This window comes from Aulonocara sp. 'chitande type north' Nkhata Bay, linkage group LG3 (assembly GCF_057382095.1).
Source record: "Aulonocara sp. 'chitande type north' Nkhata Bay isolate Kocher_YH1m ecotype deep benthic linkage group LG3, A_spYH_male_GT1.1, whole genome shotgun sequence".
NCBI classification, from domain to species: Eukaryota; Metazoa; Chordata; class Actinopteri; order Cichliformes; family Cichlidae; genus Aulonocara; species Aulonocara sp. 'chitande type north' Nkhata Bay.
In genome coordinates, this window is record NC_141346.1 from 53,034,597 (window position 1) to 53,964,109 (window position 929,513).

The 929,513-nt window shown below is 40.2% G+C and overlaps 8 protein-coding genes and 3 long non-coding RNA genes across 22 annotated transcripts; 4 read left to right on the top strand and 7 right to left on the bottom strand.

Annotated features, from left to right (window-relative positions):
• Positions 1–51,896: 51,896 nt before the first annotated feature.
• LOC147336194 (uncharacterized) lies at positions 51,897–71,077 on the bottom strand. 2 transcript variants are annotated; one of them, XR_015128637.1, is made up of 3 exons: positions 71,021–71,077; positions 52,859–53,010; positions 51,897–52,775 (listed from the first exon to the last, which is right to left on the bottom strand). It is a non-coding gene; the product is annotated as an uncharacterized LOC147336194 (long non-coding RNA). The 2 variants fall into 2 exon arrangements; XR_015128636.1 differs by lacking the exon at positions 71,021–71,077 and adding an exon at positions 53,085–56,280.
• Positions 71,078–83,915: 12,838 nt separating this feature from the next.
• On the top strand, positions 83,916–802,981 carry nrxn2b (neurexin 2b). 6 transcript variants are annotated; one of them, XM_086285249.1, is made up of 23 exons: positions 83,916–84,140; positions 159,580–160,974; positions 214,322–214,342; positions 272,608–272,637; positions 326,873–326,890; positions 408,556–408,857; positions 426,632–426,655; positions 434,163–434,324; positions 447,941–448,379; positions 449,318–449,701; positions 451,652–451,855; positions 454,827–454,853; positions 481,564–481,683; positions 482,720–483,101; positions 484,059–484,249; positions 501,898–502,071; positions 505,174–505,293; positions 687,537–687,718; positions 756,263–756,434; positions 770,761–770,850; positions 782,195–782,517; positions 790,797–790,875; positions 799,909–802,981. In XM_086285249.1, exons 2-23 carry the CDS (start codon positions 160,263–160,265, stop codon positions 800,796–800,798), a joined length of 5,046 nt encoding a protein of 1,681 aa, XP_086141375.1. In that variant the 5' UTR covers positions 83,916–84,140; positions 159,580–160,262; the 3' UTR covers positions 800,799–802,981. The 6 variants fall into 6 exon arrangements, with proteins under 6 accessions (XP_086141375.1, XP_086141381.1, XP_086141380.1 ...); XM_086285255.1 differs by having other exon boundaries at positions 800,500–802,981; XM_086285254.1 differs by lacking the exon at positions 770,761–770,850.
• LOC147336196 (E3 SUMO-protein ligase ZBED1-like) lies at positions 123,086–125,676 on the bottom strand. Its single transcript, XM_086285248.1, has 3 exons — positions 124,429–125,676; positions 124,000–124,252; positions 123,086–123,834 (listed from the first exon to the last, which is right to left on the bottom strand). Exons 1-3 carry the CDS (start codon positions 125,544–125,546, stop codon positions 123,418–123,420), a joined length of 1,788 nt encoding a protein of 595 aa, XP_086141374.1. The 5' UTR covers positions 125,547–125,676; the 3' UTR covers positions 123,086–123,417.
• LOC147336197 (uncharacterized) lies at positions 634,921–636,058 on the bottom strand. The gene is made up of 3 exons (XR_015128638.1): positions 635,933–636,058; positions 635,681–635,748; positions 634,921–635,211 (listed from the first exon to the last, which is right to left on the bottom strand). It is a non-coding gene; the product is annotated as an uncharacterized LOC147336197 (long non-coding RNA).
• On the bottom strand, positions 791,655–792,418 carry LOC147336198 (uncharacterized). The gene is made up of 3 exons (XR_015128216.1): positions 792,246–792,418; positions 791,967–792,172; positions 791,655–791,887 (listed from the first exon to the last, which is right to left on the bottom strand). It is a non-coding gene; the product is annotated as an uncharacterized LOC147336198 (long non-coding RNA).
• Positions 802,982–826,194: 23,213 nt separating the features above from the next.
• On the top strand, positions 826,195–828,834 carry LOC147336199 (uncharacterized). Its single transcript, XM_086286153.1, has 4 exons — positions 826,195–826,241; positions 827,432–827,445; positions 827,546–827,664; positions 827,881–828,834. Exons 1-4 carry the CDS (start codon positions 826,195–826,197, stop codon positions 828,685–828,687), a joined length of 987 nt encoding a protein of 328 aa, XP_086142279.1. The 3' UTR covers positions 828,688–828,834.
• A 5,996-nt stretch (positions 828,835–834,830) lies between these two features.
• Positions 834,831–836,304, top strand: LOC147336200 (uncharacterized). The gene is made up of 4 exons (XM_086286154.1): positions 834,831–834,940; positions 835,040–835,100; positions 835,203–835,309; positions 835,377–836,304. Exons 1-4 carry the CDS (start codon positions 834,831–834,833, stop codon positions 836,155–836,157), a joined length of 1,059 nt encoding a protein of 352 aa, XP_086142280.1. The 3' UTR covers positions 836,158–836,304.
• An 18,777-nt stretch (positions 836,305–855,081) lies between these two features.
• On the bottom strand, positions 855,082–905,288 carry LOC147336201 (mitogen-activated protein kinase kinase kinase 11). Of its 2 annotated transcripts, XR_015128217.1 has the most exons (11): positions 903,372–905,288; positions 879,396–879,576; positions 875,825–875,973; positions 874,656–874,831; positions 873,195–873,441; positions 870,366–870,482; positions 867,202–867,373; positions 866,999–867,111; positions 866,201–866,815; positions 860,479–861,324; positions 855,082–860,381 (listed from the first exon to the last, which is right to left on the bottom strand). XR_015128217.1 is itself a non-coding variant. In XM_086285256.1 (10 exons), the coding sequence occupies exons 1-10, from the start codon at positions 904,126–904,128 to the stop codon at positions 860,738–860,740; spliced, it is 3,114 nt and encodes a 1,037-aa protein (XP_086141382.1). In that variant the 5' UTR covers positions 904,129–905,288; the 3' UTR covers positions 855,082–860,737. The 2 variants fall into 2 exon arrangements, 1 of the variants encoding a protein (XP_086141382.1); XM_086285256.1 differs by having other exon boundaries at positions 855,082–861,324.
• Positions 905,289–907,987: 2,699 nt separating this feature from the next.
• drap1 (DR1-associated protein 1 (negative cofactor 2 alpha)) lies at positions 907,988–915,980 on the bottom strand. Of its 2 annotated transcripts, XM_086285263.1 has the most exons (8): positions 915,881–915,980; positions 915,528–915,775; positions 914,860–914,932; positions 914,560–914,653; positions 913,291–913,416; positions 912,329–912,419; positions 912,142–912,230; positions 907,988–909,499 (listed from the first exon to the last, which is right to left on the bottom strand). In XM_086285263.1, exons 2-8 carry the CDS (start codon positions 915,567–915,569, stop codon positions 909,307–909,309), a joined length of 708 nt encoding a protein of 235 aa, XP_086141389.1. In that variant the 5' UTR covers positions 915,570–915,775; positions 915,881–915,980; the 3' UTR covers positions 907,988–909,306. The 2 variants fall into 2 exon arrangements, with proteins under 2 accessions (XP_086141389.1, XP_086141388.1); XM_086285262.1 differs by lacking the exon at positions 915,881–915,980 and having other exon boundaries at positions 915,528–915,801.
• On the top strand, positions 915,706–917,905 carry lg3h11orf68 (linkage group 3 C11orf68 homolog). Of its 3 annotated transcripts, XM_086285260.1 has the most exons (3): positions 915,708–916,030; positions 916,104–916,173; positions 916,637–917,905. In XM_086285260.1, the coding sequence occupies exon 3, from the start codon at positions 916,680–916,682 to the stop codon at positions 917,421–917,423; it is 744 nt and encodes a 247-aa protein (XP_086141386.1). In that variant the 5' UTR covers positions 915,708–916,030; positions 916,104–916,173; positions 916,637–916,679; the 3' UTR covers positions 917,424–917,905. The 3 variants fall into 3 exon arrangements, with proteins under 3 accessions (XP_086141387.1, XP_086141386.1, XP_086141385.1); XM_086285261.1 differs by lacking the exon at positions 916,104–916,173 and having other exon boundaries at positions 915,706–916,030; XM_086285259.1 differs by having other exon boundaries at positions 915,709–916,173.
• On the bottom strand, positions 917,901–928,917 carry rela (RELA proto-oncogene, NF-kB subunit a). 2 transcript variants are annotated; one of them, XM_086285258.1, is made up of 11 exons: positions 928,757–928,917; positions 926,954–926,989; positions 926,647–926,780; positions 925,703–925,848; positions 924,603–924,694; positions 924,122–924,256; positions 923,445–923,549; positions 920,339–920,554; positions 920,174–920,254; positions 919,984–920,067; positions 917,901–919,655 (listed from the first exon to the last, which is right to left on the bottom strand). In XM_086285258.1, the coding sequence occupies exons 1-11, from the start codon at positions 928,761–928,763 to the stop codon at positions 918,859–918,861; spliced, it is 1,833 nt and encodes a 610-aa protein (XP_086141384.1). In that variant the 5' UTR covers positions 928,764–928,917; the 3' UTR covers positions 917,901–918,858. The 2 variants fall into 2 exon arrangements, with proteins under 2 accessions (XP_086141384.1, XP_086141383.1); XM_086285257.1 differs by having other exon boundaries at positions 917,901–919,658.
• Positions 928,918–929,513: the final 596 nt, after the last annotated feature.

Here is a 929,513-nt window from a genome sequence, read left to right on the forward strand (position 1 = left end):
GTTAGCTACCGCTCACCGCTTGTCTGCAGGCTTTATTTAAATGGAAAACTTCCACAGCACCCTCATCTCATCTGTCCTTGATTGTAGAACATATTACAGCTTTATGATTATTTTCATATCGAGTTTAGTGATCACAACGCACACCCCTTTGGTTGCTTTTAACTAACTGCTTCTGCTTGTGCAGGGCTGTGACGGTCTCCTCGCATTTACTAGATAGTACAAATATCAATATTTAGTGGAAATACCACAAAACACTATTCTGCATTCATAGTTTTGTTTCTATGGGTTCTATGCTGTAAAAGTAATCTGTACTTACGCAACAGAACGATAGAACAACACTTGATGTTAAAAGGCAGTGACATTTTACCATGAACTATATAGCTCCGAAACTTCGTAGAGGTTTCAAGCTCTCATGCACTATTCATGCTATATATATTTTTCCTCACATAATCTCTGCTGGATCAGGCAGCAGCTTGGATTTTCACAGTATGTGCTACACTATGTGCACATAGTAAACATGGCTTGCAATTTGCAGACAAAGCCCTTAAAGGGCCCCCATGGTAACAGGAAGGATTGAAGTGGGGGAAAAGACCTAAAAATGTTTCTCTTGCTGTGTATATTCAGCCAAGCTGAGAGTTCCATGTTTTTTCAAATGTTTTTCTAGCAAGTTTCCTACTGCAAACCTTTTTCTTGTTCATCTCCTGGGTCTAAATATAGAGATAGAGGAAAAGAGTGAGTGAGAAAGAGAAACATCTCACACTGGCATTTTGTCAGATCATCCTTTTTGTGCTGATTTTTCCAATTATGGCTGAGTGACATGTAATGTAGCAAATGGTGAAGTTGTTGGCACCCGTTTTCACTGCAGACATCAGTTAATGAGCTTTTTATCATCTATTTATGTGATTTCTGTGAGAGAGCAGATGAAAGCGACGATATCTCTGAGAAAGTGCTTTCCAGACACGTCTAATTGTGATGAAATAAAATACCATTTTTCAAAACAACTGCTCAGCTTTGATCACACTGTTTTTAGACTTTGTTTTTTTGTAATTTTTAGGACCACTAAATATCTACATTCTGTCACTTTAAACTTTCTCTTGTAAAATACGGTGATATGATTTGTGCTGCCACAGCTGCAAACAGTGATATACTGCATCTGCTTCTTTCAAATGAATCAAAAGAGTAGTGACCCATCAACCTAATTTCTGTTTAAACATTCGACTGATGTTACTCCACTTCATATACTTATGACCAATACTATTAAAAAAGTAGCTAAAAAAAAAAGCTAAAAAGTAGTTCAGGCCCTATTGTATTAGTTTTATGAAGATTAAACATTCAGAGCCCTTAATTATATTTTTATTATTCTTAAAAAATCATATTTGGACCGTAGAGGTTCTGTACTCTTTGTATAAATTTCACTGAATTAAAATCGTAGTCATACCAAGTCATAGCGAAGTCTATGGTGATTATTGACTGTGTTTGCATTGATCTGACTAAAGGTCATATTACCTGAAAATATTCCCGCTGAAAGAATACTGAGTAAAAAAGCCAAACAACATGATTTTTGATTATATTATGGCACATATTCTTATATTTCCAGAAATTGTAGATCCTAACCAATTTACCCACCTAATTCATTCATTTGAGCAGGCGTATATCAGTATGATTCAGAATGAAGCAGAACATCGAGCAGTTGGACAGCCTTAGTTTTGTTTGTATATATTCATAGTAGAAAATTACTTTTCCTGGGGGTAAAAGCACAGATAGAGCAGCACAGCAAAGAAGGACTCATCCAGGCTGGAGAAACTGATCAGGAGGGCTAGCTCTGTGGTCGGCATGAAGCTGGACACTCTGGTGACAGTGGCAGAGAAAAGGACATTAAAGAAACTGATGGACATTATGGACAATGCCAGGCATCCTCTGCACACGGCCATTAACAACCAGAAGAGTCTGTTCAGTGACAGGTTGCTTCTCCCAAAGACAAGAACTAACAGACTTAAAAACTCCTTTGTCCCACACGCCATCAGACTGTTTAACTCCTCTCTGGAGGGGAGAGGGAGGGGAAACAGGAGGACAAAGGAGGGGGGAACAACTAAGCTGTAGTGCCTCTTCACCTCACTGTGCAATACCTTTTGTGCAATACTTTTGTAAATAGTCAACGGTGCAATAGACTCAATACTTGAAATGTGCAATTCACTTGTATTTTTATTTTTATTCCTATTTATTCTATTTATCCCCTTCGTATATTTTATTTATATTGTCTCTGTATTTATATATATGTGTGTGTGTATAACTCTGTAACTTCTGTCGGTGCTGTGCTTTTTTGGAAATCGAATTTCCCAGAGGAACCCACCCGAGGGATTAATAAAGTTCTATCTTATCTTATCTTATCTTATCTTGCTTGCAAAAAAAAAAAAAAAAAGAAAAAGAAAGAATTTTCAGCTTTAAACATAATTTTTCTATCTGACTATTTTGCCTGGGAATATAGTTAATGATTCACTCCCCAGTTAAAAACAACAACAACAAATAGCCTTGTAGCACTCGTTTCAAGTGCAAGCACAGGCATAAACCAATTGGATCACATTATGAAGATATCTCGAGATTGAAGTCGTTGCTTTTGTAGTAATGAGTTATTATTCATCTCTGGCTCTCTTCCACAGCGTGTCATTGTCTTATCTTCCTCCCCTCAACCCCAACTGGCTCCTCCCTCACTTGCCTCGCTGGTTCTGCCAGAGGTTTTTTCCTGTTAAAAGGGAGTTTCACCAAAGGGCTTGCTCATAGAGGGGGTCATACAATTGTTGGGGCTTTTTCTGTTTAATCTGTATAATTGAAGGTTCTTTAATTTACAGTATAAAGAGCAATTGAATTAAAAAGTCTGGCATCAAACTGACGGAGTTTATCAGTTTAACGGTGCTGCTCATTTGCTAGCTTTGCGAATAATTGGTTGTTGTTGCTATGACAAATGCACATCAAAGAAACAAACGAAAAAACTAAAAAAACAAACAGACAAAAACAACATAGGCTCCCCCACCATCACACACTGAAGCAACACCTACTTGTAAAGCGTGTATTAATGCATATGCATTATTCATGCCTCAATCTGGTGTTTTTCCATGTGGTCAAAGCCATTAAAAGAGGGAAAGAGTAAGTCTGGAAACCTGGCAACCATCTTAAAACACCTTCAAACACTTACGTTCATTTCAGTGTCAGTGGTCACTTATAACACCACTTGCAAGAGTCTCCATGCTTTGAGGGTGGCTGTATCTCAGGAGGTAGAACAGCTAATCTATTAGGCGGAATGTTGGTGGGTTGATCATTGGCTGCTCTTGTCTGCATGCCAAAGTATTCTTGACCATGATAAACCTCCAGTTTCTCTCCTGGCATTCATTGTCATTGCTAGATAGAAAGCATTTAAATGTGCTTTGAGTTACTAATTAGAAAATTGCTTTATAAGGAACTAAACCATTTACTTTCTGGAATATGTTTGGTGCCAAGATTGAAATATCTAAAAATAGCATTTAAATTCAAGATAATTCTGTTTACGTATATGGAATCAGTGTATTCTAGAATTAGTGTGTAATAAATTAATTGATTTTTATGAAGCAATGCAAGACATAGACAGTATCACTCACTGCATTGGTGAATGCCACACACAGATCCCTCAGATGAACAGTTCTGCATGTCCTCCACCCTCTGTCCACCTCCTTTTTCCATCCTCATCCTGTGGGGATGTGGGGGAAATGCTGTAGTGGCTGGAGCGGGAGGGGTGAGACAGACACATCAGGCCTCAATGATTAAGAGTCCAGGTCCAATGACCATGAGTGTCCTCTTCTACTACACAAACACCTTACAGCGGCTCTGGTCTGGTAGAGTGTGAACCCTCCCCTGGGGGGGGGGGGGGGCATATGGCCCGTCATCTACTTCTGATGGATGGGGGACATTACGGCTCTTGGGGACAGGTGCCACTGACGATTAAAGGCTCCAGCCAGTGGCTTGGAAAGAATGGAAGTGGAAAGAGGAGAGAGGAAGGAAAGGGAAACTGTTGCCGCAGAACGAGTAAACACAAACACTGCAGGGAGAGCAGATGTGAAGCGAGTGGCTAGGTGGAGGGGAAGGAGCAGGCACTGCAGGTAGAGGAGAAACAGATGGCAAGGGCAGGGTTTTTTTCTCTGGATTTGGATTTTAAGTGTGATACAATACGACTGCCTATGTATCAAGACAGTGATCACATGAGCTAACATACCTGCGAACAGGTGCACAAACACTTTGCTCTGTCTCTTTAACCCCCTTTTACTGACACAGCCTGCCAGTGTCCAACAGCTGATTGGCTGCTCTATGCTGTGATGATGACATTTGTTTCCTAACCCAGTCAGTAAGCTATGGGGACAAGTATCCCCCAGGTCCAGGTTCAGGAGTAATTCACCTGTCTGTCACTGGCACTAGCCCTCCTCCCTGTCTTGTCACAGCATTTTGTCACAATTGCTCTTCCAGCTTGCCTCCACTGCCTCAGCTACGCACTGAAAAGCATTTGCGAGTTGAACGAGTCCACGTAAATGTTTAATTTCTATCTTCCTCATCAGTTCAAATACAAGAACCTGTGTTTTATCTGATATAAAGCAAGTGAGTGTCAAATTAAGCACTCGCTGTCATGTTGTGTCGCCCATAGGACCTTCCATTCCTAGATAATGATCGCAGCTCTAAAATTGAACCCCCTGTGGAGGTAAAATGTGACAAAAATAATCAGCGTGCTGCAGCTCATTTCCATTATCGCTTCCGATCATGGAGAGAAGGAAAGGGGCTCCGTTAAGAGGAAAGCCACGAGTGAAAGACAGAAGATAGGTAGGAGAAAGCAGCATTCCACTGGGATTGGGCCTCTCTTTGTTGATGCCAAGTTCAGGAGACTGATGGTGGAATTGAACCTCTACAAAACCGAAGGAAGGAATAATAGGCCCCAGCTGAGAGAATGGAGCTATACTTTGAGTTTCTACTGGAGTGAAATGTACTGCCATCAGCAGGAAAAAAGAAGGACCCGAGTGGGAACCAATGTCTATCTCTGCAATACCAGTGATTATCTGGAAATTGCCTTGACATTCAGCTATAATTTGCTTTGTAATGACTGGAAATAGTTGGGGATGAGTCTTACCAGATTGCTGTAGTATCCAAAATTGCAACTGTGAAAAACAGCGTTTTCACATTTGCAAACAGCAGGAGGAACCACTTCATCAACACCCCTCCTTTTCCAGTTTCAGTTGAGGCCCTTATTCTGATCCCCTAGTCGTTGTTTTTTTTTTTCCTTTTCAAGAAAGAAGGAATACATCAGTGTTTACTGTTGTAATGTCTAATGTTTGCTCATCTGCTTATCCATAATCCCTCAGCACACATTCCCTCTCCTCCTTGGCCTCCATATTAGGGCTTTGCTGTCATTGATGGATTAATTCCTCTGAATTTCTCAGGGATGATGCAGAGCTAAAACATACTATGAGCCATGTCTGACTGTCACAGCCACCACAGTGTCTCTTTTGGTTGTTTGTGTTTTTGTACTAAGATGAAGTAGGAGCTTTTGAGTGGGAATTCAAAACACATTTAAGTAACAACAGCACTAGAAGCACATTGCTTCAGATTGACTTTCTGACCCGTTCAACCCAGTAAGTCAGTGTGTCGTACTAAAACGTACGTTCTCTTTCACGTGCTGTGACAACCAAAACTAATTAGAAGTTTGAGTCCACCAACTGTTTATGGTCTTTTAAAGCACTTCTAAACAAATAGTGCATAAACCAAAACTTTTTAGCTCTGCTCTCCTAAAACCAATGCATTCCAGCTAATTATAATAAAAGTAGTGTTCCTTCTCAGTTAGTCCATGTCTGATAGGTTGTTATGTGGGTTTCTGCTTCCTCTTGAAAGTGTCCCTTTATCAGTGAATCCACACAGATACTGTTCTGAGCCTCTTGCCAGCTTATCTCTGTTAGACTGTTAATTAGTAGCAAGTGCAGCAATTACACTCAAATATCCTGAGCAACAAAGACACAAAAGATGCCCCCCAAACCTACTCCCACCCCCGCCTTACACTGGCCTTAAAACTAGACCATCTCCCACAAATGACAGAAAGGAGAAAGGGGTGAAGAGAAGGAAATGAGGAAGGGAGATTTTTGAGCAATACAAAGACAAAAATCGGATAAGACTCTGCTGTCGTTTTTAATTGGTTTGTCTCTCCTGAGAGGAGCCCCAAATCCGGAAGGTTTTAGATGTTGAGCCTTTTTTCCATATATGTCTGTAAGTTTGAAAGTCTGTCTATACATGAAGGCAATTTTGCACGTATGTAACACCACAGTGGAGGAAAATAATGCTCATTTTCCAGCTCAATATTTTTACGCTTGGACCCTTAAATAATCCTTATTTATACTATACCTAAACTTGGCACAGCCGCTGTCTAGAACTGTCTTCTGATTGGCTGTCCCTTGTAAACAAAAGGTTTGCACAGCAGCTGGATGTTGGCTCTGCATGTCTGAGATGACCATAGGCACATCCACTCTGCTTGACATCGTACAGGGTTAAAAAAGAAGTTTGAGCCTGAGTGTGTGTTTGTGTTTGAATTTATTTATCCTTCTTCTGAATATAGTCACAGTTGTGTCACATTGTGTTTCCTGTTTTATTTTGACAGTTCCTCATCATGTGTGTTATGTTCTGCTTTGCTTCCTGTCTCTTGTCAGTTAGATTCCTTTGTGCCCCGGGTGTGTCCTCTCTGCCCTGATTCTTGTGTATTTATTGTCTGACTTTTCCCCTGATCTTTGTCATGTCTCCTTTCATTCAGTTACGTAACTGTGAGTCCTAGATCCCAGTTTAATTTGAGTTTTCCGTTATTTTGTATTTCATTTTCTGAGCTCCAGCAATAAAGTCTGAGTTCAGGTTCTGTCTCCAAGTCCATCCTAGTACTTAGAAGATGTACCTATTAAAGTTTTCAGTGAGTGCATGTATGTACATCCCAGCATAATTCATTCAGAAGATTTGTTGACATTTTTCTTTTGTTCCAGGAAGTTTTTTTATAAGAGCAAAGGACCAACATGATCTGAATTAGATCTAGCTTGTAGTCTCCACTTCCTGCAGATTCCTTTAATTGTGTGCACTGCTTCTAAATATGGACTGGAGATGCCTTACATGCAGAGGAAATATTGCCATCATTGGAATGTCAGAAATCATATTTAACCCATATTTGAATAACATTTTGAGAAGATAAATACAAATATAAGAGCAATTTGAGATGCCAAAGGGCCCTAAAGTCAGGGATTAAGAGAACCAATTTTTTGCCCATTACACTAGGCCAAGCTGCAGTAAATTGCACTAGTCTTTATCTTGATTTAGAGAATGACTATAGTCAATGATGACCTTCACAACAAGAACACAGAAGGACACACTATTGCAAGCTGTATGGACTGCGCTCCGCTGGATGTGTCATTATTTGAAAGCCCTCAGGTGTTAGCTTGTTCTCCTCACGTGTGCAATTGGCTGCTCTGTGAACAGCTGACTAGACAGCAACCAGGAAAATGGCAACCATCTGGCAGCACTGGGGATCCGGGTATCTCCCCATAGCATTCATTATGGGCAGCAGAACTCCAAGGGAAAGTTGAAGCACAAATTAGGATGTAGCACATAATCTTTAAAGGTTTGAGAATGCTTCAGAATTATGTTTAATTCTAGAGGGAGTTGGTAATCTGCATTAGATAGCATCTGTAACAGCAGGGTGTGTGGTATATCAGCTACCGAGACATTTAACAGACAATCATCAACTCATAACTTCATAAGCGCTGTACTACAGTAAACATCTGGCTCCTTATGGCAGCACTCAAAATCACAGGATTTTGAGCGTGTCTTCTGCAATTATACATATAGGTGTTTGCATGTGGGAATTTGTTTAGTTTTATCACTGCTGCTCTATCTAAAATCACTACTTTCAGTGTTTCGTTGTGCCCCAACAGACACACACACACACACACACGTGCCCTTCATATCTTAGTGAGGACATCTAATTGACATAATGCTTTCCCTAGCCAATTATCCCAACCCTAACCATCCAAAATGAATGCCTAAACCTAACCATAACCTAACTGTAGGAATTTTGCCAAGAGTTTTGGCCCCATAAAGGACTGTTGATCCCCACAAGTACTGTAACAGTTGAATTTTTGGTCCTCAGAAAGATGTATATGTGAGAAAACACACACACACACACACACACACACACTGCATAGGAAAATAGGCTGAGGTATGATGGCAACTGTTAATTCAAGGTGACTGCTATCTGATGGCAATGATGTGGTAATGCTCACTGTGGGTGACTGAAGGCTCACAGTCGCATCTCATCAGTTTTTTGATGGAGAAGATTTAGTGAATTCTTTGAAATACCCTAGACAAGAGCAACCATCACCATTACTAATACTGTTTATATGTTATTTTTTTGCAGTGAAGTACCTGGATGTCTGATAACATTTCTACATCATCACTAGCAAATATTAAATCAGCAGCTGCCATTCAGTTACAAAAATATTATGGACCTTGCACCGGTAATTTCTGCTTTTAAACCAGTCTACAGATGATTTAAAAACACTTAAAAAAAAGCAGCAAATGATTTCAATAACGTTGCAGTTTCATCACTGCAGATTAACTGATTGATCTTGTTTTGCCACACTAAATTGCCACACAGACTAAGAGTTTGTGTGTTTTGTTTTTGCTTGTGTGGATTCTCTCAAGGGTGCTCCGGTTCCCTCCCACTGTCCAAAGACATGCAGTTAGGTAAACTGGTGATTCTCTAATGGCCCTATGTGAGACTGTGAGTGTCAGCAGTTCTGTCTGTGTCACACCTGTGATTGACTGGTGGGTCAGGCTTCAGTCCCATGCTACTCTGAACTGGATACACAGTGAAGTAAACAGATGCATCTAACAGATATTCCATTGCTCCACACCAGTGCTAATTTGACTGACTAATAATTTTCTTTAGAATTTTCATTAACGATTTTTTTTCCTGATGAAAACAAGACAAAAACTAAATAAAAACGAATGCTTAAGGGCAAAAACTATGATAAGATGATATGACACTTTCATCAACAAGTACAAACAAGGTCAAAATGTCCTGGAGAGACGAGATTCAATCAGAAGTAACCTCTCTGTGCAGTGAGGACAGATACACACATTTGATCTGTCGCCAACAAATGCCAATCCGGGCCAGGTGGAGGAGATCCCATGCTCTCTGTTTGTCATGAAAACTCAACAAAATGTCAACGCATGGGAGGAAGGAAATTGTAGACATTTCACATTTGAATTCATGGAAATTAAATCAATGATAAAAACAGGACAAACTTTTACACTTTATATTTATATCAACTTTGGATTTAATCTTATGGTATTTAACGACTTAAAGTAGACTAGAATTAAAACAAAATAGCCTTTTAGTCAAAAGAGAACAACTAAACTAAATGGCAAAATTAGATACCGCTCCCCACTACACTGAAAGCATCAACCAAGCCAAGAGCTGATCCAATGTTTGTCTGTCTCTCAGCAAAAAACTACCGGCTAAGGTTTCAGGATACTTAGTGGAAAGGTGGATTGTGGGCAAACCAAGAACCGGCTGAATTTTCCAAAATGCTAAACGGAGGATCAGCCATGCTGGAGGATGTGCTCTCCTATTAGCAGCTTTAGTTTGTCTCCATTTGCATTCTGCAGAGTGTCATGGTGGATAACGCTTTGTGCCAAGTGCAGAGGTGTAAAATCGTTATTTGGACTGAAAGTGAATCGGCTAACAAGCAGTTGGCAAAGTCAAATTTTTAGCCTGGACACATAATTGGATTTCCAGTGAATGATTCCTCAGAAAAATAAAAGTACAAAAACAGAAAGACAGACATATTTGTATCATATTTTTGCTTGTAGCTTCTTTGACAGCTGATCTTTGAGATCACCTGAGAGCTGACACCACACTGATCATCATCAGCATTTTATGGAGCACATTCCCACCCTGACTGGTAGAGACTGCCTTTTTAATCAACCTCATTAGAATTAGTTTAAGATGTCAGCTTATCTGACAGGGAAGTAAAAAAAATGTCCATACGCATGAGAGATATAGCACAGGACCTAACTTTGGGCATTTTTGACTATTTGATTTATGTTTTGGTCAAGTTTAGTAATCAAAACCGCTCTGGATTTGGTTAATCTGCACACGTTCCCATTGTTTATCATGTCAGAAAGGATATTTCTCCTATCTAGGCTTCTTCTTGATTTGCTTCATTATCCAAGGAGAAGTTCTGTAACAGTGACAAAACCTGTAGAGAACTTTTGGTTTTGGCGATATCCTTTTCAGAGAGGGATTACTGTTAGTCTTTTTGACTACCTGGCACATGGAAAAATGGGTAATTAGCTAACCAAACATCATTATGTGTCCACTGATGAAACCATAAGTTGCAAAAACTATCCTATTAAAATTACAGCACCTTTATGACCATGTTTATCTTTAAAGCTGCGGCTTTAGAAGGAACTGAAAACGGCATAGACTTCCTAGTTTCATGATCATTCAAATTCAAATTCAAATTCAAATTTTATTTGTCACGTACACAGTCATACACAGTACGATATGTAGTGAAATGCTTGGACAACTGCTCGTGACCTAAAGAAAAAAAAGGAAAAGGCTATGAATAAGATAGGAAATAAATATGAAAAATTAAAAAGGGTAAATTTAACTAGGAAGGAATAAAATATAAATTAAGGTTAAAAATGAAATAACTGTACAACACAAATTAGAATGAAGGGTAAATTTAACTGGGAAGAATAAGATAAAATATATAAATTAAAGTTGAAAATGAAATAACTGTACAACAAAATACACAATATAGAACTATATAAGAATGTATGAAGAAATATAAATAAATATATACACAATAACAGCAGCTGTACAAGTATTAACTGGAAATGAAGAATATAATGTCCAGTGTTGTGCAATCCACATTATGTCTTGTGCAGTCCAAATATGCTTAAAGTTATTTAAGTGATGAAGTGAAAACAATGTCCAGAATGTCCAGTGTGTGTGTGTGTAAGAGCTATATGTGTGGGTCAGTATTGTGTGGTGGTGTGATTGCTGCCAACCCAACAAATCAACTAAATACAACCAAAAAACTTGGGATTTAATAAGACAAAACCCAGCACTGACAACAGGAATCTGAACTGTTCATTTCCTCTTAGAAATATGTTTGACAGCAGTAATTTAATCCATTTCCTCCATCTGCTGTGTTTTCTTAGTGGCTGTAATCATGACCTTTTGTGGATTCTACAGCTCTACTTCTTTCCACAAAGTTCTCATTCCATCTTCTTTTCTACAGATTAATTTGCTCCTATGAGAATCAAACATCATTACACCCGAAGGTCACCCTGTTATCCCACACATACAGAATCCAAATTTTCAGTAACGACCAGGAAGGGAGTGATATCAGTAGCACCTTTGCTGCTGATGAAACCCCAAATGCAGGGACCACGGCACAGATATCCAAGACAAAGATAAAACCTCAAATCTCTAAAATGCTCTAGGTTAAAGATTAAAAGTAGATGTTCACAGCAGTGGCTGTGAGAGATACCCACTGTATTTCAGAGAACGTTGCGGCCAGGAAGGCACGCGAGCAAAGGGAGAGGGCTGTGAGAAAAGGAACAAGAGTGTCACATCCATTTGTAACTCCCGCTGTGATGTCAGGATGCTGGCAGGGGCTCACCAACTGTGAACGGTGACATTGATGGATGCAGGTGAGCACACTGACTTTCTCTCAAAATACTCATCTGTGAAGATCTGTCTGTTGTTGTTTCTTTATAAAACCATAGCTGAAGCCGGAGACGGCATAAGATGGGAAATCAGGCAAGCAGGATAAGTGAGGATGATGAAAACAAGAAAAAAAAAGGTGAGAGTGAAGTGCAGGAATAAAAGTCTCTGTGAGAAAAGGTAAAAGGAGAGGAGATGGAGTAGCGTGACAAGAACTGAGAAAGCCAGACAGATAAAGAGCGCACATTAAAAAGTTTGTGTTGCCTTCTGCCTGGACTTGAACTTTTTCCCTCGATTCTGTTTAAAAATTAAAGAGCTGTAATTAAAAGGTGACGGAGTGAGATGCCACGGGGGTTCTGGTTTTATTGACTGAGTAGTGGCAAGCATTAGTTGCTACGGCTTGCCTCCTGCATCAAATGGGGGCTGGGGAGGGGGCTTTGGGATCCTGAGGCAAGCGCATCTGGATGTCTAGATGTTTTCATCTCTTTACGTTCCAGTTGCCTCCTGGGGAGCACTGACAAATCTGAGGCAGGAGCCCACCGTGGCAAATATGCGTTCTGAGCATTTATGTATTGCTTAATTTGTTTCTGTCCGCTGCGTGGGATTGAACTCGTACTGAGAGATGACTGGCAGACAAGAAGGAAGGAAGGGAGAAAAAAAAGGCAGTTTTCAGCACTTCAATGGAGTATGTAGTGCAGTGGCAATCCCCCTGCTACCAGAAACACTTTTCTACTCTGGACACATGCAGGGCAATCAATCACTGTATTTGGCCCTCTGTATGTCGTCTGAATGCTGAAGCTGCTTATTGTTTCAAGCACGCAAGGCGTTGAATGCACACATGAAAAAGAGCATGCAATGCAAATTGTAGCCGAAATCACAACACATCCCCCCTTAATGGCAGCCGGGTCACAGGTTTGCATATTTAACCGCCTGAGAACAAGAAGCATAATTTTTGATACACTAATAACGTTCTGGTGTTGAAAGTTCCAGTGAGACCTCGAAACAAAAGCAGCAAGTGTGCCTTGAGATGATTTTGGTAGGATGAGAGAAATGTCTGCTCACCCTTACACATCTCGCCACGCCATAACAAAGTTGTGAAACAGGCTCCAATATTGTATTGAATCCTTACCTTCATTAATCATACATGCCTTTGAGTAAATTCACAGCTCAACAGATTTAATAAAAGACGCGCTGGTATGCGCAGGCAGTCTTTGTGCTTCATATATACCAATGTAAGAGAGATCATTATGGAGATTCTCAGAGGGAGGTGAACTTTAATAACTGCTCAAAATAAATCAAGAGGCGATATGAAAATTGACAGGCGTTTCTTCCCCTGCAGACTTGAGGTAGAGTGAGGAATTGAAACAACACTAAGCGTCAGAACCTCTCAAGTAATATTGCTTCTTGGGAGAGATTCTGATTATGGAGATTAGAATATTATATGCCACTGCTTTGGGTAATCATGTAGTGGTGCAGCCGTGCTACTATTGCAATAAATCACAGTTTATGATAATGGCTCAGGAGGAAATCATTGACACCTAGGCATCCAGAACACGACGTGTGATCTTCATGCATATTCAGCTCAAACACCTTAGTGTGTTCCACACTTTGCTTGGAAGAGTATTTCCAAAGCGACATATGTGATAATGTGAGAAGATGTAAATCTGAGGCAAGCAACAAAACACAGATGACCTTTCCCAAGAAATGTGAGATGACCTTAGTGTGCGAATGCAAATGTGAGTGATAGTTTCAAAGGGCAGTTTTAGCTGCGGATAGAGAGCATGTTAGGCTGACAAGATTTCACTGATACGTGTTTCTGTGCATTCCCAGCATCTATTAGCAAAAATTTTAAAAATGAATGACTCCTGCATGAAATATGCAAAATGCTATGATGTTTACACCACATATGCTACACTAATGATTCCCAAATACAAAGAAGCAGTTGTTTAAATTTTAAATAATGTGATGAATACACATCTGCTTTCAACTGCAAGCAGTTTAATTCCAAATACATGCAAAGATGTTTCTTTCTTTCCTCATACTGTGTGTGGTGCAGTAACAACCCGAAACTGAAAATAAAGAAGCAAACCTCCGCCAAGGTGACTCGCTCTGGGAACAGTTTAAGGGAAAAAGTATTTTATTTTGTACATTTTAATTTTGTTTTCTTTGTTTTTTTTAGTGCAGTAAGTGCAGTAAAAACAACTACAAAGTGCTTGTTTTGCTTATTTGCCCCATTAAAACCAGTATTTGATCATCATTTTCAGAATGATTTGTTTTTATGGTTTTTATTTAGGTGGATATAGTACTCGTGTATCATTTCATTGTTTAGTAAAAGAAATATCAACAGGACAAAAAGTTAATGTAATGTTAATGGATTGTTTACACGACTCTCCTCTAGACCCCTACAAAGTTATATCAGAATTCATTCAAAAGATTTCACAAGCATTGACAAAAGCAGAACTTCCTAGGTGGAGGTAAAAAGTACTTTTTCTCCTACAGTTCCTTGAGTGTCCACTGAGAACGGCTCCAAAAGTGAGACAATTCTCCTTATATCACCATGTTAAATATTCTGTTTGTGTTTAGGAACAAAAAAAGCATGCCTTGATTTCTATAGATAATTTATCTCTACATAAATAAATATATCAAAGCTTTAAATCATGGCTGTGACTTGCTTTTGTTTTCTAATAAGTTAGCATACACAACATAGTATCAGCTTGTGTTTATGGCCGCATCTGTTAAAGTGAAGCTGTAACACATACAATATACATTTACTGATATTTATCACTAATGCATAGATGACAAAGATATTGTCTGTATGTTATTTACCTAATTTATTTAAGCTAATTTCACTTTAGTTGATTGTGAAAGTCTCTACTATGTTTTGCTGTCATTAGCTTCCTGTTAAATCCAGAACGGAATCCTTCTCATCAAAGGTCTTGAATAATCAGGTCCCATCCTATCTTAATTGCTAATGGCAGCATATCACCCATTAAAGCACTGCTCTCAGACTGTGGGCTAATTTGTAGTTTCTCGGGTATTTAAAAATTGAACCAGCTCCCAGTTTGGATTCGGGAGACAGTCACCCTCTCTCCTTTTAAGATTAACTTTAAAATTTTCCTTTTTGATAAAGCTTGTAGTCAGGGCTGGATCAAATGACCCTGAATCCTCCCTTAAATACACTGTAATAGGTCTAGGCTGCTAGTGAGTGTTTTTTTTTTTCACTCATTATGTGTTTATAAACCACTCTGCATTTAATCATTGTGAATGAACTGAATGGATGAATTGAATTGAGTTTATAGTTGTGCTAATTCCGCTCTCTTCTCTGATCTCTGATTTATATCATGTGCACCCCTGCAGACATGGAGTAAAGCAGGCAAGACACAGGTTAAGTGAAGATAACATTAATCAAGTTAAAGAAAACTTGTTTTGTTGCCGTAAATGAAATAACATCGCCCCAGCAAGTGGTTAACTTCAGTAAATCTAATAACAACGTGACAAAGAGAGAGAGGGAGAGAGAGAGGAAAACAAGAAACATGTTGTTAGCAGAGCTTTTAAGCTGTCATCAACTTAGTTGACCATGACAGCACTTGTAGGGGCCAATACACCTGCAATACATCTATTCTGCAACTTAGCTTGATTTGGGATAAATAAACATATACTGACGTTTGCATAGTACAAATACTGCTACTCCAGTTAATGGCTCTGAATTTGAAATTTTTTTATATTTGCTGTATGATATGATATTTATTGTTCAGTGGTGCATTGTGGGTAAGTTCAGTCTCTCACTGAACATGCTCCTGTGACTGGCCAGCACGTCATGGAGTGGGTGGGAGGTATTGTCCAGCATCGTCCTTATCTTGGACAACATCCGCCTCTCCGACACCACCTTAAGGGAGTAAATTTCCTTCCCTTATCTGTTAATACAAGGCAGGAAGAAGCCATGCTTACATGTTGTTCACACCAAATTCTAAACCTACCATCTGAATGTCACAGCAGCTGTCAGTAGCGACACTTGCTGTGGACTTCTGCTCGTGCAGGCCATCTGCATGTTCAACATGTTGTGTGCTCACATATGCTCTTCCGCATCACTTTGGAACAAGCGTCTATTTAAATTACTGTTGTCTTACAGCACTCTGGTCCTTCTCCTCTGACATCTGTGCACTGGATATTTGCTCTTTTTCCAGACCATTCTCTACGAATCCCAGAGATAACTGTGTGGGGAAAATCCCAACAGATCATCTGAAATACTCATGGCAATTTCAAAGTCCCTGAAGTCATTTTTCTTTAGTTGAGTAGGACGTCTTCACCATTCCTACATGTCTAAATGCATTAAGTTGCTCCCATGCAATTAACAGTTTATTATATTTGAACTGATGAAAAGTTTATACCAGCCTACCACCCGTGGAGGCGGGAAAATACTCAAACAGAGCAGCCAGCATCAGTGAGATTGGTAAATCAAGCCACTCTCTGCAGAAGCACACAAACAAACCACTCAGCTGAAGGCCAGAATTTTTTTGTTTATTTGTTTGTTTGTTTTTCCAACTGCATTTCATCCTTAATCACAGACAGAATGTAATACAGGTAATAGGACCCTTGTGACTGCATGTTTGCTTTCTTTTTTCTGTCCAATACTCTAACCCTTCATACCCTTTTAGAATCTTGCAAAAAAGGTGAGAAAGAAAAAATATTACAGCGCTCACAGTGAAGACAGTGAAAACAGCGCAGTTTATGTCACCTTCACATTTATTACATACTTTTCACAAACTGTCAATACTCTTTTTTAACACTCTTGTTGAAAAAAGTAAATAAATAAATAAATAAGATGTTTGCTTTAATTCCATCAATCACAAAGTGTCATGGGAGCATCACTTCTAAATCTATATTCCTCCCTCTTCAACAAGAAAGTACAGTTGATAAAAAAAGCGTCCTGACCTGTCATGATCCCTTATCATCACAGACTTACAATAGGGTTTAAAAAGGAAAAGAAATATAGTTTTAGTTTTGTGACTGCAGAGCCCTCTGGGGATTTGATGGAAGAGCTGACAAGCAGTGACAAACTTCCTGGACTGTCCCTGTAGGTGCTAGGGTGAGTATTAAGCAGGCAGAGTGATGGCCCCTATTTTAGTCTCTGGGAGCTGATAAGGCTGAGGTTCTGAATCACACATTTACACTCGGTTATTAAAAAGCAGAGTCACTCGACTCAGGCAAGCTCTTCAGATTCAGATTGGGGCTTAAAGAAAAGAAATGAATTAACAATGGCCACCTTTGTGTCTGTCAGACTAGAATTTCAAGGACTTTTAGTGCTGAACCCATTTAAAAAATACATTCTTAATAAAATCTGTTGTGCAGTTTTAAACTTATGTGCTTGTGTTGTAATTATTTAACATCTAAAAGACTCCGAACGTCTTTATTTGCTGTGGCAATTATCCTCTCTTTTTTCCCCTCTTTCTGCACTGGAAAATATGGTTGCTGTGAAGTAACAGTTTTCAATACAATATCCCCAAGGATAGGAAACTTGCGCTGGTACATAACTGCAAAAATCAATCAAACAGCAGTGTAAAAGAAAAGGAAAAACAATTGCTGTGCTGTCCTTCTCTGTTCTATTTTTTAGTGATTAATTTGGAAGAATTACGTATTCTGATCCCAAAACACTCAAGTCCATTTGTTTCTGTTTACTGTAACTCTTGACATTCTAAATAATAACTGAGCTCATTTTAGTAAGAAATGTTTCACACTAATTAAATTTGTTTTTCTCCCCTTCCTCTCTCTACAAAGACCACTTAGAGTCTCTGCAGCTTAAATTATTGCTGTGCTGGAAATCTGGACTTTTGTGCAGCCCAGCATGATACTGTAATAATTTCTGACTAGGAACAGAAATTAAAATTATTATTTAAATTAGCAGGTCGTTGTCTCATATGTTATGTGCCGGCTTTATCTTTTCTCAGAAAAAGGCTGTAAGAAAGAGCTTAAACTGGTAGATATCACACATATTTATTCTTTGTTATTCATCTGTGCAGAAACAGTTTGCTATTTCTACTGGATGTTAGTTTAGCTGTGAAATTTGTACAGGTGGTGTAAATTGGCTGATACATACCAAGTGCATACTGTATATAAGGGGAACATCACTTCCAGCACTGTAAGTAAAACTAATGGACAGCTGCCTTAAACCTGAATTTCTTTCTGTTGGCTAGAAGGGGAGACTCCTCTCTGGTTGCAAAGATACGATCTGTGCAACTCAGAAAGACTTTATTTATCCCTAAGGGGCAATTAAGAGTAATGAGTAATGAGTAACTCCTCATTAATGAAAGTACACCAATCAGGCACAATATTATGGCCACCTAGCTAATATTGGGTTTTGCTGCCTTAACCCTAGCACCCTTTAGGGGTCCACTAGACCTGTAAAGGTGTGCTGTGGTATCTGACACCAAGCTGTTAGCATCACATCCTTTCAGTCCTGTAAGGCTACGTCCACACTAATGCGTTTTTGTTTGAAAACACAGTTTTCTCTCCGTTTTGCCCAAGGAAAAACGCAGCGTTTCGAAAACGCATACATTTCAAAATGGAGCTGTCCCGTCACAGTGTGGACACTCGAAAACGCAGACTTTCTAAAACGATGACGCATTTTAGTCATGTGATGCAGTCATGTGACCAAACAACGATAGCGGAGTGCATAATACAGCAGTTGCTTTGATTGCTCTCAATTTTGACAGCCCTAAAAAAGTTTAATATCAGTTTCTACATGCTCCAGATATCTTCTTCAAATTCTTTAATTCTCACTCGCTTTCACGCACACGCAGGACTGGAACACAAGTGTTTTTGGGCATTTCAATGTGGACGCACAACTCTGTGAAAACGACTGAAAACGCTAGTGTGGACGTGGAGCATTTTCAGACGAAAACGCCGTTTTCAAATATATCCGGGCTAGTGTGGACGTAGCCTAAGTTGTGAAGTCGGGCTTGCATCGATCACATTTGTTTGTTTAGCACATCCCACTGATGCGGGATTTGATTGTAATCTGAGGAATTTGGAGGCCAAGTCAACACGTCAAAGTCATTATTGTACTCTTTAAGCACTCCTGAACCATTTTTACTTTGTGGCAGAATATTATCCTGCTGAAAAAGGTTAGAGCCATCAGGGAATACCATTTCCATGAAAGGGTCTCTACAACGACTCTGTTGCTGCTTCACCACATTTGATTGATATTGACCACTGCAGATTGAGAACAACCCACAAGAGTACAGTTTAGGAGATACTCTGACCCAGTCATCTCGCCATCACAGTTTGGGTCTTGTCAGACTCACTCAAATCCTTACACTTGACCATTTTTCCTGCTTCTAACACATCAACTTTGAGGACAAAATGTTCACTTGCTCCCCAACATATCCCACCCACTAAGAGGTGCCATGATGAAGAGATAGTCAGTGTTATTCACTTTATCTTTCACTGGTCTTTATGTTTTTCTCTATATTTACAGAAAATTGTCTGAATGGTCTAAAAAAGAAAACAATATTCAGTGTGCAGCAGTTCTCTAGGCAAAAATGTCTTGTTGATGCCAGAGGTCAAAGGAGAATGAACTCAATGAAGGCAACATGAACTCAAATATGCAAGAATGCAAAAGACCATCTCTGAACTCACAGCACATTGAATCAAGATTCTGCTGGTTAATCAAAATTATACAACAGAAAATTAGAAAACCACTGATAGGTCTGTTGAGCCTTGACTTCTGTTGTAACATTCAGATAATACCATTTGGTGTAAACAGCATAGAAGCATGTCTTCATCCTGCCTTATACAACAGATACTATACTGGTGGTAGCGTAATGGTTTCAGGGGATATTTTCTTGGCACTCTTCAGGCCCCTCAGGACCAACTGAGCATCATTTAAAAGCCATCTTTTGATGGCTATATCCAGCAGAGTATCCAATTTGTCACAAAGCTCATCTCAAACTGGTTTCTTGAACATTACAGTCAGTTCACTGTACTAAAACCTCATCCACAGTCACCAGTGGTGTGGTGGAATGAGGGATTTGAATCATAGATGTGCAGCTTAGAAATCTGCAGCAACTGCATGATGTTATAATATCAGTATGGACCAAAACTACTAATTATATGTACTATAATTAGGAATATTACTAGCACCTCATTGAATCTATGCTATGAAGAATTAAGGCTCCTCAGAAGGCAACAAGTCGACCATTCAGTCACGAAATCTCAAAGTAGAGCGCATCTGGGCTGACAAATCTGCAGGAACTGTGTAATGCTGGTGTTAATGTCATTGACCAACATTTATACCGAATGTTTTCAGGACTTTGTTAAATCTGTGGCTGTCATAATGCGGCTGTGTGCAGGCAGGATGAGGACCCAAACGCAAGCTCACGGAGGCAGGAATGAACTCAAAACACAGCTTTATTGCTGGAGAGAAAACCATACAACCTTAACTGGGAAACTATAACGTAATACACAGAGAAACACGGCCATGAATGAGGGAGACCATCCCATCTGGACCAAAACTCCATGAGGGCCCTAAAATGTTCAGCTCACAGAACTGAGGGAGACGCAGACATAAATACACAGAGGGTTAACGAGGGAAGTGGGAGCACACGGGGAACACAGGTGACACTGATAATCATAACAAGACATGGCAGGAGTAAACGCAACACTAACGGGAGACTGTCAAAGTAAAACAGGAAGTACAGAGAGGTTCAGACAGGAGCAGGGTGAGCACGGACATAACGGGCTGGGAAAACATGGAATAAAACACAAGGAGGGGAAACGAGGGCTCACAGATACACAGAGGGGCACACAGGGGGTAATCAAATAAGGAACATCTTAACAGAACAACCTAGAAACCATGGCATAAATAAAGAACAAAACACAGGAAAACTAAGAATGCTGGGCCAACATGGCCCAGCATCATGACAGTGGCATAAAGGTTGTTTTGAAGGTAAAGAGTGTTCCAACAGGTACTATCAAGGTGTAAAACCTGTTGTACTGACATTTATGTAAGTTCAACACAATTATTCACCACTTACTTCATCTATGACTCCAGTGCTTAGGTAATGAGTTTATCAGCACCATGTTCTTTTTGTAAGTTATAGTCCTGATTAGTATGAAATAGACAAAAAGTCAGGTATTTCAGATGTGCCTATGATTGACACCAAAGCTACAACACTTCAGCATCCTATCTGGACCAAAACTCCATGAGGGCCCTAAAATGTTCAGCTCAAAATAAATTCAAACCTATTTTCATCAGTGGATATATCAATTGAAAACAAGTTAAAAGTATCCATCCATTCATCCATCTATTCTCTTCTGCTTATCCTTATCAGAGCTACGGGGAAGCTGGAGCCTGTCCCAGCTATCATAGGCCGAGAGGCAGGTTACACCCTGGACACTTCACCAGCCTGACGCAGAGCTGGAAAAAAAAAGTTGGGGTTTTTTGGGGAGTTTTTTTATCCTGTGATTGTCAGGCCAATTTTTTTTACTCAATTACTTTATATTATTTATTCTAACAATGGAGGATTAGGGTTAGGATAATGAAATAAACTTGACAGAGTGGAAAATATATTCCAGATTTCATATTTCATTTTCTAGTTGAACATGTAATGGTCACACTGTTGCTAGCTTATCATTATATCTACCTGTGTCTCAACTAGGACCACTTGATAATTCCTTTATTCAATTTCATTAATATTTTTAAGTTTTAAACTGAAGCTTTTTTATGAATATTTTTTCAAGCCTCTTTCACATTGATGCTGTATATTGTTAGACCAGGCCAAGAAGCAATAATAAAATATTGACCAGCATAAACAAGGTCCTCTGGTCATATGTGGTTGTTAATATAATTCTTAAGGTGGGCAGCCGTCTATACAGAGCTGAATAGCGGCTGCGGCATCTTTCACAGGCCCAGAGAGTACATAATAATTTTCTCACTTTGAGCCATGAAGTCAAGCAACCAGCTACAAAATGAATCATGAGTTTATGAGATTCAAGAAAACACATACAAGACAAAACTAAGATGTATTTCACTGATGTTACTGCCTACATTTTAAGAAGACACCATTACTCATCGTATACAGCAGTGTGTCATTGCCAGTTCCCTTTGATTCATTAAAAATGCATTCGCAGAGTAAACCTTTGACTTTAAAATCTCATTCTCCTCTTTATTTTAAGAAACCACACCATGACTGTGATTCTTTTTTTCCCTCCTTCTTTCTTTTATATCAGAAATCAATGTAGGTGGCGGCATTAAACCTGACTACCATGCCTCATTCTCTTGAATCAAATAGTTCCCCCAGCACTCTATATTTATTTGTGCAGACACATACCAGAGGTGGTCAAGGTCAAAGAAGGTATCTTTTTGCTGATGCAAGAAATCCCCTTTCTGATAATACCAAAGCTGGAGAGGCCACAGACATTAACCACAACTACAGTGAGAGAGAAACCTCAGTGAACTTTCCCCACACTGAACTAGCCAGTGATTGATTTTCTACACAGATCTCTAAACGGGTGTTACTCTCCTATCTGTAACAGTAATGAATTTCATTATAAGGCCCTGCAACACTGAGAGAAAGAGCAAGGGAGAGATGAAGATTCTGAGCAATGTCATGGAGAGAAAGAGGGAGACTAGAGAGGAAGGCAGAGCTGTCATTCAGGGTCTGTCTGTCAATACTAACGGTGTATATCCCTGTTGGCCAGATACTGAAATAACAGCCGACCACAGAGCAATTATAAATGCTGCCAAGTGCTTTTGGGCACCATGCATAACCTACATATTCCTTACCATGTCTGAGAGTCAAGGTCTTCTGGAAGTGTTTATTGTAAAGTGCATATAAATATAGACATATGAGTTTCCACTCTACTTCCTCCTCCAGCGTGTTGTAACCCGTGTGCCCTGTAACCACGGTGACCAAAGATGTCCTGAGGCTTGGGTTGTATCCAGGCCACAGTGAGTCAGGATGCATGATTGGATGACTCATTGCCTTCTTGAGGCTAAAAGAGCCCTTTCATCATTATCTTCCACTCTCTCTAATTCTCTGTCTTTCTCCTCACACCACCATCTCCTTCTCATTTTGCACTTATCTGCACTTCGGCGTTTCCCAGGTAAATAAAAGCCAGTTGGTTTCCTCCCAGACCCCCGGGGAAAGTGTTGTCGTCTGACACCACAGAGAAGTGTCGGGGCATTTTGTTGACTTGCCAGTTGCCTTATTTTCATATCTGCTCTACCCTTCTGTTTGGTTGCTAAGAAAGTGAATTGCTGCTCTATCATTTTGCGGTCATTAGTATTCATGGAGGGCCAGGTCAGGTAACCCAGGAGTGATTGCTGCTTATGAATAAGCCAAATGCCACCAGAGACTGCAGAAAAATTGTCTCTCCATTTTATTTTCTTAAGATTTTAATCTCAAGTGGACACTCACCGCGGCGTACGGCTTGTAATACTCAGACGTTATTAAAATGACTACACTTGTTATTTATTTATTCTTTATTGTTAATGAAATCAACTGGCAAATTTTCACTACAGGACCAAACATTACTAGTGAGAGCTTTGTCATTATTTATACACATTCATTTCCTCCTGAACAAAATTGATTTGACTCCATTTTCATCATGTTGCCCCAAGAAATGATTTCCCAGTTGGAGCATAATGTCATAAAAAAATATTAGGTTAACACTTAACATACACTAGAAGATTTTTATATATTTATTTTGAACTGCCTGCTTGATAAATGCGCTCAGAAATGTTGTCCTGCTAGATGAACACTGGACAAAGGGAGGAAATCAGTCTTCATGATTTAGTCTTTATGACTGCTTCATCATGCTGCTGTGATGCAGGTTTTCTTATATAAATAAGGTAGTAAAATAAGCTTATGTGAATAGTTTTCACTTGCACTTTTGCACTTGCAGTGAAGAGATTCAGAAGTGTCATTGTCGTTGTCTGCCATTAATATTTGTTCACTTTTTTTGCCTGTCCTGTCTGACACAGTAGCAATCAGCATTATTGTCTGAAGGCCACAAAAATGCAAATTTATTTTCCCAAGTGGACTGGTCCACTTCATTGTCATAGTTTATTTGATCTCAAAAAGAGAGTTTACAAAAGGAGGAGGAAAGAAAAATAGAGGAGAAAGGGGATCAAGAGAAAAGACAGAAAATCTGCTTTACCACCTGCTAAAAACAAAACAAGCAAAAAGAAAACAACACAGTAGGGAAACCACAGCAACAACCAACATATGCATAAGTAACAGTAAATAATAAATATTGAAATTTACTGAGCAGCATGGAGGACTAATAACACATATATGTTTAGAGGCAGCAGCCAACCAAGCTAGTGTGTGTTTGTGAGTACCTGTTTGTACACCTGTGTGTGCAAGCGCGCTTGTATTCATAAGGTTTCTCCATGTAGGTGTAGGGGGGCATAGCCCTGCCCCCCAGGACATGAAGCAGGCATGAAGGAGATCCAGGCCCCAGACATCTAGAGTCCACCCGAGAGTACGAAAGCCCAAAGAGGACAAGTCATGCCACCCACCTAGAAAAGAGTTGAGGAGTGCCCCAGACAGGGCACGCCTGTATTTCTTCCTAATACACCATTATTGCGGAAAAAAAATCTTATCAATTTCAGATTATTCTACAGCATCATATGAGCCTCAAATACAAACCACCAAAGAGCCTTGATCTCACATTAAGTCTGGAATCCATCGATCCATCTTCCTACTCCTTATCTGTCTCTAAGCAGAGCTGCTCAGGTTTCCCTTTCATTACCTTTCACCACCTCTAGATCTTCTGTAGGGGAAACAAATGTGTTCCCATGCCACCCAAGAGGCAGAAGCTCTCCAGGCTGTCCTGCAGCAGGTCTCACCCACTATTTCCTACCAAATACAGCCTGCACCCTGTCTTTGGAGGCATCTTAATCATAAAAATCACTCCAGTCCCACATAGCAAAATTGGTATGGCCCAGATCTGGCCCACACATGGCCCACATACCGCAAAGAATGACAGCCCTTTGGTGGCCCAGATCTGGTTTGCCAGATGTGGCCCACACATGGGTCAGCACAAGGCCAGTTGCAGACACACTGCTGGCCCTGTGCTGGCCCATATTAGATATTGGATAAAGTGTACACTCACAAACCTGTCAAACCTGCATTTGAAACGTTGGCTACCATAGCAGTATAGTATTGCAACATGGCATTTGGATCTTCTAACTAAAACAGGAAAATAGGAACATAAACAGTGCCATCATTGCCAGACCTGGCCCACATCTGGTTGACATACACTCTGTCATGACACCAGTTAGTCAGAAGTGCCAGCTTGATGCCAGATCTGGGCTAGACCTGTTTTTTATGGGCCTGGGCCACATACACCAAACCACAATCGGGCCAGATATGGCATGCCATCACATAGACAGAGCCATCTATGCCAGGCCTGGCCCATATCTGGATGACATACCACCAAGCCAGAAGTCAGCCAGCAGTGCCGGCTTTATACCAGATCTGGGCCAGACCAGCTTGCTATGTGGGGTTGGTTTCATTTATGTGGCGGTGCACTGGCTCAAACCTCTGATGACGCTCCTCACCCTATCGCCAAGGACAGGCATAGGCACACATCACTGCAAGCTCATTTCATCTCCTTGTATGCCATCATATACCATACAACCCAATAAAATGTTAATAAGATATGAAAAATGTTTCTTGACCAAGATTACTCTACTTGAAATTTGTCTCTATGCTAGAAATTAGTGAAGGATCATGTCTGTGTTAGAACCTACAGCTGGGTAGCAATAGTAGGCTATAGCAATAGCTTTTTTCGACTCTCTGTGACTCAGAAAATACATTTACAGTGAAGATAAGAAGAACATATGTTCCTGTTATGTGTGAGTGGTCATGCTCACAGGCTTGGTAAGGAAGCTAGTTCAAATTCAGCTGCTGGTCAGTCACTCACGTTTCTTCTCTAAGCATAACAAATCCCATCCCTTTGTCCTTTTTGTTTCTAATCCATCTACCTCACCAACTCCCCTGTCTCTTATACTCACTTAGACTCTAATCCCTTCACCCTGCCTTTTCCTTCAGCTTGAAATTGTATACTCCATTTCTCTCATTTTATCCAATTGTTCTGTAGTCTTTTGAACTTGTATTTAGTGTATTTTTCATCTCTTTCTTTTTCTCTGAGCCTCCTTCTTTCCTTAAATTTGTGCCTTCTTAAAATGCACTGTCTTTAATCTCTTTATACTTTCTCCCTCTTTAGTTATGTATTCCTCGTCCACTGCTGCCATGTGCAACAAGACACTTTGCCTCCCTTTATCCGAAACCCCCTTTTGTCCACTTCTGTCATGACTTTACCTCCTTTCACCCCAGGCTGTTGCTCTTGCCTTTTCATCAGTTACATGCATGCTGTGTACACCTTGCATACTGTACATACTGTATTACTCTAGTTAACCCCTTCTCATCTTTGCCCCTGAGCAATACATGTTTAATCCCTAGATTTAATTTCATCCTGACCTGTTTTTTCTTTCTTTCCTACAATTCTGACACCACAAACACAAACTCATCCTCTCAAATGTAGCAATACAAACAAACACCCACACACTGCATCAAGCTTTGTTTCTCTCTCTCTCTCTTTAATGCTTCACCCATGCATGTTGACGGCTTGTCGCCTCTGTGACATGACTTCACAGAGGTGACACTGCGTCTGTCACTTTGACAGCTGGCATTTCACGAGAATCCTCTACCTAGGGTACGCAGAGTACAGACAGGAGATAGATAGAAAGTGAAGGGGGCACACAGAGAGGAGAGCTTATATAAAGCAAAGATCAGCAAAACAATAAAATAAAACATGATGACAGATGGACAGTTTTGCTTAATATCGCTGCCCTTATCTTACCCTTGTCTATGAAGATAAAGGTGAAACTAAGTCTGCTGCTTCAAACCTATTGTTCACATGCAATTTTGGAGGACATGCTGAAGGATGAGTTTTAAAGCAAATGCTAATTGGCCAGCTTTGTTATTAAAACCATATGGTCAGCTGCAAGTCCCATCTGTAATTTCAGCTGAGCAGTCATACGTTTAATGTGCCTAAAGTGTACACTCGGTGACAATAAAGATGACATAATTGCGAGACATAAATGATAATCCTGTGAATCTGATGGTTGCATTTTATACTGCTCTATCGCCGTATTCCATAGACAATGAGCCAATGCACTGTATTGTTAGAAAGACCTGATGGGGGAACCTTATGAACTGTTAACCCTTTGAGGAAAGACGTAAGACAGGTTTGCTGTAAATGGATCTTTATAGAGCTTCATAGATCTAAATAGCTATATGAGGATGATTGGCTATGTGATCTATCACTGAAGGTTGCCAGCGTGTAAATTTTTCTATGTTGTCTATTTAATTGTTAAATACAAACTTGCAGCATAATTGAATTTATGATTGTCACTTTAATAGTATTGTTCATATCACTTGTGTGTATCATTGGTGCAAATCTAAGATCAGGTAGCCCTATTCTCACTAGCTCTAAATCAGTTCTCAAATCAATCAACCCATTTCCTCATTCACATTACAGTTTTATCATTGCTCCTGTTTCTACAGATACTGTGACTACTATCTATATTGTATTCTGAAATTACTGAATGTCATGGGTCCGCTGTGTGATTTAATTACTTTAATGGTTCACATTTGTTTGTGTTAACATTTTCAGTTGATGCAGAATTTTAGTGTGAATCTTTACTTTGACTGTAGCTGTAAAAACGATCATATTCATTTGCATGAATTCTGTAAGGTTTCAGGTTAAGAATGGAAACACAAGATGCAGAGAAGAACAAAGACAAAGTTTAATTAAATTTACTGATAAACAAAAATGCTGGCATGTTCAGAAAATGAACAAAATAATATCCAAAAAGAAAACAAGGCAAAAGTCTAATAGGCAAAAGTGAAGAAACAAAGAAAGTGGCACAAAGAGAGACAGGAAATGTTAGTTACATTACACATTCTGTAACTTCTGTCGGTGCTGTGCAATTGGAAACCGAATTTCCCGGAGGAACCCACCCGAGGGATTAATAAAGTTTTATCTATCTATCTATCTATCTATCTATCTATCTATCTATCTATCTATCTATCTATCTATCTATCTATCTATCTATCTATCTATCTATCTATCTATCTATCTATCTATCTATCTATCTATCTATCTATCTATCTATCTATCTATCTATCTATCTATCTATAAAGAAGAAGAGCAAGACTGACAAGTTACCACAAGGCACAGGTCAAACTAATGAGGACAAGCCATGTTATTGCAAAAGTGTGTGGGGGGGGGGGGGGGGGGGGAAGTAAGATGTATAACTACTAATAGGCCATAAAAATACTTGAAACAGGAAATGGAGAACAGAAAACTCTTTAATCAAATTGATATTTTTAATGCTCAGATATAATAATGGTTGTTATTCATCAGTGTTCAAACTGACTATTTTAAAGCAATTTAATTCAGTTTATTTCTACAGCTCCAAATCATTAAAACAATCACATCAACGCACTTTATATAAGCAAACGATGGGAACACTGGAAAGGAAAATTCCCTTTTAACTAGGGATGGGAATTGATAAGAATTCCGATTCCATTATCGATATCACTTATTGATTGGATTTTTCATTGCTTGTTTTATGGATTCTTTGGCTCCACTTTGGGAGTCACCACCATCAGCATATCAAAGCAGCATACAAGCAGCATATCAAAGACACCAGATCCATGCAAATTAATGACATGCTGTGGGCAAAATTTTTGTGCATGTTGGAGTTTTTTCCCCTATTTGTTGTGATCAGCGTTGGGCTCATTACTAAAAAAATAAGTAACGTATTGCACAGAACACTTTTTTTAAAGTAATGCAGTACATTACTTACATTACATTACTGTAAGTAATTTGTAACACATTTGTGAATTGCTATTGCATTTATTTGTAAAATGTCCTGGAACATATTGTCTCATAATTACCATTCAACAACATAAAGCTGTAGCTACAGTGCCACACAACAAAATGGGATTGGCGTTCTCTCGGCTTTAACATCACTCTGGGTACCTGGCTAGCTTAGTGTTAGCATGCTATCTGTGAAGGTGCTTGCAAAGAGCTGAAGTTGTGTTAGCAGCTGTTTCTGTCATAGATGGAGTTTGCACTTTAAAATCACACTTCGTACTTTTGTGCAATAAAAATTAAGGTCCATATCCACGCAGTAAACTGCCCTACTAGTTTCCTCTGCCGACAACTGACATTTGTTGATTGTAGCATGAGTGCAAGAATTTATAAGCAAGATCGATAGGCAAGCAGACTAACCGGAACTGTTTTTTGTAGAAAACTGTTTCTCGATTCGCATCCCTACTTTTAACAACAAGAACCCTTTGTCAGAACAGCCATCTGCTGTGACAGGTTGTGGGTGAGGAGTGGTGATGATTAAATACAAAATGGTGTATGAACACAGAGACTTAAGAGAGGTGAGTGAAGAAGAAATACTCAGTGCATCATGGGGATCCCCAGCAGTCTTTTACAGCATAACTATAGGATGATGCAGGGTCACCTGTTTTTACCCTAACAATAAGCTTATTCAAAAAATAAAGTTTTAAGCCTAATCTTAAAAGTAGAGAGGGTGTCTGTCTGCCGAGTCCAAACTGGGAGCTGGTTCCACAGAAGAGGGGCCTCAAAGCCGAAGGCTCTTATACTACTTTTAAATACCATAGGAATCACAAGAAAGCCTGCAGTCTGAAAGCAAAGTGCTCTGTTGGGGTGATAAGGAACTATTAAGTCTTAATATTGTTGTATGTGAGAAAAAGGATTTTAAATCCAATTTTGGAGTTGGAATATAATTTCAGACATATTGCACAAATGCATGAAAGCAGTCCTATGTATTTGTCCTATGTATGCTGAAGGACACATTCTGGTCAAAAACTCAGAAAAAATTAAATGTTAATGCTGGATTAACTTCTGACTTCCAAAGGTTCCCTCTACTTGCACCACCAGTAATTTCTGTCTTGTGGAGTATTTGATGACATAGCAAGTGGATTTAAAATGTTGTGTCCCAATAGCCTAGTGACTTTACCAACTCCATGAATTTTACTCAAACACCGTCATGTGGTCTGTTAAAATATTTGAAACCACTGTCCACTTATGGAGGTGATGATGTTAGCACTTCTAAAGTTTTGCATAAGGTCAAATTCCCTTTATTTTAAATTATGATTTCATTGACACCAAAGCCCAATATTTGAATTGGATATTGGTTCAGTCCTGACTGGTTTGGGTCACTATTAGTGACAATGGTACAGTCTGTTTAATTTCTGAATTTCTTTTTAAAATATGTTTTATCATCATTACACTGGTAGCTAGTGGGAGAGCACAGAGTGAAGGGCCAGCAGCTTGGAGTATTTCAGACCTGCTTCACCAACATTTCTTTACATGTTTCCAATAGCTTTTGACACAACCACCAACTGTTTTCAAGTAAGTTGACATGACTCAAAAGCTCTTACAGTGACAGAGCTTTCTCTGTAGATTTCTATCTGACTCTCACTTGCACTCTTGTTGTAACTGTTAGGTAACATTTGTTGGGAAGATTTTATTGTACTTGTGCATACTTATTTTTCACTTAATTTGTCATGATAGTTATTTATTATGTAAATAAATACTTATTCAGTAAATATATATCCATGTACAAGTTATAGAACAATGTTTAAACAATGTGTGATATTCCCTCATAAATACATTTAAAATGTATATTTTTACTTTTAAAAAGTAAAAATGCTCAACATTAACTTGCCTAGAGCTTGCCACTTATGGCTCTAGACTCTTCCGCCTTTGAGGAAAAAGTTGGATTGTTGTCTATTAAGAAAGTGAGAAATCTCAGATAAAAAGGGGTCTCGTTATACACAGAGCACTAGAGAATGAAATTCAGAAAAATAATAGAGGAAAGCATCAGAAGATGAGGGGGGAAAAGCTCTATATGTCAGAGGAAAATCCCTGAGAAAGATGAAGAAAAAGTGAGTTGAGAAAGAGCCCTACATGGATACTGCTAAATTTTTCAAAATTATTGTTTACCTACTGATAAGTACAACTTTGGAGAATATGCAAATAACTTCATGAAACAGTCAAACTGAAGTCATTAGAAGTAAGATCATTTTTGAATGATTCATGACAAAATGATCCTAGCATACTGAGATGTTTAAAAAAGGAAAAATGCAGTGGTTGTGTATTAATGTCTGCTGGGAAGTTAGCACAACTTAGCAAATTTAAAAGTTAGGTAGTTCCTGAAAAATGTAGAAAATATCTGGCAATTGCAAAACTACTAAGTAAGTTTTTTTTTAATATCACTGTAAGTGAAAATGAGTATAATGGGAAGGGAAAATAGTTTTAACTGAAAATACATTTTCTTGACATATCTGAACAAAAATGGCATTTTTAGGGTCTTTGGCTTATCCAGCTGAAAAAACAAAACCACAAAAAAAAAAAACGTGCTGTGAAATAGACCTGGAAACCATTTGGCTCAGCACCATAGAGTCTTTGATGGTGGATTTTTATTTCTTTTGTGTACCAAATGCCACCAAAAACATGTTAAAGCCAATTTTCGAGAGAAAATGTGCAAAATGTAATGTGCCTCACAACAGTAGATTGGCACTTACCAAAGCATGACAGTGCTTGACAATTGCTATCTTGGCAGGGTGCACAGCCTCCCATGTAGCATTCACAATGACAATGGAGGTAATCATTATGGCATCAAAGTGGCTTGTTGTTAGGAAAAGGCAGCTAAAGCCCAGTCAGATAAGTATTCTACACTGGCTTTATTAAAATGTACTGAAGAGACCAATTATGAAGTGACGAAAGTGGGATAGATAGTTAAACTAAAATGTGATTTCATTTTAGGATCATTAATTATTTGACTCTGACTTCACTGTCACAGTTCCATGTAGGTCCTGATGATGTACATCACCAAGGCACACTTCTACTCTTTTTTTTTCTGTTTGTTTGTTTGTTGTTTTTTTCAAACCAGTTAAATTACAATACTTCTGAATTTTGAAATTCACAACCTCACTCACAAAGGTTCTATTGTTAACAGCTGTCATTGTGGATCAGATTCAAGTTTTTCTGTTTTGTCAAAATGCTTGCTGCACCGTAAAAAAACAAATCCTAAAAAAACTGTAATATTCCGGCAGCAAAATAATAACAGAAAATAACAGAAAATAACTTTCACATGAAAATACGGTTATTTTCAGTAATGACAATACAGTTTGTTGCCCTAATTTTACATGGGATTTTGCCTTTTCAAGTGCTTTTAAACATTAAATTAGGAACATTTTAATGTGATTAAACAATGAAATTACCTATAAACAAGGTCAATGAATGTGACAATATGAATAATAATACTTAAATGTACAGAAATATACAGTTAACAGTTGGTTTAAATAATAATGGATTGCATTCATACAGTGCTTTCTGAGACCCTCAAAGCACTTTACAATTCCCCTCTGGCCATCACCAGTAGGTGGTAGGTAAAGTGTCAAGGACACAACGACCGAGAGTGTCCGAGCCGGGGCTCAAACCGGCAACCTTCTGATTACAAGGCGAACTGCCAACTCATGAGCCACGATCGCCCTAAATAATAATAATAATAATAATAATAATTTGATGTAAATTTTCTTTTATAAGAATCATTTTATATATTTGTCCATAGCATTGCATTATATCTAAATATGCATATGTACAGACAAATACATTTAAAAACAAGAAAATTATGTTTTATTACATTTACAGTGATTTTACATTAATTTACATTTGAAATGTGAAATCACAGTCTATTTATGTAAATTTAATGATATTCTAGAAGAACAGTACAAAACTGTAAAATACACAGTAAAATACTTTTATATTACAATTTTTTGCAGTGTGGGGATGCAGTGTTCCAGCAGAAAAACTAAACAAGCTCCACTAAAATATAACTAGAAATTAAAACAGAGACAGCACCTTCAGAGCTTTAAAAATGTCACCCCCGAGTGACATTTCATAAATTAATCTATTTTAGTTAAAAGAGGATTAATTATAGTAATTATCATTAAAACTTCCAGCGCCCCCCGCGACCCTGAAAAGGATAAGCAGAAGTGAATGGATGGATGGATGGATCATTAAAACTGATACACATGTACAACTTTATGTAACATCTTGTGGTTTCCCCCTATCAGCATAAGCTACTACTTAAGCTACATGTTTAACTGACTAAAAACTGCCTATTGGTTTCAAAATGTTAACTAGCCATTGTTTTGTAAAATAAAGTAACAGGAAATTTGCATTTGCAGTTTCTGTTCTGCAAGCAGTGAGCTGCTTACAGACTGAATAAATCTGCTTACTTGCTAGAGAGTAAGGCACAACTATTTTTACTAATAGTGTAAATAATTATCCCTAAAATGGGTTCAAGGAAGTGGTCCAGTTTCCTCTGGAGAATTCACTAAGCAGTAATGCTGAAATCTGCTGGATAAAAAGAATAAAATGAATAAAAAGGAACAAATGACCCAAATACCACACAGCATTTTTCTTGCATATGCTAGTTCCCAGCCCATTGTTCCTTCAGTGGGCTGGTTTCAGTCATTATGCAAATGTACTGTTTATAAGATTTGGGGAAACCTGCAGTCAGCTGAGACTGAAGAAGTCACTTGGATGAGTGACGAAACGTTTCTCCCACAAAACGCTACGTCCAGATGAACAGAATCAACTTTTGGAGATGCTAGTTTATATTATTTGTGTTAATATGGCACAATACATCAGGACACGATCATTTTTGTACATATTAATATTTTAAAACTTGAATTGACAATAAAAGACTGAAAAGATTTAAAAGAGAGATTCAGTGAGCTGTGCAATTCTTTTATTTATTTCAAAGTAGTGGCTTCCACTACCAAAGGCACAATGTTTTTCACTTAACAGGAATTTAAGAGAGAGCGTCAGACAATCTTTATGCCTAACATGCGCAAGGATCTTTTTTTCTCGGCAAAAAAACAGACGTAAATAATCTTCAGACTTTTACCAAGTGAGATAACATGCAACTAGGCGAGGCAAGCTGAGGTAAATTGATTGCAGGTGGACAGACTCACCTCATGTGTAGAGGAACATGAGACGATATTGTTATCTGTGCTGATGCTCTATGCAGCCAGAGAATGCCAACAGCCAACAGGCCTGTCTTGTGAGAGATGGCAGCCTTATCAGAACTTCAGCAAATGACTGATGTTTTTTGTAATTTATTTTCACCAGATTGCCGGATCAAGACTGGCATTTCCATCAGAGAGTGCTGGTAGGAGCGTGTGTGTGAGTGTGTGTGTACAATCATCTGTGTACAAATGTTCATTTTATGGTAATCTAGGTGAATGTGAGGGGTGCAGTTTGGCTGTTGTAATGTGCTATTTTTTTAAATGCCATTTTACTCCTCATTAATAATTTTACACAGCGTGCTGGCATTTGCTTTGCAGAAGAACATCTGTCTGGGACTCAGCCCTGGAGATGTTCAGTTTTCACTGCATGTGTAGAATGTTTGTGCATGTATGTGCATGTGTACGTGTGTGCGTGCAGGGCGGTGTGTGTGTGTGTGTGTGTGTGTGTGTGTGTGTATGCATTTGTCTCTTTTTAAAATGCCTCAGTCTTTCTGCTTCAGTGCTTCCACTTTTCTCATTTTCACCACCTCTCCCCTGCTCCTTCCCTAATTACCTTTTCTTTACCATCATTTCCCTGTTTAGCATATGAATTGGGCCCACAGAGTCTAAGTGTAGTTCACTTATTATGTTTGTATGTGTATGGATGAAAGAGTCTAGCTCTTGTAATGAAATACATTCAGAAATGCATTATATTCAATTACAGTTGTGACTTTTACATACATTTAAAGTTGGGAAATATGTTGTTTTTGTTAGTTCAGTTTAATGTATATGACCTTAAATTATAATTAGATAACACACAAAGATGTTTGCTGAAGATGAAAGTTTTCATCAAAGCTTCTTTAAGTCTGCATTGTGTTCTACTTTTTTCTGTTTTATTTCCTCTTTGTGGTTGATGCCGGAAAAATGGAGGGGAAAAAAACGTTTTCATTTTTCTTTTAATTTATTTTGTTTAGATAATCCTGTTAGAGAATTTGAGCCAGTTGGTCTAAAAGAGCTTCTTTATCGTGAGTTAGACAGAAAACCGACATGCTAGGATCTAAAATGTGATAAATAACAACTAAAATGCTTAAAAGACCAAAGGAGCTAGGAAATACGCTGCTTGAGGGAAGCAGTTTGACTCAAATGTTCTTTGATGTTCTAGCTTCAGCACCACACAAACAAATGATTTGATATCTTGGAGCTGTTGGATTTTGCACATTGCTTTAAAAAGCCACAAATTAAAAAGGTAAAGCAGCTGAAATTTGACCAGTCAACACTTCGACACACCTTTATCCACCTAAGACCCAAACTCTTCAATTTCTCTTTGCTATCTGGGCTGATTGGGACCTGATGAATGTAAAAACAAAGAATTATCTTTTTACCTGATGTAGTTTCTGAGAAGAGGATACCAGGCCCTTGTAGATCAAAATTTAGTATTGTGGTCCAGACAACCTAAAATGTAATGTCTACATATGTGGATGCCTTGTCCTAGGAGGTCATGGCATTGCATTACACATGTAACTATTGTACTTCATTTTATTATATTCCAGTGTTTTCCTACTGGAGGGTGAAGCTGTTTAGGGAAACTGAACTGAACAGACCTTTAAGCTTTCATTAGTCCAATTACACAATGTTAAAGAATATTCAAATGACGTCCTTTTAGGGGTCTTGTGAGTCTGTGTTGTGACAAACACCTCCATCATGCCAGATGAAAAGAATATTGTGCATACTTGAAGTAATCTAAGGGACTTATATGACACTGGTTTATGTGGACTGACAGGATCAAGTTGGGGAGAGGGAGAGGGAGGCTTTGGAGCTGAGATACCACACCGTATACTCTCTCAGATTACTCTCTTCTCACATAGCATTTCTCACTCATTTCCTAATGAGCTTAATGGACTGCGAGCAGAGTCTCACCTCTTTAAACCTGATGAGGTCGGGCAGAAAATTGATCTGCCTGGAGGGCTGATATGTGCTCATGCAAAATTAGATAGCTGCTTTGAACCATTTTTTTTAACCCTGCATCATTTTATTGGGTTACCGTGGTGTTGACGCAGTGAAAGGAATTTTGTGTTCGACACAGTCATATACAAAATGACAATGAACGAAGATGCTCAACAGAGATTCTTTAATCTGCAAAATGAAGTCTTGCTTTAACACACACAAAAACATACAAATAATCTCACGCTGTAGATTAAGTCAGAGAGTAAGTGTCCTTTGAATGACATCAAAGATGTGTGCCTCGGGGGCGCTATGGAGCCGCGGACCAAGATGGCAGCATAAAGTGGTTGCTCCGTGTAACCTCCGAGTATCCATCTAGGAAAGTTTATCCATAACCCCCCTCACTGGCGGCTTCAAACAAAATGGCTGCAGAATCCAGAATTTGTTAAATTTATAGAGGAGAAAATAGAAAATTACTTTGAGTTAAATACAGATCAAACTTGTGCCTCAGTAAGATGGGAAGGATTCAAAGCACATATTAGAGGTGAAATTCTTAGCTTTACGAGTACAAAGAATAAACAGCAAAGAAAGTGAATGGAAACCCTGGATAAACAGATTAAATCTTTGGAATTAGACTTAAACTTTAGCGACGACTCAACAAAACAAGGTGAGTTGCTACGTCTGAGGACTGAATATAATAAATTATCATCTGATGCAGCAGCAAAAAGTCTAATGTGGCTGAAGCAATCTTATTATGACCAAGGAGAGAAAGCAGGTAGACTTTTGGCATGGAGAATTAAGAAAATGCAGAGTGAAAGAGCAATTAATAGTAAAAAGACCTCTTCAGGGAATGTAACAGTAGATCCAGTGGAAATTAATGACAGCTTTAGAGAATTTTATGAAAAATTGTATAAATCAGAATGTGCTCAAACCTCAGAAGAACAGGACATATTCTTAGATTAACTTCAGTTTCAGACACTAACAGAAAACACAAAGCAGGAATTAGACTAACTATTGAAGAGATATCACAGGCTATCAAAAGCATTAACAGTGGTAAAGCACCTGGGCCAGATGGCTTTCCGATTGAATTTTATAAAACTTTCCAAGACAAATTATTAATTCCACTTTTTAACATGTATGAAGAAGCGTATCAAAATGAAGCTCTCCCACCCACTCTGAGACAGGGAATGATTCCTTTGATACTGAAACCTGGCAAACCCCCTGCAGAGCGTTCATCATTTAGACCAATAAGTCTGATGGGTGTTGACACTAAAATACTTTAAGATTAGACCCCTATATATCACATTTAGTTCATAATGATCAAAATGGCTTTGTGCCAAAACGTCACGGGTTTCACAATATAAGAAGGGTTCTAAATATAATTCACGAGAAATGTGATGCTAAAGATACAGCATTATTATCACTTGACGCACATCAAGCTTCTGACAGGATAGAGTGGTCATATTTATTTACTGTTCTCCCAAGATGTGGATTTGGAAACAATTTTCTCAAATGGGCTAAACTTTTGTATACAAATCCCAAAGCTAGTGTTTTAACAAATAACATAGTTTCTAACCCTATTACATTGGAGCGTTCCACTCGCCAGGGGTGTCCATTATCTCCAATGCTATTTATCTTAGCTATAGAACCTCTGGCGATGACAATTAGAATGAGAACTGACATATTTGGTGTCCAGATAGGAGATCAGGAGCATAGATTGGCTCTGTATGCTGATGACCTGATAGTGTTTCTGACTAGGCTGTCCATTAGTATACCAAAATTAATGCAACAAATGAAGTTATTCGGACAATTCTCTGGCTATAATATAAATGATTGAAAATCCTCAATCCTATTTCTGAACAAGGATGAAAGGCTAAATCCTATTATACAAACCCCGTTTATTAATGCAAAAGAAGGATTTGTGTATCTTGGAGTTAAAATCACCCCAGACGTTGATACCATTGTAGCAACAAACTATGATCCTCTGATTAATGAAGTGGAGGAATCTCTAAATAAATGGATGACAATGCCCATATCAGTGATTGGCCGTATAAACATGATTAAAATGAATATATTGGCCAAATTTTTACATCTCTTCCAGTCACTTCCTCTGCCTCTTCCAAAAGAATTCTTTGATAAACTAAACGGTATCTTTAATAGATTTATTTGGAATAATAAAAAACCTAGACTAAGACTTCGCTTGTTGTACCTACCATATGAAAGAGGGGGGTTACAACTCCCTAATCTTAGACTGTATTACTGGTCTGTGCAACTGTGCTCAGCCATGTTCTACTTTTCCACTGAGACACCCCAATTGAAAAAAAAAATTACAACCCTTTTTTTAAAAAAACACAATAGATGTTTGGTATAGGGCTCATCAGTATATGGGAAATAAGTCTTCTATCTCTTGTTTTTCACTTATTTGGGGCAACACATGTTTTAAAGCAGGAAGAGCTGATGGGGGTTTCAAAATCTGGGCAGATAAAGGTGTACAGAAGGTGGCAGATCTTTATAAGGACGGCAACCTTCTTACATTTGATCAGCTATGCCAAATATACAGGATCCCCAAAAAACATTTTTTTAAATATCTACAAGTTAAACATTTCATTATGTCAAAATATAAACAGATTGTATCTGAGCCACCATTATCACACTTGGAGAATGTCATACTTCAAAAGCCAGTGGGCAGAGGTCACATCTCTTCAGTTTATACAGCTTTGTTAACACATGATAAGGAATCTGCCACTGACAAGTTGGACGCAGGAGGTGGACTGGGAAACTGCATGTTTAAAAGCCCAAAGACAATCAATTAATACAAGGATGAAACTCCTCCAATATAAGTGGTTGATGAGAACTTACATAACCCCAGTCAAACTGAATCGCTGGTCGCCTGTCATCCCAGATAGCTGCAGTAAATGTTTAGACGAGAAGGGCACTCTGCTCCACTGTGTATGGAGCTGTCCAAAATTACAACAGTACTGGAAATTAATCACGCAAACTTTATCTAAGATTGTTGGAGTAAATATACCCATTGAAGCAAAAATGTGTGTGTTGGGTATATATCCAAAGAGCTGTGACTTTAGCACCAGACAGCTAAAATTGATTGACTTTGGCCTCCTGCAAGCTAGGCGCTTAATATCTTTGTATTGGAAGAAAGTGGATGTACCCTCAAGTCATATGTGGGTGAAGGAGATGGCATCATGTATTGTATTGGAACGACTTACTTATATTGTCAGAGGAAAGGGAGTAGATTTTGAAGAAATATGGTTACCTTTAACTGAGTTTCTGAGACATTATGAAGGGAATTAATTTAGGAAGCGATACTTGGTGCTGAGTTTTGGGGGGGGGGGGGGTGTTTGTGTGTGTGTTTTGTTGTTGTTGTTTTCTTTGTTGTCTGTTTCTTTGTTTTTGTTGTTTTTATTTTTCGTTCACGTCCTGCTTTGTTTGTTTTACCCATGCTGTGCATCGGTTTTGTTTTATTTTATTATTTATTTATTTTTATTATTGTTGTTGTTGTTTCTTTTAATTTATATTTGTTTATTTTGGGGACTATGTTCTTTAATATAAATCTCATGTTAACTGTACTATTATTCTTTGCTTGTTCTGTAATATAAAACTCAATAAACATACTGTTAAAAAAAAAAAGATGTGTGCCTCTGTCAGTGCCCTCATCATCTTAATATTATGATGCTAGAGCTTGGTTTTTCTCATTACGCTCACTCATCTTGAGGCTTTCCTGGCCTTTGTGTTTGTAATGTATGCACTGACCCATCAGTTTAATGATAGCTTGGAATTTATATTTGAAAGAACAAGATTTCTGCCAGTGAAAGAAACAGTGGCTATCAATCAATAAAATAAGCAGTGAGTGACACCAGCGTGATCATTAGTGAACCACATCAATAAATGGCCTGTTTAGGAAAATCTGCACTTGACACAAGCTTTTTGGGGTGCTCTCTTCTGAAATTGAGGTTTTTTAAAATGACTAACAGTATCTTTGAATATCACAGGCATAAACACACCACCTCACTCCAAAGGATCACAGCAATTACACACACACAAAAAAAGAGAGAGAGAAGGAGATCAGAGATGTGAAGTGCAGTGCTCAGGCATACTGGGGTTCCAGTATGATCACAGCTTCCACCAGGTATCTGAGGGTCTGACTAAAAAAGAGATATAGATCACAGAGAGCCCATATCGGGCTGAAATGTAGGCTTAACTCACAACTTTAAGTGGCTAGACACCATCAATCAACAAACGCTGCACACGCCACTTTCTTTTGATATGTGCTCACTCAACAAGCCAGACTCGTAGTGTCTCAGCAGCACGTGAGCCAGGATGAAAAAGAATGTACAGACAGAACAAGGTGCCAAATGTGCATCTCTCATTAAGCGTTACATGTCAGACACACAGGGAGAAGACGTGAGCAGAAACCTGCTTTCTCCTGCCCCCTCTCTGCATCCTTAAGACTGTGACACCTCTCAAACTGTCAGGGAGAGAGGTGAGCAGTGTGGAAGCGTGTTCATGTGAGACAATCTGTCCATCACATTTTCCCACACTCGGATGTTATCGAGATGGCAGCCATCTTGCAGACATCCATGTAATTCATCCCTGGGAGGCAAGCCTACACCGAGGACATAAACAAGCATGCTTGTTTGTTCAATAACTATTTCAAGCTCTTTCCAAATCCGCCGCTTTCCAACATATTGGAGGAGCACTGATTAAAGCTTTTGGCTCTGCGAGGAATGATCCATAAGGGTTTGTACATGAGCTATCAAAACCCTCAAAGCCGGTGCTTGCTTGCTGCTCTGTCTTCCACTGCCAAGCAAGGCGGCGCATCAAATTGCTGACAAAACCTGGATAAGAAAAAAAAGGAATACTTAATTCGCAATGTAGCTGTCACCAGACAGTGAGATATTAAGGAGAGGAGGAAACTTGCACAATTTAGATTATGAACCCTAAACTCAGAGTCCTTTCCATCTAAACACCACTGTGCTGTTAATTGGGGAAGCAGAGAAACAGGTGACAGGTGAAGCAGGTGAAGCCTGTCAGGACAGAAACAAAGACGTGTCGACATCCTCTCTCTCTCTTTAATGTTACATCAAGCAATTTAAGGATTAAAAGTTTAGAGCGCTGTAAAACAGTCAAATCCAGAAACATAATAATAAGGTGCAAATCATCTGTGTGTACGCTTAATTTACATCTGATCTAAAGCTGTTACAAAGTATTTTAAGCTTCTAGCTGTTCATGAAACTTAAAGAAAAAACTGGGTTTTTTTCTTAAATATTTCTTGTATTTAGTACAAATTTTTCTCAACATTATTTAAACGGAGATAATCTAATATCGTTTCCTGCCTGCATCACATGATGTCCCCCTATGCATTCTATTGGTTAATCTTATACTGGATATGTTATTGTAAGTTGCTTAAGGCTGAATACAATTGATGCTGCCTCTGCAAACTGCCTCACAAGCCCACCTCCACTGCCGCCCCTCCTATCCATGCCTTTTCAGCTATTTCTGACTTTCTGACATCTTGCATTGTCATTAAGACTTGCTTTGTTCTGTGTGGGAGTCTTTCTGCTGCTAGCCCTGCCTTTATGCGTTCCAGGTATTTGAGTCAATTCATTTTCATTTATATAAAACCAATTCACATCAACAGTCGCCCAGGGTGCTTGCTGGGTATCCGTGTGTAGGGCAGTGAGGTGTGCTTTCACCACATTTGGCTTTTCACATATGTGGGTAAAGAGCAAGGATGTCACAGATATACTGCCACAGAGAAATGGCTACAGCTGAAATAACAACCATAGTGTGTAAGACCGACAATCGCATTACATTCCCTTCTAGTTTTCTTTCTTCAAATCAGCAGATAAACTTAAACTACAGTCCTTGTGATAAGTTTAACTTGCTATGTTGAATTTAATAAAGATCTGTTTTCTGTAGTTCAGTCTCCATTCCCCTCCACGATATGGGCCATTCTCACTTCCATCCCTAATTCAAAAATCTGACATCAGTGCTTATCAGTTTTGGCCGTCGATCATGTGTCAATTCAAACAAAATGGGATGAGACTGGAATAAAATGTATCCAGCAACTGGAAGACTTTATTAAAGAGAACATGAGTTTACACACCAACACAAAGCAAAAGAACCCGACTCTAAAACCAACGTACTTCCTTTTATACTCTACCGATTCAGGTGAGCATCTGGAATACCCAAGTCTGGGGTTAGCAAACCAAATGAAAACATAAACACATGAGCAAACATCAAACCACAATACAACACATGAAAGAAATATTTAGATTTGTACCAAGTCCTATATCTAATTCAATAACATATAGACTTCAACCACCACTACATAAATTAAAACACTCCCCTAACCTGGCACTTTGGTTTGCTCCAGGAGCTCATAAGCGGTGATTGAGCTGTGTTTACTCTTTTGCTCCACATCCTGCAAAGGAAGCAACCAGGAAAGGTGAGTAATGTTAACACACTTCTCTTTATACAAAAATAATTTAGGCTACAGACCAATGATAATGAGACGACATGAACTGCTCTAACTCAGGTTCTTTTTCCTGACACAGGTAGGATGGCCAGTGTCTTCACCTTCCACAAGCAGTTGACTTAAATACCAGCTCATGACCTAATAAAGAATCACTAACCACAAATGTGTGTTTCTTTTTTATATAGTTTTTAAATACCACTCACTCAAATTAAAAAAAAAAATACATCCATCCATCAGGCCTCATTTTAATTTTATCCAGGTTATCCTGGCAAATCGGCTATGTACTAACTCTGTACCACCACTAGGGTCAAGACTCTGGGTGGGCCAATCACTTTCTCCTACCTTTATCTGGGCGTCTGCTCTAAGATGTCACTTGTCATCAGCAACTGCCAAAACTACTTAAATGTTACACATTGTAACAAATTTTTCTCTTTGCTCCTTATTGATCTGCGTCTGTATTATTAGGGTTTACACTGACCTATATAAAGTGTCCCTAATTACTTATTTTTATCTATGCTAAATGACTTTAGAGAGTTTTATATGATTGACTATAAAGGGAGGATGAAATGTATCGATGTTGTTGGTTACCAGTTTAACTCTTGACCCCACTTAACTGAATTCACACTGTTCACCCTGTGTAACTGTTCCACACTCTCTTTAAGACAACCATTAGTGATTGGCACTCACTTCTCTACAATATGTCTTTAATGAGCTTCTGCAGCTTGAACAAAGCAAATAAATGTGTGAAAACAAATCCTTCTACTATATCAGCAATTCTTCATTGAAGCCACACATGTAAAAGCATTTAGGGCATAAATGTTAGCAGCCTGAGACCAGTTGTGTTTTATTTCCCCAGTTATAGACGGTGGCTCACACAAGTCCAATTTTAGTGATCTATACAGATCTCTGCACTGACATCTGAAACCATGGAGCTTTTACAGGAAGGAATAATCATTAAAATCTGAGTCGCCCCCATCCCCTTATGATCAAACCTGTCTTACTTCAACTGTGCTACTATTAAGGTTCTCCTCTGCTTTTACGCCACATCTTCTTCCTGCCGTCCTCCTCCTCCATGCTATCATTGCTCTTCCCCTTAGACAGCGCTGCTGTGAAAAAAGGAAAACGTTTGGGCAACAAGCTGCCGGGAGATGAAAGGTACTTTTAACGGTCATTAGCTGAAGAGCAGGCACAGCTTCAATCAAGCAGCACTCACAACTGAGCCATGTATTATTTCAAAAGAATAAGAACGTCCAGATGTTGAATTGACTCTATGCAGGCATGCATGAAATATTTCTGTGCAAAGGGCTGACTCTGTGATCAGTAACGTGACGACTGGATTTCAAAGCCAGGCGTAAACACGGAGATGAGTATATGCCTAAGTGTGCGCACGTGTGTCCATTTTTAGGGCTGTCCAAGGCATCAAGTATTTACTGTCTCATCTCAGGTCTGTTCATCTCAGGGGCTGTGATTGACAGTCATGTGAGGAAACAAACAGACAAGAGGTTGTTGGAGAGCAAAGGTGATTTCTGTGTGTGTGTATGAGAGAGAGAGAGAGAAAGAAAGAGCACACATGCGTAAGAGGGTTTTATGAGTCAGGGACAAATGCGAGCATGCCACGCTGACAGTCTCCATCACAGAAGCCTGATGTGAAGGGACAGGTCGTGTCAGAACAAAGGAGAAGCAGTTTCATCATCTAAAGGCCAAATGGGAGTGAAAAGTCCACAAAGACGCACAGCCACACACAGTTTGACACCAATTGGTAAATGAATGAATATTGTAAAAAAAAAAAAAAACAGCATTTTCAGCTTTCATGTAATTTCTTTAAATAGTGTTCAGAAATATTTACCCAGACATCTTGAAGGACATTCCATAGGTCGGCTGACTTTTCCCCTATTCTGTGTCAAGACAGAGCAGTCAAGACCACACAGCTTCAACAATGTTGAGGCCCGGGTGCTGGGGAGGCCAATCTATGACTGAGAGTGTTCTGTTATGTTTTTTTTATCCAGTTATGCTTTTACTGACAACGCAGTGTGTTTGGGTTATTATCATGTTGTAAAATGAAGCTGTTGACAATCACACATGTTTCATAGTAGCTCAAAATAAAAATGTGTTCAAAATTTCTTACATTTTGACAAGATCCCAAAAACTACTGACTGAAATGCAGACACAAACGATGACACGGCCTCCACCATGCTTTACAGATGACTGTAGACACTCACTGTTGTAGAGCCCGCCTGATCTCTACATATGAAACCAACAATTTCAAATTTGGGTTCAATATTTTATAAAACCTGTTTACACTGATTTTCAAGACCTCAAAGTTTTCCTCCCTTTTTGCCTTCCTTAAAAACAGCCTCCTGACAGTCACTCTTTAACTGTTTGTAAGGAGATCTGCTGAAAGGCCAAAAGCATCACTCAGGTCCTGTGTCAGACCTTTATGGGTTTTTCTTATTTCTTGAGGACATCACTTTATGATACTGTTCATTTGCTGTAGATAGTTGGCCTGACACTTCTTCCTGTGTCCTCCCCTCGTTCAGTGTGCCAAAGGTGCTTCACCAATGTATTGAGCAAACGTTACGAATACTTACGTACATGTTTTTGTTTTGTTTTGTTTTTTAATTTTGATAAATGTACAAGTATTTCAATCAATCATTTCCTCAATTTGTCATTATGGTGTATTGTGTGGGTATAGTGAGGTGAAAAAAGTATTTAATATGCCCTCAGTGAAGCACTAAATACTTTCCAGATGCATTGTAGCTTTCTGGGAATAACCTTATTAGGACAAACATATTAATTTATGTCAGTCAGACCTGATACTTTTCAAAGAATCACCTAAAGAAAGTGTCTAATCATTAAATTTTACATTTTTGCTAATCTGTGTTTTATGTGTTGACACAACATTGGTTCATCCCATAGGGAAGGAAGTCGTGAATGATTCACAGGTCAGTGTTAAGTGGTATAACTTACAGAAAACAAACAAGCTGCCAATCTCCAAAGAAAGACTTTGAAGGACCTTCAGAAAGTCCACAGAACTATTGCTCAGTTTAAAAAAAAATAAGACTCCTTCCGAGGGGTCCAGCTCCTTGGAAGCAAAATATAAAGAAATGATGGCTGAAGACATTTGCACAGTAATGTAAGTCAGTCAAAGGCAGCATTCGGAAGCGAAGTCACGATCAGAAAAGGCAGCCTAACAGCAATGTCACCCCTGTCACCACAACAAGAGGGTTTCTCTCTCCTCCACAGACAAACTCATCCACATGATGCGCTCGGCTGAGCAGAGCAGTTTAGTTTCCTGGTGCGCATTTTCAATAAATACCATCAGGCTAGTGGCTTACAGCGTCATCAAAACGAACACTGGGAATCTTTGTTTTCTTACAATCTAGTCTTAAAGGATCAATAACGAGTTACTAAAGGTACAAAAAAACATTTTTCAATTAATTGTAATGTTTGAAATTTGTCTGTTAAAAAAAACACTTAGATGCACAAAATCTACTCAAACGCCATTTGTTTTTGAATTAGCATTACTCTCTTGTTTCCCATATGAAGACAGTTTAAATCTTAGAATTGAATTTGGGCCCATGAGGCACTGGAGGAAGGCGAGTTAAATCCAAGTTTCAGGTAAGTGGAGCATTCATCACACTTGTTACGTGCCCAGATATCTGACCCAACAACCTGTTTTCTTGACAAAGGGTGCAGATGTCCTCCTAAGCCTGCTGATGCTCACTGGTTTGAACATTTTGATGCCATTTCTGAGCTGAGTAAGAGAAAAAAATTAGCAAAAGAAGAAATGCAGGATAGAATTCGCTGGCATGACTTGTGGTTGTATATGCCAATTAAATTGTCACCAAAAAAGTCTTCCAAATTATTATTTTTTTATTTGTGTGAATCAATATTTACTCAAATACATGCCAGCAGGAATTTGGAGGCAATTGAAATCCTTGCAATTTAAAATAAACACATTTTGTATTACAAAATAAAAGTACTTCTGCAGCTAAGATTTGGAAAGCAATCTTCACCATTTGGTTATTAATATCTCCTCATTGGTATTGCAATGGCAGCTATATAACTCTAGCTTATTAATCACACTGCCAGAAATAATTCACATCGCAAATGAGCCTGTCTAGTTCTGTAATCTCTAGTTCTGTATCTCTGGTAAATAGCTCCCATTGAGATTTGAAACATATGTGCGGCCTTTTTCATGAGGAGTGATAGCATTAAGCACTGTGACAGTAATAAACATGGAGTTATGTTTACCTGTTGTTTTGTAGGACACCAGTAATTGATTTCAAAGACTATGAAGGGAAACGTGTTCATGCCTCTCTGTGAAGTGCTGTGCAATTAATTCAGTCATTAAAGTTGATATGCCAGAGAAAATTCTGACATTCTCCCAGGGTCTTTTTATCTTCTTTGTTAAACTTGAAAAGACAACAACAGCAGTTAGTTTTATTGCACGGTAGGGGCCGATATCTAAGTGCGCTGTCAATGTATTTCATCTTCTAATGGGTGACAAAGACCTAACTCCACTGTTTTTCAGAAAGTAGTGGTTATTGGTAAAATAAATTGTAGTTTTTTCAGGGAAATCTACTTACCTCACTGATCCTTATGCAAGCAGCAGATTCAGTGTAACAGGAAAACGTCTGTGATCTGCTAATTATGATTTGCACATGTTCAAACAGGTTTCTTGGATGTAATGGGTCATTAGAAAGTGGGTGAGCCATTGAATCAATACTGTCCTGTCTATAAAATTAATGCTTTTAGCCCAAAGGCTCGCTGTGGGATTTTTCCAGCTAATTAACAATAAAGTCGAATTATAATTAATACTACCAGAACTTTTTTTGGCACAACACTGTAAAAGTCAGACTTGTGTGTGCTAGCTTGTTTAAGCTAGCTATGAAGTGCTTACCTTTGCTTGTTCTTCACCTCACACAGCAGCATTAGTTTGCCCATCCAGATTGAAAATACACCTAGCTGTCCGTACTTTGAAAGCTTTCATCCTGGCAGCAGTGTAAGGTGATAGATTCTGTACAAGATACATGTAGATGTCACCAAAATGGAGCTCTGGGAGAGATGGGATTTAAATGAAGCTGCCAAGGCACAATATGAATCACAAGTACCCAAAATTCGTGGTTTCTCTTCCTAGCTTTGTTTTTCCACCATGGACAGCTGATCCAAGTAGTCTTGGATCAAGACAGTGGAAAAAAACATCAGTTTTGTCCTGCAGTATTACTGACTGTCCACTAGTGGCCATGGAGCAATGTTTTTCCCAAACGTCAGTCACGTGACTGAAAACTGGATTATGAGCTGCCGTAAATCATACTCAAGTCAGCATCAGTAGACTTGTTAGCATAGCTAGCAGGCTGAAATATTGTAGGAGCTAGTAGTTACAGGATTAACGCTTTAAAACAAGTCAATTTGGTCATGGGCATTGCGTACTGAAGTAAATATTGCCCGTGAAATGTCTAGTTTGGTCTGTTTTTGAGACATGCATAAAGGAGTGGAAAGCAGGATTAAATCTGTAATTTTCGACAAAGTTTTTTGCAGTGGCTGAAATTTAGATGCAAAAAAAAAAACCCCTGAAGAAGTATACTTTAAGTCACTAAGCTTATGCTTATTGATGAAAATTATTGTGTTTTAAGCACAGTTTGGTTTGTGTTTTTTATTAGATTTTCCATATCTGCCAGAGCAGGCTCGAGCACATGAGTTTAATCCTCTGCATTGTTATTATTACATTTCTTCTATCAAATGAAAAGCAAACAGTAAACACTGTACAGTCAATACTATGCCCGTTAAACATTAAAGTTGAATCTGAAGAATTATAATACTATAACAAGATTTTCTTACATTACAAGCATCTTACATTAAACTCTTTATTATTTTTCCTCAGAATCATTACTTAAGTTTCTGGCATCAGCAGCAAATAGAAGAATAAAGTTCATAATTCTAATTTTAATTGATTTTGCTGTATATGCATTGCATCTTGTTACATGATATGCCATGTTTTTTTTCCTTATTTGATTCAACCAACAGAAAAAAATCACTCTAACTTATATTATTATTATTTATTTATTTTTCACTATTTATAACATAATGGTGATGTAATCTGGTTGAAGGGAGGGTAGTCTGGGTGTCCAGGACCCAGTTAACCAGCAGAAAATGGATGGATGGACTTCAATGATATAAAAAGGTTTCTCCAAAAATATCAAACTCTAACCAGTATCACTGGCAGCAAGTATTTAATATGTATATAATATTCTCATCAGTAATATTGAGAATTCTATGAAGGTCAGGTGACATGTTAATTTCACTTATATTTTCCGTCTAAAAATGGAATCCCAGTAGTTATCGCTTTATTCCAAAATTAAATGAATGTCTACGAGGAACCGTTAGATGCCAGGAGTGAATTTTTTTGATTTCTTAGAAGCAGTTCAACTTCCTTTAGTAAAGACTTCACTTCATAGTACAGTGTCTACTTGTTGTCTCTTTGTATCAGTGAGATGAGAGCATTCCTACCCTTTGCCACCATCATTTCTAATTTCCATCAGCTTCCCCAAACTGTAAACACTCCCTCACCTCTTGTCCGCATCTGTGATCTCTAACCCTGTTGGCCTATGGGAGCTGCAGTTCTACTGATGTGCCCATGCCCCAGTCACCTCCCTTGTGCTTTCTGGCTGAGTGGAGGCAGTCTCAGATGGCTTCCTTGGGTGACTGAGTCTGACCAGGCCTAGGTCACTTGCTTGGGGATGGCTCATTCGCCAACACTCTAGAGGGAAAACTGAGCTGACTGTTGGCCATTTACTCAGCACATTTATCAGCTGATCGTGGGCAGCTTGTCAGCTGCAATGCAGGACGAAATCATATTGTCAAGAAATACATCTATGCATCAAGAATAGATCTAACTTTAAGTACGTGCCAAATATGTTTGAAATCTAAGGTTTTAGGTGATTGTTGGATCTCAAAAAATTACAATTGTGTATTTTTTCTCAGTTGAAAACTTCAGACTAGTCTTAAGTTAGTTATGTAGTCTGGTGCTGATTTCAGCTACAGGTAGGAACACTGTCATTATAAGACAGTAATACGATGATGCTTTCCAGAAACTGTAGTTTGGATAAAATAAGTTGCACTTCACACATGGTTCCCGAGGAGGAAATAATAGGTTTTGAAAATGCACTGGATGTTCTTTTGTTTTCTGTTCTTACAATTATGTAATTTAAATTAATTTTCTTTTTCTTTTACAAAACACCATCTTCAACTTTTTTTTCTCAGAAGAAATTAAAGTTGTTGATTTTATTTATTTATATATTTTTTAATGCTACGTCTGACCTGCACAGAGATTATGTGAAATTCAGCTAAGAATTTCAGGAGTCCTGCACAGCACAGTTTGCCTGTGGGTTTTTCTTTTTTCAAACAATTGGCAAGGTTTTGTTTTAATTTCATAAGTCTTTGCCGTGGCATCCTGCCGTCAAGTAAACAACAATCCTGCATGCTTTTCTGTAGCTTCAGTTCTTGGCAGTTCCCACCCTATTTCACTCATTGCATCAGTGCAATTACGCCACAGCCACTGTTTGAGGTTAGAGAGAGTTCATTGCTCTCTAGCTTGGCCTCTGGGTCCCTAAAGGACATTGATTCCTCTGACCTATGTGTGGCTGCTCTTCCTCCAACAAAGGTTCATGAGGCTACTTGCGGCATGCTTCAATGAGCAACTAATTTCCCAAGGCTCAGTACACAGGATTATTAGCGGTGAGGCTAAAAACTAGCTGCCACAAGATTCTGCATTGGTGAGACCCAAAGCCAGGCTGGAGGGAGAGCAAGAGAGGTCTGATATGCTAAAAGCATGCAGCAGCAGGGACTGCATAAAAAAAGATTTTCTTTCATCCCTTCCTAAAACTGTTTTCATCTAAAGGGGTCATTTTGTGTGCCAGCTGTAGTCATCAGCAAAAGAAAAGGAAATTTAAACATGCAGTTCACATAGCAAAATACTCTAATTTGAAAAAACTTTTCTTGCTCAGTTTAGTTAGTTTTGGTGCTTTAACCCTTTAAGACCTACCATAGAACCAAGTCCGCCAGCGCTTATCTTTATATTTTTACATGCTGTAGTGCCATTTTTGGGAGCATTTCAAGTTGCTATACATCAATACAACCGTTATAGCCCAAATTTTAAAAACATGTATGCATTAAGTCCAAAGAAACTACATAAATTGCAAAAAAAAACAAAAAAAAAAGTTTTTGTTTTGTTTTTTTACATATATTTCTAGTTAGAGAAATTTAAGAGGTTGATTGCTCAAAACTGTAAATACAAAAAAGTTGCACAAAATAGTTTCCAATCACAGGAAATTTATTTTGAGTGTCTTCATAGTTATATTTTTGAGATACACCAATTTTTATATACTGCAGGAAAAACGAAAATAAATATCATAATGCAAATTTGCAAAAAAAACAGCATGTGCATCAAAATAAACTATTTCCAGCAGTGCAATTTGAGTTCTAAGCATGCCAGAAACTATACAGAAAAGCATAAAGCCAAATATGACTTTTAAAAACACCAGTATAGGCTTATAAGGCCCTGAAGGTGAAAAAAAAATAACTACATTTTCCTCGAAAATGATGTCACTTCCGGTTTCGGCCAGGTAATGGCGGACATACGATAGTTCGCGCTGACATCTATTCCAACCTAGGAAGCGTTATGAACAGCTGATCGGATCGCCAAAGCGTGTTTCTGGAATATAATGTTTGTGTTGCTGCAAGTGCTTTTTATGCAGTTTTTGCAAAGCTATATGTGGAAGGAAACCGTGACCTAGGACAAGCTGATGGCATAAGATGTAAGTACAACTCCTCCGGTTTCATATGCAAAAAAAATTCTTGTGCTAGCTTACGTGGTCCAGTTCTACAGAGATTTAAAAATAGTTACGCAAAACGGAGCGTGCCCGCTCCGACCGGTTTTAATGGGTTAAATGAAGTATCTAGTGAAAACTAGCTACACAGGAAATTCAAACATAAAAGCTTAAAAATGGTCCAAAATATGGCTTAAACCCCATCAAATTACATGTAAAGTGAATACATCATATTGCAGTACAGTGTTCCACCTTTTTAACAGGTCTCTTGCAGAAAGCAGGTTCAACAAACTACAACTTAGGGCCATGGTGGGGTTGGCCTGCGCTCCAGCTGGCTCATAATAATAATAATGGATTGGATTTATATAGCGCTTTTCAAGGCACCCAAAGCACTTTACAATACCACTATTCATTCACTCTCACATTCATACACTGGTGGAGGCAAGCTACAGTTGTAGCCACAGCTGCCCTGGGGCAGACTGACAGAAGCGAGGTTGCCATATCGCACCATCGGCCCCTCTGGCCAACACCAGTAGGCAAGTAGGGTAAAGTGTCTTGCCCAAGGACACAACGACCAGGACAGAGAGCCCAGGGATCGAACTGGCGACCTTCCGGTTACAGATGCGATTCCCAACCCCCTGAGCCACGGTCGCCCCGGCTCAGGGCAAGATGCAGAGCATACGCTGGAAAGGTCACTTGTCCATCACAGGCTTATAGCCACACCTACTGCTAATTAAAAATCACAACTTAATGAGGGAGCAAGAATCTAGGATGCCCATGAAAGCACACAGAAACATTCAATCTCCACACAGAAGTTTCAGGGCGGAGCCAAGAACCAAGTTTAAATCGTTTTATATTTTAATACAAGGAATTAGGCAACAGCTGTGAGGTTAAGAGGAGGATGCAGAAGATCTTTCTAGGTCAGAGGAGAGGAGTTCTGAGGGAAAGGAGACAGAAATGAGAACTGATGTTGTGCGCTTACTTGGATTACAGGAGGAGGTTTTCTGGAGGGGCGAGTCCACTGGTTTATTTCCTGAGGAAATGACCATTGGAGAGTGAGCAGGTGAGGAGCAGGAGGAGAGTCATACAGAAGAGGTTTCAGGGGAACGGACCAGCTCACAGAGAAAGGCTGGTAAGTGATTACTTTTGAACCAGCAGGGATACATTAGGACCAAGGAGGAAAGCACGTCAGCACAGTAAGTAAGAGCGTTACCAAGGAGCCAAGGGAGCTCCTGTTTGCCACAGTTAAGAGGTAGACTGACTGGTGATGACTGGATGCAGAAGCTAAAGAAGGCTGCTCGCCCTTCTCTCCACCTTTTCCTGAATCACTTCACCTCTCTGTTGACCTCTGGACTTCTCGTATCTCCCACATTCTTTCCCCCCTCTGCACCTCACTCTTTTCATCCTCCACCCTCCTTTTAACAAAGTTAACAAAGGGTTTAACAAAGTTTTATTAACTAGCACAAGGATGATGTTTACAATGGCACTTGACTTAAGGATTGACACATGGGGCATGGGGGTCTTGGCTAGGAGAGAGGGATAAAGCAAGGGGACAGGTCCAAGAAAGCAACGGCAGCTGGCTGGTGATTAGGTACGCACTGGAAGAGAGGAGAGCTGTGTTAAAGCGGTAGCCAATGAGGAGCTTTGGAGAGGGTGGAAGCTATGGAAATCTTCGTCTTACTGTGCAGGCGGGAGATGGAAACGTTGAAGGAGAGGTGGTGCGGTCCGGGTGGGTTTGGTGGTGTGTGTCAGCTGTGCTGAGCGGTGAAGGTCAGGCGGGTTAACCAGATTTCCAGGATAAGTTATTCAGTGTGATGGAATTCCCAGGAGAAACTAGAACACAAGATTGCAAGGTTAGTAAAGCACTTGAGAATCATAGACATGAAGCGTGAGGCCTGGTTACCAACGTAGGATTGTTGACGAACTGGCGAGGAAGCAATGTCCACAAGCAGCTTAAATCTCCAACCTAATTGCCTCAATCAGCTCCAGGTGAGGGGGGCTGTAGGCCCTGCCCATGGGTGGATACCAGGGAGGTCCAGACCTTCAGCGGAATTTTACAGCCACACACTCAGACCATGGCATCACATTTCTCCACGTTTCTCTTAATAAACAAAAAATAAAACAGCATCAAATTCTGCCTCAGCACTGCTGTTGTTGAACGCACTCTAGAGGTTATGATATGAAAAAGTGAACCTCTGAACTTTACTATCACCGTTAAACATTTTCACTTTCTAGACAACTGACTGCTCGATGTTGAAACATCCACAGGATCGCAGATGTTTTTTTGTGAAAAGCCATAAAGAAATCAGTAGCATCCTGCTGCATATCTTGATGTGAAGCTGTCTCCAGATGTGATGCATAGTCGAGCTGGGTTTACCTCCAGACCATCTGCTGAGTGCTGGGAGTTCTTCTCATGAGTATTTTGTTAGAAATTCTCTGCAACTGAAGACTGAAGGTACAATATTAAAAATTATCTCATCCAAAAACATACTGGAGCAATTTAAAGGGAAATAAGCAGTCTTTCCAATAGGATAAGGTGTTACAACAAAGTAATAATAAAAAAAACACAAATTTCCTTACTGTGCTAAGTTTAGATGGTGGCTTAAGGTGATTGTGTGAATGAATGAAAATGAATGCAATGAACAGTTACAATGATGTGTTGCACCTCTCAGTGATCAAGCAGACGTGAGCCACCCTACATTCTTATAAAGTCACCACATGTTACAACTAGTCAACACACGTTATGCTAATGTGATCATAATTGAGCTAATTATTGCTTGATTTAGCATAATATTTGTGCTTACTGTTTGTCAGTTGTTCAGGTAATTGTTCCCACACACAAGATGTAGCTGCAGTTACCTTTACAAAAAAAATTCTGACAGTAATCCCAATTAAATAAATAAATGCTCTCTTTTTTGTGGCAGACATTTTGACTTCTCTGAAAGGGAAGCAAAATGGGACAGCAGAAATGTTTACACGTGATATGATTTAATACAATCTGGTGTTTACACGCACTCAGACGTCCAATCAGAAAAGTGTGATCCATGTAAACGAGATTAATACGTGAAGCCGATCTATTATCTTGTTTGATCAGCAACCTGAGCGCGGATATTTATTGTCTTGCTCTTAATTCTTTGAGAGTTTGTTTAATACAGACTCTACACCTGGGACCAGTTCAGCTTGGAAGCTTTACCTCCCCGTGATTGAGTTTATACAGAGATTTTTTATTTAGTTTGAGTTTTTAAACCGATTATGCTCGGATTAGTAGGCGCCATGTAAAATGTGGCAGTGTTCCTCTCTGCGTAGTATCTTACATGTCAAACCCATTGCATCTGTTCCAGCTACCCAATTCACTCACCTGATCATCCTCCTCAGTGTGTATATGCTATTATCAAGCTCTTAACTTTAATTTAATATTATGTCTGTGTTGCTTTGGGATATGGCTTTCCAGCATGGTAAAGGTAAATGGACTCATTCCCATACAGTGCTCCCTCGCTATAACGCAGTTCACCTTTCGCGTCCTCGCATGCTTTTTTTTTTTTAAATGCGTATTGTGTTCTGCATCCTGATTGGCTGTAGACCATTGTCAATCAATCTCGTGCCATGTCTCCTGTACAGTACAGAATGCGTTCAGCTTTTCAAATTTACATAAATCTTTGAGCAGTGTGACTCTGAAGAGCTGTACTCTATGTTTTCTCCCTAACAAACACAACATCTCGATGAAACACTTTGCACCGTCAAAGGCAAAATGTTTGCCTTTGGTTTCTTTCTGTAATACTGGACTTATTTTTCTGCGAAGGTTTGAACGTTGTGAGTGTTTAAAGAGAGAAATGTTTGAAAATGTTCGTGCCTGTCTGAGAAAACTGTATTAAGTGTGTAGTGAGGGATCTTACAGCCTTAAAACAGCTATAATAATTGTAAAAAAAAAAACTACCACGATAAACCACTGTATAGTGCTTTTCTACTCTCTCAGAGTACTCAAAGCACTCTATACAACATGCCACATTCACCCCAGCACTGTCTTCTATGCATTTAAGTGCTTGCTAACTACCACACGTTCATGCTCTGATGGATGCATCGGAGAGCAACTTGAAGTTAATATCTTGCCGAAGGATGTTTGGCATGCAGACTATGGGGAGCCAGGGATTGACCCACCAACCTTCCGATCAGTAGATGACCTGCTCTACTTCCTGAGCTACAGCCACCCCTGTTACTTTTCTGAGTTTTCTGGACCCTTTGCCCTGTACAGTATTTTGATTAATGTTCAACTCAAACGCAGATATGAATATGAGTCTTTCTATGCCACATACGTATCTTCTTTACAGCAGGTGTTACACGGTATTGACTCATCCATCCTCATAACTAAATTCAGATGTTCTTATCATTTCCATAGCCACATTTGACTAAAATTAAGCACGTAGGCTGCCAACTTTTTAAAATAAATACTATGAAAAGAGAAGCTTCCTCTGGGTGATCCCTTATTTGCAGTCGGTTGTCACAGTGGATGAATTACACTGGATGACCTTCCTGACACAGCCTTCCCACAAATTTGGGTTTCCTTCCGGTCTCAAAGCAAGGATTTTTTGCATGTTAAGTAAATATGTTAACCACTATGGAGCTACATAATAGATATTATGTAAATAATCCAGTGAAATGTGTTTCTAGTTTAAGACATGCCAGTGACATTAGATAGACATAGTTTCAGGGTCTGAAAAGAGAAGCGAACATCGACGCGCTTTAAACGTCTAGCAGGGTGTGACTCTTTGTTACTAAAAAGAAGTTGTTGTGTGGCTGAATGGTGAAATGGCTTCCTGGTAACTTATCTGTTACCTGTTATTAGTCTCTGGCTCTCTTCCACAGCATGTCTTTTATCCTGTCTAACTTCTCTCTCCCCAAATGATCACAGCAGATGGCCCCGCCCCTCCCTGAGCCTGGTTCTGCCGGAGGTCTCTTCCTGTTAAAAGGGAGTTTTTCCTTCCCACTGTCGCCAAAGTGCTTGCTCATAGGTGGTCATATGATTGTTGGGTTTTTCTCTGTGTGTATTATCCCATATGGAAAAGAAATAGAAAAAACTTATAAAAGACTTGCATCAGATGTGGCCTACTTCATATCGTGAATCATATAAGGCTTATATGATTTACTCATGAAAGTGGCCACTTTCATATATTGTTTTAGTAAGTATCCAAAACATACAAGTTTCATTTATATGATTTTTCTAGGGATCTTATATCTGTTTTCATTCTTGTATGCTTCACACAAGACAGATACAAACTTTTATATATATATTTTCCATGTGGGATTGTAGGGTCTACCTTACAATATAAAGTGCCTTGAGGGGACTGTTGTGATTTGGCGCTGTACAAATAAAATTGAATTGAAAACCACAGTAAAAATTTCCCTGAGAACTTTATGGTATTATTTAAAAATACCACAATCAGAGGCTATGGGGTCCTTAACAAATGTTCCCATGTGGCAGATTAAAACTGTTTCACTAATGACAGTGTCTTTCTTTTCTTTTCTTTTCTTTTCTTTTCTTTTATAATATTTTAGCTAAAATTTGAAAATTGGGGCGAAAATAGGTTAATGATGATTGGTGGTCATAGTTGTGAAACTGCCATTAGAAGTCAAATCTTTTCACATTTCAAATATAAACGTGCTTTTTGCCAACATTATCTAAAATGTTTCAAGTCCCAACAACCTCCATATTACAAACAACTAAGCAGCAACAACTAAAGTGTGCTTTGTGGCACAAGTGCTATTTATCTAATCAAAATATCACAGTAGAAAAAGGTTATCTGTATCAAATTACCTGTTAGTGGATTTCATCTGTAACTGAACCCTCTGTGATATTCATCAAGCCCAAAAGCTCTGCAGTTACTGTCTTTCCCTTGGAAATGTGACACAGTGGATGGACGCCGCTTTCAAATAAATAACCTATATGCAATCGCCCTGAAACCTTGACCATGACCAGACCCCAACCTCAAGTTGAGATGGGGGTCTGATCAGGGTACGACTGTATGACAAGCAGCAACCTCAGCTCCAGCCTGGCTTCTGTGTCTCTCTCAGCCCATTCAGTTATGAGGCCAGATGCCAGAGGCCAGCATAAATCTCATATACAGCAGCAGCTATCAGTTAGTCCATAGGGGCGGCTAGCACTCAGTTAGGGTACAGATAGTTGCGACTGCGACCTTATTTTGCCGCTGCTCTCAGCTAGATCATGTGGCAGAATAATCACAGCAATAATACTCTCTGGCTCTTTTTCAGCACAGGAGCTCTGAGGAAGGAAATTAAAGAAACAACAAGGAATGAGGCTCCGGATCTCAAATCATTTTTTTAAAAACCCCACATGCCGCTGAGAGAGGACATCCAAGGCAATAAGGCTCCCAGCTTGCTGAGGGAATTGTTTTGCCAAAAATATTTGTTGTTTTCAATAATGTGGTTGTTTGTATTGCACAGAGAACAGAGGAGGGGAGAGGAGGAGGGAGCGATTGTGGTTCACATATAATCTCTTTGTAGTGACCTAAATTCACCAAAGATGTCTTATTCTCTTACCCAGGGGAAATAATGAGGAAAGAGTATGATTAGCATGATTAGTCTGCCTGTGTAATCCTGCTATTTGCATGTTAGCATACTGTATGAATGCCCTTTTCTCTCTGTCCTATTTCTATGGCTGATTCTACAGCCTGTGTCTGTATTTAAAACTTTGCATGTTGGCTTAACACTGCAGCCTTGGGGTTACCAGTGGACCCACTTAAGGAAGGTAGATCCCATGAGACTTAATTGCCTTAAAAGCCTTCATTCTGGTTCTGACAAGCCAACTTGAACTTTTGCTAATCCCTTGGAAAGATGCCTGATCCTGGGAACAGTGGCCAAAAGAGCAGCCCTTGTCCCTGGTGCTTTGAACAGGTGCCCTGAGACGTCTTTACTGGCCCCAGAAACACAACCCTCAATCCTCAATCATCCTGAGGATGAGCCAGGAAAATGCCTTTCCAAAGAGGGCCTCTATCCTGGTGAGCCACCGGTATCTACTCATGGAGGCAACAGCTAAGCATCAGCAGTTTCACAAAGACAGAGCAAGGAGCGGACAGGGAATGGGACTGGACTACCACCACTGGTCAAAATAAAATGATCGCATATTCAGAGGAACACATCCAACCACCTTCCTTCTACTGCTCTAACCTTTACTTATTTAAGGCCAGCATTCATCTCGGGCATATTGCTGTTTGCAGGAAGTGGTGTTTCATGTGTACTAAAGTGTGCACCTGTATGCGTGCATCATTGTGAGTGAGTGAAGAATCCTTTTCATCCCGCCTCTGCAACCAATCTTGGAGTCATTGTTTCATTGTTTTTGTTTTCATGTCGTTGACATTTCCTTTTCATACAGCAAGTTTACATTGGAGAAAAGTGTCTAGGGCTCTGCTGAGAAAGTTTAATCCTCCTTAATAAAAGCATACATAAACATTAAATCCTGGTTAAATCAATAACACCATGTGCAGTGTAGTAGGTCAAGGTGGGGGCTTTCCTCACAAACAGTGAAGGCATGAGTTTGATAGTGAGAGTAATAGAAAGAAGTAACAAGTTATAACAGCTATACACCTGAATGAACTTGACTGGATGCTACTAGCTTTTCAGGTATGAATCAGACAGTTATTGGAAACATACTGCAAAGAGTTGATTTCAATCAGCCTGTGCAAGTACGACACTGGCAACCTAACATTATGGTTCAAGACTGTTTATGACTAGTATTTGTTGTTACTGGAGATAAACAAGCCAGATATGTCCATACATGTAAACACAACTTTTCTTGACCTTGAAATAACTGTTTTGGGTTTTTTTACTAGGCTTAAGATTTCTTCATTTTTAAAAATAGAATCTTGCACAGTATCCAGTGTGTGAGGCTATTCTGTGGCTCCATGTTAAAGCAAAAGCATTCATCATCCAACACCTTGTCTACCCAGGAAACGTTGCTTGAGCAGCACATTAGCCGAGCAGCAGCAGAAGCAGCTGCTTCAGCACACACACGTGTGTCTACACAGCTCCGGCTCTTCTCTTCTTTGTTTGCTGGATACAGATGCCTAGGATGGCGTTTTCCACAAAAGTGACAAACAAATGGATGACGGGGGTGGTTTTGGATAACGCATACTGCACACCATGATGGAGGAAAGTGTACTCTACTGGATCATTATCATTTCTAATTAGCATAATAAGTAGTTATGCAAAGCTGTTATGGGAAACCTGTCGAAGAAAGGTTAGTTCTTTCACCACTGAGAGGGAGTCAGACAGGTGAAGGTGCTCACACACACACAGACACACATGCATGTACTTCATCGGCTCAAGTACAGTGGTTCGCTAAGTCAACAATCAACTCATACAGTCATTGTCAAAACTCTTCAATGAAAAAACTTCAGGTTAGGGACACACGGTTTTTGCTCATGTGGTGTGCATCTCTTGTTTTCATGAGTAGTAGATTATATATACAGTTGTTTTCACAAATGCCTGTAGGTCTGATCTTTTCAAGCTAAATGTAAGAGTGCACACATCACACACACTGGTATTTAACTCCCTAGGGGGGAAAAAGTTTCGGTGGTGCTGGATTGCTGTAATGTGTGAAGACCGCTGCTAATAGTGTGATGTATTCAACATCACACTGGGTGTCTAGTGAGACACAAACACACAGAGTAGGTAGAGTAGTGTGAAAGTCTCTGCTGTATCTCTGCTTTACATGAGAAACAAATACTTCCACTACTAAAATGCTGCAAATCAAATTTGATTGGATTTTGAACCACAATTGCCATTAAATCGTTTAAAATAATTGTTTTATTGTTAAAAACCTTTTTGGGAAGTTTGGTTGGGAACGTGTATGTTTTGCAGCAGTCCAGCTTTTAATTTTTGAATTGTCATTTCAAATGTGTCCAGTAATGATGTGGCATATCTGACACACAAATGGCACTTTCAGTCAATGTGTTGAAGTATCCCTGGGCCATCAGTGTGTTTGTTTGTGTTTGTGGGATTTGATTCCTTACCGATTCTCAATGGCTCCGCTTTGACAGTCACCACCATCATATCAGCATATCAAAGACTTTGCATTTGTGCAGATTAATTGCATGCTGTGTGATCAAATGTTTGTCCATGTTGGAGGTATTTCCCTTCTTTGTTGTGATCAGTGTTGTGGTCATTACCCAAAAAAGGAATTATTACACATATTGCTTTTGTTAAAAAAACAAAACAAAACAGTATATTACTTAATTACTTCCAGGAAAAAGTAATTGATTATATTAAGATATTTACATCTTAATGTAAACTAGCTGAAACACACTGTCTCATAATTACCATTTAACCAATATAAACTGAGGCACACAAACCAACAAAAACTGAGATTTAAATGAGGAAAAAAATATAATCTTTCTCTTAGTATTGAGGTATGAAAACAAAAGCAACAACAGGGTCTGGCTGCTGGGCTGGGGTCGGCATTCACTCACCTTTAACATCACCCAGGGTTCTTAGCTAGCATGCTGTCTGTGCAGATGCTTGCAAAGAACCGAAATTGTGTTAGCAACACAATGCAGCTATTTATGTCCTGAATGTAGCTTCCACTTTATCATTGCCCTGTCATCCAATTGTGCAAAAAAATAAAAGTAATGTCCATATCCACATTTTGGACTGAAATCAACTGATTGTCGCACAAGTCCAAGAACTGATAAGTGGAATCACTAGACAAGCAGACTAACGATTCCACGGACGCGGTTCTTGCTTTAAATGTTCAAACTAAGTAAGATTCTGTGTAAACCAGTCAGTTTACATTTTAGAAGTTAGGCTGAATTAGGCTACGGTCACACTGCAGGTCTTAATGCTCAATTCTGATTTTTTGATCAGATCCGATTTTTTTGTCTGCCTGTTCACACTACAAATAAAATGCGACAGCAAACGTGCTCTAGTGTGAACCCTCAAAGCGGCCCGCATGCACAAAAGAAGATGTCACACACAACACGCTCTGTTTAGACCCAGAGCAAACAATATTGTTTGACTGATGGCCCTTAATATAAAGACTTCGGACTTTACGTTTCCCAATTTTTGCTTTAAGTTATTAGGCTATTTACATAATAATGTAAATAACCTTATTGCTGTTTTAGAGAGGAGCAGTGCTTCAAAGGAGATTATACAGTACAAATAAAATGTTAACGTTTCTCCAACGCTGTCTTCCCAGCAGTTTCACCGGATGGCCAGGAAGCGTTCGCGATGTCTTCTCGGACGCTTCTCTGGCGCTGATAATTGGCGTCTGTCTTGTGTCGGTGACGTAAAAGACGGATTTAATGCGACTTGACCATTCACACAGCAGTCGCTTTCTAAAACATCGGCTATGTATCGGATTCAGTACCAAATACGAAAGTGACCCAGATCGGATTTGAAAATATCAGATTTGCGCCGTTCACACTGTCATACCATGATCGGATATGGGTCGCATAGGGTCAAAAAAATCGGATTTGATGCGCTTTGGCCTGCAGTGTGAACGTAGCCTTAGAAATTAGACTCTTTAATAGAGTCAGGCAGCACGGTGGCACAGTGGTTAGCACTGTTGCTGCACAGCAAGAAGGTCCTGAGTTCAATTCCACCATCAGGCCGTGGACTTTGCGTGTTCTCCCCGTGTTTGTGTGGGTTACCTCCAGCTTCCTCCCACTCTCCAAAGATATGCAGTGTGTGGGGATAACCCAAATTGCCCATAGGTGTGAATGCGGGAGTCAATGTGAGCGCAAATCTGTCTGTCTCTGTGTGTTAGACTGGTGACCTGTCCAGGTTTTACCCCGCCTCTCGCCCTATGAGAGCTGGGATAGGCTCCAGCGCCCCCCGCGACCCTGAAAAAGAATAAGCGGAAGCGAATGGATGGATCTCTATAGAGTCATGTGGAGAGTTCTCTACTACTGCTGATCTGATTTATAATTTTGCCTGATAAGACAGTAAAATTTTTAAATAGAAGTCCTGACTTATCCCTAATCCCAGCTGACTTTAGTCGTGTCTTATGGTGGAATAACAGGGTCAAAGTTACAGCCAGACAAGGTGAAAGCAATTCAAAAATTCACTCCACTAACCTGTTTATTCCACTAAAGCCACAGAGCATGAAATCTATCCTGTTCCCTCATGCCTCTACACTGAAAATGCAGTCTTTATGGGAGTTATTAGTAAGCCTCCAGACTCTATTTTAAAGCAGAAGGGGGAAAAGGGGAAAAGAAGGAGCACAGGGGAATCCGTGTTGTGATCCAAGTCAAAAGGCATTTTGATCTTTGTTTCAACAACAAAAGACAGAAAAGCTGCTGTTCAACACAGCTTTGGAGAAATGGAAAAGGCTAAATAAAAGCCTTGTACCTCTTAGTGTTAGGCAGGTTGATATTTTTCAGTTTTAATATCATTTCCGCATATTAAATAATACTGAACAACTATATGCAGGTATCCATTGCATGTCACAGCATTATTATTACATTTTCAATGCAAAATGTCTCCAGCAAATAAAGGCACATAGTAAATAATGTATAGACTGTATGGGAGATGTATGCTAAAGGTTAGCACACTTTGAAATGTTCAAATAGCAAGCTGTCTAGTGAATTCTTTTGCTGAAGAGCAAATGTCTTGTAGGTAAGTGGAAAATGATTTGTATGGTGAAAAAAAAAGAAAAAGAAAAAAACTTTTATAATTACACAACAAGTCAAGAATGTGCTCCAGGATGTGGGCGCGAATGATTCGTCGCCAGCAACCAAGGAAAGATTCCCTGATCAGAACTTCAGGGGGGCTTCACAACAAGTTGTAAATTGTTCCCTTAATACAGAAACACCAGGTTAAAGTTCACACATCCTACAAAACACACAGGAAGCAGAGTTGCAGAAACAAAGTGATGAAACAAAAATAAGCCGCTATCAAAATATTGGAGAGAGGAAAAATTGTGCTGGAAAAACACAGCTCATGAGATAACACAACACCTTATCTGTCAAACATGGCAGTGCTTCTGTTACAGCTTGGGTATGTATGGCTGCCAATGGAACTGGCACTCTGCCATTTATTGATGATTTCACTGCTGACAGAAGAAACAGGATGAATGCAGAGGTGTACAGGAACATTCTGTGTGCTCTCATTCAGACAAATGCATCAAAAATCATTGGGCGGCAAAACCTAAAAAAATACAGTCAAAACAACCTGAGAGCTTTTTGGGGGCAGATTGGCCGATTCAGTCACCTGGTCTCAGCAGAAGTGAGCACTTGCTGAATGCTGGACTTTTTGCTGCCTGGCAAAGAAGATAAAAAGTATCTGCTGCATTGGTCCGAGAGTTCAGACACTTACTGAAGGTTTAGACACACAATCTTATGAAAGAGTTTAGGTCTACTGGATTCTCTCTGTACTGATGTAAATGACAGGTAAGAGTGATATGAGGCAATGTGGTGTCCATTACTGAGGGCTCCACCTCTTTGAGAGGTTTTTCAGTGCCTGTCAATTATCATTTGTTTTTTGGTATCCTCAGTGTTTCACACTGGATAAAAGTCGGTATTTTTCCAGTCGATTATGTTTGGCTTTGGACCTGCTAGCTAAGCAAACCCAATATGACTCCAAAAACAGTGAACAGCTCTGACCTGCCTTCTGCTGTACATATATTTCTCTATTTACTTCTACTTAAAAGAAGAGCCCCATTACACTTAATAGGGTCTTCTCCATCCTGCTATTACCTGCATCTGTTTTCTTTTCTTTGACAACTGTCAGGGAAAAGAAGACATTGCATCTACTAAAAGGTTGTTTTCAAGCATTCATACTGTAATTCCAAAAGTTCAAGAAATATATTAATATATTATATGGAGACATACAATCTTCCTCAAAATGCACAAATACACACCTGTGGTTGCTCGATATGAATTCTTATTTATTTTCTGGCTGGATAAAAAGTGAAAAAGCTGAATTAAATATCATTTTAGGAAAAGAGCGATGGTAATGTTTGGGAAAGTGGATGTGGAACTTTCTCCAGATTTTTTTGTGAGCAGTTTTTGACGCTGAGTGTGCGAGTGTCAGACATTCTGTACCTGTAAGCACATTGACTGGCTCTCTAACTTTCTGAATTCCATTTCATGACACAATGACAGATGAAAACTTAACAGCGTCGCCTCCCCATATCTTCCTCCTCTGGCACCATCTCTCCATTTCTTGCTTCGCCTCAAACCAGCTGCAATAAAACTCAAAAAACCCACTTGGCTCAGTTCCCTTACCTCCATCTACGCCTTTCCGAAATGCTCACTAGTACTTAACAGACAATTACAGCACATTTAACAGGTGTATGGGGAAGGCAACTGCCAGAAAGCGCCTCATGGGAAGTGTGAGGCTGAAATTTCACTCACAAAGTAACACAAGAGAAGCCTTAAACAGATGTGCAGGTCACTGGTACAGTTTCAGGCACTGAATTTCAAATTCATATATATGTGTGTATGTATAGAATTGTGCGTGTGTGTATTTCTTCTATTTAAAAACAAGCTTTAGAACTGCTGTTCACAGTGTTACACCCCGGCCTAGGCAACCGGGGTGCAACGTAGAAAAACAAAGATAAGGAAAATAAAACCACGAAGGCTCTCCACCAAAATCCCAAAACGAAAATATCCCATGACGAAAGTATTAACAAACCCATTCACAACTATTTACAACAGACTATTTATTTACAACAAAACACCAAACTATTTACAACACGGGGGAGATCGCGACCATGACACACTGAAACACAGGGTTTAAATACCTAGAGGGAGCAATCAGGAAAATGGACAACAAGAGGGAAACACAGCTGGGGCAAATTAGAACTGACGAGACAGGGAAAATGTAAACTGAAAACACACTAAGATAACACAGACTTTCAAAGTAAAGCAGGAAATACATAAGTCATGCAAAAACAAAACACTGACACACCGAAACGTAACATTTCCCCCTACCCAAAAATCAAACATGTAACCCCAAGTGAAAAGTTTGATTCAGACAAACGAAGGCTGAAACGAAGGCAGACGAAGCTGATGGAGGCTGGAGCGGTCCCACTGACCCTCCAGCAGACGACGAAGGCTGGAGCGGTCCCTCGGACCCTCCAGCGAAGGCGGATGAAGGCTGGAGCGGTCCCACGGACCCTCCAGCGACGACAAAGGCTGGGGCGGTCCCACGGACCCTCCCCCCGGCGAAGGCGGATGAAGGCAGACGAAGCTGATGGAGGCTGGAGCGGTCCCACGGACCCTCCAGCAGACGACGAAGGCTGGTGCGGTCCCCCGGACCCTCCAGCAGAGGCGGATGAAGGCTGGAGCGGTCCCTCGGACGCTCCAGCGAAGGCGGATGAGCAGCTCACTAGCTGCACACACGGACACGCAGCCCACCAGCTGCACACACGGACACGCAGCCCACCAGCTGCAGAAGGCTGGAGCGGTCCCTCGGATCCTCCAGCGAAGACAGACGAGCAGCTCACTAGCTGCACACACGGACACGCAGCCCACCAGCTGCACACACGGACACGCAGCCCACCAGCTGCAGAAGGCTGGAGCGGTCCCTCGGATCCTCCAGCGAAGGCGGATGAAGGCTGGAGCGGTCCCCGGGCCCTCCAGCGAAGACAGACGGAGGCTGAAGCGGTCCTCGGACCCTCCAGCGAAGACAGAAGGCCGAAGCTGTCCCTCCTTCGGACCCTCCAGCGAAGACAGAAGGCCGAAGCTGTCCCTCCTTCGGACCCTCCAGCGATCCCGGACGAGCCCCCATATGTTACACCCCGGCCTAGGCAACCGGGGTGCAACGTAGAAAAACAAAGATAAGGAAAATAAAACCACGAAGGCTCTCCACCAAAATCCCAAAACGAAAATATCCCATGACGAAAGTATTAACAAACCCATTCACAACTATTTACAACAGACTATTTATTTACAACAAAACACCAAACTATTTACAACACGGGGGAGATCGCAACCATGACACACTGAAACACAGGGTTTAAATACCTAGAGGGAGCAATCAGGAAAATGGACCACAAGAGGGAAACACAGCTGGGGCAAATTAGAACTGACGAGACAGGGAAAATGTAAACTGAAAACACACTAAGATAACACAGACTTTCAAAGTAAAGCAGGAAATACATAAGTCATGCAAAAACAAAACACTGACACACCGAAACGTAACAACAGCTACAAAGTACCAGGTCTATAAGAGAGGTTCAGTGCACCTGTAGTTATCAGTGAGCATTTCAAGTGAGTTGATTTGCTATTCGTGCATCGGCATCTTTTATGAACACTTGATTGCATACAGCCAGTGTATGTATGAGAAATGTCATTTTAATTTTACTGGACAAATGAAATGACATTGGAAAATATAGAGGCGCAGCACACTTTAATACATGGACCATTTTCAGTGTTGCAGTAATTGGAGCGGTGTACGAACAGGGTTTATGGTTTCCTGTAAAGGCAAACTGAGAGAAGTACAGAGAAAACTTTGAATTCTTTTTTCTAATCTGCAGTTATCGAAAGCCACGTTGTCACTAATAACTGGCTTGTGTGAGCATCTCACGTAAAATTAATGATAAAGGGACAAAGGTGTTTTTCAGCATATGGTTACTGGGAAAATTACCCATAATGACGTTTGAAAGCAAATATGTATTTGCAGAAGATGAGACTTTGTTAGTCATATGCAATATATGTATGTAGGTCTAAGTAGTGGATGTAAATCACCTTAGATAAAACTGTATGTAAGAACATGTTGCATGTTGTTATGAGCCACGCTCACATGCATAAATACAAACACTTCAGATATCACAGATTATTTTAAGTCTAATTTTCTGAAAATGTCACACCGCTAACAATCAAGAGCTGCACTTAATCCAGGTACAACAAGCCACTGTCCCTGGAGAAATGTAGCATATTCTGAACTGTATCTACATTGTGGTTGTTAAATGTCACTTTGAAATGGGGCTTTTATAAAAAAGCTTTTGCTATTTGGTACCACAACCTGCCATTAACTTGAAGTTTTGAACAAAAGCTGTTATCAGACTCTGTCATATCTACCTAGGAAATATCCAAGCCTGATATTCAAATCATCTGCATCACTTCAGTTATCTAAAGGAATAAGAAAAATATGCAACTGAGCTCAAAAAGGGCCCAGGAATATATTACACATGGTGTATTCTGTGTTTTCAGGGTGAATTTCCCCTTTTTTGATTAGACCACCTGTAATGAAGTCATATTCTATTTAGGTATAAAAATGAGCCTGGATTATTAAGATCCTATCTTTGCTTCATTTCTGGTTTTCAATATTTAAAAAGATGTATTAACTACAGACAGCTGGAGATGAAATGGCTCTAATTATATCCCCTCTTTAATTTTTGTGATCACAAGGTATGTTGGCATAAAAGTAAATATTTTGATGCTCAGGAAATCCTTCACCTACGATAACTGTATAAGAAAGGCTCGTATTATTACTAAAGATCTTTTTCTACCAGGATCTTAAATCCATGTACAAAAAAGCTGTTGGTCTGAGCTGTTGGAATGAGGTGTAATCCAAATTGCACCTCATTCCAATTTAAAATACCTTTAATCCATTTTAATCACACTGTGAGTAAATCATATTAAGAGAAAATGATGCGTATATCCTTATCTCAGAATAAGTGCAGTATCACCTAATTGTAATAGATCTCACATACACAGCGTACAGGAGGGATGAATGTGCAGGACCTGCTCAGGTTTATAAGAAGAGCCACAGACATGATTAAATTAAAGGTGTGTGGCAAACAGGGTGTGAACCCTGATGCGGGGCTTAGCAGACTGACATACCTCAAAATTTGAACTTTAAATACTGGCAAAAAGAAAAGAAAAGAAAACTAAATTAGAACATGGAAACATACAAACTAATTACTAACTGAGCTGACCTAACAGACACGTGACCCCACAAAGCAGGAGAAAAGAACAATACCCAGAAGACGTTGCATACAGTATATAGACAAGAGGTTGATTAAGGTAAGATGATACACATGGGGAACACAGCTGAAGAGAATCCTAACTAAACATCTCACCGGCGAGTCAGGAGACTGTAAAACAGGAAGTAACACCCACTGAGACTCAAACTAAGACACATTACTGGGGATAAACAGACATGGAGACAAAAGGACAAAACACAGAGATAAAAACATGGACGGGAGAAAAGACAGGGACAGGAGTACAGATGTGTTCATGGGCACAGAGAGACCAGACAGACACGTGGACACGAGAAGTAAACTCAGAGGAAGTAGAAAATACCGTAAATATAAATATCTTATACTTTCAAGATGTTTTCATCATTATTCACTTTATATTTCAAGTTTTAGTAAATAAGACCCGATTCATTTCTGCTCATCATGATGATATAATAAACAGAGGTCATAAAAATAACACTAATATGCTTCTACATCAGAACTTTTTCTTTCTAAAAATTCAAGTGTGAATCATGGAAAACAGACTTTAGGGCATTGGGGGTTTAAGAAATGTTTTGATTTGAATATGAAAATAATGTAAATCATATGCTGTGGCCGTCTTAGAAACTATTAACCCTATGAAGCACATGGGGAAGGTTTTGAATCTGTGCTTTACAGCAGTCTCCTGAAAAATATCTATCTATCTGTCTATCTATCTGCATACATTTATATGTGTGTGTGTGTGTGTATGTATATGTATATGTATATATATCTTATATTTATATTATATTTTTTTCTTAACAACACTTTCCATGAAACATCCAAAACCCATCCATGCATCCCTATTCTAAGTCAAAATGGAGCCACACTCCATCCATCAGTGGCACTCATGCATTCAGTAAATCCACACTGTTTAACACTCAGCTTCCACTATAAATGGGTTTTCATAGGATACGGCGGCAAAACTGCACAAATTAGAAGTTACTTCATCACTTTGATTTAGGCCAGCCCTGCTGCAGATAGAAGAGTCATTTGGAGGAAAAAAGACACTCATTTCTGTCCTAGAAAGTCACAGGGAGCATTGAGCCTTCCCTTATTTAATGGTTCAATAGCGATACCTACTCCCTCCTGTTTGAGAGCATTGTTTCCCTATGGTTATTGCGCCATCATTTATCCCTGCAGATGCCTGGCTGACATAAATGCATACTTCCCATGCCAACCAAGCAAATTAAACTGAATTGAAGGTGGAGAGAGAAAGAATGGGAGATTAAGTGAGAGATGGCCCGGAGAAAAAAAAAGAAAGAAAGTGAGACGGGGAGAAAAAGATTGACCGAGAGATTGAAGGAATGACTTGCAATCAGGGACAAAGGAGGCCATCTCAGTTTCTCTTTAAAACCAGACTCATGCATGCAAGTCTGCTTTCCTATACTTTAAAGGCCCATGTGTCATTTATCTGCTATGTATAAGCTCTACATTCACTGTCTGAGTATGAGGTTAGGCCTCACTCCAATCTATACCTAGTAGCAATCAACATAAAGCATGACACAGCAGAGTCAGGGGCAAATAATTACTTGCTACAAGCTGACTGCTTATTGCTGCATCATACAATCCAACAATCTTTAATTTCCTGACACTAAGAACTCCTGCTGAATAGGGTGGGGAGTTAGTGTGACTGTAATAGATGTTACACCTGCATTTATGCAAAGAGATGACAGAATTTAACTAATCGTTGGGGGGAAAAAATCTCAGGAAATGTGGAAATTTACCAAACATGTTGCGATATTTATTTGAGAAGTTTTGATCTTAGCAGAAAATGTGCTAAAATGAACCCTTCAGGATATCTGCTGCGGAGGACTGCAGCTGACATAGATTCAGAAAGTGCATCCCCCATCAGTCACATTAGACAACATGGTTACAAAGTATGCTGTGAACAGGCTTATGTACAGGGACGATTTTAGGATCAGAGCTTTGGGGGTGCTGAGCACCCAGAGAGCTGCCCAGCCAGGCAAGATAAACCTGTCTCTGTCAGTCCCTGCATCCTTAAATGTTGTCCCGAGTTCTCTCTGACTGTCACTTTGGTGCATTTAAACCCCTGTTCCTCCCTGTCCTCATCGTCTGTTGTCTTAGTCTCCGTTATCAGTCATCATAATTTTACCATCTCTGTGCTAGTCTGCAAATTTCTTTATTAAATCATAAGATTCTTAAATTCATCAAGTCTCTCGGTGCCTGGGTCCTCGTCACAAAACACGACATCACTGTTTTGTGCATTTTAACACAATTTAATCTCCACATTTGTGAAAGAAAAGCAAAACACTTTTTTGAAAAGTCTGTAACAAAAACATCAAATCTGATAAAGGTTCTTTAAATGCTGCTAAAGAAGAATGGATTGGAATAAAAAAAAATACATAACCTAACCTTAATTACTGTGGGAGAATAATGAATGATGCTCATAGTGAGTAAAAAGTAAACTGAGTGCATTTTTTGGACAGAGATTCACTTTTAATGTGTATGTATAATATAATACAGACACATAAAAATACACTCCCAAAACAGAATAAATTATTACAAAATATTAATAAAAGCTATAAAAATGGAGGCAACTTTGCCTGTGGTAGAATTTATACAATGTATGAAAAAATCTTTACTGCAGATACTAATTTTACTAATTTAATAATAATAACTTTGTGTTGTAAGATTTATGACTTTCATGCTTTCATAGTGGTCCTTAGGAGAGCTTGACATTTTTATCAGGTGGTACACACTGTAAAAAGTTTGAGAAACACTGAGAAGTCTATGTGTGCTTTTGGAAAACATTTAAAGCTGCTGTACAGAATCTTTGAAACAAGCTTAAAACATTTTTCGAATATAAACAGAGCATCTGCTTCTCTTTACAGCTCCTCACTCCACCAGGGCTGTCTGTTTTCTTACCTGGTTCTTCCTGACCTTGTACTTTCTCCTCACGTTCCCTCTTTCCTCTCTCCCTCTTTGGACTGACAATCATACACAAATAGATTGTATTCAATTAGATGAAAAATTACATTGATATGAAAAAAATTCTATTAAGATCACTAACAAAAAGTCCTCTCTCAGTGTACTTTCAACCAAAAGGCAAATAACCAAACCACATGAACATCTAATAAAAGATATAAACATTGAAACACTGATCCAACATTATTCTTGAATGACGGATCATTTGATTTTACACTTTTACCTGAATGTGGCTCCTTTTTTTGAAAAAACTTCCTTATATCCATTATGAACCTGGCTGTCTCTGTACACACACACACACACACAACAGGAGTTATAAGGTTAATGGGTATTCAGTCAGTTAGCTAGTTAGTATCCATTTCAAACAGGACAGTGGTAACAACAGTAGGCTGCGGACAATTTTAAGTTTTAGATTTTAAATAGGCTGTATACATTTCAATGGAAGCAACGGGAGGGTCAAATGTCGCTGAATTTACTACACAGCAGGACGGATTGTAGGGTAGCCAACATTGTCGGAAAACACATTTTCAACCCAGCAGGTTACCTGGTGTAATGCTTTTCAGCTAAAAATAAACATGGTCTGAATCCTACCTAACTATATAAAGAGTAACTGAAGGTTAAATGCAGTGAATATGTCCTGTTTTAAGCCAGGCACTAACACCTCAGCTCTGCTGCGTCTCAGCCACCATCGCTCTGGCAGCAAGAGCGCTAGAGTCTCAAACAAGTACAGTACTGTAAGCTTTTTATATTTTTAGTAGTGTGTCACACAAACAGCAAATATTGTCAAAAAAAAGGAAGAAATCTTTGGGGGTGCTTTGATTCATTCATCAAAAATGGGCTAAAATCGCCCCTGCTTATGTACTTTCTCTTGTTTCAGTTTCTCCACAAACATTTGATGCTTGTGTTAAGATGTTCAATGTTGGTATTGGTATCTATCTATCTATCTATCTATCTATCTATCTATCTATCTATCTATCTATCTATCTATCTATCTATCTATCTATCTATCTATCTATCTATCTATCTATTAGGGGTGCAACGATACACAAAATTCACGGTTCGGTTCGGTTCGATACTTTGGTGTCACGGTTCGATATTTTTTCGATACAAAAAATGTTCATGCATTTTTAATTTGTCATTTATTAAAATTATAAATACATATTTTAACTCAAAAGTACAGTTTTTAAATTTAACCCTAACCCTTGTGCGTGTTTTTTATTTTGACAGCGAATGCGCACCTGCGGACCACTTATGTGCAGCCCTGGTTATTTAGCTCGTCATATTGCAGCCACAGAAATTCTTTTGTCCATGAAACCATAAAGCTGCACTTTCTTTTTGCCTTATAGTCTGATTTGTCATAACTTCTCCGTTTTGTGGTAAGCTTTTCTTTGGCTGTCACTTCTTCACCCTGACCTGTCTTATTTGGCTCAGCAGAACTGAAATATAAATCCTGCTGCTTTTACACACTCATTCACATAAGCTCAGCGATTCTCTGCGCGATCAACCTCTCACATGTTTAAGCTTGCTGCGGGAGATTTCACTTGTCATGTTTGCATAGTAAGCTAACGATTAATAAGACGATGTCAGAGGAATTGGTGCACAAATTATCATCACTCACAGATCAGTGCTGTCGCTCTCTATACACAGTTCGCACGATATGCAAAGTGAAAGGAAAAAAACAAGCGCAAATTCAAACGCGACCTCAATATGTCACATATTGACAGTGGCTCACCGATGCCAATGACATAATTACCCAGCTACATTTCTGAAAGAATGCAAAAGCATTGACATATATTTTTCCTACAATAGCCCGACGGGCAGGGAAGAGATAGATTTTGGTAGCCCGACTGAAAAAATCTCTAGCCCCGGGACGTCGGGCTAGCGATATTGCAAGCCCTGTATCTGATTGAGGAATCACTCATCTTTGGAAAAGAGAGTTTATTACAGAGAAATGGCTCTTTCCAAAATAAAAGCTATACTATCCGCTTCTTCTGGGCTATATTCTCAGCAGCATATTAAACATATATAAGGAGAATCATGTGCTAACAGCTGTCTAAATGACTCGGCTAAAGTTAGTAGCATGCTTGCTTGTTTTTTTTCTGCTTCCACTTGTCTTTGCACTAGGATGATGTCGGCGTAAATGTGCAGTCATATTCGTTGTGTTCCCACTAGTGCTTTCAGGTTAATCTCGTTTAAATGACCTTAACGCCACAACACGGCAAATCTCCGTTAACGAGCTAAGATAAGATAAGATAAGATAACCTTTATTAGTCCCACACGTGGGAAATTTGTTTTGTCACAGCAGGAAGTGGACAGTGCAAAAGTTATGACGCAAAAATTAGAATACAATAAGAATAAATACAGTACACAGCTGTACAGAATAGAATAAAATAATATACTATATACAGTAGAATAAAATAGAATAAAAATATACAATAAGATAAAAATAGAATACGAATGCTATATACAACTGAGTAAAAATACAACGATGTCAGAAAGGATTATTGCACTTAGTGTTATTGCACATGTGTGGATGTGTGTGTTTGTTCAGTTAAAGTCTTTGTTGTGGAGTCTGACAGCAGTGGGGAGGAAAGACCTGCGAAATCTCTCCGTCCCACACCGTGGGTGCCGCAGTCTCCCACTGAAGGAGCTGCTCAGTGCTGTCACAGTCTGCTGCATGGGGTGGGAGATGTTGTCCAACAGGGATGACAGCTTAGCCGCCATTCTCCTGTCACTCACCACCTCCACTGGGTCCAGAGGGCATCCTAGAACAGAGCTGGCCCTTCGGATCACCCTGTTCAGTCTCTTCCTGTCCCCAGCAGAGATGCTGCCGCCCCAGCAGACCACACCATAAAAGATAGCAGAAGCCACCACAGAGTCATAGAAGGTCTTCAGGAGTGGGCCCTCCACCCCAAACGACCTGAGTCTCCGCAGCAGGTACAGCCTGCTCTGCCCTTTCCTGTAGAGGGCGTCTGAGTTATGAGTCCAGTCCAGTCTGTTGTTCAGATGAACACCAAGGTACCTGTAGCTGTCCACAGCCTCAATGTCCATACCCTGGATGTTCAGTGGTTGCAGTGGAGAATGCTTGTGCCTGCGGAAGTCTACCACCAGCTCCTTGGCTACCGCCGATCGCTCCGTGCATGGGGCTAGACGGCCAACACGTTAACGAGCTAACTGCGCTAACACACTAGTTCACACCAATGTAAGTGAGCATTGCATGGCACATCCAACATACTGTTTTACTTTAGTCCATGACTCGCTTACCTTCAGGGTCATACGTCACATGAAAACCAAAATAATTCCAAACGCCAGATCTGAATGAGGTTCAATTTGCCTGTTGCAAGGAGAGCTTAACTTCTGTCTCGCTAGCTTGCCCTGCGCTCTTCCTTCTGACGATGCTGTCTGTGTTGAACGCTCAGTGGATCTGCGCTCGACAGTGCAGCCTAGGCGGAGTAGTCGAACGCAGATTCACTGAGCGCTCAACACAGACAGCATCGTCAGAAGGAAAATTGATAAAATAAATTACAAATGTTGTATTGTTCGATACATATGCGTACCGAACCAAAAGCACTGTATCGAACGGTTCAATATCGATACGAATATCGTTGCACCCCTACTATCTATCTATCTATCTATCTATCTATCTATCTATCTATCTATCTATCTATCTATCTATCTAATATAAAGTTCTTTGAGGCCACTGTTTTTGTGACTTGGCACTATATAAATAAAATGAAATTGAATTGAATTGAACAAGTCCTTTTACCTCCACTCTCCCTTCATTTGAGCCAAATTTCTTATGATTTGCTGAGCAGGTGATTTGGGCTTCTGTGCTTCCAGTCAGTTGTGTGTTTGAGGAGACCATATTAGGGCCAAGATTAAGAAAAAAACTGCTTTTGGTTTTGGCTGACAAGGATTAACAGCAAAAATGCTGAACACATTGTTTAAAACGTTAAAATATTGAAAATTTCAATAACTGCCACTGGATAAAGCATGTATGACAGAAATAAAAAAAAAAAAAACATGAATATGAATATTTGCTGTCTTTTCACTTCGTATGAGAATTTCAAATAACGTTTCTCTCTGTTCTTTCAGATAATTACAGTCAGCTGAAGCTGGATTGATAGCTTATAAATCAAGTTTATGGTACAGTGTAACCAGTTGTATCGTTATTGATGATGTTTGTTTATTTGTTTGCATTTTCTTTCATTTCTTTCTTGTTCTAGAAACCACATACACACCAAGTGTAAACGTGTTCAGCCTGCTGGTAAAATGCAGGTGCTTTCTACCAGATACGCCGTGATATTTTGCAAAAATATCTTGTGTCTTGAAATTTTGTAACACTCAGAAGCAACATTATGGTGTAACCTTGAAGATGTAAGGTTCTAAATTAAATAGAGCTAGACAAACCCACACGCACACAGACACACACACACAAACACATGAATACCAGCACAGGTACACATGCTGCCTGACAGAGGGAAGCTCGGCTCTGATTTTCTCAGTCTTGATAGTCCATCACAAAAGCAGCATTGTTCACCAGTGGCTGGCAGTCTCCACCTCATGGGGATAAAAAAAAAAAAGAAGAAGAGAGAGAAGGAATAATTGTCAACCAACACACTTTGTGTACAGTGCATCCCCCCTTCAGTGGCCGGGCATGATGATAGCAATAGCCACGCTGCCCCCACCTTGCTCAGACACAGACCACTGCTGTCTGTGCTCGATGCAGCAACAGCAATCAGTGGAGGGGCCCCGTGGAAAATAGCACCCCCTGATGTGCATCTGTGCACACGCTGTGGTGAGAAGACACTCAGAGTCTGGAGAGGCTCATATATACACCACGCAGAGATAAATACATTTAGGTCTCAGTCCAGATTGTAATCTTTACAGCAATATGGCTTTTTTTCCCTTTCTTTACACTGTAAAAAACAATAAAAAAATGAAAAAGAACATAAAAATACTGATACACATTTCACATGCAAACACACAATTTATAGAAACAGATACAAATCTCCAGCAGACTGTTTCGGCTGTATATCTGTGTTCTGTTCTCTGTCTTCTGTAGAAGCGTTTATCTGCAAATGTGCTGATGTTGTCACTCTTGCGTTACACACATGCACACACACATACCATGTCCAAAGGGCTCTGTAGGGTAAATATGTTCGGAGCCATTGTGCCTGATCATCTAATCATAACTAGGCCTTTGGAGAGAGCATGCTTGCTTTTTGCCTCATCATAAATGCTGATCACACAGTTCTCCCACAACGCCCTTCAACACTACAGATTTATATCTGAGGAGTGGTTTGCTACTGTGGCCAGATGAATGAAGTGCTGCTTTGACAATTTTTTTAAGATAATTGATGTATCTCGACTTTTTCCATCAAAGGTACTATCTCATGCTTCTGCTTCAGACACATCGGACAGCTCTATCAACGTTTGCTTACATGTTCAGTTATTGTTCAGTTAAAGTGCTTTTTTCAGTCTGAAATAAAATTTCCACAAATATCTTGATGAGAGAAATACCTTTTCTTTTACTGCTACTGTCTACTTTGTTGCATCAGTTGAAGTAATGAAACTGATAATGAGTCAGTTCCCAGTCAGGAGAATTGCCATGCATGTTCCAAAAGCAGTCTTTGTTAACTGCAATCTTCCGTCTAATTTCCTTGAGGCTAATATGCTTTTGTCTTTCATAAAGTACCATTTAATAAACTTATCAACAAACGTAACAAAATTTGTGCTTGGTTGATTATTTCTTTGTTGTACCAATGATTCTTGGCAATTAATTTTATACTGTTGGAAAAACTGTGTCACATTTGAAAGGAAAACACATTTGTGGGTTGAACAGCAGTGTATGTGGGTTGTGCCCATGAAAATCTTGCCAGATCCTCTCTGCCAGTTCCAAACTGCTCATCCTGCTGTTGTTGCTCTCGTTGTTGTTGTTTTTTTTAGCTTCTGTTACTACAGGTAACTGACAATCAGGTGCCTGATCAGCAGCACCTGTGAGCTGGGCGCATGCCATGCTTTACTGATCTGAATATAGTCCATGCCATAGAGCAACTTCAAATTGATGTTCCTCAAAACCGAGTTGTAGTAACATTTGGAAAGAGCCCAAGTACCATCTCTAAATTTAAAAATCATAGGGAGTCTTCTGCAGATTTGCAGTCGAGGTTTGAAGGATGATATGGCCGACTGCTCTCTACCCAGCCAATCTGGAACAGACTGCACATAACCAATCTCTGGGCTCATAGGGGTGCCTGTAGGCCTGAGTGGTGCATTGATAGGGTAAGAACTTTTGGTGAAGGTAGTGTGATGGTGGGGTGACATCTACCTCACTGAACAAACAAGTAATGATTGGATGCGATCTTAATGCAGAGAGATATTGAGGTGAGATTCTTCAGTCAGTGGCAATTCCATATCTCCACAGTCCGGTCAGAACTTCATCCTCCAAGATGATAATGCTCATCCTCACAGTGCGAGGTTTAGCCGGGAATGGAGAGGATGGAATAGTCTGCCTAAAGTCCTGACTTTAAACCCAATGAACAGTTGTGGGATTAGCGTGGACATGTCATTTATACCAAAGTGACCAACACAACCACATTTGCTGATTTGGAAAGATTTGGCAAGTTTGTCATGAGCACAACTCACATACTCAATTCTATGGTTCAAGCCAAAAATACAATTTCAGTGGCACCATTTATAGGAAAATAAACAGGATTTATAAGGTTGCTAAGAGACATTGTTATAAGAAAGAAATAATAAAAGAAAATAGAAATTTCCTTACTTTTTTGTCTTTTTGTTTATAATACATTATTATTACTAATTATATAAAAAATGCTCCTTTGTATGATCTGTCTATCCTATCAATTTTATCACAAAAAGACAAACAAAAAAACTAGAGAGTCAAATCAAAATAATTTGCTTATCTTACATTGGGATTGGCGTGAGTGAATTTGCTTAGGCTACAGAAACAATCTGGCAAATGTTGCTGAAGTATCACTGGCATAACTCTGCCAAGTTTAGAGATTTATAACCCTAAAAGAAAATAAACAATCAATATGTGACATTTTGTTGACCAAACAACTATGTATGTGGACGTATGGCCCTATAATGGTATCAAACACTATTTTCTCATTTGCTCCAGAGGCTCTTTTTACTAAAACAACAAATACTGCACCATTTTTCAGGAAGCCATTCTGCAAATGTATCTCAAAGGGTAGCAGCACAGATTTGTTGCAGCAATATTAAACTCTCAACGATTTCAGCATGCAAACCTCTTCTCTGCTGTTTCTCTGTCATTTGTTGACCATTAATCAACATCCTTCTTACACAGTGGAGACAGATTCGTTTTTTGGACCAGTGTGTCTCAGCACTGGTCTTCACTTCTTAGTTAATGATCTGGAAGGAAACTTTTAGGTTTCTCACCACAACAACAGCACTTTCAATTTACAGTAAGTACACATTGATCGGTAAACATTCCTTTAATGAGTCCTGCCCTGTTTACTATTACTGTATCCTGTAGGAGCTCATTTATTGAAGTAATAATTTAAAGTTCTAACCTGCTGACACCACACATATGCACCAGGTCAAACTTCTAAGTGTTTGTTGGGGTAACTGAGTTCAACTTTCTTCGAATGTATTATCAAAGAATATAAGCTGGTGCTTGTACCCTTTTTTATGTTCAGTTTAATGAGGCAGCTGTATTTATTTTGATATGATTGTATTTATAGAGTAGAAAATCACAACAACAGTTGCCTCAAGGTGCTTTATATTGTAGAATAAAGACCCTACAATAATAAATAACAGAAAACAAAGAAAAACCCAACAATCATATGGTGACAGTGGGAAGGAAAAACTCCATTTAAACGGGAAGAAACCTCCAGCAGAGTCAGGCTCGGGAGGGGAGGGGCAGCAATCTGCTGCAACTGATTGGTTGAGGGGAGGAAGACATGACAAAGATGCAAAGATGTCCACCAGAGACTAATAATAACTAATAATTAAATGCAGAGAGGTGCAAAAACACATAGTGAGTGAAAAAGATGACTGAAGAAGAAAGACTCACCCAGCGCCCTAGACCTATCACAGCGTAACTAAGGGAGGATTTTGGGTATACTAAGAACAGGAAAATATAAACCAAAAAAATTTAAAAAACATTTACTTGTGTTCAAACAGCAACTTCCACGCCAGCTCTGCCAAGTTATTATTTGTGAATTTGATGGAAATGGGATAATGTGCTAACAACAAACAAGGGAGATAACTTCTTTGGCGTGTTGACTTTTTTTCATGTCTGATTACACGGCACACTTGATTTGTCTCATTTCAAGGATGAGCAGGACCGAGATGGTTGCACTGCAATTCAGGGGCTTGGTACCATCAATTCAATTCAATTAGTTTTAATTAGCTCAATGGAGAGAATGAGGAAAAAACAACAACCTCACTGGGTCCTCCAATGAAATGAATTACTCATGAGTGAAAGCTTATCAAATCAGCCAGATTTATATGTAGAGAATATTAAATCAAGGCGCTGGAAGACATATGACTGGAATGAGTTATACTGATATTTAAAAGGCATGAAATCTCTATTGGATTCAAATCAGATCATGATAACAAGCTGGTCGTTATTTGATGCTATTTGCTGTGTTATACACTCAGCTGACATCTGTCTGCTGTGAGATATTTTCATTTATTTTTAGATGGCGCTTGTGATAGAAAAGTCTCGTTGGGCTAAACAACACTGACTCACATTTGATTGATGGTTACATCTAACAATGACCACAGAGACCAGCAGTTTGTGAAAGACAGGACTTTGACAAATGTCATATACTGTTCATAAAAAACACTCTCTGATGATAGCTTAGACTTTTATATATCAGAAGACGTTCTGGAGCTGTGGGAAAGGGCATTTTTGCAAACAAACAATGGGATGTATAAAGTTGGTGCTTTTTGGCCTTTTGAAGATAAGCCCCTTCACCAGGTCTCTTTGTGACCTCAAATTACATCTCAAATAAAGGTTTGTGAGCAGTTTGACCAAAATACTATTTCATTATAGTGGGAATGACCATCTTTGTCTGTGTTAGACTGTGTTTCCAGGATGTAGTGGCTGCTGACCAATTACTGGATTAGTAATCTTACTATAATCAACATGCTGCATGCATATTTCTATACCCTATCTGCTCCTTTAAAGGTGGGACAATCTGGATGAAGCTTTACATCGTCACAAATACACAAATTATGTACATCTCAATGTGTTTCACCCAGATTTATTACAAATACAAATTCTTTGGATTATTTTTTTGTATTTTATGTTTATTTCCACGTCCCCAACCATTTGTGGTTGCCTCACGTCACGTTCAACATGCACCGCCTGTACGTAACTTAACAGTCACTAACATCTGTGACAAAACTTTGTTCAACTCACCAAAAAATACAGAATGAAGAATGTGAAAAAACGCCACAGGCCTGGCAAAAATGATGATGATGCTTTGTCTTTATATAATCTTGTAATACAAGATATAATCAACTGTACAAGCTATCTTTTTTACTTAATGTTCTGATTGTATTCTACGACCATGGTGGTTAGATAACATGTTTCTATAAATTATTCTATGCTTGTTATTTTTCCTTGTGAAAAGCCATGCAGGCTGCTATTGTGCTCTGTATTGTTGTTTGACTCCTCTGCAAAGGCAAATTCAAATCTCACTAAGACAACCTGTTTTTGTAGATCTGTTTATTTCAGATCTTTATAACAATTTAGTATCAGAAGTGGGAACCCTTGGCTGATGAATATTCTGGGTCAAGATTACAGTGAGGGATCATCCCAAAAGGAGGCCTCTAAAATCCTACACTGAGAGACAAGAGGGCTGACCGTTTACGTTTCTGTCTTCCAAACACGAGCAGGTGTAACTTTGAAAAACTTGAAATGACAACGACACAATCTGTAATGTGCTTTCAAATCCCACTGTTTTAAATCTGACATTTTGACTGGGGAGATCAATTCTCCTGTGGTTCTGGTACTCTTTTGAAAGGCTTCTTTCACGCCATGCTGTTCAATAAACTGCTGATTGATACCCACCCTTCCAGGTTCATTGACTAGGACTGTGATTTCTCTCTGTCGACACCCTGGTTTTTCTATTGTTGACAGACCTTCAAGGCAGAACATGCTGATGGTTAGATTGATTGGACAGAGTGAACTACTCTGCTACTACTTAAAAAAACACATTACTGGCTTACATGTAAGTCGTGCATGTGTGTTCCTAATGGGCTCTGATTGATCATTTGGGAGGACATAAATTAGCCAGTTAGCCATCCTATAAGTAAATTATATTTATATGTGAATACTGAACTACAGCATAGCAATGTGTTTTAAATGAAAGACCACGGTGTTCTGGCCAAGGAAAAACTATTTCCTGTGAAGAGTATCTCAGGCTGAAATGAAGACTTCTTCTACAACAATTTGCTCACAAGATGTAGGATGTGATGAGCAGACACAGCCGTTCTTCCATTGAGGCAAGACAGAGCAATGGACCACATGAAGGCAATGGAGGCTTCTAATGAGGAACTTTGTCAGCCCAGAGTCTGACATGATTAACAAAGGACATGAAAAAGAAAGTAAGAGCAGAGAGAAATGCAGTTCATTCACCCTCCAGTGGTCTTCCTGACTCAAATGACCCTCATCTGTGCCCAGATCAAATGTTCCCACTTGTGCAGGTGACACTTAGGTTTTGTCAGGCGCAATGGCAATGGGCTAGCCTTTAAGGTAATACATAACAGCACAGCAGAAAAAGAGTGGCCTGGCTATCTAAAGCTCATCCTGCATGTGGTCTAAAATAACAAAACAACAACAACAACAGTGGGGTTTAAGTCCAGTGTGGCTAAGAACCCTACTGGTTTTAATTTAAGCTGTTGATTGGGGGCTGATTTGCACTTAGATGTAAACTAAATGCAATTAAACTAACTGGTAGGATTAAAAATAATCAGTGCTCTGTTGACTTGAGAAAATACAAAGATTTGAACCCTGCTGATGCACAAAAGGAAGCTATAAAGGAGTGGATATTCACATCATCTCAGCAAATTATTCAAGTTCCACTTGAGCAAACAGCTCTGCCTCTCAACATTACAAAACCTTTGAATGCAGCTGATGTTTGACCAGCTGAAATATACTGTGAATTTGAAAATGACATATTTATCACAGTAAAAGCTTAGCAGCGGAAACATTTAGTAGACTCACACAGAGTAAGATGTTTACTATTAATGGTATATTTATACCACATAGACACTTATCCTTCTTATCCTTAACTGTTATCCTAGTCTGCCCTGATATCTGTGTTCTCTTTGATTCCAAATATAATCATGGTCAACAAAACATAACTTCTTTGCAGCTTCATCATGTTCAAATAAAGTGGCTACCTGATCATCAATTGACATCAGTAAATCCGTGCTTAACTGTAGCAGAAAGCTGCATTTATTCTGCATTCATTGAATGGATTTGCAGTACTGCAGATGCTGACTTTACACAAAATGCATCAAAGATTTAAACAAAAATGCAATAAGTAATAATAAGAGCTAACTCCGAGGAATAGATCATTTAATTTAGAATTACTTTACATTACAGTAATATATGCATCTGTCTGTACATCCGACACTGTGGAAAATATTAACAATGGTGATTATGAAAAACATGAAATTTTCATTTTGTTCCTTTGCTGTGAGGAGTTATAGCTTTTAAAAAAAACTGTGATTAGACCATGCTCAGAGCATATGCACCTTTTATCCCTTCAAACTGACTTACAGAGTGTCCATACTCCAAGAAACAAACAAGATACAGATATACAGGCAGAATGGGATGCTTTTTGACCAGGGTCTTGTAGATCTCAGTAGATTTGCAAACACCAGGTTTTGGTTTGTTTTTAAATCACTTAAGTAAGATGAAGTAAATACTTTTACATTCATTCAGTTTTTTCTTTTTCTTTTTTATCATAAACAAAAAAGCACACCCTTATGTAATCCAAGATTTTAATATTCTCTTTATATATACGCTGTATTTCGTTTTAACTCACCTATTTGGGATATCATAAATTATTATGGGGTATTTTTCTGTGTGGATTCAAATAAACAAACTATCTGCAGAAGAAGAAAAAAGATCCCTTTTATGTTGTTTTCCCTTTAATTATGAAGTTCAAAAGGAGCTTGTGGACTCGCTCTTTTGTTTACATAATTGCCTGCAGAAATGTTTCAGTTTGCGAGCAGTCATTAGAAAATAATAGCAGCAGTGCACTCTATTGTTGTATCTTAAATAAGTCTGGGCTTTATTGCTCCATTTTGACTCAGACAAATGTAATGTATATTACATTCACAAACAGCTTATGGCAGTCTATTGGCTCTCATCTTTGCATTACTGGATGAACCTGTGACCATGGTTCTCAACCTATAAAATCTGTGGCCCATTTTGGGGGAGGGGGTTATGTTTTGTTGTTTGATAACCGTGTCTATGGATTTCTAAATCCTTCACTCTCTATGTGTGGTAACTCCTGAGGGAGAGAAGTATCTGCACAATACACCTGCCCTCTTCGCCCGGGGTGAAGTAGCCTTGTCCAGCCGGAGTGGGGCGTGTCTCCGTGGGCGGCCTCTTCAGTGCGGTGCCGCTGCCACTGCTGCTAATGCCGCTGTCTTCTGTTCCAGTGGATGCAGGTGGAGGTGCGTCAAAAGGCCCTTAAAGCAACCACAAGAAACGGGGTGCCAGGACCTTCACAATAAAAGTCACAACGGAACACATCAGCGTGGATGTTTTAATTTGGAAAGAAGAATCTAAAGCGGAGTTTCCTGCCTTCTGGCTAGCTTGACAGCAGGGATGCAGGTGGAGCGGCTCGGCCAGGACCGTTCACATCTGTCTTGAAGGAGAGAGGGGGGGAAGAAAACCTGCGTTCGGGTCTGTTCAACGCTCTGGATAAAAATTGAACAGAAAATAAGCGTAGAAGCCTGAACTACGTCCAGACTATACCCAGGGATATTTACAAACCTCCCCAAGTCTGGAGAATAATATCGAAGGGATTGCCGCAAAATACAAGTAAGGACTTTTTTTTCTTCTTTGCTTTGGTGACTGTATGGCTCTGTGTGTCACTCCGTGTGTGCGTGTGCGCTCTTTTTTACCTTCTTTCTTTTGGCCATAAGGATTTGTCCTTCTGTGGAAAGGCTTTTCAATTGGTGACAGGTGATGTCAGGAAAAAATAAAAGCTACACTAAAACACTCCTCGCTTTGTGCTGTTGAGATGTAGCGAGCAGCAAATGATGCGTAATGGGTCAATATTTGGAGGAGATTTGGGAGGCGAGTGGATTTGAGGTCTGCTGTTTGTTTTCTGCGGCTCTTGGAGCAGACACGCTGAATTTGGCGTGCGGGGGGGAATGATGGACATATGTGGTTTGAAACCACGCGTGACAGCAATGTCAGAGTGTGGGAATTGAGTAAAATAAAATAAAATAAAATAAAGGGAACAAAAATCTTTCTATTTCACCGAGGTGACGGTTAATTGGAAAGTCAGTTTTTGTGCCTCGGTGAGCTGTGGCTGTATTTACGCAACGTGCAGATGACTTGAGAGGTTATTCTTACAGGTTCCGACCTTCGTTAAACCCGAGGTCTTGTTTCAAATTAGCTGCTCGGCTTTAGAACAGAATATATGGTTGAATTATAGCGAGTGTACGCTGTGGGATAATACTTCTCGCCTATTTCGTTACACACACGCGCACAGCCTGATTAATTGTACGCACTTCTTCAGTCCAAAAAGAGCGAATTTTGCTGGGAGTCCTCTCACTGAGTAGTCGGTTTCTGATTTTGGCTTTATCCGCTGGAATTATTCATCCAGCAACATTTTACTTCAAATTATTAGAAATGCAAGGATAAAAGGAAAAGATGCCCCGGACAATTGTGCCCCCCGAGGGTATACTCTTGAATGAACAGATGCGGGGTTTTTTTTATTTGTTAAACGACAGAAATCCTATGGTCTGTAACTCTCCTCCCTAAAGCGACCTCAGAAGTGTTTCTCCAAGTAAAACTGATCCGCACAACGAGTTGGAAATGCACGCACGCAGGTGCGTGGGTATTTTGGACTCTATATTGCGCCGAGTAGTGTACTGCGACCGTACGAGACTCCTGCGCCACCGTGTCGCCAAACGCCCACTGGGGTGCTTAACGGTGTCTCCGCACAAAATCCCCGAGCCAAAAGAGTAATTAACAAGTGCTACAGATCGGTAAAATCCCCGATTATCAGATTCAAGGCTGGGTTGTTGTTAGTTGTACTGGCCAATATCTGAACTGAGCACTGAGCTCTGTCTTGTTCGGCGGCGCAGAGGCAGACGCGGACGCTGATGGGAAGGACCAGAGAGAGGAAAGCAGACGCCACATGATGAACGTCTGTGTGAACGCCAGCGGGAAGCTGACCTGCTCGGTGCTTTTAAAATGAAGCCCAGTGAACTTTTAATAAATACGAGAGCATTAGCTCGCCGTTATGTTTATTGCTTGCATCTTGATTACTAATAAAAAACGAGTCCTATTTCATTTTCTTTCTCTTTTTTGGGGGGCATATTATGTTGCCTTTTTATGACCTTGCGAAATATCAGTGGCAAAGAAGATGCTCACTGTTTATCAAAGTTGGAAGAACACAGAGAGAAGCGTCCCAGCTCTTACTCACTGACCTGGATTCATTAGTTGAAGGAGTAAATGAAACCCTCGAAGGGGCGACCACACATGAGGTGGTATTTCTTATGAAGCCACCCATGTTCTTAATGCAGATGAAGCCCTGCAGGAGAGATCCACTAAGGTGATATGACTCACTTCCTGGTTACTTTGTCAAGCTAGAAATGTAGGACACAAGTCCACACTACAGAAGTCCAGCGGCACTTAACTCACAGCACAAAATCTTTTTTTTGTTCCATCTTTTGTCATTATTATTGTTATTCAATCAACACTGACAGCACACGTCTTTCCCCAGAAATACTTGTACTCTGGCAGTTTCTTGTTAAATCCCACTTTGTAAAAAGAAACACCATCAACACAGTCTAATGACTCCAGCTTTGACAATGGCTTTAGAAATACCTAAATAGCTTCTCCATTTTATAACAATACACACTGAGCAGACACCTTCGACAGAAAATGGGCCCGTATACAGTTCCACTTTTGTTCTCAGAGCTTTCAGTGCACTTCATGAAGGGTGCTTAACATTGCTTTTGTGGGTAGAGATGACTTATAATAATTGCAAATTCCTCTGCAATTTGAATAATTTTTCCAGACCTTTTCACTGTTTGTTATTCAGTGAGTGCAAAAAGTGGATTTGAGGTCCTGTGCTTCTCTTTGTTTTCGCTCATTCCTCTGTCATGAGGTTTCCACCAACTTTCCTGAATACAAATCTCCAGCTTTTCAACTCAAATGCCATCATTCTGGGTCAACACACAGCCATCAGCCTGTTTTTATGCTGGAAAATAACCTTTGCAAAAGTATAATGTGACTTATTGAGAAGACTCTACTCTATGTAGGAGAAATCTGTAGACAAAGATTAGCAGAGCTATTATCAGGGAATAGATTTAATAAAGGACCTAGACTTAATGTGATTAATGAGAGATTCAGTCTTAGGTTGGGTGTATTTTAGCTCAGATCCAGCCCTTGAAGCAGCTGGCTGAGGCATCACTCAGAAATTCTATATACTCATAGGTCAGTGTTTTGAGCAGCTGACATCTTTCCTCTGACAGCGAGACAGAGCTGAGAAACTGTCTTCTACCTCACCTCCCACTAAACACGGGTACTCATGCTCTCCCCACGCCTCCCCTCTGCCCTGCCTGGCCCCTCCGGTTTACCACCGAAGAGACCAAGAGAGTAAAATTGGAAGAGAAGAGAATCGGAATGGGTAATCTGCCTGTAATCCCACAAAGAGAGCAATCTGCCTCATTAACTCACTATTCTGCTGCTTGCCGCGTGGCTCTCATCCATCTTTCTGTCCATTTGTCCACCATCCGCCCCCAGTGCAGGACAAAAGAGATGCTATATGCTATAGAGGTGCACAGGGGAGCTAGAAACAAGGTAGAAACTTGCGCTTCTGTTAGAAAAGAAGGAGGAAATGCAACAGAAATATGAAAAGAAAGATTTCTCTCTCCCTCATGCCCTCCATTTTAGCTGTGGGGAGCATGGTTGCTATGTGTTCTGCTTATAATGTTAGCTCCTTTGATAAAGTCTGTAGAAGAAGAGCCTGTGAGGCAAAGACAGAGTGAAGCACCTTTCATTGTCTCACGGTGATTGCATGAATGGATCTGCAAGTGAAAGAGATGGAGCAGCACACAGACTGAAGAGAGAGAATACAGTATGGCCTATCGATCCTATCAGTTTACGCCCTTGCCTCCTGTGTGGCCTTGCCGGTAGGATATCCGTGCCTAGATTGAGACTAATCTTAGTCAGCCTGGCAGGACATTTATTATTGAGCATATCAAAGCTAATACATCTCTCAGAGCGCTGTCAGATGCAAAGGGGAAAAGAAATTGTCATGTGATGGAGCCGTTTGAGTTCAAAGCTCTGTGTGGTTTTTAACAAGTTGCCTTTGGTCTTTCTAAATGAGAAGGAGTTTTATGTTGAAAAAAGCTGGAACTGTGCCATATACCCTACTGTATTCCACAAAGATTGGGTCATGAATTCATTCAGCAGAGCTTGCAAGTGCATTTGAATCTTGGATGATGGTTTTCTCTCCCCCCCCCCCCCCCCTCACGAATTGTTGAAAGTAATGTAATCCCAGACCTCTTTTTTCATATCTGAGTAACCCCCGAAAAGCAGCCTCTTCCAATGAATTAATGAAGATGTTCTTTGTAGCCTCCAGTGAGAGCTTGATGTGAAATATTTGCATTACCATATTGCTCGCCTTTTAGCAGCCTCAACCAAGATCCTTGGTGCTACAGTTTAGCTGGAATTCATTAAAGAGAATAGTGAAGTATCAGTAACACACAAATAAAACTTCTCTTCCCGTCTCTTCTTTGGGCTCGCCTCAAATGTCGTCTCCACCAGGTGCTGCCCAGTCTAGACCTAAAAGAACTCTTGGCCTGAGAATTTATGTTTCAGGTGTGGGACACATCTCTTTAGCACCTGCAGGCGAGCTAGTTAACCTAAATTACTCGAGCAGCACAAAGGTAGCTGCTGTTTCTCAGGTTTAAAAATATCATGGCTGCTTCCTTATTTGGAAAGGCATGTTGTGGGGGAAAACATGATGATCAACAACCTAAAGTTAGCCCTTCCTTTCAGAGTCAGCCAATGATTGGAGGTCTTTGGCACTGCAGAACCTGTAAGACCAATAGAACAGTTCTGAGCCTTATATCTAAACAGCAAGGCTGCCTCCATCTTTCAGCTATACCCATCTATTCCAGGGTATGCTAACATGAAGCTAGCCGTGAAAGGATCCTATTTCGAAGTGGAGCAGGTTGCGTAACAGGGATATGGGACACAAAAAAACCCCACATAAGAGTTTTATGCTCATAATTGAGGAGTGGGTGTAAGTAACTAATCCTTATGCTGTGGGATATCAGTCATCCACACTATTGCTAGTTCTCTATAATCATGCAGTTTGTTTGCATAACACTTGCATATCGAAGCACACAATAGCATTTACTTCCAAAGATAAGTGCTGGACTTTAACATTAACCACTTACACACAATTTAGACATCAAAGCACAGTATGAGGCTATTTTCTTTAACCATTTTTAAAGATGCAGGGAGTGTGGAGAGTTCAGTCATCACTTATCAATATGAATGCGTCTGCGTCAACCCAAACACAGATCTATATTTCCATTCATTCATGAGTTGGCCGCTGAGTTCCAGCGAGCCAGGTTTCCTCAGACCACGTTTTTAACCGAGCTTGTCTCTGTGCATGTTTTTCTTTCTTTTCTGTACACCTCCTCCCACCTTCTTTCGTGAATCTCAACAGACCAACTTGAATAACTGTAAGTACTGCTCTCAGTCAAGTGCCCTTAAGAGAATTGTTGTTCTCCCCCACAGGTTATTCCTCTTCTAGAAATCCATAAAGCTTTTGTCCGCACTGTCATAAATGAACATATTTTCATGGAGCCATCCCTGCAGCCAAATCAATACGAGATATTCGAACATGAGTTATTCCTGCAAAAAGCTCCTTAGCCTACAAGTCCAGCTCTAGCCCCGTTCTGAAGTGTAACTATTTTCCAGTCCCAGCGTTCAGCTGTTCCTTATGTTTTATTCACCATCTGAAATTAGGTCTGGATTGTTCCTACGTGCAGGATGAATGAACTGAGCGACAGGGGGCACTCGGGGGCTGATGGGGGTCATGATATTGAGATACTGTCTACTCCTGCAACCACGGCCACACTCAACCCCAGCACGACAGCACTTTTCCCACCAGGCAATGGAAAGGAGTGACTATTCTGCAAGCCACAATGGCCACTTCACTGCAGAGAGGGAAAGGCTTTGGCAGGGCACAATGGGTCTTTTTAGAGAGGTGGTTCTGCTGTTGCCGGGGTTTGCTTTGGGTTTGTGCAGCCAGCGTACCTTCATCAGGCTTCTCTTGTCACTGATACGATGGCACTCTTTTCGCAGGCGGCCACAGGGCAGAATGTGGGAATAGCCACCATTTATCCCACAGAACTCTCATGTCGAGCGCTCTCAGGAGCCAAGGGCACAGGTTGAGCAGACAGGGTCAAACAATTACCCAACACTATTCTCTCAGTTGTAATGAGCCAGGAATACAGAAGCACCATTGAGCAATGACTGCTGGCACAATTTTGAGATTCAAAGTAAAAACAGACATAAAACAGGCATCGAGTTCAGTCACATTTAGCTTTATTGTATTTGTATAGTTGTAATGTATCAGGCTTTCAAGCACTGTGTTTCTTGAATATTTGTTTTTAGTAGTAAAAAAACAATCTCACTGATAGCCACGGTGCTAATTTTTCTTTGCACTCTTTCAAATTTCCGTTTTAGTAACTTCTCTGTTGCCGATGCAGATTTTTTCTCCCCATTTTCCTATTTGTCAAAAGCAAATGAGACCTGTGTCACATTTGTGCCAATCTGCCACTTTGGCTGCCACTTTCCTGTTCTGAAGGAGAAAAGCAAAGATGTGAAGGCTAAATGTGTCAGAATGATGGTAAGAGGAAAAGAGGCAGAGAAGAGAGAATGAGCAGGGTGTGTGGAGAGAGAGAGCTGAGTCGAAGGCCATCCATCCCTTCCTCCATCTTAGTCCAGCTGTTTCAGTCCAGCCATCCATCCAAATAGCTTCAGTGAGACTTGCTGACTAACTGCTGAGATGCAGTACAGACTTTTTATTTAGTTTGTCGGACTGTGTGCTTCTCCAAGAAAATGCACAGTCTACTGTTTTTTCCTGCATTTCTGTCCCATATGCTTCTATTTAGTTGTGAATCAGTGAGCTGAAATATAAAATCCTCATTCCTTACTATTTTGACTTGAATATGCCTTAAATATGTCGTTGCCCCAATTTATAAACTCTGTTTAAAGACATAATGCAATAATAGTGCAACAATGATGCAGTTTGTTTTTGCTGCTTTTGCTGTCCCCCAGCAAAACATCTTCTACTGCACAAAAAAAGATGTTGCACGTTTCCAGCAGGTATTTGTTTTTTAATTAGAATAACAACTAATTTGAGATGATATTAACTGAAACCACATCAACAGTGTGTGTATTTTCATGCCGAGTGTAAAATCTGAACTGTCATGATTTTGAACACTATCTGTATTTTAAGACATTCTGGGATTGGTTTCAGCAGAAACTGAAGGTGTCCAAAGCTGCAGCCTCTCAGATCATGGTCTGGATATTAAATAAGCCCAGACTTGACTGCTTTGGGATCACAGCCACTCTTCCTTGCAATGGTGCTAATTATGGGGGTTTAGCACTTACCAGGTTTCCAAGTCTGTCTCTCTACCATTTCCAAATGGAGCAGTCCAGGATTCATCAGTGTTTTCCCTATGTTCCAAGCTGGTGTGTCACACCATTTGGCCTGGGTGTTCCGGGACTGGAATATACGATGACACGTTCCTCCCACTCCCCAGCGAGTCCCTGGAATAACTATGTGATTTGACATGGCCCCCGGTGTACAACAAGCTGTAGAGTGTGGGAGACAGGAAGTGTGCATGTGTGTCACAGATGGTATTAGCGCCAGAAACGCTCGGACTTGTTTTGACAAAGCAGATCCCTAAGAATGTATTGGTGTTTTCCACCTCTCATATGGCACAGCAGCCTGTCACCTTGGCATGTCTTGAAGAAACATAGCAGTCATCAAAACCTGGATTTCCACAATAGGGTATTATTTTGTTTTTAATTCACTGGTATTTATTACCTTGTGTATTTTAATTGTAAGTGTTACAAGACACATTGCATGAACTAAAAGACAAAGACAAACAAACGCTAGCTTATTTGATTTTGCTCTTACAGTATTAAACCAGAGATGGAGTTGAATAATAACACCCACATTACAGTAAGAAGAAGGGCCAACATCATCACAGGGGATAGCTTCCAGGCTGATAGAGAGTCAGATACTAACAGAGAGGAAAAAAGACATAAATTGAGAAAAGAAGGAAACAGAGGCAGATTACAGGAGCCCAGAGGACCTCTTAGGTTTTCCAAAACACAGAAGCTGTGCTGAAAAGTCAGCCGTTCCAAAGACCTATCAAACTTCTTCAGAGCATTATCGATTGAAAGCTAACACTCTTGCCAAGCCATTTTCTCCAAGGATGCCGCTATCTGCAAGCCGTGCACTTTGCTCTAGTTACCCACTATTCACTGGCTAACCCAGCTCAACTCTCAATCTGTAAGACTTAGTCACACCTGTGTGGCCCGGAGCAAGTCAGCGAGTAGAGTGAGAGAGTGTGTTGTTCTCTCCTCTGAGTAGAAGCAATTTCTTGGAGTTCTCACACATTTGCAAAGTGATCACATCCAGCAGTTGTAATCAACATTATAAATGGTAGAAGATGTATATATTTCACTTGTTAGGCTACATGGCTGGTAGAAAGTTGACACTGAGGTGCATTGCTTATGGATGGGGAGGTTTAACTTATGCTGCTTTGAAGCTGGAAGCGGTGCTATATATTTTATGTGCATTTGAGAGCTGAACAGCCTCGCTTTACAAATGGCATGGCATCAAAAAGCATTTCTGGCTTCATTTTGTATTTTTGGATCAATTGAATATACCACATACACACTCTTAAATATCCAGGTCTCATCTTATCTTAAAGACCTCATAGTACCACAATGAGGTTTTTAAGATAAGCTCACCCCAATGGAGCACTTTGCTCTCAGACAGCTGGGTTACTTGTGGTAAAACTTTCTATTTTGATACTGCTTATAGTTAGGGTTGGATCAGGTGATCAGGAGTAGTTCTACTCGAATAGGCCTAGGTTGCTGGGAGCGTCTCATGATGGGCTGAATGTCTCTTCTTCATTCACCTTGTTTGATTGTCTGTGTGTTTTTACACTGCTTTGCATTTGCATCCCCAAACAGTTATAGCAGATGGTACCTCTCCCTGAGCCTGGTTCTGTCAGTGGTTTCTTCCTGTTAAAAGGCAGTTTTTCCTTTCTGCTGTCGACAAATACTTGCTCACAGAGAAGTCATTAGATTGTTGGGCCTTTCTCTGTATTACTGTAGGATTTTTACCTTACAGTATAACGCGCCTTGAAGTGACTGTTTTGTTGAGGTGAAGTGGCTCATGTAGTTTTCACAGCATTCTTAGGATTACAGGTTTAAAACATGCAAATATCTGCGGCAGGAACCAAGTTTGTGAATAGTGGAAAATTAAAAAAAAAAGGATTTCATAACAACTGCTATATTTTTTACCATTTGAAATATGGAAACTAAAACTAGTTGTAGCCCAGTAACTGCTGTATTCATCGAGTCAGCGACAGAAAGCATTTTTACTTTATGTGGGCAAACAGGAAAACTGTAAATCAGAGTACTTGAAAGGAAACTGACCACCAAAAGCCTCAATCCTTGCTTTCCTTCATCAGTTAAAGTGCAAACTACATGAAAATTCTTAATTGGCCCTTAACCAAAACCACAATGCTTAACCAAAATTTGAGATGTCCAGAATAAATGTGCAGTCTTCCTTCATATTATTCCTTAAGCTACAGAGTTTAGTCAGTTCAGATCTTCTCCATCTGCTGCCTGCAGTCAAATGTGGAGTGTTAGCTCTGAGTATTTCAGTGACCTTCCGTGATGTCATTAAGTGTTTGTGGCACATTCCACAGTGCGTTGCCACCTCCTGCCTCTTCACTTTAGCAGTGCAGCTGAACCAGAAACAATGGGTGCATGGCGCACAAGTCACAAGGACTCCATGACTATCAAGGAAGGACATGCTTTGTGCACACGGTCCATTGGCACACAGCTCTTAGTGCTGCCACTGTTTTGAGAGCTGCCGTCGCTTCAGCACCATGGACAGATCTCTACCCACATGCTTTGTTTCCTCTCTCCCACACTGCTGCCTGTCTCACAATGCCAGACTATTACGTTAGTCAGCTAACCTTGGGTTTAACACTGACTTTCTTGTTGCATGAAGATGCCTTAATTTTAATGGCAGCTTATCGCCCTGGTAACCTATGCTGAATATCATCGCTCAGATTCTCCATAAATGATTCAGTTCAGGATTAAAACATCATTTGAATGATGTTGAAAGAGCAAGTCAATGTTTCACATTTTCCAGCTGTAAAATGTAGAGTCTAACACATTAAGAGCTGATGTTGGTAAAGCGTAAACATCAATAATGAAATAAAATTAGACTATTAATTGTGCTACAAAACGCCCAACATCGATTGGTCCAGTGTAAACTGTTGCCCTCATATTTCATCATTGCAGCTCTGGAGAACATGAGACCAACTTTTTAAATAGAAATCTTTTAACAGAATCGATACACGGCACAGTGATAATGGCAAGCACACTACGTCTGCTGTGTTCTGGTGATGCTTTGCTTCTAACAATTTAGATTTTTTTGCTTGTTTACCAAGCAAAAAAATACACACAGTGTTTTTTTTCTTCTAATTTATCTGTGTTGACACAGACATGATGTGTCAACAAACAAAGCGCTAAGCACCATTCCTGTTCTTAGAACTTAAGATAAGGTTAAATTTCTGTTGTTATTGATTCTATTTAATGCAGCCAGAGGATAATTTTTATAGCTCATCAGACGGCCCATTTTGTCTGTGAACAGCCAGCGTTGATGGCTGCATGGAAATTCAGTTGGATGGTATCAAAGGTATAAGGAAACAGTCTGACAGAGGCTTACTCTGTATATGGAAATATATCTGGTGCAGAAAGGAAAGGCATGCTGTTTATTCCGTACCTTGGACAGCTCCTCTCTTCAGCCCACTCTGCCTCCGCTCTCTTCAAAACCAGCCAATTGTGTCTGAGGGAGTAAGAGGGTTTCAGTACCTTGGACAGCTCCAGCTCTGGGACTGCCGCTCACTGTCCCTCTGCCATTTTTTCCCTCAAACACAGAGGAGCTGTTTATTCAGCACCTCGTTCCCCAAACTTTCCAGCACTATCCTCAGTGTCTGTGTGAATGAATGCAAGTGTGTGTAGCAGACATGGTGTGTACCCTGTCTTTGCTATTGGTAGAGCTCCATACAGCTCCATACATAACCACTGCTGCTCAGGATTCCTGTGATGGTTTAGAGGTGCGTACGTGTGTGTGTGTGCTTAACTGCACACATTACAACTATGATCTGGTTTTTTTCTCTTTATGTCAACCTTTCTAGGTTTTTCTGAGTCTGGTATTATTTGTTGTTGTTTACCCTCCTGCCAGTGCTAATACTTTCACTCACCACTGTTGCAGAAATTAAGGGAATGTTCTTAGGAAGTAAATAACCATGAAACAACCTAGTCAGGTCTATTTCTAAGTACAACACAAAAATGGTTTGTGTGTGAGTGTATGTGTTGGGCTGGCTACAGCTTAAGCTGTTGTTGTTTTAAAATGAATTATTGACTTATGTGATGCCAATGAGAGGGACCTGAAGCCTCGGTGGGATAAAACTGCTATGATTATGTGTGATTTACAGTCCTCAGATGTGTTAGTGATGACTGTGCATACCTACCCCACCCCCCACACACATGCTCTCATCTCCACCTAGTTCTTTGCACCAATTTCTTACCCCAGTCTTGTATTGCATCTAGCATTTCTTATTTATTTTTTTCGTTTTTATATCGAACTAGACTTGAGCCAAGCATAATCGAGGCTCAGGGCAAGAACTGCTGACTGGAGCCCTTTGATGTTTGGGCTGCTGGTTTTTCGTCAGGTCATGGTGTAAATGTAGTGATGAGGTCGTGCAATGTTAAGCCCAAGCCTCTTAGCGCACTTAAGGTAGCTGCAGAATATCTATGTAAGCTCTTTTGAAGTGCATAAATTTTGTCTGATGGCATGTGCAACGTCAGAACTTTTTCACTGAAGGAAATACTGTGGAGATTTATGGAATATCATAGCTAAGCATTTGTGCTCAGTGCGCAATAAGAGCCCAGTGCCATAATATGCACTTGTGCAGGTAAATGTGATAGAATGCATCCTTGTGAATGCAACAAATAAAAAAAATGCTATCTATGTAGTATTAAATACATTTTTCTGTTGTTGCACAAAACACACCATCTAATCCCAATTTCAACAAGAATGATCACATCCCATAGAATGTGTTTTAGATAAGGTTTTGCATGCATATTTATTTTCATATGCAAACCCTCTTTATGTCCCCTGGCACCACCTGTGACCTCGGGTTGAGTAAAGTCAGCTGATTCTCATGTGGCTGCCGATGCCTTTCTCATCCCTGCAGATGGTCCTGATAGGCCATGGCATGGCCCAGGGACAGCTGCTGAGTGTCACAGCAACAGAACGAGATAGCAGTGAGAGGGTGTGAGAGAAGCAAAGGCAGGGGACTGTTTAAGGTGGCTGTGTTTGTGGAGTGCATGATCTGATTTACTTCTTACTGTTTCTCCACTTTATCTTACCACTTCATACATATTAGTGATCTGTGACAATGAACATCCCAAAGAGAATAAAGACCAGTTAAAGTGATCTTTACATTATGGAAAGTAAACTATCTCATGTTTACTCTCTTTTATGAGACACTAGTTTTTATGTGTTATGCTGAAACTGCAAAATAACTACTTCTTTAAGAGGAGAGGAGCTCAATTGTGATTATCGTTCCAGAGTTTTCTGGTCGCTTAGAATATGTCAGGTGAGTTTTGCAGATTTTGCGTAGCATTATGTTTGCATACAGATTTGTTTTGAGTATATCGCAATGATTAAAAAAAACACACAGTAGTTCACCCCGTGTTATAATCTGCTGCACTGACCTCATCTCTGTGTGCTGTACAGTGATATACCACCACTGTACAAATGCACATAGGGCACAAAAAGGGCAAAGTTCAGTCAGTCAGGAGCTTTTGCTCTTATTCATTGTTAGCTTGGGCTTGGGTATGAAGTCAGATGGAATGAGGGATGAACTGAGAGGGTGGAGAAATTAGGTAAAGGTGAAAGAGAAATGGTAACAATAAAAAAAATAAATAAGGAGAGAATTGGGTAAGTAATGGGGGACTTCTGGGGGAGGATGATGAGGAGAAATTATTTGTTAAGAAGGAGGTTAAAACAGTTGAGAAAGTAGGGTGGGAAATAATGCTGCATTTAAAAAAACCGAACACAGTAAGACTGTACCAGAGAAAAAGACAGACAGAGACAGAGAGGAGATTAGGTTTGGTGCCGAGTGCAACCTGTGGTTTGACATTGGCTAACCTTGGCTGTCTGACAGTTGGAAGGAGAGGTTATCTGTCTCCCCTTGGTCCACTCCCTGCTGCTTTAATGAATTTACCGAGGTCTTGGGAATGGCTAATGCACTTGTTTATGTAGGTAAGAAAAAAGGTGGCTGCAAAATTCCCCACAGCTGTTCTTTCATAGAGGGAACCAAGTAGTCTTGTCAGCAAGTGTCCATGTTCAATTTGGTTACCATTTAGTAGGTTTGAATTCAAATCATGACCTTTGCTATGTGTCCACAGAGTTTTATTTTAGGTCCATATAATGTCTTAATTGGAAAATCTCTTTTTTTATGTTTAAAAAAATCCAGGATAGCAAACAGAAAGTTACCAAAGTAATCCTAATAGCATGATGAATCCCACATGCTGTTTAAAATATCACTTCCTGATCTATTTGCTTGCCTGCATGCTTGGACTATCACTACCAAACCATTCCACTGATGGTGCTTTTTAAACATGTATCTTGTGAACAGGGGTACAGAGAATCTAGGGGAAGATGGGATTGTGATCTCATAGTGCAGGGGCAATGGGACTGTTGTGGAAGGCCATGTGAAGGAGGAAGCAAAATGTATCCGTTCCTATTAAGAGAGAAAAGAGGGGTCAGAGGACTGCCAGTAGGAAACAGAGAGAGACAACAAGTCAGTGTGAGGGGACAGAATATGGCAGCCTAGGATGGAACATCAGTCATAGTGATACTCGTGGCAAAGATGAGAGGCAGAGAAAACAAGCTCAGAATGAGAAGGAAAGAAAAGATTGGCTAAACTGTGAGAGACAGATCTTTATCTCTTGTGCAGTGTTAAATGCTAAGGATGTTTCTGCTTACTGCAGAGCATGGTTTTCTGAACCCTTTGGGTGTTTTCCTTGTGCCTGACTCCTTAGTGGAGGAGGAGGAGTGAGGAGGCAGAGCACTGGGTTCAAAGAAAGCTGCTTGCCTGTCTGACATTGCTAAGAGATACATCTCCCTCGCCGTCTTTCCCAGGTTAACATAGTTCAGTTGCAATGTAACTGCTTTTGGATTTCATATTTTTACTAGTGTCAACATTGGTTCCCAATGTAGAATAAAACTGACAGGATGGACTGATTGCATGGGTTTGCTAGGGGGTGTATAGAAATTAAGAGAAAGGAGAATTACTGACAGTTTTCCTCAGTGTTGGATTACTCTATTGTGATGGTAAAGCAATGGTTTAAATTGTGTTGTTTGGCCTCAACACAACCGAGGCCAAAAATGTTCACTGCTAAATGGGTGGCTCCTCTTCATACAGTAATGGTACAGTCCAACCTTCACCTGACATGCTGAGATAGTACTTAACATGGTTTAATTTGACTTTGTGATGGTGGTCGAACAGACAGAGACAAATGAACAGAACTACTGAACGGGATGCTAAAAATACATATAGGTACAAGCTAAGTGTTCAGTGTTGAAGTAGACTATTGAATTCCCAGATTGCTAGCTTAATTGTTTTGAAGCTAACAACGTGTGAAAATGAAGCTCAAGGATAAAAATGTGCAAGATGTCAACTGAAATACTAAAAGTCATTTCACATTAAATGTGCACAATTTTACACACAGAGGTGTTTTTTTCTAGTTGCTTATAACGCCAGCTGTGAAGTTAGTGAAGAGGTAAAAAGCTTTCATTTTAGCATGTGTTTGTCAACGTTTGCTATTTTAGTTTAACTGATATCCTCATGTTAACTGCTGACCAGTTAACATGACCATCTCGATGTTCCAGATGTTGCATCCGCAGATTCATCATTTTCAATAAGTAGTCCCCTCTGCCTGTCAGTATATCATAAGGTTTGACAAGTTTCAAGAGCTCACTGAGCTCCAGTTCATGCTATAGTCCTACTATTGTCTTCATAATAAATTTAAAGTGTTAAAAAAGTGCTTTTCCATGCCATAATTCAGAAGCGGGTGCTTTCCGTGTGACACCACCCACCAACTCAATGGAGACTTGAGTTTACCTGCATATATCTTGTTAACTCTGTCAGCTGGTTAACACCTGCTGCTGCTTATTTAGCAAACACATTAACATAGGCAGTAGACAGCTGCCCATGTTAACTGGTGATTGTCACAGTGTAACTTGCGCAGCTGCCTTCTCAATATGATGCAACATCAGGATGTTGTTTTGTATAAAGTCATCAAATGTGCCCTCGATGGCCGATCGTGGCTCAAGAGTTGGGAGTTCGCCTTGTAATCGGAAGGTTGCTGGTTCGAGCCCCAGCTTGGACAGTCTCGGTCGTTGTGTCCTTGGGCAAGACACTTCACCCGTTGCCTACTGATTGTGGTCAGAGGGCCCGGTGGCACCAGTGTCAGTCAGCCTCGCCTCTGTCAGTGCGCCCCAGGGTGGCTGTGGCTTCAATGTAGCTTGCCATCACCAGTGTCTGAATGGGTGGATGACTGAGTGTGTAAAGTGCTTTGGGGTCCTTAGGGACTAGGAAAGCGCTATACAAATACAGGCCGTTTACCATTCCTCATTTGATTGAAAACGAATAGATTTTAAAAGGTGGTATCAGTGTATGTGTGCATTTTTTTATCTCCAGTATGCTGTAAGTAAGTGCTGTTTATTCCAGGAAATAACCTGTATATGTTGTGATAGTTCAACTTATTATCTTTCCCAACATGAAACGTGTAATCAGAGGTTTAGAGCACATGGAAATGATCATTGTCTTAAAATAGAGGTCTAGTGCCTACCACTGTGTCTGAGGTTAATGAGAATAAAGACTTCACTGAGTAAAACAAAGAAACAATATAATATATAGGAACGTTTTAAAATACTGTTTTGATCAAAAAGAAACATATTTAATCAAGTGTTTTGATCCAACTTGTACCTCAGTAATCTAGTTCCAAAGGCACCTTTCTTACACCACTGATCTGCTTGAATGAGTCACTTCCTCTCCTATAGGCTATATGACATTATTATGTCAGCCTCTTAAGATGATGATTTAGGAAACATGGCTGTATTAACTGAGATAGTCACAGCTTGACATTGGCAGGTTCCTACTTAGTACAGGCTAACATGTGGTTTGAAATAAGCAAATGTGCTTCACTCTTTCTTCACGTAAGTTCAGCTGCTGGATTTTTTAAGTGTATGTGGATTGTAACTGTAATGTCTTTCATTTAAAATGAACAGATGCATTTTAAAGGAAGAAGTGGTGCGTGTTATTGCGATTAGAAGTGTAGCAGTATGTAAATGCAAACATGCTAAAAAATTATGAAGGAGCCAGGACAGTTTGATTCCCAACCAGCTGTTGTGAAAAGTGCTTTTGATCTCAGGGAATGATCGGATAATCCAATGGATGTGATCTTCCTCACTTTGTTGGGTGTGTCAGCATATACACATGCAGTGGGAAGTTTACAAGATTTGCAGGTGTAGTTGGCCTTTTGGAAATGATTTATCGGCACTGGTATTTTGGTGCAGACCTAGCCATGGTAAACCCGATAAGCGTGCCTTTAGTTATGATTTGTTTTGTGTCGTTGACTATGTCAATTATTGTGTGCTGTGTGTCTTCACAAACAGCTTTGAACCAACACAAAACATTCAGTTTTCTCAACCTGTTTTTTTTTTTTTTTGCCTTTGCAGTTTTGGGGGATTCTTTAGTAACCTTATGTCAGTGTCTGCCCTGACATCTCATTTATAAAGGACACCCTGTGGTTCTTTCACAGTATTAAAGTAACTTCAGCAGTATCAGTGTGGGTTTTGAGACTTAGACCAATTGCCTCTCATTGCTCATTTTATGTTTTTTGCTCACATTATTTTTGATGTATAATTTCAAAATGAATATATTAATAATGTGAAAATGAGAGAGGTTGCATTTACAGACTTTGGATATAATATTCCCAGAATATCATTAAAAAAACCTTTTATAAAAGTTAAAAAGGATTTGATACATGGTGTCATACCTGGGGAATATCACACTTTCCCATATTCAAGATAATATTTGTGAAATCATTCTCCTGATTTGGAGTGCTTTAAAAAATATTGCGTTCTTTGCATAATAAACGTTTTTTAAAAATGGCCCCTCAAACAAATGGTGGGATGGTAGAAAAATGCTCCTATCAACATCCATTAAAGTATTTTTTTCCTCAGAAAACTAATGTCATTCATGACCTGAAATTTTGCATAATAACTGTTAAAATGTGTCTTTCCCAAGGCACTTTTTTCATTTAAATTTGATGGTCAAGTGAAAAGTGTTTATTTTTATTTTTTTTGTAGATAGAATGACCCATTTGCACAAGTTTGCACAAGTCCGGTTTAAAAGACATCAAATCAAAGCATCCTTGAGCTTTAATGGGCTTTTAAAAGCTGACCAAAGTGATAACAATAACAAACAACAATATCCCAGCTTTTGTTTTGATATCCAATGAATATTTGAAACATCCTTTGCCCAGGCTCTTGGTTTTGGGATTTTGCCATGAACTCTAATTGATTTAAATCAGGTTGAATGGATATAAACGATCATAAAAACCAGCATCCTGTTTGTACTTTATAACAGCACAAGCAATTAGTTTCAAATGTGAGTTTAGAGTGCATTTGGAGTTAATTTAAAAGCCGCAGCAACATTTTCACTGCCTTGAACCCCATGACTTAGCTGTGTTGGCTCATCGGTAATGTCATGACTAGACAAGCAATGTCTTGAATAAAAAATGCCCAGCGGTGCCAAATTAAAAGGTCAGTCATCCCTAGATATACACTTTCCTTTCTGAACTCAGAAACATATTACTCAGGTGTGTGTTTGTGCTGCTGTGTAGTGTATGAGGAAATAAAAGGAAGCATTCCTGCATCGTTGGATCTTGGTAGGGCACACAATCTTGTTTAGAAGGAGAGGATGTCTCAGAGTGGAGACTCCTTCTGCACAGCTGCTGCCTATTGGTATGTGAAGGCCTCATAATTGCATTAGTGCCAGGACTTATTTTGGAGCTATGCTGACTTCCAAAACAAAAATGTTCACTCATGATTTATGAAAAGAGGTCAGGAAGAACTGCATGTGAAAGTGGATAGACTTTTTTATGACAGAGATGTATGCATTATGGAAAAAAAAGTGTAGAACTACTTACTTCACTTTCTTAGTCTTGAACAAGGCTTGCCCTGCCTTTGAACCATGTGCAGTATGTGTATGAATGTAATGACTGGCTACTAGTTTTACTTCAGTGCTCTGTAATGCTTCTTTAATAATAAGGCCCTGTAGCTGTGGCTGGTGGTCGTGTCCATCAGTCAGAACACCTGGGGCCCACTGGGGGCCTGAAAATTAGTGTAAGATATAAACTCAAAGATGTTTTAACAATGTGTTCTGCAGATGTGCAGGAAAAGCATTTTCTTACTATGCACTTGCACAATGCACTTGCTTGAAACGTAGGAACAGGCGCAGTTCAGTTGGACCTGTGACCACTAATCACATCCAAGCATGGAACTCCAACATTCTCTCAGCTATCACTTTGTGAAAGAATTGACAAATATATTTAAAGGACAGCGTGTCACCACTTCCACAGTGAAGCTTAAAAAGCTCTCTATTTTCAAATGTCCATGTGCATGAAAGACAGAAACAGGTTGTGTCTGAGTTTTTAAATGCCGAATGAGCACAGACCTTGGAGCAGGGGGAGAGGGAACAATCATGCTCAGGCATGGTACAAGGCAGCTGTGTTTAGTGTGCGTTCAATCAGTTCAATTCAATGTAATTTTATTCACTTTTATTTATATAGCAACGAATCGCAATAGCAATTGCCTCAAGGCATAAACAGACATGCAAACACTAAAGCTTTGTGTTAGCATATTCTGCACATGCATGCAAAAAAGATAATGATTTTGCAGTAGCCAACCTCGACAAATGGATCTGAAATTGTGTGTGTTTACAGCAAAGTACACAAATAAAAATAAATGGTAAATGGCCTGTATTTGTATAGCGCTTTACTAGTCCCTAAGGACCCCAAAGCGCTTTACACATCCAGTCACCCACCCATTCACATACTGGTGATGGCAAGCTACATTGTAGCCACAGCCACCCTGGGGCGCACTGACAGAGGCGAGGCTGCCGGACACTGGCGCCACCAGTAGGCAACGGGTGAAGTGTCTTGCCCAAGGACACAACGACCGAGACTGTCAGAGCCGGGGCTCGAACTGGCAACCTTCTGATTACAAGGCGAACTCCCAACTCTTGAGCCACAATATACACACTGTAGTTTTAATGCTGGTGTTTAACCTCATCCATTAGATCGTGCTAACGTACGGCTGTTTTCCTAGTATTTTCTCACACCCACCCTTGGTGACTGGTTTGATTTTTTCCTTAATTTCTCTCATTTAAGTTACTAGTACATTAGCTGCCAGGTATACCTCTCTTCCTAAATGCTCTCACTTTCAAGGTCTAACAGTCAAGCTGGTACACAAACCCATACATAAACACACAGAGCACAGCGATTGCCCACAGGTGCTGGCTACAGCTGAAAATTCTGGGGCATAATCATTTATTTCAATCGGCCTTCTGTCAGTTTAGCATATTTTAGCATAGCCACCTGAGGATTGAAGAAAAATGTATGCAGATTTTCCATTACTCAGAGATATCAGCTAAACAGCACTTTGCCTCCCTTGATCAACTGTGTCTTCCGCATTACATCATTCTGAGATAATGCACCACAGCTCATCCATCAAATTCCCTTACGTTTCTTTTCAGCATTTTCAGCCCTTCTAGACATCTCCTCTGTGTGTCAGTAAATCGGTGCATTTGCATGTCTCTGCTTTCACCGGATGCCTTTTTTTTTGCATAACAACCTAGCGTCAGATCACACCAAATATGCTTAAGATACATTTCTCCCTCGCACAATGTGGCTGCTGTAATACGTTCACTTGTAATGGCCTACAATCGGTTTGGTAGACTGTGGTTTGAAAAGGCGTTACTGTGGAGGATGTCAGCATGTATAATGAGGATTAAATCATAGATGGGTCGGGAGCCTCTCTTACTACAGTGTTGAGGCGCTGCTGTGGTTTGGATTTTTGTGCACACACTTGCACAATGAGGAGGCCAAGCATTTCAGGCCCCACGGCACAGCAGATAATGCATGTGTAAGATGTCATTGTGCATAATTTAGCGTGAAGAAATCATTTTGTTGGTCATGTGCTTAGCTGGGTGGATTGGATGGATGAGATTGTTATCAAGTGAGGGTTCACTCATATGGAATGGATCTGCATGAGTGGGCTAATGAGACCTGTACTTAAGATAAGAAAAGAGATACTTGTTTGTTACTTTTTTACTTGCAGTTGAACATTATTATTATTGTTATTTTATTGCAAGTGATTGATAGAGGGTCAGAACATGTGGTATAAATAATGTCCTGTATCTATGATCATTCTGTGGTGATCAGGATGGATAGTTTTTTCGGTGACCTGCTGTCCACCACAGCTTCATGAGTGTCTAGTTTGCAGCCAATCACAGAGCCAGCCTACCTAATCAGTATATAGTCAGTCATTATTTTGCTAAAACTACACCAAATGATAAATTTTACATCAATTTATGGATTGTTTTAAAACAATAACTATTTGTTGTTTTTTAATGACAAATAATGGACTATCATTAACTGTTATTTCACACAAACTATTAACCCTCTACAACATTTCTAATGACAAAAAATGTATTTAGCTCTGAAAACAAATGACAATTTTGGACCCTTTGGTTGGTTCAGACAGAAGGAAGGAGGAAGAGAGGACAGGAAATGGACAGGAAGACAGAAAAACTGGCGAGAGAGGAGATTGGAACTCATAGTAAAATAAAGTCGAAATGTACTGGGGTGTCTGTGATTTCCACAAATGTATTCTGTGTTCACAAGTCCTGGCGGAGAGATGGGCATAGAAAATTGCTATCATTTGACATTCAAATAATATTCAAATAAAAAAGCCTGTGCTTTTCAGACCCTCTGGCTTTTTCTCAGCTGCTGGCCTTTCCATTTTTCCTGTCCCCTTCTTCTGGCTTTTCTGACTGTTGTGTCTATCCTGCCCCACTGAGCAAGACTTTAACAATGTGTTATGTGAGGACTGATGATCCAAAGCGGTACTTTGAGTCTTACAGACTGTGTTGTGGAGTGATGAATTCAGTAGTGTCCACTACTGGATACAAAGCAGTATCTTTTTTCATATTCTTTTTTTCCATCTTAATTCAATTCACTCTGAATTTCTCCCACAAATGTTAGATGATATTTCCAGTCTACCTAAATGCAACTGAATAAAAGAAAATAAATTGCTCATAAACATCTGTGTCATTTGTAATGGAGTGTTAATAAAGGTCAGGTGTGGTGCTGTCATTCCACAGTGACTCAGTTTAATGCACGTTCCTCCGTTTTTTTCAAGAAATGAATTGCACAGCAGTATAATTTTAAAAAAAGGGGTAAAAATAAACTATGGAAGCAGTTAGTCTAGGCTGTCACCCATCGTTTGGTGCTGTTTGGTTTGGCAATTGACTGATCTGTTTATATGATCTGAAGCAAGTCATTATGGCTGGCTGCCACTTGGGCAACATGTTCCTTTCTATGTGGCATCGCTGAAGACCTGCATCAAATCACTAATGGCTAAAAACAGAGGCCAGTCCCCACTCTCCTCAAGACTTGTTTTGGCAAATACATTTCAGTCTCCAGATGGAAAGAGGATGGAAGGCACATTAGAATCCAATAAGTCCTATTCATGTCCTTGGCGTGCACCCTTACCCAGCTAATTTGGATGTGACTGTCGAATGTTTTAACAGTCACAATAATGGATTGTGCACTGTGAATAAAAAACTTTCCACCAGCAACAACAACCCCACAAATGGGGTACTCTCTATTTTAGCAGAATCAAGTCCCAATTTTCCAAATCCAGAGACTTGTCAGATCAGTGCCAGGGAAGCTGATCTAGAATTACATGTTGACCCAGCAACTACAACGCTGCGCCACTGGCACTCTGTTCTCTTCACAGATGAGAGCAGGTTCACATTGAGCACATGTGACAGATGCCATTGCTTCTCCAGACTCTTTCATTTCTGTCACAGTGGCAGACCTGCCAGTTCTGGTGTTCTGGTGTTCCCCAGACTGCGCGGTACTGGTCTATGAGCAGAGGTCCCTGTAAAAGATGTCTGATTGTAATACCCTCCTCAAGGAAACAGTGCCTGACAGTTTGGTTTGAAACATGCATGTAAATAGCTAACTGAAGGTCATTTTGTAAGGCACTGGCAGTGCACCTTCTCACACAAATCTGAGCTTAGAATGAAAACCATCTGCACTTCTTTAAGTTTCTTGAAGATGTTTCACCTCTAATAAGCTTCTTCAGTTCTTGGACGAAATGGTGAAGAGTCCCAGGTATTTAAGCCCTAGTGGGAGTTGTCCCTTAAGAGGGTCTTTGACCCACTATTGATCATGTGCCTTATGACAAGAGCCAAGATGTGAAAAAGGGTGTGGGTCATTATCGGCAGAGGTTGTGAGACCTTATCATTTGGCCTACTGAGATGATCTGAAAGAAGATATGAGTGGGTGTTAAGGTGCCTGGGAAGGAATCTCAAAATTAGATTGTAGGTTCAAGGATGGTCGTACACAGTGGACATACATGGCTTCTTTCACTCTTCTTTCAAACCAGTTTTTTCTGTACAAAATGTGAACATTGCCATCCTCAAAGATTGACCTTTGTCCTTTACATGCAGATGTACAGCTGAGTCTTGTCCCGTCGAGATGACTCTTCTATGTTGTTTATGAAGTGGCTGTTTGGTTTCTCCAATCTAGAGGTCTGAGCATTCCTATGTTGTTTAGTTTGTGTTTGGGAGTTGTCTCCTTGGGATGAACCAGTTTTTGTCTGAGATGCGGCTGGGTCTGAAGTACGCTGGGATTTTGTGCTTGGAGAAGAATCTCCCGAGTTTCTCTGGTAAACCTGTTACATAAGGGATGACAGTGTTCTGCTTGTCATTCTATTTCTCCCTAGTTGGTGTCTGACCTTTACGGTGTATCGTTGCTGATTTGCAGAAGCCCAAATGGGATAACCACATGTTTTAAGACCTTTCTTTCCCTCCTGGCTTGGAGGGAACATTTTCCCCGGTGCTGCAGGGTCCTGATTACTTGACCCTGCAGATTTAAACCCAGTGGGACTCTCCACCATTTGACCCTTAGAACTGAAGAAGCTTCTTGGATGAGAGGTGAAACGTCTTCAAGCAACTCAAAGAAGTCCAGACGCTTTTCTTTCCAAGCTCCTTAGACTAAGATGACCTGGATGACTGAGAACCTTCACAGCCATACGTCCTGATTACTCTAAGTTTGTGTTGTAGGTACTGGTCTCCAGAAATGGTAAACTATTTTGCTTTGTATCCTCACCGGCGAACTTTATATTTCTGTCCACTGAGTTGATGAACTCAGTGGACAGAAACTGAGATGTGAACAGTGAAGAGTTCTGCTTCTTGGATTTTGATTGTGACCCCGGTATCATCAACATATCTGTACCAGTGGCTAGATGCTGTCCCTTTGAAAGAGCTAAGAGTTTTACTTTCCACTTCGTCTATGTAAAGGTTGGGTACTATAGGTGACAGTGTGAAGCCCATGGCACATCTGCCTTTTTGTCTGTAGTAACCCTTTTTTTTTAATATTTAGTGGTACAGCAAAGGTCTAACAGTGTGCAAATCTGATCAGGAGTTAAGCTGGTTCTGTTTTCTAAGAAGCTGTCTGACAGTCTCTACGGCCTCAGTTGTAGGTATGCAAGTGAAGAGTGAGATCACAACATTATGATTTCATTTGGACCCTGGGGTTGGTTTCTGAAACTTGTTGGTGAAGTCAGTGAAGTTTTTGATGTGATGGGGGTTACTAGAGTAATGATTTCTGAAAAAGACAGAGCTATACACTGTCCTCAGGTGTTAAACAATCATGAACATTGATAAAATGTCCACTGCCCCCTCTCCTAGACATCTCCATATCTCCACAGGCATGACATCTGGACCAACCACCTGATTCTTCCTGATTCACTAGCTATGGTCCATCAGTCATCTTATTTCTTTCATCCAACAGCTTCTCCGAGTACTATTTCAGTCTTTTCCGCATACTCTTATTTCATTCTCTATCCTTAATCATCCTGACCTGCTGCACATCCTTTCCAGCTTGATCTCTGCAGAAGGTGTTGGTTACAGAATCAGAATCAGAATCAGAAAGGGTTTTATTGCCAAATGTTGAGCAGGTTTACAACATTAGGAAATTGCTGTGGTGCTTCAGTGCAAACATACTGTTATAAATTAAGCTTAAATAGACATGAAAATAAAAATGAGAATAAGAATTAAACGTGCTAAGTAGATAGATAGATATATACATGATATATACATGAGTGCAGGTGGTGATCAGTGCCAAACATGGAATGATGCAGTGAACACAGCGTAGGGTCATGTGTTAGTGGTGGGAACAGTCATACGGTTATTGTTCATGTGTTCAACAGCAGAGGGGAAGAAACTGTTCTTATGGCGAGAGGTTCTGGTGCGAATGGACCGGAGCCTCCCGCCTGAGGGGAGCAGGTCAAACAGACTGTGTCCAGGGTGTACACCAAACACCTTCTTCGCTCACCGCTTGAGCTCTCTCTCTCTCACTCTCGCACACACTACTTGAGCATGCGTGTGTGTTTACTGTTGGAGTGATCACACTTCACACTTATTTGGTAATTCAATGGTATTGGTACTGACTAGCAAATTTCTGTACTGTCATCCTTTCCTTAAGCTGTTCAGGATTCTCCAAGAATTCACAATATATGAATGAAACTGTAATACTCTTAAATCAGCTGTTGGTTGTTCATGCACTATTTTCTTGAACATGACTCGGAAGATACAATTAGAGGAGGATTTTACAAACAGCAGCTATGGTAAAAGGAGTAGAAAAATGACTTAGATCGCCAGATCTACACAATGCTTGACACAAAGCCTGAATTTGAGTGGCAGTGCAGTTTTAATCACCCCTCATCAGCATGATCATCTAGGTAAACAGTGCACTGGGAGTAGATAATTAATCATCACTCCCTCATTCTCAATTAGCCAACTATTGGAGAAGTGGTAGGGAATATTCCAATCACCAAGCTGCTATAAAACAGGCATGTTGATGACACATCATAGTTAAAGGCTTCCACCATCCTAGGATCTAATAGGTAACATCTTGTTAGCAGTCCCTCTGTGAATAGTTCAGATAGGCTGAGGGCTGAAATGCAAAGAGAGGGGAAAGACAAGAAGAGATATCAGGAGAGATGGAATATTTTCTCTGCATAAATGCAACTGGTCTTTCTGAATTGTGTGAGTGATTGTGCACTCAATTTGGTTTTCATTTAAATGTACAAAAGGATAAATCAATGAGGTATGAAGTCAGCGATTAAGTGAGGGGACTGCATCAGCATTTTTTAGAGTGGGAAAAGTGGCACCACTCCCTAAAATCAATCAGTCAATGAATCGATCAGTCAGTGGTGCTATACCCGAGCCATTTCCCTTAGGCAGTCTTTCAATCAGTCTAATGAACTGTTTGTGTTTGTGCTGAGTTTATGTATGGCTGGTCAGAATGGTTCATAGTGATGTCATTTGACATGTTCAGAAAGTTTGGTCTGAGTGGTAGATATACAGCATGAAGTCACAATAAAAGTTTTATTTAATGAGAAACAATATTTCAATGTAAAGAAAAAGACTGAAGGAGAAAGAAATAGGCCTGTGCTGGCATGAATCAGCTGTCAGATTAGTGGAGGGAGAGTGATAGTGAGCCAGGATGAGATGGCTGAACTTTTCACTGCCTATCCTCTAGTTCCCTTTGGTGGCACCATGGCCAGTTTTTCAAAAGGCACTAGCTGTCACTCTGCTTGAACTTGGACATCACCGCTCTCCCGCTGTCTGTTCTTAGTGCCAATCCCTTGCGATGACGGTTAGCAGTTAGCTGGCAACAGCACAACAAAAGATGATGGCATGGTCTTCACCAACTCAGTTACCTCAGGAACCTTTCTGCTTTATGCGTGACCTTCCCGTGGGATCCCTCAAGAAACTCTGGCACTTCGAGTGTAGCAGTCAGTGTAGGAAGCATTCTCCTTATATCACTATTGGTTTTACTTAGCTTACTTTTTTTTTTTATTTGAGCCATCTAATATGCAGGAAGTAACTCAGTAAAACATTAGCAAATATTTTTTTAGTGGTTCATTTTAGAGCAAGACATGATTTTATTAATACAGCATTTTATATAAACTTATATTAACAGTCCAAAGCTTCAAAATCAAATTAACCAAAAATAAGTATAGAGCCTGGTAAACTGGCTCTATATAAATAATGGCTAATAAATGAAAATTTAAAAAGTGTTATTGGCATGAAGTTCAAAATTACCACATTTTGTCTCTTTAAATATGTGATCTGTTTTCACTAGTCTATTGTGTATCAAATATAGGTTCATGAGAGCTGCAGTGAATTCCACTTTATACACCACGTCAACTTCTTTGGCATCAGGGTTGTCTTTCAGGGCAGTTTAGTGTTTGTGCATCAGTGTAACAGATTTAGAACAGGGACACTGTTGCTGGAGTTAAACTGTACGAAGTAAAAATGCTTTTTTTTAAAAAACTGTATCTGTTTGCACAGTCTGCTGTTGCATTTTTGTTGCACTATCGCTTTTTTAAAATCATCCAAATAAGATACAACTCTTTCAAATACTGAGGCCTCCACTTTGTGTGTGTGTGTGTGTGTCTCTGTTGGAAAGGCACTCAATCCCACCCTTGTGGATGTCAGTGGGGAATAATAACCTAAAACTGTTCTCAGTGGGTTCCATAGCAAGCTCAGCCTGATCCAATGTGATCATTAACAGGAAAAAAATCATAATTTAAATAAAACAATAATTTGATTTCCTGATAAGCCACTTATCTTATAGCCTACCTTTAATTAACTAATCGTTAAGTCAGCTTAAGCTTCCATAAAGTTAAATTTAATTTATTCAGACTTTCTTCTACTATTTTAATGATTCTTTTTAATTTACGAATATCAACATCATGTCACTTACCTAACTTCTTTATTTACAAAATTAATGGAAAAAGTGCCAAACAAAAAAGACCTTGTTACATGGTAACGATGTTTTAAGAAAACTGCACTGTCAGTACCTGTAATTAAAAGATTTTATAATATCCCAGACAGCTGGTCAAACTCTAAGCAGCAGCATTGCACAAGGAGATGAGAGAAAGTTGCATTTGAGATTAATTAATGGAAGGATTTTGCAAGGGAATGAAGTTACTATGTTGTCAGAATTAATTGTCTGCCATGCGGCAAATACGAATGACGAATGTCTCTGGTTATCAGAGTTGTTTTTTTTTTTTTTAATTTGTTAAAACTAAGATTTTGTATTTCATCTACAACTTCCTTTATTTTCATTTAGAATGCAATAAAAACAGGAAAACAAATGCACTCTCAAGGTCTGATTCATAATTCGTAAGTTTTGGTGCAGGCGCTATAAATGTATTGTTCAGCCACAAGGCATTTCTCATGGCCTTGCCTGGAGCTGGCCCTAATTAGAACACTATAAGAGGGGGAAAAAAAATAAAAAATAAAAAAAATAAAAAATGAACACTATAAGAGGACTCCCCCTCTTACTGACATCATCTTTAGCCCCCCCCCCCCCCAAAAAAAATAATTAAAAGGTCTGAATAGCAAAAACAAATACTGAACACAATATTAAATGATACTGTAGAATACTCACTTATTTACTCATTTGTTTCAGCCATTGGAAATCGTTCAGTCATTTGCTTGAAAAAGTAAAAGGACTGCAGAGAGGAACGTATTTAAAAGACCCCTATTTAATGATTCTGATCTCCAAAATTATGATTGCATTCTGATCTTGATTAGTTAAGCCTAGCTGGAGGCACGTTTAAAAAAAATTGATTGATGGAACGGCAATCTTTTTTCTTAATGTCTAGCAAGAGGTTTGCTTGAATGTTGATTTAAAATATTGCGATTCTGCACACCTCAAGTAAAGCAACAAACCCTTAGTAGCATAATGTTGTTATCTGCAATATGCAAACTCGTTCAAAGCTTTTACAAACTTGAATGATTTGAAGAAAACTAAAATGAAATGAAAAGAGAGCGTTATCTTCCAATACTCTGCACATCATCACCGCACAGATGCCAGTGATGAGTGTCTGTATTTCATATGCCTGTGGAATCCCTGAAAAGGCAATTTAAGTTAATCATTCATGCTTTTATAGTGTGTGTGTGTGTGTGTGTGTGTGTGTGTGTGTGTGTGTGTGTGTGTGTGTGTGTGTGTGTGTGTGTGTGTGTGTGTGTTCAGGAAAACTGGTATTTCTTGTTAATTTGTAACAAATTTACAATCCAGCATATTGTGCATGTCTCTTGTAAAAAGAGATACTTAAGGCCACCAGTGGCTTTTCAGTGTTTCAGCAGTTGACATCATACTGAAAGCACAGATTAGTCTTCTGGAGAGAAACCACTGTAGTTGATATTAAACCCTCAAAACACTGTAGTGTATTTATATGAGCTGTCTGCCTTTTTCACCTCCTAGCTAACAGTGCTAGCAGTTACTCAAACAAACCATCCTTGTTCTTTTTTTCCTATCGTTTTTGCCCTCTTCCTTTTAACCTTGAAGCTTTGTGTTAGGGTTTTTTTTGTCTATTTGGAAGGCTGACAGCCTGAGCTGTTGTTGTCAGAGACTTTGGTCTCAAATACCAGTCCAAGGTTTCATTCAATCAGTCATTCTCCCTGTGTCTCAGCATGCCCTGTATCGATGTTGGTTTGGAACCCTTCTCCCACAGTGAGCCATTGAAGTTGATGTAACCTAAGGGCAGAATAAGCAGTTATCCTGCTGCAGATTGATGGCAGAGAAAGACACACGTGCACATAGCACACAAACACACAAACAATCTGCAGGCCTGCTATTGATCCTATCATCTTATTGCTGTCAATGTAGTGCAAAAAGGTTGTGGAACAACACTTTGCTAGATGGGTCAATCAAACAGGCCCGACTGGGTTAAACAGCACCACGTAAAACTGCTGTAAGTAATACTCCAGGTGTTGGGATGATAGTATCTTGTCACGTCAGCGCTGACATGTCCTCTTTTCCTTTGTATGAATTGACGGATATGGAGTAATATACTCTCCATATTTTACCTCTTGCACTAGCTTTTGTGTAGCCTTAAAATGTTGCTCTTTTTTCACTTTTTTGTTGTTAGTGTTGTAAGATAAGGAAAGTTGGGAGGTGTGTTGATATAGCTTGCCTCCCTAGTCACAATGCGCATAATGTTTTGAGTAATCTGAATTATGGTACCCAGAGTTTTCATTCATTTTTTTCTCCTACAGAAAAGCGTGATCACAAGGCAGTGGCAAGAAAATACGTTTTCTTTTTTTTATTAGATTATTGACTTTGCTGCATGTTACAACTTGAAGCATATAAAGTGTGAAAATATAAATTATTCTGTTTCTTTTGTTAAGGTAAGGCTTTCAATTCAACAAATAACGTTTCCCCCTGAATATAGCATAAACACTTGGTGAGAGATACAGATAGCACCACTGTGGGAAGTCATAAAAGGGCCAGTGGTTCATTACCAGGCTAATGGATGTAGAGGAAAACCCTTTAACCTAGTTAGAGAAGGGCTTTGTCTTATGAGCTTTGCTCGCTCTCTGCTAACTAAACCTCCTCTAGAAATGTGGGCGGCGCTCTAAAGATTTCTCTATCAACATGCGTTTCTCTTCGTTTATTCCTAGGTTTCACTTGGAAGTATCCAGTTACAGTTTTGTACAAAAGAATAAAATTATTGCATGTATTTTTTTTTATATAAAAAGAGTCTGAAATGACCACAATTCTTCCCCTAAGAAAAAAACCTCCCAGATGCTGCACACTTGTCAGTAAGAGTAGACTGTACACAGGGCTGTTTAAAGTGCACCGATCTGAGAATATTTCACACTGAATCACACGGCGAATGGTTCAAGACAAATGCATGTATTATTACACCCTTAGCACTCATTGCACAAACATATTTGAGCTTACGCTTGCATAAACTTAATTTGGCATCAGTTACTGTGCGTGTAATGGATCCTTCTCAGGTTCCCCCCAGTGTACACATGTACATGAGTGGGAACAGTGCTGAGGGGAGAAGGGGTATGACACAGAAAGGGAGAGTGAAAGCTGCAGATGGAGAGAAAGATAAGAACTTGTAAGTACACCTCTTTCTATTATCCAGCTGAAGGAGTCATTGTTATCACTTTTTCATCTGCTCAATTGGGGCAAGGCAGTGTTTCAACCTGCGATGTGCGCGCATGTCTGTTTGTGTTGGGATTTTAAATGTGCATAATTATTTGGGAGGCCTGGTGGCATTTTCATTGTATCACTTTGATGCTGTACCCACAGCAGGCAGGTGATTAGAATAGCACTGTGATTCTTCTGGGGCAGAAGAGTTTGTAATAGCTTTGATCACAATATCTGGATGTTTATTTTAGGAGGGATGTGTCAGAGAATGGCTTAATTCTGCTTTCCTCTTGCAGACAACAGTACTCAGTCCAAAGCTGAACTGGTTTCCTTGCTGTCTTTTTCAGTATGTTTCCTCCACTCGCTTAATTCCTCTCTTCTGTTTAGTCATTTGATTTTCATCCAGAGACTGCTAGTAGGGATCATCTGAGGACATTACCCATGCAGACAGAGTAATAGGACTCCTGGATTGGGCCCCGTTTCCCTCCACTAGGGGATCTTGGGCCAGACGCTCATGTTACAAAATTGACATCATCTTTATTGCCCCCACCTCGTACACTCGTGTTTTATCCACCCATTAATTCTTCTCCAAAAAGGAGAGATTTACATGAACATATGAAAAGCTTTAGAAGTGCCATGACTGGATTTTTTTAAGGTGAATATTTGAAAAAATATAATAAAAGTACATTTGTTGTATTATGAATGAATTTACTTGCAATTTATACAAAGTTATGTGTCACCTTATCCACTGAATTACTGAAAAGTCTACTCGACAGTCTTTTTAGAGTAACTTGTTTGTTATTTAATAAAAGAAAGTGTTGTCAAAATTGTCAAAATATTGTCAGCAACGTTGGCAAGTGGTAATTGTTCCACCAGGAAAGGATATGTAGAACAAATCTCTGTTAAAATTCGGAAGCACCATTTAATTAGACTCCAGACATAATCAAACATTAGTAGCTAATTAGCAGCCAAGTTCTGTCAATAGCTACTGCAGCAAGATCACAACAAGTCATTTGAACATGGTTTACTGATGCCAGTGTTAAAAATATTTCTGTACACTCTTTGTTTGTTTTAATTTGTTCATACTGAGACATGTACGCCCTGTGTCAGATTGCCAGCCTGGGGTGTGCCCTATAGTAGCTGGGATAGGGTTCTTTTGCTAGTTATCAATATAGAAATTCACATTAACTACTAAGATTTGATTTGGCAACCAACTGAGTTAAGTCTACTTACTGCAAAGAGATGCGTCATAGACAAGTTGCACACACTGGTGCAGACTGATATATATATAATAAATGCCAGTAATTTGCAAACTTTAGCCAATCTGTCTGAGAACGACTGCAGTCAATAGGAGACAAACTGTGATTGTTGGGTAACAGGCGACCTGTGCAGATACCCTGCAATCAAAAGTGGCTGTCCAGGCATTGAGGATATTGCATGATCAACGTCAGACAGTCGCCATAACTACATTTTTAAAGCTAATTATTTTTTTTATAGCTCCAAAGTGGTTGCATTGGTATTTTTCCTCCAGTGTGACTGAGCCATTATACAGACCTGTAAAAACGTATGTGCATCCAACAGAAGTGGTTGCTTTAGCCTTTTAAAATGACACATAAAATTCACAGCATAAATAATTTATTCTAAATAAATTATGCATCTAATTAGACATTAGATGCATGTAAAATTTAAGTACACACATGGTTCTACGGCACTTTTTAACAGCAAGAACTAAAATGAGGGTTCTAGGTGTAAGTTTGAGCCAATAAAAAGCATACCCCGACACCTAAGATATGACATGTTATACCTGTCACATTTAAAATTTTGTCATCTAGGGTCGGCTGTTTTTGTTCCCGTTTTCTTGTTGAAGATAGCGGTGTCATCCTGCCATAATCAGAAGATAGAAATGTTTTAGAATAAATGCAATACAAGAAATCTGCACCACAAAAATGAACTCCTGTCACTGTCTGTGTCAAAGTGCATGTAAAATCAAAAAGGGACAGCACAAATTTGACCTGGATGGGAGGAGTGCCGGCTCATAAAATAAAAAATTATATAAAATAGCAGGGACCGAGTAAATTTATTAATGTGATGTTAGGTTTATAAATAATTCCAAAACAATTTATCATTGACATGAACCAGGTGTGTGAGTTGGCAATGAGTTATGGCCAAAAATGGCAGTTAATTGCGTTCATCCCCAGAAAAGTATTAACAGCACAGGAGCAAAATATAGCTATGAATCCTGGAAAAATGTATGGTCAAAGATTACAAAGGCAAATGCTTTGTGGGGGGTGGGGGGGATAAAACTTTTGAATTATTCATAGTTCTTCATTGGCATCACATTTTACCTTTCCACTATCATATTCAGTGGAGTGTGACAAATGATTTAAGCTCATGAAACACACTGTAGGGGGAGAGAGTAGCAAAAACTAAACAAAACAAACAAACACACACTCACAACGGACAGTTGAAATCCTAGGGGGGCAAAAAGCAGCTCCAGCTGTCTGTGTAGTTGATGCTCTTCTCCTTCTCCTTGTCCTTTTTTTTTTTTTTTGCTTATTTAGTTGAAAGTTGAAAGTTGAAAGATGTTTTTCACAGGGAGGAAGAGATTATGGTAATACATTTGTTTTATGTTGTCTCTAGGAACCTTTAAAATCAAAAATGTAGCTTAAACTGCAGCTGACATTAACAGTGACAGACTCGGGGCTGCTCGAGGCTTGTGGTTGTTGAAAAAAAGGGGGGAAAAAAGCTCTTTTCACTTAAAACCCCCCCACATACACTCACTGGTCCTCGTTTTGTTTCACAGAAAAGTAAAATTCCACATCTCAGATCAATAGAAGTGTGTGTAAAGTGAATGTAAGGAGTGTATGTTGATAGCGAGTGTATACCTCTCTATGAAAGACCCTTATGACAGTATCTCCATAGTAACACGGTTAAGATCATTTGAAGTAAAGAGGACTGGTGGTGAGGACTTCTTCAGTTATTATTATTCTTTTTTACTTTGGGACAGTTTTTGCTCTTTCAGCCATTTACCAAAGCAGACATGTAAATTAAGGCTTTAAGTACATGTTCTAGGGGTGTTACAAAACAGCCCTAGTTTATTACTTAATTATTTGTTGAGAATCATTTGCAGGCTATGACTATTAATTTGTGGAACCCCTGGACACAAAAGAAGGCTCTTTTGGGATGTTGTGCCAGGCCTTTACTCCAACTGTGAGCTTTTGTTTGTTCTTGGCTCTTTGTGCTTTTAGTTTTCAGCAAGTGACGTTCTGGTTGATTACATCCTGAGATCAGATGACTGACGTAGCCAATGATTTGGAATTTTTCTGATTTTAAAGTGTCCCGGATTAGTTTGATTGTATGTTTTGGGTTGTTGTCCATCTTCTTCGCGAAATGCTGTCGAAACAACCTTACTGACTGAATCTGAAAGCACAACTCTATGAACTTCAGAGCTGTAAACAGTAAACTGTGTCAATATTTTGCATCGAGATGTACCTGTAATTACACACAGGTGCATATAACTTACAGCCCTTAACGCCTGAGGGCAAAAACAAGAGATTGCTCTTAGACATCTTCAGTAGACCTAACTGCAACATGGACGACATGAAAGGATGAAAGGCATAAAAAGAAGGTGAGGCAATTGTTAAGACTCCTTAAAAATTGATTATTCACCTGCCAAAATAAAAGTTCTTCATTCCACTTGAAGTAATACATCAAATGTCTGCTGGAAAAGCACCTGTGTCAATTTTTAATGGTTGCCCCTTTTCCTGTGACTGTGCCAAATGAGTCATCGTCTCAAAGTCAAAAGTTTAAATTTTACTTACAGTCACCTATTTAACCAGCTGAAATGACTGAGAAGCTGGGTGTGGATGCGATTTCTCAGATGCTTTTTTAAGAACTGCACTAAAGGGGTGTGGATAAATCCTTGACAGTGGTGCTGGATTCTATGCCTCGAAGATGACGATTGTCCTTTTTATGTATTTATTTATTTATTTATATTGCACAAAGTGAAATATGCATAGTGTTTCCTGAGATCCCTGAGTGCCTTTTCCTGTTTGAGAACTGGAAGTTCATTGCGCCTTTTTTTTTTTTTTTTTTTGGTGCAAGATCTAACTGCCATTTCTTCTCCTGGAGTGTACTTATACATGCATGGAAGCATTAGCTGCCGTAGCTGCACTCGTCTTGCCACAGCCTGTTGTGCTCTCATAAGTCTTAACTACGAACTTGCTTTAAATGTCCACGTGCGCAGTACGTAAAAGACACTAGGAAATTTTGTCTTTAATATCTTTCAGTGTTTTGTGGAAATTTGCCCTACAATTTAACTTATATACACTGTTGGGCAAGTCTTGACAGAAAAAAATGGCTTTTTTGCTTTTACAGCTTGAGCTCTAGTGCAATGGATTCAAAATCCTGTGGTGAGCTGTCATCTGTTTTGTTTTTTCAGTCTCAATATGACAAAGGAAAGGACTATGTGATAATTCATTAAGAAATGAAGGGTGCGTTCTTTATTTTTATTGGTAATATCAAGTGGTTTTGACAACACAATGTAATAGAACATGGGAATTATTTTTAACACATGATTCATTGCTTGTATTTTTTAATCACATGATAAATGTGGAATCCTCAAAACCAGATCCCATCATCTGATCATATCTGGATACTTGCGAGACTTGCGAGATCTTGCCAGGCAAACTTTGATTTATTAGTTTGGCACACGGGGTGCGAGTTGTTCTACCTAAGTGTTGGATAATTGTCTCAGTCCTTATGAGGAATGAAATTGTGTGCTTTGGGGAAAGTAGCCCACTGTTTTTTGTTCAGAAGAACATTGGATGGTGCGTCCTCTGTCTTTAAAATGAGGTGCAGGTCCAAGCATGTCCTGTGTTTTCTGGGTGGTTCAGCTGCAGAAATTCTAGTACCATTTACCTGAGTAGCTTCCCTTCCATCAGACTGGGAGGTTTTGTCTTTTACATTAATTGCCACTTGTTAGAAATATAATTCACTGCATAGATCACCTGCAAAAATATAGTATAGTAGAATTCTTGCGCTGTGCTGAACTGAGACAAGATCACAAATTAGTGAAATAATGTGAATAAAATAATTTAAAAAGCATTTAACGTGTATATTTCTCAGCCATCTAATATAATCTAACCCTATACTGACACTGGGAGGCAGAGCTTGTTGTTCTTGTTGTCTATGAAGATAGTTATTTATGACTTTGCCTTTATTTCATGCTTTTAAGACGAGTTTCCATTCCCATAGTTGTTCCCAATGTTTGCTATTTTATCCATTCTGTTGATGAAATGAGAAAATAGAAAAGTGAATTTGACCTTTACAGAGCACTGGAATAATTAAACGTGAAACTAGAGCTGGGCGATATATCGAGTTTTTAAAACATATCGATATATTTTTATACGAGATATAAGATGTGACAATATCCTTTATATCGATATAGTCTATGTTACGTTATAATTATAGTTGTGGAGCCGCAAGTTTGCCTCTCTTTCGTCCACTTTTGTCTCTACGCAACGTTACTCCGCCTCGCCTTCACTGAAGACAACTCCCCCTCCTCCCCCATCGCTTCACATGCAGGCAGCGACAAGACGGACACGGCAAATCTCCGTTAACGAGTTACTGCGCATCGCCCCATGCGTGGGGCTGGACGGCGTCAACGTGCTAACGAGCTAAACATGCTAACGAGCTAACAGCGCTAACCCTAAAATCCTTTCATTCTCTCAAAAGTTGATAGCGCGCCTTATGTATGAATTCTGGTTGTGCTTGATGGCCGCGAACTGATTTTATGTGGTACACGGCGCTCAGCAATCTGTCAAAAATGTTTGAGTACGACTTTGGTCAGCTACGGAGCTGCACCGCTTGATAGATTGTCGGCGCATTACGGCTACCGAGGAGCTTCGCGGAGTGATACGTACTGTGCATCAACGTAATATTACCGTATTGTGTGTGGATAAGGACCATAAATGGCACCTGTAAGAGACGTGGTTATGAAGCGGATTTCAAACTCCAGGCTATCAGTCACACAGTAAAACTTGGGAACAGAGCAGCTGTGAAATCTGTCTGTCTTTGTTATTACGCTCAGCGTCTTTTAGTTTACATTTTGACTGCACAATCGTGAGCTCTTTGTTTAGCACAAAAACAACCTTGTTTTCTTTTATTTATGGAGCATTATTATTTAATGAATGCTCATAATTTAATTTTGAGTAATTTTTCATGTACATCTGTGCTGTATGTTAATAAAAGTGCCTGTGTGACATCTGGGACACAGCTTTGACTAAGAACTCTCTTTTTGTTCTTACTTTATGGCTTAAAAAAAAATCGAGATATATATCTTATATCGCCATCCAGCTAAAAAGTATCGAGATATGAATTTTGGGTCATATCGCCCAGCCCTACGTGAAACTCCTTCGAGTTCAGAAAAGCAGAGATTCTGTAGCTCAGCCCGGGTGTCAGTTTCAGAGAAGACTGTGAGGGAGGTCTTTGACTTACATATTTGGGGTTCTAAAGTCGCTGCTACTTAAATCTCAATACCTCAGGCCAACCTGATTAGGCCACCTCTGTCTTGTTTCCTTCCACTTCCTTTTATTAGCTAATAGGCTTAGCTCTCTCAAGGGGCCTCAGACATATTAGATCAGCACACCAACCTGTGCTCTGTCCATCTCTGCCTCATTTTCTGTTCTCACTCTCTTCTCCCTCTCTTTCTTTCTTTCTTTTGGTTTTTTCTCTCTGTTTTTGTGCCTCTTTGACTGTTTCATGTGTGTGTGGTGTGTGAAAAACAGATAAATACAAAGCTTCTGTTTCAGACTATGTCTTTCTAAAATGTTAGGGAAATTTAGTGCATTTTCCTTTTGTTTAGATTTCACCAAACGTCCCAACTTTTTGGGGAAACAATGTTGTATTCATTGCACTTGAAGTGAGTAAATTATTCATGTTCTGTCTTTATTCCATTTGTGGACCTGGTTGGTCTCTTTTCCCCCATGGGGTAGAAACACACTTGAAATGGCCGGCAAATTTTACTACTGCTTTGCTGATGCTTGTTGTGGACTCATAAAAACAGACATCATCCTCGGCTAATCACTTGCAATATAAACACATTTCCACTGGGACTGACCATCATCTGCAAAATGAAGCTTATCATTTAGATTTTCATGTGTGCCAAGTCTCAGGCTGACAAATCCAATTATGAGGACTGCTTTGACAGTGTCAGAGTGCATCTACCTCGAACTAACTGTAAAATTAAAGAGATAAAATATGTTCAGATTCTGAACCCTGAGCCTCTTGACAGAGTTGCTATGAAAGAAAAAAATTCTGTCTATATGGTTGCTTTTTTAACATCAAAGTCATGGCTGTGTTCTATTTATTTTACCCTGGCTCATTTACAGCTTCCTTTCAAAGAAATACTGAGAGAAGGGCACAACTGCCTGGCATTGTAATACCTCTGATCCAGTAACTGCTGTTGTACACTCATTAAATTAGAATATATTCAACCGACTAGCATTTTTGGTGCTGGCTATCAGTGATAGCAATGTTTAAATCTCCATTCAAGTCTCATACACGCATAATTTCAATCCTACAATTAAAAAGCAAATACTGAAACAATAAAAAAATAATAATAATGCAGTTTAATATTCAGTTACAGCTCTACTTGTTTCATATTACTGTCTCAATTCTGCTAAGATAGTTATTATTTTAAAAACTGGACAAAACAAAAGGTTTCCTGGAAAACTCTCAATCCAATAAAGATCAAGATAAAGATCTAAAGACCAATAAAAATGAAAGATGATAGATAGGCAGATGGTTTGCTTTGAATAAAAAAATGGATTGAATTTGGACTGATAGGAATAACATAACAATAGAGAAGCTTAAAATACTCTCTTTTTGTTGCCCTTTTTGGTTTTAATGAAGATTTTTATTTCCCAAGCAAAAAAAAAGGAAAAGAAAAAACCAAATTGCCCAAACTCCAGGGCTGTGTCACACGTCCTGTGACTGTATCAAATCATAATTCAACTAGTTTAAGTATGTCAGGTAAATTACCAAGATTCCTACATTGAATAAGAAATGCAAAGGAGGAGGTGGTCCTAGCCAATAACATGGACATTCTCGCTTTTATCTGCCAGGCATCAACCTTGTTTTGTGTTAGTGAAATTTGTTGAAAAAGTCAGTTATCTTTTTGTTTTTCTTTACAGTCAAGCTTTAGCTGGTTTTTGGCTAACTGTCCTCAATTTCCTATATAATTTCGTTAAAGCTGCATACCCAATTACTGCACATCTGAAATGGAAACAAGAACGAGAAAGAAAAAGAAAATGTATTTCCCAAGAGTTGAAAAAGAAATCCCATACAAGCTCATATATACAAATAATATCTAAGGTATTTTGCCTAAATTTATAGGTCTATGGGAAGGAATACAAGATCATTTGAGGTTTATGTGATTACATTGCATTTTGTTGGTTGCCAGTGGTGACTACTTCAAATATCCAACAGAGTATTAAAGCAATAATATAAAAAGCAACAACATGAAAATTAAACTCCTTTCCTGATAGCAGTATCTGCTGCTTCTCAACTATTAATCTATTTTGTAGACTTCATTGTGTTTTTGAATGGTTTTGTAGGATATAAATGTTTACTGTCTGCCAGCAGTCAGAATCGTGTTCACCAGGGGGGGGAATCTAGGTTTAAAGATTTAGGGGTGCTCAGCTCCCAGTCAGAATGTCATGCATACATTGCCTTGCAATTAATATTAAAGGAATGTGCTACTTCTAGTTAACTCTATTCACGTTTGTAAGCATCATTTCAGTTGGGTACATATTATAATGTTACCTTCAAAATCAATTTCGATAGTTGGATGAACTATTGCAGTGTTTAAAATGAATTCAGAATAATTAATCCCAGATTTTAATTAGTGCTGTCAAGAGATTAAAAAAAAATAGAGATTAATTAATTATGATTTTTAATTAATTGATCTAATTAATCTCTTTTTTAATCTCACCTAAAAATAGCTGAGGAAAGCCCTCAACTTATTGTGGCAGACCAAAAGACTGATATAACAAAGAAAGTGACTTTATAAAGTCATTTATTGTTTAACAAACGTTAAACAGATGCAACCATTTACATACTGTTGTATTCTTTTGTAAAATAAGTGGAAAAATAAATACAAATAAAATCAAATAAATTAAGTGCTGCAAGTTAGCACATCAGAGTTGCTCTTTTCTGAGCAATACAGCACTGAAATTCCTCTGCTTCAGATAATGAAAAATAAAACTGACATTGCAGTGCTGCAAGTTAGCACATCAAAGTATTCTTCCATCACAAAAAAAAGTGCTGAACATCAAGCAATCTATTCTAGTAGGCTACAAATGACACAGCAGCTATGCTGACCACATGTGTCTCATTTCTTCTTCCTCAGCCAGTCGCTAAGACACACCAGCCTGGTAACATTTTCTGGAAGCAAGGCTGCCCTTTTCTTTTGCACTATGTGGCCTGCAAGGCTAAAGAGTCTCTCACAGGGTACAGAGGTAGCTGGGGAGGCCAGGTACTTTTGTGCTAGGACTGACAGCTTTTCATAGACTCCTGAGTGAGCATACCACCACTGCAGGGGACAGTCATCAATACTGATGCTGGGTTCTGCTCTGTAGCACTGCAGCTCTCCAGACTCAATTCCATCTTCTGAGTCAGAGTCAGACCCCAGAAGGAGTTCGCTCCTCCTCTTCTTCTGAGCTGGTCCATCATCCTCTGTGGAGGGCTGGAGACTATCTGCTCTTCTGGGCTCTGCTGCCTGGAGCATATTCTCCAGAATGGTCCACACCTGAATGAATGAATGAATGAATGAATGAATGATTGTGATTAAAACTAAGTGCTTTTTTTAAATTTTATTTAATCTTGTAAAGAACTTTGTGTTCCATATAATAAATAAAAGTTTGATTTGATAATGAATTGGACTCATTAGTCCAGCTTAACCTTATTGTCCTACCTGTTCCCTCTTTTCTCTTGGAAGACATTTCAAATCCTTAAACCGTGGATCCAATGCTGTGGCCACCTCGAACCATATCTCGTTGCCATTAGCTCGTCGTGCTGCCAGATCCTTCTGGAAGGCATTCTTGAACTTCACCACGTAGGCAGGATCATCATCAGTAATGTCCATGACACGGTACAGATGGCGAAAAGCAGGCAGCACTACAGAGCAAGAGACGTAGGCCTCACCACCCAGCAGCTCTGTCACATACCTGCAGAGGTGGAGAGGTTTGCTAAATAAACCTAGCTGGATTCATTTAAATCAAAGTGTAACTGATTTCCAATTTAATTGTCCTTAAAAGTTCCTTGTTATGTTCATTAATTTTGATTTTACACATGTAACAGTAGTTTATATAATTAAAATGGGAAGGTGTTTATTTGAACTTACTTGCATGGTTCAAGCAGGAGCTCCAGCCTCTGCAGTTTCGCCCACTCAGCTTCGGTTGGCAAGACCAACCTGTGGTTCTGTTGGTCCAACGTAGCCTGGACAGCCTCTCGGTTACATAGGAGGCGTGAGACCATTGCGAGAGTCGAGTTCCACCTGGTGGGTACATCCTGTATAAGTTGATCGCTCTTCTTTCCGAGTGCTACTTGTTGTGGGTTAAGTTCTGTGGTACTCGCAGGGCTTTGTTTAAAATGACCAACAATCTTGCGGCACTTTGCCAGTACACCGACAAAACCACTGCTATCGAGACATACCGTGATGGTCCTCTGGAGAATGTGAGCATTGCAGGCGATGTGCTCATATGGAAGTGCTCTCATAGCAGCCAGCATGTTTGCTGCGCTGTCTGTGCCAATGGTGGATATCTTGTTTTCAATACCCCAGTCATTTGCTACCTTGAGGAACTGTTCGGCGCATTTATCAGCAAAGTGCCTGGTTTCTGTTCTCATGACGGTCAGTGCAAATGAGTTGAGGTTCCACTCACTATCAATAAAGTGTCCAGTCACCCCAAAATAGCTGTGGTTGCCAGCTGAGGTCCAGTGATCTCCGGTTATAGCAACACAGTTGGGAGAATCCTCCGCCAAAATCTCAAGTTTGTTTTTCTTTTCGCCGTCGTACATTTTGCTGATTTTGGTCGTTACTGTAGTCCTGCACGGCGGCTTGTATGACGGGTCATTGGACGCAATTTGCAACACCTCTGTCAATCCTTCGTCCTCTACTATATTTATCGGCCTACAGTTCATCGCTATCCACTTGGCAATAACATTAGTCAGCCTGTCGGTCGCAGACTTGCTCATACGAGGGGTATTCTCTAGTTTTGTTTGGCGAAAAGCTTTGCTCTGGCTTGCTATATTGCTAACGTCTTCACTGCTAGCTGTTGCTGCACTCGCGGCTGGGTGCTTTGCGTTGAGGTGATAGGCCAAACTTGAGCTGCTTCGGTGGTAAGCAAACTCCTTCTTACACTCTAGGCAGACCACTTTACCTTTGTCAATGGTGCCGTCGGGGCGTTTATGAAATACAAATTTCCCGTTCATTGGGCCAACAACTCTCAGATGCGCCTCCATATCCACACTGTAAGCTAATCACCACTTCTCACCTTGACCTCACGACGTGACTCCACCCCCAACAAGTCAAGCACAAGGAGCCCAGCACATAAAAACGGATTTTATAACATAGCAACCCTCATACAAAATCAATGACGTCAAGAGATTAAAAATTAGATTAACGAGATTAAAAAACATAACGCGCTAAATAGCATTGTAATTAATTAATCGCAATTAACGCGATAATTTGACACCCCTAATTTTAATATAATACACCATTTGTAGGGTGGATACTTATAATTATCAAATCTGAGGCAACTTATTTTTTTCCAAATAAGTTAAATAACAATTTGTGATGAGAAAGAATAAACATACACAACACTGTTTCAGTCTCTAAGCCACATAGTGGAAGTCCACCAAATCATCAAGCACTTAAAGTAGCATTTTTCAATAAAGAAAGTGAAAACTCATCCTGACACCTAGACGAGAAGCAAACTGGTACGAGAGCTGTCAAATGCTACTGTTCCTATTAATAAATATGTTCTTTCGAACATCCACTAATATTTTCAACCGTGCTAAAGCACACAAAGCTTTCATTAAATGCATGTAAAATTATCCATCCATCCTCGTTCGCTTATCCTTATCAGGGTCGCGGGGATGATGGAGCCTATCCCAGCTTCCATAGGATGAGAGGTGGGATACACCCTGGACAGGCTGCCAGACTGTCATGGGTCTAACACAGAGAAACAACCATTCCCACTCACATTCACACCTATGAGCAAATTAGAATCACCAATTAACCTCACCTCACTAATTGCATGTGTTTAGACTGTGCTGGAGTACCCAGAGAGAACCCATCTAGACCAATGGCGTGTCCAGCAGGGTGGCCTGGGGGGGCACAGGCCACCCCCCCCAACCAGACTGGCCACCCCAGGTGCCACCCCGAAGCTAAAACAATAAAATTTAATGAAATATCAAATGTACGATTATGGTTTCACAGTGAAGCTCAGATATCCGAGGGTAAGTCGTGGGGCGATCGTGGCTCAAGAGTTGGGAGTTCTCCTTGTAATCGGAAGGTTGCCGGTTCGAGCCCCGGCTTGGACAGTCTCGGTCGTTGTGTCCTTGGGCAAGACACTTCACCCGTTGCCTACTGGTGGTGGTCAGAGGGCCCGGTGGCGCCAGTGTTCGGCAGCCTCGCCTCTGTCAGTGCGCCCCAGGGTGGCTGTGGCTACATTGTAGCTTGCCATCACCAGTGTGTGAATGTGTGTGTGAATGGGTGGATGACAGGTTGTGTAAAGCGCTTTGGGGTCCTTAGGGACTAGAAAAGCGCTATACAAATACAGGCCATTTTACCATAAGTGAATGCAGCACCGGCTTCTGCACTATGCGCATCATGTTAGCAAAGGTAGGAGAGCCAAGCACGAAAGACGGCACCGCAGAAAACATTTTTTCGGCGAAAGATTAACAAGTTAACATAGCTGGACTAGTCATCGGACATTTGCACGGTGGGCTGATGACTTATTTATGAGAGGTGGTGGATTCAATGGCGTGTCCAGCGGGGTGGCCTGGGGGGGCACAGGCCAACCCCCCAACCAGACTGGCCACCCCAGGTGCCACCCCGAAGCTAAAACAATAAAATTTAATGAAATATCAAATGTACGATTATGGTTTCACAGTGAAGCTCAGATATCCGAGGGTAAGTGAATGCAGCACCGGCTTCTGCACTATGCGCATCATGTTAGCAAAGGTAGGAGAGCCAAGCACGAAAGACTGCACCGCAGAAAACATTTTTTCGGCAAAAGATTAACAAGTTAACATAGCTGGACTAGTCATCGGACATTTGCACGTGGGCTGGTGACTTATTTATGAGAGGTGGTGGATTGGCCAGATGCTGGCCGATGTGTAAAAATAACTCAGTTGTTTGGTGGTGGCTATGGCGGAGCTTCCACAGAGGCAACAGGTGGATGAGGGAAGGTGAGGCAGGAGGAGCAGAGACCCGAGGCGGCCGCCGGTCCGAGTGTCAGGTGAACTGAACTTCAGGTAAGAAGTTATGACCTGCAGTCTATCTGGGTCAGATATAAACCAAGTTTAGGTGCAGTTTATTTTCGTTGTGCTGACTTTTTACAGTCAGTTACAATACCTCATACTGCGTGAGCTAGCATGACGAGTTTATACAGCTGTTCGCTATGATGTTACTGATAGTGAACTTTATTTTATTCATAAGGTTAGTTAGTAGAGTTGCCAACAGCTCCTTAAAAAATGGAATGGTCCCTCATTCAGAGAAAATATTATGCATTTTGTATTGAGCTGAGAAGAGACACAGTTTGTCCCGTACTTCAGCTAGGATGGAAAAAGACACAAAGCTGGAGTTATTCTGTCTTTACAGCTGCCTCTTCTATTGCTACTTCAATCATGAAACTGATCAATGATCAGCTGATCTTCTCTCTTGTTTATTTATCGCCCACTTTGCGCCAGAAAGAGGAAACCAGCGGATGTCGCGCTAAACAACAGCAACACGTTTAAGCTTGATCAGCTGTTGTTAGAATTTATTTAATATTAATTTCTACTATCAGCTGATGTTTGCTGGAGCCACAGCTGTAAAGCTGCTGGTCATGATGTCGGTTTGGATATGTGGTGAGAGGGAAACGTGAAGATGAAACCAGGAGATGTCCTTACTGAATCATCAGAGCTGTGATGGAGAAACAGGTTTACCTTTTAGGTGACATGAATGAGTTGAAGGGAAGTTATGAACTGTTTCTGAGAGACAAATAACACCAGGATCCTTTTTTACGTAGCTGACAACTGGTAACTGTGCAGGGGCGGGTCTAGCAAAGTGTTTCCAGGGGGGCAGGTAGGGTATTAACAGGGAAAGGGGGGCAAAAAGAAATACTTTTCTTTTTTATTCTCATTTAAAATATTTAGCTTTTATTAAATAATTATCTGAATCTTGCAAACAATGTTTTTATCAGTTTTTAAAATGTATAGAAATCATACATATACCAAAAAGACAGTATACATCACTGTCACAACAGCATTTGTTTTCATTCAAAGGCTTTATGGCTTTAATACCTGGTGGGCCGGTCTGTAGTGAAAATGCCCAATTTTTTTGTCCCAGTCCAGCCCTGCAGGTTAATACTGGCAGTGTCACCATGCCAGCTGACTGTATTTCATCATCAGCCAGTGTTGTTCTTGATCAATATTACCAAAGTTTACCATAAGGCAGCATATAAAGTATTTACTTGCTTTCAGGTTTTATTCAAATTTTAGTCTTTTTATTTGTTTCCCCACTTTTTTCCTGTTTCAAAATCAAACACCAGTTTGTGAGAAGATTATCTTCTTTTTTTTAACAGGCATTGGTTTTGCATTGGCATTGGCTAATTTGCCAATTGTATGTTAAAAATGTTCGTATTTTAATATTCAAAAATGTTTTTGCCCAAAACATATGTGCTCTACATGTCAGTAAAAATACTATGCAAATATTGATGTCCTTGACTGCTGAATAAACACTGACTGATTGTATCTCTTGTACTTTATCAATGCAGTATCTAAAAACTTTGCACTGTAGTGGTTAAAATCTCATTCTAATAAGAGTTAAAAGTGCATTCGGTTATTAGGTTTATAGGATTATTGAATTATGGTTAATGGTTGGTAGAATTGTTTTTAACATTATCTGCCAATTACATCTGCCACCCTTCTCCAAATCTGTGCCCCTACCTGGCCCCCCCAACAAAAATTTTCTAGACACGCCACTGATCTAGACACTGGGAGAAAAAAAACATCATCAGAGAATTTGGGCATAATAGAAGCTACATTCCCTTTATTTATCCATCTTTTTTTTGTTCTCTCGTTTTTGGCTGTCTTCATCCTGCTCCCTCGCTCTCTATCCTGCTTTCTCAGTCTTTGTGCTGCCACCCAAAAGTGAAATTTAACAGTGAAACAATTTGCAAACCAATAAAAAGGCATAAACTGATCTGCATTTATAACAATATTCAGAATGCTGCTGCTGCTGAACATAGACTTCCTTTAGACTTGAATCTTAAGCCGTACTGTAGCAAAGAATGAAGTGACGAATCCTACTTCCGGGCCTAAAGTAGTCTGCGTTTAATATGGCTTTTGTGTTGTTAACATGTTTAATGCTTTGTATTTTCTTCTATTTAATCTCAAAAAGCTCCTAAAACAGTCAGTGATCACTGTTGACCTCCCTCGGCTTTTATTACCGCCAATCATTTATTTAAGCTCAGTTTTTAAAACCTTACGATGTAACTACAGCCCAGCCCATGCAGCAGTACATGAATGACTAACCTCGTATTGTGGATGGATTATCTCAGATGTTCTCCTGGCTGAAGCTTGGTCCTTTTACAGCATCCTGCCATGCGATTACATTTGTTCCTGACCACCGAGAACACTCACGTAAACTTTTATCGAGTGGAAAAAAAGTTAGCTTGTTTATATTATGCTAACATAGCTGTGTCGCTAGTGGTCACATAGCACATCATTATATACCAGCTAGCCAAACTTCAGTAACCCTACAAACGTCACTGCTGTTTAGTTTTCTGTCTTTATTTATGTTGGAAGTGATAACAGAGCTGTACGTTTGAATTTGTTTCCAAAACCTGCTATATTGTATTTAGATAGAAGCTAGCGAGCTAACTTCCTGCTAACTTCTAACTCCGTTAAATGTCATAAATTCCGTTTTCATGGATGCCTGGATGTTAAACTCAGTTGTTACACCTGGTAGAGCAGAACGCTGATATTAAAGATGAAAGACTTTAGACAGTTTTTCCACTCTCAGTAATGCCATAGTGATTGTTTGATATATGGACCTGCAGCGGAGTTTAGGCCCAGACACGGCTAGTGACGTCTGACTTAACGACCGGATAAAAATCTTTAACAAACTAAAATAATAAATTACAAAAAATATTTTGCAGACTAGTATTTTAGAAAGCTAAACTTAACTAATAATTTCTAGTGATTTAGCTACATCTAATGTTTTTGATACAAGGTAGAGAACAAATAAAAATAAGCAGACACTTTTTAAGTAACAACATCTATCAGAACAGCTTGAACTTCTGCTATATTTAAGTTAAAGTATGTTTTAAATCTGCATCACTGATTTGTGTCATGAAATTACCTCTGCATCTTCTGTCTGCTAAATAAGCTTATTTAGTCTTAATAAGAAATCACACTGCTGAGGCATCAACATCTCTGTCTGAGCGCATTGTACAATGCAAGTACAACAATACAAATTGTTGTATTTATGGGGAATAAAGGTTCTCTGTTGCTGAGGGTAAAAATTGTTAATGAAAAGCTGTGTAGCGCTAGCTTCACCCAGCTTGCTGCATCATATTTAATGATCTAAATAACTTTGTATCTACTTGTTGATTTGAACTGGATCAGTTATAGTGATTCTAAATTGTGTGATTCTAAACCCTGAAGTAGGTAAAGTGCTTAAAGTGTATAGAATAAAGCGCTGTATGAACATATGGGTCAATGTGGCTTGTAGAGCACTTTGAATGGTCAGTCGGGTTTGTCCTAATGAATTCCAAATGAAAATCCAAAAATTAGTTTCTTGGTTAAAAAGCTCAATGTTTTCAAGTTTCAGAGTTTTAAAGCTATATTATTGTATGCACATGTTTTCCTGTACAATGAAATTCACATGTAAAACAGATAATAGAATAAATGATCATTGATAAACCATAGAAACAATGAAAAAGAACAGCACATGATAAATACAACAGAAAAATAACATGTGCAAAATATATGCAAATTGAGAAAATAAACCTGATGTACACTTACGGTGTAGATTGCTACATACTCAGAATCAGAATCAGAGAAACTTTATTACTCCCAGAGGGAAATTGAGTTGTCATAGCAGCAAATATACAACAAACATGAAGTACTCATATGAGTGTAGACACAGAGATAAATATAAATAGATAAATATTACTTAGATAGAAAATAGATAAATATAGAGATAGGGATCATGTACAATGGCTTTTCTGTACTATAGACACACACACACACACACACACACACACACACACACACACACACACACACACACACACAGGTATATTATAATGAAATTATAACTTTTCCGATTAAGAGTGCCATGCAGTTTTGCAGAGAGGTTTCATATACTGTAAGTGGGGTGGTCTTTTGTGTTTAACAAAATGTTGTTTATTTATTTATTTTATTTTCTTTTTATTTTGTTCGCACTGGATAAATGTTGTAAAATGGTAGCATATGGCTACACACACAGCTGTAGGCTTTTTGTTATCGTGTTTGGCAACATTTTTATTTGAACAACTAACTTGTACAAGCTTGCAGCTGGGGCCAGGGTCATGACAGAGCATCCCTCCCCGAGCTATGAGCTAACACGCAAATGAAGAAAAATGCAAAAAAAACAGTATCACTCCTCATAATATTAGGCAGAAATTGGGCCAGCTATGCCCACTCCCCATTTTCAGCCAAGTGAAGTATTTCTGCGCTTCGTCCCCTGTGGGTTATTTGTATGTGGTGTTTTCTCCACAGAGTGAGACCTGCGTTTGGACCAAGTAGCCATAACTTGTTGGTGATGAAAAATATATAGAGAGTGTATATGGAATGTATTTCAATGAAATTACATGACATATTGCACATATTTTAGATGTATTTGTGTCAGTGCAGAATATCAGCGAGTGCCTTGGTTTTGGATACTCAGTGTTACATAGAGGAACTTCATTAGGACAGCCATCATACTGTCCAGTCCTTAATCATGACAGATTATAATCAACTGAAATCGTTGTGCAGTTTTCCACCAAAATCATCAAAATATACTGCCACTGCAAGTCAACGTGTGACTTCTTTCATAACTACTGGATCTTGATTAAAATATTTTGATATAAAGTCACAGTGAATAAGCTTTTAACAAGAATAAAGAACACGATAATAGCTTAGAAATAAGCTATGTCAATGGAGAATTGTGTGTCTGATAAAAGCAGACAGCTGTAAATAGTGACCAATCAGACAGACCATCAGAATAAATCTTTTTCTTGCCAAATTAGAAAAGTGCCTTATTATAAATGGAGGACAATTGCAGGACTGTTAAACATTAGCAAGAGGCATTCTTATACGGTCACTAGCACTATGCAAGGCATCCACTTATAGATCCAAAATTAAGCACACTGAAACACATCTCTAAACGGATGCTTCTAGGGCAGAGCTATATTTAATTAAAAGGGAACAAAGATGGCTTAGTCTGTCTGTGTCTGCGTGTGTTGTTGCATCAGAGTTCTATTCACAGTTATACAGAGTTCAGATAAAGAGTTATATGGATAGATAGAAAGAGACAGGAGTAGGAGAGAAAGAGCTCATTGGGAGAAAATGTCAAGAGAGCTCTGGTTTCCCTCCTTCTGAGAGATGTTGATCATAGAGTGCGTGGCTGTTGTGGGATCAAAGGCTTTGTCAGTCAAAGCCCCTTGACTCTGTCTCTGCAGAGCCGACTACAGGTACTCAGTGAGGCATAGACATGGAATAATTCATGACCGGAGAAGCTAACTCTCAGATGCTCTGCCTGCCCGGAATGACAGAGCACGTTCGGGGTCACAGGTCTCGGAGCCTCCCGTTATCAGCCCCTAGGCATTCAGTCGAAAACAGCTGCTGTGCTTGGCTTCAGTTCCTCTTCTGTATTATCTGTTATAACACACATACAGTGTAGTTTGGCACAAACACAGTCAAGCTGTGAAGAGTTTGTGTGGCATAAATAACATGTTTTGCATGTACATGGGTGGGCAGGTGGGTGGATGCTTGGCATGAGATGCTTGTTTTTACCAGTGTGTGTTAAAAAAAAAAGCTTTTCTACCCATAGTTTAACTAATGCTTTTGTAAAAGAAAAAGTTAAATCACAATCAGCTCAAGCCAACATCTGCATATTTCAGTCAGTCAGCTAAATGTTTGGTAAACTCAGTATGTCTCTTCAATCAAGTCTAGTTGATGTGTTTAGGCACAAGACTGAGTTATAGGTCACTCATGTTTTAGCTTTTCTCAGAATACAGAAACTGAGCACATACCATTATTGATTCCAATAAAAGGTTGTTACACTTAGCATTAGGGTAACAGAGAAGCTCATCTGAACGCCTAATTTGTAGTTATTATCAGTGGAAAGACCTGCAGCACCTTCAACCAAAATCGGAAACCAGATAACTCCTGGCAGAAATCGAGGCACTATTTCAGGTACAGTATATTCAGGGGTTACGATTTAAGAAACCTTAATTCTGATGTAACAGTGGAGTGGGGCAAATTTGCTCACGTACAGACAGGTCATGTAATCATTTTTGTTTCGAGCTCCAGCAGAATTTCTTTGCGGTTAACTGCTTTTTATGCAGTTTTCCAGATTAACATGAGCCATCATGACTGCTTTCCAAACACGTCAAGTGCTTTATCATACAGTGCAAATATTTAAGCTAGCCTAAGTGTCAAAAAGAGACACAGCTTTATGTTTGCATTATTTTAATGTTTGTGCTGGAGTCCTAATCCAAATTCAGTCGCTCCTTAACCTTGAAATCTCATCTTTCTGTCCTCTGTCCATCCTTTTGTCAATCTTTTCTTCCAGTCCTTTCTGTTTTGCATTTTTCTCCTTCTCAGAATGACATTTTCACATATCAAAATTTCCTTTTCTCACTTAAAAATACAGCTTCTAGCCAGCAGAGAGACTGCGCAGAAACTGCACAGAGAAAGTTTGTGTTTAGTGGTATTTGTGGAACTGTTTCGTACACTTTGTTTATGCTCACTTGCCTTGTGTCAGCTGAAGTACCACAGCTGCAACTTTATTGATGCCTGCATGCATAAACACATGACAGGGATGATAAGGAACTGTCCAACTGGAACCAGCTGAAAGGACTGCTATACTTCATCGCAGGGAGATATGTGTAATGTTAGTGTTTTTGTCTCATTGTTGGCTCTTTACCTTATAATATAAAAGGCCTTAAGTTGACCATTCTGGCAAATTGGCACTATATAAATAAAATTTAATGTAACTGAATTAAACTGTATATGAAATTTAATTCCTCATAAACGGAATGTGCTGGAATGCTGTTCTAACTGGTCCCAGCCTTGTTTAAATTGGGTAATAATGACATTAAACTGGTTGAGTTCCAGTTTGAGATTTAAATGCCAGAGCTCCCAAATGATGATGATGATGATGATGGTGATATCGTTTTCTACATTAAGGCCATATGATAACAGCTTGATTTTCTTTGGTACTCAAAAAGAGAAAATTATGGCTTTGTGATTGGTAAGGTCTTTTTGCTGAACCTTGTCAGCTTTTGGTGAGGGATTATGGGATTATGCAGTGATTTGTATCGCAGTACGGGGACACCTGCCACCTTTCTGTATTTTCTTTCATCTTAGTCTTGACAGGAAAGTCCCATGTCAGCCCACTGCAATATGTTTTTATCACCGTGCTATTGTTTTAGGTAATAAATTGTAGAGTATGAGGGAATTCAAAGTGGGTCAGGATAAATATGTGATGTAGACACCACGAAAGGCAAACAGAGCAAGGTGAAAGAACAGGGCAACTATAACATTAATTACGGGGCCTCAAGGGTACATTTGAATCAGCACTTTACGTTTCGATGCAATGTGAGACAATGTGGAAGCCACCATATTAATGAGTTCATTTGTGTGGGTGGACGGCATTTGCCCTGACTTTGCGACATGCTTGGCTGGAATTCCCCTCATACTTGCAAATTGATAGCACGGGCAAACAAAGGTGAATCAGGGTCACATCTACTCAGTGTACAACATGCTGTGGAGACCAGCAATGTAATGATCAACCTATTTACATAGCGTGCCCTCAATGAACATAATTATATGGATTTATATGGGGTTATTAAACAGTTCAGTTTCCAAAGCCGATACTGAAATTTAGGGGAATTTGATCTACTGAGATATTGGACTTGGCAATCAGTGTTGTATTTAACTTGAGTTATAACTTTGCTAGACATATGTTAAAAATCTATTGGGCAGGAATGATGCCAATTCTGTCTTAAAAAAGGTGGTTCAGTATTTTAATTGTTTACTTCAAAAGATATTGGAAACCTCATCTAATGAAAACAGAGGGCAGAGTTTTATAAGGATGGCACTCTTCTTTCTCCTTGTTCTTTTAGGTTCATACAGTCGGATGCCTCGCAATAAAAACTTTGTGTGAGGCATCAGCAAGTCTCCACAGAGAAAAGGATTCATGGAGAAGTTTATGAGGACACCAGTCATAAAGATTTAAGACTGAGCTTTTAAGGCTGTTTGCAACATAAGCACATGTATTGAATTGGATGTGGGGATTATTGAGTGCTGTATCAATATGGGTTGTACATGATGGCCCTCCTCCCTTTCTGTCTAGCTCGCTCTCTTGCTTTTTGTCATCCTGTCCAGCATGTCACATTGATGATCTCTCTTTTTTTCATTCACTCAACAAGAGGGCCTTGAGTTACTGGTAGGGCTGGCTTGGAAAAGCTGGCGCTGTAGTTTTCCCGAGTGTTTTGCTATGATCATGATTCAAACAAATACTCACAAGTACACAATAGCCTGTCTATCCTCATTGATGATGTGTGAAGTAATAACCACACTTAAAAAGTTTATGACCAACCTAACGAGGGCTGACCGAGATTTAGTATTTTAAAGAGTTTGTAATTGCCTGACCACGAGTATGGTGCTTTTTAAAATTCAATCAACTTAATGAAAACTGAGTTTAGAATTTAGAAAAGGTCATTTCTAAATTGGGTTCTGTGGAACAGCTTTGTAGACGACGAGGCGTTAAAACACTCCCCTCCTGAGAGTTCATTTTGGAGATCTGTTACTGTGTGTTAAGTGTTTGATTTTCGATTGTCGATATTGTGCCCCGCAGGACTGAAGAGTCTAGTCTTAAGATCAGAGTAGGGAACATGAAATAGCAGGTTGCTGCTCAGTTATTTGCAACTGGCTTTAGCCATAGATTTGATCCCCATCTGGCTTGGGGACTCAGATTTAAGCTTGTGTTCAGGCAGCTTGGGGTTTTGGTGAGCTCACACTCCTGCACCTCACTATCACTCAAACACCCAACTACATTTTTCATAAAACCACAGCATGGCCAATTCTTAGAGCTTTTATTCTGTCCTTCACACCATTCCAAACGCTTATCGCTTTCTTCAAGATGTGGTGACTAAACTCATCTCTAGTTCTGAATCAGCACTCTTAAAGCATCAACTTTATGAGTCTCAAAAATATGATGTTTAGACTTCACCTTAAATAGATTTTACTTGCTGGCCATCCATGTTATTTATGGTGTTTGTTGTTTTTTTTTTATGTAACAACTAGTCAATATTAAGAAACACCTCCAAATGTTAATATATATATTTAACCACACTGCCATAAACAATGCTTCAGGAAATCATTCCTTCCATTCTCCCTGCAACTATACTAAAACTCTTGCTGCTGTGACAAGTAAACACAACCTTCAGACATAAGACTCCATATTCCTCATTCTGTATTATACCTTCTTGGAACAGTTTTGTTTTTTTTCATTTATAGTGTAAATATTCTTTATAATATGATTCACATATTTTATGTTCTAGGTTGTGTTTTAGTAACTCAGTGTACTATTGAGAATCTGTGTTAATGGCCCGCAATCTTGATATAGCTTTTGATATATGTGTGTGTGTGTGTGTGTGTGTGTGTGTGTGTGTGTGTGTGTGTGTGTGTGTGTGTGTGTGTGTGTGTGTGTGTGTTTGTTTAAAGGGGGAATTACCTTAAAGATCTTTCAAGATTTTGTGCTCATGGAAGAACATCTTTAGGGTTGGATATAAAGAAAGAGTTTCCATTATACTCAACAATATATCATCAACTTGCATCATAGCTGAGTTGTTTTCAACATGGGTTTAAATTGCATATAAATTGCTCAGAGCAGCACTATGCTCATCAGTTTTGTTCAAAGCAGTTATTATATTTACTGCATGTCCACCAGGACGATAACCTTTACCTTTATTGGCCAGTGGCTTCCCTTCCTCTTTGGTCAATCCTGGTTTTAATTAAAGCTGCAATTGTGCAAACTGAATATTTTCTCATCAAATCTAATCTTTCTTTCAACATGCTCTCTGTACCCAGTTCAATTAACTGAACTGTTATGGAGTGGCGCTTGGTAAAGTGCACAATTAAGATGAAGTCAGCTGAAGTCACCTTACTGACCATCAGTGATGTTTGCACATTCTCTCTCCATGTTTGAAATCTTATATGGGGTGTCAAATGGTAGAGCAAATAGATGTGCCTTTGTTTGAACTGGTGGTTGTGTGTTCATGCAAAGGTGCCGTTGAGTGACAAGTAGGGATGGGTACCGGTGTTGCACCGGTTCTGACATAAACGGTAGTAACCAGACCGAAAAGCAGCGCACATTTCGGTGCTTTATTTCTGTGCTTTTTTTTCCTGAGCTGTGATACACTTCTAGCCAATCATTTTACGTTTCCGAGGATAGTAGGCGGGGCCAGGTACGTACGTTCTTTTAGAGCAGAGCTACAGATTAAAAATGCCCAAGGCGAAGCGGTCAAAAGTCTGGCTGTACTTCACAGCAAAAGATGCAAACTCAGCAGCCTGCAACAAGTGCTTTAAGCTGATACTGTGATACTGTCAAAGGAGGTAACACCTCAAATCCGATGAAACAGCTGGCGACGCATAGCGTTTTTTTTAAAAGCCGAGAAATGCGCCGTATTTGATAGCTTGCTGCGAGACCTCACACCGTGCACATCTACTGCGGGTGGGTTGCCAGTTATCAGACCCGGAGCAACATCCCCCAAAAGCCCAAAGAATAGAGTCCTGGCCCCTAGCCCTGCCAGTGTAGCAGAAATGATGACGGATGATGATGATGCAGCAGCAGCCGTTCTTCTCTGCGTGAGTAGCTTCATGTTGTTCGTGTGTAATTTACGTTGAGTAGGCTAACCACGTTATTACATTAATGCATGTAAGGTGAACTAGCAAACATCATCATAGCTACATGCGGCTGTCTTCTTGTTTGATGGCAGATACTCCCTTCACCCTGGCCAAAAAGGCTAAAATGACCAAAGAAAAAGAGGGAAACAGCTGAACATGAGAGGTTTTTGGATAAAGTTTGTGTTTTTTTCCATTGTTTAAGCACTGCTTCCAGCCAAGAGTGATACCATATATGCCCCATAGCTGCAGAAAAGGCTAACATTGTTATCTTTTTACAAAAAACAGCTGAACATGAGAGGTTTTTGGACCAATTTTGTGTTCTCCATTCTTTAAGCACCGGTTTGAGCACCGTTTGAGCACCGGCACCGTTTCAAAAGTACCGATTTGGCACCGGTATCGGATAAAATCTAAACGATACCCATCCCTAGTGACAAGTGTACAGCGACTGGTCTAGACAAAAGTGTTCTTTTTTTAGTGAAGCATGAGCAAAGTGTAAAAAGAAAAAGTATAACATTGAAAACAAAACCCAAGCAAACAATAAAAAAAAACCTAAACCACATCCCAGATGTTTGCTTCTACCCTTAGTTGAAGAAAATTACAGCCTTCTCCACAAATCTTTTTGTGCAGTCAGATTTTATGCCAGTCTGCTGCAATTAAATGTTGAAAACGAGGTGAAAATGATTTAATTATGTGCCTTACACACCCCTGCACCATTAAAGACAAACACAAAACTCCATTGTTGTCAGGCAATTACAAGGTTTCTTCATTATTTTCTGGGATGGCCTCCATCCATATGTTGTTAAATATGACCAGAACACCGAATGGATTAAAGCAAACAAGAGTTAGTGGGGGGGGAGCAGTGTAGTGAACAGTGGAGGGGCTTATTGATTACAGAAGAATTGTTAGTCATGGAAATCAGAGTGTACTGTGTGCATAAGCCAGTGCAAGGGAGGTACGTACAGAGTCAACCCCACTGTTGTTGATGACAGTCCTGTGGATTAAAGCTGCACTTAATCAATTTTTGACTATCATCCACTATCCGCACTTTACAAAACAAGGCAGCGGTTAAAAAGGCTTTGCGATGCTCTAACCTTTAGCCATCAACCAAAATGTAACATACTAAAATTAGGACATGTAATTGTTATGACTATATTGTGTCACTGGTATGCTTACTGTTGCAGTATATTTAAAATCAGAATTAATCAGATATGTCAAAGGTTAATGAAACAACTGCAGGTACAAGCACTGACCCTAATGTCTATGTGTGCTGTTCTGTGCACTCAAAAATGCATATTGTGACTTTCAGTATAAATTATTCTACTGGGCAGACAAGTTATACATATCTTGATGGGCTAGCTTTATAGCCTCTAGTCAAGGCACTTTACCTTGTTAAAAGATCCTGTTTAATAATTGATCAAGTCCTTCAGTTTCAAAGGCAGCAATCAGTCAGTTGAGCAACTCCCTCACCTCCAGTCCTGAGGAAGCTGCAGCTTCCATGAAATCGTGTTTCCCTCTTTCCCTAATGATTTGTTCTCAGTGCTTCTTAACAAACATTCGAAGACTAAAAAGTCAAACTGCAATTATGTTGAAATGTGATGTCTGCGCTCATATTATCCTTGATCATCTGATTTCAAAGGAATAGAGGTTACACTGTGTTTTTTAATGAAAGCTGATTTGCACATATCCTTCGAAGACAAATTGAAGCAAGTTAGTGATGACTGACTTCTGTTCTTGAAAGGTCATCTGTGAGTTACTCTGCAGTAAGGACGAGAAAATAATATTGATGGTGGCGAAGGAGAAGCTGCTGAAGGACTGCTGCTTTTGTGTCAACGCTCGCTCTTGCCCTGGGGTCAGCATCAGCTACCTATATCTCTGCCTCTGGGTCTCCCCAACAATGCAAACCGGACTTTGCCCATTCTTTTTCATCCATATGGAGCTGGCATCGTTAATCATCCGCATCATCTTTTCCAGCCCTAGCTCCTCCTGATACCCTAAGGCTTTTCTTTACCCTTTTTATTCTCGCTCAGTCGCTTCCGTTCTTGCCTGCCCTTGTTGTCTTCATCTTCTAAGTATAGACTGACTTTTAAGACTGAAATGCTTCAGTACCTCATTTGGACTGCTTACTAGTATTTTTTAACATACTTTATTTTATTTTTAATTTAACATTTATTGAACTCAATGTCTCATTTCCAAGAAAAACTTGTTCCTCCAGGTTGGATCAAACTTTTACTTGCATAATTTTGCTGGTCCACAAAAAAATATTAAGACGCTAAGCAAGCAGTTTGCATACATGCATTAAAAACAATACTTTCCATCCAAAAAATACTTGTAAGTGAGGATTCATTTAATCATTTAAGCTTCACAAGTAAACTCAAATGGTGGCAACACTTTCACTGGTTCAGATGGACAATTAGAATTAGCTGGTCAGTGAATCTTTTTTTTTTTGTTTTTACTGTCCCACGCCATCAGGCTACATCAAATCAAACCCCGTTTACATTATTGCTTTTATAAAATAGTGCATACAAAGCCTTCATGGGACCCTAAGAAGAATTTTGTTGTTGTTGTTAGGTTGCAATCCACAACGATAAATGTTGTGGAATCAGACGAAGAATTTGCAAACTTGCAGAAAATCTTTTAATCAATAATACAAAAATTAACATTTGGCAAAATTAGCAACTCCCCTTACTAAAAAACTGAGCAGTATTGTTTACATCATCCTATTGTCAGCCTGGCATATTTTTACACATCTATGGTTTTTAATTTAAAGTTGTAGTATATTCAGCTCCAAGAGTGGCATCGGAATGATTTATGCTTAATATTCAAAATTATATATTACTAACTGGGATAATGAATATTATAGACTCACAAAAAGCAACAACAGAATAAACCAGCATAAATACATTTATACATCAACTGCTTTACTATTTTTGTTTTTAAATGTAACACCAATAATTTAGTGCCACAAAGTGTGAAAGTGTGGAAAAACTGAAAATTGCTTGCTTTGAAATAATATGCATTTGTCCCCAAAATATCCGTTTTCCCTGGTTGTATAATTATATCTTATTACAGCAAATCTTAATGACATAATTTGACTAAACGTTAAATGTATATGACAGTTTTTTCCTCCTGATATGTTAGCCTCGGCTGAAGTGAGGTAGACTGGGCTTGGGCTCATTCAGTGCCTCCAAAGTACTTCAGCTGGCCTTCATTACCAGCTCATGTATGACCAAGACATGTTTACTTTCCCAGGTAATGTTAAACTGGTTGTTCACTCCTTTTAAAGTAACTGCGACTGGCCTATTGTAATACCCACGTGTACGATATGAGTTATTGCATCCCATTACCTGTATTACCATCTGCACTATATTTGTCTTTACATTGTTAGATCGTTTAAGGTTTTCTTTTACACAAATTTCAACTTGAAACTTTCAGATGTTGAGATTGAAGACTGTCAGTTATTAAATGAACATACGTTTGAATCTAGAGGCGTGTTAGATTTTTTAGACCGAACTTTTACTCAGCACTGACACACATATTGTGAGTGCTTTTCAGCATCTCAAATATCTCTTCATATTGATCGGCATACCTTAATACTCACTTGATGCACAAAAGAACATTTTTGTAATATTTATACTTAATATTTCATATTTTTCATAGCTATAATATTCACTGATGATTATTGGAAATAATAGCATAAAAGTTTAAGTCAAAACTGGAATACTTGGGATATATAGGTCCTCTTGAATATACCAAGGGTTGCAATCGTGATTATATAATAATGGGTTAATGGGTCATTCATTGAGACTATCAAGCCCATTTTGGATAGGCAGCTGGTCTCTGCTGGCCTGCCTCCATGGCTTCATGTTTGAGGGTGCTGATGGGAACACAGAAAGCCACAGGTGGCAGTGAACCTGGGAGACCTACATGGCAGCTACAGAAGAGAGTGATGGGAGCTGCCAGAGCAGACAGAAACTAACACTACTGTCAAGCTACCAAAAGTGGACTGGATGCGAGACGTTTGGCAGTCTTGAGACAGATGCACCTGCTTTCAGCCATTACTACAGTAATCCTTCTGTAGGTTCTTATGCATAAACCCAGTGGCTTTTATTTCCTCTACATAGATTTTGCTGACTCTGAGTTTTCTTGGCTTGAGCTGTGAGTGTGTGAGTTGGGGCGTAAAAGCAGGTGCACTTCTCTGAAGAGAGAGGCTGCACTGAATTTATAGCACAAGACAAAATAAGAGCTCTGTAGCAAAGGTGAATGCAAAAGAGTAATAATCCTGGTTTGGTTTGTTTTCATAATTGTTGGAAGTGTAAATAATTGTCACGTAAACATGTACTCTTTATACAGTGGGAGAAACTTACTGCTAAGTTTGATACTTACAAAAAAATGAAGTCTCTAATTTTAAGGTAGTTTCATTTTAATCAACAGAGACAGAACATCAAGCAAAAATCCAGAAAAAAACACATTACATAAACTTACAAATAAGTTGATCTGCATATCAATATGTGACATAAGTACTCCTGTACACCCCAGCCAGAATTCTGGCTCCCACAGATGTGCCTATGCGATACACAGATCACAATCAATCAATCAATTAATGATCTCCTGATCTCAACTAGTTATGACAATTAAACAATAGGGAACTATTATTATCTCAATTTTTACCTTGCCTTTACCTTGAAATACACCTAAATATCTAGTCAAATCAAAAATATAGAGTAAAATGAGTGATTTGATTGTATAATCTCATGTTCTTTAGAAAAGGAGGACATTTAGTCTGCTGTGTTGGAAGTCTTATAAAAAATGGAGAGTACCATAGACTATTACTGACTGTATTTTCATAAAGATTTTACTGAGTCAGCTGTAATTATTTTATGATTCTTTTCTGATTTATTGATAATAATTTTATATGCTTTAATATCCTTACATTGCCGTATAATACAGAGACCTACAAGACATTATGGGTTTAATGAATTTACCTGAGAACTGGATGTGAACAGTTTCAGTTTTCGGTAAATTAAACTATTTCTTAAGTAAATAAGCTTCAAGTATGTATTTTTTTTTTTACCAGTTCTATTGTCCCGTTTTTGATTCTTTGTATAAATAATACAGTCTGCACTTCACTCATTTATTATTATTTCACTGCCCAATGTTTCGCATTTAATACACAGTTGTTCCGTGTTTGTTCCATTATGTCAGGTTATGTTAGTTTAGGTGTTTTAGGTGTTAGAATAGCAAAGCTATAACATCATGATCAAAGTGGATAGCTGTGTTATTAAATTATCACTGTGGTAGCAGTGGTAGGATTTCCAGCTGTCTTAATGATTCACAACAAGAGTGAGTAATCACTCCAAATATGTTACGCAAGACAAACAGTGACTAATGATTGGATTTAAATATCAGAATTAGCAATATTTAATTGGAGTTGTACTTTCTTTGTTTTCTTTTTGTTGTTTTTTTACTCGCCCCTGCTGAAAGTATTATAATTACAGCTATTTACTACTTTTGTTATTTAAAACAAATGACAAGAATATGAAAACTCATTATCAACTAGTCACACCATCATTTCAGCTGTCCAAACACACACACTGACGCATCTGCACATATGTCATGTACTCATTTGCTATTATCAGTTCATCAGTACATCCCAGGATATTTACATCCATGCCGGCAGCTCTATTGGATGCACTCTCATGTAGCTCATATGCAATCAATTATTTAAAATCTCTTTTGTTAATTGCAGTTACACTACTTTTAATCACAGGAGAGGGTTTGGGAGGAGTTTTGTGACCCGTTATCCTGTATTCATCTTATCTTTAGTTTTATCTGTGATGTGCTGATGTGCCATCACTACTTGTGCATTGTAAAAGGCAGAAGTTGCTCTGCCGCTGATCATTTTCTTCCTGAGTTCAAATTGTTTAGCCAAGTTATTGTTAGAGCGCAAGTGATGATTTGCAAGGGCCGTGTTCCTTAATGGTTCTTTTCATGGTCGGTGTGTCACATCTTGAAGGCCTGGCTTTATTTGAGCCATTATAGTTTGTGCAATCTCCACATAATAAACTCTCATGTTAATCCCTCTCAACCCTTTTCACACCCGAGTGTGAATCGTACTTCACTTCCAGTTCTCCTCTTTCTTTTTCATCTCTTTTGTTGCTGCCCGCTGTGAACTGATGGTATAGCCTCTCCGTTTGGTTCCACTCATGTCCTTCTGTCCCTCCTCCAATTGGTCCCATGAGTTCCCAGAGGTGACAGGCAACAAATGAAGGCACTCATTCTTACGTCAGCAAGAGCAAAGCCATGATTTTTTTAATCTGCTCTGACACTATTCTGTCTCTCTCGGTCTGTGTCTCACTGTCTGTCTCTCGGGTTTTTTTTATTTCTTTATTTTTTGTTGTTTTCATCAACATCCTGTCCACTGGCCACAGTTTGATTTACACCCAGCTGAGAGGCATTACACCTGGGACCACAAACCTCAAGTTCTTTCCCTGCCCCTGCGCTTGTGCGTTGCTGTGTGCTTTTGCGTGTGCAAACCGGAGACACCTCTACGATGTAGTCGTGCTTCAGGGGTTCGCAGTTTGTGTCATATGTGTGGGGGTGGGGTGGATAGGAGGGGGTCAGTTATTCACTGACCTTCAGCCTTTAGCAAAAGGCTCTTTTGCTCTCACACACTTATTGTCCACTGCATGAAACTAATAGCGCTATTACTGAAGTCCTCTGGTTGTCACCTGACAACAGTCTCATGTGCGCACAGATCAATGGGTTCATCAATAAGACACTTGGTGGATATTTAGCATCGTTGGCTGAGAAAATGAGAGGAAGTAGGCGCATCCGCTTTGCAATGGTTCTATATAAATGTAAACAGCAACAACAACACAATGTTTCACAAATATCCTAAAGTTACTGTAGCGGCGATTTAACACATATCTGACAAACACAATCAGAATAAAAACAGCAATCTCATTTGTGTTTATCATTACACAATTCTATTTTTAGCCTCGTCCATGCTCTGGGCAACTAGTCATTTATTTATAATGTTGATCACTTAACCAGATTTATAAATGCAATAACATGCCCCTTGTTCACACATGTGTGGGGACACATAATGGGAGTCATTACTCTCCTGCTCAGTGCTACATTCTAATAGGGCATTAGTATGCTCTTAGTGGCACTTTTGGTCGTGAACACTCTCTCCTTCAGAGCAAAATAACTGCTGCTGGGTCTGTTCTTGATTCCGTCCCTTTTCTCCCGCCGTTATGTCACATCACCTCTTTGGCTTGCTGATCTCTTTGTTGCTCCCTCTCTCCTTCCCTCCCTTATGTTTTCTCTTCTTGTGCTTGAAGATGGTGAATTAGCTCCAGCCTTCAACAGGGATCCTCCTGTAATGAAGCCTTTGTGTTTGTACTGTGAGCCGGCACCGTTTCGAAATTGAATTGGATGTTCTCTCCTCGCTCTGTTCCTCTTACCTTCCTGCTCCCAACATGGTTCGGGCTTTCTCCATTATCTCCCGCAATGCTTGTCACAATGCTCCACATTGTGTGCCTCAATATGCAGGCATGTTTTTTGAACGCATGCAAACGCTCCCAGGCACACGTCCAAGTCCCATCACCTGGTTTCATATTATGCTGCTCACACAAGCACACTTATATACACACATACAGCAGGAGCATTCCACAGTGTGAATTGTAAAAGTTATAAGGTATATCCAGTTAGACATGTGCATAATTCTTACTGTACTTTTGTGGTAAAAGGGAGCGCTTGTTTAAGTTCACTGATGTCGCAGTTGACACTTTTTTTTCACAATTTAGCTAGAACTTGGAACAAGTCACAACTTGGCAAGAATGTGGAGGAGGGAGTTTGGAGGGATCATTGTAGGAGATTGATAAAGAAATAACATGTGAAGAAAGATGTTTTAATATTCAGCTACAGACAATATAGTGAACCCATCTTATCCCTGTCCTCAAAGCACGCAGTTTTTAGAAAATATCATGGTAATAAATGAGATAAATGTACCTCACTTCTTACAAACATTTAAAAGATTGAGATCATGAAGTGAGTGAGTAAAGTAAGTTTATTCTGTACTCCCAGTCTGGCCGCACCCATCTTTTAACTCAACCTTCATTTTATCTCATGTTCATAGACGAGTGGTGGGCCATCTTGCAGTAAATAGCTCCATGAGTACCGGTCCAAAGTAAATGAAACTAAATGTGCAAACCCTTTATTTGACTGTGAATATGGCTGTGAATTGTTGTCACTTTAGATTCAAAGTTACTCTTTGACATTGACACTTTATGCAAGGCTTATAGAAGAAGGCTGTAAGCATGACATTTTATGCTCGCTTTGCAAAAATATGATGTTGAACGGAAAAGTCCTGCTGCAAAAGATGCACAGGCAGCATCGGAAGATTGGTGTCCAGTATATAAGTGATTGAAGAGGCCAGGAAATCCATCAAGTGTGGGGTTTTTTTGTGGTCAAAAAACTAAAAAAACTCTAAATGTACTCTGGAAATAGCAGTCAGGCATTGGAACAAAACTTCATCATCTGTTTTTTTTAAATTATGTTCGGTTTTGTTTAAAGTCTGTGTCACCTAATTAAATAAATAAATAAATAAATAATAAATAAAAATGAAAATGTCTGTTAAAGTACACATAACTCCACATTAACTCCTCTGGTTAAAGTTCTTGGCATTGGTACCAACTTTATTTCATACACACTGAGATTACTATAGTTATATTACTATAGTTACTTGGTAGCAGTGTTGGGACTAACGCGTTATTAAGTAACGCGTTACAGTAACAACGTTATTATTGTGGTAATGAGCACGGTAACTAGTTATTATGCCAAAACCAGGAACGCGTTACTCGTTACTGGGATTTAGATAGGCTCGTTATTCGTTACTTCGTGTGGTGGCTATCGCGGAGCTTACACAGATTCAATAACATTAGCAAGTGGTGGAAGCCAGCAGGTGGATGAAGGAAAAGGGAGGCAAGAGGAGCAGAGACCCGAAGCGGCCGCTGGTCCGAGAGTGTCAGGTGAACTGAACTTCAGGTAAGAAGTTATGACCTGCAGTCCATCTGGGTCAGATATGAACCAAGTTTAGGTGGAGTTTATTTTCGTTATTCTGACTTTTTCGTACTGCGTGCTAGCTAGCATGACGGAGTTTCTATACAGCTGGGTGGTGCTATGTTACTGATGTTGAACTTTATTTTGTTCATATGGTTAATTATTAGAGTTGCCAACCGTCCCGTAAAAAACGGAATCGTCTCGTATTCAGAGAAAATATCATGCTTTTCGTATTGAGGTGAAAATGAACATTTTGTCCCGGACTTCAGCTACAATGAAAAAGACACAAAGCTGGAGTTACTCTGTGTTTACGCTGCACAGCTGCCTCTTCTTCTCTCATCCTCTCACCCTCCCTCTCCTGTTTCTACTTCAATCATGAAACTGATCAGTGATCAGCTGATCGGCTTTTCTCTCTTGTTTATTTATTGCCCACTTTGCGCCAGAAAGAGGAAACCACCGGATGTCGCGCTAAACAACAGCAGCACGTTTGATCAGCTGTTGTTAGAATTTATTTAATATTAATTTCTAGTATCAGCTGAAGTTTGCTGGAGCCACAGCTGCAAAAAAGCTGCTGGTCATGATGTCGGTTTGGTTATCTGGTGAGAGGGAAACATGAAGATGAAACCAGGAGATGTCCTTACTGAACCATCAGAGCTGTGATGGAGAAACAGGTTTACCTTTTAGTTAACATGAATGAGTTGAAGGGAAGTTATGAACTGTTTCTGAGAGACAAATAACACCAGGATCCTTTTCTAAGTAGCTGACAGCTGGTAACTGTGCAGGGGCGGGTCTAGCAAAGTGTTGCCAGGGGCCCAGGTAGGGTATTAACAGGGAAAGGGGGGCACAAAGAAATACTTTTCTTTCTTATTCTCATTTAAAATGTCTAGCTTTAAAAAAAATAATTATCTGAGTCTTACAACAAACAATTGATAGATTGATACATACAGTATATACCATCAGAACAGTGTACATCACTGTCACAACAGTGCTTGTTTTCATTCAAAGGCTTTATGATTTTTCCTATAATGGTGGGCCGGTCTCTAGTCAAATTCCCCGGGACGATTTTTTTTTGTCCCAGTCCAGCCCTGTATGCAGCTCATCTGCAGTCTGGTGTTACCTACATCTTCCTATTCAGAAGGCAGAATTTCTGAGTTCTGAGTACAATCGAAAGCACCACGACTGCAGTTTTTGTGTTGGATGTAAAAAGCAGTCTAGAATCATGCGGCGGTCAACGACGGTCCAGGCGTGGGATTTCTCTCGTGGAAATGTGCACATGATTTTTTTCCTTTCTATTGGTAGGTGGCACAGTGCACTGGTGGCAATAAGCAAGCTAGAAGACTGGCAAAGTTATGGAAGCAACACATTAACAAGAGAATTCTGAGTAAAACCAAAGTTACTTTCCCTAGTAACTAGTTACTCTGAAAGTAACGAGTAACTTGAAGTAACTGAGTTACTTTTGATAGAAGTAACTAGTAATGTAACTAAGTTACTAATTTAAAGTAACTTACCCAACACTGCTTGGTAGTAGACATTAACTGCTATTTATATGTTTAATATGTACACCCTCACTCATGAAGGCGTACATTGTTTTTGTTTTGTTCTGCTTTCCTGTTTCCACTGTTTTCATGTAATGAAATGTCTTATGTAAATAAAATTGCCATTGTCATGTGTGGCTCTGCTCTGTAAATTTATGCTCAGAAGACGTTGCCTACTTTTATTGCCTAAAATGAAATATTATGATAACTCTAAGTCGAAACATTATTTCACTGGCTGAAAACAATTACGTTTTTAAACCTTGTTTACAGTTTCTTATTTCTTCGCATTTTAAATGATCATTAACTGTATTTTTAATAACATTTCAATTAGTTTCCATGGAAACTTCACAGCTAAATTACAAAACGCATGACAATGTAAATGTAATGACAAAACACAAAGCATTCTACCCTTCCTACATATAGCGCATCATCATTACTTTATGCATCCAGCCAAACCCTCTTACTAAATTTAATTTCATGTTTGGCACAACAGAAGATTTCTGAGACACTGACTGCTCTGACTGAGCTCAACTCTGTAGTCGATGCACTGAAAGATGAACTAATATAAGGAGAAGCTTAATGTTAAATGAATGCAGGTAAACACATTCATTACCAATGCACTGTGCATAACAACCACTGGTATGCCAGCAATCAATAGGCTTGTATATTAACTTCATCTTAGAACAACACCATTTGAAATGACTGAACAAACTCACCTGAGACAACATTCACACCTCCTCCTAGATGGACAGATTTTACAAGGTCACCGTCAGTGCATATGGGTACTCGGTTTTGTATTGATCATTGTCCTTTAGCTTTTCCACTTGGTTTCGGCAATAAATTGCGAGGCACTGAGAGGTTTCAATTGGCCTCAGAGGCAGCCGGTGTAATATTATTTTATAGCAGGGGTCATAAATTATCCTGTCTGTAATATCCCCACTGAGGCTGTTGGTAGGATGATGCAGTTTGTCTTGCAAGTTCAGGTCGGATGCTCAAAAATTTCACTCTCCACTGTGCGAGCTTTTGTTCAGAGGGGGGGAGTGAGCATTAGCTTACATAATCAAATCCCCACTTTGTCCCCTACTGCAAAAAATACAGAAATCAGTGATTTTTAAAATAAAAAACCCGCCCTGTGTTTTCTCATCTCTTCCTTCCGAGCATACTTCTTCTCAGAGACTTGCAAATAGTGTACGTGCATTATCTGTACCCTTTTTTTAACAGCTTCCCATGCATGTCCGTGTATGTTCACACACACAAAGCTGTATGTCACCTTATATCTTTTCATACCAAATTCTTGGCACATTTTTTTTTGTCCTGAGTCACAAAGCGACATGGCATGCCTGTGCATGTTCCCGCGCTTTCACATTTAGAGCTGAACTAAAGGAGAACTGAATCAGTGTTTTCAGAGCAGTGTCACTTCCGTTTTTCATCAGTTATTCTTGGTGGTTTCCTTCATAGCTCCTCAAAAGACAAGAAAAAAGAAGTGGGTAGAGGCAGAACTGATACTGAACTAGCACACTTGAACTGGACTACGTACTGCTTGGTGAGGTGTCTTTGTAGCACACATCTTTTTAACTATATTACCCAGATCAATATCCCAAGTGTAGTGAGTGAATTGAGAGGCCAGTAATGAGCTCAGCGAGCCTATAAGGCCTGTGAAATTAAACACATTGCTCACCTGCTGCAGATATTGGTGAGCCTTGACTCATAGTTATCATATCGGCGCACCGAGATCAGTGGAGCTCTTTTAGTTGGAATGTTGAGTTTATTACCTCTGCCTGTCCCCAGGTCTCTACTGTGCATGTGTTTCATTCTTCTGATTTGTGTGCAGCATCACTGATGCAGTAGCTTGGATACTGAAAAGTTTCATGTACAAATCTGCAGCTGTGGCTGTTCGAATTTTAGAGTTTGTCTTAAAAAAGGTCTTGAAGTCAACAAATAAGAAGGTGACGTCAAACAGGTTCTTTTAAATAAACTGTTGTGAATTTTATATCGTTTTTATAATAGCCAAAGTCAACCTACAGTGATTTATCTCGACAAAAGGATTACGCTTTAGAGCTTCATTATAACCTCACCTTTGTCCGTGTGAATAACACAGCGATGTATCGCAGAGCCTCTTTGTTTTAATTGTGGTTACATAACAGTACTTTGTTATATCAAAGGCTTCTATGCACAGCTCTATTCACCTCCTTTTCACCTGAAAATGTCCTCAGTTAGACAGCTGGCTTATGGGTACACGGAAACTGAAGGAGGTTGGGAGGTTGGCGTCTTAAAATATAGGGCAGACTTCCTAATAAGGTGCAAATATCAGGCCTGTGGCACGAGAGAAGCAAATTGCTTTTTGACAGTATATTTAAGATGGTAATCGACTGTCATTTAACACAGCCAATTCTCTCTGAATTGCCACGTGTGCCTGAGAGTTCCCACCCCTCCCTCTCTGCCTCTATCTCACTTTTACTATCAGCTGTCCCTCTCATTTCTTCTGTCCTTTACATCCATAATTCAGTGATGAGAACTGAACCCCACACCCCTGCTAACCTACCCCACCCACCACCCAAACCCTGTCTAATAAATGAAATTCAGTGTTATTAGATTTTGGCTTATATTATAGCTTAGATATAGATAATTAATTTCCTCGTCTACTCTCACATACCCACATTTTACAATTGCTGATTCTTATTGCTACAGATGAGAGCATATACCTGTTCAGCTGCTGCTGATATACTTCTTGTCACTGGCTACTCAAGAATCTGAAATGGCCTCTAATTGTGCCAGTTGTTGCCGTGCAGGAAAGATGAGGTTGCAGTCATACAAAGTTGATAATGTTTCTCTTTATTGTTGGTGCAATTTTCTAGAGGCAATGTTAGAAGCATAATGATGCTGATGTTACAAATGATGCTGTTGAAATGCAATCGCACTTTTAGTTTTATATATGCACAAGTAAAAGTCAAAATTTTTATTAAACTTATATTTAATGGATTGCATTTATATAGCGCTTTTCTAGGCACCCAAAGCGCTTTACAATTCCACTATTCATTCACTCTCACATTCACACACTTAGTTCGTTTTTGGAAATAAACTTGTCATATGGCCAAAAAACGCAAGGTGTGCAAATTCATGGCCCACATTTATCTGTTAATCATAACTAGAGCTCTGCTGCTTACATAAGCTGAACTTTTAGCTGTAGCTATAGGAACAGAATAGTGCTTTTGCTGTTTGCCATTTTTAAGGATAAAAACAGAACATATGCACAATGTCCACTCATTTACCATTTAAATGTTTCTAATCCTGTCAGGTGAACACTTTCAGTTCCCCCATTCCTAAACAAACTTGCTGGATCTTTTTTCTTTCTAAAATTGTTCCCCCTCATCTGAAGAGAAGGAAGGCGCAAATGAAAGTGTGTGTGCAAAGAGATCAGAGTTGAATAATGATAAGTAAGCAGGCATTTGCAGAAATGCTGGCTGGTTGTAAAGTGAGTTCTCTGTTCATTCTCTTTCTCCCCCTTTCACCCTCTCAAGCCTTTCTTTGGTGTGCCTTCCAACCCACTCTGTCTTGCTGTGTCCCAACTCATGCCACCACCACCATCCCCATCCGTCTCTCTCTCTCTGTCTCCAGATAAGGCCAGTAGAGCTGCAGGCTGCTGGGCTGGTTAATTGGAACAGTAGAGTCTTGAGGCCTGGCCAGCGAGCCTTGTGCTTCCCACCAAAACATCTCCAGGCACCAAGACAACCACACACATGCTTCAGGATACACACACACACACACACTCATGCACACAAAGTCATCCGCTCAGATTCTCTCAAACCCCCCAGCAAACATTTTACACTTCACGGATGCAAAGCAGCTTAAATCTTGTGAACAGGTAGGATTCAGTATTTTACTCAAAGAAACTAAAAGAGGAACAGTGTACTTACAAATATAACAACCTGTACATTGTAAAATGGTTTAAATAGCCTGAGCTACCTTTGTTTGTTTGTAAGAACATATCCATACATTTAGCACCAATTAGTGATCTGAAATTCACTTGTGCGCCATATGAACAGATGCCGTAATTTCCCCTTTTGGAAATCTAAGAGAAAAACATAATTGTTACCCTCTTTATTTAGTGTAACCCACAGTACTGTCCACATCTTAAGTCTGCATGCTCTTACACTTCTTGAAATGTTAGAAATAGGTGGAACCGAATTGATATTGGTGATGTGTTGGTTGTGACCAAAGTAGGGAGGGTTAGGCATAACGAGGAGGTCAGTGTCAAAGTAGGGAGGAAAAAACAGGACAGGTGATTTCCTTCTTTCAGCTCCTTTAATGAATGCTTGCTTATTTTTTGGAGAGCTTTGCATTGCAAAAGAACAATGTCAAACTATTGCCAGTGGAGGCTTTTCACAAGTCATAAGCAAATTGTCTTTTTTCCGCAAAGAATCGTTCAAACTCAGAGACGGTTCGGAGGACCACATGCCTTTTGATGTTTTGATATTTTAAAATAAGTGATTATGAGTTAATAAATGAATTGACTAAAAACACTACATGCGAGCAATAATGAATATGAGACTAATATTGATACTATAGTGTGATTATCAGTACATAAACTCTGAAACAGCATAATTGCAGGCTTAGAGTCTGCTGTGCTATTTATTGCTTTATGCTCAGTGTCTTTCTCTCTCCCTTTAATGGAGGTTTTTTTTTTTTGGCTCGATTGATTGATTGGCTTGATTTTTCATCTCACAGAGGGCATTTTATCTTTTACCTGATATGCGATCAGCAAGAATAGCTTCAATAACCTCTCCTACACAGTACTCCCTTTAAAAAGCTTTCATATTTGACATTGGTGATTACTGAGTCACCTAATGAAAAGACTGCATGGAATAAAAGATGGTGCAGAATTTACAGACTTATCTCTAAGTAAAGGTCGATATTTTCTATTTGCTGATATATATTGGCATTCAGAGTTGATGATAAATAAAAAAAAAAAAAGAAGAAGAAAGTTAAGAGAATCATTGATGTAATTACTGTTCATGTTGCACAGTTTGTTGCACTCTCCAACTTCCTTGTTGACAACATGTGCTTGGGACACCATAAACGTTACAACCAGTTGATCTAAGCCGAGTAAGGCAGAGGGTAAATTACTAATCCACAAGTTGTTTGAACAATAAAACGAGATTATTTTGAAACTACATTGTCATATTATCTTACTCATAAATAGCTATCCATCCATCTACTTCCGCTTATTTAGTTCAGGGTCTCGGGGGGACTGGAACCTATCCTAGTTACTGAAAGGCGAGAGGTGCAAACTAGACAAACTGCCACATTGTTGCAGAATCAACAAAGGGCCACTTTAGAATCACCAATTACTCTAAGCCCGCTAACAGCATGTCTTTTGAGTGTGGGAAGAAGCCTGAGTATGATGCAGAGAATATGAAAGCTCTACACAGAAAAGTCCTGGAGGGATTGATTTGAGCCCAGGGCCATCTTACTATGAGGCAACAGTGCTAACCACAGCACCACCATGCTTCCCATCATAATTAACTACACAAAACAAATTTCAGGGAAATCTGTGTATGTTTCATCTGTCTGGAAGAAAAGAAAAAGCTGAATGATTGGATTTTTGAATCAACACTGTCAGTATCAGTTTTAAAAATCCTTTATTGGTTGGGCACTTATCTTTCTATTTCTAGTATGATGTTATGTTGCACATGTGTGTATGTTTCACAATGCCCAGTCAAAATGTAAAGATTTGTGACCACAGGAAGAATAGCTGCTACACTGCTAATCTGGATCTTAATAAACCAAACTAAACCCTCTATAGCTGCCTTCTCTTTTCAACCTTACAACATTTTAGTTTGCAGAGCAAATGCATCTGTTGTCCATGATTCAGCCTGTCAAAGTGTCACAGTAAAAGGAGCAACAAGGAGTCCCACTAAAGTCATTATGAATCTGGCTGTTACAGAACTAACAGCTAGGCTAAAGCCCTTGATCTCTTTCATTAGCATCTTCTTATCAAGGCTAAACGCAGTTAGCACTAACAGCCAGAGCTAGTCACTAGTGGCTTAAAGCTGACGAGACTGATCAAAGTCAGTAGCCTGATGTTGAATAAAGAGCTACACACCTCTATTAGTTCACACCACTCACGTGACTGAAAGGGGTCTGTTCAGCATGTGCTATACAGATTCCATTAGTTTTTCTTTATTAAGCAATCATTTTGTTCTAACTTTTGTCACCAAGGTCACCAAAGGGGTTTTATATCAAAACACAGAGTATGTACGATACAATGACAGTCTGATTGATGTCTGGATAGCTCTAGTTCAATTTACAGCTTCCTTAGAAATGTCTCACTCAATGTATCAAATGAAATACAGCCCTGCCTTTTCTCCATCTCTCTTCTTTCTCCTTTAATTTTTTTAAATGACTTGATGCCAGCCATCTCTGCCTATGATTCTCTTTGCTCTTCCTTCTCATACTAAATCCTCGTGTTCCCACTTGACCAGGAATATTAAAAGTGGCTCAGCGTGCCTCTCTGGTTAATTAGAGCACAGCAGTGGCAGCAACAGCTTCATGCTGACGGATGGTACACTGCTGAGCTCCTCACAGGCCAGGATTAATGGCTCCTGCCTGACTACGATATGCCGTGTGTGTATTTGCTTATATGTAGAAGCTGTGTGTGTGATGCTTAGTGCACATGAATAGTATGAATAGTGAGTGTTTTACTTTACATGATTTTATTATATACATTTTTCTTAAGCTTTAGCTATAGAAAAAAAATCCACAGCACTGAACTCTGTGCAGGAGGAGGAAGTTGATAGCCTGGCACAGTCCCACACAACAGGTGTAATCTGGACAGCAGGGAATCTGCAGACGTGGAGCCAAGACGTAGCTCAGTGAGAGATGAATTAAACAAGAAAACTCACGTTTGCACGCGCACACAGCAAAACTAATTTTACCCTGACAAAACAACTACATTTATTTACATAAATACATATTTAAAGCTATTTTGATCCATCACACAGTTTTAGATACTGTACAATTAAAGCCCAGATAAAATAGGACTGTAACAAAAGGAATTCATTCTTGAGGAAAGTATTATTATTATTATTATATTTTTTTATATACTATATACTTTACAGAGTGCTCCTTGCATTTCGTCCTATGGCAGCTGGGATAGATTCCAGCTGTCCCCACTATCCTGAATTGGATAAGCTGAAGTGGATGGGTGACTATACTATACTGTACTATAATTTAGTTAAATGGTATAGTTTTACCTTACTGGGTGTATGTGGCATTTAAGCCCCTTGACTAGAATAGGATGGCATTCACTAAACCGGCGTCTGATAATGTCTAAAGTGAAACATTGTAGTAGAAGATGAAATTAAACAATGCTTTCACTGGGAGGTTGATAGTGTAGATAAGTCATTTTTTCCATTAGAAAATTCTGTTCAAGGCACTATTATTATAACTAGAAAGAATGGATCCTTCACTTTTGCATCAACACTTAAAATGCATATTAATCAGGTCTACTGTTTTTGCCTGACTGCCGTTGGTGATTGTAAATAGGAAATTCAGCTGTAAATTAATTTTTCACCACACTGTATTAATCCATAGTCGGAAGGGAAAGCAATGTCTAAAAGCAACCAGGTTAAGAAACCAAACTAAGCGGCTTGTTCTATTGATCTCTCTCTGCTCTGTCTCAGTGCTGTGGTATCTGTATCACAGCATGGCACCTACACGGGGATATTGTGACTTGAGTGACTGATGTCTCCCTCTCTGGCTCTCACATGCTGTCTTTCTTTCTCACTCTCTCTTACTCTCTCTCATTCTTCCAGTTGTTGTATACATTTTGGCCAATTAATCAACAGCCACATTTCTATGCTGTGCTGAGACTTGTTTGCCTTAATAAGTTGTGGTTATGGTTTGTGTTCTTTCGCCATTCAGTTTGATTCAGTACTCCAATGGAACTGGCTTGGTTTTCTGTTGTTGGTAGCTATCAAACCTTTGACTACCTTTGTAAATGTCCCAGGTGGTGGGAGCGTCACCACCTGTGGCCTCAGCAGAATGCCCAGCACTGCCCCCTTAAGCTCACTGCACCACCCCTCCCCTGCACCTGAGCCAGGGACCACACCTCCACCACAAACCTCTACTGTAGTGTGATTTAAGCCAGACACCCTTAGCAGTGCTGAGGTAGAATTTTTGTCAAGATAGTAGAAACATTCCCATGGGTTAATCTGCGAGGAAATGGGTCAGTGCTGGCTTACATGACCGTGTAGACGTTCTGGGAGTTGTAGAGGTTCTACTTTTTGTACAAATTAAGTAAGATCAGGGTGTATGAGACTTGGTACAGACTGTGTTTTAAGTCTAGTATATTGCTGTAGCTTAGTTTGGATTTTTTAGCCAGGGGGATATCAAGCAAGCATTCTATTAAAACAATAGTAAACCATATTTTTTTAACTGGAACTGACTAAGGCTGATTTTGTCTTTGTTAAAACAATGGGTTTAAGTGCCACGGAGAGAGCCACTGAGGAGTATTTGAAAAGAAACAGATGCAGGTCCCGAAATTAGTAGATTACACACACTTCAGCGTAACACTGCACAGTCACATAGGGACAGTAGCTTTGCTAAATCCAAACAGCTGCATGTGCAACCTGAATCAATCACAAGCGCATGGTACAATTCTCTGAGCTCTAGTTACCTCTTGAGACTTGCTGTGTTTCCTCAGTGTCCTTGGGATTTAACAGTACAGTCAGGCAAGCCAGCTAAGATCATATAATAAGCAAAAAGAGAAAGCGTAGAGGATATGTTGACTATCAGCGTGGTAACCTTCATAAACGCAGCAGTAAGAAATGCAAGGAATGTTTGGTTGTCTTTGGTGGTAGAAACTCTCCAACAAGACAGAAAAATCTCTTGGCCAGGAAATGTTTTTGTGCTATGTACCCATAATGGTGCACGAATGTAAACTCTCAAACTAAATATCTATTTAATGTTCCCTTGTACATGTCATTGTATAAAATGTACATATAATGCATAAATCAATTAATATACATGCTTGCACATAAGATTGTTTCTACTTCTAATAAAGTGATTATTGTGTAGTGAACATACTTATGTGTATATTCTTGCAAAAGAGAAAAGAATGTATTGAAATACTGATACAGAGCGCCGTCTCGGAGACGTTTATTTTGGTGAGACCAAAATAAACCAGCCTCAATTTATCACTCCTAGAGGGATGGTGTGCCTGCCACATACTTGTAGACATTTTGTCTCACTGTGCTTTGCATTTAACAACATCTAGACTTACAGTTAGCCATGTGTTTGGTGTCTTATGTATACATATGAGATTTGTGAAAAGCTGCAATCATAAAGCATTACGTATATCTTTAGCCTTTTCTGTCAGAAACTCATTGACATGTAAAGAAGCTCTGCACTCGACACTCGACATTTTGGGCATAAATTTAGAAAGGTAGATAATAGAAAAAATAACCAAATATGACTGATATCAGAATTATGTTTTGCATGCATAACCTAGTAATGCATTGTGCTTTTTCACATATGTGATGCAATGTCCCACCCTTCCAGCGACACTTTGTAACACCCATGTTACAAATATAACCTCACAAAAGCCATCTAAAGGCAGCATTCATTTGTCGTGTTATCAGTGTGTCGTCTTCCAAACAAAAATGGTCCCGTCTTTACTTGTTTTCCTCCCTCTGCTGTATCATACAGCTCTCTTTTCCCTCTAGTCTCCCTAATCTTTTTCCACTGATGTTAAGCTTTGACCTTTGGAGATCATGGTTGTAGTGTAGCAGCTCTCCCTTTCACTGTATTTCACTCACTCTTCTTCGCTCCTCCTCATGTATGCCAATATCATCTCTGTTGTCACTTTGAAGCGAGGCAGGATAGCACAAGGGAGCACGAGCAGGGGTGAGCCTAGCTTTAATTGCAGACTGTATGAGATTGAAATTAAATCTCACTTAAGAATTAATGGCTAGGGATTAGGTCAAGCCCCAGGGTCAAGACCAGCTATTCAGATAGCTATTGACTCTCCAGCACTCCGATCTGAATTGCATTTGATTTAATGATGTGTGTGTTTGCATATTCATATCGGTAAAGTGTGTGTGCACCACTATGGGGGGCTGTGATTTATCAAATATTACCTCATTCTGTTGAAAACCTTATGTTGCATGTGTGTTGCGTGTGGATGGCAACTTTCTTTACTGGATATCAAAGAATCAAGCAGATGAAATAAGACATTTCTTTTATTCAGGGTCTTTTGGGATGTATGGAGCCACACAATTGCTAAACTTACTTAGATGGCTCTAGGCAAACTTTTTTGAAGTGTCAGCTTTGAACTGAAAAAAAGTGTAGGGATTATTAAAGATAGAATATGGTGTGCAAAACTGTAGGCAAAGCAAAAAATGAAATACCATATCAAATATCTATTAAGGCTATCAGGCTAATTGCTTACCAACTAATTTGAAATGTAAAGTGTTTGCATGTAACTGACAGTTCTGTCTTTTTGTTCTTCTTGTTTCTCCCAGATTGCCAGCACCCATCACAGTCATGGAACCCATACCTGCGTAAATCTTTGTGTTCTGTGAGTTTAAGGAGAAGAATGGCATTAAACTGAAAATGATGAGCACATCAAATGCTCAAGCAGACACCAGCAGGCTCTGATACCCGTCTACTATAAAGCTCCCTTCCTCTTTTGCTCATTTTCTTCTACTTGCTCTCCTCCTGAAGAAAGATCACAATCTTCCCCCCACCCCACCCCCAAGCTTCTGGCAGCAGCTCAAATTTCCTGGAAATTGCTCCGAGATCTGGATTTGAGAGAGGAACATTCTATTTTTGGTCCAGGATAGACAAAGAGGCTTTTGAAGAAACAACTGTGTTGAAATTATCATATTCCCCCTCTTTTATTCTCCCCCTATTCCTCAGTCCCAGAGGCACCAACTGATGGAGAGACGAAGGAGAGAATCAGGATAAGGAGAAGAATTAACACTAGAGAGAGGAGAAAAAAGTGCTTATTGGTCAGGCAAATTGTAGTAGAGCACCTGTGAGGATTGCTTACCCATTGACTTTTATAACCGAATTCAGTACTATATGATACTTCTTGTTTATATTCCTGTTTATATTACAGTCTTTTTTCCTCAGTGAAGAGAGAGCTGTTGCTCATTAGACCTACAGCATTAAGAAAGAAGGGGGACACATCAGAACTTTGAGCATGACAAGGGGGTTAAGAATCCTGTATTTGCCCGTGTGGCCTCTGGCCCTCTTCAGCCTGCTCACTACAGTGAATATGTTGGAATTCAGTGGGGCGCCTGGCCAGTGGGCACGTTATGGGCGCTGGGAAGCTGGATCAGTGGGTGAGCTGAGCTTCAGTCTCAAGACCAACATCAGCAAAGCCTTGGTACTCTACCTGGACGATGGCGGTAATTGCGACTTCTTGGAGCTGTTGATTGCTGGTGGGCGCCTCCAGTTGCGCTTTGCCATCCACTGTGCAGAGCCAGCCACCGTACACATGGAGATACGGGTGAATGACGACCGCTGGCACATGGTCTTGCTTACCCGCAACTTCCGTGAGACCATGCTAATGGTAGATGGGGAAACAAAAGTGGCAGAGGTCAAGTCAAAGAGGAGGGAAATGGCTGTGGTCAGTGACCTGTTTGTAGGTGGGATACCACCTGACGTGCGACTGTCTGCACTGACATCCAGCACAGTGAAGTATGAACCACTCTTCCAGGGCTTGATCTCCAATCTGAAGGTGGGAGAGATGCCTCCTACTTTGCTCAATAGCCAGGGTATTCAGAGCGACCTGGAGTACCTCTGCACCAAACAGAACCCATGCTTCAATGGAGGGTTTTGTTCTATTCAGTATGGAGAAGTTCACTGTGACTGCACCCACACTCGCTTCAAAGGAAAGTACTGCAAGGAAGGTAAGGCACCATCATAACTCTTGTATTTGTCTTTGTTTTATAATTGCAGTGCAAAATCTGCGGTTAGTTCAAGTCAGAGTCTTGCAGAGAGGTCTGGGACCTCATTTCACTGTTTAGGCTGTCGAAAGTCTCTTCTAACAATGTTTGATGAAGGAGGTGCTGATGCAGTGAGGGCTCAAAAGGAGGAGGGTGTGGAACTTTGTGAATAGACTACTTAAAGTGTGCATGATCTTTCAGTGTTCTCTCATTCAGTATTTTAAGAACCTCATTTAAAGATTGAACTGCTGAAGAAGATCACTCTTTTTAGGGATTATGTGAGTCATACAAGAGTTGCAGACATGGCACAGGTGCAGCTTTGATTTCAGCAGGGACTTATTCAGAAACAATATTTAACATCAAAGCTGCTGAATATTTCACGTTTAAGATCACACATTGAAGGTCTGCTATTTCAGCTGGCTTTCTTCTCGTCTGTTTTTTAGTGAATTTACTTCTTTCTTTCTTTCTTTCTTTCTTTCTTTCTTTCTTTCTTTCTTTCTTTCTTTCTTTCTTTCTTTCTTTCTTTCTTTCTTCCTTCCTTCCGTCCTTCCTTCCTTCCTTCCTTCCCAAGCCTGTTGTCTCTGCTGCTCTTGCTTTCATTTGCTCTTGGGATATGCTCATATGCTGTCAACTCATGTCAAATTCAGTTCTGTTTTAAACCTCTGGCTCCCTCCTTCACTGACACATCCCATTTCCATATCTATGTTTTTTCTTCTCCTTCACATTCTTCCATGTCTTTTTCTCAGCATATCTTTCATTCACCTCCTACCACCTCTTCTCAAGTCTATCTGGACTTTCCACCTCTCGTCACCCCTCTCCCCTCCATGTCTCTCTCGAATTTGCTCCCTTACTCAACTTATCTCTCTTTCACCTTTACCCGCTGTCAGCACTTCCTACTCCTGACATCCCTCCCCCTTCACTTATCTCTGCCCTATTTCTTTCATCCTGTCTGCATCTCTACACCTTGCTTGGGAATTCTCTCACTCTCTATGCAGCCATCAGAACTTATTTTGTATCTTGATCACCTGTAATGCAGGATGAGTGGTCTTCACTACCGTTATCACTATGGTCTATTATTGCTTTGTAACCTTTAAAATAATCATTTGACTTAGTAGTTTCTACCTGGTCCTGCATGATGAAATCACTCGTAATTACAGCATGTTGAAAAGGTCGATAACTGTTTTGCCAAGTTATGTGACAGTTGTTTGATGCTTTAGACTTTTGTGGCGCTCGCAGATAAGCTTTGACGGTGCTGAAAAAGGAAATCAACCCAAACAAAATGTTTTACTCGAGTCCAGCTTTTGATAGATCTGAAGTAATAAGAATAAAATTTGCATGTTAGATCAAAGCTTTTGATTTATTTTGATGTAGGGTTAGTGTAAGTTTGGAGCGGTCTCAGATAGCTTAAAAAGCTCTACTGTGCTGCTTTTGTTCTCTGCAAAAAGCCGAACAGAAGCCTTTAATTAATGCAGATGAGCTTTTGCTCTTTAGTGACCCTATAGCACAGCAAATGATGTCACTGCTGGACAGCCGTATAAGTCGGTCTGTCTCTTCCTTCCAGTCTCCCTCTCATATTTCACGGTTCCTTCAATTCTTCAAGACTTTTCTCGCTTTCTGTTTCTGTGGCCTGTGTCAGATTGCTGTTTGGTTGCAGCAAGTAGATACTGCTGCCTTGCTCTTAGCTAAATTGAGAGCAGAATACCAATGCAGTGCTACAGTGACTGCAGGAAGCATTTGTCCTTTTGAAATGGAGAGAGTAAGATAGAGGGAGAGAATAGAGATTGAGGTAAGGAGGAGAGAATCAGAACAAGGAATTTGTGGAGAGAGCGATTGCAGTCGTGAGAAATGGAGAAGAGAGCAAGAATGAGGAGCGTAACATGAAGATTTTCATTTGCTCAGGCTTAATTTATTTCCAGAGATGTTCTTTGGTTTGAGGACCGTAAATTGGGTCATTATGGCTGACTGCCAGTGCAGCGGTGTATTTACTCCTTTCATCTAACACGTGGGTGGGAATGTAAAGGTCTTTCACTCTCACTTTCAGTCAGTTTTAAGGCCCTTTAGATGTCTGCACTAACAAATCCATGTCTCACTGTGTTAGCTCAGTGGTGAAGGGGCCGTGTCAAAGGAAAGATTTTTTTCCTTTTTTTTCTTGATATTTTAGGGAGCTGCTGTCTGCTCTCCTTAGAGAGGATGAATGTATCAATCCGTGGGAAATTTTTTAATGATAAGACATGGCACTTGCAATACAGTTATTGGTCTAGTTGATCTGTGATGTGCTTTTTGATTATCCTCAGAACATAAAATAACCAGCACAAGATGCCAGCAATGATTCTGCACAATATTAAAACATGTAATATTGCGATCTACATTATTTAAGACAGTTAGTTCATTTCTGTTTTGCATTGGCTGCAAAGAAAACAAAGATAACATTATGGGTGAGGTTTTCCGTTACTGTTTGTCACATAGATATCTGACAAGCAAACCGTTTTAATTATGAAGCTGTTTGTGTTGTTGTAGACCATCTTAACTGTTAAACTTTTTCTCTAAGAATTGCTTCAGCTCTATCGCTATAGTTGTATTAAAGGTTGGGCAGGTTTAGTTCTGCAAAGTATGGTATTTGACAGACCACTAAATTTGGTAAAAGGAATAGAAACTAATTCTGAACTAAAAGAAATATGTTCCTTCACCTGAGACAAAAACAATCAGAAAAATTAGATGAACGCGTCCGATGATTGCGATGTGTCCAGCATTGCCCAGGGGCAGATCATCTCTCATCTATCAGCTATGTAATGCCATGCCATTGACAAGTCAACAAGTCAACACAAGCCAGCTACTCTCCAACCTGTGTTGAAGCTGAAAAGTGCAACTCAAACTGGAGACTGCCTTTAAATAAAAGTTGCACTTTTTGAAACATGTTGGCTGCAGCACTGATGTAGAACTTAAAAGGCAAGGCAAGGCAAGTTTATTTGTATAGCACAATTCAACAACAAGGTGATTCAAAGTGCAAAGTGTGCATGCAAAGTGTGCCATGTTTCCTTTTGTGGTTTGCATTGCACTTTTTCAAGTTGTACTACCAGTTGGCTAGAAGTAAGGGAGTACTTGTAGGCAAACATGAAAAACCTAAGCTAGTTATAACAATCTGCTAACAATTGCAGTAATCACTTTTTTTTTCACTGATTTTGCCTAGCAAGGCTCTTGCTAGGTAAAATCAGTGAAAAAAAAAAGAACCACTGCCAGCCAGCAGGTGAATACACATTTTTCCCCAGCAACTGGTGATTGTATCCAGTACAGAGAAGAACTCTTGAGCAGTGTCAGAAAGCTCAATGACTGCAATGATATGCAGTGTCATATCTTGTCAAATATTTTGCAAAAATTGATATTTGAATATTCAGTGTTAACACTTTGACACCCTGTAATAATGCAGTGTGAACAAATAAGTGAAAACATTTATTATCCAGGTCTAATTCACTGCGAAAATATTCGTGCCCAGACTTTTGAATCCTTTGATGAATGTTGGTTTAAAGTTCAATCTGTAAAATCTGAAAATGAGATGTGACAGCTGAGGTTTTGTAATCCAGAAAGGTTGTGCCATTTCAATTCCCTTAAGCACAGTATGTTTTATGTTATTCCTCTGCTTTGTAGAGTCTGTATCTCCTGTTGCATTGATTTGAATACCAGTGATCTAACACAGCTCTTAGCTGCCTTCATCTACGTCTGGCACTTTAGTATTTTCACTCATTTGCATGAAAATTGTTCAGGTTAAGGTTGATCAGACAGAATGAGGGATGAAGGTGGACATCATAAAAAAACAGCCTCATTTTTTTTTTTTAATTGACTTGATGTCAAAGCAAAAATTCACATTTTGCCTCAAAAATGGCTTACTAAATGCTAAATACTAAGGACTGGGCTAACAAACACGCTGAAACATTTCTGTGCTTTATTTGCAGTACATAAAGGACAGAAATATACTGCACTTCCTATAATTGTATTTTATAATTTACCATTGGGGTTGTAATTAAACTGGTTTTAGAGTCTGTGCTGACCTTGGCTTTGTTCGTGTGTTGACCTTCAAATGGCGTTGTAGGGCAAAAAAGCTGAGCTCACAGTAATGAGAGGTTAAATTACTTTGTGAAAATGATTGTTGTTCCATTAATTTACACAGCAAAATCTGAAGAGTTTTCAGGTTACCCTGAGACTGGATTTGCTCTTAACTTGAAAGGTGTTTGACATAGAGTGAAAATTGCTAGCTAACTTGACAGACTTAAGCTGTTAGAACTTATAAATCATAGGTGTCAAACTCTGGCCCGCGGGCCAAATTTGGCCCGCAGCCTAATTACATTTGGCCCGCGAAGCCATAACAAATTACTATCAGAGCTGGCCTACTGGTATTATACAGCTAATATATACATTGTTTAGTATTAAGCTTTGCTTGTTCCATATTCAGTTTTTTAGCAAAATGTGTTTGAGTCCATAAGAAAAGATTCATTCTTATATCTGGAGGAATAAATATATTTCAATAAATATTAACGTTAGCCCGCGACTTTGTTCCAGTTTTGAATTTTGGCCCACTGTGTATTTGAGTTTGACACCCCTGTTATAAATGGACCATAGTCAGAACCCTCATTAGAATTCATTGAAAAGGAATGAATTCTTCATGGCATACATTCTTCATAAGATTCTTCCTTCTTGGAACAAACTGGACTTCAGAATAAGATCAAGCCTGTAAATAGTACAGGAATATGGAAATTATTGATCTTTGTTGCAAATGTGCCAGATAGGGGTTCCTCAGATGTCCCACTAATGGAAACACATTGCTTGTTTTTACAGCAGGTATGTACAGCAGGCTAGATAATGTGACGTGGAATTTTACACTGGCATCCTGAAGCAGTTTTGAATTTTCATGTGGATCCTTGTAGCTCAAATGTTCATGGCCTCCCTACAGTACTGCACTTGAATGCCAGTTAAATATACCAAAGAAGGACTATGTTAACTCTGCTAATGTGCTGCCTCTGTAAGTCAGATTGTGTAGATTAGGCAAAAGTTGGCAAAAGTTTGTTGGTTTCACTGGAGAAGGATGAGATTTTGATGTGAAAATGCTACAAAATTCGGCCATATGTTGTTGTTTTATTAGCCTCTGACAAGAAATGATATTTAACATCACGCAAAATCGGATGTTAGCCGTTTTTGGTAGTCAACTATACACAGCATGTGTATATACCACTCTATGTCCACATGTCTCTATTTGGAAGTGCCAAATAGAAAATTGTTGAAAAACAGCTGCTTAGATTATTACTGCTCTCTGGACTCTAATTTACCTCCATCATCACTTTTTATTATACATGTTGGATTAAAGCAGAAACCTGAGTCTCTGAGAAGCACCACAGTTAACGTGCCTGGACCCTGCATACCCCCATCTTAACGCAAGCTGTGACCTCAGGCGAGCCTCTAGCTGCAGGGTGAGGAAGAGAGAGAGAGAGAGAGAGAGAGCTGTGGTTAGGAAGTCAAAGAGTAAGCTTGAAACACACGCTGTCCTTTTTATAGCCCGAGGAGATGTTTTAACACTGTACCATCAGATGTGGTTTTCCCCAACAAGCCAGAATAATCTGCTTTATCAGCTGTTGCAATGAAAGATAAGGAGTCAACATCTCAACGCTGCAACACCCATGAACTTGACATTTTAATTTATCTACCACGTAAACATGTTGTTTTTTGTCTTAAATTACATTCTGAGAAAAAGGTGAAAGTCTTGTACACTGAAAGAAAGGGAAAGCGGCCTGAAAAGTCAAAATAGTTTGACTCAAAACATTTATGAGTTTCTCTAAACTTTTGACTTTACTAAGAAAACATTGTTTGTGATAAAGTCATCAGACCTGTGGTGAAAAGATATCTCTCCATTTATTCATTTCTTTATTTTTTGTACATTGTGCTGTCCTTCCCCTGAGTTTCTTAGTTTCACCAGCTAGACAGCGAGATAACATGCTTCAATAACCAGACTTATTTTCCTTTTTGCGCTGATTTATTGAAGAATGGCCTCTGACCATTGCCTTCTCTTTGACCATCGTAAATCTGAAAGTACAAGATACTGTATTAGCTAACTAACATTGTAAACTAGCTTGTTACACTCTTACTGCAAGCTAACAAGATAAAACTTTCAATGTACAAATTATCGTACCATTTTTACACAAAACAAAAGATGATAATTATTTTACTGTCACTCAGACTTACAGACATATCTTGTCCAAGGCAACAACATTTTAAGGTCCGTATCAGCTTAGAACGATAACATTACGGTATCACTTTCCGCCATCTTTGATTTTTTCACGTTTTCATTTTTTCTTTCCCAAAGTAGTCAAACCCATATTACAAAGCAACCACTAGGGCAGTTTACAACCGTAATATTCAGTTTAAGTTATAAAAGGCAGAACATACATTTTCTTCCCCCTAAAGAAATTTTAAGCTATCAAGAAAAACTCAACAATCGAGATATTGTTACCTATACCTATTAACCTGTGTTTGGTCATTCAAGTATATTTTCAGTGATTGGGTGAAAACGGTCAGTGATGTTACTTCAAAGGCAAAACAGAGTGTATCCGTACATACATAAAGTGAGTGTGTATCCATACAACTAGTGTGAATAAGACCAATTAAAACATGTACATCCACTCAAGATTTACTAACAGTCAATTTGGAGGAGCACTACTCAGAATAGTATATGCACAATGCCATTATTTAAAGGTTTTCCCCTACTTCTATACTTTTTCGGACAATTATTTGGTGTAACCTAACGTAAAAACTAAATATGTGAATATTGTGAAGTGAAACAACAAAGCCTTTTCACTTTGCTCATATATGACACAGACATGTATGGTTAATGTTATTCTGAATATCTTTTCTGTACCACTGTAACAATATTAAGCCCAATCAATGTCGGTATGACCAGTGATAATGACCAAAAAATACACATCTAACCTGTAATTTTTGTCGTTTAGGATCGACATTTAAGGTACATAGGATATATATATATTGGTGTGTTTGATCAATAATTCTATATTCCAGTTGTATTACATATTATATTGTACTGCATTCAGATCTCACACCATTCTATATGCTGTATACAATACAGGAAGGATTAATTAAAAAAATCACAGTTAAGAGCTGAGCATGTTTAGACCTTGAATTCTAGGGTAAAAGTTGTGTTTGGATGGTGACACAATGAGCCTGGAGCAAAGAGCAGAGGACATGAAAGAGAGTCATACATCATGGTGATAATTGTGCCTCCCACTGGCACACACAGAGGGATGAGGGGGAGTGAGTGTGGTTGGGATGGTGGGGGCTCACTGACTGATAATTGATATCCCAATTATCTTGTCCTGTATACATAAATAAGTATAGTGCTAATGAGAGGGCTGTACCCTGTAAGGTCGCTTGAAGAGGTTCCATAGATAACCTTATCAGGTACATGTCTAGCTGTAACAACAGAGGCTGACTAAACTTAGGCCTACACCAAACCAACAAGACTGATAAGGTGAAATGAAGCAGTACATGCTTCAAGTCTCCACTGGATTTGATTGCTGAGATTTTGTTGGTGTTTATCAAAGCTGCTCTGTTGCCTCTCTGCTGTTTCTGCTGCTGCTGTGCACTGTCGGGACAAGGTCTTTGCAGAGCAGCAGTCGCTATGATTGTATCTGACTTCCTCCCCTCCACTTTGTAATTTTACTTTGTCTTGTTATTGCGATATGGACAGGTTAGATTCTAGAAATACTTTCATGTATTTTATATTGAGTTGTATTGCTTTTAGATTTAGTAAAACAAAGTTTCCTAATTACAGTGTCAATTTTCCAAAATGGCTGCAATTTCAGAAGAAGATTGTTAATGTGGACTTATTTAAAAAATATCTGATAAATTGACCTGTCATTCCAGGGTCCCAAGACTTATTTTCAAATTGATAGAGCTATGGTGAATCTTTTGGCCATGCGGAGGCCAAAATAACAAGCAAACAAATTTATCTGGGAAATATAATAAAGATGACCAAATTACAATTAACGAATCAAATTATAAAACCTTACCTTCATGAAAAGGAGAAAGGAAGGTAAATCAAATGGTAATCTACCATTACAAATTCCTAAAAAATAATGGCTCTACTAACCGGATGGGAAAAACATGCAAAGGACTCAAGAATGTCTTGAGACATTTTAGGGTTTTTTTCCCTTGCAAGCTTGTAGAGTCTACATACTTGTGCCTTTTTTCTGCACAAAAGCAGACCACAAACACATTGTGTAGACTTCTGTGGTGGAAAGAATTTATGAGCTGTTTTCTGATTGGTTACTAAAACTATTGAAACATGAAACATGATGTGGGACAGGTGTGGGCTCAGGGGGGATTCTAGGATCAGAGCTTTGGGGGTGCTGAGCACCCAGAGAGCTGCCCATCCAGGCAAGGTAAACTTTACTCATCACCATGAGACTTCTTCCCCGTCTGTCAGTCCCTGCATCCTTAAATGTCTCCAGTTGTCCCAAGTTCCCTCTGACTGTCTCCTTGGTGCATTTAAACCCCTGTTCCTCCCTGTCCTCATCGTCTGTTGTCTTCATTTCCATTATCAGTCATCATAATTTTACCCTCTCTGTGCAAGTCTGCAAATTTCTTTATTAAATCATAAGATTCTTAAATTCATAAAGTCTCTCTGTGCCTGGGTCCTCGTCACAAAACATGATATCACTGTTTTGTACATTTTAACACAATTTAATCTCCACATTTGTGAAAGAAAAGCAAAACACTTTTTTTGAAAAGTCTGTAACAAAAACATCAAATCTGATAAAGGTTATTTAAATGCTGCCAAAGAAGAATGGATTGGAATTTGAAAAAAAAAATACATATCCTAACCTTAATTACTGCAGGAGAATAATGAATGATGCTCATAGTGAGTAAAAAGTAAACTGAGTGCATTTTTTGGACAGAGATTCACTTTTAAAGTGTATGTATAATACAATACAGACACATAAAAATACACTCCAACAATAGAAGAGTCCTTGAAATGTACAAAATATTATTAAAAAATTGAAAAATGGAGACACCTTGGCCTTTGGTACAATGTATACAATGTATGAAAAGATCTTTACTGCCGATACTACTATGGCTCTGCAGATTTTTCCTTTTCTTTTAACCTATGTCGCCTCACCTTGAGGTTGGTAAATCTATCACATTTTGGTGGTCAAGTCTCTCAAGCATCTCTTTCTGACATCACAGCCAGGTGCTGGAGTCTGCTTTGACCCATGGTCCTTCTCAGCCAGGTATGGAGCTGACTCAAAACACTAAAAGACCTTTCACAGCTACAGCTGCTAACTGGGTTTGTTAGGGCAACCTGAATAATAGTTTTCAGTGTGGGGAAGATCTGATTATCCAGAAGATTGTACAATGTTAACATATCTGGGATGGCACCAGCCTCTCTCTTGAGCTTCAAAAAGTTTTTGGCAACCGTGACTTCCTCTGACTGAAGTTCAATATGGTAATGCAGTGCCAGGGCTGACAACCCAGTTTGTTTTGCAGATGCTGTATAGCAGCTTTGACCAAACAGCTTTAACTATTTCCTGTCTGTTTTCTTACCTGGTTCTTCCTGATCTTGTACTTTGTCCTCATGTTCCCCTCTTTCCTCTCTCCCTCTTTGGACTGACAATCATACACAAATAGATTGTATTCAATTAGATTAAAAAACACACTATTAAGAGCACTAATAAAAGTCGTCTCTCATTGTACTTTCAACCAAAAGGCAAATAACCAAACGACATGTACATCTAATAAAAGATATAAATATTGAAACACTGATCCAACATTATCCTTTATTGATGGATCATTTGTTCTTACACTTTTACCTGAATGTGGCTCCTTTTTTTGAAAAAAACTTCCTCATATCCATTATGAACCTGGCTGTCTCTCTACACACACACACACACACACACACACACACACACACACACACACACACACACACACACACACACACACACACACACCAGGAGTTATAAGGTTAATGGGCATCCAGTCAGTTAGCTAGTTGGTACCTCAGGTTCAATATCGGCACATGCACATATGACAAAATAACCAGTTTCTTTCATTACATTTCAAACAGGACAGTGGTAACAACAGTAGGCTACGGACAATGTTAAGTTTTAGATTTTAAATAGGCTGTATACATTTCAATGGGAGCAACAGGACGGTCAAATATCGCTGATTTTACTACAGAGCAGGACAGATTGTAGGGTAGCAAACATCGTCGGGAAACACGTTTTCAACCCGGCAGGTTACCTGGATGTAATGTTTTTCAGCTAAAAAGAAACATGGTCTGACTGCTACCTAACTATATAAAGGGTAACTGAAGGTTAAATGCAGCTAATATGTCCTGTTTTAAGCCAGGCACTTCCACCTCTGCTCCGCTGTGTCTCAGCCACCATCGCTCTGGCAGCAACGCAGCAAGAGCCAGGGTAGGGGAGAGCCAAGCTGGAACAAACCATTTTGGGAGGGGGGGTTATCTATACTTGTGTTGTTAAAATGTTATGTCTCAAACAAGTACAGTACTGTATGCTTTTTATATTTTAGAATGCTGAAGCTGTATGGGCTACTACTAATTGCTGATCCACCATGGTGCATGGTCTTTGTAGCGAATGCAAATCTAAAACAAACTAAAATTTGTTGCATCCAACTAGAAAAACATGGCAAAAGATAATAAATACAGTTTTTACCATGTAGTAATACATACTAATTAAGCATTCAACTAATTCTAAAGAAGCTGTCGCTCAATTATCATGGGTTGTGTGCAGATAGAGAGTATAGTTCACTGGATGCTTCATGTGCTAAGGAAATTGCATTTGCAGTTTGGTGCACCTCATCATCTTCCAGAAGATAGACAGAAGATGATCGAGTACAGCTTCTGTATATGCTGCACTTCGGTGTGTTTTTAGTGCACAGTAATTCCATCTACATTTGATAATTGAAAGCGGACTACAAAATGGCAAAAAAAACCCAAAAAACAATAAGATGTAGTACATACTGGATGTTCCAAACAGACCTACAACCTGATTATGCAACCTTTGACTGCAGGTATATGTGAAATCACATGTCACATTTTGAGTAAAGCCATGATGATGCTAATAAAATGAAGTATTCCAGTTGAACAATTTCAGTCACTGTGTAGAAAAATACAAGAAAACTATTATTTTGTCTTTATTTCTCCCCCATGCCTAATAATTGCTATATGAACAGAAATCTTGCCATCTTGCTTTCTTTACTGCCACATCCACCCGTGTAACCGTGCTTTTGTTCGGTCTCTGCTACTCATCCACATGTTTTTTTTCAACACTCAACTGTGTAAAACCATTTTCCTGGTTGAGCAATCCCAAGTTCAAAGGATACATGCTCCTGGGCCTGTATTCTTTGGTTGATAGATTCCCAGCTTCCTTGAATGGACAGCAAAGCAAAATTTCCCTATTTAGGCATAAGGTCCTAATATAGCTCACTTCCTTTTACTTTGAAGGATGTTGCTTATCTCAGTCTCTCTTGCCACGGTCTCTTCTTACATTTTGCTTTCATGTTTTATTTTTCCTTTTTGAGCAAAGGACCATCATATATCAGTCTGCAGTCCAATAACTGATTCTGATCCAGTGTTTAATTTGTCTTTGGTGATTAAAAATGAGAAAAAAAGGAAAATGTAGTAACAATTGCTCCAGATGAGAGATTTCCTTAAATCCCTAATCCCCTAATTCCTTCCATTTTGCGCACCGTATGAATTCCCTTATGCAGATTGCCTCTGCTTGCAGAAGCAAAAAAGCAAGCATTAAGCAAGCAAGCTGGATTAAAGTGTGAGGTTAGGTTGCCTGACTCAAAGGAGTCAGTGAGTGTTGTGCACACGCAGCTCATGTTTGTTTTGACTTGTATGATGCAGTGGGGTGGTAGATGTATATGGGGTGGGTGCAATCAGGCGAATGGTTTTCAGGGAGGATGCCACTCTGATGTTTCCAGCCCACTTTTTTCTTTGCCCTTTTCCCAGTGATCCTCTACTGGTTTGAAGGTCCCTGCCAGTATGATTGTCCATCACATGCAATTAAAGCTTGCTCTCTACCCCAGCTGTCACTGTGCGAGTACAAAATTGAGTGGGAAGTCGGGCTCACACACCCTTGTCACCTGTCACTTGCTATCCATCCCCATTATCACAGAACTGTAGAACCCAAACAAAACAAAACAAAAAAAATGTCTCTGTGAAGGTAACCTTTGCTTTTGGCTTACTGCAATAAACAATTGTTTAGTGCACTGAGTTTCCACATGTGATATACAAACATGATGTACATCATTTAGAAATAAAACAGCCATAATATGCAAAACTTTATTTGATTTTAAATTGTGTTTATATCGGGTCAAATTGAGCATTATTCACTGTGCAGTACATTCAGGCTGCTTCTCTAACACAACAACAAAGCAAATCAATAACTTGTTTTACTGTGTTGATTATCCAGTATTGTTATCCTAATGTACTCATATCAATTGCTTTAAATTTCATAAGCATAGATTTTTGAGTACTTGGGGCAAAGCTTTATGCAATTAGGCTTGATTTTCTTTCTTTTTTTCCAGCTTTAAGGTCTCCTGTCTTTGTGTAAACTGTTAATTAACAGCTTCCCAGAGGCTGAAGAATCTAGAAAAGAAGTACCTGCATCCACTCAGTCAGATATGTTGTGTCTCTGCAATTTGTCATTTGTAAACTTAGGGATGGGCGATATAAACGATATACGATAGAAACGATATAAATTTGGCCAACGATAGAGATTTTGACTATATCGCTCTATCGCGATAGCGCATGTTGATGATGTCATCAAGCTGCGCCTGTTTTGGTCGAAAGCATCGCAGCGGCTAAAACCATTATCATCTGCCAATTATGGCGGGCTACAGTCATAGCAAAGAGATGAAGCACTTTTGAAATATGGGGAAAGCCAAAAACTGCGCTTCCTCCACTTAACGTAACATTGATTCATTAATGTTGAATTCTCTCGCAGCTGTTCTGTTCCCTTGTTGTTGCAGTATATTAATAACTAACCTCGTATTGTGGATGAATAATCTCAGTTGTTCTCCTGACTGAAGTTTGGCCTGTTTATAGCATCCTGCTATGCGATTGCATTTGTCTCTAACCACCAGAATCCCTCACGTTAACTTTTATCGAGTGGAAAAAATGTTGGCTCATCCGTTCATCCTCCAGCTTCACTGTGCTAATGTTATGCTAACATAGCTGTGTCGCTAGCAATCACGTAGCACAACATTATATACCAGGCAGTCCATCTTCAGTAACCCTGCAAATGCCACTGCTGTTTAGTTTTCTGTCTTCATTTATGTTCGAAGTGGTACCAGAGCTGTGCGTTTTAATTAGTTTCAAAAATCTCTCAGTCAGAACATGGTATGAAATGTTTAGGTGGAAACTAGCGAGCTAACTTCCTGTTAACTTCTAACTCCGTTAAATTTAATAAATTCTGTTTTCATGGATGCATGGATGTAAAACTTAATTGTTACACCCGATAAAGCAGCAACGCTGATGATTTAATTAAAGATGAAAGAATTTAGACCGTTTTTAACGGCTTCAAATTATATCCCGATATGAATTTTAGGCCCTATCGCCCAGCCCTATGTAATCTGAAAGATACTGTTTGCCAACTTAAAATACATTTTTTCTTTCCTTTCTCTTTTTTATAGCAGTAGGAATGAATGCATGTATTAGTTGCGTTGTGGTACTAGTTTTACAAGTATTACAGTAATTTAAGACTTCAAATAGTTTTTTCTAAAATATAAGCTATATATCTTAATATGCCACTGTGATTATTTGCTGCTGTTGACTTCACACTCAGCAATAACAGGAGTGCAATACAACAAAGTAATTATCAATTTAAAGCTCTCTTCATATAATTTTGATCTGAAAATGGAACAAGGATTCAAAACCACGTATTTAATAATTTGGAAGACAGGATCATTTACATGAAAAATTTACATTTGCAATAATTGATTCCTTTTAATTTCAGGTCATATTTAGTATTGAGTTAAACTCGAGTAATATTGTTTATTACAACTTTATTTGATAGATTTTGGTCATGGAATCAAAGAACGCCATAGGCCATTGATAGTGAATAATTTCTGTCTCATATCCACTTCTACTGTTGATAATTTTGACTTTATATCATTAACTTGATGTTCATATGAGTTATAGTTTGTCCTTTCAATATTTATTACTGTCCAGAACCACTTCAGCACTATCTTGTATTCTAATACAGTTGCTGATTCCACTCTCTATGCATTTTACTTCTTCCAGTTTTTACACTGGAAGAAGAAGATTCATGTTTTTCCCCCCATCAAATTCCCCACCAAGAGAAGTACACACTTACCTGTCACACTTACCTACACATAATCATCATATATTTTCCATTAATGTTTCATTAAATCATTTATCAACATTCATTTCTGGTCCTTTCTGAAAGGACTTTGTTGTGTTCATCGTTCTTGTTATTGTGGCACAGCAGCTTGATGTATTGTCAGGTTGTGCTTTCTTGGGGTCCACCGCACTAAAAACTTAAGAAACCAAACACAAGCTTGATTTATTGTACTCATGTGTTGAACGATCAAGAGAGAGACTAAAAAAAATACTGATAAAGCTGAATACTCATAGTCTCAGTCAGCCGCCTTTGTTTTGTAACCTTAGGCTGCTGGTGAAAATAATTTTGCACTGTGTTGTCGCTGATAAGAAATCCTTTCAACTACATGTATCAGATGACCCCCTGTGGCTCTGTCCTGGACATCTTGTTTGTGCATTCAGTCAGAAACATGGTGAGGCAGGGAAGGCTTTGGGAAAATGGCCATGGTAAAAAGGGTGTGAAAGTATAGATGAGTGTTTGGACCAAAGCAAGACTCAGAAGACTTTCCTGTTAACAGAGACCATGGGCTCCCCTTTACTATTCCCCCACTCCCCCACCCCCTTTGAACTCCAATCAAACACCTGCCAGTTGGTCTTATAATAAACACTGTAATTAGAGCTGGGCGATAGAACGATAACGATATGTATCGCGATATAACTTTTACTCGATAGAGAAATTAAGCTATCGCGATAGACCTCGCCGCTCTTGTCCTCTTAAAATAAAAAAATTTAAAAATTTTTTTAAAAAAAGGTCAGCCAATCCAAACTAAGTAGCGCAGAGCCGAACCAATCACAGCCGCAGCGTCACGTCGCGTGACTTGTTACGTACAGCACAAGTGCCAAGCCGCACGTGTTTGTTTGGGAAGCAGCCAGCGGGTAATGGAGCCAGCGCGTAATGGAGGAAATGAGTGTGCCGACTAGAAAAATCAACCGAGCGTGACCGAAGAGAAAACAGATGATGGTTCCAATGCCGGAGAGATTGTCGAACGGAAGAGCCATAGAAGTTCCGTAGTGTGAAGGTATTTCGGCTATTTCAAGTCTGACAAAAAACAGAGTAGCGTGCACTGTAAATTGTGCCGAAAGCAAGTCTGGAAATACAATAAACTGGTGCATGCGTCACACTGTGCGCCACGTTATTGTTTCGGTGAAATGAATTTCTACAATACTGTTAATTCTACTCTCTGCAGTGTTTAAATGCTTACATATACACACAGTTACTGTCCCTCCACACATACGACTCGGTTCTGCTTCTATGCCGCAGCTTTGTTTACTTTTTCCCACCGAGGCTTCTAGACTTCTGATTGGCCAACATTTCTTCACGGTTAGGAATCTAGCGCCACCTGCTGCTTTGGCATGTTCATAGCAGCGTTTTTCTTCATTTCTGCCTTTATGTGTGGACGGGATTATTTTTGAAAACGGAAAATCTCCGTTTTCAAAAATACCCGTGTACGTGTGGACGTAGCCTCAGTCTCTGACTGGAAGCGCTAATTCGTCATTCGGCTTTTGTCAGACTAAAGTAACTGTTAAAACTGTTTGAAAAGCTCAGCTATACAACAAGGAGAGATTGAGAATTTCCTTTTAGTTCTCAGTTTATTTGATATTGACAAAAGTTAGTCAGTTTTGTCTGTTATTCTGTAAAACAAACTAAGATTTATTTTTAGAATTAATATTTTGTTTCTAAGTGGAATTGACAATTTAGTCTGTTTCGTTTGTTCTATTTTGAAACTTAAACGCTTTAGCGGCTGCCTTTTGTGTAGTTTGCAATATTTGCCTTTATTTATCTGAAAAAGTCTCATGTTCCTTAAGTACATCTACCCTGTTGAACTTATTATGGGAAATAAATATTTAAATAAAAACAAGCTGCTGATTATTTCACATTTTACTTGTGAGCAACGGCACATTTAAATCTTACAAATATAGTTATTTGGCTTATATCGTGATAGATATCGTTATCGCCTGAAATGAAAAAAACATATCGTGATATGAAAAAATCTCATATCGCCCAGCTCTAACTGTAATCTCCCTTCTAAACAAGCCAAAGACCCATGTTACTAGAATATGACAATATTGATATAAGTGGGACAGAAGGTTCTGATGCTATCTCATAGCCACAACTGAGCATGTGAGTGTAAATACAGGTGCAAATTACCCTGCACTGCACACACACATGTGAAATAGAGGCCTTGATCACAACACATGGGACCTCAATTGGCCTTTTGAGACCACCTAAATGAACTAAGGTGCCATCAGTTTGGATTTCTGCATAAGTAGGGTGACATTCGTGATTACTTTATAGATCTCTTGTGATCTGGACCAGGTCTATGACATTTATTTATTAATTTAGCCTTCCAAACAGACGGGACCGCCTATGGAGTTAATACAGCTCCGGCAACACCAAATTACTCGGAAATGAAGTCTGATTGCTGATGTACCTGCTGCTGTAATGCCGTCACTCAAGTTGCAAGCTGTTGTTACCTGTGGCTCATCAGCACAGAATCAGACTTCATAACACAGAGAATAAAACTTGACTTTTTTAAATTCTATTTTAAGCTTCTTTCAGTTTGACACGAGGAGCGTTTAATAGAATAATTGTGCTTACTGAAGAACTGTGATAGTATGATAAAATTGTTCTGGTTCTAGAACAGCACATGAATTATAAATCTAAAAATCCTTGCACAAAATTGAATTTTGCTTTTGTCTTTGCAGGAACTTGACGAGTCTGGCTTACTTCCTGAACGTTGAAGGCTACAGGGCAGTGCTTAACTGACACAGTGATAAAAAACATGAACAAGCTTGAGCATACTGTCCTAGCAACACAAAATGTATTTTACTTGAAGGTTTATTAATTACAAAACACAGAAAAGGATACAAGGGTTAAGTTGAGTCTGTATCCATGACCTTTTAGCTGTAATTAGAACGACACGTTGACTACTTGGCTGCTTGTTGGACAGAAATATGCTTTAAGACAGTATGTTGGTGGTAGAGTCATTTTAAGATTTAAGAATGGGCTTATGTTTCTGATGAATTACCTGAGGTGATATTTGTCAAGGAAAGTGGAACAGCTTGAGGCTCACATTGTCGATGCCGTGGGGTAGCACACTATCTTTCCAGCATGTGTGTCTATGGAGATGCAGAAAACTGAGGATATATGTGGAGAGTGCAGCTCTCAGTTTGAAGCCTTTAGTGTGAATTCTGCGTTGTGGCTGACAGATGGCATAAAAATAATAACAAAATAAAAGGGACAGCAAAGGTGCAGAAGGAGTGTCTCCCTGTGTTGTTTTACTCCTCTGCCTATGTATTAGGGCTGCCACGATTAGTCGACTAGTCACGATTACGTCGACTATCAAAATTGTCGACGACTGATTTAATAGTCGACGCGTCGTTTGAAGCTTTGTAAGATCACAAAAGACGCAGGAATAAGTAGCAGGATTTAAGAGTGTAATAACAGACTGAAACAGAAGATGGCAGCACTGCATATACAAGGATGCCAGCTGCCGTTAAACCCCGAAGAAGAAGAAGAAGAAGAAGAAGAAGAAGCTGTGTCCCAAAATTCATAGCGCAGGACAGCTCAGTTTCCAACAATGGCGGCAGCTAGTTAGTATTAATATTAGTCTTATTATTCTTTCTGGGTCACAAAATAAACGTTTAACATATTTTCAGGCGAGAATGTAGCTGTGTAAACTTCAAATATCTGCTCAGTTTATCAAGACACCACATATGTTCAAAAGCGCTCCGACGTTTTCGGAGACGTCTGTTACCCACTAGCTCAATAGCTAGCCGGGGGCTAGGTCACTAGAGCCCGTGAGAACACCGGACACCCGGCAAATCGTTTTCAAACCCACCGCCGTCTTTCGCTACTCAGGTTAAACATGATATATAAGTCACTTAGATAACTTAAAAATGTTATTGTTTGGCTATTTTATTTGTTTCTGAGTAAATCTGTTTGGCTGAGATTAAAGTTATAGTTTTTACACAGCTGAATAAACATCAAGCAGACAACTGATTATCAGAAGTGTGAGATGCTCAAGAATATACTCCGGTGTCCCGTTATATTTTAGATAGCAAGGAGTTTATTAAACTTCACCAAAACAATCTGCAAATTTAATTAAAATTTAATAAACTATCATCTTGTCTTTATTTTTAGTTAGCACATACCTGAAACACTTAAAGCTGTAAGCTAATGATAGTTATATAAGAGCAGATGCATGCTGGTGCAATAAGCTGTACGTTTTACGTCGCAAAAATAATCGGTGACTAGTCGACTATCAAAACAATCGTTTGTGGCAGCCCTAGTCTGTATATCTATATGATGTAACTGATTTTGTATCATACAAGCGTGGACCGTGATGATGATTCTCAGTTTCATCAGCAACAACAGATAATGTAGGCAGGAAAACAGAATTTGTGATTTGAAGCAGTCACCACAACACAGCACCACATTTCTTCACAGACATCTTTTTTTCAGCAAAAGGACTTAATCACACATTTCCCTAAACACACAAATACATTGACACACGGAGCTCACAAGCTGAGCAGGGAAGGTAAATATTGACTCAGTCTTCTCATTAAAAGACTTTTGACTATCAAAGCCTGAAAGGGCATGTACTGCAGTACTAATTTCAACTTGTAGAATACAGGGGCAATGTATGCTGGTGATAATGGCCACCCTTTATCTTTTCCCCTCTCCTGTGGATAGGCCTATTGCCAAGGGATAAGTTAGACCAGTGTTTTGAATCAGATTGGAGGTCATCCCGGATTACACAGCTTCACTGTAAATGCAGAGAACATAGTTCATGTGAAAATAGGGTTAATCTTGTTATTGCTAGGGATTCATGCCAAGTTTATACAATGGGCGCAGCTTCTAGTCCAATTTTCCCTGCCAGCTGTTGTCTCTGTATTCCACTAAGCCACTAAGTTTTTTTTCTGTCTTTTTTCTTTTTTTGAATTGTCATTACAGCTGAGATTTACAATAAACATAATGCCTTCCCCTAATGCTTGTTGCTTAGCTTTGGTTTAATTTAGGTCCTCCGTGGTAACAAAGTCAATCAAAGTCACCAATTCCAATCATGAAATATTGTAAAAGTGAGACATTATATAGGAACTGTGTAAGGAGAGTGTAAGGAGACAAGGCATAGAAAACCTGACAGTCCCAAAGAGAATATAGTGACTCAGAAGTGTATTGTTCAGCTGTCTGATCAAGCTTAAAAATGCTATTACCTTATTGTCACTGGAGCTGTTCTTCCTTGTTTAACTCCAGAAGATGCGTTGACCTTTTCAGCACTTTACCACATCAGGTCTATTACGCACCAGCAGTTCACCTCTCGCTTTTCCTTACAGTACGATAATACCAGTCCCCCCTTTTATTGTGATGAAAAAGCAGAGCTGGCTTCAGTCCCTGTGCTCATGGAGTTCTCAGACGCAGAAGCAACCACTAGGAATGGTGCTTGTGTGTGACTGAATATCAATAAATCGAGACAAATACATTTTTTTGTATTCAAATAGAAAAAAATATCAACTTGTACAGACAAAAGAGTGGATTATATCTCAGGCGGACCTTTGGTTTTGGTTACATGATCCATCCGCATAATGCAAGTCAAATATGTCATAGAAGGGACTGATTGAATTTGATACTGTAATCCCTATAATACTTTCAACATTAACATTACTTCAATCATCCATTGTCTCCCAGTTGTACTGTATAATTATGGGTTTTTACTCTTTGTCTTGTCTTTATGCACACAGATATATACAAAAAACAAAAAACCAAGCCTACACAATCACCATCTGTAGTATTCTGTCCCTGCAGTTTCCAAGACTAAACCATAATGCAAAATCTCCAAATCCTTTCCCAGGTGATTTTGTAAAGTAAGGCCAGATGGGGTAAGGGATTATTTTCATGCTTTATTTATGTTACTAATGACAAAGCGACTGTTTTGGCCCATTTACTGTAAAATGAAGAGCAATCTTGAAATGAACAGGCAAGATTTGGATGTGAAATCAGTGTTTTCCCATGATACTTCCTTGGTACACTAGTCCCACCCACATCGCTGCTAATGAATGATCAACTTGGTATTATCCTTTTATCCTCTCCCACTGTGATGGTAATGTTGAGCTATGATTGTGGGGAATTTTTAATATGACGTGTTTACTGTATAATTCAAATAGACGCTTATACTTCTTTTACACATATTCAGCAGCAGACACATCTATCTACCCTGGCAGGCACGGATTCCACGTGAACTGACGAGCAAGAGATGGATATGTTTTCTCTGTCTGTCTTCGGCCAGGTAACTACTGTGATATGGCCTGGTTTGACGTGATTTGTGTGCGGGGTTGTGTGTGTTGTCACACTGCACAGGTGGCAGGCAGCAGGGATGGGAGCAGGCCAGTGAGCAGGTAGAATACCACTGGGGTGGAAATAACAGTCTGGACTCCTCTGCTGCTCAGAGAGGCCTGACATGAAATGCTGCAGGTGGTGCTGACCGCTCACTGTCGCTCCCCCTGTGTTGGACAAAATCTGGTACAGGTGTCTCCATGTGGATTTGTATATCTGGGCAAGATATGCAGGTATTCACTGACATGGTGCAAACTAAGACAGGCAAATAAAAAAGATCCGTATAACTTTCATTAGTTACTGTTGTGTACTGGTACACTGACTGATATTCTTCTGTAATTCAGTGCAATAACAACGATCATCTAATCACAGCAATGGTCACTTGCTCTATAATCCCTTACCTTGTGAAAGTTGAATGCTTATGTGATCCTATTAATTGTTCACTGAGAGGGAGTGGTGGAACTACAGTATCATAAACTATGAGTTTATGATTTATTATAAGGGAATAAATTTACATGTTTTATTCATCCATTCATACAAGCTTTTCAAGTCCTTTCTTTGTAACATTCATACTGTGATGAATGCATCTATAGCAACTCAGGGTTCAGTATCTTGCCCACAAATACTTTGGGATGCTGACTGGAGAAGCCCAAGCTCAAACTGCCACCCTCCCGATTAGAAGATGACTTGACCTACATCTGACCCACAGCTCCCACCAATGAGAGAATGTCTCTCTTACATACAGGCAGTAAAGAAAAAGCCTTAGCTTCTTGTTTTATGCTGCTTTATGTTCCACAATTGCATGCAAAAAAATAGGAAAAGTGCCCCCGTACGTATACAGCCGGTGTTAAAGCTCACAGCCCGACACACACCAACACAACAGCATAGATGGGACAGACGTTAAGGCGGCGAGGGGTGATTGCGGGTGCTGCTCAGGTGCGTCCGCCTCCCCAGACCACGCCCCACCACACACATTAACCAGGTAAAATACATATTTAGGCAGAATTTTGCAAATATCTATTTTTTATCTTTTAGCAGCAGAGTGCTTTTTTTCCAATTATTTTTTCAAAGTCAGGTCAAGCCTCCAAAAGCCCAAAGGCGATATAAGGGTGGCGGCTCACAACAGTTTTTGTTTGCTGGATCATTTTAGTTCAGCTGGGTGTCTTTCCTTTTGTTATATTTCTTTAAGAGTTCAAAATGTGTTAATTACATAAATAAAATGTAATTTTCTCATTAGCACTTCAAGGATTTCATAAGCAACACACCTTAGATGTTCACACAAAGCATAAAGGTAAAAAACAATATATACAGTGTTATCTTCATTTTAGGTGTCAAAAAGTATTTGCGGCTTCCAGTGTTTTCGTTTGCGTGGAAACCGGCTCCAAATGGCTCTTTGGGTGTGAAAGGTTGCAGACCCCTGGACTAGACTAAACACTTAACTCCTAATAAATATTTACTTAAAACTAGGAATGGGTACCGGTATCCTGGCGACGCATAGCGTTTTTTTAAAAGCTGAGAAATGCGCCGTATTTGATAGTTTGCTGCGAGACCTCACACTGAGCACGTTATCGGACCCAGAGTTAGCAACATCCCCCAAGAACCCAAAGAGGAGAGTCCTGGCCCCTAGCCCTGCCAGTGTCGCAGAAAGGATGACGGATGATGATGGCAGCAGCAGCCGTTTGTGCAAAGTTTGTGCTTTTTCCATTGTTTAAGCACTGCTTCCAGCCAAGAGTGATACCATATATGCCCTATAGCTGCAGAAAAGGCTAACATTGTTATCTTTTTACAAAAAAACAGCTAAACATGAGAGGTTTTAGGACAAAGTTTGTGTTCTCCATTCTTTAAGCACCGGTTCGAGCTCTGTTTAAGCAGAGCTCGAACAGGTTTCAAAAGTACCGGTTTGGCACCGGTATCAGTTAAAACCTAAACGATACCCATCCCTACTTAAAACAAACCTTATTTGAAATTATTACATTCCTCGCAGGCTCCTTAACATTCTGGTCTCCCAGCAAAACATTAGAGATCTGCTTCTCTGGGAAAAATAAATCCAATGAGGCATGCAGTAGCTTTAGTTTAGTTAATGGGCATTTCTCTCTTACTGCTGTATATAACCTGCTGCCTGTGAGTCTATTTGTATACCATCTAGTTCAGTTAAAATTAGGGCTGCTCAATTAATCGAATTTTAATCACGATTACGATCTGGGCTTTCAACGATCATTAAAAATGACTGAGCCGATTATTAGCCCCTCCCTAATTTATCCGCGACACCTTAAAGGCCGGTCCGTGAAAATATTGTCGGGCATAAACCGTCCGTGGCGCAAAAAAGGTTGGAGACCGCTGATTAAGAGGACCCGAGGGAAGCTCGGAAAGCTAAGCAGAAGTTATTTGGAGAGGAGAGAGTGACTGCCGTTGGTTGAAAAGAGAGTTTAAAAAAAAAAAACTTCAGTGGTGTTGCACACTATTTTATATTATTTTTTTAAAGTCATTGTTAACCCTTTAAAGCCGGTCAGAGCAGCACGCTCCGTTTTGCGCAACTATTTTTAAATCCCTGTAGAACCTGAACCGTGTAAGCTAGCGCAATAATTTGTTTTGCATATGAAACCGGAGGAGTTGTACTTACATCTGATGCCATCAGCTTGTCCTCGGTCACGGTTTCGTTCCACATATAGCTTTGCAAAAATTGCATAAAAAGCGCTTGCAGGAACAAAAACATAATATTCCAGAAACACGCTTTGCCGATCCATCAGCTGTTCGTAACACTTCCCACAGTGAAATGATGCACCTGCTGTTTTCTTTGCAAATTTGCATCATAGGATTGTTTTTTGTTTTTCCTGCAGTATATAAAAATTGCTGTATCTCCAAAATAAAACTATGAAGACACTCAAAATAAATTTCCTGTTGTTGTAAACTATTTTTTGCAACTTTATTGTATTTAAAGTTTTGAGGGATAAGCCTCTTAAATTTCTCCAAGTAGAAATATATGTAAACAAAACAAAAGCGATTTTCAATTTTTTTTGTAGTTTATTGCACTTTTTTGCAATTTATGTAATTACTATGGACTTAATGCATACATATTATTAAAATATGGGCTATAACAGTTGTATTGATGCATAGCAACTTGAAATGCTCCCACAAATGGCACTACAGCATGTAAAAAAATAATATAAGCTCTGGTGGACTTGGTTCTATAGTAGGTCTTAAAGGGTTAAATAAATATCGTCAAATAATCGTGATCTCAATTTCAGTGAAAATAATCGTGATTATCATTTTTGCCATAATCGAGCAGCCCTAGTTAAAATGACAGAGAAAAGAAAAATAGAGACCTGTTCCCTTTTTTAATTAAAGCAAGTTAGCTAAAATTTGCATAAAAAAGGAACGAAACAATGGTTTCATAATTGTATCATTAAGCAAAGAGAACTAAGACAGCATGTCAATCTAAAAGATCCTGACTTAAACAATCTGGCATATTGCTCAAAATAGGTCCTCAGTAGTAACAAAAATACATGCAATATGACTTCTTGGCCATAAAGACATGAAAAAACATTAAAAAAAACATTTTAAAAACTTGTAATCAGGAAAATGATAGTTGTACTCAAAATTATAGTATGCATATATGTGTATCTATATATATAGTTGCCTATTTTGTTATGAGGCTGGTTCTATATGCAACCAACAGACACTACAGCAGAAAAGCCATATTATCTGGTAATGGTAATAAATTCCAACAGTGAATCGATTAATTACACATACCCCTGATCTCAACTCGTGATATGTAAAGCTCACCTGTTCACTGAATACTTTTCTTCAATTTCAACCTTTCCACCACCATCGACCAAACAGCTTCCATGGGGTGAAAATCATAATTAGAAAGATGGTGCATCAGCTCAAAACTACAGGATGTTATCTGAAGTTAGTTGAGACCACAGCCACAAAGAACAAGATCTGCAACATTCCCGTACTGAAGAAGTCACATGTGCATCTTAAGGTTAGCTTGTGATCATCTAAAGGATTCAGAGAGGGCTTTTGAGAAGTACTGTCAAATAAAACCAAAATCCAACTCTTTGGCATCAACTTCATCCGCTGATTTAGCAAAAAGAGAAATTGTGTATGAAGAACATCATCCCCACAGTCAAGCACGGAGGTGGAAACATGGTTTGGTGCCGTTTTTCTGCTAAATGTGCAAGATGACATCACTAAGGGGCCAAATGAGTCAGATGGATGGTACCATGTACTGTACACATTGAAAGAGAACGTCGTTCCTCCGCCAGATGAATGGGTCTTCCAACATGACTATGACCCAAAATGTAGCACCGGTGTGTTCTATTTCTAGAATTTTGGTAGATATTCTGTCTTTATCGATTAAAATTAAACTACCATAAAAAATGAGAGAGTGTAAAATTCTTTGTAAGCAAGCAACCTTACAAATTCATCATGGGATCAAATAATTATATTGTAAGCTTGCATCTATCTGACCTGTATACATGATTTATCAAGGTTTGGAAAGTTGTTAAAGTGGCTACAGGGAGGAGGCAAATAGGAGACTCCCTTTTTTCTTTCTCCTCAAAAACCCTTCTTTTGTTCTTGGGGTTTTGGCAGCCAGCCTCGAGTCCAGTCAACTTTCACTGCAGTGATTTGTCTGTGACACATCAGTAGCTCAGAGAGCTGCTCAACACTCTCATCTTAGAGAGTTTAGAGGGGTGAAGTGAGGGGTGAGCATAAGCGCGAGGTATCCTGTAGGCCTGCCTTCAGTTCAAGCTGACACTTCAGAGGTAATGCTTCTCTGCAAAGAAGCCAGTTCTACGTCTTATGCTAGGAGATTCATTGTATTATACCCATAATGTATATAGCATTTGTATTCTATTTTAGTCGCTTGTATATAGTATTTTATTTTATGTTATTCTATTCTATTCTATTGTGTACAGTATCTCATTGATATCTTATTCCAGTGTTTTTCTATAATTCTTTTATGCAACTTTGCACTGTTCACTTCTGTAACAAAACAAATTTCCCACACATGGGACTAATAAAGGTTATCTTATCTTATTCACTACCATTTTAAATCGATATCAGTGAGTTAAAATATTGCTCATATATAGCATGTGTGCTGTATACAGTGGTTTCCAATTCGATATGCATGGATAATAAGTGATTTAGAAACCCTAAATAAGCAAATTATTTCTTGTGTAGCAATCAAACTGAAGCAAGACATGGCTTGTTGGATCTTCACCTGCTTAATATGCAGGATGTCAAAATATGCCTCGACCCTACACAAAAGGGGTAAAATATGGCAATAAATGCAACATTAACAGGCAGCAGGAAATAGAAACAACTTAGACACAAATGCCTTCTTCACTAATAGAGAATAGAAAAAACAACTTAATTCCTAATACAGATTTTGCTAAATGTAGAACACCGAAAGTGCTGTCAGAAAAGAATGTCTAATAATGGCCTCCAAGGACAAGGCGCCAACATGCCTGGGGTGGACTAAGACGTACAGTAGCAGCATTTTCTTTCATCACTTGAGCAATTCACTTGAATTTTTTTGAAAAATTCAAGTTTTAGAAGTAAAAAAGGGCTGTATTTATAAAAAGGAGAGCATGGCAGCATGTTTCAGGCTCACAGGGAAATGTGGTCATTGCAGTATTCTACTCTGGGTATTCAGCTCTTTTGAATATTACATTATACAAGGATAACATGGGTTTTTAGGGTTTGCTGATTTCATCAGTCTATTGTGAGTCTATGGCAGCTAAAGTACATAATTTCAATAAACCACAATGTAAATCCATTTTGTAGCATTTCAACTGTTTACTTATATTAGTAATCATAATTTTCTGTCTTTTATTCTTTTTTTTTCTTCTTTTTTTTTAACTCTAAGCTTTGTTATTTGTTGGTGTTTAGTAAAAAATGTTGTTACTGCATCTTCAACATTACAATAATAATTACACTGTCCTATTCCTGACGCATATTCTCATGGATCCTTTCTTTTTGGTGACTCACTGACCGCCTTACTCACATAGAAACCTGCACATGGTGTCTTTACATAACGCCCACAGCTAATATCGCTTCCACTCTGGTGAACAAGACTAAAACAGTGGCTTGGCATGCATATATCACCCCCTTCGTCCCCCGCTCTCTTCACTCCTAACCCCATTCTCTCCCTATGGTTCAATGAACACTGTCTCATTGAGGGATGGTAAGGAAACTGTGGCCCTGTTCCTGGTGCCATAGCCACAGAAAGGAATGAGGAATGTTTTATTTCAATATGGGACAATTAAGGGCTGCAGATGAGGTAAGGGGCTGGCATGGGACAATGATATATAAATCTTAAGCTGGAACAGGCATCCAAAATCCCTAGCAGGAGTTGCCGTTTCCTTGTGGGTACAGTACTGCCACAGGCCAAAAGTCATTCATTAAACATATTTTAAAAAAATATGGTGTCCTCTGGTGAACCTGATGTAGCACGTTACACATATAAGAGAGATTAATACTTAATATTGCAGTTGCATTCATGATTGTTTGTTGTAACCAGTTGACTCAGTTTGTAGTTTCCGTGGTCAGACTGTGTCTTGTGATGTGGCTGTGAATCACTGTATAAATCCTGTCATAGGCTACGTGTACACAAAGGATTTTGGAAATTGTCTCAAGCATTTATTCCATTAGTATGCTTCACTGGGAAAGGTCAAATGTTCGATATTCTCTATTCCAACATTAAATAACTGCGCTTTGGTGGCTCAAACGATAAGTCCTGTTGCAGGAGAAAAGGTAGAAACGCAGAAGATTGGTAGATGGGTACAAACTGACTGGTGATGACATGCGATACCTCTGATTTACTTATCACTGGAAAGCTGAGCAAATCAAATTGAAAGGCGAGCCACAGTCTAGACATTTTTCTCAAACCCTGCTCTCGTTTCACGCGCTCTTCACCAACACAAAGGCCGTGGACAAGTCCGTGTTTACTCCCAAGACAAAGCAGTAAAAGGCATAATGTTATTCCCATTACTACTGTAAAATGTTCATGCATCTGTGCTTTGTCTTGATTATGAAAACATGAATATGTTTCAGAGGAGTGTTGTGCACATAAAGTTATCATTACTTGATTCCCTTTGCAACAAAAATGAATTATGGAATGCAAAATGGCGCTTGAAGCTGCTTGAGGTAATTTACATCAGCGCTGAAAAACAATAGACTTTGTAATGGCTTTCGAGTTAAGATCTGTCTTTTCTCCTCAACGTCTATCTTCCGTGCAATATTGGATTTTCAGCTCTTTGAGAGTTGAAAACAGTGGCCCAAAGCCACAGCCATTGCCCACCTTATCCTCTTATTTTTCTGACATTAAAGGCAGTAAGATAATAGACCTCTTGCTAGGAAAGAAATGGCTAATAGGCCTCAGGGCTATTTGCTAGGCCACATAATCATTTTGATGGCTGTAATTTAGTGTGTGAACAATCCAAAAATGAGAAAATTGAAGGATTTGATAGTGAGTTTTTTTCTTTTAATTTCATTGTTTTTTTTCTTTAGTCTCTAAAAAAAATGTAGATTTCAATGTAATTATTAATCCAATTTTGTTATTTTGTGATTGTGCCTTGTCTATTTTCACATATTAAAGGTACAAATGCCACGCTGCTTGGTTATTCACTGTGGTGTGAATGAGCTGGTATTTGCCTCATTTTCTCCCCATCCATAATACAGAAAGTTATTGTGCCAGATCAGACTGAGAAACATTATGTTATCTTACTCATTCAGTCCATAATGACAGTGCACATGATGAACTGAACAGGACCTTTGTAATGTTATTTAGATATTGAATCATTTATTGTTGAATTAATGTAATATAGTACAGAGCCTGTAATCGCCCTGATACTATACAGAATGTACAAAGTAGTTTTTAACAAAATGATAGACTAATTTTCTCAGTGTGGTGTACATTTTACAAGGTTTTAGGACCATACTTTCAAATAATATTTACATGTAGCCCTCTTGATCAGCACCTTGCTACTTCAGTCGGACACCTCGACCCAAAATCCATCAGCCCTGCCTGGCAGACTGTAATGTACACATTCATTCCAACATTCATCATTCCCTGACTGTAGGGAACTGAACCACTGTGGGCTCACTACCATCAGCAGCTCTTGCCTCAGAGTGGTGGCATTTTTGGAGATCTATGAGGGTGTTTATGAGCAGCTTGAAAAGGGCATTTTGCAGATTTATGGACGACAAGGCTAAATGATCTATGGAAAACAGGGAGTAGAGGAAAGAGTCATTGATGTTGATTAGAAAAAAGTGTTTTCGGTGGGTATTTGACACAGCCCCCCCCCCCCCCCCCCCCCCCCACCACCACCACCACCTCCACAGACACACACACACACCCTTTATGGCAGGGACAAAAGGAGGAGGGGGCTGGAGTTTTAAATGAATAAATAAAAAGGTCATGTCAAGCCATTTTCATAAAAGCTCATTAACTTTTATTTGCTCAAAAAGATGTCTGTGTAATTAGAATAACAGAGATTGAGGTAATAAAATTACAATAAACAGTGGTGGTGTGGAACCAAAAAATAATAAGGCAGAGCTCACACATGTCACAGACTTAATTGCATATTATTGACAGGTGACCTTTGGAGGAGATTGAGGTAGACCCTCAAATATGTTTTCTATGGTTGAAACTTAGTTTGTCTATATGACTGTATGCATATGTGTGGAATATTTGTGTTTAGGTGCTCCTTGTGTGTTTGATCAGGGGGGGATATGGTAACTTTTGGTTCTGCTTTGATCTCCAAATATTAAAATGTGAAGAATTGGAAATATATATTGAATTGTATATTATGATTGAGGAATATGTGATCTAATGTATGTTTGAGACTGGAAAATGGCGATCGATTCTCAGTCAGTTTAATTAACCACATTGGTATTATATCTGAGACATAGGCATAATGGTTTCAATTAGGGCTGCTCAATTAATCGAATTTTAATCACGATTACGATCTGGGCTTTCAACGATCATTAAAAATGACTGAGCCGATTATTAGCCCCTCCCTCATTTATCCGCGACACCTTAAAGGCCGGTCCGTGAAAATATTGTCGGGCATAAACCGGTCCGTGGCGCAAAAAAGGTTGGAGACCGCTGATTAAGAGGACCCGAGGGAAGCTCGGAAAGCTAAGCAGAAGTTATTTGGAGAGTGACTGCCGTTGGTTGAAAAGAGAGTTTAAAAGAAAAAAACTTCAGTGGTGTTGCACACTATTTTATATTATTTTTTAAAGTCATTGTTAACCCTTTAAAGCCGGTCAGAGCAGCACGCTCCGTTTTGCGTAACTATTGTTAAATCCCTGTAGAACCTGAACCGTGTAAGCTAGCGCAATAATTTGTTTTGCATATGAAACCGGAGGAGTTGTACTTACATCTGATGCCATCAGCTTGTCCTCGGTCACGGTTTCGTTCCACATATAGCTTTGCAAAAATTCCATAAAAAGCGCTTGCAGCAACAAAAACATAATATTCCAGAAACACGCTTTGCCGTTCCTATCAGCTGTTCGTAACACTTCCCACAGTGAAATGATGCACATGCTGTTTTCTTTGCAAATTTGCATCATAGGATTGTTTTTTGTTTTTCCTGCAGTATATAAAAATTGCTGTATCTCCAAAATAAAACTATGAAGACACTCAAAATAAATTTCCTGTGGTGGGAAACTATTTTTTGCAACTTTATTGTATTTAAAGTTTTGAGGGATAAACCTCTTAAATTTCTCCAAGTAGAAATATATGTAAACAAAACAAAAGCGATTTTCAATTTTTTTTGTAGTTTATTGCACTTTTTTGCAATTTATGTAATTACTATGGACTTAATGCATACATATTATTAAAATATGGGCTATAACAGTTGTATTGATGTATAGCAACTTGAAATGCTCCCACAAATGGCACTACAGCATGTAAAAAAATAATATAAGCTCTGGTGGACTTGGTTCTATAGTAGGTCTTAAAGGGTTAAATAAATATCGTCAAATAATCGTGATCTCAATTTCAGTGAAAATAATCGTGATTATCATTTTTGCCATAATCGAGCAGCCCTAGTTTCAATCTTACAATAATTAGCAAGAAAAATGAAAGTTTTATAGGTGAAGTCATATGGATTTACTCCAAAGTCACAGCAACACCACCCATGTGTTGTTCCAATACCTCACCTTTATGACTTGCATGAAACCTGGCTCGATTCCACAGATACGAGAGAGATTTGTCAGCCTCCCTGTTTGTTCACTGCGTGTGCTGATAGCCTGGCAGCTTGTTTGTTTGTTTATTCCCCGTCTAGGTCAAAGCTGATGCCCTCTGTTTTCTTCTCTGCCTTTTTACTGTCTCAGCAAGCCCATGAATCCAAGTGTTTCGGTGTTAGTCCCCAAACACATACATGCTAATGTTGCATAATTCAGTTCTGGAGTTGGGTGCACAGTTTTGAAAAAGGTTGGGAATGAAATGAACCTTGGTTTGATGTAACCTTTGTTAAAGTGAAATTGATCAGAAGATGCTATTTTTATGACTTATCAACATAAATCTAACAGCTCTTTGAGAGTTGCATGCCATGCTAACCATTGGCATGCAATGGTTAGCATGGCAATGATCCAATGGCATGCTAACCATTGCTGCAACATTATTGTCAGCTTGATCAGCTCCACTGCATTCATCAGTGGTAATGCCTTTTTCACATCAAGTTTAATTCCACTATGTTTAGCATGTTTAATATGATGCACCATTTCTTATTAGCTTTGTTAGCATTTCAAAATTTAATTGGGCTTGGGTTCAGACTTACCAATGGAAAGTAGGGGTGGGGGAAAAAATCAATACTGTGTAGTATCGTGATATTTTGTTTGCTAATAATGTATCGATACAGGGACAGCAGAAATCGATATTTTGTTACAAAAAGGTTTTTGTGCTCTGACTTCAGAGCATGTTGATCCTTTTTCTGAGCAAGGATCCTGACATTCCTTCACTGTCCAAATGTGTTTAACTTTTTTTTTGGCAGCAATAAACATGACAGTTTACTTATTTTAATTTAAGACATGTTTTATTTTAATTAAGTTTAAAACTTTTTTATTTAATGTAAAATTATATTTTGTCTTAATTTACTTTCAAATTCTTCAGTTGCTGAATGGGCTGCATAGTTTTCATAAATTGCATAGTTCAGAATAGCTATAATTGTACCAGATGGTTGCATTCAGTTAAGTTGGACTAGACTGTAATACAAACCGTTCAGTTTGTCAACAATAAAACTGTCTGAAATGAGAGAAAGACTGAGTGTGAGACTTTGATATTAGATAAAATGAATATTGAAAAAGTTTACCTTTATGTACAGAATCTGAATATTGCAAAATATTTTAAAAAATTGCAATAATATCGTATCGTGCGTTAAGTATTGTGATAATATCGTATCAGGGGATGTATGGTGATTCCCACTTCTAATGGAAAGGTGCAATCAGTAGTTCATTTGTATTTGTATTTTTCTTTTTAACATGTTTGCTCTGTTGTACTAGACCCGATCATCTCCATACAATAGAACAGCGTTATTACTGATCTCCACAGAAGAACAAGCTCTTGCTGGGCCTTGCTTCTCTAAAATACCTGATCCATTTTCAGATGTAAAATCCCACGTGGGTTACGAGAGTGTGCAGTGAAACCTACTTCAACCCAAGCAGTAGCGTGCACAGAGATAACGTAGGTCAACACACATGCACATAACTAGTTGTAATGTGCATCAGACGCACACACAGTATTGATTTACTGTCATCGCCTTCGAGGCAGGTGTGCTGCCTTCTAAAACCTTGTGTTCTCAGCAGTGTTTACTTTGTGAATTTATACTTGGGCAAAGCAGCAGTATTTTTGGCACAGCAGTGACTTAAACATGTAGCGGCACCTAGCAGGATGGTTGACTAGGTGTTGAGACCGTGACGCAATCATTGTGACAAAAGCATGTTTTTTTTCATGCTTTGTGTGTGTGTGTGTGTGTGTTTTCAAGGTGAGGTGTTTGGGTGTGTGTTTTTGAGGGACTGTGGTGTTTAGGGAGATGATACTTATTTATTTTATTGTTTTACTTGTATTTACTTTTTATTTATAATTTTTTGTCCCATATCTGTCTGACAAAAAATAGCATTAACATATTTTACTCAGCATTGTGCTTTAATTCAGTAACTTATATGATTAGATTTTTTGATATTTTTGTTAGAAAGGTTAGCTTATTTAGAAGTTAATCAATGTGGGATTTTTCTAATGGACTCTCCAGTGTGTAGAAGTGCACATGAATGGATTGTGGTTTCCCCCACCCTTTTTTCTTATATTGTAAAAGCCAATTATATTTAATGTCATCAGTCTGCTGGCAGGTAACACAGTTCAGCTTTCTCATTGAGTGCTTTATCATCCATAAGAACAAAGATGCATTTACTGTGACCCCACACTGCAGTACGCGGTGCTGTAAAAGTCTTTGCCTCCTTCCTAATTTCTTGGTTTGTTTTATGTTTTGTTTTGTTTATGTCTCATGTCTTAAATCATTAAACTAATTCTATTATTAGATGAGGGGAACTAGAATAAATAGAAAAATGCAGTGTTGAAGTGATTTCATTTATTAAGAGAAAAAGGCTACTTTTTACTTTTTGATACTTAGACTTTATCAAAAAGTAATTATTTTCTTCTCCAAAGGTATGAGAAGATTTTTCAGATTTGCAGAGTAAAATAAAGTATCCTAATACACATGTTATGAAAGCAAAGTTTCTAATAGTTTTTTGCTTTGTGGAATTAAAATTAGTTGCCCACTTTACCTATTTCTGTCTCAATGTATTTCAGGTAATTTTCAGGCATATCTTTGGTATTTACTCAGCACTATGCGGCACTATTCATCATTTAACTGCTGCCTTTTAAATGCCTGCCTGTGCCACTTAACACAGAACCGGTGTTCTTAGGTTCAAATAAATAAACTGATCCCCCCCTCTTCCAACTTTGTATTTAATCCTTGCACTGTGCATTGCTCTGTTTTAAAATCCCTTTGTCCTTGTAATCTAGGGATGTGCTGCTCAGCACCTTGGGGCCACACTAGGCAGTTCCAGACAAAGTCACATTAGCTCCTCTTGACCTCACAGCTGTAATCGGCTCTGGGGAGAGGCAGGTGGTTGGTGTTTTGCAAGAGTCCCATGTTTAACGATAATAGTTGTGCAAGCGCAAGGCCGAGATGGAGAGCAGGGAGGCAAGCATTCCAACAGCTTAACTGGAGATTACAGCATCAGCATTTGACTTACAATGCAACCCAAAGGATTTGACTGACATTAGCCTATGCTGACTTTTTTTAAACATTCAGGATACATTAAAGATTTGGAGTGACTTCACTGGTTAGTAATCAGAAATGCTAGGACTGAGCTTTAGCTCTCCATCTAAACACACTTTCAAGGAGGTAGACACTGTCACGTTTTTTTTGTAGAGTCGCTCGGTAAGAATGTGACATTCTGTGACATTTCAGTTTCGTTATTTCCTTTCTGTTTTGTTCTGTTATGGCAGGAGTTGGTTCATTTATTTATTTATTTTTGGAATGTGCAGGCCCATGGCAGAATCCTGCTCTGAGCATGCCAGCCCTTGTATATTTTTATTTTAGAGTGTAGAGTGAGGTGTTTTCCTTTATACTGTACATTTTGTAAAGGTCTGTTACAAAGATGGACGATGTGTAATGGGAATTGTCAGTATTATTTATCCTTTGGAAAAGTACAACAATACCAGCATGCTGTTATAAGACTAGGGAGGCTGGCTAGCTCAATCCTAACTCAATCAAGGATCATCAACAATTGTCACTAAATCAGACCCTTTAGTCTTTAGCTTCTCTTTCAATTCATTACAAGTGAATGAGTTTTTATTGGCGTGACCATTTTAACAGGGACTTGGGGAGCGTGTGGAAGCTTGTAAGGCTGGATCGACACAGGCAATTTACGAGGGGATCGACAGTCAACTTGAGGCCAGAACCAGCACAAAACAAATAGAGCCAGCGAGAGTGAGAGATTAAGAGATTTGTCAGCCCCCGTCCCCACTACCAACCCCCCCACTCCACTGTTCCTCCTTTTTATTGTCCTTCCATGTTTTTTTGTTTGTTTTCTTTTTTGCGTGTTATTTTTCCTCAGCTTGTTTGTCTTGCTGTGCTCATCTCCCTTCGGTGTTGAATTTTGTGGTCTTCCTGGCTGCTTCAAACATTTTTTTTTCTTCAGATTTTCAATGGAAGTCTTTCCCAACAAATTGTGATATGTAATACAGCTGAGATGAATACTTAATCTCTATTATCTCATCTGTTCTTTCATTTCCCCGCATATTCTAGTATTCATAGTGTCTTGACAATCTAAATACATGTAAAATGTAAAGCAGCACTAGAAGACACATTTGAAGCTTCTTAAGCAAGTTATTAAACAAAGACATTTCAGAAAAGAGGCTGAAGCAAAAGAGGCAAGAAAAAAACCCAACAATCATATGACCCCCTATGAGCAACAGTGGGAAGGAAAAAGTCCCTTTTAACAGGAAGAAACCTCCGGCAGAACCAGGCTCAGGGAGGGGCGGGGCCATCTGCTGCGACTATTTGGGGTGATTGTTGGCGTGATTTGATTGTATGAAGACTGAAAACAAAAAGTTTCTCTGAGAGTTATCATAAATAATGTTGTCTTTTAAAATATATATATTATTTTATTTTATGGCGTGCCTATTCATTTTGTGTTTTAAAGGGAAAGATCCTGTTTGGACATTTTACCATTCGTAAGTGGTAAAATAATGATTTTAGTTTGTATTCATTCATTTTTTAAATGTTTTTTTAATTTTCTCAAATCACATTTTCCTGCGCATCACAAATAATTAAACTCCAGATTTCCAGGTAATGTGTTTTCTTTTGCTGTTGTTATTTAAATATGTTGCGTTATACTCAATAAATGAAAAGGTGGTTGGTTAAGTTTTCCCATAAAATGTAATTGTTTTTAATTCATGACTTGCATCAAATTCTGTTACTTTCCCAGTGAGCCCCCCCTTAAAAAACAGTCTTATTATCCTTCTAATTTCACATGTGTATTAATAAGCTGTCCGCCAAGCCTTTTTGCATGTCATATCGCTGTCTTCATATTAAATTCCTCTCCTTTCCTCCCACTCCTCTATTTTGCTATTATCTCCACTCACTCCCCTCTGCTCTGTCTTTCTAGCTTTGCAAAGATAAGATTTGCCCTCCCTTGTGAGTTCTTGGTGTCGATACTAATGTGCTGCTGCTATCGATAAACTGTCAGACCACCTCCTCCCTTTCTGCACCATTCCTCTCCTGACCTTCCTGCAGCAATCATACAAAATAATTAATGTGCTACGCTACGTCCCAACTACTCCGTTCATGCTTTTACCCTCTAATTCAGTTACTGTATATGGAAAGCAAATGTCCAATTGAAAATTCTGTCTGTCACGAAGTGCCAGAATTAAAAAAAAGAAAAAAGAAAAAAAGATATCTGTCAAGTTTAATTTTTTTTTAAATTTTCCTCTGGATGAAATTTAGAACATTGGGATTGCCAGACAATGTGCTCTCTGAAATCCCTTTTACAGTTTTTCTTTGGTTTAGCAGTTCGTATGCACATGACTTTATATTTGCTCTTATTTATGAACTGTGAGAGGCTAAGTGGTGTATTTCTCCAAATATTTAGCACAAATATCAATATACTTAACGTAAGTCATTGCAGACAATGCAGCGACCTCATGTATATGAGTTTGGTAGTTACTGGGCACCAATAAATGTAAAAATCAAATGTTGGGTTGGAAATTTATACACGAGCAGGTGCAAAGGATGAACAAGCTTTGATTGTGTTTACCAGATTTGTTGTTTCACACCCAGACTACTGTGTAAAGATTAGCGTACTTTGAAATAGTTGGTAATAATGTGAAAAATGCGTGAGTTTGCTTCTAAGATTCGTTACTTAGAGCCAGTTAGCACATTTGGCTAAAAGTCGCATTTTAATGCAGATTTAAAAACCGAGGCTCTGATATGACCTGTGTGGATAAGTGTATTTTTAAAACAGAGTATCTGATCTGGCATAACAGCTGTTCTGAGAAGGAGGTAAAAATAGTTTCTGTGTAGATGTGCTGTTGGCATCAACAAGCTGTGGTCTTTTCAGGCCATTCAAATACTAAAAGTTTGTTTCGATCCCTCAATTCCACAGTTCCTCATAAAATAAACAATACCTGGTCTGCGTTGTTTTTGCCAGGGGTTTTATTGAGATTTTTGTAATCATCATCATCATCATCATCAATGCCATTGTATTTTAAATGTCAACACACAATACTTTTAAATTGGCTGCTTTATATATTTTTATGGCTGGCAGCGTTGCCCAGAAACAATTGTTGCTGAAATGATTTTCTGATGCCCTTAATTACCATAGCTGTTTTGATTGTGGTCAATTTTGGATGAGATACAAGAAAATTCTTCACTGTAGACCGCTAACTCATTTAGAACATTCAGCAGATGATTCATTCCCATTTTCACGTTTTATTATAACACTGCCTGGGTTTGGTTTGAAACAAGATTGCTGGATGACATTAATATAGAAATATTTCTTATGCAAACATCTAGAGGATGATTTTAAACTGAGTGCTGTCATTAATCCAGGAAGTGACTCATTCCCTCTGACAGCAACATGAAAGATATCCAAATTAAAGTAACATTTAAGTTAGCACCACATCACCTGATGCTACATCTTTATAAATGTCAAGTCCTGCCTGCCTGTTCCCAGTTTATCTCACATTCTGTTGCATCTCCTTCTGTAGTTTTTGGTGTTATCTGTGGGTAACCTTGATTTTTGTTTGATTCGTTTTCTTTTTATTTATTTTTCCAATCAGGAGCAAGTGAAGGCAGACCCAAGGATTAAAACTTAATTTAAGTCTAAGCTTAGTCTACAGGTTGTACAAATAAGTGCTTTCATCAAGATCATAATGTTATAGAATTGATTACAGACAGCAAGAAAATAAATCAAGGAATAAAGTTGTCTAATAATTTGTGTCTATTAATAATTTTCATCAGGTAAGGGAGAACAAGTTTACACTATTAAAAAAAACTATAGTGATTCTTACTCTGCCAGGAAAGGTGACGCGAGAGTTGATCAGCAGCTAGATTTCATACCTGTTGATCTGCAATCTGCTTGGAGCAGGTTAGGTCCACAGCAGGAGTAATCGTGGCGGTGTAACCCAGTAAGAGGTGAACCACCTTCATAGTACATAAAATCCAGCGTTAAACTTAATGTTCCCTAGATAAGATGAAATTCTGCTTCATAGTCCAGGGCTCTTGAACGTGATATTCTACAGACAGTACGGATTACTGAATAATACTGTAATCAGTTCATTTGTGCATTCAGTTTTAAAAAAAATATTACTATTTACTTACATTGCTAAGTTTTGGTCTAAGTACTGCTGCCATCAAATTCCAAATTACTTAATAATTTTCTTTAAATGGTACACTTCCAAGCTTTAAACATTTGATTATATGACTATATGTTCTATTGTGACAAAAATGTAGTTTTATGAGATTTGCAAACCATTGAATTCTGTTGTTATTTACATTTTAGTACCAACTATTAGGGTTATAGTATAGTTCTTGTTTGGAGAATTATAGAGGAGTTCCAATTAGTCCAGAATTGTTTTTTCCTCCCTATTGATGTAATTAACAAAAGGCATTATATAAAACTGAGTGAAGCAGGTTAGAAACAAATCATTAGATCACACACACACACAAACAGACAGGCACAAAAAACATGGTAGGAGCAACATTAGGGCATCAGCTCACTCAGTCAGGGGTATGGTAGATGGTAGAGAAATGGAGCATCAAGCATATCACTTAATGTGTGTTGATGCAGCTTTGCTCACAGTTGCTGGGCTCAGGGGGAAGTTGAGTGGCTGCCAGCTAACAGTATGTGACATCAATGAAGTGGATCTCCAACTGCTGATTGAACCTAACTGAAAGTGTCATTCTGGTGAACTGTGTTACCACCTTATAGCATTATAAATGTGCATCGTTTTAGCTCTGGGAATCCTGGTGGAAACCAAATTTTGAACAGTGATACCATTACCAATTAAAGTGTGGCCAGAGGGGACAGACGCAGTGCTCCAGGACAGATTTAAAAACACAGACTGGAATATGTTCACCCACACAGACCTGGACCAGTACGCCTCATCTGTACTGGATTACATCTCCAAAACCACAGACAGTGTCACCACCCAGAAACGGATCACCATGTACCCCAACCAGAAGCCTTGGATGAACCGGGATGTTCGTCTCCTCCTGAAGGCCCGCAACACTGCCTTTAGGTCAGGAGATGCACACGCCTACAGTACAGCCAGGGCTAATCTAAAGAAGGGCATCAAAAAAGCCAAACACCATTACAAAAAGAAGGTAGAAGAACACTTCTCCAACTCCAACCCCCGACGCATGTGGCAAGGACTCCAGACCATCACAGACTACAGGACCACCAAACCCTCCCCCGCATCCTCTGATGTCTCCTTCCTCAACGAGCTCAACAACTTTTATGCTCGTTTTGAGCGAGGGAACCCCACAACCACAACCAAAGCAGACATGACGCCAGACCACCAACCTATGACTCTCTCCCCCACCGATGTAGGAGCGGTGCTGAGCAGGATCAATGTCCACAAGGCTGCAGGCCCTGATGGCATCCCCGGGCGTGTTCTCAGAGCGTGTTCTGGGGAGCTTGCAGGAGTGCTCACAGACATATTCAATCTGTCCTTGGCCCACGCTGTGGTACCGGCCTGCTTCAAATCCACCTCCATCGTCCCGATACCCAAAAACTCCAACCCATCTTGCCTCAATGATTACCGCCCAGTAGCACTCACCCCCATCATCACTAAGTGCTTAGAGCGACTGGTCCTAGCACACTTCAAATCCTGTCTCCCCCCCACCCTGGACCCCCACCAATTCGCATACCGCCGGAACAGGAGCACAGAGGATGCAGTCTCCATCGCAATGCACTCTGTCCTCTCACACCTGGACAACAACAACACCTACGCCAGAATGCTGTTTATAGACTTCAGTTCAGCATTCAATACAATCCACCCCTCACAACTCATCAGGAAACTGACAGACCTGGGTATCAGTTCCCTCATCTGCAAATGGTTACTGGACTTCCTGACCAACCGCCCCCAACATGTCCGGCTGGATAACCGCTGCTCATCTACCATCACAATGAACACCGGTGTACCACAAGGCTGTGTGATGAGCCCTTTCCTCTACTCCCTCTTCACCCACGACTGCAGACCTGCTGATGGTTCCAACACCATCATTAAGTTTGCAGATGACACCACGGTGATTGGCCTCATCAGTGACAACGATGAGGCCGCCTACAGGGAGGAGGTGGATCGTCTGGCTGAGTGGTGCGACACAAACAACCTGCTGCTTAACACCGAGAAGACCAAGGAGCTCATCGTGGACTACAGGAGGAATGCTGACCCACATCCACCCATCCACATTAAGGGGACGGCTGTGGAGCGTGTGAGCAGCTTCAAGTTCCTGGGAGTCCACATCTCCGAGGATCTCACCTGGACGACCAACTGCTCCAAGCTGGTCAAGAAGGCTCACCAGCGCCTCTTCTTCTTGAGGACTCTGAGGAAGAACCACCTGTCCTCAGACATCCTGGTGAACTTCTATCGTTGCACCATCGAGAGCATCCTGACCAACTGTATAACAGTCTGGTACGGGAACTGCTCTGCCTCGGACCAGAAGGCGTTGCAGAGGGTCGTGAAAACTGCCCAGCGCATCGCCGGAGCACCACTTCCTGCCATAAAAGACATCTACAGGAAGCGGTGTCTGAAAAGGGCTGGGAAAATCATCAAAGACCCCAGTCACCCATCACATGGACTCTTCACCCTCCTGCCCTCTGGGAGGCGCCACAGGAGCCTCCGGACTAAGACCACCAGGTACCGGAACAGCTTCTTCCCCACAGCTGTCAGACTCCTGAACTCTGCCTCCTGACATCTGACCCACGTTAAACTCATGGACTGAACATACACACACCCACAATGGACAACTGTACCCTCAAACACAATAATAACATGGACTGAACCACCACTCACAACCACTAGCACTTTATATAGCCTCTGTAGGAATTATATCTCACTTATCTTAACTGCACTACTGTATAGCTCTGTGTAAATAATCATTCTGTACATTCGATAATCTTTAATCCTACAACTGTTTACAACTTGCATAGTTCCCATTTCTGTATAGCTGTATATCCCAGATTCTGTAAAGTTATTTATTTCATATTCTGTATAGTTTTTCATATTTATATCCTGTTCATATCCTGTACATAGCTTGTACTCACTACAGCCTGTACATACTTATAGTTATAGAATATTCACAACCTACTTCATACCGTGTACATTATAACATACCATAATAGACCCATTTCTGTAATATACTCACATATCTATATTATTGCTAATATATATTGTAATATATCTATATCACTAAAGCACTTCTGGATGGATGCAAACTGCATTTCGTTGCCCTGTACCTGTGCATGTGCAATGACAATAAAGTTGAATTCTATTCTATTCTATTCTATAAAGTAACCATGTAGAAGAAAATAGCTCATATTTAACTAGTACCTACTTCTGTGCTTCATAGCACTTTCATGATGGTTCACACTGAATTTTACTACAGCCATTGTTTCCTTGCATCAGTTGTCAACATGTCATAACTTGTTGGACTGGATTAGTTCAACATCTGGCTTTTGATTGATACCAATGTGTAGAAAAGTATGCACTGAGGCGAGCATATGAAGTAAAGGGGGAGTATAAAGTCCTGTATTAGTAGATCAAATGCTGATGAAATTGCTCTTCAGCAATCGGAACAAAACCCTGTGTGTTTTTATATTTTCTATATTTTATATTTTCATAATCATACAGCCCATGTTGTAGTGATTTGGAAGATGTAATCTGACAGAGGATTTGATAGCGAGGTACGGAAAAAAACATGATCTTTCTCTATGTTATTAGATGAGTTTGTGATCATGGAGATTTAAGGAGCAATGGACGCAAATCTCTTTTGGGTCACCTAGAACAAAAATTAGAGTACAAGAACTCATTTTAAAAATATCTATACAATCCGGCCATCTATTTCAGAAACAGTCTATAATCATACATGAATGCACTCATACAAAATCGTTGGTTTAATTCATATATGTGTAAATGTATATCTGTACATACAATTAAATAAATAGATTTATAGGCTGAGAAAAAAAATCTTTCTGAAACAACACCAGTGAATGTCAGGTTTTAGCTTTAGTCCCCTCTGAAAAAAGTGTAATAGCTTGCTAGTGCTTACTAGAGATGCCATTTTACATCATTGTTGAGCAGTCATTCAGGGAGAAAGTCACTGTAGTGTAGAAGAGGCAGAAATACCCCACTGACAGGAGCCTTATCAGATGAGAATGCCAAGCAGCCACAGGATATGTTGTGTTTGGATCGCGTGGTGCCATGCTCACTTTTAGTTCATCGGATAAAACTTTGTATGCTGAAAGGTTATTGTTTCCATATACACAGCTTACCACCTTCTCTACTGTTTGGAGCTTGGTAGATGGAATTCTGAGAAATGTAGAATCACTTACTGTGTAACAATAAAAGAAAAGAAGACCTGGATTGCTTTGCATGTAAAATGATTTCCTGCAAATGTTCCTGGTGGTTTGAATAGCTCACGTGTCCATAGCCCATAGTGTAGCCAGTAACAATATTGTAACACTGAATGACGGTTCACCACTAAAAATGGAACCACGTACTGTTAGAAAGAGTGAATTTGGGAGTTTTATGTGGTTGCCAGTAACTAACATAACAACAGCCATTGTTGCAGTGACTCCAGTCATGCTCTGAGACAACTTTGACTATTGCATGGACATGTGCCATGTGACCGGAGGGAATTATATTGGAAGTTTTGGAAGTAAAACTTTATATTCAGCCATATATTTTAAAATTTAATGCAAGCCTCTATGTCCATTACTGTAAAAATATTTTCAAATAAGACAATAAGATTCTTTTTGATACTCTGCATGAACAGTGATGTGAAAAAGTGTTTGCCCCCTTCCTGATGCCACAGCATCTCATTTGGATTCAGGTCAGGACTTTGACTAGCCTTTGTTTGTTTAAGCCATTCAGAAGTGGACTTGATGGTATGTTCTAGATCATTGTCCTGCTGCAGAACCCAATGTGCTTCATCTTAAGGTCATTAAAAGAAGACTGGACATGCTCCTTCTGTTCTGGTAAATAAAAAAAGCAAAAAGCCCCAGACCATTGCACCACCACCACCAGATTTTACTGTTGGTATGATTCCTTTTCTAAAATGCTGTTTTAGTTCTATTCCAGATGTAATGGGACTCAAACCTTGCAAAAAGTTTTTGTCTCATCAGTCCCCAGAATATTTACTCAAAAGTCTTGTGGATTGGCGTGACCGCAAATGTGTGAAATCAGAATCAGAATCAGAATCAGAATCAGAATGGGTTTATTGCCAGATGTTGAGGTTTACAACATTAGGAATTTGCTGCGGTGCTTCAGTGCAAACAATAAGAATTAAAGTGCTATGTAGAAAGAAAGATATGTGCATGAGATATACATTAGATATATACATGAGAATAAGAATTAAGAGTGCTACGTAGAAGGATATATACATGAGTGCAGGTGGTGATCAGTGCCAGACATGAAATGATGCAGTGACACAGCGTAGGGTCATGTGTGAGTGGCGGGGACAGTCATGTGGTTATTGTTCATGTGTCCAACAGCAGAGGGGAAGAAACTGTTCTTGTGGCGAGAGGTTCTGGTGCGAATGGACCGGAGCCTCCTGCCTGAGGGGAGCAGGTCAAACAGACTGTGTCCAGGGTGGGAAGGGTCAGCTGAGATCCGGGCTGCACGCCGCAGTGTCCTGGAGGTGTACAGGTCCTGCAGAGATGGGAGTCTGCAGCCAATCACCTTCTCAGCAGAGCGCACAACACGCTGCAGTCTCTGTTTGTCCCTGACAGTGGCTCCAGCGTACCACACGGTGATGGAGGAGGTGAGGATGGACTCGATGATTGCGGTGTAGAATTGCATCATCGTCCGTGTTGGCAGGTTGAATTTCTTCAGCTGCCTCAGGAAGTACATCCTCTGCTGGGCTTTCTTGATGACGGAGGTGATGGTGGGCTCCCACTTCAGGTCCTGGGTGATGGTGGTACCCAGGAAGCGGAATGAGTCCACAGAGGTGATGGGGGTGTCAGTCAGGATGATGGGGGGGAGTGGGGCTGTGTGCTTCCTGAAGTCCACAATAATCTCCACTGTCTTCTGGGCATTCAGCACCAGGTTGTTGTGGCTGCACCAGGACACCAGACGTTCAACCTCTCTCCTGTAGGCAGACTCGTCCCCGTCCGAGATGAGTCCAATAACGGTGGTGTCATCTGCAAACTTGATTAGCTTGACAGACTGGTGGGTGGAGGTGCAGCAGTTGGTGTACAGGGAGAAGAGCAGAGGAGAAAGAACACAGCCCTGAGGGGAGCCGGTGCTGATGGTCCGGGAGTCCGAGACATTCTTCCCCAGCCTCACGTGCTGCTTCCTGTCCGTCAGGAAGTCAGTGATCCACCGGCAGATGGGATCAGGCACATTCATCTGGGAAAGCTTGTCTCGGAGATGGTCTGGAAGGATGGTGTTGAAGGCAGAGCTGAAGTCCACAAACAGGATCCTGGCGTAGGTTCCTGGGGAGTCCAGATGCTGCAGGATGAAGTGTAGGGCCATGTTGATGGCGTCGTCTACAGACCTGTTGGCTCTATATGCAAACTGCAGGGGGTCCAGGAGGGGGGCCGTGAGGGTCTTGAGATGGGAGAGAACTAGGCGCTCAAATGACTTCATGACCACAGATGTCAGAGCCACGGGTCTGTAGTCATTTAGTCCAGTGATCCTAGGTTTCTTGGGGACAGGGATTATGGTAGAGGACTTGAAGCAGGCAGGCACATGACATGCCTGCAGTGAGGAGTTGAAGATGCCAGAATGTGCAAAGAGTCTTTGTGTTCTTTGTGGTCAGCAGTGGTTTTCTCTCCCATGGATGCTATTTTTACACAGTCTCTTTCTTATTGTTGAGTCATGAACACTGACCTTAACTGAGACATGTGAAGCCTGTAATGTTGTTCTGGGTTCTTTTGTGACCCCCTGGATGAGTCGTCAGTGTGATCTTGGAGTAATTTTAGGCCATTCACTTCAGGGAAGCTTCACCACTGGTCCATGTTTTTGCCACTTTTTTTTGTCAGTTTGCATCATCTTTGCTAATTTGGTTGATTTCATTCTTCTCTGACTTCTGCCCACCTTCCCCCTACCCGTGGCTGAGAAACACACCATAGTGTGATTCTGTACGTCCCTACTTCATTGTAGGAAACATATTAACATGTGATGACAGTGAGTTGTGTTTGCCAGGTATAGTACCACAGTTGAATTTTCTTCCTTCAGAAGCCAGTCTTTATTCCCAGTCACATCATTTCAATTCATCCATCCATCCATTTCTCTTCCGCTTATCCTTTTCAGGGTCGCGGGAGGTGCTGGAGCCTATCCCAGCTGTCATAGGGCGAAAGGCGGGGTACACCCTGGACAGGTCGCCAGTCTGTCGCAGGGCTAACACATAGGGACAGACAACCATTCACACTCACATTCACACCTAGTGGCAATTTGGATTATCCAATTAACCTATCCCCACAAGCTGCATGTCTTTGGACGGTGGGAGGAAGCCGGAGTACCCGGAGAGAACCCACGCAAACACAGGGAGAACATGCAAACTCCACACAGAAAGACCCCGGCCTGATGGTGGAATTGAACTCAGGAATTGAATTTCAATTCAATTCAATTGTATTTATACAGCACCAAATCACAACAACAGTAGCCTACATTGTAAGGTAGACCCTACAGTAATACCTACAGAGAAAAACCCAACAATCATATGACCCCCTATGACAAAGCATTTTGGTGACAGTGGAAAAGAAAAACTCTCTTTTAACAGGAAAAAAACCTCCAGCAGAACCAGGCTCAGGGAGGGGCGGCCATCTGCCGCGACTGGTTGTTGCAATTACTGACCAGCAACCTAATTGCTCCATTAATAGGTTCAAGGAGTCTTCATGCTTCCAAACTTCTACTGTCTTATGGTTATTTGGACTGTTCTCCTCTGTGAAATACTCAAAGCTTTAACATTCATTTTGTACTTATACTCCACATTTAAATTCATTCTTAAAAAACTTGCTTAGAATGTTCTTCCTTCTATAATCAGCTTTTTTGCTCCATCCTAACTTTTCATTCTGAGAAACAAACAATGAATCTAGATAGTCCAAACATAAAGTCTTCATTTAGTCAAGTTGCATTTTTTCAGTATTTATTTTAGATGAGTTTTGTGTTTTCACGTGAGTCATATTGTATATTGATTTGCTAAAATCCATTCCCCTTACAGACTTGCAGGTTTTTTTTATTGATCTATTTGACCATCAACAAATATTCTCTCATTCTTCTTTCTCTCCAGTTTACTGTAACAATTTACTTTAACGTAACATATGTATCATTTGAACTTCTGGAAATCAAGTCTGTCTTGTTTTCCAAGTTACAATAGCTAATTATTTTTCCCTAACAAATTCATAAAAATATTAAATGCTAAAATTACTGTAGTATTATCCACTGACATGAGTCACATCACAAACTCAGCTTTACTTGTATGTTGCACACTGCAGTATACAAGTAATGATATTTATTTGCATTTTCAGTGTATGTTTTATTCCTGTCTGACCCTGTCCTTATTTGACATTACTTAGAGTCTCTGATATCTTACTCGTCCTCTGACTTTAACCCTCAGCACTGTAATGACATTGGCAGGAGAGGTAGTGCACCTCTCCTCATTTTAAGTTATTACCTTTTCCTGACCTCCCTCTGAAATCTGCTTTTGCTTTATGACTCAGCAGTGTATCAGGTTACACTCTCTGTTTTATACTACAACAGAGGACCTGTGGGTGGGTATGACTTATCTATAGGGCATATATATATAGCTGAAGAATTTTCTTAATGTAGAACATTTTTTGGAATCAGATTCATTTTTTACTCTTGAATTGGCAATCTAGACGTGAATCAGAATAGACAGAGGTAAACAGTTCATAATATAATATGTGAAAGCATAAAAACGACATATAAAATAGCTACAATGACACCGATTTTTGACCACTCGAGCCGATATTTGCAGTTTTTTCTTCTCTGTTTGGCCTGTTGTTATTCGACGTGGCTCTGTGGGTTATGTTAACTTGGATCCTTCCATACACACACACATGCACTGTATTAAATGCAGATTGCTGTATATGTTGTGTTGTTGGATAAATCAGTCAGTTTCTGTATTTATTCGTTTTTTTTTAATCCGGATAAGGAAGATTCACTTATACAATCTTTGCACATTTATAAGGTGACTGCTTTGTGTTTTGCTGTCGAGATTTAGTGTGAAATCTGCCAAGGCTGTGACTTGTGGATTACCTTGTCACTTGGATAGAAAGTTTCTGAAAATGTGGAAAAGTTGAAGACAGAGCTTTCCTTTGATAAAAAAAGAAGACAAACAAAAAAAACCCGCTTTCCTATTCATCTGCCTATCTTCCCCATATACTCTTGTTTCTGTTTTTCACCAGTGCTGTCATTTTCTTTCCTCTCTCTTAGCTCATGTCAGATAGCCTTAGGTGAAAAGGACTTTTGCTTTTCTCATTTGGCTTTTAACACTTTACTTACGTGTGGCATAGTGCTGGCCACAATAATGGAGTTTTAACTAGAGTTACTCATGAGTTTGAAGAAAAAGCTGACAACAAAACAGAAAGACATTTAAAGTCAGCTTGCTCTATTTTATGTACAGCTCAATACAAGGTATACTAAATGTGGTACCGTGCAGTAGAGCTGCTGTCCAAAGCATTAAGACCTCTTAGCCGTTATTACCTAAAAAGCAAAGCAGCCTCACATAAGCATTGTGCATCGCAGCACTAGTCCACTCTCCTCTTGCTGTTTTATGACACATTTTATACAGAGTGAACTGGAAATAAATCGACACATTAGCTAATCAAACCACTTTGTGGTTGGAACATTTGCAAGTGTATATTTTTAGTAGGCAGATGTAATTTGACATTTCTCATACTTGCACTGGAAAAACAGCCCATATTGATATTTAAATATACAAAGTAACTATTATCTTACTGTAAAGATGATTTTTTTTGTGTGTTCACAAGAATTTAGTCAATACCGTGCTCTTGTTATCACTATAATTATTTTATTCCTTCATACATCAAGATTCCACTCCCCTGTAATAATTCATAATTACTTTCTTTTATGCATCTTAGTTATTTTAATTTGCAGTGACAGATGGTTTTGTAATTAGGTTAAAAAAAATACTAAAAACAGAAATTTGGCATACTGCACAGAGATTCTCAGTTTCAAACCTTGGTTTTTAATGTGAATAACTGCATCTCGGTGTGGAATGAGAGTGTCCACTGCCTCTGGCCCAGTGTCAACTGGGATGGACTCCCCCCTGTGGGAGTAAAAAAAAAGTAGTTAAGAAATGCCAATTTTTTTTTATTAATAACATATGTTTATTTATTTTAGATCAGCTTTTTATTTCATCTATTCCTCCAGCCATTCTCTTCAACTTATCCAATTATATTTAGAGTTGAAGTTGAATTATATACAGTGTGTGTGTGTGTGTGTGTTTTAACATAAAGATTAACAAAGAACTCACTGAATGCTGCTCTGTGAACAAAAACAAAAAGCATCCTTACTGTGAATTCTCTGTAATACAGTTCGTGCAGTTTATGTTGTACACGTGTCAAGTTTGTGTGGGCACATGCGTCACTCAATGTCTGTATGAATTTTAATTAGACTTTCTGCATGCAAGTGTGACAAAGATTTACAAGCTTAACATCTTGTTGCCATAGATGTTAAGCTTGAACTCCCTCTGTGATAACTTCTTGATGTGCCTCAGCCCTTTATCTGTAATGAGAATGTTGTTCTGGAAATTTTGATAATTGGTTTTGAAACAAAGTCAGCAGTCACAATAGACGGTTTTTCTCAGGATATGCACAGTTTGATTTCCAAGACCATATTTCTTATTAACTCACTGAATGTTTGCTTTCAGAATAATGCTGAAAGTCATTCAGAAATCATGCAACACGTTTATTTTGTTTGTTTTGGGGTTTTGTTTTTGTTTGTTCTTCTGTTCGTCCAGATCAAAATAATTATATACGGTAAATCTTTTAAGCATACCTGGATTTTGAATTATTTAACATGGAGATAAATTTGTATGTTTGTAACTGTAACTGTGTTTGAACTATGATGTACAGTACCTTGTATACTTATATCAAACCAGCAGTTATGTAGCTTCCTCCATGTGCAGGGAAATAGGAAGATAGAAAGAGAGAGAGGCTGTTTTTCATTGCAGGCATGCTTTTCTCCCCTCGGTAAATTCTTTAGTTAGCTTGGTAAGGATTAGGTCTGAAAAGTCTCTCATTTGCCGCCAAAGCCCTCAGGGATTCATTGGTGAAGACATTCAGCTTCTCTACTGCTTCCCTCTGAATTTAACTTTGCCATTTATTTATTTTTATTGCAGCCCACGTCTGATTTGCGCTCTCTTTTGCATTTTGCGGCTGTCTTTATGATACATTTAAACTTTTTTCAGCTCTTTGTTGCTTGAGGTACTGTACACTAATTTAGAGATATTGGACTGTCAATTTGAATGCAAGTGTACATTTCAGCATTTGATATTTATTTTAGTTTTGTATCAGGTTTAATGAGAGTTAGTATAAAAAATTGTTCTCTTTGTTCTAGATTTTTATCCTAGATCTTATCCTGTAAGCTCCGCCTTTGCGCATGGACAAAATATGCCTAGAAAAGATTTGATCTGAAAATTGTTCACATATCCTTGTGAATTACAAGCACTTTGGAAACACTTTGGAAATACCAGCTGAGTTAAAAGCCTGAGGCTATGTTGGATACACCCTAATAAAGGTAATGGTTGGTACAGACTACAGGAAACTGTAAATGGGATAAAAGACACAAACTCAAAAGAAAGAGGTACATTCCACCAAGTGTCTGACTGAAACCATTTTTCTTCCCCAAGGCTAAATTGTGAAATATTGCGACTTGAAGCAAAATAAATGTCAGGCACATTAGAATGAAACTTTAAATGGTATGGATAATCACCATTTCCTTTAGCATTACCTCTTAAGGCATCCTTCTTAATTTTGACGAGAGATAAGAAGAATATCAAATGTTGGAAAATATTTGATATTGATTCTTTGTGACCAACTGATGTTAATTAGAAGAAGCGCTGGAGCTTTTTGACTCATTTAAGCTGAATAAAGGTAATTGCTCGTCCTTGTAATTGCTCGAATACAAAGCTATGGCTTAACTTTGAAACAATTGAGATTTTATATATTTATATATGCTATTCCAAGTTAATTCAGTTCCAGTGCTGAACTTCGACTATATACAAATCTTTCTCATGTTTTTGAAAAAAAAACCACAGTTTCTCCTTCCCTCCCTTCTCCCACTATGTCGGTGGAATGGAGTTAAAACTTTAAGCAGCTGAGCTTAACAGAGAGAAACTCTTTCTCTCTTTGACAGAGAGAAACAGGGATGACATGACAATGCAGGATGATGGACTGTGTTCAGAGATGAGTGGAGGGTAAAGGCAGAGTCATGACCAGTGATGGTATAAATGACCTCTACTGTACATCAAACATCATTTTACTTCAGCTCAGAAGATAGACAGGAACACATGAGGATAACTTATGAAAGACAGGATGATGGGCTATGATCAGAGATGAGAGAGAGAGGAAAAGCAGGGTCATGGCCAGTGATTATATAAACAACTGCTACCCTGTTTCAGACAAACGCTGTCCCAGTGCTTAAGCTTGGCAGATGCTCTGTCATTCAAGAACAGTTTTCGGTTGCTTTGTTGGTGTGTTTGTGGAAAGTGGCTATTCTTGCTCAATCCAGTGAACTAAACTCAGGTTAATTTAGCAACAGGGATGCATAGGGAGATGTACATGAGTGTTAGTGTTAAGTAGTTGGTATCCAACCTGTTATGGGAGGTGGCATTCAAAAGAACCTTATAATTGAAGTCTAATACTAGAAGTTGTATAAATTACGTGGACTTCCATCCTCATGGGTAGTGCAGAAAATAGATTTGTCCTTTGCAGTTGCGAAATTAAGCATATTTTCAGATTCTTGACCTTTTTGGTTTTTATAAGTTGTGATAGAAATTCCTGTGAAGATACTGCATGCTGCTTCTGCAACAGCTGCACATTGCTTCTGCCACCCTCAAAAAAAAAGTGCCAGAAAACACACTGAACCACTACGTTGTTGAGTCACATTAAAATATTATCAACCAAGCTAGAAGTTAATGCAGCAATGTCACATAAAGGCCCAAGCTCACAAGCCACAAAAGCAGATCAAAATGCCAAGCTCTCCACAGGGATGCTATGGTATTAGGGGTGGGCGATATAAACGATATACAATAGAAACCATATAAATTTGGCCAACGAAAGAGATTTTGACTATACCACTCTATCGCGATAGCGCATGTTGATGATGTCATCTGTTTTGGTCGAAAGCATCGCAGTGGCTACAACCATTATCATCTGCAAATTATGCCGACAGTCATAGCAAAGAGATGAAGCACTTTTGAAATATGGGGAAAGCCAAAAACTGCGCTTCCTCCACTTCCGTAACATTGATTCATTATTGTTGAATTTTCTCGCAGCTGCTCTATTCCCATGTTGTTGCAGTATATTAATAACTAACCTTGTATTGTGGATGAATGATCTCAGTTGTTCTCCTGACTGAAGTTTGGCCCGTGTAATAGCATCCTGCTATGCGATTGCATTTGTCCCTGACCACCAGAATCCCTCACGTTAACTTCTATCGAGTGGAAAAAAAGTTGGTGTTCATCCTCCAGCTTCACTGTGCTAATGTCATGCTAACATAGCTGTGTCGCTAGCAATCATGTAGCACAACATTATATACCAGGTAGTCCAACTTCAGTAACCCTGCAAACGCCACTGCTGTTTAGTTTTCTGTCTTCATTTATATCGGAAGTGGCAGAGCTGTACGTTTTAATTAGTTTCAAAAATCTCTCAGTCAGAACATGGTATGAAATGTTTAGGTGGAAACTAGCGAGCTAACTTCCTGTTAACTTCTAACTCTGTTAAATTTAATAACTTCTGTTTTCATGGATGCCTGGATGTTAAATTTAATTGGTAACCTGGTAAAGCAGCAACGCTGATGATTTAATTAAAGATTAAAGAATTTCGACCGTTTTTAACTCTTAGTGTTCGTTTGACTTTGGGACCTGAAGAGGACGGAGTTTTGGAACCAGATTACTCCACGAAGCTCCTCACTACGGCAGCCGTAATGCTCTGACAATCCATCAAGCAGTGCGGCTTACCAAAGTTGTACTAAAACATTTTTAACAGATTTCTGCATGCCAAAATCGGTTCGAGGTCAGTAAGCACAACCAGAATTCATACATAAGGCACACTCTCGATTTTTGAGAAAATTAAAGGATCTTAAGTGTGCTTAATAGTGTGGAAAATACGTTATACAGAAGAAAATAATATATCGTGATATATATCATTACCGCACATGCTTCAAATTAATCCCAATATGAATTTTAGGCCATATCGCCCAGCCCTATATTGTATGCTTTTTTTTTCTTTTTGGGTAGCTTCTCTTCTTCTAACTCAAGAATGCAGTTTTATTTTCTTGTTTTACAGACTGACCTCTTCTGCTCCTGAACAGTGGTTTAGTAGAACAGTCTGAGAAGGCATTGGCTGCTTTTCATTGTGTCAGTGTGTTTGCTTATTTTCCTCAGTCACATACGTACGGAAAATCCAAAAGAATAGATGACTCCAAGCAGCCAAATAGGAAATACTTTGTTCCATACTGTTAATCTTAAGTATGTCAGCTACTTATAACATGTGAAGATGCAAGCTGGTAAGAGCTACCTTTAAGGTACACCTATGTTTCCTGCTCTAAGCTCCTACAAAAGCCTCCTCTCTCCTCGAGGGGCATTTAAAGTATTAGAAGATCCTTGATGATGGAGGAACGCGTGAAATTTCTGGATCACAGGAAGAAAAAAGACATGAGCAAGCATAAATTAGCATAATGAAAAGGACCTACTGTTTTTCATTTCTGAAAGCCACTGATATGAGAGGAACTGTAGGTACAGTGGACTGGTTGAAAATATTTCTGTTGGACATTTCTTGAAAAATCAATGTGCAGCTGTGGAATTATTGGGGCATCCACAGCCTTCTAAGAAAGTCAGTAGATTAAAGACTTAACCTTACATTTTCTGGGAAAGAGAGTAATACATTTTGCTGTCAAGTCTTCAAAACTGGATGTCTTTATGTTTTATCCATGTTTGATGAAATTATGGAAAAGCACGTGCTTGGAAATATAATATTGACTTCTTTCTGTTCTATTTCCCCTTTCCATGCGATCCGTGTTCACCCTGAAGCTGAAGAGTATGCTGTTGAAGGTAAGACTGATTTTTCTCTCCTAAGGTCCTCTGATGGCTTCTCTTGATGTTCTCATGGATGCTGATTCAGGTTGCTTCTAAATGCTTTATGCCATCCCTCTGTGGAGGGGCATTGTCAGTTTGGACTGCGGTTATAAGTGACTTCCAGGGGCCGTAATGAATTTTTTTCTGTATAAAATACACGTGATGGATGCGCACCTGAAACTATTCCTTATTTTTCTATTATTATTATTTTATCTTGTCTTTCTTCATTTGTTTTCTTTCTTTTTTTTTATAGTTTATCTCTAGAGAATATGAACATGCTTGTATATGAAATTGTCAAGACAGCTGTTCTAACCTTGAACCAGTCTACCCATTAACAAGTTATTGTTCAAGTTCACATGCCATGACAAGGTGATGACAAGCTGCTGTCTTCACATCCTTTCCTGTCCCCTACAAAGGTGAACAAATCCTGCTGGTTTAGGCCCCAAAGGCACCACATTAGCCCTTGGGCCATGAAGGTGCGAAGCCAGTGCTGAATGTAGAAGACATTATGGATACATCAGTGTCTGCTGATCTTTCTGCAAAATGTTGCCGTCCAGAGGTTCACCCACTGGGTGACTGGATCTGTTTTTCAGTTCAATCAGACACTGAAACTGACATAAACAGGCTTTTTTTGAATATGCATCCAGATATTGGCATCTAGGTGTGTGTGTGTGTAAGTGTGTGTGTGTGTGCTTGCATGTATTCTTGTTGCATTTCCTCTGTACTGAGTTTGAGGTGATGGATTACCTATCACAGAGCTTGATCCAGCAGGGGAAATCTCTATGACAAACACCCTCTAGCTTCAAGTTTTCTTTAAGCTGAAAAAGTTATGCTGCAGTTATTTCTCAATCTTTATTCTGAATCTGAGTTGTTTATCTTGTGGCATATTGGAAATATAGAAGCTCACACCATAGAGCCACTTCAGTGTTATTAGCTATCGCAGTGGGTTCTGTTAGAAATCTGGTTCTGCATGATATGCACTTGATGTGTGCACTTGTGAACAGTGTGAAGCTGACATTTTCTGTTTGTTCCTATATAATGCCAGCTTCTTGTTGTTCTGTGGGTACATGTCTATGTATGAGTGAATCTTTTCACCAGGTGACGGGTAAATGTCAGGAGGAAGGTTGCAAACAGCAGTAAATGATGGCAATCCTACATTTCCTATGGAAGCACTGTCAACACATCCTACATGAATCGACAGGTTCATGTAGGATGTGTTGAAGGACACACAAGGTTTGATTAAATGTCTTCATATGATATGAATATGTCATTTATGTTTGTATGTGTGTAAATGAAACAATGTGATGTAATTTCAGAAGCCTAAATAAGCCCAGGGTAACAAAGCTAAATATTTGTCTAGGATATTTAAAGAAGATGCAAAGATCTTTGCACATCTTACCCAGGCTTCTGAATGCTACTACCTGCACCTGAGAAATAACCTGATGTAATAGCAGAACATTTGAAGTTGGAGGAAATCGAGTTTTGCCTTGAGGTTATGAATGAGAGAAATGTAATTGGTAACTCTGATGGCAGAGAGCTTGAATATGCTGACCTATTTAAGTATGTAGACAGCTTACAGGACTCTGGGTTCTCTGCACTGTACAAGTCAGGTCAACAGCCAGTCAAATTAATTTCAGGTTAACAGTTGATGTCAAATTAACCCTTTCAGCACTGTTAGTTTGGATTTGTAAATGTCACAAGTGCTAACATAATTTGGAGTAACTGGTATAGCAGTCTACACAATCATATGAATAAGCAGATTTTTTTTGTCTTTTAGAGACTTCATAACCAGAAAAATCACATTGATGTAAACACTCTATATGATGGAAAGAGGGATGTAATGGAGGGAAGCTGGGAAAGAGGAGATGCAGAGGGTATTGAAAGGATGCTGAAGAAAGTGACTGGTTCAAGGAAAGGTTGACTCCTGTGAAGGGACTGTGGGAACTTCTGTTAACTGTCAAAAAGTTAAACAAGTGAAACCTGACTCTCACAAATATGTAGCTCGAAGTTAAAGTGCTGCCTAGTGCACAAAAGAAGCAAATAATCTGGAATCCTGTCACACCAATGTAACATAGCCCTAGCAAGCATCTGTAGTTTCACCACTCATTTCAAGTATGTGTGTGATATTTCTTTGCACAGTTGGTTAAGCATCCTTTTATTATGTTTGCTTCCAATGATTTGCGATGGAAACATTCTTGTGCAGAGTTCTGAATGTTTTCTGTAGTACTGTGACCCTAATATGAGCCATTCTTTCAGTTTTGAAGAATATAAAAAGCCTTGGAGTTTAATTTTCACTCATAACTATATCCGGGATCAGAATACATAGTTTGTTTAGATCGTTGTTAAACTGAGAGATTTTAAGTTATAAAAATCTTAATCAATTTGTCTGTCTCAGTCACTTTAATTTTAAAAAAAACAAGGAGCCCGGGGTATTGTGTAGTAACAAGACTGCCTGATAAATTCATTTAAAATAGTCTATTGTCAGAATTTTTTTCTGCTATTTTTAGGGCTTCCCTGTGACTGCACTTGGTATAATTAGTGTTGGTGACCATGGGTTAAAAGGTTGGTTGAGATTGATGATACAAAGAGACATTCAAAGCCCGGTGGGAGGCAAGTATCCCAGGAAAGGTGGATGGTGGCCCTCGCTCTTACACTGTAGGTCCTCGATTGATGATGTGTCAGCAACACTGACCTGTTTTACTGGAAAAAAGACCATCAGTGTACTCATATCCTAGCATGCCCTCCCATAGAGGACTGCATGTATGATATATTGTTTCATTATGTAAGGGCAATGTTAGCTCATCGTCTGGTGCAGGTTTTCAATAGAAAGCAATAAAGAAATGGAAATTAAGTTGAAAGCTGTGGTGGTGTAATTTAGATTATGACATAGAGTTTGTCAGGGGGAAGCCAACATTTTCAAAACACAACTTACAGTGTGTCTTATTTGAATGAAATAAGCATTTGATTCCCTACAAAGCAGCCAGAATTCTAGTTCCTACAGATTGGCTATGTTCCCATGTGGTACACAGATTATAATCAATTACTTACAAATACTCTTGATCTCAACTAGTTATGATTATAAAGCACACACATCTACAGAATACGTTTCTTCCATTCCAACCTGTTCACCACCATGGACGGGACCAATTAACCGTCAAACGACGTCAGTGACAAGATTGTAGACCTGCGCAAGATTGGACTGGACTACAAGACCATCAACAAGAAGCTTGGTTTGAAGGTGACTACTTTTGGAAGAAATTCAAAATAAGCACCAGTCACCTGTTTTTTTGGTGCTCTATGCAAAATCTTGGCTTACGGGATAAAGATGACCATGAGGTACCCGATCGATCAGCCCAGAACTACATAGGATGAGCTTGTTGGAATACAACCACCAAGAATATCATTGGTAACACATTGTAATTTATTCAAATATTGCAGCACCTATAAGATCCCTCCTGCTTATGAAAGACACACGCACAGGCCCATGTTCGGTTTTTCAGTGAACATGTAAATGATTCACAGAAGGCTTGGGAGAAAGTGCTGTGGAAACCAAAATGAAACTTTTTGGTATTAGCTTCATCTGTCTTGTTTGGAGAAAAAGAAATGAGTATGACCCAAAGAACATCATCCCCACAGTTAAGTACCGACATGGAAAGATTATGGTTTGGGGCTGTTTTCCTGCTAAGATTACAGGACAAGTTCACTGCACTGAGAAATTCTTTTTACCAGATCACTGAAGATGGGTCATGGATGGTTCTTCCTGCATGACATTGACCCAAAACATACTGCCAAGGCAACAAGAAAGAGGCTAATTAAGGACATTAAGATCATGGTGGGGTCTAGACAGTCTCTAGATCTCTATCCTATAGAAAATGTGTAGAAGGAGCTGATCTTTTGTGTCACCAAGTGTCATCCATTTAACATGAACATGGCTAAGAGACAAAATAGCTCATCTACAAATGGACGGTAGCAGATCAAATGTATATCTGACCTCAGACACAGGGCTTTCCTTTCAATGCTGATATTAGACAATGTGATCATGAAAAATGATCATTTCTCCCCAGGTCATGCAGCCCTTCAACTTAATCTCACCCCTGGGGAAGGGGAATAACTACTTTTCCTCAACATAATGAATGGTTTGACGTTGGCTGGAGATACAGGATTACAGATTTAAGTTGTCCCTGTAGTTATAGGAGATTACTTTGGATCATCCAAACCAGATTATGGATTCTGTTCTTGTTTGCTCAAGAGAAATAAAACTAAATAATAGAAGAAAAACTTCTCTAAACGTGCGTGCGTGCGTGCGTGCGTGCGTGCGTGCGTGCGTGCGTGCGTGCGTGTGCGTGCGCGCGCGCGTATCCCAGGGGCAAAGAGACAAAAAACACAAAGTGAAGCAAATATTACATGTACCGATGTCATTGTGGTATTAACCTAGATTCATTTTATTCTCTGGAACAAATAGTGTTTCTTCTACATAATTTATATTCAAATTCCAGTTAGTAATGTTGTGCCAAGTATGACTGGCTGACTGCCTGACTAATTTTGCTATTTAAAACGCCCACAAAAAGTCACACGCCACATCTTGTGATTTTTATCAGTCAAGTTGAGTTTTACTTAAATTAAGATCAGCACAATAGCATTAATAAATTCTTGCCTATTTCCTTTTCATTTGTTTAAAATTAAATTAAATTTATATTGTCTTGCTGGTTGTCCATGCCACAGTTGCACTGCTTGTGCACACCGCAGTTTAATATATAAATTGGGACATGGCAAAACAGCAGGATTGCCGTATATGCAGATGTACACAAATATCTTCATAGTTATCTTCATTCAGTGGTTAAACAAGGCTGTTGACTTTGGAAGAATGCTATCTAGCTTATTCCTCATAATCAATCAAAAAGAAGAGACAGAAAACAAGCAAACGCAGACCCACAAAGTCAGAGTGGAAGATGACCAGTGACAGTGAGGATGAAATGGAACTAAATGGTGTCTGTCTGCTGTTGAGAAATTGCTTGGAAGCCTTAAGACAGTGGGATGCCTTGATGTTCTCTCTGCCTGCCCAGCCTCTGCCAGATGTTGCAGTAAGATTAAGCCTTCTCAGGTCCTGGAGGAGACAGAGTCCAGCCATGCCTGTTCTCAAGACACATTAATTTCACCCCACACACAGCTGCCTTTTTTCCCTCTCTTTCTATTTTGCGCTTTGTGATAACAAAGTCTAAAGCGGTGGAGTGGGCATCCCCTTGTGAACAACTCCAGATGCTTCAGTGTCAGCATGCATTGCCTTAGGCAGTACTGTTTGCCAAGATAGAGAGAAATGGATTGGACAATGCATGGCCTGCTGCGCTGGTGCCGCACTGTGTTTATGCGTATACATGTGTGTTGGTGAGGATTTTTCTCCTCTGCTTGAGGTTATTTTGCTTCCCAGTCTTGTACAAAATTTGTGAAACATTTACATAACGGGTCAGATGATGATTCTGCTGTGGTGTCAAGATGTTCTGTGAATCATTACTCTGAAAAGTCCATCACCAATTCAGTACCTGACCATATGGTGATGGTCAAAATGCCCAAAATGTGAACTCACCGCCATCACATTTTAATTTAGCTTGGATTTAACTTATATAGCATCATATAGCATCTGTGTTCTTTTGAAACCTCTTAATGATTGTAATCATCATAAGAGGTCATAGAAATTAAAAGTCAATCATTTAAAGTCAAATGATTCACCAGAACTGCACTGGTTGGAATCTGCACATTAAGCACACTGGGGAAGCTATTAAGAGATTAAGATAGGTAATACAATAAAACATAAGCACCCTAGTTATTTCTGTATGTAGGTACTTGAAAGCATGCATTTATGCTGTGTGTCTGCTTGTGTATGTAGACTGGAATATATGCAGAAGCTGACACATTCTTATTTTCCACTTGACACTGTTGTCACTTTCGTAAACAGATTGTTCCACAGCTAAAGTCAAAAGTCACTGCCTCATATATATTTTTTTCATTCTCTCTACACAAAACTTATTATTTCCAGGGTGTTAGAACATTCCTGTTGTACCTGTATCCCTTTCTGAATTCAATTAGGCCATGAAATGCCACAGACTGCAAAGCTACAAGTCCGTGCTGAGCAGGTGACACAGTGAGAGATTGCATTTTAGCAGAGCCCGGTGAAAAAGTCCATCTCCCACCCTTCCCCCAGTTGACAGAGAGTGCTATGAAAATAAAAGCACTTTAACTTCCATCTGGCTACTAAACCAAAATGGTGAGAAAATTGGTAACTGCCACATTTTTCGCCTTTCTCACAGGGGTGTGCCAGCCCTTTTTTATGTGAAAATGTATTTCCTCCAGCACAGGCTTAGCAGTACTTTTGCATGTGTATGAGATGATATACTTGTATACTGTATATTATCCCACTTATACTCATACAGGTGTTTTTCCAACACCAGGACATGACTTAGGGCCTTAGGCAACCTGGTTGCTTTGTTGTTTCCAACAAAGCAACCAGGTTACAGTCCTTACTGTAACACTAATGCATTTTCTCTGTGAAAGTTCAGATGTATTGTTTGGGGGATCCACCTTGTATTTGTTGTTTAACATTAATTTAATAGGCCTTGCGATAAATAGATGTTGGAGGAATGAGGGCACAGTGGAGGAAAATGTCTTGTGAAGTCAGGATCAATACGCTGGTGAAATGAATGAGAGTGAGCAATAAATGAAAGGAAATGGAGAATAGAGACATTTTCTCCTTATCCTGCTCTCACTTTTATAATGAGAAAATAGTAATGCTTGAATGGGCTTTGCTTCCGAAAACCTCCTTCTACTTGAATATGAAGCAATTTTCCTTTTTTGTGTTTATCCCTTTCTCATCTTCTGTTTTTCTTTTCTTATCTTCTCCCTTTGTAGGCTCTGCAGTACAGTACAAAAGTCTGAAGTTGCCCATCATTTCTTTATCCTTTACCTCCACACAGATGTGCTTGTAATTGTTTTTGTTTGTTTGTTTATTGGGGTTTTTTTTGTGTTTCTAAGCAATTTTCTTTGGACATGGACTACTTTTTCACTCATTTTCAATCGAATCGTTATAACTGATTTTTATTAGAAGAATATATAATTTATTGGGACACAACACTGGATGAACCAGTGTTGTGTCTAATAGACAACTTAGCAAAGAACCTACTTGTAATTGTAGCTTTGGGTAGATATCTAGAGTAAATGACCAGTATCTGAAATTGTCTGTGAAGGTTCTCAGTCATCCAGGTCATTGTAGTCTAAGGAGCTTGGAAAGAAAAGCATTTGGACTTCTTTAAGTTGCTTGAAGATGTTTCACCTCTTATCCGAGAAGCTTCTTCAGTTCTAAGGTCAAATGGTGGAGAGTCCCAGATTTAAGCCCTGTGAGAGTGTCCCCCCAAGAGGGATATGGACCCCCTCTCCACCATTTGACCGTGGACCTGAAGAAGCTTCTTGGATGAGAGGTGAAACGTCTTCAAGCAACTTAAAGAAGAGCAGGGCTTTTCTTTCCAAGCTTCTTAGACTATTTGAAAGGTATGTTCCTAAGAAATAGGAAACCTGAGGGATTCAATGAAGTCTGAGATGGTCTCAGTGGAAGGCAGGAATTACACAAGATCAGTCACAATAGATCTTGAGGAGTGGTGAATCCAAATTTCCTTCAACATTATTGAAATACACTGAACAAAAATATAAACGCAACACTTTTGTTTTTGCTCCCATTCCCCATGGGATGGACGTAGAGACCTAAAATTCATTCCAGATACACAATATAACCATCCCTCCCAAACAGTGGTCACAAATCAGTCCAAATGTGTGGTAGTGGGCACATCTGCTATATTGAGATAATCCATCCCACCTCACAGGTGTGCCACATCAGGATGCTGATCTGACATCATGAGTAGTGCACAGGTGTACCTCAGACTGCCCACAACAAAAGGCCACCCTGGAATGTGCAGTTTTTTGCGCTATTGGGGGTCTGGGGACCCAGAACCGGTCAGTATCTGGTGTGACCACCATTTGCCTCATGCAGTGCAACACATCGTCGCATGGAGTCTATCAGATTGTCAATTGTGGCCTTTGGAATGTTGGTCCACTCCACTTCAATGGCTGTGCGAGGTTGTTGGATATTCGTGGGAACTGGTACACGCTGTCGTATACGCCGGTCAAGCACATCCCGAACATGCTCAATGGGTGACATGTCCGGTGAGTATGCTGGCCATGCAAGAACTGGGACATTCTCAGCTGCCATCTGCCCTGAACAATGTGAACCATGATTCATCCGTGAAGCGCACACCTCTCCAACGTGCCAGACGCCATCGAATGTGAGCATTTGCCCACACAAGTCTGTTACGGCGACGAGCTGGAGTCAGGTCAAGACCCCGATGAGGACGACGGGCATGCAGTTGAGCATCCCTGAGACGGTTTCTGACAGTTTGTGCAGAAATTGTTTGGTTGTGCAAACCAATTGTTCCAGCAGCTGTCTGGGTGGCTGGTCTCAGACGATCTTGGAGGTGAACCTGCTGGATGTGGAGGTCCTGGGCTGGTGTGGTTACACGAGGTCTGCGGTTGTGAGGCCGGTTGGATGTGCTGCCATATTCTCGGAAACGCCTGTGGAGACGGCTTATGGTTGAGAAATGAACATTCAATGCACGGGCGACAGATCTGGTTGACATTCCTGCTGTCAGCATGCCAATTGCACGCTCCCTCATTGCTTGTGGCATCTGTGGCATTTTGCTGTGAGACAAAACTGCACATTCCAGGGTGGCCTTTTGTTGTGGGCAGTCTGAGGTACACCTGTGCACTACTCATGATGTCAGATCAGCATCCTGATGTGGCACACCTGTGAGGTGGGATGGATTATTTCAATATAGCAGATGTGCCCACTACCACACATTTGGACTGATTTGTGACCACTGTTTGGGAGGGATGGTTATATTGTGTATCTGGAATGAATTTTAGGTCTCTACGTCCATCCCATGGGGAATGGGAGGAAAAACAAAAGTGTTGCGTTTATATTTTTGTTCAGTGTAGTTTGGGCCCAATTTGACAAAGAATTGAACAAAAGGCAACCAACATCCAAACGAGAGCTCTGGAGTAGCCTGGAGAACATTTCTTGAAGGCTACTTAAAGAACAGCAGCTTGCCTTAGAGATCATACGAACTTTCCAGCTCATTAGGGCTGTGCAAACTGTAAATGTAAGTATATTACTATGTATGTTTACATGGGTGGCTCAGGACTTCTGCAGAGTACTGTTCTGTTTTTCCTTGACTCAAACAGACCTTGGGCATTGTCATGGTGTTATGGTATAACACTAACAAATAATATTTTAGTAAAGAGCTTTTATTGCAAAATGCTAGTCTTGACTAAAGCAGCTGGTAGAACAGGTCAAGGACGGTCGCTTGTGGTAAAGGACTACCCATACCTGTAAATGTTTCAATTACAGCTATGGGGTTTGTCTTGTTGCTGGCTTTAATGTCCCTCAGTTAGCCATTCTAAAAAATGTTTGTCAGTCCAGTTTAAACTCAAGGAGCTTTTGAAGGATTGTGCAAGATGTTACTGTGCCAAGCAGCAAAGAATTAAGACTGTCATGATGACTTAAGTAAGACAGACTGGAAAATAGTGTCAGAGATTAGATATTGACTGCTTTAAGACCCTGACTGGAGACTCTGTGTGAGTATTTGACTGACAGACAAGATACAAGCAAGTGTGGAGTTCTTGTTATTTTTCTTATTGCTGGATTATATGTTTCAATTATTAACAAAAAAGGCTTCACTGGTTCAGTGGAATCTCAGGAAAAGTTTTTTTCAGCAGCGTGAGCGTATAACTGTCAAACCTTCAGAAGGTCTTCTTATACTTGGCCCATTATAGCTGCTGTGTCTTCACAGAAAGCCTGGTTTATTAAATCTGCTACACATCGCACTCAATCAAAGGCCACTCGATGGCTTTTTGATCGACTTTTAGGTTAAGAGTTAAAGTGGGATGAATGGTTGATTTTTTCTTTTTTGTGTTTTTTATGTATAGTCCTGTTTCTTGATTTTCAACATTGTTCTCCCAGTGACATCTTATTTCATCACTTATACAACACAGACAAGGCAACAGAATAAAAGTGGCTATTCATCTTCAGTACTTGTACTCATGTTTTAATCCATAAAGCTTTTAAAGAAAAGCATATGCATATAGAGACGTTTATTCTCACTGTTGAAATTTACTATTAGTAGGATTAAAGTGGACATGACAGCCATCATGACACTGAGAAACCAACTAAGGAAGTTCATTCCATTCGTGTTTGAAATTTGTCAGCTACAGTTTCGTTTTTTTGTTCTTTTTTTTGTCAACAGTAGTTGTAGTTGCCCTATTAGGGCTGTTGGATATAACGATATATATCGGATGATGATATAAAAACGTCTATCGTTTCATTTTACGCTATCGTTTGTTTCGTGGTGTTGCAAAATAAACTGTTTAAGGCGATATTTTTTCACTGTTTTGATGGTCACTGTAGTGGCTATATTAATTTCTAAATTAAGTTCTCTATTTCTCTTATATTTACTATAACCACACTATGGACGGACAAGCGCCTGTTTTTATGCGTTGTCGTTAGCAACAACGACGGTAACACCATCGTGTGTCCGCTTGCTTATGTTCCACATAAACCTTTCACAATAAAGCTCAAGATCCTGTTGAGACTTTTCAGAATAAACGGAATCACGTGAAAGAGTATGCAGAGTATTTATGGATGCGAAGCAAAAAAGAGCCATCATGTGCTAAAAAATAAACCTTAGACTCAAACGTTAGAACAGGCTTTTACACGCCGTGTAATAAATACTCACAAAGAAAACGGCGGCAGATACAACTTATGTCTAAAAATGTATAGTTTCATGCATCTTTTAAATCATTTGACTCTAGGTACACGACGCCCAGCTGGAAACACTTCAAGCTGCCCGAGATTCACAGAATTTTCAGAAAATGTATATTTCTGTGATTTATATCGTTATCGGATGATAGATGTCTTATATTGGGATATGAGATTTTGGTCATATTGCACAGCCCTATGCCCTATAGTGTAGCAATTTACACATTTTCCTGACAAGTCCAATCGCAGGAGGGGGCACAAATCCCCGTGGTGTTCAAACATGCAGAGATACCTGCTGTGGCAACCCGTTGTGAATAAGGGAGTCACTGAATGTAGCTTTTAATTATAGGATATTTCTGTTACTCTAGGCACCTCATGAAGCCAAAATTTAACTAAACACTTTTTTTTTTTTAAATTATCACAGTCTGGCCCGTGCTATGTTCAGGATACGTACGTGTCTTCCATAAGGTCAAATTGAATCACACCTGTTTGTTTTTTGTTTGTTTGTTTTTTTCTTTGACGCTGTAAACCAGTAAGAACTCAAGTATGCATTTTAAAGGTTCATAACAGGAGTGAGTTTATGAAAACAAAAACCAAAGAATTTCAGTATCTTTCACTGTATTGGTTTATCTTAACTTCTTGTGGCCTCCTTTGCACAGTTACAGACTAGTTTATGATAAACTAAACAGACATCTTAGAGATAAATAAATTGTTGATCTGTCCCTTTTATAATATCCCTGCAGACAGGGCTTCCTTTTTTTTCTCTCAGCTGTCAGTGTGGCCTAACCAGTATGATGAGTTGTTATCAGAAACGCCACAAATTTGCTCAGCAGCTGCCACAAAGCCCCGCTCCCTACAGCTCTTATTTATTTATCTGTCGCCTTTCCAGTTCTCTGAGGGCCGTAGAGGAGGAATTTTAATGCCACAGACCATCAGTGCTAAGGCCTGGGTGGCTAGATTTCTCATGTGATCGCTTGAAAGAAGAGAAGTAGAAATGAAGGGTGTAAAGGGAGGACAGGGGTTACAGGGGGGTGAGGGGCAAGGAGCAAAGAGGAGGAAATATATAGGCTGGGATGTGAAAAAATGGAGATGACTGAGAAGAAAAGGGGTTGAGGGGAATAGTTGAAGTGTCAAACCAGCAGGCTGTTTTAGTGGAAAGAGACATGGCCTAGATACTTCACTAGGATTCACTGTTAATGACTGGTCAGTGAGGCCATGGTTTCATTTTGTCTCCATAGCCACTGTCATACACAAAATGTTTTAATATAGTATGTGGCCATGTAGGTCTGTGTGTGCATGACTGGCTTTAAGGAGATGAGTCCCTGCTTTTATTTGTGTTAATACTTTATTAAGATCAATATTTTAATAATTTAGTGTTGTTGTGAATTTGTTGGTTCTTCTTAATAGTAACAATATCATCAGGTTTAGTCCATGCTGTGTGTTCTTGTGGGGGGGAACCAATAGTTACTATGAAATCCTTTTTTTTGGCAGCCCATATGCATAATTAATTCTGAAAGGTCCCCCTAATACACCCTCTGTTGTGATTGTCACTCTTGTAGTCTTAACATTGGTCTCAAAAGCCTCAATTTGCCACAGTCTAATTGGTCAATCTAACATATACATTATGCCGGAAATTGTTTTGTGTGTTTAAGGCTGGTTAAACCTAAAGAACTATTTTTTCTTCTTTTTAACCGACTGTTAATCTGTATATGTATTTTTCCTATTTAAATTCAGACCATGCTTTCTTGTGTAAACAAGTCCAGCAGTTTTATTTTCAGGATCGTTTGAGTCATGGGTCCTGGAAATTGAAAATGGAGAAAACAAGTTACACCAATCCGTGGTACCACAGATGGTCAGTAAGCTCGGGCTCCAGATTGGGCCTTCAAATCAGCAGTTTGATTTGTGCAGGAAAGTTTTACCAGGAAACTGAAAGACAGGCGAGTGTTTGTTTTCATGGCTTGACAATCACATATAAATGGATCCAGTCCATTCCCCAGAACCTCTTCCTTTTGGTGACTTGAGACAGACGTGCGCACATCGCTCAGACCTGCACAGAATTTGAACGATAGCCATATTACTCAGTAATAGATTGCTAGTTTGTGTTTGTGCGCGTGTCAGTGAGTGTGTGAGTGAAAGACAGTGTTTGTGCAAGTACAGGGCCCAGATTAAGCTGTTACACAGGCTGCGAGTGGTCCCAGACAGGCTGATCAATGTGGGGCCAGCTTGCAGATAATAAAGTGGTTAGGTCTCCCCTGATGCCTTTAATTGAACAAGTGTCGCTGGCCTAGCCCATCTGGACAGAAAGTATCCTGGGAATTGGGTGTGTTTTTGTGTGCGCTGTGCTTCCAGTGCCTGATAAAGAAAAGTTACTTTGGAGCTATGTGATATTGTGAGATGTGCCGTATATTTGGACAGTATTAGTCTCACGTGCTTCTTGTTGTAAACCTGCTCAACATTTGGCAATAAAACCCTTTCTGATTCTGATTCTGATTCTTCTTAACATAACTAAGTGCCACTAAATATTATTTAATGGTTGCTTAATTAATCGTGGAGGTTTATTTTCCACACTTTGTTCTTTGTTCAGTAATCTCACTTCAACATAGAGAGGGGGTCTCATTTTGTATTTTTCACCTAAGTTTTATCCAGTGTTAGCCTTTGATGGTGTGTGTGTTGCAAGAGTTTATGCCCATGCCATATCTCTGACTCTCAGGACCAGTGTAGGTGGATTGTACTGCTGGCTGTTTAAATTGAGTCCAGCTGCTGCCTCTTGAATTGGAAGTGCTATTCCTCTTCTGTAAGAGACTCAACTTCGGGCTTAAGGAAGTCTCTAAATGTGCTGTGGCCTTAGTTCCTTAAGATATAAAAATAGAGTACTAGAGAAAATGCGTAAAAGAACATTTATTTCCATCCTGGAGGACCAAAGGCATAACCATAAACCTCCTGAGGGTGTTCCTTCTGCTTGTAGGGAGATTTCACTACAATCATGCAATTCTTTTATGTGTGCATGTTTGTGTGTGTGTGTATGTGTGTGTGTTTTTTTACCATTTAATTCTTTACCTCTGTCAAAGGTCCTGTTCTACAATTTGGCGGCACTAGAGAGTGCAAACTGAAAAATTCAGTGCCTTGAGCGAGTGGCCTAGTTGGATAAGATAAGGTCAGGACTTCACTCCTGATCTAGAGGATACAGAGCAGTTCCCATCTGGACACTGACAACAGCAGCCTTCCTCTTCTTTCTAAGCTAAGTCAATGAAGAGACCTTCTACCTGTCTTGTTCACTGTTTCTCTTTTCTGTCAGCCAGAGCCCCTATATTCATAAACTTGGGCAGAGTGTTGTCTGACCTTTTTGCTGAAATGTTAGGGCAAATTAGTTGTCAGAGCCATGGACGTGGCAGCCATGCTAAGCCCAAGCTCTAGTCCCATAGAGCTCCACCTCCCTACTTTATTCTGCCTTTTCACTGGATACCAACACTTTGTACTTCTGTGCCACCAGTCCCACCACTGGCATCTTCATGGAAAAGGTTTTGTTTCTCTTACCAGGCTTCTGATTGCAGACTAAGATGGGCAGACGTTAGGCTAACAGTTCAGTATGTATTCTGTATTCCCAGAAACTTTGAATAGTTCAGTCAAATACACACTTGCATTTCCCCACTCTCACAAAAATCTTATTCAAAAGCTTATCAAATGCAATCCAAAAACGCAGCTATATGGTCCACTTGTGCTGAAAGCTTCCTCCCAGGTAAGCTGCAGGTCAGTCCTTTCAATCAAAAATGAATTTGAAAAGTTCTCTACAGGACTCCACAGCGTAGCCTTTGTAAATCGCTTCTCTAATTCAGTCTATACATCACAAATCCTTGAATTACTATCACCCACTTTTCTCCTGAATATAGATCAGCTTATAATGAGCCCAAATGCAAGCAGCACCCTTTTTAAAGCTGCGTAAACACCAAGCTCGCTGAGCTGCTGGCCCCTGAGTCTACGCATATTCATTACCTTACGTAATGGCTTTTTAAAATAAACACCACTGCATTCAACAAGCATTAGTTATTCCTGCATAGTAATTAGCTACCCAGGATGGGTTTTAGTATCTTACTGCTAGTGCACTTTTTCACAAAAGTAAACGTGAGTATAACCTTGTTCTTTAATCAAGAGCAAACACATTTATACTTATTTGTATGGTCTCATACTCTTTTATATTTTTATGCTTCTGGATATAATTTCCTTGAGAAAACTTTATAAACCCGGCATTGGTGTCACCCTGTCACCTTTTCTTTAGCCATAGAAATTTATCAGGCCAGATAAAGGAGAGTTTTCCTTTCACGTTTAGTCTTGATCAAAAGTACTTCTCGTTTCCTGTATTCAGTTCTACTTGCCAGTTTGCCCTCTGGCTGAACTTGATCTTATCTTGTGGTTTATTGCTAAAACTGATCCTCTTTCCCAGTAGGCCCCTTGCCTTTACTTTCTGACCTTAGCCTGACACTGACCCTGCCTTTTGAAGACAAGTGAAGATCAAGTGCGAATCAAGGGGTTAGTCGCTCCAGTGATCCACTTTTTTTCTTTTTTTCCATCCCTGTCTGTGGTTTGTTTGTCTGTGCTCTATGGGTTGATGAGGCCTGCATGCTAAAAGTGTGCAGTAATTGGTGTGTGCCTGTTTGGAGCCTGCCCCAGCGCAACATTGAGAGGAAATCTATGGCAAGGTAATAAACATATTGCTAAGTAAGGGGACTGCAGACCCGTGAGTGTCATTGCACCAAGTACCGTGTACACAAGATGACAGTGATGTATGCAAACGAATGCATGGAGTGCTGTCATGTGAGGTCAGCTTATTCCACTGGCATGGTAACAGACTTATTACATGTGCAAAAACATTTTTTCCCTTGTTCTTATTTTTAGATTTCATATTTGCCGATTCAACCATGGACCGTCTTAACCCAATGCCAACGCTCTCACGAACAATGTATTCCAGTCTACCATGCCCAGATCTACCTTAGAGTTGCTAAGCTTGAAGGTAGTCATCACTTCTCACCTTCACATAGGCAGCGAGAAAAGCAGGGAGTGCTTACATATCAGCCGAGCGGCTACAGTCACCACATCACATCCCGCCTGCCCTTGCATTTTACCGAAGGCCATGATTAAGTGCCGTGATGGAAAGCATCAACATCCATTTCATCCATATTTGATGAGTGAATGTCTCTCTCCCATTACACACAACAGGGGGAAGCTGTAATCAATGTTCACACACACTGTGAATAATTATTTACCCAGATAATGGCTATGTTTATGTAAGCACAGAAAAGGGTTGATTTTTATTTCCGAACAGGTTTTTTTTGATAAAGAGAACTCTGATTAGGTAATAGCATGACTGATTTCCTGTCGTTCGTATTATTTGCTTTGTTTCGTTTGTCTCTCGATCTGTCAACTAATGTTATTACCCCCTTGGCAGAAAAACCTTTGTCATCTCCAGGACAACAGAACCACAATAAATGAAGAGCCTTGTCTGCTGTCATTTTACCATAATAATAATAATAATAATATTGCATACTAACTAAATGTCTATTATTCACTCTGCTCACATATAGACTCGACAGATGTGTACATTATGGCTGCACTGAACAGTATTACATTGAGTTTCAGAGTCACCCTGTAAGCGTTAGATTTTTATGAGCTAGACCCCATTCCTGCAGGGTAGCACCACATTAAAGGGAATGTGAATCCACAAATGAGGTCAGCAGAAAGGGCTGTTGTATTAAGGGGCAGAAGACTCATACTGTCTGACTGCTACCTATTACTAATAACATGCAAAGATTAGCATATAGACACTGAGGTTCATTTTTAAATATTATATCAGGACAGGGTCATGGTAATAGTGTAACATATACCCTTTTGCAAGGTTATTAGGTACACCTAGCTAAAATATATGCAGCCCACAGTTTTGTAGTAATTCCTATCTTCATGAAGGTTAAACTGTTCAGTTTGTCTTAAAGCTATGCTTAAAACTTGCTGCTTTATCTGTGGAGTCAGTCTTTATCGGTGTAGTGTCTTTATGCTATTTAGCCTAGACTAAATCAGTTTGTTAAAGTGATGGCCTGTATGTATAAAGTGTGACAGTTTTCTTTTTTTCAACCTGTTAGGAGTGGAGCCCTTTTATAAACTGAGGAGTATCTGTCATATTTCAGGCCTGGGTGTGCATCAGAAGTTAGTGAAGGTGGTCTCCACCTATGCAGCTACCCTTGGAAAAATCTAGACACTATTCAAATGGTCGTCAAATCACACCTTTCTGTCGATATATACTGAGGTGTCAGAACTGGTCATTAAGAGCACTGGCGAGGTCGACAAATCCCTTTATGGAGGGAAGTGCTAGTGAAGTTTACACCTTTTGCAAAGAGACAGAAAGGGCATCCGTCTTTACTCTGCACTCTTTGGTAGACACTATGACAGTACTGACTGATGCAGGTCCTACAGTACTAACTTATAACAAGCAGACATACTCCCACTTTCTCTTTAGGCCCGCAACTCGCTGTCCTGTTTTCATTTTCAGCAGCGAGGCTGCTATTGTTTGGTGGCAATTTCACAATTTTCACCACCAAACAAAAGGTTCTCCAACAGCATGCCACAAGTCCTGCGTATGGGGATTCATGTTGTTAGAATCATATTTCAGGGACATAATTTTGCTTATTTTTCCAACCCTCATGCTGGGTTTTAGCTCGGGGGATGTATCAGCAAAGTTAACATGTCAACTTTTTGATTTAATTTGAAATTCTTTAAAATGATATTATTCAAGTGCAGTGACTTCAAACCCTTCATTAAAAATGACCTGATATTGGAAATAAAAAACACAGTATGGACATTATTTATGTCGTATGGGGGAAAAAAGAGACTCTGAAATGCTGGCAATTTTTTTTTTACACATAACCTCTGCTCATCTTTGAACAACAGTCTGTTTTGCTACCAAGAGACAGGCAAAATAAGAGTTAGAGATTTATTTCTCAGGCTCTCATATTAAAATATTTTTACCATCTTTGTTGGTTTGACCCCTTCATGGCATCATGGCCTCTTAAGTAATCGTGTGGACCGGATGACTACAAGTCCTTGTTTTTCTCGACTGAAGCTATAATTCACTAAATTCTTACTGATTCTTGTTCTCTGTAGCATTGATCCCGGATTTTTAAAGGAACACGATACAGCTCTTTGTACTACACTTAAAAGTGCTGTGCCATTTTCTTGTCCTTGCTCTTTGCTGTCTATCCATTTCTTTTGACTCGGGGTAATCTCTGTAATGTGCAATGAAAGAACTATAGTGACAATATTTCAATGCTTACTACTCCTCTTAATTCATATCTTGGTAGTATTTTTCTCTTAGCTTTTATATTCAAAATCACGTTTACTGCTTTAAGGTGAAGACAACTGTTGACTCTTAGCAGGAATAAGAGGGCAGCTCTCAGTATTTGTTTACATGTATCAGACCATCACAATAACCATTAGTTTGATATAAGCGATTCCAAAGAACCCAAATTATCCAATTTATCTGATATTTACAGGCAAAACAATATTTAATGGGAAACGGGGGACAGCTAAAAGGCCATAACTTGTTATTCATGTTCCTCTGTAATTATCGTCATTATTTGACATGCCCACACATCCCTAGAAGAGTGTCCTGTTTGTTATGTTTTCTGTAATAAATTGGTTGATTATACCTAAATTCTAGGGGTGCAACGATACACAAAATTCACGGTTCGGTTCGGTTCGATACTTTGGTGTCACGGTTCGATATTTTTTCGATACAAAAAATGTTCATGCCTTTTTAATTTGTCATTTATTAAAATTATAAATATATATTTTAACTCAAAAGTACAGTTTTTAAATTTAACCCTAACCCTTGTGCGCGTTTTTTATTTTGACAGCGAATGCGCACCTGCGGACCACTTATGTGCACCCCTGGTTATTTAGCTCGTCATATTGCAGCCACAGAAATTCTTTTGTCCATGAAACCATGAAGCTGCACTTTCTTTTTGCCTTATAGTCTCATTTGTCAAAACTTCTCCGTTTTGTGGTAAGCTTTTCTTTGGCTGTCACTTCTTCACCCCGACCTGTCTTATTTGGCTCAGCAGAACTAAAATATATATACTGCTACTTTTACACACGGACTCACATAAGCTCAGCGATTCTCTGCGCGATCAACCTCTCACATGTTTAAGCTTGCTGCGGGAGATTTCACTTGTCATGTTTGCATAGTAAGCTAACGATTAATAAGAAGATGTCAGAGGAATTGGTGCACAAATTATCATCACTCACAGATCAGTGCTGTCATTGCAAAGTGAAAGCAAAAAAACAAGCGCAAATTCAAACGGGATTTCAATATGTCACATATTGACAGTGGCTCACCGATGCCAATGACATAATTACCCAGCTACATTTCTGAAAGAATGCAAAAGCATTGACATATATTTTTCCTACAATAGCCCGACGGGCAGGGCAGAGAGATTTTTGTAGCCCGACTGGAAAGATCGCTAGCTCCGGGACGTCGGGCTAGCGATATTGCGAGCCCTGTATCTGATTGAGGAATCACTCATCTTTGGAAAAGAGAGTTTATTACAGAGAAATGGCTCTTTCCAAAATAAAAGCTATACTATCCGCTTCTTCTGGGCTATATTCTCAGCAGCATAAGGAGAATCACGTGCTAACAGCTGTCTAAATGACTCGGCTAAAGTTAGTAGCATGCTTGTTGTTTTTGTCTTTGCACTAGGATGATGTCAGCGTAAATGTGCAGTCATATTCGTTGTGTTCCCACTAGTGCTTTCAGGTTAATCTCGTTGAAATGACCTTAACGCCACAACACGGCAAATCTCCGTTAACGAGCTACCGCCGATCGCCCCGTGCATGGGGCTAGACGGCCAACACGTTAACGAGCTAACTGCGCTAACACACTAGTTCACACCAATGTAATTAAGCATTGCATGGCACATCCAACATACTGTTTTACTTTAGTCCATGACTCGCTTACCTTCAGGGTCATACGTCACATGAAAACCAAAATAATTCCAAACGCCAGATCTGAATGAGGGTGGGGGAGGTCCATCTTGCAAGGAGAGCTTAACTTCTGTCTCGCTAGCTTGCCCTGCGCTCTTCCTCCTGACTATGCTGTCTGTGTTGAGCGCTCAGTGGATCTGCGCTCGACAGTGCAGCCTAGGCGGAGTAGTCGAACGCAGATTCACTGAGCGCTCAACACAGACAGCATCGTCAGAAGGAAAGTTGATAAAATAAATTACAAATGTTGTATTGTTCGATACATATGCGTACCGAACCGAAAGCACTGTATCGAACGGTTCAATATCGATACGAATATCGTTGCACCCCTACTAAATTCTTACTTTGCTTAAGCAGATATGAACAAGTAATCTATCCAGAAGTTAAAGGTGCATTATTTACAAAGTATGTCTAATATATGTGACTTTCCTCAGATGAAAAAACTTTTGCTCCAAGTTAGTATATTATCTCAGTTGATGCTCTTCATACAAAACAGACTGATTTGCAGTTTTCACTGAGGCAGTTCTCTGTTACAGCATAACATTGTTACTCCATAAATGAAAAGTATGCATGTGAGTGAAGTACTTTGCTCATACTCGTTCTCTTTCTTTCACGGGTGCTCGATCGCGGCTGAAACAATGAGGTAAATAAGTAACATCATGCTGTATTTGTTCACTGGGCCCTGATCAGCTTGTGTACAGCTGCTGTTGACAAAATGCACAGTGAGTAGATTTGCTTCGGTGCAGGTTCACACTGTGTTCTGACAGACCAAAGAGCTCTGAGCTGCCCCATTAAATCTGAAGCTGCTTTTAGATGACCTGAGCTGCTGTAACCTCACAGGGAAAGATCCTCTATTGTATATTTTTTGCAAGACTTTCTATGAGGGGGTGCTTGGTCGTGTCATTTTCATTATGGCGTAAATTTTCTAAAATGTTGTCATATTAGAAACCCTCAAAAACAGGCATGAGCATGTGATTCAGGATTAGTTTGTTTTTCCATTACTGGCAAATACTGTATAAAATATAGTCATCATTGTGTTGCAGCTGTTGAAAAGGTTTAGTGGATTCTAATAATTATTCCTAATTCATCGATAACCTGATATCTGGCACCTTAGTTTCCTGGAAGTATTTATTAAATAGAAAATAAATGACTTTTTTTTATGTGCAGACTTTGTTATTTTCCAATATTAAGGTGAGAAATGTTCAAAAACGTGTGAGATCAAAACTGTATTATGTACATGAATAAAGTTATGAATACTATATCTACAGCAAGTGACATGACAAATAACACGATGTAGCTTTTAACATATTTTTATTATTTATATAAATTTGAAAAGAAAATCAGCTGCACTGAAAAGTAAACGTTCCTTGACATTCAAAATTGTCAAGATGAACTGAAGAAATGTGGATGACAACAGATTTAATATCAACGTTTTTTGCTATAACACAGAAAACAGCTGGAAGAGCAGTTTTTTTTGGACAAACGCAATTTTTCACATGACTATATTTCCTTAAAACCATACTGCAATAATTTCAGGACTTATCATCAAAACTTTCTAAAGCTAGTAATGTAACATTTCCTACCTTAGACTGATGATTTATATTTAAATACCTTTAGGACATCCATCATCATGCCACGTGTCCTTCATGTTCTTTACCCTTCCAGCTGAAGGACAAGGTTTTCCACTGGAATTAATGGTTCTGAGACCCTCTAGCTCTGCTAGTCAGAGTTTATATCCTGGAAAACTATGCACTTATAGGAGATTGATTTATGATAACCAAAAGCAGAACAAACAAAAACAGCAAAATAAACTCCTCCAATATTGAAGAAAATGCTCCTTTTAAATTATGACGTTAAATCTTAGACCTAGTCATCATGGAAGCCGGTCCTAATAAATGGACATAGACAAGATTGTTCCTTTTAGTAAGTAAATATGAGTAATATGCATATCATATCCTGTTTTCTCCTGCACAACCCAATATCCTTTTGTGACAAACAACACCATAAAAAGTCATGTTGCATTTCTTTTTCGTGTGTTTGCCCTGCCAGCATGGTAGCCCCGAACCCCGAGTGTATTAAAAAGTGTAAAAGCTGACGTCAAAGACGGGGGGAAGCCGTAACGAGATGAAAGGCGTTTGTGAACGAAGAGGGAAGCGGCAGAACACAAAAAATTGGAACTCTCCTTCTTCCTTGCTTTTTCATCCTGAGCTCTGCATGGGAATCCCACTGGTGTTTTTAGTGAAAAGAGGCATCACTCTATCACTCACAAGTCAGGATTGACATCTTCTACCTTGTGTTTTTTTTATTTTTTATTTTGTTTGCTTGTTCTTTGCTTCCATTATTCCTTTTTGTCTTCCTGCATCTCCACCTTCTCTTTCTGTTGCAAATGACATCAGAACACTAATAAATGATTCATGATGCTACCTTAACTCTGTGCAAATAATAGATGCAGGGGAAAAAAACATAAATATGTCTCCAACCAGGAGCAGTGTGCAGTCTCCCACCTCTTGTGTTCCATTTCTTTTAACATGCTTCTTGCTTGGGAGCCCCAAGCTTGCAAAATAAGAAATAAATAGGGGTGCACTTACAGGATGCATAATACATTAAACTAAAATATCACATAATAAATACACTGATAACTGTTGTGTAGCAGGAGGTCCAAGATTTCATCTCCTTGAGGTTTTTATTGCTTAATGTGTCATGGACTGACCCTAATAAAAAACTTAAAACATGCCGAGTCTGTATACAAGATTTAGTTTCAAATAGCATTTTTATTGATTAGTATGCCTTGCAGCAAACTATGTATGCATTTGGTTGCCTTGTACCTAATTTTTAATATATTACATGTCTGTGGCTGTAAGGCATTTATTTTTTCCTCATATTATTACACTAAATCATGGAAGCATAACCCTGGTTCAAAAATAAATGTCAATTTACTTATCTGCCGTTTGTTTATCTGAAAGGGGATGGTATCATCTTGATCAATTTCTTTAATGTTTAGGTGTTTGGTGTGGTAGTTGTGCTCATCAAATATTCAGGAAATTGGGCTCGGATGTCAAATTTGTCAAAACTCAGAGACTCTTATAGGCATTTAAAGTTCACTGACATTTGATTCATGATTATCATAAGTCTCTTCTAATGACTAATACGTGATAGCTGGTGGTGTATTTTAGTTGAATATGGACATTTATCTTATCTAAAGTAGCCTAGTTACCAGGAGAAAATATTTTAATACACCTTAGTTGTTTGCAGCATGAAACGGTGGTTTATTTCATTGTTGTCATTCAACAATGTATGAGAGTCATGTGGGACATTTTAAACATAGAAAAGAGACTGAACAGGAATTGTAAGTATTGGGTTTATTTGATTCATAATTCATTCTTATTGCATGAGAAAAGACAACAAAAGACTCACAAAAGGATTGTTGCTGCATATTTTTTCCCTTTCTTTTCAGTTTAGAGAGCTGCAGATCAATGAGCAGACTGAGTACAGTTTTTCCTCAAAGCATAGACATATTTGTATGTAACAACTGGTTTGATGTGAGTAATGAAAACTAGCCAATTTATGCTGCTAGAGGTTACTTTGTCTTTTGTTGGTTTGATTCGATTTGGTTGTAAGGTTTGCAAACCCAGGGTCATTACGGGACATTTGTATTGCAGTGTTTGGCTTGTTAAATCTAAAGATAGACATAAACTGAAATGTACCCAAGACAGTGCTGTCAGCATTATCATACAGTGGCTTGCCTGTTTGCATCCATCCTTTACATTACTACCATCTGGTGGCTGCAGTCAACTGTTGCTGCTGAAACCTCAGCTTGTTTTCTACTCATAGGAAACTGTAGCTGTCTCCATTTTAAATGGTAAATAGACTGATTCTTGTATAGCGCTTTTCTACTCTCCTGGAGCTCTGAGAACTTTATACATTCACCCCAAACAAACAGGCTTTTCTATGATTAAGCACTTTCTGTCTAGCATTCACACTCTGATGGATATATCAGAGATATAACCTGCAGATAACCTGCTCTACAGCCACCCCTATTTTATATGCATGTCCAGCTCCCATCTCCCATTAACAGTGACTGGAAGTGGGCAAACTGAGGCACCAGCAGCTTTTTTCTGGTGGTTTGTGCATGTGTGTTGTGGATAAACCTCTGGTCTTTAACAGTAAACTGATGTGAGGCCAGCGTGTGAGGCAAGCTGCTTCTGGCTCTGCTTTTGTGGAAGCTTGAGTAATTTTACCATCGCAACAGAGTTTATTGTTTACTGTAGAGAAAATTGAATGTGAAAAATGTATTAAAAACTCATTCAGTATGTTGCAAAGTGAAGCCTTGATGATGATCAGGGGATGGCAGCTCTTGCCATGTCTGCTCTAATAAAACATGCAAGATGACCATGTGCAGGTTAGGTTACTGAATGTCTATTTAACCAGCTGTTTTTTTGTTTTTTTCATTAATATTTTGATTCCCCCTGTAGTTATTGACAGTTAACCATTTCACTCACTGCTCATCGCTGTGTGGTGGACAGCACTGTTGCTTCGCAACAAGAAGGTCCTGGGTTTGAATCTGGCCAGTGCCTTTCTGTGTGGAGGTTGTCTATTCTCCGCGTATCTCTGTTGTTTCTCTCTGGGCACTCTGATGCCCCCCACAGTCCAAATACACAGGGTTGATTGGAGATTCTGAATTGGCCATAGGTATGAATGTTACACAGGTGACAAACTGGTGACCTGGGCAATTGGGATAAGCTCAACCTGTGACCCTGTGAATATATTTCAATATGCTTTTTTATGTCTTTGTTTCTCAGCTCATCAACAACTTTTTCTAAATGAAATATGGTCTTTTTTTGGAGACTGCACAATTTTCGAGTAATACAGTTTTATGTATAACTGAGGTGTTAGTATAGTATATCATAGCATCATAGTATTGTACAGTATATTGTTGCTAGTTTTGCTAAGGCAAAACTTGTGATCTTCAGCTAGTTGTAAATAATTGTTGGCAATAAGGCAGATACCTGTATTTATTTAACTTTTGAAGTAATGATGTTTCACAAATCTTCAACCAGAAATTAATACAGAAAAGTAAAGCTGTCCATCTAGAGTACAGACAGGCAGCACAAACTCTATGTTTTAGTCTGATCGACCTTATATTGTTAAATTTTTAAATATTGGAGGAAAATGATTTTTGTTTGTGTGTCTGTCTCGTCTCTGGTTGTTATACTGTAAAGGGAATCGCATGCCACTGGTGCATATGATCATAACATGAAAGAGAGAAAATAACTGCAGTTTTAATGCATTGCTAAATGGTATTTAAATAGTATTTTTTTATTCTTTCTGAGCACTCAAAGCACTTTTTACACTACAGATGCCACATCGACCCATTCAGTCACATTCATGCCGTTTTTTATTCTATTCACTTTAAGAGCATTTTACCTAGAGTGCATCCGGAAAGTATTCACAGCACTTCACTTGTTCCATATTTTCTCATGTCACACCCTTACCTCAAATTGAATTAAATTCATTTTCTAGCTCAAAGAGAACCTTCCATTAGGACAAATATATCTGCAGCACTCCACCAGGCCTGGTAGAGTGGCCAGACAGAAGTCACTCCTCAGTAAAAGGCACATGAACGTTCACCTGGAGTTTGCCAAAAGGTACATAAATGATTCTCAGATCACAAGACACAAAATTCACTGATGGTCTGATGATATAAACATTCAACTCTGAAGCATGGTGGTGGTGGCATCATGCTCTGGGGATGTTTTTTGACAGCAGGAACTGGGAGATTTGTCAGGGTTGAGACAAAGATTAATGCAGCAATGTACAGAGACATTTCTAAGGATAACCTGCTCCAAAGCGGCCAGAGCTAAGACGTGAACCCGACTGAACATCTCTGGAGAGATCTGAAAGTGGGTGTGCACCATTGATGGAGCTTGAGAGCTTCTGCAAAGAAGAATGCCCCAAAGTAGGATTGCTAAGATAGCAGCATCATAATCAAAAAGACTTGAGACTGTAATGGCTTCCATAGGTTTTTCAACAAAAGCTGTTTTGTACATTTCATTTTTTAATTTTACATAAATTTGCGAGAATTAACATGTATTTACTGTGAGTGGATTTTGAGGTGAAAATGAATTTAATCCATTTTGGAATAAGGTTGTAACATGACAAAATGTGGAAAAAAGTGAAGCTCAGTGGATACTTTCCAGATGAACTCACACATGCATGCATCAAGGAGAGATTTCAGGTTTAGTATCGCAACCCAGTATCATGGTAAAACTTGCAATAGACATAAATATATTATCTCCCCCTGCTGGTAATGCAGCTTCTGCATGTGAATCTATTTACAGTGGGGCAAAAAAGTATTTAGTCAGCCACCGATTGTGCAAGTTCCCCCACTTAAAATGATGACAGAGGTCAGTAATTTGCACCAGAGGTACACTTCAACTGTGAGAGACAGAATGTGAAAAAAAAATCCATGAATTCACATGGTAGGATTTGTAAAGAATTAATTCGTAAATTAGGGTGGAAAATAAGTATTTGGTCACCTCAAACAAGGAAAATCTCTGGCTCTCACAGACCTGTAACGTCTTCTGTAAGAAGCTTTTCTGTCCCCCACTCGTTACCTGTATGAATGGCACCTGTTTGAACTCATCATCTCCATCTCCAAAAGACACCTGTCCACAGCCTCAAACAGTCAGACCCCAAACGCCGCCATGGCCAAGACCAAAGAGCTTTCGAAGGACACCAGGAAAAGTATTGTAGACCTGCACCAGACTGGGAAGAGTGAATCTACAATAGGCAAGCAGCTTGGTGTGAAAAAATCAACTGTGGGAGCAATCATCAGAAAATGGAAGACATACAAGACCACTGATAATCTCCCTCGATCTGGGGCTCCACGCAAGATCTCATCCCGTGGGGTCAAAATGATCATGAGAACGGTGAGCAAAGATCCCAGAACCACACGGGGGGACCTGGTGAATGACCTGCAGAGAGCTGGGACCAAAGTAACAAAGGTCACCATCAGTAACACACTACAACGGCAGGGAATCAAATCCCGCAGTGCCAGACGTGTTCCGCTGCTGAAGCCAGTGCATGTCCAGGCCCGTCTGAAGTTTGCCAGAGAGCACATGGATGATACAGCAGAGGATTGGGAGAATGTCATGTGGTCAGATGAAACCAAAGTAGAACTTTTTGGTATAAACTCAACTCGTCGTGTTTGGAGGACGAAGAATACTGAGTTGCATCCCAAGAACACCATACCTACTGTGAAGCATGGGGGTGGAAACATCATGCTATGGGGCTGTTTTTCTGCCAAGGGGACAGGACGACTGATCCGTGTTAAGGACAGAATGAATGGGGCCATGTATCGTGAGATTTTGAGCCAAAACCTCCTTCCATCAGTGAGAACTTTGAAGATGAAACGAGGCTGGGTCTTCCAACATGACAATGATCCAAAACACACCGCCCGGGCAACAAAGGAGTGGCTCCGTAAGAAGCATTTGAAAGTCCTGGAGTGGCCTAGCCAGTCTCCAGACCTCAACCCCATAGAAAATCTGTGGCGGGAGTTGAAAGTCCGTGTTGCTCGGCGACAGCCCCAAAACATCACTGCTCTCGAGAAGATCTGCATGGAGGAATGGGCCAAAATACCAGCTACTGTGTGTGCAAACCTGGTAAAGACCTATAGTAAACGTTTGACCTCTGTTATTGCCAACAAAGGTTATGTTACAAAGTATTGAGTTGTATTTTTGTTATTGACCAAATACTTATTTTCCACCCTGATTTACGAATAAATTCTTTACAAATCCTACCATGTGAATTCATGGATTTTTTTTTCCACATTCTGTCTCTCACAGTTGAAGTGTACCTCTGGTGCAAATTACTGACCTCTGTCATCATTTTAAGTGGGGGAACTTGCACAATCGGTGGCTGACTAAATACTTTTTTGCCCCACTGTAATACTCTGGGGAAATGAAATTCCTCAGATATAGTATCTTTAAAACAAACTTCTAGGACTATTAGAACATTTTTACAAATGTCTCTCTTTTTTTCTCTTTTCCACTGGCTAATCAATAGCTAATGGACACTAATACAACGAACAGACCAAATCTCACATGCAATGAGTGCCCAATTAGCCAGTGCTTTTAAAATCAAACCCACTTCAGTCCTTGCTGATTTAGGTCTGTGGCTTGATTATGGCAGTTATTGCCCAGTGCTCCTTCACCTAACCTCTACATGTCAAAAATCTCTTACGCTCACAAAAAGTAATGTCATATGTGCACAAACCTATAGGTCAGAACAGAGAAGAGATCCTCCTAAAAGCCCCAAAATTTCAATTGATTTAAATGATGTGAATATTCATTATGCGGCTGTGATCAGCCCACACTTAGTCTTTGAATCAAATTGTTAGAAAATGAATTCATGTATTCTCTTTTGTGTCTTTAAAGCGTTTATTGTTGAAGTGGCTTCCTCTAATGTTTCCATGTCTGTAAGAGTAAGAGACACCCACAGTGTCTGCACCAAGTCTGACTGATTCCAATTTTCAAATTGACATATGCAGTGCTGTATCCTTTTGATTGCAACGCAAAGGCAAAAACTCATCCATATTCGTATGGTTATTCAACAGCCTTCCTGAGTGAATGTAGCTACATTTTTTAGATCTATTAAGGGCATGTCGATTGCAATGAGGCCAGACATTTTCTTCAATGTACCCACACATTTGCAACCTTGACATGTAACCCAGTTTTCTCTTTTATCTGACCAAGACTCTTAAAGCATTGAAATACAGAATAGAGCGGGGCTGGCAGAACATTGGAGAGGTTTTTTTCCACAGACGTACAGGTAAGGACACCCCTTAACATGCTTGCTATGAAAGTGATGGGAACAGAAGAGGATAAGCCTTGATGAGAGAGGCTGTGTTTGGTTTGTGGGGTGAACTGCAACCCACAGCAGGGTAATAACACTCCCACACCTTGACAAAAATCAGACCATCTTGGCAGTGTGACACACAGGGCCACAGTAAGGTCCTTACTTTGGGATTTATTCTGCCTTTGCTGTATAAACAGTTTCTTATCTTATCGCTTCCCTGCCTGCTTCAAGCCTACCCTGACAGCATGTAGCTTGAGAGGAACCATCATTAGGGAAAACTATGCTTTGTTCACACAGTGGCTAAAAGTGTCTGACCACTGATTTTGTTTGCCTTACCCTTGTATCATCGATGGGATATCTGACAGTCAGATAAGAAAAGAGCTGGAACATGAGAACGCAGTGTGTGCTTCTAAAAAAAAAAAGGCATGTTATTCATATTACACATGATGCTCTGGACATATCTGAATGGAAAACAGTAAGATTAAGATTTCACTGTCATATATAATGGCATTTACTAAAAAAAATAAATAAATAAAGTCATACATGCATGGCACAGTTGTAGCCCTCAGTGTAGTCTCATACCAAGTACTTGGACACAACTTGCTAGGGTTAAATGGTTTTGACCTGTATTAAATTGTAATACTATGAATACAAAATTAAGTGTCAGTGCAAAATGACCGAAATGCCAATCATTTCTACCTCTCTGTTGGCCAGATTCCCTGGTGTAACTGATTTAATTTTCAGTTTTCTTTCCCATCAACAAACAATTACTTAAAACTTGTCTAAGAAAATGTCATTTGAGAAAGTTGCGCAGAAGCATTCACTGTGTTAAATAAAATTTAGGGACTGAACAGGTAGGCTGCTGTCAGCAGGAATGTGTCAGTCAATTGATGTTGAAAAAATCTTTCATTTAGATGCGTATAAAAATATACGCCGGATGACTAATTTCAACACTGGAGCTTCTAGATACTAAAGACTTTGTGCCAGATTTACTACAAGGGGAAAAACATAAAAAAGGTGATTTATAAATGTTGAGCTGTTTTCTAAAAACACGTACAGTCGGTTCATTTCATTATCAAAAAGTAAGTCACCTTTTTTTAATCATTACATATCAGTTTGCAGTAAATTGCATCTTGCAAATATTAGTAAATCAATTTGTGCACTTTATTCAAATATTTTCCTCCCTATATCTTGGACCTTGAGAAAGGAACTACATATGCAACAGGGTCAGTTGCAAAACTCTCTGAGTTCCCAGCTCTTACATGCAATCTTGTTCATTCATTCTTTCTGAGAGGATGAACTCTAAAATAGGCAACTTTGAGTTTTCAGGTCCAGAGAGAATAATTAGACTTAATATAGTCAGTTATGGGTAAATGAAGAGGAGAGACCCCGTTTTATTCCAGTGGAACATGGGATATCAGTGTTACCATTATTTTTAAAAATAGGAGAGTAGAAAAGAGTAATTTTATTCAGTCAGCCAGTTCTCATTTACCCAACTTAGATTTTCATTAATAGGTTGAATTTGATCTTTAAACCTAATCTAATGTAATCTCAGTCATAACCTGGAAGAGAAAAAATGTAGACGACTAAAACTGAGCATAAAAATATATTTCAAGCAGATAAGACACAGTGTACTTCTGGGCCTGTGATATTATTCAGACCCATTAAAGTCAGTTAGGTGGTTTTCAGTGTTAACAATTTTCAGGTTCAAGCTACATTCTGTTGCACATCTAAAATGTTCATCAGCAACTTTTAAAAAAACGAATTCAACATGTGAACGTTTTTCAGCATGAAATACCAAAATCCAGGCTGTCTGCAGCCTTAATTTAAAACTCACTTCAGAATTCATTCAGTCCAGTTTTAGAGTCGTAGTCATTTCAGGCTCATATTCACACAGATATTCACATCATGTACAACATGATCCCAACTGTGACAGACATTTTTAGTTCATCCAGCTGAAGGGCTGATGAGCTTATGTCATGGGGAGGCATACATTCATCTGTCTGTCCACAATTCACATCTACGTCACTAATGTTTTGGTTCCGTCAATTACAGCACTAAAATGATTGATCATTGTTTATGTGGGTAAAGATTTATATAGATATGATTTATTTAAACAGTGAGTATTACAGTAATGTAATCTAAACGTGTCAGTGCAGGAGAGCTGATTATTGACAGTGAGCTTTACAGAGTTAGAAGGATGTAGCGTATACGTTTTATTCTGAGCTGATAAAAATATGCAAAGTAATGACTGTGCCTGTCCTTGCATTAATGAGTGACTATAAAAGTGGTACAAAAACAATGATATTAAGTCTCCCTGGTACTTCAGTATTTGTAAAAACAAAAAACTGCAAATTAATGCCCCATGATGTGAGCTTTGAGAGCAATTTTATGAATGAAGAAACAAACTGAGTGTCAGCCGGTTCAGGTGTAGCTGTGATGTGCAGTGAGGAGTTAGAAAATGATCCTGAATGGTGTTGTTTGGGCCTAAAATTGTACTGAAGTGACCAAAAATACAAAACAATTATAACATTTTAACATTCTTTGTACAAGAACTACAAATTTCTGTACACTAAGGCTGTTCCAGGTCAAAATCAGTTAAATTCAGACTGACTGTGTGGGTCAAATGATCTAAAATGTGGTGTTAGGTAGGGCTGTTTGATATAACGATATATATCGGATGACGATATAAAAACGTCTATCGTTTCATTTTACGCTATCGTTTGTTTCGTGGTGTCGCAAAATAAACTGTTTACGGCAATATTTTTTCATCGTTTTGATGGTCACTGTAGTGGCTATATTAATTTCTTAAAGTTCTCTATTTCTCTTATATTTAATATAACCACACTACGGACGGACAAGCGACAGTTACTTCAGCTTCTTCTCTTCTTGCAGTCCAAAGACTGTTGATTCTAAAGGTGGATAAAATGCGTCCACTGCATAGTGCTTGTGCTTTGCACCTGCAAAAAGCCACAATATAAGAAAAATAATCTAACAATGAACAAATTAGAATTCGTTTGATCTAACCTAACTGAGATAAGAGTGATCATAAGTGTGTTTGGGGGATCATAACATTATAAAAGCACCCGTGCTGCCATTTCAGTGAGTGTAGGAAACACATCCAATTTCTCCACACACAAGTTTTCCTCCCAGTTATTGGGATTCACAGTTTAAAATAATCAAGACGAGTGAAGTGATAGTGTTAATTAAAATCTAGTCAATATTGATCACTATAATGTTTGGTAGTCAAGCGGATTTGTTCTAGATACTGAAGTGATCATAGCGTTTAACACTTTTAATGGCTATACATGGTTAAATATTTCTAGACTAGTAGTTCTAGAATGTTCTTGCATTTCATTCTCACAAACACATACCAGGGAGTTTATTTTTACTTTGAGCAGAAGAAAAAATGGCTATACCAGCAGCCCATATCAGAATCTTCTTCACATATGGCGATTAATGATTTAGCATTCTGTAATTACTGGACGTAAGTGGATGAATGCAAGCTGAACAGCCAAACACACACACAATCTGTTTAAAAAGGTTGAGAGGAGTTAAACTAGCTTTCTCTAAATGCCTAATATGTTAGAAAAATCATACAAATAGACAGAACTACCCCCTTTCTATGTTCTCTCTTTTCTTTTTTAGACGTTGAACCATTGTAGCTGCTTTCCACATGTAAAGCCACAGTCAACGAGAGAAGAGGTACACAGATAAACATGTGTATCTATGCAAGTGTACGCCCACGCATGTCCCTATTGCAGTTGTTGGTTATGTGATGAGATGGAACTATAGGAAGGCAGCTTAACTGTAATATGAATCTAATATTAATTCAATGGATCACAGCTGAAAAAATTAGCCTTGTTTGGTGAGTTGCTGCCAGTCACTCTGATCATCGCTAGTCTCCAAGATGAGTGTCATTCATGCTATTTTGGCACCACTTAATTATTTTGAGATTTACTGTCATTACTCACTACTTTAATCACATAAAACAAAAAAAAGGTGTAAGCATTATCCATGTGTAAACTGGAACTAATGTGCAAGTATAATCGATGACTAGATGATAACTATACAAAGGGCAAAAGGCTTTTTGTGGTACAAATAGTTTGGACAACTGTACAGTTGCCACACAACACAAAAATACAGTATATAAGGATGTATGGTACCCCTTAGAACATCATTCCAACAAAGCCTCTTTTTCGCATCTTGGAATTTCGAAATACTGTTATATTCCTGAAAACTCCTCATAAACCCATCACATGGATTCAAATCATTATCTTGGTGCTTTCTCGGCTCTTTTTGTTGTGTCATTAAGAGTTAAATTGTTCATTTAATTTTAAATCAAAGACTTTGCTCATTTAAATCAACCCCCAGAAATACAATTACAAAAATGCAAGGAATAATTGCTGCAGTTAGTGGAATTTTAATATGCATGAAAGCACTTCGTTTTAAGTGAAATTCTTACTATAGTATCCTATAAGCATGTGCTTGCAGCAGTTACATTTGTTGAGTGCACGTACATGCTCACATGTGGGACAGTGTTTGAGACAACTAGTTAGATAAGGACAATCAATTGAAGTGTATCGATGGATGATGGTTATTTTGTGATGTGCATTTTGCAGAAAAGTGCTACCATTAAACTGTCTTTACCTATACGAGTGAAACTCCTTATTAACGACTGCTTGAGTAAACAGATGGTAGGTTACGGTCACACATCCAGAGACGTACTAGCATACATCAGGGATTATGATGGATTCTAATGGAACTGTCCATCAAGTGAAATCAGTGATAAACATGGGATGTTTCAATCTATTCCAGCAGCTGAAGGGCTTTCAAGGAGCCATGATAAAAGTAATGAAATGTGTTCAAAATATACATTCACAAATAATGGATGTGCAAATGTGCATATCATTTTTTTTTAGTTCTTCTAAAACCAAACATAGCAATTATTTTACTCTTTATTTATATTATTTATATTGCAAAACGCAGCAACTCTTGAAAAGATGTTTTACTGAATATTTCTTGACAAGAAAAAGGATGAAATGATGTGTGATGAGCTAAAAAGATAAAACCTATAGTCTTACGCAGGTGTGCGTTTTTTTCTGTGTGGCTTTCAATATTTGTTTATTATTCATGTGATCTGCACTGTAGAAGTGTGTGCCTGCATAGGTGTGTGTGTGTGTGTGTCTGTCTTGTGTGAGTGTGTTTCTATTGGTCTTTGCCCATATACCTGCACGTGGAAGGTAAAAGGGTTATAAATCACTGCCATTGTGTGCGAGCATATGTTTGTGTTCTTTGTGCCTTCTCGTCCTGTTATGAGAGGCTGCTCGTCCTGACAGTTAGAATGGATGGCACTCGTTATTTATGATGCCGTCCACACATCACTGTGTGTTGTCACAAAACGAGCTGTCAGCTGCCACAAGATGGTAATCACACAAATGCTATTTGGCTTGAATCTCGTGGATAAATACGTGGTAAATATCAATATGGTACGCTATACTACTTTTGTATTTGTCTCACAGAAATGTAAAGAGGCAAACCCTGGAACGAGTCTTCTCAGCTCTGATCATATACATATACTAGATTCAAGTTTAAATCTGAGTTGGCTGAGTAAGCGTCAGCCTGAGGGTGATGCTCAGCAGACTGTGGTAATGTCTCAGATAGCATTTTTCATGCTACGTTTTTTTTTTTTTTTTAAAGAAACACTGTGTGAAACCAGTGTAAATTGTGGCTAACTTTGCAGATACCTGCTTTTATATTGCAGTAAGCCTGTTGAAAGTGTATGAGTATCATCCACCTGTGGTGAAAACATGTAGGAATGTGCACTACTTAAAAGTCACCAACAACCGCTTAGTTAATTGAGGCATCGTAGGGGCCAAAGGCAAGGTACAGCCTGGACAGCCCAGCAGTCCCACAGGTAACACAGAGAGATAAGCAACCATTCATGCTTTTATTCAGAACCAATTTAGAACCATCAATTGACCTAACAAATATGTCTTTGGACTATGGGAGGAAGCCGGAGTACCTGGAGGGAATCTGCACAGGCATGGAAGAGCATGCAAATTCAGTGCATAAAGGCTAATGGAGTCAAACCCAGGTTCTTCTTGCTTTGACGCAACAGTGCAAATCATTGCACCACTGTGCCAACACAGTCACTAACAGCAGAGAGTAGTTCACACTGGGAAGAAAATATGCTTCTAAACCTGGCGGTCCTAGATCTGAGAAATTGGTTCTGAGATCTCCATCCTGAGGGCAATGGTAAAAATAGCTCTTTGGAGGGATTAGAGGCAATTTTTTTTTAGCTATTTAGTCTCCTAGTCAGCCTGCATTTGTCATAAATATCATGTATTGCTGAAAGCTTAATGATGCACTGAGCAGTCCTGACCATCAATTGGAATACTTTCCTGTCTCCGACTGTAAAATTGATCCTCATCAAAAACTCAGTATTTAAGGATTATAATTCAGCATTTTGAGGAAGTATAATCTATGAGCGTTCCTCTGGTGGTCTCAACGGGAAGATGGAAATATAGCAGTGCACTGGAGACTTTCTAAAATTAAAGAAGTTTTTATTTTCCATTCATTTTTTTTACTTATTCAATTTGTTGTGGAAGGGCTGGAGCCTATGTTGTCACAGGGAAAGAGGCATTTCCATTCCATCACAGGGCTAACGTATATTAACAAATGACCATTCACACTCAAATTCACATCAACAACTAAAACCTCATCACCCTTACAGAGCACCTTGAGGGAACCCACACAGACAGATGACACTGGTGCAGTACCATCATGGAGGGTACTGGAAGCTTCCCTGTAATCAGTTCCGTCATAGCTTGTCACGTGTGATGTCACCTACACACTAAATTATTATATATTCTGAGCCAGTGCCTATGCCACAGCCTGAATTTTACTTCTCTCGAATTGTAAGTGGTTACACAATCAGCAGTGGTTGTCATTTTGTCATTTACTATCAATCAATACGAAGTTCTTGTGTTTTTTTTCTATCTAAATAGTGGCCCATTTTCAGAAGCTCAACATGGCCAAGCTAGTCACCCCATTTCAGGAGCAGAACAGAGCATGCTTTTCAGTTACTGAAAACAAAACTGAATGCAGACGGCTACTCATAACTGATAAATCTTTAAAGTCTAAGTTAGGTAGATTACTTATGTGGAATAACAGTAACTTTAAAAAGTTGAAATTAAAAAAGAAATGGGTTCACAAAGAGGTTTGCAAGGATTCAGACTATGTTACTGAATTGAATACTGTATTTAAACAGGATAAGATGGCATAATTTCCAACCTTAATTTCAAAAGCTTAAAAAGAATCTTTGGGCTGTTTGGAAAGCAATGCAATAATAATTGTTGTTTCTTATACTTTTCTTATACTTTTTTTTTTAAGTCTGAGGTATTCAATTCAATTTTATTTTATTTTTACAGCGCCAAATCACAACAACAGACACCTCAAGGTGCTTTATATTGTAAGGTACACCCTACAATAATACATGCAGAGAAAAACCCAACAATCATATGACCCATTATGAGCAAGCACTTTGGCAACAGTGGGAAAGAAAAACTCCCTTTTAAAAGGAAGAAACCTCTGTGGAAGAGAGCCAGAGATTAATAACAAGTAAGATTCAGTGCAGAGAGGTCTAAGACAAGCTGAGTAAGAAATGTGACTGAAGAAGAAATACTCAGTGCATCATGGGAATCCCCCAGCAGCCTACACCTATTGCAGCATAACTAAGGAAAGATTCAGGGTCACCTGATCCAGCCCTAACTATATGATTTAGCAAAAAGGAAAGTTTTAAGCCTAATCTTAAAAGTAGAGATAGTGTCTGTCTCCCAGTATATGCTTGAAAATTCACAAGCACACAAACACACATCTTGGTAATACAGCAGCTGGTTCAAAAATTTTGGTCTGTACTGACATAACAGCGTCACAGTTGCTGCAGATCTGTCAGCTGCACAAGATTTTCTATTGGATTGAGACCCGGTGATTCATGAACGAATAGATATGGCCAGCAACAATAAATGTGCCATTTAAGCAATGTTCAGTTGGTGCATCTATCTTTATAAAACCACCACCACCCTAATCCATTGATATAAGACGGGATGGATACTTTCATGGTGTTGACAACAAATTCTGACCCTGCTATCCAAATGTCACAGCAGACCAGGCAACACTTTTCTAATCTTCTGTTGTCCAGTTTTGGTGAACCCATGTGAATTGTTTTTGTTTTCTGAAAGGAGTGCCATCCACTGTGATCTTCTTCTGCTATAATTCATCTGCTTCAACATATTCAACATGTTTTCCATTCAAAGACACTCATCTGCAGACCTTGGTTGGAAGTGGTTATTTTCATTTACTGTTGCCTTCCAAACAGCTGAAAGCAGTCTGGCTGTCTGACCTCTGACATCAAGGTGTTTTTACCCAAAGATCTGCTATTAACTGGATTTTTTTTCTCAAAGCACTGTCTGATATGATTCTACAGAAATAGACTAGCTGTTTCCAAAATATTCCATATGGCACCAACAGTCATGCCATGCTCAAAGTCACTCAAGTCACCTTTCTTGTCAGTTCTGATGCTCAGTTTGAGCTTCAGCAGGTCGTCTAGATCATGTACCTAAATGCATTGAGTTGCTGTCATGTGATTTCCTGATTACACATTTGTGTTAACAAGGAGTTGAAGAGGTGTAACTAATAAAGTGGCCACTACTGGTACACTGTACAGAATGCTTTTTAATGTTTACTCTTTCAGAAAGAAACATAATTGGCAAGCATTATGAATTTAAATCCCTCCACAGAACTCCTGAAAGACCAAAAACCTTTCATTCTCTTTACTGTTTGTAGCTGATCAATAATCTATCAGGTAGAGATCAAAAAGCAGCCTCTGGGCTAGGGGATGGTTCTGTATCTTCATGGTTGAAAAATATATATTCGCTATAGAACAGAAGCAGTTATCTCTTGTGTGCGCTACATCTTTAATTTGCTCTATTTAGGAAAAATGTTATCGTTTAAAGTACATTTTCTACTGTTGCAATAAATGGACCTCACTCCTCAGATATTATTACTATGTGTGCAATTGATTGTTGTAAAATATTCTTTGACCTTTGACCTTTCATATTTGGTAATTGTGTTTTCATGCATTCTCAATACATCCAAAAAGTTTTGTTTTTAAATCCAGTGTCCCGTAATTACAAGGAGGGAGAGTTCCTGCCTTTGCAACCTTACCAAGAGCCTTAGACTAAGCATTCTTTCACTGTTGGTTGCTATAGCACTGTATTTAGAAATCCTTTTTCATGTTCTAAGTGCTGTTTCACACACCACATAACCCTAAAGTAATGCATATGTGTGTATGCGGGGGGGTGCTGCAGGGAGGATGAGGTATAGCAGAAAAGATAATGGAACCCCACCAAGGTAGCGTGGCTGTTTGTTGGGCTTCAGACTCTCGCCACTTGCCGCTTTCTCTCTGCGTGTATTTCTCTCGCTTTGTCTCTCACCTTCCCCTCATGGTGACATTTTTCCAGGCTGTGTGTTGCCATGAATGACAACTAGGGGCTCTTTGGAGTGTATGTCGGCAGAGTGGCCTGGTAGAAAGAGATAAGAAGAGGAAGCCACACACATGCACACATTCCCAGACACACATGCATATTGTCCATTCCTTATTTAAAAAAAAGGGACACAGAGACCTCCATGTCTAGAATCTAAAGTGAGTCTCGGTATTATTCTGCAAGTTTCTTTGTAGCTTGTGCAATACTTACTGTATATAGAAATGTAAACCTTGTAGTGTTTACTGACATTGTTACCAACAGTTATGCAATACCTTTGAAAGTTTAAATTAAAGTTCATTCAATTTTTTTTTTACATTGAGATGCTACAGCCCCAACTGCATATAAAGCAGTTTCCTTGACACCCATTACTTAGTTGCTGACTGTTGGTGGTTAGAGGACATTTCCGGCTCAGGAAATGGTTGGTTGCATAGGGCACACCTTGTACATTTTCCACCCTGTCATTTGTCAGTCAACAGGACCTTTTGCTGCTATTGGTAGCCACTTTAGTTGTTTGCCTCAAAGTTGAAACGGGTTTGTCTCTGTTATTTTGCGTGTCATTGCTGAAATTCATTGACATTGGCTGGTCTCTGGTTGCCACACTGATGCTAGTCTCCTCGTTGTAAATGCTTAAGTATGAGTAGATCTGTTTAAATACTGGTTTCAGTATCAGTGTAAAACTGATTTAATGCTGGTTCAAACTGCAACACCCACGCATGTAAGAGCAGCACGGGGCTCCTTCTTATAATATTATAGTATAAATTGTAGCACATGTGCTCAAGGTACAACTCAAATATACATACACACATACAGAAACGTGCTACTCGAGAACTGTGCGAAAACATAAAAGCATTTTAATATGTGTGCTTCCCGTAAGCCACAGATGCTCATTAACATGTAAAACCATACCTAGTAACTCAAGCTGATATGCTTACGAACATGCAGTCATATACCACAGCAGCAACGTTGAGCGGCTGCTTGCCGCCCTGCCTCGGGGATGGTAGCGGCAGATGGCGCCTGTTCTGAAGTGCCGAGTACCCAGATTTGTTGGTTGGAGCCCCAAGAGGCAACGTTGATCATAGCAATGAAGTGGAGATGATACTGATCACTCTTCACCTCCTCCCCAGAGGTTCTGTGCTTTCAATAAACGTAGAGGTGCTGAGAGATACTTGAGGTGCAGAAAGAGTAAGGAGAACGGACGCAGTATAGGAGACGAATGCAAACAAACCACAGTCTTTGCATGGATGTCATATCCGGGGGGAATTTGAATGCAGGGAAGGCACCAATACTACCTTGTTAACTAGAAACAACAGAGAAAAAGGTTGAATTGTCAGTGATAAGCCTGAGCAAAAAAGGGGGGAAAACACTCCTTGATTGATTTTGGTATTTCTGAGGCAGCTCTAATTATATGCTTTTGTTACTCACACTGATGAAATACTCAAACAGTTATCGATTTGGCTGCCTGACTCTTTTCCCAAAGCAGATCCATTCCACCATAGCTGGTATCAATCTTTATCCCAGTTTCAGGTGCCTTCTTTAACTGTGCAATTAGTTTTAATTATAAGAGCTTATATGGAAGTTGATTCATCTCAATGAGTCTAATATGGGTTATTTTTGAGACACTTTTTTCTTTGTAGTCTATATTAAAATTTATATGTCCCATCAAATGTTTAACTTGACTTTAAATAAACACATTACATTAACAACAGTATTGTATTTTTACTCAGTTTATTGAAAACACTAAACATTTTGTCAAACTTGTTTGGATTATATTTACATGTACTTTTTCTTTTGAAACTGTCTTTGAATGCATTTATTTTGTTGAATGTAAAGAATGAACACATAAGGAAAAATATTGCAACGTTTAAACTACTGAGAATATTCTACACATATATAGGTCACACAGGTTTTTTAAAGAAGTTCATGGCCAGAGGAACGTCTCATTCAGGAACCTGCTTGCTTTTCCAGTTTTCCTTCACCTCTGGCCAGATAAAGGTCTTTCCTTTAGTCCACACTGGATAATTGCATATAATTGGATTTAGTAGTTTTGTGACATTGTGGTCAGATTGTCATCCTTGTCTGATAGAGAGAGCATGTGTTTTGCATTTTGTGAGAGTTTATGTTGTGATCATCAGTGAGTTTGGGTCAAGCTTTTGAGAGACAGCATTATCCAAACAAGCCATGACCTCTGGTGACCTAATGTCAGGTATTCATCAGTGGCTTTTAGGTTGTCCTACCACAGCAATGTGCACTGCCCTGACTATTTAACATATGCTAATGTTATTGCTTGTGGCTCTCATACATTCCTTTTTTTATACTGCCACAAAGGCTTTTAATAAATGGTAGCCTGCAGGGAATTCTAGTTCTTTGTGCCTCAAGCTGGCACATTAGCATTCGCAGAGAATACTTGGATTAGAAGTAATCCTTGGGAAGCTTGTTCTTTCTGATTTTCACAATATCTTTAGTGCTAACCAGACCAGCTTTGGTGTTTTTTACGCAGGAGTTCCGTGTCAAAGAATAGATCTGTGACAACTTTTTTAACCTAGGTATAGCCCTGTGTTTTACCTTTCGGTTTCAGTCACAGTGACTCACATTTGCTGTGCTGACTTTCTTTTTATCTTCAAATCAAGTTTAGGTTGGCTAGCCTGCTTTGGGAGAATGCAAACTGGAATTTTGTTTTCAGAAAATGGCGATGATTTCCTTTTAAACAAGGCTTTTGACCCTTTATGGCATGCTGTTGCCTTCAGGCAGCAAACCAATTTTTTCAGTATTAGACTGCCACTTAACATTTTTATTTATTTATTTAAAATTAATAACACACAACATGACACTGTATGGGATGGGATGCTAGCAACTGCAAAAACTAATATCATTTTTATTCATATTTAAATTGAAATAACTGCATTAAACATATGTCAGACTGACAGAAATATATAGGCCTGCAACTGCGCATACTGACTAATCCATTCATGAATACACATTTAATTGGCTGTTGGATAAAATCCTTATATGAAAATGAACTTGATGTTTGTATAATAAATAAATAAACTGGTATTTTCCCCCTTAATCTGCTACATGATAAAAAAAAACAAAAAACAAAACTGGGATCAAATATGTTTTATCTTAAAAATAAAATAGGGGGCTAACATTTTCCTTCTGTACTGCCATATCTGCCATCTTCAACTTGTTAACTAGTGACCCCTGTGCCACTGCAAACGGGAATATTTAGGTTCTCTCTCTTTCATTTGCTTTCTGAGCTTCTTATCCAGTTTCATTTGGCCCACTGGGGATGAGTGGATCAAGGATAGACTGGTATTGAGCCACTGAGACACTGTTAGGAGCAGTTGGCATCACGAGGATAAGAGCCCACAAGTGCCAAGTAAATGGTGACTCAGGCAACACCAAACTCCTCTGATCTACTGCCAGATCCATCTATGGAGGTGGAGGTAGCGGACACAGATAGTAGGACACATCAGGGTGGGATCACAAATCAGTGAGGTCAGGCTGCCCATTTTCCAAATCTAAGTGAAAATATTGCTTTATGTTTGGAAACCTTTTCTTTGTGCTTCCTTTTCCACATTTTCTTCCTAGGAAAAAATAGCTCAGAGAACAGATTGAGTGGTTTTCTTAAAGAGCTGTTGTGGGGCTTGAAACAGCATGGTGGATCCAAGGATGAATTCGTGACAGATGGGATCAGTGGAGCCTAGCATAACAGCCTGATCTGATTAAACAATCCTACATTTTTAGAGTGCTGGCCAAAATGATGGTGGTCTTGGTTGTGGTTTTGGCAGGAGCAGTGATGACAATATTTACACTGATTCCTAGGGGCATTGGCAAAAGGTACATTTTACACACACACATCTTGTATCTTTTGTACCCGAGGTCTCAAGAAAGTTGGGAGTAGTTGGGATTATAGACTGCTTCATTGTATTTGTCTTGTAATTTACATTATTTAAATGAGCAGAGATCATTTGGAAGAGCTGAACATGCTTTATTGAGACAGAGAAATGAATCAATGCATTTGGCAATTACATTCCGATGACCCATCATGGCGGAACAGAATTCCAGTGGTGACAGGATTTAGGACAGGGCATCCCAGAGTCTAGATGCTGGTAGCGGTGAAGATGAAGATTAAGACTGAAGTGGATCTCCGAGTCACTTGGGTGAGGTAGAGGTGGGGAGGAAGTTGGTTGTAGGAATGAGCGTCTGAAACGGAGAATGACAGAGAGCACAAAATAAAACCATTCAGAGTGGTGGCTGATTGGCTTAAAAAGGCAGGCAAGAAGATAATTGGACTAGAATAATGATGTAAGCATTGAGGTTGACAGCATGGGAAAGTGGTGGTGATGTAACAAACAGACTGGCAGCCAAACACCCTGCTTCTGTTTTATTTTACATATCTAGCTGATATATTTATATCAGTGAAACTGACATAAATGTGCTTCGGATAAATTAGCATAAAGTATCAGATTGGACACACCTATTTGTTCATATAGATTTACCGATGCTGTTTTTACAGACTGGGATAATACTAAACACATTAAACTTGCACACTTTTAACCATCTCGATTAGGTAATTCCAGTTACACCTGGGTCAAGTCAGTAGTCTACTGGTAAAATTTCTAGTCTTCTCAATATTTTTGAGACAGTTAACTGTAATGTACCAAGGTTGGTGCACAGCAACAACTCAACTACTTGAACAAGGCTTGCTGCCACTACCAGCGTCTAAACTCCAGAGTGCAATATTTTGACAAGAGCAACTGAACTCTCGCTGGATTTTTAAGACATAACACAACATTCTGGACCAGATATTAGTCCAATACTGACCCTAAAAGGTGGATTGGATATTGGTAACCTTTAGCCAATCTAAGGAGCTTTAAAAGAAAGCGACTGGACTTCATCTCTCATCCAAGAGGCTTCTTCAGTTCTAAAATCAAATGGTGGAGAGTTCCAGATATTTAAGAGTTGTCCCTTAAGAGGGTCGTTGACCCACTATTAATCATGTGTCTCAAAACATGAGCCAAGGTGTGAAAAAAGGTGTGGGTCATTATCACCAATGGTTTTGGGTGAAACCACTCTGGGACCTTACCTCACCGTATTATATGACCTACCGAGATCACCCGATGCAAGGTGTAAAGGTGTAAGTCTGGGTTTGAGGTGCCTGGGAAGGGATCTCAAGACAGCATTGTAGGTGGAAGACAGTTGGTGTCATAAGCCACCCCCTCTGTTAAAAAATGGTCATTCACAGTGGAAATAGCTGCTTTCACTCTTCTTCCAAACCATCTGTCTTCTCTGTACAAAATGTGAACATTGTCATCCTCGAAAGAGTGACCTTTGTCCTTTAGATGGAGATGTACAGCTGAGTCTTGTTCTGTTGAGGTGACTCTATTATGTTGTGCCATGCGTTCATGAACTGGCTCCAGTCCTGCACTGGAGCTGCAGCTGCACTGTACAGCATGCACTATGTTGTTTAGTTTGTGTTTGGGAGTTTCGTCCTTGGGACAAACCGGTTATTGTCTGAAGGTGCGGCTGGGTCTGAAGTGCCCTGGGATGCTACATAAGAGATGACAATGTTGTTCTGTTTGTAATTGAAGGGTTCTGATCACCCCAAGTTTGGTTGCAGAGGGTGGTGGGAGTCAAAGAGTAGGTACTGGTCTGTGTTTGCGGGCTTCCAGTAAACTTCAGTGTTGAGACTTCCATTGCAGAGCGCAGTCCAGAAACAGAAAACTATTGTCCTTTGTGTCTTCTGGTGAACTTTATGCTTCTCTCCACTGCACTGAGTTGACCAGGTGTCATCTACACATCTGTGCCTGTGGCTCTGTGCTCTGCCTTTGAAAGAGCCAAGAGTTTTACTTTTCACTTCTTCCATTAAAGGTTGACTCCAATGTGTGACACTGAAGAGCCATAGCACATGCATGTTTTTATCTGTAGAAACCCTTGTACTTAAAATATGTGGTGGTAAGACAGAGGTCTAACAGTGTGCAAATCTGACTTGGGATAAAGCTGGTCCGCTTGTGTAAAGAGTTGTCTTGCTGTAGTCGTTTTGTGTCTCTTCTGCCTCAGTTGTAGGTATACAAGTGAAAAGTGAGACTACAGCTAAGGACCCTGTGGTTTAATCTGGACCTTCCTTTTCCTCGCTTACCCGTTTATTTCCACATAGTTTGTGTAGTCAGAGACACATAAGGTAGAAGCTAGAAGGAAGTTGGTCTGTGTAACAGTTGTTCAAAAACTTTTATTATACTTGCGCAGTTAGAAATTATTTCACTCCAGCTGTCTCTTATCAACTCCACATGGAACATGTCTATGTGTGAGAAAAAAGAAGAGGCTGCCACAACAGTAAATGAGAGCAGTTGGAATCAGCCTGATTGCTCTCACTGAGCTGAAAAGAGACAAGAGCACAAAATTAGCCAAATAAAAGCAGTACATTTTTTCTAGTGATATTATTTTATCTACCCTGAGCTTGTGGTCATTTATTATCATTTATTTATATGTCATTTATTCCAATCATTCTGCAGTGGCACACTATCTTATCTGGATTGAGCTTATTCAGATTCTAATTTGTTCTTTAACAAGCAAGTGTTTCAAAGTGATACCTTTTGGGTATGTGTGGCCAAGAAGGACAGAGAAGGATGGCACATGTAATGAACTGGCCTCCACGGTCATCTTATCTCATATCAGCTGTTTTGGCATCCATCAAATGCTTAGTATATCCAGAAACCCCTTAATGACTCATTCTAGCTGAGAATCGGATCAAACTGGTTGAGAAAGTCTGCAAAACTGTAACAAAACATAAGCTAATATTAAGAAATTAAAATGTAAATGTTTTAATACATTCTTGTTTACTTTAAGGATCAAAATGTGCTCATGTGTTCAGTGCTGTTTCTTTTATTTTTTCATTATAGAAATTTTTTGTAATCAATTGCGTAGGCTATAATTGTCCACTTTCATTGTACTCTGTTTCTTTCTGTCCTTTGTTACTTTATTCAACTCTTTCCCCAATTGCTTTAGTAGATAGTAAATGCAATTTATTATTTTTTGCTTATTGCAAGTACAATCCGATTTAGGGAATTAACGGGCACAATTTTGTGAATAGCATGCAGATTTTACTGCGCACTTAACTACAGAATTCTTAGTTATATAGCTTTTTCAAATGTATAAGCCCCCCTTAACTTGATATTTGACTGGGTAATGTAATAAAATACACATGGCGGAACTGAAAGATAAAAGCAGGGTAGAGGTAAAGTGCATGCTACAGTGTTAAGGCCAAATTAGCAAAAGAAGAGGAGATGAAGTAGGTTTGGGAACATAAAGGAAACAGAGGAGTGCGAAGCAGAATGAGAATACACAAACGTGGCCATCATCATGTCAAGATACGAGTCTGTTGCTATGCCAACAAGGGTCAGCTTGCTACAGCATCTCATGCATTTGCCCACACAAAGCCTAAAAAGTGATAAATGACTTTAAAGAGAACCAGACTTCGGAAGAAAATTAAATCTATGTTATTAAGGGGAAAGTAATTGTTAGTGTCTTTTCTTCTTCTTCTTTCACCTCAACATTATGGCTGCAGTACCTCTATATAGTTCAGGGAAATATACAGTACAGTAGTTGACAGCTCAAGGCGGAACACATCAGTAAAGGACAAATTATTAATAAGGGCAATACTGGACTCTCCAAGCAGGCGGAAATATGGATTCTGTTTAAATTCATAAGTAGAAGAAGTCTCACCTTGCTCCACTGGTCACATTTCTGAGAAAGTCTTTCTATTAAACCCCCTTGTATTAACATTAACTGATACCCAATTACAGATACATGTGAGGCTTTTTGTTTTTGTTTGTTTTTATATATTTATTTGTTTTAAGTTTTGTGTCCATCATACGTGAAACCCCATTCCAAACAGAACAAGGCTATTTCACACCACAGCGGCACCAGACATCTCCTACATTGTGTTTAACATTGTTGAAATATTTGTTTACAAGGTTCAGTGCCATTTAATTTTCTTGTGATCAGCTCACTCTCTTCTCTCTCCCTCCCTTCAGCTCCTTCTGGTTGCTCAAACTCAGGAGCTCTTTTGTTTGAATATGCAGAGGTCTCACTGTTATTTGTTCAGTTTGCCTAATTAGACTTTGGCAACATGAAAGCAAGCAGCAGGGCTTTTTGCTCAGCTGCTGAAACTAAACAAGATACTGTTGTATCTCAATGAAAAGGCAACTTTGGATTTGTTGTTACCTTCATTTAGGCATTTTAAGATATAACACTGGAATTAGGGCTGTGCAATATGACCAAAATCTCATATCCCGATATAAGACATCTATCGTCCGATAACGATATAAATCACAAAAATGTAACATTTTCTGTAAATTCTGTGAATCTCGGGCAGCTCGTCTTGTGGGAAGTGTTTCCAGCTGCGCGTCATGTACCTGGAGTCGAGTGTTTTAACCGATGCATGAAACTATACATTTTTAAACATAAGTTGTAACGGCCGCCGTTTTCTTTGTGAGTATTTATTACACGGCGTGCTGCGGGGAAAAGCCTGTTCTAACGTTTGAGTCTAAGGTTTATTTTTTAGCACCTGGCGGCTCTCTTTTACTTCTCATCCATAAATAATCTGCTCTTTCACGTGATTCAGTTTATTTTGAAAAGTCTCAACAGGCTCTTGAGCTTTATTGTGAAAGGTTTATGTGGAACATAAACAAGCGGACACGCGGTGGTGTTACCGTCGTTGTTGCTAACCACAACGCATAAAAACAGGCGCTTGTCTGTCCGTAGTGTGGTTATATTAAATATAAGAGAAAGAGAGAACTTTAAGAAATTAATATAGCCACTACAGTGACCATCAAAACGATGAAAAAATATTGCCGTAAACAGTTTATTTTGCGACACCACGAAACAAACGATAGCGTAAAATGAAACGATAGACGTTTTTATATCGTCATCCGATATATATCGTTACATCGAACAGCCCTAACTGGAATCACAATGTGGGAAAAAAATAAAAAAAATTCTTTTTCTTGCACATGTTTTATGGTATTTTTCAGATTTCTTCTTTCTAATATTTGATATTTCCTGTGTATTGAGCTAACAAAAAGTTTTTGTTCAAGGTGTTTTTAAGGATGTGTTGAAATCTTCAATTTTAGGACAGTTGCCAGTGTAAAGGCACATTTTTAAAAAATAATTTACCAACAATCTACTGTAAACTGTTATAAGGCATAGAGACTCTGAGATTTAGACTAATTATTAGAATAAACTATTTAACACTCTTTGAATAATTCAACTTGCTAAAAAGACTGTTTAAGTACCTTTTCATTTACCATTGTGAGACAAAGAAACACATCACTATCCTGTAGTGAGTAGGGAGGATAGACCATTTGGGACTTTCCAATCTCAGTTAAATCAAGCTGCTTATCGTTTCCCACAAAGAGGATTCCAGCCTTACAAAATAGGCGCATGAATAATGAATACATTTGTTACAAAAATTTCCATGAATTTTTCAGTAATTACGCTCGCGCAAACTTCCAGGAGCACTACAGATTTGGTGGTCTAATAGTGTTTACCCGACCCAGTGAGTGAAGTTAGTGTGTTGTCTCAGTTGGAAGACATTAATTTTCCATTATGGGTTGTTGTTGTAGTTACCTGCTGAGACCCACCCCCTGACACAAGACAGGAAGTCGCTCTGACAAAAACTCACGGGCAGCTACATATTCAGGCAAAACTCATTATAACAGTTTTTTTTCCATTTCCCTAACACAAATCTACACAACACAGTGAGGGGCTGTTAGTGAAGAGAAACAGGATTGAGCTTCTAAACAGAGCCTGAAGGGAGAACATTGTCAAAATGAAACATTAAACATCAACAAATGCTCAAGGCAAGGTGTTATTTTGCGCTAACGTCCCTGTAGATCACTTTGCTTCTGACTTGAGCTTCTATAGCTCAGAGGTCCAGGAGATTTTCGTCTTGTTTTTACTGTGTGTCACTAATGTTGGATTGCTTTGCAGTAGAAATGGGACTGATATTAACAATCTCTATGAGAAACAACTTCATATACTTTTTTTTATAGATTATACTTATACTATCTAATACTGACTGATAATAATTGTATATTCTTTTATATCGTTGTCTGATGATGAAGGTGTCTTTTACTTTTAGAGGATTCTAATTGTTGTGCTATTAGCTTTTGGTAATCTTCATGTGTGTGTTAGGGTTGGGTTTTGGGCTTTTAAGAAAGGTGCTGTGGTTCCATGGCTATAATCTTCCACTTAAGGACTGGCTTCCTGCCTTCCTTTCAATACTTCTTGGCTGCTTGTTTCCCTGTCACATCTGATGTTGTAATTATAGCTTCCAAAATCCTGTGAGGAAAAGAAATGTTCAGGACAGCATGCATTTTGTGGTCCACTCTCCACTTTCAGCTTCTCTAATGTGTAGAGTCCATAAGTGGCAATCAGAGGACACTTATTCATTCTATGAATAAGTCATTCTATGATGCTGGCTGTTTAAAAAGAGGATGGATGGACTGGAGAAATGGTGTAAGGAACATCTGCAGAGTGAAAGAGGAAGGGTATATAGAAGTTTTGAGATATCCATGGGGGGGCTGGTGTTGAGTTTTGACCTCAGGAGACCTTATCTAGGACATAAGGATAGTATGTTTGCTGTAAGGCGTTATATTGGTGATGGTACAGCTACTTCTTTCAAATAAAGGCAGTGGGATTTCATATAAGAGCTGCTGAAATACTGAAGCGCCTCTGACCTTGCACTGTATAATTAGGCATAAGTGAAGAAATCACCAACATCCCTTCTGTATGCTAGTTTTGATGGCTATAACATGAAATTAGTTATAAAGTTCTCCAGCTTGACATACGGAGCTCCAATTTATTTATGAACTGTTTAATTAAGGCAGATCAGTGACTGTAAGATCGTTACCCCTCACCGATCTCCAAGATGCTCTGATATATTCTATGACATAGTTGTGTTTTAATGAACAAGAAGTGGGAGTCAAAATGATTTACCGTGTCACAGAGCTGATTAGGAGATCTTGGGGAGCATGATATCTTGAGATGAAATATTTTCCATTGTGATCCTTCATTATCTTCCCACACCCAGAGTAAACTGTTATTAAGACAATAAACAACGCTCAATGTATTTGTAATATGTGTAGGCCTATGCTGAATAAAAATACACGTATTGCACTGATAGGTTTTTAGTTATGAAAAGTTGACACCTATAAATGTTGGTTATTTGGCAGTGCGTGTTCACAACCCAAAGCAATAGCACTGCAATCAAATCATATTGTTTTACTTTACCTGTCATGGTGGTCTTGTGTATATTGTGTATCTGCAACCTTGGCATTTGCAGTCTTCATTACTTATCGTGCCACTGCCTTATTGTAACTTTTATAGTAAATCAAGTTATTCAACAGACTTCCAAATGACTTTGTGCATCGCTGCTGATAGCAGATGCTGCTGTGGAAAGTGGAAAGTGACCATAAAGATTTGATGCTTCACTCGCTTAGTTAACTTCTTTGCCTGGGGTCAACAGTTTCCTGTGGTATTTCTACAATCAGATGTCTGCAGAGACACACAGAAGAAATCTGTAAAATGCTGTAAAGAGTTTTTGTTGATAAAATTAAAATATATGAAATTTATGAGATGTCTACACATCAAAGCACTTTAACTGCATGAAAAGTTCAATTTAATGCCATGTCTACTGTATCATATAATCATTAAGTGAGTCACAGCCACAGCCAGATAGTAGTGCAGTAAAGATAACAACAACAGACCACCTTTATTTGTCACATACACAATAGCGTACAACATATAGTGAACTACTTGTGTCCAAGCTGCAGACATAACCGCACCAGGGCTTGGTTTTAACATGGGGGGGTTCACTAGAATCCATACCGAACACCGGGTGGCAATCAAACTCATTGAGTTTTTCCTTTCCACTCACCTTTCTCACTCACTATGAGACTAATAGACCTCTCTGCATTGAATCATACCTGTTATTAATCTCTGTCTCTCTTCCACAGCATGTCTTTATCCTGTCTTCCTTCTCTCACCCCAACCGGTCGCAGCAGATGGCCTGTTGGCCTCCCTGAGCCTGGTTCTGCCAGAGGTTTCTTCCTGTTAAAAGGGAGTTTTTCCTTCCCACTGTCGCCAAAGTGCTTGCTCATAGGAGGTCATATGATTGTTGGGTTTTTCTCTGTACCTATGAAGCGCCTTGAGGCGACTTTTGTTGTGATTTGGCGCTATATGAATAAAATTGAATTGAATTGAAACTCGTGACTCCTGCACCAAAGGTGTGTAGTCTTACCACTACACTATCTAGCTGCTCGAAGAGCAGGAGCAGCCAAGAGCTCCCACGGTCTCTTCTTCTCTTTCCAGTCAGTATTTGGTCATATAAACAGGTAGTTTCATCTTTAATAGATGAACAAAAAAAAGGTTTGGCCACCCCCGGAGTCAATGTCAAAAGTGGTACTGAGGTGTGAAGTCTACAGTATGTAATAAATTACCTCGACAAATCCCAAAGCCAAGTTAGAGCCTTATTTCCCCCTCTGTTTTTCACTTGTTTTGTATGTTTTGTTTTGAATGCTAGTAATTGTATCATGAGGGCTTACCAAAGGAAATGATTTGATTATGTTTGCTTGACTGCTTTGACAGCTTATCAAACTCAGGAATGTAAAATACTCCATGCTCATGATTTCTACCCAGCCTTCTCAACAGTTCTTAAATTTATACAGTTGCTCTGATTAGACAAAAACACCATCCTATGCTACTTACAAATACAATCTTGAAAACATCTGTTTAGAATCGTTGGGTGATGTTGCTGGTCCAGAAAAGACCTTTGACCCTTGAAGGTACACTAGCTTAATTTACGTACTAACAGAAGTTGAACCTATTGACCAGATTTTAATGAATCAAAGCTTTTCAGGTGTTCATGCAGCTATTTGATTAAGGGTCATTGCAAACTAGGGCTGCCACAAATTATTATTTTGATAGTCGACTAGTCACCGATTATTTTTGCGATTAGTCAACTAATCAGATCATGCATCCTTTGGACGTAAAATGTACAGCTTATTGCACCAGCATGCGTCTGCACTTATATAACTATCATTAGCTTACAGCTTTAAGTGTTAAAGATATGTGCTAACTAAAAATAAAGACAAGATGATAGTTTATTAAACTTTTAATAAAATTTGCAGATTGTCTCAGTGGAGTTTAATAAACTCATCCGTCTGCTCCTTGCCATCTAAAATACAGTATAACAGAATCTCACACTTCCGTTTAATTAGTTTTCTGTTTGACGTTTATTCAGCCTGTGCAAAAAATAACTTTAATCTCAGCCAAACCGATTTACTCAGGAACAAATAAAACACTAAAAAAAGCCAAACAATAATAGTTTTAAGTTATTTAACTGACTTATATATCATGTTTAACCTGAGTAGTGAAAGTCCGCGTGGGGTTTGAAAACGATTTGCCGGGAGTCCGCAGTTCTCGCCGGCTCAAGTGACCATTGAACCCCCCGGCTAGCTATCGAGCTGGTGGGTAACAGATGTCTCCGAAAACATCGGAGCACTTTTGCAAATATGTGATGTCTTGATAAACCAAGCAGATATTTGAAGTTTACACAGTTTATTTTGTGACCCAGAAAGAGTAAGATTAAAACTAAGTAGCTGCCGCCATTGTTGGAAACTGGTATTGGCTGGGCTGTGCTATGAATCCTGGGATAGGTTGGGCCATGCTGGGGAAATGAAGGACGACCGCATTTGGAGGCGTCTTCGAATTTGGAAAGCCTTCGTCACGTCGCTGTAACGTAATCGACCTACAAATGCAGCCTCCGAAGGATGCGGCCTGAATTTGGACACAGCTACGATACTGGAGTTACTTCTTCTTCTTCGGGGTTTAACGACAGCTGGCATCCTTGTACATGCATTGCTGCCATCTTCTGCTTCAGTCCGCTATTACACTCCTAAATCCTACTACTTATTCCTGCGTCTTTCAGGATCTTACAAGGCTTTAAACGACGCTTCGACTATTACATTTGTCGTCAGCGATTTTGATAGTCAACGTAATCGTGACTAGTCGACTAATCGTGGCAGCTCTATTGCAAACATTAGGGAAATACACAAGGATCCCTCTCAGCATGCCTTGCCATCTCTTTTTCCACATCGAGCCAAATTTGTCTGATGTGGTCTCAAAGCAACCTAATGTTAAAGAACATACCTTTAACATATGTTTCTTCCTATTTGAAATAGGGCATTGAAAGAAATCAAAGCAGGACTGTAGAGGTGTTCTTCGCCCCTTAGCTCTTACTATCTCCATCTTTCTCTCATAGAATAGATATCCATGATTAATTATTAAAACACTTTAAATCAGCCACAGTTTAATATTACTTTAGCTGCTCTAAGATACTGCATTATACATCTGACTACTGGGAAGAATATTGTTCACGTTCAATCAGAACCATTTTCCAACATCTTTCAGCAGATGTTTTTACAAATTGCCCTAGTTTGTTTCTGAGTACTCCAGAGCCATGCCTGCACTTTTCAGAGATATAAAATAATAATCATACTGTGAAACTTTATCTTAGCCCAGGTCTAGTAAAAGCCATTGATTTGTGGATGTGTCAAATGTTTTGGATAGTGTGCACTTTTATATCGTGTGCCAAGGGTGCACTAAGCAATAAGATGCATATAAAATAATTTATTGTTTTCATTTTATATTTCAATACGTTTATACACTTTGGCTGTTTGGTTTTCGGTAATGCTTACTGAAGTCACTAATGTTATCACAGGCAGTGTCCTTGAAAATATAAAGAATACTTAACTGCTGTTTACTACTACCTTGGGATCAGCAGGTAAAGAAAAGGGGTTGTGTCAGTACGGCGTGTGCTTCCAGGAAGCACATAAACTGTGGTGGCCGTACGTGAGTGACAGTCCTCAGTGGAGGATGCTGTTTAGCATGCAATTCAAACACCACAGAGGTGGCTGGAAAGTGAACACTTCTGTCTAATGAGAGTATGGATCTCCATCTAATGAACAAGGAATGGCGTGAGGGAAGGAAATTGGTAGAAAAAAACAATGAGGATGACACAAATTTTTCTATCTACCCTCCAAATGTGGCTAATGTGTTAATGCTGGTGCCCTGAGATGATTGATGACTGATGACGGTTCGAATGTTTTCAGTTGCTCAAGAAAGGTCTGGACTGCAGGCAGGCTATGAAGTCATGTTGTTTTAATAGCTGCAGTGTGTGAATTTAGAATTGTCTTGCTGAAATATGCGTGTCCTTTCCCGGTGCTCCACTGCACTGCTGCTTTGCACATGTGCAAGCTGCCAATTCCATAGGCACTGATGCACCGCCATACCATCAGGATTCAGAACTGAGTGCTGATAACAAGCTGGGTGACCTCTCTCTTCCTGAGCATCCATATTTTCCAAAACGAATTTCAAATTTAATCCTTTTTAGATAACTGAACAGTTTTCCACCTTGCCTCAGTCCATTTTAAATTACCTTTGGCCCAAAGACAATACTACCATTTCTTCATTATTTTCATATATTTCCTCTTTTTCATATTTTTACATTCAGGAAAATTATTCTGAAATCATCAAGATTTTGTAGATGCTGTTTTTTAATCTCTTTTTAAACTTAGTCATGTTACTGTCTAGTTGCTAGTTCACCTTAATAGTGGCACAATGTTCTCCAGCTTACTTTTCCAGCAACTTTTTGCCCAGTCCAAACTTTTTTGAGACATGTTGCTGCTGTCAAATTCAAAATCACCTAATATATTGCCTGAAACTGTGAACTCTCTCAATTTAAACACTTGATATTTTTTCACATTTTTTTGTTATGACTAAACCACAAGTTTGTGAGATTTGGAAAACATTGCTTTCTGTTTTTATTGTTTACATTACCGAGTGTCACACAGCTGATTAGGAGATTACATTCTGTTTACATTTTATTTGGGGTTATTTGTTCACATGGTTCAATTGCATTAAAGTTCCATTAAAGTCTTTATTTGTTTTTAACATGATCTTTGTCCAAATTGTGTGGTGTAGTGTATTGTAGTATAGAGTAGTGTAGTGTTGGTCAGACTCTGCATCATCCAGTCACCTTCAACTGCTGCAGCTTATTTTCTGGCCTTCACTCTCCCACAGTGCCAGATCTTACACTCTGCAACTACTGTCAGTTAGTCTTGTTGCAGCCCTTAGCAGCCCTGAGATTCTGCTAACCCTGTATAACCCCGCTTTTCCTCCTTCCAGTTCCACCTCCAGCCGCATCCTTGCCCCTCTGCCACTGGCTAGCATAGCTCTTTTAGCCTACCTTCCGCCATAACCAATAAATTGTCTTGCTGCAGCAAATCAGTCTTGGTCTCTGTTCTACATTTGGGCTGTTTTAGTTTGGTCCTGATAAGAGCAAAAAAATCACGAGGTAGAAGAGAGCAGGAGGTGACAGCAGCTGGCTCATGCAGGGCTCCGCATGGAGAAGGGGAATGAGAAGAGGTCAAAAAAACAACAAACGGGAACAAGAGCATTTGGGATAAGATGCAAACGTGACTCCTTCTAATGACAGAATTATTACCCTGCTCCATCTGCCATTCAATCAAAACCACCCAATCTCAGCCATTCTCCAAACTGCGCCCGTTCCGTTAGGCACTCCCATCTGTACTCACCAAAACTAAGGATGTAATCAAATGCTCAAGGATAAAAACTCGTAGTTTGGACTGAGATGTTGTCACGTTCATAGTGTGTGTGGAGCAATGCTGCTTTTGGCTGTGGTAAATTTGTTTTGTGCTTCAATATTAATGTGAGATGGAGCGTTTTTCTTGTGTCTGTTGTTTCTGGTTACCTTAAAGTGATCAGTAATTTATTTTTTCTGCCATGCTGCTGCCTCTCTTTCAACAACTTGCTAGTGAAAGTCATTAAAACCCCAGTCGGGATCTGGCATGTTGGGAGTCTGACATTGAAGACTTGTGCTGATTTAACATGATGTGTGTATGTGGCTTTTGTGTCCTTCAATTTGGAAGAAATCTTTTACGTTTTTCTGTTTTACTTTTTAATACAATACTTTGGAATCACTGTGTCCTTTTGATTATCTTTTGGCTACATTTTGTTATCTGCACACCTGTCTCTTAATCTTTCATTCACATAGGCTGTGAGGATGCCAATGACACCTTGTTTTCATTTTTTTTGTCTTTTTCTGTCTGTTTTACCTCTTCTTTGCCTTCTTTTGTGTTCCTTTTCCATAAAATTGTACCACTGCTTTTTGCTCGGCTAAGCTGGATGAGGTCGGGGTGGGAGGTGGGGGGATGTATTTGAATGATTTGGTATGCAGCGACAGCACCATTCTGTTTCATTGCAGGAGCCTTCGCCTTATCTCCTTAATGGATTATGAGCAAGGGAACAAAAACAGAAGGAGGCAGAGTGAGAATGATTGAACTCCCTGCAAAAGGCCGGCAGGAAACGGACTGAAGCCAGATAAATAAAACACTCTGCCTGTATATTTCTTCTTCCCCTGAATCACAGATGTTATTAAGAAAGAGGACAATAGAAACAGCTTGTAGTGAAGAGTCATTTGAGCTTCTGTAGGCTTTGCCTTCTGATTTGTCTGCCTGCTGGTTGGTAGTGTAGCTGTGTTTGTGCATAGACTAACAGCTTGCCACTTTTGACTATAAACACTTTTATTTTTGTCCAGTTTGTCTTCAAGAAAAAGCAGAAACCAAACGTTTAGAAAACTTTAGCTGTCAAACACTTCAATTAGTCACTCTTTGTGCTTAAAATTGTTACACAGACAACATTTGCTGTACGTGCAAGCTGTCTCGGCTGAGATTAGTTCTGCTTTAAAGGTTGTTGCTCTTATTTGGTACGGCTAGAGTTCTAAATCTGTGTTTTAGCACATTATTTATTTGGGAGGTTAGGTGAAAAATTGTACTGAGACTGAATGATTTCTATTTAAATGTATTCTGAATATGATCTGCAATAAGAGACACTTTTAGGAAATCATTCAAGAGAATGTGCAGAATACCAGCATGTCATAGAATCCATAGATTAGATCACTGCGGCTAACTGGGACTTGAACTTTTGTTTGTTTGCCAGATGCTTATATTAAACACAGAAGTAATGTTTAACAGTTAAAGGCTGTTGCTCTGTGTTCCCTCGATCATCAATGGTTATTTATATTAATCTGTTTGCTGATAACACCAAAAGTCTTGTGCTTGAAGTGGTATTGATCAAGAAAAGACAGGTTGAGATGAAATGATTCGACCTTCTGGGTCTTCTAGTTCAACAGACATAGTGCTGTTTGTATTCCGTGCAGCCTGGGGTTAAATCCAATTTGCTGTAGCTGTTTAGTGTATGTGGGAATAAACTCTGCTTGAGGCCATAGCGCTTCAGTCTTTTCAGTTTTATTTATCTGACTGACATGGTTTACTTCCAAGAATTCTATTGAAAAACCTGCTGCTCTATGTGTGCAGCTGATGACCACTGTCAGCTGATAGGAAGCTTACAACAGCTCTTTTCCTGTTTTTCCTTTTTTGTCACGCTTTTTCCCTTATAACCACCAGTACGATAGCTTTCCCCAAACAGGAACAATATAGTAGCTAAAAAGAGTGGGGATGTTAAAATGTTTCAGTTGGTCACCATCTGTCCACCACTGTACAATTACTAATAATATAATGCATATACGTTATACTGTGTCCATATACATTTATATTTCTCCTCTATAGTCTTTATATCGCCTGCGAGGTTCGAGTCAATAACTACAAAATGCAAGCAACTGCTTCCTGAATGACACTCTTGTGCTGTCCATAAACACCAACTCTATCCACAGAGTCTTTGACTCTAGCTGGCAGCGATATTTCTTGGTCTTCTATGCAGCCTCGGTAAGGTTAGTGTACACATGAACTGCCTGCTGGAGGTTCTGGTTAGAGAAGTAGAAGAAGAACTACTGACATTAGCTGTAGTCCAAGATTATGGAGTTGGAGTACATCCTGCTGTGGAAGTAGAGTCTACGTATGGAAAAGTTTGAAGTTCACTAAATATGTTCATCCAGTTGTGAAAACCATGAATTGTAAAACTGCTTTTCCGTGTTTGTAACTTCATTTAGTTTAGGCAACAACCTTTGACAGGTGGACACTGTTCAGGTTGTTGCTTATTTTAAAGACAGCTGGAAGCACGTTGTTGTCTTTATGTGGGGGAGTACTCTTTCTGGGATTGCATTCTCAACAGTTTTCTGTGTGTGTGTTCATGGCGTTGAATAATAATAGAGTATCTTGAACTGATCTCTGTGACTATGGCTTTTTGAAAGTTGCATAATGTAAGATTTATATTAGCTACTAGCACCAACAGGAGCTCATTGTCTCTGTTGAATCTATTGAAATGGGTGTTTGGCTAGACGTTTGCTTGGTAGCCTACAGCCAGCTTAATAACTGCTTGGAATGGTGTTCTGATAATATCTACCCACATTAGGGTGCAGAGAACGTTTGATCCTGTAGCATGTTTCCAGATTTATCTTTGACCTCCTCTGTGTGAACCTTGCAAAGCTCTTTGTGTGTGTGTGTGAGTGTGTGTCTGGTTTGAGTACAGTTGGATATGAGATACCAGGTTCAAGCCTTTTCTGCCAAACAGTTCTCTGTGTGTTCCATAAGTACTCCAAAGGAAAAAAAAGCATTTGTGAGAGCAATAGCCTTCGGGAGTTGCGCCAAATAAAAATGCTTTTTTTTCTAACCCCCCCACCCCCCCACACACCTCACTCAAGAAGTGTTTGCTCGTTTTCCGTTACTATTCGCTCTTTCTCTCTATCTTTCTCTCTCTTTCTCGTTTTTTACCTTTGATTTGAACTCTGACATCCAAGTCTGCCCCAGGATGTCTGTCACAAACTGCAGTCCAACGTTGTGACAATGCTTTTTTTCTTCCCGTGCCTTTTATGACCTTCTTTTCTTCCTCTTTCTGTTCTTTTTTTCTGTTTTTTCCCTTTCAAGGTCTGGCGCACCTGACGTTAAACGACCAAGGTATGGGTTCATTCCTTTTTTATTTTGGTTCTGTTTTTAGAGGAACTGACTCAGCCCTCTTTGCCCCAAAACTACTGCTTTCTCTCACAGTTTCCTCCTCTGCTTTTTACCTTCCCTCTGTGCCATATCCCACCATTTCCCCCCAAATCCTCCTCTTTGGCTTTTAATCTTTTGCATCATTCTCCCCTGTTGCTGCCCCTTCTTTGTCACATTTTACTTTTTCTTTTTTGACTTTTGGTTATGCCTCCTGCTTCTCCTTCCTCTCCCTGCTGCCATATCTTTGTGCTTTTTTGTGACCGCCACCAATACGTGTCCCACCCTTTGTCCTGTCCTATGGCTCACGTCCTGGACCTTCACCTCTGACCACCTTTGACCCCGACGACCTGACCCCGGGGCTGAAGGTAACACTTTTCTGCTATCCCTTTTCTTTGGGTTTAAACAAGAATAATTTAACAAAACAAAAGGAAGAAAAAAATCCTGCTGATTCTATTGGAAATGTGTTTGTTGGTCAAAATTACAACAGCAAAATGTGTCCACACTCTCATTCACTAACACTTCAAGGTGAAAGTGTTGTCGAATGTGCAGAGTTTCTCTTCACCACTCTGCTGACATTCCCATTGTTTGGCACTCAGATGTTTTAAAGGGCAAACAGTTCAAGTTCTGATGATTCTTGAATTGTCATTGTTATTCTGTTTTGAGACAATGTGTTTTGACACTGCTATGAACACTGGATGTTATTGATGTTATTGACTGCAATGTATACACTGAGCTGCATATGTCACACACCAGCTGTTTAACCTCTGCACACCACACTTTTCTCCCTCAGTGTCTGCAAATTTTCCAGAAAGGTGTTTAATTCATGATCAAAGGTTAAATCTGAATATTTGATTGCAATTTGTGCAGCCAACATCCCTTTTAAACGACACTTAGCGGATGTTCATTAGTTCCTCAATTGTATTCATCTGACCTCCAATCTTCATAAAAAAAGTGTTAAGCAAAGCCATTAAAGCAAAAAATGAACAAGTGCAATGCATGTTCTGACCGTTTCTGGGGGTGGAGACGTTGCTTTCTTCTATCGTTTAAGTCCATGTTTCAAGCAGGCTTGAACTCCTTCCCTTTCTTTTTACTGTTTAATCTTACTGTCCTGTATTGATACAGAACAAATGAGAGACATGATCAAGGTTATTAAAAATGTCAAATAGGCTTTAGATTTCATCTTACCTAATATAACGTTGTTTGATGATTTGAACCAAAGTCATAGCATTCATCATTTCTGGATTTTTGCTTCACAAAGCTGAGATTAGGCCTTATATAATAATGATGAGAAATATTGCATAACTGTACCAGCTGTATTAAAGATTGATGCTGAAAATCAAAACACACTTTAAACAGACATTTAGTTTGCATTAGATGTGCGCAGATTGATTCACTATGGAGGGCAAAAGACATGCTTTTTTTGATCACTGCTCATCATCAATCAGAAGAAGTGAATCTGCTTGTTATTCAGCCCATGTGTTTCCTTTTTCATGTGCCGATTCTGACAAAACGTAAAAAAACAAAACAAAGAACTTCATTCCGTTGCTCTGCCATCTCTACATGCTGCTTCTATTTCTGCAGACCTTGCATCTCCGAAGTGTCAACAAATGTTTTGAATGGAATTATTCCTCATCTTAACTTAACTGCATAGTAAATATGTGGTGGTGTTTCACATTACAATGTTAAATGAACCGTGTTAACCCCACAAGACCACCCAGTAATACATTGTGCCTTATTTAGTAACAGGGACATACTTTTGAAGAGATATACTGGGTCAAAGTTTATGGATCGGGAACTACAGAGCAATGGAGATGCAAGGATATTGTTGGTGACAACATGCATACTTTGTGCTGACATGGCCCTGTTTGTTAACTAAAAGGGATGCACCAATGAACCAGTGTTCTGATTAGATGCACATACCTTTTCTTAAGGTATCTTCCAGTACTCAGAGCCAAGTGTGAAGTTTGAGGCAACAGTGCTAACCAGTGCACCATTGTTCCATAGAATTTGAAGGATTATAATGATTACTCAGACACATGTTGTAGATCCTATAACAAACAAACATCGGGGCTAAAAAATGCACAAAAACCCATTTCTACTTAATTCTGTGTTAATAACTATAACTGATTATTAATCAAATTGATTGTAATATTATCTACAATTGATAATGAAGAACCATAAAAAGTGTAGTATGTGTAGTATCTCATGTTATGTTACTGTTATTTCACCCTTAAAATACATGAATGATGGTCTAACTCACACAAGATTTATTGATAACCAAATACTCCACTGTGTCTCCTTAAATAGATTAAGATCATCCTGTGAAAGACAACAAGACCTGTGGAAAACAATCAAACAAAAAAAATCATACTTTAGGATCTTACTTTGTGGAAGTCGAGTCTTAGTTATGTCAAGAAACAACTGCTCTGAAAATAAATTGATGTTTACATTAATATTTGTATTCTACTTTCAGTAATTCTTTAATTAACAAATTAATAACAACAACAAACTTTGGTTGAGTGCTATCAGTAAATGCATTCAACATAACAGGCAATAATAAAACAATCTGAGTAATGTAGAAATCCCCTTAATCACACGTGAAATGCAGATTTAGCCCAGCAAATTTAGACTTAAATGTAATTCCTACAGAATAAACTTAAAAAGACTGACTTGCTTCTAGTTTACAAGAATAATGCAACCACAGAATGCTAAACACATCTTAAGCTAGAAAGACCTGCTGTGTATTTGGTCTGAAACAGCAAATCTACTCCTTTATGCATGCTCACTTAAATGACAGAAAGTCCACAAGTGTTCACAATGAAGTGAAATAATAACCGACCTTGCTCTCCCGTGTGCCACGTGCTAATGAGATCCAAAAAATAAATGTTCACTCTTTTGGAAGAAGCTTTTTCATGTATCATTCTTCCTTCAGACAAACTCTCTTCCTGCTACTGTTTGTGCTCTATTTGAATTAAAAGCATCAGACGTAATGAAGGGTAAGCAATAAACCATGCTAAAACATACAACATAATTTGTTGTTGTTGTTTTTAGGGGAAATGTATATGTTAATTTGTTTTTTTATGTTTCTTCAATTGAATTATAAGTGAATACTACAGTGATAGTACGTAAATGATCTTTACCATGTTTTTTGTTTTTCTTCATTTATTTAAGATAAGCAGAGGTTTCCATCCATAAAATCATCATACTTTTTGTGAAGTCTGATGCTTTTATTTTCAAAGGTAGATGGTAGTAGGAAAAAAAGGTTTGTTATCACAAGCAATAGCAAGTAACATTGTTAGGCTTTCTCACAGGTCTTCTGTGTTTTTAAGTGAGTGTTTGAAAGTCTGTGCTTCCTATCATGCAAATGAAAGCTGCTGCAGCTAGAATGAAATTCTTCCAAACTGCTACTCAGTCCTGCCAATATCTAATGTAGTAAGTCCATTCAACTGAACTAAATGGACTGCCTTAGATCAGCCTGATCCAGCTTTTAGAGTCTGGGCCTCAAATGCAACACTGAACATTCAATCTCCAGTCAACCACTTCAAAGGAAAACTGGGCACACCCAAAGGCGCTGGATCTTATTCATTGTTTTAGAAAAGCAGGGGTTTGGAAATGTTGAATTTCAACATTGAAAAAAAAAAAGATCTACATAAATAATCTGGGAAACAAATACCATTGACTGATACAGAGATCCTAATGCACACACTAAAAACATCTTAAAAATAAAAACAAATATGCCCGTAAACACATTTTGTATAAGTGTGTTTGTGTGTACATGCACATGTACCCTAACCATGCAGATCTGGATTTTTTAAATTTTATTAAGAAAATTTTTGGTCAGTTCTTAAGATCAGAGGCAAGCGGCACAGTGGTCATATAACCAGGCCAAGAAAATCAATGTCCATCTTCTCTCAAACCCAAGGCTGTCCTTCACAGCTGCTGGAAGGACAAACCCCAGCTTTTAGTCAGTGCCGATCTTTATCTGCCTGCCTGTAAGGCTGCTGTCAGTTCCACACATTGGGCTGCATATTTGTAAACCAAAACATAACATTTCATTTTGATTTAATTATTTAAATAAGAACAGAAGAACAGAAGTCAAATTTATGGAGTATACAATTATTAAACATTACAAAAAATACAATAATACAAATTGTTTTGTCATCCTGAAGACACAACTGATTGACTGATTAAACGTCAGAGCAGGTACAGTAGATGCGCATGTACATATCTCTGTATGTGTAAGTGTATATGTACCATGAAAGGACACGCACTTACTTTCCTGAACGAATTATCTAAAGCATTTAGTTTTTCCGCTGGAAACTTTATTTGCTTTGTGACACTTCACTCAGTAGCAAATCCTCTGCTGTCCAATTAATGAACTATCACATTACTGCCACATGAAACAGCTGATGCTGTGCCCCCTGCGACCCTAAGGCTTACAGCAGATCTCTAAAGCAATACAAAGACTACTAACAACAGCTACAGTCCAAGATAGTGGTGATAAGCAACAAACTGAAATCAAAATTGATACAACAGAAACTTGACCGGTTAAACACAAGATTGGAAGCTCCTGGAAAACCGATTAACAGCAACTAAACTCAAGGGAACAATGTCCACTAGCAAATTTATCATAAATGGCTTCTCTCAAAACAAACAAAACAATTGCTGAAATGAGTTACTCCACATGCCTGGGTGGCTGTTAGTCTCCCCATGAAGGGAAGACGTTTGTAATCGCTCTGTCTGTCTTTTTGACAGCAGTCTAGCATCAATAGTTTTCAAGATCTCATCTGTCTGTTGGTAGATACCAATAACAGCTCAAGCTGATTTAATTTGAGGGAAAATCAGGTCAAGGTTACACTAAATGTCAACATCAGTAAAAACCTTATATTAAACCTTATATATTTGCATATAAAACAAAAAAGTTAAATAAAATAAAATAAAGCATAAAGTTTTAGTGTTGCGCTTTGGGGGTGTCAACCTCTCTGAGTGCCAAAAAAGCATCTCTTCCATTATTACAAGACCTCCTCAAGGTAAAAGATTGTTTCTTATGAACTCTTTTAATTGCCACTGTTGTTTTATTGTGTCATTGGGCTCCCCAAACGTCATTAACAAGTTTCACAAGTACATGTATTGCCTAAATCTAACTAAATTTGGGTCAATTTTTTGATCTTTCAATTTTGTGGTCCAGGCGATGTAATTCATCTCCACATTTGAATGGAATCTGTCTCCTGTGCTTCTACCTTAAATGAAGCAGCTAATTGTTCTCTAAAGCTGGTGGGAGCAGGCACGCTCTGTTTTGCGTAACTATTTTTAAATCCCGGTAGCACTGCAACCACGTAAGCTAGCGCAATAATATTTTTTGCATATGAAACCAGAGGAGTTGTACTTACATGTTATGCCATCAGCTTGTCCTAAGTCACAGTTTCCTTCCACATATAGCTTTGCAAAAACTGCATAAAAAGCACTTGCAGCAGCAAAAACATAATATTCCAGAAACACGCTTTGCCAATCCGATCAGCTGTTCATAACACTTCCGTGAACTAGATTAGATAGAACTTATTAATCCCTCGGGTGGGTTCCTCTGGGAAATTCGATTTCCAAAAAAGCACAGCACCGACAGAAGTTACAGAGTTAGAATATTATATATATATATATATATATATATATATATATATATATACACACATATATATAAATACAGAGACAATATAAATAAAATATACGAAGGGGATAAATAGAATAAATAGGAATAAAAATAAAAATACAAGTGAATTGCACATTTCAAGTATTGAGTCTATTGCACCGTTGACTATTTACAAAAGTATTGCACAAAAGGTATTGCACAGTGAGGTGAAGAGGCACTACAGCTTAGTTGTTCCCCCCTCCTTTGTCCTCCTGTTTCCCCTCCCTCTCCCCTCCAGAGAGGAGTTAAACAGTCTGATGGCGTGTGGGACAAAGGAGTTTTTAAGTTTGTTAGTTCTTGTCTTTGGGAGAAGCAACCTGTCACTGAACAGACTCTTCTGGTTGTTTATGGCCGTGTGCAGAGGATGTCTGGCATTGTCCATAATGTCCATCAGTTTCTTTAATGTCCTTTTCTCTGCCACTGTCACCAGAGTGTCCAGCTTCATGCCGACCACAGAGCCAGCCTTCCTGATCAGTTTCTCCAGCCTGGATGAGTCCTTCTTTGCTGTGCTGCTCCCCCAGCACACCACAGCATAGAAAAGTACTCCAGCAACCACCGACTGGTAAAACATCCTCAGGAGCTTCCTGCAGATGTTAAAAGACCTCAGCCTCCTGAGGAAGTACAGTCGGCTTTGGGCTTTTTTATACAGGTGCTCTGTGTTGCATGACCAGTCTAGTTTATTGTCCACCCACAGCCCGAGGTACTTGTACTTGTTGACCACCTCCACCTCCTCCCCCTCTATCTGAACCGGCAGTGGACCTGCTCTAGACCTCCCGAAGTCCACAACCAGTTCCTTAGTCTTTGAGGTGTTGAGTTGCAGGTGGTTTGTGTGACTCCATGCAACAAAGTTCCTCACCAGACTTCTGTACTCCTCTTCCTGATCATCCCAGATACACCCCATGATGGCTGTGTCGTCTGCAAACTTCTGAATGTGGCATAATTCAGAGTTGTAGCAGAAGTCAGAGGTGTACAGGGTGAAGAGAAGAGGGGACAGCACAGTTCCCTGTGGTGCTCCTGTGCTGCTGACCACTGTGTCAGACGTGATGTCCTTCAGCCTGACGTACTGTGGTCTGTCGGTGAGGTAGTCGGAGATCCAAGCCACCAGGCAGGGGTCCACCTCCATCCTGTTCAGTTTTTCTTGAAGCATACAGGGCCGGATGGTATTAAAGGCACTATCGCATGTCCTCCATGTCCTGCCCGAAACCGGAAGTGACGTCATTTTGCGGAAATGTAGTTTTTTACCATCAGGGCCTATATGAGTTTATACTGGTGTTTTTAAAAGTTATGTTTGACTTTATGACTTTCTCTAAGCCTCTTAAATTTCTCTAACTAGAAATATATGTTAAAAAACAAAATCAAAAATTTTCTGTAGTTTATTGCACTTTTTTGCAATGTATGTAATTACTATGCACTTAATGCAGACATATTATTAAAATTTGGGCTATAATGGTTGTATTGATGTATAGCAACTTGAAATGCTCCCAAAAATGGCACTACAACATGTAAAAATATAATATAATCTCTGGCGGACTTGGTTCTATGGTAGGTCTTCAATTCAATTCAATTCAATTTTATGTATATAGCGCCAAATCACAACATAAGTCGCTTCAAGGCGCTTCATAGATACAGAGAAAAATAATCATGAAAACTTTTAAAAACTAGTTTATTTCAAGCACACTGTGGTCTGACTTGATCCAGATATTTATATTACATTACCTTGAAATAATTTCTTCACAAATGCAGAAATTTAACCGTATTTGGGACCACAACATTCACAGTTGATCCTTTGGGTTCTGCAGATAGCAGAGTGGGGTTCCCGTGGATCAGCCTTGTTCCAGGGCATCCCATCAATACATGACTGGATTGAGATCTGGGGAATTTAAAAGGGCCCAGTCAGTCCCATAAGCTGCATAAATGTTAGAAATTTCCTTTTATTTTATTTGAAATAATACATTCCACTCTAGCAACAACATTAACTTATTCTATGAGTATATTCCCACTTTTGATATCCACAAATTAATGATTTAACGTGAAAATAAACAACAATGATTCGTTATATGCATGGTTAGCTTTGTCTCATGAAAGTTCATTTATAACAATATAAACAGTCCAATTCAGTGAGCAGTTTATCCTAACTAGCATTTAAATATAGATGTACCCAATTTTCTTGGTCCAGAAGTCTCCAAGGTGTTCACGTTTCACTCTAAACAACAACCCTGAAGCTATTTAAGCTTTAGCAAACTAATTAAAAGGCCCTAAATAAACTGCTGCTTTCAATAATAGAAATTTATGTGCAAGTTAATGGCTCTAAATTGTCAACATTTCCAGGCCTTTGGCTTGGGAATTGCAGATGCTTTTACCCACGGACCATTTGATTTCTGTGTGAATGAAGTCCCCTGCTGCCACCACCATCTTGCCTTTTGGAGAGGCCAGCATGATGCATACTGGGAATCAAATTAACCAGGTCTCTTGGCAGGTTTAATGTAGCTCTCTGTGGGGATATTGAACAAAAAAATGAAGGGAATATACAGCATGATCTGTATCTAACCTGCAATGTAATTGACTAAGTCCCAGCCAAGATAGCCATCTCTGAGCTTGCAGGGCAATTTATAGTCTGCACCATTTAAGCTATGTAGAACTATTGAATAGTGCAATGAAGCTCATAACAATTGTGAAATCTGCAGGAGATCATTTTTATACAGTATGCTTTTTAGAAACAGATTCTATTATTTTATTATGACATCAAATACTGGCTCTTAAGCAGTGGTTCTGAGCACTGTAAAATCTAATTAGTTCCCAGAACTCAAAAAAATTGAGTAAAGCTTAGCTAAAAATGACTAAATTAGGACAACTTATTTATTTTGAGTACTCTGTAAAAGCTCATTTGTTTCCAGAACTCAAAAAAATTGGATCAAGTTTACGTAAGATGACCAAGTTAGGGCAACTTACTCATTTTGAGTACACTGTACAGCCTTGTTAGTTCATTTAGAACATTTTTCAGAAACTGATTTTATCCTTAATGGCTGTGCAATTATTGTAACATAGAGTTTGCTTATGTTGTTAAATAAAGGCTAGATTTGACATTAACAGATGCCACAGATGTTCAAAAGCTGCCACAAAGCATGAAAGAAAATGGACGTCTCCGAAAACATAGGAGCTTTTTTGCAAATATGTGATGTCTTGATAAATCGAGCAGATATTTGAACTCTACACAGCTACATTCTCGCCTGAAAATATCTTAAAATTTTATTTTGTGACCCAGAAAAAGTAATAAGTTTTTTAGCCGCGCTCCTCCGCCATTGCCGTGCTTACAAGTATGCACAGGCTCCGACAACCGGGGACAAATGTGATCCTCCTTTTCCCCAGACTACCCTTTCTGGGTCACAAAATAACCTTTTAAGATATTTTCAGGCGACAATGTAGCTGTGTAATGCTCAAATATCTACTTAATTTATCAAAATATCACATATTTGCAAAAGTGCTTCCATGTTTTCGGAGAGCTCTGTTATCCACCAGCACGATAGCTGACCGGGAGGACAAGGCTTGATAGAGTCCAGGAACACAGCTAACTCCTGGCTTATTGTTTTCAACCCCCCCTGCACTCTTTTGCTACTCAGGTTAAACATGATATATAGTTAGTTAGTTAAGATAAGATAAGATAGAACTTTATTAATCCCTCGGGTGGGTTCCTCTGGGAAATTCGACAATCCATAGTTATGGCTATGGATTGAAAATACCCCCCACACCCCACCCTACCCCTAAGGGCGACACCTCCCGAAGAATTTTGTCTGGGCTCTTATCTTCTTATCTCACTTTTTTATTTCAAACAATCAACAGAAAATTTCACAGACATATTTTCTGTAAGGTTTTTAAGGCTGTGGTGTTAATTTTTAAGTAACATGAGCCCAGCGGCAGCAGCAACGCTAGGCTAACACTAACTAGCTAGCAAGATTATAAATCTGGTGCTAAACTAAGAGAAGCCACAAAATCAGTTTGAATAAGAGTAAACATTTACTCACCAAGTCATTGTATCAGGTAAAGATCCACAGCAATGACAATAATCTCTTGAGCTGACGCTTCTCCAAGTTTGCTCAACTTATTCCATAACAAATGCTGGCACCATGAACATGCGGACTGATCCGAGAGGGAGGAGGACGGTAGTCACGTGGCATTTTCAAAACACATCTTTCATCCTTCCGCCCTGAGAAGCGAAACTTCCAGCTTACTTAGTTTTTCTAAGTTAAGACCACTCAAATAAACTGAGTTTATCAGCATTTTTGCATAAAAAGTACTGGTAACTTATTTAAATCGAGTTCTAATAAGAAATTGTCTGTGAAAGTTCTCAGTCATCCAGGTCATCGTAGTCAAAGGAGCTTGCAAAGAAAAGCGTCTGGACTTCTTTAAGTTACTTGAAGACGTTTCACCTCTCATCCGAGAAGCTTCTTCAGTTCTAAGGTCAAATGGTGGAGAGTCCCAGATATAAACCTAGTGGGAGTTTCCCCCCACAGAGGGACAAAAGGACCCCCTGATGATCCTCTAATCACCTGTGCCAAGGTGTGAAACTGGGTGTGGGTCCCAATCAGCCAGAGTTTCGGGTGTGTTCATTGTGAAACCTGGCCCCACCTTATCATGCGAATTCCTGAGGTCAGATGGCCCAGGATGTGAGTGGGCGTTAAGGCGTCTGGGAAGGGATCTCAAAACTGGATTATAGATGGCAGAGAGTTGGTGTCGTAAACCCCCGCCTCTGTTCAAAGATGGTCGCTCACAGTGGACATAGATGGCTTCTTTCACTCCTCTTTCAAACCATCTGTCCTCTCGGTCCAAAATGTGAACATTGGCATCCTCAAAAGAGTGTCCTTTATCCTTAAGATGCAGATGGACTGCTGAGTCTTGTCCTGTGGAGGTGGCTCTTCTGTGTTGTGCCATGCGCTTGTGAAGTGGCTGTTTGGTCTCTCCAATGTAGAGGTCTGGGCATTCCTCGCTGCACTGTACAGCATACACCACATTGTTAAGTCTGTGTTTTGGCGTTTTGTCTTTCGGGTGAACCAGTTTTTGTCTGAGCGTGTTGCTGGGTCTGAAATGCACCAGGATGTCATGCTTGGAGAAAACTCTCCTGAGTTTTTCTGATACACCGGCTACATAGGGGATGACAATGTTGTTGCGTCTGTCCTTCTTATCCTCCCTCGCTGGTGTCTGGTCTTCTTTTCTGTGCCTCTTTGCTGACTTTAAGAACGCCCATTTGGGATAGCCGCACGTTTTGAGTGCTTCCTTTACATGTGTGTGTTCCTTCTTTTTTCCTTCAGGCTTAGAGGGAACATGTTCTGCCCGGTGGTGTAGGGTCCTAATTACTCCAAGTTTGTGTTCCAGAGGGTGATGGGAGTCAAAGAGGAGGTACTGGTCCGTGTGTGTGGGCTTCCGGTAAACTTCGATGTTGAGGTTGCCGTTCTCTTCAATGTGCACGGCGCAGTCCAGGAAAGGCAAACAGTTGTCCTTTGTGTCTTCCCTGGTGAACTTGATGTTTTTATCCACAGCGTTAATGTGCGCAGTGAAGGATTCCACTTCTTGTGTCTTGATTTTGACCCAGGTGTCGTCCAGATATCTGTACCAGTGGCTGGGTACTCTTCCTTTGAAAGAGCCAAGAGCCTTCCTTTCCACTTCCTCCATGTAAAGGTTGGCTACAATAGGTGACACGGGGGAGCCCATGGCACAGCCATGTTTTTGTCTGTAAAAGCCTTCGTTGTATTTGAAATATGTAGTGGTGAGGCAGAGGTCTAACAGTGTGCAAATCTGATCGGGTGTGAAGTTGGTCCTGTCCTCCAAGGAGCTGTCTTCTTGTAGTCGTTTTCTGACAGTCTCCACGGCCTCCAGTTTTGAGATCCCTTCCCAGACGCCTTAACGCCCACTCACATCCTGGGCCATCTGACCTCAGGAATTCGCATGATAAGGTGGGGCCAGGTTTCACAATGAACACACCCGAAACTCTGGCTGATTGGGACCCACACCCAGTTTCACACCTTGGCTCAGGCGATTAGAGGATCATCAGGGGGTCCTTTTGTCCCTCTGTGGGGGGAAACTCCCACTAGGTTTATATCTGGGACTCTCTACCATTTGACCTTAGAACTGAAGAAGCTTCTCGGATGAGAGGTGAAACGTCTTCAAGTAACTTAAAGAAGTCCAGACGCTTTTCTTTGCAAGCTCCTTTGACTAATAACAAATTGTTAAAAATTGAGTTCAGCCTATTTAATATTTTTAATTAAACACAATATTACATTTTACAGTGAGAATTCTTATACAATTTTATTTCATGTGAAAAATAGGATAAGCTCTGTTGAAGTTTATAAATGTTTAATCACAATATTTTTTGTATTCACATGTATGATACTGAAATTGCATAACTTTACCAATGCTGTTTACACAGAGTGTGCAATTGACTGTTTTGGCTCTTTATTCAAAATCCTTTGCATACTCTTCTTTAATGTGGAAGCACATTGATTAAATATGAATCATACATTTATAAATTTTTAAAGGTTTTTATATATTCTACTAATATGGGTTAACCTTCAAGACAGTGAAGTTTATGACCCTTATGGGGCTTAACTTTTACCTTTAATACAAACGTTCTTTGTTTGTTATTTATGGCACTTTTTTTTCACATTTTATTACTGTTTGCCTAATAGTTGTTGAGTTATTTAAAAAATTTTACATGCTAAGGGTAACCAAAGAGATGACCAAAGAGAAAAGGAAATATTTGGTGCAGAAACCCTCTTTGTGACCAAATTCACCTACGCACTGCCAGCACACTCTTACCAATGATCACTTCAAAGTTGCTGAGCAGACAATTATTGTTTTTTTTGCACTACAAATGTTCATATTATTTGCAAAACTTGCACAAAGTGCTTTTTGCATATAAAACGAAATAAAATAAAATAAAATAAAAGATTTGCTATGGATACAGGACGCTGTAGGGCAAAGGTAAATACATATAGACCCTTTGCAAAAAAAAAAGAAAAAACAAAAGATACCTGTATGAAATATAACAGGATTATAAATGCATGAATGAAGCTGCTTATTCAGATCACTATAAAAACATAAAAATCCTCTTTGAACAGAAAGCACTTTTTAAAATACTCTACTGAGCTGAATGAAGTACGGTATAAAGTACACACACACACACACACATATATACACACATATATATTTAACCCTGGAGAACACATGGGGTCAAATTTGACCCCATGGTTTCCCTAGAAAACCAATGCTACCTGTATGACCCCATGGGTTCTCCAGGTATATATATATGATATGCCCATATGAGGAAACAGGGTCCCAGGAGGCTAAAAGGAAATGGGCTCACTGAATGCTCACTGAATATATATATATATATTCCACCTGTAAAAGCACAAGTATTAACACCATATGGTTCCTGTCCCCAGTCTGATTTGTCAAACAAACAAACAAAAAAAAAACCAACAAAAAAAACATTGCCCACTGCCCTTTATAATCAAACTAAATTTAAAGTCTCTGTAGTCTCTGTCATTTGAGAAACAGTAATAAGTCCTTAACTCGAAACAGAACAGTAAAAGTGTATGTATGCAAGCAATACATGCCAAATTATGCACAAATGAAAATACACTGTCACAATGTGTGCAGATGCTACTAATGCATTATTAGTAGCATCTGCAGTGAATTACTTACTAAATTATCAGTAGCTTGACATTCTGCCAGATGTTAAACAAAGATACCTGCAGTTTGCAAAACAACCTGTTAATGTTTTATGTTCATATCGCTTCATGTACCTCTGCAATAGGTTGGCCAGTCTCAACAAAACTTTGCATGAACATCATCACACATACAGTGATTGTTAACCTCTACACCAATCAGGCATAATTTTATGACCCACAATGAAAGAAGATGGTCTGGTCTGATGAATCATGTTTTACATTATGTGGATTGCTGGGACCTGTGCAGTGGTTACCTGGGGACCACCAAGGTCCACAATAGGAAGAACGCTAGCCAGCCAGATGCTTTGGTCTGTGATTTGCTGGAATAACTTGGGCCCTTCTATCCACCTGGATGTTACTTTGACAGCTACCTAAGCATTGTTGCAGACTATGTACATCCTGTCATGGAAACTGTATTTCCTGATGGCACTATAAAAGCCCAGCCACACAATAAAAATGGTTCAGGAGTGGTTTGAGGACAACGACAATGAGTTTGAGTTGAGTTGAATAGGTGTAAACTTCGCCTTCAAATCCAATCAAGCATCTATGGATGTTCTGGACAAACAAATGCGATCCATGGAGGCCCAACCTCAAAACTTAAAGGAGCTGTTGCTCTCCTTTAGAGATCATATACAGCTAAAAAAAAAAATTATGAAAGTAGGCAGCAATTTAAAAAATGCTCCTCTCATATTAGAAATCAGTCAGTATCAGTCAATACAATATCACTAGCAATAAAATGTACTTAATAATTTTAACACTGCAAAAATGTAATATTCTATATAATATTATATGTCCCTCTAATACTTTGATGCTCTTAGTTTACTTACTTTACTTACCTGATTGGACTAATGGCGACAATGTTGAGCTACATTAAACAGTATCTATACACCTGTTGCTGAGTGAACCAGCTAGCTAGACAACTAACATTACTTCCAGTCATTCAATGTCAGATGTGAAGAGAGGCGGTGATGACGATAAGAACAGAAGAATAGGAAGAGAAAAAAAACTCTGATGTGATAACACATTTCAGTAGTGTTGGTCATATCACTGATGATTCCTTTTAAACGTATAAATGTATAGACTGAGTTTGACAATAACACAGACGGCATAATTATAGTATCATAATGTATCATAGTTATCCAAGTATATTACTGTATAAAATAGAGAATTCACACACAGACTTTACTGAATCATTTTTGATATGCCTTGGCACAAAAAAAACTGTGACTAGTGAAACAGGCAATGAGTACAGTGAGAGAGACAACAAAGAGTGGAAGAGGCGAGGGAGAGAGAAATGAAAGAGAACACAGGTGAGGTAAAAGATGCAACACGAAGAAAAGGAGGCTGAATGAGCCCACGAGATAAAGGGAAGAGATTCAGAGGTCATCAAGCAGAACAATACTGGAGGTTGTACATTGTACTGTGAATCGCTCACTGCAACATTTAACCTGATTTTCAAGTTTTACTGCTTACATCTTAAAATTGTCACATTTAGATCGAACAAAAAGAAATGAAAACTTTGTAACAAGTTCATGGACCATACAAAACTAACAAGTTCAGTTGTTTAACCTCAGCATTTCTAAATCTTCAAATAAGGCCGGCCATAGGAATAGGAAGTAAGAATTTTATTTTAGACAGTTACGTGGTTTTCTGTTTTTCTGGTTTGTTGTTGTCTTTGCTTTTTCATCTGAAGAAGCAAGAAGAAACAATATTTTAGTTTAAATTCTTTCTCCCAGAAGATGGTTTTGTTCAGTTCTACATTTCATCGCTAAAATTCATTGCACAGAATGATACGGGTATAAAGACGACTGTTTTCATATTAAGCTACTGGAAGTGGAAAGTGTCTCTGTCCATCCATCTCCTTAAAAGCTTCACCAACTTAAAGCTGCAGGGCAGTCTGTCCCAACTGATTTGGGATAAGACTTTTAAGCGTACATCTTAGGCAGACAGTGAGACTATCACAGGGCGAATAAAGAGGACAGCTCAGAATCATCAATAAATCTAACATGCGTGTCTTTGGGAGGAAACTAATGCAGACATAAGGAGAACATGCAAACATGCTCTGAACCTAGAACTTTTTGGTGTGAATCACAGGCGCTAACAGCTGAGAACCACACCAACCCTGAACCTGAGTTTATATGAAGTAGTTTGAAAAAACAAACAGTGATGTGACATTTTCAAGCTATCATTTTAAACAATAATTCCAGTATAAAGATGAATATTTCCATTTAGGTTCAATTTCTTTTGTTTAGAGCCAAATCACAACAACAGTTGCCTTGTTAATTCAATAGAAGCAAAATTGACATTAGAAGAAGATTTAAAGTAGCATTCTTTGATCTTGGATTAAGATGCTACAACATTTACAAAGCATGACTTCATCCACTTAGAGTTTTTATCCTCATTGTACACCCCAAGGGATCATTTAAAATTTAGCAGTGACCTCTTTCACCCTTTTCCAAAGCCTGGGAATAAGGGGCTAGCTGGCTTGAAGCCTGCAGGGTTACTGCAGAGACATTAGGCCAGGATGACAGAAGTCCTCACACAGGCAGAAATTTCTCCTGACACAGCAGCAGGCGAAAATGGATGGAGCTCTACAGCAGCTGGAATCTGCTTCATACAGTCCCCACCGTAAAGCCTGGGATGAGTAGTTGCTTGCGTCATAAACGTTTTCTTTTTTGTATCTTCAAATAAAAAGCTGTGATAGCCGTCACAAATGGATTCTAAATAGAATCTAATTAAAACTATTCATTAAAATATTAGAATTCATAATATTCAACTGGTTAATTTGTGTTCTCTCGGTCATAAGTCATAATCACTTTCATGATGCTAATGCTAATTGACAGGGCTGGACTGAGGCTACCTTGCATGACCTTCATCGTGTCCCTTGGGTAAAGCGAATTGCAGAGTGTGAGGTGTGTGACAGTCCCAGTCGCTGTCTCCCCCCTTCAGAGATTGATTTGAGGCCTGCATTGAGTTTCCCAGGCTAATCATGCCTCATTATTGGCAGCTTCACTTAGAGAAACTGACAGGTCACATCATATGCCCAGACAACTCCCACTGTACCATGCAGTGGAAATGCTGCCTTTCATAAAATGGTGTACATGAAAAATTCTTTTATCATAAGTAATTCTTTTTTGACTATGAAATGCATGATACATTGTTACTTGGCCAACAGCAAAAGTCATAATTTTCCATGCAAAATCCGGTAAATAATATCAATATCGATAAATAATATCTTTTCAGGAAAAAAAATTGCTAAAACCAACCCTACCGCAGACATGCACGAGAGCTTCATAAAATTAAAAAGGTCTGCATCCGGCGTAGAGGAACCAGGACACCCTGACGAAAAGTGGGCTACTAGAACAAGACTGCATCGGTGGGCAAGAGATGAAAATAGGGCGCTGCTGGAATGCTACTACGCAAGTAACCCTTTCCAACGGGGTTACTTGCGGATCAGGGACCTATGGAATTTTCGATACCCAGCATCCAGATTGACAGTGAAACAACTAGTAGCTCAGTGTTCCAACATTCAGAAGAATCTCACAGCTAAAGATTATCAATGTACAACACAAATGTTACAGCAAGGGGGAGCCTGAACAAGTCAGGGGGGAGACACCAGGAACAACATTCGAGATCCAAGAGTGCAGTCCTGGGAACAGCTAAGATACTGTGGAGGACCCTCAAGCTGCCAGGCCTCTGTTAGAGGACCCAAGCTTGAAGGACAGACTACCTGCATGGGCGAGAGGGGAATTTATTAATACATATTGTAAGCCTATAAAAATGGCACATATGAAATGGTTTTAGGTTACTTTACAGATAATGCAAAACTAAAATGTAGTTTAAAAAAGGACTTTACAAAATTATATCAGAACATATAAAATAAGAACATGAAATAAACTTGACATTAGAGCTTGACAAAGCAGTGAAACAGAGAGAATTCCATCAGTTAAATGTATTTTAACAGTGCAAGTGTAGGTGTTAAACAATAATGAATGACTTTTGTGCAGCAAAAACCCCTGAAAGTAAAATATAGTAATTTAAATAAAACTTTCTCTGTTCTCTTTTTTCTCTCTGTCTCTTCCAAGTTGAACAGTTGACCTTGACTTAAATATATCTGTCTGTAGGCAGTATTCACAAGCAGGACGTTAACAGTGTGGGTTGGCTCAAGAATTCCCTCCTGTGACTTTGTAATGAAAACACAGATCAGTGCCGTATGGCAGTGCACAGTATGACACAACATGTGCCATATCTTTGTAGATGACAAAATGCAACACAATAATAGGCACAATAATAAACAGCTTTATGTAAAAATAAATACGCCTGAATTTGATGGTAACTTTTCTGTCTTTTAACCAATATATTTTTTTAGTAGGCTAGAGTATGCAACTTACTCCCTTATCTTATTCATAATATCATTCCAACCATCTTTTTTATTTCATCTAAAAGAATAATTGAAGAGATCTGTCATTTCAGATCTGGTTGGCTAATTTAATGTCAAGGCTTAGCTTCACTTATAGGACAAACAAAAGCCCATCCTAGGTCCTGTATTTGTTGTATTTCATGATGCATCAGAGAAAACAAGGTTGAAAACCACTTTATCTTTAGACTTGATAAAAATAAATAAATGTGTAAACATGTTGTACATATATCCAATCCAATCCAACTTTATTTATAGAGCACTTTAAAAACAACATGGTTGGCTAAACTGCTTTCCAGTAAAAAAAAAAAAAAAACAGCGATAAAAGTTAAAAACTATACGTTGAACAGACAAAGAAAATTAAATAACAATAAAATAAATAAATAAATGAAAAAAGATAAAAATGAATCAGTAAATATTAAAACATGAATAAAATAGACAATAATAATATACAATAATAATAAATAAATACAATAAATAAAATTAACAAAGTAAAGAAGATTAAGAGCGACTAAAAACTGACTAAAACTGCAAGCTGACTCTGGTACTATTCCTAAAATGTCTTGGAAAAAAGGTCTGCTTTTAAAAGTGATTTGAAAATTTCAAGTGTTGGGGCCAGCCTAATATGGGGGCAACTTATTCCATAATTTTGGTGCCACAACAGCGAAAGCTCGCTCCCCCCAGTATATTATACATATATGTATAATTACATAATTAGAGGGAAAAAATCATGCCCAAGGAAAACCTAATAATTGCAGATCACATGTAGTGGATTCCAAAGAGAGATAAATAGAATGCTTATATTATGCAATATCAATTCAGCTTTTATTATATAAGCACTACACACTGTAACGCAGCACCCTGCACAATGAAAGCCTGCTTAGTTTTTATATAACAAGTGCACACTACATGTTGCAGTGGAAAAGTCCCATCAGCAATTTGTGGCGGGGCAGCTGTTCTCTCTGATCACAGGTTGTTGTTTTTTTAATAAACTTTTTTAAAGCAGACAACTTTTTTTAGTGGAAATGCACAAAATGAGGTAAAGGGAAATTGATTAGTTTGTTCTTGTTTATTTTTGTCTCTGCATCACACCAAAAGAGTTCTCTAAATGCTGCACAAACACCTCAGCCATGTTGTTAATTCTTATATATAGATATGAAAGAATAGAAGCCACATTTTTTTATTCTAATTCCCAAAGTGATTATTTTATCATTAAACAAAATCAACCTGCACAGTGTCGTATTACTGACAATGATAAAAGTCTCAGGGCTACAGCCTGCTGCTAGTTCAATTAAAATCCCCCTCCAAAAGTCTTTTCAGGGAGGAACTTCTGTGGAAATATTACAAGATCACAATCCATGAAAGGTTTCTAATTGGTACAGTGCAAAGGGTGGATGCAGTAATGCAAATTCCTTATTTCAGTATGCCTGCTGACTTAATTAAATCACAGGGACAGATACAGTATGCACTGTTTATACTGCTTTGAGATAACAGGTCAAAGCTGAAAAAGCTGGCGGTTATTATCAAATACTGTTTCAAATACTATTTTGTATCCTTTACAGTTACGTGAACTTTTGTTAAAACAGTTAATTGGCATATATTGTTAAATGATGTGTACAGATAATTGTGTAAATTAAAAACTTCTAATTACAATAATTTAAAAAAGCTTGTTATATGTAATTATAGTAAACAGCAAAACAAAGAAATGAGCAAAAAAACAGCAGAGAGACAAACATAGAGAGACACGACTTCAAGGAAATTTTTAAAAATGATCATCTCGCCTCTACATTTCCATTTCATTCCTGTATTGAATGCTCATAGATATTACATGAAACTTTTGTATGGAGGGTTTTAATTTTAATTCAATTGAGTCCAACAGTTGGGATGTGTACATACAAACTTTGATACTAAGGCACTACAGACATCTGAGAAATGAGCTGTGGTTTGAGGACACCAAAGGTGGCTGTTTATCAAAAGGTCACTTAAGTAGTACATAAGATTTGCTATTATATCAAGAACCTCAGTATGATCTCTCGTATCAGGGAATGAAGGAGATAAAATATAGTCATATTACCAATGTACGTGCGTTGGCTTCTTTCTACAGTCCAAAGGAATTCTCATTGGATGAGAAAGTCAATGTTTTCCAATGACAGACTATCAGCCTATTCAAGGTGTACCCTGTCCCTCACCCTGCTGCTTATGTTGGATATTATGTTAATAAAAACAGATGGACAGAGAAGCTTTACATTTCATCCAGTTTGAAATTGGTGTGTGGATCTGAAAAACAATGAATAAATTAAATTAGATTTTTTTTTTTTTTCAAATCAAAGCGAGCTTCTCGTGGTAGCACAGCTGCACCTCTGCTGCTGCCCATTCAAATTACAGAAACCGATTCTAGCCTGACAGGTTGTGCAGTGGTAACCACTCATCTGTCTGATTCTTACTTCTGAGCATAACTAACAAGGCAGCATGAAACTATCCCTCAACAACACATTTGGACTGTGAAGTGTTGTAGATGAGTTGTAGATGTGTGTTAGCTCTGTGATAGACTGCCAACCTGTCTGGGGTGTATCTTGCTCTTTCCTCTGTGACAGCAGGGATTGGATCCTACCCCATCACCCAATAACTACTTAAAAATAAGATGCATTTATGGGTTGTAAAATATAGAAGAAGGTATTTGACGTTCTCATTTTCAACAGTGACTGTTTCATAGTTGCAAAAACACCAAATATGTCCATCAGCTGACCTGTAATAAATGGATGCCATTAATGTTGAGTGTAGTTGTGTGAACTTGGTAATTATTTATATGTTGGTATTAGCCTCACTTTCCCCCCTTTTTTCCTTTACTTTCATGAATCTTTGGTGTGCTTGTTATTTCCTCCAGTGGTGTGAACCTGTTGTCCCACCATCCTCTGCTGCCTGGGACTAAATTTGTTGTTCTTATTTAGAAGGGAATTTAATTGAATTTGGACCATTGGGTATTAATCTTGGGTCACTGTGGTCAGGAGCTGGAAATTGGATGCAGGTCAGGTTTTTACATGTTGTAATTAAGGTCACCAGGGGTAAGCGAAAGGAGGAGTAAATAGGGTAGGAGGAAGGGCGCAGCGGCTAACTGAGTAGCAAAGTACTAAGTACCCTGTAAAATAAGATAAGATAAGATAAGATAGAACTTTATTAATCCCTCGGGTGGGTTCCTCTGGGAAATTCGATTTCCAAAAAAGCACAGCACCGACAGAAGTTACAGAGTTACAGAATATTATATATATATATATATATATACACACACACACACACACACATATATAAATACAGAGACAATATAAATAAAATATACGAAGGGGATAAATAGAATAAATAGGAATTAAAAAAAAAATACCCTAAAAGGCAATAGAAAAATGATTATGTAATTAAATAATATAGGGGCAAAACAAAACAAACAAACAAAAGCAAACAAGTAAAATTATGTGGATTAAGAGTGATTAATAGGAGAATCAGTTGCTGGCACACGGCGGGGAAACTGGCAAAGTGAGCGGTATCATCGCTCTGATCGATTTTGAAAAGGTTTAGGTTTAAAATCATCAGCAAAGCACTGCAGGTGACCACAACGGTGGGAAACAAACTTGCTATTAAAACTAATTACCAAATACAGAGACAGCTAAAGACTGTCTCAAAACTGCCAGCACTAGTTTTAGCGTTAAATCAGTTTAAACTCTAGCAGCAGTCTTCTTCTCTGCATTGTTATCAGTTACCTATACTGTGAAAACATCAGACTTGTCAATATGCGATGAATAAAACTGAAATAATTTTTAAAAATAAGTTTGTTATATTTTTGTTGTGTTGTTTAACTATTTAAAATAAGCCCTGACACTTACCCTGTTATATTACCAAGAACGTCAAATGTGGAAATCCTCAGCTTCTCTCACCTTTTTGTCTTTCCATCTGTTTTCGCTATACTCATCTGCACTCAGTCAGTGAGGGAGTTGATAATAATGAGGCTATGATGGAGGCGGGGGTGGGGTTTTATGGGGAAGGAGGGGGGCAATGAGACAATCAGGTGATGAGTGTAACAGAGGCAGAATGATAATGACCAGTGAGCCGTTGCTCTTCACTGCTCTTCGTTACTACAGGTGCTGCGCTTTCATAGGGAAAATCTGCAGAGCATGCATGTACTGTAGCATCTCATCTAGTCCCTGCCTACACATGGCCTCAATACTCTCAGTTCAACAATAAAGATACAACTATGGAACCCTCAAGGGACCAAGAATTACCACACAAAATATCAAAGGGATCCTACAGTCATAGAATTAATCATTTCCTCCTGTGACACACGCATACACGCTTATTGAGATGAAACAGTCTTGCTTCGTATCTTATTTCTAGACTCTTGCCATTGTTCTGCTGTAAAACGCTCATGAATACTCACTCTGTGATGAAAAGAAGTGAAGCTGAGGAGTTCAGAGAGCAAAGAGTTAAAACCACAGTCTTGTTCCAGAGTTTCTCTAATGTTCTTGAAGCATTTAAATGTAAACTGCAGCATATATTTAATAGTCTGCTCAGCAAAGAAAGGAAAAAAAAATAGCTCCATCTGGCTGACCAAAATGAAATGTAATGAACAAAAACAATCATTTCCTCTTTCCCGGTTCTCACTCTGTCCTGGGGAAAATGATATTTCAGCATTTAGTAAATAAAAGAAAAAAAGTGAAAGCTAATCTCTTTGGTGGGAGAGAAGGACTGACTAATGAAACATGTTGACACATGTATTAGAAGCTGCCATAATTGAATAAGGGGATTTGGAGAAGAGAGAACATTATTAAGATACATGGGGATTTAAAAGTGTGGAAAACAGAGGCAAGGCCAGCTGAGTCAAACCAGTGCCCACAAGCATCTCCATCAAGCTGTCTTAAATGAAATATGCCAGATGTGTTTCGCGTTTGCATTGGTGTGTTCATGTGTAACTGTTATGCTTAACCGATCTAAAATAAATCAATTGTAAAAAAAACCCCAAAACATTTGAATATTGGTGGCAAAAATACACACATTCATTACTTAGGTAGAAGTATAAATGCATGTGCTAAAAAAAAGTACATATTGTCAACTGCCTCCATATGTCAACAGGAAAATGAGTATTTCAGCAATACATCAAGTATACATTCAATATCCTTTCAAAAATCTCTAAAAAATAAACAAGGACTTTACATGTTAGCTTTAAATTTCCAGTTGAACAAATGTCACTGAGCAGCTGTTATCTTAAAAAAATAATCTCTGCTAATCTCCGGTCCTGTATTTCCTGTACTTTCTTCATATCTCATTTTCTTCTCTCTCCGGGGAATCCAGCAGCTGTACCTTTAGCTACCTGACACACTGTGTGACAAAGTGCCCAGAAACAGCTTGTTTGGTGATATTTGTCGAGCTGTTAGAGCATTGCATTTTCTTTATGCTCGCTCCTCTTCTATAGTTAGATGCTGAAAGTACACACAACTCAAGATGATTGGTATATGATTGGTATATGATTGGTATATTTTCAGAGTCAATCAACTAAATTTAAGTTGAACAGACACCATTTTATTTTAAATCATTTTCTGAGTGTATTTATGGAAAAAGTAGCCATAAAAATAAATCCTTCTGTAAGTACAGATACCTGAAAGTTTTACTTATTGGTACTTTGTCCCACCTCTGTTTCTATACAGGTTTGTTCAAATATGTTCCAAGATATATATACCCAACAACAACAACAAAAAAAAAGTAAATCAAATACTCTTTTATTAAATATTACTGTGATATTAAAGATGAATTATTAGCAAAGAAAAAGAGAAAAGCTGTGTCACAAACCTCAAATAAAAACATTGCTGTAATGCTTCAAACGGTGTGCAGTGCAGGACCTCCACAATGGACTTTGTTGTCTCAATTCCTGTTTACCTTGTGCAGATTCTGAGTCATGCCACCTGAAGAGCTAGACAGACAACTCTGCAATGATTTGATGTGTTAGTGATGGGCAGGAGGAGGAATACAGAGCACTAATGGATGATTTGGTGCAGTGGTCAGAAGCATATGACTATATGCTTCTGAATATGAATAAGACCAGAGCGTTGCTGATAGACTTCAGATGGAAAAGGACAACTACATGTCTCTTGTCTGTCTTGGGACATGACTTTGATATAGTGCAAGTACCAGGACATCCACACTGACAACAGGTTGAAATGGAAGATCTAAACACTTGCTGCACATAAAAAAGTTATGAGCAGGCTTCATTTCCTGAGGAAGCAGAGATTCTTACAGCAAAATCGGAGCTAGTGTCACTAGTGACACCATCAGATTGAATCAAAACACTGAAGGTTTTGAATCAATTCTGTTAAAACTTTAGATGTGTAGCATGGGGTCATATTAACAATCCATTAAAATTTCCCTGACATCTTCCAAGGTTTTCAAAGTCAACTTAATGTCCATTGGTTGAAAATTAACAAAAAGCCTTATAACTTAAACCTGATTCTCACAACTATGGTGTGTATTGTCAACATATTGAAAGTATAAAGATTTAAAATATCATGATACATTCTTTAAAAACCCTGCTTAAAATTCTACTGCCTTTGTTTATATTGGCAGCATTTTAAAAATGACACTGGACTATGGTGACTCTAAATATCATGTCACATTTGACCTCTGACCTCACTTTTACATTTTACATCTGCCTGTCCTTCAAGTTGATCCCAAAATTTGTTGTCTTTAAAGAAAGTATTGCCAGGAGACAGACCTGCCTAGTTAGAAATATATACTGTGGTAATAAAAATAATAATAATATTAATAATAATATTTAATGAGCTCAAGTTATTCGTGTCCAGTTATTCACAAATTCATCATTCATTTTATACTCTGACATAGTGTTTGTTTAATCAAAGTAAACATCTGTCATGCTACCCTTACGTGATTTAAACTGCACGCAAAAATTAATATATGCAAAATACAATGCTATTCCATTAAACGTAAATACTGAGTAAGCTGCTTTGGCAGACGTTTGAACTCTTTGAATGCTTCTCGTTAATACTGTTGTTATTTCAGCTTTTGTAACAAAGAACTTCCCAAAAGAAGATAAATGAATTATTTCTCATCTCATCTTCATTAAATGAAGAGGGCAGATTTTATCACAGTCTAAATTCATTTTTTATAAGACGTTTTATATTGAGTTCTGGGCCATTCTTTCAGCCTGTCTCATTTAACTAGAATTCAAAACATGCATGTAATGACTCATATTCATGCACAGTGTGCTGTGTTCAGCCTCTGCTGTAGGAGAGTCGTATGACTGCTTTAGAGTACAGTCCAATATTCAAGTAAAAAAACACATTTGATGAAATGAAATGTAAAGTCAGGAGGAAAATAATTAGAAAGCTTCTTTTTCAAAGTAGGTGAAAATTCAAAATCAAATTCAAAATAGAAAAAAATGTTTAGTCTTTCTTTGTGTTTTTTTTTGTTATTTTATTTTAAGTGCTTCAGCTCGGGAACCTGGCCCCAGCAATGCTGGATGCTTTTTCTGAATCATTTGCTTGGCATGTAATAAAAATCTTTAGACTTTTGTGTGCAGGTAATTGATTTCACATCAGAGAAGAGTTGCATAATTAACTCTCACAGTTTCCAGCAGAAGCTTCACACATTTCTTTATAAGGCTGCACCCAGGTATGGTTCCTGATGTGGTATCACGCAGGTGTAATAACACATAGTGACAAAAGATGAAAGAGCACAGTTCTGGATACAGACGTGTTCCTCCCACACATGAGCTGAGATCACAGAATATTTTACTCAAGTCTTCAGCTTTGTAACGAAGCCCCACCTGGCCTAACATGTACAATTCTCTGACTGCTCTCTCCTTCCTGCTAAGACTATTTCAGTCATGGATAATCACACTCTTTTCCAAACTTTTTCTCCCACTCACCTCCTGTTAACCCTGCACTACATGACAGTTTAATAGTAAAATATAGCAAAGGTGAGATAATTCACCTTGATGAATTACACTGTTCACTTTAGGATTGTTCTCTTAATAGCTAATGAATTTTCCATTTCTGAACCAAAGTACTAAACTGATTTACAATAGAATTCACTTGCAAGTTAGAGATGTTTTCTTATATTTCTCATATTACATTTTTTTTTAAGTACACGTTTGAAAAGATAATGCATTTCTCAAAGCAATTCAGCTGAAAAAGTGTGGATTTTAAGCAGCACAAGAATGCTTTTTTAAGCACACAGAGGGTAACATGGGGGAGTCTTTTGTGTTCTCTGCCTCAGCACTCAGTGCAGTAGTAGGTGGTAGTGACTCGGAGCATGTTTCATCATTGTGAATTTTTTTTTGTGAGCATTTTGCACAAACATGAGCCTTACGTGATCTCAAGTCCACTGCTTTCCTGACAGGAAGCAGAACTGAGCTTGTTTTCATGCTTGGGTGCATTTTGTGCAGGTGGAGCAAAAGGACTTCGCTGCTGCATCTGTCATGAGACAATGTATGCAATACTCATTTTAGACAGAAGGATTACATTCCTGGACATATGATGGAGTTCAGGACAGGGTTTCAAATATCTGTTACTGATAGCATTCCCTTGTGTGCCAGCAGCTGCTTCAGTTTCAATACTGTATTTCCCTCAGCTTGACCAGTACCTTCACTCTTCTAATATTTAAACTCTGGAATCAAGAAACATTGCTTGATGAGTCATTATACCATTTCCCACACTAGCACCTATCAAACTCTCTGTTCTTGCATATAATCACAGTAAAGACATGTAGATATGCTGTCTGACAATACCTTATAATTAATACTAAAATTAATTTTACATAAACATCAATACTGCAGTACTAACCAGATGATTTTCTTGAATCCAAATCAAATATGTGTGCATTATCAAGTAAAATATAACCTAACATTAGCTAGCATTGTTTACTTACCAAGACACTTGGCCAGCTGTTAGCTACAAGAGATATGTAGCTAGTCCATCCAACCATTCATTCTCTTCTGCTTATCCTTTTAAGGCACAAATGGGGGCTAGAGCCAATTGTAGCTGTCATGGGGCAAAAGATGGGCTGGACAGGTTGCCAGTCTTATGAAATTCATTTTGTTAATTTGTATAAAAATATAACCATTAATTACTGTTGTGCACATAATAGCACAGATCAGGTTCTGCAGAAAGAGAATCCTTTTGCTGGTCATTATCTTTCCTATCGAGGGCTACACGGTTTTAAATTTCTCTTCAAGCATTTGAGAAATTACTCACAGTGACCTTGTCCTCTGAATAACCTCTTTACATAGCAATGATCAAAGCTACCCGTCTTATGTCCAAATTGGCTTAATTGGGCAGATGATTTGTGTAGTTAAAGGTTTTTAGCATATTACTGATGCTGGGTGAACCAAAATAATTCTCTCTAGTTAAGAGTGCCAATGGTCTGGAGTGGATTTGGTGCATTTCCTCTTTACTCTCTGCAAAAAAGTGAACGCAAGATGTTAAGTCATTAGCTCCTTTTCACACAGTCTGGTATTTGGTATAATCTCATAATGCATGTTGAATAAAAAAGCGAGATTTAGCTGATGAATAAAAAAATGAAAAAATATATTCCACCATATTCCCCTGAGAGAATCCAAAGACTTTTTTTTTCCTTGCAGATGAAATGGAAGCCCAGTGGGAGAGAGGTGGTCAGAGTCTTTCTAAATTAAATATTTTACACTGGGCAATATGCGCCACCTCAAATTTGCCCCTTGCTAATTTTCAGAACTCACAGGGCAGTGGGTGGTTTTGTGCTCGCCGGAGCGTACAAGCAGAGGCAATGAGGCAAGTGGAATAACATTAGAGCCCCTTATTTGAAACTGCAATCCACGGAGCAGGTAGACGGGGTGAAGAGCAGGGTGAGTGCGAACTGGAGTTTCTGTTGACGCCTCTAATCAACAGCAAAACTAATAACTGCAGCTCTAAATGTCATCAAAGATATTGGGCTACTTTGGCAAACACCTTCTGAGTTTGCACAAGAAATATCAAATTACAGAATCAGATCAAAACAAAAATGACCCTTTACAAGCACCAGGGGATGGAGATAATATAAGGACAAAGGAGGAGAGGGACTCAGGAGGGGATTTGGATGAGGGCTGTGTTTCAAAAAAGACAGAAAATAAAAGAGAACATCAAATGAAGCTGTTTGGCAGAGGACTAGGCCTTCGTGTTGTCTGTGCATTTATGTCAGCGGAGAACAAAAGAGGTGCTGTGTAAGTTATATACTTGCTCAAACATTTCCATGAATAAGATATTATAGCTATTTCTCTGTGTGCATAATTTGCACTCTCAATTCCCAGTTTACAATCATTTTCCATTCCACTGATTAATCAAAAGCATTTGCTTTTGGAGAAAAAAAATAACCATTTAAAAATTACATGTGCATATTGGTATGCCTGTGACATTAAATGTGCAAACAGAATAGGCTATGAGCTGTGAGAGCTTCCCTTTCAGCTCTGATGGGGCTGTCAAAACTGATATGCACTTTTAATTTAATTTTACACTCATTCCTTTTACAAAAACAAAAACAACTTTCACTGATGGCAAACTCATGCAACAGGCCTACTTCAGCTTCCACAAGTTGTTATGCTTATTTCACCTGCACCACACAAAGCGTCTCTGTGTGAGTATAGATTTTTACAACAATGCCCTCCTGAGGAAATTCAGAGTAAAACAGTATAAGAACAGGAAGTGCTCATGCAAATTCTGTATGTATATAGTCATCAGTTATTCTTTCTATTATATTATTGTGGTTTTGATTCCACATTGCTTAATTAATATTCTTACTAGTATTCCAGTATTTACATGCACAGACACAAGTGTTTAATAGAGAAAGCATCAGTGTTCAGGCTTGGACCCATTATGTTGTTGCTTGAATTTAGGGCTTATATGCATAATATATAAATAGAATCCATCTTGATTCTCAAGTGTCAAGAAAACGCATCTTATTCCAATCTGGGTCATCAGTGTTTTTACTGTCTTTTTGATAAAGCATGTATTGAGAAGTCTGATGATGTTCACAAGTAGCATAAGGCTTTGCAGTAGAAGTATAATCACCAGTCTGTGACCTTTTTTGCCCTTCCCTAAAACAAATAGAGCAAAAATTAAAATTACTGACATGACATTTATTCTGGCCCTTTCTTAACTTTTTTTTGAAATTAGAAAATCATCCCTTGCCCTACTCCTACTTGTTCTTTATAATTAATCATTTCTCCACAGTAAGCCAGTTAGGATGATAAATGAGAGATGGGTTGACTGTACTGTAAAGGATTCCTACCAAGGAGATGTGGTAAAATGAAAAATGTGATCATTCTAAAGAAGCCAGGTTATGTGACTTTTTGAAGGTAGTTAAGGGTAGATGCATTCACATAATTAGAATTTTTATAGAAAAAAAATGACTGGATTTTTACTTACTGCACATTTTCTCTTAAAACTGAGGTTATATATTAATAGAAAGAGGAACTTGGATTTATCCTTGAGGAACACAAGGACTAATGAGAATACATTAAAAACATGGGATACTCATTGAAAAATGAGCATTTAATAAGCATTTAATTCAGTTAATTAGGAGAATAAATAGAATGCCCAAAATGACAGATAAGACATGTGTTATATTGTTGTTTAGAATTCTTGGGAGTTCTACAAATCATGTAACAGAACAGTTCAAGTGGCACTTAAGTGCAGCATGAAGGGATTATCATATCATTCAAAAAATGGTTGAATTGTCTTTTGTCCAAAAACACTGAAGGAGAGCACATTGTGTCTCCTTGAAAGGAAAATATTCACTTGATATAAATGAAATGAAACATGGATGACAAATTAACAGACACACATGTGAACTTTTTCTTCTTCTTCTTTTTTTTTTTTTAGCTGCTACAGTGAGGATAGGGTTTGCTTTTTTCTGCTGTGGGCAGCTTTAGCAGATTTGGGTGGATCCCTTCTCTACTCCACTTATCCTATAATTCCTGCCCTGCATCCACTTATTAATTATTCAGATACTACCCTGCACCCCTTACCCCCACCTGACCCCACTGTACTAACATCTTTTTTTGGCTTCAGGACAAGCTTATCAGGCGTAAATAACTCCAGCTTTTTCTAAACCTCAGTACACACACACACACACACATACACACACACACACATATATATATATATCATTAACAAGACTGGCTACGGATACCGACTACGGAACGGAGCAGTTGTCAGCCACCTCCTGTACATGGATGACATCAAGCTGTATGCCAAGAGTGAACGAGACATCGATTCACTGATCCACACTACCAGGCTATACAGCAATGACATTGGAATGTCGTTCGGACTGGAGAAGTGTAGTCGGATGGTAACAAAGAGAGGGAAGGTAGTCAGAACTGAGGGGATTGAACTACCAGAAGGCAACATTGCAGACATAGAGGACAGTTACAAGTACTTGGGGATCCCGCAGGCGAATGGGAACCATGAAGAGGCCGCTAGAAAAGCTGCAACCACCAAGTACCTGCAGAGGGTCAGGCAAGTCCTGAGGAGTCAGCTGAATGGTAAGAACAAGATCCGGGCCATCAACACGTACGCCCTGCCCGTGATCAGGTACCCTGCTGGGGTAATAGGCTGGCCAAAGGAGGAGATAGAAGCCACTGACATAAAGACAAGAAAGCTCCTTACCATGCATGGAGGGTTTCACCCCAAGTCCAGCACCCTGAGGCTGTACACTAAGCGGAAGGAAGGGGGCCGGGGACTGGTGAGTGTCAGCACCACAGTCCAGGATGAGACAACGAACATCCAAGAATACATTGGGAAGATGGCCCCAACTGACCGAGTGCTCAGTGAATACCTCAGGCAGCAGAAACCCAAGAAAGAGGAGGGAGACGAGGAACCATCATGGAAGGACAGGGCCCTGCACGGTATGTACCACCGGCAGATAGAGGAGGTGGCTGATATCCAGAAATCCTACCAGTGGCTGGACAAAGCTGGACTGAAAGACAGCACAGAGGCACTAATCATGGCAGCACAAGAACAAGCTCTGAGCACAAGATCCATAGAGGCTGGGGTCTATCACACCAGGCAAGACCCCAGGTGCAGGCTGTGTAAAGATGCCCCAGAGACAATCCAGCACATAACAGCAGGGTGCAAGATGCTAGCAGGCAAGGCATACATGGAACGCCATAACCAAGTGGCCGGCATAGTGTACAGGAACATCTGTGCCGAGTATAACCTGGAAGTCCCGAGGTCAAAATGGGAGATGTCCCCAAGGGTGGTGGAGAATGACCGAGCTAAGATCCTGTGGGACTTCCAGATACAGACGGACAAAATGGTGGTGGGTAACCAACCAGACATAGTGGTGGTAGACAAACAGAAGAAGACGGCCGTAGTGATCGATGTAGCGGTTCCGAATGACAGCAATATCAGGAAGAAGGAACACGAGAAGCTGGAGAAATACCAAGGGCTCAGAGAAGAGCTCGAGAGGATGTGGAGGGTGAAGGTAACGGTGGTCCCCGTGGTAATCGGAGCACTAGGTGCGGTGACTCCCAAGATAGGCGAGTGGCTCCAGCAGATCCCGGGAACAACATCGGAGATCTCTGTCCAGAAGAGCGCAGTCCTGGGAACAGCTAAGATACTGCGCAGGACCCTCAAGCTCCCAGGCCTCTGGTAGAGGACCCGAGCTTGAAGGATAAACTGCCCGCAGGGGCGTGCTGGGTGTTTTTTTTATATATATATATATATATATATATATATATATATATATATATATATATTTACATATGTATATATATTTACATATGTATATATATATAAAAGTATTTATATATATATACATACACACACACACATACATATATATATATATATATATATATATATATATGTATGTATGTGTGTGTGTGTGTGTGTGTGTGTGTGTGTGTGCATATATATATAAATACTTTTGCACACTTCTACTTTTAAAGCATTTTCTAATTGTTCAGTGGTTCTTGCGGAAACTGAAGGTGAACCATTCAGGAGTCTCAGATGCCTTACGCTGAAACATTTATTTGCAGCAAGCTCAGTCAAGGACAATAGAGTTCAGGTTGACACATGTAAAGCCACCCTCCACTGTGGAACTCATTGTGACAGCAGCACTAACCTGTTTATATGTATTACACATTTCTCTCCTTCTAAATGTCAGAGATTACATGTGACAGGTCTTTAAAAAGAGAGAAACCATGCAGCTATGCAAGGTCTGACCTGAAAAAAAGGCAACTCTGTCAGTCAGCGGCCTCTCCAGAGATTTGCTGAATCATTACATTCTTGAATGTAGGGACCCAAAATACGAAAACACTATGGGTAAACTTGGTAAATTGACTCACTCATTTTTGCATTTTTTACGTTTTTGTTTTATTTTGCTCAACTTTCTATGAAATTTTGGCTTCAAACGAACTTTCAATGGAGCTTAAAATGAGTAGGGAAATAAATAAAAAAACATCACTATAAAATATAAATAAATAAAGGGTCTCTGTCTAAAAATGTATTGCTTTACATTTAAATTGTAGCATTCATTTTTGAAGCAACTTGGCAGGTTCAGTGATTAAGACTGCAAACTAAAATATGAACTTTTGATGCATATGAATGCATATTACCAAATGAGATAAATAAAATGTAGATAAAAATAGCAGGCAATGATTTGCAAGTCTCATAAGCTTATATTTAGTTTGCAGTAGAACACAGAAAATGTATCAAATGTTTAAACTGAGCCATGTTACTGTTTCATGAAAAATATCATTCATTTTGAATTTGATGGCACCAACACATCTCAGAAAAGTTGAGACGAGGTCAACAAAAGGGCTTGAAACACAAGTGGCACTGAAAAGAAAGAGCTGGAGCAATGTTTTGTGACTAATTAGGTGAACCGGCAACAGGTCAGGAACATGATTGGGCATAAAAAGATCATCATAGAGAGCTTCTCAGAAATAAAGATGGGGAATCTGCCAAAACCTGCATCTAGAAATTGTGAGAAAAATGTTGAAAATTTTGAAAATGAAGATTTAGAATGTCTCATCATCTACAGTTCATAATATCATCAAAAGATTTAGAGAATTTGAAGAAATCTCTCTGTACAAGAGACAAGGCAGTAAATCAGTACATGCCTGTTTTTGAATACCGGCATGATTCTGTCATGGAACTTTCCGCGTGGGCTCAGGAACAAAGCAGCAAAGAAGAAGGTATTCTCTTGGTCAAAGCTCAATTAAAGTGGATGGTGGCAAAGTAGAAAACTGTTTACATGTTTTATGTCTGTGAAGGTTCTCAGTCATCCAGGTCATCGTAGTCTAGGGAGCTTGGAAAGAAAAGCGTCTGAACTTCTTTGACTTGCTTGAAGACGTTTCACCTCTCATCCGAGAAGCTTCTTCAGTTCTTAGGGTCAAATAGTGTAGAGTCCCCGATTTAAACCCAGTGGGAGTTTCCCCCCAAAGGACCCCCTGATGATCCTCTACCTAATCACATGAGCCAAGGTGTGAAAGCGGGTGTGGGTCACAATCAGCCATGGTTTCGGGTAAGCTCATTGTGAAACCTGGCCCCACCCTATCAAGCTCCCTAGACTGCATGTTTTATGGTTTAAATCAGGATTTGAAAAGATTTTTGTAGATGTAAACTCCACATTCTCCAGACTGAAGAGGAGATGGACCATTTGTTTGTTTTTTTCTCAGTGCTCAGTTCAAAAGTATGGATCTTCCATTAGTGCCTATGTCATTGCCACATTTCACATCTGGAAAGGTACGATGGATACTGAATGGTGTATATAAGTTTAAGAGCGGTGTTGGGACTAACGCGTTATTAAGTAACGCGTTACAGTAACTACGTTATTATTGTGTTAACGAGCACGATAGCTAGTTATTATGCCAAAATCAGGAACGCGTTACTCGTTACTGGGATTTAGATAGGCTCGTTATTCGTTACTTCTTGTGGTGGTATCGCGGAGCTTCCACAGATTCAGTAACATTAGCAAGTGGTGGAGGCCAGCAGGTGGAGGAGGGAAAGGGGAGGCAGGAGGAAAAGAGACCCGAGGCGGCCGCCGGTCCAAGTGTGAACTGAACTTCAGGTAAGAAGTTATGACCTGCAGTCTCTCTGGGTCAGATATAAACCAAGTTTAGGTGGAGTTTATTTTCGTTATTCTGACTTTTTCCGTACTGCGTGCTAGCTAGCATGACGGAGTTTCTATACAGCTGGGTGGGTGCTATGAAGTTAATGATGTTGAACTTTATTTTGTTCATAAGTTATTAGAGTTGCCAACCGTCCCGTCTGGTATTCAGAGAAAATATTACGCGTTTCTTATTGAGGTGAAAAGGAACAGTTTGTCCCGTAATTCAGCTACAATGAAAAAGGCACAAAGCTGGAGTTATTCTGTGTCTTTGCTGCACAGCTGCCTCTTCTTCTCTCACCCTCCCTCTCCTGTTTCTACTTCAATCATGAACCTGATCAATGATCAGCTGATCGGCTTTTCTCTCTTGTTTGTTTATCGCCCACTTTGCGCCAGAAAGAGGAAACCACCGGATGTCGCGGTAAACAACAGCAGCACGTTTAAGCTTGATCAGCTGTTGTTAGAATTTATTTAATATTAATTTCTAGTATCAGCTGATGTTTGCTGGAGCCACAGCTGCAAAAAAGCTGCTGGTCATGATATGGTTTGGTTATCTGGTGAGAGGGAAACATGAAGATGAACCATGGAGATGTCCTTACTGAACCATCAGAGCTGAACAGGTGATGGAGAAACAGGTTTACCTTTTAGGTGACATGAATGAGGTGAAGCGAAGTTATGAACTGTTTCTGAGAGACAAATAACACCAGGATCCTTTTCTAAGCAGCTGACAGCTGGTAACTGTGCAGGGGCGGGTCTAGCAAAGTTTTGCCAGGGGTCCATGTAGGGCATTAACGGGGAAAGGGGGGCACAAAGAAATACTTTTCTTTCTTATTCACATTTAAAATGTCTCGCTCTTAAAAAAATAATTATCTGAGTCTTACAACAAACAATTGATAGATTGATACATATATACCATCAGAACAGTGTACATCACTGTCACAACAGTGTTTGTTTTCATTCAAAGTCTTTATGATTTTTCCTATAATAGTGGCCCGGTCTCTAGTCAAATTCGCCGGGACGATTTTTTTTGTCCCAGTCCAGCCCTGTATGCAGCTCATCTGCAGTCTGGTGTTGCCTACATCTTCCTATTCAGAAGGCAGAATTTCTGAGTTCTGAGTACAATCGAAAGCACCACGACTGCAGTTTTTGTGTTGGATGTAAAAGGCGCACATGACGCTGTGAGGCGCATCTTCCACTTATCCAAATCAGGGTCACAGTTGGACTGGACCCCTTTGCTGCTGTGATAAGGCGTGAGGCACCATTGAAGGGTCACTAGTTTCTGGAGGGCTAGCACAAAAAAACCATTCACACTCACATTCATGCCTATGACCAAATTAGACTCACCAATTAACCTAACATACATGTCTTTGGACTGTGGGAGGAAGTTGGAGTACTTGGACAAAACCCACAACGACATGGGAACATACGCACAGAAACACACCATCCATCCAGTGGTAATAACTGAAGTGTTCTTCTATTCAAACCAAACTTGTTTTTGAATACATCACTGAAACATTCTTGTAGTAGGCCATAAAACTGTATAATTTTAAAATGAAATAGATCTATAAACCATTTTACTCCCTCATGTACAAAAAGCTCCAGTTAAGCTTCTTCATTGGTACTAGAGCCCAATCAATATAAGATTTTTAAGACCAAAAAACAAAAATTGGTGATTTAAAAATCTGATGTATCAGCCAGTACTGTTTTCTTTTAAACAGAAAACATAAACAGATTTCTCTGGCATTTGTTATGTGCAGTTATTTGCAAATTCTTGCTAAGATATGTTAATGCAGTTTAAAAATATTCTTGCATTATTGTCACAAGTTGTGGATTACTTGTTTCCACCTGACTCTGCACAGTTAAGATGGCTGGTGTGTTCGTGGTGCTTCAAGTACACGTCCTCTGGTAGAAACTATGCAACAGGAACACTCGTGGCATGGTTGAAGGGTGTTCCTCCCATTTCTGACGCTGTTATATCACTAAAGTGGTTCCAAAAGTCAGAGACTGCATTGAAAATCTGTCATGTTTTTAAAGAAACGTAGACAATTCCATATAGAATGAAGAAATACTTAGGATTTATAACATTAACCATAAGGTCTTTACAAGGAGTCTGTCATATCCACAATAAAACATGAGGGTGTTAGACTGGATCCACAGTTCTATACACTACGTCTGTAGAATCCACCTTTGATTCCTTCATTTTATTCTAATGCATTATTCATAGGCAAAGGTATGGAAGCGTATTGAGAGTTCAGTATCAAGTCTTCTTTGGGTGAATACCAAATATTTCCAGCATCAGTTGGCATTAGTAAATCAGCTGTTGCAAAAAGTCTCAGTTAGAATCACTTTGACCCTGCCAATTAATTGGTAGATTAATCATATAATACTAATATTAAGTGAATAATTTAATCAAGCAGCAGGGCTTGGCAACAGTAACCACAGACCATTAACTTGGGTAGAACATTACAGTATTAGTCTAATCACATCTAACAGAACAAGCACACTAATCATAAAGGAACAGAAAGGAGGCCTTGATAGCAGGCCACTCTAGCGTTTACAAAGTACTCTTCTTAACCCCTTACAAAGCAGCAAAGCACACTGAAATGTTGCTGCTTTGTTGGACACAGGAGAGCCTTCAAAGTGTCCTTCATATTGTTATTTTACTCTTATGCACAGACAAGTCTCAATGTGCCAAATCCTTTCCCTTTTAAATACATCCTCTTCATACTATTCCATTCCTCTTTATCTGTGTTCTCGCTTCCAGACTTTCATGGCCTTTGTGGAATTGGCTGGAGAGTTTAATAAGTCTGCAGCAGGCCTTCTTAAAAAAAATGACTTTCATTGCTCCTATCAGGTGTCTTCCCTATCTATTTTGAAATGAACAGAAAGACTATAGGATATATCCAACCAAGCAACTAATTGAATGTGTTAATAATACAAATATTACACATCTTACAAACCCACTGGAAATAAAACCTGCACACATTACACTGACCAGGGTTAGTCTCAAAGGTGTTACACAATATTGTTAAGATATACTTTAAGCTGCGCACAATGCATCCGCTTAATAATATCCGCTTACGAATGTTTGTTGGCTAAATCATAAAAATGACCTAATTAGATGTTATTTTCCTTATGTTTGTCCACTTGGATAAAAATATTTTAGACATTTTAACACCGAAGCTTAGATGATGTTTGAATATGTCTTGGGTTTGCCCATTTTATCGTCTATCAGCGTATGTAATCTCAATTTTCCAAGAAAGGAAAACATTTCAATTCCTATCTAGTGTTTAGCATCAATGTTTTGCTCTTGAGTGACACCTCCGACAGTTTCAGTGGCAGACTAAAATTACACATTGTTCTTGCAGGAGCTCTCTAATGGCAAAGCACTCTAGTGTTTTGCAAGGAGAAAACAAAGCATTTAATGAAATCAGCGATCAAATGCGGATGTTTTTCAGTGACAGTTTTGAGAATGGAGATATAAAATGGAACTTATTACAGAAAAAAGAGGCAGAAAGCAGACCTAAGCCATACCAGCTCAAAATGCCAATACTTCATTAACTGAAAACCTTGGAGAAAGAAATAATCCTTTACTGCAAGCCAAGAAAATGGTGTTCGGTCTGACAGCTGATAAAATAAAATCTGAATGTTGAGGCATTTTGGATTGGTTTTATTTGCATGCACGTATGGATATGTCTATTTGTATTACAAGCACGTGTCTGTCTGCATGTGTACTGTCAAGGAGCACTTGACATCATAGGAGAGGTATGGGTTGAAGGTAGCAGAAGGGGATTTGGTCAATTACCAGCCTGCAGCCTCAGCATCAAGTCCAGGGGATTAGAGCAAGGACTGGGGTCCAGGAAAGAGATGTGCAGGCACACCAAGAGAAGGGGATCAGTGTGTGTGTGTGTGTGTGTGTGTGTGTGTGTGTGTGTGTGTGTAAAGCACTGGTCAAACAGCAAAATCCAACAACGAAGAGGTATCTTGTCATATCACAGGGGAACACCCTCAAGGTCACTGAATTTCACAGAACAGGTGATGGGTTGGCACTATAGGACACTGAAAAATACACTTTTAAAGAAAACATTAGTTAATAAGAAAAGTGTGCAAGTTTACTAGACTAGCTGAAATCCTTAAACTAAATGAAGGATAGATGTTGAAGATATTGGCTGATATTGGTTTTGTCTGACATATTTTGCCTCCTGTCCTTACCCAAGATAAGATAAATAATATTTGTTTCATTGTGGAAATAAGCTGTAAAAGTACAACTGAACAATGTCAGAAGCATGATGAGTTCATTAAGCAGCATGCCGCTACCTATGTGCATTTCGCTGCATTACATGGAACTTGAAACCCATTTATTGCATATCTTTCTACTGAAACCCAATGTATTATAATATTTCTTTCTCTTCATATAGCAATCAAGTAAGGATATGATGACAGTTGTGGCAGTAAATCAGATTTTCTGGTGGGTAAGCCTTTCAAGCTGGCTGGCCTCTGAGTGTCCAAAGGACTGGTGCCTCCTCAGAAAACAACACTGGCTATCAACCCAATCCAATTGCTCAACTGTAGCACTGTTACCTGGCAACAGCTTTCTCTTGCCTCCTTTGGAGGTAGCAGGATAATATGAGATAAAGAAGAATGAATTATTTCATTATTAATAATAATTAATTATTGTACTAATTACATTTATAATAGAAAATAATTTATCTTGCACATTTTGAAATCTTTTGTAAAATGTTTTCTTGATTTATCCTTAGAGACTATATGATTATATTTGATTATACTCTTGCTATAGGGTCATTCTTATTCAAAACAAAGGAATATCCTAATGTGTTCATCTTAGTGTCAGATTATGCTAACAATATGCTTTTTTAAATTTTTTTTGCAATTTAATACACACTTCAGGTTTTTTTTTAAAATTTATTTATTATCTATGTGTTTTTGCTTAGTGCTTGCCATTTTTGCTGTTGTGTATGTCAGGCTTTCTCTTCAGAACCCTGAAAGTTCCAATTAAAAAGTTTCTTTTTTCTTCTTCTTTTTTTTCACAAAATTGTGGAGTCATGGGACCTTGCAATAGTTCCAAAAGTTAGCAACATACGCTAGGTTCTTAACATCCTATGTTTAGAAAACAAGTCTGTATGGTAGTCAAAGGAGCTTGGAGAAAAGCGTCTGGACTTCTTTAAGTTACTTGAAGACGTTTCACCTCTCATCCGAGAAGCTTCTTCAGTTCTAAGGTCAAATGGTGGAGAGTCCCAGATATAAACCTAGTGGGAGTATCCCCCCACAGAGGGACAAAAGGACCCCCTGATGATCCTCTAATCGCCTGTGCCAAGGTGTGAAACTGGGTGTGGGTCCCAATCAGCCAGTTTCGGGTGTGTTCATTGTGAAACCTGGCCCCACCTTATCATGCGAATTCCTGAGGTCAGATGGCCCAGGATGTGAGTGGGCGTTAAGGCGTCTGGGAAGGGATCTCAAAACTGGATTATAGATGGCAGAGAGTTGGTGTCGTAAACCCCCGCCTCTGTTCAAAGATGGTCGCTCACAGTGGACATAGATGGCTTCTTTCACTCCTCTTTCAAACCATCTGTCCTCTCTGTCCAAAATGTGAACATTGGCATCCTCGAAAGAGTGTCCTTTATCCTTAAGATGCAGATGGACTGCTGAGTCTTGTCCTGTGGAGGTGGCTCTTCTGTGTTGTGCCATGCGCTTGTGAAGTGGCTGTTTGGTCTCTCCAATGTAGAGGTCTGGGCATTCCTCGCTGCACTGTACAGCATACACCACATTGTTAAGTCTGTGTTTTGGCGTTTTGTCTTTCGGGTGAACCAGTTTTTGTCTGAGCGTGTTGCTGGGTCTGAAATGCACCGGGATGTCATGCTTGGAGAAAACTCTCCTGAGTTTTTCTGATACACCGGCTACATAGGGGATGACAATGTTGTTGCGTCTGTCCTTCTTATCCTCCCTCGCTGGTGTCTGGTCTTCTTTTCTGTGCCTCTTTGCTGACTTTAAGAACGCCCATTTAGGATAGCCGCACGTTTTGAGTGCTTCCTTTACATGCGTGTGTTCCTTCTTTTTTCTTCAGGCTTAGAGGGAACATGTTCTGCCCGGTGGTGTAGGGTCCTAATTACTCCAAGTTTGTGTTCCAAAGGGTGATGGGAGTCAAAGAGGAGGTACTGGTCCGTGTGTGTGGGCTTCCGGTAAACTTCGATGTTGAGTTTGCCGTTCTCTTCAATGTGCACAGCGCAGTCCAGGAAAGGCAAACAGTTGTCCTTTGTGTCTTCCCTGGTGAACTTGATGTTTTTATCCACAGCGTTAATGTGCGCAGTGAAGGATTCCACTTCTTGTGTCTTGATTTTGACCCAGGTGTCGTCCACATATCTGTACCAGTGGCTGGGTACTCTTCCTTTGAAAGAGCCAAGCGCCTTTCTTTCCATTTCCTCCATGTAAAGGTTGGCTACAATAGGTGACACGGGGGAGCCCATGGCACAGCCATGTTTTTGTCTGTAAAACCCTTTGTTGTATTTGAAATATGTAGTGGTGAGGCAGAGGTCTAACAGTGTGCAAATCTGATCGGGTGTGAAGTTGGTCCTGTCCTCCAAGGAGCTGTCTTCTTGTAGTCGTTTTCTGACAGTCTCCACGGCCTCCGTGGTGGGTATGCAAGTGAAGAGAGAGACTACATCAAAGGACACCATGGTTTCATCTGGATCCAGGGTAAGTTTCTGGACCTTGTCGGTGAAGTCGGTGGAGTTCTTGATGTGGTGTGGGGTGTTCCCCACAAGAGGAGCAAGGATGGTAGCAAGGTGTTTAGCAATGTTATAAGTGGCTGAGTTTATGCTACTGACTATGGGTCTGAGTGGGACAGCTTCCTTGTGGATTTTAGGAAGTCCGTAGATGCAGGGTATGGCATCCCCTGGGTAAAGGCGGTGATATGTAAGGCGGTCAATGATTTTGTCCTTTTCAAAGTCTTGAAGGCAAGCTATAACTTTCTTTTTGTAGCTGCTTGTGGGGTCTCGCTTTAAGGCTTCGTAGGTATTGTTGTCACTGAGGAGAATAGTGATCTTTGTATGGTAATCTGTAGTGTTTAGGACCACGGTGCATCTTCCCTTATCAGCTGGTAAAACAGTGATGTTGTGGTCTTTGCTCAGGGAAGCGACGGCCTTCTTTTCCTGTATTGTGAGGTTGGATGGAGGGACTTTGGCACTGGAGAGCATGGCTGAGACTTTCATCCTGATTTGCTCTGCTTCTGTCTGTGATAATTTATTAATCCATATGGCAGATTCTGTGGCTGTGATGAGGTCCACTATGGGCAACTGTTGTGGAGAAATGGCAAAATTGAGTCCTTTGGCTAATACTCTCTTTTCAGGTTCAGTGAGAATCCTGTCTGAAAAGGCGGGGGTTTACGACACCAACTCTCTGCCATCTATAATCCAGTTTTGAGATCCCTTCCCAGACGCATTAACGCCCACTCACATCCTGGGCCATCTGACCTCAGGAATTCGCATGATAAGGTGGGGCCAGGTTTCACAATGAACACACCCGAAACTGGCTGATTGGGACCCACACCCAGTTTCACACCTTGGCACAGGCGATTAGAGGATCATCAGGGGGTCCTTTTGTCCCTCTGTGGGGGGACACTCCCACTAGGTTTATATCTGGGACTCTCCACCATTTGACCTTAGAACTGAAGAAGCTTCTCGGATGAGAGGTGAAACGTCTTCAAGTAACTTAAAGAAGTCCAGACGCTTTTCTTTGCAAGCTCCTTTGACTACGATGACCTGGATGACTGAGAACCTTCACAGACAAGTCTGTATGGTATTAGCACACAGTCTAAGGAGCTTGGAAAGAAAAGCATCTGGACTTCCTTGAAGACGTTTCACCTCTCATCCGAGAAGCTCCTTCAGTCCTAAGAGCAACTGGTGGGGAGTCAGATTTTAAGAGGGTCATAGACTCCCTATTGATTCTTTACCTAATCACATGAGCCAAGGTGTGAAAACAGGTGTGGGTCACAATCAGCCATGGTTTCGGGTGAACCCATTGTGAAGCCTGGCCCCACCCTATCATGTGATTTACTGAGGTCAGATGGTCCAGGATGTGAGTGGGCATCTGGGAAGGGATCTCAAAACTGGATTATAGATGGCAGAGAGTTGGTGTCGTAAACCACCACCTCTGTTCAAAGATGGTCGTTCACAGTGGACATAGATGGCTTCTTTCACTCCTCTTTCAATCTGGGACTCTTCACCAATTGCTCTTAGAACTGAAGAAGCTTTTTGGATAAGAGGTGAAACATCTTCAAGGAAAGTTAAAGAAATCCAGATGCTTTTATTTCCAAATTTCATAGACTATGATGACCTGGATGACTGAGAACCTTCACAGACTTATTAGCACATGCTTCAATGCATGAGCTACTTGCAGGAACTATTTGAAGGCTACATGATCCACGTGACAAATTGAAATCTGAACCCCTGCTGATATGATAACTGCTAATCCAATTCTACAGCAACATCACGCCACAATTAATCAGGTGTAATAAACCAAATTCTAGGCTTCAAAGAATGGACATTTGGATGAAATTGACAGGGATGAAAATATTTATTGGGTCTATATTATTTATTTGCTGTTTGATTTAATTTGTACTGAGACGCTGACGGCTAAAGCAAAACGATCGGACAGATGGGAGCTAAAGATTACTATAGTTGTGCTATCCAAACTTTTAGAGTTTAGAGCCGACTTATTGTTATCTCAGTTTTGAAATCCAGTCCAGTTGGGTACAGTAGGTGCCTGCAGTTCAGGTGTTTGTGAGGTATTTGTAGTTTTTTGTTTGTGGAGTCACCGTGAAGAAACAGAAAAAAAGCCTAACACCTACAGTATATTCCTGCCATGTCATGCCCATAGCATTCTCAGTTACTGCCTCCTGGTTGCAGTATTCATGCAGCCTTTACCTAAAGCCCTATCTCCAGTGAGTCAGGTATGTTGGCTCCTTCATCAAATTACCTCAGCAGCAGGCTCGATGTGTAGATAAGGTCGGAAACCAAGGAAGTAAGGACTCCACCCTAATCACATCATTGAGATCTGCTGCTGCTTCCCATGGCAGACGTTTTAACTGGTTTTGCTTCAAGGCTGACAGCAACTTGTTCACCCTCTTTCACTCTGAAGAACAATAATCCACCTCTGAGGCCAAATATCACAGCCCACACACAGCCTGAGGGTTTGTTTTATGCCTTTACTCCTTTCAATGTTCTCCTGAAATTTCTTTGTCTGTTGCAGTACTGCAATTCTATTGAAACCTAGATACCATTGTATATATTGATAAAAATAATAATTATTTTAGGGTTTTTTTTATTTTATTTTATTTATAATAGTATTACAATAGCAGTAATGGTTATTGATTTAGTTTATGTGGATATTTTATTTTATATTTTACTATGGATTTAAGTTTATTATCAAACCACTTATAGTGTGTTAGTTGTAAATACTAAGTTGTATGAATGCCCTGCCTGTCAAAGCGCACCTGAATATTAGCCGCACAAGCTAAAATCGGGGGAAAATCCTGTTTTGTACATACATTAGCCGCACCTGACCAAAAGCCGCAGGTGTTTCAATGTTGACTTATCATATGTAAGAGAATATGCACAAAGGGAATTGTCAGGAAAGAGATGGCTGTTTGGAGACACACCCCTTTTATTAAGATTTTGAAAAACAAGTTATGGGTACATATTTGCATAACTTTTTAGGTATATGTACAAGTAGCGGTAATTACAAGTACGAAACATGTACTGTGCTTCATAAATGAGTAACAAATGTAGTACATAACAATAACCTACAGCACACCAGAAAAATAGATTCAGGCTACCTTTTAGGCTCAGGTGCAGTGACACGGCTTTAACAAGAATAAAAGTCAGTCATTCACCACCATCTTTCTCTTCCTGCGCACTAAAACCACCAAAGTCCTCTTCTCCAGTGTCGGATACAAACAGGCTCAGGATGGCTACGTCATCCACTCTCAGCTTCTTTCCTTCGTTGTCACTTACAAAACCAAACAAATCCTCGTTGTCAGTGTCAGAGTTGAACACCCTCTGAAGGGCCGTGGCGGTGTCCTCCTCTCCATCATGCAGCAGTCCAGCCCTTCGAAATCCGTTGGTGATCATGGATGTTTTCACACTTTTTCACGCTGTCAGATTCCACCGGTGGAGTTGAGCATAACTTGCTTTTCGCAAGTTTATCGCCGCTCGTCATCCACGACTCCCACTGAACGCGTAGCGTTAATTTGAAGTTTGTTTTTCGCGCTACTTGTACGGCACTATGTTGCCTGGCGGATGGACACGTGACCAACATACCACTCTTGAACCCAGATACTGTGTGTCTGATCACATGCCCTTCCGCCAGGCAACGTAGTGCCGTACAACAGCGGAACAAACAAAACAAATCGTCTTACGATATCACAAAAATCATGGGCAATCCATAGAAAAGCCGCACCTGACTAAAAGCCGCAGGGTTCAAAGCTGGTGCAAAAAGTAGCAGCTTATAGCCCGACAATTACGGTACTCATTTAAATGTCAAGCATAATATTTAGGTAACATTTTACTATTAATACTGAACGAGATATATATTATATACAGTTCTTCAGCAAGCGTTTTCACCATTATTTGGTTAAAATAAATTGTTGTGAGCGGTAGCATGGCCATGCGCATTCCCACAAACAGAACTCGTGTTTCCAAATTAAAATTGTGTGCCTCAGAAGCCTCAGTTTGCCTCTGTGAAAGACACCTGTCACACCTCTCAGAAGTCGCTGTGGTGACGCAAATGGAATTTCATAACAGTATGAGCTGTGTCACATTAGTGTTTATTTTTTGCCTCCAAGCACAGAAATAAATATAGATTGTGCCAAGTTTAACTCGCATACTTTTACTCAGTCTCCAGTGCACCCGCATTCAAACACAGACAAGTCATAAAGTTAAAGTGAGGATGCTATTTAAAGGCCAAACACTGAATTATTTCTTGTCGGTGACATTTTTTCTCTGTGAATGAATGAAAGTACCATTTCAAATGATTTACCCGAGGCAAATCGTGTTCTTAGCACTGAGCTGTATGAACGTTGTACCTCATGTCAAAAGCTGTGAAGCCTAAGTAACTGTAGCTTGTTAATAATTTATATTTTGCTTCTCTGAGTGGAAACTGGCGATCTCACCTTGTTCAGCCTGATATGTCTCACTGGATAGTGAACAAGTCTATGAAGCAATAATGAAAAAATGCAAAAAATAAAAAATATGCTAAAAATAAATGGTCAACAAGTTCTTTTGAATACGGTATAGAGAGAGATCCTTTAATATTCTACTTTTAAGACAGTAATAGGATGATTTTGTAATTGTCTGTATGTAGCTCTTAAAATAATGGATAAACTATTTCAGTCTGAGTACAGCTGCAGGAGGTTTTGGCACATCCACTGGCTAATTTGTTTAGTGCAGTTTACAAGTGATTAAAGGGGACCGAAAATCCTGAGCTGAAATAGATATGTTCAGTGTGTCATCTGCATAACCACAATAGGAAATAATCAAATGGTCTTCACTGTCTGCAGTGAACCTCCTCTGTGGGGATACAGGAGGTTTTATTCCTTACAGTTGGATACATAGCCAACTATGTATATCTATTTTCCTTAATAAATGAAAATTCTTCACTAATTCTATAAGACTTCCAGCCTGTGCCTCATTATGATGCAGACAAGATGGCGCCAGCAGTATGCACGGCGACACGTCCGCTAACCCTGCTAACTTTGCTTTGGCTTTGGCTAGCCTTATCCTTCTCCTTTCTATCCCAAAATGCTCTCGCTCTGCGTGTGTATAATCGCCAGTTACTCTTTGAAATCAAAGCTTCATATGACCTCGCTCTTAAACAATCGGTGGTAGGAAATGCTTATGGGCCTCCTCCACCACTTCTAGAGCCCTGTATCCCGGCCTACTTGTGTCAACACACCTTCACAACGTCCTGGAAAAAGCGTCCGAGGAAACGAGGAAAGCGGGCTGGTACACTCATCAAACTCCGAGCTGTTCTCCGCGCTTCTCGCGGAACTACTGGACCAGCAGAGTGCATCTCGAGATGGATCCTGCCTGTTGTCCCTGGAACTTCCACGTCACTTGATCCCCCGTCCTCAGCTTTTTATTTTCCTAAGCGGCCTCGGACCCGTGGATGCGGTGTGGACCACAGAAATCTTCGCACACTTAACCGAGCTGGAGCGTCCGATGCTAGGATCTACACATTCCAAATGGCCTTGCTAAATGTAAGATCATTAGCAAACAAGACGTTTGTATTAAACGACTTCATAAAGTCACAACAGTTGGACTTTCTATTTCTGACGGAAACATGGCTCCAACCCGGTGAGTCTGTAGCGTTTTCGGAACTGGTCCCTCCCAATTTCTCATTCTTCAGCCTCCCTCGGTCCTCTGGCAGGGGGGGAGGCCTAGCCACTGTGTTCAATCCTCGATTTCATTGCCATCAAATATTACAGCATGACTCATTTTCTAGTTTTGAACTCCAGCTGTTTGAGTTACACCTTAATCCTGCTGCGCCTCTGCTGTGTGCCCTCATATATCGCCCTCCCAAGTTTAATAAGGATTTTATCAAAGAGTTTTCTGATTTTATGGCTGGAATCGCTCTTAAATACGACAGCTTTTTGATCCTTGGCGATTTTAATATTCATGTCTGTTGTGATTCGAAACTTTTGGTCAAGGACTTTTTAAATATTATTGATTCCTTTAACTTGACCCAGTGGGTTTCTGGTCCCACGCACGAAAAAGGTCACACACTGGACTTGGTGCTTTCCCACGGGTTGGAAGTGTGCATAACGGATATATCCGAATTACGCATTTCCGATCATCTTCCTGTGTTGTTCACTCTAACACTGCGCTGCTCGATGGACAAGTCGAACGCCCCACTGCGCAAAAAGCGAGCGCTTAATGTACTAACAGCACCTGCCTTTTCTGCTGCCTTTATGGACTCTGGAATATTGAACTCCAATTGTAAAAATGTTGAGGACCTTTCGGCTATTCTTCATTCTACTTGCACTTATATCTTGGACTCTATTGCACCATTCAGAACTGTGCGCGCTAAGAATTCATCAGAACCGTGGTTGAACGATTACACCCGCTCCCTCAGACGCGACTACAGACGCGCTGAAAGGAGATGGAAAAAGGACAGATTGTATGTTTCCTTACAGATTTTAAGGACTCGTCTCTCTGCTTATCAAGAAGCTGTAAAAACACAATTTGTCTCAAACTTAGTATCAGCAAACGGTCATAGGCCTCAGGTACTTTTTAACATTCTTAATCGCTTTTTTAGTTTATGTGATAATCCTGAAGTTACTTCTTCACCAAGTATGTGCGATGATTTTTTAGCATTTTTCAATAACAAGATCTTATCGATTAGGGCCCTTGTTTCGTTGTCTGTTGTCTCAGTTCAAAGCCCTCCACCTGTGTGTTCAGCTGTCTTAGAGCAGTTTGATCCCGTCTCCCTTAAGGACCTGACCGCGATAGTTAGTGGCCTAAGATCATCACACTGCCCCTCTGATTCTCTTCCCCCGAGTCTGCTCAAAAACACTTTTAATATTGTTGGCCCTTTTATTCTGAAATTGATTGATACGTCCCTTACTACAGGCTGCGTCCCACTATGCTTCAAACAAGCTGTAGTTCAGCCTCTTCTTAAAAAACAAAACCTGGACCCAACTGTTCTGTCTAATTACAGGCCCATCTCAAAGCTTCCTTTTCTATCTAAAGTTTTGGAGAAAGTGGTCTATCTACAGTTGCAGGCACACCTCGATTCTAATATGATCTCAGAAAAATTTCAATCTGGTTTTAAATCATTACATAGCACTGAGACAGCACTTTTAAGGATTTTTAACGATATTCTCTTAACTATGGATTCTGGCAGCCCTGCTGCCCTTTTACTGTTGGACTTGTCAGCAGCTTTTGACACGGTTGACCACGACATCCTGTTATCACGGCTAGAATCGCATGCTGGCCTAAAAGGATCTGCCCTTCAGTGGTTTCGTTCCTACTTGACAGAAAGGTTCTTTTATGTCAATATGGGCCCCCACAACTCCAAATTAGCTCCTCTTAAATACGGCGTTCCTCAAGGCTCTATTTTGGGTCCCGCCCTCTTCGCACTCTATTTGCTGCCATTGGGCTCCATCTTCTCGCGGTACAGCATTTCATTTCATTGCTTTGCGGATGATCTACAGATTTATCTACCTTTAAAATCAGGATCAGATCAACCGCAGCTCTTATTACGCTGCCTTGACGACGTTAAACAGTGGTTATCATTAAATTTTTTACAGCTAAACGAAAACAAAACTGAGGTTGTCATTTTTGGCAATTTCAATCATATCGACAGCACGTTGGGTACCCTCTCCTCGTATTGTAAAACACATGTAAAAAACCTCAGAGTTTACATTGATGGTTCTTTTAAATTGAATAAGCAGGTGAGTGCAGTAGTTCAGTCCTGTTTTTTTCAGCTAAGACAGCTAGCCAGGATAAAGCCATACCTTCCGGCTGACGTCTTCGAGCGTATCATCCACCTTTTTCTTACTTGCAGATTGGACTACTGCAATTCATTGTATTATGGCCTAGATCATGCCACCATCCATCGCCTTCAGATGGTTCAAAATGCTGCTGCTCGCCTGCTAACCGGTACCAAACGGAGAGAGCATATAACCCCAATTTTAGCCTCTTTACACTGGCTCCCTGTCCCCTACAGGATCCAATTTAAACTCTTACTTTTTGTTTTTAAGTCACTCAACGCCCGAGCCCCCCCCTACTTGTCAGAGCTCCTCTCTGCCTATGCTCCAGGAAAACCCACGAGATCTAGTTCAAAACTATTGTTGTCCATTCCACGGACTAACCTCAAATCTCGTGGTGATAGATCCTTCTCTGTGGCAGGTCCCAGACTTTGGAATAGTCTCCCCTTTAATATTAGATCTGCTCAAACTCTTGAGCAATTTAAATCTTTACTAAAGACACACTTTTACGCTCTGGCTTTTAACACATTATGACCCAAGCATTTTGGATTTATCTGAATTAGTTAGTATTGTTTCAATTCTTCTATTTTATTGTTTCTATTGTTATTATTGTATTACTCTGTAGTTTTTAATTTTATTGTTATTGTTAAGCACTTTGTGCAGCATCGGCTGTTGGAAATGTGCTATATAAATAAATCTGACCTTGACCTTGACCTTGACTTCATCAAAATAGAATGCATGCTTTTTCCCTTTAGGTAAACACCAACTAATTGCAATAGTTGCATTGACACCTCTGTATGAGTAAGAATTTTCCTGCAGTCTCTCAGCAACTCACTAAATTCAAAGCCAATTGCCCCATTTTAATACATTTTCCACCAAAGCCAAAGATTACTGCTCTGTGTATAGCACTGACTGACATAGTCAAACTTTTCTGGTTGTACTTTCATTGCAGGAGACCACACTAAGAAGCATTTAGTTGGTGTTTTTGTCAGTAGACAGAAGTGTGCTGGTGAGACGAAATAAATGCTGTGAAACAGTTCAACTAGGAGTCATGCTGAGTTAGTGTTTTACTGAAATCATTTATTTGTGACGGGTTGTTTATGTTGTTGTCTAACACATACCATCTCTGTTTTTTACCTCGCATGCTTTTTGAAAAGTAGCAACTCTGAAAACATAAATGATCTTTGTGGGTGTAAGTATAAAAATAGCAGCGGCTTAAAATAACTTAGAAAACTTAGAAAGGTATAACTTTAAAACTTAAGTTGTTTTGTTTTTACTTCCTTTTTCTAATGTAGCCAACTATTAAGATTTGTCCAATTTAATTACAGCAGAGTGAATGCATTGCATATGTGTTTGTGTAATCATAACATTTGTGTCAGAGTAGTTTGACTTGTCAAGTGCAACTAACTCAATTTGAACTAAAAGGTTAATTGCTCAATCGCTCAGGTTTTTATCTTCCATTGTGTAGTGGTTAACACACTTGCAAGCAAGCAAAATATCACTGGTTCAATTCCAGATGATAACACAAAGCTCCTTTGGACTGGACCGGATAATCGATTCGGCATTATATAAATAATATTTACAATTTTTTTTTAAATATCATTACAGGTTAGCGGCACACAGTCACAATAGATAACGGATATATATATATTACCTTAAGGTTAGACTGGATCTAAATGAAAGAGCCAGTCACAACAAGTCACAACCAAAGAAGCGAGTATCCAGAAAAATGGTTTTGTTCTACCCGAATTATCATTTTATTTATTTAATTTTTGTTTTTGAGAAACAAAAAGGTTTATTCTTCTTCTAAGTGGACACATCCCAGAAGTGCTTTTCCAGATAAAAGCTCTCTGGGCTCTTTATCCAGGAGCAGGACTATGGTACTGTAAAGAAGAGAAGCTAACCAGGATTACAGACAGACAGAGAGAAAGAGATGAAGATGAGAGAGGAAGAGGGCAACTTCCTGTGTGTGTGTGTGTGTGTGTGTGTGTGTGTGTGTGTGTGTGTGTGTGTGTGTGTGTGTAAAACTGTAAAAACAAACTAATGAAAACGTCCTTAAGCTTCATTTTCCAAATAAAAAAAAAAAGTACATTAGAGTTTATGGTGAACCTCTTGTATTGTGATGGTTACTTTTCTTTTTTTATTTCTTTTTTTTTATTAAGCTACAGTGTAAAAAAGAGAACATTTGAGCCAGGGGTCTTTAACTCACTGATCTGGGTGCATCTTTGGGGTTGTATCAGAAAAAGCATCTGGTGTTAAAATCTGTCCTGAATCGAACATTTAGAACAGGGGTCTCAAACTTATGAGCTGTGGGCCACTGCTGGCACTGTCATCTCATGTGAGGGCCACTTTAGTACAAAGACAAACAAACAAGAAAACACCCACAAATATTTCCAAAAATGCTTGCTTTTTTAAATTTCCACTATTGTATAACAAGACAAAACTGCAGACATGAACACATTTTTTTCTCGCTCTTAATTAACTGAACCCTTTCATTAACCTACCAAATAAACAAATTGGTCTTCTCTTTCTTGCCAGACACGTGGGAGCACTTGTGCTATAATTTTGTTCGTATTTAACAAAATAAATGCAGACATTAGTCTTTGAGTGCTAGTGAAAATTGTCTCCATTACAAATAAGTCTCTCACTGAACTAACACAGCCAGTACCTCAACATGTTTCTGCTCTCTGCTCATATCGCCTTCATATTAACTCATTTTTGGCTTTTTAAGGAACTTATTTTACCATTACAGTCAACAACAGCAAATCCTCCCTAACAAAAAAGTAACTTCAAGGGCCAAATTGCATTATATCTTGTCTCTTCAATATACGAGTAGGGGTGATGTGGGCTGCAAGCGGCACCCGGGCTGCGAGTTTGAGACCCCTGATGTATCTGAAGTGGTGATTAGTTACAGCCTAATTAAAGAATTCCTACGTAAATAAATAGTATGAAGATTCTCCTTGGATGATAAAAATGTATTTATGATTGAAAACAGAGCCTAACATGAGAAGTTTTCCATAAGGTTCAAAGGTTAGAGATAACACACAATTACACAACATGAGGAATGTTCTATTTGAAATGCACCGTGTTCCTTTCATCATTGGACAGTAACGCAAACGACAAGAAATAAAAGCTTCACTGCTTCAGTACAGTCATTCAAATATTTAACTTTATGGTTTTTAGATGATAACATTTCACATTACCAAACTGTCATGGATGTAGTTATCTAGATCAACACGTAGAGATTTGCAGGTACATTAATTTATTAAGTGGTTACAGCAGCGTTCGGTTAAGAGGGTTTAAAGCTTTAGCGGAAAATGCTTGAAAGACATACGCAAAGATTTACTCGTTCATATCGAGTTTACTTGCGCACATACAATCTGTAGAGGTCAGTCCAAGTTGGTCCCATCGTCTTTTTTTATATTTGTTTCTTAAAAATGAGAACAAACAGTATCTTTTACAGTATATAAAGTCAGTACACAGTTGGTGGTGTACGTTTATCTGTGTGCAGGCGTGAGCACTGTTTCAATCTTTTGTGTGTGCCATAGACAAGAATGGTTAACAGCTAAGCAGTGCAGAGCAGGAGGTGCCGAGAGTGACATGCAGTGCAGTGTAGAAAACTTGGCTATGGTTACAAAAACCAACTCAGCTCTGGAGCTTGCTCGTACACTGTGGATCATCAGCCTTAGTCCCAGTATGTTTCCTTTATGAAATATCTTCATGAGTGCTTTACTCTTACTGGAATCCAGCTGGGGTTATTTACTGTACTACAGGGGTCACTTCTGGCTTTATGGCTCTGCCCCTGGGTCCTATCACCTCTCCAGAATGATATATCTTCACTAAAACATGATTACCCCAGCTCAGTGTCCCACACTGTTAAGAGGGCTTCCATAACTTTATATTTGTACACAGCTGCCATAACATGGTATTACATAGGAGCAAGTTTGCCACTTTGTACATCTTTATTTTTCTCACTTGTGTGCTCACTTTGGCTTGGGAAAAGTGGAAAGGCATGATAGATGAGCTGTCTCATTTGCCCAGTTCCACTGTCTTCGCCTTCTTGTCTCGAACACACACACACACACACACTTCTTACTTGTTCTTGTCATTGGCTACACTGCTTGTTTGAAAGCACGTTTGGCGATTGCAGAGTGAGCAGGGCAGCTGATAACACTCAGGAGCAGGAGATACACTTGTCAGAATCCAGGATATTAACAAACAAACCTTGGGAGACTGAGCCCTATTGATTGTGTTTATTCCTCTGGCACCTTTTTGCCCGTCGCCTTCATCCGCTAGTCTGGACATTTAAGCTCTGTTCCAGATCTTGTGCTGGGACCTAAAATAAAGAAAAAGGCAAAGGCCCCCACAGTCCAACTGTTCTGGCCAGGATTCCTGCTCTGCTCCATGTGTTTCAGACTGAGGAAGCTTTTTTTCACCACACACATCTAATGACAGCAATCTTGCCAATATGGATGAGAGCCTATTCTGGGCCGCTTTGTTTATAGTTGGCACCAATATACGAGAACTCTGACCAACAGCTTGTTGGACTGAGGTATAAATTGTCCTCTCTTGACTTTTTGCATTTTGAGTAAGCTCGCAAAATGTATATTTTCATGATTTTAAGAAGGCATTTTTTTAAAAAGAGAGCCCACCTATGAGGAGGACAAATAAATCTTAAAACATTTTCAAATCCTGTATGTCACAGTGTTACATATGGGCGTTAGCTTCCATAATGTTTACATTAATGTTTAGATTTCCATTTAACCCCCCCCCCCCCAATTGGTCTTAGCAACTACTGTATGCTTTCTTTAATACTTAATACTTTTCTTTAATACTTCTCACCTACGAGCTAATGTAATAGCTCCACTCTTTTAATTGGAGCTTTGCCCCCACAGCATAGATCAATATTTCAAACGGAAATTATGTATGTTTTTCCCCCTCTCTCTCATTTATTTTGAATCACCTATTGAGCATTGGATCAGATCCAAAGGAGTGTGGTGATTGGTGGGTCTAATTAGTTAGTCTGTGTATAATGTACAGTATAGTTAGCATGATATGTTGGAGAGCTATGTCATTCTTTTAGCAGGTAACAAAAAGCACAAGCAAGCTCTAACTTGCTGTGATGTTGCCTTTACTAGATCTTTATTCAGATTGAAGTGTATGTGAGTCGTGTGTATGTTAGTGAACTGTTGAATACAACTATCTTTCTTTATTGTACCCATAGTTTTTTTTTAACCTCTTTGCAAGATTGCTTTTATTTAATAAAAATAGGCTTAATTGGATAATCGGGTGTTTTGAGAGTCAGAGATGCAGAATAAATGCAGCCAAGGAGAATCTTTTTTTTTTTTAATTAACTCGTTTTTTAAATGAGTTTGAATCCCGCTGAAGGATGAGTTATTTGCACAGGAGAAATGAAAGTGAATGTCAAGAAGTTAGCTGTTGCATGAAAGAGTCTCTTTTGACCTTTAAGACCTTTTTATAACACAATATTAATGCTGACTTTTATACAGCCTTGATAGTTGTTTTCTTCCGTCTCAATTAGCAGCCCTGTGTTAAGGCTTATGTGTGAAACAGTGCTCTGGTAGACCTCAAATGCTAATTGCATTCTGACTTTTCTTTTTTCTGTGTGCTATTATATGTCATTTTGTTTTGACTATTTTTTATGCGAGCAGGAGTACGGTGCAAGCGACATTTGGCTTTGCTGTTTAAACTGATCCATCTTTTTCCTTTTGTCTTTTCTTGTTCCTCGCTTACAGGTGATTCATCGCAAGTTGGTAAGTCAACATCTTTCTTTGTTTTTGCCACATGTACGCTCACCTCGATTCCGCGACAGTCGATCGGTTGCAGACGACCTTTATTACACAGTGTAGTCGGCTGTGTGTGAATGTTTATATCCACGCAAACCACCCGCTAATTATCCTTTTGAATTCTGCACTGCTAGTGTACACTGAGCAATGAAACTGTTGAATAGAAACACATTCCTCTTCCTGCCTTTCACCCTCTCATTTATATTCTTTACACATCACACTTATTTGATTTTGTGTACTATATTACCTTCTATAGTTGTTTGCACTGTATATTGAATGGGGATTTCTAACAGTTTACTGTGAAAAGATCAAACTCTAAATTCCTGCTTTGGGAGTCTGATGAATTGCACCGCCTTGTAATGTAGATGCAAATTTTAAAGCTCCCATTGAGTGACTAGCCAGTTTGGGAACCCAGACATAATTCTGTTTGAATAATGTATGTTACTGCACTGGCTTTCTTATCATGATATAAAATTCAAGGAGTTGTTCCTTTTTTAGTTTCAACCTCATAAAATGATTCATGCAGGGGCTCAGAGTCTGATGTATGGATTTTAGTAAAAGATTCTTGTTACTTTGGTCATGAGCTTCCATTCATTTATTACCATAGTTTAGTGCTTTCCTTTTTATAATGGGCCATTAATGGCTGCCCTTCTCTTTGCTGCCTACTGCCCAAAATTTAAAAAAAAAAAAAAAAGTTTCCTTTCAAAGTGAAGCTCTGAGAGGAAATTCAGAGTTATCGTCAAATTCTATTTGTTGTCTTGTTCTTTGCTTGGCCTGAGGTGCTCTGAGGGGTGTGCTGTGAAGCAGGATGAATGGGTTAGTGAGATATGCTGATTTGTTGCCAAGTCTCTTTTAAACTGATTGTTTTGAGCATGCAGAACAGATTAGAAAACTGCTTGGTGTGCATTGCATTTCTTTCATCGAAACACAGTGTCAGACTCCAATGCACTTCTTCAGCTGCATTTCGCTTACACCAGGTTTTATATCCTTCGTGTTTCTCCGCAACTTGTTACTCCTGACTGAAGAGTCAAATGACACATTAAATATCCTCTTTTATGTGAGTATGCATGGCACCTTAAGAAGAACGCGTGGGTTACATTGCCTCTGATAAGGGTTTTAGGTTCTGTCCAGGAAATGCCAAGAAAAGCTGTCTTCATTGAACTCATTTAGTTCTACAGCTCTCAATAGTGTCAAATAATTTATTTTAACATAGATCGATGCTTTGTCTATAAATATGTCTTTAAATATGCTGACATGTCACAGTACGCTAGATTTCTGTAAACACTTAATTTTAAATCAATGGGCGTAAAACAGATGAAGGATTGGGATAGGGGTACGACAGCAGCCGCGGTCAGACTAATGAGATGTATCAACACCTCGCTGAAACAGTTAGAAAATGAGATGTGTGAATTTAAAAACTCTAGCTCGCAGCACTTTGTAGCAGTAAACTATTGCTTTAGTGATGTGTCAGTGTTATCACTTCCCTCCTAATAATTAGCTTTGTCTCGCTGCAGTACCCACTATGCATTATGAACCTGCAATAGTAATCTACAGCACAGCAAAATGTGTAGCATGTAATGAGAAAAATAATGTGCAGTTATTCTCACATAGCGATGATAAAGAGGTTTTTAACCCATTCTCTGGGGTGTATTTTCCCCTGTGAGTTCTGCACTGTGGTAATTGAAGCATGTCTCCTGATCCTCATGTGGTTAATGTGTGTGTGCGCGTGTGTGTGTGTGTCAAGGTTTGTCCAGCGAGTGTTTGGCCCAGAGATCTGATGCTGTCTGAATACTAATTTGAAATTTTGTCTGACTGCGGCAGCTTGGAAACTGGGTGGGGACTAGAGGTTTAGTTAGGGACAAGTTCATCCCAAGGGTTACTGTGCAGAGTGGAGAGCACATCAGGTCCTTACCACCCACTAAGAATCAAGATTCAAAGTGGGGGAAGAGATTAAAACTGATTCAAATTTGATCTGGAAAGCTGGTGCAATTTGAGTTTCGTCGTTATTTAAACCACTGGGCAAAGAACAACGCTATACTTTGTTTTGATTTGTGATATAAGCTATTTCTGCACCAGTCTGCAAAGTCAACATGGCTTTGGTCCTGTAGATATTGGAGGATTCACTAAAATGTAGCTACTCATCAGCTCATCTGGTTCTGCAGACTCTGTTTCATGCAATATTTAATTAGTGAAAAGGTTGCACTGTAGCCCATATGCCCAACCTAAATCACTCTGGCTTTCTTTAAACATAAGCTGTATATAAAATAATACTTCATTGATTACTTGATAGACACAGTCACACTGTCTTGAAAGGCAGTAACAACTTGCGATTGCAGCACTTCACATTGCAGCTTTCTAAAAGTCAGTCGATTGGTCCAAACGTACAGTGCTTGTTTTCTTCAAGTTTGTTTCAAACTTGATAAGCTGTCAAAATACTAGTGCGGTGTACAGATTTGCACATACGCTGACATCTTTCCCATGGGATTTTGTCAGAACTCATTAAGTACAGTTAAACCTATATAGGAAAGAATGTCTCATCTATCTCCACAGCCATTTGCCAGTGTTGAAATGTGTATTATTGCCACTAGTTATTGTTGTATTTTTGTACAGGGTCCAGTTTTTTGTTTTTTGTGTTTTGTTTTTCTTTTCCCTGTCAGGCTTATGAGGCAGGTTGTGGCAGAGATAATTGTTGTCCCTTAGATGTGGAGGCAGGGAGGCTGACTATAAGCAGAGATCCTTATCCTATTGCTGTATTTCATTCTGACTCAAAAAAAAAATGGCTTTGGCAGAAGCACAGACATCTTTCTGTGTACCTCGCTCTCTCTCTCAAGCCTTGTTCACCAGAGATCAGATGATTAGCATCTCTTCCCCTTTTTCTCTCTCCTCCCTTTGAATGCCAACCTCAGGCGAGTCAGAGCCAGAAAAAGCCTCTTCATGCTTGCCGATGCTGCAATGGGATTGGCCGACTCACCACACATGGTACAAAGAATGCTCGGTTAACCACACATCCACAGTTTGGAATAGAAAATGAGGGATTCAAGCTGGTGGATGGTGCCACTTAGAAAGTGGAATTTTTGGTTTGTTTGTTGGTTTTATACAAGTAAAATGTTTTATACACAAGTTCATTGAAAACTTGTTAAGGCTTTGAGTTTTTATGTTTTTGCTAAAAACATTGTGCCAACAATCAAATGCATTCAGATGTAGCACCTTTAAAACTGAAAGTAATTTGTTGTGGAATAAATTGGATGGCAGCCTAAAACTGCGTTTCTGCCAATAACTAATATTCTGATGGACCTTTTGGATCCAGATATTCAAATGAAGCATTAATTCTATTTTGACAATGAAAAACCATCATTGCATCAAAATAATGTTAGAGTCTGCACAAAACTAGGTACCTCCACCAAGGAAGTGCCTAATATATGTGGATATTCTAAAAATGACATCATGTTATTATGACCTTATGTACATTACAATAACAGGTTGTAAATGTCACGGTCTGGCTGGCAGACCGTGGGGAGATGGGGAAATAGGACCCAAACGCCGGACTCTTCAGTGCAACAGTGTTTATTTACAAGGTGGTGAAGTAAACAACAATAAATCCCCAGTTTCCCAGACTCCCGTGTAGTGTCTTGTTCCCAAAAGTCCCCGTGTAGTGCTCTCTGTCCCAGTGTCCCTGCACTCCCCGTGCTCACTGCTCCTTCTCGTCCCACACTCCTCCTGAGGGGAAAACAATAGAGGCAGCCGTTAACACTTATCCCAGCAGGCATACACTCACACTTGACTTGTTTGAAGACTGACGTGTAGTCAAACGCAATAATCCCGCGTCGGTGGAAGCTCCATCGCTCATCTAAATAGCTCCCCCGACGAGCCCAGATGAGGAGCAGGTGTGCGGCCAGGACTTCGGGTGTGGCCAGCCCTCAAGTTAGACCACGCCCCCAGGGCTGAAGGTGCCTGTAACTTGGCCACAGCAGAAAGGCAAAACACACACACACACACATACCTGCCTACATACAGATGTGCATAGGGGCAGTGCAGACAACACACCAAATAATAATAATAATAACAACAATAACAATAATAGTCACAGTCCCCACTGCCCACGGACCCCGAGTCCCCAGAGCCGGGTCCGTGACAGTAAATGTCTAAGGTAAGGTAAGGTAAGGTAACTTTATTTATACCTAAAGGCAAGGTAAATTTGCTTTACAGAAAAATGACAGCATTTGACATCCCTTTAAAAACACACATACCTAGTAAATATATAAAACTCACTGTGACACATACTTTAATATTTCGAATCAAAAACAGTTCTTATTTAATTCAGTGACAGCAACGGGGACAAAGCTATTTTTATAACGCTTTGTCCTGCATCTTGGAAATAGAAACCTCCGTCCTGAGGGAAGAAGCTGAAATTCACCCCTTAGAGGATGGGAACCATTTTTAAGGATTGATAAAGCCATCCTCTGTACCTGCTTAGAGTACAGGGAGGCTAAACAAGACTGTGGCTCACCTATCAGACGACTGGACCATCTCACTATCTGATTTAGAGAGTTTTTCTCTGTGACAGAGGTCTGACCAAACCATGCCACCAAACAAAAGGATAAAACAGACTCAATAAAAGAACGATAAAACAAAGTTAAAATTTTTTGGTCAATGTGGAAATGAACAAGTTTCCTAAGGCAATAAAGGTGCTGGTGACCCTTTTTACAAACTGATTTGCAATTTTGATCAAAGTTCAGTTTTTCATTGATTATGGTCCCAAGATATTTATATGATTGTACTTGCTCTATTTTCTGACCTTTAATTAAAGTGACTCCGTGCCCATTTTGTTGTTTCCTAAAATCAACAACCATGTCTTTTGTTTTAGATATGTTCAGCTGGAGATAAGACTCCTCACACCACTGAACAAAGTCATCAATGACTGGACCGTGGTTAATTTCACCCTCTTTCAGTAAGCTGACAATAACAGAGTCATCTGCATATTTAATAATGACCCTGTTTTCATGTCTGCCCTGACACATGTTTGTATAGAGAGTGAATAATAAGGGCGATAGGACGCAGCCTTGAGGAGAACCTGTGGAGGAGAACACTGGGTCAGACAGAATCCCATTTATTCTCACTCTTTGTGACCTGTCAGTTAGAAAATCTAAAATCCAGCCCACCAGGTTTTTCCTGATTTCAAACTGTTCTAAAAGTCTTTTAATTAAAATATGGGGCTGTATTGTATTAAAAGCCGAAGAAAAATCAATGAAAAGAAGTCTTGCAAAAGTCCCTTTACTCTCTACATGTTTAAGAATTAGATTTAGTAAAGTCAAAAGTGCGTCCTCCACTCCTCTGTTGGGCCTGTATGCAAACTGCATTGGATCCAGCTGACCTTCAGTCTCTTTCATAATCACATTTCTGATGATTTTTTCAAAGACTTTCATGACAACTGAAGTGAGGGCAACAGGCCTGAAGTCGTTTAGAATTTTTGGACGACTAGATTTAGGGACAGGAACCACGACTGCTTCTTTCCAAAGAGAGGGCACATGTTGTGTTTGCAAGGATTTGTTAAAAATAACCTGAAATATAGGACTGAGTTCATCAGCACAAGATTTAATTAGGCGGCCACTAATATTATCAGGACCCTGGCTCTTATTCACATTGACTGTATGAAAGGCCTTTTTAACATCGCTGAGTTCAATGATAAAGTGCTGAGTATCTCTCAGTTTCTGTTTCAGTTCCAAAATATCCTCGCTAAAATCAGAAGAACTAAAACGAGCATAAAACATGTTTAAAGCATTTGCAAAATCTCTGTCTGAATTAAAACCATCTAAAATGACCTGACTGCTGCTCTGGGGATTTTGAAACCCTGCTATGGTTTTCATACAAGTCCAGGCAGACCCAAAATTTTTTGCAGCAAATTTGCTTTCAAGAAGGTTTTTGTAGCTCTGTTTTGCTTTCAAGATCTCGATTTTCATTTCCTTGGTGGCTGTCTGAAAATCGGTAACAGCCCCCTCTTTAAAGGCCTGTCTCTTTTTCCTTAAACAGGATTTGACACTTTTAGTGACCCATGGCTTATTGTTAGCGTAAATTTTAACGCGCTTACGGGGTATAATCATGTCTTTACAAAATACTGCATAAGAGCTAGTAACATCCACCAAAGCATCGAGATCATCTCCACAAGACTGAATAAAAACTTCCCAATCTGTACACTTAAAACATTCCTGCAAGGTAAGCACAGATTCTTCTGACCATATGTCAACATCCTTAGTCTTTGTCTTCTCTCGTTTTAAGACAGTTTTATAGATGGGCAGAAGATGCACACAGTTATGGTCAGAAGATCCCAGAGGAGGAAGCGGGAGGGATTTATAAGCATTCTTCACCGATCCGTAACAAAGGTCCAACATTTTATCCCGTCTGGTAGGACAGGATACATATTGATACAGATTGCCCAAAGTTGATTTAAGGGAGACATGGTTAAAGTCCCCCATTATAAAGTTTGGTGCATCAGGAGAAAGCGCCTGCAGCTTCTGCACTACGTCTGAAATGATGCTGCAAGTGGAGGCGGGGTGAGCCTTCGGGTGAATGTAAACTACGGTTATAAAAAGTTGTGGAAACTCACGAGGGAGATAAAAAGGGCGCAGTGACACAGATAAAAGTTCAACATCTGGTGTACAAATACATTCTCTAACAGTCACAGCGCTACAGTAACGTTTGTTCACATACAAGCATACTCCCCCTCCTTGAGATTTCCCTGTTACCCGTGCATCTCGATCCCGGCGGAAGGGAGCTCCAAAACCGTCGATTGAAAAATCGGCGTCCTGATCCAGCTCCGTCAGCCATGTCTCGGAAAAAGCCATTACACAGCTGTCCCTGAAGTCTTTCTGGAACCTGACGTTTCCCTGGAGTTCATCCAGTTTGTTCCTAAGAGACTGAACATTTCCAAGGATAACAGACGGCAGGGGAAACCGACTGACCTGTTGTCTCCTCATACGCAATTTAACACCTCCACGTCTCCCTCTTTTCCTCTTCCTCTTCTCACTCGTTCTGTTAGAGTCTTTATGTATAAAATCCGGTATACATGAGGTGAGGTCCTTACCATCATACGGTAAGTTAAGTTGTAACAGTTCGTCGTGGGAGTAAACAATCCTCAGCTGACTCACGGCCTCGCCCACCTCATTGGAAACGAGCCAGCACAATAGAAATCCAACCAAAATGAAGAAGAAAGAATCCATGACGTTCTCACTGTTGTGGAGCGTGTGTCACTTTGTAAGAAACTGTCACTTCTTTCAACCAAAACACACGGCAACAAATAAAACCGAAAAGAAATAATAAAAACTTAAAAACTTAGGATGCCAAGCTCTCACTCACTGCCGGTCGCTGCGTGCGCATGCTAACAATTTAAATTTATTGCTAACATTAAAATACATTTAATGGAACAATAAAATGAAAAAATATATATAACCTTTTAACCAAACTTCACATTTTCAACGTAGCATAACTAGCATATTGATGTACGTCTGGCCTGTACAGGCTCAGTCCTCATAATAAAAGCCACATTAACTGCACAATTTGTTAAGAATGCCCCTTGTGGTTTTAATCCACTGGGGCTTCAGTTTCTCAGATGATGGAAGCACTTGGGGATTTATGCTTTTGAACATTTGAACATTTTGTAAACCATTTACTTAGTTGATACCTTGAAAGAAAGATGTGTATTTTGCACATTTCTGTTACATTTGTTTTAAAAAGCATGGCAAACAGGACAAAAATAACATTCCATTATACCTGGAAATGTAACCAATACTTAAGGTATTCCCTGCCTCCTGATAAATAACACAGGATAGGAAGAGCACAACAAAATGGGCAATCCACAATAAAAACTCAAGCCTGTGGCCAAATTTACATACTAAAGGAGAATGGTAATGAGATAGCTACCTGAGATAATTACTACTCAAGGCGTCCGGCTCTTATACTTTACCACAGGGAACCGGTTTAACTCACTACAATTAAATGGGCACTCATTTGCTCCATTTGAGGCACCATTTATGCCATTTTATGCCCCACTGTGTCTTAATTGAGTGTTGACTTAAATATGAAAATTTTGAGCCAACAGACGTTTAAGGATGCAGATTTGGATATCTAATGGATGGATATTCTTCTATTTAAGATTATTAGAAAAAAAAATACAGTATTTTTTTTCTTCTTGATTTAATCACAATCACTTTCCAGTGGCGTTTTTATGGATGCACATTTGAACTAAGATTTACAGCTGTTTGTAAAACGGCTATTGACCTTATCAAAATTCTTCTTGTGTACTCCGCTCTTTAGCTCTCGTCAAATACCTTTTTTTGTGTGATTTCTACTGAGGATTATTCTTGCTGGCTAATTTTGAAAGGGATATTGTTTTTTAATACACCTGCCTAAGCTAATATGTATCCTGCCACTGCATAATATCTAATGTGGGGTCTGGCAGGGACTGGGTTATAGAACTTAACTTTTCTGACATCCACATATTCAGGCCTTTATTAATAAGTAATCAGGACAAATAAGAGTCAGCATGTATATTTAGTTTTACTGCAGTGTTGCCTAGAAATACTATTATTAACATCAATGACTTCTATAATATTCCTCTTCCTATTGGCGACTATGTAACTGCTCTGCTGACATCCAGCCTTTCTTCGGAGGCTGGAGAGATCTCTGACATGGCAACCAGTCAAACTTACTGCCATTATATTTCATCTCTGTCCTGCCTCAAACAAATAAATTAAACTGTAATATCTTGACTGCTGAGAAATTGCCTTGGGTTGTTATAAATGATGGCGGGTTGATAGTGTGTGATCGTTGAACTTGCTGTATTCTGCTTAACAGTGTGAGACTACATGTTAGAAATAAGAGATGCAGAGCTCTGCGAGATGCACATTGATGCCAGCATGTGAAGATTTATGATGTCCACTTCTATTAGCCTCAGAGTAATTGTTAAGACAGCAACGAACAGTCCATAGCTCTAATCCTCAAATCAAAGAGAAGTTGCACAGACCACCAGCCCTCAGATGTGATTTCCTTCACTCCAAAGCTTTTTTCATTTTTCCATCTTGTTGAAAGATCGCAGTATAGAGGCGACTATACTCCCTGTAATTTCTAATGAGCTAGGATTTGATCAGTATTCTTGAAAGACTTTTTTCATCAGTGGAAGCTTTACTGAAGCAAAGATAATGAATTTATGACAGATATTTTGATGTTTTTTGTTTTAATGTGAGGCTGAAGGTATGTTTAACTTTTAGTGAGGGCTAACGTGCAGCAGATTGTAAGAAAAAAAACAACTGCAGTGTCTTCGGGGCTTACAAGAGCAGGTAGAAGAAAATCCTAGAAAAACAAGGATACAGAGATGAAAGGTTCAAATAAAACAATGCATTTTAAGGAGAGGACGCTAGTCTGGAAGACTCTTGAATTTTTAGTGCATGCGGTGTGAAAACACATCCAATTTATACCCCCATCATTTGTGTCAAGTCCAGGTTGATCACACATCTATTCTGTTGATCCAACTCCATGTGTGTTTAAGCAACATCTAGCATTTGAGGAGGGGAAAAGAGTAATTTGATTATATTATGGGAGCAGCAGGGGTGTTTGCTAAGTTTGGATCAGACCATTGCTGTGGATGAGCCTCTGTGTCCTGAAGCTCCACAGCTTAGAGGGTGTGTTCATTACCAGCCACAGCTTATTACAAACAGCTGGTGCTGGTTACTACCCTGGGGCCAATCGCATACATTATTACACACCATCACACATTCACATCCATGCACCTTTACTCATATGACTTTAATTTGGGAACAACACTTCCCTGTTTTTTAAAACAATTGTTCCATTCTGTATAGTGTGTGGTATTATGAGTGAGCTCAGTCAGTGGTTTGTTGCTGCTCATTTTAAAGTGAAGCTTTAAACCCTGAGTGGGTTTGAAGTGGAATAACGGATTTGATGATATCCATTCCCGTAGTAAATAGAAGGAAATAAAATGAACTTTTCAACTTACCTTTTCTCATACTTGGACATGAATTTAATACCAAATGTAATTTTACTATGAAGTACTCCATTTAGGGTTAAGAGGTTCGCTTCTTTCAGCGTATTTCCCCAAATCTCAACCTTTAAATGTCAGTCCTGTTTTATTTTTCAGGCACACAAACAGGCAGACTTTCCTGTGTTTCCTCAAGGTCATGACACTACAACTGTGGGTCTGAGGAAGCGATGACAGACAGAGTTGGTGGCTAACAGTCCACTCCTGCCAACTGTAATCGACTGTGAGCACAGTCATCTCTACACAGCAGTACTGCGTAGAGATCAGGTTTTCTGAGAAGGAGGAGAGGGAAACATGAAGCCTAATTTAACAAAAGCATGAGGACAATGAGGACAATCAACACACAAACACACAATAGCAATTCACATCAGTTTCATTCAATTTTACTTTTTTTTTTTTTGCCTATCTCGTTTGGTTCTTTTGCCATCAGAATTATTGTCTAAAGGCGAAGAAAGATGCCCAATGGATTTACTTTACCAAATTGACCATCCCAGCCTTGCCGTAATGGTCTATTTGATTCACCTTTTATTGTTTATTTTATTTTTAATTTTCACTTGCTAGATACGGCACAGATTTGAATGAGGAAAAGAGAAGGGAGAAAGAAAGAGGGAAAGAAAAACGGCGGAGAAGAGGGACGGGGATAAAGGGCAAAAGACAAAAACCAAGAAAATAAGCAGACAAAAAAAAACATGTATCAATCACCTGGATCACCTGTTGAGAATGAAAAAAGAAAACAAGCAGAAGAAAACGAGAGCAATAGAATAAACAACATCACGATGATCTATGTGAATATAACTGTAAATACTAAATATTAAACGTTATTGTGCTAAGATCGACGGCGCACAGTGTGCTTTGAGGTAGGAGCCAAAAAGGGTGTAGTTTGTGTGTGTGAGCACCCGTGTGTACACCTGTGAGCATGAATGCGCTTGTTTTTAAAAGGTTCCTTCATGTAATGATCTGCTAGAGGGTGTGGGGAGCCACTGCCCCGTCCTCCAGGGCATGAAGCAGGTATGGAGGAGATCAAAACTCTAGACATCCAGAGGCCCCCAGAACACAAGAGACCAAGGAAGACCAACAGAGGGGCAGCCGCGCCACTGTCCCAGAAAGAGCTGAGGAGAGTCCCAGATGAGGGCTCACTCAGCAGCCGCGGAGCATAAGCCAGGGGGGGTAGCAGTGACGTGCCCGTGAGCTCCGCCGGCAGCCAGCTGCGCCAGAGTGACCGAGCCCCGGGCCGAGAGGCCGAGGGCACCCCACCCCCGAAGTGGCCCGAGCGAGCCCCAGGCTCCAGGCCCTGATAAGCAGCCACCAAGGAGTGAGCCGGTGTGTACCTGGACGCCCATCCCCGGACACAAAGAACCACCAACGCACCGATGTCTGAGGGCGTCTGCCACTGGCAGGGGAAGTGGTGGGGGGAGATAGGCCTCCAAACCTTAGAGGGCCTGAGATGTCCCCAGAGAGGTGGCGTCTGATACCTGACCTGACATATAGACACAGAAATACAAGCACACACATATACAAACATCCATTTCCTCCCTCATGCTCTCATATGCAATTACTCAACACTCACCCAACGTGGAGACAGACATAAAGAGACGCTGTACACACGATCACACTCCCCAAGCGTACTCTAAGCCCCGGGTCTAGGTACCCTTGCCCCTGGAGGGGGAAACTGCACCCAGAACCAGGTGATGTTACCCTTTTCCCTGCGGTGGGGAGAAGCAGATCGCCCCGACTCCGCAGCAGCAGGGAGGCCCCACATTCCAGACCCCAGTCGGACGGCCAACTTCTCCTACTAGCCCCGCTGAAGGGGGTTTGAAGACTCCAAACCTCCCTCCGCCCACTCATATGTAGTGTTGATACATGTGATACAGAAGACAATAGACGCCCAGGCTGAGATCTTCCTCCACCTCTCCTGTATCTCCCCCTCCTGCAGAGTGAGTTCCTGAAGAGAGGAAAGCTCCTGCAAGATGTAACAACCTCCCCCACCAGTTGAAGAGCCCCCCAGGTGGCTCGATGCACCGGCCGACTTATCATTTATCAAATAGGTGAAACCTTCGTGTCAGTAAAACAGACTATGGTGGTAGTCTTTTGGCTTTAGGTAATCCTCATTTTATTTTCATTTAACTAACTGCAGCCAACCCCATGTGGTCTCGCTCTTGCTCCTCATCGCTGTGTAGTGTCATATTGTTTCATATGTAAGCGTGGCATCAACACACCCCTTTCTCCCCCACTTGCCGTGTGACGTCTTCAGAGGCCCCACAGATCCCCATACATCCCAGCCACTGTGTATCTGTTAACGGTAACTGCTCTGAGGTTTTCAGGCTCCGGTCAGCAGCAAGCCACAGCCGACCTAATCGATAGGGAACCCAATAGGAGGAATGAGTCTCATGAATCAACCTGTCTGGATATAAACCAATACACATGCACACTTATAGCAGGGTACATGCAGTAGACACTGAGCTACACATATATATACACATGTGAAAGGCACGTATACTGTACACATGAAAGAAAAATTATTGTTGCTTATTAAAGTCTTAGTGGTCTACTTTTAATTGTTTAGAATAATTTCATTAGGTTAGTACTGTGCATTTAGTGCACTAAATAAAGCACCTCATTTTCTCCACTGCTTCAACAAAACCCTGAATTTCAATTAAGGTGAAGTCACATTGCTTTTGTTTTTCTTGTTTGTTTTTTTTTTGGGGGGGGGGGGGTTGCTTTTCATGGCCTTGTCTAAGCATTTTTAGTGCAAACAAGCTTCTACATGAGTTCATGGTTAAAGACTGGAGTGGAATTCAGGATCATCCATGCATAAACATATATGTATGTTTCTGCCTTCATGTACATGCAGTTTTTACTGGGAATCCAAGTGTGACTGAGGCTGCAGTTTCTTAAAATCTTATTATCTGTAAACACATCAAATTCTGTGTTTATCAAAGCACACCATTCACATCACTGATTCTCTGGTATAATCTGTAGAGTCAGTGCAGTCTGTCTTGCTGTAGTTTTATGGAGTACGCATATACACTTAAATTTTGGGATATTTGAGATGTTGCTTTCGACTTTAAGTCCATTTCAAACTGAGTTCATTTAAAAGTACTTGGCAACTAGCAATGTAGGTTGATGTGGGATGTCAGTACAGAGGACTTTCAGTGACTTCCAAGGAAAGAAGTTGAACAGTTTACTTTGAAACTGTAGTAGAAAGTTTCCATTTTATGTACTGCACAACTCATCTCTATTACCCTGCATGATAAGACACAGAAGATTTTAAATATCTATATTCCACCATCTCAGCAGCCAGGTTTGTTATATTCCACCTCATAAAGCTACAGAAAAGAACTCCACAGCCACCGGTACAAGAGCCAGGAGTCTAGTTGGTGGTGGGACTGAGGCTGCTGCAGTGCTGCTCTGCAGTTTTATGATGGACTAGCTAGCATTGATAGCACCCTGGTCCCCGCTTGTGATCTCACACGGAGTGTGAATGTTTGCTGTGTGGATGTTTGGATGCGAGTGGATGGCAAAGGATTTCATCACATCTGCTCTTTTCTCTGCATTGACCTGTCTATATCTCTCTTGATGGTTGACAACAGGATGTTTTCCAGTGAAAGTTCATAAACCTGTGAAGGGGACAGGGCCACAACAGTGGAAAATTTACTCATTCCTCAGTTGTTGCATTTTTCTACTCTAAAATAGACTTTAATTATGAGCAAGAAACCTGGAAATATGAGGTCGGTCGTTTCTTAATTTCTGCATCCATTTTTTTAAGTGAAGCTGAATAAAGTTTCTTACTGAAAAAGCTTCCTACCATATGTAGCAAGCTGTTTCAGTAAGAAATGTACAATCTGACAAGTGATGGTAGCTACTAAGATTATCTAAAACCTACATAAACAACTAGAAGCTGTGGAGTCAATTAAAATTAAATAAAGTGTTGTTCAAACTTTTTAAAACTAGATGCTGTATTTGTAAGCTCACTTTAGATTTAGATTACTTGCAAAATCACCCAAGTCTTATAGCAAATATAACACTGATACGAATTTTAGCAATGGCTTTGGAATTCATCTAGACTCTTTTAACCTCAGAAAATGGAGAAACTGATGAAACAGAGCCCAATTATTTTTGTTTCTTTTACAAGGCTAACTTTAAACAATTATTAGAAAGAATCTGTGCTTAGTACTATATAGTAAAGTGTCCTGTAAACTGGTACTTGCAGGTGATAAATGGGGAGGCCGAGTAGACTCACAGTGTTATCAGTGCTACTAAGGCCTGCAAACTAGGAAGAACACAATATTTTCTCAGGGGTAAGACAAAGCCAGGCCATGAGGCTAACATTGATCTATCGTTGTACAGTCAGATTCATGCTGTAAGGGCCTCGGTAAACAATGTTAGAACAATGTTAGAACAAGAGAGCCAGTTTATGTTCATGAAGACTGGTAGGAACTGTAATTTATGTCTCTGTCTATGCACTAAGTGTCCTCATACAGTTTGATAAGAATCACTCAGACAAAATTTTATATAGTTCATTGAGTGTAATATTACGTAAATACTGCTCTGCAGCCGAGATGATTGAGTTTTTACTAGAACCGTGTGTGTGTGTGTGTGTGTGTGTGTGTGTGTGTGTGTGTGCATGCGTGTGTGTGTGTGTGTGATTGATAGATGTGCTTGTAAAAGAAAAAAAGAGACATGTGGCTGTGAAAACGACCAACCAATTAAATCCAATCTGCTCCAGAGGACAGATGACATCATAAACATGCATCATCCTGCCAGTGTGTACACAATACACATACACAGTGTAATATGTGTAATCTCTCTCTCTCTCTCTCTCTCTCTCTATATATATATATATATATATATATATATATATATATATATATATATATATATATATATATATCTTAATAAATGCACACTAATAAGCATTAGTAAGGTATTACAGATATTACATTTACAACCCATTACTCCTCCTCGGTATGTCATTTATAAATTAATATAGATGGTTTATTCTTGCATGTTACAAAAGCTCATGTGTAGCATGCTTAATAATAGTATTTTCACGCATTATAAAGTATGGATTCATTATTATAAAAACAAAAGTATTACATTAATTACAAAAAAGGTATTCATGATCATTAATGAGTCATCATGTCATTTAAACAGTTTTAGTAAATAACAACAATTTAGAATGTATCCACATTTATACAGATACACATTATGAAATGAACTGTTTGTCTGGGAGTGTGCTATTACAGGATTTATAAAAACTTATTTCATGTTGTACTTCATGGCTAGTTAAGTATTTTCTATGATCTCAAGTTTGGACGATCTGTATTTATAAATCAAACTGGAAGGTCAACAGCAAGAACCTTGAGCCTTTGTTCAAGATCTTCAATTTAAAAAAAAAAAACAGGCAAAGCACAAAGTGGCACAGAACATACAAATATTTATTGCAAGATGCAAAAATATCTCATATCTCAACATTTGCAGAACACTGAAATGTAAGTAGGACAGACTAGGACAGAAAGAGACATGCTGAGCAGCTACTCTAACTTATATATATATTGAAACTTTTTCATTTAAAACATGAATAAGGTCATCACAAAGCAAAGGAAATATTTCTCAGAGCTTCACACACAAGTGTAAACACCACAAATTATCAATCATATTAAACTGTGTGAAAAATGTCTCTAGGATGTTTAAGTACTTGGGATTTCTTTAATCACTGTCCACTCTGGTTCATGTCCAAAGCACTCCTGAATATCAAGTTGGGTCAAGTTTTCTGAAAGTCTTGTAAATACCATAACTTGAGAAGCAGATGATGTAGAATTTTGAAATTCATACCACAGATGCATCTACTGGGAGGCTGAGGGCTGCCAGGTTTTTTTTTGTATTTTTATAAATTGTGCTATGTTTGAAAAACAGAATTCACTTTTTAAAACTGTCTTTATAAGTCAGGTTTATTTCTCTTTATGTGCAGGTAGCATCCCACACTGCACTGCAATTTTAGGACAGTGGATAGAATACTTAAAAGCTGAGCTTTGCCAGCCTTCCATGTTTATTTCATAAACTTTGATTCTCTTTTCTGCCATTTTATCCAGCACCGATGTAAAGTCACAGCAAAGATGTTTGGCTAGATGTAGAGTTTTGCACACACACACACCTTCACCACCACAATCTGTGTGTCTGGGATAATTGTGTTCTCTCAATGAAAGAAATTGACAGAAGGTGAAGGAGAATTATAATTAGTGTGCAAAAAGTTCTCAGTGACAGCATCTTAAAGTAGACATGCACACACACACTATATTGCCTCTATATTTATCCAATTACTTCCTACTTCTCACCAGTTATTTTTTCTTTCACATGCAACCCACTTAGCACTAGCTCTCGGAGAGCGAGACCATCAACCAGACTAGAAACACATTTGGCACCTCCAAGGTGGGAGTGACAGAGTTGGAAACAGAATGTCAATAGCTTCAGGTGTAGGTAAAACTCTGCCTCCAGCTAAGTATTTCCCTAAAATGAATGAAATGCCTTTAATTGTAATTGGGGTTGCACTCCTACCTTAACACGGCTCATCGCTAAGGGTGAATGCAGGTGCATTGTGTGTAGTGGTGCTCGAAGAAAGGCCATTGGTGACAGTGGCAGGACAGAGTCCAATATAAATTAATGGTAAGCAACTCTATCCCTAACAGTGGTGGCTAGCACCTTATTTTTTCCATCACCAGTCAAAGAAACAAACATGAATGGCTTAAAATGAGAATCTACCTCAGTATCAGGATTCTTGTCAGGCTCAAAGAGCATTTCAGATGGAGATGCAGTTTTAATAAGGCCTGTTTCTTTTTCTTTTTTTTGCTTTGCTTTTTCTTTGGATTGCTGTACAAACAGCAATTAAATGCCCCAGCTCATGGCAATAAAAAACAGTCACGGTTTCTGCTGACCTCGTGCACTTTTTTCCAACCCAGTTATGTTGATTTTATTTTCCTTTCCTGAACTACTTTCATGTCCAGACAAACAGAGGCAGAGAACATGGTATTATGGGTTAAAGTAAACAGATCTGCTTCTCTGATGAATGATGTCACCTTTTGCTCATTTAGGCGGATAACTACCTGCTTTGGGAAATATTTATTAAACTCTTCAAGCAAAATAAGCTCTCAGGGTTTTGACTTTATCGGCCTGACATCAAATGTTTACCAAACCACAAATATCTGGTTTGGAGATTTCCCACAATTCTTAAATGTGTGCTGATAAGCCTCAGGGACAAGTTCATAAGTGTGCACCACAGTTTTCTTCACAATTTCACAGTTGAAACTGTCTTTTACTGACAAGCTTGTACATACTTCCTCACATTTGCCCTCACAGTTTAGTGAACCTGCTGTGCACTCAGAAGCACAGAAATATAAATCAGCTTCAGTTTCAGGAAATAGTGGAACTAATTATAGGTGCTGCATGTTATCAGAGCCCATAGCAGTAGTGGTCTGTGCACATGGAAGAACAGAAGCAGGTGTAAATGTGGCATATGGAGATTTGTAGCTTAGTGTGCTCCTCCACCTTCTTGCAGTGGTTCTTGATAGATCACCGCCTTCTGAGGGTCCAAGACTTTGCCGGACCCAACACCACCGATCACCTCAGCAACCTCAGACACTTTCATATCTGCTACGCCTCTGGTGTAGCCTCGGCCATGGCTTCCCTCAGGCGACTCTACAGGAAGCATGTTTTTTAACCAGCTTTGCACACAGAAGAGACTTCAGCTCTGTTTCAGAGGCACTGTAGGGAATCTGAATATCATCAAAATTGCCTACATTAAGCACATCTACATTTTAGCAATTCTCTATTTTCTCCCAAGAAGGGGAGGTCACAAAACTATCCAAAGGAAAAAAAAAAACAGCCAACCAAACACAAAGTACTTACTAAATGACCATGAAGCAAGAAATCTGAGTGCAGCCCATCTAGGGGGCCAGGACACAACATGGAAACGGCAGCTATTTCCTCAAGCACCAATGGAAAACTATTGAAGCACAATGTTCTATTTATTGTTTAGTAGATCCAATAACAAAGAAGAACAAAATATCATCAGGATGAGCTAAAGCCAAACAACGAACAAACAGAACCATTCACCAAGACAAACTCAGATGACCTACCCGAAAAAAACAAAGTACAAAAAAAAGGGGTTTACCTCAGGAGGAAATAATTACAACAAAAAAAGGACAGCCCCCGCTCTATTTGTTCCTTCTCTACTTCTAGACATAAAACATCTACAAATTACAGCGATCACTGATGTGGCTGGCTGGGTGAAAGGGGAAGCAAATGATCCTCTGTAGATGGCAGCCATCTACATGTGATGTGAATGACATAGTAAACATAAACATAATAAATTAAAATGTGCTTGTGGTTTTTCACAGACAGCTAAACACCAGCAACACCTCATATCACTGGCTGTGAGAGTTTCTCTTGTGTAAATCTACAGACTTAAATAATCAGGATACAACTTAATTTTGTGCATTAAGGATGGAGATCTACCTTTAAGACATAATCTATATTTTCAAGGAATCACTGCAGTGACATATTTATTAGTACCAATCGATGCTATGAGACAGCACAGGTGGTGTGTTTGTGTGTGGCTCAAGTGTGTGAGAGCTGAATGGTACTGAAGCCTTGGCCTTGAATACATATAACACCCAATGAAACCCCAGCGCAGCACTGAGGAGTTTGAATTAAAGTGGATTTAAGGGAGACGGGAGTTGGAAGAGAGTAAGGGTTTATAAGTCTGATTGCCTTGCCCACAACTCATAATGAGACGCATTACAGGGCTGATGTTGTAAGATTAGAGTGACTTAAGAGACACGAGCTGTCTTATAGATTAGAATAGAGCTAGAGAGAAAATGGGAGGGGGGGAGTGGCATGGAGGGAGAAAAGGAAGGATTGGCCAGTGATGTAAGGAAGAGGCAGAGACAGAAGTGGAGAAATGTAAATGAAGGAAAGAAGGGAGCCAACAATGTTTTGCAGATGTTGACATGTGGGGGAGGAAAGGCATTGAGAGTGGACAATGAAACAGGCAATTTATGAAAACTGCAGAGAAGCTCTCACTTATTAAAACACTGACAGCCAGTGACAAATATATAGCTCGATATAGTCCATCTCCACCTTGACTGGAATTCAAAACAGGCCGGGATGTCGTGTAGAACTTAGACAGGTGTTTATGTTGTCTTACAAAACTGCCAGTGGTCCAGAGAAACCGTCCAGCCATTTCCTGCAGCCCGCTTGTCTGATTTGATAGGCTCTCATATTTGGACGGTGATCAAAAGGTGAAATTCTGATTCAACTCTTAAAAAAATCAATAAATAAAAAGTGTGAAGTAAAACAAAAACAAATAAATCAACCAATCAATAACAAAGTGACATGAAAGTTTCACATGTTCATGCCACTTTGGTGTTCCTTTATTGATTCCTTGCAGGCCTCTTGCTTGCTAGTTTAAAAGCTTATGGATTGATTATAATCTGTGATACTGTCTCTTTAAGCGATTTTTGCAGTTATTGTTATTGACTGTTATTGTTTGATTGTTAACTGACTTGCATTTAACTAATTGACACATTCATTGTCCTGCATGAAGACACAACTAAAACAGCAGAGCCCCAATCCGAAAAAGTTGGACTTTGTTAAATGTAATTAAAAGCACAAAGAAAGGACTTCCATATACTTCATAAACCCCTATTTTATTCACAACAGATCACAGAAAACATATCAGGAATCAGGAACAGAGTTACTGTACTTTTGTATTTCCGATATACGTTTTAATCTTATTTCATTTTGATGTTTTCGTTTTACTTCAGTTTACTTCGGTTAGTTTCCAGAGTGGATTTTATTATTTCATTTGACTTTTTATTGTTGACAAATGTTCAGTTTATGTTTAGTTTTTATCAATTTCAGTGTCCGCTTTGATCTTTTTTAATTATTATTGTATGGAGGCCATATTTCAGAGGCAAGATTCTGACAAATAATTAGAGGTATAAAAATAACACGACTGTAGAAAATCCAGTTTCCAAAGTCTACATGTTTTTACTAAAATGTTACCATTTTTAGACTACAGACTACAGTTTTAAGTCTAAGGATATTTCTCCCATATCTTTATTTTATTTTAGTTAGTTTTCCAAGTTCAAGAAATTGTTTGAGTTACCTTAGTTAGTCTAGTTTTTATTTGTATTTTAAGTAACTAAAATCTTCCAGTTTAAAAATTTGAACTTTTTTTGTTTAGTTTTAGTTAACTACACTTAACTAATATATAAATATTATAGTTAACTATAATAATCTTTTTTTTGATCAGTGGACCTAAGGGAGCAGCATAGCCAATGCAAGCTGTTATATGAGAGCAACAATATTTTGAAATTGATCCTATTTCACAGGAAGCCAGTGCAACAATTTAAGAATATGATGAAATCACGCTTCCATGTACCTGTGAGGAATCTAGCAGCATCATTGTGAGCCAGGTTCATCTGTGATAGCAGTGTTTTGCTCAGTCCAACAAAACAAACCCCCCCCCCTCCCCCCACTAGGGAAGTCAGACCACAACCTGGTTTACCTACAGCCACAATACACACCCCTCGTCCAAAGGCAGCCTGTCACAACGCGCTCCATCCGGAGATGGACCCCAGAAAAGGAGGATGCTCTGAGAGACTGCTATGACACCACAGACTGGGATGTGCTCCTGAGCCCACATGGTGAGGACATAGAGGGGGCGACACACTGTCTTACAGACTACCTCAACTTTTGTGTGGACACAGTCGCCCCTGCTAAGACGGTACGGTGTTATCCTAATAACAAACCGTGGGTAACACAGGAAGTCAAAGCTGTCCTCAACATGAAGAAGAAGGCTTTCAGGAGCAAAGTGAAGGAGGAGATGAAAGCAGCACAGCGGGAGGTGAAACGCTGCCTGAGGGAAGCAAAGGACACCTACAGGAGGAAGGTGGAGCAGAAGTTGGAGAGGAACAATATGAGGGAGGTCTGGAATGGTGTGAAAACCATCACAGGCCACAACACCAAGAAAAGCACAGTGGGGGGGACTGTGGAGAAGGCAAACGAACTCAACAACTTCTTCAACAGGTTTGACCAGCCCACAACCCCCCCACCCTCACCCTCACCTTCACTACAGAGTCCTCTCCCCACTCTCCTGCCTCCCTCGCTTCCCCCCCCCTTCCTGACACCATGACACCCCCCTCCTCCAATCCCTCTCTCAGCAGCAAGACATCTCCCCCCCTCCCCTCCTCCCAAACATCTCCCAGTGTCACAGTGGATCAGGTCAGGAGGCAACTGAGGAAGCTTCGCCCCAGAAAGGCAGCAGGCCCAGACAAGGTGTGTCCTAGGATGCTAAAGGCGTGTGCTGCTGAACTTGGGGAGCCGCTACAACGAGTCTTCAACCTCAGTCTGCGACTGGGGAGAGTGCCCGCCCTATGGAAGACATCCTGCATCGTCCCGGTCCCCAAAAAGAACCGGCCCAATGAGCTGAATGACTTCCGACCGGTGGCACTGACGTCACATCTTATGAAGACTCTAGAGCGGCTCTTCCTCAACTTCCTCCGACCACAGGTACAACATGCCCAGGACCCACTACAGTTTGCATACAAGGCGGGTGTCGGAGTGGAGGATGCCATCCTGTACCTCCTACACAGAGCCCACTCACACCTGGATGGGGGAAAAGGCACGGTCAGGATCCTGTTTCTTGACTTTTCCAGTGCCTTTAATACCATCCGGCCCTGTATGCTTCAAGAAAAACTGAACAGGATGGAGGTGGACCCCTGCCTGGTGGCTTGGATCTCCGACTACCTCACCGACAGACCACAGTACGTCAGGCTGAAGGACATCACGTCTGACACTGTGGTCAGCAGCACAGGAGCACCACAGGGAACTGTGCTGTCCCCTCTTCTCTTCACCCTGTACACCTCTGACTTCTGCTACAACTCTGAATTATGCCATATTCAGAAGTTTGCAGATGACACGGCCATCATGGGGTGTATCTGGGATGATCAGGAAGAGGAGTACAGAAGTCTGGTGAGGAACTTTGTCGCATGGAGTCACACAAACCACCTGCAACTCAACACCTCAAAGACTAAGGAACTGGTTGTGGACTTCGGGAGGTCTAGAGCAGGTCCACTGCCGGTTCAGATAGAGGGGGAGGAGGTGGAGGTGGTCAACAAGTACAAGTACCTCGGGCTGTGGGTGGACAATAAACTGGACTGGTCATGCAACACAGAGCACCTGTATAAAAAAGCCCAAAGCCGACTGTACTTCCTCAGGAGGCTGAGGTCTTTTAACATCTGCAGGAAGCTCCTGAGGATGTTTTACCAGTCAGTGGTTGCTGGAGTCCTTTTCTATGCTGTGGTGTGCTGGGGGAGCAGCACAGCAAAGAAGGACTCATCCAGGCTGGAGAAACTGATCAGGAGGGCTAGCTCTGTGGTCGGCATGAAGCTGGACACTCTGGTGACAGTGGCAGAGAAAAGGACATTAAAGAAACTGATGGACATTATGGACAATGCCAGGCATCCTCTGCACACGGCCATAAACAATCAGAAGAGTCTGTTCAGTGACAGGTTGCTTCTCCCCAAGACAAGAACTAACAAACTTAAAAACTCCTTTGTCCCACACGCCATCAAACTGTTTAACTCCTCTCTGGAGGGGAGAGGGAGGGGAAACAGGAGGACAAAGGAGGGGGGAACAACTAAGCTGTAGTGCCTCTTCACCTCACTGTACAATACCTTTTGTGCAATACTTTTTGTAAATAGTCAACAGTGCAATAGACTCAATACTTGAAATGTGCAATTCACTTGTATTTTTATTTTTTTATTCCTATTTATTCTATTTATCCCCTTTGTATATTTTATTTATATTTGTCTCTGTATTTATATATATATGTGTGTGTGTGTGTGTGTGTGTGTATATATATATATATATATATATATATATATATATATATATAACAATTCTGTAACTGTAACTTCGGTCGTTGCTGTGCTTTTTGGAAGTCGAATTTCCCAGAGGAACCCACCCGAGGGATTAATAAAGTTCTATCTTATCTTATCTTATCTTAAAACAAACGTTTTCTGTGGCATCAATAGAAAGAAATGTTTAACTTTAGTTAAGCATTAATTAAAGAAGTGGACTTTCTGGCTCCTGGCTTTTAAAAACTGATTTGATCCATGAGTCACATTTAAGAAAGGAATCAAAGACAACCCCAAGATTTTTTATACCTGAGGTTTACAATATGCTGCCAAGAACTCAAGATCTGAAGGGGTAACAGAAAACATCACTGTTACATTTTTTAAAAATGGCTTACAAGAAACAGCATCTTTCAACTGTTCAGTTAATGTTAATGTTCTGAAAAGTTGCCGGTTCGAGCCCCGGCTTGGACAGTCTCGGTCGTTGTGTCCTTGGGCAAGACACTTCACCCGTTGCCTACTGGTGGTGGTCAGAGGGCCCGGTGGCGCCAGTGTCCGGCAGCCTCGCCTCTGTCAGTGCACCCCAGGGTGGCTGTGGCTACAATGTAGCTTGCCATCACCAGTGTGTGAATGTGTGTGTGAATGGGTGGATGACTGGATGTGCTTTGGGGTCCTTAGGGACTAGTAAAGCGCTATACAAATACAAGCCATTTACCATGACTGAGCATAAAAATAGCATCTTAGAGATAGAAAGTTCCTCAGAAATAAAGATGGGCATGGGTTCACCAATCCTGGAAAAACTGCATCTACAAATTGTGAAACAATTTCAGAATGATATTTCTCATGTAAAATTGTGAAGACTTTGAAAGTCTCATTATCTACAGAACATAATACCATCAGAAGATTTGTACTGCATGAGCTCAGGAACACTTCCAGAAATCATTGTCTGAACACAGTTCACAGTGCCATCAGGAAATCCAGGTTAAAGCTCTATCGTGCAAAGAAGACGCCATATGTGAACACGATTCAGAAACATAAAGCATGAACCAGAAAAAACAGGTGCAAACGAGCCTGTTGACATTCCTTCGTTGAAAATCAGTTTTTTGTTTTTTAAAACCTGCAACATAGCCCAAATGTCATTTGAAAATCCCATATAGATGTGAGTTATGGTGCAGTTTATCCGTTTCACCACAAATAAATTCTACTTGTCCAAAACATTCTTTGTAATTTCTCATGTTTCCAGCTATACATTGCACAGACATTATTACAGCTGACCTCTACCATGCATTTAAGAATGAGCTCTCTCTCAAGGACAATGTGCTATCAATGAGCAACCTTTGATAAATGGGCCGTGGACTGCTGTGATTCACTGGGGGGCTCTGAGAAAAACAGCCTTTACTATGTAACATGGTTTAAAATCCATAAGAGTGGCCGACCTTCCACATGACATACACGGCGTCTTCATCATTGCAGCACCGTGTGGGTTGGGTGTTATATGGTTATGAATCCTAGTGCTCTTGGTGTGTTTTTGTCTGCAGCTCAGTGTTACAGAGTTAGTCGCAATAGCTCCTGATAAAGTTCATTTCGTTTCAGTTTACTGATATATACTGGACAAATCTACACAAAGTCCAAATATACAAAACTTTATATTTGCGTCGCACATTAAATTGCTAATACAATAAAGGTAAAAAGCAGTGGGATGTTCCCTCTGTGAGATAAGTGAAGCATGAATGTGATCTAATATTTTGAATGACACATTTATAGGACAATGCACTCCCAATTCTGCACCATCAAATGAGGTCATCAGGCTAGGTGTACAAAAATATTGCACCATTCCTGAGCACATTAAGCTAAGTGACAAATTACAGGAGCTTTTGCAGGTGACAGCAGAAACTCTCCTCAGAAGACAGGTTGCAACATTGCCTGAAGCAGAATTTATGGAAATGCAGTGTGACAGAAGTGTGCTGCCAAATATAAAGAGGAAAATAACTGAAGTATTTGGCTTTTCGTTACAATATTGCAGCGAGTATGTTAGATGATCCTTATAGTTTTGTGATTGAAGTTTTATATCTTGCTTCATCTAATTTGTTTTTTCAGCATAATGCTAAAGCACCATAGCCACCATTAGTGTCAGATGGTATCACTGCTGAAGCTAATCAGGCTACACTGAGCAATATTTGACAGTTAGCTGTTCCCTGTAGTGGCAGGCAGCATTTTCATTATTCACTAGGACAACATGCTCCTGCAGAGTGGGTAGTATCGCTCTTTTTTTATACTGCTGCTGGCTTGCTGTCTATCTTTCCCACTGACAGCACATTTATATTAGAATAGAACCGCACTGCTGAAATAATGTGTGTGCAAAGCATCCGGTACTAATGATGAGGAAATGTGAGTTTTAAATATATTTTTTAATAATAATGGATGATGTTTTCCTGGATGGTTTGTTTCACGAGTTTTCAGTCCATGCCTCAAGTAATGGTTTGCATTGTTGGCATGAAGTGCCATAATGCACTGAGTGAATGGAAGAGTACTTTCCCTTTTTTGGCTTTGTTTTGTTGTTTATGAAGGCAACATAAAGCTACACAGGTTTTATGTTGTTATCTTCTGTGTTAAGTGAATTCCGTGTACGTATAATGACATATTCAGTAAAAATAAAATTGCTTTTGCCAAAGACAGGATGTGAGTATAGCCACAAAACAACAAAATCAAACAGAGTAATATTGCTGACAAATTAGCATCATTGCAAATTATTTGGTGCTGACTAGAATGTATAAAAATTCCCCTTTTGAGGAGGTATGGACAGTTTTTTGCTATTTAGATGCCTTCTGTTTACTTTTTTTTTAGTCAAGAGTACGGTCTGTGTCTTACTTTAAATTATATTTAGTATGCTTGGATATTTTTATGGTGCTTGAAAATGGTGTTTGTGTTTGTGTCTAATCCCTGTTTTTAACAGGTTGTAATCAGACTGACTGGGAAAAGCTAAATTTGAATCGTGTGATTGAGAATAACAACATGTCAGCCTCGGAGCTGCTGATCGCAGGGTCACCTATGGAGTCCTGTTTGTATTCCCAGAAACAGGGCATTTGAGAGTTTTATGCCACAAATTCAATGTCGAAGGACACTTTGAAAAGCAAAAAACAAGCAGATATTCTTTTCTTTCAGTAAATGTTAGACATCAAGAAGCAGCAAAGAATGCAAATAATAGGCAGGAGTGCTGAACAACAATGCACAGCTGGTTGTAATCTTACTCATTCTCAGAGAAAACCTCAGCAGCGCACTGATTTACCTTTGTTTTATTTGTTAACAGCACTTTGACAGAAACCTCAAAGCATATTCAAATATTATTTACTGATACACTAAAACACCAAAGAGAAGTTTGTCTCCACTGCTTTAATGTTGAGACTGCTGCAGATTTTTGTATTTGCTCTTTCTCAGAAATCTATAAAGATACATGCACATGTGTGGACTAAGATTGTCGCTGTTTACCTGTTTTTATGACCCATGTCAAGTGGCACTACAACCAACAGAGGTGACAGACTCATGTGCTTAATGACCAGCAGTTAGATATATTACTCACAAGCTATCAAACAAGTTGAGGTTTACAGCACTCAGAATGATCAAAATGCTGAAGTGACAGGCAACATGTTAGTCTACTATATTCTGTATTCAAATGTAGAACAAATCACAGTAGCTCCAAAGTGCTGTGATTTACATATTTGCCTAACGAGTGAAAGCTCCCAGATTTAATCCTGGGAGGAGACACAAATCCCTCTGGGATTGTGTCAAAAAGGGCATTTAGTCTAAAAAAAAAAAGAAGGAAAATCATCCCAATCAAACATGCAGAGCTACCTCCTGTGGTGACTCCATGTGAATAAGGGAGCAAGCCACATTTAAAATACTTTAAATTGCTCTGCAATACCCTCGGACTACACCTGTCAACATATGGAATATACCTACTTTTAATCATTTGTCTTAAAAACAGCCAAACACACACAGAGTATTTATTAGTTTTTGTTTTTTTACTGTTCCCTCCCTTGAAGTTGTTCACAGCAAGACCACCTCACGTGGTATCTGTCACCTAGGTACACATAAAACTCCCCCTGTGTTTGAAGCACTATTACAAGAGCCAGAGCTCACTGCCCAAAGGCTTTTAATTGTGTTAGGAAACCATGGGCCCTTTTTTTGTACAACAGGGCTTCTGACAATACAGCTCTGATTGTGGTTTTGGACAAACAATAGTGCTGTGATTTGAGCCACTTGGCCTGTGATTGCTGCCACAAGACTTTCTGACTTCTGGCAGCGGGCGGTGTCAACATCCTCCTCATGTACCACTCTGTACGAAGGCTGGTAGTGTTTATCTTTGGGTGGGTGGGTGTTTAGGTTTTTGTTATTCTCTCAAACTCTTTCCTTCTTCCTACCAAATATATGTGTTGCCCCTCTCGTTTTTGATCCAAACAGATCCAAAGTTCTCAAGTTCTGTTTGCTTCTTTATTGGTATTTATCTTCAGGGAACACTTTGGGCCAACTTTCCTATTCAGAACTGCGTTATTTTTCATGGCAAGAGCCTGGAAATGTGACTCATTAGTCATATTGACATGATAGCATCACATACTTCATGCATGTCCATTAAGAAAAGCACCAAACACCAATGGTAATCTACTGGATTGAGATCTGATAACTGTGGAGGCCATTTGAGTATTGTCACATTCAAGAAACCAGTTTGAGATGATGAGAGCATTGTAACATGCTGTGGGGACACTGTGATCACAAAGGGATGGACATGATTTGCAACAATGCTCAAGTAGGCTATGGCATTTAAACAATACTCAGTCGGTGTTATGGGATCCAAAGTCTGCCAAAAAAAATATCCGCCACGCCATTACACCCAGATCCAGCCTGAACCGCTGATACAGTACAGGATGGATCCATGCTTACATGTTTTGTACAAATAGCAGAGATTCATCAGACCCGGCAATATTTCTCCAATCTTCTGTTGTCGAGTTTCCTGTTCCTAGCTGTCCGGAGCAACACCTGGTGCAGTCTTCACCTGCTATAGCTCATCCACTTCAAAGTTTGACATATTTTGCACGGTGTTCTTCTGCATACCTCGGTTGTTATGTGTGGTGAGTGCTGCTGTTGCCTTCTTATCAGCTCAAAGCAGGCCATTCTCTTCTGACATCTGGCTTCAGCAAGGCATTTTCGTTCAGAGAACTGTTGCACTGGATCACTGGATATTTTCCCCTTTTCACACCATACTACATTCTCAACCCTAGAAATGGTTGTGAGGGAAGGTCCCAGCAGATCAGCAGTTTCTGAAATACTCAAACTAGCAATCATATCATGTCAAGTCAGTTTAGCAGGTCAGACTGCAACATTTCATTAAAGAAAATGCACAGATTAAAAATGGTGTTTTAAAAGAAAGCACACTCAGCAGTTGCCTCACTAAGTACTGAGTTACTGGAATTTGATCAACAACCATATTAACCTCCTACGGATCCTATTAAACTCCATTTGCAATCCAAAGCTTTGTAACTTTTGAGGAAATTGAACTTTCAAATCACCACTTTAACTACAGTAATGTACAGGAAATGCATTCTGTGTTGTCACAGTATACACTGGTTGATATGTTTGGTGTTGACGTTTTGGGTCAGAAGCCGACAGATGAGACACAGCTAAGAGTGAGCGCTCGCTGTGTGGTCATCACCGGCCGCTCTACACTGACTCCACCTGAAGCAGGTGGTGTGACCCGAACACTTGATACACACTCAGTCAGACAGATTGAAAAATGACTATTGGCTTTCTTTGTCACTATGAGAACAGGCCAGTATGAAAACACACACACACAGGCACACTATCAGGGACAAAATGTCCTATCTCACACCTAACAACTGCCCCTTTGGCTCTCTCTCTCTCCCTGTTCAGCACCTTTTTTCCAGCCATTATAATCTGTTAAACACGATGAGTGGAGGTTGGAATACAAAGTTCAAACTGTTGAGTCCATAATGGCGGCTTTAAAAAAAAAAAAAAAGTAACCCACTTGATCTTAGCTGCAGCTATAATATGTTTACTAGCATCTGCCTTCTCATGGCACAAGTAGAAATCTGATCAGTTTAAATTCTGTCTTTCAGAAAAATAAATTGTAAAAGAGGAGGAAGGTGCCTCTTTGTTCAGAAAAAGTGATTATTAAAGATATTTTAATTAAAGTTGGACATTTTAAGCATTTAGAAAAAAAAAAGACAGATTTATCATCAGTCAATTATCTGGCAGTGGGAGCTGCACCGAGCATGTGAATCTTCCATCTCATTTGTTTTACAGAATTTCCTGCACCTCAGCAATCTGGCAAAATGAATTGTAGCTCATGTCCGCTTTCATTTTTAACATATTTTTTTATTATACAGGGTGTATCAAAAAGAATCATTTACTTTCAAAAGGGTAACATTTTGTAAGTTATAGGCAGAGAAGCTTGCATTGAATTTTAAAATACAGGGTCGAATAAAAAGTTTTACAAAAAACAATGTAAAATGTTTCCAAGTGCGTGAAACTCATGAATATCCTCTTTCTAACAGTATGTGTGTCAGTCATTACAATCTGCATACATTTTCACAGTAATGAATATTTCTAAACCTGCATGCACTTAACAGCCACAACAGGTACAGTGCAATCAACGTGGGGTGGCTGTCGCTGTAGCTCAGGTGGTACAGCAGATCACCTCCTAATTGGAAGGTTGGTGGTTTGATCCCAGTCTGCATGCCAAGCGTTCTTGGGCAAGATACTAACCCCATGTTGCTCTGTGATGCATCCATGGGAGTGTGCATGCATGTGAATGTTAAATAGGAATCATTTAGAAACAGTGTTGTGCGAATGTACAAGTTGTGTAAAGCACTTTGAGTGCTCATCTAGAGTAGAAAAGCACTAAATAAGAACCAGTCCATTTGTCATGTTCAACTGCTAATTAACCCAAATATGTAATCCACCAATCTCATGGCAGCAACACATGTACAGTAGCCCTGGTCAAGAGTGATGTTCAAAACAAGCATCAAAATGCAGGTCAATCATTCTCCAAAATACCTTATTGATGTCAGAGGAGACAGACAGCCTTTAAACTCATAGGAAGATAAAAATAATCACTTGTCACACTTCGGGGCCCTTAGTACTGAGTAAAAAATGTTTAAATCCCACAGGCTACCTGGTTATTATTGATGACCAATTTCATCATTTAAGACGGCAGTCTGCCCTTCTCGTTCCAGCAGGATAATGTGCCGTGTCACAAAGCTCAAATCATCTGGTTTCTTGAACATAACGATGAGTTCAGTGAACTCATCATTAGGTTCAATCACAAGACCTAAATCCAGTGCTTTTAGAGTACCTTTAGGATGGTGGTGGCACAGGATGTATCATGGATCATGGATGCACAGCCAAGAAATCTGTAGTAACTACTGTATACAATAATATCATGTCACTATGGACCAGAATATGTAAGGAATGTTTCCAACCTTGTTGTATCTATGCCAAGATGACTTATAATAATAATTCTAATAGTAATGATGTGAAGCGTTGATGTGTTTTGGTAATAAGCTTTTTCTTTTTATCTTCTATTTCAAGGAAAAGCTGAAAATCAACCTTGCAAGCTTTAGGAATTCATCAAACAAAAATGACAATATGAACAATGTATTATACACAGGGTTAAGTGAATGATAAAACTGCATGTAGGAAGCTTGTGTGGGTGTTCAGATGGATAAGGACAGAGAAGTGGTGGAGAGAGAGGGCAGTTAAGGTAGCAACATTGCACTGGAGGAGGAGGAGGAGGTGATGGCAGAAAGGTGAAGTGGCCTTCTTCTGTTGGCAAGGTTGAAGAGGGGAGTAGAGGAGCAGGAAGGGGCTAGATGTGGGAAGGAGAGCATGCTCACCACCTGATTCAATTAACACCACACGCAGTAAACAAAGACTGCTGACTGGCCATAGATTTAGCAACATATCACTTTTGGCATTTATTTTTTTTCAAGTTCTGACAATAGATTTAAGACATTGTGAATGAGGACAGATGCAGGAGGGAAGTAACTGACGAGGCGTTTAATTATCATATATTTGCTGTTACATTGCTAAAGTAATATGTAAGTCCTCGATTATTGTAGATTAGTTAAATACCTTGCAGGAAATGTGAAAATACTTTTTGTGCGCTTACATTTAACACACTGCATTGAATTTTTTGTTGCCTATGGAAATTGCAATACTCTCCACCATGATTTATCACTTAATGGCCAAATATGCTGGAGTTGAGCTCTTGTTGGTAATAACTACAGTAAATTTCAAATCTTTGAACGTACCAATAATACGTCAGTGATTTGCCAAATGAAACAGTCTGGGGAACACGGGACATACTGCAAATTTTTGTATGAATATTAGAGATGGCACGATACCACTTTTTTATGTCCGATACCGATATCATAAATTTGGATATCTGCCGATACCGATATGAATCCGATATGGTGTTTTTTAATCAACAAAACTGTTTTTTAAATATCTTGCTGCATTTTGTATAAGTTCATACTCAAGTTTAAAACAACAACTACATTAAAGCTATTCTGTTATACCTGTATGCAAAAAAAAATATTTCATAGTACAGCAATACTGATCAATCTAATAAACTTAAACCTACACCATCCTCCCTATTCTGGTATTTTAAAGAGTACTTAGCATAAATATTAAGCAACCTAACTAATAGGGTTCCAACTCCCAGCAACAACAAAAATAAATAAATAAAAAATAGGGAACCACCCCTCACGCTCCACCTCATGATGCTTAATCGACGTAATCAACCTTAATTTGATGCAGTGTGGAAAAAAAATGCACAGAAATCAATTATTTTTCAAGAAATATTAAATAGATTCAACATCTTTCTTCAACAAAATTGCAGACTGCACAGATGGTACCTTCCCAAAGGAAAAAGTACTATAGCTTACTAGGGTATATAAATTAGACTTAATAGTCACTATATACAGTAATGGACTTCTATTCATTTTGCATCAAATTAAAACTTTGGCTGTCAGATAATTATTTATTAAAAGCTCGAAATTTTAAATGAGAATAAGAAAGAAAAGTATGTCTTTGTGCCCCCTTTTCCCTGTTCATGCCCTATCGGCCCCCTGGCTAAACTTTGCTAGATCCGCCCTTGCACAGTTACCAGCCACGTAGAAAAAGATCCTCGAGTAGAAAGTAATATTAAATAAATTCTAACAACAGCTGATCAAGCTTAAACGTGCTGCTGTTGTTCAGCCGCTGGTTTCCTCTTTCTGGTGCAAAGTGGGCCAAAAGCAAACTAGAGACACGGACTCGCGACAGAAAAGCCGATCAGCTTATCGTTAAGCAGTTTCATGATTGAAGTAGCAGCAAGAAGAGGCAGTCGCTTGTTAAGCTTAACGCAGGAATGCTTTACAAACATTCAGAGATGGACTTACACACTTGCTTTACTTCTCTCGGGGATAACTTTGTCGGAGATGAAATGCCGGGTTGCTAGCGAAGCTCCACATGCTATCCAGACCACCGACAGGTCCTGCATGCCACAGCCGCTCTATCACGTGATGCATACTGCTCCGACGTGCTAACCTGAGGTGAGTTACGGCGTGTTGCAAGTTTTGTGAGGTGCTTTCGTGATATTTAATGGATCGGATTACATTTTTTATTTTTCTCCGATATCCGATCCAGTAATTTAGGTCAGTATCAGACCGATACCGATACGTAATATCGGATCGGTCCATCTCTAATGAATATGTTCATCATTATCCAGCCTGAAACAGAAAACAGTTCCTGAATATTATGTTTTCATCTCTTTACAAGTGTAATGAAAGCCAAAATAAGGCTGCCTCACAAGAAAGGGAGCCCAATGCTGCCTAATGCAGGATGTATAATGGACCTTATCATATCTCTTATTGTGTATCTGCATGCTGGGGTCTGCATTACTTTGGTGATAGTGACAGAAAAATATAGCTTTACTATGCAACATAGACGAGGGAATAAGATTTTGATAGGAGTGGTGAGAACGCAACGTCGACAACTCTCTTCATCTTCAGATTTTCATATTACCTCAAGCCAGGCTCATTCAGCTCATCAAAACAGAAAAGAGGGAGAATGTTTACAGTCTCTCTTTCTTCATTTGATTAGGTTGTTCTCAACGGCTAAATTTATCCGTAGTGTTGCGGATACTCGTCGTGGATAACTGCTTTGATTGCACTGATGATGTTCTTTTATTCATAAACATTTGGCCAATGATAGCTGTTATTATTATCCTGAGAAGGGAATGGAGGACCGTGCTGATCTTTCTATATAATTCTATAGAATTTAAGTTGGCAGAGGGTGGAGGAAAGGCATGTTGATATCAAAATTGAGCCACTGCTTTACTTTATGTTGTTGTCCTCAGTAACAGTCAGAGAAATATTACGCTCCATAGGCAAGGGAAACTTGCAACAATTATTTGGTCAGTTAACTCTGATTAGACTGGGTTAGAATAATAAATGGATGCAACTGCTATCAGCAACAACCTTTATTGTTACAAGTATTGGACCCTTGTATAAAAGGTTTAAAAAAACAAATCTCTATTTGCTTTGTCCACCTGTTGTGAATGAATGGAATAACTGATTACGGATCCTTTAGAAGGAAACACTAAACTGAAGAAAGTGTGTGTTACATTTGGAAAAGTTTGTTTCTAGCATGTGGTTTATGCATGTCATCAACATCCAAGGGACTACAGATCAGGATAAGTCTGGCCCATTTACATGATGAGCCCTGCAATCATGTGAGAGGAATCTGTTTTAACTAAACGGTTCTCTAGTGTAGTTTTGGTGTGTGCACCTAACTAAAAAAGAGACTGCAAGTAATCATTTAAAAAAAATAGAATTATGGGCAAAAATAATTACGTCTTAACACAACCTCAGAAGAACAAAAACACATACACCCATTATTTATTTATTTAGCAAAAACTAAGCCAAAATGCAGAAGCAGTGTGCAAAAAAACTAAGTAAACACTAATTGCTTCCAAAGGAATCAAGAAGGCAAGTAGCAGCTAGGTGCTGAAAATCAAATGCATTTGATTAATTGATCATCAGAAAATGTGACTGAGGTTTTTGACTGGCCTGGCTCATTAATGATTGTAATGCCACAATTCCCAAGCAGGAGCCACACAGGATATGATCTACATTCAGTCTGGTAAGGATTTTAATGCTGTTTCCAAACAATTTGATCATTTTAGAGTATGAACATTTTTTGCACATGGAAAAGACACAAAAGTGGTGCATGTCTTCACACGCCTTTCTCCCTAGAAGTAGACATCCAACCAAATTCACCCTAAGACAAAACCACACAATGCTTAGAAAAACTGCTGAAAACCCAAGGGCTATCAGACTTTGCAGGCCTTGGTTAATATTTTATGTTAGAACTGAGAAAAAAAGACTGAACATGTGTGGCTTGTCTGAATAAAGGGTCTTTTCTCTGTAAGGAACACTGCTGTACAGTTTAGGTTTTTCAAAGTTGCATCTAAATTTTGTTTTGTCTGTCTGAAGGCCAGGTTGAGGGGTGATTTTTGGGCTTGTTTTGCAGCCATGGCACCTGGGCACCTTGCAGTAATTAAGTTAGCACAGGCTCCTCTGTAAACCATGTCAATCAAATAAGGATCAAATGTGAGCTGGTTGTCTAACAGCAAAACCCATCTAGGAATTTGGAGGAAGCTGAAGAATTTGAAGGTAGTTCTCCTTCATTATTCCATCTACTACGTACAATCTACCATAACCACTGGCAGCAAAACAACCAGATGCATGATGCTACCACCACCACCATGCTTGACATTGTATAGGTTTTAAAAGCCTCACCTTTACTCATTATTCTGTCTCTCTGGTTATGACGGGTCATAGTCATTCATTCTATAAGTAATTGTAGCAACGTGTCAGTAAATATGTTTACTCCGGATCTTCCTATGGCAAAGCCTGCCATTTAGTGGGTCAACAGGGGAAGCACCATGTAAGAGCTCGAGCAGTGGTTTTCTCCCAGCACTCGACAGGGAAGGTCCATTTCTCTGTGTCTCTGTCAATTCCTGCGTCTGTTGCTCTTGAAAAGGCATAATCTGTAAGTGTGGCAAAATGATTGATTGTTCTCACTTATTAGTACCTTGTTCAGTGAACTGATGAGTTTCTTGTGTGTTTAGCGAGTTTGTTACATTACTAGCATAAGCTAGCTTTTCGTGCTTTGTTTAACCTGCTAGCATGAAACATACCAGCATATGGTGTTAGCTGTATTTCTTGAGATGCTATGCGGGTGTATTGTCGATGTTGAGATTGTGTAGTGACTGCTTACTCATGGCAACAATATTGAATGTAATCTTTGTGTATTTGCATGGAGACTAAATACACAGTATTCTGATTCTGTTATTACACTTTTACAAAGAAAAATAAGGATCGGTAAAGCTCTGAAGGATGCGACACGGTCTCCTGAGTGTTCACTGAAGCCATTAAACGTTTAGCTCTCTGCTTAAGCCGAATAGAGACATTCAGCTGAGGGCAGAAGACTCATACAAGCCTACCTCTTGTCATAATAGCCAAACAAGTCAATCTTTAAATCATCTGTTCATAAAACTTTTCCTTGTGCTGTCATTGCTTGTCCATGGAGGCAGCTACAAATTTCAGTCAAGCTTCAAGATGTCAGTTTTCAGTTTGAGTTTCCTGAGTAGTAGTCAATCCAGTCAAAAAAATCCTTTGTTTCTGAGAAACTACCGACTGTAGTTAATCATGATCACTATTAAGAAGTTCATAGACCTTGGCCTTGTAGTTAAGTAGAGTTAAAATACATACAAAACTTCAATATGTCTTATAGAGATTATTGTAGAATAACACAGCTTATTTGACACAGGAGGATCTGGTCATGGATCACAAGTTAGTTGGGTCTTAAGCACTGCTAAAACTTGTGCAGCAATCAAATTATACTAATTTAGTATAATAAAGGCCAGACTCTGAAGCTCCTCCTATTGTGTAATTTCCTTTTTTTCCATGAGTATGTGAGTATACATGCACGGTTGAGCATGTTATTAATTACATTCACCACAACAACAAAAAAAACCCCTGTGCTTCCAGAGAGCGTGAGCACAGTTCGTAGTTGGGCAAAGTATGTGTTTTCAACATGTTGCAGTGCTTCATTAAAGTAAGGGTTTGGAAGGGATGCCATTTGTTGCTTCAGAACAAACACTGTGGAAGGAAGATGCTTTTGGTGTTTGAGTTTGTGCGCGTATGTGCACGCGTGTTCCGTTGTCATTTTGAGTTCATTTGTATGCTGTCTTGCTTCTTGTACATGCAGCTACTTTTGCAAACCTCCTCATTGCCCTCTGTGTCTGCCCATTCAGCTCATTAGGCCTAAGGGCACATCTTGACTCTGTCATCGTCATGGCAACACCGGAATTAAACTACTCAGGGCGTGTTTGGCTATTCCGGTGCCTTCGTCTCGCAGGTACTTATAAAATCATGTGGAATATGCATTTGTACCTATTGGTGCTCAGCAGAAAAAGATTTGCATCTGTATATATGCAAGGCTATGTATGCATGGCCATATATATCTGCACATGTGGAAAGAGGGTCTCTAAAGGTGGCAGTCCAAATTGATATGACCTGTGTCTGGCCCCCTAGCTAGTTATTTATTTATTTTTTTGCCTTGAAACCCTAATAAAAGTCTGTCTACAGCAGTAGCTAAGCTACTTTTCACATGATGGGATGAGAGCAAAGTGGAGCACTAATTTGTATGCACAGAAACACTCTAGCTGTCACAGGGTGGTTTTACCCAGGAGATTAAGAACCCATAGAGACTTTAGTGTCAGAAAGAGATCATGTTTTGGTCTTAGTGATCAGCACTAGCTGCCACATGACAGGGTGATAAACAGGAGACTCAGATGGCACACCGTGGTTGATTTAAATGCCCCCACACATTCACCTCACTATTAACAGGGCTGTAGCTCCTTTAAAGGATGCACTTTCAATGCATGATGAAATATCTGTTAGCAAAGGCAGAGGGAGGGAGATTAGCAACATTCAGCTATTTATAAAGGAGTGAAGGCTAATTTAGTGTTGTGACCAAGAAATGTACGTAAAAAGCAAAGATTTGTACATAGATATGCTGAGTACACCTGTATATGTGTAATGTATATGCTCCAAAAAAATGAAACTCACCCAACGTATTCTCCAATATCACTTTGTGGCAGTTATATATGTGTAAAATGGGATTGTGTGTGCCCTGCATGCCCCTTCTAGTATTTAGTTTAGCTCTATGATTCATTTGCTTGTCAGTACGCCGACCCTGCTGTAAAAGACAATATTCTCAGTGTGGATGTTTTCAGCCAAGTTGGCTTTTACTACATTATTGGTGGTATTATTCAACCTGGTTTGCCAACCTTCCTTTAGGCTTCTCATGGGGAGAGATTATATTGGTTTTAAAACAGTAGCTTTGTTTTTACAGCCAGAGGGCAATGCACACAATAATTCTAATCTGCTTTTTGAACTGAATAAAAATCATTAGCTTGAGAATAGATTTGCCTTCGTATGAAGACAGTCTTTTGTGTTAACAAGTAGCTGATATTCTTTAACTTGGCTCTGTGGGATGCTTTTAAGTAGCTCTTATCCATACAAGATAACTCCTCACAGACACTGTTTTGTTTTCACAAATAGGATTCATTGTCCAGTTTTTTTTAAATCTCCATTTCTGTTAGCTGGGGAGGAACAACAAACAGCCAGTAAACTAGGACTTCAAGGCTATTACAATTATTGGATCTGGCAATGCCTGCAAGGAAAATGTATGCAGTTTATTTTGAGTAAAATATTTGCTAACTGCTTTGCACCTGATGCTAACTGGCACACAGACTAAGAGTCCTGGCACATGACTTCACAGATATTTAAGATGTAGATAAATAAAATGAGACAGAGGCATATCAGAAAAATGGAGGGGGCATCTCAGTTGGGGGGAACATAATGGATCTGAACTTAATCAACAATCAACATTAATGTTAGCGCTGCTCTGTTTATTCAAATTAATCATCAAGGACAGGGCACCCCCCCCCCCCCCCCCCCCTCCATGCCAGAAGAGCGGAGAATTTGTCTCTGCAGCACCTTGCCAAGGAAATTGATGATGAATTACTTCGTTTATCAAGTCACCCCTATTAACAAGCCTGCTGACAGCCCCGTCTCCATCCCAGCGATATTTTCTTTGGCTTCAGTGGATCGTAATTTGGATCCTGAAGATTTTTTTTTCTTGTTTGTCATCTGACTGAAAAGTGAAACTGCAACAAGCACCAGTAGTAATGGCTCGGTGTGATGCATTTCACTTAACATCTCACTAGTTAGATAAGTGGATGAGTAGCAGCGGAAGGAGCAGTTATGTTGAAGTGAGGAAGGAAGAGTGTGCATAAATCCCAGGGTAGCTTCACTAGCAGCTCAGGATAAACACAGATTAATGTCGTTCGACCGACACATCACAGAGGATGTGTGCTTAGATAAACAAGATGCACCGAGGATATTGAAGCCCTGCTTAGATAGATTCCTATCAAACTATCTCTCCTGTAATTTGGAATCAGTGCAATCTTTTACTGAAGAAAAATAAAACCAATAATAATAATAATAAAACTAATAGGAATGACGTCTCTCCCAGTACTAAAAGCTTGAGCAAGAGAAGCTCTAAAGCACCAATAAATACAAGTTGAAAGCTCAGCAAAAGCAACAAGGGCAAGAATTTCTTTAAACTACCTTTAATTCAACTGAGCAAAGGTAAAGTAATTTGGCTTAGTTCAGCAAAGATGGGTCTAACTTTTCAGGCTATAGATTGAAGCTAAATGAAAAACACTGGAGATTCATTAACCACCACCCTTCCATGAGAGATGGATGGCTGAGAATGGCAAAAAAGGTAAAGAAAATAAAAGAAGCAATCAGATGAAAGGGTGAACCAAGGCTCGTGGCAGAGGAAAAAGAAATAGAGCACATTTCTTGTGTAGGCCATTCATCATATGCAGCTGGAATAGGAGGGGGAGAATGAATGGCGGTGCGAAGGGGAGAGACGAGAGATCGGTAGGGGCTGGGGACTGATGAACAGTTGGCCTATCCCATCAAGGATGCCTTCTAACCTGTGCTACAAAAAGGGGCATCCATCACACAGGCAGGCGGTAGTGCTTTACACAAGTGCACGGGCATAGAAACACACTGCTCACGTGCTGGGCTCACACTCGCAAAGGGCACAGTGATCACAGCTAGAGGCTACTGTGCATCGCCTAGCAAACTCTATTACACTGTGAAGTGTGGAGATGTTCCATGCACCATTTTTTTAATGTGCAGGTGCAGGATTGTGTTGCTTTTCATTAACATTTTATCAATCAGTGTGTTTTGTTTAAGTACTAAAAACAATGATATAGTCTCAGTGTCTCAGACCTTTTAGCTCCTTTGTTAGTAGAACATGAAGTGGAAATACTGGTTCTCCTGTCTTTTGCTGTATGCTTGCTAAAGTCAAATTTTATACACGTTTGAGTCACAATCAAAATGTGGTTCTTCCATAATGATATCAAAAGCAGCACAGCAAACATTTGTGCCACTGCAAAGTAGGCGATGCTTAAATCCTGGCAACATGGTGATTACCCCTCCTGAATGTGAAGTTCAATTACAGTTGCTGCCACTGTTTCTCAGTCAGCAGTGGTTAAAACAGTTTATACAACACTAATTTGAGGTGACCTAGACCTCATTTAAATTGAACACAATAGCATGGTTTGTTTGCCTTGATGAGCTAATCATTGACTGGAGTGATTGCATTAAAACACATTGTTTTTTGTTCATACTTTTTTTTATAAATGCTGCTGTGACTGAGTGTTAATATGTCCACGAGGACAAACAACACAGGTTGTGTTTGTTTCCTAATTTGTGTATATTTGCATGCGATTACTGTGAGAAGTAGTTGGAAGGCAGTATACTAGCAAACCCTCACGCTTCCTGGGTGCGTTAATATGTCCGTGGGTCCACATGCACACGCACACACACTCATACATATAAACAATCATACGTAACAGCTTATATATCTGCACTTTCTGTTTCAGTGCAAGATTCACATCCTCTGAAGAGATATCACTGTTTTCTCCATACTGCAGGGCAAGCATCTATCAGTGCAGTCCTGACAGCCAGCTTTGTGTCAAATGAGTCTCGTGTGTGAATTTTGCACATGAAATACACACGCAACACTGTGTGTATGTGTGTGGAGCTTGTTTGTGACATGAGGCCACAAGTGTCGCTCCTGACCGCCAGATGTTGGTGCTCATGCCACATGACTGTTCACTCTTAATCGCAGGTGTCTCAGGTCACATACTCTGCTGCTGCTCCAGTTATGGATTAGTCTCTTCCAGCTATTGACTGCTGGTGGAGCTGGAGGCTGGGGCGAGGCTGATAAAAGACACCTGAGTGTGTGTGGCATACTAGGATTCTGGCTGTGGTTTGTATTGACTACCTGGCCTAATCAACAGTCAGAGCTGAAGCAAGAGCTTGTTAGCAGCCATGTACTGCTTAGATGTCTGCATGATGTAAGATTCTAGGGTGAGGTAGAATGGGTTTGTGGGTGTGTTTCTGTAAATGTCAATGTGAGTCAAAGGGCATACAGTAAAGCAGGGGGAAAGGTGGAAGGAATGACTTTCATCTCTTAGTTTCATCTTTCCCTGCACACACACACACACACACACACAAAAAAAAATCATATATTGAAGAGTCTTGATTCTTAGAATAACATCGCCTTAGTTTTTTGTTTCATTTTTTTTTCTTGGAACTTTGGACTTGGTTAGACTGGTGGTAGCATTTTTGAAAGACAAAAATTTGGAAACAAAAACCCACTTTGAGCTAAAAAAAAAAATCAATAATACTATCCTTCCACAGGGACTCTGCACCAAGGAAGGTTTCATTTTTTTTTCCTTTTTCAGGAGAAGTTTTACCTCTACAGAGACACGAATGTAAAAGTAATTCTCTAAACTTTCTTCTCTTCCTCCCCAGTGGAATTTCCAAACTGTTCAAATCAAAGTATAATCCTAAGTGCCGTTGACACACTTCACAGGTCTGGATTTTATTTGTGAAGACAAAGGCAAGAGAAGCAAGAAAACACGAGACTTTCGTGGGTAGACAGAAAGCGACGAGCATTATTAAAAATGGATGAAAGCATTACTTGCTTTTTTCGGTTTCTGAGTTAGAGTTAATGAGGAAAATTAGAGTGAGGGGGGGGGGGGGGGGGGGGGGGAGAGACTGATTGTACAAGGGAATGGGGAGGAAACTTGGCTGTGGTGCTTGGAGACTTTGTTGCCATGGAGATCAGTGGGGAGGCAATTAGAAATGTGCAGATCGTGTTTGAATGGTGTATGCATAATTGATTAAAATCATAGAGTGTGGTTGCGGTGGTGATGGAGATGATGATGGTGATGAAAAATCAATACCTCGTTTTGCGGTGAATATCGAAGCTAATGTGAGCAGGATGTTTCCACGTAGACCCAAAGTTCTTGTGTGTTTGTAAAAGAGAAGTATTCTTAGTTTAACACAAACCAACATGATAATAATAATCAATGTTAATATAATTCAGTGTATTGTATTTAACATAAACGCAGATAATCATTGCACTGAAGCATTAAAAAATGAAAATATAATGAATGACTCATTTGTCTTTACACAATTAAGTAGAAAACAGTGTTACAATAATGATTTAATATTATTTTGAAAGCATGCACAAACTTATAGTCCCTTGGACCTTCTTTAAACGAAACAATGTATGTTTTTTAATATTTCAGTTTTAAGTTTTTTATGAATAGATAAATATTTTGCTCTCCGTTTAGCCTTAACTTACATCCTGTGGTGTCTGCTCTATTTTAATGGTACAGGAGTGATTAGACTGTAAGTAGTGCTTCTAGTTTTGTTTTAGAAATTGTTTGTACCCTGTTGATCATAACTTTTTATGCTGCATCCTGATCTGAGGAAGAGTTTCATACTAGGCAATGGCCGAACCATACTATTGTCATGATTAGGAAGCGCTAGGCAGACTAAAAAACTTAAAAAACAAATCTTTATTTGAAGGCATGTATTGTCCACAGGGACCAAGGAAAACTAACACGGGCGACTAAGATCATGGCAACAGGCAAACAATATGACATGACTGGGGCTAGTGGGAGACACTATCAGACACACCAAGGAGCACAGCTGTAACTCACGAGGAAGAGCAAGACTGGGGAAAGTAAAACTGGAGACTAAACACATAGAACAGGGATTACCAAAGTAAAACAGGAAATAAATGCTAAAACAAGGACTCAAAAAAACAAAAGTGTATATTATGTAAAATTCATCTCTCAGTGTTCTGGTCTCTTTTTTTAATTGAAGCAAAGTAATTCTGAATATTTTACATCCTTGTGGAGTAATATTTCACTCAACTTTAATAATAACACAATGACAGATTAGTTTCCTGAAACCTCTCTCACACACAGCAGCACTTGATGACTGCTATCTTACATAAAACATTTGTCTTTGAAAGTCACTTACCAATCAGGTGTAAAGCTGTTGAGCAAATAATTTAAAAAAGGGGGGATATTTGGAAATAATCGTGAATATAAAAACTGGTAAATCACATATTTTAGGCCAATCGAGAGATAAAAATATATAACGTAGTACGATATCTATTATTGCCTAGTCTTCTCCTAGTCAGGTGCCGGTCTCCATGGTGATGGGGTGTCCATGCCACTGTCTGGCATCAGCACTCCAGAGATTTGCTATTTGCTGGGCTTCCTGCCAAGCCTTTCTCTGTGCAGGTGCCAATGGGTCTGCAAAAACTGTTAAATCCATGACTGACAGATTGTAGTGTTTGAAACTTTGTGGTGAATTTGACTGCCGACTTACGTATTTTATGAGAAACTATGAGATAGTTTGGACGCAATGATTATAATTCATATTTTAGGTGTCCTGTTCGCAGCAATATAAATGCCTCACTTTGCAGGCTAAATCGCACAGGACACCATTCGGTGAATTCCAGACATACTTGCTGGGTGGCGTGTAATAAATCTTACAAGACACATGGCAGTCGGTGAGCTCAAACCTGTACGTATCAAACCTGAGACAGTCCACTTAGCAAACTGTATACTGATAAATATGACATACTGTATATGTTATATTTAATAACAAAGTTGTGACATATTAAATGTTTTGCACAAAGCCTGAGGAGTCTAGCAAAACAGCTTTCTTCAGTTGGGGTCTTCAGCTGCATTCAGCTTACAGTGTACTGTTGTTGCTTAGTTTCCATCTGATAAAATTGTGGCCTTGGACTTCTCTGCTACATTTGCATAGCTTCTTCTTATCCCTTTATTGAATATAGCGTATACCTTTGTTTTCTGGTTACCAAACAGTATGCTTATGTACTGAATGCAGATAGATGCACTTCACTCGCATACGAGCGTGTGTGGGAGGCTACTTTGTGTAGTTTTCCTTGTAACAAGGGGAGCTGTGCTTTGCCTTGTAGCAAAGTAACTTAATAATAGGGTTATGGCACAAAGAGGTATACACTTAATGACTACGTGCATGAAAATGTGTGTGTGAGTAGAATACACAAGAGTATTGCATTTAGTTTTGCTGCATGTTTATGTATTTTGTAACTTAGTGAATTTAGAAAAAGGCTTTTGATGAAAACCCGTCAGATATAATTAAACTGTCACGTCCTCGTAAGCTAGTGTTTTAGTTATTCATTTTCATTTAGTTAATAAATTAAAATGTTGCTGTCCTCGCTGGAGCTGTAGCAGAGATTGTGATCAATGGTTTGAAATGCCTACAGCCAATAAAGCTGTGACAATATTTCATCAAACATGGAGAGCACTTGTATTTTAATGAAGGCAGTGTGAAGTCTAAGCCTTGTGGTACAGGTCTATACAGGCCAGAACATCCAGACTGGCCAACAGCCTGTATCCACAGGCTGTGAGGCTCCTGAACTCTCTGCCCCCCTCTCACGGACAATAACCATATCCAACTTCTTAATAGCAATGAACTGGTCTGCATTGGTGCATCATATCTTTATTCTCTTCCCCCTCCTGCCCCCCCCCCCCCCTCTTTCTTAAATAGATAACTATCATATCTGATATCATATCTCACAGTACAATAATATTGAATGGGTTGCATTGTTGTATTTTGTCATGTTTCTCAGGTCTTTGTCTGAATTTCTACGAACATTATTGCTAAGGATTGTCTTATTGCATTGGAGTCACACTGGGATAAATATGTACACTTGGGTTTTAAGGGGTATTTATTATTTTCTTCTTTTTTTTGGGGTTGTATGGAAGCCCCAAACGCAATTTCATTGTTCTTGACAATGACAATAAATAAATAAATACTAAATACTAAATACTTGTGTTTGGCCTTTGTCTACTGAGTTTCTTCTTGATAAGGGAATAACGACATCTTAACACACTGGCTGCAATGACACAGATTTCCACCACGCGGTAGATAAAAGGGTGTGCTTGATATTGACTCTGTGACAGTCCTATACACATTCTCATTAACAAACAAAGAATCTCTGTCTGTGTTAAAACAAATGTGTCTTCGTTGCTCTGTCTTTGACTGAAAGCGAGGCCCTTTGAATTATTCTGTAATTTATATTTTCTGCCCATCAGTCCGTGTTCAGGGTCTGCTCTGTCTCGGTTTTATTCTCTTTCCAAACAGACACATTTGTGGATGATATATCATTTGCATCACTTCCCGTAGGTTAGACAGGGAGATAAAAAGAATAGGCAGAATTCCTCTCATTATAATCATGTTTTGACTTCTGACACGAGTGAAGATGACCTCAGTCTCTGTTCCATCTGTTACTTGTCTCCCTTCGTTCATTGTCTTCTTCCTCCCTCACTGCCTTCTTTCTTTTGCTCTGTGCCTGTAACTGCTGCCACACTCTGGTTGTACACATACTTTAACATTTTTGATTATAAGCCCAATGTTTAGGGCCATGCCGATGTAAATCAAATCTTCTGCAATTTGTTTGCTTGTTTGGCTGGTAAGAAATTTTATAACCAGTGGAGAACTGAAGAGGTAGCTATTGATATAAAGTTAATTAATTACTTAATGTTGCTTGCACTGGTTTAACATCTTTGCACTCTGAGCATGTGTGTACACTGTATGGTTTTGCTCAGCCATACATTAGCTAATAATTAGCTGGACCTCTACACTATTTTCTGCTTTAATAATGAACTCTGTTTCATAAATAAATAACATACATCTATATCTCTTCTGTACTCTTTAGCCCCCTCACAACAACATGTACCAGACATGGATGTTGAGAGCAGTTACTTTGGCTGGTATATGTATATGTCTGTTGTGACAGTTTGTTGAATGATGCAGGATGATACTCTTGACATGAAAATTGGATTTGATCCTTTAATAGCATATTGTCATGTTCAATTGGATGCAATGGCTAAATTCAGTTTTAGTCACAAAACAGCAGCTGAAATGGCTTTAAATTCTCCATCGTATTCGATTCTCATTCCTGTTAATGCCGTCAGAGCAGGGCTCAAACCTAAATGTACCTGTAGGTCAAGGCTTAAATACAAAATACAATGACAAGGGACCTGGAAACACGTAGGGAACACAGCTGAGACAAATGTACACAATGAGACAGAGGAAGCAAAACTAAACACACTGAACATGGAACACAAGACTGTCAAAAATAAAACAGAAACACAAAGACGCAGACTCACAACATGACACGGGGACAGGCAAGAGTGACAACACACCGACACCACAAAGAGGGCAAGGGGGAGTGAGTGGGGAACGCGAGGGAGAGAGCGAGAGAGAAACACGAGGGTGACATGATAGGCTGGGGAAACATTGGAATGAAACACAAGGAAGGGAAACAAGACACAAAGACTCACATACAAACCCAGGACAAAGACACAAGGGGAACCTAATAACAAAACAGGACAACCTAGGCAATATAGAAATAAACTCAAGACTTACTAAATGAACTTAACCATAAACCATAATACAAAATGACATGAAAATACAAGAACACAACACACTGGGTCAAATGACTCATGAGAAATCCTCACCTTTTGTCACCTTTTTCATTATTGCTAACAGTCTGACTGTTAGTCATCACCATCTTTCTCATTATTCAAATACCAGCACTACTAACATCATCATCATCACTGGCATTAACATAATCAATAGTTCCTTCACAGTCATTATCTTTGCTGCAGTTGTCATCATCAGGGATAAGTGAAGTGGCTGCATGTAAAAAAATGTATGACAGTAAATACAGAGGGTTCACTGCAAGGTGCAAGTCACTCATCAACCTCAAGAATAGAAAGGCTGGACTGGACTTTGCAGAAAAAGATCTAAAAAAAAAAAAGGCCAGGTCTTTGGACAGATGAAACAAAGATCAGCCTCTACCACAACGATGCAAGAAAAAAGTATGGAGAAGGCGTGGAACGGCTCTTGATCCAAAGCATCTGTAAAATACGTTGGTGGCAGTGTGATGGGTTGGGCGTGCGTGTCTGCCAGTGGCACTGGGACACTTTTTATTGATGATGTGGCACAGGACTGAAGCAGCCAGATGAATTCTGAGGTGTTCAGATACATACTCTCTTCTCAAATCCAGCTAAAAACAGTCAAATTGATTGGGCAGCGTTTCATAATACAGATGGACAATGACCCAAAACACAGAGCCAAAGCAACCCAGGAGCTTATTAAAGAAAAGAAGTGGAATATTCTTCAATGGCCAAGTCCGTCACCTGATCTTAACCCAACTGAGCAAGCATTTCACTTGTTGACAGAAAGGCCCACAAACAAAGAGCAATTGAAAGCTGCTGCAGCAAAGACCTGGCAGAGTATTAAAAAGGAGGAAATACAGCATGTGGACTTCAGGCTGTGATTGCCATCAAAGGGTTTTTACAGCAAACGAACATGTCATTTCCAGTTATTTAATTCGTCCAATTACTTTGGAGCTCATGAAATGAAGTGATTGTGTTAAAAATGTTTTAGTTCCTCAGATTTTTATGCAATCTTTTTGTTCAACAAATTGAAGCTTGAGAGAGGGATTTAAATCATTTGTTATCATTCATGTGTCAGCAAACACATTTGATATTTGTCTGTGGGCACAGTAGAATCTTGCAGTGGAACATAAAGCATATTGTGTACATGTCCAGATGTCTTTCTGAGAGCATTTGACTGCATGCTTCTTATCAGCAGATGTTGTGATGAGGATTTGTAAGGTTGGGGATTTATTTCATACTCATACCAAATAACATTTGTAAACTACGTGCCATGTGTGTATAATTGTGCACACCTATGTACGTGCGGCATTCTTGCATGCTGGAAACATCAGCTGTCGGTCACCTTAAAATTGTCTGCGCTTTGACAGCTCCAACTGCGATTTGTTCTTTCTGCCGTTCCCTCTTGCATCATCTCAGTGTGAGATAAGCAAGTCATTATGCACGTCTCAAACTGTGACATGCTCAGATTGTTAATGGTAAAAGATAGTTTGTGTGGAGGGCGGTGAATTGAGGGTAGAAAGTGATGGCGGTGTTTGGGGTGGGGGGTCCTCCTCCGTAAATCAAGTGTATCAAATTACAAGATTGTGTTACATGATTAGCATCGACATAATGAGAGGAGTTCATTAGCCTCCTTTATTAGCTGTGATTGGGTGTTCCGGACGCCATGTCGGAAAAGCTTACAGACTTTGGGTGCATATATGTTTATTAAGATGATGGTTTTGACATCTGCATCTCAAGGGTGCAGAAGTTTGTATGTATGTTTTGTGATTCCTGGTATTTATTCAGCGAGTTATTTAAAGTTTAATCAATAGAAATGACAAGACACACATGCACAAATGCCTGCTTGAAGAGATGAAATACCAAATACAAACTTGCTGAATTATGCAGTTAATTGCAAGTTGTTCATAAACACGAAACCATTGGCAGCAACCTCTTGGTGAGGTTGAGCATAAATAGTGTGTTTAAGGTCATGCCAAAGCATCTTGATCAGATTTAACTCCATAATATGACTAGGCCATTTTAAAGCCTTCTTTTTCTTTTCTCTTTTTCTAATTTTTTATCTTTTTGAGCCATTCAGAGGTGGGATTGCTGGTATGTTTTGGATCATTGGGCAGTTCGCTTGAGCTTCACGGCAAAAACCGATGGCTGGACATTTCCCCCCTTATGATTTTCCAACAATTACAGCAACTCATCCAGGTCCTGAAGGAGCAAAGCAGCCCCAACATCACACTACCACCACCATGTTTGACTGTTGGTATGATATTTAATGCCAGATGTAACAGGATGTAAACTTTCTAAAAGTTTTAGCTTTTATCTCACAGAATAATTTCCCAAAGTCTTGGGGATCAGTTGGTTTTTATGCAAATATAAAATGATCCTTTGATTTCTCTGGATGCTCTTTTTGCCCAGTTTCTTTCTTGTTGTTGAATCATAAACACTGAGCTTAAATGAGGCAAGTGAGGCCTGCAGTTCTTCTGATGTTGTTCTGGTTTCTTTTGCGACCTCTTGAATGAGTCATTGATGCACTCTTGGAATCGTTTTGGAACAGTTCACCACTGTTCAACACCGAGTTGTCTCTAATTGTGAGAAATGAGTCACAAAGTCTTCGAAACAGCTTTGCTACACTTTTCAGACTCATAGACGTCAGTGATTTTGTTTCTCATCTGTTCTTAAGTTTCTTTAGTTAGTAGCAGGATGTGTTGCTCTTTGAGGTTATCTAGTCTAGTTCACTTTCTCTGACAGGTTCTATTAAAGTGAATTCTTAATTTTGCAGGGCTAGCAATTGACTGCGTGTGACTAGGGGAATTAAATATGGTTAACTTGTGATTTAACATTGGGTGGAGGGGTGGGCAAAGCAGGAAGGAGGTAGGAAAACTTTTTTTTATATGAAAGAACACAGGAGAACTCTAATTTCCTTATTTGATGCATCTAGTATTTAATGTTTTGAGTACAACTGCTCTTCATCAGACAGTAAAAAAACAGTGTGTCGTCTTCTTAAATTACCTGAACATGACCAGCTGTGATAATATCCAATCAGAACCATGTCTTATATACTGTAGGACAAACAGCTGATGAATAATCTAGAGGTAAAGTATACCGCCTTGGCATGAGCCAGAAAAATCAGAGCACAGAAAGATGAAAAGGAAACAAAAACAAATAAATTGAGATTATCTCCATAAACCCAGCAACAAACAAAAGGAAAAATATACACAATGTCTTCAGCAAATAATAATAATCATTAATCAATAATCTAATATTAAACTTTCTAAAGATTTCGATGATCTGAAAGATGTAAGCGTGACAAATATGCAAAAAGAACAAACAAATGAGAAAGAGGGCAGATACTTTTTTCACAGCAGTCACATGTTCCTACCTTCAATGCACACACACACACACACACACACACCTCCACCTGTGAAGCATCTGCTCAGTTAGGAATATATACTCACCTGCTCAGCATGCCAGCATAATCCACTGTTTCTAAATCCATTTAGTCCATATGGCTCCAGCACAACTCTTCTTCAGTGCGTGCTGTGCTCATGTGTGCATGTATAGTCTGCGTGGGTGTGTGTCTGGAGTTCCTTGTACCTGATGTTGTTTTCAAATCCTTTTCACAGGGTCATTCTCTATAAAATCTCTCCTGAGATATGTTCTTTCAGATTCTTTCTGCTTCCTGTGCCTAATTGCTGCAACAGTGTATACTAATGAAATGTGTACAATTGGAGCAGAATCATTTTGAAATGCTCCAACACCTTTTTTTTTAGTTATTTTGTTACATGTTGTGCATTTACCTCCAGGTTTCCTACTGTACAGAAATTAAAGGATGTAATGTGTAATATCTCCAGCTGGTAATTCTGTGTATTTGTTTGATGCATCTTCAAAAATGACATTGTTCATAGTAAATCTAATCACAGTTAGTGTAGTTCACAGTCACGCTGCGTAAAGAAATAGATAAATAGATCAATCACAGGTACACACACCTACAGTAGGCATATTCCTTGAGTGCTATTTGAGACCTTTTGGGGTTTTTTTTGTTTTTGTCGCTCTGTTGGTCTGTTAACATACCCTAAGGATGAGATGAGGATGTGAAGTCGTAGGTGGTAAAACATGACCCTTCCTTCCCCTTGCACACAGGCACACAGGCACACAAATCCAGGCCGTGTGTCGGCTTGTATCTTGCGCATCCTATCCCAGTGGTATTGAGGTGCTATCTCTCTCTAACCTGTCAAGGTTGTCAGGTGCTGATAGATGGCAAACAGATAGAGTGGAGGGAGAGACAGGACGTAAACAATGCTTCCTTATGCATCCTGCCCTTGCTCTGTCTCAGCCTCCACACACATCTCCCAGCGACAGTGCACGGCTCACCAGTACCCTGTCTTTAAGAACAATATCACTTTATCAGATGTCTTCGCTGTTTCGCTAGGTGTGCCTCGCTGTGCTTTTCAGACAGTGAGAGCAGCTCTGCAGTTCATATTTAGCAGGGCTTCAGCTCATTAATTGGTTTTGGTGCACTTGTGTTGACGATAGATTGCCAATATACAACATTTATGCCTATATTTCCTTGCAAAATATAAAATGTGTTCACAGTGTTCCTCTCTAAAGTGAAACACAAATGGAGACTCATACTGTTAAAATGACAGAGGCTACATAATTCATTGATGATTAATGGGAGCTTCTCTTTTCTGTCATCAGCGACCCTGAGATATGACGATGTCATAGGATATGACAAAAAATAGAGAAAGTAAAAAACTTAATACATAAAGATGTGTGATGTTATATTTATACATGCTCAGAAACATATAGAGACATGTGATCAGAATATTTTACAATCTCATAGTGAGAATTCAAGGTGTAAACCCTTTTCCGTGCATCTGCCTGTATGCGCATACAGGATCATCATGAAGCTTTCAGGGAATGGAACATGGAGACTTAGCATGCCTGTTATTTATGACATCTTGGTCTTCTCCGAGGTCAATACACACAGCGTCTTTGAAATGTAATTATGTGGCAACTGGTGAAGTATGGATGCCGGTGTAGTAATTTATGGCTGACTTAATACTAATGGTTGGCAACCCATTCATTCAACACACACACACACACAAACAAAAGCACACACAGACACACAATTCCCAAGGTCCAGGTACAGGCTAGAATAAACGAATCGGAGTGACATGGATCCTGAGGTGTTGGGTACATGGCCCAGTACAAGGAGAGGGCAGCAGAGGTTCTCTGATCTCCTGAATCAGATAGCCTAGTGGCTATCAGAAGCTTAGAAGCTAATCAAAGTTTTACAGGTTTCTGTCAAAAGGTAAGAAAGTAATTCAAGCCGATAGTGGGGCTTTGAATAAGTAGTTGTGTCTTATTTGTTAAAGCTGAAAACAACCTACAAAATAGCTATCCTAATGCTTAGAGCAGTATGTAGCTTGAGAGCTTGAAGGTCACTTGCAGGGTGTCACGGTCCTGGGTCGGGTCGACCCAGCATTTTGAGTTTCTTATGTTTTGGTTTATTTTTGCATTATGGATTGGTTATTCTCTGGTGATACTGTTTTGATTACAATTATATTCTGATTCTTTAGTTATCTGATGATGATGTTGATGACGATGATGATTATGTTTGGTTTAGGTTGCCTGTGCTTGGTCTTCTCTGCCCGTATGTCCCTCTGTTTGTCCATGACGTCATTATGCCTGTTTACGAGTCTGTCTCTGTCTGGCGTGTGCTTCCTGTCTTATTTTGTAGGTCTGTGTCCTTTGTCAGTGCGTTCAGCTTTGTGCTCTCCCTGTCTCGTCAGTGTAATCAACGTCAGCCGTGTCTCCCAGCTGTTTCCTCTTTGCTCCGTTCACCTCTTGTATTTAGTGTCTGTGTCTTCCCCTACTCGGTGTCGCGTCGTACCCTCAACTAGCTGTGTGTTCTGCTTCTATGTTCCTAGTGTTTGGTCTCCTGCTCCAGTTTAGTGTTTCTTTCCAGTGTTTCAGTCCTTGGTTCCTCTGTTCTGACTTTTGGTTTTCTTTTGGTGAGTTTAGTTTGTACGAGGTTTTTCCCAGCAATAAAGCTGTGCCTTAAGTTTCACTTCCGTGTCTGAGTTCTGCATTTTGGGTCCACCACTCCTGCTTGCCTGCCACACAGCGATTCATGACACAGGGTATCATGTGAGGACCAATTCAGCATGCTAAAAGGGTGCCAGCCTAGTTTGGATTGTTTTCCTGTGGTCATAATTAACTGCGAATAGAGATTAGGATTATTTCATTTACGTAATCTGGCCCAGGAGCCGCAGCCTGTAGTGGTCGGGAAAGATAGAGGGGGATAAATTGGTAATGTCTTATAATGAGCAGCTACATCAGGCGTGCGTTGGCCTCAACCAAATAAATAAGCATGCAGTCACCCCATTGCCTTCTCCCTCCTTTGTGACAGGGCCCGGGATGGGAAATCATTTTTCCATTTATTTTTTAATCATTTCCTCAATTTCCCCCTCCCTACTGTCCATGCCGAAAGTAATTTAATCTGTGGGCCACTTCAAAAGACGTATTTTGTGCACATGCTCACACTTGGCCAAGTAACACACATGGCACGTCTGTAAACTTAGGCGGATGTACAGAACCATTCGCTCCGCTGGGGTATGGTGTCATTTAAGGGAGACTTCTCTGGCATTGTGCTACTTAGTAAATATTATTACAGTAAATAGGTTTTATGCTTAAAGAGGGTTATCTGCTGTACAGCTGCTAATGCAGTGAGAAAGCATGAACTATAGTCAAAACAAGGCTACTTTTAGTTATGTAATGTATCTTGGATTCATCATCTTTGAGCATGTTCCACCTTAACTTTGGCATATATGTTTGCTTCTTTGGTTTATTTTGTTTTTTAAATCCATAGAACTGCATCTTTACAACTGTGCTTTATTATGGCCTCCAGACCACCTGTCAGTGCACACAGGCTTAACAGTTTGCCTGCATTCAATAGACGGCTACAAATCCCAACCAAAAGTATATATTTTCTCTCAGCAATCACAGTTGAGAGGTGTCTGTCAGTTTGCGTCGCAACACTGGTCTGCTTCCCTTCTATAGACTGTGAAGATTTTTGTTTACCCTATTTAGACTGCTGGTAGCAGTATAAAGAGTGCAATAACCGTTGCTGAGCAGTGGCCCTGTAATTTTCTGAATGCATGTATCTATGTAGCAGTCTTCCAGAGGCTAAATCATTTCTGCTGACAAATAATAAAGGAGATGTGGGGGATTGTAGGCACTGGTCCATAAATATTTAAGGACTGGGGGATTATTACAGGGTTGGGTTTTATGGGAAGCTTCAACTCTAATTGTAGTGGCCTGGAGGGATTCTGAATGTGTGCCTGCGAATGCATTTTTCAGCTGCCCTCGGTGCCATGCCTCATACATTTTGCCGGCGTATTTGTGTTGATACATTTGTTTGTTTTTATGATCTCTTCAGATAGCAAACAACTGTGCGTCATAACTTCAGTTGCACTCTTCTGTGTGAAGTGTTTCCTGATGGAATTCCCATTTAAATCTCTTTACCCCAGGAAGTATCAGAGACAGATTAGCAAAGGTCAATTGGAGAAGTGTGTGTCAAATGTTTTGTTTTCATAGTTGTACAATGGGGGCTTTTGTTCAGTATTTAGATATTTTTCAGACTGCTGTAAGCTTTTAAGCACAAGCATTGATGCACTAAATAACTGGGGCAGAATATTATCATTAACTCCCAGAAAGACATGGTTTTACTGTGTGTTAAGGTGTGTCTTAGCTATCAATTGCCTTAGCAAGTATCAAGAGCTATCATTAAGACTGGTACGGGTAGGTTTATGAGGAATCTCAGGACGGCCTCTGTGGCCTCACTTTTCCTTCAGCCCACTGACCCTCAGCCACTCCCCAGCAGTGCAGACCACCTCGTGCCTTCCTCTGTTTGTTGGTGGATGAGGAAAAATGACTGTGACATTAGCTATCGATTCCACATTAACTCATCTGGCTCCATCGGTGCCCCAGACACATTGATTTCTATTACGGTTGTCACTGGAGAACACAAAAAAGGTGAGCCTTGCTAAGCTTTGAAAAATGGATAGGGGTGTCCTTTTTTAAATATCTGCCAGCTCTCAACTAGGTGTTTTCCCAGAGCCAGTGACATCCTGCATGGCTGAGCTTTATATGAGCATGCATGTGGGGAAGTACAAGGATTTCTTTCCCCCTCTCATTCAGCTTCAGGTCTAATTCTTCCTTGGCATGCTCAGTTCCCTAAAGAGAAAAATTGGTGCAGGCTTTTTCAATTTCAGATATGTTTGTTATAGCTGTTTGTCCTTACTGTCTTCATTTGCTGAAAATTCACAACAACACAACCGATTATTATTAATACACGCTAGGCTCAGGAATACCCGAGAATTTCAGCCAAATTTTGAATAGCGCTGCATAATGTGCCAGCTTTCAGCTGTGGAAGACCCTTTTGCATGTGTTGACATAATTAGCCAACACTATACAAATTAGTTATGTCACTGCTGAGCTGGTATCATGATCTTTGTTCAGCATCTGGCTAGTTGTGCACAGGGATGCCTGCATGATGGCAGCTGGCAATTTGTGCCCCGCATCTAAAAACCTTTCTCTGTGCAAGTTGGCAGGAAAATGTTCATACCAGGGTGGCCATGGAAGAATGCACCAAGTAGTGGTGCCAGTTCTTTCAGCCACTCACTTGTGTTGGTGTGCTGGTAATGTGGCAAAGTACATCTTATTGCAAACAGTGGTGCACATAACAAACTACATTTAGAGATTTTTACTTCAGTGTTTAAGGAATTGTCTCATTTACTGCAATTGAAATTCTGTTAAAGTGCACAGCTGTTTTTTATTTGGTTGTCCTTTTCTTGTTTACTTGTTTTATTACAGTATTGTTTACGATTTTGCAATGATAATCAAAAATGCATTGCTAATGGCATACCCTATAAACTCAAATGCCATTCAGAGGGACACTGAATTCTCACTCAGTATTTGGAATCTCCAAAGGGTATCAAAGGGTTGTTATTAGCAAAATGAGTTTACAACTTGTTTAGTGTTTGCTTTATTTTTATCTTCCACTGAGCGTTGTTGACACGTTTTCACCCCTGTTAAATCATCATGTGTTTTTTCTTTTTCATGAATATTTATGAAGACAGTCATAACACTTTGCTGAAAACCACATCATTCTGCCACAGTGGTAGAAGTACAGGTATTTAAATTGATCACTGCTCGTTTTTTTTCTCTGAGCAGCACTAAATGATAGTGACTAGAAAGCACACTTGTATCCTTTTCTTCCTCACCACTGCTTCTTTTAAGCATCCCTCCATGTGATCCTTTACATTTTGGCTTCTGTCAGTTATCCACTGTCAGCTGTTCCGTCACATTATTGCGTCTCCAAAAATGTTTCCTTGGTGGTTTATTCAACTTTCATTGGTTGTCGTTGTTTTTTCTATCTCCATTGTGTTTCGTGTGCTTTTGCAGCACCTTTCCACTTTTCCACTTGCATGTGTTTTCTTAAGATGCACTGCATTAGAAGCTGTAAAAAATAAATAACTCCAAAAATCTATGTATTTGCACAAAAACAAACTTCCGTGCTTATGTGCTTCTTTTTACTTTGACTACAGTCTGTCACTTGCATATTTGTAGATCTTACTTCTTTTCAGTTCTGAGGTAGATGGATGTCACAGGTAGATCCGTGGCTTAGCTGATGACCTGGAGTTAAGTCTCAATTTGTCTTCTAAAAAATCTCCCTACCATACTGGAAAACAGCATTTCTCAGTAAAAGATGGCAGACAATCCTGTAAAGGATGTTCTACATCTTTGTCCACGAGGATCCAGGCTGTCTTCTTAAGTAAAGTCAGAAAAGAATGAAATTTCACTAATGAGGGATATACACACTTTTGTTGTACTCTAGGGTATATTTCCAGAGTGGTCTAGCCTTCTGTTAAATAAGCATATGATTAAATGCCCTTGTCTTAAACTTTGGAATACTGTTCCTACATTTTAGTGATATTGGAGAAGAGTGTACTGAATGCAGTCTACAGTTCTTAAACTCCAATGCCAAGATGACATTGAATTTGGCACATAGGATTTACATATATGTATATATGTGTGTGTAATTATAAAGGAAAGACAGCGCAGAGATTGATGACTAAAACCTCCCTCAATCATCTCCGGCTCCTTAAGCTTCCCTTTGAGTCAACCACGTCAGGTCCACTGAGCATCAAATGTTTGTTTAGCAGTTATGAATGAGATTTACAGTATATATCATTCTGATACAGGAAAGAAGACAATGAATTTGTCATTAAACAAGATCTAAAATATGTGCTAATAAATGTTTAGTCAAGGAAAATGTGTTACCCATGTTCTCATATGTTGGCTTCTCTTCTTTGGCTTCCTAATAAACACAGACACAAGTTTAAAATCCTTCTCAGACTGCTGTGTTACTTGTGGTTCCTAGGATATTTAAAAGTAGAATGGGAGACAGAACCTTCAGCTTTCATTAGTTATTAATTTCTGTCCCTCTGCAGCAGTGCATCTGTTGTCCTGTCTTTTTCCCGCTCACCCACATCCTGTCATGGCAGATGTCTGCCCCGCCCTGCTTCTGCCAAAGGTTTCTTCCTGTTAAAAGGGAGTTTTTCCTTCACTCTGTCACCAAGTGCTTGCTCAAAGAACTGATTGATGTTGTCTGTACTATTATAGTGTCATTACCTTACAATATAAAGCACCTTGAGGCAACTGTTGTTGTGATGTTGTGCTATATAAATAAAACTGAACTGAAAATGACTTTGAAAAAAAGAAAAAACACACAAAAAAGTATTTTTAAAACATACACACACACATAGAGACACACACACACACACACACACACACACACACACACACACACACACACACACACACACACATAGAGACACACACACACACACACACACACACACACATAGAGACACACACACACACACACACACACACACACACACACACACACACACACACACACACAAGTTTCCTAAGAAATGCTGTGTACTCCAAATGATTTCTAGCTTTTTCCACAAACTCCAGGCATCACTGGACTTAACTTATAAATCTTTAAAAAATGTTCTGTCAAAATATCTAACTTGTTGCTCTTGTATGTTATGTCAGATGTTATGTCAGATGTTTTCCTTAATGAAACATCATCGCAACATGTTGCAGATTAAATTAAGGGTTGATGACTACCATTGACCTGCAGTGAAAGTAAAAGAACACATTAGCGACAGCAATTACTCCCCTAGTAAAAGAAAAACCTCGGCTACAGGAGGAACAATGCGGTTTTCGTCCTGGTCGCGGAACACTGGACCAGCTCTTTATCCTCTCAAGGATACTTGAGGGCACATGGGAGTTTGCCCAACCAGTCTACGTGTGTTTTGTGGACTTGGAGAAGGCATTCGACCATGTCCCTCGGGGTGTCCTGTGGGAGGTGCTACGGGAGTATGGGGTGTCTGGCCCATTGCTACGGGCCATTCGATCCCTATACAACCTTTGCAAGAGCTTGGTTCGCATTGCCATTGAGGAGCCACCTCAGCTGGCTCCTTTCGATGTGGAGGAGCACTCCACATCGAAAGGAGCCAGCTGAGGTGGTTTGGGCATCTGATAAGGATGCCTCCTGGCCGCCTCCTGGGTGAGGTGTGACGGGGATGTCCCACCGGGAGGAGGCTAGGGGGCAGACCGAGGACACACTGGAGAGATTATATCTCTCGGCTTGCCTGGGAACGCCTTGGTGTTCCCCTGGAAAGGCTAGAGGAGGTGGCTGGGGAGAGGGAGGTCTGGGCTTCTCTTCTTAGGCTGCTGCCCCCGCGACCAGGCCCCGGATAAAGCGGAAGAAGATGGATGGATGGTAAAATAAATGTAGGAACAAATGAACCCACTGGGTGCTGATGGATTTAGTTTCTCTCTGCCTTGCAGGAACTTTCAGGTCTCTCAAATGAGATCCTTTTCCCTGAAATACCAAAAGCATTTTTTTTAACCCCGCACTCATGTATGGACATCTTTCTGTAATTGTTTCGACAGTTGCTAGCTTAAGTGCAGTGAATGTTTCTGTGATCTCTGGCATGAAATTTCCGTTCAAAGGTTCCCCTCATGCTTTTAATTTTAACAGTTGCACATCTGAATTTTGCTTTTCCTTTAAAAAAATAAATATGGTTCCTCCCACTACCTTACAGTCATTGTCGAGGCATTGCTGGAGCCTCTACACAAACAGTTGGCGTTGTATCAAACCAGCTTTTTTTTTTCTGAAGTCAGAGCTCATGGGCTGTTGTTTTTGATCTGGCTGATGAAACAGGTTTCTTTCTACAGAGGACTTTTTTTTTTCCTACGCCAGTCTTCTGAAACTTATGCTTCCCTGCAGGGACAACAGAGTAGCTGCAGGACAAAACATGACAGAGTCTCACAAACTGAACACGAGAAAAACAGATTTTATCAGATTTGGTAAGGTAATTTACGTTTCCGAGCATGTCTCTCTATGACAGTATCTAAGTGTTTTAGATGAGACAACACAATCAACCATTGTGCAGTTTATAACACTCTTTTGTTACTAGGGTAGTATGTGCCACAGTCATTACCAACGAAACAAACAAATGGCGACACTGTAGAGTTTTCATTAAAGAAAAAAACTAGCTAGTGTTTGTACCCATAAATCTTAGTTTGTTTACACTTCCCTCCTGAAATAGCTGTTCTCTCCTCCCTCTAACCAACCGATTTTAACCCCCCCACCAACTTTTATTTTCTACCGTGTCTCTTTTTTGTACTGTGACTTTGCAATTACCCAAGCTCACAATTCATTTTGTTGTATATACAGGGCTAAGTGATCAGGTGCTGAATTCATTTACTCATTTGCCTCTTGTTATCTTATCTGGAGAATGAATGAAGTTGGCCCTTTTAAACTCAGATGTGACAGTACGATCACGTAGGAAAGAATAAGGAGCAAAGAAATAGGAAGATGGAGGAGGAGACGAAGAGAAACAAATACAAAATTGTCAGAGAAATAGAATGAATAAACTTTGTTTTCTGGCTTAGAGGAAGGGAGATGTGGGAAGAAACAAGCTGTCATGGGGGGATGTGCGAGATATACAAGAAGAGAAGGGGGAAACATGAGGGAGGGAATGCAGGAAGAGATGTATACCAAGAAGTATGATCATTTTGATGATGATGATGGTGATGCATCTCCAGCACAGTTATAATAAAGAGAGAGATAACATGAGGTGAAGAAGGAAGAGAGGAAATGTCCATGCAATTACTGCTGCTGCCAGAAAGAGGCTAATCGAATGGCACTTGGCACAGCAGGCCTCTGTTCCACGCAGCTGGTGGAAGAAGGAGAGAATGGGCTCTGACAGAGGGGAGAAAAGATGGAACAGAGGGAGTGAAGGTTTCAGAGATGTAGGAGATGTAAAAAGAACTGTCTTTGAGGGATTTAAAATATGAGGAACTGCATCCACAACGAGGGAAAGAACACATAATCAGAGGTTTCAAATGTGAATACACACAGATGGAGGAAAGAGGGACTGAAAGATACTGGCATGGGAAGCAAATGGAGGGAAATTTAATGTGCCAGAGAGGGGGAGTGGGTGAAGGTGGTGGTGGGAAGCAGGAGATGTCATGCCGGATGATGCATATAGTTAGCATTAGCATTTACACTCATAAATGTTAAGTTATTGATCAAGTAATCGGGGTGTGATTGAAGTGAAGACTTTCAAAGCAGGGTTTAACTGCATTAACTCTTTAGAAATTATGAGGAGTTTTAACGTAGTCCACCATTTTTAGAGATTCTAAAGTATTTGGATCATTTTTAAAATTAAGAATGGCTGTTAATATTTGGATAAAAATCCTTTGTAATCAGTGACAGCCTGAAGTCTAGAACCCAATGACCTCCCCAAAGGTTGTTTCCTGCCTTGAGATGTTTTGCAGGCTCTTACTGCAGCCACCTACAGTTGCTGCTTGTTTCCGTTTCCCTTTGTTTTTTGTCTTCAGTAACTTAAAAGCATCCTCTGTTGAGCTTAGATCAGGTGGGTGACTTTGCCATTGAATTCTCTGAACTGAGAAACTATTGTGTTGCTGTCACAGTATGTGCTTCTTAAACACCGGACGGCTAGTTTTGCAGCATTTGGCTGAATCGGAGCGGAGAGTAAAGCTCTGCATGCTCCAGAATTCAACCTCCTACTTCTATCAGCAGTCACATCGTCAATAAGCACTAAAGGCTCAGTTCCACTGGCAGCCATTCATGCCCGTGCCATAACATTGCCTCCTCCATGTTTGACACACGATGTGGTATCCATCAGATCATAAGCTGTTTCTTTCTTTCTCCATACTTTTCTCTTCCTCCAAAATAAAGTTTTTGTCTTTTTGAAGAATAAAGATGTTTGCTGTGCAGTCACTGCATCCACAAAAAGAATAGTTCAAGGAAATCATCAAAAACCAAAAACTACAATAACTTTTATGATGAGCAGATGCAAACTTCTGATCACAACTCTATATCATTCTTTCAGTACAGACATTTTTGTATTTGTATTTAGACAGTGATTAAGTCTCTGCAAAAAAGCCATTAACAATTCCTTACTTCTAACCTTTAATTGCAAAGGTGCACCATGAAATGGGTGTGCTTCAATGATAGAGCAGAGTTTAATAGAATGAAGTGAAAGCTTAGGCGATCAAAGCCGAAAGAGAATCTTTGCTGGCACTCAGTAGCAACAAGGTGGCCAGTCAATGCTAATTTCAATAACTCTTTAATTATTGGTGTCACAGCTCCTTTGGATCATTTTCCGCTGTGTGCAAGCGAGGTAGAGAAGAGACAGCTGGAGGGAGCCAGTGAGGGAGGGCTTCTCAACACTAAAATACTAATGAAATATGAATGACTGGAGACGCAGGTATGGTGCTTTTTATGGCAGTTAGGAAAGGGAGATGGAAGGTTAAGATCTTTCTCACTTAACCATGAAGTTCTCCCTGTGTGTATCTCATCACAACCCATCTATTTTCCTGTTGTTATTTTCTACCTGTCTGAGATTATATAACATAACATTCTTTCCTTGATTTCTCTGTTGCATTTGTTTAAACTCAAGAACAGTGTAAACTTGGGATTCTTGACACGGCACATTACTATTCATTTATACTGCATACATTATAATCAAAGATGGTTAAATAATTAGGAGGCAGGAGGCTCATCAACCGCGATAGACTTTTATTGCTGCCTTGAGTACAGCTGGCATCAGGGTTTGGAGAGATCCCTGAGAAAAGCGAAGCCTCAAACAAGCTGTTTTCATTTCATTCGGAATGTGCTTGTGTGTTTTTTCTAAGGTACCACACGTAAACAAGGAGAACTGAAGTTGAAGGGAATTGGTCATGTTTGACCCCATGCATACACTTCTCAGACAAAACTTGTTCCCGATTTTCCTGCTAAGCAGCATGTCGGGGCAGTTGCTGTTGTGGCAGTTTTGAGTATCATTCCAGTGACTTTAGTTTCTGATGTCACACTCAGACAAACTTCAACTCTTCTACCAGTCATATTTTTTTGCTCTGGACTTCTTTCTGCAAGCTGAAGGGCCACTTGAAGCAGAACTTGAAGCAAGTGGTGAGCTATTGATGCTATGATATGGGTCACTGAGGCTGCAGAGCAGAACAAGGAATACCACTGTCAGTCCAAGACAGTGGAGACAGTTTCTCATTCATCCATGAGTAAGAAACAGATTGGAGAAACAGCTCTATTGTGGTTTGATTATTCCTTGTCACAAAAATGTATATATAGTAGGCTCGTCACAATACTAGGATTTCAAACTTGATAGAGAAAAATACTTGATATTCGATATCGTTTTTAATACTACAGGGACGATTTTGACCCCTTCAAGTAACAGTGAAGTCCTATCTCTACAAAGGTGCCTTGTTAATTTCCAAGTTAGATTCAACAAAGTAAATATTTAAATTACATTTGGAGTTTTCATTTGTTTTTCAAATTATTTAGACATTTTTATTACTGATTGTAAAAATTAAGCCATATTTTAGAACCTAGTAACCAAATACAGTACAAATAAACAACACAATCCCATAATAATTTAATTATTGTAGAAGAAGAGCATTATGAATAAAGAAGATATAAAAAACAAAGCACTCAGTGTAAAAAAACTGGTCACTACTTTTATACTGAAACTGAACTTAGAAAGTTTTGTAATGGTAGAAAAGTTTATCATCTTCTATCATCTGCCACCTGCTTACCAGACCTGCAACCTCTCTCTCGTCCACCGCCAGTCTGTTGCTCTTTACATCCTCTGGCTCCCCTGCTGTTCTCCATGTATCGGTACTCCAGTCTGCCATGCCTCAATATCCCATCCATGATCCACTAACGACTGACTAACTACAATCCACTACTGATGATAACATGTGGCTAATTCGTCACCCTGACCCCCAACACCCTAGCATTATCATATTTTGAGTTTTACTGTGTTTTGGGGACTCTTTGCATTTTTTTTTAGTTGTGTTTGCTTTCGGGTCCACACCACCACCTCCACATAGTGGCAAACGTGTGTCAGCCAGGTTACATTTATGGTAACTGTTTAATACTTCAGGCTTGTTGAAATGGGAGCTTTACAGACCTCTGAAATTCCTCCTAAAGTGTTGCTCAGTGTTAGAAACAGTAACTACGTCAGCTCTTTCGGAGGAAAGGAGCTTTGTGTCTGACTGTCTGCAGCAGTGCTGTGCAAAATTGCTTGACAGCTAGAGGAAGCAAAAACAACACTATTGACAATTATCTTAATTCGATATTGAGTTAAGTAGATATTATTATTTGAGTATCTTTTCATGACAACCCAAATATGTAGTGGGCCTATTATTTATTTATTCATTTTTTGTGCAAAGCCATCCCCTTGCCTTTGTCATTCTGTGAAAATACTGTGTAACTTGTAACTTGTCTCATCAACTTAGAAACAACTGCACAATTCAAAACCTCATCTCTGTGGTAACAGAGTCAAGTTTACACAATTTAACCACACAATGGGATGCAAAAGTTTGGGCAACCTTGTTAATAGTCATTATTTTCCTGTATAAATCGTTGGTTGTTACTAGAGCTGGGCGATATGAGATTTTTTCATATCACGATATGTTTTTTTCATTTCAGGCGATAACGATATCTATCACGATATAAGCCAAATAACTATATTTGTAAGATTTAAGTGTGCCGTTGCTCACAAGTAAAATGTGAAATAATCAGCAGCTTGTTTTTATTTAAATATTTATTTCCCATAATAAGTTCAACAGGGTAGATGTACTTAAGGAACATGAGACTTTTTCAGATAAATAAAGGCAAATATTGCAAACTACACAAAAGGCAGCCGCTAAAGCGTTTAAGTTTCAAAATAGAACAAATGAAACAGACTAAATTGTCAATTCCACTTAGAAACAAAATATTAATTCTAAAAATAAATCTTAGTTTGTTTTACAGAAGAACAGACAAAACTGACTAACTTTTGTCAATATCAAATAAACTGAGAACTAAAAGGAAATTCTCAATCTCTCCTTGTTGTATAGCTGAGCTTTTCAAACAGTTTTAACAGTTACTTTAGTCTGACAAAAGCCGAATGACGAATTAGCGCTTCCAGTCAGAGACTGAGGCTACGTCCACACGTACACGGGTATTTTTGAAAACGGAGATTTTCCGTTTTCGTTTTAAAAAAATAATCCCGTCCACACATAAAGGCAGAAATGAAGGAAAACGCTGCTATGAACATGCCAAAGCAGCAGGTGGCGCTAGATTCCTAACCGTGCAGAAATGTTGGCCAATCAGAAGTCTAGAAGCCTCGGTGGGAAAAAGTAAACAAAGCTGGGGCATAGAAGCAGAACCGAGTCGTATGTGTGGAGGGACAGTAACTGTGTGTATATGTAAGCATCTAAACACTGCAGAGAGTAGAATTAACAGTAACAGTATTGTAGAAATTCATTTCACCGAAACAATAACGTGGCGCACAGTGTGACGCATGCACCAGTTTATTGTATTTCCAGACTTGCTTTCGGCACAATTTACAGTGCGCGCTGCTCTGTTTTTTGTCAGACTTGAAATAGCCGAAATACCTTCACACTACGGAACTTCTATGGCTCTTCCGTTCGACAATCTCTCCGGCATTGGAACCATCATCTGTTTTCTCTTCGGTCACGCTCGGTTGATTTTTCTAGTCGGCACACTCATTTCCTCCATTGCCCGCTGGCTGCTTCCCAAACAAACACACGTGCACTTGTGCTGTACGTAACAAGTCACGCGACGTGACGCTGCGGCTGTGATTGGTTTGGCTCTGCGCTACTTAATTTGGATTGGCTGACCTTTTAAAAAAAAAAAAAAAAAAAAAAAAAAAGAGGACAAGAGCGGCGAGGTCTATCGCGATAGCTTAATTTCTCTATCGAGTAAAAGTTATATCGCGATACATATCGTTATCGTTCTATCGCCCAGCTCTAGTTGTTACAATGAAAAATGTCAGTTAAATATATCATATAGGAGACACACACTGTGATATTTGAGTCTGGATTGTGGTTGAAGGTATTTTGGACTATTCCTCTTTACAAAACATCTCTAGTTCATTCAGGCTTCCGAGCATGGACAGCTCTCTTTAACTCACACCACAGATTTTCAATAATATTCAGGTCTGGGGACTGAGATGGTCATTCCTGAACGTTGTACTTGTTCCTCTGCATGAATGCCTTAGTGGAGTTTGAGCAGTGTTTCAGGTCGTTGTCTTGTTGAAAGATCCAGCCCCGGCGCAGCTTCAGCTTTCTCACCGATTCCTGGACATTGAGTGGATTCCATGTGTCTCTCAACTTTGACAAGATTCCCAGTCCCTGCACTGGCCACACAGCCCCACAGCATGATGGAATCACCACCATATTTTACTGTAGGTAGCAGCTGTTTTTCTTGGAATGCTGTGTTCTTTTTCCTCCATGCATAACACCCCTTGTTATGCCCAAATAACTCAATTTTAGTTTCATCAGTCCACAGCACCTTATTCCAGAATGAAGCTGGCTTGTCAAAATGTGCTTTAGCAAACCTCACGCGTCTCTGTTTGTGCTGTGGGCGGAGAAAAGGCTTCCTCTGCATCACTCTCGCATACAGCATCTCCCTGTGCAAAGTGCCCCGAATGGTTGAACGATGCACAGTGACTCCATCTGCTGCAAGATGATGTTGTAGGTCTTTGGTGCTGGTCTGTGGGTTGACTCTGACTGTTCTCACCATTCGTCGCTTTTGTCTATCCAAGATTTTTCTTGGTCTGCCACTTCGAGCCTTAACTTGAACGGAGCCTGTGGTCTTCCATTTTCTCAATATGTTCCTAACTGTGGAAACAGACAGCTTAAAGAATTGAATTTGTTTGTCTAAATTCTGTGAAGTCTGATAGGTAATAACTTAACTTAAACAATCTACACTGTTATGAAATGTAACTGTAGTAAATGTATCCAGATAATGTGTTTGTCTTATATTAAATTTAGCATATTTCACAGTACTGGACTTTCACTGTCTCTGACTTGTGAACAATAGCTGCAGAGGTCACAGTAAGCCCCGTGGTGTCAAACATACCTTTTTAGTTCTTGTTACCTAACAGAGTCTCGGAGAGCACTTCAGATGTCTCCTGCATTAAAGGTTGTGACACTGACACAGGAGTCACAGCGTAGTCATGTCTCATACATCTGACAAGACTGTGATGAGGCTGCCGTCATATTAAAGAGGAACACAGAAAGTGCAGCATAGCTGTCAGCGCAAAGCAAACTTGGGCAAACGGAGGGCTTCTGTTTGTGGATTATATGCTACAAAAGAAACCCAGCGATCTCTCTAAATATCCACGGGGCTGCGAAATACACACACACACACAGCACAGAACACACATCATAAAACACCCACATACTCACGCTCAGTGACTGCCCACATCACTGTGCCAAGGAAGTGTTTGTGTGGTTTCACTGAAGCAGCAATACTCTTCTGAGCGTATAGATAGTGAGGGAGGGACAGGGGTTGAGTGGGACAGATATGTCCTGATGTCTAATTAACTCTCTGCCTTCAGAGAAAGTGCGTGTCCTTACATCTGAGGCAAATGATGACCACTGGGGGTAACAAAGGAGGGGGAGAGGCATCCAGACATGGCGGTGCAGTTACTGTATGCAGAGACAGAGAGTGTTGTGACATAGAGTAGAGAGTAGCATTAGATGGGCATTCTCTGCAACATTAAAGATGAAATATTGTATCAAAACATGATGCAACTGTAGTTTGTCCATACAAACTGGAGCAACTTGGGGACTGAACATGGGGAACCCATCAAGAGCTGATTTCTGAATTAATATGATCTGTGATGTCACATCTTGTCACACATTACCTTTTGGGGGGGGCAAGTGAAGGCAAGCACTGACTGCTCTTGTGATTTAAAAAAAAACACTGTGACATATTGAAAACAAACACACCAAGACAGAAAAGACAGACAGGAAGCAATGCAGAAGCATGGACAGAGGGAGGCAGTGAATTAGAGTCTTTAATTAGACCAGACATAGAGTGCTCTCTGTGTGTGTGACACAAGCTAGGCCTGAAGGGAGAATCATAAAGGGAAAGTCACTTTCAAGCTCCACTAATATAATGGGGCCTCTTGGGACTGAGCAGGGGGTAGATTTTTTTTCTTTCTCGTTTCTGTGTTTGCAAAGTGTGTTTTCATCTTGAAGTCTCTCGGTGTCCAACCTGTTTCAAGGTTGGCTCAAACAGCTGAAGTCATCAGTGTAGACCGTGAGGTCAATGTGTGGCTTTTTTTTTTGCCATTATCATCCTCAGCAGCAGTACAGCCACACACAAATAGAGCCTATTGCTTAGTCTGGTGTCATATCAGTCTTGTGTGGCTAAACAGGCTGTTCAGTGAGTTGTGAAATTGAAATGCAGCCTTGGTTATTAGACAAACAGCCTATCACCCATACTGCTAGTTCACTGTCAATATCCACTGTAGCGTCAACTAACAACACAACTCATTTGTTGATTAAGAAGAGCTGTGCATGTTGCGTATGCCTATATGTGCATAAGCGCTGATGCACGTTTATGGGCTTGAGCGTAGGTTTACATTTGGGAGGGTATGACTGCATTGAGGTGCCTTTGGTGTATACATCACTGAGACTACTTTAGTGCCACATATTAATCCTCAGTAGCACTACAAATGAAAACATGACTTCTGGTAAAATATTCAATTTGGATCTATTAACCCAGTGGCAGAGATAAACAAACCTGAACATGAGCGTATACATACTCTGTGTGTATACTTATGTGTATACAGTGCTAGAGGGTTAAAAGACTGCTTTACTTATGGAAACTGAGCAATTATTTATTCTTCTGCTATGCCATATTTCATACAGATTCGAGCTCTATTGCAAAAACCTTGGGTGAATAGTCACTCTACTCATTTCTTTGTTTAAGTTTAGGCTGATGGGCTGTGCACTGGCATTGTTGGTCAAACTAAAAAAGGTTTTTCTACTGTTCAGTAAAGATGACAAGTGGAAAAAGAGAAAAAAAATCGAAGGAAAAAGAATTGACTAGCTTATAGTGTCTGAATTTGATCATGTTTATTTTTATATAGAGATGCATTCAGCCAGTGTGGCAGGATGAGGTCATCTACCTGAAATGAAGCGGGGGAGCAACCAAGGGCAGAGTGATAATCATGAGGATTGGGAGAAATCCCATTGGGCTGGTAACATTTCAGAGTGATTACTCTGGTCTAACAATCTGGAGCCTTGCTGCAGGCTAAGCTGGACGGGTTCTGTGCTTGCAGAGGTAGTATTCACATACAAATAAACACACTCAGAGCCTAAACCAAATTAACAGTGACTGTGTTTGTAGTCTCTTAATTAATGAGGTTAAGGTTGACCTTCTCTGGTTTACTGATTTCTTAACTGGCATATAAATGAGAAACCTTGTCTCAGTTGTGTCAGAGTATCAGAGAAACCTGACTATCCTGACTATCTCTCCAACTTCTTGTTTTTATATGCATATATATATATATGTGTGTGTGTGTGTGTGTGTGTGTGTGTGTGTGTGTGTGTGTGTGTGTGTGTGTGTGCTTGCTACTCCCTAAATTACCTAACTCCGTTTTTAGTGCTCGACCCAAAATGACTAAAGGAGAGCCTTAAGTCAACAAGATCTAGAGGAAGACGCGCTGACAAGGTTTCTCCAGGTGAACCTCTGGAAGGATTACTAACAACTGCCTGCAGCTGAAATTGCCTCTGAATTGCTAACGGTTTCTCATCCACTCCGCTTTCTGTGACGCATGACAGATGCCTGTTGGCTTCAGCTCTCTGTCACTTACCCACTGGCTACTATGCAGGTCTCCTGAGGCACATGAGTCTGCTGCTGCCTAGGGCTTTCTCAGCCCCCTAAAACCAAACACTATTAGGCATTAGTAAGATATCAATTTAGACTTAATTTATCAATTATACGCATTACTCCTCCTTAGCATATAAGCTCATATATAACATGCTTAATGACAAAACTATTTCTTTATAAAGCATTACATCAAGTACAAACAAGCTATTTAAGAGCTGTTAATAGTTCACGGTATCACAGATTTTCCAGCTGGAAGCTGATGCACACTTTTTTGTAGTGTTTACACCCGTTTGTTTCTGATGATAATAAAAAACTTTAGCTAGCTACCTTTATGATGTTGGGCTAAATTCTGCAGCTATAACAGCTTCAGCTCTTCTGGGAAGGCTTTTCACAAGGTTTAGGTGTGTTTTTATGAATTTGTTGATCATTCATGGAGAAGCGCATTTGTTAGGTGAGATACTCACTCATCCATGTCTTTATAGACCTTGCTTTGTGCCCTGGTGGACAGTCATGTTGAAACAGGAAGGAGCCATCCCCAAACCGTTCCCACTAAGTTGGGAGCATGAAATTGTTAAAGTTTCTTGGTGTGCTGTCCAGTCGTGATGTGACTTACACCACTGTATCCCTCACTTTCCATTGTGCTTGGTGATGAGTGGCCGTGGAAACCCATTCCATGTTCTTGAGCTAATCTGACGGTCACATGAAGTTTTGAAGTGTGTTGAGATTGACTCCACTTTGTGGAGTTGCTGTTGTTCCCAGTCATTTCCACTGTATTATAATATTTTTTAATATGGTATTTATGTTTTATTTGTATTATGTCCTTAATGTTAAGCATTTTGGTCAGCACTTGCTGTTTTTGCCTTGGCTATCACTAACAGTTAGCTGTGGAATATTTACAATTGCGGAAATGTCGCGACTGGACTTACATTTCAGTATTCTGTACACATTAAGTGAGTTATGTTTGCATCGTGCATGCATGTCTTACTAATGCTTAACAGTGTGTAGTTCCATCAAGCTTAAAGTCTGCACTTCACTTGCATCTTGATTGTTTGATTTAAGATCAACCATTGCAAATTATTTAAATACAAAAGATGTGCTACTATCCTCAACCTTTACAGTGACCAGTGATTTTTTTTTTATAGTGCAAGTTTGTTTGGTTCTAATTTCATGTTTCATTTTCTCTTTTCTGAAAGCTGAAATTAAGCTACAAGTTGCCATCTTTGTTTTCAAAGACTCAAGGTCTTCTAGTGTGCTTTCTTCTCATTATAGATTTAATTGTCTTTCTTCCATCATAGCATGACAGAAACAATAATGGGCAGGACAGGTTTGTTAGATGAATTCCAACTTTGTTAGAATTGTTTGTCAGGTACGCATTGCCAGTCCCTACTTTTCCTTGTTTCACAGCAGAGTCTGTGTTTGTCTGCAAAAAGCCACGTCTTCCCGCTCCTCTGGGCAGCTACACCATTTTTTGATACAGGGATCATGAGGTCAAGCGCCTTTAGCAACAAGTTTCGCTCATTAAAACTGTTTCTCAGCTGACTGGATGCATTACGCTTCAACATGATGACATTACTTATTGCCTCTCTCAACACTGGCATTTACTGTAATTTGACCCTGCAGTAAGGCTGTTTCTTTGTGTGTCTTTTCTCCCCTAAGCTGTCATTCTTACCCTTTGCAACTTCGTCCTCTTCATTTATTATTTTCCAGCGTGAACAAAGGTTCAAAGCAGACCCTTATAAGTAGACAAAATAAGCCAAAATTGTACTGCAGCAAAAGTACTGTCACTTTACGAAAAATAAATAAATACCACGATATAAAGATGCGTACTGAAATAAATGTCTATAGTAATTTTACAAAGAAATCCTAGCACAGCGCTGCAGCACACTTTCACTTTAATATAACGTTGGGCACACGTATCCTGAACTCTTTCACTCTGCTGCTGTTGATGGCATTAACATATTAAGTAAAGCAATTAACAATGAATAATTTTTCAGGCAATTTGCCAAGGATTCTCATACAATTAAAAGAACCCACATAAAACAACACCAGGCACCATTCCAAGTGAACACTACATTGTTTTTCATTTATTCTCTCCTTTATCGACAGTAATTTGTGATATAATATGCCACAGTGCAGTTCATTAAAGTTGATGTATGTTTATCTTTAGGCAGTCAGTTTATATGTTAATAAAACAGAGAGCGACTTGAGTTATGTGGTACTTGTTGACCTGTCTTTTAATATGCAGTCAAGTACCTGAGCTTAGCCAGTGTTCACTGGAGCCACTGGAGGAAGAAACGTATAAAAAAATAATAAATTTCAAATAATAAGAAAAAGTATGCGTTGGACGTTCACATGGCTGGTTACGTGTTTGCTGTGGCAAAAGAATGTGGTCAGTAGAGAATGGTGAGTCATCTTTCTCCACTGGGAAAAGTGTACAGCTAATTTAACTTGGAAATAAGTCATATGTATGGTGGCACTGAGGTGCAAAACACAACAAAACACGACAAAACCGAAAACATTTCTTTACATTTCAATTGTTTTTGAATGCACAGACACCAAGTCATCCAAATCATTCCCTGTTTCTTTTGTACTATTTTCAGCATATAGTTCACAAGATGTGCGGTTAGTGCAACATGACAATGAGGGGGCTGAGACAGCTCAAGTTGAGTGTATTTTGTGGCTCCAGCTAATAGGGCTTATTATGCACTTAGCCGGTCTTGCAGGCCCCTTAGCCATCTCCCTGTTGGCTAAGGGGCCTGCCATTCAGGACCACACAGGCCTGTTGTTAGTGTCAGTTTACTTGACATTTTCTTTCTGTCTACTTTGAGCCCAGAGACTAAGCAGCTTTCCACTGTGATAATGGTCACCTGCCACATACCCACAGTGGGAAAATGAATATGCAGAAAGAAGGAAAAAGTGCAAATCAGAAGAAGTGTAGGGGCGTCTTGAGCTTGCTGCCACTATGTCTGATGTTACAAAATAGGTTGTTTCCAAGGTGACAGACAATCAAAGTCAACCATTTTACCCCCATTACTTTCTCTATCTTCAATTAGCATCAAGACGAATAGAGGGCAGGCAGAACTGTCTCATGGAAAGGTTCAATAAAAACTTGCAGCAGTGACAGTGACAGTACTTAACAGACAATTCTGACCCAACGCACAGAAGCAGTCTCGAAGTGAAGGTGAGAATTAGTGTGCAAATAATTCTTTATTGTATTCTTACAACAGCCCTTTAGTGCCCTTCAAATACCACCAAAGTAATGACATGAAGAAATTAAATTACAACGAACCTTGCCTGCTCCAAATCTGACCTGAAGCTTTATTAAAATTTAAAAAAATCCAGTGCAGTGTTTTTATGCAAGTGTGTGCTGACTAGGTGCTAAATCATGGGCTGAATAAATGAATGAATGTCTTGTAGAAAAAACAAAACAAAAGAACAAGACAAAAAGAGTAACATCATGATCATGAAAGTACATTTGAAAGTACAAAACATAACAAAAATACGCCATCTGAATGACTGCATTTGGGGATTACACTTTCTTTCAGCTGGCCAGTCTTATTTTCAGATATATTGTCTATAACTTCTCTGGAGGAATTCTTACTACAGCCGATGATTTAAAGACTAGATAAATACATGCTATCTCCAAGTCCTGTAGCTCTTTATCCACCTGTGTTATCTCCACCAATTTTGTGGCACTATCACTGACAGCTGGATAAATATTTTGTGTTTGTAGAGCTCAAGAGGTAAACACAAAAGCTAAGAATAACTTAAATGCCTTTTTGTTCTCTTTTATTACCTCAGTGTGCACAATTCAATAGTGACACTCGTGGGTCTTTTAGCAGCATCCATCTGAGCAAAAGGAACACTGTGAATGACATAATAGCACATTCACTATGGCTCAATGAGCATCTTGCGGGAAAGGAAGGACCAAACAAAGAGCCTTGGCCTGCAGCCAACAGGCTGCAAAGACACCAAATTATAGTCCCTTCATTACAGGATTGCAATCAGTTCATGGATCGATACATACAGTAATCACTATCTGTGCAGAGAAAGTAGAGTGAAAAGGATTGGTGGAGGGAACAATGTCTCAGTATTTCAGCCTCAGCAAGAGACTGGAGAGATCCATAACTGCATTCACAAATTGCCAATTTGGCTTACTAACCACAGGCTGTATCACGACCACACAAGAGGTAGGCTTCTAGCACAGGGCTCATCCTTAAATGCTACAATTTAAGGAAGAAAGTGTTGTGCATTTCATTATCAAGTGTGCAAAAACAAGAGAATCTGCAAATACATACCCATATCTAACCAAAAATGCACACATTTCTGTTGACATGCTGCTATTTTTGTTATCCCACGAGGCCACAACGAAGTGCCAGTACATGGCTGGTTTTAGAAACATGCTTTTAAACAGTCAGAGTAATTCATTAGCTTTGGTCTGAGCTTAGAATGCTGATAGTTTTATTTAAGGACAGCTGTTCAAATGAAACCTAAAACGTGTAGGGATCACAGAGATTTGAGCGTTTCCCTGCACCTGACCTTCTGACCCTGGAACTCACCCCTCTTTTCAAAATCAGCATAACCCTCCTTCTCCTGTCAGTGTACTCTATCTTTTAGCTCTCTAAAATTCCAATTTTAATTTGTGGAATACATGTTATGAGTATAAGAGTGATGATGCGTAGGCACTGCTTCTTTATCGCTGCCTTGGGAATTGGTGTGCTCATATGTGTGTTTGCTTATGAGGTGCAGATTTCATGAGCATTTGAGCATAAGCAGGTTCTTTAAAACTGGCCAAATGTTTAATAGCCAAACAAATGTTTTCTTCAGCACTTCACAGGCCTTGTCTTCCTTACAGCTAGCTTAGGAGACTAGCCGCTGTCTGTGGACCCAGCAGGCCTATTGGATTCATGAAGCAGCATCAAAGCTTTCATATGCCCCTTACATTTCCCACTGCTCTCTCTCATCTTGCTGCCGAATCGTTTCTCCAAAGCTGTCGGATACTCTCTCTGCAGGGTGGATGGCACTCATCAAAAACTAATAGAGGGTGACTTCATATGCACATGGCGTGTGCGTCTGTGCAAGAGCAGTGAGGTAATGTGATGTGACGAGCAGATTTGCCAGCGTGTGGTCATCGAGATTTTGAATGGTTTTGCATGCACACATGCGCGGGCGTTTATTTTTTTTTTTGTCTCGTCTTATTCCGTTCTCTCTTTGCTAATTCCCCTAAAACTACGTAATCACTTCCGATATGTAATCCAATCGGCCAAAAAAGCAGTATGTTAAGGTTCATTATGCGTTGACTAATGCTCTGCACAAGTTTGGATGAAGCTAGTCATGCAGCTCATCTTATTAAACCTGCTCTCTCTCTGTCTGAGCTGAATCCAATTTAAAAACACATGCTGCTCTGTGCTTTTATTACTGTAAAAGCCAGCAATGGTTAGCTTAAAACGGCGCTTTTGGGTCCAGCACTGACAAACGCAGATTGTATTTGCGTATGACATTTTATCACAATTTAGGATACCCTATTTTTCCAGCAAGGACAAATTTTTGAAACACTTTGGTATGACAGGCGGGCATATTCATTTAATCATACCCCGATGCTTATAAAGTAGCACTTAAGTGACACGGTAGCTGTACTGTTAAGACTGCATGTGTGGTACTGAATGTGGGTGTGTAGGTCGAAGTGTGCGATAGGCTAAGACAATGCCATTGATTCCTCTCTGGCTGGGATTCCATCGTCTTCCTGTTTCCCTCTTCACCCTTCAGTTCACATAAATAAAGCGCACATCCTCAAAGAACACAGAAGGCCACATAGCGCAGTAAACAAACTGCTTGACACAGTGTCTGCTGCAAAGTGCTTAACTGCTGCTGCGTTGATGGTGGTTTGATTGTGACAGAGCTAGTAAGTGGGAGTTGAGGTTAGCGTGTCCATTTTTCTGCGAGGTGTAAAGTTATGTGGGAAAAAAGTAATTTTTTAATGTGTTTTAATACTTTTTTAAATACTATTTTCAGGAGAGCTTGGGGAAAAAGAGGTGGTATGATACTTTTAAAAACTGGAAGGGTTCAGCACTTCTGAACATCATATTTTTATCAAGTCTGAGTTTGAATTTGCTTTGCACATCTTATATACTTGCATTATTTAATGTTTGAAACCACCAAGCTTCCAGTGGTGCTTCTTTCCATTGGATATAACAACCTGAACACCAGGAAAGGCCACTGAAGTTGCATTTGTACATAAAGACAGATGATACGCACAATAAATCTGCGTATTCATGAGGCAACTGTTGGATGGATTGCTCTGCATAGTTGGAATGAGTGTATCACTTTGGCCCCTAAAAAAACTAGCACCAAAGGTGTATTTAACACATGTTATAAAATCAAATATCAGAGGAACTCAACATTTAATTGATTAAAAAATAAGATGTTATTATGGGTGGATAAATTTCAAATAAGTCATTTCTGTAATGTAGTAAGGGCTTCTGTGAGGTTAATTGAGACCTTGACAGCACTTTAGTCTCTTCTGCATGCTTCTGCGTCTCCTCTTTCCTCTGGCTAGAGTCTACTCTTGGGCTTTACTGCAAAAGATTTGATCAGAGTGAAACGCGTACACTTCAAGTGTGTATGTGCGCAAGAGCGCTACCATGGGAACTGGAGGACGAGATAGAGATGTAGATGTAAAATGAAAAACAGATGCATAGGAACAAGCTCATATTCACAGGCGCTGGAGTGGTCTCAGAGAAAAGTCATTCTTTATATTAGGTTTTGCGCCTAGATTGAAGCGATCGTGTCACTCCTGGGAACCGGCAGGAGAGCTTTTCCAGTGCTCCGCAGTGTGTAGGAAGATCACCCAGAGTATACAAAGGATACTGGAAATGACTTAAGCTGGCTAACATGAGAAGGATCAGTGGATCCCTGATAGCACTGCAGTGTGTTACTGACTTGCTAATGATGCTGTTTTGTTTCTTTTTTTGCTTCTACTTCTGGCTCCAAATTCTTATCCAAAAATCATATGACTGTGTTAACCTTTACATAATTTGCTGAAGGGCATTGTTGGCATCATGACCAAACTGTCTGGTGTTACAGTGAAAATCCACCCACCCATTTGTCCTCTCCTGTCACTCTCCAGCCTTATCTCCTCCCCTCAGCCTTCTGTTCATTAAACAGACATAAACAAAAGAAAGTTTTTTTGTTGTTTGTCTCTGCATTGCATGGAGCTCAGTCTCACTGAGCTCATGGAAGCACGGACAAGCTGTTTGTTGCTTACCGTTAACAGCCCATAGTATGGGAGGTGGTCCAACTTAGTACATAATTGAAAATGGTTGCTGTGGTCCATTTGCTACGCTTTTATTCCTCCTACATCAGCAACACAGGCACCGCTAGGATGCTGCTCTTGGGGGGATTTGCTTTTGTGTGTCATTTGTCCCCTCCATCTCCTTCTCTCCGCTCTTGATGCCTTTTTTTTATGACAATTCACACTTCAGTTGAGATTGCTCTAAATTTCGATTTCAGCCAAAATGCTCTTTTAAGTAGCTGTCTCTGTCTGGATGCTATTTGTCCCTCACTTCCTCTTTTTTTTTGTCACTCCTGAAATGTTTTCTTTTATGTGAGTGCATCCACCCATATTATGTGGCTGTGTTTTGTCTCAAAGTGAGCGCTATCATCTTCCTTAATGTTCCCGAAGTATAGCTGTTAGTATGTCACTTAACACGGCACTCTTTAAAGATCTCCTTTCCTTTGCTCGTGTCATCCATCCATCACTTGTTCCTCATCCACATGATGTAATGTGCTTTTTTCCTTACGTGTGCTGCCTGACACTGAAAAATCTTTGGTGATATAGGGCACTTGAGCATCAAATCGACATGCTATTATTCCCCGGCCCACCCTTCCACCACACGCTTTTCCTCTCTCACCTGCTCATGTGATCTGGCCTTTCAATCTGTCCGCCAATGGGTTGGCCGCCCCTTCTGGCCAGCCCATCCCTTCTCCTCAGGGAAATGCACCAAGGTCTTGAAGTGATTCTTTTTTTCTTTTTCCGTGTGTAATGGAACTTCAGGATAAACTAGATTTGATGATCCACCCATACAGGGTCCTCTTGGCAGTTTGACTTTGCCCTCTCCCCCTCCCTAAACCTCATTACTCAAGGCTGATTCTTCAGACCGGCGTCCTCGGGGAAACAGAAGTGTAGAAGGGCAAATGAACATAGGAAGCAGAGTGTCACTTCAGATCACAGCTCATGTCAGGAAACTAGTTGATTTGTGTAAGTGCAGAGCGAGCAAGAGTTCTTTTAAACTTGAGCTCATGCTGTTGTCGGTGATGTTGTCTGTTTATACTCTTTTCTTTCTTTTGCCAAGCAGCTGAATTGCTATTATTCCCAAATTAAAATGACACAGAGTTGATCCAGCCAGGAAATGAGGTTATTGCTCTTTATAAGAGTAATGAGATTTGGGGCGACAGAAAATGGTTCAATTAAAATATTAGATATAAAATGTAAAAGGAGTAAATAAGTAGATTGCAAGTCAGAAGAAACAGTACGGCGAGCCAGATGTTACTATTTCTCCTGCTCAGTGAATCCAGCGTCCACGTCATGACTCAAGTGACGGAGGTGTCACTGTTCTCTGTGTTCTTGCTGCGTTTTTTCTGTTGTGACAGCTGCAAGTGTTTGTTCATTTCTTGACAGATGCACACAGTGTCCTCCCTGGCTGCTGTTAGGCTGCTGTTTGACATATGTCCATTGTACAAACTGTCTGTTTTGACTGGTAGTGTGTGAATAAAGCTCAATGTAGTGGAAGGAGGCCATGTGCTACAGACAGACTGGCAGGCGTTAGCAAAGTTGTCAACACCTTTTTTCCTCCCCTTCCTTCTCTCTTTAAAAAAGTGTTCTTCAGTTTCACTTTGTCTAGTCTCTGCTTTCATGTTTCTCTGTTTTGCTGTAATTCAAACACATCTTTGTATCTAATTGTAACCCAGATGTTTGCCTTGCTCTGATGAAAGGAATCCTATTTTACACAAGATGCTGTCGTGCCGCTGTGTTGTAGTGCAGATGCATCGGTCTGCACTGACGTTACTTGTTTGTGGGATTCAATTTATGAGCAAATATTGTTTTTGATCTGCAAAGCTTCCATGGGATTTCCAGGCTTCTACCGTTCTACCTTTAAAAGCCGGAGAGCAGTCAAATGCTGGAAGTGGAAGCTAAATTGGCTAGTCATTCATATGTATATTAGGTCGTTACCTAGGAATTCTGGAGGGAGGGGAGTGGGGGTGAGTGATTGAGGGGGTGGGGGAGTGGAGTGTTTCAGTTTGCCATCTTAGGGAGAAATCAACACATGTCCTTTGTATGTCCTTTGTTGCTGACATTTATTGATGAAAACAGTACAAAAAACCAACCATTTGTACACATATTTACAAATAATGATAAAAAGTGAGTGAGTACATTTCAACATTTTCAGCAATCACTCACAATCCTGGCACTGCCACGGTATCTGTCGTCTGCATTTACCACATGTGTACCTGTAGCAGTGAACACATCACACAGTGGCCTGATTTTTTTTGCATCTGTGTTTGACCTGACACGTGGCCCTTTTTCCAGGGCTCGGTGTGGAGTGGCATACCTGAGTGGTGAATTCATTGCGATCTGTCTGTCTAGTGGATTGAGGAATTTCCCTGCGAATCTTGTTGACTGTGCCGAGGATGGTGGTTTTCCGTCCAAGAAGTTTTTGCGCAAGTGAAAGCGATGTGAAGAAATTGTCCGTGGTAACATTTCTGCCCTTGTCTAGGAATGGTTCCATCAGCCTCATTACTACATTTTCAGAAAGTCTCTCCCCAGTGGGACGATTGGGGTCCTTGCCAAGATATGGGAAGACATTGCAAATGTACTTGGATTTTAGGTCGCAGGCCACCCAAAACTTGATCCCAAACTTGTCCGGTTTACTTGCAATATACTGCAGGAAACTGCACCGAGTCTTTGATGGGAAAAGCTGTTCATCAACGGTGATATGTAGACCAGGGTTGTAGCACGTGATGCAGTTGGTGACAAATGATCCCCACACACTGGAAATTGCAGCGAACTTATCAGTCTTTGCTCGATCACAGCGGGTGGACTTGTCATCAAAGCGTAGGTGTTGCATGATGTCTTGGAAGCGGTTTCGTGCCATACAGGGAGTGCAGAATTATTAGGCAAATGAGTATTTTGTCCACATCATCCTCTTCATGCATGTTGTCTTACTCCAAGCTGTATAGGCTCGAAAGCCTACTACCAACTAAGCATATTAGGTGATGTGCATCTCTGTAATGAGAAGGGGATGCAGAGGGATGCAGCAGTCTCAAAATTGCAAAGCTTCTGAAGCGTGATCATCGAACAATCAAGCGTTTCATTCAAAATAGTCAACAGGGTCGCAAGAAGCGTGTGGAAAAACCAAGGCGCAAAATAACTGCCCATGAACTGAGAAAAGTCAAGCGTGCAGCTGCCAAGATGCCACTTGCCACCAGTTTGGCCATATTTCAGAGCTGGAAGAAGTCTGCATCCTTCAAGAAAAACATGATTTTCATGCAGGACAATGCTCCATCACACGCGTCCAAGTACTCCACAGCGTGGCTGGCAAGAAAGGGTATAAAAGAAGAAAAACTAATGACATGGCCACCTTGTTCACCTGATCTGAACCCCATTGAAAACCTGTGGTCCATCATCAAATGTGAGATTTACAAGGAGGGAAAACAGTACACCTCTCTGAACAGTGTCTGGGAGGCTGTGGTTGCTGCTGCACGCAATGTTGATGGTGAACAGATCAAAACACTGACAGAATCCATGGATGGCAGGCTTTTGAGTGTCCTTGCAAAGAAAGGTGGCTATATTGGTCGCTGATTTGTTTTTGAATGTCAGAAATGTATATTTGTGAATGTGGAGATGTTATATTGGTGTCACTGGTAAAAATAAATAATTGAAATGGGTATATATTTGTTTTTTGTTAAGTTGCCTAATAATTCTGCACAGTAATAGTCACCTACACACACAGATATCCCCCTAAAATAGCTAAAACTAAAAACAAACTAAAAACTGCTTCCAAAAACATTCAGCTTTGATATTAATGAGTTTTTTGGGTTCATTGAGAACATGGTTGTTGTTCAATAATAAAATTATTCCTCAGAAATACAACTTGCCTAATAATTCTGCACTCCCTGTAGTTCCAATTATCTGTGGGTTTCCCAGGTTTGCTGACCAGCAGTCATTTACACTACCTTTCACCCCAATAGAAGCGTACGCTGCAGATGGAGAGCCAACGGCTAAGGCCAGGAGAAGTATCTCGAGTCGCCTTCAGAGCTTCCTGTGTTTCATCACTCTTGACATGCTTCATAGCATTCAAGAATGGACTATTCAACATGCACAGCAAACGGAGCATGTTCATTGGTTCATGGACCTCCCTGAACTAATGGCATTTATTGCAATTGTCATCTTGCGGGGGGTTTACAGGGTTCCATCGGTAAATGACTGCTGGTCAGCAAACCTGGGAAACCCACAGATAATTGGAACTATGGCACGAAACCGCTTCCAAGACATCATGCAACACCTACGCTTTGATGACAAGTCCACCCGCAGTGATCGAGCAAAGACTGATAAGTTCGCTGCAATTTCCAGTGTGTGGGGATCATTTGTCACCAACTGCATCACGTGCTACAACCCTGGTCTACATATCACCATTGATGAACAGCTTTTCCCATCAAAGACTCGGTGCTGTTTCCTGCAGTATATTGCAAGTAAACCGGACAAGTTTGGGATCAAGTTTTGGGTGGCCTGTGACCTAAAATCCAAGTACATTTGCAATGTCTTCCCATATCTTGGCAAGGACCCCAATCGTCCCACTGGGGAGAGACTTTCTGAAAATGTAGTAATGAGGCTGATGGAACCATTCCTAGACAAGGGCAGAAATGTTACCACGGACAATTTCTTCACATCGCTTTCACTTGCGCAAAAACTTCTTGGACGGAAAACCACCATCCTTGGCACAGTCAACAAGATTCGCAGGGAAATTCCTCAATCCACTAGACAGACAGATCGCAATGAATTCACCACTCAGGTATGCCACTCCACACCGAGCCCTGGAAAAAGGGCCACGTGTCAGGTCAAACACAGATGCAAAAAAAATCAGGCCACTGTGCGATGTGTTCACTGCTACAGGTACACATGTGGTAAATGCAGACGACAGATACCGTGGCAGTGCCAGGATTGTGAGTGATTGCTGAAAATGTTAAAATGTACTCACTCACTTTTTATCATTATTTGTAAATATGTGTACAAATGGTTGGTTTTTTGTACTGTTTTCATCAATAAATGTCAGCAACAAAGGACATACAAAGGACATGTGTTGATTTCTCCCTAAGATGGCAAACTGAAACACTCCACTCCCCCACCCCCTCAATCACTCACCCCCACTCCCCTCCCTCCAGAATTCCTAGGTAACGACCTAATATACATATGAATGACTCCAGCATTTGACTGACTGCTCTCCGGCTTTTAAAGGTAGAAACGCAAAATGATGACTCCGCGGGGGTCTAAGGTAGAAAACCAAAATGACTGCTCTCCGGGGGTCTAAGTGTTAAAACGTTTGTTGGGGGTATAAGAGTGACAGCAACTATCAATGTTCTACTAAAATTAGTAACCTTATCAAATCAGTTGCATCTCCAAATGGGCTATATAACCTCACAATGCTTTTAACCTTCTGGAGTAAATGAACACACCAGTGCATCCAAATTACATCACCGTCTCAAGATGACCAGCAGCAAGCCGCAGCCTCACCAAGTCTCCGCTTCAACTTGTGTGGAATGAGCAGATTTGATGTACCAATCTTTACATTGGTACATTATACATTTTCGATGTATAAAAGTCCTACAGCAAAAGAAATAAAATAAAAAATGAAGCTAACAAAATAACCATGCTGATGTTGCCTTTGTACTGGACACATCTCACATGACAGAAGCTTTTTAGATATTCTGTGATTCTTGCGCTGTTAATATAAATTAAAAGAGCAAAAATGTTGTGTTTAGTGTTATATTTTAGATCATCTTAATAGATATTTTGGATATTCATTTGTTAATTTGTCATTTCTAGCTTCATATTGCAAAGCGCCATCTTTTAAATTAACCCTCTGATGTCTGTTTTTTCCCCACATAAAAAGTAAACTAATAATAGAATGACTGATATTTGAATACACACATGCTGCTAATTTCAAAGCTTTAACTCCTGAACAGAAATGTCCTTTTACTTACAGACCTACCTCTCTTTCCCCCTTACCCCCACTTTATTTTTTCCAGGCAAGGAAGAGTCAGTAGCCACCTTCAAGGGCAACGAGTTCTTCTGCTACGACCTGTCCATGACACCCATCCAGAGCAGCACCGACGAGATCACGCTTTCCTTCCGAACGCTGCAGCGCAACGGGCTCATGCTGCACACTGGCAAGTCGGCCGACTATGTAAATCTTTCCTTGAAGAGCGGCGCGGTTTGGCTAGTCATCAACCTGGGCTCGGGGGCCTTTGAGGCTCTGGTGGAGCCTGTCAACGGCAAGTTCAATGACAACGCCTGGCATGATGTGCGCGTCACCCGCAACCTGCGCCAGGTAAACACTGTCTGCATCATCCGAGGCCGCAGCAGTCAGGATTGTGCATCTGTTTGCCACACACGCTATCTTTGAATCATTGTCTTTTTTCTCTCAGCATATGGAGAATACGTTGAGTCGTTGTCTTACATTTCTCCTCTCTTGCTTGTTTTTCTTCCTTTCTGTCATAACAGAAGTTTCTTTTTTGCAGGGTCAAGTTGAACAGGAGGACCTTTTCTATTTTCTATTACTATTTTAATGCTTTTTGTTTCAAAGATGAACCAGGCGACCAATGATACATGTCATCTTCATGCCCCTGTCATGCAAAGGCAAAAGATACGAAAAACATGTGACAGATAACATTATAGTTAACATGCATGAAATCAAAGAAATCCAAAGATTTATGCAATGTTCTTATTAATGAACCAGGAGGAGAAGTGCTCTGCTTAGTATGTATGCACATAATTTACTCAGGTACACAAATGGAATGCACCACAATTTATCAAAGGTGACAATGCTCTTAAGACCTTTCTGAACAAATTACCTAACACATCTTTGCAAACCTTTAATGGTAGCTAATGGAAAACAAAAGAACACAGGTTTGTGTGTAATCTCTGTGACATACCGTGGGTCTGTGTATGCTAGAAAGCACAAAGGACATGCATCGACAGTGAACTCTCTGAATACTGGACCCTCTGGATGCAGCAAGTCATCAATTGGCAGGTGCAGATACCAGCAGCAAGATACAATCAATTTCACTTACACCTGCCGTGCTTACTTCTTCACATTTTTGGGAGGAATTGTAATTGGAATAAATGGCTTGTCAGAACTAATAATGGGCATTGTAAGCAGTCTGGATGCAAAAAAGCCTAGCCTGAATACATTAACACAAAGATGGTGCATCAGCTTCTTTATGTTTGTCTTCAAAAATATCTGTGAAAAGCAGTCAGTAGTATTAAGCCACTTCTAGACAGTGGAGAACTTCTTGTTGTACAAAAAGCATGACAGCAAAGTGATTCTTAATGTGGAATAAGTGCTGTTAAATTATAGGGAATTTTTTTTATGCTAACCACACTGCAATTTGAGTCGTATTGCAGTAATGTTCTTGGACATTTCAGTGCGGTAAGTTAGTCTGACATTTGTAAAGCTGATCTTTTATTAGCATATGCTGTACTTGCCTTAGGATAAAGGCAAAGGATCACACACTCAGAAACACACAGGCTCCATTTAGACACCCTGGCTCAGAAATGCACACATGTACGGACAAATGTGTAATCAGCAGAGCGAGACTAATGTAATGAGTTTGGAAAGCCAACACAAGTTTAAAAATTTACAGCATGAGCCAATCCACCTACCACCTACTGCACCATAATGATCATTAGGTAAATATGACATATGCCATACACATACGCACTTGCTACACTGACAGCATTATTGTCTGTCTGGAGGTTTGTATGGTATGCCTAGACATTCATGCCTCATTATGGGCATGAATGTCATGATCAGTTTTGGCTGTTAATGATTTCTTTGAGCTGGTCTTTTTCCCGTGTGGAATACGTACATTTTTCTTTTTTCCTAATCCACACATGATCAAAAGTATAAATACAGGCTAATTAGCTTTATGGGTGTATGGTAACCTCTGATTACAACTGTATACACTGTCTACTCCTGTTCATGACGCCCATCCAGAGCAGCACTGCAGCGCAACGGGCTCAAGCTGCGCACTGGCAAGTCGGCTGACTATGAGAATCTTTTCTTGATTGGAAAAAAAACATTGAGTTATAGTCAGTCAAGATAGCCTCATAACATATTTAATATATCTGGGTCTTGAAACTAGTAAGCATGTCTAGTGAACTAGATATTCTATGAGAACGTACATTGTTTTATTTCTATAACTTGGTGGAGAAATCTTGACACAAAACTTTTCAGATTTTTTTTTAAATACTGAGTAATAAATATCTAGTTTTCTTCTGTTATGTAAAGTTCTACACATCTTTAATGTATAAAAACTAACCACCCACATCATGTTCTCGAGGCAGTCTCTATTGACTGACAGTCCAGACTGAATCCCCAGTGGATCTTTGTAATTGACTTAACAGGCACTCCTAATGTTGAAGAGCTCTACGTTTACACTGGACACTTCCCATGAAGAGACACTTAAACAGAGATATCAGTGACACTGACCACCTCTGACCCAGCAGATCAATGACTGCGGACATGTTTCCGTGTAGAATACAGTGGCGTGTGGCATCAGATGTTCTTACAGTCCTATTCAGTGCATTCAATTTTGAAATTTAGTCAGAAATGACCAAAGTTTTTACCATAGTCTATCAACAGTTGGCCAATTTAAGCTCAAATAATGAAGTCAATAATTTTCTTTTATAAATTTTACTTACAGTTTAATAAGTTGGACTACAATCCCAATTCCAAAACAGCTGGGACACTGTGTAAAATGTACGTAAAACAGAATACAATGATTTGCAAATCTCATAAACACATATTTTATTCAAAAAAGAAAACTGAACGAAAAGAAACTAGAAAAAAAAACTATTAGAAAAAGGCACTGGGTCATTTTGAAGTTGAAGGCACTCACCTCAAAACATTTTTGGAAAAGTGCCATGGGTGTTCTTTATTGTAGTTTTGATGCCTCAAATGTTTTCAATTGATAAAAGGTCCTGAAGGCCAGTTCAGCACTCTACTACAGTGAAGCCATGTTGTTGTAATAGATGCAGTATGCGGTTTAGCATTTCATGCCTGAAATGCAGAAGGCCTTCCCTGAAAAAGACGTCATCCTGTAAATACGTTTATGGATGTAATAATTGTATACAAATATAAAACAGTTGTCTGAGTATATGAGGATTAAGGTGAATGTTATACTCATTTGATCCTACTCACCTAATACTACTTAAAATTCCCTGCACATAACACCACGTGTGTGATTACTATTAAATAAGAATTGTAGAGACTGGTTCATCAGCATGTGCACATTTGGTGACCTTTACATAAATTAAGTTATTTAAATTATATTATCTGTTCCTTAAATGCAACTGAAAATGTGAACAGTCACTTACACAATTGAAACCATTGTCTTCTGCTGCCTATTGAAGCTAACATGATATATTAAAATATAGCCACCAAGCTACCAAATACTAGCTAAGGTCATCGTACTGAACCAGTGGTGTTCAAAGTCTCATCCATTATGCGTCTACTGTTCTAACGTCTCTTGCAACGTCATGCATATCTACGTCTGCATCAACAAGCTCCAAAATAAGTAAAGCCTGTGAGCTCTTACAAGCCCGGCCGTCTCTCTGACTCTCCCTCTCCCTCTGCATGTGTATATTTGCTGTCTTTCTCCACAAAACCTATGAATTTGTCAGCTTTGTGCAGGATAAAATGAAGCAGACAGAATTAGGTGAGGTGATAGGGACTTGCTGCCAAGAGAGAGAAGAGAAAGGGGAGGGGTGGGGAGAAATGGGTATACTATATGCCTAACAAGCGATCACAGCTTCAGAGCTCCCCTTGGTGGTAACCGACAGTACTGCAAGCATCTGTGAAGCGAGGGTAGTCTAATCCTAGTGGTGTATATTTGACAGACAGGTGAGTGCACTCATCTTGACCTTTCATCAGTGCAAATCTCTAAACTCAATACACAAACATGCTCACTCATACATACACTATTCACTTACACTTTGGTTTAAACAACTAGCAAGGCATCCCTCCCCCTCCCTCTGCATGGTTGCTTACCATCCTGGATTTCTGGTGACAGTTCTCTCCTGTGGGATTCCAAACACACAGCAGAAAAAAAAGACAAAGATGGAAACACTCATGTCAAGGTGTCCTAGAAAATTATAAATATATCACACACAGCACCAAAAAAGAACTGAGAACTGAAAAAAATGGGTCAAATATTAAGTTTGCAATGCCACACTAGTTTAGGCCTCTCTCTCTCCTAATGCATCCAATTTTAAATAAAACCGCTCATTTCCACTGTACCATATGGTCAGTGAGCATTGATTTTCAGATCTTTTCAATTCCTTGTACGAGTTTCCCAGAAGCCCTGCAGACATAATAGGTGCTTGCCATTTACTTCTAAATGATTGTTTCTTTCTCCTCGCTCCTTACATTACCCAGAAAGTGGTGCAAACTGCCATCATGAAAGCTGCTCCAGTGTTCCCATTTCTGCTCAGAGGAGTCTGGAGGGATCCCAGAGGAAGCTTGGGTGACAGTACATATGATTCTCTGTCTTTTACTGGACACATACACTCCTGAAGTGGGAATCTGTCTTTTATTGGTCACTGAAGGAGAATGTAGTTCAGATTCGAAGCCTAAGAAAAAGTATGGAAATTAGAGTTACAATTGGCAAAACAGTCTGTGTGTTTTACAGAGCAACAGTAGAAAATCCAGGGCTTGTGATTGGCTATGTCTTTATTTGATTGCTTTTTTTATAGCACAGAAACAGGACAGGTTAACGCTGAACAGAAAGCTCCGACAGCTGTTTACTTGCATGAGCATTATCCCCATAGATTTAAAAGTTAAACAAAAAAAGCAGTGTCAAGCATCAGCTGTAAGTGTATGATGTCTGTTTTGTTCACGCATGATAAATGAAGGACAAAGGATTAAGTGGAAGCCCAGTGTATGCAAGCATGTAAGCATTTTTCCTTAGCAGGCCCCTGGCACTTGGTGGTAAGTGCATGTTTCCATCATCTACCACACATATGCACCCATTCTGTGATTTGTTAAGAAAACTATGATGCAGTTCCAGGGAATATGTTGGACGGGCATCGCTTAGTATACTTATTTTTATTGTTGGAGGGCAAACTTTCTGTGTTGACGATTACTTGAATGATCAAAATGGCCTACATACTGTAATGCTTAACAGGCATTTGGGTCCCACAGGCCATCAGAGGAAATATGAGACACATGCTGACAGAAGGAAGGAAATAAACACTTGTATTGCTGTATTTTTTGCTTGTGGGAGAGTGAAAGAGCAGTTTTGTGCACAACAGAGAGTGGGGAATGAAGTGCAGCGATGGCCGGGGGGGGGCACAAAAGGGGGAGACAATGGTTTGTTCTGTAGTACAAACACAAGAACAGAGGAAAGCGTTCTTTTAATTCCCCAATGTGACTTTACAATCAAAAGATTCAACATCCATTGAGTCCCAGAACTGGGTCTGTATCTTATCCAGCGCCTAGAGAGAGCGGGAGACCTTTGAACTCAATATCTCGTTTTTTTTGCTATCCCATTTTCCTTATTGTGTCACTGTCACCCTTTCCTCCCTTTTCCTCTCTCACCTTCGACATCATCTGTCCTATTCTCTTTAGCTAGGACAGAATATGACTCTCCCTTTCCGTCAGCCTTGATGTTCAAGTTTCCCATCCGTGCACCTCACCATATAACTGCAACAAAGCAGCTATAGAATTAATGAAGGGATCAAACAATTTTTTATGTTCTAGTGCTTAGTGTATAGGTCTGATGTTCAACGGCTGACCCAGAGTTCATCTTGAGCTGAAGGGCTTTGATCTGTACGAGGGTCGAGTTAAGCAAAGGTCATGTTGAATTCCAATCTTTCACACATACAGTACAGCAGGCGTTGTGCACTGCTTCACATCCTTCAGAATGCAATGAAACGACTGGGCAGATTTCTTTCCTTTTTTAAAAAAAAGTGCTATATGAAGTGCTATCTTTGAATTTAAAAAAAAGTTATAGTTAGCTTAGAAACAATGGAATCACAGCTATTATCAAATGAGAGAAAATGCAATTATAATTATTTTTCAAGGGGATTTAGTTACAAAATGTAGCCCCAAAGCCACTATGTGCAGCAGCAAACCCTTTGGGTTCTTACCAGAAACAAAGAAACAATTAAGTAACCTCAAATAAGGCACAAATCAAGGAAAACTTAGCATTGTCTTTCCAGCAGAAAGAGAGAATACACTGCCATAGTATGGAAGGTACAAACAAGCTCGCTGCTAAATGCAGCCTCTCTGAGCCTTTTTACAACAATTCCGATAATATACTGGAGATAGCCACGCTCCACAGGGGGAAGGAGTGTACCTAGATGCAGGAGGATCAAAACACAGTACTCACTAGTGCCACAAACAAACACGTGCACAGACAAACCCCATGAAACCCTGAACTTCGGCAATTTTGCATGCAAGTCCTCCGTAACGGATAGACACCGGTGCTAGCTGCATGCGTTCACATTATGCGCACAGCTCACATTATGTTTACACACATCCTTTCACTCTACCTAAGAAAGGTTTTAAATTCCAAAAGAAACAGTCGCAGTTGAATTGCTCAAAATGACTGAAAATCCCAAAGCTTCTTTGTCATTGTTTTTTGTGTTGAAAGCATTACTTCTTCTGAAATGTGGTATTGCTAAATGTACTGTAGCATACCAAAGCCATGCACTCATTTAAATGTAATGCCTGTTACTGTGACATTACAGTATGTATATATATATATATATATATATATATATATATATACACCAAGCAAAGGTGTACTCTCAGTGGCAAGGGAACAATAAGAGAACAGCACCACCAAGGCTGGAGACGGAGCAATACTGGAAGAGCATATGGGAGAAGGATGCAACCCATAACGGCAATGCTCAGTGGCTAGAGGATCTGAGGGCAGACCACAGCGACCTCCCTGAACAGGGTCCAGTAACCATCACAGTGGCAGATATCCAAGAAAGGGTCTCCAGTATGAAGAGTTGGACAGCACCAGGGCCCGACATGGTTCACGCCTACTGGCTGAAGAAGCTGACTGCACTCCACGAGCGTCTGGCAGCACAAATGAACCAGCTGCTAGTTAACGAAAGACACCCGGAATGGCTAACTGAAGGCCGGACGGTCCTGATCCCCAAGGACCCCAAGAAGGGACCGGTCCCCTCCAACTACCGACCAATAACCTGCCTCAGTACTACATGGAAGCTCCTGTCAGGCATCATATCGGCTAAGATGAACAGGCACATGGGTCAATACATGAGCGGGACACAGAAAGGAATTGGCAAGAATACCAGAGGTGCAAAACACCAGCTACTGGTAGACAGAACAATCAGCCGAGACTGCAAGACCAGACTGACCAACCTGTGCACTGCCTGGATTGATTACAAGAAGGCCTATGACTCAATGCCCCACAGCTGGATACTGGAATGCCTAGAATTGTACAAGATCAATGGGACCCTAAGAGCCTTCATCAGGAACTCAATGGGGATGTGGCGTACAACACTAGAGGCCAACTCCAAGCCCATAGCACAAGTTACCATCAAGTGCGGGATCTACCAAGGAGATGCTCTGTCCCCACTGCTGTTCTGCATAGGCCTGAACCCCCTCAGTGAGATCATTAACAAGACTGGCTACGGATACCGACTACGGAACGGAGCAGTTGTCAGCCACCTCCTGTACATGGATGACATCAAGCTGTATGCCAAGAGTGAACGAGACATCGATTCACTGATCCACACTACCAGGCTATACAGCAATGACATTGGAATGTCGTTCGGACTGGAGAAGTGTAGTCGGATGGTAACAAAGAGAGGGAAGGTAGTCAGAACTGAGGGGATTGAACTACCAGAAGGCAACATTGCAGACATAGAGGACAGTTACAAGTACCTGGGGATCCCACAGGCGAATGGGAACCATGAAGAGGCCGCTAGAAAAGCTGCAACCACCAAGTACCTGCAGAGGGTCAGGCAAGTCCTGAGGAGTCAGCTGAATGGTAAGAACAAGATCCGGGCCATCAACACATACGCCCTGCCCGTGATCAGGTACCCTGCTGGGGTAATAAGCTGGCCAAAGGAGGAGATAGAAGCCACTGACATAAAGACAAGAAAGCTCCTGACCATGCATGGAGGGTTTCACCCCAAGTCCAGCACCCTGAGGCTGTACGCTAAGCGGAAGGAAGGGGGCCGGGGACTGGTGAGTGTCAGCACCACAGTCCAGGATGAGACAAGGAACATCCAAGAATACATTGGGAAGATGGCCCCAACTGACCGAGTGCTCAGTGAATACCTCAGGCAGCAGAAACCCAAGAAAGAGGAGGGAGACGAGGAACCATCATGGAAGGACAGGCCCCTGCACGGTATGTACCACCGGCAGATAGAGGAGGTGGCTGATATCCAGAAATCCTACCAGTGGCTGGACAAAGCTGGACTGAAAGACAGCACAGAGGCACTAATCATGGCAGCACAAGAACAAGCTCTGAGTACAAGATCCATAGAGGCTGGGGTCTATCACACCAGGCAAGACCCCAGGTGCAGGCTGTGTAAAGATGCCCCAGAGACTATCCAGCACATAACAGCAGGGTGCAAGATGCTAGCAGGCAAGGCATACATGGAACGCCATAACCAAGTGGCCGGCATAGTGTACAGGAACATCTGTGCCGAGTATAACCTAGAAGTCCCGAGGTCAAAATGGGAGATGCCCCCAAGGGTGGTGGAGAATGACCGAGCTAAGATCCTGTGGGACTTCCAGATACAGACGGACAAAATGGTGGTGGCTAACCAACCGGACATAGTGGTGGTAGACAAACAGAAGAAGACGGCCGTAGTGATCGATGTAGCGGTTCCCAATGACAGCAATATCAGGAAGAAGGAACACGAGAAGCTGGAGAAATACCAAGGGCTCAGAGAAGAGCTCGAGAGGATGTGGAGGGTGAAGGTAACGGTGGTCCCCGTGGTAATCGGAGCACTAGGTGCGGTGACTCCCAAGCTAGGCGAGTGGCTCCAGCAGATCCCGGGAAAAACATCGGAGATCTCTGTCCAGAAGAGCGCAGTCCTGGGAACAGCTAAGATACTGCGCAGGACCCTCAAGCTCCCAGGCCTCTGGTAGAGGACCCGAGCTTGAAGGATAAACCGCCCGCAGGGGCGTGCTGGGTGTTTATATATATATATATACACTCTAGAAAGAGAGGTCAAAATGCTGTCCCTCTCCCTTTAATCAAATCTAGATGCTAGTACACTCCCCCCATTACCTGCTCTTTGTATATCTGTCTCAGGCTTGTTAAGAGTGTTTTTTAGCCTTTTCTGTAAGGCATGATCACCTGCAATAATCTTCCCTTTTCTTCATCCTCCATCCGTCCAGCCCTCATCCACCCTCCCCTCTCATCCAACCTTCCTCAGCCAGAATTCCTAAGAGAGGGCCAATCAATTTCTCTCCTGCTCATCTTGCCCACCCTCTCTCTCTCATTTTCACTCTATCTCTCGGTTCCATTCTTTCCAGCAATTTGTCACTTAGCAACGGTGTCTGCCATGCTGTTGGGTAGTGAATCATCCCTGGCTGCAGTCCTGCATTAACCCCTTTCCTTCAGCTTAGTCCTGCCATTAAATGCTGTGATATTATTGATAAACAAGTGGTTGAAAGGTTTGGGAAACATAATGCCTTCATCCCGTGCGTGTAAGTGCAATAAGAAAAAAGAAAATGTTGCATGACAGTAGCAAATTAACTTAATGATTGACAGGTTTCTGATTGGTTCCTGATGCAACTGGAACTCTGGGCGTCCATGCTATTGCCAGCTATCTCAATAATGTCAACATATTTTAGCAAAATGAATCATCGAAGCTCTTCTAGCTAAATCAAAAATGCTATTTAGAGTGTTCGTCTATGCCAACACACACAGCACGCACTTTTATGGTGATGATAGAAATTGCTTTTCAAGACAAGCATGGGTAGTGGATTTGTTTGATGTACAAAATGGCACACTAACACCCCTGTAATCCGCTCTCCATTTTCTGCCAATGACATTTTAAGTATTTCTAATGTGTTCCAGCCATGCTGAGAAGATATGGGGGTACCGTCATCATGTGCATGTAGGAGGATGTGCATTTAGGATTTTTTTTTTTTTTTTTAAATATCGTTGTTACTTCTTTTTTTCTCCACTGTGTCGCTTTCCCTATGCTGGTTGACACCTCAAGCACAGGTCCTATCTATGCATTTCCTAAATGACAAGCACTTCATGTTAAAACATCAGCTCAGCTGTTTGATACCAATGGGGAGGGGGGGGGGGTTAGTGCATTTCAGAGGGGAAGAAAACTCATTTGCATCACATCTCCACTGCATTAGCATATGAGCCTGCATTTCCACACACTCTCAGTCATCAGCCTCATTTGTCACTACCTGCTCCAGCACTTTAATGTTTATTCATCCCTCTGCCTCGGAGACCTATAATCAGAAAACAGATCTATGCACCATTAGCACATTCAAACAGGTGGAAACAGGTAATAAAACACTGGTGAGACAGAAACAGGTAAGAGATTGAAACAGAGATTATGGTGAAACACAGGATAAGTCATGAACAAAGGAAGTGAAATAGGAGAGAGGGGCTTGTAGGAAACAATAAAACACTGGTAGTGAACATATTTGAATGACACAAAATGGGTCTGTATGGAAAACCGAGATGTGAGCATCCAAATGCATCCATATTAGGACAATGCATTGTTTTAATGCAATTAAACTTCCCATTAATGGAAGTTTTTCCTACCCACTGTCACCAAATGCTCGCTCACAGAGGGTCATTGATTGTTGGGGTTTCCTCTGTAGTCTTTAGCTTACATTGTAAAATGTGTTGCTGTGATTTGGCACTACGTACATAAAATACAATTGAACTGAATTTTAATTAGATTTTATCTGCTCTGGATTTAGCTGTCAGCTTTTAATAACATACAGTCTAATCCTGTCACAGTCTGTCGTACAGTTATTGGTGAAGAAACTGGCGTCTTTATTACGGCTTGTGTCCAGGTTGTCAACACCATGCTACTTTTTATAATTCAGTATTTGTGCAGAATCCTCACTCTGAAATGACACCCTTTCACTTGAATCCTCAGGGACAAACAGCAGAGCCTCACACCTTTACAGCTGATGTCCTTTGTTGCAATTTGTTTTTTCTCCGTTCAGTTTCATTCTCCAAAGTCCCTTTTCTCATTTCATTATGCGCTCGGTTCTCTCCAGCCTAGCTGCAACATTTTATTCTTATGAAGGGTGCTCAGAAGTGCATACGAAATATAAACAATTATGAACAGCTTGAGCTACTCTCTCTAAAACATGCATATTCATGTTCAGCTGCTATAGCAGCGCGCTCACAAACTGGATCAAAACGCATTTTAAGAGTCAGAGGGAGAAATAAATGTAAACTATTCATTTCATCTTTTATTATAAATTCTTAAATTGCAATGCTTTGTTTAGTTAGTTGAGCCATCTGTCTAAAAAAAAAGAATGTGAGCATTTTCTTAGACTGAGTGGCATTTCGAGAACTGTGCCTGGCGACAACTGTGGCACAAACTTGGAGAAGAAAAGCATCCTCAGAATATTCCAATGAAACTTCAATTAGTGTTTTTGTTTTATGGAATGGATGTTCGAAGAAACATTGTAAAGTACATCTTTAAAAAACATGTGATTTTGAAACTGGAAGATTTTAAATTCTCAGCCATCACACTTGTGGATTGACCTTGAACTTTGCCTCTTTTGATGAGAATGTGATCTGAAAAGAAAGAAGAAAGACGGCGATGGGAAAAGAGAGAATTATGACCATTTACACCATGTCTGTGTTGCTCTGCTGCAATTTTCACGCACTTATACTTTCCTACACCCACATAGCTATGCAGAAGCACACACCCTCCTGCTGTTTGTTTGCAGACTTTTCTCTGCTGTAATTGGAGTGACATTTATATTTGCACCTGAAGCCTGTCTGCCAGTTTCCATTACTTGGAGCCAGACTTGGAGAGATGGAGACTTGACTGAATGCCACATGATTGGAATGAATGCAGAACCAAATGTACCTGAAAGAGCTATTTTGTATCGAAGCTCAGCTGCACGCCGTATGACAGGGTCACCTGCAGTGTCTGTGTTAGTGACGACAGCCCGATACACCACACGCGCACAAACAGCCAACTGGGCACAAAGGTGTATATAAATGCATGCGCACAGTCATGGCTGCACCCCCCCAAAAAAAATCCATGTGTCACTAGCCACTAATTCAGGCTTCAAATTCTAAGACAAACAGCACCTATTTCGACCATTGCAATATTATTGTTATTCAGTATTTTGAAAGGCTTGAATTGGAAATTTGTGCGAGAACGGTCATCAGTCTTAGAACTTTCTCAGTTACAGTGATAAATCTATCTGGCCTGGGAATCTTGGCTCCACGGCGCTATCCATTGATCATTTGCAGAGCTTTGTCATTAAATATTTATTCAGCTTATTCGCTGGTGGCCACAGTTCAGTAGTGGCCAGCATGATGAGTGTGTAAAAGATCAGCAACCAACAAAGCATCATTTTACATCTCAGCTAACTCTGGCTGGCATCCTGTTGGTTTTCTCCACACAGTGACAGAGACATGTCGACTGTTTCACCTGTAAAGTGCACCGCTACAAAGCACAGACAGTAGGTACCATGTTTATATTAACACAAGCTCATTTCTAGACCTTTCGTACTTCGGTATCAGATTTAGTACATGATTCGTCAATTCGGGGGCCCTTTGAGACAGATGCAACACAAAGTTGTTTGTCTGGGCCTGTGGTTGTTTACATGAGTGGGAGATTTATGCTCCATCAGCACATATCAGCATTCACAGTCTTTGTTTTCCCAGATGGGTCAATTACAGAGAGGGCAATGGACTGTCACAGCAGGAGCTCCAGGCATGCTGGGTTTGAAAGTTTAATAGGATGGGTAGATGAGGAAATACACTGTAAGAGAGTCAAATTTGCATTATATAGTCTTGCATTATAGTTTTCCAAAATCCCTTGTCGACTTTAATATTTGGCAATCCGAACAGCTCAGGTATTTCTGTAACGCTATCATCACCACTGCCACTAGCGCCGACAGCCTTCTCGTATAGCAGTGTTGCAAACATTTCTAAAATGTCTCAACGCGCAACAAAGTGGGAAAATCAAGACAGAGAACCTAAAAACCAACTGGTTTCCATACCATTCTGTCTGCCACATGAGAGCAAAAGTAGAACAAAAGTTTAATTTTCTGCACGATTGATCTTGACTGTGGAACGCTAGTTTAGCAGTACTTAAGGTTGTCAAGCCTGCTGTAAAAAGTCTATACAATGGTTTTGCCTCTACACATCGACTTTCACGCTTGACTTCTAGTCTGGTAGTGTATTAATTTTGTGCTTTCCATTTATTATTATTTTTAAATCATATCACCACTCTAAATCCCGGTGTAGACTTTCTTTTGCTCAATGGTTGAGTAAACCAAAGCAAAAAAACCCCCGAAAGGTTGTAGTAGCATGCTAAGCTTTATCAGACCACCTCAGTCATAATCTATAATCCATGACTGAGCATGGGTTGACCATGTTGGCCTAAAGTGGGCATATTATAAACCATTTTTGTCACAAATATCACAATTTATGTTTTAATTTTTAGCCCAGAAAACCACACATATGTTCAATGTACAATTCATTTACACCCATTGTGTTAGTTCTGTTCCTAACTGTGACTTTTAATGGCATTGAGTATAAGTCTGTGAACTGCTACTGTGAGTGATAGGGAGGAGCAAGGAATGGGACCACATGCAGATGACTGCAAGGAAATAAGTTAATGTGGATAAAAATGTTATTTCTACATTTTTTTGAAAAAAAAGTTCACATGTCATTTCCTTGTTCTTAATTTATATGTATATAGAGAGTGTCAAAAAGGACGTTGCAGTTCTAAAATATAGATTTTTTTTTCCATTTGTTTCCACAGTTTCTGATTGTCCCAGTATTAAAGTTTTACCTACCACCCTTTTAAGATTCAAGAGGAAAAACCTGCGCATACAGATCTGTTCACGAGACTGGGCTGTTCATACTGGTTTTGAATTCACCATCACCTGCAAACCTTAACGCAGTTGATGATCTACAGGGAAAAGAAGAGAAAGGCGGAGAGCCTGTCTTGCACTGGCAGTGACCTATGTATCGTACAGCGGTGGTTTGCAGCCACATTGTTGTTGTCATGGTTTCGTTCACGGTGGTGGAAGACTGGAGTGTGAGAGTGACAGATGGTGTTGCAGCACCTGCAGTGATGTGGATGTTGTAAGGGTCTATTGTGGTGAAGAGAGAGCTGAGTGAAGATAAAGTTGTCATTTTACTGGTACAGTAACACAAAGATGTGGTGGTGGTAGTGTGATGGTGGGGGGCTGCTTTGCTGCTTCAGAACCTGGGCAACCTGCTTTGATTTGTGGAACCATGAATTATGCTACCTACCAGAAAACTGGTGACCAAGTCTTGAAGAAGCCTAGTCTGATTAAATCTGGATTAAAACCCCTCCAATGTGCCTGATTTAAAGCAATTCTGCAAAGAAGAGTGAGACAAATTTACTCCAGTTCTTGTTGGCAGGGACGGCACGACCAGGTAATCAGTTTAGAGGACAATACTTTTTCGCATATGGCAGGTAGGTTTTTCCCCCTCGTGTGACAAAGTGTGACGAATATGCAAGAAGAAAAGAAATCAGGAAGTGGGCAAATAATTTTTTACATTATGGTAGATTTACATTCCTGCCCTCAGGAAAAAAACATTTTCGTATGCAAAAAAGAAAAGAAGAGAGGCAAAAAATATCTAATTTAGTGTATGCATCATTTACAGACCTATACTCAGCTGTTAAAATTGTGTTTTGTCTACAAGTTGAGGTCCTTGTATTTCAGCATCTAGCCAGCGCTAATGAAAAGGAGCGAGCATAAAGCGGGGAACATAGTATGGCAATTTCAATTGCAGTGTTTCTCTCAGCTCAACAGGTTTTAACAAACACAGAAATAATATGTGCAGTTTGTTACACAGTGTGTCTGCTAGCTAAACATGATGTATTTCCCAGGGAGAGAAAACAGTACGAGATAACTCTACTCAGGATTAAGATGTTGGAAAAATGGGGCAGAAGAGGAAAAGAAAGATTATTTTAACAGCTAAGGGCTGCTCCGTGGCATCTGATAAACTGGAAATGTAAAGCTAACATGTGTTATTCAAAGGCTGCATGAAAACACTGGGCAGGTTAGCTTGCCAAGTATGTTTTTTGTTTAACTAGTAAAGCTCAGAGCAGCACAGGCACACAAAGAAAACCTACTAGAGCGCTTAAGAAAAAAATGATCGTTGAGTAGTGAAGAAAACGGAACCACAACTACAAAACAGTTTTACTCCCGTGTACTAATATTACTTTATAATTATGTTAATGTCGCACGTTCAGTTAGCTCTGGACAAAAATATCTGACAAGCTGAAAAAGCTTCCTTTTACTTTTCTTACTTTGAATGCATGTCAGACTTGTATTTTTTCACTTTGAATTGATTAAACTTTAAATGTTAATTAAACTTTTAACATGTTTTTTTTTTAAACAAGTGCTCTCATATTAGTAGGGTCCAGTTAAAATGGGCTAAATGTGTACCTACGATGCTTCCTAAAAGCCTCCTGGGTTAGCAGGAGGAAACCTCAGGGTAAACCCAGGATATGTTAGAGAGATTATGTATCTCAGATGGCTTGTAAATACCTCATCATCCTAGTGGAAGAGCTAGACGTGATTGCTGGAGAGAGGAAGGTCTGGGCATCTCCCTTTAAGCTGCTGCCCTGCTGACGTTCGCCCTGACAAGGGGGTAAAAACATATGTGGATAGTGTTTTATGTATGTTAAAAAAAAGCAAACAAAATAATGAAGTGAATTTTATTATACATGTCCCTTTAAAACCTTTACCTAGACCTACTCAGGAAAACTACTCTTCATAAAGCATTCCACCACCTATATTTAACCGTTTTCTATTATTTTCAAGGTCATCTGATTTTTGTGAAGGACAGACTTTTCACAACCATTCCAGGGCTGTCGAAGAACTGATAGTTCCAACAGATAAGTTAAGCATTCAAACATCAAGTACATGGGAGGGATTTAAAGCTGGCAAATGCTATCTTTTGCATTTAATAAGTTCTAATTCCTTTTCTCTTGCTGCATCACAGGTCATCTGTTTTGAAAGCTTAAGTCGTTGTCACCAAGTAAATAAACCTCTGTCAGGTCCATTTTTTAAAGCCTCCTATCATATCTATAATGTTTAGTAAGTTCAGTGACAGTGTTCAGAGAGTTCATTGTGGTGCTTATATGCAAATTTACACCCACCACTGAATATTCCTTTGCCTAATTAATGGATTAAGAGAAGTCATTAGACACAGTGGGTGACTGGTGACAGCACTTTATTGTGACCCCAGATCAAAGAGTGGGTGTGCTTGAAGCTTCAGTTTGGCCAGTTACCCTCATGGGAAAGACCTTCGTCATGGTCACCACTTACATTCAGCTCCCACACAGATAGCATGAATACACAGTAATCTATCCCACACACAGACACACTTGTATCATCTACAGCACTGCTGTAGATGATACAAGGCTCACATACAAACGATGGTTGAAATTTCCATTATTTTTAATTTCTCGTCAGCATTACTTGGAGCTTTTTTTTAATATATAGTTCTTTTAATTTGACATTTTGCTTCTGGCAAGTTAATTACTCTGTGTAAAATCTGATGACCTAACTGGGATTTAAGGAGAGAAACTCCTTTTACCAGTGTGTGTGTCAGCTGCGATCCTTCACAGTAGTTAAAATGTTAAAATCAATATGCAATATGTCCACTCTGTTCGGAGGAAAAATTCCAGAACACCATTTACCTTTTTGAAGTGTTAATGCTCCACTTGCATGGTTGAGTCTTAATGCTTTATGCACGGTGTGAGAAACTGAATTTTCTGTTAATGTACAACATGAAATTAAAGCCTCAAATAATGCAAAATTTTCATAAGATCAATGACGTGACATTTAAAGACAGAAGGACACTGAATGTACAGAAAGGACTAACGCGTCATTCCATGCTCACTATTTCATTTTTTAGGGACTGCGAGCTTTCCTCTTTACAGTGGAAATGATTCAAATGACTAAACGAACATCTATCTTTTTTAGGTTGTTGCAGACACCAGAACCACAGCTACCTTTCTGTCCTTCTTTCTCTTCCTCTCTATCCTTCAGCCTTTCTCACTCTTTTAAGTATATCCTGAATTAATTCCATTTTCCTAAATGCTTATACTGTATTTTTTTCCCATAATTGAAGATTTTTTTTTATTTTACAATGGAGTAATTTCTTTTTTGTCTTCCCCTGCATACATCACAGCAGCCCTAAATGACTACTTGTGGGAATTTTGCTTATAACAGATAATTGCACCTTTTCAAGTCATCAAAAACGACACCCTACCAACAGAAAGCCCACTGAACAGATTAGTCTGCCAGAGTGAATACTAATACTGATGTACTTTTCCCTCATTCCCTCCCGCTTTCAAAATAAACCTCCCCATCAAAACTGCCCAAATCCCCTCTGTGGAAGTTGATTTGCTAACTCTTGTCTCTCTTACTAACATGGTTCAGAATTCTTCCAATTTGATTACTTTCGTGGGTGAATTTTCTTTTCCCTTACCTTTTATGATTTCAACAACTAACACTGTGTCATTCACGGAATGTAAACCATCTGTTGTTTTCTCTAATTAACTTGCGACTTACATACTAACAAATGTACTGTTATCCTTTTATACCTTTTATTTTTTAATGAATTTTATTTTGAAAATGACCCTTAAAAACGAAATAGTTGCTTACAGTTGCTTTCTTTATTTCTTTATTTGGATGTTCTACTACAGCTATATAAAAAATAATATTTTCTTTTTCACTATTCTTTTTACAATCAAATTGCCTGATTTTATCAAAGGCGATTCGTTTTTTTCTTTCCCACTTTTTTCGGGGCTTAGGTATGTTTTGAGTTTTTTTAAGGTTTGTCATTTTTTTCTTTCTCCTCCCCCTGTTTTCTCCTGAAGCACGCAGGCATTGGACACGCTATGGTAAACAAACTGCATTATATGGTAGATATCATTCTAATTGTCTTACACTTTGGTTTGCCCTGGGTTTTCCGTTACCTCTTTCTATTCTGTTTGCTTTACTGAAACTACAATCCTCCATCAATTCCAAGGTAGCTGGAAAAACTCCACCTTTCTGTTTTTATTTTAGCCCTCTCTCTGTATTTATATATGTTAACCGCTTTTTATTGCCATCCAGTTTCCCTTTCCTGTTAAGACTTAATGTTTTCATCCAATGAGGTCTGCTCAAAAGAAAAGATATAGGGAATTATATCAGTTTTTATTTTTTATTTTTTTGGTTGTTGTTTATTTTCTTTGTCTTTTCATTTGTTCTTCTTTTTAAACACTATCCGTATGAAGAAATAAAGAATCATTACGCAAGATATTTTCTCAATTTAGCATTCTGAAATTTTGATGAGAAACTATATTTTGTTAATCCCTATTCCCTTTTTTAAATTTATTTTGTATTTTTTTAAGAAGAACCCTTGAAGTGAACGTACACAGCAGACTTTTCAAGCAGCCTACTCTGGCCATTCCAGTGAAAGGAAGTAAAAATACATTTTTCACTTTCTGTTTTTTATATCATTTTTCTCCCAATATTTTAAAAAGTGTGAGAGAAATGCCACTAAAGACACTGTTTTGCTATGGTATTTCAGTTAGACTCGTTTGGCATGTTATTGAGTGCCCTGTAATCTAGGTTTGCCGTCTTATGGTTTATAGAGTCATGAAGATTATTTACAGCTCTTGATTTATCGGTCAAAGCCCTCACTGTAAAGAAGGCTTCAAATGAGGGCTTGATCCCATTAGTGGCCTTAGGCTGATTTATGATCAACCTGGGGCTGTTCTCAGTCTTGTACCTGAAGAGTCTTCCTCTCTTACACGACGATGTGCGCACGTAATAAAAGGTTTTCATGGACAGTTAGTTCCCTGAACACAGGTGCAGGGGTGATCAGACAGTTTTACACTGAATAACCAGCAAAGTGGGGAAAGTTTGGCAAAATAACTCGTAGACCTTTATATTTAAAAATACGTAAACAAAGACGGACTGACAAAAGCCTTACTGAGATCTTATTTTACTAACTCCTATTAGGCCTTAGTACATAACAGTAATGCTGCCATCAGGGTGTAGCTAGAGCCAGCCTTACTTGCTTTCACTGGACTTGCCCAATCAATGAAGGAAACTGTCTGCCCATCGATGCAGACATAAAGGGAAGTGACTGGGAAAATCTGTGTACGATCGACCCCTCATTAACACTAACACTAACTTATATTTCTTATACTTTACTGCCCTCACCCCTTGCATGAAAAGACTCCTATCCTCTTCGATCTTCTTTTTGTTGTTGTTGTTTTTTGATACAAAGATTGCATTGAGTATATATGTATATGTATATATCACGGCTAACGTATATACATACATATATCAGTTGTCCTACTAAAATCAATATGGCCATAAGACATGTTAGCCACATTCTCCTTATTGTTTTTATTTATTTTATTTTATTATACTTTGTTTTATTTCTTATATAATTTTAACTTCAAAATTAACTTACTAAAATGAATAATGACCTCACACGTTATCTTGCTAAAACAAAAAAAAGGGAAAAATAACGAGGGGAGACAGATTTTCATTTTCTGGTGAATAAAGAATTGATGCCCCAAGGAATAAATCTGGCCAATCCATCAAATCCCATGAGTTGGAAAAGAAAAGTGTCATGTGCAGAAAGCCACTGTATCTGGTAGTGACTCACTGAGTCTTGGCTCAAATTTGACAAAAGTGATAAAGCAATTTTCAACTCGCATCAGAAAAGCTGTAGTGAAATTGTAGCAGAGGCATAATGAGAACTGCAATCACGAGCAGATGTTTTTGTGTTTTTTCTGTGTCCAATATCATGAAGGACGTGGACAGTGGTGAAAAGCTATTTCCTGCTATCTTTGACCAGAATTTGAACATCTTCTCTCCCCTCTCAGTTTTTCCTATTCTTTAAAAAACCCTCTCATGTACGTGGATTCCATCTGTGATTGTTTACTCCGGTCCCATTTTCTCCAACTTCCACCTCCAAACTGAGTATCCAGTGGCTGTATTCCTGCACCATGTCTGCATGATTCTATTGGCTAGAAGTGTTCACATCAGCATTCTTATAGGGTGTAAATGCTGCTGTATCCCAGCACGTGTCAGTTTGTTGTACACGTGTGTTGATGCATTTTTTTATGTTGCCTTCTTGTCTAAAACCCCGAACACTAAAAGCTCTCTTGCTTTTCCTTTTCCCATTTGTCTGGTGTCGTGATGCCCTGCGATTAAATTCGCCCATTTTGCTGCATTTTGCCAGATGGTTTATTTTATACATTTCTTTTAATAGTTGACCTTTTTGTGTTGTGTCTCAATGAATTCTTCCTCCAAGCCCATCCTTCCGGTCATCTTTTTTATTTAAGTGCATGGCTTGTGTGTCACCCTGTTAGCTTGTATGGATTCATTTTGTTTCTTCTTAATCAAACAAACCCTTGTCACTTGAAACAACACATTCAGTCCAAATGTGGATCTGGTTTGAGCAATCAAATTGCAGAGGACTTTTAAAGAATCCTCACATACTTTTTTCACTATGACTAAATTGTTACTAATCTACTGTTTGGATAAAACCTTTGTTGTAACTGTACTAACAACCATTTTTGTGTCTGACTTCCCCTTACTTACAAAAATACTAACCGATTTTGTTCACCCTCCAACCCTTTTAACTCGTTTCGGCGCATAGTTTAAAACCCCTCTCTCTTGCGCAAATGGCACTCGCCCCAAGCTTCCCAACCCTCCCCCCATGCCTTTACTAACACAGGTTAGTTCGTCACCTCAGGGTTTACATGTCAAAACTCCACATTGAAGTTCAAAAATAGGGCTCTCTCCACTTGCGACCAGTTAGGACTTTTGACTCGCTGCCAGACACCTATGGAAACCCATCGCATGGGTGGGAATGCATTCGTTTCTGTGTAATATATTGTTTCAACTACTAAAGATAACACATTGTTCCTTTTTTTAAAAGACCTGTGACAGTAATCAGATGTTGTTCCAACAAGGGTAAGTGACACATTTCTATGTAAACATGTTCCCCTGCATGGATAAGTGTATTAAAGGAGTGATGGTACTGAAAGGAAAGAAATCTCTGACAAATGGGCCTTATGAAGATTGGATGGTCAAAATAATGGCTGTTGTTGAATTTTAGGTAGAACATGAAGCAATCGTGGGCGACTGATACAAAGCGAAAATTTATTTTTCTTATATGGAAACCGTACGACTTCCATGTGTACGTAACCAGTATCGTCTAGGCACGTTCTAATGTTCTTTTTCACTTTCATTTTTATTCTGTGGGTGAGTATTGAATCATTGTTTCTTATTTTCTTTAAATGTAAGTAGTTAATGTGAATTTCTGTGTATGCACATGGCAAAAGATTGGTGACTTGGCCCTATTCAATCACAAACTGATAGCAGACTGATTCCGTCTAATTGCCATGTTATGGTCATCTTGATCAAAGTCACTTTGTAGACAGCTGACCGTGGCTGCATTTCTGGTCCCCAGCTTTGAACCATTTCAAAGTCATCCAAGTTGGAAGTTTATTGGACATAGTGGCAATACTTTTGATTGTGCCACAGTTTCCAAATACTGTTTTCCCTTTTGTGACTGTAGCATAGAATTATGCTCAAAATGTCCATAGAAGCCACATCTGGTTTGGAATAGACTACATTTAAAGTCCAATTTAAAAAAAACAAAAAACAAAAACTAGTCTGTTGGTAGATGCTGATTTATCAGGAACAAGTAGACATGAGAGAGTGGCTGAAAGCAGAGGTTAATAGCTTAAAAGAATCAAGTTCAGCAGCATGCGAGTGGGTGAAATAGATTGCTTCTTATGATTTGAACCCTAGAGCTGTGCCAATCTCTTCATAGTGTATTCAGCTTTAAACATCTTCATTGTGTCTTTTATACCTGGGGCAATCAGTTCAGCAGAGTTTAGCAAGGTCTTCTTAGTTTTCTGTATGTACAGGGCTAAACAGGTATCTGGCGAGCAGCTGGGTAAAACCGAGAATCCAATAAAGGCTGCAGCTGGGGCTTGAGTTAAGTCTGTGTATTATGTGCTGTATGTGCTGCTTGTTGGAGGCACACGAGAAAGGCCGGAAGAATGACGTTCACACAATAAAGAACAGCGAAGAATGCTAGAAATGTGCGAATTAATCTGATGCAGTTTTATATTTGTCATCCTTCCTTCCTAGAATTTTCACATTAAGCTTTGTTTCAAGAAAGAAACTGTGATCACACAATTACACCAAATAATATTCAGGCCATATGCTGTGTGCACCCAGGATGCTATTTTTTCCCCAGGAGAAGAAATAACATTATGCTGCCAACAACAGCATAATTTTGAAATTGATGAGAACGTTGCATATAAAGACAAATTTTAATTGCACTATTGCAATTAAAAGTTGGTCAGTTACTTTGAATGCACAAGGAGCTGCTTGTCTAAAAAATAGACTGATCAATCCACAGAGTCTAGTTTACTTTTTTAAGTTGATCAGTACTTATGCTTATAAGTGTTGCACACTTTGTTTAGTCAAAAGTCCAAATTTACATTTTTTCATTCTAATTTGAATTCAAAAACAACTCTCAGAGAGAAAAAGCAACCAGAGACTGTTCATAGAATGGGAATATTTTACTTGGCGTTTATTCAAAGAAAAGTCTAAATACATTTATAGCACATTAATTAAAATGGGAACGCATGCGGCATATTTCAACTTGCAACCTCTGATACCATCAAGCCCTTCCTTCCTTCCTTCCTTCCTTCCTGTGTGGCCAGTGATGCAAGGGCTTGCAATTTTGTCAAAGGAATGAGTGTGTATCCTGGTTGAAACACTAACTCTTATGAATTATAACAAAGTTACCTCAAAGAAAACGGTTTTTTTTTTCAGACAACCTTTAATGTGCTTATTTTAGTATTTCGACACATTGTCTACACGGGGCTTTTAATGCTGTATAAGTTAAACCTATGATCAAACAATAAATCACTAATATAACAGGATTGCTTCAGACAGTTTATTGAATAAATCACATGTGTTTAAAGCTTTTAACATATTAAGGAGTACAATCTGGGATGAAAGTGAGGGGAAGAGAAAGAACTTACACATTGCTGGGAACTCTATAGGTGTCTGGCAGCTAGTCACTGATGTTTTCCCACTATCCGAGTAAGTGCGCTGATTCACTGAGATGTGCCATCAACAATCCCAATATTATCCCAAAACTTCCATGGGCCTAGCTTAGCCATAGCCAATATTGGTGTTTTTCAGCACGTTTGCCAACCCCTTTATTTTAAAAGGTTTATGGGATATTTCTCTACCCTATGACATTTCCAATCTAATTTTTTGAAGAAACGGTAATACCATGGCTATATAGTTCAACCACAGTAGTAGGAACATGTTTGACATTGCCTATAGTAACAATTCCCCTCCCACCCATTTCTTCTCTATAGCCAGTAAGGTCTCGCTTGTCACTTTGGGCAAATGAAGTGTTCCTGTTGAAATCCCTATCCAAGATCTCCAAAGATGACCCCAACATACCAGCACTGTGAACTGCAGATTCATCATGCCAGATACATCTGGCCAATGTGATTCATCTTTCTCACCAAGTAGCAACAGCAGACATAAAAATGAGTTGCCCTCTTACAAAGGGAAGTACGGGAAAAAAAAGAAAAATGTCAAGGAAAACAGAAGATAAGAACTCAGCTGGGGAGATAAAAACTTTGGAGTGCAGTTGCTAAGGTTTCTTTTTGGTTACAGTTGCCACAGCTATAGTTGTGGACCTGTATCTTAAAATAAATTTAGGCATAGTTGATGTTTTCATAGAGGATAACTGATGTTTTTGCTAACTGAATTCACTACTTTTGAATATATTTTAAAGGACATGCTAAAGGAAAGCACCATTTCTAGATCTTACTTGACAATTAACTGACCCAAATGTAAAGCTGGACCTTGATGAAATGATGAAATGTAGTGCTACCGGCACTTTGAAGTATGCAAAGGTAATGAAAGCCAGATGGTTGTGCGTGTGGCTCCCAGCAGTGCTGCATTTGTACGTTTATGCAGAATAACAGATGTTGAATCAGAGACTGGAGTGCTTCGCTTTCGCCCAGGCCAGCTCTTTTAGGATAATTAGACCACAAATTGGTCACTAACTGCAAAAGTCTCTCCCGAATCAAACATCAGGATCTGGCAGGGTGTTTGTATATGATCATCGCTGTCGTACCAATACTAAATCCAGTCGTGATGAAATACAATTAAGTAAATGATAGATTTGAGTATTTTTCATAAACAACTACAATTTGCTTCATTGTAATAAGTATAATGTAAAAATACAAGGGTTTTTGTGATGACTCCTTGAAAACTTGTGGAGGAGAGATGCTTTCACGTTTCAGACTAGTATATATATATATATATATATATATATATATATATATATATATGATTTCTTCTTTTCATTTACTCTTCAGGTATTATTTGTAAAGATGGGATAAGGTCAGGTGTAACATGAAAAGAGCTTTCTCACCTCATGTTTTAAGGACTAGTCTTACACTGTAGGAGTGGTTCCCACACATGCTGTTGTATTTCTTTTAATGATGTTCTATTAATAGCAAAACAGTAGAAGAGGGAATCAGTATTAAAAAAAACTTTAAAATGATTTGAGTATAATAGATCTCATTAAAAAAATACAAAACTTAGTAGATCCCCGGAGATGTCAAAAAAATGGGAGGCATCATTTCTACACTTCGGTTTGCACATTATCTCACACCATTAGCTTGCAGCCGTGTGTTTGATTCTGGGTTCCACCTGGTGCTTCTGTCACCAATCAAAATTCAGCAAAGAATGTATGGCCTTGTACAAAATATGAAACTGGAGGCAATTAAATATTAAAAAGGGAAGTCATTTTTACTGGTAGCTCTGTGAATGAAGTGTTACAACGTAGCTATGCCAATCTCAGGGAAAGCCCAGTTGGCATTTTAAACATGGTGCTTGTTTAAAGGTCAAGTTCTTGTACTTATGTAACTTTAAATTCATAGTGTGTGGTTTAGATAGCTGTTTTTAGTGTTCATGACTGAAATGTTAATTCTTGAGGCTGTAGATTATGGCCTTTGCACTGAGTTTGCTAAACCAGGTTAGTTATTCTACCACTGGTAGTGATGAGACATTTGGCACACTGTCGTTCCATTGGTTTACCTTTAGCAACTGCACTCTAAAGTGAAAGCCCTCAGTCTGACCAACACCAAAAAACCACCAACTGAGCGATACAATTTAAGGTACAACCCAATCAAGCGTCTGTGTTTAATCCAATTTCTTCCTTGTTTTTCCTCCCATTTCTCTTAATTTCCCTCCTTTCTTATTATTTTCTTTTTTCTGTCTATTCCTGCTCTATATTTCTATTTCTATCTGTTCCTTTCTGTCTCTTTTGGGACATGCTTTTGCCAGGTGACCATCTCAGTTGATGGTATTTTGACCACCACTGGTTACACCCAGGAAGATTACACTATGTTGGGCTCTGATGACTTCTTCTACATTGGAGGTAGTCCAAACACTGCAGACCTGCCTGGATCTCCAGTCAGCAACAACTTCATGGGCTGCCTGAAAGACGTAAGTGTAAAGTGCTTAATATTTAAACTCTTATGAACAAACCAACTGAAATTTGCATTTTTCTTTGACGAAGTAGGGTACGAGGTTGGTACGAGGTAGGTGAGTTTCCTTGAGGCTGTTTCACCTCTCACCCAAAAAGTTTCTTCAGTTCTAAGAGCAACTGGTGGAGAGTCCCAGATTAGGTAGAGGATCTTTATGTGGTCCGTGACCCTCTTGGGGACATTCCCATAAAATCTGTGACTCTCCACCAATTGCTCTTAGAAATGAAGAAGCTTCTCGGATGAGAGGTGAAACGTCTTCAAGGAAAGTCCAGATGCTTTTCTTTCCAAGGTCTTCTTTGGGTGTTGGCTACCTTTTGTTCCACTGTCAAGATTATGTGTGACGTCTTGACAGAATAATGTTGAGTTCTGGTGACTAGGAAGGCCAGTCCATTGTGTAATCATTGCTAAATTTCGACAATGATCAATGGTCAAAGGGCTGTACTCTATGTATCAGGTACTTTCCAGATAGTATTGCTTGGCAAACAGTACTTTGCTGTGAGATATCTCCCACACCACTGACTGAAATGTATAATGTAAAAATAAACCATGACAGAACCACCATCTGTTTTGCAGATGGCTGCAGAGATCTGTTGTACACTTTTGTACATCCTTCTTCACTTCCGTTGTGCATATTCATAGTGATTTGAACCAAAATTTAAAATGACCTGTTGCTAATAATTTTCAGGCCAGTTCATCTGTACTTGAGCATTTTCTCCTTGTCTCCCTTCCTTCAGAACAGGTTGGTCACGCTTTCCGTAGGACCATTTCTGATGAAGCTTTGGACATGACGTTCAGACACTGTTCGTCTGCTATTGATAGTTTTTTAAACTTGCCAGTTCTTCTTTTGTCTTGTATTTCTCCAGTTTGATTAGGTAAAATGACTGGACTGAAAATAGTAGCCAATGTCCAAAGAAAAACTGTGAAAAACCTTCAAAAAGCCTGAAGAACTATTTTTCAAGTCTTACAAAGTCTGGCTCCTCGGAAGCAAAATGTAATGAAATGAGTGGTGGCTCACAAACCACAGTATGGAATTAGAAGCATTTTTTATTGTTTTAGACAAAGCGAGAACAAATGACACAGTTTGCTGCATGGTATCATCACACATATTTACAGAAGCACATTTGTGTTGACTGACACTTTCTTTGGAGAATCATCCGTCTGGGCAGTTATAACTCCCATATGTGAGAGTAGGAGGTGTCAGACATACAGCTTCCTGAATCCCTTTGAAGCCTCTCTCTTTCTAACCACACCGCAGAACACACAGACAGATCACAATTTGTAGCACGTCCACTCATATTTGTGGATGGCTATATAGAGGACAGTTGCCTTTTAAAATTTTTTATTTCAACTCAACTTTGATAAAAATTACTTTTATTTTCACCAAGGTCTTAATTCATGGCTGAACAAGCTGTCAAGAGAACCAATCACAGCTCAAAGTGCTATGCCCTTGTAAATGTAATGACTTGTATAGAGGCAACGCAACATGGTGCCATCGCATTCCCTCATAAAACCATGCTGATTGAATAAGTAATTACTTTTGCCATCGCTTTTAATGGATTGCACAGTAATCACCCTATCTCTAACTTAATTATCCCTGTAGAATTACACTTTCATTATCTGGGTTGCTATCAGAAGAATCCCTTGCGGGTCTTAAACTTCCCTAGGCATTTAACAGTCCTCTGTCTCATCAAGACAAGGCTGGATTTACAGTCAGTGTACACACAAAGCACAAGAAAGGCAAATTGTCTAAATGTTTAAAAAAGATAGTGGTAAGAGCTAGTAGTAACAAAAGAAATTGATATTAAGGAGCCAGTGTGACCAAACTTTTAGAAATGAAAAGTAAGAGCAGATGTTTTAAGACTTGATCATTTAATTTGTGTAATCTCCTGTTTAAAGCTAAGGGAGAGAAGGTGTGACAGCAACAAAAAAAGTATTTCTGTTTGACTGGACTGCACAATGAAAACAACGTAAGGGGGGTAATTTAATGATAACTAGAAGGTTTTTGACAGAGATGAGATACAAAGAGATGATGAGATGATTGTACAAAGAAAAGGGAGCAAGTTCCAGACAGGTGGGAAGTGGTGTAGCCATCAGATATTGGTATTCATGTTCACCTTTGTTTTTTAAAGTAATATGTTTGTGTTTGGTTAAGCACAGCAAGAAAATAACTTTCCTTCTTTCGTGAACTCTTTGGATATTTGGATATCTGACTCCACAGTACACTTGCTATGTTTGCATCTGGGGGCTTGTGTTAGTTTTTTATGTATTTACTTTTGGACTTCTTGCCTGTAGCCCCAAGCTACATTGAATCTCCAGTGTAAAACTGGAGATAGAATGAAACTTTCCCCAGTGAGAGAAAGAAAAGCAAATCATTTAAGTGTAGTTTGCTCTACTCTTAGAATTATGACTTAAAGTAATACATTTCAGACTCAATAGCTGAACATCTGTTTGGTGACAGGCCAGAAAGATACATGACCCAGACGTGAACTTACCAGAAGCTTAAGCTTAGGCTACGTCCACACGTACTATTTTTGAAAACGGAGATTTTCCGTTTTCGTTTTAAAAAAATAATCCCGTCCACACGTAAACGCAGAAATGAAGGAAAACGCTGCTAGGAACATGCCAAAGCAACAGGTGGCGATATATTCCTAACCGTGTAGAAATGTTGGCCAATCAGAAGTCTAGAAGCCTCGGTGGGAAATGGTAAACAAAGCTGGGGCATAGAAGCAGAACCGAGTCGTATGTGTGGAGGGACAGTAACTGTGTGTATATGTAAGCATTTAAACACTGCAGGGAGTACAATTAACAGTAACAGTATTGTAGAAATTCATTTCACCGAAACAATAACGTGGCGCACAGTGTGACGTCAAAAAAGGCGCACACCTTTGACGCTGCGTTTTCTGCGTTTTCTCTGTTTTTCTTGTCCACACGTAAATGCAAAAACAGAGTTTTCGAAATTATCCACCGTGGCAGGCGTTTTTAGAAATCTCCGTTTTCAGTGACCGAAAACGACGTTTACGTGTGGACGAAAGGTGCAAACGCATAGAAAAATCTGCGTTTTCAAAAATACCCGGGTACGTGTGGACGTAACCTTAGGTTGTTTTTCTAGCAGCCTTACGGTTTGTAATTTCCAGCTGAGGTCAAGATTTCAAGACTAAACTGAGCCAGAAAAGTAACCACACCTAGAAAGCTATTGAGAAAAGCTGCAATAAGAGCAGCTGAGAGCACCAGGTAAAGCTGTAGCAGCTAAAGAAAAAGAAAGTGAGTGGTTGGGGGTTAGGCAGTGCTTGTTCTGTGGCACATCTCGGATTATCAGTCGTGTTATGTTCCAGGGCAAGGCTTTCCCGCTGCCACCGTGGTCAAATGCCTTTGATACGCTCGGCCAGCACCCTCCAGGCAGTAGAAATCCAAAGGAACAGCGCAGCAGAAGAAGAGTAAAAAGGCATCAAAAGAGACACTGAAGCCCTGTGAAGTTTTTATTTGCTCTCTGTGTATGTGCGCCTCCATGTGTTCAAAGTCACCCACATGCTATGATCATACACAGGGTGATGTGTGTTTCCTTAGGCTCCTAATCAGAGAGGTGGGGTGTGAAATCAGGTCTCTCTGCTCCTCAGCCCCCAAGTCTTGTTTCCACAGATTCCTCTCTTCTCTTCTGTATATGTCACCATCTGTCTCCCCACTGCAACCTCCACCACCCTGTGTCTCTCGCAGACAGTGACCTTGCTATCGCTCGTTTCACACCACCCTCTCCTCATGTGCTCATCTTTGTCACTCTTCCTGCCTCTCTCATAGTTTCTCTCCATCTCTTTCTTTCTGCCTCCCATCTTCCCTTTCTCAGGGGCAGCTTTGTGTAATTAAGTGTAGCACTGTAGCTCCGTTGGTACACCAATGGCTTTGCCATCCTGATGGCCAAATTAAAAATTGATTTCTTCGACTGATTCCATGTGCTGGATGAATGCGCTTGCTCTCCTCCTTGCCCTCACTTTCTTTTACGCTCTCTCTTCCTGTCCTCCCAACTTCATATTGATGCTTCATGTCTTCACCTGTAGCTTCCTCTTAGCTTCACCTTTGTTCCACAAAAGAATCTTTTAAAGTCACCCGTCACCCTAACTCATGTCCTGCCTGCCACAAGTCAATATTCACTGGCACTTTTCAGTTTTTTTTGTTTCTTTATTTAGGCAGAAGCCATTAGTGTAACGTCTGGTACTTCAGAATGCTTCATAAACTAATAAACAGTGAAAGAGACGAAAGTTTATAAATACATAAAGTCTTTAAGGTACCATTTAATTGATATCGGTACAGAAGTGATTAGTGGATGGTGTATCAACCAACATATTCAAACCGTGCGGTGTATAGTTTCATCAAATATCCACAACACCAAGTATCTGAAGAAAGTAACAAATATTTGTTCTCCAGACCTGCAGGGTTTTGAATTTGAAGAGTTTCTCAATAACAAAACAAATCAATGGAGGGACCCCTGTGGGAGGCTTTGGCCCTGCATTAGCTGCACTGCTAGAATAAGAAAGAACAAATCACTGCCACACAAGTCAGTGAATTTTAAAGTCTGACGTGATGATCAAAAATAAAGGGGAACAGTTTTAATTTGTGTAAGAACAATGCATTTTTTTAAACTTTTGATAGCAGTGAGTTTTCAGTAAGTAGTGAGCGAAAGACAGATGGTAGGAATAAGGATGCAACGTGAGCACAAGCAGTTGTAAAGACACCTGACCCTGTCTGACTGCAGACTCTATAAGGCAGGGGTGTCAAACTCAATTGCACAGGGGGCCAAACCTCAAAGCACACTTTAGGTCACGGGCCAAACAAGATAAACATTTATTGAACACACTAAAACAATGTTTTTTAAACATAAATGTGAATACGGACAGGAATATAATTCCAGAATAAATAAACTTAAAAAAATAAACTTTAACTTTAAATATTTTTCTCTCCATAAAAATATATCCTGTCAAAATTTTGCAAGTCAGAAATATGAACATGCTGTCAAATACCCCAGAGAAAATAAAATAAAACATACACAAGGTTCGATCTGGAGCTGGGGCATTGCTTCAGGAATGGAACTAATAAACTGTGCGGGCCATTCAGTGTCGTACTTTCCCTTGAGTGTCCCATTAGAATGCAGCTCCATCTGAATCTGCACAGGTGCAGTTTCCACGTCAACTGTAAATGGGTTGTGAAGCAGCTCAAAATTCTCATTTTGTGGCTCAAAGTCACCAAAGCGCCGTGCGAACTCAGTGCGCTCAGTTTATCAGCAAAGTGCGCATCTGGGAACACTGTTGCGCTGACTTGGTTCAACATTACTTGGCAACAGGGAAAGTGAGGCAAGTTGCACTGAACATTTGTGACAGCTTAACTTGAAATGCCTTCACCGCATCATACATGCCATGTCCATGAACTGACAGATTTCCTTGCTGAGCTCAAAAACCCTATTGAGAATTTTTCCCCAACTCAGCCAACGGACCTCTGAGTGATGGCACGTCGGCAAACTCTGAATCTATTTCCCACATAAAAGACTGAAATTGACGGTGATTTAAACCTTTAGTTCGGATAAAATTTACGGTTTGCGTCACGGTGATCATTACATGCTCCATTTTTAGGACTTTACCACACGGCGTTTCCTGGTGTATGATGCAGCATGCTGTTGACTCACTGGTACAGTTCTCCTGCATCTTTACTCACATCCTGCCGACTAGTCCACTTTTTTCACCGCACAACACCAGCGCTCCATCTGTTGTAAGTCCAACAAGTTTGTCCCAGGGCAGTTTCATGTCGGTTACACTTTGACATACGTTTCTGCTCAGGCTCTCATTTGCCAAAATCTGCGTTTTGTCTGGACACAAGACGTTGCACACCTTCATCATGCAGTTCTTCAGAAACTCTCCCTCGGTAAATGGCCGGGCTGATTTGGCTGTCTCCTCTGCTACAATAAAACTTGCTTTCACAACAGCTTCACTTTGTGATTTTGCTCTGGAGAAAAAAGTCTGCTGAAATGTTAGATTCTTCTTTAGCTCTTCTACTTTCTGTAGTTTCTGCTCGACATTTAGGTTTTTCAGCCTATTTGTCGCCTTAAATTAAATTCCTTAATTACAGCCACATTAGCTCCACTAATAAGACACACGGGTTTACCGGCAATGTTTGTAAACATATATTCAGTCTCCCACCGGTGCTGAAAGGCTCTTTTTTCAGAATCAACTTTTCTCTTCGCCATTGTGAGGGGCTAGCTTCGCAATAACAGAAGTTTGACTTGATTGACGTGGGGATGTTCCCAGCTAGCCTAGCGTTCGTCAAGGAGGCTGCAGTGCTGCATTTTGGGATCTGTAGTTTGTGTGTTATTAGCGCCTCATATCGCCGGGCCATGCATAACAATAATAATAAATCTATATAAAATGATCTCGCGGGCCGGATATAAATGTCCGCCGTGCCAGATGTGGCCCGCAGGCCTTGGGTTTGACACATGTGCTATAAGGCATTGGCTTAACTGTGAGTGATGGTATGCTTTACACGCTTTAGTGCTCCCATGTAGCCCTCTGTCCTTCTGTTACCCTCTCATTTGTCTTTCGCCACCATCTTCTCCTGTTTTCCATACTGCTTAACACCACTCTCTTCTACCGTCTTTAGCATTTTACGACATTGTGTTCCCTCTAGCTAATCTACCCCTTTACCAAAGACTGAGTTGTAGACATAACTGGCTGAAAAGATGGCTTATCTCTCAATTAATAGATAATTTCACCAAAACTAACAAGGAGTGTTTCCAACAAATGAAAATAAAATTGATTTTCACACAGGTGCTAGTATGATAAGGACGAGTTTACAGAGCATCTGAACCTAGTCAGGCATGCTAAACATGTTTGCCATTCAGTACCAGCCACCTGAACTGGCAGTTCAAAACAATTCTGCTTTTGCTGAATCACTACTGTAAGTAGTAGCTGATCTGCCACCAAGATAAATGCCTACATTCATCGTTGTTCTAACTAGTAACACCCAACCTAACCCTACAAAGGTTTTGATGTCATGTACACGTTGAAAGCTTGCAGTAATTTGTGGTTATGCTTGTAGTGTCCTGCCTCTGCCTAGCCAGGTTATTTGTTGGCTCCAAACAAATGGATACATTTGTATACTTTTTAAAAGCACATCATTAGTGACTGTTACCCTCTTTGCCATATAAAATTGGAAATATATTTTATGGCATCAGTGCTATGTTCAAGGAATCATATTCAAAAATTTTGACTAAAATTCCAGGAAACAAGAAAGGAGAAAACCACAAATATAGTAGAAATCTGGCCACCCTTACTGTTGTTATTGACTCCGAAAACCTATAAAAAGAACCCTCTAAGGGACACACTAAATTCTATGTAAGTTTGAGCACATAATAGTCTATCTGGATCAAGTAGCTGTAAAGTTAATACTCAAGAAAAAGTGATGAAAATTACCTGAAAATTACCCTTCAACACTCTGAGTGTTTAAAATATATGTTCATCTTTAAAGTAGCCAGTCAACAGTGTTGCAGACCTGTCTGTTATTGAAAATCAGTCATTGGAGTCTCTAAGCTGAAAGTCATCAGCTACAAGATGTTTATGGCTGGATTTCTTGCCTCATCTTGTCTTTTCAAACATGTTGTGTGATTCTTTATAACAAGCACAGCACTTGGTTTGTCAAGAGGTTTGGCAGGAATGATGCAAACAAAGGACTCACGGACACAAAAATAAACTAAAAAACAACCTTTTATTTGGTGGAACACCAAAGTCAATAAACAAAGAAAAAAATAGCCACACTTCACACTCACTGACAGGAACACAGAACTGTAGATTAACACACACTCAAACAAAAGGAAAATGGGGCTATATATACATACACAAATGCACTGAGGGCTAATCAGGGAATTAGACACAGCTGTGGAACAAGGCCCAGGTGAAACTAATTAGGATAACGACACAAGGGAAATAAAGCTACATGCAAAACATAGGCGACAAATGACTACAAAATAAAACAGGAAATGAGTAAACAGGCAAAGTCAAACAACAATTGAATGATCAAGACAAAGGAAATTCTTCAAGCAGTCTCTGCAATGATGGTAATGACAGTTTTTCCTTTTTTGGATACAGAGCTGAACGCAAAACCAAGAGAAAACCTGTAAATAAATCAAAAAAAATAAAGCTTTTATTTTTTATGCTGCTTTTCCTCTCTTGCACCTATCTCTCTCTTTTTCTAACACCTTAAGCAATAGGAGTTTACGCCTTATTTGCTGCCAATTTTAGTATTATCATACCTAATTACCAGTACTAATCTGTGCTAATGGTGACATTATGAGGTGTACAGTACATGTGGCAGCGTGGTTAATGTTGAAGATAACCAAAGGAGGCTTAAGTTTAAGAATAACCCAGCATATCTGTGTTCTTGTTGAGCATTCAGTGCCGGTGTGTAGGTGTAGCATTTGACAGAAAGGAAGAGTGAGTGGATGAGATAGTGTGCCCGTGTGCAAGAAAAAAAATAGGTTAGATTGGAGGGCGTTTGAAAGAGATACCATGAAAGACAATGAGGAATGACAGCAGCGGTCTGGACAAATTAGGCAGCCAAAAAAATCATGAACCACATCACAGAAGGCAAATTATACACACAAGCAAATGCAAAAACAGGCCAATGCAAATCAAAACCAAAATGTGACACAATACACACAAAATAATTCAGCAATAATAATTCTGCTCAGTAAGTTAGAAGCTTGGGTAAAAATTCTGTGAAAAACAAGAAATGAAATACAATATTCTGTACATCATATTAGTTAGGTTAAGCTGCAGTTTGGTAAAATCCATCAAACCCATCTAATCTAAGTCAGGTTACACAGCATCTAACATTAACTAGCTAAGCATTGCATCATGCTTGGCTAGACAGCTGAATAACTCTACTGGGTAAGTGAAGTACCCTTAACCAAAACCTTTCATGCTGTTTTTGCTGGGAACAAAGTATTTCCTGTTAATGATCCACTTCTTTCAAAGATCTTGGTCCTCTGCATGGAAACTGTGTGAAGTCTGCTCACCCAGACTGGTGCAATCTTCATCAAGTCTTCTTATAGCAGCCAAAACTGTACTAACTCTCCCCAGTTTCCTAGATATTGTTTTTTTGTTGTTGTTGTTTGTTTTTTTTAAGTAATGCTACATAGTCAGAAAACAGAAAATTGTGTACTTTTTAGAATGGCTTACAGTCAATAATGCACATATTTTTGTGAAGATACCACCAGGGCAATGCTGGTTTGTTTTCTTCCTGGACATCTCCGGATTTGTTTATATTTTTCTGGGCCCTGTGCTTCGTATGTCGCTCACTACATCCAAGATCAAATGAAACATCCAAGACCAAATCATCGCGCTAACTCTGAGCTCGCTATTCCGGTTCCCCGAACACACCTGTTGTTGATGATTAGTATAGCTGGATGAAGTAATGTGAGATCACTGGGTGGCCCAACAGGGGCTACGCATCGATAGTAGAAACATTGATCGGCAACCCGCTGATTGGTCGGCGAAAATGTCGAAGGAGCGCGCTCGGTATTTTTCGGCAGCAGAGCAAGAACTCTTGAGTGAGGGATTTCAGGAGTTTCAGAGTTTAATTAAAACGCATGGGAACACTGCAAAGGCTGCAAAAGCAAGGAGAGAGGGCTGGCAGAAAGTTGCTGACAAATCAAATTCGTAAGTAATTCAATAATAACAATAATAATGGAGTGGATTTATATAGCGCTTTTCAAGGCACCCAAAGCGCTTTACAATGCCACTATTCATTCACTCTCACATTCACACACTGGTGGAGGCAGCTACGGTTGTAGCCACAGCTGCCCTGGGGCAGACTGACAGAAGCCAGGCTGCCATATTGCGCCATCGGCCCCTCTGGCCAACACCAGTAGGCGGTAGGGTAGATTTATCATATCACACCATATTATCCAATATTATATTACATTATATTATATTATAATATGTTATATTATATCCCCTTTCACATTAGAGCCACAACAGGACCCACTAGAACATGGGAACAAGTAAAAGTGAAATATAAGAATATTCTACAGAATGGTAATATTTATCACTTATATTGCTTGTCGTCTCTTGGAAAGAGACCCTGAAATAATCTGTTTGTTTGTTCATAACAGCAACCAAGAAAAGGGCAGAGCAAAAAAAAAGACAGGTGGTGGTCCTGCACCCCCTCGTCAACAAGTTGGTTAAGTGAATAATACCCTCACGGGAAAATCGATATCTCTCTATGAGCACACTGTCGCGCTGAGCTAAAGGATCCTGTCTGTCCCGCAATATACGCTGAATTCTGAGGACTCTCCTTATCAATCTTGCACCTTCCGCAATGGGTTGGTCGCGTAAACGGACAGGACATGGCTGCGACAGACTTCCCAAATCCACCTTCGCTTTTATAGCCGTGGTCTCTCATCTTGATTACACGAAGTAATTTACAATTACTACTCTGAAATATGAATTACATCTGTAATAATCACATACATGTAATAGAATGTTAATAGTACATTTCCCTTTTTTAGGGAATGACCTGTATGTATCTGTGTGACATCAATAAAAGGATCAGGTGCTGCATTATCTTTGGTTACAGTGATGTTATTTATTTATGGTGAAACAGTGGTGGAATATCGCTGTTGCTTTCGTATGAATAACGCGGACATACCTGCGTGGCCGCGATCTAATCCTGTTTACATAAAGTAAACCTGCTCCCGAGCAGGTTTACGCTTACGGCTCTGTTGCTATGACAGCAAGTCCCGGATGGGCTTCGGGGAACCGAACGATCCAGGATCACGCGAAATCGTCAACAATCTAATCCAGCTAACTCACTTAGCGCGGTACGAAGCACAGGCCCCTGATCTGGTCTGAAAAGGCACATCTACTGTTGCAGGATAGACTCAGGGCCCAGAGGCAATGCAGGAGTGTAGTTCCCTTTTGCACCAGTTATATTTTTTTAATCAAGTTACGGTACTGTTGTGTACCCCAACTTTAAATGACTTTGGGATGATTAATGAAAAAAGGGACCAGATTTAAACTTAAATTTAACTTTATGATGACTCCCAACAGTATTTATTTGTTCAGCACATGCAAACAGAACGCACACAAATCAGGTAATTGGCAGTCCTTCATATCCTGTTGCTATTGAGCCACACCTTGCTCATAACCCGCCAGGGGTGCTTCCACATTTTCCCAAAGAAAACAATTAAAGCATGTAAACATTCATATATTATACTTTATATATTTAAAAATATGATCCAAACACACCCATAAATCGTGTATTTACAATTAAAACATAAAATCATACAAATCCAATACATTTCTCCCTTTTCTTATTTAGTCTCACTATTTCTATCTTGTTCCAGCACAGTTGAAGTGGAGCACCCATGATTTGGTTGTGCATGTACAATTAGCACCTAAAATACCCAAGCAAGTCCTTGATATAACTTAAACTTGGTCTCTTCCAAGAAATTGTGTCTTCTGCTGCTATAAATGAGATATGGCTACAGATGTTATAGATGTTTGGCTATAGAAGTTTAGGACAGGGTCGTATGTCTATTGTCACGGTGCGGCATGGCACACCGTGGAAGGAGTGGGGAAGGAGGACCCAGGCGCGGTGCTCTATGTATAGGCAGTGTTTATTTACAAGGTGAAAAACAACGTAACAATAACTCCCCGTATTTTCCCAGACTCCCGTGTCGTGTCTCCCGTGAATAGTCCGTGTGCTCTCTGCTCCCGTGTCAGCACCCCCCGGTGCTCGCTGCTCTCCGTGCCCTCCACGCTCTTCCTGCGGGAAACAATAACGGCAGCTGTCAGGACACTCAGATCGGCAGGCATATACTTTCAGACTTAGCTTAGACAGGGTGACTAACGTGGAGTCTCATGCAATGATCCCGCGTCGGTGGGAGCTCCAAGACTCTCTTAAGTAGCTCCCCCGACGAGGCCTGATCAGCAGCAGGTGTGTGGCTTCGGGTGTGGCCAGTCCCCTTGCAGGACCACACCCTCCAGGCCTGACGCCGCCTATAAACGGGTGCTCAGCCACACACACATATATACACACACAAGCACAGAGAAGGGAAGCAACACCAAAATACATATAATAATGATAATAATAATATAATTCATAACTGCTCAGAGAGCCTGGGTCGCCCAGTCCCAGGACCCTGACATCTATGCTTCCCAAACTAGAATACACTTACATAACTAGTGAATATTTTCAAGGTTTCAGTTTTTCTTAAGTATAAGATCTTCACTTCAACTTGTCATATATGTTTGTTTGTTTTTTTACATGATTGAAGAAATGAAACGTGTTTCATAAATGAGAAACTTAATTCTGAAGCATAGTAAAAAGTTTTCTACCTTCATTTTCACTCTGACCTCTGTGCAATTGAAATTTCACCCTTTTCCAGTGTGGGAAGTAGTAGATATGAATAGAAGGTGATGACTTTCATTCCATCCTTTCATGAGAACAAGAATTGTACTCCAAACACAAAGAGCAGGTAGCTCTTTCTGTTTTTATACTCTCTGACAATTCAAATGAGAACATCTGCTGGCGGAATCAAACCGAACCGGAACAATCTCCTTAACCTTTCAGCTTAGACAGCAGCAGAAATCAGGGATTGAAATGAAGACCAGCTTATTTTTTCTCTGTTTTATTGTGAGCAGTGTGGTAAACAGAGAGTGCGAACAGCGCACAAATGGAGAGAGCTCTGCTGATTCACAGTATTACCTTGAGGAAGGCCTCTCACAAAGCTGTGTACAGAGTGTTCAACAAATAAAAAGAAAACTAAAACTATAAAAGACAAGAACAATTTGCTTTGCCTTCAGCAATTAATCCATTATGAATGCATACACGGAGGCACACTCTGAGCTCAAACAATAGAGCTGTATTTCATCAAAGACCATTGGAGACATTTGCATTGGAGCTGTAGGCAACGTTCGCTTTTTTTCTGTTTCTGGATATCCCCTGGAGCCTTTTTAATTTTTTCAATTTATTATGCATATTTACTCCATTTGTGAGGAATGGTTTTGTACAAGAAGAAACATTTGTATGGTTTATGGAATGAACCAGAGTTCAGGAGTTTAAACACCAGTGATGAGAGTACAATACACTCTTTAAGTTGTGGGTCCACACCTCAGTACTAGCAGACATCGGCATTCGGCCTGCTTTCATCTCGCTTCTTGGCTCTTCCTGTTTCCCTTAGCAAAACCTTTTCTCTGACCTAAAATTGTTGTTACCGGGTCATGTGCAGGAGATACTAAAGCAGCTTCTTTTCCGCTAATACTTGTTCCACACTGCAGTTCATGAAAAAGTCATGTACTTATTCAAGTTTTAAGTCATTTCCCCGTGCTGTTGAGATTCCCCGGCAGCGACTATAACTAATACTTGAAACTACCTGAAGCAATTAAAATGCATTTGCTGGCTCTCAGTATTAACAGCCATGACAACACAGACTATGCTGTTGAAACTGCATTTTGTTTTTTGAGTCACATGTTTTTAAATCATAGTCTGACTCCAAATGCACAATCATAACCTTTCAACCATTTGCTTTTCTTTTAGGTGGTGTACAAGAACAACGACTTTAAGCTGGAGCTGTCACGGCTGGCCATCGAGCGTGACCCGAAAATCACCCTGAATGGTGACCTGGTGTTCCGCTGTGAGGATGTAGCAGCCCTGGATCCTGTAACTTTTGAGACCCCCGAGTCCTACATCTCTCTGCCAAAGTGGAACACCAAGAAGACGGGCTCTATCTCTTTTGACTTCCGGACCACAGAGCCCAGCGGCCTTCTGTTATTCAGCCACGGACGGCCTCAGGGGCCTAAAGAGCAGAAGCCTGGTAGGGAGCTGAAGACTGATTACTTTGCCATGGAGCTTCTGGAGGGGTATTTGTACCTGCTGATTGATATGGGCTCCGGAAAAACAAAGCTCAAGGCCAGCAACAAGAAGGTCAACGATGGGGAATGGTGCCATGTGGATTTCCAAAGAGAAGGAAGGAAAGGTGAGGAGTGCTTTAAAACTGGGTTAGTCACTTTTTTATGTTGCATGCGATTTAAGTGCATGTGAACGGCTCACTGGATTAGGAAGACAGAAATATAGACTCTGCACGGAAAAGGGGACAGAACTGACTTTGTCATAGTCTAATACTGTTTTGTCCTTCATGACAATTCAATCATGTTGGAAGCAGAGTAGTGATTGCATATACTAACAGTATATCTATTTTTAAAAACTGTGTGATGTCTTTAAATTCCTCTGCCTTCTGGGGGTGCAAACAGGAGCATCTGTATGCTTGAGTGGGCATTGTCTGATGAATGATCTGTAGGTGGGAAAGAACCTTGGACATTATATCTCCCTCAATTGTTGCCTTATAATGAGGAAGCGTGTGAATGCGTGCGTGCATACGTGTGTGTGTGAGTGTGTATGCACGCATGGGATCTCACTGCTGCTCCTCCTGTAATTGGCTTTTAATAGAAAATTAAGATGGAGTCGTTAATCACCGAAAGAGAGAGGGCCTTTTGTTTCACCCACTCCCTGCTGCATTCTGCTTCCCTTCTCCTCCATTTAGCCTATTATAGACACATTAGACACACACACGCATATGGATGCACACTCTACTGTCATCTATTCTTTCTGTGGCGTGTATGTCCTTCTGTCTCCGTCTGTCCCTGTTCTGTTTCCCTAAATTAGCCACCTACTGCCCCTCCCACTATTCCGCTCACTCACATTTACGTATATAGACTATACACATTTTCAGTCCTGACCATCTGAATCACTTTAGTCAAGCACTAAATACAAGATGCATGCTCAGTCATGCACAGATAAGCTGGACCTATATTCATTCATGTAGCTGCAGTTAGGGTGATGTATCCAGGTGCCAGTAACATCAGATTCAAAAGTTAACATCTTGCTGCTTGTTTCTTCTTTCTTTCTGTATTTTAGGATCAATCTCAGTCAACAGCCGCAGCATGCCCTTCAGCTCCCCAGAGGGCAGTGAAATCCTGGACCTGGACACTGATATGTACTTGGGCGGGCTGCCCGAATCTAAGTCAGATCTCATCCTGCCGCCAGAAGTTTGGACAGCGCTCCTTAACTACGGCTACGTAGGCTGCGTCCGTGACCTATTCATCGATGGCAAGAGCCGGGATGTCCGCCGGCTGGCTGAGATCCAGAGTGCCCTGGGTGTCAGCAGTTTCTGCACCCGTGAGCTACAGAAACGCTGCAGCAGTGCCCCTTGTGGCAACGGAGGTCTTTGCAAAGAGGGCTGGAACCGGTACATTTGTGATTGCACTGGCACCGGATACCTTGGTACCAACTGTGAGATAGGTAAGAAGGGCCAAGAGTGAAGCTTCTTTGACCACTTAAGGATTAATTATAGAATCTGAATTCATTGTATATAATTGAATACTGACTATGATAAATATAATTGTTTTGGCTACACTCCAGAAAAGAAATGAAATGCTTTTTTATCGCATTAAAAGCAGGACAAACATATACACACAAGCAAAGATATTCCTTTATATGAGGCCCCATGCACTGCAGTAAGAATGAAAAGGAAATCATGAGAGTCCCAACACCAAACAACGAAAAGTTTCTGTTAAGTTAATGTGCTGACACATACGACAGCATTCTTCCTTGTATTGTAACCAACAAGGAGCTGTGTGTGCACCAAATGCCACCTGAGACTTGCTTGCATTCAGCCCACTGGCTGAAGTGCTGGGATGTTGGCAGGAGTGCGACAGAGCAGCCAGGCCTCCTGCCGCCATCTGTGTCAGTCACACACACACGAGTGGCCTTTGCACCACAGCGAGGCAGGGTGAGGGAAGGAGAAATTGGATTCAAGTCAGGACAGTCAGGGTATAGGATGAAATATCCTTATTTTGAAGGGTGATAATTTTAACAATTTACTATTTGGTTCCTCGGATGACAAGCGTGGTTTAAGTGATGTTCTTCTGCCATCTTGTGGATTTTTGTATTATTGCAGGCACACTTCTGTAATACCCAGCTAGATACACCTGTGTATATAAACTGAGTTCACAGATTAGCTGAATGACAGGAGAATCTGTGATATTGATTTGACAGGGACAGGGCCCTGCAGGTTGTAGTGATGGTGATTATGCAATAATGAATGGTCTCTTTTAGCCGTTCACTGTTTTGATAAAATAATGCAGCGGCATCACATTTTTATACAAGTGGGACTTTTGTCAAAGTACACACAGTGTGTTGTGTAGGATTTGCGAATCTGATGTGTTCTCTTGAAATAGCAGCATTTTAAGCGATTGCTGGCCTGTAGGAGGGATTTTTCTGCATCTTTTAACATCGTGTTTTTGTACACTCTAAAATCTAAATGCTTGAAGCACCCTGTGAAAGTGACTCATGTTAGCCTGTGGTGACACATATCGACCCACGCTCCAAGATAAGAGCACTCCTCTGGAACTGTCAATCTCCAACAGCGGTCTATTTATGGCAGCAGCGATGTTAGAGAAAGTAACCACGCTTCAATGTAGTGTGAACATGAAGACCGTGTTACAGCACGGACTGAGTCTTGTTTTTCTAAGCTTGGCAAGCATCTGATGTTTTTGTTAAGTCCTTTTTTTGTGGTTTCCTGTTCTTCTTGTATTAATACACTACACTTTAAAATTGTCAGCGTTTTCTTGAAATGTGGGTTCTTGTAAACAAATGTAAACATAATTATGAGATAATTATTTATCCATCCATATTTTTTATCCCCTTATCAGGGGGCTGGGTCACAGAAGCCCAGACCTCCCTAAGGCGTTCCTAGGCCATCCGATAGATCTAATTTAAGCAAATGTTATACATATTTAACAAATCCATTGTAAATGATAAGGTGTGCTAAAAGTGTACACACAGAAAAAGACATTCAGAAGATGTGCGCATTGATTATTTCTATGAAATTGTTAAATTTGAATGTCTGAGAGGTGTAACAAGATTTATATCCCCTTTTGTTTTGGTGTGACGTTTTCAGACATACATGGCTTTGATCTTGATTCATGCCGAATTTTCCCTTGATCCTATGCTGTTGATATGGCGTCCAAATACACGTCTTGTCTAAATCCTGTTTGAATTAGAGCTGTCGTCTTTGGAGAAAGCGGGACGTGAGTGATTGAAAGATTTTTCAACTGTAATTAAGCGTACGTGGATTATCACAGCTACTTTAAACTTAGCTGTGATACCGGCCCGACCTTTGTTCGGGAGACACCGTTCCCTCGATTGTTACTCGTTGCTTACTTCATCCTCTTCATCGCCCCTTTGCAGAGGCGACGGTGCTGAGTTACGACGGCAGCATGTACCTGAAGATCATCATGCCGGTCACCATGCACACGGAGGCCGAAGACGTGGCGCTGCGCTTCATGTCTCAGCGAGCGTACGGCCTGCTCATGGCCACCACCTCCAAGGAGTCAGCGGACACCCTGCGACTGGAGCTGGACGGAGGCCGCGTCAAGCTCACCGTTAACCTCGGTAGGCCCCCGTGATTCATTGTGGATGTCCCCGCTAACCTTTCCCTTGCCTCCTTCCCTGTCTCCTCACACTCACTTTGTATTTCAGCATTGTATGCCTTTGTACTCAGAATAATGGTTTGACATTTTGAGTTTCACAGCATGATTTTTTTTTTTATAACATTGTCAGGTAGTTGGCTGGGGAAAAGTTTCTGAACACGTCCCTCTGTTACATCAGTAGGTTCTGGCCGTTACCTAATGTTTTTAACTGCCAACAGTGCTAAAGAGCTATTTATGTGAGAAAACTGAGGAACAAAGAGAAACTTATCCCTTACCAACTGCTAACTGTGAGAAAATGAGACAAAGTCAAAATGTAAAACTAGCTCCAGAACGCAGTCATTGCAGCCTCTGTAGGGAGACACCCTGCAGTAACTTCTCTTCAATATGCTTCGACCCCTGCCCCCACTTCCTCTGCATTCATCCCCTTCTTCTTGTACTCTGTGAAGCCCCATGGCTCCTCATCCTGGTAAAAAAGCTCCATCTCTAACAATATCACTGCCTTGACCCTGAGCCCTTGAAGGTTGCTCTTAAAGCTTCAGGGTGGGCTTGCCTCTGTCTTGCGCTTCCTAATGGTTCTTGCGTTATACCGGAGCTCTACCAAAGCTTCCCTGGTGCTGCGAGTAGGCAGGAGTCTTTTTCATAGGCCCATGTGCTGAAAGGGAGGTTTGAGGATGTGAAGCAGCCTGAGTGTTAATAGGAGAAGCTCCGTGATTTTGTAAGCTAGATGGAATCTTAGGAAGGGGATATGAATCCCCTCTAATAATGCTTCCTATTGACTTATTAAAATTTCATTGCAATGAATACCATTGCTCTGGGGAAGATGGTATGACCTTCCAGCTCTAGATACTTTAAATCTGTCCTGACCCTTTGAAGGACCACACTGTCAGCAGTGAACCAGGAGGAGCATGACAGAGGTGCACTCTGGAATATTAGAGTTTAAGCCACCTTAGAGACATGAATGGGGACAGTGGGATAAATGAAGGAGGCCATTCCCCTCTCTTTCCTCTTTCTATCTTCTTTCTCCTTCACACTCTCACTTTTTTCCATCAGTCATAAAACCCCTCCTGGCCAGGACACAAAAGATGGAACTTTTCATCCCTTCAATGGCCTGTATGTCTGCGGCCCTCGGATCAAACAGTCAGAGACCAGCTCACAGCTGTAGCTGTCGGGGCATACACAGCTGAACTTAATGTACCTAGGGCCACATCTTAACCTCTCAGCTATGCCCCCACACTTAAAGCTAATCCTCAAGAGAATTTCTATACCAGCCCCTTTTCCTTCCTTTCTTACCGGCTTTTAAATGAAACTCAGCTTAGCTATGCTAATGATTTCCACTGCTCTTTTGCAAGAAAATTAATTAACAACTAAAGTGAAACAAGTCAGAAGGGAATCCTTCTGATCTGTTAAGGCCTTAATCCTTGTTAAGATAATTAAAATCCTGGTAATTAATCACTAGGAACTGCTATAATTGGGCAGATGTAGTCCTAATGATATCTTTAATGATAGAGAGTGACGGTAACATGTTCAGCCTGCGATGTGTAGGCCAGATGACGGCTGGCATGTTTTACCTAATGCCATAAATATTGTATTTATTGATTCTTGAATGAGTAATTCATGATTAGACCTCCTCTACAAAATGCTTTACACTGTTTACAATCATGAATGTCGCTTTTGTCCTGAATTAAATGTATTCGGAAAACATCAGTCGATGCTCGTGGCCCCTAAAAGCATTTTAATATCATTGTGTTTGTATGACCTCCAAATCTCTACAGAGTGATCCTGGTTCCTGGCTGTTTGTGTCCACTATTCTGTAGCGGTTGACAGCTCGAGACCACAACCCAGCCACTCTGCCACATGCACACGTAGATCATAACATATTAGCGTGTGACAGGTAGAGTGTACTAGTTCCTGTCAAAGAAATCCCTAGCTCCATTTAGAGTCGAGTCAAAGGTCCGTTTACGCTGAAGAGTCACATTGAGTTTCTTGGGCATTTACGGACACTTTGCATGATTTTAACTGAGCTTTTCTGTGCTTTAAGCCACAAGATCATATTTTTAAAACTTTTAAAATGATGAAACACTTTTTACGGCATTTTCCTCGCACCACTTGTAGCAAGTAGCACAAAATATATACAGGCCTATTTCAGTTTCTGTGCACAAGGCATGAGGTGGCTGGGATGTGCAGATCACCTTTTCGTGTCAGTTACTGTCGGGTTTGTCGAACCCAAAGTGCTGTAGAAGGCAAGTGAATCTCAAATTACCAGGAAAGGCAGCTGACGTTACAGTTGCGTGGTGCGACGTCTGCTGTAATGACGGTATTGCAGCGTTTATGTCCACAGTGTGAGGAGAATGGATCAGTTAGATAGTACTCAAACCATTTTTTTCAAACCGCGTGATTATAACCAGCACATTTAGACCATTTCTAAACAGTTTTCTAAAGGATGTTTTTTTTATTATTATTATTATGAGGAAAAAAAATCACAATAAGCAGTGGAAGAGATAAAAAGGCCATTAAGAGATTGTGCTTAATAGGATCCAAGTGAGTCCAAGCACAGAATTTACTTTAGTTTTCCTTATAATCACAAAGTAGTCTTATTAGGTATTCAGTGTCAGCAGTAGACCACTTTGTATAGTTTATTTTCATATTTGTAATACATAGATCTTATTTTGCAAGTCTGCCTTCTACTGTGCTTTGGGAGGATTGGGTGGAGCAAGGCGAAGGAAGGTTGATGGGATTGATGAAGGGAAAGGGTGATCCTGACTCAGAGCCTGTCCCCGGATGGTGGCCCCAGAGCAAAGTTTGGTTGTCTGCAGAATGTACCTTGAAGGATGTAAAAATGTCTTTTTTTTCTCTTTTATCCAATCTCTTCTTTCTATCCTTTTTCCTCCTTTTCTTTTTATTTGATCTCACCATTTCGCTCTCTCTCCCGCCAGATTGTATCAGGATAGACTGTAGCCTCAGTAAGTGGTTCTATCCATTTTTCTGACTAAAATGTATCTGTCTTTTTCATCCTGACTCTGTGCCGTGGCGCTTTCTGCTCTCTTCTGTCCACATGATTTGTTTCCCTCCGCTCATTACCCGTGTCTCTGCTCCCATATTTTCTTAGTTTTGAAAACACAACTTTTAATTTTTTCCCATCATTCAGCTTTTTTCTCCCGCCTCTATTGTATGTCTGTCCCTTTTTTTTAAATTACCTGATCTGTGTTTTTCTTATTTCCTTTTGTCACTTTAATTTCCCCTTTTCTCACATAGATTTAATTAATGTTTCACTTGCGTAATTATTAGAATTTTCCATCCCACAACCTTTCTCATTTGTCTACTCTCAGCTATGAAATTATTTCATTGCCTTCCTCCTGCTTATTCCCCATTCTAGTCATTTTCCTGTCAACCTTTTCCACAAACACATTCAGAAAAGGGCAACTTGACACTCCCCTGTTGGATGTCCCTATTTTCTATTATGCGACGCTGAGTTTGGGCTCCACATGGCTGCACACACAGGTGTTGCTTGTTTTCTTTGTGGGGGGGGGAACTGTAGTTTTGTCCCCCCCCCTTCAAAGCTAATTGCTTATCCACTGAGAGATGGCACCACCTGGTGTGTGCTTGTTTTCCGAGCAAGCTAATGTTTTTCTGCCTCATGCTGACAAAATGATAGCAAACTGTTATTTCTATCACGGTCACTGACAATTGAACAACTAGCCCACAGGTAAGTGCTGCCAGCAGTGGTGACAAAGTAGAGAAAACCTCTTGTTTGCCAATGATTGCATGTGTGTGGGTGTGTTTCTCAGTTTCGATGAAGTATTTGTGAAGGGGGAAAGGTTGGGGCATGACTTTGATCTGTGTCTAACAACAACAGCTGAGAAGGTACCAATTAATAAATCACTTCTGTTTTCTTTTGTGTATGTTTAGAGAATTGGGCATTAATTTTCTACTTCGTTATTGCAGCCAGATTAATCACATTTGTCGTTACACTATGTCACTCACATCACTGCACCTAAAAGCTATTCATACAAAACTACAATGCAAAAACCTCATGAGCTTCCATCGGGTTTCGAAGTGGCCTTAGTGTATGTCGAATTATGTCCCTAAATATGTGGAAGAGACACCAGAAGAGGAAACATTTCAATTATGCTTAAAAGAGCACAATACCCTGGATTAACCACTAGATGTCAGACTAACACAAGGGTTTAGCTCGATTAAAGACTGACATACGCTTTGTTCCAACATAGCGTTCAAACATTTCACTGTGAACCTGTTTAAAACTGAACAACTTCCGTACTGAAAGCTGTGGCATCAGAGGTTCTGTATGCTTTATTGTTAAAGCTCAAAAGAAGCTGTTGAGTTTAAATATTGATTTTCTTACGCATTCTTTCTACTTAAGTAGTAATTTGTTGCAGACTTGGAATTCAGTGGTTTTGCAGGGAATATTTTATTTAACCTTTCTTTGTTTCTTTGCATGACTGATCTTGTCTGGTAATTTCCTTTTTTATGGGTAGGACTTCTCTCGGTCACACAACAGTGTGTGAGAGTTTCAAGTATATACAGTAAGTGTAACTGGATGAGAGCGAGGGACTGTGTTTGTATCTGTGTGTGTGTGTGTGTGTGTGTGTGTGTGTGTGTGTGTGTGTGTGTGTGTGTGTGTGTGTGTGTGTGTGTGAGAGAGAGAGAGAGAGAGAGAGAGAGGAAGAGAAAAAGCAGTGAGGGAACAAATCAGGCAGAACTACAGACAACAATTTATTCAGTACCATGACATCTCCTGGTCGATATCGCCTCCCGAGTCCTACAAAAGCTTAAGCCTTGAATTTTAGTAAGAAAGTCAGGATTACCGAAGTGTCTGCTGGTTGGTCCACAAAGAAAGTAGCCAGCAGAACAAAGATTTTGCAGGCTGAGCATTCATTTTACATTGTAACCATAACGAAGATTCATGTATCCTCTCCTGGACACTCTGGGCAGGCCATCCGTCATGGGGCTAACACATACAGTAGAGACAGACAACCATTCACAGCCATATTATAGTCGCTAATTATTCTATCCCCATTCGTCTCTTTGGAATGTGGGATGAAGAGTATCTGGGAGAACCTGCACAGACACAGAGAGAACATGGAAAATCTACAAAGAAAGGCCTTGATTCCCACTCAGGACCTTCTTACTGTGACACTGAAACAGGGCTAACCACCACACCACCATGCAGTTAATTATGACATTAAGATATATATTCACAAGTATTTGGTAGTACCCACAAATAATGCATTTAATGGACTGCACTGTTATTGACCCGCTTTTATGTCTGGACTTTGGGCTGCCTAGTTTTGAAAGATCGGCTTTGTGTTTTATTGCAGCGTAGCTCAGTTGACTTAATGTGTCTAGATATGATACAGAGCATAGCTGTAGCCCTCAGCTCTGTCCAGGTCAGGGTGTCAAGCTGATGATATCGGTTTGGAGGGTGGCCTCTCAGCCTCCAGCAGCACCTTCTCTTAGCGAGAGATGAGATGCGATTTGGCATGACATATGGCCAGCATGTGGGGTGTGAGAACTCCGTCTGCTAATGCCATAGCCTTTGCCCCATCCATCTGAAAGTGCTCACTTCAGCATAGACTGAAACGCCCAGTGTGTAGGAGACATTACAAATAACTGTTCATTAGGCAGGACTGAAAAATACAGGGTGTAGAAATCATCACAAGACTAAATGGACCTTTTAGGCTTTGTAACAAATTCATTCACTAGTTATGCACATTTGTCATTTTCCAAAAGAACATTTCAAAATAATCAAAAAGCAGCTTTAGAAGAGTTAGCAATGAAATATTGGTCAGAATGGAGAGTTGGTTAAAAAGCTGCAGTTTTATCTTAATATGCACACTTTATCCTCTCGAACATAACATTTATTTTAATGGGAAACACTTCCCCAATTCACTGCTAGCGTACTGTCGCCATACTGATATGGTAGTGAGGTCAGTGTATGTACAAGTAATTTCTCAGACTTGAGAGTTCAGCCTACATGCTGTCGTGAACACTGTTTTTTGTTTTTTTCTCTTAGATCTGTATGCTGTGAAGTAGATCTTCCTTAATGTTGTAATCTCAGCAGCCAATCAGGAGACAGCTGGCTTAAAGGGCTTTAAAGGGTGAATAACTAAAATGGCTCATGGTTGAACTGAGGTGCCGCACCAAGGCTCAATATGAGATAAAGAATGATCTCTTTTGACTGTAGCGTGCAAAGCCACTCTAGCAGAATCCAAGAATAGTAATATGGAGCTGGAAATAAGCTTAATAAGTCCACTCTCATGTGAAACCTTTTCTTTTATCACTTGTGTCTTGGGGAAACATAACATTTGCCATCTGTTAACACAGCCTAAGCTCAACTTATTTTTATAAGCAACCCCCCCCCCCCCCCCCCCCCTTAAAAAAATGTCATTTTCAAGGTAATACTTAACTAAAATGGACCTTGTATGGTTTTAACCTTGGACATTACATTTTCTTTTGCATTCTTTCTGCCATGACACACCTTTATGTAATGTTTTCCTTATAAAGAAGCATGAGACACATGCGCAGTTGATGAATCCAATAGTAATTCTATGTGCTCGCTTATTTTTGTGCAGCATGCAGGAAGATTTCACCACTATTTTCTGATAGTGGTAGCAGTATTTTAACTCCTTACTGATCAGCTGCACATGCAGTATCCAGGTTATATTACCAGCGTGACCTGATTTCTCCAAATGTCCTGGTTTCTCAGTTGAATGTACTCATGTTGACTTTGGTTTTTATCTGTTTGAACTCACTTGGAGCAGAATATATATGCAGAATACAATATGAAAGAATGCAAGAGGAGCTATATAATGTTATCAGCACTGTAAATTACAATCGACACAAAGTCGTAAGTGTTTGTACGACTACTATTCAGTACCATTGCTTAGTATGCTATTTATTATGTCCACACTCTCTTTATAACATCCACACAATTAAATACTTCTAATGAAACACTGGAATAAAGTGAGTGATTGTACAATATATCCAATAAGAAACTGGATGTGATCCACAATGGAGGAATGAAAGAATAATTCCTCCCTCCACACACACCTGAATTAAAACACATTCTGTGCTTCATCAGTTATGTGCAGCCTTGGCTACTGAATTAAATAGCAAAGTTGAAGAGACCTGCAACCATTTTTCCTGCAGATACAATGTATATATACAGTGGGGCAAAAAAATATTTAGTCAGCCACCGATTGTGCAAGTTCCCCCACCTAAAATGATGACAGAGGTCAGTAATTTGCACCAGAGGTACACTTCAACTGTGAGAGACAGAATGTGAAAAAAAATCCATGAATCCACATGGTAGGATTTGTAAAGAATTTATTCGTAAATCAGGGTGGAAAATAAGTATTTGGTCAATAACAAAAATACAACTCAATACTTTGTAACATAACCTTTGTTGGCAATAACAGAGGTCAAACGTTTACTATAGGTCTTTACCAGGTTTGCACACACAGTAACTGGTATTTTGGCCCATTCCTCCATGCAGATCTTCTCGGGAGCAGTGATGTTTTGAGGCTGTCGCCGAGCAACACGGACTTTCAACTCCCGCCACAGATTTTCTATGGGGTTGAGGTCTGGAGACTGGCTAGGCCACTCCAGGACTTTCAAATGCTTCTTACGGAGCCACTCCTTTGTTGCCCGGGCGGTGTGTTTTGGATCATTGTCATGTTGGAAGACCCAGCCTCGTTTCATCTTCAAAGTTCTCACTGATGGAAGGAGGTTTTGGCTCAAAATCTCACGATACATGGCCCCATTCATTCTGTCCTTAACACGGATCAGTCGTCCTGTCCCCTTGGCAGAAAAACAGCCCCATAGCATGATGTTTCCACCCCCATGCTTCACAGTAGGTATGGTGTTCTTGGGATGCAACTCAGTATTCTTCGTCCTCCAAACACGACGAGTTGAGTTTATACCAAAAAGTTCTACTTTGGTTTCATCTGACCACATGACATTCTCCCAATCCTCTGCTGTATCATCCATGTGCTCTCTGGCAAACTTCAGACGGGCCTGGACATGCACTGGCTTCAGCAGCGGAACACGTCTGGCACTGCGGGATTTGATTCCCTGCCGTTGTAGTGTGTTACTGATGGTGACCTTTGTTACTTTGGTCCCAGCTCTCTGCAGGTCATTCACCAGGTCCCCCCGTGTGGTTCTGGGATCTTTGCTCACCGTTCTCATGATCATTTTGACCCCACGGGATGAGATCTTGCGTGGAGCCCCAGATCGAGGGAGATTATCAGTGGTCTTGTATGTCTTCCATTTTCTGATGATTGCTCCCACAGTTGATTTTTTCACACCAAGCTGCTTGCCTATTGTAGATTCACTCTTCCCAGTCTGGTGCAGGTCTACAATACTTTTCCTGGTGTCCTTCGAAAGCTCTTTGGTCTTGGCCATGGCGGAGTTTGGAGTCTGACTGTTTGAGGCTGTGGACAGGTGTCTTTTATACAGATGATGAGTTCAAACAGGTGCCATTCATACAGGTAACGAGTGGGGGACAGAAAAGCTTCTTACAGAAGACGTTACAGGTCTGTGAGAGCCAGAGATTTTCCTTGTTTGAGGTGACCAAATACTTATTTTCCACCCTGATTTACGAATAAATTCTTTACAAATCCTACCATGTGGATTCATGGATTTTTTTTTCACATTCTGTCTCTCACAGTTGAAGTGTACGTCTGGTGCAAATTACTGACCTCTGTCATCATTTTAAGTGGGGGAACTTGCACAATCGGTGGCTGACTAAATACTTTTTTGCCCCACTGTATATAACTTGATCCGCTCAAGAGTTGGCAGTTCATCTTGTAATCAGAAAGTTGCCAGTTTGAGCCCCGGCTTGGACAGTCTTGGTCGTTGTGTCCTTGGGCAAGACACTTCACCTACTGCCTACTGGTGTTGGCCAGAGGGGCCGATGGCACGATAAGGCAGCCTCGCTTCTGTCAGTCTGCCCCAGGGCAGCTGTGGCCTCCACCAGTGTGTGAATGTGAGAGTGAATGACTAGTGGAATTGTAAAGTGCTTTGAGGGTCTCAAAAAGCGCTATATAAATGCAATTCATTATATTCATATATATATAACACACCCAGCACGCCCCTGCGGGCGGTTTATCCTTCAAGCTCGGGTCCTCTACCAGAGGCCTGGGAGCTTGAGAGTCCTGCGCAGTATCTTAGCTGTTCCCAGGACTGCGCTCTTCTGGACAGAGATCTCCGATGTTATTCCCGGGATCTGCTGGAGCCACTCGCCTAGCTTGGGAGTCACCGCACCTAGTGCTCCGATTACCACGGGGACCACCGTTACCTTCACCCTCCACATCCTCTCGAGCTCTTCTCTGAGCCCTTGGTATTTCTCCAGCTTCTCGTGTTCCTTCTTCCTGATATTGCTGTCATTCGGAACCGCTACATCGATCACTACGGCCGTCTTCTTCTGTTTGTCTACCACCACTATGTCCGGTTGGTTAGCCACCACCATTTTGTCCGTCTGTATCTGGAAGTCCCACAGGATCTTAGCTCGGTCATTCTCCACCACCCTTGGGGGCATCTCCCATTTTGACCTCGGGACTTCCAGGTTGTACTCAGCACAGATGTTCCTGTACACTATGCCGGCCACTTGGTTATGGCGTTCCATGTATGCCTTGCCTGCTAGCATCTTGCACCCTGCTGTTATGTGCTGGATTGTCTCTGGGGCATCTTTACACAGCCTGCACCTGGGGTCTTGCCTGGTGTGATAGACCCCAGCCTCTATGGATCTTGTGCTCAGAGCTTGTTCTTGTGCTGCCATGATTAGTGCCTCTGTGCTGTCTTTCAGTCCAGCTTTGTCCAGCCACTGGTAGGATTTCTGGATATCAGCCACCTCCTCTATCTGCCGGTGGTACATACCGTGCAGGGGCCTGTCCTTCCATGATGGTTCCTCGTCTCCATCCTCTTTCTTGGGTTTCTGCTGCCTGAGGTATTCACTGAGCACTCGGTCAGTTGGGGCCATCGTCTCATCCTGGACTGTGGTGCTGACACTCACCAGTCCCCGGCCCCCTTCCTTCCGCTTAGCGTACAGCCTCAGGGTGCTGGACTTGGGGTGAAACCCTCCATGCATGGCAAGGAGCTTTCTTGTCTTTATGTCAGTGGCTTCTATCTCCTCCTTTGGCCAGCTTATTACCCCAGCAGGGTACCTGATCACGGGCAGGGCGTATGTGTTGATGGCCCGGATCTTGTTCTTACCATTCAGCTGACTCCTCAGGACTTGCCTGACCCTCTGCAGGTACTTGGTGGTTGCAGCCTTTCTAGCGGCCTCTTCATGGTTCCCATTCGCCTGCGGGATCCCCAAGTATGAATATATATATATATATATATATATATATATATATATATATATATATATATTCATATATATATATATATATATATATATATATATATATATATATATATATATATATATATGAATATATATATATATGAATATATATTCAGGTGTCATGACAACTGAAAATCTGAATAGGTAGTTTGTTCAGTCTAAATTGTAGCAAATTGGGTTCTTATCTACCTCCCCTGCTTGGTCTCACTTGCCTCCGAGCAGATGGCTTTCTCTTATTTTCTCAGTGAATCACAAATATTGAATTTGAATGAGTTTCCAATCGCTCACTTAAATCATGAGTCACCATGTCTTGTCTGAGCCAAGTAGATGTCAAAGATGGAGTTGCAGTAGGCACTAAAAGTTGCCGTCAGCATTCGCAACATCCTACAGTTTGGAAAGTTGGAGCATGTATCAGAGAGAGACTGAATAAATTTTGTTTTGGAAATGCTTGGATTGGGATTTGATTTTTAAAGGCAATTTAATGCTCCAATGGAGGATGGCTCTTTTTTCTTTTATTTAATGTTCATTGTATCTTCCAAAACTCCAGGCCAAGTGTGATGCAATGAGCCAATGAGAGAAGGTTTATTAACATAATGCCTCTGGTGCACCCTCAGGGATTGGTGCATAATTTAATATAAGCAGACTTGTGTTAAAATCAGTCATCTCGCTCAGTGAAGGACAGCTGAAATGAATCTTGCATTTTTCCAGTAGTTAACACATTTGAATAAAATTAGCAGTCGTCACTGTGGAATTGGTGAAAATGCTGAACACCAGCAAAAAAACAAATGCATTAAATATATGCAGCCCTCCTAGCATTTGCGTAGGAAAAAAAAAGTGTGGTGTCACACACAAAACAGCCTGTTAAAAACTACACATAAATATCTCTGTGCAACTCTGTTTCATTTTAAAATATTTTCTCACATTTAGCTCTTTGCTTGTTTTAATGGAAACAAACCAAATGCCTCTTTAAATGTTAAACAGGCATGACTTAATAAAGAAGTTCTTTGAAGCCTTTATAAACATCAAAGGAATAAGCAATCAGAACATTTTCTAACTGAAACTGCAATGGAATGTACTAATGTGTTTGTGTGGAAACATGGCAGCATAATAAATTGTATGTGTACGCAGCTGTCTGCTAATTTACATCGGGCTATATGGTAACCTGTGTAATTATATATAGTGCTAAGGCCAGTAGCTATGAATGATTGCAAATGCCAATGATACATAACAAGATAACATAAGGCAATGCTGAAGTTTATACTTGGAAGGTGAAGAACCAGAGTTGCTGCAGTTTAAACTGAGTGAATGTGGAAGATTTAAAAAGATTCTCGCTGTGCTTTTTCTTATTTACCTCCTCCTTTTCCCTTCTCTAGCTGCTTCCTCTGAATTTAAGAACCTTGTGGCAAAGTTCTCATTGGTCTCATGTCACAAGTCTACACTCTCTACACCAAATCTAACCTCTCAAAAAATTCAGATTTGCAACTTGAGAAAACAGAGAGAGACAGATTCAGTGTCTAGCTTTCCATGTTGAAAACAGTGTGTTTAGGAATACCGTTTTTGCCCTCCTGGTCCACTGAAGAGCTTGTGGAGGTTGTTGGAAAGGAATGTGGGAAGCTTGACTTGCTCATTGACATCTTAAACCTCAGCAGTGTGTGTATTGGATCCTTTTGGTTTCAGGGGATTCATCTTGGCAGCCAAGCGGTTAAGCCATCTTTAGCACTAACAAGTTGTTCTCCACACATATCCAGTCCCACTGCTGTCCGTCACTGATGTCTCACTGTTGTGTTGGAGTTTTGGAGTCTGGACTACGACATACCTTCTCATTCAGTTTTATTGTTTTGCTGAACAAAGTAAGAAAAGTATGTTTTAGTGTTGTTTTAAGGGGATTGGGACTTTTACATATGAACAAAAGTAGCAGCAATTTCACAGGTAAGGAGAGAATGATTGGCCTCCCCATAAAAATTTCCCATTTCCCAAGTGCTCTTTAAACAGAGCAAGGAATTTTTAAGACATCTTTTTCCAAATGTCTTTGCTTAATTTGGATTTATATCTTATTTTACTTTGCACACAGAAACAAAATCATTTCACAACACAATAATTTCAGCTGACAAAAATATGTCAACTGAATTATCCCAGCCCATTCATTTTGGCTAATATCCGAAGCTCTTTCAGATTTGTAGGTCTTCTGGTATGGACCTTAAGTTCACCCCAAAGTTTTTTCAGTGGAACTCAAGTTAAATGTTTATGCAGGCCAGTCTTTAACATTCAATTTTGGTCTTCTGGAGGTACTTCTTCGCCAAACGTGGCCTGTGTTTTAGCTTGTTGCTGTGTTGGAAGACAAATCAATCATGCAAACCAAGTTTTGCTGCTGACTACTTGAAATTTTCTTTTAAAATCTTCATACATCCTTGTTTCTTCATGATTCCTTCCACGTTGATGAGATTCCCAGTTCCAGATGCCTAAGCATTATAAGATAATGCTCCCACCACCATGCCTCACTGTGGATATCACTGTGGTGTTCTTTGGGTTGTATGCTTCTCCCTTCTTTCTCCAAACATAAGCAGCCTCTCTGTGGCTAAAAAGCTCTAGTTTCATCTCATAAGAGCAAATGATGTGTTTCCAGTATGCAAAAGCTTTATCCAGGTTGTCCTTGGCATGCTTCAGTCTGCGAGCATCTAGAAATTGATTTAGTCAAGTCGGGAATTGTACTCTCAAAGATTCTTTCACTGGTGTCTTGGCAGTGGTGTGGGGGCTTTAGAAACAACTTTCCCTTATTTTCTTTCCAGAGTCTTTAAAATCTTTCACTTCCTACCTCTGCCAGGTCCAACTGCGTAGTTCTCCTGGAATTTCTTAATAATAATTATCACTCCAGTTCATGACACTTAGAAATTCTGCAAATTTTGCGTATTCATCTCCTGTTTTGAGATAAGTTTCAATTTTTTTGGCGCGATGCTTTCTCAAGTGAAAGTTGAAATGAACTTGATTTTACACCTTTGAGCATTAAAACATTAAAGCACATCATTGCCCAGCAGTAGTTTGTGCTGTGGCTCACAAAAAAAGTTCAGTTTTTCAGAGGGTTAACAATATTGACCCTAGTAGTTTTTGCTTTATTCTGAAATAATTCTATGGTGTGCAAATAGAAATTATTTATTATTTCTAGTTGAAAACTAGTATGTTTAGAAATCCAATGTTGAGAATCCCCTGCTCTGTTCAAAATGCACTTTAAAAAAGCACAAAAGTTTGACAAAAACTTTAAATTCCATAGTGCTTATAATAATTTTGTTCCTATCTGTATATTTAAAAAAAAAAAAATAAAGTATGCAATACTGCAGTTCTCATAAATTTTTAGTGCTTCTGTATAAAAGATAGCTGGTAATCATATGTCGGGATTAGTGATAAGTAATGAAGTAAAAAAATACTTTTCATATCCACATAGGAGTTTCATTTCATTTCAGAATTATGGTAACAGGAAAACAAAAGCAGCTTTCACAACTGATGGGATCCTGCAAATGAAATGGGCCATCGACATTGGCCAATGATTGTGTTAGAATATTTGTTTAAAAAAAATGCATTTTATCAAACCATAGGCATTGCTGAACCACTGAAAAATGTGTGCGTAGGCCTACAGATAACAGTGTTCTTGACTTTGCCACACACAGTATGTGATATTACTGACGGATAGTGCTCCATAAACTGCCACACCTCCCCCAGGATCTTTGTCTTGAGCTGTCTTGTGGCTCCCTCAGTGGCATCACAGTAGTCCAGGTGGTCATTGTGCCTCCTTTCAGCTCTACGAGGCTTTAGTGACAGCCTACATGTTGACTCATTGCGGAGATTCTAATGAGAGAACTGGCACCAACCTGGAGCTGTCGAGACCCATGCTGTCTTACAGGACTGATGGTTGTCCCGTGGGATCAGACCCTCTTACTCCAGCATGTTGGGAAATGCGGTTCAAATCATAAATCAGCATCCCCTACGGGACCTGTGGGGAAGAGAGATGTAAAGAGAGGGAGTTAAAAAAAATGAGAAGATGACAGGCACTGATAAGAAGCATGCAAAGGAGGGTGAGGATGAAAAGGCAAAGCAAAGAGGCAGGGCGCAGATGGCAGTACGAAAGGGAAGATGGGAGTTGCCTGTCTTTGATGCTCCAGCAGGAGCTCTAAAATTCTAGAGAGGATGGAGAAAAATGTATGATTCATTTCCTGCTTTTTGAAATCAATCAGGTGTCCTCTCAACATCTTCCTGACTCAAACACGTATTCTTGTCCATCTGCAATTCTAGAAACTATCAAGAGAAGCTATTTCATCATTCTAAAGCACCACACCTACAACCCTCCTGCAATGGGGCAAGAACAGTGGGAAGTAAAAAGTGTGTGGTCCCTGATAGCTACCAGTGAACACAAATGCCCTATGAACGAGCAAGCATCACATATTTTTCTTCAACGAAAGGAAAGTAGACACACTCCTGTACAGGCACACACATGGACACAGGCTGCCTTATCTTGGTAATTGGGACGGGGGGTCAGAGCGGCAGGCGTAGATAATCATGGCTGGGGGACATAATCTGTTTGCTGCTCCCCGCCCTGCTTTTTATTTCTCTTCTCTCCCTCCCCATCAACACACACACAAACACACACACACAGTTCTGTAGTCTATACACACACTCAGCCACCTCTCATCTTTTTGTGTGTGTGTAATGCAGCACCATGCATGAGATATTTTGGATGTGGCTGTAGGAGGGCTGTTTTGCTGTTGTGTCAGCATGCAACCATGTACTCAACTGACTACCAGACCCCCCACTTACCACTCCCCAATTCCTTCCATGCACCAACAAAACACATCCCTCCCGATTCCACAGTTCCTAACAAAAAAGTGACTCTGTCCTCGGAGCTCCTGCACACAGGGCGAGTTACTTTATGGAGTTGGGAAATGTAGTTTTGAATCAGAGAAAGGCACATAGAAATATAGGCAGTAGCTGTAACAAAAAAAAATGGGTGGGGGGGGGGAGATGAAGAGGAGGATCACGATATAGATGTCTCCTTGTATTTTTATCTCTGTTTTCTGCTTATATCTTTCCATCACAGCCATCTTTGCTGTTAGCAGATGGCTGCCATTTAGATGGCATGCATGCAGACACAAATGCACACACGCATGCACAAAAATACACCCAGCTTTTCATTAGATCTGCAGCGATAGGCCTGCGCTCCTGTGAGTCACAAAATATGATATCTTAAGATAGGAGCCAAATGGCATTATCGTCAAAAGAGGTCTTATCCTGATAACACTGAAGAGCAAAATAAAACCCCTGTCTCTTGCCATAGAAACAATATGAACTTCTGGAGTCTTATGTAACTATTTCTGCTACGAGCCTTTCCTCTTACAGAAACAATATCATGTCCAAATGGATCACTTGCCCCAGTTGAAGAACCCTTGGCCCTCCTGCACACCACATCCCACCAGAGTAGAAACATTGTTTCAGCTTCCATTCCCACATTTGCTATATGTACATAATAGCCATTTAGTAAATGGTGCTTCACCAATGCCTGCAGAGCAGAAGGATATAAGGCTGTCTATCCAAACTCACATGTATAATCTATATAATATTGTGGCTCAGCCAAAATACTCCTTCCAATTTAGACATCGCATAGCTCATTTTTAAACAAGACACTTCTGCATCTGAAAGTCAATGAAGGTAGTTAACACAGTTACCAGTCATGAATCATAAAATGGCACCCCTGGGTTTCCGAATAAGGCGTCATTTGCATAGTCTTTACCTCTGTAAATTCAATTTTCACCACATATATGAGACATTTGTGGATAGCAGGGAGCAGATTTTGTGATTCAAATCTAGTAGTGCTGCATTCTGTTGCAAAAAACAAGTATGTAATGTCACTGAAAGCATTTTAAAACCACTGAACAATAATTCAGTTGTTTATGGCCTCATCATGCGCTGAGTGGCAAAATGAAATTTCACGAATTATCTTTTTCCTGCGGATTTGCATAATTATTTTACTTTTCTTCTGTGCTTCTATTTTTAAGGTCGCAAAATAATAGATTTTTCAAAATTAGTTATCACCCATGTCTGTGGCCTGCAGTCGTTCGGTTTACATGATTATGTATGCATTGTATATATTTTAACCAAATCCACAGATAATTTAAACAGGACATAATTTAAATCATGTGCCCGTGGCTGTAATTAATAGAACATAGACTGGTGTGTTCAGTACTGCAAGATAAACAAGCAGTGCATAAAAAAATAGCACATCATGAACTATGTACTCAAATCTTTGCTCTGCAAGGCTATTTCCAAGTGTTTTACCTGCCTCGTGCCTTGTTTTATTGACAGATATATGATTACTTAAATTATCGATTTGGATATTTGCTCATTACAATTCTGTGACTATGTTAGTATTTCTCCTGTATATATTTGGTGTGCAAATGTACTCTTTAATCATCTTACACCAACAGCAGTGTAAAATGTGTTTCCCACAAGCCCGCTCTTCATTTCAATTAAACAAGCACACCTGTTCAACTTCAGAAGTCAGCTCGTCAAATTATTTTTTAACAAACTGGATATTTTTCAGACCAAGCGAGCTACAGAAACCTGTAATCAGAAGTATTCAGTTTGCAGAACAATATCATTTCTGCAAGCCACTAATAAAGAGCAATGTTAGTTTTAGCAGATTACTAATAGGTTCAAGACTTTAGCTTTCAACAAAGCAATGACCATATATATATAAATTTTATGTTGTTTTTGTAGTGAATTTGCCTCTTACCTGCACTTGGAACACTTTGGGACGAGTGCCAACACTGGAGTCTCTCTAAGTAAAGACTAAAAGGTCTGTTTGCTTTAATACTGCCAAGTTAACTACTTTGGGGAACAGATATTTTATGCAGCGTTTGAAGTTGTGGCACTTTTTCTAAAAACTGCACTACTTCAGTGGGTGTGTAATTTCCCACACTTTATAGTAATTTCACAAATTATCCATACAGCACATTTCTTTACTTTCAAATGGAAATCAGACGGTCATCATGCAGTGCACTGCAAAGCCCACACTGAATTTTTAAAAATGCAATAGATAAAAATGTGACCTGCATAATGCAGAACACTTTTGTTCTGCTCCTCCATCTTTCAAGATGTACTTTTCTTCCTTTATTTTATGTTTTTTAAGGCACTGCTAAATCATTTCTAATGCTGTGGTCTAATAACACTGAGGATCATTTCCCATCACTTTGCACACTGTGTCCTCAAACTTCATTAACATTTCTAATGAACAAGGCATACTTATGAGAGTGGTGGCAGGAAGGGCTGTGGTGTCCTGGAGATGTCCCCCGCAGTCCAGACAGCAGTCGACTTGAGTAATCAAGTGTGAAGGTTGTGGGGAGCAAACAGCCATTAACCTCCCAAACACAAGCCATCATCACAGTCTGCAGAGGACCGAGGGGAGGGGGTGTGTGTGCCTCTATTGGTGTGTGAATGGGAGCAACTGCCAGGGCTGGTGAGCGTTGTATAGAATTGTGTGTCTGTCTTTTATTGCCATTTGATGAATGGACTGGATTGTGCGTGTGTGTCTGTTTGCAAATTTGTGAGTGCACAGCACGTGTCTGCAGGGGTAGAGAGCATTTTGCATGTGTGAACAGATGAGTGTCTACAGCAGTACTCTGAGCGTGTTTGAAGCCTTGACCTCAGCCTGGTCAACAGTCATTTGTTTGTGCCTTGAGACTTATACATATATGCTTAAGCATCCATAGGCATTTGTTCTGATTTGCAGGCGACTCAGGCCATGTATCGCACTCTGTCAGCCTATCCAGCATGATCTCAGTGCACATTATTCCCATATGGCGATAGAGTATGACTGTGCTTGGCATGCTCAGGCCCATGACCGCCTGTTTGACATGCCACTGTGTCGGCTGGTGATGCCATGCTGAACCATCCCATCTGCTCCAGGCTATGCTGGCACAAGGGAGGGCTCATTAGAGGGAAACATGAGGAAAAGTGCACTGAACCTGTGGTTTGGAAATGCATGGCGTCCAAGACCTCCTGAACTACTCCCCCCAAAATGCTTCTCAGAGAAACAAGGGAGTGATGGAGAACCAGGGAGTGTTGGTTTTAAGTAGAGAGTAGAAGAGCAGAGACAGTGGATAAACCAGTTACACAATAGTTCACTTACAGTTGAAGTTGTTGTGTTGTTTTCCTAATGTCAGTTCATTCTGCAGAATAATACTTAAAAATACTGTAACTTGGTTATGTTTCAGGGTCAGTCACAAAAAAAATGATTTGTTAAAGACAAGTTTAAATACACATCTTTTCAATAATCACAGGATACTGTATGTGAGTTCCAAGTGTTCCGTTCAGAGTTGGATGGAAACTTTAGCAACAATGTGTCAAATACAATCATGGGAAAATGCTTTCATAGCGTCCTGTGTGAAAAAGTACACACTGCTTACTAAGAATTCAGAAGTTAAATAGGAACCAGGTGCTGCTGATTAATTGCACTTGACTCTTAAGGACTCTTAAGAGAGCTGTGCATGAATGAATGCCCACAAACCTCAATGAACTGAAGCAACATTGTTAAGAATAGTGAGTCAGGATTTCTCTACAATGAAAGAAAGAAACTTAGATGCAGGAAATTATCACTTCGAATTATTGCTGCTGCAGGTAGTACGAGAAGCTACTGAAACACGGGTTGTATTTAGTTTTTAACAGGACTCTAAATGCTAATTGTAGCTTTGCTGACATAAAACAACTTTGACATTTGCTGTTAAAACTGAATTTGGCTTCAGTACTGATTTGGGGGATAGCTAATATAAGACCAATTACATTAGCATTTCATATTATCGTATGTGATATATGCGTATGGTTCACGTGTGATTACATTTATTTGTGTGCAAGTATATATAATGTTAGGCTGTGAGTGTGGGTTTTAGAACACAGATGTGCAGTATTTATAGGATTTGTTCATTTGAGTGGGAAGTAGGCTTTCAAATGTTTGAACTTAAGAGGCACCATGCTGAGAGGCTCTGTTTAAAGAAGAATCAATATCAAGTCAAGCAGATTCAGGGGAGCTGCAGTTCAGGGGGATGTTTCAAAAGCAGCGAGTTCGGGAGTTTAGGAGTGTATGGAGATTTCTAGGTAGTAAAGTCATTTTGGGGGAAAGACAACACAGTTAAAGGAAAAGGTTTGTTAGAGAGCCAGACAAGTAAGCAAAAGAGTGAGAGAGAGGGGTGGGTGGGTGGAGGAGAGTGGAGATGGGAGTGGGGGTGGTTCCTCTTCATTACCGACAGTAAGGAGCCATGCCAGGAGCACAGATGGCAAAGGAGAGAGGGGACACGGGGTTGGCACTAAACTGCGAAACACTCTAATGCACCGCACACATTGGCACACTCAAACCATCATAAAAAATATGTAAATCTAACAAATAAGTCCTCAAAGCTCAATATGTTTTCCAGACAATTGTGATATAAAGTACAGGTGGATAGACACGAACATTCGCGTACATATCGCCTCCTCCTCGCTTAGGTCACTTTCAAACACACAAACGTGTCATCAAATTATCCCGCGGCGCTCCTGTGCCACATTCTTGGCCAGAAAAAGAGCAATGCTGACACAGCATCCCGGTCATCATCTTCTGTCCACACACATATTCTGCCCTCTCATTGCCTTCGTTCCCCTCACCACCGCCAACGCCATAACCCAAGGCCTGAATTAAAATTTTAACAGTACTTCTTTGAAAATGGGTTGGTCTTACTTTCTTTCATTCTCTTTAACGGTTATCCACCCAAGCTTACACACAGAGATCCCAATCATCCAGTTAGAATACTGTTGTTGTACAGTATGAAAACAGGACAACATGTTTGTGTGTGGGAGATGTAGCTATTGTGCACAGCATGTACCACTCTCCTCTGCAAGGTTGAACGGAAGCGTAAGCTCTCACCCGCTTCTGCTCACTCCCTCTCTCTCACTCACAAACACTCATACACGCACCTCCCACAAATGTAGGAAGGAAGAAGACCATGTAGTCTCAGTTCACTGCCTACGGTACACCTAAGAAACACCCACCAGCTTCTCATTGTTACAGCTGTAACTACTTTGGTGCACGAAAATCAATCTTTTAACACTAGCAACAAACCTGTACACATGGCTCTATATAGAGAATGAGACATCACAAGGTGAAACTGATCAAGTATACTGATTGATTGCTATTCCTGCACTGGCTAAACCAAATATTTCTAAAAGCATTTTTGGTTTATATTGCACTTTTATATTGTCTGCTTTGCCTTTTTCTTTTTTATTATTCTTAATAAATTGGAAAGCATTGCTGATCAATAGGTGGTGATTACAAGAGCAACACTGGGCTTCATCTGGTTTTTGTTTATTGTTTATTTAATAAGCTCTCGGTGTAATTAAAATTAATTAATTAGTTTTCAGTGATAACTTTTTTGTACTCGTGCTCTATTTTAGTCCAGTTTGGTTTAACAGCTGTAGTGTTACAGCGATGTTCATGTTTTTGTATAAGAGACTAAAACAAAATAGCAGGTCTGAATTAAATTGGTCTTTGTATAGTTATGCATTTAAATACTATTCCAAAAAACAACAACAAAAAAACCCCAGAACAGTTTCTGTTTGTTTATTTGGCTACAGATAATCCATCAGCAATTTGTTCCTACCTGCAAACATCCCCCTTGTGACCTGTGTTCAGGCACTGTAGGCAGACCCACAGGCCCCAGTACCAGCATGATATGTAGGGCACATCTGTGGCCTGCACTTTGGGTCCACATGGATCCCAGTGGGACAGCCCTTAGTATGGGCTCCCCACACTAAGCAGAGAGTAGCAGCATACCCACAGTATACCTATATACTTGGTGTGGACTCCCCTACCCCTATTGTTCAGGGCACACATGTGCAACATGGTACATTACTGCCACCAGTTGGATGTAGTGTACATCAGAACATTAATTGGAAAAGAAAAGTAACTTCATCAAGTCAAAGTAACCAGATAGGTGACTTGGCAGATTTTTAAACCCTTCATTCCTGACAATTGCTTGACGATAGTCGAACATGTGAGCCACTTCACTATAGAGTCACTTGCCCTCAAACACACACAAAGGAAAACTCAAATCCTTTCAACCAAGATAGTCGATCATACAAAATGGAATATGTATTTTGCTTCTTGAGTTCTTTTGCAGTTTATGAACAAGATCCAGTTTCACTTTTTATTTCCTTCAGGTTTTCAATCAATCATCTTCTCTCAGCCTTGTATTTCTGTCAGTGTATTAAAAAAATGTTCTATAGTTTCATTTTCTTCAGTAGTCACAGTTACAAACATGCTTGTGCAGGAACACAGTAGATAGGTTATCAGTAAGCTGTGTGGGCCTGGCAAACTCAGTTATCCCACGCAGGGCCCATGTAGGTGTTCCTACACAGGGCGGGCAGCAGTTTTGCCCTTTGGAATCCCAGCATGGGTTTTTATTGGCAAACCCATTTTGGCCAAAGAAAAATGTGATGGGGGGCCTTTCAGGGTAAAAGTGCTTCTGGCCCGCCTGGGCTAATTCACAAAGAGGCCAATGGAGCCCCATCTACATGTACTATGGGCAACCCACAGTGGGTTAACCACAGAATTCCCTCTTAGGGTCCTAAAAGGGCAAAACTGCTGTGTTTCCCACATGGGTATTCTGTGGTCTACTCAAAGTAGACTTGCATATAAAAATCCACGCAGGGAACCCAAAGGGCAAAACTGCTGTGCAATTACCACTTGAGCTCCATGTGTGATAAGTGTGGGTACAATCCCAAAGCTTACCCACACTTACCCAAAGATGAAAGGCCTGCACTAGTATCTTTGAAGGGTTGGTGCTTTTTCCAGAGGTGTGGACTCGAGTCACATGACTTGGACTCGAGTCAGACTCGAGTCATTAATTTTATGACTTTAGACTTGACTTGAAAAAATGTTCTAAGACTTGTGACTTGACTTGGACTTTTACACCAATGACTTGGGACTTGAATTGGACTTGAACCGGTTTACTTGAAAAGACTTGATATTTTACCCCAAATATAAAATTTAACATGCATATTATATGGAGATTGAAAATGTGACGTCATTCACGGGTAGAACCGCAAAGGATTCTGGGAACTCGTGGCAAGCGGTACTAGCGCACGCAGGCTTTCAATTAAAATCAGTTATACAGCGATAAAAAGAAACACAAAAATGTCAAGAAGCTGTTGTATTATTAACTGCAATAGCCGGTCGCATGACAGCCACGGGAAGCCGACGGGTAAAGAGATCGGTTGTTATCGGATTATGTCGTTGAAGAGAAATTGTTCGAGCCATGTTTCCGAAGTAACAAAGAGGCGACTGGATTGCAGCCATTCAAAGACCAAATATAACGTCCCAGAACCCTCCAGCTCACAGGTTAGTCTGCTCCAAGCATTTCCACAAAGGTCAGTCTGCTGTTGTAGTTAATACGTCATTTTTCTTAACATAATTGGTGATATAGGTTACAAGCAAGTCTGGCGCTGAACAGAAATTGTCGCGCTATGCTCCTTTATTTATTGTGCATAAATAGTGAATTGTCCTGACACAATATTGCGTTTCGCTTCTGTTATTATGGTACATTGACAAAAACATATACTTTTATTCACAGGATAAAACAGTTGTTTTGTATCACTAATTGTCCAGTACGATTACAGCATACAGTATTATTGTCACTGCTACATTTCTGTGATGCTACCAGAAATTATTTCCACTGCTAATTAATTACCGTTGAGCTCAAAGGTCCTATTAATAAACTGTTAAGGAATGTGTATTTATGACGACGATTTGTGAGACTGGTAAACTTATGATACGTACGATGGTCTTTCGTTCTACACGGTGCATTTCAAGGTCCTGTACCCATCCGTCGGTAAACTATACCTGGACTTGTTGCAGTGACCGGAAGTTACTAAACTTCATGAGTGTGTGCACTCACTCCAAGAAGCGTATAATTATAAATATGCATATAAATATGCTACGATGAGATAGCTGACTTCATCTAACTAGCAAATGTTTTCCAGGCTACGTTGGTGATGCAGTTTTTTTTTTAAATGATATTTTTAAAAAAATATCATTTATTTATGTATGATATTTTTGTCATGCGATTTTAAAGCCAGTCCTACAACCGCATCCAAGAATAACATGCAGCTTATCTCAGAACTGTCGGTGAAAATTATTCTTGGAACTAGGTTTAATTGAGCTGCATTTTAAAGAGGTGCAATTTCACAATTTGTGTATATTTTCTAAGTTCACTATTTTGTCATGTGTTGAGAAAAACACAGATTTAAAAATTACATGGTCTAATATTTACATTTAGCATAACTGCAACATGCTTTTTTTCGTTGTTTTTTTTAAAGACTCGAAAGGACTTGAAATTCAAAGTTTCAGACTTGTGACTTTACTTGGACTTTTACACCAGTGACTTGAGACTCGACTCTGACTTGCCTGACATTACTTGAGACTTGACTTGAGACTTGAGGATAAAGACTTGAGACTTACTTGAGACTTGCAAAACAATGACTTGGTCCCACCTCTGGCTTTTTCTGTACATCAGTAACTAAAACCCTTTTTTTTACCCATAGCTGTGTATAAGGGTGCTTTTCTTTTGTGATTTAAACTTTTTTCATCCTTTCTGTTTTACTTGTTTCACCTTCTCGCTCCCATTTATTTTTAATAAGTTTGATATTTGCTTTTGAGGACTCTTGGAGGCCCCTGTAAAGCTTTGATATTGTTTTATGCTTGCTTTCTTGTTTATGTATTGATAGGAAGACATTTAATATATCATCCGCTTTGCCCAACCCTTCCCTGATAATTTTATTTGCCTAGTGCCTCATTTATACATATCTTTAAAAAAAAATCCTCGGTCCCCAAGTTGTAATTTCTTTTTAAAATTTCAAAGCTCTGTAAAGTTCCCCTGTGTATAAAATAGCTTTAACTTGTCCTCATAAATCTTCTCTGTTGCTCTGTTGGCGGGCAAAATCTGAGTCGTATTCATACCAGCTTTGTATTTTCACCTCCAATTCATATTTTCTTATTCCTGAAATTTTTTGAAAAAGTCAACTTTGTTCAGGGACTGTTATTTGTTGAATTATCGCTTAATTATCAAATTTACTATGTTATCATTGCTTGCTATCACTATTTGGCTTTTTTGTTTTTGTTTTTAACATTTAGAGAAATTTTCATTTAATTTGAGAGGAATTGTTTATTTTCTCCTAGATCTCTTAGATTGGTATGGGGCAGCAAACATAGGTAGCTACTCCTGCTTAATAATGCCCCTTAGTTCATTTTAAAAGAGGAGGATGTATATCCTTTTTACCTACCTTAAAACTCCATATTCCCTTTCACAGTTCTTTGCATACTTGTGTGTGGGAAGGAGTGTGAACACTGGAGTGTGCTGAGCGCACAATGTGCTTTACCAGATGGGTGCACAAAGGGGGGTTGCCTGAGGTCTATCACCTGTTAGTGAAATGCTAATCCTGAACATAAACAAGTCTTACACTTACACACACACACATATATGATTACAGCACCTGTCTGTCTTGCTAAGCAGATTTTTCAATGCCCCTCTTTACCATATGAATTCGTGGAGAAGCCAAGCATTACAATTCCCCCTGGTCAGCACTGGTTTCTCTGGCTCTGTTTTCTATACCACTTTGCATGAAAAATCAATTTCAGTCATTTGGTATCCACGATCTTCTCATTTTCCATTCGCTCCCGACTGCACAAGCCCCTCTGAGTCTCCCTTGCTCCGGCTTCGTCGGTACAGTTTTTCCCCCTCAGAGTGGGGCTGCTGAGCCAAGAATGAAACAAATGGCAGTGGGGTTCTTTCTTGAGCTTATTTTAATTAGACTGTAGTCCGCTGTTAGATTTACCTTTTTCCCACGAGTGCTTGCAAGTGTGTGCGTTTATGTGAATGCATAAATTTGTGCATGGCTTTGCAGAAGCTCATGACCTCGAAAGTCCAGAGCAGTAGCTAGTCAGGGTTGTGCTTTCTTCCAGGGAATTAAAATCACAGAGCTTAGGCTGGTATTCGCCTCTGTATCCCATAGTTAAAGACAGCACATTCTGCCAAGCATCATAAAATGATATGATTCCTGGAGATTTAGTCTTTGGAGCTCAACCAAGATAGTAGCTCAGGTTGGCCTGGATGGTTGGTTGAGTGATGAGATAAAAAAAAAAGCGGTGTCATCAGGGAACAACATTATCCTATAATACACGCATTGCATTTACATTTATTTTTTTATGTGATAGCCGATTGGGGACTTTTCAGTGCTACACTGATACTGGAACATAAATGTTTTGCTACATTTGATGTGAATCCTGTGGCATTTTATTTATTTATTTATTTTATTTAATCTGAGTAGATCGGGGTATAAGCTGTCTTGTTAGATCAGACACACCATCACAGTCAGTTGCCCCTAGACAAATTTGACCCTTTAACTCGCAGACGCACCCTGCAGTTGCGCCTGACCCCTGCAATCTCAACACACTAACTGCATATGCTCGAGCAACCCCGATAAACGGCCTCTGTACGCTTCTCTGTACGCTTCTCTGTACGACTGCATGACTCATTGCTGCTTTCATAGTCGTCCACTGTTACACCAGCAGCAAACTTACTGCCTGTAGCCCTGTGATGGTGTGCTGTGGCGTTGTCATTTTGGCAAGCACATTTGCCCAGCAAATCTCAGACTGGCTTTGCTCCCTCTGGCCAGACTTTGGTGCACTGGTTGACTTAATAATCATGCCAGAAAGCTTGCTTGGTATACTATATATAGCCATTATTATTTGGAGCTAATTCTATGTGACAGCTAGATGTTAACAGGACCACACAAAACTCTGACATTGTGCAAAATGCAAAAGAATCTAAGTGAAACATACTGTGTTTAATAAAGGGGCTTGGAGTCGTGGTGTCTGTGACAAATATGAACAGGGATAAGAAAAGTCATTAGGCAGGGCGAGATATTCAAACTGTCAGATTCTTCTTCTAGCTACACATATTATCAGTGGTCTAAGAGATATTTGGACCTCTACTATTTTGCAAAGTAAGAGAAAACAAACATTTTTCATGTTTTATTTCTTGATTGTCGTGTTGTCAGCATTGCTCGCTGAGTGATTATAAGCTATTCTCTCATAAGTTGCCGTGATCAGAGTTTAGACAAAATAATTAAACAACTGTGCTCAAGTACTTGCTGTTGCACCAGCAGTCTCACAGCCTGTATAGAGGCTGATGGCAACAACCTGCAGCCATTGGCTGAGGACCTGTGTTGCATTGATCCGATTGCATTAATCAAGGTTGTTTACAGAGAGAAAACAGCAACCAATGATGGATGGCTGCTGGTAATTACGCAACAGCCCACAAGCATCACACCTCTCACTAATGGTGAGCTGACACAGTCAATGAAAGTAGTCCACAATCGTAGTTATTTTTACTCTTTTCAGTGCCTCTGTGATGCATTTAGAAGCTGTAAAGAAAAGTGGCAGGATGGAACAAAGGAATGGGAGAGATAGAGGCACAAGGAGCTTCTGTTTATATGATCACAGCCCTTTGCCCCGCTGATCAAGACAGAGTAAGAACGCACAAGTGGCAGAATGAGAATTCATTTCATTTTAATAATTGTCAGCTTCTTCATTAATGAGCCCTCTTCCCCTCCTTGTTTTTTCACCAAGGAGTACTTCTCTCAGAGAGTGGCTACATTACCAGCTTAGTGGCTCATTTAACCCCATACTGCAAGTCCTTAGTGTTGCTGTTTGCCTTGTTACCTGGGCAGTGAAGTAAGGCTTTACTTAATTTAACTGCAAGCAATATCACCACCAACTTCATCACAATCGGTTTGAGGCAGTCAGTGTTCTCCAGTGATGGGTTTAGGATCAGGACATTAAATTCTTTCAAGTTTTAGTGAAAACTGAAATGAAATGTTAATTCACTGGCACCTAATGAGGTAACATTTACATATCTAGATATTTACTGTAATTAAACCTGGTGATGGTGACATTTTAAGCATTCCCCAGTGCTGTAGCTTTACACTAAAAGGAGTAATACGTTAAGAAGAAAACACAAGTTGACATTTTATTAAAAAGCAGTCAAAAAATGTCATTGAACTTGACACTTACCGTAATTGTTTTTTTAAAAACATGTTGTTGTTTTTAACATTGAATAAGTTTGAAAAATTGAACAGGGTAGTGGGACAAGGAGGGGGAGCAGCAGTGAGCCTTTAGAGCTACAGACAACAATCTATACGTCTCCAACTTCTCAGCAAGGCTAACAGCTCTGGTCACAGTGCTCTTCATTTTGGGGATTCATGATGTTTGTAGCATAAAATCAGATAATCACCGGTTACAGACTTAACCCGTCTTACCCACATAGGTATTAAACTACTTTAACTGAAAGCCTTTTTATTTTAAAATCAACAAAAGTCAGCAAAACTCGTCTTTAACCTTTGACAGTGGACTTGCATCCCCACCTTATCTGTGCTTTCCCTTCAGTGTTTCCAACTTTGACCATACAGCCTAACAGGTCCCTGGCTGCACTTTCACCACCTTCTGCCCAGAACTTTTTGTTGCTTGGCTAGCCCGGCCAGAGGAGCATACATTTTTCCCCCCATTGTTAGAGGTATTATAGCCAAATGACTCTTGCTGTGTGGGTAGCGGTGGACCTGGCTCTCCTGTGGCCTGTAGAAGCCAGGGAAAATAAATATTACATGGACTCCATTCTGAAAGTGTAGCTGTTCCCATTCATTTTTGTTGTACTTTTCTAACTTTTACACTCTTACATCAGCCAGCCAGCTCTACTGCAGCTCTGCTTGCAACTTTCCTCCACACTTGCTTTCTTTGCATCTATATAGCAGCCTCTTCCTTTCACATATGAGGGATCAAAGTGTTTCTTTCACATTTTATGTAGCCAAAGGAAAAAAAATAATGAAAAAACAATATAATGAAAAAGGGACAGGGGTAAATGGGAAAACGGTTCTCCAGTGGGCAGTGTGTGTTCTTGCCAAGTGGGGCCATCAATTGATGGTACATTCCTTTTTTTCCTCTAGACTAAATAATTTCACACAGAACTGGGAAAGGGACCATCATATTTCACCAGGCTGTACTACATCATCCACTCGAGCAGCTGCACACTCCAGCTCCAGCCGGCTAACTAGTCAGAAGCGAGGCAGTGACCCTGGAATTGGTGTGGGGCAGCAAATATTAGACTCAAAATAAGCAAATCATCAGTGCTAATGGTGTAAGAAAGCCACAATCTTTTGATGTCATCGTGTCTCTATTGATCTGCCTCAATGGCCCTCAGTCTACTTCAGAGCCGCCTAAAAGAATGGATGAGACTGGTGTCTTTTGGCTTTCTACTATTTCAGTGTGTCCTGCTGCCACTGAGGTGAAAGTTTCCCATCATTATATTGTTGTTGACAAAAACTCTCTTCCTTCTCTCCAATCATTGATTATAATGATCACCCCAGTCCCACTACAGCTAGACCTTCATTTAGAGTCTGAATCCATGTGATATAAGGATTTTACTTTTTTTTGGCCATAGCCTTTACGCTTATTCATCTGTATTCAGTCCACAAAATTTGGCACTGCTCTTCCACACAACGTGCTCCTACCTTAACTTTTAGCGAAGAATAAAATCAGCAGATCATTGCTGCATTCATAACAGAATAAAAACCCACACTGTTTTTCTGCTGCCGGTACCTCACGCCAGCAGTTTTTTCTTATGTTGAGGAAATCAAGCTCTGTCATTGGCAGCTTATAAATAGCCTTCTCCCCACTTTGAAAACATTCTTATGTAAATATTTCTCTATAGAGCATCTTAGCAAAACCATATGCCATTCCACAAAACTGTGTATCCTTTAGTGGTAGAGCTGAGGCGATGAGAATTGGGAGTAGAGAAATGGAAAGAGAGAATTAAGGAGGAGAGTGGTGGAGGGAGGTTTTAGGAGTGAGCAGTTAAACCACCTGGTCACATCGAGATGCTTTGTGAAAGCAGGACATGCCTTCATATAATGTCTGCAACTCAGCATGTGTCGGGCTAGATATTCAGTTCCTTTCATGCCTAGCATAGTGAGAAAATCAATAGCACGAATGTGTTTTGCAAACATGCAGGTTTTCTCTACCAACCCTGTCACCTACAGTGTGTGACCTGTGTGTGTGTGTGTGTGTGTGTGCTGGGGGGGGGTGGCTGGGAGGTGGAGGTGGAAGGAAGGTGTTTGGGGTGGGGGTTGGTAGGCGCACACATCATCTCTGCTGTGCTGTTTTGTGATTTTAACTCCCCCTACAACAGGCAAAGGACCCGAGACGCTGTTCGCGGGGCAGAAGCTGAACGATAACGAGTGGCACATGGTGAAGGTGGTGCGGAGAGGCAAGAACCTACAGCTGTCTGTGGATAATGTCACAGTGGAAGGTTAGTTGTGATTAGGACACTGAGGATTCATTTGGTGTGAGATGCTGTAAATGAGCGTGGTGCTGCATTCTCAAATCCATGTGTTCTGCTGATAATGTATGTACAACAGGCTCACAGCAGCTGTTTTGCTAGTTGTCATTAAAACATCTGATTTGAGACATAAAGGTGACAAATTAGAGTTAAAATGAATGAGACATTTTTATTGTTGAACTCATATTTAGAGATAATGGCAATTCAGCTGGCAAGCGTTTATATTACCAATAATGCTAAATTTAAGATGTTTGTACCCAATTCCCAATCTCCATGACAACCTTCCAAGCATCCCACAGTGACTTACGCTATATCTAATTTTTAAAGCCCTTAAATGCCAGGTACCTTAGCTGCAAAGCCTGGCAAAGCCATAAAAATGTATAAAAAGCAAAAGGATACATACATATTTGACGCTGAATACAGCCAGAGCTTTTTTGGGGATTGCTATTTTACTTACCACGAGTGAGCAAGCCAATGAACAAAGTTCAAAGAAATTGGTTCTGCCTGCATCCAAGAGAAGGATAAAAGGTCAAATACAAGGTGGCATCAGAGGCACACATAACATTGTGGCCTCAGGCGAAAGGATGGGAGGGCAAAGGCTGAGCAAAAAGGTGAGTTTGAGTGTGTGTGGTAGATGCAGAGGGGAAAAAAAAGAGTGGGCATGTCGAGACCATTAGTGAAAATCAACCCTGTGAAGACTGACATTATTCACAAACTAGTGCCTGGTAAAGAAAAAAGGAAATGATGCCAAGAGATGCCTTGCAGGCTCTTCTGGGTTTTAGTAGGGAAAGGATTTTAATCTGCAGTTTACCAAGACGATTACTCCTTATCTGTCCTGAAACACAACTGTATTGTTTAGCGTAGATCAGCAATATAACTGATTACTATACTGTAAAGATAATAATAATAATTATAAAATAAATGAATAAAGGCTAATAATAATGAAATATAGTACCATCTGCTAATGTTTTTTTTCTTTGTTATCTTTGTTATCCACAATCTTTAGGCCAGATGACTGGTGCCCACACACATCTTGAGTTCCACAACATTGAGACGGGCATCATGACTGAGCGCCGCTTCATATCCGTGGTCCCCTCAAACTTCATTGGCCATCTGCAGGGCCTGACCTTCAATAGTGTGCCATATCTAGACCAGTGTAAAAACGGGGACATCTCCTACTGCGAGCTGAATGCCCGCTTTGGCATGCGCCACATCATTGCGGATCCGGTGACATTTCGAACAAAAGGCAGCTACTTAGCATTAGCGACGTTACAAGCGTATGCCTCCATGCACCTGTTCTTTCAGTTTAAAACCACCACGCCTGATGGCCTGATGCTCTTCAACTCCGGAGATGGGAGCGACTTTATAGTTGTGGAACTGGTAAAGGGGTGAGTTTTACTTGGGTTTTTCTTAATTGTCTAAATCATTTTATGTTTTTTCATTATTGTATGCTATGCCTAAAAAAAGATGATGTTGCTTTTCCCCTGCGCTCTGCAGATTTCTGTCCACCAGCCCTTGTTTTTACATAGAGCACATAAGCACATATATTTTCCCCACAGATCAGTGAGTCATTTAATGCTGCTATGAATCAGACTGGGCTCGGTGTAACTTAGTTTAGAGTATGTTTGTGAGTAATCATAATCAGTCATCTTAAAAGCTCAGCTGAAAGCTTTGCATGCTGTAGCTTGTTAGTGGTTGGTCAACAGGAAGTAGAGATATCTGGTTTTTCTCAGGGTTTTTTTTTTCTACAAAGACTTGACAAAGCCATCACAACCCCAAAATAAAGTGGCTGGACTTGTGAATCTTATCAACCTAAAAGTTGCTTATAATTAGGGTCTCCAAAAGAGGCTTTTGGTAGTGTTTGTCTCTTCCCTTGTGCTCTGAATTCGGCATCATTATAACACAAAAGCCTGAGCTGCTTCTACCCTGAAAAGACAAGAGGCTACATAAAGGAATTGGACTCAAGGTAGAAAAAAAATCACATACCTTGAATGAAACAAGCACAATAGCTTTAACCCACAACACAAAAGACAGCCATATTTGTGTGAAGGAGGGAACTGTGCCACCTCATCTGCCTGTGGCCAAGCACAGAGTTTTAGACAAAGTAGGTATCTATATTTACATGTTTAACCAGCCAGAAAAAACTCCAAAACAAATCACAGTTTCCAGGTACAGTTACATAAACGGTTGGTATTTTCCCCCCAAAAAATGTTCTTACAGCATCTTGGAGCATCTTTTAGTGGAATAAAAAGTGCCTGAAACAAATGAGTTTGTTTAACTCGTGCACCGCTGTTGAGTTACAAGAGTTAGGAACACAGTCCTAATCCTGACGTCTTTCTTCAAAGGTACATCCATTACGTCTTTGATCTTGGCAATGGCCCGTCGCTGATGAAGGGCAACTCAGACAAACCACTCAACGACAACCAGTGGCACAATGTGGTGGTGTCCCGGGATGCCAACAATGTACACACACTCAAGATTGACTCACGCACCGTTACTCAGCACTCCAATGGAGCGCGCAACCTGGACCTCAAAGGTAACAGCAGCACTGTAAAATCTTCCAGAAAACATTGGCACTTGCAGGAAATAACTATCCCAGTGTCATCCTTGGCCTGTCCCTTTAGTGTTGTTGGAGGATGGCCATAAACACACGCCAGCTCAAATCCATCTAAATTATAACCACTCTGAGCATCCCAGTGGCTTTTCGGAAAGGACTTCTGCATATTCATTGGTTTTCTTGAGGATTCCTTTGTTTTTGTGGGCATGTAGCACAGTTCTGGTTTGATATTCTTGTTAAATATCCATTTTCTTTCACACATATTGCACAAAAATGGCTCCAAAATCCACTTTGGTTGTGTTACCAGGTGCGTTTGTTTTTTGTTTCTTTGTCCGGGCATATGTGATTAACAGAGAAAAATAAATCTCTCTTCATCCTGAGCTTCATGTGTAAATATGCTGGCCAATCAAGAGTGGACAGTGGTTGAAATAAAAAGGCTGTTTGCTTTAAAAGGTGATCCTCCTTGTTCAGCAGGAGGAGGGCAATAACACTATCTGACCTAAATCCAACATCACACAACAAAAAGAATCATACCAGAAACAATAACTGCTCATCGCTTCTTGTTTAGACTGAAGATTTTTAAAAAACAAAAACACATAGTGAATTACTTTTACCCACAAAATAATGAGCTTATGTGATGGAGGCACCTTTTACTACTTTGACTTTTTAAATGTTGCGTCTCTGTGAATCTAAATATAAGCCTTCAAAGGAAGGCGCTCGGCAGTTCCACAAAATGTTTTACAGCATGTGAATAATATCTTTGGTCTGCTTTAAGAATGTCAGCAATCAAAAAGTAACACGCACTTCTTGGATGTAGGGTATTAACAATGGACAGCAGAGGATAGACTGCCGTGTGACCACGGCTAGACTCTTTCAAGTGCCACCATGAACGCACATTACGTTTGACACTGGAGGAAACACTTTGATTTTGCCAGTGTTGTGTCCCAGAGCTTGGAGTGCTCCTGAGGTTACAGGGAATTTTTGTGTAAGACACATCAGAAGTCAGGGTGACTCACTGGGCACACTGATGTCTGTGAGGAGTCAAAAGATCAAAAAGCTTTTTTTGGGGGGAATGATTTATTCACAGACCTTACCCTTTTTTCCAGTTTTGTCCATTGCAGTATGCACAGTCCACCAAAACAGAATAATCCTGTGGCAGTCTGTAGAGGAAGACGTATAGAGGAATGGGAAATCCATATCTCCCCTGGTTTACAAAGTAGTGAAATATGCAAGTGCAAGACTTTTAACGCTGTATAATTGTGTATTCATTCTCCATTGCATGCACTGCATGTATACAGTATGTCTACTGTGCAGTGCGAGGCGAGCAGGTTGGATATATTACGAGTGAGATACAGAATGAGACAATCCCATTTATATTCCTATAGTTTACAAATTATTTACATTGCATGTGTTTGCATGTCTCCTCTCTGTGCATGAGAATTTGCTCACAGAGTGATCATTGTAAATATAGCTGCAACCAAAGCACAGCTGTTGTCTTGAATTTGTGTTTATGGCCATTTTGTCAAAAGATGTGGCAATTTTCTAAAATTAGTGTTTTTAACAGTGCAGAACTGGCTGCTGCTCCACAAAGTAGGCTTAATTAGCTGCATTTAAGTCGCTATTGCACACACGCTCTGTTCTGTGTTAAAAACAGAAAAACACAGAGTTTATTTGAGAATTTGTTTAATGAATATTCAGTATGTATGAGTGAAGACATGTAACACCATGACACCCACCGATACTTGTCAGAATGCAAGCGTGTGATGACAGCATGGTTATATTAATCTACACGTGACTACACGTGGCTGTCAGATGAACTCTTCTGCAAGCAATACAACTACTGATTATGCACTGAAGTGATACCAAACTGTACTTGATTCTAATAATATGCTTCCAACTGAACATACAAAGACAGCTGCCCAGCACAGAAGTATACAGCAACAATGGCACAATTTGCATATTCAAAATTACAGACACCAAATTGATTTTCTTTTTCTTAAATGGGGCAGAAGGCATCTTTTCATTGTCCAATCAACACATTCTCAACATGGCTGGGGAATAACCCTCCATCTGTGTCGTTAATGTCCATGCTGCTGTGTTCAAAATCTATGTATTTTCAGGGTTCCTTTTCTTTATTTGAACAATTCTTGTCTGCAGGGGGTAGATATCGAAGCAGCTTGGTGCTAGTGGGAAGAATAATGGCTGTAAATATCACTTTAGAGGACTTTTGAGGGGGTTAGGGGATGTCTCTATCCTCAATTCACTTGTCTAATTGGGCATTCAAACACAGTAGAACCACAGAGAATATCTGTGACAATCCTCCTGACAAAATATTGCGCTCAAACACTGTAAACACGAGAACAAACCACCAGGGCTAAATGTGTATAGTTTCATAGGTGATGAAAGGCTCTCGAGAATTATATATATAAATATATATATTTAAATTTGATAAACAGAATATGTTTTTCCCCTTTTTTTATATACTCGTGTTACTTTTCAGTGGTTACACACAAAGCTGTGTTTAAAAAAACCAAAAAACCAGACGAAATAGCAACAATAAGACGTTCCTCTCAATCTCTTTGCTTTGCTTTAACACCATTTCAGTCTGCATTTCAAAGGGGAAAAAAAAATCCAATTCTCCAAGCTTTATCTGTGTAATTGCACAGAGAAAATGGGGAAAATGGGTTTTGTGCTCTCTGTCTTCCTTTCCTTTGTTTTTGGACAGGCAAAAAATCTTCAAGGCATTCCTCTTTGTCAGCTAAAGTATGATGATGGAACAACACACACAGTCTCCCAAGGATAGCACTGAGCGGTTTTGTAGAGTAAAAGCAGGTCTTAGAGCAAGACCCGTTGTGATGCATGTTCAACATACATCACAAAGGGAATACGGCTGCGTCAGTTTTGTCAACATACTGCAAGTTGTTACCATATTCTTCTACTGCAATAGCTTGTTTTATTCTAGGACATTTTAAAACTATTATTATCATATGATGGCATATGATGGAAAGACCCAATAATAAGGTCAAAGAGAACACAAATCATGATGAGCTCAATATGATATCACGATGAGGGCTTATTTATGGAACGTGAAATTACACATTTATTACTTGTTTAGAATATATAATAGATAGGAAATTACAGTAAAAACAATGCAACGATTATTAATGGTTACAGATTGGTTAATAATTGGTTTGCAAACAATTATGTGGATGGTTTGAGCCCCAAACCTACTTGGTTAGACTTAGTAAGATCAAAGTTTGGGGTAAAATAATAACTATTATCATCACACATGAGGGTCATTATAAGTATTACCACTAGTTTTGTCCTATATAATCAAAAGACACAACGGAATTAATTGAAACAGTTTGTAGAATCTTTGGCTTCGTCTTGGTGTAAATTGTTATTGATTACTAACATGCCTGCAGAGTCTCTGCTTTGATCCAATAATTAATTATTAATTATTGCTACAAAATTAATTACCCCAGAATAAATAAAAATGTAAAAAAGGATTTTCTTGATTAAACACTCGCTTTATTCTCTGCAGGAATTTCATTTGATGCCTCATGCTGTGAGCGCTCCATTTGCCTCTTTCCATATTTTCCATTTTTTAACCCTAAATCTGATGGGGTGTTGGTCTATCCCCACGTTTCCTGTTTGAAATGTTTCATCTCTTAACTAATGCTGTTTTTGAGTCTTCAATAATGACATATTTTAAATGTCACAAGGTCTAACTGATATCATGTTACATTACTAATTACCTCGTTCATTTTCAGGCTTCACTATAATTATATTAACGAGACTATCACCAAGACGACAGCCTCCCCCTGGAAAGATAACAAGAACAATTAGCAGATTCTTTCGTTGTGACAGGAAGCTACAGGGTATACATGATATGTTTTCATTTCGCTTGCACCAACAACACCATTTGGGGTGGACAAAGGCTAAGAGACCCAATTTGTTTATGCTAATTATGGCAGTTATCACAATTAATTTAACAATGATATGTTGATCGTTAATTCATTAGTGCTATATAAGGACACTTACCGGTAATTAGTTTTTCACTAAAGCCAATGAGAATATGTGTCCTTTGCTACATCCTGTACACTAAATATACACATTTTTACTACTATTGTAGCAGTCATACTGTTGGATGGAGATCCATTCTTATGGATGCACGGAAATGTACTTTACTAAACACATGGTAGTTATTACATATTAAAATCTCAGTTATGCATTTTGAATTTTGGGAGAAAATTATTTAAGTTGGGAAGCTGAGCTGCCTTAAACCTCAGCACTAACGACAGATTTCATCAAAATAAAACAATAAATTCTTAAATGTAGGTCATTTGACTGGCGCTACTCAATTTGAGCACTCGAAGTGCTTTCTTAATCTCTCTATCATACACCCAGTCACACACAGATTTGCACACACAGCATTGTGTTAAACTCTGGGATCAGTAGGAGCTGCTGGGGATTGATCCACTGACCCACTCCACCACCTGAGCAACAGCTGCCCCAATACGAAGCAGATGACTGCTAGTTTAACTTCAGGCTGACTGTTATTACAGTGATGCTTTTTACCTCTTTTAAATCTGAAACTGAAGTGAACAGTGCCTGTGGAAAAGGAGGTAAACATAAACATTGATTGCCCTGAGGGAATAATTTGTTTTACTATACAAGAAACACGAGAATGTCAAAGATATTAATTGCCTTTATTAAATACAGTGATGGGGAAATGAGGGACATTAACAACAGTAGAATAAATCTATTCAGGATGAGGAGATGAATCTAGGAGGAGCGTATTTAGACAGTATGTGTCCCTTTCTTTTGAAGATGCTAGCTAATGAGGCATATTTTTGTGGAATTGTAAAGCAATGACATTCCATTTCCCAACAAAAGCAGAACAAATTGAAGCACAATATGGAGAACAGGAGAGAAAGACAAACAGGTACACACATTTTAATGAGCTCCACAGTAAAATAGAGATTAGCCATTTGATTGACCCAAAGCTTTGCAATAATGTCAGCATCTGACCACTACCTAAAGTCTCTAACGAATACAGCCACAGTACCAAAATCCTTTTATATTTTACATAGACCAGAAGATTAATTCTTCGTGGATTTCAGTTTCTTTTTCTGTTACCATTTTTTTAGAGGCACATGCAAATGGTCAGTGGAAGTAAATACAGGATTCAGGCAGAATTCAAAAGCGTCGGTGTCGTTAATCAAAAGTTTCATGCTGCTGAGATGCCCTTTCATTTTTCTATATTCTATGTCAGCTACTTCCAAGTTAGGAAAACCTAGATCGCTACCTTCCTCTCTCCTGGAAAACTTTAGCACTCTCCTGTGGCAGTGGATAGAGTTAAAAGGCAGAATCTACTTCCCAAAACTGATAGATACTCTAAAGGTTTTCAGTTTGTCAGGAAACAGAACCATGTCATCTGAAGTGATCCCATAAAATATGGAAAGGCCGCAACTGTTCATCCATGTTCAAATGCATAACAGCGATGTGGCTACTAGGAACCATTCTGGGTTTTCAGAAAAACTGTGCTTTTCTTAGTATATCTGCTCTCTGCCAAGATACATGAAGAAAAAAAAAGCAAACTAGTATATGTAAGTGGTTCAGTCATTCTTATATTATGGATTTAGGGTAATATTGTCACACTTCATAGAAATTTTTGCTTGCTTGTCCTCCCCACAGGCGAGATATATCTTTTGCCTCCCTTCTCTGTAAGAGGATCACGATGAGCAGCCCTGGAGCTGCTAGGAATTCATTGTCTCACTCAAGGACACAGTGGCTTCGAGTGTATTCGGTAAACAGTGTGATCGTCCCCACATTCTGAGATAAAATGAACATAACTTTAACTACCTCTGACCTTGACTCAGCCATAGTATGTGTTTTATAAACACTTGACTGTGTATATTTTCCGCTGCCCAACATCGGGCCTTGAAGGATGTACTGTAAGGGCAACAATGCCTTGCATCAGGCGCTGGTCATGAGCAGAACATCATCGCTGCTACCGTGGGTGCCCAGCCCCGTCCTCCTGAGAACACTGTCACCACTGGTTTCACATTTCCGTTTATTCAAAGGAATCTTTTGTCAGGATGGACCTAAAACATCAAAATCTAGTCATCCTTTGATGATGTACATACACTATTACATCCCGAGGGGTTTCCTGTCCTCCCATTATATTGTATGTCATTACCATAATGCTAGGGCCCGTTCTATTATGTGAAAGGAATACATTTCTCTTCTCCATCTCTTTTGCCTCTTTTTGTCGCCCTCTTTCTGAGTGTCATGTCCATGTGAATAGCCTTTAAAGCCTGCTTCTTTGTGCCAACAGTTACAAAAGAACTGTTAAATAAAGATCTCGTACAGTGCAACAAAAAAAATGTCCAACAGTTAAAATTGAAATTACATTTGCCTGTATTTCAGGCTGTACTTGCATTTATGTAACACCTTTCCAGCACTCAAAGTGCTTTATATGTCTTAAATGTAAATACTGCCAGTCTTTTTCTTCACCTCTATACACAATTTCAACTATTCAAATATGCTGACAGCCAACCAAAGCAATCTGAAATGTCAAGGCCAAGCCACCCTGACTGATTGCACAAACCAGTGTGGAGGTGTCATTGACTACAACTTCTCTAATGGCCACTCTACAAAGAACTATTTTTGCTTTCACTAGGTTAGATCCTTTGCTTTTCTGGGAGCATATTAATAACTCATTGATATCTGAATTAAGAATGGCTCATGTCAAATACAGATAACTCATATCTCCTGTACCGATACCAATTAGGGCTGTTCGATGTAACGATATATATCGGATGACGATATAAAAACGTCTATTGTTTCATTTTACGCTATCGTTTGTTTCGTGGTGTCGCAAAATAAACTGTTTACGGCAATATTTTTTTCACCTTTTTGATGGTCACTGTAGTGGCTATATTAATTTCTTAAAGTTCTCTCTTTCTCTTATATTTAATATAACCACACTACCGACGGACAAGCGCCTGTTTTTATGCGTTGTGGTTAGCAACAACGACGGTAACACCATCACGTGTCCGCTTGTTTATGTACCACATAAACCTTTCACAATAAAGCTCAAGATACTGTTGAGGCTTTTCAAAATAAACTGAATCACGTGAAAGAGCAGATTATTTATGGATGAGAAGCAAAAAAGAGCCGCCAGGTGCTAAAAAATAAACCTTAGACTCAAACGTTAGAACAGGCTTTTCCCCGCAGCACGCCGTGTAATAAATACTCACAAAGAAAACGGCGGCCGTTACAACTTATGTCTAAAAATGTATAGTTTCATGCATCGGTTAAAACACTCGACTCCAGCTACATGACGCGCAGCTGGAAACACTTCCCACAAGTCGAGCTGCCCGAGATTCACATAATTTACAGAAAATGTTACATTTTTGTGATTTATATCGTTATCGGGACGATAGAATTCTTATATCGGGATATGAGATTTTGGTCATATCGCACAGCCCTAATACCAATCCAATATTTTTTCCTCTTAAACAAGTAAGGTATTGATAAAGCTGTTAATAAAACAGTGTCAGTTTTCCAGACATTATCTGTGTTAGTCACTGCACACGCCTCTTTATTGTTTAAAGTGAAGCATTTACACAGGAGTTTAGAGTAATGAATCATATTGGATGTTTTGAATTACAAATTCTCGTCCAGTGATTGTGGGCGGTATGAGCCTGATTACAGCACTGACTATCAAATAAAAAATGGTCCCTCTAATTTGTTATGGAGTTGTATACAAGTCAGTTTGTTGCGTCAGGTAAAGGACAACAGCTTTTTCACTTGTCTCTATTCGTTCATTCTCGAGGTCCCAGTGGTCCTTTGGGAATTTTTAACTGTAACTGTTCTGAGCATAAACAGTGAACTTGGTGTGGATGTCTGATTTTTCTCTAGAATCTCATTTACTTTGGAAGAGAAACGTGAGAAAAACCTGTGTACCAGATGAATTACAGAACGTGCGCTGTATTCAATTTCCTCTTTAACACTGCTTCACTTTGCACCTGGCGTTGGATCATGAACGACAGAGAGGGAGAAGGCAATGTAATGAAGATCTGCCAAAGCAGCGCTTGGAAGCATTTGCATAATAATAACGAACAAATCATATGCTACAAAACCGGATTAGCACCTGAAATCAAACAGTATAACTGTCTCGAGCTGTTTCCTCACCCGGTTGAACGGCGCATATTCCTGCGAAGCTTTAGGAAGGTGAGGACAGTGTTGGCAATCTGGGCGGGATGATTTCAGAGGCATCGCACCGTTTATTTGTCACAATCTACATCAGCAGCAGCTTAATTGATGATGCTGAAATCACTGTCCTTATCTTCCTCATTAACGTTTACAATCAACACCTAGAATAGTTTTAACTACAGTTTAATCAGCCATAGTTCCAAAACGGACATAAGCACTGATCGTAATTACAGTTTTTAGCTTATGCCCATCATCCAATAAAGAAAAGTTATTTTTTACATGGTGCTGAGACATCAGATGCCATGCGAACCCAGTATCCTCTATACAGGTTCTCCGCATACTCCTGTAAAGTCTCACTTGCCATCCAGACTCCTTTTGTTTTCTTTTGATTCATTTCCCTCCCATGTCCTTCTCTACCCCCTCTATTTTCCGCTCAGTGTCAGGGCTCTCTCAGTAAATGACGGCCTAGGGAGCATGAGTGCTGCAATAGAGCAGTGTGTTTTAACTTTTTTTCTTGCTCTGACCTGTCTTCCAATACAATTTACTGTGGCATTACTCTGAGCTTTGGCCATTTTTTTCCTTCCACCCCACCTTCTTCTCTCTCCATTTCTGGCTTCTCTCTCAAAAGCTGGCTTCCTCACTGAAGGTGGAGCTGAGATAAAGTGAGCATTTCTTCTGAGAGTGTGTCTGTTTCTGCACCCTAATGCTCTTTTCTAGGCTTTTTATTCTGTGCTGTCTTACAACCTTTATGCAGACAAATGCAAAAAATGCAATGTATATTAAAGAAACAGTTTCACGATAGTTAATCGGCGTGGAAAAGCACATTTAATTGAGCTCATCAAGAAAAACACTTGAATTCTTATCCATTCAAGTAGAAGGGCAGAAAGGAGATGGCACTTTGTTTTTCCACTGATGTATTTATAACATCTCTCCTGGCAGATGAGCCAGTGAAAAGAAATCTTGTTTTCCATAACTCCCAGGTGAAATGTTGAAGGACTGATGGGAGAGGAGACACAGTAAAGAGAGCCATTTCAAAAACTAAGTAAGCAATTAGTGCAGAAAGCAGAAAGTTCAGTTAATGCGGGGAAAGGTAATGGGTGACAGTTATGCAAGAACTGTAGCAAAATAATTTATTTATCTAACACCAGAAAGATTATAACTGGACTCAATTTCCTACTGTTTCAGTTATAGAACCTTTCAAATTGTCCTTCCACACGATTTTCAATTTAGACCAGCAAAAAAGGTCTCTAATTCAACCACACTCAGTGTTGGTTAGTTAGCAGATAATGGAACTGCTTTTGTTCCAAATCGTCATAACTCCCTAGAGCCCCATTGGCTGGGTGATACTCACCTGCAGGTGTCTGGCTAGTAATAATGCCCCTTATGAATGCAAAATTGTCAAGGGTGCATGTGTTGTTTTCCAAACTAACAGGACCCCTTCTCCATCATGTCAGAAATACTGGGGAAGAGAGGCTGAAAGACTCCAGAATGTGCCGCTGTTACGCCATGTTTGACATTTTTGTTCAGTTACGTTTGTATTTTTTCACGATGATTAAGAATGTCTTTATTAATTAACAATTATATTACAGCCAGGATATGAATACAAGTGAAAAATGATATTTCTTTATATATTTCTTTAGATATTTCTTTTTGTATACAGCTGTATAGATTCTGCTTACATATCATTCTGCAGGGTGTCATTAATGACATACTGGTCCTGTATAACACTCTGGATTTTGATGATTTGTTACAATTAATCAGCAGATTATCAAAAACACATTCCACGTATTGTAATTGCCATCATGAAGCATTAACATCCCTTTGAAAAGAGCAACTTCCCTGGTGCTAATGTAGCATTACCAGCCAACCACAGCTCCACCTTTCTGGACCATATGATGCCATTTATCAGTAATTGAAACTATTTGCAGTGCTATGTGTATCAGTTTCCAAGCTAAACGTTTCTCTCTGTTCTTAACAAGCCTTTATCAAAGCAAATTTATTCGTGCTCGCCCAGATCTTTTAACAGTTCAGCGACTTCTTACTGGTTCTCGGGAAACCTCAGTGTTTTTTCTTTCATGCATCTTGCACGTCATTGCACTGTTCCATGTTTTATTTAATTCTCCTTCATCCACATATTGCATGACAACTGAGTCTTGCTTACAAAAACAAAACAAAAAAATCCCTTTGGCTGTGATTGATACCTTTTTTGAAGTCAGAGGAAATAAAAGAAGCAAAAAAAATTGAATAAAAGTCACTCAATTTTCATTTTACATAAGCTGTATAATGTGGATCACAGTTTATGTAAATAGAGATATATCTGGACAATGGAAAATAACAGAAAAGAAAGAACTGTGATAGAGAAGCCAACCTTTGGTCCTATTGATCTTGTTAACACAGAATTATACATGTTTAAAATGTGTGAAATCTGTTCAGCAGAGAAAGATTGATGTGATATTGCAGACTTGTTTCATCAAAAGTAAGCTGCTAGGACACTGTGGGAGCAGCTACTGGGAAAGATATGAGCAAACTGTCTGATTCGCAGGTATCTCAAACCCTTCTGTGATTGTAACATCTGTGCTATATTAACCAGAAATTGATCAGGCACTCATTTATGGGCAAAACCAAAAGTCTTACCTAAAAGACATCATCAGTTCAAAAGTGCATGCTGTCCGTGCTCAGCTTCTGCTAGTTTTGATTGATGTAATGAAAACCAGACACTCGCATAACCAGTAAGAACAACTGACCTGTGCTGGCATTTGCACCGCATGTCAGCTGGAACTAAGTAAAGCAAAGAGACAGGGATTGTAAAAAGGAGATAAAGACAGACAAGGCAAGAATATTGTGAGTGTAAAACAGTGAGGATGGGAAATAAGAGGGCAGAGAAATGAAGACAAATACGGGCAAAATGGAGAGTGAAGAAGGGTGACCGAGCAAAGTCGAAAAAGCTGAAGTGCAATAGAGCCAAGGCAAAGCGAAAGGACATTGAATATGGAGTGACATTTCATAGAGAGAGAATGGAAGCATGAAAGTGTGTAATAATGCCTGTCTGTGTCACTATACAATCTTTCAGAAAGTGTCACAGGCAAGCACGGGCACAAATTCTGCTCAAGCCCCTTCAAGGACTCGCGTGACAACAGAGTGAGTTTGCGTCAATGTAAAGTTGCGGTTACGTGTGTTATTTCCCTTTTTGTTGTAGAAATAATGAGTTTGCCATTGTTTTCTTCTCTTTTTCTAATCTAGATATACAGCCAGTGGGGAAATTATGGGTTGGTTATAGCTTGTATAATTTTAATACCACAGGCTATGCCATAAATTATTATAGTGTATCGAGGGCTTTATTAAAAGAGAGCGCACCAGTTCCAGCGCAGCACAGACCTTATGGATGTTAACACCACAAGCAATGCTATTCTTGATGAACAAACACATTACATTACCTTATGTACTGTAATCCCATTCACTATGGTGCTAATATAAACTAAAAGGTTTGGTCATGGGACACACAACGCCTCTTGTCACCTATAAAAGAACATTTCAGTTTTCTTCTCTAGTTGACTCATAAGGCTGCGCGATATTTTATGTTGCTGTTTTGTTGATGTCACAACTAATCTACTGTGAATCAGACCTGAAATGTTTTGTACAATTACTACGTTTTTGGTATTTGCAGAAGCCACGTCTCTCTTATTAGAGTATTTAATTCAGTCATACTTTGTTTTTGTTGATGTAGATGTAGGAGCAAGAGCAAGAATGCACCTGCTGTCACAATTGTATCATATAATTACAGCTTTACTTGCCTTGAATCTTTTCTTTTTTTTTTACCCCCTCAGGCAGTATTCAAAACATCTCAAAAGCACACATCCAAAACAGAGACATAACATACAACATAATTATACGTCTTATAATTTAGCATCAGCAATTAACGCACAAGCTGCGTCAACATTTATTCTCTACACCAGTCATCTTGTTGAGGCATCCTTACAGATTTTTTGAGCATCTGTAATTAGCAATCACAGATTCCCTGCATCTTCCTGCTGGATGCCATTGTCCCAGCCAAGCCTGGAGTGCAATCCCCTCCCTCATCAAACCTCTGCAGTAACGTGCTCTGCCATTGCTAACACTCTGTATAAATGCGTGTTTTTGCATGTGTTTCTCTTCAGTGATTATTTAATCTTAGCAACTTGTAGCAAGCATAATATTGAAGCAAAAAGAAGCAACAGCCAGAGTGAAGACTTGAGAAATGCATGAGCATTCAATGAAAGTTAATGGTCAGCTTTGTGTACAGCAGGGAATCAGCAAGAAGGAGCCAGAGTGTTGTTTAGAGACCGGATCGGGCATTGTGCATTCGTTGCCTGTTGTCATTATCAGACTTTATATTATATATAGACACACACACACAAAAAATATGTTTTGCAAGTTATGGGCAAAGACTGCAATACCATCACTGCACTTGGGAGCCAATTACAGGGAGGGATGAGATACAGTTCCTGTCTTGAGCTGACGAGCCATACTGACCGCATAAAATGAACAGCTTAACATTGTTATTGGATTTAAACAACATTTTTTTCAGAAAATGAATTAAAATCTTAAACAACTATTCTATGCATATGTATGTATCTTTGCAAGAGCTTTGTGTGGTGTGCAGATAAGTATAAAATAATAAAAGGGATCAAATTGGAGCTTTGGAACTTGTAGACAAAGCACTAAATGCGGCTATGTCTTTCAAACTTTTTTTTTTATCCTGCAAACTTTGGCCATTTTTCAGACCAAAGTACACAGTGGATATACACAGACACAGCCGAAACTGTCCGGACTCATACATCTCACTGAAACAAAATTCTTCCAAAAAAAGTTGGAAACAAAAAGCTCCTTTGTCTTGCGTGCCTGCATGCTGCTGGTCTGTCATAGAATAAAACAAGCTGTGAAAAGAGCTGAATACTTTCTTATTGTGGGGACATCTAAAATTGCTTGGACAAAATTATCGCTACCCCGGTGATAAGAGGATTTGTTGTGATATTTACTGTGATATTAAACCAGACTCTCGCTTTCAATTACGGTAGAATCTTATCGTCAATCATTCTGCATATTTAAATGAGAAGGGAACCCACTGTGTTGCTTAGTGTCATTTTGTGCACCACCATGAATGTGGACAACAGAGAGAACTTAAGGAAATTCTGTGTCTGTGATGAAATTGTTTTCCATTTCTCTTCTTGCCTGGGTGATATTGCTTCGGATCCAACTTCTCAATTTATGCAAAGCATTTTTCAATGTCATGTACTACCCTCTTTGTCAGCCTTCTTGCTAACCTTCAGATTTGAAGCCGAGAAAGCCCCGGTTTTTCTTAGAAAAACAATTTAACTTCTGACAGTTTCACTTAGATCTGATGCCACGTTTCCCACTGTCACTGTGCTGTTATACGATTTTCTGCCTGAAACTTTCAGCACAGTCATATTTATAACAGCTAAGCAAATCTTTGAGTACTCTTTGAGCTTGCTTGTGCTTTACTGGAATCAATACAGCTCAAGAAAATCCAACCCTTTGAGCAAAGGAGGTAATATGGCCAGTGGCAAATATTTGCTTAAATGTGAATCCTGCAATGGAAATGTTGCTGAAATATTTTACATAATTAAGATTTTTCTTTATTTACAAATCTTCTGCTACTTTGCAGGCTTACAGTAAATTGATGGTATTCCAATGTGGGCTAAATAATAATAGATTTCAACATTGCACTTCTAAGAATATAAAATTGAGAGTTATCAAAAAAGGGTCAAGTGTTGAAGACCTTCCATTGTTCCCAAAGTGATCCATCCAAGTCCCACAAAGTCTTTTGTATGAGGTTTCACACCATGAAAGAGAAATGAAACCATTATTAAGGAGATCTATATTTTACTTTAAAACCCTTTAAAATCTTTTTTGTCTAGTGTAAACGTTATGCAGTGTGCTCTTGCACATGGTGCTGTCAGACACTCTCTAGAGCTCTGTATCCAAGCATCCCAATTCCTCCCATCAGCCCCTGAGAGGTCATTATGGTAACCGTAGAGATGTGGAGGTGGTGTTCTCCGGTGAGGTCTGGGAGGCTGTAATTGGTCCCGTCTTGTGGATGTCTTTGAGCTCTTCAGCAGAACAGCCATGCATTACTGCTGAGACAGCAGAGCCCAGACCACGACACAGTCTCTGGCTGGGAGGAAAATGGTTACTCATCGTTCTAAACTTTTGTTCTTAAACAGTCCCAAAACTGTAACAACACTGCACTCGTCATATTCAAATATTAAAGTAGGTAGTCACAACATGATAGACATCATCTCTCCAGAAATCATTTTATCCAATTCAACTCAGTTTTATTTGTGTAGCGCCAAATCACAACAGTTGCCTTAAGGCACTTTATATTGTGAGGTAAAAACCCCACGGTAATAGGGAGAAAACCCCAAAAATCAGATCACCCCCTGTGAGCAAGGACTTGGAACATAAAGAACCAGGCTCAGGAAGCAGCAGCCATCTGCCACGACGGGTTTGGGCAGACACGAAAAAAGACTCTGTCTGGAAGAGAGCCAGAGATTAATAATAACTAATAATGAAATGCAAAGTGGTGTATAAACAGAGAGTTTTGCTAAGCTCTGAACCTGACTATCAGTAGCACTGTGTGCTAAATCACAGCTCACAGCAAATTATAGATGTGATTGAAAGTAAAGTCGGCGCCTTACTTATGTTTTATGTTTTAAAAGTTAAAAAAAAAAAAGTTATTTTTTTAATTTTTTAATTTTTATTTTTTGCCTGTCCCATTTGGTTCTTTTGCCATCACAATTGTTGTCTGAAGACCAACAAGGATACCCAATGGATTTATTTTGCCAAATGGATCATCGTGGCATTGCCGTATTGGTCCATTTGATCGACCTTTGTTTTTATTATTTATTTTATTTTATTTTCAGTTTTTACAGACGGGACAGACATGAGTGAGGGATAGGAAAGTGAGAAAGAAAGAGGAAGGAAAAGAAAAACAGAAGGGGAGAGGGACAGTGAGAAAGGGGAAAAAATAAATAAATAAATAAAATAAAATCTCCTGGATCACCTGTTGAGAGAGAAAGAATAGAAAACAAGCAAAAAAACCAAAGCAACATACTAAACACAACACCATCACATTAATCTAGCTAAGTGTAAACAGCAGTAAATACTAAATATTCAATGTTGTTGTGCAGCACGCAGGACAGACAACGCACAATGTGCGTTGTGTAATTTAAGTCTACGAACAGTGAACACCCATGTGCACACCTGTGTGGATCAGCGCGCTTGTATTCAAATGGTTTCCACATGTAATGGTCTGCAAGAGGATGTAGAGAGCCATAGCCCCGTCCAAAAAAAAAAGTTATTTTTCAAATAAGTGTGAAAACAAATGAGCCTAAATTAGGAGCATCTGTCAAATGTAAAAATGGTAAAATTGTGCTCATTATAACTGCGCGAAATTGAAGCATTCTACTGTATAAACAGAAAATTAATAGATAAGAAAGTTGTGATGTAAGTAGGTGATCTCTTCAGATGTCAGGAACCTTCACAGTAAAACAGTAAAACCGTGTTAGATGAAAGAAACAGAAAACCAAAAAAATGAAGGTAGATGAGCTTTAATATTTGCTGTGGAATAAAACGTCCATGGCCCAGATGAACAAGGGAGGCAAAACTTTAGCCAAAGAAATCTGTAATTCAAATGAAAAGATATTCAACTCCAATCGGAGCACAGCGAGACCCCAGTTCGCTGAGTGGGCGTGTGCATCTGCGCTGCATACTTATTCTTCAGCTGTACTCTTTACTCCACTGAAAGAAAACAAAACTTGCATGACTAATTTTTACAGTACATCTGGCACAGCCCTCCCTCCTGTCTCGTCTGCTCTAGTTATGCAGCTGGTTAGTACAATCTCTAACATGCTGTTGACTTCTGCAGAAATGCGTTGTTTGCTCTTTTGAGATTAATACCATACTGATAATTTCATATTTGCTAAATGGTTCTTACAGCCATGATTTCAGGACATCATTCAGTTGGACAGCTAATGCTTTCCTTGTATTGATTATAATGCCCGGGAGCCCTGGCTGGAAAATATGAAGTGTCAAGTACTCATTAATTCTAGACACGACTTGGCAAACATCATTGACTCATTCCATTACACAAAGTCCACATATAATTGACCTTGTGGCTCATTGCTTCTCAGTTGAAAGTTCTGGTTTTCAGCTGTGAAAAAATTATTATTGTAGTTTGTCCAAGTAGGAAGGTTTTCAGATGGCCTTATCTTTGTAGCAGGATCTTGCCCCTGTGTGAAAGGTTTTGCCGGATGCTCGTTTTATGCCTTCTTAAAGATAAAGCGTAAAGTAGGAGTTTTGATGATATGAAAAGCCTGAAGCATTTCAAACCGTGTTTATTCATATGCATTTACATCAAAGGCCTTTTTGTGTTTATCATAATTTCGCTTGGCATTTTCTGCAAAACTTTCCAGAACAGAGGGCTGAAATAGAAAAAGAGAGAGGGAAAATAATTGGAAGACAGAAAAAGTGATGGTTATTTCCTTTTATGTAGTAATATAAAGAGACCTTCATTTGTAGCTTTATCATTTTGCTTAGGATTCGCAAATTCTGTCTGCTTAAAGAGCTTTATATGTTTATCTTTCACTCCATGAGAGTGCAGTACACGGACATGTTGGTGGAATACGTCTGTCAGGTTTCACATGACATTGCCAATCCTTGTGGCTTGCTACTGTACAGTTTACACATGTCAACCATAAGCTGTTTCTTTGAATCGAACATGTTCTTCAGACATGTTCTTGCCGCCTCAGTGACAAGCCTTTTGTCAGAGTGTCTCTCAGGAGAAAAAACCTCCCAACATTGATGGTACAAATCTTCACAGTGCACAAGCATAGTTTGGCATTCATAGGAACCCCATGTACCTACAGATGGCTTAATGATTTGCTCAAAATACCAGCAGCCACGGTCACAGTACTTGGTGTTGTTATTATGCTAACATGATGTTCAAGTTCTTTTCCATAACTGTGCTTTTCATTCAAAAACTATATTAGAGTATCTGACATTTTATACCGGCACACATACACGCAGATATTGCGATGCATTCATAATCCATTTCTGAGTTGATTACAGTCACTGAGTGATACTCCAAATATGGATGTAATTATTTGGTATGTATTTCCATCATAGCTCTATTTCTAGACCACTGAAATATTTGGCAACCTATTTTTATACTACGACCGTGTTGTATAAAAGCCTCCTATTGACACCCGTTGCTGTTAGAAATCAAAATGTAGTTTTTTTGTTTGTTTGTTTTTAACTAAAATGAACCAGTAAATTTAAAGGATTTCTACTAATGTTAACCATTGGCTATTTCTCATTGGTCTTATTATGGGTGTGTTTTGCAGGGGAGCTGTACATCGGTGGCGTGACAAAGAGCATGTACAGCAATCTGCCCAAACTGATTGCATCTCGGGACGGGTACCAGGGCTGTCTGGCCTCTGTGGACCTGAATGGGAGACTCCCTGACCTGATCGCAGATGCCCTCCACAGGGTGGGCCAGGTGGAACGAGGCTGCGATGGTAAGTAGAAGCAGCAGCTGTCATATACTGAGCTTAATATGCAATTAAACTGTTTAAAGATAAGAAATCACTCAATCAATCATTAAATCTTACCTGTGAGTCACTAGGGGGAAATCAAATGGCAATGATTACCATCTAGTGTAGAATACACTTGTCTTAATATTAATAAGAGTCATTTCATTCAGTGAATGCCAGCTGGTCAACAGTTTCTCACTTTACATATTGACTGCAATTATGAGGAAACGATTCGGAAGTTGAGTTTGTTGTTTTGGGACATGAGTAAAAATCTTATTTCTAATAGTAACTCTGCCTTCTTAAAGTTTCATTGTGACCTGCTTTAACATAAGCCTGCTTCTTTAGCTAAGCGACCATTTAAGACACTGAAGTATAGTAACCGAGTCCATTTTCCATATACTTTATTCCCTAATATCGCCAATGGCCACGCCCAATTCTCTGAGCTCGGGACAGTTCTTACAGTCTGTCCTCTGTATATCCTCTCTATTGCACTATAAAACCTGCATGAGGGAAGCACCTCTCCCCTCTAATGTTATTGTCAGTGTGGCAAATCTCAGCAGTGCTCCACCCTTGCTGGCTTTTGCTTCATCAATCTTGCATTCGTCATGTTTTTACCTCTGCTGCGCGGGGCTGGCCACCATGTCTCAGGCTGCATGGCTATGGTGTGGGGTAGTTAATCCTGAGTATAACAGTAGATTTTGGCTATAGCATTTCCCCTTCCACACACCCCACCCTTAACTCCCCTCCACCACGTCTCAATGGCATACAGAACGTTGGAGAGCACAGACTTGATTTCCCTGAGGACCGCATTGGCCGACTAGATGCAGTAGTGATCTAGCTTTTTCTCTCTCTCCCCCCCCCCCCCCCCCTTCTCTTGCTCCCTAACACTGCTACTTCTGCCAGCCAGCCTTATTACCTGCCTACAGTTATACACCACAATTACTTCGCTCCAAACAGAGTTTAAAACTGCATTAAGCTATCATATTGAATCCCGCAGGCACCAGAAATGGATGCTAATATTAGTTAATGATTTGATGTGCCAGGGATTTGAGCAGTAGTAATTGACCAGTTTTGGAACGGTGGACTCTTTTGACAAATATTAGTATATCTAGTCCTGGGGCTGTTGCAAAACCATGTTTTCCCTTGTTGATATTGCAGGAATAGATCAAAAACTATTCTGACTGGTGATCTAATTTAACTATAATCACTTTCAGAATATTTTCCCCGAACCATATACCAGAGAAGAAGCGCTGTTTACATGATTGATCTGTTGGTAGGTTCGATCTTTAAAATGCTGGGTTTCAAAAGAAAAAGCAAGACCGCTGAAGGTGACTTTTTTAGATGTATTATTTTCCTGGATGTGGATCACTGCCAGGGTCCGCACCAACCTGGTTCTTAGGTCATTGTTAGCTTGTGGACTGGGGATACAGAGTGGTCAGAGGTGGCTGCTGGTCTAGTCTCTCCAGAGATAAGGCCAGACAAAGGCTAGAACATTGAGCTTTCTCTTGTAACTGCATACTGACTCAGCGGATCACAACAACAAAAAACAAGATGAGGGGAGGAAGTGAAGGAGACTGAAGTCAAGGTACAAAAGCACTGTTGCTTATTCATTGTAGCTCAAGACAGGAGAAATAAGCAAAAAATGGGCAGTCTATGTCCAAGATAAATACAAAATGCTTTCAATTTACATTTTCTAATCATGCAAAATAAATAAGTAAATAATTTAAAAAAAGCATGTAATCTACATAATAATTTTTGCAAGGATTGGTGAAATATTTGCTTAAGAAACTCAATTAAGCACACTATTAGTACGTAGGCAGATGTTCAAGTTGTAACCAAGCTGCTAATCGAGCACCCGGTTGTCAACAGCAAGGTAATGGAGATATGTGCTCAGTTGCTTTTTACCTTTTCTTGAACATTTGGAGCAAACATGACAGATGAGAGTCTTATGCTCCAACAAGTTTAAGGCACCTAATAGCATGTTCTCATGAGCTCTCAGGAAGAAATGCAAAGATAACGTGAGTAATATAAAGGAAGAATGAACAAATCATTTAATGGCTTTTGCTTATGACAATATATTCTATTAGCTCCTTAAGGGAAGTTTTAATCAGTAAATAAGGACATAGTTAACACAGAAAGTGGACAATTTAAAACAATTCAATTTAATTCACTTTGAGTCATATATGGGACTTTATATTTAAGGCGAAGATCTTACAATAATATAGAGAAAAACACCCAATCAGATGACCTCCTATGAGCAAGCACTTAGCGACAGTGGGAAGGAAAAACTCCCCTTTGATAGGAGGAAACCAGGAAGAACCAGGTTTAGGGAGGGGCAGCCATCTGCTGTGATTGGTTGGTGAGGGGAGAAAGACATGCTGTGGAGGATTATTAAAAACTAATGATTAAATGCAAACTGGCATATAAACAACACAAAATAAAACATTTCATTTTTATAAGTTTGGAGCACGCGGGTGGGGGTGGGGGGGGGGGGGGGGTAGGGTGTCTTAATTGGACCACTTGTAAATGGCACAGTGAGATGTCTGTTTATCTTTGTGGAAACAAATTAGTCTGGCACTGAACCATGGTTCTTTAAAAATGTCTGTGTTTAATTGAGATTTTAATGAGAAACCCCACCAACACAACAGCCACCACACACATTTATTTTTAGAACCATTGTTTTCCTAACATGTTATCTGTATCCTAATCTTATAACAGTAGTTCATTGTTATTTTCTTTTGCCTTCTAGCATTATCATTTTACCATTACCATCTTTATTTTGAGAACAAGTAGTCAAAATCTATTTTTCTTGGGAAGTCGTGTCTTCTTCCATTTCAGTCAGTCAGCAAAGGCAAAACACTTGTTGAATCTTGCCAGCTGATGTGACAGTGCACTGTTGGGTCAATAGTGTGTGTAATCCACAGTGGAAAAGTCACGAATTGCTAAATGGAGCTTTAAAAATTGTCCTTTGCTCTCATTATCCAGAGTGCATGATCGTTTGCTTCTGCCTTTTGGTCTTAGAAATATTTAATTTTGAATGAGATTGAACAAAAAATGTGATGGCGTATGTTTTGGTTTTGTCTTCAGGACCCAGTACCACCTGTACGGAGGAGTCCTGCTACCATCAGGGGGTGTGTCTCCAGCAATGGGAGGGCTTCACCTGCGATTGCAGCATGACGTCCTATGGAGGCTCATTTTGCAACGACCGTAAGTCAAAGCTTTTGTTTTAATTGTTTAAAAATGGTTAGTAGGTGTGTGAGTGCAGTGAGTCAGGCGGTGGAAACATATTCAGTGGTGGTTAGCTGTTGTTTAGTGGTTTAAAGTTAAAGCTCCACAGGCAACGTTGTAAGTCTGCTTTCAGAGTGTCAGTGAAAGAGGTATTGTATTAATAAAGTGATTGGTGAGCATTCTCCAATTGATAATTTAATTTTTTGCATGAATCTTCAAGCCGTCATTTAGTAGATGGATGTTCTTGTGCTGCATTTCTACATACATGAACACATCCTCACAGATCCGGTGTCTCAGTTTGGAACTAAAAAATGTTTTTGTAAATTAGCTGCAGAGCTTGTTAACATTTGACTGCTAACAATTAAAATATCTAAACATTAGCTAATAATAATGACTTTAATTGGATAATTATAATTATTAGCTAATGTTAGGATATTTTAATTGTGAACAGTCAAATGTTAACAAGCTCTACAGCTTGCATAAACATTGTTTAACAAGGTAAAGTCATTATCGCACTTCAGTAGGGCCACACAGATTGGACTCATTCATTACTCTTCAGATGGTGATGGTACTGTCTTGTTATTCAGAGTAAAATCCTGTACAACTCTAACTTCACCATGAAATTTACCATGAGTGCTAACACATGCTGTGAGGAGAAACAGTGATCTAAGTCCCATGTACCTGCCACATAGCCCCCTGCTGGGTGGCTGGAAGCTGGGGAGTGAAAGAAAAAAGGTAGAGAACAGCAAGACACAGGTTAGTCACTTATGTGGTTTTTAGGTCAATGCTTTTCATTCTTTTTTCCTCTCGTACGTTTGTAATATTATAATCTGGTTGTGGCTAAGGCATTCACTGAGGGTGAAGTAGCTGTGCACCCTATAATTAAGTGTGAACTAGCTTCACTGAAGTGTGGAAATGACTTCATAAATATCCAGATGTCTGATGGGGAAGGTTTTATTATAAGCTATAAGAAACCTGACTGTGAGGTTTGATTTGTCATTGTTCTGGATTTAGTGTAGAAATATGCATTATGTTGTTAACTGTTAAAGCTAAGTTATGAAGCTAATTTTATACCTTTTTTAAAAAAAAATAATAAATATTGCATTGTTTAAGAATCCTGTCTGTAGCAGTGTGCTGCTTGGTAACTTGGAGCGTATGTACAATTAGCATCCAGCACTCTTCACAGGCTTGATGTAAGCAAGGGCACAAGTAGGGTGACAGGCTAATAGACTTGTTTGCACAAGTCTTTGTTTGCTCATGAAGTGGTGGGTTAAGAAGTACCAGCCTCAGCTTCTTTGCTGTTTCTTTTCTTTTGTTAAACCAATCCATGTTTTATTTGAGAAAGACTTCATTTTTGTTGTGTGCTTTTTCCCTCGTTATATTGGCTGCTGGGTTAGCTATACAGAATATGACCGGGCATGATAGTAAGGAGCTGATTAGCAAGGTGTTCTTTTGGTTCCTGGAACTCTCAAGCAAGGAGGAGAAGGTGATAACTGTTTTGTCGGCATGACAGCTATGCCGAGATAAGCAGAGATCCTTCGCTGCTTGGGAGGGGAGAGCAAATGATAGAAAAGGGGAAAGGAGGCTTATTCCTGTGCTCGAGTTGTTGCCTGTGGGGCGCGTTAGCAGCTTTACTGTGCTGCTTTCGAACATGACAGGTAGAAATATAAGGAACCAGTGAGTATACCAACATGTGCTCTGTAGAAGAATCTGGAAGATGTGTCTGTTTTGTGAGAATGTATAGAATGGAGGACAGGACTTCACCAGCAGCCCGATCAAATCTATTGTGTAACTGCAGAGAAAAAAACGAAGCATCTATGTAGAACAAGTTTGAGTCTGCAGTGCAGAAAAGTCTTATTAAGGATTCAGCTTTAAATCAAGCTGTGAAAATCTCAGACATGTAAGACTGTAAACACTGACATGGGCCTTTCGTCTTTTTTTTGTTTATAAAAGTGCAATTTTACAGATCTGTTGGCTGCTGGTTAAAGTTCTCTCACAACTTGCTGCAAATGATATGATGCGTTTTCAGTGAGGGGCTGACATACTAGTGTAAGATTCATAATATTCATTCATAACAGCTTAAAAAAAACTGTTGGCATCACAAATTTGTTGGTGACACAACAATGGGCTAGTTTTCACATGTCAGCATAGCTAATTAAAATTAAACTGAAAAACATTAAGGCCCTATCAGTATTTTTTTCTTGTAAGATGATACATTGAAGAACTGTTAAACAGTCTGGAATAATCAGCACAATAATCATCAACTAAGCTGATGTCGACTGACACATTATTCCAAATGTCTAACACAGCAGTATGTCAGCCTCTTCCAGGTTTTCATGCATTGCTGTAGCTTGTTTTTGTTGTAGCCTGTCCTTTCTCCCCCGACAACAGCGCCGCATCTTTTGACCTGACCTTCTGCTGTCATTACCGTCTGCTTGAAACTATGAAAATCAAATTTCATCTCCTGACTTTGAGAGCTCACACTAACTTGAGCTTTTGGCTTCTTGGCTTCTGATCTTAACGTTCTTCTCTTCATACTTCTTGAATCTTATCACTATGTAAGGAAAATTTCAAACGTTCCGAACTTCAAGGATTTTTCTTTTTCTTCAGATTGCTGTGAAAAACCAAGGTAGGAAATATGATACTGGGTAGCAATGAAATGGGTGCTCCAGATCCCGAGATATTTCAACATGTTTACCTTGGATGCAGACGACTTGCAGTTGCATACTCTTACCAATAGGGTTATGGGTTGTGCAACAAAACCTATATAGATCCTGCTTGTTTGTCTTTTTGCACAATCACAATAAATCTGGGATAAACAAGTGTTTGGGTCGCCTAACTCTAACAGAAAAAGTTTAAATGCATGTGATCAATAGAAGAAATATGGTGAGCAAAAATAAATGACAAAGACCCCTCTTTATCTCGCAGTAGGAAGGAGAGATATAGCGCACGCACAATCACACTTCGGTGTTACTGGCCACACAAACAGACTTAATAAAAAAGATATGTGATTGCCACTGCTTTTCATTCTCTGTGGGGAATAAAATAATGCATAATTATTTCAGTAATCATTCTTGCGCTGTTGTTTGTAAAAGAGCTTTCTTGGTGGCCATAGTAGACAAAGCTTAGAGGGTCTTTGGGTGATTAATCACTCTCTGCATGTACACTACACTCCTCTACACAAACACATAAAACAGAGTGGTGCAAACATGCACAGTCCCACACCTACAGCTTAATTCAGTCGCACAAGAACACAGTAAGAGACGTGTTTCACGTGGTGAATATTTTTCAGTGGAAAAAGCTCGAGTCATTTCCGGAGTCCAGTCCCAGAGTCGTTTGTTTCACTCTAGGTGGAAAGGTTATCAGAATTATTGACACTGCAGTTATTATTTATGAATGCAGATTCACAGTTCACTGGAGAAGATATTACATACAGATAGAAGCGATTCCATAACAGCGTATGTGTCGTACCAGATAAAGTGAGGCTATTTGTCTCTATTGGATATTATTACCTGTTGGGCGTCAGCCAATCATATCCACTACCTGGGATGCGAGGAAGCGAAAACACAGAGAAAAAACATTTAAAGTTAAATGTATTGTTTTTTTTCCTTTCATGTTTAATTAAATTATTGTTTTTCAAAAAAAATGTGTATTTATTGAATACTTTTAATACTTTACTTTCCCATCTGAATGTGAGAATTTTGGAACTCGTGGAGTTTTGGTGTCATGCTATCTGCAAGATGTCTCTTTATTTGTTTTGAGCGTTTCTACTAGCAATTTAGGGCAGGGTGAAGTTGGCATGTTCTTCCTGTGTCTGAGGGGGTTCTCTCTGGGTACATTGGCTTCCTCCCACAGGTTGAAGACATGCATGTGAGTTCTGCATAATTGGTCATTCAAAATTAGCCCTAAGGGTAAGTGGTTGTCTATGTCTATGTCTGTCTTCTTGCCCTATGACAGCTGGCTCCACCCCCCTCGTATGTCTCTTGATTGGATAAGAGGAAGAAAATAGATGGATGGTTTAGTACAATTGCCTGCTTGCTGAAGTTGTTTCCGTAAGTGGCACTGAAGCGATTTCATTTAGACTTAGCAGCTGACACTGATACTGATGTTATAGAAAAGAAATGTGACGCTGTAGACATTTAATTTCCCTGTGACAGAAAGTTGATATTGGATCTGGTCAATGTAGCCCGTGTTAACAATGTTTCCTGTTACCCCTACCTCACCATCCCCACACCATCCGAGGTAAGGGGATGGTCTGTCACTCAGTCATGCCGGATACATTTTTTTTCTAGTTTGTGTGATGCAGTTCTTCTGAGCAGATATCTGAAGTAATTGAAACATTTAATATTTATAGAGCAGGTCTCATTCTGCTGAATAGTATTGTTTTTGCTTCTTCAGTGACCTTCAGTGGTCAGTTTAGTCTGGCAGGCCTACAGCACTGCACTTTAGGAAAACAGTTGGGGGGGGGGGGTGTTAATAAATGAAATATGGCTGAAGGGAATGATGAGGTACAAATGAAATTGGCACTTGGCATTTCTCAACAGGCTTTACTTTGTTGGAAGCACCTCTGAGACACAGGCGCTCCAACAGTGTTTTGTATCTCTTTTTTCCTACGTCGCTCTTTTTTTTCTCCTGTTCTCATTAACAGTAGAAACAGACTGGGTCTGCTGTAATGCTCAAAAACACATCACATTCATCTAGAACTGCAGGTTGTTTCCAGCACTGTAACACTATGTTTGTGCACGCAGATGCATTTGTGGAGCAGCAAATAATAAAAAAGCTCATACCCCTTCTTTCACACACACATACACGCACATACACATACCAGAGAGCATTTGTTATTCCGCTGCAGCCTGCAGTGATTGACTGGTCTATTTGTCTCTGCATAGCGTATAAGTGGGCCACTTGGTATTCTGCCTTATTCATCTGGAACCAACTCAGACAGAGATGCTGTGTAAGAGCGTGTGGAACGAGGACTTTGTTTCTCTCTTGCTCTTTCATTTTTCTGTTTATGTGAGTGAGAGAACAACGGAGAGAAAACGAGACGGAGAGGGATGGAGAGGAAGAGCCAGGGAGGAGATGCTCTGTTTGTGCAGTTCTTTGTGTGGCTATATGCACTGGTTGGGCATTAGCACAAAACTTGCATGTGTACAACGAATCCAGCTGCGAGGCCATAGTGTCAGGCATACTAATCGAGCACAGAGTGCCAGTTTGTTTGCATTGCTGCTGGTTTCAATCTGCCTCCTCTCCCTATATCTCATCTCGATTTATTTTCTCCATTAACATTCCCACACGCAGCATGAAAAACGACCTCATCAGAATGCTTTTGTGGTACAAAAGATTGCCACTGAAATTGGACTTTCTATCTAGAGTCTTTGTGAACTCTGCACACAATTTGTCTTTTATTTTTTTGTTGCGTTGCTTCTTTATAATTTGTAAAATACATATTTGCATGTAATTTCTAACAAACAATTATTTATTCCAAGTTCTGTAATCATTGTTACATTTCTTTGCACCGATATGTGAACACTATCTGGTTTTCAGCATGCATTTTTTTAAATTTTCTCGAGGCTCTTACTTATATCACCATATGAGTAAGCAAATAAGTTGACTTCAAGAATTCTAAAGGGACCAAATGCAGATCGATAAGTGTTGTGTTTCTTGCTTCAGCTAGCCTACTGTTAATGTTTGATGAGCTTGATAGGTTTAAACAAGCACTGGTCACGGCAAGTTCCTCTTGTCGTCTCTCTTTACCGAACTTTAATGAAAGCCGATCACTGAAATGCATTCGCTCTCCTCCGCTCCACCAACTCTACAGGTGATCGTTTGCTTGGTACTTCAGTCGAAAGGCAAACCAACAGCAAAAACAAAAAGCTTTAAAAAAACGAAATAAAAAAAAACCCAATGATGGCTGCTGGTCTCCGGAGCAAGACAGAATCCTGCCTCACTATGTGTAATGCACTTGGTTTAGGCTTAACATCGATTGTCATGCCACTTGTTGTGATGAAGGTCACACTACCTTCAGCATGGACAGCGTGTCCTCAACGCAGCATGGATCAGGACAGACTTAAGGGGAGGCTTTAGCCCTCTCACATTCTCATCACCAGCTAACTCAGTCCAAGCTCAGGAGCAGGGGTGCCCAATCCCGGTCCTCGAGAGCTACTATCCTGCAGCTTTTAGATGCATCCCTACTCCAACACAGCTGAATCAAATGGTTTGATCTCTTCAGCATGCCATCATGTTTGGCAAAGGCCTGATAACAAGCCATTCATTTGATTCAGGTGTGTGGGAACAAGGATGCATCTAAAAGCTGCAGGACGGTAGCTCTCGAGGACCGGGATTGGGCACCCCTGCTCAGGAGGAATGAGTAAGCAGACCGGCAAAATAGAGGGGAAAAAAAGTCTCCCACAAACCTCCTGATCCAACCACGGATCCAAGAAGACATCCAAAAGAAAGACATAAAAGCCAACTGCCTTTCACGTTGTAACAGCAGTCTGGCGAGGAAGGAGCGGCTAGCCGGTCCAGCGGGCATGTGGTGTGGAGGTTAGCCGGATAACACGGAACCAGTCGGTTAAATCCAATAACAGACCTTTATTCGCCGTCAGAAACATTACACTTTATAAGCCAGGTCTCCTCGGCTGTACTCGTCCGAACCTACATGCGCGGGGATTGGTACCACCAGCGCCAGCTTGTCACAACAGTAAGTAAGGTGCTTTCTTGGAGCATGGAACATGAGCAGCATGAAATGGCTGCCGCTAACAACTCACACACCCACTAGGAGACCCCCACAGCTACTACAATAGTTGGGCAACCCCCCCTAGTGGTGCTATAACCCAAAAGGTTTGTTACAACGTGTGACTGGGTCTCACTTTTTTTTTTTTTTTTTTGTTATATTCTCTGTAGCATTGCATTATCATTTAATGCTTGGATTTGGTATTCATTCCTCCCACCCCTTTCTGTGACTACCATCTTCTCTCTGCACTGTTGGCCAGCTGGTCCCAAAGTGCCGCTGTTTGGACCTCGCGATTAACCGCCACCTCATTAAGCCAGAAACACAGTGTGAATCCTGAATAATTACTTTACTTTTTTTCTCTTTCGTGCCCATAAATACACACACAGAGACCCACAACAAGCTCCCTCTCCACTTTTCAGTAGTGGGCTGCTTTAAAAACTAGATGGAGAGAGACCAGGGAGGCTGCAGCTATCTTCCCATTTGCAGACACGGGGGGTGAAAGTATGGGCAGAGAAATGAAAGTATGGATAGAAAGCAGTGGAAAATAGAGTGTGAGTGAGTAATGAAATAGTGTTTGGGCATGCAAATGCTTTTTTGGCTTCTGCAAAAGAGGGCAGTGCTAAGCCCATTGGACTTTAGAAGTCACTATTTCAAGAGCTTGAAGGGGATTGGTTGAGGGTTGATGCCCACATTATGTGGCCTGTGGTGCATAAGACTTAGGTAGTGAGTGGAATACTTGCACTATGTTAATTCAAAATTTCAACGAGTGTGTAAATGTTTTAAGAACTCTGAATACGTGCAATACATGACAAAGCGTGTAGCTCGCTGTGGAGGTAGATATTAAATATTACAATGGCAGTAGTTCTCATTTAATTCATCTGTTTAGCTGTGAGCACAGTTTTAGAAAACTATTGTAGATTTTCTAAACCCTTTCTGCTAAGATCATTAACTTCAAGTTTCAGCAAACATCTCTTTTCCCCAGTGTCTGTCTGTCTGTGAGCCTGGCAGCTTTGGCAGGTAGGCCAGACTTAATATCTGTTACTTCCTTTGTTCACACTTTTTTAGTAGCGGCCAAGTGCCAATATACTGAACCTGACTGAACTGAGTGGTACAGATACAGTACACGTTCTTCCAATCTGCCATTCATTGTTCTCAGCTTCGGTTTCAGTTTATGATTTTCAAACACATTCAAACATTTCAAGAAGTGTAAATGATCAGTTTCTGGAGCATAGAATGTGTTTCTGCCTTTCTGTAAATTAAGGAAATGAATGTTTGCACTGCAAACCTTTGGCCATGCAGAAGAAGCTCATCTCTGGAAGAAGATATCGTCTTCCCTGGCATGAATGACAGCTTCAGGACGAATAGATGCCCAATTTTCATCAGTCATCGGTAGTGCTGACTACCTGAAATAATAGCCAGTGCTTTAGGAGTGGCTCTGCATCCAAAATACTTGAAATATTGGACAACACTGGCAACATATTGGATTTCGTCGGAGGAAATGCTGCGATGCTAGGCGGTTTCTCACTTCCTGCACACTCACACACATGAAAACACATAAGAAACTCAGCGGAGAATGTCAGTGTTTCCTGAGGGCATCCGCACAGAGGGAGACCTTTACTCAAGCTGACATAGCAGATCATCAGGACTGACGTGTACACACACGGATGCACACGCATGCATACAAACGCACACCTTTCTTGTATTTATCCCAGTGGGGGTTGAGCTGTCGATAAGTTGAGCTGACAGTCTCCCCTTCACCTTGTCCTTCGTCTCCTTTCTCCTGTCCCTTTCCTCCACTTCTCTAGCTCCTTGCCCTTTATACCCCGTACAACCCCAATTACACTCTTTTTCCACTGGTGCTCCCCGTAGGCTGGGGAAAATCCCATGTTGCTGGTAACGGGGATTAAGCTTTTAAAGCATGAGAAAGTTAAACATTAATACTAGGATGTTAGAGTAATTGTGGTCTTTCAAGTCTATTCAACCCTGACGACTTCATTCAGGGTAAAATATGAACAAAGTTTATGGGATATATACGTGGAGGCCATCCTACCATAAACCATTCAGAATTTGTATTGTCCCCATACATTTTTAGAGATAAAGATTATTGTAATTAATTAAAAGTGAATTTGCTCAACCTTGAGTTTTACTTCTTTTGTCTGCAAAATTAACAGAAGTAAAATCGGTTTTAGAAAAAAGTAACGCAGGTTGAGCTTCTTGCTGGAAGAATCATTAGACACAGCGTGTCTTTGAACTCTTTTGGTGTCCTTGAACAAGAATCCTTTATTTGCACACTCTCCAGAAATAACAATTGATTATGTGTTAGCAAGAGGCTTAAACTGGGTTTTGAAAACATGCGCTTCATTTGAAGCCAAGATTTAACTCCTCAGACATTGTTCCCTCCTCAGTGAAAAAAAGGGAAATGAGACATCTAGTGCATGCGTAATTGCAATAAAGGAGCAAGAGAAACATGTGCCACGAATTCTGGTATTTGTTTAGCAGTTTTGTGTCAGGTTGACTGGAATAATCACAGAAAATTACAAAAAGCACAAGAATCGCATTTAGTTTCATATTCTGATGTATTCAGGGCATGTACACAATCAAGTGTGCTGTTCATGAACTGTATGTAAATGTCTACCTACTGTCAAATGTATCACAACTGAATTAGTGGAAATAGGCCGTATTGTTCCGGTAACTGTCTTGTTAACAATAATGAGCTCTCAAGAACATAAGATATGTCTAAGTAGGTTTATTCCTGTGCTTTCTCAGTACAAGAGGTTTAACCTGCAAGATGTGTACATATTAAGTGAACATGCTCTTACAGTATATTCAAACAAATCAGGAAAGTCATTGTAGCATAAACTCACTCCTACCTGAACACTGGTTTATATGTTTTGTACTCACATCTTCTCCTCTATTTCAAAACACCAGTAATAGAATTGCTCGAGCAACACAGCCCAGTAGCCATTTTAAAACCGGCCCTTAATCTGTTGCCCAGTGAGCTGATAAATGATAGTGGCCACGGAGGATGATAAATCAGGAATATCCCTCACTGCCCTTCTATTTCAGAAAAAACAGAACAAAGAAACCTGTACTTTGATGCACACTGTACAGCTTTACAGCCTTTGGAACCATATTATTAACCCCACGGTGTAATTTTATGTCATTTCATTGCTATTCTGTGCAAACGTAAGTATTTCAGCTTAATTTATTACTTCATTCACAAACTAATTTTTCAAATCTCCAGTATATGTACGCCTGATTTCCCCGACTCAAAGTGTTCGACTCAGTGGCGGTATGTGCGCGTGGTGTATGTGCTTCTATGTCCCTCTGTGTGTTTTATGTCGGTACTATATTGAGATGTGCTGTGTTGAGTCTCTCCACATTATCATACATGTTTCTTTTCGGCGTCTTTGATTTCTGTACTCTGACGGGTAACGTGGGGATGGGCCAAGTACAGATGAGAGCAAGCAAAAGACAGAGAGCATGCGAAGATGTAGACGGGGACGCCTGCAGAGAGGGAGAGAGAGATGGCACTGGTTTCAAAGCCTCCCTTTCCTTAGCTGTCGAGGGAAAGTTTGACTTTCACATTTGGAATGTATAATCAAGTCAGCCTGCTCTTATCCTTCTAAACGAAGTCCCCTAACAATCTGACACAAGACAAATTTTGTATTTTTAAATTTCAGTTCTATATTTCATGTTCAGTACTTAGCAGGCATTGATGCTGACTTTGTAAGGCACACAAGCTTATTTTTTCTGATTTTATCTGTTGCTTTTTTAGCAAATCCAGCTCAGTAAAGCATTTGTGTCCAAGCAGAGCCCCATCATCATCATCATCATCATCATACCAAACTGATTAATGCATTAATTAAACCCCTTGACTCTATTTATCTTTAGATAATTATGATTCAATGTAAAGTTGTGTTTCCTGCTTCAGGAATTTATTGTGTACATTTCTAATGCATGTACTTAAGGTATAGTCACATCTAATTAGTGTTACTAGTCTGCTAATAACACACATTTCTTCACACTTGTGTCATTGTATATGCTTACTACACCCCATTGCACAGTTGTTGGTTTATTTTTATTATGATGATTTTTCTGTTCACCAGAATTTTTTATCGTCTTTATCTTTTGCGTTTCTTGACACACAAATCAAGCAGAGCAGGGCCAGGCATATGTATATAACAAAGTAGACAGGTGTCCTTGAGCAAGGCAGAAACCCCATTAATAACCCCCAATGATGACAGGCCGCTCCTCTCTGAATGCAGCCATTCTAACCCAAGTTGAAAGTATATCGCTGTAAAGTTGAGAATGCATGCATTTCAGCAAATCTGTTAGCGGCACTTCTAAGAGAATCAAGAAGAGTTTTATTCCCATTTTTGATGCTGCTGGAGGATTTGACCCATCTCCATAAATCATCTTTTGGCTGAACATCCAGCTTTGCATTCTCTCTCTGACTAGAAAAGTATTTGTCTTATGATTTCAAAAGGTTCTGTCTTCTTTTTTTTTTTGCTTTACCGGCTAAAAAGTAAGCCAGAACCTCTTCTCCGCTCTCTTGTCTCCCTGTGCTTGGCACTTCGTGTATTATTCATGGCAAGTCTGTTCTTTGTAAATAGAGTAGCTCAGGCTGCCCAGTCAGCTGGCATGTATCGGAGGGACCACAGGCAGGCCTGACAAAACATTTCTACTGTAAGAGCTTTTAAAAGCAAAGGTGGGAGGGAAATGGGCAGAATAATGACAGTGAAACAAAACGCTATATCAACATTAAGACTACACTCCCACCGCAGAAACGCACATGCACACAACCAGGAGCCTTGGTGAGCACTGGCTAAACAAACAAGACCTGAAAACTAATTTATGCCTCTACTTTTCCAAAAAGTCGAAAATGTGCTTACAGCAGCAGTACTCTTGAATAATGTATTTGCATCGTGCTTGTCAATTTGTATAGTGCTTTGTCATTCCTAATTCATTCCCTTCACTCAGTAATAGAACAAAGTATTTTCAAACTCTGGCAAATTGGAGATCGAGATATAGTCGAGTGTTTCTGAGGTATAAACATATTATGTCATTCATCACGATTATAAAGCTTACTTTTTCCTTGCACCGTCTTAAATATTTATTCCACTTTTTCTTTCCTAAACAAAATGTTTTCACCATCTGGCAGTTCAACTAGTTCATATATCAAGATATAAGTTGCACGTAAAAACAGATTAGCAAGTAATGGAAACTTTCAGGCCTCTTGTTGAAATTGCCCTGCTTGCCCGTGTGCTAAGAAATTCGCTTGCAGAGATGCACTAAATGTACAGAGTAGAGATGGCACGTTACCACTATTTTATGTCCGATACCGATATCATAAATTTGGATATCGGCCGATACCGATATGAATCCGATATAGTGTTTTTTAATCAATAAAACTGTTTGTTTTTTTATATCTTGCTGCATTTTGTATAAGTTCAAACTCAAATTTAAAAACAAAACAAAAGACTAAAGCTATTCTGTTATACCTGTATGCAAAAAATACACTGCACCCAAAATATTTCATAGTTCAGCAATACTGATCAATCTAATAAACTTAACCTTCTCCATCCTCCCTATTCTGGTATTTTAAAGAGTAAGCAACCTAACTAATAGGGTTGCAAACTCCCAGCAAAAAAAAAAAAAATGCACAGAAATCAATTATTTTTCAAGAATAATTAAATAGATTCAACATCTTTCTTCAACAGAACTGCAGACTGCACAGATGGTATCTTCCCAAAAGGAAAAAGTACTAGCTTACTAGGGTATATTACTGCATTTCGTTGCCCTGTACCTGTGCATGTGCAATGACAATAAAGTTGAATTCTATTCTATTCTATTCTATATTAGACTTAACAGTTACTATATACAGTAATGGACTTCTATACATTTTACATCAGATTAAAACTTTGGTTGTAAGATTCAGATAATTATTTATTAAAAGCTAGACATTTTAAATGAGAATAAGAAAGAAAAGTATGTCTTTGTGCCCCCTTTTCCCTGTTCATGCCCTATCGGCCCCCTGGCTAAACTTTGCTAGATCCGCCCCTGCACAGTTACCAGCCGTCAGCTGCGTAGAAAAAGATCCTGGTGTTGCAAGTAATATTAAATAAATTCTAACAACAGATTATCAAGGTTAAACGTGCTGCTGTTGTTCAGCCGCTGGTTTCCTCTTTCTGGCGCGAAGTGGGCGGTAAACAAGAGAGACGGACTCGCGACAGAAAAGCCGATCAGCTGATCATTGATTGAAGTAGCAGCAGGAGTTAAGCGGTTGTTAAGCTTAACGCTGGAATGCTTTGCAAACATTCAGAGATGAACTTACACACTTGCTTTACTTCTCTCTGGGATAACTTTCTCTGAGATGAAATGGTGTAGGTAGTGAGGCTCCAAATGCTCAACCAGACACGCCACAGCCACTCTATCATGTGAGCATAATGCTCCGACGTGCTACATTTATGAGCTGAGTTATGCTATGTCGCAAGTTTTGTGAGGTGCTTTTTTGATATTTGATATTTACATTTTTTATTTCTCTCCAATATCCGATCCAGTAATTTAGGTCAGTATCGGACCGATACCGATATGTAATATCGGATCGGTCCATCTCTAGTACAGAGGCCATTCTTTTCTGTGATCTACCTGCTTTAACATAGTGGGCTAATCAATGACATAATTCCTAATGTAGCTGCATATAAAGCCACATAAACCTAAAGACACACACCTTTAGCCAAAAGTTGTTTTACTGGTCTGTAGAAGACGTGTGGATCGACATGCCGGTGCAGTTGCTGTGATGCTATGATATGAGTGAAACAATTTATCCCTAGAGCATACTTAACCATAGAAGAGGAGGTAAAAAGTATCAATTATAACTATATTTATTATGTAAATAACTAATATTTAGGAGAAAAGAGATGAGCATGTGTCAGAGCAGCTATAATGATCCTGGTTTAAATTTTCTGTGGACTGAGACAGATGAGCGAACATCTGTGTGATCAGTGAGCAGACAGATAATCCTTAAAGGCTTTTGTAGTGGCAAAAGTTAAAGACATTCAGATCATGCTAATACAAAAGGCTCCACCTGATCTTTTCAAGCCTGACCCAAATTTTTAGAACTTCCCAGGAGATGGGCCAGCTCCCAAAATCCTTCACAAAGAGGAATGGACTTCCTCACATACCATACAGGGAATGAGTGATTGTAAATACCTCACACAAGCCAAGCAAGGTAAAAAACGAACTGCAGCTCAAAAATGAGAAAGTAAGAGTTTGTCTCCAGTGACTGCTGAATCATAAAATAAATTTGGCATGTCTGTTAAGATCACAATGCTTACATTTCCAGAAACCGGGGATGATGAGGAATATGCAACTCCCAGCCGTGTTGCGGGTCAGTGAGTGGAACTGCGTAATTGAAGCTCTGGTCAGTGATTTGGTGAAAGTGTCTTTTGAACAAATCTTTTTAATGACCTGTTTCAAGTGAAGAAAGAAAGTGTACTTTATACAGGTCTACAGACCAGTAAAACAACTTGTGAAGCAGGACCTTTTAGAAAGAACCGCTTTGCACATCGCTACTCAGTTCTGAGATTAACCCTAAGGCTGTTTAAATGTAGCCGAGTTGCTGAGAAAGACAAGTGAGGAGTCGGAATAATTTCTGTCTGTCTCACCCCCAGCAAACCCAACAGTCACCCCATACACACAGCCATCACCACCACCACCATGGTCCCCTGCAGTTAAATTTAGCTGTTCTAATTCCTGTTGTCACCTCTACAGACTCTGCCAATGGCTCTGGCTTTATTTTCCTCCCACCTTAACATATCTTTGTATTTCAGCATTTCTTTTCTCTCTTTTCCCCTCATCTGGCAATGATATAAATGCTATAATTTTATTCAAAGTGTAATCAGCTTAGTGTGTTTTTGTGCAAATCACTGTTCATTAATTAAGGACCTAAGCTGCTAGGTTGACCTGAATTATTAACCTTGGATTATCAGGCTCTCTGGTGTTTTAATGGAACAAAACTTGTATATTAAAATCTTATGAAAATAGACATTAAATAGCATCTGGGTGTTTAAATTAGACCGAGGAATGCATCCTGTCTTCTGTATCGCATCATTGGGAAATAAGGGTCGTCCTTTCCAAACATCTTTGCAGTTTCCTTGGCAGAATAAAAAAAATTTTTTTTCTGTGAAGTCTTTGTGGAAAATCATAAAGTATTACGCTATAAGAGATGCAATTCTGCTTTCCTTCAATGATTTTCTGTTTTAATGTGAGCTTGACTTTCCAATACAAGGCTTACAGACTACTAAATTGGCCTATCTTCCCAACTTGCCACAGATGGAGCATGCATGAGTTGTCTGCATGCAGGCATTAAGACTGCTTCGATCTAAAAACCCATCAGTGTGACATTCCCCATTGTGCAAATGTCTACGCATGCTCACTCCCACACCCTCCCTTTGGGCGCGCACACACGTAGTCAGGGACACACAGCCTAATAAATATTGCCTCCCTATTTTGTGTCATTCCACTCCCTGGAGAGAGGCCTCTATCGACAAGCCAGCACAGCTTTACCTGATCAATAGTCTCTTTTCTCTCGTTCTCCCTTTTCTGTCTCCCCTTCTCCCCGCACGTCTCGCATATATCTCAACTCCCTGTTCTCCTTCTGATCTTGCAGCTGAATTACTTCAAATCTTGAGCATATATCCACAGAAACACAAAAGCTCTGATCAGCCCCGCTTGGTTTTATTTTTAATCAATTATTTTATACCAAGCAGCTGGCAGAAGGGAAAAAAGAAGCTGACAAAGAAGGGGGATGGGTGCTTATTGTAAAGCAGAGAATTTTTCACATAGCAAGGTTCACGTTGCTTCATCCCAGATGTGCACAGCCAGCTGCCATCAGCAGCACTAGAATGTGTTGCTTGGGAAAAGGCCAAAGGGTCACATGAAACCTTTTAAGTCAAACAAGGCTGAGTAAGGTTCTTGTGCTCTGCCTCTCGCTCCCTTATGAATAGTCTATAAAGCCTGGAGCCCCTTGCTTGCATACACGCACTTGCATACTGGAAATGTAGATGGCTCAGCCGGCTTCATACATATGCAGAAACAATGTGTTTGTCTTATCTCGTGATTCACATTGTGCCCGTCGGTACTGAAGTGCTTCATGATTCAGTGGAATCCATAATAACAGATGAATGAACTCTATTTATAGTGATTATTGGCAATGATATAATTAGTAGTAATACAGATGTTGCTTCCTAAGAATGAAAACAGCAACAAAAAAGAACTCCAAATTCATTTTCCGTCAATCAGATTATCTGTGAAGTTAATCTGCTTTGAAATTCGTCAACTATAAACTGTTCCCTCTAATTGGAAAATAGCAGGAAAACGTACTCCGCTTTCATGTGAGAAAATGAGAAGTTGTTTTTCTCTGCGAGTTCCCGAATTTATCGGCTCTCCGAGTGTTAAGGGCTTTTCATCGACAGCCGGTGTAGTGCTAATCAATTCCACAATAAATACACAATGAAACACGGATGCAGTCATCTAAGGTAGAGGCAAGTAACCAGCCGGTACAGGACTTTAACTGAAGCCCAACACACACATAATGATTTCATTGTCAAAATGTGAATATAGAACATGGAGAAAAAAAAGAAGGGTAAAAACTGAAGTGGAGAAACAGGGATTGGGATTGGATACAGATTGGGAACCAGTTAAAAATTCCAATGCTGTTTGCAGATTAGATTCAGTTTGACTTAGCCTAGAAAGAAATGCAGACATGAGAGAAAGCGAGAATTTATTATTTTGGCTATATAGATTTTTCTTTCAACATAGTAGTGAATTCAAGAAATTGGCATAAAGGTAAAAGAAAAACAGAGAGAGAAAGAAAACTGTGTCTGTATATAGTTTCAGTAGCTCATTCTCCACCCACACTCATCATTGGTGGCATTTGTGGCTGTCAAGGACTGAAAGAGGGAGGAAAAATCCTTACTTTTGATGCTGGGCCTAGCTGCAGTGATAAAATATTGAAGCTGTTTTCAGCTCACAGCACAGCCCCAGCTCCTCATATATCATGATTCCAGAAAAACCCTGACCCCTCCTTTCCAGCTGCTATCCTGCCCAGCTATACCTCACCTCTACCCTTCCCATCAATTAAGAGACAATGTATGATTTTAAGGATAAGAGCATAATGAGACATGACAGTGCTGTTCAGAAGGCTTGACTCAGACAAACTTCCGTGTTCTTGCCACTGTATACATGGAGCACTTAAATACATCTTGGCTGATGTGGTTAGCTCTTAGTAAAAGTGTGGTCCACTGTAAAAACTGCCAACATACAAGACCACACCTTAGAGGACATGGGAAAGTGTAGACTGTATGAATGGTAGTGGAAATGGTAAGAAAATTGCCCCACTAGTGAACTCTGAGCATAATTCACATGAGCATGCCAAAGTAAAAGCTCTGCTTTTCAGCTCTTCATACAACTTTAGTGTTGCAAATTTTATAATAAAGTCATAAATTGTTTCTATGAATCACCTTCATTGTTTTTTGTTGTTGACGTGAATGTTTACATTGTAGGAAAACTGCACAAGATTCAAAAGCACTAAGAAAGACATCCCACATTCAAATCAATCAACAGGTCGTGTAAATAAATATGGCACTATATGTGTTTTAAAAAAACAACAACATTTTTTTTTATGTTTTATTTTCATTTATGAATCACACGATGTAGTGTCTCAAAAACAGAAGCTTGAGTGTCCTCTGGATAGAAGCTGCAGTAATCCAATCAAAAGTGGTCGTTCATAAAATGCTGCTGCAGCGAGCTGAGTGGATAAAAATGTGAAGGCAAGGAAACCACATGTGCTCCTTTTCCAGCATATAAGCTGTCATTTATTAAGTGTGTCGAGCACATAAATAATTCAGACAAAGCCTACACAGTTTTTCAGGAGATAGTCAGGTCTCGTATGACGCAGAAAGAGACGTGTGTAGATTGCATCTCTTGCTGTTTTTCATCTGCACAAGTTTCACTTTTTGTAATTATGTGCTCTAAATGTCTGACCCATGACTACCGGTGTGCTTTCTTTGTGTGGGCCTTTTGCCTCTTATTTGTATTCTGTTTGTTCTGTTTGTTTATACTTTGAACTCACAAATTAATGGCTTCCCATACATTTTTCCTTCTACTTATGTTTCCAGAACTGAGATCACAAAATCAAACACATTTCATTTGTCATATTTCATTTCAGTTTTCATAGTTTAATAATATTTATCTCAGCTGCTATTCTATGTATGTGAATAAACCGTGTTTAAGTCTTAACGTGTCTTTAAATATTAAGTGGGCTTGTGCTTAGTTTCATGATTGGAAAGAGAAGCGTTGGCTTTATAAATCTGTCAGAAATATAGCATATGCAGATTTCTGCCTTTAGGGATAAATATATCTTTATAGCTTAAGTCATGGATTTACACATTCATATTTTATGCATCTGGCCTTTAGCTTCTGGGGTGAATTGTAATAATTAGAGGTGTGAACAGGTATATCTTAGTAACAGAGCAAGGAAATGAATGCTGCTCCTTTATTTTGATTTTTTTTTTGTGTGTGTACTTCAGTTTCTTAAATGCATTTTCCATCTTTCTTGAAAACACTGAAACATTTTGCATCACTGGAACCAGACCTTATTTCCACTGTTTAAATATGATGCTCTCTGTCGCTCCCTCTCCTGCCACACTCCTCCCATGTAGCAGTAATTCATCACAGCAATAAAGCAGTGAGCACAGAGAGACAAGTCATTGGGCAGTGGTTGGTAACTACATGTGGCACCTATTTTTTTTTTTTTTTTTGGTTAAAAGGTATATAGAAAAGGTATGAAGGCAAAAATGGTAGACGTGGTCATTTAATTTGCTAGTAAGTTACAAGCGACCTATCAAATCAGATGGCAGAGAAACTTCCTGCCACTGCTGATACTTCTATTCATGGTCAAGTAAAGCCAGACACAAACTGCATTTTCAAGGTCCGTAAAGCATAGAAATGAAAGCAGTTGAAACAATAAAAAATTAAAGTAAGTCAATAAGGAAGTAGAAGCAAATACAAAGTTACATCCGTTTACGCCAGAGGGTATCCTAAAATGGAGTTTTTATTGTTTGGAGCAGTTGTAATTCCATTCTTTCCTTCTTTGCCTTTGTTATAGCTCACAGCATTTTCATTTTCATGTGAAAGTCTCCCCGAGGCTGACAGTCTGGGCAGGGTGAGGTGCCAGACGTCTCTGCTGCCAAAAGTTAAAGATTCCATATCAGTTCCCTGCAGTTTATGGACATTTTCCGAATCTAACCTGTAAATGCTCGTGAAGCTGAACGTAAACACTTTTTACGCAAATGTGAGACGCAAAGTGAAGTAGTCAGTTGCCGATTTATTTACTACACCTTTATTATTGGTGGACATATGCATCAATATGTCACATATACTGACTGCTATATTTATACACGCACACACAAAACTTAAACAATATATCTCATTCAGACCAGCACTTCTTTTCTGCATCTAAGTGTTTTCCATCTAAGATTTACACTCCGATGAACATATCAGGACCAACTTGGCATTCGATAAGTCATCCAGTATACTTTGGCATGCAGACTGGAGCAACAAGGGATCAAACCACCAACCTTCCAATTAGTAGATGACCTGCTCGACCTCCATGAGCCACAGCCACTCAAAATATCTTGAGATATCCTCATTGAGTTTATTGAATAAACATTCAAATGATTTTAGACTTTTTCTAGTTAAAAAGAAAAAAATATTAAGTAAGGTTTCACATACTGTTTTTGTGTTAAACTGGAGACCCTCTTTATAAATTCCATCATTTTCTTAGGTGTGATGCAAACTCAGCTATAGTTTTTCCATTATATAGGCACGCAGCCACTGTCTCCCTTCCCCCCACATCAGATATTCAAAGGCAATGAAATGTGACGACTTGGCGAACGGCTGCCATTTGAAGCAGCGTAACAGCAAGGTACTGTGACTTCATGTAATTTGCAGCAGCTATGTGTCCCTTTTTTATCTAAAAAACACAATACCAGCTAAAAATGTAAAAAATAAATGAATGGTAAGGAATTCATGTGTAGCAGCAGAACCTGCAGTACTAAATAATTAGCACATATAACATTGAAAAAGTCATGCTATGAATAATAAAATCATTGTTTAAAAAATGTAACAAAACAATATATTAATTTAATTTAAAAAAACAGAGAACAGTATATATTACTTAATGTTTTTGAAACAATATGAGGACTTTCTTTTTTTTATCAGATCACATCAGTGGAAGTGAGCAGGTAGACTGGAGACAAATCGGGAAGCAATGATGAAAAAGTGAGGGGTAGATGAGATCTATACTGTAGGAGGAGGAGATTGCTTCCTCGCTTCCTGCAGTCTCTAGAGAATGAACCAGCAGTGGAGCAGGAGAAAGGAGCACAAACCAGCAGAACTCTCAAACACACACACACACATTCAGATTGGTGTTAGATAACAAGCGGGGCTTTTAAACCTTCAGCAACCTTTTTCTGATTCATCCCCTCTGCTCCCCTTTTACCATCTTTCATTTCTCTGTACCTAATTTTTTATCCTTACTCCTTACTTTTTTAGATTCTCACTCCTTCCTTCTTGTCGTCTCTCCTGTGGCTTCTCCTCTTCCTTTCCTCCACTGCTATGACTCATTTCCAGCTTTTAACACTTTCTTCCTACACTCCCCCCTTTCTATCAGCTTCCCTTCCTCTACTCTTCCTTAAATCCTCTCTTTTTCTTTTTAAATACATCTTTTGGGCCTTTTGACTTCATTAGATAGTGGAGAGTGGAGAAGAAAGGCGAGAGCATTGGGTCAAACTGGAACCTGGGCCATTGCATTTCAGCCTGCTCTCCTTCCGTCTCACAGTTTTTTATTCATTCTTTCTTTCTTTCCCATGTTCCTTCCTTTTCATCGCCACCTTCCAATCCTACATCATTTCCTCGGTTATGTCCCCACATTCGTACCATAACAGCTCCAGCCATTTTACCGAACTTCACTCACAAGTCTTTCTAATTTAACAGCGCACTGCAGCACAGGCCTCTGGAGAGCACATTGCCCTGCCCTGTTGTCTGGATGAAAAGAGGAAAAAGTAGAGCTAGGGTGTCCTCCAGGGAACAATGGCTAAGAGGGACACAGAGGCAAGAAAGAGGGTCTTTAAAAGTTTGTGCATCTTTTGATTGGTTACTCTTGATGAGATTGTGTGTGTGTGTGTGTGTGTGTGTGTGTGTGTGTGTGTGTGTGTGTGTGTGTGTGTGTGTGTGTGTGTGTGTGTGTGTGTGTGTGTGTGTGTGTGTGTGTGTGTGTGTGTGTGCGTGCGCGCACACTAGGGTAAGTTAAAAGATGGCGTGGGAAAAGATAAGAAAAGAGATCAGGTGATTTTAGTTTAAGATGCAGCCAGTATCCTCTGCTCCCAGAAATCACTCAGGCTTTGAACCCTGTCTTTACCTTAGTTTCATGCATAAAATAACGTGTGTGTGTGTGTGTGTGTGTGTGTGTGTGTGTGTGTGTGTGTGTGTGTGTGTGTGTGTGTGTGTGTGTGTGTGTCACAAAGAGTTTCAGATAGAACAAGGAAGAAAGAACTAAGGGGAGGGGACCTCAGTATTCAGCTGAGCTCTTGTAAAATAAATTCTCTACTGTTTTCATATCAGTTGTTATACTCGGGAACCCCAATTCCATATATTTAGTTAAATCTAAAAAACATAGTTTGACAAATATAAAACAGTAAGAGCTATTACGCAACACCTTGGCATATCTCGGCATGGTGTGAAGTAAATGAGGAGGAAGTGAGGAAATTGGACAGGTGGAGGAAGTGGAAGAGGACAGGTCTACAAAACCTTTCTAGAGCAGATTGGCACTATCTGGGAACAAATAGGGAAAGAATTTGGCAAAGACCTGACGCAAGACCCAAGGGATGCATGTGGTCCTTCAGTTGATCCATCTACTGTTCACTGAAGCCTCGTCAAAAGTTGTCAGTGGAAGGGTGGCTGTCAAGAAGTCATTCTTAAGGGAGACAAGGCCTGACATACCTCAGGCAAGAATATCAGACTAAATCGGACTAAATATCAGTGAAAACTAGTTTTACCCTTTGGTCAGAAGAGAGGTACATCAGCAAGTGTTTGCAGCCATCTGTTAAAACACGCAGGAACTTCTGTCATGGCTCATGGCTGCATTTCTGTCAGTGGTTTAGGAGAACCTGTCAAACGTGATGCATCTGATTGGCAGCAGCATCATTGTTTGGCATCACAATGATGCCAAACGCATTTCTAATGAAGTAAAGGCATACCTGGATAAGAAAACGCACTATGGACTACTTCAATTGACCTCTTAGAGCCTGGACCACAAACTTATTGCAACAGGATGGTATCATATTGACAGAGAATGGAACAAAAGGCAGGCAACATTCAAAGAAAAGTATGTCTGTGAAGGTTCTCAGTCATCCAGGTCATCGTAGTCAAAGGAGCTTGTAAAGAAAAGCGTCTGGACTTCTTTAAGTTGCTTGAAGACGTTTCACCTCTCATCTGAGAAGCTTCTTCAGTTCTAAGGTCAAATGGCAGAGAGTCCCAGATTTAAACCCAGTGGGGGTGTCCCCCCCAAAGAGGGACAAAAGGACCCCCTGATGATCCTCTAATCACCTGAGCCAAGGTGTGAAAGAAAAGCTTTGAATGTCCTTCAAGATGCCTGGAGAACTACTCCTGAAGACTACTTAAAGAAATTACAACAATGCTAGCACAAGAAATTTAAGGCTGTGCACCTATTTCCCATTTTCCCAGAAAAATAAAAAAAAAATTATATAGCACTTAAGACCTGCAGTGTAGAACACACGTATAAAACAAGAAACACTCCGAGAGCGCAAACCTCCACCTTGGCAGCTCACGCTCTTGACACCATTTCCTTTTAAAGGAAGTAGTTTTGTATTTTGTATATAAAGATGTAGGAGTAGGTAATAGATAATAGCATTGACTGATAAATAACTGGACATGATTAACTTGAGCTTATTGTATAATATTATACAAACATATGTTTCTTACTAACTAGGCAGCTCAGTCTCTTTAAGCATATTGGGATCAGCTTGAAAGCAAAGCAACTGTGAAATCTAAAAGTGAAGTCAGAGGTCAAATGTGTCATAATATTCGGATGCACACTGCAATAAAGTGATATTTAGCATTCCCATACCTCTATTGCTTCCTAAATGTTGCCATACAAACAAAGGCAGTAGAATTTTATCTTTAAAGCTATGATAAAAGACATTTTATTTTTGAAAGTTTGACCTTGAAGAAGAGGTCGGAGGTGCAAAGTAATGCCATATTCAGAATCCCCATATATCTTTGGCTATATGCTGTCAATACACAAAATGGCAGTAAGACAGCTCTATATAGCAATATTATCATTTAACCTTGAGACCAATCTATTAGGAGAGGTCAGAGGTCAAATGTGGGATGATATTTGAAATCTTTTTATGGTTCTTTCTATATATTGACAATACACACCACACACACACATACACACTAATAATTCTACTTGAAGTTAATAGGGTGATGGTAAATTTTGGACCAATAAGTCCTGCTTTGACGTGAGGCAAATTTAAATGGATTGTTAACATGTACACCTCTACAAAGTTTGATCAAAATTGACTCAGGTTATTTTGAGCTATTGTGCTTAAAGAAGAATGACATTCAAACAAATGCTACCAAAAACAGAAGTTCTTTAGAGGAGGTACCAAGTTATCTGCCATTGTCTTTGTTTCTTTGTGAAGAGTGATGACCTCCTGGCGTTCTTCTCAGGAAGTAAAATGCAATGTGACAGCTTGTCAGGTTAAACATTTAATTGATTTAATTACTATGTTTGTACTATGTTTAATTCAAAGAGATTCAGATATTTAGCTTGTACTATCTGGTCCAGGGAGAATGGAACAGTAAACTCTGGTTTCTTTTTTAGATTTGATTGAATTAACTCCAAAAATTCTGGCTTACGGGGTTTCTCTCTTGACCTAATGTTCTTATTTCTTATTTCACATTTATCACACCCAATGACTGTTTTTTAATTAAAAAATTGTTCCCCAAGGAGTACAGAGATATAGCAATTGCTTTAATTAGATATCTAAGAAGAAATAAAATGTTCCCAAATGAAATTTTGAGAAAGTAGTTCCTACAAATAGGTAAGATGTTAGCAAAAAAGAGCAAATGCCGTTGACCATTAACGTTATTTGTTTTTTGTGTGCTTTCTTTATAATAAAGGTAATTGATTTCCCCCCTACTCATTAATCAGGACAGGACTCCTCCTCTTGAGATTTTCAGAGTTACACTTAATGAAGTTCACCTTTTCACCTTCCCACTATCCCTCTGACACCTGCAGTTCCTCCCACAGGAAAATCAGTTAGTTTTGGTGGTTACCAACTTTTTTTTAGTACATTTTTCTTCTGTTCCTTTTGTCATGGTGGATGTTTGTAGCCCGTCTTTGTTCATGACAATCAGCCCTACCAGCAATTAGGTATCAGCAGGATGCCAAGCAAACAGGTGGGAAATTATTAATAATAGGCCTAAATGAGACTGCAGGAATATGTGTGTGTTTGTATGTGCACTACCTTCTTTCTACCTTCTTTTTGTGCGTTTAGTCACTGTGGGGATAATTATTTAAAAGCACAGAGATTGAAGAAACAGAGAAAATTGCTGCAGGAATAGAGAGCGATGATGATCCAGGGAAGGAAATTGGGATGTAGACAGCATGTGGAGAGGATGAATTGCATAATTAAAAAAGTAGCCAGTGCATATTGATTGCCCAGATCCTGAGATAGGATTGTGGAGGAATGTCCGGGGAGCCCAGCTGTCCCTAGGCCAGAGTGAGAGATAGCAAGGGCAAGGGGCATTGATAATGAGCTTCCACAAATGGAAGCCACTTCTCGTTTAGCACACGCTTGTCTCTTATATTGTAATGGAAACGTGCAGGCGCATAAAGTCACACATGTCTATGTGTTAATCCACACTAAATGCAAATGCTGGTATTGACATGCTGCCACACAAGATTCTCAGGATACATAAACCTGCACACACACATTCAGTCTACATCTATATGGCAGACTCTAATTTTGAAGACACAGAAGCCCCACATGCACATGACCACAGACATTTAATTTGCACTTTCTGGTTAGTGTGAAAAACGTTGGCATGCTCTCCCTTTATTTTTCTGTCGCTTCCATTTTTGGCATCACAGACTGTGGAGGTGGACTAAAATAACTGTGTGTTCTCCTCAGAGGGAAAGTGGAAGTAGAGACAGGGAGAGCGAGAGGGAGTCTGGGGCCTCCTGTTCAGCTGAGTCAATTTGGTTGCTCGTTCCCTCTCGGTGTGTTTGATGTGTGTTTACTGACCCTTAGACCTTCAGCACTAACATCCATGCATGTCTTTAGATTTGCCATGCTGGATAGAGAACAAAGAAAATAGAAATGCTGAGAGAGTTAGAATAAGGCAGAGAGAAAATTATAATTTTTTTAAACCAAAAAACAAAAGGGGCTCATTCTGCAAGTGCCTACCAATAACTTTCGATTCTAGCTGAGATGTTTACATAAGCTCTTAAGGGCCAGATTTTACTAAGTGAGGCAAATTAGCTTGAGGTTGCATTTGTATAAAAAAAAAATACATACAAAGACACATCCAGTTCATTTCATGAATGGTCAGCAATCTGAATCTGCAGTGGAAATTAACAGGTTTTATGCATGTGTTTCTTTCTGGAAACACCATCGATGCTCAGATCAATGGGAGGCAGCTGAAGGAGAATCAATATGTTTGTGATATAAGGCTGTAAGGGTGAACCTTTCCTTTAGGAATTATTAAGGACAGTTTGTGGATAAATGTGTGTGATCTTTGGATAAATCTGATTGCTCAGGAGGACCGTGGGATTCATCCAGAAGAGACCTGCATTATTACAAACTGTCCACTTAACACAACTGAGATTTATAGAGTACAGCTTGCTGTAGATAGGAAAAGATACGGGATCTACCATGCACTTTTCACCCATATACGTATTAATAAAGTATTGTTACTGTGCCACATCTGTACATTTGCTGTGCACATCTTCTGTTACCCCCCCACATGCCATGTGAGGCTGCAGGTGTTTATTAAAGTCTCTCATCTTAATCTCACTCTACTTGTAGATTATGTAGGGTGATAACGTCAAGTATTTCTCAGGACAAAATTGTTCAAATGGATGAACACCCGCTTAGATATGCATGTGTAGACGGCTGTTTGCTGACTGTCTCATACAAACACTCTGTCAAACACACTTGGACACTCATTCACTGCTGTGTCCTCTGACTCAGTCCTTCAGCTTGCCTTTGTTGAATTTATCAGCATAATCCTTCTGTCTTTGCTTGTTCAATAGAGAAATGGAAAAACTAAGCCAGAGGGGGGGGGTAAGGAAGACAGCAGCGAGAGAGAAACACAACCGCAAAGTAGCGGGAAAGAGACAGGACATTAAAATGCATGGGTGCCCTTGCCAGTTCCGATAAATCTCACAATACACCGGCATCAAATCTCATCAAATAGTCATCAGACTGTATATTGCATGAAGAGTTTCTTAGCACCAAATACAGAAGCCCTGTCTGCTGAGCTACATGTGCACGTATGAGGTAGAACCGATCGTATCATCGTGTGGGTAACCCTGACCTTCCTGCAGGCTGCTCCGTGTCCTCGTGTTCAGTGCTGTCACCTTTTGACCGGCACTAATTGTGTAAAGCTCTGGCCACACACCTGGTCTGTTCACACTAATGCTCAGCTCTCCAAGGTCAATCCCAAACAGCCCCACCTCCTCTTTGTCTTTGATCACCCTCCTATGGTTTCATATTCTTCCTATTGGGTAGTATACCTGTTTGAAATTTTAGAGAGGGAAACAAAAGTGTGTTTCCCTCAACACAAACACACACCAACACAGAAGAATACATTTACTTAAGCTCTGTGGACACCTTCCACTGTTTTTGATTACCCAGTCCACATATACACACATACATGATGTGTGTGGAAGAGAGGTGATGGGTAAAAAGGAAACAGGCTGTCAATAAATGCCCTGGGCAGAGAAAATGTCAATAACAGACATGGCAGATGGAGACACTGGGTGCTCTCTTTACGATATAATACCTTGATGATCGATCGAGGATGCCCGTCGGTCAACACAGCTTTAAAGTCAAAGTCCTGCATTTTCAAAATGAACCCTGCTGCGGGAACCAACCTTTACAATGCAGCTCTTAGTGTGTGAATGTTTTCTTTACAGACAAGGAGTTTATGTCTACAAGGTAAATGTGAGCTACCCTATTCTGCAGGTGTCAAAACATGCCTGAGGTGGTAGCAGTCAATCTTTGACATCAAGATTAATTTACAGTTTTTCTCAAATGCTAAAACACATGTCACAAACGTTACCACCAGGTCCCCCAATGTCCAAACACAACACCCTTCTCTAAAGCTACATAAACACAACCACACCTTCCCACTGCAAAACTCAAACTCCCACACCAAGAGAGCAGCTCGAAGCTGTCAAAACTGTAAACACTATACACAGCATTACACACTACAGCAAAACAATTGAAAACACAATGCTCAATTTGTGAGAAGGTTCTTTGTTCCATAACTGCCAATGCATATTTTAGAAACTATACAGTAACGGATCGTCGTAGATCTCTGCAGAGGATTAGGCATTTAGATTTGTGAGTTTCATATGAGTAGTATAAATCTATAGAAAATCCTGCATGTACGTACACTACTGTAACACAACTCAATGCAAAAACAGAATCTATTGCACACAACAGTAATCTTGAAAACATGAACAGGGTGTGAAGTGTATTTACGTTATTCACACCACACACACACCACAATCACTGTGCGGCATCATGTCGCTGAGCTGTTGCTCGCATCTCGTCCGTAATGATGGTGCGAGGTTGTCTCGCTCTCCCTCCTGGACCTTCTCCTCTCCCATGTTGGCCTTCTCCTCTTCCTCGTTGGTCGCTCCTCTTCCTCCTCTCATTTGAACTCCTCTTCCTCATTGGCCTGCTCCTCTTCTTCCAGGGCCAGCTCTTCTCCCTCCTCTGCATCAAATTCCTCTTCCCCTGACTCTGCCTTCATCCATTGTGTTTGTTTGGAATCTTCAGCATACTGTGCACTCTGAACTTGCTTTTACATGTGGGTACAGCATTAGCAACAAGTGTCTTCAATTTTGAGTCATTGTGTGTAGTGAATGACGCCAGGTGTGTTCCCTGTGTTCAAAGATTGGTGACTGTGGCAAGCATTTTGCATCACATGGGCTTTCATTTGAGAATATGAGCAGAGTTGTTTTGCAACATGTGTTTTAGCAAGGAAAAATGTGTTTAGATTTATGAGTACAGAGGGTTGTGTTTTGTGAATTGTGTCTTCATGTGACATGTGTTTATGGTACTGGAATATGGTGGCTACATTTGGTAAATGTGTTTAGACTACTGGTCATTTGGGTTACAGGATTGGCTTTTGTGTTTTAACATTTGAGAAAAACTGTAATGTTCTGATGTCTCAGTGTAAGTGTGATTTATTTGATCTGCAAGAGGGTGAAAAAAATGCAAATTGAAAAGGATCCCCCAGCAATGCTGTATATCCAGCCCTCTACTACCTCCACTGAGACATCTTTAAGAACCAGTTGCTCCTTTAAAGGTAGTGTTCACTGCTGTATCTGAATTCCATGCCTGAACATAACTGTACATTAAAAAAGATTAGATCTAAGTAGGCAATGAATTTAGCAGGCACTTCTTCATTTGATTTTCACATATAATTAAAACAAATACAAAACAGTCATAATGGCATGATAGGAAAATGCTTTATATATCAGAAACATACAAGGAAAAACCTATGAAATACAATAATAAACCGTAGACTGTATAAAGGATCAACAGAGCCTTATAACCTATGAATTATTTTCTGGATTCCACATTTGGGAGCTGCATCCATACACTGCTCAAACACAGATGCCTTGTTCGCCTTGTAATCGGAAGGTTGCCAGTTCGAGCCCCGGCTTGGACAGTCTTGGTCGTTGTGTCCTTGGGCAAGACACTTCACCCGTTGCCTACTGGTGGTGGTCAGAGGGACTGGTGGCGCCAGTGTCCGGCAGCCTCGCCTCTGTCAGTGCGCCTCAGGGTGGCTGTGGCTACAATGTAGCTTGCCATCACCAGTGTGTGAATGGGTGAATGACTGAATATGTAAAGCGCTTTGGGGTCCTTAGGGACTAGTAAAGCGCTATATAAATACAGGCCATTTACCATGTAATAGAATATTAACATTTTAGTCACTAAAACAGGAGGACAGGTTTCTTAGATGTCACATTATGACCTCTGATGGATGAAGTGATTAACACTGCTTATCTCTTTCTCATGGCCCACGTTAGTGAACATCGAATAAACATTTTGTCCTCAAAGTTGAAGCAGGAAAACTAAGGAGTTTAGCGAGGGTTAAATTATGATGGCTACAAAGTCAAAGCTAGTCGAAAGCTGCAGCTCTTGTTGTGTGTTCCCAGTCTGCAGTGGTCTCTCATGCTCTGTGGTGTTGACTTGGGTTCAAAACTCCAGATCCCAATCCAATCAAGCATCAGTGTGATATAAAAGACAAACAAGTCTGATCCATGGAGCCCTACCTTACAACTTCCAAAACTTAAAGAGACTGTTACTAAAATCTTGGTGCCAGATACAAAAGCACACCTTGGGGGATCTGGTGGAGTCCATTCCTTGATGGGGCAGGGCTGTTTTGGCAGCAAAAGGGGGACCAACACAACATTAGGTGGTCAACTGTTATGCCTGATCGGTTATGCATGATTTTACATTTGTTGTACCTCAATAAAGATCTAAAAGACGCCAACTACCACAGACACAGCGAAGAGGTTGAAGCTAAGCAAACTCCTACTAAAAACACCCTCAGCCCACATAATCAAATCAGGGAGAGGGAAGACATCCTGGGGTCACATGAGCCTCGGTTCAGCTGGCCTTCCAAACACCTACAGCTGCCAGTGTTAGCACACTTGTCAATCAATGGGACCTGACCACTCATTTTAAGTTTAAGTTGCTTAAAAAAGAAAGAAAATCAACACAGAGTTGTTATGCAGGGGGAATTCAGCTACAGAAGCTAAAAATGTTTTTGTGCAACGCTATTAACTGAAGTTATCATGGGACTCTATGGGAATTTACTAGTTTTTTGAGCCAGCTCTGAGTTGCCTTTTTAAGCCCAGGGGGATCCAATAAAAAGAGTGGGTTACACTAGCCCCAACCCAGATCTCAAAACATTCACAGCCAGACTAAGAACAGGAATCAACTCTTAGTTAGACTGTTCCTCAGTCTTTTGTCAAATATCCCATGTAGTATTTCCGGTCATATATTAAAAACCAACTTTGTGTCAATCAAATATTGCAGAAATATATGTTGAAACTATGTCCTTTCTTGTAGTATGTTTTTATTTCAAAGTTTATTTAAAGTAAGGATGCTTGGATTATGTAAAATCTAAACTGTGAGTAAAACTCCTCAGCATTGAAGTGCATATGATCCATTATATATCTTATCTTTTGAGTAATCTGCAGAAGGTGTAGTTGTCTAATTGATCTCCTGTTGCCTTATTACAATCTAAAATGTTATTTGCTGATATTTATATCAGCAGGTTACTTTACGATGTCTTTATTTAGATCATTATTAGAAACTGTGGAATAAAATTAGAGTAATACTAGCTGTGACTTTGTCACACAGTGACAGAGCTTCCAGAAGCTTTCTTATGTCCAATAGAAACAAGATTTTCGAGATAGTGACATTTTAACTTCGTAAATAAGATTAATAATTAGCCTGGAATCAGCAACAGGTTTTTGCCCTTTCACGGTGGCAACCAAAACACCATAAAGCTGGGGCCAAGTTCATCTGAACAGAAATACCAGAGCAAGGCAGGGGAAATGAGCGGGTTGAAATGTCTCTACACGCTCTGGCTTTTTTTTTAACTTCCATGATTGATGGTGGACATTGTTCAGTGGCTTTTAGTCACAGGCTTGTAATTGCTTTTTGATATTGTTACAAATGAGAAATTACTCTGTCCCATTACCAGCACAGGAGATAAACAAGAGGCAGGCTTCAGCAGAGTAGGATGATAAGGCAGTGTTTACAAAGGGAAAGCACCAGCATTCATATTCCATTTAATTGAAGTGAGTTACAATATACACAGAGAATGAGGGACAAATGAATGCCCTGAGAGAGTTAGATACCTTTGGTTGCAAATTACTAAGAAATTTCTGTGCTCCATCATTTTATAAAAGTACACTTACATACAGGAGCATTTAACAATACTGTCTTCCTTCGCCCAAAAAGGGACTATTTATAAAGGATGTATCCTGGTGAGAAAACAAATGTAGCATTGCTCATTTACCTCAAAGATTAAGTTCTGTCTTTAATACCGCAGAGCATTGTGTTTAGAAAAGCAATAACCATCTGTATGGACAACAGGAGTTTAAGTGAACTGCATTCAGTTCCTGTGTAAGGAATCTCAAGGAGGGAAAGTAATGTTCCCCGTCTCCACATGTCAGGCTTTGTGTAAGCAGTGTCCTGGAACATTACTCAGAGCTCCTTCCTGTCCCCTAACAAGCCCGCCAACCAAGATTCCCATCACTCCCACAACCAGCAGCAGCAACCACATAAGCAGGGAATGTTAATCTCAATGATCAGCCTAATCCTTCCTCACTTATCTATCAGTTGTTCAGTATGTGTCCTGGTGATGGGTAACAGATGAGATGGAGGTGTAAGTGTGTGTGGCCAGGTTTTCGTTTTTTAAATTAGAGCTTAGGTTGCCAGGGTGGAATTCTAACACTGTCAGGATGTGTCAGTTAGGTCAATGTCCTAATTTTATTTGTGACATTTTCAGTAAATGACTAACACAGAGAGTATTGGCCTGCGGTGAAAAACACTGTGCATATTGAGAGCCTGCGTGACAACAATCAGTTCTCAGTTGTGTTATTGATTGTCTCACTTGAATTGGCTTTGATTCCTGCTGTCATTTAGAGCATATCTCAGGAGTCACAAGTTTCCTCTGCTTAAGCCAGCTGACCTCTTTAGGGAAAGTCGTGAACAAATTAAAACATCTACAGTAAAGTGTTTGGCCTCGCTTTAATGTGAAAAAAAACAAACCCTGTCTTTAATCATTGTGGCACAACTCAGAGGGGACTGCAAGAGGATTTGCTCCTTATGTCAGTGTGAAAGTGTTTGTTTTAATAATGAAACACAGCGATTCACAGTTACAGCTGTTTAATACACTTATGAAAACATTATCATCTTAATACATCCGGTGCTAATAGAACCATCTAAATCTAACCCTTGAAAATTTAGTTTTGAGGGCAGCACAGTGGTTATCGCTGTTGGCTCACAGCAAGAAGCTGCTGGGTTTGAATCCACCATCTGGGGCAGTCCTGTTTCGGAGTGTGCATGTTCTCTCTGGGCACTCCAGCTTTCTCCCATTCAGTTCTTGCAGTTAGGTTAACTGATGATTCTAAATTGACCATAGGTGTGAATGTGACTGGTTGTCTGTCTCTCGGTTTTGGCCCTGCGACAAACTGGCAAACTGTCTAGGATTTACCTCTCACCCTATGGCAGCTGGGATAAGCTCCAGCCCCCTGAATTTAATAAGCGGAAGAAAATGGATGGATGGATGGTCTTTGGTTTGATTGTAGTCCAAACCTCAAGTTCACAGATATATCACCTAAGGAGATCTCACAAGGAGATTATTCACATTTCTCATCACACTCACTCACAGAAAAACCTATAAGGCATTTTGCTGTCATTCCCAGCCGCTCTTCTTCCCATCCATTGTTCTTCTGCTGGCAAGTCTCTCTTATAATTTATCTCTCTTGCTACAATTGCAGTCTATTTTCACTACTGCAGTGCAGAGCCATATGTTTGCATTTCGTAGCTGAAGACCAGTGAAAAGACTTTGTTGAAGTCTTCTTGCTAGTCTTTGTGCTTTGATGATAACTGCTTGATTTTGACAGATGACAATCAAACAGAGACTTTTTTTGATGTCACGTCAACAAACAGTTGGTGCTGCACAGAATTTGCATGAGAGAGTTATGTAAGCAGATGAATGCAAGTGTTTTAGGAACTTGCAGCTTTTTGCTAGAATGTTCTTGATGTATCTTTCTGAGTACTTCAGGATGTGAGGTTCAAGAAGCGCTATGCTAAATGTTATGGACCAAAGATGTCTGTATTGTGTATTGTCATAAAGGTAGGCTTAAAATCAAATTTCGCCCTGGTTAATAAATAGTAATATTTAATAATAGTTTTATATTACCCTGTTTATCCATTACAGTTTTGCTGTTTAGGTTAAAATATTAAATACACTGTGCTTTTGATTTCATCTGAAGATGATACCTTTATGTTCCCTCTATTTGTGTTATTAAAAGTTATTCGGTAGCTCCCTATAATCCCAGCCCTAGTGTTTTATTAGCATCTTTGATTCCCGCAGCTGCAAGATGTGCAAAACTTGTTTACCAGTTGTAAAAAAACAACACACCAGCTCTCAAGGGTAGCAAAGATCCCTGCTGAATATGTCCTAGCCTTAGTGATGGAGACAAGCTGGCAAGCAGTGAGTCTTTACACTCAAAACATGCTCCCTCTGTGTTTTAAGCTTCCCATATGATTCCTACCCTTGCCCTTGGACATGGAAAACAACTTCCCTAATTGATAGGAGTGTACCATGTGATGCAGGCTGATGACTCAGATTCTGTGTTTTGGTACTTGAAGGTGGTCCTTTCCACAGTTTTTTTTTTAGTTGTTGTTGGCAGGGAATACGTGTTGGAGACCAGGGTAAGCTACTGATTGCATGTCAATTAGCTTGTCTGAGAGTAAACAAGAGGTCCACTACTAGTGTGTATGTGATGGCTGGGAGAGAAAGAGGGGGAATAATAGTTAGAGGAAGCCATTTTGCATTCTCCACTCATCCAAGCTTTCCAGATTTTTTCCCTCTCACGCAGAATACTAATAAATCCCACTCACTGCATAAGCAGAGCAGCTGAAGATGAAATATGAAAGTAAAGTTGTTTATTTTGGGGCCCTCAAAGTCAAGGTTGTCATTTCTTGGGCAAAGGTTCTCAGGCTTAACCGATTCTGTGTACTATGGACTCACGATCCATTAAGCGTAAAAAGTCACCACGATAAAGCAGTAAACAAGGTTAAGTGCAGCTCCATGTTGCTGTGAGGGTCGTACTCATTTTAAAAACAACAGTGACAGTGTCTTCATATTTGTCTGTGTAAACATTAATTGTGGAAAGGCTTAACACCTCTTAATTTGGTATCATCTTGTCACAGAAGAGGTGATAATGAAACAGGAATGAATTGGAGTTGCCCCAGTAGACCTTGGATGCACTCTTGAAAATCACTGAAATGCTTTCATTTCAATGTGAAATGTGCTTGTGGAGGAGATGTGGGTGTTTGTGCTGGCTGATGCTAACACACACACACACACACACACATGCACAGTTTGTAACTCACACATCAATCTTGTGTGTAGTATTCTTTGTGATCTACTCTCTAGTGAGTGTCATCTCTGAAGTGTTTAATCACTGATTATTCTGTCACTCAAGAGCAGCTGGCTCACTGAGTTTGGTCTCTTTGTCAGAGAGAGAGAGCGAGTGAGGGTTATAGAGAGAGGGGCAAGCGAGAGAGAGTTTGGTGGGATCAGGAGAAAACTAAAAATAAGTTGGTGGAAATTATTGACACAGAGTAAATGCATATATATATAATGAGCATGTATCTTATATACAGCTTAACTTCATCCCATATAAGTACCTCATTTTAGACTATATATATATTTAGGCAGACATGGAGTTGGATGAATTGAATCTGAATTTGTCATCTCCCACATATTAGCTAGCATTTCTGTCATGTTATGGAGACCTGCACCTTAGAATTGGTGAAAATAGCACAACATATTTTAGCTGTCATTCCTCCACTGACCAGAATGTTCGTATTCATTTCATTTTTTTTTTTTTTTTGGAGAAGGCATTTGACCATGCCCCTCAAGGTGTCCTGTGGGAAGTGTTTCAGGAGTATGGGGTGTCTGGCCTGTTGCTACGTTTAGCTTGGTCTGCAAAGCCAGTGGAAATGAGCGGCTGGCCTCTCCCTTGGAGATCGCATGAGGAGTTCAGCCAGCTGGGAGGGGCTCAGAGTAGAGTTGCTACTGCTCCACATTGAAAGGAGCCAGTTGAGGTGGTTTGGGGATCTGACTAGGATGCCTACTGGGCATCTTCTGCGCGTGGTGTTCTGGGAACGTCCCACCGGGTGGAGACCCTGACGCAGACCCAGGACACGCTGAAGCGATTATAGCTCTCAGCTGGCTTGGGAACGCCTTGGTAATTCCCCAGAAAGGCAAGAGGAGGTGGCCGAGGAGTGAGAGATCTGTGCTTCTCTGCTGACCTGCGACCCGGCCCTGGATAAGTGGAAATGAATGGATGGGTTGATGATTTGATTGGGGCTTTAAGTGCAAGAGACTTACATTAAACAGTGTGTAATGATATTAAAAGCAGTGGCATAACAGTTTGCCAAAAGAATGATAAGGCACACACTTTGCATTTAAAAGTCTGCATGTAAGTCATTATAGACAGCAGAAAGATATACGACCATAAATATGAGAAGAAAAAAATGTCGTCTTCACCTTGCTGCATGTTGATGTAAACAAATGATATACAGAAAAAACAGAAAAAAATAGACATCCTTATGGATAAAATTGTTATCATTAGATTAATTTACTGTCTCTTAACTCGTCTGCAGGTTGAAACTTCCACCTCAAACTGGCAGATAATGATGAGATAATGTTTCTTTTCGCTCTAATGCTAACCACCTCTACAATACTATGAATTCCATGTTGCAGCTGTAAATTATATTATTTGAACCTTAATTTAGCAAAATGTGGTTAAAAGAACTTCACTTAGACTACAGAAAACAAGTAACTTGTTGTGTGTTTTCACAGATAGAAAAACATTTTTAAATACATTTATCATATTACACACCTGCTGTTATAAATAACCTGAATTCCTTGAGAAAGATGTTCCTGTTTTGTTTTTTTTCTTTTCCCTCCCCTTGAAAGTGAGTAACTGAGACATGCTGAACCTACCTTTAGTAGTGAAGCTGAAACGTGTCGGGAGGAGCTGTCCCTGGTGCTGTGTTTGGTTCTAAAGCTTAGAGCTTTTGTTGGGTTCAAAAAAGACAAAAGTTTAGATGATATTTGGAAGAAGATGTGAGGTGGATGAATGGCAGCATTGCATAATTCAGGCAGCAGGAGAATTGTTTGTGAAAATATCTCAGGAAAAAAAAAAAGAAGGATGAGGAAGCTGGGGGTGGGAGGGAGTGGAGAGCATGAGAAGAGGCAGCTACTGAAAGAAGTGTGTATGCGGCAGGAAAAGTGTGTGTTTTGTAGTAACAGTTGAGCCAGCGAGTATGTGACCTCTGCCACAGTGAAGACAGTCGCGAGGGAATAGAGCAGATGGATGACTAGCTGGTGTCTCAGCATCTCTCTTGTCCACTACTGTCCATTTGTCAGCATTAGTGGGTGGAGGAGGAGGACCATGGGGGAGGTGCAGAGGAAGCTCAGCTATGTGTTGCTATAACTATTGCTTATCTCAATCTCCTGATAGATTTTCATATCAGATAGCTGGATAAACTGATTATTAAGCATACGTGTTTTCAAGGACATTTTAAAAATGATCAGCACGCTTCTAAAACATTGCTTTGCAAAAGCTTTGAAATGAAAGGCTCCTGCTTCAAAAGGAGTAGGAGCCCAGGATGAATGCATGCAGCTCAGCATAGCAGAGACAAGATGGCAGAAAGTTGACAGAAAGTAGGATTATATTCTAAAAAATCAACCAGTGAAAAGCACTTTAACACAACAGGGAAACGTGCCTGCACTATGGTGAAAAATGAGAATAGTTGTATCGTGTCCGTTTATAGGTCAAACCCATTTGGACTTCCTTCGCGATGCAGACAGATAAAGTACCTGACTGAATATTGTATCTCTAAAGCATAAACCATGACAGAGGCCCAAAGCAACTAGCTAGATGTACAGTTTATCTGAAACAAACTAGCAGATTTAGACACAAACATGTGACACTTTGCGTTGTCTTCTTTGTATTTCAAACTTTTCAGTAGGAGTTCTGGATTTTGAACTTACTCAGCCATACAAAACAATAAATTTACTTCATCCTCGTGACAGGAGACTACTTTTTCTTTTGCTTTTTCATCGTCTTTTGAGACATCAGAAAGCTCCGCAGACACCAGCCAAGCCACACTTGTCTGACCTAGTTTAGATTTTGCTTCATGCAGTAATTAACTGACCGCAAAACAGTATAAAGCGGTTTTATCTGCCCTGGTCTTCGTTTCAGCTGGCTGTGTTGTTGATCTGCTACAGCCCTTTTTTATAAGCATCCTGCTGCACAACAGCCACAAGAGGCCGAATAACAGCAGAGGATCTCTAAGGTTAACCTACCTCAGCAAGTCAGAGGTATTCATGAGGTTCAGTCTGCCTTGGGCTGTGCTGTGATCTCAGTGCTCATTTTTGTGTGCCTCTATGTTTGTGTGTGTATGCATTGGTGTTGTATGTCAGGGCTGTGGTATTCCCTGGTCAAAAATGTATGCCAGGAGGCATTTCATTTCAGTGTCTTGAAGTTAGGTGCTACAGTAGTTATTCAACTGAAAGAATAACAGTTGCACATCAAAACAATGATGGATGCAGACAGGCGAGGTAGCATTGTCATGCCTTTAGGGTAATCAGCAACACAATGGCACAGTAGAGAAAAGCTCAAAAACCTCTTATAAACAGCCTCTAGCAGCAGGGGCAAAGTGTTTTGTTTTGTTTTACACATTTTCTTGTGCAACGCAATAACACTGTTGGCTTTGCTCTGTGAATATCTTGATCTGGTTAGTAGTTTCATATGGAGTGGTTAAAAAAAAGGAGTTTCTAGTCTTTGGAGGAGCAGAATGTTTTTCTTCTTCGTAGATCAGCCTGCAGGTTCTGAAAATGTCTTTTGTTTTTTTACATGAAGGGCTCCATTGTAGTGAAAATTACACAGGAAAAGCAGGTAAATGCAAAATCAGTCTCAGTGTCATTCTCAGGTGCACCACTGGGGACACTAAACCTGTCATGGAAACCAGGACAGCTTCCAAGATAACACATTTTGGAATTTCCAATTAGATGGGCATGTGTGTGTCTGCTATGTTTTCTACAGTGTAACCGCAACAATTTGTGGATGCAGATTCGTTTGTTTGATTACTGTCTATGTAATGGGAATTATTCATGGGGCAAAAAGTGGCATATTTCTGCTCTGCTGGTCACAGCTTTTGGTCTCACATATTGCCAACATCCTACAGAAACTTTCAGTGCAGCATTTTTCAAATGGAGAGTCATTTCTCGCTCCACATTATCGCCTCTGTGTTGTTGCAACATGACAAATATCGCTTTTCTTGACTCAGTCACAGTGTCGTGAAAGACTTTCTATTTGATACTCTGTTAAACGAAGATGATAAGAAATAAGTTGCTATGATGCACGAGATGAACTCACCAAACTGATGGCAAAAAAAGAAAATGTGAACGTATGTGGGAGGATTGTGTAAATGATTTTTTTTGTTCCTGCTACAAAAGTTTATACATAAGACTGTTCTTGTTTCTGGCTTAAATTCTGAGGAGTGGTGGTTCAAAAAGGGGTCAGAGTTTAACTTCAAGCTGTTTATGCCTTTATTTGTTTTACTCAGCTGCAAATGCACACAGTGGGTCACCTACTTAAGTTACAGGGTCAGTTAAAGAATTAGAGGATAGGTAATTACACAAAACAATAGTTTTATTCTCATAATCGAAGGTTGACTTCAGTTTCATTTTAGTTCAACAGTCACCAAACATTATCCTTACTAATGATGCAACGGAGGGTGCAGGGAGGGGCTAGTCTGACTTGTAGTAGTTAGTTCTTTGAAACATGTGCAGATTTCTTTACCGGACATTAGGACATTAGTGACCAATCACAGTGCCATCTGCTGTGGACTAATGCACCTTTTACCAGTCCTTGATTTATAATAAGCTGCTTTGTTATTTCAATTGTATGATTACTTTTCCATGAGCTGTGGATAAGTACAACACTTTAAGAACCCAAGTTAAGTTGTGTTGAGGATCTCTCCAGTAGCCTACAAACTAAAGTATAAAAGTATCAGGTGCTATTACTGGCTTGGTTGTAGAGTGCACACGTTTTTACCCTAACTACTATGAATTATTATTCTGATTAAAGGTAGTTTTACCAATTTTCTTTTGCAGAGAACAGACATCAGTTTTGTTACTCTTGAATTTTTCTGGTGTCTACCTGGTTAAGGATTGGGACCGCAGAGAGTTTGAGTGGTTGTTGAAATTTAAAACTGTAACTGACTACTTTGTATGTACAGTAATGATGTTCAGTCAGTCAGGCATAGAGACCAGTCAGTGATACACTGGTCATTAGGGAAAGATGTGTATCCCTTTACAAGTGTTCGGTGGAGGTTCCTTTCGCTGGGTGAAATCAGGTGCAAAGAGGGGGTTTCACTAAAAAATGTCCTGTGATTGCTTTGGTTGAGAGGAGGTTGTTGCCCTGTTACATCAAACACTCGAGCTTGTCTACAAACACTTGCTAACTAACCAGCAAATGGTTGCAGAGCTTGAAAAAGTGCAACACAAACCGGGGGTGTGGGAGGGCACCTTTTTTTGAAGGTGACCAGTCTCAGTTTCCAGTTTGTGTGCCGCTCTTTACATTTTAATAATATGCTTAGCGAGTAGTTGGTGGGCCTTTGTGGACAAGTCTTCTGCACAAACTACAGCTGACAGCAGCAATCTGCTGGCAACCAAAGGAGTCACGAGGACCAGCCTGCTTTTGGAGCAATGTATGCATGCAGCCTGGTGATATTGGCGTTGTCCAATTCAAACTGTGGTGAGGACAGTCAAATCACCATATCTAATCTAGACTGATTATCATTAGAAACTTATAGATTATTGTGCTATTTCCAAGTGACAATGAAATAAACATAAATTAAAGTGATCTCTGAATTAAAGGTTAATTGCTGCCACCTTATTTTTTCTCTTGTTTCTACCATATTTTATGTCTGTGTCTTTCCTTCTGTCTTTGTTTCTGTGTCTTTCTCTCGTTTCCTCTCCTCTGCTCGGGATCGATAGCTTTCACCATCCAAACCCTTCTTATTGACATTTTTGTGCTCTCAAAGTAACAGAACACTGCTCAGAAAAGAGTCGTCCTCCGAACTTGGGTTATAAATAGAGCTGTCAGTTTGAGACGTCACACAGCTATTGCAGTTACAGTGTCATGTCTCACACTTGCATTATTATGATCAGTAAATTGCCTGTCAGAGTTACTTGAGTTCTTTCAGCTTATTTAAAGGTAAGCACTTTTCCAGTTCTCCAGGGCTATTCGGACAAATGGATATTGAGCGCGTGAATATTTCTCTACTCATTCCAATGCATTTCCATATTTGCCGCTTCAGCCCTGCTAAGGGTGGATACACTAGTCATGGGATCTTAAAAACTGAAATCTGTCAGACTCATGAGCTGAAGTCAAGCTATAAAACAACTTCCTTCAATTTTCCACATTCTAATTGTTAATCATCATACTTGGCATCTTATTGCACAGTAAATATGCCCTTCTCATGGTGCGCTCTTTTCTAGTATTGCTGGTGCTTGCGAATAGACATCTTTTGACACACAAACGTGGTGTAAAGATAGCGACCATAATGGCTTCTTTAGTTGTTGGAGCGTGAAAAGTTTGGAGTGTGAAGACAGGTCTACAAGAGTGATAGGTATTCTGCAGTAGTGTCAATAAACACATCTGAGCATGATTGTCAACCACATGTAAAACTTTGAAAACTGCTTCACCTATAGCACCAAATGACGTAGTGAATGAGCTCAGAAATGGGGGCAAGGAGGGGAGCAATATGGAAGACTGCAGCGTCAGCCCAGTTAAACGAATTTTGCCTTCTACTTCTTCCTCTGTGAGAGTCCTCTTTGCTTTTCTGATTATGCCCTCCATCGCTGAGCTGAAGCTGTTTCTTTTGGACTGTGAAAGAATCGCAGCATGCTAAAATGTAAGTGGCGAGGTCAAATTTATGAATGGTCAGCTACCTCTTTTAAAAGCCCTGTAAAATCAGACAGAGAACTTAAGTCACCGTCTTTAAGGTAACCTTCAGTTTTATGTCAGTGATAAAAGTAATTTTCATAATTTCCTCAGGGACAGGCATCCACAAGTTTCATTACATGTGCAGCATCACTGTTGTATCCCGAGATAATAAAAGCATTTCTTTTGTCATGCTGAAGATTACTCCTGATATTTTGATAATTTTCTTTCATTTGTGATAATGATGTGATACTATTTCAGTGACAGTATTTCAGCTTGTCAGAAGTGACAGTTTTTTATGTTGTGTTACAAGAGAAAACCTCCTCTTTGCTCCCTCTACCCTGCTTTATCTTGAAAAATATCTTCCAGTATTTACAGTTATTAACTTTTGCTTACTCTACTTTCAGGTAGCCATGCTAAGGGATTTCCATTTATCTTTCCACAGCCTTCAGTGGAACAGACTTAAGGGTTTCAACCTGAACCTTGTTCCTTTGTCACTGATATGCATGTATACAAATTACAAGGCCTGTGCTACACTCACCGGGGCCCACCTCAATCTCCTTTCTCACGGCTTCATTTAATGACTTCATCACTCATCTAAAAGATTTTTTCTTCCTTTTCTGTCATTAGACTGGCTCTGGCCAACAACATGCCTCGGTCTGGTTTGATTTCCCTGGGCAGACAATGAATTACACAGAGGGTCTGAGTAGCAGTGGAGATCCAAAGCTCCATGATTGTCCCTTTCACTTAGGCTGAGCTGGCTGGAGTAAAAGCCCAGATCAGAGCCTCTACAAATGGGACCCTAAACGCCAGAGCTCTTCACCCTCTTTTTATGCAAGCTGCCTTACTGGCAGAAGTTAATATGTGAGATCAGTTGGACTCCACCTCTTACTCTCAACCCCATCCCATTTTTTGAATATCTATAAAGGGTTGCTGCTGAGTTGTTACTGTAGCCCAGGTTACTTTAATAGCGAGATTCATCTCGTCTCATCTTTATTTGTGGCTTGAGCATTTCTTATTTTCCTCTTGACAATGTCCCAAAGAATCTCTAAGCGGTTTGGGTCAGGAGTTGGGGTTGTGTGGCCAGTCAAGCACAGTAAAACCATAGTTTTCACACTGTGAGCTTGGGACTAATCTAATAATGTTACACCGTATTAATATTTAAGAAAAACTGCGCCAAAATGCAGGAGTAGTGTCTGAAAAACTGTTCACTCTGTTGATGCTTTGCTGCTACTTAATATCTGAGAGTAGACTAAATAGCAGTCATTGGCCTCTATGATGCTCAGTGAAGACTTGGTCGTGGAGAAAAAGTGAGGATAAATTCCAGTATGGTTATTGAGATCTAAGCCATCTTAAATCCCTCTCCGTCAGTCTGAGAGTTTCCCCTTGAGAGACTCGTCTCAAGTTAACAAGGACACTTGTGATATAAGTTCTATGTGGCAGTCAGGGGATAAAGGGAATTGAAACTGTACATACTACCTCCCTGTGGACTCAAACTAGCAGTCTACCATTTTTTCCAGACAGCACCTCAATACCATAAATCTTGGATGCAAGCCTAGAAGAGGCTGCTGAGTCTCCTGTGCCAGAAAGGCATTGGTGAAATGTTTTATTTATTTATTTATTTCAGCCATAGCTTTTTACCTGGTTCAGTGGTTTACACTCATCACCTTCGAGTGATGAGTGTAAACCACAGTCTTATCTTCTGCCATGTTTCTTTATCTCCTCTCATTTTCAGCACTTCCTCTTTATGCTGGAACACATTTTATCACTGAGAGATTGTGTCTCTGCTCGGGTCTTACTTTTGTTAAAATAGTTCAAAGCTGGGGAATACATCTCTGTCAGGTCACAACTGGGTTGTCACACCTTGTAGCTGTTAAGGTTGTAGGCTAGACCAGGGGTATCAAACTCCAGTCCTTGGGGGCAGGTGTCCTGAAATGTTTACATGTGTCCCTGCCACAACACACCTGAATAAAATTAGTAGGTCATTAGCAACATTCTATAGTACTTGACTGCATGCTAAGGTGGCAACAACGTAACTCTACTCAAGTAAATTTAAGTAAATGACAGTGTTTGGAAAAAGGTACTTTTATTGCACCATGTTCATTCACTCATGAGCTGCTGTAACATGAATCAAATGGCTGAACTGCCACCTCAGCATGCAGTCAATCCTATAGAGTGTTGCTATTGACCAGCTAATTTTATTCAGGTGTGTTGTGGCAAGGACACATGTAAACAGTTCAGGACACCGGCCCTCATGGAGTGGAGTTTGACACCCGTTGGCTAGACTGACAGTAACAGGGCTGCTTTGGTCTACTGGAGCCACCAACTTCTTGTAATAAGAGAGGTGGCGTTATAGCTGTACATCTGCCCCAGTGTGATGTGTTACTGAGTCATGGGTATAGTGTTCAAGTTAATATGTTGTTTGTCTTACTTAAGTTTGCAACCGAATCATAATGACCTCCCCCAATCACGTAGTGGTATAAACCCAGTATTCTGATTCCATTTCATTACTCTGTCCGTCCCATCATATCTCTCTAGCACTACTGAGCCCCCCCATCTCTTATCATCACCAACTAAATAATGAAGTTGTTTGACGCTAGCCTCTTCCCCTGGCTAACCAACCGTTGAATGTGATTACCTTTAATGGTTCCTTTCTCTCTTCAGCAACCTGTAAACCTGGGAGATAATTGTAAAGCCATTATGTGGACTCATTGTCATTATACAGGCTGCTATGGTTAACATCACCACAAAAGTACCATGACTTTTGACAATCAACATTAAAGTAAAATACTAAATCTACTAATACTAGCATTTTGGCTATGCAGATTCTTCCTTTGATGTTACTCACAGAGTCATATATAGATATAAATAATGTTATACATATGTGTTAGTTTAACTGAATTGATTAATTGAAGAATTGCAGTTATACGTAGTACTGTCAGTGTCTGTGTTTCCTCTGACATGTTTATTTTTTGTCTGGATAATTTCTACAGAAGGACTATGATTCATTTAGTTGCACAGTCTGTATATTGGCCAATTGAACGCTTTCAATTTGAAAACTCACGAGGGCATATCACCAAATCTGGAAATATCACCAAACTCATCAAAACAGCAAAATAAATACAGGTTTTTAAACCTCTCTTCTTAAACCTCAACCTTTATTACTGATGTTATTAAAGGCCCCATATCATGAAAATGTCCTTTCATAGTGTTGTCATATTTTTGAAAAGGTTTCAATAGAAAGTCTGAGCCTTAAACATCAGAAATCCTTTACAAGCATCAGTTATCACTAACAGTAAGAAAAACGTATTTTTGTTGTGCACAATGCACAACCAGTTTGTTTCTTTGTGTGGCTTTGGTATATAAATGTGTGCTAAAAGTTGCACACCAACCCTGTCTTCTCCCCAGTAAAACTACTATTATTATCAGACTTTGTGATAATAATGTGAGAGCAAGTAAAACCATGAAAATACTGTAAATGTAACCTACAAATAGCCAAACTAAAACTTCCAGGTTTTCATGTCACCTGAACGATAGAAAACCCAGATAATCTTTCTTTGGGACTTGAAAATCCTGTTGTTTCTTGCATGGCTAACATAATTGTTAGCTTTATTTGTATATTTGTATTTACATCAGAAACCAAGGGAATAACCTTTGAGGGTCTGTTAATAACAACAGAGAAGTATTGGGTGTGTGTTACTGTGTTCATGTCACTTTACTACATGTTTTCATCTGCTTGCTTCTCTTCTACCATCTATACTCACTTGCACAACATTTTAATAATACAGCCAAATTCACTGTTAATCTGTTCTCTGTGTATATTTTCTGTTCCTGTTGTCACACAAGAGAACAAGAACAAAAATATTGCTATCATGGCATTTTTAACTACAGGGCCAGAAAGTTAACACTCTCCAGCTGTTTTCCAACTATTCTGCTCCACCGAAATCCAGATGGCCTGACAATCTCTGCTTTCATAAATGTTCAGGACAGTAACTGTGCTGAGAGTTCAACTGCATTTAAACTTAAACTGATCACTGGGAGTGTCAGTGAATCTCATTCAGGTCTGAATCAGTAGCTGTGTTGTCTACTGAATAAGTTGTGCCTCACAGACCTCTTTCTGAAATGGTTGGATGTAGCAGTTCTATGGGAAAAAAATATTATCTGTGTGGTCTTTGGGGCCAAAATGTGACACATTAATATGTCATGGATTTTTTTTTAGAACCTTTTTCTTTCGAAACTGTCAGTATGCTCTCACAAATATTCACACTTACTGTACTATGACTTAAACCAAACTCCATTCATGCCCATGCCTTGCTTGCAAAGGCCCTGAAAGATGGGAATATTTATGTGTACAGACTAGTCTTTTGTGTATCGGCTTAAATAAAACACTCAAAGCTTAAAGAATGAATGACTGTAAATTCGTAACTCTCCTTATAGGAATATAGATTTGTATCAATGTATATCATAAATACAGGACTCTAAGAATTGTAGATAAATAATTCTAAATTTTAAAATTGCATTCATTATTTTCACCTTTTTAACATTTTTTTTTTCATTGGTTGTGTTTCCATGTTATTTGAGCAGTAATGGACTTAATATAACATAAAAACAATCCCATAACAAGGACCGACCTACAGAATTAATAATATTTTAGGGATTTGAAGATTTTTTTGGGTTACTTTCGGCATGGAGTTATATTTGTACTAGTATTTGCTTCGTGTGTGTCAATCTGTCAGTAAACAAGATAGAATGAATTCTGTTAAAACTTGGGGTGTAGAGTAGGATCATGTTCACAATCAATTAAAATTTGCCTTACACCCACAAGGTCTTCAAGGTCAGCATAATGATTTATTGAGATTCTAAATGTGCTGCAAAAGATTTAAGGATTTAAAATATCATGCCAAATTTGACCTCTGACCTCTCCTTCAAGGTCATGTGATTGATCTGAAGCTTAAAGTGATAATAATCCTATATGCAGCTATTTCAAACCATGTTTATTACTCTCATTGCTTGACAACATAAAGGCATATACAGTAGAGAATGACGTATAAGTATGGGGATTTTAAGCATCACTTACTTTGGACCTCTGACCTCTTCTTCAAGATAAAATAAGGTTAATAATCTTTAAAACTCTGATTAAGATTCTACTGCCATTGTTTGTACTGGCAACAGTTTGACTTACTTTACATTACAGTAACAGCTTATAACCTTATAAATACATAACAACTTGAATACATGCACAATGCTCCTGAAAGAGATTTTCTTTTACTAAAGAAAACAAATACATATAAAGTTATATACAAAATACAAAAGTCTTCCCTTAAAAGTAAACACTGCCTAAAGAGTGAGCTGGCTCAGCGGAGGTTTGTGCTCTCAGAGTGCTTCTTGTTAGAGTTAATTCTGGTTGCTAAACAACACTTGACGTACACCACAAATAAGGTGTAAGGCATTCATTTCTGATTTGGGCTGTCGCTTAATGGGAAGGCAATACCTATGAAGTACAAAATGGAAAAAGACAGCTCTTTATTGTAAAGTCTAGCAGCTTGTTCCTAAATCAGTCATACCCTAAACATTTAAAAACTAGACAGTTAGGTAGTTAATTAGTTGCCACCGAGGGCTTTCATGCTTACTTTTATAGACATAACTCCAGAAATGGACTTTCCAGAATTGACAGGAACACAAAAAACAAGTCAAAAGACAGGAAAGCCACCATCAACCTATATGCTCAAGTTGATGGAGACCAACCTATATGCTCTGGTTGATGGAGAATTCGGTGTCAAGAACAGCCCTTCGACTCCACCCTGGAGGCCGTCGACCAGCGAGGAAAACCAAAGAAGCGGCAGATGGACGCAATCACCGAAGACATGTGCGCAATGGATCTCGCCCCAGAGGACACCCAAATGGGGAAGACAAAGCCACGCAGCAGACCCCGTGCTGGGAAGACGCTAGGAAAAAGAAAGAAAGAGATCCCTTATTTTCAACAGCTGCCAACCAAATTAAGCATTGTCTTTACTCCAAACTAAGCACATTCTGTGTTCCACCTCCACACTAATAGCTTTTCATACTACTTGCTTTAAGCCTGTAGCTTGATTTTTTTCTTCCCCTGACTCTCAGAGGCGGACAATAAATAGTGATGAACAGAGAAAGTGTTGATCAATATAATGCACTCAGTTTATACAGCAATAAAACATCCAACAAAGTATTTTGGCTGAAGAATTGATAATGCCCCCTTAACCATTTTTAGGCTATTTATTCTAAATGCTTTCTTCTGGCTCGCTGTTCAGATAGGTAAATCACAGACCTGTTGAGTTAGATGGTGCAATCAAAACCCTATTGAAGCCTATTTCACTCAACTGATTGCTCCAAATTACTAAAAACATTATCTCTGTGTGGGTCTCTGTGTTTGTTCTTTGGTAACCAGCAGAGCCTGTGATGGTTCTAAAGAAACAGAAGATGTCTGCAACACAATAGAACGCTCAATCACTTACCAGATATATCTAATACACTTAGCAGAGCATGGATGCATTGTCATCTCTAGTTCTTTTTCAGTGGATTGCAAGTTTTCAACAGTGGTTCATGTTGTCAAATAGTAATCAGTTTAGTGCAGACGTTTTCGGGGAATGATGAATTCTAACCAACAGTGCATCCGCGCAACATGCAGATATAAATCTTCTAGCTCTTAAATTCATGACAAGAAATGGCAATAAGAGGAAAAGATGGACCTGTAGCGAGTCTTCAGCTGCAAATTGGGAAAATTTAGTGAGAGAGGCATTCAGAGCTGTCACTTCTCAGAAGCACACTTCATCAGGGCAAAAACCCTGATTAGACCACAGTCTGTTTCCTTGTCTCAGCTGCGCTTTTTGGTGGAGAAAAGTTAGGAGGCATTATGATGACATGTTCGCTTACTTCACTAATTATCTCAGTGCCGTACTGTTTTGTGGATGTACACTGGGTGTAGTTCGTTTCTGTCCTATTAGCATTTGCAATTTCCATCACAAACAAGACATCCAAACAAATAACCTGAAGACTGTTTTTCAATTTCTGGGTGTATACATCTCGTTTTAACTTAATTTAAATAATAGGCCAACAAAGTTTGAACATATTGCATTTTTATTTGCAAAACGTTTTTTTTTCCCCTACCGTTTGAGTCTAAGTGAAGAACATGTTTTGGATCGACACACTCCCCATATTCCCCCGTCTCCACCGGCTTCTGTTGTTTCACTGCACCCGTTTTGTTTGATCTAAATAATTTGCAGCTGCTCTTTTTCTTGTTCCAGTTTGTCGCTTGGCATCATAAGGACTGGCCCTCTTTTGTTTTGGTGATTTACAGACATATGAAATCAGATCTGTTATGCAAATGAACAAAATAAATTGATGGATTGTTCTCACCCACAGCTCACATTCATTTTACTTCCTGCAGTGCTCTCTCGATGTGAATGCCATTATACTAGCCGGCTTGTTCCTGAGATAAAAATGCAGCCACAACAGCTGTTATAGGGTTGTATTATATGTCATTTAACATTCCTTTTATGTTACTTTATTTCATTTTATTTACTTTTTTTTATCTTTCCCTTTGAATTCCCAGACTCTTCTTGGCTCATAATATCCTTCCATCATCCACATGCTCTTGCTTGTCTCACTCTCTGGTGCGTGGCTGTCAAGACAATTTCACAGGTACAACGTAATCTGCTCCAAAGAATAAATTATGACAAAAACAAACACAGAGCAGAAACTGAATAGGAAAAAAAAAGTATTGCAGGGAAACGAGGAGGAGGACAGTGCATTTATCCTGGTTTCATGAAGCTGACTGACACCCATTTGTGTTCTGAAGCACGCCTCGATCTGCCCTTGCTCTGTACAACACACGACAGGGATAGGCTTGGCTTTTCATACCCTATGCGTGCATGGGTAATATAATATAAGCGTACGCTGTAGAGGCCCCTTAATCAATGCCAGTGCTCTCGCTGCTGATGGAGAATGACACTGCAATCACTGCCACAGCTACCATTTCACTGAACAGTGATTGCGTTAGATTAGAAGCAACGAGAACTAGAACTTTTTTGGGGGGTGGGGGGGCTGCTTCTTCTCCAGTCACTGTTGTCTGTCATTAGTCCAGCATTTTCTAACCATAACATCAGTCTAGCAAATTATATGAAGAATGTGACCTATGGGTGCTACCCATAACACCCCCACATCTCTATGTAGGCCCGCTAAGGTGCGTCTTTTGAGAGCGTAATGCCAGCAGACATCATAATCATTTTACAAGTGTAGACTGCAAGCTTTAAGTTAGGGTCTCTGTAGGTTTGGACATTATGTCATCACTAAACGTTCATTTAAGGAAAAGTTCTGGGTTATAATCTAAAACATTCAAGATTCAATGAGTTGTCTTACAGTCCCTTGCTCTCAAATTGCTTGTATGTATATATCTGCTTTACTCCAATCTGCCTTCTAAGCTGTTTTTAATAGTAGGTGTTTGTGTCTTAGTCACTGTCTTGTAGGTTCGTGATGGTGTTAATCGCTTTTATAGCCTGTGTATGAATTCGATTATTGCAGAGCAGTTTGGCTCAGTGTGCCCAGTTTAGAGAGATGGACTTTTCTGTTCCTGTCAGTGAGGGATGTGATAAAAACACAGTGTAAAACGAACAAAAACTGAGCCACAACTTTGTGTCGTGAGGTCATCTGCAGATGCTAGAGAGACATTTGCTAGGCCGAGAGAAAGCCATCAGCATGAATCTGTAGCAGACCGTGAGAATCGTACAGAAGTTCTTTAACTGTGACTGATTCACAGTTTTCTAAAGTGTTGCTTACCTCTGAGTACTGCAGATGTTATTTTGATAAATTTGGTAGTGTCCTCTATGCAGTTTGAAAACACTGTCTTACTAAACAGTATCAATTTTTAATGGTGCTTTCATTTAAAAATGCTCCAAAATAATCTGAATCCTAACATGGAAGTGAACTTCATTGGCAAGTCAGTCGGTATGTTTTGCAGGGCCAGAAGACTCCATCTGCAGTTTTTGCCCATAGAGATAATTTGATACGTGATAGATTAAGCAATGGTGATGGATTCTTTACAGAAACAGTGTAAGCACGCCGCCCTGCTGTCTCTCTCTCTTCTTTGGCCTCGTGCCCTAAACCTCCCTCTGTCTGCCTATCTACTTCCCGTTCCTTACCTCTTTCTATCCCTCAACTTTTTCCTGAGGGAGTCAGGATGCTAATGGCTCTGTGCTGAGCCCTCACCATTAATCACACTCCCATTAGCCAAGCCCATACAAAACTTTGGACTAATTGATACACTGGAAGTAGCAGCGAGGAGTGTGCATAAGAGACATCACATGGAAAAGTAAAGAAAGGAAACCATGAGATGCCTGGATAACAGGATATAGATAAACTTAGTCCTTATTGTTGTAACTATTGCTTCATTTTACAGGAACATAGTGTATATGTTAGGATAGACAATTTGTTAAAGCTATTTTTTCTGTCTGTCTTCTTATCGTTTCTTAATTATTGTATTGTACTATTGCTGAACTAATTATTTCACTTGTGTAATCAGTACCCTTGAACCCTTCACCTCAGTTGGAATCTGCCTGATCAGCCAAAACGCCCTGAGCTAACTATCCCGTGATAATCTCGTAATAATGTTCAATAACAGTAGACTGTATAATTTTGCCTTTGTGCTTCGTCAGCATCATTTGGGTCCTCACAGATCTTTTTGATTAGCTTTGTTGCTCTGTGCTATGGTTCATATCTCTGTGTATATGCGTCTCGTGAAGCCATTATACTTACCTGACACAGACACACGTGTGCACGAGCGCACAGCCTTTTCCTCATTATGACTTGGAGTGATCTGCTGAGTTGGATGAATCTAGACAGCAATTATCTCAGCCAGAGAGTCAGCAAGCAGCACTACACTGGAGAAAGGGCTGTTAGACAAGACAACACCTCTCAGAGTTGGATTGTCCTCATCAGACTTTCCTCTCTTTGGTCATAATAAAAGAGAAGAGAGAAAACACTAACAGGGCCAGTTTAATAGGTTGCAAAACAAGGGTATCGGTGTGTGGGTGGAAAAGAGAAGGAGGTATCCAAAGACACTGTGGTGTGATGTATCATTCTGCCAACAATAATGGCAAGTTGGAAGCTGAAATGATGGTGCACAGCTACATCTTCAGAAGCCTCTGAGAGGCTGCCTTTTTCTGCCCTAATGGAAGAGAAAAAAATCACTATTGCTCCTTTTTTCAGCCAGCACATGTTATATTCTAGGAACCGGTGACATGTATCATCTAATGAGAGCAGATAGTAGAAAGAAAGTCACATACCCTTCAGTCTTGGGTTTCCGTGTGATACTATTACAGCACATACGGGATCTCGTGTGGTTTTTATTTTATGCTTTGCAGTGAACGCACTGACATTTATCAAAGTGCGCCGGCTGGCTGGCAATGATCAACAGTAACTTTAATTTTCAAGCAAGGCAAGAGGACATCTCTGCCCATACCTAAAACTAGTTGTTTCCCATTCCTGCAGGTTTTCCACAGTGGCTAGCCTTTCTGCTTCTTGCATGACAGACTTTCTGCCAAAGCATGAAATATATATGAGGGGGTGCGAGACGGCACGCCTTTTCAGGACCTCCCATTATGACTGTGAATCAGAGCATTCTCCTCAGCCCTGAATAATTCATGCAGTGAAAGTATCTGCTTAGTCAGATTTTCTTTCTCCTACCTGATGTACGTAATGGATAAAAGCAGTCAGCCCTTGTTTCAGAGGATCCGGGGAACAGAGTGGCCACGGGGATCAAGTTCAGATCAAGGGACTTGCATATGAATACAAAATAAATGTTTAAGCTTTGCAGGTAGCAAGCGTGTGTAGATCTTGTAAAACAGAGATTGCACCAGGGGCTAAAAAAATATTCTATTTACCAGGAAGTCTCAGGATTTGGGAAGTGTTTTAATCGCTTTGCAACACGTGAGGGTGGAGCAGGATGAGCTGGGGCAGGAAGGGCTGTTCCAGTCGCCCCCTTTATTTATTCCAGACACTCTCAGTGTCCCATTACTCACACAGCAGCCTGAGAGCTCTTATTCATTGAAACCTAGTTAAAGCCCTGCGTCAGCAATAGAGACGGAGGAAAGGGAGAACAGAGAGGGAGAGAAAGAGGGCAATTGACAAAACAGAGGTGAGACAAAACACTCGTCCTGCTCTCAGCCCCATTTTTCCTGAGTGTGTCTGCTGGTGGTTGCTATCCAAACCTCCATTAGCCTCCATGAATAATGAAAGTGAACAATAAGCATGTTAGCAGTGAGCTATTTCCCCCCTTCACTGCTGGGACCTACACCCCTTTGAGCAAGTGGGTGTGTATACAGGCAGACAAGGTTGAGAAATTAAAAGGGAGGAAATTAATTTTGGGAGGAGGGCAAGGAAATACTTACCTTGCACTTCTTGCGGCAGGATGGCCTTGTGTGCAGGGAGTCGATGTTTTTGGATCTCTTAGCTGTTTAAGACTTGAGGCAGAAAACGCAGGTTTTCCTGGCTTAGTTTTGATTTCGCTAACTTTCCTCTGAGTGGAGAGCCTTTGAGACTGATCTACAGCAAGACACCAGCTAACAACTATCATTTCATGCATTTTAATACAAAATCATAAAAAATGCCTTACTGTCTGAATTTACTCTTATGAGTACTTAAAGAAGACTTGTTATGGTTTTACTATATATACTCTGTGAATTGTTTTGGTGGTTGAGCAATGTAAGCAAAATATATACACGTATCTATTTATCTATTTCAGCAAAATAAACCCTTTTGTTAAAGGAATATTTGTTTGTATTGCAACTTTTTTTAAATTTTAAATTTTTTTATTTTTTACTGGTGATATAATCTTAGCCTCCAACATATCCTCACCCACTGCTGTGTGATCCGCATCCTTCAGCTGTTAGTGTTCACAAACTCTGCCAAGACCATCACTATCTCTCCTTGTTGTTGTGAGAGCACTTGAAATGGCTCAAATAAGACAGGAACAGCTGGCCTCAGACCTCTGCTTAGAAAAAACAGAAATGTCAGGACAGACTGAGAGCAAACGAGAGGGGAGGCAGAAGTGATGGTACAAAGAGGAAGGAGATAAAGGCTGAACAAGAGGAAGCAAATGTAGTAGAGACTGGAAGAGGTAAAAAGGCCTGGCAGTGATGAAATAGAGATGTGAAGGAGAGCAAAATGACAGCTTTAAGAGAGAGATACCGTGCAAAAAGACATGAGAATACAACATAGCTATCACGTGCCCTCTCGTTCGCTTCACCTCCCTGCTTTCAGCAGCCGCAGGAAGAGATGCGAGGAGGCGATGCGAACGTGTCAGACGTAACCTTTGTGTTCCGTCACATCACTTTGACGGATGTCAATCGCTTCTGACATTATAGAGCTGCATTTCCTGTCACGAGGTGGATTGTTTTGCATTCTAATATTGTTCCTACATTCGTGTTGCTGTCATTCACTTTCTATAATATAGCTAATGTTGGATGTGAAATTCTGCAGATATTTATCTTGAAGCTTTTAAATGCATGCACTGTGCTTTTTAGCAGGGACAATGTGAATAAAGACATTAGACACTAAAAGATTCATAAAACCTTCCATTAGCTAGGCTCTTTGTTTTAAATAGGCCTATAATGTCATTTAAATGCATTAAGCTTGTTAATGTTCCATTTCTGTTTCATTTGTTTCTTATATGCTGCGGCTTCAGATGCTGGTTAGGTCATGATATCAAAGAGGAAGTCAGTCTGTTTTCATACAGTTTTTGCTTTATTGTCTCAGTGTTACACTAATTGAAAGAACTCATTTTTGGGGGGGATAGTTTGGAAAAATTAACTGAGAAGTCTTTATCTAATTTGCTGCAAAAATTGTTTTCCTTGTCATGATTTTCAGCTTATTATCCATTTAACTGTAAAGTAACTATAATTGATAGTTTCATTATATAATATGAATCAAATCCCAAACCGAAATATGAGTCTTCCGGATGAATCTGCAGTAAATTATCACTCATCTGCAGCTCCCTCCACACTCTTTAGAGCTTAATCTTGAGTTTCAGCTCATTGTTTGGCTCTCTGGCCGGCAGTGTTATTGTTTTGATTCACCCTCGTCGCATAGCATGGGTTTTGAAATATAGCAGGGGTGTCTGTTCAATATATGTGTGAGTATAGGAAAAATGTTGCTTGGCAACTCCTGGATGTGCAAGTATGCAGGTAGTCCAAAGAAAGAAATTTGCAGTTGCTCTTTCAATCAAATAGAATTAGAAAAGGTAAGCACTGGTTAAGAAATCTGCACAAATGCATAACCAAAATGAATTTCTACTGGAATTCGGATTGTCAGATTTTATTCATACCTTTTCCAAAACCGTTGTTAAATGAACTGCCTTTATGCAGCACTTTCATCAAAAGCTGGGCAATCAATGGCAGCAAGCTAACAAAGAGCAAATTTGACAATTTTGAGCACTTTGAGCCCATGTGTTGCCAAACAACAGTTGCATGTGGATAAGAGAAGACAGACGCATGAACATTCTGTCATGTTTTGCTGTGTGGCAGGCAGGATGTAGAACCCAACTGCAGGACTCACGGACACAGAATGAAACCTAAAGCAGCAGCTTTATTGGTAAATGGCCTGTATTTATATAGCGCTTTACTAGTCCTTAAGGACCCCAAAGCGCTTTGAATATCCAGTCATCCACCCATTCACACACACATTCACACACTGGTGATGGCAAGCTATTGTAGCCACAGCCACCCTGGGACGCACTGACAGAGGTGAGGCTGCCGGACACTGGCGCCACCGGGCCCTCTGACCACCACCAGTAGGCAACGGGTGAAGTGTCTCGCCCAAGGACACAACTGAGACTGAGAGTGTCCAAGCCGGGGCTCGAACCGGCAACCTTCCGATTACAAGGCGAACTCCCAACTCTTCAGCCACGATCGCCCCTTCAGCCACGATTATTGCTGGGAAGATTCTCCATAAGAAATAAACTTCATAAAAAACAAATCAAAAATCTCGAACATTAAAACTAAAAACTAAATTGGACACTATAAACTAAGAAACATGAGCTGGGAACCAAACCAGGTCTGTGAACTAGAATTTCCTCAGGAATACAAAGGGAGAAACCACAGCATAGTGAGGGTACAACACAAAAACTGACAGAGACAGACACAGGACTTAAATAGATGGGGAACAGGTGGTAACAGCTGGGACAAATCAGACCTAATGAGACAAAGGAAGCAAATCAGAATACACTGACAAAGGACACAGACTATCAAAGTAAAACAGGAAGTATAACACACATAGAGACGCAGACTTGACACTGAGACCAGCGTCTCAGACAAGCGTGACAAGACAAGGAACACAAGAAGGCAAAATAACAGAAACCAAGATCCAGGACTAAAAATATAACGCAAGCAGAAACAACACCCATGAGTTATACTAATCAAAGAATACAACTAAAACACAAAAGCACTGGGTCACAGACGCAGTACCGTGACACATCAACATGGTGACTTTAGCATTAGACCCACAATGTATCAGTTGAACCTCATATACAGACTTGCTGCACACCTTGATCTTCTTCATCAGGGCTGTTTGCTGCAGTCATAGTGATTTCATGGTTAGGCTCCATGGTTCGATGTCAAGAACACTCAGTTGCTCTCATTATCCGAGTGCATTTCTTGGTTGGCCATGTGTGTTCTCTTTCAATCCATCCACCATTCCTCTCTCTCTCACACAGATTCATTTGTCATGAGGAGGGAATAGGATGGAAATGCAGGTGATGCATTTTGATAGTCACTATTGAATCATGTTTTTTCCTACTCCTTCCTCTGCCTTTGTACATCTGCCTCCTCACTCCAAAGCCATCGCTTTAGCTCTCTCCTTTCTTTCTATATATATCTTTTAGAATTCTTGTTTCACTGCTTCCTTGTCACACATGTTGTAAAAAAGCCCTTTGATGCTGTGCTTGTGGATACATCCATTTCCAGTTTATACTTAATATTTTATTTTTTAGGCTTCAGTTATTTGGATGTTGACAGTGTGACAAAAACTCTGGTGCATAGTTTGGCTTTCGAACACCCATGCACTCGTATATGTTTGGATTAAAATGCCATCTGAGGTACTTTTTTCCCCTTTTTTCTTTTTTCCGGCACACCTCCACTCTTGGGAAATACTGTGGCGGCTGTCAACCCTTTTGGAGTTCAGCTAAGATTGTGAAGTTTGGCTTTTTGATCATTTTGTGTTTTCTTGCCAAGAAAAAGCAAGAAATTCTACGCCACCCATCAATATAAGCAGGAATATTTCCATTAAATGACACATGGGTGAAAAGCATGTCTTTCCTTGTTTTACCTGCAATATGTCCACAAATCCTTGGCTTTATGTTCAAAGACAGAGAGGGGCAAGAAAGAATCTCTTGATTGCAGAGGGGTCAGTGATGATTGCTGCAGGTTTCAGTTCCTCAGAGATAGTGAGAAAGAAAAAGGCACAGTGTGCACCTGCCTGTGTGTGTGTGTGTGTGTGTGTGTGTGTGTGTGTGTGTGTGTGTGTGTGTGTGTGTGTGTGTGTGTGTGTGTGTGTGTGTGTGTGTGTGTGTCGTTTGGGGGTTCTGCAGAGTTGGGCATACTCGTGTGCCTAGGTGATGCTGAATGTGTGTTATTGTGACTCAGCTGAGAGACATGGGCAGCTATGGTGAGATCTGCCCTCAACCTTCTTCCTGCCTTAGCATTTGCTGGATTGTTGTGGCTGAGTGCTGTGGCTGGTTATTACTACCTACTGTCTTTTACTTGCAACCAATTTTACCGAGTCTTTTCACAGAATGATCCAGACACACAGGGGTGGCAAATGCAACAGAGAAGGGAGGCTGACTTGTAACAAGTGTGTAGCTCTCTGCTGTAGCTTTGAATCTAATATAAAGTTGCTGGAGTTTAAAACAAAAAGCAAAACAAAAACAGCACCAACTGAATAAACAGAAGCATTGAGACAATAAGATACCCCTCAGCCATGAAAGGCAGCTGGGGGATCGTCATCACCCTGCGAGGCAGGCAGACAGAACCGCCGACTTTGTGAACATTGATAACTCAAGAAAAAGGCAACGTGGGATTTTTAAATTGATGCTATAAATGCCTCTACTAAAACTCTTGAACAAGTAATTTCCCTAGGGATTAATAAAGTATTCTGATTCTGATTCTGAAGTCGAATCTCAGTAATCTTGATCTGAAGGTCAGAGATCAAGTTTTCTGAAAATCTTGTGATGGAATAATTTAAGAAGGAGGTCATTTCAATTTATAGGATAGCTGCATCGATTAGGAGGCTGAGAGGTAGCACTGGCAGAATTCTTTCTTTAAATGTGATAGAGCAAAGCAAAAATGTGATTTACAGAGGTCAAAGGGGTCGAGTCAATGGCTAAACAGCGCAGGTAGAGACAAATGATGGATGATATTTTCAACAAATTGCAAACATTCTTTGATTTTTCTTAGTTATACTTGTTTGAAGTGCAGTGCTCAACTTTTTATGTGACTGACATCCCCTCTCCTAAACCAAAATGCCCCTCGTCTTACAATTCAAGGGTGCAGACCCATTTAGATCATTGCTGCCATCAAAAATCCAGCCTGCCTTTTCAACTCACCAGTCTAATTTACAGCAATAACGATTGGGCAAATTTAAAGCCATCGCCGTCAATGGAGCTGGCCAAGGAAAAGGTTGGAGGGTGATGGGAGACAAAGTGGGAGCTAGATGTGATTAAAGGTGTAATGAGTGGACGAAGGAGCAGGGGGGATGAGGCGTTCTTGGTACTCCGGGATATGGTGAAATATGAAGCCCAAAAGGCAAAGTGACAGAGAAAAATGTCTCTCTCCCTTTTTACGTTTTCCTCGCTTATCACCATGAATCAGCCCCATGTCGTCAAAAACTCCTGCTGGTGCATGCCACACCTAGTGAACACCGCTAAAGAGGCCTGACAGGCAGACAGGGGCAAAGTAAAAACAAAGTGATTACTTCTTGCTAGCAACGTCTAATCAGTCTCCCAGTATGCTTTAGATAACTTCTGACCCAGGCTCGATAGGAAATTAAAAGATTTTTCCGGTAATGGAGAAATCAAGGAGTACTTTCCTGAAGGACATTTGTGTCCTTAATTACATTCTGGGCAATTCTCCAATATAGGGTCAGCACAGATGCCTTGTTCAGTCAAAAACCAGGAAGTGAATTACTAGCTTTCATCTTGTTATTGGTTTTTCTGGTGCCCTGTGACATCAGCAACCTTTCGAGATACCCAAGCTGTGCCATGTATTAATGGGGGTAGTGCAAAGGGTTGTAGGTTGTTAGAAAATGTGACCTTCCACAGGTCCATTCAAAACTTTTTTACATTTGGTCTCTTACGTGAAATACCCCATTAACTTTATCTAAGAGTTTTTGTGTATTGACATAGTTGCTACAGACTGTAATCGTGCGTTGTTCTTTACAATATACGTTTTTTATCAAATGTAAGATATGACATCCATGACACACAGTCTCCCCACGGCTTTGGGGTTCACACTGTGAATGCACCAACAGTATCTTCATACACTTGCTTGCCTCTCATTAACATTCAGTCTTTGCTCTCACTTTGTTGAGTCCAGTATCTAGACAGTAATTTCATGAATAAATACAATAGATATCATCTCTATTCAGCCCCAAGTGATCTGTAAGCCCTGTACTGATATGATGAATACCATGAAAAGAAATGTTGTGGGGTACACAGTATATCTGACTTGACTAGGAAACAATGCAGTGTGTGATGGGGCCTCAGTGTCTGTCAGTATTATTCAAAGCAGATTCACAGACAACCATGCCTTTTTATGCGCTTTTGCACACTTTATCCTGCTGCATTCACACGCAGAGATGCTTATAAGACATGAATAAATGTTATGAATGCACAGAGTGCTTATGCATATAAAGACATACAATCATGATTGGGGACAGTAATGGAAGTGGGTCAGTAAATAATTAAGAGGTATCGATTTGATCGAGCTTCAAGAATAACTGCCTCTTCAATCATTGTGTCACAGTTTAACTACTGTATGCATATTGATTTGACAGGTTTTGGTGCATGAAAACTCAACAACAGCATTTCACAATTTCACTTATGCTTAACTATATTCTGCAATATTGTAATCTCCCAAACACGGGGGTAATTTATGAGCATGACAGGAAAGGTGTTCTTCTGCCAGTGAGGCAGCAGATGGAGAAGAGAAGGACCGAGTAAGTGGAAGACAGAGTGTCACTGGTTTCAGCTGTCATGCGCACAGAACCACACCTTTTCTCTTTTCACTCAAGCTTAACCTTGTGTGACTGTATATTCAAGCCAGCATGAAATTGAAACTTATAGGTAAAGGTGGGACTTGTGAACATGTTTATATTTTTACAACATCATAAATGTGTTCAAACAAACATCCGCCATGGCCCTAAATCAAGTAGATCATTAATCATTAAGTAAGTTTTGAGCTATCGTGATAACAGACAGAATGTCATGCAAACGCTCCCAAAAATATCTCCTTGTTGGAGGTAATAAAGAATAAAGCACACATGTTCCTTGTTAGCAGGTCTCTGTTGTGGAGAATATTTTGTCCCCAAGTTTTTACTTATGCGTACAATTAAATAAGATAGTTTTGCTATCTTCTGCTTAGTATAGGTTCTTTATGGATTTGTTAGCCATAGTTTCAGTTCCAGTCCCTTAGTTTTAGTTAACACTTCTTTGTGTTCCTTCTTTCTTTTTCCTCTGTTTAGTTTTGTCAAGTTAATCTTGTTTCCCTGCTCAGCTTTGTGTTCCTTCCTGTTTTACTTTTGTAACTCTTGTTTTTTGTGTCTTTAGTTGAATTTATTTCCCTCCTGTCTCATGATATCGTCTTCAGCTGTGTTACCTACCTGATTCCACTTCCCTCATTGCCTTGTGTTTTTGTCTTCTCTTTGTTGTGTTGTCTGCAGATGCTACCTGTTTCCCTGCACAGTGTTTCCACTGTTCTCTGCTTTGCATTCCCTGGCTCACTGTTTGTTTCTTTTGGCTTTCTAGAATCATTTTTTTTAGCTAATAAGCGGCATTAAAATCCTCATGAGTTTGACAAGATCTGTTCAAATTGCTAGACATGACAGGCACATAAAAAGGTAAAAACTGGTAATATTTTGGTCCATCACACATCTTGATCTCTCTGCTTGTCTCAGTTTTCAATCAAAAGGCTGTTTTAGGTGATTATGATTTTGAAAACAAAGATTGTTTGAACATTTCTGCACTCTGTCACACCATCTGAACTGATTTGTAAGTTCAGACGGCCAACCACAGATATGTCAGTGTGTATCAGTGTTAATTTTGAGTGCCAGTTTTGACTTACTTTAAATACTAATGTTTTGACTTTAAGTTTTATTCATAATTTTGGCATTTTAATCATTTTATTTTAGGTCAACTAAATGTCATAAGATTATTGCAGACAAGATTTAAAGTCAATTAATTTGACTTAATCATAAAGAGCAAAGGTTTGCTGTTGAGAATTGTTGACACTTGTTCCTCACATCTTATCTCTCCTATTTTAGTCTACGGTGTGTGATTATGTACAGTGTGTGATTTTCTTTGAGGAAGGCTTACCTTATTTATGCATTAAGGGGCTTGGTGGGCATATCACATGCTTCAGTAAGTCCTATCATCCCTTGAGTAATGGTTGTCCACTGCCGAGCTCAGTTTGATTGATAATGTGATTATGAGAATACACATGCCCTGATTGATATCTTTGATAAATACTACACGTTTACCAATTGAAATGTGGCTGGCTGACCTAAAATGACTGGTTATTAATAATAATGGATTGCATTTATATAGCGCTTTTCAAGGCACCCAAAGCGCTTTACAATGCCACTATTCATTCACTCTCACATTCACACACTGGTGGAGGAAAGCTACAGTTGTAGCCACAGCTGCCCTGGGGCAGACTGACAGAAGCGAAGCTGCCATATCGCGCCATCGGCCCCTCTGGCCAACACCAGTAGGCGGTAGGTAAAGTGTCTTGCCCAAGGACACAACGACCAGGACAGAGAGCTTCCCAACCCCCTGAGCCACGGTCGCCCACAGATATTAGTGTGATGCAATGACTGCCTCTCTCAACGAAGCGCATTTTGAGATGGAAAATTAAAGAAATGAAGGGCTAGTCGAGACAACAAAACAATGAGGACAAACTGTTTTAGACTGCTAATAAAATGATGCAAATCACGTTATCAGAGCCTTATGAAGAATTCACCTCATCCCTCTCCCTATCCTGCTCCTCTGCTTCATTTGCTTATTTTTGCTCTTTCTTGCATGCAGTCTGTATTTGGATGTAAAAGATTCCGTTTGTACGCCTCCTCCAACAAATCTTCATATAGTGGATTACCTGCTGTGATATATCACATGGAGAATGAAGGGTGGAGGAAATATCGTCTCTACTCACTGAGGGATGAGAGGAGCACGGTGAGGAAATGGGCTGGAAAATTCAGAATAGCGTCGTACTATGGTGATGCCCATTTCCTGTAAAACAAGATGGAGTGCACAGAAGCCTTCAAATAATGAAGAGGGAGCTCATCTTTAGACTGATGGGGGAGTTGCGCAAATGGTCACAGAGCCAGCGCTACAGAACAAAGGTCGCTAGTGAACCAGCATGGACACTGTTACACAGTGGAGGGAAGAAAGGATGTTTCAAATACTTTTCTTTTCTCTAGGCTTGAAAGAGGGTGAGCAATCAGGGAGAGAGGTGGATGGCTTGGTGCTTTTATTGAAAACAAATGATGCCAGCCGGGTCACATTACAGTCACACTGAACTAGTAGCCAGGGCACTATGCCCACACTGTATATCAAGGAAGGTTTCAGTTTTCCTGAATCTACCACACGTGTGTGACATCATCCTCTCCGGTTCCTCAACACTTTGATCTAAGTATGCATGTGCTTTTCTTGTATAATTTGTCTACTTCAGTAAATTTCCCTTGCAGGATTTAATTTTTATTTTCTTGTTATTGTGATTATCGATCCAAAGCAGAATTTGAATCCTATATAAAACGTCACTGTGTACTAAGTCAGCATTCTCTGGTGACGCATGCAGTGTGAGATTGAAATCTGAAAGCTATTATCTAGTGAAATAGTTATCCTGAGCAATGAAGCAGCGCAGGCTAATGTGTTGAGTTGCTGATGTAGTTTTAGCTGACCATCTGGCCGCTGGCCCAGTCTCTGTCCATCTAATCAAGATAAACGTCCATGTCCCTTTAGTTAGGATAATGGCTACGGTGGGTGACAAATTCTGAGCACCCACAGATGCATGGATGTACTTTTTAAACGGCCTTATCTGTGAAGCATGAAGGCTAGTCAGTCTTCACTACAGCTGAATAAGTAAAAGGCAGAGCTACATTATATTCACTCTTCTTGATCATGTATTCAACACAGATAACTGCTCGGGCCTCAGGTCATTTCCAGATTATAGGACCTGATACTAAAATCAAATTAAACAAAATTAAAATGAGCCTTTTATAGGCCTAATGAATGGAAAATGCAATGGCTGGCTTTTGCTGCAGGGTGCCACAAAGTCATGAAGTAATGGAAAGGCCTTTATATTATAAAATCACAGATTATATCGGAGAGCAGTCCAATCATGAAGGGCACTTAGGGGAACATTAGTGAATGACCGCTGAAGCATGTTTTTGTCAGTGATAGGCATTTACAGATTACCCTTTTTTCTGAAGGCCAGATAGCAGATTGGACAAGAATTTCAGCATGTGGTTCTGCTTTATATAAATACAATGTATACTTAGAGTAGTGTGTGTGTGTGTGTGTGTGAGAGGATGAGTGTATGCATAAAATGCCTGGCACATCCCAACATGTCTTAATCTGTGCCAATAGCTGAAGCGAAGCCCCGCAGCTATGGTGGGCCGGTGGCTGGTTGTCTGGGAAGGAGCAAACACACGCTAACATACAAACACAGACACTGACACAACTGTGAATGCCATCTGGCTTTAGCAGGCCCCTGTGGAGGGGCCAAGCCCTCCGAGAGTCATGCTAAGGAGTGGGCGGTTGTTGGGAAAAAGGACGAGGAAGAATGTCGGGAGAAAAAGATAAAAGTGGGAAGGGTAGGAAGGATGAATTTGAACGTGCAAGATTTCTGACTGATAGGCTTCCACCTGCCCACTACTTATCACTAATTGGTCTTCAGGCTGTTGATGTTGTGCCAACACAATAGCAGGGTGCAAGAGCACAATCTGACTGCCATATTTCCCCTCTCTGCCTGCCTCTCCGTGTCTCTGTTTACTCACATGCACTTTGCTGTCCTCCCTTATCCTATCACTGCTTTTGAGTCCACAATCTATGGAGACCACATATAATGGAAGCGTAATGTGATATGAAAGCCTAAATCCTAGAGGGAGAAATAAATGCCATACAAGATAGCTTATGGTCTCCATTTTCTTCAGAGTGATGGTCCTGTGAGGCTACAATGACTCTAAACGCCCTCACCACGGGCATGAGAAATGCTCAAGTAGTACATCACCGTTGCTTTGACTTGGCACCTGGCGTCCTTGCACTAGGTTAAGAGAGCTTTTCCATGTTAAAAAAAAAAAGAGAAAACAAAAACAGAATTGTTTGCTTTGCATGCTAATGAGATCTGTGCATAATACACAGGCAAGCATTCCTATCTGCAGACAGCTGCTGACTCTTCCTTCTTGGAAATACATTTGAACATTTTTTGATGTTTCAACTTTAATTGGAAACTTGGTAAGCTCTATCTGACTTTCTCTCAAAGCCTTCATTAGTTCAGCATTTTTTGTTATTCTACTGTGTGTGTGCGTGTCTGTCATTCTCATCCCAGTGCGTAAAATACTGCCGTTGTGTGAGATGCTGCTGCTGCTGCCGCTGCTGTCACAGAGATATATAGCACACCTAGAAATAGTCATCATCTTTTTAAAAAGCTACACAGTCCGGATTAGGAGGTGATGGAGTGAACCAAATTTTTTGAACCAGGAAACACAGTTTGGGCCCTCTTTGGGAGCTTAGAGTCATTTGGCTTTCTTCCCATAAAAAACTAAGAAATCACCCGGCCTACCTGAGTTAAATGTTTGTTAACCAGGTTTATATCTTGGATCATACACCGTACATTTTTCTCTTTGCTGGTTTCTTTGCTTCTACACAGAGTTATGTGGAAATAACAAGGACGATCATGTATTCTGGATTACATTTAATCATTTAATTACATTAAATAGAGTTCATTGCTATTTAAAATCAATACAATACTGGGATATCTGCTGCATAGTTTATGCACCACTAGAGACCAAGGCAATGTGATCTACAAGACATGGACTAACTAGACTAACCATAACAAAGCCCAGAGACTGTTGGTTTCTTTGGGAGCAAAATGCAATTCAGCATAAATCACAGTGTGAGGTCTAGTATGACATTGATTGGCCACTTAACTGACAGTAGTGGCAAGTGGGTTTAGGTAATTGATAGCCCTTCACGGTAGAAATAGGGGAGGAGTGGCTAGTATTAAGTTAGCATCGACTAATATAAGTGAGGAGAGTGCCTAAAGAATAATTTCCTTCAAGTCAAAGTATCTGGATTTTTAAAACAGTCTTTCTAAAAGAAAGAGACAAAGGGAAAAAATTTGCCCACGGGGAATTAAAACATCAGTCGGAAAAGTAGGCAGAAAAGGAAGGATATGATTATGTAGCTGGGCATTACAAATTGAATTATTTAAATGTGCTCACTATAATCATGGCCAAGGGAGTGAAAATAAAGTGATGAGGGAACCAAAGAACAAGGAATGAATCTGGGCAAGGGAGACAGAGGGGGAAAAAGTGTGTATGTGTTGAGATTTTCCTGCACACTGTTGCATCCATGCATGCACCAAAGCGCTCTGTCACAGACAAACTCTGAACATGATTTGAACAAAGTTATTTGAAATTCTGCATCCCCCTGTCCACCGAAGCAGAAAGGTTGTAGCACCGTGAGCCCTGACCGGATTTGATCACGTCAGCCCCACTTTTTAGTTTAAAAGACCGACTGTGTTTGGGCTACGGCAGCCATTAAAAAAAGTGCAGGGCTCAAAGAGGCTGCCGTAGCCCGGTCTAGATTCTAAATATTGCATTCACTGATTCGTTTATGTAACCTACAGTTGATGCTCGCTCGCAAACTAGCCCCACTGAGGCACAGATCCATTTCTGCCCCTGATTGAATTTCAACTCGGTCGTTTTTGTGTGCCATTAATCCTATGTGCTTTTTTTATATTACCGTTCCCTCTGCTCTTCCAATCATCCTAGATTAGCAATCCTCCATTACATGTTCCTTTCTCATTTTCATAAGCATTCATCCTCCTCGGTTACATGCTTGCAGCGGTGCGTATCTCTTGGCCAACAAAAGGACATCCCTGCCTATTTTCTATTATTAGCGTGGAAGCCTAATGACTTTATCAGACCCTGTCACAGAGTGATTCCTGTAAACCCCTGCAGTGTGTAAGTGGGACCAGACATGGAGCCGAGCTGAATAAAAAGTGTAGGGGTCTTTAATTAAATCTGTCATCTTGGCATTTGATAAGCAGCAGGGCATTATGACTGCCAGCTATAGAGCCTGATGGTGGAAAGAAGACTGAAAGCCAACCGTCCTTCTTGTGTGGATGCACACATTTATATCCTCTCAGCTTTGCTGACATGTGCAGTAAATAACTGAAAAAGTATCCATGTTAGTGAGCCAAGTGAATCTACATCAGATTTATCATGCACGGGACATTATCAGTAATAACTGAGGGTAATGCCCACACTACCAAGTGCTTATATAAGTGAAAATGTTCCGGCTAAACAGAAAGAAGAAAAAGAATGAACAACACATATCAGCAATGATTCATCATTTTTGTGGTAATGTGTGTGTGTGTTTTAATTTGTAAAAATGTGTAGCTCAGATATATTTGGTGTAACGAATATATCAGTGAATTCTGCGACTCATAGTTTATGCCTGATGTTAGTAGCACAGGAAGAACTGGCCTCTGAATAAATCAGAATTTAGGAGCAACAAGTGATGCAATGCTGTTTTTAATTTTTTAACCCTATAATCTTTTGTATTGTAGAATTATTTGCAAAATTAACTGTCTTTGTTTAGCCAGTTGTTTGGATCAGTTTTGTCTGTTACCAAATCCATATGGTGGTAAGTGGTAAGGAGCTCATTTGTACTTCATAGCTGTTCAGCAGAGGTTTCAGGGAAATCACAATAGAAATCATCAGAAAAACAACTAAAATATCAAAGCAAGTCTGAATGTTTAACAGAGTCTTCAGAAATGGATTGCACCTGGAAGGTGCTCTCACAGCCCTCTTTCAGTCTGAATTATTGAGTGCATTCATGCGATGTGTTTACTTGGCCTGTGCAGACATGAATATGTAATGCTGCATCATATAAATAGCATGTGATATGAGATAGATTGAGGTGGCATATTTCCAGTGTATTCGAACAACTTTCCTTAGAATTATGCTGATGTTGTTTTTGTATCTTTATATCTTAATTATTATGTTCATTGGATTCAGTGTTTTAAACCACCTCTCATCTGAGAAGCTTTTTCAGAGAACTGAAGAAGCTTCTCGGATGAGAGGTGAAACGTCTTCAAGCAACTCAAAGAAGTCCAGACACTTTTCTTTCCAAAAAGCTCCTTAGACAACCCTATATCTACAACAAACATGTCCATGTCACTTAGCCAGAGCATATAGGTTCATAGTGCTGTGAAAAAGTATTTGCCAGCTTTATGATTTCTTATTTTCTTGCATATTTGTCAAAATTACATGTTTAAAATTTTAATATTAGACAAAGATAACTTGAGTTATCTGCAGGTTTTAAATTATGATTTCATTTATAAAGGGGGAAAAAGCTATCTAAACCTACCTGGACCTATGTGAAGAAGTAATTGCCTCCTAAAGTTAATGACTGACTGTGGTTCCCTTGGCAGCAAGGACTGCAATAAAGTGTTTGCGATCACTGGCAATAAGTCTTTCCCATCACTGTGGAGGAATTTTGGCCCACTCGCCTTAGCAGAATTGTTTTAATTCACCCACCTTGGAGGGCTTTCGTGCCAACGCATCTCAACGAGATTTAGGTCTATGCCTTGATTAGGCTACTCATAAACCAAGTACACTTAAGCATAAACTGATGGCTGGACATTTGCCTTCAGTACTTTCTGCTAGAGAACACACTTCATAGTCCCATCATTACAGCCAGCTGTCCAGGTCGTGAAGCAGCAAAACAACCCTAGACTGTCACAGTACCACCACCATGTTTGACTGCTGGTGTGATGTGCTTTTTATAAAATGTTGTATTCGTTTTATGGCAGGTGTTCAGCTTTTTTCTCATCTTTCCACAGAAAGATGAGCCTTTGTGTTTTGTGTGGTTTTCACCTCAGTACTCTGTGAAACTCTTTACAAATACTTTTTCACAGGACTATCAAACATTGGACCAATCTCACCAAATAGCTGTACATTCTTAATTTAACATAAGAGCCTATTTGTCAGTAGACTTACACACACTTATACATATCTACATACATGACCTTTTACCCTTAAAACAACTCACTGCTATAGTACATTTATGAAAATGTAATAGTAGGTTAGTAGTAGGTATTAAAATATGAAATAGACACAATGTAAGTATTAATTTGCATCATAATCCAACATCAAATAAAGGAATTGAATAATTTTCAAGCTCAGGGCATCGTGCATTAGCCCTCTTCTCCCAGAGCATCTCACAGATAGAGATTGAGATCGAAAGGCCAAGTAAACAGCTTCAACACTCTGAACTGTGGCAGGCATTATTGTAATAGTAGAGGGCACAGCTGTCAGAGAATAAGAACACTTTATATTTTTTTTGGTAAAGTACAGTAACTCTCCCGTGCAATCGGAACATAATATGTGCAAAAAAAAAAGCCTTCAACATGAACCTGTGGCCAGAACACGAGTTGGCTTTCAGTGACTGACTTTCGATAGCTATCAATACACTGAATATTGGAAACATCCCCCAAGTTGTGGATAATATGTTTGTTTTTAGTAGCTGGCTCGAGATGTGTGGCCATGTCTAATGCTCTCCGCTGTGATTTTTCAGTGACTGATCCTTTTCTTGGACGGCTCCTACCATGTAATTTCCTCCACATGATACTCCAACCCAGCAGACTAAATGTCAACTTGCTCCATTTGCCACTGAAGTGCTTGACAAGACGTTCTGTTTCTTTTCCCTCTCACATTTATTTCTTTTAGTGGTTAATGATGCTTCCCCAATAAAATAAAAGTACTCTGTCACAAAATCAGGAAACACCATGGTGTTAACATTAAGTCACAATCGATCACAAATCACTATAAGAGCAAATGTTTCGTAAGTTTTCATCTTGACATTTTGTTGTAAATGCTGAATAACTGATGTGTCGATGCATCCTGTATCCTTTCCTTTGACTTTTACGACAGTTTAGGCAGTGGTCAGTTGTATCTGTATCTTAACTGAAGGTAAACATTTCACCCGTATAACTGTTTGCATTGTATTCACCATCATGACTTAGAGACTGTTAGGCAGCCGCATGGCTTTGCTGTGTTTTCTAGTTTTCTTAGATACATTTCTTTTCCCTTACTCTTGCTGTCTTTCTTCATGGTGACTTGAAATGACTTCATTTAATAACCAGCCGTACCGCCACTGTAGGTCATTAAGTCTGTGAGAGAAACAGCCAATGGCTTTGTGACTAATTATTATGTTGGCAGTGTCACCTCCTGCCTCTTTGTTTGTGCTCATATCTATGCATGAAGATGAGAGAGGAGAAACATGTAAGCCTAACTTGAAAAATATATTTAACGGAATTAATTCAGCAGTTAATTACACTGATATCTTAATGTCTTATTTTGCTTCGGTGTGCTAAGCAGTTAACTCTTTCCTAATTGAAATAATCAGCCATTATTTGGCTAGTAAAATGTACAGGTCAGCACTTTATAGAATTCTGAACAGCAGTAACAGTCAGTGCAATGATGAGAAGTAATTTTCTCATTTAAAACCGCCTATTGATAACCTCGACCTGTTCGCTTTTCAACGCGGCACTTTTGCATCTCTGCAGATAAGTTCTGAAACTTGTCTCTTTTAGCTTCATTCCCTAATGAGTCCTCGTGTAGCCACGGCAGGAGGGCTGCACTTTGGTGGTTAATTTCCTCTTTTGAGCTGAAGTTGTTGTCAATGAGGTAGATAACAAGGGAGAATGGAATGATGAGAGGCAGAGAGGTGCGGAAACATCAAGGACATTCCTGGATCCCTCTCTGAAAGTGTCCGTATTTTTCCTCTTCTTTCCTACTCTCTCTTGTTTGCTCTCTCTGTCACACTGTGGAGTTATTGTAAAAACATCATGCAGTGCCTGATCCTTTTAGCTTCCTACTATTCTGCAGTCATTCAGTTACTTTACAACAATTATACATTCTCAAATTAATAGTAAAAACACTGGTTATTCTATAGTGCTTTTATACTGTCATGTCACTTTTTTCTAAGTGCTTTCTATCTAATTTCCACAATCTGATGAACACATTGGGAACAATTTTGGGTTCGGTATTTGCCTAAGGATACTATAGCATGCAGACTGGAGAAGCTGGGCATCGAAACACTAACCTTTCAATTAGTACATGACCTGCTCTGCCTCCTGAGCCACAGCCAACTCAGCAATCAATACAACCAGTATTCACCAATCTTGTGAATTCCAGCACAAGATGTGCAAGCACAAAGATGATCAATAAGCCACCAACCCTCTTATAAAATAAATGGCAAGAACACAATTTAAACAACTGGACCCTGAATATAAAACAACTTGGTATGATCGTAACTGTGCAATAAATAAAACTTTGAGACGTGCACACACACACAAACACAAATCATGAATCGGTTTAATCTCACACAGGGGGTACAGGCTGACTTTTTAAAATTAAAAACTTAACGTGTGACATGTACTTGTTTTATTAATTGAGAACAAAGAAAGAGGAAACAGGAATCAGACTCATCAGATACAATTCTTCCGAATATTTAAACCCAAGACTCTGCTAAACAAATGGTTTTCCTTTTCTATATTGCTTTTTAAATATGTATTGGGTTGCTGTGTTGCGGACAGCAGCAGCGGTGGCTTCTGTGTGCAGAGCGTGTAACGAAGGCTGACACATCGAGGAGGCAGCCGTCACCCTGTCCATTAACTCTGAAATCCTGATTCCAGTCAGCTATACAGCAGCAAAGGCTCTGCACTTTGGCTGCACTCACTACACAATACACACACACTCACATTCACAATCTGTCTCAACCTATGCAAAATTCACACAAGACATGCCCTAAAAAGGATATTTTCTGCTTGTTTTTTTGGGTTTTTTTTTAATGTTCCTTCACAGTAAAAAGTGAAACTGCACACAGAGAGGCCTGGGACTGGGAAGAAACATTTTTCACCGAGGCAAAATCAGTGGAAAGTGTTTATTTCAAGCGTTTCTCCATCAGATAAGGATTGACACAAGAAGGAGCAAATATCTGAAGTGGGATTATGACCGATTATAAACTACCTCCTGGAGAGAGAAAATGATAAAGACCTGAGTGAAAAAAAGAACTGGGAGCTGGTATTCGGGGAGAGGCCTTAAATCACAAGTCTAAATATCGATACAAGATTGAGACGGACTGGCCCTGTTTCACCAGCTGAATGTATTTGCTGTTTGGCATAAACAACTTTCATTCTTATGTAAATGATTCAATGTGGCCCATATAGAAAGATTTGTTCAGGAGACTCTTCAAACATTTAGTTTTAAAAAAAAACTTATTAAAGAGGAGAGGCAGGCACAAAGAGCAAGTATGGTGAGGCTGTAAAGTTACACATAGTTTCATGTTCCCACTCCCACATCAGCCCTCCACATAAGAACACACTGTCTCTGCATTAATATCAGGACCAAGACTGTCCTTGAGGGCTTTTGTAAAGGCAAATCCAAACATTGCCAAACAGAAAGCACGTCTGCCTTTGCCCAATAGCTCCACCAGGCCCCACCAAATAGATGGATGAGCTCCAACAAGCAAGTACAGACTACAGGACAGTACAGAGAAGTTTCAAAAACCTTAACTCACCAGAAACTGTTGTGACAGTGTAACATTATATCCCATTTTTCACAGTGTATGTTAATGAAGGATTGAAGCATAAAAGGACTTATCCCAGGTGAGTTAACACGTATTAGGACCTCAGACTGAGATCATGTCTTGGTGCAGAATTTTTAATTAAGTAATGCTGAGTTTTTCTCATACTGGTTGGTCTTAGCCTATGTGGATAACTCCAGAACATTTAATCAAAGCAATTTAGATGATACATCAAAAGGTAGTGCAGATAACCACGCAGCTGAATTTAAGTTGTGTAATGTGTTACAGCAGGTCTTTCTGTTATCTGTATCCTTACTAGTCTTGTACTGCAATTAATTATAAAAATACATGTTTTTGTAGATTTTTTTTGTCCACATACAGCAACCTTTTATCATTTATGTATACATGGTTCCTGTGGTGATGTTGGTGTTGTTTACGACCCGTCATGGCACTGTTACGTTTAACTTTACTTTTGTGAGTTTAGTTAGATTTCAAATCAGGTTGCAGTATTAAACGCAAGAGTGCTTTCTTTGAGAAACCGAAACTTGGAGACCTTTACTGCAGTCACTGGTTGTTCACGGTGTTACTCTTAGCTTAGCAAATCCTCATCGAAAATATTGTCAAGCTCACTTCCACTTATGTGTGGAAACCTGAGCCCATGTGTGCGCCTCTGGTAGTGTTTAGTAAATACAACGCACAATGCTGGTGGCTTTTCTTATTATATTTGTGCATCAGCATCAATTGGTGTGGTGCAAACTATGTAGGCTCCTATCAGCAGTGGTTGAAATTGCTGCCAGAGCCGTGTATCTCAGGATGAGACCAGGGGAATTCTCCCCAATCGGTTCCCTGCAGATTTCTCATTGTTGTTCTGTGTTAATCTTGGTGATAACACCAAGGACTCTGCGCTCACTATCTCGAGTTTAAATCGATAGGCACTTCCATTTATCGAACTTAGACACTAACAGAGCATAAAGAACGGCTTATGTCTTAAATAAGTTGCTGTATAGTACACCCTGTCTGTCTCTCTGTTGAGCTCTTTTTTTGCCCCCCCTGTTTCTCGTGCGCAGGCTCACTTTAACTGCTTTTCCTCTTCATGTAGGCTTTAGATAAATTAGATGTGATTCAGCAGGCATTTTAAACACTGGGGTGTCTCCTACCCTAGAGCTCTGCAATCTGGCTCCCCAGTAAGAGCTTTCTTTTTCTCATTCACAGTCCCTTTCTCCTCTATCCTCTCCTGACTTTTCCTATTGCACCGTGCTCAGTTTCCCTCTTCCTCCAGTGCTATTGTTGGCCCTTCATTGCGTATAGAAATTGTATTTAAAATCCTTAAATCCTTGTCAAAATTTCTCCCTGTGTGCAAGAGATTACTGCAAGCCAGTATTATTCTGAAATAGCTTTACTAGGCACTCTCCCTCCCCACCAATCTTTCAGCATGTACTCTGATTATTACCTTTACAATGGCATGCAGAAAAGCATCCTTTTTAGGTCCCCTAAAAACCTGTAAATCACCCACTGAAGTTCTTACAAGGCAAAGAGTAATCACTAAAAAAATGATTGTTATGCTGCTTGTGATAATAATAATAAAGAGCTATTGCATCTTGGAGCTTTGTCACAACGACTTAGTCACACTAACACCTTGGTTGTCTGCTAGAATGCACTAGAAGCCTCTTTTTTCATATAGTTTTGGCTCAGTGGGTCTAATACACTCCAGGCCCAGTTGTCCATAGCTTGAGGTTAGGAGGCTCCTCATAGACATCATGGATGAGGGAGGATGAGATGGAGATTAGCCCATCTGGCCGAGACAGCTGGGTCCACAGCTGGAGGGACAGACAGTGACAGCTGACTCAACACACAGTGTTAGGCGGCAGGGATGGATGGATGACTGGAGGGAGAAGAAGAAAGCAGTGGAGAGACGATATGTAGAGGTGAGAAGAGATGGAAAATGCTTGCCAGGCTACCAGCAATATTCTTAGTCTGTATTTCTCTGACGGTGCAGTCGAGGTGGAGAAAGAAAACGTCATTTAGTTTATTGCCGAACAGAAATGTAGTCAAATTACCAAGGATCAGCGTGAGGGTACTTAACTCTGTAACTTTTATTTTATATTATTTTATGTTATAAGCCAACAAGATTTTAACAGTATCACACAGGATACATGCGACCTTGATGTACAGTTGTGATCAGAAGGTCCGACTTTCAAAGTGGGTGCACAAGTTTGAAGTTATTTATCCAAAATAAATTCAAACTTATGTGGCCAGTTCTTGTTTTTTTTTTAAGTCACTACCCATGACATTAATGCCCATGATGAGTGGATGTAAAGTTCTGATCTGGATTAAAAAGGAAATGTAATCATATTTGCTTGTCTGACATCAAAACATGAGCAACACGAGCAATACCAAAATAAAATTTAGAGCCTATAAACCTCTAACTTTATATTCTAATATTATGTGGACACTACTTCACAATACACAAATGTCCAATTTATGATTACAAATGAAGTAAACAGAAGAAATGAAATGCTAATAAAAAAGGAGAATAAACAGATAAGCGGTGCCATAACCTTCTGTTGATGGCTGTGTAGAGATCTATGCATGATTACCTGTTTAAAAATTAAAGAAAGAGTTTGTTTGCAGCATCCACCATCGTCTTACCACAGGGTGAATCAAGCCTCATCTGTCCCCGTGTTGTCACCAGAGTGAATGATTTTGACTGTGGGTGGAAATAAAGCTGATTCAGCGGATGAGACAGTGTTACAGCCCCCTGAGGGCCAAGCCATACCTGCACTATTAAATATTCAACATCCCAGTTTGTAATTACCAAACATCCAATTAACAAGGACAGTGAGAGCTAACATAAGATTGGCAGACAATGTCATTCAGCGTATGATCATTAATGAAATCTTTGAAAAAAAGGTTTCTTTACAACGCAGCGGAAAGGAAGAGGGGCGGGGTGAGCGAGTGATTTATATTTTATCCTCATCTCCTTGCTGTCTCCCTATGACTCCTCTTGAGGATATATCATTTCACATGATTAAGATGTGTGCAACCTGCTCCTCCATCCAAGCGAAACAGGAGACACCCCTCTTGGTTAGTTATCTTTCCTCTCTTCTCTCTAACTGTAGCTTCTCGTTCTCCCACCACACTTTTTTTCTTTAATATCTACCCTCTAATTACCAAACAATTCCTGCTTTTTTCCCCCTCCTGTGTCTTTCAACCTGATTGATTCGTTTTATATAACCCTTCTCTTTACCGTTTTGTATTGATGTCAATGGTTTAACCCTCTGTGTTATTATCCTTTTCAGTTCCTGTTACCTTGATATCTTACACCACAAAGCAGCGTTTAAGTAGATATTCTTAGTTTTCAAAGCTATTGAAGCCACAATGCTATTAGTGAATTCCTTTGCTCATAACTCTGTGCTCTAATGTATCATCAGCTGTACAGATGACTTAATATTTTCCTCTCATTCTCCATTACACTCATTTTTTGTGGCTTACTTTGAAGGCATTGTTGGGTAAATGTATGCATCTGATTACCGACAGGATAATTGATGCTGGGTTGGTGGGAAACCAATAGATTTTAATTACAAAACCTCCCTGAGAGCAGCATATTAAAGTAAGTAAATAAACAGTATGAATCACATTACCAGCCACAAATTGGCTGCTGGCCCATGTTACTGTCTTTTCCGGCCCTAAATGCTACAGTTCTGTGGCTGCGTTATAAACCGTTAGGGCTGATGGGTCGTTTGGGTCAAGTGACACTGCTGGGAGCAGGAAAAAGCTGTGGTGTAGTAGTAGTAGTGATTGCGTTGTCTATTAGTATTCTACTATTTAAAATGTGTTGTGTTTCTAATTATTTCTGGCTTTAAAGGCACAGCATGGTTTCCCTACACTCTGACCAAAGCGCAAACAACTAGACATGTGAAAATCAAATCACGACTCGTTTGTGTTTCACCTGTGCAATACCTAATACAATTATACAATCCTAATAACTTGTATTTTCACAAATAAATAGAAAAATGTCTTCTTAAAATGGCATCTTTTAAAAATAAATAAATAATTAAAATAATGCTTTAGTGCCTACCAGCCTCAAGATATTGTTTATAAGCCAAAACACCAAGACAAGTACAAAGATTGTCAAATAAATGAATAAATAAATAGCGAGTTACATATCAAAGAACCTTTTTTCCCTACATGTCTGTTGTTCAGATAACGTTACCTGTTAATAGCGTGCTTTGAGGATCTCCGGCATCTTTCTGAGAGGACAACTAAATATGAAAGCAGAACGGTTCATCTGGATAGTGCTCTGGAGAGCATAACACATGAAATAACAAATCGCAATTATCAGGGTTTGATTGTGAAAATGTTACATTTTACTGACGAGAAACCTTGCAGCTATTTTTCTGTCAAAGGCAAAAGTGGCTTGATACCAGCGTTGTATCTAAAAATCTTTTTGAAACTGCAAACTAGCTCACATTCATCATTTTTGTAATGGTTGTGTGGGTTTTTGGAGCACAAAACAATGTTGTACTAGTAATAGTGGCAGCAGATTAGAAAATACACAAATATGTTACACTGGAAAGCCATCACAAGCAAACTGCTAAATAGTGAAAGGAGTCTTGTCACTATATGCGGAAATCATGTGATATCCATTTGAACTGTTTGAGAGTATGCTTAAAGTTACCCAAGTACAAATTGATTAGCCAGTGTTTTCACAAAGGTAATTTGGAACATGATAGCTTACAGGTCGAAGCACTAATAACTAACTGCTTTTTAAGTGTGCCCAGTTGGAGCCCAGTGAGATATATTTATTTCCCAGTTTGCTGCATCCAGCAGTGCACTTACATAAGCGGCCAACATTGTGGCTCAGTCTGGAGGAAGTTTCCCAGCAGTGCACTTACATAAGCGGCTAATACGGGGCCTCAGTATGGGAGAAAGCTACTGAATAGCACAAACAGGAGACTGGAGTTAAAAATTGATGACTTGCTTTTTGTGTCCCCCCCCCCCCCCCCCCCCTCCCCTCCCCTCGCTCCAACAAAGAGATTCAACTTGTCCTACTTTCCTGACGTCACCTAATGGAAAAATGCAAGCCTTTCTGTCTACTTCCTCTTTGGGTGTCATTGCTGCTTACATCCGTTTCATCTATCTATGCATTAACAGTGTACACATACATAATCACTATGAATGTGTTTTCTTAAAAAAAGGAAATCCCCTTTCACTTTGTACTTGTGTCATATTAGCTTCTTAACATCAAGCGGTGTTTGAGGTCTAATTAATTAGGTGCAAAATGGCAAGAATGTTTCCTCAGGACTTGACTGTAGCATAGAGGCTTTGATCCCATATCTGTCTGCAAACTAAGCCCACTTCCTCCTATGACCTCACTTGCCCCGAGGGATTTTAGAGTGTGTTGTTTCATGTACAGCATCTTAAGCACACATATTTTAGCCACTGGGATTGTAGGAGTGTCTGTGCATAATAGTATCACTGACATGATGACTGTGTGTGTGTGTAATACAATTAGTATGCATGCATGTGTGTCTGGAGTGATTGTTCACCTGTGTGTATTTTTGTGTTCTGTATTCCTTGTTTTTTTGGTTTTTTTTCTGTGCCGGAGGGGAGTGCAGCAGCAGGTGTTGGCAGTCCTCTGTGTTTTTCATCATAATGAGTTCCCAGTCCACACGCCGTCCTCTGAAGGAAACATCTATAGTTTCAGTGACAGTCTCGTAATAAACCACAACACTTCCTCCATACCTTTGAATTTGCTTTTAAACAAGGTTCACGTAGAAGTGGTAATTGTCAAATTGGTATATTATAGACATACATTTCCTGTTTAATTTGTGCTTCTTATTGACCTTTTCACATTTTCCCTCTGTTTTTTGACTGCTCTAAGCATTGCCACTTTCTTTCGTTGTTGTGGATGATTTTATAGCCACAACTTAAAATTAATTTTTATACTTTCAAGACATGCATTTGTTTGACATGCAGTACCCTTAAAGACAGCAAAAAAAAAAGGGAGGGAAATTGTACAAAAACAACTTGTTTGTCTGCTTTTACCTGTGTTGTTCCATGTGGCCTTGCATGGAAAGTTCCAGGTGTGCAGCAGGAAAGAGATTAGCTAAAGTGTTTCATATGGTGTAACAAGCTTAAATGTTATATATTTGCTCATTTATGTTTACTATTCGGTGCACTGACTATTTTAGAGCAAAGCTGATGTCATATAAATGAAGTGAGTTTGTGGCAGTTTTCTACATTACTTTTAAATGAATTTGTTGTATTACAAAATAAAAGACTCTAAAAAGCTATTTAAACCTACTATGACCCTATGTGAAAAAGTAATTACCTCCTAAACTCAATAACTGTTTGTTCCATGCTTGGCACCAAGAATTACAATCAAGCCTTTGCGATAACTAGCAATTAGTCTTGCCCCACTTTTCCTTGCAGAATTGTTTTAATTCAGCTGTATTGGAGAGTTTTCAAGCATGAATGGCCTATTTGATGTCAATCAATCTGTCTGATTTGTTCACAGTTATTTGCAAACCTTCACCAATCTGTCTCATGGTGATTGCAGTCAGTCTGAATTGGACCGTGATTGTTTGGAGAAAGATTGCCTCCCAACAGGCGACCTATGCAGTCACCTTGCAATCAAAAGCGATTGCTTAGAGTTTGAGGGTGTGGTTTACCTCTGGGCAGTCAGCTGGTCACTGCAGCTACTTGCAGTTGGTCACAAAACAAAACAATAGTGGATTTTTCTTTTTCTTGGTTGCATAGAGGTTGCTATTTTTACTCTGATGTCACTGAGCCTTTACTTGACAGCATTTCATACTGCCAGATGTGATTTATCAGAGTCAGTTTACTTGCCATTCATTTTCTTTCCAGAAAGGATGTAGCTAATTGTGCATTAACCTTTGGATGTATCAGTCTCCCAATCAGTGTTGTAGAGCTTCTGTGCTTAGCTTGCAGAAGCTTTTTCGTATGTTCTTTGTAGCGTAAAGGCACTAATCATCCTGCGGTAGTGTTGCATTTTACTCTCATGTTGTCCTCGTCTTTTTCACCAACAAAGGAAAAACATTCAAATACTTCTTCGCATCTAGAAAGCGTTTCCAACACGTGGACAATGGACACTGAGACTGGTCCACAACTTAGTAGGAGCCAGTTTGTGTATTCTCTCAATAACAGGAATAAGAAGTAGTGACATTACTGTATTATTTGTGTTCTTTGACACTTGGAGGTACAAAATGTTGATTTGGCTTCATATGATCAAGATAATATTGGTAAACAATAAAATCAAATAACCTGCCAGGTTATGTCAGCATTGTTCAGTTGTTTAGTGAGATAATGATGGTAGATACTGAAGTTATGTGGTTAAGCACATTGACGTTTAATAGGCTGGATGTCGAGACAGTAGCAGAATACGGTAAGCAGCATACCTGCATTCACTTTAGCTGAACAGGCCGAATAAAGTAGGGCCATTCATTAAATAATGAAGCTGAAGGCCACCAGCTTCATTATTTAATACATGTGTGACATTTCAAAGAGACAACCTTCACTTTATGGTTTTGTTCAGACAACCATTAACTTGTCTGGCCAAAAAGCTTTTCACTCAGTGTCTTCCTTCATGTTTATGGTGAGGGAAGTTTATGAGGTATAATTTTAGCTTATTTTTGTCCCACTACAGAAAGTTTCTCAGGAAACTCTGCAGTATTTTAAGCCAGATTTTGTGCAGTATAGTAGTTGTGTAACAGCTATCAGTGCTATATCAGTGTAACACGGAGTCCTGTTTTGTCACCCTCTGGGTGCAGAGAGAGTCTGGCTAAGCACCCGTCCTCCCAAAAACAAGAGGGAAATCGAAAGTTGGTGAAGAAGTTCATGAGTTTGAGCAGAGTGTGGTTTCTTCCTCTGAGTTCAGCAGTTCATTCTTTCTGCAAGATCAGGACGGACCGAGGGAGAAAATTAGTTCTCTTCATCACTGCAAAAGACCTGCGCTGCCTTTTCCCCATCTTGGCTATTATTTTGCCTCTTGTCTCTTGCACTGAGCTCATGTCCTAACTGCACTCTCTATTGGCCATGATCTATCTGATACACAATCTCCTGAAATTTCTCTCTTCTTGCTGTATCCCTCTATCCCTGTTTTATTCATACTGCCTCTCCTCTTGCAGTAAACATTTCTTTGTACTCTGCTCCCATCTTTTTCATCCTCATTATATTGAGTCCTTTTGTTCCACCCACTTCACTTACTGTCATGTTGTCTTAACATCCCCACCTGTCACTCTCCCCCCTTCCACAGTACATACCCTGCCCTCATTTTGACATGAATAGCTGAAAGTGAGTACATGGTGTGCAGAAATGAAAAGTAATGTGCAGAGGGATAAACTGAGGTGCAGTTATAAAAGGAACGTTGATTTCAGAGAGGTTTATCTGCGTGTATGAAGTTGTATCAGTCTTTATTGTCACTTGTGGATTTATATACCTTGTTCTGGCCATGCATACTTCAGCCGATGTGCTTGCTGGCGTTGCTTTAAAAGTCACCGGCGCCTGTATGTGTGTGCAAACAACATCCATGCGTGCCTCCCATCCTTCCTGCGTGCGTGCTCTCCTCCTTCAATTCTCTCCAGTCATTCCCCTCCCACTGCCTCTCTCTCTCTCCATCTCTCTCTCTCTCTCTCTCTGCTTCAACCAGACGCACAAACACTCTCTCACTGTGTCTGCTCCGCTCTATGTATCATAGTCACCGTCTGTGCGTTCAAAGGATTCGAGTGTGTCCACCTTTCCCTCCCTTCCAGCATTATTTCTGCCCCTGACTCTTGATTTTTGCCCTGCCCAGCACGGAGCTGTGCGCGCGTGCCGCTGGGGGGGGGGGGATTGGCTGACTCGATAGCAGGAAAAAGAGACGGGAGAACTGTGCGGGCAGGAAGGATGCGCTCGTTGCTGCAGCTTCTGATTCAATTAGCATGAATTTCACAGCAGAGGCAGTAGCGGCAGCATCATCACCAGACTCTCTCAGCAAGCCAGCTGCTGCACCTTGTGTCGGAGCTCTATTGAGAGGACCAGTGGCTGCTTCTAATCTGCTTCCCACCCTGGAGAGCACTGTTTAAAGGGGCAGAGAAACGGAATTTTATCCTCCAAGGTTGAAGAGCAGTCAGAAGTAGGACGGAGCGTGGTCACAAGTCCAAGGATTAGGAGCATGTTATGTTGAATTGAACATCAACCTCTCTGATGCTTTGGTTGTGGTTTAATCCTGTTAAGGTGTCTTTCTTGGTCCTGCTCTGCATTCCATGACCCATATTGATTTGTTTGTCAGAAAAAAGGAGAGAAATTCAGCAACGTCGCACTTGGAAATAGCCAATCGTTTTGCCCTCTTGTCGACATCCCTTTTTTAAATTTTTTTTTACTATCCAGTCATTTATTCTCTTTATTCATCCCTTGTTTTTCTGATTTCAGCTGCAGACTGAAAGGATTCAGAGCTCTTTCAGGGATTCGAAGCCCCAAAACAGGATTTGGCTGCTCCTTCATCGCAGCACCCTTGTCTCTGCTCTTATTTTTTGCCTCTCCAGTTTGCACTCTGATTTTACTTCTATGTATCTTTTTTTCATTCGCCTGCTCTTCTGGTCTTCTATGTTGGTTCCTAAAAGCTCAGATGGGATGGAATGAGTCTTTTTCTTTGTGATGCAGGCTTGGATTATGGGTGGAGAAGCCCTCTGAAGCTCTCCCCAAGGCAAAGGAAACCCTATCAAACAATTAACTCAAAGAGCTGTACACAAGACATTTTTCAAGGAGCTAAAATGGAGTCTTTTGTTCACTAAATCAGTGCTGCTAAGCTTTGGTTAATGGATTTAGGTTGTTCTTTAAACAAAATAGGTTAAGTTTATTATCAAAAGGTTTAAGTGTTTTGGGAGAGGAGTCGGAGTTGTTGTGGTTCTCAAGGATCAAGTCAGACGCATTTGGATATCAGCACTAGACTGTTGGAGAATTCTTGGGGTTCTTTCATTTCAGGAAGGATTTTGTCTTTTTTTTCCTGTTTTTAATTCCAATTGTTTTTGGGATTTTCAAACCGGGATCTTTTTTTTTTTTTTTTTTTTTGGCTTATATTTTTATTCTGAATTTTCCTTTCCTCCCCGGGCTGGAAGGCTGGGGATCATGGGCCCAGGATTCATTTAAGATGTTCACTTCCTGTGTGTGTCGTATGAGGGGGAGGGGCCTTACAATCCTTTCAGGGCCCACCCCTATGGAACAGGAGGTGGAAGTGGAGGTGGATGGAGGGTTACTAATGGTATCCAGGCCAAGTGCGGCATCACCTGTGGTGTGGGCTAGTCCAGCATTCCTGTTTAGGCTGGTGCTCTCTCTGGCACTGCTAGTTTTCCCGTGCCCAGCCGTGGCCGCACGAGTCTCTTCTTCCCTCAGTACCACCCACCATGTCCACCACTTCCACAACAAGCATGGCACTGTGCCCATTGCCATCAACCGGATGCCCTTTCTTACACGTGGGGGCCATGGTAAGATCATTCTCTTTCTGTTACTAATTACTGCCCTCTCAACACTTCTAAAAACTATCAGTCAAATGTTAACCAGTGATTTTCCTGAGCCATCCCAAAAAGTGCATTTTTATACCTTAAGGAATTTCTCTTCAAGAGGTTGAATTACTCTTGTAATGAGTTCCAAGCTGAGAAAACAAACCCGCACAGGGTATTGGTTTATCCCTCCATTGATTCCTGTCATCTGAGGAAAGATGAGTGGAACCAAGCCTGGGCTTCCAGTCTCATTGCTTCAGCTCCCCATAGGCCAGTGGGTGAATTCATGTCCCTGAGTTGGTGGATAAAATGTCTAGAAGCTTTTTCATCCTGGATTTGTTTTTTGTTTTTTCAGCACATCCCCAGCCAACTGTATTCTGCTACTTGTCTTTCAAATCCAGCACCCATCTTGGGTCTGCTGATTTATTGAACTGTGGCCAATTTATCTAATCACAACCTGTAGTGTAAATGTTGACATGTGATGGCAGCCACTAAAGGAGAGTGGCCTTAAGTGGTTGTGGAAATGTTAAGTTCCGTATGCCGATTGTCATGGTACATTGTGTACTTGAGAAAATCCACTGATAATTGCTTGAGCACTCCTTATTTTGTCCTACTTTCCACAGTATATGTCTTTGGCTCAGTGCTCTATGGTGCATCAGTTGCCGTGGTGTTCTTAGCCTAAGCTGTCAGGGACAAGACAGAGTTTCACACTGATGATTCCTTTGATGTTTGTCAGCCACAGCCTTTTCCACTGCAATGTTACTTCTCTTCTTTTCCGTGAATATATTTTCCTTGTTGTTTCTCAAAGCGCTGTACATACATTACTTTGACAAGAGATACTAATAGTGTTTATTGATTCCTCACCGTGTTCACACACGTGTCTTTCAATTTTCTTCTAGTTGGTTCTCCCAACAACCCTGGATCTTTCTGTAAACCAGTTTCTCTTACTAATTACTGCCCTTCTCGCTTTCTCAGTATAGCTGCAAACCGAATTAAAGCACAGGGCGATCAAACGACAAATAAGATTTCCCATTAAGTGCACTGACTTGACTTGAATTTTAAGTATTGGCTGACTTTTAGACATGTTCTACTCAATAAAAAGAAGAGAGGCACATATTGATAAAGTTTAGGTGGTTCTTTTTTGGGTTTAAATACAATTAAGATTTAGGTTATTGATGCTTTGGATTTATATTCAGTTTTATTGTGATGTAATTGGTGTCATATTACATGGAGTATTTGAAGAAGAACCTGAATCATTTTTCCCTCAGTGACGTTGCTAAAATATAGTGTTTCATCCCAATGCGTCCCCATTTTTTTGACTACTGAGTAACAGGCAGTTTTTCTTCTAAAATGACAGTTTCAGCTGGTGTCTTTTCTTCATTTTCCTGCCTTCTCTTCCTTCTAGCTTAGATAATTGGATTGCCCCTTTAAAAACTTCAGTTGCTAAGCTATTTAAATTGACATAATTAACATAAAAATGTTCTCTGGCTCTCTTCCTGTGGATTTATGGCTGTCAAAGAATATTGGTCTGCCAGAGATATGGTCTGTTCGCCCTGTGAAAAGGAAAGACTACATTTCCATAGCAAACTTAGAGCTCAGGCTGGGAGCTCAACTCACACTTTATAGGTCTATTGGTCTTGTGTGTTTGTTCTCGTGTGCTGGAAGTTTTACTGTGATGTATTTTATTTTTAAAAAAAGGGGAAAAAAAGTACACATTGAGCGGAATAGCTGCTAAAGCGGCTCAAGGATGTGCGAAAAAGGGCTGAGCTCTCAAAAAAGAGACTTTTCACTGCATGTGTTCGTGGCTCAAGAGTTGGGAGGTCGCCTTGTAATCGGAAGGTTGCCGGTTCGAGCCCCGGCTTGGACAGTCTCGGTCGTTGTGTCCTTGGGCAAGACACTTCACCCGTTGCCTACTGGTGGTGGTCAGAGGGCCCGGTGGCGCCAGTGTCCGGCAGCCTCGCCTCTGTCAGTGCGCCCCAGGGTGGCTGTGGCTACAATGTAGCTTGCCATCACCAGTGTGTGAATGTGTGTGTGAATGGGTGGATGACTGGATATGTAAAGCACTTTGGGGTCCTTAGGGACTAGTAAAGCGCTATATAAATACAGGCCATTTACCATTTTACCATAAAGCAAGATGGGGACATTATTTGGTTCACTGGTTGGTTGTATTTGTTGTTCTTTTTTCTCCCTAGCAGTATGCTGTAGCAGTTACTAATGCACGCCTACACAGCAAACACTGCTGCTTCTCATTTGGTTTGTGTTGTTTTTAGTATCGCACTTTCAGCATTTTCATTATCCACTACAAGACAGCACACACACATTAGAACACTCCTTTCGTGTGGGGAGTCAAATACAGTCGCCATTATAAATACTTCCATTGGAGCCTGGCATATCAAGTCCTTGTCTGAAATGCCAGCTCTCCACATATTGTCAACTAAGTGCCACAGCTTATTACTAGAGCTAATACCCCACTCAGTGATAAGAGCCCACTTGCTTCAGAGCACTTTCAGTAGGCAGTTTCTCAACTGAATGTCATTGCCGCAACGCTGCAGCGGACCCTTTCCCGTCACTCATGTATTCGCTCACTAACATCATCTCGATCAGATCTTAAGTTGGCACCAAAACTCTGCAGGAGCTTTCTATCTCCCTGGAATGGTGTATGCCAAACAACTGCCAAGCTACTTCCATCTAGTAGGAAAGTAGGCACCTACAATTCATTACACTGTCAGTGTGGCCCTGTGCCGAGCTCTGGGTTTTAGCATATCAGGTCCATAAGACTCAAGGCTCAAGCACTATCTGATGTTCTCTTCCTGCTTTGTCATTATAATGCTACAGAACACCAGTCTTACACTACATGTATCTTGCAATACCATATATGGCAATTTGTTAATGTCATTTTTTTAAATATTATATATATATATATATATATATATATATATATATATATATATATATATATATATATATATATGTATTCTTATTATTATTTATAATATTTTTTTCATAATTACATTTAAAAATGTAAACCTTAACATTTAGTAAAATTTTAACATTTAAAAGCCTTTTTTCATTTCAATTTTGATGATTATGGACTACAGTTTATCAAAATCTGAATTCTGGCATCTGAAATTATTTTAAAATTTCATTTTTCTTTGAGTAAATTAATGTTCAACCTGTGTAAATACTCTGTGCCTCTCAGTCTTGGCTGCTGACTTGACTCTTGACTGTTGTCCAGATGATGATCACTGATCATCAGTCTTCTAAACCAGAGAAAGTATCAAACATATTACCTGAGCCAGAAAGAAAGAAAAAAGGACTGGTCCAAAATTCTCTTTATCGGGTGAAAGTAAATTTGATATTTCATTTGGAAATCAGCGTCTTGGAGTCTAGCAGAAAAGTAGAGTGTTTAAAGTTCAGTTGTGAAATTTCTGTGGTCTGTGATGATTTGGGGCACTATGTCATTTGCTGATGATAGATGGTCCACTGTGTTTGATGCAGAAGCTTTTACTTTGCTTTTTGCTTCTATGTACTGAGAAACTTTTATATTCTGATTTTCTGCTGACCACAACCAAATCAGCTGCCTTTAACCCCAGACTAGACTAGGTGAAGGGCACAGGTTGAAATGCTCTGCTGGCCTATATGCCTGTTAAGTGACCCCTACACATATACATTGTTTACTCAGTATCTGAATTAGATAGGGAAATTATGATTTATAAGTACAAAAACTATATGAGGCTGAATTAATATGTTTCATTTACAATACTTTTTAACGACAAGTGTGAATACGCTAGGACTGGAATTAGGGAGTGATTGCACTGAGGTATTGACATCCTGTGTCATTGCAAATAAAAGCCAATAAGGCTTGCCCAGAGCCTATTTACATGTGTGATCATCATTGATGTGCACCAGTGGCATGACCATGGTTTTGTTGTCACGTCTACCGGCTCTCACCTGTGCTTGCCGGCAGTCACACCCTTATGCACACTTTGTATGACTTTGGATTGGTGACAAAGAAAATGTTTACCATGCAGGGTAGTCCACGCCTGAACACTTCGGTGCATAGGACTCAGGGGATTAAAAAGCCCATTTCTGTCTTTGATGTGTTTGGGGAGCCTCCAAGACATACGACTTCTGTGTAGATCAGTGGAATCTATTCACTGAGTGTCTCCAGAAGTGTGCTGGTTGTATACGTGTTACCCTGTTTTTGAAAAACTGGGGATGTGACAAAATGACATACAAATTATATTTAATTTACTATTCAAATAAAGCCCATTTTTCATTGCCAATACTACAAAGGCAAAGGAGAAAATAATAAATGTTCATTTTGTTTAAGAAATACAGTTTAGAACAGAAGTGAGCAGACATCTGAATATGAAATTATTCAAAAATATCACGTGGCACTGCTTTAAAAATATAAACTACATTATGATGTGGAAGTGAAAGCACTTCATTGATGTATTCAGAAATGCAAGTTAAAATGCCACCCTCAAAAAGGACAAGACAAATAAACAGATTCCAGAAGTCACCACCTTTTCTGGGATTCAGCTTATTTAGGAAGAACTAATGCAAGGGGAAAAATGTCCTGTGACTAGACAAATCTAAAATAAAAATAAAAAATAAGTTAAAATGTAGAAACGTATCTAAAAAGGAGAAGACCACAGGTCAAAGCCATCATATGATATAAATAAAATCAGTCCGTTTTGCTTAAAAATATTATGTAATCACTTTGTGAAAACAAATACCTGCACTAACAAAAAAAAAAGTAAAATAGTCTGCTGAACTGAAGCTTTTGAAACAGGCTGATTGAAAGAAAGCGTGGCTTCAACAAGTTGTCAACCAGTTGACATACTGGAAAGGATCATCCAGTTCCTAAATAAAAAATACAATAGGAGGGTGGCAAAAGATGTTGGCTACTCCCAGTCAGAATTTTTCAAAATATGGAGCAAGTACAAACAAAACGATAGAACCCATCCAACCATTGCTGGGTAATCGGGGAAGCAGTTTAAGTAAACAAACCCAAACCTCCCTTTTTCCTGGCACTTCCTGCTTCAGCTATTCAGGGGGGACACTTAGGCCTTCCCAAGCCAGCCAAGAGATGCAGTGTGTCCAGCATGTTCTGGATCTGGACCTCCTAAGCAGTCAAAACAACCTGAACCTTTTGATGTAGTGGATTACTGGGTTACTTTGAGGTCCTCCCAAATGGCCAAGCTGTGTCTAAATTAGATCTCAGACATCCTTTGGCTAAAGCTCATTTCTGTTTTTGGTTTTTGGTTTTTTGTTTTTCTTTACATAATTGGTCTTTTGGTCACTACTCGGAGCTTGTGACCATAGGTCACAATCATTCCTGCATTCCTGGTGCCGCATCTGCAGTCATGCACCAGTCTAATAGAATAACTAATGGGTAGAGCGAGAGGCAGTGTTTGTGACACAAAGCTATAAGAACAGGGATTTACATACAGAAAACCCAAAAGAAACCAGCACCTTAACAGGAGAACTCAAAGTTAAAGTGAGCTAAAGAGGAGCAGCCATTGATGAATATCATGAATCACAGATGTGCACTGGCTAAGGAGATTATGCTTTAACTTTGGTCTGCTAGCATTTCAAGCATTTCTGTGGTGAAATTTTAAAAAGAAATAGCCTTGACAAGGCTCAGTCCTTCAAATTCACATCTGTCAACAGTGTGTGGAGAAAGATGGAACTTGAATATTATTTTCATTAGTGCTTATGTACACTAATATGTGCACTTACAAGTTTATATAAACACTATAGAATCTCTCTAAATTCTGGCTAAATTTCAGTAATGATCAGGATCGTTTATTTCTTTACCTGCACTTCATAACGGTCATCTTGGAAATGAGGTCAGACTCAACCTCAGGTGTATTTGTAGGAACATAAATGGAATGTAGGCAGGAAATGAAAACTTAACCTCAATCACCCCAAGCCATCTTATAATTTGTAGTTTAGACAGGACCATAATTACAACTGCTCCACATCACCTGGGCCTTTCAACCTCGCCTGTGGTTATAGTGTGTGTGTGTGTGTGTATTGTGAGAAGCATATGTCACAGACTTATTTTCTTTTATGGTTAAACATGCAACCTTTCCAGCAAAAGAAAACACATTGTTTTCTCCAGGGCAGCTTTGATTATGGCATAAAGATACACAAAGATCAGCTGCAGCTAAATACCTCCAGAAGGTAAGACAGGTGCTGAGAAACCAGCTGAATGGTAGGAGTATGATCCAAGGCATCAATGCATACGCTCTGTTGGTCATCAGATACCCAGCTGGAATAATAAGCCAGCCACAGGAGGACGTAGATGCCACTGACAACAAAACTAAAAACAATGCACAGAGTTCTGTTAGAGCCACAGTTAAGGAGGAAACATGAAGAATCCTGAATTTCTCCAGAAGACAGACACAGACTAGAAGTCTCCATGGGAGACACCACCAAAGGTAGTTGAGGTCCTGTGGGACTTCAAGTTCCAGACAGACATGCAGGTTCTGGCCAACCAACCAGACATAGTGGTGGTTGAAAAAGAGCAGAAACGGAAGCTGTGATAGATATGGCAATCCCACGGGACATCCACATCAGGAAGAAGGATAAAAACTTCGAGAACGGTAAATCGACTGCTACTGATGTAGTGCTTTTCTTCTCTAATACTCATACAACCAGTCACACACACATATAGTGCCCTTGAAGTAATTGATGTATTAAAGAGTCACACATTATGACCTGCTTATATAAATTTAATTGCTATATTTATCATAGCTTTACTTTTTAAATTAGTATAATATATCATAACCATTAGAATTCTAGTATCAGTCTTGGTTTTCATCATTTTTTAAATTTTAAATATATTTGTCTCTTTCTGTCCAGTCACTAGATCATAATTCTACATTACCGTTATCTGTTAGACTTATCATCCGGCAAGATTTCAAAACTCTGTTTCCCTTGGTGCCTTCTCTTCTTTTAGAGCTATAATTTCTGCACGACGCGGTCCACTTTCCCCAAAAGAACACTCACTCTTTGTAGTCCTCTGTGTGCTAAGATTTGTTTGCCTTGACCATACATGCATACCGATGAGGTCAGCTGCTGCATACACCCCTTCATCTGTCCTATCCTGGACAAGCAGGTTCACTGGCCCTCTGATTCCAAAGGCCCAATCACCATCCTTGCTGAGAACCACCCAGTGTGTGGCCCTCTTGACTCGAGCCCTGTCCTTGTCTTTCACCAATGGCCTATATCACTGGTTACTGTGCTAATGACAGGCTGCTATGTTTGATAATCACCACTTTATCTCTGGGCTGCAGGGGGAGGTCAGTTGCAATGTGTGTGTGTGTATCTGTGAACTCATTTGAGCGCACTCCTTTGAGAGTCAAGTCACAGCCCTTCTCTTTCAGAGAACACTATTAGTATTCATGATTCTGCCTCCACAAGAAGTCCAAGGCACACAACCACATGCACGGACATGCGCATCGTGATGAGGAACAGAAAGAACGCCTCAGGTGTTCTGGCCAGTTAAGATAAGCTAGCTGGTTTGGCATTTTCTGTCCTTCACACACCCAGCCCCCCACCTTTTTTAACACCTGAGCTACGCTGAAAGGAAACACATAAAAGCGCCAGACTACACCTTTCCAAAAAATTTCCAAAAATCCAGCAAGCATGTAATCAACAATCAATTTTCTCACTGTTGAGCCCACCATTGCTTTGGTTAATTTAACTGTTCCCCTCAATATTTTCACTGTATCTTCAGCCATACTTTGAGATAATGTGCTTTTAACTTTTTTTTTACATGTAGTGTCATACAGGGAAGTGCTTTTTTCAGTTTGGGCTTCCATTTTTGTATAAAACTATGTGCTGGCCGATGTCTAAAAGTGTATCTTTTGCTGTCTTTTCAGGGTATCTGAAGTTATTTTTTCATGCTCAACTATGTCTTGTGGAATTTTGTTACCCTATCGTTTTAGCTATAGATGCCAGAGTGGCATACCCCGTTATATAAATGTAAGATCCTAATGAGCACTGATAGGTAATTAGTCAGAGCTTGTGAGAGCAGACATTCAACAAGACTTAACTGCCTTTGCATGACAGCTGTGACACATTTTTAGGTAGAATTTGACTTTTGTTAAACCTGAAGAAAATTATGTAATTAGTGTTCAAATAAAAATTTAAACAGGAAACATGACATTTTACACTTGAAGGAAAGTCAACTAGTCTACTGTATTGATACATCTGCTACTTCAGCTATTTTTCAAAATACCTTTTTAACATATCATATAAAGAAATTTAAAAGTTTCCCTTCAATGAAACAAACACCCTAATTATACTCCTGTTTAAGTGGGAAACGTGATACTGCCTAGATTTTCTATTAGTTTTCTATCAAGGTACATTGACTGGCTTTCTACCACAACCATATGCCCACCCAAACATGGAAACAATAAGTCTCTTTCTTGTAAAAAAACAAACAAATCAAGAGTAGAAGTCATTTATGGGGCGGGGGGTTAAAGGTTACTTTAATGTGTGTAATAGATTTACTTATGAAAGCACTATAGATGCATCAGTGGGAGTGTGTCATGGGCAGGGGCAACGCCTTAGCTTTATAGACAGCAAAGACAAGGAAACCAGACCTGCAGAGGGTGCACTGATGTCAGCCCACTTTAATTATTTATCTTTCAAATATTAAAGCAGACAATGTGGGGTCCACGCCACGTATTTCAGTCTCTAGTGGGAGTGCTGGGCATTAATAAACAAAAGGGGCTTATATTATGCATGAAAGACACTTTGGAAAACCCTCACCTCTGCTTCTCTGCCTAACCCGACCAAACTCTAGGAGACAGATGAAGATACTTTCATGAGCTTTGCAGCTATATGAATGTGGCTCATTGTCTCATTTCTTCCCACGCAGAGAACACTGTATGGGTCATTTAACATTTATCTATAGAGCTAGCTTTTCTCTGTGGGTCTGCTGCTTGGCTTTTATCATATTTAAAAAAGCTTTTTATTGTTAAGTTGCCTTCAAATATTTAAATGCAGCTTCCTTGACTGAGAGCACTCACAGCAAGCAGGTTGTCTTTTGTTGTCAGCTCTCATTTTTTCCATCTTATTATCTGACGACATAACCCATGGGACTGGATGATGTACTGGCTACATTTATTTTCTACCAGTTCACTTTTTTTCATGCAGTCCTTCAGGACCACACATGTTTTTGGGCCTTCATTTAATTATTTATGCATTTTGTAAACTCAATTGCGTTGTTAAAGAGGTTTGGCAAAATGTGATGTGACGCTTAAGCGGAAGCATGTATCATGACTGCAGTAATATGTCAGGATGTGAAAATAAAGATTGACTAAAGATGTTTGTCAAAAAGAAACCTCCTACTGCGTGTGTGCATACCCTGTATCGCAAACATCCACATGTACACACATGCGCACACACACACATGTTCTGCCTGCAGAAAGTAACTTTGCAGAGTTCAAGTGAACTTCAAAGATCTCAGTATCTCCACCTGACATATCTGTGTCAGGGCTGTGATGACTGACAGACGTAACATCAGTCACCATCATCCTCCCCTGCCACTACCTCTAATGTGCCCACAAGTCATCCCTGCATGGAGCATCCATATCGGAGAAGGAGGGAGGGGAAGATGAAGTATCTGGTGGAAATGAGAAAGAATGGTGAAGAGTGGAGATTAATAGAGTATGGAAAAGAAGGAGAGCTTGCACAGCAGGGAAGGCAAATGCAGGTTGGAAAGGGAAGGAGAGAGAGAACTACAGACAGAGCTAGAGTCTTGGTACTGTGTGTTTGAAACCCTAACTCATCTCCTTGCACACAGAGCCTTGACACACTTAAATCTCCTCCCCAGGGTCTTTGGGGAGCTGTAGAGATGAACCAAGACGCTCCTGGAGCAGAACCAGCGATAGGCGAACCCCTGATACATTGCACTCTGCTCCACTCTCTACTCTGTGCTGCTGCTACGTTATCCCACCTCATCAGTCATTTCAGTGTGGAAATAGGTTATTCAGGAGTGAGCCCAGGTGACTATCCCATTTGGGGCTAACCAAAGCCAAACTCAGCTTCTGGGCAACAGAGCCTTAAACCTTTTCAGTCCACTTTGACATATGTGAAATGTGGATTGATACGTGTCCCTGTGATCTCTGACCACGCTACTGAACGCGACTAGAACTACGAGACTATCAACTATTTGTCCATTTGGCAAATAGTCTGCAATTAGTTTGTGTGTTTGTTTCATCCTTTCCAACGTGGGGTTGACTTAACTTAATCAGAACAACAAAGAAGATCACATATTGTAGCATATGGTACATTCCCATTCATCTGATTGTATGATGTGCAGATTAGGTGAGTGCTTGTTCTCTTGTGGGATGAAGGAAAAGTCCAGGTCAATACTCAGAGAGATTCAAGTGAAAGCAATAACTCGAATTGGCTGTAAACTTGATTGATTGCAGTGGAGAACAGTGCAAGTGGAACATTCATAATGGTAGTGGCACAGTGAAGGCCTATTCACCGTCATCCTGTACTTACAGAGAGAGTAGAGTCTATAATCTGTCTGCGGTGATAACTGTAATGTGGGGGCCTTTATCTGCCAAGGGGGAAACCAAGAGGCTTATCTCATGGCCTGTATGTAAGGCAAATCACTCAGTCGCCCATCCTCTACAAGCTTCACCCTATCCACCTCCTCCTCTTCGTCTTTCACATGACAGCTAATGTTTCCTCATTGGGCAGATTATTGACCGCCAATGGCAGGGAATGTGAGTGGGCTAAGAGGCTCAGTCTGGCAGGGAATTTAAAAATGGATTGTTTCCGCACAATCTCCAATTTTAAACTCTACACAAGGGTAGACTGTCTCTGTGAAAAATTTAACAGGGAGAAACATGACATTTCATCTGCTTATTTGTTTATGCTGGAGGACTAAATGGCCCCTTAGCCAAATAAATTGAAAATGGCATCGAGGACTTCTCCTAAATACTGAGAATTCACTCTTAATTTGCCTCTCCAAAGTAATTTGGGCTCCTTGAAATGTTTTCAATTAAACTCGTGTATCTCTTGTCCTGAAACCTTGGAACTCTCCTCGGTTAGTGCAGCGCTATCTGCATATTCATCTTTTGGGATAATGGCTGTCCAGTGCACATGCTCTCCTGCCCTTTTCAGCTTTCATAGAGGGCTAGGTTTACCCACAAAGCGGGTTAGATTTCAACTAACTGTCACCATGAAACAAAATCCTACGGAGGCAAAGTACTGTTGTAGTGTTAGAGGCATGGCTGGTTTGTATTTTTAGTCCTGATGGGTCTTGTAATGATCAGATTACAGGACTGCTTGATTTATAGTTACCAAAACAAACACGTTGCCGTGATGTCGAAGACAAATTACATCGCGACAGATTCAGGCGAGCGGCAAAAGTCATTTGGCATTTGAGGAATTAGAGGGACTACACCGTGGCACTGCCAAACAACCGGGTTCCACCTGTACACCATTTCTCAGATGCAGATGAATGTGCTTGACCTTCCCCTGCCCACTTGTCTCGGTGTCTGTGTCTGTCTGTATTTTAAACATTCCTTGCACAGCAGCCAGTGACTGAGTGCTGCTTTTGTACTTTTTTTATTTCAATCTTGTTACCTTGTTTCCATTATTGAGAGCTAGATAAACAGTCTGTTTGTCAATGATTGGCATCTGCTTTATGCGCAGGTGGTACCTGCATTACACTTGAGTTGAATTGGATCCCCCAGTTGAGAGTTACCCCTGTCAAGTCTTCCTGTCAGTCATTTGTCCTGCTTTGTCAGGTTCCTCCCTGCTTTCATAGTCTCCGTTTACCTGTCTGGACTTGCTCTCTGATTTTTCATACAGTGCATAGAAACATAATGCTGCCCCGGTATTGATTGCAATTCACTCACAGGTAGAAGCTTTTGTACATAAGCCGTACTTTGGTCATCAAAAGGTCAGTGCTATTGAACAGTAATAAACAAGATTGATGCTGGATTCTGGCAGAAGCCTTTAAGTGGTAGATAATGGATGCACTATAGTTATATCATCAATAGGAATGTTTGCAACTTTTTGTTCTTGCTTTTACTTACTAAAACTTCAATTTATCTCCCTTTGTAGCCTTTCCTTTTTGGCAACACATTATTCTTTGGAGATAATTCCAATCCTTTTACAGACAGAGGTGAGAAATCATCACTATTTTTATTCAGTGATGTCAGTGAGTCAGACAGGCTCAAAGTATGCAGATGATTCACAAGTTATGATGTAGAGACTGTAAATGTATTGTATCCTGTCACTCCATTAAGACTCATTGCATTTGCGTAAATGTAACTGTTGGCATAAATGTAAGTGTTGTTCCAACACACATACACACACACACACACACACACACACACACACACACACCAAAAGGCTGGTTCATAAATCGAGTCCACCCGCACAAATAATTTTGGGAATGGATTTTAATGGCACCGATTTTCCGTTGAAATGTTAAACACAATATCTATTAATTGTACCTTTTTAATAAGGTCCTTGTCACATTAGTCCTTCAGCAAATATATTACCACATAGTGTCATTTTTACTTGCAGAACATTTGTTCTGCGCTGTTGAAACTCCATAGCATTTACACCAGCAGCAAGGCATGGTGGCTATTTGCATATTCAGGGTGCTTTATGACTCACTTCTTTATAAAAGTCATGAAGCAGACCTAGGCATTGTACAATCACCCTTATTTGTTCTGCATATCCAGCCAATGGGAAATTAGGATTCAAGCATATGCAGTTTGTCCCATTTCAGCCGTGAACAAACGCCCTAATAGAGAAAGGTTTACTGTTTTTTGAGATTTTTGTTGCTTTATTTTGAGGACCACAGTTAAATTTATATAAGTTAGTCTAAGTTAACTAACTCACATTTAAAAAAAGAAAGCTTGATGCAGAATGTAGAGTTTTTAACAGGAAATTCAAAGCATGTATGAAGTAAAGCCGTGGGCTAAGTTTATGGAGAGCTGATTGTTGGGTTTAAGGATTACAGTTTGAATCATAATTAAAAGACTAAACACGGAGAGAAATGCAAAAAACGTGACTGATTTACAGTGAGAAAGACATTTGAACTTTTGCTAGAAAAGCTGCATAACCAACAAGAGATTTTTCACCAAGCTTTGCATATCCAGGAATGTAGTTGTCAAGGCTAGCTATCACAAAAATGACATGATGGGGAGTTTATTAAAGAATGTTTGGTGGATGCTAATATGCCCAGAAGAAGGAAGCCCTGCTCTGGGCAAAACATTACAAGATAGAACTAGGATATTGCAGGAGTTTCAGCTTTAAAACTAGCATTTTTTTCTTTCTATCCTTGGCTCTGGAGGAGAGCTGTGACCTCAGCGACACAGCCCAGTTTCTCATCTTTGTATATGGGTTAAGGGAAGAGTTTAAGATTACAGAGAAGCTGGCAGCAATAAAAAGGACTACGAGGGGGGGAGTGATTTATTCACATAGGTAAGTTCATGCTCGGAAAGGCTTGGTTTGAAATGGTACAAACTAGTAGGTGTTACTACCGTTGGCTGTGCAAATCTGATACATTTTTGAAGCAGAAACAGACAGACAAAGTGACTACAGTGAAATTAGTATGTTTGAATTATATTATATACCAGGAGGTGTTGTGTAAGTCATTGCTAAAAATTAATCATATTTTTGATTTGTAACTAAAATATATAAGTACATCAGGGCACAGATTCACAGACTGCCTATTTCACACTTTTATTACCTAATCTACATCTAGTCTTGCCAGTAGCAGTTTATAAAGAGATAAAAATTAATACTGAGCAGAATGAATCCCAGTTTAGGCCCCAAGCTGTTGGGGCCTTCCTCCTAAGTCTAGATTTTTCATGTGGCCCCCTTTGGAAAACCCACCCCTGTCGTGGAGGATGTTGTTGGACAGTCCATATCGGCATTGGAGTCCGTTTGAACAGATAACAAAGACAGCAGTATGTGTTATGGGTACACTGTTGCTGTGTGTGTATCACACAAGGCCAGATAGATGGAAGGACGGGAGCAGAGAGAGAACTGATGAATGCATGCACAGTGGGCGAGCAGGTGAGAGATGGAGAGCTCTGGGTTTTTTCTCCCTTTCTCTTTTCTCTCAGTGCCGGGAGGTGACCTCTAGCTCCATGATATGAAGAGAATGTCACGCAACATTACCCCTCCTTTCGCCCTAGACGCAGATGAAGTTTTATTTTTGTGCTGTGCTGTGGAGAGAAAACAATTCTTTTCCTTCGTGATTAATGTCTGGTATGTGGGCATTCAGCACAGAAGGAGGTAGTGCAAAGATTCACATCCCTTTATACATTCTCTCTCTGATCTGCCACATGTATTAATCAGACTGTTGACATGCTCAGAGGGGGAGCAGAGTATCCAGGACCCTCAGGATGTCAGCTGCAGTCCTTGCTCACTGGTTACCTGAACTTGTGCCAGAAGGTTCTGCGATTTCACACACAAACAGCTCAAGCTTTCCACTGGAAAATGGTATCTCTGTGGAGAATCTTTATGGCAGGTCCAGGTTTTATGAGAAATATGCGAAAAGCCAGCAGCCATAGTCTGAATAACTTATATGTGACCTTGTCCGGTGAGTTTAACGGCAAAATTTAGTCTGTTACCAGTAATGTCACATTAATCCATAGTCAATAGTTTGGTACGTGGAACCAAGCAGACACCAAAGTAAACTCTGAGGCTATGAGCAATATCTGTCAAAATAGCCTCAAATGTCTGTATATGATACAAAAAGTGTTTTAGTGCCATGTCAGTATATTTGATTATCAGGCAAAGATTTTCATTTTCCACATGGATGAGACACTTTGCATGACCACCCACTCACATGGTTGATTACTAAGTAAGGCACAGCCCAAGCACACCCTGGCTTTTTGTTTTTTGTTTGTTTTGTTTCTTTTACCTTAACCACCGCCCAAATCAAGTGCATAATCCTAACCTGTGGCCCCCATTTGTCTCTATCTCAGTCAGGCTGCTGTTTAGCTCAGCTATTAATATGTTTCCATGTTTATTTACTCTGGAGGATGCTGTAAAACTTTTTGAAAGGAGTCTGATAAGAGTCAATGTATCAGTAAAGCTTACATATGTCTGATGACACCAATACTGAGGTGAGCTGTTGAGAATATCCTGAACCTTTCTGATGGTAAGCGTTGCTGTTTTTTCTGCTGTCAGCAGCTGTTAGCAGGAGTTAACTTTCTTTATAAATACAGGCCATTTACCATTTACCATTTCTTTGAAACGGCTCTAACATTGTTAGACTTAAATACAATGTGAGAATATAATCAAACTGTTTATCAACGGAAAAGTGTGATTTTTAGGACCCTTGAGTGAAAATGAGGAGGAAGCATGAAGAGGAAGATGAGAGAGATGTACAAATACATGTACAAATGTAATATGATTATAATAAGCTAAAAAGAGGCATTTGTGATCTTGAAATTAAAATGGACTTGTAAGGCCCTCTATCTATAATGCTACATGCATAAAACACGCTCAGGCAGAATAGTAATTTTGGCCACCATATTCAAGATGGCAGAGCAATATACCAGCTTCCACAAACCAGTGGCTGCTCCTGTATATTTTTTAATGTTTTAATTCTAAGTTTGACAATATATGTATATTACAAATACAGTTAAATAACCTAAAATAACTTTGGACTCCACCTTTAAACATCCTTCCCTCAGTCTGGTCACCATGTTGTTCAAGCAAAACCAAAACATAGATGTCACAAGAGGTGATAAGGAGGAAAACGCATTAAGGTTTAAAAACACTGCACTACTACTGCATATGCACTTAAAAAACAAAGTTTTACTTGGCATTTTATATTTCATCTAATAGCAAAGAAATACTTGTTCTATCCTATAGCTGCACTCAATGGCATTGTGAATCTTAAAAATAAAAGTCATTCACACCTAAAGTAGTTTTATTTCATTTATTATGGGCCGATATTTCATTTAAGTGCTCTGCGTTTTAGAGCTGCAGCAGGTGCAGACCTGTAGTCTCTCTCCTCTCCACAGATACCAGTCAGAGAAGCCACAGTGAGTTCTGCGTGTCCCAGTACACATTCTCAAATTTGAGAAACTTTGTAAAATACAAAAGCATGAAGACTTTCTTTGATTCTAGCTACACTGTCATTCCTGAAAGTGAAGATAACCACACCTAAAGTGTGCAGCATAACCTTACATAAATTATAACAGTTACATGTAGTATATTTATAATTTACCACTATATCAGTGCCGATAAAACAAACATATTTTCTAAAATATTGTGTAAGTTGATGTTTTTCCTCCTTCCAACTGCTACCCAAATGATGCTTTGTTGCTTCTGAAATCTTATTTCGATCATATGTACAGTACAGTGTCATTTTACCACATGGCAGCCAGCCATTTTGATGAGTTTCTAATGGCCACAGTTTAATTTTCAAGAACACAAAAGCAGCCTCTTTCACTATAGTTTCCATTATCAAATTTGGCTTAAATGAACAACGATCCCATAATACACTGCGTTTGTGGTGTCGTTTCCCTGAGCTCTATTGAAAGCTTTCTGTGGCCAGTATATCGAGGAAGTGAGCCCTGTTCTCTCTTCACACACCCAAGCTGTAATACAAAGCTGCACGACATGGTTTCTGTCTAATGTTAGTCAGTGTTAGATTTGACACAAAGTACTCTCAGAACTAAGCAGATGTGGCACAAGACAGACGAGGTGACACAGGTTGTGGGTGTGTACAATTGGTGGTGGGGCTGTCCTAAGCTGGCTTTGTGTTTATCATTGACCTTGTATCCAACTCCTAACAATGGTACCAAGCAAGATGTATGAGTATGTATGTGCTAGTGCTTTACTAGGAGTGATGAGTGGAAAGTGACAGAAGGTTCCTCATACTGAAATGATTGTGTGCGTTGTATCATACACGTCTTTGCATGTGTGGAGGCAGCGTGTGTGTTTTAAGGGTGGGGGAGGTGAGACATAACAGAGGAGCTGGCATTCGAGCATCTGGAAAGGTGACTTTGACTCTAAACAAACAGTTGAAGCTGGGAGTTGATTGGCAGAAGAATATCTTGTCCTTGCATTTGCCTCTCATTGCTGTTTGATTGTGAATTAAGCCCTGCACGCTTGAAATGAGCAGGTACTTTGTTACAGGTGTAGCAAGAGATAACTGATAATCTTTTCCTGATATTTACTTGGGACTCAAGGACGTCTTATATTCTAAAGAAGCAGTAAGACAAGGGATTATTCTACAAGCGAATTACAATGTTTCTTTTATCCCAAGACCAAGACACTATTAGATAAAACTCCAATGATCTGTAACTCAGCTCTACTTTTTGATTCTGCTCATGCACTGTTGGACATGGCAGCATTACTGAAACCCATGATGTGCCTATACCCTATAGTGTGTTGACAGCTTGATGTCAGACAGGTCTTTTCTTTCTTATTATTTCTTTCAAGAATAGCTGATGGTCATTCAGCAAGAAGAATCTCTGAGAACAATATTCTAACAATATTCTTTTGTCTCTTTAACACTAATTTACGCTAAATCCAAACACAGTGGGTTGGGATGCAGGGCAATGTCCCAAACATTGCCCTGCATCGAGACATGGTTGGTGAGATTCCAGCTTTATATCTAGCGGAGGTGTGCTGGCATGGCAGACTGTTCCTGTGACATGACACAAGCCCACGGGTGACTTCCGTTGTGACTAGATCTGAAGCCAGTGTTACCTAAGCTGGACATGGCTGCCAGATTTCCAGAAAACAGCCAAATACTTTGTGGGTTTGAGGGGTGGACTAACACTTTTGGATTCAACCTCTTAAGTCACACTCCTTAAGCAAATAATCCATACAAATAACCAAATATCCCACCTACGGAAACTTGCAGAGTGCTTTTACCCAGTGTAAGATACAGTATCTCCCTTTGAAAAGCTCCAAGGTTGTTTAAGGCAAACACCTGAAAAAGAGAGGTCAGGGATTTAATTAATTTGCTTGAACTGCATCATCAACACAACACACCACCACCCCTGCTGGTGATCTGCATCATAAGCATTATCTCAGAGGCCCCAATTAAATCCTTAGCCATTTTCAGTAACTCTGTTTAACGTACATCAAATCAGTTGTTACTTTAACTTTCTTCACCTCAGTGACTTCTTCCTGTTTTTGACAAGAAGTTGTCCGCTGTAAAAGTGAAAAATAGCAAAATATTTGTTTAGAGTGATAAAATAAGTGATGTAGTGATAAGAGGATTTGTTGTTTAGAGGAAAAAGCTTGATGGCTTGGGATGACCTCTAAATTTTACAGCTCCATCAGGCAAAAACTGTCAGTGCTAAAAGTAATTTTGTGCCACATTGCTGAAAATTCATAAAAGATATCCTTTCATCAAACCAACCTTTCTCATAGACTAAATTTTTTAAAAAGTCCATTAGTTGGTTAATCAGAAGAATAATCAGTATAACATTAGTATATTAATTTTTATGATTGATAAGATATCCAGCCAGTCATTAGATCAATCAAGTTTTATGCAACCATCTTTATTTAAATCTCTAAAACTCCAGGTGTCACGCCGTTCTCGACTTCCCAACAACAGTTCCTCTCGAATGATGTCTTGATGCTTTTAGGTTCGCCGCTGTCTTCATTGATCTTTTTCCCCCTTCTGACTCTCTGTTAAATCTCCGCCCCTCCCAGGTCATTCTGCAGTATTTCCCCATCAGTGATGTGGAGCTGGGAGGCTTTCAGGGCTGAGGCTGAAGCAGTTGTCACCAGCACAGCGGACACTCTTAATTGGCTCCCCCGGGGCAGTCCCCTTGGTGGAGCAGAGTGGGCCATATCTGTGGAGGCATGCTGATGAGATAAAAAGCCAATGCAGGCTAGTTTAGAAGTGACAAGATTGCATTACTTTAGATGACACTTTTAAATGAAGTAAGCAAATAATATGTTTGTAACTTAGAATTCTTGATTTATTACTTTCAGCTAATCTGGTTTCTTTCATGTGACAATGAAAAACAGTTGTTTGTGTATTTACACAGCAGTGGAAGCAGCCGTGCTTCTATTTTCTGTTAATAGAAGCACACACAAGCCATTCCAATAGCGACCCCCTACAACTCACAATGTCCATTCCTATTGCTGGGATCTGACTGTATGATGAGCTGTACATATTCACTAATTGAATGACATTTTGTTTTTCTTTTTATTTCAAATTGCAGTTTTTCCACATGATTTGTTCCACACTACTTTGCAGAATTGTTTTAATTCAGCCACTCTAGAGGGCTTTTGAGCTTGATGGCCTGTTTTAGGCCATGCCAAAACATCTTATTTGGATGTCTGTTCAGAAGTGGCTTTGCTGCTGTGTTTCCGATCATTATCCTGCTGCATAACTTAAGTGCACTTGAACTGCAGGGCATGAACTTATGGCCGGGCTTCCACTTTCAGGATTTTCTGGTAGAGAGCACAATTCATGGTTCTGTCAATTACATCAAGTCGTCCAGGTGCTAAAAGCATCAAAGCAGCCCCAGGCCATCACACTATCACCACCATGTTTGGCTCGTGGTGTGATGTATAATGCTCGGGTAACTGTAGTTTTAAGCGAGGTGTAACAGGATCCAGACCTTCCAAAAAGTTCTGCTTTTGTCTTGCTATTCCACAGGATGTTTTAACAAACATCTTTGGGATCATTGAGATATTTTTGAGCAAATGTGAGGGAAGGTTGACCACTGTTCCAAGTTCTCTCCTTTAAACTTGGTTTGCTGGAGCCCTGAACCTTTAGACATGGCTCTGAAACCCTTTCCAGATTGACAGACGTCAGTGACTTTGTTTCTTTTCGGTTTCTTTAGAACTCAGCGATCTGAAAAATGTGGTTAAATGTGACTTAACAATTACTTTTTTTTTACACAGTGCCTGGTAGGTTTGGATGTTTTTCCCCCTCAATAAATGACATCATCATTTTATTAAAATATATTAAAATTGATTTGATGATCTAAAATACGTGAGTTAAATATGACAAAAAAAACCCTTTTCCCACCATTGTACCTATTTCTACCCATTAGTTTCTGTTTTCCATCATTCTACTCTGTCTTGCTGGTTTTGTGCAGCTCATTGCTAGGGCAGAAGGATGAGTCAGTGAATCAGACATCTGCTTCCCCCCCCTTCCACTCCTTCATTTTTTATTCCTTGGCTCTACCATCTTTCCTGCACTGCTTCATGCCACATGGCCCTGATGCCCTCTCTCTGTAGCCTCTGCTCCTCACCATCCGTTTTACTCTCTCATTTTTCATTATCCTTCTAGTTTCCTTTTTGCTGCCATCTTTTTCCATGCTATCCATTTATCCTTCCTCTTTCTGTTTCTCTCTGTGTCCCACTGCAACAAAGAAGCTTCATCTCTATTTTCTGGTCTCCTCATTACAGCTAATGCAATTCCAGCACTTGTTTTTCCCTCTGCCTCTCATCTCCTTTAGTCCACCCCAGACAGATTTGGTGGATTTGTTATAAGGCTACAAGCAAATACGTGTGATTCTGCTTCTTCTGCTATTAATTGAGATTCAGGTTGACAGAGGGATTGATAAATGGTGGGTTAGAACAACAACAACTGCATTCAGAAGGGACCAAAGGGGATAACTTGAGCAGCAGGACTGAATTCCACTAATGGCTATGTTTCAGATAACTCTGATATTGCACTTTTGGCAGGCGCAGTGCTTATTGGGTTTGGTTTTTTTTTCCTCCAAAGCAAGCATGGAAGCAAAGTACTTGTAGTAGCTTTCCATGCAGTATCTGAAACCCCACCCAAAACCTTTCCATTTTGACTTCACTTGTTCATTTAATTAGTCTGACTTGACAGTTTATTTCAGTAATAGTCGGGGTCACGCTGCACACCACAGCTGATTTCAGTCACATGAACAGCCTCTTAACAGCAGCAGGGCATAAGAGGCATTCCAAGAAGAACAAAGCCATGGTATATTAGCTAATGATTAACATCCTTTCACTGGTCTATTAAGTGGTGCCCAATTAGCACTGAATAGCAAGGTAGAAGCAACTTTACGGTGTGATATTTTCATAGCCTCTGGTTCTCTGGCATTTTCAACTGATTTGTTAATTAAAGTTGGTGGGGAGTGGGAGGGTGATTGACCTTTTAGCTCAATTTGTTTCCTTGCTGATGCTTGATCGGGGGTGTATTTCCGTTTCTTTTCTGGTGAGTAACCAAGCAAGAAGAGAAGGCGCTACCCTCAGGTATCCTGCAGTCTGAATTATACAGTCACTGAGCCTGGATGCTTGTACATAAGCCTTGTAAATTCACAAACGTTCATAGCACAGCAACAGAATTATGCATCCGTGTCTGTCCTTGTTAGGAAACAGTGCGCGCACAGCAGATGCACACCTGCTCTGACGCACCTGCATTCAAACACACAATAACACATAGCTGTTATGGCAGTAATGCAAACACAGAACAATGTTCCCACTTCAGTGGATTTAACATGTGACAAGTGACAGTTGGTCCAACACTGGAAAACACTGTCACTGTGACCAAAGGGGTGTCCAATAAAGGCATATACGATTGAGTAGATGCAATGTATTTAAAAAAAAAAAAAGAGACACTATGAATCATGGATAGAGTCAACATCTACTGCTGATTTCAACATACACAGAAAGATGTATGAGGGACTTGATAGTGTATGCATTGGCAGTAGCTCATAGTGTGCTATAAAAATCTTTTTGCCCGCTTCCTGATTTACTTATTGCCAATTTTTCATATTTCAGAACACCAAACTAATTCTAATATTAGAGAAAGATAATCTGAGGAAATACATAATGCAGGTTTGAAACTGTGATTTCATTTATTAAGCTACCCAAACCTACCTGACCTTGTGTTAAAAAGGATGGCACAACCAGTTATTATTTTTTTAAGAGGCAATTAGTTTTTCACAAGTTTCTTTTCCTTTAGAAAATTAAATCATAGTTTTAAAGCTACATTTTGTATTCGCTCAGGTTCTTTTTTTTCTAATATTAAAATGCGATCGATGATCTGAAACATCTCAGTGTGACAGAGTAAACTAGCAGTTTGGCTGCTCACATGAACAGTATATTAAGACTTGACTAGGTTTGTTGCAGTTTACTATTTACTTAACTTGCAAATTCCACTAAATATTAGCAATATGGCTCAGAAGGAGCACGAGAAACATGTATACTCTATATTTTGTGCCAAAATACCCCAGAAAAGTACTTTAGAGATTATATCAGGCACGGTGACCACTGACACTGATGAAACAGATGAGGATGTGAAGGGAAAGGACACATCAGATGGAATGGTGGACAAAAAGGTCAAAGTTTGGGATACAGCATGAAAGGGAATTCGAACTCGGTATGCTGTGATCAGAGGAATGAAAGCTACTTTGAAGTGGTGCCTTATGGCAGGAAAGCTTTTCAACTGTGAAGTCAACAAGGTGCTTGGTAGGCGTCTAAAGAACTGAAAAACTATCGTGATCAACCCTGAGACAACATGCTGTTCATTTGTCTTAGAAGTATTTCTGATGTTTCAGAAAAAAAATTTTTTTAAGGCTATAAGATGTGTCAGTGAGCAAAGTTATATAAAGTTCATATTTGATATATAATAACTGCTCCGCACTTACTTATATAGTTAAGAAGTTGAGATTTCACTAGTGCTGAAGAGCTTTTTCAGACAATAACACGTGCAATTAATTTACAGTATGGTTATGTGTAGTTTAGACATTTTTTATGGGTATTTTTATGACTTTTTCTCTTTATCACTGATGATAAAAAGAAAAGAGATGGAGAAACAGGGACACATAATGTAGCAAAGGTCTCCAAATAAAATCAGCACATTGCAGTTACTGCCCCATACGTCACTTTAAATGGGACTTTTACTGTCACAATTGATAAGGTTCATGTTTTTCAAAGCACTTATTGTGTTCTTACACTTTTCTTTTAAAATCAATTTCAACTGAGTATAAAATGTAACTTTGAAAAAGTTGTATCTTTTATCTTATCTTTGAATCAAACTTTTTAAATATATTTATCTAAATAAAATAATAATAAACTGCATGCCCAGTCATTCATTCTATTCGATGGGGCACTGTTTTCACATACACATCACAAATGTAGAATAACAGAGACTACTCTTCAAGTCTCTCTCTTCATGTGGCCATATAAATAAACTACATCCCCATTAAAAATATATGAGGAAGACAGAAATGGAGTGTGTTGCCCTTTTGCCTGGGGACCCTTCCCTTGAGATCATGCCTTATTTCACAGAAGAGCATACATTAGTCTGAGTGCTGAAATGAAAAACAGTGCAAGAGAGGAGAATTATGTGAGGCAAACAGAAGCAAATCTGGCAGCTGTGACAAAGATGGAGAAAATAACCAGCTGGATGAATAAGAGTTGACAGTAGAAATAAGTTTACACTCTGAGTAACCTCGAGGCCACAGACGCTTGGTTGTGGCAGAGAAGGAAGAATACCAATGTTATCTCAAGAGAGAGGCAGCCAAGGAATATAACCAACTGTTGCAGCGTGCCAGTGCTCTGACCAGCATTAGCGGTCTCTAATCTTTCTGGGCAGCTCCCAGTAGAACTGTATGAATGTCAGAGTGTAGCTGTAAAAGAGCATGCATGCTCAGTTGACTGTCCTGCATAAATAAATGTTTAACAGTGGTAAAGGTCTGCAGCTCTGCTTCTAGCTTCCCAGAGGCTTAATATGCTTAATTCCAGCCAACAATATGCATGGTCTTTAACATTTGTAACCACACTTTTTTTTCTTTTTTTTTCTATTAACAGCATAATATACATTATGATATATTTCTCTTTTGAATCATTTTTGCTCATATTTTATTTTAGGACCCCATAAAAAGTGGAATTAAATTACAAACTTAAAGCAAAGTCCCCCAAAAATGTAATCAGTGTTCTTCTTAGATTGGGATATAATAAATCCCTGCAGTAGTAGAAGGAGGTTATTTATAATTTATGTCCTGATCCTCTTATTGGAGGAAGCTATACAGAAGGATGACAATAGGAAATCAAGGACTGCATATAAATGGCATGCTACATTTCAAATGTAGTGCATTGTAACTTTTTCATGTGTCACTTACATTTTTAAACAGCAGCTGAAAAGTTAAAAGGTTGTGTTTAAGGGCAGGGTTAGGGCATTGATTCTAGGCTGAAAAGCAAAAAAATGTGCAATGATGGCCGGCAAAAATGAAGGAGTATTCTTCACTGTAGGAACATTGATATAAATATTACATGATATGGCAATCCAGTCATTAGTGGCCAGCATTTCAACAGCAGAGTGCTTCACTGTAGAATAAACAGATTAGAGAAAAATACTCCTAACTGCTTCCCTCCATGTCATATTAATGAGAGTCATGCATATAAAGACATTATCTGAGATACACATGCTAATCCACCCGCGCCCTCAGAAAGTTGACTCTGGTTTAACAGCACAAAAGCTGTTGCACGTCGACCCAAGAGAGCAAGATGGATCATCTCAGTCAAGACCTTAGACATTTCTATTCATGCCACCTCTCTCTATAGAAGCTAATGGGTTTTCCCTCCAGCACATCTTTATTGTCTAATGCACAATAATGTCTCGGATGTTTTATGAGCTCAACCTAGGAAGCAGACAGAGAAGAAAGTAACGCCAAGGCTGATCGATGGCTAGGTACTTGATGGATATAACCATATGGAACAGGAAGGTTGATGGGGAAATGGGGAAAACACAGAGCTGTGGTGCAGAAAGCTACATTAGATGCCTAATGCTGTTCTGCAGAGAGACATCTGGGCGTAATGCATTGTACAAGGATGCTGGTATCTTATCTGTGGAGAATTTAAAAACTGGATATGTGGCTTACATACTTGGATAGATTAGGACAGAAATGGGCCTTGGGGTTGTAGTAAAATCAGCTGTTTTATTTGTAGATATTTCTTCTCTGCTCTATATCATATTCGTTCTTTTTATAGGCCTATAGTGCTACTTCTTAAAATCTTCCACAAATGTTAGCTAGTTTCAGTGTCGCACAATATGACACCTTTTTAACTTGATACATGAGTTTTTGAAACCTCTACATCATTATAATAACCCAAACCTCCGTACATTTGTTGTACTTTTGTTTAATAAAAACAAGCTGCGAGCAGTAAAATTGCAAAAGAGATGCATATATGGAAACTGATGCTTAATTTCTTTTTAAAAATGTCATTAGCTTCAATAAACACAAGAGTTAAAAAATAATAATTTCTTGGCAGTTATTTCACGGTTCATGTGGCGGGCCTTGTGAATGATGTATGGAATCAGTGAAAACTGTGTTTGCCTTAAAAAAGACAGTTAAGGAGAGCTGTGTGATGAAACTTCAAAACTAAAACTACATTTTAGTTTTGCAATGAAAAGGGCCTATCATCAAGTGCTCACAAGTGGCATAAACTGTTGATCTTTGTGTAAGGTGTGTCTTGGTGCCACATCAGTCTAATGAAACTAATTTAGAAAGCACAAAGGGAAGCTTCAAAATCTGTACAGATCTGGATCTCCTTATGCGTGTGATGCTTAGCTGCACTAAGCACTCATCTGTAGGAACACATGGGGTGTGTTGGACCACCACTGACGAGAGAATTGGTAGCAGTTCACTGTCACAAAGAGCACAACCTGCACAGGCGGGGAGGCATGTTAGGTACAAGGTAACAGGCAAACACCCACATTTAACATATCATTATGCAAACAGGCACACAAAAAGTTTCATCGTGGCAGCTGGGCAGCACACTGATTAACATGCTGAGTTTCACAGTGATACCTGGGAACAGCTCATTGAATCTTTCTAGTTCTAGACACTGCACAGCTCCCATGTCTGCTTCATTTTTCAGAGCTTTTACCCACTTTCTTCCTTTTGAATTCCACATGCGAACAAGCCACAAAGAAAGATGTCTTGCAGGAAATGCCATTTTGAAAGTTATTATCTGTTGTCTTAAAGTATAGAGTACCATCCCTATGCTAATGGTGGTATTCACTAGAAAATTATACTACCTGCGGAAATGGTATCAGAACTTAATGCGAATCACTTCCCTTGATTATTCTTTTATTGTCAAAAGACAGACAAAAAGTCCAAAGTCCCTCTGCAGCCATTATGAAGTCTTAAAAGATGAACACAGTGAGAGTACGCTGCACAAAAGAAAGATAACCTTCCTCTCTGAATGGATGAAGGCAAATGCTTTGCCTACAGATAAAGTTTCACTCAGCATACTAGCAAGCTGTTCTGTCACTGTGCTGGATAGTAGCCTTTATACTATAGCACGATTATTAACCCCAGTTCAGGTTCTCTCTCAGCTTTCCAGCTCCACTGACTTCACCCTCTCTTTCTTCCTAAAGTCCTCATCAGGGTGTTTGCAGCCTTCAAAGTCACTGGTCTTTAGCCAGCCAATCCTCTTAGCACTAGGAAGAGGATCTCCCTCTGACAAAATGCTGACGTTCACAGCATGAGACCTGTCAGATGTGTGTGAGGTGGAAGTGTGCGTGTCTCTAAGAAGTTTGCTTTTATTTGTGTATAAAAGTAATGTACGTGGCTTTCAAAGGCAAGGTGATTTCTAATTCAGACAGCCGTTGCCTCCTGAGTGTAATTAATAATATAGTATTCTACATTTGCTTTCATAATGGATAAAGCATGCTTGTGTGTGCGCTTGTTGTGTGCTTGTGTATATGAGAGTTTAACAGCTTTGTAAGTAAGTACATGCAAAAAACACTTTCAGCCACTCATCTTTGAGCAAAAACCACACAGCACTTAATGATTATGTTCATGTTTTGGCAGGCTAAATGACCACAACGTCTTCTTCAGTAGACTCAATAATCTCACTGTCATTTTTTGACAGTATTGTTGTGGCAATATTAACTCTCGATAATGACCACAAGCGAGAAGGGTTTCTATTTACGCCCTCGATAGCTGACAATTACTCTCTTGACATTTGATTTCCAAAATGTTATTTTATGTTTTGTATGACTCTAAAATACAAGGATGTTTTCATGGGTGCATCTTTGTCTAAGTGCATCTAATGGATTAAAGTGCCAGTTTGTATGATTTAATACCAGCAATTATGACTTGGGGGGCGGTAGGCAGCCTGCGGGTGCAGAACAGAGCTGTCTGGGTTTGTGTTATCTCTGTGTCACACACAGATACATTTGTTGGATTGCTGGTAGTTCAGAGTGGAAGTTAACTCTTTGTGTGTGTGTTGGGGTGTGTGTGCATGCATGCATGTTTTTTTTTTTTTAAAGTTTTATCCTTTCTATCTTTTTGCATTTTTGGCTCATTTATCTTAATGTGTTGGTTCTGATGCTTCCTTTAAAGATACGGAGTCTGGTGAAAGAAAAAAAATGCTGGAAGAAAGTGAGGGAGACAGAAGGTTGATATAGAGGTTGAAAACACGATAAAGTTAACTGAATGTAGCATCTATGAGAAAGACACAAGGGAATTTAAGAAAGGGAGGGTGTGGAAAGAAGTCAATGGAGAGGGAGTCGTCTTTGGTCTAATATATATGATGTTAAAATGAAAGAACCGTGGCCTCAATAAAGGCTCAATAAAGAGATTTTGGATTAATAGAGCTGTCGGGGAAAAGTAAGAGTTTCATTCATGGACTTTCCTTTCAGTTACATGGCCATCATTCATGAGTTCAACCTCAAGATCAGTTTGATTCAGACATCAAAGTTTAACAATAAGTAATGTGTCTTTACTTGATATATAATATATTGCAGTGATGTTCTGTCAGGACATGCAAGGCAGGCAATGCTTGGTTGTAAGAGAAAATTAAGACTTTACATGTTTTTGCTCCTTTCAATACAGCTTTTACATAATATGGGATAGTGGGTATCATTCTGTTGCTAGAGTCTCAGTCGTTCATTAGCAGATTTCCTGTCATCTTGGAAATATGTTAACACTATGAACTCAGTTTTTGCAGTAACACATCTGTTTTGCTTTGTACAGTATTCTTTGATTCTTGCACATGCTCGGAGAATTTTTTTTCCTTATTTTTGGCTAATTTATTTAGGATATCCACCTACGGTAGTCTTTCCCATGTGCACGCAAAGTTATGCGGTACCCAACGACATATTTTAACCCTATGGCCACTCATCTGGATTTATTTTTCAACCACTTCTCCACTATATAGTGTTGAAGTGGTTGAAAAATAAAAATAATTATTGTACAGCACATTATATTTACACAACTGCTGTTACAAATGTGATATGTTAGGGATCCAGTCTTGATCGGGGTTATAGAATGAGATCTTCTGTGCTTTGATTTCTAAATATCCTTCGTTATGAGAAATTTACATTTCACGTTTTTGAAATTGCAGTTGTGTTATTTTAGAACTTGCTTTAATATATATCTAGCTAAAGTATATGTACACTCACACAAACATCCGTTTCCATCTAATATTTACATCACTTTTAAGCTTCCCTACTCCCTCAGCCAACGGGGTAGTAGCGTTGTTGTGTTCTTGGGACCGCCACATTGCTCATTAATTTCCAAGCTGTGCTTAACGCACGCGCCCCTCTGTGGGGAAGATGACATGTATATGTATGAGCGTATCAGGGTGCAGGAGAGAAGCAAGCAAGAGGGGGAGGTAGATAAGTGGGGGAGAGGAATAGAGCAGGGGCGAGAGCGAGCAGGTCATTATGCAAGAAAAGAATGAAGTTGAAGTATCACCATAGATTCAGTGGGAAAATAGAAAAATAATAAAGGGTCATTGTGGCAATCTGGAGGTATGTCTGAGAAAAGCGGGAATAAAACATGAATACCAGATGAGCTATTACATTTTGTCAAGGCAAAATGACTGTGAATGCAGCATGATTTGTAGCGTAGATGGCATATGTGCTCAGGCTTTTCCAGGCTGTGGGCGTCAAAGATGTTCACAGTTCGGTAATTGGGAAAGTACCAAAGTTGCATCACAGCATTTACTCCTCAGACCTTTTTCTTGATGGTGAAATCTTTTGACACCAATGAATGGATTTTCTCTGTGCAGAATCTTTGCTTTTTAATATGGATGTTGGAGTGGATGACCCTCTTTCACAACTAAATTCAATTTGAAAGCAGCTGTATAAAGGACAAAGAGCAGAAGTGTGCAGGCTTCTTTTCCATAAAGACAAAATCCATTTCTGTGGGTTTTATTGTAGCACACTCAAGTGCAAAGAGAGTCAAGGGCAGTTGGGGTAAAGACCACACGAGAGAACTAGAAACATCAGTTACAGAGCTTGCATAAAATCAACTGCAAGCAAATAGGAATTAATAACTGCCAAATCGTCATTCCTCATCCTCTTTCCTCACTAACAAACACCTTTATTTTTACCATCACCAATTCTAATGAATACACTTCTAATCAGCATAAAATAACATTATAGGGGCGTCATTATTTTATTTCCTATGTATTTTTTATAGGTGGAATAACCAGAATTAGAAGAATAATTTACTAGAACCTACCTGTGACCTCACTGTGTGACCTGACAGGTTTTTTTAAAATATCATATTTAACAAATTGTAAGTACTTTAGCCTTGGGCTGGGCGTCACTTCTGAGGTCCTTCTTTGAAGCAGGCTCTTCACTAAATATTTAGGCCACAGGGCTGATGATATAAATAGAGATGTTTTCTCTCCAGTAAAGCCTGCCAGGCTGTGCTTCACTCTATTACACGGTTTGGGAGTTGGGAATTCATTTCAAAAGGCTGAGAGGTCCTTATTAATATAAATTCAACCACACACGCTTTCTTGTATTTGGTCATAATAGCAGCTGCATGTACTAATTCCTAGTGTTTATTTGGAGTTTGGCATAAATACAGCAGAATTCCCGCATCACACTGTCACAAAAAAGAGGAAATCATTGCCAAGGATATTTATCTTTTACTGAGCGCATTGTTCAAAAGTATGTGCTAAGATCTTTGGTTACGTTTCAGAAGTCTGTACTTTGGCTACGGCTTTTATGCTTTGTATGTTTAATACAATAACATAGCACTTTATTTATGAAGCACATAAAAATATTGCTAGACAAAAAAAAAAACCCAAAGCAAACAAACATAAAAGAGAAACACAGGCCATAAAGTCAAAGATAAAGGCACAAATAAGAGCTGTAGAAGTTAACAGTATTAAGGTACATAAAAAGTGTATTAAAGAAGCCTGCCTAACATGCGTTGTCAAATTTTGGAGCCACAGCAGCAAAAGCTCATTCAGTAGCAGGAGATGTGATCAGGATAAGTTTCCATTGTACTCCATGCATCAAACCTCGACAAAGTTTACTGTTAGCACATTGTCTTTCACTTTTTTGACTTGAGAGCATAGAAATCTGAGGACATATATTCCAGTTTACTGCTTTGCCACAGTCTCATCTCCTCACTTCTTTTGTTGACTGTAGTCAGGTGTAGTCAGGCCCAGGCCACAGGGCGGGGTCTTTCCCTGCCTTACATGTACTGATGCTACCATCTCCCGGTTGGGTAGCAGCCCCTCCTACGCCTGCTGTTCCAGCCCTGGTCAGAGGGCCCGGTGGCGCCTGTGTCCGGCAGCCTCGCCTCTGTCAGTGCGCCCCAGGGCAGCTGTGGCTACAATGTAGCTTGCTATCACCAGTGTGTGAATGTGTGTGTGAATGGGTGGATGACTGAATGTAGTGTAAAGCGCTTTGGGGTCCTATGGACTAGAAAAGCGCTATACAAATGCAGGCCATTAGCACGAAGATTGCCTCTATATCAAGTTCAGGCTTTCTAGCCATGATCCAAATTAATTGTGACAAGAATCTAATGCAGCACTGAGAAACTCGTCTTTGTTTTTGCAGCCCGATCACCCTTATCTGATCGCTGTTTTATTTTTTCAACTTAACATAAATGTTATTTTTTTATTCCATGCTCAAATTGTTTGTCAGTATGCATAATCACGGTGTAATTTAGGATGAGCTACAAAAATCCTCTTGAGAATGTTACAAATAATGATTTTTATCTGTGTATGCTTCATGTGCATCTTACCAGCACATTATGTCTTGAATTCAAATCCATACCAGTGTTCATTGCAGCCAGAAAAACCGGCCTCTGCGTCCTTTTCATCCCAGTTCATACCAGATGTACCTGTCTGAGATTCCCAAGTGGAACCGAAATTAAGGGGAGAGATTTTTAAGTAATTCCAGGACAAATGGAAAGTGAGGAGCTTTTTAATGTTCCAGTTTTTGTTTTAGATTGCAGTTGGATTTGCTGCAGTTTTAGTTGTGCTTAAAGATTGCAAAATATGACTGGATAGCAAATGAATCACAATAGGGTGGCCAGAGAAAAGTTGGACTCCACAGTAGAGCACAGTGTGTTCAGGTCATTATTATCCATCTATATCTGCATTTTGCTGGGTTCTTAAAACCCCCTGTGTGCTATTTTCCATTCATCCATACATTGGCTTAACTCAGCTGAAATTGATGCTAGCTCATTCCCCTCTTGCTACTGTGTCATCTCCACTCTCCTCCTGCTTCCAAATGGCTGCTTGTTTTCCGGCTGCACGGTCTGTCTGTTCAGTCATGTTGGGAGACACTTGCTAAGGCTGGAGATGATGAGGAGGAAAAGAAACGTAATAGTCGAAGCGTTGAAGAGAGTTTGGCACAGTTTGGTTTAGTGTAGATGGGACAAAGAGTCCAACAGATGCTTCCAGTCTGATTACTTTTGACAGCCTGTATGAAGGAGTCAGCTGGGTATCTGTATGGTTAAACACGCAAGGGGGGGAGTTTTTCAAGGCTCTGAAAAACTCTGGATTATATGTGGATGTTGACAAAATATGCATTGTAGTTGCTTTCTTGTCTTATTTAACTTTAGTCAAGTTTGGTATGATATGTGTAACGTTGCTGTCATGCACGATATTATCAGTCTTTTTTTTTTTATATATGGGGACATATACGGATGGTTTGACTCCAGTTTATTAAGAGTCTAAAGCCCACATAGCAACAGCATTAGTGGATTTTGCTTTGGGCATAATTTAGCAGCTGCTTATGGAAATGTACTCTCCAGCTCTTTCTCTGTTTGTAAATTACTAAAATAATGTATGCAAGCTTATTTTAAGATAAGATAAGATAAGATAGAACTTTATTAATCCCTCGGGTGGGTTCCTCTGGGAAATTCGATTTCCAAAAAAGCACAGAGTTATACACACACACATATATATAAATACAGAGACAATATAAATAAAATATACGAAGGGGATAAATAGAATAAATAGGAATAAAAATAAAAATACAAGTGAATTGCACATTTCAAGTATTGAGTCTATTGCACCGTTGACTATTTACAAAAGTATTGCACAAAAGGTATTGCACAGTGAGGCGCAGAGGCACTACAGCTTAGTTGTTCCCCCCTCCTTTGTCCTCCTGTTTCCCCTCCCTCTCCCCACCAGAGAGGAGTTAAATAGTCTGATGGCGTGTGGGACAAAGGAGTTTTTAAGTCTGTTAATTCTTGTCTTTGGGAGAAGCAACCTGTCACTGAACAGACTCTTCTGATTGTTTATGGCCGTGTGCAGAGGATGCCTGGCATTGTCCATAATGTCCATCAGTTTCTTTAATGTCCTTTTCTCTGCCACTGTCACCAGAGTGTCCAGCTTCATGCCGACCACAGAGCTAGCCCTCCTGATCAGTTTCTCCAGCCTGGATGAGTCCTTCTTTGCTGTGCTGCTCCCCCAGCACACCACAGCATAGAAAAGTACTCCAGCAACCACCGACTGGTAAAACATCCTCAGGAGCTTCCTGCAGATGTTAAAAGACCTCAGCCTCCTGAGGAAGTACAGTCGGCTTTGGGCTTTTTTATACAGGTACTCTGTGTTGCATGACCAGTCCAGTTTATTGTCCACCCACAGCCCGAGGTACTTGTACTTGTTGACCACCTCCACCTCCTCCCCCTCTATCTGAACCGGCAGTGGACCTGCTCTAGACCTCCCGAAGTCCACAACCAGTTCCTTAGTCTTTGAGGTGTTGAGTTGCAGGTGGTTTGTGTGACTCCATGCGACAAAGTTCCTCACCAGACTTCTGTACTCCTCTTCCTGATCATCCCAGATACACCCCATGATGGCTGTGTCGTCTGCAAACTTCTGAATGTGGCATAATTCAGAGTTGTAGCAGAAGTCAGAGGTGTACAGGGTGAAGAGAAGAGGGGACAGCACAGTTCCCTGTGGTGCTCCTGTGCTGCTGACCACTGTGTCAGACGTGATGTCCTTCAGCCTGACGTACTGTGGTCTGTCGGTGAGGTAGTCGGAGATCCAAGCCACCAGGCAGGGGTCCACCTCCATCCTGTTCAGTTTTTCTTGAAGCATACAGGGCCGGATGGTATTAAAGGCACTGGAAAAGTCAAGAAACAGGATCCTGACCGTGCCTTTTCCCCCATCCAGGAACTCTCCCGTTTGGAAAACATTTAAATTATCAATCACACCTATTGGAGCCTAATCTCTGCGTGAGCTCTCAATTTAAATTCCCTCAAAAATGAAATAAACAAACAAGAAGGCAAACAGATTAATAAATAAACACATCAACATATAAATGGATAATTATCTCTGCAGCTCATTAGCATGTCGCACCCCCACCCAGTCCCCATCTTTTCTATTAATCCAGGGTTAGGAAAGGTGATGAACTATCTTTACCCCTGTTGCTTTACCAATGCACACTTATCCCCTTCTCTGTATTCCTTACCCATCCTCTCCATTCTCTCCCATTCCTTCCTACTCTGGGTGTGCTTTTACCAAACCCCACACTGATAGTGCTTGATTAAAATGAAGGTCAGTGAAAAGAGCAGAAGTATGAAAAATCCTAATGGGGAATGGGCTGATCTACACACACACGCATAACAACATACCTGTGTGAGCGTGGAATCACTCAGAGACAGCCACAGCAGGTGCTATCACGGAAACTGATGGGGTGGTGCAAGGGCGCCACGAGTCCTTTTCATGTGTCCAATTAGTGCCTGACACAGATGTCTTTTCTACAAAAGCAAGCCTATTATAGCTCGGGGGCAGTTTGAGGGTTTGAGAAGGGATGAGTGGATGTTGCATGCCTGTGTTGGGCGAGATTGTCTTTCAAGAGGCATCTCTGCTTGATAAGAATCATACGGTACATTGCATGTATTCACGTTAAAAGTTGATATGGGAATATGCATGGACATTGTATTATTCTGTGTTCTGAAACAGGATTGGTTACTTCTCAAAGCATGAGATTGGGATTGAAGCTTCCATCATTTTGATTAGCTATAATTCTTTATGGAAAAACATTGTGTTAAAACTCAATGAAGACCTTCTTGTTAGTTTAGCTTATTTCTGACCATCTGGGAGACTTTGTTGTATTGCTGATGGACGCTTCTGCTGCTACCACCAGTAAAAAATGTGATGAAAGTCTTTGTTCTCACGAAATAGCCAAAAAGTCGAATGTCTTTCCCTGGAGGCTCTTTCGGTTGCTATCGAGCGCTGCACTGGTCATAGGTGTTGAACAGTTAGGAAAAATAAAGTTAAAAATGTAGTAAAGTTGCATTTGAGAAAGAGGAGCAGAGTTGTGGTAAGTTGCCTTGGGAATTCACCAGCAGGGGCTGTTATGCTTTGTTAACTAAATATTGGCTGAAAAGAATACTACACTGTAAAAAAAAAATTGTAATATAAAAGTTTTTTACTGTGTATTTTACAGTTTTGTACTGTTCTTCTAGAATATCATTAAATTCACATATATAGACTGATTTTACATTTCAAATGTAAATTAACGTAAAATCACTGTAAATGTAATAAAACATAATTTTCTTGTTTTTTAAATGTATTTGTCTGTACATATGCATATTTAGATTGTTAAAATACATTCACAAATGCATCATAATTTCACAAATATGTGTCCGTTATTTGAAAGATTGAACTGTTAAATTCAAATGTAATGCTATGGAGAAATATATAAAATGATTCGTATCTTAACTTTAGGAATTTTTTTCCTAACACCCACTCTCCCCAGCAGTTGCGGGTAATTACACTGTGTGTCTGACACTGGAGGAGCATCGTAGTTTCTGAACAAAAGTAAATGTTAATGCTGCTCTCACTGATTATGTATATAGTAGTAGGTTAAAGCATTTTGAGCACGTTCTGTACACTGTTTAAAAAACAAATCCTAGAAAAACAGTAATATTCTGGCAGCTGAGGTGCCAAAATAATACCAGGAAATACCAGAAAATAACTTTCCCATGAAAATACGGTTATTTTCAGTAATGACAATACAGTTTGTTGCCCTAATTTTACATGGGATTTTGCCTTTTTCAAGTGCTTTTAAACATTAAATTAGGAACAATTTAATGTGATTAAACAATGAAATTACCTATAAACAAGGTCAATGAATGCGGCAATATGAATAATAATACTTAAATGTACAGAAATATACAGTTAACAGTTGGTTTAAATAATAATGGATTGCATGCCCTGGGACAGACTGACAGAGGCGAGGCTGCCATATCACACCATCGGCCCCTCTGGCCATCACCAGTAGGTGAAGTGTCTTGACCAAGGACACAACGACCGAGAGTGTCCGAGCCGGGGCTCGAACCGGCAACCTTCTGATTACAAGATGAACTGCCAACTCTTGAGCCACGATCGCCCTAAATAGCAATAATAGTAATAATTATTTGATGTCAACAGAGTTTATAGGAATCATGTTATATATTTCTCCATAGCATTACATTTGAATTAAACAGTTCAATGCTTCACATAACGGACACATATTTGTGCAATCATGATACATTTGTGAAAGTATTTTAACAATCTAAATATGCACATGTACAGACAGATACATTTAAAAAACAAGGAAATTGTTTTATTACATTACAGTGATTTTACATTAATTTACATTTGAAATGTAAAATCACAGTCCATATATGTATATTTTATACTTTTTCTTACAGTGCATATATCTGCATATGTAGTATCTACTTCAGGCTAAATATATCTTTCACTTCATTTGAGTTGCAGCCGCATTCACTGTCAGGTTTGGCAGTTTCACATTTCGAACACTGATGCACCGCACACCGTGTCTCTAGGTTACACACGGAGAAGGAACATTCACTGCATTCCGATGCCTGATCTTGGCTTCATGGTGTTGCCCACACATATTGTACGCAAGCGTACGTGCACAGTCAGGCTGGAGGTTAGATCATAATTTGCAGGCAACTTGACTGACTGAGCTCCTGTCCACAGAGCAATGAAACACCATGTCTCTCCAGGCTCTCGGCTCATTCAGTTTCTTCTCCAGCAGCTTGTTTACAGTTCCATCTTCTTTTACCCGTCTCTCTAATGGCTGTTTTTCTTTTTCCTCCCATTGGCTAAAAAGGAGATTAAAATTTAGACTTTGATAATGCTGAAAAGGTCACAAATGGAGAAAAAATTAGACTTTTATAAAACCGCATTAGTAAAATCAGTCTACTTATAACTCCAAGACTAATCTGGAAAAGAAAAACAAACTGTTTTGCTACTTCTGCAAGTGAAATATTTGCACCAAAGAAAATGTGCCAACACCGACAGATCAAGTGAGTAGCAGTGAAAAGGACTTGAAGTACTGAGGAACCACGTTAGTGCTGGGACATATCCCATAAGCAAAATGTTTTTTTAACTAATTCTAGTAAAATATGGACTTGCAAAATCATTTCATAACACCAGATGGCATATACATTTGCTTTACAAAGTCTACCAACCAGCAGCCCAGCTGGGATCACTCATTATAACCGTATAAGTAATCACCATTGATCTGGTTTTAGCTTGTGATTCTCTTCGGGAAAGTGTGTGTTTATACACATATTTATTCCAGGGCCATCAGTAATGTAAACTGCATATCATTCATTTCATTTCCTATTCAACATCTGCCTCAAAAATTTAAAACCAGGCTAGGCTTCTGGCATAAAAATTAACAGATATTTTTTTCCTTCCAGTTGTAAAGCCGTTGCGCAGTTAACCTCAACGTCCTTGACAGTGAAGATTGTCATGCTGCTCCAGCCGCACTCCGGCAGTTAAACCCTGTATGCCACGTCTCTTCTCTCAGTTAAATCAGCTACAGAACAGGATCCAGCTAAGACTTAACCTTGAATATCCCCAATGTACGCACTTACCCTGGGAGAACTATTATCAGCACACTGTGCACCACTTCAGTGGGGTGAACTTCAAACTGCCTTGAAAAGCTTTATTATCTGTTTTTTGTTTGTTTTGTTTTAAATAATAATTAATAATTGCATTGATTTCTTTGTTATTGCATTTTTGTTTTTGTCTGACTGGGTCCTTGTAAATGTTTCAGTGCTCTTTTAAATAAAGATTTTATCATCTAAATGCAAATTTAAATTGAATTATGTCACTGGAACCTTTCTTCTGCAGAAGGTCCCATTGTGGCAATGTTGGAGGGAGATTTAAATGGCAGCTGTCATAAAACGTTACCAAGAAGAAGCACAAGAGGACACTACAGTTAAGTCCTCTACTAACATACATTAAAGGAAGGAAATGCCTTTTTTCATCACCTATTTAACATAAGCCAGAGTTTTGCATTATGCAGAGCAAAAGAACAGCTTTCCCAGTAAGACTCTACTCACTCATTTCCAAGATGGAGCAGCTAGTCACATACAGGCTGAATTACTTGAATATTGGATTTGCCAGAATGCACGGTAGACTAATAGCATACATTATAATGGAGTATTCCCATGATATTGCTGTTCATTTGTTTGTGATATAGTCAGGTTGGAACCCTCCATGCAGAACCTCATCTCCCACACGTAAGTTATTACTCTAAGCGGATGCAGCCAATTTAGTCTCTGTTGTTCTCATCCCCGCACATTTCCAGATGCATGCACTCACCCAGGCATAGTAATAAATGTCGGCTAAAGTTAAAGGTGCTATTAATTTAGAAAACTGGTATATAAATGGGTTTTTTGGCCTTGTATACCACCTACATTTTCTACTGTTTATTTTAAAGCCAGAGGCACAAATATATACAAGTACACTGACACAGTGTTCTGCATTGGAACCTTTGATGCAAATTAGAATTTATTGGCAGTTTTGATCTGTAGGAGGTATAATAGCATTAGCCCTATTCCCCAGCCTACCAGTACTTGCTGTGGTGCTGCTAGATAATGGTTGTTAAAAATGGCCCTTTTAACCAGGCAGAGGTGTTATGTGTTTTGATAAAGGCAGCAGAGGAAAATGGAGAATGTAGTTATGTGTGTGAAATGGATTCGCCCTTTGAGCTTTGCATTAAAGGGGCCTAGAACATTTGGAAAGGCAAATATTTCCTCCGTGCTAGGGTTTTATCCTTCATTAGCCGTAATTCACATTAGCAGCAGCATCTAAGGAAGTTATTTCTTGGTGACAAATTCCTTTTTGGAAAATATATTTTTGCATGGTTTTTTTGTACATTTGTCCTCGCCCAGGTCCAATTTTAAATATGTTCCGGGGCTTCTGCCAGGATCCAGCCAGCACAGGTTCATCTCAGATCAGCGGTTTTTTGTTGTCAAATATTTTTCTGTTATGCTCCAGACACCAACAGTTAAATTGAGGGGAAAAAGTAAACCTGAAACACAAAAGCAGAGAAAAAAGATCCAACTTTGCTCTCGCTGCGTTTGGCACCAATATAGCTGTCATTTCTTTTTGTCCTTCTCCTCTGATAGGTCTTCTTTTCTGTCTCTCCCACCAGTGCTCCGATGGTTTCAAACCTCAGGATAAAACCTGGTTATTCCTCTTGTCAAAAAAAAAAAAAATAGAAAAAGAATCCCCAGAAGGTGTTTTGTCACGATGAGCCAGTCAAATTAAGTGTCCCTGTGGTTAACAGGGCTGTTGATCAATTCAAATTTAAGTATACTGTTTTTGAACAGAACCTCTACTTGAACTTAAAATTTAACAAGCACTTTTAGCTGTTAAGTAGTGTCTTGCTGAAGACGTTCGATAAATAGCTTTAAAACATGTCTATAGTTAGACAGCATGCAGAAAAATGTACACACTATAAATATATGAATATGAAGTACAGGCACACAGTGCTCAAACAGGAGGAAATGTGTTCAGAATTAAATATATGCACTGTGATAAGCAGTGTTTCTGTTACCTACCAGGTCACATTGCCTAAGTGGATATTTGTTTTGGCCTTTCTATGAAGTGTGAATGCTGACATTAAATGTCAGGGAACTAAGAAACTATTTGCTCCAATGAATCTTCTGCTAATATACTCACGCAGCCACTCTGCCTTTGAATGTTTCTTCCAGTCCACTGCTTTGCCTGAGGGTTTTAGGTCCTTGTGGTCCTCACGTAATTGATAAGAAGAGTTCGGGACTTTCGATTTTTTTCCTCACCTTCCCCATTCCTGCCTCACTTCAAAGGCAGCCATTTTGCAAATGCACCCACGTACAGTAGAGTCCCGCCCCAAGCTGCACCCCTCTTTCACTGTGTGTCTCTTCCACATTCCACCAGCTCTCACCCCTTGTTCGCACACTTACCCTTTAACGCTAAACTTTGCTGTCTAACCTTTGCGGACCGCCAGAGCGCAAAGACAAATGTTTCCCATTGAAATGAGAATTGATTTTCCCAATGGCCTCTGCAATCAGCAGTTTGTACATTTTCATTTTGATAAAAAAGTGGTGAGGGGCATCGCTGCAGTAATGATTGTCCCTGCGGGGAACTGAAGGGCACTCGGGGAGAAGAGGGCTGAAGTGGCAGAGAGGGGATTGGTAGTGACCACAATGTTGTTAGAAGGGTTGGGTTCAAGCCGCAATCGGACTTCCTAGTGTGTGCATTTCTGACATTCTGTAGTCCGCTACATCAGACGTGAGCAGTATGAAAGCTTTACATTTCAAAACTCCGTAGAGAACAGTTGCTTTGTAGAAAAACAGCAAGTAACACTTGACTATTTATACATTTATCTATCCTGGTCCGGCCACTAACATGTAGCTCATTGGAGAACATTAATGAAGAGGACAAAAAAGGAGCAGAGAAATCTGAAAATGATCAAAACAAAAATCATATTTGTGAGAGTTTGGTTTTAGTGATTGGAGATCAGACGGGAGATAAACTTAATAGAGATGAGTGGCAAGGTAAAGGTCACATTCTGATGTACCAAGCCGAAGGCTGGCATGATCCCCTGCCAGCAGTTAGCAATCGCTTTCACCTGACTTCCCCGTTCTTCTGGCTTCTACTTCGCTCATGCTGCCTGTCTTGTCGTCCCCATCGTGACTCAAACATCTGCGTTGCTGCTTTTTGATGCAGAAAAAGAAGCCCCAAACTTGATCTCAGATCACAGTTTAACCTTAGCGCACCGCATTTGACGCAAAGTATAAGACTTCATGAATAAGTACTCTTTTATCTATAAAATCAAACCTAAAAATAACACCATTTTTAAATAACCTGGAACTGACAGTTCCGTCATATCGCCCCCTGCCTGATGCTTCTATATTTACTGTCTCTCGCCATTTAAAGAAGCAAACAAAAACATCTTTTAAAGTTTATGCATGCAACATCATTACACGAATGTAATAAATCCAATGGATTGGACACTTTTATTGGCCCTCAGTGCAGCTAATTTAATTTAAAGTGCCATCTATATGCTAGTGGCAAACCTGTGCCTCCTACACATTGACGTCTGTTTAATCTGGGGAGAGGTGCAGTCAGAGGTTTGTGCCACTGCTATAGAAGGATACAGAAAAGAATGATTTATCATGACTGATGCTAAGACCTGCCGCTTCAGGTACTACACCCTTTTGGGAATCTGTTTCATTTTGAGGATATTATTTGCCCTCAGTTTAGTGTTGGCAATTATGCTACACTCCAGCCTTCACTATTTCCAACTTCCCTGTTGGCTTGGAGTAAATTACATACTTTTTCCTTCCATCTTCCTTTTGCGAGTATGAAGGTGTCTTTATGAATTAAATAGTGGAAATACGCATCTATCCTTAGTCGGATAAAGTCACACACATGTAAATGTAATTTAACAGAAATTAAAAATATATAGATGGTAAATGGACTGGTTCTTATATAGCACTTTTCTACTCTCCTGGAATACTCAAAGCGCTCTATACACACCCATTCGCACAAGCACTATTATCTATACGGTGAGTGCTTTCTAACTATCATTCAAACACATTCATTTGGGGTTAGCATCTTGCCCAAGGATATTTGTCATGCAAACTGGGGGAGCCAGGGATCGAACCATCAACCCGCCGATCAGCAGTTGACCTGCTTTACCTCCTGAGCTACAATCACCCACAGTTACAGGCATGCATCAAAACTAGGCAGTGTGTTCTGCAAAAGCACACTAACAAAGCCAAAGTCAGGTGGATTAAGATACACGATATGCGCTGTTATCACTTTTTCTGGACAATCTCAGTGTTGAAGCATTCACACTTTTCTCTAGTTCACTGATTCCCATGAACTACGTTGCAATTACTTGAGATCAGAAAGTATAAATTTAAAATTTCAAGGCAGGGATTGCTTAGACAGCAATGGAGTGCATGTGTTGGAAGTGTGTATGTGTCTGTGTGCGTCTCTCTTAGCGCTGTTGAAAAGTGAGAGTTGGGGATCTGCTACCTCTTAGCCTTTTTATCCCTTGACATTTCCTTCACACTGGCCCAGTTTGCTTTTTCTCCTGAATATGAAGAGACACTGACAGAAAGGTTCAATGTTCTCCTTTTCCTGCTGTATTACCAGCTTAATTCCCCCACTCTCACTACAAAATGAGCTCCTTTATGGCCTTTGTAATTCTAAGCTTTACCCAGATCTATCACACTTGGAAAAATGGTGAGGACTCACCCCTGTGGCTTAATGCGGTGTATATCTGTTGGTAGGCTGGACTGCTTAGACTAATTGAAGCTCAGCATGGTGTTTGATAAACAAGCTGTTCCCACTACTGCATGCAACTAATAGAATCTTCTCAGTGGAATTAATAATGGCACGATAATTTAGTCCATGTGTGTCACTTCGAAAGGAATTGGGTGAGGGAGATAAGAGTTGCGAAAAGAAGATAAATTCTAAACATAATAATTGCATTAATATTAAACATGGAAACTGTAGACTGTATCTATTTTTATTGCGGATGCATCATTAATGGCACCTTCGCTGAAAGCATTAGTCTAATGTAACACTTTATATGATGGATGTCTGTTTGTTTCATGTTCAAAGCATGATGGGATGATTTCACGCAATGTAAACACGATGGTTTTGTTTAGCTGTGTGTTTCCCCTTTAAGAACTGCTGTTTGCAGTCATAGTGTAGCTTTAAGTGGCTGCTGTCAAGTAGCTAGTTGGTTACAGACTGCCAAGTGCCACTTCACAGATTATTCAGTGTCTGCAGTAGAGTTGCCCTGTAGCAAAGTGCAGGATAAGAGTAAAACACAATAAAAACCTGTAGCAAATGGATACATCTATTCTCAGTGTAAGGAAGAGGACTCCCTTACTGCATTTATTTATATTGTATTGTCTGTATAGCACTTTAGAGCACACCTTTCACTTTATTAAAAGCACCTTATCAAGCACTTTATGAGCATTGCACTTTAAGCATGGATTTGCACACAAGCAGTTTAAATATTTATTGTCTATTTATTGGGAATTTTAAAATCAGTTGGTAGCCTTATTTCAGATCCTGCACAGCTGCTCCTCGTCAAGGAATGTGGTGGTTGTCTGTCAGGAGAGAAGAATGGTGATTGAGATTGTGATTAAGGTTTACCAATAAGGAAAACTAATGCAAATGTGTGTGTGAAATCTAGGGATAAAAGTGTTGCAAATAAGTGTTTGTAAGTTAATGATTACTCACCTTTCTTGCCTGTGTCCTCTTCAAGGTGTTTGGGCAAATGTTTCCCTGGGGGTCCAGACACCATTTAAAGGTTCCAGGAGAGACCATTGGTAAAGAGAGTGTGGTGAATCTTTTTGTGCTTGGGTTTCTGGGTTTTTATAATATTGGGTTTGGTGTAACATTAAAGTGTGAAGTATTTATTAATATGTAAATGTGAAAATGTATTTATGTATTTATTTATTCTTATTGATATATTGTATACTGTGGTGGAAGGTTGGGATTTAAGAATTTACCTGAGAGTGGAATAATGGTTAAGTCTGTGACAGCTGAACATATTTAAGGCTGCCAGTTGTCATTAGAGGATGGATTTTTGTGCTGTGAAGAAGCTCGACAAGTTAATTGTTTTAAGGAGAGCCATAGAGCAAATAAATACTTTGTTCCACTACACTTGCCTTGGTCTGTCTCACTGTGTTTCCAGCCGCTAAGGGCTGCCCTGTTACACTCAGGCTGGCAGTGAGCGTGTTTGCCGGGTTATTGCGAATATGCTGTCAGTGAAAGACCGAAGGCTGTCATTCACATTTGATTGAAGCTGACATTTTGTTGACATTCACCCTGTCGCCCTTTCTTGATACGCGAATCAAGCCTGCTTTGCTTGTCGGATGGCTTCCATTAGTTGGGCGTTTAGGTGTATTAGAGCAGCTCCCTGGTGGATTACAGTGTTGATAGTCTGTCAGTCTCTTGCACTCTAATGCCAGCCTTCAAAGATTCCTCCTCTTTGTCTTTGTTTATCATTTGCTCACTGATTGAAAGCCTTGATTGGCGACTCCGCAAGATTCATCTGTAAGCAGTCATCGAGAACCTCAAGTATGCGACTGCCAATTCCAACCTTTATTCTACATGATCGTATGTGAGATTGGATTTAAATGGGTGTTACCTGTGCTGCTAAGTTGTGTCATGATGATTGATGTGTGCACGTTATTTCAAGTCAAACTGATTAATAGCTAATTTTACCAAAAGGATGTCTGCAGCAGGGCAGCACAGTGATATCCAAAGATATGCATGGAGGTCAGGTTAATGTGTCATTCTTAATTGGCCGTAGGTCTGAATGTGATAGTGATAGTATATTTCTCAAACAGAAATGTATACACAGCCGGGACCATAAATTACCCTTTATCCCTGTGACAGGCCAGCGACCTGACCTGGTGTTCCCTGCCTCTCACCCTTTGGCAGCTGGGGTAGGGTCCACCCTGCATGCAGCAGTAATTCTTCAACACTCTACTAACTGGTATAGCAGGAAACAAATGTAAAGGGCAGATTTGTTGGCAGCTAGCCATTACATTTGCACCAGTAACCGATTCGGCAATGCTAGACAAGGTATGTGATGTCCATCACAGCTGGCAAGGAGGCCCAGCAGTGTTTCAACAGTATTTTTGAAAATCCAATGTTTCAATCTAATGTTTCATCCATCAGACCTCACTGAGAATACGACTGCTGTATCTGTAGCACAGACTGCCAACTAGATCAAAGTTTATCCCTTGATGCAATGTAAAGGATACTTCACTATGAAGCAACAGATGCTTGAGAAATTCAGCTTTCATCTGATTCTGGTACAGAAATAGTTCCTTTTACTTGTTTTACCTCTCTTTCAGGAGCTATATTTACAATTAGACACAATAATTCAGGGATATTTATAGCAGCTCATCATGACTATGAGTATGAAGAAGAGCAAGGAACAAATGCACTGCAATGACCCAATTTGTTTGAAGATGGAAATTAATTCAGTCTTAAGCAATTCTGGTTGAGTGACAGGCCTGCGGAGAGGCCTTGATTTCCCCACAGTGCATTCACTCCCGTCTTTAAGCTAACCTCATACATAAAAAGACCACCAGTTAGGAGTTAGTCAGGGCTTCCCACCGTCCTGGATTATGGTTCCTTAATTGAGTGTACTGGAGGTCACTGCACTTACTCTGTCTCTGCAGGGGGGGGGGGGTTTATTTGGAAGCAGCCTTGCCAACAGAAGGTGATGACTTGCTAATAGCTGCCAGCTACAGGCAAAATTGCCTGTCAATTAAGGTAATTGGGCACATAAGCCATTTTTTTGCACTGTCACTTTATCCACATTTATACAAAAAGTAAAAATGCCGTTGAAGTTCATCTGACACGATGGGTGATGGAATAGCTCCCAGCCAGAGATGAATTTCAGCTGTTATTTTAGCCGCTTCACCATTTTCCACAGAATATCTCCTCTGCACTAGTCGTTGATAACGCTTTAATAGCAAATTGCACACATTTCATAGTAATAGTTGATGCTTTTCAGTTCATGGATTGGTGCAATGCACGGCAATGTATTCAACTCTTGCAGTGTCTTCAGCACACCTGTATTTCCCCAGTTTATCTACATATTTGTTCTCCTTTCTTACTTAGTTAAATTAGAAGGGTTAGCTGTCACCTGGATTCTCATATTTCTGTTTCACTCACAGCTCTTTCCGCATTCAGTTTCTGCTTATGAACTTGCATGTCTGTTACCCACTGGTGACACCAATCACGTTAGGTCTAGCAATCACAGAGTGAGGCTACTGAGGGGAAGCCGAGAATAGCACCGCGATCAATAGGCAAGCACTGAAATTCAGGAGGCGGAAGAAAATGCATAGCAAATGTAACTTAGCTTTGGAGTGCCACGAGACACAGAAGCAGAAAAGCAGCGGTATTTGAGCTCCTCCATACATTATTACACAGGTGTAGTCTATACTGTAGACAAAAAACAGCACACTGAAATTTTTGCCAAAGGTAAGAACAAGTGTTGGCTTAACACTGACTGGAAGTGAATACATTTTCATAACAGAATTTCTAAATCAAAAGCAAGCGAGACTTCCACTTTAGACCTGAAGGGAGTCTGGGCCCTTGTAAGAAAGAGGAAAGAGAGGGACTCTTCCCTTAAGCCGTACTTTACCTCCATAGCTCCCATAAACCAGGAATATTCCAGCATACAAAAAATGAAATTGATTTACAAATGGGGGAAACTGTAAAACCGGTAGCTCTCAGCTGTGTATAAGTGTGTACATAAAATCTAGTGGGCGCCTGGCCACAGAGTTCGAAGGCGCATAAAAGCGCATTGTTGAGCTGAGCTGTTGAGAGTCCAGTCACCTCCCTCACTGTCCTCACCTCCTGCCCCCATGTTCTACTTCCATATCTCACCTCTTGTGTCTCCATTTTTGCTGTTCTCTCACTTTCATCTGGCAGCTACTTTTATTTACTATGCGTCTTTTTTTTCCTTGTTTTTTGCATGGGCCTGACCCACGAGTGTGTCAGCTCCTGATTGAAGCCTTCAATTTTTTAGCCAATTGCAACACGGTTCTGGGCAAAGTCTCCCTTCAACTACTGCCACTGACTCAACTCTGGCGCTGCCTGGTGAATTATTCACGAGTGACCTCTCTCTTCCCCTTGGGTAGAGACCTGCAGAGCTGCTTTTCTTCTAAACGTGATTATTTTATGCTTTAAGGTGGCAAACAAAGCTGTAGCTAATGCACTCGCCATTGCACATTCATTCAGTTTGAGCTCCCACTGGGGATTTATGTTTCTTTCATTAGCCCAGCCTAGCAAACACAAAGCTTAAACTTATGGCATTAAAATAATTCATGAGGTCGCCTAGATGGAGCTTCGAGTGTGGTTACCAGGCAGTAACGCATGTTAGCCGGTGTCGTAAGGCTCAAAGGGGAGACAAAGCCAAAACATAAACAATCCAAGAACAGCTCTTGGGGTGTAGGAGGTGATGGGGAAAAATAGCATGAAAAGGATATTTCGCACAGAGCTTTATAAAAGCACTACCTGGAGATTAGAAATAAAGGCAAAGTTCTCTGTAACCTCTGCGGGGGATGGCTACCACGGGAGGCTTTGTCTATAATGTCTGCTTATTATTTAAAGCCAAATCAGTCCTGGTATAGAGACAATATCAGCAGCACTTTTAAGTAGCAGTACGTAGGTGACATGGTGGTCGATGTTCACTGAGGGCTGATATAGAGATGTGTGGTGTCTGGATTTACCATTAAAGTCAATAACCAGCATGACATACTGCACAGTGCAACCTTTGTATTGCAAACCAAAGAGGCAGGCTTTTCACTTTCCCTTGGGCTCGACCGCTGTGCCTGTTATGCTGAAGAAACACAAGTACACAAACACTCGCACAGTCAGACATGGACGACTGCATCCACCCACCACGTAGTGTGCTCAGTTTTTCGCTCTCTGTAGCGCATAGAACAGACCCACACATTTCTACTATGGCTTGCTATAACATCAGTTTTACTTTTGCAGATGAGTTATAACCAAAGTACAGATCGCATCCATTCTATTTAATTAAATAACACAGTAAAAGAGTTAATAAGGACTCGCATCGCAGCGGAAGCTGTGTAAAAAGTCTTCAGTTGTCTTCAGTATATTTCCTGGTCTTGCAAATTACTGTGTAGACAGATGATCTTTTAATGTTTGGATTAACTTGGATTAAGCTAAGCTTTGCTGTTGGTGCTACTGGAGCCACACAGTTAAACAGGTACTTTTTTTTAATATTAATTCATTTATCTTTTTTTATTTTGATAAAACGGAGTTCAAGTTAGGATTTAGTTTTTCACACCTGCAGATTCAGCCACCATGTTTATCTCAGGATTTGGCAGCAAAACAAATTCTGTCCACAGGTGTCTTCCTTATTAGAAAAATGCGCCTACCAACCGGCCCGTCTGGTATTGATGTATGTGTGTGTTTATGGCTGAACTCTATGCGATTGTGCAGGATGTGCTTTGTATTCTAACCCAAAAATATAATTTATGGGCGCAGCCTTTGACCTACTTAGAAGAGAAACTTGCAAAGGAAGCTACAATAAAGCAAAACCTCATCCAGCCAGTTCCAAATCTTTCTCCACTAACTCCACCTGTGTTTAGTGAACTGTTCATTATGCAGCTCCTATTTTTCTCACTAGACACCAATCAAAACACTTAGCTAGCACTGATTTTCTGGCCACCACAGCTGTCCACTGTCATCACCAGTATTGACTGGGTTATTAGCTTCCCCTGACTGATGCCATCACGGCTGTAAATGATTATTGGATTGCTGTAGAGACAAATGATGCAGTGTAGCCACAGCTGCATGCGTAGGTTCTATTGACATCCAGACATTGGAAAACAAGGTAAAAGGAAAAGGTGAAAGAGTGTATCCAGTAGCAGTTTGTCAGTGTCTAAATGTGTGTTTTTCATTGCCCTAGAAACCCCTAAAATGCAGCGAATCCTGATCAAATGTGAGGTTGTATATTAATAGATTTGTGGCATGTCTGGTAATAAAAAAGAAGATACTTGCCTTTTTGTCATTTTTATTTCTCTTTAAAGACCTTCTGTCCTCTGCTCATAAGGACATTGTGGTTCCCCAAGGCAAAGACTTCCGTGTCTGTCAGTGCGTTAAATGGAAGTGGAGACGGAGAAGAGAGCACTTGGTAATTTGGCTGAGGTCATCCTGTTGTTGTCCACAGTGTAGGTACACGGCAGATGGGCTCAGCCCCTTGGTGAAATTAGCAAAGCAGTTGTCCTTGGTGACATCGACTGTCTTTCACTGACTCAGGCCTCTTTTTTTTTGGCTTGTAGTGTACAGTAGAGTACTGTCAAAGGCAAGTAAGATAGGAAAAGCACAAATCATTGCTCTTTCATTACATTTCTTTGGCTTCTTCTTCTTTTTCAGTCCTATAGGCTAGGCTTGTCTTTTGAGTTTTGAGTTTAGTGTGCAACATTTTACACAATTAGCTATTGTGCCCAGAACTGACATAGCAGAAATCAGTTGTAGGTCTGATTAGGCCATCAGCAGTTCCTCTATCCTTAGATCACTAATAAATTAGGACTCTCCTTATGGTAGTGTCTGCTCTTTGTCCATCTCAAAAACTCTTCATTCAATCCACTGCAAAAGGAATTTGTTTTGGGTGCAATAACATGTGCCTGTGTGTCTGATTACCACTAAATTAACAGTAAGTTTTTTTGTTATTGTAAACGATGTGTTCCTTTGTATGCTCAACATCCACTCCAGTCTCAACTTAAAGTGGTTTTGTGGCACCCTGACAACGCTTCAGTACTTACACCTCTGTTTCTTGAAGAAGGCAGCCGTTATTCACTTTACGATAAGAGGCAGGTAGTCGGCAAAGCATCTGAAGTGGTTGAACAACAAATGTTTTTGATGAAGCAAATATATATATCAAAATGAAGAATAAAAAAGACATTGAATTTAAATGTAACAATTCGTTCTACTGTATCTTTTTGTATTAAATAAGATCTGCAAAAATGCAGTGTACTTTTTCCTTTCGTGATCCCACTCTCCAGTCTGCAGCCTACCTCCTTTGTTTTCCTTAAGCGCTCTGCCCACTTCATCTCCTCTACCATGTCCTTCAGGGGAGGTGGGGGCACTGAAAGCAGAAATAGCCACTCATGCATCACTACAGTCAAACAGCCTTGTTCGTGCCTCATCTCTCACTCCATCACCCTTTTGTCTTTTAAACAAAGGGCCAGTGTAAACCCTTGGAGAGTACTGCACTGACCCACCACCTTCCAGCTCTTCCACCGTGTTCTGCTTTCCCGTGGTTAATTTTGAATTCTTTTATGGTAAAATGTGACAATAGCAGAAGAGCTTGTATGTAGCTGAAAGAGAGACTCAAGGTCTGAAAGACGTAGTCTGAATTGTCCAAGGATCTTCTCTTTGCAGTTTCTCTTTCTGCTTTTCAGGCATTGTAACATGTTCTCCAGGGTCACATGAAATAAAAGAACACAGATTTTAGACACCTGCACATTGACATGGTTAAAGTTTTGAATGTCTGCTAATCTTCAGGCTGGATCTGTTTTAGTCCAAATTTACACCAGTGCCAGTTTTTTACATTTTGCAGGTTTTTGCATGTAATTAGGGTTCGACTCACTTAGAACTGCAGCTAATTACATTATCAGTAACATGAAGTTCTTTCCAGTTAATGCTGCCGCCACATTGGATTAGCTACTCAGTGAGCGTCCGGCTCCAGTTGAAGTTTAATGACCACACAGCTGCGACTCTAGGCTACCCTTTATTTGGTGCTAGAAAATACTAACATTACAATGATTTATTGCTGGTGGGGTCTTTGTTTCGCAAGAGCTTTACTTTGTTTTACTAATTCACTGCAGGACATTTGCGTACTTTTGTGATAGAATGCATAATTTGAATTACTCATCCCCACTACAGCTTGTCTATGTGTATATTTGCAAAATGGACAATGGACCCCTGCAGACTCACAAAACGCACTAAAGCATGAGATAATATCGTTTCTTGTTTTAATTTGGCCTTTAAAAGTATGTAAGCAAGGTGCACACAGTCTTCCTCTCTGCCTAGTAGATGAGTAACATGTTGCAAATGGTTACAGTAGCCAGCACGCAGCACTTTGCTGTTTTCTATTAAGTTAAATATTTTGCACTCTTAGTAACTTCAGTTTGGGGCTTGCAGCACTGAACATTACTGATTGCTCTAGAATTGTTATACTACAGGCATTTTAAAAAACCTGTTACCACAAACAATTTGTTCTCTGTTTTTGCTCGCTGACTATAATCAGAACTGAATAACCAGTACAAAAGGGGCTAATTTGCTTAATCTTCCATGAGCTTTAGCACTGCAGAAATGCAACTCACAGTGTGCTGGAGGAAGTTTTACTGCAAGAAATGAGCCTGAAATTCATTGGATATTAAAAGTCCTGAAGTTTTTTTTGTCAGAAAAGTACCCATTAAATATATTTTGGACTGCTGTATGTGCAACAATTATTATCCAAGGTTATCCCCACAACACACACACATCACAATAAAAGCTGATAGTGTATATACATTTAGTTTTCCAGCCTATAATAACTGAATTGTCTTTGAGATGAAGTTTTTTGGGTGTAGCTTCTGCCTCTGTCCTGCCAGCCGCCATGCTTTATCTGTAACTGCTGAGTGTGAGAGCAGAGAGGCAAGTCCTGTGCATTGAGATTGATAAGGTGCTGCATTAGAGCAGACAGACTACTGATTGCAGACAGTGGTGATCAGGCGTGTCAGAAACTCAGCGCAAATACCCACGTACACACATTCTAGCACACATTCACCTTGTAGGAAATGCATACGCAAAAACACAATGTGTTGCTCTCTTACTAAGGCCCGCTGACACAAAGCAATAAAATTCCTCTGAAGTGACAGATGAGGATGTGTGTTTCTTTCTCTGTTTCTTGAAGGCAACTCTTTGTCCAGCTTAGCTTTCGGTGTTCTTGGGTAAATATCTAATATCTAATATTAGAATAGTTTATCTAATATTAGACAAGCATAAGCTTAAGAAAATACAAAATGCAAGAACTCTACATTGCTGTGGAGGAGTTCTGCCCTCTCTTAGTGTTTCCATCATAACACCACTTGTTCTACTGGGGGTGTGATGGTGTGAATTGCTGTTAGTTTTTGCTGTTAAACTTTAGTTCAAGTTCAACTTTTTTCTCATCAGTCCACAGAATATTTTCCCAAAAGACTCATGATGTTTTGGTAAATGTGAGACGAGCCTGTGTTTTATTTTTGGTCAGCAGTGTTTCTCTTCTTGGATCTCTCCCATGGATGCCAGTCACTTTCCTATTGTGGAATCATGAACACTGAGCTTAACTGACTACTGCAGTTCTTAAATGATGTTTTGGATTTTTTTGTGGTCTGATTAGTTGTCAAACGTGCCCTTAGAGTCATGTTGGTAGGCTGGCTACTCCTGGAAGGTTCACCACTGTTCCAGGCTCTCTCTTTTAATGGATAATTGATTTCATTTTGGTTCACTGATGTCCCAAAGCCGTAGAAATGGATTTGTAACCCTTCCCAGACTGATAAATGTCAATGACTTTGTTTCCTATTTTGTCAGAGTCTATTTAAGTAATTCCTTGATTCAACAGATCTGGCAGTAATCTAGCCTGGGAAAGGCTTGCGAAATTAAACTCAGCTTTCCAAAAATTGTGGTTAATCATAGTAAATTTATGATTTGGGTGAGCAATTACTTTTTTTTGGATAGGGCCAGGTAGATATGAGTAGGATTTTTCCCTTAAAGAGAGAATCGTCATTTAAAACTACATTTTTGTATTTAATCTTGCTATGTTGTCCTAATATTAACATTTTCTTGATGAACTGAAACATGTAGGTTTGACTAATTCATACACCAAATTATAGACACACACACAGTATGAAGTCAAGGATTGAAGATATTGTAAGAGCTAGTCAGTGAGACGTTTTTGTAAGAGAAAAAATTGAGCTCCTTATATATAATAACTCTAAACTTCTGTTTTATCATTGAATTCTGACAGTGAGAAACTCATGTCTGTGTTACGATGTGGGTCTTGTGCATACTGAAAAATGAGAAAGATAAACCATTCTTCATACCTTAACATGAGGATTAGGTTTCTTGAATTATACCATTTGTCTGCCATACTGCGTTTTAACTGCAGTAAAAGTAAGTAAATATACCATTACACCGAAGCTAATTAGTCAGTAGAGTGACAAAAGTGTCTAGGATCAACAGCACTTGTTTCTTTGCCACTCTGACTGCAATGACAATTGAAATACAGTGGTAAACAGCTGAAGAAAAAATGTGGCCGATTGAAGGTTTACCATTAGCATAAGTATAGAGGTCTGTAAAATCAGCAAACTGTCAGTTCCACTGCACAGTCTGTCTAAAGTGTTCTTACTTTAGCTACAGCTGCTTTGTAGCAGCAGAATATCTGGGTGCACTGAACTGAGTTAGGGTGAGCTCCGCTACTTCAGTGTTGTGCTTCTAATTTGAAAGGAAAATAAGCTATATCATCTAAGTTTAATACCTCCCCTCTGTCTAGATAGTCACAGCAAACGTAATCATCAAACCACACAAGCGTACAGTATTTATGGGTAATATGATGCTGATGTATTCTAGAGAAGAACTCAAGTTTGTTTCAAGACATGAAAACCTCCACAATATGTTCATCACCCTTCAGTAAGGCTGTGATTTGACTTCTGCACTGTGTGCATGTGCTCTCCATCTCCAGCCTCAAATGCAGCCACTTAAAGAAATCGGCGACTTTGTCATTATTTACCCTCCTTTTGTCCATAGCGGTAACATTTGATGCATCACGTCGCGGCATTCTATCATATATTTTCTACAGGACTTTTTAAGCAGGCTACTTTTCTTATCACAAATGATATTCAACATTTCTACTGACCTGTTTTCTGGCGATAATCGTTCGGGATAAGGCTCCGGAAATAAATTAGAATGCATTGAACTTCTTAAGTTGTAAACAAAGTCAGTCACATAAGCACTCCCGCATGTTCTGGATACGTGATCATGGACGTCTTCACCGATTCGCGGACGTAGGTTACACGTAACCGGAAATGGGAGTTATACTGAGCCGTTATTTGAGACTTTATTTTGTATTTTATTAATTTTTGGTTTTACAGGTACTTTAGATTTTTTATCGGACCTGTCTGTGGTCTTTGAATTATTCTGACCCATGTTCAGTGATTTCCAGAGGGGTTTACACGCTAGGAGGATTTAGGTTAGTATTTTCGCTGCGGCACAGCTGAGGTCACTTTAAATTTATTGCTAGCAATTTTGTTTGTGTGAGCAACTCTCACTTAGCGAGCAACTTCTCGCTTAACGAGCAACTTCTCGTAAAACAACAGGCAACTTCCTGTGTTCTTTCTGCTTTTAATTTACTGCTTTTAACCCTTGTATGGTAATCGGGTCTGTGAGACCCGTTTTCAGTTTTCTTTCGTTTTTTTTTTTTTAACAAAATTAAATTTAATTATTTACTAGCTTTCTGTGAGTGAGCAACTTCTCACTTTTTGACGTACGTTTCAAGATAACAGGCAACTCCCTGTGTCACTCTTTGGTGAGCAACTTCTCACTTAACGAGAAGTATTTAAGACAACAGGCAACTTTCTGTGTCACTTTTCTAAGTGAGCAACTTCTCACTTTTTAACGTACGTTTAATTAAACAATTAATTATTATTATTTTTTTAAACAAAATTAAAATATTCAAGACAACAGGCAACTTCCTGTGTCCACCAACACCACACAAGGGTTAATTTACTTTATTCGGGGACTGAGGAAGTCGTCAGTGTATCTCTCTGGATCACTAAGTGAAACTTCGTCAGCATATCCCGTTCCTTTATGGATCAATCACTGAGAGAGGTATAATATGGTCTCTATATAAATATGAAAGACACATATTTACCTTCTGTCAGGGATCCCACTTCTGACACCAAAATTGAAGGAAATTGCCATCCCGGGTTTCCTCCGTGGCGTGAGCGATAAGCAGAGTTTTGTCCTTTCCTTTTAAGATTCCTAATTATTTAAAGTAACACTCAGGTATGCCATTCAGCTGGGTTAGTTACAGCGCCGGGAGCAGCTTGGGAGAACAAGGAAACACAGACTGCTTCAGGTTGCCTTCCCAAATCAACTCAAAGGTTTATTTGATACACAGCAGTTTATATAGATGAAAAAAAAGGTTCGTGTGTCAGCTTTCCCAGTTCAAACCGGTACAGACTAAATAAGGAAACGTCTTCCTGCCTTCTGAGCAAAGTATCCCTTGTGTAGTTTATCAGTTCAGCTATAATTTATGATCATCCCAGCAAAATACACTCCTAGACATAGAATACAGAGTTCTTTCATCAGTGAATTCTGAAACAAACCACCTAGCCTTTAACGAGCCTTTTCCAGGAGATAAAAAAAGGGAGGATGGGAGTAAGGAAGTGGTCTCATCTCTGTGGTGTTTTCGACCTTGGGGTACCAGCTCGTGAGTCCTACACATTGGTTCTTGGGTCACAGAGAAAGAGAAAAACAACTAGTAGATCGGCCTTATTGAGTAACAGTTTTCCTGTATAAAACAATATCCTGTAAATGCTTACCGTGGTATCAAAATATCATAACAGCCACAATAACAGCCCAGGCCTAATAATGATTCCTAATAGGGAGCAGTAATTGGAAATGGCAACTTCATTAGTGACTGACAGCAGCAGGTGATAAGACAGGGGAATACTGTGTAGTCAGTGATGCTAGAAACTCATTATCTGCAATGCATGCCCCACTTCTTAATTATTTGAGAGGATCTTCACACTCTTCACAGTCCCTCTCTCTTTGACTGCATATTTTTAAGTAGTTCCTTTAAAGAGAGATATTTGGGGTGCTTCTGTTATCTGTGTTTGGGAGGTGGATGGCCTTGGGATGAAAGTGATGAAACGGAAGAGGAGCTGTAATGAGAATCTCCGCGCTTCGGCCTTTGATGCAAAGCAGATGCAGCTAACCGTACTTTTTTTTTTTTTTTTTTACGGGTTAGCCTCACTGCAGGCTGCCGCAGTTGTTTGATTTTTAATATGGCCGACATTACTCACCAACGTTTTTCATTAGCAGCTTGTCATTGCTACCCAAATACAATATGTCACCAACAATGCACAAGTTTAGCTTTAGTACCCAGCCAAAAGTATTCCTCCTATTCCCCCTGACAGCGCGGTTCATTAAAATAAACAATCTTGCAGAACCACAGAGCTTCCATGATTCTTTTCCATTACAGCAGAAAAGAGAAAGGAGGGAGGAAAAATCTGGTAATCCTATGTATCACATGTTTGATTTCTGGGTAGAGCCAAAGCCCTGGATGAGTGTTAAATTGCCGTGTAATTGCAGTACTTATCATTTTATGTTGTCCACACCTTTAACATAATAACAATGTGGATGAAGCAGCAATACGCAAAGGCAAAGAGGCTAACCACATTGTGCATTTCCGTGCACGCTGCTATGTGATTTGATTTCTGTACAGTAGTTTTCTCTCATCAGTCACATGATTGGCCACCAATAGGAAGGTGGCGGACAATTGAAGGAGACAGCAGAGATGGAGGGAGAGGCGAAGAGTGAGAAATGGAGAGAGCACTTGAACTCTTGAGTGGCATTGTCGATGCTAATGCACTGCTCAGAATCAGAGCGAGGGAGTGGGGGAGGAAAAAGAAAATTGAAATAGTAAAAGTGATTGTAGGAAACATGGGCGTCTGCCAGGCTAATGACACTGAATAGACGAGATCATAGTGATTGAGAGAAGAGATAAGATTAGCTCGTATTATCTGCACTGGCATTAAGATCAGAGGGAGAAAAGAAACTGAGAACAAGTAAGCTCATGCTCAGTGCACGTAGAGCTGCTAGTTCTTTTAGCAGTGTTAGAAGAAGCTCTATAAATATGACCATGTGATCACAGGCATCTCCAAGGCCATACACATACCTATAAAAATACTGACATTGCTTCCACTCCTCCATGTTTAATTGAAAATGATTAGGTCTTTGCCTGCGTTGTCCTCAGACTCTTCCTCAGATGCTTTTGTGTAGATGCTGTTGGGATACTAGAAAGAGCCAATAATCTATCGATTTTTTGTATATTTGCATATTTTAATATTAGAAAAAAGATGACCCGAGTAAGTAGTAAATGCAGTTTTTTAAGTGATGATTTCATTTAATATATTTAAATCCTACTGAAATTCTTTAGCATGACTTTAAATAGTAGATTCACCCTTGAAAAGTCTCCAGCGTGACTGAATTTAAAACAAGTCTGTGAAAACAAGGAAGGTGATGTGAAAAACTCAATACCAGTTACTTTTTTCACATAGGGCCAGATTTGAATAGCTTTTTCCCTTAATAAATAAAATCATCATTTAAAAGCTGCATTTCGTATTTACTTGAGTCATGTAATCATATTCGATGCAAATATAGAAGAAATCAGGAGAGGAGGAAAAACACGTTCACAACCCTATATATCATTCAGGATTAAAAAATGATTAAGCTGAATTAATCTATTTAAGTGAAAACACATATTTGTACCTGGGGGTGAATAGCACAGTGTGACGACACACACAGAGCCCAGGTACTAATCGGTGGATGTTTTAGAGGGAGTTTCCAGCATCTTGTGGCCATCTGTGGTCGTGAAAAGACTAACAATGCTGTGTTTACTGCCAAGACCAAAACAGCGGCGGTGCTGCAGCCAAGGAACTGTCACATTCATCCTGATTGGAATTCAAATGGATCACTCTCGCTGGGATCAATACTGCATGATAATGATGTTGTGACATTCGGAGAGGAGATGTACACATGGATGTGTGTTTACAGCCCTCATAGGCTGTCAAAGCGGAGAGTTGTCAGTGTAATGGAAGTCCTTACATCTATTTGAATTTGTAATCACATGACCCCCACCCCCTACCAATTTTTTGTCCAATTGCTCCTGGTAAAGCAAGATCATTTCTTTCACTAATTTATTAATCATCTAGGTGGTCTAATTTACTCACTGTAAATTTTGCCTCAGCATTCATCACCAGGGAAACTTTGATGTAGAATATTATCCAATTTCCTTTAACTGGATAAAGTTAAAAAAAAAAGAGAGAGAAGATGGTGACAGTGAATCCACTCAGAGCAAGATGTTCCCAACATTTCTCATCTTTTTTGAACTCGGAAGGAATCAAATCAGGGTTTGGCAGTGTGTTGTAAGCAGTGTTGGTCAAGTTACTTGAAAAAAGTAATCAGTAACTAATTACAGATTACTTCCCCCAAAAAAGTAATCCCGTTACTTTACTGATTACTTATTTTCAAAAGTAATTAATTACTTAGTTACTTAGTTACTTTTTAAAAACACGATTTACAACCTGAATAGGTAATAAAGCGATAGATCTTTCAGCCCAATTCTACTTTTTCTGCATAATCCATCATACAAAATGTAATCAAATGGAAACGAAACGTCTCTTTTTAAAACTTGTTTTATTAGATTTAACCTTTTAACTTTATGCATCAAGCAAAAATTTAATTATATGCAACACTCTCTGACTGGAAGAAACTTGTTTAACATTTAAACTTATTTTCTGCACATTCCAGCACATAAAATAAAATATTTTTTTGTGTTTACACTCACTCTTTCAAATAGATGCAAGTGAAACACAGCAGAAAGTAAATAAAATCAAAGACTAGCAGTCCTGTTGCTCTATTTTCACCTGTAAAGCAGGAGTGAGTGGGTTAGGCGGAGGTTTACCCTGGTGCAGGTGTGCCGCAGCGGTCAGTTGAAGAATCCACGAGTTTCTCTGTGAGTTTCCCATTACGTCATAGCTACTCGGTGCTTGCTTGGAAGTTTAGGGGTTTTTTCGCTGTAAAAAAGAAGTTTTCTTCCCACGCACGATGGACGCTAATGTTTTTGTCACTTTTTATGGAATCAAACTCAAAATAAGGTCAGTACTTCCACGCTTTAAACGCTGCACGCTCATACTCTCTCCCGCACTCGATATATTATCCATTGTTGATCTGCACACAGCCGTTGTCACGGACGTCGCACTTGCTTACATCATTGTCACGAGACATTCGCGCAAAAAAAATCACGGTTTTAGTAACGCAGAAATGCAGCGTTCCTACGGGAAAGTAACGGTAATCTAATTACTGTTTTTGCAATAGTAATCCCTTACTTTACTCGTTACCTGAAAAAAGTAATCAGATTACAAGTAACGCGTTACTGCCCATCTCTGGTTGTAAGAGGAGAAAGTCAGCAGTTGTTTCTGGAGACTGCAGTAATAGTACTGTAACATGTTCCGGTCTCAGGTTTCTGAACACTATAATGTGAAACTTTGAAACCAAATTAAAAGCTGTTATATCATGTGAGAGCTTTGAAATCTCTTGAGAAGAACTTTGTGATTTCCTTTTTTTTTTTTTTTGCTTCCTAAATTGAATTATTTTGCTTCCCATAGCTTTTTAGCTCCCTCATTGTTGGCTACCTGACCATCAAATTCCACTGGTCTTTCCATGCTGAATTACTTTTAGTTGCAAACCGGCTTTATGAGCAGCATCAACAATCTATCAAAGACCTTGAAGACAGCTTGAGTGCCACTGATCTCTCCACCCTGAAGAATATGCATATATAACCTCTATACATCACTGGAGGATGCTTCATCATGAGATGGATGAAACACAGTGGCAAACTCTGTCTGAATTAGAGATCCTAAATATTTGTGAGGGTGCTTGCCCTGCTGATTAATGGCTTCATAAAATGTCCAGAGCTATTTTTCATCTTTTGGCAGCCTTTCAGCCGCAGAGTCCTGGCCGACAGATCTGCTTAGAGCTCTGAGAAACAATGAAACTTGAATCTGATTTGTGCTTGTTTGTTTTTGCATTGATACATTTATATCTGCATCCTCTACATCATGTGATTAGTGTCAAGAGGGGCCGTCTGGTTTACCAGACTATTTCTGTTCATCTTCCTGCTCTGTCTGTCAATATTTTTTGCTCATCCCTGCCTCCTAATCTCTCCTCTCTCCACATGCTTCCTTGTTTTTCTGCTCATCCTGTCTGTCCAGCTCCTAAAAGAGTTGGCTGCATTGTAGTGAAACTATTAATTACCTTGTCATCCCTCAACTTTTGGCAGTGACAGGTTTTAGACCAGCTCTCTGAGGAGGTGGGCGGACACCAGCGCTAAATTAAAAAGCTGGGAGAGCTTGTCATATCCTGTCACTGGTATATTTAATGAAAAGCAGAATGTATGTGTGCGTGTGTGTGTGTCTGTGTCTGTGTGTCTGTGTGTGTTTAGTCTGGTGTAAGGCAGACAGACGTGCACAGTTACAAACAGATGGGCTGAAGAAGAGACTCTCACACACACACACCAACGAAGCAAGAAAAGGAAAAAGCTGGTGGAAATATGGGCAGAGGTCTGGAGACAACAAAAAACGAGGCCAAAACACACAGTTTAACCATCAATTAGGGCGCTTAAGAACAGCAGCCCCTAACGTGCATAATGATATATCAACATATAATGTTGCATTTAAACCTACAGTAAAGACTGATGCGCTCAGTCAAAGTGACATATTTGGGCTACAGTCCAAAGTGCTAAATTAGGACTTAATGCCATCAGTCTTTGTTATCAGGCTTGTTTAGCAAGTTGCATCTACAAACTGTAAACATGCAAGCTCACTGATAACTATACTTGATTCCCGTGCTAATTAGTATGCTATTAGAATTTAACCTGGAGTGCAAATGCCTTGGACAGGCTGTACATTTCAACAGACCATATTATGAAAGGAAGAAACACTGCAAACATTTTTGAGATCTAGCTCAGCGATTAGAACTAGTTCAGGTAACACCTAGCAGACTGCCATCTCTGTATTAAGAGGGAAATTATCAAGATGGCTTTTTAACACAGGAATTGACTCACCAGTTTTAAGTGGCCAATGAAAGAATTGCACTTTTTGGCACTTTGTCTTTTTCTTTTTATCAGTTCAGGTTCGCAGTCGAACCCTGATTCTCCAATATCCGCTTTTTTTCAAGTCCACGAGGTTGGTGCCTGACTCAGCCTCATACAACTTCCTCTTTTGCCATTCATGTCAATGAACATGTTACAACAACCCTCAAGGAGAGCAGTCTTGATGGCTGAAGTTGCTAACGTTAGGCGTCTTATGTGTTTTAAGTAATACGTCATGTTTTTAGTCAATGAATGATGCACCAAACTCTCTCACTGCCAGCATGTCAAATATGTGATGTGGGGCTTGGTCATGTGGAGATTTTTTACAGAGTTTTTACAATATTACATGTAGTCATTGTCTAACATTTGGTCAACTATCACTCTTGTTTTGTATTTAGGGTATTATATAGCTTACTATAATTTTGTGCAGTGTTTTTCTCCAGATAGATGGCGATATGTGCATTTGGTTTTTACATTTGGCACTTCACTACTTCATCTAATGGAAAAGCCATGTTATCTGTCCCTGGGTCTCCTGCATACTACAACACAACACAGCATTCATGCTGGGGATCTCTCTGCACCAGACTGCTGTGCAGAAACAGAATCCTCTGTGGTGGTGTTCATCCATGTTCAGACCTGTGCTTGGCGTAGTGAGTGTGAACAAACAACAGCAGCAACAGCCCAGCAGAGCTGTCCATGGTGCTGAAACCACGGCTCTCTCCTTCACTCCTGGGACTGCTGCTACAGTAGCTGATTAGCCACCAGAATAATCTCACCGTTGCTTTTAGACAAGGGGAAATATGAAACCTCAGTTGTTAACATTTTCTACATTTTCTACATAAAGCAAGGTAATTCAGTCCTATTTAATTACATTTTCCTGTCTTTTCATTTTAGAAGTGCGAATAGTTTCATCACTTTTATTACATGAACCAATCACAGTAATTTTCTTTAAGTTTGCTTCATTTGACATTTCAAGATTAATGAGCAGAAGATTGTGAGGGCTTTGTAAAAGGTCACCACTTTTATATAAAGACTTATGCTAAAATTAAGATTATAGTCCTTCAGCTATTCTTAAATCGTGCTTCGTAAAGAAAAGATCTGAACTGCAGCAATGTGACATCCCACATTACTTTGGTTTTCACTGGTCAAAAAGTGATTACAGATATTATATAGTCAAACAAGAATGTCTGGGTGTATATGCAAAACCTTGTGTTCATGTAAATGTGAGCCATCTTGTGACTGTTGTCATCACATAGGCTGATTTTGATCTAACAGCACATCTTTGTCTGATGCTGTTAAATGCAGGTTTAGTTTTAAATGTGTGAACAAAAGTTGATTGGGAAGGATCTGCTATTTTTAATCTAATGGTGAAGAGGTTATAATGTTGATGTGGTATTATATTTGGGAAAAAATGCTTAGGAAGGTGAAATAAACCAAAAAGGAAAAAAAGAGAGAGGAAGAGTGAAAGGAGCGCTGGGAAATCTCCCACCCGATCTCGCATGCTCCTCAGCTTCCTTTTTCCTTTCACTCACCTCACTGACTTTTAATCGCTGGAGCCAATTTGCTGGGAGAGAAACGCCACACTGGCAAGAAATGAAACCACCTCAACTCCTTGACACACACCTACCCCACAGCACCGTCCTTCTCCTCCTTTCCATCCACTCATCTATTCTCCTCTCTTCAGTCTCTCAGGACATCAAAGGCCTGGAAGAGAAACACGGAGACTCTCTCGGTCGCCCTTTGCTTTTCCATCCCTCATTTTGTACTGCACCCTCACTCCCCCCTCCTCTCAATCCCAGGTTTCTGTCTTTTGCCAACTGTGATACTGAGGGGAGGGTGGGAAGATAAGAAGATAAACCATCATAGCAGTAGCAAAACTAGCTTGTAACCTCCATTGTGGGGACATTTTAGGTAAAGTCTCTCTATGGCTCTACTGTGTGAACATTGATTATCATATACATTAAATTACAGTTTACACCTTAAATAGGCTGGTCTCGTGTTTGCTTTCAAAGTTACGACACATCTAACAGTACCAGCTGTTCTGTTAAACAATGTAAATTTGCCTTACTAGAGAAAGCTACACACGTTGTCAGGTTACCTGATGTGCGCAATATGTGCGTTAAGATTAATGGTTTGCTGTTATCTTTAAGAATTTACCCAACTTTGAATGATGTTAGACATCTGTGATATCCTGACGCATCAGGAGTTCATAAAGAGTTATTTGGTTCACAACATGGAATCTAAAAAAACAACAAAAAAGTATATTCAATGTGACAGGACAGTTGTGTGTTGGACAGCATAGTCAACAGGTGAGATCAGTAGCGGGCAGAGCAGAGTTATAACCAGCTGAGAGTCAGCGGTCTACTGTCTTCACTTTGACAACTTAATCACAGTTTCATAGTTTGTCTCCAGAACTTGTGGAAAAGGAGGTAAAAAAAATGTTTTAATGCATTTCATTGTGGATTGAGAGTTATACAAAGATAAAAGATAATTAAGCAAATCAGTAACATCCACATGTTGTTATCACACACTCCAGCTGTGTGCAGAGAACCCAATATCATCAGGATCACGTTTTCTGACTTATTCCTTCAAAATCTGGCATTCAAATTGTTCTTTAGTAAAGGTATAGATGTGCTAGCATCAGAGCTTTATCATCCAAATGGCCCAGGCCAGAAGCATCTGTGTTATTAGATCATAATTATTGATGATCCAATTACTGCTGGAGCTTATTTACCCTATATGGTCCTGGGTAGTTTCATCTCTAATCTTATGTCATTCTTTTTTATTTAATATATATTTTACATACATATTGTACATAGTAAAATAATGAGTAAATATGGTTTAAAATAAATCACAGTAAAAAAGTAGCAACAAAGTAACAGATATTTAAATACATTTTTAATATTTTTGTACTTCTAGTACTGAGTGAATATTACCTAGTTACATTCTACCAGTGGTTTTTCATATTAAGTCCTCTTGATCACACATTTTGACACACAGTGAATCAAAGCAGAACTGTGGAATGGGAGAAGAAAAGAGGCTTCAGGCAATGAGCAGTGAATCAATGAGCTGTGTATATCTTTATGAATAAATGAAAATTGCTATTATGACAGTCAATCATGGTTCTGCATTCACAGAATAAATCAATAAAAACTAGGCCTACTTTGAAATAATTGAAGGCTACTGCATTGACGAAATGACTGAATCATATTTTTGTATTCCTGTATTGGCTCAGTCAATCACTTCACATCGCTGTTTTTAATATGATTCTAAAAAAGATATTGTAAGTCTCTTAATGTCATAATGAAGCGACACATATTTTTCTGGTGGAGCTTTTTAGTCTTTATTGAGACAGGAAAGCTGGGAAAGAGAGACCTGGTCAAGGGGGGCTAGCAAATGGGCTTGGGCCAGATTTGAACCCGGGCCTCTGCAATCGTCTTGTGGCAAATGGGTCACCTGTTCAACAGGTCAGGCTATACCAGTGCCCATTTATGTTAACAATAGGTTGTATATTATCTTAATGGATTTCATGTCCTCACAAAGGAAGTTTGCAACCAGCATTTGCTGTTCTTTGTCATGTATTTTGGATTAGTGCTATAAGCATCAAGAGATCCGATTATAAGAAGAGAATGCACTTGGATGCATATGGGATATGCAGTTCTCTTTATATGGCTGTTTGTGATCACTTGCAATAAAACCACTCGACTGACATGGCATGTCTTGGAAAAGACATTATTATCTATTCAATACGCCTTATACACTCGTGAGAAAATGAGAGAACCATTTCTCAGAGAGAAGGAAACAGGAAATGCAGGCAGAAACTATAAAAACAAAAAGAGGCCAGAGAATAGGATTGTTTCCTTGATGCTTTCTAAAAATGTAATAAGTACAGTGGAGGCAGTGTCAGGGGTTTGAGATTGTAAATAATTCAGTGACTTACAGAACAGACACACACACACTCACTGCATTACTCAAGCTGTCATCCTCATATATACACAGACACACTTCCTGAGACCTTCTCTCTGTCCCTTTGCTCACCTGTGCATGTATAAGCAAAGTATGTGGATTTATTTTAGTATAATCTCTTTGAGGAAGGTCAGACACATTACTATTTCATTCATTTTGTTTGTGTATTTACTTTGTGGGCACACATTGGAGAAGAGAGGCAAAATGTATTCCAGGACAAAGAAATGCCACACCTGTATCTTGTAACTACTGCACAATGCAGAGGTAAAGACACTTTCCCCACATTTTCTATCTCGTTTATACTCCAGTGAACTGGCAGCTTGCAAAGGTCCTGATGCATATTCAAACACTCACTACAGGCTGATCCACCCCAAAAGCTATCACCATGCAAAGCTTAGCAATGATACCTGATTACCTCTATGTTTGTTATTATCATCCCAGCATTTAATTGCATTTTCAAAAGCCCGGTGGGAGGAGGTTGCACCATTTTACTGCTGTACTGTAATGGGTATACAGTTATTCTGTCTTTGGCATGAAAACACCATTACCTCCCTGAAGGCTTCTGCTGACATTTAACGTGGAAGTGTTCGCTGGGAGGTGGGGTTGGAGGAGTGGGTGAAAATAAAGATGTTAAAGGAAGGCACTGATGCGGGGGGGTTGGTAATGGCTGCTGTCGAATGTGGATATTCATGGAAACACACGCCAAATGTCACATGTGAACTGCATGGCAGACTAAGAAGTTAATGTCAGGGGGCGACAGACAGCTGCTGGGCAATTTCCTCATCATTAGCAAGGCACCAGTGATCTGGGGAGGTGCTGGTGACCTTGGCTGGCACACTGCAGGTGTAAACCGACTATAGATACTGTGTTTGCCCAGATTACATATTTTTGGATACCATCTCAAAGTAATGGTAGCAACTAGGCTGCTGATTAGGAATCATGTTTTTATACTATAAATACCATCTACAGGGCTTTGATTCTGCACACCCATACACGTTCTCGTGCACACAATGTAGCAGATGTCATCAAGCTTTTATTGGCCTCTTGTGCCAACCAAGTGCACACCTGCACTATTGCTGACCCACAAGAAAGGCATATAATATGCGTGGTCCTGGGGTAGCAGTTTTCTTCATAGTCGATTGTGTAATATGCAGGCTTTTCCCACAACAACTTAGCAACCATAAAACTAGCCCTGCTCTAGTAGGTCATAGCAAAAGTAGTTAAAGCTGTGCAGACCGGCGGCCGGTTTCACTGACCCTGCTGCGGCTCCTCTGTCACCAAAATGACAATAATAGACAATATTAGAAATTGCTAGCGGGGTTGATACCATCACGATGTTTTACCACATATAATAGCTTAGAGTCATTCTACTTGCACATTTGGAGTGGAGACTACATTAAAAAAATGTTTCCCCGAGCAGAGCAGCATGCCTCTGCATCTCCAGCGCGCTACACCGACAGGTTCCCACACTCACTGGACTATAAAATAGGACACCAGTGAATGTAATTCATGCAATTACCTGTCCTTTGAAACATATTTGGTAAAGCAAATTAGTCATTTACAAATGTTTTTAGACTTACTTTGGGGGGAAATGTGTTGTATAAATGACAGTTTTTCTCTATTTGCTTCAGAAAATCTATTTATTATTTTTTAAATGAACAAGCAAAATCAGTTGCCAACACAGCAGGGGCAACACTTAGCATGAATTTCACTGTGAACACTAAACAGCATTCTGATTTGCATGCTAACAGCGCTTTTGGACTTCACTCCACCCATCTCCTCCTGTTGCCTTCTATCTAAAATGCCAGTAATGGTCGGGGGCTCTGCAGCAATCTCAGCATCCCTTATGGTCTCATGTTCCCTCCTGGCATGACACAGATGGAAAAGGCTGTGCCCCACTGGTGCCATTTTGTTTGGTGGGGTTTCACTATGATTCTGAAGCCTGTGGGTGCTGGCAGGCCACAGAGGCCTCTCCTGACATAGAGCTGTATTATCTCGGCAGGATTATAAGTTAGCACGGAGAAGTTGGGAGGAAAAGGCACGTGTGATATTATAATCTATAATGCCTTTTTGCTGGTATGTGCAGCAGAATTCAGATGATATTATAATTTAGATAGCTTATTATTATTATTATTGTTATCTATCTGATACCAGGCTCTCTCTTTTGCCTGTTTACTGGTAAATCCGACCACCACTTCTATTCCCTGCTTCTCTCCCCCTTAACATTGAGTATGTATTAATAGCGTGTCACCACAGCAGCAAACACTTATCTGCTGCCTTTGCATCCTGAAGGATACACTCCATCCCTTCCTCCCTTGATTTTACCTCCCTCTCCCACTGTCCCAGCTTCATACCAGTATGTTACTAAGCAGGGCGCACACAGCCAGACAGTTTGTTTGCAATCTGATAAGAAGGATGGACCAGAGAGAGAGAGGCATTCTGGAAATATCAGCAAATTGGATTTAGCAGGAGAAAATAGCAGGTATCTGATAGCACGCAGACTTGATTCTATTAATGCAGGCGGAGGAAGGAAAGCAGGTGTCGCGTGCGAATGTGTGTTTTTTGCATGATTGCATGTGCGATGGTGTTTTTAATTAAGGGGGTCCAACATGGAATAGTTTTCCCCTCCACGCTGTCTGTGACAGAAGACGTGTTTGAAAGCTGGCATTCTCTCCGTCCCTCAACATGGCTCGTCCCTACCCCTCCTCTTTTCCCACCCCACACTCTCGACCTCCCCAAACTCTCAGTTCGCTCGCCTCGCTTCTTTTTACAAACACACACAAATGTGTCAACACCGAACCGCAACCACCCAGCTTCCCCAGCTTTGTCAACACCCCCAACAAGGCTGTCCTCTCCCTTGAAAGGAGGCCAAAACGCTCAACAAAGCATTTTTTGCTCGTTGTGTTTGATATGGAAATTTTTAAGATAGCTGCTAATAAACAATGAAGTATAACTTCTACTGGCTGCCAAATTTTCTCTTGGAGAACTGCCCCTCTCTTCTCCCCCCATTACCTTGCTCCATCTGCGTACCGTTTCAACCAATCAGTGAGAAAATGAGAAGCGTTCAACAGCCTCGAGAACAAAGACACACACACTGTCCACACCACCACTTCCTAGCCTTTTTCTGTCTTTTTCTCTCCTGCCTTCCTTTCAGTATCTTCCTTGGTGACCTAGATAGGGAAAAGCGAAGAGATGGAAAAAAAACACGACTTCAGCAGAATCAAAATGCCTTTTAACGGTCTTGCAGACTAGCCTTTTGTTATGTAGCTCGATAGGCACTTGCATATTCTTCTCCTTCCAGATGGCAGTATTTATAGCAGGCCTTGCTGTTGTTTCCAAACACTCCTAGTTCTTTTTCCCTTTTTCTTTTCTTTTTGCCTTCTTCTAAATAAAGGAATGTCTCACTTCAGAATTCAAGGTTTTATGTATGTTTGCACAAAAACTGGGACAGAGTCGTACCTCACTTGTAACTTTATGTTGAAAGACACTGCATCTCACATTCACTGTGATTGCACCCGGAAAGCGTGAGGTAATGTTTATGCATCACCACATGCTGACTGTATGTTTCGATCCAATCTGAAATGTGGAGAAACGCTAAAAGAAATATGACTGTGCCCTGCTTATACTTGCATTGTTTCACCATTGCCAAAATAGGGCAGACGCTGGGAATCAAATATATGCACAGGGGCCGTATGCCATGAGAACATGGTAAATATGTTCCATGTCCCGAGTTTTAGTCCAATTTTTAATTTTTAGGATGTGCGAATTTTCACATTACATCTTGTGAATCTGGATTCTACTTCCTGCTCTTGATCTTTGCCTTGGATTTCTCTTTTGTCCTGGATGAATGACTTTGTCTAAAGGACGGCATTTATTACATCCTCTATAGAAAAGCCGTGGCTAAGTATGATAAATGAGTGATGAATTTATCAGCGCATGATTAATGTACAATCGCGTTGAGGTGCATTTGAACTAACCAGCTCCTCTCTTTCTCCTTCTCCTTCTCTCTCCCTCTCTTTATGCTCTCCTCCTCCCACCGATGCCTTGAAAACAACCAAATAGGTAAGTGACAGAATCCCTCTTTGAACACTAAAATGCCAAATTGAGTTATTCTGTTCATTTTCTGTGCTAGAAAGAGCTGGGTCTGTGAGATGCCAAGCTAAGGTGGCAGGTGAAGAATAAAAGCCGAATAGGCTATAAGGATTCTTCAGTAGTGAGGCATTGCCACTGCCTGATGACTTTTAATAGAATTCCTCCCCTTCTCAATGAGAAAAGGGCGTGCACATTATATTCGTGCATCTGTGTGAAAAGTGTTGGTCAAATAAATCTATCATTTAAAAAAAGAATTATTCTAACTGCCTTCCTGGCCAGTTTCTCCCATAAAAACTCTGGCACTGATTTAGGCACAGTCTGCTGCATGCTTTTAATTACATATTTAGCTCAAATGGGGGAAGCCTTTACTGTAAGATTTTTTTTAAGGGAGTTCTCTCGCGGCTTTGAATTTATCATTAAATTTTAAAAGGCATCAGATTGCAGTGGATCCTAGTTCCGTCTAACGCTGAGTCGCTTTCTACACGTTTCTCTATTTTAGCAGTCAGAGGACACTGAAATATTTATACATATGGTGATTATAAAAGGGGGGAAACTGTCATCTTTTTTTAGAGGTAAATTACTTACTATATGTGCAAATGAGGGCAGCTTACACCACCATCTCAGTGCTGTTGATGGGCTAATTTATATCAAACCAGATGGAGCAAATGCGGCGTGTACTTCCACTTTTCTCTCTCAGTGCTGGTTCCTTTTAACAAAGTATCATTGGGGTGCTCATTAGCACCCACAGCAGACTGCATCAGAGGTGGCACATGACACTTTCCTCCTCACTAACTTCATTTTGTCCTACCCTTGTGTTCTCCCGACATTTCCATGTGCATTTTGCTGCCACCCTACATTCCCCCCCCTCACCAGCACAAAGGTAAATTGCGTCTATGCTGTTTTGGCTTCATTCCACCCTTCTGTCTTTTCATTATGCTTTTTCACTCTCCATCTCCTTTTGTCCTTTATGTAATAATGAAAACCATCATATCTGTCTTTTTTTTTTTTTTTTTTACATTACTTGTGGCTGCTCAATATAGAACGCCGGGCTTGTCGTGCGCTGTTATTAAGATCACCTTATAAGGCAGGAAGAGAGAGCGAGATGGTGCGTATGCATTGCCTCACATGAGCTCATGTGTTTCAATTTAATTTTCTCATCTGATGTTGTCAAACAGCTGTATTTGGAATACATGAGCCTGTTTAAATTCATGAGGTCAGATGGAGCGCACTCTGTAATTTGAATCATTTGCATACTTTCTTGAGAAGGCCCTCCTGGCTCATTGGTGACAACAATGTGAGCAGTGAGTGTGGGTTACACACACACACACACACACTTCACTGCAAGAAAATTAGGAGTAAGGTTTGTATAAGTAATCAGAAAGACACATCTGTACATAAGCACCTAAACCTTTTTTTTTTTGTAAGCCCAAATTGTCCTTTAAATTTCTGAAGCATGGAATTCACAACAGTCTTATTTCTAAGAACTGACAATTTCTTTCTTTTCCTAAAAGCATTACTCCAATACTAATAATTCAGACTGTTAATTTGTTTTATTCAGGATAAATATGAAGTGTGACATCAAATTTCTTAAGCGTTTATGACTTATTATGCAGTGTCAGTGATTTACCAGGTGGTAAATATGAAGCTATCTTAAATCAATTTACAAACTGTGGATAAAAAAAAAATCTTAAAAACGTGAAATACATGAAACCAGGCACATCATATGGTGACATATTATTAGAGCTGAGAAAGACGGGTAACAAGAGCTGTGGTACTTTGCCAAAAGAAGACATCTGCAACGTAGAAAAAAAAAAGATTTTTCAAGGAGAAGCGGTAAGATGAAACATTTATTTTCTAAGTGTAGAGATACTTGAACAAAAAGAGAATCCATATAAATCCATACAGACAAGCCCCATTCAACAAAGCTGAAGATGTGCATGATTGAAGCTAGCACACTTTCAGCAGTACTTTGTTCGGTTATGGCTGAGTTATGTTTGTTTTCTTGTTTTGTAAGATGACCAACATTTATCAAACAGCATGCCCTGGTTAAAAAAAAGCCTCCTTTTTCCTTGAGAGACATCTCAATATAAACTGTTGAATGCCATCAGGGAGGATTTTGTCATTATTCAGGAAAAAGCATCTTCTGAATAAGTACTGATGCCACATCAGGAAGCGTGTAGTCATATGACTTTCATATTCTATATTTTTTGAAATAACAAGAGTCTTAAAGTGAAATAGAAAGGTTTCATTATGGGTTTGCCCTTAATAAATGCATATGTGTCATAAATATGCAAGAAGACAAGAAATCAGGGAGGAGGTAAATATTTTTTCATAGAGTTTTAAAAAAAAGTTTAAAAAGCACTAACATAGCATGATTCAGTAGCAAAAGTATTCGTGCCTTTAAAAACCAATAACACAGCTTTCCCCATAAAGTTTCAGTCATGGTTTAATTATGCTGCAGTATCTGTTAAATTACATTCACCTTGAGCATATCTGAAAACCAGCTTTTTCTCAAATTCGGCAAAATGAGCTGTGAAGATTTATTCTCCCAGACAAAGCCATCCGTCATTAGTAGTGCTTCGTTGTTGCCTTATGAAGATATCTGTCACTGGAAACGGCTCCATTCAGAATATCGGCTCTTTAATGATTAACCATGCATAGCCTATTACAGACATTGTAGGTGACAGTGAAATCCAAGTGCTTTGTTTTGATCCTCTGCCAGATTGGATTTGGCAGTATGACTGACAGTCAGAAGGAACCTTCAGGCAAATACTTACTTTGTTCAGCATTGAAAAAGCCTTGCAAAGTAAATACTTAAGAATGACAGCAACTTACTGTTTTCCCTTCATCTTCAGCACATTGTTTCCCTGTAAAGCAAGCAACCTTCGAGACGGCCCAGGACATGTTCTTTAACCCTGTTAGCTCCGATTATTCCGGCCTGTAGACTTATACAGAGTTTCTTACATTTTAGTTTGGAGAATTTTCTTCTTTTTCAGTTCAACAAAGTTTGAGTTCCATTTGAGTTAACTTCTTTGAGACTTTTTGTTTTCTTTCCAGTACATTTGAATATAAATTAGGACGGAAAAATGTTACTTGTATGACTAAAGGAAGTAAAATGAATGCAGAAAAGAGCAAAGAGGCAGGAGGAAGTATAGGGAGTCGCAGAGAGCAGATGAGTTAACAATGTGCGAACAGAGGTTCGGTGCTGCAGGGAGTGGAGCCGGTGGTTTCAGTGATGCTTTAAATGACCCTGCTATCTCTCTTGCATTAAACACACTGCCCTGCAATCTGCACTAAGCCTCAAGCCTCACCCTGTGCAATCCGCTTACCCTGAATAGCTCTAAATTAACAGTTGGCTTTTTCACTTTATGCCTCTAAAGGGCCAGAGGCGAGGGGAGACGTTTTTGATTTTTTTTATCCAGAGGTAAAGACTTAAGACAGCCTGCGGAAAAAAGTGGTTTTAATTAACTCACCTTAAGGGTGGTCCAGATCCTTGAACCTTTGATTAATTAGATAGGATGGTTTCGGATGATGCCTGCCTGTGGGTGGCCCTCAATACTTTGCTCTTTCTTTTAGGACTTTAGTGTGACACCAGTGAATTATGCCCTCCTCCGACCAAAATATTGTTAGTATCTGACGGGGAAGGTGAGGAGGTTCATATCAGATGTCTTGTGCAGTCTGATTATTTCCTCTATCAATGTTGTTAGTTCTGACACCTTATAGACCAAAACAGTTCCATAATCTTTCTTTGAATATTCCTCTGTATTTCTTACAAGCTAACTATTAAATACCACAAAAAATAGGACTGATGGCTGTTAACAAATGTCTTTAGTTTGATGTGTCTTGTGGCAATGCTACATTAAACATCCCATCTGTACAATTACAGGTATTTAATTTGGCGGTGCATCATTAGGACTTTGTTGTGCTGTCTGACCCAGTCGAGCCTCCTCCGCCAATGACAATGACCTACATTAGCAAAGATTAGATGAGAGAACTGATTGGCAAGACGACATAGCAGAAAGGTAATTGGGTTTCATGGGCGTAAAATCTCAAAAAGGGGATAAATGAAAGAGAAAGAAACATAAAATTCAAAGGAGAACACGAAAAAGGAGAAAAGTTGCACAAGACAGTTTTTAAAGTACAAATAAGTCATCCTATCAACTTAAATTACCCCTCTTGAGACACCACGGCTTTCCTTTAATTACCCACTAAAATTCAAAAAAAATTCTTCATGCCAATAAGGGATTAATAAAAAGAAAAAAAATGGAGAAACAGCACTAAATGAGTCCTCTATCCAAAGACACACCATTAGATCTTTTGCTTCTTTTGTCCCATTGGTGTACTTTAAAGTATAAAAGCATTGCAGTTCTGCTTCTTTAATAATGTAACTCACTTTATTATTCAAGTTCAGGCTGTTTTTAAGCAGCCTGCCCAATGCACCTTTTAAATTTTAATGTAGCCCCAAATATGAACCATCAGCACTGTCCAGAAGCCTCTGATGCATACGGATCTTGACCTTTGTTACTGCCACCCCTGCACCCAAACAGTCTTAAATTGATGATTTGTGTCTATTTTTTGCTAGGTAAAAACAAACTGTTTTCAGAGTCCATGATGAGTATGCAAAAAGAAAATGTTTTCATCACATTTTTATTCTCTTATATTTCTCATTCCCTTTCCAATCATAGCTCTATGTGGCCCTGGTCATTGGCAAACCATTGTAGATACAGTTAAAGAATATTTTGAAGTAGCAGAAAATGTGCTTGTTGATTTTGTGCGCTAAAAGATAGATATATGAAAATATAGGGAGTAGTGTTTCTTCAAATCACAATCATCTTGGTCTACAGTAACTGAATGCACTGATGACACCCCTGCAAAAAGGGAAATTTGATTCAGACAAATTTGTGGGGCAAAGTGCAGGAACATCCCATCAGACACAGATGTCTTTATAGGTCTTTTCAACCATTAACAAAACCCATTATCCAAATCTTAATCTAAACCTTTTATTTTCAAGCTTTCATGGTAGTTGGAGGATTTTGAAACTGTTAAAACACAGATTGTGGAAAAGGGGAGAGTGTAGAGGCCAATGGCTTCCCTTCAAAAAGGCAAGAAAGAAAAGGCAGTTTGTTAAAGCTGATCCCCAAAAGTCAAAAACAGGCACAAGAATATAGAGACATGAACAGAACAGGTACAGCAACAGTGTAATATGGCAAAGGCGGCAGAGAAAGGAAATTGCAGCCATTTGCGAGTCATAGAGGGACACCTACATTTCTGTACCTTCTGACTTAAGATCATATCTGTCATATCTGTATTTTATCATCTAACAGTGGGCTCCCCTTCATCAAAGAAGGAAAAATGCGAAGGAAAGAGATGCGAACGATCACTGGCCTCTTAATCAAATCTTGATTAATCTGATGAGCTAGCTAAATAATAACAGTAGCTGGTTAAAAGCTAGCATATGCCAGCTAGTTGGGTTTGAGTGTCCTAAAATCACACTTTCTCTCTGGTAAACAGTTACATTTTCACATCGTATGAGAGTTTTCTTCACCAAGTGTCAGAGTATAACAAACTTTCATCCATTTCAGATAGTTTCATGCCAGCTAACAGCAACTAAAAGAGGCTAACAGTAGCTTACAGAAGCTAACAGCAGCTTACAGAAGCTAACAGCAGTCTGTTTGCAACAAATATAAAATATGAATATGTAAATATATTTAAATATACTTTTAAAGTACATTGGTGAAGTTAATGGTGAAGATCCTGTTGATTGTGGAGAAACATAGGTGGGTCTGTTGCATTAGCCAGACAAATGATCTGTTAGAAGATTAAACAACAGTAGCTATTTCAGTATCTCTTAAGTCAGTTGAACCTGTCAAAGAGACGTTGCTCTGCCTCAAACTGCTTGTAGAGCCAGAATTTGCTAAAATTATAGAATATTTTGTCTGTTCAGTGCCTGTAGAGAAGAATTAGAACCCACTCCCATCACAGGTACATGGGCATCTGCATGCTGTTTGCAGCCTGGTGAGACCAAGACAAGGGAGAACTCATGTAAACATATAGGAGAACTGACAAACAACCAAAGCTGACACCTGTGGTTTAAAAGCACTGGAGAAATGTGCACCTTATAATGCGTATAATGTTTAGCTTTTCCTTGTTAGCTCTGAGCATATGTGTTGCTTTTCGGATGTTGAGTGTTTGCATATTCTGAGTGATAGTAGTTGTAAAGAAGAACCGTATGTTCGACACACAGTGACTTCCATTTTTAAGAAGTGGCTTTGTCTTCATTCTAGACAACATGGCTTTAGGTTCAGCATCTGTGGCATTTCAAGTGAAAAGAGTAGCATCTGCACCTCCAACAGATGCCACTCACGTCTATATGCACAAGATGTTTTGCCAGATTAAAAATTGAACACCCCCTTAAAAAAATATAGAGACCCCTTGGGTACCATTGATTTCCTCACATAGCAGCCAACAGCTTGCCTCTTGTCAGAGCAAGCTTTTTAATCAGATGCATGCAGGAGTCTGTCTTTGTCAAATGAAAAGAGAATGAGGGGGCTGACTGGCGGGTTGTGGGGGGGGGGGAGTGAACAATTGGCATGAAATGAACTGTCGTCAAAGCCACTGCTTCGTTGAGCATAAAACAATCAGAAGGAGATGATTTATTGTCGCAGGAAGAACAAGGGCTCTACTGTGTGTGCATATTGTATGTGTTCTAATGGAGTTGTGGTGCCTATCAAGGAGCATCTCCAAAATGCAAAGTCACGATAATGCCCCAAAAAGTGGTTGAAGCTTAGAAACGGAAACTTTCCCTGCATTTTTTTCCCTCTCTACCCCGTGCTGAATCTATCCCAGTTTTTGCTGCCATTAATTCTCTCTCAGTTATCACCATCTCCTCGTGCATGTCACTTCCTGATTCACAGTCTGTTTATGTGTCTCTGCTGCCCATCGCTCTCCTTCTCTGTCAGGATGCTTGACAGCCTCTCGCTTCCTTCTTCCTTCCTTCCTCGCATATTTCCCTGTCACCCCACTCATTCACTAAGCCTCTCCCTTCCTTGAAATCAAACCAAGAGAGGTCCCTGTTCCTTTTCCCAGATGCAGGAGGAGGGAGAACGATGCAGCAGTGTAGGTGTGGGGGGGTCTTTGTAGTTAAATTGACTTGTGCCGTGTTCACCAAACGGATGAGCTGGGCAGGTCTCTGCCCGGGCTCAACAGTATGCATGACACTCTCATTTGTCATGCATTGGCCTGTACATCTACTCCTGCCAAAATGCTGTCCTGGCTCCCATCCCAACTCTCTCCTTATTCTCTCAGCACTTAGGCTTAGGGGGAAAACACAGGCACAAAATGGCTGCCACTGTCACTGCACTGTTCTCTCAGTGAGAGTGTGTATGCATTGTTTTAGAAAGAATAAAATAATGCAAGTCTTAGAGTGCAGAATGTAAAGATAATAGATTTTCATGTCATCCTGAATGTCTTATTGGCAATTAGGGACTTGGAGAGATTCACCAGTCGTGCATCTATTTTTATCTTTTTGGGGTTTATTTAGTCTTCGTTTGTTTAGTTCCATTCTTAGCTTGTTTGTTTTTCAGTGATTCCATTACTAAAACTATCAATTGGCATGTTGTGGCTCTCCAGTACCAAAGTCCCCCCCCTAAGGTGACAGTTTAGTAACCTACATTAGTGTGACATGACTTATTGCTTTGGCCTTAATGATATTAATTCAGACATTAGTCACTTTGTCCTCAGAAACTGAGCATTGGGACTTTTGATGACGGCTTGCACACAAATTTTGGTCTAGATTAGAAGCCTCATTGCGTCATCCTCCATTTTCTCACTGGCAAAAACATCCCCATTTTGAAAAGGTCAGTGGTATGTTTTGTGTGCTCATCAGCGCAGGGTTGTCCCCGCTTTCATTCTTCTTCCACCCTTTTCTCTTTTTGTCCTCTCCCTTTCTCTCTCGCAGTAAATGTTGTGTGCTTGTTATTAAGGCCAATTTCCATCACTCCTTCTCCCCTCCTGTCACCAGTGCGCCTTCACTGGCAAAAGAGTGGATTTTAATGGGCGGTGGTTGATTAGTGCAGAGCCGAGTAGTGTGGATGGCCGTGGTGAATTAGGCGGTCTTAAAGAGGCAAAGAGCGAGATGGAGGAGAGGAAAAGGAGGAGGAATTACTTTTTAGCCATACGTGTCCTTAGAAATAAACTTTGTATGTAAAATGTGTAACGGTTATTTGTCAAACATACAATGCTTGCAAATTAAAACTTCTGGCTCACTCCGTTTGGGCATTTGTGATTTTCTGCTCTGTCATTAACAGTCGCTCATTCTGTCACCATCCTATTGTGCATGTCACTCTCTGATTTCTTTCCTGTTTGTCGCCAAGCAGGAAGCGGCCCACTCCTCTGTCTTGATTTCTCCTCGTGTGTCAGTCACCGAGTGAATGATTAAAAAAGAACTCGTTTTCGCTTTTCGCTTACATTTTCAACCAGAATTACTCGTAACTGCGGTTATCAGGTAGCGCTTTGGAGCATTGTGAAGTAGCTCATCTAATTAAATTACTCTAATTAATTTACAAGTCCCCACAACAGGCTTACTTAGCAGAGGCCGTGCCTCCATTAACCTGAGTGAGTCTTACCAGCCTCGTTCCACCTACTGCAAGTGAGAGCATGTGAAACTAGTTATTAGGCAACAAAGTGATCAAATATCATGCATTAAGCTGGAGATATTATTACATTTTTATTGCAGATATACAGGCTTTGTGTTGTTACTGTATTCACTTTAATGTTGTTAATGATAGTCAAATTATCATGTTTAAATGTTGATGCAAAAAGATGCAGTTGTTGTATTGCATGGGCAAAATCACGACTTGGGTGAATGTTTTGAAGGCTATGGGCCATTTTTTTACTAGCAGTGAAAAAGCCTCAACAGTCTAATGATGAATCTTTTTCAACCATTTGATATTTTTAGGAGTTCTATTTTGGCTTTCAACCCACTCTGATCAAATTAGCTTTCCATCTCACCATTTTTTCCCACCTACGGAACGATACATGACAGGAGTCTTGTCAGCAGCAGAAAGTCTTCTGGCTGTTGCTACAAACCGTATGGAAAGGAAAGTGTGAGCTGTGATGCATTTATTTAAGATCGCTCACTCTCTCTCTCCCTGCCAAGTCAAAAGTAGGTCACTGCAAAACTGCGGGCCACTGTAAATCGCTCCTTCCCAATGCTGCGACTCCTGATTCCCCAGTTTAATCTCGCATTTCTACACGAGGCTCACATTAACGATGAGCTAATGTTAATGTTGAAACATGTCAGCTCACATCCGCAGTTTTAATTAGAAGGATATGTTGCAAGAAACTGCAGTATCAGTGACCGTGACATCTAATACGACCGTTTTCCCTTTAGTCTACTGAACTGTCATGAATGGTTCTTCTTCAGTTTTGCCTGAAGACGAAGCTTCCAGTGGGTCTGGTTGCTTTGTGCAAAAGTGCTTAAATCTGTAGAGCTGTTAGCTTTATTATTTGCCTTTAGGTCAAGTGTTAAAGGGATGACTAAAGGCTGGCATGGTTAATCAAGAGAGAGTAACTTTTTGGAGCTGAGCCATAAATCTGTGCAAAGCAAATAAACTACACCAGTTTACTCGGTGATCTCACTGTGCAGCCCAGCAGTTGTCCACAGCTCCTCGAGGAAGAAGTGGGAGGGGGTTTCAGTGAGAGGCATGGCAACCAGTGTTTTGAAAAATGAAATTTGAACGAATTTGAGTTGATATGCCGTATGTAACTAATTGGAAGCCAGCAAACACAGTATGCTGCACTATTACCGTCTTGCAAGCCTCTGGCAAGATTCCTGAGAACTAGTCTGGTGAGAAGTATGGGCAGCCTGGCAGTGGTGTGCAGTTAGCGTTGCTCCATTGATGTCTCATGCCAGTGCTGCGTCATCCTGGTGGAACACCAGCAGGTGAGTCTCCTGATTTGTTGTTGTTGTTGTTGTTGTTGTAGTCCGCCTCCCCAGCGGTCGCTCATAGACTGTAAATTCAAAGAGTTCATATCAGAGTCAACCATTCAATTAAGACGACATCTTGTAATGGACGTGGAAGAAGTGGTTTGCAGTAAAGCGGTGAGAGTGACGACTATAAACGCAACCCTCAGCTCTCCTGATTACGCCTCCTTCATTTCTCTCATTAATGTTGAATCTGTTTCCCTCAATTTCTCTCTAGACCACAGCTTCTTTGTTTCATTTCCGCTTGCATGAGCAATTCACAAAAGCCATCCCATTCAATAACTCCTACTCACATTTGTGTATTATCATGTGTATCATATAATTAAACCTTTTTTTCTTGTAATCACATGAATTCCGGTAATAAGCAAGTTTTATTTTTTTGCACCATTATGTACATGTAAATGTAAACTAGTCTTCATCTTTAAGCTTTATTTTTGTTGTTTTGAAAGCTTGGATAAAATTAGATTTTTGATTGTGATAGATTACTTATAGTGACAGCAACTGGAATCCTTTTAAAAATACATTTTCAGTTCAGTTTTATTCGTAAAGTGACGAATCACAACAAGAGTTGCCTCAAGGTTCTTACATGGACAAGAGAAAACCCCCAAAATCAGAGAACCTGTGCAAGCAATTGGGCACAGTGGGAAGAAAAACTCCCTTTTAAGAGGAAGAAACCTCCGGCAGAACCAGGCTCCGGGACGGTCAGCCATCTGCCGTGAAAGGACATTAGGACATTTTACCAGAGAATAGCTCGTTCAGATGGATGTTAGTATAGCCGTATTGCTACACTTTTAATCATAAAGGGAAAAAGAAATCTGTAATCTCAATAGTCATCCTCTCGATTGCAGACCTCTCAGACCTGAACAGAGAAAATCACAAATGCCCACAGTAATGGGATCTCTTCACTGTCTCCCTGTTGGAGAGATTTCATTGATCAATATTTCAAGCGCAATTAGGTCTTGCCCTCAAGTTATTTCATGTACTTGTGAACCCACTCTGAGCCAGTGTGCAGCCTCAGATCTTTAACACAAGAGAGAACTCCAATTTGGCTCTAGATTACGTGCCTGAGGACTGCATTGTATGCTCTTATTGTCCATGTGTAAGCTTAGTATTTCAGACTATTTCACACAGATGCTGCAATCAGTCAACCTTCCCCGGTCAGAATAAAAAGCTGGACTTGCCTTGACTTGGCTGAGGTTATAAGAGGTCTTGTTCCCCTCTGCTGCTTTGCCTCTCCCTCTGTCCTGCTTCTCTTTTTCATGCTTCATCTCTTCTGTCCCTTCCTCCTAATTCCCCCCTCACATCTCATCCTTCCCCTTTTTACTCTCTAACCTTTTGCCATCCACCACTGTGTGCTAGTGTTGTTGGAGGCAAACGACAGAGTGGATTTTTAAAACTCTCACAGAGGGTGTCTCATTAGAAACAGCAAGGCCTTTTCCACATTCGTACCTGCCAGATGAGCCTACTGGCAGTGTGTGATCTGTGTCGACTTCTGCAGAGAGGTCGAGAGAAAAATGAGGCCAGAGATTGAGGGAGGTGAGGAAAGAGACAGCCAGCAAGGACAGAAGCAGCAGTTGAAGGTCAGGAGATAGAAGTAATTCTCTGCTTCCTTTTCACACTGTTTTTTACCATCTTTTGCTCTAAAAATGTCAACCTCTATCCCCTCTTTCTGCTTTTTCCTGCTGCTAGCAACAGCTGTGAGAGGAAATGGAGAGCAAAATGTCATCTTATTGCTCCATCTGCACCCACAGTACATCCCCGTGTCATGGCTGACACCAGCTTTATTGTATGCTGAGAGTCTGTGCTCTTATTTTACCTCTACTGTAGGGTCATCTAGACCATACGCATATGATGGACTCGATTTTAAAAGAGTGGTCTTAACAATACATATAACTCACTGGCGACCAAAGCAGGCACATTTTAGCATCAAGCATTGGAAGCTACATGTTTCCACATTTCTTACTGATTTTGTAATTTAGAGTAAAGAATGTAATTCGTGTTGTAAGTTCAGAGTGAAAATGCTAGACCTCAGAGCATATCCTTGATGGAAATAAAGGAGTTCTACTGATAATTTCCAGTTAAGTCTAATATCATGAAGCAGCGAGATTTAACATTGCCACAGACGATGAATAGAAGTTTGGCAGTAGAACCTTTAGGTCAGTGAAACTAAAATAAATTTGTTTGGATCAGATGGTCTCCAGCATGTTTGAAGCGGACCTGGCCAGGACTGCCACAGTGACTACATATTGTGATCGTGAAACAAGGAGGTGGGAGTGCAATGCTACAGGGCTGCGTTTATATATAGATCTGTGAATCCAGTTGGATTTTTTTCTGTTTCTTTGTCTAGCGCAGTAATCGAATGAGAGTTTTTGAAAGAAGGAAAACATGGACAAATATACCCTCTGACTTATAATCAATACAACACCTTTAGAACGTTTTAAAGTAGAACGTGGGAGAATGAATCCCTGGAGCAAAGAGCAGCTCTGAAAAATATCGTGAGGTCGCTATCATCCATACTCATGATGAATCTATCTTTAAAATAAAAGGAGCAGTAATTGCGTTTATGGGCTTTTATGCTGCAGTGTCTACTTAATAGAAGACCTTTATCTGGAGCATGTTTAAAGTTGGCTCAGGGTTCGAGAGGTTCACTCTCGTTACTTTGGATTTGTGTCGTGCTCTGTCTTCGCCCTCTCTATGTCTTCTGACAATGGGATTCATTTCTTTTGCACCATTTCTGTTGCCTGTTACTAAACATACTAACAAGCTATCATTAGTGCTTTTGTTTTGGTTCAGCTATCGTGGCTTCATTTTTCTGAAGGATTCCATAGTTGGAGGGAGAGGGAGTGTAATTATTCTATCACATTGGGCAGTCAACGCTTGTTTATTATGATCAGGTTAACCATCCTCCTTCTTCTCGGGCTTTAGCTAAAAACAAATTAAAACAGAATTACACTGCCTGCTTGTGTACTCAGATTTTCCTGTACATTTTAGCAGTAATACACTGTCAGAGTTTTGTAAAAGCAGGACACAATTTGTGACTTACAAGCGTCCCGGTTATTTTGTGTTACGTCAAATCTTGTATAAACTCTGCACTTTCATGGTATGAAAGCTAGCGGGGTGCCAGTTAGCTGCATCCACTGAACCTTGGCAGGATTTCAAGGGAGGGAAGAGATGATGATGTCCGTCTCTGTATTCTTAGACTGTTGTACAAGAAGTGAGCACATCTGTAAAAACTCTTTTAATCTGTTCACTGAGAGTGAGAGCAGAGAAAGTACTACAGGAGTTTTCTGTGTACAACCTTAACCTCACTTTAGGTTTTTTTAAACTGTCCTATGAGGAGGATAATTATAGTATAATTAGCACTAATTTACAGCAAAGCTGTAGATTCGTCTTTTTACACATCCATTTAGCTAGACAAGTGGTTGTCATGTATTTTGGGGTGTTGCATTTGTGGTAATACAGTCAAAGCTTGTCACATCACCACAGAAAACCTATCAAAAGACAGCAGGATGCAGAAGTTTACCCGCATGCATCTTGAGGGCTCAGGAAGGTTGACATCTACAGGAAGCGGTGCCTGAGGAAAGCGGGGAGGATCATCAAGGACTCCAGTCACCCCAGCCATAAACTGTTCAGACTGCTTCCATCAGGAAGGAGGTTCTGCAGCATCCGGTCCCGTACCAGCAGACTGAGAGACAGCTTTTTCCATCAGGCCATCAGACTGCTGAACACGTCATAGACACCTCAGCTTCACTACTGGAACTTCAACATTATGCACTCCACACTGTATATAAATGCCACTTGTTTTGCACATATTCAACTCTGTATATTTTATATATTTTATTATTATTATTATTATTTTATTTTATTTTTTTTACTATTTAATTTGTAAAAATGTGTATACACACACACACACACACAAACACACACACACACACACACACACACACACACACACACACGTAGGAAAATATTTAGTATACACATCCAGAAATGCATACACTATTATATATTGTACATATATTTATTAGTTTCAGGTTGGCCATTCTTGTATTTTGCTCGTTTGTGTTGTTGTGTTTGCACATCTCTGTTGCTTGTGGGGCTCGCACACAAGAATTTCACTCGCATGTGCTGTGCCAGTGTGCCTGCACATGTGATGTGACAATAAAAAGTGATTTGATTTGATTTGATTTGTGATCACTGTAATCACCCGATCTTGTCCATGCTTTAGCAGGAAAGCTCTGCTAATTACAGAGAAAATGTTTGCTGTTTGTTTACGAGCGAGACCTGGCTGAAACAATATATTTCCTTGCCACTGCGAGGCCCCTCCAGACTGGCTGATGTGTTGACTCAAATCCAGAGTGAACTGCAGTCGTTATTTGTCTAATTTTCCTCATTAGCCACAGTGTACACACTAAATATGAACTCGGGAAATGAGTTTGGGTTGTTTGAGTTGCTGGAGTTATTGTGGTGGCGGAGATGCCACTGGAGTGTGTGGACACTGGAACGGCTGCCTCGTTTAATCAAATCACATTTCAGTTAGCGTTCAGGGGCAGCTGTGCTGTTATCTGCTTGCACTTGTTAATAAGACAAGATGAAATGAGATGTGTGCTTTATTTGCCTTCGAGCATTCCTTTCAGCCATCTTGGTTGCAATTCACTTCTATAACCTGTCTCCCTTCACTTAGAGAGAGAGCAGGAACACTCCTTTGTTACTTCAAGGCACTTGAATGAGCACGCAATGAGAACAAATGTCTTTGCGCCAGAGAAGTAGCGTTTGGTCTTTTTCAGCAGGGGGGAAAAATAAATAAATATTTCCTCTTTTACAGAATTACACCATTGTGACATTTAAGACATTTAAATGGCTTTCTAACAGTCCCAGCCCGCGTCACCAGTGCCCTAACGCACTCCAGAATAGCCTGGAGCTAAGCACTTGTGTCGGCGTCCCCAACCCCACCCAAACATTTTCTATCCTCTCATGAAAATGCGGTGTCTTTGTGTACATCGGCACTATTTAGGTTCAAGCAGCCCTACTGGCTTCATGCAGAGGGAGCTGCATGTGAACGATGCAGTTTGAAGGTTAGACTGCCCAGAGCGTATCAGGAAAAGTCAACAAAATCGGGGAGAGTGAACCGTATAGACACATTTGTATGTAGATGAATCTGGCCAGGGCCTTTCACTGTGGCGTCTGCGTGTTCTCCCCTGTGTTTGCATGGGTTCTCTCCGGGTACTCCAGCTTCCTCCCACAGTCCAAAGATAACTGGAGATTCTAAATTGGGAATATGTGTGTGAATGGTTGTCTGTCTCTCTGTGTTGGCCCTGAAAAAGACTTGCGACTTGTCCAAGGCGTACCCTGCCACTCACCCTACGGTAGCAGCGATAATGATAAGCGGAGATGGATGGATGAATTTGTGTAATTCAGCTAAAGCTATGAGCGACGACTGTAAAAAAAATCTGTCACATAAAAACAGTGTTGCACACAAAGAGGCTTTTTGTTGGCTCACTTTGTTTGGTTTGTGCCACTTAATTTTTGCTGTTATCTTAAGTAGAGCTGGACGTTTGCAAATGAAACGTTACTGTCACGTCAATGGTTATGCTGGGTTTGAGCAGAAAAAATCCCCTTACATATGTTTGGGCAATGATTGTTGTTAAGGTAAAGCTTATTGAATGATTGTGATCACAGTAAAGGGAAATTTTACTGTCAAAAGAAAAGGGAAAGCCTGTTGCATTATCCGCCTTTTTGCTCCCAACAGGCAGTAGTCATTTTAAGTCCCTTCTGGACTGCCTTATATGAGTGCTGCGAAAACGATTGATGACCCTCTCTGCCTGATAAAACCTTGTTTGTTTTATTTCCTTTTGCAGATTTTCTTTATCAAATCAAGGTTGTTTGGGTAAACTGGGATAATGCCCTGTCTTTTTTAATATTATTATTCTAGCAACATAAAAAAAAGTTTAGTTTTATGTGTAAATTCCCATTTTTGAAAAGAAAGACACGGCTCCTATTTGCAACAACATTTTTTTGTGTCCATAAACAACACAGATAAAACCACACAGGATTAAATGTCATTGACTTAAGCAGATCATTATTAAACGCAACAGATTTTCCAGCTGGCTCCTCAGCCAACATGACACACACAAAGATGAGCGCGAGTCCTCTACGAGTAACCCCAGTTTTGTTCACCGTCTTGTTACAGTCTGTGTTTGTTTGTGCACATCAGTGTCTGCGAATTCTAATTCCCCCCCCCCCCTCATTCAGGGCCTTATTTGCTGTTTGCACAACGGCTGCTAAGCAGTCTCTCAATACCAGCCAACAAATGGATTGTTATGTAAGAGGCAGAGCCTGCTATGTCTGACTGCCAATCTGCAAAAGAAAAACAGGCACGGTGGACAAAGGGAGGGTTTAAAATGAATAAAGCGAATGAGAAGGTGAGAAAGGGAGCGAGGAGTTAGAAAGGAACCTCTGGCTAAATGTTGTGGTTCCGGACACGGTGCAGCAAATCTGCTTTGCTGTTGCTCTTCCCCTCCTCTGTTTATTTTTGTCTCATCACCTTATTAGTCTGGCTCGGTCTGTTTTTTTTTTTCCATTGAAGGACTCTCAGCATTAAGCAGTCATTCATTTAGTATCTCCCATTCCTTGTCCTGCTTATCCATCTTTTCAGTCCCCACCCTACCCCATCGTCGCATGTGAAATACACGACAGGCGCACTCAGACAGCCGGCCCCATGTCCAAGAGTCCCCCCGGGCCTGAGAAGCGAGGGAGAGATGAAAAGAATACAATCAACTGTCTTTGCTTCATCCAGTCACTCGGCATCAGAACGCAGAGGATCCAGTGACATTTCAGTAGCTACCCTCCTCAGAGAACTGGCATGAGGATTTTTTTTCTCTTTTTTTTTCACAGTCACATCTGTGGGGGATAACCAATCCCTTGCATTTAGCTTTTGGCTCTTCAATAACCACCCAAGCAGTATGTAGCAGTCTCATGAGCCTTGTGAGATCAGAGGGGAGTTAGACCACCTTCGGTCTTTAAAGGTGCATGCTCACGTTTGTTCAGTTTTCCCTTCTGGGGCTAATCTGTATGGATGTAAACTCACGATAGTTTTCTGACTAGATAATGGCCATTCTGTTTGGGAAATGGACATGCAACATTGAATCCCACCCAGGCAGCTTTCACGTGTCAACAAGACTCAAAGCTTCATATGATCCCAAAGTCCTGTGTGGACTGACCTGTTCCAGCTCATCACATGCGCCCACAGTTTCACACACATACATGCAGTATCTAATGCATGCACCTCACACATCGAGCAGACTGTGTTTTTTTTCTTTCATCTCCTCTCTTCATCCGCCTCCTCCTTTGATGTGGGATACCCTGGAGCCCGAGGAATACAGTCTTGGGGAATAAAACAGAGTGGATCTGTGCTTTCGCAATAGGAAGAAGCTTCCCATTGTTCCCTTTTCATCTTTTGCACTTTCTCAGCCTCTTTTCGTTGCTTTCAATCACTCTCTCCATCCTGTCCTCCACTTTCCAGCATCTACTTCTCCAAGATGAAGGTCATTATCCTATTAGATGTACATATTTCAAACACTCTTCCACTTCTAGTGCCACAATAACAAGTTATCCAAACCCTGAAATGCTCTCAGCTCATTTCATTAAAGAACCATTTGGAATTTTGCTCCCACCTTTGGTCAAGTGTTCTGCAGGGTCCATTTCATGTTGGGCTGTAAGCTGCTAAAGTGGAGGATGATGTTGGCTTGGCCAAACTGATTGTGCAAGGTGCTGACATTCTCACTCTGATTCTGATAAGTGGTATTTCTGAGAGGCCATTATGTCCATGTAACAAGCTGGAGAGGTGAAGTCAGTGGAGGCTAATTTTACCCAGTGGTCACCAGTAGCAGAGTAGCAATTCTGCAGTAGTTTAATAGTGTTTTTTTCTGCAGATTTTCCATTAAATTGGTTGTTGTGCCGTGGAATGAAGTGGTTGTTGTAAACCAAAAATTTCAGGTCGCTTTTTGGTAAAAACAAAATACTGATTTTTGTATTTCACTATTTCATGTCTCTGTTTTCTGACATCTTATTAACGTATCTGTTCAATTCTGCAGAATAATTAGCCAGAAAGGGTAATGGTTAGTTTGCTCATGTTAATAATTTCCTAGTAGCATCTGTTATCTGACAGGTTTCTGTGAAAAACACAACTTTTGTATCCATGTCATTTCTCAACTTCTATGCCCTGTGAGCACGGTTCATGCAAAAACTTTTCCACTTGTGTAATTTTACAATTTGAGCCATTTTTTCATAAGGTCACCACTTCAGGGACAGGGTGGCTACACCAGCTTCAGCCTGTGTTTGTTTATGTACTGTGAAGGCCACTCCAGTGTAATTAGGATGATGTTAACACTAATTAGGCCTGTGGCTATTAAACATTATCAAGAAGTGCACACACTTGCTTGCACATTTGTACCCCCCTTGACACACGCCCACACACACATGCAAATAAATACACATGAATAAATAAATACGCACACAAGTGCACACCTTTATTCCCACCTTTATACCTAGCAGCAAAATAAATAAAAACAGTATGGCCTTTTCAGAACATCAATGCTTAACGATTCTGTATGGGAAATAAAGATCATTCTATCCAGGTCTGTTATGTTTTTTCAAGCAGCACATGTCAGTGTTCAACAGTGCAGAATATCTCTATCTCTTCAGAGCTTCCTGTTAGATTCTGTTTCACTCATCATTTTCACCAAGCGCTATCATGGCTTTATCTCTTTTTTTCTCCCTTTTTCCACCTTCTGTTAACTGTTACATTTCAGCGTAGATACCAGCCAAAGTCTTGCTACTTTGATTTTTCAGCTGTTTTCACCATATTTTTGCAGTACTAGTATTTGGTGGCGGCGGTGGGTTGTGGGTGGGGTCATTCTGCTGACGCATTCAGCGCTAAACACGGTGAATAATGAAACAACCGAGTCCCAGGCCAGAACCTGGTGCTTAAATATTCAAACATTTCTGTCTGCTGCTGGAGTTTGATCAGCATGATCATTATGAGAATGTTAATGTGAAAAAAAACAGCTCTGTGCTCCTGCACATGCTCACACAAGTTCAAGCACATAGACTTTCTGAGGCTGGGTGTGTCAGCATGCAGCTTGGGAGAGACATGATAGCATGCAAACAGTAAAAACACAGTGAACACAAAACAACCAACCAGATTAAATTATATACAAATTGACTTCTTTATCCAGTTGGTCTGGTGTGTGCAGTCAGTTTATGATTAACACCTTTCCGGTAATCCTTCTAAATAAAAAGTCTGATTAAAGTTCTGTTTAACTGCAGAACGTGTGTTTATTTAAAAGCCTCTAGAACTTTCCTTCAGATGCTCCGACACATTTCATGTGCAATGCAATGTTTTAAGCCTGTTTTCAAGTGAGTGCCAGAAACAAGACTAAAGCATTTGCATGTTTAAGTATTTCAGCATTGCTATTTAGACATGCTCAGGTCAAAAACAACAGGAATTCTGTCTTTTGGATGTCCTCACTTTTCTCCTCTGCACATCTTCTTAGCCACATTGATTCAAACGCCCGACTTACATAATAGCATAGCAATTTACACTAATGCCTCAGTGGTCTTGTCACGAGCAAAATGTACCCATGTAACCGGTGATTTGCTTCAAATTTTCAACTGGAAAATACAGCAGACATCTTGGTGATGATGTCACAGTGCGGACTAGGGGCGATCGTGGCTCAAAGAGTTGGCAGTTCGTCTTGTAACTGGAAAGTTGCCGGTTCGAGCCCCGGCTCGGAGAGTCTTGGTCGTTGTGTCCTTGGGCAAGACACTTCACCTGCCGCCTACTGATGATGGCCAGAGGTTCCGATGGCGCGATATGGCAGCCTCGCCTCTGTCAGTCTGCCCCAGGGCAGCTGTGGCTACAACTGTAGCTTCTCTCCACCAGTGTGTGAATGAATAGTGGAATTGTAAAGCGCTTTGAGGGCCCCAAAAAGCGCTATATAAATGCAATCCATTATTATTATAAATCCTCTTCACAAGTCTTCAGTTGTGTTGGAGAATAAACCCTCTAAGCTATAAATTTTTAGAGATATCCGCGGTTATGTGAAAATTATTTACAAACTATAAATGCGCTTGATAAAAAATAAAAAGTGTCGCTGTCTGTTTTAGCAGCTCTATTGGTCATCACTGTCTGAGCCTCACCAGACTATTGAGCAAGTTATCAGACAGAGGAGGATATTTTAGGATGATCAATAAGCTTTCTAGATGGCACATATTCAGGGTAGATGGCCTTGCAACCTTTCTAAAGACTACTCAGTTCTTATCAGAGTTAAACGGCACACACACACATATACACAGCCTTTCATACTTCTCCCACTGGAGCCCTTCATTTAAAGATATTCGGGAAAAACACAGGGGAGGGTGTCTTAGCAGCCGTGGAGTGATGTTTGTACAAAAATTGCTCTCTGATAGTAGCATCTCCTCTAGAGACGTAACAAGCATTTTGAATTGTTTCAAACAAACTTTGCCAGCACGCCATTGGTGTCAAAAGCATAATAGGAGAAACATCTGAATCCTCCCGAATTGTAAAAAGCTACAGCGGCGTATCAGGTCCCTGCTGGCAGAATCAGGGAGGGGAGTAATCAGCAGAAATCTCAAGATGACAGAAGAGATTTCTGAATAGTTTGTGGGATGATTCATCGAGATATAAAATATTTGGCATAGCTCACAATTGAAATCGTAATTTAAAGAAACTACTCCAATGTCCATGGCATTTGTACTTTTGTGATTTTAATCATTTATAAGCAAACTAAGTGACGCGAAACACAGAAACTGCTCATTTTCAATTATCTGCTCCCTACGCTTTGATCTTTAAGCTAGACAGAAAAAAATGGTGATTTTTCCAAAGTACTTTGAAGCAGGTAACAATCTGAGACTGAAATTAGTTCCATTTTGTCAGTAGCCTATAATTTAGAAAGACAGGGCAACACTGTTATTCCCCTGGCATGACTATCATTGCGGAAAAAGGCACCCATCCACAAGTTCACACCCTGACATTAAATCTGGACAGAGCTGAAAAATAGAACAGGCATTGGGCACATACATGCCCGATGCCTTTCAGCTCTCTGCATTTCTTGCAGAGATCTGAAAGGACAAAATATGCGGTTGAGTTTTTGGAGCAGAAGTTTATTAAATAATGGAACATCAATAACAGAGGGGTCAAACTCTCACCCTCCACTTTAGTTACTCGTGTTCAGTGTGTCATTGTGGTGCTTCGAATTTAATCATGAATTCCAAAGAATATAATTAGCTGCACTCAATCTGGGAAGGTGAGACTGTTCTCGTTCCCAAAGCAAAACAAACAAAATGTGGCATCAGTACCATCATGCACTGTGTTTGTTTTTACGGCAGCAGTGAAATGGATTTCACTTCCAGCTTTTAGCATGTGAACATTTTTTTTGTTGCTTAAACCTAACCAGTGAGTAAAAGCAAGCTAACCAGAGAGTGAAAACAAATAGAAACAAATATCAAACACAAAGCTCCCACACAGAACCACATCTCCTCGATGATAAACCCATGATTTATGTCAAAGCAATGACATTAATTCAGTTCAATTCCCTTTTTTATATATATAGAGCCAAATCGCAACAATTGGCCATGTCAAGTTTACTTGAATTGCATGGTAAAGACCCTTCAATAATACAGAGAAAACTCAACAATCAGACAACCCTCTATGAGCAAGCATTTGGCAACAGTAGGAAGACAAAACTCTGCTGTGACTGGTTGGAGGTGTGGGGAGAAAGACAGGACAAAAACACTGTGGAAGACAGCCAGAGATTATTAATAACTAATGATTAAATGCAAAGTGGTGTATAAACACATAGTGAGTGAAAAAAAAAACACTTAGTGTTTCGTGGGAAGCCCCCAGCAGTATTTGGTATTCAGCTACACTGGTAGAATGACAGGCAGTGATGTTCTTGTGGCTGCTGTAGTGACGCCTGCTGGTGAGTCTGGATTAGTAGAAGCTTCCTTTTGGCTTCTAGCTTTGAATTTGTTTTTTATACATCTGGAATACCAATTAGGTCTTAATTACAGACACCATCAGTTGGGAAAAATCTTCAGCCTTTTAGAGATTATTCTAAATGTCTGATCTTTAAGTTTAGCCCAGTACCAAAAGCTAGCAACTCAGAATTCTCCAGGCCCAGTTGCAAAGGAAACTGAATACAGACTGATGACAGTTTTAATTATCTTAAGGTGTCAAATTAAGGTTCAAAATTCAGGGAGAAAATAGTACCAAGTCTGCATGGACACAGAGTAATTTTCCTAGTTTTTTAACAGGATTAGACGCAGCAGAAAGCTCACTATTTTCACAGCAGATTCTTTGGTAACACAAGAACAGCATAGTCTAAATAGTATTTGTGTTTTTTGGTAATTTTTTACAGGCAGAATTTCATAAATCTCTATATTTAAAACAACAGCCTTCATTATTGACCTGATGCATCAGCTGCATCCGCTTAATACTGAACTTTTGGACTGTTATGACCAAGTATCATCTTACCTAATTCTTGTAACAGGCGGAAGATAAATATTTTCCAACTGGATCAGGGGAAGTGATTTCCCATTTCCATTCTAGAAGTGGACAATATTTAGGATGCTTTATACTGTCATAAAGAAATAGCCATTAGGCCAATGTAGACAAGACTCTAAGATTACAAAAGAGGAGAGTTTGCAGCTAAGGATATTGATGTGTGTGCCTGCACAAGTGAGTTAAAGAGATGGAAAGATCCTAAAATGTCAGCAAAGTCTGTGCTCTTTGTCAAGTTCTTGTTGGTGTGTGTGTGTGTGTGTGTGTGTGTGTGTGTGTGTAAGTGCAACTGCAACTTCAAAGATCAACAGCTGTCTGAAAACTTTTGCAGAATATCTCATCTCAGCCCACTTCTCTCTCCCAGTCTACAAATCTCTTTGTAAGTGTCTCAGAAATATATGTTGTGTCTAAAAAAAAATTGAAGCAAAGGTTTCAGTCTCTTCCTTTAAAAGGAATCAATAGCGCCGTCTCTCTCCTTAACTGCTTCAAAGAATCAGTCTGTACTGATGCAATAATGTATGAAGGTTGGCGGAAGCAACTCTGTTATAAAGTTACTGTTTGAGAGGCTGTCTGGGATGTTAAAATAAGGACTGAGTATAAATGCATGCAGCATTGGTGTATCTCCATGCTTTTTGCCTCTCAAGAAGTGACTTCACCACCACCAGCAGTCCTTTTATCCCTGTGGATTTTTCATTTTATCACCGGTTTATCTTACTATTTTCACGCTGTCTGCTCCCATGAGGCTTTGCAGCTGGCACAGGACATGGCAACATTGACCACAGGCCGTCTGCTTTTTCCAGTATGACCTGTTTATCCCTATGTTAGATGGCAATGGTATAAAATCCACTACTCCAAATCAATTCCTCCTCGCAGAGAGAGAGAGAGAGAAAGAAAGCATCCGGGATGATAAACTCAATCCTAAATACACTCTCCCCTCGCTTCAGTTTCGAAAAGAAAAGTAAGGAAAAGGAGAGGGGACGGAAAAAAATCTAAATCAATAGGTTTTTCATTACAGCTTTGAATCATTTCTGATTATTTTTCTACTGGATGCATGGACAAAGGGAAATTTTATTTTTTTCTTTTTGGGAGTGACTCATTCTTTAAACTGAATTACTGAGCAGTCCACGTGAATGGAAATAATAATCAATGGGTATCCTGTGATGGTTTGATTTATTCTCCGCTGGAAGAGCCACAGGTAGGATTGATCGGCCAGATCGATGGCACCAGAGCTAATTAGACAAAAGTAATAAATATTTAGCCTTCTTTTTCGATGTTTGGATGTGTGGCAAAGGAGGGGCATTTGAGAGGATTACCAGACTAGATCATAGTGAAGTAAAGGTCAAAGGAATCCATATCCAGCCAGGCTTTTGTTTGCTGACAACCTTTGAGCTAATACAGTTCTCGATAGGATGTTTTGGAGAAACCTCGTAGATGCATGAGCCTGGATTCTTCTGCTGCCTTATACACTACAGACACATTTTCACGTATAATGCAAATGCAAAGGTTTTTTGAAAGGTTTTTTCGTATTTAAATAATTTACCAGGAAAGAAAATATTTTGATGCAATTGCATAGAAAATTTACATGTAATCAAAAAACGTAAAGATAACATTTTGGACATAAATATTATTTGGAGTGTGTTGCAATGCCAGTCCAAACAACAATATAGGATATTTCACAAGGAAATACGAGTCACACACTTAAACACCAAAAACAAATTTTTTTAAGATGCCTTGAAATGCTGCAGCGTCATTCTGTTTCTGTCTTTGCTTCTAAAAGAGGATAATAACACACTTAAACACACTTTAAAGACACCCTTGCATATAGCTTCTAATTAAAGTGCCATATTAGGGATTCTTTTTTATGTTCACATTAGCTAGAAAGTTTCGATTCTTCACTGCTGCATTACATTTCACACATCACTACTGGCTGTTTCTGCAAACTTTAGATGAATTCCTAATCAAAAGTGTGATGCGGTCATGCACACTGGAGAAGTTCCAATCAGCGAATCTATTGTTTTCCTTTTTATGCATGTGTGACAAAGATCCTCTGTTGGTGGTGAATCTTAACGTGTAGAGATGTTCCCTTTTCTTGTTTTGTTTTGTGGAGGACTAGCAGGGAAGAATGTCCCCCCTCTAGACTGCTTTTATAATTGATAAACACCTTTCTGCTCACTTTTTTTCTCCCTTCAGCTGAGTGTGTGTTGCACTGCAGTATTCAGTGGATTTTACCTCTTCCAGAGCAGCAGGTGTTTGCTAGAAGAAACAGTGACACATAGATGCGCCCTGTCAGACTACTCATTAGAGACTCTGCACCTCCTTTGTCTCCTCATTTAGAGGGGAGAAAGGTGCACGTACACACAAACACATGCATCCATGTATACAAGTGCACAAAGCAGCAGGTGGCCACTTTCAGCTGGACAAATCAAAGCAGCCAAAGTCAACACCAGCTCATTAGATGGATTTAGGAACAAGAAAGACATGGAAAATATTTCCCAGTATGACTTGGGCAGAGAAGTTTTATTTTTATGTATTTATTTCATTCTCTTGCTGAGATTTAGCACTTTGTGGCTTCTGTTCGTGATATGCTAATAAAGTAAATGTGTCGATAATAAAGACGTGACAAGTGTGACAGTGACGTCAGGAATAGCAGGAGCTCTCTTGGGAAGACAAAGCATATGATAGATGCTATGCATGAGAGGGGTGTTAACTGATGAGAATTACTTCACTGTGAGTGAATACACAAGATATGCAGCGATGATACCGGCTCCAAGTCTAATTCACGATGCAAGCTAAATGAGATGTTAGGTGTGATTCAGGTTGAAAATTTGATTCAATGCCCTGTTTGCTATTTAAGTTCTGACAAGTTACGAATTTGGCTGTTTTTGCACCCTAAAGCTAAGAATACACCAACCATACAATTATATATACATTTAATTCCCTACATTTTAGGGGCCTTTTGCCTTTATTTTTCTCCACATCTGCGCCATCCCTTCCTTGCTTCTGACTGCTTGATACTTGATCATGTTGTCTGAGTGACATCAATAAAGAAACATTATTGTCTTACTGCAAAATTACATAGACAAAGTAGCTTGTTTCATGTTAAAGGGCAGCAAATTAAATATTCCTTGAAGGCTCAGATACTTCCTTTAATAACCACAATTCCAAAAAAACATATGGAGTGTGTAAAATGTCAAAGAACAGAGGATGGTGATTTTCGGATCTCATAAGAGTATAGAAAACATATCATGCATTTAAACTGGGAACATATTTGGCAGCAGGTCAGTAATTGGGTATTGGTCTGGGTATAAAAAGAGCATCTTAGAAAAGCAGAGTCAGAAGTAAAGATGGGCAAATTTTCAGAATAATGTTAATCAACATAAAATTGTGAAAGCTCATCATGTGCAGATATATCATCATCCACAGCACATTACATCATTGAAAGATGTTCAGAATCTGCTGAAATCTGTGCACAAACGACAAGGCTGAAAATCAATATTGGATGCCCCTGATCTTCAGGCCCTCAGGTTCACTTCCTGAAATCATTCTGTCACAGTTCACCATATTATCCATAAACACAAATTAAAGCTACTATTGTGCTTATGCATTAAATCCTTGACATATAAGGAGTGCATCAGTGCCACTGGAATTGGCAGCTCGAACACCTGGAAAGGCACCATCAGTGCTGAAAGGTACATGCAGATTTTAGAGCAACATACGCTCCCATCCACATCATAGTAGAAGGGTTCAGGTGCTGAACCTTTCACCATTTGAAACCATCTGGCCCATCATGATATAAAAAACACGACAAAGACAGCCCAGGACTGAGGTACAGCGAAAATCCTCCATGAAACATGAATAGGGTAGCGTTCCCATTCAACAGAACTGATCTCCTCAGTTCCCCGACATTAATGGACTTTTGCTAAAGGTATGCTTCACAGATTAGCAAATCATTCCTTTTTTTATTTATATTTAGCACAATTTCCAAATGTCTTTGAATTGGGGCTGTGAAATGCAGCTCTTTTTTTGTACTTTAGATGTACTGTTCCTACTTCATAATAAGGCACATTAACAATCTAGGTCCAGTTCCTAGAAAGAAAATAGCTTTTTTCATATACTTTATTTTTATTAATCTTTAATTATTGTCCCATTATTCATGGCTTCTCAGAGTCCCTGCTAATTTCTGTGGTCCATCTTCAGCCAAAATAAAATGTAATAAAATTTCAGTACTTTCTAAGGAAATTAAGACACTTGCTACTGCTAACTGCTGTTGATCACTGCTACTCTTGTGACAGCCTTTTGTTATATGAAAAAGTGTCTGAATGGAAGCTTTTGTTGCTCCAGGATCTAACAAAACTGTTCAACAATTATACAAACTTTAATACTTTATATACCATCAGAGGAGCTAGTTTTGTTTTTTGTTTTTAACTATGTGCCAGTTCCCCCCTCTGTTTTAGACCTAAGGGTTTTGCATCCAAGATTTCCAGAAAAATTAAAAATACTAGCTTGTCAGACTTCAAGGCCGTATCTTAAATGAGCCTGGATCCACAGAAAGCAGTGGTGTCTCAGGATTATGTTTGTTTGTTTTGTTATTTGATTTGATTTTCAATTATATTTTTTTCACTGTGTAAGGCACACCTGTATCACAGCTTTTTCATTTGCAACATTGAACTGAGCTTATGGAGTGGTTTCCAGTATAAAATCAAATCTGTTTTTTAAAGATGCAGTCAGTAGTGTTTTTTTTTAGCTTATTTAACAAATTAATGCATTATCCTAATAACCTATAATTTATCCAATTAAAAATATGTAGGAGTGGGTTTGCTTCAGACTCAACTAATAAACATCATTGGAGAATGAGTAAAGAAACACAAATGTGAAGGAAATTTTCTTCCTCGTCACCTCAAGCCTCATCTCCTGAACTGAAGTCTATGAGGGGCCGTGCAAGCCAAAATTCATTCTTTCACTCTCACACACATACATTCTTCTTTCACATACATATACTTTCACTCTCACATAGTTTTATTTTAATTTTTATATTTAGATATTTTTATTCTCATGTTTACACATATTTAACACACACATTGAAATATTGTGCTCTCTTATACATGTATTTTAATGTACATATTTACAAATTTTCACTCTAACATACGTGCGTTTTCATTTATGCATTCCTACATTTTGCTCTCATTTACATCAGGGCTCTAGAGTGCGACCAATTTGGTCGCAAATGCGACCAAATTTTTCAATGGTGCGACTAAAAAAATAATATTTGCACCTGTGCGACCAACTGTTCGGGTAGAAAAAAAAAAATCTGCAACCTTCTCTGTGGTCAAGAACAGACACATTTTGCCCCTATCGTGGACTAAACCAATCAGAGATAGTAAGGGGCAGGACCTCTCTGATTGGCCGTGGTCCAGTTGAAAGTGCAGGTGGAAGTGGGAGGTGAGTAGCTTGAATAAAGCGATATTATTCATTAAATCCTGAATCGACTTTTAAATATTACTGTGTTTTGCCAGAAACGCCAGATTCTCAGATTAAAGCTCACAAAACCATTTCAACAACAACCAAACAGCAGATGAGAGCAGGTACACGGATTCCACACAAAGACGTAAACACAGAGTGGACCCGACGCATCAGAATCAACTTTGTCTTTCTCGGCTTTCTCACCCGACGGCCCGTAGACGGACACGCTGTCGGAGCTCAGCGATTCTGATGCGTCCGGTCCACACTGTGATTACGTCTTTTTGCGCTGATTCTGAGCTGCAGGTTTTGTCTCTCTCCAGCCAAAATCCACCGAGCCAGCAGCAAAAGAAGCAGCAAACTGCGCTTCACACTTGATCAATGTCGTCATGAATTTTGCTGTTTTGCTTCCACGACTATTAAAATCACACTTCGTGCACAGCTAGCTCTCTCTCTGTACTTCAAGAACAGTTTCCCAATCTCTGTTTTCTGTATTATTCATTCGCTTATTACCCACCAGTCTACCGTTGTTTACAGCGCTGTGGCTGCTGTCTTTTTCTTTTCTTTTTCTCTTTTTCACTTAAATGACCTCGGACAAGAAAGCCTATTTTTTCTGTTGTTCAATATTGAAGTAATTTAAACTTTATATGCAGAACATTGTAGAATATTTTTAAGGTTATCTGCTATAAAAAGCCAGGCCAGGAAAATCTCCTTCATGTTTTTCTGTGTTTTATTCTCAGTTACTTTCACACAAAGGCATCTGCTGTGATGTTCACAATTCTGATGAAGTCAGTACTGATAAATGATCAGAATTATAATATTTCTGACTGTCTGAGGCTAAGTTGAATCGAATCGGGACTTTGAAAACCGGAATCGAATGGATTATAGAAATCAGTGATGATACCCAGCCCTAGTGAGCAGCTTAGGCACGACAGAAGTGGATGTAGCTGTAATAGGAAAAGAACTATTGCTAACTTTTCTGTTAAGTTAAGGCCTGATCCTTCTGAAATTCATAGCCAGTGCTCTGACACGGTGTCATCAATCTTTGAATGCTGAAAAAGCACAGTGTATCCAGAAAAACACATTATATTATATAAATTATTATAAAATTTGAGTGCGCCTAACTTTTGTGCCAGTACGCCTAACTTTTGTGCCAGTACCGGTACGCCCATGGCAAAAAGTTAGTCTAGAGCCCTGTACATGCATTCAATATGCATTTAATCTCACAAATAATATATGTATGTAAGAAGAGAATGCATACATGTCTGAAGAAAATATATGTATGCAAGAGAATAATGTATGTGAATGAAAGAGTATAGTGGAAACGGAAGGCTGGGTGTCTGTACCGCTGTGATTTGCTGAGAAGCACGCGCGGGTCACTTTCAAGTGTCTGACAGCATGGAGGGGCGAGAAGAAACTCGAGTTCTTCAGCAAGCTGTCGGGGTGTTAAGAAATATTTTATCATCTCCTGAAACGGTCACATCGTTGTCCTCGTCACTTGATCGAGATGGGACGGGCTCAACTGCACCCACAGCAGTGAGATGAGGGAACTTTCTAGACCAGCTAACACCCGGGTAGCTTCAACGAGCCAAGTAGCTACACAGAGTTCGACTGGAGTGGGGCAGTCTAAAACATGAGAATAAAAATATCTAAATATAGAAATTAAAATAAAACTATGTGAGAGTGAAAGAATGAATTTTGGCTTGTACGGCCCCTCATAGAAGTCAGGGCTATAACACACAGAAACATGAGTAAGCATGCTAATGTATTCCCTATATTGTCACAATTCCTTATTGTCAGCAGGTTAGACATGTGACCCTCCCGTCTCTGGATACATGAGAAGGGCTGGTAACAGCTGGTTATAACATTCTGCCAGCTAATTTTGGGCTTGAGTGGCCTAACACTTCCCCACTGATGAAAAATTTGATTACGTTCTCACATTTTCAGTTTTGTGTCAGAGTCCAAAAAGTTTCATCCGCTCAAGGACATTTTCGCTAACAGCAGTAAAAACAGCGGTGTTACCAAGGTTCAGGATATCCTCAACAACTCATCTCATCAGTGAGAGACTCTGACTCACAAACTCCTTTCACAAAGTTTTACAACCTCTTCCAGAGTAAAGCGATGTAGGCCCCGACACTGACAGCTGAGGTAAAGAGTGCACTGACGGCTTTCCACGGATAGGGAAAAACTCTGGGGAGGATCTGGTCCAAACAGTAGCAGAAACACTCTGGCCGGAAACACGTTGTAATGTTTTAGATGGCTGATGAAAACATGTTTGTCCTACAGCAGCTACCATAGATAGGATTGTGTGCTTGAACTGGGAGGGGTATAAAAACAGAACTCTGACTGATATCTCACGGCAAACACAGCGCTTTCTCTTAGTCCTCATAATATTTAATGTTTTTGTGTAGTTGATGCTTAGTTGAAGATGATTTGACAGAGTGGTGAACCTCTTTGAAAAACTCAATTATCTTGTATTCTGTTTATTGCCAGTTATTTTACTTACTTTGCTTTTTTAAGTACAACTTTTTAAGATTTTCTTCTCCCATCCCAAATTTTCAGTCATTTTCATTTTGCTTTGATTATATTCTAAATGAATAATGTATCTTTCAAAAGAACAATAACTCTTGTTTTTAGCACCTAATTATTTTGTATCTGTACGGTTCAACTGATTATATTTTCCACAGCGTCCCAGACTTTTGGCAGACGGTGTTGTGTAGGCTCACATATGTTTGCACAGGCTGAGCAGTAATCTGTCAGACTAGAAAATTCAATGTGACACGCAAAATTAGTGACGGGTGATGAACCCTTTCTCGCCCATAAGTGCAATCGCCTACGTTAATGTACAACAACTTCCACTACCAGAAACCATTTTCTCCTTTTCCTCACACGGCTTCAGTCTCATCTATCACAACATGGCTCCCCTCCCTCTCTGCTCGTCGGCCATTTTAGAAATCTTTTCTCCTCTTCCTCCACAGTTGCCTCTTGCCCAGTTTCTGAGAAACTATGCTGCTGCACAAATAAACACAGGAAAGAAATAAAAACAAAAGTGTCAACTTCTTCTCTTCACCATCCACAATTTGCACTTTACCCGTCTTTTCTGAGTTCCTTGCCTCAATACTCTGTCTTTCTTCAACCTCTTTTTTTTCCTCCTCCTCCTCCGGCACAAAGCTTCTTTATAGCCCTCCTTGCCATGCTGCGATAATTAGTCAGCGCTAAAATAATACAGCCTCGAGAAAACAACAAGAGCTGAGCGGAGGGCTTAGCTCTGCCGGGAAGGATGGAGGGAAGGAGGGGTGATGAGAGCCAGAAAGGGAGAGAGGAAGCGAGAGATCGGGAGGAGAGTTGTGTGTGTCAGCCGATTTCAAACGGCTACCAGCAGTTAGATAATGAAAGTGTCAGGTAGACGAGTGAGTGTGCGTGTGAGCGTGCGTGTACATTAAGGAAGCCTGCACGTGTGCATACTTGAATAGTGTTCTTCCTTGCGTAAGACATGCTGTCACTATAGCGTCTGCTTTCTGCCATCTTTGACCTGACCACACCAAGAAAGTCGTTTATGTATATTGATGCGTCCGTGGAGATGAAACCCATTGCCATGCACTTCTGTGACCATGCGTGACTCTATAGTCATGTTATTATCAAAATCATAGCAATTCCATTGATTTGTGAGGTGTCATTGGGATGGCTAGCGCTTAATTATGTGTATTAATCACTTGTTTACTTGCGTAATCTTCTTGATACAACTATGTGCTTCATATAGCAAAATATGCATGCATTAGTATGTAGACAGAGCGCCTGTGTGTATGTATATTTATGATCCTGGGAGGACAGACAGCCCACAGGGTTAAGAGCAGTTCACTGTGGTTTCATTACTCTATGCTAATCACAGCCAACGCCCGTCATTTCTCATTTACCACCAGGCTTACTGGAGCCAAGCCAAGTCCTAACCACTCTGTTACAGTTCAAACATGAAATCGCTCCATGTATGGGGCGGGTACTTTTTTAAGGCTGGAGCTTAAAGTACTGTTAAGGCAAAGTTATTTTGACAGGGAGAATTTCTTTTGTTAAATTTTGAGAGATGGTAGTTATACTGTCAGCATAGCGAGCCCAAAGTTTGTCAGTTCGTCCTAGTTTGAATCCAACACAACTGCGGGCAACTGACTGCAAATGAAGCCCGCCGAATAACCATTTCAAAGGCGAGTGACATCCTGCACATACCAGGGCTCACGCTAGATATGACTTTGTGACCAAGATGTACGCTACCAGTAACATGTTTTAGTTGCATGTTTTTAACCAGACATAGTGCTTTCTCTCTGATGCAGACTTCCTCTAACTACTGACTTTCTGCTGAAACGCTATTCAATTTAAACTTGCAGAAATCAATAAAAGAATATGCAACCCATAAGAAAGCAATAACGCTAGCTGAAATGTTATTGCACCATATAATAACAAATAACAGGGAAAAAAACATAATTTTGTTGTCCATAGAGTCTGTCTTCTTTTTCTTTTTTTCCCCCAGTTTTACACAGTGGAATATATTCTGTTTGTGTTTTCAGTTCACTTAACATGCTGACTTCTTTCTTATCCAGATGTTGAAGAACTAAGCCGTAATTCCCTTTTCCTCCCTGTGTTTTGCAGCTGGGACAACATACATCTTCGGGCGAGGCGGAGCCCTCATCACATATACCTGGCCACCCAATGACCGGCCGAGCACACGGGCAGACCGGCTGGCAGTGGGCTTCAGCACACAGCTGAAGGAGGCTGTTCTGGTCAGGGTGGAGAGTGCCAGGGGACTGGGAGATTACCTGGAGCTGCACATAGTAAGATACTGTACTGGGGTATTTGATGGGGGATGAAATTGTTAGGGGAATTGGAAAATACAGTGAAGGAACTGTCAGCCAGTTGAATCAGAGGAGAAAGTCCACAATAAAATGGATTAAGAAGTACTTGGGCAGGGAAGGTGAAATGGCAGAGAAGTAGGGTTCAGGGGAAAGCAGATTCCCAAGTCAGTTCCTAGAGCACTAGAGGAGAATAATCATTTAAGGTTAAACTTTTGCTCACAAAACTGGAAAACTGGACAGAACTTCTCCAGTTGTTGCAGAATTCCCTTTAAAATGCCATTTAGATTACTGCTTTGTAGTACTTGCAAGGGTCAGTGCAAGAAATTAATGTGTGTAGAATCGGGAAAATGACTGTGAACTAACATTTCTTTTTATCTACTGTCAAACTAGTTATTACCCTCATTTCTGCCTTTATTGCTTTCATATGTTAGTCTTAAAGGTCATTTAAACCCACCTCTAATGATAAATTGAAATGGCAATTAAGGGACAGCGGGAATTTAAAAAATGCTTTTACGCAGGCTCTAATTGTCTCATTGACCCCTGTGCTTCATCTGCCCAACATTACATTCAACGCTCATAGTCAATTTGATGGTGGACTTTCCGTTAATTACCAAGCAGGACCACGCCTGATAACCCTGGTCCACTCATCATGTTGCTGAAGTCATGCACTTAAAAGCTGTGTGTAGTTAGGTTCACAGCTCAAGTGTTTTATGGTACCTGTAATGGTGATATTGCAGTATCCTACAGTTTCTTCACACTTACTTAAAATACGCTATCACTGTTATCTACGCTCAACCATCTGCGTGCATGTGTGTGTGTGTGTGTGTGTGTGTGTGTGTGTGTGTGTGTGTGTGTGTGTGTGTGTGTGTGTGTGTGATCAAACCATGCCAACATCCCAGTGACCCCAATTTGTTGTGCCTGGAAGCGACAGGAACATAGTTGACCCCGGGTCAGTTCTCATCCAGTGCTCCGTAAACTGAAAGTGACTGAGGGAGGGACAGCTGGAAAAGAGAAAGAGAGGGGTAGTTGAAAAAGTAGGGGGGCAAAGCTAGTGGATGAACTAAGTAAGTCCGGGCCAATTTAAATGCTCTTAAAATCTGTGATAAATAAAGATAATGACTGTAATGATGAAAGATTACAGTCATAAATGCAGTGTACCCAGCAAATAATGCTCAGGTTGAAGTGGGGATGTGGCAGAGTTTAACTGCTGCTGCGCCGACATTTGAAGGGCCGGTTACAACATCACAAGCAAAGCTTCTGCTGCTTTTAATAAAAGCTTTTTAACAAAAGGCTGCTTGGATATAGTCGCGCATCTCCGATAATAATATCATTAGAAGACCGTATAATAACAAGAGTCAATATCTGGCTCTATTCAAAACAACAAACACACAAACATTTGCTCTTTTACTTCTGGAGTGTTTTGCCATTCTAAATACACCACACGCCTGCCCTTCTTTTTGCAAACATATTCATAGACTACAGCTTACTTGTGGTGCTTGCTGCACTTAGAATTTCACAACATCCCTTTCCAGGAACACTTTTCCTTAGCATGTTCCACAGACTACATATTTCATAGACTACAGAGTCTTTTTTCTGTGGAAGCACTTTATACAGAAAGAAAAAGTCCTTTGGAAAACGTGGTCCCTGGATTATTTGTGTAAGAGGACTCTGTGATAAGACATTGCTGTGGAATTTTTAAATTAAATTTCCAAAGACGTGAGCACTGCAACAAAATTCCATTTACCGTCACCTCCATTTTATTGGGTATTGCAATAAATCTCCAAACGTAACTCAGCACCTGGGGAAATGAAACTATCTGTATGGCTGTGAACATCTAGAGTTTGTAATTTTGTTGAACTGATCCTTTAATTTGACTTTGCCTTTCTGTCAAACATCAGGTGAACCATGGTACATTTTTTTTACTCTAACCTAACCTAAAGGAATAGCTTCCCACTTTTTTATCTCAGCCCATCCACCACGATCCCTCATCAGTCATTCTTTTGCTTGCTCTTCTCTCAAGTGCATATTCTCTATCTAACTTCTGAGTCTTTCATTTACTCCCTCATTCCCTCATGTCTGGCCCGTTCATTTTCTCTTTCTCTCCCTCTCACACACACATCAGTGCTTCCGACACACCAGCCCGGCTCCTCTGCTCCCATTGCAATTACATTTCATTTGCTGCCGTTCCTCCCGAGTCACTCCCATAAATGACTCTGCTCAGCCCACGGTGGGTGTTTTGGTCCTGTTAATTATGCTTGTCTCTCTTTGAGGGGAGAAGTACAGGTAAATTAGACCAGAGAACCTGTGAGCCATGGCCCCATATCATCCCCACCTGATGTGGGGGCTTCCTGGTCCTAGTCAAACTACAAAATAGTGTCACATCAAACAGCGATAGTGGCCTTGAGGTCTAATACCTGGGGCCTTATTTGTTAGCTTCAGCGTTTGGTTCAAAAAACACAGCTCTTCACTTTTCACTCCAGGGTGACTTGTTCCCTAGCCTCTGGTGGGATTTTGAAGGGTCTGACATATTTAAAAACTGGTGTGCACAGTCCTGTTGGGTTTTCAACATGTTCTAAATTTCTGAATTATGAGAACTTAAACCCACCATTACTCATAAAAGTATTTATTATTTTTATTGTTAATGGTTGTTTTCACAGAATGCAATCTCAACCATTTCCTGTCCTTAGAGGATATGACACAAATCTGACTGCTGCTGTAACTAGAACTACTGACAGCAGTGTCAGAATGTGATAGAGCATTATTCCTTATCTTGCACAGACCACCCGTCTCTTTATATACCTTGCCTCTCTTACCAAGCCACCTTCTCTTTCATGCCACTGCTTTCTTCCATTTCTGTCCATTTATGTGACAGAGGGCAGGACATCACTCACTGTATCTTTCTGACTCACTGTCATCAAGCCTCAGGGTAGGAGATGTAAAGTTGAGGGTGTGGGATAAGTTGCTTAAGTTGAATTGTGCTGACCACAGTTGTTTTAAAAAGGACATGCCATATCCTCAAAAGACCTTGTGTCTTGCATCTCCCTAATTATTTACTGTAGGTGTGTCTGAAAGTGCAGAAAACTTTCTAGCTGACATTTTGAAAGTTCTAGATGAAAAAGCTTTGAAATAGATTACCTGGAAAATGCCATAGGAGTGAATCACTGCTGAGCATGCCAAACATGACTGGGTTTATTGCTGTTGCAGTGCAGTATTGCTCATATGTCTATAAAGATTCGCTATCACCTAGGTCAGAGAATATTAAGTAGTAGTAAACAAAAGAAAAAACAATCTGAATCTAAATTTGCTTTGTAGTCTTGGAGAAAATATGCTGTTCATCTATCAGGCTTTATCAGTTCTACTGACTGGTGAGGAGTTCCTCTCTGTTTAATCGCCCGGAGAAGTTAAATACCACATAACCCCCCCAAGAGTCAGTAAAACTAATTAAGCCTCTTGGATGAGTGGTGAAACATTCTCACGAATATGAAGTCATTCCAGTCGCCTTTCACTCACTGTGCTCAGATGCATGTGACAGCTGTATCAGCAACAGCTCTAGTGATACGCAATCACTGCTGTGGGCATGATATGTCACACTGCTGTATGTGGAAAGTTATACATCTTGCCTGTTTGTTGTTGTTTGTCTTCTTTTAATTCCAAACAAAATGCTTTTGAGAGCCTTGGTTGACTTTTAATACAACAAAGTCTACTTACTTTGCTATTTTGGAAACTTTCAGTTATACTTTAAGGTCTTGTTTAGCATATGGACCTTGCTCAAAGGGTGATCAGATGACCCAAGGAGAGAAGGCACAGCATTCTCAAAGGGCCTTTCTGATAAAGCCAGTTTAAAATGGAAAACTGTCAAATAGCTGATGTATGCTATCTGGTGGTAAAGAAGCATTTAAGAGGCTTTACATAAGTAAAAGGATAGAAACAGCAGTGTAAAAGGAATAGCCTGTTACATAAATATATTTAGGCAATTGTACTCATGATAAGTTAAAGGCAGGAAATTAGTTCCCAATGACTATGTCATTAAATTATTATTACTATTAGCCCTTTTCCACTAGTACATACTCGAGTCAGCTTGGCTCAGTTTTTAGGATTTTTCATTAAGTGGTAGTACCTGGTACCAGGTACTTTTTTCACTACTTACTTGGGTCGAGAATGCATCCAACGATTGGCTACTCAGTGGTACCCCCTAATGAGTCATGAGAGAGTCTCCTTCACAGAAATCAAAGCCACCATTTTTGAAACCTGTCTGATAAAAAGAAACACCGAGCAGCAGGTATACAATTGTCCTGACGTCCTTCGTTGTTGTAGTGTTCATGATGTCACAGGACGAAGGGACTGTGGCCGCATTGATATAACGGCCACAAGTACATTAGGTGGCACTCAATTGTAATGGAAAACGACTGAAACCAACCAAGTGGGTGTTATTGGAAATCCAATTTCTTCCGCTTATGCAGTTTTGGCTTTGGGGGGGTCAGGGTGAAGCCTAACCCAGCTGTCATAGAGGGAGAGGCAGGGTACACCTGTTGTAGTGCTAACACAGAAAAACAGACAGCCCTCCCATGCACACTGGAGCCAGTTAAATTTCGAATCACCAAGTTTCCACGTAGTCGATGACCTGGTCTACCTCCTGAGCAACGGCTACTCTTATGGTGCAAACCGCCCCATTATTGTTACTAATGTTACCTGTACCACCTTTAGCCAATATTGTCTTTTTTACACATTAGACATGGTGGTGCAACACTGTGTGAGGCCAATACAGACATAAAACAGTAGTACAGGAAACACGGATGAAATGTGACAGATCTGACTGATTTCTTTGATTTCTTTTAAATTGACCAATAGTGTGTCCGTCACAGTCCATCCAAGTACCATCTGCACATTTGGTCACTCTTCTTATGAGTTACATACATATTGTAGTTCAACCAGTGAGTCCTGGTCTATTTCTTTGACTCCTTAGTAGATGGAGCTCTTTAATTCAATTCAATTCAATTCAATTTTATTTATATAGCGCCAAATCACAACAAAAGTCGCCTCAAGGCGCTTCATAGATACCGAGACAAACCCAACAATCATATGACGCCCTATGAGCAAGCACTTTGGCAACAGTGGGAAGGAAAAACTCCCTTTTAACAGGAAGAAACCTCCGGCAGAACCAGGCTCAGGGAGGGGCGGCCATCTGCTGCGACCCGTTGGGGTGAGAGAAGGAAGACAGGATAAAAGACATGCTGTGGAGGAGAGACAGAGATTAATAACAGGTATGATTCAATGCAGAGAGGTCTATTAACACATAGTGAGTGAGAAAGGTGACTGGAAAGGAAAAACTCAATCCCTGGCAGCCTACGTCTGTTGCAACATAACTAAAGGAGGATTCAGGGTCACCTGGTCCAGCCCTAACTATATGCTTTGGCAAAAAGGAAAGTTTTAAGCCTAATCTTAAAAGTAGAGATAGTGTCTGTCTCCTGAATCCAAACTTTCCAGTTCCACAGAAGAGGGGCCTGAAAACTGAGGGCTCTCCCTCCCATTCTACTTTTAAATACTCTAGGAACAACAAGTAGGCCTGCAGAGCGAGAGCAAAGTGCTCTAATAGGGTGATATGGTACTACAAGGTCATTAAGATAAGATGGGGCCTGATTATTTAAGACCTTGTATGTGAGGAGCAGGATTTTGAATTCAATTCTGGATTTAACAGGAAGCCAATGAAGGGAAGCCAAAACAGGAGAAATATGCTCTCTCTTTCTAGTCCCTGTCAGTACTCTTGCTGCAGCATTTTGGATTAGCTGAAGGCTTTTCAGTGAGTTTTTTGGACATCCTGATAATAATGAATTACAGTAGTCTAGCCTGGAAGTAATAAATGCATGAACTAGTTTTTCAGCGTCACTCTGAGACAGGATATTTCTTTAGAGATGTGGCGCAGATGGAAGAAAGCAGTCTTACATATTTGTTTAATATGTGCGTTGAAGGACATGTCCTGGTCAAAAATGACTCCAAAGTTCCTCACAGTGTTACTGGAGGCCAAGGTAATGCCACCCAGAGTAAGAATCTGGTTAGATATCATATTTCTAACATTTTCAGGGCCGAGTACAATAACCTCAGTTTTATCTGAATTAAGAAGCAAAAAGTTAGCAGCCATCCAGGTCTTTATGTCTTTAAGACATTCCTGCAGTTTAACTAATTGGTGTGTGTTATCTGGCTTCATGGACAGATAGAGCTGGGTGTCATCTGCATAGCAGTGAAAATGTATGCTATGTCTTCTAATGATGCTGCCTAAGGGAAGCATGTATAATGTAAACAGAATTGGCCCCAGCACTGAACCTGTGGAACTCCATAATTAACCTCAGTGTGTGAAGAGGACTCTCCATTTACATGTACAAATTGGAGTCTATTAGATAGGTATGATACAAACAACTGCAGCGCAGTACCTGTAATACCTACATCATGTTCTAATCGCTCTAATAGGATATTATGGTCGACAGTATCGGATGCTGCACTGAGGTCTAGCAGGACAAGCACAGAGATGAGTCCACTGTCAGAGGCCATAAGAAGATCATTTGTAACCTTCACTAAAGCTGTTTCTGTGCTGTGATGAGCTCTGAAACCTGACTGAAACTCTTCAAATAACCCATTCTTCTGCTGATGATCTGCTAGCTGTTTGACAACTACTCTTTCAAGGATTTTTGATATGAAAGGAAGGTTGGAGATTGGCCTATAATTAGCTAAGACTGCTGGGTCTAGAGATGCTTTTTGAGTAAAGGTTTAACTACAGCCACCTTGAAGGCCTGTGGTACATAGCCAATTATTAGAGATAGGTTGATCATATTTAAGATCGAAGAATTAATTAATGGCAGGACTTCTTTGAGCAGTTTTGTAGGAATGGGGTCTAAAAGACACGTTGATGGTTTGGAGGAAGTAATTATTGAAGTTAACTCAGAAAGATCAATTGGAGAAAAAGAGTCTAATATAACATCAATGGTACTAAGAGTAGCTGTAGATAATATTACATCTGTGGGATGATTATTGGTAATTTTTTCTCTAATGATAAAAATTTTATTTGTGAAGAAGTTCATTGAGTCATTACTAGTTAACGTTAAAGGGATGGTTGGCTCAATAGAGCTCTGACTTTTTGTCAGCCGGGCTACAGTGCTGAAGAGAAACCTGGGGTTGTTCTTATTTTCTTCAATCAGTGACGAATAGTAAGATGTTCTGGCTTTGCGGAGGGCTTTCTTATAAAGCAACAAACTATTTCTCCAGGCTAAATGATGATCCTCTAAATTTGTGACACGCCATTTCCTCTCCAGCTTACGAGTCATCTGCTTTAGGCTACGTGTTTGAGAATTATACCACGGAGTCAGGTACTTCTGATTAGAGACCTTAGTTTTCACAGGAGCTACAGTATCCAGAGTCGTACGTAGTGAGGAGGTAAAATTATTAACAAGATAATCGACCGCTGTTGGGGTAGCATTCAGATCGCTGCTCTGCTCTATGTTGGTACAGGGCATTGAAGATGATAACAGTGGGTGGATTATATTCTTAAACTTAGTTACAGCACTTTCAGAAAGACATCTACTACAAGTCTACTCTCCACTGCTGTGTAATCAATTATTGTAAATATAAATGTTATCAGGAAATGATTAGACAGGAGAGGGTTTTCAGGAAACACTGTTACATGTTCAGTTTCTATGCCATATGTTAAAACAAGGTCTAGAGTGTGATTAAAGTGGTGGGCGGGTTCTTTTACATTTTGAGAGAAGCCAATTGAGTCTAATAACAGATTAAATGCCATGTTGAGGCTGTCATTTTTAGCATCTACATGGATGTTAAAATCACCCACAATAATTATTTTATCTGAGCTCAGAACTAAATTAGATATAAAGTCTGAGAAATCAGACAGAAACTCTGTGTAAGGCCCAGGTGGACGATAGATGATAACAAGTAAGACTGGTTTCTGAGTTTCACAGCTGGGGTGGACGAGGCTAAGCATCAGGCTTTCAAATGAATTAAAAGTCTGTCTTGGTCTTTCATTAATTAATAGGCTGGTGTGAAAAATTGCTGCCATACCGCCCCCTCGGCCTGTGCTTCGAGGTTTCTGGTAGTTAGAATGACTCGGGGGTGTTGATTCATTTAAGCTAACATAATCATCCTGCTGCAACCAGGTTTCTGTAAGGCAGAGTAAATCGATTTGTTGATCAATTATTAAGTCATGTACTAACAGAGACTTGGAGGAGAGAGACCTAATATTTAATAATCCACATTTCACAGTTTTACTCTTTGGTTCAGATGTGGATACTTTATTGTTCTTTCTTTGTAATTGTTTATGTTTAAGTTGTTTGTTGCTGGTTTTTAGTTTGTTTTTTGTCTGTTTGGGAGCTGACACAGTCTCTATGGAGATGGGTTTTTGGGGGATAGCAGGAGGAGAGAAGCTGCAGAGAGGCGTGTAAGACTGCAACTCTGCTTCCTGGTCCCAACTCTGGATAGTCCTATTTTGGGGGGTTTAATAAATTTGTCCATATTTCTAGAAATGAGAGCTGCTCCATCCAAAGTCGGATGGATGCTGTCTCTCCTAACAAGACCAGGTTTCCTCCAGAAGGTTTGCCAGTTATCTATGAAGCCCACATCGTTTCTGGGACACCACTCAGACAGCCAGCAATTTAAGGAGAACATGTGGCTAAACATGTCACTCCTGGTCTGATTGGGGAGGGGACCAGAGAAAACTGGTCCGACATTGTTTTGGCAAAGTTGCACACCGATTCAATATTGATTTTAGTGACCTCCGATTGGCGTAACCGGGGTGTCATTACTGCCGACGTGAATTATGATTTTACTGAATTTACGTTTACCCTTAGCCAGCAGTTTTAAATTTCCTTCAATGTCGCCTGCTCTGGCCCCTGGAAGACAATTGACTATGGTTGCCGGTGTCTCTAGCTTCACATGTCTGAGAACAGAATCACCAATTACCAGTTTGACCCCCGGCGGGTGTGTCGCCGAGTGGGGAAAAACGGTTAGACACATGAACGGGTTGGTGGTGTACCTGGGGCTTCTGTTTAGGACTATGCTTCCTCCTCACCGTCACCCAGCCACCCTCTTTCCCCAGCTGCTTGGGGTCTGCCGGGGAACAGCTAGCGGGGCCTACGCTATCTTTGGCTGCACCAGCTACAGGGGCCTGGCTTGCTACAGGTGAATGAAGGGTGCGAAGCAGAGTCTCCAATTCAGTAATCCTGGCCTCCAGCGCTGAAAATGTGCTACATTTGTTACAGATATCATTACTGCTAAAGGAGGCCGTGGAGTAACTAAACATCTGACACAATGAGCAAGAAAGTGCAGGAGGGACAGGTGAAGTAACCATGGTGCTAACGAGTCGGCTAAGAGCTAAGCTAAGCTAGCGAAACAGTACAGAGACAGTGAGTGAATACTTTGGCTATAAATTAGGTAGTGAGTACACAGAAAGTGTGCTTCGGAGGAAGCACGTGAAGATTATACTATGAAAAAAGAATGTATTTAAAAGATTTTAATTAAATTGCTAAGCAGATAAGCTACTCAGAAACACCACTGTGTTTGAGCAGGAACAGGAAGTGATACTCTACCACAGAGCGAGCGAACACCAAGTGACAGCGCCACCTTTAAACACCATCATTGGTGTCCAAATAGCTTCGGTGAGGTAATGACACCTTAGAAAGTTCCCCAAGCTGTTCAATATTTAGAGTATTGAACAAAGAGGTGAAGAAATTCCCCACACTGAAGCAAATGAAAATGTTTTATATCTGCTAAGGTGGATTCAGTTTTTGAAGCAAAATAGACCAAACAGGAAAAAGGGGCGTTTGATTTTTCAAAATATCAAAAATCTCACTTGGTTTCATTACCTAAAACATGAAATAAAGGAGAACAGACACAAGTTTCATGTCTTAAGTTTCACTTCTCTTTTTTCTATCGAAAAATTCTGTTGGGTGAGGATTTTTCGATTTACCATGGAGACACACAATGTCTCCATCAGAGCTGTTCTTTCACAGGATGTCAGCGCTACAGAAGTAAAAAATAGTCATTTAAGAGCGCAGGACATCATTTTTACCAATCTTTATGACATTTTCACCATCAGGGCCTGGGGTGCTAGATTTGGGGAATGAAGGGTGCTGACAGATATAGAAGTGTGCTGATAGCCAAATCTCCCATCTGCAGCTGCTGGAAAAGGTAGATGTCCTTGCAAGACCTTGGAAAACCAGTCATAAAAACAGGTTTATAAAAGCCTTCTTTTTGAGACTTTTTAGACAATCAACAGTTCGAAATAAGCATAGCATGTCCATCACTGGATATATATCCAAATGGTCATGTGCTGGTAATCGTCTGAAATTGCTTTTTTAGGTTAATTACACTGAATTTCCTTTATTTTGCGGGGCAGGTTTAGTGAAGCTGAAAAATATCTCCCAGTGGTTTGCATTTTAGCAGCTGTAATAAAATGTAAATACTTCCAGAGCAGATTTTCAAGCCGGTGATACAGTTTTTCAGTCAGCACAGCAGTCAGTTTGACTGCTGCAAGGATACACACCCCTCCTGTCTTAACTTTGCCAGACTTACCAGAGTGTGAAAGCTGCAGTTGCATGCCGGTGTGTGTCATATCTCAGTGCAAACAAAAGCAAAACATTCCATTGTTTTGTTCTGATTTGATAGTTTCAATCTGAGGTTGTCCACTTTTTTCTCTAGACAAACACTGGAACTCTGAAAAGTGGGTGAGAGGTATTGCTTTTCTCTTTAGCTAGCTGAGTCTGTCTTTCCGTTTCCTAGCTTCATGCTCCACTGTCCCTGCTACCTGGCTCAGGTGATAGCACACCGGGCAATCTCTGTAAACACACACATACCTACACACACACTCAAAAGGGGTAAAGCAAGATTAAGACGCTGTGCGTTTTGCTTTGCAGGCTGTAATATGGTGGAAACAGCTTGTGTAGAGGGAGCACAAAACTTTAACTATCTTCAGCTTTGTGACTCATCAGAAAGTAAAAGGAATTAGTATGCACGTTCAGAAGTAATAGTCCTTGCTTAAGACTTGTGAAGTCTTTTATGTTTTTACTCAAAGCAATAAAGGCACAAAAAACAGAGCAGCAAATTGGGGGTTATTTGTTATGCACAGAGGGATGAGTCATTAATGCAGAAAGGAGCAAATATCAGAGCTGTTCTTTTCACGAGCTACTCATAAACTTTCTAAATGGCCTGACAGATGGCGGAGTAAAGTTGTAGGAGTTTAGGTGCACCTTTCAAACTAGGACTTGCACAGTCTTTTTTTTTTTTTTTTTTAGAGTTGTCTGTTTGTATTTATTGCTGTTCTCACACCGCTGTCATTACATTTACAGCTGGCAAGTTGTTGCTGTAACTGCTCTGTGGGAAGTGTCTCATCTGCAGTTATGGGCCAGTGCACAACGCACAGTGGGCCTCTCCGACTACCTCCATCACTGCTGTCCAGTGCCGGCTCAGAACATTAAATAAGGCCTGTCTCTGATTACCTGTTAGGGAGCCATCCTTCACCACAACTGTCTACTTTGAGCAGGAGCAGAGAGGGAGGAATGAGGGGAGAAAGCAAAAGGGACGTGGCTATATTTTCTCCTCTTGACCCCACCCTTACGCCTCTCCCAGCATGTGACAAATGCTGATGAGGAAGGAATGGAGCACGATGGCACACCCCAGTGTTCATGCTTCTGCAGGCAAGCATCCCCATGGTCAAAATGTGAAGTGCGGCATCTGACTTTATTAGCTTCCCCATGATCTCTTTTTCTTCCTCTCACTTCTGGCAAATAAGAGAAATTTAGGAAATACCACCAGCAGGACTTTTTTTCACTTTCATTTTGATGGGCACAGGTTATCTGTCAAGAGTTTAAGCCAGCAACTGTTTAATTATAGGTTGAAAAACGTGATCTGACAGCAGCCTGGGATAAGATGAGTGGTGAGGAGAACGGGGTGGATGGAGAGCTTTCAGAGTGCAATGGGGAGATGAGAGATGCTGGCGTCAGATAAAGGCAGATGGTGATGCGGATAAAACTGTCAGGGAGAGGCACAGGCTTTTATCCACTACTCCCCGCCCCCAGTAATACACACAAGGATGTGAATGCACACACATAGCCACACACACAGTATGCCTTTTTTTTCCCCTAACTAGCTGTCAGTAGCTCACAGATTTGCTCACTGCTCTCAGGTTCCAGCAGGTTTTACACAGACTTTTGCAAGGACACCTTTACGTTCACTTACTAGTATGATTAGTGCTAGTACACAGTTTAATACATGCACAGCTGCAATTTACGGGGGCAGCTCAACACAGTGGTTCTTTTGTAATTTCCTTATTTATAACTCCCACCCCTCCCACATCTTTCCTTTCTTAAATGGGTGTCATTTCTGCAACCTACTCTCCTTCATCTTGTCAGGGGGGAAAAAAGCCAACATGCAGGGAGGGACGGAGGGACGAAGCGTGGAGAACGGTTGAGGAAGAAAGGGAGGCATTGCTTTGATGAATGCAGCTGCCTCGCAAAGGGGCGCGTGGGCCGCCATCAGTAATGAGATCGGGCCCTGGTGGGTTTGGCAGGGTCTCTCTCCTCAGCCGGCAGGAGCCTGACAGCATATCGATTAATCCTTCCTTTCGCATCACTAATTGATTGTCCTTGCAATTGGAGAAGAAGCATGGCATGAGTCCGCGGAGGGGTGGGGGGTCATCTGCAGATTCTACCTAAGAGATTCCATAATGCGTGACTAGCCTTAAATAGGTAAGTGGATTAGTACCTTCCTAAAAAGCCCACGTTCATCCCTCGAATTAAAAGAATCCTTTGAAGTCTAAACATTTATAACTGAAATCCATGCATTTTGCTGGTAATGCAGGTAGAGGGCAGGAAATGTGGCTTTACTTCACTGCCAAAAAGGCCTGATTAGGAGCACAGTTTTCCATACTTCAAAGCAACACTTTTGCTTGGTTGCTTGTCTTGATTTTCAAATGTGCTCTGAATTGTCAGATGTAAGTGTAATTTAAATTCAATCAGACAGTCCTCTATGAGCAACCACTTGGCAAGTGTGGGGAAGAAGAACCCCCTTTCAAAAGGAAAACACCCCTAACCAGAACCAGGCGTCAGCTGTAGGCAGTTGGGAGTGAGGGAAAAGACATTACACAAAAGAGGAGCATATAGAGACCTTTAACAAGAAAGACGACAAAAGGTTAACTACAAAAGTTAATGTGGCATTTAAACATGTGATTAGTGAAAGAGAAGGGAATTTGTAGGTCCCCAGGAGCCTATAACAGCACAATTAAGTTATGATTCAGGGTCACCAGATCTATCCCTAACTGTAACTTTTATTTAAAAATAAAGTTTAAAACCGAATTTTATAAGTAGAGAGGGTATATGTGTCCTGAACCCAAACTGGGAGCAGGCTGTACAGCAAAAGTACCTAAAAGCTGAAGGATGTAACCACTTTTGTACTCCTGGAAACACCAGGAACTCTGTTGGCATAATCGTGTGTTTAAGATTTAATTGGGTTTGATACAAAAAGAGTTTTTGAGAATTAGTAACATGTAAAAGACAGCTGAAAGAATTAACATCTGCATCAACAGTGTGAGAAAGCCCCACTAAGACTGAAACATTTCAATGTCTGATTGCAGTTATAATGTGATGATGAACTCACGCAGAGAGGAGCTCCTGCTGTATTAGAATTTACATTGTTTCAGCATCTGCTGTTAAATGTTGAAGTTTCTTCCAAATGAAAATGAAACAAGTGAAACATCGCCACTTTAGCCTAAGTGAGGCCACAAAAAGAGAGCAATGTATTACTACCGAGTAAATTGGCAGATGCTTTCCTCTAAAGTGACTTACAAATTGGAGGCATTTTAGAGTTTAGTGTCTTGTTAAAAGCCACTTTGATGTGTCAACAGAAGCGTGGGATTGAAGGCACCCAGGATTGTCTGCATCAGTCACGATTAGCTTGATTAGAAGTTACTGGTTGCACAAAACCGGTAGATTTTATCGGCCGTCACTCATTTGTACATTTACAAATTGAAAGTCACTAAGAGGAAGTATGCATTGGCCCTATGTGACTGGTTAATTTTCATTTTCTTTGTCTGTATCACCTAAAATACTCCATAGTTAATCTTTTAAGGCTATTTAAACATATTGTGTTAACAAGGTGCCTTCAATTTCAGCTGCCTGTAGGTCACTGTACCTGTAGCTCACACTAGCTATGTATCCTGTGAGATCAAAGTAGTAGAGGGTGTTTTTTCCAATCAATAAGCTATTAGGGTCCAAGAGCAGGCCTCTCTGTACGGTTAGTCCGATCTATAATGATCACCTGGGAAGGCAAAACTAAATTCTTTCTATTCTGTCTTGTCTGTCTGCCAACTTCCACTTACCTGCTCTCTCTCGCTCCACTTTATCTCTCTCTTTCTGCATACTTGTAGGGTATACACAATGAGATGATCATTTTAGTCCAGATGAGTACTGTATAATTGCACAGCATGATAAATGCCCATGTTCAATCCAATATGATGTATATGATTTACTTTTGTAATTTTCCTGCCCAAATTGAGTTATCGCCATTGTGATGCATTGCGCCGCTACTCTTGTCTCTATTCCTCGTGTTATTTTATTTAAGATTTAATGTCTGACGTGTGGGTCTTTAATCTTGGAGATTAGAATTTAACTCAATAAGCCTGAAATGTGATGTTTTACAACACAACTACAGGAATCAGACTGAAACCTGAGGAAAAACTGTTATATAGAGCTGAGCTACACTGTACCAGAACTTTGCAAAACAAAGACAGAGTAGCACCATGGGATGAGGAGAAAGAAGGAAAGTGGAGGGGAGGGCAGAGAGAAAAGTAAGAGCATGCACAAAGATGGAGAAGGGAAAAGAGTACATTTATCTGATCTACTTTGTCTTTAGTGTGGCGCCCCAAGGACCACTGTGAAGTCCTCTCCAAATGTCAACACTGCACATCCAGCACTCCACTCTCTCCGAATGCACTTTAGCCAGGCCTCCCCTTACTCACTGCAATAACCAATGGGCCAGACAGGACAGTCTGTTCTATTTAAAACAACTCTGAATTCATCCAGCATAATACAGGGTGAGGTTTTTCATAACAAAAAGACATACTTCTGTTTGTATTCTGATTTATCTACACCTACCGTAGCTGCTGTTGCCGTGGCAGCTATTAATAATTCTCTGTGACTAATACACTCATTTTCTGTTTGAACGCACAGGTGTCTTTACTATTCTGAATAGTCTCATTAAAACTTTTCACTTCTATGATTAACTCATAATGCTGACAGATGAATTAGTTGGAGTGTGGATGTGATATCTTTAAACCAACAACACTTTCCTCCGTTGTTTGTATCGAAACTCTCAGTATTTTATAATTAGCACCTTCCCTCAGTATCTAGTTCTACTATAATTGTTTAGAGAGTATTACTGAAAGCTGGTTGATCTGATGCTTTTTGTCCTTTGGGTAACCCCTACCTATTCTTCTCTCTTTAATTCATCAGTATACTCACATTTATCCTTGCCTTTTCAGGGAAAGTTTGTCTATTGACTTTCTGTACTGTTTTAGTAAACTTTACATCTTCTATTGATTGTAAGACTGCCATCATTCCACACTCCCCTTTTAATATCTTAACCGACCACCAAACGAGCATCCTACATTACTCTTGACCCACTTTCACATTATCCATGTCTCATTGGCCAAAAATTGTGAGTATTTTTTGCTGTGAGGAGAATGAGCATAAACTGACTTTACAGTGTTGACTTCAACAGTCTGCTTTGAACTCTTTCCATCCGCATCTTAAAATGTTGGTCAGCTTAAGGCCCAAACACTGTTACTGAATCTTTTCTCACATTTATCTCAGTGCATTTGCTGACCACCTTGGGGAGGATGTTTCTACCATGGACAAAGTAGAGCACAAAGGAGAAACTGAAAGCAATGGGGAGAGAGCACGATAGGTAGAAATGGACTTAAGGGGCGGGGGGGGGGGGGGGGGGGGGTAGTGGCAGAGTGAGAAAGATGTACTACCAGAGAATATCTCAGAGGCCCAGAGTCAAAAAAGATGTTTGCATCTGCTCATCCGTGCAGAGTTCAAATGTCTGTTTCCAAGCCCTTGGTGATGTACTCAAGGCAGACATGATGAATGCATCTTTTACTCGGTCGCCACTCTTAACTTTTCCTGGTCTGCTGTTGACAGACTAGAAGAAAACACTTCATTATTCAGGGATTTTGTTGTTCCAAAAATGAACGCCTATTAAGAATGAATGTGTAGAGCCGTCAGCATAAATTTGGTCAAAACTGAGAGTGAGGCTCTTAAAAAGATAAGAACACATTTTTAAAACTGTAATTTCATTTGAGGAGTAAAAGAGTTCTTAATAAATCCCACAGTCAGTGTTCTGCAGTGAGTTACGGTCCACCCAGCATCCCTCCGGGGAAGAAAATGAGACCCTTGTTTGGGCCTGGAACATGATGTGGTTTCTCCAGTTTACTGAATTTGCTGCACCTTTACATCACGGCTCTTAAAGTACATATCTAACAAATGCTACTACATGCACTGTTAACTGAGCACTTGGTCTGCTGCCAATTCATTTTTGTCGCCTGACAAGGGATGATTAAAGAGAAGATATGAAATGGATAGAGAGAGATTAAACGGGGCGCTGCAGAATCTTGTATAATGTTTCACTTCAGAAATATATAATCATTATAATTTATCTGGAATAAATAAAGTATATCTTATTTTATTAGAATCAAGGCAATATTGTTATGGTTGAGCCATCATTTCTATCTATTGAGATGAGACTAGCCATCTCATAATATTTTACTGCTCGTACACTGAGCAGTTAAACAGTGATTAAACCTCAAAGTTGAACTAATAACATGAACCTTAATCTACGAGGGATATTTAAAACAGATAGCAGTTAGTCAAACGTTGTCATTTTACTGTTTCTGTCTGTTCTGTTTCGTATTCAGGAGTTTGGTTAACCTGTATGTTTGTTTCCTCATCCCCCGTTCTCAGGTCACACTTCCCACATCTGATTTTTTTCACGATTGCTTTGTAGTTGACATGATGTAATCCCCTGAAGGGAAAATATGACAATGTCCTGTTCTTTACATTTAGCCCATCACACTCTCCTCACCTTTCAATTTCTTCTCTATATGGGTCGAGGAGTAACTCACCAGTAATCCATCCTCAGTGATATGGGTGAGTGAAGTCTTAGCTTCGCTGCACAGCGAGAGAGCTCCACTGTCCCTGCTTCTTTTCTCTTTCTTCAAACGATGAAATCTTGTTGTCGGATAACTGAAGAATGATGGTTCCCCCGAAGGCTGTGCAGACCTGAAACCATCCTATGGTTGTTCACCTCTGAATCTTTCATACGCTGGCCGATAAGGTGCAAATAGGATTCAGTCGGGGCAGGTGCTGTGTCGCTTTGGTAAAGCTGCTGTAAAGGCTGTTTTTGGTCGGATTTCAACAGAAGGCAGTGGTCAAGGTGGAGACAGATGTGGACACAAAGAGGGGGAAAGCAGAAGGAAATGAGAACCTGTAGTGTGTTTTGAGCTGCAGATATACGAGATGCTTCATGAGTACATAATGATAGTCTGGCTTTTAAAATCTAAACAACAAAGCACAAGCACTGCAGTTGTTTAATCCATTCTATTCATGTAGTATATATCTTTTGTGTGGAAATTAGCTCTGAATTTGATCAGAACTGGAAGATTAGCATTGCTGAAAAAAATCGTAACTCTCACTCTTACTTTATTTGAGCTGCCTTTCAATCTCCCTCATGGGAGGGGGTCAGCTACAAAGGGCTTCGACAAATAAACCAGCGAAAGGCTTTTGTTTCCTTAAGCTCACATTCACAAGAGCTGTGTGAATCGAGACCTGAAGACGGGGGAGATCGTTTCTTTTGTGACACATTTATGAGAAGTGAAGAAAAAACACACACACACACACACACACACTCGCAAACAAAACAAAACAAAAAACTGTGCCAGACTGTGAATATTCACAGATGTCAAGAATCAAGACAATTCTTAGGCTCTTTTATTCTTACCGTGCTCACATGTTCCTTCTTTATATTCATGGGAAGTAGAGCCACCAGGGAGGAACCCACTATTAAGTGATTGAAGGATTGGTGCCATCATATTGTTGTGGCACAGTTTAGAAGGTGACGGAAGCTCATCATTCATTTATCGTCTGCCGCTATTGGGAATTTGGGGTATCGTCATTTCTTCTCCTCGTCCGTTTGCATTTCAGTCAATCAGATAAAAGAATTAGCAGGCTTCACTCACCGAATCAACACAACGCCCCGATGTGTCATTTTTGCATTTTTCTGTCCTTCGTGTAGAAACTGATGAGGATCAATTTAAAGCTGCTTTCGCTGGAAATAAGCAAAGACAAAGCAGAACAGCAAAAGTAATCTACTGCAAGTAAACCATGAGCTTATATTTCATCAGCCAAGCCTGAAGTCTCCAAACACAGACATTAATCAATTTGTGTGCATCTTCCTGTTAAAACTTTCATTCAGCAAACAGAATTGAATGCTGCAGTCATGGGGTTGAGGTTATTCATATTTGTTCCCTGAATTTCTAGCTTAGCCACTTAATTCTTTTATTATATCTATTTTTTTTCTCCTCCACTCCCTCATTGCTGACTCAGTGCTTGTACTTACACCAAGCCAGGTTTTAGAATGATATGCTGAATAAGTACCCTTATATCTGAAGCTGATAGAGGAAAAGGCTGAGAAAGAGTCGGCGCAAGCGAGGGAAGGAAAAGTCACAAGTGTGACTATAATGATGCTAGTACACAATGTTTTTGTACATTATTTGCTTTTTTTATTTCACCATAGGCTATGAGGGAAGTCGTTTAGGGGCAGATGAACAAGTGTGTACACACCAGCAGTGAATCTGACATAGTCTGACGTCTATAAAGTTAAGGAAAAGACTCTGGGTTGGCCTAGGCTCATTGGAACTCTGCAAAAAGTTGATTACATGACAAAAAGTGAACAAAATGTGACTGTTATCCAGTGCCTCTTGTTTACATGGATCCTTCCCGTTCAGCTAAGACTGGGGCAGTAGCTGTCAAGCTGTTTATCTGTGGGCCAACTTGAGGGGGAAAAAAGAAGCTTCCTAGTTGGACGTCTTCCCAGAGCAATTAGCTGAAGCCACATGCCTGTTTGATTAATACACAGATGAAAATTGGCTTCTCCCTGCCACTTTGCACAGCCTAAGCCCTTTCTATAGTGACCAGGTTGGATGTCAACCTGCATAGCCTGCTACTGTTAATTCATCTCTGGGTCTTGCATAGGGTTTAACATTTTAAATAAAGTAAACTGGATCTGAATGAGCCACATTACTGCTGCTGGTGCATGATAAATGGACGCAGAGGCAGACCACAGTCATCTGTGTTGACAAATGAAGCATTTTCCCCGTGTTGCTTACTTCCACCTGCTTACTGGTTTACACAGCCATGCAATCTTTGCTCAGTCAACAGGGGGGCAATCCATACATACCTGACAAATAGGGCACAGTTATCAAAGCTGGCAGTCTCAATAATTAGAAAAAGCCAATAGTCAAGGCCGGGGAGACCATTTCCCTGATGGATTAACAGCAGTCGCTTACAGCAGAGTCCGAAAGCTGTTTACAGTGGCAGTCATAAGGCAGATGTATTGAGCATCCATAATGCCTTTCTTTGCATCTACTTGATCAAACACAGTTGGCTAGCTAATCAACAGTGATCTGTTTCCAAAAGCAGCAGATGTATTCTCATTAGTGTAAACAACAGCCACTTCCTGCCCATCCAGGCTCTGTCTCTCTCTCCCATCAGACACACACATTGATTCCACCAGAACCATCAAGCACTGAATGTGATGGCAGCAACACAAAATAAAGGAGAACACCCAAGATCACTTCTGAGACCCCCCCAACCAATCTAAAACTCCACGATCAGTGAGCCTTTTCTGGGTCAGGTGGCCATCGGTGGCATGTCTTTGCTCTGCTGCCCCCCTGCCAGGTTTGCAGCTGTACGCGAGGTATCTAGCTACACTCTTACTTTTATGGATCTGCTAAAACCTCAATACCATCAGGCCTCCCACACACCCATCTAAAATGGAAACAGCTCAATGCTAACATTGCCACATGCTAGACTTAGATCACTGTTGACAGAGGCATCCCAGGGGTTGGAAGGTTTAGAGGAGAAGCAGGAAGGAAAGTTTTCACATACAAAACATCAGGTACGCACACAAACATGCACACAAGACCCGCGCTTCATAAATCTCTCCATGCTGGAGGCTGTCACGGCAGGATGTTGAGATGCTATGCTTGCCATGACAATTAGTTGCACATCTGGCCTGATGATTGGGAGAGTCAACCAGACAGCTGGAGCAGCACAACCAGGGTTTAATGTGTAAATCTGGAAGGTCCTGTAACACTGAGAGCAGATACAGTATGAGACAAGGGTTGACTAAGATTGCCGCCCTGCGTCTTGTTTTAAATGAATAGTATGGCAGTTAGCTGTATCCATTCGTGTAGAGAGATATTCTGCTGTAAAGTAAATGATGAAGGGTGTTAGCTTAGTTTAAAAAAAACTAAATAAAATAAGTGAAAATGTATAGTTCTTTCAACCTTCCTCTATTGTTCACTAAACAAAGAGTTTGAATAATAATATGTTGAGGTAACATGTGACTAAAAAGCATCAGATCACAGGAAAACATAATCAAAGGCTAAATAACTGTAAGCAGACATTTGAGTGATTATTAGACAGTCAGTACTTTAAAGATTAACCTACATTCTAATTAGTCTCCAAAGGCTCAAATGAACTGGGAGAAATACGCAAACTCTTGTAGGCTTTGTTAATGACTAACAAAATAAAAACAATAGTGTCTTCACTCAGTCATCAAAGAGGTTACAGGTGCTTGCGCCAGTATTCAGGACACAAATTTGCCACAGTTATTAATATTTGATGAACAGATTCAGCTTTAGAATTACATCGAAAACCTTCAGTTCACTAAATGAATTTTATGAATGAAGCTTTAAATGTTTTTTTGCCAAAGAGCAAAAGGGGATTTTTTGAATGCAAAACACCCACTAGTGAGTGAGTCAGTGCTATAAAACAAAGAAACTGACCTAGAGCAACAGCAAAGCAAAGTCAGGCTCTACATTATTAAATTGCTTTACTGTTGCGGCTGATCATTTGTTCTAAATGTCCGATCAGATATTGGCACGATGCCCAACTCGGTGTTTGATATCCTTCTTCCATCTACAAGGGAGAATTTTACAATATAGAAGACGTATACAGCATCTCAAAGACATGACAGGAAAGGACACAGTCTTGGCCTGAATGGCGATTAAAAGGGCTGCTTGTGAAACTGAGAGGAGGAGAACACCCCGACACCTACTCACCCTTCCACCACCAAGGCCTGCCAAGCCCCAGACTCTTAATTATCCCCTAGAATGATGAAAATGAAAAAGAAATGGTAAAGATGGAGCCATAGCCATGACGGGTAGTGGATCATTTAGTTGAGCATTTATAAAATGAGATCCCCTGCTCGGTCTGGAGCCATATTAGAAATTCTAATGTCTGTCTGGAGAGCTAAAGAGAGTTAAGGTCGTCCTAATCTGCCAGTTATCCAAGGCGGCATATCATGGCAGGCACGGAGGGGAGGGTGTGGTCACACAGATACTGTCACCACACTCAGGCAGTGCACTCATGCTTAAAACTCATCAGTGAGTAAGACAGAAAGCAAGAGCACCTGTGATTGTGCTTTTTGCATATTTATCTATACATCTAGTTGGCTATTTGGCCTTCTCCTTGTTTTCCTTCTTTTTGCTTTAATTCTGTGCAAAAGTATTACAAAGACTGTGGGTTTGAAGCCCTGCAGCACAGTGGCACAGCAGTTAAGAAAGTGTTGAGCTGGACTCTGAGCCTTTCTGTGTGGAGTTTGCATGTTCTCTCTGTGCTTTCTCCCGCAGTCTAAAGACATGCAAATAGTGGGGTTAGCTTAACTGATGATTCTAAACTGCCCATAGGTGTAAACGCGAGCGGTTGTCCGTGTGTTAGTCAAGTGATAGACTGGCGACCTGTCCAGGACGTACCCCGCCTCTCGCCCTATGACAGCTGGGATAGGCCTCAGCCCCCTATGACCCTGACATGGATCAGCAGAAGATAATTGATGGATAAATGCATGGAAAAATAAAAATGTCAGGAGAGTTGAACTGTGAGGTATAGTGAAGGTTGAAGGATCTTTTCCCATTTTAAGATCAACTATGCTCTGCTAACCCTTCCTTAAACAGCACCAGCTGCTCAGTCAAAATACTTCATTATGGTATCCTCAAGATACATTTCCATATACTTTAAACAAGAAATGTTACAGCAGTTTCCATTCTACCAGGATTTAAGGGCATATGTCAATCGTTTCACTTTCTTAGAGATGCAGCACTCATTTTCCACTAGCTGTTGGGTAGTAAAGGGGAGCAAGCACCAGTTCCCCGATCCAAAAAGTTAAAACGAGCTTTAATTAAACTTTAATCTTACTGCATGTGTCTGAAAGGATGCATACTATGTTGCTTTGGTGCTGTTAGTTGTCATGTAAGAGCTTTTTGGTATATCAGCATGGGTTCCATAATCACTGGCAATCACTTTGTCTTCGGACTCTGCCATTTTTTCCCAGCAGCCATTTTTCAGCAAAATGAGAAGAAGAGAAATGTCAAGAGAGTACACTTTGAAAGTGATGGCAATCGTGTAATGTCACCATGGCTGTATTCAGCAGCATCTGATAAAGCAGCAGCTCCTGGATGTATTCTCCAGTGAGAATTTGGCACCTTCTAACTTATGTGATTCAACATGTGCACAAAGAGAACCATCCATATGGATTCTTTGTTTTATCTATTTCTCTCCAGCTTTCCATCCTGCAGCTTTCCACTATGACTCGGCCAGACTGTCAAAGCGGAGATGTTACCTGTGTTTGAATGGGGCTTGATTTGAACAGTGTCTGAGCGGTGAAATATGGTGCACGTTATAGACATACAGAGACAGACAGAAGCCCCGCGCAGCCCATATAAGCATGTACTGTCAAGTGATTGTCGTTGACCTTTATGTCACTCTGCTGTGTAACACATTCTGACCCAGAGGGTCCTCCAGCATGGCCTCATCCTCAGTCTTTCTTACCCTGTTGGTGTCACTCCACATGGGTGCGTGTCAGCTGAGGTCAGGGTGTCATGTAACAATTCGCTCCTTATCAAAGTCAAGATGGATACAATCTGCCTGGAGTTACTTACACCAACACAATGTCTTACCGCATTTTAGTCGCTTTCTTTTTGGCTCCAAATGTTTTTCTCTCCTATCACTTTTAGTCTGTTCCATCTCCTGCATTACTTCAAGGGTCTTAGTTTTCCCATCTGGGTTTAACCAGCACAGTATGTTAGTACACTGTGTTAGCCAGCTCATTGGTCTGCCTGATGTTTCTATTTAATAAAATAGTGCAAATACTCATACTTTCCATTTCATACAAAATGTAATGGTGTTATTGCATCTCTAGCTCTCTGCCACAGAGACTGAGAATGTAAACAAACTGCAGTTTACAAGCTAAGAAAAGGCAGCAGTTTTGTTAGCAGCTGGATACAACCACCACACCAGTTACACAGTAAATGCATATAATTATTTTTCTGAAGATCTCCGACAATGTTCAAAATAAAACGAGTATTTTTATTGTGTGCAACAATGTGCAGTAGTTGCTTGTAATTTAATACTGTTAAACTCTTTATCCTTCTAATTACAATGTTGCACACGCTCATAAAGTTGTTTGTACTACACTTATGATATACAGATGATCATAGACAATGCTGGTACAACCCAGATAATAAATGGATTTTACTATGGCTGAGAGCGCCATACGGGATGGCGTATGGCTTCCTCTCTCTCTTTCTCCTTCTGCTTTCCTGTCAGTATTCACTGTACATATCCAATAAATCCAGTAAAAGGCCAAAAATGGATTCACCAGTGTGTTTTCTGTCACACAACTGAGGTCTGGCCTTTGTCTTGTCACTAGTTGATCTTTATTGGTCTGCTCAATTCACCAGCTTATTGTATGTTCACCTGACATGATAAAAACAAAGCGATAGGAACAGTTGGTAAAATGTCATGGCTTTAATGTCAGCTGTGTGGTAGACTACAGTGTGACAGCAAAGATTCAAAGATGAATCGGTGGCATTTTTGTTGCATGCAAATACAGTTTAAAATGTTGTATTATTGGATCTGTGCAAAGAAGGTTTCTCACTATGAAGAAGAGAGGCAGCAGCATGCATGCTGGTCAAAGCAAGAGCAACACAAAAATATACACACAATATACAGCTATACAATATTTGCATAGTGCATGAAAACAAATAAAAACCTTTATTTTTATTTGGACTTCAACCAGTTTAAAAACGTGTCTTTGTGCCCTCCATCTCGGACTTCCTACTATCCCTCATTACTTTCTCCAGAACAGCCTCCTCATTTACTCTTTATCCCATCTTTTTTTCCTTCTTTTCTCATTCAAGTTCCCCTGAAGATAGTCAACTTAATTCATGTTCAGAAAGCCTCAGCCTTGCCATGTATTTGTTCCAGTTAGACAGGGTTTAGCCAACTCTGTAATTGGCCTGCGGTTAATCCCTGCCTTTCTTTTTAGCCACTTTCAATAGAGGGTAAATGACTTCGTCTGCCTGTGCCACAAATTGGTTTACTGAGTGTGTTGGTGTGTATGTGTGTATGTTGCGCATGGGGTAAAAGGGTCTATCAACAATTCCAGCATGAGAGTAAGCTGCAGGTTCACTCATTGCATGCAGTACAAATAGGATTCAAGCAAAAGTGAAATTGGAGTAGTGATGAAGGACTGCTGTGTATTTTAAAAAAATACATAGCTGTGAGCTCTGCTGAGACAGTGTGTCACAAACAACATGTGTGACATTTTTAACAGCTTGGGGAGCTTTGGAGTGAATGTAAAACCCATGCACAATTACACTCCTCAGGGTGAGAGGCTCCAAATCTGTTGTGGGACCTGGCTGTGTAAGGGAACCAGTTTAGAGACCCAAGTTGTATGGATCCCTGTGCCTATACCTGCAGAAAGCCAGATTAATAGTGATGGGAAGATGAGATGCCACAAAGAATTCATTATTCTCCCTCTTAAATAAATGAGCCCTGGGCTGTGACTTCACCGCTGCCATCTCAGATATAGCACACACTTTAATAGGAGCTGTCGGGAGGAGCGCGCCTTGAGCATGTGCGTGCTCATCCTCAGATGTGTATGAATGTGCAGCCCTATCGGGTTCTGTTTGCGTGTGACATGTCCATGTAAAGGAATAAGGAAGGATGGGTGTTTGGATTCAATCTTGACTATAAGCGACCTGAATGCTTAAGACAGCCGACAGGCCTGCGTTACTTCCAAGAACGCTTACAGGGCAGAGCTCGCTGCCGGCCTGCCTGGAAATGCTGGTTATAGATATCACAGTGACTTTCCCAAATGTTCACTTTATGGATTAAGCAATCATTGTCTGATGTACTGTACTATCTGTTCAAATCTACAATCTATGCATTTTTTTTTTAAACAAACCTTGTGAGGATACCCTTCTAGTGCAGTACACTGGAAATGGCAGCTTTACAGTCTAAGTCTAGCAGTGGATATAATTTGCCTTTTTATGGTTTTGGCTTTCACTCATGCTTGCTGATTTCATTTCAGTTCAACTCAGTCTTTTTATCTATTTCCAATTCACAACGGCAGTCACCTCAAGGTGCCGTAGATGAATTTATCTATATTTTAAGTGTTGGTAATAAAGAGAAAAAATCCATACTTCAAAGACCTCTAGTGCATACGGTTGGATCTGTTTGCGTGTGTGCCAGAGCTTAGGCCCAATGACAGAGCCCTGAAGCACTGGCCTCTCTCGCACACACAAGATGAATGTGGAAAAACACAAAAGTCCAAGCTTATAAGTAACATATTGCATAAATACTTTCTCTGATACAAAATGACGTCTCTCTGCATAATATGACATTATGCGTTTTATTGTAAAAGTATTTTTAACCTAGCCAGGCAACTTCTATTATATTCTAGTCAGCTCCGTCCTGTGCTACTCCACTGTCACCCAACCTTTATCTGTGTGCTCTAAATCCGTCAAGTCCATTGTAGTGATTGTGTGGTCTGTCACCGAGGCTGCATCATCTGCTCAACTGTTTCAACATGGACTCCCGCTCCCATCCCACATACTCCACACCACCCCCTCTCCCCCTTTCTGGCTCTTATTTTCTCATCATGCTGCTTGGCGCCGTCTGCCATCCTTTTGTCCTGTCCTTACTTCGAGCCAAAATGGAAGCATCTGGCTCCAGCCTATTCAGCACAGGCTGTGGGATGGTTATATTTACCAGTCCGGTAATTGGGGTTGCAAAACCTTGTTGTGTGTGCAGCAGGTGTGCGTGTACAAGTGTGTCTTGTGCAATCTTACACTTCATGGGAGCTAGCAAAAAAGTTCAGTTTGCACAGATTAAAGTGAACCAGTTTAGACAGAGAAGTCACAATTTCAAATTTCATGGCCCTGGATTTGTTTATTTTATTTACAGTTGTTTTTTTGTTTTTTTTTAGCTCTGAGCTGTTTGTTCTCTTTCAGCAGAGAAAGAAAAAAAACACACATCCCACCTAGCTAGAAAGTACATGCTAGCTGCATGCTGGCTCTCTTAACGTTTGTATCTTGTATCTTTTTCTGTTTTAGACATTGTTCTGGAGGATTACATGGCCTAGTCTAAAGACGTATTTTGACAACAAAGACATAATTGTCCAGACATTAATTTCCTCACTCTTTGTGCTAAGTTGAGATAGATTTTGTAATTTGGGATACAACAGATCGGTTTCAGTTCAACAAGAGCTCATTTGGTAGTTTTTATGTAGCCAAAATCTACAATAAAAATCATCAGTCACACACAGATATTTGTTTTTTCATGTGTAGATGCCATTGTAGCTTACAGCAGATATTATTTGTATAAAAATGTGAGAATTTTTTATCCATAGTAACTGCACTGGTTCGTCCCTTCAGATCCTCATATGATCTGACTTCAGCAGTGATGCTGAAAGTCCCCGCTAGCTATAGTCATGATGAAAAGCTGCATCGTTTTTAGAGCACTGTCATTCCCCTTTTTCGTTCCCTATATCACTATATATCCCCTTTTGAACAGGTCTTGTTTGTAGTTGGGACAGAAATCTACATTTATAGCATATCAGTAATCTGAAGTCGTTCGTTTATCCTAAGATTCAGATTCACTGATGGTTTATAAGTAATCAACATAAACTGGGACACGTCTTTAATACTGAATGTTTGTCTTACCTTTACCTAGATGTATTTTGAAGATCGAGGCTACAGTAATGGTCACATTAGGTGATTCATTAAGAAAGAGAGTTTGACGAATAGCGATGGAAAGAGCATTTTGTGTTTTTATGCCCTGCTTGTTGACGACGCCTTAAGGCAATCACTCATGACTGCAGACTCAACCACTTCAGAATCGTCTTGGCAAACCATGTAGAGCAAAATAGCTCAGTAGGCCTGGGGCTATTCTGTCTGGTTCTCCTTGGACCAAAAAATGAAAACTGGAAATGATTTCACTTTTATGCAAAGATAAAATTCACCAGGATAAAGCGAAGTGCGCTGCGTGAGACCAGCACAGCATTTAAATCACAGGATTCAAGGCATTTTTAAGGAAGTAAAAATGGGAACTTCTGCTTTGTTTTCTTCACATTTTAGTGTTTTCGCTACTAATGTATGGTCTGTTTGCCTGAAAGCAAAGTGTTAGTGTGACTGATGATCGGGTTTTTGCTTTGTCATCGTTATCACCTGTCCATGCTGGCTGCATTTTCACGATGAGCCGCGAGATCACAGTTCTGTCTCTCGACTGGTCTAATTTATGTGATGACTAAGGCAGGTCAGGTGACCTGAGTGCCTGTCACTCTGTCTCTGTATCCAAAGACATATGAGTGATTTAGTTTTTAATGTCCTACTCCTGCCCTGGGCACTTTGTTCTTGATCATGTTTTTTTTCTCAGTTCCCCCACCCTCTGTCTTCCTCTCTCTCGTTACCTCTATTTTCTTCTATTTCAGCAGACTGTTCTTTCCATCTTCCCTATGGGAGACTCGAATATTTGGATCAGATTGAGTATGTCAGAGTGACATTTTGCTTGTCTCATCACCGAGGCCCACCCTGCTTCTGAGGGACATTCCGATCAGAGGGGTGCCGCTGTGCATGCCGAGCCCTAGAAAAATTCCTTGAATTTATGTTGCAGACATCGGACGACCTCCACACTTCTTTCACCAACTGAATGTCTCAGTCGGTTCATTTCTATATTGCTTTGCTTTAAATCCTATAAATCAGCCAACGAGACGACAATAATCAAGAGCGAATGCATTTCTTCACTATCATTTTCCTCAATTTAAGTTAGCGCCACACAAAAAAGCCCATGAAAAAACAAAAAGCCTCCAGGACCTTTCAATTAGTGATCACAGTTCTTTTAAATGCTCATCTCCTGCTCCCTCCCCAGCAAACATCTGGCCTGACAGCTCCTGTATGAAACGTGGGCCTCATTAATAAGCTTTATTACAGCACATTGGCATTTCAGTGATGTCTTTTTAATTACTTTGATTGATAGTTTTAGATTGAGATGAATCAGAGATGGGAGGTCAGGAGGGAATTAAGGAGAGGTGGAGCTATGACAATTCATTCAGTTGTGAATCGGTAACCTTTCCAACTCGGAGCTTAAATGTAAATGGTGCCCGGCGGGCGATTATCATAATGTATATCAATGCCATTTAGATTCACTCGGAAAACAAATGAGCCCCCACTAAGTGAATATTTCAGTTCTTCCCCATCTGGAAGTAAATATTACTTGGATTTCTGGTCAGGGAAGATAAATATGAAATGATTATAGCAACCTCTGCTTGGAATAGAACTCAAAATATTGACCGTCCATGGCCCTAAAGCTAAGCCTGTCAATTCCAGCTCCAACACAACATGACGAGAAAATCATTTTCTTTCTTTTTTAAATCAAAGATTTATCTCCTGAAAGAATTCTTACATCATTTCTTGTGCTTCAGACTTTCGTTTTTCAAATAGAAAACACTCGAACGGCACGATGAGCAGAAGACTCCTCTATTTTTACTGCATTACCACCTGGGAGGTAATGCAGTCGCAAAAGCAGTCTAAATCTACTACAATTAATCAAAACACGCATCCTCTTTATTTAAGATTCCTTCTGCTACATTCAGTCTTAATCAGAGCAGGCAGAAGGCGCTTTTAGCTGAGCCATAACAGGTACAAGTTTCTGCAGCCAGCGAGTGGAAGCCAGTCTGGATGAGAGCTTTAGCTAAATGCCTGAAATGTAAATGAAGTCGTTTAGGATTCTGCTGTGTCAGTGTGCTGATATTTGCTTACAGTGCTGACCATTGCACTCATTGAATATGAGGAGCGAGGGGAGCTCTTCTCTGCCCTGCTTACTCTGAATCGCTTATCAAACAAGGCACCACGCATGTTTTGACGACGATCACAGCATCCAGATCGGTAACGACAGAGGACAGAAGAAGATTCTGGATGAAGGTGATAAAATCCCTCAGCCAGGTCAAAACATTACATAAGAGTTAAATAACAAGTTCGATTGTTTAACAGTAACTCATATCCCAGAATAGCTTGTTTAAGCACCTTATTTCCTTAAATGGCTGAATGACACGTTACATTGTTTGAGTTTCAAAGAGCTATTAGAAATTGTAAATGGGGTACACGTCAAACACAGTTATCTTTTATGATGGATTTATTTTAAAGTGTAATAAACGGATGTTCTCTCCTGTGCTTTTAATAACCTCATTAGTTGTTTTTTCCCCACACTGCACAAACTGCTTTCTGTTATTAATATCCAAGGCAAATCTGTGCTGAAGATCAGAACATAACAAATGGTCTAAAGAAATAAAACAGATGTACTGGCTAAATAAAAAGCAGAGATTTAGTCGAAATATAAACCAAAATGAAACCAAGCTTTACATTGTATGTCTTTGATCCAGTAAATTACTGTCTTCATTACCTAAGTGAGCCATATCTCCCTTCACTAAATTTGTTTGTTGGACTGGTGTGTTTGTTTGACGACATCAAACAAACGGGTTGCACTTTGGGTGACTTGATTAGCAGATTCCTTTCTTTACCACTTTGCATGCTGTTTGCATACTGCAGCGTCTTCTGTGCATAGAGAGCTGAATACATAAGACTCATCTCCTTATGTGCTGCTGTGACTCATGTTTCATTTTTCCCAGCACATTAACCCACTATACTTTCTGTAATCAGTGCGAAAGACCTAAATGTGTCTGAATTATCTAAACAATGTTTTCATTGTAAAAAAAAAAAAAGACTCATTCCACCAATCTCGATCCAAATCAAGGACATTTCCTTTCACTAACCGTGGTTTTAAATTTGTAATTTCGGCTTGGGTCAAACTTTAGAGGCTTGACCAAACAAGTCATCAGTTAGCGTATCAGTGTCAAAAGTACACTTTCCATAAATTCTGTCTACTCCCATCTTGTTCGCCATTTCTCTTTCCCATGTGCACCGCACGCCTGTGAATAATGGTTTCATTTTCACCAGCCAGTGGTGACAGCTGTGCTGACTAATTCCAACATCGTGAGCCGAGCTTATATCATATCGCCTGAACACAGCAGCTGTACTTTGCCAATTTCATTGCATAATTCATTCACAATTCATAACAGTGTTGGAAATGACATTACTGGGATTTCGAAATATTGATTTGAACATATTGGTTAGCTTTTTACGGTGGCTGCTCTCACAGGATTTCATTTGAATCACAGCAGGCTGACTGATAGAAGCTGCAAAGTTGAAACAATCACTGACTTAAAGTATCTTTATGTTCCTTTGTTCCAGTATGTTTTGGAATTGGTCGCTGATATTTGTGTGTTAAGAGTATCAAGATACCATTTCCTTTAATGGACAGAAAAAAACAGGACCCTTAAGGCAGGGTGGTAATACAAGCAATATATTCTCAGATACGAGCTAAAATATCAGCTATAGTCAACATTATATTAAGAACCATCTTAACCTTCCTCTCAGTGTGTCTGTTTACCTACAGTGTGTTTCTCTGCCGCTGGGTTTTAAACTCTCTCAGCATTTTTTCCAGGAGTCTATTGTTGCCATTCATTGTCATCGTCTTTAAATAATTTTTATTCTACATTCCCCGTGCTTCTCTCTGCTCTCTGCTGTCATGTCGAACAATGTGAGCTTCTTCAGTGAAGAGCAGTTTACTTGATTGGAGCAATAATCAAAATCTCAAGTGGCTTTGCACCTTGGTGAGAATGTGCTTCACACACAGTTTTGTCCCTAGTTTGCCCCTCTTTTCTCCTTGAGAGTCGGTATCCTTGTAGGTTGTTGAGATTTTTTTAAAGTCATCATAATTAATGATGAAGTGTGAGGCCTTTCAGTCCAACCACATAGCCCGTTAGACCCTTTGATAAGTTAGAAATTGAAATTGAAATTGAAATTGTTAGAATCTCTGAAGAGTGCACTAGAATTTCTTGTCATTGATTGATTTCCCAGAAAAATAACATGGACGGCACTTTCCAGTGAGTGCATTAGCTCCTTAGCAGCATGGCCACCGTTTACTTAGTAGTTTAGGTGGTTTTTGCAGTAATCTATGCCAAACTGTTAGAACCTTAGCTCCCTGTATACCATAATGACAAAGCTCAACTATTTAGTGAGTCGGTGTAATACTGGATATTGTACCAATCGCTGCTTAAATACTGAATATAAAACAATGAAACTGCCTCTTTTCTCCCATCTGTGTTGCTCACTGAGGCATTAGTCCGTGCAGTTCTTTTCTGATTTCCAGCATTTAATTTAACTTTAATTAATACAGCAAAGCTTCAGAGTCACTCAGAGGACAGTTCAGTTTTTGCTCTGTCATTCCCTGACTCTTTAGCTGGAAAAAGTTCAGGAAGTTGCTTTAAGAGAAAGAGCTATTAGCTTAGCAAAACTTCTCAGGAGACTCCAGGTCTGTCTCTGAAGGATTCTGCATTAGTTTGTCATAAGAGCAATGAGCTCAGAGAAGCCCTTTGAATGCTGAGAGACCCCAGTCCCACAAACAAATGCAAATAACAGCTACAGAGCCACTCTGCAGTCGATGAGATAGCACATTCATTGTTGGAGCAAGGCCCTGAAAATGTTATTAGCGGTGAGATAAAGTGAACGAGATGGAGTTGAGGACAGATATCCATCTTTTATGTACATTTTCTATTTCTTCTACTGGCTCTTTAGTGGCTGAGTGCCTCCAACTGTCTAACCTATTCACTAATCCCATTTAGCAAAAGAATGTAATCAAAAAAAAGCCCACTGGAGTTTCAGTTGCCGAGCTCTTTTCCTGTGTGGGCTCAGCGGCAGACCTTTACGTCATCAGGATCCTCACTTCTCTCCTCTGGCTTTGGTAACTCTCACCTCTATTTTTTTTTACAGACAATTACGCGTCCGTCTGTCTCTCTGTAGATTTGGCTGAACACTCATTTGTTATTGTTTCATATGCAGGGAAAGTCAGCCAAGCTTTTTGTTCTTTTTAGCAGCTCTCTGCTGTGCATTCACACACAAACACGCAGTCATTGCTACAGCTGACCAGCACACTACTTCCAGATTACTGCTGAGCAGCTCGGGTCTTATTAGTGTAATTTTGTCTGCTTTTCCGATTGGTGGTGCAAGTGGAGATTTTTACTGATCTGACCTCAAGATACAGTTGAGATAATCTTTCTAAATTGTTGCCTTGCAGAAAACCCGTTTGAACAATAAGCAGTCAGCAGAGCCCAAAAGAGATCTAATTATATTTTTGTTGTCTTTTTTAGTGCATCAAGCAAAGAATTCAGTAATGAATAACACTGTCTGTTTTTAATAAGGTGTATCTACTTTGGGATTTCTACTTTTTTAATAGACGTGATTGTGAAACTGTGCTTTCAGAGACCAGTTATTACTAATATCACTGATGCTACAATGTGCAGTAAAACTGTTTGAAATCCCTCTCTCTGCTTGTTAGTCTGTCCATCTGCCTGTCTGTCTGAGCAAGCAACCAGCCTGCGGTCTGACGCTCCCTCTCCCACTACACCACCAACCAACATTTTTTTATGGCATCATGGTGGTTTGAGGACAGCGACGCAAGAAAGAAAACATCCTAATCTAGGGCACAAGCTGCATTCCATTAGCTAGGCCTGCCAACCCTTATCCATTGATCTGCCCAGATTTGGGAGACTTTCTAACTTTATATTTTGAGGAGTTGTGTGGAGTGGGACTAGCGCCTCACTGATCTGACAGATAAAAACAAAGATGAAAGAGCTGCATTTAGGCACAGGCCTGGGACAATAAGTAGACACGAGCGAAGGGGGAATGAGCCGGAGATAAAGGGATGAAGTGGAGGATGTAAAGGAATATGTGAAACGCAGAATTTTGCCCTCCGACACCGGTGAAGGTCACAAGGTTTAGTGTTTAAAAGCCCCAGCGGTGGCTTATACAGTGAGCACTGATAGACACCGGTGCTCAGTGTGGCACCTCCTCAGTTAATTAACTATCCAGTCAGTCCTGCATTATGTCCAATATCAGACTGCCAAAAGGCCCTCCGCGACCAGTTGTGCCACTTTCTATTTCATTTTCACTTTGACAGCTTGCACGGCTGTTTAGGTTCCTCTGGCAAACTTTCCCACACTGTTGCCAGATGACATGAAAAAGAAAAACGAAGGGCTTTGTGGTTAAAGAGAAGTAAAAAAAAGCATTCTTTGGTTTAGCATTTAGCTTAGCTTTGAAGACAAATAGAGGTAATCAAATGTGTAGAATGGCAGTGTCTTCCAGATATATTTGAAAGCACACAGAATAAGTACAAGGTTTAGGAAGATCACGTGTTTATATGTACAAATAGATGTTTTAAAGGATATCAGTTCCTTTCTTCTCCTTCTCCTCCTCCGTCCAGTTTTCTTTCCACCATTAATTCTCTGAGCCTGATTCCAGTTGAGTATAAGTTGACCTGGAAATGCATATTTACCCAAACACAGCCTTAATTAAAAACTGTCGCTCCTTTCTTCTCGGCTCGGTGGCCCGTCCCAGCCCCTCAGCCCTCACTGACAGCCATACAGAGCAGAAAATCTGTGGACTGCATCGCCCTGCTAGCGGGCTAATCTCTCCCTCACTCCCTGTTACTGAATTAACCGTCCTCATTATCACATCCTCCCAGAAACTCTCCCTCACTTCTCTTTTTCTGTCATCCCTCTCCCTCCTTTTCTCTCCTTCTCCTCTTCCTCCCTAACCTCCTCCTTTCTCGTATAGCTCTTCCTCTCTTCCTTTCCGGCTCACCCTCAAAAAGTAGGACGGCAGGAGAGAAAGAAAGATGGCCTTTTTTTTCTTCTCCTTGCTTGCCTAAAGTTGAGAAATTCTAAATAGCATCGTGAGAGGCCACAGGCGAGAAAACGCATTTTGGTGTCAGCCAAATGATAATTGCATTTCAGCTGTGGTGGTGTTGGGAGGGAGCTCATTACATAAGAAAAACATGAGAGCTCGCCACATTTGGGACTAAAGCTGCCACAGAGGTGTTCTGAAATGTAGCCATGGGAACATGGCGGCAAGACCAGAGCCTGACTGCAAAACATTTAGAAAGACCTTATTTAAATGTCCCATTAGCAGGGCGTCAGCACGGGGTCAACCTGAAAGCATCTGAGTGCAGATTTCTTTATAGATTACCTTTTTTTTTTTTACAGTATCTAAGCAGTAACTAGTTTTAAATTCCCATATGAACACTTGATTGGTTGTAATATCACCTGGAAAAAAAATCTGTCTCCTTAAATGCTCCACAGTTCACCGGTTAGTCACTAACTTTGTAAAAATGTTTCTGCAGTTTAGGCTTTTCCAATCATATCTGGCGATTCACAAGCATCCTAGCAATTACAGAAGAAAGCAGTCTGTTCTGCAAAAATAGACTTAATGCTTTAATTGTCCAATCAGAGATGACAACCGAATAAAGCCTTTAAATAAATAAATGCATCAACTCCCCAATTAGAGCTTAAGTTAATCAGTCATTTGGCTTTTAACACCACAAGATAGCTCAAAACTGGTCAAATTTCATGCACTTAAAGATACATTTGTATGTTTTGATGCCTGAAATGATGTCCAGAGTGACCAAGCGGCTCTTATTCTTGACATAAATGGAAGCTCTTTGTAGTGACGACAGGTGGAGCATTTATAATAGAGACCAAATGGGATTCAGCTTGCCAGGTGATCTGTCTTTTGCCAGTTCTATCCTGTCTCCTTCAGTATGATTAGACTACAATATAGGCACTGCAGGGATTATTCTCTGCAATGTGTTATATATTAACTGCAGGTTTCTGGGGAGAGGCAGCAGAGCACAATCAGATAAACCCACCAGCATGCTGGATGAAAAAGGCAGATATATATACTTAGAGAAAGATTGATTCTCAAACCATGCAGCTTCTGCATATAGATTTTATTAGCTCTGTTACTTTACAACTAGCTGAAAGATTAGGTCAACGCAGAAGAAGTTCGTGGAACAGCCTCAGCTGGCCACTCCAGGAATCTCCACAGAGCAGCTTTACAACATGAAAAGCCCATTTACAACCTGGTAGCAACAACTATGTTGATCACTCAAGTTACGTCCTCCATTAAAAAAAACTGCAAGGTCAGTATATTTTTATATCTCATCTCTTTGGATACTGATAGAACTTCAAGTTAAGGGCTTTGACTGAGGTGTAGAAGGGGAGCTGTTCACTGTCTCCCCTTCGTTTAGGTCACTGAACTGAACCTCCTCACTATGTGTGTGCTGGTGGTGCCTTTTCATGTCATTTCATCACAAATAGTATGACTTGCTGTGTCGCTCGGTATATATCCAGTCTAAGAAGCTTGTGCTTCAGTTTTGGTGGGTGAAATGCTTTTATAGTCTGTTACTCAGCACTGCTCAGCAGGTGCATGTCTCTGATGCAGTTGAACAGTTTATGGATACAGCTTATCATTCCAAGCTCTCATTAAACCATCATGGTGCCGGCAACCTACCTACCATCCTTAATCCTTAAACGTCTCTCCTCATTTGTCAACTGCACACAATCAAACAAAAATGCATATTGAAAATATATTAGTATATCACATTATTTGTATTTGTCACTTTTTTTGGGACCTCAAAGAGTTTATACTGAAGAGCAGAGAAAGCTCTGGCACTGATACCACAGTACATCACTTCTCTACCACACAGCAGCAGTCTTTTTGATAGCCAACACTTAAGCAAGATAGACCAGTCCATTGCCAAGGATGCAGTTAAGAGTCTGTGAGACTGATAGACAGACACAGGATGTTGGGCTACAGTGAGCCAAATGGAGGTAGATGAAACTGAAAGGGGGGGAAACAAGGCTCAGGAGAGGAAGGGAAAGAGGTCTCAGATGAAGACCTCAAATGCTTTCATTATTGGCTGTCAGATGCCAGCATGAGATAGAGACTGGTCTCAAGACGTTGGGTCAGGACTCCAATCTCCAGCCACAGCAGATAGAGAGGAGCTGTGGAGGAAAAACAATTCACCACTGCTGACACGTAGGTGATGGAAAGAATCTCGGTTGCGTTGAAGCTCGTAAACAAAGACTTCAACGGGCTGAATTGCGATGCACAGTGCACCGGAGTGTTTGTGCGCTTCTGATCACCATATAGACTCCTGGAGCAAATGGGGAACTTGCTCGGAACACTGACAAGACAAAAAACAATGGCTCTTGGCAAAATCTTCCTCAAACGTATCAATTGTTAAGTCACACGTGCACATAGCGAACACAGGACTGTCACTAAAAATAGATCTAGTGTCTTTTATTTCCTATGAGCATCATTCTAAGTGGCACATCATTGCATTCCTCTCAGGGCACTATGGCCTCTCTTTCATCTCTGAGCTAATGATGTTCCCCTGCACCATTCACCGAGGCCTTTTTAACGAGACATGTGGGGTGCGACAAGAGGGAGGGGAGCCACGTTGACCTGCCTTTTATTGAGAACAATTGGAGCCAAAATGGCTCCCATCAGCTCGAATATTTCCCAGGCGGCCATTCATTTATCACCGGACCTGCACTTCCCAAGAGAATCATAATACAGACAGAAAAACACATTCAGCTCCGCATTAATGGCCACTCAGGCTAAGCTGAAATATCTGTGCAGGAAGAGTGGCATCAAAGGCATCCTTTTATATTTCCAGGCAGGATGCATTGTCCCTTTGTTTTACTTTAGTTAAACATTTCTCTGCTGAAATATAACTCTATAATATTCACATTGAAACCTTATTGGGTAATGCTGTGAATGGACCACAGAGTGCACAGTTTAGAGCACATGTAAACAGCATCCAGATTTACCGAATGAAATTTTATTTCAAAAATAATCCACGACTGTTGTTTTTGCTCCAGTAAACCAGGTTCAGTGATTTAATTTACTTACTCTGTATTTTAATTTTCTTTTTTGTGTCTTTTGGCTTTAAGAGTGGCACCAAATGCATCATTCACTCTGAGTATTGTGCTCGTCCTATGAAAAGATTCCAAAAAGAGAACATCAAAAGAAGCTAGCCAACATTTTACAGCTATGCTAAAATATTCACTGGGCAGGATTGCACCCCAGACAGGAGTGGGTTTATCTATTTTGTCAGTCTCCGCTTACGGCCAAGGCAGCTTTACAAAACATCTTTTACCCCTGGGGATTTAAATCCAGTGGTGAAAGCTCACTTCCTTCTTTCCCTCATTTTCTATTCCCTTTTTTGGCTCACTTTGTCAATGCAGGGCATTACTGTGTGTTTTGACGCACGACTGGTCAGTAAAGGGGCAGACTGGAGGTGTGCGCGGTGACAAAAGGCTATCTGAACCTAAATCAGCGTCTCTGCCTTGAGCACTAAATGCCCTGGGTCTGGCTGGAAGGCAGTATTACGTTAAGGAGGAACCCTCTGCATCACAGTCATGTCAAGATCACTTTGGTCCCAGCGGGAGGTGATAGGGATCACAACTTAGCCTCTTCTGAATACAAGTCATTTCATCCCTCTAGCTTCTCTCTGTCTCTGAATAACAACTCAGTAGTATGTTATTGCTTTATGCAGACAGACCATAGTTGAACTGGGACCATCCACTGTATTGCATTACAACCAGATGTTGCTAGTCGAAATTAGAAATTATCACAAACTACATATGAGCAATATTTGTTTTTCCCCACTTTTTCTCAAGGGGGGCTGTATAATCCCATTTTATCACTGAGCTATCTATGTCCCATTACCTTGGCTAGATGGCTGTCTGTTGGATATGAGAGGCTCTTTAATAGAGAGCTCAGTGCTGACGTCCAGCGGTTGTTGATAGCGTTTGATATGAGGAATCGGAGCCCTCAGGCTTAGCTTATGCACTCTAATCCTCATAGAGAGATAAGGGGAGAAGGCCTTTAATGCGACACACTCACACGGAGAAGCATATGCACACATCACAGCATGTACAGTAAACACACACACACAGACTCACGGATGCACTGATACACTGATGCATGTACATACACACAAGCCTCTGATGTTGTGTCGTCTCTGTGTTTGACGTTATCTCTGACACGAACAAAGGAGCTCACACGCGCACACACATACACACACTCATGCAGACTCTGTCATAACACTTACTGTATGGTGCCAGATCTGAGACATCTGGGTTATCTGGAAATGGGAGTTTTTATCTTGTGTTTGTCAGCACCTGACAAATGCTATATCTGTGTGTGTGTGTGTGTGTGTGTGTGTGTGTGTGTGTGTGTGTGTCGGGGCATATTATGAGGACATGTCATAATACAAAGCATTTACAGGTGAGTAAGTGTTACAAGGTTAGATTAATAGTTACCACCGAGGTTAGAGTCAACCTTTCTTAGCAGTTTGTTCTTGCTACATTGTTCTGAATCTGAACGTCCCAATTGTGGCTGTTGCCTAACAATGTGTGTTGCCAGGATCAATATTCCCTCTAAGCTGCGTGCGGGCGCACTGCTGGTCTCTGCGCACAGAAAATCTGCTCTGCGCACACAAAAAAAAAAAAAATCTAACCTGAATTGAAATGAAAATAAACACGTTAACAATTCATTCTGTTTTGCAGTGTGAGTCAGTAAGTGACCGGTGACTGCCTGCTCCAGCCAATGATTCGATCCACATTCGTATATACGCATGCTAATCAACGTCGTTGACAGGCTATGACAGCGTCCTTACGTGCCGACACCGGTGTTTTAGCTAGCAAAGCGGCGTAGCTGAAGCAACGTTAATGAAAACGTGTACAATCATTGGAGATATGAGCAGGACAGACGGAAAAAAGTGTGGACTTTATTCCAGTTTTTAAATTTAAATTTTTAAATTTCCTATTGGTGGAAAAATGTACCATGTCGACCAATCAAAAAATGATATGGCAACATGGCATTTAGTTGTTTAGGAAGGGGGGAAGTTTTAGGAGTGACGCCGGTGTTTTGAGATGTGAGAGATTTGCTACGTTTAGCGTGTTTGGAGTCTAAAATTAGCGAGTTGTCTTGCGTAGCTAGTGTGTGGTGTAGTCAGTAGTTTTGTTGTGTGTGTCAGAACAATGAGGCGACTGCTGAATGTTACAGGAGTTATACATCTCCTGTTGTCAGGCAGGTATCAGACTGTTGTTCTCCTTTATCTCATAGTGGACAGAAATTATTTTTTGGAGTGGCACAAATAATTTGTGTGGCATCAAATTTGATGCAGAACAGCTGATTGTTCTGTAAATAGTTTGAAATGTTTATTTTAAAAAAACGCCTTGGCTGCATTTTTAGGTAAACAGCTGCAAAAAACTTTGTTTGCAAAACTCAGTTACTTTTTTGAAGAAGTAATTATATAATTAATTGATCAACACTGGTCATTATATACTGTATTTTGCAGACAGAGAGTTACAGGACTCTCTCCCAGACCACAGACTCATAATACAAGTCAGAGCTTTATAAAAAAAAGTTATGATGCTGTAATTTGATTATTTTAATAAACCATGTAACTTGGATGGATTCGATGCTGGCGTGACCACAGTGCACAAGTCTAATGTTGCTTGGTTGGTCCAAGGGATCGCTCAGGGAGTTTGTGTGTTTGCTCAGACACATGAAAAATTAGAGGGAACATTGGCCAGGATACATTCTTAATCATGCTTTTTTTTGTTGTTTTTGAATAGCAGCAACTATGGAGAATCAGAGGAATCGAAAAGGACTTTTCATTGCAACAAGAATATATTAGAGCCGTATAGTTGGTACAAGATCACACAGTTTGACTTGATAACAAACAAGAAGAAACAATCGACAAGCCAAAATAAATAAATCATCGCTCTGACTCAAGCGGCCTTCGCTCAGAAAATGATGGGAAAATTAAAAGACCTGCAGAGCAGCGGAACCAAAGATACTTCTCTGATAAAAATCCATTAAACCTGCAGGTGTCTTCCCCCGAAGATGTCATAATACACCAATGCGATTCACCTGCTTTTAACCTCTCAATTTCCTCCAGCAGCTTTATTCTTTTTCTAATAACTCTAAGCCGTCTAAAATCATGCTCATTGTAAGGTCAGCATTTGCCTCCAGTGTTACAAGCCGTGCTGTTCAAGTGTTCCTCATTGAAAAGTCTAAGACTTGGACTTTATCGCTACTCCAGACTAGGCTAAGAGGTACACTGGGGCATAGATGAAGGCTTATATCTGGATGGTGCAAATGGTGTAACTATTAGGGTGGATGCTTAAGACTTAATGTAAGCCCTGTTAATTTTATCAGTCCCTGGAAATGAAAGAAAGTCAATGAAAAGTCCTCTGTAGTCATGGAAGCAAGACTTGTGTGTCTGTGAATGTGCATTGGCCTTCCCCTGTTGTGGTCCCGAGTCTCGTAACTCCTCCTGTCATCCTGATGACCACATGATGTTGTCTGCGTTATTTGCAATCACCGCTCGCTTCATTTCCTGTTTAGACAGATTCGAGGCAAAAGTGACAATCTGGGATTTTTCCCACTGCCTGCTACTTTTCTAAAAGTCAGTGACTTACCAAACAGGGCAGAACAGCCCGCTATTAAACATGTACGCTGAGCCGAGAGTCGCAAGCCTCTGACATGTAAACAACTCTCAATAAAGCATTTTCAACCACGCCTTGACAGGCACACACTAACGCATCAGATCAGCTGCCTTGATCAGCGCCGCAGTAATCAATCTCCATTATGTATAATCTCAATGATCAGGGAACACACGGGCTTACACACTCGCATACACACTCATCATCATCAATTGAGCTGTGTGTTCATTAGACCAAATGAATTGTATGATGCATATTGACGCAGCAAATCTATAATCACAGGAAAGAACGTCTGTTCAGTCTGTTGATGCCAAACAAAAGCCAGACATGCTGAAAAGACTAAAAAGTCTAACTCAAATGCACTTATGGCAGGTAAATTAGCATTTTTCTAACACAAGAAAGAACATTTTCTGTCCAGGAAAGCTATTTTTAAACCCAAACGAGCAGCGCTTGAGTTATTATTTAATATTTACATTGCAGATAGACAAAGAAAGGCAAAGGAGGTAGCGGATGGAGACCCTGTGAAGAAAGATAAATGGAAGAGGACAGAGTATGATACAAACAAAGAACTACCGGCTGCATAGTATTCATGGAAATTCTGATTCAGCAATTATGAAAATGAACATGGAGAAAAAACGGAGAACTTTGAGACAAAAAAGAGAAACCTGTTTTGACATATAAACTCACTGATAAAGACATATGCATGGACACGTGTGTGCAATGGGTATCAAACAGAGCCCAGAGAAAGGTCATATATGCAATCACTAACAGTGAGGTGTGACTCTAATTTGGCCTTGAGTCAAAATGAAACATGGCCAAATCGCCCCCCAGATCTTTCTTTATAGAGATGAAATAAAATGAGTGTGTTTATTCACCAACCAATCGGATAAAAATACACGCAATTAGCCATTTCAGTGTGCCTGGAATTTGTTTGGCGCTTGCATGAAACACGCACAGGTGCAGTGAGAAACAGAGACAGGGGAGAGAAGCGAGAAGACGGGAAGCAGGCGAAAGAAAGGGAGGAGGCTCATTAGGAGAATTCCGGGCAGAAACGGTTCTGCATTTTACTTCTGCTCTGTAATTAAGAAATGGATTAATGAGAGAGAGACGCGGGGTCCAATGCTTTCACAATTAACTAGCTGAGGAAAAGTTTGTTGTTCCGTTGCTGCTTGAGAGGGAGCGCGGTCCAGTCATAGCATTACGCTCGCTGGCTGCTTCTTCTTTTTGCATGCGTTTGGCTCTGTTTATCACCCCAAACTTTCAAAGAAGCCCTTGTTTCCACTCATCCATGAAGTCTTTCCCTTCACCTTCTCCTGAATTTGTAGACTGATGGGAAGTGGGGCAGCATGCAAAATTCATCATTATGCTCTTTAATAAAGCTAAGTCTGCTCACAGTATAGAAAGACATAAATATATGAAAATAATGGCATTTTTAAATGTCAGTTCTGCAGAGAGATCTCAGTTATATCTTCTTTTTTCCAACTATTATTTACCGTATTGTATTTAAGAGTGATAATCGTGTTATTGTACTCATACCTTTGAATTTGTGTGTTTTATAAATAGAAATATTCTTTTATTAATAATTAGTTACAAATTTCTGTGCTGTGCAGCTTCATTTATTTCTTTACAGTAACTGAGAGAGAAACCACTTCTCATACTCCAGAAGTGATTAACTTGAGACCCTTTCAGTGTCACAGAGCTCATAATTGCAGTAAACATTTAGCTACTGGGTCTAAAGTTTCAGCTTACAAAGCTAACAGCTAACGTGATTTTTCTTGCGAGTTTCTATGCAGCTTTGGCTCAGTTGGTGTTTTGGGGGGTTTTTTCGGCAGAAGGCCCTCACAAAACGGTCCGTTTGTTTGTAGGCGTGTGTGTCTCCTTGTCCCTATCCATCAGTGTGTGAGTGTGAGCAGGTAGCAGGTGGTGTGTGTCACGGGTGGCTGGTGTGTTGGGGGGGCAGATGTCAGATGTGCAAGACCAGAGTGGAAGTCGAGGTGTTGTGAGGTCTGCATGTGAGATAGGCGATGATGCGTGCTGGCGGAGTTGTCTGCTCAAGTCTATTCCTGCTTTTTTTTTTCTTTTTTGCTGTGTAGCACACACTCATACAGAGACACACACATGTATAGTCAGGTATATGTTGCAGTTACGTAGCTGTCCAGGGGGGCGTGTTTCAGTGACATGAGCTGACCAGCTGTCCCAAGATAAGTCAAATTAAAGCAGAGAATTCATGATTGTATCTTCTTGTTTACATCCTGATTTTTTCCAAGCCCGTGAGCTGTGTGCAAAATGTTCTTCCAAATGATGAAATATAACCTCAGGCTTTGCCTTTCTTCGCTTCTCGTATGGTTCAGCAGTTTAGAGATTGTTCCCTGGGAATAACTGTAGCTGTTATAGTTTTTGCTATTATTTTAAAACCTTTTGCTCTTCTTTTTAAATCCTGTCACTTGTCATAGAAGCTCAGCACAGTACAGTGATGCTTTACAGCTGACATTGATCTCATTTCAGTGTGCATATCCTCCTGTAATTTTTTTTACCTACTACCACTACTAGCAAGATGCCGCCACATTACTGCCTGAGCACAGCGTTTGTATTTCTCATCTATAATAGAAGCTGCTATATTTTTGAAAATTAGGTATTCGTGGATATCTAATTGAATTACTTGTGGATGTCAGCAGAGAGCATGCACAGTGTCTGAGCTCGGAGCCTGAGCTTGACACACAGCGGTCATGTTTTCATGTTTGGCTTTCCACGCTGTGGAAATACACAGCCCGCATTAGCACACAATCGGCTATGCACTGTCATCACAGCTGTGTTTATGCGTGTGATTTTGTGAAGTTGAAGTGTCGTACAAATCCTCCGCGTGGATTATCACATATATTTGCACAATGTCAACGAAAAACAGAGCCAGGGATGAAGCGGAGACAGTTTTTTTTCTGTTTATCTTTCAGTATTATGTGGCCTTTATGCACAGAACATATACTGGGAAAGTGCTTCTGCACTATTCCTGCATGAAATAGATGATTCAGTTATATTCAGGAAAAGTGAAAACATTGTAATCTTGTTTGACTTTTGATTTTTAAACCGAAACACAACTTTTGATTCTCTGATTTCATACACACACACACACACACACACACACATATATATATATTTCTTGCTGTGTTTTGATCCCCTGTGAGCAACATGAGCAGCATTAGCTAATAAACTAGAACTGGGTTGCAGTGGATTTCAGCGAGGAAAACAAGCATAAATTAAATAAGAATGAGTTGTCAAGGCTCGGCTGTGTGGCAGGCAGGAGGAGGACCCAAAATGCAGGACTCACAGGCACGAGGGAATGAACTCAAAAAGGCAGCTTTATTGCTGAAGAGGCAGAACATAGGAAATACAAAACTAAACTGGGAAAAGTAAACTAACACTCGGAGAGAGAGACACAGGGAAATCCACGCAGCATGAGGGACGACGTCACGCTGAACAGAGGGAGACGCAGACAGAAATACACAGAGGGTTAACGAGGAAAAGTGGGAACACACGGGGAACACAGGTGACACTGATAATCATAACGAGACAGGGCGGGGTGAACTGAACATGACATGTACGGGCGTGAGAGTCACAAAGTAAACAGGAAGTGCACAGAGGTTCAGACAGGAGGAGAGAGAGCACGGGGAAAACACAGACATAACGGGCTGGGGAAACATGAAACAACCACAAAGGGAGACGAGGGCTCATAAATACATAGAGGGCACACAGGGGGAAGAGAGAGCACGGGGAGAACTTAGACATAATGGGCAGGGGAAGCATGGGATAAAACATAAGGAGAGACGAGGGCTCACAGATACACAGAGGGGCACACAGGGGGTAAAAGCCATGAAGGGAAAACACTTAGGGAACAACACAACAGGGCAACTCAGAAAACATGGCCTAAGCAAGGAACAAAATACAAACATACAAGGAAACTAAGAACACTGTGCCAACATGGCCCAGGACCATGACATGAGTGGTTTTGCTTCTCCCAAGTGGTTTCTGCTTATTTTGATAAATTTGATTTGTGATATCTATCATGGTGTGTATGTGTAAGTTTGGTGATGGAGTTTTTATTATGAATGAATGATGAATTTTTATGAATTATTATGTCTATTTTTTATGCTTAAGGACAACAGATGGAAATTAGCCCTTGGCTATAATCTGGTATGTTTACATTCATGTAATTCTTTTTTACATTCATGTTCATTAACATGCACTGTCCTAAATAAAATAAATAAAATAAATAAATCATCATTAAACGAAATGGATGTGAATGGAATGTAGTGCGTGGTAGAGCTTGAACAAAATGACTTTACTTAAAAAAAATAGCAACTCAAAAGTTGAAGATGCAACCTATCTCCGGGCACTACTGTAGAAGATGACATCATAACAGATTAAAAGTTTTTTTAACTGCCAGATATTCAAATCTGATGTGAATTCCAAAAAGTCGGAGCGAGTTTTCTGTGATGCCTTTTAAGTCTTGCGAACAATCGTCAACCTGAATTTCCGCAGTAATTTACTACTTCTTACTAACTAAAATCCCATGTCTCATGCAGCACATTACAACTGGTTTCTTCTGAAGAACTGATCCCTACGAAGCCCCTCCTCACAACTGTAGAATCCCTGCCTGTCAGTAACATTGACCTCTCATCCCTGTTTATTCAGCATGCTTCTGTTATGCTGTGGAGTTTGAATTTTGTATATTTAGTAAAAACCAAAATGCTTATTGTTGGAAAATGAATCATCTGTTAGACAAAAGTGCTATTTTGGTATCATTGTGAAACTAAGAGTTACAGGCAGCTATGTTAACATTCAAGAATTTGAGCTTTGTGTTGCATTCGAGATCAAAACACTGCTGTGCTTCAGTTACTTTAAAGTGTCCTTCATTTTGTGTAGGAGGCTAGCACATGAGGGCTTGGCGAAAATTAAGTATTTCTCATCTTTATTGTTAGTGGACTGAAGTAAATTTTAAGAAATAATCTCCCAGAATATAGCTCTGCTCCTTGCTTTCCTTCCTTTGCTGAATTGCTCGTTTTATGATCCCTCACTTCAACCACTTTCCGTTCTTCCTTTCCACACGTCTGTCATGCTTCTGACGCTGCTGCTGAAGAAATTTATTTTCGGTGGGGTGATGAGGTGTGGAGTGTAGGTAAGGTTTGTCTGCTTGATTGGATGATAAGATGTCTGGTTAGCAGTTTTTTGAGAGGAAGAGGGCTGCGAGGATAAGAGAGTGGAAACTGTCTACTATCAAGTCAGGAGGCTCATCTGTGCACTCCCACACTCCTTAGAGTGATAATGAGAGAAGTGGAAGCCATTGGGGTGCCCTACGATTGATATTTGGTGATTTCTGCTTTCATTCTTTTTTTTTCAGACCTCTAGCTAGCAGACTGGCACGGTGTTCATATTTTATGCCCCAGAGATCCGTGGTGAAGCTGGCGACACGCACAAGGAGTGAGAGTAAATAAGGGCTCATGTTAAATCATCCTGGATTTATAGGGAGGTGGGTTTTGTTGCTGGAGGCGGGGTTGGTGCAATGCATGCATGCACACACAAACACGCACACTCATACACACACAGATTTTGACAATACAGTAAGTGGTTCTGCCCCAGCAGTGCTAAACAAGGCCAACAGACCGCAGTTATGGACAGTAAATAGAGCAGAGTAGTACCTGTAAATAACCAACAATACTGCCTCATAAATCCTCCATGTGTGTGTGTGTGTGTGTCTTTCTCATACTCACACAAGTAAACACAATCCATATGTCCACAAAGGCAGCAGTGTGTGTGTGTATTAAAGTGTGCCCACTTTGGTGTTAATTTTGGATGGACACACATGAGCACAGGCCTGCATAGTTACCAGAGGGATGTGACCTCACTCCGACCTTTATGCTTTCACCTCCTGGTCATCCAGTCATCTACACCGCTCCGTGCCACCACAGGTCATATGGGCATATGTGCGGCACAGTTAATGCTGGCATCCTTCCCAGTAACCTGTTCAAGGTGGGCTTGCCCACTGACACAGAAATCTGAAGCTGGCCACAAGCAGGGCGCACAGGCCTGCGATAATGTTTCCCATTGACACAGGATGTTGGCTGCTGAGGGTGTCTCACATGGAGAAAATGACACAAATTTCCTGTGTTTGGGCTAAAAAAGCTAAGGAGCGTTTGCAGCTCACCAGGTCATCAAAGGGTGACGCTGCTGCACTTGCAAAAAAACAGTGACCTCTTTCAATAAATAAAACCATTTACAGAGAAGCAGCTGATGTCTTTCATAATCAACATTAAAATTAAAGCAATGTATAGTCTTAAAAAACAAACTCAGACATTGTAAACCTGGAGGATAGATGCTGCTAATTTATTAAGTACGGGCTAATTCGTCAGAGCTGGTGATCGGGAAAAAGGTTTATATGACGTCAGCAGCTAAGTTCTTTGATAATTAAGCTGAATCCTTGTGCTCTCTTTGGAAAGAGATTCCAGTTTAGTATGAATCTCTGCTGCTGTGCTGCTACCAGCTGCTCTCTGCATCTGTCAGAAAGCGACGAGCACACAGGATGAAGGAGAGACAGGTAGCAGTAACTCATCTCTGTAACTCATTACTGTAACATTGCATTACTGTAAAGCTTCCCAGCAAGTGTTCCTCCTTCTAAAAACTTAGTTTGTTTGAACAGCTAGCACTCTCTTACTGTACAAAATAAACCCTGGATGTTTTGCACTTTGGAAAGATAAGGATTGGCACTTTGTCTTCCTCTACGTAGTAAGAGAACTTGTGGATGGGTGGGGCTTGGAGATGCAGAGGGAGAGTGGGTGCAGGCTGCAGGCAAGAGGTGTTGATTGGATCGATTTAGGTATTCAAAAATTAGATGAGACAAAGACACTGTTAGGCCCAAGACATTTTGAGTTATGAAGTGATTCTTTCAGTTGAAAAAAATCTGCTCACCACAGATTAATGTGAACATTTGAGCAGCTAATCGGTCTTTAAGGTGCTTTATATTATAAAGTAAAGACCCTTCATTCTTACTTTGACTGATAATTTGTCTCCAGAAATTATGTTGTGGTCAGAAGTTTTACATACACTCAGAATAGCCATGAATGTTGTGGTAATTTTGCTTTTAATTATTTTTATGAAATGCTATACAGGTTCAAATATATACATACACCCTCACTGATGTTTGATTAAATGTCCCTTGCACCTCGACCAGATGCTTTTGGTAGCCATCAACAAGCTTCTGACACAATTCTGCCTGGAAATCTGACCACTCTTTTTGCAAGAATTGGTACAGTTCAATTAAATTGGTTGGTTTCCTGGGATGGAGCTGCAAATTTCAGTCGAGCTTGAACGAGTCTATGGTGGAGCCGGAGTTTTAGCATCCTCTTCGGTCAATGTAAACGTCACTTCACTGTGTTCCAGCAGATTCCAGTTCATGCCAGGCTTGAGCCCTGGTGAATCTTAGGTTGTTCCTCTTTGTTCTCCTTCATATATCTTCACCGAGTTACTTGGATTTTCTCACTTCTGAGTATTTTTGTGCTGTTAAACAAATACTTTTTATGCTGGCACTAACAAGAAGTTATTAGAAACTTGGCTTGTATGCATGTGTTTGTATGTATATATTTGACCTGTGTGGATTAGAGAAAATTCAAAATGAATTTAAACTTGAGCATCAAATTCTTGTTTTCTAACATCTTTAAAGATATATGCTGTATAATCATAGATATTAATAAAAATACCAAAATTGCCATGACATTCATGCCCACAGTGAGTGTTTTAAACTTCTGACCACATACAGAACACGTGTAGTTGGTGGGCTTTAAAAGAAAGAGGGAAACAAATGCCAAACTGTAAGTGTTCAATATCACTGTCCTATCATTTTCTCACTCGTGATTCATCACGGTTGACGACCACTGCTGGCAGCACTCTGAACTGGCACGGCAGGGTTGCTATGGTGACACAGCAAGAGGGGGAAGAGCACCTGCAGTTGGCAAGACAGCAGCGTTTATCACCTGCTGGGGAAGCAGGGTCGCACCTGGCAAGCTGACCACCCACACGTGTACTAATATGCATTTATTCAGACGGAAATATCTTATAAAATCAGTCCAAGTCAAAGTTTCAGGAAGTCACTGCACCACCTCGTGCATGGGATCAGTAACCTTATCGAAACAGATTTTAAACATTTAACACCAAAGTTCCCATTTTAGCTGAGAAGCTTTTTTTTTTTTATGAAATCATGAACGAAATTTAAAGAAAGAGTGAAATATCTTAAGAGCTTTTTCGACATGTCTGAGTGGTGTTTTTCCGAGAAAAACGACTATTAATTTGCTTTGCTTTAATAGGAAACAGTGGGCATGGGGTTGAAAGTCACAACTCCAAAGACAACCAGAAACACAGAATATTGTCAGACCTCTAAATATCAGACAGAAGTGCTTAATGAACTGAAAGGTGACAGCAGGTCTGTGTGTGGGTGGGCTGTCTCGCCCTCTCACGCTGTCACCTTGTGTTCTGTGTCGTTTCGGTTAGAAGACGTACAACCTGACGCGCCCCGTTATAATTCTCAGGATGAGACAGAGCACGAAACTTTTTTTTCTTTCCCTCTTTTCTTTTCATTTAGTTCAAACTGAGGTCTTTGAAGACTGCGGTGCCACCTTGTAAACAAAAACCGCACGCTGCCGTCACTGCTGGAGACAGCCTCGTGCTTTATGAGCGCCTTTGTAACAGACGCTTGTAAAGAAACAGTTTTTTTTTTTCAAACCCTTGCATCCAGTCACAAACAACTTTGTTCCGCCGTGCGTAGCGCTGCCTTTAAAAAACAAAACAAGAATTGCAAATATTGCATTAATGATTTGAAAAGCGTCTATGCTCCACATCTGTGTGCTAATGTGGGCATCTAGAGTGCCCGTTATATTAATCCACAGCACGCACGCACTTGTCAGTGGAGTTGCATCAATCTGGTGTTCATTTTTCAGCCACATTACGTATGATTGTGACAGTATTCACCCCAATGAGACGCAGGCTAAAGGTTAGAAGAAAGCAATTTATACATTTAATTATTCATTATCCGTTGCAATTTGCTGCATGATAATATGTCAGTTGTTTCATTTTTAAAGTGTGCACTTCTCAGCTCGGAACCTTTAAGAGATCATTAGCAGCTGTTTAATATACAATGCACTCTTTGTTCACAGCAAACCTGCAGCTAACCACTAATGTTTCTCTCCAGGCATTTATAGGGAATTAATGAAGTGTGCACGGTCAGTTAACTTTGCTTTTGTTTTTTCTATGGCAAAATCTCACCAAAAGCTGTAATTACACCACCGCCATCGCTGAGGTAACTTTAAACTGTCCTAATTTGCGGTTTATCTTGTTACTTGGATAGATAATGGACTGTAGCACTCGCCAACTCTATCTCGCTATTCGAATGGCTCATTACATTTATCATATGCCTCTGTAGATTTTAACAAGCAATTTATTTTGATCTAGAAGCTAGAATATAAATGGTGTCATAGCATGCTGCAGCAGCGATTAATAATCATCATTTCAGTTTGCATGAAGTAATGTTCAGTAAAACGGTATCTCTTTAATGCCGTTGTCAAATTACCTTTTCCCTCTGAGCAGCATTTTAAGAATTAAATGACTTTATAAAGCAGCTGAGTTGTTGCATAGTTTATTTCCACCTCTATTTGCAAACCTAATATTCCTTATCAGATAAGAAATACGGCGCGCTAATAAGGTTTTCTCTGTTCTTTACACTTTGTCTGCTCATTCTGCTTGTTTTTACAGTGCTCGGTTTAACCCCCGTGGCTTTATTGATCTGTGCAGCAGAGTATACTGTTTAAGATCCACTGGGAAATGCACACAAACACAATTACCGAAACATTATAGGGTCATAAATCCATTCACTAATCATGGGTAACGCTGCGTTGTTGCATTGTTAATTATAAATCATTCATGTTTTGCCTAAGTGAGGAAACTTTCATAAATTCCAGCATGTGTGGACACTCAAAACCTTAAATTTATGGTATTTTTTTCCCATGTTATAGGCTTTTATAAATGTGTAAAAAATAAAATGAAAATTAATCCGTTACACTGCAGCAGCATCTAGTGAAAAAGGTGAGTATTTGGCATTAACGGAAATAAACTCCGCTTTAAATTTAGCTTGTGAAAGTTGGGTGTGCAGCCCAGTGTAAAGTTACCTCTGAGTGTGCCAGCTCTGCCTCACTGTATAACAGGGAGATACAGAGAGCGTCTCCATCGCATAACCAGGAATAAAGCTTGTTAATTATCCTCACAACAGCTTAAACCATGCTAGAGGCCAGCCATTGGTTTCAGAGCTGTAGCATCTTTCTCCTCTTCATCAGCCGTCTTTACTTAGCTTGCAGGTGCTACTTCAAAACATGAAGGAGCAACTGACAAACACTTATCCTTTACCCTGGCACAAAATAATCGGAAAATTTAAAGGCCACTCACTCTATCATCGTGCACGACACAACTATAGAATTGGAAACAGTCCACTAGACCGCAGCTGTGTGCCAAGGCACCGGACCGAGATGGAAACATTGCAGTTGCATGACTGATTTTCTTTCTGGTTTTTTTTTTTTTTGTTTGTTTGTTTGTTTGTTTTTCACAACAAAAGGAATAGAGAAGCGCAGTATAGCATTTTTATGCTGTACTTATACTGTAGAGCAGTAACTGGCTCCGTGTGTGAAAGAGTGCCTAAATAACTGATTGACAGGCAGTAGCATAAATTACCTTGGCAGACAGCCCTGCACCTGTAATGTGCTGATGGACTAGTAAGGACAAAACGTTCTCCTCAGATCAACTGAACACAGTGAAATGCATCAGAATGTTGTGTTTTGATATTATTGTTTAGATTTTTATATGTTCCTAAGAAACCCAGCTCGACTCGTGAAAAAAGCGATTTTTAGCTGTTAATGCAGAAAGCAAATAAAATATCTTTAGATGTTTACTGCTCAGTGGCAAAATAACATCTGGATCTCTCCATTATATGAATATGGCATATTTAACAGGAAGTGATGAGGTACTTGTAATAAAGTAACTGAATATATTACTTCAGTACTTTATGGCATTTCATGCTGATATAGATTTGTGTCATTTAATGTCAGATTATTAAAAAAAAATCTTAAATGTTACTGGAATGGTTTTTGTTTTTGTTATGGTTGATTTTTTTTAAATAGTTACAATTATACCTATGTAAATAAGTGGTTTCTGGAAGCACCACATTTTCATTGATTTTTTTATTTACAGCATTATACTTTCTCTATTGCACATATTTATATGTGCAAGTGGTTAAACTGTATCTTACTAAAACCACTAAATGAAAAACAAAATGCAGATTTCATTGTCAAAGGAATTTGCATGTATTAATTTAGTGATGCAGAAAAAGAACAAATGTTGTTATCCCTGGTCGTAATCTGCACTGTCTCTTTTTTATGCTGCTGGAACTACACCTGCTGTAACACAGAACACATACTAAGAATACCTGTTCAATCAATAAAATTAATTTCACATTTATTCTCTAAGAAACTACACCAATGTCCATGTCTCCATGTTTAAATAGCTTTCGTTTAAAGTTTCAAAGTCCTAAACTGCAACTGCCACCGTAGAAATAAATAAAAATAATTACATTAAATTAGAATACTTTTTTACTACATTTTGTTTGGAATAGGAAGCACTCATAGGAATCCTTTTTGCACAGAAGAAGAATAATATGACCTGCAAAATGTCCATTTTTATTGAACATGTCCACAGTCTAAAGTTGTGGGTCCTAAGGTCTTCCAGCTTGCAATAATGCCACCAGCCATAGTTTCGTCCATACAGCATAACCCCTAATGTGGGCTACAGGTCAGGCTACAGATGTTGTACTTCCTACACTGTCACAGAATGTTGGTAATAGTGTTCAGTCTCAGTGTGACAGAGCTTTAATCGTGAACATTTACAAACTTTCGTCACCCACAAGGGAACATTGTGAGCTTCGTGGATGTCGGGTTTTGCTGCAGGCCTGTTGGTTTGGATTGCACAGGTGTACCTAATAAGCACACACTGATGTAGAAAGACACACACCAGAAAGGGATTATCAGATTTATCCCCTCACCCAGTGATTTGCTTGAAAACAACATGTGTGCAGTGTGTGCAATGATTAATCAGCAGTCGGCTCTACAGCGGCAGTGCAAAGACAGGAAGGGAATGAAAGGACAACAAGGCAGACAGCCAGGGACAGAGAAGGCGATTGTGTTCACTTTATCCATGTTTGCTCAGTTTAGCACAGGGCAAATATTAGCCCGTGTACTCAGCAGCCATTCTTCTCTACTGGGCTTCAAGCTCACACTCTCCCCACAGAGGCTAAAAGGCAAAAGCATTAACTCTCCATTATAACTACACACTATTAAGCATTAGCAAGGTCTTAGTTAATACTTCATTTATAAAGCATCACTCCTCTTTAGCACGGCACTCATAAACATGAATAGAAATGGTTTAGTCTTGCTTAACATGTATAACATGTTTAATGAAAGCATTTCTATATTTTTAAGTGAAGGAGAAACTATTATTAGACCGAGTACAAACAAGTGATTTAGTGCTACTATTCAGAAAGTCTAATTATTAACAATATGGAGTTGCACATTTATACATATGCTGATTAGGAAACGAGTAAGTTGTTTGTTCGGGTGTTTCTAGAAGTCTTTTAAATGCTTATTTTTGTTACATTTTAAGATTAATTCGGGCAGTTACTTGTTGTCAGTTCAATATTTTGTGTGAGCACAGCGGATCCCTAACTGAAAGGTCAGCAGGACCTCGAGACTCAAATATGTCTCAGCTATCTTCACAACGGGAAAAAGAAACAGTCACAATGTGACAGAGAACATGCAGATATTTATTGCATGATTAACATAACTCGCTTAACATTTGCAGAATACTGAAATGTAAGCAGGACCAGAGTCTGAGTTTGTAAGAGGGTTTAAGAGAGAAAGAGAGACGCTGAGCAGCTGGAGCCACAGGTTACTTTGGTGATGCTCACAATTATTTGTAAAGCTCTGTGAAATATTCACTACTGTTTTGTGATAACCGTATTCATGTTTTATTATTCAGCTTCAATATATTTAAGTTAAAATACCCCATTTAACTCTAAATAACACCGTGAACCATTAACAGTGTTAAATGATGTAATATTAGGGTGATGTGATCATCATATATAAAGCATGAAAATTCTGTCATTAAACATGTTACATGTGAGCTTATTAAGCAAGATTATAGAATTATATGCCCTATGAATTAAGTATGAACTAATACCTTACTAATTTTTAACACTGTGTAATTATTATAAAGAATTACCGGCAAGGGGAGAACAGGTAGAGGGCGAATGATAAAGGAACAGTTGGGGAGTTATCCTGGTAACAGAGAGAAGCGTAAGTAAGAGAAATTAAATAGAGAGCTAATGATGGCGGAGAGTAATGAGAAGAAGCTAAAAAGAGGACAGCTGAGCATCCAGCCGTCTGTGGCCCGCACCAAAAGGTTTAAGTCAGGATAGATTATATAGTTTTTTAAACTGCTGCAGGTCTTTCAGTGAAAGCACAGCTTGGCACTTATATTTCAGCTCCTATACTGTCTGCTTTTCTTTATCACACCAGGAAAAGTGCCCTGTTTAAGTCTATTCAAACCACAAGCTGCACAATATGCACCACTGCTGTTTTCAATTGAAGGAAGTTTGGAACCACAAGAGAGGGAAAGCAGCTGAAAGAAAATGGGCTGATGCTCTATTTTTTTTTTCTTTCTCGCAGCTTTGTTGTGCAGTGCAAAGGAAAGAAAGTGATGGAGTGAGGAAGGGAAAATGAGGCTTGCTAGGACAGAAAGTAGAGAAAAGTGAAAACAATGAAGGCAGAAAACACTTTGCTCTTGATTTTGTCCGAAGGTCACAGTCATTCCCTTCAATTTCGGCCAGCTGCCTGCCTCGCTTTTCCTCAACAGATAGGAACACACACACACACACACACAAAACCCTCAAAATGAACATTAATACACGTCTCGCCCATAGCGATCCACAGCTCACACAGTCAAAGTGTGAAAACATCAAAAAGAGAGAGACAAAAAGAAGTAATCTCCCATTTCAGCTTTTTCTCGCAGTGTATACTCAGGCATGACAAATTGTATGTGCAAACTGTAGATGAAAGGAGACAGCAGTAGAGATGTTGTCTCCTCTGCTGTCTCAGTGTCTCAGCTATGTTGTTTCATTCAAACCTCCAGATATTTGCTCAAATATTTTCACTCCCTGCAGGTTTTTACGTAGTTGCAGTCACAAACATTTTAGTGCTACAATTTATGAATGTAATGTAGCATACAGTCACATCACTCATCAAATGCATGCATGCTGAGGATGGATCTTGTAGTAAACTCAGAGTGGGACCCAATGGAGTCTAAAATTTAATGTAATATGTAATTAATATTCCACCTGGAGCTGATTAGGTGATATGTTGCACTCCTCAAATAGTTTTTTCTTTTTGTAGAAACCTTTAGGACATGTATTCTTTTCAAACACAACATCCTATATATACGTTTTCCCTGTGTTAGGACCACAGGTTTTAGGTCTAAACTCAAGAGCAGAAAAATGGAGCCACTGCAAGACTGTCAAAGAACACAGTTCCTCTTATGTGCACCGACTGGCTCCAAAAGTTAGTCAGTCTCAGTGTTAGAGTACTTAACTTTAAATGGTAAATGGTCTGTATTTGTATAGCGCTTTACTAGTCCCTAAGGACCCCAAAGTGCTTTACACATCCAGTCATTCACCCATTCACACAAACATTCACACACTGGTGATGGCAAGCTACATTGTAGCCACAGCCACCCTGGGGCGCACTGACAGAGGCGAGGCTGCCGGACACTGGCGCCACCGGGCCACTGACAGAGGCAATTTAAAATTGAAATTATTCTCTTTAGAACAAGTGAACAAAAAATAATATGACTGGGAAGGTTCTCAATCATCCAGGTCATGGTTGTCCAGTGAGCTTGGAAGGAAAATCGACTGGACTTCTTGAACACCTTTCATCTCAGAAGCTTCTTCGGTTCTAAGAGCAATTGGTGGAGAGTCCCAGACCCACTATTGATCATCTGCCTAATCACATGAGCCAAGGTGCGAAAACGAGTGTGGGTCACTATCAGCCACGATATCACTATCAGACCTTGTCCCACACTGTGTTGTGACTTTTTACTCTTTTGATCTCATTTTCAGCTCACCCATTTACATTCTATGAAGGCTTGAAATATGATCCAGGAGCAAGGGTAGCTTCTTAGGTCTCAGCTTACGGCATCTTTATTGTACGTGCAGTGTGTTCACCTAATTATGTCACCAGCTTTGAGATCAGCCACTTTTGCTGTTTAATAATTGATTTACTCACATTGATTTCAGGCAGGTTTTAAAGTGCAAATGCATTTTCTTGATTTATTTTTGGTCTATAATGTTTAACTTATTTCGAGGTGGACTGCTTGTCAGCATTTAAGGATTTTGAAAATAGTACTTTCATAAATATTTGATGGAATAAGTTTAAGATTTATACATTTTTTTAAATTAACAGCACAATTCTAATCATTATTTCATATCTTTGTACATTTTTGACCTCGTCAGAGCATCAAGTAAGAGAGATAATTAATACAGTCCCACAAAATGTACCCATACAATGTCAGAAAGGATTATTATAGTACAAAGCTACTAAACAAAAGACAGATTATGCACACTATTCAAGGACTCAGCTATCTCATTTCACAGTTTGCTGACTAGGTTTAGGCTCCCAGACAGGAATGAGCTCCAAACCCATTTTATTTGGAGTTGATGCACCTTTCTCTGTCAGACGCAAAGTACTCTCAGTGTCAGTTCTTTCTCTAAGATCATTCATGAGAGCGCATGGATCAATTGGATTCTACCAGACCCACGTTAGTAACTCCAGTCAACTCAGTAATGAGCCTCTGAGGAGTAAAAGAGCTTTTGATGAGGGCAGACAGATTAGAAAATTGAGGAAAAAAAGAAAAAGGAAGGTTAAAAGCTAAAGCGAGAGAAATGATAATTGGCGATACCGTAAGGTGAGGCAACAGTCATTGGTTCTTGTAGAAAGTTATATATAGAAAATAAGGTTTTATTGTTCTAATGGCTGAATTGCCACTATTTCACATCTGTATTGCAAGCTTTGGAGCTGGGATTACAAAGATACAATCAATAGAAATTTTATCATGATTTAATATAGAATTGAATATAGAATTCAGAAACACCTGCTTCTTTAGTTTGTCAAGTTTCTAATATCTTTACAAAGCCAAAAAAAGAAGTCATTTCAGCCATCACTTATTGCTTTGGTTTTTCCCATGAAAGGTGTTCAGTACAATGAGGTTTTGTGGCAGGGATTACTGCCGTATCTTAGAGTTAAATGAACTGATGAAGGACTGTAGGGAGCTGGTGAAAGCAAATTGAATACAAAAAAGAGACAAGAATGGAGCAATCAGTGTGGATAGGAAACTTTATTGGTCTTGAAAGACCCCCGCTTCCTGGTTCCAAATTAAGTCGTCTAAACTGAAACATATCTGTGTCTGGGCCTAGCAGTGCTTGTGGTAACAGTGATGAATCATGGGTATATGGACATTGATTTCTACTGTCAGAGTAACAGAGATTCTTTTCTGGCTTTGCCTCGGGGGATCCCCACCACCACATCATCGCCCTAGCTTCACTGCTGTCACTCCAAACGCTTCATTCTTTCCTTTTCTCCAGATTCCACTTCCATTTCTTTTCATTGTCTTTTTCTTACAATGATGTTCTTTGTCTTCCTATACCTTCTTCCTCTCTCTGCTTTATCTTCTCCATCCTCCATCCATCTCTGGTTAGTGACTGGAAAAGGCCCTTGACATTGCTGTTTCAGGTGTTCCGGTTTCACTTTGGCGTCTTGATAAATTTAATCTACCTTTACACATCTCTTGGCAGCTAGAGAGACTGAGTGGTAAATGATGACTCTATTTTAGCACTAAGGTGGCATATTACCTCTGCACCGTCTCTTTGATTTATTCATTTTTTATTTGATTAAGTCGTGAAAGACAGAACGGTCACTCGTAATGGATTGTTTAAGACGATCATTTTATTTACATGTGGTGATCGGACCTGCAAAAACCCAAAAAAGGGCAATGCTTTAGTATAACAAAAAGTTCAGATGAGTTTGATGCCCTTAGGCAAGTGTACTCGTGGAGGAGGCTGATCCTGGTGCAGTCTGAAAATTACAAATTGCATCTGACTTGCTGAAGCTGCCGGAATCGATATTTAGATGCCAATTCGATCTAAGCTGAAAGGACTCAGTTATAGTGAGAAACCCAGTTTTGCACTTTTCTTCGTTGAGTGCCTCAGTAGCCTGTTGGACTACGGTTTAGATGTGCTTACTTTAAGCTGCCTCAAAACGTGATGTGGCAACCAGAGGCAGCAGGATTACAAGCAAACAAAACTGCTAGCAATGTGGAGCGGATTGTTTCTGTAATAAATTTTTTCATCATTGAGATGAGCTCAGATATATTGTTGACCTGGTTGTAAATAAATTAGTGTTACCCAATCAAATACATAGGCTGGTTCTTCTATAGTGGTGCTTGAGCATTCAAAGCACTTTATACAACAGGTTTCCATCTATCCATCTATTTGCTGCCGCTTATCCTTTTCAGGGTTGCGGGGGGTGCTGGAGCCTATCCCAGCTGTCATAGGGCGAGAGGCGGGGTACACCCTGGACAGGTCGCCAGTCTGTCGCTGGGCTAACACGCAGAGACAGACAACCATTCGCGCTCACATTCACTCGTGCATTCACGCCTATGGGCAATTTGGATTAATCAGTTAACCTATCCGCACAAACCAAGAGCCCTTGGATACACAGGTTTCATTCACACAAAACATTTTCATTGTCTAAGTGCTTTATATCTAACATCAGGTTTCAGTATCTTACCAAATGATGACATGCATATGCAGAACCCAACCACCAACCTTTGATTAGTAGATAAAGTGCTTCTGAACTACAATCACCCCTGAATCTGTCCCTCACAACAAAACAGAGCCTCCCCTTCTCTGGGGGTCAGTGGTTAAGGTGTTTGTTTTAAGTTGTCGCCCACCCTTAACTTTAGAAACACATCTGAAAATGCAATAAAATTTTAAAAAATGTGAAAAGCTGGTTTAAATTTGGTCATGTTCCCCTTTGCAATCACTCTCATGCAATTCTGGACAGCTTTGAAATACATGAGTTTTTTCATTACACATTTCAGATTCCCACCTGCCCTATTCGCTAGATTTGCCTCCCTGTGAGTCCTTCCTCTTCCCCAAAATGAAATTCAGGTTTAAGGGTCATGGTTTGGAAGGTAATTCCAGCCTGAATCACAGAGGCACAGGTGCAAGGGAATGGAATTAAACTCCCACTGAAGTGATCTGAAAATATTGAGAAAACAACCTTGAATCCCAAATTTACACCAGGTCGGCATCGTGGTTTTTTTGGGGCAGTACTCAGAAACTCTTGATTACAGATCCTATTTACAGTAATGGAGTCACCTGATTGACATGGTGGGGGTTTTTGGTTTTCAAAAAAAATAGATATTAGTAGGAAAAGTAAAAACACAGATGCCAGTTGTAACAGAGCATGGGTACAGGGGGCGACCGTGGCTCAAGGGGTTGGGAAGTGTATCTGTAACCGGAAGGTCGCCAGTTCGATCCCTGGGCTCTCTCTGTCCTGGTCGTTGTGTCCTTGGGCAAGACACTTTACCCTACTGGTGTTGGCCAGAGGGGCCGATATGGCAGCCTCGCTTCTGTCAGTCTACCCCAGGGCAGCTGTGGCTACAACCGTAGCTTGCCTCCACCAGTGTGTGAATGCGAGAGTGAATGAATAGTGGCATTGTAAAGCGCTTTGGGTGCCGTGAAAAGCACTATATAAAATCCAATCCATTATTATTATTATTACAGTTACTTTTCAGATGTTTTGTATCGTTATTCACATCCCGATCACAAGGATAATGCAAAAAAAGTCCCCATGACAGTGTGCACGTGTATCCATGAGCTCTTGGCAGCTCTGTAAACAAGGCCGCAGTGTGTTGAGGTACCAAGCAATCTCACTCAAGGACATTCCCACGTTTGCATACAAGTGTGTGTGTGGTTTGAGGGTTTTTTTTAAGGCAGGTCAGCTGTCAGACCTAGGGATGGGTATCGTTTAGGTTTTATCCAATACCAGTACCAAACCGGTACTTTTGAAACAGTACCGGTGCTTAAAGACTGGAAAACACAAACTTTGTCCAAAAACCTCTCATGTTTAGCTGTTTTTTTGTAAAAAGATAACAATGTGTGCCTTTTCTGCAGCTCTAGGGCATATATGGTATCACTCTTGGCTGGAAGCAGTGCTTAAACAATGGAAAAAAAACACAAACTTTTTCCAAAAACCTCTCATGTTTAGCTGTTTCCCACTTTTTCTTTGGTCATTTTAGCCTTTTTGGCCAGGTTGAAGGGAGTATCTGCCATCAAACAAGAAGACAGCCGCATGTAACTATGACGGTGTTTGCTAGTTCACCTTACATGCATTAATTTAATAACGTGGTTAGCATACTCAACGTAAATTACACACGAACAACATTAAACTACTCACCCAGAGAAGAACGGCTGCTGCTGCATCATCATCCGTCATCATTTCTGCTACACTGGCAGGGCTAGGGGCCAGGACTCTCCTCTTCGGGTTCTTGGGGGATGTTGCTAACTCCGGGTCTGATAACAGGCACCACACCCGCAGTAGATGTGTACGGTGTGAGGTCTCGCAGCAAGCTATCAAATACGGTGCATTTCTCGGCTTTTAAAAAACCGCCAGGTGTTTCATCAGATTTGAGGTGTTACCTCCTTTGCACAGTATCACAGTATCACCTTAAAGCACTTGTTGCAGGCTGCTGAGTTTGCATCTTTTGCTGTGAAGTACAACCAGACTTTTGACCGCTCCGCCTTGGGCATTTTTAACCTGCAGCTCTGTTCTAAAAGAGCGTACGTACCTGGGCCCGCCTACTATCCTTGGAAAGGTAAAATGATTGGCTAGAATCCAAAGTGTATGACATCTCAGGAAAATAAAGCACCGAAATGTGCGCTGCTTTTTGGTCTGGTTACTACCGTTTATGTCAGAACCGGTGCCATAATGACACCGGATACCGGTACCCATCCCTAGTCAGACCTCCAAGTATTATAGTTATTTTTATCGGCAGTTTATCGGCAGCTGAGAGGAAGAGGTTGGATAAACTCATCAGGAAGGCCAGCTCTGTTCTGGGATGCACCCTGGACCCAGTACAGGTGGTGGGAGACAGAAGGACTCTGGCCAAAATAACATCTCTGATGGACAGAGTCTCCCACCCCATGCACATAAATGTTGCTGAACTGCAGAGCTGCTTCAGTGACAGACTGCTGCATCCTAGATGCATGAAGGAGCGTTTCCGCAGGTCCTTCTTCCCTGCAGCTGTCAGACTGTACAATCTGAACTGCTCCCAACAAACATAGATGTTTACATCAATGCTGTAACTGCAATAAGTTAGTTAATTAACCAATTCGCGCTACAACCTGGTTTACCTCTTACCTGTAATTGTTTTTATTTTATTTAATAACTGTACAGTACTCTCTGTTTATAGTAACCGTTGTCCTTAATGTAAATATGTAAGAAAAATTGTGTATGTTTCTGTTCTGTGTCCTGTGTCCTGTTTGTTTGTATATTTGTCTTTTTGGCTGCTGTTACAACCAAATTTCCCCTTGTGGGTCAATTAAAGGATTATTCTATTCTATTCTATTGTGCTGAAGGATGCCATCCATCAACAGTCTCAGTGGTACGGTACATGAGCAGTCATATCAGTACTTACTATATGCGAGTCAGCGTTGGTTTTGCTGAGAGTGGCAACAATCAGGGTTATAGTGGACGGTATTTTGGTTGATTTGTGTTTCTCTCCTTCTTAGTATGTTCACTGTTTCTTCCCTCTGTAGTATTTTGGCTCAATGCTGGTATGTGTGTGTACTTGGGGACAAATAGGCAAGCCCAGTGTGAGTCATGCTCTGACATCAGTGTATACTCTCTCTCTCTCACACACACACACACACACACACACACACACACACACACACACACACATATATGTATATATATATATACATGCACTCACATCACATCTGTCTAAGTCATTGATTTTTCAATGAGATCTGATTCACTGTTAGAGTGGCCACTCATCATTTGCAGTGCAAATGTGCTCTCATAGCCATGACCACTGCTGGAAATAACTAGGCAAAGAAAAGAGATCGAAGAGGATATGAAGTGCCTTTAAGATGAGGTGCTCAAGGTGACTGCAAGAGACCACGGCAAGCACATACAGATGTTAGCTGAGCAGAAACCGAGAGAAGGTGTGGCAACGGAAACCATGTCTTCTTTGCAAAAGCGACTGTTTTGCCACAGCCCTCCTCTTTTTCCTAAATAAACCAAATCAAAATGACACATGCAGCTCCGTCTGGAACAGCACTATGTCATTTGAGGTGACTGATAAGAAGGGAAGACGTGAAATCTGCGCGCTACAGAGCAGTTTACTGATTCAAAATGGCTGCTGGCCCTCAACAATTCCCTCTTTCTGTCGCAGATACTCTGAAGACGTTCAGTGAACGGACAGTGGATGATTTAGCCGGCAAGAAGTCTACATGTTATGCAACCACGTATTTCTCCTTACGTAACGCTGCAGTTTCTAAGTGGAAGCTTAGCCCCACTATACTGTTCTCCTTGTAGCAGATGCCACAGCGGATCTGCGCTCGCAGGCATTATGCATACATGTTGACAAGCTGATTAGCCAGGAATCAACGCAGGAATTAAACTCATGAGGAAGATGCAGCGATACCAAGTGATGGGGTATCAGATGGGGTATCTGTGGGATATTTTAGGGAAAAAAATCACCAGTATGAGTCGGTAACTGTAAACAGCATATGGAATTTTACATTAATGCACAGAATCTGCAAATACGTTAAAATGCTTAGCTCAAGCTGTATGAATTATTAGGCTTTCCTACACCGCATGGATGTGTCAAATATTTGTGTACATACATATATAAGAATTGATTGCTTTTTCTGTGGGCGCCCAGTAAAAATCAATTTATCATTCTTTTTTTTATCCATGCTGCTCTGCTGGCTGATTCATAAGCTAATAAATACTGCAGTTCTGCACACTTTTAGTGGCATGTCAAGTTAGTCTCAAGCAGATACAGCCTATGATAGATCCAAATGAGAGAGAAGCTGATGAATCGTTTGCATTTCCAACAGCCAGAGGAGTATTAATATGAAATCTATCAAACCAGCAAATCCCTGAACTGGTCAGCCGTGTTTCAGAAACAATTTCTCCAGGCAAGTTGATACAGCAAAATGCAAAATACCTTGAGTGATTTAAACAACTGCAACTGTCTCTGCCCTAGTCTTGCTGAATCCACTTTCCAGCAGTTGCGTCTCTGTTGTTTCCTCTTTCTAACTTGCCTGTTTAGCATTTATGTATCAGATCTAAGGGGGAGATTCAGAAAGACTTTGAGGAAATGCAAATACGTCAAGTAGCAGATGTGTGTAAAGATGAAGCTGTAGGGTGTGTTAGAAAGGGAGAAGATTGAGCAGGCTAGGAGGAAATGAAACAACAAACCAAATCCTTCAAAAATGCTTTCTCATTCCCCCTTTGTCTATTTTTCCTTTTCTTAATTGAGTACCAGCATGTGAGCAAAAGAAAGAACCAGATTTTGACACCTTCAAAAGGAGCTTTGATCTCAAAGCACCTTGAGGCCCCAGAGGATCATCAAGGTTCCCACTGTCCTTTTATCACACAGTGTTTCTCTCTGCCCCTTGCTCCTCCTCCTCCTCCTCTCGCTCTTCCTTTTCTGCTTGGCGTGATCAGTGAGAGCTCGCTGAGGCAGCCCGATAACCCTGATACACACATACAGACTGCAGTCTCTGCCTCATTCTCATTCCACTCCCGACAGCAGCGTTTACCTCGACGTGCTCTCACACGCCGCAAGGTCATGTTGAAATATTTCAGACGGAAATGCACTCCGTACTGCTCTTTCTCTGGCTGCCGTGCAGAATTCCAAAGTCAATTTTCTTTTGTCTTTGAGAACAAGGAAGGAGAGACTCTAATGAGAAGATTACAGAAACTTTCTTTTTTCTCGAGTTTTTTTTTTGGTAGCTAAACTCGATTTACTGTGTGGGAAACTGATGAGCAGTTTGTGCAGTGGTAAACAAATCAGATATTTGGCAAGAACAGCAACTTTGTACTTAAAGTAATATAATATTTAAGAGGAAATCTTTGATTTTTCTCTTGTCCCCAGATGAAACCTTTCTCTGTAAAACTCAGAGCCTCAGAACCAAAACCGATTTTGGTTAAAGTTGAAACTTAATTCTGTCTGTAGGTATTTCGTCCAACCCCCTCCACTATTGTAGATCTTTGAATATTTAATTGAATCTCAGTAACTCAGATCCTGGCTTCTTCAGGCAGATCAGATGTAATTGAAAATACATCTGATCATAAAGTAGAGCTCCTGCCCCCCAGTCTACCGCGGACCTGCTCCCTTTGCTACCGATTTACCCGTAGAAAGAAAAGTAAGATGAGCTACCCTCTAGATAAAAGTGGAAAACGTAGCATTCTTGCTCCTGACATTAGCTGACAGCTACAGCAGATTAAGGGCTGCTAAGCAGTCATTGAGAAGCTGTGGTGTTTAAAGAGCAGCCAGGGTTTATTGTAAGTTACCTACTAGTCCCTTCATTTCAATGTTGCAGGCTTGACTGCTCCCAGTCATTCAAAGAGTTTTTCTTTTCCTTCTGTTTCCAGAGATATGTTCGCTTAAGGGAAACGGCCATTAAAATGTCATTACTGCTACACTAAAATCATTTTTAAAAAAGCACTGGTTCCCAGCGGCTTCCCACCGTAATGGGCTCGATACATTCCCTCAGCACCGGGAAGAACTCTAATGTTGCGGAACACAAATGCTAATCTCTCTGTAAATATCACTCAAATTCACTCCCTTCTGCTTTTCAGTTGTAATAGCATGGATTCATTCTGCTTCACCCTGGAAAATTGAATTAATTCTCCAAGCAAGGTGTTATGATTATTCTAAGCTTCCTAGTGCGTGGGCTGTAATGGAGATGATCCTGGCATTTCCGCTCGATCCAAAAGCATTTCACTCACCCTCTCCATTTTGTTTTTCCCCGTTGCAATATCTAAAGGGTATCAATACTGAAAGCTTTGATTAAATCGTTATTCTTGTGCACCTCATAATTACTCTAAGACTGTATTCATGCTGGTGTCGTCAAATCTGCAGCATAGTGGATTTTGGCATTCACAACGATAGCAGGCAGAAAGACTGTGAGGGTCGGTCTATAACATGAAGCCGCTGATTAAGTGGCTGAGAAGCTGGAAGCACTTTGCCATTCGAGACATCCAACGAGCCTCCTTGCAGAATGAGTCCATCTACAGAGTAGTCCATCAATTTCATACAGATCTAGCTTCATTAGGAGCATCACGTAGGACAGCTGAGCTCTGCTTCCTGTTGTGTTCCACACTGATTCCTTTTGCTTATTCTGGCTGTTCAACTGTGTCTTATGTTCTGCTGATCCCCGCAAAGCATTAATCACAACCAACATGTTGCGCCACCATTTGAGCATGCTCAATTAATACCCTAATCACGGCTGACATCGGTGCATGGCCGTAACGTGGCCTTGGCTAAAAACTATAACAACTTTACACAGCAGCAAAGAGCAGTTAAGATGCACATAAATGTGGCTGATTATACTGATCATTAACTTACTGTACAACCTTTGCACTTATTTACTCAATTAACTGGCTATTTTGAGATCTGTTAACATTAGGGGTGTCTTATTTTCTTTTTTAAAATACTTAATCAGCCATGAATAATGGAAAACTGCTGCAAGCAAAAGCCACAGGTTCACCCCTGAATATCTTGGCATATGGAAAGTGGCAAAATAAATGCACATACCTAATGAGGTAATGGAATCAATGAAGTTGTAGCTGCAGTGAGGAGATAGCAGTGTGCAAATGTGACCCCACCGGCAAATGAGCTTGACCTGCTGTGACAGTCAGGAAGTGTTGCTGTCTGTAGGTTGGGCAACAGCTACCAGAGCAGGGTCTTACAGCTGGGCAAAAGTGCAACAGAGGTTTTGCAGTCAGACAGACAACTTGTATGCAGTGGTGCTGTCTGATATGTCCTCTGTTTCTCCCTTTCTCTCTCTCACCCTTGTTCTATGGCTCTCTGGCAGACTGTAACTCTGTAAATGACTTTGACCTTTCCTGGGACTGAGGACAGGAACCACAGAGGGAGAGGAGAGAGATGGCGGGAGAAGAGAGTGGAGTAGGCGGCTGACTGTAATAAACTCGAAGCAGTGGGCGGCTGTCAACACTAATAGATGGGAGAGGGGAGGGGGGGTCACCCGGTTGATGAATACTAAAGGTGCCTGAGTCCTCAGCAAGTACTCTGTTCCCTTACCAGGCTTGTATGTGTGGGATCTGACGCTCTGAGTGTCATCAGACTACAGGCAGTCGGGGCTTTTTGTGTTGACTGAAGAAAAATATCTTTTGATTTTTGCCAAAGGACAACAAAGGAACAACAGTATTAGCCTATTAGCATGGATTGTTACACGGCTGGATGACTGCAGTTTAACTGTGCAGGGTAACTGCTGCTTAGTTGACAACTCAATTGCTTCAGTCAGTGTAATTCATTCTCAAACACAAAAGACATGATTTTATTTTTCTCATTATGCATTGCCAGTTGGAATCTAGCTACGCTCAACGGGGTATCTTTGGGTAACATAAGTAACAAAGACAACAGTGTTGTAAATAACAATTATCTTGAACACCAGAAAGAATAAAACGACGGAAAGCACTGGTCAAATTACAATATTAGTTGTTGGTTCATGATGGTGGATAAACAGTTGATACTATTGGGAACACTGATGTTTTTGCAGCGAGCTGAGTAGCTGTTGAGATATTTTTTCCAGGGAATCTATAAATCATCTCTAAAGACAGCTTAAATGGCACAAACTTAAACCTAAGTGACCACTTTAATAGCATTTTTATAAAAAAGGTAAATAGACCGGTTCTTATAGATCGCTTTTTTCTACCGTATTTTTCGGACTATAAGGCGCACCGGATTATAAGGCACATTAAGCGAAACAAAATAAAGTGAAACTTTATTCAACTCTATCACAATAACTCTCAACATCGTTAAGTTTTAACACATAAAATACAGAACAGTACACTCACTTTTTCAGTTCATTCCTCTTCCACAAGTCCATCAAATTGTGATGTTGGATTATCTCACAGCTGCTTTATTCGAAGTGAAATCCACTTCGTAAGCATGTCTCTTAACAGGTGCCGTTTTGGGGTCCTTGTACACACAGTACGCATTTCTCCGCAAGGCTCCAGACTACGGTAGCCGTAACAATCCAGCTTTGTAGCTTACCAAAGTCATACTAAAACATTTTGACTGATTTTTGACGGCCGTGTACCACATAAAATCGGTTCGAGGTCAGTAAGCACAACCAGAATTAATACATAAAGCACACCGGATTATAAAGTACACTGTCAATTTTTGAGAAAATTTAAGGGTTTTAAATACGCCTTATAGTCCAAAAAATACAGTATTCTACCTGAGTGCTCAAAGCACTTTATAAACTGTGGTTTTTTTTCAGTCATTTAGATAAAGCACTTCTCTCTTTGTCTAAGTCAGGGTTGTCGGACTCCAGGCCTCAAGGGCCGGTGTCCTGCAGGTTTTAGATCTCACCCTGGGTCAACACACCTGGATCAAATGATTAGTTCATTACCAGGCCTCTGGAGAACTTCAAGACATGTTGAGGAGGTCATTTAGCCATTTAAATGAGCTGTGTTGGATCAAGGACACATCTAAAACCTGCAGGACACCGGCCTTCGAGGCCTGGAGTTGGACGGTCTAAGTCCTTTCTATTTAACATCCACACATCGGGAGCTACTTAGTGTTTAGTATCTTGCCGAAGGATGGTTTGGCATACAGACTGGAACAGGCAGGATTGAACCATCAACCTTATGATTAGGAGATGGCCGGCTCTACTTCCTGAGCCACAGCTACCCTATCTAAAGCTGAATATTTAAAACATTTAGATCCTTTAATCGTGGCTCTCAATTCACCAAATCCATGAATACATGAATTGTACCAGATTCTGTTTGAAACCAGATGTTGGGATGGGGCAGTGGACAATGAGGGCTTAATCTTAGAAGAGACCGCGGTCAGGCTTTTCCACTAACCCGAACCCTTCATGTTATATTTTATGGGTATATGTTTGAACTTAACATATTAGTGCATGCTGGTGCATTTTTGTTGACCGTGTATTGCATCAACCTCTGTTTACAGGAACGGGGAAAGGTCGGCGTGATCTTCAACGTGGGAACAGACGATATAACCATCGAGGAGAGCGCGGTGATGGTGAGCGACGGCAAATACCACGTGGTGCGATTCACACGCAGTGGTGGAAACGCCACGCTACAGGTGGACAACCAGCCCGTCATTGAACGTTTCCCCTCAGGTAGGAACAGTGGGCTTGATCTAGGGACTGAGGGAGGGAGGCAGTATTGGATTAGATCCTTCACAGGTCTGAGTTTTCCGATAAGCCGGGCAACAAAGTGGAGAGAGAAAGAAGGAGCTTTGCAAATGAAATATTCATTATTTTAGCCCCCCCAACCTATGTGCAACTAAAAGTGATCTTTTTCTCTCTTAAAGACACACATTCTGTTTTATTTATCACAACATTCATATTTAGAGGCTGCTTGCATTATTCCTGGTGATTAAGTCCAGTTCTGGTCTAAAAGGCAGGAAGAGCAAAGCAGCCTTCCTGAGGCAAGCCGTCCTCATCTAAGTGCAACCGGCTCTCTGTGGTTAGTCTGCCATTATAGCTCCTGGCACTGTGAAGCCAGCACTGAATGGAGGCCAGCCGAACGTGAGTATGCCAGCCACGTATGATTGGTGAGCAAGGTCTTTAGGCAGGATAAACAGGGAGGAAACCTCAAGCTGGGAAAGCGTGGAGGTGTTTTTAACTCAAGCCTTCGCTTCAAGATAAACACGGGTGCAACATCATTTAAACGAGGGCAAACTCCCGATGAGTCACGGCTGGGAGTGTGTTAATTCCCCCACTCTTTGTTTAACCATAATCATAGTATTCTATTTCAGTCTGAAATATGAAGTTATTTTTGGTTATGCTGAAGCTCCCCACGTAATTTCTCTCTCCACTATGTTTCCCTTTTGTTCATGGTTGTTCAAAGGAAGACATTTTGTGTTCCCACAACGACTACGCAACACCACGCAGGACTGTCTCATGTTACAAACGAATAAGCAGTGTTTTTTATTCCGCACCGATGCTGTCCAATGTGCAAACCTCCACCCGAAGTCGATGCATTCTCTTCCCGTTGTCTAAAAGCACTGTCTATGTATCATCATTGTATCAAACTGCAGGGAGAGCGCCGCTAATGTGGTCATGATATTTACTCTTGTTGACATATAGAGCAGTGGGACTGTGACATTCTCTGTCACAGCAGTGATCCCATATTTCGAAGCTTTGTTTTGGCATTGAGAGAAGCATATTCTCTTGCTCATCCATCAACACAGCAAGGCCAGACTGAGGGGAATGCATCACAGCCAGAAAAGGAAGTGCCGTGTGACAGTTCACTCTTTTCAGTTGTTATTATGATGGAAATGCAGCCCTTTTCACAACAGCGCACGCTCCAAAAAGGAGCCTTCATCTAACAATAGCGCAAACCGCTCGGAAAATAACAGCTGAGCAGCCTGTTAACATTGGCAAGTGAGTGTCATCATCCGAATCTATGTTTCGTTTCATCAAGAAACATTAATGCACATCCCATATCGTATTCTTTTTATTCCTCTTCCCTTCCGCCCTCCTCGCCGCGGTTGTTGTCCTCATCAAACATTTCTTTCCTTTTCCTGTGCTTATCAACAATTGAAGAGTGTGATTTTGTTTTTGTTTGTTAGTTTATTTGATGAGTTTTGTGCTCGGGCTGGAACTTTTAGGAGGTCACGAAGATGAGTGGGGTTGTGTGGGTGGTAGCAGGGGGGCTAAATGGCTGTAGAATAGGTTTGTTTCATTTATGTGAGCTGATTACACTCTAACTTTTTTTGGGTGCCAGCTTGCAGATTGCACCCATACCCACTTTGAAGGTTGTGCTCATCATCATATTGCTTGGGGAGTGGGTGGGGCTTGTTTTAGGGACATAGACATGTTACACATTAGGAAAGCAAAACGTAGGATGAGGCTTAGGTGCAGATGGGTGGAGGAGTATGTAGAGAGAGAGAGAGATGGGATTGCAACTTCCTAACTGACACATGAGGTGCATAAAGGGAGAGAGAAAGTGATGTTATATTTTTGTAGAGAAAGAAAAAGGAGGTCCCCTGTTGAAACAAGTTCCCATGACCCAGATTGGAGATTTAGACATCTTCTGATTCTCTAAATAGGACAAAATAGTTTGCGCTCACGGTTTGGGACTGTATTCAAACCTACTTCATTTTCTTGATGCTTACATTATGCAGTGTCATTGCTATGCTGTCCCAGCAGAAAACTTATGTCATCTTATGCTGTCGTTGTAAACCAGATTTCAAGAAAAATAGAACAAGTTGTCATGAAAAATGCCTGCAATGGTGCGTCTGTTGGATGGTACAGGTACCATATTTGTCTGGTCCCTCTAACAAAACAAGGAAGTGCACTTTCCTGTGAAATCCCCTTCCCCAGAGGGACTGTTGTGACCCACATCAAGCAGTCTCCTTGGTATACTTTTGCAGTTCTGAACCGTATCTGACATTCTGTGCATATTGAGAGTTACATGTGGGATACCTGGGGTCTCTGGTAAAAGCTCCCAGAGGATGAGGCCACAAGGAAGGTGGAAGTAAAACAGAGAATGTAGAGCCGTCATTCCTCGTGAAAAAGGTGGCAGATTTTCTCTCTGTATCTTATTCTGACAAAAAACACGTTTGTGTGCACTATAAGTGGCCTCAGCCCAAAATATCTGGAGATTACTGAAGATTTTGCATCGCTTTACTCACAAAGCCTTTATTAAAACCCGGGCTGGCCAGCAGCAAGCTTTTAAACAGAAGGCCATTTCGAGGTGATGATTTGGAGAGACAAGATGTTGACAGCGAATGTGGTCGTCACAGGTCAGGCACATTCAGCAGCTAAGCAACACGTCTCCTGACGTCCCACGAAGTGATGTTAGTAGTCCTCGGGGAGTCTGTGTGTCTGTGGGTGTTGTGGTCCATGTCTTATTCTACGTGTGACAGTGCATGCATCTGTCTGGGTGCATCACATAGTACAGCATGTTTGTGTGTCTGTGTGCATGTGCACATTGTATTTGATGGACAGAGAGCAGACAAAAAGTGTCAGAGGAACGCTCGGCCAACTAATCCAGCATGTCAGGTGTCCCCGGTGGCTCCTGCAGCAACAGTTATTGGCCCGCCCCACCTCCCATTTTCCCAAAATGGCATAGTGGCTCAATAAAAACCTCCCCGTGTCACACTGAGCACCTCAACCTTGCCTCAGAAAAACAGGCAGATGTTAGCACCGGTGCCATACGGGCTGTAATTGTACCATTTCACACTCTAGTCCCTTTATTTACTGGTCATCTGCTGTGAGAAAGGAAGTGGTCTCATGTGGTTAATAATTTTTTATCTTAAAAGGTTTGTTTGTGATTTTATGGCATTGCCCTTTAGGAATATTCATTTCTGAGTGACCAAAGTATTATTTTCTGGTTTGAGGCAATACAGAAAAATAAAGACTTAAGAATGACTGTTGCTCTGCATCAGTGTTTGTTAGCTTATGTATCATACAGTGTTTTTACAGAGCTTCACTGAACATTAATTAAAGCTAAACTGCAGCTTTTAAAAGAAGAAACACATTGTTTCTCTGGCCAATGCAAAGTTACATTTATATTTAGGCTTACATGGTCTGATAATTAGGCATGCAGATGCTAGCAGACTTATAAATTACAGCATGACTAATGATAAAGAGTCATGTTTGCTCACTTCTTCATAGCTTTTCTTTATTTTTGTTCTGGCATGCCATATTCCTCAAGTATATGTAACTTTGTTAAATGCTGAAACTTCCTTGGTCTAGGAACTGAGTAATGTCCATTATGTCCATAGAGCAGAGTTTTCTGATGTGAACAATGGTGCTTTTATCTTTTTTCTGAGAGGATGAATGACACATATAATGTTTTTCTCTAAAGTTACAGAAAGTTGTCTTACTGAAGTGATCTGAAGGCAATTTATAATGTATATGATGGCACAAAATGGTAATTGAAACTTTTTTTGTCATTTGCTGTTGTTAGTTTTTATGGCTGCGGTGATTTTATTTCAGAATGAACTTGTTAATTATGCAGTGGGGACAGGACTGCCACACTTTTTACCATTGATTTTCTGTTAAAGCTCGTGTCTCTGGAGTCTTGCATAGTGTATATCATCCATCTATCCATTAATTTTCTCCTGTATATCCAATTCAGGCTTGTAGTTCTGCCTGGAGGTACACCACAAACAGCTCACCAATCCACTGTAGGGCTAGCACAGAGACACAGGCAGCCATTTATAACTACAGCCTATTTAGAATGTCAGGAGAATATGCACTTTTGCTCATTGGTGATTCAGAAGTCTTCAGTTTTTGTGGTAGTTTAATTTTATAGTGAGAGACCAAATATCAACCAAAGCCCTGGAAAAAAACTGACTTGCCTTGTCGATATATTTAGGGTCATTGTCATGCTGGAAGACCCATCCACGACCCATCTCTCATCTTCTCATCCAAGATTTTATGCAATATTGGCCCTTTGACCCCCTCAAACACAAGTAGGTCCCAGACAGGCCACCAATCCACTGTTGGGCTAGCACAGAGAGATAGACAGTCATTCATAACTGTGGCCTGTTTGACTGTGGGGATGATGTTCTTTGGGTAGATCAGGTTAACGCCAACTAGCTTTATTTTGGCTTCATTTGACCACAACACTTCATCCCAAGCCTTCTTTGAATTATTTAGATGTTCTCTAGCAAACTTGAGATGGGGCTGTATGTGTACCTTCCTAAGCAGGAGGACCTTGCAGGCAGTGCAACGTTTCAGTGCATTGTCGTGTAGTGTGGTACAAGCGGTCTTCTTGGTGACTGTGGTCCCAACTGCCTTCAGATCTTTTGTAATGCAATATTTATTTGCTTTTAGGACAAAGGGAAACTGTCTTATACAGCACACCACAAACATACAATATATTGGGTTTCCCAAGAACATTACCCCAAACCCAAACCCTAAGTCCCTTTTCTCCCCCTCTCCACCCCCATCCTCCCTACCAACACACATTTGCAGCATAACCATGACATTCCAATGACACAACAGGTTAACATAATGAACAAGGAGAAAGGTACAATAGATCAGTGATTTAAAACAAAAAGAGAATAACATGCATTAACTCCCTATTGCACATTTCTGAGCAACCTTTTGGTCTCTCTAATTCCCTTTAGCCAGTTTTGGACTGTTGAGGGGTTTGCATGGTTGACCCTAGCTGAGGATAGTACTAAGTACAAGATATCTAAGAAGGCATGTAACCAGTGTTTCACCGAGAGATCATGTGGTGGTAGCCACCTCTGAACCACTAGTTTTTTGGCCCCAGTTATGCCTGCCAGCCACAATTTGCGTGCTTTCATTGTCATTGGAAGCCTAGAGTCATCAAGCAGAAGATGTAACAGTGGGTCAACAGGAAGACTGATATTTGTCAGTGATGTCAATAACTTTATTACCTTGTCCCAGAAGAAGAACACATCAGGACAGTCATGCATTAAGAGAATGCATTAAACCTTAATGCATTCTCTTTGGGATAGTAGCAGTAAGAATTAGAGGTTATTTTCATCTGGAATCTCTTCTGACCTTCAGATCTTTAACAAGCTCCTTCCATGTAGTTTTGGGCTATTCAACACTTTTTTCATGATCATCCTCAATTCATGAGGCAAGATCTTGCAAATGGAGGGTGATAATGATCATTTTAGATTTCATCTATTTTCAAATAATTGGAAATAATTGGAATTGGAAGAAAATTGCATGAGCTCCTTACTGGTGGTCTTTTAACCTTGTGCAAGTCTACAGTTATGTCCCTAGCATCTTTTGAGCGCTCTTTTGGTCTTGCCCGTTGCAGCCTGATGGTGGAGAGGTTGGAATGGAAGAAACTCATTTTGTGAACAGGTGTGCTTTATACACAGGAGTAAGATCAGGAGTATCTGTAATGGATTGATTGATTCTCCTGGGTTGTAGAGGATCAAGTGCGTATTTCTTTCAATGAAATTCAAATCATTTTTATATAAGTTTTTATATATCATTTACTTCTGGTTGATAGTCTCCAGTAAAATGAAACTCTCATTAGAGAGTCTTCATTTCTTTGTAATTGAGCAAAATCACAAGTTCAGCAGGAGATTAAATATTTTCTTTGCTTCACTGGAGTAAGGAGGATGTACTGGTCCTCCTGCCTTACACTCTTCTCTGCTGAGCCTTCTCTTGTCGCACACCAGCTCACATTCCTTGTCACATTTGATTTCCACACTGTAAAAGGTGTTCACAATATTATCCCCACGTAAGACCTCACCCAGGTTCCTCTGTCTTGCAAATGATGAGTTCTCATTTGCAGAAAGGCAGGCATAAGGAACCTGGTTATGGGCGCAGCTCTAGAAACACAGAACAGGACTACAGGCAGCAGGGACAGTCCAACATTTTGAATGCATCATGGGTGTATATCATTTTCATCAAAAAGCAGATTTAATTCTAAATTGTAGTTTAGATTTTAAAATCCTGCTCATAGATCAAATTCCACAAATGTCTTTTTTTTACTCTTTTCTTGAGTTATTCTCTTCCTGTTCTTTACTTTCTTGCCAATCAAGCTGCTGAAACACCCCAAGGAGAGGTCAGATTTAGTGAGCGGAGGCCGCTATAGCAGTAATCCCTCTCTTACAAGGAGCCAGTTGCCCTTTCAACCACTGAAACAAATTTTCCATCTTAGCTGTTTCTAAGCTGTGAAGGGAGACGTGTTGTTGTTTATATAGAGATATAGTATAGTTTTTGTAGTAAATTGTAATACGTGAATCTGTCTGATTTGTGTCATACTACTCCATCACATTAACTCTTTCTGTGAATCTAGGTGTCTGTCTGCCCAGTGACAGCTGGGCTGAGCCCCATTGGATTAGATAGACAGAGGAAAATGGATGGATGAATGGATGGTGGCTATAGTCACAGGACACAGTGAGTTGTGACATTACAGTAAGAATTCAGCTTCAGGAAGAATCCATTCATTTTATGTGAGTTTATACCACACTTGGCATTTGGGATTCACTAAGGTGTCCCCTGAGCTTTGAATAATCATTCTGAATTTTACAACCACAGTTATATCAACACCATCACAGCATATTGGCTGCGATTACCATATTTTGCTGCCTCATAACTGTGTCATTATGACCAATGAGAGCTCACAGTGTGCAATCCTACTGTTTCCTAGTCATTGAGAGCTGTATTTACAAACAGCAGATTTACTATGGAGCTGTCACTTCACTTTAGTTTCTGACTGCAGTTGAGCAGAACTGGAAAGAAGAAGTGGCGGTTAGGGGATGGCAAGGGATGCATGGATGGAGGGTCTGACGGCAGGGGGGGTAGGAAAGAGGAAAAGGAATGTGCGGCAAAGTGTAGCAAAGGGGATGCATTGCTGAAAATGTCTAATGGAGAAGAAGGAAGAGAGAGGAAGAAAGAGAAGGAGTGGTTTGGTGGGGGGAGGCGAAATCCAGTATGCATGCTGGAAGCAAGCTGCTGTTACTGCTGAGATGGATAAGGCTTCTTACTGATGGATAAAGAATGTTACTGACTAATAAGAGCTTCACAAATTGGATTGCAACACAGCGGGCAAGATTAAGATAAGATAAACTTAATTTGTCCCAGATTTGGGAAATTCTTTACATATAGCCTGTCCAATGTGATAGAGCATAAACACACCATTCACGTGCAATGTAGAGTCGTGCATGAACTTAGAATAAGTTTGTAAAACATAAATTACTTGCTGCTCCAGATAATGTTGACTTTGAGGAGTCCAGCCCAGGTCTTAATACAGATCATAAGACAAGGGCAGAAAAGAAAAGAGGAAAGATAAAGTACAAAGACAGGGCTGTTGTTATTGCGTGTTTTCACTCTGTAAGGCACTTAGAGGATCTGTGCAGCGTGAAGGCTGGCATTTATAGTCGGGGGGGAGTAAAGAGGAAAGACATGGATTCACAGAAGAAGAGAGACTCTTTGTACCAGCAAGGTCACCTTCAGCTCTTCCGACTGAGTTGTTAAGATGTTCTTACTACTCAGATAAATGGTCTGAGTAAAGGGGTCAACAAAGCTCTTGGCTATGCTCTCTCCTTCCTACTTCCCCTTTTTATCTTTACCTTCATGTTGCCACGGTGCGTCGGTAACCATCTTTGTCTCTGCTACCTCTGCAGTCAGGGAGACCTGCATCGCTTTAATGTTCCTCCAAGCACTAGATGACAGACGACGGTGTGGAGTGAACCACATGGTGGGATTGGCAGGAAACCATTTCAACTGTCATATGGTATGGCACCAGCAGCTTTATATACTGGAAACTAGGCTCATTCATTCATTTTCCATAACGTTAATAATTCAGTTCCATTTATACAGTGCTGAATCACAATAACGGTCACCTCAAGGTAGTTTATATTGTAAGGTAATACAATATAAACTACCTTGAGAAAAAGGTAGAAAATCAGTCAGTCGACCCCCAAAAAGACAGACTGTAGAAGAGAGACAGGAATGAATAATAACTAATGATTAAATGCAGAGGGGTGTATAAACACACAAAGAATGCAAAACCTATGGCATTTGCAGCGTAACTAAAGGAAGATCCAGGGTCACCTCATCCAGCCCTAATTAGTCTGCACTGTCGTAACAGCCCCTGCATGACATTAAGGTATAAATGTAACTTATTCAGCATTAACGCCAACACAGTACGGAGCTCCTGGAATTGAGCGCAAAATGTTTCCATTTTCTCAAAATTCTTAAAATATGCTTTTCTCACAGAAACTCTATAAACTAGTCCTTGGTTAGGACTAGTTTATAGAGTTGCGCCACAGAAGCTCTGTGTTTCTGTAATCTGCAGTCGCTAACACAAATTTCTGTTGTTCATTCGTGTTTTTTATGTTATTACTATAAGCAGGTGGAGTTTTTAAGTTCACTTTACCCTGAAAACAGCTCTTTATAATAATAATTTTAAAAAAAAAGTATTCTTAAAGCTTTACTGGGATTCGATGCGTGACAAACATTTGTCATATTTTGGGCTCTTACATTATTACATTCAAGGTACAGGTACAGCAGAAAAGCCAGTAATAGTTAATTGAAGTCAGCCAGCTTAGTCACTTGTCTCTAATGATAGTTCCCTCCCTCATTCTGCTGGTTCTTATTGGGCCTCTGGTGCTCTGTGACTTCTTGTGATTGGATCTTGCACCGTTGGAAGGTATTTCCAATTATTGGCCTGTGACTATGTGATGATGGAGAGAGCAAGAACACTAAAACAGTCAAGGAATAATGATGAGTAGAGAAAGGGAAAGAGGAGAGACAGCTAAGTAGTGCAGATCAAGAGAGGGAAAAGATTGCTTTGGGTAATTAGAGAAGTGACAACTTTGATTTCCACACGAGTTGGGGTTGGGAAGGTGGGGGGAGGGGGGCTTTCTTTGGCTCACTTTGGCAGCCACCCTCGCACAAATCCACTGTGGCCGAGATGAAAGGTGGTAAGGATCCTGTCGAAGCAAGACGAAAGAGGGGAAGAAATGAAAACGAGCTGCTGCATTGATAACTGCTGCAAAGATGAAAGACAGATGAGCTAGCTGTTAAAACAGCGAGCTGTCTGTTTGAGATGCACGCAGACGTGAATGGTGGCTGATGTATTTACATTGAACAAAAGAGCATGGTGGGTAGGTAAATTGCTTTCTTTTCCCTCGCGTTTCACATGAAGAGACAAAACTCGTCTGCAGTCTCTGGTTTAAAAAAAAGATGGAGGAGAAAAAAACAGATCCAAAACTGCCATCTTATCGTGTCAATTTTGTCAATTTTTGACTCTTTAACATCATCTCCCAGAAAAATAGACTGAAATTTGACTCTGCACTGGCATCACTTGCCATCTTTCCCAAACACCTGTTGGAATTGCTATAAAATCACAATTTGATCACATTTGTTAATAAAAGAACCGAACAAAAGAAAAAAAAACAGGAGCAAGTATTTAAGAACAACACAAGAGATGCATCTAGTAGCACGAGGTTACATTACATAAGGCTGTGGTTTCCTATGCCAATCTGCTCTCAAAAACACCCAGTGGATAAGAGAGCAATCCATCTAAAGTTACCAAATGAAAAGCAGAATGAGGCGAGTTTGATGGAGAGAGGTTTCTGTGAGAGGAGGAAGAGCGGGATGGCTGCTGGCCAATCGTCTCCAATGTAATCTCCATTCTTATGGATGGATTTCCAATGTGGGTGTCCTGTACAAGGGCATCTGGCTGCCTGCAGAGCTACATGATATGCAGTTGGCTCCTTGGAGAGTTGCTACAAACACAATCGCATGTAATCACACAGACATGGACGTTTGTACTGATACGCAAAGACACAGTGTGTGATTCATATGCTGGATTATCAAAACATCCAAATCTCCGACACTCTCAGACACACTCTGCACTCCTGGCATGCTGTGCAGGTCCCCTGCCTCCCCTACCTTGCTTTGTGTCTCCCCAGGGTGCCAGTTAATCAGCGTGCCTTTGCCTTGCCCCTAGCAACACAGCTGTGATACCTACCCAAAACCAGTCTGATCATAGCTTTTAATCCCGCCAATGCTCCAGGTGGCTGAGGACAGACACGTGTCTGTCCTCAGCAGCGGTGTTTCAGGGACATGAAGAAGCATGAAGTATAGGCTTAGGCTCATATTTGACATAAAGCGCAGAGCTGTGTCTGCTAAACATTATTATTTAACATAGAAGTCAACAATAACAAATCCATTCATAGAGCCTCACTTCTGGTCCTAGTATGAACAAAGATCATGATGCATCATGAAAGTCTTTGAGTGCATCAAAGACTTTCATGATGCATCAGGGCTATTATATTGTCAAACTGTATTCCTTGCATAAGTGTGTGGACCCTTTAAGGGAATATTTCCGTATATCTGATACACTGCTTTCCATTGGTGAACATTGGCTATAAAAGGAAAAAAAATACATCCCTCAAAGTAATAGAACCACTGATTCGTTTACTAGTTTATCACTCTCTCCCTCTCTTGTATATCAGATTTTACTTGAGCACCAGGTACGAGAGCATTGTTCCTCCATCTTTCATATCAAGCGAAGAGAACAGTCCTGGGAATGGAGTGAGCACGATAATAGTGGAGAAGGAGAGGAGAAGGGCCCAGCTGTTTACTCTATCCCCCCCTCCCCATTCTTATGCAGAGCAGGCTTCAGCTGGTAGGAGCGAGGAGCGAGAAGGGAGAAGCGTCACTGTTTCACACAGAATGACTTATTTCTCTAAGGATCCGAATACAAACAGATGCAAACACACAAGCAGGACACAGAGGAATTTGGGTTTTAGAAATTGCAGTGTAGAGGACATTAAAAAAAACCTGTCCAACAGGACGTTGTGCCACTTTTTCCCTTGCCACTGCACATATGTTTTGCTAAAATTTAATTTATAGTCAAATTTTCTTTGTTGTGGTTTCCATCAGATCCTGTTTTTTTCCTCTTGTCCCTCTTTTTTTGTTTTTGTTTCAAGTGGTTAGGTAAGAAGCCTCCTTGTTGATTTCTCTGCTGTCTTTGGTTGCTGATGAGGATGTTGTCACTCACTCCTGATCACCAGGGAAGGATACACACATTTACATACAGTACACACTCTACACTCTGAGCATTTATTACTTTGCCTGCCACACACTTAGACTGTGTGGAAGTGCCTGTGTACTACATCTAATATCCTAGTAATAAACTTGCTGCGTCGTGGGGAGATGAAGAATACAGAGGTAAAATTGAGTGAAGGTAAATAAAACAAAACAAAGGCAGGGGATTAACGGGGCAAGTGAGAGATATGTGAGAAAAGGGGAGAAGTAACGGTGAGCTTGGATGGACAAGAAATGACAGCTGTGCATAGCGAATAGAAGGAGAAAGAACAGAAAAATAGTAGCTGAGGAAGAATTTATAAAGAACGAGGGAAACGGGAGATGAAAAGAAGGGATATAGGTGCAAGGGAAGAATAGGGCATGGAAGTTATTAGCAAACAAAGACATCAAAATTAGTTTTGGCAAGGGGAGGTGAGAAAAAGGACAGCGCCAAGTGTGGCTGAAGGATTGTTTGATAATAAGGGAAGGACAAGCAGAGAAGAAGAGCAGTTAGATGGAAAGGAGCAAGCACGAGGAAATGGATAAGTGAGTAAGACAAAGGAAAGGGATTAGAGAAAGAATGATGGAAACAAGAAAGGAAAGGAACATTTTCATGGAGAGGACACAGAAGATGAGGAGGGTGAACCCATTTTTGAAGAAGCCTGCCACTAGAGGGAGAAGTACCGGTGGATGATCATTATCCACAAATTATTTGGCTGGTAAAAGGGATCTTGTATTGGATTGTGTTGCTGGAAGTGGCTGATTCAGAAGTGAAAGTTAGAGGAGGGAGGAGATTTAGTCAGGGTTTGTGGATGAGATGGCAGATGTGGCAGTAGGAGGAGAACACGCATGCACACAATTGATTCATCTCACTAAGGACTTCTGCCTCCCACAATTTTGCTTTCGCTCTGTTATTATTTTGATTTTGCCGTTTTTCTGCAACCCCCACCATCACCACCACACCCCTCTCATTTGTCCCATCTTCCCCTCGTCCCTGTCTGCTGCCAGCGGCATCTGTCTCTCCTTCTCTAATTCGGTGATTGCAACAGAGTGGCCGTGTCATTTCTAAAACCAGGGTTGTATGTGCACTCTAATTGCCGTACTGGTTTTCCAGAAGTCAGAGCTGTGCCTGGATAATCTTAAGTGCGTGTAATTGCTGCATGAGCGTTTCCTTTCAATTTAGACTAATTTCAGTTTCAGAAAGAAAACACAGATGGTCCAAATGTTAACCTGCTTAAATAGATCAGGTTCATGACTTGAGGGTCTCAAGTCACTAAAAAGATCAAAATTCCAGACAAAATTCCTATTTTCGTCATCAGTGTGCCAGCTATCATTTATCCCAGGCTTCTTCCTTCTCCGTGCGTTTTCTCTGTTCAGATTTCATTATCTTTCGGCCCTCTGCCCCACACACAAACAACTGTTTCCCTTCATATACAGTATGCACACGTGGAAACGCATCTCCTCTTGCTTATGTGAGCCATTTCTACAGAGGCAGGTGTGGGTAGAGAGACCCCTGGGGAGTAGATGTAGGTACTGCAGAACTGAGGTGGTCTATTTTAGATCATTGCGGCACCACAGAGGGTGGTGCTAAGGGGGGAGTTGGGGCAAAATCAGTGTATACTTGTGAGGATGCAGGATGTAGCACTCTAAGCTTAGAGTGTTTACCGTTTAGACACTGTTCCCAAACCTTCCCTGAATCCCTGACTCATCTCTCTGCAGATAATTCCATCAGCATCTCCTGTCAGTATCCTGCTATGAACTCCAATTCAATCTATGTCCACTCTTTTTTTCCCCCTCAGACTGTAGCAAGTAATGCATTTTGGACACATTCCTACATGTCATATATTTTATATGTTGGTGTATATACTACATCCATATATATATATATATATATATATATATATATATATATATATATATATATATATACACTTTCGTGATTCTCATTTTTTGGTACCACTCGCAGAACTTTATCCCTCTGCTAGGACACCAGGGGATTCCCTGACCTCATTTTAGCTAGCATAGCTCTCAGGTTTTTGACAAAGGCTGCTGTTTGACGTACATAAAACTCCTAATTAATCCTCTGACTTTACCACCGCATTAGATTTTATTAAAACCCCAAGTCTGGTCACATCAGCCCTCGTCTTCCCTAATTCCAGCTCTGTCTCTGTTGACAGTGCTATAAGAGGTACAGCGTATGACCCCGAGGTTGATTGAAGTGAAGTGAGGGATAATAAGTTTGCACAACAGCAATGAAACTTCTTTGACACGTTGATGAAGTGATGCTAATTGCCAAGTGCCACTGAGAAGTGCTCCATTAATGCATAAGAAGGAAGAAAAAAACCTGAGAAAAACTCAGTGCTGACAGTTTCACTAAATCTTTTTTCTCTTTAGTCAGAGTGGAGTAACTGGATGTAAAGTGAAGTGATGCTCCACAGGTGGAGGTTTGCTCATCAGCAATGCTTTGTGTGCGGCAGGAACTTAAATATGTCTTCCTTGGAACAACCATGAAATGTGTTTTAATTCTCTGTGATTATGTCATGCTCATGTGAAATAACAATGGGAAATCTTTTTTTCTGCTTTATTATTTCATACTGTAATAACTGTGTTGTTTACTGACTGCTGATTCTGTGACTCTGTGACAGCTATTATAATTTAGCACTTCCACAAATGTAATCATACTATATCTAAATAATTCATAAATCTGTTTAACTTGTTAGTGCATTTAAAAAAATCATTTAAAATTCAAGGTAACTAGAATGCTGTTAACTTGTCTAACCAAACAAACCAGCCCGAAAACACATCCACAAGTTCTTCCTGTCCTAACTAAAGCTGATTTAAAGTACATAACTTGCTAAACATTTGCCATGTTGCCCTTCTAACCTCTAACCTTTCAACTTCCAGATTTGTGTAACCTTTTCTTAATTTGTCTTCTCCAAATTTCTTAAAGGGAACTTTGATAATGAGCGCCTGGCTATTGCTAGACAAAGAATCCCATACCGACTTGGTCGGGTAGTTGACGAGTGGCTACTCGACAAAGGTAATAAAATCCCTTTAACTCCACTAATGATCTAACTGCCTAACCTACCGTTAACCACCACTCTGGAAGAGGTGCAGTGCCAAGCATCAAGGGTGAATACGATCTGGCTTTTTCACACGACTGTGGGTCCATTATAACCCAGTGCAGACTTTAAAAGCCTGCAAATGACTGACTGATATATAATTAGCTAATTCTTTTGAAGTTTTTCTTTATCTCCAGTGATGGGAAGCCACGCTGCAAATGAGGTATTGTCAGAAGATATTTTCTTTTCCTCTCAGTTTTATATCTAGTTGTCAGTTAAAGCTGTTCACTGTGACAAAAAATTGTCATTCCAAAAAACAATTACCTTCTATAAGTTTTCGTTCCTCTGAAGTATTGATTTGGAGATATAAAAAGGACCTTATCCAAAGCACCTTAAACTGGGGCTGCATCTCTTCAGAGAAATAACTCCCGAATAACCCAACATAACCCCGTAATAACCTGACCACATGTAAACAACCTAGTGAATCCGTTTGCTTCTTTCATGTGTCTTTTGTTGGCTGAATGTGAACTTGTACTGACTAATCACTCATGAAAACAGAGCAAAAAGAAAAGAATGACTATCCTCAAGGAAAAGAATCCCCATGAAAGTCACTAAAAGTTAAAGGGACTGTTGTGTTTGTTCAGCGTGTGGGCTCCATTTCTCGCCCAACGTTACACAGAACTTGAGCCACAAGTTTGTAATGCGATGCCATGAAAGTGACAATTCTTTAACCCTTTGAGTGCTGAATGTCCCAACCTCTCTGTCTTGTGCCGCGTGTTTGTGCTGCTGAAGGTGGTTGATTCTTATTTTTTTAAAAAGAAAGAAAGAAGAAGAAGTTGAGTTTCTACTTCAAAGACAACTTTTTTTATTGGTAACTAGCGCACACAGAACTCTAGCAAACTATTAAAAAAAACAGTACAAGGATAAGAATCTAAGACTTTACAGTAACATCTGCAATAGCTTCACTATTTGCATAAGAGATGTATTGCAATTATCATGAATTAAGCTTTTGAGGCCAGATACCTTTAGGGGGGTTCCTGAAATGGAACTGTGAACGATAAAACATGCACGCATGAATTCAGAAGATGAAATTTGTCTGCGAGAGCTAAATGAAGTATTCATGTGACAGACAAACAAGATAAATGAAGTGCTTGCATATTTATTTCATGGAAACAAAACAATCCTTGCATTCATTTCTAGTTCGAGGAAAACTGACTTCTGTGCTCTCCTCTGACATGCTGGGGAATGCACTTTTGCTGAGGTTAGTTAGGACACAAATCAGAATTAAAGAGGCTTGGGAGATGAAAGTTGAATGAAAAAGTGGATCAATAAAAAATGACTTACCCACTTATGAAATGATTTGTGCATGCTATGAAACTCTAAAGAGACTGAGCATTAAACTGAATCTATTATTCTCTTTCTTCTATAGTTTGATATGAGCCTGTATCCAATCATTTTGATGAGAGCTTTTGCAGAAAGTAGGCAGGAGAAATAAACAAATAAACACCCATTAAATCTCAAGTGCAGGCTTTGATCATTTTTGGGTGCATTTTGGGGGGTAAAAATCTGCAAGGTCTTTTATTTGTTAATATTATGGGATTCATTAAAGGAACGTCTTACACACGTCACGGACTGAAGAGGAAAAGTGGCTCTGGAAGATGCTGTTTGTAACTAGATTAGATAATGAATGGGGATTAGAGGACATTGCTAAGCTCAAAGGGTTAAAGCTGTTTGTTGCTTTGATAAGGACATGGAGAGAGATTTAAGCTAAGAAACCTCTAAGCAGAATCTAACCACCTAACAGCAAATCAAACTCCACCCACACTAATCGCTGGGGGCTTCTCTCGCTGCTACGTCGTCCGCGTTCTTAAATTGAAACGACCTGACTGATTTCCCAGCTTTGCCCCGCTGGTGACAAAATTCAGAGAGCCCTCAGTTATAACCGTGTTATAAACGATGCTTAATCTTTGAACATAATTTGCCCTGGATGCTGGTATCTGGAAGAACTTGGACAGGTTACGGCAGTCGTTCGGGACAAGAACTAAATACGAAGCTAACAATGTTCTAACTCCTGCTAAAAGACACAAATCTCCAAGTGGCAACATCTTCCCGTTGTCCCCATCTTGATGTAAAGCAAAACTCAGAGGGTTAAAACACAGCAAATGACTGAAGGCCAAATTCAGCAGTGACACAGCTGCTCTGGGTCATTTCAACAAAATGTGTCTAAGCAAAAATAAATGAAGGTCCCTTTAACATTTATTGTTTTCACTCCTAAAGAGATTGATGTATTTTAATGTATCCTTCTGTGTGTATTTGCTATGCAGGGTGAGTGGTATACTTGAACAAGACTTACACACTGGTTCGTGTGTGTGTGTGTGTGTGTGTGTGTGTGTGTGTGTGCGTGTGTGTGGCAAACAGCCGGGATCATTCATTCTGAAATGGATGGCCTGTAATGGTCCAGGCTGTGTTGCCAATATGGGGTTTATGGTCTCTGGTGTCCAGTGATTTTTCTTACATCAGTGCCTCAGAGGGTCTTTACATGTTTCAGGGTTCTTGACCAGAGTGAGGAAAACAATCAGCCCCGTGGGTCTCCTCTTCAAGTGCCTTTAGTGTTTCATCAATTCTGTAAAACTCACCAAGCATGGAAAACCTCCACATCTTTCAGATCTTATAAGTACAAATCTCAACGCGTTATTACCTTAATATGTGGACAGAAGTAAAAATAAGAGAGCTAATCGCCCGCATTCGCTATCACAAATCAGTATTTTAGTCACACCGGGATATAATGGAAGTCACTGGAGCCAGAAGTGTCCTAAAGGAGAGCTGGGCTGTGCCGCTGCACTGTCTCACTACATCTCATTCTGAAGCCTTTATCCCATCTCCCCAACTGTGTGTGAGGCAGATCAGAGTTAGCATCTCTGGCCAACTCGGTGCCTGCTGACTAAATCCAAAACGGCAGCCATTACAGAGACCCAGTGGAGGGGAAAAATCCCAAGTCCCAAAAGTTTGCAACAGCTCTAGCCGGGACAAAACTTCCTCACATGTGTCCCCTTATTCTTCTTCTTGTGATGGGTCTGTCATCCCAAGTTTTCTCCTCTCTGTCTGCCTATCCTAACCCTCACTCTCCCTTCTTATCCTCCTCCTTTTTCCTCTGACCACCAATGCCAACCTTACCCAAAAAAAGAAAAATACTTGGCAAGTATTCTCCGTTTTTTGGGGGGGTTTTTTTGCTAGAAACAATAAATATGTGTTGCGGCTTCCACATCTCATCAGGGAGCTCCACTAGAAAATAAACAGTACAAATAACCGGCAAGAATCAATTTCCCGTAGGTGTTCACTTTAACAGATGCGAAAAGGAAGGAAGCGAAGCGAAAAAAGCTCCCAGAGGAATTGGAACATCTTCTTCTGGCAACAACTCTATCCCTCTAGAGCTCCCCGGCAGCCTGACAATCAAGCCTGGAGTTGAGCTACACAAGTGCAGGGAGTAGAAGAAGGGAGGAATACTAGGATAGCAGGTCTCTGCAGGCTAAAACGCTAGAACTAGGTTTAACGTTCAGTGTTTAATGGTTTGGTGCGAGCGCCCCAATTCCCAAAGTGAAAGCAATCAAGTGCCCTCCGCTTGGTGTGGTGCCAAAGCCCAAATCAAATCTCCAGGCCAGGCATTGGTCCAGGGCTGCTATTCATGATCCCAGCTTCATTTCAGAGATTTTCTCACATCTGGCAGCAGTCAATTGAGAGTAAATCCATATGAGGCTGTCTTTCAGTAACTCCATCATAAGCTTTGCATCCCGCAGAGTTACTATGTTGTTTTCTCATTTGATCTCGCTGCACTATTACAGCCATATCTGAGAGAAGTAGGGGGAGACGGAATGAATTTTAACGTGCTTGCTCATGAGAAGAGAAGTGGCAGCGAGAACACGTCTCTTTAGTCTGAAATAAGGGACTCTTTACTGTTATTTCATGGTCCCCTACCATGAAATGGCCTAAAAGCAGTACAGTCACAGCTGGAGAGAACAGGAAGAAGGAAAATTGTACCCAGCTAACCACTGTGCTATCTCTCTTTGTCTCTCCCTCGACAGTATCACTTGTTTAAGATCCACATACAGATGTAGGATCAGATATAGAGCCACATCTGATTACATCCAATCTACTGTCTCCAGAGTACTTCACTGCACCGTCACAGTCTCACTGCCCAGAGCTTCCTTCAAGGACCTCAGAGCTTCACTCTGCCTCCCAAGACTTTCTGTCTATCTTCATGCTGCATTTGGCCCCTCATCGCCATTGTCAAACACAATTAATTCATAGTGTTCTACCCGAACCAACCCAACTTCTGGGGAGTAAAAAAGCAAAACGTTCTTAATTACCAAGGAGAGCTGTGCACCAAGGAGATAACTTGGGAACGCTTCATAATCGACTTTGTCAGCATCCCACCCCGCCCCCATTGTGCTCCTGCCTTCTTCGACTTTATCCTTTCCTATCCTTTTTTCTTTGCAGAAGAAAATGAAAATGGGGGAGTTCATGTTTGTTGATACGGATACTCTAAATTCTGCAGGCGCATGAAGGATTTGTGCGCAGAAACAAATACAGACTCTGCACGCTAACGGTCCAAGTTTGCACCCTGCACGTCAAAAAGGAGCGCATTGACAGAGGTGAATTCTGGGCCATCCCTCCCACCCTGCAAGAGAAAACATTCGGAATAGAAGCTTCTTGCAACCATATGGCATGCCTCCTCTCTGTGAGATAACAGGAGTAGAAGGAGGATGAGAGAGGCGTAATGATGACGGTGGTGGGAGAGAGATACTGCTCTCTCCAGCTGCAGTGCTTTTCATATCCCCTCATATACACTTAGATCATCCTTTACCACCATCCACTCCTTTCACTCTCCGGGTGCCTCCCTCCTGCTTCAGGTCCACAGGCAGAGGAAGGGCTAAACCTGGCTAGAACACAGCGCCAGGCCACCGTCCCCTCCCCTCCTCTCCACATACATTTTGAGGGTTGCAACAGACATGCAACCATTATTTTTCTGCCTCCGACAAGCAATCTGTGCAATAGCAATCCAAGCGTGGCCTAAAACCAGCCCACTCCCTAGTTTGGCTCAACATAGATAGTAATTACTGACCACAGCTCGTCTGTGACAAGCCATTTCTCTCTATTTGAGGAAGACTGAAGGTAGAAATGTGCTTTTACAGCTTCAGAGCATTTTACTTTTGGTCAAAGAGGTCATCTTTATCAAAGAGAACTCAGACTGCGGTGAAACTAGTGCCCATATAAAAGATTTAAAATGTGCAATCAGGTGCTGCATTATATCTTCAGGCACACAAAGAGGATACATTTATACTTTTCATGCAAGATATTAACGGTGTTTGTAGCTATTGCAAAAATCTTCTTGAATAGATGTTTGGTTATCATTTCAGTGTGTTATTTTTAGTTCTTACTGAAGTAAAGACGCTGAGGTCCACTGCACCCAGTCTTAGAGTCAGTGTGCACATAGAATCGCTGTGTGAAATGGACTGTTTTCGGACCAGTTGGCTTTTTTTCTGGGAATTTCTTTTCACCACCGACTTTGTATTTAGCCATGTATTAGGAATATAAAAGTGTCAGTTCAATCATTTTTACCATATTATAACTAAAGAAAGACAAATTTAACACCATCTATCACTAATCACAAAATTTTACAATTCTTAGGTCCGTTTTTACAATGTTGTTTTTGACAGCTGGGTATTTTATTTTAGTATTCTCACCACCTCTGTGTTAATGTATCCCTACGTCCTCTTTATGAGCACCTTCTGTGGTCAAACAGCAGGTTTGTGGGGATACACACAGCAGGAAGCTTTGGCATTAGTCAAGGAAGGTAGATATAAAACCCTGTTATAACTAAGTTAACCATGTGATTAAGTGGCTATACTTGAAAATCAGGGTGCAAAGCTGGAGGTGACTCACTAGTGCTTCCCGTGATCATTTAATATCCATAGTAAGCACTTCACTGCACTTTCTTCTTCTTCTTTTTTCCCCCTTTCCTTTTGCCTTTCATCTCACTACATGACTTACTCTCCCTTCTGCTTGCTTCTTACCGTCTTACTCTTGTGTGTTACTGTATGTCTGTCTCTGCAGCCACTCTTTAACTGCATCATTCCTCTTGTTCTTTTTATCGAGCCTGTCATGCACTCTCTCTATCCCCACCCTTCATGCCCTCGCTCTGTCTCTTTGACATTCGGTCCTCATGCACACTTGCTCTTTCTCTGTCCTCCTCGTCTGTCATCCTCCCTTGCTTCTGTCATCTCTTATGTCCCTATTCTCCAAGACTCTGTCCAACCTGTCTTTATCATCTCTTTTTCTCCAGGCTTGGGTAGATTACTCAGGAGTTTCACTGTGGCCAGCATTATAAGAAAGTAAATTATACATGTATGGATTTTTATAATGCTAATTTACTTCAAGCATTTCTTTTTGTTTTATTAAAATATATATGCTTTGTTTGAAGACACTGCTGAGGAAAAGCCCTGTGATAATATTGCAGGCTGGGGTAAAGTGTACTATAGCAGGGAGTCCGCATCTCCTGTCATATTGACTACCTATCAGCTAAGACAGGATGAAGGGGGTTGTGATTGTTGCTTATAATACCTTTAGAAAGAGTTGTTCCCACCTTTTCTTACCCCAATCACCTGTTTAGAGAGCTGCTGCCAGGATGCTAATGATGCTGAAGAACTGGAAGAGGTTTTCCAAGATGCATCATTTCTAGTTACAGTATCCTTAGAAATGGGGGAAAAAGATATACACATCTCAACAATCTCAATGGCTAACTGCCTTGGGATTCGCATGTAATCACGATATACCTATACGGTATACGATATATATATTGTATGTATGTAACTGCTATCATAAGGCTCCTAGATCATGTTGCTTTCCAGCATATTTCTATCCATATCATTTCATCACCAACAGCTTTTTTGTTGGTATGCAACATGTCTGTAGTCTGTATTCCCCTATTTGTTCATTAAATACATAGCCTATGGATTTAAACCTAAGGGCCATTATTTACGCTAAATATAGGTATGTAGTGAAGGAAAGAATTACATCTCATCGTTCCATAAAATGATGTTGTTTTGTCTCTCAGAGTGACACTGAGAGAATACGCTAAAAACAGGCCCAAACTGGTCTGCTCTCTCAGTTTGCATTTCTTAATAAGGCACCATCTGCATTTACAAGAAATAAAGCTTTTTTTTATAGCTGCACATAAAGCTACGTAGCTAAGACTACCTTGGCAGCCATTTGTAGATATCAGGTTGAACATAGCTGAAGAAGATGGATGGTTGTGCAGATTTTTCTGCTCTGGTGGTGCGAAAACTGATCATTAAAATCAATTTCCATGTTCAATTGGTACTGAACGACTGTAGCTTTAATAGTAATGTGTGCTTTTAGCCATCCTGGTAGGGTGGCTCATTAGACAGTGTTTGTTGGTCCATCATTTTTGCCTGAGATCACAATTATCAGATGAATACCCTGTTGCCTTCGATGTGTTCTAAGAATTTTAATCCTTATTCCAGGCTGTGAAGTTTAGCAGTATAATCGGGCATGAAATAATACATAATGGTTTGAGACAGTCTTTCACCTTCAGCTATACCTTGTTTCCTGTTATCTACCAATAGCTAGCATGCTAGCAAACCAGAGACTGTACATCCAATTTGGACTGGATTTTAACATTCAGATTTTGGAGAACTGAAATGGCACATGTAGTTTATTAGTGTTAGCTAACATGTTAATACTAGCGATTCACTAACAAAACTGAAGGACAAACGTGTTGGACTTTAATTTCAATAAAAATGCTTTAAAAAGCACCAACACTACAAACATTGTTGAGAGGTACAGTTAAATAGCCTACACCTGTTAGGCTGTAGCTTTTTAATGCTGTGAAGTTTAGCATTTTAGAATGGGAATATATTGGGACGTGTCTGTCAGGCAAAGCATTTTTCCTACTTAACATCAACATGTTAGCGTCCATTAGCATCCATTACATTTAGAGACATCTTTGTCGCTAAATGTATATACAGTGCACTCATGTTTGAATATGCATAGCCGTTTATTATTTTTGCTCGTAATTCTCACACTTTAAAATCTTTAATTATTTTCAGACATATGGGTATATAAACAGATAGAGGGATAGATGTATGAACTCCGCTCAGTCTCTGCAGTAGCTGATTACAGAAGTCTGACCATTCTGGTCTCTGCATTGCAGTTAATTAAGGCTTTGTGTATGGCTGCGGATGCCCATTATAATGAAAGGCTGGCTGTCAGCCCCTCGTCCCAACACACAAACACGCACATACACACCCCAATCCATTTAGCCCCTCTAACGCCACCACCCCACCCTACAGCCACCCCTATCCAGCTGCTTCCATCGTCTCTGCCCATTAAATGCCCATCACCTTAAAATTCCTGTGGAGAGAGGCAAAACACATCCATACACACTGAAATTGGTGAAACAGAGCCTCATCGATGTGTAACCCATGTGTGCTGTGCTGCTGCCTAATACACACAAGCACACACACAGAGGGAGAGGTGTATGTAAATAAATGTTGAGGAAATAGACACTACTTGAAAAGGCCAACTATCACACACATAAAGGTCATTTCACTGACACATTTCATAAGTTATTATATACATGCACACACACCCTCTTCTCTGCAGCAGCACCACAGCCAGCTCTGTCATATTAAGCACCGTGATTGCATGTCATTGCAGAGGCTTCTCTTTCTATCTTTCCTCGCCTCCACCCCGCCCCACTTACGCCTGCCGCCAAAATTGGTTCTAAAACCACATGTCACTTTTGATTTGACCCGGCAGACCCTGAAACAATAACTTCATCAGGCCTTGTTAGAGTCTCATCCTGAGCAGACAGCTACGAAAACAAACACTGATTTCCCTTCATCTAGTCTAGAGGGCACCTTTCTTCTTGGCTTTCTTTGTCTCATATGGGATGAGCACATAAATGGCCACAGTACTCTCATGTGCTCGAGGCTTTTTTTTTCTTTCACAAAGAGAGGCATTAAATAGGTCACCCAACGGATGCTTGGACATTTTAAGAAATATGTATGATACATGAATGCATGTGCAGTGACTCTAGGAGGTATTACTAATCCTCCTTACTCTACATCATAATCATAAGCTGCTTGTCAATATAGCTTACTTATGACTGTGTCACTGGCTCAGAGTGTAACTCTGCCACCATTACACTTAGCTCCTGCGGAGTAAATTGTCCTATCTGAACAGACCATCTTGTGACTTGGAGTTTCACACCACACACAATAGAAAAACACCATGTCTTCAACTTGTCCACACTCTATGACCCTTTCAGTCCAAGTGAAGATGTTTACAATGGAGACCTTCTGGGCTGATTTGTGAACGTGTGCGGGGTGGGGTTAATTAAGGGGGCTAAAATTTTAGTGCAAGCGTGTGTGTGTGTGTGTGTGTTTAAAGTGAATCTTTGTGTATACACGTGCATGTATTTTCTCCTGTATTTTCCCGGCTGATGTTCGTAGTTTAACAGTCTGTTCATTCTTTCCTGTTCTATTTATTGCAGCATCACTCCCACACTAAACATGCTAAGTAATGATATAATAGAATAAGAGTCAGATATTATGTCAACAGCGCATATGCCAGACATTAAGTCTCATTATTATAGAGTTAGGGGACAGGAGCCTAGTCCCTTGTGGGACCTTGGTCTAATGATCTGATAATAGGCTGACATGTGTAATGGCCCTCATCGAGGAAACAGATTTATGTCTTCAGCACTTCTGTAGAGTCTACGTACACACGTAGATTAAACATGCAGTTTTACATTTACGTACCAACGCAAGCATTCATTGACATAATTCCTCTGATATTCCCGCACACCTGAATCTTATAAACAGGTCAACACACCCATATAGATGAAGAGTAAATTATAATTATAGTGGTGAAGAACCCTCTCAGCTCTCCTAATTGAAAGCAAATGGGACCTGGACCTGTCCCCAGCGTCTGATGAGAAGAAAGTTGTCACCAGCTTACAGTCTGATTGAAACCATGAAACAAGCATTCAGAAAGTTATTCAGAGCATTTGTTATTTAATTGAATCACATGCAGGGAAGTCACTGTGAGCAGATTACTTGAGCAGGAGTGCCAGCAGAAGCGCTGAGGAGTAATCTCCCATACCTGCACAAGACGTAATAAATGTGCGTACATGCACACACGCAACCACACTCCCTTCAGGCCCAAGATTCGTAGCCCACCATGTCTACTGAGTCAATATTTCACTCCCAAATGCACACATTAGCGCAGTATCCCTTTCACGAACAAACACACTCTCTCTTTCCTTGCAGGGATTGATTAATCCATAAAAAACCTCTTTAGCTTCTCCCATCCTTCTCCTCTGAGTAATTACCTCATAAGGACTGTTTTTAACCCACATCCTTCCAACAGTTTTCCTCTAACCTGAATATTCCCCGATGTCCATGTGAGTCTCACTAGGGGTCAAAGATTGCGTCAGTCTGAGTTTTGGGGACAAGCAGGCACAGTAGGGATGCATGCCTGTCGGAGGGGGAGGAGGGGAATAAAATAAAATCTAAACGGATGTCAGTTGGAGAAAATACAGGGAGAAAAATTATACCTTTCAGACTGCCCCCACTCTGCCCCTACACCACAAGACCTGGTGACACATTAGTATTGGACCCTGGTTAAACGGTTGACTTTGTCCTCTCTTCATCCATCTATCCATCCAGATGAATGGTAATGACCACAGAGAGGAACAGCCCCTGCTGAATTAAACATTTTCTTCCAATGAGAATCTCATTTTCCTCCTTTAGATGGCAAAGCAGGGTGATGGTTTTTCCTCTGGCAGAGATACTTTATCATTGTGCAGCTCATGTGCATTGGAGGTCAATGACATAGACCCAGCATTGTTCTAATATATTCCATCTCAGGGCAAATGAGATGCATTTTGCTGTGAACCTTCAGTCTCAGGGTCAATCCGCGACTGCTCCTGCAATCTATTTGACTGCCAGATTCAGGGTGCTTTTCTGGGAATGTGCCACGTGACTAGCTCCATAATGACTGCAACTGCAGCAAGCCAGGGTCCAATCTCCCTAAAGTGTTACCCAGGAAATCCCTTGTGATTGAAACACTCCCCCTATCTCCTCCGATTCACTGTGTTTCATGTTGAAGCTCACCTGAAGATCATGACCTGATTTGTATTCTTTGCCCCTTTCTTTCCTTCCCCTCTTTCATGACCTCTCTTCTTTCCGCTTCTCTCTCCTCCTTCTTCCCTCCGTCTTGTCATCTGTCGCATATTAGGTCGCCAGCTGACCATCTTCAACAGCCAAGCGTTCATCAAAATCGGTGGTGGAGAGAAAGGGCGCCACTTCCAGGGCCAGATCTCAGGCCTGTACTACAACGGCCTGCAGGTCCTCAAACTAGCAGCCGAGGGCGACCCCAACGTCCAGACCCAGGGCAACCTGAGGCTGGTGGGTGACGTGCCCTCGGTGCTGACTACCGACACCACCTCCACCACCCCGCTGGCTGATATGTCCACCACAATCATGGAGACAACCACCACCATGGCCACAACCACCACCCGCAAACAGCGCTCGCCAACCATGAGGGACAGTGTGACACAGGTGAGCAAAGTGAGCTAGTGATGCCAGCTTGTTTATATGATTCATAGAGAAAAATCAAAAGGCTGCTGTTTGAGTCACCGAGGCAAGAAGATGCTCTGGTGCTGTGCATTGTGATGGACCATTGCCAGTTAGTTTTAATTGGCTTTTTAAAGTTTCCCCAAAATCCTCGAACTGCTGAAAACAATATTTGAAAGATTAAACAGCATAGCCAAGTAACCAGATGGTTCTTCTTACATGAAGAGATTTCAAAAGAAATCAGATGTCAGCTACAAGGTCAAACAGTCACATTCTCAGCTCTGTGCTGTGTGCGAGTTTCCCCTTGTTAGCCATCAGCTGTATTCAGATGGTCAAACAGCCCTCAGCTGTTTGATCCATCCATTAGACCAATCAACACTGCGGTTTTGATTTTCTTTAAGAAGATGTGGCTGACCGGGATCCTAGAAATCACTGCTCGCTGGTCGAAGGCAGGACCATCTCGAGAAGGAAATCTTGCTACACAAAGAGCACAACAATAAACTTCCATTTACGAGTCTACATCGTGCGCATGTGAGAGGCTGTGATTTATGCTCTGATGATTATCCACATGGGCTAAAGGCACATATTACCAGCACGGAAAGCAACAATTAGCAAACAGTAGGGGATAGGGTTGCCAACCGTCCCTTAAAAAACGGAATCGTCCCGTATTTAGAAACAAAAGTACACGTCCCGTATTGAGCTAATAAGGGACGCACTTTGTCCCGTAATACAGTGAGAATCAAAAGTAGTCTATAAATGTTAATGGAATTAACGCTTTGTTTGAAAACATAATTCCCAGCCCCTCTCCTGCTTTGTGACCAATGAGCTGACAGCACACTTATGACAATTCGAGTATGACAATTCAGATTATCTCATTGGTCGAGGAAAGGTCGCTTGCGGAGAAAATACCGGAAGACAACAGATGACCACAACAACAAGCATGGCCAACAGGGAAACAAACGCCGACACTGCGGTGCACGTCTCGGATGACAGTACACCTAAAGCTGGGCAGACACTGCGATTTTTTTCAGTCACGTTATTCAGCTCTTGCTCAAACTGCACGATTGACTCGCAGGGATTAGAAGTTTGCAGGTCACGATGCAGGGTCTCACACTATACGGCCCGATGCTCTGATGCGACCTGAGTGCTCACACTGTGCCAACATAACATGAAGGTTATAACAGAAAATCTGTCGCTCGCTCTCTCTGTCTTTCACTCACACAGACACACCACCATCAACTTTGCTAAATTGCTAATGAAAAACATGATCAGGCAGCTGTGATTGAGCAGCAGTGTAAATCCAACTATTTTCACGGTTGTTGTGGTCGTGATAATTTTGTGATGCCACATCGAAAAGGCTCGGATGAGCTTTCCAAAGTTCTACAAGTGCCTCCATCACTTGTGTCCAGATCACACGCTGCACAGCCGTGCTGCGCCGTCTTTTTCACCGATGTTTACGTGTTTGCGCATGAGCAGTGTGAGCGGCTGTGGTGACACCCTCACGAGCGATTGATGATCGGGAGCTGGTCGTGAGGTGTTAATCGCTTCTCGTTACCCCACGTATACTACACGATGCACGATGAAGGCCAAAATCGGGCCGATCACCAAATCGGTCGCATGACTCAAAAATCGGCTCAAAATGGGCCAAAAATCGCACAGTGTAAGCCCAGCATTAGAGCAGCAATGTTTGTTCCCCTCAGAGAAAGAAAAGAAAAAAGGCTGCAAAAGTACAGGGAGGACTGGGAAAAGGAAAACACCTGGCTGGGAAAGTGCACGATAACACCTATAAAGCGCACTGCACTGTGTGCCGGCGCACTTTTTCCATAGGCATGCTTCTAGTGGTGGGCACAAGAAGAACATGAGGGGCGTGAAAGCTCGGGGAACCCTTTACCAATTTTTTGTCCACCAGGCCACGGGAAAAGCAGATATGGTATGTAAACATTGGTTTGTTGTTTAAACCCTCTGGTTAAGGTTAATATGGGCATGTGCAGTGAATATCAGCGCTATGTGGCCAGAAGTGTGATAATATAATTTATTTTGTGTAATAAACAACTGCAAGGATGGATGATTACAACAAATAGATGAATAATACATAAAAGTAATACATAGATGAATAATGATGATGAGTTAAGGTGCGTAATCATGGGAACAAGCGGGTTTACAAACAGGAGCAGCTGATTAGCATTAGAAAAGCTGAAATAATACCTCAACTGAAGCCAATTGTACTAAATGCACTATATGTGCACTGTTACAAGAATATTTTTCGTTCTATTGCTTTCTATTAATTTATATAATTTTAAGTTAAGCAGGACAGAGTTCTTTTAAAGAAAGATTTACTTATATTCTCAAAAGTTAAGCATGACAGGCTTCTGTTTAAGAAAGAGACCTGTTTTACTGTGTTAATGTTGTCATTTTGAGCTAAAAATAAATGGCTAAATGATCATTTGTTTCCCATATGGTCATATCACAAAGAATATGCATCTGCTTAAATCAAATTCAAGTCAAATGGTTAAAAAATAATTTCACACACACAAAAAAAGAGCTACCACACTGGGAAGGGTGAAGACAACTGGGTTGCCCGGCCCTGGCCACGAGGTGTCCCTTATTTATTTTTCAGGGAGTTGGCAACCCTAGTAGGGGACCTTTTCCTTGCCCACATGCAAGAAGATGGAAGAGGCGGGCCATCATAAAAAGACCTAATAACAAGATCCAGGAGGGGAATACGCTCCAGTTCACATCCAGCATCATTAGCTATAAACTGTGTGCTGTGCAAAAAAAAGTGTGATCCAGGCCATGAGAGGAAGCGCTGAAAGCTTGTCGCCCATGCTCGTGGATGTACTGTACGTCAGCTATATTTGGCGCTGTAGAGATTTTGTACCTTAATTAGTTGAAAGCTTTAAAACCTGTCAATTCCATACTTTCAATTTCAGCTCTATGGCATACTTTTATGGTGTCGCGGAAAACACAAAAGCGCGGTGCCAATTACTAGTGCTTTCCTCTTATTCAGTTGTGTTCATTAGCACTCTTCATGTCCACAGAGGCATATCTGAGATCAGTCAGCGAGCCACTCACACTCTTCCCTGAAAACCATGATCAGCAGATCCAGAATGTGTTTAGATCTTTGTCCTTTTATCATCGTCTCAAACCTTCCTATTGTGCCTCATTTTGGTTAAATGTGGCAGTTCCAATTAGACTAAAGATAAGGTGAAGCTGTTGGCACCGCTGCACAATAGATGCAAAGTTATACTGCGAGCACCCAGATTAAAGAAAACTTTTAGTTTTGCAGCAACTGTTTTTCTTGCTTTCTTGTACATTGATAAAAGTCAGCCTTAATGAGGCCTCCACAGGCTCATCAAACTAATACTTTGATGGCAGTTGACAAAATATGGAGGTGCACTTGTCTCAGTCATGGTTATCGCTGCCACGGAAGTACAAACAAAAAGTTTTGGACCTAAAACCTGTCAGAGCTCCTTCGCAGTCAACAGCATCTTGATTGTGCCCAGTTGGCACAATCAGCTGGTCTGTGATTTAGTGTTTCTCTCTCTTCTCTTTAAACATGAGATCAGTGGAACATGGATTTAAGATGCCGCATGTACGATGCACTCGGTTCAGTGTCTCTGGCCTCCAGACTTCTTGGCGAAACCTGCTCTCCACGTTGAGCGTATAGCGAGCTTTAAAAGCATCTGTCTGTGATGTGAAATTGGCAGCCCCAGACTGCCCCGCTTGATAAATTATCCGGAAGCATTTTAGGATAGCAGAGGACTCTTGAGTGTTGTCTGCCTTTTGGTTGTTACAAGCCTTAATGTGTATTCCATTTGCTGACTTATGTTTATGTTGGGTCATAAAAAAGCACGGTTCCACCTTTAGAGTGCTTTTTATTGCTAAGACTCTATTTTTTAGATAGTGTACACACATTTTAATGGCTCCATCTTTATGATTATTATGCACCTAGCTCAACCAAGTGTATTGCCACAATAGACAAAAATAGCATTAAGGATATATGCTGGCGAATCAAAAGATGTTACCTATGAGTCACTATGCATGTACTTTAATGATCAAACAGGCATTTTTCTGTGTGTAGAAAAGCCTAAAAACATTAGCGCTGATCATACAGGTGGTCCCAGGTGTGGTACCTCCTCTGTCCCCCAACCCAAAGGAAAGACAGAATAAAGCAACAAAAGAATAACTGTGAACACAGCTGTAGTCTAGCAAAATTAGGCAAAACCTCTTGAAGGGTGGAGGATTACATTGATTTTTACAACAGCTGAGAGGCACCAGACTGTATGAAATCATTTATATTTGCTCTTTTAAACACCAGGCTCTGTCCTGGGAACGTGACTGTGGTGAACTGGAAGTGTTGTTTGTTTTCATATTTGTGGCAGGAACAGCAGTTGGGGGGGAAATGGAAGAAAACAGTGTATTTAGTGCGAGCAGCGGTGTGTATCGAAGCTGAACAGACAAGACGGAGCAAAAACCCATACACGACTCAAACTCAATCAGAATCACAGACTATCACTGTGCCTGGCGAAAATTTGGGATACGTGAGTCACAATCTTACAGGGTATATGAAGACAGGCGTAGCCAATGTGACATTATCCATTGGTTTGTGAAGCTCTATTTTTGAAGGTCTAATTTGAAGGGGGAGGATCTGACTTAGAGCCCGTGTGCTGTTATGGTACCAACTTGTCAGTCGTCAAAGGAGCTTGCAAAGAAAAGCGTCTGGACTTCTTTAAGTTACTTGAAGACGTTTCACCTCTCATCCGAGAAGCTTCTTCAGTTCTAAGGTCAAATGGTGGAGAGTCCCAGATATAAACCTAGTGGGAGTTTCCCCCCACAGAGGGACAAAAGGACCCCCTGATGATCCTCTAATCGCCTGAGCCAAGGTGTGAAACTGGGTGTGGGTCCCAATCAGCCAGAGTTTCGGGTGAGTTCATTGTGAAACCTGGCCCCACCTTATCATGCGAATTCCTGAGATCAGATCGCCCAGGATGTGAGTGGGCGTTAAGGCGTCTGGGAAGGGAACTCAAAACTGGATTATAGATGGCAGAGAGTTGGTGTCGTAAACCACCGCCTCTGTTCAAAGATGGTCACTCACAGTGGACATAGATGGCTTCCATCTATAATCCAGTTTTGAGATCCCTTCCCAGACGCCTTAACGCCCACTCACATCCTGGGCCATCTGATCTCAGGAATTCGCATGATAAGGTGGGGCCAGGTTTCACAATGAACTCACCCGAAACTCTGGCTGATTGGGGCCCACACCCAGTTTCACACCTTGGCTCAGTGGATTAGAGGATCATCAGGGGGTCCTTTTGTCCCTCTGTGGGGGGTTACTCCCACTAGGTTTATATCTGGGACTCTCCACCATTTGACCTTAGAACTGAAGAAGCTTCTCGGATGAGAGGTGAAACGTCTTCAAGTAACTTAAAGAAGTCCAGACGCTTTTCTTTGCAAGCTCCTTTGACTATGATGACCTGGATGACTGAGAACCTTCACAGACAACTTGTCAGTCCCAATGTACGCCCACCCAACCCTGCTTTACCATCCTTCCTGACACTGATTCAGAAAATAATTTACAAAATAAACATCACATTGTGTTCGATAAGACTCGACACTTTAGATCATAAACTCGGGACTTATTTTGCAGCCAGTTAAACCTTCAGTCCAAAGCATAGACAGCTGTATTAGAAAAGTAGCTGGTTCTTTGGTGAAACAGAAATTAAATGACAAGGTCCATACAGCAGGAAACATTGAATAATGCCACTTAAGAGTCTGTTATGTGCAGCATTAATAGCAGTTGAAAACTAAAAATCAGATAATTAAGAAAACCAACTTTTCTGGAAGAAGTTTAGATTAATTCACAAATCTTTAGGTTTTTGTTTCTGGGTTTTATTGACTAATCATTTTGAATTATATGGTGCTGTAAATCACCCAGGAGGTGATGGTAGCTTGGTTTACTTTAGCGATTTGCTTGTTTTTGTCAAAATAAAAACTTTTTTCCACCTAAAAAGAAAAGAATGCAAAAAGAGAAGGTCCTCATGGAACTACATGATTCCAGATACTCCCTGCCTGTTCAGTGGCCATGTCTGGTTCACCTATTTGAGACAGAAGAAGTGTAAGTATACAACAGTTTTATGGACTGTGCCTCATCCTTTAAACCCCAAATGTTTGTATCTACAGTAAACATTTTCTGTCAGTTAACAAAAGCTTTCATTTTTATACTTACAGTACAGTCAGAGTTCGCAGAACTTTCTGTAACTTTACACATTTATTTTTTCATAATTCAAGCCCAAAGAGTTGTGCTGATAGATTTCTTCCATTGCATTTCTTTTTCTTATATTGAAATATCTCAGTGAATAAATGTGCACTTAAACTTCTGTACGTCAGCATAAATGGAAGTTTCGCCAGTCCAGCCGCTTAAGATCGAAGTGAGCTGTATGTGGCTCATGATGTGACTTTAACATCCTTGCTCTAGATCCGTCACAGTCATGTGGTCAGATTAGGAATTGTTGCCTCGTTGTTTTTCCTGTTCTTCAGATGGATAAAAAAACAAACATGGCAATGGTGTATTAATGCAGGAGTGGCAGAATCTAACTATATATGAGCAGAAACTTAAATTTCAATTTCTCCAAAAGCTCTGAGCTACCCGCCGCGCTGTAGCTTTGATCATAGTGGAATAATGTGCTTTGATGCTTAGAATAAAAGATCTACCTTTTGATGTGCATGCGGGGGTCTGATTTATTCTGCTTTTTTACCCCTTGATACTGTGGGTTTCCATGAAACAGTTGGAAGTCATCACTTGTCTCGATCTGACCCAAATTTGGTGTCAGGATGTTATAAAACTAAGATCACAAGCCTCGCCCTTGCTGCTGTCTTAAGCTGAGAGCACTCCCAGGTGTTTGCCATCTCTCTCTGATTTGTCTGGATGGATAGAAGATGGTTCAAAGTCCTTGTGGATGCTGCTTGGAGATAGTCAGCGGGGCTGTTTTGGATGTTCCAGGGGGGTCAGGTAAATTGGGGTTTAAAAGTGTGTCACAGATGTTGCACGAAATTACAGCCATCATAACTCCAGGAGGCTGAAAAAAACCTTTTGAAATTCAATCAGTAAGACATTGTGTTATAAAAACTCCTTTTTTCTTTTCTTTTAGCTTTTATGGCCACAAACACAGCCCGACGTGTGCATTTATTGATGTCCTGGTTGTTTAATTTAAAGGAGTGCACATTTTAAAGGATTCATTATGTGCTGTTTATATCGAAGCAGCTGCATGGATGGAATACGAATGTAAGTGCATGCGTGATGGAGATGTTGCTGGGAAACTGAAACGGGATCATTAGGACCATTTGACAGAGCTAGGTGATGTGAACACACACTCAAACGGACACAGCGTAATTAATAAATGATTATGCCCGTGCCATGGATTAATAACAGAGCGAAAACTCTGCGAGGCAGTGAATCAGTTATGCTGATAAAAGCCTTCCATTTTCTATCAGATGACCCCCATCTTGAATAACAACCAGAGGCTGAGAGGAGGCGAGGGCAGGATGTTTGGGTGTCTAGACACGCAGCTGTGTGAGTCATGCAGCAGTGAGGACAAACCTGGGCTACTAAATTGGAACCACCTTGTCAGATTTAATCTGCTTTCATTTCAAGACCCCCGCTGTTGTACCCGCTGTACTTGTAAACCCGGCACAACAGGCTCCATGTCTACTGCTTTCTTTATCGCCTACTTCAAATGTCTACAAGCTCAAGGTCAAAAATAATCCTATAGAGACCATAATGGAGATAATCTACTGCATGTGCTGAAAAGTAAAAACAATTGTGCAATAGAGCCTTCAATGTCTGACACTTTTGCCCACTCAGTGGAGCTGACGCGCTGTTTCGACAAGCTGCACCTCTTTGATCGGCGGCGTTGGGTCAGAAAGAGATTGTTTCACTTTGGTTTCCCTCGAGCTCTCCATCTTTTGTTACATAAGTACACACGGGTGCTGCTTATAAAGCACTGCCACCTCCATATTTTCAGCTCTTGTGCCACAACTGCTCAACAATAAATCTTCATGTTGTAACTGAGTTACAGATAAGAGTTTTCCCCGGAAGTTTGCTTCTCGTACTGCAGCTGCACACGCTTCTGTGAGACTAGGCATCGGTGGAGCCGAAGACCTTCACTGTGACTTCCAGAGACTCTTAATCCGCTTAGATATTCGGTGTATCCTCTACACAAATAAAATTTGTCCTGACTGTATCTCCTCCCTCTCTGTTCTTCCAGAATTCAGACGACCTCCTGGTAGCATCGGCTGAATGTCCTAGCGATGACGAAGATTTGGAGGAGTGCGAGCCTGGAAATGGTGAGTCAGCTCAGGGAGTTCTGCCTTTGTTGTGTTTTATCTGGAAACAAAGTCAGCCTGAAACACAAAAGCAGAGTTACCTAGACTACCTCAATGTCCCTTTCTCCTCTTCTAAATGATACCATGTGACTGCGCAGCCCCCCTGTATGCAGCTCTGATTGGCCAGATGTGTACTCTCCGAGTTTTTTTTCTTGTTGCTTTTTAAAGCAGCAGGCAGTCAGCAGCATTGTGGTCTGTCAATTGCTCAGCCATGTGGTAATACCTGGCATTTTCCCAGCTGTTGCACCAATCCCCTGCCCCGATTTTAACAAGGCAGGACAGTTCCAACGTGGAAACACAGCTTGTTCTGCATGGCGCACAGCTGTAGCTTGGCAGACCTGGTGGCTGAGGCACTGTTAGTGTGAACAGAGGGTCAAGCAATGTTCTGACACCATGTTTGGAGGTGGAAGTTAAAGGCCATGTGTTTTACTCCTTGCCGCTGTGGTTTCTAGCACTAATAAGCTGGCCATATTTAAAAACTGCCAAGAACCATGCCTGTTCAGTGAAAAAGTGAGATTCAAATTACTCGTGCAGCTACAAGTCAAGGCTTCTAAAACTCCAAGAGTCAGAAGATATGCATGTCCACATTAAATTATGCAGTATTTCATCCTTAAAGATCTTGAGTGACAAGAGTTGTGTGTTTAATGGGTTCACAGATTTGACTCTGGTGTGGGTGAAACCTTTAATCAAAGCAGAGCCACTATGACGCCACTGTCAAATAATAGAAAACATTTGTCACGGCGACGGATGGCCGGTACTGAATAGGACTCAGGTGCAGAAACCCAGAGCGGAGACAGTAGATGATTTAACAGTTTATTACGGTTAAGTGCAAGGGGGAAAAAAAAAGGGAAACGTGGCAAAGACAGAAAATGACGAGACGTGGAGCCTTGGTGTGGCGTGCCCAGGGGAACGTGGCTAGGGCGAGGGAACGAGGCCTGAGAAGTGGAACGGAGCTGAGTGGGGAACAGTCACACTGAGGGGAGAGGATATAGGAGTTAGGCAGGTAGTGAAGGCAGCTCAGAAGTGGCCAGTATAAGAGCAGCAATTCTTACTTGCAGTTAGGGACCTGGAGTGTTTGAGAGGGGGATGATGAAGATCCAGGGGAGGCTGAGTGGCGTGGAAAGGCTGACCTGAGATCCGGGGCTCCAGATGGAGTGTGATGGCAGGAGGGCAGGCAGGTGAGGCACAGAGGGATTTCCAAAATGATCACTAGGTATCCCGAGTCCGGAGGTGGAGTGAGCCAGGGTGGGTACAGCAACTGTAGCACAAAAGAGTCTTTGTTAGTAAGATAAATCACAGCGAGAATTTGAAACACAAGACCTGTTACCAACATGGGTTGATGACGAACTGGCAGTGAGTGAACATCGATGTGTGGTTTAAATCCCTCTGGCTTGATAGCCTGCAATAGGCTCCAGGTGTGCAGGAGCTGGAGTTGGCCCTGCCCAGGGGCGGATCCCAGGTCAGTTCAGGAGCCTAATGGAAACTCCAGCCACCCACCGTAGACCATGACAACATTAAATTCCTGGAGCATAAAACAAGACTTGCTAGCGACTACTAGCTATAAGCTAAGTGTGGTTTTATTCAAACCTGCCTTAATGTTCTGAGATAGGGCAAACCGTTGTGTAGCTTCAGCAGAACATGCTTTATATCAGCGGTCCCCAACCTTTTTTGCGTCACAGATCAGTTTATGCCCGACAATATTTTCACTGACCGGCCTTCAAGGTGTCGCGGATAAATACAACAAAATAAAACTAGTACCGGTACCGAAAAAAAGAAGATTTATTCATAACACACGTGAAAAGACCCAGGAAAACCGAGTAAACGATAAAAACGATAACAAAATAACGCTGGAAACCGATAAAAACCCTGAAAACCATACATTTCACACCCGAGCCTCAACTCTCGCGGCCCGGTACCAAACGACTCACGGACCGGTACCGGTCCGAGGCCTTGGGGTTGAGGACCGCTGCTTTATATGATGGAAAAAGGGAAAAAATGAAGAGAAATGCCATAGTGTACATTGCTTAATAATGTATCTGATGACCCGTCATAAAAATGAGAAAAAACAAATATTTTAGAAATCTGTCAAAAACACGTTTAAAACTAAAAAATTACTTTGTTATTTATTAGTCAAATAACAAACTATATTCATGTTTTTATGTCTGAATTTGAGCCGGCACACTGGGCTTTCCCAGAAATGAATCAAGGACAATATTCAACCACTAAAACTGTTCAAGAAAAACAAAGATGTGCTTTTTTGTTTGTTTCTATTTTTTCCAAAACACTAAGTTCAAATGTTAAAATATAATAATTATATTTTAGTATTAAAATATAATTTTGATTAAAGAGCCTTGTGCATACTGCTGGATAACTTTAATTTTATTTATACATTTCCAAATCACAACAACTTTTTTAAGGCAAAGACCCTGAAATAATACAGAGAAAACCCCAACAGACAATCCCCCTATGATCAAGTGCTTTGGTGATAGTGGGAAGGAAAAACACCTTTTTAACAGGACGAAACCTCCAGCAGAACCAGGCTGGGGTGATATTAGGTCTTTAAGAAAATTATTATTTTCTTGTTATAGTAATAGATCTTGTGTCATTACAGACACATAAGAAATGGTTTTGGTAATTACCAGTACTGTTAGGACAGCTGTAGCATAAACCTGGTACTGACTGGTGGTCTAATAAATTTGTTAAGCAGTGTATGTGCTCCCCGAAAAGCACTTGAGTTACCTTGAATAACTGTAAAAGTTTGTTGTAGGATTGTGGATTAGTGGTTTGACTGGTGGACTGTAAATGGCAGCAGATTACAACATTTATCAGTATGTTTGTGTTGGGAGAACCTGATCTGAACCAGTGCTGAGAAACTTGAGTGCAGCATTTTCCTGCAGTTTTCTCTGTAGGTGGTTGGGACTGAAATAGAGACTCAATACCCCTCTTATCAAAAGAAGAAATGAGAGTTTTTTTTTGGTTGGATGCTATGTCCAGGCTTAATCTCCCATGAGGAAATGCAACTCACTATCTCTCCCTTTCTCTCGCACGCCCCCACAAACACACATACGGTGTCTGACATGCTCACCTTTCCACACAGGCACTTGTCTCTCTCACTCTGTGGGTGTAAAGTTTTCTCTCTGCCTCCGACTCTCCCGAGCAACAATGAACGCGCTTGTGCGTACACGCGCGCGCGTGCTCTGTATCACACCTTCCAGATGCCACGAGAGTTCCAGCGAAGCGAGCCGGCGGGGTCGGATAAGCCTCTGTGAAAACTGTGGACGAGGAGAGCAGAATCAACATTGTCTCCAAAGCATGTTCCCCCTCCATCACTGCTGCACAAACACAGGCCTTTAGTCATTGTGTGATAGGACCAATTCCCAGTGTTTTCAATTACATGTGAGTGTTCGGCTCGCTGTTATTGAACTGCCTTCAGGAAAGAAGGAGAGAAACATTTTAAAGGCAGCTGTGGATTTTCTGTTAAGCAAAGCTAGATGCAGTGGTTATGAATTGATGAGGATCGATACAACTCCTTCATATATACAACCAGCTGAGCTCCATCTGCTTACCTGCAGCTGGTAACACCACAACACACAATTCAAGAGATGCAGCTTGTTTTTTCCTTTTCCCTTTTTTCCAAAACTGCATTTGGTGGAGGAGTGTTTTGGCTGTGTCACGCTAAATGAGAGTCCTCAACGTGAAACGCTCAGACAGTGATTGAGGGGTAGCTGCTGTTGCACATTTGCTGACAAGCTCAGAGTGGATGCAAAATAGACAAAAGCACAGGGTGCAGAGAAGAAGACCTGAGGAGGAGACGAGCGGGAAGGACTGGCTTTCATTGAGATGTGCATCACGTTCCTTTGCGCTCAAAGCAGAACAGAGGAATGGGGAGAGGAGAGAAGCGGAGGTACAGAGGGAGCCTGCGAGAGAGAAGGAAGAGGAAGTGAAGGAGAGAGTGAAATTCCCATGAACGATTCCTGGCGTTCCCACCAGGCTAATTAAACTTTGACTGTTAGAGAGCCTTAATTACATCACCCAATTAGAGCTATGGTTTCGATACTTCAGTGTTTGTAATGAGTCTCTGTCAGAAGGGTGACAAGCTAGGAAATGTGGACCTCGATTACAAACCTCAATATACCGAGCAGAAAATGAACAGACAGGAAAAAGTCTCCAAAGATGCATATGGACACTCATTTGCTACACATATAATAACTATATTTCACACTAACAAACATATTGAGATTCTATCCGTCCAACATTAAAGCTGTGTCTTTTTGTCTCCATATATCATGTTCTGTCTGTTCTCTAGCCCGACATGACCTCACTTTGCTTTTCTCCAAGCTACTTATCAGTCCCAGGATGTTGTAGGCTCTATATCGGTTTTACTCTGACAAGATCAGAGCTTTGAGGAGCTCCTCAATAATTCATCAGACAGCATGCTATAGAGACAACCTATGAATTGCTCTTCTTAGGCCGAGGAGTGAAAATAAGAGATTGGGTGATAGATGAGGGATGACCTGGAGCCTCTCGGTCCCCCTCCGCATTCAATGTGACTCAGAGCCAAGTCGATGGGTTTGGGTGTTAGTTATTTGTCAGGGTGATGCTTTATTGATCGCTCTTAGCTAGTAACAGGCCCAAGTTTATCAATATAGGTTCCACGGGTTGGATCCTGAGCAGTATGGATGCTTGAACCTGCATGACAGGATGCTTTCTAAGCGGTACATCATCCTTTCAGGGTTCAGGCAAGTGTTACTGTCCAAGCCTCTACCCCTACTGTGTCTGATTGGTCAGATTTGGAACGAGCCTTCTGATTTGATCGTTTTCTGTGGAAAAAAATAATGCAATTGAGTAAAGGTCGCATCAGCTCCATGATGAATGCTTGAGTTTGCATGAGTTATAATGAAACGTCTCCCAGCTACCATAGGGCGAGACGGGGGGTACAGCCTGGACATGTTGCCAGTCTGTTGCAGGGCTTTAGGTGATTGTCTTTAATTATCAGAGTTATTTTACAGTACCAAAAATATGGATCACAGTCTTAGTCGGGATACCCAGTCACTGCAGAGGTGCTCAGTCAGCCTAATCACACAAGCGAAGAATGCATTACTCAACATTATTCACATGCCTGTAACCATTTTATTTCATTACTGGTCAATGGTGCATTTTTGTCATTTACAAAAAAATTATACATATTCTGCAAACTACACAAAAGTGGTTTTTGAAATTCTAATTAGAACCAAATGTTTTAGGGAGGATGGCCTTTTTCCTTGTGTTGCATTCTGAGTAGGAAATCTGGCCGCTTTAGCTTCAGATTGTAAACAAATGCCCCGGAGCACCATGGAGAAACATGATGGTTTGCAGATTGTCTGAACCTCTGACATGGAGATTGGAGACTGGAGACTTTATTGCTGCACAATATGTGACTCTGAGTGAGATACAATATGAGCAGGGCATCATATCTTTTTTGTCAAAACAAGTCACTTCACCTGAGAACAGCAGCAGCAGTTTACAGAGCCCCGCATATAAAGAAGCAGGTTTGTTCCCTGCACCGATTATAGGGCCACCTATTGTAGCGGGATTCAGAAGCAAGAAAGGGATAATATATTATGCTCGGACACGCAGTTAGATTTTCCATCTGCAGCCTAATCGAAGCTGAATTACAGAATGCTGAAATTCCAAACAAACTTTTTGCTCTAAATATTTCAAATAGATGTGAGCGGGGTGATGTGATCAGCAGAATAACGATATTTGTCAGGAGACCGACGTGGATGCATCAGTATCCATCTGCCCTGTGCTTATTTTGAGTAAATAGGAGGGGTGGGGGTGACTCACACTGGCAACGCAGTGGAGAGGCATGTGGGTAAAGATAAAGGAATTTCATCATTGTGGACTAAACGTCTGCCTCAGCTGTTCAAATCAACAGAGTCAAACTCAATCAATCAGGCTGAATATCTGAGTCTCTCCCGCTTTAACGCTGAAATGACAGAGTGGGAATGTTAAAGAAACAGACCCCCACACGTGGGAATCATGCCTAATTTTTTTTTTTTTTTTGGCATCAGAACTGGTCTCAGTAAATCCCAGTTTGGGATTTGATGTAAAATAATACGCATTCACCTAAATATTTTATGCTCACTTTCCTGGGTTTCCTCTGGTTTACATCAGTCTGTGGTTCTTGGCAGCTTTCAGCAGGAGAACACATGCAGGGAGATTTGTGATATGTATCCCCCACCCACCCCACCTTCCAACCTGGCTGTTAACAGCACCAGAGCTGCATACAGGGACCACACAGTGCAGTGTCGGAAAGCCAATTGAAGTTGCTGATTGGTTTTAAATATTGGTGCAGTAGGCTTAGGTCGCACAACAGGAAATGAAAAGATGTTTCACTTGATAACTGCCTGGAGGTCTGACATGTGGCTCACTCTGTGTATGAGGGCTGAGGTTCATTACTCTGCTAGGAGCTGCTGCCTGCCAGTCATATGGGATAATGCCATGAGGCCTTCAGGCTTTGGCTCCTAAAAACTAAGAGGACAGCAGAGCGATGTGGGTCACTTGCTTGAACAATCCTTTCTATGTACACTTGTGCATGATGACTCTGAGCCTCCCGTAAATATTTAATAACCATTGTAAGCGTCACTCCGAGGGGCTCCTATAAGCAGACTTTAAGCAGGGAAGCACAGTGGTCCTGATTCCTGAGGATTACATTAAATGTTTATTGTAACAGGGGCATCTATTTGCCGTGTCAGCCGCACGTACAGTAAGTAGGACGCACTGTGAGCAGAGGTAGCTTCTCAGTAATGGGCAGGCTGCACACCGAGCAGCAGGTATGAAGCTCGAAATTGCACTCGCAGCATCTGCGCCACGCAGACAGACGGCAGAGTAAAGATAGCAGCGCTAACGTCTTCTCGTCATCACCCTCACTCGCACATGTGTCCTGTATCTCTAGGAAACGATCTTCTCTGCGTTCCCAAATCGTTGGCCCCACCCCCCTCGCTGGAGCGACTTTGACGAGTTATCTTACGAAACACAAAGATTTTCTTTCTTTCTTTTGAACGCACTGGGGGAAATCCTACTCGAAGTGAATCTGCTTTGTTCCTCAAATGTGCCGCCGCACTCTGCTGTCCTCTCGCCTTCAAGGTGAAACTCATCCCTCAAACGCAGACAGAAAATGTATGGGAGAGAAATAACTTGAGCATTGCCATGGAAACTAGCCTTTCCAGTAGTGGTGGTGAAATAATAACTTAGAACGGTTGAAGAATTACTAAGTTTCTTTCTCCTTTACAGCTCTCACATTTTGCTTTATTTCAAGGAGTTTCTCTCAAGTGTGTTGTTATATGCTGATATGTCGCAGTGGCTTTGTTAACCCAATGCATTACCTTTTTTTTAACAAAGCCTTTGCCATTCTTTAAGTGAAAATGTGGGGGTTTTGTAACTGACCAATGGGTTTGGGGGTGTTTGAGTGCTGCTGAGCTGAATAAAGGCCACAGAGGAATTCTTACAATCCCAGAACCTCCTATTAACCATCCCCTCCCTTCCCATTCATTCCTGAAACGCCTTATCCAGCCACTCTCTCCCACTGAGTCTCCCTGGTTTACCTCATCAATCGAACACAGAGCCAGAGTCATGATTTTATGCTGGTGATGTTGGCATTTCTTTGCTTATGTTTTGCTGTTACCTTCCCTTTTGTCCCCCTCCAAGATGTGTTGTAATCTAATTCACTCTGCAATACTTCTCAACTGTTTCCTTTACTGACCCTTTTGCAACACTGGACAGAAAATTGAGTGTGTAAATTTACTGCTATTAATATTCTATTTCCTGTTGACACACTCCTGATATGTCTAACCATTTCAGTCTATGATACAAGGATTCCTCTTAAATGCACCTTTTTTCCCCCAATAATCTGAACTGAAGCAAAGTCTAAGCTTATTTCGCACTGGGCTAAAATTGCATAACTGAGGCTTGAACTGAAATTCTGGCTCATTAAGACTTTTTTTTTAATGTTATTTGTGTTGATGGCTGTTTGAAAAGAACATCATTCCCCCATGTTTAACGTGTGGTGTTTGGGAGGGAAGTGGGCATGAGGGAGTCATGATAAAAAACTGAGCAGTATTATTTAATACTCTGTTACTCAGTGCGCTGTAGTGTAGTGCACTGAGAGTTTGGGTTAAGAATTAGAGGCATCAGTTTTCTGCAGCCGCTCCTGAGGGTTTGCATACAGATTAAGCTAATTAGAAATGAGCCATAGAAGCCACCATGCCCAAAAGGGGAAAATAGGATTGAGACAATTCTTCATGTGAATTTGGGGGGGGGGGAGAACAAGTGAATAATGCAACAATACATTATTATTCTTTTTTTTTTGTTACATTCTGATTATTTTTCACCCAATAAAGAGACAAAAGAGGAGAGGAGGTAAACAATGGTGGGGGTGGGGAGGGGAGTTGTTTATCACTATCCGAGAACAATCTTACACAGCTTTCTTTTTGTAATTTTTTTTTTCATGCAAAAATCATGCGGCCAATTTGTTGATGTAAGTGACCTGAACCTCGTGGTTTGCTATCTTATTTAACCAATCACAGCAGAAACATCTGAGCGTAGTCAGCGTAGGTAGGACTAGAAAGGTTAGCAGTGAAGGATAGGCTGTGTAGTACAATAGATGTTACGTTGTTCAGTGTAATTTGTAGTCTGCTTTTACCTTGTGTTAGTGATATGACATGTAGGAATATGCAGCACAGCGAAATAGGTCAGAACAGTCAGGAGCAGGTGCAGGCTAGAGTATATTCTTACATCTTGTTTTATAATGCAGCTCAAAGTTAGTCAGCATATTAACTTTTTAAATAGAACAGACTAAACTTGTAGAACTAACCTCATGTTAAGCTGTAGTGCTGTTCTAATACTGGTGTTTCTGTAACATTTGAACTGTCTTTCTTCTGTTGATCTGGAAGTCGTCTCTCCCTCAGGTGGTCTCTAACACTCTTTTCCTTCGTTGTCTCTTTCTTGTCCTAGGAGGTGAATTAGTGTTGCCCATTATTACAGTGGACTCCCTAGACCCCCCATCTATCGCCACCCACTACCCAGTAATACCCCCGCCCCCCACCACTTACCGCCCTTTCCTCACCCTGCTTGAAACCACCAAAGAATCCCTCCCCTTGCCCAACGGCCGGCCCCCTTGCCCCTTGGACCAGGAGGACTGCGAGGAGACCATCGAGGTGTCGGCGTACGGCTCGGGGGAGATGACCGAGTCAGATGACGAGGACTATTACAAAAATTCCGGCCTGGTCACCGACAGGACTGTCCTCCCCCCTCCCCCGGCCGTCGAGGGTGGCGTCCAAAACCCCCGAGACCGCCATTTCTCCCGCTTCCCCAACTCCCGCCCCCCTCTCTCCTCCACCCCCACAGCCAACCCCGATCAGCTGAACCCGCGCATCAAGTCAGCCGGCGGCGGCAGCAGCAGTAGTAGCAACAACATCCCTGCCGGGAAAATGAACACCCGGGACCAAGTGCTGCTGCCGCCGGCCCAGCCCTCTTTGGATCCAGGCCACCGTAGAGTCCCAGGTATAACCTATCCCCCAAATTTCCCTCATGTTCCCACTCCAGACCCCACGTCTCCAGAGAGAGGGCTCCCGGGTGCCGTAGAAGTGCAGCAGTCGAGCAGCACCACCGGGATGGTGGTGGGCATCGTGGCAGCCGCTGCCCTCTGCATCCTCATCTTGCTGTACGCCATGTACAAGTACCGCAACCGCGATGAGGGCTCCTATCAGGTGGACCAGAGCCGTAACTACATTAGCAACTCAGCCACACAGAGCAATGGGGCCCTGGTGAAGGAGAAACAGCCCAGCACTGCCAAGACGGTCACCAAGAACAAGAAGAACAAAGACAAAGAGTACTACGTCTGAGGGAGTGCCGCCGTGACACACAGGGGCAGACAGCAGAGCACTTAGAAAAGGAAAGAGACGGCGGGGAGAAGGAGGGAGAGAAGGCAGTATGTGGGAAAACTGCAAACACATCACAGTGGCTAATTCATTTCAAACTTCAAGTATTGTCAGGTGCTCATATGTGTTACCAGTTCATCTCGAATCAGAGGGAGGCAGCGAAATGAGATGGCACAGTGACATCACAGCTCTCCTCACACATTTCCACATTGCTTTGATTGATTAGACTAAACTTCAGTTGCATTCAATGCTAACCACAGTGTGGATTTAAGAAAAGGCTATTACATCTCTACACATACCGTGCCAACAACCACGTAGCAAATGCTGATAAAGCAGTGATTCATGGGTTAGCCTGAGTACTGTAGGAAAGCATCGCCATCAGTATTTGTGTCAAGGCCTGTACTTGATTCTGAGGAGAACCTGCGTCACCTTAGACAGTATCAAACAGATTTTTTTTCCAACCAGGCTCGAATTAGCAGATCAATATACTGCCAGCTTAGAGAAACACTGTGTCAAATCCAGCTCCTCCACCTCTGTAAGTGTTCGACACCTCCGATCTCTCGCCTCTCATCGGATCTCTCTCTCTCCTTCTCGTTCACCCACGAACTCTGTTTCTCTCCTTGTCTACGGTGCCCAGCAGCCGATGCGATGTAAACTCTGCCGTGTTTCAAGCATGTAGTATTCATTTACGAAAAAGAGATAAACTGTTTTTCCTTTCTGTGGAGTTTAAAAAAACAAAAAAAATATGACGCCGATGACTGATGATCGTAACAACATTAAAAGTAGCAACTACGTGAGATGCCACCGCTCCAACCTAACGGATGCTAAATTGTACGTTTAGCCGCCAAAAACTCATCGAGGCCAAAAAAAACACCCCTTTGGTCGTCCTTTGTTCCAGCAGATCTGTGTCATGTGTATCTGGGGCTCTGAGGTGCCCCCTAGTGGGCCAGCAGAGAAACTGTCACGTCCTTACAAGTTACTAATCACCGAAAAACAGAAAAAACCTCCAGCAAACAAGATGAACTCTGTTCTATATAATTATAAATATATGTATAGACGTTGCAGAAACATATGGACCTATGTGAACGAATCAAAAAGTGCGTTTGCTGAGACGTGCACAGCAAAAGATGGGATTCTTGAACAGCTTCACCGTCCAACCCCCCGTTCCTCAGACCCCTGCCCCCCACTTCATGAACAGTGCGGCTGATGGAATGCCTTGCTGCAAGACTCAGTCACTTTGGTTTGCTCTTTTCTTTTCTTTTTTTAAATTTCTTTTCATTTCTGGAGGAATGAGAGACATTTTAGGGAGATTCTGAATTCATTCGTGTTGGAGTTCCACTGTGGAGAGAGATACCTTGCAGCAGCTGAAAAAGAGCAACTGTGTCGTTCGCCCCTCTCTAGCCTGACTGGACTGACGGCAGCCCGCGGGCAAAGCGAACTTAATGGGAAGAGCACACAAATAAAAGGAGAACAGCAGTTCCCTGAAAGATGTACTCTAGTATTCCAATTTTCTCAAGTCTATTAAGAAAAGAAAACTGTACCATGAAAAGAAAAATTCTGAAAAAAGTTTGTGAAATGTCTAAATATTTGACTTTCATCCCATTACTAAGAGAAATGTGTTTTCCCTACTATCATTCCTGTTTGGAGAAAAAAAATAACTGATTCTGGGAAACTGAAATTTCTATGTATTTTCTTTTGGTACCTGAGCAAATATGATTTGGGTTATGAACATCAAACCATGCATTCTCCTTTTCCAGAGGAGAAAATGTCCTCTTTTATCCTCCATCTGTCATCCTTAGCCTCTTTCTTTGTTCTTCATGCATTCCTTTTTCTCTGTAGAGATCGTATGTCCCCGTATCCTGTGAGGAAAGCAGGTTTTATCCATCCTCTGATTTTTATTTACTTTAATTTGTTTTATATCTATTTCTGTCTATATGGCGAGAGACAAGACGGTAGTCATTTCACTTGACGGGCTCCGTCGTTACTCTCTTCTGCCACGTTTGTCTGGTTTCTCTCTTTCTCCATTCTGAGCATACTCTCCCAGTATCTTCCTGTTCTTTCTAAATGTTATTGTAAAGTGTTCCAGTGAGATGACTCTAAATATGTGTACATTAACAGAGGGAATACACTTGGTTATATACTTCTTACTTACTGCGTTGTGTGGTCTGTTCATTGTCTCCTTATTTTCAAATTTGATTCAATCCCCAGGAGGTACTCAGAGGACTGCAAATTGCTTTGAAACAGTTGGATATTACGACATCCGATGGACCAAGTTGCTGGTGAAAGCAGCTCTAATTAGAACCGGACCATTTCTGACTCTGACACCCCGATTAAGATAAATGCTCTGCAAAATAAGTCTGTAGCTGGACCCGTTTTAAAGGGATAGTCTCATTTCTCAGTATAAAGAAAAGTTATTACATCAAATAATTTGAAAGATGCTATAATCACAAAAAATTCTCCACATCACGGCTTTAAATGCTGACATATTTCATAACAGCACAGTGGCCCTAAAAGCATTAATGTGTTAATACATTTTCCAAATTAAGAAAGTAAGACGATTTCACACTTAGTTTAAATGTATCTTAATATTGTCAGAAATCGATAGAAACACAGGGAGCAATTACTCACCCAATGCCGTTTTCATTTCAGAGGAAAACTTCAGCTCCTTATCTTCACGTTGATGTGAGCGCACTTTTCTGATTTTGAGTCTATTTGGATGTCTCTTTGGATGTATTTTTTCTCCTTTCCACAATTGTCAGACTTGATTCAAGTACGTCGAGACCGCGTTTGTTTTATGTCAGTTACATTTTCATTGTAGAGCTGAGGTTTTCAAAATATGAGCCTCGGCACCCCAGGAGGGCACAAGGGGAGAGACGCGAAGCAGAGACACTGCCTGAGATCAAAGAGACGGGTGCGTATGCAGGTGGTCTGAAACAGTCGGGAAAGTTTAGACCAGAAATTTTTGTCAGAAACTCTCAAACTCTCCCAAACGCGACACGTGTATTTTTAGGTGTTCGGTGCCACTTCCAAAGGACAATAGAAAGAAAACACAGTCAAATATGTTCAAATTCATCCATAATGACATCCATTACATCCATATAGGGAATGGTATTTGCTTTTATTGGTGCCCATTTTCCAAGTGTAAATACAAATAAGCTCAAATATACAAAGCTCAACTCACAGTGTGCCTGCTAACATTTTACTTCCTGTATTACTAACCCCAACAGGCCTGGATGAGCTGCAGCCCAGCACCTCTGGAGCTGGTACAGTAGGGGTTCATTGTTCTGCTGAAAAATCGCTTTAGCAGCAATGAGGCGCTGCTGTCATTATGAAACAAAGGAAAACATCCTGCAGTCTTTTGTTTATTCACTAAGCTTTAATGGTCCTTCAATGGCAGAGCATTTTTTTAAAATATATACATTAATTTTGTGGCCTGCCAAGATGATCATACCTCTGTAGTATTGTTTGCTGTGATCCTGCAGGAAAATATAAAAAACATCTTTTTTATTCTACTGCCTGAACAAATTTCAGCCATCTGTGATACATTTCTTGTGCAGCTCTTTAAGCTGTTTAAACTCACACGTGTCCCACTGAAATTACTTTCAGGTCAGTTATTGATTATTATTCTGTGAGACCTCTCTTAACGAGTCTTCATCATGAGTCGTCTTCGCTCCTCTAAAAAATCCTTCCCACAAAGTGATAAAAAAAATCATCACAAGCAGAGCAGTATGCTAACGTCGTAATCTTTGAGAGCAATCATCAGACTCGAGCACAATCCTTAGCTCTTAAATCCAGCATGAAGTTACCGGGCTTTACTTCAGTTTAAAAAAGATGTAAATCAACTACGATGGTTTTCTATATTGGACAATCAGTTCTCAGTTGTTACACATAACTCAAACTAAATGGAAATGTCATCATTTTCAGACAGTCAGAAACTGCGGTACCCCTGAGAGGTCAGATGCACTTTACTCTGGATCTCTGTGCTGTTGAGATCAGAATTTGAGATTCGCATACATATTTGATAAGACACATCATACTAATAGTCCACTGGAGCATTAGGATGAATGAAAAACAAGACACAGACAGGGTGAGCTGATTGGTGAGCTGCACCGGCTAATTTTACCTTCTAAAAAAAAAATGAGGAAAAACAACAGCAACATAATAAAAGAAGCAGTGCCTTACTTCCAACCCAAGCTACATTTTTGGGTGCAGCAGCATAGTGTCATCGCATGGTCCAGGGCGCTGTATCACAGAGAAAGATGAGTTGTTTAGCCAGCTATTGTCATGTCAAAAGATCTTTACACGCTGAGCACACTTCAAAAATGCAACACGATGTACATACATATACCACACCCACGTGACAAATGTGGGTTTTTTTGGAAAATTCATCCTCACTGTGAAAACAATGAAGTCCACATCAAGCCATGATGAGCTCATCCTGTTTCTACACAAGAAAAGGAAGAAATGGAGACTGTGGGTTCATTCGCTATTCTAATTCTCAAGAGTAGAGAGCAGTTCATTGTTTGATAAAGGAATTGATAGTATGTCAGGATGCCAGTGGGGCAGTTGGGACCACATGTGAGGAGACAGATCATTTCAGAGACCTAGACACTGACCCAGAGCCGTGTCTAGCTGTGTGTCAGAGGTAAAATAGTTTTATTTTACCATTTCCACATCATTGTGTATTCAGTACCGGTGCCCTACCAGTACTGAATACACAATGTGATCTACAAGAGTACTCGTTGCCCGGTGCAGTGGTCCGATAGGGCAGAGCTGTTTATTTGGATCCAAAACATGAGCTTGATTCGAAAAAATAAATGCCACAAATTCATCCAATGAAATTACCTGGTCGGTAATAAGATGCCCTGATTGTAACATGTGAATTAATAGGAGCATATGTCTTAGTTGACCTCTTAACAAGGAGGCGAGCTCTCTGCAGGGTGTTTGTCTAATCTCCACATTAAAGGGATAACGTTACAAGTTAACTCTTTAGTTTCACAATAATACGAGAAGACACAAAAATATTTGGTCCAAGAAGAAACACAAAAGGTGGATTCATATATTCATCTATACGAGGCTTCCACTAGACTGGGATGTTGTTTGAGGGGCTCAGTGCTCGAGTACAGACAGGATGCTAAGCTGGGTTCTCTACAGGCCGCTGCCTCTTTGGTTATATAGGGCACTGAGGCGCTCCCTGTGCCTCCACCTTTCAGCATCCATACCAACGCCACAGAGAGTTTTTCTCCTGAGGAACGGAGCAGTAATGATGGCTCTTCCGCAGGAGGCAGAGAGGGGCTCGTCTCCAGCATTTTGTGCATTAAAAGCCTTTATACGGCTTTAAAGATAAACAGAGGATGGTCTGGGTTTAGTAAAAAAGTCAGTTTTGAGTTTTGAAAATATTTTCATTTTCTGTTCAGGTGCACTCAACTATTAAAAAAGCTATAATTAATTCTTTTTAAATAGAGCAATTCAATTCATCTAGTAAAAAGAAATCCTGTAATTTTGTCATATTTTTAAAAAACTGTTAAACCACACAGTAATTAAGCTCTGCCATTGTTCTTCTCTGTATTTTTCTTTTTATGCTGTCCCTGACATCAACAGTGTTACCACATGAGACCAGCCCATAAATATCTCTCCTCTCCAGGAGGAGGAGTCCACCTATTGAAGACCTTACAACAGAAGATGCTGATTATTGCTCTGTTATTTATAAAGCTATGTCTGACATAAGACGCCGCCCTCTTTGCATTCACGAATCCTTCCATCCTTCCTTGTATTGATTTACCAGTGAAACACTGGGATTCCCTCTTTTGCTTGCAGAAAACATTTTCACTATGAGACCTTGAGAGAAGCTTGTTTATACAAGGAGAATATTTGAATAAGCATAATTTTACATTTAATTCTCTTCACTTTAATGTCCTTCACTTGCATCAAAACTCTCGTTGGGCCTCATATTGAGAGTAAGCTGCTACCAGATACAAAGTCAACCTTGGACTCCGCTCCAGATCTTCTTGATTTGTCATGCAAGAAGGGAGCAGGCCTCATATGGCTATGATGCTGCTTGTCAGACACAAAGCTTTTGAGTCTGTACACGGGACTACTTTGTAATCATATATTTTATTTAGAACAATGAATCTGTGTTAACTATTTCTGACCATTAATAAACACATCCTGGAGGAGTTGGACTACCATCAGGGTCACTGTCACTAATGGAGTGACAGTGACCCTGATCAAATGCAAAACTAGAAAAACCCATCCTGCTCTAGTGCAGCTATTCTTAATTTCATTAACACCAACCTACCTGAAATTGATCGGAGCAGATTAATATCCCAGAAGTTTAATTATATTGATGCTATTCTCTGGTTAAAGTGTTCCTTTAATTATTCTGAGCGGCTTATATGATGGCTACTTTGTGGTCGGCAGGACTCTCCTGTATTGGTGTGCATAGTGTAATTAGGGCCAAAACCACCCAACCATTTACTTCCGCTTATCCTTTTCAGGACCGCAGGGGCCTATCCCAGCTGTCATAAGGTGAAAGGCAGGGTACACCCTGGACAGGTCGCCAGGCTGTCGCAGGGCTAACACATAGACAAAGACAACCATTCACACCTATGGGCAATTTGATCAATTAAGCTATCCCCACTAACTGCATGTCTTTGGACTGTGAGAGGAAGCCAGACTACCTGTGGAGGACCCAGGCAAACAACATGCAAACTCCACACAGAAAGACCCCAGCCTGGAATTGAACTCAGGACCTTCTTACTGTGCGGCAACAGTGCTAACCACCGTGCTGCAATTAGGGCGCTTTGTTAAATCCGCCCTTCATTCATGGTGTCTGGTTTCAGAAATACTAAAATGGCAAACTCAGGACTTCTACATCAGTGGAATCCCACGGGTGTCACAGTGGCTGTCTCTAACTTTTATATACAGTCTGCATTTAACAGCCAAAAGTGGCACTAATCCAAAACTGTCCATCATTCACCCTCTGCAGGAGAAAATCTGCACTCCCCCTTAATCAAGATACACACACAGCATTAATATTTCACGATCAAGTTAGTAAGAGCGATTTTGTGCTGTGCTGGCACACAGAAAAGGACTCTTCAGGTCCAAGATAAATCTTAGCTTAAAGTTGAATGAGGATTAATGCAGAAACCATGCTAGTGCTATTATTTATAAATGAGGCTCGAGCATGCATGTGAATGTAAATGCATATGACCACAGACTGGCTTTCACAGCTGCTAATTTCAACCTCAGGGTGGAAATTTTCTTGGAATTAAAAGTCAAAAGTTCCCTTCTAGTCAAAATGTTACCATAGCCAATTAGAGAACATGACAGACACTCTCTAAAACCAGTTAGCTCTATGAGATCTTGCTGTGACAAAATGTGAGTACTGTGCTGGTTTTGTATGTGTTTTATTCTTCCCCCATCCTCCGAGCACGAAAAAAGCTTTCACAGTAATCAAGTTAAAAACAGTGAGTCAAGAGTCTATGCGCCACTGCCTCTGCAGGGATTGAATCAGCTCGTGTAGAGAGACGCGGTATCAAATCAAAGGCTCTGTTTGTAAATCTGGAGCAGAGGTTAGTAAAGGTAAGGAAGGAAAGAAGAACAAGACGTCTCTGCTCCATTTTGTGTGGTGTTTCCTCCCGATGTCATCATCCAATCTTCAATCCAACTGTGAGTTGTGCCTTTTTTGGCCGCTTTTCCCGTTTACTCACCAATCTATAAAATATGATGTGCACACATGCAGGGATCACACAACGATAAGACATCTCAAATATTCCCCTGCTAAATCTGACAGCTTTCTTGCTCCTCCTACAGGGAGAGCTCTGCTCCACATTCACCCAATCCAAAACACACAAAAAAGCAGCAAAAAGCCAAAACAAAGCAGCAGCATCATTTCCCCACAGGCAGATAGCTCAGCTGTAAATACACTAGAGCAGCTTTCACAAGAAATATGACATCACTGGGTGGCTTGACAATCAACAACAACGCCGTCTCGGCAGCCACCCTCACTGCCAAGCAGGTTTACAGCGTTGCACTTGAGTCTGTCTCGCCGGTCGCACACATGGGTGCGGTGCAGCCTCAGATTCAATTTGTTTATTTGCCACTCTCTAGAGTAAAAGTTTAAATGAGCTGTGAGATGCCTGTGTGTTTTTGTTTGTGTGTTTAATCGGGTGTGTGATCATGCACCCCGAGGCGGTATTTATGACAGAGGAGGGGCTCCTGCAGGAACAGACGTTGTCTGAAGTCCCCAAAGACAAGCGTACAGGTGAGGTAATCCTCCTGTTCTGTCCTTGGTTTAGGACGCAGACACTTGACAGGCAAGTCCACGGACACCTGCGGCCTGAATGCTGAGTTTTGGTTCAAAGACTACAACCCTAAAATACTGATGCAGAGCTGGCTTTACTTGGGAAATAAACATAAAAGGCATGCTGTAGTGTTTCAGCTGCCAGTGGCATCAGGGAGCCTCACTGTGCCTTTTGTATTTTTCCTCTTGTGTGCTTGTTTCTGGACCTCAGCATAACAGTTTGTTCAAAAAGAAAAGTCTTTCTTTGAGCAAAGGTAACATCAGCTGCGATTGCCCTACCATATGTGTTTGTGGGGGTGTCAGCTGAGCTAAGGGGAACACAGATTTGCCAAACAAGCTGTTTCTTTTCTGGGACTTATGATGTTTTGGGGGCTTCGGAGTTTCAACCAAAACAAATATTTGTTTATTTGCCAACCACTAAAGAAAAAAATCAGTACTGGAAGTACTGTGAGATTTAATAATAATAAAAATAATAATAATTGATATTTATTATGAATCAGCATTGTTAGTAGTTATTGATAGTGTGAGTACAAGAAAATAGTTATTATAATATGATGTGTTAAATTTGTTTAGATCAGAGGAATAAGGAAGGATTTGTCTGTGTTTCAGTTTGGCTTAGCTGTAGCCTGAGAGTGTGATTGTTTAGAGGGAAAGAAATTTAATGACACTGGGGGTCTGCTGTCATAAAAGGAGACAGGAAGCCACAGTTGGGGGTTGCTGATGCTGATGCTTTAACCTGAATCTAATAAACGGTCAGAATTGTTATAACTTAGAAGTAGGTTTGCAGGAGACTCTTCACCTTATCTCTAAATGTAAGACAACAAGAGGCCAATGGCCCAGTGGATGCAGAGTGGGGGTCTCAGTGTTTGTAAACTGTGTTTTGTATGTTGTCTAAAGGAATTTGGTGTAGATTGAGTGAGGAGATTACTTTTATGACCAGCAGGAAGTCACATACACAGAGACACACACACAGTGCTTTGACTGTTACGACGCACCCACACCAACTGAAGATGAATAAAGGTTTTTGTGAAAATGACTGCCGAGTCCGGTGCCGTCTCTGGATGCCCGAGGAATAAACAGAACCGGGGTGAAACTGATTTCGTAACAATAGACAGTAGGAAATTTCTGTTTTGGATATCACAGTTCATTCATTATTACTAGAGCCCAATCGGCAGGGTAGTATTATCAGCAGATGCTTCCTGTTTGCTGATCTATGTCTCATGGTCCGCGGTGGATGGCTGGAATTTCCACAAGGCTCCTGAACCTACCTGGGACACGTCCCTGGGCAGGGCCACCTCCTCCAGCTCCTGCACACCTGGATCCAATTGCAAGTAATCATGCCAGAGTGATTTAAGCTTCACGCTGACGTTCATTCACCGCCAGTTCATCATCAACCTATGTTGGTAACCGGCATGTTTCAAGTTCTCTATGTGATTTACCTTGTTAACGAAACTTTCTTGTGCTGCAGTTTCTGGATTCACCTTGGCTCAAACCTTTGGCTCACGCTTTACACGCGGACTAAGGATTGTAGAAATCCCTTTGTCCCTCACCTGCCTGCCCTCCTGCCATCAACCTCCATCTGAAACCTCCGGATCTCAGGTCAGCCTTTCCACGCCACTCAGCTCGCCCGGATTCTTGTCTCCCCCCTCTTAACACTCTGTTCCTCCTCCTGCAAATAAGAATTGCTATACAAATTACTTTCCACTTAAGGGCTACCTCCACTAACTCCCTAACTCCGTTGTCTTCTCTCTTCAGTGTGACTGTTTCCTGCCCAGCTCCAGTCTGCATCTCAGGCCCCGTTCCCTCTCTCTAGTCCTGCATACTCCTTAGCCTCGTTACCCAGGCCACGCCACGTCAAGCTCTACGTTTTATTTGCTTTTCTCCTCGACACGTTACCAAAGTTTAAGCCTAACCAATAAAATATTGTTAAACCACCTGCTGTCTCTGTCTGGGTTTCTGCACCTGTCCAGTTTCAGTACAGACCACTCGGTCCCGTGTCAATATGCAACAGCATGTGAAATGACAACGAAACAGAATCCCTCTTTAACTGTGTTATAACATTTAGCGATTTGAAATGCAACAAACACAACACCGAGCCAAGGACAGTTGCCAGAGAGTAAACAAGTAATTCACTGATTATACATGACAAATCAATCATCAACAGAAATGAACCTCTAATAAAGGCATCTGACCACGTGCAAGCCTCACAAGTTTCAGCTGCTATTAAAACCAAGAAAAGATATTCATCTGACTGTTGTCTTGAGGCATCCTTTGTCTCTATATATTTTTATTAGCAGTTTATTTAAATGTACAAACATGACATGAAATCTAGCATATCAGGGAAATATGTGTTATATAGTCCGTATTTGTTATAACCACCTTTGTTCTTTCATGCAGTCTAAGCTAAGCTACACGTGAAGGCTAAAAGTAAATCCGTCTGGTTCTTTTGCTGTATTTTGTAGCAACACATACTCAGAAATAAAGCTTACTGTGTGTTGTTTTTAAAAAAAAAAAAAATTAGTAGTAGGTATACCCACGAAAAACACGATTTTTTTTTAAAAGCAAAGCCCAGAAAAGGTTTAATCGTCAACAACTCAGTGAAAACACAGGTGCAGAATTTTTGAAAAGTGCTCATTGCCTCCACTAAAGGTTTATTCTCACTTAACACAACAAAATAACACATTTGTCCCCAAACAATAAAAAAAGAAGCAACATTAAATGTCTTCAATACGGACACAATCCCATCTATCCTACTACTATCCCTAACCCCCATACATACAAATGCATTAATTAATAAATAAACACAAACCTATCGAACAATAACCTTGTAGTGTTACCTCCAGCCCGGCTTACCTCCAGTACTTCAGCAAACTAGTTATGTTTCGGTTACTATTGGATGGAAAGCTGGTTCTAAATGCTTAAATACAGAATATGGACATTAGCAAACTAGCCTATGCGGGGAAACAATCATTTAAAGTATCTACAACTCCAGCACTAATCACAGGGTGAAAGCAAAAGGAAGTATCTTTCACTGGACTATTACTGTAAAGATCGGTAGTTGCCACAGACACCTTCCACAGCAGACAATCTGAAATGTCACAGCAGGTAAAGTTGTACAGTTCATACTTCCAATTAGCATCATTACAAGGTGTGTGAGTGTTCTGGTCTTGGCACTGTGCACGCTTGCTCTTTTTACTGGGATATGTGATTGGAACAGAGCCATCACTAATGCTGTTACTTAGACCTGTGCTTTTCCAGACGCCCCGCGGCTCTTAATACATTTTCTGTTAGTTCTTTCCTGTGAACTATCTATTTTTAAGGTTAAGACTGCTGCCATGAAAAAAGTCTTTTCAGGACACTTGTACCCTTAACAGCAACCTCCAACACCTTGCGATTAAGTATTTATGGTACATACTGCTGAGTCAACCAGATATCTTATGGTTGGATAACTGGCATAAAACATGAAGGTGACTGATCAACAATGTCTGAGCTGTTAATCAGGTTTATCTGACATTAGTGCCATTTATTAGCTTCAGTTTAGTTTGCTATGTGTACTTGTTTCATTTAAGCTCAATGAGATGTGTCTTCTGCTGTTTTTTGACTCTCTGTTTCACAGTGTGTGTGTGTGTGTGTGTGTGTGTGTGTGTGCGTGTGTGTGTGTGTGTGTGTGTGTGTGTGTGTGTGTGTGTGTGTGTGTGTGTGTGTGTGTGTGTGTGTGTGTCCTCTGCTCCCCATCCTCTGTATCAAGGAGAGAAAGGCAGACACGGAGCAGAGCAGCCACACGTGATGAACATGACTCATTTTTTGTGAATTACAACAGTGAATATTTTAAATTAAACAAGATGTGTTTAAAGTGCAGATATGTTTTTAGACTTAATTCAAGGGGTTTAAAGAAAACTCCGTCACATTAGCTGTTCAGGAATTACAGCTTTGCTTTTTAAACTTGAATGGAAGTCCTTTGCAGTCAGTGACTGACTGATGACTCTTGTAATCAATTGACTGAGTTAGCCATTGAAGAATATCCAGTATGTTTGAGAAGCTCTTGTGTTACTTCCACAGTATGGCATGGGTAATTATCTATCTGTGCAATCAGTTTTTCAGCATTTTGCCTGAATCTGAGCACAAAGGGCAGCCCGGCATCACTCAGAATTCATCCTGCTACTTCTATCAGCTGTCACATCATCAATAAACATTAAGATTTAATTATGTTGGCAGCCATACATGCCCATGCATAACGTTGTGGTATAAGAATATCTTTTTTCAGAACTGCACAGAGCCTTTTGAATGTCTTCTGGCAAGATCTAATGTGCTCTTCCTGTTCTTGAGTGGTTTGCACCTAGTTGTAAATCCTCTGATTTTCCATTCATGAAGGCTTTTTTTTCATTGTAGACTTTGACACTAGTATGCCTACCTCATCAAGATGGTTCTGGGCATGTTTAGATGTTGTGCAGTGATTTTCTTAGCAATGAAAAAAAAATTGCAATCATCCAGTTTGATTGTCTTCTGTGGTTTTTCAGGTCACTTGGTCCCGCTGAGCTGGCCAGTCCATTCCTTATTTTAAATAATGAACCAGATTGTTGATTTGGACACTCGTAAAGTTTTTCCTGACTCACTAAACAGTTTATTTTGATTTTTAAGCAAGTGCATTAATATCCCTGTGGACCCCATGTTCTGGTCACCAGGCACCAAATGCGAGTTCAACACTTGGACTCAGCTCACAACTTTTATCAGCCTGACTTGTCAAGAAATAAACAGAATTAGCTTTGGCTGCCTGCAATCCTCCCCATCAGTCAATTGTCTCAGTACCTTTGAAACAGTTTGATCTATGAAACTGGCTACAACTCCTTAATAGTTTATCCTTTTTTGTTAAACACCTTGAAGTAAACATAAAAGTCTACATTAGAATTGTCTGATTACCTGTGGTGGGGTATGAATTAAAATTATAAAAATGATATCCTTCCATCCATCTATTTTCAGACAGACAGACAGTCACATTCACATCTAAGGCCAATTTTGAATCACCAACTAACCTAGCCCCACTAACTGCATGTCTTGCAGAAACCAGAGTACAGGGGGAAGATGCAAACTCCACATAGAAAGGCCCCAGCCAGCTGGTGGAATCAAACCCAGGACCTTAAGTTATGGAACTAAGTGTACAAGCCAAAAACTTACTGTGGCCATATCTGGCCATCAGTGTAACCACTGCAGAGGCAGAAAGCATACTGCACTGAATCCCTGCTGCTGTTTCTGGATTGTTCTGTCATCACAGGTGAAATTAAGCTGTTATTTGTTGGACTTGGAGCTCACAACAGTTACTTTTATGGTAATACAGAGAGGAAAAAAGATTTCAGAACCAGCTCTGTCTATGCTCATATTGTGAGGGATATGGAAATGAGAAAAACCTATCACAGCTGAGCTCTGTATCACTGCAAGACGTAGTTACATTTCTGTGAAGGTGCGCACACCAGGGGTGGGCAATTCCAGGCCCCGAGGGCCGGTGTCCTGCAGCTTTTAGATCTCACCTTGGGTCAGCAAACCTGAATCACATGATTAGTTCGTTACCAGGCCTCTGGAGAACTTCAGGACATGGTGAGGAGCTAATTTAGCCATTTAAATCAGCTGTGTTGGTTCAAGGACACATCTAAAACCTGCAGGGACACCGGCCCTCGAGGCCTGGAGTTGCCCACCCTGTGCTAGACTGTCAGCACATGCAGATCCTCCAGCATGAGTCCCAACACTCCCAGCATTCAACAGCTCTCTGTGGGTGATCGTCTTATCAGCGCTTATTGTCGAGGTGTTCAGCAGGTTGGAGTGGGACTTTTGTCTGATGACATTCGCACTGATCTGGGATCTGCTCTAACACCGTGGGGACCCTCTGTGTTTGGATCACCAAGTACAAACCTCCTACTTGCCACCTTCTTTTCCTCCCGAATTTACTTCACTTCCTATCACCATCTCTTTTCCTTTTCTCTGGTCCTCCTCATACTGTCGCTCTCTCCCTGCCTTCATTGCTCTCTCTCTCTCTCTCTTTTCGCTCACTCTCTCCTCACGAGAAGCGTCACGGTGTTTAGACTAATTGACAGCACCTCTTGGGCATGACACAAATAGAGCTTCAATTTACAAGTCAAATATGTATAAGGAGTGGTGCGTGAATGGAAGGGAGCCAGGCAGAGCTGCGAATGCAGCAGGAAGGGGGTAAAGAGGGTGAAGGGTGCTGAGGAATGAAGAGGGCTGGTGGAGTTGGAATAGAAAGTGGATACAGTGTGTGAAAACAGAGCATAAGAGAGCTTGGAAAAGGAAAGCCTAACAAAAGTGTGTGTGTGTGTGCGTGCGTGCGTGCGTGCGTGTGTGTGTGTGTGTGTGTGTGTGTGTGTGTGTGTGTGTGTGTGTGTGTGTGTGTGTGTGTGTTTGTGAAGTTTGTCTTGTATGTATGAATGAATGAGTGTGCTTGTGTCAGCGAGAACACATGGCTGCTGATGCATGTATGTGAAAGTAAGTGTGTGCATCCACAAGAGTGAGTTTTTATACACTGAACAGTATGTGTGCAATACATAGGGACAAAAGCATTAGTGCGTGTGTGTGTGTGTGTGTGTGTGTGTGTGTGTGTGTGTGTGTGTGTGTGTGTGTGTGTGTGTGTGTGTGTGTGTATGAGCAGAGAAGCACAGCAGAGAAAAATCCAGTCTGCGGGGCAGAGAGGAGGATGATGGATGAACACAGGTAGCTGCATCCAAACCTCTGCTGCTGGAATGAAGCCATACAAACACACCACACTTAGCTATCAATCTGGCTGTCAGTGGATTACACTGTCTGACACACATACAGTATTCACTATGACAAGGTGTGGGGGAAAAAACGAGAGCAGAGCAAGCGGAAGGGGAAGAAAGAGAGCTCGAGGGAGGGATGGAAGCATGTCAGGAAGGGAGGAGACAAACGTGTTGAAAGATTGCAAAAATCACTCGGCTTCTGAGAGGGTTTGCGTGTTGATGAGCATGTGTGCCCCGAGTCGTCCCTCTTCTACTATTTTTGCCCAGTTGCCATGGCAACCACCATCCTTAAGCTTGTGTGCGTGTGTTTGGGGAATGTAAAGTCCATGCCATGGCTGGCAGAAACTGCATTGTCCACACCTCAAAGCTGCACCCCACTGCCTAGCTCTCAGCTCTATGGTGGCTGAGCAAAGCTAAAAGCACTCCCAAAAACACATTTCACCCATAATCCCCTCCTCACCTCCTCACCCAACCCCCACTGGCCTTAGATAATCGTTCACAGTTTGAGATTATTCATGGCCTCAGTTATGTGGAACAAATTAAGGACACATAGAAAGACTAGGTGCTCATTAAGGCCTTTTCCAGATAGGGCTCCATTATAGAATGCTCTAATTAAACTGCTGTGGCATCGAAGCGGCAGTCGGCTGACCTCACTGCCTCTGAAGACACTTGAGCTCTATCACGCAACCAGGAGCCACTCATTACTACATGGCACTCTATCACGGCTAATGAGTGTGTGCGTGTGCGTAACGAGTGAAGAGCTTTTAGGAAAATGGTTCAGCTTTGTACTGCCGACCTGTTTGGCTAAGAAAGAGATGTTTATGCACACTATGACATCAGCTTCTCCATTTGTGAGTGTAAGCTCCAGTAATTGGTATTTATGAGTACTGAGCAAAATTAGAACTAAATGCTGTTTTTTTTCTAACAGCTTCCAGGTCATGAAGTGTTTTGTGGCCATAAATTACTGCTGGGTGATGGGTGGCTTTTTCCCCATGGACTGTATACAAAAGATGGACATAACCTCTGGGTCACCGGTACTGACCTATCAGGGCAATGTCTTGCTCTCCCGCCGCAGGCATCTATGTTCAGTGAGAGCAGAGAGGAATGAGCAGCAGATACGCTCTGTTGTTGGTGTGGTTTGTTACCCAGACCGAGGCTCTGCATCGCCTGAGAGTAAAAATGAGACACTTTGTTGTCTCTAAGGCTTCTCCCAACAGTGTTCGCTACAAAGACATAAATATTTATTCCTTTTTGTGTTTGTTTTTTAATTGACACATACAAGGTTGACAAAGGGCTGTAGAATATATAGAGTTTTTAATGTATACCAATATATTTTCCTTAAGAAATACAGACTTGGATAACATTGTTTGTATTGATATAACTTGATGTTGCATAGCAGAGAAATAAAGCTGTGCCAGCCCCGACTTTTTCTCTACACTTCACAGTTCTTGTGCAGCACTGGAGGAAAACACAGCTTGGGTCCAGCTATTAATATCTCCAACTTTTGAGCCATGCGTTGAAGTAGTGCTACAGCTGCTTGTGTGGCAACAGTTGACAAAGTTTGTTGATTTGTGGGAGGAAAAAGGAGCCACATTACAAAAGAAATTGTTCTGCCTCACAGGTAATAAGTTGCTGGTCTCTTTTGTGTAGTATTTGTGTTGTGATTCTGACGCAACCCATTACAACACTGAAGTCACACAGTAAGACCAACTTACCAATCGGGGCGACAGCAGATGAATGACTCTCCTCTGTTTTGTCATTGTAAAGATGTCACGGATTAGTTAGTTATTAGCTGGCTGGCGGTTTTCGTTTTTACATGCTATCTTCTGCATGCCTGTGCAGAATGTGGTTTCACTTTGAACATGGGATCATTCATAGGTTTAGTCACAATTGACATGCAATCACTTATTTAAATGACAAAATAAGCATTTATTTACCTGACTACTGTCTCCGGCACCGCTTAAACATGCACACCCGAAAAATATATATGGACATGATTTTTAGTCTGTGTTGCCAAGACCTATGCTAAATCTTATTCTCAGCATCACGCACTATTAAATAGCTGTCATCTATCATCCCTTTGCAATTTACTTGTTTCAGCTAGTTTGCCTTGTTTGTTGTTGGTGATGATTTACTCATGCTTGCAGAATTTTCATAAAAAAAATTTTTAAATTAAGCTCTTTCTAATTCATTAAAGTTTCAAATGAACCTAATCATCAATTACAACAGCACCACTGACACAGTCTGCTGTAAACAGACTACAGGACTCAGTCGGGCATCATATCAACCCACCCCTAGGAGAAAAAGGACATGACTGGACCAGTACAGGCATGGTGAGCATCTCTGAACAAGAAGGTGGCCACAACACATTCTGTCAGATAAATGAAAAACACTACGCCAAGCCTTCAAAGTGACTATGAGCAAACAGCAAAATCTATTAATATTTTGATGCCTAGAGTCACTCATTTCATGAATTAATTCATAAGGTAGAATTTCTCATTTACAGCTGTCTTTTGCCATTTGATAAGAGCAAGAGCAAGTGTTATGCTTTCATTAATAAGTTAATAGACTTTCATGTGAACCTCAGTGTCACGCTGCAGCTGTATCAAATCAAAACCATACTTCTACTACCGCCAGATTCTAAACATCTTGTGTTTTTCTGTATGTCCACCAGCAATTTTGCATTTAAAGGTGGTGTATTTAGCAGAGATAGCCTCCTCTGAATATCCTACTTTGTTGAGTGTGACAAGGTGAGCATAATTTTTTTAAAAGAAGAACAGCAATGAGACTTTTTCAGTATATCAGTGTTATGTATTTCTGAGTGTTGTGCATAAGAGTATGTGTGCTTATACACATATAAACATCTAAACACACGTTTATATGCACATATCAGTCGTGAAGGCCACAGTGCATGCTTGCACCTGTCACAGTCGATGTATGTGCGTGAATGTATCAAACTGTTCAGAAAAAGACGTAACTGCTTCAGCTAACATTTCAATAATCTTTAAGCTGTTCTCAATAAACAACACAGAGAATAAGATGAAAATGTATCCACAACACAAGCAGAAGGGAATGATGTAATTTACAGGCTGAATGGGATTGGATAGGGATAATTCTGGCGTGCCATATTGAATTACACCTTAAAAATGAGAAATCTCACTCCTGTGTTGCTCAGAATGGGATTGTTTATTACAGCATTTTGCAGAGCTCACTTCTCTGTTAGCGTTTAGTTTGCAGACTAACAGCTTTCCTTTGTCGGTTCATCATTCGGCTTAAAGTGTCATTGAATGTTTTGTTTTGTTTTTTAACCTATTTGGAGTGCCCAAAGGGAAATCTTGCAGAAAGGCAATAAATGTAAAGTCAGAAAGCATGTAGGAGACTTGATTTGAAAGAAAACATCCTCTAGTTGGGTGTCATGATGGTGTGGCTCCACAGTTTTTGCTTTCTTCCTTGTGTGATCTGATATCCCCGTGTTGGTGCTGTTCCTACATCATAATAATAATGTTGGTCCAGGTCTTCATGTATGAGTTCTGTCCAGCTGCTTCCTGTCACACTTCAAAGCCATGCATATTAGGTTAAATTCTACATTGGCTGTAGGCATGAGTGTGAGCGTGAATGATTGTTTGTCCTGGGTGGGTGTTTGTGTGGCTTCGAGATTCTGAAACTGGGTATGCTTAAAATACAAAGTTAATCCCAGACCCAGTGTCTTACTAGTTCTTTGACCTGCCAGGTGTTACGAAGATAATGGTTTGTCACGGTTCTGGGTCAGTTTGACCCAGTATTTTGAGTTGTCATGTTTTTGCAGGTTTAGTTCAAGTTCCATGTGTCATTTTCTGTCTGTCTCTCAGTGTCGAGTCTGCGTCTTTGTGTGATGGTTTCTTGTTCCTGTTTTATTGTGAAGGTCTGCGTCTCATGTGAGTGTGTTCAGTTTTACCTCTTGTCTCGTCTCGTTGATTACTCCCAGCTGTGTCCCCCACCTGTGTGTAATCTCCCTGTGTTTCTCTGTGTGCATTTAAGTCGCGTCTTCTGTCTTTGTAGTTGCTGGTCCGTCTGTGTATTCTACCCTGCTTCAGCTGTGTGTTTCCCTGCTGTCTACCATCGTCTGCCTCTGCTCGCCCTCCTTCATGTTCGTGTTCTGGTTTCTGCGCTGTAGTTCAGTTGTTTTCCAGTATAGTTTAGTTTGTCTTCGTTTGCCATTTATTCAATAAACCACCTTCACACCTTCACCACTGCCTGCGCTTGGATCCTCCTTCATTTCTTCCACACGGCTCTTCTCACTCGTCGTGACATGGTTACCAAATTTCAAAGTGCAGTTGATTTAGCCGATGGATCACTGGATTTGAGCATCATGGTGACATGGTGCTTAGCGCTGGTGTCCCACAGCAAGAAGATCCTGATGGTCCAACACCTGGCTAGTGAAGTTTGTATGTTCTCTCCATGTCTGCATGGGTTCTCTCCCGGTACTGCAGCTTCCTCCCACAGTCCAAAGACATGCATTTAGTGTGGTTAGGTTAACTGTGTAAATGTGAGTGCAAGTAATTGTCTGTCTCTCAGCATTAGCCATGCAACAGGCTGTGACAGGCTCCAGATGTAAGGATGGAAATAAACACAATCCCCAAGTCACCGTGTAGTCGCTGCTGAAAAATAACACCAGACTCACAATGATCTGCCCTTCAGTGATCAGCCAAACATTTCATCCAATCTGATATATGTGCAAAATTCTTGTAATTAAGACAGAAATCCTAGAGTTGTCACATTTTGTGAGGCCTCGGTGACTTTGTCCTTTGAATAAGAAAAATAAAAGGTTTATCAGTGGTTGGAAAGCAATATAATTGACAACTACTCCAGACAGAGAGGGAGAGAGTTCTCCACCAGTGCAAATAGTCAATTTTTCTTTCTGTGATATGAAAGTGAATGCAAATGCCATTGAAACCAACATAAATATCAGGGTATACACTGCAGAACAACATTAGGGAACATTCAATCATCACAGTGTAATAACACAATGTCAGACAAACTTCAAGGATATCAATCTACCCAGTTTGGAAACATAAACTGTTTATCGTTTTCACCTGCTTTGGTGCAAAAGAAACTGGTGACAACAATATCACCCTATTTTGTGCTTCTCCCAAAATAGGAATAATTTTTCAGGTGGGGGCCAAACACCATTGCTCTTTCCTTATCCTGACTGAGTTTCTCTACTTTTGCTTTTGTTAGTATCTTTGTCACTACAGGCAGCATGACATGGCACCTATACCCGTCTATACTGCACAGTTAGTCCAACTCCTAGAAACCCTGACCCCACCCCTCCCATTTCTAGAAGAATATGCATTTTTTGCATAGTTTAGTACCCCATAGAAAACAAAAGTTAGAAGAGGGATTGTGCTTTCTCAAACTGGAGTTCCCAATTCATAAAATCCAGAATTAGGAAAATTGATGCTCTTAATCTGGCTTGATCCAAGGATGGTGCATCGTTTGGGAAAATCTGGCACACACTCCAGAAACACACAACTTCATCTCTTAGCGGCACTACATTGGTGACGGTACAAACACTAAAACCTTTATCAGTCCATGCTCCATCTCTAAAAAATAATAAATAAATAAATAGTCTGTTAGTTTTTGTTCCTTTTCCTGTTCCTTTTAACAGCCAAACATGACCTCCTTTACAAATGCAATAACTGAGACGTACCATCCCAATTAATGCTACAATTTCACTGAATTTTCAGCACTTACAGTCATGATGTGGCAATTATGGAATTAAACGTATATCAAAATGATCATTTCAACAAAACCATATATAGGAGCTATTTTTGATGTGACTGCACATTCGTGTATTTATAGTTTGCATGTGTAGAGGGTTACAAACATGGAAAACATGACATTTTTATGCTTTGTTTGCTTTTTGCATCAAACAATATTTAGCTTTAGAGTCCAGCTCTAATCGTAATATTTTTAAATAAAGAGGAATATAAAGATCAGGATGGAACTAGTCATTATTTTTCTGATTGCTCTCCAAATAACTGTGACAATAATGGAAAATCATTAAAATGTAAAAATATTTTTTCAGTCTGATGAAAACCCAGAGATTATGATTATTTTAGTATTATTCATAGACACCCCACTAAAAACATCCTAATAATTTATTGTTTATACAAAGTTAATTTCAACAGCTATTATCAGTATTATTTGCAAATACTGCACTGTTTGGATAATAGTATAATACAATGATATATAATGGTAATATATAGTATGTGCGTGCACCCAATTAGCAAAATACACTCACAAAATCGGGCAAATTGATGAAGGAATCCATCAAACAATGGACTGAATCGTCAACCATCTCAGTGTGGGAACCAGAATTTTCATAACCCACTTTTCTTCTTCCGAAGACGCCTGTACAAATCAATTTATACGAATCAGACAGCAAGTTCTGGGCAACAGAAAATAACACATTGTTTTAACCATTTCCTGAATGGTTAAAACAATGAGTCAGTGCCCTTAGAAACCATATCTTAATATGCAATTTTATAGCTATAAACAAGTTCAGAGCCTTGTCCAAAAAAGGATTTGGTATTTAAACTTTAATGGTAAATGGACTGGTTCTTATATAGCGCTTTTCTACTCTTCTGAGCACTCAAAGCGCTTTACACAACTTGTGCATTCACCCATTCACACAAGCACATTGCTCTAAGTACATACATTCTTACTTGGAAAGAGTCGGAGAGCAATTTGGGGTTAATATCTCGCCCAAGGATATTTGGCATGCAGACTAGTGGAAGCCAGGAATCGAACCACCAATCTTCCGATCAGTAGATGACCTGCTCTACCGCCTGAGCTACAGCCACCCCCTTTAGGTATACTGGTTTCAGATGCTTGCTAATAACATGTGTAGATTTGTTTTTTACTCTGCAGTGTCTGGTAAACCCTCCTTTTATCTCCCCCACCCTGTCTTTTAATTTTGTACCTGTCTGTTATGTATGGAAATAAGCGTGAAGATAACATCACGTAGGAGCCTCCTGGGATCTCATTTGCTCGAAAATTGATCATCAACTCCTGATGTTAACATGCAAGATTCACATGCTACAAAACAAGAGTGAAAGCTGCTTCATTAAAAATCCACCGTGCCAGGATTTCATCAGTCTCACTTTAATTGTGAGTTACCGCAGAACGAATATTTGTCAGACTCCTCCACCTTCTGCAAAGCAATCACCGACATGATGGATGTACAGTTGTGAGAGGTATTAACGGCAGAAAGATAATTAAAGTCACTGGAAATAAAATGACTTTTTGGGTGCTCGTAATATATTTGCCACGGTGACATATGTACCACAGACCTGATTGTTTAATGAGAGCAGTCGGCTGTCATCAGTTGCGATCTCAGAGAGGAGCATGATGTAGCACATGATGAAAATGTAGCAATAATTCTTGTCTTGTGTAGTCATTGAGGCATATCACAGTTTTCTTATTGCTCTCGCAGATCTGACAATTTTGTTTCCCAACATTTTGAATCTGTTCAGTGACATTTTGGACATACCATCCCTTTTTCTTTCACTGATTTGATATTTTTATATGTATTTTTTTCTCAGGATATTTCAGTTTCTTCATACTATTTTGGGGTTTTTTTGGTGTTGTTTTTTTCTCAAAACCCATACCCGTAGGCAAGAACCTGTGCAGCTTTTAAGCGTAATATTTAGTGTTTCATTCTTTCTTTCTTTAAGTTTGTGAAATAAAACACAGTGCTCATAATTCTTCACTGCTGCTTTTATTCACAGTTAGAACAGACCAATTCAGCTGAGATGTTGGTGTAGTCAGAGGTATATCATCCAACTAAAAAAGAGGTGTTTTTCTTCTACAACTAAAACTTGTACTAGAATTTATCTGAATAACAATTTGTAAAGGTGACAGGTTGAAAGAATAGTCTGGCCAAAAAGGTACTTTTCTCGTGGGAAAGATATTGTCCTTATATTGTAAAGAGAGCGTTAAACATCAATGCCAAGGACAGAAAAAGACTAAAATCAGCAGGATCCAAAACAGAAGACATTACATACAGTACAGACTCTCAGTCACCAGTGGCAGCACACAGTGAGGCACTGGGATCTGCATCTGCATTACAAGCATTCAGTTCAGCTGAGGATCTAGAGTGTTTAATGTTTCAAGGTATGATTCCAACAAAATAACCTCTCAGCTTCAGGAGGATAGAGCATGGTGTTCTTCCTAACACAACCTTCAAAGAAAAATTGCTTTTAGAAAATGTGAGAATCTTTTTTAAGATAAAAAAGTGAAAGAGCTTTAAGTATTTAGATTAAATAACTATGATCTCAGCTGCAAGCAGAGTAACTGTGACTATGATTAGTCATAACTGAGCAGTCTTAAATTGTACTTAGCTGTCATAGCTTACACTATAAGCTCTGCTACATTCCATTAGCTAAAAGATTTGCTCATTTTCTCATCACTCCAAAAGCTCTGAGGACGAGGTGCATAAGACTGTTTATTAGCGGGTGTAGCAGAAGTAATAATAGTTTGATCAACTACAGTGCAGTACAGATTCTTCAGATATATTAACCACAAGACTTTTAGCAGCTTTTCTCCTGCAACATTTCTAGTTGGAGTTGTCCATGAAGGGTAATATTGCAAATCATTATTTGAGGTCAGCTGTGCATCTTTCTAACTCCTCATACAGGTTTTGAAATCATTTTTAAACAGGAATACTGATCTAGGTGCTGTGTTTAAATACAACCTCACCATCTCTGCACTGAGATCAGCCAGCTTGCCAAGTGCAAGCTGGGACAGTATCCAGTTCCCTCAAACAGTAAGCAGGGTAAGGAATTTTAGCACGTTTATTAGGCAGCATTTATTAGGCAATAACTGCTTTAGGTTGTTGATTTTATTTGCACACATGCATTGATTTCAGTAAGTGATAAAGATTTATCACAGATGTTCAACTGAATAGCTTTAATGTGATACCTGGAAATAGATGAGTCTGAAAAGTGGGTTCATAGAGTGGAGGAGGAGGCAGTGGGGAAGAAAGTAATGGATGTCAGCACAGTAAGCAAAGAGGTAGGTCAACTCATGAGGTCTATACAAGCCAACTCCTCCATTTATTATCTCTTAAGGGGTATGAATGGACTTCCCGGATTTCATTTGGATAAGGAATGAGGCACAGCAAAGAAAGCCCATCCATCATCATTTTTGTATGCTGTAGCTACGAATGGCTCTTAAGAACACTATTTATTAAGCCTTGTGCTCGACTGCATACCCCTGGTTCCTCTTAAAACATTCAACTGCACCGCTGCCGGTGATGAATCAAGATATGGACTCTCAAATCCCCTGGGACAAACTCTCTGGGAGAAAAATTAACTGCACCACCAGCTTTCTGCTGCAGCATGGCTGCTGATTATATCATCATATTCTAATTTCTTAGCTTTCGTCTCATTCACGTTTGTGTATGCAGGAATTTTGACTTTTTTCCCACCTTTCCTCACTTTCTTGTAGTGCTATCTGTCATTTCTGCTCTGTAAATTCATCATAAACATTTTTATTGAACTTATTCTGTATATTCACAATTAAACTGTTTCAAATTAACATTAGCATCAGCTAATTTAAAGATTAGTTGCCATTGTGGCACTTTTGAATAAAATCAAATGGATATAGAAACAATATTGCACCGCAAAAGAAAAAAAATCTGGTTGCTTTTTAATTGTAAAATACTTTTATCACAAATAAAGATGAAAATATATTATTCAAGATGCATAACATTTTCAAATATTTGGAGAAATCTCCACCTGTTGATTCAGTTAGACTGAATACAGTTTTATTTATACAGTACCAAATTACAACAGTCACATTGAGTTGTTGAATACTGTAAGATAAAGACTCTACAATAATACAGAGAAAAGCCCAACATTCAGAGGACACATATGAGCAAACACTTGGCAACATCTGGAAGGACAAACTCCCCTTCAACAGGAAGAAACATCTGCTAGAACCAGGCTCAGGGAGAATCATCTGCAGTGATCGGTTAAGGGTTGAGGGGAGGGAGTGTTGGGTTCATTTTTGAGAGAGAAGACAAATATGCTCAAAGTGAATTTTCTTAAATTTAATGAGCAGTTCAAGGTTCAAGTTAAAAATGGCTGCCATGTCTCTTTGCCCGCTCAAAGAGGACCACACCCAGGCAGCAAACACTTTGAATGTTAACATGAGTCGTTGGCCTTAGGTGTTTATCAGATCACGTTTCTTCTCTCTGGATATCTCCTTGACCCTTGACCCTTTTGCAGGCAACACTCCTATTACCATGGTAACCACCTCTTATCCTCCGGTCAGGCCTATGGAGTTAAGACAGTAAGAGTTGCTAATTGATGCTAATTACGAGGTATATAGCCTTAAAGATAAAAATACATTCTAACAGGAGACAAGACCAGAGTTGGCAAAAGTACAGACATTAAGTAGAAGTACAAATACTACTGTTAAAAATATTCCAGTAAAAGTACTGATTTAACTTCTTTACTCAAGTAAAAGTAATAAAGAACAGGCTCTGAAAAGTACTTAAAGTACGAAAGTAAAAAACTCTAAGGAGGATGTTTTAAATTTTCTTCAAAGCTAACTGAACCTTGTGCTATATTAACATAATGATAAATTATATGGGTAGATACACTAAAGTTTGCATCCTAACCTTTTCGACAATTGTCCTCAGCTTGAATCTGAACAAAAAGAAGAAAAAGTTGGTAATTTTCCTTCTTTTTGTTCAGATTCAAGCGGAGTATAATTGTAAAAAAAAGTTAGGTTACCTTGAATCTGAACAAAAAGAAGGTTTTTTTTAAGTTTCTGTTGCCTACATGTAGAGGGTGACTTTGCTTCTTAGCAATAAAATTAGAACGGTCAGGGGTTAAAGTGAGATTCAGCAGAAAACTCGGTGTGGGCAAAAGAAACATAACTCACAATAATTGCTATTGAGAGCTCCAGTAGATAATGTATAGGCTGTGATCAGCTGACCTGCTGCTCTAGATTTACACAATTCTACAAGATGTAAGCAGATGTTTCATGAATTATCCTGGCTGATTTCTATCCTCTACACTGACAGTATAACCATACAATATCATCACAGTACAGCAAATTAACCAGTTTATGCAACCTTCAAATAACACAGTCGGCCATAGTTTGTTTTGTATGATATGCAAAATAATGATGTCACATTTAAAAACATGAGGACTTGCATGCGAGCTTTAAATTTCCAGTTTATGAAATCCCACTGAGCAGTCCTTACTGTTAAATCTAACCTCTCTTCTCTCCTGTCCTGTCTTATCTTTCTCCATCTCTGAGTGAAGTTAGCTCACTTCCTTTTCTCTCCCTGTGAAATACAGCAGCTGGACCTTTAGCTAGCAACTGTGAGACAAACTGCACACAAACAGTTTGTGTATTTGCTGATGTTTGTTAAGCTCCTAAAAATGGTGCATTTGAAATTACCTGCCACTTTAAAAGAATAAACAGACCCATATATAACACGGCTGTGGAGATCTGTTGATATCTACCAGGTTACAGGGCTCAGGTAAGACCCAGACCCATCCAAACCAAAACTGAGATAAAATATCAGGTGATTTCTGAGGACTTGAGAGTGGTGCTGATTAAATGTCTCCTTTTATTTTTAGATTTCAATGATGATGGAGTTCCTCAGACTTCAGAAGGAAAACCAAATACCATCGAGCCTCACTGCAGAACATATGGGAGATCTTTTGGTGGAGAGGAGCAAAGAGACAGTCAGCGTGCAGTGAGTTACTGTGACACCTACAGACCATCCACCTCACACCTGAAACTGCTTCAGAAGGAAAACCAAGCCAGGGACATCAAGTTTCAAGCCCGGATGCTGCTGGGATTTCCAGAGGCCATACCTCCTAAATTTCAGTGATCACATCTGCCGTACAATCATTAACAGTCCAGCTATAGTGTTTCAATATTTCTGTGATTCTTTAAATAGGTGTAAAAGATCATTCTTATAACTTTATTCTGCAGAACACCTAAGCTCCTCAGCAATGTCAGGCAGTACATTGACCTCCTTAAAGAGAGGCAGCAGGACGCACAAACCTCCAAACTGCTCACTGCTCCAGATGTGGTGATAGAGGTGGTTCCCCGTGTCCTGCATGGCTTCTGGGAGCTTCCTCCTCACTCCCTACTGAACATGGCCTCCCAGAGATTGAGCATCCTCTCCACCAGTGTGACAAAGGCCACTTTGGATCGAGTGTCCAAATCTCTCCCAACAATGGAAAACCAGGACATCTTCTCAAGGTCCATCAGAGGTGGCATGGTGCAAAGTATCCTGTCTGAAGTCAGAGAGAAATATCCAGAACAGATTCTGCTGAACAAAATTGCAAACTTTGCACCAGAGCTGCTCAGAACAATTGCTGATGTAGCAAAGAAGAGCATATGCCAGATCTTCCAGCCCACTTGTGAAAGTCCAGTAGTGCCTGATGTTCTTCCAACTAAAGAACCTCATTCTGAAGGTCTGCCGAAGTCAGATGTTCTTCCTACTAAAGAACCTCCGTTTGAAAGTTCACAAATGGCTGATGTTCTTCTTACTGAAGAACCTGCTTCCAAAATTCTGTCTGATGATCTTCCCAGTGAGGAACTCCCTTCTGTAAGTCTATCCATGTCTGAGCCAGTTGTCTCTATTACTAATAATTCAGAGAAGTCTGACAACATTCAAATAAAGGAGAAAAAGAAGAAAAGAAACGGCTTCTTCCAAAAATTCAGAGCTCTGTGCTGTTGTTGCTTCAGACCCCAAGAAACTGACTGACTTTGAGAATCCCACCTGTTTGTTCTAACTCTCCAAAATACAATAAAATCACTAATCAACATTTCTGATTAGTCTGCATCGATGATTAAAGAATATTTTCCTTCAGATGTTTATAAGAGTCTCTTAGGGTTCTCAAAATACCTCCACAAGTCCAACAATTGTTAACATTTTGTTATTGTTATTATTTTTAAGAGAATCTGAACTTATTCTTACTCTTAACATATCAACAACAGTAAATGAAACCTGGAAATTAAAAAAGTTCCCAACAATTATTAACATTGCTTTACATCTTTGTTTTTAAGGGTCCAGATACACGTTGGCACATAGCAGGACCTCAGTGTTAAAAAAAATAAATAGAGAAATAATAAATAAAAACTGTGGTGCGTACCACTGGCGGTACTTTGGCTCTCTCTGGTGGTACGCGGGAAATCTTCTTTTTTTAAGATTAAATAATATACCATTGTGGAGGTATACAAAGACGACACGAAAGTTCCCGGGGCTCTTCTGGGAGCAGGAGTCACCCAGAAAATGTCTCCCCGAGCCTGAGTCCTCATCGCCAACGGTCGCGGCCACTGCAGAGCGCTGGCGGGCTCGGTTCCCTGGTCCTTAACACTGCAAAGGCGGTACACCGCTGTCACGCTGATAGTAAAAACCAATACCAATTGGTTAAAAACACAGCCCTTTTCCACCGTGCCACGATCCCTGCCACCATCGATGAGTCGGAGGCCCCTGGAATAATCGGTGGGGTTGCGGGAGATGCCGTCGGTTAATCGAAAACTATTGCCTGGATGCCGAAGGTTCTGGTAGCCAGGAGAATGCGATCCGCTTCTTCTGCGAGTTAGCGGTAATCCTTTGCGGCCAGCAGCGGGGAGTTGGCGAGGCCAGCTCGCACCGGCACCTGCCGGAGGAAGACGTGAGTGAAGAGAAATCCGCCGTCGTTCGTTCCTAGCAAGGATAGCGTGCTCTCCATGAGATCTTTACCATCACCCAGGCCCGAGAGAGAGAGGAGTTGCTCGGCCCGCTCTGCGTCAGAGTGAGTAGCGCCGCAGCTATTTCCTGTCGTCGGCTGAAACGCCACAAAGAGCAAACTGAGCTTCCACGTGCACAAACCAGGAAGGAGGGTCGTGAAGCCAAAAGTCCGACAGCTTAACCGCCACAGCAAAAATTAAAACACACAGCCCTGCTATCACTTCAGACATAAATGGAGACAGAAAACTAAACAGCAGTGGCGTTTGCAGGGTTGCTGAAGTTGGGCTAGCTGGTATATAACGATGTGCTGCGTTGTGGCTAGCTATACAGCTATGGTTAGCATAATATAAAATGTGAAACTGGAGGATGAACGCTAACTTTTTTCCACTTGATAAAAGTTAATGTGAGGGTTCCCGGACGTTAGGGACAAATGAAACCGTATGGTAGGATGTTGTTAGCGGACCAAACTTCAGTCAGGAGATTAACTGCAATATAAGGTTAGTCATTAATATACTGCTGCATGGGCTGGGCTGCAGTTACATCGTAAAAATAAAAAAAAAAGAGCTTTAAAATGAACAGTGATGATAAAAACCGATCTTTTTCAATGTAATCTGAACAAGATTACATAAAAGATACAAAGCATTAAAACGTGTTAAAAACACAACAGCCTTAATAAATGCAGAGTAGCTTGGACCCGGAAGCAGGTTTCATCAGGTCACTTAAAGATTGGATATCCCACCTGCTGTGAATGTTTTAATGCAATACAGTTGTTGTTATTATTATCACTTGTCACATCCTGTTCATGAGAGTTAATATAAATAACATTCACACAAGAAATAAAATTGTCTCGTGTAAACTGTATGTGGTGTTAAATAGGCCTATACTACTGTACTTTAATGTTGGTCATAAGGTACTTCAAGAGCCATATATTCTATGAGGTGGTACTCATTGTGAAAAGTTTGCGAACCACTGCCCTATACAGTTGGTATGAAGGTGGAATTCAATGAATGAATCTAAGCATAATAATGCAAAATAATGATGTCACATTTAAAAACATGAGGACCTACATGTGAGCTTTAAATTTCCAGGTTATGAAATCCCACTTACCTTTAAATCTAACCTCTCCTGTCCTGTCCTTCTTATCTTTCTCCATCTCTGAGTGAAGTTAGCTCACTTTCTTTTCTCTCTCTGTGAAATACAGCAGCTGGACCTTTACTTAGTGACACACTGTGTTCTTCTGACTGCACACAAACAGTTTGTGTGTTTCCTGGGCCCTATTTCAGGAAGCCGGTTTAGAAAACTCAGCGTGAAAAACGATACTCAGGGTTGAGTAACCCCGAACTGTCCAACTCGGAATATTCGGTTTCAGAAAGGCTGATAACAATTAGTTCAGTCAACGCGGAGTTGCTTTAACCCCAAGTTAAGCGCACGCACGAGGATACATAAAGCCCTGATTAGTGGAGCACAGATTAAGCGAGTCACCATGGAGACGGAGGGAAAGAAGGCGCGGTCAATGTATTTTACAGCGCTTGAGGCCGAAATCCTGATGGCAGTATATGCCGATAACATGCAAATTTTGCAGAAAAAAAGTAACACAGCCTCAGCTGCAAAAGAAAGGGAGCATGCATGGCAAAACATAGCCGACAGAGTCAATGCGTGAGTGTTAAGTTAAACATTGATCTAGGGATTTCCACCCATTTAACACGTTATTTTATTATATATTATTTTATTTTTTATTTCATACATTTTATTTTGTGATGTGATGTGAGCGCAGGTGCAACCCAACAGGCCCCAAACGTTCCTGGCAGCAAGTAAAAATGAAATATAAAAATATAGTCCAAACAGGTAAGGTGTAATTGTATTATGAGCCATAGTGCTTGGTCTGTTTGTCCGATGTAAATCAATTGCAGTTAGAGGCTACATTAATTTCCCCTCTGTAAGCACTTATTGAAATTATCTGAGCACATTACAAGTACATATTTGCTTACTCTGTATGCTCAAATGTGACCCGTTATGGCCACTAGAAAAAAAGCGGAGGCCCGAAAAACAGGTGGGGGTCCTCCACCACCACCACTCACAGAGCCTGGCCACTTGGCTTCCACATTTGTGATAATGTTGGCAGCATCACATATGATCTTCACAGTGCAGAGAACACAAATTAGCATCCATTACTAATAATGAAATAATTTGTTAGTTTGAAATGCTACAGGGAACTATGTACCTGTACATTAATGCTGTGGAAAGACTTCCTGTTCACATAGTCTCCTTTATTTACTGAAGGAGCAATGATTGGAATGTGAGTGCCATCTGTACAGCCAATCACGCCTGGGAACCGTGAGAATAAATGTAAAATTTAAGTAGTAGTTCAAGTATCACCACATCATGAATTAAGTTTTGTTCATCCTGATACCTGCAATTTTGTGGCATCCCTCTTTGATGAATCTTGTGGGTCTATGACCGGGGAACACCACAAACGAGTACAGGAGACGTTTCAGTGCAACTGTAACATTCCTGACTGCCCGACAGACGGTAGCCTTGGAAACGTGCTCAGCGTCACCAATATTATACAGAAAGCTCCCGTTTGCAAAAAACCGAAGTGCAATACAAATAATATGTACAGAACTGAGAGAATGTCCGCGATGTGTCACATGAGCAATATTAGGCCTGAGGATGTTATTCAAATAAATTATAGATTGTGCTGAAAAACGGTAACGTTCACACAGAAAATCATCAGGAAATGATAAAATGTCCAAACGCGCTCTAATCACTCTCTCCCGGCGGAGAGCTCTGCGGAGAATTTGGGCTTCAACATCTACTGGCTCTTCAAGGAAGGAGCACGCCATGTCTGACACTTCCTACAGTCAGGTTTCTGACAAAGAGGCGGAGAACGTCAGGGTTAGTTGAAGTAAACCTGCTAGGGGGCAGGTTAGCTTCACGGAGTGTGTCGTCATAGTAACTCACTCAGAATTAATCTAAACTCGCTTTGTGAAACCGAAAACCCAGAGTTTTCGTTAACTCAGGGTATACTTACTCAGAGTTTGCACTAAACCGGCTTCCTGAAATAGGGCCCTGATGTTTGTTGAGCTGATAGAGGTTAGGCTCCTCTAGGCTCGCAGTGACTTGAAATAATAACTCCCCTCAAATGTTAAATCAAAAGTAACGAGCCTGGTTTGAAAATGTAGAAAGTACCGATAGTTGTTTTAAAAACGTAGGGTGTAAAAGGAAGAAGTTTTCATTAAAAAAAAAAAAACAAAAAAAAACTACTCAAGTAAATTACAGACACCTGAAAATTTTTACTTAAGTACAATAACAAAGTATTTGTACTTGGTTACTTCTCACCTCTAGAGAGAGGGCACTGAAAAATTTAAAAAAAATACCTTACTGTTGCTGTCTTATAGACATCCAGTGCCACATAAACGCAGTAACCGACAAGTAAGACAGCACAGTGGTGACATGATTACATCTTACCACAAGAGGTCGGTACAGAAAGGAAGAAACTGAACATTTAAGTCACAAATACATTAATGTAGTAGACACAAATTATGCAGGTTAAGGCATAAAAAGGTAAAACGTGAAAAGGTAAGTGAGGTAACCAGGCTGAAAATCTGTATTTTCTTATACTGCACTCAGTCCGGTAAAAAGACTATACTTAGAACAGAGTGTTTGGAATAGTCTTGCTAATTCTTCTATTTTCCTTTACCTCCAGCGATGGTTGTGTGGGAAAATCCCCGTAGATCAGCATTTTCTGAAATACTCAGATCAGCCCATTTCGCACCTGCTACCACGCCACGTTCAAAGTCCCTTAAATCATCTTTTCTTCCCACCATTCTGATGCTCAGTTTGAACTTTGATGGGTCATCATGACCGCGTCTGCATGCCTACATGCTCTTCTCCAGCCATGTAAGTGGCTGATAGATATTTGTGTTAATGAGCAGTTGAGCAAGTGTGCCTAATACAGTGGCCAGTGCGCGTATTTTAGTTATTAGGCCCTTTTAAAATGTCTTACTGCCATTTCTGTCCGACTATTTCTAGTAACAGCTGCAGTGAGTACATCAAACATGCCTACAGATGTCTTACAGCAGTCTTCACACAACAGGAGGTGTTTTAATTATGGAAATATTTGTTAGTTATGGTGGTATATTGATTTTTTTTGCCACAGACAGTGACTAAGTCTAATTTACTCCTGACCCCATGGGCCCTGATGTGAACATTGGATCTATACTTTTATACCTCACTTAATGGTTTTCGTGTTCAAATTGCCCAAATAGACTTTAAAGTTTTTGAAGAAGGTTTAGAGTATTTTTATAGAAATGCAGTAATTACAGTGTAGTACAGTGTGTAAGATATATATTGTAGAAGAAGAAGAAAAAACATCCCACAGCTTAGTGGTGCCAAACCTCAAAAATTCTATTTGGAAGTTCTGATTGGAAAAGGGAGGAAAACTTATATTCATTTTTATAGACATATTACACAGACTGTGTGCTGACTGAACAGGCTGAGGCTGAAGCCTATTTTCAAGTATCATTAAAGTTACGGTGTATAAAATCTCACCATTAGATGTCATTAGATTGCAGTCAATTCACACACACCAATCAGTTAAACTGCAGGAATGTCATAAAGACATAAAGACCTGGATGGCCTCTGATTTTCTGCTTCTAAATTCAGATAAAACTGAGGTTATTGTACTCGGCCCTGAAAATCTTAGAAAATATGGTATCTAACCATATTAACGTGGTTAGCTTATTAATACGTTAACGACGTGCAGCCCCACGCACATTAACTTGCTGACGGAGATTTGGCGCGTTAATGCGGTTATGGCATTAACGTCATTTTAACGAGATTAACACTGACAGCACTACTACAAACCCATCAGCATATGTGACACTTTGTTTTTACTGCATTTCAACAGTTTGAAGAATTTGATGCCGTTTTAAAAGGTGACAACCTGAGAATCAATTTAAGTAACAATGAGTAATCTCTTTTTTTTTTTTGATAGGTGTTGTTCAACATACCCATATATGATACTGTGGAGATCTGCTAGTATCCTCCTGGTTACAGGGCTCAGGTAAGACCCAGACCCATCCAAACCAAAACTGAGATAAAATATCAGGTGATTTCTGAGGACTTGAGAGTGGTGCTGATTAAATGTCTCCTTTTATTTTTAGATTTCAATGATGATGGAGTTCCTCAGACTTCAGAAGGAAAACCAAATACCATCGAGCCTCACTGCAGAAGGTATGGGAGATCTTTTGGTGGAGAGGAGCAAAGAGACAGTCAGCGTGCAGTGAGTTACTGTGACACCTACAGACCATCCACCTCACACCTGAAACTGTGCTGAAGTGTAAATGCTGAGAGAAAACTTCTCTTTTGTTTTCTTTTGAACACTTTGGGAGTTTGAATTGGAGGATTTGGAAGAAACAGAAGCCAAACCTCTTCTGAAACTGGTAAGACTAGAAAACTTTTAGTCACTTGGAGATCTTTTTTTTCCCATGATGATCACATAACCTTTCAACAAAACTGCACTGTAAACGTGCTTTCTGTTTCAGGTGTGGGCAGTGAACATAATACATAAAATGAGGGACATCAAGTTTCAAGCCTGGATGCTGCTGGGATTTCCAGAGGCCATACCTCCTGAATTAACAGTCCAGCTACAGTGTTTCAATATTTCTGTGATTCTTTAAATAGGTGTAAAAGATCATTCTTATAACTTTATTCTGCAGAACACCTAAGCTCCTCAGCAATGTCAGGCAGTACATTGACCTCCTTAAAGAGAGGCAGCAGGACGCACAAACCTCCAAACTGCTCACTGCTCCAGATGTGGTGATAGAGGTGGTTCCCCGTGTCCTGCATGGCTTCTGGGAGCTTCCTCCTCACTCCCTACTGAACATGGCCTCCCAGAGATTGAGCATCCTCTCCACCAGTGTGACAAAGGCCACTTTGGATCGAGTGTCCAAATCTCTCCCAACAATGGAAAACCAGGACATCTTCTCAAGGTCCATCAGAGGTGGCATGGTGCAAAGTATCCTGTCTGAAGTCAGAGAGAAATATCCAGAACAGATTCTGCTGAACAAAATTGCAAACTTTGCACCAGAGCTGCTCAGAACAATTGCTGATGTAGCAAAGAAGAGCATATGCCAGATCTTCCAGCCCACTTGTGAAAGTCCAGTAGTGCCTGATGTTCTTCCAACTAAAGAACCTCATTCTGAAGGTCTGCCGAAGTCAGATGTTCTTCCTACTAAAGAACCTCCATTTGAAAGTTCACAAATGGCTGATGTTCTTCGTACTGAAGAACCTGCTTCCAAAATTCTGTCTGATGATCTTCCCAGTGAGGAACTCCCTTCTGTAAGTCTATCCATGTCTGAGCCAGTTGTCTCTATTACTAATAATTCAGAGAAGTCTGACAACATTCAAATAAAGGAGAAAAAGAAGAAAAGAAACGGCTTCTTCCAAAAATTCAGAGCTCTGTGCTGTTGTTGCTTCAGACCCCAAGAAACTGACTGACTTTGAGAATCCCACCTGTTTGTTCTAACTCTCCAAAATACAATAAAATCACTAATCAACATTTCTGATTAGTCTGCATCGATGATTAAAGAATATTTTCCTTCAGATGTTTATAAGAGTCTCTTAGGGTTCTCAAAATACCTCCACAAGTCCAACAATTGTTAACATATTATTGTTATTATTTTTAAGAGAATCTGAACTTATTCTTACTCTTAACATATCAACAACAGTAACTGAAACCTGGAAATTAAAAAAAAATCCCAATAAATATTAATATTGCTTCACATCTTTGTTTTGTAAGGGTCCAGATACACGTTGGCACATAGCAGGGCCTCAGTGTTTATGAGTTTTCTTCAGGACTTTAATAAAAGGACCATCTACATGCCACAAAGCTGATCAGAACCTCAAATGTCTTCCAACATCCTCAGATTTGTGTTTTACAATTAAGAGGAACTCTTATTTTTGCCAAATGCTCAAATCCTCAAAGGTCCATTTAGGAGTAGAGCTATACTGATTGAACATTTAAAAAAGAAAAAAAAACTCATAAAAGAATATATGACAAAAATGGCTTTTTAGATTTTTAAAAATGTATGTAAGTTTGAAGTTCGGGCAGGGATAGCTCAGTAGGTAGAGTGGTGGCCCCATGATTTGAAGATCAGGGGTTCAACTCCACTGAACAGATGAGCTAGCCCTGAGAAAGGTACTGTCCCTGCACACTGCTCCCTGAGTGTTAGATTAGATAGGTAGACTGCTTCACTGAGTGAATGCGTTAAGTGCAGAGAGGAATTCAATAAAGTATGCATAATTATTATTTATTTATAGCTTATCTTTAAACCTCTGTGGACATCAGCAGTTTAATCTTTCACAATCAAGCTCTTAAAATGAGAACATTTCCACCCAACCTGGGTGGGTGGGTGCTGGAGCTCCAGGAAGGAGAACTCAGAAGAAAAGAAAAAACAGTCCAAAAAAACAGTTCAGCAGGCCGACCACGTGGCCATCAGCTGAAACAAATCAGTTCATGAGGCTTCAGTTCCAGAGACTGACGACGGCGGAGAAGGTGGGAACCTTCAGGACACAGAAGAGGGAGACGACTGAGGTGGAAAGCCTCAGGTGGGTTGGGTGGTGGCCGGTGTCGGCATGGCTTAGTAGATGCTCGGCTTCAAACAATAAACCATAAATAGATCTTATTAATTTATTTTTTCATCCATTATGACAAGAAATTGTATTTGAATAAAAGTATTTCCTTTAGCCTTAATCGTGAAGTTTCTCATAAACTTAATAATAACATGTCTACCAACTATTTCATGTCCAATGAACTGCTGAGAGTTACTAAAAAAACTTTATTTAGTGGCCTCTCATTTAAATGTTTTTCTTTTTCTTTTACATGAATATCAATCACTGTGTATTTTTAACACCTAAATTTCAATGTGATGCCATTATCCTGCCTAACAACATAAAAGTCTCCAAAAACATCAAGTATGGAACATAATATGACTAGAAAATCATATGTTGCACTCTAAACACAGCAGATCTAAAGTGGCATAAAAGATATGAGCTCTGTTGCAGTTTGCAGAGTACAGGTGTAAATTTATCATTGTATAAAAAATCTAGTTCCTCTGCAGACTAATGATCAAATATAGAGACAGAGGTAGAGTTGGTCAAAGTACAGCATGTCTGGACTTAAGTAGAAGTACAGATAAAACTGTTAAAAATACTCCAGTAAAAGTTAAAGTACTGATTCAACTTCTTTAGTCAAGTAAATGTAAAAAAGTACAGGCTCTGTAATGTACTTACAGTAATAAAGTAACTGCTAGAAGAACAGTTCTACCACGTATTCTTATGTTAAACTAATTGAACCTGGTGCTATATTAGTGCAATAATAAATTATATTAGTGGATAGGAATACAAACTTTGTTTAAGTGTAAATATTAATTCTAATAAATGTACTCAGTCTGAGTCAGTTAAGTAGGACATGAGCAATGAAAAAGAACGAAAACAAAATATCTCTATTCTCTGTTGATCACATTGTAAATGGTGACTTTGCCATTTAATCAGCAAATGAAAAGTGGATTTTCTTAATGCACAGGCTGTGATCAGCTGATCGACTGATGCTGCTCCTCTGAGGTTCACGGCTCTTTGTGGATTTAATCAAGTGAATTCAACAAGGTGTTTCATGAGTTATCCTGGCTGATTTCCATCTTCTACACTGACAGTATAATGTTTATGCTGTCTTTATATTATACCCTATACAGTTGGACACATTTAAAAACATGAGGACTTACATGTGAGCTTTAAATTTCCAGGTTATGAAATCCCACTTACCTTTAAATCTAACCTTTCTTCTTCCTCTCCTCTCCTCTCCTGTCCTTCTTATCTTTCTCCATCTCTGAGTGAAGTTAGCTCACTTTCTTTTCTCTCCCTGCGAAATACAGCAGCTGGACCTTTAGCTAGCACTGTGTTTGTGTGACTGCACACACATAGTTTGTGTGTTTGCTGATGTTTGTTGAGCTGATAGAAATGATGCATTTGAAATTACCTGCCACTTTAAAAAAGTCACTCTCTTTATGGTCGCTCCTCTAGGCTCTCAGTGACATGAAATAATAACTCCCCTCAAATGTTAAACCAAAGGCTGGTTTGGAAATGTAGAAAGTGGAAAGTACAGATTTTAAAAATGCAAGGAGTAAAAGGAAAAAAGTTTTCATTAAAAAACTACTAAAAGTAAAGGAGAGATGCCAGAAAATTCTACTTCAAGTCAATTCAATTTTATTTATACAGCACCAAATTACAACAACAGTATATTGTAAGGTAGAACCTCCAATCATACATACAGAGAAAAACCAACTTCCATAGAGTATATTTATATAAGTAAATACTGTAGCTTTTTATTATTTTCCCTGGGCCATTCTTCTTCACAGTGGATCATTTGCATCCTCTCCTGTGGCACTAACCTCCTGCATGTTCTGCTTCATTATATCTATCACTCAGCAGTAGCACAGTTTCTACCTGGACCCTTCTGGCCAACAGCACAGCTGGCAGATATAAATTAACTGTACTGCCATGCAGTACATTCACATTTGTGAATATTTAAGCATTGTATAGTGAAAGCAATCTACAGTTTTTACCTTAATCTGAATTTGTGTGTTTTTTCTAGTTTGTGAAGTTTTCTTGTTGATCATTATGTCGATTTTATTTGTTTGTTTGTTACAGTTTCCAATAAAATTATCTAACTTGGAAATGTGCTGGTCTAAATCTTACGCTGTGTCTTTACCGTGCTAAAATTCAATGGGAGAGGTTAAGCATTCCATATACAGATATTTTGAATAGCACACCTCACAACTTTTCTTTTCAGGGTCAAATAAGGTTGAATTTTCATAAACTCCCTTTTATCATTAAAACTGTGGATTATAAATATCCCATTATAATCTGTCAAAATGTGCTATTTTTACTACACTGCAAACAAAGAGAACAAAATCAGTATATACAAAATATGATTCCCTTAAAAGGAAACACTATCCGGAGCGTGAGCCTCTTTGGCAGAGCTTTTCTCTCTCAGAGTGCCTCGTGTTTTTAACTGTAAATAAATCTGTTATCAGTTTCCTTCATTAATTATAATGTATTGAACTTGAAAATTCCAGACTGGTTGAGTCATGATGTAAATGTTTAAAGTATTGGGATAAAAAGTCTTTACCTTACAATATAAAACACAGCTGTTGTTGTGATTTGATGCTATATGAATAAAACTGAATTGAATATTTCAGTCACGCTTCATTAAAATTGCTCACTAATTTCTAAGCCCTGGTTATGGCCTTCGTAAAAATGAATGAAATGATAATAATTTGTAACAACCAAGTGCATATAAAGCACAAGCCTCGAGTAAATAACTTAAACAACATAAACTTAAAATATTTTTTCCATCCAACGTTATGGGTGTTTTTTACTGTTGAAAAAAAATCAATGTTGGTATCACCCTCAAAAATCCAGTATTTGTCATGCTCTTACTCATATTTCACACTTGATCACAGTTCATCTGCTGATTTTACACTGGAGTCGGGCTGATGATTGACCCACCTGATTAACATCGAGTGTGAATATTGTGTTTTCTCTGAGTGCACCTGCTGATTGCTCTGGGCTCACGTCCATGATTAGGAAAAGCCTGTTTAATTGTGTCCCTGCCCTAATGACTCTGTTATTATTTCTAATAAAAATAAAAGTATGAAGATTCATTTCTTAGAAAAACAAAAAGTTAGGAGCGATTAAATGACCGTTTGATTTATAGACAGCCAACATTTTCATCATCAGCTACAGCAGAGATAACTTATGAGTCATCACAGTTCCTTGTCTTTCTAATTGTTCTGCTGTAGTTTCTGAAGGGGCTGAAGGCAAGTAAATCACCCAAAAGTGCAGCAATTAGACCAAAGCCAGTTTCCAGTGTGTCTGGGCATTTTGATGTGTCATCCTATAGCGTTACTATGCAACTAAAAGCCAGCAGCCTCCAGGAAAAGCGTACTTGCTGGCATACAGTATCCAATGAGATTTCTGCCCCCCGCTGTTGGGGACTTCTCAAGCTAAATTAGTAGCAAATAGCAACTGTTTCGGCCCATTTTTGTCACAACAATGAAGCATGTAATTGTTCTGTACACATGCACGAAGGCCAACCGCAATATTTATCCTGCAAACACCTCTCCCTCACAAGTCTTTCATGCATGCAGGCACATTTATTCAGGGCTCTCTTATCGGGTGCCACAAAACAGGCAGGTTTTGTGCCACCGTTGTTCTGTGTAATTGTTTGCGCACTGCTGGCGTGCACTTCACAGACCTATCTCGGACATGCTCCTGTTCAAGCGGGTTAGTTGTGAAATCAAGTGAGAGGACGGTTGATTTGCTGCTTTTTTTTTTCAATGTAACACTGTAGGCCTGTCAAAAACAACCAAGAACAGCGGCCAATTTGGCACAGAGACAGGTGCAGCATGTTGAGACGAATTGCAAAATGAATTAGTGATCGGAAAGAAGCCACTGCAGCAAACATCGTCACCTCAAGGATGTCTGAAGTGATCCTCATATTCTAATATGTGTTTGCTTTCACAGTGCTCATGCAAATATGATGGCTTTTTTTCACGCTGACGTTTTTCTGTCTTTGATAATAACTCATGGACTCAAGACTCATGGACTCTGAATACATTTCCATAAATACCTTTTGTCTGTAATTTCCATGATCTCAATCTGTCAATCAGCTCTCTTCAGTTACATGTGCAGTTCTGTGCAGTGGGAGGGCCCTTCTCTCCCTATAAACATCATTAGTCAGCCCCAACTGTGGAGAGTTATTTCTGAAAGTAGCTCGTCAAAAGGGCTCCTGATGAGAGAGAAAAAAGGGAAACACATGCTCAGCCTCTGACCTGATGCACTGTTGATATAAAATTCCCGGCAGTGTTAAGATGGGGAAACCACGGTGGCAAAATGGCAGACTGTGAGAACACAGAATAGATTAGAAGTCTCATGCAATCATGTGCTGGAGTAGCAGCACTTACACATTGCCCTCTGGTGGCCAGATCAGCACAAACATGACTGAGTGGATCCTTGGCCTGGTAAATGCATTAGGGAGGGGATTTATCTTTTTACATTCAGGGCTCAGCTCAGTCTGTTTGGTTTAAGAGATATGACATTTGTATTAGCATTAGCAGAGATCTATACAGCATAATAGGCAGCCACATTAATCTATTAGCTAATAGGGGCTAAATTTGGTCTGTGTTATCCTCATCTTGATATGTCTCGGTTTTCCATTATTGCAGCATTGTTCCAGCATGAATTTGCTCTAAGCCAATCTTATTATGCTACTGTTTTTCCACTCTTCTGGCTTACCCACTACCCTCAGTAGAACTTTGCATGATTTGGCTGCTGGAGCGCACAGGCTGGAGAAACAATAGACACTATGTTTTTAGGTATAGCTCTCCTACACATTGCTTAGGGGTTGTTCTTTTTCAAAATAACGCTCACACACAGAGCCAGTGGTTTTAGTTTTCAAATTTCACTGGGGATTATGTGTCGATCCTACAGATTTTATGAGATACACATCAGAGATAAAAAGGTAATAGCACATAAGATAATGCTGACAGTTCAAAAATACACATACACACACTTTGGCTAGCTGACTGCTTAGCCCTAGGATACGGGAAAGAATCACTCTTAATGCTCAAATGGCTCATTCAGCACCATCACCGTCATCATCAGTTTTCTTACCCAAGGAAACTCCTCAGTTGGATCCAAAATGATGACGCAAATGTTAATTTTGCCATTTTCAATTCAGAAAAAAGCAGCTCAGCCTCAGCAGCCATAAAAAAACATTTGTGAACCTGATTAGAACCTTTTCAAATGTTTTTGTATTTAACACAAGCTGGCTGATTGGATTAACACCGCCTACATTTGTGAGTTTGTGACCTTATGAAAATTACCTGCATTCCTGCTGGAAACACTTTACTGAGGAAACTGTATGAGCACAGAGAGCCTTAGCTTGAAAAATAAAAGGTGAAGCTTTAAATATCAGGTCCAAGCATGAAAGGACAGTTTTCTGTTCACTGACACTTCAGGGACGTTTTGCATTCAGGGCTCATTTTAGGTCATGACACAGCAGCGGGGGCTGTGGGAATTGGAGGCCAAGCAGCGTAGTTGAGTCGGTACCCAGAGAGCTTCTACCCTTTATCATCTTTATTCATCTTCTTCCTCCTCCTTCTGCTGTTTGGGCTTACTGCAGCCCCTAGGACCAGATAGTAAAATGTTATGAAATTTGGCACACTGGCTGCGGACAGTCCCCTGATTCTTTGCACCAACTTTCATGTCTACATCTAAAGTTTACTTTAAACAAATAGTCTTTTGCTGCCGTGCTGCCTCTTTACTTTGTGTTTAAAGTAGACCTGTTGTTCTTATGACTTTTATACACTGTTACACTAATGTCACATAACAATGACGGTATTGACAAGGATTCACTGGAGGATTTTCTATGAAGAGAAAATCTGCCCTCTTAGATGAGGGTGTAGGGGTTCCTGAAGTGCCAGTCCACAGCTCTGCCAGTGGTGAGGCTGGACCAGGTATGGAGGTTGCTACAACACCAGGCAGCAGGACCTCCAATGGCTGGTAGGCTGGAAAGCTGTGAAGCGAAACCAGATGAAGCTCTTGTTCTATTAGTCCCAGGGCCTGGGTCCAGCAGAACTGATGTCAGCTGGTGTAGGTGTTGTTCCTAACAATGTCAAACCACTGCTGGTCCAGGATCAACATACCAACTGCCCGATCAAAGCATCTGAGCATTAGGAAAGAATTTAGCTAATTTAGCTAATGCTATTAAAAACTATTACTACAGTTTTATTTATATATCCCCAAATCACAACACAACAACAGCCACCTAAAGGCACTTTACATTATGAGGTAAATATCCTACGATAATATAAAAATACAAGAGTCACCTAAATTTGGTTAACAGCAAATCTTGTGTAAAACCTGTGTAAATTAATAATAAATTAATAACAAAAACACATCCTTACCATATGTTCCAGAAGACATTTTTACATAAACAAAGACTGGTCAGTTGCGATGTTATTATCATAATGATGGTGCAGGAACAGCAGCAACACAGGAATATCAGATGCACCTACTTGCTATTCAGGTGCTAATTAACCGAGTAATAAAAATAATAGGGAATAAAACTTAAACACAAATTTCATTTATTGTTGGCAACACAGAGAGACTTTTATGTGCCATGAATCCATGTTGTTTGGGTACAAAATTCAATTTAAAACATGCCAAACAGTAAATGGAGTGCTTCTTATACAGCCCTCTTCTACTCTACTGGGACACTTTTTTTGCAGAGCTATATCCAGATGGATGAATAATATTTATTTTGAAATCAGCCCTCTCATGTTGTTTTGAAGTGAGAAAATATCCACAGATAGGTTGTAAAACACGAGTTTCATTTCTGTAAAGATAGACATCTTATAGGGATTGACTAACTTCTGGAGTCAGCCTCCAGTGGCTGCAAGAGGAACTACAGTTTTTGGTACTTTCTGTGTCACCTGTAATCCTTATAACAGGTCAGGAGAAGTAATATGAAATGAAATATTGCAAAAACAGTGAGCGATAAAATAAAATACATCATCTTAGTCACATCCATGCTGTTTTTATATTAAAAGCACACAAACAAGACACAGTCAGAGGAACAACTTCAAGCCTCAGAGAATAGACCCGTCCAAGAGGCACATAAATGCAGGACAGGTCACTGGATGAGAGCCTGGTGCTGCTTGAGATTTCTTCTTGCTTGAAGGGAGTTTTTCCTTCCCACTTTTGCCACGTGCTCACTCAAAGAGGGTCATCTGATTTATGGGGCTTTCTCTTTATTATTGTAGGGTACAATAGGGTACAATATAAAGGGACTTGAGGCAACTGTTGTTGGGATTTGGCGCTATATAAATAAAATTGTTCTTCAATTGAATGAGTGGATTTGGGGGTCCTAGGGCAGAGGCCATGGCACGTCTCTCCTCACAACTTGCTTTATTTTTCTTATCTTCCGATGTTCCTTCAGGATTTACTGCTTTATTTTGGTCATTGGTTGCTCAGTTTCAAAACAGCTCCAAACCTTCATTCTCCCCCCCGCCTCACACTTTTCTGCCTGAATGAGTTTGGACAGAAATCCATAGTTTCTTCTTACTCTGATAACAACGTCATTTTTCTTTGCCAAATGTTCAGCTTTGGCTCATGGCAGTGTTCGCTGGGATAAATCCAGGAGCACTTTTGTTCAATGGCTGTCTCTCTGTGGACTCTGTGACAGCAGATGTTTGTACGTGCAGAATATTGCGAGACTTACACAACTTAGACATTCACATTATTCACACTCTCATTACACATACATATAGGATCTTGGGGGTGGGCACAATCACGGAGTCCAAATCACCATCAGGGTGTATACCTCACCCCTGACGTCGTTGCCCACCTCTCAATTTTAAATACACTTAGTCATTGAGGGCTAGCAGGAGGGACTATGCGCTTACCTGCTGCTCCTTGGCAGGTAGCTCCATGCCCTCCTGGGTTTTAATTGCACCTTAGAACACATATGCATCAACACTACAATGAGCGGGTGGAGGGAGGTTTGGAGTCTTCTCCCACCCCCGTTCTCTGCGGCCTGCTGGAGCGGGAGGGCTAGTAGGAGGAGTTGGCCGTCCGACTGCGGTCTGGGGTGTGGGGCCTCCCTGCTGCTGCGGAGTCGGGGTGGTCTGCCTCTCCCCACCGCAGGGAAAAGGGTAACACCACCTGGGTCTGGGTGCAATTCCCCCCTCCAGGGGCAAGGGTACCTAGACCCGGTTTGTAGAGTACGCTTGGGGAGTGTGATTGTGTGTACAGCGTCTCTTTATGTCTGTCTCCACGTTGGTTGAGTGTGGAGTAAGTGCATATGAGAGCATGAGGGTGGGAATGGATGTTTGTGTCTGTGTGTGCCTGTATGTCTGTGTCTATATGTCAGGTTGGGTATCAGACGCCACCTCTCTGGGGACACCTCAGGCCCTCCAAGGTTTGGAGGCCTATCTCCACCCACCACCACTTCCCCTGCCGGTGGCGGACTCCCTCAGGTGTCGGTGTGTTGGTGGTTCTTTGTGTCTGGGGGTGGGCGTCCGGGTACACACCGGCTCACTCCTTGGCGGCCGCTTGTCGGGGTCTGGGGCCTGGGGCTCGCTCGGGCCCCTTTGGAGGTGGGGTGCCCCCGGCCTCTCGGCCTGGGGCTCGGTCACTCAGGCGCAGCTGGGGGCCGGCGGAGCTCACGGACGCGTCACTGCAACTCCCCCTGACTTCTGCTCCGCGGCTGCTGGGCGAGCCCTCATCTGGGACTCTCCTCAGCTCTTACTGGAACAGTGGTGCGGCTGCCCCTCTGTTGGTCTTCCATGGTCTCTTGTGTTCTGGGGGCCTCTGGATGTCTGGAGTTTTGATCTCCTCCATACCCGCTTCACACCCTGGAGGACGGGGCTGTGGCCCCCCCCACACTCCCTAGCAGATCATTACATGGAGAAACCTTTGGAATGCAAGCATGCTGATCCACACAGGTATGCACACATGGGTATTCACAGACGCGGACTAAAGCTTTCTTGGCTGCTGCCTCAAAGCACACTGTGCGCTGTCTATCTTGCGTGCTGCACAATATCGTTTATTATTTAGTAAATATTGATATCTATGACTAGCTAGTTTATTGTGATGGTGCTTTGTTTTCTCTATTATTATGTTACTCTTTGTTGTTTGCTGTCTCCTCTGTTTGTTTTTTTTGTTTGTTTGTTTTTTTTTCTCCATACAGGTGACCCAGGAGTTCTTTTTTTTTTTTTTCTCTCTCTTCCCCCCCCCTTCTCACCGTCTCTTCTCCCCTTTGGTTTTCTTTCTTTCTCTCCCCCTCTTTCTCTCATTCATTCCCCCTGTCCTATTTATTAAAAAAAAAAAAAAAAAAAAAAAAAAGACAAAGGATGAACTGAAGCTCTGCCATCACGTAATGTCGCATACTGCTGTTTCTGATGTCATTTAAAAAAAAAAAAAAAAAAAAAAAAAAAAAAAAAGAATATTGCGAGACTGCAATTGCGAACGACATGCTGCTGAATTTCCTGTTTGTTCGTGTGACTTCATTGAAATCTGTGCAGAAATCTCCTTTCTGTTGAGAGCACGTTTACTCTCTCGGTACATTTAATAGACAAGATGGCCTTCAGCTCATTTCTAAATAGTATTACTACGTAATGACTGGATTTGCTTGACATCAAGTAGCTGCTTTCATTTAAAAAATGTCCTATTGCCATAGCTACAACCGTCCATCTGTTCTTTACACATCTTGGTGAAGATGAAGGTCAGAAGATATTAATTCAGAGATACGAGCATTCAATGTATCATCAACATTTTTATAGCTGCATAAATGTACTGATATTAATAAAAGTTTTCTTCATTTGCTATGGGTGGAATGATTTAGCACAACCCCGGGCTAAATGTAACCATTCCTCTTTTGTTTGCCTCGTGTCTAATCGATTTGCGACAGATAATGAATAGTTATCGAGCTGACAGTGCTCTGATGGAGAGAGATAAAAGTGCACAAAATAATTATCATCGCTCCAGCTTCATGGAGTAATGAACATCTGAAACACTCATCTTCACTCCTTCAAGCAGCAGAATCACGTTCAATCGGCTCTTGTGGAAACATCAGGGTTTGTTTCTTTTTATTTTATTTTGCTTCACTGCCAGACCGAATAGTTTCACTTCAAAGACAGCTGAGCAGAGAGAGACAGAGAGAAGTTCATTCCCACTGTTCATTAACGCTGATAAGACATTTTCTTTTGGGGAAATAGGAGACCCTGAATAGTGGGAGACTGATTTGATTACAGAATTGAAAAATTACAACATCTGACACCCAGCTGGGGCTGGCATCTGGATGATGCTGAAAGGGATGCTTGGAGCTCTAAAGAGAAAAACAGAAAGTTAACAGTTTTATACTGAACATACAGAGGAGCTGACACAGGCACGTGACTGTTTCATGTATAATTCATATTAGAATATTTTGTTTATTTCTTTTTTATGAAGAGTTTGAATGGTTAATAGGAGGCAGAAAAAATAGAGCTGCATTATTACATTTTTGACCACACGGGGGCAACAAAACAAGAAGTGATATGAAAAAGAAAGTTTCTTTAGGACTCTATTCAGTCCTGCTTAGATGGACTCACACTTGACTCTAGAATACTTTGGACAGAGGACTTCATGCCTGACTGTGATGTGTTCGGGTCCTGTGGATCCAAAATAAGTCCAAGACATCATCGGTCCACAACCGTGCTAGACAGCTGGTATGAGATGTTTGCACGGATGCTGTGTTTGGGTTTCACCAAACGTGGTGCTGAATATTGTTCCAAAAGTCTTTGTTGCTTGCTCAGATGCAACTTTCTATATAACCGTTGAGTGTGACCTTGAATCCTCCCTTAATTATGCTCCAATAAGTCTAGGCTGTTGGACGCTCTATTTCACGCACCTTTTTTCGCTCACTATGTGTTGATACACCACTCTGCTTTTAATTTGGCTATTATTCATCTCTGGCTCACTTCCACAGCTTGTCTTTGTATTGTTTTTCTCCCCTCACATCCAAACAGTCGCAGCAGATGACTGTGCCTCCCTGAGCTTGGTTCTGCTGGAGATTTCTTCCTGTTAAGAGGGAGTTTTTTCTTCCCACAGTCACCAAAGTGCTTGATCATGGGGGGGTCATCTGATTATTGGAGGTTTCTCTGTTTTCTCTGTACAATTCTCCTATTAGGCTCTCGATCTTACAATATAAAGTGCTTTGAAACAACTGCTGTTGTGGTTTCTGTTATATAAATAAAATTAAACTGAACTGACCTGAACTGAATTGAAGAATAAATTGTATTTGAAATTTTAGACTATGATAATTAAAATGATGCAGTGGTTAACACTGGCACCTCATAGCAAGAAGGTCCTGGATTCAGATCAGTTGGCTGACATGCATAGGTAAGGTCAGAGGTCAGCAACCTGCGGCATGTGACTCACAAAACATGGGTTAGAATTAGGGTTAATGATGGTTAATGCATAAACAACATTTATTATTTTATCCTATCGTAAGTGCATCTGTCATCCGCCCGTCTGTCAGCCAATATTTTTAGATATTATTTAGCTGATGAAAAAGTCGATGTTTCCCTTGAGAGATGATGGAGAGCAGAAACCTGACTGGGGTTAAGAGGCAAATCAATATTGGACATATTAAGCAATAAATGAATGAATTAAGTCTTGATGATTATGCTGCTCAGTGTCTGCTGTAAATATGAAATTGTTTGGAAGCACAGCTCTGCTTTGCAAAGAGGCCGGAAAAAATACAGAATACATTACTGCATGTTTTTATTAAATGTTCCATTATGTTTTATTTGTGTATACATATACGTGTGTGTGTGTGTGTGTGTGTGTGTGTGTGTATAAAGAAGTGGAAAGGGATAGCAGAGCCACACCAATGCACTTTACAAACTCTCACTCACAGTGTCCATGGCAACAAGAGCCTTGGAGACTTGCGCCGGGATAGAGGAGGGTCAGCCATTGCAGAGTTTCTCTGTCATGTCCTCGCTGATGCTGATTCTACATTCTCTCTGTTTTTCAGTTGACTGACAGTCTTGATGAGAAGTGAGAGAGTCGTCATAAAGGGCGGCCCATCTCACCATGTCCATCCACCCAACCTGTCAACCACCCAATGCCGCTCCTCCCGCTCTCTTCAAACAGATTCATATTGGAGATGATGACCTCTCTCAGGAGACATCTGATATTTGAAGTTGGCAGTGTACACTTGCTGCTATGTTGAATTGGTTATAATCTCCTCACAGCCCTTTTCAATTCCTGACATTTTAACACAAACAAGGACGTATATCTGACAAAGACTTGCTGCAGTCTGTGCACATAAACACACCTGCAGCTTTGCAAATACTATTAAGAGTCCCTGAGTCCATGAACATCCCCTGACAAAATGATGAATAGCTTCGCTAGGCCCGTATTAGGCTTGACCTTCACCATCATAACCAATAAAAAAAGATTAGATTAGAGGCCATAGAGTTCTAAAAATAGTTTTACTTGAGGTCAAAAACATCAGAAACACTCTCATTATGCATATCCATTTTGTCTTTATGTCACATGGCACATCACATGCTATAAAAGGCAGAAAAAAGTGCATGATTAGCCCAAAATTTGTGTTGTTTAGGAAAACATATACACACACTAACCTGTGCTGTCCTCACCCTATTGTGACTTTGTAAAACCAGAATATTTCCTTCTGTTTCTGGGCCAGGATTGGCATTATTTTGCCCAAACCCAAGAATGGACATTTTCTAACCTGAAAGATTTTACCAGGTTTGTCCACAACTTTATTCCTCAGTGAAATATATCTGCAACTATGTGGAACCAAAGTTCATGCAGAGATTCATTGTCCACAGGGGATGAACCTGTTTGACTTTAGTGATGCTCTGACAGTAATATTTTTAAATGTAAAGCAACTTAACTTCATGTAACTTAGTAACTATCTAGGTGACAGTCAGAGCATAGGTGGTATTGAACCTCAACAATGAATGCTATGACACCAAAGGGCACCGACAACAAAAACACAATGGAGAGTTTAAATTCCACGCCGTCTGGTAGCAGAGTTGAGTCCGTGTTGTCCGTACAGCTGTCCATGGCAGTCTTCCACGTTAAAGCACCCAACTTTACAGCATTAAAAAGCACATTTACAGCCTGGATACCTGGATAAAGTATGGGGTCACGTCTGCTTTGACTGGCATGTATCCTAACACGGACAGCTGTAGCCTCAACTCTGCTAATTGACAGTTGAGGCTGGTGGTGGTTGTGTAATGACATGGGGGTTATTTTCCAAGTGAGGATTATTTACATACAGCCTACCTGAGTATTGTTCCTGACCATGTCTGGCTTATTATGACCACACTGTGCCAGCTCCTGATGGCTGCTGTCCAAAAGTCTTGTTGCCAGGAAAATAGGAAATAGGTGCAGGGATTTACTGGAATGTGTAAAAGAAATACAGTGTATATGGCAAAAACAGTACAGTACAGTTCTAATGAGGTCAATGTGTGTATTTGGATGTTTGTTTCCTGATCCAGGCGTGTTTTTACTGAATTGACTGTGTATTTGAGATTATTGCCATGCTGAAATATGAAGCTGCTGATGATCAGATGCTTTCCATATGGTCTGCATCACGGATCGAAATCTTCCTGCACTTTCCTGCATTCATAATTCCAGAATTTTCTGCGAGATCATCAACACCATGGCTGAAAAATGCAACCCCCAAACCATAGCAGAGCCTCCAACGTTTTACAGATGGCTGCACACACTTGCTGTTGTACTTCCTTTGTCCATATTGACAATTAATCACTCCATAATATCTGTTGCCAGTGATTTTCAGTGCAGTTGCTGAGTCATTTGGGATACCTTAGCCATTCCTCAAGAATAGCTTTTTGACAGTCGCCTTTCTGCCAAGACCATTTCTAATGAAGTTTTGGCAAACAGTGGATGGATAAACGGATCCGTGTCTGAGGTCCTGTGTCACATCTTTTCTAGATTTTCTTTCTTAAAGACTTGGCTTTTCGATAGCAATCATCTGCTGGAGGTTTTAAGCCTTTAACTTCTTTTTTGGCCCCCAAAAAAGTTGGGTTTCCTCAACTTTTTTGCCTCAAATCTTTCAAAGTCAACTTGTCTGCACAAAAATACAGTTTTATGCCTGTCAGACTGTTTCCTTTGTAGCATTTGTTTTTAGAGTCAACAAAAATGGTAACAAATTATGTGTTTTGGTGACAGGTTACTAGTAAATCTTTTTTTAAAGCCTAAATATAAAATTTATTTATTTAAAATCTCCAGAAAGCCAGGAGAGCTACTGTTAAAAACTGAAAACTCATTGGAAGTAAAGTATAGCAATGAAAGGTGGCGCAAAGAAGAAAAGATTCACTAGAAAATTATTTTGGTATTTTCTGTTTCTGCCTTGAACCTCGTCCTTCTGGCTAACCACGTGATTTAAATGTGACACTACAGATCTGGTTGCCATCACACACCATTACTGATCATTTAAGATTATAAGTGTGCGCGCCTGTCACCAGGTTTTTTACTATTCTTCTTTGTTCACAAAGAGCTAGAGGAAAGAAAGGTTCAAACACTCCTAAATGGCATCCAGGCAGTGAAGAGAAAGAACACCAAATATAATTGCACAAGAAAAATCACTCAAGTTCAAACATCGTCCACGATTTCACCTGGATGTCTGAACAACAATCATGTTTTTCTCTCATCAAGTTCTCTTTGTCTGTCCTTTGACATGAAAAACACCACAAACACATCACGAGTGTTACATTTTATTTGGTCTTATGTCTTTTTGAGCTTTTTTTCCTTTGTTTTTCTCCACAGGTTAAAACCCATTTTAATAGTCAAGAGAAATAAAAACATTTTCACATAACTGTATACAGAAATAATCCTCTTGTGCACAATAAAAACAGTTGATTAGGCCCAGCCCAGTGCGAGATTTCACAAAAATGCAACAAGAATGAATTTTCAAAGCCCAAGGACTGCAAAACCTCTAACTCGCAGGAGCAGAGAGTTTTGAGAGAGATGTAAAAATGACTGCCAGGGCAATGCAACAGTTGTGTTATCACATCGCCTAGGTTGTAATAAAACACACAATAGACATGGAAATTAATCCAATTACAAAAATAGCAAATAGATACAAAGGCAGAGAGGTGGTTGAGCTTGTCTGCTACCTTAAGGTACTTACAAACATTTCCTCTCCATCTAGCAGTTTTATGCACATAAAAATTCAGTATGGGTGCCCCAAGGGGACATTCGGCTGCAATTTAAGTGTAAGATTTTGCTGCAATGTACATAAGGAAAAGGAAATCGAGCTCTAACAGGCACATTTCTCAAGGCTTTTCAGTAACACAGACAAAGTACTAGGGCTTGCAGAAAAATCAGTTTCGTGCAGATTTGGCCAACTTGGTGAACGGGAACGTAACATTGATCTGTCTCATGTGAAGCACCCATACATCTTAAATACTCCAGTGAAAACCTAGAAAATGCTTTGTTCATATGAAGCAATCAATCCATCATCCTAACGTGGACTGTGTCCCTGACCATCTTGAGAATGAAATAGTTTTAATCCAGTGTGTAAAAAGATGGCCATTTATAAATATCCACATTAACCCCCCTATATAATTTTTATATATATATATATATATATATATATATATATATATATATATATATATATATATATATATATATATATATATATATATATATATATATTTTGTCAATGTCCTCAGCTGGCTGGCAGGAAACTGTCAGAATGCAAAGTCTTTTTCACAGTACTGTGAAGCTGTGAGTGGGAGAGATTTGACCACTGAGTCATGGGGATTTGTACCATCCAAACCGTTTCAAATTGCCTCTCTGGATCGTTTAGAGTTCAGCCATTTAAGCCCAACCATGAGCACTTGAAAGAGACCACCTACTGTTAAATACCCTCGAGCCTTAGTAAAAGACTTTACCGTCTTATATCTGTCTAAGGAGACGTTAATCAGGTTAAGCCTCGCCAGTTTAGTCACCTATATATCCGTTAATATTGATTTTTTTAAAAATGAAGACGTCTTTGTCACTAAACGTGTCAGTGCTCTGCTAAACCTGCAAACATCCGTGAGCAAACATCAGTTCACTGGAACCGACTCGACCCATCAGTTGATATCACCTCTAGCTAGTGCTCAACTTTAACATTCACGGTACTGCGCATCTTGAAATGATTTATGCTTAGCTGTCCTTAATGAATGCATGATGGGGAAAAGGTGACATTTAAGGGGCTTTACCTGTAGGACTACCCCCATGAATCCAGATATACAGTAAGAGATCACATGACTAAGAAAGATCCCAAAAATATCAGCAAATGTTACAGAGAAGGCCATAAATCAATTCACACTTTCTATATTTAAGAGGGGCTGTTTACTTAACCAACTCACAAGCAGCACAGAAGCATAATTTACAGGTTGCGCGGCTCCTGTCTGAGGAAGATCACGAGGTAATTGTGTGTCAATAGCAAGACGGAACAACAATCACAACCGCAGGGCTGTTGTTTGCTGTTGAGTAGAGGGAAGGCATGAGTATGTGGGCCTTGGACTTTATAACCTCATAGATAAAGTCTGTGTTTACTTTCTGCACTGAGCGGCAGCTTTCTCCAGGAGCCATCACTGAGGTCTTGAACATGAACTGGTCTTTCTTTCATTTCTCCTATTCACTGGCTTTTTGTTGTTACTGAAAAAGGGACAGCAGATGGTGACCTTGGATGCACAGGCTAAAAAGAATTAGGAATAATATTCACAGTTTCAGAGCCTGAGCGTTAGCTTACACACCGGGCGGCGCCTGTCACAGACACAGCTTTTGTTCCCGTCCCTATTGGGATGTGCCACACCAGTACAGTTGATGAAAGATCATATTTGATCATTCTGTCTCGGCCTATTAAGGCCAAACAAAGGCCCAGGCAGGTGTTTCAATTTAATATGAGCCAGATTGAGCAATAATGCGTGTCTGTCACTGACAGCTAGCTGGGGGACAACTAAACAAGGGTGAAAATCAGGCATATTTGTAACATCCACTTAATTGAACACAAACAAGCAAAAGCAGCAAAGGTAAATGGAGTGAAAGCCGCTGAAATGGCAGGCCATCTATTTTGTTGTTTCAGAGTGTGCTCTACTGACCTGCCAAGGTAAAATTTCATCAATAAAGCAAATACAACACACGTTCAGCCGTAGTTTTTTTCCATCCGGCCTTATTGAACCATTCTCCAATTTGCCTGGTAACCATGAAGGAGAGAAAACATACTTTAACCGCAGCTGCAGCAATTCTTCACTGGACTTCCTGACTTTCTTCAAGTCAAACAGTGTTCTCTGCCACTGTACGTAATCATTTCAATTCAAGCCTTCAGACTGTTAAATGAGTTTCTTTTTCATGCCAGAAAACAAAACAAAACAAAGCTCCCATATTCTCCATTTAGCTTTCTTACTTTAACTAGAACAAAGTGCATTAATAACACTCAGCATTTCCCTCACTGTCACACACTAGTTATAAAAAGACAAAAAGAAGGAACACAAGTAAAGACAATATCAGTTAATATGTCCTAAAGAGTGACCAAAAAAGAGAGTTTATTCCGCAGACTGCTTGGGTGATTTGCTTCATGCCAAAGGTTAGCATTAGCTATTAGCTACTGACGGCTAAATAGGCTGCTATTTAGTTTGTTTAACCATCTGTGTTATCAGGCTCCACCTAGCTGAGCTCACAGTCTTATCAAAATGAAGACTGAGCAGATAAAACTATTGAAAATTAAAAAGTAAAATAACTTACATTCAGAAATTAATCATTTCAGCAGCTTTTTGTTTTTTCCGAGCTGAGCAGGAGCAACAAACACAAAAAAGCACTTTTATTTCTTTTCAAACTCGAGTTTAATCACTTCTGTCATTTCTGCAATATGTTAAGGTTTGCCAGATCATTTTATCAAGTGCTTTTTAGTGGTTTTACTTTTTTACTTTATAACCTCTTGCACAATATATTTGACTATAACTAATTTAGGGATTTTCTGGTTTCCTAATTTTGCCTTAAAGATGACAAATATATTAGCACCTGGCACTATTATTTATAAAGCTATTACAGGTGTCTCGGTCTCCCTGAATAGCATTAGTCCCATGGAAGTCTTTGCATGATTACTGCTACAGCTGAATCAATGGTTTAATCAAGGTAAATCAGATAATAAGTATGCATGTAAACACATCTGCTGCTCACAAAGCAGCCAAATTAAACCTGTGAGTGCAAGTGTAACCTGAACAAACACAAAAACAGCACATTCTACTGTTCCTCTTTCACAAAGGGTTTTGTTTTCTTTTTTTAATCTGGTTAATGGCTCTGATTTTTCACCTTTAAAATTTTAAAACAACACCACCACTCACAGGTGGCCTCTTGGCTTGATGAGGGTCAGGGCCTTAGGGGTTCTCCACGGTGCCATCTCATTAGATTTCATTCATGTAATAGCCAGTTGCCATTCAATGATTAGGGGTAATGGTCTGAGCTTGAACTCTGAATGAAGATCATAGACTCTCGTCTGCTCGCTGCCACCGAGCGGCTCAAAGCAGCTCACTGGTGGCCAGATATAGGGCTCGCCTTTAGAGATTTCAGTTCCTTTCTCCCTGTCAGTTTGTACTCGGGGCAGTGATTTGCAATGACGGATGGGGCGATGCCTGAAAGCGCAGAGCATCACAATCAACTCATCAAGACTTTAGTATTGGAGTGCTGGCTGTCAGCTCCAGCAGATAAATGGCAGCTCTGGTTTCTAAATCTGACAGCCAAAACCGAGAATCGGATGTCTTTGTCCACAAAAGGCTTCCTAAAATGTGTCCCTTTTATCCCCTCAGCGAGCTGACTGTACATCTTTCAGATTACACATTATGAACTGAAGTAGGAGTATTTTGTCTATGAATAACAATCCAATTGCAGCCTAAATAATTCATTACCACAAAGGCTTCTAACCACCTCGAGAAATTACGAGCAGGAGTAAAAACATTGTGTCCCAGGTAATAATGTAATCATTTGTGTAAAGCACTGCAGTTATTGAAAATAATATTTTATGTCACTGTACACACACACACTTGATGGAGAAGGCCAAATTGTTCTTGTCACCATCGGGGCTGAGAGAAAATTAAAGTCTGGCTCCCAGAGAACGTGCAGACATGACGTGACTGGCAGGTTGAAGTGGATACTTCACACACGGACAATTTATGACAGAAATAACCTGCCAGACGTTTCAATCATCTCGATTTCCTTCATGCTTTTCTTTTTTTTATAGTGTGGGGGCTCGCAGAGCATCTGTTGACAATAACAGCTACCCAAGTGTAATTACTATCAGAAGATAGCTGTCGTGACATTGCGTGTCGACGTGAACAGACAAGGCAATAACTCGTCACTTGTCATGTCTTTAAAATGTCGGTGGGGAGGACAAGAGAGCGGAGAAAGGTGGGGAACGCTGCCGAAGGATAAACTATTTTCTATACTCATGTCCACGTCCAGGTGGTGGCAGGTGAGTTGTTCAATTGGAGAACAGGTTGACATCACGACAAGCACGCTGTCAAACACTGCTTGGGTAAACATGTCAGATTTGGAATGGTGGTGGTCTGTATGTAATCGCTTTTACTCGAGTGTTCACTGCAGTGGAACTTTGTAACCCTCCAGGTACATACCAACTACACAGTCATCTACATGACAAACTGCAGCCTCGTTAAAATCAGGCTCAAGGATTTAAAAGAAGCCTTTGTCACCTTGTCTAACAGCACTCATATCCTTCTTAACCGATTCATAATCCAATGGGTTGGTACGACTATTTTCTTTTTATTTCCTAATCAGACAATTTGACATTTACGCCCACTTTCCGCAGCAGTTGCCAGATGTGCGGAGGCGTGACAGTAGGCAGCGTTCTGAACTAGGTCTTATTTCCCTTTTTCCTTTTTTAAAATTCCTGATATGACTACCTCCATCTAATTTCAAATCGCAGAAGAGTTAAAATGTGCACTTGTGCATTTTGCCACATCTCTGTGACAGGAGGCTGTTCACTCAATCTAAAAAAATCTGCTATCAAATATAGTATAGAAGACACCCACACGTTAGCAGCTAGCACATTCAAAGAATTAAAAATGAGATCTTTACAAGCTGGCTATAGCTGGTATACACAGTAGAGGACACACGTACACGTTATTGGGCCAAAGAAGAAGACAATACACCTTTCAATTTCAAACCATAATGCCTTGGTAAAATGAGCACTCTCCTGCAAATGGACTCTGTCCTAGAACAAATGCCATCTCTTCTAGCTGCATAGAAACCTGGCTGTGACTGAACTGAACGCTCTGCTGTCAGGACAAAACTGCCCGCAAGAAAAACTTTCCAGATACGAAAGCAGTGAAGGCAGAACAAAATGAAAGGAGCAGAACTATCTCCCAAATCACCTCAGGGGTTAAGATGCAAAAAATAAAAAAAATTGAGCTTTGACAGCGAAGATGAAGTCCGGTCAGGAGCTGTAGCCAGTGGCAACAGAGAGACAAAGAAATGGAAGACAGAAAAGGCGGCTCAACCTGTCTTTGAAACTTTATGCATGTGATAGTGCGCAGCTTAAATCTACACATAAGCCGGAGCGGGGCGCAACTCGATATGCGGGGCATTTTTCTAATGTCGGGGCAAATTAATTAACCAAATATCTCAGCGCTTTGTTATGCTCCCTGCTCTTATCGAGAGGCTAATTATCACTATCAGCTTCCTCTGTACGTCAGTGGGATTATTAGGCTAATCACAAAGCTTTTCCCTTTGGAGACAAGGTTTTCACTCTTCGACAGAACAAAGCTGTTATTGTCCTCCAATGACACGGTGACAGCGATGAAGCGAATCAGCATTTGTACTTGAAATGTTAGAGTAAAGCCATCGTTAACAGGCTCAGAGTTTGTGCTAGGTAGGTGGGTCTCTCAAGTGCTTCCCCTGCACTGGTTTAGTTATGTTGAACCAGTGCTTGAGCTGACTGTCAATTTAAAAAAAGCAAAAACACACCCTCAAAAGCTGTTGTGCATTGGTAGTCTGGAGCTATTTTGTTGCTGCAATTTTCCCACAACCTGTCTCACACCACTACATTCCTCGGGATGATTTTAGAAAATAAACTAATCCCTGAGAAAGTGTGAACATGTTACATTTAGCATGTACACTTATATACCACAACATTAAAACCACCTAATACTGGGTAGTGCTTCCGATTGCTTTCAAGAGTGCATGCAGAAACATGCACGTTTGCATGCGCTGGGAAGTTAGCAGTGGATCGTTTGGGGCTGGTGGGTTGTTCAGGATTGTTGCGGTCCATTTTGCTAATGCGGGTTTTGATCCGAGTCCAAATCAGAGCCTTCGATTTTTGAGAAGAGGGTTCTTGGTCTGAAACAATGCTAAGGCAGGTGATACGTGTCAAAAAAATCCACACATTTTACAGCAGAAAATAGCAATTTAAAAATATTGTCAGTCTTATTCACTTTCCCTCTCTGAGGCTTTAATGTTGTGGCTGATAGGTGTAGAATGTAATGTAATGATAATGAACCATGAGAAAGTTATTGCTGTAGTGCATTCTGGTGTGCTGAGGCTAAAAACATGTTGCCACATCTGTACAGTGAGGTTCTCCCTGTATTCCTGTTATTTTTTTTGTTTTTGTTTTTTTACCAAAACAAAAACCATTAAATTGGAGGGACGCTGCTGTTCTCACAACGCTAAAAACATCTGCTGAGCCAGGGAATATTGGACATTGCCGATCAAGAAACTTTAGCAGACATTCTGGAGAGTTAGATGAGAACATCAGTAGCACTTTCATTTCAGTGTGGAATCCATGAAGCCAGGTAAACTAAGCAAAAACAAAATTGCTCCTGTCAAAGGTAACAAGTCCATCTAGAACTTTAAGTGTCAATCAGCATTAAATTCGACTGGAAAAGCACCAAGTTCTTCTTAAGTCATCAGCTGGTAGGTTAACAACCACTGAGTGACCAGACGTCACTGCAGAGGGATAAAACAGAAAATGCTTTTTGTGTGGCCTTCACAGATCTCTGGAATGTTTTCCTTGGACTAACTTTTCCATATTGTTCCATGTTAAGCAATCTGCTTTGCGAATGAATGATAATAAGGATGGTTTCAATCTTCACATGTAACTCTCTAGGGAGGGGGGAAAATGAAGCATCTGGCTCATATTTACTCAGACATTAAATTTTGGTACATGAAGAAACTCAGAATCATGGGTTGTGAGACTGATAACGCCTACAAATTAAGCAGACTTTTTTTGTAAAGTACTTTAAAACACTTTTAAAGTACTTTGTTGAACCTCTTATAGGTGGCGGTGATTAGACAGTATTTCTAACAAAATCTGAGAACCATATGTTCAAATACCATGTGTGATTGTGTCAGTTTGCTCTGTGTTGTTCTGTTCTGGCACTTTGAGGAGGTAAAAACAATGCATTTGCAAACAGCCTTCGTCCCAGGACTTACACAGTCACAGTGGCATTCTTTGGCATATGACGGGAATGCGGAGGGCACCCCTGTCTTGTTTCCTGTGCTGTGTCGCCTGCCAGCCTGAATGAATCTGCCAATTCCTGGCATTTCCCACAGAATGTGACTGGAATGTTATCTGCTTCCAAGTGGAATGCCTGGGTCACGGTTTCATCTCGGATTTCTTGAGCGACCTAGTATCCACTCAGAGTGCTTTCTCCCATAATGCAACACGCAGACGCAGTTTAAAAAAAAAAACAGTAAGCTTTCCTTGAACAATGAGTCTAGACATACATGCAGACGATATTTTTCTTACACTGCAATGCTAAGCTGATTTGCAAATTTAAGCCAGATTCGTAGCATCTTCCCTACACACCAGATTAACCATTCAAAGAGCCTTGAAAAGATATATATTAAAAACACTTCACGAAATAAGGCACTCCAATTTTCCATTGTCCTGAAGGCGTTCAGTCTGCAGAGAGGTAGAGGCAGATGAAGCTGTGCAAGTCGCCTTATCCACCTCTGCATTGTCACAATGCTTCAAAGGTAAGGGGAGATGAAAGCAGTTGATATGAGCAGTCTGATAGAATCTGAAGATGGGGCTAGTGATCTGTATCCTGCTCCTTCAAAGGGATAGAGAAACAGAGGAAAAAAGAGAGAGAATGAAATGGGCACCAGCTATTGGTTCACAGGCAGCTATCCCACAATTCATTGTACCACCTTTCACTGGCTTTCTGGTTTCCAAAGCAGCAGGCTGGTGTATAAATAAGACCTGTGATGATTGGTGCTCCCAAAGGGGAAAACCTCCCTTGGTAGGTTGAGTCATGAGTGTGCATGTTTTTTTTTATTTTTTATATAACATCCGAATCCTTGTTCCGAAGTAGGACATAGTAGTGGAAACGGTCCTGGACTGTGCTCCTGCAATCAAATCCAGGCTCATATCATTGAGAATAAACCCCTTGTCGGGGCAAGGCTGGATTCAGAACCTGTCGTCTTTGAGTTGCGTCGGGGACTTGAATGGCTTGAGCCCCAGTATCCTGCGGGGGTGAGCCCTCTCTTTGGTGCCATCCAGAGGCTTGTTGCAGGCCCCGCAGCCAAAGTCAATAAGGGCCGAGTCAGCTGAGTTAATGGGTGCTATACGGAACGAGGGCAGCGTGGGAGAGCCGTTGGCAGAACATGGGGCAGAACGCGATGTGGGAAAGGGAGCTGAGAAGGGGTCAAAGGGTGAGGCACCATCCGAACCACTTGACGGATCAGCCTTGAGGGCAAAGGGGTCGCAGTCAGGAGAGGGGAAAGGGTCACAGTTGGTGAAGGGGTTGGTGGGTGACGGCTGATAGCTCAGTAAGTTGCTTTCTGAGCGGTGTGGGCTGCGCCCACCACCTGAGTTTCCACCACCTGCTGAGATAAAGCTCCAAGGGTCGATGCGGGGGCGGATGGGAGATGGGCGGGGCCGAGGAATGACGCTGACCTCCAGGCGGCGTGTTTTGGGGCTCCAGAGCGCAGGGTTGGGGTGGAGAGCCTTGTCATCAAAGTCCTGTGTGTCTTGGCACAAAGGCAGGTCTAAAACTGAAAAGCACATAAAAGGAAAGAAAAACATTAACGAGGCACTGAAAGACAGTATCTGTCCGAAAAACACTGGAAACATTTCAAAACACTGTTTTTTGTCAAGTATATGTAAGGTGAATATAATGTGGTGGGGTGTGCAATTTCAACTGTTTGCAACTGGAGTACAACATTTTGACAAGGTGCTAAAAATTCCAAGTGCACAGCAAGCTGCTGGCGACGATTCGTCATTCAGAGTTCATAAGCAGTCAGTACAACACTGTGCTCATTACTGTCCCAGTGGACCCCAACCAACAACACACTTCCTTCACTGTTTGTACAAGTGCTGAACAACAAGTGAGCAGAAGTTAATGCTTGGAGGAACATTTTGTTCACTGTAGGTCTACCAGTTAAGAAACAATCAGTAGCAAGACCCACTTCAAGAAGGATTTTGACATTACCTCTGTGGATACTCAGTATCGTAGCAACCAGTGTCTCAACTGAAAAAATATTGTTGCAAATCTCTCTGAAAGCTCTGATTTTTCAGAAGAGATGGCAAAACTAAAAACCTTTTGGACCCCGTTGGACAGAGGCCCTAACTTAAGATGACCCTGCTGACATCATGAGCGTTAGTGAATTGAGGAAGTTGCCATTTCCTCATGCGGAGCTGTACTCTCCTTAATGGCTTAACCTTTTCACAAATACACAATATGAGAAAAAGGCTTCATATTCAACATATTAAACATCTTCATCATTTTGTCTTCAACTGTCTTGGTAGAAAAGTTTAATTGTTAATCTGCAAATGACTCTCAGAGTACTGCAGAACTGCCCCAGTGCGCTCTCAAACACTCCTCTCCAACCAAACTCTGCCAAACCGTGTGTGATGAAAGTGATCCAAACAGTAATATGAAATCGGTACATTACTGTTCCAAGAAGAAATGGAACAATTACCAGCACAGAATGCTGATGCAATTAGTTTAAATTAAGTATAACATAGTACAATGTAGCTCTTTGACAAAGCAGCAACAATGGCAAGCAGAGAGTGTAAATTAGTACCGACAGGAACATTAAACTCAGTATAAATCAGTCTGAATGAACATTTGCTAGTTCCAAATGTGATGTGTCTGCCAAATGGCATTATTTACATCAACAGCAACTCTCCAAGGCTGCTAAGCTATTCAGCTGACAAGAAAAGAGCAATCAAGAGTCACATGAGAGCAGGAACAAAAGTAAAGAAAAAAGCAGAGGAAGGAATCCTCTGAATTTGTCTCTTTCACATGCACATTCTCCGCCAATAACCTTGTGGCAGTGTGTCTATGCATCTGAGCCTGAGTCATTACAGCCAATAAACATAATAAGATGTTTAGCTAAAACACTCGCTGTTTAATTATGTGTGGCTTTTTAGCCGGATATAACGGGCGCACATGTTTCGGGAGATCATGGCTGTTAGCAACGGAGCAGGCGAGGCTCGTCTGCTCAGTACCTGCGGGTAGAGCTGGGGAAAAAAACCTCTCTGTGGAGAATCCAAGGCTTTGTGACTCAATCGGACCATATATAGAGTGTGAAATGTTACCCAGGGGCACTCTTAAAGCCTTCCTGAAGCCCACTCGCTCACAGAACAACCAATGCTCATGCCTCCGTCATTACAGATCTGAAGTGTGTCAATGTGTTTCTGATGCATATTAGCCTTCGGAGGGATAAAACAAAACGTGACTATACTGTAAAATTAAAACGCTGATTAAACACAAAGAATTCATTTAAACACAAACCACGACACGTTTCATAATGAAGGATACTAATGCTAACTACCGGCACTACTGGCCAAGCCTGAGAAGCGATGCTGAACTTCAGCCAAATTCCCAATCTACCCGAGCCAGTGAGGTCAAGAATAGATTAGTGGGAATTTTGAATGTGCTGCGACCTCAGCTGTGATGCCTCATGTTTCCCATTCATCTAAAGAAAACTGTCTGTCTTGGAAAGGGGTGGGCAACAAGAGAGGACTGGACGGTAGCTTTGCTTCGCAAGTATTAGCAGTGAAGGATGAAGGGCCAGCTGTTACCTGAGATATGCAAATAGGCAGAAGAAAAAGCTTTGATGTAAATGAAAAAGCTCATACAGCACTGAAGCCTCTGTTGTGCCAGAAAGATCTTGCTAAAGAAAAAATAAAAAGGCACAATAATTCTAAGGAACTGTGAGGGAACATTGTAATGCTGAGGCGGTACATTATTCAAGGCAAAGGCTGGATCAGAATTGCAGGCTGTCCTGTAGACACACTCTGAGGAATGCAGATGAATTATACAGCTAAATTAAAACAACAAACAAATTATTTTACCAATCTGGAGACGACACTGCTTTAAAAACTGCACTTTTATCAAGCAAAAATATGTACAAGATGCAATTTGCTTCCTACATGACCCATAATGAAGCTTTAACGTAAGGTCAATATGGGAGTAATCACATAATGTGTTCGGCTACTTTTCTGTTTACATGTCTAACACTTTCCCACACTGTCCATCTGATTACTGACATCATTACTCGAGTCCAATCATCTTCTCGCCTGCCTTCTTGGAACCAATCAGCCTGGTTTAAATCTGTGCTCTTGGTCATCCTCCCTTTCAGACTGTCTCCTCCCCATCTCCACCTCAGAAACCTCGGCCAGAGCTCTGCTTAAGCCTCAGTCTTCATCTTCACCACCATCAGTGTCTAGACTCCGGGGGGTCCTGTCCTAAATCCTATCACTCCTGGGATTCTATTCTGCCATGATGGGTCATCGGAGTCTAATTGCCAAATAATTAATTTCTCTCTCCCAATAAATTACGTTCAGTTCTTCCAAGTTATCTCTTCTTATTGAAAAGCAACTTAAAGAAGACCAATTATGCTTTTCTGTATTTTCTGAATATGTATAACATTATGACTAGGGATGGGTACCGATTTCACGGTAGTAATCAGACCGAAAAGCTTTATTTATGCTTTATTTCTGTGCTTTTTTTTCCCTGAGATGTCATACACTTTGGATTCTAGCCAATCATTTTACCTTTCCGAGGATAGTAGGCGGGCCCAGGTACGTACGTTCTTTTAGAGCAGAGCTACAGATTAAAAATGCCCAAGGCGAAGCGATCAATGTCTGGCTGTACTTCACAGCAAAAGATGCAAACTCAGCAGCCTGCAACAAGTGCTTTAAGGTGATACTGTGCAAAGGAGGTAACTCCTCGAATCTGATGAAACACCTGGCGACGCATAGCGTTTCTTTAAAAGCCGAGAAATGCACCGCATTTGATAGCTTGCTGCAAGACCTCACACCGAGCGCATCTACTGCGGGTGTGTGGTGCCTGTTATCGGACCCGGAGTTAGCAACATCCCCCAAGAACCCGAAGAGGAGAGTCCTGGCCCCTAGCCCTGCCAGTGTAGCAGAAATGATGAGGATGATGATGGCAGCAGCAGCAGCCATTCTTCTCTGGGTGAGTAGTTTAATGTTGTTCCTGTGTAATTTATGTTGAGTAGGCTAACCACATTATTAAATTAATGCATGTAAGGTGAACTAGCAAACACCGTCGTAGTTACATGCGTCTGCCTTCTTGTTTGATGGCAGATACTCCCTGCACCCTGGCCAAAAAGGCTAAAATGACCAAAGAAAAAGAGGGAAACAGCTGAACATGAGAGGTTTTTGGATAAAGTTTGTGTTTTTTCCATTGTTTAAGCACTGCTTCCAGCCAAGAGTGATACCATTTATGCCCCATAGCTGCAGAAAAGGCTAACATTGTTATCTTTTTACAAAAAAAGAAAACAAAACAGCTAAACAGGAGAGGTTTTTGGACAAAGTTTGTGTTTTCCATTGTTTAAGCACCGGTTCCAACCAAAGGAGGTATCTTGTATCAACAGAAAAGGCTAACTTGGTTATCATTTTGCAGGAAAAAAGAGACTGTTAAAAATAAAAACATAAGAGGTTTTTGGACAAAGTTTATGTTCTCCATTCTTTAAGCACCGGTTCGAGCACAGTTTAAACACCGGCACCGTTTCAAAAGTACCGGTTTGGCACCGATATCGGATAAAACCTAAACGATACCCATCCCTAATTATGACCAGTGACAGGTGAAGTGAATAACACGGATTATCTCTTCGTCATGGCAGCTGTTAGTGGGTTGGATATGTTAGAGAGCAAGTGAACATTCTGATTTCAAAGTTGATGTGTCAGAGACAGAAAAGTATGCAAGGGTAAGGATTTGAGCGAGTCTGACAAGCACCAAACTGTAATGGTTGGACGACTGAGTCAGAGCATCTTCCAAAACTGCAGCTCTTGTGGGCTGTTCTCAATCTGTGGTGGTCAGTGTCTATGAAAAGTGGTCCAAGGAAGGAACAGTGGTGAACCAGAGACGTGGTTACAAGCAGCCAAGGCTCACTGACACAGATGTGGTCCAATGCAACAGATGAGCTGCTGTAGCTCAGATTGCAGAAGAAGTTCATTGTAGATAGAAAGGTGTCAGAATACACAGAGCATCGCAGTTCTTTGCCAATTTTTGAAGCAAAAGGGGACTAATGCAATATTAGACAAGTGGTCCCTTTCCCACCGGCTACTCAAGCCTTTTGTTTTGAAGGCAAGCCAATCAGAAGAAAACAGATAAAAGCAAGGGGGGCTTAAAGGGAGAGGAGCTAAAAGACGGCATACGAAACAAGATAAATATAAATAACATTGATAATTATAATTATATATTAAGTGTCATAAGGACTGTTTTGATCTGTGAATCATACAGCTCTAGTCAAATCAAGAATGCATATAGCAGGTCTCCTTTAATCCAGTTTTGTTCATTCTGTACTTTCTGTCTCACAGTAATAAAAACATCTTCTTTTTTTTTTAACTTTATTTTCTGATGGGGTTGCCTGTGTAAAACAAACTCGGACCAACCTAGCTGAGAAGCGTGCAGGCCTTGGCTGGACCTCCTCCTCCTGTCAGCTCTGTGTTCCCAGGAGTCACTGCTCAGCTCCCCGTTACTGGAACTGTAAGTGGGGGTCCACTCCCCTGGGCTGGTCCTGTCGTGCTGCATGGAGGCACTGCTGGGACTCTGCGGACTGTGTGGCGTCCGGTGGCTGCTCCTCTCGCGGGGGTTTGGTGGAGGCGGTGTCAGGGGTAAAGGCTTTAGTTCTTGGTATTGCAGCGCTAAATCCAACAGGGGTCTGGGGAGCGGCTCCGAGGTGGAGAAGGTGATGAGATCGTCCACTACTGGAGGGTCTGAAATGAGGGGCCTAGGATGAGAAATCTCAAGTTCAGAGAGGCTGCGGCCCTCTAAGCAAGGTGGGTGAGTTCGAGGTGGCACTCTTGGGGGAATATCCAGGCAGCGACCAAGTCCTATGGAGGCAAGCAGGGAGCCGCTGCCCAGCAGGGCTCGGTGGGTGCTGTTAATCAGGCCACCGAGAGGCCCCCTCTCAGGCCTTGGAGAGCTAGCTGGGGAAGAACTCCCTTCCTCACTGCCCGAGTCTCCTTGAGACAGAGGAGGCCACGGGCTATCCTTCACCGATGAGCCTGCGGAAAAAGAAAGGTTTTAAAAAGACACAAGGAGAGCCCAAAATAGAAGAAGAGGAATACTCAATGTATTTATAATTCATTTAGCTTCGATTCATAATTCACGGTCATGGCAGAGAGAATTAGAAAGGAGGCTAAGTGGAAGATAAGGTGGTAAAGCTGGTGGTGAAGGGCAGTGGATACCATTCTGAGCAGGTGTAGGGGTTGGTGTGACGGGTCGGTACTCCTCAAAGTCATCCTTGGAGTCTCCATTCTCATTGCTGTCTGCCTTCAGGAGCTTAGCTCTCATCGACAAGCTGAAAACAGGAAAGATTTCAACTTAAGCATGGTGATGGTTAAGCATATCAAATCCATACACACAGAAGGAATAAGCAATTCTGCCGTACCTGCTTTCCTGGGGACTAAGGCGCAGGACTTTAGGACTTTTGGGACTTTTGGGGCTCTGTGGCCTCCAATGAGGGCTCAACCTGAGGTCTCCGTTGACTTGTTTATGAGAAGAGGTATCCAGGGAGGGCCGGACTGGGCTGAGACCGAAAGTCCTGCTGTTGTCACTGGGTACTGCAGAGAAGAGGGGAGAGAATACAATCAGTATGAGCTCGTTTATTATCAGCTTAGTTGCGTTCTAATCGGGTGAGTACGATCATCTCTAACACAGTTGACTTTAGAGCTACAATTCATGAAACTTGAATTTAAATGAAAGTTTAAGCTCCAGCGGACTTTAAAACCGATCATGTGACCACAGCCTATACCACAATAACAGCCGAACAGTCACAGGGCAGAAAGTGTGAAAAAAGGTGCCAAAGTTATCTGGGGGGTGAGCTCCAATGCAAACTTCTGATTAAAGCTGGCACTGCACCTGCCAGACACTGGCGGCACACCAGCGGGCTCGTGCTGCTAACACAAAGTGTGCGAACAGCGCGTGAACTTTCAGCCAGCCTGGGCTCTACTGTCACAACACATATGGACTCCATCACACCCTTCCTAAGGCCTCGAGGATCCTTCTCAGCATGTCAACACCCAACAAGCCAGAAGAGCTATAAGTGGAATGGGCACCACAGTTACATACTGCACATGTCAAGGTGAAAACTTTGAAGCTGTCAGTTTATTCCATTGAGTTGTGGTTCTGTTTTTATCCCCAGTGTTTTGCGCTGCCATTTCATTTCAGCTTCAGAAATGGGAAAAGTAAATATGCTCTCTGATTGGACATGCTGTATTATGTCCTTTGGCCTGTACTGCGGCAGAGGCCTGGCTGATGCACTTTACCGCCCGTCACTCTCCAGCACTATGTTTTCAAAGCAAGCACAGGAGGCAGATGATAGTGCTGGCGTTACGATTTTATAAAGATCACACTGTGGCTCCCCATTCCCAGCCTTTTCCTCTCTGAACTCTTTTCCTTTTTCAGTGTGCCTCTATTAATATCAACATGCTTTCATAGAATATATTTTCTCATCATTTTGTAAAGCTCACAGGTTTTCTCCTCTGCCCCACGCTGATCAAATCTTTCTATTAACAGTGAAAAAAATTAAGAGAAATGCTTCTACTGTTGTTCTGACAGGAAATATATTTTGTTAACGTATTAAAAAAAATCCACACACTCCTCCACACTGATATATTTTTATTTAACAAACAAAAAGGCCAAAAAGGTAAGCCTTTTATGGTTTTTGCACACATTTCTGCAGTGCTTCGGAGCCTAGATGTAAAAGTAAATGATACATTGCTTTCAACACAAGTTGGTGACATTGTGACACCGAGTTGATAACGGAATATTCAGAAATAGAGGTGGTTTTAGGTGTGAAAGTAAAATTGTGGACATCAGGAACTCATCAGAATAGTGAGCAGCTGCCTTTTAAAAGGACACATCTCTACATATGACCGAAAAGGCTCTTTGCCTTTTTCCAGCTTGGGAGGAAAACACAGGGAATGGCGATCGCAGAGGCAACGACGTCTGCCTCGGGTAGATGTTGGAAGATGAAAATGTTTTATTGTTACAGTATATTTAACCTTTGCTACGTTGCACATTTTAAATGCTTTGGGATTTTAAGAAGCTTCTGAAAGGCGTCAGTGTGATCCTGACTGGATGCTATTGTAACAAACGTTAGCTGGTTACAGGCTACAGGGCTGCTGCAACACAGCCAGCACAATCATCTTCATGCTTTTTCCTTATTAACCTGACTTCTATCAATGTTTTGATTTTGCGCAAACGACAGCGTGGCGGCGATTCCCACGCTCTGTAGCATTTAGATCATCAATTAAAAGTCCAAATTTAGCCTGCTGTACCTCAGGTACTGGAACTGGAAGAAGGAAAAGGACTAATAGAACCAAATCTAATCCTGCCCCCGCAGATAGAAAAAATAAATAAATAAATGATGACAGCAGTATCCATAAGCTGCCAACACACATGACACAGCCAACCTACTGAGATGCTAAAAACACAAACTATTACAATCTCAGAGTTCAAAAACTCTCTAAAAATAAGAGGCAGTTTAATTTTCAACATATCTATTCAGTAAAAATATGGCACAGTGGAATCTAGCTCTGTGGACTAATGCAAATCAATTTGGCAGTTCTCTAGACAAATCAGTACGGGAGGCCCTTGCAATAAATCACTGCTTGCTACCGAGAGGGCAAGCATAAATATCCACTAAACACATTTTAATGACAGGCACACTCATGGCTTAGTGACTGCCATTAAGCAGAGTCATTAGGAAGTAAAGAAAACCAGCCCGCTACTTAATGAATAAATGAAGCTGGCAGATGTTTTAGATTGACTAACCACTTTATAGATAAATGTTTCACTGCAATTTGTGCTTTTATGTTAACCCGCGGTGGTAATTGTTTTGTGAAGTCTCTTTTATTGCCTGTTGCTACACCACAAAATTTCCTTTTGGGTTGTATTAAAACGCCCCGTGACCTGCTGGCTACAATTTCCCTCCGAAGGGAAAAATCTCGGGCGTTTGTCTAAGAAGCCGACAAGCAGGCGAGCAATGTAGATCTCTGCCGCTGCTGCAACCCTTTTCTCCTGGAGCAGTGAATTCCTCCCTGCTTATTTTTAATTCAGTAAACCGCACTGTAGCCACTACATGCATATAAAAACTGTAGACGCTTAAGTGCCTGGAAAACATAGCTGAATAGCTCCCCCCACTGCAGCACTGATGTAACTGCAATCAGCAGGGGAGCAGAGCAGGGCAGCGGCGGAAAAAAAAAAAAGCTGCTGAGAAGTGCTGAGCTGCTGAAAGGAAGTCAGATAATATTTGGACTGGAACACACTATTGAAAAGGGAAAAGGGTGTGTGTGAGAGAGACAGAGCAGTGAGGGGGAGAGAGAGAAAGGGAGCTGGGGCCCACAGGGAAATGGGAAGACAAAAAGATGAGTGGGTGGTTGAGAGCACATAAAAGGAGTAAATTTGGAAATGGAGACGAGTAATGTCGCAACAGAGTCTGTGTGTGCATGCAAGATGGTGAGAGACGTTATTCTTTTGCTTTTCTCAGCGCGTTGAGAAACGCCTCCACATACACTCGATATATATGTACGTAAAAACGACTGCACTCACACTGGATAGCGCGGAACCGCGGTCCAAAGGAAGGTGAGGAGCCCGAACCCAAATCGGGAGAGTTCCGCCTTTTCTCCAGGCCTGGGGATGCCTGCACCGTAATTTTATGTATGAAATCTGAAAGACACACAACAGGATGTAAGACATTCATAAAGTCAAGAAATGTCAGCTGTTTTTGAGGTTGCAACATTTTTTTTAGCTTCCTTATTTCTCTAAAGAAGCTAAGAGTTTGCTTTTGTAGAAATCGAGTGTTACACAAATTGTGATAGCAGTATTTCATTACATATCTATAAAACGCAGGAACTGAAGCAGACTTTAGCTGTCACACCTTCCACAGCCGATTTGTGCACTAATATGAGCCCCAACATGGCATTTCCCCCACGTTCTTTCAAATGCAATTGTATTTATCCTAGTACTCCTCATGTGTTCTTTGCAGTTATTACTGTCATAATAATTCCAAGTGATAACACATCAATTTGAAGTTTTCAGCATTGAACCAAGCCAACCAGCAATGAAAGGACTCGTGACCATAAAAACATTTGATCTAGATAAAAAATTAATAAAAAAGAAAAGGTCAAAAATGGAAAAGGCACAAGACTGTTGAAATAGTTTTTAAAGTGAAGGAACTATTCATCCCACTGCAACCCACAGCAAATCCCAAATTCCACAGCAAATAACTTCCAACCCTCTTGAACTGAGTCCTTTTCATTAGTTTTGTATAACAGCTTTTAATACACTTTGCAGTTTGTGGTGTGTGTAAAGCTTTGTTACTGATATGGTACAGTGCTTTGTTTGAGACTGCAATCACTGTTCTCACACTTTCTGAATTTTTCCCGCTCACTAAGCAACCTAATATTTGCAGTTTAAACGTTTCCATGGTTACGCCTCCACCAATCAGGGGCATTGCTTTTTTGATTTAGGATTGTGGGTAGAGTAGTTTTTTCGAGAGAGAAAAAAAACAAGGTTGATATCGTAGAGACCTGTGGTTTTTACAGGGGCATATATGGTATCACAGTCTCGCAGCTCACATCAAGTCTACTTTGGGTGCTTACAACATTATGGCTCACAATCAAAATCTCTCTGCAGAACACAAACAGGATTTTTATTTTTAAAATCTCACTGATGAGCTTTGATATAGGCAGATACATAATTGGAGGACTCACGAAAGACCTTACTCTTTCCATGTATCAAGCATTAAGGAAGCTACTAGTGGCAATGGCTGATAATGGCATGCTGATTAAAGTCCGTGTTTAACTACAACACTGATATTACTCAGAAAGGCCTGCAGGCCAATTAACACTATTCTATTCTACAGATAAACTGTAAAATTAATGAAAGACCTACATGTGGTGTCAGAAAGGAACTGCTACTGTTTGCTAAAGTTTGCTAGTGCATGTTGCTATGCTAATAGAGGTTAAACTAGCTAGCTAATTTAGCACATGAGGCAGCTAGCTTTAGCTAGTTAGCAAAAGTAGTGATTTTATGCAGAGTAACTGTTATGCAGTCGATAGACATGGAAGATAGGTGTATATGTTAAAAGCAGGACAAATTATTTACACTGTTACTATCCCAAAAATTTCACATTCATCTAAATTATTGCAAATCAGTCACCAATCTTGCTAGTGCTCAACTTGCTAAGGCAGCCTATCTGTTAAAAGGCCATATATGCAAAGCTTAACGAGTCTTCCTTAGTGAAGATTTTATGTTAAGATTGTATATTTCTGAAATGTTATGATTTAGATGTCTTACTTTTGTGTTTTAACACAGTTACAAAGTATCCCATGCTTTACTTTCTCAGATATTTTTGAATATGTGTGTATGTGGGGAAAAAAATATCCCAAAAAGGACACATAAGTATGTTCCAGCTACTGAACCCCCTCCAAAAAGCCCACAATATATATGTTACTGCAGGGTATAAAGTGCAAGTTTAATATAGGATGGAGAAAAAGACAATAATAATATTGGTGGGAAAAGGGGAAAAAAAGAGAAAGGGATTCAGGCACATACTGTAAGAAGGAAAATAAAACCAGTGGCCAGGGAGCTAAAGAGGAAAAGGAACAAGACAAAATGGGTGAGGAAGGTATGCTTAAAAAGAAAGAGGGAGAGAGAGGCACAGAGTGAGAGCAAGAAAGTGAGAGAGGCCAGCCAGCAGTCTGTCCATGGACAGGAAGTGTCGAGGCGTGGTTGGCTCACTCTCCCCTCTCATCAACCCCCCACCACTACCACCACATCACCGCCCTGCTGCTGCTGGGAAAGGCCTAACCACAACACACACATACACAGCGCGCATTTATGCATGCTTGCTCAGCCCAAAATACATGCTTTGAAACACTTGATGTGAACTGCTGCAGACTGTGTGACTTTGTGATAGCTCAGGACAAGAAACGGCAGTCAGGTGAGTAAGAGAAGAAAAAGAGGAGGGCAAAGTGAATCCTGGTCAGAGTAGATATCAGCAAGTCAGACCTGTGATCCACCTTTAAATTATTTATTTATTTTTAGATGGGGAGGGGAGCTGCTGAAAAAAAGATTTAAAAATGACAAACTTTTTTATAATAGCGCAAAACTGCACCTATCTGCAGCCTCTCTTTCAAAATGTCAATCTTTACATGAGTTCAGCCCTGATAGCAATTTTCCAAGGAGCCGTGCTACAAAAATACCAGTCGTGCCACAAAAACTCTCCCTCACTTCCTTCTCACTGCTCTCTTGCATGTGTTTTTTTGGACTGTTGTTATTTTTTGCTTGTTGAGACTGACCAAGAAATCGAGTCTGATCTCTGACAGAACAAATCAAAGGTAGATAAGATGGATAGACGGATATAAGCCGACGCACCTTGGGGCATGCTGATCTTCTCGCCGTTCTTGGACTTGAGTTTGTGCTTTTTGAAGGTGCCCTTCCTCTTCTTGACATTAGGTTTCTCCTGGTTCTGGTTCAAGTGGAGGATGAGGAGGCTGAGCTCACGCTCGAACACATCCTGCTCCCACTGGGCCAGCTGTTGCTCACGCTGCCGCAGGAACTCTTCGTGAGATTTCTGCTCCAGAGCTGCTCGCTTTAGCTCCTCTTCACGGCATCGCAGCTCCTGATGGAGGGCGAAAGGCAAGTGAAAGAAAGTATTTAGAAGTGAATTAATATCAGCAGGTCTCGTGTGTGTGACTGAGGTTATGCAAATTTACAGTTTAATGAAACAAAATTCTGAGAAAATTGGTAGCAGTGAAAGCTATTATTATGCATGATGACTCACAGCTGCTCTTTGACATTTTATTTGATGGGTTTCTCCTCCTGGGATACTACACTAAATACTCTGTTAAATACTGTGCTGCTAAGAACACGGCTAGAGGGGCTCGGTGACCCCCAGGCCACAGAAATAAGGGAGAATAACAAAGACTGGCAAGACACCTCAGCTGCTGTGGCTCTTAGAGTTAGGGTGCTTTTCCAGAAACCCCTGAAACATACAATATTGTTGAGGACTTTGGTTGTCCTGAGCTGTGGGATCTGCTCAAGCAGAGGGGATGAAAAGCCCACCTATGATGAGGCTGTGCTTAAAAACCAAAAATCCCACTATAATCCTGTTGTCATAAACAACTGTAGGCCTGACAGCTCCACCCTTCAACATTCATTGTGGAGTATATCCACTATCTCTCCTCTGCACATTTCCAAACCATCTCAACGTGAGCTGTCCGTCTGATGTACTTCTTTCTAATCTTGTCCCTTCTGGTCATCAACATCTTGATCGTCAACATCTTCAACCAGCCACCTCCAGCTCTCGCTCCTGTCGTTTTGTCAGTGCCACATGCCACAGCGGGTCTCACTACCACGTTGTAAACCTTCTTTTTCACTCTTGCTGCCATCCCTTTGTCACAAATCACTGCTGACACTCGTCTCCACCCACTCCACCCTGCCTGCTCTCTCTTTTTCATCCCACTTTTGCAGTGTCCATTCCTTTGGCTGGTTGACTCCAAGTATTTAAACTCACTGAGTGAAGTAACAAACTTACTGCCCCCAAAAGACCAATTCAGAGCCAGAATAAATCTCCAGCTGATGGTGTGTTGAACCATAATAAATCAACGAAACACATTAAAAGAAAAAACTGCACAGAAATGTCAACATGAACATTAACCCGGATCATGTGGTTAATGAAACATGTTCAGTTAAATGTCAGGAGTGGGCTTTGTGGATGACTTCATTTTAATATCAGTACCATCAAGTTGTTATTATTTAAAATGACATTTTCTAAATCAGAAGCTAGCCCTGGCAAGGGCATGGCTTAGTGATTCAGAGTTGAGGGCCTCTTACCTTCTCTTTAGCCCGGAGTTCATCAAACATGTCCTGGATCTCCAGTTTCCAGTCCTCCTGCAAGGAGTGGAACGAATCCTGCGGCATCTCTTCCTTCACCTGCTGCTCCAAGGCCATCAGCTGGGCCAGGATGGAACTGAAATTGGGTCTGCGATGGGGGTCCTGGTCCCAGCACTCTGTCACACATACAGGGGATACAGTGAGTCACAGGGATGCAGTTGGTGCTACACCAAAGTGACGTGCATATGTAGCTGTCCAGAAGTAATGGACCAATCAGAAATACAGAGCGATTAGAAACGTTACAGTTGGGGGAAAAGATCAGAGGTTACTTTAACTGACAATAAGACGACAAATTTACTCATTTCTAGGACAGCTTCACATATTTTGAGCATTTTCTTAAAATCAAGGGACCTGAAAGTCCCTCATTCATTAATTTTAATCCTCAGACAAAATGAAAAAAAAAAAAAAAAAAAGAAGAAGAAGAATTTCATCATCCAACTGAATGCCGTCACCTGAGATTTAAAGACTTAAAATTAGGTCAGATAACTACATGAGGCGTATGTCTTTGCACTTATTACATGTAATATTGAACAAGTAACCTGCAAAGCCTCTAACTTTTATTTACACATGTTTCAGGCACTTTGTGTGAGCACAATTTAGAGTCAAGCTGATCACTTATTCAAAGTGTCATGCTTAATTAACTTGCTGCGGGGACTTTTGCATAATTTGCTTCTAAACTTTAGGCATTACAAGAAGATCAAAAACCAATCCAATAATTAATTAATCCTCTGAGGTGGCTACTGGTTGTTTTGTGCACTGATCCTGACTTAGGAAAAAACAAAAAAACGACAAAATGACATCAAGGGAAAGGGAATCCAAGTGTCTACTTTTCTGGACCAGCTGGTAGGCTTGACAGCAAGCACCCAGGTGGCATTTCTTCTTACTTTAAAACCAAAAAACAGAAGATAAATGGGCACAAATGTATTGCATAAGATGGCTTCTGCATAAAACGCTTCCTCTCAATGGCCACGTTACTGACAACATGCAGGGATTTGGGGAAATGGAAAAGAACGCGTGCTCGGGACAGCAACCTGATGGCACGCTAAAGTCCTGTCACACCACTGAATCGAACGCCAAAATTTCGTTACATTTCTGCAGGAGTGTACCACCTGACATGAGCTGCGCAAAAGGTTCGGGGCACGTGGAAGGGATGGGCAGGGTGAGCTTGTTGACGGCGACTCCATAGGCGACAGCGAGTCCATCGATCCCTCTGTAGGGTGCCTCTCCTGTTAGCAGCTCCCACAGCAGAACACCATAGCTGGAGGGGAAACAAGCCAGACAACGAGGCATGACACAGTGAGCTCGAGCCAAAATTAGACACAGGATGTTGGAACACTTCATTATGTTTACGCTGCATATACCACTTATATTTACATTTCTATGTGATATCAACCAAATTACCGTCGCATTTAAACAGCAAACAAAACCTCTAGGCTTGTGTGTTAGAAAGAAAATGATTTTTTTGCCCCCAAGCTGCCATGTGAGGATGTTTTTCTATCTGGAAGCTGTTAGTGCAAACTACATTTCATTTATTTAACAGTGATAGCGAACAACGATCAAAACAAGAAGAAGATTAAAAAACTCACAGCTAGGGTGTAAATGGACTGGTATTTATGTGCAACCCCAACTCCAAAACAGTTGACATGGTGTGTAAAATATAAATATAATACAGAATGGAGTGATTTGCAAATCTCATAAACCCAGAAAAGAGAAAATACACTAATTTAAGAAGAAAACAGTTTTTAGGATTTTATTTTGAATTTGAGTTGGGACAGAGCCATGTTTCCCACTGTGCCACATATCCTCTTCTTTTAACAACAGTCTGTAAATGCCTGGGAACTGACGAAACCAACTGCTGGACTTTTGGGGGAGGAATGTTGTAATCTTACTCGCAGTGATGACATGAGGAGACCAAACAACTAATGTCGCTGTGAGTTTGGAGTCTATTCATGAGGTAAAAGGCAGACTGACAACCTGTTCAGGGGTAACACATTCCTGCCTACGGCCAATTTAGAACCAGCAGTTTATCAAACATGCATCTATGGACTTCAGAAAGGAGCAAGCAGAGATAACCAGAGAACCCACACAGCAGGCGGGGAACTTTTCACTGCTCTTCCGATGAGCAAATGAGCTGTTCTACAAGTTGAGCTAGACTTACACTAAGTGGGATATGAACATTCAGCATTAAAGACATTTTAATCTCGTGTACCCAGACAAGCTACTCCCTGCTGCAGCCTGGAGTAGACAGGAAGAGGGAGGAGCATGTAAACGGTGTTGTGGATAAAGTGGTATAATTGAGCTATTTCGACCAGCGGTGGATAAAATCAACACACCTTCTGAGAAAACAAAATTATTTAAAGAATAATTGATTAAAATATGTTTCAGCTTCAAGAATTCAATACCAATTCAGTATACAATGACTTGCAAATCAGTGCATTCTGTTTTAATTCACGTCTCAGGAAAGAAGGTAAGAAGAAGGTAAGATGATGACTTTTAAATCCGGGTCATCTTTCATTCCAATTCATGCTTTGTACAGCAAAGATTATCTTTTATACCTTCTCTATGACAGCGGTGACAGAGAACCAAGAGGTCTTTGTGCAGTGGAATATTTCTGCTTGATGAAACACGTGCTTACATAGCACTGTGAACTCATGCATGCAAAACTTGCGCAAACACAAGTACACAAAGACACACACACACACAGGACTTTTGAGCCCACACAATGGGATCAGCCCTGTGTCCTAAGAAGATGAAGTGTGGCGTAGGACTTGGATCTCCCACACTGTCAATTAGCCCTCGCCCGGACCTGACTGAACACACACTGCAGGCTCACTAAGTGGAGAGCGCAGGCCGCAGCCTTTTTTTATTTAGTTCTTTAATTACAACTTCCACACACTGTGACTATGCAGAAACGCCGCTCGCCGGCTCGCCCCGAAGCGGTCGTCGTCTGCGCATGGTGGCTTTGGAGACGAGCGGCCGTGGACAGATGAGAAAGAATACAAAAACAAAGATTAGCCTTCATTTCTTCAGAGTGGGGCTGCCTGCCTGTTTGCTCGTTTCACCGGTTTCCAGATTCTGCAGTGAAATTTCACTTTGTGTGGGTTTGCAGTTGATGGACAAAGGCTATGGAAACTGCCTGCCTGCTGAGCTGGTTTCATATAGGATCTGTATGTAGAAGTTCACATCTATAGGATTACAATTAAACCACAGCACATTAGAGTTATCATGCTTTTTTTTTTTAATAGTTTTATCTGTTGCTCAGTGAAAACATCCCTGCTGCCTTATTCCAAATGCAAATTCATGTACTGTGCACTTCAATCACAAATCCCCTCTCAACAAATCACACAGTTGTTTAAGGCATTATTATAAAACCACAAGCCATAATCAAGGGACTCTGTGTAGATGTGGCCAGACACACACACACACACACACACACACACACACACACACACACACACACACACAAAGATATTCCCAGATAAAGGGCTGCGGTTAGGTCGGGTGTGTGGCCTCCTTCTCCGTCTATACTGGAGACAATGGGACAGTGTGCAGCACACATGTCCCACAACAAAGCACAGAGCAGCTTTTTGAAGAGACGCCATCACATGGTCGTGGCAGCCTTGCTGCAATCCATCACTCTGTCCCTCCATCTCTTCATCACAGAGTCTCCCACTATCACTTCTCTGTTCTTTCACCCTCTAATTCTAACCCATCACTTTGTCCTTTGGACGACAAGTCTACATACACACAAAGCTTCAAAAGACCAATTTCAAATTCTTCAACAATACCAACAGAAAACACGGACATATATGAGCTCCTTCAGTAAAGTCACCTTGCCGATGATTAAACTGCTAACAATTTTAAGGATTTTGAGATATCTCAAGTCTCCTGATACCTCCCTTTCCTTTTACCAGTAAATTTCTTGCTGAAGCTTGCTTGAAGATTCATTAGCTAAGCTTGGCATGAAGGCTGTAAAAGCGGAAACGGCTAGCCTGGAACAATGCCAATTAATTAACAATAAGCTTTAGCCATGGTGGTGGGTGGATGTTATAAACTTTCCACAAAGCAAGGCTGGGCGCTTCCCTATCCTGTTCTCCTTTATTGCTAAGGTAAGCTAATAGCCTTCAGGCCTTCCTTTATATATACATATATATGAGTGAGAGTGGTTTCCCCTAGACTGGGTGCTTTGGGAGGATGGGTGTTACTCTTCACCTTTAGTTTTAGACAAAACAACACTTGTCAAGAAGCTTTTCTTGCACTTTAAGTTGGCCAACAAGTTGTGGGAGTCATCAACTCCAGTAACACCATCCTCTCCTCAGCTACTCCCTTCCCTGATGTGCTCCTCCCTGCCCTCTCACTGTTTCGCGCAGGGAAACAAGCCTGACAATGACTGATTGCAAAATGCAGAAGAGACTGTGACACTGTATGAAAAAGGTGAACTTTTTGTAGTAAATAAATCACTTTTTAATTTTTTGTGTTGTGTGAGTAGGCTGGATGGCGAAGGCAATGGCGGCAGACAATCTTTTGTTAATTTAATGTCTGCAGGAAAGGAAAGAATCATATTTGCTCAAATGTAAAACTATTCTTGTAAGGTGTTGAGAATTACATCATCTCTTTTCCCAGGCCACAACAGTCTTTTAATAACAAACTGTTTATAAGGACACACATTCACAGACTTACCTCCAGACATCACTGCCTTTGGAGAACGTGGAGGACTTGATGACTTCTGGGGCCATCCAGGCATAGGTGCCAGCGGTGCTCATCTTTGTGGTCTTGTGCCATTCTCTTGCCAGGCCAAAGTCTGTAATCTTCAACGTCAACCCCTCCATACATTCATTTTCTATGGGCTCAGCCAGAAGAACTTCAGGAAGACGATGTAGATGGTAGGTAGAAAGGAAAGGGTGGGGGGGAGACAAATTAATAAAAATGTTTACTATGCAAGTCGAGAAATGTGTTTTGGTTAAAAGTCATTGAAATGCATCGCTGCAGAGATGCACTTGTCTTGCTAGTAGCAGGGGAAAAAAAAGACAAAACGTCACACTAAACTGAGCAATGTCTTCAATACGCACATTCACACATTGTCAGTTTCTTTTTCACTTCCTCTTCCTCTTATTTTAGGCCTCTAAAATTCAAGTCGACAAACATAATTTGCTTCAATTTGACCAATCGATGGAACTACATAAACCTCTGCCTAGTTAGACTGGCAGTGGTAGGTGATTGGCAGCGTACACAATAAGCTATATAGTACGTTAGCACATCAAGCTGACCTGTGCACGATTGGGAGCTGGGCCAGACTCTGTCTCCACCCTCAGCTGAACTGAGCTGTGCTGTCAGTGAACTGGCTCGACATGTTGGCCACATGAGGAAATATATAGAGGAAGCACCATTTCTAAAACAAATGTGTTCGGTGACTCCAATAAAGAAGTATTTCTTATGATACCCAAATTAAAAGTCTTCCAGCCTTTCTGTTTTTAATCATCCCCCCCATTAAATTTTTTATCCTCAAACTAGCCTGTTAGCAAAATCACCACCGCATTTCTTAAGCTAGCTCAATAACTATTCTCAAATTTAGCCAGCTAGCTCCTGTTAGCTAAAGGAGCAGCAATTATATACTATATAGACTGTTTTAATAACAGTTAATGATATACACTTTAAACAATATCAAACCTCTTTAACTGTTAAACCTCGGGCAACTACTAAATGGGTTATCACACAGCCAAATACATTAAAAATACAAAATTGTTCTGTATAACCAGCTAACGTTAGCTACAGCCACTTCACTTTGATACTTAACTAATAAAAATGTTACCTATAGAAATAATTATTGGCTTATTTTATATTTACTGCATTTTATGCAGCTTCTTATTGCCAAATTCAGAATGACTTACATTTTCTGAAATCACTCACTACTCACTGTATAGAGGGCCTGGATGCATGGTTAATATTGCGATACCCTGTTAGAATCACTTATCCCACAGAGACTTCTGAAAATAATAATTTATAAATGAGCAAGGCCTTAATAGTTGCAGTAAAATGTATTTTCAATTCAATTCAAACACCCATTTCTTTTATGCTGGTGCTTTTGCCTGATGTGGATCAGTTTTAAAAGGTGCAGAAAGAAATGATAAAAAATATCTCCTTCAGCCTATTAGATGAAGTGCAGCATTTAAAAATGCCATCGCAAGATATTTATTTGCACAAACTCAACAACTCAAACTCAAAAAAAGAAACATCTTTCATCTTGCTGCCCTTACACACAGAAGAGCCTTACAAGAGCTCACAGTGTGCACCCATCTCAACTGCACAAACAAAAAAATATTACTGCAATATTGCAAGTAAAGCTTATTCCTGTATTCTATTTTCATTAGTGACACTCATTTTTCCAGCCTCTTATCTGGCGCCTGCAGACCGCCATCTGACTGCTGAGCTACAAGTATGTTCAAAGCAAGCAGAACCCACAGCTATAAGTCTAAACAGCTCTTTAAAAGATGTAATCTTGTGTTTTTCCTTACTGGCTACATATAGCATTACAGTGTTCATATTAAAGAGAGCCAAAGTAGATTATTGAACGTTTTAGAATTTAAATAATACTCAGACGTAGGACCTGTTCCGATATTTCGTGCTTTAAAAATATGATCTTTTTTTCCCCCCATTTCAGACACACAAAAAATAAACAGATTTCCCTGACATTTATCGTGTGTAGTTATTTATTTACTCATTTATGCTGTGCCCAACTCTGGTCAGATGATTGCTGTGTTTCCAAACACGAGTGCAACCAACAGGGAAGTGGCAACGTGCCCTCTGTTAGGAAAACTGAGCAACATTAATGCTCATAATTTAAGCGGTTTACTTTTTTAATTTTTGCTTTTCAACTGTTGCAAATGCTGATACTGATAGTTCGGAAAAAGCTAATAGCAGCCGATAATATCAGACTGTCAGTAATGTCGGCGCGCTGATAAATTTCTCGGCTCTATTAAAAAATATCTTATCTTTGATTTGGTCAGTTGTAATTTGATACAGAGGAAGCTTCCAGTGGGTTCCTGTTTTTGTCCTCTCAAGTAAATTAGGTAATGCACTTTCCTGTCAATCCAACATTGATTTATTTAATATAAGGCAGCACTACTGTTCCTTATTGCATTTATCATAGTTCTGTTCATATAGCCTGTTTATACTGCGTCTACATACATATCGGCTGACATATCAAAATATCGGAGCATTGGTGTTAAAGGTTCTGGGCGATGTGGGGAATTTCTGTACATGGGTTTTAGGTATTTTCATAATGATGCTAAGGTGTAAGGTTAAAATATTAAATACTTAATTATTATTAGAAAATGGTAAAATGTATATGCTTATTTATTAAAGTATGTGTTGTATATAGATGGTGGAATTGAGGTAAACTCACCTGTGAGTAAATAATGGTTTAGTCCTATAATAGCTGAGAGTATTTAAGGCTGCCATTTGTCATTAGACACCGATTTGTGCTGCTGCTTGAAGGCTTGACCTGGCATTCATTATCCACGGAGTTATATTATATGTGGACAAATAAACACCTCTTGTTTCCAAAGTACTCTGCCTCAGCCTTCATCTCCAGCCACAAAAGGCCACTTTGTTACAATCGGTATTTGTACAGAAACTAAAAACACCCATTTCACTGGGCTCTAATTTTTAAAGCCTAAAATGTCCAGTGAATTGCTTCAATGACACTTTGTTTGATAAATTATCTGAAACTTTGGCTTTCTTTAATATGAACATAATGTAATGGTCTAAAGGTCTTTTAGTTCTCTGTTTCACATAAGTTCCTTTTTTACTTTAGATTTATGCACACCTGACAATGTTGGTAAAAAACTGTCCTTATTGTTAATGCCTGTGTGCTTATAATGACTAGTGTATGTGTGCATATATTAGAGCAGGGCGATATGACCATAAATATTTATCACGATATACATTTGAAAATTTGCGATAACGATAACTGACGATATAATTGACACTAGACAAAATACTTTACAACTCCTCAACTTTATTAGTGCAAAAAAAACCAAAAAAAACCAAACATAAATGTATTTTCACTTAAACGAGCAGCTGTTTTTTTATGTGCATTAAAGTTATATAAAACTTTAACAGTGCAAATGCAAATTCCTTGCTGACAGTTTAAACAAAAGGCATTTCCAGTGGAAATTGGCCGACATGTCCTCAGCATAACCATGTATAATATCCACAAAACCTAAAAAGGGGTTATGCACACACAACACGGTAATATTATGTTGAAGCACAGTACGTATCACTCCGCGAGGCGCCTGCCTACGGTAGCCATAATGCTCCGACAATCCATCAAGCGGTGCCGTTTTGTAGCTTAGCAAAGTCGTACTAAAACATTTGACAGATTTTCAAGCGCCGTGTACATAAAATCGTTTCGAGGTCAGTAAACACAACCAGAATTCATACATAAGGCACACGGGATTATAAGGGGCACTGTCGATTTTCAGAAAAATCAAAGGATTGATTTTAAGTGTGCTGTATTTTCCAAAAAACACGGTAATAACGACGGCCCGCTAGCATGCTCTACCAAAAATAGTGCTCTGTTGTGTATCTGACAGATGAAAGCCAAACCAGTTCCACACCACTGAAGTTGCAGCATTTTTACAAACCAATTCTGGTTCATCCGTTTCATTTAACGATCCACTTTCGCTCTTCTCATTCTGCGCGTTTCACCCATATTCTATCGCGATATTTAATTTTCCTATCGTTGCCCAATATTACACCGATATTACCGTGTAGCCCAGCCCTAGCATATATCTTCAGTATTGCCAGTATGAGGATATTATATTTTCTACATGCATGAATCTGAGGTATATTTACGCTTCAGGCAGGGAAGAAGGTGCTCAATCATAAGAAAGCAAATGTGTGGCAGGTTCTTATAATTGCATTCGAATGCAATTATAACATGCAGTATAATTGCATGGAGTATAACTAAAATAACATGTAAAACACTCAGTAACGCACAGCTTTTGACCTACACATTACCAGAACTCTTCATACTGGGATTGTGTGAAACTCTAAGCAAAGTCAAAGTATAAAATGCAATAAGTTCTATATTTTGTTAACCAGTCAGTGTCAGGAAATCTTGCAGCACCGAAAGCCTCGCCAGGCAGGTTTCTATGAAAGCAGAATATAAAGCTGAGGATTTCTGTCGCTGCAGTGTGACTCTGTATCACATGTCTCAGTGAGATCGGCAGCCGTGCCTCTCTTCCCCTTTGCTGGCAGAGTGGGCATCGCTTAGGGCAAGGCTGGCTGTCAAACTCAGGGAGGAGAAGCAGCAAAGAATTTCACTTATTATAGGGAAGTAAGACTCCAACTATTTGCAGTCACTTTCCGACTCTCTAGGCTCGGCTCTCTTTCCCTTTTTTTCCTCCCCTCGACTTCACTGAAAAATCTATTTTCTCCTCTCTCTGTTTTCTTTATCCACAAATATATGAATTTTTATCATTTTCCAGATATAAAACCGACTCTCGCCCTCCCTCTCTCCGTCTCTTTTGTTCAGACATCCTGTGCTGTGCCTCGTAGCCCAGAGGCAGCAAGTTTGACGTCACAAAGGAATGCATCACAAGAGGTTGTGTTGTCTGCTCTGTGTGTGAGAACATTGGAGGGAATAGGAGACACGGTTCTTTCATAATGTACTTGCATGACAAATTGTGCTCCCTGGTCATAGAGACACCATCCACAGCCGTGCATATTATTTTGTCCATTCTGTCTGTAAGATGATGGGTAGGTGCAAAGCAAGACGATAAGTTGAGGCTTTTACCTTATATTCTTATAGACCGAAAGCTTTTTAAATGGGGGGGGCTTTAAAAGCATGTCGACCACCAACTTTTTTGCTTAATTATCGACTTCTGCCTCACAACGAAGACCCAAACAATGAAGTAGCAAAAGAAGCCAACAGCCAAAACAAAAAAAAGCCTCTACTGCTGCACATTTAACCTTTCTGCAGAAAATCAATTTCTGTCCATTCTTTGCCTGAGTCACTGTTTCTGTCAATTCCACAGGCCACAGGGAGGGGTGGGGGTATTTACTGCAACAGGCCCTGATCCCTTGCTCTACTTCTTTTGTCCTACTGCTGGTCAGCGTCTAGTGAAAACAAGCCCTGGTCAGTCACCCCCATTTCCACCAGGATGCTCGATCTCTGTGCCATGACCCTACTTCCGGGCAGTGACGTTGATATCTGTCTATTAGCCTGCTCTAACAAGGATCTGGCTTTTTTTGAAGGGGGGAAAATAAAGTTCCCACCGACGGCTGCTTATTGCTATTTTAGTAAACAGAGGTTAAGAGGGGTCACATGGCTGCAGACACAGAGTGAGACAGAGCAGCGGGAAGTGTTGGTGCTGTGAGGGAGCGAGCAGAGGTGTCACAGAGAGAGAGAGTAGCTGACTGTTGATTGTTATCATATGATAGAGGAACATGGGGCACAGCTGTAAGTGGCTGGGCTAGAAAGCAGAGCTATAGATAACTGTGTACACACACACACACACACTACATTTGCAAAACGATGCACACACAGGCACTTAACACACATTTGCCACATTTGATTTTTAGCAATATTCCCAGATGCACACAAGCATTCAAATATGAGAAAAATGTACACACACACACACACACACAAAAATTAAAAGGAAGGCATGAAAACACACCACTGAACTAGTTCACACAAACAAACCGAGGTGCAGAGTAAATCCCACGGGTGCGCTACGACAGGTGGACCAATCATCAGCCCTTGACACGACACCAGTCCTCAGAGTTGGCGGTCACAGGAATGAAGTCATTTATCCAATGGAAATGAGGGGGAAACGAGATCTATGCAACAGATCATTTATTAATAACTTTTGATGACAAGTAAAGAAATTTTTAAGATTATTCATGCGTCCACAGTTTATGAATTTGATGTCTCACTCTGTGTCACATTCACTTGAAATCACGTAGGAGCAGGTTAGCAGTAATGTTACGACTTTTACTTTACACAAATAAAAGTATAAACTATACATTTCATTCTAGATTCCCAGTAGCAGTGTCACCATTTATTATATATTGTGCAGTAGGGAGAGAAGAAGGCCAAAGAAGTAGTCATTTCCAAAGTCTGCATGTACGTTGCAGCTGCATGGACGATATGTAGAAACTTCTAGACTGTTATTTAGCAAACATTCCATCGATTATGTGATGTTAACAGGTCTGAGCACAGAGGCATTCTGTAGGGGGGGGAAAGTAGGCATGAATCCATCACAATCCTGCAGAGATTTACTGCAAAAGCCAACAGGGCCATAAATTAAAAAAATACATAAATAAACAAATAAATAAGTAAATAAACACACACACCAGAGCAGAGGTGATAGACGGTTTCATAACACACACAATAAACAAACAAAACTTATGCACATAAATGTGCTTGCACTTACAGCTATACTCAAACTCACGCGTGCACACATGCAACCACACAGAGAAACAAACACACGAAACAAAGTCTCAGCACATGTACACATGACATTCTTCTTCCACTTCCTGATCTGAGGCAGAGTGCATTCACAGTTTAGCTCCTGTTCGGCCATCCTCCTCTGACCACCACCGTCACACTGACGGCAAATGGCGTGCTAGTCAGCTGCTTACTGGACACCGTGTGGCTAAACTCCGTGTCCAAATCAGCCACTGACCCACATAATAATAATTGTGCTGCTGATATCTTCAAAACTATGTGAAGCAATAAATTCATTAAGAAAGGAAGTCTACAAATAAATTGTACTGAACTAAAATCATAACATGGAGGGATACGGGAGTGCTTTTATCTACCTCCCCTGTTGTCTCCCATATTAATCACATTTTAAGGAGGTGTGTGAACCAAAGAGGTAAAAAGAGCAGGAAATCCAGCTCTCCTTCAAAGGATAACGGCAAATATCACGACTAGATCGGGCTTGCCCAGTCAGAGTGTCTTCCTGATTGAGAGGCACGAAACCAACAATGTCACCACAAAAAACACCATGACTGTTCTCCATGGCAACGGCACTCTGTTTAGCATTGTTTGTTGTTCAGAAACAAGAGTGTGTCAGTTGCAGACATGACTCCTACCAGCGGTGGCCTAGATATGATAGCGGCTGTGGGAGTGAGTCAACTCTGCAACAGAATCCCAGAGTCATGGCTTTTTTTCAGGGGTCTTTCCAGCACTGATTAAACATGTGCTTACCTGACTGATAAAGGCAGCGGTGCCTCATGGACAAATATGGGCTATTATACATTCCCCACATTCTTCACATGGCATTTAAGAAGCAAGGCTTCTTGTTCTGCTCACATTTACTGACATTACCCCAGATTTACTGGCAAATACTAATGGGAAAGGGTCTCTTAATATTCTGTCACAGATTAACCATCAAGCCTATCAAAAAACATGCTTTGACTTTTTGTTGTAGTCCAGTTTTCAGTAGAGATGCACCAGTTGCAGTTTTCTTGGCCAGTAAATTGACAGAGTATACAAACAAACATCTATTTTTATTCAATGCAGCAATATTATTTCAGATTTTTATTTTATTTTTTTAAAGGTATTAAACTTGATAATTTTACCCAAACTGCAACAAGTTATAGTGTCTAGGACTGGAAATAGAGTGCTACTGGACTCTATTACTTTATTACAAAGTTGGTGCAAAGCCTGCTTGCACCAACTTTTAGGTATATTTTACCTTATAGAACAAAAGCAGGTGCAACAAATTTATATAACATAAGAAATGTTGGTCAATTTATATCATTTCGATGGGCATTTATAACTTCACTGGAAAAAAAGGCCACCAAGCCTTTTCTCTTTTTTCTTGTTTTCACTCATCTCCATAATTTTCCTCCTCCCCGTTTTGATCCCTTGCTCATACCGAGGCTGCGGTTTGTGGTTGGCTAAATACACTTGTCTACCATAGCTATATGAAGCAGAATGTGTTATGAAATTTACTTTGTTTTTCATTGACAGTATTGTTTCATTTAGTTCGTTTTTGAATTTTTATTATTACACTCAAATAATGACAAAACAGGATATTATTAGTTATCCTTTATGGATCAAGTGTTTCAAAAACTACTATGAACGGAGCACATTAGATCCACCACAGCTGCTAATGTAAACTGTATTATGCGACGTTTGAAAAAAAGGACGTTTCGCAGGCATAGAAAAATTCGCTAAAGTGGACTTAAACAGTCACTGGCAGGTACTGACATACAAAAAGCAACGTCTGGCTTAGGCTCACGCCCTCGTCAAGGACACTGAACATACAGTGCATGCAGCGACAAAGGCTATAAACTTTCACATCCAAAAGTCTGCCTCTTCACTCTGCACCTCACTTAATTATCTTCTTCCCTATAATTCCAAACTGCAGCTACATCTCCATCTCTCACCACTTGTTCCTATGTATGGTATGATTCCTCACCCCTGTTAGTTTCTGCTAGAGTTGGACTGATAATTACCCGAGGATACTAAGCCGGCATTGACTGAAAACTCGCGCCATACTTGGTGTGCATTTTTTTAAAAGGAATAATAATCTGGACAACACAAAAAAACTAATTCTTTTCAACAAAAAGCAAAAAGGTCAAATGAAAGAGTGCATAGTATCGCTCCATGGCCAAAATGATCTGTGCTGGTCTTTAAATGCCGACATCGGGTCGACCTCTGTGCTCTCTCTACCTTCCTCCCTCTCCCTCCTCCCTGCCCTGCAACCCGTAGGCGAGGGGAGAATTCCGGCAGGGTGGGGGCTTTCCCCAGGAAGAACGGGAGCTTTGTCCCCTGAGGGACGAAGCCATAGCCTGACAGACAGTTTGGCAAGCTCTGACCAGGCAGCGAGCAAAGGAGAGAGAGAGAGAGAGGGAGAGAGATCGGGTACAATCATAGTGCAGATGTCAACTCACGACGAAACTGGCGCTCATGCCACTGGAGTTTCGCCTTAGCTCAGGGGTGCATTCAAAGTTGCTCGCTGAGCGCGAGAGTTAAGCAACGTCAGCAGTTTAAACACTAGGCCACAACTAACCAATGTGTGCTGTCCGTCTGAGGCGGCACATCTTCCTTATTTGATATGTGTAAAGATAAAGTTGTGATTGATGTGCACTTTTGGTTCACACACTGCACCACAGGGCTGTCATTAGTAAAACCTGAATTCCCTGATCAGAATGCACTCATGCTATCACTCTGTATGGCACCTTAAAACATCACCCATTTCCTGTAAGACGCAAATCACGCTCAGCTGCAGAGAAATATTATATATAGTCATGATTAGTTTGACAACCTAACTGCTGTCAGAGCCTTGGTGGGGAGGATGATGTTTGCAGCAGTTTGGGGAAAATCAACCCTCGCGAACTCATCCAAGTAAGTTGGAAGATAATGTTGGTGAACCTGTTGGTTTGCGACGTTTGCCCTGTTAGACTTGTTTTATAGGGAGAGTCTTAATAGATAGATGCAAACCCTGAGAGCGGGGTGATGTAACTTCTCAGAGGGAGGCAGCCACGTCCCCTTTAGCATGTTTCTGTTTTTACTACAGGCCATGAGAAGGAGTCAGCCAGTTAGCTAGCTTAATTTGTAGTTTCATATCTAAACTGAAACTTATCCTTGTTTTACATCTGAATTTAAAAACCTTTTAACGTTTCTATTCATTGAAATTACAGAAATAAATTGTCAGAACAAAAATATCACTGCTAGCTAAAATCTTTAAATAAATATAACTTGCATTCATGAAAACTGGGTAAAAACATATCTTTGAGAGATTAAATTTTAAATTCACTAAGCCTAAATAACTTAGAAGTTGGGTTTTTTCTGGCTCACAATGGGCTATTAAGGGGGAAGACTAGGTATCTATCAATGCACCGTAGAAGCAGTAGCGCTACCAGAAATCTATCTGCCGCTACTTTATGTTCTAAGTATTTTGTGACAAATAACTGAGCAATATACAATTATTATTTTACCCATTACACCATATTGGACTGCAGTTTCTGTTCTGCAGTCCAGCCTATGAACCTGGAGTAGCTCCGCTTGCTGTAGCTTCTGGAAGTGGACCTAAAGCATTCAAAGATGGAGTACTGTCAGCAGCTCAAGCCCAAAATGGTGAAGTGTGAGTTCACCCAACAGCAGGAGGAGATCCTCTTTGGGAAAACAGCTAAATTAAACTGTGGTTGGCTGTGACAGCAAAAAATGGCAGGAGGCCAGTCAGTAGGAAAAATAAAAGCTGCAAAAGGTCTGGGGCTAGCTAGTTAGCGGCAACTGAACTTTCTAAATAAGGGCAAATAAATCCTACTAAATGGACTGCGAATGGTGCCAGTCTCTCAGACAAATAAAGAAATTGCTAAAATAAGTAAACAGATATATATATATATATATATATATATATATATATATATATATATATATATATATATATATATATATATATATATATATATATATATATATAGTCAGGAAGCTGTTAATATACTTAGCCCAACAGAGTAGAGCTGATGTGCTGAAAACAAAACCGATCAACAAAACAGTGTTATGCTTGAGTAAATGAAACCCCCATTAACAAGTCTGCTTTATGCTTTTCTAACAAATGCTGGAAATCATCCACTGGCTCTGGCTAGACCTGTCTGGGAGGCACCAAAATGCATCTATGCAAAAAAATAACTCTAAAAGAACTTCTGAGACAAACTGCTATTAATTATTAAAATGACACACACGCACACACTTTTCTGGGGGGTAAAGAAGAAGAACGCAAAGAACAAAATCTTGCCTGGCTTCTTAAGCATGTCTTTAAGCACATAAGCTAGAAGCGAATCATCATGAGAGTTTCAGTATGAAACACACCCTCCAAAACAAATACAAGGGAGTATTCTGTTTCTGGGCATCCACATTAACGCTGATGAGGGGGGTTTATAAATGATTCCCTGCGCCAGGTAACTGCCTGTGAGTGCCTGAAAGCAGTGACTTATTAACAAGCATCCAGAGGTCCATGGTGTTGAAATTTAACCTACATTACAGCCATTTCATCAGAAGCTTAAATAAGGGGTTGTTATGAGGTTGACCCCAGAGGTTTTCGGGTCAATGTAGGTGGTGGTGGGGGAAAGGAATTATGCTGGTGGTAAATTTGATTAATGAACCAGAGCCAGCTAAAATATATATATATTATGTGGATTCTACAGTATAGATATGCATATCTATAGAGCCCCTTTTTGAAAATATTTAACAATTTAAGGACTTTTTGTTATCATTTACAGCACACGACCAATCGGAGACAGTAAACACGTCCATTGCCAAAGTATTTTCCAAGCCACAAACTGCCATTAAAGAACCACATTTAAACTGAATTCAAAACCCAAATGTAAAGATTTTGTTTAAGGGAACTAAAAGTTCTTTTAGTTGTTGAACTTTTTTCCTACCAACTATATTTTGACGGCTAGTTTAATCTCCTTTTAATATTCTAAGTATAAACTGTTGAAATTTTAGTTGTTTAAGGGAACTAAAAGTTGTTTAAGGGAACTAAAAGTTCTTTTAGTTGTTTAGTTGTTGAACTTTTTTCCTACCAACTATATTTTGATAGCTAGTTTAATCTCCTTTTAATATTTTAAGTACAAACTGTTGAAATTTTAGTTGTTTAAGGGAACTAAAAGTAGTTTAAAAAATTACTATGAGACAATGAATATAAAATGACACCAGCAGAGTTGACACTGCGACAATAAGAGCTATGGCATAGTGTTGTTCATCCCATCTTCCTGTTTTGCAGATAGAGATAGTATAGCGCAGCTAAAAACTCCAAAATTAAAGCAAGCTAGGTCATTTTAGAGCTTTTGCAAAGATTGGCGGTCAGATGACTGAGACTGTTGGGCTGAAGTGTTGAAGGCTCAAATGTTTTCAGAAGTTAACCCAGTGTTCCTGCCAAGTCCAGTGACCTGGTGTATTACAATACTGGCAACAAATTCTTCAGTGCCTTAGTCACTCACCATTAGGAAAGGGTTACATAGCCTCAAAATTATATGATGATATGAATTTGCAAAAATATTTCTCATGATATAATAATCTGAAGTGTGACTCAACATTGTAGAGCATAGTAGTATATCAAGCATCACAGTATAAGTCAATGGTAAGCACAAAGTAGTCTAGGCAGTTTATTCCTGGAAATATTAAGTAACTGTTTCGCACTTACCAATATCTGAAGAGACCTTGTAAGAGCGCATCGGATGTTAACACAGGGCTCTCAGACATTCCTGGGCTTGACTTGTTTTTGCACACATTAAAGGGATGATATTTTATATCTTGTAAAAATGGTACTAAACAGGCCTTCTGATCACAGGAACAGGGAGTGCTCTGTATAGTGCCTCACAACAGCACTATAGCAGACTGATACTGCTATACTAATTGAGTGCAATGTTGAATTCCATCATGCTGGTCAAAGACAACACAGGTAACGATATTTTAAGTGGAAACCCTGCAACTAATAAGAATTCTTTAGAACTGCAAGCCTAGATTAAAAAAAGCAAACAACATTTATGTATTATTATAAATTTAATCTTTCAATTCCTTAATTTCTTTTATCATATAAACATGTTTTAACCCATGCATTTGGTTTCTCTTCCACAAACATATCTTATGATCTGTGAGGTGAGAAAGAGGACAAGCTGAAACTATATTTCAGACTGGAGAAGGGGAAAAAACAACAACAGATTTCAGTCTGGCTGAGTGCTGGAAACATCTCTACTTCCTGTGTGTTCTGACCTTCCAGTATCTGCTTTTATTTTCTTTCTGTTTTTTCCTCTTCCTCCCCTGCAGTTCTGTTGTTTGGCCCCCCTCACTCATCCTGCTCGGACTACACACACAGAGACATAACTCTGCAGCCTTCATGACTAAGCGTGGGCGTGCAGTCATTGTGTGGGTCTGTCTCGCTTTGCACCTACAGTACGTAGTGCATAATGCATGTGAATACAGAGGTTATATGGTGCAGATATATACAGTAACAACTAAATACGAAATGCCGAAACAATGCACCGAGCAGCATTTTAATTGAGACACCTAAAACTATCTGCATACTAATTTCATATGCTACCATTCAGACCACCACACCATACAAATCATAACCTGAATATTCTGACTGCAGCTATTTATGTGCACAAAATTTATACATAAAATACTAAAAGGAGATTAAACTAGGAGTCAAAATAGTTAGTAAAAAGGTTTTAATGGCAGTTAAAACTGAAGGGCTAAGAAGAACAAAAGAAAACATACTTAATAACTAATAACTCACACAGAACACTTAATTTTAAGAGGTAATTGAACTCAGGATGTGGTTATCCTAGCTTAGCACAATTCTACATCCGTCAAAGTAACAATAAGATATTAGTGGAAGTCAGCAGTGCTAGTACTTTGCTTTTGTCAGAACAAGGCTAGCTGTTTTAATCAATTTCCAGTGTGTATGCTAAGCTAGTCTAATCAGCTCCTGACCTGAGGCCTTTCTCACTCACCATGTGTAAACAGACCTCTCTGCACTGAATCATACTTGTTATTAATCTCTGGCTCACTTCCACAGCATGTCTTTTATCATGTCTTCCTTCTCTCTCCCCAACCGGTCGCAGCAGATGGCCGCCCCTCACTGAGCCTGGTTCTGCTGGAGGTTAAAGGTCCTGTTAAAGGGCGTTTTTCCTTCCCACTGTTGCCAAAATTCTTGTTCAAAGGGGGTCATATGATTGTTGGGTTTTTCTCTGTATGTATTATTGTAGGGTCTACCTTACAATATAAAGTGCCTTGAGGCAACTGTGGTTGTGATTTGGTGTTGTATAAATAAATACATTGAAATAAATTAAAATTTAATTTAATGGATAGGATGGACATTGATAAAAATCTTACGTTGTTACATAAAATGCTCAATACTCCCCAAATAATAAGAGCCTACTTGTGGTGGTCATTTTGAGCTGCAGATCTTCGTGACCCTCTTTTTGCCCGTCATCAGAACAGAATCGCGCCTTAAGTCTTTCAAAATATTTTTCAATATTTATTTGGATGTACCATCAAAGTTAAGGAATAAAAGTTACTGTTATCTACTTTTACAGGAAATTAGCAGTAACTAATTGTTCAAACCCTGTCAACCTAACAAGTGCTTTGTGCGGTTATGTGACCAGATATGTATCAGAGATTGACAGCACAGTGTTAAGAAATGAGACATCTAAGATAATGTGACTGCATCACTTTTGGTAGTTTCATTAGCTGTCAGCGCTAACCATCTGTGAACTCACAATTGACTCCATTCAAAAATTTGACAATTTCTAGCACGCAACTGCAGTCTACAGATTTCTACAGAGTGCCATGTCACATTCGCATATAGTCTCTCTGGTGTGTGTGGGGGGAAAATGAAAGAAAGAGCAGACAAGTGGTTGTTTTAAACAGTAAAGAAAATAGAAAATGTATAAGTGGCAGTGTGTTGTTTTTATGTTGCGGCCCACATATGGTAAACAGTGGCCTGGTCATCAGATATATTTAGGAGTCCGTTAATATACCTGGGCGCCCTGCCCAAGTAAAGTCTGAGTCTGGGAAACACCGTGCCCCAACATGGCATGAATTTATTTTGAATCTCATCCGGAGGACAAGAAAATGGTCAAAATTCAACCTGGAAATGATCAGTTTCTGGAAGCTTTGATCTAAAAAAATATTTGTATTTGCTCTAGCTTGAGAAAAAAAAAAAATTCAGCTCAAGTCTGTCCTCACATGTATGAGTCTCCAGATCCAATCTGCTCTTCATTATAAGCCTCACTGGATTGAGCAAGGCTGTTATTTCCAACAACAGCACAGGAAAACAAAGCAGTCAGGTAGCTGCCTAAACTGCGCATCGGGTTAGCCTAGCAAACTCCCCTCTGCCTTATCGCCCACTGACACGCACTCTGAGCCAGCAGCAACACAGCTGAGCTCTACCCCTGGTGACCCCCGCGCCGTTCCCAGTCAGGACGCCCCAGGCGTCCCTCGGATATGCCAGTCAGCAATTGGCACTGAAGAGGCAGCCACGTTTATGGATCCTTCAAAACGAGGCACTTTCTGCTCACTTCTGAGGTTACTCTGTCTGCTGAATAAAAACAGTTAGCATGTGCTAAATTTTCTCTTCTCGGTAAGGCAGTTAAGAGGGTTGAGTGCTAGACTCTGCAAGTAATTAAGTAAAGTTTAAAAACAGACACTGTGCAACTTACTTCACGCTATGTATTTTAATACTGAAATATACTGAAACTAAGCTGATGTGACAGCTTTGCTAAGCATCACAGATAACACACACATTTCTCATTTTTACTTTTAGATGATTATGGTTCATTGCCATTTCTATGCATTTCCCAGAGACTTTGAGAAATGAGATTTATTCTTTTCCCCTGTGTTTTTATACATATACATAAAACACTATAAATCAAATCACTATTTCTGTCAAGCTTTAGGGTTCTTTTTTATACCTGAGATAAACAGGCTATAAACACATTCTGTACATATCCTCAGTACAAATTCAATAAACCTTCAAATGTAAACAAAGAAGAACACAAACAAAACTGAAGTATTCACTGAAATGTGCTCCACTTACGCTCCAAGGGAGGGAACAAAGAAAGAAAGCACAAGAAGTGTCACACTGCTTCAATAAAGTGTGCAGTGGGCTCATACATGGATCAGACTTGCAAATTCACAACGGATCCCGTTTCAATTGTCTTTCTACTCACCGTGCAGAGCCAGGAAAAAACAACTAGGAAAAACAGATGTGGCCAATGAGGGTTAAATAATAATCAGCTGCTTAAGTCCAAAATATTTGGCTGTGGTTACTGGTATCGTTACTTGTCATAGTATTAAAGGTAACTGTGTGACCTTTTTGACTGACATTTGTACTGACACAGGGCATTCTGGGTATGTAGGTTGCGTTTGGCTAAGCCAGGGGTGGGCAACTCCAGGCCTCGAGGGCCGGTGTCCCTGCAGGTTTTAGATGTGTCCTTGATCCAACACAGCTGATTTAAATGGCTAAATTAGCTCCTCAACATGTCCTGAAGTTCTCCAGAGGCCTGGTAACGAATGAATCATTGGATTCAGGTGTGTTGACCCAAGGTGAGATCTAAAACCTGCAGGACACCGGCCCTCGAGGCCTGGAACTGCCCACCCCTGGGCTAGGCCTTCCTAAGAAATGTACCTGTCCATGATGTTTGTGCTTCAGTACTGCTGAGAGAAGTTCTAGTATTTTATTAGTCTGTGAATTAGTGCGTATCGGCAGGTGGATAATCTGGACATGAAGAATCAAGTTTTTGGATGCAGGTTGTACACATCATTTTATAATACTTGGTGCCCCAGTCACGTATGTAAATACGGTCGTTTCTGGCTCCAAAAAACCAACATGGTACCAACCAAAGGACTAACATCAAAAGGTACAGTCAGCCATTTTTGAGTTTGTTGGAATGTCTTCCAACAAATTGATGCATTTTTCTAAACTGAGAATAGTAGCGGGTGCTGCTTTTCAAAGCTAACCTGTTTCAACGCCATCTTGAATACAGTGGCCAAGATGGACATCACCATTCTACCTAATCGCATTTCACGTGTGTAGCTAAAGACCAAACACATAAGTAGTATGCCCAAAGCAGAGGAGAAGAGAATTCACAGGCATCTACCTGTTGTGTCTGCAATGACAAAAACAGCAGAAATATCCTCAACAACTCACCTCAGTATCATTGTCATCAAACAGAAGTGCGTTTCAATGATTCATTAGGCCTGGATACCTGGCACAGCTGAGACAGCAGACTGACAGCCAACGCTCGCTACAGATGATTGGTGGCCAGAGTTGCTTGTCCTACAATGGCCATCCTATCAATCTGTCAATCCTTTCCGTGTCCGGGCCGGGTGAGGTTTCCCGTGTTGAGTCAAATTAAGCCGCAGGCTCCACTCCTGAATCTGAAGGTATTTTTGTTTTTTAAAACCCTGACGTCTAGCAGTGAGACTTTACGTACTTCAACTTTAAGACTTTAAAAGTGAGAAATCTCGACAAAATCAGATAAATGTCTCCAAGTCTTTTGCTGTGACAAAGTCCATTCATCTGATAGTGTCAGAAATTTTCCCTAGCTTTCTCCATCATCTCTTTCTCACTAGACCGTAAAACACAAACAACACCTCTGTAAATAACATGCAGTAAATATGTGGTAAACACTTACTGCACTCTCACACATCCAAAAGAAGCCAGTTCGCTTCCCTGACCGACCAATCAGAAAATCTAAAGTCAAACCACTGCCACACCGGAGTGTACCGAGGGAAGCATCAAATTATAGCATGCTATTAACATCACTGAGTAACTAGTTTGTGCAACGTTAGCAATACATGGTGGAGATTTGGAATTTAATCAATTATTGATTTTACTGAACTGCAGGTTAAAGTTAAATCTAGTGACAGGTCACCACTAACGGTTGAAATAAAATTGTAGAGGCTTGGTGCCATCATGTTGGCCACTGAACATTTGATTTAGTTTTCAATACTAAGGAAGACTGCACACTAAAAAGCACTAATGAGTAGCTAGCAAGTAATGTAAAACCAGTACGACGTACGTTACAGGTATTTAAGGTACCTAGAAGTGAAAGTGAAACATCAAACAAGTCCTGATTGTGTTCGACATAAATGCTTCTTTTTTAATGAGAGAGCGTGCTGTGTGTCAGTAAACTAGGGCATGGGTTAGATACAGGCATGTGCAAGTGCTGCATGATTCGGTATGACACAGCTTTGTGTGAAATTTAATCTAAATGTAATCTAATTTAATTTAAAAAATGTATGATGTAACAAAGAAGATATATTTGGTCTTCTCTGCGTGTAATTATAAGATGTGGTAATATTTGAACATGAGGAAGACTGTAAGACTGTAAAACATGTAAATGTATCTGCAATTTTGCAAGTGACAAAGTATTTTTGGAAAACAGGATGCTGGTACCACTTGTGATCTGCATGCAAGTAGCGTGCATCAAGTGCTTTAGTGAAACGGGCAACAGCTCAGAAACAGGCTCTTAGGAGCTCCAGCATCTTTCTGAGAGGATTGCCAAACATGAAAGCAGCAGGAATCACCTGGAAAAAGCACAAAATTTAGGCTCGCTTGGCAGTGAAATTATAGTGAGATTGCTCTGCATTTCAAACAGGGAACTGAGCAGCTAAAGGCAGCAAGACAAGGTGAGCAGGTAGGTGCTCAATGGGATTATCAGCCTAAATTAAAACTGTGTGAAACTGTCCTGCCGTTTTTTCCCCCATTGAACATGTAGCCTGTGGAAGCACGTCTCTGTTCACACATGCCCTACACCATGTGTGGCTCAGCTCAGCTGTGTGTAGTCGAGCAGTGATGTAGAGTGTGAGATGAAAAGGGAATTTGTGCAACAATTTAAGTAACATTTATGACAGATCAACATCAACTCAAGCTGCTACTAATTACTGATTTCAACAGAAGACAACATAAATGTTTTTGCACCCACAGGAAACCCACCGAGGCGCAGCAAGGACATGCCAGTGTCACACAGAGAGGCTGCAAAGTGACAGTGCAAACCACTGCACCTCAGATTCCTCTGTGGTTTCACCAAGAGTCGAAGATTCAAAAGTATTCACTTATCTGTAGTACAGGGGTTCGCACTTAAACCAGGGTAGGGCCTTGCTTTGTGGAGCTGGGTGTGTATATGCACTCCTGCATCTCTTTTGCTTTTACATCGCTGTTAAATAACATTAAATAAAACTTTGCACTACTAATGTGTCATATGGTGGATTTGTAGTCAGAAGATGTCAATCGCATTTAAGCATAATTATCTGAAGATCCACTAGCTAAGAGGCCGCTTATAGTCTGTCAAAACTAGATTCTGAAAAATGCATTTAACATTTTTACATTACGCTGCAAAAGTTGTTCAGACCGACGTCAAGAAGGGATTTCCCCATTGAAATTAGTCCGTAGAAATATAACACTGATTAACAGTTTCCTCTGCCTCAGGTTTGTTATTGGACAGTGAGAAATGTGCATACGTGAGCTGTCTCAGTTTCTTGAGTCATAAACAATGTTACTGAAGCCTTGCACACAGATTGCACTGAATGTGTGCAGGCACGTTCCTGTCTTTACCTCTAACATTAATCTAATTTGATAAGCAAAAGCCCTGATGTATTAAAGTGTCACATGGCAAGATGTTACTTTTTTCTCAAGACCACATTTTCCCTTCTACAGCTTGCCTTGGCAGCAAGTCCTAAAATTGCTCCATTAGGAGGCTATTATGCTTTATCAAGGGATAGGTTTCAAGCTCTGTTTGCTCTGACTGACAGGTTTGCTGGAAGTAGCTTGCTCGTTCCACCTACTGCTCCATTCTGCTGCTGTCCTTGACACAAATTAGGATAGTCTGGCACTCGCTACAGCCAAGAAGGCATCTGTGACTATAGTCTCATGAGCTGAAGTCAACAAGAAATTAAATAGCTCCACAAAATTAGTATAAATTCTTCCCACATTCCCAATAGTGAAGTGACGAGCATGCATTTAGCTAACAAAATATTTGACTGGCAAGCTTTTCTTTTCTTTTTTTAAAAAAAAACAAAACAAAAACACAGGTGCATGTTTGGACTTTATCGCGCGCTCTCATTCCCTCCTCTAAAAATTATCTGCACCATCAGGAAAGCAGACTAAAAAGTCTAAATGGCCCTCATATGCCCTGCAGCCACAAAGAGGAACGGTGATGTGTAAATGCAGTGCTAACAGGAGTGCATTTCACTACATGCATGTAAACGCGATACACCCAGCCACCCAGCTACCCACCCACGTGCACACACACAGAGGATGTTTTGAGTGTGCTGCAGTGTGGGCACCGGGGGCCCTGAATGAAAAACATGCTGGTAGAGGACATGTATCAGAGGTTTGTCCACTTGTGGAAAAAAAAACATGTTGATCAAAGATCCAACTGTGGCTTCTTCCTGAAAACGGGAACTGTGAGTTTTAGCACAGCAAATGATTAGCTTGACACTTTCCTCACCGACTCAGCTAAAGCCTCTGCAGTTTGATGGTGCGTGGTGACTCTTTGGTATATCAGTCCGCGGGTGACACTTTGAATGAGCTTCTTGAAAGCCAACAGATTGAGTTTTACTGTAGATGAAGAAAATATGTTGCTGCTTTGAAATTTTAATCACAGAAATGTTGAAACGAATCAATATTTTTCATAGAATCGGAAAAAAAAGGTTCTATGTGCAGCGTAAAGGATGTCACTCGTAATGATGAGCCCACACCCACACATTTTCGGTTAGCCATCATCCACTCTGTTCCACAAGGGTGTAGTCGTGCGGTGCCATGTTAACACTCATAACATGGTTAAGGTCCGTCTGCTGTCTCTTCTTGATTTGGTTATTATAAATACTGATAAATCAAGAAATAGCCAATATTATCCCATAATATCAACCTGCCAATAACTCGATGGGGCTCTAACTCAACAGTCTAGTAAAACAGAAAAAATGCAATAAAAGCTGCAGTGATATGAGAGGCATTGCGAACAGGGAAATAAACCCTGAAGTAAACCTTATCCAAACAGATAATCTGATAAACTGAGACCTGAATGGGACAAAAGTGTCATCCGCTGTACCGAGAATTGCAAAAATTACGAAACCCTGACACACTCAAGAATTAACATATTTTTACAGGGTTTTTTCTTCCTTTTTTCCAAGAGAAACGGGGAGCAGGAGAGCTAACTGTACTGTTTCCCAAAGGTAAACGGTAAAAATAAGAAAGTACTACTGCTTCCCAGGGGCAAATGCATGAATTTTATTTAGTCATTACCCTGTTTTCCTCTGGAAAAAAAAAGTTGTTGATAAAAGTTACACCTCTGACTGTTTTCTTACCAGTGGTTTTATAACGGGGCAGGTTGCGGTAATGTATCATTAATTGAGTTGTTGGTGGCTAAATAGGCAGGCGTTTTTCAAGACAAAGCTTAGAAGAATGAATAGAGGTCTTAAATTTCTCCTATTCTGTGTTCACATGTACAGGCTGGCAGCCGGGGAACAACAAACACAAACATAAACTTATGGTTCTAATTAGAGATCATGTTAGCAGTGGAAATGCAGAATAAGGAACCCACCATTTAGCAGCTAAAACGACAAATCCTGGCATTAACTAAGTTATTAAGCTGCTTAATGTGCGACTAAGTGACCGATCCAAGCCGCAAGCCGATGTTTTTGGTAGCTTAAGCAGACAATGAAGGTGTGAGACAGAGACAGGTGCTTGTTTGTAGATAAGCAGCATGGATTAGCTATAGAGCAATGTCTGCGGCTTTGAACCACTGTGCTGGTTATTAGCCAGTGATTGCTAAAGATGTCGGTTTTTTCATAAAGACTTGTATACAAAGCCCTTAAACCTAACCACAAGATGCTAAAACACCAAAGTGCAGAAGGTGTGAAAACTCTTCGGACGTGCAGACGCCAGAGTGAGAGACAGGAGATGCTGCTCCACTCTCCGGTCCCCACTTGCATTCAGTGGAATTCCAGTTATGGCCTCTGGCTCTGAGCCAAGCACCCCACCATGAACTCTGATGCTTCTGTTAAATCAGCACCTTCCACCCTACAATTCACAACAGCGATACAGCTGCTGTTTAGAAGCCCTGCAGAGAAAACGACTATTCGCATTAATAATCCGTCACTGTAACAAATGTTAACAATTAACAATATTAAACCTTTTGCCCCCCCTTTACCATGACATCATCGTACAATGAGTTATCCTTTCCTCAGCCCACCTCAGCCTCAGTTCTTTCCTGCGTTCGGTCACTTACAGCGACATTTGGAAGCAGGCTTTTTGCCTCCTCGCTGACAGATTCCTCCCTGTTTGACTGCAGAGCGCTGGCGCAAAATGGCAGCTATAGAAAGAAGAACTTGCACCACTATTCTGAGGAACTGACACTACAATCTGAGGGCAACTGTGGATGATTTAGGACATGCTGTACCTTCAAAGAAACCGCCCCATTAAGATTTTTGGTTTATTTAACCGGCGCTCTTATCTCGGGGTGTTTTTGCACCTGTCCGTTAAACCTGTCAGAGTGGCGCTTCCAGCCATGCACATTACTGTCGAACTGAAAGAATGTCTTTTTCGAATGACCCCACCTCCCTCTCTCTCCCCACAACAGGATATTGCTCAGCGGCACGACAGGAATAAGGTCGTACGGAGACATGTAGAGGCAGGCCACAGACAAAGATTCAGTGAAGAATTAAAAAACAAGAGGCAGGAGAGAGATAGGATCTCTCGGGCACACAGAGAGGGATTGTGTTCGCTCTGGCCTGTCTCCTACACAAACACTACATTAAAATAACTCCTCTGGTTTTTTTTTGTGTGTGTGTGTTACAGCAGATGCACTTCCAGCTGGGAAATAACCTGACAAGGCAGATGATACGCAATAGGTGAGGGTGAGGCCATTCTGTGGAGCACTGATGATACCGACAGAAACAAAAGGCACGATGGAAATATTGATATCTTAGGATGTGCTGAATCCACTGCTATCAGCAAACCTTGAATCAAGAATATTGCCCTTTGGATGCTCCCATCCAAGGCCACACCCTAAAAAAAGTGTTGCTAGGTGATCTTTTTCTCTCGGTGTAGTTTGGTGACCGGGATCTCTAACAACACAAAGGATGAGCAGAGGAAGGGTTTTTTTTTTTTAGGCCACAGCAGAGTTGATGGGGATTATATGCTGCGTCACAGGAATGATAATAACAGAGAGCAAGCTGCTGCACAAATTCAGCTGGCTCTCTGTTTGGGTTAAAGCTGCCGTTAGATGCTGAGAAAAGAGCTTCTTATTCTACAGAAAAAAAGGGGGGTGAGACAGAAAGCTTTATCAGTGATACATCTCCCTGCATTGTTGCTTTAATTACAAGGTCCAACCCCTACGTGTCTGCCACGAGGCCCCGAAAACACTGACGCAAGACCTTTGATGCAAGAAGAGGACAGCATTAAAGTCCAAAGTGTGAAATATAACGGTGCCGAGAAGTAAAACTCGTCCACTGCATTCTTTCACTGGAAAAACTTGGTATTCTTGTCCTATGAGCAGTATGCAAACACACACAAGCAGGCACACAAAGATGACAAACAAAAGTAAATTGACCCATGCAGTGAAGGGACCAGGAGTTATCCTGTGAGGGAATTTTGCTGGCAAGGTTCGGGTGCACATCCCCCACAAATCAATACAAAGATGTAATGAGAGCGCCCCGGAGAATGTTTTGGAAGAGTGGTGTGTTCAATCCATTCAGTGGAGCGCTGCAGACTGGTTTGGCACACACTGGCCCTGCATTACCCTAAGACACTTTATGTTAGTTTTTCCTGGTATGCATCAGCCGCCTATAGGTCTGGCCTACCTTATATAGCCCAGGAGTCACATGAAGCCTAGATAAATCTGATCTTCTTATCAATAATGATACAGAATCAGAATGAGAGACGGACTAATCTGGCAATGTGAATGATAGCTTAAAAGGCCCTCTTTGTTCTAGAAAGGCTTTGTAAACACTGAGAGATTCCTTTAGGAGCTTTACAGTACAGCCATGTTCATTAGAGCCATGAGGCTTTCCTAAGTAGAAAGCCCTGTAATTATATCCAAACCTTTGATTTCGTTGAACTAACCCCAACAGACAGACTGAAGCTATGCTGATCTGCGCTGCGGGCTTGAAGGACTTACTGTTGTTGGACTTGAGATCCCGGTGGATGACAGGGACGATGGCTTCACTGTGCAGATACAACATCCCTCTGGCTATCTGCACAGCCCAGTTGACCAGGACGTGCGGCGGTATTCGACGGCCTGCCAGAGCACGGCTCAGCGGCCCACCTGAGGCGTACTCCATGATGAGGCACAGGTTGGGCTCCTGCAGGCACACGCCCTGCAGGGCGATGATGTTGGGGTGGGTGAGCATGGAGAACAGACGGGCCTCCTGCCTCACGTTCTGCGCTGTCACACTGATGTCCTCGTCCGGGTCTTGGCGGGCGGCCTTCACCGCCACCAGCTCTCCTCTCCATGTACCACGATACACTTTTCCAAATCCCCCGACCCCAATGACCTCCTCCAGGCTCAACTCCCGGAAATCTACCTCTTCAGGTTCAAACTCACCCACCACAGCCGGAGCGAGCTCATCCACCACGGCACTGCCCGGAAGTTTTCCATATCCACTCGGCTTGAAGGAGCCGTAGTTGGATGGGAAGATACCCACCTTGTTGTTGACCTTTCCCGCCCACCAGCCCTCATCCCCTGATATCTCCGAGTCCAGAGAGAGGACTTCCACCAGATCGCCTTTACGTAAGGTGAGCTCATCTTTACAGGATGCCTCATAGTCAAATAAGGCTGTCCACACAGGGTTGGTGAAGTTCCCTTTTTGCGATTGTTCCAAATTTTTCCAGTTGGACAGCGGGCCACGGCTGAATATATTCTTCAGTGGCTCCATGGAGCCTCAAGCAGATGTTTTGACTGGATATGATTTAGCACCCCAAGGGTTTGAAAATAAAGTACAAAGGAGTACTTTATTGCGCCTCGCTCCCTTTCCTGTCTTTCTTGTTGGCTCATCAGGGACTAATGAAATGTGTTCAAAAGTTGGACCAACGAGTGGGCTAGAGGAGAGCAGTCAAAGACAACAGAAGCGCAAGTGTCTTTTATTCATCATCGCATTAAACTCGTCTCTCCATCGGATGATTCACTAGAGATTGCTTTTGTTTGATTAAGGCTAAGTGTTTCAAAGCTCAGAAAGACAGCACTGCTTCCACTGAAATTCTCTCTGTTCAAGTGATGTGGTGTGTGGTTTCCCAACACATGGTTTAAGCACAATATCATTTCACCGGCCTGTATTTAAGGGCCTCTCGAATCACCTCATTATGGCTAATTTAGCTCTTCTTCCCCCTCATTCAAAACTGCCACCTGTTGAGTCCTGACTTTGTTTTGTTTTTTTTAGAGAGGGAAAGTGTAAGAAGACGAATGAAAACTACTCCGCTTACTGCGAAACACTCCCAGGTACTGCTATTGCAACTGGTAATAAAGGTTCCCACCACACTTAACTGTCCATTTTGAGTTTTTATGTATTTTTAGCCATTAAGTGCAGTGGCCACCACAAGCAGGAAGCGCTGAAAAGCGGAGAAGAATAGCAGGAAAGGAGCATTCAGTCCAGCCAACCAGTGTTTTACGACAAGTTTCAGAGCTGTCCAGTTCGCATTAAGCCCAAAACTCCAATAACGGCGTCTCACCGCAACTTTGCGGCACTTCCGCAGGAAATCCCGCATCCCATTGCGCCAAAGTATCCATGCTCACGGTCTTATGGGAAGCACACGAATAGCCAGCCTTTACCATAACATAAAGCAAACTTGGGGACCGCCGACTTTGTAACAGGAAGAGCTCTCCAAACCTGCTCGGCTCTACTTTCCTCAGAGAAACGCAGTAAAAACAAATCCCGTTAGTTCCTGGTGGGAGTTCAGCGCGTGGCCTGGTCCGGCTCGAGTCCCCCGTTCTTACAGTCGGTATCCAAAGAGCGGAACAACTCCATCATAACTTCATATCACACTTGTCTTCCTCACGCAGAGTTCACTCGCCAGGTTGTCGAACCACTTCTACGTCTGCGCTTACGGTCAGTGGAGAGGGTGGGGTTTCAAAACTTTTTTTCTCTCCCAACAGGAAAAGAGTCAGATGACAGAGCGTCGTCAAGTTACGGGAAGCGGCGTAACGCGTTCTCTTGAAACTTTCAGAATAAAACTTGTGGGCGCCTTTACGTGGTTGCTCTATAACTTAGTTACTTAGAAGTTAGAAGTGTTTAGCTGCCCAGCTATGCAGCACAATACGCTATAATACTAACTTATATCTACATTTACTGTTACTAGAACTACTACTACTACTACTATTATTATTGTTGTTGTTAATAATCTTGCTTTCCAGTGCAATGAAAACCCTGTACGAAGCCCCGTGTAATGTAATTTCAAGTATCACCCCAATCAAGTCAGTCTATATTATATACCTAATAAAAGTACCCATGTCTGAACGGGATACTATTTTGCAGCAGTAACCTGAGATAAGAAATGGTTATTATGACATGTGAGTAAAGGTAAAAGAATAAAGTTAAAGTGGTTTGTGGCCTCCTTTAAAAACATATAGTTTGTAGTTCTGATACTTTTATTTTAAAAGACTTCCGCAGTTCCGGTATTAGCTAACTTCTTGTTAGCTAACTTTACCAAATTAAGCAGCTACTTAGAAAACAACAACAAAGAGGAAGTTTTTGCCTTCGCATACATTTTTTTTAATCTAGTCCCATTAAAATGAGGTTTGACGAAATGACAATAATAGTCATTTAATGATGTGATTCTGAGATATTTGGTAGAAGAGACACATCTTTTAACCGCAGATGTTGTCTTGATCTTACGGGACAGTTTAATCTGATTTTTATTTTGAAACCACCTGGGGAAAAATAAACTCATAAATGCTGCAGTATAGTTATCAGTATGGTAGAATTTTTGGTAATCCTGGCGATGAGCCAATGGAAGTCCATTAGTGCCAAATAAAGATTATGATTTATGCAGTGAAAAGTTCAAATTGTGAGAACTACTTAAATATAGCATTTCATAATTTGGCTTTCTTTAACATAACATTTTTGATTTTGATTTTTTTTAAATATATTTTATAATTTAATTCAATATTACATGGAACATTATGTAGTGTAGTACTAGGTCACTGAACACTGTACCAGATATTTTTTCAAGGATGTGTGGCAGTCTGCTGTCAGCATGTGTCCTATGGGTGGTATACAGTGAAAGGTTTTTTGCATTGCTGAAAATAAGTCAGACCATTCTTGGGTGTCGGACTTTCCCAGGCTGTCCTTTGTCACCGATTGTGTTCATAATTTCTATGGACAAAATTTCTAGTGTTCATGAGAAACGGCAGAAGGGGAAGGTGTCAGGTTCAGTGGTCTCAGGATCTTGTTTCTGCTGCTGCTGATGTGGATCTCTTGGCTTCAGCAAACCATGAACTCCAGTTTGTGCTGGACAGTTTACAGCAGCACGTGAATGAGAATTAGCACCCCTGAGTCTTGGGTCAAGGCTTTCAGTCACTCTGGGTCGAGGACTTGTTACTGCCCCAAGTAGAGGAATTTTAAGTATCAGTAAGCAGGGTGGGAGGGTGGAATCCACAACCATCCATCTGTTGTGGTGAAAAGAATAAAGTTATGAAGCTCATGATTGACTGGTCCATCTACGTACCCAACTGTGTTTTTTAACATGACGAAAACACCCACACAGGGTGCCCACCATGGTGGTGTAGTCACCTAATGTTTAAGAGTTATTTAAAAATAGCCTTCAGTAAAGACTGGAGCATATTTTAGTAATTGACTGCTGGTGTTCCCACTGATGAAGGTGCATTCTATCTATAAAAACAAAAAGACTTTATCTTGGAAAAGGTCAGGGAATTCCTCTTGGTCATATTTTCCCATGTTTGTAAGTCAGTGGCTTCTCGGGAGGTGACGGGAATCAGAGGGTCACCTCTGTCCCCGCTGGCTCCTGTGTGGAAACAGCACGCTTCCTTCTGTTAGCCCTTTGATGGCTCCCCTCCCCTCCCTTCTTCCCTGCACCACGGCTGCCGTTTGTTTGAACACCAACCTCCTAAAGTCAACTACCGACACCCCATCCCACCTTCCTCCCTCTTTACCCCACATACACACACACTGAGCAAAACCCCTCCCTCCTCACAGTGCGCTGAGTCAACGCTTGTGCAGGAAGGATGCAGTTGTTTTCGTGGTCCCGGCTCTGCACTGCTTGGTCGGCTGTGTTTGGAGGTGGGGGTAAGAGAGGCGGCTGCATTTACACGACAAAGGGGACTGTTTAAAAAAAAAAAAAAATAGAGGCAGGAGGAAGAGGAAAGGGGGCTGGATGAACAGTCAGGGCCAAGTGTGCCAGCTACTCTGAACACAACGCAAGCCCATGATAACAATCACATCTCTCACTTTTCCACAAACCTGTACTGTCTTGCACTTTTATCTGATTAAATACCAGAAGGAGACTGCAAAGCTGCGTCTTTCAGGCTGCTTGAGTCACCGGTTGGCAGATGCACAGCATCCAAGGTAAACTGCACAATAGAAAATGCAGAGAATTCCAAAGTGCAAGGATTTGGAACTACAAAGGATGTACTCCACGCCCACGAAGGTAAAAAAATTTCAGTGGAGGGTTTTTGAAATATTAGTAAGTGTACTTTGGTTTTGCCTTTAAGCCGATATTGAATATGGAAGGTACCTTCAAGCTCTCAATTCCAATGCAGAAATCAAACCAATACAAGGCCCATTTTAATTGAAATATGAACTTTATTTTACATACAAAATAAAAAGAATGTTAAAAGTTTACAATACAGTGCCAACTGTCTGTTTGCAACCATTTCATACGGAGACTGACACATAAACGGGCGCCCCAACTCTGCTTCCAATCAACACATTTAAAAGAATCTAAAAAGGGGAGGAAAACAGTCAGGATAAAGGAGCAAGTTACTCAAAATTGGAGGAGAGGCCAGAACAGAAATGAGAGAGGACAATAGAAGGGGGGAAAAAAGCTTTTAAAAACAAACATATGGTCCAAGAGTCACAGTATACTTCAGATGGGCAATTTAAGGGTATTAAATGGTCGAGTAAAGTAATAATAATAATAATAACAAGATCCAATTGCCAAAGTAACAGACCTCTGCCAGGGTCATGAACAACAAATAATTAACTCATTAACCTGCTGATATGATTGACTTCAGAGCTGTGAAGGTTTACAGTTCTCTTGATAAAAACGTGACTTAAAAATAGAAACTCATTGAAGGGGGGGGGGGGGGGGGAGAAAAAAAAAAAAGAGGTGTAGCTAGCTAATGTATAGTAAAAAATACACCTGCTTCCTTATTTATGTTACAGCCGGACAATTGGGCTGCGAGTTGTGACAAAGCCGGGAAGTAGAGCTCAGAGCTTAAAAGCTGTATATCACAGCCAATCTATAACATAGTCATAACACTTCAGCAGCGAGACACCAACCTTCTCGATGATCATCTTCCAAATACTGTGCTGTTGCCTTGAAAGAAAGCTTCAACAACTACTATGTACGGATTCTTTCAGCCAACCTGAGGATCTGAGTGACGACGACTGATATGTTCAGGTCTACAACAGGAAACTGAGGGGAAAAAAAAAGTTCCCAAAAGAAAAGAGAAAGAAAAGAAAAAGCTGCGAGGCCCAAGCTTGTTGTGCCTGCAAAAACGGTGACGACCACCATTTTTCCTAGTCAAAAATCGAGCGACTGACTTGTTAAAAAAGATCCTCGTTGGATTCTTCTCTACAATAAAATAAAAGTTTCTTTATAAAAAAAGAAGAAGAAGAAGAAAAAGAAAATTAAAACACATAATGTACAGGCTTTGTGTCTCTCGCGGTGGTGGTGGCTCTTATAGCTGGCCGCCAAGGGCGTTTTGGTCAGCAGGCTGCAATGAAGAGTCTCTCTCTCCTCTGCTTACAGCAGCTGCCAGAAAAACAACTTAAGAATTTGAAAAATAACATTGACTGTGTGTGTGTGTGTGTGTGTGTGTGTGTGTGTGTGTGGTAGAAGAGAATGAGAGAGTGTGTGAGCGGAGTGCTGAGAACGAGCTAAGAGTCATAGTCTTCGTCGTCGTCATCGTCGTCCCCGTTCTTGTGCGGTGCAGGGACTGTGGGAGGTGGTGCCATGCTCATCATGGAGGCGTGTGGGGCGAAGGCCACGGTGCCCGGAGGTTGCGTCGGAGCCATGTTGCCCATTGGGACCATGTTGGCCATGTGCATATACTGAGGGGGGGTGTTGGAGCTGTGGGGGCACAGGAACAGGTGTTAACCTCTGAGGAGTCGTGTGCATTTTATGCACAAACTACCTTTTAAATTGAAACATTATTAGTCAAATTAACTGTGCACTAAAAAAATAATGGACTATTTTAGAGTTAAGTATCCAAAATGAATCTTGATATTTACAGGGAACTCCAGGTACAACTTATTCAACTTGGGGCCAGCAAAGGTTTGTCTATCGATTCTAGTAGGAAAACAGCGCCCTCTTCCTGTTTTTGGCATAATTTCAGCCACCAGATTTCTCTCTCTTAACAGGCTACAGTAATAGTCATATATAAATATGCCTTTATGTGCTCTTAATGTGAGGCAATATAACTTTTTGAGAGAAAAAAAACTTTGCTTGTCTGGAGATTTTCTTACAAATGAAAAGTAAAAATGGCAGCACCTTCATGGGAGGCACAACGAAAACAGAGAGCAGCAGCTGAAAGATTATGCAAAGTAAATTGAGTGTTTATTTCTTAAGAGATCAGACAGCTTTGAACTCGATTTGCCGCTGATGTAATTACTGACCAATTAGTGCTTCTTCAGACAAGTCTTAAAATGCCATCCCAGTCAAGTGAAGAACCTAGCCTGGTGCCAGACGGAGTTCTCTGAGTATTTTGAGAAGCTGCTGATCTACTGGGCTTTTCCTGCACAATTCTCTCCGAGTTTAGAGAACAGTCCAAAATTAGAAGCTGTCCAGTTTGCAGGCAGTTCACTGGACGAAAATGTCTTGTCCAGAGAATAATGGGCAGACTGCTTTGAGCTGATAAGAAGCAACAAGAGCTCAAATAACCACTCGTTATTTGAGCGGACATCTCTGAATGCACAACACATCAAACCTTGAAGCAGATGGGCTCCAGCAGAAGACCACACCAGGTGCTGTCAGCTAGAAAGAGGAAACTGAGGCTACACTTCACACAGCCTCAACAAAATTGTACAATACAAATGGAAAAACGTTGCCCAGTCTGATCAGTCTTGATTTCTGCTGTGATATTTGGATGGCAGAGTCAGAATTTGGTGTAAACATGAAAGCATCCTGCCTTGGATCAGAAGTTCGTTCTGGTGCCATTGTTGTATGGGTGCATGGGTATTATACTGGTACACTTTGTGCTCCTTAGTACCAACTGAGCGTCATTACTAGAGTATTGTCACTAAGCATGTCCATCCCTTTATGGTCACAGCGTACCCATTTCTGATGGCTGCTTCCAGCAGAACAACGCAGCATGTCACAAAGCTCAAATCATCTCAAACTGGATTCTTGAACATGACAATGAGTCCAGTGTACTCAAATGGCCTCTACAGTCACCGCCAGTGGATGTGGGGGAATGGAAGATCACAGATATAGAGCCAAATCTGCAAAGTCGATATCATTCTTTGATGTCAGTTTGGACTAAAATCTTAAGAATGCTTCCAGCATTTTGATGAATCTATGCCACAAAGCATTTAGACTGATCTGAAGGAAAAACGGGGCCCAACCCAGTCATTTATACCTAACAAACTGGCATGTGAGTGTAGAGTTGTATATGAGGGGAGGTCACATTGGGTTTCGAATATTATTATATCTGCTTGTAACAGTGCAATAATGGAATACAGCAATAGAAAACACTTTGAACTGCAGACATCTCAGACTCCACAAGCCTCTTAATTTTATTCTGTGCTGGCAAATTTGACCAAATTAATAAAGACTGAAATAAAACACATTTCCTACATTCTTGGTTACTTTTTCAAGTATGCTATATGGTTATTTACTGTTTTTATTACCATTTTCAATATCATAATCTCAGTTCTCAAGTAAACTCAGCATCACAAAGAGCGATTTGCTCTTCAAGCTCTGTAATCAGCAGACTGCAGAACAGTGTAACCCTAACTGCACCGAGTGAATGGTTGAAGCACAAGTCTCGTGATTTGGCTAGTGGGAAAAGCCTCATACACGTCAGGTCCCTGCTAATCATTTCCCAAATTCATATCAATGGAATTTTTGAATTGTTGTTCCATGTTTAGACGAGTCTTCTGTTTTTATCAGTTGATATAAGAATCAAGTTAAAGTGCTAATTCTGCCAGCTGTGATGTCTCACAGCACGTGTGTAGATAAATTGCTGAAAGTGTGCTAGTACAGAATAAATGGGGACAGTAGTGTGAAGAGGTTTGAATACTCAGAATACTGAAAACCAGAGATGTGCTGTATAAATGCCAGTCCACACCACTCCATGTTGTTCCAAAGCAGAGCTCACTCAGGGTGCCAGACCCAACTTGTTTAGTTTATTCTGTAATGTGTAGGTATGTAAACATGTTTATGTTGGACTAAATGTGCCTAAGTAACTACTTGCATCTTTTGCTGTATTGGTTTGCCCTCTTGTGGGCATCATGTAGTGTTTGAATGGCTCAAATGTGTGTGGGTTGTTTATAATGATTCAGCAGTTCTCATGAATTCTATGCCATTTTCTAGGCGTCTATCTCCTTTGTCATATGCTGTAAATCATTTTACATCTCTGTATCAGAGAGTCTGTTTTTCAGAGGGAAGAGCAGTGCAAGAGCTTAAAAGAAAACACGCCCTCCCTCTCTCCGAGTCTGCAGTCTGGGAGGATATTTCCAGACACACCGTCTCATGTGGATCTGGACACAAACCTGTGGAACCTGGATGGAGCCTGCAGATGTGTGCTAGACTGAGAGCCGTCCTCGTCGTCCCCGTCTGTCTCGCTGTCTTCACTGTCGTCCTGTTTCCATCACAAGGAAGACAACAGTGAGTCGTCTCCCCTCATACAGACAAACACAGTAGACAGGTTCAGGCCTCTACATGCAAATCATCTCACACCTCCTGCTCCGACTCTGTTCCAGATAACTTCTTGTCCTTGCCTTTGGCGCCAGCACCTCCGTTTTTGCGACCAGACCCTGGTTTTCGACCTCTGAGGAAGAAAAAAGATAACCGTGTAAGGAAATGTGATAACAGGTCCTACTTTAAAGTTTCAGAAGAATGTTTACGAGACAACACATGAAACAGAACGTACACTTGGGCTACTGTGGACGAGGGAACCAGAAATCAATTGTTTAACTTAGTGCACAAAAATGTTTTAAATGAAAAACATAGTAGCTAATGTGGCTTTTTTTAAAGCAGAAATTCTCTCCTTGCAACTTTAAGATAACTCCAGAGTAGAACAGTGTGACGCATACTGCTGGTGGAAATTACTCTGAGGCACTTGCTGACACCAAATGTCTAAACATTACAAGTTTTACGACCACTTTGAATTGAATATGAATCCAATCAGCCGCAGTCTGCAGAGAAAAGAAACGTCTAATTCCCCGCCAAGCTCTCTGCTACAAATTAGCTGCGGTGCCGGCGTCTGATCTGACAGTCAATACTGCATTTTCTTGTCTACAATTCCTCAACAATTAATTTTCGCTCTGGCCAGTTCTTTCATTTTCTTCTGATAATCTAGAATCACAAAACTAAAGGAACACGGGAGTACGGTAACACTGCAAGGATTATAGACCAATTTACAGCAGTGCTCATTTCCAGAAGAAGAAAAGATAACGTACACAGATTCTGTCTGTTCGTGGAGCGAATCCTTTTTAGTTTAAACCGATGTGTGTGTGCACTTATCAGAGCTGACTGAATTACAAACTGCTTAATGAAATAAGTCCAAATTATCTGCAGCTGGATTGGCTGCCTCATATCACCCTGGAGTGTTTTGATCGTGTATGTGAAATACTCCTTCCATTTCAAAGCATCATGACTCTTTCTCTACGTGTTTGGGTGTCTGTGTGAGCGAATGTTACCTCCGTGGGACTTTCTCTCCTCCCCCCTCGGTGTGGTTCTCTTCCCCCTCTCCCTGCATGTCTGGCACCGCCGCAACCAGGTCTTTTAAAAAATCAAACTGCTGCTCCAGCTCAATGCACTGCTTTCTGTGAATAAATATGAACAGTTTTCTCCTCAGCCTTACTTGCCAAGTGAAATATAAGCTCGTATCAAAAAGACAGCAAGCTTAATGGTAGTACATACTCATTTTAGCAACACATACAGTCTGAGTCACAGGGAAAAATTGTTTTGGCGGGCTGTCTTACTCAGGCCAGAAATACTTTCAGATACAAGGGATTCAGCAGTGTACTGCAAATGTGCTCCACAGAACTATCAGGCTCCCACCACACAGTAAATCATGCTGTGTAACAGGATGCCATTTTTTTGTAAAGACGGCTCATAATGATTTTCCTTACTTATTTATCTTTTTGCAATGTGTAGGGTTAGTCCTTGTCAGTTCATCAAATGCTTTCCCACCTCACCATCTTACCTGAAAAAACATTCCAGGTGGAGGATACACATCCTAAATAGGAATCGTGGAAAATTTGAGGTTCCGGCTGTCATTAGCTTTCTCAAAAATATTTCAAAGGATGATGGCAGGGCTGTTTTTAGACATTTTCCAACATCATTTTTGAGGGGCTACTTTAAAATGACATTATCTACTTTAAAGTGTTTTAGGCAAATTTTTCTTAGGAAGATGAGAAAGAAAACCATCACAATCATTACTTAAAAAGTCAATTTGGATTTGGTACATGTTGTCATGTAAAAACAAAATTATGCTAGGGAATTATTCAAAAACACTCCTATTTTCAACATTTCACTGAGGATTATTTTTTGAGTAAACTAATGACTGAAGTCCTGAAATTTTGCACAATTCCCATTTTGTGAAATTTGATTAAATGAGATGAAAGAACTGTTAAATGTACTGTTAAAACCAATCAGAAGAAAACTGACTTAAAAGAAGTATGTTGTGTATATTACGAATAGTCGTTATTTTTAAATGTGAATCAAGCAAAGCTACTTTAGTAAAGTCCAAGAATGAAATTATCGAGCTGGAAGTTCATCATGAGTCCACTTTAAAAATAAACAAAATAAAGGCCTGACAGCATTTCAGCTACACTCATTAAAAACAAATACTATATAATATACCAGTGATCTGAACAGCAGATGGCTTTGCCTTCCTAAGACATTCATCTCCAACACAGTGCAACACAGACAGGGCTCTGAATGAAGACAAACACAGAACTTACAGATGTGCCGTTGTCATTGTCTTTGCATTCCTAGATTGGGTGACTTGACAAGCCTTTGTAAGCAAGGACTCCAAAAAAAGCTCCAGTGCTCTTGCTGATATCTTGGATAAGGGAAGTACAGTGAAGCAGTGGTGTGTTTGTACTTTAAATCATCAAACTACCAAACATGCAATAATAGACAACTTGACACAACAACACAACAGACTAAGGAAGCATTTTTCTCTAATTATTAAACAGTCTTTTACAATTTATAATTCAAGACAGAACTTGCACAGTGACGACTGCAGGCAGGAAGGATACATATAATAACAGGCACTGCTGCAGCCACTTTGCCTATTTCTTCATCTGTCTGCATAATCTTCTTAATCCTTGCCTGAAATGAGAAAAGGTCTATTTTTATGCATGTGTCTACAGCAACGCTTCAAATTTTCATTTTCTTAAAAAACAACAACAAACATTTTCAGTGAAAACGCGCTGAAATTCGGAGACAACCTAGTAAAGAGTTTGCAGTACAGCACATCGAATAACGTGAGGTCCCCACAAAGTAACTGCAATCATTACTATTACACTACTCACGTAGTGTGAGGATTGTAGATACATTATCCAGCTTATTACAATAAAGAATGGATTTATTCACATTTATTTACGTGCCGTTTAGCCTAGCTTGAGATGCTAAAAACAACGTCAATTAGTAGACCAACTTAAATAGCACGCCTGCTATGTGTGTACACCACCAACTAATGACATACAGGGGATGTTTGGTCACTAATTTCATGACATCAACTACTTTTCACTAAGGCACGTGCTTTGTATACTAAATGGTTTGGGAGTGTTAGATGGCTTGTATGCTCTCTAAGCAACAAAAGAGGCCGAATTCCACTTAAGCTAGTTACAGAACTTAGCTTTCCATGTTACACTTTGCTAACGTTAGCTTGCTTTGACACCGGCTCAGCACAGTTTAAACTTACCGGAGGAAATCTGGCGTTGTATTTCTTCTTTTTGCTGGGCATAATTAAATTACCTGGGTGGCTAAACTAAAATAAAATACAATATATGCTATATTCGTATTCTATTTCATACAGAAATTCGCCTCCACCGCGCGCACACCAGATAGTGGTGGCTATCCGGCTAACTAGTTAGCACATCGTCTTCGTCACTCGTTCCTCGGTGCGGTCAGTTTGTTTCCGCAGGGTCTCCGTGCCGTCAGGTTGGAGCGCTTGTCGTTCCGCAAATGCAAAGAAAAGAAATACTTTTATTTAACCATAGTAATGGAACATGTTTATTTTTAAAGCTTAACAAAATACAAATGTGGGAAACTTACATATTTGACTTGTACACATACCGAGGAACATGCAAGTTTTTTAAAAGTCGCTGAATCTAGTACAGCATAACTTATGTTTAAAATTATGTTATAGCAAAACGTAAAAAAAATATATTTATATTGTTACATACGGTCGAATTTGTGGACGAGGTACGTAATTTAATTGATGTATAAATAATTATTAGTTAAACTGCCAGCCACCTGAATGGGTTTTGGCTCTTAGATACAGAGGAGCTGCTGCGCTTATGCGGAAGATCAACACTGAACAACAAACTTCGACATCTACGGCTAGAGTAAGCCTTTATGTTCAAAGTTTAACATCGGCGTGCGATTATTTACGTTTTGTATGGGAAAACTGTGAATGTTAAAGAGTCAGTTGTATTCAACAGCTGGCTAGAAATGGCTAGCCAGGACGAGTGTGTACATTTATAAAGACGACTAGCTTGTCGGCTAGCTACAACAATGCTAAAGCAGTCAGAAAGCTGTTCTGCGTGTTCTTTGACATGTCAGCTGTAGGCGGTACGCTGGGGTCGATAGCAACTTTCGTGTGAAACTGAATCAGTGGTAGAGATACGCTAACTTTCGCTGTTGTAGCAGGCTAGCTAGTAGCATTCATAAGCAATTCAGTTGTCCACTTCTGTCGAAGTTAGGCAGGGTTGTAAGCTAATAAATAACAGCAAAAGGGTTGTAAGCTAACACAGAGGCTAAACCAGTGGTTTTTTATTCAAATAATAACTGCATTCTTCAACTCAACAGGCAGGCTTCAGAACTTGTTTACTCGTGTAACTGCTATACCATTATGGAGGAAGAAGAGAGCCCTGTTGATGGCGAGATGAGGACCCCCTTTGCTGCAGAGACCTATGCTGCTGAAGCCATGGCTGCAGACATGGACCCCTGGATTGTTTTTGACTCTAGAAGAACTCCCAGATCCGAGTTTGATGGCTGGTTGGAGAGTAACAGGCCCTCCCAAGTGTCCAGATTTGGAGACGAGGAGGGTGGCGTCAGCCCTGTGGGGTGGATTGCTGTGGTGGGCCCAAACCACTGCCCCAGTGGTGCGGATGTCACAGGACTCCAGGAGAGTTGGGAGAAACTTTTGGCGAGTTCCCGGCCCGTCACCTTCCAGACAGTGAGGGAGCTGGCCCTGAACCATAGAGTACTCTCAGGCAAGTGGCTTATGCACTTGGACACTGGTTTCAAGTTGGACCACGCTTGGGAATGTGTGGCAAGAGCAGCCCTAGATGGCAAGATCTCACTCGTTAAAGTCAGCCCATTTGACCGCAAGGCAGAGGGCAAGCAGGTCATTTGTGCCTATAACCAGAACTTCACTGATGAGAATGAGGTCATGAGGCTGGATTCGGTCATTCGTGCCACAGGGGTCAAATGCCCTCTCTCGTACAAGCCAGATGTGTATACATACCTGGGAATCTATCGGAACAACCGCTGGAATGTTTGCCCCACCATATACGAGAGCAAGTTCGACCTGGAGTGTGTGCCCAGGCGTTCCCACGTCATCAACAAAGTTACCAATCTTGAGGTAACATAAGCCACTCAGACCAAGAGAGGAGTTTTGCTGTAACAGTATGTGAAGAGGTGCGTGATGATCCCAGGAGATGGGTTGGACAGTACAGTCCTCTGACTGCAACTATTTAGAACATCATTGGTTGAACTCCGATCACAAATTCATCCTTTTTTTTTTTTCTAGAAAAAAAAAATCCAAAACACTAAATTTGTCTCTTCTTTTTGTGTTGTAAAATTTTCTGAATGACCTGAAACACTTTCAGATTTTTTTTATTTTGTATTGAAAATATTGTATACAAGAATAGTAGTACTAACAAGATTCTAACAGGCTCGAGTGCCGGGAAGAAGACTAACATCCTTGATTTGTATGCACATTTTCAGAAGATCCACTGAAGTACTCCTTGTTGCCATTTTACATTTGTCTCTTGCGTTCGCCTTTTTTTCCCCCCCTTTGTACTGTATAACAGTTACAGAGTTGCAAAGTAAAATACTCTTTTGAAAATCGTCTTTATATGTTGTGGTATTTATTGCCAAAACAGTGTTTTGTATGTTGACAAAGTCTCATTCCAAAAAAAAAAAAAAGCACAATTATACTACGATCCACTTTCATAATACACGTAAAAACATAATTACATTTCAGTAAAGCACCTTACTGCAGAGTATAGCAAGTCTGAAACAGCTGAGTTAAAATGCAACCATTACTGATAAAATAAGTGTAGAAAAACTGATTACAGAGCAGTGGAAACTATTACCACAAAAAGCACAATCTCTAGTATAAGCACATATATAGTAATGTTGCTTGTTTGATAAATGTACACCTTCATTTTGTTTCCAAGACATTCAGATAGTTTGTGTTAACCTTCAGAAAACAATGGTGCAATCCAAAGAGATTTTTTTTTTTTAAAAACGGACATAATCTGTGTAGACTTACCTCTAGATCTGATTACATATATATGAACCCTTTTGTATAAAGACAAAAAAAGAGACAAAAGCTGCACATTTTTGTGGCCACAGCTACCAAAATTGTTCAAATGACAGTACAAAAACATGCTTAACATGTTCCAAAAATAATCACCACACCGGATACCTTTATCAAAGTACCCATGCTGTCTGTCTTCGTAAAACATTCGCTGGAGAATCTGTCTCCACCATCAATATGTTGACAGTGACCTAAACGTTTAGTCACAGATGCTGGACATGGGTTTCACAGGGCATGAAATCTGATCACCTACATTATGGGTTTTGTAATTTATCAGACAAACTATATGACTGGGCAAGGCGTCAGACTGAATACCATAAAGTCATTGCTGGTATTTTAAGAAGTGTGTCCACAGTGAGCAGTGCTGCTACATTCGGTCTCCTCTGCCTACTTCCTTTTTTGCCTTACAATAATAAAGAAGTTTTAGTCCTGATGGCCACAGGGGAAGATACAATTGGTCTTTGGAAAAATGAAAGAAACTTTAAGTCGGGTGTCCTGACACAAACCCAGCTTGGCTTCCACTGTTAAAAATGGAAATAAGACGGTCCTCATCAGCAGACATCAACTCATCGAAGTCTTCGAGCATTTGGTTGTTATTGGGTCTGCTGTCTGTCATGATTTCGTTCTGGAGCAGATGCACAATGCTGTTGGGGTAATTCATCCAAGTGCTTCCTGGGTTGCTGGCAGGGTCAGAAGTGTTCTGAGATGCTGCACTAGTCTGGGCAGCGGTAGAGGAGCCCGAAGGGCCAGTCGGCTGACATGAAGGATGATTTACGATTTGGGGGTTCAGAAGATCCTCCAAGTCATCCATGTTGAGGCTGTCCAGGTTGACTGGGACCTGGCCTTCAGTGAAGCTAGGGAAATCTGGGATATCGTCATCAACAAGTGGTGGCTCTCCCCGGAACTGAGTGCTCTGGAGGGCGAAGGAGTTGCTTGTCTGTGAAGAGGCCAAGTTTACTTGAGAAGCTGAGGGCTCCTGCTGGGTGATAGTCGAGGAAATGTTGGGGAAGAATTCATGAAGATCTGACAGGTTGACCGTTGAGTAGTCCTGATTGGAAGTGGAAGTGATGGTAGAGGTGGCCGGTGATGGGTTCATTGAAAAGCTAGACACTGGGTTTGCTTTTGGTTGGGAGCCCAGGGCTGTCATCTTCCACTGGTTGGTAGGAGCTGCTGACATGTTGGAGGCTTCTACTTTTGTCTGCTCAGAAAATAGCTGGCCTGGTTGGAAGGGGTATTGGGGATGTGATTTTGCCCCAGTGGGACCAGTGGGCACCACAGCTGCTGCAAACACAAGCAAGTGATTTGAGAACTCACTGCAGAAAATCCTTATCACATATTTCACATACACAAAGTTCACCGCTAATGACTCAACTGCTTTAAGACAGGAAGACGAGGAGATTGAAACTAACACCAATCTAAATTACTGTTTTATTATTTAGAGTATTACTTATTATAAGCGGACATTAACTATCATCAAATTACATTTGCCAGAAATGACAATTTTTGAATGAATCCATTTGTTAGTTGGTGTAAAAGATATCAGGAAGTAAAGTAAAATGTCTTCAAATGAGTTCAAATAAGGAAGGAACATCTGCAACAGACTCACCAGCTTGTGGGTTCAGTAATTGAGGCTTGGCTGTCAGCTTTCTCCTTGATGGGTTTAGGTGCTGTCTATCTTGTGGAGTGGTCACTGAAATGTCAGAAGACGTCTTTATAATACCGTGCTTAACAACAGTGTAACCATTATCCAATTATACTATGCTCAGCTGACAGAAAAAAAAATCTTATTAACCTACCACTAGATAGCAAGGGCCCTAGCTTCAGGTTCTGGAACATATCTCCTGTCCGCTTTCTCTTCTCACTCAGCCTGTATTCATCTGCCAGGGTGGAAATGATAAAGAAGTTAAATTTGAGAAAAGTTGCACATATTCAGCACATTTTCTGCATATAATATATTTTACCTGGATCTGACGGCAGGTACTGGAAGTCCATTGGCTCACTGACTTCTCGGTCAGAGGGCCGCCGGAGTTGCATCTTGACTCTCACTGGCTCAGTGAGGTTAGTGTCACGGTAGGGCGGAGTGCGAAACACAATGGCCACCTGCCTGTGGACATCAGCTTGGGAGAAAGTGCCCTTCCCCTCCCAAGAGTCTTGGAAGAAACGCACCTCAATGTCCTCTGCAGGGAAACAGAAAATGGCAAATGTAACAACATACTGCAGCTGGTGAAGAACTCAAAAAGAATAATCAGATAATCGGGCACTAACTCGCCGGCTTCGGTGCAAAAGCAGCTCTGATGTTTTTGATTAACAGAGAAAAGACCCCGGGGGTGTTACATCACATTTGCTGCTACGCAACACTCAAGTCTAACAACAACTCAGAAGGCTCGCAGCCAGCTTCAGTTGTTAAACTTCAACCAAAAGGGTTTAATGTTCAAAGCAGATATGTGACAGCGCCGCTCGTTGTGAAAGTAGCTGTGTGACAGGCTCCCAGAGACAGCAGGACCGAGAGATGAACTAGTACAAAATTCAGCCTTCTCACGATCTTTTTTCGCAATGATGCAATTTGTATCCAGTTTAAGATGTATCAAATGATACTCAGGGGAGCACCCACATCCAAATTACAAAGCATATATGTGTGCCATGATCAAACAGCAGCAGATAAGTGAGGGAAGAAAAAAAAGGCTTGTATAATGAGCATAAAGTGATCACTTTAAAAGAAACTGTTGTACAGAAATGAAAAGAACTGGAAAAGAATGAGAAGAAGAAGAAAGCTTTAACTCAGCACAAAAACAGATTAGGTGACTGCTTTGCATTGTGTTACACACAGCAGCTTCCATGAGATGCAATGAAATCCCACACGTGGAACAAAGGCACAGTCTGAACCCAGAGGTTTCTGAAGTGCATACGTGATGCTTCAGTCAACATTTTTTTTTAAATTTCCATCATCACCTACAGCAGTTTCCTAGCAGCTAACATTAGCACTCCCTTGGAGTCATCTTTGTGTCCACCTAAATCAAGTCCTTGTCACTACTTTTCTCTCATTGCTGCTGAGACCTGCTGCCTGCTGAAAACAACCTCAGTGAGTTCAAAGTTTGCAGACAGGAAAAACCAACACACAATAAAATAATTCCTCTGATCATTTTTGGAGACTGTATTCTAGTGGGGAGGTAGAGCATACAGCCCGATCCGGCGGGGCGGTGTGGGAAGCCAGATCGAGCGCCCCCTTCTGGCTCTCCTCTCTGCACTCTCCTATCTTGTCTCTTTTGTCTTACTTCTCTCTATCACCTTTTCTATCCCTTTGAAGAAGAATCCAAGGTCCACTACTGATAATGTGTCCCAAATCTTAATATGATCATTTAGATCAGATCTCTAATCCCCCCAAAAATGTCAGATTAGCCTGGGTAAAACACCAAAGGTTTCTGGGCTGCCTTTCCTCATAACAGCCATCCCTCAAGCTTCTCGCCATTTAACGCAATGCATTATCAGGGACTACAACATCTAGTCCTTTTACTGAATTAGCAAGTTACACCTTTCCCATTTAAGACAGTCGTTTGATGAATTATTAAAGTGTAACTGTAGTGTATTATAGTGCAATATCATGATTAATGTGGCTTTAAAGTCTATTAATGGGAAGCAGTGACTAGCAAATAGAATGATCTGGGATATAGCACTGCATGCTATATTACAATATTAAATCAATAAATAAATAACATAACAACAGCTGGTCGAGTTGCTGGTGTTACTTTCATTATGAGAAAAGTGCTTCATCAATTGACTTTCAAGACCGAGCCGTTATTTATCTTTCCTTGTCTACAGTTGGCCCAGACAAATTTCAGTTTTCCATATCTGTCTGACATTAGCCAACATTAATTAGCAGTCAGTGTGCAGTCATTCAAGAATATTCTCATTGACTGTACAATGGGCAGTGTTGTTGACTGCGCTGTCTAACATCTATAAGCTTAATGTTCACTACATGTTTGCTTAGAATATCTAAGTCACAGCATGCCAAAGAAGACGTAGGAGTAACACACATGGTCAAAGAGACTAGTAAATCTTTTTATTACAGGTGACCTGTATTATAATGTTCAAACAATTTCTGTGTTTATTGCTTGAGGCTTCGAGTATAGATATATCAGTATTGGCATATTTGACCTACGTATGTTCATTAAGTGGCAGCTTTGTTGGCTCTGGCATCAGCTAGCAGCCTATTCTGTATCTGAACAACAACAAAAATGATATCACTGTGTAAACTCACTGCTCTGGACAAACACAATCGTGTTATTCCTTAGTTGTTTCTCTGAAGTGGAATCTGTCAGATAATTTGGCAACAGGAAAGGCAGTGGTAGAAGTAAAACTTCCAGATAAAAAAAGCCTTTTTAAAAACCATTTTAGGGGAATGAGGGTAAAGCTGATTTAGTTCATCTGGAAAGAACAGATTTTTTCAGTGTGACCAGTCGAGAAGTTTTGTTAAGAAATACAGAACATTTTATTTGAATAACAGATCCTGAGGTTGACTGTAAGAAGACACAGTCTTGCTCTACTTAAGGTTGGCTAACCACGTATGTCCAGTAAAAAAGTGGACTTGCTGTAACTTAAAGGGGAAATGAGCACTGAAAGCCTCAGTACGTCTCTCTAACACGTGTTTGTAAGTTGCATTATGATATAGGACGGGTCAGTTTAGTGTGTAATGCCAGGTAGTCTGCATTTTCTTTTTAACTTTTTTAATATATCCATTACATGCATAATTAGCACATCTGCTGTTTTGAAGAAGGAAACTAAGCCATGACAGCTGCTGTAAAAAATGGAAACCCAGTCACCTCATATAGTATATTTATTTAGTGAGTCACTCTTCTATTTTGAGACCACTTGCTTCTAACTTCTTCTCTTCTCACACAATCTTCTGTGGGTGTAAAGGACTTACACCGTTTCCGCTCTACGTGTATTGCAAGTTTTACATCTGCTTACTCAGTCCTGAGTTCTATTTATGGATTATTCAGTCTGAAAGTGTAGGTTTAGTTGTGCTGTGTGCCGCTGTGCTCTTTCGGTATCTGTACAGTAACACTGTACCTTTTTGCACTTTGTCACACAGCAGAAAGATTTCATCCCCTCCTTTGCAGCTTCCAGAGTTGCGGTTGACTCTGCAGATCTTTAGCTCTGCTGTGTTTGGAGCCCCTGCAAGACAGAACAAAAGCCTTTATGTGCCCATGAACACGATAGTAGTGCAACACTTAAATATCACACAAATGCTAAACGCACAGTGAGGCCCGCTCTGGCTGGCACTTCGATACTTGGGTGGCTAACGTCTCCGTTTTATTTGGCTTACTTTGTCTACTTTTTTTGTTTGTTTGTTTTTTGAAACACAGACAATTGACATTTTTCGAAAGTGAAATTAAACTTTTTCAGCTGTTTGGAGAAACACAGATGTATGTGTTTGATCCACAAGTGAGTCTGTGGTGATGTCTATTTCTTGTAAATACCTTCAAACTGAGAGGAAACATTAATTTGCAAAGAGGAACAGAGAATCACTGAGGGCATGGAAGGCTGCAGGACATTTGGAAGTTTTATAGTCGTGATTATACGTGTGAACGTGCTGGTACAGAGAGCTCAGACTGATACTCGTCTCTCTACAATGGTACAGTACTTACTATAAGCACCTCTTACCTTATATTAACATATAAGAAATATCTATATCAGCTAATTTGGTGCATATGCATTTCTGTTCACGTGTGCTGTGTTCAACTCACTGTTGTCATAGATGGGCTGTGATACCACAGGCTCCAGAGGATAGAGCTCCCCTGTAGAGAGAGTGATGGAGGCCTGGAAGCAAAGCCGGACTGAATTTAGGTCAAACTCTTCCTCCCACACCTTAGCCTCAGGAACTGCATCCAAGAAAGAGAAGGAAAAGGGCGTGGTACGCAACACACAATAAAACACTCAAGCAAACCACTGCATCCTGTCGTACTACTTTTCAGCACACAGCCACCACCCGCTATCGTCTCAGTAACAAACATGAAGTAGAATTTGCTTAGTGTTGTTGATAAGAGTTGACCATACAGAAGTTAACGCATAGCTGTTGCATGAGAAGAAGTCAGTAATCCAAATTAAGCACATGATTACAATTATCCTCCAAAATGATGTTATCATATCCTTTAAGGACAAAGGTAGTTAACATAAACAATCACTAAAATCTGTGGTGGAGACTCATCTCTAACTATGGCCACTTACTGTTAAAGGGGTTATTGTTTGTCTGCAGTCTACAAGTGATGGCCTCATTTACATCCTTCTTCTTCACACATTGTATACCCAGGTTCTGAAAACTGAAAAGACAAAAAACAAAACAACTTTTTAGACATCTAGCAACACAGTTCATGCAATCATCTTTTGACCCAGTTTACTTTTTTGGTTAACGAAATAGTAGGCATTGCACTGCTACTTCCTGAAGTATTTGCTGTTCTTGACTTCTACCCCATATCTACCCTTATTCTGGCTGCACTATAATGACTGTGTTTGAACTGCTTGTGTCCAGTACCTGCATTATACCTGCATTATAACCTAACCTAATTATTATTATTATTTTTTTATTATTATTATTGTTGTTGTTAGTCACAGTCAAATATAGTTTAACAATTAAAAGCTTGTTAGCATACAGATTTTTTTATGTACTTTTCTGGGTTATTTAACATGATGTTTCATTAATTTAGACTCCAGGGAGACTATAATTAGAAATAACAGTGTAACGGTTTCCCTTTTATAACTCGTGTGGTGATCTAGAGCAATGATCAGGATATAAACTGTTCAGTGTGAAAAACAATTGCCTAACATAAGCACGTGCAGTTGCTCATGTTGAATCACAGTGCACACATCTGTCTGCAGTACAAGCTGATTTGTTTGACTTTTGTCACTGTTTCAATGAAGACAGAAAAAAACTGTCATGTCTTGCCAGATATATGGGTTCAGTAGGTTTCAACATATCTTATCAGTCAGTATTTCCACTTCAGAACCAAATTGGGAATGATTTGGGGTTTTTTCCAACTTGTGGAAATTTTGTTCTGGTTGTAATACAGAGGAAATGTTAACTCTTTTGTGCTAAAAAAAAAGTATTCTGTTAAATTTTTGCTCATCTAGACACCAAGTAAGGTGACAGTACACACGTCATTTTCCAGAACCGATCAAGGGCTAATCTAGGTCAGTCACTGCAAAACTTCACTTTGCATTAGCCTGAAACTGTAGTTTTCCTCGAGACACTGTAGCGCTCTGTATTGCTTTTTTTCCTTTAGGTTTCTCTGAAGTGTCTAATTTTATCTTTACATACAAACTAGTCCTACCTGTGTATCCGTCTCTCCTGCAGGTCAGCCTCATAGTAGCCGTGTTTGCAGTCTTTTCCAACCAGCTCATGAGGATGAGGCTTGTAGGGTGAGTTCTTTGTCACCAATGAGATGCGAACACGCAGGGGGCCGCTGTAGTTGTGCACCTGTCCATAAAAAAACAGAGTTTTACTGATAGAAGGTTCAGCCATAAGGGCACTTGCATTGTCTGCAGCTAAAACAAACTCACTGCATGCAACTTGCAGAGAAGAATTACAGGTTCTGATACACAAACGTTCGTCTGATGACTTACTGGTGGTGCTGTTCATTTTAGGGTCTATGACTAAGTTGTTTGCAATGCTTCACCCCTTTAATTCAAGTTAACAAACTGGACATCTCAACTATGTTTATAGTACTGATGCCTTCTAGGACATTTTTAATATAAGTTATCTGCACTAACTGCCTGTCAGACAGGTCCATTCTTCAGTTTGGGTTTATGACTTTGTACTAACAGATGTACCTTGCAAACCAAGCTTGTTAGCGTTAGCTGATAACATCCATTCTTTCATAGTCCAGAATTAATTTTGCCGATATTGTAGGAAAAATGTATTCTTCTGGAAATTACGTTTTCAATTGAAATGATCAACACAAATATATATATGATATTATATAATATATAATATAATATTGGATTTCTTTCTTGCATCATCCATCACGCATACACAGTCTGTGTTCCTAACATTCAACAGGAAAAACAGATGTTTCAGCTGCAGAAAGCATTTTTTCAGCACTGACCTTCTCCACCATAAATGTACAGTTGACGTACATGAGTCACTGTGGAAACAGTTGCTGTGGTTGCATGCACCCGTTTTACCTAAATCTTCACCAATGTGTATATTATCTGTAATGTAAATGATATTTAATGAATCATCGCTAAAACGCATCAGTAAGTTGTGCCAACTCACCTTGATTGCTGGGTGCGTCTTAGTGGTGTCATTGCTTTTTTCTCCGGGAATGCTGCCAGCAGACCGTCCCTCACACTTGTACCTAAATCTCATCCCCCTTTGCTTTGGCTGCTCGATAATCTCTATGTAGGGAGCTGTTGAGGAAAGCAAAGGCATTGTGTCATTGTGAAATACTGCTTTACTTGTGTCAGTGTGTCAACACAGACAGCCTCATCGATCGTCACTACACCCGAGGGTAGAAATGTTTACTCATGAAATCACTGCAGAGAACATCAGTAATTCTTTTTAAAAAGGAAAGTGTGCTTACCCTGGTTGAGCGGGGTAAGGCTCCATCCATATCCAGCTGTGGTGAACAGAAACAAGAAAGGAATTTAACCAACTTATTGAGGAAAAACTGCAGGTTTTCCATCTACGACTTCCACGAGGAAGCACGCAGTGGTGGTGGAGATGACAAAAATAACAGAAAACAGATTTGTTGCATATTTGAGGTTTAGTCAGAGTTTGTCATTTGTGGTGAGGTCAGGGTGGAATTCTACAGGAGAGTGCAGCGTCCAACGGGGTCGAAGGATGCCGAGATACAAGGGCCTCCCAGCTAAATATAATCTCTGGTTGTCATAAACCACTTGCCTGTAAAGCTACCGAGAAGGAGACGAAGTGCAGAAAAAGGCAAACAATGACAGGCAGGGCTTTTAATATTGGTGTCAGGTTACCAGCTTTGTTGCTGGAAGCCTTTAGTGCAGGGTGCACTCCAGTTTCAGGCAGTAAGTAAGGTGTAACACTGGGTGAGTCGATCAAAGCTCCACCCATCAGCAGGCAGGAAAGGTTCAGCTCAAAAGCTTGAGTAGAGTCCTTTCCATGCTGTAACATGTTCGCTTTCTAGCCTTAGCTCAAAGACATTATTCTTGCTTTTTCTGATCATACCTAAAATGCCAGAATAATACTGAATGAAGAGGCTGTGCAAAGCCCCAAAGTGAAGACTAAAAATAACAAACAAACAAACAAAAGTTGTTGTTTGTTAAAATAAAAGGATGACATGAGTCTGTAATGACTGCATTTTGACCACTTATGTGAAAGACAGTCTTTTCTACTTACTGAGTCTGGATGATGTGAAAGTGAAAGCACATACCCACAATGACCGAAAGATCATTAATGACTGAATTAAGAGCATCACAGCTGAGGCCTTCGATACTGTTGCTAGAATCACTTTCAATTTTACTGACCGAACAAAGGGACATACTTTTATGATGCTCAGTCAGATGTTGGCTGTTTGTCGTGCCAATATCGACAACCAAGACAGAGATAAGTGACACTTATCAACAAACATAATCTATTTTAAGGTTTATAACATTTGCATAAAGTGTGGCTGCACTCTAAACATAGGAAGTCAACAGAACTCCATTATAAAATCTCGTTTGTTTATGGTTTAGCCTAAAGGCAAAGGTATATATGGAATAAAATAGAAACGGAGGCGGCTGTGAAATCTTCACAGTATCTGCATACACGTGTTCTCCTGAACACAGAGCTTATTACCACAATTTCCTATCGGAACCGTTTTTGTCAATTAAAGCCGGAGTGGGCGGTTGCTAAACGCGTCGACCAATTAAATACGACTTTTTTTTATTGAAAAGAACGTTATACGGTGATTTTAACCAGGCCGAATTTAAAATACACTATTCACTGTTACTGACAAGCTTTTGAGTGCGTGATTCACAAAGAATATTTCCACTTACATACAGAAAAACATTAAATGGCGAGAGTTCTGAACGAAGTTTCAGTGGCTAGAAGGAAATCTCTCAAGTGGACAAACCCCACAGGCCTCTTGGCAGCGCGAGACTTGTTTGGTTCGCTCCGCTCGTGCCAGTTGAGTTGTCCACAAGCTGAGAAATTCATTCAGTTAAACATCAAGTTTCTCTCGGCTATTTCACATGTATGCGATAAACCAAAGTTAAGTCAAACTTCTGTCTGTACGTTAGCTTACTATTCGGGAACAGACTCCTCCTGTTGGCGCAAAACCCAATGATAGCGGGGCTTTCCCTTGTGCGCAAAACAACTCCCTGTACAGTTTCGCCTCCCGTGTCTGAGATGAGTAAATAAAAGCAGCTCCACTTACGGTCCATGGCTGTGTCCAAGTCCAGCTCACGCTCCTCGATATCCCCCGCTGTTTCTCAATAATTTGTATCTTATTTTAAGCCAAAAAAGAGCAGGAAACACGGCACTACAGACTCCACGAAGTTCTTGACAGAGCCGCTCTGTCGCCTCCTTCGCTCCACCTACGTCTGTGTACGAGAGTGTACAGTTAGTAAAGCCACAGACATAGTTACGTTCGTGCTCACGGGTTTTCCGGTAAGGAACATCTATTTGGGAAGCGATGTGCTGCAACTTTGTTGTGCAACACGCCTCTCGCCAAGTTGCAGCAACTGCACAGTACGTGCTTTATTCTCTTCATTGTTTGATTTTTTTTTATTTGATTTGATTTTTATTGATTAGCATTCAAATATCTCAGTGAAAACAGAACAAAGATCTACCACAAAGCAAGAAAGCATGAGACAAGGCTAATCAAAAGGTATTGGCTGAAGCATTTGCTTATTACGCCAACCCTTTTAACAAAAGATCTTTTTGCATGCAGCTCCTGTACACAGGGCTCGAAGCAAATAATAAAACAAAGCAAAAACAAAACAAACAAACAAGAAAAAAAAACTTTCCACCTTAGATAAGTAACTACATCAAAGCAAAAGAATCAAGAGGGGTTTTTTTGGTTGTTTTTTTTTTTTTTTTGCTCTTTTCATTCTTGATTTATATATTTTTCTAATACTCTATTTTTAAACATATTTTTAAACAAGGAAAATGAACTACACCTTTTTAAATCA

Bases quoted from the DNA above. Each gene is read 5' to 3' on its own strand.
- nrxn2b (XM_086285249.1), top strand. From the start codon at position 160,263: ATGACAAGGGGGTTAAGAATCCTGTATTTGCCCGTGTGGCCTCTGGCC. The intron at 505,294-687,536 runs GTAAGTCAAAGC...TGTGTTTTGCAG, and splicing joins AGGCTCATTTTGCAACGACC to CTGGGACAACATACATCTTC. The intron at 770,851-782,194 runs GTAATAAAATCC...GTCGCATATTAG, and splicing joins CGAGTGGCTACTCGACAAAG to GTCGCCAGCTGACCATCTTC.
- LOC147336201 (XM_086285256.1), bottom strand. From the start codon at position 904,128: ATGGAGCCACTGAAGAATATATTCAGCCGTGGCCCGCTGTCCAACTGG. The intron at 867,374-870,365 runs GTGAGTGCAGTC...TCTTCTCTGCAG, and splicing joins GCGGTTCCGCGCTATCCAGT to TACCCAGTGACAACAGCAGG. The intron at 861,325-866,200 runs GTTGGTCCGAGT...TGTGCTTTTCAG, and splicing joins CCTGCACGCTTCTCAGCTAG to TTTTAGACCTGCCTTTGTGC.
- LOC147336200 (XM_086286154.1), top strand. From the start codon at position 834,831: ATGATGGAGTTCCTCAGACTTCAGAAGGAAAACCAAATACCATCGAGC. The intron at 835,101-835,202 runs GTAAGACTAGAA...TTTCTGTTTCAG, and splicing joins CCAAACCTCTTCTGAAACTG to GTGTGGGCAGTGAACATAAT. The intron at 835,310-835,376 runs GTGTTTCAATAT...TTTATTCTGCAG, and splicing joins GAATTAACAGTCCAGCTACA to AACACCTAAGCTCCTCAGCA.
- lg3h11orf68 (XM_086285261.1), top strand. From the start codon at position 916,680: ATGGAGGAAGAAGAGAGCCCTGTTGATGGCGAGATGAGGACCCCCTTT.
- rela (XM_086285257.1), bottom strand. The intron at 923,550-924,121 runs GTGAGTTGAACA...TCTGTCTTGCAG, and splicing joins ACAGCCCATCTATGACAACA to GGGCTCCAAACACAGCAGAG. The intron at 919,659-919,983 runs GTGAGTCTGTTG...TTGTGTTTGCAG, and splicing joins ATTACTGAACCCACAAGCTG to CAGCTGTGGTGCCCACTGGT.
- LOC147336196 (XM_086285248.1), bottom strand. From the start codon at position 125,546: ATGGAGGCGCATCTGAGAGTTGTTGGCCCAATGAACGGGAAATTTGTA. The intron at 124,253-124,428 runs GTAAGTTCAAAT...CCACCTCTGCAG, and splicing joins CTCCTGCTTGAACCATGCAA to GTATGTGACAGAGCTGCTGG. The intron at 123,835-123,999 runs GTAGGACAATAA...TCATTCATTCAG, and splicing joins CAAGAGAAAAGAGGGAACAG to GTGTGGACCATTCTGGAGAA.
- drap1 (XM_086285263.1), bottom strand. From the start codon at position 915,569: ATGCCCAGCAAAAAGAAGAAATACAACGCCAGATTTCCTCCG. The intron at 912,420-913,290 runs GTAACATTCGCT...TTTCTTCCTCAG, and splicing joins GGAGAGAAAGTCCCACGGAG to AGGTCGAAAACCAGGGTCTG. The intron at 912,231-912,328 runs GTGTGAGATGAT...TGATGGAAACAG, and splicing joins GAACAGAGTCGGAGCAGGAG to GACGACAGTGAAGACAGCGA.
- LOC147336199 (XM_086286153.1), top strand. From the start codon at position 826,195: ATGGTAACCACCTCTTATCCTCCGGTCAGGCCTATGGAGTTAAGACA. The intron at 827,665-827,880 runs GTGAGTTACTGT...TAGGTGTAAAAG, and splicing joins AAAGAGACAGTCAGCGTGCA to ATCATTCTTATAACTTTATT.